At 42.9% G+C, this 1,153,433-nt stretch overlaps 2 protein-coding genes and 1 long non-coding RNA gene across 5 annotated transcripts; 1 reads left to right on the top strand and 2 right to left on the bottom strand.

Moving 5' to 3' along the window:
• Positions 1-307,848: 307,848 nt before the first annotated feature.
• Positions 307,849-312,435, bottom strand: LOC126284954 (uncharacterized). The gene is made up of 2 exons (XR_007551581.1): positions 312,351-312,435; positions 307,849-308,689 (listed from the first exon to the last, which is right to left on the bottom strand). It is a non-coding gene; the product is annotated as an uncharacterized LOC126284954 (long non-coding RNA).
• Positions 312,436-353,962: 41,527 nt separating this feature from the next.
• On the top strand, positions 353,963-1,041,561 carry LOC126284886 (uncharacterized). 3 transcript variants are annotated; one of them, XM_049984139.1, is made up of 16 exons: positions 353,963-354,375; positions 529,713-529,760; positions 701,835-701,888; positions 790,443-790,487; positions 828,377-828,410; positions 950,660-950,739; positions 960,026-960,328; positions 972,497-972,783; positions 979,877-980,100; positions 1,003,457-1,003,857; positions 1,010,431-1,010,879; positions 1,016,190-1,016,646; positions 1,026,353-1,026,509; positions 1,032,437-1,032,819; positions 1,038,158-1,038,403; positions 1,040,358-1,041,561. In XM_049984139.1, the coding sequence occupies exons 7-16, from the start codon at positions 960,044-960,046 to the stop codon at positions 1,040,691-1,040,693; spliced, it is 3,225 nt and encodes a 1,074-aa protein (XP_049840096.1). In that variant the 5' UTR covers positions 353,963-354,375; positions 529,713-529,760; positions 701,835-701,888; positions 790,443-790,487; positions 828,377-828,410; positions 950,660-950,739; positions 960,026-960,043; the 3' UTR covers positions 1,040,694-1,041,561. The 3 variants fall into 3 exon arrangements, with proteins under 3 accessions (XP_049840096.1, XP_049840098.1, XP_049840097.1); XM_049984140.1 differs by lacking the exon at positions 353,963-354,375 and adding an exon at positions 420,615-420,855; XM_049984141.1 differs by lacking the exon at positions 790,443-790,487.
• A 33,275-nt stretch (positions 1,041,562-1,074,836) lies between these two features.
• LOC126285331 (protein HGH1 homolog) lies at positions 1,074,837-1,141,445 on the bottom strand. The gene is made up of 7 exons (XM_049984648.1): positions 1,141,128-1,141,445; positions 1,140,857-1,141,041; positions 1,127,333-1,127,601; positions 1,116,900-1,117,021; positions 1,102,778-1,102,968; positions 1,094,955-1,095,088; positions 1,074,837-1,075,166 (listed from the first exon to the last, which is right to left on the bottom strand). The coding sequence occupies exons 1-7, from the start codon at positions 1,141,222-1,141,224 to the stop codon at positions 1,075,064-1,075,066; spliced, it is 1,101 nt and encodes a 366-aa protein (XP_049840605.1). The 5' UTR covers positions 1,141,225-1,141,445; the 3' UTR covers positions 1,074,837-1,075,063.
• Between the last annotated feature and the right edge of the window lie 11,988 nt (positions 1,141,446-1,153,433).

Here is a 1,153,433-nt window from a genome sequence, read left to right as displayed (position 1 = left end):
AGCCAATAGGGACACATAGAGAGACTGTAAAAACAATTACTCCCCATCAGATTTTGTGACCATTGATGAATCGGCGTAGTTTCATCCAATACATGCCTTCCAATCAGGCAAAGTACCGCCTCGATTCTGTGCCATGTGCGACAGTAGAACATTTCATGTGCACACGTTTGAGACATACTGCGGCGAAGAACGTGAAGGTCCTTACTGTACGTTCAACAAACCGCTCGACATAGTCAAACGACTGGTACACCCCCTCTTAGGTTCTCACGGAAATGTGACCACTGACAATAGCTCTTTATTTAGGCTTCCAGTTTCGACTCCTGAACACATCCATCTTCAGGCCCTGTAGTACCAACAGCAAAAAGTATCCAGTCGTACATTTATGTAATAGGCTACCACTGTTTGCGCTTGGTTTCCGAAGAACAATTCACATGCAATGCGTGCAGTTCGCACATTTGATGACAATATTTGGTTGTTATTACCTGTGTGAAAAGCACACATTGCTCGTCAAGTCTTTTACGGAAATAAGGCGCAAATTATTGATCCCTTGTTATACAGGGTGTTACAAAAAGGTACGGCCAAACATTCAGGAAACATTCCTCACACACAAAGAAAGAAAATATGTTACGTGGACATGTATCCGGAAACGCTTACTTTCCATGTTAGAGCTCATTTTATTACTTATTTTCAAATCACGTTAATCATGGAATGGATACACACAGCAACAGAACGTACCAGCGTGACTTCACTTTGTTACTGGAAATGTTCAAAATGTCCTCCGTTAGCGAGGATACATGCATCCACCCTCCATCCCATGGAATACCCGATGCGCTGATGCAGCCCTGGAGAATGGCGTATTGTATCACTGCCGTCCACAATACGAGCACGAAGAGTCTCTACATTTGGTACCGGGGTTGCGTAGACAAGAGCTTTCAAATGCCCCCATAAATGAAAGTCAAAAGGGTTGAGGTCAGGAGAGCGTGGAGGCCATGGTATTGGTCCGCCTTTACCAATCCATCGGTCACCGAATCTGTCGTTGAGAAGCGTACGAACACTTCGAATGAAATGTGCATGAACCACATGTTGTGTCGTACTTGTAAAGGTACATGTTCTAGCGGCACAGGTAGAGTATCCCGTATGAAATCATGGCGGTGAATCGAGGAAGTACAGTACATACTGACGAGACTAAAATGAGCTCTAACATGGAAATTAAGCGCTTCCGGACACATGCCCGCATAACATCTTTTCTTTATTTGTGTGTGAGGAATGTTTGCTGAAAGTTTGGCCGTACCTTTTTGCAACGCCCTGTATACATGTATGACTGGATGCTTTTTGTCGTTTATGCTACAGTGCCTGAAACTGACTGTTGAGGAGTCTAAATTGGTAGCCTAAGCAAAAATGTACAAAAATAAAGGCTGTTGCAATATTGTTTTTATAGCTCATCGAGCAGCCTCTGACGCATACTCCAAAATAACAAGATGGAGTTACTTCTACTAATTCTAAAGCTGTTTTAGAGTCGAGTAAAGGACTATTCCAATTTGAAGGACAGTAATATCAAGTCTTTCAGAGTTTTCTCCATTTAGTCACCAAATTCTCCTATTTTTTGCTAATCTTTTAGCATCCACATACCAAACTGTTAAGCCGTCTTTTTTTAAAAGAGAGAAAGCTATAATGTGACTACAAGGGTCTGCTATTTTATTACTTTATGTAGACTGTAGTGCTCCACACAGTTCTCTTAGCCAGTACCCATGGTCACCAAGCAAAATCGTACACTGTTGACGCCACGAGCACTATAGCCCATGCAATTGGAGGTGGGGCTGCATGAAGTTCTTTTGTTTGTACTTTGGTGTTCTCCTTTATTTACTTACACCAGTTAAAATTATTTTTAAAGAAAAATACAGAATTATATAGTTGGTAATTATACATTTATGGCATAATTTAAGAAGAGAAAGGATTTTTTGAGGTTACCCTCCATTAGGAACGTGGGTGCACTCACGACTGTTTTATGACTTTCCAATGATAGAACACAACAATCAGCGGTCCTTTTCTTGCAGGTTTTATTGGGCAAATCTAGTAAACATTATCAATGCTAAAAAATATAAGAAGTACCTACTCAGAAGATAGTATAAAAAGTAACAATTGGTGGCATAATCTCTATAGTTTATACATTAAACTACATACCATTTCACAGTATCAATGCATATTTTATATGTTATTCCCTGTTGTTTAGGCTTCTACCAAAGTTTTTTCAAGGCTATTGATAATGAAGGTAGCCTTTGTTGAGAACACATCAGCTGGATGAACTGTGTAGTATCAGGAAATCAGTTTTGGTCTCTAGTAAAAAACTTCAAATTTTCATATGAATGACAAAATAAAATGTAAGTAAAATTATTTACGTTGCTGTCCAACTTATTTCCACATTTAACAGTAAACATATAAAATATATTTTAAACAAATGTCAGATTCACTACTTCTGAGTCAATTGTTATGTTATTCTTTTAAACACATATGTAACGTCATATTGGTAAAACATTTTTTTTTAAATTATTTACAAAACACAAGGAGGCACATGCTACATGCTTCCACTATTAGAATTGATTTGATTTAAATGTTTTTGTCTTTTCTACCATTTTTCTCTTTATTTAATCATCGTGCTGGCTACGTAGCTCCTCTTATTTACTGAGTAGTTTATAGAAGGTGCCAAATAGCAACAAGATGAGTAATTAGTGTAACTAGCCATTCCGTGGAGTACTAGTCTCTGTGCCACTTCAAACAGATTTTAATTATAAATACAATAAAACCAATATACTGAATGGCTATTATTCACAATGTACATAATACCTCTGAACTAACATACAATGGAGAAAGGTCTGTGGGTTCTATATTATAACCATCATACTCGTGCATTATTACGTTAATAGCGGCTACATATTGACATAACGACAGAAGGTACTTGATCATCTCCATAGTTGAATCCCTTCAACTTCCAAATTGGAAGATTCTGTTGCCTGGGCTACTCCCTGGGTGCAATTGACTTATTTTGGAAAATCCTACCATATGCTGTCTGCCTTCCAGTGCTCGCCACCTGACAGTCTGCTCCACCCAATCACCAATTCCCTCATCTGCCCCCCCCCCCCTCCCCACCTGCTGTCTACCCACACTTCTACTCCTTTCCCCCAGTCTCCACACCCACAATGGCACCCACTTCCGCTACCACTCTCGCTCCTGCTCTAACTCCCACTTCCACTCCCACCCCTGCCCCCTCTGCTGCAGCCCCTCGGTGGTCGCATTCCCCCGCTCAAACCTCCCCTCATCATTTCATCATCTAAAAATTTTTCTTTTTAAAATTTAGTCTTGATCGCACCATGTATGCTACAAGAACATAGGTGACCGGTTTCGGTCATATCACATAACCATCCTCGGACCTGTAATTTAAATTAGAAAGTAATAGAAACCTTACTAGATTGACAATAAAATATTACAAAATGCTTATAAGGATAAAATACAATAAGACTTGTTATACCCATGGCATCCTTCGAAGATGGTAGGTGGAGCAGTCTTTTCAGCTGCTGTGATGTCAACTGGAGCCAGCAAGCGACAGGCATACGCTTAAATACGAAGATGCTGCGCCTACCTCTTCTCCCTCTACCTCACGTCTACCAATCAGTGTAAAATGGGTTCTCATAATCGTCAAAAGGTAAAAAAAAGCAAAGTTCAATAATAACAAAAAAATAGTTATGTATAAAATATCTCTTTACATCCATTGACCTACTTAAATATTGTATAAAATATCAATTAAAAGCTTTAAAATAACTGTACAGTCGATGTATACTCAGTGTGCCCTCTATGGGCTAAGGTGGTACTACCACAAGGGTTTCAAAGTCAACGATGTTGTGGAGGTCTATGGCATTGCGGCATCATATAGACATGTGAGTTGTGACTGCAAGTATACACCTATTCTATATTCAGTCTCTGTCTTCTATTAACTTTATTTGCCACTGGTGATGTATGTAATAATAGAATGATCAGCTGCAGAGTGGTATGATGTTAAGGGATGGCCGAATGCCCTTCCTGGCGCCACCCTGTACCCCCTGGGACAGAATGAGTGTACCCCAGCTGTCTGAGTCTAATGTAATCCATGGAATAGTGCGAACATGTTCAGATGTCTGCGAGTCGTGTCACTGAGGCGGTACATCGGGACCAGCTCGGTATTCACCTAGGAGAATGTGGAAAACCGCCTAAAAACCACATCCAGGCTGGCCGGCACACCAGCCTGCGTCGTTAATCCACCGGGCGGACTCGATCCGGGGCCAGCACGCTGGCTCGCGTCCAGGAAGGAGCGCATTAGCGCTTTCAGCTACCCTGGTGGGACTCAAGGGCCAAGTAGCATGTCGTAAATAACGATTACCTAACCATTTCTATTCCTCCAACTACCGCGTCATCTGTGGCGAAAGGGAGAAAATGCTTCAGACAAGAGTATTTAGATTTTGCTGTACAATCGTAAAAACAGGGGTCCACATTGAAGATTTGGAAGTTGCCCCCCATCACCCAAGCACACGGTCAGGTAGCGGGTCGAGTGTGGTATCGTTGGATGTCCCGCTCCGAGACAACTTGGAACTATAACTTTTTTTGACCCAATGTTTAGTTTTCGAGATACTTCAATGTCTTAAAATTAACACCCTTTATACACTCCTGGAAATTGAAATAAGAACACCACGAAGGGGAAACTTTATTGACACATTCCTGGGGTCAGATACATCACAAGATCACACTGACAGAACCACAGGCACATAGACACAGGCAACAGAGCATGCACAATGTCGACACTAGTACAGTGTATATCCACCTTTCGCAGCAATGCAGGCTGCTATTCTCCCATGGAGACGATCGTAGAGATGCTGGATGTAGTCCTGTGGAATGGCTTGTCATGCCATTTCCACCTGGCGCCTCAGTTGGACCAGCGTTCGTGCTGGATGTGCAGACCGCGTGAGACGACGCATCATCCAGTCCCAAACATGCTCAATGGGGGACAGATCCGAAGATCTTGCTGGCCAGGATAGTTGACTTACACCTTCTAGAGCACGTTGGGTGGCACAGGATACATGCGGACATGCATTGTCCTGTTGGAACAGCAAGTTCCCTTGCCGGTCCAGGAATGGTAGAACGATGGGTTAGATGACGGTTTGGATGTACTGTGCACTATTCAGTGTCCCCTCGACGATCACCAGAGGTGTATGGCCAGTGTAGGAGAAAGCTCCCCACACCATGATGCCGGGTGTTGGCCCTGTGTGCCTCGGTCGTATGCAGTCCTCATTGTGGCGCTCACCTGCACGGTGCCAAACACGTATACGACCATCATTGGCACCAAGGCAGAAGCGACTCTCATCGCTGAAGACGACACGTCTCCATTCGTCCCTCCATTCACGCCTGTCGCGGCACCACTGGAGGCGGGCTGCACGATGTTGGGGCGTGAGCGGAAGACTGCCTAACGGTGTGCGGGACCGTAGCCCAGCTTCATGGAGACCGTTGCGAATGGTCCTCGCCGATACCCCAGAAGCAACAGTGTCCCTAATTTGCTGGGAAGTGGCGGTGCGGTCCCCTATGGCAGTGCGTAGGATCCTACGGTCTTGGCGTTCATCCGTGCGTAGCTGCGGTCCGGTCCCAGGTCGACGGGCACGTGCACCTTCTGCCGACCACTGGCGACAACATCGATGTACTGTGGAGACCTCACGCACAACGTGTTGAGCAATTCGGCGGTACGTCCACCCGTCCTCCCGCATGCCTATTATACGCCCTCGCTCAAAGCGTCAACTGCACATACGGGTCACGTCCACGCTGTCGCGGCATGCTACCAGTGTTAAAGACTGCGATGGAGCTCCGTATGCCACGGCAAACTGGCTGACACTGACGGCGGCGGTGCACAAATGCTGCGCAGCTAGCGCCATTCGATGGCCAACACCGCGGTTCCTGGTGTGTCCGCTGTGCCGTGCGTGTGTTCATTGCTTGTACAGCCCTCTCGCAGTGTCCGGAGCAAGTATGGTGGGTCTGACACACCGGTGTCAATGTGTTCTTTTTTCCATTTCCAGGAGTGTATAAAAGGCAATGTCCTGACTAACTGACTGACACTCACTCACTGACTCATCATCGGCGAGCCCAATCCACTAAGCGATGAGGGTGTTGATCTTACACTGTAGCGGTCGTATAAGAATGCATATTTCTAAATTCACCCATAAGGGGTGAAACAGGGATGCAAATTTTTTTGAAAATATGTCTCTGTGAAGGCAATTTTGAAGTTAGAGTTGTGAAAATTGGTATTTGGTTCCTCAGTGAGACACAAAGAAATACTTGTTTCAGCATTTCTGGAAATTTAACCCCTATGTGAGTGGAATAGTCGGTGACAGTTTTTATGAAAATAAAAAATTATTAAAGAACTACTACAGTATTTTTATAGCTGCATCTATGAAAATTGGTATTTGACTTCTTGGTTATAAACAAAAAAACAGGTGTTTCAATTTTTTGGAAATTCGACCCCCAAGGCGATGAAATGTGAGATGAACATTTTTAAGAAAATATTTCGTTATACTAAAAAGGTTTTGAAGCTAAATCTATGAAAACTGATATTTGAGTTCTCGGTTAGATATAACAAAATTTTTGCTACAGGACTAAAATTTCTACGGAAATATCAAAAGAACGCATCTCTTTATCCTTAATTCTAGGTTACAAAATAATGTCCGTGCGAGGAGAAAACTCTAAATCTTCCTCTATCTATTGACAAGTCCAGTGTCTTTCTTTCACAGTTTGTCTGTAATAAACAACTGGCATCTCTTCCGTCTTTTTTGGATTACCCTTGTACACAAACACTGATCATTATATTACGTTTGAGCAGGGACTAAGAATTTATTATTCTCTTTCCTGGTATTTTGTAGGAGTCTTCCTTACTTCCATATACACTCCTGGAAATTGAAATAAGAACACCGTGAATTCATTGTCCCAGGAAGGGGAAACTTTATTGACACATTCCTGGGGTCAGATACATCACATGATCACACTGACAGAACCACAGGCACATAGACACAGGCAACAGAGCATGCACAATGTCGGCACTAGTACAGTGTATATCCACCTTTCGCAGCAATGCAGGCTGCTATTCTCCCATGGAGACGATCGTAGAGATGCTGGATGTAGTCCTGTGGAACGGCTTGCCATGCCATTTCCACCTGGCGCCTCAGTTGGACCAGCGTTCGTGCTGGACGTGCAGACCGCGTGAGACGACGCTTCATCCAGTCCCAAACATGCTCAGTGGGGGACAGATCCGGAGATCTTGCTGGCCAGGGTAGTTGACTTACACCTTCTAGAGCACGTTGGGTGGCACGGGATACATGCGGACGTGCATTGTCCTGTTGGAACAGCAAGTTCCCTTGCCGGTCTAGGAATGGTAGAACGATGGGTTAGATGACGGTTTGGATATACCGTGCACTATTCAGTGTCCCCTCGACGATCACCAGAGGTGTACGGCCAATGTAGGAGAACGCTCCCCACACCATGATGCCGGGTGTTGGCCCTGTGTGCCTCGGTCGTATGCAGTCCTGATTGTGGCACTCACCTGCATGGCGTGAGCGGAAGACGGCCTAACGGTGTGCGGGACCGTAGCCCAGCTTCATGGAGACGGTTGCGAATGGTCCTCGCCGATACCCCAGGAGCAACAGTGTCCCTAATTTGCTGGGAAGTGGCGGCGTGGTCCCCTACGGCACTGCGTAGGATCCTACGCCACAAACTCTTCCCCAATTCTATTCAACACCTCCTCATTAGGTATGTGATCTACCCTACTAATCTTCATCATTCGTCTGTAGCACCACATTTCGAAAGCTTCTATTCTCTTCTTGTACAAACTACTGATCATACATGTTTCACTTCCATACATGGCTACACTCCATACAAATACTTTCAGAAATGACTTCCTGACACTTAAATTTATACTCGATGTTAACAAATTTCTCTTCTTCAGAAACGCTTTCTTGCCATTGTCAGTCTACATTTTATATCCTCTCTACTTTGACCATCATCAGTTATTTTTCTCCCCAAATAGCAAAACTCCTTTACTACTTTAAGTGTCTCATTTCCTAATCTAATTCCCTCAGCATCATCCAACTTTATTCGACTACATGCCATTAATCCTCGTTTTGCTTTTGTTGATGTTCATCTTATATTCTCCTTTCAAGACACTGTCCATTCCGTTCAACTGCTCTTCCAAGTCCTTTGCTGTTTCTGACAGAATTACGATGTCATCGGCGAACCTCAAAGTTTTTATTTCTTCTCCATGGACTTTAATACCTACTCCGAATTTTTCTTTTGTTTCCTTTACTACTTGCTCAATTTACAGATTGAATAACATCGGGGAGAGGCTACACCCCTGTCTCACTCCCTTGCCAACCGCTGCTTCCCTTTCATGCCTCTCGACTACCTGCCCGATTAAGGGATGACATTCCACGCTCCGATCCTTAGAACGCCAGTTTTCTTTCTCCTGATAACCACATCGTCTTGAGTAGTCCCCGACCGGAGATCCGAATGGGGGACTATTTTGGGGAAGGAAACCGCCCGTTTCCTTTTAAAGGAACCATCCCGGTATTTGCATCAAGCGATTTAGGGAAATCACGGAAAACCTAAATCAAGATTACCGGTCGCGAGTTTGAACCAGTGTCCTCCCGAATGCGACTTCAGTGTGCTAACCACTGCGTCACCTCGGTCGACTGGGACCGACGTGAGTGCCTTTATTAACAGCACAATATCGACTGCAGCGCCTCTCCTGGCCTCTTGGCCACGTCGATTGAACCCTGGACTAAAAAACAGTGGCCTTGTCAAATAAGTACCAATCTCAACTGAGAGCAGATGGTAGGGTTTGAGTATAGCGCAGACCTAACGAAGCCATGGACCAAAGCTGTCAAGGCACTGTGCAAACCGGTGGTGGCTGCACAATGTTGCGGACTGTGTTACATGGAGTGGATTGGGTCCTCTGGTCCAACTGAACTGATCATTGACTGTAAATGTTTATGTCCAGCTACTTGGAGACCATCTGCATTTATTTAAGGACATTTCCCAAACAACGACGGAATTTTAAGGACGACAATGTGGCTTGTCACCAAGCACAGCTGTTCACAGTTGGTTTGAAGGACATTCTGGACAGTTCAAGCGAATGATTTGGCTTCCCAGATTACCCGACGTGAATCCCATCTAACATTTATGGGACATAATCGAGACATCAGTTCGTGCAAAAACTTCTGCACCGGCCACACTTTCCCATTTATAGGCAGCTATTGAGGCAGCATGACTCAATAGTTCTGCAGGGGATTTCAAACGACTTGTTGAGTTCATGCCGCGTCGAACTGCTGCACTACGCCGTACAGGAGTTCCGGTGCGATATTAGGAGGTATCCGATGACTTTTTCCATGCATTACAGATCATAAGACCTTGGTAATACTCTCTTGTGAACTCCATGTTAGAGTAATTAAAGGAAGACGAGCTTTCGATCAGTTGTCTTGTATCTGAAGGTATCCGAGTGGATCATGTCCGGATGCCAACAAACAAATAATGAAAATTCTTCATAGTTGCATGCTGTAGATGTCGCTGTGGATGTCGATGTATGTGACCTCTGTGATCGACAAAGAGGTGGGCTAGGAGTCGTAATAACCGCCATATACAGGGTGATTCAAAAAGAATACCACAACTTTAAAAATGTGTATTTAATGAAAGAAACATAATATAACCTTCTGTTATACATCGTTACAAAGAGTATTTAAAAAGGTTTTTTTTTTCACTCAAAAACAAGTTCAGAGACGTTCAATATGGCCCCCTCCAGACACTCGAGCTATATCAACCCGATACTCCAACTCGTTCCACACTCTCTGTAGCATATCAGGCGTAACAAACACCCATTCTCTGTAAACTGTTTATACCAACGTTTAATACACCACCTATCAGGAGGTTTAACACCATACTTCGTTCGAAATGCACGCTGAACAACTGTAGTCGATTCACTTCTGCCGTACTCAATAACACAAAAAGGTTTCTGTTGAGCGGTCGCCATCTTAGCATCAACTGACGCTGGCTCCTAGTCAATAGCGCCTCAAGGGAACAAACGTACAACTAAATGAAATTTTATAGCTATCTTAATTCACTGACAGATAGTGCTTAGCTCTGTCTTTTGTCGTTGCAGAGTTTTAAATTCCTAAAGTTGTGGTATTCTTTTTGAATCACCCTGTACTTTGCAGCATCGCCCAAGTGCCAGAACCGTGGGTTTTGGTGATGAGTTGTTCAAAGTGACTAAGTTATTCCGATTATCATGCGCACATCATTTATTGTAAATAACCCCAATACTAAAAGGTGTATGCTACTTTGTTACATATAAGGTAATACGCAGTAGTAACAAAAGAAAAACAAAGAAGAGAGCACCTACGTTAAGTGCCTTTAGCTCGATCTCTGTCCCTCCCGACCACACCTGAACATAACGGTCTGCTGTGAGGCCTGGACTTTTAGTGGGTAGATCCAGTATGGCCCGTGCCCTTGACGTCTTGTTGTATACTTCCTTGATACTAGAGGTCATTTTGTGAATTTGTTCTGCTTCCAACATCGAGCTAACAATGATACTACCAATATCTGCGATTTTCGGGCCCAGAAAACCAGACTAAGGTGAGGAGACGTTTTTTGTTAGAATTGTGCCGAAAATTTAAGGTGGTTGTATAGAACTAAATTGAGGCAACGGCCTTGCCGCAGTGGATACACCGGTTCCCGTGAGATCACCGAAGTTAAGTGCTGTTGGGTGTAGCCGGCCTTTGGAGGAGTGACCATCCAGCTGCCTTGCGCTGTTGCCATTTTTCGGGATGCACTCAGCCTAGTGATGCCAATTGAGATACTACTCGACCGAATAGTAGCAGCTCCAGTCAAATAAAACCATCAAAACGACCGGGAGAGCGGTGTGCTGACCACACGCCCCTCCTATACGCATATTCAACTAAGGATGACATGACGGTCGGATGGTCCCGATGGGCTACTTGTGGCCTGAAGACGGAGTGTTTTCTATAAAACTAAAGGAACATGTATAACATCATGTACTCATATTAATATAACACAATTGTACAGTCGGTTCGCCGCCAGAGTGGCCGTGTGGTTCTAGGCGCTACAGTCTGGAGCCGAGCGACCGCAACGGTCGCAGGTTCGAATCCTGCCTCGGGCATGGATGAGTGTGATGTATTTAGGTTAGTTACGTTTAATTAGTTCTAAGTTCTAGGCGACTGATGACCTCAGAAGTTAAGTTGCATAGTGCTCAGAGCCATTTGAACCATTTGAACAGTCGGCTCAGCGGTATCACTCTGAATTATACCTGTTTTTATGCCGAAATCTGATTATTATTTCCTGTCGGTTGTTCAGTTTTTACTTGTTTCCTGCTTACTTTTTCGGTATTTAGAAGGAGTACCGTAATTTAAGGGCCCTAATGACCATTTAGGCTTCACTAACGATTTGCAATAGCAACAAGCGTTTGTAGCTAAATCCTCGCTAAAATTTATGAAGAGTGATATGGAGACAAGAATTTTGCCCATTTTGGGAACACCTGTAAAGTTCGTAATTTGTCATGAGGAAAGGAAACGGTCGTATATTCCGAGCATCGCGTAACCATGAACACGAGAATACCGAACTGGCAACAGCTAGCACTGAAACTAGACACTGTCTACTTATCCAAAACATTTCATATACACAAGACACAATTTGATGTATTGACGGGTGTCACAGCAAGGTACGCCTTTAAGTCAAACTAGCCAGTGAAGTTACCGCTACGTACGATTAAATGTGGTAGCAGGCTGTCTGTTCGTCGCTAAGACGTTTTCGTGTCGTGTCGGGAAGCTGTCCTGTCCGGACAGTTGGTCTCAATCCCCGGATTAGTTATTACATCCGAACACGGGCCACACACGCACTGGAATTCAAAAAAGCGAAGCATCCAGCCACCGTATAAGCAGCTGTCACACCAGCGGAGAAAAGTGGTACTACATGTTTTGTTTTTGTCGTCTTACTTTTGGAACATTGAGTTTGTAACAGTTCTTCAGTCTGAAAATTGCCGTACGCTTTGAAGCGTAACGTCGCGAAATAAGCCGCGCGGAGTAGCCGCGAGGTCCTAGGCGCCTTGCCACGGTTCGCGTGGCTCCCCCTTTCGGAGCCGGTCGGAGGTTCGACTCCTCCCTCGGGAATGGGTGTGTGTGTTGTCCTTATCGTAAGTTGGTTTAAGTTAGATTAAGAAGTGTGTAAGCCTAGGGACCGATGACCTCAGAAGCAGTTTGGTCCCATAGGAACTTCCCACAAATTTCCAACTTTCGGGAAATAAGACAATTGGCTACGAGCTACATCCAGAATGTATCGGACAAATGTACAACTGCTGCCAGAAGTATGTCTCTTCTTCTACCGGACGCCAAGTAAAATAATACGTGCTAATTTTCAAGAAATGCAATCAAATAAGTATGAGACAGAGAAATGAAAAGAACAAGAATAATGATGGCGAAACAGTACATTGTCCATTCCATTGTGGCAGTTGCACTGAATGATTAGGGGTCCTCATTATTTAGAAACATATGTGCACTTATCATTACATAGATGTAAAATGTATACAAGGTGAAAAGTTCCCCTGGTTAAAATGGCTCTAAGCGCTACGGGACTTAACATCTGATGTCATCAGTCCTCTATACTTAGAACTACTTAAACGTAACTAACCTAAGGACATCACACACATCCATGCCCGAGGCAGGATTCGAACCTGCGACCGTAGCAGCAGCGCTGCTGAAGCAGCCTAGAACCGTTCGGCCACAACGGTCGGCCAAAGTTTACCTATTCCTTTTAAAAATAAATTATCTTGACTCAACCAAATACACTTCTTGCCATATTTTGAAAGAGGTTATTACTATAGTTTGCTATGTAATTACTAAGACTCGAACAATACACACATAATGCATATGCGTCTCGACACATAGTTTGCACTGCCTAGTGTGAACAAAAATATTTTTATCACATGAATTTCACATGAAACATTTTATCATACGATGGTGGAGTAATGCTTGCCAAGCCACAGCACGATCGCTGTAAGTAATATATAATTCCTTAACTATGAAAAGATTGTGCCGGAGTAATTCTTAGCAAAGCGAGTAATTTCATGTAACTTAAACATCACCGATCACTTGCTGATTTTAAGACAGAAGGTTTTTAGGATAATTTGAGAAAGTTTAAAGCCCAAAAAATAATTTTTTCACTTCTTTAAACTATATCGATATTGCAGACGAATGTAGTGGCTCAGTTTGATAGCAATTTTACGCGTTGTTTTGACAGGTGGCTGGCTGAGGCAACTTTCATTTCTGAAGGTGTGATGTAGCTTAATTATCAGTGTGTGAGTTTCACAGGTGGTGTAGTGCCTGCTAGCTTGCTGAGAGAATACGGAAGATGCGAATACACTGACGGTACAAAATGAAACAAAGTGTAACATAAACGCAAGTAGATAGGCGTGTTTCTACATCTGAAAAATGCCTATTTAGATTGACGCAGTAGCTCCACTATGGAGATGCAAATCTGGTTTGCTTTAAATACACGCTGTAACGGTCATGACAGTTAGTTACCTTTGAGACACGACGTTATCAGTTGATGTTGATCAAAAATACCTTAAAGAGGACAAAGAAGCCATTATCAACACCTCACTGAGTTTAAACGAGGTCTCGTAGTAGAGCTAAGACAAGCTGGGTGTTTCCTCTGCAACACTGCAAGACTTGGCAGGAATGTAGCCACCGCACATGATTGCTGGCATTGGTGGTCACGAGACCTTACAGTTTGCCACGTGGCAATACCGAGAGGGAAGAACATCGTGTTCGGTGTGCGGTTCTGGCGCATCGTAACGCATCTGAGCAGCAGTTGGCGCCACTGCAACACGATAAGATGTTAAAAAATTGGTTACTTTAGGGACAGCTGCGAACGACGGCCTATAGTGTGCTTTCCAGAGACTCCAAACTTCCACAATTTGCGACTTGTGGTATCAAGCGAGAGGTCGTTGGGGGGCAGCGTGGAGGTCTCTAGTGTTTTTGATGGAAGTTAATTTCTCCCCAGTGCCAGTATTGGTCGTGTTTTGATTAGGAAGAGGCAAGTTGAGGGACAGAAGCAACCTGACGATGTTCTAGACGCATTGGGTTTACACTTGAAGATATGTTCTGCGGTGATTTAGTACGACAGCAAGAGCACTCTCCTGGTTATCCCACACACCCTGGCTGCAAATTTGTATGTCAATCTTGTATTTCGACCTGTTGTGCTGCCGTTCATGAACAGAATTCCAGGGAGTGTTTTCCAACAGGATCACGCTCGACAACATACCGCTGTTGTAACTGAACATGATCTATAATGTCGATAGGTTGCCTTCGCCTGCTCGGTCATCAGATCTGACTCCAGTCCATCATATACGGAACATCATTGGACGAAAACTCCTGTGTCATTCACAAAAGCATTAATCGTCCCTGTATTGAACGAAAAGGTGCAACAGGCGTGGAACTCCATCCCATAAAGTGACATCTGGCACCTTTATAACACAATGCATGCACATTTGCATGCTTATTTCAACATTCAGGCGGTACAGCGGTTAATAATGCACCAGCATTTCACATTACCAATGGTTTATCTCGCGCTTACCTGTAATATTAATCTCTTATATATGTTACGTCGGTAAATGCATTCCCAACGTTTCATTACTCTACATTAATTACTTTTTGTATAGCAATTTTTTTTCGTCTGTGTATATAAGAGGCGATCAAAAACATTCTGTTTGAGGGCGTTGTTGCAGCATATATGCGGCTATACAGGGTGAGGTATTTAAAACTGTTTGTCGGAGTATTTGGCGAAATATACATCATCATCATCATCGTCATCATCATTTAAGACTGATTATGCCTTTCAGCGTTCAGTCTGGAGCATAGCCCCCTTATAACATTCCTCCATGATCCCCTATTCAGTGCTAACATTGGTGCCTCTTCTGACGTTAAACCTATTACTTCAATATCATTCTTAACCGAATTCGCGCAGTCAGGAACCGTGCGACTGCTACGGTCGCAGGTTCGAATCCTGCCTCGGGCATGGATGTGTGTGATGTCCTTAGGTTAGTTAGGTTTAAGTAGTTCTAAGTTCTAGGGGACTAATGACCACGGCAGTTGAGTCCCATAGTGCTAAGAGCCATTTGAACCATTTTTTTCTTAACCGAATCCAGGCACCTTCTCCTTGGTCTGCTCCGACTCCTTTTACCCTCTAATGCTGAGCCCATGAGTCTCTTGGGTAACCTTGCTTCTCCGATGCGTGTAAGCCTGTTCTCCCAGTTTTTCTTATATTTCCTCATTGTGTACACCCTCCTGCCATTGTTCCCATCTACTAGTACCTGCAATCATCCTAGCTACATTCATATCCGTAACCTCAACCTTCTTGATAAGGTAACCTGAATCCACCCACCTTTCGCTCCCATACAACAAAGATTGGACGGTGCACAGATAACTTAGTCTTGGTACTGACTTCCTTCTTCCAGAAGAGAGAAGATCGTAGCTGAGCACTGACTGCATTACCTTTGCTACACCTTGCTTCCAGTAAGAATATGCATCCTAAGTACTTGAAACCGTCCACCTGTTCTAACTTTGTTCCTCCTATTTGGCACTCAATCCGTTTATATTTCTTTCCCACTGACATTACTTTCGTTTTGGAGATGCTAATCTTCATACCATAATTACATTTCTGATCTGGCTCTGAAATATTACGTTGTAACCTTTCAATCGAATCTGTCATCACAACTAAGTCATCCGCATATGCAAGACTACTTATTTTATGTTAACATATCTTAATCTCACCCAGCCAGTCTATTGTTTTCAACATATGATCCATAAATAATATGAACAACAGTGGAGACAGGTTGCAGCCTTGTCTTACCCCTGAAACTACTCTGAACCATGAACTCAATTTACCGTCAACTCTAACTGCTGCCTGACTATCCATGTAAAGACCTTTAATTGCTTGAAAAAGTTTGCCTCCTATTCCATAATCTCGTAGAACAGACAGTAACTTCCTCCTAGGAATCCGATCATATGCCTTTTCTAGATCTATAAAGCATAGATACAATTCCGTCTGCAACGACGTTTCGCAGTATTGTACATCTGGTTACTGAAAGGAGGTAGTGTCAAACGTAGAGAAAGAGTCCGACCGCGGTCTATGACAAACGAATATAACATGAGCTGTGGCTGGCTCATGTTAAGCGTTGGATTAAACCATGGTTGCTGTTCTGTGTTTCGTCTACAGCGATTATCGCGACTATGTTGCTATCCTCTATCTCCGCGAGTGGCAGCAGCGGTGTGTATCGATATTCGCACCTTGTACTATCTTTGGCCTGGCGCTTATGGTTTACAGCTGTGCTGTGTGCGACCAGTTGGTCGGTTGGCGTGGAGCAGCGAGGAAATGGCCGCAGCGCATAGTTTGGCCGGAGCCTCTGGCAGCGTCTAAGCGCGGTCGGAGTGTGTGGTGCTGTTCACATTGCTACGAGGTCCGTGGCTCACCGGTCCTGGACACTAAAGTTGACTTTTGACTTAATCTACCAGCTATTCACGACTGTTCAGGTTGTGTCGTTTGGATTTCGTTGTCGGCTGTTTGGACATTCCTGCAAGCAGCAACGTGTATTTTCAAGTTGGCAAACTTTAGTCACCCTCCGATGGAGTTTAACTGTACTTGGTTATTTTGAATTGAAGTGCACAAGTGGAATCTTCTGCCTTGTGGCCGTTAACGTTCCGGTTACCTGCCCTGGCCGTTGACGTAAATTCAAGCAGTGTATTTTCCTCATCGTGTTGTCGCTGTCCAGCACAGTATGTAGTCTGACAGCTCAATGTGTAATTGTTTGTGGACGCCAATACCTTGTACGTTGTTGCATTGAACTCTATGATGTGTGCTGGTCGGGTGAAGCGGAGGTTATCTTGTCGGTGGGTCCGTTGAATGTCTGTCCGCTGGGCTGTCGTCGGATGGACAATGGTTGGGCTGACTGCCTGTCTCACCTAAGCGAGCGTCAGTGTTTGAATTCCAGGCCCGACCCTCGGATCTTCTTAGCCCCCTTGGGTGTACTGCCTTTTCTTGTTTGTTCTTGTTGTTTGCACTTGAATAGCTACTAGCCGATTTTTAAATTAAGGTTGTTTTGTCCTTAAGGCGTAAGATTGTTGGGCCTTCGGCCTAATTTAAGGAACTGTTTTAATTAAGGGCTTTGGCCTTTTTAAACATTTTAAATTGTTGAGTCTTAAGTGCTGGGCCTTCAGCTGATTTTGAATTAAAGTTGTTTTGTTCATAAGGGCAGATAGTTTGGGCCTTCAGCCTAATTAAAGAACTGTTTCAAGGTAAGACGTTTGGCCTTCCAGAAATTTATTTTGGTTTGAGTCTTCAGCCTATTTTTAACTTAAAGTTGTTTTGCTCTTCATGTGTGAGACTGTTTGGGCCTTCAGCCTAATTAAAAAACTGTTTTAAGATAAGGCCTTTGCTTTAAAAAATTTAATGTTGGTTTTAGTCATAAGAGATGGGCCTTCAGCCGTGTTTTTAAAAACTAAGGTTGTTTTGCTCTTATTGTGTGTGATCGTTTGGGCCTTCAGCCTAATTGAAAGAACTGACTTAAGATAAGACCTGCCTTTTAAATTTCTGATTTTGGTTTGAGTTTTAAGTTACTGGCTTTCAGCCGATTTAAATTGAAGTATATCTTGCCCTTAAGGCATGAGATAGTATGGCGTTGAATATCGACGCGCATCGAGTGTCAACGTTTGGTGCGGTATTTTAGGTACACAGCAAACTGGCCCTGCATGGAAGGTACTCTGACTGGTCGGACGTACAGCGACATTGTGGATAATGTTTTACCCATACTAATGGGCGATGTTACACTTCATACTAGATTGGATACATGGTTTCAACACCATGGATGCCCAGAGCGTTATTCATGACTAGCTCGAGGAGTTTTGAACCGAGACTATACGGGTCGATGGTCTGGAAGAGGAGTCCCCAAACGTGACCTGCACATTCGCCCGATTTGACTTCTGCTGATTTTTTCGTGTGGGATGCCAAAAAGAGAAAGTTTACATGGTTCTATCAACAAGAGATTTAAAAGAGATAGGGGATCCAGTATTAGAATCGGAATTTAAAAGAGCTTTAGAGGACTTGCGGTCAAATAAGGCAGGGATAGATAACATTCCATCAGAATTTCTAAAATCATTGGGGGAAGTGGCAACAAAACGACTATTCACGTTGGTGTGTAGAATATATGAGTCTGGCGACATACCATCTGACTTTCGGAAAAGCATCATCCACACAATTCCGAAGACGGCAAGAGCTGACAAGTGCGAGAATTATCGCACTATCAGCTTAACAGCTCATGTATCGAAGCTGCTTACAAGAATAATATACAGAAGAATGGAAAAGAAAATTGAGAATGCGCTAGGTGACGATCAGTTTGGCTTTAGGAAAAGTAAAGGGACGAGAGATGCACTTCTGACGTTACGGCTAATAATGGAAGCAAGGCTCAAGAAAAATCAAGACACGTTCATAGGGTTTGTCGACCTGGAAAAAGCGTTCGACAATATAAATTGGTGCAAGCTGTTCGTGATTCTGAAAAAAGTAGGGGTAAGCTATAGGGAGAGACGGGTCATATACAATATGTACAACAACCAAGAGGGAATAATAAGAGTGGACGATCAAGAACGAAGTGCTTGTATTAAGAAAGGTGTAAGAAAAGGGTGTAGCCTTTCGCCCCTACTCTTCAATCTGTACATCGAGGAAGCAATGAGGGAAGTAAAATAAAGATTCAGAAGTGGAATTAAAATACAAGGTGAAAGGATATCAATGATACGATTCGCTGACGACATTGCTATCGTGAATGAAAGTGAAGAAGAATTAAATGATCTGCTGAACGGAATGAAGTCTAATGAGTACACAGTATGGTTTGAGAGTAAATCGGAGAAAGACGAAGGTAATGAGAAGTAGTAGAAATGAGAACAGTGAGAAACTTAACATCAGGATTGATGGTCACGAAGTCAATGATGTTAAGGAATTCTGCTACCTAGGCAGTAAAATAACCAATGACGAACGGAGCAAGGATACATCAAAAGCAGACTCGCTATGGCAAAAAGGCATTTCTGGCCAAGAGAAGTCTACTAATATCAAATACCAGCCTTAATTTGAGGAAGAAATTTCTGAGGATGTACGTCTGGAATACAGCATTGTATGGTAGTGAAACATGGACTATGGGAAAACCGGAAAAGAAGAGAATAGAAGCATTTGAGATGTGGTGCTATAGACGAATGTTGAAAACTAGGTGGACTGACAAGATAAGGAATGAGGAGGTTCTACGCAGAATCGGAGAGGAAAGGAATATGTGGAAAACACTGATAAGGAGAAGGGACAGGCTAATAGGACATCTGCTAAGACATGAGGGAATGACTTCCATGGTACTATAGGGAGCTGTAGAGGGCAAAAACTGTAGAGGAAGACAGAGATTGGAATACGTCAAGCAAATAATTGAGGACGTAGGTTGCAAGTGCTACTCTGAGATGAAGAGGTTAGCACAGGAAAGGAATTCGTGGCGGGCCGCATCAAACCAGTCAGTAGACTAATGAAAAAAAAAAAAAAATCAGTGGCCCCTGAAGATATACGATAGCGAATTCGTAATGAATGTGCAAACATTAACTCAAAGACACTAACACATGTCGGATTGTCATTCAGCTACAGAGCTGCAATGTGCATTAGAAATAAAGGACAACATTTCGAACTTGCTGCGCTGAAACACTTGTGAGAGACAAGGGGACTCACACTAACCAAGTGCCCAAGATAGTGGGCAAGGGGGGACAGTAATCAAGCATCCCGAGATAGTGAGAGGCCAGGAGACTCACCAAAATCAAGCAGCCCAAAGGGAACACATTACTACTATGTCCACGTCGTTGTTCCTGTTGGGTTGTTTGGGGGAAGAGACCAAACAGCGAGGTCATCGGTCTCATCGGATTAGGGAAGGACGAGGAAGGAAGTCAGCCGTGGTGCTCTTTCAAAGGAACCATCCCGGCATTTGCCTGGAGCGATTTAGGGAAATCACGGAAAACCTAAATCAGGATTGTCGGACGCGGGATTGAACCGTCGTCCTGCAGAATGCGAGTCCAGCATGCTAACCACTGCGCCACCTATTTCGGTGTTGTTCCTGTGTAATGCTAAATGTAGAATGGATTGCGGGAGGACGGTGTCACATGATTGCATTTTCCCAAATATCAAATAATGTACTTTGATTTTTTAATCGGACTTGTATTTTTCTGAGGTATTACCATTTTTCAACAATTGTCACTCCATCTTCCTGTGAGCCGTTTACGACAGCTGTCATAAAACTAGAGAAATGTTTAATACAAAAGCTACATATTTTTTCACAGAGAATTCAAACCTACAATAAAGAATAGGGGTTTCTATTTATTTCAATGTCACCTCCTCTCCCACGACCGGGGGCTGTTCCACCCCCGGGAGTGGTGCAGGGGTGGGGGGCAAGGGGGTGTGGGGAGGGGGGGGGGCGAGAGTTAATGGATGTCCCTCTTTGAGGTGAACGACGTTTATTACCACTTCGTATTTCGCTAAATACTCCGACAAAGTTTTAAACACCTCACCCTAGATAAGTACCAACATATAGGAAAGGGATTAGTGTGTATTCGTGTAATTCTGACGTTCAGGTGGTAAATGCGGAAACGTGCACTGTGGCGACGTTATTAACAGATGTATCCAAAGAGGACCAACATGCAGTTATCGTTTTCTTGACTGTCGTAGGCAAACATCTTCGGTCCCTTAAAGGGGGGGGGGGGGGGGGGGGGGGGACGAAATTAGGAGGTTTAGAAAATCCGATTTTTGTATTGCATAAATCTTTAGCTTAGCTATCCAAGAATACGCTGTCAAAATTTAAAAGCGAAATTCGCATTCGTTAATTTTTTTTCATGAGCATAGAACCGAATGCACATCGGGTACAGGCTCTAGCACACACAGGGCGGAGCGTTACCTCAGGCAGGCTCCACGGGAGAGATGTTTAGGTGACCACACACAAAATGCGAATGAAAGTTTTAATTCCACTATTTGACGATTAGCTCCTAAGTACTTTCACTCCGGACTAAAAGTCGTAGTAATGGCATCGTATTTAGCAGCGGGATTATTCAATGACAGAAATTCATCCCTTCTGATGGTCATGAACGAGGCAGGAATTGTAGTAGACTCGCAAAGCTTCAATTATGCCGAGAAATGGATAACCGGCGCGTGATCCGGTAGGATGGATGTAGTTCATTGGAATCGAACGAAAGTCGGAAAACTCGGAAAGCACTGCTGCAAGCAAAAAACAAAGTTTATGAGGAACAAGAAGAATTCCTACACGGTGCTGGAATCGGTTAGCATTCTACATTATTGTTAACTTTCTTGAATTTCTAGTTTCCGAGAATTTATTTTTCAAACACGTTTATCACGAAATGACCTTTTTCACATTTGCGTGCAGTCTAACTCAAAAAGTATAGAACCGATCATTATAAAAGTTGATAGTATAATTCTTTATAAAATTACTGATTATATGACCCTTGTGAGATATCATGATTTTAAGGGTATTTTTCTCTGCATAATTAGAAAAAAAATCACAAATATCGAAGTAAATTGTTCCAACGCCTGCATTTTTTTTATTTTCATTATTTTCACCTGAACTGAGATCCATATTCTTAGAAAATGAATTATTAACGTAAAATCAAAACTTTTTTTATTTCAGATGACAATCGAAATGGCTACACTGCACGCAATTGGAGAACTATACTAACAACCTTCAGCGGACATCATAGCGAAACTTTGTTATTTTTGGCGGAAATTATTCAAAAAAATTCACAAAAACTATTCGAAATATGAGTGAAATGATTTCAAAATTTGATTAAATTATAATAATTTTTCCCACCCCAAAAAAATCCTAAACAATCAGTGTCAAAGAGCCTCCAAATGTGGTTTTCCCCTTTAACAAAGGCCTAGAGAGGTCGACGGTTCCGTCACATGAAGATGTGCAGAAATCAGTTTCGAATTTCTTCACGCAGCAGGACACGGTGTTCTACCAAACGCATATCTTCAACCTGATTCGTCGATAGGATGATTGACTCAGTGCTCACAGCGGTTTTACCTGATTGGCCTTACCTGATTCTGGACTGCACGGCCTTCGAACGGAAATATTTTGGTCGCGCCTTATGTTTTGTGTGTCAACCAGCCGATTACTTTTTTACACTCTGTCTTGTACGAGGGCCAAACGTAGCCGTAAGTAGTCATCTTGAATAATAACCGCTTGGCTGCTCTTGTAAATAATTTCAGATCTGTTAAATGAGAAAAAGCATCCGCTACAATTGTGCCAGTTTATAGTTAGAATCAATGGTGAGTAATAGAGGAAATTACTTATATGTTAAATCATGACATTGAACTTGCGACATGAACAGGACCGAAAATTGCTTGCCTATGAATAAATGACGCACTTAACGTTGTCAGATATGCAGAAAGCACGAGCCCACGGTTTCTCACTTGTGCATAAAATGTTTAAAAATTTTAATGCAATAGAACGGCAACAATGGGTTAGAACTCCCAGTCAAAAATTAGAAACATCTACCATAATTCGGAACGGACAACGGGAGACCGAACGTAAAAGGTCTAGGATCACAGTCCATCCAGAGTGCCTAAGAATTAGTAAAATTGTGGGAAATATGGACAAGAACCTACTTAGTAATAAAAAACATTATGACGTACGATACATAATGCGGAACTCAGTGCATGGAGATTCAGGCAGGAAAGTGACAACTATGAACTGAGCCATAACCCGTGTTGATGGTGAAAAGTGGGTCCACCAATGCGCATTTAGACAATATGACCTATAGCAACTCGAGTTTCAGTTTCACAGTTGTTGGCAAAAAATAACGTAATAGAACAATTATAGGTGACTTGAGCAGAAAAAATATTATTCATCACATGTTAATTAAACACCTACTGAGAGTAGTATTGGCAAAAATCATTATCAGAATACGAACGTATAAATTATTATTTGAGGCGTGCTTACTTGATGTAGCTTCTAGCTTCCGAAACCGATCGTTAAATAAATTATTTATAAGAGCAACCAAGCGCCTATTATTCAACACAGATTGTTTTTTTATTCTTATGCTAGAATAATTTCATTTACTGCACTGTACTTTCAGGAATGGTTTAGTCAAATTGAATTTTCAGTTAATTTATAAACAGTGCTTTGTTCATGCCGAGGGTGAATACAAGCCATCAGCAGTACCTCTCTTTGACTAATTGCATATCATGTTTTACTTGAGAATAGTGTATCCATGGAATTCATAAAAGCTACCACGATTTAAATCATTTCTTGTGGTTCAACAGAAATGACGTTTTTCTAGTGGCGAATCTAGAGAAAGTGATAGTGTTGCATGAGAAGACAGGCAGAATGGACACCATTTAGAACATTTCCCGACTGGTTTAAAAAAACGGAATTTATTGCTTTTAGTGGAAGGTCTCTGACTACGAGATCTCTCTAGCTCACCCGCGTTGTTTTATTTGTATTATATAAGGAAGGTTTATACAAGAGTCACGTACTTGAGGACAATATTATGGAAATGGAAGAGGGTGTAGATGAAGACGAAATGGGAGATACGATACTGCGTGAAGAGTTTGAGAGAGCACTGAAAGACCTGAGTCGAAACAAGGCCCCCGGAGTAGCCAGTCATGACAAAACTTTACCAGCTGGTGAGCAAGATGTATGAGACAGGCGAAATACCCTCAGACTTCAAGAAGAATATAATAATTCCAATCCCAAAGAAAGCAGGTGTTGACAGATGTGAACATTACTATCAGTTTAATAAGTCACAGCTACAAAATACTAACGCGAATACTTTACAGACGAATGGAAAAACTGGTAGATGCGGACCTCGGGGAAGATCAGTTTGGATTCCGTAGAAACACTGGAACACGCGAGGCAATACTGACCTTACGAGATTAGAAGAAAGATTAAGAAAAGGCACACATACGTTTCTAGCATTTGTGGACTTAGAGAAAGCTTTTGACAATGTTGACTGGAATACTCTTTTTCAAATTCTAAAGGTAGCAGTGGTAAACAACAGGGAGCGAAAGGCTATTTACAATTTGTACAGAAACCAGATGGCAGTTATTAGAGTCGAGGGGCATGAAAGGGAAGCAGTGGTTGGGAAAGGAGTGAGACATGGTTGTAGCCTCTCCCCGATGTTATTCAATCTGTATATTGAGCAAGCAGTAAAGGAAACAAAAGAAAAATTTGGAGTAGGTATTAAAACCCATGGAGAAGAAATAAAAACTTTAAGGTTCGCCGATGACATTGTAATTCTGTCCGAGACAGCAATGGACTTGGAAGATCACTTTGACGGAATTGACAGTGTCTGGAAAGGATATAAGATGAACATCAACAAAAGGAAAACGAGGATAATGGAACGTACTCCAATTACGTCGCGTGGCGCTGAGGGAATTGGATTAGGAAATGAGACACTTAAAGTAGTAAAAGAGTTTTGCTATTTAGGAAGTAAAATAACTGATGATGGTCGAAGTAGAGAGGATATAAAATGTAGACTGGCAATGGCAAGGAAAGCGTTTCTGAAGAAGAGAAATTTGTTAACATCGAATATAGATTTAAGTGTCAGGAAGTCTTTTCTGAAAGTATTTGTATGGAGTGTAGCCATGTATGGAAATGAAACATGGACCATAACTAGTTTGGACAAGAAGAGAATAGAAGCTTTCGAAACGTGGTGCTACAGAAGAATGCTGAAGATAAGGTGGATAGATCACGTAACTAATGAGGAGGTATTGAATAGGAATGGGGAGAAGAGAAGTTTGTGGCACAACTTGACTAGAAGAAGGGATCGGTTGGTAGGACATGTTTTGAGGCATCAAGGGATCACAAATTTAGCATTGGAGGGCAGCGTGGAAGGTAAAAATCGTAGAGGGAGACCAAGAGATGAATACACTAAGCAGATTCAGAAGGATGTAGGTTGCAGTAGGTACTGGGAGATGAAGAAGCTTGCACAGGATAGAGTAGCATGGTGAGCTGCATCAAACCAGTCTCAGGACTGAAGACAACAACAACAACATATATAAGGAACGCACTGTAATTTCATTTTGGTTTCAAAATTAATCACCGTAATAAATAGCATCACTGAGTACTGTTTTACGAATTTTCCACCTCAACTCATAGTTTCCGCTTTCTGAATGTTGTTTTCCCCACGGAAGATAAATGTGAGTGTTTGAAAGGCGGTAGGAAGAACACTTTTCATATAATTTTGTAATATAATCATGTTTTGCCGTGTCTTTCCTCTGCCCGTAATTTGTTATATTTTTGAGACGCCAGGAGGAACTGCACTAAGTGGGTTTCGTTCTAATTTTTATTATGTTTAATTACTTTTTAATACATTATGGGAGTGGCAGTGATCAATGTCTTACAAATATTTACTATTAAAAACAGTCTTGATCACGATTTATTTATCAAGGTGACCGGTTTCGACCATTACTGTGGTTGTCTTCAGACAATTGAGTAGGAACCTCTTTCTGTTCTATTGATTCTCCAACAGAAAGAGGTTCCTACTCAATGGTCCGAAGACGACCCCAATAATGGTCGAAGGTGGTCACCTTGATAAATAAATCGTGATATGCAGCACACCATTTACCTTCAATAACCTTTTGTAAACATCGTGACACTTGGTTCCATGAATGTGGCTCTAATTGTAAACGCATGTACCTTTGTAGATTCAGGTGGGCTCTCTTGGTTCAGCTTTGTTGCACAAGCCTACTAAAGATAGTTGAGTTTAATTTTCGAAACTGGCTTCGTGGCATTTCTTGACATGTGGCCTCGTGGTTGGTTCCCTCAAACCCAAGTACCAAATAAGTGTTCGTTCACATTTTAGATGTGGAGCCAACGGAAAATTTTGGGCGGGGAAAACATGGCTGAAACCATTAAAAAATTCGTCTTGTCGGCTGGTCAGTTCGCCCCCTCCAAATTTCTCGGTGCTCGGAGGCTAGGCAGAATTGATTTAGTTCCAGGTGAGTCAGACGCAATTCTTGGGGGTCAGGTGAGTATGCCGAATCACTTCTGTGCGCACTTACAATATTATTTTTTAGTGAGAGTTAGATCGAATTTTCGTATTAGCAACCTTTTTCAATTTTAAAGATAGATTTGTTAGAAGCATTACGGGACGGTTCCCGAAGTAATAATATTTCTATATTTAATTTTGACTGAGATGGTCTGATCATTTTCTTCTGGTCACGACTCACTTCTTTCATCATGATCTCTATTAAGGTTCGTATTTCTTTCCGCCATGAATCTCAAGCCAGTTTTGACGAGTCTGCTTTCGGTAGAAAGTGGTGAACTTCGTCTTCGGTTATTCTATGAATGATCTTCGTGAGTTCCCAAGCTGACGTCCATGTTGCGTTCTTTAATCAATTGGCACTGAATAATGATGATTAATTTAACGACAAACAGTTTGCCGTAAGGGAACTGTGGTAGATTTTTATACGTGTTAAATGTTTACTGAAGTTCAGAAAAAGCTTCACTTTGTGAATAACTGTGAATTCAGAATCAATTTAGTTTGTTACACGTTCTCCCACTGTGCATACCACACTATACCACCACTTGTCGTGGTATAGTGTGCCTGTAAGAGAAAGATACTAAGAAGCATTTAGTGAAGTTCAATTCTTATCGGTAGAACTGAAGTTCAGTACTTATATTTCCGTTGCGCTGCCTTGTGACATAACGCAGTGCTAAATTCAATTAATATCTCTGGAATTTCAGACGACTGGTCATTCAGGGGAAGTAAGAGAATGACAAAACACTTTTTTCCGTAGGTAGCTCACGGATTCGAAAAAGACCATGTTATATGGCAAAAGTGCGTCCCACCGAAGAACGAGTTACCAATATTTAGACTTTATCAATAGTTAATAGTTATCGTCTTTTACGTTATTAAATTCAGTATGAGAGCAAAGCAAAATTTTTGTTGATATGAGGCTTGGCAGATCTACGTGTAGTATAACACTGCATCATCGAAAGAAAACCTTCCGTTGAGTTATTTACTGTAAGGTTTAGTTTTTCACCAACCGTTGTGATCCGCCAGCATCGCACGCAACACTACAGACGCGGGCAAGGTATGATTACGTAAGCTACTGGTCCCCTACCATTATTGAATCAGGGAAAGTACTGTAAAGCCTTGATATTCTGCAAATTGTCCTTCTGATCTACATAGAGTTCAGTTACCGTCCTCCAAGCTCATTCATGCAAACATAGGAGCAACATATAATTCGCACTTTCCAATACTTAGTAAGATTTTCATAAAGATAGAGGAATTAGACATACTCGAGTGATAATTATGTTTACCTAGAGGATAGTACCCGCCGAGATGAGGATAAAAACCGACACTAATGACAATATTACATTTACAATGAGACAACTTGTTATCGAAAGTTAACGAAGCTACGCACTTGACCGCCTTTTACATGTTAATTAGTGTAATCGGTGCTTCTTATACATTGTCGACTTTATGATTGCTGTAGTAACGGTCAATGGTCGTTTTCCACAGTCTACCAGGCTTCCGTGCGCGTGTCTCTGACCTGTGCCACATGGTTTACGGTAATTGTACGCAGCTGTCTTACATGGGAGTAGTGATTGATTCCCAAGTATTTACTGACATCTCGCAGCAGGTTGCAAGCGCTACGTCTTTTCATTCAACTTCCCATATGAACTTTCTGTATTGGTTTCGGTGACCACCTAAACCTAATAGTATTGCTTCACATTTCAGTAGCCTCGAACTCTCAGTGTGGGCAAATACTGTATGTATACGTTTTGAATATTCGCAACACAGCATACACTAGGCTGACGAAAGTCATGGGATACTTCCCAATAATGTGTTGGACCTCCTGTTGCCCGGCATGGCGCAACAACTCAACAAGTCTTTGGAAGCCCCCCCATGCAGAAATATTGAGCCATGCTGCCTCTATAGCCGTCCATGATTGAGAAAGTATTGCCAGTGCAGCATTTTGTGCACGAACCGACTCCTCGACTATGTCCCATAAATGTACGATGGGATTCACGTCGGATCATTTGGGAGGCCAAATAATTCGCTCGGATTGTCCAGAATGTTCTTCAAACCAGTCGCGAATAGTTGTGGTTCAACGCCGCTGCTCTCGGTCGTTAAATGAAGGCCGTCGGCCACTGGAATGTCCATAGTGAGAGTTAATGCCTGAAATTTGGTATCCGACACACTGTTGAAGATGCGGATCTCGGAAAATTGAATTTCCTAGAGATTTCCGAAATGGAATGCCCCATGCGTCTAACTCTAACTACAATTCCGCATTCATGGCCTGTTAGTTCCCATTGTGCGATCATAATCTCACCGGAAATCTGTGTAACCTGAATACAAAAGATACCTGTGCATTGTCCTTTTATAACTTGTGTACGCGATAATACCGCCATCTGTAGCTGTGCATGTCAATCTAATAGATAAAATTTATGTAACAAAAGTTTTTTGCTATCTGTGCCCAACATTACATAAGAATCTGAAGAGCTGTAAATAGTGGAGTATCAGGAACAATTTCCATACCTCCGTCTCCTCTGGCTCGTGTTTCCAAGTTCAACTGGGACACAGACATTCCTGTATAACTGAAATTCCCACTACAGCCACTGCTTGAAGCAGGCATATCGCTATCCAATGACTTTTGTCACCTCATTGTAATTTAAAATGCTAAATACGTTTAGCAGTGTTCAGGCAAACGCATTGTTAACGACATAGTGTAAGGTATTTACCGCCTCTTGCTAGTCGCTATTGTTGAAGTCAGCGCCGGTTTTTCGGTAGATTGAGGACGGACTGGAGATAATGGGTCGTTCCTACTTAATCCAACCTAGATGTTTTCAAAAGGCCGGCCGCGGTGGTCTAGCGGTTCAGGCGCTCAGTCCGGAACCGCGGGACTGCTACGGTCGCAGGTTCGAATCCTGCCTCGGGCTTGGATGAGTGTGATGTCCTTAGGTTAGTTAGGTTTAAGTAGTTCTAAGTTCTAGGGGACTGATGACAACAGATGTTAAGTCCCATAGTGCTCACAGCCATTTTTTGTTTTCAAAGGCGAATGATTTCCATAGGACGGCCGGTTTTCCAAAAGGCTGTGTGGACTCTCAGAAAGTGGTGTTTCCGACTCTACCATTTGGTACTTCCAATCAACATGTTACCAACCAGAGCCTCACCAACTGCTTATTTATCCCAGTGTTTTGTTTTCCAAGTTTTTAAAGAGTAATTTAAAGATCTTAACGCTAAATATTTAGATTTAACCCCAAAATGTGAAAAATTATCAGAACTCTAAGACTGTTTTATGCAGAGCAAGAATAAGAGCTATTGGGATGATCCAGAACGCTGGCTCTATTTCAGAGTTTCAGCTGGGCAATGATATTTTAAACTTGACTAAAGATTACAGTTTTTTGAAGATTGACGACGCGTCTTTTCCTGGGGAAAGAATCCTGATGTTCGGTTGTGAAGAAGCGGAGAAAATCCTAGTTGTAAATGGAACTGCTGTCATGGAAGGAATTTTTAAGTTTTTTGAAACAATTCAAAGAACTATAACCCAATACTCGTCGATGTCGGAACCACAGAATAGTAGACGAAGGCATTTCCTCTTTCATTTGCTTTGTTCACAAACAAAATTCAAAATACACATAAATTTTTTACCACATTGAAAAATAAGATGCCTGGGTGATCACCGAAAACTGCGATGTTAGACTTTGTAATGGCTACAAGTAAAAAAATGAAAAGAGTTACCCCAAAACATCTATTTCAGGTTGCAATTTACATTTCAGCTAATGTCTGTGGAAGAAAATGCAAGAACTGGGATTACAGAAGAAATAGAGGAATAGAGAAGAAGTCCGATTATACGGCCGTAGCTGTGGTACCGTGGAACATCTCATTCTAAACAGTGTTGTTGAAGCGTGGATGGTAATAATAGAGGAAAATCCCAGTGCTGAAAAGGTCACGCAATTCGCTGTGTGGCCGAATGGAAAACCCTAGTATACCAATTGAAATGTGGAATTTTCCTGATCGGTGGCACAGAACGACGAACCCCCTTGAAGGATACTCATCAACAAATCTAAAATATCTGTATGTATACTTTCTGATAAATAAGCTGCTGGGGGAAGTAGCAAATGGTATATTTGAGCCGGCCAGAGTGGCCGAGCGGTTCTAGGTGCTACAGTCTCCAACAGCGCGACCGATACGGTCGCAGGTTCGAATCCTGCCTCGGGCATGGATGTTTGTGATGTCATTAGGTTAGTTAGGTTTAAGTAGTTCTAAGTTCTAGGGGACTGATGACCTCAGAAGTTAAGTCAGTGCTCAGAGCCATTTGAACCATTTTTTTTATATATTTGAAATTAAAAAAGATTCCGTTGTCTGACTCTGTAAAAAAGAAAAACAGGATACACAAATCCTTAGGACGTTATAAAATTAGACTGTGTCGGAGTATTGAAGAAGATGTTTATAATCCTTGCCTTTATTTCAGGTTTTAGTGAGAAATTAATATTCATAAAATAAGAGGACAAGTTTGGTAATTTGCTGCAGTAATGTTCTAGAAAGGAATAAATGTAAAAATAATTAAAAAAAACATTTACCATCCGTATGTATTATGTGTACATGCAGATCTAAGCCTGGATAAAATGTGAAAGGATGTTCTTACTATAAAACAGTAGGAAAAGTCACGGCTGAAATATTGTGGTCAGAAACACCACGTTGACGTCACGCATCGGAAATATCACGGTCGGAAATTTCCGACCCTTTCCTAACACCTTTTGGAGTAGATGTTTCTGAAAGTGTTGGCAGGAAGGAGCTCCTTACAGCAGGTACTGTGAGCGTCGACGTGAACTGAAATATCCGATTTCTGATCCTGAAGCTGATTGTCCGAAGGATCTGAAAGCTAAAGCAATTGCGTGGAGCCGTTTTGGATTTCGCGAAATGGAGAGTCAGCTGATAGCCTCCAAGAGAATAGTGTAGGAGTCGTGGGTTCTGTGGTGTAAAGCTATAGTTTTAGAAGTATTGTGTGCGTGAAGATAGGGAGCAAGCGATCAGCAGAGTTGTGTTTTTGCTACGGGAAACTGAAACACACTTGTATCTTTCGCGTCATGTGCCAAGCCAAGTAACAGAGTTCGATGGAACTTGGACTTTACATAGAAAGGACTGCCACACTGTAGTACATAAAGTAACAGAAAACAATACGGAATGAGACGAACAGCAATTATTCGAAGATAGTAATTAGACTGAAGGCAGTGTAGCCATCCTTAATATGATGTTTTATCATCACACATGCCTACATATGCTCAGGAACATTCTCCCATAGTGGTCACAAAGCTGATAAGTAGTTCTTGCGGTAGGGCTTTCGGGTCTTGCACCAGCCCGTTGGGCAGTGCTGAACGGTCGTTCGTGCATGCGGACGTACTGCAAGACGTCCTCACAACGTATCCCACACGTACAAAACTGTAAAGGCTTTCGTGGCACTTGTTGACAAACTGCCTATTGGCTTCTGTCTCGGGTTCTTCGGCCGATGTTCATATAATGATTTTACTGACGTTTCGCCAGCACGAGTGGCTGGCATTGTCAAAGCTTCACCCTCCATTGCCGGTGGTGAACTGGAGCCGAGCTCGCCGCCGCAGACTGTATGTACCTGGCGCGCCAACGTCCGAGGGCTTCCCCACGGTCATTTCCGGTGCGGTTCTCCTCTTGCCACCTGCGACGGTCGTTCGCTGCAGTACGGGAAGCCAGTAAAAGGCTTTCCTCTTTCCTGTTGAAACTGTTCGCCTGTTTTTGTATTTCTACAGCTTCCCTAAACAAGCGCGTATGATAGTGCATCTCTACAGCCAGAACTTCCGTGTCGGCGAATTTTATTACGTGGTCGGTCTCATTTAGTGCGTACTCTTCCACGGCCGATTTCTCCACCTGCCCCAACCTGCAATGTCGCTTATGTTCTTTGATCCTAGTGTTGATTGATCGCCCAGTCATTTCGACAAACTTTTCCTCATGTCATGGTATACGGTATACTCCCGACATTGCAAGTGGGTCCCTTTTCTCCTTTGCCAAGCTAAGACACTCTTTGATCTTCCTTGTCGGTTTGGAAAGCGTCTTTACGCTGTGTTTGCGCAACATACGGCCGATTCTGTCCGTCTCTCTGGGAATGTATGGCAGAAAGGCCGTACCCGACATTTCTTTTTCTGATTCCTTTCTTCGCCGAGTGTTTGGCTCTGTTACCATTCTAATATAACTTGTGGAGTACCCATTGCTCCTCCAAGTGTTGCATTTCGCGTCTGGGGTGCTGCGGCGCACATATTCGTCCTGCTCGCGTTACGAGCGTACTAATATTAGATGCCTCTTTTCTCGCTCGGGTGGCACAAAGTGCCATGGTGAAGAACAGCTCGGTAACTTCTTAAGACACTTGAACAGCCTCCATGCCAACATAAAATTTACCATGGAAGTAGAACAGTACAAAAAACTGCCATTTCTAGATATGCTGGTCACAAGGGATGGTGAAAACCTGGGACACAGCATGTATCGAAAACCTACACACGCGGATCGATACCTGCACAAACTATCAAACCACCACCCGAGCCAAGTTTCATCTAGCTGTGTTTCTTGGTAGTAAGAGACCATGCGAAAGTTATTTTCATCCTTAAGTTTTGCACACAACTGTAGTTGGCAAAATACATTTCCCTTACATGGGCGTGAGTGGCTCAGCTGTTTCGCTGTTTTTTTTGTAAGAGAGGGAGCAGGTTTATGAGCGAGCACGTGTTACGTGGAAAAGACCGCATATTAAAAGACATGAACTCGCTGAAGATAGTGCTTCACAACGAGGCAGTGTTACCGAGGTTTTGTTCCAGATCAAAGTCGTGCCTTTTTGTGTATCCTTCTCCCTTTTAAGATTATTGTCCAATTTTGTATGACAAGGGGGTGCTATAAACCGGTTCGTGGAAGTGTAGTGTGTATATGTGTTGTTTCTTTTCCAATCCAGTACTGGGAGTTCAAAAGTCTATTGAAAGCAGTTTCGCCGCTACAACGCGTTGACTAGTGGTATAGGAGTATTGTTAAAGCGAGGCTGGTGAGCCCCATTTAGAAGGATTGTATATTTGAAGCAGTGAAGAGAATTCATCCGTTCTACCAACAAACAGTTCTGAATAAGTTTGAGGCACAATGCGTGGTGAAATTTGTCTCATGTGCCGCTCATTGCTGTGTGTGTGGATTCTCAACATGTCCGCGAGTGTGTTTCGCCCGACGCTACAGAAGCTCCCAAGCAAGAAGTAACGTTTCAACAGTAAATACGAGTATTTCAAGAAAGGTAAACAGTAGTTTCACCGCGCTGATACGTTACAAAGCTAAGTGAACACGCTTTGCATCTGCAAAACGGCTGTAATTCTATGGGACACATTCGCTTTGTATGGCAGCGTCGCTACAATTGTGATTTCACTTAGGGTTTAGCATTTCTGCAACCACAGTTGTTCAGTATTTAGCAATGATCTCGAAGAAAATGAATTGAGGCTTTTGGTCTGTTAGAGCACTGAATTACTACTAGCGCACTCCAAGAAGGCTCTCGGTGCGATGACTGAGGGGAGTAACTGTATAGATAGAAATCAAGTGACAACGACAGATATTGATTACTTTAATGTTAACTAGCCGACAACACTTGTTTATGGTAACCGTACCAATGAAACGTGAAGTGACTTGTTGAGCTAACGATCACAGAAACGGTGCAAGTTATTGAGTTTGAAACTGTCTTATTTACTGAAATTTGAGTCGCATGACACACTGATTCGTCTAGTAGGTAAAGATGGCAGCTCTCGGAAACAAAAAGCAGTTATCACATTTCGACTTTATCAACTCCGCAATTCCCATCAGCCACTTCGCTGAAAATCTTTTTGGAGTTAGCGCGTATAGCAATTTACAATAAGTCTACGATTGTGTTATTTTTCTGTCTGAAGTGTATGACGGACGGACGCGAGTGCCTGAGAGGATATACCAGAACACAAGAAGGTGACGCCAACCGCGAGAGCCACTAATGGCTTATTTCAGTTGAACATCGTGTCACTAAAAAGAAAAATACTAAATCTACTACGTCTAATTGTAGCAGCACACATCGAGAAACATAGTTATGATGGAATTCCTGAGGAACGGAAGTATTAGCAACAAGACAAAAAAAAAACAAAAAAACAAAAAAAATACCAGCTAGTCAACATACCTACCGCAAATCACTCTGAAACTCATGAAACAGGATGTCTTCTCTATGCCTTGCGTATTGCTGGGTTTCTTTGGACTATGTGATATGCAGTTTGATAGCCTGTATATGACTATATGGAGAAGACCTTCATAACAAACCGAGGATAACTGATTCTTGAAATTTTGTAAACCACCTTGCCATTTTTGCACCCTTCTGTGAATCAAAAAAACTGCAAGAAAAAAACTGGAGACAAAACATCAACAGTCCGAAGTCTTATTTTCCGTTAGAGAACTAGGCAGCCGCCACGTATTGTAAATCGTCGAGACACAGGTGGAAAGGAGATACCCCTGAGCCGACTACTACATAAAACGAATGTAATTATAGCTTTAAGCACTGTGTTTGTAATGAAAATTTAAAACTGGTCCATCCATCATAAAAGATTAGAATTGTAATTGTTAAATCGCGAAATACAGTACGATTTTCAGTTAAGTGTTATGAATAAATACAGTTTATGCAAAACGGGGCGAGTTATACAGATTGTGAGAAAATAATTCATTCTAAGAACAGGTAGCTTGTTACCAGTCAACAGGGAATTAGTGAGGAAAAAAGTGCGTTAATAGGAAGTATGAAATGTACGTAACTCACGCGTCAGGTCTTATTTGCATGGCATAATCCGTAGAGCGTTGGTTATAGGCGAGGCGGTGAATCAGGTCAGGAGAAAACCTGCACATCGGAATTAGTGTCTGTTTGGTATACCGGCGAGACCAAGTGTAGCTTTCGGTCCGCTTCCTACATCAACGTAGGTGAACGCACATCCCGTTTCCAATTTGATCCACATTGTATACCAGTCAGGTTCCTTTCAGAGTATGGTGATACAATAGCTCCATACTTAGCAGTCATATAGAATCACTCTCTCTTAGAAATATGGAAAGTTTGCAAAAGTCAGACCAATACCCAAGAAAGCGAATAGGAGTAATCCGCTGAATTACAGATCCTTATTGCTAAACTTCGATCTGCAGGAGAATTTTGGAATATGTAGGTACGTTATGGATTACTTCGAAGAAAAGGTTTGATAACAAATAGTAAACACGCATTCAGAAAATATCGTGAAACACAACTAGTTCTTTATTCTCTGGAAATAATGAGTGCTGTTGACAAGCGATGTCCAATTGACCAAATATTTCTAGATTTCCAGAAGGTTTTGACACCATCACACCGATTGCGTGCCTACGGATTATCGCCTCAGTTGTGCGACTGGATTCGTGATTTCCTGTCAGAAAGGTCACAGTTCGCATTAACTGACGGAAAGTCATTGAGTAAAATAGAAGTAATCTCTGGCATTTCCCAAGGAATGTTATAGTTGCTCTGAAATTCCTGATCTACATAAACTATTTAGGAGACAATCTGAGCAGCCTTCTTATATTAGTTGCAGATGGTGGTGCCATTTACCGTCATTCGAAGATCAAAACAAATTTTAAAGTGATTTAGACAAGATACATGTGTGTATATATATATACTAAGATGGTATCTGTTCTTTCGGACATGTCAGAAAGAACAGATACCATCTCAGTATATATATAGTTAAAGCTGACCGGCCACTTGACCATCTTCTTCTGTGTGAATGCACAAACAGTGCCCGAACTCTTACGGCAATCGGCAACGCGCCGCGAGTAATGAGTATAATGGGCGGGGGCGCTACGAATGTAGTGCGGGACAATACGTTGAGAATGTGGGCTTCGCGGGAGTCGTGTCAGAGATAAATCCCTGCAGTCGCACTATCCTCTGTGTCCTCGGTGGCTCAGATGGATAGAGCGTCTGCCATGTAAGCAGGAGATCCCGGGTTGCGCGCAGTCCGGAACCGTGCGACTGCTACGATCGCAGGTTCGAATCCTGCCTCGGGCATGGATGTGTGTGATGTCCTTAGGTTAGTTAGGTTTAAGTAGTTCTAAGTTCTAGGGGACCAATGACCACAGCAGTTGAGTCCCATAGTGCTCAGGGCCATTTGAACCATCCCGGGTTCGAGTCCCGGTGGTCGGGGCACACATTTTCATCTGTCCCTGCTGACGTATGTCAACGCCTGTAAGCAACTAAGGGTGTTCATTTCATTGTAAGATATATGTATGGTGCAAAAAGTGGTAATTGACTCCAAATAATGAAAAGTGTGAAGTCATTCACATGAGTACTAAAAGGAATTCGCTAAATTTCGGTTTCACGATAAATCACACTGTCAGTTCAGCTAAATAGTTAGGGAATACAGTTACGGATAACTTGAATTGGAACGATCACACAGCTAATGTCGGGAAAACAAACCAAAGACTGCGTTTTGTTGGGAGAATAATTAGAAAGTGCAAAAAGTCTACTAAAGAGACCGCTTACACTACGCTTGTCCGCCGTCATCTGGAGTATTGCTGTACTATGTGGAATCCGCACCAGATAGTATTGACGGAGGACATCAAGAAAGTTCAGAGAAGGGAATCTCACTTTGTATTATAGCGAAATAGGGGAGAGTACGACGGATATGATACACGAACTGTATTTAAATCGTTAAAACAAAGGCGGTTTTGGTTGCGTCAGAATCTTCTGAAATTTCAGCTTCTCCTCAGAGTGAAAATATTTTATTAGTACTCACTTAAATTACGAGAAATGATCATCTTGATAAAATAAGAAAAAGCACAGATCGCACGGAAAGATTTAACGGTTCGTTTTTCCCTTTTGCTGTTCCAGAGTGGAATAGCTTGAAGGTAATGTTGTGGAAACCTAATGATGGTTACAGTAGTAGAGGAAGACCTCGTAACACATGGAAACGGGCTTCTGCCAAGGATCTTCAATGCGTGGACATGAACTGTGAGGAAACTGGAAACCTGGCAACTGATCGAGGTCGCTGGAGGAAACCTCAAAAATTTTCAAATGTGTGAGACCATGGTCCCTCGACTTACACACTACTTAAACTAACTTATGCTAAGAACAGCACAACATGCCCGAGAGAGGACTCGAACCTCCAGCGGGACGGGCCGCGCAGTCCGTGACATGGCTCCTTGAACGGCGCGGCGGAGGTAACTTGCTACCTAGCATTGGAGGAACTACGCCTAAGTCTTAGCAAAGTGTAAGCCTCGTACACGATTCCAGAAACAGATAACAAGATACATTGCAACAACTATGCAAAGAGACATATCAGTGTAAAATAACGTAAAAAATAATAAAACAATTCAGTAAAAAATATGCAAGCATTGTACGCAGCTGAATACGATGCGACACTCAGAGTAGTAGGAAACAGCTAAAAACAAATTTTCGTAGCAACTGCATAATGGTGAACAAGAACTAACTATACAAATTTAGTTCAATAACAAAATAAAGGGGCTGGGACATAGTGGTAACTATTTACTAATTACGCAAAACAGATACATGCTACAAAGGTTTATAGCAGGTTCATAGCAGTGACCAGTATTGTGTATAACCCGCTGCAGCGATGTGAAAGTCGTAGGATACCCATAGCAGCGCGAGTTGTGTTGACTGTTCGAGTGGAGCAGTCTCTTGCCATGTGAATTCCTGTAATAGTGAAACGTCCCCTTTGAAAATTAAGCATGACTGTGCTGGTAAACTTCTACAGTATTTGATTTTAAAACAGCTGAGCAAAACTGAACATACTCAGACATTTCTCTCTTTACGTGTTCTGATCGTTACTAAACTGACACACAATACTTTTAGCGCAACGCAATCTGACTTTCAATACGTTGGGCAATTGCAGGTGAGTCGCCAGCAGTGGTGGGTGTGGGGAGAGAGATGACGGAGTTTTGAGCGGACGATCTGGACGTGTGTCCGTTAGAAAAAGGAAATTTGTTGATGGGATTTCACGACTTTTAAACGCTATTAAGATAAATAGTTAGTTTGTTCTGTATCAGAATCATTCATTTGCTAACTATGCCCATCAGTAGTTAGTGCCTTCAGTAGTTAGAATCTTTCATTTAGCTTGCTGTGTTGTGTAACGGTAATTGAATTACGTAACCATTACGGCAGCTCACCTGAACCTCTCGATACCAGCAATATTCTACTGTATTTCTGTAAAGTAGTTGACATATTTCTGAGACAACATTCAGATTTGATTTCATTAATGTAGATGTACTTTGATTCACCGATATGTTTATATTGCAATGATATTATTCTTGTGTGTATTCTTTCTTTTGTCACTATGATCTTTGACGTACTTGTAACTCGAATTTTTGGGCGCGTAAGCGATTATTAGTTAGTTAGAGTCGGAGCTTGAGAGGGTCAAGTGTTGGACGTGATGTTGGAAAGACGCATATTGTAGCCAGTTTATAAAATGTTAACTCTAACAGTGAGGAAGATGTTTTCAAGTATGTTTTGTATTGTGAAGTGATGTTTTGTGTGTTACCTGATATTGCAGAAAAAGTAATAAAAAAGAAGTGTAACTTAAATTCGGAGTGCTGATTACTTTTTTACATCACCATTGTGCTAAATTTGAAAGGTTTAATCTTCAAGAATGGTCTGTGAAGCGCATCTACAAAACTTTTGAATATAGCAGAATAAAACCTAGGCCTCTTTGCATCCGTGCGTGGAATCATCACAACCTAGATTTCCGACGATTGAGCCATGATTTTACAACGAGACCAGCGTGGGAAATAAGAAAAGATGAGTGTCTAGTTTATTCATTATTACATGAAATGCCTATATTAATTGTGCTCTGATGATACCTGCCACATAATAACTACGTTGTTGCCCTAAAATGCAGTATTTAGCAGCGTGAGTAACACCACAATCATTACTAAATTTTGACCTTTGTTGTGGTAGGGTTGTTAGGATTGGCGCTCGCTGTATTGCAGTAGTTTGAGTAACTATATTTTTGGAGGTAAGTGATTCATGAGTGGTACAGGCAGGGATTATTGAAAGTCAGATTGCGTTGCGCTAAAAATATTGTGTGTCAGTTTAGTGATGATCAGAACAAGTAAAGACGGAAATGTGTGAGTACGTTCAGTTTTACTCAGCTGTTTGAAAGTCAAATAGCGTAAACGTTTACCAGCACAGTCATGCTTAATTTTCAAAGGGGACGTTTCAATAGTTCTGGAGTGAATGCCAAGACGTGCTACCATCGATTTAGGAATCAAATTCCAAGCACAAGGGCTCAAGTCTGGTGTGTTTGGTGGGTGATGCAACAATTCCCGGCCCCGTCAAATGAAAAAATTGGTCACGACTTGCTCCACATGCACCCGAGCACTGTCCTGAAAAAAGTCGGAGAGGTCCTGCAGAAAGTGACGCCGCATCTTTCTCTAAGATGTTCGTTTATGGAATACAGCCTTTAGCCAGCTGCTGTACACGGCCGACGGTTACACAGTCCGGTAGCAGGTTCGAATCCTGCCTCGGGCATCACTGGGTATTGTGTCCTTAAGTTAGTTAGGTTTAAGTAGTTCTGAGTCTAGGGACTGATGACCTCAGGTGTTAAGTCCTATAGTGCTTAGAGCCAATTAAAACATTTTTGTTTTACACGTTCACACAAACAATGGTTACAGTTTCGGAAAAACTGGATGATTTATTCAAGATAAGAAATTTCACAAACTGAGAAAGTGGATAACGCGTTGGTCCACTTCAGGCCTTTATGCAAGCTGTATTTTGGCTTGGTATTGGTTGTCGGAATTGTTGGATGTCCTGGCGGATATCGTGCCACGTTCTGTTGAATTGGTGCGTTAGATCGTGAAATTGCCGAGCTGGTTGGAGGGTCTTGCCTGTAATGCTCAAAACGTTTTCTGTTGGGCAGAAATCCGGCGGCCTTGTTGGTCAACACAGGGCCAAGATGGAATACTAAGCTGACTGTCGACCACCAAACGGCCCGACAACCATGAGCGACGGTCTGATGTGCCACTTCTCTTCATAGCAGGATCCACTTGGTTGTCATCAGGGGCTACCTTACAGTAAAGCGGCACGTAGACGATATTCTATGCCCCGTTTTGTTTCCGTCCATGGCTAACCATCCCAGCCTTACATTGTAGCAATAGATTACCCACTCTATGGTTTGTCAAACGCAACTTCGGCTAGCAAAGTTACCAAATCTCCCCTGATTAAAGAGCTTCTGGAGCTCTACGGTCAGGGCCTTCCATTCAGCTCGGGAATTTGTCGATCTAACGCACCAATTGGACAGAATATGGCTCGACATCTCATAGGAGGACATACAACAACTCTTTCAGTGCCAAGCCAAATAACTGCTTGCGCAAGGACCACCGCCTTATTGACTTGCTCAGTTTGTGAAGCTCTTTCTTCTGAATAAATTATCCATTTTTTCTGGAACTGTAGTCTGTTGTTTGTCTGCACATATACATCACGTCTATCTATTTCCGTCCGATTCGGATAATTCCTTAGTGATACGTCATTGTTTTTGTTTTCAAACGCAAGTATTACTGCTAGAGTTCCAATCCTCGTATAATACATGGATAAATGAAACTTCAAAAGATTTGTAAGGTATGTGCATCAGATGAAGCCATTAAAATGTAAGATGTCCAAGGCAAAAAGAAAACAGCTGCTGAAGAATACTGACAGAGCAACAGAGAAAGTAATGCAAAAGACTGAATAAAAAATACAGAAACGAAATATCGAAGAATACCAAATTGTGGTCCACGGTGCCGGCTGGGAATACCTTGTAACGTATTACTATGTTTACGACGTTTCTCATCGAGCCATGTACGTTATCTCACATTTCTAGCTGATTCTCTCACACAAATAATGATAAAAATTCAGAAATTCAGGGTCGTCACCAGCCAAAGCCCTTCCTAACCATTTAGAAAAAAACCGAGCTGGTAAATTATTAGTTTAATTACTTTAATAATTTAATTACAAGTACGCAAATTTCTTCAAGCAGCCAGATAAATAGCACTCCATGTCGTGCATGAAGCAACTTGATTAATTCAGGAATGGAAATCAGAGTAAGGGGGTAAGATCGACACCAAAGAATTTATCTTTCACGTAAATTATTTATTGTAACTAAATATTTTGTTGCACATCCTAACTACACATAACTGGTGCCTGACTCGAAATATTTAAGTAAGAATTACGCGAGAATGAGACAGAGCACAGTTTAAGTACAGCAAGAAGAAACACAGAAGACGGGAGTGGGAGACAATTATACTATCATCTACTGTGCATTAATACCATAAAAATATCTAAGTGAGATTTGCATTACGACTCTACGCATGCTCTATTCTGGACAGTGGTTTAACCAATACACAAGGCTGTGCGATAATTATTTAACATACTAAGTGCGTCTGCTGTTTTCAAACGGCCGAACTAGAGCACGTGGTGCATTCTGACTCAAACTGTTGTGCTGCTTTGTAGAAAGCGCACGAAACGACAGATATTCTTGCAGAGATTGTAGCTCATTAAACAAGCAAACTGTTAACATAAAGCCTATTGCGGCACCGTGGTGGACCAGAAGGGTCATTAATTACCAAACACGTGGCACCAAATCGACACAAAAAGACAAAAGCAATTCCACAAAATATAAAAGTCATTAAAGAAAGTAACTAACTTCACACGCTTCAGTTAAGCTGAAGTTCTTAAGCATTTCACCAGTTAAACGAAGTCCTAACTCAACCTGCTTCCTATCACCTGAAACCCCCCTTAAGAGCCACAATCCGTACTCACGAAGCGTTCACCGAAGAGTGCCCCTTTCTCTTTCCAGATTACCTAGCTCCTCGTGCAGTGGAAGCTACCAGAGGGGTAGCCCTCCGTCACCAACCTCGCACACAAAAACAGCCTTCGACACAGCCCTCGACTAAGATGGGTAAACCTCTCCGTTCAGGTATTGTAAACCTAAGTTGGTCATCCTGTGCTTTCCTTTGAACGAGAAGCAACATCGTCTGTTCCCAGCAGACGATGACCAATTCAGCGATTCCCACAAAAGGAAACCGAAATCCACATTAAAACACACATATAATAATCAATAGGCCTTATTTGACTGCTCAGTCTTTCTGGAGGAGTTCATGAATGGAGCTAAAATCAGGTAGTAAAATGAATAGTTTGTACCGAATTCGACAAGCGTCTTATGAAACGCCTTCACAGAGACGTTTCAACCTATGTACCCGTGGCGCCTGGTCGAGGGAGAATACTTTCTCTTGTGACGAAGTTTTCTGTCAGTTTCAGCGAATGATTGCTTCCAGTTCTACGACGAACTCGTTATTTGCCTCCTCCTGACAAATAGTTTCCACATTCTTGTACGGCAGCCAATGGATTCGCGTGGTCAGAGAACCGGTCCCGTCCACATTGCCACTGCAAGAGCTGCCCCCGAGCACCAGTTTACTGCGTGCCATTCTGGCAACACGTGTGCTTCAGCGGACGCGTGTCACGGCTGTTACATCCCGTTACGCACTGCGCTAATAACCACGTAGTAACCAATCAAGAGGCTCCATGCAACGGGTCTAGTTTTTTCCACGGACGTCTCGATTTAATTATATGCGCAAAACGTTCTCTGCCGTCTCGTCATCACCTCCGCTATCTCGCTTCTAATCTGCGACAGGAAGGTTTGAGAAAGTGGCTGCCACAAGAAATACTATTAACTTAATAAACAGTTTGTCTGATTATGAATGGTTGACAGCAGGTAAAGTTTTAATCTTGAGATGTTTGACATTTTAACGTCAAGATTCTGATCTTATTCTGCTCATATATTAAGATTGTCATAAGAGCGCTCGGCACGATTTCTGCTGCCCAGCTGTCGTACATATAAACACACACACACACACAGACAGACACACACACACACACACACACACAGACAGACACACACAGACACACACACACACACACACACACACACACACACTGACACAGACACAGACACACACACACACACACACACACACACACACACACACACAGACACACACACACACACACACACACACACACACACAAACCGACAAAACTGTGCAAAGTACTGAAACAGACAGCAGTAATAGCTGTCATTAACGCAGGCTAGTAAAGGCGGTTATCTCGGAGATAGTCAGTTCGATGCTGTTATTTACTCGAATCTTTGTTATAGGTGCTGGGTTACAGGTTATAGGTATTATTTATTATTCTCCTATTCCACATTTATAGTTCACTGACATTCATTAGAGCCTGCATCTCGTAGTCGTGCGGTAGCGTTCTCGCTTCCCGCGCCCGGGTTCTCGGGTTCGATTCCCGGCGGGGTCAGGGATTTTCTCTGCCTCGTGATGGCTGGGTGTTGTGTGTTGTCCTTAGGTTAGTTAGGTTTAAGTAGTTCTAAGTTCTAGGGGACTGATGACCATCGATGTTAAGTCCCATAGTGCTCAGAGCCAACATTCATTAGACGAAAGCGAAGTCGGTTGTTGGTTTATTTGGGGGAGGGGACCAAATAGCGATATTGGTTCCATCGGATTAGGGAAGGACGGGGGTCGGCAGTGGCGTTTCAACGTAACCGTGCCGGCATTTGTCTGAAGCGATTTAGTGAAATCACAAAAAACTTAAATCAGGATGGCCGCACGCGGATTTGAACCGTCGTCCTTCCAAACACAACTACAACTACATCTACGTCTACATTTACATTTACACTCCACAAGCCACCCAACGGTGTGTGGCAGAGGGCACTTTGTGACGCTGTCAAAAAAAAATGGTTCAAATGGCTCTGAGCACTATGGGACTTAACATCCGTGATCATCAGTCCCCTAGAACTTAGAACTACTTAAACCTAACTAACCTAAGGACATCATACACATCCATGCCCGAGGCAGGTTTCGAACCTGCGACCGTAGCGGTCACGCGGTTCCAGACTGAAGCGCCTAGAACCGCATGGCCACACTGGCCGGCTGGCACTGTCATTACCTCCCTTTCCTGTTCCAGTCGCGTATGGTCCGCGGGAAGACCGACTGTCGGAAAGAGTCCGTGCACGCTCGAATCTCTCTAATTTTACAATTGTGATCTCCTCGGGAGGTATAAGTAGGGGGAAGCAATATATTCGATACCTCATCCAGAAACGCACCCTCTCGAAAGCTGGACAGCAAGTTACACCGCGATGCAGAGCGCCTCTCTTGCAGTCTCCCACTTACCAAATAACCCTGTGACGAAACGCGCCGCTCTTCTTTGGATCTTCTCTATCTCCTCTGACAACCCGACCTGGTACGGATCCCACACTGATGAGCAATACTCAAGTATAGGTCGAAATAGTGTTTTGTAAGCCACCTCATTTGTTGATGGACTACATTTTCTAAGGACTCTTACAATGAATCACAACCTGGCACCCGCCTTACCAACAATTTTCATATGATCATTCCACTTCAAATCGTTTCATACGCATACTCCCGATATTTTATAGAAGTAACTGCTACCAGTGTTTGTTCCTCTATCATATAACCATACAATAAAGAATCCTTCTTTGTACGAGTCTTTCTTAAGAGTCCAGTGTGCTAACCACTACACCACCTAGCTTGATGAACTTTTTTCCAAGACTTTTTGCATCTTCTTACGATCAACTAACGACAATACTTTCTCCTCCGAAGAGCAGTATCCTATAGTGTTGTTCTTGTAACGTGTGTTACAAATATGTCGTAGTGTGTATGTCGTAGCTGATATTACACACATAATTAACCGTATAAAGGTCTGCACCGCTATCCAAAGCGTACAAGTCTGGAACTACCAACCTTTTTGTTAACCGTATTACACGATTCATCTAACGTATAAGTCTTCACCGGGGACACAAGGATCCATATTCGAAACCACAGGATTCTTTACGTCGGTCACGTCGTTGAGTGCGAAAGTTGATAATTTTATGCTGCTCATACTGAAAGTTCCGCGAGGTCTAGCTTCGTATTTATTAACTGTTCAAAAAAATGGTTCAAATGGCTCTGAGCGTTATGGGACTCAACTGCTGTGGTCATCAGTCCCCTAGAACTTAGAACTACTTAAACCTAACTAACCTAAGGACAACACACACATCCATGCCCGAGGCACGATTAGAACTTGCGACCGTAGCAGTCGCACGGTTCGGGGCTGCTCGCCTAGAACCGCGAGACCACCGCGGCCGGCTTTTAATTGTTACCTGTGCATCTACAATGATATTACGTTATGCTTGTACAGAATTATGGACTAAAGTATTCGTTTTATATAATGATGATACAAGGAAATGATTGTCGATGTTTACGTTTCACAGTATTTTAGACACGGAGGACGCAATTGTCTATGCAGCATTTGCCGTAACAGTATCCGCCTTGTTCGTCAGAAGAACAGCAGAACTACGACGTAATGCAAGGAGTAGGAATTGGGTTCCATCCCATCTGAGAACAATAGGTGAAGGCAGGACATGAAATCCGTGTTGCAGCATGAGTATAGGCCCGAAGATCCAAGGGAATTTAGGAACTTCCTCAGAATGGATGTGCCTTGTCGATCGTACCTAACGGGATTCGCGCAAGTGACACAGTAATCAGGGAAGCTATTTCACGACAGTGCGACTGCAAAGATGCAAACCGGCATTTACAGTTCTCACTGGTCGCGGTCGGCAGAACAGCTTAGACTCTTGTGATTATTCTTCAGCACTGCTGGTATGCTGAAATAATATAAAAGACGTAGCCAGATCAAACACATAGTTTTTTTTTCAACAACTAAGGTGATACGTTCACATATAGAACATAAAATTATATGCACATTTACGTAGAACATAAAACTCAGAATTCAACATTTGTTGACTTACCTTACGGTACAGCGTATCTAGAAGATCATATAGACAGCTTTCCTTGCTGTATGCCTCAATAAGCATGCTTATACTATCCTACTTTCATTTCGTATTAAAAATTAGCAACTATCTTTAGATATTCAACTTACTACTGCATTTATAAAGAAAATTACTCACTAGAAAATGTGTAGAAAATCTCGCGCAATAGCTACAAGAATCCTCAGGGGCTCACGTACTTTCGTCTGCTGGTCAAACTTGAAAACAATAACAAGCAGAAAGCCCACTCGAAATTCTGTGTTCTGTACAAGCGTATGTACACGTATACTGTGCATAAGAGCATCCACGGCACGCAAGAACGGTTCCTACTTTTCCCCGACGGATAAAGCTGTTGAAATCGCAGTTTCGCCTGTACTGCCGCTAGGTGGCAGTCAATCTGCACCTGACTTGCACACATAAGGTGTATCGTGTAATACTGGCCTTACGCATCGCTGGTTCTCAGGAACTTTCGCATTGATCGTTGCTTTCCGACAGAAAGTAGTTTCTTGTTGTTTCGTTGAACAAGGTCCATTGGCGTCCAGTGTGCTAACCACTGCGCCACCTTGCTCGGTACCCCGCTTAAACTTCCCGCGTAGAACCTTTATCGCCTTTGTCGCAGCTAATTCCGTAACCAGGCCTTAATTTCTGCCGGAACGTAACTGAACGGCACCTCCCGCAGTTGTTTTCTTATTTTTTCAATTCATTCAGCACCGGAGATTTAAAACAGAAGACGTGTTCTAAATCACAAAGTGACTTCGCACATCAAAAAAAGTTTTACATCACCTCGGTTCCGAGAGTCGCGGAACCTGTACAGCAAACTGGAATACACATCAACATAAACATCAGTCCGCCCTTTTAATAGCTCAAGAAAACCACACATTGCATGTTGCACCACCATACAGCGAGACCTTCAGAGGTGGTGGTCCAGATTCCTCTAATACTCAGTACCAAGTACTCTTGCATTGATGCAGGCCTGTATTCATCGTGGCATCAAGGCACTCTTGATCCAGATTGTGCCACTTCTCAACGGCGATTCGGTGTAGATCCCTCAGAGTGGTTGGTGAGTCACGTCCATAAACAGCCCTCTTCAATCCCAGGGGTGTTCGATAGGTTTCTTGTCATTTCGTTATCCTGAAGGAAGTGATTTACAAGATGTACACAATGGGGGCGCGAACTTTCGTCCATGAAGACGAATGCCTCGCCAATATGCTGCCGATATGGTTGCACTATCGGTCGGACGATGGCATTCACATATCTATAGCCGTCACGGCGCCTTCCCTGATCACCAGCGGCGTACATCGGCCGCACATAACGCCACCTTAAAACATCAGGGAACCTTCACCTTGCTGCACTCGCTGGACAGTGTGTCTAAGGCGTTCAGCCTGACCGGGTTGCCTCCAAACACGTCTTCGACGATTGTCTGGTTGAAGGCATATGCGACACTCATCGGTAAAGAGAACATGATGCCAATCTTGAGCGGTCCATTCGGCAAGTTGTTGGGCCCATCTGTGCAGCGCTGCATGGTGCCGTGGCTGCAAAGATGGACCTCGCCATGGACGTCGGGAGTAAAGTTGTGCATCATACAACCTGTTGCCCACAGTTTGAGTCACAATGCGTCCTGTGTCTGCACGAAAAGCATTATTCAACATGATGACGTTGCTGTCAGAGTTCCTCCGAGCCGTAATCAGTAGTTGGCGGTCATCCACTGCAGTAGTAGCCCTTGGGCGACTTGAGTGAGGCATGTCATCGACAGTTCCTGTCTCTCTTTATCTCCTCCATGTCCGAACAACATCGCTTTGGTTCACTCCGAGATGCCTGGACACTTCTCTTGTTGAGAGCCCTTCCTGACACAAAGTAAGAATGCGGACGTGATCGAACCGCGTTATTGACAGTCTAGTCATGGTTGAAATATAGACAACACGAGCCGTGTACCTCCTTTCTGATAGAATGGAACTGATCGGCTGTCGGACTCCCTCCGTCTAATGGGCGCTGCTCATGCATGGCTGCTTACATCTTTGGACGGGTTAAGTGACATCTCTGAACAGTCCTAGGGACTATGTCTGTGACACAATATCCACAGTCAACGGCTATCTTCAGAAGTTCTGGGAACCGGGGATATGCGAAACTTTTTTTGATGTGTGTGTAATTTGCCGCTGCGCCGGCACCAGTGAACGTTACAGTTGGAGATCAACGTGATACGCAGGGTGGGGCGTGGGGCGATGTACTGTGGATGTGTAATGTGTGTGTGTGTGTGTGTGTGTGTGTGTGTGCAGTACCTTTTCTTTTTGAGTCATCAGTCTTCTGACTGGTTTGATGCGTCCCGCCACAAATTCCTCTTCTGTGTTAACCTCTTCATTTCATCTCAGAGTAGCACTTGCAACCTACGTCCTCAATTATTTGCTGAATATATTCCAATATCTGCCTTCCTCTACAGTTTTTTGCCCTCTACAGCTCCCTCTAGTACCATGGAAGTCATTCCATGATGTCTTAACAGATGTCCTGTCATCCTGTTCCTTCTCCATGTCGGTGTTTCCCACATACTTTTCCTCTCCGATTCTGCACAGAACCTCCGCATTCCTTACCTTATCTGTCCACGTAATCTACAATATTCGTATGTAGCACCACAACTCAAATGTTTCAATTTTCTTCTGTTCCGGTTTTTCCATAGCCCACGTTTCACTACCAGACAATGCCGTTCTCCAGACGTACATTCTCAGAAATTTCAACCTCAAATTAAGTCCTATGTGTAATACTAATAGAGTTCTCTTGGCCAGGCCTTTATGCCAATGCTAGTCTGCTTTTGATGCCCACCGTGCGTCACTAGTTATTTTGCTGCCTGGGTAGTACAATTTCTTAACCTCATCTACTTCATGATCATTAATCCTGATGTTAAGTTTCGCGCTTTTCTCGTTTCTTCTACTTCTCATTACTTTCGTCTTTCTTCGATTTACCCTCAATCCATATTCTGTACTAAATGAATTGTTCAGTCCACTCAGCATAACATGTAATTTGTCTTCACTTTCACTCAGGATAGCAGTATCATAAGCTTATCGTATCATTGATATCCTTCCACCCTGAGTTTTAATTCGACTCCTGAACCTTTTTTTTATTTCCATCATTGCTTCTTCGATGTAGAGATTAAACAGTAATCCGAGCGCTTCGTTCTTGTTAGTCCCTCTTGGGACTTGTTCATATACCCGTCTCTCCCTGTAGCTCACCCATATTTTTCTCAGAATTTCGAACGTCTTACACTATTTGAGATTGTTGTTTCCAGATCGATAAATCCTGTGAACGCATCTTGATTTTTCTTTAGTGTTGCTTTCACGTCAGAGTTGACTTCCTGGTGCCTTATCTTTTCAAAAACATCTAACACACCCTCATTTTTTCCATTCATTTGTATACTATTCTTGTCTGCAACTTGGATGCATGAGCTGTTAAGCTGATTGTGCGATAATTGTCGCTCTTGTCAGCTCTTACAGTCTTCGGAATTGTGTGTATGGTATTTTTTCCGAATGTCAGATGGTATGTCGCCAGACTCATACATTCTACACACCAACGTGAACAGACGTTTTATTGCCGCTACCCCCAGTGATTCTAGTCCAGTAGTACACAATGTACGTAAGATAAGTTGTGTTTAGTTGCCAAGTTGTTATCGGTACATATCGCCTATTGTTTACGACTACTAGCGATCAAATAGCGTGGCGACGTCTCGTGTTTAGTTTTTCCTGTTTTCGGGGAGTCGGAATTGTACGTGACCCCAATAGGCCAGGAATATCTTAATCGTAATTCGTCTCGCTAAATTTTTCATTTATTAATACTGGACACAAGTTTACAGAGCAGATACAACGGAACAGTTTGAACGTTCTCCTGGCAGGAGTTGAAAAAACGACGTCAGAATCACGAAGAGTACTGGCTGGAGAAGGTATATTCGAGCAGAACTATTGAGCAAAGTGACACTCTTGTTTAAATTAAATATTGCGGATTCATTGTTCTGATTATAAAAAATTATGTTTTAAAAACCTGAATTTCAGAACATTATTTTGTGAAAAAGTGATTTCTCGTTATAAAATATTTTTACGGCTGGAGGAGAATGGTGGGCAGGGGAGGGAGGCAGAGAGGGTTTGTACGGTTTCCGCATCTAAAATTTTAAAAATCGAGAGCTGCTCCTAACAGTCACAGCAGCATGACTGAAGGTCCTTATTGTTTCCTTCGGATGTACACTGACATACCTCGGCACTACGGGCCTATCACCGGTAATTCTGAAACTTACACCCTTTCCTGAAGAGTGTGAAATTTTTGCTTGAAGCTAACGACATAGTCGTGTATGGGGTATTATATGAACTCTTGATATATATATATATATATATATATATATATATATATATATATATATATATATATATATATTATAGTGAGGACTTTTTAGGTCTTAAAAATGTTATTTTCGAGCTGCTATTATTTTATACTGAATATCTTGCACTTTAACTATTGTGTATACGGTGGTCTGCGACGTCTGGCCAAATAAAAGAAAGGTCTGCAGCGGGAGCACGTTTGTCGAATTACGTATTTCACACACTAACTGCTTCTTTCATCACGAGAATGTGCAGCAGGTGACGGTGATTTTGTTAATTTGATTCTTCGATTCTCTCTTCTCATGGATCAACATTTATAGGAGACGGATTGTACAACAATCGCTACTTTCGCGCTTGGGTTGATGTATGTGTTAGCAATGCTATGAGGCATCCACTTAGCGAATTATATTGTAACTACTGCTGAATTTGGTGGTGTAATTGGAGCATCCTTTGCGGCAGTGTACTTTTCCTCGTCTTGCGATGCTGTCCGCCATGGCGTGTAATTTGACAGCTTCCTTGATTGGTATATGGATAATTGTTTTCCTTGTCTACCTTGGTTATAGTGGTTCCCTTTGCCCTTTGGTGTTTTAAACACCGGATTCTGGAGACGCAGTACTGTCTGTCACCTCGCCCTCGCCTGAATTATTCCATCGTTGTACCGATTATCTGGCGCTAGGTGGATTTGGTCAGAGGGTTGATCGGCGTTTGAACTGTCTCTAGTTTGAGTTGCCCTTCTTAGGTGAACATTACTCCTGGCTAACAGTCTCACTGCTTGCACAACTGTAGTGACCTTCCTCAGGTCGATCCGTGGAGCACTGTCTGTGGATCACTCCGTCCTTCTTGGACAACTTGGCATAATTGTTTAAAATTTACCTTTATTATTTTTAACGTTTAATTGCCATACTCACTCGTAATTCAGGCCTTCAGCCGTTAATTGCTTGTAACGCTGCTTGTGGCCGTTCAATTCTGTCTTAATAAGGCCTTCAACAGTCACTATAGCTTGTTACAGCTTATTGAGATTGTTTAAAAAAGATTTTACTATTTTTAACGTGTAACTGCCTACCTTATTTGTAATTCAGACCTTCAGCCATTGAGTATTTCCGAAACTGCTTGTGGCTTTCAGCCGACAAATAATTTTCATTTCTCTCTTGGTGAGGCCATCAGCCGTCACTATAGCTTGTTACAGTTTGTTAAGATTGTTTAAAAATTGTTTTAGTAATTTTAACGTGTAATTGTCGTTTTCACTTGTAATTCAGACTTTTAGCCGTCGAGTATTTTAAAATTGCTTGTGGCCTTCAGTCTCCGAATAATCTTTAATTTTTACTTAATCAGGCCTTCAGCCGTTGATTGTGTGTAACATGGCTTGTGGCCTTCAGCCGACAAATAAGTTGCAGTTCTTTCTTAATAAGCCGTTCAGCCGTTACTATAGCATGTTACATTTTTTTATTGTTTAAGAAGAAAATATCTTAGTATTTGTTAACGTGTAATTGTTTTCCTCACTTGTAATTCAGGCCTTCAACTGTTGAGTATTCTTAAGTGCTTGTGGCATTCAGCTGACAAATAATTTTGAATTCTTTCTTAGTAAGACCTTCAGTCGTCGGTGTAGTAAATGCATTTAAAATGATTATTGAAAATTATTTCCTCAAATAAAGTGTATATGTTTACTGTAGCCAACGGTAGCTGCCGCGGTGGTCTAGCGGTTCTAGGCGCGCAGTCAGGAACCGCGCGACTGCTACGGTCGCAGGTTCGAATCCTGCTTCGGGCATGGATGTGTGTGGTGTCCTTAGGTTAGTTAGGTTTAATTAGTTCTAAGTTCTAGGCGACTGATGACCTCAGATGTTAAGTCGTATAGTGCTCAGAGCCAACGGTAGCTGATTACGGCCCCAGCCACAATCGTTGCCTTATCTTGCCTCTCCCTGACTACCAGGTCTCAGATAGTGTTGAGAAATTGAAGTGTGTGAAAGATACAGCATAAGACAAAACTAGATGCAGAGTGTAATGATTTTTAACGTTATTTGCCGTGGCAGTTTTGCTGTGAAACGTAAGTATCGATATTTACTATCACGTACATTGTTCCAGGCCAACACAGCAGACAGCTCGATGAAATTACAAAAGCATTTCGACTGCTGAGGGACAGTACTTGAAGCATTCCCTGTGCCAAGCTGGACCTGTCCCGGAGTTGGGGCGTCGGGCCAGTTTTTCCTCTCGAGCCACATCGCTTCGGCGTCGTCGCTGCTCCTTTGAACTGCTACGTCCAAGTATTCGGACGGCTCCTTGGTCAAGGCTGTTACTAATGTCGCCCAAGAATCCTCTCGAATACAAAAGCCAGATCTACATCTCTACGACCTTTTGTGAGCTGCAACCACATCGCTACAGAGCGAGAAGTTCGTATTGCTGCGATGAACGCCTTCTGATTGTGGTGGTTTTCTTTGACAGAAATGTGGAGTGATAGACCGAGTAGCGATATATCGCGTATTCGCAAGGAGACAGACGTTTTTTTTTTTTTTTTTTTTTGCACATTTCCAATGAACGAATTCTTGTAGTTATCAGAATTTTAATTGTAAGTGTGAACATATTCCTGAAGCCACAAAAATTACTTAAGTACTGTTTGTGTTTTAGTGATCAGTCTGATTTTGTCATCCGTCTTTTTCTCTACGTAACATCTAGAGACAAAGTCCTCAATGCGTTTTGTACATGCTAGTCTTCCTGCTTCTGTTATCTCTTCCATCTGCTACTCCTTCCAAGCGCGAAGCTTGTTATTCATAGGTCTCATAATGGCTGTGTCACTATTCTGTCGCCTCTCTATGCCTCTTTCCTCAATTATTCTTTTCAGTATTTCTTCATTTCCTAGGTTATCTGTGCATTTATTTAACTTTTTCGATAGCACATATCCAGTGCCTCCACTTCCTTCTTCTCTTACTTTGAAAGTTTCACGTTTCACTTACATACGCGAGCCAGATGTACACTAATAGCAACTTCTGCCTGATTTACATCCTGAATCGTCCCCATAGAAAAATTATGGATGATTGTGCTGGTAAACTTCTACGTTATTTGATTTTCAAACAGCTGAGCAAAACTCAACGTACTCAAACAGTTTTCTCTTTACTTATTCTGATTATCACTAAACTGGCACAATATTTTTAGCGCAACGCAATCTAACTTTCAATAATCCCTACAAAAGAATGGTCCTGACTAACAATAACCTATACCTTTTAGAATCCCATACCCCACAAAAATCTCGTTACTCGAACTACTGCAATACAGCGAGCGCCAATACTGCCAGTAGTTTGCAAATGACAGATTTTGATAGAGAACAAACAATGTATTTACCTTAATAGTGTTAAAAATCATAATATACATATCAGTTCATGATAAGTCTTACAAGTTTACTTTTTCTGACGGACATACGTTCAGATCGCCCGCATCAAAACTCTCCCCCCACATCCACCACTGCTGGTGGCTCATCTCCAGCTTCCCAACGCTACTCGCTATTCATATCCAACTGCCCAACACTACACAAGCGAATATTTCAACAATACCAACCAGCCACAGACTGCACACAGCACAGTCATACAGAGCGCTACGTGGTGTTACTAACATAAAAACCTAAACAGCCTACTTACAGTATCAGTATCTGATACCAGTACATGGCTTTTGTTGACGAGAGATTTCTTCACCGGAGACGATCTATTTTAGATATTTCCCTTGCATTCATAATCTTGCTCACTAGATAGGATTCTTTCACTTGTTCCACTAATATTTAGTTCACAGTTTTGATGTTAGGCTTGTCGCTGTTACCCTCCCCAAAAGTTGTACATTACTTCGTCTTTGCCTTTGAGTCAGATTCTGGTCTAATTGCAAGTATGCATTCCATTCCTTTCAACAGGTGCAACTCTATTTTTCCTTTGAGAAGAAGGACTATATCATCTGCAAACTCTAGTACTAGAGTCTGTAGAGCTTGCACTCATAACCCCTTATGGATAACCGGCAGAAATGGTATGCCCTCTAGTATTATGGGTAACTCTAAAATATACCTGTTTCCTGATGACAATATCTTGTGTGCAATATTGGCTCGGTTTCAAATAGTGCAGTACATGACCTAAGTTCATGGCTTGTAGAAAATAAACTAACGCTAAATCAAAGTAAGACTCAGTTTTTACAGTTTCTAACACACAATTCAACAAAACCTGTCGTTTTAATTTCACTGAACGGGCATATGATTAGTGAAACTGAACAGTTCAAATTTCTAGGTGTTCAGATAGATAGGAAGCTAACGTGGAAAGCCCACGTTGAGGATCTTGCTCAAAGACTTAATACTGCCATTTTTACTATTCGAACGGTATCACAAGTGAGTGATCGTTCGACACGAAAATTAGTCTACTTTGCTTATTTTCATTCGCTTATGTCGTATGGTATTATATTTTGGGGTAACTCTTTCCATTCTAAAAGGATGTTTTTGTCTCTGAAAAGGGCGGTTAGATCAATAATTGAAGTTTACGAACCTCTTGTCGACCCCTGTTCACGAGTCTGGGTATTTTGACATTGGCCTCTATATATATATATATATATATATATATATATATATATATATATATATATATATATATATATATATATATATATATATTTCTTACTGTCATTCCTTGTTAACAATATTAGCTTATTCCCAAGAATAAGCAGCTTACACTCGGTTAATAATCGGCATAAATCAAATCTGCATTTGGATTAGACTTCCTTAACTCTTGTGAAAACAGGAGTGCAGTATAATGCCGCGTCCATTTTCAGTAAGCTACCACTTGACAAAAATCTTAGCAGTAATCCACGCGCTTTCCTCATGGGTCACTCCTATACTGTCGAGGAGTTCCTTGAAAAATTAAGCTGATTGTTATTGTATTCTTGATTGCGTTTACTTAAACTTATGGACGGATTTTTTCGGCAACATGAACATTTAATTGTGTCTGTTATTACTTTTATGTTGTAATTTCATCTACTGACACGTTCCAAGACCTTGCAGATTTTGTCCTCAATTTGGTCCTATGTGTAAATAAAAATAAAAAAAGTAAATGACGGGTGCCCTATAATAAGTATCCGGACACCCTATGCAATGTGGAATTGACTACTAGATGTCATGAGAGACTGACTAGACCAGACAGTCTGGGAAGAACACGTGGAGTATTGTTTATTGTCAGTAAAGAAGCAGTAACAGTACAATGTGTTGGAGAGTACAGTTACTTCGAAAGAGGACTAGTCGTTGCATGTCACCTGAGTAACAAACTCATTTAAACCCTTCTACAGTTGTCCATGTTGACTGCTGGCGATGTGACTGTGAAACGGAAACGCGAAAAACAACGACAGCTACATTAAGACCAGATAGACCTCACGCACTGACCTGCAGAGACTGTAGAGCATAGGGGAGGGTGGTTGTAAGAAATCGCATAAAAATAAGAGGAAGGAATCACTGGGAGTTACAAATTTCTACCAGCAGTCTGGCTAGCATAGTGACTGTACGTAGAGAGTTAAAAAGAGTGGGTAAAATAGTCGACCATCCCCTCGCAATCCACAAATTTCTATAGTTAATGCTAATCGAAGCTTGAGATGACGTGAAGACCGAAGCCACTGGCCTGTGGATTATTGGAAATGCTTGATGTAGATTGATGAACTACGCTATATCCTGTGGCAGGGCCATGGACGGGTTTGGGTATGGCGACTACCTGTAGAATGTTACGAGTACTTGCCACCATACACATTGTCAGCAGTGAAGTACGGCGGAGGTGATGTTACGGCATGAGCGTTCTTCACGGTTAGGCTGCTGTCCACTTATTGCACTCAAAACACCGTAAATGCTGAAGAATAACTACACATTCTGCAGCACTGTGTATGACGTGCAGCAGAGGAAGAGTTCGGAGGTAGGACTGTTTGTGCCGGCATGACAATGCACCTTGTCATAAAGTAGCATCGGTGAGGCATTGTTTTGGGGACAGTAACATTTCTGAAATGGACTGGCCTGCCATGATTCCCGCCCTGAACCCAATGGAGCACTTTATAGCTCAGCTAGAACTTCGACCTCGTTCCTGGCCCCAGCACCCAACATCACTTTCTTCCCCGACTTTGGCTCTTGAGGATGAATGTGCTGCCATTTCTCTTCATACTTTGAGATCTCACTGAAAGAGTCCTCGTCATAGTTCGATCTATCATAAAGTCGTTGGTACCTCAAGCTCACGGGGTCCCAGGTTCGATTTCTGGCAGGATTCGTGGTTTTTTCTCTGCCCAGGGACTGGGTGTTTCTGTTGTCCTCATCATTCCATCATCATTCACGAAAATGGCTGGATTGAATTATGTACAGATCGGGAATGTGTACGGGGGCTGATGACCGCGCAGTTGAATGCCCCACAAACATAATCGTCATCATCATCTTCATCATCATTACATCCCACATTCATATCCATTAAGGAGTCTCTAGATACTTTTGATTAGATAGTGAACGTACAGGGACTTTCAAAGTCCTTGCAACAAACATAAGTAAGTGGAAGTAAAGCTGTGAGGACGGAGCCTGAGTCGTGCTTGGATAGCTCAGATGGTAAAGCACTTGCCCGCTAAAGGCAAAGGTCGTGAGTTCGAGCCTCGGTCCGACACACAGTTTTAATCTGCCAGTTAGTTTCAAACGAATAGGCGTTATGGATCATGTTACGGGGGACAACTTTTGTTAGAGAGAAAATATTCGCTGATGCTTCCCAGTGCCGTTAGGTGTTCTTTGTATTCGGCAGTCCTGGATCGACGAGCTTTGCTCGAACTTGCACGGCCTACAAACCAAATGCGCAGCATACCATCTATCCCAGTTAACGGGTAGAATGATTTTCAACAAGGCAACCATAAGAATGAGTGTCTCGAACTGGAGGCAGATATAGTAGCAGCATATCAGGAACTTCAATTTTGTTTGGCCTACTGCGTCTCAGGCGTTGCAGATACCTGGATGGTAGGCAACACATGTTGCAGACGAACGACACAGAGTGCCTATGCCCTTGTTTTTCTCAGGGACATAGCAAATCTTAAACGATGTCTAGTGTCAGCGAGAAGTGGCAGCGAGCATTTAGTCTGAACTAAAAGTTGTTGCCAATGACGTGATCTGTCACCCTTAGACGTTTGTCACAAACACTTTGAAACACTTTGCAACATTTTTAAACCTTTTAAGTGCAGAAGTAGACCCAAACTATCTTGAATGAGATACTCTGTATGAAACCATTGCAAGAATAAACCTGTACATAATGCGATCTCCTTAGTAAATTGTACTATACACAAAGCTAAGCTTACTCCAGGGCAGATGATATGCATTGCTGCACCAATGGTGATGGAAGTCTTCCGCTGAATGTGACTGTGGTGAAGAGCAGCAAACAGTACACCGCATAAGGTTTGACTGATCCCTCAGAGCATTCAGGGGGTCAATGGAAAGACTTCATAGTTTGTCTGCAGAAGCTTCCATCCTATTAACCAACTACGAACTTGAAATTATGTGTATCTGTACTACTATATCTCTGTCATTTTACTTCAGTTTAAAGCTTTGTGTTAACTCTGCACAGTTATAACTATTGCTGGCTGTATAATTAATGTTCTCCAAAATAAGTAAAATTAAGAAAATTATTTACGGTCATTTTTCCACCTGTATCGCCCTGAATAAATCTCCACAAAGGTGAAAATATCGATGGTGTGCGCTGTCTGACATATTTGGAGTCAAACTTGCCCCAATAACTCACGGCATTTGGTGTTGAGACCACTAGTGCCCATGCCACTCTTCATACTCAAGCTTGCTTTCAGCACAGCTCATTTGGGACTTGCTTCTTTTTTTTTTTTTTTTTTTTTTTTTTTTTTTTGAGGCAGTGTGAGTGGAACTTTGAAGTGATATGCAGCAGCACGGATAGATTTACTAGGGAAGATTTGGTCAATGTGTAACCCGTACGGTGGTTCACTGAATGCAGTAGAATACCGGCATACGATATTATGCTGAGCTGTCCCCACAGCGACGGAAACCGCAACACAGCACATCTGCGTCTGTGCCTTCTTGCATTATACCGTGTTACGTGTTTCTCGTTTTGATTATTGTATTTTACAGATATTTTTTTACTTCTGTGAAGGTATGTTCACAGGAGCAATGGTACGAGGTAACAAGCTGAATAAATTTATTGTACTTCCATTATCAGCCTACAACAAACTACCAGAGAAGCCAGGTTTTCTATATCAAAGAAATCTGAAAATTTTGAGGGTGTAGTACATCGCGTATTAGTATTTTTTAAATAGGGTCAGAAGCGCTTTTACATCGTTTTCTGCAGATGTTTTCCAGAAAGTATCGATGATTGTAAGGAAATGACGAATGACTTACGCAGTATTTAAGCTCTGTTTCTGTGAGTGCCAACAGCCTTTAAATGTAGTGATGTACAAGATCACTCTCATAATAAAGGGAAGACCTGGAAGTATCCGATTAAAAGCTTAATTCTTTGTCACATGTTCTACTACCGGTGCGAAAGGGACCGAATACCTGAAATCGTCAGTATGAGATGACTGTTAAGATTTGCCGAGAGAATGACTGCGGTGGACACGGAAGTGATACTGATACGCACACCTACAGCAACGCGTACACAAGTAAGAAATTCAATATTCCGAGATCCACAGTGTCAACAGTGTGCTGAGAATACCAAACTTCAGGCATTACCTCTCACCACGGACAACGCAGTAGCCGACGTTCTTCACTTAACGACCGAGAACAGCTACGCTTGCGTAGAATTGTCAGTGCTAACAGACCAGCAACACTGCGCGAAATGACCTCAGAAATCAATGAAGGCCGTACGAGAACGCATCCGTTGCGAAAATGCGGAATACTTTGGCGTAAATGGGCTATGGCAGCGGACGATCGACACGGGTGCCTTTTTAACAGCACATCACCTGCAGGAACTCTCGTGGGTCCGTGACCATATCGGCTGGACCCTGGACGCCTGGAAAGCCGTGACCTTGGCGACCTAGTCAGATTAGTCCTGATTTCTGTTGGTAAGAGCCAATGTTAGGGTGCGAGAGTGACGCAGATCCATGGATACAAGTTCCCAACATGGCACTGTTTATGTTGGTGGTGGGTCCTTAATGGTGTGCGCTGTGTTTACATGGAATGGACTGGTTTCTCTGGCTCAAGTGAGCCGGTCATTGACTGGAAATGGCTATGTTCGGCTGCTTGGAGACCATTTGAAGCCATTCATGGACCTCATGTTCCCAGACAACTGAAACATCCCCTTAGAAAAATTGTGCAAGACTGAGCTTAAACTGACACACAATATTTTTAGCGCAACGCAATCTGACTTCCAAAAATCCCTACGAAAGAATGGCCCTGACTAACATTAACCTATACGTTTCAAAAAACACTTACCTCACAAAAATCAAGCTACTGCAATACAGCGAGCGCCACTACTGCCAGCTAAATAAAAGATTCAAACTACTGAAGGCACTAACTACTGATAGGTATAGTTAGCAAATGAAAGATTTTAATAGAGAGCAAACAATGTATTTACCTTAACAGTCATCAAAAATTATAATAGTTCATGACATCCAGTCTTAAAAATTTCAAAACTCCGCCGTCTCTCCCCACATCCACCACTGCTGGCGGCTCACCTCCAACTGCGCAACGCTACGCGCCGCTAACAGCCAACTGCCGCTGCCCAACACTACAATGGCACACAACAGTGCAAACCAGTCACAGACTGCACACGGCACAGCCAATGATTTTCATACAGAGCGCTACGCGTCGGCGGCGTGACCAATAAAAAAACCTAAACAGCCTACTTACACAACGAGACAATGTTCCCTGTGCCCAAGCCATAATCGTTCGCGATTTGTTTAAAGAACATTCTGGCCATTTCGGGCGAATCATTTGGCCACCCAGAGCGTCCCACATGAATCCCATTGTACATACACGGGACATAATAGAGAAGTCAGTTCGTGCACAACGTCCTGCAACACTTCTGCAGTTATGGACGGGAATAGATTCAGTATGCCTCAATATATCTGCTGGGGACTTCCAATGACTAGTTGAGTCCATGCCACCGCGTTACTACACTACGCCGGGCAAAAAGAGGTCCGACATGATACTAGGAGGTATCCTATGCCTTTTGTCACCTCATTTTATATGTAAGGGAAAATACAACACAATATGCTACTTCAGCATTGTATGGCGTACTGATCCAGCAATTTGCCACCTCATCAAGTGGTCTTATTGGTATGAATGAAGCTGTCGAAAAAAATGTTTCAAATGGCTCTGAGCACTATGGGACTTTACATCATCAGTCTCCTAGAACGTAGAACTACTTAAACCTAACTAACCTAAGGACATCATACACATCCAAGCACGAGGCAGGACCGTAGTGGTCGCGCGGTGCTAGACTGAAGCGCCCAGAACCGCTCTGCCACACCGGCCGGCGCAGCCGTCGAAATAATTAAGAGACAAGCTGCGGGTCAGTATAGCCCTTAGGGAAACTTAACGAAGATGCTCAAGGAACGTAAATGATTCGGAAAAATAGCGACTATGTTCCCGGGGGAATATGTTGCATAAAATCACTAAACCGTTTCTCGAGAAAGTTCGTGCGGCGTGTTTGCAACCGTGTAGGAATCATGATAATGAGGTGAGATTAGGATCGTGGAAGAAGCGATAATGAGGAAACGGTAGAGGGGCCAGACAAAAGTTACAATGTGCTAAACAGATCGTAGATTATGGGTTTAGTAATTACGTAAATATGAAAAGATTATCACAAAATAATTAAAGATGTAAAGCAGCATGAAACAAGTGGAAAGACTGGCTACTGGAAAAGAAAGAAAGCGGGGGCTCTGCTTACAGAAGCATAGTCATTTTTCTCTGCTCCATTCACGAATAGAAAAGAACAACAGAAGGCTAATTCCGATACATTCTATATATATGAGGCATACAAGTATCAAAAGTAGATGTAGATGTAGATAATAAACATTTGATATTCCTCGTCTTCGAGCCTACCGTGCAACTAACACTGTAGTGGCACTCTATCTTTTTTTCTGAACTTGTTGGTTAAATGACCGTCTATCTAAAAGGACGCAAATTCATAAAAAATTAATTACAGTTTTTAATGCTTTTTATAGAAATGTATTAACGTTCAGTGTGTTAGGAGTATAAGTGCAGATATTTTTATTAGAACTGAGGAAAGCTTAGTGAACGACATTACAACAGTATTTACTTTATTTGCAGACTAATAATAATAGCTACACACCTGGAAATTGAAATAAGAACACCGTGAATTCATTGTCCCAGGAAGGGGAAACTTTATTGACACATTCCTGGAGTCAGATACATCACATGATCACACTGACAGAACCACAGGCACATAGACACAGGCAACAGAGCATGCACAATGTCGGCACTAGTACAGTGTATATCCACCTTTCGCAGCAATGAAGGCTGCTATTCTCCCATTGAGACGATCGTAGAGATGCTGGATGTAGTCATGTGGAACGGCTTGCCATGCCATTTCCACCTGGCACCTCAGTTGGACCAGCGTTCGTGCTGGACGTGCAGACCGCGTGAGACGACGCTTCATCCAGTCCCAAACATGCTCAATGGGGGACAGATCTGGAGATCTTGCTGGCCAGGGTAGTTGACTTACACCTTCTAGAGCACGTTGGGTGGCACGCGATACATGCGGACGTGCATTGTCCTGTTGGAACAGCAAGTTCCCTTGCCGGTCTAGGAATGGTAGAACGATGGGTTCGATGACGGTTTGGATGTACTGTGCGCTATTCAGTGTCCCCTCGACGATCACCAGAGGTGTACGGCCAGTGTAGGAGATCGCTCCCCACACCATGATGCCGGGTGTTGGCCCTGTGTGCCTCGGTCGTATGCAGTCCTGATTGTGGCGCTCACCTGCACGGCGCCAAACACGCATACGACCATCATTGGCACCAAGGCAGAAGCGACTCTCATCGCTGAAGACGACACGTCTCCATTCGTCCCTCCATTGACGCCTGTCGCGACACCAGTGGAGGCGGGCTGCACGATGTTGGGGCGTGAGCGGAAGACGGCCTAACGGTGTGCGGGACCATAGCCCAGCTTCATGGAGACGGTTGCGAATGGTCCTCGCCGATACCCCAGGAGCAACAGTGTCCCTAATTTGCTGGGAAGTGGCGGTGGGGTCCCCTACGGCACTGCGTAGGATCCTACGGTCTTGGCGTGCATCCGTGCGTCGCTGCGGTCCGGTCCCAGGTCGACGGGCACGTGCACCTTCCGCCGACCACTGGCGACAACATCGATGTACTGTGGAGACCTCATGCCCCACGTGTTGAGCAATTCGGCAGTACGTCCACCCGGCCTCCCGCATGCCCACTATACGCCCTCGCTCAAAGTCCGTCAACTGCACATACGGTTCACGTCCACGCTGTCGCGACATGCTACCAGTGTTAAAGACTGCGATGGAGCTCCGTATGCCACGGCAAACTGGCTGACACTGACGGCGGCGGTGCACAAATGCTGCGTAGCTAGCGCCATTCGACGGCCAATACCGCGGTTCCTGGTGTGTCCGCTGTGCCGTGCGTGTGATCATTGCTTGTACAGCCCTCTCGCAGTGTCCGGAGCAAGTATGGTGGGTCTGACACACCGGTGTCAATGTGTTCTTTTTTCCATTTCCAGAAGTGTATTAAGAGTGGTATATTTCTAAGTTTATTAGTACCTCCAAGCAAGCCACTAACGCTTATTTCCCCTGGGCAGCAGGTTTGGTCTCTAAGCGTGAACGCGTGGACGTAAAACTGCTAGGCTATGCTCAAAGGCGTTACGGCTGCGCAGAAAACATCAGTTACTAAATTATGTGAGGTATTTGTGGGAGGTCTCTTAGATTCAGAGAAAAAACAACTAACAACCTGGGTATTGGGGAAGACTACTAAAAAAAAGGGTTAGAAAAATCTGCTTTGCAGGAAAGGATGAACAAGAAGCAAAAAAGCATGTGGTATCACTAAGAATGCCTACAGTATAATGTGTTTGTCTGAAAACCTTAAAATAAAGCACAGTAGTGAAACCAGAATGCCCTGCATGCTAGTGAAAGGTGAATATTCATCTATGAGCATGATAAATCGGAAATATTAGAAAGAGGAATTGTACATGAAATATTAGTTCCTCACAAAAAATTTAGCATTTTGGAAACTAAGCAGTAACGATGAAATTTATCAGTACACAGGAAACATATCAGAAAAGTAAAGAAGAGGAGAGGAGGTTACTGTTTTTCGACATATTTGCAGAATGTATCACAATAGAATGTTCAAATGTGTGTGAAATCTTATGGGACTTAAATGCTAAGGTCATCAGTCCCTAAGCTTACACACCTAAATTATCCAAAGGACAAACACACACACTCATGCCCGAGGGACGACTCGAATCTCCGCCGTGATCAGCCACACAGTCCATGACTGCAGCGCCAAGATCGCTCGGCTAATCCCGCGCGGCCTATGACAATAGACTCACCAAGCTTGTTTTGAAATATCTTAGATTAACAACTACTTGGTTTCAAGAAAATGGGAAAGACTTAGAAAGGAATGACACAAAAGAAGAACTGGAATGACATATTTTTAGGGAAAAACCTTTTGAAACTGGAAGAACTCCAAGTAAGGTGGAAAGAAATTTTGAACAAAGTGGTCTACAGACAAAATAGTAACACTGTAACGCAATGAAACAATACTGGAAGAAAAGGAAATAACAACAAAAGATTAATAACTGAAATTGAAAAGTAGTCCCTGTAAAGCTTTAACGCAAGAAGAAGCAAAAAAATATATTTTCTTTAACTGATGTTCCACTCTGCTCAATGGATCTAATTAAAGTGTGCGTATTCTAAAATGGTTCAAATGGCTCTAACCACTATGGTACTTAACATTTGAGATCATCAGTCGCCTATACTTAGAACTGCTTAAACTTAACTAACCTGAGGACATCACACACATCCATGCCCGATTCGAACCTGCGACCGTAACAGCAGCGCCGTTCCAGACTAAAGTGCCTAGAACCTATCGGTCACAACGGTCGGCGTGTATATTCTCTTCTACAAAACAACAAAAGAACAATTAATAATTATTACTGCTAAGTAAACTGAATAGAGTCTGTGCGGCGCCCAGGAGTTGATCTTGTTTAATATGTTTGGTCTGCGTGGCAGGCATAGTGCTGGCCAATTTGCGATCCACAGAGTGCGTACTTCAGACTGACATGGCAGTCGCTTGCTCTAATGAAACTAAAGCAAAGAATAACAGTCAGAATCAGACTTTATGAAAGCAAAATCAAACTTATTGAAATCTTTACAGTTTTAAATATGATGTTACTCAGCAACCGATACTATTTTCACTTTAGGATTACACAGCCAACCAGTTGCATATAACTGTTGGTACACTGACCTAAGTTTCTACACCTATTAAGGGTGTCTTCATCAGCATGAAATTTTAACAAACATAAAATTACATTGCAAAAAAGCTATCGTCAGAAATTAGAGAAGCTATCCTCAAGTGAAAAATAAAATAAAGGTTGGAACGTTTTATTTTATTTTTGACTTGAGCATAGCTGTTCTAATTTCAGACGATGGTTTGTTTTTCTTTTTTCAATATAATTTCACGTTTATCAAAATTTTTTCTGATGGAGACACCCTTAGTATGTGTCGAAACCTAGGTCAGTATACCAAACACTCATTTTCAACCGGTTAGCTGTGTAATCCCGAGCTAACATATTAAAATAACATTGCATAAGAAACGTGATACAAATCAATTTTACGATAAATGAATTACAAAACATGTCTAAATTTGACATTACCTTTCATTGCTCTATAGGTAGGAGTACGAACGTTAGTGGCAACAATTTTGTGACAATGCAAGACATGTAATGCCATAAGCCGTCTAGTCACAACTGCAGGAACAGAGAGAAGGCAGCAGATTTATTTGCAGCTGCAACGACAAAAGTCATCTCCACAATGAACTCTGCTCGAGACCGTAGCCGAAATGTTCGTACTTTTCTCTTATTATGACGTCGTCACACGTAAAGGAATTCCATCAAGTAAACACTTCTCACTCTGTGGTAACAATTAACGACTGGATCATGCTGTGTGAGAGCATTATATCGTAATTGTCTGCAAAATACGTACCATTGGATCGAGGATCGAAGAAAAAGCAATTGGTCTTACAGACGTAGACTGGCTAGGCTAAACCACTGCTTGAGTACTATCGAATGAGTTTGGGTGATCTGGAAACTCAATTCCAGTCACATCCATTTGCCCAGGGATTTATAAAGAACAGACACAACTCAGGTCTTCACTATGACAAATTCGTAGAATAAAAGTTAAAATAAAACAACTATCTGCGTCGGTCTTTTTATTTCACTCCACAACTCTTTTCGAGAGTTTATATGCTCATCTTCATATGGTACAATATTATACATTTTTGCCAGCTGAATTCAGTCAATTTTTTTGTGGTTTTATTTTGCTACCACGACTTATAACAGTCACTAGTTAGCATAATAAGGCACAAAGATTGCAAATTTTAAACGGTGAGAGAGTTACTTATAATCTGTTTCAGTGCACAAAGCCCTGTGGTTCTTTGTAAATATACATTTTTACTTGATTTGTTTCACAGAACATGAACCAATAACATTAAGAAATCAAAGATTATAATGATGTAAAGATATAGTGTTTTGTCTGAGAGATCATTCATTACTGTCTTACATTTTGGACCATAGATACATGCAGACAGACACCAAGACAGTACACTTATCCTACTTTGGTACCATTTCACAAGAAAGTGCTAATGTATTGAGACTGTACAATGTAAGAGGTGCTTTTTCCACCAACAATAAATTAAGTAGTAGACTGCCACACAATACAAAAAAAATTCTCAATATCAGGTGTATACAAGATGAAATGGCATCAATGCCCCGCAAAATAAGGCGCTCAGACCGGAAGAAGCTTCCGAAATAGATACAAAGAACATATTAATGCATTTAGGTACAACATACCCAATAAATCTGTCATAGCTACACACATTCAGGACACAGGACATTCCATTGACAGCACAGAGGACTATCTAAAACTACTTCACAAAATAAACAAATGTGACAGAACCAATTTTTATGACGATTTGGAATTTTGATTCACCATGAGAAACATGGATAGAACAAACACAAAGATAAATCTGAGACAGAGGCAATCAACTTCCTTAAGAGCTTCGCAGATATACTACATGATGCACTGTAACTCTGTGCACTTTCTGCGTCCTGAATGACCTAATAAAAGATAATTCCCAAAGCACTGTACAGAAACGGTAAGATTCCGTTATGTTGATACTAAGTCTGCAAATTTTATAATTTTCTATGTTTTTTTATTTTATATTTATTTGTGTCTTTACTGTCATGCATTTACAATAATAATACTTTTAACAAGTTGTCGTAAAGACTGAAACAATTTTATAATTGATATATATGTAAAATCTGTGGTCCACTATGTGAATAAGTAGTGAATAATCTTTGACATAAGGCATTATATATTTACGTAATAACAATATTGGTTTTTTTATGTTATCGGTTCATGAACTGTGAGGCAAATGAAGTTAAAATGTATACTAATGACGAACCGCAAGGTTCTGTGCACTGGAACGTATTGTAAATAACTGATACCGTTTAAAATTTAGAATCTCAATGTCATATTACGTTAACACACAAAATAAAGTCACAACTAAGAACTTGCTACATCCGAGCAAAAATATAACATAATATCATTTTTCCACCTGAAGATGAGAGTGTAAACTCTCGAAACGCGTCGAGGAAATAAAAAAGAGTGACTGACGCAGGTAGTTATTTTATTAGGACTTTTATTGTCACACACAGTCGCAGTTCCTTACAACAGCCTAACTTGGACGACAAAAGGTAAAGTAAGTGGAAACTTATCGCAGGCAATAGGAGGAAGCCGTGCATGCTATTTATTGCCTATTTTCTTACTCGTGTGGGTCATGGTATGGTGCAAGCCTTTCTAGTTGGTGGAATCTGTCGCATGTCAGATGTTTCATGGAGGTGGTTGTGATGAGTGTAGTATCCTTTTGATTATGAGGATAATGATGACGATTACGACAGTAAGGGAAGGTTATAAAATTCGTGTAGCTCAGTAGCTGGATGGATGTTTTTCGACTGGACACCACTTTGGTGACTTGTGTGTCCCTAAACTGCCCCAGTCAACCCAACGGGGAAATGTGACCTACAGTTTAAAATGGGATGCAAAGCCACGTGACGTTCAGGGCTATTCCTCACGTCGTTGAGAGGTGGAGGATAGATTAAAGGTAGACTGGAAATTTCCGTGGTTCGACTTGGCTTCGATCTAGAGATCTTTTGGTTTCGAAGCATGACCACTACACCATCACGTTTGACAAGAAAATACTGAGAATTCAGGTAGGTACCAGCATCCTGTCGAATACCAGCAAAGTTGCCACTGAGCTGAATAGCCCCAGCTGAGGGACGGATCAATATCGACAGAGCGGCATGGTCTCCCTTCATGAGAAAATGCGGCGTCATTTGGGATTTTGCCAAGGAAACAGACGCCAACTGACATTAGAATCGGCACGAGATCCTGCCATTCGGTAAGGTGACAGGAAGAGTACTGTCGCTCATTGCTACAGGGAATGTCACGTCTTCTGTTACTACGAGAGCAGAAAAGAACTTGAGGCCATTTAAATTTGTATTAGATGCTAATGTTATTTTTGATCACAATATCAATTCTTTAGACGATTACCGGTTTCAGATCTTTTTTACACCATGTCCTAAAGTGATAAGGCTATAATTGCATCGTCAGAACATATAAATATAATCAGCACAGCATCGTCGCATACATCTAAAATAAGGTGTAGAATAGGCCACATCGTCCGCACAGTCATTATTGCAACTGCAATGGTTTAGAAAAGATCTGATGATGGTCATTAGTGACTGAAACCGATCATAGTCAAAAGAATTGATATTGTGTTCAAAGACTGGAATAAAGAACATCTGACAGCATTGGATCACTGTAAACGCGACCATGTCACAGTTCGTGAATCTAATGTTATTATTTTTTTTTTTTCAGGAAAGGTTTTCTTGGTATTGTTTGTCTACATTTGATACGAGCTTCACTTCTACCTTTAGTCTGTCTATATAGTAAAACTCATTTACTACCTCTAGTGTTTCATTTCTTGATGTATTTCTCAAATGTGTCTTATTAATTCAATTCAACTCCGTTCCTTTTGTTGGTGTCCATCTTATAACTTCATTTCAACACAACTATCCGTTCCGTTCAACTGATCTTTCAAGGCTTTCACCACCTCTGACGGAATTAAAGTGTTTGTGGCAAATCTAGTAGATTTTGTTTCTTTTGCCTGAAATTTAATTCTACTTCCAACTTCCTTCTTACTTTTCCTTACAGCATCTTCAGTGTACAGATTGCGTCTCATGGTGAGTAGGATACTAGATGTATCTGCCTGTCTGCTGTTATCTCATTTTGACTCCTTCTAACTGCAGTCCGGTTTCCGTAAAAGTGGTAGATGACCTTTCGCTGCATGTTCCATGTTGCCTATGTTCCATTTAACCATATTTATGGCTGAGCGTAATAGGTAGTGTCACATATGCAGTGATTTCTGATGCAGTTTGCGTACTCAGTGACCAATAATTTTTCCCATTTATAGTTAAGGTTCACCTGACCCACTGACTATAGCATAAAATAGAGCTCCACTGTCTTAGCGAATTAATCTTCGCTACCAGCAGTTTTTTATTTTCACAGCTCTGTTCCCAAGCATGTTTGTGGAGATTGTTGTCTGTGTTAGGACCTGGCCGGTCCCTCCACTGGGTGTTGCCCCAGGTAATTACGTGAGGGCTATTACTCCGACCCTAAAATAACCTAGCACCCTCGTCGTCCTTTTATGTTAATGCGGCACCTCCTTCACGAGCAATAAAAGCCGGGCGACGAGGTACTTCTCTCGCATTGGCATAGTAATTTATTGCCCTTCAGATGCAAGACGAACTGTTCTCGTAATCTTACTCACCACACCGGTAAATGAGATCTCTCACTTGGGTCTGTTTGCATTTGAGCCCATAAATCTTGGGACGTTATTCGTGTTACTGATAATTCGTGCCTACAGCTGTTTCGTGATGTGTTTATTGGGTACCCTACCTGTCAACCACATTAGTTATTCTCAATAGGCTATCTGTTCGTTTGCATTCTACTCTCTTTCCAGACTGTGTTTTTCAAGTCACCTTCAAATGTAATCAGCCACGGAACTTCGTGGTGGATTAAAATTGTACCAGACCGGAATTCGAACAAGGAATCTTGCGTTTCGTGAGTAGTGCTCTTCCTGGCTAACCATGCACAGCTCACGATCCGCTATCCCAGTTTCTATCCTGAGAGTACCTCACTGCCGGCCGGGTGGCCGAGCGGTTCTAGGCGCTACAGTCTGGAACCGCGCGACCACTACGGTCGCAGGTTCGAATCCTGCCTCGGGCATGGATGTGTGTGATGTCCTTAGGTTAGTTAGATTTAAGTAGTTCTACGTTCTAGGGGACTGATGACATTAGAAGTCCTATAGTGCTCAGAGCCATTTTGAACCAGTACCTCATTCCTATTTTTCAAACACAATTGCAGCTCTCGTGGTTATTAAGTAGATGCAGCACGCCTGCAAGCTAGGATATTATAGAGTAATGGCTGAGGTTTATCAGGTTTCGCTTCACGGTCCGGCATAAAGTTTGAACTTTCCAAAATATTTTAAAATAACACACACCTGATTTCGGAGTGTATTCTGGAATAAGAGGCCAGGCTATGAGTGATCCGTATCGCCGCAAAATCATTTCATCCCTGGGTACAACTCCTGCAAGCAATGCAAACGATCTTCTGTGATCTTTGGAGAGATACTGTAGAATTGAAGCAGTGAGGAGAACTCTGATTCACACACTTAATTGATTAAAAGAGAATCGGTGGGGAGGGGGGGGGGTGGAGAGGGAGTGAACTGGACCTTTATAGAAGCCACTTTCGCTCTTCAATATGTTCTCCGCACATGATGACGAAACATTGGGTTTCTAGACGAAATTAATTCGACAGTAAAACGGAGTATTTTAATAAGTGTGGCAGCTGCGGTGGTGAAAGTTTACATTTTAGAACCGCTTGCGTGTCACCAGTGTAACCTGTAGCAGAAGGTGTCGCACCGTCGACGCAGATGGACGCATACTCAGAGCAGTGCACCTGCAAATCTGCGGACGCAGCTGTAAAGTACTGTGTGGCTCAGGGTAATCGAGCAGTCATCCCACACTGTCGTACCACGGTGAGACTCTAACCATTATTATTTCCATATCCCCTTCTTCTAACCACAGGTCCCGTGCATGGAACATATCCTCATTCTAGCTACCGGTTCTATGCATGAAACATGCTCATACCAATAAGCCATATACAGCTGAAATATGACGATAAGACGGAACTGAGTTTCTGATCATTCTGGCCCATGTGAGTGAAGCGTGAACTTTCCGGTACCATACGTAAAGGCGGCAATGGGCCTACCTTTACGCGATCATTATTTCCGTCAAGTTAATGACTTATTGCTGGTGTACTGCTCTTATATTCTCAAAGGCTGAGTTGTTTCTAGGTTCTACAATTTTTTACAAATGATGATGCATTTCCCATTTAGAAGTTTCGGTGATGAGCAGTGTCTTACAGTTGCGATATCACATTTTGCGTAACAGTTCTCCAAGTAGGTTGATGTGGATGAGTCCATAGACTTCATGTAATTATTAAATATGATGTGAAACTTACTGACAGATTAAAAATGTGTGCCGGACCGAGACTCGAACTCGGTACCTTTGCCTTTAGCGGGCAAGTGCTCTACCATCCCGAGTTCGAGTCTCGGTCTGGCATACAGTTTTAATCTCCCACGAAGTTTCATATAAGCGCACATTCTGATTATATATCGTAGTTACCGCTTGATGATGTAACAAAGCCTTACTTATTGCTATAATGGGGACTCAAAAGGTTTCGACAGACATGCTGCCCCATACAATTTTTCATTCTCCAATGACTGTCTACCGATGTTGGTCAGTAAGCAGCCAATAAAAGAACGGCACTTTCGTACTTCTTGTAATAACGTCGCCATAGTTCACGTTTCCGCATCTACTGCACGCACGTCAGAAGGACAAGAATGCCACCTAATCCCTTGCCTACATATCGTTAGGGCCTACTGGCATATCCGCATCGGAATCGCGCTACGGTGTATGTACGCTGCAGAAAATCCGTCAAACGGAAACTTTTTACTCGCCCCTTATATTTTTATTTCGTGTATTCGTCGGTTTCCAGCAAAAGTCGCGTATGAAAATATGCGCACAGGTGTGTGGCTTCTACTGTAAACTACAAGCGAGTTCTAATGCTCTGCAGGCCACAGAATAACGTAACACCATGTCACAACCACAACAATAGTAGATTTCTATTCTAATGTTCGTTTTGTCCCGCATGACATTTAGATTCCAGTTATGTCATCGCTATCGAGTTAGCTGCAGGAAGAAGTAAGATACTGGCTTGGTATTTTGGAGGAGTGATGGTTTGAATCTCTACCTGGAGCTTATGATGTAACGATCTTAACCATTTATACATAAATGTATTGAAATAAATTATTGTGCTTATTATCTTCTAATAATTCGTGCATGTTACACTCATTTCAAGTGAGACTTTAAAAACTATTCAGTAAACTGTAATTAAAATTATAAGAAGCAGAAGTTTGGTTTGCCAGTACCTCTTCTTGATGAAATTAGCTTTAAGGCACACATCACAACGTAAAGAGTCAATTTAAAAAAGTAAAATGACTAATTCACTGAAAATTATATAATTAAAAGAAAAAATTTTTCAGCTTTAATAACACAGTGAAACTAAAAGTATAAAGGCCCACCCGGTTAGCCGTGTGGTCTAACGCACGGCTTTCCGGAATGAGAAGGAGCATTTGGTCCCCGGTACGAATCCGCCTGGCGGACTTTTGTCGAGGTCCGGTGAGCCGACCAGTCTGTGGATGGCCTTTAGGCGGTTTTGCATCTGCCTCGGCGAATGCGGGCTGGTTTCCCTTACTCCACCTAAGCTACACTATGTCGGCGACGGACGGAACCTCTCCGTCGTTTCTAGGCCCCTGGTTAACATGCAATACAATACAAAAAAGGCATAAAGCTTTGTGATGTAGTAGTACGTTTTGTCGTGGATAACTATACTATCAATCTACACTCCTGGAAATTGAAATAAGAACACCGTGAATTCGTTGTCCCAGGAAGGGGAAACTTTATTGACACATTCCTGGGGTCAGATACATCACATGATCACACTGACAGAACCACAGGCACATAGACACAGGCAACAGAGTATGCACAATGTCGGCACTAGTACAGTGTATATCCACCTTTCGCAGCAATGCAGGCTGCTATTCTCCCATGGAGACGATCGTAGAGATGCTGAATGTAGTCCTGTGGAACGGCTTGCCATGCCATTTCCACCTGGCGCCTCAGTTGGACCAGCGTTCGTGCTGGACGTGCAGACCACATGAGGCGACGCTTAATCCAGCCCCAAACATGCTCAATGGGGGACAGATCCGGAGGTCTTGCTGGCCAGGGTAGTTGACTTACACCTTCTAGAGCACGTTGGGTGGCACGGGATACATGCGGACGTGCATTGTCCTGTTGGAACAGCAAGTTCCCTTGCCGGTCTAGGAATGGTAGAACGATGGGTTCGATGACGGTTTGGATGTACTGTGCACTATTCAGTGTCCCCTCGACGATCACCAGAGGTGTACGGCCAGTGTAGGAGATCGCTTCCCACACCATGATGCCGGGTGTTGGCCCTGTGTGCCTCGGTCGTATGCAGTCCTGATTGTGGCGCTCACCTGCACGGCGCCAAACACGCATACGACCATCATTGGCACCAAGGCAGAAGCGACTCTCATCGCTGAAGACGACACGTCTCCATTCGTCCCTCCATTCACGCCTGTCGCGACACCACTGGAGGCGGGCTGCACGATGTTGGGGCGTGAGCGGAAGACGGCCTAACGGTGTGCGGGACCGTTACCCAGCTTCATGGAGACGGTTGCGAATGGTCCTCGCCGATACCCCAGGAGCAACAGTGTCCCTAATTTGCTGGGAAGTGGCGGTGCGGTCCCCTACGGCACCGCGTAGGATCCTACGGTCTTGGCGTGCATCCATGCGTCGCTGCGGTCCAGTCCCAGGTCGACGGGCACGTGCACCTTCCGCCGACCACTGGCGACAACATCGTTGTACTGTGGAGACCTCACGCCCCACGTGTTGAGCAATTCGGCGGTACGTCCACCCGGCCTCCCGCATGCCCACTATACGCCCTCGCTCAAAGTCCGTCAACTGCACATACGGTTCACGTCCACGCTGTCGCGGCATGCTACCAGTGTTAAAGACTGCGGTGGAGCTCCGTATGCCACGGCAAACTGGCTGACACTGACGGCGGCGGTGCACAAATGCTGCGCAGCTAGCGCCATTCGACGGCCAACACCGCGGTTCCTGGTGTGTCCGCTGTGCCGTGCGTGTGATCATTGCTTGTACAGCCCTCTCGCAGTGTCCGGAGCAAGTATGGTGGGTCTGACACACCGGTGTCAATGTGTTCTTTTTTCCATTTCTAGGAGTGTATTTATGTAATTAAAAATAAACTGTATGGATGATTCGGAATGGGCAATAGCCTGATCCCAAAGGGAAGACGACGACGCCTATATGGATGAAAAATAGTCGGAAAACACTGTATGTATAGACATTTTAGATTAAATTGTCATACTTTGTATGAATCACGTAATCATACTATAAATATATTAAACTTCTAAAGCGCAAATAGAAAAAGCCACTATTATTACAAGCTTAGTAACATGCAAAGCTGCATCAAACCAGTCTCAGGACTGAGGACCACAACAACAACAACATAATCAAAACAGGATTCAAGTAATCTAAATTCGTAACATTTCAAAGTAATGGCACAATATTGATCAAATGCCAAATCATTCGTTATTATATGCAAATTGTGAATTAATGTGGAAACACTGATAAGTTGAGTACCATAATTTATTTAAGCGTCATAAGTATCTTCATTCTGAGGCAGCGAAGTCTAAGCCTGTAATCTAAACCGATAATGCTGCGACTACACCAAACGAAAATTATGTAAGTAAACATCTTTCTGTAGAGTATTCATTGTCCAGCGTTGTATTGCCTACTGTTTTCTCAGTCACGTCAAGCGAGGAAACGCATTGTTAAAAATTTTAGTTTTGTAGCATCTTGTACTAAATTTGTTTTGTAGTCAAGAAGAAGTGGGAAGTTACAAGTCAGAATCAGGCTTGCTATAGTTCACTTAAATTCTCTTTTCCGGAGAACCTTCAAGCAATTTCGTTGGTGTTTTTATTTCGGCAGTATCACAGGCCAAATGCTAAACTCTCCTCCCTCTTTTCTTCGTTCGTTAAACGTCCTTGAAGCGCAGCAAACCATTCGAGTACCTCTTCGTCCTTGTTAACGTAATTGTGATTTACTGCATTAACATTCGTATTTCTTCGATAATAAACCATATTAATATTTAAATTTTCAGTATCGCAAACTGCTCCTTTGCATGATAATATTATGTCGGTTCCTCACCTTCAGATTCACTGCTAGGGCCAATCAATTGAAGCGTTAGTAATTCCTTTGCGCACACTAAATTTAGCACTGGGTTTCATGGGTGTTCCTGAGTCTTGACTTATCTCATATTCAGGTGTGTTTCAGTTTTTTCGCACACGAATGGGGATTTGGGTCTTTGCGTCACTAGTCTCCGAACGTGCTAATTTCGCTCACACGGCTCACAGTGAGCCTCGGCTCACTCTGAGGATGGCTGGACGATATTCAGCCGAAATATTAGAAGAAGCTGAATGTATGCGGCTACACGCCCGAAATTTTATGGAACAGTTTTCGTGCGGCGAAAATATGAAGATGCGCATCTCCTGTCAAACGTTATGGGTCATATGCCGCTCCCAGTTTCATTGAATTATCTCTGATTTCGAGTGGGTATCAGAAGTGGCAAAGGCTGCCAGTCTTGCTTGGAAGATAAAAGTAGAGCCCACCATTTGCACCGTAGTAGACGGGACCGATAGCCGACTTCTGGTACAGTACTGAGTGGAGAGTCTAAATCACTCAGACGATTGTTCGATCGTGTAGGTTGTGGATTTCTCGACTTGCGTCGTAGGGTGGTGGGATTTCGTGTTCCGCTAAGGAGATCAGGAGTATATTACACCCAAATTTACTATGGAGGTTGAAAATGATGGGATGCTTCCATTTTTAGACGTAATGGTTTACAAAAAACCAGATGGAACTTTGGGACACAGTGTTTACCGAAAGCCGACACACACAAATTGGTTTCTGCACCCTAAGAGTTTTCTTCCACCACAGCAACGTAGTGGCGTCCTTAGGACTTTGGTACGGAGAGCATATGTCATTTCCGATGCAGACAGCTTAACCCAAGAACTTGAGCATTTGATGACTGCTTTTAAGGAAAATGGATACACCGAGAAACAGATTCGTCGGGCTATGGAATTTGGACCATCTCCGGAGGCGTACGAAGAGGAACATAGGTCTGTGGCCTTTCTTCCTTATGCTGGACGCTTATCGTTTGAGATTGGACGAATTTTAAGGAATTTCAACATTAAGAGTGTGTTCCGTCCACCTTCTAAGATTAGGGCTCTTCTCGGCTCTGTGATTTGGGACTTAGGAAACCCGGGGTGTACAAAATCCCGTGTTAATGTGGGAAAGCTTGCTTTGGCCGTTCTATTCGAACAGTGCATGACAGGTGTGTGGAACATCGCCGTCACACGAGGCTACAACAGCCGGAAAAATCGGCCGTAGCAGAACACTGCCTAAATGAGGGACACAAAATGAAATTTGAGGAAACTGTTGTGATTGCCAACATTTCCGGTTTTTGGAATAGTGTCTATAAAGAGGCGATTGAAGTTAGGTTGGCTGATTATTTAATCAACAGAGACAATGGGTTTCCTTTTAGCAAAACGTGGCATCCTGTATTATCTCGCATCAAATCTGAACGTTCTTCGGCGCGGCCTTGTTTGCCAGATATCGTTGCCAGCAGTGTTTCACTAAGGGCGGCGCCACCTCCCTGTTTTGTAAGGCAGAAACCGTGATGGACGGTGCATGCGCCGTGTACTGGACGGTGGCCTATATAGGACGTCGAATTGCAATCTTGCGTCAGTTCTCAGCAGGACTCATCAGCAGAAGTAGCATTTCCTGAAGATGGCGAACAGTTGGATCGCCGAAATATCGAGTCAAGTTGATTTTAGGATCCGGCAGCAAACCCGAAGAGACTTTCAAGACTTATTACGCCGGGAAAGCCTACATAATCAAAATTATATGGCTCGTTGAATGGAACGAACAGCCTAATGAATATGGAATACGGACTGAGAGTAAACCTTAGAAAGACGAAAGTAATGAGGGGTAGCAGAAACAAGATAAGGAATAAACTTGAGATAAAAAACTGGAACCATGGGTTAGATAGATTTCCATGATACTAGAGGTAGCAGTAAAAGGTAAGGACTGTCGTCCGCATCAAACTAGTCAGTAGATTCAGGCTTCGCGGGATTTATTCCAATCTTTCCTTTGATCTTCTCAGTTCTTCCGACTGGCTTGTATCTACTTGCTGCTTTTGGTAGTCTGCTTTCACTCTCACATTATAGATTATTTAATATTTTTTTCATAAAGTGGGGGCACAATCATAATATATTTCTTTAAAGTCAGTACCGCCATTAGACTGTTGTTTACTTACAGTGTTTCATTTATACTTACACAACCATGATTTTGGCTTCAAAGTGCCATTATCAAGTGTTTTAAAGTGTTATGCAGTGCCTAAGATGACATACTGTCGTATTCAAAATACACTATTACACACATTGTCTAAGTCTGCCACAAATATCGACTCTTAGACAATGTGTCTAATGGTGTATTTTAAATACGGCAGTAGGTCATCTTAGGAACTGTATAACACTTACAACATTTTTTTTTATATAATTGCCATTCTTGGCGTTACAGCAGGTTTAAATGGTTGTGCTACCAAGTTTACCATCATTTTCTTTCACCCGTTTGGTGATAACTTGCCTGTCTTACCCTTGCTATTGCATTGCTGGTTTATAATATGTTCGTTAAATTTTTTTTATAATTGCCGTTCTTGGAATTAAAGGCCTTCAGCGGTAACTGTGGTTACTTACCTTAAAATTGTAATTGGGATCACATTAGCTTGTTTTTAGAACATAATTTGCTGTGCCTGTATTTTATGCTCATTTGGTAAGTTGTAACGCACTGGAAGCACTATTATTTACACAGTTGTTTATTCTTTCATTAATAACGTGTCATATCTTTATTTATTGCTAAGTCTAGAATTACCGTTTCAAAATAAATGTTTGTAATTGCAAACGGGAACCAGTAGTAACTGATTATGGCCCCGTGCACAATCTTAACTGAATCCCGCCTTCCCTGACTAGCAGGTCTCACAATATTTATGTTGATAGTAACTAAAATAATATTTGTGGTACCTCCTAGGACGAGAAAGCGAAAAATAAGTAAATAAAATGGCCTCTTCGGTATTCTTCGTAAATCCATAGTTGAAATGGAGGACCGTTGGATGTCAACTGGAATAAATTATTTTAAAAATGAAGAAATTCCGCCAGCTGTATTTGAGGTGTCGATTTTATTTTGGCAACTCGTTTCAACGTTGTAACAACGTCATCTTCAGGCCCTATAAAATATACCATATATACAACAACCAATGTGACATCAGTAATCTATGAGTTATTGTGTAAACAAATATTTTATAATCATATTGCATAATGGGAGAATTCAATAAAATTAATTACATTTTGGCCATTTTCATTAAATGCTATCATTCTGGAAATTAACTATGTATGTGGTACCAATGAAATTATATATACATGACTGTTTTTATTACAGATCAAAGTCAAGCGTTAAATGAAATGGGAGTATATATAAAAACTCAGGTGACTAGCCGTTACGTTTACTGATAATAAGTATTGCTAAAGATAATATGCATTGTTAATCAGACAGATGTTGGGTAAGATCCATTATTAAAGAATACTAAAGTATAATCCTCTTACATTCTCATCAGTGGGGGGTTTCATCGACTAATCATTGCGACACATTGTGCCACACTTTTTAACTGAAATAGTTGCGTCGTGAAACTGCTGGAAAGAACACGTGCGACATTCGCTGGAGCGGCAAGCTTTCGTCGCAAAGGCATGACGTGCCTTTTGTGTGTTCCGGCTGGTGCGCTCAAAGAGGCCACCTGCTGTGTTCTTATGGAGCCGCCACGCCGGTACGCGAATGGTGGCAGGCACAAAAAGCCGGCCCAGCTACCTTCCGCACAGAGGCTTCCCTCATTAACTGCTTTCATTACCGGGTAAACACAGCCGTGACACACTTACGCAGACTACTGCTGTCATCAAATTATGGCTCACAATTCTGATCCGATGCAGGTTTAATTTTTCGTGTGCGACGTTGATTCCACTATAATGGTAATTGGCGTTTCAGACATAGTGTCAGCACCTTATTATGTCAGACCTTGACACCGCTGTGCCTCAGAGTGGAACTAATGAAACCAGCAGGACATTAGGAGAAGTGTAATCTTGAAGGTGATCTCTTCACGAGAGACATTAAGGTATGTAAATCGAAATTCGCAAGCTTCCTCATTCTTCACGGTCCAGTCACACTAATGTGACCAACAACTATGGCCGATGTCAACGTTCAGTAACCACCCACAGACGCAGGTGGCGTCACTAGCAGTGGAGACTATATACCGTGACAGAAGTGCAACCCTTCCGCAAATTGTGGCAGATTTCAGTGCTGGGCCATCAAGTGTCAGCGTGTGAAACATTTAACGAAACATCATCGACATCGAGCCGAAGACTCACTCGTGTACTCTTGAAGACTGCACGACACTAGCTTTACGCGTCGCCCGTCAACACCGACATTGGACTGTTCATGACTGGAAACCTGTTGCCTAGTCGAATGAGTCTTGTTTGAAAGTGTATCGATCGAGATGGATGTGTACAGGTATGGAGAATAGCTCATGAATCCATGGAGCCTCAATGCCAGCAGAGGACTGTTCAAGCTGGTGGAGGCTCTGTAATGATGTGGGGTGCGTGTAGTTTGAATCATATGGGACCCCTTATACGTCTAGGTACGTAAGCATACTGTCTGATCACCTGCATCCATTCATGTTTATTATGTATTCCGACAGACTTGGGCAATTTCAGCAGGACAATGCGACACCCCACACGCCCAGAATTCCTACAGAGTGGCTCCAGGAACACTCTTCTTAGTTTAAACAATTCCGCTGTACCAAACTACCCATATATGAACATTATTCAACATATCTGGGATGCCTTGTAACGTGCTGTTCAAAAGAGATCTCCACCCCATCGTGCTGTAACGCATTTATGGGCAGCCCTGCAGGATTCATGGTGTCAGTTCCCTCCAGCACAACTTCAGACATAAGTAGAGTCCATGCGACGTCGTGTCACGGCGCTTCTGCGATCTCGCGGTGGCCATACACGATATTAGATAGGGTTACCAGTTTCTTTGGCTCTTCGGTGTACATCTCATGTAATGACGAGGACTAGAAAATTCGATAAGTGAGACCTAATACAAACGCTTACTGACAATCTTCCTTCCTCCGCGCCATTCGCGAAAGAAACAGGATAACACTCTGCCACACACCATTAGGTGGCTTGCTGAATGTGATGTAGACGTAGATATAGATTTAGATGTAATGACAGCCACATGGAAGGGCCAGACAAAGGACCACACTAGAATATTAAAGGTAACACACGAAATCTTAAGACTTCATATTAAACTACAAGTTAAGAGTTTCGAATATTGAAGCTCTCGACGTCATTGTGTTGTTAGTAGAGAGAATAGCAGACACTCGCACAGCGACATTGCAGCAAGAGGATGTGTGCATGGCGGACGGAGTTTTGAATCCATGGTGCAAATAACTCGGACGGTCCCACAGATTCCGAATGGTCCTACATTCGGAGAGTTCTATGGCCAGGAGAGTACAGTAAACGAATACTGCTGCTTTCCAAACCACACATATACACTGCAAGCTGTGTGACATGTTCCATTGTCCTGCTGGTAGATGCCATCACACTGAGGAAAAACTTAACTGCGTGTAGTTGTGAACATGGTCCTGAAGGACAGGTGCATATTTGTGCTGATCTATTGCGCCTCCTAGAATGACGAGATCAGCCAAGAAATGTCTCAAGCCTGGACACTTCCAACGGTTGCTGCAGGGTTTCGTTTTCTGATATTTCTCGCCGTGTACTCCAACGGCCATCTGTTTGATGTCATATTATACGTGATTCACCTCAGAAGGCCACCAGTCGCCATTCAGTGAACGTCCAGATGCGGTACAGTCGTGCATATTCCGACCTTCCTCAATCAGGTACTCCAAAAGCTCTCTTATCTGAAAAAAGAGGATTTTAGGCTAGGGATGCGTCATTCCCACGATAGGAATGGCCATCTTTTGCCAAAATAACGTCTACCTAGATGGGACCACAGTCCCTCATTTATGGAGAAATCCGACCATTTCCAATTTCTGAAAGACGGCTGTTAAGCTTCCCAGACAGACTTTCCCACGGGATGTTTTGCCGCTCATAAGAAACTGGAGAGTTCTTGGCGCCAGGGAAGGGGGTAGGGATGGTTTACAGTGCGGTTCAAATGGCTCTGAGCACTATGGGACTTAACGTCTGAGGTCATCAGTCCCCTGGAACTTAGAACTACTTAGACCTAACTAATCTAAGAATATCACACACATCCATGCCCGAGGCAGGATTTGAATCTGCGACCGCAGCAGCAGCGCGGTTCCGGACTAAAGCGCCTAGAACCGCTCGGCCACCGCAATCTGCTTAGTCTGGCCTTCACTAAACATGAACACCCCAGATTCTAACATGAGGATGGACGTTCATGAAATTCCCACCATTCACACAAAAGCTCAGTTTACAGCACTCTCCCTTACATGGCTTCCTCGATGCACTTTCGGCCACCTGGCTGCCTTTGCGACAGACTGCTGCCTGGTCCAGGTAAAATGTTTTGTGAGCCGGCACCCTACTGTCTGACTATGAGTGGAAGAAAGAGAGTGCTTTGTCCTGAAGTTCCTCTGCAGGTGAGATCCACCTGATCGCTGGTTCCCATAATCACTCACACGGGCAGATCGCTGCACTCAGCATTTATGGCCTCCAATGCATCTCTCTCCCTGTTCTCCGTTGTCTCCACTACAGCCCTTGGGAACAAGTTGTCTACAGGTTATATATTCAGTTACACGAATAGTCTGCCCACAGTTTCCCGATGTGAAAAAGTCGTAAATCAGACACAGGGAATGTAGTACCGCTGAACACTGAAATCATGACCTAAAATATGAATGTTACACTGACAATGTTGTTGAAGTGAGAGGGTGGCGTGGCACTCCTCACCTTTGTGAGTCGTGCATGGCTCACGTTCCCAGCATCATGTATTTTACACTCTGTTGTAAACTTACTTCCACCTCACTACGTTAATTTAAATTACTGGTTTCACTGAGTTGCTGCTTTGCCTGACCGTAAGTGGCGCTAGCACAGCGTATCAACATATCCCCTCTCGAAGTATCTTTGGTCGACAGCTATTACTTTCCAGTCATTGTCTGTCGTAAGCCAGTTCCGATGGCGGGTTCATGCTGCCAGTCAGTTGGAACGCAGCTGGAGCGCAGTCCGGACCACCCAGTCAGGGAGTTATAATGCGATACTAGTGCAGGCGGGTTGGAGCTGTGAGGTCTGCGTCGACATGGCTCGCCCGAACATTGCCGTCACGCATCTCTTGAGCCGGGCCACGGTCTTGGTGGATCGTCGGTCGCTCGTCCTACCGGACGACGCGTTTTGGCTCGCCAGTCGTTCATGAGTCGGCTGTGTTCGTGTGCATCGAGTCCCGATTTGTCTTCGTGCGTGCTTAGTTACTGTTGGGTATCATTCAAGTTTTCGTGCAAGTGTTTGGTCAGGTTGTGTATGTAATTGCTGTTATTTCCACTGACGACTATTTTAGACGTTGTCGGCATTCTGTGGGTGGTCTGTCGCTTGGTGCGGACGAGGGAGGATATCTCCATGAGGCGCAATAGGCTGGGTCCGCTGGCGGTCCCTGCGCAATGTCGGAGCGTGTATGGAGCTCTCCGGGGTTACGCGTCTCGTGGTTCACCGACCCAGGACGTCAAAGTTGAATGGTATCTTAAGTACCCAAGCCACGTCCGTTCATGTTGTGTCGTTTCTGTGGGTCGCTGTTGGGGAACTTTTCCTGTGAGCAACGCCGAATGTTTGTAGTGGTGAAATCGAGCCACCCTGCGGTGGAATTAACTATATTGGTTCACTACAATTCAAATGCACTAGCGGAATTTTCTGCCTTGTGGCCGTTAGCTGTTCTAGTTACCTGCCCTGGCCACTGACGTAAATTCAGGCAGTGTTCTTTTCTGGTGGAGTTAACTATATTACCCTATTTAAAATGCAAGTGCACCAGCGGAATTTTCTGCCTTGTGGCTGTTAGTGATACGGTTACCTGCCCTGGCAACTAACGTAATTTCAGGCAGTGTCCTTTCCTCACCTGTTGTCGCTGTGTAGTTTTGACAGCTTAATACATATTTCATTGTAGATAATCATATCCGTAGCAGTTTGGTATTTGAGTTTTCGTGTACTGATTGCTGGCTAGCAAGTCGTTTCCGTGACTGTCTCTTGGTTGGGTTACTGACGGATCAAGTGTAGCTGGGCCGACCACCTGTCTCACCTAAGTGAACGTTTGAACGTTAATGCTTCGAGGACAACCCCCCCCCCCCCTTCCCCTTATAGGCGCCTGAGTGCTGTTGTCTATACTGTCCTTTTCATGGGTGTTTAATGGTCTGTTGGGAATCTATTATATCTAATAATTTAAAAGAAATAAATTTTTATTGTGTTTTATGTAAATCAAGGGCCTTCAGCCCTTATAAGTAAGTTTGAATTCTGGCAAGTGGATATTTTGTTGAAAGCTACTGTTGTTGCGCTATCTTTTCTTTTAGTGCGCTGTCAGCCACTAAAAACGTAAAGGTTTAAGGTATTTTGAATTTTTGGAAAATCAATTGTGGGCCTTCAACCGCTTAAAACCTTATTCTTAAATTTAGTTATTCTCTTCGGTTTTTCGTTTATTGTGCTTTCCGCCACTTATAACTTAAAGGTTACGGTATTTTTTGAATTTTTGGAAAATCAACTGTGGGCCATCAGCCGCTTAAAGCCTTATTCTCAAAATTTCCCCTTAAGCGAAAACATTGTAGCCTTCTGCCTTAAAAGATTGTGGTAATATACTTTAAAATTTCGAAATTTAATTGTGGCCTTCAGCCGTTTGTATTGCACCTTGTATATGTTTGTTCTATCCACTTTTGCCTTGAGGCTTTCAGCCTTGCAATTTTAACTGCGTATCTGCAGTCACTTGAAATTTACTATGTTGATTTTTAAGATTTCTTCTTTGGAGGCCTTCAGCCATGAAAGAATTGGATTTTGAAACTCGTTGTTTTAAAGGTTCGGCTATGTGCTGTTTTGGATTAAATGTGTTATTAAATTACAATAAGTTACAATTTTGAAGCGAAACTGACCGCCACCTTATTTACCCCTTTTCCACAATCCTCATCACCTGTTCTGTCCAGAGGGTTTAGCGGTCGTTTCACTGGTAGCATAGCATGGTTACGCTTGTGCTTACCAATCTAGTTGTCAGTTTCACTCTTGTTTCGATTGTGTCTGGGGCATCGTATCGTTTCGCTTATTATTGTTTCAGGTGTTAAGATAATGGCAGTCAGACAGTGTCCGGGGATTGGCCTGCTGAGAACACACCACCCCGTTTATGAGTTGGCAGTAAGGCGTCAACAGTCTGAGGGCAGTGCTCCAGAATAAGTAGCATAGTCGCGCGTTGCCATGCTGCAGCAGGTTGACGTTACGTCGGTGGTGATCGCAGAGACAGGAGCGGCAATTCGGTTTCCTTTAAGGCTATTGAAGACCTTGGAGACACTATTTGTTTTCTAGAGGGACCCAACCTCGTGACAGTCAGCTGGATTGAGTGCGGGCACTGATAATCCGTTAAGTTCAGACATTACCTTCTGCTCTTAAAGTTTTGGTAGCTCCTTGGTTGTCAGCTTCGAATAGTCCCTTCAACGTTGGTCATCTTGTGAGGTTAGCTCGGTGCCTTCTACTGAGCAGGATTGCCTGGGGCATGTTTCCTCTGCAGTGTTGATGTCTGAGCGGGTATCTCGCTATTTTCGTTGCTGGCTTAGCAAAGGCTGTGAACGGGTCGTCTTTTCGGACCTATGTCGGTCTCTTCCCGGGGCAAGTATGTCGGGTAGCCAGTGGGCGTGTTTCCTCTGCATGGGTGGGTCGGTCAGCCACGAATCTCGTAGCGATGGAGAGAGCGTCTTCCATGTAACCTGGAGATCCCTGGTTCGAGTCCCGGTCGGGGCGCACATTTTCATCTGTCCCCGTTGACGTATGTCAACGCCTGTAAGCAGCTAAGCGTGTTCATTTCATTGCAATTTCATTCTAACGAACTGCTTGGTCACCGATGGTGTCTGTTCTTTCGGACATGTCCGAAAGTACAGATACCATCTTAGCATATCATAGCGATCGGACAGCTGCACACACGCTCCGACAATGCACAGGGACCGCCAGTGGATCCAGCCGACTGCGCCTTCCTCGTTCACACCAACCGACCAACTACCGTCAGAATGCCTTCAACATCCAAAATAGTCGTCAGAGGAAATAACGCCAACTACACACACAACCTGACCAAACACTAGCACGGGGACGTGAATGATACCCAACAGTAACTAAGCACGCACGAAGCCAAATTGAGAGTCGATACACATGCACGCAGACGACTCATGAACGATCAGTGAGCCAAAACGCGTCGTCCGATCTACCAAGACCGTGGCCCGGCTCAAGTGATGTGTGGCGCAATGGTCGGGCGAGCCATGTCGACGCAGACCTCACAGCTCCAACCCGAATGTATTAGTGCCGAATTACAACTACCTGAGTGGCAGGTCCGGACTGCGCTCCAGCCGCGTTCCAACTGACTGGCAACATAAACTTTCCACCCGAACTGGCTTACGACAGACAACGACCGGGAAGCAATAGCAGTCGAGCAAAGGTACTGCGAGAGGGGATATGTTAATACGCTGTGCTAGCGCCACGTACGGTCAGGCAAAGCATCAACTCAGTGTCGCCAGTAATTTAAATTAACGTAGTGAGGTGGAAGTAAGTTAACAACAGGGTGTAAAATATATGATGGCGGCAACATGAGCTATGCACGGCTCACTTTGTATCTGTCGATTTTATTCTGTTATGATCGACGTGTTGAGTCCTATCTGCAATGAAATCTTGAATACAATAGCGTCTCTGATGCAAAACTGTACACAATGGTGTCAAACGAGTTCCTAAAGTCGAGGAATACGGCATCAACATGAGCGCCGTTGTCTACGACGCTATGGATCTCTTGGAGAAATAGAGCGAGCTGACTTTTGTAAGTTTCTGGAGTCCATGTTGATTTTTTACAGAGACCATTTTGATCTATTCCCAGAACATTTTCATTCTCCAAATATTGTATAGTTCTTGAGCATAAAACGTGTTCCATAATTCTACATGGATTGATGTCAACGATATATGTCTATAATTGTGAGCATCTGCCCTGCAACCATTCCTGGAAAAAGGAATTACAGTGTGTAAACTTTTAGATGGCAGACCTCTCCCTAGTCCTGAATCGGTAGAAGTCGGTAAACGTCGGGAGGCTTCGGTAGGCACGCAGTTTCGACTGCTGCCAACATTACGTAGCTGACTGTGTTGTACAAGGTAGCTATTGTAGTCTGCTTCGTTATTGTTTTGTGCTGTACTGTTCTGCGTGTTTTTATTGTGCAGTTGTGCTAAACATTATTAAAATGAGTGAAGAGGCAGTTGCTGGCCCATCTCGGGAGTCGCCAACAACCTTTACCGGTAGGCCTACAGTTAGTTTCACCAAAGTTTCCAAAGTTTCATTGCAATTGGATGAATGGTTTGTGAGCGCATATATATATATATATATATGGACTTTAAATGTTGTTCGTAAACGAAACTGAAATCGCCATGTACATTAAATATATTTAAAGCGAGTTTTACTTCCAAGCCTTTCGCCTGTTTTCGTGTAAGCATGACGCGCAATTTGTAGTGCCAGCCCTGCAACTGGTAGTCGTGCCTTGTCCCCCCCCCCCCCCCCCTCCCAACGACTCCTCACCCCTCGCAAGCCAATGCTTGCTTCCTCCTCTCCATGCACTCCTCTCCAAACCCTGCCGTCTTACAGTTGACACACTGTACTTGCATGAAATGTAATGGACTGCCTAACTAGCAGTTTGTTGTAGTTATTCCATTTATCGATTTTTTTAAAATTATAACAGCAAATTAGTCATGATGTTGGTGTGACCCTTGCAGAGCCGGTAATCGCCCTTGTCGTCCAGGTATGTGATGTGTATATTTGGAGATCTAGCAGTCTGTTGGTAGCACTTGCTTTCAGTTTCTTGGTGTAGTTATTTAGTCACTGTACATCAACCACTAGGTGCAGTTCTCGCGAAGCAAGTCATAGAGCAAGTCATAGACCCCTGCTTTGAATACGTTGTACACTTAGGATGTTAAGTGTCGGCAGCCTTCTCCCCAGGCAAACGCTGAGTACTTGAGAACAGTTCGAATGAGGCAGCGTACCGTATGGATCAAGACCTTGTTTACAGATCTGTAAGTCGCCCAAGGGGCCTGGCACATACACTAAGGTGACAAACTTACGGGGCAGCGATATGGATGATGGAAGTATCGTATACACAAGGTATAAAAGAACAGTGATTTGGCGGAACTGTCATTCGTGCTCGCATGCTTCATGTGAAAAGGTTTCTGACGTGATTACGGCCACACTCCGGGAATTACCAGACGTCTAACAATGAATGATATTTGGAGGTAGCTGCATGGGACAGTCAAATCTGGAAATCATTAAGGAATTTAACATTCCGAGATCCACAGTGTCAATTGTGCAGAAAATACCATATTTCAGGCATTACTTCTCACCAAGGACAACGCTATTAAAGACCGAGAGCAGCTGCGTTTGCTAGACTTGTCAGTGCTAACAGACAAACAACACTGCGTGAAATAACCGTAGGAGACAATGTGGGACGTACGACGAACGAATTCGTTCGGACAGTGCGGCGAAATTTATAGTGTTAATGGGCTGTGGTAGCAGACGGCCGACTCAAGTGCCTTTGCCAACAGCACGACATTGCCTGCAGCGCCTCTCCTGGGCTTGTGACGAAATTCGTTAGACCCTAGACGATTGTAAAATCGTGATCTGGTCGGATGAGTCTCGATTTCATTCGATAAGAGCCGATGGTGGGGTTCGAGTGTGACGCACACCCCACGAAGCCATGGACCCAAGTTGTTAAGAAGACACTGCACAAGCTGATTATGGTGTGGGCTTTTACAATGAAAGGAGTGGGTCCTCTCGTCCAAATGAGCCGATTACTGACTGGAAATATGTTCGGCTACCTGGAGATCATTTGCAGCCTTTCATGTAGTTCATGTTACCAAACAACGACGTAATTTTTGCGGATGACAATGCTCCAGGCCACAGTTATACGAGATTGGTTTGAGGAACATCTGGACAAATCGAATGTATGCTTTGTCAAACCAGATCGCCAGAAATGAATTCCATCGAACATTTATGGGACGTAATCCAGAGGTCAGTTAGTGCAAAAACTCCTGCACGGGCAACACTTTCAGAGTTTCGCACGGCTACGGACGTAACGTGTCTCAATGTTTCTTCAGGGCACGTTCAACGAATTTTTTAGTCTATACAATGTCGATTTGCTGCACTACGCCGTGTGAAAGGAGTCCCAACAAGATATTAGGGGGTATTCCACGATTTTTTTCACTTCTGTGTGTCGTCGCCACATCAGACCTCTGTCCAGCGAGACGCCGAAGTATCGAGCAAATGATGCACAGTCTATGACTGTTATTCCGTCGATGATGAGTGGTAGAGCTGCTGGCAATACACTCTTTGTTACGATAAAAGCCTGCAACTTGTTTGGATTGAAAGTTAACCATTATTTTGTTGCTCAGTTCCAAAGTTGTAGTCACCTGAAGCCTCCGTTACAGTATCCATGAATTAATAAGGCTCTTCGTGAATGAGGCGATGTCATCGGAATATAAATCCAATTTCACCCTTGGTTTTGTGGGGATATATGCTGTATACAATATGTATAGCACAGGGCGAAGCACTGATCCCTACAGTACAGTGGCAGTCATGGTATGATGTAACGACGCTCCGGAGGCAGCACAGACATGAAAAATAAGTCTATTCAGACGGTTGCGCAGTGGTCTTAAGTGTGTTGTTGGAATCCATGTGTTAGCAGGTCATGCAGTAGTCCGTCATACCACAAGGTGTTAAGAACTCTGATGACATCTAGCTACAGGGCTCCAAAGAACTCGTCTACGGCTTTCATTGCATCTTCTACCAAGAGCACTGTGGGTTGTAGAATGCCTTTTACAGAATTCTAATGGTTGTCTGGTAAAATATCTCCACATGTTCCAGTAGGCGTCGCAGGAAGAGACTCTCGGATAAGCTTATTGGTCAATAGCTTCGTGAAGAGCGGACATACTTCCCAGGCTTTGGATGACTCCCATCTTAGACTACTTTAGTGCTGCAGGGAAGTTGCACTACGTTGAAAATGTCCGCCAAGTTGTCAAAATCCGGCGGTGGCAGGTGAAGAAGGGTCCTGGGGGAGGTGAGGTCCGTTATTCGAGACATCCTTGGCGCTAGGCGTTGAAGCTGTCAGCGAAGCTCTTCAGGAGTAATTAATTCTGACTACTTCACCAATGTGGAAGTCCAGAAATTATGGGGGCCTTCCGCGGACCAGATTCACATGTACTTGGTCTACCAGATCTGCGAATGATCGGAACTGCTACGGTCGCAGTTTCGAATTCAGCTTCGGGCATGGATGTGTGTGATGTCCTTAGGTTAGTTAGGTTTAAGTAGTTCCAGGGGAGTGATGACCTAAGATGTTAAGACCCACTGAGCCATTCGAACCACTTTGCGAATGATCAGAAGTTGTTCACAAAGACTTCCGCCAAGGCCTCGTCGTCCTTTGTGTTGGGCTCGGTGACTATCTTATCTCTCATGTCAAGTGGAGGAATCCGTATCATTTTGTGAAGCAAGCGTTGTGTCTTCAAATGGCTCTGAGCACTATGGGACTTAACATCTATGGTCATCAGTCCCCTAGAACTTTGAACTACTTAAGCCTAACTAACCTAAGGACCTCACACAAAACCCAGTCATCACGAGGCAGTGAAAATCCCTGACCCCGCCGAGAATCGAACCCGGGAACCCGGGCGCGGGAAACGAGAACGCTACCGCACGACCACGAGCTGCGGACGAGCGTTGTGTCTCTGAGCCTTGGTAAAAATTGCGTAGTGTGAAGCAGTCGCCCTCCGTTTTTGGCGTGGCGCCTCTGTGGAAATCGCAGCTTTGGTGTCTCCCTCTGGAGGGAAAGGGGAAAGGTTGCCTGTTCACGTGAATTTAAGGGGCGCTATGAGGTCGCCAGTCGGTCACTCCGGTCAGTAAGGAATCGGTGCAGTGAGTCAGTCGGAAGGCAGACACTCGCATGTTAGTCAGTCGGCTGTAAGTCTCAGTCGGTGTTGGGTTGTGGACTGAGTCGGGTTCGTCGTTCCTCCGCTGTTGGACGAATTGGCAGTCAACAGCAGGCAGGTCCGCAAGGTGTCAGTACGCGCTGGTTCGTGGTCGACGAAGACGGAAGGCCGTTGGTCGATCGGTCGGTTGATCGTCGGATAGCGACATGTGGTCTGCTGAGCACTGACACCAGTATCAGTCGGGAAGAGTTGGCAGCCAGCAACAGCCAGGTCCGTATGGTGTTGGTATTCACCAGGACCAATGTGGGCGAAAGCGGGGTGCCGTTGGTCGTCTTAGTCGACGACGTTTTGGATCCTCAGGATGGACACCATTTTCCGAATCGGGATGTGGTCGGACCTCGTTGGTTCGTTGGAACTGAGCAGCGACACAGTCTCCACAACGTGAAGCCAGCCAGGGGCTATTGGCACGCGCTCTTGCATTTGGAGGCGCAAGCTGCGAGAACGACTTTTCGGTTTCCTCTGAATTAGGATCCTCGAGTAATTAGTTACTTCTTTTTAAATCTCGACTGTTACGATTTGTTCGTTATTTGTGGATTGTTGTTTCCTCAGCCGTTCACGCGTGTGATAACAAGTGGTGTGAATTGTTGTCCAGAACCCGCAGCCTTCTTCCGCAGTTATTTGACAGTTGTGACGTGTTTTCTGTATTTTTTAAACTTTTCTTGAGTCGTGTTTGATGCCTTGATCTTGGTGACGCCGAGTTAGAAGGTGTAGGTATCTTGGTTTACTCGATATCGGGCGATATTCTCTGTTGTTTGTGCAGTTGGATCTGACGGTTTGAAATCGGTCAGATTGTCAGTCAGAGTGCTAGTATGTTTGTCGTTCGGAGCTGTTTGTCGGATTTGGTGTGTTACCGAATTTATTGCTTGGAGTGTAACGGCCTAATTCCTGAAATATGTTTTGATCTTGCCTATCATCTTGAGAGGCGGTATATGTGTAATGTAGAGCACGTTAACTCGATTGGCCAACCTTGTATAATTTTATATAAGATTCCACTTCATGGGCTTTTATTTAAATGGTCATTTTAGTATATAAAGTTGCCAGCCTTCCACCGTAAGACTTTTCTTAGAAGTTAAAATCAAGTTGCACCTTCGGTGGCAAGTTAATATTTTAATTTTAGTGTTTTGTACTACACTCCTGGAAATTGAAATAAGAACACTGTGAATTCATTGTCCCAGGAAGGGGAACCTTTATTGACACATTCCTGGGGTCAGATACATCACATGATCACACTGACAGAACCACAGGCACATAGACACAGGCAACAGAGCATGCACAATGTCGGCACTAGTACAGTGTATATCCACCTTTCGCAGCAATGCAGGCTGCTATTCTCCCATGGAGACGATCGTAGAGATTCTGGATGTAGTCCTGTGGAACGGCTTGCCATGTCATTTCCACCTGGCGCCTCAGTTGGACCAGCGTTCGTGCTGGACGTGCAGACCGCGTGAGACGACGCTTCATCCAGTCCCAAACATGCTCAATGGGGGACAGATCCGGAGATCTTGCTGGCCAGGGTAGTTGACTTACACCTTCTAGAGCACGTTGGGTGGCACGGGATACATGCATTGTCCTGTTGGAGCAGCAAGTTCCCTTGCCGGTCTAGGAATGGTAGAACGATGGGTTCGATGACGGTTTGGATGTACCGTGCACTATTCAGTGTCCCCTCGACGATCACCAGAGGTGTACGGCCAGTGTAGGAGATCGCTCCCCACACCATGATGCCGGGTGTTGGCCCTGTGTGCCTCGGTCGTATGCAGTCCTGATTGTGGCGCTCACCTGCACGGCGCCAAACACGCATACGACCATCATTGGCACCAAGGCAAAAGCGACTCTCATCGCTGAAGACGACACGTCTCCATTCGTCCCTCCATTCACGCCTGTCGCGACACCACTGGAGGCGGGCTGCACGATGTTGGGGCGTGAGCGGTAGACGGCCTAACGGTGTGCGGGACCGTAGCCCAGCTTCATGGAGACGGTTGCGAATGGTCCTTGCCGATACCCAAGGAGCAATAGTGTCCCTAATTTGCTGGGAAGTGGCGGTGTGGTCCCCTACGGCACTGCGTAGGATCCTACGGTCTTGGCGTGCATCCGTGCGTCGCTGCGGTCCGGTCCAAGGTCGACGGGCACGTGCACCTTCCGCCGACCACTGGCGACAACATCGATGTACTGTGGAGACCTCACGCCCTACGTGTTGAGCAATTCGGCGGTACGTCCACCCGGCCTCCCGCATGCCCACTATACGCCCTCGCTCAAAGTCCGTCAACTGCACATACGGTTCACGTCCACGCTGTCGCGGCATGCTACCAGTGTTAAAGACTGCGATGGAGCTCCGTATGCCACGGCAAACCGGCTGACACTGACGGCGGTGGTGCACAAATGCTGCGCAGCTAGCGCCATTCGACGGCCAACACCGCGGTTCCTGGTGTGTCCGCTGTGCCGTGCGTGTGATCATTGCTTGTACAGCCCTCTCGCAGTGTCCGGAGCAAGTATGGTGGGTCTGACACACCGGTGTCAATGTGTTCTTTTTTCCATTTCCAGGAGTGTATTTCCATCCCTCCTACGGGGGTGCATAGTTTATGTGCTTCTGTGAATTGTTAAAACTTTAGTTTAAAGTAATATGGTGTGTTGCAGATTTGCACCAGTGTAGTCTTTCAGAGGCTGTCGTGAGCGGTCGTGACTAGGGCCGTGTCAAAAGGGAGCGGCAAGGTTCTCAGGCCGAAAGCTCATACAGTCAAAAATGTGTTCTTTCTGTCTCTGAATAAATTGTAACTTTGCTACTTAGAGGGTGCTTCCTGATACAGTTTTAAATCCGTTCTCTAAAAAAATGCTTTAGTCACCATTTAAGTGAATAATCTTCACCTGTAAATCCCTCATCCACCTCATCCTCTCCCTCGTCAACGTCGCCCAGATCTCCACCTTCCCTAAATTCTATGTTCCTTCAAATCCTGGAAATTCGTGGTCTCAACCACGCTTTTCGCGTCTCACCTTCTCCATCAGCCTACCTTACCCAGCTAGCCTCCTGTACGAACTAATCCATTTCCCACACCTTCTCTTCTTAGAGCACCTTCGGGTCCGATATCTTGATCACAAGACCGAGTTGGGGCACCCAATTTCCCACCCCCACCTTACTGTCTCTTAGTCGTTACCTGCGGTACCACAGGGGCTCACAGTCATATCATCATTCCACCTTCGTCACAACCGTAATTATTTTCATGCGTCACCATCCCCACTACCATAACTTCACTCACATCATGCATATTATAAAAAAAGTATGTGTGTGTGTGTGGGGGGGGGGGGGGGCATGGACAACTCCTGCTAAGCTAGTGGATCGATTTCAACCAAACGTATCCTTTACTGTAAGGCAGAAATTGCTACTGAGGAAAGAACCACATACCTATCATATTTAAGGATATATGACGTGATAAACAATGAAACACGTGAAGAACTTCTCCATCATGCACGACGAGAAAATGTATTTCCTCTCTGTTACTAAGTGCATTCGCAAGAAATTTCGCAGGCGGTATCCACATTTGCCGCTAAGAGCACCAACAAAGGTACGTCATGGTACCACAGATAATTCTGGAGATACGTCATAATGACTGAGATGCATGAAGAACCGCCGCATCACGCATGAAGTTTAAATTTATTACTTTTTTAAAAGCTCTATTCACAAAATATTTCGCAGATAGTATCGGCATATGACGCTAAATGTATCTACACAAATATATCATTGTACGACACACAGTTCCAGAGATATGATGTCATAGATGCTGAGATATGATGTCATAGATGCTGAGATACGTGAAAAAATTCCACATCATGCGTGAAGTTTTAATGCATTTCTTCTTTACTACTAAGACACACCTACAGTCCAGTCAAGGACATTCGCGACGCGGGCAGTGATTTACACAGTTTTCAAATGCGAGGCGTATACAGTTTTAAGCGAAAACGGTGACCATCTATAGAGCTATAAAGAGGCGGTGCCATAGACACGTTGACAAACCGTGTTGTATACACGGAAGCAGCTGCGCCCAACATGTAGAAACTGTCCAAGACCATATTTATTAATCTGGGATCTCTATTTACACATTTGTACATTACGGACATTTCTTACAAACGCAGTTTATTTTTTGTCTTTGTTTCTAACAGCAAACGGGCAAACCGAATATCAGTGCAATGCCGGGTTTGTTTTCCCAATCGGAGGAGAAAACTGGTGACTGAAATTTCCTGAGAAGATACCGTCGCAACGAAAGTATCCTTTTTTTTAATGATTGCCACTCCACGTATCATGTCTGTGGCACTATCTCCCCTATTTAGCAATAATACAAAACGTGCTGCCCTTCTTTGTACTTTTTCTATTTCATCCGTCAGTCCCACCTGATGCGGATCCCAAACCGCACAGCAATAATCCAGAATAGGGCGAACATGCGAAGTGTAAGCAGTCTCTTTGGTAGACCTGTTGCACCTTCTGGCAATGAATCGCAGTCTTTGGTTTACTTTCCCTTCAATATTATCTATGTGATCGTTCCAATTTAGGTTATTTGTAATTGTAATCCCTAAGTATTTAGTTGAATTTACAGCCCTCAGATTTGTGTGCCTTATCGCGTAATCGAAATTTAGCTGATTTCTTTTAGTACTCACGTGAATAACTTCACTCTTTTCTTAATTCAGGTTCAATTGCCACTTTTCGCACCACATAGATATCTTATCTAAATCATTTTGTATGTCGTTTTGATCATTTGATGACTTTACAAGACGGTAAATGACAGCATCATGTGCAAACAATCTAAGAGGGCTATTGAGATTGTCTCCTATGTCGTTAATATAGAGGGCCTATAACACTTCCTCGGGGAACACCGGATATTACTTCTGTTTTACTCGATGTTTTTGCGTCTATTACTACGAACTGTGACATTTCTGACATGAAATCACGAATCCAGTCGCACATCTGAGGCGATACTCCGTAGGCACACAGTTTGGTTAGAAGACGCTTGTGAGGAACGGTGTCGACAGCCTTCTGGAAATCTAAAAATATGGAATCAATTAGACATCTCCCGTCAAGATCGTAAATATAGTCCACCAATGTCTTCTTAAAAGATCATCATTTATTGTCATCTGTCTTTATGTATTTTAGGGTATCTTCTCAATTTTTGTAGCCTGTGGGTGAAAGAGCGGTTTTATCCTCTGCCAGCCCACCCTTTCGTGGGGAACTGCTATAACAAAGGGAAAGAAAATGGGAAACGAGACTGATATCTGCGCAGCGCAACTTAAGGTGCGAAGCGGGTCCGCGAGATGCCCTCCACTTAAAGCTAGGCAGTCATTACGACTTCGCAGGAGTCTCATTTTCAAACCCGATCGCAAAGCAACACGTTGCTTTCGCGCGGCTCGCGACTCCCGCCGATACGCCAGACAAGGCACGCGACACGAATAAATTATTCGCGCTGTAGGCCTATCGATGACCGGCATCTCACAGCACACAGCACTCGGCACACACGAGCCTTACTGCGTGCTTCCGTCCTGGCCGGCAGATGCATCAGACGCCGGCTTGCGTGCGCGTAGGCCGTTACGCGGCTACCCCTCCCCTTGCGATGTAATTAAGAGACGGTGTAACAGCTATTGGACCAATATGATAGCCTCTAACGTGTAATCACGGCCAAAACAAAACACATGTCAGCGTTCCACATTATTCACCCTGCCGGCCTGAACAGGGATGCAACGTTACACGTTCGCGGCAATGTTTGGGATCTGAAGCGTGCGTGTCGCGAAAAATGGCCCACAAGCGAAATCGACCAGCTGGGAGAAATCAAAACGAAACCGCACGGAGTATGCGGAAGCTATCATCATTTTTGCGGTTTACACACGCCATCTTCTTTTTTTTCTTTTTCACTTTGTTCAGCGCCAAAGTTCGCTGGCGACTGCACCACGCACAGGAAACCTTTGAAACGCAGCACCGCGAAGCTGTGCTTGTCGACCCGCTAACCGCACGTTCGTAAATAGCAGGAATAGCAATTCCGTGTTGGGGAGGTAGCATGCACTTACACAGTCAGATCGTACTGGGAATGCCCGCTGTGGAACTCGATGAATTGCAAAGTAGATGCGTGTGGCTTTACTGAATGCAGTGTAGTATCGGCGCAACGACGATATGTTGGACTATTCCCGCGCCGACGGCTATCACATCACATACACATACTTGTGTACGCAATTATTACTCTGCGTCATTCGTTTCGGTGATTCAATATTTTAGGCATTTTCATTGTGATGAAGGCATTTCTATAGATACAAAGACAATTACGGTGAAAAACCTTATAATTACGTAGGTATTGGCTTCCGCGGCCAGTCCGTTCGCCTATAAACTTTCTGCGTGTGGTACCGCATTATAAAGTAAAAAACTGTACTGGAGAGATCAGCCTTTCGCTCACGGTGACAGTGGGATCTTTCTCGGTCTGATGGTGTATTTGCTGTGCAATCACTTATATTTCTTATTATTCTCAATGGACATGAGAATCACAATTTTAAAAAAAATAATTAAAAGATTATTGTTATGATTGGTTTCTTGAGGCGGAAGGAGCGGGAAAATTATTGTAACTGACTACTACGGTGAAGGGAGTGGGGATCTTTTTCGTCTATTGTCATGACAGACAATGCAAGAAGCAATAGACAACAGCAGATCTCGAATCCCTCCACCGTAGTAACCAGTTACTACAAGTTCCCATTCCTGTCGCATCATACTGTCAGTGTCAATAATAACGAAATATAAGTGACTCTGCAGAGCAAAAGCACGTCAGTAGACTCAGATGATGGCCACTGTAACCATCGCCGAAGTGTTAGTCTCCCCACTGTAGTGTTTTGCGTTACGAAGCGTTATCATTCTCAGAAAACTTTTGTGTCAACATTCTTAAGCTAATTGTATCAAAAAATGAGAAATTTGTCAAACAATGCAGCACGAGAGAACTCTCAATATACTGGAATAAACCAAATTTGTAGTGAAGAGGGAACAAATTACAGCAGATGACATTAGGGTCATTGAAAACTAAAATAAATGGGGTGTTATTACTCGCAAAATTACCGTACTTTAGTGTAAGTTTCCGATATGACCGTCGTACAAAACTTCGGAGAGGAGTATAAAAATATGAAGACAGAGAAAATGAGAGAAAGAAAGCTCCAAGGTGAAAAAGAAAACACGGTCTTTATTAACTCATTACTACTGTCATTTAACTGTTTCTTCCATCGGTCTGAGAAAAAGGGACAAAGTGTTACAATTTAGAAATAGTTGTATTCGAGTAGCTATAATCAGGTAATAATCTACCCTACTTCCTGTTATGTATTTAAATAATACAGTGACATAAAACTGGTCACAATGAAAATGATCGCCCACCAAAAATGACGCGATTGTGCAACTAACACAAGAGTTAAATTTGTCTACTAGGTTTATGTATGCTCATGAAAACAAGGGAGCTATGAATTTGGATACTGACAAATTAAGTGATTCATTCCACTGCAAAGACGACAGTCGTCTTCATTCGGACAGAAAGAAGTACAATCACACAGGGTGGTGCACGAAATGTGTTACAGTTTTGGTTCAAAAAATGGTTCAAATGGCTCTGAGCACTATGGGACTTAACTGCTAAGGTCATTAGTCCCCTAGAACTTAGAATTACTTAAACCTATCTAACCTAAGGACATGACAAACATTCATTCGAACCTGCGACCGAAACGGTTACGCGGTTCCAGACTGTAGCGCCTAGAACCGCTCGGCCACACCGGCCGGCTGTTACCATTTTGTTTTTGAATATAAACTTTATTGTCAATACAATCTGAAAGGAACATATACTACAATGAAAAGCCGTCCATGGAGATTTGTTCTAACTCAGCATATGCTCAATATGTCCACCATTTCGTTTCTTAACTTCCTTAAACGAACACTGAAGTTAGTGATTACCCTACGGCACATGTCTTCCGTAATTTCACTGCATGCTTTTGAAGGATAAGTCTACTGAGCTCAATTAAATCACGTGAACGTTTCGGGAAAATTTTTTCCTTTAGGTACCCCCAAAGAAAAGTCACATGGATTGAGGTCTGGACTATTGGGGGGAGGGGGGGGAGGGGGGGGCAATTTTGTCCGTCATTGAAGCGACCTGGAAACCTGAGTGAAATGATCCGCGTGTCGAAATGCTCGTGTAAAAACTCCAACACAGTGTTTGCAGTATGTGGCCTTCCTCCATCTTGCATGAACCACTGAGTGTAGAAGGGCAAGGCAGTAGCAAGAAGCTATGGAATGAAGCTAATGAAGCTATTGCAAAGCACGCTGAAATAATGCTCGCTGTTCACAGTTTCTTCAAAGAAAAAGGGACCAATAAGTCCGTGACTGTAATCCTCGGAGCATAATGTTGTCGTTCATGAAGCACCTGTGGGTTTACAGTGGCCCAAAAGCGTACATTTTGTTTCTTAATCACACCGTCTAAATGAAAATGCGCCTCGTCTGAAAACCAAACGTTGTTGAGAGTTTCTTCCCTATCCTCCTCCCACTGAGCTAACAGTAGTCTCTGCTGCTTGTGTTCTTCAGTGAGCTTCTGTGCATAGGTCATCTTGTATGGGTTCTGATGTAGGTCACTTTTAAGAATGGGTTGAACGGAGCATCTGGATATTCCCAGTTGCAGTGTTGTCTTTCGACACGATTTCCCGGGACTTCTCTGTGCAGCAACTCGTACCGCTTCAATATTCTCAGGCTTAGGCCGAGGTCGCTTCACTTCCAATACTGTTCATTTCTGTACAGATTTATCGTACAACCTGTGGATGGTATTCTTGTAAGGGACCCATTGTGTGTTAAACTGAGGCTTTTCGTTTCATGAAAAAGTAACACAGTTGCCGATCGTTGCTGTGTCGTCAGTCTTCCAATGTCAGCCATTGCTGCTAACTAGTCTCCTAGCGGCAGTATCGTGAATTACACGTCATTTCGTAATTCATTTGTTTTTCCAAGCTCTGCTGGTACTGCTGTAGAGATCCCAACGGGATTTCTAATGTGTGTCGTAAATTGTGAAAGAAACAATTGGTAACACATTTCGTGCGCCACCATGTAGATTTAAGAAGCACTCAGAATGGTTTCGGGCACATTACTAAGGAATGATTGGGAGGGGTGTCATAAATCCGCGGATTCTTTCCTGAGACGAGTTGGCCCACATCTGTTGTAACGTGTCCTGGGTATCCTGATTACTGGCTCTGTGATTTAGTTGACGTCACAGCTGGTCCCACACATGTTCCATCTGGTACAGGGATGGGGACCTTGCTAGCTACGACAGCACCTCAACATCATAGAGACTGTTGTTAGAGATACATGCCGTGTGTGGACGGCCGTCGTTCTCTTGAAAAATGGCACCAGGATACTGTAGTATGAAAGGTGACATATGGAGATACAGGGTGTCCGTTCTTCCGACAGAGTTCGTTCAGTCACTACCAGCCGTGATGTAAAGCCTTATCTAAATGCTCCTCACACCACCATAACGCCAGGAGTGACACCACTGTCTCTCTCCAAAACTTTGGAAAAATGAACCAACGATGGTTACCAAGGTAGTGGAGAATCGCGGTTCATCGCTGTACACAATACGAAGTCGTTCATCAGTGGTCCTTCCTTTCCGGTTACGGCACCATTCCAAACGCAGTAATTTGTATCGTGATGGTAATAGAGGCCCACGCTTGGTACGGTGATTAACTACTCCGACCGCTACTAATCTCCGACCAGTTATACTGGATAACACAGAATGCTCTCCAATGGCAGTTGCAGATTTGAAAGGCTTACGATGTTGTTTTACAGTACAGCGATCCTCCATTGTGACTGTCAGACATGGTGTACCGGAACGTTCACGTCCAGTATGTCTGCCCTAACATTCTCGTGCAATCCAGCATCATGCTACTGTCACTTCCGAATGCCCAAAAATCTTGTTATTGTGGGATTTAACCACCCAGCCAAATGGAGACCCACAATGACGCCTCTTTCAAACTCGATCTGGTGCTACTTAAACTGTCCGACTTGAGTACGCGGCATCTCATAACCGTTCACAGTGGCCACTCAGAATCTGATGACTTGCCTTTATTTGCATATACATTACGAGGGGTACTGTGGCTGCGCTTCTTCAAAGATATACTTTGACTGAAGTAGCTGCGTGAGGCCACATTGGATTTCGTCAAGCTCCTACTTGGTGTGTTTTATATTATAACCGTATTACAAATAACTTCCTATAAATAGAAGCTTTTCCAAAGCACTAGGGCACTGAGAATCTTTCGGAAAGGTACAATTTATTGACATCAAATATAAAATAATTAGTTACCATCGTTTCAATGTTTCAGTGACGTACGATAATAGTCAAACTACAGTTGGTCACGGTAGTGTGGTGGGTAACATCCCCGCGAGCATTATAGTTGGTTGATGTGGTTCAATTCGTGCCTTCTACAAACATTTTTGTTATACATCATCACGTTTCTGTGTGCTTCCGGGACTCGTCGTTGTTAATAATCTACAAATTAAAAATGAAACATGGAAATTCGAGTGGATATTCAAAACATGTTGATTGTCTGCTCTGCTAAACGCAAACTTACCGTCAGAACAAAAGACGTGAAGAAGACTGACACACATGAGAAAGTACTGAAAGGTAACTTTGTCTTACTGTCAGACGAAATATATTCTCATACTGGTGCAGGTGTATTGATACTGGTGTTTCATTTACTTTCAAGAGCAAATCCGAACCTACTTCACACAACGGGCACTTTTACTCAACAGCGAGAGAGTTTATTCTTTTCTATAATACATACCATTTTCAATGAAAAAATTACAGTAACAGTTGTAATTTTTCGTATAAATTAGAATAATCTTCACGCAACCAGCACACTTATTTAGCCTTTTCGTACAATATACCGCTTAATAAATAATGAGTATGAAGTGAGCAGGTTGTCACTTTCAAAGAAAAGGAAAAACAGTAATAGTTCCCAAATTTGTAATGAATGAAGCAGATGGCCGTATAAAGAGCTTCTGCTTTAATTCGTCTGCTAGTAGGGCTGCCGCAGTCACCATACCTTGACGACAGAGACATCTATCGATCTCTTAGAGAGAGCCGATGTATATCTTGGAAACGAGCGCAGCCACAGCACTTGTCGTGAAGTATAAACAAATAAAGGCACGTATATCTGACGTACTGTGGCAACGATCGTACATCGCGACGGAACCACAAGTGAACATAGTCGCTGCCAGAAACAACGACGAATGAGAGACTGTGGCGCAGACACGCCCAGAAGAGATTCCATACGCCACCGCATCAGCACGTTTCCTTACGTTTGAACTTAGTGCTGCTAAGCCCAGTCAGGAATCATCGTCAAAGACGAATCCCGGCAGTGCGACAATATTGTGTTAGTCAGAACTCTACATAAATGTTTATTGTCAATTGTGCTCTGTGACAAGAGGCTAGAATCTTTTTCTGTATCAAGTGAAACATTAATGTTCATGACACTCCTATAGACACTGACTGTTACGAAGTTATGTCCTTCATCTTGTCCAGATTACAATAAATTGATGCAACATTTTAAGTAATATAGTACCATTTTTATAGGTTACTCCATTACTTGTCGGTAGAACAACTCCATATTTGAGGATGAATGACAAATGCATTGTTTTTGTTCTACTGTATTTTCTTTATTTAAAGATACAGTCCTGGAAATGGAAAAAAGAACACATTGACACCGGTGTGTCAGACAAACCATACTTGCTCCGGACACTGCGAGACGGCTGTACAAGCAATGATCAAACGCACGGCACAGCGGACACACCAGGAACCGCGGTGTTGGCCGTCGAATGGCGCTAGCTGCGCAGCATTTGTGCACCGCCGTCGTCAGTGTCAGCCAGTTTGCCGTGGTATACGGAGCTCCATCGCAGTCTTTAACACTGGTAGCATGCTGCGACAGCGTGGACGTGAACCGTATGTGCAGTTGACGGACTTTGAGCGAGGGCGTATAGTCGGCATGCGGGAGGCCGGGTGGACGTACCGCCGAATTGCTCAACACGTGGGGCGTGAGGTCTCCACAGTACACCGATGTTGTCGCCAGTGGTCGGCGGAAGGTGCAAGTGCCCGTCGACCTGGGACCGGACCGCAGCGACGCACGGATGCACGCCAAGACCGTAGGATCCTACCCAGTGCCGTAGGGGACCGCACCGCCACTTCCCAACAAGTTAGGGACACTGTTGCTCCTGGGGTATCGGCGAGGACCATTCGCAACCGTCTCCATGAAGCTGGGCTACGGTCCCACACACCGTTAGGCCGTCTTCCGCTCACGCCCCAACATCGTGCAGCCCGCCTCCAGTGGTGTCGCGACAGGCGTGAATGGAGGGACGAATGGAGACGTGTCGTCTTCAGCGATGAGAGTCGCTTCTGCCTTGGTGCCAATGATGGTCGTATGCGTGTTTGGCGCCGTGCAGGTGAGCGCCACAATCAGGACTGCATACGACCGAGGCACACAGGGCCAACACCCGGCATCATGGTGTGGGGAGCGATCTCCTACACTGGCCGTACACCTCTGGTGATCGTCAAGGGGACACTGAATAGTGCATGGTACATCCAAACCGTCATCGAACCCATCGTTCTACCATTCCTAGACCGGCAAGGGAACTTGCTGTTCCAATAGGACAATGCACGTCCGCATGTATCCCGTGCCACCCAACGTGCTCTAGAAGGTGTAAGTCAACTACCCTGGCCAGCAAGATCTCCGGATCTGTCCCCCATTGAGCATGTTTGGGACTGGATGAAGCGTCGTCTCACGCGGTCTGCACGTCCAGCACGAACGCTGGTCCAACTGAGGCGCCAGGTGGAAATGGCATGGCAAGCCGTTCCACAGGACTACATCCAGCATCTCTACGATCGTCTCCATGGGAGAATAGCAGCCTGCATTGCTGCGAACGGTGGATATACACTGTACTAGTGCCGGCATTGTGCATGCTCTGTTGCCTGTGTCTATGTGCCTGTGGTTCTGTCAGTGTGATCATGTGATGTATCTGACCCCAGGAATGTGTCAATAAAGTTTCCCCTTCCTGGGACGAATTCACGGTGTTCTTATTTCAATTTCCAGGAGTGTAGTTTGAAATAAATAAGAAAATGGTTGAAATGGCTCTGAGCACTATGGGACTTAACATCCGAAGTCATCAGTCCCTTAGACTTAGAACTACTTAAACCTAACTAACCTAAGGGCATCACACACATCCATGCCCGAGGCAGGATTCGAACCTGCGACCGTAGCAGCAGCGCGGTTCCGGACTGAAGGGCCTAGAACGACTCGGCCACAACGGCCGGGGAAAAAATAAATACAAATCAGTAGAACAAACAGCGTACTTGTTAGTCAACCTGAAATAAAAAGTTTAGTATCATGTCAGTCGCCTCCGGGAGTACTCGTAAAGGTAAGCACCACCACTGTATTGACGAGCGTTATTTCTCCCGGTATACGACTTCCCTCTTTTTTTTTTCAGCGTACTTCATTCGGATATCTGGGCAGGGTCTATTCAGGTGGGCTTGGAATGTCAGGTCCTTTATTATCAATCTGAAGTAAAGGAATCCGAGTAACAGATTGGAATACGAAAAATGAAACTTTTAATGTTTGCCGGAGACACTTAAATTCTGCCGGACGTCGAAATAAGTGGAAGGTTAGGTGAAAGGAATGAGAAGTATCTCTGAAAAATGTCTATAATATAAACACAAATAGAAATTAAACATTTGTAACTGAGTGTAATTCATTTAAGTAATTTTCACACATGGCTGTCGGCAGGTGGATGCATGATATCTTCGAAAATGTCACAGCCAATTTTCTTCCCCTAATACCCTCCCCATTTGAATGATCCAGTATTGTAATCTTTCTTGAACGGCTTCTAGAGGATGTCGAACCTCAGTATTATGAATTAGCTAGGTGATACAGAAAGCAATGGACGAATGTTGCTAGTTGGGCTGCCAAATAACTGACGATGGCAGAAGGCTAGAGGATATAAAATGTAGGCTGGCAAATTCAAGAAAAACAGGCCTGAAAAAAGAAAATATATTGACTTCGATTATAAATTGGGGTGTTAGGATATCTATTTTGAAGTCATTTTTCGAAGTGTTACCTTATACGGAATCGCAACGGTAAACTAAGAGAATGACGCTTCTCGAATCGCTGTGCAATACAATAACACTGTAAATCAGAAGCGTACTGAATGCAATCAAGGAAAAATGCATGGAACATATTCTGAGGCATCAAGGAATAAGATAGGCGCGACAAGTCATAATAGAAGCTGACTATATTTCATGCACGACTGGTTTCGGGCTTGTGCCCCATCTTCAAGTGCTTTACATTCAGTTACATGTTTTCAAGCTCAGTGTTGGAGATCATTGTTTAAATACACAAGGTGACCCAAAAGTCCGTTAACATAAGAAAATTCAGTACTTCACGCAATAAGTAGGTAGAGAGATAAAAATCGGGACACATACTTGAAATGACATGAGGTTTTATTCAAATCAAAAACTGTTCACAAAATGATCACCGGATAGTGCTTCATATGATACGAAAGTAATAATTATCATGACAACTGTAGTAAGCGCGAAGTGTACAGTATATCAGTAGGTACGGTGAGATGTTGTCCTTCAGCATCCCTAACGCGGTAGTCTTAAGACTCCAGGCAACACGACAACTAATCTTCACACGGACTGTGGTCTGGGAGGTCAAGCATGATGGAAGTGACGGCTCAGCACGCGATTCTCTCCAAACGACGGACGGAAGAGAATCTTTCATACGGGTAGCAATATGGGATGTAGCGCCATCCTGCATAAAAATCGTACCTTCCAGCCTGTGTTTGTCAGCCAGGCTAGAGGTGATGCGACTCTATAACGTATCGGCGTGCCTTGCACCCGTCACATTGATAATTTGAAAAGCAGTACCCCGTATATCGTCAAAGGAAAGAATCTGATCTAAACTGATGTGGTAATTGCACACCACAGCGTGAATTTTTAGTCATGCAATAGGGTTTCCACAACAGTTCTGGGATTTTCGGTAGCCTCAATACTGCAGTTCTGGGTGTTTACGGCCTCGGAATGTGAAACGGGCTTCTTCGGTCCGGTGCCATCTGTTTTCCGGTTTTTGTACTCGTTCTCGGTTTCAGTTAAACCCCATGTCATTTCAGGGATGTGTTCAAGTTTTACCTTTCTACCTGCGGTATTCCGTGAACTAGTGCGTTTTCAGTTGTTAACGGACTTTTGGGTCACCCTGTATGTACACAGTTTTAACAGTGATATCCAACATTGAGCCGGTAAACATGTAATTGATTGTGAACCATGTGAAGATCAGCGCAAACACGAAACGGATCGTGCACTGAAAAAAAACACCTTCTTTTGTTACTGGTAGCAGCTATTATTCTACAACCTCTGAACGTACAGTCACATAGTTCAACTGCATCGATAATAGATAAAACTCGGAGGCCTATTTATATTGATAAAAGAGGAAATAAACCAAACAGGTTCAGAAGGACGTAGAGTGTAGTAGTTACGTAGAGAAGAAGAAGTGCAGCAAGCCGGTCATTGGACTGAAGATCACCAAACCAATGTCAGTGGCTACTGGAGGGCATCATATGAACGGTGAGTTTCTGGAATATATTGTAATACTTCTCTTTATCGTTGTACAGTTATGTCACTGTTTGTGTCTTCGTTGTCCACAGTTACGATGGCAACTTCGTCTACCTAACGTGCATTAAATCATCGAGGTAACATAATTAATAATGTGTTGTCACCCGGTTTGAGCAGTATATTAGCTGTACGAAATACGTGAGTAGCTGTAATGGATTGTATTGCAATAGCCAATTGTTCTGCTCATAGGAAGTAATCACTTTGCTTATATGAACGCATAATCATAGAGATACCTTTAAAAGCAGCTGACTGCTGCGTGTAATGCTCAAGATTCGCACTTGACGCATTGTTCCGGACGCTGTCAGGCATTGTCACCACGTAAAATCGAATTGCCTCAAGGACCAACCACGGCGTCCTGTTACTAAACAGTATTGAAGCCAATAATAAAGCCCTGTGGACATGTAAATGGAGCTTACAGAGTTACGCTTTCTATTACGAGAATGGGTAAACGGAATATGGAATTGTAGGTCTCCCTAGATGCGAATACTTTGCTCGTTATCCCATAAATAGTTTCAGTGATGTGGCAGTACGATTTTTTATTATTATTATTTAATTGTAAAAGAGGAGCACTGCAAATTGTTTCTTTTTATGCGTTAAGTAGTGATACAAGTCATTCTTACAGCTACATCGACATCCACAGTAAGTGACCAACAAAACTAGTTGGTTACTCTTTAAAATACACAAACTTTCCAACTTTTTCTATTTACATAGCACAAGAAAATGCGATACTCAGCTTCCTTAGAGATTTTGTAACATGTACCACACTCGCTCTTCGGAGAAACTTCCTCAGTAATGTATTTGTAATCAAATAGAAAGATAGTACTTTTTTATGTGATTAGGTTGTCTACTGATTTAATATTGTCATTAGTCTCTGACAATTTTGAGCTAGTCTTTTCATCTCTTTTTGCCTACTTCATCTAATACCCTTCATAACACCTTTGTACATTGTGCCTTGGTCTGTATCTGTAACTCTTCTGCTCCATTGTTCCATCAAGCTCTAGCTGTAGGTGGTGCCGCTAGCATGTATTCTTCTACCCCGCATTTCCTTTGTCCATGTTTCACTTTCTCTGGTGCATACGTACAGTGCCAGGAACTTCTCAATCGTGTCTTATATCTGTACATAAACATTCTGAATATATGATTTTTTTATTTTCTTCCGTTATATGGAAAAGTGCATTACAGAGTGACGGAGCTTTATATAATGACCCTGTAGTCAACATTAACATTAATCTCAGATTCTTGGCAGACGATGCAGTTAAATTTAACTCAAAAATATTCAGTCAGATGCCTTCGGGTAAAAAGTTGAAGCTATGCGAAGTACAACGACCACATAGGTTCAGTGGTAAGCCGGCTATACCAAGTGGCAGACTTCGGTTCGTTGAGAAGCCGCTAGGAAAATTTAATCCATCTTTAAAGAATACTGCTCACTAATCATCACAGACTTTTGCTGAATTGTGTGGGAGACATACCAAGCAGGAATAACAGGGAATACTGAACGTATACAAAGAAGAACAGTACAAATGGACACACAATATTCTCTCCAAATTCCTTGTCTGTAGTAATAGTTGTTAAAGCTTGATGCTATTCCCCCTTAGGAGGGGTAGGACGTGAGAAGGAAGGGCACCACAGGGCATTTTAATTTGCACTATCTATACTTTTACAAATAAATTCATAAAACTTTGTCAGCATGACCAGGAAGGATTCAGGATTCACACTCATAGCAGTGGAAGTTCAAAAACACGAAAAAAATATTTTTAAAATGTTAAATTTCATGATTTTTCACGTACTGTTAGCTGCATTTGTTGCTATAGGTACACTTTTCTTCATAAGTAAGAGAGATTCTTCGACGAATTTTGCACAGCTTACAAACCATACTTACAGGTGTCTGAAAATCTAAGTGAAAAATGATGAAATTTCACACGTAAAAAAATAATTTTGTTATGTTTTTGAACTTTCTCTGCTATGAATATGAATCCTGAATCCTTCCTGGTCATGCTAACAAAGTTTTATGAATTTATTTGTAAAAGTATAGACAGTGTAAGTTAAAATGTCCTGTGGTGCCTCTCCTGCTCCAAGTCGGCCCGTTTCACGTCCTACCCCCCCCCCCCCCCCCCCGCCCCCCCCCCACTTAAGGAATTAGTTTTATAAAAGTGTTTCTCAGTGGTAGGCTAAACAGTTAATAAATGTTCCCGCCAAATTTCACGTAGTCGTAAAAAGTTGTTTTCACCCCCCGTTGAAATATCTTGCCTCAGAGGATATATCCAGCCTGAGCGGAAGCCTGTTTCACACAAAAAAAAAGTTCATTAGAAATTTCATCTTTCTAGGACCAGCGCTTTAGGTTGCGTGATGTTATACCAGTCATTCAATTTATCCATGCATATTATAAAAATTGATGTAAGTTTCAAATCTTTTTCTAAATGGCTTACTGTCTAGAAATCATTGCTGTGGGAGTAGAACAACCTACCTATCAACGAGACCTATCAAAGAGGTGGTAGTTGCGGGGAGAAAACAGTGTACCCACAATATCCGAATACCTATAATTCAGTCAAAAACTGTGTGTGAATTCCTAAGAGACCAAACTGCTGAGCTCATCGGTCCCTAGACTTACACACTACTTAAACTAACTTAAAGCTAAGGACAACACTCCGACCGATGCCCGAGGGAGGATTCGAACCTCTGGCGGGAGGGGCCTCTAACGGCGCGGCTACTCCACGAGAGTCAAATGGTTCAAATGGCTCTGAGCACTATGGGACTTAACTGCTGAGGTCATCAGTTCCCTAGAACTTAGAACTACTTAAACCTAACTAACCCAGCTCCCTAGAACGTAGAACTACTTAAACCTAACTAACCTAAGGACATCACACACATCCATGCTCGAGGCAGGATTCGAACCTGCGACTGTAGCGGTCGCGCAGTTCCAGACTGAAAGGCCTAGAACTGCTCGGCCACTACAGCCGGCTATAATTGAGGAGAATGAGGAACTGGACAGAGGAGGATGAGGACAGAGAAAATGGAGAGACATAGTGGAGACGAGGAGGCTGACCGTCGGAGGAAGAAACAGGCAGAGAGAGAGGAAGGAAGAGATGAACAGAGAGAGAAGGAGATGGACAGAGAGAGGGAAGAAGAGGAAAATGACACAGAGATGGGACAGGAGGAGGTGGCCAGGGAAAGGAAAGAGAAGGAAATGGGCTGAAAAAGGTGAGAGGATAGAGAGAGGAGGAAGATGGGATGGGCTAATAGAAGACTGGAATGAATAGGTACGTGGCCATTGCTGTTTACTCAGCTAGTGGTAACAGTGGACCCAAAATTAAAGTTTTTGGTGCTACACTACTGATTTCAGAAAAAAATTCCCACTTCGTTCGATAAATTAAGTACCGAAAATTTCTTGATTCTTTTCGTTAAGTGACCACTTGTTACGAATAAAATATCCATGATCTCTTAGCCCCTCCTACAAAGAATTACAATTTATACGGTAAAATATTTCAGTATATATACACACATCAAAAGAAGTTTTACATCACCTCCGTTTCGAGGATTCCGGAACCTGTACAGAAAATTGGAATAGAGATCAACATAAACATAATTTCCACCTTTTTTTATTTATCATGAAAACCACACATTGCATGTTGTACCACCATAAAGGTGGTGGTCCAGTACTTCTAATACCCAGTAGCACGTCCTCTTGCATTGATGCATGCCTGTATTCGTTGTGGCATACGATCTACAAGTTCATCAAGGCACTGTTGGTCCAGATTGTCCGACTCCTCAAAGGCGATTCGACGAAGAGTGGCTGGTGGGCTACGTCGTCCATAAACAGCCCTTTTAAATCTATCACAGGCATGTTCAATAGGGTTCATGTCTGGAGAACATGCTGGCCACTCTAGTCGAGCGATGTCGTTATCCTGAAGGAAGTGATTCACAAGATATGCAAGAAGGGGGCGCGAATTGTCGTCGATGAAGATGAATACCTTGCCAATATGCTGCCGATATGGTTGCACTGTCGGTCGGACGATGGTATTCACATATCGTACAGCCGTTACAGCGCCTTCCATGACCACCAGCGGCGTACGTCGGACTCGCATAATGCTACCCCAATACAGCAGGGAACCTCCGCCTTGCTACACTTGCTAGGCGTTCAGCCTGACAGGGTTGCCTCCAAAAACGTCTCCGACGATTGTCTGGGTGAAAGCTTATGCGACACTCATCGGAGGGTGTGATGCCGAACGTCAGCGGTCCATTCGGCATGTTGTTAGGCCCTTCTGTACCGCGCTGCAGGGTTTCGTGGTTGCAAAGACAGACTTCGCCGTGGAAGTCGGGAGTCAAGTTACGCATCATGCAGCCAATAGCGCACAGTTGTAACAAGACGTCCTGTGGCTGCACGAAAAGCATTATTCACACGGCGGCGATGCTGTCCAGATTCCTCGGAGCCATAATCCGTAGGTAGCGGTCGTCCATTGCAGTAGTAGCCCTTGGGCGCCCTGAGCGAGGCATGTCATCGACAGTTCCTGTCCCTCTGTATCTCCTCCATGTCGGAACATAATCGCTTTCGTTCACTCCGAAACGCCTGGGCACTTCCTGGCACAAAGTGACATTGCGGACGCGATCGAACCGCGGTATTGACCGTCTAGGCATGGTTGAACTACAGAGAAGACGAGCCATGTACTTCCTTCCTGGTGGAATGACTGGAACTGATCGGCTGTCGGACCTTTCCGTCTAGCAGGCGCTGCTCTTGGCTGGTTGTTTACATTTTTGGGCGGGTTTAGTGACATCTCGCTGGTCGGTGTGGCCGAGCGGTTATAGACGTTTCAGTCTGGAACTGCGCGACCGCTACGGTTGTAGGTTCGAATCCTGCCTCAGCCGTGGATGTGTGTGATGTCTGTAGGTTAGTTAGGTATAAGTAGTTCTAAGTTCTAGGGGACTGATGCCCTCAAATATTAAATTCCAAAGTGCTCAGAGCCATTTGAACCATTTTAACTGACATCTCGGAACGGTCAAAAAATTTTCAAATGTGTGTGAAATCTTATGGGACTTAACTGCTAAGGTCATCAGTCCCTAAGCTTACACACTACTTAACCTAAATTATCCTAAGGACGAACACACACACCCATGCCCGAGGGAGAACTCGAACTTGCGCCGGGACCAGCCGCACAGTCCATGACTGCAGCACCTTAGATCTGAAAGGTCAAAGGGACTGTGTCTGTGATACAATACCCACAGTCAACGTCTATCTTCAGGAGCTCTGGGAACCAGGGTGATGCAAAACGTTTTTTGATGTGTATAGATCGGTTCCACTTTGTCGTTTGGTATTTGTACAGTTTCCTTAATGAACTTCTAAATGGTCTTTCCAATTACGAAATCATCTCCTCGCGTGAAAAGGAGTGGTATATGAAGACATATACAGCGAAATATTTTATTAGCATAAAGTATGTCATAACGTGTGGAGCTAGTTCTAAGTACAAATGCAGCCGGTTTGTAGGCATTCCACGACGCTGACAACGTACAAGTCGTAAATTTTCAGCAGCTGTAACGAGTATTAGCAACGGTTCTTGTTTCTTCGTTCCCTTCTTTGGTTTATCCTTATTATTTCTACCTCACTGGCTCTCTAATAGACTCGTGAAGTTTACGCTTCGCGAGGTGAACTACGATCCTGCAACCATTCGTACTTGGCCCTGCAAAGAGAAGATCCACGCAATAGCTACGGGCTGCAGTCGCATAGCGGTATTGCTGCCGCACAGTGAACATCCACCGTGGCGTTTATCTGCTACACTATTTGTCGCGGCGACTGCAGCGCCCGTCGTATGCTGGTGAGTCGGGAAGAGGCATCTAGTGTGTGCGCCGGCGCCGGCTCCCAAACACGACCGCGCCGGGAGGTGAAGGATAGGGCTGCGGGCGCGCCACCGTTGCACGACTGCATACCGCGGGGGCCTGCCGCTTCCTGCTCGGACCAGCGCGCTCGCTTCAGTGTCCTTTGTGGTCAAGCGCACAGGTCGCTGCGCCGTTAGAGGTGCTTGGGGTGAAACACTCGATCCATGTTAGATAGTCTGCAACCGATAATCGCCACTCACTATCCCTTACAACTACACGACTGGCCATTAAAATTGCTACACCAAGAAGAAATGCAGATGATAATTTGTCATTGGACAAATATATTATGCTAGAACTGACACGTGGTTACATTTTCATACAATTTGGGTGCATAGGTCCTGAGAAATCAGTACCGAGAACAACCACCTCTGGCCGTAATAACGGCTTTGATACGCCTGGGCATTGAGTCGAATAGAGCTTGGATGGCGTGTACAGGTACAACTGCCCGTGCAGATTCAACACAATACCACAGCTTATCAAGAGTAGTGACTGGCGTATTGTGACGAGCCAGTTGCTCGGCCACCATTGACCAGACGTTTTCAGTTGGTGAGAGATCTCGAGAATGTGCTGGCCAGGGCAGCAGTCGAACATTTTCTGTATCCAGAAGCGCCCATACAGGACCTGCATTATCCTGTTGAAATGAAGGGTTTCGCAGAGATCGAATGAAGGGTAGAGCCACGGGTCGTTACACATCTGAAATGTAACGTCCACTGTTCAAAGTGCCATCAATGCGAACAAGAAATGACCGAGACGCCGGGTGATACGAAAGTATAGCAATGACGAATACACGCTTCCAATGTGCGTTCACCACGATGTCGCCAAACACGGATGCGACCATCATGATGCTGTAAAGAGAACCTGGATATATCCGAAAAAATGACGTTTTCCCATTCGTGCACCCAGGCACGTCGTTGAGTACACCATCGCAGGCGCTCCTGTCTGTGATGCAGCGTCAAGGGTAACAGTAGCCATGGTCTCCGAGCTGATAGTCCGTGCTGCTGCAAACGTCGTCGAACTGTTCGTGCAGATGATTGTTGTTTTGGATACGTTCGCAGACATCGAGACGTGGCTGCACGATCCGTTACAGCCATGCGGATAAGATGCCTGTCATCTCGACTGTTAGTGATACGAGACCGGTGGGATCCAGCACAGCGTTCCGTATTACCCTCCTGAACCCACCGATTCCATATTCTGCTAACAGTCATTGGATCTCGACCGACGCGAGCAGCAATGTCGCGATACGATATATCGCAATCGCGATAGGCTACAATACGACCTTTATCAAAGTCGGAAACGTGATGGTACGCGTTTCTGCTCCTTATACGGGATATCAAAACAACGTTTCGCCAGGCAACGCCGGACAACTGTTGTTTGTGTATGAGAAATCGGTTGTAAACTTTCCTCATGTCAGCACGTTGTAGGTGTAGCCACCGGCGCCAACTTTGTGTGAATACTCTGAAAAGTTAATCACCGGCCTCGGTGGTCTCGCGCTTCTAGGCGCTCAGTCCGGAGCCGCGCGATTGCTACGGTCACAGGTTCGAATCCTGCCTCGGGCATGGATGTGTGTGATGTCCTTAGGTTAGTTAGGTTTAAGTAGTTCTAAGTTCTAGGGGACTGATGACCACAGATGTTATGTCCCATAGTGCTCAGAGCCATCTGAACCATTTGAACCAAAAGCTAATCATTCGCATATCACAACATCTTCTTCCTCTCGGTTAAATGTCGCGTCTGTAGCACGTCATCGTCTTGGTGTAGCAATTTTAATGGCCAGTAGTGTAAAACGAGATACCTGCATGAAAAATGAGAATAAATTAAAAAAATAAATGATGTCGGAATGACTGACTCAGCATACAGGAAAGTAATAATAAAATTCTGGGAAATTATAGGCAAGGGTTGGTAACATTAAGAATGCAACGGGAATGCCACTGTTAAATGAAGAGTAGAGCGGATAGGTGGAAAGAGTACACTGAAGGCCTCTACAAGGAGCAACATTTGTTAGATGTGACTGGAGAAACAGGAGTAGTTTACAAGAGATAAGGGTCCAATATTGGAATTTAAGAGGGCTATGGAGAACTTAAGATCAAATAAGATAGAAATGATAGATAATATGCCGTCAGAATTTCTAAAATCACTGTAGAATGTGGCAACAAAAAACTATTCGCATTGGTGTGTAGAGTGTATGAATCTGGCGACATACCACCTCACTTTCGCAGAAACATCATCCCCACAATTAAGAAGAGTGCAAGAGCTCACAAGTACGAAAATTATAGCACAATCAGCTTAACAGCTCATGCATCCAAATTGCTGACAAGAATATTATACAAAAGAATGGAAAATAAAGTTGATGATGCGTTAAATGATGATCGGTTTGGCTTTAGGAGAGGTAAGGGCACCAGAGAGACAATTATGACGTTGCGATTAATAATGGAAGTTAGACTAAAGAAAAATAAAGACACGTTCATAGGATTTGTCAACCTGGGAAAAGCGTTCGACAATGTAAAATGGTGCAAGATGTACGAAATTCTGAGAAAAATATGAAGAAACTACAGGAAGAGACGACTAATGGACAATACATACAAGAGCCAAGAGGGAATAATAAGAATGGGCGACCAAGAAAGAAATGCTCGTAGTTAAAAAGGATGTAAGACAGGGATGTATTTTTTCGTCCGTATTGATCAATCTGTACATCGAAAGCAATCATAGAAATAAAAGAAAGATTCTTGATTGGAATTAAAATTCAAGGTGAAAGGATATCAGTGATTCGCTGATGAAATTGCTATCCTGAGTGAATGTGAAGAAGAATTGCATGATCTGCTGAGTGGAATGAACAGTCTAATGAGTACAGAATGTAGATTGACAGTAAATCGAAGAAAGACGGAAGTAATGAGAAGTAACAGAAATGAGAACAGCGAGGAACTTAATATCACGACTAATTGTCACGAGGTAGATAAAAATAAGGAATTCTGCTACCTAGACAACTAAATAACCAATGACGGAAGAAGCTGGGAGGATATCAAAAGCAGACTAGCAGCGGAAAAAGGGCATTCCTGGCCAAGAGAAATCTACTAGTATCAAACATAGGTCTTTATTTCAAAAAGAAATTTCTGAGAATGTACGTGTGCATCACAGTGAGCTGTGGTTGTGAAACATGGACTGTTGGTAAATCGGAACAGAAGAGGATCGAAGCGATGTGGACCTGCAGGCGAACGTTGAAAATTTGGTGGACTGATAAGGTAAGGAAAGGAGGTTCTGCGCAGAATCGGAGAGGAAAGGAATACATCTACATCCATAGTCCGCAAGCCTCCTGACGGTGTGCGGCGGAGGGTACATTGAGTACCTGTATCGGTTCTCCCTTCTATTCTAGTCTCGTATTGTTCGTGGAAAGGAGGATTGTCGGTATGCCTCTGTGAGGGCTCTAATCTCTCTGATTTTATCCTCGTGGTCTCTTCGCAAGATATACGTAGGAGGGAGCAAAAAAATGCTTGACTCCTTGTTGAAGGTATGTTCTGGAAGCTTCAACAAAAGCCCGTGCCGAGCTACTGAGCGTCTCTCCTGCAGAGTCTTCCACTGGAGTTTATCTATCATCTCCGTAACGCTTTCGAGATTACTAAATGATCCTGTAACGAAGGGGGCTGCTCTCCGTTGAATCTTCTCTATCTCTTCTATCAACCCTATCTGGTACGGATCCCACACTGGTGAGCAGTATTCAAGTAGTGGGCGAACAAGCATACTGTAACCTACTTCCTTTGTTTTCGGATTGCATTTCCTTAGGATTCTTCCAATGAATCTCAGTCTGGCATCTGCTTTACCGACTATCAACTTTATACGATCATTCCAGTTTAAATCACTCCTAATGCGTACTCCCAGACAATTTGTGGAATTAACTGCTTCCAGTTGCTGACCTGCTATATTGTAGCTAAATGATAAGGGATCTTTCTTTCTATGTATTTGCAGCACATACACTTGTCTACATTGAGACTCAGTTGCCATTCCCTGTACCATGCGTCAATTCGCTGCAGATCCTCCTGCATTTCAATACAATTTCCATTGCTACTGTTGTGGTTGGCAGGAGAGCCAACGCCGTTACTACAGAAGGCCGAAATGCACGCGTTTTATCTCACGCAGACTGGCGTGAGGTCTGGAACAGGACAAGGGAGTTAGAATTGAGGAAAACGGGCGTAGCTGGTGGAATGTTTAACTTTAATCGATTAATGACGAACGTAGCTCTTGACGATTCATAGTTTACAATATCAATAGTACTGATAATGGCGCATTGCTAGGTCGTAGCAAATAACGTAGCTGAAGGATATGCTAACTATCGGCAAATGAGAGCGTAGAAGTCAGTAAACCATCGCTAGCAAAGTCGGCTGTACAACTGGGCGAGTGCTAGGAAGTCTCTCTAGACCTGCCGTGTGGCGGCGCTCCGTCTGCAATCACTTACAGTGGCGACACGCGGGTCCGACGTACACTACCGGACCGCGGCCGGCTACCACCTAGCAAGTGTGGTGTGTGGCGGTGACACCACAGTTACAACCTCTCGATGTACCACAGCATCATCCGCAAAAAGCCTCAGTGAACTTCCGATGTCATCCACAAGGTCGTTTATGTATATTGTGAATAGCAACGGTCCTACGACACTCCCCTGCGGCACACCTGAAATCACTCTTACTTCGGAAGACTTCTCTCCATTGAGAATAATTGAGGACGTAGGTTGCAAGTGCTACTCGAAGAGGTTTGCACAGGAGAGGGGTTCGTGGTGGGGCGCATCCTAGCAGTCAGAAGGCTGATAATTAAATAACAAATAATAAAAAAGAAGACACTAACTACGGCCATCTGTATATGTGCATATCGCTATCCCGACTTTTGTCACCTCAGTGCAACATGGCAACTATTATGAAAGAAAGATTAGCCCTCAGGTCAGCCAATACAATTTAAATAAGATGTATCGACACTCGTGTTGAGTAGATTTCACACGCCGGTGTTTCCTTTCGTCACAGAATATACCGTGTGTCAGTGGACAATGTCCCCTTCGAGTACTGATCCGTCCGCTAGTTTTAATTTTACATACATGTTCTAAGAAATACCTTTCTTGTGGCTTATTTCTCTCCAATCAAAGCAGTGTCTGACTTGTCATTTTAAGGATCCGTGATGAAAGATGTTAGCAAAAATGCTAACGGATCTCTAAAGCTACGCCTGAGTGCTATGACAGGGCAAGGTTTTTTTTTGTCGTGGATTGTCAGTTATAAAGGTCACTGCAATTAACTCCGATGAATTGTCTAAGCTAAAACGCTTGTCGTGCCGCGCGCCTTACTTGGACAGCTGTTGAGGACCGTGGGTCGCCTTTGCACTTGACCTGCGCTCCGGACGGCGTACTGAGGCGGCGTCAGACGCGTAGGCTCGCCGCAGCGGCAGCCGGCCCTGAGGGTCAGCGTCCGCCGGCCCCCAAGCCCCGGGAGCGGTTCGCCGTCCGTGACATCGAGGCTGACAGTCTCACACGCGCTCTGGTCGGTATCGTGGGAGGGCATGGACATCGGCAAGCAAAACAAAAAAATCATCTAGCTTATTCTTGCACTTCCTTTCCCCTTTTCACTTGCACATTTCTCTATCTGGCATCAAAAAATGGTGCAAATGGCTCTGAGCACTATGGGACTTAACTTCTGAGGTCATCAGTCCCCTAGAACTTAGAACTACTTAAACCTAAGTAACCTAACGACATCACACACATCCGTGCCCGTGGCAGTATTCGAACCTGCGACCGTAGCGGTCGCGCGGTTTCAGACTGAAGCGCCTAGAACCGCTCGGCCACATCGGCCGGCTATCTGGCATCCGGCCACCCCTTAACACTAATCATGCCAAATCCGACCTTGCCCACGCCGACTTTGCGCAAAATGCGGGACAAAGGCACTCGCAAAAGAAGAAGAACAAGAAGGATACTTGCACGTTCCCTATCCCACTTTGTAATCATTCTTCCCTCTCTCATTGTCCCTTTCCAGTTCTCTCAATCAGTGACTACCGTCCTGTCATCTGATCTTGTGTTCCTCTCCTGTTCTGGCACGCTGTCATTCACTTTATTTCTCTTGAACCCCAAGTGTTCATTCTTGTAATCAACCAAGTTGTCAAGCTACACCTTGGACTATTCACTCCTCACGGACCAAGACTGAATAGGAATGTGACGCACACTGACCTCGCAATCTTATAGTGCGTTCGCTGATAATACAACGTTACTGCATGACTTCTCGGCTAATTGCAAGAATGATCACTTGAGAATTAGGCTGGCTGTGATACCAAAACTGCGTTACTGACCATTAAATTTAAGCGGATGCGTTCTTCTTCAAACGTGTCGTTACTTCATCTTTCTCCTACCTATCGTAAGAACAGTAGTCACTCTCCCATAAAAAATATTTGCAACGAAATCGCCAAACAGAGTAGTTCGTACCTCTCAAATATGCGCGCCTGCATCGTCCGTCCAAGGCATAATTTTCTTTACGTATTCCCTAGAGTGTCCCAAAAGGAAACAGGGCCTTGAAACGGATTAATTTATCTGAACTTGCAACTGAGGCTCAAGAATAGTGTAGAGGCCATCTTCTACTCCATACTGCTCTGTCTTGGTACAGGCAAAGTAACAGCTGCAGCTGTTGTGCTAGCCGATGAACTGAACCGGTTCTCTACATTACAATCATATCTGAACCACAGACGAAATAGAGATTTATTTCTGCATAGGGGTAACCGACTGCAGCCACAAAAAAGTCTGTGTAAAGCATGTTACTTACAGCACCGTCAAAAACGCCATCATGTATATCGGATCAACATCTACTGTACACGATGGCATCACATTCCAAAAGATGAAACTTGTTATTGACCCGCTACTGCCCACTGTAACAGATATCTTCAACCACTCCTCAACTACAGTTGTTTTCCCTGAGGCCTGGAAACTACTTAAGCCATTACCTAAAAAGAACATTACCACCACACCTTTTCATCACCGACCTGTTTTGATTCTTCCTGCTTTGTCCAAGGCACTGGAATATATAGTCGACGACCAGCTAACAAACTACTTCATTAAAAGTACAAACAACCTACTAGACAAATGCCGACCACGCTTCCATAAACATCACCTTAATAAAGGTAACAGCAGATGACCGGAACGTTTCATGGATGCGCGAGAGGCAACTATCCACTATGAGATTTTACTTTCGCTCAAACGTGTCTTCTCGCTAGCAATGACTCATGTTCGGAACTGTAAATTCACAATGGAGGTACGTATAATCAAGCGCCCACAGGGTTCCACATTAGGTCCTATACTCTTTTGAGTGTACATAAATGATGAGTGATCAAATTTACGCTACAGCGAATACCAAATGTAAGGCGATGACCTTCAGTTTTTTCTGAGTGGAAAACCGATGAACCTGAAAAACAGCTGTTGAGAATATCAGAGCCGAAAAGTTCAACCCACCCAATACCCAAGCGGTAGTGGTTACTCGTTCCAGGCTCATTAGGCCGAAAAGGTTGGGAATCTCTGTATTCTTCAACCATAAATGGGACAACTCTCCTTGCGCAAAGAGCCTAGGAGTAAAAATGATGAAGATCTAAGCTGGACCGATCATGTTTCTGCATTGGGCAAGAAGACATGAGCATTTCTCCATGTCCTGCAAAAATATAAAAAGCTCTTCCCTCTTGAACTGAAAAATAAACTTGTACTAACACTTCCAGTTACATCTTACAGTGATGTTATTCTATCAGATTTTTCTCAGGAAATCTCATGGTCTCTAGAACTAGTTACGAATGTGTGTGCTCATTATGTTTGTGATGTTCTACTCTTTGATCGCGTTTCACCGTCATATGCACAGCTATCCTGTCCGCGTACAGACAAGCGCAGAGATTCCTATACCCCTCTTATCTAGCACCTTAGCAAAGCACACTGTCACTCATAGCTCTGCTCGACCTTAGCGGTCTTGTCTGAACAACATAGCAGAAACAGCAGCTCCTATCACAACAAATTTCTTTCTGTCCCACTCCATCGTTCGGCGCAGTGCTCCAAGTTGCTAGATACGGAGTCGAACCACAACCAGATCGAATGCCCGCTGCACATTAATGACTGCGTGCTGGTACACATTCATGAGTGAAGATTTCAGGCGGTTTCCCGCAGTCGTTTAGGCAAATGCTGGGGAGACAATGTAATTTCCCTCAGAGAATACGGTACACAAACAGTTAAAATACCATAACACACACAACTCACGTGTAGGTAGAGCACACGACCTGCCTCCCTTAGACTACTTTGACGACAGCCACCAAGGTACATGATAAAATTAAATCTGTCAAGTTCTGAGAAATCAGACCCCTCACTAGACGGTCTAAATGATTTGAGAAAAGAGAAAAAAAGGAGTTCACATACAGTATGAACCACAACTCCACCGCAAGCCTTCGGAGGTCGTTCCGGAGACATTTTCTGAATGTTTTGGTGTAGAGTCCTCTTGGTCTCCGATGGCTCATTTCGGAGATCTAATTATGAATTATTTCGTTTCTTACCACAATTGGATTTATTTCTGTGAAAATATCCTCAAAACAGTGAAAAGGCCTGTAATATGAATGTCACTAAAACATACAACGGAAGAAAAAGAGTTGACAGTTGAACATAACGTCACTATACCACTCCATTCAGTAAACCCGTACACGAGGTACATATCGACCAATTATCACTAAACCTATCCATGCTGGTACGTAGCACGTTTCCAGAGAACTAACACCGCCAGCGATATCAAACCCGAGATAGAATCGCTCAATGGCGAAGGGTAACGTGGGCATTATTGTTGTCAAAAGCAAGCACCGTTAGTAAATTGATCAACTTTCTGTGCAGACAAAATACACAACACTTACTATTGACATTTGCAATAGTGTGCACTATTTTCAGTGCAGTACAGAAAAAAGCTAATTGGTGCACCAAAACAAACGAAATGAAATAAATTTGTAACAAGATGCTAAAGACCTTGGGTCCCTTACATCTAAAAACGCGAACGTTTTCCCAAACAACCTATGACAGGCTGTCTCCGGCGCTCTGGTTCACGGTGTATATCGCTACAGTTCAAATGGTTCAAATGGCTCTGAGCACTATGGGATTTAACATCTTAGGTCATCAGTCCCCTAGAACTTAGAACTACTTAAACCTAACTAACCTAAGGACATCACACACATCCATGCCCGAGGCAGGATTCGAACCTGCGACCGTAGCAGTCCCGCGGTTCCGGACTGCAGCGCTAGAACCGCACGACCACCGCGGACGGCTACAGTTCAAATTTCTTGAATTTTGCGGGCTATCAAAAACTGTGCTAGTAACGCTGTGCGACAAAACGAAATTACACTGTTCAGTCGGAAACAGGCAAGGAAATCAAAAGTGTGACGAAACAATTCATAATCGCAATCTAGAGTAGAAGTCCATAATCACAGCGTGACCATGTCCAAGATCGTTGAATGACAACAGGCGATATTGAACGAATACAGTCATGGTTGGAACTCTGTTCATTCAATTTTAGGATGTGCATCCGGGATATTATTAATTCTTCTTCCGATATTTAGGCTTACAATGTTTCCGCGACTCTCAAGATGAGACACCGGCAAGGTTTTTATCACTTAACGAAACACTGTAGAGTAAACACTCATGTTAAGAGATAACACAGTTGTTAACAATAGCGTCAGTCGTAGATAACAATTAATAATATTCCGGATATGTGCCCGCAAATTCATGGACTACACTGAGGTCATGAGAGCCTCGGACCTTCTTTTGCCTGGCATGATGCAGCAACTGGACGTGACGTGGACTCAACAAGTCGTTGGAAGTCATCTTCGACGGAATTCATGTCGGGCGATAGGAACGTCGCATTTCTATGAGCTGGTCCTACAGAAAAAATGTTCAATCATCTTGCGGTGATTTCTTCTTGTGTAGTCCGGTCCACGTGCCTTCCCTGTTGGAAACGAATAATGTTCCCATACTGGGAAAGCTGTGGCAGAACCAGCAGCATTATGCGAATCCAACGGGTGCAACAAACGATTTTCAGTACACTATTAACTTAGTGATTGCTGGAAAGGTAGCTTGTGATTGAAAACTTCGATACGTTGGCACTTGTTTGATACAAAAACACTGCCAAGACAGTGCTAATCTTAAGTTCTAGTTTCAACATTCGCAAGCAATCACAGTCATTCATAGTAGCCAGATTGAGGTATCGAATCAAACCTAGTACCAGAAACGATTACCAGACAGATTATCTGTGACAGAATGTTCGCGATAACCATGACTCGTATCTATCCGCTCGACTGCGTCTCTTACTTACGTAGGCGTGATGCAAGGCACTATGTCTCACCCCCTCCCCCTATAATTATAAATATTTTTGCAAACAAACTTTTAGTAACAATACGACATCGCAACTGCTTTCCAAAATACAATAAATTTTCAAAAGCAAACTCAATTAACTACTATTTAAAATTCTTACACTGGACCTGCCAGTTCTAAAACTGACATGTCGTATGTTTTAGAGAATCTCATTTTTTTATATTCTTCACAAAATTATAGATTATGCAAATTCTTTTTCAAAACAACAAATTAAATTCTGTTTCTGAAACCGATCAAATTGTTTACTAAATTTTAGTTTAAATAATGAATTTCATTCTTTAAATTCATTCATGAAAATTTCGCTTACACATTACACATTACTACATTTATTTTTCTTCAAGTTTTCTTTTTTATTTATATAGCTACTGATATCTTTAAATGTTTTTATTATTCACTTCATCAGAAGTAAATTAACAGAATTTAATTCAATTTGTATGCTCAAGTGAGACAAATATGAAATTAGTTGAAAAACTATTGCTTCTCAAAAAGAATCATCAATAACTTTAGTAAAATAGGTTGCTAGCGAAAGTTTTATAGTTTTGCTTAATTCAGTAAATTTTAGTTAGTTTGCAAAATCTTTCAAAAAATTGAAATCTAGCATAAATCCTTCGTTTATGAAGTTTTATAATGTAATCTTGTTACTGCTGATTTTACCAGTTTATCTCCACAGTTTATATACAGCCACATTTATAGAAGGTAGGTCACATTGTCTCTCAAAATCATCACAATAAAATACTTGACCTAATACAGAAAGATTACATCCAAAATGATGAAATTTGGTGTGTCAGCACACCATTGAATTCAACTTTACACAACGACCAGCCTAGCACAATAGGCTGTGGGGCAGTAGGACTGGACCGTGTGACACATCAGGCGATCGCTATCGACAGTTGCACTGAACATTTATTTGGCACATTTAAATAAAACAAATAACAAAACCATCAACACATTTTTAAAATTTCCAATTAGGTGAGAGCAAGTTACTTCAAAATTTAAACATTCATAAACCATGGCACTTATGGCCTATTACACATTTAGTGAAATGAGTTAAAAATTATTTACTCGAAACTATGACCAACCTGAAGAACAATTTACTAAGATTTAACGAGGAAATTTAGTCTTTCGTTACTGCAGTGATTGGTATAACCAAAAGTAATTCAGAGCACAGCCAACAAATCAGATACCATGGCACACAACCATGTTACTTAAATGACAGGGACCTTACAATGTAGGATATAAAATATAAGATTTCATGTGAACAAGCAACCTCGGGGGATTCAACAAACTACACCAAGAAGCGGACGCTCAGCTGTTTCCAATACAGGCTTGGGACCCCCAAATGGGTATCTCCAACACACTGACATCTGCCTTAAGCAACTAGAAACAGAATAATTCATTACAGGACATTATCTGTGGAAGTAATTAACCTATTAATGAACAACAGCTAAGCAATACAAATCTATTATCTTATGTGTGTAAGGCCAATTATAAATTAAGCCATGAGCGAACTAAATACACTGCCAGCTGGTACACATGAGCAAAGGGGGGCGGACAGTACACAATAGCACAAGCAGGACGCAACCCAGGACCCAACAGCCGCTACCATGACAAACAGCAGAAGTCGGAATGAAACGAAACACCCCCTCTCCTCCTTCCCCCCCCCCCCCTCCACCCATGCAAAACTTACAGCAAATAGACACACTTAAATTGAAACGTCCCTGTAGAAAAATTATACATGACTATGCTTAAACTGACACACAATATTTTTAGCGCAACGCAATCTGACTTTCAAAAATGCCTACAAAAGAATGGCCCTGACTAACATTAACCAATACGTTTCACATGTCACTTACCTCAAAAAAATCTTGGTTACTCGAACTACTGCAATACAGCGAACGCCAATACTGCCAGCTAAATAAAAGTTTCAAACTACGGAAGGCACTAACTACTGATAGGTATAGTTCGCAAATGAAAGATTTTAATAGAGAACAAACAATGTATTTACCTTAATAGTCATAATATATATAGCAGTTCATGACATCCATTCTTACAAATTTCAAAACTCCGCCATCTCTCTCCCCACATCCACCACTGCTGGCGGCTCACCTCCAACTGCCCAACGCTACGAGCTGTTAACATCCAGCTGCCAAACGCTACAATGTCGAGTATTACAATGCCAACTAGCCACAGACTGCACACAGCACAGCCAGTGATCTTCATACAGAGCGCTACGTGGCGTTACCAATAAAAAAACCTAAACAGCCTACTTACATAGCCCCCATGCTCCCCACAAAAAAATTTAGAAATTGTTTTGAGCAATGGCCAATACAGATTTGAAAAAAATTTTCATAATTGCAATAACAAAGATATCAAATGCACACACTTATTGATACAATGTTGGTCATAAGGTAAAATTTTCTCACAGTCCCATAAAGACAGTCCTGATCATTCATCACAGTAAAATTACAGTGTTTTTTTTTTTTCGCAAAGTTTGAGCAGTAAAAGAAAATGCATACGGAAGTAGTGGATTTCCATGCAGTCTTGAAGAAGTAGTGTTGTCCTTCCAACGGAAAGACAGTGCTGACTCTTGACATGCTGACAGGTAATGGGCCACAACAGAACAAACCCACAGCAGAGTCAGTCGACGTTTTGAAGAATATTCGTAGGTTGGTCATCACAGACCAGACCCACTGTAGTCCTGGTAGAGATTATGTTATTGGTGGCCACCAGAGGTGCAGACCCACTGCAGTCCTTGTAGAAATAATGGTATTGGTAGGCCATCGAAGGTGCACACCCACTTCAGTCCTTGTAGAGATGGCCAGCAGCCATCTGTTGCGACTGTGCAGGTGCACAATCACCATCGAAGAGTCTTGCGGAGAATATAGCAAGTATATAAACCACCACTTGTACACTCACAAAGTTTTGGAATTACCCTTAGAACCAGCAATGCTGTTGACCAGTCCCTTGCTGAATTGTCAACACACGTGCAAACACTATCAGTCCCTGCTTCTCACACATTGTCCAACAGAAACGTGTGCAGTGAAATGTAATTTACAAGTTACTTAATTTGATGAACTGGTGTCAATTACAATTTTATAACATGAGAATACAATAACAAACGTACAAAATATATCATTATAGAACATAATAGTACAGATAACATTTGCAGTAATACAGGGTTTACAAAAGAATAGAAATAAACATGCACATCAATGTTACAAAAATTATGACATAAGTACATACATAAAGATCAGAATAACTCTTGAAACATTAACTTCACACATGAGCATTAAAACAGAACAGAATTAATAATGTCTAACTTCTTTACAAAGTAAATAACATATTATTAATGCAAATTATATTTAAGGATAACAGTATTCCTCATCATAGTTCACATAGTTGAGTATTAGAAAAATTCTACTACATAAGTCTTATCAGATAAACATATAAAGAGAGGAAGAACATAAATACACAAGGGTACACAAACACATAGTGGGATAACACAAAAGGAAAGGGCAGGGTTTGTTTTCAGGGTAACATTTGGTACTGCTGTCCAACCCAAAACTTCATTCCATAGATCGTCCCGCTTATTTCAACATTTGCACCAGCCAAAAAAAAAATCCTATCCAAGCATGCTTTCTGTATTCTGTTCACATCCTCTTTCAAAAATAGTTTTTCTCCACTGTACACTACTTTTTTTGGCCAAACCATTTTCTTATAGCTTCTCAATGCTTTTCTTCCAGTTCATCATAGTTAGTTTCTTATATGGCCTACCCCTTCTTGAGCTAACTTAAATCTACTGAGCTCAGACGCTTAACTAAGGGACGAGGCAATGCAGCAGCACAAAACAATTAATACAAACAGCAATGACAAAAAAAATGCAAGTAAGCAAAGCAAGCAGCAATAAATGTAATAGCTTGAACCTAAACATGACAAACCCACAAGCATAAAAATACAGTACACTGAAGACAACAACGCAGATAAGGGAAATGTATATTCACATGTTAATGTCTATATAATTAAAGTGGTGCACCACAAAAACTTATTCTATGAAATAAATTACCAAGTACTTGAAAAGAAAATTATTTATGCAGTTCCTGTGAAGGGAAGTGTCTTTTTGTGCTCCCTCATTTTTTTCGAAGTATATCACATTATTATTATATACTGGATCTGTAGACAGAAAATATTTATATTAGTACATGTCTAAAATTTTATTTTAACCAATGCTGCAGTGCAGCTAGAAACTAGATATTAAACAAAATAGACAAAGCATTGCGTGAATCGTCATTCACTAGCCATATGGCGTTTCATAGTGCAGTAAACAATCAACTAGCAAGACAATGGCCGTGAAATGTTTCTCATCGTTTCATTAGGCATTTTAGTAAATATCATAAATTAAGAGCTCCACAGTATAATCATGTTTTCAAGTTTGAGTGTGTCGTATTTACGATGCTTTCTACAAAGGAACGTCAATAGCGAGGATAATGGCCTCTTTTTTTTTTCTCCACCTGTGCCTCTGACAGGCACACACTAATGGCTTTTTTCAAGGCGTATATCGCGCAGCTGGCGCTGACTAACATTAACCTATACGTTTCACATATCACTTACCACAAAAAAATCTTGGTTACTCGAACTACTGCAGTACAGCGAGCACCACTATTGCCAGCTAAATAAAAGATTCAAACTACGGAAGGCACTAACTACTGATAGTCATAGTTAGCAAATGAGATTTTAATAGAGAACAAACAATGTATTTACCTTAATATTCATAATATATATTGCAGTTCATGACATCCATTCTTACAAATTTCAAAACTCCGCCAATTTTCTCCCCACATCCACCAACGCTGGCGGCTCACCTCCAACTGCACGACGCTACGCGCTGTTAACATCCAGCTCCCCAACACTACAATGGCGAGTATTACAATGCCAACCAGCCACAGACTGCACGCAGCACAGCCAGTGATCTTCATACAAAGCGCTACGTGGCGTTACCAATACAAAAAACCTAAACAGCCTGCTTACAAAATTTGTGATTAAATCAGAATTAATTGCCATATCCACATACTGTCACTGAAGAAATTGTTGTTCTTTCACTAATATAATCACTTTCAAACTATTTAAACACGCAGTAACAACTGGCCTCTCATAACTTGTAAGAATTTTTGAAACTACTCATTTAGAGCTAACACGTGTCATTTAATTTCCTGATATACCACATCAGGTATCATTTATTTTATTGTTCCACAACATTCTGTCTGTTTTCCAATGCAGTATCACCTTTCGCAGCAACAAATTACTTTATATTCTGGTTACCTGCTTTCCTTATTTATCAAATCCTACAACTTTTACTGCCGGCTGGAGTGTCCGAGCGGTTCTAGGCGCTACAGCATGGAACCGCGCGACCGCTACGGTCGCAGGTTCGAATCCTGCCTCGGGCATGGATGTGTGTGGTGTCCTTAGGTTAGTTAGGTTTAAGTAGTTCTAAGTTCTAGGGGACTGATGACCTCAGAATTTAAGTTCCATAGTGCTCAGAGCCATTTGAACCATTTTTTGAACAACCTTTACTCCGAATTTCTTTACACTCTTAATGGTCAACTTCTAGATGACATCACCCCTAAATACCTTCGATAACGAAGACGATGTAAAATGATAGAAATAATTGAGGATGGCAGGATAGAAAGGTTGACATTGTAAAAAGAAAATGAAATAATATTGCCAATAACTCGAGTACCTGGTGATCGTCAGCCACTTGGCATCCCGAAGAATGCAACTCTCTCTGAGACCTTTAGTCCCAGATTATATCCGTATTCATTACACCCTTCCAAATATTTCTTTTTTCCTTTAAAATGGTTTACTAACTAGTCTCCCTTTTTCTCGCGAAACCACAAAATCATTACTCAATCCAACTTCCCTCTGTATTTATCAACGAAATCTACCCCAGTAAACATGTCAATGCTCAAACCGGAAATTGTCAGAAAGTTGAGACACAACTGGATACCATTTATGTTAACAGGTAACATCACTCATATTTAATATGATTCATTACTCTTTCAGTGGCTACAATTACTTGGATAACCACGACAGGTGCTGTTACCAACTCCTCCTTGTAAAGTAAAGTATCTGAAAATTTTTACTAAAACCAGGAAAATCATTGCCACTGTTATCTTTACACTGAACTTCTTAATCTTGTATCGTCAAACGAATTATTGGCTGTTCTTTCTTTCCCTGATGTTATTTACTTCATCTTTCTAAATGGTTCAAATGGCTCGAAGCACTATGGGACTTAACATCTGAGGTCAACATTCTCCTAGACTTAGAATTACTTAAACGTAACTAACCTAAGGACATCACACACATCCAAGCCCGAGGCAGGATTCGAACCTGCGACCATAGCAGCAGCGTGTTTTTGGACTAAAGTGCCTAGAACCGCTCAGCAACAGAGGCCGGCCACTTCATCTTTCTCCACTGAATCGTATACAACTTCCCTTCTAGTAAAATCTTCTCTGTGTCTCGAGATTACACACGCAATTTTAGGATTGCAGAGACTATGTACCATTTCAACATTCATCAGACTGTCCACTAAAGAGAGATCTAAACACTTCTCCACATCTAGCTCTTCTTCTTTTACTGTAATTGATTTTTTCACTAACTCTTCGTATTTTCTATCGTCTTCAACTTCCCCTAAATTCTCGTCATTTGAAGGACCCTCGTTATGGTCATCACCTACCTGCGCTTCTATTGCTGCAAATAAATCTTCATTAATTGCATTCAATATTTCCAACACTTTTCCCTCATGTAGCCCCTGAAATTCCTCAGTATGTATGTTCCCCTTCTTTATGACAAAATTCATCATCAGTTTTGCTGTACACAGTTTTCTGTACATAGGATGATTTGTCATTTTCGTTTAAATGACATACCATATTCTCTGTATTGAAGTATGTACTTCGTTCTTTCCTCTTAAGAAATCCTTTGAAGCCACCGTTAAACATGTATATTCTGATTTCAATAGTCTCATTAGCTTCAGCTATATCATCCATATCATCACTTCTAATTTGTTGACATAATACACAAAGGACATGTCTAACGGATTGAAATTACTTTTACTCAATCTGCAAATACTAGCCACTCCACAGACGGGATATAGTTTTCCAGAACTCTGCGATTGTGCTTCATTTCCTACTCTTACCCCACCTGTTGTCTGTTTTGAAAATCTTCATTTTCAAGTGTCGGAGAACGTGATCTATTCACATGTTCCTGTTCTCTATTAATTGGTCCAGCATGGCGCCACATCGTTTGACAAATGCTCTTTTAATCACATTAATATTTTGATGTGTTTCTACATTTCTCTGGGGCCTAAAGTTCATATTCATTTACTCCTCTTCCTTTAACAATTTTTCGACTTTTTTCAAGTAATTAATAAACATGTTTACGTCATCCCTGGGAGCAGCATTTACTTTGTTGCGCTAGTTCGTAGGTAACTTCCCAGTCAGTCCCATAATCATTTGTTCTAGCTCTAATCTAATGATCAGAAACGACAAATTAGTAACTCATATCAATGCAAACATCTTTACACTTTCCTTTCGGGGTTTAAATATTTCCTCAGCCCGGAAACTATTTTGTGATTCCATTTGTTTCTGCTTATCCAAATATTCCTTGAAAAATTCTTCCTTAAACTTTTCTTAAGTATCATATTGCTCAGTAGCAGTAACATCCCATGTTCTAGCATCACCCAAGAACTTGGACATAATAAAACCAAACTTTTATCTTTCAGTCCACAAAGCAGTCAAAACATTTTCAAAAATCATTCCAAAATTCTTTCGGAGGCACATTTCCAGACGGATTAAAACGTAAAACTTCCTATTTGTAACACAAGCAGCTTGATTTCGTTAGTAAGCTACAACGCCAGCCGCTAATGAGCCCCATAATCTTGATTTTTTGTTACATCAAAAGACTTTCATAGAACTGAAAGCTTCCGTACTCTTACGTAATGCAGAATTGACCACTTGACGAGATACAGGCCTGCCAATATAAAAGAAGGAGTATTGTGTTGTTAGAAAAGAAGCAGAATCGATATGGCTGGAGAGCTCAGAGACTTTGAACGTGGACTCGTCGTTGGATGTTACCTGAGTAACAAATACGTCACCGACATTCAAACTCTTTTAAAATTTTCTAAATCGACTATTGGTGACGTGACTCTGAAATGGAAACGCGAATGAAGAACCTAGCTAAACGAAACCCAGGTAGACTTCATGTAGTGTGGACCACCGATCGTTGCGGGGGTCGCTATGAAAAAAAACCGCGTGAACTAAGCGCAAGGAATTACTCGTGACTTCCAGAGTGTACTAATGACGCATCTAAAACAAAGACTGTGCATAGGGGGTTAAAAAGAATGGGGAACAGTGACTGAGCAGCGAATCATAAGCCATACATTTCTGTAGTTAGTCCTAAGTGACACTTGAGGTGAAGTGAAATGTAACGCCGCTGGACAGTAGATAACTAGAAACGAGTTATTTGGAATTGCTATACCCTGTGATAAGCAGATGGAAGTATTTGGATTCGTTGAGTGCCTGGAGAATGTTACTTTCCTGTATATGTAGCGCCAATAACGAAATACAGAGGGGGTGGTGTTACGGTATGGGGATGTTCTTCACGGTTAGGGTTCAAATGCTTCAAATGGCTCTGAGCACTATGGGACTCAACTGCTGTGGTTAGTAGTCCCCTAGAACTTAGAACCTTAAACCTAACTAACCGAAGGACATCACACAATCCACGCCTGAGGCAGGATTCGAACCTGCGACCGTAGTAGTCGCACGGTTCCGGACTGCGCGCCTAGAACCGCGAGACCACCGCGGCCGGCACGGTTAGGGTGTGATGCCCTAATTGTGCTTAGCACAAAGCTAAGGTATGGATATGAGCACATTTTACAGCATTATGCACCGCCGACAGCACAGCAGTTCTGACACGATGATTGTATCTGCATTACATTGAGAACCATCATAAAGCACCAGCATCTGGGAGGAGCAGAATCCATTCTTCCCGAAACCAGATAGGTTAGCAGGTAACAGGACCCACTCCTCCGAAACAATCCCAATGGCCTGCAGGTAATAGCCGCGACACCTCCCAGCAGTTGGGCCGGCCGCTGTGGCAGAGTGGTTCTAGGCGCTTCAGTCCAGAACCGCGCTGCTACTACGGTTGCAGGTTCGAATCCTGCCTCGGTCATGGACGTGTATGATGTCCTTTGGTTAGTTAGGTTTAAGTAGTGCTAAGTTCTAGGGGACTGATGACCTCAAATGTTAAGTCCCATAGTGCTTAAAGTCATTTGAACCATTTTGAACCAGCAGTTTGCAGGCTCATGTCTCAGTCTAAAGTAGACCATTTTAGAGTGAACAGCTCCTCCGACACGTTTGCATTTTCAGTAATTAGAGTGGGTGGGAAAACCTTACATCTGCAAGGAAACACCTTCGCTTTTAAAATGCTTGAAAAGTGTTGTAGTCTGATGTACGTGCAAGTTTAACGGTTGCAGAAGCTTCATTAAAACGGTTTCTGTTGAGGAGCTGGATCTTGAGGAGATTCAAGACGAACACATACCCAGTGTCAAAATTCGGAAGCAAAAAGTGGTTCTCAATCCAAAGGGAAAACCCACAGAATATGTTTGTGATAGACCATCAAAGCTAATTTACAATCCGTATAAAGGAAAAGCTAAGAAAGGTATGTTGTTGTGGTCTTCAGTTCTGAGACTGGTTTGATGCAGCTCTCCGTGCTAATCTATCTTGTGCAAGCTCCTTCATCTCCCAGTACCTACTGCAACCTACATCCTTCTGAATCTGCTTAATGTATTCATCTCTTGGTCTCCCTCTACGATTCTTAGCCTCCACACTGCTCTCCAATACTAAATTTGTGAAACCTTAATGACTCAGGACATGTCCTACCAACCGATCCCTTCTTCTAATCAAGTTGTGCCACAAACTTCTCCCCAATCCTATTCAATACCTCCTCATTAGTTACGTGATCTACCCACCTAATGTTCAACATTCTTCTGTAGCACCACATTTCGAAAGCTTCTATTCTCTTCCTGTCCAAACTATTTATTGTCCATGTTTCACTTCCATACATGGTTACACTCCATACAAATACTTTCAGAAACAACTTCCTGACACTTAAATCTATACTCGATGTTAACAAATTTCTCTTCTTCAGAAACGCTTTCCTTGCCATTGCCAGTCTACATTTTATATCCTCTCTACTTCGACCATCATCAGTTATTTTGCTCCCCAAATAGCAAAATCCAGACTTCATTCGACTACATTACATTATCCTTGTTTTCCTTTTGCTGATGTTCATCTTATATCCTCCTTTCAAGACATTGTCCATTCCATTCAACTGCTCTTCCAAGTCCTTTGCTGTCTCTGACAGAATTACAATGTCATCGGCGAACCTCAAAGTTTTTATTTCTTCTCCCTGGATTTTAAAACCTACTCCAAATTTTTCTTTTGTTTCCTTTACTGCTTGCTCAATATATAAATTGAATAACATCGGGGAGAGGCTACAACCCTGTCTCACTCCCTTCCCAACCACTGCTTCCCTTTCAAGCCCCTCGACTCTTATAAGTGCCATCTGGTTTCTGTACAAATTGTAAATAGCAAGATAGGTATAAAATCAGAAATATCGACAACTTCCGTAAATCTGTTTACAAAGCCAGGCGAAAAATTCTTCCGATATTGCCAACGAGTGTTGAAGAGGTTCATGATGTTATCAACACGCTAAATGTAGAAACTACCGAGGTGACAAATTTCTTGCTAGAAAATAATGCAGAGAGAAAAGCTGTAACATTTTATGATTTTGAAAGTCTTAAAATACTAACTGAGTGCGACACAATATATGTCGATGTAAGTTTAGCTGTTCACAATACAGGGGCTAGTTAATGGACATTACATATTAATAGTTTTTACTTTATGGAAAGACAGGAAAACTTCGTCGTATCAGGGTTTCTTTCTTTTTATCGAAAAATGTAATGATCTAGGTCTGAAATTTTGACCATCGCTGATATTTTCAGACACTGAATAGATCATAATGAAGGCTCGATGTGAACTACGGACTGATGTAAGAATCCAAGGACGTAGATTTATTTAACCGAGACGAGGTGGCGAAACAAAAGTTGGGACTCTTAAATGACTAGTATGCAAGAAATGTAATTGGAAAGTTTCTCTCTTATATATTTGATTTGTAGATGCTGGATGCTGGCACGGTTAGTGGATGTTTTGTTGAGGGTTTCATTTCAGCGATGCCTGCATCGGAAAAATTGTAAATGTTTTGTAATTACTCAGTAGAAACTTTTATAGAAGAAAACGCAATGTTTCCTCCATGTATGAGGGCAGAACTAATCTGTAATAGATAGTAAATCAACAATGCATGTGAAAGTTCCACAGAAAATATAATAGTTCTGCTACTGCATCCAGATATTTACAGACTTCTTAAGGTGATGAAGCGAATTCAGCTCGACCTCAAAATAACAATAAATTCGCCGAACATTAAGAAAAAGGAAATCAACTGTTCAGATTTGAAATTCATGGAACCCAAAGCTGAAAAAGTTTGTACATTACAGTATGTGAAAGCGGTTTCCTACAAAATCAAACCAGGATTTCCGCAGTAAAAGAAAAAATTATTATAGTTCTTAGAAGTGTATACAGGGTGGTCCATTGGTGGTGACCGAGACAAATATCTCACGAAATAAGCGCCAAACGAAATAACTACAAAGAACGAAACTTGTCTAGTTTGAAGGGAGAAACCAGATGGCGCTATAGTTGGCCCGCTAGATGGCGCTGCCGTAGGTCAAATGTTTTTTTTTTTTTTTTTTTTTTAAATAGGAACCCCAAATTTATTATTACAGGTTCGTGTAGCACGAAAAGAAATATGAATGTTTTAGTTGGACCACATTTTTCGCTTTGTGACAGATGGCGATGTAACAGTCACAAATACATGGTTCACAATATTAGACGAACCGTTGGTAACAGGAAGGTCCTTTAAATTAAAATACAAAACGTAGGTACATTTGAACATTTTCTTTCGGTTGTTCCAATGTGATACATGTACCTTTGTGAACTTATCATTTTTGAGAACGCATGCTGTTATAGCGTCATTAATTGTATATACCACATTAATGCAATAAATGCTCAAAATGATGTCCGTCAACCTCAATGTATTTGGCAATACGTGTAATGACATTTCTCTCAACAGCGAGTAGTTCGCCTTCCCCAATGTTCGCAAATGCATTGACAATCCGCTGACGCATGTTGTCAGGCGTTCTCGGTGGATCACGATAGCAAATATGCTTCAACTTCCCCACAGAAAGAAATCCGGGGACGTCAGATCCGGTGAACGTGCGGGCCAAGGTATAGTGCTTCGGCGACCAATCCACCTGTCATGAAATATGCTATTCAATACCGCTTCAACCGCACGCGAGCTATGTGCCGGACATCCTTCATGTTGGAAGTACATCGCCATTCTGTTATGCAGTGAAACATCTTGTAGTAACATCGGTAGAACATTACGTAGGAAATCAGCATACATTGCACCATTTAGATTGACATCGATAAAATGGGGGGCAATTATGCTTCCTCCCATAATGCCGCACCATACATTAACCCGCCAAGGTCACTGATGTTCCAATAGGCATATTAAGCCGGTTTACGTTACCACTGTTGGTGAATGACGCTTCGTCGCTAAATAGAACGCGTGCAAAAAATCTGTCATCGTCCCGTAATTTCTCTTGTGCCCAGTGGCAGAACTGTACACGACGTTCACAGCATGCAATTCCTGGTCCATAGAAATATGGTACGGGTGCAATCGATGTTGATGTAGCATTCTCAACACAGACATTTTTGAGATTCCCGATTCTCGCGCTATTTGTCTGCTACTGATGTGCGAATTAGCCACGACAGCAGCTAAAACACCTACTTGGGCACCATCATTTGTTGTAGGTCGCGGTAGACGTTTCGCATTGGCTGAACCCTTCCCGTTTTCTGAAATAACACTTGGGTGTTGTCGTCCAGGATACCGACCAGCATACATAGCAGACGCCATACATCAACACGGCATCGTCGTTTTCCGCAATTGGTAAACGGTCCATTTTAACACGGGTAATGTATGACGAAGCAAATACCCTCCGTATTGTAATAATGCTCCGCGATACCACGTTTATGACTATTACAGCGCCATCTATCACAAAGCGAAAAAAGTGCTCCAACTAAAACATTCATATTTCTTTACGCACTACACGAATATGTCATAAAAATGGGGGTTTCTATTTAAAGAACGCAGTTGATATCCGTTTGACCTATGGCAGCGCCATCTAGCGGGCCAACCATAGCGCCATCTGGTTTCCCCCTTCAAGCTAGACGAGTTTCGTTCTTTGTAGTCTTTTCGTTTGATGCTTATTTTGTGAGATATTTGGCCCGATCACAATCAATGGACCACCCTGTATATCCATTAGGATACAAATGAAGAAATTTTTAAATATTTTTAAAAATTCGAAAGATTATGTAAATATTTTTGGAATGTGAATCAATTCTCCTCCTCGTGGTGCACTCTGGGTAACGTTAATCGAACTTGTAGTGTCAACATGCAATTTATTTAAAATGTTTGTTTTTAATAATATGAGCCGATTCCCACGAATTGGCAGCTTTCATTCAGTTAACCCTAGACGGAAATTCAGTTTGCATTGGGATCACACCTCCTTGACTCACGGGCAGAAGGGTGTATCCTGCATAGGGTTCTTTTGAATCCCTTCTGAGTAAGATGCTACGAGATGCCAAGGGTCTTAGCTGTAATCCTCGCACTTTCCAACCTACATGGAAGAATATCCACATAGCGCTCTCCTTCAGCTATGTCTATCATTTCTTAGGATGAGTTTGTCAGTTCCTGGATATATTTCAGTGCTATTGTGCTAGTTTATATCGAGCCGTTTTACGAACTTTTTACGGTTTAATGGAACTTGACGAGTAAAGAATAAACTCCTCATGTCACATTTAACCATATTCATGACAAACGTGAAAAATTTTGACAGCTTCCACTATAAATACGTGTTCTGGAAAGCTTTGCTTGCCTGGAGTATTCGTAAAGTTTAGAATGACGAATGGCCCATGATGAACGCCGTTTTCTGGACAGGAAAAGCCTGCGCGAGATCACAGACAGTTCTGTGAGCTGTCCACACACTCCCGCCTCATCGCCCTATGCGTCACCAGCTGTGAAAGATACACCTGCCTGGTTTAAACAGGAGAAATGCGCCCCGTCCTTTTGCAGACCCTTGCAGACTCGGGAGGAATGGATCCCATTTCACAGAGCATGGGAGGAATGGGTCCTGCGCCTCAACCGCTAGGTGATAGCTTGTGGACAACAACATTCCTGAAACAGACTGGCCTGCACGGAGTCCCGACCTGAACCCCTCTGGAACATCTTTGGGTGAGTTAGAACGTCGTTCACATTCCATACCCCCCACATCCGACAACACGACCTTCTCTGATTTCTGTTCTTAAGAGTAGTCCGTAATTCCTCCAAAGACACTGAAAGTGTCCCCAGCAGAGTTTAAACCGTCATACAAGCGAAGGATCTGCCACAGGTGTCCGGATAATTTTGATCAGATAGCGTATTATTATCGGTTACGACTGTGTTATGACTGTATTTAATTACTAACTTACACTACAATCACGGTTTTGAACCGTGCTGAAGCGTTTTGTGAAAATACACAATCCAAAGACTGGTTTCCGCACTGTGTCACCTTTGACTGAAAAGGAGCGTTGCGAGAGGGTGGTTATAATAATGGGAATTAGCCTGCAGCTGCTCCTTGTGATGTAGCAAAGTAAAGAAGCTCTCGGCTCGCGTGATCGTCCTTCAGTTCCCCGACAGGCTACAGGTACACACACACACGGAAAAACACGTCCACTCATCACTACCTAACCTGTTACCTCCGTGACCACTTCATTTCACACCTTATCCAATGTAATGCAATGTGGAACAGGGCAGGAAAAAAGAGGGGAGTAAAATCAAATCAGTTGGAAGTGTAATGGCTGAAAACAGGAATAAATTCGAGATGTGTCAGTTTTTGACGTTACCGTTGGATTATCTGCCACTGAAGCGTCACCTCTTTGTGTTTTGCAGCAACTGACTGTTGCTGCTTATAGCTCGACTACCTATCACCACCGATATAAAAGGATGTTCTCGACTGAGAATTTAATGGTCGTAACATCTCGTAGATGTATAAGGAAATAAACTTGTTTTACTGAGTTGTGAATATTGAGAGAGATACGTTTTCGTGTAGTGTGTGCCTGTGCAATTTGAGCTCCGGGATAAGTAGATACTTAACGTAGGTTGTTATACACCGTTACATCTTCCAAAAAAAATGGGAAGTTACAGTTCGTCTATGTCATGGCTATTCAAGATCGACTGCTAGTTCAGTTTTAGTATAAGAGGTGCAGAAGGAGCCCAGTGGTACCTCAAGGCGATGTGCCCGTTTTTATCTAAAGAGTACCTCAGGAAAAAAAATCGGGGTCCTATCTACGACGCCACATCCTTTGGTATATCACACCACCCTTAGACGTGAGCCTGTACTTTTCTACTCCATTGGTAGTGCGATACTGATCATCTGTGAGCCGAATTCTTTTATTTATACAATTAAAAATGTCTAAAATACGAGACGGAAAGTGCAAAAGACTTAGCAGTAATGTCTAGAGAGAAATGCGAAGCTGAAGAGAAATGTATGACTGTAGGAAAGATAGACCGCGGGCATCGGAAAAGAGGCATTCGGAAGAAATGCACTTGCATGAGTATTAAGATCATAGTAGGCGAGCCAGTATGAAGCAAAGAAGGGAAGGCCGATGGATGGAAGGAATACATAGATTAGCTACACGAGGTAAACAAATTTAAAGACAGTGTTTTAGAAAGGGAGGAGGAACCTCGTGGAGATGCGATGGGAGATATGATAATGTGAGAAAATTTGAGAGAGCACTGTAAGACCTACAAAAGGTACTTAGAACTACTGAAATCCTTGGGGGAGCCAGCCAAGACAAAACTATTCTACCTGGTTTGGAAGATACATAAGACAGACGAAATACCGTCAGACGGTAAGAAGAATGTGATAATTCCAGTTTCCAAGAAGGTAAGCACAGATAGTTGTGAATATTACTGAACCATCAATTGAATAAGTCATGGTTGCAAAGTACTTACACAAATTGTGTACAGAAGAATGGAACTACTAGTAAACGTCGATCTTGGGGAAGGTCAGTTTGGAGTCTGGGGTAATGACGGAACACAGGAGGCAATACTGAATCTCTGACATATTAGAAAATAGACAACCCAAAGGCAATCCTGTGTTTGGAGAGAGCTTTCGACAATGTCCACTGGACTACACTCTTTTAAATTCTGAATGTATTAGAGATAAAATACGGGGAGCGAGAAGTTATCTATAACTTATAAAGAAACCAACCTGTACAATGAGGTGACAAAAGTCATGCCATAGCTATATGCATATAAACAGATGGCGGCGGAATCGCGTAGGCTAGATATAAGACGGCAGTGCATTGGTGGAGCTGTCATTTGTACCCAGTTGGTTCACGTGAAAATGTTTCCTGCGTGATTATGGCCGCATGAACGTAATCAACAGACTTTGAACGCGGAATGGTAGTTGGAGTTAAACGCATGGGACATTCGTTTTAGGAAATCGCTAGGGAATCCAATATTCCGAGATTCACAGTGTCAAGAGTGTGCCGTGAATATCAAATTTCAGGAATTACCTCTCACCACGTACAACACAGTGACCGACGGCTCCCACTTAACGACCGAGAGCTGAGGCATTTGCGTAGACTTGTCAGTGCTAACAGACAAGCAATACTTAGTGAAACAACAGCAGAAATCAATGTGGGAGTACGACATACTCATCCGTTAGGACAGTGAGACGGAATTTGGTGTAATTTGGCTATGGCAACAGGAAATTACGGGAGTGTATTTGCTAATAGCAAAGACATCATCTGTAGCGCCTCTCCTGGGCTCGTGACCATGTCCGTTAGATCCTTGACGGCTAGAAAATCATGAGCTCCGATTTCAGTTAGTAAGAGCTGATGGTATGGTTTTTGTGTGGCGCAGACCCCATGAAGCCTTGGAGCCTAGCTGTCCATAATGATTTTGCGTTGAAACTTCCTGGCAGATTAAAACTGTGTGCCAGACTGAGACTCGGGAGTCTCTGACGGGAACACAGTTTTAATCTGCCAGGAAGTTTCATATCAGCGCACACTCCGCTGCACAGTGAAAATCTCGTTCTGGATGGTGTGGGTTGTTCTTAGATGGGATGGACTGGGTCTTCTGGTCAAGTTGAACAGGTCACTTATAACTAATGGTTCGGCTACTTGGAGAACGTTTCTAACCTTTCATGATGTTCCCTAACAACGATGTAATTTTTATGGATGACAATGCGCCATGTCTATGGCCACAATTGGTCGCGATTGGTCTGAAGAACGTTCTGGACAATTTAAGCGAATGTCTTGGCCACCCAGGTCGCCGCCACATGCCACATAATCGGAAGGCCAGTTCATGCAGAAACTTCTCATCGGCAACGCTTTCGTAGTAACGAATGGCTATAGAGACAGCATGTCTCAATATGTCTACAGGGGCTTAAAACGTCTTGTTGAGTCCATAGCAAGTCGAGCGGCTGCACTACACCGCGCACAAGATATTAGGAGGTATTCCATGACTTTTATCATTCAGTGCAGTTATAATAGTCAAAGAATATGAAATAGAAGTAGTAGCTAAGAACGAAAAGAGACACGGTTGTAGTCTATACCTGGCATTCAATCTGAATATCTAAATTACTGATCAATTAAGCTGTTCAGTAAATCTCTTCTTCTTTGTAAAGGAAATTAAAAGGACGAAACCTGCGAACTGTAGGGTCCGAAATGTGTGTGGACAGTAGCTAACCTGTGTAGTCGACTGAATGTATTGTTAATTTTTATTTATTTTTGTTCCTTCTATTGAGTGAATTGCAGATGCCTTTTTTAGTTGTTGAACTGTATCTGTATGTGTTACTACAAAAGAGAGTTTTCAAGTCTTATGTTTCGTGTGGCTGTATAACGGGGACTACGTGCCAGGCATCGCGGGAGGACCCGAACCGTAGACAATGTGAGCCCAAGGCCGTCGTAACTGCGAAACGCGCGTGCGTTGTCCACGGAAATCATGAAAGCGATTATTTAGAGAATTAAAAAACTACCAACAGAACGTTCCTTCTTGCAACAAAGGTATCTTTAGTCTTTGTCACTACTCTGACGAATGTACATCATGTTATGTAGTGAGTTGTATAACCCGTGGAGGTGGCAAACGTCATGGGATACCTCCTAATATCGTGTCGGCCTTCTTTTGCCTGATTTAATGCAGCATGTCGACGTGGCACCGACTTAACAAGTGGTTGGAAGTCCCTCAGAAATACTGAGCGATGCTACCTCTATGGTCGTCCACAATTGCTAAAGTGTTGCCGATGTGGAATTTTGTGCACGAACTGTCCCCTCGATTATGTCCCATAAATGTTCGTTCGTAATAACCATATCCAGTCAGTGATCGGTTCAGTTGGACCAGAGGACTCAGTCCATTGCATGTAACACAGCCCACTCCACTGTGGAACAACCACCAGCTTGCACAGTGACTTGTTAACTACTTGAATCCATGGCTTCGTAAGGTGTAAGTCATACTCAAACTACCCGCGCGGGATTAGCTCAGTGGTCTGAGGCGCTGCAGTCATGGACTGTGAGGCTGGTGCCGGTGGAGGTTCGACTTCTCCCTCGGGCATGGGTGTGTGTGTTTCTCCTTAGGATGATTTAGGTTAAGTAGTGTGTAAGCTTAGGGACTGATGACCTTAGCAGTTAAGTCCCATAACATATCACACACATCTGAACATCATCATGTTACACAAATCAACACTCTTACCAACTGAAACGTCCGCAGCTCGTGGTCATGCGGTAGCATTCCCGCTTCCCACGCCTTGGTTCCCGGGTTCGAGTCCCGGCGGGGTCAGGGATTTTCTCTGCCTCGTGATGACTGGGTGTTGTGTGATGTTAGGTTTAAGTATTTCTAAGTTCTAGGGGACTAATGACCACAGATGTTAAGTCCCATAGTGCTCAGAGCCACTTGAACCAACTGAAATCTGGACTCATCTGATCACATCACGGTCTTCCGGTCGTCTAGGGTTTAACGGACATGGTCACGAGAGCAGGAGAACCGCTGCAGGCGATGTCGTGTTGTTAGCAAAGACATTCGCGATGGTCTTCTGCTTCCGTAGTCCATTACAGCCAATTTTTGCAGCTGATACGTTCGTCGTGCGTCCCACATTGATTTCTGCGGTTATTTCACGCACTGTTGTTTGTCTGTTAGCACTGACAACTTTGCGCCAACGCCACTGCACTCGGTCGTATGTGGAGGCCGTCAATCACTGTGTTGTCCTTGGTGAGAGGTAATTCCTGAAATCTGGCATTCTCGATAAACTCTTGAAACTGTGGATCTAGGAGTACTGAATGCCCTAATGATTCCGAAATTGAATGTCTCAAGCGTCTAGCTCCAACTATCATCCCCGTTCAAAGTCTGTTAATTCCCGTCGCGGTGCGTAGATCACGTCGGACATTGCATCTGGATCATCTAAGTAAAATTGACCGCTCCGACAATGCACTTCCCTTTTCCACGTTGTGTGCGAAATACTACCGTCATCTGTAGGTCAACATGTGCATATCGCTATCCCATGGCTTTGTTACCTTAGTGTAAATAGCTACATTTAACTTTAATTGTGGAGTTCTTACTGTTGGTACAGTGTGATATTAGCGTAATATTTTTAATAAACCGTTGAGGAAGATTTAAAATTTTCCTAATTTTCATGTTCACTCTTGTTCTAGCAAGAGGAGACTGGTTGTGGAAGAAACGGTACTCAGCAATTGTTATGTGGGGCAGTCACAGCTTTAGTTGCCCACTTCAACCAATAAAACCGCAACTGCTGGCATTTATTGCAGTTGTATTATTGTAAAGCGAAAAATTATTGAAGGTTTTGAAGTTTGTACGGGATGTAATAAGTGCGGATATTTCTACTGCAAGCCGTTAATGCCTGCTTTCCTTTCCGCTCGGCACCATGTCAGACGTTGAACTGTGGATGCGCGGACGCAAAGCGGTTAGTCTATAGTGACAGGTGTAATGCCCTTAGGGGTGCAGTTATGACCATGTAGAAAACTTCAGATCGTAAAGTTTGTTATGTTTTTGCAGAGAGACTGTTCGACGCACGGAGAAAACAACCTACACATTGATGTGTGTAAATATTAAGGTACCACACATAAAAAAGAGCTGCACTTTTACCCATTACATCGTATATAAAATCTCTTTGCCAACATTACTCATGGAGAAGTTGTAACACCATAACTCTAGTGCTTTACTGATTGAGTTTGCTTTTGTTTTATTTGATGTTACATCATTGAGCTTCTGTAAATGTGTTTGTTTGAATCGATAACATAAAATTGTATACTCCTTTCTTTGCAAGAACTTCGATGTCATGATATGATTCTATGCAATGTAATGTATCTGTCATTTAAATTCTTTGTCTCATTTGGAGGGAACAAAACTTACTGTATATAATTATAATTTCTGTGTGAATATTTTTTTGTAGAAATGTTAATATGTGCAAATATTCTGTTTTATTGAATGAATTTGGTTGTTGTTATGTAAACTTCTGATCCTCACTTAGGGTTCTTAGTTAGTTTGTATATAAAAGGTGTTGTGGTTCCCCTCGGGAACGGAACTGTGTAGCGCGTGCAAATTGTGGTTGGCCTATGTAGAAAAGGTGGAACAAGAGTCAGTCGGGGACGAGCTACGAGTCGGTGACGAGCTACCAAAATGTGCACTGCCATGTAAATGTTGCATATTGTGCTGGTCCCGAGAGAGGCTTTTTCTGCTACTTTCCAATGCCTCGGATGGATGGATAAATAGCTGGAACTATTCTGGAATTTGTATGTGTCATCGCCACGAAGAAATGACAGAGTCCAGCAATTCTACCTGGAATTTCAACTACCAACATGCAATCGCCACCACATTGCGTAATCACTGTAATGGAGCACTATAGTAATGTACAGTGAAGGATCAGCTTTAATGGATGTGTCAGTGTGCTCAAATATAAGGTAATTTATAACTGAATTTATGTACCTACCTTGATTTTTCTCCTTATCATAATACCTCTCAGGTTCCTCTCCGTTTGAACTAAAGTGATTTCCGAGTGTCCTTACTGAAAGAACATTAAAGCCCTGTGTTTTGCTAATTGATGCTTCTTGAACATAGTAAAAGGAAAGTTAAAGTTAAAGTGGCAAGAGAGTGAGTTAAAGTTAATGATGATTGCTGAAAATAATTTTCCTAGTAAAACTGCTTATTAATGTGTTGGCGCCAACTTCAAATTAAAAGTTCTTAAGACTGAGGCTTATAAAGTTCTGCTTAGTAAATGATCACATTACTGCCTGTTGTGAATCGCAGAAAGTGAGTCAGTATCTTACATATATGTTAATTTTGTGTCTCGTTGTAGTAAAAGTGGAAAAGTGCAGTTGTGAAACGCTATATACTCATGTTTGCTAAGTGTTTGTTTCTCTTGTGTATTAGAAGCGCATATCAATAGTATAACAGGATCCACAGTTTGTCTAATGTGTTACTGCTCTATAACAAGTAACGGAAAGACCACTAATTAGGAAAACCATAATCTCTTTATTCAAATGATAGTGAGAAGCAACCTGTTAGTGGATTTCAATTAACTTTCATTTTAAATAGTAAAGTATTTAACTGAGAGAGACTTAACCTATATCCAATTAATGATTCTGCAGTGAATAGTAATAATAAGGTTATAAAGACCATTCAGTTTGTGTAAGCCCTGAAAGTAATAGTGTGTTTCGGTATCTGTTATAATTTTGTAAATAGTTTGAGCTGCTCTAACTGTTAGTTTCAATCTTACCATAAACATATGTATGTGTCAAGAGTTCACTGCACTCGCGTGTGACAAAGTATAGGTTATGTTAATCCATTAAAGTTATTAATAACTATTTTCTTGAACGAGAATGTTAATCATTCTCTTGCCTAGTTAGGGTGGCGACCGTTTTCTTTATCAGTTAAACAGTGCAGATAGGCAAAATTTTGTTTCTTATTGTTCAAATATTTACGTTATTCTGACTTTCATTTCTGGTAAGCCACCTCCGTTAGGTACAACACGGTCAACATAACAAAATTCCTCTCAGAGGGTAACATTGCTCTGTTGCTTTATACCATAATTGCTTTAACAAGATAGTTTTATTTCACGATCTGCCTACAACTTTAAGGTTATGGTATAGCAGTAGCGGACGGTAGTGTTATAAGTGGCGACTGTGACAGGACGTTGTTCAGTTTGCTCTGACAGACGGAAAAATGATAAGTATTTAGCATTTTACAAACATAGAGTGAACATAAAACATCCAGCGCCGCGAACCTGTGCATTATTTGACAGAACGGATAGTGAAAGTTCAGTTTAAATTGAAAATAAAAAGTATCAGTACATAATATTAGCTAAAATGGGACAAAGAATTTAAATGACAAATACATTACATTGCATAGAATCATATCATGACATCGAAGTTCCTACAAAGAAAGGAGTATACAATTTTATGTTATCGATTCAAACAAACACATTTACAGAAGCTCAATGATGTAACATTAAATAAAACAAAAGCAAACTCAATCAGTAAAGCACTAGAGCTATGGTGTTACAAAGTGAACTGGCGGTAGAACTAATACAGAGTTTTTACCTTCACTACTGTGCTCCCTGCATCTTTTTTCACCATGTCACCAACTGTTATCGTCGTAAACGCGAACTTCCACAAAGCTTATTTGAACATCTAAGTCCGAAACCAGATGACATTACTGCACTAAATCGAAACACTTGATAAGGTAAAAGAAATAAAAACTTAAAGATTTTCTAATAACACTGTAATCCTATCAGAGGCATTAAAAGATATGAAATGGAATGGGCAGTGCCCTGAAGAGTGGTTACACGATGAACATCAGAAAAGTAAAGTGTCACAGAATATAGTCGAATTATATCAAAAAATGGTTCAAATGGCTCTGAGCACTATGCGACTTAACATCTGTGGTCATCAGTCGCCTAGAACTTAGAACTAATTAAACCTAACTAACCTAAGGACATCACACACATCCATGCCCGAGGCAGGATTCGAACCTGCGACCGTAGCAGTCGCACGGCGAATTATATCAGGCGGTGTTCAGGGAATACTATTAGGAAGGAAGAAAGACAAGAGTGTGACGTCCAGTTGACAACGACGTCATTAGAGGCGGTGCACAGGCTCGGATCGGGGAAGGTTGGAGAACGAAATCAGGCCCTGGCTTTTCATAGGAACCATCTCGGTATTTTCCTTAAGCGATTTAGGAAAACCACGGAAAAATTTAAATCTGGAAGCCATACGGGAATCTGAACCATCGTCCTTCCGAATGTGAGCTCACTGTTCTAACAACTGCGTCACCTCTCTAGGTAATTAAGTTAGGAAGTGAGACACTAAAAGCAGGAGATTGGTTTTGATGTTTGGACAGAAAAATAAGAGATGGCGTGTGAACTAGATAGCAGTAGCAAGAAAAGCATTTGTGAAAAAGAGAAACTGGTTAACACCGAATGCAAATTTAAACGTTAGGTCTTTTCTGAATTGTAGTGAAGTGAAACACGTACAGCAAACAGTTCAGACAAGAAGATGATAGAAGCTTTTGAAATGTGGTGCTACAGAAGAATTTTGGAGATTAGATAGGTAGACAGATCGATCGATAGATAGATTCAGTAAACTTATGAGAAAGTACATAATCAAATCAAAGAGATAATAAATTTACCGCTTGTCTTGGCTATTTAAAATATCGGTTCATAGAACGTGTCCTGAGGCATCACGGAAGAGTCAGTGGGGTAATGGATAGAAGTGTGAGTGGTAAAAATGATAGGTGGAGAAGAAGGACTGAATACGGTAAGCAGGTTAAAGTGGATGAAGGTTGCAGTAGCTACGCACAGAAGTAGAAGCTTTCACAGGCTACACTAGACTGGAGAACTGCACCAAATCAGTCGTCGTACTATGAGTGATAACATTCTAGTATGTGTCTCTGACTGCGTCTGCAAGCAATGCTGCTTTAGCTGTGTAAGTAATTCCCCACACCACATCTAGTTAGTGTTTTCAATATATTCATTCCCCATCGATTATGAGGAGAATCTCCTCTATCTTATTCGACCACTTAGCTCTCAGCATCATGTAACATTACATTCCAAACAGTTCGATTTTATTCTTTTCCGGTTTAGCCACATCCCACAGTTCACTTCCATACAATGCCATTGGGCCAGATGTACATTCTCAGAAATTTCTACCTCAAATTAGTTCTGTCTCTGATACTAGTAGAATCTTTTTGGCAAGAAATGCCTACTTTGCAGTACTCCGCTTACTTCGTCCATCATGCGATATCTCCCTTCATTCGTGGCAGACTTCCTTCGATTCCACTACATTGTTCAGTAGAGTCCCATTAATCCGAACTAATTGGGACCGGACCTTGTTCGGATTACCGATTTGTTCGGATTAGCCGGACTTACGGTGACGAGTTTCTAGATTGAAGTATACCAAGTAGATAAGTAGGTACACCATGGTAACAAATGGGCGCAAGTGTGAGATCAATGGCTCACTCTCACTCCCTGCCCTTGTTGTTGAGACATTTGCAGTGTCTGAGGTCGGTGCACTGCCAGTTGGCTCTCAAAGCGCTTGGTTATGTTAATTATCGATTGCTGGCATTTGTAACAGTTGTATTGTATTCGTTCAGGTATAGTAATGTACGTATTTTGGTCATGCGTAAACGGAAACATACAACGTTAACTTTCAAAGGAAAACTAAATGCTTTGAAGCGGATAGACAATGGTGAGAATGTATCTAAACTGGCAACGGAACTAGGTGTGGTAAAGCAACCATTTGTGATTGGAAGAAGAACCGAGTGAAGCTTAAACAGTTCTGTGCAACGTCTTCGCAACTCGGCAGACTTTGAAGTAGTCCTAGTACGATAAAGTGGATGAAGCTCTTTTCCTTTGGCTTACGCAGGAAAGAGAAAGGGCAACCACTTTGAGTTCAGTGCTAGTTCAGGAGAAAGCTGTTTAACTGAACCAGTTAATAAATGGTGATGAACAATTTAGTGCGAGTATGGGTTGGTTGGACAGATTCAAAAAACGTCAAGGAATCCCTCAGCTAACAATGATTGGAGAGAAGCTTTCTTCTGACCGTGATGCAGAGAAGGAATACTTGGGTGAGATTGAAAAAAATGATAAGAGAAGGAAAGTGTTCTCCCCAACAAATTTATAACGCTGACGAGAATGGCCTTAATTTTAGGGCATTGTCAACAAAAAGCCTGACATCAAAAGTAGAAAACCATTCTCCTGATTTTAGTATGTGCGAAGATCGTGTGACTTTATTAGCGTGCAGCAACGATGCTGGTAACCAGAAGCTGCCTTTAATGCTGATCAGCAAATCCACTAGGCCCAGAGATTTTAAAGACTGCAGTATGAAGTCCCTGCCTGTATATTATCGCAACCAGAGAAAGGCATGGATGGATGGTAAGCTGTTCAAAGAATGGTTTCACGGCCAGTTTGTTCCCTCTGTGCGACGTTTTTCTAAGGAAAATCATTTGTCTCCCCGTGCAATCCTTTTGATTGATGACGCTTCATCTCATCCTAGCACTGAGGAACTATGAGATGGAGAAATGTGGCGAAGCTTTTCCCGCTGAATATTACACCACTTCTACAGCCGATGGACCAGGGCTGCAAACATTGAAACTGGTTTACAGAAAACAATTTGTAAGAATGCTGATCCAAGATGATAACGTTCCTGTAGTGGACAAAATGAAAAAGACCAATGTGAAGGATGTTGTTTATTGTGCCACTGAGGCATGGCAGAATATTTCAGAAAATACTCTGAGAAAATCGTGGAGAAAATTGTGGACATCTCTTGAATTGCAGGACAACCTAGTTGAAAATGAAGAGAAATAATACAGACAATGCCTGGATTTGAAGAAGCTAGTGAAGGACACGTAGATTAGTGGATGGCAGCGGATGGGGCATGTGTGGAGAACCTTACTGACGCTGGTTTAGTTGCTGCTGTGACTCAAGACCATGGAAGAAGTTGGCTGCTGTGACGGAAGTGACGATGAGCCTGAAAGCGACAAAGGAGAGCAGGTGCCACACAGTGACCCAGCAGAAGCCCTTGACCTCGCGCTTCATTATTTGGAGTAGCAGCCCACTGCTACACCTGCTGACTTCATGTTTATGAGACGATGTCGCAACTATGAGTCATACAGCAGACGGTCTTCATTACGCCCAAAAACAATGAACTTTTGTCATCTAAAAAGTAAGGATAAAATGTCTGCTGTATTTTAGCAAGTTTGACAGCTTTTCTTTCATTTTTATGCATTGTTTAAACCTAATGCTTTCTTGCCAATTTTTCTAATACATGTTTGCTGCACTGTGTAAATTAAAATAGCGTGTATGTACAGTAGTTTACCGCACAGTTTTCCATACTTAGACTAACATTTTTCGTGTTCGGATTAACCGAACGTTCAGATTACCGGGTTTTGCATTAGCGGGGCTCTGTTTTACTTTTATTGTTTCTATTTTATTTTATTTTTGTTTTGAAACAACATTCAGTGATGTCGCTAGTGTATCTTATCAGCGATATCTTTCTGTTATCAATTTTAATCCTGAAATTTTCTTTTTTTGCGTCATTAGAAGACGTCATTAACTGCATAAATTCCATTCCATATATATGTGTGCATTTGATAGTCTCATACTGAGTTTGACTTGTTGTCCGATGAAACCAGTACGTCACGACACATGAACGTAAGTGCATTCCTAGAGTTGCTTCATTATTGCTTAACAGTAACACCAGCAGTAGGACAAAGTCCATGTTACCCCACTCTGAATTGTTGCGAAATTTTTTCAATATGGCGGACCCAAGATGGCGGTGGTAGATATGGCTATGTCCCAATGACGTCATGGTGGAAAGTTCAAATTTTGGTGGGAAAATAGGTCAACTGGGCTACTTCCATTAAGCTAACCCCCTCCCCTCCCCATCTTCTTCCCTGGCTCAGAAAATGGTGGGATGTTCAAATTATTTAAATGAAGACTGCCCACACAATAAAGACTTATTACGTACATCTTATCCAGCAGCCCAACACAGGCTGAGTCCTTTTTACACCAATTCCAAGGAAGAGGTGGCGGTCGGATGATTTAGGTTAGTGAAGGTAGCCCAAGTGACTTTTTGTTACCCAACAAAATTTGAACTTCCTGCCATTTTCTGAGAGAGGGGAAAGGGGTGAGGTGAGGGGGTTAGGTTAGTGGTGGTAGTCCACTTGATTTATTTTACCGCCAAAAATGGAGCTTACCACCATGATGTCATTGTGATGTTGCCATATCTACTGCCGCCATCTTGGATCCGCCATCTTGAATAAATTTCGCAACAATACAGAGTGGGGTGACACGAAATGTCTCCTACTACTGACACCAAGTTCTCACCATAACCAAAGGATGATATTAATCAAGTTTCCTCCAAAATAACATGACCACTGCTCATCACCAGCTTAAATGCCACTTCGCGGCTTTGTACGCTAGTGACACACAAAGGCAATTATACAGGATGAACAAAAATTCGTGCAATCGGACTTCAGAGCTCGATTCCTCACATGTTAGTAATACAAAAGCTTCTCTCAGAAAATTTCTTCTTGCACATTTTTGGCCGACCGCTGTGGTCTAGCAGTTCTAGGCGCTCAGTCCGGAACCGCGCAACTGCTATGGTCGCAGGTTCGAATCATGCCTCGGGCATGGATGTGTGTGATGTCCGTAGGTTAGTTAGGTTTAAGTAGTTATAAGTTCTATGGGACTGATGACCACAGATGTTAAGTCCCATAGTGCTCAGAGCCATTTTGCATATATTTCGGGCAGTAAATGGATGTTAAAGATTGGCAATCTGACATCAGTGTAATCACGTAGATGGTAACTAATAGTAGCTACCTGTGTCAGGTTACAACGGTAGGGCTATGCAGTTGATGCAGTGGAGGTTTTGGGTTAGCATCCAGGTGGTCGAGGGTTCGATTCTGGGTTGAGGTTTAGTTATTTTTATTTGCTAAAAGCAGTGTGCATGGTACTGCATCTGGCGTCATAATCGTCACACAGTGAAAAAAGTAGGTCTTCTATTAAATATTTGCACTTACATAATACAAACACAGAAATGGATGTACAACCGTTTTCATTGGGCAGCTTGTAGAGAAATCTTTTGCACATCATGGGTGTGATTTGCTTCGCAACACTGCTTTTACTAGATCCAAACCGGTTTTCTGTGTAGCCTTCCCAATGGTTCCATTTACTAGCTTCAATTATTATTCTAGCCAGGTTATGGTCCATTACATTTCGTCAGGGCCTTACGCCACCAATGGGGATAGCAACGTGCATTTCAAATAATTTCCAAACTTAGGTACCATTTGTATGTGTTACCATCATGTAACCACTAATTACAACTTTCAACATTAAGACTGATAGGTGCATGATATGGACACATCACATCCATTACCGTTAGGGGAACAGTGTGCTTACAAAGAAGAACATTTCACAGCCGTGTCGGGATGAATCATGCAGAACAGACATTGTAAGAGAGGTGATGCACGTAAGGTGGAACCGCCCACTTCAGCTAATGACGTGCTTATACTGTATGCGGGGACTCGTTTTAACTGAGTAACGTGCCCATGACAGACTCCATGCACATTTGTACACATATCGCATTTTCTTCTTGTGTTAATCTAAAATAGTGTGGCAGACGTATGGCATGCACAAATTATGAATATGTGGGTATGATTCTGGTCCTTGGTGCATCTGATAACAGGACTGGTGTTGCCGCTCTTGAATTTGCTGCTGCCGCGGGAGATTAGCAGAGCGCTACAGTCATGGACTGGGCGGCTGGTCCCCGCAGAGGTTCGAGTACTCCCTCGGGCATGGGTGTGTGTATTTGTCCTTAGGATAATTTACGTTAAGTAATGTGTAAGCTTAGGTTGGCTGGTTGGTTGGTTTGGGGGAAGAGACCAAACTACGAGGTCATCGGTCTCATCGGATTTGGAAGGACGGGGAAGGAATTCGGCCGTGCCCTTTGAAAGGAACCATCCAGGCATTTGCCTGCAGCGATTTAGTGAAATCACGGAAAACATAAATCAGGATGGCCAGGCGCGGGATTGAACCGTCGTCCTCCCGAATGCGAGTCCAGTGTGCGTAAGCTTAGGGACTGATGACCTTAGCAGTTAAGTCCCATAAGATTTCACACACAATTGAACATTTTTTTTTATTTGCTGCTAGATAACCTGGTCGACGTAATGCAGACAAAAAGTCTTTCGTCGTCTGGAGCTTCGTCTTAGAGAGACAGGTTCTCTCCTTCCACCATCGCGTGACAGAGGTCGTCCCCGCACTCACCGTACTCCAGCTACTGAGCAAGCTGTTCTGAAGGTCATAAGCCAACGACGCACAAGTGCCGTAGCAAGGCAGCTGCTCGTCTCGCAACGCAGAGTCATTGACGTGCTGCACTGCCGTGTACTGCACCCCCTATCATTATTAACGGAATACCTACATCCTGCAGACCGCCGTCTGCGGTTGCAATTCTGTGAATGGTTCTAACAACGGGAAGCCAACTACTTCACACAAAGTAATATGGTCGGATGAAGCAGCGTTCACTCGCTACCGTGCTTCGATATGCAAAATGACGGTCATTGGTGTGGCATTAACCCGCACTTCGCCCGCGGCTATGGATATTAAATTCGCTTTGGTGTCAACGTCTGGGCTGGAGTATTTGGAGACTGGAGTTTGTGTCTCTACTTGCTCCCTGACCGGTTGACTGCACGAAGGTATCATGTATTCCTCTCAAAGTATTTGCCTGATGCAATGGAAGATGTTTCTTTTCATGTTCGGAAGGGGTTATGTTTCCAAAATTATGGTGAAGTTCCACACGATGGAATTAATGTGGGGCTGGATTCAGATAGAACAATTCGAGGGAAATTACTAGGACAGGGAGATCCAACTGTATGATCGCCGCGTTCACGTGACCTAAGTTCCCTAGATTTATTCCTGTGGGGGCACTTATCGAGCATGAGAATTCTATTGCGGCCACACATGTAGAAGAACTGCTCTTGTATATGTGGATGCAGCCATGTTGTGAGAGGACCAGAGCATAATTGTAAGGGTCCCGCAGTGTTTGGACGTGCAGGGAGGTCGCTTTGAGAACCTGTATAACTAATGACAAGGCTCTGAACAGAACTGGGGAGAAAAGAAATTTGTGGCATAACCTGACTAGGAGAAGGGATCTGTTGGTAGGACACTTTCTGAGACATGAAGAGATCACCAATTTAGTACTGGAGGAAAACGTTGGGGCCAAAATCGTAGAGGGGAGACCAAGAGATGAACGCAGTTAACAGATTCACTAGGATGTAGGCTGCAGTATTTACTCGTAGATTAAGAGTCATGCAGACAATAGAGCAGCATGGAGAGCTGCATCAAACCAATCTTTGGACTGGCGACCACAACGACAACATTTTTTTCTAAACGTCGTGCGGTTATTAATGTGGGAATTGTTATCATCACTGGTCGCTAATGTGTTACATCTGAGCAGACGTACTGCAATGACTAGTAGATGTTGCATTATTTAACTGTGCTACCGTCTTGTTTATGTAGTTATTCTGTCCTATGACAGGTTATCTGTTTCAACTGTCTATTTCGGAATAGTCTGACCATGTTTTTGTTAGTTTCAATCACATAACACAGTGCACTATGCAAATGTCGGATACATATGCCTTAAGAAACGGTTTATACTACACTATTGTATGGTAGAATGAAACTGACAAATAAAAGCAAATACTCCACGACCTTGAATCGAACCCTCGACCTTCGGCACGATAACCCAAAACGCTATCCACTGCACCACCTGCACAACACTACGCAGACCTACTGACAGAGGTAGTTACTGTACAAGTTATGACATTGTTACCAGATTGTCCATCTTTAACGCCCATTTACGGCCGGAAACGTGCGCAGATATTGAGATAGAGATTTTTATGCTGCAAGTGAATGAGGAATCACTGCGAAGTCCGAGTGCGCGAATGTTTCATTATCCTATATAAGGGGAGAAACATAGAATTCAGAGTTTGAAACGTAGTAGGAAAGCTAGAAAATCTAGGAAGGGAAGTGCGATGGCTCAGTCTAGTTATTGTGGGGATCAGCAAAGTGAAATGGGAAGAGGATAAAGATTTTTGGTTTGTAGATTTTTGGTTCGATGAAAACAGCGTAATATTAACAGCAGAAGAAAATGTTACAACCGGAGTAGGGTTCGTTACGAATAAGAAGTTAGGGCAGAGTGGGTTACTGTGAACTGTTCAGTGATAGTATTGCTCTCATCAAATTCGATAGCAAACCAACTCCAACAACGATAGTTCAGCTACTCAAGCCGACGCCGCAAGCAGAAGATCAAGAGACAGAGAAAGTATATGATGATATTGAACGGGGAATTTACTATGTAAATGGACATGAAAATCTAATAGTCATGGAGGACTGGAACGTGGTTCAGTGGAGGTAACAGAAGAGAGGATTAAGGTGTATTATAGGCTTGGCAGTAGGAATGAGAGAATAGAGAGACTGAGATCTGCAGTAAATTTCAGATGGTAATAGCGAGTACTCTGTTCAAGAAGAGCCACGAGGAGATTCCATCTGGATTACGTCATCATCAGACAGACATTTCGAAATCAGATATTGGACTGTAAGGCTTATCCATAGGCAGATATAGACTCAGATCACAATTTAGTAATTATGAAGTGTTGACTAAGTTTGAGAGAATCATCCGGAAGAATCAGTGTGAACAAATGGGTATGCCGTACTGAGGAATGATGAGAAGTGTTTCAAATTCGCTAAGAATATAGATACTGCGAAAAGGAAATACATACGTACGAGGAAGGTGCGTGCGAAGAAACCGTTGGTAACAGTACGAATATGTCGACTGGTTGACGAAAGAAGAAAGTACAAAAATGCTCGCAGGGAAATATAGGCTAAATGGCTGCAGGAAAAATGTGAAGAGTGATCATCGGAACTCCAGCGTCAGCACATACAAAAATCAGAAGAACCGGTGAAATTAGAAGCAAAGGTCGTAACATCAAAAGTGAAATGGAAATTCCACTGTTAGAGGAAAAAGTGGATAGTTGGAAAGTGTTCATTGAAGGCCTTTTTGAGGAGGAAGAGTTGTGTGATGAGATGATGGAAGAATAAATTGGATTAGATATGGAAAATGATCCAGTATTATAGTTAGAATTTTAAAGATCCCTGAAGACTTGAAATCAAATAAGGCAGAACGGGTAGATAACGTATCATCGGAATTCCTGTAATCATTGGGGGAAGTGGCTAGCGAATGACTGTTCAGGTTTGTGTGTAAAATGTGAGACGTACGGTACAATCAGACTTCCGGAAAAAATATTACCCACACAGTTCCGAAGATAGCAAGGACTCATAAAACTATAGCACAATCAGCTTAACATTTCATGCATCCGACCTTCTGACAAGAATAATTTACAGAAGAATCAAAAAAGAAAACGGAAGGTCTCTTACAGGACGACTAGTCTGGCTTTAGGAAAGGTAAGAGGCACCACCGAGGCGTTTCTGACATTGAGTTTCATAATGGAAGCAAGACTGAAGAAAAATCAAGCTACTTTCATCACGTCTGTCAGTCCAAAATGTTGACAATGTAAAACAGGGCAGGATGTTCGAAACTGAAAAATAACTTAGTTATGGAGAGAGACGGGTAATATATTGTACGGTATGTACAAGAAACAAGAGGGAACAATAAGAGTGGAAGACCAAGAACGGAGTTCTCGGACTAAAAAGGGAGTAAGGAAGGAATGGAGCGTTTCGCTCCTATTGATCAATCCGTACATCGAAGAACCAATGACGGAAATAAAAGAAACCTTCAAGGATGGGATTAACATTCAGGGTGAAAGAATGTCAATGATAACATTGCTATCCTCAGTGAAAGTGAAAGAGAATTACAGGATCTGTTGAACGAAATTAACAGTCTGATGATTACAGGGTATGTAACAAGAGTATACTGGAAAAAGAGCATTGTAATGAGAAGCAGTGGAAATGAGGGTTGCTAAAAACTAATCAGAATTGTTCAACACCACGTAGATGAAGTTAAAGGATTCTACCACCTTGGAACGATGGAGCAGGGAGGACATAAAAAGCAGATTAACAGAGGCAAAGTGTACATTCCTGCCCAAGAGATATCGACTGGTATCGAAAATACACCGTAAGCTGAGGAAGAAATTTGTGAGAATGAACGTTTGAAGCACGGCATTATATGGTTTTGGATGTTATGCTACAGAAGAACATTGGAAATTAAGCGGACTGATAAGAATTGAGAAGGTTCGCCGCATAATCTCCGAAAAAGAAAACATATGGAAAGCACTGACAAGGGACAAGGCGATAGAACATGTGTTACGACCTCGGGGAATACCCTCCATGGTGGATGCTAGAAGCTGCTGTAGAGGACAAATAATTGAGAACGTAAGATGCAAATGCTACTCTGACAAGTGGACCATCAAACTTGTTAGGCACTGACTTTGACAAGTCTTATGAATGTTGTAGACAGACCTGTTCCCGACTTTCCAAAGACTAATAATGAAATCGCTTCATCTACATACATACTCCGCAATCCACCATACAGTGCGTGGCGGAGGGTACCTCGTACCACAACTAGCATCTTCTCTCCCTGTTCCACTCCCAAATAAAACAGGGGAAAAATGACTGCCTATATGCCTCTGTACGAGCCCTAATCTCTCTTATCTTATCTTTGTGGTCTTTCCGCGAAATATAAGTTGGCGGCAGTAAAACTGTACTGCAGTCAGCTTCAAATGCTGTTTCTCTAAATTTACTCAGTAGCGATTCACGAAAAGAACGCCTTCTTTCCTCCAGAGACTCCAACCCGAGTTCCTGAAGCATTTCCGTAACACTCGCGTGATGATCAAACCTACCAATAACAAATCTAGCAGTCCGTCTCTGAATTGCTTCTATGTCCTCCCTCAATCCGACCTGATAGGGATCGCAAACGTCCGAGCAGTACTCAAGAATCGGTCGTATTAGTGTTTTATAAGCGGTCTCCTTTACAGATGAACCACATCTTCCCAAAATTCTACCAATGAACTGAAGACGACTATCCGCCGTCCCCACAACTGCCATTACATGCTTGTTCCACTTCATACCAAATATTTAATCGACGTGACTGTGTCAAGCGCTACACTACTAATGGTGTATTCAAACATTACGGGATTCTTTTTCCTGTTCACCTGCATTAATTTACATTTATCTAGAGTTAGCTGCCATTCTTTACACCAATCACAAATCCTGTCCAAGTCATTTTGTATCCTCCTACAGTCACTCAACGACGACACCTTCTCGTACACCACAGTATCATCAGCGAACGGCCGCACATTGCTATCCACCCTATCCAAAAGATCATAATGTAGATAGGAAACAACAGCTGACCTATCTCACTTCCCTGGGGCACTCCAGATGATACCCTCACCTCCGATGAACACTCACCATCGAGGACCTTAGTTAGGAGTCTGCAGTGGGGAACCGAGTCAAACGCTTTCCGGAAGTCAAGGAATATGGCATCCGTCTGATACCCTTCATCCATGGTTCGCAAGACATCATGTGGAAAAAGGGCGAGTTGCGAGGAGCGATGCTTTCTAAAGCCGTTCTGATGCATGGGCAGCAACTTCTCTGTCTCAAGGAAATTCATTGTATTGGAACTGAGAATATGTTCGAGACTCCTGCAACAAACAGATGCTAAGGATATTGGTCTGTAATTTTGAGGATCCGTCCTTCTACCCTTCTTATATACAGACGTCGCCTGCGCTTTTTTCCAGTCGCTCGGGACTTTACGTTGGGCAAGAGAGTTATGAGCCAATGCAGTAGAGTACTCTCTGTAAAACCGAATTGGAATCCCATCAGGACCAGGCGATTTATTTATTTTCAACCCATTCAGCTGCTTCACAACCCCAGGGATGTTTATCACTATGTCCTTCATTGCGGAACCCGTACGAGACTCAAACGGCGGTATGTTTGTACGATCCTCCTGCGTGAAAGATTTCTCAAATGCTAAATTTAAAATTTCTGCTTTCGTTTTGCTGTCTTCCGTTGCTAGGCCAGACTGATCAGTGAGTGACTGGATGGAAGCCTTCGACCCGCTTACCGATTTTACGTAAGACCAGAATTTCCTTGGGTTTTCAGCAAGATCTTTCGCTAAGGTGTGACGGTTGTAGTGGTTGTATGCTTCGCCCATCGCTCTCTACTAACCTTTGCCTCTCCTCATTCTCCCGATCTTTTTTGTACCGCGAGTTCAACTGCCTTTGCTTCCTGAGCATTCTCCGAATTGCCCTGTTAAACCACGGTGGGTCTTTTCCGTCCGTAACCCACTTTTTCGGCACATACTTCTCCAATGCGTGATTTACAATGTGTTTAAAATTTGCCCATAATTCTTCAAAGTCCATCGTACCGGAAGTAAATGAAGTCGATTCATTTACTAAGTGGAATGCTAACAACTGCTTATCTACTCTTTCTAGTAAGAATACTCTCTTAGCCTTCTTGACCGACTTTTTAACTTTCGTAACCATAGTCGAAATGGCAACAACTGATCACTAATCCCTGTCTCAACACTGACACAGTCGATAAGGTCTGGTCTGGTCGTGGTTACCAGATCTAAAATATTCCCATTAAGCGTCGGCTGTCGATTTAGCTGCTCAAGACAGTTTTCGGATAATGTGTTCAAAAGTAATTCACACGACGCCTTGTCGGTACCACCTGTAATGAATCCATAGACATCACAGTCTATACTAGGCAGGTTAAAGTCGCCTCCGACTAATATAGCATGATCCGGGTACTTCTGCGATACAGCGTGTCGACTCCCTTTGAATGATTCTAGAACTGCCACGGTGGAACCTGGTGGCCGGTAATAACACCCCACAATTAACTTTATTTCCCCTAGCCCTGTTAAACTTGTCCAGATAACTTCACAATCACACTCTACTTCGACCGGAGCAGACACAATATTTTTGTCAACTGCAATGAAGACACCAGCTCCTACGGTGTCTAATCTGTCTTTCCGATACACGTTCCAACCCTCACTAAATATTTCAGAACTTCCTATTTCAGGGTTCGGCCAGGTCTCAGTCCCGAGAATAATTTGCGCGCCACACGCTTCCCGGAGGGCAATAAATTCAGGAACTTTATTCCGAACACTCTGAAAATTTACTGCTAATATATTGATAGCTGAAGTGCCTTTACACTGAGCGCGTCCTGATTTCCCTGCCTGCACGTCGACTGGTGAGTGTTCATCAGGACACCTCGCACTACTGCGTAGCCTAAAAAAAAACCATGTGCAGGCCACAAGTACTCTGATACCCTAGTAGCCGCTTCCTTTGTGTAGTGCACCCCTGACCTATCTAGGGGCGTGCTACAATTTCTCACCCAACAGCGCAAGTCTAGAAATCTGCAGCCAACTTAGAGGGAATAATCCATCAAAGTACGTACATTATCTAATTCTGCGTCAGTTTAGTGCACCTGCTTTCACAGGAATGATAAACTATTCATTTTTCTCGTCAAATTGATCGAATAAAATCAATTTTTTCGAATCGAAACGAACTGTCTATTCTAGTATCGCTTCTGAAAAATCCGTGTGCTTGTAACGGCCATAGCTTCTATTACAACTCAGTTGAACACAGAATTTCATCAGTCTTCTCGAAAAGCCTGCTAGCCAGATACTCAGGACAGTCCCTCTGCTACATACCTAAGACTCATCAGACTTTGTGTTTAACGAGTCTGATTGTTCTCTTGTGAAACATAGATGTTGAAGCAGGAGAACAGATCAGAAGCCAACAACTCTGGAACTTTAATTCGTGATGAGAGAAAGGACCAACAACCATAATGGAAGAAATAAAGAGTGCAATAGCTGGAATGAAAAATGTGAAAGCGGTAGGTACAGACACAATACAGGAGACATGTTTGATCCAAGAAGGTTTAAGAGAAATACTGAGGTTATGTAACAAAACAAAAGAAAAGTTCGGAGTAGGTATTAAAATCCATGGAGAAGAAATAAAAACTGAGGTTCGCCGATGACATTGTTATTCTGTTAGAGACAGCAAAGGACTTGGAAGAGCAGTTGAATGGAATGGACAGTGTCTTGAAAGGAGGGTGTAAGATGAACATCAACAAAAGCAAAATGAAGATAATGGAATGTAGTCTAATTAAGTCGTGGTGATGCTGAGGGAATTAGATTAGGCAATGAGACACTTAAAGTAGTAAAGGGGTTCTGCTATTTGGGGAGCAAAATAACTGATGATGAGCGAAGTAGAGAGGATATAAAATGTAAACTGGCAATGGCAAGGAAAGCGTTTCTGAAGAAGAGAAATTTGTTAACATCGAGTGTTGATTTAAGTGTCAGGAAGTCGTTTCTGAAAGTATTTGTATGGAGTGTAGCCATGTATGGAAGTGAAACGTGGACGATAAATAGTTCAGACAAGAAGAGAATAGAAGCTTTCGAAATGTGGTGCTACAGAAGAATGCTGAAGATTAGATGGGTAGATCACTTAACTAATGAGGAGGTATTGAATAGAATAGGGGAGAAGAGGAGCTTGTGACACAACTTGACTAGAATATGGGATCGGTTGGTAGGACATGTTCTGAGACATCGAGAGATCATCAATTTAGTATTGGAGGGCAGCGTGGAGGGTAAAAATCGTAGAGGGAGACCAAGAATTGAATACACTAAGCAGATTCAGAAGGATGTAGGCTGCAGTAGGTACTGGAAGATGAAGAAGCTTGCACCGGGTAGAGTAGCATGGAGAGCTGGATCAAACCAGTCTCAGGGCTGAAGACCACAACAACAACAACATGAAACAAAACAGACGACTGTGTTGAACGGCCAGAGAACTTTCCGATAACAGAAATGATTCCAGTACAGAAGGAACAAGAGACCAAGTATTGCAGCGTTATCCGTCGTAGGCTGTTCATGAAACATTATCGTCCAGCACGACGCCATTAGATCAAGAAAGGTGCGAGAAAATTCTATCTGTAATCCGTCGATGCCTGGCGACGTATTTAAAGCACCTTCGTTGATTGCACCTTATCGGGCGTAACGGGCTTCGCCAGTTCGTCCGCCTTGTGTCACGTATCGGTAGGCTCCTCCGGTGTATATATGAAGGTAGTAACTGTTCTCGTATGTAGATTGTGGACAGTTGGGAATTTGGGTCTCACGGGAAGCGTGCAAGGGATAAGTTCCTGCAGTCGTGCTATTCATCTGTGTCTTAGGGATACAGCGCCTGTCATATGAGCAGGAGGTCCCGGGTTCGAGTCCCGGTAGGGGCACACATTTTCAGCTGTCCCCATCGAGGTATATCAACAACACCTGTCGGCAGCTGAGGGTATCAATTAATTAGACTGCACTAATAACTCTGACAGCGCTGTGCGCCATCTGTAAGAGACTCTGTGTGGCTGGTCGGACTCGCAGTTTTTAAGTGAGAAACAGGCAGCAGTGATGGAGGTTAGAGGTCTGAAGTGTTAGCGCAAGCGGACGATCTTGACGTGTGTCTATCATGGAGATGTAATATTGTTGACGATTATATAATTTTTGGAACTGGATGTCTCCATCTACATCTACATTTATACTCCGCAAGCGCCCAGCGGTGTGTGGCGGAGGGCACTTTACGTGCCACTGTCATTGCTCCCCTTCCTGTTCCAGTCGCGTATGGTTCGCGGGAAGAACGACTGTCTGAAAGCCTCCATGCGCGCTGGAATCTCTGTAATTTTAAATTAGTGATCTCCTCGGGAGGTGTAAGTAGGGGGAAGCAATATATTCGATACCTCATCCAGAAACGCACCCTCTCGAAACCTGGCGAGCAAGCTACACCGCGATGCACAGCGCCTCTCTTGCAGAGTCTGCCACTTGAGTTTGCTAAACATCTCCGTAACGCTATCACGGTTACCAAATAACCCTGTGACGAAACGCGCCGCTCTTCTTTGGATCTTCTCTATTTCCTTCGTCAACCCGATCTGGAACGGATCCCACACTGATGAGCAATATTCAAGTATAGGTCGAACGAGTATTTTGTAAGCTACCTCCATTGTTGATGGACTACATTTTCTAAGGACCCTCCCAATGAAAGCAGGCCAGAGTGGCCAAGCGGCTCTAGGCGCTTCAGTCTGGAACCGCGCGACCACTACGGTCGCAGGTTCGAATCCTGCCTGGGACATGGATGCGTGTGATGTCCTTAGGTTAGTTAGGTTTAAGTAGTTGTAAGTTCTAGGGGACTAATGAACTCAGATGTTAAGTCCATTAGTGCTCAGAGCTATTTTTTTTTCTCCCAATGAATCTCAACGTGGCACCCGCCTTACCAACAATTAATTTTATATGATCATTCCACTTTAAATCGTTCCGTAAGCATACTCCCAGATATTTTACAGAAGTAACTGCTACCAGTGTTTGTTCCGCTATCATATAATCATACAATAAAGGATCCTTCTTCCTATGTATTCGCAATACATTACATTTGTCTATGTTAAGCGTCAGTTGCCACTCCCTGCACCAAGTGCCTATCCGCTGCAGATTTCCTGCATTCCGCTACAATTTTCTAATGCTGCAACTTTTCTGTATACTACAGCACTATCCGCGAAAAGCCGCATGGAACTTCCGACACTATCTACTAGGTCATTTATATACAGGGTGTCCCAGCTATCTTGTCCACCCAAAATATCTCTGAATCAATAACAGCTATTGGAAAATGACTTTCACCGGTATCAATGTAGGGCTGGGGCACATGAATGTACATATTTGGAAACATTCTAAAAGCATATGTGTTTTTTAACATAAACTTATGTTTTTAATGGACCTCCTATATTTATTCTTCAGCAATCCATAGCATGACAAAGCACATACACAATGGCGTTGATTGCATCGCAATATTCCCATTACATCCCGAGATATTGAGGCGCGAAGTTGACTCTTGTAACACCCGAGATGACTGAGGCTCGGGCGTGAACCCCATGCTGCCCGTAATCGCGATGTGATTGACATGTGTAATAACACCTCCCTACTTATCAACAGGTCCGAAACGAATAATACGGTCTGCTGCCATCAACTCTCATAAGCACATAATGGTTTCCCTCTTGCACGTTTTACATATCTACGTACACAATATGAACCAGTACCGATCGGTGTACACCCGTCAGGTTGTCTTATTTATCCTGCACACCCAAAATAAGGTTTATCTAATGCGTTATATGACCCATTGTGCTAGTCGCGCAGGGCCTGGCTCTACCTAGTCAAGTGTCCAACGTAGTTCCCACTACTGCCAGAGTTACCACTTCGCCTTGTTTATGATTTGCGACCCCGGCAAACTCCTGTACTCCACCACTCTTCGAGCATCCCATTTGTTGTTGCTTTGGCGTGCAGTACACCGCTTGCCAGTGTAGTCGTGCATCGGAGTAATCTAGTGACGGCACGGATGTAGTACACATTGTGAATAAATGTTGTGTTGTGGAACTTATACTGTACAGCATAATGTACACACATGAAGATATGGTAGAAATGCTGCTGATCTAAGGAGAATGTACGTTGACGGGAAATATGTTATGAGATTACTTGTTTGTTGATAGTACTGTTAGCGAACATTATGGCTATTAAGTTAAAATGTCTGTTTTCTACCCTGCTCTACATACCTGTACTGTACCCTGTTGTAGGTGGACGAAATGCTGTTCAGGCAGAACGACTGTACAGAAGACGATCCCTGACGAGCCATCGCCTTTGCGCCGGATGTTTGGTCGTCTCACATCTCGTCTACGTGAATCGGGAAGCTTAAATCCAAGACCTCGACATCGTCCGAGAACACGCACAGATGAACGTGCTGAAGTTGCTGTGCTCGCTACCATAGCTGTGAATCCTCAAATCAGCACACGTCAAATTGAACGTGGAGTTGGTGTGTCGAAATCAAGTGCACAGCGTATTCTTAAACGTCATAAATTTCATCCTTACCATGTTCATTTACACCAGGATCTTCATGGAAATGACTTCCGCAGTAGGGTAACATTTTGTCGGTGGGCTTAGCAAAAACTTCTGACTAATCCAAATTTTTTTGCAGATGTTCTCTTTACTGACGAGGCATCATTCTCCAACAAAGGAATTGTCAGTATGAGGAATATGCATTATTGGTCCGCCAAATCCAAAATGGCTCCGTCAGGTAGAGCATCAACGTCCGTGGAAAGTTAATGTTTGGTGTGGGATTATTGGAGATACCATTATCGGACCTTTCTTTATAAATGGCATCGAAAATGGCAGACAATACTCCAGATTTATACGGCACAATCTTCCTGTTCTCTTGGACACCGTACCTCTGAACCGGAGAATGGTCATGTGGTATCAGCATGACGGATGCCCTGGACATAACGCCTTACGAGCACGACGACTTCTGAACCGTAAGTTCCCTGGCAGGTGGATTGGACGAGGTGGCCCAGTTAGGTGGCCTACCCGATCTCCGGACCTGACACCACTGGATTATTTACTTTGGGGAGCAGTGTAGGATGCTGTTTACCAACATGAACCAACAACACCAGAGGACATGAAGCAACGAATTATTGATGCTTGTACAGCCATCAAAGAGAAAACAGTAGCACGAAGTAGGGCATCCTTCATCCGTAGAGTGACCCTATGTATGCAAGCAAATGGGCATCACCTTGAACATGAGATGTGAACGCTATGTTTAGTATGTAGTGCTGGTATCACAGTGGAAGTTTCTACAAAGGGCCATTTTACCCAGTGATGTTAAGAAACATCTGTTTGCAACAATTTGTCATTTAACGCATTAGATAAACATAACATTGATAATTATGTGATAATAAAACTAATTGGTTAAACATTTTTACATTCATCTTCTATGTCCTACCTGAACTTCCCAAATCAAAATATTTTTACCTAAACGACGGTAAAACTTTTAGTCCACTTGCATCTTAGAGTGCAGGTATGAGTATCCTAGAGACGTAAACTGTGTCAAGGTGACTCGTGGAGTTGTGACCCACTTGTTAAATATGTCAAGGTGCGTCGCCGTGTCGAACTTCCCAACAGTCTACGGACGACATGGCACAGTTCTGGACTGGTGTTGGTGCGATATTTGATCCTTAGTATCAAGGTCACAATTATAATCACTCCCAAGCAATTACTGGTCACAGCACCAAGAAATAAAGAGGCGATTTCTTCTGAGCAGAAATGTGCTAAGACATGTCTGCGGGTGGAGCTTTATTAACTTCGATGATTAGTCCCTATGATGGTGATCGCCATGCCTCTGGAGGGCTGAAATATGTGACGTCAGCTACTGGAATGCCCTTGCAGGCGTAGATTGATACGCCACGTCCGAAGTGGTCACCAGGGGAGGGATAAATGGTATAGTCAGCGACTTCCGAAAGTGTGGCCTAGTGCACTTCCTGAAGTAGTGCATTTTCAACTTCTGATGCCCATATCATCTTTCGCAGCAGTTGCATTTTCATTCGGAAGCTAATGTTGTTAGTGTTAAAATTATTGCCATCCGGTTCGTGTGGAGTCACAACTAGCGGGCGTTGACATCCGTGTAATCAGGTCTCTGTCTGGGGTAGCTCCGACGGCAGTGTGTAGTTCGGGCCATCGTCGACGTTGTCACTGCACACTGTCGAGGGCGCTGTCGTTGTGGCGTCCTCGGAGGACAGTCAGCGGCAGTCGTAGCGGTCTAGTCCATCAGCGCAGGCGCACCTGAGTGAACCAGCGGAGTAGCTCCGGGCGCTTCTAGATCTCGCATAACGTTGTCGTCATACTTGTCATGGTGCAAGCCTTCGTCGGGCCGGACGGCTCAAAAGCATCTACATCTACATCTAAATGGATACACTGCAGAGGGTTCATCGAACCACCTCCACAATTCTCTATTATTCCAATCTCGTATAGCGCGCGGAATAAATGAACACCTATATCTTTCCGTACGAGCTGTGATTTCCCTTATTTTATCGTGTTGATCGTTCCGCCCTATGTAGGTCGGTGACAACAAATTATTTTCGCATTCGGAGGAGAAAGTTGGTGATTGGACTTTCGTGAGAAGATTCCGTCGCAACGAAAAACGCCATTCTTTTAATGATTTCCAGCCCAAATCCTGTATCATTTCTATGACACTCTCTCCCATATTTTGCAATAATACAAAACGTGCTGCCTTTCTTTGAACTTTTTCGATGTACTCCGTCAATACTACCTAACGCAGTATTTGGTTAGCCTTCCCCACAACATTTTATATGTGTTCTTTCCAAATTAAGTTGTTCGTAATTGTAATACCTAGGTATTTCGTTGAATTTACGGCTTTTAAATGAGACTGATTTATCGTGTAACCGAAGTTTATGAGTTCCATTTAGTACTCATGTGGATGACCTCACACTTTTCGTTATTTAGTGTCAACTGCCACTTTTCGAACCATTCATTTTACGTGCCACTGCATTACATGCCTTACCCATTCCAGTCGCGTATGGTTCGCGAGAAGAACGACTGCCGGAAAGCCTCCGTGCGCGCTCGAATCTCTCTAATTTCACATTCGTGATTTCCTCGGGAGGTATAAGTACGGGGAAGCAATATACTCAGTACCTCATCCAGAAACGCACTCTCTCGAAACCTGAGTAGCAAGATACACCGCGATATAGAGCACCTCTCTTGCAGAGTCTGCCACTTGAGTTTGCTAAACATCTCCGTAACGATATCACGGTTACCAAATTACCCTGTGGCAAAACGCGCCACCCGTCTTTGGATCTTCTCTGTATCCTTTCTCAACCCGACTGGTACGGGTCCCACACTGATGAGCAATACTCAAGTATAGGTCGAACGAGTGTTTTGTAAGCCACCTCCTTTGTTGATGGACTACATTTTCTAAGGACTCTCCCAATGAATCTCAACGTGGTACCCGCCTTAACAACAATTAATTTTATATGATCGTTCCACTTCATGTCGTTCCCTACGCATACTCCCAGATATTTTACAGAAGTAACTGCTACCAGTGTTTGTTACGCTATCATATAATCATGCACTAAAGGATCCTTCTTTCTATGTACTCGCAATACATTACATTTGTCTATCTTAAGGGTCAGTTGCCTCTCCCTGCACCAAGTGCCTATCCGCTGCAGAACTTCCTGCATTTCGCTGCAATTTTACTACAGCATCATCCGATAAAACCGCATGGAACGTCCGACACTATCTACTAAGTCATTTATATATATTGTGAAAAGCAATGGTCCCATAACACTCCCCTGTGGCAGGCCAGAGGTTACTTTCACGCCTATAGACGTTCATACACTGAGAACAACAATGTTGTCTGTGTCATTGACGACTTTGACGTACACCGTACTGCTTTAGATGGGCAAATAGGTGCCCAAAATGACGGAAGCCGAGATCTTAGCTTCGTCGCGTAGGAACCGTTCAACTTTCAAAACAGTTGGTCGGGTGGAATCATTACAAAATGTGAATCCTAATGTAGATTTTCGAAAGCAGTTGGTCATGGTTGTAGTACAAGTATGCGACATGAAAATGAAGGCTCCTGAAAGTAAACAACAGCGAGCACGCGGGCTGCGCAAGTGGAAACACACAGCGCGTCCACGCTGCACGGCTGCGAAAGCCGGACTAATCCTGGTGCCTTCATATTTGGCTTAGTTGATCCTGAATGCACGCGATGCGCATGCCCTTTAAATCTTATCCAATTTACACTACTGACCATTAAAATTGCTACACCACGAAGATGACGTGCTACAGACGCGAAATTTAACCGACAGGAAGGAGATGCTATGATATGCAAATGATTACCTTTTCAGAACATTCCCACAAGGTTGGCGCCGGTGGCGACACCTACACCGTGCTGACTTGAGGAAAGTTTCCAACCGATTTCTCATACACAAACAGCAGTTGACCGGCGTTACCTAATGAAACGTTATTGTGATACCTCGTGTAAGTAGTAGAAATGCGATCCATCGCGTTTCCGATTTTGATAAAGGTCGGGCAGTAGCCTATCATTGCGGTTTATCGTATCGCGACATTTCTGCTGGCGTTGGTCGAGATCCAATGACTGTTAGCAGAATATGGAATCGGTGGGTTCAGGAGGGTAATACGGAACGCTGTGCTGGATCCAAAAGGCCTCGTATCACTAGCAGTCGAGATGACAGACATCTTATCCGCATGGCTGTGACGGATCGTGCAGCCACGTCTCGATCCCTGAGTCAACAGATGGGGACGTTTGCAAGACAACAACCATCTGCACGAACAGTTCGACGACATTTGCAGCAGCATGGACTATCAGCTCGGATATCATGGTCGCGGTTACCCATGACGCTACATCACAGACAGGTGCGCCTACGATGGTGTACTCAACGACGAACCTGAGTGCACGAATGGCAAAACGTCATTTTTTAGGATGAATCCAGGTTCTGTTTACAAAACCATGATGGTCGCATCCGTGTTTGGCGACATCGCGGTGAACGCACATTGGGAGCGAGTTTTCGTCATCGCCATACTGGCGAATCACCCGGCGTGATGGTATGGCGTGCCATTGGTTACTCGTCTTGGTCACCTCTTGTTCGCATTGACGGCACTTTGAGCAGTGGACGTTACATTTCAGATGTGTTACGACCCGTGGCTCTACGCTTCATTCGATCCCTGCGAAACCCTACATTTCAGCAGGATAATACACGACCTCATGTTGCAGGTCCTGTACGGGCCTTTCTGGATACAGAAAACGTTCGGCTGCTGCTCTGGCCAGCACATCCTCCAGATCTCTCACCAACTGAAAACGTCTGGTCAATGGTTGACGAGCAAATGTCTCATCACCATACGCCACTCACTACTCTGTGGTGTCGTGTTGAAACTGCATGGGCAACTGTACGTGTGCACGCTATGCAAGCTCTGTTTGACTCAATGCCCAGGCGTATCAAGGCCGTTATTACGGCCAAAGGTGGTTGTTCTGGTACCGATTTCTCAGGAACTATGCACCCAAATTGCGTGAAAATGTAATCACATGTCAGTTCTAGTATAATATATTTGTCCAATGAATACTCGTTTATCGTCTGCATATCTTCTAGGTGTAGCAATTTTAATGGCCAGTAGTGTATTCCTTATGATACATCGTTAGATGACATACTTTTATTCGGCATTTATTATGGTATAATTGACTTTCTTTTCTGCTTTATACACCGAAGAGCCAAGGAGTCGAGTACATCTGCCTAATATTGCTTATGGCACCCGCGAGCATGCAGAAGTGCAGCAACACGACATTGCATGGATTAATGTTTGAAGTAGTGCTGGAAGTGGTGGCCAACGGAAGTGCTTAAACTCAGAAGAGCCATTCTGCAGCAGTTGGAGTGTGGAGTGTCGCATTATCCTGCTGGAATTGGCCAAGTCCCTCGAAATGCAAAATGGAGATGAATGGATGCATGTGATCCAATACGATACTTACGTACGTGTGACCTACCCGAGTCGTATTTAGACATACTAGGTGTCCCATATCACTTATCACCCCAACTGCACACGCCCATTACAGAGCCTGTACCAGCTTGAACAATCCACTACTGACATGCAGGGTCAATAGATTCCTGAAGTTGTCCCCATACCCTTCCATGTCCATCAGCTCCAAGTAATTTGAAACGAGACTCGTCCGACCAGGCAACATGTTTCCAGTCATTAGTAGCCCAATGTTGGTGCTTACGGGCCCAGGCGAGCCATAAAGCTTTGTGTCGTGCAGTCACCAAGGGTAAAACACCATATCGATAATTTTTCATTGAATGGTTCGCACGTTGACACTTGCTGATGGCCCAGCATTGAAATCTGGAGCAATTTGCGTAAGGATTGCACTTCTATCACGTTCATGGATTCTCTTCAGTCGTCGTTGGTCACGCTCTTGCAGGATCTTTCTCCGACCTCAACGATGCTGGAGAGCTCATGTTTTACCGGATTCCTGATATTCACTGTTCACTCGTGGAAATAGTCGTACAGGAAAATCGCCACTTCATCGCTACTTCGGAGATGCTGTGTTCCATCGCTCGTGCGCCGCTATAACACCACTTTCAAACTCACTTAACTCTTGATAACCTGCCATTGTAGCAGCAGTAAGCTAACAACTGCGCCAGACACTTGTCTTCTATAGACATTGTCGACCGTAGCGCCGTATTCTGCGTGTTTCCATACTCCTGTATTTGAATATGCAGTTTCTTTGGCTCTTTAGTGTATAAGTGTACCGTTATGTATTTTTCATTTCATGCGATTCCAATGGTTTGCTTGTATACCCCGTAACCTAATTCTTTTATGTGACTTTGTATTTTGTAAACGTGTCATACGTCGGTCTTGCACATCATCTGTACACCTTTGCAGCATGCAGGTCTGTCATAATATCTGTGTGCACGCTATACAGACATTTTGTTCTGAGTGCCTTTATTTCATAGACATGCTCCCATTCTGTCCTGCTATGCTGGAATCTGCTTGTGTCTGCACAGTAACATGCGATGGTTCTTGTAATTTTTTTTACCACATTTGATACCTTCCTGATGATATGCTGGATCTTACGTCTGCTTTCCGTTTTATGGTTTTATGACGGATGGTTTAGATTTGCAGTTACTTTTGCATCCACTTTACATTTTATATGACTTTATAACGAATGGGTTACACATACAGTTACTTTTGCGTAAGTTTCTGTTACATTTAGTTTATTTTACCTGCGTAGTCCCACATTCCTCTGTTTGTTTGTGTTAGATTGCTGTTTTATACACAATATGATGATACCCCAAAAGGGTGAAACGAATTATTGATAACTTTGCAACCATGGATATTTTCATTCTGAAATAATTCAAAACTGTAGTTGTACCACTCTGCCTTAACGGAATGGAATTTTTTTACGTATATTCTGTTCGAATGACACTCACTCAGTCACGCTGAACAACTGGCAGTCCCTCTTCAATTGATGAACAAGGGTCCGTTCTCAAAACAGGAATTTATCCTCGATTTTCTTATTTTCTGAGAATGTATATGTTGATGTGAGGTGTGTTTCTTGCATGTCCTTCAGTTTACTTCTACGCACTGAGATTTACTTTAACAACTCCGTTCTATTTTGAAATGAGTTGGGGTATTTTTTAAATTTCTTTTTGTCTTAACACAGTTTTTCAATGCACGTTATTCACTGAACTTTGTCGCATATTACAACGGTGAAAATCACATAAAAATAACGGGAAATAGAAGGTTGGAAAACTGTCGTAGTCAGTCGTACTTGATTAGAATTTTTTTCTACGTAATCTAGGGCTTGTCGTTTCAGTAACACAAAGTGTGTTTTCTAAAATGCAACCCCCCCCCCCCCCCTTCCAATGAACAAACGATTATTCTTAAATAATAAAACAATGTTCATAAAGTTTTGTTAGTACACGAAAATATTATGTTAGCAAACTGAAGTTTCTAGTCTCACTTATAGCCAGACAATAATAAGCGTTGCATTTCAAACAACTTATTTAAAGAAGTACACATCGACTTCGTATGAGGCTGATAACTGCCAGTTTAACTATTCGCAAGTTGGAAAATAATTAGTAAAGTTTAGACGCGACATGAAGCAAACACTTTTTAAGTTAAATGGCTTTCCAGAAGCTACCGTACTCCTTCAGAAGCAAACGATAAACTATGGAAAAAAAGACTGACACAGCTGTTCGTTTCCCATGTCAACTCCTTCGGGCACGTAACAGCTCCCACCGGGTCTCACTAGAGGCTTGATGCTATCCGAGACCAGTTTAATTCAGCGTCGTAGATCCGCTGGAACAGGACGGCGGTTCGTGGCTACACACGGGGAATGGAATGCCGCGTTTGGACGACGAACGGCTTCCGTTCCGTGCAGCTGTCATCGGGTCTTGGGCTTGTCGATGAATCACCGACCCATTCCTGCCATGTCCAGGGAAATGATACGAGTTTGTGTACTTGTGTGTACCTCTCTTACTGTAAGGGATACGAGACCATTCGTCATGTAAATTACTCGCAGATGGATCACTTACAATATCTTCGTGGGAGAAAACAACCGAGGTCAGTTAAATGACAAACTGGAGATATATTAAAATAATTTTGATTTTTTCTTTAGAAATATACTGTTTCTTTCCTTCCCTTTCATTCATATCCCTTTCATTCATATTTTACTGTCACCGGTGGTCTTTCCTTCTAATTCTGTAAGTGGAACAATATATTAACACAAAAATAAAGGTATTTCGATATAGTAATCGCAGCTATTTCACTGGATATTTAAAATCTCGTATAGTAGTTTTACATTTTGGGAAACAAGATTTAGAAAGTTTTACGAATAACTGCCTAATTGATTATTATCATATTGGATAAAGTAATTCTCAGATGGGAACAATGCTAGATGCAATAAACCGTGACAGGTCATTCTAGAATAAGCAGTGAGCAACGTATTCAAAAACGTTTATTTTACTGTCCTTTAGATTGGATTAGATGTGCTTTTTGATCCACAGAAACATAGCGAGGAAACCCTCAAAGATATATAACATGTCACAAAACAAGCATGCACAATTACATAGTCACAAAAACAAGATATGTGTTAATTCATCATCCACAGGTCCCAAGTGAAATGATTCTCACACATGTGGAATAACTTAAAAATGAGAGATATTAAAAAACTCGTCACAAAATATGTAAATGTGCAGTGCACTCACGTGCTGATGATAATTCCTAGAGTATTGCAGCCATGCTTCACCAAGTAAAAAATCAGTTTACAACATTTAAGTTCATCACATTACTACACTGAAGATGTAGGGCTACCGAAGTAATACTTTACGTAACACTATCATGATTTGACATTACTAATAATATATACATGCATCGGTTCTGTTAGAAATTCATCATTAAAGTAAATGGAGTTGCCCACCAGTAATCCCTTTAGACTCCTCTTAGACTAAATTTTGTTCGTAGTTTAAACTTGCTGGCAAGTTATTGCGAACATGTGTATTAAATAATGGACATCTTTCGGACCAAAGTAAGAGACATGAATCATTGCGAAGATAATTGTTATTTTTTGTTTAGATCCTAAAATTGGGCTGTCGATCTGAAAAAAAACTTGTGGCGAATTACATTAAGGAATAAATATATTGTGAAGCAGTAGCTGAATTCCACATGACTCTCTAGAACGTTCTAGAGTTCTCAACAAAAATAATTCGGTTCGCACTCGTTTAGACTAGGAAAATCTTAGCTTGGCTTGGTGAGTTGCCCCAAAAAATAATCGTTTGTAACATTATGGAATGAAAGCAAATTCAGTATGCTAGTTTTTTTATTCTTAGATCACCGATGCCTGGTATCTACATTGGAAATAAAGATTTTTGTAGACGCTTCAGCAGCTGTTGATATGCTGCTCCCAAGTTAGTTGTATGCAGTCTTGATTACCGACTTAATTACATTATGACCATCTTCGTAAGTGGTGTAGCTAACGCCCCTGGCCCAATTTGACCTTAAATTACCTTGAATAGTACAAGTGTTAGTGTGGACAGGTTACATGCAAGAAACAAATGGCTTCTTGTCAGTAAAGTCATCATCCTCACCTTCATGTGACAAGCCACGCCTTTTGATTGACACCATCGTGACCATAGGATCCCCCTCCCCTACCCCCTCTGCTCTCCGCAAAACACAGCGTAGCATTTTTCCTGTCTTTAACACGAAACAGTCAGTTACAGCCTAGTATTTTAGCAGCCACTAAAATGAAACAGCCAATCTCAAAGTAGCTCCAGAGCAGCCATCTTGGACACGCTCAAACATATCCAAATGATCCTAATTTTTTGTGCTGTGTTCAAAAGCATTTTTTTCAAAAAATTGCTCAGAGGAAGTATATTTCCACACCTAAAATACTAAAATACGTCAGCAAAACACACACACACGCACACACACACACACACACACACACACACATTTGCACACAGAACACTGGAACCATTATTTACAGATTAAGAGGCACAGGTGGACGTCCATAGTTCGATGTCTGCACCACAATACTTGGTATAAGGCACGAGAGATCCTCCATACATATTTCCCACATCCCAAGTGTCACATCAGTAACACCATATATATATATCACATTGGAACAACCGAAATAAAATGTTCAAACGTACCTACGTTCTGTATTTTAATTTAAAAAAAACTACCTGTTACCAACTGTTTGTCTAAAATTGTGAGCCCCATATGTTTGTGACTATTACAGCGCCATATATATATATATATATATATGGTAGTCCATTGATAGTGACCGGGCCAAATATCACACGAAATGAGCATCAAACGAAAAGACTACAAAGAACGAAACTTGTCTAGCTTGAAGGAGGAAACCGGATGGCGGAATGGTTGGCCCGCTAGATGGCGCTGCCATAAGTCAAATGGATATCAACTGCATTTCTTAAATAGGAACCCCCATTCTTATTACATATTCGTGTAGTACGTAAAGAAATATGAATTTTTTAGTTGGACAGATGGCGCTGTAAGAGCCACAAATGTATAAGTAGGTGGTATCAAGTAACATTCCGCCAATGCGGAAGGTATTTTCTTCGTGATACATTACCCCCGTGTTAAAATGGACCGTTTACCAACTGCGGAAAAGGTCGATATCGTGTTGATGTCTGGCTATTGTGATCAAAACATCCAACGGGCGTGTGCTATATACGCTGCTCGGTATCCTGGACGACGTCATCCAAGTGTCCGGACGGTCTTCGTATAGTTAAGTTATTTAAGGAAAATGGAAGTGTCCAGCCACATGCGAAACGTCAACCAAGACCTGCAACAAAGGATGATGCCCAAGTAGGTGTTTTAGCTGCTGTCGCGGCTAATCCGCACATCAGTAGCACACAAATTGCGCGAGAATCGGGAATCCCAAAAACATCGGTGTTGGGAATGCTACATCAACATCAATTGCACCCGTGCCATATTTCTATGCACCAGGAATTGCATGGCGACGCCTTTGAATGTAGTGTACAGTCCTGCCACTGGGAACAAGAGAAATTACAGAACGACGACAGATTTTTTGCACGCGTTCTGTTTAGCGACGAAGCGTCATTCACCAACAGCGGTAACGTAAACCGGCATAATATGCACTATTGGGCAACGGAATATTCACGATGGCTGCGAGAAGTGGAACATCAGCGACCTTGGCTGGTTCATGTATAGTGCGGCATTATGGGAGGAAGGATAATTGGCCCCGATGGCAATCTATATGGTGCAATGTTCTACCAATGTTACTACAAGATGTTTCACAGCATGACAGAATGGCGATGTAGTTCCAACATGATGGACGTCCCGCATACAGCTCGCTTGCGGTTGAAGCGGTGTTTATTAGCATAATTCATGACAGGTGGATTGGTCGTCGAAGCACCATACCATGGCCCGCTCGTTCACCGGATCTGACGTCACCGGATTTCTTTCTGTGGGGTAAGTTGAAGGATATTTGCTATCGTGATTCAACGACAACGCCTGACAACATGCGTCAGCGCATTGTCAATGCATGTGCGAACATTACGGAAGGCGAACTACTCGCTGTTGAGAGGAATGTCGTTACACGTATTGCCAAATGCATTGAGGTTGTCGGACATTATTTCGAGCATTTATTGCATTAATGTGGTATTTACAATTAATCACGCTGTAACAGCATGGGTTCTCAGAAATGATAAGTTCACGAAGCTACATGTATCACATTGGAACAACCAAAATAAAATGTTTAAACGTACCTACGTTCTGTATTTTAATTTTAAAAAACCTACCTGTTACCAACTGTTTGTCTAAAATTGCGAGCGATATGTTTCTGACTATTACAGTGCCATCTATCACAAACCGAATAACGTGGTCCAACTATAACATTCATATTTCTTTACGTACTACAGGAATACTTAATAAAAAAGGGGATTCATATTTTTTAAAAAACGCAGTTGATATCCGTTTGACCTATGCAGCGCCATATATAATTTGTGAGTGTGTGTGTATATGTGTATGTTTGTGAGAAATGTGTATGTGTGCTGCTTAATCTATATATATATTCCCTGTAGGATCGTCTTTGCCTCTAACTTTGGACCTCCAGAGTGGCGCCTCGCTAATGATAAAAGTGCGTTGCGTGAAGGCTTCGTGATCAGTGAGATCGATGATGAGCTGCAGTTTGTTTTAGAAATGAAGGCAGCTTGGGACTTTTGATGGTGAGTGGCCCAAAGTTGGTGCGTCTGGTTCACATGTGGGCACTGTTTGCCCTACCAGTTGGTTCCTGTTAGTGTCTATCCTAGCGTAGGTTTGAGTCGATGGCCCCTTCTTTTGACTGGTTCGACGCTAGTAGAGGTGGCCCAGTCTCTTCCGTCCCGCCCAAGCTAAGCGTAATGCCTTTGCCTCTTGTCGCTCCTAATCCTCATTTACACTGTGGTGGGTTTTGTGGTACCTTCAAGCTTGACTAACCCAACTGCAATAAGGGCATTTGCTCTAACTGTTTATTGGAGGCTGCTGTCTTGACTGCCCCTCCCTCCACCCCTTTTAAAGATTGTTACTTATGAAGAAACCTGCCCTTTGTTTCAGTGTATGAATAGATGTTTTGTAATTAGTGTCAGTTGCGTATGAGATATTATCCTAAATTAATTTAGTGAAGTTGACTGTCTGTTATTATCCACTTACTGGTCACTAATCTTGTTTAGAAATCCTAGTTCTTGCTGCCAAGTAATGCTGTTTGTTAAAATTGTTTATTGAAGGCTGCTATCCTGCCTGCACCCCTCGCCCTTTTAAAATAGACGTTTGCTGCTTATGATATAGTGTACTTGGTTTCTACAGATGAACAGATGTTTTATAAATTAGTGGCAGCTGTATATGAGGCATTTTGCTCAGCTTGTTATGTACATTACGGTGGTTACTGAGCCCCCCTCAACCCTCCCCTACCCAATCCCCCCCAAAAGCTACACCTGATTGATTTGTATGATAATTTGGTAAAACTGCTGTCTTACATTTCCAAAAGGTACGTACTTCTGTTTTTAGTGTAATGACAGGTGTTTTGGTAATTAATAGCAGCTGCGTCTGAGACATTAGTCAACTTCTCCTTGAACTTACACCTGCAACTGGCTGTAGAATCAGCGCTGGTTGTTTGTTAAAGGTTTGTACCCTGATATCTATCGGATGGAACTTAATTAAAATCCTGCTATCTGTAGAAATATTATTTATTTGGTATTGTTATTAATATATGAGGACTTCAGTCCCTCCATTAGGGCACACCTCCTGAACGTTCCCATCCCAATTTCACCTACCAAATGGTAACCCAGAGCGCGGGTGTTTCGTCCTCTAGAAAGGTTAAACAGCGTTCTTACTACTCCTTTACCTGTCTCAACCATAAATTGTACTTGCGTCAATTGATTAATTACGGTTTTACAATTAAGCATACCCCGGCCAGGGTGGCCTATCTTAAGAAGGATCAACCTCTGTACCAATTGCGAATTGGACAGCAATCTGCCTAGGGCACTGTACCTGAACTGGCTGCTCGTTTACGCCTCCACATCTCAGGTAGATACTGTACTCGGTGATTGCTCAACAGGGCTGGTAGGGCTGCGGGAAAATATATTCTTAAGGGCTATTCAGCCTATGTGGATGGAGCTCTGTAGGTTCCATTTAATTGGGTGAATCGCCTTGGGGATTTGAAGCAGATTTCCGTCAAGCAGTAGATGGGCTTTGGCACTCTGGCAAAGGTATTGTATAGGTCACATCCACTGGTCCCTCAGTTCTTTGCACAGTCTGCTGGCTTCACTACTTAGATACCTAAAGATGGACTGAAGCTTTCTCATCTGGATGACCCTACTAGAGTAAGCGGGAGGGATTGCGTAGCCAGCACACTTTGCAGGAAACTGAGGGACCAGTGGATGTGACCTACATAATACCTTTGCCAGAGTGCCAACCTCAATTGTACATCTACTACAACGGATTAATGAGCTCTCCACAGAGTTGCTTGAACTGGTTGCATTTGAGCTTTGGTTAGGCGTACAGTCTGAATTTCGTGCTGATGCATTGTGCATTTCACATGCTATTTTTCTAAAACTTCTGTATCCAGTGACCCGTGGAGGTTTAGTTAAGGTCTTCTTTGAAGTATCCTGGACAGTCCCTTTCTGATTTAAGACAGAGCATTATTCAACTAAAGTTAGTACCGTGTATCAGCTACAAGCTAGAGTGCAAGCATTTTAGGCATATGCAGTACCAGCACAAGATCTATCCTAAGTACATGGTGAAGATCCGCACTGCTGTGTTTGCATTGGGCTTGCAAGTATGAGAAAGTGATGTGGCTTAAAGTTTATTAGAAGGTATGAACTCAGACAACCTGTTACGTGTGATCTTTTTTGGGAAACCTACCATCTTCATCAAATTAGTTACGTTGGTTGCCGATATGGAGGGGTTAAGATTAATTGCTGATGAACGATGGCATGGAGGGGATCGGTTAACTACTCTATCTGAGAGGAACCAGAAAGAGACCGCAGGCCTTGCGCTTGGTGAGGTTAAGCTTAAAGTCTATTTCAGGTGTGGTGCTGGAAGACATTTTGTGCAATTATGTCCCATGAAGCGGGGGTGCAGCCGAGGATCTCATGCCACTGGTCGCTGATGGGGAGTGGGACATCCACTCCCGTTAGCGGTTGCTGCAATGTTAGAGCAGAGCGAAATCGCAGGCTTCATTATGTGTGTGCCCATTCAAATAATGAAACTTTATGCGCTTCCCGGAGTTCTGTTTCCCTATTTCACTACAGTTGGTACATCGAGTTTAGTAATTTATGTAGATTGTCCCCCACCCACCCACTTCAGAGACCTCATTTGCTTAATGGACGAATGCTATCTCTGGCAGAGGATTTTGGGGACAAGTTAGACATACTGAATTTTACTTGGCTGGTCAACATTGTTGTTGCCAGAAATTTGGTACTTCTTGATACTCGGCTGGGATTTCATAGGGTGTACCGGTTTGGTTCTTGATTATCAGGCTCATGTCCTGTATTTTGAATTTCGCCCTACTAAGAGGATAGCCTAGCGTTTGTGTCGGAGTTCACAGCCCATTAATAATGTACACTCAATGTCCTGAGTTTGACACTGATTGTTTGGAACCTGGCCAGGCTGAACAACTGTTGACCATGGTATCTGAGTTTGCCGACGTCCTCATTAACCAATTAGGCGTCACCAGCCCATTAATAATGTACACTCAATGTCCTGAGTTTGACACTGATTGCTTGGAACCTGGCCAGGCTGAACAACTGTTGACCATGTTATCTGAGTTTGCCGACGTCCTCATTAACCAATTACGCGTCACCAGGAAAATGGAATATAAGATCCTCTTCACTGACGATATTACAGTTCGTCAGGTGCCTTATAGATTGTCCCCTCCCCCAATATGAAGATTATATGGGTACTGATTAATAGCATGCTCCAGGATGGGTTCATTAGACCTTCGACTTCTCCTTACACTTCATCCATTTTTCTTGTTCGTAAAGGACAGGATGGCGGCCATAGACCAGTTGTTGATGACGGGGCACTAAACCAGAATATAGTCTTGGAATCGGTTCCATTAATTGACCTTCACAATTGTTTCATCTGGTTTGTGGGCACGTGATGGTTCTCAACCGACCTTCTTACCATCAAATACCCTTAATTGAAAACTCCAAACCTGTAACTACCTTTTTTATGGATTGGGAAATTCAGTCAGGTTCCTTTCGAACTGTCTACGGGTGCAGCCATCTTGTTTCGTCTCTTGGACCATATAATGGGAGATGTTAAGTTCAAATTCCTTTACAATTGCCTTGATGATGTGGCTGTTTACATTGCCTCATTCGTGGAGAATCTGGATCACCTAGAAGAAGTTTTGACAAGTTTTAGGGGAATGGGGTTTACAGTCAAGCCTTCTAAAATTCCTTTGCCCCGTCTGTGTATAACTTTCTTCTATCAGCTCGTCTCGAGTCAAGGGATCAGAATTGATCAGGAGCGAACACGTTCCTTGTGGGGCTTCCCCAGACCCAAGAGCAAGGAGGGGGTGGCCAGATTTATTGGAATGACGAATTTCTTTAGAATTTTTTTTTCAAAATTCCGTCCATTGGCGGCGCCTGTGAATAACTTGCACAGGAAAGGGTAAAAGGTACCTGTCTTATTTCCCATTACGATTTTCGAAAATATTTGAATATAAATGTTAATGAAGTCGCAGGCTTGACAAATGTAGTCAACCTTTTTAGTATCGATATAATCATATTCCTTGTGAGTCTGTTCTTGAGACCTCAGATGTTGGTGAGAGAGGTTACTTATTTTGAAGAGAATAGCAAGCAGTATTTGTTGGACAGTCTGGCCAAGTACTTGGTTTGAGTAGGATGGAAGGTGACCTGCCGCATAGTGGATGAGCGATATTTATAAAGGGTTTTATAATAACGCATTGTCAGGAAAAATTTTGAGGAACTGAAATGATATGAATGCATGAATGTCAGAAAGGAATTTTTCTAAGGTGATTATATATATATATAATTCGCAATTTTGTAGTTACTTATTGTTAGGAAATTGTGTATAGTCAAAATTTACTGAAAATTTTTATTGTGAAGTACATGGATTTATCTTATAATTGAAACAAGTGTGAAGAAAAGTAATTGTACATTCGAAAGTTATTAAGAAATATTTTGCTAAATTGTCAAGTTGTGAAACTTTATGAAAGGGTGTATTGTTGTTATGGCCTAATGAAGCATAGTTATTCTTGGAGTCTTTGTTCTCAGTTATCAGTCGCTAAATTTAGTTCCTCATTTTCCATTCTTTACCTTTATGAACGTGTATTGTATACCCGCACTGCACATCTCGAGTTGTGTGGTGCATAAGCTTGCAATGCACATCGCAAGTACGGTAAATAAATTACAGTCAGATCAATATTCGTAAGAGCAACAGGTTGCAGGACAGACGGACGGTCCGTGCGCCAAGGTAGGCAAATGAATTTAATTATTATCCAAATTCATGTTCATTGTAAGGCACAATGATTGTCAGATTGTTATTTGCGGAATAATATACTAGTTCGGGGACTTAATACCAGTAGAAGATCTGAGAAAGTTGCTATCTTTTAAGCTTTCAAGCATTTTGTCAGAAAGTCAGATGCAGTAATTTTCTTTGTAATTACAATAACAATTCTGGCATAGTGATTGTTTACAAGATTAAGGTAAAATTTAGCTATATACAGGCCAACATTTTAATCTGAATAATTTCGTTTTGCAGTCAGAATATTTAAATTCGATTGAAAACTGATTTCTCTTTCGCAGGTGTATTCTTAGATGTACTGGCTAGCCGGGATTTCGCATTGTCTAACGTGTGCTTCACAAGCTTCCGTTCAAAGTTTAATTTTGACACAGTACTGTTGCCCTAGACTGAGATTTTTGTATTTCAATATCACAATAATTTTCATACACTTATCAGATATCAAACTGACCCAAACTTTTTTACACTAACTTTTAAAGGGAGCCGTTCGTTTGGGGCGAGAGCTGTTAGCCTCCTTTGTGACAATCAAGGCTTACCTTAGCAGCCCTCCCGTGTTCACTATCCCGGATTTCGGGAAGCCCTTCATTGGTTAGTCTCACACAACTAATGCTGGGGTAGCCGCAGTGCTCCTCTAACAACACAGGGGGAGTTGATGATGATGAAAATGATAATGATGTTTGGTTTGCGGGGCGCTCAACTGAGCGGTCATCAGCGCTGGTACAAAGTCCGAATTTTTACACAGTCCCATCTAGCCACTGTCACGAATGATGATGATGATGAAATGATGAGGGCAAACACCCAGTCCCCGGGCAGAAAAAATCCTCAGCCCGTGATCTAGAGGCAGCAACTCTAGCCATCCTTTTTTGTTTTTTTAATCTTATTTTGTTCCATATTTTTCGTTGAATTTGTTCGGGGCGGACGTCCGATGAAAACCGTTCAGGTTCATCGTTGATCCGCTCACTCAGTTTTTTTTTATTACAGAGGATAGCTAACCCTCTAACCAAACACGCTGAGCTACCGTGCCGAGGTCACTAGACCGCGAGCTGCGAACACACAGGAGGAGTGCCATACTGTTGTTCATGCAGCACGTTGCGTATCTCTGGCTGAGTTGAAATAATCGGTATATGAGTGTGAATCTTTGGCCAACTTCTTAGCTTTGGAGAAGTTCAAATTGCATCTAGAACATAGAGAATTCGTCCTTGAGACGTATAATCAGGCGTTGAGTTGGGTTTTGGACCAGCGCAGTAAAATACGCAGGATTGCTCGTTGGGCAATACGCATCTCCGCCCTCTGCTTCAAGGTTCATCATATTAGGGGTCCAGATAATAGCTTGCCAGACCCTTTGAGTTACATCATGTATGAAGGCTCAGATTCCTCCCCATGTGCTGAGGCCGACGAACAACTTTCCAAGGGCTGCACTGTTGTGGCTAAGGTTCCCAATTTCTTTTGTGATATCAATAGGAGACAGGAGATGGATTCCTTTATTTTTCAAATAAAAAAAGGGCTTTTAAAAGGTATTTTCTCAATAAAGGTGTGTCAAAAGAAGAGAGGTAACCGTACTTTCAAGGTGTACTTGCCTCTGATGTTGGTTCCATAGTTCTGTTGTGTATAAATACCAACATGAATAAGAAAAATTTTGAAGACTGGACCACGCTGTATAGGATACTCTTACGAAATGCAGCTCGAAAAAATTGACTGTATTAGTGAAACTCACGTCAATCATGTTTTGTCCTTTTTCAGTTCTTGTGCCGTTGCATAAAAGCATTTTTTTCTGAAGCTGCATTAACTTGCCATGGTATGATTACCAAGACAAGTTATGATTGACGTGATTTTCAATGTTACTGCTGGTTTCTTCAACTTGCTTCTCGTGAGTGTATGGCTTACAGCCTGACTCAGACCCATTGTTGCTGATAGCTTCAAAATTTTTCTTATTCATGTTGCTTTCTGCATGAATGCATGTCAAAGCATGGTGATTGTTACTAGCATATCCACTTCATGTTCAGCCTAGATTTAGTAAATACATTATCTGAAAATGATTGTTACTTACAACAGAAACTAGCTAGTCATCTTATTTTCATTATCTTATGCATATGCCGTCTAGTGATTAAAAGATGCTCCCAAAAAATTAAAATTTTTGATAAATTACGTAAAGATCGATTTCTGCATTTCTAATAATATTACTAGATATTTAGAAGCGATGATGACGATTCAGTGTGTCTCACATCACGTTTAGGCCTAAAAAGACAATCAACTGCATTCTTCCCCTAGCTGGCAGTAATTCAGACAACTTTTTGGTTTCTGTGCTTACCTGCTTATCATAGTATTTCACGCAACATGTGTTTTCTGCAATTACAATCCTGGTACGTTACAATCCTGGTAATTCTGACAACTTATTTGTTTCTGTGCTTACCTGATTATCATAGTATTTCATGTAACATGTGTTTCCTGCAGTTGCAGTCCTGGTCTGGTAAGTGTTAGTGTGTCACCACATTTAAGGTGGTGTCAACTGTTTGCTTAGCATTTATTTATTAGCCACATATGTTGTGTATTTAAGTTTAGGCAGCGAAATGGAATTGTTGCACTTAATTTGAGAGCCTACAGCCATTTTTTCACATATATTGCACACCAGAATAACGCTCTGGTACTTGAAAAGCATATTAGATTGTTTAAGATGCGGAAAATACTTTATTTGAGAGTCTGTGGGCCCTTACACGAAGAATGGTGCAGGCATCGATCTCTGGATGTTCACAAGTGCTGTTTAACCTGAAATTCTGTTACGCCATAACTTATGTTGGAGCATTGAACTGACTGTGTAGCAAAACAAATAGGGAATGAGATGCCGCCATTATGGTGGCCACACACTAAGATGTAGGAAGACATACTCAGCTTGCAAGAGAACTTGTTCAGTACACCCGCCACCGCTTTTGAAAAGTGAAGTTGAAACACATTTTAGGTGTGACAGAGCACCCAGAGAAGCGGACCATGCAAGAAAAGCATGCCAAGTTAAGTGCTTTATAGTGTGAGAGAGCTCGCTAACTTGTTTCGGTCTTCAGACGAAAGTGCTGAAGGAGAAAACTGGTGCTAGTACTGGTTCGCACAAATAGGACTTGATTCAGGCCCTCTCACTCATTGTGCTCAGATGTTTTCTTACAGTAACCAGCTTTGTACATGGCCCTGAGTTACATTGCCAGTGTCAGCCTCCAAGATGAAGACTGTTCGCAGCACATGGTGGAGCAGCCAGCCACCTACATTGCACCTGGGCTCCAGGAGTTAACGGTCTCCACCTGAGTAGAAGATTCCATGTGTGGTTCCTGGCGTCTTCCCATAGATGAGCCACTTGCTGAATACTGCCCCCTTAGAGCACCCTCCTCGCTATTGAGACATGAGACCACACTGACAGCTGCCCTGAATATCCTGTTGCTACACCCTGAACCATGTGGAGCACCTGACCACTACCCAAGGCGGATACACGCGTTCGAAGCTGATCATGCTGGGGGCTGTGGTTTGTGTACCATTCTTCCATGTGGTATAATCTGTTGCCGTAGCCAGGCAAGCTGCCTGGATGTGGCTCCGTTCATTGGCCGAGCCCACGATCCTTGTCATCCACTTCTCCTCTGGTGACATCGATGAGAGACACACGCCGCCATCCAGGTGGTCCCGCTGATTTCGGCTCACCGAGTTTCTGCAGCTTACTAAGACATCCTCGGGCCAATGGCCTCCACTCTATTGGCGGACACCCCTAAGTACCTAACGTAAACAGAATTACGAACTTCCAGCATGCTAGAATAATTGTAGATCAGCAAATTCTGATAACATATTGTGTGTGTGTGTGTGTGTGTGTGTGTGTGCGTGTGAGTGAGTGAGTGAGTGTGTGTGTGTGTGTGTGTGTGTGTGTGTGCGTGTGAGTGAGTGAGTGAGTGTGTGTGTGTGTGTGTGTGTGTGTGTGTTGTGTACTGCCTCAGCTTGTTTAGATACTTTCGGGTATGGCCAAATTATCTACTCTGGGGCTACATTGTGACTGCCTGTTTCATTTTAATGGCCACTAAAATGGTAGGCTGTGTATTCCTTTTCTTTTTATGTGGCGGTTAAAGTACTGGGCTCTGTTTAGAGAAGAGAGAGGGATAGGGGAGGAGAAGGGCAGGGGTATGGTGACACCATAGAAAAGAAGTATGACTTGTCATGTGATTATGATGATTTCTTTGATAAGGAGGACGTACCTTTTGATATCATGGGTAGTTGCTAGCCTGTTGCACTTGTCAGGGTCATTGAAACTCAAAATGGACTAAAATTTGGGAAACCATACTACTACCATATCCGTAAAATCAAACCAAAAGCATCCTTTAATTGAAAATTATTTACTGGAAATATATTCAGAAATTATTTGGAGAGAAGTTAGACGATCACTAAGAAATATAGGAGGAATCTGTAATCTTCCAACATTCTTATTGGTAGTGACAATGACCGTGATCGTGTGAGTCTAGTCGAAATAGAAAATATAATTGTTTAGTGGGGTCAGTACACAAGTTACTTGTCCAAATAACTTACTATACTTTGTACTACATAAATATCGAATGATATTCAAGAAATAGAGTAGTCCATAAACAACAAAGACTGTTTCCGGAATGAGTTTTTCACTCTGCTGCGGAGTGTGCGCTGATATGAAACTTCCTGGCAGATTAAAACTGTGTGCCGGGCCGAGACTCGAACCCAGGACCTTTGCCTTTTGCGGGAAAGTGCTCTACCATCTGAGCTACCCAAGCACGACTCACGCCCCGTCCTCACAGCTTCTGTAAAGTTTGGAAGGTAGGAGACGAGATGCTGGCAGAAGTAAAGCTGTGAGGACGGGGCGTGAGCCGTGCTTGGGTGGCTCAGATGGTAGAGCACTTGCCCGCGAAAGGCAGAGGTCCCGAGTTCGAATCTCGGTCCGGTACACAGTTTTAATCTGCCAGGAAGTAACAAAGACTGTCACGAAATTCAGCCCACATCAAATCAAGGAGCTGTTTCGTAATTTCAGTTGCTACTCTATTAGACAAACCTTGTCCATTGCATGATCATCGGAACAGTACTTATTAAGTAACTTTTCTGAGCAACGATTCCTGACGAAATAATTCTCACAAAAAACCAACAGACTCACTTACTAAACAACAGGAAGACATATTAACTCTGGTTTCCAATTACGAAAAGAAATCGATTTCATAGTTTTAAAAAGAAGCAAATAATCATTACAGAAATTTCATTACCTCGAAATAACTTTTACCTACACAGGCAAAACTCACCAATTTCCCAAATAAAGATTATCGAGTTTCACTATTTTAAATATTCAAGAAAGGTAATAGGAGTAATCCACTAAAGAACAGGCCCATATCATTAATGTCGATATACAGCATTATTTTGGAACATATATTGTGTTCGAACATTAAGAATTACACACAGTCAACAAGGATTTAGAAAACATCGAGGTTGTGAAACAGCTGTTTAGTCATACGAAGTGTTGCGGGCTATTGACAATGGATTCCAAATCGGTTCCGTATTTCTAGATTTCCAGAAATATTTTGATACTGTACCTCATAAGCCTGTAATAAGCCTTTGCTTATGGAATATCGTGACAGTTATGCGACTGAATTCGAGATTTCCTTTCAGAGAGGTCACAGTTAGTAGTAATAGAATGAAAGTCATCGAGTAAAAAAGAAAGTGAAATTTTTGAAAACATAGTCAGCGATCTTAAAATTTATTAAAATTAAAATTTAAAACAGTCTTGATCGCAATTTTTTTATTGGAGTGAGTGACCGGTTTCGACTCTTTCATAGAGTCATCTTCAGACTCCAGAGCGGTGGATGGACACTGCCAGACGAGTTCCGTCGTCCCTCGACGCTCGTGTAACTGCAGTTGCACGATGTGCACTCCAGGGCCACAGTGACCCTTAAATAAATATTTCCGTCACATTAATCAAACAACACTGCTTCACAACTCCCAAAGACCGTTATCAACTAGATTTCTCTGAATGCACTGTAACAAACAAAAAAATCCAGGCTCTGGGTGACGCTAGTGAAAACTTCTGGGGTTAAACGGAATATGCTCAATGTTGACCTAAAGTCTGGCGAATTCATTTGCCAGAATCATACCACTGTTTGTACTTGATGTATTTGAATATGCCACACTGGCGGGCTCGCAGCCACAGAGAATTATGAGTAAAATCTGAGATGATCCTGATATTTGACTTTTTCGAGGATAATGGCCAAATCCTTATAGTTCCCGTCGATATGCACTGAATGTCACATCGGAATCGATACAAATTTATTTCCATTGTGGAATAATACTACTTTAACACTAGTTTTTGATTCATCAATGAATAGACGCCATTCAGACGAGTCATACTGCATATCAAAGCAATGCATGAGTCCCTCCACATCATTGCAAAAAATTAAATTTCCTTCTTTTGAGAGAAACTGGGTAAATTCTTTTTCTCGGTGTCTGCACCATGAAAATGAGGTGCCAGCTGATAAAAAAGTTTTTATTTTTTAATCTGGAACCTAGCAGTTCGGCTGCATCTTCTGAAACAACTAAATCTCTTACTAGATCATTGAGTTCACTTTGAGAAAATAGTTGAGGCCTTTCATTTTCGCCTGAAGAAAAATCTGACCTTGATTCACCCTGTGGAGATAATGTAACTTTGTCCTCCAACTCACTTGGGTATTCATCCAAACTGGAAGGTGGCTGTGGGATAGGTATTCCAGAGCTATCGGGCACTGGACGTATAGCTATGTCAAGGTTAGGATAACTTATGCTTCTTTTTTTTTTATTGAATCCTTTTACGTCAACTGAACAGAAGTGGCAACCAGTGGTATGGTTTTTCTGCTCACGCCGTATGATAGGAATTCCAAATCGAAATGCATTTTTCTTACCCTTAAACCACAGACGAAGATCTTCTTCATATCTTCTACCCACGTTACGTGGACCCCATGGTTTATCTTGATCAACAAGTTTTAAATTAAAGTAAGCAAAATAAACTTTCCTCACAAAATCACTTACGTTTCTCTGTTGACTTTTAATAGTGTATTCACCACAGATATAACAAAAAGTGTTTGGAGAAATAACACAACCTCTTGTAGCCATGACTAGACAGAAACAACAGCACTGCTCACTTGAATAGCAACATGTTTACTGAGAGGTTCCCTTCATTTCATGTGAGACACAAATCGTCATTTTACTTGTCGCAACACGATAAAACTGAACGATAAGATTGACTGCATTTACTTCTGGAGCCCAGCAGTTCACGGTAAAACCTGAAAGAAATAAAAAAGAATAGTTAACATTGTAAATTTTTTAAATTGAAGTTTCTTGTATCAATTATAATTGATATAATTTTCAATAATCATTAAATTAAAAACACATAGGTTTATTACTAACGAACATAAATACTGCAATATACATAAAAATCTATGTGATAGAATTTTTTGAATGTTTTTCCTGTTTTAGGGAGGTCAAAATCTATAAGAAAATGTTAAAAAATCCTATGCAGTTTTTTAGTCGCAGACCTGTGTAATTAGTTCCTATTATGCCTCACTTTTGAATCGTTTGAAACTCGCATTGGTTGAAAAAAAGACTGCGGATAGCACACAAAAGGGTGCCCCTTGCCCAGGATAATACGTGCATCAAGTGAGCACTGAACTGGTTCCTCATCCACCTTACTGGCCAGGCTTAGCCTCAAGTGACTTCTTCCTGTTCCGTAACTTGAATCTTTGGCTTGCTGGGAAAAAAATTATCATCGAATGAAAAAGTCACAGTTGCAGGCAACGGGAGTTTCCAGATTTTGACAGAACATATTTTTCTCATGGGATGAAGAAGTTGGAGGATCGTTGGACCAAGTGTCTATCCCTCCAAAGAGACTTTACCAAGATGTAAGGTGGGTTGTTTACGGAACAAACATTTTCTTGCTTTTTACCCAGACATATTAAACCACGCTCCTAACATACGTAAGTAGCACATAGATGGATATGTTTGCGAGGGCAGTATTTTATTAGAAGATGTGTTAGCTTTCCACTGATAGTAAACAGCTATACGTTTGAACTGTCTCCCCTTTTGTGTACACTTAAACTCAGTATGCAGAAAGTAGTTCTCAACGTGATCAGTTGCACACCTTATTCGCTTCTTATATGACACTGTGTTACATAAGTGAGGCAGCACATCACGAAGTCTTATAACAGCAACTAACAGTCCAATATACGTAGGATAATCAACATTTTATCAGCACTTGGAACTTAATCATCATGTAGAGAGATGGGACTTCAAAATACTCACGATGCTTTTGGATCAGCAGGCAGGCCGTACTAAATACCCATGCTTCTTATACTTGTGGATAGTAGAGCCAGAGAACAGCAATGGACTAAAAATTATTGGCTACTCCGAGACACTTTAAAACCTGGAGAGAAAAATGTTATCAATACTACTTTGGTACCACCAGAAAAGGTTTCGTTGCCTCCATATCAGATTGGGGTTAATGAGACAATCTGTAAAATAACTGCAAAAGGATGGGGACTGTTTTAGATATTTATCTAAAAATTCTCGAAGCTGTCAGAAGCCTAGTTGAAAAAGGGAGTTTTCACTGGCCCCGAGATAAGAAAACTTTTAACCGACACCTTGTTTGTGGAAATTATGAATGAGAAGGAAAAAGAAGCTTGGGTATCGTTCAAGGCTGCAGTGCGAAAGTTTTTGGGAATTACAAAAGCATTGTTCAACGGACGCTAGCAGGATACGAAGCTAAAGGCTGCAAGAAGAACTTGAACGTCCATTTTTTACATTCCCACATAGTTTTCCTGAAAACCTAGTAGCTTACAGGGAAGAACACAGGGAGTGGTTTCACCAGGATGTCCGTGATATCGAGAGACGGTACCAAGGAAGACTATGCTTGCTGACGACTGCTGGATGATTAAGAGGGAAACTAAAGATGGAAATCGGAGGACTTGGCGAAGTATCAAGCAAAAGAAGAAAAGGTTTCAAAAAAAAAAACATGAATAAGTATAATATTGTTACTATACGTCTCAAAATAATGTTTCATTGGTTGTAAAAAAATATTTTGTTTGATAATTTTGAACAAACGAGTGCTTTTACCAATTTTGTGTGTTTGAATTTGCAAAAGAACCTAATCTGATAGAAAAAATAGACATCACTTCTGAAATCAGCGAATTCTGAAACATATAATTCAGTAAAAGTATCTCATGCAGCTGACAAAAAAATTTTTTTTGCTGACATGTGTCATTTGCAGGATGAATATACAGCCATATCGGTTGCACAAAATTTTTTGTCAATTGACCATGGTCAACCTTGCGGCTGTCATTATATTCCATGAAGTATTTATCTATTTGAGAATTCATGTTATGCTTCTACATTTTAGTTTTTATCCCTGTAACATTTCTGTTTGACAAGAACCCTTTTGCTCAGACTTTTTAACCATGGTGTGATTACATGTATTCCATGCATTTTTTTATTCTGGTGAAGATTGCCCTCGTGCAATAGAAACCATGATGAATAGACAAAAAATTTTGCGCAACCAATGTGGCTGTATATACATCCTGTAATTAAATAACATACAGTTGCTGGATCACAGCCAATCAAAAAATTTAAAATTTCAAAGATCTAATTATGTTTCTGTCTTTTTACAAGCTATCTATGAGGATTACTCCTTGGGAATCCCAAGAAACGGTAGCCCTCACCTTACCAGCCGCGAAAATGGTCTCTGCCTTCTTTAGTCCACTTTCATCTGCCATTGTCCATTTCTCTGACTGCTTTTTTTACTCTGGCGTGTAATGATGGATCCATGTTTTATCAACAGTTTCCCAAATAGGCCCAAACAGTCTTGCGCATTGCGAATAAACATCGCCATACATTGCGGTGAAATGTTGTACCGGACAACTGCGAACATTCGCGGCACCAGCCTCGCACACAGCTGCTTCGTAGTCAATTCTCCGTGCAGGGCATTACGCAGTCCCTCAGTTGAGATGCCTACAGTCTCAATGATCTCAAGAATTTTTGTTCGGTGGTCTTGCATTACGATATCATGGGTTTTGTGGATGCTTTCCTTTGCGGTGAGCTCGATAGGACGGCCGGAGCACCCTTTGGCTTCGGTGCTTGTCCGACCAGGTTTAAATTTTTAAATCCAAAAGCAAATGGTCTTTGACGATGCTACAGAGTCCCAGCGAACATGCAGTTCTTTTTTGATTTGTGCGGCACGTCAACACTTCAAATGAAAATGTTTGATAACAGCACAAAACTCGGTTTTCTCTAATTTCAATCGTGGTCGACACACTGATCATTTCAGACGACTGCCAACAATGAACTGCACGCTGCACATTGTTGCACTTTTTTGTAGGATCCTTGGAATAATCAAGCTTACCAACCGCGAGGAGCAAAATTTTTTAATCCAAAAGCTAATGGTCTTTGACGATGCTACAGAGTCCCAGTGAACATGCAATTCTTTTTTGATTTGTGCGGCACGTCAACACTTCAAATGAAAATGTTTAATAACAGTACGAAGGTCGGTTTTCTCTAATTTCAATCGCGGTCGACACACTGATCATTTCAGACGACTGCCAACAATGAACTGCACGCTGCACATTGTTGAACTTTTTTGTAGGATCCTTGGAATAATCAAGCTTACCAACCGCGAGGAGCAACAAAACGTTCCATTGTTTCAAGGGAATTTACCAGACTTGTCAAACCACCCTCGTAGATACGTAGGCCCTCATTTCTTCTCACTGAGCGGAATTAATGGAAATGTGTGCTGTGTGACTATTTTCTACTTATTTTCAAGACATATCACGTTAAGATTGTTCTCCTAGTTATTAGAAATTTATATTCTACATAGATTCAAAGTATTAGGGTTTATTTTTCACTGATCATTACAGTAGTTAATGTTTCTTCATACACACACACATTTCACAGTGGATTTAGCGGTTCAGTGACTTGTGATCACAACTGTTTCCCGTGTTGTGAACAGCAGGCTTGGTTCTCAAACCACTGTTATTACCTGAGGAGGGATAGGAGCGTTGCTTTTCTTCATTCAGTCATACAAGTCCTGGGTCGAGAGTTTCGCTGATGTTTCACAACTTGGCCTAACGACTTTCTTTCCCTGTTGTGATTATTCTCTCCCTGGTTTTCACAGACTGGGCGACGACAACTGAGGGTAACCAACGCTTTCTCAAAAAGAAACGAACATATAATGAAGGCTTTCACAGCCGATGTTTACATCCTTCGTGCCACACTATTCTGGAGACGTAAGCCGTATATTTAGACACATTTTATGTTTACCTACTGTGTCGACTGCTGCCGTAGGATGTCTCATCAGAAGTTATAGAGAAAGGAGACTAAATTCGAATCGGAAGAGGAGTTTCAACAGAAAAAAGACAGAGCCAAATGGGTCAGGTTATGCTGATCGAAGATGAATAAAACAGGCAGTGATAAACCAAACACCGGTCGACATTTTCTGGCTCGCTTAATGGATGTTTGACGCCGTTCAGGTGGAGGAACGACATGGTTTCCATTGCGAGGATTTGAAGATAGAAATTAATTGTTCTCGATTTTGCTATCCGTAAAATGAATCCGAATGAAACACTTTGTTCTATTGACTCCGACAATACATCCTATACGAGGAAGCAAAACAATTTTCAGGGTACCTCACGAAATAAGCATCTAACGAAAAAACTACAAAGAACGAAACACTTCTAGCGTTAAGGGCGAAACCAAATGGCGCTGTGGTTGGCCCGCTAGATGGCGCTGCCACAGGACAAACGGACATCAACTGTATTTTTCTAAAATAGGAACCCCATTTTTAATTACATATTCGTGTAGTACGTAAAGAATTTGAATGTTTTAGTTGGATCACTTTTTTCGCTTTGTTATAGATGGCACTGTAATAGTCACAAACGTCTAAGTACGTGGTATCACGTAACATTCCGTCAGTGCAGACGGTATTTGCTTCGTGATACATTACCCGTGTTAAAATGGACAGTTTACCATTTGCGGAAAAGGTCGATATCGTGTTGATGTATGGCTATTGTGATCAAACCACCCAATTGGCGTGTGCTATGTATGCTGCTCGGTATCCTGGACGACATCATCCAAGTGTCCCGACCGTTCGCTGCATAGTTACGTTATTTAAGCAAACAGGAAGTGTTCAGCCACATGTGAAAAGTCAACCACGACCTGCAACAAATGATGATGCCCAAGTAGGTGTTTTAGGTGCTGTCGCGGCTAATCCGCACATCGGTAGCAGACAAATTGAGCGACAATCGGGAATCTCAATAACGTCGGTGTTGAGGATGCTACATCAACATCGATTGCACCCGTGCCATGTTTCTATGCACCAGGAATTGCATGGCGACGCCTTTGAACGCCGTGTACAGTTCTGCCACTGGGAACAAGAGAAATTACGGGACGATGACAGATTTTTTGCACGCGTTCTATTTAACGAGGAAGCGTCATTCACCAACAACGGTAACGTGAACCGTCACAATAAGCACTATTAGGCAACAGAAAATCCACGATCGCTCCGACAAGTGGAACATCAGCGACATTGGCGGGTTAATGTATGGTGCGGCATTATGGGAGGAAGCATAATTGGCCCCCATTTTATCGATGTCAATCTACATGGTGCAATGTATGCTGATTTCCTACGTAATGTTCTACCGATGTTACTACAAGATGTGTCACTGCATGACAGAACGGCGATGTACTTCCAACATCATGGATGTCCGGCACATAGCTAGCGTGTGCTTGAAGCGGTTTTGAATAGCATATTTCATGACAGGTGGATTGGTCGTCGAAGCATGCCATGGCCCGCACGTTCACCGGATCTGACGTACCCGGATTTCTCTCCGTGGGGAAAGTTGAAGGATATTTGCTATCGTAATCCACCGACAACGCCAAACAACATGCTTCAGCGCATTGTCAATGCATGTGAAAACATTACGGAAGGCGAACTGCTCGCTGTTGAGAGGAATGTCGTTACATGTATTGCACAATGCATTGAGGTTGACGGACATCAATTGAGCATTTATTGCATTAATGTGGTATTTACAGGTAATCACGCTGTAACTGCATACGTTCTCAGAAATGATAAGTTCACAAAGGTACATGTATCACATTGGAACAACCGAAATAAAATGTTCAAACGTGCCTACGTTATTGTTGTTGTTGTTGCTGTTGTTGTAGTCTTCAGTTCCTAGACTGGTTTGATGCAGCTCTCCATGGTACTCTATCCTGTGCAAGCTTCTTCATCTTCCAATACTTCCTGCAACCTACATCCTTCTGAATCTGCTTGGTGTATTCATCTCTTGATCTCCCTCTACGCTGAGCTCCAATGCTAAATTTGTGATCCCTTGATGCCTCAGAACATGTCCTAATAAACGGTCTCTTCTTCTTGTCAAGTCGTACCACAAACTCCTCTTCTCCCCAATTCTACTCAATACCTCCTCATTACTTATGTGATCTACCCATCTAACCTTCAGCATTCTTCTGTAGCACCACATTTCTAAAGCTTCTATTCTCTTCTTGTCCAAACTATTTATCGTCCATTTTTCACTTCCATACATGGCTCCATTCCATACAAATACTTTCAGAAACAACTTCCTGACACTTAAATCTATACTCGATGCTAACAAATTTCTCTTCTTCAGGAACGCTTTCCTTGCCATTGCTAGTCTACATTTTATATCCTCTCTACTTCGACCATCATTAGTTATTTTGCTCCCCAAATACCAAAACTCCTTTACTACTTTAAGTGTCTGATTTCCTAATCCAATTCCCTCAGCGTCACGCGACGTAATGCGAGTACGTTCCATTATCCTCGTTTTCCTTTTGTTGATGTTCATCTTATATCCTTTCCAGACACTGTCAATTCCGTCAAAGTGATCTTCCAAGTCCATTGCTGTCTCGGACAGAATTACAATGTCATCGGCGAACCTTAAAGTTTTTATTTCTTCTCCATGGGTTTTAATACCTACTCCGAATTTCTCTTTTGTTTTCTTTACTTCTTGCTCAATATACAGATAGAATAACATCAAGGAGAGGCTGCAATCCTCTCTCACTCCCTTCCCAACCACTGCTCCCCTCTCATGCCCCTCTTACAACTGCCATCTGGTTTCTGTAAAAACTGTTAATAGCCTTTCGCTCCCTGTATTTTACCCCTGCCACCTTTAGAATTTCTACAAATGCTAGAAACTGCCTTTCCTTAATCTTTCTTCTAAGGTAAGTCGCACGGTCAGGCTTCTACCAGTTTTTCCATTCGCCTGTAAAGAATTCGTGTTAGTATTTTGCAGCTGTGACTTATTAAACTGATAGTTCGGTAATTTTCACATCTGTCAACACCTGCTCTCTTTGGGATTGGAATTATTCTATTCTTCTTGAAGTCTGAGGGTATTTCGCCTGTCTCATACATCTTGCTCACCAGACGGTAGAGTTTTGTTAGGACTGGCTCTCCCAAGGCCGTCAGTAGTTCTAATGGAATGTTGTCTACTCCCGGGATCCTTGTTTCGACTTAGGTCTCTTAGTGCTCTGTCAAACTCTTCACACAGTATCGTATGTCATATTTCATCTTCATCTACATCCTCTTCCATTTCCATAATATTGTCCTCAAGTACCTCGCCCTTGTATAGACCCTGTATATACTCCTTCTTTGCTTAGAACTTGGTTTCCATCTGAGCTCTTGATATTCATAAAAGTGGCTCTCTTTTCTCCAAAGGTCTCTTTAATTTTCCTGTAGGCAGTATCTATCTTACCCCTAGTGAGATAAACATCTACATGCTTACATTTCTCCTCTAGCCATCCCTGCTTAGCCATTTTGCACTTCCTGTCGATCTCATTTTTTAGACGTTTGTATTTCTTTTTGCCTGCTTCACTTACTGCATTTTTGTATTTTCTCCTTTAATCAGTTAAATTAATTATTTCTTCTGTTACCCAAGGATTTCTACTAGCCCTCATCTTTTTACCTACTTGACCCCTCTGCTGCCTTCACTACTTCATCCCTCAGAGCTACCCATTCTTCTTTTATTGTATTTCTTTTCCTCATTCCTGTCAATTACTCCCTTATGCTCTCCCTGAAACTCTGTACCACCTCTGGTTTAGTCAGTTTATCCAGGTCCCATCTCCTTAAATTCCCTCCTTTTTGCAGTTTCTTCAGTTTTAATCTACAGCTCATAACCAATAGATTGTTGTGAGAGTCCACATCTGCCCCCTGGAAATGCCTTACAATTTAAAACCTGGTTCCTAAATCTCTGTCTTACCATTATATAATCTACCATGTAACTTGTAATATCTCCAGGATTCTTCCAGGTATACAACCTTCTTTTATGATTCTTGAACCAAGTGTTAGCTATGATTAAGTTATGCTCTGTGCAAAATTCTACCGGACGGCTTCCTCTTTCATTTCGTACCTCCAATCCATATTCACCTCTTATGTTTCCTTCTCTCCCTTTTCCTACTCTCGATTTCCAGTCACACATGAGAATTAAAATTTTGGTCTCCCTTTACTATCTGAATAATTTCTTTTATCTCATCATACACTTCATAATTTCTTCATCATCAGCAGAGCTAGTTGGCATATAAACTTGTATTACTGTAGTAGGCGTGGGCTTCGTGTCTATCTAGGCCACAATAATGCGTTCACTATGCTGTTTGTTGTAGGTTACCCGCACTCCTATTTTTTTATTCATTATTAAACCTACTCCTGCATTACCCCTATTTGATTTTGTATTTATAACCCTGTATTTACCTAATAACCTACGTTATGTATTTTAATTTAAAAAACCCACCTGTTACCAACTGTTCGTCTAAAATTGTGAGCCATATGTTTGTGACTATTACAGCACCATCTATCACAAAGCGAAAAAAGTGGTCAGACTAAAACATTCATATTTCTTTACGTACTACACGAACATTTAATAAAAGAAATGGGGGTTCCTATTAAAAAAAAAAAAAGCGCAGTTGATATCCGTTTGACCTACGGCAGCGCCATCTAGTTGGCCAACCATAGCGCCATCTGGTTTGCCCCTTCAAGCTAGACAAGTTTCGTTCTTTGTAGTTTTTTTGTTTGACGCTTATTTCGTGTGATATTTGGCCCGGTCACTATCAGTGGACCACGCTGTATATTTTTGCTTAACCACCGAAAACAAATGTCGCCAATAAAGCATATCAAGGGCACACTGTAACGATGTACGTTGCTGTCTGTACTTTAAACAGATTTTAGGCTTGCCCACATTCATAATTATTAATAGGTGTAGATATTTACACGCACAACAGTCGTTTCTGTTCCAGTCAGCTCTTCATTTTATAATGGCCTGATTATTCTGGCGACCTTGTGGTGTCCTATAACATTATTCATGTGTCCGTGATGTCTGTCGAAGGTAAATGCCATACGTTTGAAACTTGGACAAGAGATAGAGTTAAGCATTCTCTTAAATCAATTGCACTGATTTCATTCTGCAATACCTTTAGGCCTATAAAAAAAGTTTGCATCTCCTGGAACTGGTTATGAATGTCTGTGTTCATAATATCTCTGATGTTCGAGTCTTTGATCCAATTTCACCACCATAGGCACAGCTATCTTGGCTGCGTGCAAACATCCGCAGAGACTTGCCAGACCCTCTGTCTTCTCTATAGTCTTATCAACTCTCAGTGTCCCCATGATTTATTTTTCACCTTAACGCTCTCACCTGAACAATATGACAGGAACACGGGTTCCCATCGGAGCAACATCTTTTCCGTCCCACTCCACTCGAAGACCTTCTCAGTAGAAGCAACCCGACTCTGGAATAACCTCCCGCATTATATTAGAGGATTGAATAATATCTTCAACTTCAGAAGTCAATTCATGACATACCTTCCATCGTTCTGTACGCACCGTTACCTTTGTACGTTCTTCTTCATTTCCCAGTATTCTTAGCTGGTGCAGTCCCCTTAGATTTCCTTTCCCTCGAACTTGCTATACAGAAAACATCTACCTTGTAGATTCATTTTTTTTATTTGTCACTATCATTGTTGTTATTACTGTCATTAGTATTATGATTACTATTATCACTATTAGTGGCAGCAAGTGCAGTAGTACAAATACTGCCAATGTTAACCTCATTAGTCCACAGTCAGTATTATTTATTCGCATTGCCACTTCAGACACTCATTTCACTACTATTTGTGACATTAAAATTTTTATTTCTTAGCTAACTGTGATGTAAACATTGTATTGTATGTGTAAACCCACAACCGATGTCAGAGAGGAACTTATGGCTCAATCGGATGAAGTTAAATAAATAAATAAATTTGACTACTCTCTGTTACATTTCCATGGTTTGGAGTCTCAAATTTCACGTTCTTAGATTCTTTTTGCTTTCTGTTAGTAGGCGAATTATTTTTATTTTTGGAAAGTGCACTTTCTGCGAACGACGCATCCAAGTCATAAGTTTTTATTCTCAGTCCTTCACATATTTCTGTCAGCGTTATAGAAAACTTTCACGCATGATGTATTTGTATAATCGCAATAGAGTAACTTTTATGCCGCCTTTTCATCTCATCCGTTCCGTAATTTTCCTACATTGCTTCCACCTATAATTTGGATGTTCGAATTTAAATTTCTCGCGTACTTTTTTCCTCCATTGAAGACGTTTGTGTCCATCACTGTCTCCCCTCTTTTCGCGACTTGATTTAATATCTAGTCGAGTGGGGCGTCAATTAGTGTGAGTAGACGTCCTGAGCCAACAACGCTGGCTTTCCCTGAGGCCGAGTATGACGTACCCCATTTCCACACTTTACGATCTTGTTAGAAATAATTGCACCGCTTAATTCTTTTTGTGTTTCATAGCTGCTCAGTCGTCGCTATCTGTAGTGGGAAAACTGCATTTGACGCATGAAATCGGCACGCACCGGTAAAATTTCGGAGGTTGTTCAGGGGTGTTTTCTGAGCATTTTATGATAAGGCAGCCACGAATCTCGGTGCCCTTTAAAGAATAATAATAAAAGTATCATTTATTCCGTTTGTTAATCAGTTACCTAGGTTTCTAAAAATATACCTTTATAGCAGTGTAAAAGACCAGAACACGAAACGTACAATACAAAACAAAGAGTAATGCAAAGGTATTGCGACGTGACTGCAATCGCAGCGGGAACACCTCAGCATAGCATTATTGTGGCGCTTTTCCCTTAAGGTCAGTGAACCCATACAGGATGTGCACATCACCGTAACCTTCCTCAGGAAATCTTTCTATACGGTTGGATATCAGTGTTAACGTACAACTAACTCTGCTAGAGAAACAAACACAAAACTGAATGAAGACTTGGAGACGAAGAGTAAAACAGGCATTATTGTTGAAAACAGCAAGTTGATGGAGGAAGCTTATTTCTACGCATTCTGTCAACATCTGCGCTACTGCTCAGATATTTATAATAGAGATGAATGGGCGTGAGAAATTAATTACTTCGTAACCAGCCACCGGAGATAACAGCTCCTTTTCTAACTCAATCTCTTTTAATAAAAACAAAGTTGAAACTAAAATATTGCTGAGCACACCTTACTGTTATAGTGAAATGGATCATGTGATTGCGTTTCTTTACCCTGAGAAGCAAAACGGAGATTTTTCTTCATATTGTCTGTATGTTTATGAATGTGCTTTTCACCTAACTTCTCTTGATGTTAGGTACCGAATCCTTATGTTGGTGGTATAGCTAATATTGAAGTATGTTGTTTCCTAATTTTTAATAGAGATTTAGGGATTAATTAAGTTTCGTGTACAACTATAAGTGAAAATATAAAAGAATTAAGTTTCCTTCTTGTGTATTTCAACTAAAAGCTTACTAGATTCTATCATCACAATACAACGTGTCCATCCGCTATACTCATCAGATTATAAGTCTCTCTTTTCTCCCTACGATACATTCCAGACAAAGCGGCCAAACGTCCACTGAATTATACAAAGACACTGTTTGACATGAATATCGATGATTACAGATGAAAACGATGTGAAATTTAGCATTCTGGTTGTGTTATTACAATAGACATTATTTATACTGTCAATGTTTATGAAAATATTGATGATAATAATAATTTAAGGTACTATTCTTTAAAAAAAAGTGTTCGATAGTTTTGGGATGACAGTGTTTGAATTAAAAACAACCGTTTCATTCTTGCGCATGCAAACAACACGCCAACATCTTGTATGAATTTAAGTTAAAGTAAACAGTTATGTTACACAAGAAATGTTACTAGATCGGGTAGTGAATTGAATGTACATATGGTATTGTATTCTAGAAAATAAAAGTGTACCATTGAACAGCTTCATTATACTTTATACCGAAATACTCATAAAATATCTGTGAACAACCTCCCCAGTTCTGTAGGTGGTATTGAGATTGATTTTGTACATATATCTTTCTCCCTTGTGAAACGGCTGTCAGCGGCCAGAACATTTTGAGGGTAATATTGGAAGGCTTCCATACATGAGAGCATATGCCACACTGTAGCCCATGATAAGTTGTGGTGGTGATGGTTGGGGGGAGGGGACCAAACAACGAGGTCTTCCGTTCCATCGGATTAAAAACGGATGTGGAAGTAAGTAGGCCGCGCCTTTTCAGAGGAACAATTCCTCATTTTTTTGAAGTGATTTAGGGAAATCACGGGAAACCTAAAACAGGTTGGTCGTCCTCCCGAAAGTGAGTGCAGTGTGCTAACCACGCCGCCACTTCGCTCGTTATGATAAGTTGTAACTGTGAGGAATCATGGACAAGCTACCAGCCTGGAATCTCACTGGAGTACATTTGTTTTCAGTACTGGTGAACAGTTGTCTTCAGTGATGAGCCCCGATGACCAGACGACTTTAGAGGTGCCCCAGGTAGCGATAACATACCAAACTAACTGTCCCGCTCCATACTGCCCGATATACAGGAGTTATGGGCTGGAACCCTTTGGTTATCATCCTCGGCGCCCCTACAGCACGGCGGTACGTCGACGATATTCTACGCCCTGTGTTGTCGCCCTTTATGGCCGGCCATCCTCGGCTTACGTTTCAGCATGATAATGCCCGCCCGCACATGGTGAGAATTTCTACTGCTTGTCTTTGTGTTTGCCAAACCCTACCTTGGCCAGCAAGGTCACCGAATCTCTCCCCAACTGAGAACATTTGGAGCATTATGGGCAGGGCCCTCCGACCATCTCGGGATTTTGACTATAGAATGCGAAAATTGGCCAGAATGTGGTTAGATATCTCTCAGCAGGAAATCCAGCAACTGTATAAATCAATGCCAAGCCGAATAAGGTATTGCATAAGATCCAGAGTTGGATCAACGCTTTATTGACGTGCTCAGTTTTGAAGAACGTCCTCTTGAATACATCATTTAATTTTTCTGAAGTTGTAATCGTTTGACTGTACATGTGCATCATTTCTACCGATTTTCGTTCCATTCAGATAATTCCTTCTTGGAACGTCGTTTCTTCTGTCTTAGAGGGTAAAATGAACTGTTCAACTCTACATGCATTATACCCTTGAGATACTCATATATTAACACAAGAAAACCTTTTCACATGGACGATTCCAAATTCCAGGCACGCTCAAGACAGCGTTGCAGCCTGTGACGTCTCATTATGAGGACCATGAGAAAATGCAAACTCCACCATCCTGAACTCTGCATCAAAGGTGCTAACATGGGAAGAAACTCGTAAAACGTACTAGTTGACATGTGAACCAAATTTTAAATTAGGCTGAATCTCTCAGGAAGTACTTCAGTTTTTCTTCCCATGTCCTCTGACTCGTGTGATAGTGCCCGCCACGACTTTCTTCCCTCTACCAGCATTCTGATTTCAGAGTAGTACACGCATCCAACTTTCTTAGTTAGTTGTTTCATATATACCAACGAATGCAATGTTTCTCTCTTCAACTCCCTCTAATACCTTGGAAGATACTCCCTGATGTCGTCTTAATATATGTCCCTTCTTCTAGTCAGAGTGCCCCATATTTCTTTCGTCAACAACACTGCAGAGGACATCTTAACTTTCAGCATCCTTCTGTAACACGAATATTTTGCTTTTCTGTTTCCTTTCTTGTTGTGTTACTGTCGTCCAGACGTACACTATCAGTTACTTATTCCTCGAATTAGCTCTGTTTCGTACAAACAGATTTACAAGTATTTTAGTGACGAATATTTTCTTTGCCTATGATTTCTTGATTCCTACATCATTCGTTATTTTTTTAGGTAATATAATTCCTTCCTTTTGTCTACTAAGCGGTCCTCAATTTTTGTTTTCAGTTTCACACTAATCTAATTTCTGCTACACCTCATTACTTTCACCTTTCTTCAATTAACACTAATCCATTGTGTGTGCTCGTTAGACTTCATTCCATTCAACAGGCCTTTTAATTCTTCCTCAACGCCGAAGATAGGAATGATGTCAGCGGATCTTTTCGCAGACAACTCTTCACTTTCAATTTTAATCGCATTCCTGAACGTCGTTTTTGTTTCCGTCACTACATCTTACATGTGCATATTGAATAGTACAGAATAAAGCCTGAATCCTTGCCTTACGCTCGTCCCAGTGCAGATAGATTATTATTTTTTATCTACCTTTACACAATGAACTACCTGTTCAATGTCCTCATATACTCTACTTCTTCATATTCCGCTTGCGACGTCGTGATGTATATCACACATATGGTTGCCGATCGTTTCCTGTAGATTCTGACGTTGTATTGTTCACAGTAGCTCACCCTTTGCCCCTCCTATTTCTTAACATACTTTACTGTCTAGTGGCGACTTCCTGTACAATTGTATTACCCTTTATTCAGCTGCTCATAAAGCCTTATCTTTCGTTTGAAGCGGGAGCAGACACTGCGGGAAACCTTTAAACCAGTTACTGAATCTCTCGATGAACTCAGTCTGAAAAAGGGATTGACCTCCGTGCAAACATCAGCACACTTAAATATGAAATAAGGAAGATGACTGCTTCGATTGACTTTAAGCAGAAACGTTCAATAGGCCCTCTATTGGGTTTCACAAAGGTATAGATTTTGAAGAAGGATCCCAATAAATTTTACAAAACTGATCAGACAGTTTATATTCTCTCTGTCAGTACAAACCGTGGCGAGTGTAACACTGCAACGAACTCATATTTCAACGATAAATTGGTTCATTCAGTTTACGGATTCTTCCCATCAGTTGAAACAGGGTATAAGACTCCCCTACCACCCTATATACCTTCCAGTGACAGTTCATAGGACTATTTGTAGCAGCGTATTGTGTATCAGAATAACCAACTTGTTGACTTTCGCGCCGAGGAAATCATTGTATGACTACATCTACGACAAGATGGGTGTAAGGTATAAAACCAGCGCATGCAGCGTACAGCACAGCACTTGGCAGCAGAAGAAGGTGATAACACGTGCGAACTACACGTTTCTTAAATCATTAGGCTTGAACCCTCGCAATGACGTCGTCGCTCAGTATATCTCACCCAGTGGAATATGATGAGCGAATCATACGCCAGGAATACTTTTCGCATAAACCTAATACTTCAACGACATTTAACAATAACTATGAAATTGGGACTGTCATCCAGCATCAAGACGCTCTAACTCTCCCATGCTAGAGTTTCATATATTTGGATTGATTCTTTAAGAAAAAAGATCGTAGTCATACAGTGGGGTCAAGGCTTACATGTAATGCTGTGGCATTCCTGTTCCAGGAAATATGTTATGAACTTAATGGGGTAGAGATTGATCGTACACGCAGTGTTGGCATAGCATCAACCTTTAAAACATATGTTTCATCATCACCCTCGGAATTGAATGGCTTATAAAATGCAGCTTGGTTCATAGACGAGCCTGTGGGCAGGACAACAGAAGAGTACCGCCGGTGTACTGCATGCATACCTCTAAAAATGCTTATGCGGTACTTTGAGGACATGCAGCGAATTATTATGATTGTTAAACAGAAGCTTATTCTGATACGGAGCTCAACAGATAGCAACTCATGCATTTAAGGAGCTTAAGAGGAAAACCACATCATCATCAAAACAATTATATGGAAAATGCCGTACATCACTGTGGCAGACAAGGAGCGTTTGAAACTTCTAAAAGTTGAGATTACCTGTACATATCTACTATTAACTTTGTGCTCATGAGAGGTTTTTGAGTACCCGGTACTATTTACAGCAAGCAGACAAACATGGGCTATTAAAACCTCAGTGCAACTGGAAACTGGAAGATTCATCATACTTGCATTCCAGACCAGTGGAAGGAGGGATTTAGCAAATGATTCCGTTGTTTTTGACAACTAATTTAACTAAAACCAGAGTCTACTCGATTTCCAAATAGCTGTTTACAGCTATTGCAGAGGTATAGTTTCCCTTACACTACTACTATTACTAGTGAAATTCCATGCAAACAGAAGACGTAATTTATACTTTGAACTGTTGTTGTTGTCTTCAGTCCTGAGACTGGTTTGATGCAGCTCTCCATGCTACTCTATCCTGTGCAAGCTTCTTCATCTCCCAGTACCTACTGCAGCCTACATCCTTTTTCATCTGCTTAGTGTATTCATCTCTTGGTCTCCCTCTTCGATTTTTACCCTCCACGCTGCTCTCCAATTCTAAATTGGTGATCCCTTGATGCCTCAGAACATGTCCTACCAATCGATCCCTTCTTCTGGTCAAGTTGTGCCACAAAATTCTCCCCAATCCTATTCAATACTTCCTCATTAGTTATGTGATCTACCCATCTAATCTTCAGCTTTCTTCTGTAGCACCACTTTTCGAAAGCTTCTATTCTGTTCTTGTCCAAACTATTTAATGTCCATGTTTCACTTCCATACATGGCTACACTCCATACAAATACTTTCAGAAAAGACTTCCTGACACTTAAATCTATACTCGATGTTAACAAATAAATCATATAGTAAAGCTTCATGCCCTCGGGAAAAATTACGGCCGTAGTTTTTCCTTGCTTTCAGCCGTTCGCAGTACCAGCACAGCAAGGCCGTTTTGGTTATTGTTACAAGACCAGATCAGTCAATCAGCCAGACTGTTGCTCTTGCAACTACTGAAAAGGCTGCTGCCCCTCTTCAGGAACCACACGTTTGTCTGGCCTCTCAACAGATACTCCTCCGTTGTGGTTGTACCTACGGTACGGCTATCTGTATCGCTGAGGCACGACTTTGAAATGAGTGGCTCTAAACATTTTCCACCACAATCAGCTGAAATAATTTAATAACAAAATGAAGCGGATGACCCTAAAATGTTCATCCCAAACATTTGCACTAAAATGAACTGGATGGAACTCACACTTAAAACTAGTATGACTTGGATAGCTGGCAGTAGGTGAAACTGAAAAACTAATCTGTTTACAAATGCGCACATGAAGTGCAAAAGCGAGAAACACGGTAAACTACATTTTCCTTCATTTACATTTTTTAACTGTTTTGATGACTTTGGTTCATTTTTTAAAATATTTTATATACATTGAACATTTTTAGTATTATAATATAATTTTTCCCCAGCATATACTGCGTAAGTAATCGTGCCTAAACATTATGGTACTTATTTAGAAAAAAAAACTGAATATATTTACACACAGACAGACATATTTACACAGAGATCCACACTCAAGGGCATTCGCAAGCATACGCACATAAGCATACACGTGCAGGCACGCCATACATCATAAACACATTATTTAAACCATGATAAATGAGCCATACTAATAGGTACAAGCTCTTACTCAGCTAGCCACTCACTAACTAACTCTCTCTGATTCATACTGTTCGAGTCTCACACCCCCTCTCGTACTCCAAATAAATAGAGTGAGTACGGAAGGGTTTCGATCCCTTTATCACAAATGGCTCTTTTATCGTCATGAGGCGACAATCCGACTTTAGATTGCAGCACAGTGTACACCTCGTGAACTCGAGATCGAATACTAGTTTGCTGTAACAAATGCGGAGGTTGTAGCAGAGCACCGCGAACGCCACCGTACAGGCAATGGAAGTAGTTTTTTTTTTTTTTTTTAATTGTGGTGAGGTCTTATGGGACCAAACTGCTGAGGTCATCGGTCCCTAAGCCTAGTCACTACTTAATCTAACTAACTTACGCTATGGACAATACACACACCCATGCCCGAGGGAGGAGTCAAACCTACGACGGGGGGAGCCACATGGACCGTGCCTAGGTCCCCTAGACCAAGTGACTATCCCGCGCAGCACTGCAAGTAATCTTCGGCTGTGAGGACACGAGATGCTGCACGTCGCACACCTTTAGCCCGCCTCTGGGTGGCTCTATTCATTGTACAACATGAATATATTTTGGATCTTAAACTCACAAACTCCACAATCGGCAGTCCATTAGCCTCATCTTTTGTTAAGCCGATAACCATCTTGTTTTGAGGAACAATACTTAAGGATTATTGGCTGTGTATACCGATGTGTCGAATTCATTACAGTGACACCTAATTACTTCATATTGTTGGCAGATATTCACCCAGTGGATGAAGCTATCTGTATCCACGAAATGAGTTATAGCAAACTCATAGTGGAAGCAGTACATGTGGAGTCTGGAGATGTCCAGAGTACACATACCCAAATAGATTGGTTTAGTAAACTTTACTGAAATCTTCAACATCTCCAAGCAACAAAGTTCTTGTTGAAAATTGTGATCCACTTAAAATTTGGTCTGACGATGCACTTTCTTATGCCCCACTACTCATCCCATTCAGACCTAATCAAAATATTGCGTTCATTTCTTATGTTCTGCATGGTTTTACCGAACGTGGAATTATTCATTAATTTGTAAAACTCTTTTTTGAAATCACTAGTCGTGACCACCCTCTTTTCGGTATTTAATTCAACATATTCCTTTAACCTGGGGGACTGATTGGAGTAGATAGTCCGGATGATTCTACGTAGCTCCATTCCTAAACTGAGACACTGCTGGAGATTACAATAATGTATTACATACATCTACTTGTGTCCAACACTGATCATCAGTTTAGGGATACATTTTCCTCGCACAACTTGTTGCTCTGGACATAACGGCAAGTGGCTTGTCATTTCATGCAAAGTAACAAGGTGTATGAGGTCTGTCTCCACCACATACCCTACAGCATAATCAGCCACCAGACCAAATATTTCTCTGCGTAAACTCCGTAATTCGTTTTCGGGCACCCACTGAAACCCACAAACCGGTAGTGGCTGCCTCATGGAGTGCCTGTATAAGTTATTGACATCCAAATACAGAATATAATTATAACTGAGGGATGCGTTGAACCCATACAAGCATTATTTGCCTTGGTGTGTCTATGGACACACTGTCAGAGTCCTCTACGGATCCCGCCCTCAAAGAATAGAAGCATATCGGCATCAGTCATAACTTCGATGCTAACCTCGTTTTCTTGAGCTTTGCATCCCAGAACAACCCAGGTGCTGTTTAATAAAAGACGGGTTTCAAAGAGTGCATGGCCATACATACACTCTGGAACTTTTCAAAAACATCCACAAGCAAGCGTACATCGGTGTCTATGTATAGTTCTGCGTATTCACCCAAATTTGGAATGTTGAACTCCTGCTAGACATTCACAGCATGCTCATAATCTGCATTAGTTATGGCATCGCCTATGAAAGTACTGGTAAATGATGGTATAGCTGCCGAGAATTCTTCCGGGTCGTATGGCCGTGGTCCACGGAACTCTACTATCTCTGATGTTTCGTCCAAAGCTACGTTGGACATCTTCGGAGGTGCTCCTATTTGTGCTGAGTCTTGCCAACTTGGCAAGTCGCAAGACTCAGAACAACCAGGAGCACCTCCGAAGATGTCCACCGTAGCTTTGGATGAAACGTCAGGAATAGAATTGCATTGACCATGGTCATAAAACCTGGACGAATTCTTAGCAACTGAAACATCCGGTCGTGAAAGCCTTCATTGTATGAAAATGCTGGTATATCTGGTGGCCTGGTTTTGTCGAGTTTCGCCTCACTATCCAGATACTCATAAGGAAAAACTCCTTTACTAGTCACAAGCTGAAACTTTCCATCGTCGGGGTAAGCAGATAGGATGATAGGCATATCCTCCCGAGGAAAAGTTCAACAAGTTTCTGGAGTGACGCTTGCATAAAACAGAGTGTCAAGGAAGCGGGGCGTAATTTTCGGCGTCAATCATTCTGAGAATGAAATCTCAACACTCTCAGGCAGGACACTGACCTGATTTTTCTCCCAACCGAAATTAACCAATTGCTCGACTAGAGAATGAGTGTCATACCCACTTAAATTATGGAAGGAAACAGGTTTTGTGTCGTGGTAACTGGTACTTCAAATTGCATGCGTTGTGAGGTGCGACCGGCCGGGATGACCGAGCGGTTCTATGCCTCGGGCATGGATGTGTGTAATGTCCTTACATTAGTTAGATTTAAGTAGTTCTAAGTTCTAGGGAACTGATGACCTCAGAAGTTAAGTCCCATAGCCCAGAGCCATTTGAACCATTTTTTGTGAGTTGCGCCACGGAACTTCCACATAAGATGACAAGGATCTCTACGCGGAGTTTTAAATTTTCTATCTAACGGCAGCCCACAAATATGACAGTCAACTGTACCACTGTATAATTTTTTATTCTTATCCGATTCGGTCATGGGTATGTTGGTGCTGTAAGGCCTATCAACATTCCATGTGAGATTTTCAAGCTCAGTGAGCAACCAAACCACAGGATTATCTCCGGCAAAAGACTCATAGTGGTTAAGACTTTAATAATATGAACATGGAATTTGGCACGCCGCCGCACATGGTACGTGTTTTTGCGTGAAGGTGGTATGTGAGACTAAGGGCTTCACATCACAGTGGGTGATAGGGGCAAGGAGACATTCGAAGTCAGCATATACAACAAACGGACATTGTTTCTGATGGTGAGTATTGTTGAATTGAATGAACTTGTTTTCTTCTGTAGGTATAACAACACGTACCGGTTCCACGGATTCACAGTCTTTCAGATATCTTTTTAAATACTTTGCTTCTGAAAAGGTACTTAGACACCTGAAGCAAATGTGTTTTTTATGTTCATGTTACGACAATTGGCTGTAAAGGAGGCAGGATATGTCTTTGATCCATACGTAATGCTGATTATCGACTTCGTAGAAGAGCAGCGTGTTTGCATGAAGATCACACTCACCTGCATGTTTCGAAAAATGGAGTAGTCCAACTATAGTAGACTTTTCCTGTTCATATGGCTTGCTTTTCTGCCTCTTCTTCATGCAGCAAATGTGAACCGATATTCAAGGATTTTGTGCCTTAAATTTTGGTATGTCCTGAATCGTTAAGAGGAACACAATACCGTCAAAGTTATAACGTCCACGAATGTTAAGACTTACTCTGTGTCGAGATAAGCGCTCTGGATGCTGATTAATTTTTCTTTCACAAGCCAAGATTGACAATGCAAAACAAAACTTTTTCATTTTCAACATTAACGCAAGCCCACTTATTCTTAATATCTGCAGATGTATATAACTGGACCCTCCATTTAAGAGATCATAGAGATGAATATGGATGTTGTGATGTGGTATTAGGCTGAGTGCTTTGACTGACCCTCTTACTTCCATCTTGGAAAATCGGGCCACTATAGCACCGAAGGTGGATTCACAGTACCAAATGGTTCAAATGGCTCTGAGCACTATGAGACTTAACATCTGAGGTCATCAGTCCCCTAGAACTTAAAACTACTTAAACCTAACTAACATAAGGACATCACACACATCCATGCCCGAGGCAGGATTCGAACCTGACACCGTAGTGGTAGCGCTGTTCCAGACTGAAGCACCTAGAACTACTCGGCCACACCGGCCGGCTTCACGGTACCACTCGGCGATTGATGTACTCCGAGATATAATGCTATTATCACCCCAGGTGTAGTTTAAGCTTTCCTCCTAAGCAGCACCCTGCTGTTTGGGTGGGTCAACTCGCAGCAATGCACTGCATCACATTTAATGGCAGTATATCTCAGATCGTCTAGGGCTTTCAGGAGCTCTGCCTCTAGTTCCGGGAGGCTCGTTTTTAGAAACGTGCCTGGGTCACAATCCCTCCCCCCCCCCCCCCCCCCCCAGCTGGATACGCCCCTCAAAGGCCCTAGCAACCACATTCTAGAGGGGTCATGACGCTGCTAATCTGATGTCCTTCACTATCAGGACGCGATGGAGCACTACCGCTAGCCACAGGTTCATCATCATTAATACAATGGATAGGTGACGACTGTGTACAGCCCGTGTATGAGGGCACTGGGGATGAGGTGCCTTCTGAGGCAAGGGGTATGCACCGAGGCATACATACCTTTGATTGTTGGTGAGGGCGAGCAGCCGGAGCGTGAGTAGTAGGAGGCAGTGGCAGTGACCTCCTATGGGAGCAGCCAGGCTGTGGCGGCGGCACTGCTTGATGCTCCTGCGTATTGGAGCCTTCACCATCGGCACCTGGGTGGGGTGGTGTGGGGTGGGGGAGATCCTTGCTCTGACTGAACCACCCATGGATGCGAGATGGTATGCGTTGGTTCAGGAACAGGCACTGCAGTAGCCATGGCGGCCTCTCACGTGACAACAAGCAGCGCTTTGCATGGCGGTGCACGCCGCTCGGGTGTGTGTTTCACCTCCGCCCCTACAACTACCGCTCTAGATGCACTGGAAAAATTAAGCACAATGATCAAGATTTTTTTAAAAGTATATGCTGCAAACAAACAATGACAATTAAGTAATTCGAGAATAATAATTATATGCATTAATGTTAACGGTCACATTATAATCACTTTCTACATTCTGGGTTTCGGTTCAAATGGCTCTGAGCACTATGGGATTTAACATCTATGGTCATCAGTCCCCTAGAACTTAGAACTATTTAAACTTAACTAACCTAAGGACAGCACGCAACACCCAGTCATCACGAGGCAGAGAAAATCCCTGACCCCGCCGGGGATCGAACCCTGGGTTTCGGGATTGAGCAGTTCAGTCGATCTTTCTCGTAGATCTCTCACCTAGTCAAATATCCCCATCTCCTTCACCAGAGGAGAGAAGTCGCACTGTCTTTCAGCAGCCACCATCTCACACTTCGACACAAGCATCTCACCCTCGCCGAAATTGTTGTTGTTGTTGTGGAGTGATCGATACATCCAACGAAATTCGCCTACAACAACATATTGATTATTAGAAACAAACAAAAATTTGTACTGAATTTGACTACAGCGAGATATTTATTATAACTATGAAAAAATTAAATAAATAAGTAAAGTGTTCGTACCAGATGGAAGTGATGACTCCTGGTCTTCATTCTCGATGCATACCGCTACCAGCATCTCATTTTCCTCTTGAGCAGTCGTAACATCTAAAACAATGAATAATACACTACTGAATATTAAAACTGCTACACCACGAATATGACGTGCTACAGACGCGACATTTAACCGACAGGAAGAAGATGCTGTGTAATGCAAATGATTAGCTTTTCAGAGCATTCACAAATGGTTGGCGGCGGTGGCGACACCTACAACGTGCTGACATGAGGGAAGTTTCCAACGGATTTCTCATACATAAACAGCAGTTGACCGGCGTTGCCTGGTGAAACGTTGTTCTGATGCCTCGTGTAAGGAGGAGGAAAGCGTACCATCATGTTTAGACTTTGATAAGGGTCGGATTGTAGCCCATCGCGATTGCGGTTTATCATATCGCGACATTGCTGGTCGAGATCCAATGACTGTTAGTAGAATATGGAATCACCACTGTTTACCAGGAGGGTAATTACGAACGCAGTGCTGGATCCCAACGGCCTCGTATCACTAGCAGTCGAGATGACAGGCATCTTATCCACATAGCTGTAACGGATCGTGCAGCCACGTCTCGATCACTGAGTCAACAGATGGGGACGATTTCAAGACAACAACGATCTGCACGAACAGTTCGACGACGTTTGCGGCAGCATGGACTATCAGCTCGGAGATCATGGCTGCGGTTACCCTTGACGCTGCATCACAGGAACGCCTGCGATCGTGTACTCAACGACGAACCTGGGTGCACCAATGGCAAAACGTCGTTTTTTCGGATGAATCCAGGTTCTGTTTACATCATCGTGATGGTCGCATCCGTGTTTGGCGACATCGCGGTGAACGCACATTGGAAGCGTGTATTCGTCATCGCCATACTGGCGTATCACCTGGCGTGATGGTATGGGGCGCCATTGCTTACACGTCTCGGTCACCTCTTGTTAGCATTGACGGCACTTTGAACAGTGGACGTTACATTTCAAATGTGTTACGACCCGTGGCTCCACTCTTCATTCGATCCCTGCGAAACCCAACATTTTAGCAGGATAATGCACGACAAAATGTTTCAGGTCCTGTACGGGCGTTTCTGGATACAGAAAGTGTTCGACTACTGCCCTGGCCAGCACATTCTCCAGATATCTCACCAACTGAAAAGTCTGGTCAATGGTGGCCGAGTAACTGGTTCTTCACAATACGCCAGTCACTACTCTTTATTAACTGTGGTATCGTGTTGAAGCTGCATGGACAGCTGTACTTGTATACGCCATCTAAGCTCTGTTCGACTCAATGCCCAGGCGTATCAAAGCCGTTATTATGGCCTGAGGTGGTTGTTCCGGGTACTGGTTTCTCAGAATCTATGCACCCAAATTGCGTGAAAATGTAAGTACATGTGAGTTCTAGTATAATATATTTGTCCAATGAATACCCGTTTATCATCTGCTTTTCTTCTTGGTGTAGCAATTTTAATGGCCAGTATTGTATATACCTCACACAACGTCAGGTCCGCGTGTTCGGTCAGAGGACTGGCACCCTCTCTACCAAAAAAAACTGAGTAAAGTTTTCGACGATGGAATCAGAGGTATCGTGTACATGACAGCTGAAGGTTACGGGGAAGAAAGAGGTAGAAATAAAGGTAAAAAAGGTGGTAGCGTCTACATCTGGTAATCAAAACTTCCTGGAACCCGTATCGATGGCGGCTATTGCTTACATGTTGATTGAAATTGATCAGCAACAGCGGTGTGAGGAGACATCCACGCTGTCGACAGCCTAGGCAAAGAGTGTGGAGGAGTAAACAGAGGTTCAGGACACCCTCTTGCCCTTGGAGTGAGAAATAGCTCCTGAAAGGTGAAAAAATTAGCAATGATCCACGACATGTTGGCGCAGAAGGCAATGTAAACCCAAGACATACAATGTGTGTCCACAGGACATGTGGCCTCTAATTGAGAAAGTGACACGATCTTTCTATTGCCAAAAAATTACAGGTAAGTTATTCACTGATTTCAGGGAATTGGTCCCCAAGAGGAAAGTGTCCATGACAAAAACTGTGTGTTGCACTGGGACTCAAAGGTGGGAGCTTTGCCTTTCGTGGACAGGTACTGAGTCGTCGTTCAATCTGTTAGGAAATTTCAAATCAGCACACACTCTGCTGCGCAGTTAAATGGTTCAAATTGCTCTGAGCACTGTGGGTCTTAACTTCTAAGGTCATCAGTCCCCTAGAACTTAGAACCACTTAAGCCTAACTAACCTAAGGACACCACACACATCCATGCCCGAGGCAGGATTCGAACCTGCGACCGTAGCGGTTGGGCGGTTCCAGACTATAGCGCCTAGAACCGCTCGGCCACAACGGCCGGTGTTGCGGAGTTAAAATTCATGTTGAAGTAATACTTAAACTTTGTTAATTTTCATACAGTAACAGCGTTATGCAAAGCTTCAGTACGTTTGAAGGTAAGCAGTAGACCTGCGAAGTTTGGGAAATGCGGGAGAGGCAATGGCAAATTTAAAGCTAGGTGGGTGGAGTGCCTAGGTAGCTCAATCGGAGTGACCACTTCCCGTGATTCATAGTTCGAAATAAGGACGACTTCTGTTTAACGTCTCACCGACAACGATGTCATTAGAGACGGGGCATAGATCGGGTTGATTCAAAGATGGGGAAGCTAAGTCATGTCAGCCACCAATAATGCAAAATTTCTAATCAAACCTTTTCAGAAGAAAAACTTCGGTCTCGCAGGTTCGAATCCTGCCTCGGGCATGGATGTGTATGATGTCATTAGGTTTAAGTATTTCTGAGTACAAGGGGACTGATGACCTCAAATGTTAAGTCCCATAGTGGTCAGAGCCATTTGAACCAGTTTCTGAATAATTGTACCAGCAGTCAGACGGTCTCGCTATGGGAAATCCCTTAGCCGGTATTCTTGCTGATATTTTCATCAACTCTCTAGAAAAGTTTTTCAACTGTACTTCAGCAACAGAACTAGGCATTCACTCCTATTTTAGATAGGCTGATGATATTTTAGTCATCTCCAAGGGACCTGTTGATGGCATTGACCGTATTTTCAATCTCTTCAGTCAAAATCAGGAAATAGCTATCACCATCGAAATCGAAAACGAGGATCGTCAATTAAACTTTCTTGACTTGACGCTTACAGTAGAAGAAAATAAAATCTCATTCAATTATTTTCGTAAAGACACATCCATTGATCAGATCGTACCTGAATCTTCCGTGCATCCACAATCTCATAAAAACACTTTCTTTCACGCTGCTATTCATCGAGCTACTTGTATTCCACTCTCGAAAGGAAAATCGACTCAAATCGACAGCAGTTAATAAGTAATATAAACCTGGCATAGTGGACGACATCCTTAAGAAGAAAACTGTGCTTGGCACCTCTATCATTGAAACTAACGCAAAAAACTATTTTCCTATTCCTTTCTTGAGGTTCATCTCCTATCAGATCCAACACCTTCTTCGTAATAAATACAATTTTAACGTTGCCCTTTCTACCAATAATAATTTGAAAGAAAAATTCATCCATAATTTAAAATCGAATCGTTCCCGTTTAGAAAGTTCTGGAATCTGTAAGATTTTCTGCGACACCTGCTCTTCTTACTACGTAGGTCAAACCATCTTCTGATTACAGGTCACGCGTATAAAGCTAATCACGATATCAATATTTTGCACACCGAGGAGAAAAAGCGTAGATTAAATATTCTTGAAGAACTAGAAATTTTTAAACATCTTTCTCGAAATGATAGCCTCATTCTCAATGAGCAGCTGCAGTCGCGTAATAAAAACTTCAACGGTATAAAGCCGTTACTTGGTATTCAATTTCGGGGTTACCGAAACGTTTTTTCCATCTACGTCAACTCATAATTTTTTGTTTATTAAGTGGTTTATATTGGCTATATTTCGTGTTATATCGTTTTATAAAGGCTATGTCATTCAGCCCTTTTTGCATTTTCTATAATGGTGTTTTCATACTTTAAACTGTACTTCTAGGCTCTGATGTAGACAAAATGTTACTTTATCTGCCGCTGTTAAAATACATTGGATTTTACATCATGTACTGAATAATGTTCATCATAATATTCGTTTGTCTTTATTTGAATGTTAAGTAGCCAGGTTGTATTTGCGGTTACTAGATGGCACTCTTGGTGAACGGAATCGTTGAACGTGACAGAAGTGCAACCCTTCCGCAAATTGCTGCAGATTTCATTACTGATCCATCAACAAGAGTCGGCGTGCGAACCATTCAACGAAACATCATCGATAGGCTGTTGATGGGTACACAAAACTATACGCCGTGCCTGGGCCCGTCAACATCGACACTGGACTGTTGACGACTGGAAACACGTTGCGTGGTTGGACGAGTCTTGTTTAAAAATGTATCAAGCGGACGTACGTGTACGGGTATGGCGGCAACCTTATGAATACGTGGATTCTGCATGTCAGCAGGGGACTGTTCAAGCTGATGGAGGCTCTGTAATGGTGTGGAGCGTGTGCAGTTGGAGTGATATGGGACGCCTGATACGTCTAAATACGACTCTGACAGGTGACACGTACGTAAGCATCCTGCATGTTCACCTGTATCGAGTCGTTTACATTGTGCTTTCTGACGGACTTGGCAAATTCCAGCAGGACAATGTGTCACTCCACAATTGTTACAGATTGGCTCCAGGAACACTCTCCTGAATATGAACACCTCCTCTGGCTACCAAACACTCCAGAAATGATCATTATTGAGCATATCTGGTATACCTTCAACGCGCTGTTCAGAAGAGATCTCCACCCCCTCGTACTCATACGGATTTATGGACAGCACTGCAGGATTCATGGTGTCAGTTCCCTCCAGAACTACTTCAAAGCACGTCGCGTTGCGGCACTTTTGCGTTTACGAGGGGCCCTACACGATATTAGGCAGGTGTACCAATTTCTCTTACTCTTCAGTGTACTTGGTCGGTAATAATGGCCTAGATGAAGTTTCTAAATTAATAACACATTCGAAACATATGGCTCTGTTTATGACTAAAAATATTATTTGTTTCTAAAAAGCTAATGAAACCAACAAACTGCGGGACAGATTCGTGATTGAAAATAGAGGAAAAAAAGGTTCCGCGAATACGTGTCTGGAAATGTATCGTTTCCACGGTAGATTTCACCGATGAATGACAGTTTCTCTGACCACATGCAATGTGTTCCTTATGTGTTGCAGGCTATGTGATTGACGCAGCGTATTGTAAGCTCCACAATAGTCCGGTATTCACGTCGGGAACAAGCCCTGATAGTGTTTGTATAAGGACAAGCAGATAAAACGGTCGTGAGGTAGCACTACTACATTAAAACAAGTAACCTCATAGGCACCAATTCCATCACAAAACATTTCAATCCGTTTTTGGGAATTTGTGTAGTCATGGGTCCTTTCAGAAATATGAACGTGAAGAGAGGCGGCGGACTGTGCGTAGACCAGATTTGGAGGAGCTACAGGATATTGAGATGAACCATAGTACAAGTGCCGGCCAGAGTGACCGAGCGGTTCTAGGCGCTTCAGTCTGGAACCGCGTGACCGCTACGGTCGCAGGTTCGAATCCTGTTTCGGGCATGCATGTGTGTGATCTCCTTAGGTTGGATAGGTTTAAGTAGTTCTAAGTTCTAGGAGACTGAGGACCTCAGATATTAAGTCCCATAGTGCTCAGAGCCATTTGAATCATAGTACAAGTTCCAAATCTGGTGTACACACAGTCCACCGCATCCCTGCCCGTTTGTCTGTCTGGAAGGAACAATGATCGTACAAACGGCCAAAAGGGGCTTGAAGTGTTGTTCGTACTTTCCAGAAGTCCAGTGAGACCAGTTTATGTTTGCCCTCGTAGAGATTCCCTGCCTACAAAGTTACATATTATTTGAAGAAGCCGGCCGTTGTGGCCGAGCGGTTCTAGGCACTTCAGCCCAGGACCGCGCTCCTACTACGGTCACAGGTTGGAATCCTGTCTCGGGCATGAAAGTGTTTGATGTCCTTAGGTTAGTTAGGTATAAGTAGTTCTAAGTTCTAGGGGAGTGATGACCTCAGATGTTGTCCCATCGTGCTCAGAGCCATTTGAACCTTCTCCCGCCGACGTCGTCTATCGGACCACGCAAGTGTCCTTTCGAGTTGCCACGGATAACGCAGGGGTCGACGCGTCACGTCGCATCCCGACGCGCGCACATGGCCGTTACCAACAGCGATGACTGCCGATCGCCTCCCGACTGATGGAATGACGTCGCGGCATCACCCAAGTGCACCTCAACTGATGGTCTCCATCATTCTGACGGCCGTCGAGACGTACTCCACTCCTGCGGACGAGGCGGAACATATGGCGGCACAAAGACAGCGTCATCGATGGCGTGGGTTGACAACGCCGACGACGATCCACACCACACTGAGGACGGGGATACCCCAGATGATTATCTAGTTGTGCCGACGCCAACGCCGTCTGGTGGTGTACGCCAAGGCTCGCCACTGCCTCCCCCTCTTACCCCCCCCTCCCCCACACACACCCCGTTTATTGAGTTATCCTTCACAGTGGGGTTCGCCTCCAAACTTACCGAACAGCAACGATCAGCATTAACAACATTAACTCTCGAGGGAAAGGTTACCTGTTGTGAGAGTTGACATGGCATTCAACGTCCACATCCAACTACTACAGGAAGTACATTTGGTCACATTTCTGAACGTAGCAACAATTGTCCCTATCCCGGTGACCATATGCGAAATGCATATTCTTCTCTGCCCATTAGAACATCCAGATAGCTGATGTCCCATATCTTCTGCCCGCCAGAGACATGGCGATCAGCACCATGTGGACGCGTATTGTCAACATTTACACTCCGTCAGGCTCCACACACAGACACGACAGAGCACAATTTTGCTCAGAAGAAATCAACTATTTCTTGGGCACTGTGGCCATTATTTACTTGGGGGTGTCCCGTACTCTAAGGATCAAATACCCCACAACACCTATCAAGAACAGCGCCTTGTCGTCCATGATCTGTTGCTTCATGATACTCGGCACGGCGAGGCGTCTGGGCATGCTTACCAAACGGGTTACTCCGCTAGCTGGGTTGACACGATTTAAGTTTCTCGGGAACTCACACCTGAAACTTCCTGGCAGATTAAAACTGTGTGCCGAACTCGGCACCGATGCTTTTTGTGGACAAGTGGTCTACCATCTGAGCTATCTAAGCACGACTCACGACCAATCCTCACAGCTTTACTTCCGACAGTAAATCGTTTCATACCTTCCAAACTTTCTCTCCTTCCTCCAGTATCTCGTCTCCTACCTTCCAAGTACTGACGGAAGTAAACCTGTAGGGAGTAGTCGTGAGTCGTGCTTGAGTAGCGCAGTTGATAGGGCGCTTGGCCACGAAAGGCAAAGGTCCCGAGTTCGAGTCTCGGTCCAGCACGCAGTTTTAATTTGCCAGGAAATCTCATACCAGCACATACTGCACTGCAGAGTGAAAATCTCGTTCTTGTTCATATTTGATTTTTCGGCGCCACGGCGATAAAAACGGAGGGTTGCTGTTGTAACCGCAGAAAAGCCAAGTCTAAATGCAGTTGTTCTCAGACGATACACCAGAAATCAAACGGGGAGATAGAGTTAACAGGGGACGCCAGGCGTGTCAGAGGGGTCACAAAAGATAACGACGCAGCTAGATAGCCGAGGCGGCGGTCCAAGCGGTCAGGCAGCTGCGCGTGATAAGCAAGGAAGCAGACTCAGCTATTAAGATAAAAAGGGCGCTCTGGGCAGGTCCCTTAATAAGCAATAACTTACAGTATCAACACTCTTGGCTAGAGGGAGAAGTTTGGGAGCGGAGAGAGAAAGAAAGAGGGCCCTAGGTGGGGACCGCACTACGTCATGAGGAGCCAATGAAGGGCTCAGGACGCAGTGCGTGACCATATAGGGAGAGGCCCCTCTACCCCTCCACCCAGCTTCTGAAGAAAAGTACTGAAGTTAATACTAAAACAATCCCTAATAAGGAAAAGTTGCACTCGACGCTACGTCATGCCAAGCGCTGGCGGGGTCGAAGGGGATCTCTCGGGTTTAGGCAGCGACGGTAGTCAGCGTGAGTAGCAGCCGACTTGGGCTGAGGGCGGGCTGCAGGCAGACAGTTGGAGATAGTCGCCGATGAGCGTTTAGGCAGCGACCGCGGGACTCTGACGTAGGGTGCTAGTGTGGGCAGCAAAGTGCTGGAAAGTTCTATCAGGCAGCCAGAACGGTGGAAGTCAGTCACCGTCTCTGTAATGGGCTTGGCTATTCTGTAGGTACAATCACTACGCAGTTAGGGTGATCTGTATTCTTTATGAATAAATTAGAACTTTTATAACGTCCATACGAGTTTACTTCTACCAACATCCTAGCCTTGTACCTTCACACCAGGGAATTTAACATCTTAGCCAGATCAAAAGTCTCCCTCTCAATTAGGTCAACCGGCTAATTCCCGTTTACGAACCGTGTCGCTCAATCCCTCGCAAAACCCACGCTTTGGACGCGACATAAATAAAAGTTTTGGTGTCAGGTGTGGGGTACCACAAAGGCATATAGGCAAAAAGGAGATAGGAGCCAGTAGATTTTGCTACAGCGACTGTGGCAATTAGCAGGAAGTTGTGGCGACTCGCAACTTTCAGCATTAGTAGCCCCACTACGACAGAGTTCAGAGAAGTAGTCCTCGCGGGTGCAGGGCAACGCAGGATAGCGGCAGCACGACGCGGAGCGACGAGGCACAGAGGTGCCTAAGCAGCCAGCGTTCGAGACCGGGGGTCCGGGCCGAGCAGCGGCAGCAGCCGTAGCAGCGGCAGCCGAGGCGAGCGACGGGGTCGGCACAGCCCAGCAGAGCGGCGGCCGACGCATCGCGGCAGCGCGGAACAGCGTGGGCATAGAGAGCACAGAGACAGCGCGGAGCAGCGCGGCACAACGCGGGACAACGCGGATCAGCGGAACAGACGGCGCACCACAAGAGAAGCGGTACATATAAAATTATATTAAGAATTTTGTATCTTGTATTGTAAAGTGCTAACATAGTTAAGTTGGTAAGATGGCCCAAACTAACGAAGTTCCGTCATCCTCCAGTAGCGGTAAGATATCAGTGAAAGAAGCCTTGTGTATAGTTCCAAAAGTGTTCGAAGGAAATAAGAGGGATCTTAGGGAGTTTATTGAAAATGTAGACGCTGCATTTGAACTTGTGAAACCGGAGGAACACGAAACGTTACTGAAGTTTGTTAAAGCCAAAATAACCGGAGAGGCCAGATCGAAGCTGCAAGTAAGGGAACGCACGGGGACATGGCAGGAAGTAAAACATGTTCTAGAGGAAAATTATGCGAGTAAGCGTACCATTGACTACTAAACGTGCAAGATATTTCAATCGAGACAGGGACAAGGAGAGCCAATTGCGACATGGGCAAGCCGAATAGATGAAATGCAAAGGGATTTCAGGGAAGCAGTAAGCAGAGTTACGGCTAGGGAGAACTTAAAGGGCGCAATAGAACTGGTTGATTCACTAGGAAGAGCATGCTTTATACAAGGGTTAAGCAATGATAGAATACAGACGATAGTAAGAAGTAGAGGAGATGAAATCACGCTAGCAGCGGCCGTGGAACTAGCATTGCAAGAAGAAAGTGCAATACTGTCAATGAAAGAGCGGGGACTAGCCCCAAGAGTAACTTTCAACCGGGGAAAGGAAACGGTGAAGAATACCAGAGATATTAGAGATTTGAAATGTTTCAATTGTGGATTGAGAGGGCACATGGCAAGCAAGTGTAGAAAGAATAGGCCAGAGGGAAGAGTACGGATAATGACGGGCAAAGAGTTTACGAATTTTTGTTACGGGTGCGACAAGCCAGGACATACAGACGTGGAATGCCGGGTAAGATTAAGAAAAATTCAGCCGATAGATACAAGAGACTTTAGAGGAAATCATAGGGAAGCTGATGGAGGGTTACGAGAGTGGAGGTGCCCACAATGTAATCTACCAGGGAACTGTGGAGTTCCGTGTACGAGGGTAAAAGACGTTGCTTGTTTCAAGTGTAAGCGGCCGGGACATTACGCGAAAGATTGTCACGCAGGGCCCTGGCACGCATGGAGAAAAGGTAGGGTGCCAGTATCGAGCAAAACCGGTAAAGTGGTGCAGGGAAACTAAGAGGCGGCAAGGCCGCACAGTCGGGCCTTATTGCGATAGGTAAACCGTCAGTTAGGGTAATCGACTGTGCAACAGAAAATGACGTTTTGGTTTTATACTACATAGAATTAAAAAGATATTTGAAGTTGCTAATAGACACTGGAGCACAGTTGTGTCTGCTCAAGAGAACGAGTATTCCGATAAATAGTACACTTGCAATTAATGAAGCGGAAAGGCTTCGGCTAAAAGGTGTAACCAGTGAGGCCGTCGGCACAATAGGTACGGTACAGGTACACTTAAGTGTGGACGGTTCTGAGCAAGTAGGGCAAAAATTTCACGTGTACGGGAGAGGATTAGATATTCCGTACGACGGACTGATAGGCAGAAATTTCTTGACAGAGCATAGAGTTAAGTTAGACTATGCAGGTAAAATAGTGAGACTAAAAGGGCGAGATATACCCTTAGTAGTAGAGGAAGAGCCAAAGGGACATGAGAACGAACAAGATTCAGAAGTAGGCGGGGAAATAGGGCCCCTAGAGGAAAAAATAATGTTATTAAAGGTGGAAGGAAATGTAAAAAGGGGAATCGAAAAGGAAATGATTATTCCTAGGCAGGAGATTGCACAAGGGGTACATGTACCTGAAGCGTTAGTAAAAGTGCGAAATGGGAAATGCATAGTAAGTGCATTAAACTTGTCAGAAGACAGAGTGCAGTTAGGAAACGTCAGGTTAATGACGGAAGAATTAGAAAAAGTAGGGAAAATACGCGAAGTAAAATGTTGTACTAATGTCACAGGAAAGACAGAAAGTCGTACTAGTGTGTTGCGAAGGCAATTAAGAATGGATCATTTGAACGCTGAAGAGAAAAGCGCTCTAGCAGAGGTTTGCGCGGAATACGGAGATGTATTTCATCTACCAGGGGACAACCTGTCCTATACTTCCGCAGTGAAGCACAGAATACCGATTGCACCGGAACACGCGGGAAAGGTAGTAAACGCTAGACCGTACAGGATCCCGGAAGCGCAAAAGGAAGTGCTAAGGGAGCAAATAGAGCAGATGCTAAGAGATGACATAATTGTCGAGAGTAAGAGCGCTTGGAACGCACCGTTACTGTTAGTTCCAAAGAAGCTAGACGCTAGTGGCAAACAGAAATGGAGAATCGTAGTGGACTACAGACGATTAAATGATATCACTGTAGGCGATGCATTTCCACTACCGAATATCTCCGAGATACTGGATCAGTTAGGGCAAGCTAAGTACTTCTCGACGCTTGACCTCGCAAGCGGGTACCATCAAATATTGACGGACGAGAAGGACAGAGAGAAAAGGGCATTTAGCTCAAACTATCAGCATTACGAATACAAACGAATGCCGATGGGACTGAAGGGAGCCCCAGGATGTTTTCAGAGACTGATGAATACAGTCTTGGCAGGTTTACAAGGAGTGAAATGCTTTGTATATCTAGACGACATAGTATGCTATGGGAAAAACCTGCAGGAGCATAACGAAAAGCTCCGGGAAATATTTGACAGGTTGCGAGAGCACAATTTGAAGCTGCAACCAGACAAGTGTGAACTCCTGAGGAAGGAAGTAATCTTCCTAGGTCATTGCATCACTGACAAAGGAATATCACCAGATATGGCGAAGGTGGAGAAGGTGAAGTTCTTCCCACAGCCAAAGATAACTAAGGAACTAAAGGAGTTTCTCGGATTGATAGGTTACTACCGCCGTTTCATTGCTAACTTCAGCAAGATTGCGAAACCTCTCCATGAGCTCTTAAAAAAGGGAGTGGAGTACCGATGGAGCGAACGTCAGAACAATGCGTTCGAAGAACTAAAAGAGAAATTAATAAACCCTCCGTTACTTCAGTACCCTGACTTTACGAAACCGTTAATCATTACAACGGATGCGAGTAACGCAGCCTTGGGTGCAGTGTTATCGCAAGGTAAGAAGATTGGCGAAGACTTGCCCATCGCATATGCATCCAGAGCATTGAACAAAGCCGAACTAAATTATAGCACAACCGAAAAAGAGTTGTTGGTTATAGTTTATGCAGTAAAACAGTTCAGACCATATGTATATGGCAGAAAGTTCACTGTAGTGACAGACCATAAGCCACTAACGTGGATATTTAGTGTCAAAGATCCGAGTTCGAGACTCCTGAAGTGGAGACTGAAACTCGAGGAGTATGATTATGAAGTAATATACAAGCCAGGAAAGTTAAATAGTAATGCGGATGCGCTGAGTAGAATAAGGCATGAAGGGAAGGAAGAGATAGATGCGAAGCAGAAGGTGGAGACAGAGATCTCGGCAGCAAAAGCAAATGGGGAAGAAAGTTCCGTAAACGTGCGGCAAGCACAAGTGTCGAGTGAAATAGAACAGGAAACGGATAGTGGTGAGGAAATTAGTCCCGAAGAAAAAGAAAATATACTAAAGGAAATGCATGACAATCCCTTGGGAGGTCACCAAGGAATGCACAGGACACTCGAAAGAATTAAAGCATACAAGCAGTGGCGCGGAATGAAGCGTGACATTGAAAATTACATTAGGAAATGCCCATCGTGTCAAAAGAATAAAAACACGCAAATGAAAACTAGGATGCCCTTAGAAATTACAGACACAGCAGAAACAGTATTCGGAAATTGTGCGTTGGATATAGTGGGTCCACTAGATGTATCTAATACAGGAAAAAGGTACATGTTAACATTCCTAGACGATCTGAGTAAATTTACCTTAGCAATCCCAATTGACAAACAAGATGCCGAAACAGTAGCTGAGGCATTTGTGGAAAACGTAGTATTAAGGTATGGAATTCCATCAGTATTATTAACAGATCAAGGGTCTAACTTTCTGAGTGATGTATTTAAAAGTGTATGTAAATTGTTGAAGGTAAAGCGTTTAAATACTACAGCGTACCACCCTGAATCAAATGGTGCACTAGAAAGAAGTCATAGAACTATTGTAGAGTATCTCAGACACTTTGTAACAGGAGATCAAAGTTCTTGGGACAAATGGGTACCGTATGCAATTTTTGTGTTCAACACTACACCACACAGCAGCACAGGATACACACCATTTGAATTACTATACGGAAGAAAGGTTAACATACCAGGAGTACTGCAGCAAGAAACACAGCAGGTAAGTTACAATTATGAAATGTATGTAAATAAACTAAGAGCGAGAATGCAGAAAGCCCACAGAGTGGCCAGAGACTCGATTATAAGAAGTAAGAAAATCAGTAAGGAACAGTATGACATGAAACAAAATCCAAAAAACTTCAAGGTAGGAGATAGAGTATTACTGCACGATGAGTCGGTGAGACGGGGTAGATCTCGGAAATTAGATTCACAATGGAGAGGTCCATTTGAAGTAGTAAAAGTGGAAGGTCCTAACGTAGTAATAAAAGTTAAAAGAAATAAGGAAACAAAAGTACATGCCAACAGGCTGAAACAATTCTTTTAAATTTCAGGTATGGCACTCAAGTGGCAGGTCGTGAAATTCGTCATAGTGATAACAACATACTACATCAGTGCATCAGAGCATGCAACAAATGAGTACCAAGTGACGCCATTTCCGAGTTCATCAGGACTATATTACGATAATAGAGGACAGGTAGAAATATACAGTACCACATGGAGAATAGTCACATACGTAAATCTAGATATAATAACAGAAAGGTTTCAGAATGCAGAGAGGTATGGTAGGGCAGCGGTACAAAGGTGCCGAGAAACACTAACACAATTAAATGTAGGATTAATAGAATGCAGGGTACTAGACCAACAAGTAACCCATCATGTGGAAAAAATCACAGGATTGCAACTCTTAGTACAGCAGCTAACGAAACACGAGACCAGAAGGAAGAGAGGAGTATTCAACTTCGTCGGGCAGGTAAGTAAAATACTGTTCGGGACGTTGGACGAAGCAGATGCAGCATACTATAAGGAAAGAATAGACGCTATGGAGAAAAACTCAGAAGGGTTGTTGAGGCTAACAAAGGAACAGGTGGCAGTGGTAAGAGCCACATTGGCGGGAGTAAACAGGACGGTATATACACTAGAGTCAAATGAGCACGTTCTGAAGACAGGTATGCAAAGACTAGAACGATTCATGAAGGAATACGTGAAGGAAACCGATATAGGGTTTAAACGTGTAGCGTCCTTCGCCACAGTAACAGAGCAAGTATTACAACTATCGGCAGTGTTTGGTCAGATCGAAGAGGAATACGAACAAATGATAAATGCCATTGTAAATGCTCAGAAGGGAATACTACAGCCTCATATAATTAATCCAGTCCAAATTGTAAAATACCTAAGTTTAATACGGGAAGAACTAAAAGATGTAAAGTTTCCTGTTCCTCCTACGGAGTCCTCAGGTTATCTATTGTTAAGAATAATTGATTTAGATGTTTTCATCTCGGGTAGCATACTAGGATATGTAATTAATATTCCATTAATAAATAATAACAATTTCAATTTGTATAGAGTACTCCCACTACCAAAAGAAATTCCAAACATGAAAGGTAAATATGTGTACATACAGCCAGAGAAAGAATTCTTACTAATAGATGAATCCAAAAGGCAGTACGCGAAACTTTCTGCGGAGGAACTAAAATGCAAGGAGCTAAGTAAAAATAGGAGACTGTGCAAACAAGCATTCGCCTTGCTGTCAACATTCGACCACGAAGAGTGCGAAGCCAAATTGTTGCAACCGGTAAGAGAAATTCCGGAAGATTGTGTGCGAAAAATAGTCGCACTGAATCAGAGCCTTTGGACTCATCTAAACAGTAACGAATGGCTATATGTAGCACCGAAGGAAGAAGGCTTAACAGTATTGTGTGGAAGGGAACCACCAAAGGACCTAGTAATAAAAGGGGTAGGAAAAATTAGTTTTTACAGTAAATGTAAGGGGTATGGCACTAGAGTGTTCATACAAACAGATAGAGTGATCCAGAGTAATGTGACGAAGAAAGACATAGTTCCGCAGATCAATCTAGAATTCGATTGTTGCGTGGTAAACAAGGAAAAAAGGAATGTCTGAACGTTAGCATTAGATTTGCCATTGGACCAGGTAATAACACAGTTAGACGACTTGAAAGTCGCAGGAAAAAGACTGGATGATGTCCAGAAGATGGTAGAGAGACAAGAGGAGGAAATGAAGTACTCCAGGTACTTCACACATTACTCCATAACTACGTATGTGGCCATATCAATAGTTATTCTAATCATAATAACATGCTGTTGTAAAAACTGTAAATGTTGTAAAGACTGTTTTAAAAGTATATGGAAATATTTTGAAGACAGTGATTGTTGTGGAAAAGTATGTATAAGAAATACCATAGTGAACCAATACCCAGAGACTAGTTCAGCTAGAAGACACAGTAATAAAGAAACTGAAGAGATAGTAATTTATGAAAGATGTGGAAAAGACCAAGGTGATACGGTCGCTTTCAGAAACAGACGTTAAATAACTGTATTTGAAATGTGTAGATTAAAACTGAAGAAACTGCAAAAATGTGGGAAATTAAGGAGATGGGACCTGGATAAACTGAAAGAACCAGAGGTTGTACAGAGTTTCAGGGAGAGCATAAGGGAACAATTGATAGGAATAGGGGAAAGAAATACAGTAGAAGAAGAATGGGTAGCTCTGAGGGATGAAGTAGTGAAGGCAGCAGAGGATAAAGTAGGTAAAAAGACGAGGGCTGCTAGAAATCCTTGGGTAACAGAAGAAATATTGAATTTAATTGATGAAAGGAGAAAATATAAAAATGCAGTAAATGAAGCAGGCAAAAAGGAATACAAACGTCTCAAAAATGAGATCGAGAGGAAGTGCAAAATGGCTAAACAGGGATGGCTAGAGGATAAATGTAAGGATGTAGAAGCTTATCTCACTAGGGGTAAGATAGATACTGCCTACAGGAAAATTAAAGAGACCTTTGGAGAGAAGAGAACCACGTGTATGAATATCAAGAGCTCAGATGGCAACCCAGTTCTAAGCAAAGAAGGGAAGGCAGAAAGGTGGAAGGAGTATATAGAAGGTTTATACAAGGGTGATGTACTTGAGGACAATATTATGGAAATGGAAGAGGATGTAGATGAAGACGAAATGGGTAATACGATATTGCGTGAAGAGTTTGACAGAGCACTGAAAGACCTGAGTCGGAACAAGGCCCCCGGAGTAGACAACATTCCATTAGAACTACTGACGGCCTTGGGAGAGCCAGTCATGACAAAACTCTACCAGCTGGTGAGCAAGATGTATGAGACCTGCCAAATACCCTCAGACTTCAAGAAGAATATAATAATTCCAATCCCAAAGAAAGCTGGTGCTGACAGATGTGAAAATTACCGAACTATCAGTTTAATAAGTCACAGCTGCAAAATACTAACGCGAATTCTTTACAGACGAATGGAAAAACTGATAGATGCGGACCTCGGGGAGGATCAGTTTGGATTCCGTCGAAATGTTGGAACACGTGAGGCAATACTGACCTTACGACTTATCTTAGAAGAAAGATTAAGAAAAGGCAAACCTACGTTTCTAGCATTTGTAGACTTAGAGAAAGCTTTTGACAATGTTGACTGGAATACTCTTTTTCAAATTCTAAAGGTGGCAGGGGTGAAATACAGGGAGCGAAAGGCTATTTATAATTTGTACAGAAACCAGATGGCAGTAATAAGAGTCGAGGGGCATGAAAGGGAAGCAGTGGTTGGGAAAGGAGTGAGACAGGGTTGTAGCCTCTCCCCGATGTTATTCAATCTATATAATGAGCAAGCAGTAAAGGAAACAAAAGAAAAATTTGGAGTAGGTATTAAAATTCATGGAGACGAAGTAAAAACTTTGAGGATCGCCGATGACATTCTGTCAGAGACGGCAAAGGACTTGGAAGAGCAGTTGAACGGAATGGACAGTGTCTTGAAAGGAGGATATAAGATGAACATCAACAAAAGCAAACCGAGGATAATGGAATGTAGTCCAATTAAATCGGGTGATGCTGAGGGAATTAGATTGGGAAATGAGACACTTAAAGTAGTAAAGGAGTTTTGCTATTTAGGAAGTAAAATAACTGATGATGGTCGAAGTAGAGAGGATATAAAATGTAGACTGGCAATGGCAAGGAAAGCGTTTCTGAAGAAGAGAAGTTTGTTAACATCGAATATAGATTTATGTATCAGGAAGTCGTTTCTGAAAGTATTTGTTTGGAGTGTAGCCATGTATGGAAGTGAAACATGGACGATAACTAGTTTGGACAAGAAGAGAATAGAAGCTTTCGAAATGTGGTGCTACAGAAGAATACTGAAGATAAGGTGGATAGATCACGTAACTAATGAGGAAGTATTGAATAGGATTGGGGAGAAGAGAAGTTTGTGGCACAACTTGACTAGAAGAAGGGATCGGTTGGTAGGACATGTTTTGAGGCATCAAGGGATCACAAATTTAGCATTGGAGGGCAGTGTGGAGGGTAAAAATCGTAGAGGGAGACCGAGAGATGAGTACACTAAGCAGATTCAGAAGGATGTAGGTACTGGGAGATGAAGAAGCTTGCACAGGATAGAGTAGCATGGAGAGCTGCATCAAACCAGTCTCAGGACTGAAGACCACAACAACAACAACAACAATTGAAATGTAACTGTATTTGAAATATGTAATTGAAATGTAACTGTATTTGAAATGTGTAATTGAAATGTAACTGTATTTGAAATGTAATTCTAATTGAAATGTGAATGTATGTATCAATGAAAGTGTCTTTTGATTTTAATGCAAATGCTTTTGACATAACTGAATGTTAGGCATGTATAATGTAATTGTATTGTTGTGTGTTTAATGAATTTGACTTTACTAAATGAAAATGAAAAATATAACATATCAGATGCTAATGTAATAACCAAATCTGTAAAGCATGTAATGGAAAAAAAAGAGTCACAATTGACGCTACTCTGAGGAGTAACGCCAATTTCCCTGGCGGGGGAGGAGTTGTAACCGCAGAAAAGCCAAGTCTAAATGCAGTTGTTCTCAGACGATACACCAGAAATCATACGGGGAGATAGAGTTAACAGGGGACGCCAGGCGTGTCAGAGGGGTCACAAAAGATAACGACGCAGCCAGATAGCCGAGGCGGCGGTCCAAGCGGCCAGGCAGCTGCGCGTGATAAGCAAGGAAGCAGACTCAGCTATTAAGATAAAAAGGGCGCTCTGGGCAGGTCCCTTAATAAGCAATAACTTACAGTATCAACACTCTTGGCTAGAGGGAGAAGTCTGGGAGCGGAGAGAGAAAGAAAGAGGGCCCTAGGTGGGGACCGCACTACGTCATGAGGAGCCAATGAAGGGCTCAGGACGCAGTGCGTGACCATATAGGGAGAGGCCCCTCTACCCCTCCACCCAGCTTCTGAAGAAAAGTACTGAAGTTAATACTAAAACAATCCCTAATAAGGAAAAGTTGCACTCGACGCTACGTCATGCCAAGCGCTGGCGAGGTCGAAGGGGATCTCTCGGGTTTAGGCAGCGACGGTAGTCAGCGTGAGTAGCAGCCGACTTGGGCTGAGGGCGGGCTGCAGGCAGACAGTTGGAGATAGTCGCCGATGAGCGTTTAGGCAGCGACCGCGGGACTCTGACGTAGGGTGCTAGTGTGGGCAGCAAAGTGCTGGAAAGTTCTATCAGGCAGCCAGAACGGTGGAAGTCAGTCACCGTCTCTGTAATGGGCTTGGCTATTCTGTAGGTACAATCACTACGCAGTTAGGGTGATCTGTATTCTTTATGAATAAATTAGAACTTTTATAACGTCCATACGAGTTTACTTCTACCAACATCCTAGCCTTGTACCTTCACACCAGGGAATTTAACATCTTAGCCAGATCAAAAGTCTCCCTCTCAATTAGGTCAACCGGCTAATTCCCGTTTACGAACCGTGTCACTCAATCCCTCGCAAAACCCACGCTTGGGACGCGACATTGCGCCATTAGCGGCAGTACCTGTGAAAGAATTACACGCTGTACGTATCGTCGTGAAATATACCAGGAAGTGTGTTTGCCACAGTCAGGGCGAGCAAAGCACAACTGGCGTGTCGTTTTGATATTTTCCACTGGTGTGTTCCATTAAAATTAAGAGTACGAGTGTAAGACATTTTCTTGCACCCCCTAATTCTAAGTTAGATGTGACTGCACCACGCTCCCTTAGGATGGCGTACTGATTAGTCACGTAGCATAAGTGGTGTCTATGCAGATTTAGGCTGTTACGCTGGCTTACTTTAGAATGTACACAATATGATAGCCGGCCGGAAGTGGCCGAGCGGTTCTAGGCGCTACAGTCTGGAAGCGCGCGTTCGCTACGGTCGCAGGTTCGAATCCTGCCTCGGGCATGGGTGTGTGTGATGTCCTTAGGTTAGTTAGGTTTAAGTAGTTCTAAGTTCTTGGGACTGATGATCTCAGAAGTTAAGTCCCATAGTGCTCAGAGCCATTTGAACCATGTGATAAAAAGTATCCGTACACCCCCCAAAACAAACGTTTTTCATATTAGTTGCATTGTGCTGCCACCTACTGCCAGGTACTCCATACCAGCAACCGCAGCAGTCATTAGACATCATGAGAGAGCAGAATGGGGTGCTCTGCGGAACTCACTGACCTCGAATATGGATATGTGATTGGGTGTCACTTGTGTGATACGCCTGTACGCGAGGTCCACTGTTTCCGACGTGATAGTGAAGTGGAAACGTGAAGGGACACGTACAGCACAAAAGCGTACAGGCCGACCTCGTCTGTTGACTAACACGGACTGCCGACAGTTGAAGAGGGTCGTAATGTGTAATAGGCACACATCTATTCAGAACATCACACAGGAATTGCGAACTGCAACAGGATTCACTGCAAGTACTATGACAGTTAGGCAGGAGGTCAGAAAACTTTGATTTCGTGATCGAGCGGCTGCTCATAAGCCACACATGCCTAACGACGCCTCGCTTGGTGTAAGGAGCGTAAACACTAGACGACTGAACAGTGGACAAGCGTTGTGTGTAGTCAAGAATCACGGTACACAACGTGGCAAATCAGATGGCAGGGTGTGAGTTATGGCGAACGTCATCTGCCAGCGTGTGTAGTGCCAACAGTAAAATTCGAAGTAGGTGGTGTAGTGGTGTGGTCGTGTTTTTTATGGAGAGGGCTTGCACCCCTTGTTGTTTCGTGTGGCACTATCACAGTACAGGCCTACATTGATGTTTTAAGCACCTTCTTGCTTCCCACTGTTTTAGAGCAATTTGGGTATGGTGACTGCATCTTTCAACATGATCAAGCACCTGTGCATAATGCATGGCCTGTGGCGGAGTGGTTGCACGACAGTAATGCCACTGTAACGGACGGGGCTGCACAGTCCTGACCTGAATCCTATAGAACACATTTGGGATGTTTTAGAACGTCAACTTCGTGCCACGCCTCTCCGACCGAAGTCAATACCTCTCCTCAGTGCAGCACTCCATGAAGAATGGGCTTCCATTCCCTAAGAAATCTTCCAGATTCTGATTGATGCTTGCGAGAGTGTAAGCTGTCATCAAGGCTAAGGGTGTGCCAACACCATACTGAATTCCAGCATTACCGATGGAGGGCGCCACGAACGTTTAAGTTATTTTCAGCCAGGTGTCCGGATACTTTTGATCACATAGTGTATCTTCTTAAGGCGCGCTATGCTGTTTAAGTTCTGATGCGCGATAAATAACTAGTTTGGGCTGATGATTTGGCATACAGAAAGCATAACGGGTAATGGTGTACCGTTAAAATGATGCGTTTGGCACTAGTAGTTATGTGTTGTTTGTTGTGTGGTGATTGTGTGAGCAGAGGTTCGTTAGCTGTTATATGTGGTGTAAATTGTTATTGTGAGGTAGTTCTCGTCGACGAGAATGATTTGATTAAAAATGTAAGTCATTTGTCCTTGATTGTTTTAAGGTGTTAATCTATGAAAACAAAAGCGAAGTTTTGGTTTATTTGTTAAACTGCATATGTATTATCACATGAATAATCTTCCGAGTAAAGAGAGCATGCTTAACTGAAGCTGTTATCGTTGAAAGTCTGTCTGTTTTCTAATGGGTAATTTTACTTAAATAAGGCTGTTATTAAAGAACAACAGGTCATTTTGTATTTGGTAATTTTACTTAACTGAAGCTGTTACTAAGGTAGGCCTGCCTGTTTTCTGTTTAGTGATTTTATTTAACTGAAGCTGTTACTATTGAAGGCCTGTATGTTTTTCTTTTGGTAATTTTGATTAACTAAAGTTGTTATCATTTAAGGCCTGTCAGTTTTCTATTTGGTAATTTTACCTAACTGAAGCTTTTATTAAAGTGGGCCTGGCTGTTTTCTGTTCGGTGATTTTACTTAACTGAACCCACTATTAAAGTAAGTCTGCTTGTTTTTTATTCGGAAATTTAGCTTAATGGAAGCTGTTATTAAAGAAGGCTTGCATATTAGCATTTGGTAATTTTGCTTAATTGAAGCTGTCATCATTGAAGGCGTGCCTGTTTGGTATTTGGTAATTTTACCTAACTGAAGCTGTTATTAAAGAAGGCCTGTCGGTTTTCTATTTGGTAATTTTACTTAACTGACAGTGTTATTATTGAAGGTATGTTTAGCTGACAGGCCTTCAGTAGCTGAAACTCTAATTAATTAGGGCCTCCCTAGTTTTATTGCCCTGTTACTGAGATCTGATATCTTACTCGATCTGTTTTGTAATTAACTGAATTTTTGTTTGACAAAGGCCTAAATGTTTCAGAGGTATTTATGTCAATAAGGTAGTAACAGGAAATGACACGTAATGGTACATGGGTCCTCACCTTTCACCTTACATCCGTTAATCCATAACTGTGGGTTTGAACCCATCCATTCTGGGTATACTCATTTTCCCGCCACCTAGAAAAATTCGACTGTATGGGTCAAGAGATGGACGGTCTCTTGCCTGAACTCTGATGGTGATAAATCGCGTCCTGACTTGTGGCAGCACTTAGAAATTGCCCTCAATGAAACTGAGCACAGACCGCACTACCGCTCTTTCTTCACCAACTACCTACGCTCGATTTTTTCGTAGTCCTCGCTCAGCTGGATAGTAACACTCCCAGACTGCATTCTCACCCCCACTCGCACCTCCTGCTGAAGTCTGAGACTCCCCAAGCTACATTTCTATATCGTACCTCACAGAGGGGTAGGAGCATGGACACGCGCCCGTATATTCTATGCACCATTACCACCAACTCTGCTATCCTCTCCTACTTGGCTTCCCGACCTTCCGTGCTCTTCTACCCGGCAGTGCTGCAGGAGACACAGTGATCAGGCCTCGCCTCGAAGTTTTACCATGTCGCCGCCATCTCTTCCCTCTTTGTCTACGACGTCACAACTCTTAGCTTACTTTCCCTTTGCTTTTCTCTCCCGCATCTTATTAGTGAAGACCGTGTTCGAGTATAGTGTCTAATGTTAGTTCCGCCGGAATGGTTCATATGGCTCTGAGCACTATGGGACTGAACTGCTGACGTCATCAGTCCCCTAGAACTTAGAACTACTTAAACCTAACTAACCTAACGACATCACACACATCCATGCCCGAGGCAGGATTCGAACCTGCGACCGTAGCGGTCGCGCGGTTCCAAACTGTAGCGCCTATAACCGCTTGGCCACTCCGGCCGGCCCGCCGGAATGATGCCTTTATGTTGCATTTATGCTTGTACGAATAAAGAAATTTTGGTAATTTTCTTTGCCTGCCTCCCGCTCCCCCCCCCACCCCCCCCACCACCCAAAAAAAAATCGGAGGGAGTGGTGTTCAGGGACGTGTGGAAGGAGCCATCGTGGCAAAGCCTAGTGTCTCTTTCGATCCTAGCCCCCCACGCCGGGTCTCCACAAAGTCGAAGCAGACCAGCCTTTTATCTTGGTTTTATCAATTAAAAAGGAGGGTAGTGTTAAAAAACGATAAAAAGAGTCGGGGGGAAAAAAGAAGTAGCTCCTGTGGCTGAATAAATCAGTGATGAAGAACGTGGGTCATGAGAAGGCTGTCCTGAACAACGAAACGAACAAAACGAAAAAATTAGAAATGATTGGGGTTAGCGTCTTCGATCGCCAATCAAACCGACCTCGGTCCTTCATTCGAACCCCGCCACGTAAATTTTAAATAAAAACCAACAATGACCGCCGAAAACTTCCGGCATAACAAGTCATCCTCATTCAGCCAATGGCCTTGTCAAAGAGGGCGGAGGAGCGGAGAGAGGTTCAGGGTACTTTCTTGCAATTATGGTAGGAAACTGTCTATAAAGACGATACACTCACCAATTATCAACGGTATGAAGATACAGAAACCAATGGAAATCACTACATTAAAGATGCACATCGTTTATCCACAGCAAAAGTGGCCTGTAATTGAAAAAGTGTCATGGTGATCTCTCTCTTCTTTTGCTTACTCCTTTGTCCCGCTGTCCGCAGGGTTGGCGTGATAGAATCGGATTTGGCAAGTTTAATTTGAAAGGGTGGCCAGATGACCTTCCTGCCGCCACCCCGTACCCCTCGGGATGGAATCAGAGTATCCCAGCTGTCTGGGTCTAGGGTAAATTGTGAAACAGTACGAACGTGTTTCGAATGATTGCGAGTCGTGCAATCGACGCGGGACGTGGGGACCCGCCCGGTATTCACCCAGAGGGATGTGGAAAACCCTAAACACCATATACAGGCTGGCCGGCACACCAGCTCTCGTCGTGAATCCTCCAGGATGATTTGGTCTGGGGCGGCGCGCCTACCCGAGTCCAGGAAGCAGCCCATTAGCGCTCTCGACTAATCTGGCGGGTGTCATGATGGTATCTCTATTGGCAAAATATTCCTGGATTGTTCCCCATTCTGATCACTGGGAGGTGAGCAAGAGAAAGAGACTGAATAACCAACGAAGGGATAAAGTTCTACATGTCAAAGAGTAGAATATCAGAAGTTTGAATGTGGTAAGGAAATGCTAGGGCCCAATACATAGTCTGGATCAGTGAAGTGAAATGGAAAGAAGACATGGATATCTGGTCCAATGAGTATAAGGTAGTATCAACAGCAGAAGCAAATGGTACAAAAGAAGCAGGACACATTATGAATTGGAGGGTAGGGCAGAGAGTGAATCACTCAACAGTTCATTGATGGGGTTGTTCTCACCACAATCGACAGCAAACCAATACCGACAACCATAGTTCAGGTATACATACTGAGAGACAGACAAATTATATAAGGATATCGATCTGGTAATTCAGTAAGTAATGCAGAGATGAAAATCTAATAGTCATGGGAGATTGGAATGTGATAGAAGGGGAAGGAGTAGAAGAAAATATTACGTGAAGTTTGGGCTTGGTACTAGAAATGAGAGAGGAGAAAGACAGAGTTCTGCTGTATATTTCGGGTAAGAACTTCGAATATTTTGTTTGACAGTCACAAAAGAGGGAAGTACACTTGGAAAAGGCCAGTTCGATTATGTCAGTCAGGCAGAGATTCTGATATCAGATACTGGAATATAAGGCGTAACCAGCAGCTGGTACAGTCTCAGATCACATTTCAGTAGTGATGAAGAGTAGGCTGAAGTTTAAGAGCGAAGTCAGGAGGAATCAGTGGGCAAAGAAGTATGGTACAGCAGTAGTAAGTAATGAAGAGATACGTTGAAGTTCTCTGAGACTATAGATACTGCGATGAGGGATTGCTCAGTCGGTAGTTCAATTGAAGAGGAATCGACAGGACAATAACAAAGCTGGATAGGAAAATACACGTACAAAGAAGGTAACTGAGAAGAAACCATGGGTAACAGAAGCAACATTTCAGCTGATCGAATAAAGAAGCAAGTACAACAATCTTCGGAGAAATTCAGGAATACTAAAATACAAGTCACTTAGGAATGAAATAAATAAGTGCAAGGAAGCTAATGCGCAATGGCTGCATGAAAAATGTGAATAAATCGAAAAAGAAATGACTTCGGGAATAACTGACTCAGCGTATAGAAAAGTCAAAATAACTCTGTAAAATAAAAAGCAAGGACGGTCACATTAAGAGTGCAATGGTAATTCGGTTGTTAAATGCAAAGGAAAGAGCAAATAAATACATGGAAAGAGTACACTTAAGAACTCAATGAGGGGGAAGATTTGTCTGATGACGTGATAGAAAAAAACCACGAGTCGACATAGAAGAGATAGATGATCCAGTATTACAATCAAAGTTTGAAAGAGCTTTGAAAAGATCGAATGAGGCAGAATGGATAGATAACATTCCATCAGAATTTCGAAATTCATTGGGGGTAATCGCAACAAAACGACAATTCTCATTAGTGTATAAAATGTATGAACCTGACGATGTACCAGTTGGCTTTCAGAAACAGAGCATCCAGACAATTATGAAGACTGCAAAAGCTGACAACTGCGAGAATTATCGCACAATCAGCGTACCACCTCATGCATCCAAGTTGCTGAGAATAACAATGTACAGAAGAATGGAAAAGAAAATTGAGTATGTGTTAGATGACAATCAGTTTCGCCTTAATAAACGTTAACGTTGGGATTGATAATGGAAGCAAGAGGGAAGAAAAATCAAGATACTTTCGTAGGATTTTTCGACCTAGAAAAAGCGTTCAACAATGCCAACTAGTGCAAAATGTTCGAAATTCAGAGAAAAATAGGGGTAACGTATAGGGAAAGGCGGGTCACAGATATACGTACAAAAACCAAATGGGAGCTATAAGAGTGGAAGGCGGACAAAGAAGTGCTCGGATTAAATAGAGTGGACGTGGTCTTTCGTTGCTGCTGTTCAGTTTATACATGGAAGAAGCAATGACGGAAATAAAAAAAAGGCTCAATATTGGAAATAAAATTCAGGGTGAAACGACATCAATGTTAAGATTCACAGATTACATTACTAGCGTCAGAGAAAGTGAAGAAGAATTAAAAGATCTTCTGCATGGAATTAACAGCATAATGAGTAGAAAATGCGGATTGAGAATATATCGAAGAAATACAAAAATAATGTGGAGTAGCAGAAATGAGAACACCGAGAAACTTATCAGGTTTGTAGTAGATGAAGTTATGGAATTATGCTACCTAGGCAGCAAAATAATCCATAAAGGACGAAGCAAGGAGAACATAAAAAGTATACTAGCACTGGAAAAAAAACGTTCCTAACCGAGAGAAACAGGCCCAAACACGGGCCTTAATTGTTGTTGTTGAGCACCACATTTCGAAAGCTTCTATTCTCTTCTTGTCCAAACTTCCATACATGGCTACACTCCATACAAATACTTTCAGAAATGACTTCCTGATACTTAAATCTATACTCGATGTTAACAAATTTCTCTTCTTCAGAAACGCTTTCCTTCCCATTGCCAGTCTACATTTTATATCCTCTCTACTTCGACCATCATCAGTTATTTTGCTCCCCAAATAGCAAAACTCCTTAACTGCTTTAAGTGTCTCATTTCCTAATATAATTCCCTCAGCATCACCCGACTTAATTCGACTACATTCCATTATCCTCGTTTTGCTTTTGTTGATGTTCATCTTGTATCCTCCTTTCAAGACACTGTCCATTCCGTTCAACTGCTCTTCCAAGTCCTTTGCTGTCTCTGACAGAATAACAATGTCATCGGCGAACCTCAACGTTTTTATTTCTTCTCCATGGAATTTAATACCTACTTCGAATTTTTCTTGTTTCCTTTACTGCTTGCTCAATATACAGATTGAATAACATCGGGGACAGGCTACAAACCTATCTCACTCCCTTCCCAACCACTGCTTCCCTTTCATGCCCTCGACTCTTATAACTGCCATCTGGTTTCTGTACAAATTGTAAATAGCCTTTCGCTCCCTGTATTTTACCCCTGTCACCTTCAGATTTTGAAAGAGAGTATTCCAGTCAACACTGCCAAAAGCTTTCTCTAAGTCTACAAATGCTAGAAATGTAGGTTTGCCTTTCATTAATCTATTTTCTAAGATACGTCGTAACGTCAGTATTGCCTCACGTGTTCCAACATTTCTACGGAATCCAAACTAATCGCCGAGGTCAGCTTCTACCAGTTTTTCCATTCGTGTGTAAAGAATTCGCGTTAGTATTTTGCAGCTGTGACTTATTAAACTGATAGTTCGGTAATTTTCACATGTCAACACCTGCTTTCTTTGGGATTGGAATTATTATATTCTTTTTGAAGTGTAAGGGTATTTCGCCTGCCTCATACATCTTGCTCGCCAGATGGTAGAGTTTTGTCAGGACTGGTTCTCCCAAGGCCGTCAGTAGTTCCAAAGGAATGTTGTCTACTCCCGGGGCCTTGTTTCGACTCAGGTCTTTCAGTGCTCTGTCAAACTCTTCACGCAGTATCGTATCTCCCATTTCATCTTCATCTACATCCTCTTCCATTTCCATAATATTGTCCTCAAGTACCTCGCCCTTGTATAGACCCTCTATATACTCCTTCTTTGCTTAGAACTTGGTTTCCATCTGAGCTCTTGATATTCATAAAAGTGGCTCTCTTTTCTCCAAAGGTCTCTTTAATTTTCCTGTAGGCTGTATCTATCTTACCCCTAGTGAGATAACCCTCTACATCCTTACATATGTCCTTTATCCATCCCTGCTTAGCTATTTTGCACTTCCTGTCAATTTCATTTTTGAGACGTTTGTATTCCCTTTTGCGTGCTTCATTTACTGTGTTTTTATATTTTCTCCATTCGTCAATTAAATTCAACATTTCTTCTGTTACCCAAGGCTTTTTCCCTACTTGATCATCTGCTGCTTTCATTACTTCATTCCTCAGCCCTACCCATTCTTCTTCTACTGTATTTCTTTCCCCCGTTCCTGTCAATTGTTCCCTTATGCTCTCCTTGAAACTCTGTACAATCATTGGTTCTTTCAGTTTTCTAGGTCCCATCTCCTTAAATTCCCACCTTTTTGCAATTTCTTCAGTTTTAATCTACAGTTCATAACCAATAGATTGTGGTCAGTGTCCACATCTGCCCCTGGAAATGTCTTACAACTTAAAACCTGGTTCCTAAATCTCTGTCATACCATTATATAATCTATCTGATACCTTTTAGTATCTCCAGGGTTCTTCCACGTATACAACCTTCTTTCATGATTCTTAAACCAAGTGTTAGCTATGATTAAGTTGTGCTCTGTGCAAAATTCTACTAGGCGGCTTCCTCTTTCATTTCTTAGCTCCAATCCATATTCACCTACTATGTTTCCTTCTCTCCCTTTTCCTACACTCGAATTCCAGTCACCCATTACTATTAAATTTTCGTCTCCCTACACTATCTGAATAATTTCTTTTATTTCATCGTACATTTCTTCAATTTCTTCATCATCTGCAGAGCTAGTTGGCATATAAACTTTTACTACTGTAGTAGGTGTGGGCTTCGTATCTATCTTGGCCACAATAATGCGTTCACTATGCTGTTTGTTGTAGCTTACCCGTACTCCTATTTTCTTATTCATTATTAAACCTACTCTAGCATTACCCCTATTTGATTTTTTATTTATAACCCTGTATTGACCTGACCAAAAGTCTTGTTCCTCCTGCCACCGAACTTCACTTATTCCCACTATATCTAACTTTAACCTATCCATTTCCCTTTTTAAATTTTCTAACCTACCTGCCCGATTAAGGGATCTGACATTCCACGCTCCGATCCGTAGAATGCCAGTTTTCTTTCTCTTGATAACGACGTCCTCTTGAGTAGTCCCCGCCCGGAGATCCGAATGGGGGACTATTTTACCTCCGGAATATTTTACCCAAGAGGACGCCATCATCATTCAACCATACAGCAAAGCTGCATGCACTCGGGAAAAATTACGGCTGTAGTTTCCTCTTGCTTTCAGCCGTTCGCAGTACCAGCACAAAAAGGCCGTTTTGGTTAGTGTTGCAATGCCAGATCAGTCAATCATCCCGACTGTTGCCCCTGCAACTACTGAAAAGGCTGCTGCCCCTCTTCAGGAACCACACGTTTGTCTGGCCTCTCAACAGATACCCCTCCGTTGTGGTTGCACCTACGGTACGGCTATCTGTGTCGCTGAGGCACACAAGCCTCCCCACCAACAGCAAGGTCCATGGTTCATGGGGGTAGGCGGGCCTTAATACGAGGAAGAAATTTCTGAGAATGCAGAAAATTTGAGATGTGGTGCTACGGAAGAATGCTGAAAGCTAAGTGAACTGATAAGGTAAGCAATGAAGACGATCTTCGCAGAATCGGAGAGGAAAGGAATATATGAAAAACACTGACAAGAAGAAGGAGCGGGATGAAAGGATATCTCTAAAGATATCAGGGAATAACTTCCGAGGTACTAAAGAGAGCTGTAGAGGGTAGAAACAGTAGAGGAAGGCACAGGTTAGTGTGCCTTCACCAAATAATTGAGGACGTAGGTTGCAAGAGCTACTCTGTGATGAAGGAGTTGACACAGGAGAGGAACTCGTGGCGGGACGCATCAAACCAGTCAGAAGGCTGAGGACTAAAAAAAATTGTTGATTAGTGAAAGTTAGCGAGGGGAATCGGGGACGAGGCGGCAAATGCTAAGCCGCTTGTGAGGAAATATATTGGCGAACCGGTCCTGCCCTCAACATAAAGAAATTATTGTATAATTACTAGAGAGCTTCACAGTCATTAGATGCGGTCACATCCACCGAATATCTGGGAGTATGCGTACGAAGTTTTAAAGTGGGACGACTGTGATAGCGTAAATGTCGGCACCAGAATGAGATTCATTGCAAGAATAATCATGTACTTAAGAACAAAGGAGGTAGCTTAGCAAACCCTAGTTCGATCGGTACTTGAGCATTGCTCGTTAATTTGGGCGCCGCACCAGGTGGTATTAATACAGAAGAACCAATTAAGGGCAGAGTGTTTCGTCTCAAGTTCATTTCGTAAGCGTGGAAAGCGTCGCGGGCATGATCCAGTGGCAAAAGCATCAAGACAGGCTTTCTGAACGTTGTACCTCACCGTTTGATTTACTATTAAAATTTGGAGATTGTACCTTCCTAGAAGAGTTAACCAACATTTGTTGCTCCTTTCGTTTGTCTCATGAAAATACCGTAAACATAAAATCAAAGATTCATAATTTTAGATAATATTATTGAGATTTAACTTCGATGCGTCAGTTGAGTAAAATTAGCAAAAAAAAAGGGGGGGGCTCACTAGCACTGTCATTTATTAAAAATATGACCGGTTTCGGCCTCTAGTAATACCCCATCTTCAGATATGCACGCGCCTGCTAGCGATGATAAAGCTTGGAACAGCCGTGCTGTCCCAAGTTACAAAGTCGCTCATAATATCAGAGTGATTCGAGCCCACATAGAGCCCACTAACAGTCGTCCTTTCCGCGTAATATTCAGGAATGAGGTGACGTAGTAGTGAACCAAGTTCTCTCCGGCATACGCCATAAGGTGGCTTGAAGAAAATATATGTTTTAAACGTCGAATTTCTTCCTTCTTTGAGGCTATTGCTACAGGATGAGGTCAATCGAACTCTTTTATTACTGATGTTTCGTCCAATGCTACGTTGAACATCTTCGGAAGTGCTCCTGGCTGTGATGAGTCTTGCCGACTGGAGTTGAAAATCGGCAAGATTTTAAGCAAAGATAACTTTCGACCGATTCAAAATTCCGTGTACATGTGGTAGAGTCTACATTGGAGCTACAAAGAGAAGTGTAAATACACGGTTGAAGGAACATCAAAGTCTGGGACGGAACTGAGGAAAACAGACAAGGCAGCCGTGGCGGAACATGCTCTTCAGTCGGGTGAAATTTTCGTAAACCGAAGTTTTATGTACTATGACGAACTATTATCCACGGCTATATAGAGAACCAGGAGCACCTCCGAAGATGTCCAACGTAGCTTTGGACAAAACGTCAGGGACAGAAGAGTTCCATGGACCACGGCCATACAACCCGGAAGAATTCTCGTTAGCTGAAACATCCGGTCGTGAAAGCCTTCATTGAATGATATTGCTACAGAAGTTTCTAAAAGCAAAAATTGAGCGAGAAAACCGAAAAAATCTATTTTCAAACAAGGACAAGTTTGTGTTCTTCATTTCTTTGTGTAGGTATTAGCAAATTTCGCTGTTGGTATGGTTAAGTCGCAGAAAAGAGAAACCACTCTCGGTCCAAACTTTTTGCGGCACTCGCTCAAAGTCGAATACGCAGATACACAATTCATCGCGAGCTATACTTACCTACGTGACAAATCAGGCAGCTGCGAGATCGTGCTCAAAAATGTGCGCTTTCTCGACATTCGTCCCTGCTACCTGTCGGTACAACTCCGTGCAGAGACAAGTCGATTGCGCGCCCTCGCAGTAAGTGGGTATCTTCTTCTGTCCGCCTGTTTCGCTAGTAACTACTTGATAGCAAAATTGATGACTTCCATTTCAGCCGCAAAGCCAGCCGCCTCTGTACCGATTTGCCGAGCCACCTGCGAGCACGCGCAGCAGTCGATCACAGCTGAATTGCCGATGGTAATCTGCGGAACTAATCGATCCAGTCTCCGAGAGTAGCGTAGCGAACGCTAGACGCCGCGGCCCGGGGTTAATGGCGATGGCTCGGAGGTCGCTGGTTCGTGACTCGTTCCACGTGTGGGTGTGTGTTTTAGACGTGCGGCGAGTGCGACGGTCCTACTGTGACTAAGAACAGAATGTCACAAAGGTGGCTGTGCGATAGTTTTCATAAATATTTCTTTTCTTTCTTCGAGACTGTGTAGGTGATATTATTCAGAAGGTCCCAAATACTCTGCACACTACTTTGAATAACCGTTTGAGTGTCTCTTCCGTCAATGATTTCAGAAGTTGATAAGGAATTTATATTGTAACGTTCTTTGAGTAAATAAAATAATAAACTTCACGATTACGTTGAATGAACTGTGCACATAACAAGTAAATAACATTCTTTAAATAAAGTTTTGAATGAATGTCTGACCTATGGGATGAGTACTGAACTCGAATTGTCGTGTTGCGTGCTGTAAGTGCAAGTGGTGAGCTTACTCTGTGTTATTGTTGACAAAACTTTATACGGATTGATTGGGCAATGCAACTCCAAATACCAATAAAGAAATGCAGTCACTGCAAAATACATTCAGTCCCTTAGGCACTGAGTCATCTGGCCCTGTTCAAAACTGATACCATTGGCCCTTGTACACATAACAAATAAATTACATCGTCTTACCTACATGGCAGCAACGGTGGAACGCGATATAATCTGGTCTCTCACAATAACATAAATATGCTAGCTACAGGCTCTGCAGTGTGCAGTTCTGGCCATAATACTTTGAAACGCACATGAAATAGTTTTGGCTGATGAATGAAAACATGAAAATTCAACTTCTTTGAAAAATATATGACCTGCACAGAGAGGCGGTACTGATTGTGGTGAATTACTGACACTGACTTTTCTAGGAAAAATATATTGCAAGTTAAGTTTGTCTTTTTAAAAACAACTGACAATTGAAGTTACATAACTCACTATTGATTCACAAACAATGAGATTTAAACAGCCAGTATTATCTAACTTCATTAACCCAACATAAATGCCCACCATCAAATTAAATATAGCTGTGTTAACAAATCTTAGAAACATTACAAAGTGAAATATCAAGTAGCCTTTTTATCAAAACGATTTACGTACATTCTGGGGTTACTCAACAATAAAAAATAATTAGCAGCTCATCTAATACCAACGCCCTGGCAAAAAAAGAAAAATAGAAGTATTTTTTCTATTAAATACAAGTATTTTTTGTAACATTTTTACCTTGGCTGCATTAACATTTCTGATTATATGTTCTACAATATTGGCGTACCTGCATTAATCTAACACTTGGTGGCTTCACACAGCACACCACAAAAACTGCCTACTCCATCGTCGTTCCCTCACAGACAACATTGCGCCAAGCGCTCTCTTACTCCAAGACTAGCAATACCTCTGAGTCTGCGATGTAAAGCCTATCACAGACATACATCGTTTAAAAGTTCATATTCGGGTGCCACATGCTAATGTGCCGCAGTGTACTACTTCAATCTATAGCTTCTGCCTTGTTTAATACATGTTTTCGAAAGTTCTAACAATCTCTCATTATGGGTGTCTTGTAACCTTTGAAAAAACATTGTGTATGTGTCAGAGGCCTGGAACCACCGGGATGTTTCAGACACATTACAAAACGTAAAACATAGATTTAGAATCCATATTTTAAACTGCAAAATATTTCCAAGAACAGCGACTGTAACTTATTGTCAAATGAAGTTTAAAAGCGAAGATAGTGCAAAAAGCAGAGACCTGCATATATTGAAAGAATCAGAGGTTGCTGGAAGTTTCAGATTGAGTATTAGACTACTAACTGGAGAAGGGGAATGAAAGAGAATAGAAGACAAGTAAGTGGATTGCAGGGCAGTGGTTTCTAACCTTGCTGAGACCATTACGCCTGAGTGCAGTCAAACATTAGGTAGTACCCTTCCTTCCCCTCACCACGAACACGGCCACCACTACCACAACCACCAACATCAACATTATGCCTAGTTAAATTTCGTACCGAAAAAGAATTTTCCAATCTAAAATGGCGAAATATAAGTGATATTTAACTTCTGTAAGTGTTTTTTTAGACCACAAACTAATGATTTAATGAGCCAATGGTACTGCTTGTTTCTAACGAACTTTATTTGTAGAATGGTGAAGCAATTCTGAATGCGTAGCAAGTTCCATCCGTAACTGTCGACACTGAGAGCAGACACATGTTACAAAATATGCTTCCTCTGCATCACTATTCTTCCTAGCGACACTTGCTTCACCTACTCTCTGGACTCCCACTGAGAATCAGCCAAATTAAAATGCGTGCTGTATACCTAGGGCTACAGTTTGTAAATCACTTGACTGCTTGTCTCCTTACTTCCTGGAGAAAACTGGAAGACTTCAGGTTGCCAGTGCTTTGTGCCTGAGCACTGCCTGTCCTCCTCCTTCCTCTTCTTCTTGTTCTTCTTCTTCGTCTTCATCTTCTTCTTCTTCTTCCTGGTCTTTATCCCATACCCACGTGGGGCCAGAATGAGGATGAATGATGATGACGAAGACGACACAACAACATCCAGTCATCTCGAGGCAGGTGACAATCCCTCATTCCGCTGGGAATCGAACGCAGGACCCCGTGCTCGAGAAGCGAGAACGCTACCGCGAGACAGCAAGCGACGGATAGGAGGAAGTTGAAAATCTAAAAGGCTGGTAGGTTGGGATGGATAGGTATAGAAGGAAGGGAAATTATTAAAGGATAGGAGGAAGTTGAAAGTCTAAAAGGCTAGTAGGTTGGGATGGATAGGTATAGAAGGAAGGGAAATTATTAAAGGCAGTACTCTTTATTCACTACCTTTACTCATATTCGTCTCGCCTGCAGCCCCCTCCCCCCATCCCAACCCTTGCCCTCCCCCTCCGTCCAAAAATCACGATCTTTAATGTTCCGACATGGGGCATATAACTCACTAATAGGTTGTATGTTTCTACAGCTTTGCGATTCTCAAGTCATTCCTGCTTTGTCGCTCTGCACTTCCCACCAATTTCCTGTGTTAGTCACCTTTACCCCTTGCTGCCTTCCTCATTTTCTAAACTTTTATATTTTCGTCTCTCGTCATTTGAATTTCTGCCATGGTATCTAGAGACTGGTATTACGCCTTCTCTTTTTGCCTTGTTGTTTCTCTTCGCCTTACAGCAGTGGTCCCCAACATGGGATTTATTACTCCCTGAGGGGTAATATGTAATTTTCTTAAGGGTAAAAACAAAATACTTCAATTGTTTAGCGGTCACAAAACTAGATTGTATTCAAAAGATCATTAATGTTGTCACTATTTTGTAAGACTATAATACCAATTACGAAAGTTACTTATAACTTTTTTCAGATGGTATTACTAACACGTGACAGAATGTCATGGAAGTTACACGTTATGAAATGAATGTCTGAAAAACGTCTTCGTTACATAGTTCACATACTATTCACATGCTTTGCACCAGGCATCTACGAAAGTAAATTTGAAACATGCTTCACAAATCCTTATATACCTAATGAAAATGCCTCTCCGATTTGTAGCTAGTACCTGCAATACACTAGAAATTGTTTCGTTATTCACTAATTCACAGCACGACAGAGCAGTAAGTATGTAATAGCTACTACAAAGCTGTAGGACCTGTACTGTATTATTATTATTATTATTATTATTACTGGCTGTGGGGACACCCCTCCCCCCCCCCCCCCCCCCACTCCCACCACCAACACCACCGAATAGCCACAATTGTTTCGAGGAAGCACGCCGGCCCGGTATAGACTCGACCCACTGGATTAACGAGTGCTTGTGTGCCGTCAAATTTGGATGTGGTTTTTAGGTAGTTTTCCACATCCGACTAGGTGACTACAGCTCAGAATCCCTATTACGCGTCAAGTACACGATTTGCAAACATTTCGGAAACAGTCTCTTTCACTCGAACGTTCATAATACTAGACGGAAACAGGTGGCGGGCGAGGGGAGGGAGGGGGATGGTGGGGGATGTGACAGGAAGGGAGGAAGGGCAACTAGCCGCCCTATATTACTGGCATTGCCAAATCCTGATTAGCGTGCTGGCCCCACGTCGGTATGGGATAAAGACCAGGAAGAAGAAGAAGAAGAAGAAGAAGGAGGAGGAGAAGAGGAAGAAGCGGAGAAAGAGGACAGGCAGTGCTCAGGTGCAAAGCACTGGCAACCTGAAGTCTTCCAGTTTTCTCCAGTTCAGAAGTAAGGAGACAAGCAGTCAAATGATTTACAAACTGTAGCCAAGAGCACACATTTTAATTTGACTGATTCTCAGTGGGCGTCCAGAGTGTAAGTGAAGCAAGTGTCGCTAGGGAGAATAGTGATGCAGAGGAAGCATATTTTCTAACATGTGTCTGCTGTCAGTGTCGACAGTTACGGATGAAACGTGCTATGTGTTCAGAATTGGTTCACAATTCTACAACTAAAGGTCATTAGAAACAAGCTTTTCAGTGAAAACCAGTAGTGGTCAATTTTTATTTTTTAATTTTTTTTTAATACAAGGAATTCACATTTGTCCTGTCAATTAAAATTGTGCAGAGTTTATCTTGCGCACCAACACACAAGTCGAACGTAGATTAATTTTTCCAACTTTTACAAATTTCTGTTTGAGGAGAAAGATACGAGGCGTGTTTTTTAAGTGAGGTCCGTTTTGTTGTGGACAGTGGGCACTAGCAGTTCCCGCGCAAACCTCAACGGGCGCTTGCGTCGTGTGCCGGCATGCCTCGGGAACAACTGTGCTCAGTTTCAGCTCTGTGGCTAACCTGTACGGTTCTGTTCTGTGCTTTCAAAATGTATAAGACTATCAACTCGCCTCCCGCCTGTGAGGTTCGCGCAGTGATACCGTTTTTGTCAGCAAGGAACTTGTCTGCTGCAGAAATTCATCGACTGATTTGTGAAGTGTACGGTGATACTGTTACGAGTAAAAGCAAAGTGCGTAAGTGGGTACGAGAATTCAAACATGACCGTGAGAACGTCCATGATCGCTCCGACCGCCCTTCTTTGAATACAGACAATTTGGTGGCTTCAGTTGAAGCGAGGAATCGTGAGAACAGGCGCCTAACAATAACAGGTCTCTCAAACGAATTTCCTGACGTATCGAGATCCGCGCTTTACAACATTGTTTCTGAACACCTAAAGTTTAGAAACTGTGCTCCCGTTGGTCCTAAAACTCCTAAGAGAGGACCACAAAAACCAAAGATTTGAGTGTGGGATGAACTTCTTGACTCGTTATCACGAAGAAGGTGACGGCTTCTTCAGTCAGATCGTCAGAACGAAACATGGGTTTCACATGTCACGCCCGAATCGAAGCAACAGAGCGTGGTATGGTGACACACAAACTCGCCTGTAAAAGTGGAGACCAAACAGACTCTGTCCCAGCGCAAAATCATGGCGTCGGTGTTTTGGGATAGGCATGGTGTTTTGGTGGTCGACTTCACGCAACGAGGAGCCACTATCAATGCAGAATCATACTGCCAAACCCTGAGAAAGCAACGCAGAGCGATTCAAAACAAAAGACGCGGCATGCTGACAAAGGTAATTGTCCTTCTCAACGACAATTCAAGACCTCACACTGCAAGTCAGACCTGCGATTTATTGGACAGTTTTGGCAGGGAAGTTTTACATCACCCACCCTACTGTCCCGATCTTGCACCTAGCGATTACCATATGTTCCTCAACGTCAACAACACCTCAGAGGCAACCGTTACAATGATGACGACGACGTGAAAACGGCAGTGAACGCTTCGTTATCGAAGCAGGCGGCAAGTTTTTATGAAGAGGGTATTTTAAAATTGGTTGAGAAGTATGATACGTGTTTGAAAAAACTTGGCAACTGTCTCGAAAAATTGAGTTAAGTATGTAGTTTCTGAAAATAAAGTTACTTTTTTGAAATAACCTTTTGTTGTGTATTTATGTTCAAACGGACCTTAGAAAATTTTTACGAGAGTCAAAATACGAATGTAAGAAAATAAAGTTGATCTCGTAGTTCATAACTACAATTATTATTAGAAACCCTTGCTGTACTATATAACTTGTAATTTCTCACACTTCGCTGGCAGCACAATACAGTATAGTTTACAGAGACGAACTATTTAATAAATAAAAATAAGTAATCTGAGTCATCAGACCGGGGAATGACTGATTGCTTAAATGCATCCGCGTGTGCTGTAATTAATCTAATTTTGTTATCACGATCCCTGCAGTGGCGGAATGGTTTTGAGGCAAGGAACTAGTTCAGCCATGTTCGGTGCTGAGTTTCATCCGGAAAGGAAGTTCCTTGCAAGATGTTCGACAGAGAGCGGAAAAGGTGAAAATCTGGGGGCGCAAGAGAAGGTGCATAAGGTGGTTGCGGAATGAGTTCCCAGCCCAATTCCTGTGTAGTGTTTTTGCCAGTTTAGGAGAATGCGGGCAGGCTCTGTCTTTGAGTAGCATTATTTCATCCAGTATTTCTAGTTGTTGTTATTGGAGTGCGTTAGCAAAGCGCCTAACTTGTTGACTATAAATACCAGTAGTGATGGTTACATCTCGGGGAAGCAATTCTTTGTACACCACATCGTCGCTGTTCCACCAGACGTATAACATTATGTGTATGCGTGCAGGTATATGTATGAGGAGTTGCTTTATTTGAGCTCAACCATACCTTTCTTTTGTTTATGTTAGCATAAAGAAACCACTTCTCATCACCAGTAACGATAGAGGTTGGAATGGTTGGTGGATGATGACAAGCAAGCAGAGACGTACATATGGGGACCCACTGAAATTTGTGATTTTGGCTTACAGCATGCAGTACCCATAAACCCCTTTTTTAAACCTTCATCATTGCATCGAAATGCCGCACGATCGTGAGATGATCACACTTAATCACATTTGCCAGTTATCGAGTGCACGTACTGTGATCATTGTGAATTATTGTGTTTAATCGATATTCATCAAAATCCGAAAGTCTCCCTAAACATGGAGACTCCCTAATTTAAAAATAGAAATCCTCCTTGACACGAAAAGACCATTTTCTTTCGTGCTCTGTCCAATGTAATTATCCCTATGCAAGGCGCAAACGTTCCTGGCTCCCTCCGCTACTGTCAACCTTCTGTTGAACTCAAACAGAAGACTAAGCGCAGAATGTTCCGATTCCTCCACTTAGTGCTCTAATTCCAAAGCGTCCACAGCTCCATTCTCTATTTACAAACGACAAAATGAAAATACGCAAACTCAAATAGCATCAGTGAACTACAATTACAATTACATACCTAAAAGTTCATGACATATTTCGAATTTCACAACAGGTCGTAAACATACACACACACACACACACACGCACACACACACACACAAACAGAATTCAGAGCACTGTCCCACACGACGAAAAAAGTCTGAAATTTTAGGTGAATTTTCAGTGTCCTACAGCTGTTGTTCTGGAGATGCTTTAAAGCCACAATGTGGGGTGTAGGACAACATACAGACTGTCCAAAACAAGGACGATGGTCTGCTTAGACTTGTCTCTGAACACTCAAGCAGAGAAGACATCACGTGACTCTCAGACACAGTAATTTCTCTAGATATCTTGCTTTTATGAGCCACACAAAGCATATCTGGTGACTCTGACATCATGAAACTTCATGTGAATGGAGAATTCAGATTGGCTCTCACTGATTTTACCTGCCAAACAGTTGCTGCCAGTGTGGGAGCACTGTCCACCACTTTCTGCAGATGGAGGAATTACGAGACTTTCAGCTCCAAAACTTCATGTGCAGATCGTAAAAGATACAGCAGTCATATTGCACTGCCAGTTAAATGCTGCAAAGGTGGTCTACAGATTACGAAATACGGAAACTAGCGCCATTAATTACACTGCTCTGCTACTGTCGAGGATAGCTTCAATTTTTCGCAGTGAAACCGATCTCCAACCAGGCTATTACACCACACAAAAACGGCTGTACCACCCTACCATATCAATGCAGTAAAACACAATTCGTATCCTGCACCTTACAAAATCATCCCTTCTGCATACTGCATGTAACTATGGACCACCAGACGTTCATACATGTAGCCGCAAAGACAGACAGATTCGAATGCACTGTACACAATCGCACCAGTAGATATTTACCGCAAGGTCGGTTGGTCATCCAACACGGTCAATGGTCACTAGGCAAATGACTCCCGCACATGCTAGTCTGATGCATGATTCGGGTGTGGAAGGTGTGTCTCTCTCCAAACTGGTATACAAAGGCTGGACAGGTTCCCCCGGCACAAAGGTGTTAGTGTTTCCTGCCTTGACCTGCTTACTTGCTGCCAGTGCTTTCTACAGCCACTTCCAGATTCTGGATGTGTTTTCACATCGGTTTCAAAATAATATTCCATTTACGCGATAGTTCCCGACATCGGTCACATAGCAGTATGATTTCGATTGCTTGCACAGTATAATTCCGAAGATAAAGAGTGGAAACTATACCTCCAGACTACCGGAACTTAAGATAGTTCATTATGTGGGACATGGTACAAACCACTGAGTATCTAGAAACTTATTTCGTCTGCAGAAAATCTTTACGTGATAACTCGAAAGTGAGGAAACTGGTAGTTCCATTCGTATTTTTTAACGAATGCCGATGTCGATGATATAACAGATTCCAAAACATCCTCGTACTTTAAAAAGTCAGCTAAGGTATTTTTCATGTGAAGAAAACCAACAAACAAGTCTTCCACCTATTTCATCACCATTTAGATGAACACAACACAAATCACAATCGATGTTCCGTCAACTAAATAAGAACAGGAAACGTGTAGAATTGCAGTACAACCAGTCAACCGATCAATTTACATAGCAGGGAATTTTGCAAAGTCAAACCCATATTGAATCTTCTCAAATTTTCATGGAGAATACTACCAACACACGCGATCACAAAGGTTGTCTAATACACAGTTGTTCACTAGTCAGCCACCTAGAAGGTGACTCAGATCAGGTGCACGTTGTACCCCAGCATGGCCAGTTTAGGCGGAGCAAGATGACGGGTCCCGCCAAAAGCCGGAAATATCAATTGTTCCGGCCACAGGCTATCCCTGACATGTGTTCCCCACACACCAGGCAGCATTGCCTTAGAAAACCAGCCACATATTTGTTACTGTATTTACAATTAAATATTATGACTGCAGCTTCATCTGATGACATTCGACTGTGACCGAAGTATTGGAAGTACCCACTTCTGACGGCTATGGCTCTGGAAATATAAATATCTAGATCCTCCTGATGACTGGATATAATTTTCTGTGTAAAACCCTTACAATTTTCGAAGCCTTGGAATCACAATTTTCCACGTCAAATCCATATCTTCCTTACGACAGGGCATACTCATTTTCTTTGGACATGTTTGAACACTGACTTAGTATAACCTGCTAGTCACAGCGAATCTATCACACATCCTCTAGTATAATGCAGTAACTGAATGCTGATAACATCAAGCAACATTGAACGAATATCCACGATGGATACACTTGCCTCATTTCTTTTTCTTGCAAATGATACCAGTGTGTCTTCCGAAGAGAGAGACGTAATCATAAGCGATCATCTATTGTCAGCCTGCAAAAAAAGTGGTCTTGTTTCTACAGTTACACAAAAGTATCACTAATGATATACATGTTGAAACTATACTAGCTTTATAAATTTTTAATTCGAAAGGAATTGGTCTTCCTCACCAATACCATGACATTGAACATAGCTGCTGTATATTAACAGACCGAATTTGCGGGTGCCCGTAGCTGCAGAAGTAAGCTCTTAAAAAATTCATCCCTCTCACTGAATTCAGAAAGTTATTTGGCTGAGGAACATGGCATTAAGCCGATATTTGCAACTCCATCATGCTACCGCTAGATATTTCTCACGCGTTTTTTTTCTTTTTTGTTTTTTTGTTTTTTGCAACCTACGACTTCAATTATTTGCTGATTGCTGAATATATTCCAATTTCTGTCTTCCTCTACAGTTTTTGCCCTCTACAGCTCCCTCTAGTACCATGGAAGTCATTCACTCATGTCTTAGCAGATGTCCTATCATCCTGCCCCTTCTCCTCGTCAATGTTTTCCACAGATTCTTTTCCTCTCCGATTCTGCACAGAACCTCCTTATTCCTTACGTTATCAGTCATCTAATTTCCAACGTTTGTCTGTATCACCACATCTCAAATGCTTCGATTGTCTTCAGTTCCCTTTTTCCCACAGTCCACGTTTCACTACCATACAATGCTGTACTCCAGACGAACGTTCTCTGAAATTTCTTCCTCAAGTTACGGCCGTTATTTGATATTAGTAAATTTCTCTTGGGTAAGATTGCCCTTTCTGCCACTGGTAGTCTGCTTTTGATGTCCTCCGTGCTCCGCCCGTCATTGGTTATGTTACTGCTTAGGTAGCAGAATTCCTTAAATTCATCTTCTTCATGACCATCAATTATGATGTTAATTTTCTCGTTCTTCTCATTTCTACTTTTTCTCATTACCTTGTCTTTCTTCGATTTGCTGTCAATCCATACCCTGTACTCATTAGACTGTTCATTCCGTTCAGCAGATCACGTAATTGTTCTTCATTTTCACTCAGGATAGCAGTGTCATCAGCGAATCGTATCATTGATATACTTTCATCTTAAATTTTAATTCCACTCTTGAACATTTCTTTTATTTCCATCATTGCTTCCTTGATGTACAGATTGAACAGTAGGGGCGAAAGGCTACATCCTTGTCTTACACCCATTTTAATACCAGCACTTCGTCCTTGGTCGACCACTTTTATTATTCCCTCTTGGCTGTTGTATATATTGTATATGACCCGTCTCTTCCTATAGCTTTGTTTTTCTCAGAATTTCGAACATCTTGCACCTTTTTACACTGTCGAACGCTCTTTTCCAGGTCGACAAATCCTATGAACGTGTTTTGATTTTACTTTAGTATTTCGTCCATTATTGACCGCGACGTCAGAATTGCCTCTCTCGTGCATTTACATTTCCTAAAGGACGAGTGATCGTCACCTAGCGCATCCTCAATTTTCTTTTCCATTCTTCTGTGTATTATTCTTGTAAGCAACTTGGATGCATGAGCTATTAAGCTGATTTTGTGATAATTCTCGCACTTTTCAGCTCTTGCTGTCTTCGAAATTGTGTGGTACGAACGTCAGATGGTATGTCCACAGACTCATACATTCTACATACCAACGTGAATAGTCGTTTTGTTGCCACTTCCTCCAATGTTTTTAGAAATTCTGATGGAATTTTATCTATTCTTTCTGCCTTATTTGACCTTAAGTCTTCCAACGCTCTTTTAAATTCTGATTATGGTACTGGATCGCCTCTCTCTTCTAAATCGAATCCTGTTTCTTCTCCTATCACATCAGACAAATCTTCCCCCTCATAGAGGCTGTCAATGTATTCTTTCCATGTATTCCCTCTCTCCACTGTATTTAACTGTGGAATTCCCGTTGCACTCTTAATGTTACCACCCTTGCTTCTAATGTTTCCGAAGGTTGTTTTGACTGTCCTGTATGCTGAGTCTGTCCTTACGACAATCATTTCTTTTCCGATGTCTTCTCATTTTTGCTGCGGCCATTTCGTCTTAGCTTCCCTGCACTTCCTATTTAGTTCATTTCTCACTGACTCACGCTACCAAACAGTATTTGTAACACATACAGTCTCAATGATATGTCAGAGGTTATGAGATTTATCCATTGGGTTATAGGCGAGGGAGATGATAGTTGTTTGAAAATGATCACATGCAGTAGATGGTGTGCTATGTGACAAATCACTTAAAAAAATACAATGATAAATTGAGGTTGTAAGAAATGTAGAAAATTCTATGACCAATATACCACCTTTTCAGATCCATAGCGTTACTCTTTCTCGGAAATGCTATCTGCGATTTGGTGTCAAGTCTCTCAATTCAACCACAAACTTGTATTGGATCCTATGGAGGGCAAGGATTTTGTACCACACTGGGAGGCATTTCCAAACTACATACAGGCTCTGCGGCCTGAATGAGATCTGTCTCCCTTAGCGTGCATTCACGTCTGTCACCCAAACACTCTCTTTATCCTCATTACTTTTTAACATCCAACAGAGAAAAACAATATACTATAAATCTCTGCTAACAACATCAGATAGAGAACTTGATAAGGTTTTACCACATCTCTCTTTTCTTATATATCAGGAAATAAACATCGACTGTGTGCTGGCATCAAATGCATGTTGCGATTCTAAGTATACAGGTACTGATCAGTTGAAGCAGGTGGTCAGTGACCAAAGTCGCAGGCACAAACCAGTGTAAAGCTTTATCACCTGTACTGTAGGAGGACCATGTTGCACACACTATCAGCTACAAGAGATGGTCCCTGTGTTGTTAATATATATATTGTTTTTTTCTGCCATAACACATACAAGCAATCTATGACTTCAGAATTGTACACCGTGACACGTTTTGTTTTTTCCACCATGACTTAGCGATCTGTGTCAACTATTAACATGTTTTGATCCAGTGGCTCTCACAGAAAACTGGGGACCTTATGGTATAAATTATGCTACTGCTACTCCCACAACACATGCAGGACGATTGAAAATAAAAGGCAGTTTTTGTATTTCATATTGACAAAATTGCGGAAGAGGTAACTAATTATGACAACTAAAAGAGCCCTACAGTATTGTGGAGCGTTTCCAAACAACTGTCAAAAGGTGATTGATGACCTCCACAGTTAAAGTCATCTTTCACAGCGAGAGAGTAGCAGATGTCCTGGCGTTTCTTTTCGATTGATTCATCATATTGCAGGGATGTACGTGATCACTGTTTGGTGTTGGCCATCCTGAGAAGGTGTTGCTCCCACCGAAACTTTCTCACCATCTCAAACAAGTGACGTCAAGCCATCATTGTGTGGTAATCGACAGCGCACCAGTGGAAAGATGGGACGGAAAAGACACCATCGATATGGGACAATGTGAACAATTTTAGCTATTTTACCAGTTTCCCTTGTGTAATTTCAGTGCTGACCAATAACACGGCAGCATGCTTCCTAATTTTTGTATCATCATTAAACCATCCCTCCACTACTTTGCGATTACTATATACTGGATTCGATATCTTCTCATTTTTCCTGCGGTGTAGATAGATTATTGTGCAGTATTTCTATTCATAGACAATGCTCATATCTATCTATATATACAGGGAGGTCCATTTATAGTGACCGGGACAAATATCTCACGAAAGAAGCATCAAACGAAAAAACTAAAAAGAACAAAACTCGTCTAGCCTGAAGGGGGAAACCAGATGGTGCTATGGTTGGCCCGCTAGATGGCGCTGCCATAGGTCAAACGGATATCAACTGCGTTTTTTAAAATAAGAAACCCCATTTTTTATTACCGACAGGAAGTGCAAAACGGCTACGCGGGCGTGGCTAGAGGACAAATGTAACGATTTAGAGGCTCATCTCACTAGGGGCAGGACAGATACTGCCTACAGGAAAATTAAAGAGACCTTTGGAGAAAAGAGAACCACTTGTATGAATGTCAAGAGCTCATATGGAAACCCAGTTCTAAGCAAATAAGGGAAAGCAGAAAGGTGGGAGGAGTATATAGAGGGTCTATACAAGGGCGATGTACTTGAGGGCAATATTATGGAAATGGAACAGGATGTAGAAGAAGATGAAATGGGACATATGCTATTGCGTGAAGAGTTTGACAAAGCACTCAAAGACCTAAGTCGAAACAAGGCCCTGGGAGTAGACAACATTCCATTAGAACTACTGATAGCCTTGGGAGAGCCTGTCCTGACAAAACTCTACCATCTGGTGAGAAAAATTTATGTGACAGCCAAATACCCTCAGACTTCAAGAAGAATATAATCATTCCAAACCCAAAGACAGCAAGCGTTGACAGATGTGAAAATTACCGAACTATCAGTTTAATAAGTCACGGCTACAAAATACTAACACGAATTCTCTGCAGACGAATGGAAAAAATGGTATAAGCCGACCTCGGGTAAGATCAGTTATTATGGATAATAAACTAATGAAATTGCCCAGGGCTTTGGACGAAAACTGGTCACTGCGCATTAGCCACCGTATTCTGCGGGGACTCTACTTCTGGATTTTTCTTTGTAAAGTCACACTTGAAGATGGAGTTCAAAATTTTTGCGTTTGATTCCCATCCTCAATTTCAGCTTGTGTCATAAGTGCCACTGGCAGTATATTTACTGTAAAATATGTTACCCACAGCAACCATAAACGTTCCAGTTTCTCAAAAATGCACCTTTATTCACGTAGCTATTCACTTAAAGAAGGGAGAACGACTGCTTGAGGGAGGACACTATCGCGAAAATGCAGATCACAACAGGCGCTATGGTGTACTCTTAAAATAGATTTTTCCAGAATACATAACATGTTGCGACACATGCACAATAAACATGAAAAGCACATTTTTATTTTTGTTTTAGATTCACTTGTGCACAAAGGAAACATCGAGAGACAGCATACGTAGGAAATAACTATGTGAAATGCAGCGACTTTCAACTTAGTGCTTACATGACATCTTCTACAATAGCGTGCCAAAAAAGAACACTCCAACGTCAGTTTATTCCAGTAAGAAGACGAACGTCATAGACTATCTTCCATGTTATTCAATCTCTATGTGGAGAAATTTGGAATGTAAATTAAAGTTCAAGGAGCTGAAATACAAGGTTTTCTGATGACATCCTAACTCTGCAAAAGGGTGCAAAGTACACGGTAGTTGAACGGATTGAATGTTGTCCTGAACAGAGATTATGAGACTTAAGTGGAACAAAGGTAATAGAACGTAGTCAAGTTAGATCGGGTGATACGGATTAAGAAATGAGGCACTGAAATGGTAGATTATTTTTGCTATTTGTGGTGCAAAATGACTGAGAATGGCATAAGTAAAGAGCATGTGAAACGCAGAATTGCAATAACTAGAGAAGCTTTGCGAAAAGAGATAATTACGTTAATATCCAGTATGTACACTGAAGTGACAAAAAAGTCATGGGATAGGGACATGCGCATATACGATATTCCGTTTCAGAAATCGTAACGGAATTCAGTCTTCCAGAATACCAAATTTCATGCATTATCTCTCATCGCGAAGAATGCAGTGGCCGACGGCCTTCACTTAACGACCGAGAGCAGCGGCGTTTGCGTAGAGTTGTCAATGCTAACATACAAGCAACAATGCGTGAAGTAACCGCAGAAATCAATGTGGGACGTACGGAGATCATATCTGTTATGACAGTGTGGCGAAATTTGGCGTTAAATGATTATGGCAGCAGATGAGCAACGCGAGTACCTTACTTAACAACACATCGCATGCAGTGCCCGTCCTGGGCTTGTAACCAGATCGGTTGGACCCTTGAAGACTGGGAAACCGTGGCCCGGTCAGATAAACCCAGTTTCATTTGGTAAGAGCTGATGGCAGGGTCAAGATGTGCCACAGATTCCACGAAGCCATTGATCCAAGCTGTCAGCAAGGCGCTGTGTAAGCTAGTGGTAGCTCCATAGTGGAGTGGGCTGTGTTTATATGCATGGGACTAGGTCCTGTGGTCCAACTGAACTCATTTTTGACTGTAAATGGTTATGTTCGGCTACCTACACACCATGTGCAGTCGTTCATGGACTTCATGTTCCCAAACAACGGGGGGTCATGTCACTGGGCCACAGTTGTTCGCGACTGTTACATGAACCTTCTGGACAGTTCGAGCAAATTGATGTGGTTACTCAGATCACCCGACATGAATCCCATCAAACATTTATGAGACAGAATTGGGAGGTCAGTTCGTGCGCAAAGTTTTGCACCGGCAACATTTTCGCATTTAAGGATGGCTATAGACACAGCACTGCACAATATTTGTGCAAGGGACTTCCAACGACTTTTGGAATCCATGTCACGTGGAGTTGGCGCATTACGCCGGGAAGGAAGAGGTCGACACGATATTTAGAGGTATCCCGTGACTTTTGCCACCTAAGTGTGTTTAAGGACTAGTAAATCTTTTTTCAAAGTATTTGCTGGAATGTAGCCTTCTGCACAAGGGAAATTTGATATATAAAGTACAAACAAGATAATAGACGCTTTTGAGATGTGGTGCTACAGTCGAATCTTTTAGATGGATAGATCGGTTAATGAGGTACTGATTAGAAGCACGGAGAAAAAAATCTTAGGCACGGCTTAAGTAAGGGAACGATTGGTGGGGCACGCTATTAGGCAACAAGGAATAGTTAATTTGGTAATGGTGGCAAATGGTAGAGGGATAAAGCTTGTTGAGGGAGACGAAAGTTTAGCTGTAGTAGCACTAGCTACACACAGACGAAGAGACTTGTATCGGTTAGACTACTGCGGAGAGATTTGTGGAACTAGCCTTGAGACTGATGACCACAACAACAACAACAATAGCAATATATCTCCCAAAGCGACACTTATTTTTTTCTTCTATCACGTTGGCAGGCAGTTCTTCCCTCCCTCGGACGACCACATTGTTCCCATCTATCTGCTCTCTCCTCTTAATTAAATGTCGTAGCATCTTCACATTCTTAATGTTGACACATTTACTTCCTTATAAGCCGAATCTGTTCTTCCAACAACTATTTCCTTTTCGGTTTCTCCTGATTTTCGATTCATCTTCCTAGCGTTCCCGTTTGATTTTATGTATAAGTGACTTATATTTCTGTAATCCTCTCATTTCCCTGAACCGTCTTGTATTTTCTTCTTTCATCTTTTCATTTTATTTCTTCTGTTATCCACAATTTCTTTACAATAACGTGCCTGATGTCTATACTTGTCCCTCCAGCTCCGGGTATTACCCTTTTTCGGATTGTCTACTTCTACTCAACTAAGATGCCCATGAAGATATTCATTATCGCAGTATCTGCAGTATTGGTAAACCACTAATTCACATCATCATTGCTCAAGACACCAATATCGCACTTACTTGAACGTTGATTCAGTTTACTTAAGCTTCTGCCTATCTTTCATCGTTAATAAATTATTATCTTTTTCCGGAATGACTGAGTCAGAATCCTCTAATCTGGCTGGGACCTCCTTTTGTTTCCTGAATGTAACGAACTACTCCCCCTCTTGTTACTTTTTCGTTTTTGCTGTGCAAATTTAAACTTGAGGAATCTTTCTCTTCTCTCATTCCTACTGCCAAGTCCGTGTTTCCCTATTTCTCCCTTAGCTTCAGTATCGTAAACCCCTGTGATTATTAGATTTTGATATGTCTTTACATACTGAATAACGCATTTACTTCTGTCATACTCATTTTATCTCAGCTCTTTTTATTGTGAGATGAAGATGCATATCGGACCTTTACTTTTCAGAATAATATGTAGATTCCTATTTCACTTCAGAACTTTTTTTGCTGGAATACCTATAGTTGTCTTCTGTTAACTTACATGTATTTTGAAATTACCACAACTCGACACTGCACGTCATGGTAGACTGCATATAGAGTGATTGCTTCCATTTTATGTCAGTGAATCTACAGCCATGAGCGTTTTGTTTTGTAGTACCGTATATGAATTTACTGCAGTAGGTCATAAATCGTCTGCCATTAATTACTACGATGATATATAGCTAGTACATTATTTAAACCAGTAACTTCCAAACCAATATAAACTTACTGCTGAACGAATATGTACACCAAACATAGCACTCCAGCATCATTTAGTCTGCATTACAATATCAGAAACACGAGGTTGATAGCTGCATCCAAATTAAAGAAATTCATGTTACAAACATCGAGAGCTGTTAAAATTAATGACTCTGTTTTACTATCAGTTTCGGTAATAAATGATCTTACACAGGCGAAGAAACTTCACCTTAACATCACTAAAAGTAAACAAACATGACGTCGGAAATGATCTATTTATGTCTAATTATTTGGTATAAAGTCAATTCCGCTTCAGAAATTTTAGCCATGATAACAGTTGTCCATCTATGATAATTCACTTCCGCAAATCATCGATCCTGATAATGGAACCCTGCCGCTCATTACTGATGGTGGTGTACAGAACTTGAACAGGCTCGTCAGATCTCTAGTTCGAGCACGGACATAATTTCCATTATGCCTATTAGGCCCTCGCAGAAATTACATGTCGATTATTTTTTCCCGCTATGAATAGTTTTCGGAGACACGTCTTCACAACTTTCTGGTGAACTTAGGATGAGCACTACTATCGGACACGTACACAATAAATAAAAAATAAGTAAAATAAATAGCGAGGTTTTGAAATTTTCAAAATGGAGAACCCTCTCAATGATATAACCTGAAAAGCCTCGCAAATTGCTGCGTGCATTCACGATTGGAGGTCTTAATAATACAAAATATTCAAAAATGGTTCAAATGGCTCTGAGCACTATCGGACTTAACATCTGAGGTCATCAGTCCCCTAGAACTTAGAACTACTTAAACCTAACTAACCTAAGGACATCACACACATCCATGCCCGAGGCGGGATTCGAATCTGCGGTCGCGCTGTTCCAGAGTGAAGCGACTAGAACCGCTCGGCTACTCCGGCCAGCTGCAAAATATTCCTTGAGGCTAAGACATAAGAGACAAATAGCTCTATTTTCTACAAGCTAAGTGATGCGCTGAGGCCTGTGTAAACCTGTCATTTCCAGTGACTGGCCTGATCTGTTTCAATCACACGAGAATTAGTATCTCTGTAATTTATAATTAGACTATATCTTCTAGGGGCGTCTCTCAACGTAAATCTTGGCGTGTGTCTGCCTTTACAAAAACCTGTTCCCTCCTTCCGTGGTGCGAAAGTCGTGTTGCCGAGAGCGACACGCATCCATTCTGCACAGCCGACGACTAAGAAGCGGGAAACAAACCGCTACACGTATTAGTAATCACACAGTGCAAACCAGTTCAACTGCTACTAATTAGCTGTCTCATCGCCTCTTAAGAGGTACATATACAACCACTTTCTTGAGGAAACCAACTTTTTCCCAGAAGAGAAGGTTTAACTAAGCAAACTTTCTAACGATACGTTCGACTTCTTCAGCTGACTCGTGTGTAAAACTGAAGGACGAAAGTAGCTTTCGCGTGGTGTGTCACTGACAGGTAACTTAACTCCATGACATTTGGATGGTACATAAAAGAACTGCTACAGTGTAGTAAACAAGATAACTGCAAGAAATACGCATGAGACGGACACAAATGACGCTTTCAGTTCAGTAACTACACTGAAGTCACCACAATTAATGATAATCTCCTGGGCATTATGAAAGGCGGGCCATGGTTCTTAATAGGGTGTGTGATCCCCAAGGATGGCAATGCGTGAACTACAACGTGTTTCCATGCTGGTCACAAGATTGATAAGGACTTCCTGTGACAGCGCGTTCCATTCTTCTATCAGCGCGGTTGACAGCTGCTGATGCATGTGGACGTGCGGTTCCCCAGCGGATCCCGCATGTGCGCAATGGGATTTTAGACCATCCATCTGGAATACTACTCGTTCTAAGAATTCCTCTACCTGCGTTGTCCGCTGCGGTCTCGCATTGTCACCCCCCCCCCCCCCCCCCGGTCCGCCGCCGGTAGCTGAGTGGTAGTGGTCAGCGCGACAGACTGTCAATCCAAAGGGCCCGGGTTCGATTCCCGGCTGGGTCGGAGATTTTCTCCGCTCAGGGACTGGGTGTTGTGTTGTCCTAATCATCATCATTTCATCCCCATCGACGCGCAAGTAGCCGAAGTGGCGTCAAATCGAAAGACTTGCACCAGGCGAACGGTCTACCCGACGGGAGGCCCTCGTCACACGATATTTCATTTCACCCCCCCCCCCCCCCAAAAAAAAAGAAGTCTGTGTCGAATGCACCTCTCAAAAGACGCACATTGGGATGAAGTAGTCTCACGATAACTTTCACTTGTGAGTGCACCGTATTCAAAGATATGCAACATTAGGCCTCCCCACACATAGCACCTGGAACTCCAAAATGATTGTTTAGGTACATTACCTATTCTCATCATATGAGTGTACATCGAGCATTGTCGAACGTAATCATTTTGGTGGTCTGGGTATTATGGTGTGTGGAAGTACGAGGTATGTCCACAAAGTACTTTCCGTTTGGTTGTATAAAACAAACGTGTACAGATACAGAAAAAAATATTAATTGTACAAAAATCTACAACTGTTCAACATTTTCCTGCATAGCTTCCGAAATTTTGTAGGCACTTGTCATGGCGTGGCACGAATTTTTGTATGCCTTCTTCATAGAAGGTTGCCGCCTGTGTATTCAACCAGGTGGTAACATGATCTTTCAGGTTGTCATCATCGTTGAAGTGTTGACCACCAGGGACAGATTTTAGATGTAAGACGAGATGAAAGTCGCTAGGAGCGAGGCCCGGGCTGTACGGGGGATGATGAAACGCGTCCCACGGAAATTCACGTAAGAGCTGTTTGGTCACATTCGCCATGTGAGGTCGGGCATATTCGTGGGAAAAAAACAACACCTTTTGACAGTAATCCTCGGCGTTTGTTCTGTATTGCACGGCGCGATTTCTTATTAGTCTCGAAGTAACCATGTGCATTGATTGTTTGGGTTCGTGGTAAGAAATCAATCAAGAAAATGCCTTTTCTGTCCCAAAAAACGGTGCACATGACTTTTCGAGGTGTCAAGATTTGCTTAGGCGTAACCTTCCTTGGGGATGAAGTATGCCTCCATTCCGTTGATTGCCGTTTTGTTTCAGGGGTTTCTTCACCCATGACTATCCGAAAAAGCAAACCATCGCCTTCTTCATTGTAGCGTGACAAAAACTGAATGCACTGCCCATCTGTTGTTCACTTAGAATTTTGGGTACCCAACATGAGCAAAGTTTTCGAAATTTCAGTTTTTCAGTAACAATTTTGTGGATTAGTGGTCGTGAGATTTGCGAAAGTTCCATAGCAAGGGCACTAAGTGTAAACTTACCGTTGTGCTTAATCTTATCTTCAATTAGGTGAGCCGGCCGTTGTGGCCGAGCGGTTCTAGGCGCTTCAGCCTGGAACCGCGCTGCTGCTACGGTCTCAGGTTCGATTCCTGCCTCGGGCATGGATGTGTGCGATGTCGTTAGGTTAGTTAGGTTTAGGTAGTTCTAAGACTAGGGGCCGTTTGAACCATTTTCAATTGTGTGAACCAGTTCATCAGTAACCACAGACGGGTGTCCACTTCGTCCTTCATCGTGCACTTTATCACGTCCTTCACTGGACGGTCTGACCCACTTCTAACCATTGAATCACTCATAGAATTTGGTCTGTAAACTTCGCAGATTTGCCAATGAATTTCCTTCGGTTCAAATTTTTTTGCATTTAGAAAACGAATCACAGATCTGATTTCACACGCGGTGGTATTTTCAGTTACGACTGACATTTTAAATAAGCACTACAAAGCACCCGTCGGCTCTCCTTGAGCCAGAGTAACTGCCGCGCATGTTCGGATATGCGATCGAAGAGCTGCCGCGGATGGAAATAGAAACGGAACTTACTTTGTGGACAAACCTCGTATAATGCTGCATGGACTTACTGCCTCCAAATCGTTTAACATGGTACACTCACCGGCCAGCGTCATTCTGATGCTGTCCTCCCTCCCCACGTGCAACTTTTCAGTGTGGCATTCGGCCATGACTTCGCTTTTCTGGATAATGCGTGACCGCATCGAAGAGCACAGGTGAAATAGTTCCAGGAACGACAGGATACTCAGCGAATGGACTGGCCTGCCAATTCCCTCAAATCCTATCGAGCACGTATAGGATGGTTTCGGGAGACGCATTCCAGCACGACCACATGCTCCGACACCCATCCAGCAGTTTTCAACTGCACTGGTGGGAAAATGGAACGTCCGACCACATAAAATCCTTACCTAGCTTGTGGATAGCATGGGAGAACATTGCAGAGCGTGCACTAGCGTCTATGGTGACCACAAACCCCATTAAGAACCATGTCCCGCCATCATGAATCTCGGTGACTTCGGTGTAATTATTGTCTCTGAATAAACGTGTCATTTCTGTTCGTCTCATTGCAACTTTCTTTCAGTTACCTTCTTTACTCTACTGTATCAGTTCTTTGTAACTATGGCCAAAGATTTATCGAGTTACTTTCATCCTTAAATTTTGCACCTCTGTGTACTATATGTATCCCTCTTTGTAACTGAGTGGTCAGCATTGATAGCCGCCATGTGGAGGACCTGGGTACGATTCCCGGTACTGCAAAGAAGTTTTCCTTGGTGGGAGTGCACTCAGCCTCCCGATACCAGCTGAGAATTTACTTGAATGAGGAGTAGGAGCCCCACATCCTTGGCAGCCGGAAAAATGGCAGGGAGAGCAGTGGACTCAACACATGACCTTCCATATTGCATCTGCATGATGCCATAGGGCAGAATATAACTCTGCAGTCAGTTGACATCCCTTGACCCTTCAAGGTCTGGATGGTGAACTCTGGATACGCGTGATTCAAGACACTAGAAATTGAGTTGTTTAGTGAACAATAAAAAAGAAAATAAAGACACTGTGTCTGCAGAACAGGTGACGGCATTGAGTGTGAAAACGATTTATTGTCTGTGAGATATTGAAATGCTGAAATTTTCGAGACCATGTCCCAGATTTTTACCACGGCCAGGAGAGTTATTGCTGAGATGAATAAACTGTCTGTTTTACAGCTGCTATTGTCACGATTGCTCGTACACCAGGTACTTGTAGAGAACAGTTTCCAATAAAATATCGCTACCCGAGGGCTAAAAGCATGTCACTGGCTTCAACAAGTGTAGTTTATCAACAGTCTTATATCTGGCACTGCAGGTCTCCTTGGGCCTTGGTCGCCTCAGCAATCTGTCTGCAAACTTCTCTGTTCTCTGCTTTTGTATTCGCTCCTCAGATCTCCATCTTAGTAAAGTCAGCAAGCATACTGTCCAGTCGATTTCCTCTCCGTCGGTAGAATTCTGTCTGCCTTTTTCTATTATTCATTTTCGCATCAGATCATCTGTCATTATCTTTATATTCTCTATGTAACATATGAGATTAAATAAATTTTACTACGTCATCTCCTTGTATAAGCGGTTATATTTCATAGCTGCAAGAAACTTTGGTCGAGGTGGAGCGTCTTTGACTAATAATCCAAACGATGGGGTCCTGGTATAGAACCTATCCACTCCTTACATTTGGAATAAAAATCATCGGAAATAACGACCTAAGACTTCCAGCATATGACTCTCTCTACCAACGGCCTTGTCTACGAGTGCGGGGGAGCAGACAGAGGTTCAAGACACTCTCTTACCCTCGGGGCAGAAAACTGCCCCAAAAAGGCGGAAGAACCAGAAATGATAACTTCTCCCTTTGCAAAAGATTCCGGAGTAAGCCCCCATTCGGATCTTCTGGACGGAACTGCGAATGGGAAGGGACCATGAGAAAAGGGAAAATCTCTAGGAGTCGGAACGTGGCATGTCAGAAGTTTGAATGTGGTAGGGAAGCTAAAAAATTTGAAAAGATAAATGCACATGCTCAGTCTAGATATAGTGGGAGCCAGTGAAGTGAAATGAAGAGAAGATATGACTTCTGGTCAGAAGAATATAGGATAATTTCAACAGCAGCAGGAAATTGTATAACGGGAGTAGGACCCTTTATGAATAGGAGGGTAGGGCAGAGAGTGGGTAACTGTGAACAGTTAAGTGATAGCACGATTCCACAGCAAACCAATGTCGACAATAGTTCAGATATGTACTGATCAGCCAGAACATTATCACCACCGACCTACTATTAATATGAATCAATCCAGACGGTCCACAACTAGTGGTCTCACAGTAGCGTTCTCGCTTCCCGAGCACGGAGTCCCGGGTTCGATTCCCGGCGGGGTCAGGGATATTCACCTGCCTCGTGATGACTGGGCGTTGTTGTGTCGTCTTCATCATCAACATTCATCCCCATTACGGGCGGAGGAAGGCAATGACAAACCACCCCCACTAGGACCTTGCCTAGTACGGCGGTGCGGGTCTTCCGCATCGTTCCCCTACGTTCTGTCAACGAGTATGGGACTTCATCATCATCAATCCTGACGGTATCAGCGTCGCCTGGCGAGGACACACAGACGCTGCTTGTACTGCCAGTGAGTGTCCTGTCTGTGTGTAGAATTGGGAAGCCACACGATCTAATTTAGTTTGACCGAGGGCAGATTGTGATGGCCTGGTAGCTCGGCACGAGCATTTCGGAAACTGCACGATCTCTCTGATGTTCGAGGAGTGAATGTCTTCAGCACATGGTGAAACCAAGGTGAAACCATGTCCAGATGTCTTGCAGTTGGGCGTCCACGCGTCATTACATGTGTCTGACGTCGTAGGCTGGGTAGATTAGTAAAACAAGACAGCCAGCGAACTGTGGCGGAACTAACATCAGACTTTAATGCTGAGCAAAGTGTCTCGGAACACACAATACACCTAACACTTCGAACGAAGGGCCTCCACAGCCGGTGACCCATGCATGTACCATTGTTCACGCCAAGACGATGGCAACAACGACTGAAATGGGCATGTGATCACGGCATAATCGGCAATGGACTTTGGTGTAGGGGCAGAGTGTTGCATTTTCTGGTGAATCTGGATATCTTCTTCACCATTCCGGTGGGAGGGTGCGAATCCGTCATCTCCCAGGGGATTAGCTCCTTGACACCTCTAATGCGGAACGGAGACAAGCTGGTGGTGGCTCTATTATGCTCTGGGGAACTTTCATGTGGGCACCCATGGATCCATAAAGGAACACAGTGGCGAGTGCTGGCCTCTCAACACACCAGATCTGAACTCGATGGAAGACATCTGGGATATGATTGAACGTGGTGACGGAGTTCACTGGCCCCTCCCAGTAATTTGCGGGAATTCCTTGTGTGTGTAAATGTGGTGCCAACTCCGTCCGGCAACCTACGAAGGCTACGTTGCTTGCATGCCACGACGCATCGCCGCTGTTATCCGTGCCGAAGGTGGACATGTCGGCTGTTAGGTAGGGGGTCATAATGATCTGGCTGATCAGCGTACATGCCGACGTCGCAAGCAAAAGCTGAAGAGAGAGGGAAAGTACATGTCGTTGCCGAACGGATAATTCTGTGTGTAAGAGAGATATTAATCTAACATTAATGGATGACTGGAATGCCGTTGTAGGGGAGGAGGTAGAAGAAACAGTTACGGGAGGATAAGAGCTTGGTGGTAGTAATGAGAGAGGAGAAAGAGTAACTGAGTACTGCACTGAATTTCAGCTAGTAATAGCGAATAAGAGGAAGGAATATACTTAGAAAAGAGCAAGAGAAACTGGAAGATTCCAGACTGATTACATCACGGTCAGAAAGAGATTCCGAAATCAGATATTTTTTAAAGCGCAGTCACGATCAGATATAGACTCAGATCACAATTTTGTAATGATGAAGATTGAATTGAAGTTAACCAGAATCGCCTGAAAGAACCGGTGTGGAAAGAAGTGGGATACTGAAGTACTGAGGGATGGTGAGAAGCGTTTGAATTTCGCTGAAGCTGTAGGTTCGGCCTAAGGGCCACCACAGTACTTATTACAGATGAAGAGGTATGGACATATCTAAAAAGAGAAATGTTGGACGGACAAACAGAGGTGAAAGGAAGGTAACTGTGAAGAAGCCTTGAGTAAGACGAGAGTGACTTCAGTTGGTCGACAAAGGAAGGAAGACAAGAATACAGAACTGTAAATCAGTTAGGCACGAAATAAATAGGAAGTGCAAGGAACTCAGAGCAACGTAAGTTGGACTGGAAAAATGCTCCCGGAATTTTAGAAGTAAGACAATGCGAGGCACGGTGCCTTATTCCAGACTCTCCCGTTATAAAGTATAGTGGCAGAGCTGGGTAACTATAAGTGAACATTGTTCTAATATTTTACAATATGTATGAATTCTGGGTTTACAGTAAATTCAGAACCTTCATAAGAAAGGACCTTAAATCACCCACCAGAGTGGAACATAAAAACCAATGTGTAGTAACAATCCAAGGTTTGCTCAGTCAAGGCAAATGGTTACAGGAATAATCACAATTCGAGGTGGCAGAACAAACTCGAGCACAATAGTGATAATATTATAAATGAGACCTTTAATTTGCATTGAGCAGAGCAACGGAATAGAAAAATTACAGAAAGAGTATACAACATCTATAATAAGCTCAAAGCAGAAGGAACCACAGTGCTAAATAAACTCACACAATACTATAGAGACAATATTACGGAGATTACGGAGTTATCACTAAGCCTAATTTACCTAAATCAATTTTCTTAACCAGATACAAAACGATCACTACTCACACTTAAAATTTGGTTGACTGAATACTTCGCATGAATTGTCTGAAATGATCTTAGACCATGTACTCAGAAGAAAGCGTGATCCATTACTCGCAGTTTAATTAACAGTTGCGCAATAATCATACAGTCACCATTTACACAGAGAAACGTCGCGTATGCGCCACACACAAGTTATGTCTACTCTTTGCTGCAAACACAGGAAGTCCCAGGTGGAATATTATATATTCAGGGATATGACAGGGACGGTCATTTGAAAGAAAAAGTGTAGTTTACAAGGACTCCTAAATGCATACCTTAAGGGCTATAAGCACTTATTCTTTTTCGAAATCGTCAGGCAATTCTCTTACTGCAAAGTCTTCCCTTCCCTTGTTTAGGGAGGAGGTATTATGGACCAAACACAGAAGTAATTGTTCAGTAAACGTGGGCTTCAAATCCATTCCTTGAGATATATGAGTAGTTATTCAGTAGAAGAGATGCGTTCCACAGTAGCGAAGATGAACAAGTACTCGTAGCTCTTGAGATATCCATTGTAGACCCCATTGTTATATGCCATTGTCAAAAAGTAGGACTGTTACGCAAAAATATGTGGATAAAAATAATCCTGGGTCAAGATCGCTAAAATTTCTTTATTTGATAGCTAGCTCCAGCTCACTGACGAGCTAGCATCAGATCTAAAATACAGAAAACTGCATAACACTAATGAACAATAGCTTAACACACTTTATATTTCAACTTCCATTCTGCGAATAAAAATTTTATTACTTGAATCTTTGTATACTAGCCACCGCATTGTCATAATTTGTTCAGCTAAATCGCTCTTATTGTCATGTAAAAACCGAAAAATTCTATATTGATCGTGACAAAGGGAGGACATGGTAAGTGCTTTTGGTAAGTGGTACATAACTGTGATCTTATCTAAAGTAGGTCGTCATGGTAAGATACAGCCTATCTCTAGCAACGTGTGTCGCGCGCAATGCTACAGAAACAATTAAGCAGCTGCATGATGGTTGTCAAATGGTTCAAATGGCTCTGAGCACTATGGGACTTCTAAGGTCATCAGCCCCTTGGAACTTAGAACTACTTAAACCTAACTAAGCTAAGGACATCACACATGTCCATGCTCTAGGCAGGATTCGAACTTGCGACCGTAGCGGACGCGCGGTTCCAGACTGTAGCGCCTCGAACCGCTCGGCCACAACGGCCGGCGATGGCTGTCAGAGAAGTAGTTAGATATGCAGCGCTATTGTTACACGAAAGCACTATCAGATGGCGTCACAAGCCAACGCAGGTTTACCAAGTCGTGCCTCTATATTCATAAACAGAATGACAGCGAATTTTCTACTATATTTACGTTATTTAAATTGTAGGGAACTATTTATGCTCTTTGTAGAGGATTTCGAGGACATCACGTTCAATACAGCTCCTGCAAATCCCAATTGCTTTTATCGCTACGTCAGCGGTACCTTCGTCATGTGGCCTCAAGGACGTGAAAAACTGGAAGAGTTCCTGAAACACATCAGCAACATTAATGACTACGTAAATTTCACGCCGGAAGTAGAAAAAGGCGGTTCCTTGCCGTTTCTGGATGTTCCTGTCCGCCGTAAACTCCACGGGTGTCTCGGTCACAGCGTTTACTGCAGGCCCACTCACACTGATCGGTACCTGCACACAACTAGCTACCACTATCAACACAGAAACGATCTGTTCTGAGGACCTTGGTACATCGAGCTGAAACCGTCTCAAACGCCGAAAACCTGCATAGAAAATTGAGCCACTTCAGTAAAGTTTTCAAGGAAGACGGTTACAGCAACAGATAAATTTCGCAAGCAGTTTCATTTAAGCCTAAGAAGGTCTTCGAAGAAGAGACGAGGAAGATTGCGTTCTTACCGTTTTGTGGGTCAATAACAGGGAAGATTAGCCAGCTCATGGAGAGACATAAAATCGACAGTCCTCAGATCCCCAGCAAAGACCAATGATCAGGCAACTAATGGAGCCTGTGGAAGACGATGTAGAGCACAGGACACGTAGAATACACAAACTACTGTGTGGGTGTGGGCAGTTTCATGTCGGTCCGCACTATTGAACAGCGCCTACAGCCTGTAGCGGGACATGACCTGGTAAACGGACATTGAACTGCATTCGACGAGACTTCTGTTATTAAAGAGGCTAAGGGCTTCTTAGATAGTGTAATAAACGAAGCAATAGAGATCAAAATGTCAGCAACACCCTCAGTAAAGACGGTGGATTGCAGCTGAGCACAGCGTGGGTTCCTGTGATTGGGAAGCTGAAGCGGGAGCGACGGTCGCGGCACCAAAACATCATCATACACTGAAGCGCCAAAGAAATTGGCATAGGCAAGCATATTCAAATAGAGGGATATGTAAACAGGCAGAATACGGCGCTGCGATCGGCAACGATTATATAAGAAAACAAGTGTCTGGCGCAGTTTTTAGATCGGTTACTGCTGCTACAATGGCAGGTTATCAAGATTTAAGTCAGTTTGAACGTGGTGTTATAGTCTTCGCACGAGCAATGGGACACAGCATCTCCGAGGCAGCCATGAAGTGGGGATTTTCCCGTACGATCGTTTCACGAGTCTACCGTGAATATCAAGAATCCGGTAAAACATAAAATCCTCGACATAGCTGTGGCCGGAAAAAGATCCACCAAGAACATGGTTGACAGACGTGCAACTCTTCCGTAAATTGCTACAGATTACAATGCTGGGGCATCAGTAAGTGTCAGGGAGCGAACCATTCAATGGAACATCATCGATAAGGGCTTTCGGAGCCGAAGGCCCCTCGTGTAACCCTGATACTGCACGACATAGCTTTACGCCTCACCTGGGCCCGTCACCACTGACATTGGACTATTAACGACTGGGAAGACGTTAGTTGGTCGAACGAGTCTCGTTTCAAGTTGTATCGAGCGGATGGACGTGTACGGATATGCAGACAACCTCATGAATTCATGGACCCTGCATGTCAGCAGGGGACTGTTCAAGCTGGTGGATGCTCTGTAATGGTGTGGGGCGTGTGCAGTTGGAGTGTTATGGGATCCCTGATCTGATACGTCTAGATACGACTCTGACAGGTGACACGTACGTAAGCATCCTGTCTGATCACCTGTATGTCCATTGTGCATTCCGATGGGCAATTCCAGCAAGACATTGCGGCACCCCACACACCCAGAATTGCTACAGAGTGACTCCAGGAACACTCTTATGAATTTAAACACTTCCGATGTCCACCAACTCCCCAGACATCATCATTATTGAACATATCTGAGGTGCCTTGCTATGTGCTGTTCAGAAGAGATCTCCATCTCTCGTACTCTGGCGGATTCATGCCCTGCAGGATTCATGGTGTCATATCGCTCCAGCACGACTTCAGATGTTAGTCGAGTACATGCCACGTCGTGTTGTTGCACTTCTGCGTGATCGTGGGGGCCCTACACGATATTAGGTATGTGTACCAGTTTCTTTGGCTCTTCAGTGTATATGGCGCGGGACTGAGCACCAGTGACGTAACTGACGACGTCATACCTATATACGACAGTCAACCACTGGACAATGACAGAGGAGGTATCTGCTGAAAGGTCGTGCGCATTTATCCACTTAACGCGGCTTGAAACACGAAAAGATTTTATCAAAGGACATCGACGCGACAGCATGCATTCGTACGCGTAAGGAGCTACGTTCCAGTCGCACAGCCTGTATTAACCACATACCAAGCATAAGCTCATCGTTAAGTAGCAACGAACAGGAAAATATCAAAAAGAAAGAAATAAAACGGTCACAATTGAAAGCACTACAATATTTAAAATACAGGAAAGTATGCAGAGTGCTAGTGAACGACAAGCATAATGGGGAATAATGAAGCAATTAATATTGAAAGTCTATGTGCCAATTACAATCAGTACGATAAGTGGTTCTAATTACAACAGTAAATGGATGGGTAACCGAAGCAGTACAATGGAACCACTAGGTGTTATATTTAAAATGCCAACAAGGAATTCCCCTACAAAAATTTATTAATGCACGCAAGGTATCAGCAGATTTCACGTCAATGTCGTGGTTTGAATACCAAACCTCTCTGTAGTGTCTCATGAAGTGAGGGCATGTGACTCTGTTGATGGTGATCGGCCGCCGGGTAGGGACTTTAAGGTTGGCGGCCCTGTTGGTGCTGTTCGAGAGAAGTAAGGGTTTCGTCCTCTCCCTTCTCTCATCATCATCACCATCATCATACAACGCAAGCATTACACTACATTCCACACGCATACAGCACATACCGGTAGTACTTCAAAAAGTTGTATTGAAGCATGCTGCAAATAAACAAACATCGTCCCACTCAAATCTCTTTGCTTCAGTATCTAGATAAACAAACAGTTATAAATATGAATGATACACCAAAATACTCTCCGTTCCTTTGTAAACTTGTCGAAATACGAGTGCGGTTTGAAAAGTTCTTGGAATCATCACCAGAGTTCAACGCTAGCGCAACGAATTTTTAACGTGATATTCATTGGACTGTTGCCTGTAAACACGGGTCACGTCAGAGCTCTAGGAAGAGACCTGCAGCGGTGACGTGGCTCTGTTGTTGTTCCCGCGTAGTCATTTGCGAGGATGGAAGAAATCGAGATTCGAGCAGTGATTAAGTACTTTGTAAAGAAAGGTATGAAAACAAAGGATATTCATGCCGATTTCCAGAATACAGTGGGGGACTCTGCTCCTTCATATTCAAGATGCCAAGTGGACAAATTAATTAAAATTTGGTCGGGAGAGATTAAATGATGATCAGCGCAGTGGTCGGCCAAGACGTGTCATTACTCCAGAAATCATTGCAAAAGTGCACAAAATGATCATGGAAGATCGTCGACTGAAAGTGGGTGAAATTGCTCACGCTTGCCAGATGTCATCTGAAAGCGTATATCACATCTTAACTAAAGAATTAGAAATGAAAAAAATATCTGCAAGACGGGTGCCGCAAGTCTTGACCCGTGCACCAGCACACATGTACCGTCGCCATGGCAAAATTACACCAACTAACGTATGAATTGTCGCTACACCCGCCGTATTCATCTGATATGGCTCCGTCAGACATCCATCTCTTCCCAAAACTGAACATTTTTCTGGTGGACAAGGATTCACTTCAAACGGAGAATTGATAGCCGGAGTTGACAACTTTTTTGCAGGACTGGAGGAAACTCATTTTCGAGATGGGATCAAGGCACTGGAACATCGTTGGACCAAGTGAATTAATCTACAAGGGAACAACATTGAAAAATAAAAGTTTCAGTGGTGTAATTTGTTTTGTTCCGTTCCTAGAACTTGTTTCTCAATACTAATCCCACGTATGAAAGACCAGAGGTATGCTACGCGAGATGAAACGAACTATTTAGCTTCCAAAAGTACTAATAGTGGGGCTATAGGCGTCTAAAACTCTCTCATTTTCGTAACAATCGGTTTACGAGAATGCGTATTGACGGGTATCGATTTTAAGAAGCACTATTCCAGATGCACCGTCGTGGGGGGAGCAATTTGCAGCCATTGTGAGGGGGCTAATGACCAGGTACAGCCGACACAGCGCGCCAAGAGCAGACACAATAAGTGCTCAGAATGCAGATGATATCGCGTGCCCGGCCGTTAATAAAACCTTAATGGCTCAATAGCTGGCGCGTATCTCAGTCTGCTTGTTTCGTGGCCCGCGGCCATCAGGCGTAAATGGAGCATAAGAAATCGACTGTCCCGCCACTGGTATTGTGTGCTTGAGTATTCCTGAGAATGCGGTATATGAAATTATGTAGGTTCCTGTGCTACGTATTTGTATCATATAGAACGATCACCTGACTGAGATGTATCTCATGGCAATAATTTCATGTTGACAATCCAGTAAACGCGCTGTAATATAACTATGCCTACAACTGTCAATCTCAGAATTCGTCTGACAATTCTTAAAACTCAGTCGTGTCTACGGCTAACGCCACATGCACCCGACCAAATATGTTTTATTTTTTCCCTCGACTCGACAAAAATGAATATGGGCTCCCATCCGTATTAATATTGTTTGGCAAGACGAAGTGCAGCTAAAAGTATTTTAAATTTCTTTTAAGTCAGTACCGCCATTAGACTGTTTTCCATTTGCAGTGTTACATTTATACGATCATGATTTCGGCTTCAAAGTGCCATTATCAAGTGTTTTATTTGTTATACAGTGCCTAAGATGGCATACTGTCATATTTAAATTACACTATTAAACACATTGTCTACGAGTCGATATTTCACATAAAGCCTACTGCTTTGTTTTATCACTGAGTATACCATCTTGACTCAAGATCTTGAGCACGATATAGTGTCCAAAAAATACTACGAGTACAGTCGTGAAACAAATAAACACACAAAACAAAGTACTGAATGAAGAAATGGGAAGACAACTTTAAACTATAAAATTTCTATTTCAGTCTTTCGAAAGTGAGGTGAAGTGCAAAGAATGCAATGAATGATAAGAAATAGCAAATTCATAAATTTAAAGTCTCGATGGGTGGACGTGGGCTAACCGTTTCTTTGCACACTACTGCCCTCAAACGTGACGTCATTTTGAGGTCTCACGCAATATCGACGACCGCATGAACGGGCCTCTCACAAGACTTCAAGCGTACCGGAGATTTACAAAAAAATGTCATTCTTGGAATCATTTATTACAGTAATCGCTATTAAAAATGCCACATCATGATTTGTCGACTTTTAATAGCTTCAGGAGTGAGTTATTATCGTCAGTAACTTACAAATTAAGCAAGGAACACGCATGTCTTATAATTTGCAATATGCGTTTCAACGTAACGGAGCATTGAAAATGTATAACAAACACTCACCATTATCATTAAATGTCAATTAATAACGCATCAATGCCATAAACATTCAAGAGAGAAGATGATATCTAAGACACGAGACAAACGTCACATGACGAAGTGCTAGCGCAGTGGGTAGCGTCGTGGTTTCTAAAGTCGAAAGACTGGCGGACGCATCAAGTACGTTCTGCGATAAACGATACAGTCTATCTGATTTGAGAACGAAGAATGAAATAAATGTTTATCGATTTCCGAATTTGTGGCTAGGCGGGAACCTAAGAGGAGAGTTTAATTTGCTGTGAGTGAAACGAGGAGCTTCAATATTTTTATTCTTCCTTGACACAAATATTTTGCTGTTTATTTAAGAATGTGTGGCGATTTCCGAGTTTGTGGTTAGGCGACTAAAGCGAGCTGCAATAAAATTGGTATTTTTCCTTCTCACAAATATTTGGCTCTTTATTTTCGAATTTGTGGCAACTTCTGAAAGTGTGGTTGTAATGGAGGTTCTTACAATGCTGGTTAGGCACGAAGTCGATAGTCGATCATACAGTTGTCCATATTACGTGTGACGTCAGAATGATAGCATCTTTGGATAGTAACCGAAATAAACAACTTGTGCGTTCGTTTACTACAGCAAGAATTACGCAAATAGTGATTTAAAGCAACTTATTTTAATTGGACTCAGCTTTGTTACAGTTTAGTTGATGAAGTGACAACTAGTTTAGTTACTTCTGGTGTATGAGATAAAATCCTCGTGAAGTTAACGTAAGTAAGGAGCCATTGTCGACATTACAAGCTTTTCAAGCAGCTAGAGTGGTGTTGCAGTGGCGGCAAGTTATTAATGTCGTAGCTAATATCATGGACGATAATAGACGCGTAATTAAAACTTCCATAAATAAATTGCCTCACTGAACGTATGCCGTTCCAGCAAAACCGCTTTATTTTTCGTCGGCAAACGCCATTTCACCATCCAGAGCTCCGTCACCGCCAAGTTCACAGGGCTGTACTAGATGACCACGGTACGTAAAGTAAGTGCAAAAATTTCTGGAATTCATACTGTGGAGAATGTACCTACAGTAGTACCAACTGACAATTTTAAATAAGGGGCACTGACGCCTGTGAAACGTTTTGAATGTAGCAGTGCGCGATCTATTTTTCAAACATATTTCCACCTGTTAATTAGATAGATAAATGCCCAGCGATCACAGGTCCTGCAGACCACGCGCTGCTTCCACAAGCTGCCTCCATTCCTTCCTGTTTTGTGCCTGGTTCCTCCAGGTGTCTTCAATTCCCAGGGCTGCTAGGTCCTTCGCCAGGTCGTCCATCCAGCGCTGCCTTGATCGTCCAATGGGGAGTTTGCTGTTTGGTTTCCCCTCTAGTAACATCTTCGCCTGTCTTCCGTCTGGCATACGGGATACATTGTATTCTTTTGCTCTTTATCTTCTCTAGGATAGTTGGTTATCGCATCAGAAGGTAGATTTCCTCGTTTTTCCTCCTCCTCCATTCTGTTATATAAAGCTGATCCCCATATCTTCCTCATTACTCTTCTTTCACATATTAATAGTTTTTCCTTTTCTCGCTTACTCATGCTCCATGTTTCTGAACTGTACATTACTATTGAGCACTGTGTTATAGAGTTTCTTCTTAGTGTTCACTGAGATCGATTTAGAGCAGAGCGTCTCTCTGAGGGAATGCATGCATTTCATTCCCACTGCTGTTCTTTCCTTGATGTCCATTTTTATGTTGCTGTCCGGGGTAAACCAAGATCCCACGTATTTGAACTGGTGTACTCTCTTGAACCTCTTGCCAATTATGTCAAGAAATTCTTCCTGCCCTTGTTTTCTTCCTAATTGCATGAACTCTCTTTTGTATCAATTCACTTTGAGCCCTACCCCCTGTGCACAATTGTCCATTTTATGGTACATTCCTTTCAACTCGTGTTTTCATTCACTTAGTAGTACTATGTCATCTGCAAATGGGAGACAATTGAAGTTACCGTCCATCTCTACTCCAGCCCATTCCTGTTATCTACTCTCTTTTATTACTTTCTCTAAGATGACACTGAACAGAACACATGAGAGAGCATCCCCTTGTCTGCCGCCTGTCTCAGTCTCTAATGTGTCTGATGTGGCTCCTCGGAAACGTACTGAAGCCTTCCATACAAGCTTGCACCATTCTCATTTGCTTCTCAGGGATTCTGAAGTCACGCATTGCACTGTATAGGCTATTCCTGTGGTTGCTGCCATATGCACGTTTAAAATCGACGAACAGGCTACAGATATCTTTATCATATTCCCAGTGTTTTTCAAGCAATTACCGTAATGTGAAAATGTGATCTATTGTCGATCGGTTTGGTTGAAAGACAGCTTGGTACTCCTGTGTGTTGTTCTCTATGAATGGTCGCAATTTTCTGAGGATAGTGATGGACAGCACCTTATTCGTTACATTCAACAAGCTGATTCCTCTGTAGTTGCCACATTCCATTTTGATGCCCTTCTTGTGTATTGGGCATATTATAGCCAGTTTCCATTCTTCTGGCAGTGTCTCCGTCTCCCGTATAAATTGGATCAGTTTATATATCGCTAAGTGTAAGCTCTCATCTCCCTCCTTGATTAATTCTGATGTTATTCCGTCCTCCCCTGGGGCTTTGTTGTTTCTGCGTCATTTGACTGCGATCTTCACGTCTCCTTCACTAACTTCCCATTCTTCTTCATCTTTCCTTTCCTCCGTAATGTTTGCAGGTAATATCTCTTCTCGGTCTGGGCGAGTCAACAGTTCTGAGAAGTATTCTTTATCTTTCTACAATTCTCTCCTTGTCATTTACCAAGTTGCCGTTCTTATCTCTTACAAAAAAAGTTGGGCTCTGAAATCTGTGTTTCCTATTTTTTATGAATTGGGATAATTGCCTTGAGTTCTTGGTTTGGCTCTGTGCCTCAACTTGTTCTAGCAAACTGGTTACATATATTCTCTTCTCTGTTCTTAGGATTCGCTTTGTCTCCTTTCTAACGTTGATAAAACGTTTCCACTGCTGCTCATTCTCTGTCAACTAGCCACTTCTTCCTCGTCTTCCTTCTTTTTCTGTAGCCTTCTGGCATGTCTCGTTGAACCATTTCCTTTCCTTAATTATCTTCTTTCTTCCCAATATATCCTCCGCTACACTTAGTACCGTGGACTTTTTCTCTTTCCACCTTTCCTCCACGTTCTCTCTTGCTTCCAGGGACTCTAGGATCTCAAAACGGTTTTTGACTTCTATGGCATATTGTTCTTTAACGGCACTTTCTCTTAGATTCCCAAAATTCAAAGCAGGTTCTAGGGTCCCCTTCTTTTTATGCGTGTAGGTGAACATCAGTTTAAGCCTGCACACAATGACGAAGTGGTCTGACGCACAGTAGGCTCCTCTATACGACCTGACGTCCATGGCTACAGCGCTGGTCCACCAAGATGTGATCTATCTGGTTGGTGGTTCTTCCATCCGGTGAGCATCATGTTCCCTTATGTATTCTCTTGTGTTCGAAGTAATTCGAACTTACTTTCAGGTTCTTTGAGATAGCTAAGCTGATCATCGTCTGACCATTCTCATTGGTCTCATCATGCAAACTGTGCCTTCCTATAGTTGGTATGTAGAATTCTTCTTTTCCTGCTTCTCCATTAAAATCTCCCAGTATTATCCTGTTATTTCTAGTTGGTGTGCTCTCAATTGTTTGTTCTAGTTGTTCATAGAACTATTCATTTCCCTCATCTGTTTTATCCTCAGTTGGGGCATGAGCATTGATGGATGGGATATCTGACACTTGGTTTCCAAATACTATGTAGAATATTCTCTTGTTAACAGCTTTGAATTCCTTCACCGAATTTGCTTCTTAATTGTGTATTACAAAACCTGAGCCAAATTCGTGTTTATCTACTCATCCGATGTAGAATAATGTGCATCCATCCTCTTTCTGAGTTCCTTCTCCTAGCCATCTTGTCTCTTGCACCGCCACCGGCTCCAGTTTATATCGGTTAATTTCCGAGATCATGGTCTGGATGGTTCCTGGTCTATACCGTCTCTGAACATTCCAAGATCCAAAATTAAAATTTCTAAATCGTTTACGGTTTTTTCTTTGCAGTTTTCGTATTCCATTGTATCGATCCACGTCCGAGGCAAGTTTCTGTTTCGTAACAAAGAGTTTTTTTTACAATTTTGAACATGGCCGATAATGCAGCAACCGTAGACGAAATTTATAATATTACTTGAAAATACAGCTCTTCGGTTGCACAGGTAACTGGATTGTTATCCCAATGCCCAACCCCTCTCCTTTATCCGGGAATGGGACCGGCAGACGGAGTTTCATCTGTTAGTATTAATGCAAAAGTTAATAAAACCTCTGAATGGAACCTTATATTAGGACATTAAGGGAAACGCCAACCGTATCTAAAGAAGGGAAACTCCACGCCCCACCCCCTTCAGATTTAGTGGTTGAAATGGCCCAGTGGATAGTCCGTCAAAAACTGAACGTAGGTCAAGCATGAAAACAGAAGAAGTTGTACTGAACTACGAAAAAATAAACGAAACAGTGAACGCTCCAAGATCAGGTGTTTATTATTGATCCATATGCAAGAATCGCACCGTCGTGATTGTGTGGTTATGGAGTTGGACTGCAAAGCGGAAGATCCATGTTCACATCTCCCTATGCACCATTTTTTTCCACAATATTATGACATTTCCGTCAGGTCACTGATATGTTGGTCCTCTTTCTGTAGTCTTGGCGATAGTCATACTATACACTGGTCATAGGACATGAGTCATGGGGTAAGAATATACTACTGTTGCAAATAAATGTAATGAACAGTAAGAGCAGGCGATATCCCGCATAGACCTCTACAGAATGTGAACAACAAATAAACGAGAGTGAACTATGTTACAACAAAGAAATTCAACAGTCAAAACTCCCAAAACAGAACGCATGAGTCACAGCCTATTATACTTGTGTACAGCAAATAGGAGGTACGTACGTCTGGAGGTCCCTTTCGTTCACCTTGCTGTTGCGTTACACCATGACACAGACACAAATTTGAATGCGGCGAACAGGCACGTCAATGACGGGACGGACAGTTCATATTTTCTGGGAGAAAAAATGTAGCACGAAGGAGATTCGAATGCGGATATCTCTCCTCCGAGTTCAGCATCGTGATCACACGGCGACGGCTGTCCTATTACGACGGATGTTACACATCTTGAGCCTGGACCGTTCACTGTTTCTATTTTGCTTTCTTTTCGCGGTTCAGTATACCTTCCTGTTTTCATGCTTGATCTGTGTTCAGTCTCCCTTGTAAGGTGCTCTCATACAAAATCATTTAGTCCTTCAACCCGGTGATTATTCAAGAAGGTTACCATCTGTGGCGATTAAAATTACCTATAAAGCAGATTATTTAAGTTTGTTCATTACCATGGATGACGTGACAGGTCATCACTCCAAATGTATCGATACATCACGAAAAATTATTCGCTGTTACTAATTATTCCGAATGGGAAAAAAGTATTTCTTCTCTCATACATAATGCAGCTGTCCAGAACACTGTCCTATCAGTACTAGAAGTAGCTCGTAATTTTTTCTGTCCCTTACATGGTCTGATAAAAGGCAGCATACATCAGTCTCTTCTGCTACAGTATTATAAATATTACCTGAACACACTAAAAGACGACGTTCTCGTCTCAATTTAAATACGACCATTACTAACAGAAAAAAAAATTCCAGCGGGCACCGGATTGAAAATCACCTATACGAGATTTACTCAACCCTTCCACTGGAAACCGGTGGCTAAAATCAGTTTATCGAAGCATTACCTGAGGAACCTGCTTCACCTCCAGCTTATGCTGGAGTTCACGTTGTTTCAACGCAGAAGCTGCCACTTATGTTATACACCACATGGACCTTGTACTACATAACAACACCATTTAACTACAGTTACGGGGCCCGAACTTTGCCTACTAGTATCCGATCCCTCAAAACGCGGTGCGCTGCTCACGGAAGAGCTCCATAAACATTTCTTTGAAATTGTTCTGATAAAATTGTAGTAGAACATAATTTTACTTTCACGATGTGACGAAATCTACCGCTTTTTGAGCTTTCATCAAGTCCAGTCACCGAGCGAGGTGGCGCAGTGGTTAGCACACTGGACTCGCATTTGGGAGGACGACGGTACAATCCCGCGTCCGGCCATCCTGATTTAGGTTTTCCGTGATTTCCCTAGATCACTTCAGGCAAATGCCGGGATGGTTCCTTCGAAAGGGCACGGCCGATTTCCTTTCCCATCCTTCCCTAATCCGAGCTTGTGCTCCGTCTCTAATGACCTCGTTGTCGACGGGACGTTAAACACTAATCTCCTCTTCCTCAAAGTCCAGTCTTTCTTTTTTACTGTGTGAAACAAGTAAACCCGGCACAAAGAAGTTCGAATGCACTGGGGGGTAGCAGTGTGAATGGAATAACAAGAAATGTGAAGAAATAGCACACCAGTTGCTTTAAAAAACTGCTTTAATGCAAGTAGTGAGCTGTTTCTCCCCATCGTCGTTCTCAAAAAACAGTTGCTGAAAATGATGAACAAAAATCTAAATGACAAGATTGGTCTTTGCAGTGGGCTTGAGAAGTATGAGGGGTAACGCTGACTTCATCGGCTCTCGGCGCTACTAACAGAAACTGCAACGTTTACCTTCACCATACAATTTTGACAGTAAAACTGCCAGATAGATCGCTGGCGCTTGCAGAAATGAAAAACCAATGAAGTCGACGTGAAGAGTTCTGGAAAAATCCGATATGTGACGAAACCGAACGACAGGTCCATCGGACACCTTATATTGTTCCATTTCCATGTAGTGGTTATAGCCAAGCGTGAACGTGCATCGTTTTCCTCTCATTTCTTACTCTTTGGGGATAAGCATGCAGCTAGCTTGTTGATGTACAGAATATCTAATAATAAATCCTTACTTAAATAAACAGTTCTAAAATTGGCAGTCTATTTTAAATGTGCAGCCTGTTTTTATAGGCCACGACATAGACATTCTTTCCGGTGATACGTCGATAATTATTCTGATATATCGGTTGCAGATAATGTTATTTTTCTCTTAAATCGTTGTATCGGATTCCCGACTTTTTAAAAATATCAACAGTCCTATGAGGCTACGTTCCATTAGGAACGTGGGTGCACCCAGGGACCGTGATATGATTTACAAATGAAAGAGCATAGCAAGCAGTTGTTCTTTTCTTGCAGGTTTTATTCGGCAAATCCTCTGTTGTTCGGGCGTACGACATAGTTCTTTCAAGACTTCTTTGACTCTTGAAACAACTGTGACAGACGCCCGAACAACAGTGGGCTGACAAAAACAGTGCATTGATAATGGCCAGGCACTAGCCAAAATTTAGATTTGTCAAAATGTAGATTTGCCGGCAACAAAAGGACTACTGACTGCTGTGCTCTATCATTTGTAAATCAACAGCTGCACTGTGAACCGCTGTTTGTGCTACATGCAACCTCAGTATCGCGTAATGAATGTCTTTTCATGTTCTGGTATTTTAGTTAGCTACAGCATTGTTCCTATTGAAGTGCAGATAGTTATTCATGAGGGAATAACTCTACCGTGAAACGGATAGATACTTCACAAATGCCGAGTAGCAGTCAAGCACGACGAAAGGAGTGTTCACGTAAGTTTTCTGTAGTGATACACTTCCTTCATCCATATAGTTTTTCTTTTGCAGTGTCTTTATAACATTAATCAAAATTAGTATTTTTCTTCTTGAGGCGACCGGTTAATGCTGAAGAAACTATATTTTCTTGTGGTACTGCTTGTTTTCCTCACACACTGTGTTCAATTTCCTCTTAAGATGAGCATTTGGGTGTGTGTATTGATGGGCTGATCTTCCAGCAACACTAGGAAAAAACCAGATTCTCGATATCCCAAAAGTGTCAACAGAAGTTACAAAACTTTTAATTCTACAAATTATTATTTGTGAAACTGTTGTACCCAATCTATATTCTGTCCTTCACAGATTGGTTGGTTGTTGGGAAAATTCATCGAGGTCATCAGTCTCTTCGTTTCATTGATCTCTTATGTATTCTGCATACAGGCCCAGCCCAAATCAATGATTCCTATTGCCACATCAATAACATAAAGTAAAAATTTCAATCTGATATAGCTCCCTCCCTATCACAAATCTCACACACGAGTAGCACGCAAGGTGTAAGACGGTATAAAGAGGCTCTGCCATTAAATTTATTCAGCCAAAGAGATCCTCAGGAGAAGAAAGTTGGGAACCATTACACAAGTCGTATGATGTGATTCTTGAGTTTCTCCCGGCGTATTTGATAATCCTCGGGTATCCATGGGGTACTTAAAACTCCAGTACATAGGGCGCGCACTGTCTCTGACCCAGAGAGTCTACCCCAGGAATTGGAACATCTGAGAACTGTATTTCGAACAAATGGGTACTCAGAGTGGCAGATTCAACGTGCTCTCCGCCCAACCACTACAGCACAACCTGTGGATATGTATGAAATCAGGAGGGAGGAGGTAGGCACTGCGTTTATTCCTTACACAGGCGCACTCTCGCTGAAAATCGCCGGCATTTTGAAGAAATACTGGGTCGGAACTGTGTTTTGTCCTCCCAATAAAACTCGTGCACTGGTGGGGAGCGCCAAAGATGACCTCGGTTTGAGGAAGGCCGGCGTGTACCAGATTCCGTGTCAATGTGGCAAGTCGTATATTGGTTAGACGATGCATAGCGTCGAGGATCGATGCCGTGAACACCAGAGGCACACTCGACTGATGTATCCGACCAAGTCGGCGGTCGCTGAACACTGTTTGTCGGAAAATCACGCTATGGAGTATGAACGCAAGAGGATTCTGGTACAGACGTCGAGATACTGGGACAGCGTTGTTAGAGAGACCATCGAAATTCGCACCAATGACGACCTCATAAACCGTGACTATGGCTATAATCTTAGCAAGGCTTGGGAACCAACGATTGGGTTAATCAAGAGTGAATCGAGCAAACGCATAGTTGTGACGAACACGGCGCACAGAGCCATCACACTGACGTCATCTCAGACGCCGTCGCAATCTGCTCCACCGCGCGACCGTGGCGCGGGCCGCGGACGGCTGAGGGAGTGCGCCGCGGGTGGAGGGTATTTAAATCGGCCGCCGCACCGACCGAACCCAGTTCCCCCTGAGCAGCCATAGCGTACGTATCTCCGTACCGGCACGTTCACAGGAGCTCAGTCCGTCAGTTCACCTGATGATGGCGACATGTATGATCGCCGAAATATTGTGCCCGTTGGACACTGTAGACCGGCAGTACACCCGTGGATATTTCGATTATTACACAAGTCGTTTTATTATCACTGTAGAACTTACTCGCCTGAGAACTTGTTGACTGTTCACTCACCTTCAAATTTTGCTGATAGGATTCATCTCCCCCGATGGTTTCGGAAAAATACGCCTCTGCCTCAGAACCTACAACAGTACAGTTTGCTTAAGATTTCAGCATGTATTCAGCAAGCTATGCTCGATTCCTATGACCTGAGGCCGTCATAATTTTGGCATATAATAGAGCTGTGTTATTTATAACTAAAGATAGATATTAGTGTGGCGCCGAAAATACACTCCTGGAAATGGAAAAAAGAACACATTGGCACCGGTGTGTCAGACCCACCACACTTGCTCCGGACACTGCGAGAGGGCTGTACAAGCAATGATCACACCCACGGCACAGCGGACACACCAGGAACCGCGGTGTTGGCCGTCGAATGGCGCTAGCTGCGCAGCATTTGTGCACCGCCGCCGTCAGTGTCAGCCAGTTTGCCGTGGCATACGGAGCTCCATCGCAGTCTTTAACATTTGTAGCATGCCGCGACAGCGTGGACGTGAACCGTATGTGCAGTTGACGGACTTTGAGCGAGGGCGTATAGCGGGCATGCGGGAGGCCGGGTGGACGTACCATCGAATTGCTCAACACGTGGGGCGTGAGGTCTCCACAGTACATCGATGTTGTCGCCAGTGGTCGGCGGAAGGTGCACGTGCCCGTCGACCTGGGACCGGACCGCAGCGATGCACGGATGCACGCCAAGACCGTAGGATCCTACGCAGTGCCGTAGGGGACCGCACCGCCACTTCCCAGCAAATTAGGGACACTGTTGCTCCTGGGGTATCGGCGAGGACCATTCGCAACCGTCTCCATGAAGCTGGGCTACGGTCCCGCACACCGTTAGGCCGTATTCCGCTCACGCCCCAACATCGTGCAGCCCGCCTCCAGTGGTGTCGCGACAGGCGTGAATGGAGGGACGAATGGAGACGTGTCGTCTTCAGCAATGAGAGTCGCTTCTGCCTTGGTGCCAATGATGGTCGTACGCGTGTTTGGCGCCGTGCAGGTGAGCGCCACAATCAGGACTGCATACGACCGAGGCACACAGGGCCAACATCCGGCATCATGGTGTGGGGAGCGATCTCCTACACTGGCCGTACACCTCTGGTGATCGTCGAGGGGACACTGAATAGTGCACGGTACATCCAAACCGTCATCGAACCCATCGTTCTACCATTCCTAGACCGGCAAGGGAACTTGCTGTTCCAACAGGACAATGCACGTCCGCATGTATCACGTGCCACCCAACGTGCTCTAGACGGTGTAAGGCAACTACCCTGGCCAGCAAGATCTCCGGATCTGTCCCCCATTGAGCATGTTTGGGACTGGATGAAGCGTCGTCTCAAGCGGTCTGCACGTCCAGCACGAACGCTGGTCCAACTGAGGCGCCAGGTGGAAATGGCATGGCAAGCCGTTCCACAGGACTACATCCACCATCTCTACGATCGTCTCCATGGGAGAATGGCAGCCTGCATTGCTGCGGAAGGTGGATATACACTGTACTAGTGCCGATATTGTGCATGCTCTGTTGCCTGTGTCTATGTGCCTGTGGTTCTGTCAGTGTGATCATGTGATGTATCTGACCCCAGGAATGTGTCAATAAAGTTTCCCCTTCCTTGGACAATGAATTCACGGTGTTCTTATTTCAATTTCCAGGAGTGTAGTTCACTGTCTGCTTGGCGGACTAACAATTCATATGAAGACTAGTTGACAGTTGTATATTTACTGGAAACCACTTTTTGTAACTATTACAATATTGAAATAAGACGCAACTGTTTGTATAGCCATTTTGAGCATTAAATCTTAAACTAGTACCAGCTAATACAGATAACAGGATCTTAGTAGAAATTTCCACTGACTGCCGGTTTCTAAAGGCATTAGCAGATACCGCGCTAAATTAACTGTTGAATGAACTGAAACTAACCATGGCATCCCGTTTATATTACTATAAATGAAGCTTGCCTGTACTAATCATCTCATCACAGCATGCCCAAGAAAACAGTAATATTTTTGGGCAGCTTCAGATAGCCTACACACGCTAGAAAGTACCAATCTGTTCTCAGCAGCCTGTGTACATCACTTTAAAATAGGCGTCTTGTTAATTTCACGATCACATACACATTTTGTAAACAGTCACCAATACATATTTTTTACAAGAAACGCAAACGCTTTCTAACACAATAATTGACACAAAGCACAGCAGTTACGTACACAAGAAATCATAGGCAATGTGATATATTTTAAACAAGTGATCGCTTCTTGGTCACGATATTCACTGAGTGGACTATCTCAAATGTAAACTGTCAAACAAAAATATACATGGGTCCCCAATACCACATGGAACCACAGTGTCAGGAAATCGTTTCACGCACTTAAAAATTACAATCCTATATGAAACACCTAGCGCAACTTAACACTCTGCAAGTACGGAGGAAACGATGCGAAAACGCATGGGTAAGGTGCCGTCTCTGAGGCGAACGTCTGATAGTGACATTTGATGAATGTCAGTTTGTCGGAGTTGCACTGAACGTATTCCACTATATTTTGTTGGTTCCCAGTCTTTTCGTCATAATGCCTTGATCCAGAAACTTTTCCTTACGTTGTCCTTTGGGAAACTATGTATCGCAAAAGCAGAAGTTTGAGGGCAATGAATGAAATCACGGAAACCCACAGTCCTTATTTTAATCAGATTTATTTGTTTATATACAGCATTTACCTGTGGAAAGTAACAACTGACTTTCGGCGCTTCTGTTAGTGCATCTGTACGTAACACAGGTAACCATTTTTAAGGTATCATTTCGATGAACAGCACAGCAATCGGCCCACATACATACAGCGTTTTGGTCTCAAAGAAATGGTGGAGTCGTTGGCTTTACTTTTCCGGTGACCCCCCTTGGGAAAAGACTCACCTGTCATACATTCTTTGAGTTTAGATATATCTTTTGAATTTTATACTGTTTATGTATTGTGCATGTACTCAGAAATATTACGAATAAAGTACCACCAATCTTTTCCACAATTAATGTGTATGTCACTCGTATTACCCACCTATGTGGAATTCCTACAGACGGAAGCATTCTCTAGGACGTCAAGGGAGCTTTTACCACAGCTTGAAGGGTGAGTATCCGAAGCTCTACAAAAATTTCATTGTCCTAGGAACTTATCCCGTAACTAAAAATACTTCAGCATTGACAGTGTTGCCAGCAGTGTTTACGTGAAACAACGTCAAACTAGGAAAAAAAAGGTGACAAAAGGATGGTCCAGCTTTATATAATATTCAGTATAATTACGTGTTGAATTTTGATTACACACCTCATACTGTCGCAATTGCGGACGAGCTCTGAAACGAAACCGAAAAAGTCACAGCTTGGGCTCAAAATACCAAAATTCGATTTAATGATGAAAAATCGAAAGCCTTGATAATAACGAGAAGAATCCAGAAAGGCAGAGCAACAATTAAGAAATCTATGCTTACATCTACGTCTATGCTCGGTAAGCCACCTTGTGATGTGTGGCGGAGGGTACGTTGTGTACCGCTGTCATTTTCCCCTTCCCTGTTCCAACAAGAAAGCCTGCCGGTAAGCCTCCGTGCGGCTCGAACCTCTCTAATTTTATCTTCATGGTATTTTCGAACGATATATGCAGAACGACCAAATATATTTGTCGACTCTTCAAGGAACGTACGATCTCGGAACTCTGACAGTAAACTACATGGTGATGCAGAACGCCTCTCTTGCAGCGTCTGCCGCAGAAGTTGGTAAATCATCTCTTTGGCTCTATCGTGCTTATTAAATGAATCTGTAACGAAACATGCTGCATTTCTTCTTCTATCAATCCTATCTTTTACTGAAATATCACCGACGAGCAATAACAAGTATTGATAGAACGAGTGTTTTGTAAGATAATTCCTCTGTTGGTAGACTACACTTCCCAAGCACTCATCCAATGAATCGCAGTCTGGCACCTGTCTTACCTGCGGCTAATTTTATGTGGTCGTTCCACTTGAAATCACTTCATACGCACCCTCCCAGATATTATAAAGAAGTAACTGCATCCAGTGATTGTTCTGCAGTCGCGTAATAATACAATAAACGGTCTTTCTACACTCCTGGAAATTGAAATAAGAACACCGTGAATTCATTGTCCCAGGAAGGGGAAACTTTATTGACACATTCCTGGGGTCAGATACATCACATGATCACACTGACAGAACCACAGGCACATAGACACAGGCAACAGAGCATGCACAATGTCGGCACTAGTACAGTGTATATCCACCTTTCGCAGCAATGCAGGCTGCTATTCTCCCATGGAGACGATCGTAGAGATGCTGGATGTAGTCCTGTGGAACGGCTTGCCATGCCATTTCCACCTGGCGCCTCACGTGGACCAGCGTTCGTGCTGGACGTGCAGACCGCTTGAGACGACGCTTCATCCAGTCCCAAACATGCTCAATGGGGGACAGATCCGGAGATCTTGCTGGCCAGGGTAGTTGCCTTACACCTTCTAGAGCACGTTGGGTAGCACAGGATACATGCGGACGTGCATTGTCCTGTTGGAACAGCAAGTTTCCTTGCCGGTCTAGGAATGGTAGAACGATGGGTTCGATGACACCATGATGCCGGGTGTTGGCCCTGTGTGCCTCGGTCGTATTCAGTCCTGATTGTGGCGCTCACCTGCACGGCGCCAAACACGCATACGACCATCATTGGCACCAAGGCAGAAGCGACTCTCATCGCTGAAGACGACACGTCTCCATTCGTCCCTCCATTCACGCCTGTCGCGACACCACTGGAGGCGGGCTGCACGATGTTGGGGCGTGAGCGGAAGACGGCCTAACGGTGTGCGGGACCGTAGCCCAGCTTCATGGAGACGGTTGCGAATGGTCCTCGCCGATACCCCAGGAGCAACAGTGTCCCTAATTTGCTGGGAAGTGGCGGTGCGGTCCCCTACGGCACTGCGTAGGATCCTACGGTCTTGGCGTGCATCCGTGCGTCGCTGCGGTCCGGTCCCAGGTCGACGGGCACGTGCACCTTCCGCCGACCACTGGCGACAACATCGATGTACTGTGGAGACCTCACGCCCCACGTGTTGAGCAATTCGGTGGTACGTCTACCCGGCCTCCCGCATGCCCGCTATACGCCCTCGCTCAAAGTCCGTCAACTGCACATACGGTTCACGTCCACGCTATCGCGGCATGCTACCAGTGTTAGAGACTGCGATGGAGCTCCGTATGCCACGGTAAACTGGCTGACACTGACGGCGGCGGTGCACAAATGCTGCGCAGCTAGCGCCATTCGACGGCCAACACCGCGGTTCCTGGTGTGTCCGCTGTGCCGTGCGTATGATCATTGCTTGTACAGCCCTCTCGCAGTGTCCGGAGCAAGTATGGTGGGTCTGACACACCGGTGTCAATGTGTTCTTTTTTCCACTTCCTGGAGTGTATGTGTGCACAATACGTTACGTTTGTTTGTGTTGAGGATCAACTGCCACTCCCTGCACCAAGGTCGATGCTCTGCAACTCTTCCTGTGTTTCGCTACAATTTACTAGCTCTGCGACTTCTGTGTATACAACAGCATCATCCGCGGAAAGCCTCGTGGAATTCCCGATGTTGTCTACGAAGGCATTTATATATACTGTGATAAGTAATGGACACATAACATTCCCTTGAGGTACGCCCAAAGTCACTAACACGTCTGGATACTTCTCGCCATTGAGAATGAGATGCTGTGTTTCCTATAATAGAAATTCTTCAATCCAATCACACGGTTGGTAGGATACTCCACACGCTTTTCTTCACTTATTTGTTTAATTTAGAGAGCGGGACTGTATCGAATACAGTCCGGAAGACAAGGAACACGGCACCTGTCTGGGCTCTGGTACATACTGCCTTTTGGGTCTAGTGGGCGAACATAGCGAGTTGGGTTTTATACGGTCGTGGTTCTCGGAAGCCGTGTTGATCAGCTGACAGATGTCAGAGATACAGGCTTGTAGTTTTGTGCGTCTGTCCAATGACTCTTCTTGAAATTAGGAATTACAAATTTTTTCCAATCACTAGGAACACTTCGCTCCCTCAAAGACCTTTGGTACATTGCTGCTAGAAAAGGTACCAGTTCTTTCGAATATTCTATGTAGAATCGTTTTGGCATCCCTTCGCGTCCAGTGGCCATCCCTCTGTTGAACGTTTTCAGTTGCTTTTCTTACTCATGGGCACTTATTTTCATTCTGTGAAAAACATTTAGAAAAAGACGTTTAGTGTTTTTGCCTTTCCTGTGTCGCCCTCCGTTTCAGTGCCACTTTGCTCAAAGAGTATCTGGACAGATGGTTTCACTCCGTTAGCTGATTTAACATCAGACCAAAACTTCTTAGGATTTTATGTCAAGTTAGTAGGCAGAATTTTACTTACGAACCCACTGAACGCTACACGCATGGCTCTCCTGACGCTAATTTTCACTTCGTTTGATTTTTCTTTGCCTGCGAGGCTTTGGATACGTTTAAATTTGCAGAGAACCTCTCTTTGCTTTAATTTCAGCTCTCTAACATGGCTGTCGAGCCGCGGTGCGTCTTTTCCCTCCTTCACGACTTTGCTCGGCACGTACCTGTCTAAAGCGTATTCTACCATGTTGAACTTCGTCCACTGATACTCAGCGTTGTTTGTGCTGGAAATGATATTTTCGTGCAGACCGCTCAGGTAATTAGAAATCTGTTTCACGTCGCTCTTTCTAATCAGAAAGATCTTCCTATTCTTCCCTGTATACCTTTTCAGTGTACGCTAACTGTGCCGAAAAGTTTGGGTCCGCTTGTCATCAGCAGATCTAAGATGCTACCTCCACGAGTCGGTTCTCTGCTTAACTGTTCAAGGTAATTTTCGGATAAGGCATTTAAAATAATGTCACATGATTCCCTGTCCATGCTGCCCGCCCTAATCACGTGGATCTCCCAGACTATAGCTGGCAAATTTAAGTCACCACCTAATGCTACAACATGGCCAGGAAATTTACTCGTAGGCCGAGGTGGTCTCGCGGTTCTAGGCGCTCAGTCCGGAAACGCGCGACTGCTACTGTCGCAGGTTCGAATCCTGCCTCGGGCATGGATGTGTGTGACGTCCTTAGGTTAGTCAGGTTTGACCAGTTCTAAGTTCTAGGGGACTGATGACCACATATGTTAAGACCCATAGTGCTCAGAGCCATTTGAACCATTTTTGAAATTTACTTGAAACGTTCTACAAGTTTCCCCTCAAATGTTGCGCAGCTACTGCTCGTTAACTGGGGTTGGGGGGGGGGGGGGGGGGGCAGGGGATGGTCTGAAAAAGGCCAATGACCATATTTGAGCTACTAAGTACTAAAACTTCTTCTAAACAACAATATTTTGGAACAAGTTGAACTCTTCAAATACTTCGATGTAAAGTTACGTTTAATGAACATAAACAGCACATGACTGAAAAATGCACGAAACTAACTCATCCACTATCTAATTCGGTGAGAATCAACTCGGCACATTGTTATCTAGCAATGGTGATTGTTTACAATAGAGCTACGGTACTAATACTGGAATATGCATCCTCTGAGTCATACACTAGGAAGAAACTATAGCTGGATGAAAATCACAATATTGCAGCGCCTGATCACCATTAAGAATGTAAACAGAACGACGTCTACTAAGTCGTTGTGCACCCTGAGTGGCGGTACACCGATGATGATTAACCTCCAAAAAATAGTTGAAGAGTAGAAAATTACAAATATGGAACTTGGAGCCCATTAAGTTAAAAAGTGAAGAAACAAGAAATTTTATGAATGTAACCGTCTACATTTTCACTTGCACAATTGTAGTTACTTAGTTAGCCTGCCCCTTCATTTATATGATATGAAAATTAGAGATAAACATGGAATACTACAGATGTTGTAAACGAGCATAATACTAAATCAATAAATAAGTAAATAAAAACACTGCTTCGAAGCTAATTCGCTGAACGAGAATTTATAGCCATCGGCTGTATTAGATATAGAACTATTACCCAATACTGAGATGAAAATTTGTGCCTGACCGGGACTCGAAGGCAGATTAAGCGCCTACCGCGTGTGGTCGCCTTAACCACTCAGGCTATCTGTGTCTGATCCAGCCACAAACTACATCCTTATACCTTAGTCCACTCAGTTTATCCTCTAATTCTCGCAACATTGCTTGGATTCCTGCAACAGGGAGAACGAGGCAACTAGGAGTCGAGACCAATGTTGTTATCGTCGGATGCACGCCCACACTTTTAATACTCACAGGTTTGTCTGAGAGAACAGACAGTGTAGACGATCCAGAGCTGTATGAAGTAATTCGAAATGAAAGCGCTAAATGCGATTTCCTCGGCATCAGCTGTGTAAGTTATAGATCTACAACCCTAAAGTGACGTATGAAAATTTTAGCCGGATCCGGACTCGAACCCGAATTTCTCGCTTATTTGTTGGTAGCGAGGGAAAAACATGTAGACTTCAAATGATGGAAGAGTGAGTAATAAACGCTGCAAGTAAATTGTCCACCAATTTCATACCTGAAAACTGTTTTTTAATCTATAAGAATCAATATGTCGATACGTATTGTATATGCTACAGTTATATGACCACCACTGATGTGGCTGCAATACGGTATTGAGTGAACTCCACATGTTTCTCGCCTGCTCACATTTCAAGTATTGTGTTACTTCAAGAAATAATGCCATAAGACACTAATAATTGTAAATATGTAAAATATGTCGAATTTGCAGAGCTTATACATTTCTCCATTCACATTTTCATCTGTATGTACAGCCAAAAGCTTTTATTGTCTTGTACTTTTCACTGCCTTGTGTTCATGTTCTACACCCCTATCCTTATTGTTATTATATTTCTTGTGAATATATTCTGGGTTATTTTATTTCAAAAAGAAGAAAAAGCAATTTCAAAAGAACGACAGTATTTAATACATCTTTGAAAAAGATATTTGAAAATTTCTTTTCTTGTATCTTAGCACTTGTGCCGTTTGTAAATGTGGCATCTGTACTCGTTGGATGTTATTAACATATACAAGAAGTAGTAGAGGACCCAAAAATAAAACTCTATTGATGATTTCCCACTAATGAGCAAAATTTTTTCTCCTCCAAGAATTGCTTGAATTTTTCAGAATCAGTTTTGTACATTCTTTTTGTTAAATCTAATTCAAAGCAGTTATGCATTATACATATAATTCGGCAGTCTAGAAACCCACCTGAAATGGTAATGCATTAAGTCAATTGCTACTATTTAAATGTGATTCTGCTCTTGTGTGCATTACTTTTTCGAATCACTCACACGACTAACGTTAGTAAGGAAACCGGGTGGTAGTTATTTATAGGTTTTCGTTACGTTTGTTACAGAAACGTCTGGTAATAGTATACTGATCCCTGCAGAAACAACCACTACAAATTTAATTATCAACTCTGTGGGCAGGTTTTTCAGGTATTGCCAGCAGGGGAACTGCTGTTATGACACTAAGCTTTTCTCTTACCTACGTCACTGAACATGGTCAGTGACACTTTAGAGGAATTAACTATTATTCATTTTCCATCTGGATAACTGACAAAGAAATCAGTAACTGTTGGAATAATTGTACATATCCCGTAGTTGTGAACTGCGGATCTGTAAACTTCAGGCAAAATACGAATTTATAGCCACGTAATTTCTAATATTGATGCAACTAAAGGCATGACTTCCACATGTTTAATAAATAGCATTTTTATTAAAACTGGACTTACTTGTCTGTAAGGAGTTCTGACCATGAAACTGAAATTGTTCCTTTAAGAGTGGTTACTCTGTAACGACGAGAAATGGCTTGAAAATGGGCGACGCTGCCAGAAACCGTGCATCTTGAGGTAATAAAAACAGCCATCGAGAGATGGAAAATAAGTGTACACTGTTAACGAAAAATATTTGGCACTATGCTGGGCAACCTAGTTCACTAGTCCTTTAAAAATATTGATAATAAGTTTGGTTTGGAACCAGCTAGTTCGTACTTGTAGCATCACCGTAGAGCACGAGCAAAAGAAGAACGGTAGAACGGTTTGAAAAATTGTCTAATTATTTCGTAATGGAGCGTCACAGTTCGTGAAAAATTATCAGCCGACGTGTTCTCCCGGTCTGGGCTTGAATTACCTCGCTAAATAATGTTCTTCCATTCTACAGAGAGTCAACTCACGGCCCGCTTTATATTGCCACAGTAACTGTGCCATACGTTGTGGAGTAACGTAGTCTCGGATTCTGCGTATATTGCTGCGCTAAATACAGTTAACATTTGAGGGGACGTTGTAACGACAGTTTAGAGCAAATAAGTTCGCACAAAACAGGGATCAGTTATCAGTAAGTGGACACTCTTTAGATAATGGTCTAGAAAATTGACAACGAACTCCACTCTACCTCAGTAATCATGCTGCAAATTAGTCCCACGACAGCGCATAAAAGTAGTAACATCAAAATATTGAAAAAAAGGCCAGAAAGGTTGTATCATATGTTATTGTTGGTTCCAAAAGTACCTATTTTCCTCCGCGTCCAACGGCCCTTTACCTCGAAGTCTCAGAGGGTACATCTGTTGCGTGTAGGTGATTCTAATGGGTATCTATGTAGTATGTAGTATGTTTGTCTTCTATGAAGATGAGTAAAGGGAGAGGATGAAACCCATTGTCGGCATATGGCCTACTCCTGTCTACTAGTAGCAAAGGGACCGTTGAACTTAACGTCCGCATTCGACTGTCGTATCACCGTCAATAGTTTCACATGCATTCATTTGACGAGCCCCAGCGTGGAAGTCTGAATTTTAATACGAGATATTGGAGCTAACATGGTAATCAGGAATTTCCCTCCACCACTTGTCTTCCCCAAGCCGGCTCTACTAGCTATGTGACACATTGCATTGTCCTCTTGGTAATGTTATCTTGCTGAGGAAACAACAAACTCTGTATAGGGGTGGACATAGTCATAAAGGACAGATGCATACTTGTTTTGATCCATTGTGCCTTTCACAATGACGAGGTCGCGAAAACATTCTCCAGAGATTATAATGCTTCCTCTTCTGGTCTGGACCTTTCCGACGATTGTTCATGGCCTCACACTCTAACGGCCGTCAGTCCGATGGAGCATGAAACATGATTCATCTGAAAGGGCCACCTGTGACCGGGTAGAGGACGCCCAGTTGCGGTATGGGAGTGTAAATTTCTGCCTTCTTCGCCGGAGAATAGCAGTTTGTGTGGGTGCATGAACCAGGCGCCCACTCTGCAGGATACGCAGCAACGTTCACATAACGGTCGTTAAGGAGACTTTGTTGGTAGCCCAGTAGTTCATCTTGACTGTCGGTTGCTCAACAGTTGCACATCTACTCATTCATACACATCACCGCACCCATCATTCACACAGCTCATCTGTGGCCTGTGATGCATCACAACTGCCTCAGCGCCTGTTTTGGAAATTTTTAAATTTGTGGTATGTTATATGGGACAAAACTGCTGAGGTCATTCCCTAGGCTTACACACTAATTAATCTAACTTAAACTAACTTACGCTAAGGACAACACACACAGCCATGCCTTGGGGAGGACTCGAACCTCGGACAGGAGGAGCCGCTTGAGCCGTGGCAAGACGCCACTAGACCACGCGGCACCTGTCTTAGATAGCGCCATTTTTCCATGCGCGATGTACTTAAACCACGGTGGCAAATGGAAAGTTTAAAAACTTATCCGTCTTGGAAATGCTTTCACCCTTGGCCCGAAGGCCCTTTGGGACACCAGGTAAATCGCTCCGTTTCCACACTACGACAGCGGCTGCACGATTTTCCACGTCCCCGCGACACTCTTGTATACCCTGCACTGTTAGTGCTGCCACCTGCTGTGGGTTAGTGGTTACTGCACCTTAACTTGGAGCATTGGCGGTGCTCACATTAATTAACTGGACCTTGTAGTTGGAAGAATACATGAATCAATTTGTAGGTGATTTGGGGATATAAAAGGTGTGAAATTTAGAACAGAGATGGGTATGTCATTCTATGTTGCTTCAATACCATGCCCGAGTTCATCATAGTCCTGAAGCATTATAATGGATCAAAACAAGTATGCATCTATGCTTTCTGAGCATGTCCACCCCTATATAGAGTTTTTTGTTTACTCAGCAAGATAGTATTACCAAGAGGACAATGGTGCAGTTGCAGTATCTGTGGAAGACACGACCAGGTGAGTGATAGATCGTGCTGGTCAGGCAATAGGCGAACACATTTTTATTGAGGAACATCAAAACAGTGCAGGCAACATGCATTCTTGCTTTACCTTGTTGGAAGATGCCATGGAGACAGGGCACAGACACTTCTCTCTTAATACGCTAGAAATGTAACATTTGCCTTTCAAATTTACCAACTGTGCAGCTGTGCAAACTAGAGACTGTGTACCTAATGGCACCCCATACCTTCACGCTAGATACTGGATCCGTATGACGATAACAAATGAAATCTGGAAACATTCGTACTTCTATACGCATGGATATGTTCATTGTGACGCTGTTTGCAGCTGTGCAAACTAGAGACTTTGTACCTAATGGCACCCCACACCTTCACGCTAGATACTGGATCCGTATGACGATAACAAATGCAATCTGGAAACATTCGTACTTCTACACACGGAGATATGTCCATTGTGGTGCTGTTTGCAGAAGTCTGATTAGGCTGTCACGTCGTTGTATGGGTAGTTGTTTTAGTGCAAAGAAGCCCAAGGTACGTGACGTGGGTGTTTGATCCCGCATGGCACAGCAAACAATGTCCTCTCGGGCGGTAGTCACTTTGGTCGCTGTAGTTCTGCGTAGTGTCGAGCATTGTCATCCTGAACTGGCCGGTTTCTTATTCTCATTGCAGTCGTCATATTGTGAACTGCAACGAGCAGTAACATCGCAGAATGATGAACTAGTTTCGATAGTCCGCGATCCTGCAACTTTGGATTCCTGAAACTTTCTGATAAACTTTTCTCCCTCCTTACACAAAACATAGCACCATTTTCTGACAAGCAACCGCATTCAAATACTATTTCTGAATGAGATAGCAGCAGCGTAATCTTTCTTGATAGATGGAACGTAGTTGATGTTACTCTTACCTTTGTACGTAGTTCCACAGGGATGTTAATAATTTGCATTCAAAACAAGTAGTACACTCCGTGCCACTTAAACGTTTGATGCACTTCACCTTCATGGTGTTGCACCTTTAATCGCCATCAATGTTTACAGTAACAAAAAATGGTACTTAACATCTGAGTCCACCTGTCCCCTACAACTTAGAACTACTTAAACCTAACTAACCTAAGGACATCACACACATCCATGCCCGAGGTAGGATTTACAGTAACAGAAGGTCCATGGTTTTCAAATACATATTTCCTCGTTGCTGATACGATGTTAGTTATCTTCCGTTATTCTTTAAGCTTCCAAATGTACTGAAAAAGACTGTACTTCCAGTGACAGGGAACAAATTTTTGTGCTGTCACAGAATTACTACCGCATCATAGCTGGATTGCCTAGGTGTAAAGGGGTAATTATCTCTTCATTTCCGCTTGAGAAGGACATTGAGCAATAGATCCTTAAATCATCCTAAGGTATTGGTTACTTTATTATATTTCATTTACTGTTACATACTGTTTCACTTAACTTTGCATTTCAATCACTCAACGTTACTTTTTCTCCTTTTTTTATAAATTTCCATTACTTTGTTGCTTCATTGGAGTGCCTCGACGATGGCGCAGGGGAGACTGATGCGATGTCACCAATCAAGGACGACAGACCCCACGTAAGCAAGATGTTGGCCTTAGTGCTTCAATGGTAGCGAGCTGTTTTGAGTGCATGGGACGGTTACGTCCCTAATGGTCTCCATGTGCAGTTCGTGATGGAGATCTCTGATCCTTATCCATCTAGGTGCTCCAAGAATTAACAGTATGTATTTTTTTGAAGGGCGTACAGTGTTGTGAGATTCCTGTCACTGGCGAACACGCACGAGGAGCATCCACAAAAGATTGACATCAGGATCGTTCTTCGACAGACGCTTAGTTTCACGTTCAGGTGTTGATTGGAGACGGTACAACTGGTGAAACAAGTAAATGGCGCTGTTATGTTTTCCTTCAGCATGGTCCTTGAAGAGGAATTTCCAGTCCAATGTCACTTCCATGTATTTCACCTGATTTAGCCACTGGAGTGTCAGACGCTCTTCGAGTTCGGGCCGACGGCGAGTAAGCATAATATCCTGCGTCTCCTCTGCGTTCAGGTCAATGCGCTTGGCTGCTGTCCATAGATGAATAAATGTAAGCTGGCACTGGAGGCGCAGTATCGCTGCATCGACTCTGTGGCTACTGGTAAGGGTCGCTGTATCGCCGGCGAATTGTGCAAGGACGACTCGTGGAAGTAATGACAGGTCATTCACGTATCAATGCAAGACAAATAGAATCTGGGGCAGAACACAGCCTTGGGGGATGCCCTCTGGAAGTTGTTAAATGCTGGAGCACTGACCATCTATCCGGACAAAGCAGCGCCTAGGCAAATACTATGACCGCTGTGGTTTCATTATGACCACCACGGTACTGAATGCCTGGTGGGCTCGTGGGTACTTTACCCAATACGGGAAACATTTAAGCCGAGTGTAGACGAATGCGGAATCATTCTCGCAACGATACAGGCCGTAAACGGAGAAATCCGGCGGTACAAGCAGCTTGAAAGAGCATCTCGGAAAAGCAAAGCTAGTCGGATATTCGCGTGCACCTGTCGTGAGACTCCACTCTGTGGAGAGTGATGGAACGATGCTGAAACCACAAGTAGATGACAAGGTGTTGGATATCCAAGCCTCATTACAAATCGTGAAGGTAACGGACCTACACGCTCTATAACGCAGAAAAGGCGACGATCTGTGACAGATCTGATCACAACATGTAATGCTGTTATAGGATCAGGACGTCCTTCATTATACAGTGTTGACCATGGGACTCTGTAGCAGACTACCCCTATGTGTTCCCATGTTAACCCAACAACATCGACATTTACGATTACTGTCGACACAGGGCAGTCGAGATGGAGTGGTGGATAAATGCTAACGTGTCGTTCGACCTTGTTAGGCCAGATCGATGGTGTACCGTGCTACAGGCGCACGTCGATGCCAGCAGTATTACGCTATGATAGGGTTGCCAGATCTACAGCTTTACACAGACATGTCCAGTATTCATATATACGTGTCCGGTCTGTCTGTTGCTTTTTAGCAATAAAGTAGAGGACGCACAACTAAGGCCGTCCCACACTTATGACGTAAGAGCAAGATATAAATATAAGGAAGAGTAAGGTAATATAGGATACACATGTTTTGATTATTATGTCTATGCCTTATGTGTTTCTTCGCACGCTGCACAAGCCTAAATACAATGTCATAACAACGCTACATACAGAGGAACAGGGGCAAAATAGAAACTGCCGATCAGCCGATGCCAGCACACCCCGCCCCGCCACATGAATGACCGTAAAGTCTTTGATTAATGTAAGAAGAATGCAGTAATATGGGTCAAGGGCGTGACCATATAGTGTCTTTACCGTGATGATGACAAATACTTTCTCGGTTTTTAGACCTTCCTATTGGAACGATTCTGGATAGTATGATCCTGAATCTTCCCCACAGCTAATTCAAATGGCTCTAAGCACTATGGGATTTAGGATCTGAGGTCATCAGTCCCCTAGACTTAGAACTAATTAAATCTAACTAAGATAATAAGGACACCACACACATCCATGACCGAGGCAGATTCGAACCTGCGACCGTAGCACCAACGCGGTTCCGGACTGAAGCGTCTAGAACCGCTCGGCTACAGAGGGTGTGTGAAAGGTATGAGGTTAAAATTATGTGTGTGTTTATTTTATGAAACGTGTCGGAACGAGGGCCAGAGCGGTATGAACCCCTTCTTCGTGAAGACGTGCCTGGCCCTAATGGTGGATTAGAAGGATCCATGGACATGTTGATCGATGGTAGCAGCGGCTGTAGTGTCAAACGTTGGTCCTATCGGAAGAGCAACCGTTACGTTTCATTTATGCTTGATTTTGTTTCTTTCTTTACCCCTAGAAGGGCAACATTGTAAAAATAAATTTGTTAGATGTTTTGTTTAATCTGCCTACTTTCTTCAAACGCACACACACACACACACACACACACACACACACACACACACACACACACACACACACCCATACGCACACACAAAGTCTCCGTAATCTGTGGATGCTGAATCGAGTCCCGATCATGCCATTTTCTTTTGAATTAAAAAAAATCAGTAGAGCACTTCTCCGTGAAAGGCGAAGTTCCCTAGTTCGATTCTCGTGTGGTACAAAGTGTAAATCTACCAAGAGGTTTCATATCAGCGCACACTCCACTATACAGTGAAAATTTCATTATGTTTTTATGTAGTTTATTGTTCTCGTAAAGTATAGAGAACAACTGGCCAAAATAATGTATAATACGTTGCCAGTATAAAAACGCTGGTATCGAAATGCAAAAAAGGCGAATATATTCCTCATTATTAAAAGACTCTGAAAACTCGGGCACTGGCAGCCTTATTCTATCTTCCTCAGAACCTTTAAAAAAAATTTCGGGAAGCTATTGGCATGCGAATATATTTGCGCTCTTTTAAACATACAACTCACTTTTCATTTCCACAAGCTCCCCGAGTTGTAACTCGGTCACACCCACTGCTCGATCGCTATAAGTCTCTCATGTCCATCCACCCCCAATTGCCCATTCTTAGTCATTCATACGGCCCAACTTACAGTCATTATCTGATGTAGCTCTGAAACTGTCACTGTCTAGTCTCTCATAGCCGCAGTCGACTTCGTTCTATCCTACTACTACTGTCGCCTCCTAGTGTCCTTGTCTTCCTCTTGTTCTCTCTTCTTGCTACTATCTCATTCATTCCTTCCCACTGCTACTGTGTCTTCGCATTGTCACTATCTTTCTCTTCCTCGTTGTCGTTGTCATAGCATCTCTCATTATCTCTGCCTCTCCCTCGCTTCCACTTTCTTCTCTTTATTCCTCTCACGCTAGCACTGTCTTCTTCACTCTTTCCCCACACTGTTCTGTTACTGTCTACTATGTTCGGCTGCCACTGTGTCCCTCTCTATCTCTCACATTGCCATCGTCTCTTTCGTTCTTGCTATACCACAACCATTGTTCACTATCTTCCAGTATTTATTACTCCTCTGTCTCCTTTCCGCTGCCACTGTCTCCTTCTCTCTCAGCATACAAAAGTCGGAATGTGTTTCCATCCCAATATTTTTGTGAAGCCGGCCGCTGATAGCCAAGCGATTCTAGGCGCCTCAGTCCGGGACTGCGCTACGAATCCTGCCTCGGGCACGGATCTGTGTGATGTCCTTAGGTTAGTTAGGTTTAAGTAGTTCTAAGTTCTAGGGGACTGATGATCACAGATGTTAAGTCCCATGGTGCTCAGAGCCATTTGAGCCATTATTGTGAAAATGTTAAGAGGTGTCGAGGAAGGTAGAATCTTTCAATAGAAAGGGGCATAGTCGCCTTTTTTTGTGAATTGGTAAGAGCGTTTTCTGCTGATTCGCTTCTTTTCCCTGCCACAGCTGGGCATGACATCGAATGAAAAGAACTTCAGACGTCAGGTTTACTTACGTGAAATTGAAACAATGCAAAACTAATTGGTAACGAAGACACTTTTCATGATATTTTTCCGTGCTAAGTCGTTTTATAAGTGCCAACGGCCTTGCCGCAGCGGTAACACCGATTCCCCGCAGATCACCGAAGTTAAGCACTGTCGGGCTGCGCTTCACTTGGATGGGTGACCATGTGGTCTGCTGAGCGCTGTTGGCAAGCGGGGAGCACTCAGCCCTTGTGAGGCAAACTGAGGAGCTTCTTGATTGAGAAGTAGCGGCTCCGGTCTCGGAAACTGACATACAGCCGGGAGAGCGGTGTGCTGACCACATTCCCCTCCATATCCGCATCCAGTGTAGCCTGTGGGCTGAGGATGACACGACGGCCAATCGGTACCTTCGGGCCTTCATGACCTGTGCTGAAGAAGTTTAGATTTAAGTCACTTTATAAATAACGTTTTGGCGTCACGCCGCATATTACGTTTGTATTTCACCGGCATATTTTACGTGCACAAGTAGGGAAAATTTGAAACTCTGTATCTCGGAAACGGATAAAGATATCTAGAAGATTGTCAAGGAATTCGAGACCGAAACCTTCTGATCAGAAGAAGCTCCATGTGTCGGACATTTTTTGAACTTCTGTATTTTTTTTATTTTATTTTATTTTATTTATTTATTTATTTATTTATTTTTTTTTTTTTTGGTTCTCCATGTCATTCCAAGCATGTGGCATGTGTGTCACTTTTTACCTCTCTATCTACATTATTCCGTGGTTTATTAAGTTTTCAAATTTATACTGACTTTTTGATCACCCGGTATATCCATACTGGAATCCGCGACTGGATTTTGGTCCGCTGCTGGCGGCTGAACAATGGTAAAAAATGCGTTTTGGGGATTTCCTCAGGAACCAGTCACGAATTATCGCAATTATCGTTCACTTGTTCATTCACGGGTGTAGCGTTCAGTTAATTATATCACAGCTTTATCACGGGTATACCCATCGTCAGTCAATTTATTTAATTGCTATGTTTAAGTTTTACGTGTACGAATAGCGTAACTTTGGACCTCTATATTTGGGAATTGAATAAAGATATCGAGAAAAGCTTCAAGACTCTTCGAGATCGGAATCTGATGAACGTATCGTAAAAATTCAGCCAGTTGCTTTCCATAGCTGCCTTACAGTTCTCGACTGGGTTTTGGTTCGCTGGCGAAAATATAGTAAAAAAAACTCTTTTTAGGGAGTGGTTTCCATGGAAATACCCATGAGTTAGTGGTGTTGCCATAAGTTCCATAAATTCCACCGTAAATCACATCAAAAGCAAAAAAAAAAAAAATCCAACTTAATTGTTCCATTTGTCGAAGCAGGAGGAAGTAAGTAATGTTCATGCTTTGGCCCTGTACTGTAGGATAGTGGCACTAAGACGATACTTGTATTCGACATACAAATGGTCCCTACCCAAAGGACAATCCAAAACATTTGACACTACGTTTTTGTCGCGATAGAAACCGAGATATGAGCACCGGAAAATGCCGTTAACCAACACGCTGTGAAGCAAGCGGTTATAATGATTTGGCTCAAAAGATTATAAGTACAAGTTTAAATGAATGTTGAGGGCAGTTTTGTGCGTGTAAGTGGGTGAGGGGTGAGGGGCGGAGGGGGGACAGAGCTGCCTAGCCTCTCCTGCACTGAAGAGGTACCGTTGGACCGTTCGCTGTGTAGCGCGCGTGGCCCATAAGGCACAGCTGTTACGGCTGCTGACTTGCAGAATGCGACCACCTTGGGAGACGCGTGCAACATAACGGCTCCGTGACGCAGCCGCCTCGTGGAGCTCCCTGCCGGATATTCCGAGCACGTGCCGTGAGCCGCTACTCATTCCTCACCTTCTTTTCACTTGAAGGCTTTCTGATGACCACGCTTTAGCTAGATCAGCGACAGTGCCATCTACAATACTTCTCTGCGTTACAAATTGCTCTCGTAAGGATTTTCTTGCGCCTTTGAATTTGTTCTATTCTTGAAAATTTACAGCTTCTCAATTTTGTCTCCGATTGTTAGTCGGTGTAATTGTTTCTAGAATATTTCTCAGATTTTTTGCTTTTAGATTGCATCAAATTTTAAATATCCTCTTATTCGCTTTTCTTTTCAATATTCCTGTTTTAGAATTAAGACACGAAAATCAAGATCTTTTGTAACATAAAAACTTACATTAATATAAAACCTAAATTTATATTTAAAACTTTTAAAATCATAAATATTTCACATTTTAATTTGTTGTATTTTTAGGCTTTGTGAATACTCCGTTGGGTAAGCACCAGTTGGATTGTACCACTGAGAGCTCACTCTGTCCACTTGAGGTGAAATAACAATTAAAACAGGATTCAGAGCTTCAGATGATTTTCTAAGCCGTTTTGGTTTACATATAAAATTTTATCGGCGTTCAAGCAGCATGAGTTCTGACAAGGAAAGAGCACCAATTCGACCTCATATTTTAAAATATGCAAGTTATTAGACCCAGCAGTCGATTCCGCCCGAAAATCTGGTCCATGATTCTGAAAGTGCACAGTTATGTCTTCAGAATGAACAGCATTTACACACCGCGCGCATCAGCTGTTTGTCATTTGCTCCGCCTACTGCATCCACCTAATGCCTGAGCTCTAAGCACTGTACACCGGAGTGACAACGACGATGATGCAAATAAGCGTTGGCGCCTTGGTCATTGAGTCACAATGCGCGGTTTCTAACTTGTAGCTGGTGCCAGAGATCTATTTGCTTTGAACGCTTGTATGTTGCGATTCGAAAATGCATCTACATTAATGAAATGAATGAGTGTATCGGTAAGAAGTAGTTTTCTGCTATTTAATTATTAATATGGCTGTTATGCGCCATTTTCTTTGGATTCCATAGCTGAAACTGTTGAAGTATATTTGCAGAAAGAGCCCTTATTGAAGGTGATTGACATGATTAAAAATCGAAAATTACTATCTCCATCTCATAATAATTCTTCATTTACTTAGGTTTATTCATTTTGTTTTACATATATATATTGAACAAATATTTGACATATATATCACATATGTGTTCAGTGTATGAGTGAATAGGAGAGCTCTGTTTGTACCTCCGGTGTACAGTACTTCGCGGTCGGATGAGTGGCAGAAAACCAATGAGCGCTAAGTTTGAAAATTGTATATTATCACGGTCATAACCGCGTACTGTCACCATAATTTCCCTAATTTTTGTGTGGTATCGATTGCCGGGGCAGGTATCTTGCAAGTGTCCTTTGTGTTTCCGAAAATATGACCTCGAGTTGGTGATGTTTCCTTGTGAGTAACAGATCGAGCTTTCGAAGATAGTATCTTCTTCGTAGGAGGCCAAGTGTCTGCCAGAATCCGTTTGGGTCTCTTATACAGGATGTCCTAGGAGAAATGCTCAATATTCAAGTATATTACAGGAACGCCCATTTGGAGTAAAAAAACTTGAAGAGGACATCTGCCTTATTGGGAATAGTTACCGAGACAAATCACTTTGAGCGTAAATTTTCTTTTGTCTAATGGAACGCACGTATGAGCATTCCCCACTCAGCGTCTTTTCATTTTATTCTGGCCCAACCTATCTCGTCGCTTTTATCTTCTTTTCTCTGGATGTCTTTCTGCCGTCAAACTACACCGATGAAAGCACAATTGTCCAAGGTGTGTTGTGAGTAGGTTCGCTACCTGTAGTTCATTATAAAGTAAAGTTTGTTGTTTTGATTCTTCTCTATACTTTATCAGAACAATAAAGTACGCCGAAAAGCTGTATTTCACATTGGTGTCATTATTGTCAACATCAAAGTTTCCAGTAAGAAACCGTGAGAAACTGTTAATTTCCCATTCTTTGAAACTAGTAAGTACCGCACATGAGTCTCCTAGACTGTGTGAAGTAGGTAAACATGTCTCTTCCCACGTGGAATAGCTGACGGTCTCCAAAGTACTGCTCGTTACGCATCGGTGCTACTCGCTAATTATGTGTCCATAGAATTGCTTCGGCAGAAATAGGACCCGTGAGTGGAAAATTCGTTTGTGCTTTTGTGTGTCGTATATACGTATGTGTGTATGTTTTGTTATGGCTTTGGTGGTTGGCTGAAGTGGTGGTTGGTGGTGGTTGAGGTGAATAGCTTATTCTTCTCATTTTGAGATTAAGCAGCACGTAGAAATAATAAATCATAAATCTAAACCATAACTGAAAAGAAAATGGAATCATTGAAAAATTTCTGGACTCTGCTTCGGTTTCCACAAGTTCATGTTGCAATGATGAAGGAAATGTTACTGCAGCTGAACTAGATTTATCATATCACACTGTAAAACAATTTGCCCTGCAACTGTTTGGACACTACTGTACAACTGAATAAAATCATTCATGTTAATTCAAGAAGAGTTCTAAGTATTCGTCCTGTTAGAAACAAAATGGAAGCTCTAGTTACGCAAGTGTTGGAGTAATATGCTATTCTAAATGCAATAGATGATCTAATTACAGACAACTTACTTTACTGCCTCAAACTTATGGATTTAAAAAGAAAAACATGGAACTGCTTCCATTAGTGGTACAATCTTTTATAGCCAAAAATGGCAATCCATGTAAGACAACAATTTTTTTATGAAATTAGTAGAGAGTCTGCTAATGGTGTTTCTCAAAGAATTCAAAAGTCGGATAAAAATACAAATTCGTTTTACGAACTGTTTTGGTGTTAACCATTCTTCATTTACAGATATGAGAGATTTGGTACTAGATGTGATTAAGGGAAAATGTCATGCACACAAGATGCATAACTACATACCTTTTTATTATTTATGCTCGTTTTTCCAACTCAGGCGTTAAAAGTTATAATTAAAAAAACTGTAGAATCAGTGTTTGGAGGTATTCGTAAGTGTAATGCCATGTGAGAACAAGATGGATCTCTCTTTTGCTGTGCATAGATAAGCCGACCGGGGTTGCCGAGCGGTTCTAGGCGCTTCAGTCTGGAAACGCGAGATCACTACGGTCGCAGGTTTGAATCCTGCGTCGGGCATGGATGTGTGTGATGTCCTTAGGTAAGTTACGTTTAAGTAGATCTAAGAAGTTCTAGGGAACTGATGGCCTCAGATGTTAAGCTCCGTAGTGTTCATAGCAATTTGTGTATTGATACATTATTATTAAACTCGAAAGCCATTAGAAGTTATTTTGTAAGCTTAGGACAAAATCGTCCAATTATTGTGCAAAACGTATTACTGCTTAACACTGACAATAACTTTATTATTTACTTGCAGTTTTGTAACTATATTTAATTTATTTAATAAATTTGTAAAATGGCACGAAAACAACTGTTTTGCCATATTGCATATGCATAAAACCATGAATAGTCTTAAAAACATATAGAAAACAAGATTTTTTATTTTGATATAATACAGTAAAAATGTTAAATTGTTCTCTTCACCTGAACCGACTAGAAAATTCATAGATTTGTTGAAAAAAGGTTTAGAGTACCAAATCCAATGGTTTGATTTTTAGTGACACAAACTGGTTATTGACACTAAGCAATAGAAATATTAAAAGCAGTCTTGAATTTGATCATTTTTTGACATAATGGAAAATTCAAAACTGCAAAAAGACTCAGTTTTAAGTATGAATGATCTTTATAGGAAAATAGCATTATTAAACAAATTATATAATCAAATATAGAATTATGAAAGTTTTGTAGAATTATCCAGAGCACATTAATGACCACAAATATTTCGTAACACAAACTAATGAACATCTTACAAACTTATACAAATTAATTTCAATTTTTGAATGTGCTGCCGAGTAACGTTATTGCAGAGGGTATGACAATGAAACGCTTATGTCCGGAAAAAAGAAATAAATGCTCTGTTATAACCCACACAGCTAAAACTATGAAATTAGTATATATATAAAGTTTAAACTCCGTCTTCGTCTTCAGGCCACAAGTGGCCCATCGGGACCATCCGACCGCCGTGTCCTCCTCAGTTGAGGATGCGGATAGGAGGGGCGTGTGGTTGTGATGGTTTTCTTTGACCGGAGCCGCTACTATTCGATCGAGTAGCCCCGCGATTGGCATCACGAAGCGGAGTGGTCTCCGAAAAATGACAACAGCGCATGGCGGCCTGGATGGTCACCCATACACGTGCCGGCCACGCCCGACAGCACTTCGATAATCTTACGGGAACCGGTGTATCCACTGCGGCAAGGCCGTTGCCTGAAAAAGAAAAAGTTTACAGCAATGGATAAACTGCTTACCATTTACTCTCCAAAACATTACTCATTTGCTCCACTGCTGCCCAGCGCTGAACTTAAGAGACTTCTTGCTGTAGATATGACATATGTGTTTTGTTCATAATAACGATATACCCTAGGTTTTCTGCACTTTAAGCTTACAGAACTCTCAGTGCAAACAAAAGTACATTTATTGCATAACTAGCGAATCACTTTTGTAAATTTTATTGTATTCTTAGGCCAGTCTATATTTATTGTCCTCATCAACTAAAGTATATTTTGATGAAAGTTAACGCTTTTGTTCACAGTTCACTCACACATGTAGGGAGAAACGAAGCTTATTTTGGCGCCAGAGTAGCCCGCATTCCACTCACTGGAGAATCTATCCTTCAAGGTCGAACATGAGAAGTAGAGCGGTTAGTATATGTGTAGGTTAGTCATAACTCACATGCTCCAAAATAATGAAAATTGAGATGCCGACATATTCTCATATAGCTTTATACATAGAACATAATTCACGGAACAGTTATTCACATTTGGCACAAAATCCTTGAGAAAACTGGTGTTAAACTTCATGGTTAGTTTCAAAAGTCTGATGATCCGCGGGTTCTTGTGAGTTTTGTCCCGTATCTCATCTTGACCAATCAGCGATTAGCTCACTCGGCCCCATTTTCTTGTGTAGTAGTAAATATTGATACCATTGGAGTGTGTTTTCTGTTCTGTTCAGTTATTTTGGGGAATATAATTCAATATAGTGGTTGGAATAAAACTGATTTGAGACACAAGTCATGCCAGATGTCTTTAGACATATTCCCTGCAGCACCAAAAATTTTGACAGTTCAGACTGTACTGCCTTGTCCAGTGTGCTTGGTGCTATCACTGAAATTTGTGAACCACTGTTGCCTAATAAATCACTTTCCACACTACCAAATAAAGTTTACATGATCAGACTCACGTCAGCTGGAATGGGTACTGGTTCTCCTCAACATAGTAAATCTTTAATTTTGCTTTTCCTACCAAACTCTGGCGTAGCTATCGAATTTTCCATGTTTACTCTTCCTACAGGCAAGCAATTAAACTCTCTTATCATCCTGTACTGAAACAACGGTTCGCAAAGATGCTGTACTTTGCCCCACTTGGCCTGGTATTCTAAGAGCATTGCATGAGCGTTATCCATCGTTAAGGGCAATTCATATTCAGAACAGCAATCAAATACAAATTTATGTACAACATGATTTCCCTCTAGAGGCATCCTTGCACCTTCTGGTACTTGTTCGAGTTCTATCGCTTGCACTTCAAAATTTCTTACACCCTTTGTTCTCTAATATGTTGTTCTTGAGAAAAGTTCCCACTGTTACCAGCTCAACGAATTTTGTATTTCTTATTGTTCCAGTGCTAGTCAGTTACTGTCTGTGAAACAGACATGCAGTCCCAACTGCTTCCCTGTATCCACAGTGCGAAATTTCCCAAGATGTCATTCTGGTTTGAAAGAACTCTGTGAAGGCATGTTGTCACGCCAGTCCTCGAGTCTTACCAGTCTCCTCATTCCCACCAACTTTGCCAGAACACCCCATGAACTGCTTGTCAGCAATTCTATTTCCCTCGCCAAGTGCCACTCCTAAGGCGCTTCGTTTGTATTGCTTATTTGATCCTTATCTCCTGTTTTCTAGTTCAAACTGGGGCCTCAGATGTCATTGTTACCTGAATAATAACAACTGAAACCAACTGCTGTATTTTAATCCAGCGTCGTTTATGTACAACATGCTGCCCGTTTCGACACCATAAAGTGTCACCTTAAGGCCCCGAACGTGCTCTGTTATCAATGTATGAACCACAGTGACAAAGACAAAGGGAGTTTTCAAATGGAAACAGTACTACTTATTAAGTATGTTATGCCAGCATGTGGAACGAACAATGTCCCGTGCAGTGGGGCCAAAATCAACTGGATTTCATATCATCAAGTAAAAAGCCCACCAATGGTCAGATGAGAACTTGTTCCAAGGATACTATACTTGAATATGCTAAACCTGCTTCATCTTCACACAAACCGCTTGTCGAGTACATATCCCAATTGAAATATGTAGTGTGTGGTGTCACCGCCAGACACCACACTTGCTAGGTGGTAGCCTTTAAATCGGCCGCGGTCCAGTAGTATACGTCGGACCCGTGTGTCGCCACTATCAATGGTTGCAGACCGAGCGCCGCCACACGGCAGGTCTAGAGAGACTTCCTAGCACTCGCCCCAGTTGTACAGCCGACTTTGCTAGCGATGGTTCACTGACTTCTACGCTCACATTTGCCGAGACGATAGTTAGCATAGCCTTCAGCTACGTTATTTGCTACGACTTAGCAAGGCGCCAGTATCCGTACCATTGATTTTGTGAATCATGTACCATAAAGAGCGACGTTCTCCATTAATGGATTAAAGTTAAGTATTCCACCAGCTACGTCCGTTTTTCTCAATTCTAATTCCCTTGCCAAGTTCCAGACTTCACGCCAGCCTGCGTGAGCTAAAACGCGTGCATTTCGGCCTCCTTTAGCAAAACGGTGTTGGCTCTCCTGCCAACCACAACATAGTGTCTCGAGAATTTCTGCGCAAATTCTAGAATCACTCAGCCTTCTACAGTCTCGAACATACGATATTTTAGATGTGAGTGTGGGATGATAGAATCCTACCTACTGCGCCTCACGTGTTTGTGTGTGCAGGTTTGAAATTCAGTCGCGAGAAGAATGTAGACGCGGCGGTCGAACGACAATGACAAGTACTTGTCGGATGATCCATGTGTGATAGTGTACGTAAGAACCATGCAGCTTCTATGTTATTCTGTGCTAATGGCGTCAGTGACCATTGTTGTAATAACGAGAACCGTTGAAAAGGTACACTTGAGAAAAACTCTTGTCTTAGCCTTGTTGAAGGGAGGACATGTATCCTGATTCATGTTGAGAATGGACAGGGTGTTTAAGCCACCTTTCTCTTATATGTTAAATAGTTCGTTTCTGACGTTTGGAGACACGAGAGACTTACTAAACAGTATATATTTATGTGAAGAGTGGAATTTCAAAAAACTGCTTCAAATGGCTCTGAGCACCATGGGACTTAACTTCTGAGGTCCTCAGTTCCCTAGGACTTAGAACTACTTAAACCTAACAAACCTAAGGGCAGGATTCGAATCTGGGACCGTAGCGGTCGTGCGGTTCCAGACTGTAGTGCCGGCCGGCGGAGAGTGGAATTTGAAAAATGTCTAAAGTTGAGATATACGTCGTTAGTTGAAGCAAATGAAACTTTGTATGTCTACTTATTTTTATAAGCAGAAAGAGTCTTAAGAGATTCCTGTCCCTAGCAGCATACTTCAGAGAAGAAGTGAAAGAGAGTTTACAGCAGCAGGCTAGCCAGCAATGAAGGATGGCAGAGCATCTCAAGTAAGTCATCTCGTAAAAGTAGAGGTTTAGGTATCTACTTCGTACTTAAATCGTCGTCCAAATCCGTTAGAACTTCTATGCTGCTTAGATTTCTCTTAACTGTAGCCATGTGAATTCCACTTTCTGTTTCACCTTGTTAAGTTGTATCTACTGAGTGTTCCTCAGTATACGCCTTTCTGTCTTGCAATATTGCTAGCGTGTTCAACAGTTAATAAAGAGCTTACTTTTTGAGGCATTCGCTGTCACGTTGTCTGCCACAGCACCTGAATATCTACGCCTCTGGTCCACGCTGCCCTCCCCCGGTACTGGCCGTTCTTCTTTCTGCCGCCTGGGGCCACCTGTGTACGCTTATATGAGCCCGTTGGCGATGTTACTGATGGCAGCTGAAGTGCCTGACATGTTACTTCACTCACCATTCCTGACAAAAACAGGATGGCTCTAACCCCCAGCTGATACTGCTAACTGCTGCGTTTACAAGCTCGAAACATATTCAGTTAGTAATTATCCAACAACATTCTATACTGTTTCCATGCATTCCTTGCAAAGAACGTCTTACTACTTCTTAAGCAATGTTCCATCCCAATTTCTGGCGATGCAGCACTTTTTAACAGTGATACAGCACTTGATGTCCTACCTTCATATACTGCGTCCTTGAAGTCCAGCTACATATTTCGACCGATTTATTCCATCTGTCCTTGCGTCCTGCACTCCTATCTGTCCACCTGCCTGAAACTTGCCTGAGTATGGTAACACTTGTAAACCATCACAGAAATTACAAAGTAATCTGGTAAAGCCAGATGTAGTGTCGAGACCCTTTGTCCTCCAATAAAGTTGGTACACAGAATTCACAAAAATTATGCGAAGTTGACAACGTACTAAGTAGAATACCGGTAGCTTATGAGAGTGAAACTATTTCCGACTGACAAAACAGTTCCGGCCTACCGAATTTAGTTACATTTATCATTACCATGATTTTACCGTTCTGCTATGTCAGTCTCAGACGCAAATAGTTTTTGAGTCTGCCAGCAATTAGATACTCAATTTCTCCATGATAAAACTGTGTTAATAACACTACTCTTAACCGCACATAGCCATTATATAGCAGTGCTGATCCAGCATACAACTGAATCATTAGCCTCTTCCCAAATACCACTGGAGAACACAGTTCAAAAAATGGTTCAAATGCCTCTGAGCACTATGGGACTTAACATCTGAGGTGATCAGTCCCCTAGAATTTAGAACTACTTAAACCTAGCTAACCTAAGGACATCACACACAACCATGCCCGAGGCAGGGTTCGAACCTGCGACCGTAGAGGTCGCGCGTTTCCAGACTTAAGCACCTAGAACCGCTCGGCCACACCGGCCGGCGGAGAACACAGTTCTGGGTAGCATTAACTGCAGATGCAAATTAATGACACGATCCTGAAAATATCAGGGAACACCTTATCATAGACGAGACAGTCCATAAACCTTTTAAGCTCATCTACTCAACGTCGTTTGCCTCGTTCAAGTGGTTCAAATGGCTCTAAGCACTTAACATTTGAGGTCATCAGTCCCCTAGAATTTAGAACTACTTAAACCTAGCTAACCTAAGGACATCACACACAACCATGCCCGAGGCAGGGTTCGAACCTGCGACCGTAGAGGTCGCGCGTTTCCAGACTTAAGCACCTAGAACCGCTCGGCCACACCGGCCGGCGGAGAACACAGTTCTGGGTAGCATTAACTGCAGATGCAAATTAATGACACGATCCTGAAAATATCAGGGAACACCTTATCATAGACGAGACAGTCCATAAACCTTTTAAGCTCATCTACTCAACGTCGTTTGCCTCGTTCAAGTGGTTCAAATGGCTCTAAGCACTTAACATTTGAGGTCATCAGTCCCCTAGACTTAGAACGACTTACACCTAACTTAACCTGAGGACATCACACACGTCCATGCCCGAGGCAGGATTCGAACCTGCGATTGTAGCAGCAGCGCGGTACCGGACTGAAGCGCCTAGAACAGCTCGGTCACAACGTCCGGCCGTTTGCCTGGCTCAGTGGTTTTGTATGAACTTGTTGATGAGATATAAAAAATGTAAGTTACTCATGACCAGCTAGTTGCGCAAAGGCTCGTACTTTAAATAACATGACGAACTGTTTTGTGCTGGATGTCAGTTCAAATACAACATCTGTAGGCAATGTAAACTAAGAAAAGTTTACGTGCTTGACTTATTCTCGAACACAGCACTCATCGCCATTGGTGACTTGGCGGAAAAAGATGTGTTATACCTACTTTTTAAATAGTGTCACTTAGCAAATCTGAACTCCAAATTATATGACGAAAATTTTTGTATTGGACAGGGACTCCTATCCGACAACTAATCTCCCTGTTATCGACAAAGAAAGACGTAGATCATGCTTTCATTAACAACAAATAACAACTTGAAATGATGTTTAAAATTCTGTGCTGTAAGTGAATCGAACCCAGCACTTAATCGAGTTGTTATATACGTACAATCAAATGGCAGATATCGAATTTTCTTTGCAGTAACGAGATATTTGAACCTGAAATGACGAGACGAATGAATAATTTTTGGATTCCTTGGATTCGACCTCACAACGAATGAAGAAACGATAAAAATCAAAAATATTTTTCCCTAGCACTAAGGTTTTCTCGCGCTAGAGCTTCAAAAGATATGATTGAAAATGTTTGTACCGGATCAGGATTCGAGCCCAGACACACGCCTTATGTGGAAACCTTAAGGAGTTTGGAATCTTACTCAGACAGGGAAATTAGGGGGCTACATCTTCACGAAGGGATCGAATCTCGCGAAAGGGGAAGATTCGAGTTCGAATTACAGCCAGAAAAATACAGAGTGAGCACAAAGTATTGACCTGATTATAACAATTTATTACAGAATAACCATTTGATATAATAATTTACATTTGATGCCGTTACATAGGTTAGTGTTACCAGTCTTACGTTTGTAAACCTCAACGTGGTCTCCGTTGGTAGCTCGGAGGTTCGAGTCCTCCTTCGGGCATGGGTGTGTGTGTTTGTCCTTAGGATATTTTAGGTTAAGTAGTGTGTAAGCTTAGGGACTGTCTACCTTAGCAGTTAAGTCCCATAAGATATCACACACATTTGAACATTTTTGGTAGCTCGGAGAATGTCGAGGCGGTATTCCAGTTCCCACTACGTGTTTCGTAACACGCGTTCTGTCACAATACCCACAGCAGCTTGTATCCTAGCCTTCAGTTCGTCGACGTTAGCTACTAGTGTGGCGAAAACTCTGTCCTTGATATAGCCCCAGAAAAAGAAAGTCAAGGGGCGTAATGTCTGGAGAGCGGGGTCGCCAGGGTGTTGGACCGTTCCTTTCAATCCACCGATCCGGAAATGTTTCATCCACGTAATCACGCACTATCAAAGCACAGTGGGGGGAGGGGGGGGGGGTGCTCCATCTTGCTGGAAAACTATCCATGGTTGATATTCTTCTAACTGTGGGGCAATGAACTGTTGCAAAAAGTCTAAGTAAGTGTGGCGGTAATGGATTTTTCCTCGAAGAAAAACGGTCCAAAAACCTTGTTATGCCTGAGGCCACACCAAACATTCACTTTTCCGCTGTCTCTCTGTAATTGTACAGAAGCATGTTGAGACTCTGAACCCCATATACGGACATTATGCCTATTTACCATTCCACTGACATGAAAGGTGGATTCATGGGTAAAGCATATGCGATTTAAGTAATCGTTGGCGCCATCAAGCCTGTTGAGAATCTCAACTGCAAATTCTGCACATGTCAGCAATCATTCGGTTGCAAGGCCTGCACGATTTGCACTCTGTAAGCATGCAACCTATGCCTTTCATGAAGAATCTTCACCACACTTGTTTGCGGTATTTGAAGTTCACGTGATGCTTGAAAAGTTGATTTAGACGGACTCGTTTGAAACGATTGCCGAACACGATCAACAGTTGCATCACTCACACGAGGTCTGCCACTTCGAAGACGATCTTCAACGCTGCCTATTTCGTTAAACTTTGCATACCATCGCTTTATTGATTTAACTTCAGGAGGACTGCGTCCATAAGAAGCCCGAAATTTACGCTGAACACTGATGGGCGGTATCGTTTCGTGAAACCAAAGCACAAATTGTGCTTTCTCCTGCTTCGACGCCATTTCGCCAGCAACTAACGTGACCTAACAGACGGCGTCGGTGTTGTGGAGCACTTGCGCCATTTATTGGTCACAACAACTAGTAACACTAACCTAGGTAACGGCTTCAAATGTAACTGATTATGTCAAACGGTTGTTCTGTTATAAATTTATATAATCAGGGCAAGACTTTGTGGCCATCCTGTATATTCAACAATTCAAGCTCAAATAAAAGACGATATAAATGCCCTGTAGCCTTACATGACGTTTTGATAATCATCGAAAGTAAAATTACTAGTGGAAGCCAAATCACCGGCGAGAGAGCTTTTACATACAGGGATTGCGCCTTTGTCGTGCGTCAATCTAACCTGCAGTCGGTAGCAAAGGACGGGATCTTTAATGCGAATCTGGAGCCAACGTTCATCGCTTAGTATAACCAGAGGTAAATAGGATGCGTTTGTGGCAAGCGAAACATCGTCGCATACAGTGGAAATCGAATTTGGATCCTATGCAGACAAGCGTAGTATCATACCGCCATCCCACCGCACTCCGCAAGGGAACGTATCATGACTTTGCCGTAACGCTGGTGCACCATAGTGGATGATAATACCCTCTGGCGCCGTGAAGTAGATTATCGCATGTTAAACACATTTATTTCGTTGTCTGATGTAATCGCCATTAACCAGCTGCCTCGGCCATCCAATGCATACATTCGACCTGATTTTGTAAATACGAGTTAACATCACATAACGGCTGCTTACCCGATATGCAAACACTGTAGGATGGCGATGTTACCACCGAAAATGTTGCTTCCACCTGCGCTACTCTGCTACACTGTCAGTTCGTGGTAAAGGTCGTGCAGAGCAAAGGGAAGTCTGGGTTACAGAACCCACTTCTTCGGCAATTTTGTAAACTGCGCATCGTCTATCTGTTGACAGCTCAGAGACAATGAACTTCATTTTCTAACCCGACAGTAACAGCAAAACCTTGTAAAAATATTTCCTTAAAAGAGCTGGTGGCTGCCTGTGCTGAGCAGAATAATACTTACTCCATTGACCTATGGCCGCCTGCCGTTTGCCACTGTCAGCCTCCTTCTGCGAGGATGTTTGGGCCTTGGCAACATTGTAGAATATATCTGGCAACCCACTGCCTACTTCCTGGAGTGACACAGAATTATCGTATTAAATCCACTTGATATTTTCTTTGTATTCCAGTTAATGAATTCTGAATTAATTCCACAAATGGTTCTATCAAGCGTATGGTGTTAGTCAAGGAAGGGCATCCCATGGATAAACTGCAACCATTTTGGTATTTGTCACTGTGAGTTATCTGTTTTAGCCATCACTAGGAGAATGAGGGAGGATGAACGCCACCCTTGCTCTGTAGGTCGGTCATTATGTCGTGACGCCGTAAAACGGAACTGCACTGGTTCCAGGTTACGAAGGGCAACCGTTTATCTCTTACATAACGGAGCTACAGCCGTTAGAATTCCTAAATGCAGCGAATAAATCACGTCATAAAGATCCTACACGGAACGAGGAAACCACTTTCTGGCGTGATTTCTCGAAAGTACTCACTCCATAGAGGGCGCAGATGTTTGTTTTTCTCCACTGCTTTTAACCCTCTACTAAGTCCAAAAATAACAGAGTGTCACAAGCGCTGCTTTTCTAACCCATAAACACCACCACTCACAACAGTTTACGTTTCTTACGACTTGCAGAGTAGAAAAAGACAGAAAATGACAGATCTGTTTTAGTTAAACTGCCATTATCGAGAGACCTGCGGTACAATGTGGGTGGCATTATTTCCATTGCACGTATTTATGTTATGGTGGAATATTGAGCATGAATTGCTGCTGTATATATTATCTAGATGAACTGACACACCAGTAACACAATCGGCAACTGTATTTCAACTGTCGTTCTGTACTCGTCGAACTAAGATAGCAATTAATTTCTTATGACAGTAATTTTACCGTTTTTGAACTATGATGTCACCTGTTCACAAAGTGCACTATTATACAGATGATATATTGATTGTGTATACATTATACAAGTTATTTGTTTGCAATTGTATCTATTGTTGCTCTACGTTTGTAGTATCTATGTTTATAGCCATCGTAGGTGCTGTTGATTTATAGTTGCATTGGGTGAGGGTTTCTTATTTGACATATGTCCTTTTGTTAACTTCGTAAGTAACTATGCCGAAAACAAACTATCAATAAAGAACTGTATATAGTCCATTTCTGTCTAAGTACAAAAATGTTAACACTTATTTTCCATCACATAACTAAATTGGCGTGCACATGAGTTTTTTTTAGGCTAGGCAGTAGTGCGACGTGTCGTGATAAACACTCACCAGTCGACGTGCAGGCAGGGAAATCAGGACGCGCTCAGTGTAGAGACACTTCACCTATCAATATATTAGCAGTAAATTTTCAGAGTGATCGGAATAAAGTTCCTGAATTTACTGCCCTTCAGGAAGCGTGTGGCGCGCAAATTATTCTCGGGACTGAGACCTGGCTGAACCCTGAGATAGGAAGTTCCGAAATATTTAGTGAAGGTTGGAACGTGTATCGGAAAGACAGATTAGACGCCGTAGGAGCTGGTGTCTTCATTGCAGTTGACAAAAATATTGTGTCTACTGAGGTCGAAGTATAGTGTGATTGTGAAGTTATCTGGACAAGTTTAACAGGGCTAGGGGAAATAAAGTTAATTGTGGGGTGTTATTACCGGCCACCAGGTTCCACAGTGACAGTTCTAGAATCATTCAAAGGGAGTCTACATTCTGTATCTCAAAAGTACCCGGATCGTGCTATATTAGTCGGAGGCGACTTCAACCTACCTAGTATAAACTGGGTTGTCTATGGATTCATTACAGGTGGTACAGACAAGCCGTCGTGTGAATTACTTTTGAGCACATTATCGGAAAACTATCTTGAGCAGCTAAATCGACTACCAACGGGTAATGGACATATTTTAGATCTGGTAACCACGAACAGACCAGACCTCATCGACGGTGTCAGTGTTGAGACAGGGATTAGTGATCATGATGTTGCCATTTCGACTATGGTTACGAAAGTTAAAAAGTCGGTCAAGAAGGCTACGAGAGTATTCTTACTAGAAAGAGCAGATAAGCAGTTGTTAGCATTCCACTTAGTAAATGAATCGACTTCATTTACTTCCGGTACGATGGACTTTGAAGAATTATGGGCAAATTTTAAACACATTGTAAATCACGCATTGTGGGTTACGGACGGAAAAGACTCACCGTGGTTTAACAGTGCAATTCGGAGAACGCTCAGGAAGCAAAGGCAGTTGCACTCGCGGTACGAGAAAGATCGAGAGAATGATGACAGGCAAAAGTTAGTAGAGATTCGTGCTGATGTAAAAAGAACGATGCGCGAAGCATTCAACCACTATCACCGTCATACCTTAGCAAAAGATCTTGTTGAAAACCCAAGGAAATTCTGATCTGTAAGCGGGATGAAGGCTTCCATCCAGCCACTCACTGATCAGTCTGGCCTGGCAACGGAAGACAGCAAAGCGAAAGCTGAAATTTTAAATTTAGTATTTGAGAAATCTTTCACGCAGGAGGATCGTACAAACATGCAGCCGTTTGAGTCTCGTGCAGATTCCCGTATGGAGGACATAGTGATAGACATCCATGGCGTTGTAAAGCAGCTGAATTGGTCCTGATGGGCTTCCAAGTCGGTTTTACAGAGAGTACTCTACTGCATTGGCTCCTTACTTAGCTTGCATTTATCGCGAATCTCTTGCTCAACATAAAGTCTTGAGCGACTGGAAAAAAACGTAGGTGACGCCTGTATATAAAAAGGGTAGAAGGACGGATCCTCAAAATTACAGACCAATATCCTTAACATCGGTTTGTTGCAGGAGTCTCGAACATATTCTCAGTTCGAATATAATGAATTTCCTTGAGACAAGTTGCTGTCCATGCATCAGCACGGCTTTAGAAAGCATCGCTCCTGCAAAACGCAAATCGCCCTTTTTTCACATGATATCTTGCGAACCATGGATAAAGGGTATCAGACGGATGCCATATTCTTTGACTTCCGGAAAGCGTTTGACTCGGTGCCCCACTGCAGATTCCTAACTAAGGTACGAGCATATGGGATTGGTTCCAAGTATGTGACTCGAAGACTTTTTAGGTAACAGAACCCAGTACGTTGTCCTCGATGGTGAGTGTTCATCGGAGGTGAAGGTATCATCTGGAGTGCCACAGGGAAGTGTGGTAGGTCCGCTGTTGTTTTCTATCTACATAAATGATCTTTTGGATAGGGTGGATAGCAATGTGCGGCTGTTTGCTGATGATGCTGTGGTGTACGGGAAGGTGTCTTCGTTGAGTGATTGTAGCAGGATACAGAATGACTTGGACAGGATTTGTGATTGGTGTAAAGAATGGCAGCTAACTCTAAATATCGATGAATGTAAATTAATGCAAATGAATAGGAAAAAGAGTCCCGTAATGTTTGAATACCCCATTAGTAGTGTAGCGCTTGACACAGTCACGTCGATTAAATATTTGAGCGTAACATTGCAGAGCGATATGAAGTGGGACAAGCATGTAATGGCAGTTGTGGAGAAGGCGGATGATCGTCTTCCGTTGATTGGTAGAATTTTGGGAAGGTGTGGTTCATCTGTAAAGGAGACCGCTTATAAAACACTAAAACGACCTATTCTTGAGTACTGCTCGAGCGTTTGGGATCCCTATCAGGTCGGATTGAGAGAGGACATACAAGCAATTCAGAGGTGGGCTGCTAGATTTGTTACTGGTAGGTTTGATCATCACGCGACTGTTACGGAAATGCTTCAGGAACTGGGGTGGGAGTCTCTGGAAGAAAGGAGGCGTTCTTTTCGTGAATCGCTACTGAGGAAATTCAGAGAACCAGCGTTTGAGGCTGACTGGAGTACAATTTTACTGCCGCCAACTTACATTTCGCGGACAGGCCACAAAGATAAGAGATATTAGGGCTCGTACAGAGGCATATAGGCAGTAATTTTTCCCTCGTTCTGTTTGGGAGTGGAACAGGGAGAGAAGATGCTAGTTGTGGTACGAGGTACTCTCCGCCAAGCACAGTATGGTGGATTGCGGAGTATGTATGTAGTCTGCAAGTTACCCATACTCATAACAAGAAATCAATAAGCTCACGGTTATCTGGTCATCCAACAACACGAGAAACATTTAGTAAAAGAATATCAATCTAAGCTTGACTCTTGCCCAGAAATAAAGATCACAGTAGATATTACGAAACTGACTTGCGTAACAAAAGGCTGAAACATAACCAAGGGCCAAATTTACACAATTCGGGAATCAGTCAGTTAGTGTCTACCACAAAAGATGCTCTGGACACATCCGATCTCTCGGGAGGCAAAATGAGCTCATAGTGAACAAACATAACTTAGAAGGAATTATATAACAAAAAATTTAAATATCAGTCAGTTTCAGAACATAGCACTCTCAAAAGCATTAACTCCAAATTATCGACAAATTATGCTTTGGCTGTAAAAGCTAACAAAGCAAACAGTATCGCCGTTACGTATCACACTGATTACACAGATAAAGTTATGTCTTTCTTGTAAATGAACAGTATCACCGAACTTACCTATAACCCAACTAACAGATTTGTAACAAAGACAAAAAAGGCCATCAAATCCTCTACCGCAGTTTTAATTGACTCTGAGAAAAAAAAAACCTGCGTGGTTGTGAACCCATGCATGCGCAAGACACACAGGCCTTCAGTTCCTACATGTCCAATCGTGAACTGCATTAATTGTCTCAAAATTACTTCGAATTTAGTAATAAAATCTATACCTAGGTTGATGGCGTAGTTCTGGGTAAGAGCATAGCAGGTACAATTGTGGATATTTCCTCAACAATCTGGAACAAAAGTTCGTCACTCCTGATTGGCCTAAATTTTTAAAAAAGCATTGTGTATTACTCCAGATTCATGAATTATACCATTATCGTAATTAACGGGATTCACACATATATTCAAGAAATTCATCATGCCTTAAACAATCTACTTCCAAAAATCAAATTCCCGGTGGAAATGTAGACAAATCATTTGGATCTTATGATCAATACAAAATATGACTACCACAAATGTGACATTTATAGGAAGCCCCCCTCAAGGGCCACCATTATGAGTGCAAACTCCTTTCAACCAGTACCACAAAAACTCGCATATTTTCGCTCCATGCTTAAGAGACTGAAGAATCTACCACTATAAACACACACGATTCAAAAGGAGATAGACACACTCCAAAAAAATTGCGCATAAAAACAATTTCGACTCTAATATCGTCACTGAATTATACAATAAACACATGAGATACAGCCCCAACTCAAAACACAGCGAAATAAGACAAATCAAAGAAACAATAACCAAAAGAAACATTGACTACGTATATACTGTAGGTCCAGACTCGGAAAAAATTAACGTATTATTCAGACCAACGAACATACGGCTAGCTTTCTGGACAATTAGCAACCTCAAATTGAAATTACGGTAAGGTAGCACAAAACCACCAAGCTATGCTACACCTCTGGTATATACAAAATCACACGAAAATGCAGTAATAATTTCTATAGTTGTCAGACAGGAAGAAACTTCCACACTTTGGTTAAAAAAAACATTAGAAATAACTTTAAACACCCAATCACAATTTTTTCTCCACTTAGAAGACCGTTAGCACGCAATAGATGCTATTGAACACACATTGTAGGAGCTTCATAGAATTCCGAAAAGTCTTACCATGAACATTCTTGAGGTACTTGAAATTTCTATATACATAAGAAACCAACCACAACACATATTGAATAAACAGATGGATCTTAAACATCAATACCATTTTTAAAAATTTATTGAAATACTCGACAAAACGGATAATTTAAAAGCACAGTGCACAGCCAAAGATGACGGACGCCAAACATAAAACCCTGTGGTAAAACTTAAACATCGTTGCTCATTCGAATACTCTCGAAATACAATTCGTACGAGAATGTCATAAGCTGCGAAAACATGTTGAAAATAAAAGTTTAAAAAGCATACACGTGAAATAAAAAAACTCTACCCAATAAACGCCTATAAATTAACAGCACATACCAACGCTATAAACATAGACTACTACAAACATACAGCAACAACAGATATATGTGAGACCTTAACTTTTCCTGGCGAATTGAATGTTCAAATAACTTATGGGTTTGCTGCCGGGTGACATCAACCACCGCCGAGATATTTCGACAGGAGCACACCCTGTCATTGTCAAGGCACAAATGCAAGGAGGAAGACATTTGCAAGGAAATTTAATACCTCGGTTCACAGAGGAGAAACAAGGAAGATACCACACACAGAACAAGGTCAACACAAACAAAGATAACCGACATCAGAAATATCGATAATGACTATTAATCAACAGGTGAGGTAGCACTAAGTCTGTCCCTCTGTTTTTTGACGAGAGACAGAGCCGGATTCCAAGCAGCGTTTAAACAAAATCCACCATCTTTGTTAATAAGGTTGCCTGATAGTTTGATTTCAACTGCTTCCTTAATAACACTATCCCACTAGCTGGACGTGCAAGCCAGAATCTCCGTGTTTTTGTATTCCATAGGATGACCTGTGTCAAGGCAATGTTCTGCAATAGCGGATTTGCTCGGCTGTTGTAAGCGTGTGTGACGCTTATGTTCAATACACCGGTCTTCCACAGTCCTGATTGTCTGACGAATATATGACATGCCACAACTGCAAGGAATACTATAGACCCCGGCCTTACGCAAACCAAGATCATCTTCTAAGGACGCCAACAGGGCCTTAATGTTAGAAAGTGGTCGAAAAACACATTTGACATCATATTTCCGCAAAATACGGCATGAAAGTTTGGCAGCTGAGCTATCACATCTCGAAGTCATCTTTGTCAGAATGGTTATAGTGAGATGCAGATCAAACGTGCGTTGCACCATCAGCCTTCTGTGCAACGGGTGAGTGACGATAGCAACGAAGTGGCACCTAATTCTACGGCCTTTTTGCCTTTCGCAGGAAGCATTTCCAACCCTGAGGTTAGTTTGCAGCAGAGCGCCATTGCTCTCTTCTGTCTGCCTTCCTTTTCATTTCCACACATATCTTACATCCAACGTCATTCATGATCTGTTGCATGTATGATATTCTTGGTCGCCTCCGCCGATTCCTTCCCTCAATAGCTCCTTCTGCTATTATTCCAATGATGTTGTTGTGTCGTAGGATGTCTCTTCTTGTTTGGATGTACCTCCAGAGAGATGTGGTTTCCTGTACTCTTCTAAGCACCTCTTCATTTGTTACTTTGTCTCTCCAGTTGATCTACATCATCCTTCTATAGCACCACATCTCCAGGGCCTCTAGCCGTCTTCTCTCTTCTCTTCCCATCGTCCAAGTTTTACATCCGTATAGGTCCACACTCCAAACGAAACCATTCATGATACGTTTCCTTAATTTCAGGCTGATGTTGTTGCTGGTGAGTAAGTTCCTTCCCCGATTAAATTCAATTTTGGCCCTTTGTATTCTGATCGCAATTTCTTTCCGGTTTCTACCATCACTTGTGATTTTGCTTCCCAGGTAAGTAAATTCCTCTGTCACTTCCAGCTCCTCTCTTCCAATTCCCATTCTCAAAGGTTCATATTCTGCTCCTGTAGTGCATACCACCACTTTAGTCTTTTTCTTGTTTATTCTCATTCCATACGGACTGCATAGAATTTTTTCCATTGTTCTGAGGACTTCCTCTAGATCTTCTTTTGTCTCCATGACTATAGCAATATCATCTGCATAACGTAGCACGTCTATCTTCTGCCCATTAATTGTGATCCCCACCTTAGTAGTTTCTCGAACTTGGTCTATAGCTTCCTGGACGTAAGCATTGAATATAAGAGGAGAGAGAGCACATCCTTGCCTTACCCCTTTTCTAATATTTGATTCTTGTTCATGGTGACAGTTCCTAATCACTGACACCTCATTCTTTCAGAAGCTGAGTATCACACGGATGTTTTTGTACTTTATTCCACTTTTCCTCGGCACTCTGAACATCTCTTGCCAGATAACGTTATAAAATTCCTTCTCTATGTCTACAAAGGCAATATAAGTTGGTTTATTTTTCTGTAATCGCTTTTCGATAACGAGTCTCAGTGCCAGAATCGCCTCTCTGGTTCCCAATCCCCTTCTGAAGCCAAACTGATCTTCACTCAGCATTTCCTGCACCTTCTCGTCAATTCTCTTCAGAACTATTTTTATGAGAATTTTTGATGCATGTGATATTAGCCTTAGAGTTCGCATTTTGTAGCTGCTGCCTTCTTTGGTATAGGAACGATGATACATTTCTGGAAGTCTGTCGGTATCTCTTCTGTGTTATAGATGGACCTAATAAGTTTAAGCAGCATCATTTTCATGCTGTCTCCAGCATACTTTACTAATTCTGAAGGGATGTCATCAATACCCGTTGCTTTGTTGTCCCGTAGTTCTTTTAGAGCTCTGTCAAATTCTTCTTGCTGAATGTCATCTCCCTTATCATCTTCTTCTACTTGCTCTTCTCTTCCTATTACTTCCTCCGAAAGAGATGTTCCGGCATACAACTTCTCTATGTATTCTATGCATCTTTTCACCATGTCTTCACCAAACAGCATTTTCCCGTCTTTATTTTCTGTTGTGCCTGAGAGTGTTGATGTACGTTTGTTAAAAAACTGATTTGCTGTTCTGTAGGCTAAATCAGTTCTTCTGTTTTGCATATTTTCTTCCACTTCTCTACACATTTCTTCAAGAAAATTTTCTTTTGCTTTCCTAGCTTCTCTATTAACTAAATTCCTTAGTCTTCTATATTCAGATTTTCCTTGTTCATCAGTTGCATTTTTGTATGATCTCCTGTTTTCTATAAGCTCAATAATATCTGCTGTAATCCATTTCCTCTTGCTTTTTGGGTTCAGTTATTCCAACTATCTTTTCTGCTGCTTTGTATATACCAGATTTAATTTGATCCCAGTTTTCATTTACTCCACCATGTTGAAAATTCTTAGCTAGGTTATCTCTTTCATGGGCATAACACTTTGCCAGTCCCTCAGTTTTCAGTTTTTCTAGTTCCCATTTAAGTTTTACTGGCTTCTTCTTCACACGTTTGAATCTCAGTGAACTTTTCATCAGAACCAGGTTATGATCACTGCCTATGTCTGCAGACGGATAGCTCCTGCAATCTTTTATCTGGTTCCTAAAACGTGCTTTCACTAGAATGTAATCAATCTGTTGTCTCCTTATGTCTCCAGGGGCCTTCCATGTGTATCTTCTTCGTTTGTGATGTTGGAAAAGTGTGTATGCAACAACTAATTGGTTCCTCGAGCAGAGCTCGATAAGCCGATCTCCTCTTTCATTTCTTCTTCCAAGTCCATATTTGCCAGCAATACCTTCCTCCGGTTCTTCATCCACAATCGCGTTCCTGTACCCCATGGCAATCAGGTTTTCATCTCACTTAACATTTCTCATCGCATTACTTATTTCTTCGTATATTTCGTCAATGACTGCATCTTCTTCTTTGGATGTTGGCATGTATATTTGTATTATCACAGTGTCAGCTTCAAGTTTGACTAGTATTATTCGAGAGATATATTGCACATATCCCTTGACACGTGAGCCATAGTTTTTTGCTCAAAATTATTCCAACTCTTGCTTATACTGTTCTAATACGTAACCATGGCGAAAAGAGGGAAACTAACAAATCACTTACGAAATAGAATATTTGTTTCCAATTTAAAGTGTCAGCCTCTCACTTGGAAGTGGCTTTTTTTGAGGAACTTTTAGATGTGATTTGCAAGTCGCTCTACTCTTTATTTGTAAGGACTTCGTGTTTTGTCATACAGCTCGAAGAAAACTGATATATCTGGCATCGGCAACGGCACTTAAATCAGCTGTTGGTTGTAAACAGAGGTGCTCTGTTGTCGTGGACGGAGTAATAAACCCAGTGACTGATCAACTGTCACCGGCAGGGCCATTATTATCAAGGTGGACACCCACCTTCTGCGCGACGTGGACGTCCCATCACCGACGAGGTAATTCCTATTGGTGTGGACATCCGCCTACTGTAAGCACAGCCGACGTATTCGCCGCCACGACGTGCTGACCTCATGAAGACAGACAAGACACCACCTTGTGGCTGGAGAAGCTGCCGTTCCGCTGCTACCACTACATAAGCGTTACGTCATTGTGACACTATCATCATTATAGTCATCAGTGTCTGCCTGGCATTTAAAACGGATTATTGTATACAATAAACAAATTATAAGAGCTGTAATGAGGATATTCATTGAGTGTAAAATATCATTGTTTACAACTTACTGTAACAAACTGGCATATTGATCGGCCATCCTGGTTTAGGTTTCCCATGATTCCTCTAAGCAGCGTAAGGCAAATGCCGGGATGTTCCTTCCAAGGGTACGGCCGCTTTCCCTCTCTACCCTTCCCTAACCCGAGCTTGTGCTCCAATGACCTCGTTGTCGACGGGGCGTTATACACTAATCTCCTCCTCCCCCTCTCTCAGGTATTTGACAGCACTGTTTTAATATTGCCTGTCACTACTTACTCTACTCTCACTGATATATTACGTGGCATCATCCTTGAAAGATAGACGCAGCAGAAGTCCCCATACAGACGCAGTTTCCAGGCAGATCGAGAGGTAAAGTTTGAGAAAAGAAATTTATAAACGGAAGAAGTATGTGAGTGGTTATCATAGGTACAGTGTATTTCATTTTGCTATAAAACTGTTCCGTTCCACATTCCATAAACCTGCTTCATTGTTGTTGTTGTTGTGGTCTTCAGTCCTGAGACTGGTTTGATGCAGCTCTCCATGCCACTCCATCCTCTGCAAGCTTCTTCATCTCCCAGTACCTACTGCAACCTACATCCTTCTGAATCTGCTTAGTGTATTCATCTCTTGGTCTCCCTCTACGATTTTCACCCTCCACGCTGCCCTCAAGTACTATATTGGTGATCCCCTGATGCCCCAGAACATGTCCTACCAACCGATCCCTTCTTCTCGTCAAGTTGTGCCACAAACTTCTCTTCTCCACAATCCTATTCAATACCTCGTCGTTAGTTAAGTGATCTACCCATCTAATCTTAGGCATTCTTCTGTAGCACCACATTTCGAAAGCTTCTATTATCTTCTTGTCCAAACTATTTATCGTCCATGTTTCACTTCTATACATGGCTACACTCCATACAAATACTTTCAGAAATGACTTCCTGACACTTAAATCTATACTCGATGTTAACAAATTTCTCTTCTTCAGAAACGCTTTCCTTGCCATTGCCAGTCTACAGTTTATATCCTCTCTACTTCAACTATCATCAGTTATTTTGCTCCCCAAATAGCAAAACTCCTTTACTACTTTAAGTGTCTCATTTCCTAATCTAATTCTCTCAGCATCACCCGACTTAATTTGACTACATTCCATTATCCTCGTTTTGCTTTTGTTGATGTTGATCTTATACCCTCCTTTCAAGACATTGTCCATTCTGTTCAACTGCTCTTCCAAGTCCTTTGCTGTCTCTGACAGAATTACAATGTCATCGGCGAGCCTCAAAGCTTTTATTTCTTCTCCCTGGATTTTAATACCTACTCCGAATTTTTCTTGTTTCTTTTACGGCTTGCTCAATACACAGATTGAGTAACATCGGGGACAGGCTACAACCCTGTCTCACTTCTTTCCCAACCACTGCTTCCCTTTCATGTCCCTCGACTCTTATAACTGCCATCTGGTTTCTGTACAGATTGTAAATAGCCTATCGCTCCCTGTATTTTACCCCTGCCACCTTTAGAATTTGAAAGAGAGTATTCCAATCTACATTGTCAAAAGCTTTCTCTAAGTCTACAAATGCTAGAAATGTAGGTTTGCCTTTCCTTAATCTTTCTTCTAAGATAAGTCGTAAGGTCAGTATTGCCTCGCGTGTTCCAGTGTTTCTACGGAATCCAAACTGATCTTCCCCGAGGTCGGGTTCCACTAGTTTTTCCATTCGTCTGAAAAGAATTCGTGTTAATATTTTGCAGCTGTGGCTTATTAGACTGATGGTTCGGTAATTTTCACATCTGTCAACACTAGCTTTCTTTGGGATTGGAATTATTATGTTCTTCTTCAAGTCTGAGGGTATTTCGCCTGTTTCATACATCTTTCTCACCAGACGGTAGAGTTTTCTCAGGACTGGCTCTCCCAAGTCCGTCAGTAGTTCCAATGGAATGTTGTCTACTCCGGGGGCCTTGTTTCGACTCAGGTCTTTCAGTGCTCTGTCAACCTCTTCATGCAGTATTGTATCTCTCATTTCATCTTCATTTACATCCTCTTCCATTTCCGTAATATTGTCCTCAAATACATCGCCCTTGTATAGACCCTCTATATACACCTTCCACATTTCTGCTTTCCCTTCTTTGCTTAGAACTGGGTTTCCATCTGAGCTCTTGATGTTCATACAAGTGGTTTCCTGTAGACAGTATCTATTTTACCCCTAGTGAGATAGGCTTCTACATCCTTACATTTGTCCTCTAGCCATCCCTGCTTAGCCATTCTGCACTTCCTCTCGATCTCATTTTTGAGACGTTTGTATTCCTTTTTTGCCTGCTTCATTTACTGCATTTTTCTATTTTCTCCTTTCATCAATTAAATTTAATATTTCTTCTGTTACCCAAGGATTTCTAGCAGCCCTCGTCTTTTTACCTACTTGATCCACCGCTGCCTTCACTACTTCATCCCTCAAAGCTACCCATTCTTCTTCTACTGTATTTCTTTCCCCCATTCCTGTCAATTGTTCCCTTATGCTCTCCCTGAAACTCTGTACAACCTCTTGTTCTTTCAGTTTATCCAGGTCCCATCTCCTTAAATTCCCACCTTTTTGCAATTTCTTCAGTTTTAATCTACAGGTCATAACCAATAGATTGAGGTCAGAGTCCACATCTGCCCCTGGAAGTGTCTTACAATTTAAAACCTGGTTCCTAAATCTCTGTCTTACCATTATATAATCTATCTGATACCTTTTAGTATCTCCAGGATTCTTCCATGTATACAACCTTCTTTCATGATTCTTAAACTAAGTGTTTGCTATGATTAAGTTGTGCTCTGTGCAAAATTCTACCAGATGGCTTCCTCTTTCATTTCTCTCCCCCAATCCATATTCACCTTCTACGTTTCCTCCTCTCCCTTTTCCTACTACCGAATTCCAGTCACCAATGACTATTAAATTTTCGTCACTCTTCACTATCATCTGCAGAGCTAGTTGGCATATAAACTTGTACTACTGTAGTAGGTGTGCACTTCGTATCTATCTTGGCCACAATAATGTGTTCACTATGCTGTTTGTAGTAGCTTACCCGCATTCCTATTTTCCTATTCATTATTAAACCTACTCCTGCATTACCCCTATTTGATTTTGTATTTATAACCCTGTAGTCACCTGACCAGAAGTCTTGTTCCTCCTGCCACCGAATTTCACTAATTCCCACTATATGTAACTTTAACCTATCCATTTCCCTTTTTAAATTTTCTAACCTACCTGCCCGATTGAGTGATCTGACATTCCACGCTCCGATCCGTAGAACACCAGTTTTCTTTCTCCTGATAACGACATCCTCCTGAGTAGTCCCCACCCGGAGCTCCGAATGGGGGACTATTTTACCACCGGAATATTTTACCCAAGAGGATGCCATCATCATTTAATCATACAGTAAAGCTGCATGCCCTCGGGTAAAATTACGGCCGTAGTTTCACCTTGCTTTCAGCCGTTCGCAGTACCAGCACAGCAAAGCCGTTTTGGTTATTGTTACAAGGCCAGATCAGTCAATCATCCAGACTGTTGCCCCTGCAACTACTGAAAAGGCTGCTGCCCCTCTTCAGGAACCACACGCTAGTCTGGCCTCTCAACAGATACCCCTCCGTTATGGTTGCACCTACGGTACGGCTATCTGTATCGCTGAGGCACACAAGCCTCCCCACCAACGGCAAGGTCCATGGTTCATGGGGGGAGGACCTGCTTCATATTCATCTGAAAAATCTTAAGCACAATGTCACATTTGTTTGCTGACACCAGACAAGATATACCCAGTGGTTCTTAATAATAGTAGCGAAAACCGGTAGAAAACCTATCGTGGAAGACGCAAAAGTAAAAGCGAGAATTGCAGACAATGGCGTAATTAATTAAGTACCAGAGCATTCCCCATATCGCAGCACCACGCGGAATCAGCAGACTAAGAAATAATGGAGCTACCTATTTCTCTTCTCTTTTTTCCAGTAAATCCTAACTGAGGTGGTAGATTACATGTTTAAATATTCCTCCTGTACTCTGCAAGAGTAATGGTCACATCAGTGTTGTTAGTGCACTGTGTTCTGATCTGGCATAACCACGAGCGAAGATGCGAAACGCAAGAGCAGAGAAGGCGGTGAGGAAACGCACCGCACCGAGAGCGACACCTGAAAGAAGTGAATATAAACGCCGCTGGTAGCCTCGGTGAATCAGAGAGTCAGATCGACCGAGTCTGCAACGAGATTAGTGCTACGGTATCAGATTGTCTTGATCCTTATCAAGTGCTTACTTGGACTTTGTGTATAGCAAGAACTTTACTGTTTTCATTTCGCCTCTCGCTAAGGACATATGCTGCAATAAAAGATAAGTATTGTCAATTTGCTTTCTAGAAATAAAACAACTAATGTTATTTGTTTGAATTTTTGTATAGCATTCCGAGAACACAACACCCTTTAGGCACCCTATAAGCAACGAGTGGACAAGATCCCATATGTCCACTCGGTTTGTGTAAGACATTTCGGGCGGAAACTCACACTACATCTCTAAATAATTAAATAGAAGGACATGTGCAGACAAACTGTCCTGAGTGATTCATCAATGCCTGGTCCAAACCGCTACGGTCAGTAGCTTGAAATTTGGAGAGGATTTTGATCTTATAACTGCAGATATTTTCCGAAATTTCAGCCACAAGGAGATAAAACAGGGGATGAAAGGTTTTCTGAAAAGATGTCGCTGATAAAGCAATTAGAAATTTATAATTTGAAAATGGTGTAGGTCTTAAGAATATATTGTAGACTTTGTTTGAGAAGAGATTTTTCGAAATTCTATCTTTAATAGAGTAAAATAGGGGATGAAATGTTTCTTGAAAATACGTCACTATTAAGGCAATTTAGAAGCTACAACTAAATTGCACAATGTGTTGATTTACACATGAGTGATGAGCGTAACAACATAAAAAGTCGATTAAGTAACACAAAAAAGCAAGCAAAGCAGCGGTCGCTGAGCTAGTTAAGGAATAATTTCACGCTCGTCAAAGCGAGTGCAGTAACACGAGCTGCACATCACAACCGCAGGTGGCGATGTATTGTGAACACCTGAGCGGGTAGTGGTTCCCTTCAGGTGGCATCCGGCTCAGCTAATCAGCATCTGCCGTATCGGGGACAAACTATAGAGCAAAAAGTGTTTTGAGTTGAACAGATTGCCACAAGCTCCTTCGCGGAAAGGTTTTTGCATAGTTTTGCTTCTACTGACTAATCAGAAAGTGAAATAAACTAGTTTCGTTTTTTCCATGAGTCTGACAACTTTTAGCTTACAATGGAAATGACAGGAGTGGACTCGAACGCTCGCTCGACTTTGAGCTTACATTGTGCGACTTCTGCTACTAGATTTAAAGTACGCAAATCACCGTAGCAGCTAGAGTAGAAAAAGACAAGTCCTCCAGAAACATGTGTCTTACGTAGGTGCCATTTCATACAGAGGTCGAAATTTAGGATTATATGTGATTGCTGCTTGCTCCTTTTTTAACTAGCAGCATTTTAAGCTGTCCTCTCAGGATTTTTTCAGGATCAACAGAAAAGTATTCGTAACAAGCTAGAATACAAACATCGTTGCTGGTCGTTTCACTTGCAGGAGTATCATCTTCCATTTTTTTAATCACACTGAAGTTCTAGTGAGACGAGAATTTCTGTGTATATTATAGAACCACTCAGCCTTCTACGGCCTCGAACACACGATATTCTGGATATGAGTGTGGGTTGGTAGAATCCTACCTACTGTGCGTCACGTGTTTGTGTGTGCAGGTTTAAAATCAGTCGCGGGAAGAGAGAAGACACGGCGGACGAACTGCACCGACAAGTACCGCTCGGGCAATCGACAGATGTTTTCGGGAGTGTGTAAGGAAGAACTATGGAGTCTATGCAGCTCTGTGCTTATTGTGTCACTGACTATTGTTATTAAAACAAGGTCAGTTGAAAAAGAACTCTTGAAAACTCTTGAGGTAAGCTTGCTATAGGCCTTTTTTCTGATTCGTGTTAGGGAACTTATGGTATCTGATCCAACTTTCTTTTAACTATAGCTAAATTTCTTTCTGACGGTCAGCTGTACGAGAGACTTACAGGAAGTTACATATTTATGTGCAAAGTGAGAGTTGTATTATGTATGGAGAACAAATACATTGTTAATTGACGAAAATTAAAGTTTGTATGTCTACTTATTTCACAAGTAGAATGAGTCTAAAAATTGGTGTACCTAGCGTTAATCGACGGAGAAGAAGTCAAGAGAGTTTCCAGCAGCCGACTAGGCAGTAAAGATAGAGTGGCTGCAAGTTGCAAGTAAGTCATCTTGTAATGAAGTGGAAGGTGGTTTGGGGGAATAAACCGATATAACCCAGATTCACACTCACACTTTAAACCGTTAGAACGTTAGAAAGTCACGAAATCGCAGAAACTCATTCCTGAGAGAGCACTCTCCTGTATGTAAATAACACCGAATATTGCTGAACATACTTCTGTTACATAAACAACAAAGAACCAGAATCTATCACAAACTCGAAAATGGAATAAGAAATTTTGCGTGTAACAGGATGCGGTCCTACTTCCTCCATCACCATAACCAAATGTGTCTAAGAACAAGACCACGCGATTCACATACTTCAAAGCTTGGCCTTAGTACTGTTCATCTCAGATTCTCAAGGCTTTTTACCGCTGATGTGTCGTTAAATGACACTTAATTGTACGAAATCGTACCACTGTCTTGAAACGGTTTACCGTCGCAACACACAATTTACAATGAGCAACAGAATACGATGAAATCCAATATGGAGCCTCCAGAGTATGTAGCGACGTCATGTGAACCGACCCGAATGCAGTGAAATGCTATTGGTTATTCTTGTTGCAGGCCGAGATGTCCCTAACGATAAGTCGTAAACAGGGAGTGTCTTAGTTCTCGCCTTGCGTCCTTCTACGTAACAGACGTTAGCTTTGCCTGGCCATCTCAGTCTTTACAGGCGATGTACCCTGTGTTAAATGGTCACTTGTGTTCATATGCGCCAACGTCTTTCATGACATAAACCCAAATATTGGAAACATTAGCTAGGAAAGAATTTATAGGAGTCTTGTATTCAGAAATTGCTCGAAAACTAATGATTTTTCTGGATGCCATAACAATATTTAATACTGGTGCTCGTTTCATCTGTTCTTTAGATAAGAAGCAACGTGAAGAATTGGTTGACCCGTCGATGAGGTCATGACGCATTAGTTCGAATAGGATGAGGTTGAAGAAAGACATGAATCGAATCCTTTTCAAAGGACTAATCTGGGAATTCTCAACTGATTCAGGGAAACCACGGAAAAAATTACTATTGAACTGAACACTGCTATTCGAAAATGCAAGTCCAGTGTGCTAATCACAGAGCCACTTCATTCGCTTGTCCTTGTTGTTGTTGTTGTCTTCAGTCCTGAGACTGGTTTGATGCAGCTCTCCATGCTACTCTATCCTGTGCAAGCTGCCTCATCTCCCAGTACCTACTGCAACCTACATCCTTCTGAATCTGCTTAGTGTACTCATCTCCCGGTCTCCCTCTACGATTTTTACCCTCCACGCTGCCCTCCAATGCTAAATTTGTGATCCCTTGATGCCTCAAAACATGTCCTACCAACCGATCCCTTCTTCTAGTCAAGTTGTGCCGCAAACTTCTCTTCTCCCCAATCCTATTCAATACCTCCTCATTAGTTACGTGATCTATCCACCTTATCTTCAGTATTTTTCTGTAGCACCACATTTCGAAAGCTTCTATTCTCTTCTTGTCCAAACTAGTTATCGTCCATGTTTCACTTCCATACATGGCTACACTCCAAACAAATACTTTCAGAAACGACTTCCTCACACACAAATCTATATTCGATGTTAACAAATTTCTCTTCTTCAGAAACGCTTTCCTTGCCATTGCCAGTCTACATTTTATATCCTCTCTACTTCGACCATCATCAGTTATTTTGCTCCCCAAATAGCAAAACTCCTTTACTACTTTAAGCGTCTCATTTCCTAATCTAATTCCCTGAGCATCACCCGATTTAATTTGACTACATTCCATTATCCTCGTTTTGCTTTTGTTGATGTTCATCTTATATCCTCCTTTCAAGACACTGTCCATTCCGTTCAACTGCTCTTCCAAGTCCTTTGCCGTCTCTGACAGAATTACAATGTCATCGGCAAACCTCAAAGCTTTTACTTCTTCTCCATGAATTTTAATACCTACTCCAAATTTTTCTTTTGTTTCCTTTACTGCTTGCTCAATATACAGATTGAATAACATCGGGGAGAGGCTACAACCCTGTCTCACTCCTTTCCCAACCACTGCATCCCTTTCATGCCCCTCGACTCTTATGACTGCCATCTGGTTTCTGTACAAATTGTAAATAGTCTTTCGCTCCCTGTGTTTTACCCCTGCCACCTTTAGAATTTGAAAGAGAGTATTCCAGTCAACATTGTCAAAAGCTTTATCTAAGTCTACAAATGCTAGAAACGTAGGTTTGCCTTTTCTTAATCTTTCTTCTAAGATAAGTCGTAAGGTCAGTATTGCCTCACGTGTTCCTACATTTCTACGAAATCCAAACTGATCCTCCCCAAGGTCCGCATCTACCAGTTTTTCCATTCGTCTGTAAAGAATTGGCGTTAGTATTTTGCAGCTGTGACTTATTAAACTGACAGTTCGGTAATTTTCACATCTGTCAACACCTGCTTTCTTTGGGATGGGAATTATTATATTCTTTTTGAAGTCTGAGGGTATTTCGGCTGTCTCATACATCTTGCTCACCAGCTGGTAGAGTTTTGTCATGACTGGCTCTCCTAAGGCCGTCAGTAGTTCTAATGCATTGTTGTCTACTCCGGGGGCCTTGTTTCGACTCAGGTCTTTCAGTGCTCTGTCAAACTCTTCACGCAGTATCGTATCTCCCATTTCGTCTTCATCTATATCCTCTTCCATTTCCATAATATTATCCTCAAGTACATCGCCCTTGTATAAACCTTCTATATACTCCTTCCACCTTTCTGCCTTCCTTCTTTGCTTAGATCTGGGTTGCCATCTGAGCTCTTGATATTCATACACGTGGTTCTCTTCTCTCCAAAGGTCTCTTTAATTTTCCTGTAGGCAGTATCTATCTTACCCCTAGTGAGATAAGCTTCTACATCCTTACATTTGTCCTCTATCCATCCCTGTTTAGCCATTTTGCACTTCCTGTCGATCTCATTTTTGAGACGTTTGTATTCCTTTTTGCCTGCTTCATTTACTGCATTTTTATATTTTCTCCTTTCATCAATTAAATTCAATATTTCTTCTGTTACCCAAGGATTTCTAGCAGCCCTCGTCTTTTTACCTACTTTATCCTCTGCTGCCATCACTACTTCATCCCTCAGAGCTACCCATTCTTCTTCTACTGTATTTCTTTCCCCCATTCCTGTCAATTGTTCCCTTATGCTCTCCCTGAAACTCTGTACAACCTCTGGTTCTTTCAGTTTATCCAGGTCCCATCTCCTTAATTTCCCACATTTTTGCAGTTTCTTCAGTTTTAATCTACAGGTCATAACCAATAGATTGTGGTCAGAGTCCACATCTGCCCCTGGAAATGTCTTACAACTTAAAACCTGGTTCCTAAATCTCTGTCTTACCATTATATAATGTATCTGATACCTTTTAGTATCTCCAGGGTTCTTCCATGTATACAACCTTCTTTCATGATTCTTAAACCAAGTGTTAGCTATGATTAAGTTGTGCTCTGTGCAAAATTCTACTAGGCGGCTTCCTCGTTCATTTCTTAGCCCCAATCCATATTCACCTACTATGTTTCCTTCTCTCCCTTTTCCTACACTCGAATTCCAGTCACCCATTACTATTAAATTTTCGTCTCCCTTCACTATCTGAATAATTTCTTTTATTTCATCGTACATTTCTTCAATTTCCTCGTCATCTGCAGAGCTAGTTGGCATATAAACTTGTACTACTGTAGTAGGTGTGGGCTTCGTATCTATCTTGGCCACAATAATGCGTTCACTATGCTGTCTGTAGTAGCTTACCCGCATTCCTATTTTCCTATTCATTATTAAACCTACTCCTGCATTACCCCTATTTGATTTTGTATTTATAACCCTGTAGTCACCTGACCAGAAGTCTTGTTCCTCCTGCCACCGAACTTCACTAATTCCCACTATATCTAACTTTAGCCTATCCATTTCACTTTTTAAATTTTCTAACCTACCTGCCCGATTAAGGGATCTGACATTCCACGCTCTGATCCGTAGAACGCCAGTTTTCTTTCTCCTGATAACGTCATCCTCTTGAGTAGTCCCCGCCCTGAGATCCGAATGGGGGACTATTTTACCTCCGGAATATTTTACCCAAGAGGACGCCATCATCATTTAATCATACAGTAAAGCTGCATATCCTCGGGAAAAATTACGGCTGTAGTTTCCCCTTGCTTTCAGCCGTTCGCAGTACCAGCACAGCAAGGCCGTTTTGGTTAATGTTGCAAGGCCAGATCAGTCAATCATCCAGACTGTTGCCCCTGCAACTACTGAAAAGGCTGCTGCCCCTCTTCAGGAACCACATGTTTGTCTGGCCTCTCAACAGATACCCCTCCGTTGTGGTTGCACCTACGGTACGGCCATCTGTATCGCTGAGGCACGAGCTATCAAATTAGATTACGGTCTGTCTCCAGTATTAACATTATTGCCCTCATCTTTCATGAGCGTCTCTTATATAGTTATTTTCACATCAAAAGTAAAGATATATAACATTCTACATATTAAAATTTCTTTTGGTGTTAACAGTATACGGGTGTGGTTGGCGACGGACGTTTCAGAGGATTAATATTTCATTAGTAATGTTTTTGACAAGTTGTTGCAGTATATGCAACCAACGAAAATGTGGTTTAGGTCCCCCTCTTCACCTCTGTCGCAGAAAAGGAGAGATAGTACGCTATTCATCCGAAATACGTTTTTTTTTTAATCGACTGTGATTGATCGTACAAGCACAAAGCCAGTCATATGACGACCCTATGACAGAGTACCATCACTACGAGACGAAATAAAGTTTTCTAAGCTATTCGCTATTATTTACGACGAGTTACAAAATACAATTCAGAGAAACAACCTTCTTCTATTTCTTCGTTTTCTGAAGATGCGTTTTGAGTAAAGCAACATACACACTTGATTGAAATGATCAATTCATGTATGATGTCCTTTCTTCTGTTTCTAGTCTGTCAAGTAAAGAAAATAAGGCAAAAAAATTCTGATTACGACGACAATTTACAGGAGGTAGAGCGGTCAGAATTTATAGGTCGGAATCCAGGGCTGCTGTTAAATGACAGAACAGAAAATTAGATGAAATGCAGAGAATATATTTCAATGTACGGAATAGAAAAGGCGCACATAGGGTCGTAAGTTACAAGACTTAGGCCAGTCTAGGAGCTCGAATATCTAATTCAAATGGGCAGGGGAAGGGGAGGGGGTATATGTTAATTGACGTTGGTGGCCGGTCATGGAACTCAGAGCTAGAGGCTCTGCCTCCTAAGAACCATGCCTGTTCTGCTTGAGGTCAGGATCACAAGACAGCGAGGCAACTGTGTACTGCAATGCAGAACGCACCAGCGTCCACATACGTGACCTGTATCCCAAGCGCGCTATTGGCTAAAACCGATGGCGTAAATTCGCTAACTGTTTCAGCAGAGGGCTCAAGACGTCTCTTGTCAGCAGCTTAAACTGGACAGAATGGCTTCGGTTCTGAAATGCAGACAAATTGTGTCATATGGGCACAGCCGAAGTTGCTCTGGGAGAAAACTTGTAGAGATTCGACTGCGCCTTTGAAATAAGTTTTTTAAACCAATTCCCTAAAATATTCCTTGACTGGCTGCCACCTTGTACAATACTTCATTGCATGTCTTACAACTTACGCTTTACTATTGATAGATATCTAATTGATAACAGCATACACTAGCAGACAACCTTCTCTGATATTGAACTGCATTACTTTTTCTACAGAAGCAGCACAAGGGTGAACACATACTCAAACAATCAAGCCACGCATACAAAGCATTAAGGCAATTACAACAACTGAGGGGCTGAGAGCACAAGGGTACAAATAACATTTCACAAGAAAATGATCTGATTGCGCATTTGCTACCAATAAGTAAAGATTTCCTTCATATTGCTGCATTCTGTGATAATAAAGTTTAAGATATAAATCAGCTCATGGACTGCATTTAGAATACTTTAGGGTTAATGGAGTCCACTCACCGAAAAGTAGAAGCATTGACTCGTCGATAGGCACACACAAAAGAAGAAAACTTGCTAGCTTTCGCAGATATCCTTTGACGAGCTAGAGCACACACACACACATACACACACACACACACACACACACACACACATTCAAAACACGCGCTAGCACAAAATATTATCCTACAAGGTGCCGGCGGCATGTAGCGGCATAGACATATGTGTGTGTGAATGTTTATGTACTCTAGCTCGTCGAAGGATAACTGCGAAAGCTAGCAAGCTCTCCGTATTTTGTGTGCACCTATCGACGTCTCAGCGCTTCTGCTTTTCGGTGAGTGGTGTCCTTTAATCGTGAAGTATTTATAATTTATAAAGTGCCATTCTCTTTGGCAGTCATTAAATCAGTTTGCTTCAGTAAGCAATTGTACCAATCGTACTCTCAGCCCTTGAATTATGAAATATAGCGAACTCTATTTTCTCACTCGGTTGCGTTTATCTATAGCCTTGATTCTGAACTCAAGTTCATGTAAAATACAAAGAACACTACTAATTATTTAAAACTATTAAACGAATACTTCCTATTACAACAGCGACACTGTAGCCACATAGTAGGAACAAAGCAATACTGATCACAGTCTGAGAAATACACAGCGTATAACTATCAGAAAGAATTCATTGGATAATACTATTCAGAACCATGAATTTGACTTGACAGTTGTATACTAGAATGGTAGAAAACCAACTGCGAGTGCTTCTACACAATGCAGCAAGCTAACTTATTTCTTACTATCTACGTTCAGTTGATTCCGTTGCTTTAAATTTTTTTTCAGTTTACTAGCTGAAACTGCCCTTGCGAGATACAATGTTCATATTTCAGTAAACAAGTTGTATTATTTATCACCGGCGGCCAAAGATTAACTCCGGAGATTCTTCTATCTATAGCTGTAGAGCATCTTCTGTCCTTGGATGCTGCGTGTGGTATATTGCCGGACAGCTATGGCGTGGCAGAGATGAGATGCCTGCGAAAATGGCCACATCCGTAGCTCAGACTATCAAACCTAAGCTAAAAATCAGTACAGTCAAGCCTCACTCCAGACAACAGTTTGGTGAACACTGAACGTCTTGACTAATCCAAGGAAAACTTCAGTATTGATGCGAATGTGGTACCTTGGCAAAACACAAAAGTTATTTTCTAACAGTGAGCACTTGCACTATTTATATGTTTGGAGCCGCAAAGTGCACTCTCCATAAGCAAAACGCATACTACGACATTACGAACGATGAAAGAGTTCTAACTTATTTGCAGATGTTAATCGTCTGTCGGACGGTTAATAAACTTCTTTAAAACTCGATGTAGTTGCTGACCGCCATTAAACAAATCCCAATATCTTCTGTTCTCGTTTCCATTCTTGAAAATCTTTTTCTTCTCCAAATTAATTCGCCTTCTTCTTCCATCGGTAAAGCTGCTGCTCTTCTTTTTTTAGTTCACTCCTGTGGTCCTTTATTTATTTATATGCGTAATGTTATGACCAGTAGGTCACCAACAAGCTCTACGTCGACGCCATTACACTCACCGACAACACTCTGTTAGACTGGTTAGTTCTCGAAACATCGTCACATTATCTCCTTCGGTTGTTATGTTTCCTTCTGTACACGTGACGTCAAAATCTAAACAGTACTTCAAAAACATCAAAATACTTCTTCTTTACTATATTTCATGACCGATCCCGCCAAGCGTACTTTCGTTATCCTCACTACACACTATCAACTGTCTCCTGTCTACTACGTCGATTACAAACTACAGATATTAGTTTTCACCTTATGAAAGTGATATGTAAGTATATTTATCATAATATTTATATTGCCTTAATTTAGAAGAAACGAATACATTTGCATATAAAGTTACGTGTGACAGGATACATTCATTAGCATTTAATATTTGTGTGAACAAAAATCGGTAAATAAATATGTAATAACTTTACAGTGCCAAATTAACACATAGAAATTACATAAGACAAAAGTCTTCGTCAAAAAATATAGAAATAGAAAATTAAACATCTTATAATGAGCTATTTAATTCCACTGAAGTGTTCGCATAAAATGGTATAATGCTAAAATTAAAATAGATATGGAATCTTAAAAAACTGAGCCTCCAAACATCATATTATCTCAGCACCGAGTTATTGACAAGTGGATGTTGAGGAACAAATATCATGACTTCAAGAGTGTAATGTGGAGATCAATAATGAAATACCCTTTTTAGAGTTCTGTTCCTTAATCTGTAAAACCGGACCCCAGGATCGTTTTGTAATCCATTGCTTGTCTATCTGTCCGAATGTTAAGAAGCCTTTTTCTCAAAAACCGGTAGATGTATCGAGTTCAAATTTGAGTAAGAAACTAAGGTATGTGGCTACTTGGCGTTGTAAAAAATATGAGGTTCCAACTCAATCCGATGAAAAGATACGGCCATTTGTGTACATATATAAAAGGCAATCTCCTGACTGGCTGACTATCATCGCCCAGCTCAAACCGCTAAGGAGAGGGTGTAGATCTTACGCTGTACACGTTTTTTCGAAATTCTAGCCCTAAGGGGCTGTAATAGAGGATGAGATGCTTTTTGAAAATACGTCGCTATTAGGACAATTTTGAAGCTAAACCTACCCATTTTATTGTTTTTGGAAATTCATCCCCTAAGGAAGTGAAAATGGAGGGATGAAACGATTTACGTAAAATTTTACTCTGAAAACATTTTCATAGCTAAATCTGTGAAAACTGATGTTTGGCTTTTCGGTTGGAAATGAAAAATGCGTACTTCACTGTTTTTGGAAATTCTTCCCCTAAGGGGCTGAAATAGGGTCAGACTGACTCGCTGACTGATCATCGCTCAGCCAAACGACTAAGGATAGAAGCTTGAAATTTGGAGAGGGTGTGAATCTTACACCACATGCATCTGTTTAAGAAGGAATTTTACGATAATCCACTCCCCAGGGTGAAATAAGGGATGGAAGTCTACTAAGCCAGTTTGTAAGGTAGAACTACGAAAAATCGTATTTGATTTCTCAGTCAGAAACTAAAAACTATACCTGATTTAGCAATTTAGAAATTCAAGTGCTCAAAGGGTGAAACAGTGGGTGAATGTTTTTTAAACTAAATCATTATTAAAGAACAACTACAGTAGTTTTAAAGCTGCATCTATGAATGTGGTATTTTACTGTTCAATTTAAAAAAATACGTGTTTCAGTGTTTTTGGAAATTCAACCCTCTAAGTCAGTGAAACAGGGGACGAAAAGTTTTATGAAATTATTTCATTGTGAAATAATTTCCAAAGCTAGATCTACGAAAATTGGTCCTTGCCTTCTCTGTTAGAAATTAAAGAAATACGTGTTTCATAGGTTTTGAAAATTCAACCACTACGGAGATGAAATAGGGGATGAAAATTTTTAAGAAAATATTTCGCTCTCTTAAGCTATTTTTAATACTAAATCTATGAAAACTGGTATTTCACTTCTCGGTTAGTTGTAAAGGAACATATTTTACGAAATGAAAGTTTCTATGAAAATATCTCTTCGAGGACGCATAAGGCAAATTAACAAAAGCCTCAGACTCCAGCTACCAGAAGTAGATTTGGAAAATACTGCGCTTCCATAGCTTTAATTAGCATGAAAAGCTATGAAGGTGTTGCAATTTGTGAACAACATAAAAATTCAATTAACGGAAAAAAATATCTGTTCACACCATGCAGTCTACACAAGCGAAACAGCGGGCGCCAGCTGTCTAGTGTCATATATGTCGATACTCACGAACTCACGCATCAAAACCTATAGGATACATACCAATGACCTACAATCATGTAATTTGACAAATATTTGTAATCATATCACACAAAAGATGTTTTTTTATTGCTATTAGAACATACATGAATTCGTCTGTCATAAGCATAACAGCAAATATTACTGCATGCAAACATAAAATGTAAGTTGTAGCCACGTTTTGATTAATACATACTAGATTCACGGGATGGATAATCAATTTATATACATAATTTCGTTAGTAAACACTCATTTCTATTCTCGCTCATCTTTTTCTTTCTTTTTTTTTCATTGGTCCTCTGACAGCAAATGTGGCCCGCCAAGAATTCATCTCCAGCGCCCACTTCTTCTCAGAGTATTACTTCCGAGCAACATTGATTATATGTTAGATATATTCCAGTCCCTGTCGTCCCCTACACTTTTCACGCTGGACGTTACTCCCAGATGCCCTAACACATGTCACAGCATCCTGTACTTTTTTTGTCATTGTTTTTCACATGTTGTTCTCCTCACCAATTCTGCGGAGAGCCATCTCATTCCTTATCAGTCCACTTAATTTTTAATATTCTTCTAGAGCATCAAATCTCAAACGCTTCGATTCCCAAGAATGCCACTGATTTTGTCTTATGATGTAGATGTTCAGACTTTATTCTCTGGATATTTCATTTAAAGACCGCTTCTAAGTTATTTCTATCCTGACTAATAAATACTTGGACGTCAGGGAAAGGTAATTCACTAACATCCATATCGTTAATTTTAAAATGTTTTACAGTCTGTAATAAAGCCTGGGTGAGAGGAGACGCCCTTGCCTATCTGCTTTGTTTATTTCAGCTATATTAGGTCTGGTGCCTGCTCTTTTTATTTGTATTTTGTTATTCATATACAGGGAGAATCACTAAATATTGCCACCTACAATAACTCCGAAAGTATGATAAGAGCTGAAAAGTTTGTGGAACAAAAGTTGCATGGGACAACGGGGACAATTACATGACGCTGGTTTTTGTTGCTAGGTAGGGTCGCTTCAGAGATAAAACAGTCAACTTAGTTTTTCTAAATGGGATGCTATAGTTTGGTACCTATTTTCTGATAGCGGCTATCGAGACAAATCCAATGATGTGTAACAGTAAGGTCTTTGAAGGTCAACGGAGGTAAAAAAAAATGGCATGAACGTCCATTTACAGAAGGTACTTATCTAAGCACATGCTCTGACAGACGTCTCTCTTATATCGTGCAAACACACTCCTGGAAATGGAAAAAAGAACACATTGACACCGGTGTGTCAGACCCACCATACTAGCTTCGGACACTGCGAGAGGGCTGTACAAGCAATGATCACACGCACGGCACAGCGGACACACCAGGAACCGCGGTGTTGGCCGTCGAATGGCGCTAGCTGCGCAGCATTTGTGCACCGCCGCCGTCAGTGTCAGACAGTTTGCCGTGTCATACGGAGCTCCATCGCAGTCTTTAACACTGGTAGCATGCCACGACAGCGTGGACGTGAACCGTATGTGCAGTTGACGGACTTTGAGCGAGGGCGTATAGTGGGCATGCGGGAGGCCGGGTGGAAGTACCGCCGAATTGCTCAACACGTGGGGCGTGAGGTCTCCACAGTACATCGATGTTGTCGCCAGTGGTCGGCGGAAGGTGCACGTGCCCGTCGACCTGGGACCAGACCGCAGCGACGCACGGATGCACGCCAAGACCGTAGGATCATACGCAGTGCCGTAGGGGACCGCACCGCCACTTCCCAGCAAATTAGGGACACTGTTGATCCTGCGGTATCGGCGAGGACCATTCGCAACCGTCTCCATGAAGCTGGGCTACGGTCCCGCACACCGTTATGCCGTCTTCCGCTCACGCCCCAACATCGTGCAGCCCACCTCCAGTGGTGTCGCGACAGGCGTGAATGGAGGGACGAATGGAGACGTGTCGTCTTCAGCGATGAGAGTCGCTTCTGCCTTGGTGCCAATGATGATCGTATGCGTGTTTGGCGCCGTGCAGGTGAGCGCCACAATCAGGACTGCATACGACCGAGGCACACAGGGCCAACACCCGGCATCATGGTGTGGGGAGCGATCTCCTACACTGGCCGTACACCTCTGATGATCGTCGAGGGGACACTGAATAGTGCACGGTATATCCAAACCGTCATCGAACCCATCGTTCTACCATTCCTAGACCGGCAAGGGAACTTGCTGTTCCAACAGGACAATGCACGTCCGCATGTATCCCGTGCCACCCAACGTGCTCTAGAAGGTGTAAGTCAACTACCCTGGCCACCAAGATCTCCGGATCTGTCCCCCACTGAGCATGTTTGGGACTGGATGAAGTGTCGTCTCACGCGGTCTGCACGTCCAGCACGAACGCTGGTCCAACTGAGGCGCCAGGTGGAAATGGCATGGCAAGGACTACATCCAGCATCTCTACGATCGTCTCCATGGGAGAATAGCAGCCTGCATTCCTGCGAAAGGTGGATATACACTGTACTAGTACCGACATTGTGCATGCTCTGTTGCCTGTGTCTATGTGCCTGTGGTTCTCTCAGTGTGATCATGTGATGTATCTGACCCCAGGAATGTGTCAATAAAGTTTCCCGTTCCTGGGACAATGAATTCACGGTGTTCTTATTTCAATTTCCAGAAGTGTAGGTAAATATTCACCTTACACGGCGTATGCATCTAACGTCCCATTGATATGTAAACACCATTTGACGGTTTCGCAATACAACACTAATGGAAACGGTAAGATTAGTATCTTTGAATCAAGCGAATTTGAACGATATATTCCTTCGAAGAAAAAATCATTTACGGAGAATGCCAACGCAATTCAGTGAGAGCTAGAGACTTACACGCTGAAAGGTACCCTCAACGTATTCACCGTATATGTCGTACATTTAAATATGTGTATGATTAATTGCGAACAACTGAATCTGTAACGCATCGGAAACATATCCGGCAAAGGAAAGTTACTAACTAGGAAACGGAAATTGGTACTCTTGCCAGAGTGGTTGGGGATCCTTGTGTTAGTTCTCGTCAAATGGCAAGGGAATCTGGCATGAGCCAGAGTAGTGTTGTTCGTGTTCCTCATAGCCATGAATATCAACCTTACCATATCAGTCTCCACCAACAATTAACTGATGTGGATTTTATGCGTCGCATTGAATTCTGCCGACGGGCTCAACTTCAGATTCAGAGGGATGACACTTGTATTAATTTCATTTTATTTACTGACGAGGCTACATTCACGAACCATGAAAATATTAATTTGCATAACATGCATTATTGAGCAACTGAAAATCCATGTTGGCTGCGGCACGTTGCACACCAAAAACCGTGGTCAGTGAATATATGGTATGGGATTCTGGAGAACAGACCTATAGGCCCCTATTTCATCGAACGAAATCTTAATGGCAGGAAATACACCACATTCCTGCAAGAAACATTAGGTCTGTTATTGGAAAAAAATACCTTTAGGAACAAAGAACAGAATGTGGTATCAACACGATGGGTGTCCGGCACTAGAAATGAGTTGTAGAGACAATTCCCAAATCGTTGTATTGGACGCAAAGGACATGTGTCGTGGCCAGCTCGTTCGCCAGATTTGACCCCTGTCGTTTATTTCTTGTGGAGATTCGTAAGATACATTGTTTATAAAGACGTTTCCACTACGCCTGAAGATATGCGAGAAAGAATTTTCAGAGCTTGTGCTTCGATAAGTGCAAATGTGATAAAGAATACCACTCAATCCATGATAAGAAGGTTGCAGGACTGCATTGATACCAATGGTCATCACTTCGAACACCTTCTGTAAATGGACGTTCATGCCACCTTTGTGAGCTTCGTTGACCTTCAAAGACCTTACCGTTATACATAATTGGATTTGTCTCGATAGCCGCTATCGGAAAATAAGTACCAAACTATAGCATCCCATTTAAAAAAAAAAAAACAAAGTTGACCTTCATGTCTCTGAAGCGACCTCAACTACCAACAAACTTTTCAGCTCCTATCATACTTTGGGAGTTATTCTTGGCGGCAATAGTTAGTGACTCATCCTGTATGAACACTGTAGACCTCTTATAGGATGAGATAGAATCCCTCTGTTTTTTTTTTAATTTCCCACAGTTTGTTTCGATTTAGTTTATCGAACGGCTTTCCATAGTCCCTGAAGCAAGAAAAGTTGGTAACTGTGTTCACGACGTTTTTCCATTAGTTGTGTAATAGTGAAGATACAGTTGGAGCTTAATCTCCCTTTTCGAAAGCCATGTTGGGCACCAGATAGTACAGTTTCAGCGAATGGTGACAGTCTTCGTTAAAATTCCAGCAAACAATTTATAATATTAATTCAGAAGGCTAATAACTCTATAGTTCTGATATTCATATCTGTTCCCTTTCTTTTAAATTGGGCATATCTGGGCTATATTCTAATCTTCAGGTACATAACAATTTTTCCTGTACATATTCGTAAAATCGAGTCTTCTTATTCTTGCAATGTTTGGTGCATATTTTATCAACTCTGTATTTATTTTCTCACACCCAGGAGTCTTGATGTTCTTGCTGCACGTTACTGTATCCTGTAGCTCCTCCAACTTTATTAAGTCTACGTTTCTATCTGGTTCAGACAGAACCAATTGTGTATCGTGCACGTATTTCCTGAGAATTTCATAATATTATAACTAATTAGATTAAGATAGTGTGTTCATTTGCATATTGTCCTTATCTTCTTTGTTTAAATGTTTCATTATTTTGTATGCGTTGTCTTGTCTTTCTTGTGCCAAGGGCTTCTGCTGCTGCTTAAATTAGAGCTTTCTTTATGTTATTCCACTCCCAGTTGGTGTCATCCGCTTTTATTTTCTAACTTATCTATATTTCAAGCCTTTCTTGATATAGTAACCGGATACTCTCCTCTGGAAGTAAGTGTACTTCAAATGTTGCATCACGCAAGAAAATCAATTTTCTGAAATTTTCAAAGGGGACTACCTCCCTTAATCCTGTTTTACACTAGCGAGTTTCTACCCAAAATCGACTATTCGTTGTGGACGCGCATCACGTTCTTGCTTGTAAATCAGCCAATACCTTGACAAAGAGAAGGTCTACAGTAAGCGTAGATAAGAATGTAAATAGGTAAAAAGGTTTTAATGAAACAACAGTGGAAAAGTCAGAATTGTTTAACGAGGAAAATCATTACGGATGATGACACTTAGAAAGAAAAAATACACAAACGATAAAATAAAAAGACGCTATTTTCTAGCTTCTAAATATTAATTGATGCGGTTGTAAATATATATTTTCTCGAGAAAATAAATTTAGATATTTTGTCATATTTGGTCGACACTTTTCCTACACGTTCATTTTTAGGAGTGAGGAGAATTTACCATACGAACATTGCGAAGAATATCCACTATTAGTAATACTTTTGTCATTATTAAACTCTGTTATCACCAGTCAATCCCAGATTCTGTAATGAATCTAACTCCTATGCATAAAACGGCCCAAACGTCTGACTACAAACGCGTTAATATTACGTTAAACATTTCACGCGAACCATATAAGGAAGAAAAGCCTTAGAAATGATTCAAATAATGTTTAAATTTTGTTGCAAGTTGCTAATTGCTCCTCATTATCAAACACCGGATGAGTTCGAGCTCCGCTTTGAGCAAAAGCTAGTTTTTCACGTATCTCAATGTTTTATGATGTCACACCTCCTAAACTGTGTCTTATAAAATGAGGTAATATTTCAGATACATTCAGCTTGAAGAGAGACAAGAATAAAGAAGTAACAAATTAAAATGCCATGCCTGATGCGTAAGTTTCACCGCAAGAACTGCAAAAATATAGTAAGCCATAAGCTTTTTCCTTTCATCATTTTGTGCGGAATGTGTAGCAAGGAAATGCTTCATAAATGTTAGAGGCTATGCGTAAAGTTTCTTGAATGTTAGCAACTGCTTTCGTTCTAAAACACAGGAGAGATAAAATATCGGTATTCGCGCGTCATGGGCTACACTTTCTCCCCTCCCCCCTCCCCCCTCCCCCCCTAACTCCTTTGATAGGTAGGTGGTTCTCACTCGCCACAGCGGTTCTTTCCAGATACCAAGTGACACGTGCACCAAGTTTAGTTGAAATCGGTCCAGTGTTTTAGGAGGAGAAGTGAAACATACGTACATACACTGATCAGCCAGCACATTATGACCTCCAAGCTACCATCGATACAAACACACCCAGATGATAGTAGCGTCACCTGGAGAAGCATGACTGCTAGTCAGATACACGAAGAGTGATTGTATCATCGATGACCAAGCTGTCTTTGTGTAGAAGGGGGAAGGAGCGCTATCTATCTGAGTTTGATCTATCTGAGGATGACTGGCACGAGCATTTTGGAGCCTGCACGACTTCTCGGGTGTTCGAGGAGTGCTGTGGCGAAACCAGGCTGAAGCCACTTCCAAACGTCGTGAGGTTGGGAGGCCACTTCTCAATACAGGTGTCAGACGTCGTAGGTTGCGTAGACAGGTAAAACAGAGCAGGCGGCGAACTGTGGCTGAACTATCGTCAGACATTAATGTTTTAGCGGAGTACAAGTGTGTCTGAACACACACAGCACCGATCACTCCTAAAATTTGGCCTCCGCAGCCGACAGTCAACGCATGTGCCAATTTTAACACCACGAAGTCGGCAACTAAGATTCAGATGGGTACGAGACTATCGGCAGTGGACGTTGGAACAGTGGTAGAGCATTGCATGGTCTGATGAATCCCGATACCTTCCACAGCACGCTGACAGGAGAACGTGAATCCGTCGTCTTCCAGGGAAACAGCTCCTTGATATCTATAACTGCGGACCAGAGACAGCTGGCGGGGGCTCCATTATGCTCTGGGGATCCATAAGTCAAGTGGAGCTCGTGCAAGGCACCATGACGGCCAAGGAATATCGTGCATTGGTCGCAGACCACGTACACTCTTTCATGACGACCATGTTCCCCAACGGCAGTGGCATTGTTGAACAAGATAATGCTCCATTCACAAGGCCAGGAGTGTCATCGAGTGGTTCGAGATACACAGTGGCGACTTCCAGTTGATCTGCTGGCCCCCACCTCGCCAGGTCTGAAAAGATCGAATACATCTGGGATATGGTTGAACGTGGAGTCAGAGCTTATCACCCTCCTACCCTCATTTTACGGGAATTAAGTGGGTTGTGTGTGCAGATGTGGTGTCGGCTCCCTCCAGCGACCTACCAATGCCTCACTGCTTCCATGACACGACGAGTCGCCGTTGTTATCCGTGTCAGATATGAACATACCTGCTACTAGGTAGGTGATCATAATGTTCAGTCTGATCAGAGTACATACACACATTTTATAACATGTGTGAATTATGTCCTATCTATTTTGTTTAATTAAGCAACAACGATTCTTTCGAATCTAAATTCAGTGACTGCATCTACGAGGGAACAGCTTCGCTGCGCCGTTTTTAGCTATAAGCTAGAAATGTACACGTTATGTAACTTTTGGGCAGGTTTTTTTATAAGTGATTACGTACTATTTGATAGTAAGCTCACATATGCATTTTCCTTGCCATTCGCTGTTATTAACTCTCTCTCTCTCTCTCTCTCTCTCTCTCTCTCTCTCTCTCTCTCCGTGTGCGTGCGTGTGTGTGTGTGTGTGTGTGTGTGTGTGTGTGTGTGTGTGTGTGTGTGTGTGTTTTAGAGACTACTATTTCGTTAATCAGCCGTGGTCAGATTGCGTTTCCCGTTGAATACAGGGGCATAAACTTTCATAATACCACATAGCTTAATAAAATGGCTCTGTGCACTTAACTTCTAAGGTCATCAGTCCCCTAGAACTTAGAACTACATACACGTAACTATCCTAAAGACATCACACACATCCATTCCCGAGACAGGGTTCCAACCTGCGACCGTAGTGGTCGCGCGGTTCCAGACTGTAGCGCCTAGAACCGCTCGGCCATCCGGTCGGCACATAGCTTAATAACTGAGGGCTTCATATAATACAGCATACGCCGCTTACAACCTTTCGCCCTAATTCTTCAGTTAAAATCTATTAAGTCCACAAAATTTTCAACAACCTGCTATGCTACCAAGTTAAATATACGTTGCTTTTCCGCTTCGAGCATTCACTTGTCTATAATTCAGCCCAATACAACTCTGCGCAAATAAACGGTTTATGATCCCTCTTTCTCCATAAAGTGCTATATTTGATACAATTATAATACTTTTCACTAAGAATTTTTTGTCACATCCATCACTGCTCGCTTGTAAGTTTCCTTGATTAACTAATGTTATGTCGAGCTGCCTCAAAATATAGGCACAACTTGTAGCCCTAATAAAGGGTGACAATCATTAAATTATAAGAAAAAATGTAAATTAGTTACAAACTTCGACGTGCATACACTTTATTCAACATGTAAACATCACCACACACATTCGGATTTAGCTTACAATATATTCGATATGCCTGGCAATTATGTGGCGCAGACGAATAGCGAATTCTGAAGTGATGGAACATCGATGCTGTCGATGACGTTCTTAACGGCTGTTTTCAGCTCACCAATGGTTTTGGGGTGATTGCTGTACACCTTGTCCCTAATATAGCCCCACAACGAGGAGTCCCATGTGTTCGGGTCCGGAGAATATGGTGGCCAATCGAAGTCCATCCCAGTGGCCTCTGGGTACGCCAGAGCCAGAATGCGGCCTCCAAAGTGCTCCTCCAGGACATCACACACTCATCTGCTTGGTTGAGGTCGAGCTCCGTCTTGCATGAACCCTATCTTGTCGAAATCAGGGTCAGTGTAGACAATGGGGATGAAATTATCTTCCAAAGGTATCATGGTCCGTTCGGTAGTCACCGTGCCACGAAGGGATACTGCACCGATTATTCCGTGACTGGACATTACACATCACGCAGTCACCCATTGAGGATGCTAGCGAAATCCGGTTTCTGTGTCCCACAAATTTTGCTTATTGACGAACCCATCCTAAATTTGGATGGGCTTCGTCGCTAAACCAAACCATTGCAATCATGTCTCGTAGCCAACCGTGCAGTTTGAAGATCCTAATGCAAACCGTTCGGAAGTTATGAACGTTTTATTGCAGATAGTTCAATAATTGTCACCCTTTACTTGTATCACTATGTTAAACTGTTAATATAAGGTTAAACATCTTAGTGTGTATTTCAAATTTTTAAATTCGGTCACTAACTATGAACTATTGAAATTAAAAGAGCCGGCAACGGTGGCCGAGGGGTACTATGCAGTCCGGAACCGGGCGACTGCTACGATCGCAGGTTCGAATTCTGCCTCTGGCATGGATGTGTGTGATGTCCTTAGGTTAGTTAGTATCCTTTCTTTCAGGAGTGCTAGTTGTGCAAGGTTCGCAGGAGAGCTTCTGTAAAATTTGGAAGGTAGGAGACGATATACTGACAGAAGTAAAGCTGTGAGGATCGGGCATGAGTCGTGCTTCGGATGCTCAGATGGTATAGCACTTGCCCTCGAAAGGCAAATGTCCCGAGTTCGAGTCTCAGTCGGGCACACAGTTTTAATCTGTCAGGAAGTTTTATGTCAGCGCACACTCCGCTGCAGAGTGAAAATATCATTCTAGGTTTAAGTAGTTCTAAGTACTAGGAGACTGATGACCTCAGATGTTAAGTCCCATAGTGCTCAGAGCCATTTGAACCATTTTTTTGAAATTAAAACTTTTGTTGCCTCTGGAAGCCTTTAGGTAGGCAACCTGCAACTGACGGTTGGTGTCATGAACCGAGTTAGCCATTTAGTAATATAGATTCTTACTCCCTCATCCCACTGCTGGACTTCGATTTTTTCGTAAAACGTATGGTCCGTAATAATCTCACTGTCGCCGTTCAGATGCCAGACGGCACAGCTCTGACAACACACGCAATTTTGGCGCTGCCGCGTGAACGGAAACGATCGCTCGTGTCGGACGAGAGAACGGAAATATTACTTCGGATGCGCTGCAGTAGATTTACCTACCGCGAGTAGTCGACTGAGACAAAGAAGTCGCTCGTGTAAAAGGATTTTATGCGCGCCAAATTTCCCTGCCTTCCTTTACCGTGCAGTTCAAATTCGCGACGCGGTGGGAGCCGCGGAAGTAATCCAGTTCGTCTGCACAGGCATCAGTATCGCTAGCGGCGAGAGAAAAGCCGGCAAAGAGTGATCACTGAGAGTGCGCCGGTGGGAGAGGGGGAAGGGGGGAGTGGTGGGAAGACGCCCGCGGCCGGCTGCTCGTCTGCTGCTGCGGCGCGTCCAGCCAGTCCACGCGACGCCGCCGGACGAGCTGGTCCCGTTCTGGCCAGCACAAAGTAGCACGCCGCCAACACTCAACACGCCGCAGCGCTCAACACACGCTCACAGCGCCTCCACAGCCGACAACCATTAGTGCCACAACACCGTCTCGTAGATTGTGCCAGCACGACTGCCACCGGCGAGAACCATCGATTAAAACTAGGTGACATGTACGAATAGTGTTGATACAGTCGTGTAGGTCTCTCAGCGAGTGTCGAACTTCTCGACTGACGTCTGATCGGCAGTCGGTGACATCCCGCGCCAGGTACATGTGCCTCTACGTGTCTAGAACGTCCGAAACTGCATCATTCAGCTGCGCGATATCTGTGTGTTGCTTCCTGTGACTCCAAGTCGTTATACGGCTGTAACATCGGACGGCAATACGGATGTCAACTCGCAGGTAAGACGGCAGTTCCTCTTTCTAGCTCATGCATGACTGTTGCTATCTTAACCTCTGCAGTTTCAAATTATCTTGTGTTTCACTTTACACCCATAACGGTCGTTAATTCGCCAGTGAATCCATACATACTATAGGAATGTATGTATGTGTATGTGTTTGTTCCACATCCCCTGCAAAACCACTAGTCCGATTTTCAACCAAACTTGGTACACATATCGCTTATTGTCAGACAACAATAGCTGTTGGGGCAAGAACCACCTATCTATTATACTCAGGAGATATGATGTCGTCAACAATGAGATGTGGGAAAAGCTACCTTTAAATTTATTACTTATCTGCTACTAATTATATTCGCAACATATTTCGCAGACGGTGTCCACATATGCCTTTACAAATATGTCATTGTCCGACACACACTTCTACAGATATGACGTCATAATTACTGAGACGTGTGAAAAAATACCGCATCATACGTTAAGTTGTAATACATTTATTCTTCACCACTAAGACACTCGTACATTCGAGACAGCTTAAGAAAAAGGAACTCACTGACACCTGGCCGTGGTTTTGACAACTTTCAGCTACGAAGTGAAAACGGCTGTAGGCGAGAACAATAGCCGACTATAGAACTATTAAGAGGGTTGGCACAGCGACTGTACTTATACATTTCTGCAGTATGTATGTTAATCTGTACGACTGTTTCATAATTTCAAACGTGTTTTCACGATTACATAGAAATTAAATTTTTTCGATATTATACTAGAAACAGCATTCCAAACAATGGATCGATTGGACTGTGTAAAAAATTGTTGTTTGTTGTTGTGGCCTTAAGTCCTGAGACTGGTTTGATGCAGCTCTCCCTGCTACTCTATCCTGTGCAAGCTTCTTCATCTCCCAGTTCCTACTGCAACCTACATCCTTCTGAATCTGGTTAGTGTATTCACTCTTGGTCTCCCTCTCCGATTTTTACCCTCCACACTTCAATCCAATACTAAATTGGTGATCCCTTGATGCCTCAGAACATGTCCTGCCAACCGATCCCATCTTCTCGTCAAGTTGTGCCACAAACTCCTCTTCTCCCCATTTCTATTCAATACTTCCTCATTAGTTATGTGATCTACCCATCTAATCTTCAGCATTCTTCTGTAGCACCACATTTCGAAAGCTTCTATTCTCTTCTTGTCCAAACTATTTATCGTCCATGTTTCACTTCCATACATGGCTAACTCCAAACAAATACTTTCAGAATTCACTTCCTGACACTTAAATCTATACCCGATGTTAACAAATGTCTCTTCTTCAGAAACGCTTTCCTTGCCATTGCCAGTCTAAATTTTATATCCTCTCTACTTTGACCATCATCAGTTATTTTGCTCCCCAAATAGCAAAACTCATTTACTACTTTAAGTGTCACATTTCCTAATCTACACTCCTGGAAATTGAAATAAGAACACCGTGAATTCATTGTCCCAGGAAGGGGAAACTTTATTGACACATTCCTGGGGTCAGATACATCACATGATCACACTGACAGAACCACAGGCACATAGACACAGGCAACAGAGCATGCACAATGTCGCCACTAGTACAGTGTATATCCACCTTTCGCAGCAATGCAGGCTGCTATTCTCCCATGAAGACGATCGTAGAGATTCTGGATGTAGTCCTGTGGAACGGCTTGCCATGCCATTTCCACCTGGCGCTTCAGTTGGACCAGCGTTCGTGCTGGACATGCAGACCGCGTGAGACGACGCTTCATCCACTCCCAAACATGCTCAATGGGGGACAGATCCGGAGATCTTGCTGGCCAAGGTAGTTGACTTACACCTTCTAGAGCACGTTGGGTGGCACAGGATACATGCGGACGTGCATTGTCCTGTTGTAACAGCAAGTTCCCTTGCCGGTCTAGGAATGGTAGAACGATGGGTTCGATGACGGTTTGGATGTACCGTGCACTATTCAGTGTCCCCTCGACGATCACCAGAGGTGTACAGCCAGTGTAGGAGATCGCTCCCCACACCATGATGCCGGGTGTTGGCCCTGTGTGCCTCGGTCGTATGCAGTCCTGATTGTGGCGCTCACCTGCACGGCGCCAAACACGCATACGACCATCATTGGCACCAAGGCAGAAGCGACTCTCATCGCTGAAGACGACACGTCTCCATTCGTCCCTCCATTCACGCCTGTCGCGACACCACTGGAGGAGGGCTGCACGATGTTGGGGCGTGAGCGGAAGACGGCCTAACGGTGTGTGGGACCGTAGCCCAGCTTCATGGAGACGGTTGCGAATGGTCCTCGCCGATACCCCAGGAGCAACAGTGTCTCTAATTTGCTGGGAAGTGGCGGTGCGGTCCACCCTACGGCACTGCGTAGGATCCTACGGTCTTGGCGTGCATCCGTGCGTCGCTGCGGTCCGGTCTCTGGTCGACGGGCACGTGCACCTTCCGCCGACCACTGGCGACAACATCGATGTACTGTGGAGACCTCACGCCCCACGTGTTGAGCAATTCGGTGGTACGTCCACCCGGCCTCCCGCATGCCCACTATACGCCCTCGCTCAAAGTCCGTCAACTGCACATACGGTTCACGTACACGCTGTCGCGGCATGCTACCAGTGTTAAAGACTGCAATGGAGCTCCGTATGCCACGGCAAACTGGCTGACACTGACGGCGGCGGTGCACAAATGCTGCGCAGCTAGCGCCATTCGACGGCCAACACCGCGGTTCCTGGTGTGTCCGCTGTGCCGTGCGTGTGATCATTGCTTGTACAGCCCTCTCGCAGTGTCCGAAGCAAGTATGGTGGGTCTGACACACCGGTGTCAATGTGTTCTTTTTTCCATTTCCAGGAGTGTAATTCCCTCAGCATCACCCAACTTAATTCAACTACATTCAATTATCCTCGTTTTGCTTTTGTTGATGTTCATCTTATATCGTCCTTTCAAGACACTGTCCATTCCATTCAACTGCTCTTCCAAGTCCTTTGCTGTCTCTGACATAATTACAATGTCATCGGCGAACCTCAAAGTTTTTATTTCTTCTCCATGGATTTTAATACCTACTCCGAATTTTTCTTTTGTTTCCTTTACTGCTTGCTCAATATACAGATTGAATAACATCGGGGAGAGGCTACAACCCTATCTTACTGCCTTCCCAACCACTGCTTCTCTTTCATGTCCCTCGACTCTTATGATTGCCATCTGGTTTCTGTACAAATTGTAAATAGCCTTTCGCTCCCTGTATTTTACCCCTGCCACCTTTAGAATTTGAAAGAGAGTATTCCAGTCAACATTGTCAAAAGCTTTATCTAAGTCTACAAATGCTAGAAACGTAGGTTTGCCTTTCCTTAATCTCTCTTCTAAGATAAGTCGTAATGTCAGTATTGCCTCGCGTGTTCCAGTATTTTTACGGAATCCAAACTGATCTTCCCCGAGGTCGAAACGACTAGTTTCTCCATTCGTCTGTAAAGAATTCGTGTTAGTATTTTGCAGCTGTGGCTTATTAAACTGATTGTTCGGTAATTTTCACATCTGTCAACACCTGCTTTCTTTGAGATTGGAATTATTATATTCTTCTTGAAGTCTGAGGGTATTTCGTATGTCTCATACATCTTGCTTACCAGATGGCAGAGTTTTGTGAGGACTGGCTCTCCCAAGGCCGTCAGTAGTTCTAATGGAATGTTGTCTACTCCCGGGGCCTTGTTTCGACTCAGGTCTTTCAGTGCTCTGTCAAACTCTTCACGCAGTATCGTATCTCCCATTTCATCTTCATCTACATCCTCTTCCATTTCCATAATATTGTCCTCAAGAACATTGCCCCTGTATAGACCATCTATATACTCCTTCCACCTTTCTGCTTTCCCTTCTTTAGCTATAACTGGGTTTCCATCTGAGCTCTTGATGTTCATACAAGTGGTTCTCTTTTCTTCAAAGGTCTCTTTAATTTTCCTGTAGGCAGTATCTATCTTACCCCTAGAGAGATAAGCCTCTACATCCTTACATTTGTCCTCTAGCCATGCCAGCTTAGTCATTTTGCACTTCCTGTCGATCTCATTTTTGAGACGTTTATATTCCTTTTTGCCTGCTTCATTCACTGCATTTTTATATTTTCTCCTTTCATCAATTAAATTCAATATTTCTTCTGTTACCCAAGGATTTCTACTAGCCCTCGTCTTTTTACCTACTTGATCCTCTGCTGCCTTCACCACTTCATCCCTCAAATTTACCCATTCTTCTTCTACTGTATTTCTTTCCCACATTCCTGTCAATTGTTCCTTTATGCTCTCCCTGAAACTCTGTATAACCACTGGTTCTTTCAATTTATCCAGGCCCCATCTCCTTAAATTCCCTCCTTTCCTTGGCATACTCTCGTAGAAATAGTCCATCGGCGTAATGTGAGACGACCTATGAGGCGATGGAGTTGGACTATCCCGGCCAATCCAGCGACTTGCAAACACTTGGTCTAGAACACCTCGCAGTCTGAGCGCAATCTAGTTGGTAAACAACTATGTCTCGGCGGTCATCGAGTTGTGATAACGCAAACAGTTCAAGCATATCAAGGTAACTATTAGAGTTAACTGTTTTTTTCTCAGAGAAAAGGAAGTTTCACTGTGCGATCAACCATCAAACAACATCACACATTCACTTTTGGGCTATCACGTACGTCTTCCGTCACAGTATGAGGGATTGTTGTGCGCCAGATGTGAACACTGCGTTTGTTTACCTTTCCACGTGGATTCCTGCTTCGTCAGAAAATGGTAGATTGTTTCCAAGATATCCATCGTCCTCTATATGGTGAAGTACGTCCACAGCGAACTGCACACGTTCCGGCTTGCCGCGTGGTTTCATAGCTCGCAACTGTTACAGTCTGTATGAATACATCTATAAGCGTTTCCGAAGAACATGGTGTACGGTCGCCCCAAGAATTCGCAGCTTCTGAGATGCCCCCAGAACAGAATTCTGCGGTGAACGTTGAAACGCAACTATATCCTTTGTGTGTCGAAATCACTTGCTCTAAGTCGTCCAGTACGTTGCTTCACATCAGCGTTTCCTGTTCGCATAAACCGGCAAATCGACGTCCGCGGGGGTGGTTGCTTTCTATACACTGTTTGGAATTTCTTTTGAACCTGCGTGTTCGAATTGCTCTGAATAAACCATTCCACACATGGTGCCTTTACTTGAACCGTTGTCATTATGCTTCACTCACGACAACCTAGAACATAGACAAAATAAAACTTTATTAATTTATCTGACACATACGCCAAACATGGCGTGAATATCTCAGCTATTTTGGGTACTACAACACTAAAACGTTTATATGCGGTTGATTAGGTAAGGTGGTGAGGCCGTTAGCCGATGATACTGTTGTGTGTAGAAAAGTCGCAACGCAAGGAAACGGGGTAAATGCCTGAAGATGTGCTGAGGATAGAAGGTTAATGGAGGTATTGGCAGCTAACCCTCGCGGCCACTGAACTTAACTCATTGCACATGAATCGGTGGAAGGACTTATTACTCTTTGGTTAAACTATTAGTGCAGTTACAATCTGGAGCACCAACACTAGTAGCAGAACAAGCATAAACTAGGCTAAGACAGTTGGTGAAGCACCAGGAAATTTAATATATCTGCAAAAGAAGAGGCAGGTAAACCCTCATTCGACCGGTTCTCGAGTATTGCTCGTCAGTCTGAGATGCTTAATAGGTGGTAGTAATAGAGAAGATTATGAAGATAACAAAAAGTCACATATCCGTCTAGTAAACTCGAGAGCAAGCTAGAGATTATCATTAAAGTCCAGTGTTACTTCCATTTCCTATCACAGAAAATTTTGATGTTAGAAATCTGTATTCATACGTTCCAGAAAGAGTAAGGTAATACATTAGCTCGTACAACATATATCTCACCATATATTTCATGACATGACCAAAACACCAAAATCAAATAAGCTTAAAAATGAGCTTACAGTCTGTCCATTTTCCCAAGCGCCATTCGTTAATGGAGCAGGAAAGGGGTGTAACTGTAGTGTTACAAAACATACCATCCGCCTGATTTCTAAGATGAGTTGTGTCGCATACGGCATGTTTCACAATTGCTGTTACATGCCTCTGCGGATTGTGGTAGGGGGACTTAGTAGATGAAGTTTTGAAGTTAAGTCTGGAAACGCACCGTTTGGATGTAAAATAAGTTTGAAGGTCGGATCACCTTCAAACCTCCTTCCTCAGGATACGCACACTGTGGAGAATTGTGTGCTCCACAGGAGCCCATGGCATGGGTCATTGGGTTGTTTTGAACGTGACGTAGCAAGTCCTCACCAGAGTGATGGGCGTCCATGGAGCACAGAAGTCAACCCTCGTAACTGCGTAGGTACCAGTTTCTCGCAGCCGTTGTAATCGGAAGAAAATGGTATATGTGACGATTACAACAGCGACCGTTGACAGTACTCTCTTATCACTTTGTGCTCATTACAAAATTTGGGAGACATAGCACTTATTTTATATTCAAAAAGGATACGTTTCACGATATGCGTTCTCCAATCAAATATTATCCACGAAGTCGTTACACAACATGCTAAAGTTTCTAATATGATTTCTAAATCATTCAGTGTATAAAATGTCGCCAAGAAAATCCAAAGTGAGGTTTGGCGTTCGTTTGATTTATTAATTGTTTTTCTGAGTCCTTCCGCTGTCCTGATGAAATTCTCATATTTTTGAATTTATATGGCCTCTCTCTCTCTAGGATGTACCCGTGGTCTAGGGGAGCCGGCACGGTAGCTCAGCGTGTTCGTTGAGAGGGTTAGTTGCCCTCTGTAATAAAAAAACTGAGTTAATTGCTCAACAACGAACTTAAACGGATGTCTAACGACGTCCGCCCCCAGCAGATGCAATGAACGAAAGCGAACAAAATGAAATTTTTAAAAAAAAGGGGGTAGCGTCTATGATTCAAAATCAAAACGTATTCGGTCCCGGGTTCGATCCCCGGCACTGCCTAAATTTTGATAAATAATCAGCATTGTCGGCTGAAGACTTCCGGCATAAGAAGTCAGCATAGCATCATTCTGCCAACGGCCTTGTCAAAGAGGGCGGAGGAGCGGATAGAGGTTCAGGGCACTCTCTTGTCCTAGGAGTGGGAAATTGTCCCTAAAGGCGGAAGAATCAGCAATGGTCAACGACATGAGGATGCAGAAGGCAATGGGAACCACTGCATTAAAGACACGTAACGTGTATCCACAGGACATGTGGCCTGTAGTTGAAGAAGTGTCATGATGATCTCTCCATTGGCAAAAGATACCGGAATAGTCCCCCATTCGGATCTCCGGGAGGGGACTGCCAAGGGGGAGGTTACCATGATAAAAAGATTGAATAATCAACGAAAGGATAATGTTCTACGAGTCGGGACGTGGAATGTCAGAAGCTTGAACGTGGTAGGGAAACTAGAAAATCTGAAAAGGGAAATGCAAAGGCTCAATCTAGATATAGTAGGGGTCAGTGAAGTGAAGTGGAAAGAAGACAAGGATTTCTGGTCAGATGAATATCGGGTAATATCAACAGCAGCAGAAAATGGTATAACAGATGTAGGATTCGTTATGAATAGGAAGGTAGGGCAGACGGTGTGTTACTGTGAACAGTTCAGTGAGAGGGGGACGAAAATCTAATAGTCATGGGCGACTGGAATGCAGTTGTAGGGGAAGGAGTAGAAGAAAAGGTTACAGGAGAATATGGGCTTGGGGCAAGGAATGAAAGAGTAGAAAGACTAATTGAGTTCTGTAACAAGTTTCAGCTAGTAATAGCGAATACCCTATTCAAGAATCACAAGAGGAGGAGGTATACTTGGAAAAGGCCGGGAGATACGGGAAGATTTCAATTAGATTACATCATGGTCAGACAGAGATTCCGAAATCAGATACTGGATTGTGTGGCGTACCCAGGAGCAGATATAGACTCTGATCCCAATATAGTAGTGATGAAGAGTAGGCTGAAGTTCAAGACATTAGTCAGGAAGAATCAATACGCAAAGAAGTGGGATACGGAAGTTCTAAGGAATGACGAGATAAGTTTGAAGTTCTCTAACGCTATAGATGCTGCAATAAGGAATAGCGCAGAAGGCAACACAGCTGAAGAGGAATGGACGTCTCTAAAAAGGGCCATCACAGAAGTTGGGAAGGAAAACATAGGTACAAAGAAGGTAGCTGCGAAGAAACCATGGGTAACAGAAGAAATAGTTCAGTTGATTGATGAAAGGAGGAAGTACAAACATGTTCCGGGAAAATCAGGAATACAGAAATACAAGTCGCTGAGGAATGAAATAAATAGGAAGTGCAGGGAAGCTAAGACGAAATGGCTGCAGGAAAAATGTGAAGATATCGAAAAAGATATGATTGTCGGAAGGACGGACTCAGCATACAGGAAAGTCAAAACAACCTTTGGTGACGTTAAAAGCAACGGTGGTAACATTAAGAGAGCAACGGGAATTTCACTGTTAAATGCAGAGGAGAGAGCAGATAGGTGGAAAGAATACATTGAAAGCCTCTATGAGGGTGAAGATTCATCTGATGTGATAGAAGAAGAAACAGGAGTCGATTTAGAAGAGATAGGGGATCCAGTATTAGAATCGGAATTTAAAAGAGCTTTGGAGGACTTACGGTCAAATAAGGCAGAAGGGATACATAACATTCCATTAGAATTTCTTAAATCATTAGGGGAAGTGGCAACAAAACGACTATTCACGTTGGTGTGTAGAATATATGAGTCTGGCGACATACCATCTGACTTTCGGAAAAGCATCATCCACACAATTCCGAAGACGGAAAGAGCTGACAAGTGCGACAATTATCGCACAATCAGCTTGACAGTTCATGCATCGAAGTTGCTTACAAGAATAATATACAGAAGAATGGTAAAGAAAATTGAGAATGCGCTAGGTGACGATCAGTTTGGCTTTAGGAAAAGTAAAGGCACGAGAGAGGCAATTCTGACGTTACGGCTAATAATGGAAGCAAGGCTAAAGAAAAATAAGACACGTTCATAGGATTTGTCGACCTGGAAAAAGCGTTCGACAATATAAAATGGTGCAAGCTGTTCGAGATTCTGAAAAAAGTAGGGGTAAGCTATAGGGAGAGACGGGTCATACACAATATGTACAACAACCAAGAGGGAATAATAAGAGTGGACGATCAAGAACGAAGTGCTCGTATTAAGAAGGGTGCAAGAGAAGGCTGTAGCCTTTCGCCTCTACTCTTCAATCTGTACAACGAGGAAGCAATGATGGAAATAAAAGAAAAGTTCAGGAGTGGAATTAAAATACAAGGTGAATGGATATCAATGATACGGTTCGCTGATGACATTTCTATCCTGGGTGAAAGTGAAGAAGAATTAAATGATCTGCTGAACGGAATGAACAGTCTAATAAGTACACAGTATGGTTTGAGAGTAAATCGGAGAAAGACGAAGGTAATGAGAAGTAGTAGAAATGAGAACAGTGAGAAACTTAACATCAGGATTGAGGGTCACGAAGTCAATTAAGTTAAGGAATTCTGCTACCTAGGCAGTAAAATAACCAATGACGGACGGAGCAAGGAGGACATCAAAAGCAGACTCGCTATGGCAAAATAGGCATTTTTGGCCAAGAGAAGTCTACTAATATCAAATACCGGCCTTAATTTGAGGAAGAAATTTCTGAGGATGTACGTCTGGAGTACAGCATTGTATGGTAGTGAAACATGGACTGTGGGAAAACCGGAACAGAAGAGAATCGAAGCATTTGAAATGTGGTGCTATAGACGAATGTTGAAAATTAGGTGGACTGATAAGGTAAGGAATGAGGAGGTTCTACGCAGAATCGGAGAGGAAAGGAATATGTGGAAAACACTGATAAGGAGAAGGGACAGGATGATAGGACATATGCTAAGATATGGGGGAACGACTTCCATGGTACTAGAGGGAGTTGTAGAGGGCGAAAACTGCAGAGGAAGACAGAGATTGAGATTGGAATACGTCAAGCAAATAATTGAGGACGTAGGTTGCAAGTGCTACTCTGAGATGAAGAGGTTAGCACAGGAAAGGAATTCGTAGCTGGCCGCATCAAACCAGTCAGTAGACTGATGACCAAAAAAAAAAAAAAAAAAAAAAATGGCCTCTCTAAACGTACAATAACTTGACCGGAGCCTAACTAGGCCCCGATGTCTCCTCTGGAAGGTACGACACGGTTCATTCACCCAATTTCCTTTGATGACAATCGTTCCACGATACTTTACGTCGTACTTTTAGTTTTTTCTTATTCACTGTGCAGACAGATTTACACGGCGCCTAATCATCATTTCAAAGACGTAGATTGTGACTAATTACACAGGTAGACGTAGGACATACCAAAGTACTGAGGTTCTCTCTCTCTCTCTCTCTCTCTCTCTCTCTCTCTCTTTTACTGTGTCTGTGTGTGTCTGTGTGAGTGTGTGTGTGTGTGTGTGTGTGTGTGTGTGTGTGTGTGTGTGTGTGTGTGTGTGTCTTCTTCTTCAGAGTAGGTTCTCAAGTAAGTATCGATATTGTGTTGTCTGAGCATTCAGAATAATGTTTTCTTTACTGTGATTGTTTCCAGATGTAGAAGGACTGAAACGTTGTGGACGTCTGCTCCGATGTTTAGGATCGGTACTCTGTTCCTTTCCTTCTGTAGATTAAAGAACGAAGAATGTACTTTCTTCCACCTCCAAAATTTGGAACTAGCCTAACCTAAATGGAACAGCCTACGTAGCCTATTCTGATAATCCACGATGGCGTGGTAGCGCTCCATCTGCAACTAACTAATTTGAGTTTCGGAAAGATATGATAGCATATATGAAAGAATTTCATCGCCAATATTGCCCATTGCTTCTAATCATCAGACTTTGCGCCAGTGTTCCATCTACAGTCCCAAGCTCTCCTCCGTGTTCCAAGGAGTGGTATCATCAAAATGGTTCAAATGGCTCTGAGCACTATGGGACTTAACATCTGAGGTCATCAGTCCCCTAGAATTTAGAACTACTTAAACCTAACTAACCTAAGGACATCACACACATCCATGCCCGAGGCAGGATTCGAACCTGCGACCGTAGCGGTCACGCGGTTCCCGACTGAAGCGCCTAGAACCGCACGCCCACTCCGGTCGGCGTGATATCGTCGCTGGTGTTCATTCCTTCGGATATAATTATACGACTCTGATACGTACGTAAGCATCCTGTCTAACCACGTGCATCCATTCATGTCCATTGTGCATTCCGACGAACCTGGGCAATTCCATCAGGGCAATGCGCCACTCCACACGTCCAGAATTGCTACAGAGTGGCTCCAGGAACACTCTTCTGAGTTTAAACACTTCCAGTGACTTCCAAGCTTCCCAGACATGAACATTTTTGAGCATATCTGGAATGCCTTGCAGCGTGCTGTTCATATATCCACCCCTCGTACGGATTTATGAACATTTCCTCTAGCACTACTTCAGACATTAGTCGAGTCCATGCCACGTCGTGTTGCGGCACTTCTACGTGCTCGCGGGGCCCTACATGATATTCGGAAGGTGTACCAGTTTCTTTGGCTCTTCAGTGTAATATTCACTATCTGATCAAAAGTATACTGACACCCCTATGTAATGAGGAATTGACCACCAGATGTCATGAGAAACAAACCACGCAGTATAAAAGTAGGGGGGGGGGGGGGGAAATTGTGTGTCTGTAGAAAAGTAATAGCAGCAGAGTGGGTCGATCAGGAGAGGTCATTGACTCCTGACGCGGACTAGTCATTGAATGTCATGTGAGTAACAAATTCATCAGGGATATTTCAACACTTATAAAGCTGCCCAAGTCGACTGTTAAAGTAACTGTGAAGTGAAAAACGAGAAGTAACAAGCACAACTAAACAAAGACCAGGCAGACCTCATACACTAACCAATAGCGACCGTCGAGCATTGCGGACGGTGATTGTAAAAATCGGATGAAATCAGCTGACGAAATCACTCGTGAGTTCCAAAGGGCTATCAGCAGACTGGTAGCACAATGACCGTGCGTGGGGAACTAAAAAGAATGGGTACAGCAGCTCATCATGAGCCGCACATTTCTGTATCCAGTGACGAAGTGACTTAAAGGCGGCAGGACGCGAAAGGGGCGGACTTGGAGCAGGAGAGGCACCACAGGACATTTTAACTTGCACTGTCTATACTTTTACAAATAAATTCATAAAACGTTGTTAGCATGACCAGGAAGGATTCAGGATTCACACTCATGGGAGAGGAAGTTCAAAAACATAACAAAACCAATTTTTTTACATGTGACATTTCATCATTTTTTCACTTGGTATTGGCTGCATTTGTTGCTGAAGGTACACTTTTCTTCTTAAGTAAGAGAGAGTCTTCGATGAATTTTGCACAGCATACGAACCATACTTACAGGTGTATGAAACTCTAGAATTTCCCAAATCTGTTAAAAACTGTGGTAAAAATTAACGTAATTAACTATAAAATTCGAGTTTTCTCTAAACACGAAGTTTAAAACGTAACAGCCCATTCATTTTTCCATAGATTAAATAAATTCTGGAGTTTCATACACCTGTTCGTATGGTTTGTAAGCTGTGCAAAATTCATCGAAGACTTTCTCTTACTTATGAATTAAAGTGTACCTATAGCATCAAATGCAGCCAACAGTAAGTGAAAAAAATCATGAAATTTCACATTTAAAACATATTATTTTTTCGTGTTTTTGAACTTCCACTGCTATGAGTGTGAATCCTGAATTCTTCCTGATCATGCTGACAAAGTTTTATGAATTTATATGTAAAAGTATACGCAGTGAAAATTAAAATGTCCTGTGGTGCCTCTCCTTCTCGAAGTCGACCTGTTTGACGTCCTACCATCGCTTAAAGAGCGGCATGAGTGGGCAGTGAATGACTGAAAACTGTCATATTCAAGTGACTAAGCACGGTGTACGCTGTGGAAATTCGCTGGAAGGATTGGTGTTCGGAAAAAAAAGCCTGGAAAGTGTTACGTCCCATCACGTGTCGTGTAAAGAGTTAAGTACGAAGGAGGTGATGTTACAATAGGGGGCGGGGGGTAGCTGTTTTTCATGTGTAGTGTATGGTCTCCTTCTTGTACTTAAAAAGTCCCTAAATGTAGAAGAATATCAAAACAGTTACAGCACTGTGTACCGCATGCAGTAGAGGGAAATTTTGGAGACGAGACGATAACTGATTGTGTCAGCACGACAATGAACCCAACTTTTCATAAAATAAAATCTGTAAGGCAATATTCCTGATATGGTCTGGTTTGCCAAGAAGCCCAAACTGACCCCAAGGGAACACCTTTAGGATGAGTTAGAATGTCGATTTCAAATCAGACCCCAGCTCTTCTGGTTTCATCTCTTGAGGAAGAATGGGCCGCCATTCCTTCACAGAAATTCAGGCATGTAACTGAAAGTGTCACTAGGGCCGTCGAAAGAGAGAAAAACGGACACACCCCATATAATGTCCACTGATTGGTGTTCGGATAACTTTGATCAAATAGTGTCTAGGGCAGCACTGCAGGATTCCTCCATTGTCTCCAGGCCTCACAACCTGAATAGGAACTGACTGACTTTTTCACCACAGGGTCGACCGTCACCGCACAAGAGTGCACATGCGACCTTGGATACGGGAACAGGCGGTCTTCCATTATCCCCGGCTTGAAAGAAGCCAGTCACGGAAACGAATGGAATGCTGTGTGGATAATTTGTGCCTTCGTTACACTTTTTTTAAAAGTGAAGATTTGGTTTAGTTCCGAAGTAATTTAACATGCTGTAGACACCTTTTTCAGAAGCGACGGCACCGTTATTCCAAGGACAAACGGAAAGTATACAGCACGATGCTGCCATTGTGAAACATGATGTTCTTAACTGAACCGATTTTATTCCCGTGTGTTAGAGCTAATCCTTGAAATTGAAATGTGAATTGTTTCTAAAGTCTGATAACGACATGATTGTTTGAGTACATACACCAAATAGCAGCTAACAATAATTAATCTTTATGTACGATAGACTGAAGACTCTTTCGGCTTAATCGCCATTTTCAAGTACCTGCAATTACACATTTGGTGAGAATTTCATTCGTATTGAAGTAGCTGTCTTGTACTCACGTCTAGATTGATGTGACGTCCATATTGCGTCGTTAGTGGACTGTTTGTGGACTGTTTTGTAACTGTTACTGCTTTATTAAGCTCGTAAATGTGTCAAGATGTTGAAATTGTATGTTAGTTACAACGTGACAGCAGCTTGACAGTTCTACTCTCATGACGCTATATGTTTACAAAGATCGTGCAGATGAACAGCGATATTGTTTTATTAACTAAAATTTGTTACGCTTATCTTTGACAACGAGAGAGGTGGTTCAGTGGTAGCACACTGGACTCGCATTCGGGAGGACGACGGATCAATCCCGCGTCCGGCGATCCTGATTTAGGTTTTCCGTGATTTCCCTAAATCGCTCCAGCAAATGCTGGGATGGTTTCTTTGAAAGGGCACGGCCGACTTCCTTCCCCATCATTTCCTAATCCGATGAGACTGATGACCTCGCTGTTTGGTCTCTTCCCCAAAACAACCAATCAACCTTATCTTCGGTTGTTGACTATGTTACTACCGATTTATTCATTTTCGTGTTTTAAAAGTTCACTAAAGTTTTTAAAGTAGTACTTGTGTCTGAATTCCGTATGTACATTTGACATTTTTTGTGGGTATTTTCTCGTGTAGATATAAATTTCTAATTCCTCAAGAATGTTCATTGCAAAACCTTTTCGTATTCTGTGCAAAATCTGTAGTGCGTTTTCAGTCGTATCAGCTGTGTGATAATATACAGCATTACACACGACAACCCACACACGAATATGAATCTGATTTTTAGTTTTACCCATGTTTAGAAAATTTCACGTATATAGAATTACGGATAACGAAACAAATCTCCTTAAATAAAGGTCTGAAATACAACATAGCCCCAACACTACAGAAAAATTCTGTAAAGCATCTGATAGCCACTGCTAAAGTTGCAATAGATGTAGCTAAGCTCTCATACAGAAAATAAAATGAAGTTACGGTTAATATAACAAACATTATAGGCAAGGAATTAAGCAAAAGAATATATACAAATACTAGCCCAAGACAGAAGAGAAAATTCTGAATAACATAAACCATGCTATAGCATTATAAGCCGATGAAGGGAATAGTGTGGTCATACTTAACAAAAACGACTGTAGAGATAAAGTCATGTCATTTTTTGTTTCTAAAGTATTATTTATGTTAATCTCCGCATCACTATTAGCGCTTTTCTACAGTTGAAAAATCGGGGTACTGAGCAATAAGCCAATAAGTTCCATAGAATCATATTTACCTTCAAGAGCGTCACATTCTCTGCCGGAGATTTCTGTCTGATGTCGTAATGATTAGCTGTTAATTACTACAGGAGCGAGCTGAAAAGAATGTCTCCGAATTTTTTATGTGAAAACTCTTATAGCTTTTAAAAAATAAATCAAACTTTATTAACATTATATATATTTATTCTTCATGTCTACATGTTTATTTCTCAACATAGTCATCACGGCGACGAAAGCGTTTCTCCCAGCGAAAAACCACTTTGTTGATTCTGTCACGTAGAATGTTTTACTTTGTTGACGGAGTCACAACTTCACCCCTACTTGCATCCGCTCATCACAATCAAAGTGAAATCTTCGAAGATGTTCTTTAAGTTTTGTAAACAGATGAAACTCGAATGGGGTCAAGACGGGACTGTCTAAGGAAGATCATCGCTGACAGTGAACCCAAGGCGTCAGACTGTTGCAGAAGTCGCAGCATTCGTGACTGGCCTCGCATTGCCATTCTGAAGAAGAGAGGGCTCAATCTGGAGACGAACTATCCGAATTCGAATGTCCATTACAGCACTCTGTTTCTCAAGCACTGACATACTGTAGTTATATTACACGCTACAACCTGGAGTTCTCTAGCGACAGAGGACGGCAAATATGTAGGCATGAAGAATGAAGGTGCAGACTATTAATAGCTTTTATTTAAAAGCTTCAAGTGTTTTGACATAAACATTCCAAGGCATTATTTTGGAAGAACATCCGCAACTGAGCATTATAGCAGAGGACGAAAATACCGCTTCAGTTGTAAATTTCTTTATTGTCACACAACCTGTTTCGGACTGTTGTAAGCCCATCTTCAAGTGTCGTAGCTGTGTTCGGAATAACATCCGCAACTGAGCATTATAGCAGAGGTCGAAAATACCGCTTCAATTGTAAATTTCTTTATTTTCGCACGACCGGTTTCGGACTGTTATAAGCCCATCTTCAGGTGTCGTAACTGTGCTGTGGCCCCCGAGAGCCGAGTGTACCAGTTGCGGTGTGCTGCCTATGTGCTCGACACTTCACACCTGAAACAGACAACAAAATTAATTTCCTAGATATCACAATAAAAAAAAACTACCAGCGTCAGTTCTCAACAAATAGAAAAGCAACAGCCAGTACACTAACACACAACTGATCTAATCACCCACTGAACACGAACAAGCCGGACTTAGATAATTTCGACACAGCCTGAACAGAATTCGAATGGGTAAACGTAATTGCAGACAAGGATTGAACATTATCAGATTGCCACAGAAAATGGTTATAAACTGAATACAGTAGACATACTGAGCCATAAAATGAAAACACAACTGACACAAAATACACACAACAATAATACAGCATGACAGACCAGTGATGATCATGCAGAAGGCAACAGAAATTACGCGATATTAGGATGCCACAAACAACAGGGACACGTGGCATTCACTGACATTTGACAGAAAAAACAGATGTTCCGATAAAATATTTTAAAATTGAATTAAAACAATTTTGACCGCAATAAAGTATTTATTGGCAATGATAACTGGTTTCGGTCAAAATGTGACCATCTTCAGATCATATTACATCATGATCGACTGCAGCTGACGTTCCGTTCCCTGCTACCACTTTCCCTCAAGTGAAGATGGTCACATTTTGACCGAAACCCGTTACCATTGCCAATAAATGTTTTACTGCGGTCCAAACTATTTTAATTCAATTTTAAAACCTTACGAGATTTTACCAGTGCCCGTAGGATATTTGCAAACAAAAGATAACACGTTTATCAAGCAAATAGTAACCACGTGCAACTCAATACAGGTCAATTATAGCAATGGCAAGTGTTAAAAATCTGTTACTGCTTGATTGAGTACATAGTTTATAGGTTATATTCCAACAGAAATTCAATATACACGTTTCCTTGTTGTAGATGACATAATGTATCACCTGTGGGTGATTTCTGGTAGCAGCCACAGGGCAAACATTATATACAAAAAATGTAAAATACAAATGTAATAGAAGCAGGAAAAAATATAATGCAAACATATTCCTAATCAACATAAAATTTCAATGTACGTATTTGAGAGACAATAAGAAAACATTGAAGATGAAGCAACTGTGGGGAAAATTGTTTGAGCATTAAACAAAACGAAACTTATGTTCTTACATAATATTAATTTAATTTTTCCATCTGATGGCCAGAGCAACACAGATTATCGTTTACTATAAGTATTTACATTTTTTTAAGGTAACACTTGCGTTACTTATAGGCACTGCCTCAACTCCTTACCACGGTTACTCTTTTAACCAGATGGCCTGTTCTGCAACACAGTTGTTCCACGACCGGTTCAAATGAGTAAAACACAAAAGAGACAAACAGCCGCAAATGCCGGTCGCGGTGGTCTCGCGGTTCTAGGCGCGCAGTCCGGGACCGTGCGACTGCTACGGTCGCAGGTTCGAATCCTGCCTCGGGCATGGATGTGTGTGATGTCCTTAGGTTAGTTAGGTTTAAGAAGTTCTAAGTTCTAGGGGACTGATGACCACAGCAGTTGAGTTCCATAGTGCTCAGAGCCAGCCACAAATCATTAATTCAAAAGGCCTGTGTGATTATTTACCCGTAAGACAGTGTTTGATACTAATGTTAAATGGTTTATTTTTGTTTCTTCTTCTTTCTTTGTCTCCAAAACCTCTTCTTTCTATAAATGTGTACCTCTTATCTTTCTTTCTTCTTCTACAAATTGCGTGTTCATAATTTTGTTTCTGAATTTGTCTCTTTCCGTACAGAGGCTTGCTTGTTTCAGATCGTTTTCTATTTATTGAAGCCAGTTGGTTTTTTAACTGAGGTGTTTACTACATCGAAAATCCTCTTTATGAGTCTGTTGTTATGCATTCTGTGTTTGTGTCCATAGAACGTTAGTTGATATGTAGTTTGGCTTAGAGACGTTAGCGCAAATATCAGGATTTGGCAGATAATATGCACAAAGCAAATCATAGCATAGACTTCCGACCAAATCCGTGAAAGAAGTGACGTGGCATATCAGTTACTACACCATCTTTACAAATATAATTAAAGACTGTAAGCTACTCTTTTGAGAATTCTACTCTTACTTTTAATTTTAAAAGGTGCCCTTTGAAAGCTGCGCGTGGTTCCTAAGACGTAGAAGATAATCCGCCTAACTTTCACTTGCGGCTTAACGTCAGGCGTCGCCCTTAAAAGCATTCTGAGGAAACAGCCGCATCACCAGCTGTAATTAAAGCCACTCACTGGGCAGCCGGGTCACCAATGACTCTTGCGCTGTCGAGAGAAATTAAGCTTACTGTGTCGTGCAGCGTGGCGAGGTTTTGAAATGTAGTCGACAGTTCTAGGAAAGCCTCAGGTCTTTGTGGTTGGAAATTTCTTTCAATCGAATAACCGTTGTTATTAAGGGCTGATGTCCCACAGAGCGAAGGAAATTCTACATCCTGGCCTCGTTTTATTAATAAATAACAGTACCGGTCCAGTTCCGTCAAGAAGCCGAACCCGCTGGCGTTATGACAAGAAGTTAAATAAATCTTCTTCACGCAGTCGTTGTGTGGCTCGTTGTCATACACGCCAAATCGTTCTTCAGTCCTGCTGTGTGTTTCACGTAGAGCACTTATTCTAATACGAGGGGACTTCATATAATAAGCTACACGTACTTGTGGTGGGCCAAGTGACTTTCATTGGAAGCTGCACTATACTTCAAAGTGTCTAGTATACATGGCACTGTTTTTTTTTTTTTTAACATAATCACGAAGTATCTGCAAACAACAATACAAAAGTTTTACCCAGCGTCCATTTCCCCGACGACAGAAATCTACTGCTTGGAAACGGGGTCATGAACCGGTGTGAGAACGTCGTTATTGTTAGAAAATCTCGTTCTGTTCCTTAAGTTTTCCGAGAAAATGGAAATCACGTGGCGCAAAATCTATATATACGAAGATGGTATCTGTTCTTTTGGACATGTCCGAACAGATACCAACGGTGAACATGCACCTCGTTAGAATGAATTTACAATGAAATGAATACCCTTAGCTGCATACAGCCGTTGGTGTAACTCAACGGGGACAGTTGAAAATATGTGCCCGACCGGTACTCGAACCCGGGATCTCGTGCTTACATGGCAGACACTCTATCCATCTGAGCCACCGAGGACACAGAGGATAGTACAACTGCCGGGACTTATCTGTGGCACGCATCCCGAGAGATCCACATTCTGAACTTATTGTCCCGCACTATATTCATAGTGCCCCTGCCCATTATACTCATTACTCGCGGCTTTATTGCCGATTCCCGTAAGACTTCGAGCACTGTTGGGCATCTGCATCCTCGGTGGCTCAGATGGATAGAGCGTCTGCCATGTAAGCAGGAGATCCCGGTTTCGAGTCCCAGTTGGGGCATACATTTTCAACTGTCCCCGCTGAGTTATATCAACGCCTATATGCACCTAAGGGTATTTATTTCATCGGAATATCTAAATTTCCCGGTCAGCATCTCCAACGTCTGTGTGGCATTAGTCATTGTTGGCACCATTCAGCTTGCGCCGGTTGCGACGTCGCATTAGGTCTACATACGACCAGAATTTCACAGTTGATCCGTGTGCAATTTAGACGTTTTCCTCGCAATAAACGTACTGACCAGAAGACTTCAGCTTTGTTGTACGTTTCCACTGACCGCGGCATCTCAGTCACACACTGTGTTGCACCTGCAGCAGAACATCGTCTGCCGGAAACCCTGTAACATGTTCTCTCCTCCAACAATGGACTACTATTCTTGCGCAACGGTCTTAGCGTGGGACCACATGTGTAAGTTACTTTCTGAAATCCCCGTGTAGCTCGACTGCAATTATACATGGGTTATTCGGAAAGTAAGGAAAGATCGGTCGCGAAATAGAAAATCCACTGAAAAGCTTTGCATAGATGCGATGGGCACTGTGTCTAGTACGCCCGTCGATCGCACCATGTTTCTCTTTTCGGTTCTGAGCTCACAGTGAGAACTTAAAGATGGCTAGAAATTAGCGTCTCCCGCCAATTACGAGGGCCTTGCGAAAGTTTCGCCAGAAGCTAGGCAATCCACATAAGTTAACTGTCATGCGGTTTGTTTAACACAACAATTCTCGGCCGCAATCTTCAGGGGTAATGAAGATGCTCCTGCAGCGTTTTCGATGGGAAGTGTTTGACCACCCACAATACAGCCCGTAATTGGCTACCCCTGAGGTTCATCTCTGCTCAGATGAACCGCTGGCTATGAAGACAATATTTTAACACAGACAACGAGCTGCAGTCCATAGAGAAAATTGTCGAAAAGCGCTGGCTTCTATAATAAGGGAATTGAAAAGTTGGTACAACGCTACGACAGGTGGCTAAGTCTGAGCGGCGACTGTATAGAGAAGTAGCTGGAAGATGTGGCTAGTCGTTGCAAATAAGACAATTTTGATTTTCACTGTGGTTTCCATTTCGCGATCCATCGTTCATTACTTTCCGAATAGCCCTCGTATCATATTCTTATAAGTTATAACGTAGTGTGTATGTGTATTAGGAGTAATTATTTAAAAGTCGGAGGATTCGGTTTGCTAAAAGCTGTGTGTACCTTGTTGAAAGGGGTTTCATTTTCGAATGGACGTAATGTTTCAATTACCCAATGCTTCAGATACTAACGAGCGAGACTCGTCATCCCATCCAGATTTAGTGATAAGATGGCCCAGTGGATATCCCGTCGAAAACTGAGCAAAGATCAAGCATGTAAACAGGAAGGTGTACTGAACTGTGAAAAGAAAGCAAAATAGGAGCAGAGAACGGTCGAAGGACAAGAAGTGCAACAAAGAGCAGGCTGAAAGCGCAACGGGATTGTGGGTAAGTGACCACGGCGTTGGAGTGACGAGTGGACGCGCCGTGTTCACAACTCCCTCCTTCCGTATATTTTCCGCAACATTTTGAACTGTCATTGATATGTTTGTTCTCTTTCTGTAGTCTTGGCAGTTGTCATTACTTACAGAATGTAAGCAATGTGGTAAGAATACGTTACTGTCTCAGGTAAACGTGATGAACTGTGAGAGCAGGCGAGATACAACACAGATGTCTCACAGAAATGAAAACAGCAAATATACGGGTGTAAACTATGTTACAATAAACGATTTCAATAGTGAAGACTTCCAAAACGGAACGCAACTTCAAAAACGATAAAAACATTTTTTTTGATAGATCACAGAGAAACTGCGTGATTGTGAAACTGTTCCTTGAGATTAATCACATTCACATTTATACGAGCACCTGTATCTGACAAGGAGTCATATCCCACTCACTTACCAGTCGTACAGATTAGGTGCATCGATAAGAGATTCCTATCATATGAGACACGTACTGCCTCTAATGCCGTGCAAACAGATCAGACGTGCTTTCCAGCGAAGGATTGTGTTGACTTGTCATCTTATCATCAAACGTTTGGGGTTCCCATTCTTTTCGGCTGCTAATAGAATAGTTGTGCAGAATCAGTTGTCATTATAGAACACTACGTTACACCTCGATGTAGTACACAGACGTTACAGCACGACACAGACGCAAATGTGAATAAAGCGAACAGCGGAATAAAAAAAATTGGAACGAAAGAGGTTAGAACAAGGATCGCAGGTATAGCAGTCCACCGCCGTAACCAGTTATTCACGACGCCATTTCTTTTTCCAACTGCTCTATATCTCACTTCTTGTTCTTGGACCGTTCGCTGTTTCTATTTTTCTTTTTTTTCCACTGTGCAGTACCCCTTCTTCCTGTTTTCACGCCCTTTGACCAAGAAATCTGAAGGGGGTGCGTTGGAGTTTCCCTTGTAAGCACAAGTGAGTACCTGTTTTTGCTTTGAACGTAGAGATGAGCACGGTGCTTCAATCGCTCCATAAACTAAAGACGGCGGTTCTCACTGAACCATCTGGTTTTCGGTTACAACGGTTCTTTTCGTCTCTAGTTTAACCTGACTGTTAAAACCGTTCAAAATAACCGTTTCTGAAATAATCGATTTTACGTGATTATCGCTGTTACTTCCAGCAATAAATGTAGACTTCGAACCAAGATTGAAAAATTCTAACGTAGGTGAAGGTGTAGGAGATCACGATCGATATGGGGCGCAAAAATCGGTCTCTCTGTCTCCAGCAAAGATTGCGAAGGGGAACAGACGGGCGTGGCAACAGCGAAAGGTGAAAGTCACAAGTCGATAACCCGCGTCGCCACTTCTAGTTGGCATCAGTTTTTCACCCTGAAGCAACAATATAATTAAGGGTTCAGTTGGTATTCGTAGTTTATAGTACGTCAATAAAGTATAGATATATCAATCAAGTTTACCTTCTGTTCCAACAGACATTGTGAATGTTTTCTTGTTGCACTCCTCCAGTTTTTAATCTATTAAAGCAAATGGAATGCCGAACTTCCTCAAACACCACAGAACTACGGATGAAACCATTCTGCAATACAACTGACGTCCGAGGACAGCAGCGAGAAACTATAGTATTTTATACCAAATGGGGATAGGGGTGGAGGGGGAAGGGGGGGGGAAGTCTTATACACATTGCACGTGCACGCGTGCCGTCTAATAGGTTATGCAGCACTGCAACTCGTACATTATCGTGTATGAAAAGCTTAATTCTTGTGTTTATTGCTCGTTTCTTGCTGTAGGCGTTGCTACGAAAATTTTGCTGATCGCTTTTGCAGCTTCTATAATGACTCAACAAATGGAAATTTTACGGAAAAGCAGTAACAGCCTTGCCCCGTTGGTAGCGCCGGTTCCGTCTGAGCAACGAAGATGAGCAACGTTGGGTCCAGCTATATGTTGTGGAAACCGGGTGCCGTTGGTTTTAAGGACACGCAGGTCACCGAAGTGGCGTCCAATTGAAAGACGTGCATCGGGACAAGGTGGAACAATACATTTTTTTTACGAAAAAACATTACTTGTTTTTTAAAACAGTTTTATTCGTATTTAAAATCCAAAAAATTGAGCGCTGTTGTTATTACATATTGATATGCCGTTTTTTACGCGTGAATTAGTAAGAATTTGAAAAACCTATTACAACTGAGACTAAACAGATACCGAAAAGTACCGGTAATTCAGAACTGAGTCGATTTATACTAGGAGCTTCAAACGCATACTGTGTTGTAACATCACGTATTACCTCGAACGTAGCGATCTATTGACGCACAGACAGCACGGACTGAGACAGTATCGTTCTTGTTAAACACAAGTAACTCTTTATTCGCACGAAGTAATGAGTGCTGTCCAGAGGGGATCTCAAATTGATTCCATATTTCTCTAATTCCAGGAGACTTTTGACAGCGGTCTTCACAAGAGACTTCTAATCACGTTGCCTACTTGTGGAGTATCGCCTCAGTTTTGCAACTGGATTCATTATTTCCTGTCAGAAACGTCGCAGTTGGTAGTAATCGAAGGAAACATCGAGTAAAGCAGAAGTGATGTAGGGCGTTCCCCAAGGAAGTGTTATAGGCCCACTGCGACAAACTGAGCAACCCTCTTGGATTGTATACAGATGATACTATTACTAACGTCTAGTAAAGTCATCAGAAGATTAAAATTAAGTGCCAAATGACTTAGACACGATATCCCTAAAGTAAGAAAAATGGTAATTGTCTCTGAATACGGAAAAGTGTGAGCTCATCCACATGAGTACGAAAAGAAATCCTTTATTTTGCGGTTACACGATGAATTACGGAAATCTAACGGCTGTCTATTGAACTGAATACCTATAAAATTATAATTAGGAAGAACTTACATTGGAACTATCACTTAGATAATGCTGTGGGGAAGGTGAACCAGAGAGCGTTTTTTGGCGGAAAGATGATGCAACAGGTCTACTAAACAGACTGCTTACACCACGCTTGTTCTTCCTCTGCAAGAGGCCTGCAGTGCAGTGCGGGATCCCTGCCAGAAAGGGTTGACAAAGGACATCTAAAAATTCCAAAGAAAGCTCCTTATTGTCACGAAATAGGGGAGAGAGTGTGATGGGTATGATAAGCGGCTACGGATGGCAATCATTAAAACAAAGACTTTTTCGTCGCGGCGAGATCTTTTCATGTATATCAATCACAGATTTTCGCTTCTGAATGTAAAAATATTTTACTGTCGACAACCTACATAGGGAGAATTGATCATCGCAATAAAATAAGAGAAGTTAGAGCTCGTACAGAAGGATTTAAGTGTTTATTTTTCCCAAACGCTGTTAGAGAGTAGAACGGTAGAGAAACAGTCTGCAGGTGGTTCAAAGAACCATCTACCAGGCACTTAATTGTGGATTGGAGAGTAGTGATGTAGATGTAGATAAAGATGTCTTCAAGGAGAGAGAATCCACCACTCATTCAGACTTGTTTGACCGCACTGGCAGCGCTTGCGCCAATTAACCACTGTGCCATGCCCTGGTGCGTTAGTGTCATACACTTTCACCAAATCAGCAAGGGTTGTTGCAGGATTGTTCCCACTCAGACACAGAAATCGAATTATAGAACAATAACCTGCTTCATTAATGGACTGTTCTGTATTGTTTCCGCTCTCCCGGAGGTGTGCTACAGTATTGTACTACAGGGGTTTCAGTGTGTACCAGGATTACAGGCATGTACCTACAAACAAACAAAACAGTTAATTATGTATCTGTTTTTCTAAATGGTAATTAACTCATTACTGCCTCATGGAGAGTTTCCAGTTATTATTTTCTTCTATGAAGCTTTACACTAAGGTGACAAAAGAAGTGGGACCACTCCTTATAGCCGGCCGGAGTGGCCGAGCGGTTCTAGGCGCTACAGTCTGTAAACGCGCGATTGCTACGGTCGCAGGTTCGAATCCTACCTCGGGCATAGATGTGTGTGTTGTCCTTAGTTATGTTTAAGTAGTTCTAGGGGACTGATGACCTCAGAAGTTAAGTCCCATAGTGCTCAGAGCCATAAGTACGCTGTTTAGGTTTTTATGCTCGTAATGCCACGTAGCGCTCTATATGAAAATCACTGACTGTGCTGTGTGAAGTCTGTGGCTGGTTTGCATTGTTGGAATATTTGCTATTGTAGTGTTGGACAGTTGGATGTGAACAGTGCGTGGCGTTGCGCAGTTGGAGGCGAGCCGCCAGCAGTGGTGGATGTGGGGAGAGAAATGCTAGAATTTTGAGAGCCGACAATCTGGACGAGTGTCCATCAGAAAGAATAAATTTGTAATACTGTATATCATGAACTGATATATATCAAAATCTTTCATTTGCTAACTATACCTATCAGTAGTTAGTGCCTTCAGCAGTTAGAATTTTTTATTTAGCTTTCAGTATTGGCGCTCGGTGTATTGAAGTATTTCGAGTAACGAAGATTTTTGTGAGGTAAGTGATTCATGAAAGGATAGGTTATTGTTAGTCAGGGCCATTCTTTTGTAGGGATTATTGAAAGTCAGATTGCGTTGCGCCAAAAATATTGTGTGTCAGTTTAGTGTTGATCAGAATAAGTAAAGAGCGAAATGTCTGAGTACGTTCAGTTCTGCTCAGCTGTTTGAAAATCAAATAACGTAAGAGGTTTATCAGCACAGCAATTCACTAATTTTTCTAAGGGGTTGTTTCAAAGGCACTTGCGTCGGTCGTCTGCTGCCATAAGCCACCACGCCAAATTTCGCTGTCCTGACCTAACGGATACGTTCTTCATACGCCCCACATTAATTTCTGCGGTAATTGCAAGTTGTGTTGCTTGTCTGTTAGCACCGACAATTCTACACAAACGCCGCTGCTCTCGGTCGTTAAGAGACGGTCGTTGTTTGTGGTGAGAGGTAATGCCTGAAATTAGGTATTCTCGGCACACTCTTGACGCTGTGAATCTCGAAATCTTCAATTCCGTATCGATTTCGGGTTGTTTAATGTCCCATGCGTCTAGCTTCAATTACGATTCCGCGATAAAAGTCTGTTGTATCCCGTCGTCCGGCTGTAGCTAAGTCAGAAACCTTTTCATATGAATCAAATGACAGCTCCGCCAATGCACTGCCCTATTGTACCTTGTGTAACCGATACTACCGCCATCTGTATATGTGCGTATCGCTATGCAATGACTTTTGTCACCTCAGTGTAGTGCACGTGAAGTTGACAGAGTTTGTGTAATTCAGCAGATGGTGTCTATCCTGCCTAACCACACACCGGAGCATTAAGCTCGGTCGATAACGGTCCGATGCCTGAGAAACGCCTGCCTCAACGTTTTACGGGCGCAAATTTGCATAAGCATTACAAGCAGGCCTCTTTGTACCAATTAGAGGCGGAATCTCGCTGGGCATAATTCTAGGCCCTAAAACCGGCAGGTTACGTTTACTCTCGCAAATCGGGTGCGACGACCTCAGTTGCCACCCAACGGGGTATTTAACGTCGCATTATCAAAGCCTTCCATCTGAACGGTTTTCACTCCCCGTTTAAGGTATAAATATAAAATGACGAATGAAACTGTGATGGCCCCCCGTATGTGCACAGAGGAGCCATTCTTCGCAACTCACGTGAGAGCTAGACGAGCTACAAGTGACTTAATCAGGCACTGATTTGAGGAGGAGAAGATGAGCTTTTTAACGTCCCGTCGACAACCAGATCATTAGAGACAGAGCATAAGCTCGGATTAGGGAAGGATGGAGAAGGAAAGCGGCCGTGCCTTTTCGAAGGAACAACCATCCTGGCTTTTGCCTCAAACGATTTAGTCAAATCGCGAAGAACTAAAATCAGGATGGTCAGACGCGGGTCTGAACAGCCGTGCGCCCGAATGCCCTACCTCGATTAGTAGGTTCTGTTTTGATTTCACTTGTATCTGGAGACATTCTGTGGACATTGCTTTCAACAGCCGTTGATAGATTAGCACAACGAATGACATAGTGGACACAACTATCAATCTAATCTCGCTTATCTTCAGCTGCGGAATGGGTACTTAGGTGCCAGAGAAGTATATACGAAGTCCTGATCGTGCACTATTGTATTATTTTCCTGTACTCTTAACGAATGGCACGACGGTTTATGCTTCTCCAAAATCACATAACTTCCAGCAAAAGTGAACCATCATTTTTGAGGATCGTGTCTTCCAATATGGAGTCGTAGTTATAGCGTTCAAGAGCATCTTCCACATGCAATAATTACCCTACAAAACGCCATTGAAATCTTCCGGAGACTATGACACTACCTCTGTCGTCTTATATTTTTACAGCAATTGTTGCAAAGTACCGGTTTTCCACGTTTTTCACCAGCTGCGCGGCATCCATTCCCCCTAGCGTAGTGTAGCAACGCTGGCTCTCTTGATGCTTTTAGCCGCTTCCTGTTGTTTCATGGTTTCCTTTTTTCTAATAAACAGAAAAGAAGGTATGCAATGTTAATCTTCTTTGAACAGTAACGATCCGAATACAATTTTACCTTCAAAAATGGTTCAAATGTCTCTGAGCACGATGGAACTTAGCTTCTGAGGTCACCAGTCCCCTAGAACTTAGAACTACTTAAACCTAACTAACCTAAGGACATCACATACATCCATGCCCGATACAGGATTCGAACCTGCGACCGTAGCGGTCGCGCAACTCCAGACTGTAGCGCCTAGAATCGCTCGGCCACTCCGGGCGGCTTTTATCTTTACTGTATAGGCGAGAGGTATTATCCGCTGGTGTGGTAGTATCCGAAGGTGTTGTAATTGTGTAATGAATCACTTGTATCAGTGTGTCTTTGGCCTTTTATTTAGTTATAGCGAGCATCCACTTAACTCTGTACTTGTGACAAACAATCTTCAGCCATCTGATACCCTACTGCCTCCTATCACATGTTCTCTAAGGTAATTTCCCTGTCTTACGCTAAGTCACTGTTCACACCCGTGTTACTTGGGCCCTCTACCTTAATGGGCGAGCTTTACCTCTCCATTTTTCTCTGATTCATTCGGTTGTTTTCTTGTCTGTCTCGGTAATCACCACGTTGTTCATTGATCAGCCCTCAGTTTTTGCGTTAAATCTGTTATTATGTCGTAAATCAAAACTGATAATACATGCAGACTGTATTTTTTTTTTACAGGCGCATCAGAAACATAGTTCTGAAATCCCTACTTCTGTATATTTTTATTGTTATCCTTCCAGTAATTGTCTCCAACTACCCTAAATACAAAAACGAAGTAACTGGTACTACGACTTGGTTGTTGAAGTATTCTATTTCTTTTTCAGCGTATTGGATGCATAGTATTTTACCTTTATTCTAACTGACTGTGAGGCCTACTTTCAAACTTGTTCCATCAAGTTCTTACTTTCGACCTTAAGGATATTCAGCACCAGACGGAAGTAAATGATTCAGATTTTTTCCGTTAACATGCGTTCATTCTTCGTTTTCCCAATTCAAACACCGGAAACTTCCTCTGCGACCGACCTGAATCGTTTTTATAATATGTAATATCCTTGTGAATCCATTTTTCTATTTTGAGTTTCATAATAGCCTGATGATGTGTAATGGAAGCTATAGCACTGAGATTTACATTCATCAGTAAACTAATACAGGCTGAATCAATGTACATCTATCTACACCTGTACTCGTGTAAGCTCGAATCTCTGACAGCTGCTTTTACCTCCATTGTTTTTAGTGAGACATACGCAAGAGGGAGGAATATAGTTCGCAATTAGCTTGACTCTTCTAGGGACGAACGCTTTCGGAATTTCAACAGTAAACTACAGCGCTGTGCACGCCGACTTCGTTGCAGCGTCTGCCATTGGAACTAGATTGCCACCAGTCTACAGGGTGTTACAAAAAAGTACGGTCAAACTTTCAGGAAACATTCTTCGCACACAAAAAAAAGAAAATATGTTACGTGGACATGTGTCCGGAAACGCTTACTTTACATGTTAGAGCACATTTTATTACTTCCCTTCAAATCACATTAATCATGGAATGGAAACGCACAGCAACAGGACGTACCAGCGTGACTTCAAACACTTTGTTACAGGAAATGTTCAAAATGTCCTCCGTTAGCGAGGATACGTGCATCCACCCTCCGTCGCATGGAATCCCTGATGCGCTGATGCAGCCCTGGAGAATGGCGTATTGTATCACAGCCGTCCACAATACGAGCACGAAGAGTCTGTACATTTGTTACCGGGGTTGCGTAGAGAAGAGCTTTCAAATGCCCCCATAAATGAAAGTCAAGAGGGTTGAGGTCAAGAGAGCGTGGATGCCATGGAATTGGTCCACCTCTACCAATCCATCGGTCACCGAATCTGTTGTTGAGAAGCGTACGAACACTTCAACTGAAATGTGCAGGAGCTCCATCACGCATGAACCACATGTTGTGTCGTAGTTGTAAAGACACAATTTCTAGCAGCGCAGGCAGAGTATCCCGTATGAAATCATGATAACGTGCTCCATTGAGCGAAGGTGGAAGAACAAACTAAAATGAGCTCTAACATGGAAATTAAGCGTTTCCTGACAGATGTCCTCATGACATCTTTTCTTTATTTGTGTGTGAGGAATGTTTCCTGAAAGTTTAGCCGTACCTTTTTGTAACGCCCTGTATAGTCTGTAATACAAATTTAGCTTCACATCAAAAATATTTTAATACTAAGAAGACTCTTTCCTTGAAACCTTAACTAACTCCAATCAAATCTGAAGAATTGATTTATTTTAAATTTTTTAAGTCAATAAATGTGGGTGGCCAGAAGAAAGCAGGTATATTTCTTCGCCCGAAAAGTGAAACTTTTTCGTATTCGTCGATATGTGTTACGTGATGAAAGAAAAGAAGTATGACTTTGGGTGAAATTTTACGGGGACCACAGTACTCTTTCGTGCCAACAGTTTAGTTTTAAGCTATTTTCACTGTATTTGGACTTTGCGTCGGAGAATCGACTTGTGGGTTACATGGTGACGGAATAGCTGAAGTAACAAAACCATGACCTCCAGCAGGAGGCGACTGGCAGCTCGTGTCTTCCTGGTATGAACAGTGATTGACGGCTCACGCCGTTGAGCGCCTCACGCGTTACACACTGGGGCCAGACGCTGCAGCAGGCGCTTACCGTTAGTTACCAGTGAGCCACGTAAGCGGTCCATGCATGACGGTTTGCAGGAATTCATCTTTATATTTAAGCCGTCAGTCGTTCGACTCCTTTAACACCATCATCCATTTCTTGGGATTTAAACTTTCCTTCTTTACGTACCTGAAATACCTGACATCATCAGCAGTCAATTCAACGTGTCCAAAACTTCAAATGTTTGTATAATTTTGTCATTTTATTGAGCCTTGCTTCCGCATGGGGGCAGGAAGAAAATCATTTCAGAAAGAAAAAAAATAATGCGTTAAAAACTATTTTCTGAAAGTATTAGTTTGGAGTGTCAGCCCCCAGTAGCTGAAAGGTCAGCGTGACGGATTCTCAATCTTCTGACCCCGGGTTCCATACGATTAAATAAAGTTTGGAGTGTAGCCTTGTACGGAACTGGAACATGTATAATAAGCATTCCAGATAAGGAGAGCATAAGATGAAAATTCTTTCCTAGACCATAACCTAAATAACTAAGTAAAAGTAGATTCCCATGCATCGTATATATTATTTACTTAGCTTTACTTTATCACTTTGCTTTCAAGTTTTCATAATTTGTTTCTGTTTTTGTAAATTTTCCACAGCTTCACTAACTTGTATTGGAGACCAGAAGCAACTATTATTCGCAGTGAAATAATAGATTTTTTGGTAGACAGCTTGTATTAAAATTCTGTCCCTGCGAAGCCTGACATGAGGACACGGCTCGCCTTAGTTTTGGTAATTTTTTATAAATACCTATTGAAGGAATTCATGCATTTCAATCAAAACATGAGGTCAAATGACCTCGATTATAATAGTTTTACACAAAAGAGAATGTTTCAGTTACTTTTAACTAATTTAACAACAACTAAGATGCAACGATAACTCTCGCGATATCCTAGAAAAAGTTCAATTTCAGTTTCGTCATCCTCTTATCAAACCTAATGGTTTGATACATCATTTTGTCTGATTTTCATTTTGGCATTTTTTAGTGATTTTGTATTAATATATTTTTAGTCCATCCACTCCCTTCCTTTGAACCCAACTCATATCGTAAACATCATGTACATATGAACTAAGTGCCTGTTGCACTTTTTCTGCCAATACAAGAACGGTTAATGCTGTTTGTGTATGACACTAGTGTTCTCGTTCGATGATCGCCAATATGTGCTCAATTCGAGACAGATCTGGTGGTCGAGTAGGCCAAGCAATATTTCGACACTCCGAAGAGAATGTTGGGTTACAAAAGTGGTATGTGGACGAGCGCTATCCTGTTGGAAAACACCCCTGGAATGTTGTTCATGAATCGCAGCGTAACTGGACGAATCACCGGACTGACGTACAGTTTTGTAGTCAGGGCGCATGGGATAACCACAAGAGAGCACCTGCTGTCATACAAAATAACAACCCAGACCATAATTCCCAGTATAGGTCCAGGATGTCTAGCACGCGCAAGGTTGGTTTTGGTAGCAGGCCATCAACTGCCATCCTTCTAACCAACACGCGGCCATCAATAGCACCGAGGCAGAGCCAGCTTTCATCAGCAGACACAACAGGCCTCCAATGAACCCTCGCTTGACACCACTGAAGTCGCAAATGGCTGTGGTTTGGATTCACTGGAAAGCACGCTACAGGGCATCTGTTCTTAAAGTAACCGATTTGTAAGAGTTCGTTGCGTCACTGTGATGACAACTGCTGCTCAGATTGTTGCTGCAGCTGCAGTACGATGCGCCAGAGCCAAAAACCGATCGTCTTCCCTCTCGTTAGTGCCATGTGGCCTTACATTCTCATGACCATCGCTGCAAGCAGTCATGTACAGTGGCTACATTCCTGCCAAATCTCTCTGCGGTGTCGCAGAAGAAACATCCACTCTTTCGCAGCCCTATTACACGACCTCGTTCAACCTCAGTGAGGTGTTGATAATGACGTCTTTGTTGCAGTAAAGACATTTTTGACTAACATCAACTCACCACCTCCAGTCTGAAAGTAACTAACGCTCACGACCACTACACCATATATTTAAAGTAAATGTGATTTGCAGCCTCATAGTGGTGCTATTGGCGCCACTCTTACGCTACTGGCGAGAAATCTGAATCGACGTCATCTTTCAGCATAGAAACACGCCTGCCAACATTAGTTTATGTAGCACAACTCCCTGGTGTTGCCATTTTTTCCCGTCAGTGTATTTCTCCTAAAATGAAGTTGTGAATACTTTCATAAACCTGATAATGGTCAGTCGGCCGAAATTGGTTGTGTAAACAAACGATTTTACTAGTAGCTCAATTTTTCTATGAGCTGTGGGGCACCGCCTCCCTGTCCGTGTTATTTGTTAGACATTTCTTAAATTTTCTTGTGCTGACATACTGCATGGTGTGTCTTCTTCGACATGTTCAAACAATGCTTAATGCCACAGTTTATGGCGTAAGAGGAAGAACAGCATTAATTCCCAGCAATTCATGACCAAACCTCGTTATCATATAAAACGTGAGAACAACAACCAAGCCGACGAATTGTCCCACGTCCTTCACGGAGAACAACTTCTCTATAAGACTTCCCGCTTACTGCAATGTGTGGTTTCTTCCTGGGGAATCACATTAAGAACCAACTGCACATACTTCCACTTCCAGTGACGTTACTGGACACCAGAAGGTGCGTATTCACAAGTGTCTAGAACATCACGCGAGTTCTGATTGAGAGGCCTTAGACTGATTGAGTTCTGTCGTACTTTACATGGGCTTCACAAGCTGGAAATCTCTTTGAGAGAGTGATAAGATACATTAGGTTAAATGCATCTAAAAATATTACCTTTTGCAGTGGTCCTATAATTTGTAATAACTGTGAGCAGCTGAGAATAGTAAACACGCAGTTAGAAAAATACGTGTCTCATTCCGTGTAAACTCGAAAAATTTATAGTCAGCGAACAAGTCAGACATAGTTTCTCATGCTAATAAACGACAAATATCACTCGTTTCATATCTTCACGCAATAAAACGTACTTGTTATCGGGGGTAACTTCCCAGTAAACAAATATTAAATTAATTTATAAAAGAAATAACTGTCAGCATTAAAGGTGTTCAGGATAAAATAAAAGAACTGATTTGACTGAAACGTGTTATCATCGACTATTTTCATTATTTATAAACACTGTTGAGACTGTGCTTCTAGGAAGAAATGCATGCTTTACGTAAGATACTAATCAATTCTTCTGTCGTTGATTTCACTGTAGAGAATCACTTCAAAGCCACACCTCTTTGATCACCTCATTTGCTTTGATGATCAGGCCATTAAACGCTTGGCACTTGCCACACGAAAACAATATCCTCATTTAAACTAAGTAGCAATTAGATATCTGATAGCGGAAAAAAATATTTTGGAAATCTAGGTGCTTCTAATATAGAAATGCAGTCTTTTAATGGTCTGGTATATTATTTAATAAGTAGAGTATATTCTTTTTTACCTGAAGTAAATAAATAGCCTAGATTACATTAAAGACCAGTGACGAAGTCAGTGTTCCATTTTTATATTGCTGAGAATTGAAGAAAGCTGTTTTCCCATTCATGAGACTAAGTCTATTGGTTCCTCCTAGTGATTTCTCACGTAAACACTTCACATGAATTATGGTACACAACAGTTATATCTCAGTAACGTTTTTTCGCTGGAATTGGGCATCTTAAGGACGAAGTTGTAGAAGAGTCATTCCTGTCCTGTCCTCGCAGAAATTAATTAATTAAACTAAATCAAATTAAAAATGAATCCCTCACTGCACTTCATGTCTAGAAAATTACTGATTCAGCTCTGTTACAGACACACCAACAGACTCACACACACACACACACACACACACACACACACACACACACACACACACACACACACACACGCTCGTGGCATTAATAAGTATAGTACATGAATATATGGCAAATAGCTTCAACTCGTTAACTCTGATCGAGGTTCTCGGTAAGTTGCTCTTGGTTGTAAGGCAAATGTTGGACCTGATAACTCTTCCCAATTGGGGACTTCTCAGACCCAATTCCAGTTTACTGACATTTGACTGCAAAAGACGGGTCTCTATAATTTGCCGTATTCAAACAGCCCACCTTGCCACAATGGAATTGAAAATTGTAAAAGAAAAAGATATGCATACTTCCTAAATCAATGGAAAAATCACACGAAATTGCGATAGTACGAGTTGAAACTTAGCAGTAATGTAGAATACTATCTTGTCACAACTGTGTAGAGTGTCTTCTCTCCAATCTCCCATCAGCCTTATAATCGCAATTAGCCTAGCAATCTGGTAATCTCAAACACAGATGTCTGGTACATGTATTAAATTACGGCCTGGTGTGGTTTTGAGCAACATTTTTACCGTCACACCACTGAGCTTCGCATCAGCTGATTTAAATTTTCTCGTGTATTGTGACTTTGCCATAACTGAGGAAAAACCAGTTGCTTTACATCCTGCGATGCCATTCGAGACTGAGAGCTGACATACCAAGATGGATACTAATGCAACCAAACTAAGTATGTTGAATGTAAAGTACTTCTTCCAATAAGAAGTCCTGTAGTGGAGATTGAAATTGTAAGGGAAATCAAAAGCTCGTATAGATAAAATTAGACATTAACCTCGTTAAAACGGAGATATGAGCACATGGACGTACGTTGAAAATAGGGAGACCACGTCAACATAATGGATATGTAGGTTAACACTGGCTAGTAGACCAAAAGGTCGATAACTGACCATTTTGCTTATAACGTGATATTATTTCAGTAAAAGACTCGAAGAAAGAGCTCGATTTCACTTGCTTCTCCATTTCTCACCAAACCGTAAATGAACCCGGACTCATGATTCTACTATAAGGATCGAAAACCACTGTAACTATACCACACCTCGTCCTACCAGTTTCTATTTGAACCTTAGTGTGACTAGAACTGGGAATTCACAAATTATGCGGCATGACTACATCCTTACACATGCAAGCGTCATGCTTTACGCCATTCTTTACAAGGTTTTCGCTTGAGGGGGCGCTGTTTTCTTGCCTCCCACAGCAGAAACACGCAGAACAGTCGTCGAACAACATTTTTTACATTCCCCCAGCTAGCCCTGGTAGCTTAAATAACGACGCTCGTGCGAAATCCGGTTCCTCGCTCATTAATCGTTACTGTTCCCTCTGCTACGCTTGATTAATGCCGTTTTGTCAGCCACTTAGAGAGCTCCGCAAGCTTTTCTTTTTTCAAGTTGCCAACTGGCCGCACAGTGTCCATTTGTCGACGCATTACACTTCTGCACCGTTATTTTGTTAGCCCATCGTCTTGAAAGATTAGCCTATTATTGAGTGTGGCCCCAAGGAATTCGGTTCCACAACCGGCACAGGAGTGAGAGCTTCTACTGCATCCATATTCCGCCCCCCTCCCCTTCTCTCTCTCTGTCTCGCTCTCTGTCTCTACTGTACGAAATCCGTACAATATGAATAGCTACGTATAAATGGTTCATTTCTAGAACCTTTTTTCCTGATGTACATTTAATGCACTGTTCTTATTTGCTTAACACTGACCTACAAAATTTTCCCTGACAAAGACACCTCAAACTTAACCTATTCATTTATTATCCACAATATACAAGCCCAACGAAATCTTACTGCTATACATTGACAACTGGAATCTCACCAATAATAGAAACAAAAAAATGTGATATTAAGGAAATAGGAAACTACTTACAACTCTGTTTATTGCTTAAACGCATTTCAATCACGAATCCCTATAGTGGAAACCCCATTCTTTTTCATAAGTCACTTACGTCATAGAAAATCTTCGTAACACGAACTACAGCAATAACAGCAAGTAGCAAAAACTGCCAGCTAGATAAAATGACTAACTACTATAGACGCTAATTACTAGGAGGCATATGGTTAGCAAGAGAAAGATTTTGTTGAAGAGCAAACGATGTATTTAGAAAATTTTACCTAATTCATGTGACATGCAGTTCCAAAAATTATATAGTTGTCAATAATTCCACTACCCAAACGTTATCAACGAGATTCATTATCATACATTTCCTTGCATATTTTCTCCTAAACACATAATTTCATCTCACTTTACATTGCGTATCCTACCAACACAGAGTCTCCACTAAATCATATCCATACACTTCCCTATCCACTCGCCAACAGCTAGTCCGTCCGACCACAGAGTCTCTTGCCGAGGACGCCGAGCGCTGTCAGATGTGAAAATTACCGAACTATCAGTTTAATAAGTCACAGCTGCAAAATACTAACGCGAATTCTTTACAGACGAATGGAAAAACTGGTAGATGCGGACCTCGGGGAGGATCAGTTTGGATTCCATAGAAATGTTGGAACACGTGAGGCAATACTGACCTTACGACTTATCTTAGAAGAAAGATTAAGAAAAGGCAAACCTACGTTTCTAGCATTTGTAGACTTAGAGAAAGCTTTTGACAATGTTGACTGGAATACTCTCTTTCGAATTCTGAAGGTGGCAGGGGTAAAATACAGGGAGCGAAAGGCTATTTATATTTTGTACAGAAACCAGATGGCAGTTATTAGAGTCGAGGGTCATGAAAGGGAAGCAGTGGTTGGGAAAGGAATTGAGACAGGGTTGTAGTCTCTCCCCGATGTTATACAATCTGTATATTGAGCAAGCAGTAAAGGAAACAAAAGAAAAAGTTGGAGTACGTATTAAAATTCATGGAGAAGAAGTAAAAACTTTGAGGTTCGCCGATGACATTGTAATTCTGCCAGAGACGGCAAATGACTTGGAAGAGCAGTTGAACGGAGTGGACAGTGTCTTGAAAAGAGTATATAAGATGTACATCAACAAAAGCAAAACGAGGATAATGGAATGTAGTCAAATTAAATCGGGTGATGCTGAGGGAATTAGATTAGCAAATGAGACACTTAAAGTAGTAAAGGAGTTTTGCTATTTAGGAAGTAAAATAACTGATGATGGTCAAAGTAGAGAGGAAATAAAATGTAGACTGGCAATGGCCAGGAAAGCGTTTCTGAAGAAGATAAATTTATTAACATCGAATATAGATTTATGTATCAGGAAGTCGTTTCTCAAAGTATTTGTTTGGAGTGTAGCCATGTATGGAAGTGAAACATGGACGATAACTAGTATTGGACAAGAAAAGAATAGAAGCTTTCGAAATGTGGTGCTACAGAAGAATGCTGAAGATTAGATGGGTAGATCACGTAACTAATGACGAGGTATTGAATAGGATTGGGGAGAAGAGAAGTTTGTGGCACAAGTTTCTGAAAGTATTTGTTTGGAGTGTAGCCATGTATGGAAGTGAAACATGGACGATAACTATTATTGGACAAGAAGAGAATAGAAGCTTTCGAAATGTGGTGCTACAGAAGAATGCTGAAGATTAGATGGGTAGATCACGTAACTAATGAGGAGGTATTGAATAGGATTGGGGAAAAGAGAAGTTTGTGGCACAACTTGACTAGAAGAAGGGATCGGTTGCTAGGACATGTTTTGAGGCATCAAGGGATCACAAATTTAGCATTGGAGGACAGCGTGTAGGGTAAAAACCGTAGAGGGAGACCAAGAGATGAATACACTAGGCAGATTCAGAAGGATGTAGGTTGCAGTAGGTACTGGGAGATGAAGAAGCTTGCACAAGATAGAGTAGCATGGAGAGCTGCATCAAACCAGTCTCAGGACTGAAGACCACAACAACAAGAGCGCTGCCAACATACAAACAGGCTACTTACAACACTAGTGCGCAAAAGGCACGGGAGAGAGTAACTTTCGTATGACGTCACTACCACGTAACACAGATCGAAGAAAAATTAAACAATTGTAAATAAAATAAAGTTTCCTTGACTCTGCTGTATCATGAAGTATTCTCCCAGCCGGAAACGGAGATAAATACACTCCTGGAAATTGAAATAAGAACACCCTGAATTCATTGTCCCAGGAAGGGGAAACTTTATTGACACATTCCTGGGGTCAGATACATCACATGATCACACTGACAGAACCACAGGCACATAGATACAGGCAAAAGAGCATGCACAATGTCGGCACTAGTACAGTGTATATCCACCTTTCGCAGCAATGCAGGCTGCTATTCTCCCATGGAGACGATCGTAGAGATGCTGGATGTAGTCCTGTGGTACGGCTTGCCATGCTATTTCCACCTGGCGCCTCAGCTGGACCAGCGTTCGTGCTGGACGTGCAGACCGCGTGAGACGACGCTTCATCCAGTCCCAAACATGCTCAATGGGGGACAGATTCGGAGATCTTGCTGGCCGGGGTAGTTGACTTACACCTTCTAGAGCACGTTGGGTGGCACGGGATACATGCGGACGTGCATTGTCGTGTTGGAACAGCAAGTTCCCTTGCCGGTCTAGGAATGGTAGAACGATGGGTTCGATGACGGTTTGGATGTACCGTGCACTATTCAGTGTCCCCTCGACGATCACCAGAGGTGTACGGCCAGTGTAGGAGATCGCTCCCCACACCATGATGCCGGGTGTTGGCCCTGTGTGCCTCGGTCGTATGCATTCCTGATTGTGGCGCTCACCTGCACCGCGCCAAACACGCATACGACCATCATTGGCACCAAGGCAGAAGCGACTCTCATCGCTGAAGACGACACATCTCCATTCGTCCCTCCAATCACGCCTGTCGCGACACCACTGGAGGCGGGCTGCACGATGTTGGGGCGTGAGCGGAAGACGGCCTAACGGTGTGCGGGACCGTAGCCCAGCTTCATGGAGACGGTTGCGAATGGTCCTCGCCGATACCCGAGGAGCAACAGTGTCCCTAATTTGCTGGGAAGTGGCGGTGCGGTCCCCTACGGCACTGCGTTGGATCCTACGGTCTTGGCGTGCATCCGTGCGTCTTTGCGGTCCGGTCCCAGGTCGACGGGCACGTGCACCTTCCGCCGACCACTGGCGACAACATCGATGTACTGTGGAGACCTCACGCCCCACGTGTTGAGCAATTGGGCGGTACGTCCACCCGGCCTCCCGCATGCTCACTATACGCCCTCGCTCAAAGTCCGTCAACTGCACATACGGTTCACGTCCACGCTGTCGCGGCATGCTACCAGTGTTAAAGACTGCGATGGAGCTCCGTATGGCACGGCAAACTGGCTGACACTGACGGCGGCGGTGCACAAATGCTGAGCAGCTAGCGCCATTCGACGGCCAACACCGCTGTTCTTGGTGTGTCCGCTGTGCCGTGCGTGTGATCATTGCTTGTACAGCCCTCTCGCAGTGTCCGGAGCAAGTATGGTGGGTCTGACACACCGGTGTCAATGTGTTCTTTTTTCCATTTCCAGGAGTGTATCTTCTTTAATACTTTTCCTGTTTTCTCTGTAGAAGGAGTTTCCGTCAGGTTTTTCTTTCAGTCACTTGTATTTGGCGTTTCTGACAATATTTGTAGCTAGAAAGTATTTTTTAAACAATGGAGGCATCAGTAGCACTTACAAGTAAATAGATATTATCACATATAGTGCACATCCAGTAACGCAAGAAAGTTGCCATTCAATTTATGTCCATATCCTGAGCGTTAATCGAGCTAAAATGACGGTAGCTAGTTTGTTTAATCGCCATATCCAGCTTACACCAGTTCGCTAACATCAGTGATATATTAGCACTTCCCATGTCACCTATGATGTTGAAAATCTGCTCAATTTGATAATAAGGATTTTCTTACACAAACCAGATTGTGTATCACTTACTGGAAAGAAGAACTGACACATTAGAAACCATTTTATTTGTCTGCAAGAGAGAACTGCTGTGGTATAGTGCAGAGGATAAATCAAACAAATACATAATGAGACCAAAGAAACGACAGTTTTATTCAAAGACAATAATTACAATGAGGACACCGCCATTTATAATGTTCTCACTGGATATTACAAAAGGCGGGACATTGTTCTTAACAGGGCGCGTGATCACAACGGACTGCAGTGAGTGCTCTGCAACGTGCGTTCATGCTGCCCATAGGATTGGAAAGGAGTTCTTGTGGTAGAGCGCTACATTTCTCCACCAATACGGTTGACAATCGCTGGATGGCCGTCGGTGCATGCGGACGTGCTGCTACACGTCTGCCCCCAGCCCATGCCACACGTGATGGATAGAGTTTAAGTCATTCGAATGGACAGGCCAGTCCATTCGTCGAATATCCTCTTATTCCAACAGCTTTTCCACCTGCGCTATTCGATGCGGTCGAGCTGTCATCCATCAAAACGAAGTGATGTCCGAATGCACCCGTGGGAAGACGCACATGGGGGAGGAGCACAAACAGTGTCTCAGTTACGTTGCCCGGTGAGTGTGCCGTGTTAAAATATTTCGACGTCAGTACACTCATCATAGGTTATGGCACCTCACGCTATATCACCTGGACCACCAAAATGACAATATTTTTGGGTGTTCTACCACATTAGCCTATGTACGGTATTTCAAATCGGTCAGACAAAGAACGGAAGTCCAAAGTGATCATGTACCGCAGATTAAACAAATATATATCAACAAAAGTAATAAAGAAATCACACCGAAGTACCACTTTGATTTGGTATTACCATATTGAGAATATAGAGGTCACATATTTGAACACTTTCGCTTCAAAAGAGAATTTAGAGAAACTGACATAGAAATCTTAATGAAACCTCGACCAACCATAGGAAGGGCTGTGCATGAATCGTGAAACTTCTATACTCAGAAGCTGGCGAAATACCTGTCAGAAAACCACAGTAAATTCTAATCAGACGTGTACAACATGAAAGAGCCAAACCTCCTATCTACTCTCTCGTGCATCAGTCTGCTGTTGAAAAAGAAGACAATAGACCAAAATCAGATATAAGAAATTCAGGACGCTAGCAGTCACTTTCACTCCACGCTAAGACCATTCCAACAATTGATAGATTCTATTATGCATTGTGTGGGGTGGAGAACTTTGGGTGCTCTGGAGAATTACCACAGTAGCCTGATTGTTTAATTTCTTGCAGATAAATAAAATTATCTCTAATGTGCCAATTCTCCTTTCCAGTAGGTGATACTCAATCTGGTTTGTCAAGAAGAAAAGCCTTATTACCATATTGAGCAGATTTTCAACAACATAGGTGACATGGGAAGTGCTAGTGTATGACTGTTGACAGTGAACTGGTGTAAGCTGGAAAGTGGCGATCGAACAAAGAAATTACCGTCATTTTAGCTCAATTAACACTCAGGATATCGACACAAATGGAATGGCAACTTTCTTGCGTTACTGGAAGTGCACCATGCATGACATCTATTCACCTGAAAGTGCTACTGATGATTCCATTGTTTAAAAAATTATTCCTGGTTACAAATATGTCAGAAACGCCAAACACGTGGCTGAAAGAAAACCCTGAAGTAAACTCCTTCTTCAGACAAAACAGAAAAAAGTATTAAAGAAGATGTTTATCTCCGTTTCCGGCTGGAAGACTACTCCACTGATACGGCAGAATAAAGGAAGCTTTATTTTATTTACATTTCTTTAATTTTTCTTTGGTTGGACCTCTGAGTCAGTTCTAGGCGCGCAGTCCGGAACCGTGCGACTGCTACGATCGCAGGTTCGAATCCTGCCTCGGGCATGGATGTGTGTGATGTCCTTAGGTTGGTTAGGTTTAAGTAGTTCTAAGTTCTAGGGGACTGATGACCGCAGTGTTGAGTCCCATAGTGGGGTCGTGCGGTAGAGTTCTCGCTTCCCACGCACGGGTTCCTGGGTTCGATTCCCGGCGGGGTCAGGGATATTCTCTGCCTCGTGATGGCTGGGTGTTGTGTGCTGCCCTTAGGTTAGTTAGGTTTAAGTAGTTCTAAGTTCTAGGGGACTGATGACCTAAGATGTTAAGTCCCATAGTGCTCAGAGCCATTTGAACATTTTTTTTTTTTTAGTCCCATAGTGCTCAGAGCCATTTGAACCATTTGAGCCTCTGAGTCACTAACTATAGGTTGTAGGAAATGTTTCCTTTATTTTTAATTATGATCAAGAAATTTCATACGTTCGAAGTGTATAAGCAACACACACACTCCTTGTATTCAACTCGATATATTACATCGGCAAAACAATGGACAACGTGAGACATGTTTTTTATTCCTGGTGTTACTCCATTTTACAGTATGTACTTTTTAACCATACGTCTTGCATCTAATGACATTTGTACTATAATTGTCGATATAACAAAGTATTATTTTATCGGTAGCTTGAGTAGTACCCTTAACAAGTCATCGAATGTTACAGAGAACGCTATGACGAATCCTGCTTTTCTTCAAAAATATGACTATGAAATTGTTAATTATGAAAAAGGAACGAACCGTTAGATGTAGAAACGTGACTTGAAGCATGGTCTAATGAAAATGTAGCAAAAAAAAAAAAACAATAAGGGTTCCAGAGTAATAATAATAATAATAATAATAATGACAGTAATAATAATATTAATAATAATACTGACAATATTGGCAGCAACTCCAAAGTGAAGTTTGAGAGAGATTTGAGAACCTGCTGTTGTGGATGGAAAGGTATCATCGTTGCGTGACTACAGGAAATACAAGATAAAATAGACAGAATTTTAGTTGGTGTGGGAACAGCAGCTTGCCCTAAATGTAGAACATTTGTAAGTTAATGCAGATGAACAGGAAAAACCATCCTGTAACATTCGAGTACAGCATTAGTTGGGCGCTGCTTGACACAATCACGTCACTTAAATATCTAGACACAAGGTTGCAAAGCGATGTGAAATGGAATGAGCACGTCAGGTTGGTAGTAGTGAAGGCAAATGCTCGACTTCGCTTTGTTGGGGAGAATTTTTTTTTTTTTGGGGGGGGGGGGGAGGGTGTAGCTCACCCACAAGGCAGACGGTGTGTAGAATGCTAGTGCGACAAATTCTTAAGTATTGGATCCCCATCAGGTCGGATTTAAGGAAAACGTCGAAGCAATTCAGAGGTAGGCTGCTGGGTTTATTGCCGGTGGATTCGATGAACACGAAAGCGTAATGGAGATTCTTCGTGAACTCAGGTGGGAAAACCCTGGAGGGAAGGCGACGTTCTTTCCGAGAAACGCTGTTGGGAATATTTAGGTAACCGGAATTAAAGGTCTACTGCAGAAGGATCCTACTGCCGCCATTATGCATAAGGACCACGAAGATAAAATGGGAGACGTTAGCGGTCGTACGGAGGCTTCTAGATAGCCGTTTTCCCTCGTTATAATCGCGACTAGAACGGGAAAAGAAATTACAACTAGTGGACAGTAGTAGTGTTACACTCCTCCATGGACCGGTACAGTTGCTTGTGGAATATCTGTGTAGATGTAGCATTTGACAGTTGATTGTCTGGCCTTTGGATATGACCTTGCAATTATTTTCTTGATTCGCTAGACACAGCTGCTGAACAAATCAATGAACTGAAGGAACGGACAGCAAAGGCAGGACACTGGACCTCCGTCGAGGAAAGTGAATTAATTACAAATATCAAGTCTCCACTCAGACTACCTGAGCTGGGTGAAGGGGAAATCAAACGGACGGAGTGGTTTCAATACATATAAGAGTAGAAAAACCAAACACATCTATAAAAGAAGCCTTTAGATAACATAACTGTTAAATGGAATCAGCATATCAACTAAGCAAAGTTTCAGCAACAAGAAGTCAGTGCCAGTCAGCGCCAAGATATGACATTACTGCGCAGTAATACAAGCACATGTTCTAAATGCTTCAGAATACCTTACTACAGACAAAAGCTGCCTGAACGAGAAATTAGCAACGAGACAGAGAGATGTTTCGAAAATCTTCGTCACAGAAAATGGTGAATTCAGGTGTTCCAAAAACAAGAATTCTATGTACATGTATAAAAGAGCACGGACGACGTTCGTAGGAGGTGGATTGTTTTCTATGACCACATTTCCCATATGAAGAAATTGGCTCTTCCTTTACTTTCTGAACAAGAAAAAAAGGGAGGCTGGGTTTACCAACGTAGAAGAAGACCTACAAGAATAAAGCTAGAGGACATCTCCATATGTATTCTGTCGAAGAATAAAGTCGAAGAACAGTCTGACTTCCAAGTAAAACCAAAACTAAAACTTGACAAAACGTGGGCTGAAAGCGCGGAACAAACACTACGAGAAGCGAATACGGAAATAAAAGAAAAAGTGTAATTGAAATAGCGTGGTCGTGGGATGGCCAAATACTCGATCCTGTGACAGTCATGTGACCGCTGTCTATGTTCGATGTCAACGTGAAATAACCAATCACAGACGGCAGGTGGTAGCACTAGCTATACAAAGGTGTCAGGGAGACGCAGGAAACTGTGCATTCGTTGACGTAAAGCGGAGTGATTTATCTGACGTCCTAAAGGGCATGATCACTGGCTTTTAGGCCAAAGGTGGGAGCATTTCCGAAATGGCTAAGTTCGTAAACTGCTCGCGTGCCGCCATGGTTAAAGCATACCGTGCATGGCAAAATGGTGCTATCCAAAGCCAGCGCCGAAGCAGCTGTAGTGAACCGAGGAACAAAGATGAAAGGGATGAACCACGCCTGCGGAGATGAGTACGAGTGAACAGACCTGCAACCTTTGAGCAACTGACAGCCCAGATGAACCAAAGTGCTACCAATAGAGTCTCCTCAACGACTGTTCGGCGAACGTTGCTGCGTATGGGCCTCCGCAACAAGGTTGAGGCTCCCATGCTAACTGCTGTTCTTCGATGAGAAACGCTGGAATTTCGGCGGCAGTATTGCAACGGAACATTCACTCAGCAGCGATAGGTAGCCTTTTCAGATGATTCATGTTTTATGCTCCGTCGAACTGGTAGCCTGTACGGCATGTACGTTTGAAAGAAAATGCCCTACAACAAGAGTCGGAAGGGTTCAGTCCAAAGGAGGGTGGTTTAGGGGCTGGGGAATGTTTACGTCATTGTATAAGGCACAGTGGATCAACATAAATATGCATCTAGCCCTGTCCTCCTCTATGTGCAGGACAATGAAATGCGTCTCACAGCTCGTAGTGTACGTGTGTTGTTCGAAGAGTTTATCGTGTATTCCCATGTTTACAAAACACCCGGGATTTAAATCCAGTCGCGTTTTGTAGGACCTCCTCTATCGGGTTGTTTGTGCCATGGATCCTAAACCGAGAAATCTAGCGCAAATGGTCTCGACGCTAGAGTTGACGGGCTCCACATCGCTGTTGGTACTTTCGACAACTTCAATGACTCTCTTCGTGCACGTCCCACAGCGGGCCGCGCTGCAAAACGTACTCACCTGTTCAGGCGTTTTGAAACGTCCCCTTTAGAAAAATTATTACATGACTGTGCTTAAACTGACACACAATATAACGCAATCTGACTTCCAAAAATCCCTACGAAAGAATGGCCCTGACTAGCATTAACCTATACCTTTCACAAATCACTTACCTCACAAAAATCTTCGTTACTCAAGCTACTGCAATACAGCGAGCGCCACTACTGCCAGCTAAATAAAAGATTCAAACTACTGAAGGCACTAACTACTGATAGGCATAGTTAGCAAATGAAAGATTTTAATAGAGAACAATGTATTTATCTCACTAGTCATAATATATATAGCAGTTCATGACACCAATTCTTACAAATTTCAAAACTCCGCCATCTCTCTCCCCACGTCCACCACTGCTGGCGGCTCACGTCCAACTGCCCAACAGTACACACTGTTAGCATCCAGCTGCCGCTGCCCAATACTACAATGGCGAGTTTTACAACAATGCCAACCAGCCACAGACTGCACACGGCACAGTCAGTGATTTTCATACAGAGCGCTACGTGGCGGCGGCGTTACCAATAAAAAAACCTAAACAGCCTACTTACATAGCCCCCATGCTCCCCACAAAAAAATTTACAAATTGTTTTGGGCAGTGGCCAATACAAATTTGAAGAATTTTTTCATAATTAATACCTTTCACAAATCACTTACCTCACAAAAATCTTCGTTACTCAAGCTACTGCAATACAGCGAGCGCCACTACTGCCAGCTAAATAAAAGATTCAAACTACTGAAGGCACTAACTACTGATAGGCATAGTTGGCAAATGAAAGATTTTAATAGAGAACAAACAATGTATTTACCTCACTAGTCATAATATATATAGCAGTTCATGACACCAATTCTTACAAATTTCAAAACTCCGCCATCTCTCTCCCCACGTCCACCACTGCTGGCGGCTCACGTCCAACTGCCCAACGGTACACACTGTTAGCATCCAGCCGCCGCTGCCCAATACTACAATGGCGAGTTTTACAACAATGCCAACCAGCCACAGACTGCACACGGCACAGTCAGTGATTTTCATACAGAGCGCTACGTGGCGGCGGCGTTACCAATAAAAAAACCTAAACAGCCTACTTACAGTTTGACAGATGGTCACATTAATAGACAGGACAGTGTAATAATGAAAACGATCGAATGGAATTTAGTAGCCGGGATATTCCCTTCGGGACTCGGCCGTCTTATTACAAGTCTTTTTAGTTGACGCTAGTTCGGCGACTTGCGCGTCAATTATGATGGCCACACAACACCCAGTCCCTTGCCGGGAATCGAACCTGAGCCCCCCCCTCTCCCCCTCCCCCCTTGCGTGGTAGGTTGCAAACGCTACCGCTGCGCTTTTTTTTTATCGTTGTGTTTGTTCGTTGTGGACGTCACATGCCATCCGTTCACACTGAGCTACCGTGCCGGCAAATTTTTACCAGACCGGGAGCGCCAGGGAGGCGGACAGTGTAGTAATAGTAAGTCGGAACTATCATGACACTCGTCCATTGCAAACTCAATTCAAGATGGCCACATTAAATATAAAAGCATGAAGCTTCATAACGTAGATAATTTTCTGTTCTTTTACATTCCTGTTAATCAGTTAGAACTAACACAGTACAACCAAGCAGCTTAAAGCATGCATTCAAGAATATTCCTTTCAATTAATTCCATTCCAATAATGCAAGCGAAATGTTGACATGCAATCGTTTTGTAGTTTCAAACGATTCCAAGCACTATGGGACTTAACATATGAGGTCATCAGTCCCGTAGACTTAGAACTACTTAAACCTGACTAACCCATGGACATCACACACCGAGGCAGGATTCGAACTTTCTACCGTAGCAGCAACGCCGGACTGAAACGCCTAGAACCGCTCGGCCACAACGGCCGGCTTTCGTAGTTTCTCTAGAATGTTGTGGTAATTAATTTATCCATCAAATCATTCCCTGGGCTTCTATCGTGATTGGAATGATGGAAAGATGACTTCAAATTATTGTCATACTCAGAAATTAGAATTACAAGGTTTGAGATTTCTGTTGTACACAGACTTTTGGTGGTACTCCGCGTCCATTAGGGAGAGGTCAGAAGATCTGCAGCGGATTGCTGGCTGGGAGCTTAACAGAGCGTGACGGAACTCGTTAACGCCGCTGTCATCTAGCCGGTCTACTGCGGCTGTCCTAGAAAAGTGAAACCGACCCTGTCAGGGCCACCTAGTGGTTGTCGAGTGTACAGAATCAAACAGCGCAGCCAATAAGTGTCAGAGCAAACTGGACTCACTCATCTAAATTCTACTTTTAACTGAAGTGCTGACAAATTAGCAATTGTTTCGTCTTTTCTTCAGCACTCACACACCGCAATGTAAACAGAGCAATAACGGAAACTGTAAAGTGGACCGAGCTTAACTCTTTTTAACATTGGTAAATAGTAACCGATTGTAAAACACACTTTAAATTATTAACCTGTTTCCGCCCCTGCCAGTCTCACATATATTAGTATGAGGAGAGACCCAAGAGTAACTGTAATTGTTTAAGTGTAACATTGTGAATTTCACAGATTTTAGAACTGCACCTCCAAGATATTGTTTGTCGGATCTAATACACTGGTACTAGTCTTTCACTCACTGATAATTTTTAACATCATCCTCAGTTATGTCGCCTGGTGACTAGCGATTCTGATGTGACCTCTCGAGTGTCGTGAAAAAACTCTCACTTTAGGTCATTATCTTGACATAGGCTATAAAAACTGCGAATTTTTTACAGGTTAAAAATCTCCGTTTCTTCGTCGTGCACCATTATCATGTGCAGTAGATATTTAATACATAGCTGAAGTGAAAGCTATAATTTTATACTTTTTAGAGCTCTCGTCATTCTGTGGAACAGGGAAAAGCGCAGGAGGCCAAAGGCGGTGAGTTGAATGGATAGGAAATGTTTCTGGTCAAAAACACCTTTCAAATCAGAAGTTTACCGTAATGAAAAAAACAATCTTTTGATCGCTGGAAAAGAAAATTTTTCCGCCTGGCAATGATATATGTTTTTTTTTTTTCGTGTTAATTTTAGACTTTTATGAATGGAATTATACACTGAGGTGACAGAAGTGTACTGCAGAAACTCGACGTGGAATGGACTCAAATCGTTGGGACTCCTCTACAAAAGCACTGAGCATAGCTGCGTCTTTAGCCGTCCGTAATTGCTAAATTGTTGCCCACGCAGCATTCTGTGCACGAACTGACTTCTTATGTTCCATAAATGTTCGGTGGGACTAATTTAGGGCGATCTGTGTGGCCAAATCATTCGCTCGAATAGCACAGGATCTTCCTCAAGCGAACAATAGTGGCGTCGTGACATAGAGCATTGTCACGCATAAAAGTTGCATCTCTGTTTGGAAACATGAAGTCCGTGAATGGCGCAAATAGGTTCTGGGTAGCCACAACCAGCTTGCATATTGCCTTGGTGACAACTTGGGCCCATGGCTTCGTTGGGTCTGCACCGCAAGCGAACCACACCATCAGCTGTTACCAACTGAAACTGGGACTCATCCGACCAGGTCACAGTTTCCCAACCGTCTAGCGCTCAAATGATTTGATCATGAGCCCAGATTCGTTTGCTGGTACTCACACTGCAACTGAGGGAATACCAACACAAATTCTGCCCTTTTATTTAATTCTCCATTTCTTTAATGAAACAAGACCTTGACCATAATCATGAGGGTTGGGAATTTGTGATTATGTTCCGAGTGTCTGGGCAGTCGCTGTTACTGTAGTTTCTTCTGTGACGGTGTCCTTGTCCGAGTGTTGGGGGGCTGACTTGGCCATTATGCCCTCGCACATTCTTGACAGGTTTCTGACTTCCTTTATATTCTGCTTTGTCATTGTTGTTGGTTCGTCAGAGATGCATCCTCTCTACTATAATCCGTTATAAGAAGAAACCTAGTGTAAACATTGCACTATGTATTATTCTGCATTTTCTGAACCTCATTGGATTTCACTTTCACGTGGGACTGCAGCCAAGCCCGATGCTGTGAAAATCATTGTTTTTCATGTTTCTACAATACTTATCAACCTCTGTGTTATAAAACAATGGACATAGTAAAAAAAAGAGGATTTGGTTTTTCATTTTTCCTTGAAAATTAAATTGTTATGTATTCTTAGTTTAGACAACTTTTATGAACAGTCTTTCATAAAACATCGATAATTAAGAATTTGTATATGAAATGGAAAAAGGAATTTCGCGTCCAATATGAATTAGAAACAAGAAAACGTGCATTATTCATAAACAATGATGATGAGTTTCATAATTACGAGATGTACGTATTTCAAATTGAACGAGAAGGAAAAAATGGCACTGGGGAAATTTGAATAAAATCACAAATAACCACCTTTGCTTTACATTCCATTACGCTACCGACTGCGCTACACATTCAATGTAAGGTCGTTTCTCAACTGTCTTATATACGACGCTGGGGAAACTTCAGAGCCGATTATCTCCGTAAATTTATGAAAAACATTAAGAACAGTCTATTTCTCGACACTTTTTAACAGTGTTCCACGCCTGTGTTTCACTGTGGAACAGAATGCAGCGTCAGCCATTTTCATACTGCTCATTAGCAGCGCGACATTCAGAGCACAACGCTTCTGAAGCTGAAACTGGACACGATTTTTATAATAAAAACTACGTGGCTAACGGGCGATTAAGAAAAATGTTGGTGGCTGTTAATACATTTGAATATCTTAAAGTTTTATTTAACGTAACTTACTAATAAGATATCTAATACATAAGTGGGACCTACTTCCAAGAGCGTAACAACACCAGAAACGTGTGCTATGGCTTCCGACCAATCATTGCGTTTTTGTTTGTTTACATTAGGTTTATTTTTATGGTGAACGGATTTTAGTAGGGTTGCCTCGCTTCACTAGTGCATTTAGTGGACGAAAATTTTGTTGAAAGTCGATGGGGGTCTCTCTTTAATTTGACGTCAGAATGTTTGCATCTGGAAAAGCTTCAAGGCCCCCTTAATCTGCTTGATTGCCACACACAACAGCAAGTGTGAGCCAAGTACTTCCTCCAAACAATGCCTGTACATCACAGGTAAAGTTAAGATGCAGTCCACGAAAAACATTTGGACCTCCAATCAACTGCTGTTTATTAAATTGACCGGCAAGGTCAATATCAGTAGCTTTCAAATTGCGATAGACAGGTACACTGCGCCGCCAGCGACGACGCCATGCACGTCGCAGAGGCATTGCTGTGGCACGTTAACACAAGTGAACGTAGCAAGCCAACGCCCAGCGAAACACAGAGCTAACAAGTTAAGTATACGACAGATCGTATTTGTTACGTGTGGGTCGCTTAACTACGGAAAAGTTGCCAGGTAATTAAGCGATGCTGAAGTCTAATAAATTTTATTTGCTTTTTATGATTCACACACTCCATTTAAAACTGACAGTGAGCAACGTTCTCTAAAATCTCAATAGAAATTGCACTTAATGATGTGAACGCTTTTAGGGATGGGTACCAAATTATATGGAAGACTGTGCGGAGAAAACGGAGTAACATTTTCTTATCTGGGCTGCTCGCGAGTTCAGGTTTAACGATACAAGAGAGGCCAATAATTGTAATGAAGGAGACAAGTTGCGTGGCAGAATAAGTAGGCTGCAAGCTGCTCGGAATACCGATTGCGCTACTGCGGTTGCGGCACCTACATTTCTGCTAGTATCTGCTGCGGTGCCCAAGTCAACTTCAGACAGCAACCGGGAGACGAACTGTCCAGAAGCCACATTCTCCGCCCTCAGCTTCCTACTTTCAAAACAGACTTCGCTTGGAAGTGACAGTTCAATGCTTTTGCTTATTTCACTAAAGAACAGGGGAAAATAGCACAAACTTACTATCCATTGGTCAGTCTCTTCACACCGAGCATGGTGGCAGGGACGACTCATTCGCTTGGATACACCTATTATTTGAAGCGAATGTAACCAAATTTCTCACGCTGCTCAGGCACCGCCAAGACGTTCTTGACCTTTCATGTCCATAACGAAAGGAGAAACTTCATGCTCGATTATTCTCTGGGAATGGCAGCGGCGGCATGGTGGTCTCTGCCCTCAGCGAGGAGAGGCGCCGATTATAGCCAACAAAAGCATAGATTGGGTCGTGGCCCCAGTCCCGCCAACCCCCAGGGCTGCTCGTCCCTCCTAAAGACAATCACTGAATGATCTCTGCTGCAAACAGCATTTACAGACCACATCGCAAGCACTCCTTTGCAGCGAGAGAAATGCAAATCTTTCCTTCCAAGCGATCATGTCAGTACACTCAACAATCAGAAAAATTAAACAATATCACATAGCTAAACCTGGCAGTCATATCACAATGGTTAAATTATCATCCTGCGATCTCTCTAAGTATGACTTTATCAATTTTACCTTTCTTTATTAAGGTTTTATCATCGTTTCGAAGCTGTGGATTCCATGATATGAAATGCATATCTATAGTACTTGGCCATTATAGCCGGCGTTGCTACTGACTATCATAAATTATTTTTCCTCACTCAGCTACTTTGCATAAAATATTCCACTCGTAATATGTGTTTAAAAGTTTGCTTCTCGTTGGATTAGGCCTAATCCCAGATTTTCATTAGTGAACCTCGAGTTTGAGAGGGTAATCGCGTCGATTAGAATGGTTCGTTATTGTAAGGTCATAGATGACTTCCATACGAAGAGATCTATACGAGTTTCAGCGTGGTCTGCAAGCACCTCGAAATATCAAGCTCTGACCACTTGTTACCCCCCTCCACATATTCGCCCTACAATGAGACAAATTTTTCCTAACGATCGATGACTTGACGGAAACCTTGGTTGCAGATATATTTAGTTGGACTGTTGGGGAAACGTTCCACCTCGAGAACCATCTCCTCATCATTCCATAAATGCCTGCCACGTAGGGCTTTCTTCGCCAGAGGAAAAACGAAGAAGTCACCGTGTGCCACGTCAATAGAAACAGGAGGGGGTGGGGGTAATGTAAAGTCCGTATGTGGCATAACAGCAAATCAGGGCTTAACAGTATTGGTTAAAAACAGTTTTGGTTGCAATTTTAGTTTTTATTTTTCAACTACACGTTGCGCCTTACTTAGGCATCTTCAGTTTATCTTTTCTAGATAGACGCGAGAGGCACCAAGATCTGCATAACGCGTTCCCGTTCCAGCTACCCCCTACGAATAACGTTTTCAAATCCAGAATAGCATGGCGGCCCTGAAGATACGGGGTAAGGCCAGGAAAAATATAGTCACATATACGGAATGAACCAGAACTCCAGCGACAAACTATGAGACGTGGTAGTGTGGAACAACACAAGAAAAAAAATTCAAACAGACATGAGTTCTAGAATGCATACCTTAAGAGCTATGAGCTTTTTCTGATGTTGAGTATTGTGATACACAGCTCTTATACTGAAAGCTCTTTGCTATTCATGTTTTGCGAGGTGGTAGCATGGATGAAAACAAGAAAAATATATCCAGTTAATATGGACTCTAAAATGCATACCCTGGGTATTTGTCCATCTTCTCTACTCTGAAACACTTCTGTTCTGCTGAACAAGCGTTCATAGCTAAGGAGCACAGGTTTACCAGTTTTTTCTCGTTTTGGTCCATACTACCTCTTGTCAAAGTATGGAATACAAAGAGCGTGCAGTAGATGATATGCGTTTCGCAGTATTGAAGAAGTCCTCATATACCTTAAGGTATACATTGGAGGCACATGTTTACTATTCATTTTTTCTTGTTTTTATCCATAGTATCATCTCTGAAAATTTGTCTGTGGAGTGCTCGTTCACACCATATACTAAAACCTTAATTACATTAACAGTGCCTCCTAATATCTCTTTAAATGAAATTCAGTCAAGATTAGCGTCCTAGTGCACGCAAAAAATTGTGTCAGACCGGAGCGAATACAATACCAACACAGCTGTTAACGAGAATTAATTCAAGTCTTAATTAGCTTGTTGACAGCGTCTCTAAATTCCGTGACGTCGGGTCCATTGTTAGTATGTGTTAATCGCTCACACGACCTCAACAAAGGTACTCTGTCCGCCGGTTTGAAATCTTGCGTGGCGGTTCGTAAACTCTTGTACAATAAATTTTCAGGGGCAATACTGATAACATGATTATGCCCCACTTGCTGCAATAATTCTGTCACTCGCCAAATTTTTAGCTGACATTTTACCGCGGGACAGAAAAAGCGCATGTAGACTTATGCGAATATAGCCGCACCGTTACAAAGGTTGTTCCTCTTCAAATGCATAAAACAGAAATACGACATAATACTCCTCTTTTATCTGTGGCCTGCGCCATTTAGACTTGTTCCTCTAGCGGCGTACTGCGATGCTGTGTACTTGCAAACAGATGAAACATTAATTATGTAACTTTACTGTCGCGAAGTGATGATTCAGACTTTGACCACCCCTCGTAAACTCGCGAAACACGGCAGTGCGCACGGTGCCATTTCTGCGGTAAACGTCCTGCGAGGTGTGCGATACGGCTGCCGGCTGTGGGGTCAGCGACCTTGCGGGAGGAGGGGACAGCCGGGGGAGGAGAGGAGACACGGAGACTCGTGCCGCTGTCCTCGAACTGCAGAAGCAGACGTCACCCGCCCGCCTCGCGGCGCCGCCCCGCTGCCGACACGACGCCCACCATCCGCCATTCGCCGCCACTTCACCTGTCTGCCACAAGGACACACCTCTGTTGTGACTCACTGCGAGTCCCAAACTTTTAGGTCAAAATTATAAGCCCGCAAAATGACACAAACTGCCTAAAAACTGCCTAAAAAAAAAAAGAAGACTGAAGCACCCAAAAGGCGAGGAGGAAACGAAATAGAAGTTCACGGGTTCAGAGGGTAGGTGACTTTATTTCAGTGATTACAAAACTGGCCGTAAGAAGCCACTTACCGGTGTGACCTTGCACTCCGTCTGGCTTGGAGGTATCCACTGATTCGTTTGGGGAGGATGTCACAAAGCCGTTGCATCCCGTCCTGAGACAATATGACCTACAACTGGATACTGACTCGCTGTTTCCACACTTGTTCTATCGGGGACAGATCTGGGTATCATTCTGACCACAGGAGTGTCCCAAAATAACGCAGACAGTTCATACAATGAGGTGACAAAAATCATGGGATAGCGATATGCAGATATATAGATGGCGCAGTATCGCATATCTACACAAGCTTCAAGTGCCGAAGAAGCTGGTATAGGCATGTGTATTCAGCAGAGATATGTACACGAGCAGTATTCAGCGCTGCGGTCGGCAACGCCTACATAGGATAACAAGTGTCTGGCGCAGTTCTTAGATCGGTTACTGCTGCCACAATGGCACATTATCAAGATTCAAGTGAGTCTGGACGAGGTTTATAGTCGCCATACAGTGATGGAACACAGCTTCCCTGAGGTAACGATGGAGTGGGGATTTCCCCGACACGACCATATGGTGAGTGTACCGTGAATATTAGGAATCCAGTAAAACACCATCGCTACGGCTGGAAAAGATCCTGCAAGAACGGGATAAACGACGACTGGAGAGGACTGTTCAGCGTGACAGAAGTGTTATCCTTCCGCAAATTGCATAGATTTCAATGCTGGGCCATCACCAGCTGTTACTGTGTGAACCGTTCAACGAAACATCATCGATATGGGCTTTCGGAGCCGAAGACCGCGTCGTGTAGCCTTGAAGACTGCACAGCCGCCCATTGCGGCCGAGCGGTTCTAGGAGCTTCATTCCGGAACCGCAGTGCTGCTACGGCCACAGGTTCGAATCCTGCCTCGCACATGGATGTGTGTGATGTCCTTAGGTTAGTTAGGTTTAAGTTGTTCTAAGTCTAGGGGACTGATGTCCCCAGATATTAAGTTCGATAGTGCTTAGAGTGACTTGAACCATTTGATGACTGCCTCACCTGGGCCCATCAACACCGACTTTGGATTTTTGATGACTGGAAATATGTTGCCTGGATGGACGAGCCTCGTTTCAAATTGTATTAAGCGGATGGACGTGTATGGAAACAACCCCATGAATCCATGGGCCCTGCATGTCAGCTGGGGACTATTCAAGCTGGTGGAGGCTCTGTAATGGTGTGGGGTGTGTGCAGTTGGAGTGATATGGGACCCCTGATACGTCTTAGTACCACTCCGACAGGTGACGCGTACACAAGCATCCTGTCTGATCACCTACATCCATTCATATCCGTTGTGTATTTCGTTGGGCGATTCGAGCAGGACAATGCGATACCTCACGTGTCCCGAATTGCTACAGAGTGGCTCCAGGAACACTCTTCGGAGTTTAGGCACTTGCTCTGGCCACCAAACTCCACAGATATGAACATTCTTGAGCATATCATGGATGGCTTGCAACGTGCTGCTCAGAAGAGATCTCCATCTCCTCATATTCTTACTTCTTTATGGACAGCCCTGCAGGATTCATGGTGTCAGTTCCCTCCAGCACTACTTCAGACATTAGTCGAGTCCATGCGGCACTTCTGCGTGGTCACAGGGTCCCTAAACAATGTTAGGCAGGTGTACCAGTTTCTTCGGCTCTTCAATGCAAAAGTGAAGTGCATAGGCGCATCTGTCATTTGTACTCGTGTGATACATGTCAAACGATTTCCAACGTGATTGACATATTATGAATACAGAATAGTAGTAGGAGTTAGGTGCATGAAATATTCAATTTTGGACATTGTTAGAGAATTCAATATCACGAGATCCACAGCGTCAATAGTGTGGTTAAAATGCAAATTTCAGGCATTACCTCTCACCATGGACAACGCAATGCTCTACTGCATTGACTGAACAACCGAGAGCAGCGGCGTTTACGTAGAGTTGTCAGTGCTAAAAGACAATCAACATTGCGTGAAATAACGGCAGAAATCAATGTGGGCTATACTAAGAACGTATCCGTTAGGGCAGTGCGGCGAAATTTAGCATCAATGTGCTATGGCAGCAGACGATAGTCCCGAATACCTTTGATTAGAGCACAATATCGCCTGCAGTGCCTCTGCTGGGCTCGTGACCAAATCGGACGGATCGTAGAAAACTGTAAAACCTTTCACTGGTCAGATGAGCTCCAATTTCAGTTGGTGAGAGATGATGGTAGAGCTCGACTGTGGCACAGGCCCCACGAGACATGAACTCAAGTTATCAACTAGGCACTGAGCAAGCTGGTGATGGCTCCAAGATGGTGTGGACTGTCTTTAGATGAAATGGACTGGTTCCTTGTTATGTTCGGCTACTTGGAGGCCATTTACAGCCATTCGTGGACTTCATGTTCCCGAACACCGATAGAATTTTTATGGAAGACATTGCGCCGCGTTAGCGGGCCACAATTGTCCGCAATTTGTTTGAAGAACCTTCTGGACGACGATCCTCTCTTGTGGTGCTACAGATGGTGTCCACTGGAACCTTGAGGATGAGCAAGCCTGCCTTCACGTTCCCATGCAGTCCAATACCGGGCCACTGTAACATCCGAATGTGCCACAAATCTGGGTAATGCACTGTTCGACCACCCAGCTAATTGGAGATCCACAATGAGTTCCTTACCTTGCTTAAGACTGATATCGGAACAGTTGCTTTAATTATGGAAGACATTTGCCGTGTTAGCGGGCCACAATTGTCCGCAATTTGTTTGAAGAACATTCTGGACGACGATCCTCTCTTGTGGTGCTACAGATGGTGTCCACTGGAACCTTGAGGATGAGCAAGCCTGCCTTCACGTTCCCATGCAGTCCAATACCGGGCCACTGTTACATCCGAATGTGCCACAAATCTGGGTAATGCACTGTTCGACCACCCAGCTAATTGGAGATCCACAATGAGTTCCTTACCTTGCTTAAGACTGATATCGGAACAGTTGCTTTGAATGGTACACATGCCTTAGAACAGCAGGAGGCGAAACGCATTTAGGATAAATAAAGTATAAGTAGGCTGAAACTTCCTGGCAGATTAAAACTGTGTGCCCGACCGAGACTCGAACTCGGGACCTTTGCCTTTCGCGGGCAGGTGCTCTACCAACTGAGCTACCGAAGCACGACTCACGTCCGGTACTCACAGCTTTACTTCTGCCAGTATCCGTCTCCTACCTTCCAAACTTCCTACTTCTATAAGTAGGCTGTTTACGTTTTCTTACTGGTAACGCCACGTAGCGCTCTGTATGAAAAATCACTGGCTGTGCCGTCTGCAGTCTGTGGCTGGTTTGCATTGTTGTCTGCCATTGTAGTGTTGGGCGGCTGGATGTTAACAGCGCGTAGCGTTGCGCAGTTGTAGGTGAGCCGCCAGCAGTGGTGGACGTGGGGAGAGAGATGGCGGAGTTTTGAAATTTGTTAGACTGAATGTCATGAACTGATATATATATTATGACTCTTAAGGTAAATACATTGTTTGTTCTGTATTAAAATCTTTCATTTGCTAACTATTCCTATCAGTAGTTAGTGCCTTCCGTAGTTTGAATCTTTTATTTAGCTGGCAGTAGTGGCGCTCGCTGTATTGCAGTAGCTTGAGTAACCAAGATTTTTATGAGGTAAGTGATTTGTGAAACGTATAGGTTAATGTTAGTCAGGGCCATTCTCTTGTAGGGATTACTGAAAGTCAGATTGCGTTGCGCTAAAAAAATATTGTGTGTCAGTTTAAGCACAATCGTGTACAATTTTTCTAAGGGGGCGTTTCATAAAAGTAACTAGCAGCGAGAATCGTTAAGTTTACTACTCCACATTTTTTTCAAAGGAATTCGTAACATACAGGTTATGCGTAAGTTAATTAGAATTACTGGGTCTCCAGTGGTATGTCATACAACAAGTTAAGTACAAACTATTCTGTTTTATACCCTACCGCAGTAGTAAATTGTACGAGGGTTTAGTAATTTAGGGTTAATTTAGTGGTTCTCTGAAAATGGATTTTCCGTAACTTTTGAGAAGACACACAGAAAGTAGTCTTACCAAAAACTTATTTGGCACACTGAAAGGCAGTCAGTAAACAGGGTAGAAATCTCCAAATTTTTCAGTGTACATATTGTTGAGCTGCTCCAATAATTAAGTTCAGCTACTTTTATTCTAAGTATAATTGCTAGTTTTGGAAACAAACGAATCTATCTCCTAATATCTTCTATATGTCTATGAAAGGGGGGAACTGTAACAAACAAACAAATAAGTCTGAGGGAGACAGCAGACATGTTAAACAGGCTTTATCGTATTTCTGATAATGGAGTTATTCGCATAAACGGCGAGCCCTCTGTAATTATCTACGTGTCCAAGATGGCATTGCTTCTAAATTGGTACATTAACTCTGTAACCGATAATCAGAACAGTGGACTGTTGCGGTTAAAACACCTTACGTGTGAAACCGTAATTACCTCTACCTGCTAAGCGGCGTTGGAGATGGCCAACGGCGTCGCAAGGTAATTTGCTGACCGTCGTTCCTTTTAGACGGGCCTTCCCTGCTGAAACTGGCTTCTTGTTGTGTTTAACGACGATGTATGTCACTGACATGAAATAAAATTTCAAAATTTCTCCTAAAGCATATTTGTGTTATTGAAGGTCAAACCAATCTTTGCAGCGACTCGTATATTGCTGGCCGTAAATCTGACGCACTGAATACCATGATATCAAAAATCATATCCTACACGTACGTTGACAGGGCGGTTTGCATAGTGATGGATTGCAAATTAACCTGACAGAGTTCACAGTGCGTAAATCAAATATGCTTCACTTGTGTAAACTTTAACATAACCTGCCTTCATACAAATTCAGCTGTGCTGATATGAAGGCAAGTGCGAAGTATCTCAAAAGTAAAGTGAAATACTGGAAAAATTAGTGTAGCAAAAGGAACAGAGGATTCCTAAAAGCTGATAACAACTGATAGCGATAGTTCAGTCGAGAGTTTCTTTTCGACTACTACTGCAGCTAGTAAAAGCGGAAAATCTTTTGTCTTCAAAACATGTATGTCAATTCGTAATAAATTGTTGTTGTTGTGAGCTTATGTTAATTCTCGCTGTTCCCAAAGATAGGGCAGCTGTTGTAGCTACTAGCATAGCATAGAGGACAGCGATACTGGTTTCAACACTTGAAAGACAACGGTTTTGAAGTGAGTGACAAAATGCGTCCTGAGGAGCGTGGTGTACTATGATCTGCTGCAGCTGGGCAAACGGTGAATGCTGAATGCTACGAAGAGTGGTTACTCAATTTTAATCGCGCACTTCAAGACAAACGCCAGCAACATGCTCAGAGACATGACAACGTCATTCTGATTCGTGAGAGTGCCAAACCAGATGTTGCGAACGAAGTGAAGGAAACCTTCCATAAGTTAAGACTTCCTTTGAATATAATAGAGTAGTAAACTTTACTATGGTCCGAAAGAACGGATAGCATATTCATATACATATAGTTAAGGCTCACCGGCCATTTGACCATCTTGTTCTGTGCGGATGCACAAACAGTGCACGAACTCTTACGGGAATCGGCAGTAAAGCCGCAAGTAATTAGTATGGTGGACAGGGACACTACGAATATAGTGCGGGACAATACGTTGCGAATGTGGGAGGCGTACCAGAGATAGATCCCTGCAGTCGTACTAGCCTCTATGTCCTCGATGGTTCAGATGGATAGAGCGTCTCCCATGTAATCAGGATTTCCCGGGTTCGAATCCCGGTCGGGCACACTTTTTCAACGCCTGTATGCAAATAAGGGTATTTATTTCATTGTAATTTCGTAAAACCAACTGGGTAGACTTCAATCCTTCCGAAGTCAAAGGAATACGTCCGAGATCGAAGAGTTCCTGATGTTCCTCGCGGTGGGATACTCCGTATCTCGCAACAGAGAACGCCTTGCAACAGGTTTTCAGCAGCTTCGCAACATTTTGCGGAAGGTAATAGACTTTGTAGTTGACTAGACTGAATGCATGTAATATTATTAGTTGAAAACAGTCTTGGTTGTAATTTTAGTTTTTTTTATTTATCAACTACGCGTTTCACCTTATTTACGCATCTTCAGGCTGATCTTAATTTGGTGAGTGACTCCAAGACCTGCATAACGCGTTCACGTGACGTCCATCTAGAAAGTATTTACTGAGGTTAGCGAAGGCGATGTTGGCCTGAAGTACTCGACGATGCCCTTCAGCTACACTGTCTAATGGATCGTCCGAAGAAATACCAAATTAAGATCAGACTTAAGATGGCTAAATAAGGTGAAACGAAAAAAAAAGTTCAAATGTGTGTGAAATCTTATGGGACTTAACTGCTAAGGTCATCAGTCCCTAAGCTTACACATCCAGCCATGTCCGAGGGAGGATTCGAACCTCCGCCGGAACCAGCCGCACAGTCCATGACTGCAGCGCTCTAGACCACTCGGCTAATCCCGCACGGCTGAAGGTGAAACTCCTAGTTGGTAAATAAAAAAAAAACTGAAATTGCAAGCCAGATTACATTCAAGTAATATTATTAAACACTGGTTTGCTGATTCATGCCACAGATGCATTGGAATAATTTCTAATTGCATGTAACGCAGGTGTACATTTTTGTTCATTCTGTCAATGTAGTCACCATTTTATTCACAGCCCTTGTACGAGGGTGTTCAGTAAGTAATGCAATACATTTTTTCTCTCCGTCAGTTTCGTTAGCAGAAACGCGGAGTTTGCTGTGGGACATAAGGTTCCAATAGGAGGTGGCGCTACACGTACCATTCAAAATGGCGTCTGTAACGGTGGTGCGTTCCAAGTAGAGAGTTTCCATTGAGTTTCTTTTGGCGAAAAACCAGGGAAGATATTTGTAGGGGCTACTGTCCACAAAGACCTGCAGTGAAGAAAAGCACGGTGAGTCATTGGGCGAGACGTGTGTCATCATCCACACACGTTGGGCTGTTCTTCCTCAAACACCTTGGAGCCAGGATGTCGCACCTTCCGACTTACATCGGTCTGTCTCAATGAAGAATGCACTCCACGGGAAGCAGTATGTCTATGATGGGGAGGTTACTGCAGCAATATCTTGGCTCCGACACCAACTGGTGAAATGGTAGTGAGGTCATACAAGGCTTCCCAGTAAGGTGGCATAATGCCGTCGCATTGAACGCAGATTTGTAGCCAAAAGAATGGGGAATAATATGTTGTATTGCAATCCAGAGTAAAACCAACCTGCTTTCAGTAAAAACAGTGTTGAGTTATTTATTGAACGCCGATCGTATTAGAGCTTCTACGACAAATGGCCATCCAAACAAGTACCCCAAGAATTTTTAGCGTACTGCAGCCCCGCCAGCAACCGTGATAGACCAATATATTGAAAGAACCGCCTCAGTTGCGAGAATTTTCTGGTCTTTACCCAGGTTTCGGATAGAATAACCTAGCCTTCTGCAGAAGCATAAAATTACTATAACATGCCAGAGTAAGGCACAATCGACAAAAAAAAAAAATGTTCAACTGTGTGTGAAATCTTATGGGACTTACTGCTAAGGTCATCAGTCCCTAAGCTTACACACTAGATTATCCTAAGGACAAACACACACACCCATGCCCGAAGAAGGTCTCGAACCTCCGGCGGGGCCAGCCGCACAGTCCATGAACCGTAATAGCAAGAAAACTAAGCATTATGTAGATGAAGTCCCTATGTGTATTAGCTATCCGCAAATTATACTAAATGGTAGGAAATTTACTTGGATGGATGTATAACGTTTAAGGATTACCTTTACGACTCTATGCACATATGGTTATCGTGTAAAGTATCCCCACCGAACATGACTAATAGCGTGCACCTTACTTGTCTTACTTATTTAAAACTTTAATCAAATGGTTCAAATGGCTCTGAGCACTATGGGACTTAACTTCTGAGGTCATCAGTCCCCTAGAACTCAGAACTAATTAAACCTAACTAACCTAAGGACATCACATACAACCATGCCCGAGGCAGGATTCGAACCTGCGACCGTAGCTGACGCGCGGTTCCAGACTGTATCTATAATTTAATTAGGGTGTAACTGGGCGTACAACGCCCCTGTCATCACACTTAACTGCTATTGACCGACATAGGTCAAGCACACTAATTAAAGTGTGGCGGAGGGTACAACATCTCCGTCATCACCCTTATGTACTAACATATAATCTATAATGTACCTTTGACTGGAATAATCTTCCACAGGTAACATTGTAAGTAACGCGATATGTGTGTAACGTTATCGGTATCATTGAAAGGGGAAGTATTTATAGCAGCTAAGTTTTACTCTATTGTGCTGCATAATTGTTAAATTCAACTGAAATGACTACCAAAATATCGTGAAAATGTAGTGACCCACACTTAAACTTTAAGGGAAGCGCGGGGCTTGATGTCTGAACATGGTATGCGGCGACCTAGAGAGAAATATGGTGGTCGATGTACTCTAGGTGCGGTACTATAGGTTTTAATTTTTAATGTTGACTGTGCCTCACTCTGGCATGTTAGAGTAATTTTATGCCTCTGAAGAAGGCTATATTATTCTAGCCGAAACCTGGGTAAAGAGCAGAAAATTCTCGCAACTGAAGCGGTTCTTTCAAAATATAAATACCCTAAGAATCCAGGTCAGAATAATGGTGTATTATTTCTGCGTTGTCACCATAGCTCATATACAAGTCAGGTTGTGGCAACCAACTCATTCCCTTCACATCATTCCTACGGATTGTCGCTTCTTCGGCACATCGAAACAAAATTGTATGTTATATCCCGTGCTTAAAACGGGGAAACGTCGTTCGCAGCAGCTGTGACGACTGCCTGACGGGTAGACCGTCACCCGCGTGGGGCGTAAACTCAGCGCAAGAAATGTAGAAAGTTAACTGCTCGCAGACAATCGCGGAAGTAATGAGGAAGCGACTACAGTCCGTAGTTAATGCACATTTGCATTGCAAACGCGTCGGCAGAAGATACAGTTGCCGAGTTCTGCAGGAGAATCGCTTATGAATTATTACCTGTCGACGCAGTCCTGTCTCGCGTCCAGGCCCAGAGGGGAGCAAAATTGTGTGAAGACGTAATTGCGGACGGACAGACAAAACAAGCGAAGCACGGCTGGTGCTGATGTGTGCGGGTCCTTCCATGCAGTATCTGGGCTGCTTGGAGTTTTTGCAACGCTGTACACGCTTCATCATTTCAGCTTCCACTTGTCGCTATTGCCAGTGTACCAAATGATAGTTTCGTAATTTAACATAGTATCTCATAGTTTCATAGTCTAATATCGTATCTCAAACAGTATTAAGGACAGTCAGAAACAACGCCTCCCGATGAATTTCACAATTTACTGCACTCCACCAGGTCTTCAGTTCGACTCAGCTTTCCTCAAGCGACACAAAAAATTTCGGGCAGATCGGAGAAGTAGAATATTTGGGAATATTTTTACGTATAACATTATGGACATTGTAGAATATATAATTGTATTAAAAGAATACACAGAGTCTTAGGAAAATAAATGCTGATATTGTGATCATTGGTTCCCGCACATAATTTACAACCTAATGGTTTCTGCAAAGTCGTAACTGCATGAGTAAGTGGACTATACTTGTCAGTACAGAATAAGAGTTTTGCGTCCACTTGTCTACAGTTCAACACTTGACCTGTTGCCCAGGGGAAAATAAACATTAATGGCTTGCTGTTACCACATGTGCTTGGAAGTACTAGCCAACCAAAAAAACATAAAATATACTGCTCGTAATAGCTATAGTTATCAATCTTGAGTTGAAATAAATACTGATGTAAAGTTGTTCAGTACACTGTCTTTAGTCGCCAACAGAAATATCTACACTTAACCCCTAACACCCTGTAAACACTGATAACTAACTGCATGCTGCAGCTTACGTAATATTTGTTCATGTCCATAAAGTAGTTATAGAGAGTTTTCACGCTCATATTCAGATGTGACGAAGTAACAGGTGACAGTTATTCGTTTTAATATTCATTCGTATAAATCACGTAGAGAACTAAAAGTTGCCTAATTCTAGTTTTCCTCTGCATTCTACGGCATTAGGCGTCAGTGTTTGTCACTGTTGCGGTCGCTGTAATTTCTCGAGCTTATCTGATCTCCGAGCTAAAATTTATCTTCATAACAAAAAAATGTGTATGTGAAATCTAATGAGACTTAAGTGCTAAGGTCATCAGTCCCTAAGCTTACACACTACTTAACCTAAATTATCCTAAGGACAAACACACACACCCATGCCCGAGGGAGGACTCGAACCTCCGTTGGGACCAGCCGCACAGACCATGACTGCAGCGCCCTAAACCGCTCGGCTAATCCGGCCTGGCTGTCTTCATAACATATAAATCTCTCAAGTACAGATTTCACTTAAACTTCATCCTCCATAACGTTATGTTACTGATGTTTCTTTGAGTTACGATATTCTTTTCCTCAGATACGTCACCATTTCATAGTTTCTTATACTTATTTTTCCTTCGCTGACTTCTTGTACATATTTTTTTCCTTTGAATTGGTTCAATTCAGTTTGCTGTCCTCTTTCAATAATACTTTGACAGAGTTCTCGTTTCATTCAGCCTTTCAAACAAATCATCGTCTCCTACCCCGTCCATCAATTAAAATATTATTATTTTTTTTCTTCATCTCCACAATCGGGTTCTATGCTTTCAGACATCTCTCCACGTCTTCCTTAGTGTCAAAGTTCCTGAGCCATTTATAGCTGAGCTTCCAATTAAGCAACCTGTAAATCTATTCACTCAATTCCTATCATTTTTCATGACAGTAGTCATACTTTTCTGAAGACTTCCTTTCCACTCTTTACATTTTGATCTACAGTGCAACATCCTCCTAAGTCAAGGCGTTCCCTTTACGTTTCTTTGCCTGGTATGTGTTTTATTGTTACTTTTACTGAAACTGCCTTACGTATATTTACGCAAGCTAGCTCCCCCTGTTTTACTCAATCTGTATTATTCAAGGCTTAATTCGAGAGACTGTGTTCACAGATTTTTAATAGTTTTCAGGCATGCGGCCATGTTACGTCTCACTTCTCTTAAGAGTTATTAGTTACCACTTTCCAACTCTTTCGTTCTCACCTTTGCTCTGACTTGGGGGCATAGCTCTATTACTAATATCCTGACGAACCGATCACTTTCTCTTTCTCTTTGTATCACTATTTTAAACGTCTTTGCTGTAAATAATTCCAGATATCTCGCCACATTCGTAGCTTACTTGTTTGGTTTTTTTTTTTTTTTTCTATCTTGCTACAGCTAAACGGTCCCAATCATTAAAAGTGTCTACCATTTGATGGTGAGTCGCTCGGTGACTTGAAACCGATGGTGGTGTAATAAAAATTGAACCTTCAAAAAAAAAAAAAAAAGGTGATTGGTTTCAATTATTTCTGAAAAACAGTGGTTCATATTTTGCTTATTTACAGTTGTTCTCTTTATTGCATCTTGCGACTTTTCACGAGATATATGTCAGAGAAAGCTACATTTTGGTTAGTCTTCTCGGAACTTACGCTCTCGGACATTATAAGTAAGCACAATACTTATCTTGCATCTTCAACAACTGGGGAAAATTTACCATTGTAGAGTAGCCTGTTTGTATGTTGGCAGCGCTATAGATTGTTAATATCGCTGACAGCGCTCTGCGCCATGGGCAAGAGATTCTGTGGTTTGGCGGACTAGCAGTTAGCGAGTGTATAGGGAAGTGTATGGGCATGATATTGGTAGTGGAGACTCTGTGTTAGTAGGACATGCATTGTACAGTGAGACAGAATGATGTGTTTATAAGAAAATACGCAAGGAAATGTATGACGATGGGTGTTTGGTTGGTAATGTTTCGGCAGTGGAATTACTTACAACTATATAATTTTCGGAACTGGATGTCACATGAATACGGTAACATTTTCTATATACATTGTTTACTCTTCAACAAAATCTTTCTTTCGGTGACCATATGCCTCCTAGTAGATAGTCTATAGTATCAGAATCTTTTTATTTAGCAGGCTGTAGTTGCTACTTTCTGTAACTGCTGTAGTTCGTGTTATGAAGATTTTCTGTGAAGTACGTGACTTATGAAAAGGAATGGAGTTTGCACTGTTGGGATTCGTGCTTGAAACGAGTTTAGGCAATTAACAGAGTTGGAAGTAGTTTCATATTTCTTTAATTTCATGTTTTTTGGTTTTTTATTATTATTTCTTGAAATTCAGCGCCATTCTTTTGTGTTACTCATTGGAAGTCATGTTGTCAATGTATAGCAGTCAGATTGCGTTGGGCTTGTGTATTGTGGGTAATAAATGAATAGGTTAAGTGTGAGTTGTCTTTGTCAGGGAAAATTCTGTAGGTCAGTGTTTAGCAAAAAAATTAAAGAGATAGTTTACCGTCCCCGTGACACTTTCGAGCTTACTGACGTATCTGCTAAAATAACAATAATAATCACCATTGTCATTGTACGCACTCGTTACCCTTGTATGTCCTTCTTTCCAGTTAGATCTTCCTCATTTCCCTGCATTCTTAGCTGGCGCAGTCTCCTTAAATTTCCTTTCCCCAGAACTTACTGTATCAGAAAACTTTGTATGCCTATAAATTCTTTTTGTATCTGCCACTATCATTATTGTAATTATTGCCATTGTTATTATTCTTAGTATTATTGCTATAGGGGACAGCCGCAACATTAGCTCAAGTACTGATAGTATTAACTTCGCCCGTTCGTAATCAGTATTATTTACTCATATTTCACTACAGACATTCGTGTGATATTTAAACTGTCATATTAAAATTGATATTTTTAGATAACTGTCATGTTAAAAAAGATAAATATGTGTAAAACTCAGGTTTGATGTAAGACAGGGTCAAATGGCCTTAATCAGATTAAATAAATCAATGAGTGAAATAAAAGTAAATGAGCGAGTGACGGAACGCGTTGCTCTTCTTTGTATCTTCTCTGTTTCCTCTACCAATTCTATATGTAATGGCCCCACACTGACTAGCAATACTCAAATATCGGCCGGACGAGTGTTCTGTAAACTATCTCCTTCGTGGGCGGGCTACATTTCCAGAGAATCTCAGTCTGGCTTGTGTCTTCCCTGTCGTTCCACTTTAAATCGTTTCGTTCGCATGCTCCCAGATATTTAATGGATGGGAGCACTTCCAGTGACTGTTCCTCAGTCGTACAGTCATACAGTAAAGGGATTTTCGATCTATTTCAACACTGCACGCTACATTTGTTTATGCTCAGGGTCAACTGCACTCCTTGTACGAAGTGTCGATCTTCTGCACGTCTTCCTGTGTTTTGCAGCATTACGTCTTCTCTATACACATCAGCGTCATCCGCTAAAAGCCTCATGGAACTGTATCTACTAGCTTATTTACTAATATCATGGAAATAAATGATCCTTTAGTACTTCCTTGGTGTATGCTGGTCAAATTCCGTGAGCTAATATATTTTTTATTGTGTTGCAGTACGGAACGGAAAGAGTTGTAAACAAAATTCGACAGGTCTTGAGGGAATACCAGTTTGGTTTTATAGGGTGTTTTGTGCCCGACATCTTGTACATTGAAGTGGCTAGTAATAACTGAGTTAATTCGAACACTTTGGATGAGGAAAACTTTATTAATACAACAAAATTGATCTTTGCCCGCAAGGCACGGAGGTAGCTATGAAACTGCACACGTGGACTTGTGGTTTAGAACACACTAAATGAGCCACGATTACCACTGAGTGGCGGATTGATACAAGTTTAGAATGGCCCTACTGTGGCTTTACTACAGTCACTAGAAAGCAGAATTTCGTAGACACAGTTCTGACAGTGTTGGTGTGTAGGCACAATTCGCGGGAAGTCTCTTCACTGCCCACTGGATGACACGGGATTGTGTCGCGGCGACTAGGCAGCTAAACGATGTTACTCCGTGAGGAAGTTCCTGAAAGTGGACAGGGTCCGATCTCGAAGAGAACTGCCCCCCTGACATCTGGCGACGTTATTCCAGGGCAGAGGCGCGGTGGTGGAGATCGGAACTGCTGGAGACATGGCTTCTTCCCAGCATTGCGTTGGCGCCTCGTGATATCGCTTTGCTGTGCCGTGTCTCTGCGTTGGTCGGTGCTACTTGCTCCTCTCTCGATACTCGACGACACCGCACAGAGTGCTGTACGGAACTGGTCGTATTTATCACGAATCCCTCGCCCAGAGCAAAGTCCCAAGTGATTGGAGAAAAGCGCGGATGATTCCTGTATATAAGTATGGTAAAAGAATGGAACTGTAAAATTACAGACAAAGATCATTAACGTCAGTTTGCTCCAGAATTCTTGGACATACTCTCATTTAGAATACTATAGAGTTTCTTAATGCGGAAAAGCTTCTGTCCACAAATCAGCGTGAATTTTGGAAGTGACCCTCGTGCAAAACACAGTTTCCCCTTTTTATCACATGATATCCTACTAACTATGCATGAAGGGTAACAGGAAAATTCCATATGCGTAGATTTTCGAAAGCATTTGACACGGTGCGCCGCTGGAGATTTAATGAAAGTACGAGCATGTGGAATAGGTTTTCTGACATGTGAGTGGCTCGAAAGCATAAGTAACAGAAGGCAGTACGTTGCCCTTGAAGACAAGTGTTCAGCAGAGACCAAAGTATCGTCAGGAGAGCTTATGGGAAGTGTGATACGAGTGGCCGGCCGTTGTGGTCGAGCGGTTCTAGGCGATTCAGTCCGGAACGACGCGGCTGCTACGGTCGCAGGTTCGAAACCTGCCTCGGGCATGGATGTGTGTGATGTCCTTAGGTTGGTTACGTTTACGTAGTTCTAAGTCTAGGGGACTGATGAATCAGATGTTAATTCCCATAGTTCTTAGAGCCATTTGAATCATTTATTGATTCGAGTGCTATTATTCTCTATATACATAACTGATCTGACGTACAGGGTGAGCAGTAATCTATGGCTGTTTGCTGGTGATTACGTGGTGTACGGAAAGATGTAGTCGTTCAGTGACTGTAGGAGTATACAGTAGTAGTAGCAGAGGGGTTTTGGGCGCACGACAGCAAGGTCTTCAGCGCTGTAGGAGTATACAAGAATATGTATAAAATGCATACTTGGATCATCAGCTGTTTTCATTTTAAAGCTAAATTCTACCGGTTTTGGTCATGGTCCATCTTCACGGATGAAGGGTTAAAATGATTTTAGCCGCCATATTGCGTTAGTCTACCGAAACCGGTAGAATTTGGGTTTGAAATAAAAACATCTGATGGCTCAAATATGCATTTCATACATTACTTAACGGCTGTTGGCAGTCATCTTCCAAAATTGTTTATACAAGGTCACTTGGACAAAATATCTGGTTGGTTTGTAGAATGGCAGCTTATTCTAAATTTAGAAAATCGTAAGTTCACTCATATCAGTGGGTAAAACAAGCCCATAATTGTCGAATACACCATTATCACTGTACTGCTTCAAACAGTCTCATCAAAATGGCTCGAGCACTATGGGACTTAACTTCTGAGGTCATCAGTCCCCTAGAACTTAGAACTACTTAAACCTAACTAACCTAAGGACAGCACACACAGCCATGCCCGCGGCAGGATTCGAACCAGCGACCGTAGCGGTCGCTCGGCTTCAGACTGTAGCGCCTAGAACCGCACGGCTACTCCGGCCGGCCAAACAGTCTCACCGATTAAGTATCTAGGTGTAACGTTGGAAAGCAATATGGGATGGAACGGGCACGTAACATTGGTAGTAGGAAAGTCGATTACAGCTTATTGGGAGAATTTGAAGAAAATCTGGTTCGTCTGTAAAGGAGACAGCTTATAAAATACCAGTGCGACCGGTTTTTGAGTACTCCTCGAGTGTTCGTGTTCCGCACTAGGTCGGATTAAAGGAAGGCGGGCTGCTTGTTTTGTTATCGGTTGGTTAATTCCACAAGCGAGTATTACGGAGATGCTTCGTGAACTCAAATAGGAATCTTAGGAAGGTAGATGGCTTTCATACAATGAAGGCTTTCACGACCGGATGTTTCAGCTGCCGAGAATTCTTCCGGGTTTTATGGCGTGGTCCATGGAACTCTTCTATACCTGGCCTTTAACATAGGGATAATTTTAACAGATAAAAGAAGCTATGAAACTCAGCGACATATGGACAGTGGCGCTACAGTATCAATGACAAGTTTTTACTTTTGACGTACTATGATAGATAGTTATATTTTATCCTTGACAATCTTTATCCCTGCTATCACGCGAAATCCAGACCACACCCACGTTCCACGGTATTAAGGCCGTTGTTCAACGTCCGATTCGTCAGTCGGCAAGACTCAGCACAACCAGGAGCAACTCCTAATATGTCCAACGTAGCTTTGGACGAAACGTCAGGGATAGAGTTCCATGGACAACGGTCATACAAGCCCGAAGAATTCTCGGCAGCAGTTGGATTTCTTTTCCCGAAACACTATTGAGAAAATTTAGAGAACCGGCATTTGAAGATGACTGCAGATCGATTCTGCTGCCGCCGACGTACAATTCACGAAGAGAAATGAGGGCTCATGTGGAGGCATACAGACGTCATTTCTCCCTCGCTCTATCTGAGTGTGGCAATGGCCGCGCCGCAGTGGATACACCGGTTCCCGTCAGATCACCGAAGTTAAGCGCTGTTGGGTGTGGCAGACAGTTGTATGGGTGACCATCCGGGCCACCATGCGCTGCTGCCATTTTTCGGGGTGCACTCAGCCGCGTGATGCCAATTGAGGAGCTACTCCACTGAATAGTAGCGTCGCTGGCCAAAGAAAACCATCATAACGACCGGGAGAGTGGTGTGCTGACCACACGCCCGTCCTATCCGCATTCCCAGCTGAGGATGACACGGCGGTCGTATGGTCCCGATGGGGCACTTGTGGCCTGAAGACGGAGTGCTTTCTTGCTTTCTATTTGAGAGTGGAACTGGAAAGAAAATCACTAGTATTGATAGAGGGTACTCTCCGCCACGCATCATACGGTGGCTTACGGAGTATGTACTCGTATGTAGACACCTCCTGGAAACAAGACAAACATCACCAACGTGGGCGCCGTTATTTACTGCCCTCTGAGTCGAACAGAGTGCGCTGTGTTTCACACGATACATTCTAGAGGGACAGAAAGATAAAGCACCAGTAACGGTATCAGGCATCCTCTGCCACATACTGCGCAGTGACTTGTGCAGTACTTATGCAGATTCAGATGTAGCTGGCGCCACCTCTGAACCTCGCCACGGCACACTGGACGGGCCTCCATTAGCCGCAAATATGCTGATAGGTAGGTAGCCCTGGCTGGCCATCCAAAATCTCCTGACGGAAGGCGCGCCTCGGCTGGGTAATCTCTCCCACAAGACGAAGTCAGCCATCAATCACGCCGGTGTCCGACGCAGTTACCCAGCCGGTTCAGGTGAAAACCAACATGTTCCGCGAAGGCACCTTCAATTTATTCTTCATTAACGCCACCCATATTTCATCGCAATATTCGGTGTTATGGGTACGCCTCGCAATCAGCTTTGCGCGCGACTGCAAAAAGTACTTCTGTCCATCACTTCTCTTATTTTATCTTCTGGTCTAGACCTCCCTTTCATCACTCGTTCTTTGTTTCCCAGGCTCAACGACGAGACGGAGTGCTAAGACACTAAAAATACTTTTGGCAGTAGCCAGAATGAAAACCAGACCCATTCTGCCAGAGCCTGCAAAGGCTTTCTTAAATCCTACGTTATTTGCGAAATCCAAAGTAATGCTTATATTAAAGAATCGATAATGTTCCTAACAATATTTTAGAAAGTAAGACTGAATTCCGACATATTCTAGTAACAAATCAGAGGTATTCTATGTTACTTGCTAGACCTTGGACGAACCTGTTACATACACTGCCCGACAAAAAATAGCCAACCACCCAGAAGCGGAGGAAGAAACGTTATGAAACTTCGCTGTTTGAGGGGATATATGGTGCTTTGTGGGGATATATGATGCTATTTCAGTGCTTACAAAATCAAGTTAAATTTACAAAGGAATTGTCACTATGATGTTGCACCCCCTTTCACCAAGACGAATGCGCTAATACGGCTAGAAAGGGGTTCATGAAGCCGTTATACCTCCTGCAGAAGTTAGCTGGTCCGCAACTTTTATATCTAATACTTAAGAAAACGAGGATAATGGAATGTAGTCGAATTATGTCAGGTGATGCTGAGGGAATTAGATTAAGAAATGAGACATTTAAAGTAGTAAAGGAGTTTTGCTATTTGGGGAGCAAAATAACTGATGATGGTCGAAGTAGAGAGGATATAAAATGTAGACTGGCAATGGCAAGGAAAGCGTTTCTGAAGAAGAGAAATTTGTTAACATCAAGTATAGATTTAAGTGTCAGGAAGTCATTTCTGAAAGTATTTGTATGGAGTGTAGCCATGTATGGAAGTGAAACATGGACGATAAATACTTTAGACAGGAAGAGAATAGAAGCTTTCGAAATGTGGTGCTACAGAAGAATACTGAAGATAAGGTGGATAGATCACGTAACTAATGAGGAGGTATTGAATAGGATTTGGGAGAAGAGAAGTTTGTGGCACAACTTGACTAGAAGAAGGGATCGGTTGGTAGGACATGTTCTGAGGCATCAAGGGATCACCAATTTAGTATTGGAGAGCAGCGTGGAGGGTAAAAATCGTAGAGGGAGACTAAGAGATGAATACACTAAGCAGATTCAGAAGGATGTAGGTTGCAGTAGGTACTGGGAGATGAAGAAGCTTGCACAGGATAGAGTAGCATGGAGAGCTGCAGCAAACCAGTCTCAGGACTGAAGACCACAACAACAACAACAACAACAACTTAATATACTTGATAATGGCACTGAAACAGTGTCGACTTCCGAGTTGCTCCCGCACATGTTCTGACAGGGACAGATTTGGTGATCTTGTAGGCCATAGGAGTACCTCAACATGATACTTCATAGAGCCACATGCTATTTGTGGATGAGCTCTGAAAAACTGTACAAAGCGTGCTTTAAAATATAGAGATAGCCATTAAACTTCTGTGCTAATGAATCTCATTACTGTATTGATCATTGTCAATTAAAGTTGTGTTACTGAGAAACTCGGGAAAGCAAAATTATGTATGTGAAACTTGAAACAAAGAGACGAATGCTGATTGTTGGAAAAGCAATAAAGTATTTTTATTAACAAACCTTTACATCAGTAAGACAACATATTTTAACACTTGAAATATTAAAAATTCACTGTACATTGATAGTGCAAAAACTAGAACGTCCTTATAAATACGTATGCTATCCGTCTTAGAAGAAAAGTCAGCAAATCACACATTGTTACGTTGTTATAAAAATCTCTAATTTTAAATCCCTGACCAAATTAATTACCACGCTTGGACGTCTCGGAAAATGTGCTATTACAGTACCTTGTGAAATCCTCTGAATGAATTTACAAAATATCTTTTATAAACGAAAAGTAATACAATAAAATTACTGAAGGCACACAGCACATCCCAAAGACATCCTACGCCATCACAAGACACATTTCGACTCCTTCTGTCTGTCTGTCTCTCTCTCTCTCTCTCTCTCTCTCTCTCTCTCTCTCTCTCTCTCTATCTCTTCACTCAGAAGTAAAGGTTCTACTGACAGTCTCTCGCAGCACAACTCTTTAGCAGAGATGTTGTCCACTAGTACTCAGTTGCTTCTAAGCTTTACTTTTGCACGTGACATCCAAAATATTTAAAAAATCACAGTTTTCTGTATAAAACAAAACCCTTACTACGTCATCCTACGGGAAGTCAGACGGCAGGCGCAGATCCGAAGAGGGTTACGATGTGTTTGGTGCACAACAGAGTGGTTCTCCCTTGTGGTGGTCAGAACTGGTCAACTGTAACCTTGACGACCAGCATGTCTGACCTCACTTTCCCAAAAGGACCAGCACGGCACCACTGTCATATACAAACGACCCAAAATTGGACATTGCACGATTCGACCAGCCGACCAAATGGCGACCCAAAATGAGGCCATTTTCAAAGTTTGACAGGTTCTGATAACAGTGTCTCAGAGTCTTTCACAGTGATCACTTTATATCTGATGCTATTCAGTCCTTGTACACCTGACCAGTCCTTTTGAAAACACTAAACAGAAACAACACTAATGCACAGTGTTGGTCGTTCTCTCTGTTACAGAGAATCGCAACTATAATCGTTACATACGCGCCCTGTACCAAGCTACCTTGATATCTGACCTGGTGTTCTGGGTGTTTCAATTTTTTTACCAGACAGTTTCTTTTGTTCCAATCTCACAGCTCCCGTTGAGGCAGGTCATGATGTTGTATTAAGACGGCGGGCAACCGTTTGTACGGAGTACTCTCACTTCGTGATGATCCATTGATTCCGAGGTGTAAAAAGATGCAGCGGTCTTCCAACGACGTGTCATCGGACATCGAGCGTCCTTGAGAGGACGGCGTAGTAAAACTGACATTTCCACGTCTCGCATTAATCAGCTTTGTCTCCCACTCGCACTTACTTTCGTACCTGGCTGTTTTCTCCGGCTTTGTCAGATGTCTATGCTTTTGTCACGTTATCCTCATCTCAATCGTGCCAGATGAGCTGAAATATCATCTGGACTGTCACTGTTACCGACAAGGGCTGACCCTCTGAAAGACAAATTAAAAAAAATAGAGTGAAATTCGGGGATCGTGGACGAATTACTTTGTCGGGAAGTTTGGCATCCTGCAGGAGGGTGTAGCAGTGGTGATGGTTTTGTCAGCAATTTTTCTCACACGACCTTTTCAAATAACACTAGTATGATTTGCGATTTTTTGCATTGTTATTACTTTCAGATACCCGCACAGGGATACCACTTAAGCCTTAACTACAATGTATTGCGATATAATAAGTGACAGGTCAATTAAATTTGGTTAAAAGTATTCACGTTCCTGCAATATATATTGTTCGTATCCACTCCTCTACCACCAGTCATAACCACCCCTATCAGTCAATCAGTAGAGCATCATCTCTGTAACCTTGTTTCAAAAGCTTAAACATTTTCGTCATTTTAATTAAAATCCCACATTTTATCGTTGCTGCGGTAATACAGGCACGGCAAAAATCGGCAAGAACATTGTATCACTTTTCACTCAAGTAGCAGTAACTGGAAAATCAAACATGATATGAGGAATGTGAGGCAGTGTGTTTACTCCAAGTGTCTCAATACACACAGCACTACCAGCCATACGTTGCTAGGACTCCTTGCAACCTCATAAAAACGATTTGTTATTTTTTTACAGACCTCGTACAAGCGCACAACGGAAGCCGTAAATTGGTGGTTCACTGAGGCAGTTCACATAAAACGTATTGTTAGGTGAAAACATTTTACTGCGATACTCTCGAATAGTGTTCGTCAGTTTAATTAAGTTGGACAGCTACTCTCGCCATAAAGACTGATGAACGACATTGTGTCGTGAACAAGTTTCTTAGAATCTAATTAAGGAACACATTCAATAACTACCCGCAGCGAGAAACGCCGGTTTTTAATTTTCCATTTGGAGCCATGGCCACCAAATTACGCTCTGGTGGTCTCATTAGAAATGTAATGAGAGGTATTTGGGGGACATAAATGTCTTGTAATGGATCGCGATCTCACAGCAGCAAATTACATTTCGAAATCCTCCGGGAGGACATACACCTTCAAACCCACTGAATGACAAAAATACAAAAATCTCGTTTAATGTGGTAAACAGTTTTTACTTCTCCGCTTGACTTTTCCCAGAGAAAACATAAGAGATAAATGGAACTAGGAATACTCCTTGCAACCACACAAAGTTACCAGTACGTACCGAATCATAAACAGGGTTTATTAATCCCACAGTGTGATTCTCCGCAAACTTTGCAGTCATCGTTCAGGAAAGGAAAAAGCGAAGAATTTAAATAACCTACAACTTTCCTAACTCCACCAATCACGGAAAGAGATATTTCTCCAAAAAAGAGAATAATATTAACCCTTGCCTACTGAAGACAACGCTCACCGACAAACAAGATTGTGTATAGGCAATGTGAGCTTTGATTGCCATTTTGCTAATTCCTCTAGACAAGTGGCCAGCTTGGCCAAGTGACGTCTCAGGTTGTCAGGCAGACTATATACAAAGAATATGAAATCAATATTTTGCTGCACACTGCGTTATTCGCGCAATTAAGCGTCAAGCAAAAGGGTCGGTGATGTGAACATTAGAAGGCAGGATAATAAACAAAGTTTTAGTGTTCCTAGGAAGAAGACGACGACTGATACTTTAATTAGTAATGTGACCTTCGAACCACGCTCTTGTAAAGATGATGCTTTTCGTGACTTTGTGCACAGAGCGGTCAATGCGCTAATGAGCAAGCAGGATAAACGCACACGATCAAACATTGTTAGAAAGAATGCAGCTAACAATGGTTACACTGTAGATATCATTAACAAACTGCTGCCTGAGAATAATATGAAACTGAAGAATAGTTTGCAACATTCTCCCAAAAGGTAGCTAACATTTTTAAGAACCACGTTTTAAAAATAGTGTTATAGACGAATAATTTAGTAAGGCGTAGCTTGAGAAATGACAGCGGTAAGGAGATGAACAAATGTGAAGGACTGGGAGTACACAAAATACATTTATGAAAGGAAATTCGACAATGTGGGTAACGTACAAGTGAAACACAGCGGAAGGGGATTTATTGAACAGCTTTTTAGACTTAGTTTGATGCAGTGCCTGCAAGTTATATTTGATACGTTGTTCAAGAAATAGCTATAGATTGGCAACCTTACAAATCATCATTTGAGCCTCATCTTTGGGAATGAGGGAAAAGTAGATAATCGATGGAATGGTACTGTGGTTTAGGCAGAAGCTCCGCGCAAAGTGGTACATCGGATGTAGCAGCTTCTAACTACACACAGACTCAAGCAGAAATGTATGCTACACATTCTTGGTGCAGATAGCTGATAAGCACACAGTCAAGCGCGCGTTTGCGGCGTGTGATTCCACATTCAAGGGAGGACGTATCTGGAAATGCACGGGTAGGTATAACCTGACGTAACTTTTGCTGTTTGAGAGATAACTGAAGCAAATTTTGCACATGTTGTCATTAGGGTATTCACTATAGTATGCATTTTTCAGGTTTTTTTTCAAATACTTTTATCTTGACGTTACTGGATAATTTTAGAACACATGCTACCACATGAACGTCTTCTCAAAGATTACTTTACTTATCATTCTCACAATGTTACAAGTTGGTCTTAGTGATTTGGTAACTGTGTGCCAGTTTTTTAATCTCATTCTTAGAACTCTCACAAAATTTTTTAATGTATGTGTATGATACACAGCACTTTTTATTTCACCAAATTTTGAATAAATTTGTCAGTAGCGCACTTTGAAAAATTTTAACCCACTGAAAATTGTGTTACGGTGTTTAAAAAGTTTATATCAAATTTCACCTTTTTATCTGCAAAGATTCAGTGTATTTTCTTATACACTGAAAAATGTAAGTTAAGGGAAATGAAACAAGATTTTATTAGGTATTAAGCCATAAAGATGCACCTTAATGTCAGCCATAATCATACATATGATCTTCTTGGTTCTCATGTAGCTCTTTTCTTCTAGTCTGATCCTTCTGGTGTGCCCTTCTGGCAGTAACCTTCACTGGTATTTCAGAAGTAGCAATATGCACATTATCTTATCTTCCTCAATAGGTTTTCAGTGAAGCAACCTGCCACAAATCCTAGTCTTCTAAGGGTTCTGATACTTCTAGTGCTACCGTCACTGAACGCAAGACTAACATCGTTCGATGCAATTTTAACAACTGTAGGTGAGCAAGAGGTTGCCTTTGGTCGTCGCTTCCAAGCTTTCGTCCCGGTTCTGTGTTCCACTAGACAGCAACAAGAGGTATAGACAGCTAACGGAAGGCAAAAATGGTGCATCGTAACCTAGCTCACTGCATTCTATACTCTTCAGATGCTTCTCTGACAGCAGGAAATAATAAAACATCGCAAACAAGGACAGAGTTGCATTGTATGAAACAAGATCGCAAAAAATTTGGAAATTTTTGTCCAATTTTACGTACATCTCCATTAAAGACAGAAATTGACGATATCAAAGTAAGACGACGACCCATAGCTCAAAGTGTATTTTATTTTATGAACGCCGCAAAGATGTCAGCATAGTTTTAGTGTTTTAACCACATGTGGATTCAGTGTTGATAACCGAATGAAAAGAACAGTGTTTTTCGAAACACGTTGTTGATTTGTGTTAAATACGGCTAAGGTGATTGAACGCGTTTATTGGTGCCGAAAAAAAAAATTAAAAAAAAAGTTCAAATGGCTCAGCACGTCGCTGAGGTCATCAGTCCCCTAGAAGTTCGAACTATTTAAATCTAGACTGTAGCGCCTAGAACCGCTCGGTCACTCCGGCCGGCTATTTATTAGTGACAAAAATAGGATGTCCCAGGAGGAATGGTCAGAATTCAGGGATGTGACTGGAACGATCATTCGAAACAAAAAACATCTAATAAGCATGAGCTCTAAAATCTATACCTTAAGAGTTATGAGCAATGGTCAGCAAAAAAGATGTGCTTCGCAGGAAAGAAGACGAACAAGGGCTTACAGATCTTAAAATATAAGTTTTATACTTCATTTTCACTACACAGTTTTTGTCTTGTTTTGGTCCATACTATCTCCTACAATACAAACACGCTTATGAGCCAAAACGTAACTAACTGATTAGTAGTGTTTTTAAAGTTGAATAACGAGTAGACTCTTCTTGTTTTACCATTTTTTTTTTATTTCTAAATAGTATTCGGCTTACTGGACTATCTTCAGGAAACACCTGACTAACATCCGAAAGGGACAGTAGTTCTTAGGTTGCCAAAAATTATATGTAAAGATACAACCTAGTTGCATAGAATGTTGCGCACCAAACTTTTTTTTAACATTTTAAATTATAGTTTAGGCAGTGGATAATATTAAGCGCTATAAATAATGAAACTAAAGGATTTTACACTATTACATGTTATGAAGGACGCAGATAACACGTCCACACGAGTGCTACATAAAACCAACAAAGGAAGAAAACTAAGCCTGTTAGAAGCACTTGAGGTAAACAAACATTTAACTCCAAAAACCAGGCTGGTTCTAAATGATTAACTGCATCTGAACACATTCCCAGTTTTAGGTTTCGCATGATGCAGCCCCATACCCACAGACTGTCAGAATGAGTGATACTGATACACAAAATTGAAACACAGTAGAACTTCATATCCCTTACTTTGCTAATCTCATAAACTTCAGCAATATAGCAGCATAACTAGGAGTACTGTGATGTAGTGTATGTGAATGGTGCACTGTGCTTAATATTGTCCACAGCGTAAACTGTAATTTATAATGTAAAACAAATTTGTCACACAACGTAAGTGACTAGTGCTCAGTTAGACAGTTCTCGCCCAATGTCACGACGTCACAAACCTTGGCATTACAAATACATTAACTGTAATACTGTAATATTGTGCTGTTTAACTATTTATTGGGTTTGATACTGTCTATTGCGTAGAGTGTAATTTAACCTTAAAAAAACAGTATTGTGTGCACTGTATCTTTACTTATAAAGTTAGGTGACTAGTGTCCCTTACGGACTCAATCAGTTGTTTCCCGAAGATGACCCAATAAGTCGAAACATAGAAATCAGCGAAACAAAAGTAGATTACTCGTTATTCAGCTTTAAATGAGGAACTGTTCTACCAAAGCCGGCCGGGGTGGCCGAGCTGTTCTGGGCGCTTCAGTCTAGCACCGCGCTACTGCTACAGTCGCAGGTTCGAATCCTACCTCGGGCATTGATGTGTGTGATGTCCTTAGGTTAGTTAGATTTAACTAGTTCTAAGTTCTAGGGGACTGATGACCTCAGAAGTTAAGTCCCATAGTGCTCAGAGCCTTTTTTTCTTTTTGTTCTACCAAAACGCGTCGGAAGGAACCATAAATAAGCTTTACAGCGTGTTGGTCACTACCTGCCCAGTGCCGGAGATACGTTCCATCAAGTGACTACAAAATAGTCGCACAGTTCCCTAATATATGTGCAAGTGGATACTGACACAAAGCCGGCGATCGATATGCTCCATCGCCTTTGTATTAGGAGATTTTGGGTGGCCAAAGCACCAACGAGCGTTCACTTCCACGCTCCTTAAACTTTTTCTTCGACTGTGGCCTACTGGAGGATGCGATTATCCTTGGAGTACACATTTAACATGAAGGGGTGCAGATGGTCCGCATTAATGATCACATTGCCCGAAGTTATCACGATGCATTCTATTACTACATCATGTCCCGCAAGAATTCGTGTGAACGTCTCTTGTAGCGTAATACTGCTCCCATCGGTCTGTGTCCATAGTGCGGTGCATGCTCCGAGCATCCGGTCGCCTGGACACGGCTGGTGTAACGAGAAATGTCGTTCATCACACAAGGAGACACAGTACCACTGACTCACGATACTGTGCCCACTAGAGCCGTAGTTCACCATAACTTTAGGTTAACACGATAATACATAGCGGTCGTCTGCTACAGAGTCCCATGTTGTTCGAGGGGTGTTCCAAGAACTAAGCAACACTTTTTTTCCCGAAAGCATGTTGGTTTTATTCGGGATTCCAATAGATCATACTGATCCCCACTCTCTTCGCTACAAAGTCATATTTTTCAACCATTTCCGTTCAATGCGACGGTCTCACACCACCTTAGTGGAAGGACCTATATGACCGCATGATACCACCCCACTGATCGACGTCGGAGCCAATATCTTGCTGCGTCAATAACCTCCCCATCATCGAGGTACTGTTTTCCGCAGAGTGCATCCATCTTTGGGCCAAACGTAAGGTGCGAGATCCGGGGCTCTAGGGTGGGTGAGGAAGAATGGTCCAACGAAGTTTTGTGAGCTTCTCTCTGGTGTGTCAGCACTACCAACAGGGACGTACAGTAGTGCAGTGAGGTGTTTGATTGTGATCCGCTGATCACCTTCATCATTCCATCATTGGAGAAGCTACAGCTGTATGCGGCTGGCCGTCACGCGGTAGATAGGACAGGTTTGCGCAACCATGTTGCAGTGATGACCGACACCTCGCCCAACGACTCACCCTGCTTTTATTCAGTGCCTGGTCTCTGTAGATATTCTACAAGCACCTATGAATGTCTGTGATTCTGTACACCAAAAGAAACATATCTCTCCTTCAACGCACCTCCGTTACAGACGCCATTTTGAAGGCTACGTATAGCTCTGCCCCCTGTACGAATTTCATGAACCTATAGGGGCGGTGGCTGGAATATTTCACGGACTCTCACAACAAATTGCGCATTTTTTTCAATCGAACCTGGCAGAGAAAAAAGGATTGCGTTACTTATTGAATGTCCCTCGTACAATGTGCGCTGAACGGAGCGCTGCAAAACTCTTGTACCCCTTTGTCGGCTCTGCCCCAGACTGCCACCTAGAATGATTTACAAGGCGGAAGCGTCCTACCTCCGCGTTCTCTGGTGAGGCGTTGACGTCCAATACCTTCTGACCTAATCGTGGTTTCAGCTTTCTTTCCATTCATGTTCACAACAGTAATACGCGAACCGGCGACTAGCTTCGCCGTTTCCGACATGCTCGTTCCCAGGTGCCGGGAAACAAGAATAGTATTCATTTTGTCAAAGGCGTTTGCCTTTGGAGCTCCCCATTTGTGGATTATCTTTGTGACTTAACACCCCATTCCTGACTTTACCCACCCTGTATATCCTTCGCAAAGGATGTGTGGAACGAACAGTATGTCTATCAGTTTATTTGTTTACCTATCTTACGCATGATCTGAAGCGTTCATACTTATACTATTTATTTGGATACAAAAGAGCTTTGAGAATGTCTCATTTTCACGTCTCTTACAGGAAGAGAAGATTTCACTTTGACAAAGAAGCGAAATATCCATGAAACTCGCTGTCAGATAATTACCAGTCATATACAGATTAATTCTGACAGTCTCAATTGTTGGTGAGCCAATTTCATAGCATCATTTGTACTACAGGCAAGTAGTTTCCTCCATTTCGGCTGTAGCTATAATGAAGAGTGCAGTTGCCCGGAAATGAAATCGAGAGATGTAAGTGCTCAGCTGCGGCGCAGACAATTGCGTTGAGTTCCACTGTGATACTCAGAAGAAAGCGAAAGGTGCGAACTAAGTGGAAACAACGCGAACCTGCGTAGCAGTTTCGGTATAATGAGAAGCTTGGGAGAGTTTCTCCCACAGTTTAATTAAAATGCGGAAAGGTAGTGACAGCCTCGAATCCTCGTTCACACAGGCAATGCTTCCTGCCTTCCGGCAAACTTTCTCACTAAATTGGCGTACCTGGACCGACGCCGAAGTCAGATATCATTAACATACAGCACGCTCCTCGTGCATGAATATGCGTACTACAGGAATTTTATTGGTGTTCTCGGTCAAAGGTGAGGATCTTGGTAATAACGGAAAGAGTACATAAACTTATCTTTTGTTGCAGCCATTCTGTACGAGGCACTTCTATAGGCGCTGGACAAAAACATCCAATCTTCGTTGATCCATTATGGATCGTGGTACTACGGCTGGCATGGACTTCTTGATGCAATAATTTACCAACAGCGGTGTCGCCTGGCCACCAAGAGCTGTTGCAGGTCGATTGATTCACAGATCCAGTTATATGGCTCCTTCCATGTGGAGCGATTTTACGACTATGACGAATGGGGCCTGAAGATGGCATCAATGTAATGCCGAAACTGGTAGCAGCACATAGAAGTTCATAAAATAAAATAATCATCTACAAATCATATGGCTGTTGGTAAATTACTGCATCAAGAAAAACATCGAAATACCAAAAACACAACACATTATCATGCCTAATTCGGTGTAGAAAACCCTTTGGCATTCAAGACAGTATCCGGTCGTCTGAATAAATACAGATCCTATGTGGTTCTCTGCAAAATAGAGTCAAGTTCAGTAACGATGATAGAGTGGATAGCGATCACGCACCCTTCTTTCCAAATTAAATGACAAAGGGTCACAAATGTTTAGTCTGTTGTCTCTGGTAGCCAGGGGAGATGCAACAATTCGTCCTCGTTCTCAGAATTCCAGTCCCTGAGCATGCGAGCTGTGTGAACAAGGGGGCCTGCCTTCGAACAGACACTCACCATTGTGGAACAAACGTGGTACTGTGTGATGGATCTCATCAGCCAAAATGGCCACATAATCCTCGAAAGTAATGCGACTTTGCAGAGTGTGCCATGTTTGAGTCTTGGAACATTAACTAGGTCAGAAGTTGAAAACGGTGTGAAACTAGACTGATCCGACCAAATGATGTTCTTCCACTGCTCCACGTTTTCTGGCTTCGGTACCACGTCTTCCTGTTACAGGTATTAGCATAACTGAAGAGTAGTTTTGGAGTTTCAACGCCCTGAAAATCCTTGCTTGTGAAGCCTTCCCAGCCCCCCCCCCCCCCCCCCCCCCTCAAAGTTTTGTGTAGGTGCTGAGATGCTGGTGGAAGGGTTTACCAGTGCGACACTCCGTCTTGCAGCGACTTTTGCAACCGTCGTCGTCTAATTTTTCGTCTCAGTTCTTTTCAGTGGACGTCTGTCACGATCTCTCAATGGATGATCATGTCCGTGTCGTGACTTGACGGATTATGTTTTTCCCGCTTTACCTGTATACGGTATAAAATTTCGATACGGTTCCTATTCAAATATTAAAATTTTCGCCTGCCGTGGTTACGGAATCACTCACCGAACGAGAACGAACAATTTGCCCTCGTTGGAATTCACTTATCTCCGACACAGTCCAATCTCAACTATACATAACACACTATTCTGAACATGACTGACGTATTAAGGACGTTCTTGGTGAAGTAAAACAACGCAACCTACAGGTTTGGGTAGCAGCTGCATTTACACACATCAAAAAAAGTTTTGCATCACCTCGGTTCCTACAACTCCTGAAGATAGACGATGCTTGTGGATATTGTATCACAGACACAGACCCTTTAACTATTCAGAGATGTCACTAAATCCGCCCAAAGATGTAAACAACCATGCATGAACATCGCCTATTAGACGGAGGCGGTCCGACAGTCGATCAGTTTCATTAATTCCACCAGGAAGGAGGTACACGGCTAATGTTGTCTGTAGTTCAACCATGCCTATACTGTCGATACCGCGGTTCAAACGCGTCCGCATTGTTACTTTGTGCCAGGAAAGGCTCTCATCAAGGCAAGTATCCAGGCGTCTCTGAGTGAAGCAAAACGATGTTGTTCGGACATGGAGGAGATACAGAGAGACAGGAACTGTCGATGACATGCCTCGCTCACGCCCCGCAAGGGCTACTGCTACAGTGGATGACCACTGCCTACGGATTATGGCTCGGAGGAACCCTGAGAGCAACGCCACCATGTTGAATTATGCTCTTCGTGCAGCCACAAGAGGTCGTGTTACTTCACTCACGACGCCCATGGCGAAGTCCATCTTTGCAACCACGGCGCCATGCAGCGCGGTGTATATGGGCCCAACAACATGGCGAATGGACCGCTCAGGATTGGCATCATGTTATCTTCACGGATTTGTATCGCATATGCCTTCAACCACTCAATCGTCGGAGACGTGTTTGGAGACAACCGGCTCAGGCTGAACGCTTTAGACACACTCTTATCTTCACGGATTAGTATCGCATATGCCTTCAACCACTCAATCGTCGGAGACGTGTTTGGAGACAACCGGCTCAGGCTGAACGCTTTAGACACACTCTCCAGCGATTGCATCAAGGTGGAGGTTCCCTGCTGTTTTGGAATGGCATTATGTGGAGCCGACGTAGGCCGCTGGTGGTCATGGAAGGCGCCGTAACGGCTGTACGATACATGAATGCCATCCTCCGACCGATAGTGCAACCATATCGGCAGCTTATTCGCGAGGCATTCGTCTTCATGGACGACAATTCGCGCTGCCATCGTGCACAACTTGTGAATGACTTCCTTCAAGTTAACGACATCGCCCAACTAGAGTGGCCAGCATGTTCTCCAAACATGAACCGTATCAAACATGCCTAGGATGACGAGACCCACCAACCACTCTGAGGGATCTACACCGAATAGCCGTTGAGGAGTGGGACAATCTGGACCAACAGTGCCTTGATGAACTTGTGAATAGTATGCCACGACTGATACAGGCATGCATTGATGCAAGAGGACGCGCTGTTGGCTTTTAGAGGTATCGGCGTGTACATAAATCTGGACCACCACCCCTGAAGGTCTCGCTGTATGGTGGTACAACATGAAATGTGTGGTTTTCATGAGTAATAAAAAGAGCGGAAGTGATGTTTATGTTGATCTCTATTCCAATTTTCTATACAAGTCCCGGACCTCTTGGAAGCGAGGTGATGCAAAACCTTTTTTGATGTGTGTATTTACAAGCATGCATTTCTCGCGGTGCTTTCGTATTGACATTCGTTGTACGGTGCTGAACTTTTCCATGTCGATCTCCCGTCCTTCTTCGGTCAGAATCTGAAACCAAACAAAGAGAAAAGAATAAATAAAATTATCCATAATCATCACCCTCCCGTAATTTTTGGTCCACCCTATAAATAATGGCACAAAATCAAAAAGTCATACTAGGTATTTACAAAAACTAAGATGTATGTTGACAAGCAATATTCAAGTAGTAGCTGTACCCTGTCACGTTTTCCTGTGGCTCAGACTGCTTAAATGGAAAATGTCCATCTCCCTCCTCTGTCATTTCTCTGTCCATCTTCTTCTTCCCGTTTTCTATCTAAATTTCCTCCCACCCTCTGTCCATCTCCTCTTCCCCTCTCTCTCTGGCCGTGAGCCTCCCCTCAATGATTTACGAAATTCCGATGGAATGTTATCCGTCCCTTCTGCCTTATTTGATCGCAAGTCATCCAAAGCTCTTATAAATTCTGATCCTAATACTGGATCCCGTATCTCCTGTTGCTTCTTCTGTCACGTCATTAGACAAATCCTTCCCTTCGTAGAGTCCTTCAATGTACTCCTTCTACCTAACCACTTTGCATTTAACAGTGGAATTATCATTGCAGTTTTAATGTTACCACCCTTGCTTTTAATTTCACCGAAGGTTGTATTGAGTTTTCTGTACACCGAGTCAGACCTTCCGAGAATCATTTCTTCCTCTATTTCATGCAGCTATTTTGCCTTCGTTTCCCTACACTTTCTATTTATTTCTCCCTGCATATCTGTATCCCTGAAATTCCGTGAACATTTATGTACTTCCTTCTTCCGTCTGTCATCTCAAGTACTTCTTCTGTTATCCATGGTTTCTTCGCGGTTACCTTATTTGTATCTCGAATTTCTTTCTATCTCCTTTGATTGCCCTTTTTAGAGATATCTAGTCATTTTCTACTAAACTGCCTATTCCTTAACGTGATATCTGTAGGCTCAGAGAACTTCACGCGCGTTTCTTCATTCATTAGTACTTCCGTGTCCAACTTCCTTGCGCATTGATTCCTTCTAACAAGTATCGTCAACTTCAGTCTACTCGTCATCAATACTAAATTGTGATCTGGGTCTATATCTGCTCCCCAGTAAGCCTTACAATTCAATATCTGATTTCGAAATCTCTACCTGAGCATGATGTAATCTAAGGTAACTTCCCGTATCTCCTGGCCTTTACTAAGTATACCTCTTCCTCTTGTGATTCTTGAACAAAGTATTCGCTATTACTAACTGATATTTATTGCAGAGCTCAATTAGTTTCTCTCCTCTCTCAATGTTTCATAACAAGTTCTCCTACTCCTTCTCCTACAACCGCATGTCAATCCCCCATGACTATTAGATTTTCATCTTAATTTATGTCCTATGTTACCCGTTCAGTATCCTCATATGCATCTCTTCATCTTCTTCTGCTTGCGGCGTTGGCAAGTGTACCTGAATTATTGTTGTCGGTGTTGGCTTGTTGCCGATTCTGATGAGAACAATCTTATCACTGAAATGTTCGCAGTGGCTCACTGTCTACTTTATCTTTTTTGGTAGTGAATTCTACTCCCGGTATACCATGTGCTGCTACTGTTGATGTTACCCTATACTTGTCTAACAAGAAATCCTTTTCTTCTTTCCGCTCTCCTTCGCTGACCCCCACTATATCTAGACTGCGTCTTAGCATTTCCGCTTTCAGGTTTTCTAGCTTTCCTATCACGTTCAAACTTGTGACATTCCACGGCCCAAATCGTAGAACGTTCGTTTATTATTTAGTATTTTTCTTGTGGTCAACTTCTGCTTGGCAGTCCTGTCCCGGAGACCCGAGTGAGGGACTAGTCAGGAATCTTTTGCCAATGGAGAGATCATCATGACACTTTTTTCAGTTACAGGCCACATGTCCTCTGGATACACATTATGTGTCTGTAATGCCTTATGAACAATCATTGATGCTGTTTCAACCGCCTTTAGGGACAATTTCCCAAACCAAGAGCAAGAGAGTGCTTTCTTTGAATATACATATGTTATAAATCATATGTTAAAGAGTTAGGTATCCAAATCACGCTCGTATTACAATTAAACGTTGTCAGAATTTCAAAGCAATCGGTCAAGAAGTTTCGGAGACATAAGATTTCGAACGAACGGACGTTTAGGATCCTGTTTATGTAAATGATTTCAGTCTATACAGGGTTCTTTTGGGTGCTACTGGCTCTGGCAGCAAATGGAACGAGGAGTAGATGTTTTTGGAGCGCTCTTTTAAAGTTCTTTTAAAGCTTTTAATAATAGTCTCCTCATCCATGCTTCGTATGTTACATTTAGTAACATCTTTTATGTATTCTATCACTCCACGTTGGATGGTTTAGAGCGCTATAAACATTCCACCACTTAGCACCCCTATAAAAAATTGAAATTTTTGGAAAATGTTTTATAAATTTCTTTTAAAATATTGTAATGTTATTAAGTTCCACATTTCTGTTTCACAAATACTTACGAGCATTTTTTTTATGAATTACATCAGTCCATTCTCTAGATATAACCGAGCGAGGTGGCGCAGTGGTTAGCACACTGGACTCGCATTCGGGAGGACGACGGTTCAATCCCGCGTCCGGCCATCCTGATTTAGGTTTTCCGTGATTTCCCTAGATCACTTCAGGCAAATGCCGGGATGGTTCCTTCGAAAGGGCACGGCCGATTTCCTTCCCCATCCTTCCCTAATCCGAGCTTGTGCTCCGTCTCTAATGACCTCGTTGTCGACGGGACGTTAAACACTAATCTCCTCCTCCTCTAGATATAGACGGTGGCTATCAGCGCGGCACATTCGTAGATAAAGTAAAATAACTAAAAATCCATAGCGGGCTAGGATATGGTTGACTGACAGTGAACTTTCGGTTCCACACACTACAGGTTACTCTGTAACTGCAACTAATGGTATATTGCTCAGGAGTTGATTTGTAACTTCGAAGGTTGCCCAGAAAATAATGCACGGCATTTTTTTCTCAGCCGAAAACAATGCTACGAATGCGAAACGTTACGTGTGTATTATCTCAAGTCTCCTGAGTGTGCGCGCCAAGTTTTGACACTTCCGACAGATAGCTCAGCTACAGGACAGTTTCAAAGTGGCGTCTGTACGTGATGTACGTTACAAGCAATTGAATTTCTCACTGTATATAAAAAAACGATGGGGAATATTCACGAACGCTTGTGCAAAGTTTGTGGAGCATCTGCTCTCAACAGGAGAACAGTTTTAGAAATTTTAACATGTTGCAGCCCTGTCAGCAACTGTGATAAATGAATATGTCAAAAATCCGCCTCAGTTGCGAAATGTTACTGGTCTTTACCCAGGTTTCAGCTAATCTAGCCTTCTTCAGAAGCGTGCCTTATTCTGGCATGTATTAATTTATCTTATGCTTCTGAAGAAGGCTAGATTACTCTAGATGAAACCTGGATAAAGACCAGTGACATTTAGCAACTGAGGTGGATTTTTGGCATGTTGGAAGTACAGTTAGACGCTGGGCACGGAGGGCGAGGTCGCCAGAAGGCTGTTCGGCGGAGCTCCACGATTTGCAGTGGTCCAGGAGACCATCGACGGCTGTCACATCTGACACACTAGATCTAGACCCCTCGGACTTCCACTTTCTTGGGCCATTAGATGATTCCATTCGTGAAAGATATTTCGAGGAGAATGAGAAGGCGTTTCACACAGTGAAGCACTGGCTCCGCCACCAGGACAAGAATTGATACGGACAGGGCACACACGCCCTTGTTTCGCGCAGTAGAAAGGCCATAGAACGGGATGGAGATTACGTGGAACAATAGGGTGTGTAGGTAAAACAGCGTTCTTTCGTGTGTGCTGTTCTCATTAAAGAACAGTTGAAGAAAAAAAATGCGGAGCATTATTTTCTGGGCAGTCCTCGTAATTTCTGCAGGATTTTGAAGCTTTCTGAACATAAATCTGAATTCTTTTGTGATTTGAACCAACTGGTATTTAAGTTTTTTGTAATAGATCTGAAGACGCGCAGCTGGCCCGAAACCGATCATGTGGAAATAAAGAAAAGCTACCTGGAGACTGTATTTGGAAGGTTTTGTGACAAAACTTGGTGACTACCAGTATAAGAAAAAATATCCAGAGAGAAATGTACTGTGACTTACGATGCTAATAGACCTAGAAACATAGCCCAAGTCTGCCCTCTAATGACAACAGCCCGTTGTGGAATATGATCGGAGAACCTCGTGTATGACCAGTGTGCGCTCTCACACAAGGTAACAAAGCGCGCCCGTGGCCCGGGAGACACCGTTAAGTCAGCCAGAGAAGCGACGTGCGAAGAAATAAGGCACCAGAGAGCGCAGTGGTCGCGGGCCTGAACACTGTAGTTAGTCGTCTGCGCGCGAGGCTTCCGCCCAGCCCGTAAGAATAGCCCCGCGGAACAAAGCGTAACGGGAGGCGGCGAGCCCTGCACGAGCTGGAGGACAGCTCACGCCTCCGGCTTTGAGCGTGATGCACGTCTTTCTCAGCCCTCGCCGTGCCCACATCAACGTCCACGACTCTTACTTGTTTCCCGTAGCTCAATAAGTAGTCGACTGATTGTCACGAACTCGTCGACCAACTGCTATTCTTTGGGCGAGACTGCATTCCGAGAGTTAGTGAATACGCAAGAATAATAACTCTGATATTTTACGAAAGCGATCGTTGCCCCACGGAAGTTATTTGAAGAATTTAATTGCACAGGTCTGTTCAAAAAATTCCGGAACTTTGTCCACAAAAATTTTCTACCCATACCTTTTAAACATTCTGCATGGTCTCCTTCGAAATACTTTTGTCCACAATTGATAGACAACTGTCAACGCCGTCTCCACTTCTGGAAGCAGTCTTGATAGGCCTCTTGCAATCAGGAGGAAATTAATTACAAACAGAGAGCTATAGCGGCGCTAGTCTCGACTCGCGGGTCCAGTGATACTACACTCATCCTCATAAATTAAAGATAATGCTAATACATGGTGAAACAACGCTCTGGTGGGTGGTTTGCCGGTTTAAATCACCTTAGGGTATAACCGTGCGGTGCATTTGACCAGCAGTTGTCGCACGGTGGCGCAGAAGTGTGTTTGTTGCATGTCAGAGTACGGTGCAGCGAGTACGTGTGCAGACGTTTTCAGACGTGCTAATGGTGACTGTGTGATGCAAATGGCTCAAGAACGCATATTGATGACGTCATGAGGGGTAGAATACTAGGGCGACTGGAGGCTGGTCAAACACAGCAGGTCGTAGCATGGGCCCTCCGTGTGCCACAAAGTGTGATCTCAAGATTATGGCAACGATTCCAGCAGACAGGAAACGTATCCAGGCGCTACAGGACGGGACGTCCACAGTGTACAACACCACAAGCAGACCGATATCTCACCATCAGTACCCGCAGACGGCCACAAAGTACTGCAGATAGCCTTGTCCAGGACCTTACCGCAGCCACTGGAAGAGTCGTCTCCAGACACACAATCTACAGACAACTGGACAGACATGGTTTATTCACCCAGAGACCTGGAAGATGCGTTCTCCTGCCCTTGGCCACAGGAGAGCCCGTAAAGCCTGGTTCAAATGGCTCTGCGCTCTGTGGGACTTAATATCTGTGGTCATCAGTCCCCTAGAACTTAGAACTACGTTAACCTAACTAACCTAAGGACTTAACACACATCCATGCCCGAGGCAAGATTCGAACCTGCGACCGTAGCGGCCACGCGATTCCAGACTGAAGCGCCTAGAACCGCACGGCCACACCGGCCGGATGGTGTCAAGAGCACGGTCATTGGAACACTGGTTCCAGGTTACTTTCGCGGACGAATCCAGGTATAGTGTGAACAGTGATTCTCGCCGGGTTTTCATCTGGCGTGAACCAGGAACCAGATAATACCAACCCCTTAATGTCACTGAAAGGGACCTGTACGGTAGTCGTGGTTTGATGGTGTGGGGAGGGATTATGATTGGTGCACGTACACCCCTGCATGTCTTTGATAGAGGAACTGTAACAGGTCAGGTGTATCGGGACGTCATTTTGCACCATTATATCCGCCTTCTCGGGGATGCAGTGGGTCCCACCTTCCTCCTGATGGATGATAACGCACGGCTCCACCGAGCTGCCATCGGAGAGGAGTACCTTGAAACAGGAGATATTATGTGAATGGAATCGCCTATTCTCCAGACCTGACCCCAACGAGCACATCTGGGATGCTCTCGGTCGACGTATAGCTGTCCGTCTTCAAACCCCTAGGACACTTCAGGAGCGCCGACAGGCACTGGTGCAAGAATGGGAGGCTATACACCAGGAGCTGCTCGACCAGCTGATCCAAGGTATTTCAACCCGTTGTGCTGCATGTGTACGTGTGTATGGTGATCATATCCCATACTGATGTCGGGGTACAGGCGCAGAAAACAGTGGTTTTGTAGCACAGTTTTCTTAACTTATCACGAATACCGTAGAATTACATATGTGTGTCGTTTGTGTTCCCTATGTGCCTATGCTATTAGCGCCAGTTTTGTGTAGTGCGACGTTGTGTGGCACCACATTCTGTAGTTATCCTCAATTTATGTGCATGAGTAGTACGGACCGCCGTCGATGGCTGAAACCCCTAACAAGTGTAGTATCGAACGTTGATAGCACAATCTACAGTGCTCGAAAGCCGTTGGGGTGATCGAATGTTTCTCACTTGAGTTGGCATAGAATCTACGATACGAAATATCCGATATGGGGAAGTGCACCACTGGTTCACACGCGTGGTTTCGACGGACATGCTGCCCCAGATATCCGATGGATGTCTGCCGGCATTTGCCCTTCGGCAGCCAAGAAATCAATAATAGTCCTATTTTGACGCATTTGGTAATAACGCCGCTATAGTTTCAGTTTCCGCATTTACCACATGCACATCAAAAAGATACGAATGCCACACTAATGCCTCGCCTACATGTCGGTGCATATATACTCGCATCGGAGTCTTTGTACGTTTCATATACGCTCCATATACGGAAACTTTTGTGGTTCTAAATTGAGGGATTAGAGCGAATTGGTGAAGAAGGTCTACTGAGAACCCGTATCAGGAGAAGCCTCACATCAGTGCTCCAGGTAATAAGGAATCTAAGAATAATTCGCTTGGCCATAAAGTGATCTGTAGAGAATATTTAAGTGACAGATGAGGTTTCACTTGAAACTTAAAGTCTGTGAGGACATGACGGATCTACGAATGGCGTTTGAAAAGTCCGTGCAAAGTCCGAGAGATGGCACCACCGGCGCGTATCGAGATCATGTTTAGTTAGTAGCATATTCGTAAAGAACGCACACCTAGTTTGAGCTATATTGGTCTATTTCTTTGGCATTCGTGTGAGTCAAGGAAGTCATGTGATTGTCAAAAAATGGACAAAAAAAATTCGTGTGGTGATTAAACATGACTTTATGACAAGCAAAACGCCTCATTGGACATTACGGTGCCTCTGCACCTTCCATTAGAACAGTTTATGAATGGTTTCAAAATTTTCGGAGTGGCCATATGGGCACAAGTGATGCTGAACGTTCTGGACGCCCTTTGGAGGTTACGAGTCCAGAAATCATTGATAAAATCCATGATATGGTGGTGGATGACAGAAAAGTTAAGGTGCATGAGATTGCCAGTGCTGTGGGCATCTCGAATGAACGGGTACATAATATTTTTCATAAACATTTGGAGATGTAAAAGCTATCCGCAAGATGGGTTCCGCGATTGCTCACGCTTGACCAAAAAAGGTATCGTGTGAAGTGTTGCAAAGATGGTTTGCAGCTGTTCAGGAAGAATCCGCAGGACTTTAAGCATCGTTTTATCACTGTGGATGAAACATGGATACATTACTATACTCCTGAGACCAAACAACAATCTAAACAATGGGTTGCTAAGGGAGAATCTGCTCCAAAAAAAGGCGAAGACCAGTCCATCGGCTGGAAAGGTTATTGCGACTGTCTTTTGGAATTCGCAAGGGATGACCCTCATCGACTACCTGGGAAAGGGTAAAACTATTACAGGTGGATATTATTCATCGTTATTGGACCATTTGAATACCGAGCTGCAAGAAAAACGCCGGCGATTGGACTGCAAAAAAGTCCTTTTCCATCACGACAATGTACCAGCACTCACCTCAGCAGTTGTGGTCGCAAAATTAACGGAAATAGGATTCCAGCTTGTTTCTCATCCCCCCTATTCTCCAGACTTGGCTCCTTCGGACTACAATTTGTTCCCCAATTTGAAGAAATGGCTGGGAGGACAAAGATTTTATTCAAACGAGGAGGTGATTGCTGCTACTAATAGCTATTGTGCAGACTTGGACAATTCGTATTATTCAGAAGGGATCAACAAATTAGAACAGCGTTGGACGAAGTCTAGAAGGAGACTATGTCGAAAAATGAAAAAGTTTACCTCAAACACGTAAGTAGCTTTTATTTTTGCACGGACTTTACAAACGCCCCTCGTATAATACTACTCTCTAACGTTCCATCCCAATCTCTGAAGATGTCTCCCACAGCTGAGGCCGAAACGTTAGTGAATAGGTTGATACATCGATCGACCACCCCTTCTCAGCCCGTTATGTTATAACTGAAGTAAAAACCGTCCGTGAAATGTTTCTTTGCATTACGACAGAGAAGAATTGGTTTATGTTGTACATACTAGTGTGTAGTATGTGTCCAAAGAAAATAGTGGCACAAGATGTAAACAAGATAGCGAGTCGGAGATGAAATGAATCGAGTGAAGAAAAAACGAGAGAGGAAGAATAAGGAAGAAAGATCATAGTACTTCTAGTACACATTAGCGGTTGAAAAATCAAATACAAAACTTCCATCTTCACGGCTTGTAAGCTCACTGGTGCATTACAGTTGCAGTATCGCGCATGGCCTCAATACTGCGACCTTGCAGTTTGTCGACCGCGCTAGCGTTTGGCGGGGCAACGACTCAGTGGGCGAGAAACATAGCGCGGAAAACCGGTCAAATTTACGGGACATGCGCCGCTGAAGAAGACCGCTAGCCTTAATTTCACATTGAAGTGCGCAATGCCTCTGCTAAATTATTGCCTTCCTTAATGACCTGTCCAGTGAATTCTAGTTTGTGGGACAGATATTACCGATTGCTGTCACTTAGACCTATGACTCAATTTTAATCTCCGAAAATGTGCGTTAGTGTCACAATATTTGTAGAAGGAAGTTAAAAGAATATAAAACTTCGCGACAGTTTTAATGTGTTCGCAGAGATGTTACACTCGTCCTCACGGCGCTCAAACTCCAGCGGTCTTATTTCCTGGACTTCTGTTACAGGTGCTTACCGGGTATCTTCATATGCACAAGACCTAAGCTAATATAAAAAACTAGTTCTTCACCTTTTTTCATTCCTCACAAATAAATATCTGATTGCCGACTGGCCTTTCGGAAACATATTTCAACTGTCATCTCGTACTGCAGATATAATTAGTAGATTATTAGCTGAGCAAAATTAGTCAAGACAAGTACTGAAATTTCCTGCCGAGCCAGGTTCAAGTCCAGTTCCAGCACATGGTTTTAATCTGCCGGGAATGTTCAAATTAGCACGCACTCCGCTGCAGAGTGAAAATTCATTCTAAAAGCAAGTACTAACTAAAGGCGAACCGTGGTGCGAAACATGCGAGATTATGCACTGGTAAGCCATGTTTGTTCTTCATTATTCCGAATTATAAATACAAGGCTTCCTGTGGAGCAGCTCACGTACATTCAACACAATTACTGGATGCAATAAATAACGTTTCAAAGAGTGTACCAATTAGGTCTGATTGTCCAGTAATGGTAATTGTACAGTAATTTACTATCTGATGTTGACCCATTGCTCGATAATTTTTTTCGAATACCTCTTCACTGTTTTCGCCGTACGGAAAGAGGGAAGCGGAATCCATTCAACAAATCACACAACCTTTTTGTGTACAGATAAAAAACCGTTTTATTGGTTATGACAGTATCTGTCATTAATTGAAAAGGTACATCTTTGTGTAATTTTTTCACAATCTCCGTCAAATTGATTTGTTGTCTTTCTTTGATGTCTTGAACAATATAGTCTGTATCGTTTTTCTTCCGTTTGTGTACTCCGTTTCTCCACGTTTCTCTGTGCTTTTCGTCGAGACTACGTAAAGACACTCTTACGTTTAGGCACTGAACGCTGAAAAGCATTAACATTTAGGACTTGTCTGTGTGTGGTATTGAGTGATAATGGGACACAATGGCATATGAATTTACTTTTATTTATACATTTTTTTCTCGAAGTTGCTTGGAATTATACAGCGGGATTCAAAGTCTATGGGTTCTAGATTACGTCCTGGAGAACAACTTTTCTTATAGACTAAATGTTTGCTGATTCTTCCCGGGGACATAAGGCGTCTTCTATTATTTACATATATGGTGTCTTTTCTGTTGGACATATGTCCGACAGAGCAGATACCACTGGTGGAGCAACGGGCGTATAGGAAAAAAAATGACTTTGAGCACTATGGGACAACTTCTGAGGTCCCCTAGAACTTAGAACTACTTAAACCTAACTAACCTAAGGACATCACACACATCCATGCCCGAGGCAGGATTCGAACCTGCGACCGTAGCGGTCGCGCGGTTCCAGACTGAAGGGCCTAGAACCGCTCGGCCACCACTGCCGGCGGCGTATGGAACATATTATTAAGAGAAATCAGGACCTCATGCCCTACAGTCATTGAAATACGTCAATAGTAAAGGGTGAAAATTTGTGCCAGACCGCAATCCAAGCGCAGATGCTCGGCTTCTCTAGAACGGATGCCTGAATTGTCTTGGCTATCCGGACATGTTTTCCTTCCAACTCAAATCCTCAACCTGTCACGCGCAAGTAGCGCTCGCATCCATTGCCCCACTGTTCGCAATATTCTCTAAGTCCCCCAGGGGTTCGGAAGACACGGGGCATCAGCACTAAAAGAACCTAGAGCCGTCCTCTCTCGTATTAATCTTGCGAAGCAATAGTCTGTTTTGTGTAGTCTACCAGCTAATTCCGCTCGCAAACCTTTTCGGTAAATCACTTCCACTGAGTTTTCTTGCTGCATGTGGCATCCTCTTCCAAGAAATTGATTGTCTGAAGGTACGTTATTGTACGATTGACCTTCTGTACTTTCACTCGTGTTAGTCGTGTTGGTGGCTGAGCACTTCGTGATCAGACGAAATTTAAGCGAGGGCTGTAGGAAGCAAGTACGTTTTGTTTCATGTACGTCGCTCGTAAGTCTCAAGGTGCATTGTTTCTGAAAATCGCGCATGCTTCAAGGAAGATGAAAACGATTATATGCGAACACGTTGTGGCCCAAAACATCGCCCAGAAAGTTCTGCAGCTTCGGCATATACCACTTTACCATCTGCTAAGTCTGCTGCCCTCGAAATCAGCCGAGCGCCGTTTTATTTACGAGTCTCTGCTTCAACAGTCGGCTCTTTTCAGCGTTGTAGCTGATTTTTTGTAGAGAAACTCTTTAGTTTACCGAAGGGTTGTTTCAATCCACTGCGGGCTGGACGGTCTAACAGTAATTTCTTATAGACTGTATGCAGTACTGGGACTGAAACTCGCTCACTTATCTTTCGCAGGTAATGGTCTTGCTATACGAGCTAAGATCGCTCATCTCACAGCTCCAGTCTGCCAATACTTTATTTCTATTCTCTGTTGGTAACCCACGGGTAAAACAGCTTCAAATTTCTATTTTACAAATGAGTTAATGTGTTAATTAGTTCATGTTAAGCACATAAGTAAGAGAAGGTTTGAAATTAGGATTTGAAGCTGTTGTAAATCGTTAAATGCCCTCGTTAGATAGCGATAATATCTGCTACAACGATAAAACATAGCGATACCAGAGATGATTATTAATGAGCAATCCTGCGCGCACTATTTAATTAGTAGCTGTATGTCTGTGTTGAGATCTGAAAGAGACCTGACGCATATTATAACTGGCGTAAAAATGTACGCACGTCAAGTATTATTACCCGTGTGAATGTATTACGTAAAGTTGTGTGTGAAAATATATTCGGTACAATTTTAAAAAGTTGTTTGAATATTTATTTATTATTCCACGAAACTAAACGTTATAAACGTTTGGATCATCAGCAATAATGGACCAACGAGTCACCACAGGGTTGAAGAGGTATAATAAGAAACCATTTCAAGAAAGAACAGAAGAACATTTTTAATTTTTATGTCTATGTACTCATATCTTATTGCTCAATTTTTTCTTCAATACCTACGGTGAGTGTTCGGATAGCCGAAACCCTTCCTTTATCTGATAATATATTCCAGACTAATCTTAAAAATCATTTAACCCCTTAAATAATATTTCCCTTATCAATAGGTAATTTACGCTCCGTTTTATGGAACAACTAGTTTTTCACGCATCTCAATGTTTACGACGCCACATGTCGTACAGTTATATAGTTTCGTAGGTAGATTTAGCGGTATGTGTAAATACTGCGAACTTTGTTGCGAATAGAGTTAGTAGTAATGAAGAAATAAATGAATACGTCATGCCTAATCCGGCAGTTTTACTGCACGAACAGCGATAATGTAGTAGGTGCTCAACTTTTCTTGCTTTCGTCATTATAGGTGGAATGTAGCGAGATAAAGTTTCGTAATGATAATTGGAAAATGTACAATGGCTACATGGACAGTAAGGAACGATCGGTCGCGAAATGGAAACGACAGTGAAAATAAAAATTGTTTTATTTTCAACGCTTAGCTACGTAGTCTACACAGTCACCGCTTTGACTTAAACATCTGCCGTAGCGTTGTACCACCGTTCCAATATTCTCGTCACAGAAGGTGGCCTCCTATGCTTTCGTTTGCTGGACTGCAGCACGCTGTCTGTGCCAAAATGTTCATTTGAACAGAGATGAAAGCCAGAGGGAGCCATACATGATGGGTGATCAAGCAATTCACATCGAAAACTCTGCATGACCGACCTCATTGCCCCTGCAACTTGCGGCCAACTATCATGAAGAAGGAAATGCATGACAAGTACATTACGTGCGGTTGCATAAAAGCAGGTGAAATCTCGCACGAGAGTCCCCATTGCCTCTGCAATGCGCGGCCAAATGTAATGATGGAGGAAATGCGTGATATGTGCGGTTGCATAAAATCAGGTGAAATCTCGCGGAAGGCAACCATACTTGGTGGGAGACACTACTTTTTAGGCATCTTTGCGCGTTCACTGTGCGCTCAGCACTGAAAATACTAGATACACTGCCCAACACATCTGTGCAAAGCTTCATCGGATTTTCATTGTACCTTTCATTTCGTGACCGATCGTTACTTAACTTTCGCAACGAGTAACTAAGTAAACGCGAAACATAGTCTACAAATGTTGTGGTGTTCAGTCCAGAGACTGGTTTCATGCAGCTCTCAATGCTACCCTATCCTGTGCAAGCTTCTTCATCTCCCAGTACCTACAGCAACCTACATCCTTATTAATCTGCTTAGTGTATTCATCTCTTGGTCTCCCTCTACTATTTTTACCCTCAACGCTGCCCTCCAATACTAAACTGGTGATCCCTTGATGCCTCAAAACATGTCCTACCAATCGATCCCTTCTTCTAGTAAAGTTGCGCCACAAATTCCTCTTCTGCCCAATTCTGTTCAGTACTTCCTCTTTAGTTACGTGATAATAACCATCTAATCTTCAGTATTCTTCTGTAGCACCACACTTCTAAAGCTTCTATTCTCTTCTTGTCTAAACTATTTATCGTCCATGTTTCACTTCCATGCACAGCTACACCCCGCACAATTACTTTCAGAAAAGACTTCCTGACACTAAAATCTATTTTCGAACTTAACAAATTTCTCTTCTTAAAAAACTCTTTCCTCGGCATAGCCATTCTTTCTCTTCTAAAAAAAAAACGCTTTTCTTTGCATAGCCATTTTATATTTTATATCCTCCCTGCTTCGACCATCATCAATTATTTTGCTCTCCCCAAACAGCAAAACTCATCTACAACTTTAAAGAGTTTCATTTCCTAATCTGATTCCGTCAGCATCACTTGATTTAATTCGACTACATTCCACTATCCTCGCTTTTGTTGATGTTCATCTAATATCCTCCTTTCAAGACACTGTCCATTCCGTTTAACTGCTCTTCCACGCCTGTAAAACGCCTCTGAAAGTGATAACCAACTGCATATCGTTTCGAGACTAGTGTTCACTAGACGAAAGTTAAGGAAGTCTGCTACCTAGGCAGTAAAATAACCAATGACGGACGGAGCAAGGAGGACATCAAAAGCAGACTCGCTATGGCAAAAAAGGCATTTCTGGCCAAGAGAAGTCTACTAATATCAAATACCGGCCTTAATTTGAGGAAGAAATTTCTGAGGATGTACGTCTGGAGTACAGCATTGTATGGTAGTGAAACATGGACTGTGGGAAAACCGGAACAGAAGAGAATGGAAGCATTTGAGATGTATTTCTATAGACGAATGTTGAAAATTATGTGGACTGATAAGGTTAGGAATGAGGAGGTTCTACGCAGAATCGGAGAGGAAAGGAATATGTGGAAAACACTGATAAGGAGAAGGGACAGAATGATAGGACATCTGCTAAGACATGAGGGAATGACCTCCATGGTACTAGAGAGAACTGTAGAGGGCAAAAACTGTAGAGGAAGACAGAGATTGGAATACCTCAAGCAAATAATTGAGGACGTAGGTTGCAAGTGCTACTCTGAGATGAAGAGGTTAGCACAGGAAAGGAATTCGTGGCGGGCCGCATCAAACCAGTCAGTAGACTGATGACAAAAAAAAAAAAAAAAAAAAAAAAAAAGGCGAACGTCGCTGTTTCTTCTGAATGAGACAACAAGGGACCGAACTGCTTAGGTAATCGGTCCCTAAACTTACACACTACTTAAAATAACTTATGCTAAGAACAACACACACACACACACACACACACACACACACACACACACATATACACACCCATGCCCGAGGGAACCTCGGGATTAGCCGAGCGGTCTAGGGCGCTGCAGTCATGGCCTCGGCGGCTGGTCCCGGCGGAGGTTCGAGTCCTCCCTCGGGTATGTGTGTATAGGTTTGTCCTTAGGATAATTTAGATTAAGTAGTGTGTAAGCTTAGGGACTGGTGACTTTAGCAGTTAAGTCCCATAAGATTTCACACACATTTGAACATTTTGAACATATACCCCTCCATTTACGCATCCAGTGACGCCTGTGGGTTGAAGATGACAAGGCGGCCGGTCAATTCTCTGGGGCCTTCCAAGACCTGTTCGGACGGAGTTCAGTTTTTTTGTACGCCCGCATGGTACCACTCTACTGGTCGACGTCGGAGCCAACGTCTCGCTGTATCAGTAACCTCCCCTACATTCACGTACTGCTTCCCGTTGAATGCATCCTCGAGTGGGCTAAACAGATGGAAGTTGGAAGGTGCGAGATCCGTGCTTTAGGGTGGATGAAGTTTTATGAGCTCCTCTCGTGTGCGCAGACTTGTTTGGGGCCTTGCGTTGTCAAGGAGAAGGCATTCGTTTGTATTTTCGTGGCGGTGAACACGTTAACTCCCAAGGATAGTACAATAGACTTCAGAGTTGATGGCTGCACCAGGGAGGAGGACACCGAACAGAATAACTCCTTCAGAGTCCCAAAAGACCGTCGCCATGACTTTACCGGCTGAGGGTTCAGGTTTGAACTTTTTCTTCGGAGGAGAGGGAGTGTGGTCAACTCGATGGATAGCCGTTTTATTTCCGGTTCGAAGTGGTCAATCCATATTTAATCGCCTGTGACCGTGTATGCCAAAAAAACATTTCACGATCAGCCTTATAACGTGCAACTAATTCCACAAAAATTAGGTGGCGGGTTACCCAGCCGGCACACAGATTTGAGTACCCAAACTGGTGGACGAGTGGTGAGCGCTACCAACAGAGACGTCCAGTTGAGCAGCGAGGTGATCCTTCTATCACCTCAGATGAGAGTGTCCGGACGTTTCAACAGTTGCAGGAGTCGCAACTGGGTGCGGCTGTCCGGCACCCAGGTGATTGGACAGGTTCGCGACGCCTCGCCTAGCGACTCACCGCGCTTTTATTCACTGCCAGCTATCCGTAGACATTCTGCGAGCGCCCATGAATATAATGCGATGCTCTGGTTTTCCGCCAGTAGAAACTCAGTTACAGCTTTCTTCTTGGAACACAGATCCTTTACATACGTCATTTAGAAGACAACGTACTGCGCCGCCAACTATTGGAACTTCACGAAACTGTGTGGATTAACGCGCTTACATCCCACAATGTCCCACAACAAATTCCGCATTTTTACAACCAAAATTCACCGAGAAAAAAATCTGTTGTATTATTTATTGTATGCCCCTCCCACATATGTTGTTCAGAGTGGTGATCAGCAGAATCTGAAAGTTTAATTTGCAAATTAGGTTGTGCTCAAAAATAACTGTTGAGAAAAAATTAGATATGTTGCGGCATTACTGAATTAAGTAACACTGATGTTAGCCGAACAGGCTGTTTCGCTTGCAAATTCAAGTGGACCGTCAGATACAATTAGTTTCAGATTTTCTCAAGAAGGTGAAAGTACGTGAAAGTGCTCAGCCCTTAACTCGTGTTCGATCCCTACTACCGTCCCATGTTCAACTTTTGTATCGCTCTCTTGTTCGGTTTTAGGAAACCAAACGGAGAACATGTTTGGCGTCATCGTTCCTGCTGGGTCGATATCATTTGCGTGTACAACGGCCTGATTGCCTAACGTCAATGCAAATTTACTTGGGAACGAGATAACCAAGTTTTTCTTAACAATTATTTCTTAGCACAACCTACCCTGCAACACCCTTAGAAGCTTTTCGGACTGTTTCTGACCACCCTTTTAAATAGCAGCGTCAAGCATGTGAACTGGCGCAACAACAAAAAATGAAAAGATGCGAATAAAACTGGTTCAAATGGCTCTGAGCACTATGCGGTTTAACATCTAAGGCCATCAGTCCCCTAGAACTTAGATCTACTTAAACCTAACTAAACTAAGGACATCACACACATCCATGCCCGAGGCAGGATTCGAACCTGCGACCGTAGCGGTCTCGCGTTTCCACACTGGACCGCCTAGAACCGCTCGGTCACACCGGCATTCTAACGATGCGAATGTGGACCTCATAGAACTGGATTTATAGGAATTAAATAAGACAGATAAGATTACTATGCGCGACAATTGGCAACGGTTGCGAAATAATATAGATGTTAACTTGTTTGGAAAACTGGTATGTGGTAATACGACCGTCATAAATTGTAGTAGATAACATCACAACAAATGATCACAATATGGTAATCATTCCTTCCTAAAGACGCTAGAGTGCTGCCCACAGAAGCCGGTTTGTAATGTCCACTAGAAGGCATTGGAACCCATTTAGAGCACAGATAAACATCCAGCTTTTGATTTACTGATGGTCGTCAAGATCGGTGAAGATCAAATAAGCACAGTATTGTTTGAGGGAAAGTAAGCTGACACAAGGTGTTCACCATGTTATGACAAACTATTAACAAGTGAAATTAGAACATAGTTAATTTACATGTAGATGCTAAAAACTCATTCTTTTCGAGTGTTACACAGCGAAGAATGAATATGACAAATGATTGCGGCCGGCCGAGGTGGCCAAGCGGTTCTAGGCGCTACAGTCTGGAACAGCGCGACCGCTACGGTCGCAGGTTCTAAACCTGCCTCGGGCATGGATGTGTGTGATGTCTTTAGGTTAGTTAGGTTTAAGTAGTTCTTAGGGGACTGATGACCTCAGAAGTTAAGTCCCATAGTGCTCAGAGCCATTTGAACCATTTTTGAAATGATTCCGTAAAATCGTCGTTGAACATGTTTCAAAAATAGTAATATGTGGATGCCTAATATTTAAATATTTCGTTTAGTAGTAAAGGCATACGACATAATTATGTACATGTCGATGTTGATTGCCACGAATCAATGCTTTTCGCTTGTGATATTCAGGGTTACCTGCTGCTCTCTTTGCCACAAGTGGATAAAGACACGTCAATGTTCAAATGGTTCAAATGATTCTAAGCACTATGGAACTCAACATCTGAGGTCATCAGTCCCCAAGACTTATAACTACTTAAACCTAACTAACTAAGGACATCACACACGTCCATGCCGCCGGCCGCGGTGGTCTCGCGGTTCTAGGCGCTCAGTCCGGAGCCGCGAGACTGCTACGGTCGCAGATTCGAATCCTGCCTCGGGCATGGATGTGTGTGATGTACTTAGGTTAGTTAGGTTTAAGTAGTTCTAAGTTCTAGGGGACTGATGACCTAAGATGTTGAGTCCCATAGTGCTCAGAGCCTGTTTGAACCATTTGAACATTCATGCCCGAGGCAGGATTCGAACCTCTGACAGTAGCACCAGCGTGGTTCCGGACTGAAGTCACATGTTCTCATTCTGATAGTCACCGGGTACAAGTGCTGCATAATCGCATCATATATTAGCAGGCTTGTTTATTTTTCAGTACATATAAAGACTTGGTAACATTAAATAAAAAAAATTATAAATACTCGTATAATGGATTGGAAAGACAATGACTAAAGATATGATTGACTGCAGCAGTTATGCAGAAATTAAAAACCTCGCAGCATTTCGGGCTTACTCTGATTTAACGGTCAATGTGGACGTTAACACTTCAATCAATAGAAATGTTCCTTCCGTCCTTCCATAGCGTCACGCGAAGTCATACACCCAGCGACGGATGGAATCCACGAACTTCAGTCGAAGCGCAGCGCTAGAGAAATCCTTCGACGTGGTGCTCTACAGATTTCTTCGGAAGCTTTTATCGGCTGACCCGAATTAACTCTCTGCATCGCCGCACTCTCAAAACGTCTATATAAGGGTCGCAAACATCACGGTGACTCACGATACAGGGTTAAAACTTCTCAGTACTCAGAGGTCAACAATTAAAGCACTGTAACGACCCATCCACGTTCAGTAGGAGTCACATCATGATCCACTAGACTGGAATGTGTACATTGTTAGCAATTTCTCCACAGTCCCCAGCTGGTTCCCAACATCTTCATTCCGTACAATAAACTCATCAGATGAAAGCCAGCTCAGTCTAGTGGAACATCTATACGAATTATTGTATGATTCCCACTGGAAGCGGTCGCAATCATTAAATATCTAGGGGTATACGTATCTGACGATTTAAAGTGGAACGACAGGGAAGAGGGTAACATTGAGATTCATTGGATGTATTCTCAGGAATTGTAATCAATCCAAAAGGAAGGTAACTGTAAAGTCGTCGTCCAACAGTTACAAATATCTCATTATCTTTGGATTTGTAAAACATAGAATTGGTAGAGGGAATAGAGAATATCCAGAGAGGAACACCGTGTTTCGTCGCATCAAGTGGTTCAAATGGCTCTGAGCACTATGGGACTCAACAGCTGAGGTCATCAGTCCCCTGGAACTTAGAACTACTTAAACCTAACTAACCTAAGGACATCACACACATCCATGCCCGAGGCATGATTCGAACCTGCGACCGCAGCGGTCGCGCGGTTCCAGACTGTAGCGCCTAGAACCGCTCGGCTACTATTCGTCACATCTACATCCTCCGGAAGCCACCACGAAGTGTAGATGAATAGTTACAGACCATATAGATATTCGCTATGTAACTGTTAATTTGCACTTTGTTATAGGTATATGTTCGTTATCTTGACACTGTTGTTATATTTTGGGATATACCATTTTGAATATATGGATGATTGAAACGACTATCTACGTACATGCTTCAGTATGAACCCTAATTTCTCGTCTCTTATATTCACGGTCCTGTTGTGTGTTGGCGGCAGTAGAATCCCTCTGCAGGCAGCCTCAGGTGCTGGTTTTCCAATTTTTTTCAATATTGTTCCTCGGAAAGAACGTCGCCTTCCTCCCAGGGTCTCCCATTTCAGTGCCAGAAGCATCTCGTAATCGCTTGCGTGTTGTTCGAACTTACCACGTCTGAACTACTTCGATGTCTTCCTTTCATCCGACCTAATACGTATCCCAAACACTCGAGCAGTACTCAAGAATAGCTCACACTGGCGTAGACGAATCACACTTCCCTAAAGCTCTCCCAACAACCCGATATCAACCATTCGCCTTCCCTACTACGATCCTCACAGCCTCGCTCCATTTGATATCGTTTTCCATGGTTACGCCGAGACGTTTAAACAACGTGACTGTGTTAAGCAGAACACCACTAATACTACATCGAAATATTATAAGTTCGTGTTGTGTTTCCTACTTATCCGAATACAGTTACCTTTTTTTTCATGCCATTCATCAGACCAACTAGAAATTTTTTCATTTCATACCATCCTCCAGTCACTGAGCTTAGACATCGTACCGTACACCACAGCGTGATCAGGAAACTACAGTAGATTTCTGTCAGCCAGATCATTTACGTATATCTGTATATAAAATAATAGCGGTCCTCACACACTTCCCTGGGGCACTCCCTCTCTGACGATCACTGGCTGTCACTGCACACTCGACCACTTGAGGCAACAGAGGGCTGGTACTGTCACTTATCTCACAGCCGAGTTCATACTGCACTTGCGATGAAGTTAGATTACGTTCAGCCTAGGTCAACAGGGCGTTAAATGAATAAAACGACAAGCTGATATTAGCATTTTTTTGTTTTTTGTAGAAGATACGAAAGAAAGATGAGAGCATAAGTAAACAAGTAAGGATCTGTTAATGTATTATTATGTTCATTGCTGCCTTTTCTATTTCAAATATTTGTAACCCTGAAGCCATTGGCGACAGGTCTTATGATGATACGTTGTTTACCCTTTGTAATAAATCTACCATCCACTCTGAACCAATCTAGATAAGGTAGTCTAATGAATTACTGCAAAGTAGAAAACATGAAATTTAGGACGAGAGAGTGGCAGATCTGACGTGACATGGCGCAAGCGAACAAAAATTAGCCTACTGAGTTTGTACTGGCCGTTTATCTGAGTAACACGGGCGAGCAAATCTTTTCCTCTGTTTGCGTTGCAACAGAGTACATCAGGTACCCGTAGCACCTAGAAAGCCGAAATTACCTCGCCGGCGATGCCTGACGCCAAGGGCGGCAGATCTGGGTCGGCCAGTGTAGACAAGTACAGCATGTGGCGATCGCAGCGCCAGTGAGCGCCAGCGGCGCTTCGCGCATCTGATGGGCGACGCCAGCTGGGCAGCCCTCGCCACTGCACGCCCCACTTTCCCAGCACAGTCCAGCACCGCGCCACGCACCAGATCGTTCGGCGTGCAACTGACACTTGATCGACGTCCCGGCCTCAAGTGCGAGGACTTTCCCTGGCTCCCCACGTGTTAGTGTACACTCGCGTCGAAGCCTATGGGTGAGTGAGGTCAACCCCCTACCTGTTTTACATCCCACAGACTCGATAACAACAACATTATATCCAATGAATCACTAATCCTACTACTCTGCTACACACACTTCTTTCCAACCACACACTTGGGCATCCTCCACGTCCTCTTCCAATCATAGTGGCTCAAAGTTCCTTTTACTGATATTCGTGATGATATCTACCTTTTCTATCCCTTCTATAAGGGGAGATCAAAAAGTTTCCGTTTGAGGGCGTTGCTGCAGCGTATATACATCATAGCGCGACTCCGGTGCTGAGTCCATCGGCGAATGAAGAAAGCGTTTGGGGCAGCATGTCCGTGGAAAACTGTGACAAGGGCGGGGGGGGGGGGGGGGGGGGAGGATGTCACAGTTGCTGCTTCATGATAACACACGTCCCCATATCGCAAATTTCATAACGCAGAACTTAAAACTCAAGTGGGAGACACTCGTCGAGCCACTCCCCCCCCCCCCCCCCCCCCCCTATTCCGCCCCTACAGTCCCGATTTCTTCCCATGCGATTATCACGCCTTCGGTCCTTCAGAAAAGGCCTTCAATGTTCGACGATTCCTGTCGGACGACGGTGTGCAGCAGGCAATTATGGACTTCTTCATCCAACAGGACAGGGTGTTTTAACAAACGTCTTCAATCAGGTGCATACGTGGGATAATTGCTTCAGTGTTCACGACGATTTTGATTTTTCATGATTGCCATATGTACTCTGGACCGTATAGCGTTCGAACGAAGCCGGCCGCAGTGGCCCAGGGGTTCTAGGCGCTTCAGTCTGGAACCGCGCGACAGCTACGATCGCAGATTAGAATTCTTCCTGTGTGTGATGTCCTTAGGTTAGTTAGGTTTAAGTAGTTCTAAGTTCTAGGGGACTGATGACCACAGATATTTAGTACTCAGAGCCATTTGAACCATTTTCTTCGAACGGAAACATTTTTCATCGTTTAAACTTCAAGACTCGTCTCTGCTTCTCGCCTTCCCTCTCATAAATCTTCGGTTGGGATCCATTCCTTTCCTCTTGTAAGCAGCCTCCCAAATTACTCTTACATCGTCTTCACTTCCGCCACTCCACAAGTCCATATCTCAATGCACAAATTTTCACTCCATCTCCGCCACTCCACACGTCCTTATGTCAATGGCAGAAAGTTTCACTCTCTTTTCCGTCCGTACCTTGGTGCAGTTCATTCTGATTAAAGCCGCTGATAATTATCAGACTCTATTTGAAGAGTAGAACAATTGTTCCGTAAAGATTGATACCGCTATGATACTGCTTTCCTTGAGAGGCATGTAAATCAAAACACAATAGTAACAATCACAGGCACCAGCAACGGTTAATGGCTGAGTAGCAGGAACCACGAAAGGACTGGCCAAGATGGTGTAATTGAACATCATTTGCCGGCCGCGGTGGCCGAGCGGTTGTAGGCGCTTCAGTCCGGAACCGCCCGAGTGTTACGGTCGCAGGTCCGAATCCTGTCTCGGGCATGGATGTGTGTGATGTCCTTAGGTTAGTTAGGTTTAAGTAGTTCTAAGTTCTAGGGGACTGATGACCTCAGATGTTAAGTCCCATACTGCTCACAGCCATTTGAACATCATTTACCATAACATTTTTGACGTAATTATTGTGAACTGATATAACTGTACTGAACATTCAAGTGTAGTACAATTCTTGTTTTAACACTGGCAAGTATTAAAGGAGAAAAAGAAACAGCCAGGCAACAGTTTAAATTACAATAGTAACACAAATGCGTACAAGGGCCAGGAACCAAATAACCGTTTCCTGTTGATCGGAGCCACCTCTACGTGCAGGACAAGGCCGTAGCTCAAAGTGAAAACATAAGATCGGGCACCCACCGAAAATCAAAACAACAAAATTACAGTAGTTACAGGAGTTAATACTGAAGAAAAACCTTAACACTACCATAAGTAAGCAATACAAGCTAATAACATGACTTAATAAGGCTGCGATTAGCTGCGAATCCACAAGCGTTCATTCAATGGCCAACCCGAGTTGACGAGGGCCTCACCGTCCGGTACAAACACCGGACCACTCCCACGCAGCGAAGCGGACAGCTCAACTGCGACCCCCCACACAATCGCCGAGCCAGAACAGCCACAAACCAAATTACAGTTGAACTCTATAACATAAACATATCACCAGTTCAAAAAAAATTGTTCAAATCGCTCTAAGCACTATGGGACTTAAGATCTGAAGTCATCAGTCCCCTAGACTTAGAACTATTTAAACCTAACTAACCTAATGACAACACACGCATCCGTGCCCGAGGCAGGATTCGAACTTGCGACTGGAGCAGCAGCGCGGCTCCGGACTGAAGCGCCTAGAACCGCTCGGTTACAGCGGCCGGCACATCACCAATTAGTTTCTATAAAGATAGTAATGAGGATGATTCGTCGCACAGATTAACGCATTACCAAGTGATACCATAACCTTCATATACATAACGAATAGCCTACAAAAATTTGCTAGCATTAAAGCAGCTTGATATTGATATATATATAGGGTGATAGGGTGGTCCATTGACAGTGACCAGGCCAAATACACGTATTGCCAAATGCATTGAGGTTGACGGACATCATTTTGAGCATTTATTGCATTAATGGGATATTTACAGGTAATCACGCTGAAACAGCATGCGTTCTCAGAAATGATAAGTTCACAAAGGTACATGTATCACATTGGAACAACCGAAATAAAATGTTCAAACGTACCTACGTTCTGTATTTTAATTTAAAAAAACGCACCTGTTACCAACTGTTCGTCTAAAATTGTGAGCCATATGTTTGTGACTAATACAGCGCCATTTATCACAAAGCGCAAAAAGTGGTCCAAGTAAAACATTCATATTTATTACGTACTACATAATTATGTAATAAAAAATAGGGGTTCCTATTTAAAGAAACGCAGTTGATATCCGTTTGACCTATAGCAGCGCCATCTAGCGGGACAACCATAGTGCCATCTGGTTTGCCCCTTCAAGCTAGACAAGTTTCGTTCTTTATATTTTTTTCGTTTGACACTTATTTCGTGAGATATTTGGACCGGTCACGATCAGTGGACCACCCTGTATATATGCGCAAATAAGGAGGAAACTATTTTGAACCGCAATGCTTATAAGTAAACGACAATTTGTTTACATTTATTTTAAAACAATCAGTGAGAATAACAGTAAATATGCACAAATGACTTTAGACAGTAGAGACAATTTAAAGCTCCTACGACTCAGTGATTAAAAAATATTCTGATCATAGCTCGACTAGAAATACGCTAGCGGATAATATAAAGTATTCCCATTAAGTAAGGCAGGGTACAGACATCGGTTTGATAACCGATACGCCAGCCAGTGTGGCCGTGCGGTTCTAGGCGCCTCAGTCTGGAACCGCGGGACCGCTACGGTCGCAAATTCGAATCCTGCCTTGGGCATGGATGTGTGTGATGTCCTTAGGTTAGTTAGGTTTAAGAAGTTCTAAGTTCTAGAAGGCTGATAACCTCCCATAGTGCTCAGAGCAATTTGAACCACTTGATGCGACGAAACACGGTGTTCCTCTCTGGATATTCTCTGTTCCCTCTACCAATTCTTTTTTTTACAAATCCAAAGATAATGAGATATTTGTAACTGTTCGACGACGACTTTACAGTTACCTTCCTTTTGGATTGATTACAATTCCTGAGAATACTTCCAATGAATCTCAATGTTACCCTCTTCCCTGTCGTTTCACTTTAAATCGACAGATACGTATACCCCTAGATATTTAATGATTGCGACCGCTTCCATTGGGAATCATACAATAAGATTTGTGAGAGATTCGATCTAACTTTTTTTTGTGTATTTGTGATAAGTTCATTTGGGATAAAGCTGCTAAGGTCATCGGTCCCTGGGTTTACACACTACTTAATCTAGTTTAAACTAACTTACACTACTGACACACTCTCTCTCTCTCACACACACACACACGCACACCCCTGCCCGAGGAACGACCCGAACCTCCGACGGCGGGAGCCGCGCAAACCATAGCAAAGCGCATAGATCGAGCTGTTACCTCGTGCGCAAACTTATTTTAGATCCGCACGGTACATTTACGGAAATGGGTTATCAGACCTTTGTCTACTACCTTCCCGCTACTAACCCTAGAAGGCCGTAATAATATTGTTACGATCGTAACAGCTCGTCTTTGAATTCCCTCATTACTTCCTGTGATTAGTTAAGGAGTTAAACCCACTGGAGCGGTAGTCCAGAATAGGTCGCACTAGAGGCTTCTTTATGTTTTTCTCTGACTACGAACGCAGATCACCAGAAGTTTCCCATCAATTCTGAACGTTCTGTTGCTCATCCGTTCTACTGATTTCTCGTGTTTTCCCATTTCATGTCGAGCTGCAGCATTGCCTGTATATATTTTGACGTTATGACCCGCAAGAAATTTGCGAAAGCAAGTACAACCATATAATTAGCGTTTCTTCAGAGATTACGGATGGTTCAAGTGTGTGCATACCAGAGTCACATAGCGTAAAACCACGTCATTAGTGCCCATCTGCTCAGAGAAATGGAATGTTTGGTATATTTTACGTTCCGTTGGGCCAGCAGCAATGTCAGTATAAGATATAATAAAAACGATAGCTCCAAATTTAGATGTAATGAGGTAATATTTTTCAATATTTTATACGACAGGCATGTTACGTCTTATTGCTGTCATCGAGTGACGTCTACTTGGAAGTGGTGGTAAGTTCCTATTGGACCAAACTGTTGAAGTCATCGGTCCCGAGGCTTACACACTACTCAGTCCAACTTAAACTAACTTACGCTAACACGCATACCCTTGCCCGAGGGGGGAGGGGGGAGGGGAGACTCGAACCTCTGACCCCGCGTGAACCGCGCACCCAGACCGCGAGGTTACCCCGCACGGCTTATTTGGAAGTGACGACCACATTGCAACTACAATAATTTTTTTCTGTCAAGTATTCGCATGTATAATATTACTATGGTTACGAAATGTAATGGTTTTGACAGATATTTTGAGAGTAGTAAAGAACTGACAAAATACGGAAGTGGCGAAATGTCTGTCATAAACGTATTTTTACGTTTCGTAATTATAAAAGATATTATACTTACCAAGACTTAACAGAAAAAAATTACTGTCACTTCCAACTAGACGTCACTTGATAAGGGCAATAAGCGGAAACAGGCCTGTCGCGTAAAGTATTAAAATATATTAACTTATTGCAACCATTTATGAGTATTGATTTCCAATTTTTGCTACGTTGTGATCTCCCTCGCCCCACCATCCTCTCTTTCACAGCTCTCTCGCATATCGTTACAGACAAATGTTGGTCGTTACTAACAGGGAACGACGATTTACACACTGGATATCGAATTCTGGATGATAATTAGTCTTTTTTTTCTTTTTCCACTTTCAATGATCGAGAGTAAAGTTCGAATGTGCTGCAGTATACTATTGCGAATTTCAGTCACAAAAAATTTAAAAATACGAAGGCTAATGGAAATTTTATACAGTGTTACTAAATGCCTACGGTCAGCTAACACCACTTGTCGGTTGTCTATCTAAGGACTTCCAAGGACAACAAAAACGTGGTTTTCAGTACTTCATATAACTACTGACCGAAATTAAATATTTAAAATGCTATCATAATGTCCACATTAAGAGAGATAATTTTATATTTAACGCCATGCGTGTTTCAAAAATGAAAGCTGAAACTGCGTAGGTAACTCAATCAATATTCATCCAGTACTTGAGAATGAGAGCTCTTAGCGACTACCAACGAAGTTTACTCGAAATTTCAACCCTTTCAGAAACGTTTTCTCGTAGAAAGTTAACCCCTCCCAAAATAGTGAAAGAAACAAGTTTATTGCTTACCAGATTTTTGTTGCCTATGAAGTGAATGGTCGTGCGGTAGCGTTCTCGCTTCCCACGCCCGGGTTCCCGGGTTTGATTCCCGGCGGGGTCAGGGATTTTCTCTGCCTCTTGATGGCTGGGTGTTGTGTGATGTCATTAGGTCAGTTAGGTTTAAGTAGTTCTAAGTTCTAGGGAACTGACGACCATAGATGTTAAGTCCCATAGTGCTCTGAGCCATTTGAACCATTTTTTTATAAAGTGAAACTTCAGCATCACCCATGATGTTTCATTTTATTCCTTCTTTATCAGTAGATCTATTCGCAACGCATTTTACAGATAGTATCTGTATATACACTGAACGGACCTGCAAAATTACACGATCCGGTCACAGTAATGGGATGGGAACAGCGATCGGAGGATGCGGAAAATAGTGTAGTCGTTGTCGTAATGCGGAAACGGAGTGATTTATCTGATGTCCAAAAGGGCAAGCATTTCCGAAACGGCTAAGTTTGTAAACTCTTCGCGTGCCACCGTGGTTAAAGTATACCGTACATGGCAAAATGGGCTGTGTGCAAAATCGGCGCCAAAGCAAATGCTGCACCACGGGCCATAGATGACAGGCGTGAACTACGGTTGCGGAAATGTTTACTGGCGAATAGGCGTGCAAGTGTTGACCTACTAATTGCCCAGATGAACCAAGGGGCTACGGACAGTGTGTCCTCAACGACAGTTCAGCGAACGCTGTTGCGTATTGGGCTAAGAGAAGGCACCTGCTTCATGCACTCATTTTGACTGCTGTTCATGGTCGACAAAGGCTGGGATTTGGAGTCCAGCACCGCAACTGGACGTCCACAGGTCGCCTTCTCAGATTAATCACGTTTTATGTTCCACCGGACAGAAGATCATCGGCGTGTACGGCGTAATGCGTCTAAAAGCAAACAGCTTGAAACCAAGAGGGCGCGTTATGGTCTGAGGAATGTTTTCGTGGCATTCCTTAAGTCATGTCGTCATTCTGGTCACAGTGGATCAACACAAGTATGCAACTGTCCTTGGGGACCACGTCCATCCCAACAAGCAGTTTGTTTCTCCTCGGTACGATGGCATTTACCAGCAGTACAATGCAACGTATCACACAGCTCACAGTGTACGTGCTTCGTTGGAAGAGCACCAAGTTGAGTTTATCGTGCTTCCCTAGCCACGTAACTCCCCGGATTAGAATCTATGAGACCTTTACGATCGCGTCAATGATTCTTACTCGAGAAACTTAGCGTATCTGGCCACGGAAGAGGACTCGAAACGGCTCCACGTCCCTGTCGGTACCTTCCAGAATCCCACTGACTCCCTTCCTGCTCGTCTCACGTTGCAGAATGCGATTATTCAGGCTTTTGACATGTGACGGAACAGTGTATACCGTTTTAAGATACCTAGTTTAATAAGTAACAGCTGCAAAATACTAACACGAATTCTTTACAGACGTCTGGGAAAACTGGTAGAAGCCGACCTCGGGGAAGATGAGTTTGGATTCCGTAGAATTAGTGGAAAACGTGAGGCAAAACTGACCCTACGACATATCTTAGAAAATAGATTAAGGAAAGGCAAACCTATGTTTATAGCATTTGTAGACTTAAAGAAAGCTTTTGACAATGTTGTGTGGAATACTCTTTCAAATTCTAAAGGTGTCAGGGGTAAAATACAGGAAGCGAAAGACTATTTATATCTGTACAAAAACCAGATGGCAGTTATACGAGTCGAGGGGCACGAAAGGGAAGCAGTGGTTGGGAAGGGAGTAAGACAGGTTTGTAGCCTCTCCCCGATGTTATTTAATCTGTATATTGAGCAAGCAGTAAAGGAAACAAAAGAAAAATTCGGAGTAGGTATTAAAATCCATGGAGAAGAAATAAAAACTTTGAGGTTCGCCGATGACATTGTAATTCTGTCAGAGACAGAAAAGAACCTGGAAGAGCAGTTGAACGGAATGGACAGTGTCTTGAAAGGAGGATATAAGATGAACATCAACAAAAGCAAAACGAGGATAATGGAATGTAGTCGAATTAAGTCGTGTGATGCTGAGGGAATTAGATTAGGAAATGAGACGCTTAAAGCAGTAAAGGAGTTTTGCTATTTGGAGAGCAAAATAACTGATGATGGTCGAAGTATATAAAATGTAGACTGACAATGGCAAGGAAAGCGTTTTTGAAGAAGAGAAATTTGTTGACATCGAGTATAGATTTAAGTGTCAGGAAGTCGTTTCTGAAAGTATTTGTATCGAGTGTAGCCATGTATGGAAGTGAAACATGGACGATAAATAGTTCAGCAAAGAAGAGAATAGAAGCTTTCGAAATGTGGTGCTACAGAAGAATGCTGAAGATTAGATGGGTAGATCACATAACTAATGAGGAGGTATTGAACAGAATTGGGGACAAGAGGAATTTGTGGCACAAATTGACTAGAAGAAGGGACCTGTTGGTAGAACATGTTCTGAGGCATCAAGGGATCACAAATTTAGCATTGGAGGGCAGCGTGGAGGGTAAAAATCGTAGAGGGAGACCAAGAGATGAATACACTAAGCAGATTCAGAAGGACGTATGTTGCAGTAGGTACTGGGAGATGAAGAAGCTTGCACAGGATAGAGTAGCATGGAGAGCTGGATCAAACCAGTCTCAGGACTGAAGACCACAACAACAACACAGTTCGGAAGACATAACGTCGTTAACATTGGAGTTGAATTCATTAAAGAATCACTGAACAGTATTACTGGTAAATAATAAGTTACGTTAGAGCGAGACGACAAACCTAAACTGTACTTAATTGTATACTAATCGAGCTCAACAACAGGTATTTCCGATAGTGTGCCAAAGTAGTAATCAAGTGGCTCTCTGCTGCTAGGGCAAAATAAATGCCTGCGCTGGCAGCGAATCAGCTGCCGAACAACAGTTAACGTCCCGATGATGCAGCCAGCGGCAGTGTCAGCAGCCTATTAACTGAGATGTGTGTGGCGCCGGCCCTTGGGTTACGCGGCCTCCGCGTGTTTGTGTGCGGGCGTACAACAAGTACTTGGCACGCTTCCAGGGCTCCGGTTCAGCGCTGCCTTCGTTGACTGTCGTACCGCCTATTAGTGGGCCAGACGCTGCTCGTGTCTCACGTGGCTTCTGACGCAGCACAGTGCACGCACTGTTGGCAAAGCTTTCTGAATGTTCCTCTGTAAACTACACACATAAAAAAAGTTTTGCTTCCCCCAGTCCGCAGAACTCCTGAAGATAGACGTTGACTGTTGATATTGTATAAAAGACACAGTCGCTTTGAGTGCCCAGAGATGTCACTAAACCCGCACAAAGATGTAAGCAACCATGCATTATACGGAGGGGGTCCGACAACCGATAAGTTCCAGGTACACGACTTGTGTTGTATGTAGTTGAACTATGCCTAGATGGTCAATGACGCAGTTCGATCGCTTCCACATTGTTCCTTTGCGCCAGGAACGGCTCTCAACAACGTAAGTGTCCAGGCGTATGTTGTTCGGCCATGGAGGAGATACAGAGAGACAGGAACTGTTGATGACATGCCTCGCTCTGGGCGCCCAAGGGCTACTACTGCAGTGGATGACCGCTACCTGCGGATTATGGCTCGGAGGAATCCTCAGAGCAACGCCACCATGTTGAATAATGCTTTTCGTGCAGCCACAGAACGTCGAGTTAAGACTCAAACTGTGCGGAATAGGTTGCATGATGCGCAAGTTTACTTCGGACGTCCACGGCGAAATCAGTCTTTGCAACCACGACACTACTCAGCGTCGTACAGATGAGCCCAACAACATGCCATATGGACAGCTCAGGACTGGCATTACATTCTCTTCACCGATAGTGTCGCATATGTATTGAACCAGAATATCGTGCGACACCTGTTTGGGGGGACCCTGTCAGGCTGCACGCCTAAGACACACTGTCCAGCGAGTGCAGCAAGGTGGAGGTTCACTACTGTTTTGGGATGGCACTACGTGGGGCCGACGTACGCCGCTGGTGGTCATGGAAGGCGCCGTATCGGCTGTACGATACGTGAATGCCATCCTCCGACCGATAGTGCAGCCACATCGGCAGCATATTGTCCAGGAATTCGTCTTCATGGACGACAATTCGCGCCCCCATAGTGTACATCTTGTGATTAACTTCCTTCAGGATAACGACATCGCTCCACTAAAGTGACCAGCATGTTCTCCAGGTATGAACCGTATCGAACATCCCTGAGATAGATCGAAAAGGGCTGTCTATGGACGACGTGACCCACCAACCACTCTGAGGGATCTACGAAGAATCGCCGTTAAGGAGTGGGGTAATCTGGACAAATAGTGCCTTGATGAACTTGTGGATAGTGCGCCACGACGAATACAGGCATGCATCAATGCAAGAGGTCGTGTTACTGGGTATTAGAGGTACCAGTGTGTGCAGAAATCCGGAGCACCACGTCTGAAGGTGTCGCTGTATGGTACAACATGCAATGTGTGGTATTCAAGAGCAATAAAAAGGGCGGAAATGATTTTTATCTTGGTCTCTGTTCCAATTTTCTGTACATGTTCCGGAACTCTGGGAACCGATGTGATGCAAAACTTTTTGGATGTGTGTACTTCAAGTGCAAACAAAAGAAAATACATTCCTGTAATGGTACAACCGAATGAGATATGACAGTGTTTAAGACATTCGTCTGTACCTAGCAAATATAGGCAGCAGCTAGATTGCTGCAGAGATTCAAACGAATCCGGCGTTCATAAACTTCGCTCAGGGAAACTAAGGGCTTCAACGCATACCAATGACTTAAATTGCTGAAATACACCCAAAAAGTAGGGATTGAAGTCCATTCCAACCTGTATTCTGCAATTGGTTGGCAGTCAACAGAAAAAAAAAATGTATTGACCAGATCCGAGTAAGACCCGGCTCTGAGGATTCCGTATAAACGGTTCATCCATCCCGAGATCTAGAATCTCCAGTTTTAGTCTTCTATCGACTTTGATACTGTAACATAACGATTGCGGGAATTCCAAGACCTTGGACGATTTTTTAAAATTTTAAGTTTGAAGTCGGATAATAAATGACAAGAGAAATACTTTTTTCGTGTGATATAATTACAAATTAACTTCTTTCAATTTCTTCTTTTAGTTCTACTGTGATACCTTGCTTTTTGCTAAATTTCATGATTTTAGATCAACAGGAAGTACGTTTTGATGAGTGAGCTTGCGAGTATCAAACATGTATCAAGTATCAAATATGACACAAATGGCCATATGTTCTGATTGTAATGACTTAGAGGCTTCAGTTTTTTATTTCGCTAATGAACTAAAGAGTATGTGTCATAAATTTCGACTTGATACATCTAACTTTTCTTGAGTCAGACAGATGGGCAGAAGAACATCAGAGTGGTACTATAAGGGGTTCGTTTTAGCGACGAGGTACGAGGTACGCGGTTGCGTCTCAGCTGAATTGTATAAGAGGGCGTGCCGAAAAATAATGCTTTCTTTATTCTTCATGCCTCCACATCTATTTCTCGACCTAGTCAGCCTGACGACGAGCACATTTCTCACACCGAGAAACCAGATTGTTGATAGCGTCACTGTAGAATGTTTGACTTTGTCGATAGAGATCACCTCTGCTTGCAACACTTAATCACTATCAAAGTGAAGTCCTCGAAGGCGTTCTTCAAGCTTTGGAAACAAACTCGGATCACTCTAAACTGCTGACTTTATCAAACCGATTCCGAGGAGTCTCGTCGGTTGCATCGCGGTCTTCCATTCCAAGCTCTGTCATCAACGTTGATGTTGCTGCCACCGTTTTCTTGATTCCTTCTTATCTTTTTTTTGTGTGTAGTCATCAGTCCTCCGAATGGTTTTATGCTGCCGATTACGAATCCCTCTCTTTCCCCTCCCAACCTCCTCATCTCACAAGAGCACTTGCAACCAGCGTCCTCCGTCATCTGCTCGATGTATTGCAATCTCTCTCTACCGCTACGGTGTCTCCAGCAATAAAAACAACCTACCGTCGCACATTACTGATGTCGATACAGTCATATACAGCTTTCAGTCCCCTATGGATTTCAGATGGAGGCACGTTTACTGCGGTTAAAAACTCCATTACGGCACGCTGTTTCTCATGCATTGATATAGTTACGTTACACGCCGCCATGTTACACGCTACAATTCGAAGCCCTCTGGCGGTAGAGGGTTGTTACCTGCGTCAGCGAATCGGGAAAGAGGACCAAGTAATATGTGTGACATGTGTTATCTCAATCGATATCGAGAACGCAATATAAAATACGGAGGCATTACTTTTCAGCAGACCTTCTTATTTTCCTGGCGAAAGAATAGTTTTTTAGTGCCAGTGTTGGTAGCTTTTCATTCATACGATATTATAGAGTTTTCTCTTTCAGTAGTCGCGGTGATTTCAACCGTTCAGCTGCACTGCTTACAGTGTTAAACTAATCAAGTACGCTATGTGATCAAAAGTATCCGGACGCCCCCCAAAACATACGTTTTTCATATTAGGTGCATTGTGCTCCCACCTACTGCGAAGTCCTCCATATCAACGACCTCAGTCGTCATTTGACATTGTGAGAGAGCCGCTCCACGGAACTCACGGACTTTGAACGTGATTGTGAGTCACTCACTCGTGTCATAAGTTTGTACGCGAGATTTACACACTCCTAAATATGCCTAGGTCCACTGTTCGATGTGATAGTGAAGTGGAAACGTGAAGAAATTCCAAACTACATCAGGATCCACTGCAAGTACTATGACAGTTAGGCGGGAGGTGAGAAAACTTGGATTTCATGGTCGAGCGGCTGCTCAAAAGCCACACATCACAACGGTAAATGCCAAACGACCACCTCGCTTTATGTAAGGAGAGTAAACATTGGACGCTTGAACAAGGGAAAAACGTTGTGTGGAGTGACGACTCACGGTACACAATGTGGCGATCCGATGGCAGGTTGGGGGTATGGCGAATACCCGGTGAACGTCATCTGCCAGCGTGTGTAGTACCAAAAGTAAAATTCGGAGGCGGTGGTGTTATTGTGTGGTACTGTTTTTCATGGAGGGGGCTTGAACCCCTTGTTGTTTTGCGTGTCACTATCACAGCACCGACCTACATTGATGTTTTAAGCACCTTCTTGCTTCCCACTGTTGAAGAGCAATTCGGAGATGGCGATTGCATCTTTCAGCACGATGGAGCACCTGTCCATAACGCACGGCCTGTAATGGACTGGCCTGCACAGAGTCCTGACTTGAATCCGATAGAGCGCCTTTGGGATGTTTCGGGACGCCGAGTTGGTGGTAGGCCTCACCGACAGACATCGGTACCTCTCCTCAGTGCATCACTCCGTGAAGAATTGGCTGCCATTCCCAAAGAAACCTTGCAGCACGTGATTGAACGTATGCCTGCAAAAATGGAAGCTGTCATCACCATATTGAACTCCAGCATTACCGATGGAGGGCGCCACGAACTTATGAGTCATCAGCCAGACGTCCGGATACTTTTGTTCACATAGTGTATGTTTGTTGGTGAACTTCATACAAATGAGATTTAATTCAGCGGAGATCTGTCACATCCAGACATAAATGCGTCAACATGAGCCAGGACAGCAAATCATGTTTTAAATCTAAACAGAAAACATTTCTTTTGGCCAAGTATGTCTGCAGTGTAAATAAATTTTATTATTTTTTGAAAGTATAAATATGTTGTCATCCGTTGTTAAATTTTAGGTACAATGTGCTTATAAATAAACTTTTGGTATTTGATAGGTTCTTCATGAAAAACGAATGATCGTAGGACAATGAGACGTTGTTGAAACATTGTAAAGACATGCGGAAGAGGAATAACAAATAATCCATTGAAACGAGCACATGAGACGGTACCATTTGTTAACTGCGTACCATGTTTACATCCCAGGTTATAAACGTGTTCATTGTGACGACCTCCTGCATCCACGACAGCCTGAAGCCGCACTAAAGATTGCTCTCCTGTTTTTCGAATGGTGGACCATGGAATGTTCAGCTATCGTGACACAGCTCGTGCACTGCTTGTAGATGACACTTCGCGCCCATCATTTTCAGCCATGGCAATAGTAACTTCTTTAATAATTCCTCCAGACCCATATTAAATAAAAAATGTCGTGTGACTAGGGCCTCCCGTCGGGTAGACCGTTCGCCTGGTGCAAGTCTTTCGACGCCACTCCGGCGACTTGCGCGTCGATGGAGATGAAATGATGATGATTAGGACAATACAACATCCAGTCTCTGAGCGCAGAAAATCTCCTACCCAGCCGGGAATCTAACCCGAGCCCTTAGGATTGACATTCTGTCGCGCTGACCACTCACCTACTGGGGACGGACAGACTCATATCGACGGTCTGCAACTGTAATGCACACTGATGCTTATGCTGCAAACCTACATCGCCGGAACAGCCCCGACGTCTAACGGCAAGGCATGACACTAACATCACAGAGCGCACATCTGCAGCGCACAATCGGAACGTCAATCACGTTAAGTAGGATACCCATATCATAAACATTTTTCCGTCTACGCTGGTTCCAGTAGCGAATGTTTAATAATAATCATCCTATATTGTGCAAAAGTATTGCGAGTAGAGTTAAGGGTTAATGTGTTCCTTTTCACGAAACTTAAGCCCATAAGACTTTTTCTTCATCCGGAACGTGTAGTCATACACACAAGCAGTTTTTGCGTTGTTTGTACGTATTCGACGTTAACTCGACAGAAATCGCGCAAATAAGACATGGAGCCAGAAGCGAACTTCTGTGTTGTTTCTGAACTGCAGAGCAAACTTGCAGACGTGTCGACTTTGCCACATCTTTTACTGTTTTTCTTGCGCGACTAGTCCTTACCTGCCCAGTAGGTTTTGCAGCCGTTCGTTTGCCATCAGAGACTAGTCGTAAATCCGCCCCAGAAAGGCCGCCGTTCCGCCACACGCAGACGTGACGAGCGCATTAAATGAGCCGTCTCTCTCCTGACGGTGTCGTCTGAGAGACCGAAACAGCAACTGGCTTCCATTACGAGCATTGGCGCAACGCTTCTTGCGACGCGCCAGCTGCCACTGTTACGGGATTGTCTTGGGGCGATTACCGTACAGGCGAAAGTCTTCCCTTCAGCGCAGATAGCTATAAGGAAGACCGTTCAGAAAGGCACCTTCCGCTCGTTAGAACAGTGTGGCGGAAGGAACTTCGACTATCGTGAGAGGGCATTGTCCACATGCGCTATACGCGCCCACTTAACACCACGGCTCAAACTATTAATGATCCGATATTACTATCCTAACCTTTCCCTTTACTAATGTATCACGATTCTTTTTTCGTTAGTCTTCTGACTGGTTAAATAGGCCTGTCACAAATTCCTGTCCTGTGCTAACCTCCTCATCTCAGAGCAGCACTTATTCGTTGAATGTATTCCTGTACACTTTACGACTCCCTCTGGTACTATCGAACATATTCCCTGATGTATTTACAAATGCCGGCCGCAGTGGCCTAGCTGTTCTAGGCGCTACAGTCTGGAACCACGCGACCGCTACGGTCGCAGGTTCGAATCCTGCCTCGGGCATGGATGTGTGTGATGTCCTTAGGTTAGTTAGGTTTAAGCAGTTCTAAGTTCTAGGGGAATGATGACCTCAGATGTTAAGTCCCATAGTGCTCAGAGCCATTTGAACCATTGAGGATCCACGGTGCGGAACAGCCCGATCTCTCAGATTCTCGATTGGGTTTACATGCAGCGAGTTTGGTGACCTGGTGCTCTGCCACGTACGTACACTCCGAGTCTGACTGCTGGTAGAGGCCATCGTGCCGAGGAAAAACGAACTGCATATATGGGCGGATATGGTCCCAAAGGATAGACACAAAGTTATGCTGATCTGTTTTGCCACGAAAACTGTCCCAAGACCACAATCTCCCTCATTCGCCCTGGACCCCTCCAACGATTGTTGCAGGATGTTTTTCTTCATACGTTTAACGACATGCACACCGATGGCCAACTGTCCGAAGGAGAATAAAACGTGATTAATCTGAAATTGCCACCTGCGGCCACTTAGTGAATGTCCATTTACGGTACTGGCGTGCAAATCTCATCCTTCGTCGCCGGTCAACAGCAGTTAGCATGGGTGCATGAACCATATAGCTGTTGTGGAGGCCCGTAAGCAGCAAAGTTCACTGAACAGTCGTTGAGACGACACTGCTGGTAGTCCGTTCGTGAATCTGGGCGGCCAGTTGCTTAAAAGTTGCTCTATTATTCGCCCAAACATATCTCCACAGCCTTCGTTCACCCCTGTCATCTACAGCCCGCGGTGCACCGGTTTCGGATCGCACCTTTTTTCCAGGCACAGTGTACTTTAACCACGGCAGCACGCAGTCAGGTTCGAAATTTAGTCGTTTCGGAAATGCTTCCACCCTTGGCCCGAAAGTCAGTGATCATTCCCCTTTGGACGTCAAAGAAATCGCTCCGTTTCGCATTATGGTAATCACTGCACCATTTACCCGTCCTCCCGACACGCTTTATACATCCTTCAGTGCCTTCTGTGAGTGGCTATTGTAACTTGACGTCGAACGTAGGCAGTGGTCACATTAACTGACTGAGCATGTGGAAAACATTTTCCCAAGAATTAGTTTCAAGTCATAATCAGAGAATTTTTCTAAAATTGAATAGTAGATACTACTTTGCACATTTGAGTGATCAATAATACTCATACACTTTCTAATACTTCTAAAGACTTGAACAGCTAAAGATTTTAGCAGGATCTTTTTCTTTTGACTTAATTAGTCGATTTGAGAAAGAGAGAGAGAGAGAGAGAGAGAGAGAGAGAGAGAGAGAGAGAGAGAGAGAGAGAGAGCTGTTTTACAGATTGTATGCTTTAAATACCTTTGGTTTCAATCTGTGATCACTAGCAAGTAGGGTCTCCACATTTTCCTTTCCCAGCAACGGAAGTTCGTAATCTGTGTGCTTCGACCTGACAAAAGCCATGCAATATTTCATACTGGATGAGTTATCAAGTGATTAGAAATAAATAACTTTCGACAGTAACAATGAAAATGAAATGGTGCTACCGCAAAAAACAGCATTTTCTTAATGTGGCCGTAGACCATGGCAGCATAATCTTCAGCGAAGTTGAGAATAAATTTCTAGAGTACCTCTCGTTGCAGGGATTGTGAGGGCATCCGTGGATTGCAACAAGCGTGAATAAAGCACTAGGCATCAGCTGATACTACATTCCACGAGATAAATAGACGTTGGAATCTGCACGAGTAGTAACGAGAACAGAAGTGCAGAGTGCCACAAAAAGCTAACAATTGCTGGTTTACCTGTAGTTTCAAGACTGTATCTGTATTAAGAAAATAATTCTGACAAAGATTTTATTTCTGGTAAAAAAAAAAAGAGTCAAGCCATTCATTCTACTCACACAGACCTGAGAGTCTAACGTGTCTTTTCAAGGCTCTAGAGACGGCGTTGCTTGTTTGCTTCACTCAATTTTGTCGGAAATGTTCTTCATACACGGTTAGAAAAACCATGATAATAAATTTCGAGGACTGAGTGGATAATCGGAGATGGTTATGGTTGAAGCATAAAATTCAGTAAACTTATAAATTTGCTGAACAACTGTGGTTCAGATTGTTATTCAAAAGTAGCTGAAGATTTCCTACACCTTACGATCAGACACTTGTCTTGCCACAGTTCAGTAGCCGAGTTAGGTTCAGTTTGAGTCAGAGTACGGATCCGTTTTGGTCGAGTCGCTTTAGAATCCCGTCTCCATGCCGCAAGTTGGGAAGATTCCGTTTCGTTCATTGGTGATGATTGTAGCGTCACTCGCTGGTGCTCCTTGTGTGTAAAAGAAAAATTTGAAGAGCTCAGATATTGAATTTCTAAAATGACCCCCTGAATTCTGTTGGGACTGAAGGACGTGAGATTAAGTGTAAAGATGGCCATAAAGTGTTGAGCGCCCCTTACTGCGTGTGTGATCCGCGTGCGGCAACACGTAATACGGGTTCAGCAGGTGGTTTGGCACAGTAGTGTCAAGACGGTCGACAGGTGCCTGTAGGTGCTTCCGATTATATCATTTTATGAGGAAAATTATCGCAAAAAAGTGTTCTGGTTTTGAGGCCGGATCGTCATACACTTCCATTCTACCACTACAGCTACTTAAACTCCCGGGATAAAATACTAGTCGCCCTTCCCTCTTAAAAGAGTACAATGGACACTTTGGAACCCGTTGTGCCTATGCAGGAAATATACTTTTATGTATTTTTACATAGGCTGATGTCCGACCTGCCAGGTTAGCCGAAAGCGCTAATGCGCTGCTTCCTGGACTCGGGTAGGCGCGCTGGCCCTGGATCGAATCCGCCCGGCGGCTTAACGACGGAAGCCGGTGTGCCGGCCAGCCTAGATGTGGTTTTTAGGCGGTTTTCCACATCCCACTAGGTGAATACCGGGCTGGTCTCCACTTCCCGCCTCAGTTGCACGGCTCGCAGATAACTGAACACATTCTCACTATTCCATGGATTACACTAGACACAGACAGTTGGGGTACCCTAATTCCGTCCCCCTTAGGGATCCGCCGGCTCTTTCTCGGGGGTCCGCCGCCACCTTTCACCAAATCGTGTAACATAGTGAGTAAAATTATTGAATAAAAATGTGAAAACCAAATTCAGAACTTTTTTTTCATGTGAAAAACATGTGTACTTTTACTTCAGGTCGTATTCCCAAGCAGCCTTTGCGGTTGCTAAGTGAGAACGCATACACAGTTTAGTGCCAGAGAATGTCTTCTCTGATCGGCTGTTTCGCAACAATACAGATCTGGAAAACGGCTTTACAAAAGCAGATTCCCAGAATCGATTTTGAAGTGTTTACCTGACCAACCAAAAGTGGAACTGGGACATCGGCTTACGAAATTCGGTTTTGGAAACGGATGTAAACTGGGTGTATGTGTTTCCACACATTGCACAACAGATGTCACAACTGTCCTTTAAAGGGAATTCCTTGTCCTCTTTTCTTTCGTGATGTGTTTGTATCCCGAATTATGGGTCTGCCTCTTTTCTTCCCAGGCCGCGCGAAAATGTCCGCGCAGTTTAAGGCGCCATATCGTGGATTCCGCGGCCTCTCCCGCCGGAGGTTCGAGTCCTCCCTCGGGCATGTGTGTGTGTGTGTGTGTGTGTGTGTGTGTGTGTGTGTTGTCCTTAGTGGAAGTTAAACTTAGGTTAATAGTGTGTAAGACTAGGGACTGATGGCCTCAGCAGTTAAGTCCCATAGACTTTACATACATTTGAACATTTTTCTTCGGATTTCACGAGAAACCACACACACACACGACTGTTACGAAATATGCATGCTCCTTACACAACAGTAGCCAAATAGTAGAAGTGAACAGACCACAAGCGGCAGCTTGTCAACAGCGAACAGTTTCGACGAGACGTTAATTGCTCTTGGAGGAAGGCAGCTCCAACATGTGAAACGTCAATTACCAAGTAATTTTAATCAGGCTATAGTGTGTTCAACAAAAGGAGGAAATCCACTAGTAAGTGTCTGGATACAGTAGGAATTCAAATTGGATCGTTAATTTCAAGTTTTTTTCATTCATCTCTAAACCAAAGACTATTGATGCTTCGGAGGGGGGGGGGGGGGGGGAGGGGGGGGCTCATTAGGAACATGACCCATGCAGAAGAGCTTTCAGTTCCCATGGGTTTCGCTCTGAAATTTAAAGTTACTGTGCTCTTGACTGACTAAGGGTCCGCCATGGATTTTCAACTGAAGAAGGGGTCCGCCAGCTGAAAAGGTTGGGAAGCCCTGACGTAGACTAATGTCCATAGTTTATGTACTGACAAAGCCAGAGTTTTCTAACTATATATTAGAAACCCGTGAAATTTAATTCCTGAAAGCAGTTATTGCGATAAATTGTTGGAATTGATAATGAGAAGTTACTCTTTCTTTTTGTGTTTGGGAATTATTTATTTCGCCGGCCGCAGTGGCCGAGCGGTTCTAGGCACTACAGTCTAGAGCCACGCGACCGCTACAGTTGCAGGTTCGAATCCTGCCTCGGGTATGCATGTGTGTGATGTCCTTAGGTTAGTTAGGTTTAAGTAGTTCTAAGCTCTAGGGGACTGATGACCATAGATGTTAAGTCCCATAGTGCTCAGAGCCAGTTATTTATTTCCTTCCACATGTCCACCAGCAACCTGTTTTACTCCAACATATGAAACTTCATCCTGCACCCAAGACAGGAATGCATAGTGTTCAGGGAAATTGTTTCTACTTCTAGTATTGATGTCATGAAATGCTTCCATACTAAATTAGATCTTCTAGTTAACCACAATCCCATTAGGGCATCTCTCGAAGACTAGTTAATGGAAATATCCTAATATAAATGACTGGTCGAGTTATGTGCATTTTCGTGCAGTTGATGTACAGTCACGCTGTATGGTGCAACGGGTTCCTGTTGACTATGAACCCTTGGACAGGGCTATAATTCACAATGCTCGGTCCGCGTGCCGTCCCGTCACCACCACAGCTTCCCCCGATGCTGGACGCAGTTTGACTGATGTCATGAATTTCGCTAATATCATCAACTTTGCCTCATTTGCGGAAGAATATAGTTAAGAAAGTAAAATTCATTACTATATATTCACTTCTAGAAACTGAAAAGTTCAGTAATCGATTTTTTCCGTCTCCCACACAGTCTGCGATGTGCTCAACAAAATCGGTAAATTGCTGGTTTCTGCACTAGCGATCATACTTCAAACTAATATTTTCCAACATTAATAGACTGTAGGATTATTATTCAGGTAATCGGGTTGCTGTTTTTTATAAGCAAACATTTTAAAGCTATTTCCAAACACTGAAACACGAAAATGATCTTTTGTAAATGTACTCTACGTGTTGAAGTGGTAGAAAACTAAAGATATACGATTTTTAGCACTTCTCTATAAAAAATTTCTTTTTTTATGCATCTAGCAATTTAACTAAAATTTCATAACTGATACAACAAACATAACCTTCTCGAGTATATTGGCTAGAATACATCCTTCACTGAATGTTAGTGATGTTGCATAAAACAACTTCACATGGTGTAATTCCGGGAACGATATAAACGCAATTAGATGGTGGACGGGTAATAAAATGTTTTAACTGTTCTCAAGCGTAGCTCACTGATAAGCGTGGCTGTTATGCGGCCAACGGGTTCGATTCCTGATACTGCTAGGACTTCTTTTTCCCCTAGCGGGAGGGCTGTAATGGGATGCACGCAACCTTGTGATAACTGAGAAGCTACAAAAAATTCTTCTGTATCTGTTGTTGACTCTCCATCCAAAATAACTGGCTGCGTCCTTCCTACGAAAAAATCCTCAAGCTAGTCCCAAATTTCGCTTAATACCCCATACGATCGTACTTTTAATAATAAGCATAGATTTGATAGAGTCAGATGTTTTCCGGAAATCCTTAAATACTACATCCACTGCCTTGAACCGCAGCTTCCAGTATGTCGGGAGAGAAAAGTGCGAGTTGGGTCTCACGTGATCGATGTTTTTGGAATCCTTGCTGGTTGGCGTACAGTACCGTCCATCGTACAGGCGAAAAAGCTCTATGTGATACTGCGCAACTTTTGTGTCACTACAGTTGCCCTACAACGTCCATAACGGATGAGGTTAGAATGTTGCGGTTCTGTTTTTTGAGTGCGCAAAACTTGTGAAAGGCCAGTGTAGCTACCTTGTCGGCGGCGAAAGTGCGGCACCTGCGGCGGCCTCTGGTGCCTAGTGGCTTCCTTTCTCCGGTCCAGCGGCTGTGGCCTGACCCACCACCTCGTCCTAGCCTCTCCCATTACGCAACGAGGCGGCTCTAGGTCAGCCTCCTCTGACACTCAGCCAAACTACTGTGCGCGCTTCCTCCTTTCCAAGAGGCGCAGTGAGAGGCAGCCGCTGTAGAGATTTGATACGCTGCAGCTACCGTCACCACTTTCGTTTCGCAACAAATCTGTTAGCTCATCGCGGCAAGAGGTATTAATCTCCGGGCTAAGAAGGGCAGTCTGAACAAAAATACGAGAGAGAGGGAAACTGGTGCTTACGAGAGATCACGAGAACTGCCAGCGCATCTCGCAGTGAATGTCGTTGCGGTGTTAGTGGTGCAACGTCAGTTGCGTACAGTCGACCTCTTTCAGGAGGCAATTTCAAGCTTCAGTAAGCCGCCGCTTTGCGGCGAGCGGCAGCAGAATGTCAGAGTGAGAGGTGAGTTCAATCGTCATTGACCGACTGTGGAAAAGATGCTGCAAGCATACATCAAGTAAGCGTACGTTTCTGATTATTTGTTTTCTTCTGGGAAGTTGACAAGCTAATATGGAGGGTGCACATTAATAAAACCGACAAACTGCAGGGACAGATTCCTGGCTGGAAAAACAGGAAAAATGTGCCGAGAACCTGTGTTCAAATGGCTCCAAGTACTATGGGACTTAACATCTGGAGTCATCAGTCCCCTAGACTTAGAATTACTTAAAACTAACTAATCTAAGAACATCATCACACACCCATGCCTGAGACATGATTCGAACCTGCGACCGTATCAGCAGCGCGGTTCCATACTGGAACGCCTAGAACCGCTCGGTCACAGTGGCCGGCGAGGTGTCCGAATGGTCGAGAGGCAGCACTGCCATATCAAAACAAGTACTCTAGAACTAAAACAAAGACGAAACTCCGCCCGAACAGGCCATGAAGGTACCGACCGGTCGCCGTGTCCTCCTCAGCCCACAGGCGTCACCGGATGCGGAGGGGCCTGTCTTCAGCACACCGCTCTCCCGCTGTATCTTAGGTTCAGAGACCACAGCCGCTACTTCTCAGTCAAGTAGCTCCTCAGTTTGCCTCAGGGATGAGTGCACCCCACTCGCCAACAGCACTCGGCAGACCGGATGGTCACCCATCCAAGTGCTAGACCAGCCCGACAGTGCTTAACTTCGGTGATCTGAGGTAAACCGGTGTTACCACTGCGGCAAGGCCTTTGGCTGACACTAAGAACATCATACAACATTTCAAGCCCCTCTTGGGCGTTAGCGTGATCGTGGGTCTTTTCACGCGGACGAAAGTGCAAGGTGGCGGCGGACTGTGAGCGCACCAGATCTGGAGGACAGCTTTCTACACAATAAAGAGACTAACCCTGGTGCACGTTCCAAATTTGGTGTACGCAATGTCCTACGCCTCCCTGCACGTTCGTCTGTCTGAAATGACACATGGTCACACAAACGCCCCAAAAGGGACTTTTTGTGTGATGTTCTCAAATGGTTCTGAGCAGTATGGGACTTAACTTCTGAGGAGGTCATCAGTCCCCTAGAACTTAGAACTACTTAAACCTAACGAACCTAAGGACAGCACACACATCCATGGCTGAGGCAGGATTCGAACCTGCGACCGTAGCAGTCGCGCGGTTCCAGACTGTAGCGCCTGGAACCACTCCGCCACCCCGGGCGGCTGTGAGATGTTCTCAGTGTCCGTGAGAGTACTTGTTTTCGTATATCTGTGCTGCCTTTCTGTCTGCTGGGTCATACACAAAAACTATCTCAGTTTGCCCCCGACATGAATACTACTGCTTACATTGAGCTGAGTCAATCACACAGTCTGTAACACACAAGAAACACATGGAACGTGGTCAGAAGAACTGTAATTCATCAGTGTCACCTACCATGGTAACGTTGCGTTTCCGAACATACAGGGTGTTTCAAAAATGACCGGTATATTTCAAACGGCAATACAAACTAAACGAGCAGCGATAGAAATACACCGTTTGTTGCAATATGCTTGGGACAACAGTACATTTTCAGGCAGACAAACTTTCGAAATTACAGTAGTTACAATTGTCAACAACAGATGGCGCTGCGGTCTGGGAAACTCTATAGTACGATATTTTCCACATATCCACCATGCGAAGCAATAATATGGCGTAGTCTCTGAATGAAATTACCCGAAACCTTTGACAACGTGTCTGGCGGAATGGCTTCAAATGCAGATGAGATGTACTGCTTCAGCTGTTCAATTGTTTCTGGATTCTGGCGGTACACCTGGTCTTTCAAGTGTCCCCACAGAAAGAAGTCACAGGGGTTCATGTCTACCGAATAGGGAGGGCAATCCACGCCGCCTCCTGTATGTTTCGGATAGCCCAAAGCAATCACACGATCATCGAAATATTCATTCAGGAAATTAAAGACGTCGGCCGTGCGATGTGGCCGGGCACCATCTCGCATAAACCACGAGGTTTTCGCAGTGTCGTCTAAGGCAGTTTGTACCGCCACAAATTCACGAAGAATGTCCAGATAGCGTGATGCAGTAATCGTTTCGGATCTGAAAAATGGGCCAATGATTCCTTTGGAAGAAATGGCGGCCCAGACCAGTACTTTTTGAGGATGCAGGAACGATGGGACTGCAACATGGGGCTTTTCGGTTTCCCATATGCGCCAGTTCTGTTTATTGACGAAGCCGTCCAGGTAAAAATAAGCTTCGTAGGTAAACCAAATGCTGCCCACATGCATATCACCATCATCAATCCTGTGCATTATATCGTTAGCGAATGTCTCTCGTGCAGCAATGGTAGCGGCGCTGAGGGGTTGCCGCGTTTGAATTTTGTATGGATAGAGGTGTAAACTCTGGCGCATGAGACGATACGTGGACGTTGGCGTCATTTGGACCGCAGCTGCAACACGGCGAACGGAAACCCAAGGCCGCTGTTGGATCACCTCCTGCACTAGCTGCGCATTGCCCTCTGTGATTGCCGTACACGGTCGTCCTACATTTCCACCACGTTCATCCGTCACGTTCCCAGTCCGTTGAAATTTTTCAAGCAGATCCTTTATTGTATCGCTTTTCCATCCTTTGGTTACATTTAACCTCTGTTGAAAACTTCGTCTTGTTGCAACAACACTGTGTTCTAAGCGGTGGAATTCCAACACCAGAAAAATCCTCTGTTCTAAGGAATAAACCATGTTGTCCACAGCACACTTACACGTTGTGAACAGCACACGCTTACAGCAGAAAGACGACGTACAGAATGGCGCACCCACAGACTGCGTTGTCTTCTATATCTTTCACATCACTTGCAGCGCCATCTGTTGTTGAAAATTGTAACTACTGTAATTTCGAAAGTTTGTCCGCCTGAAAATGTACTCTTGTCCCAAGCATATTGCAACAAACGGTGTATTTCTATCGCTGCTCGTTTAGTTTTTATTGCCGTTTCAAATATACCGGTCATTTTTGAAACACCCTGTATGTTCATAGGATCTTTACCTTTCCATTTCCAGTCAGAAATCCGACGCTGCAGTTTGTTGTTTTATAAAGTTCACCCTGTATACGCGGCATAAATGCTCTACAAAATGTCATGGTCATTTAGTTGCACTATAATAATGCTATTTGTCCTGACCACAGCACTTCATTGACTCAATTACACCTTAAGAGTTGGGCGTTATGTCATTCTCAAAGGATCCGAATGCATAACATAGTGTTTTATGGATAACAAAAAGCAGAATGTGTCTGTGCAAACAGAAGCCGAATAGTTTTCTTGTGGAATAAGTTACTATGTAACGCTTTGAAATCATCTGATGATTGGTCGAAACTGGTTCAAAAAAAAAAATGGTTCAAATGGCTCTGAGCCCTATGGGATTTAACATCTATGGTCATCAGTCCCCTAGAAGTTAGAACTACTTAAACCTAACTAACCTAAGGACATCACACAACACCCAGTCATCACGAGGCAGAGAAAATCGCTGACCCCGCCGGGAATCGAACCCGGGAACCCGGGCGCGGGAAGCGAGCACGCTACCGCACGACCGCGAGCTGCGAACTCGAAAATGGTAATGATACCTATAATGATACCGGTAACGATACCTCAAATTCACTGGTGTGCAAAACGTAAGCACGAAAGTAACTTTCTCGTGAAGTATCGCAGCTCGACAAAAATTGAACCATTCATAGAGAGACCTGCTACACATCACACAACACCCAGTCATCACGAGGCAGAGAAAATCGCTGACCCCGCCGGGAATCGAACCCGGGAACCCGGGCGCGGGAAGCGAGCACGCTACCGCACGACCGCGAGCTGCGAACTCGAAAATGGTAATGATACCTATAATGATACCGGTAACGATACCTCAAATTCACTGGTGTGCAAAACGTAAGCACGAAAGTAACTTTCTCGTGAAGTATCGCAGCTCGACAAAAATTGAACCATTCATAGAGAGACCTGCTACACTATAGTACAGAATATTACTGAAAAAAATACACAATAAGACGAACAGAAACGACACTTTTATTGAAAGACACTGAAGTCACCATAGTTTATGATTGCCCCCTTGATATTGCTAGAGGCGAGACATGGATCTTAATAGGTTATGTGGTCAGCACGGACAGCAAAGACTGCTCCTACGCTGGGCGCAAGGTTCGCATGGAGTTCTTTTGGTAGGGCGTTTCATTCCTCCACCTGCTCGGTTAACAACGGTTAGATGGTGGTTGGTGCATGTGGACATGCTGCGTACTCCTCCCTAACGCTTTCCACACCTGCTACATGAGATGGGGAAATGGGCAGGCCATTCACCGAGTTTCCCCTCCTTCCAAATGCTCCTGCATTCGCACTGGTTGATGGGGTCGCGCATTGTGATCTATAAAAATGAAATCAGGGCCGAATGCGTGCAGAAAAGACGTACGTGGGAAAGGAGTATAGTGTTACAATAACATTGACCGGTGAATGTATAGTAGTCAAAGATCTAGAGGCCAATACGTCCTTGTGACATTATGTCTCCCCAGACCATAACAGCTGGATCACCAGAGCTGTCGTGTTCGACTATGTTATCGGGCTCGGTAGTTGTTCCCTCCTCTCGCCATGTAAAGATCCAGAATCACTACTCAGACTGAATCTGCTCACATCCGAGAACAGCACGCCATCCCACTTATCGTTGGTCCAGTTCCTTTGCTCTCGGCACCACAGCACACCGTGACGCTGATGTGCGGGTATCAGCAGAACACAGAGTATCGCTCGTCGTTCACAGAGGCCACTGCTTTGCTGTCACTGTGCGGCTGTACTGCGCGAGGTTTCGTGCCTTGCAGTCCAGTTATATGCGGTTGCAGTTGCTCCTGCTGTTTGCCTTGGGTTTCCATCTTCCCTGTCTCGCAATGTAGCGGTGATCTGCTACTATAGTTGACCGAGGTGGATCACACTCTCTCCTCTGGGGAGCAGTGTTTTTGCTTAGGAACGCTCCCCAAGCGCATCAAATAATGGCGGGCAGTACCAAACTCATGGGCTACACTCAGCACACTTAACCGCACCCTGGGAAGAGTTCTCATTCTTACAGTGTTTTGGAGGTGCACAGCAGTGTTGCTCCTGGAGCCTTGTCTACAAATGGGAAAGTGTCTCTCTGAACCGTCTGCGTGATGTTGAGATACTCCCGTGGGCTGCAAGATCTGATCTGTCGCCGACAGGACATGTGTGGGACCAGCTTGGAAGTCATCTCCGTCTCACTGTATCCAGGATATCAAGGACCAGTTGTAACAGTGGTGGACCCGTTTGACTCAGGAGAGGATATATCAGCTTTACCCCTCGGTATCAGGGCATGCATTCAGGACAGAGAGGGTGTATACTCACCTAAGTGAGCTCATATTGCCAAATTCATTGAAAATTTGACTAGAAATTGTAATCACTGAGATTACATCTCATACACCATCAACGTGTGAAGTTTGATTTCGTTTCCTCGTTCCTTTCAGGGTGCTCCAATTTTTTTTTTTTTTTTTTTTTTTTGTTTTTTTTTTTGTGATCCATGGTAGTACATAAACGCGATTCGTCACTTAACACAATGCGACGCAAGTCATCAGCAGTCCATACCTCCCGTTCAAGGAAGCTGTTTGTGTCGTGTTAACGCGATCCTACACATGGGACGGTAATTCCGTCGTCCGGGTGCTGCTGGTATCGGCCAAATGATGCATCGCGACACAGAATGTTGCAGGGAATTCATTAATTTGTTCTCGAATGGCAAGTGCAGACGTGTACGGGATGCAATGCGCTTGGTGCATAATACGGCGATCCTCCTTTGTAGTTGTGCCGCGCTGGGTAGCCATGCGGTCTCAGGCGTCTTGTCACGGTTCGCGCGCCTTACCCCCGTCGGAGGCTCGAGTCCTCCCTTGGTCATGGGTGTGTGTGTTGTGCTTAGCGTAAGTTAGTTTAAATTAGATCAAGTGGTGCGTAAGCCTAGGGACCGATGACCTCAGCAGTTTGGTTCCATAGTCCTTACCACAAATTTCCAATTTTTTGTAGTTGTGAGGCGTGGTCGACCGCAACCTTGACTATTAGTGTGTCTGCCCTCACGTTCCCATGCATCCCAACAGCAGACTACTGTCACCTCCGAATCCCACACTAATCTGGATAACACATGATTTGACCAGCGGGCCAAATAGAGACCACCCACAGTGAGTCCCATTTCAAGCTGGGTTTTTAGATCCCGAAGCCACCTAGCATTTTCGTTCAAAAGGAGAAAAGGGGAGCAGAAAAATACCTTAGAGGCTTAACGAAAATTGGGGCTACGTACTCGCCCTAGTAGTGAATATCCATAGCATGTTCTTCTTTTCTTCAAAAAGTTAGTGCACTGACATGTCGATCTGTGTGATGGAGGAGATGCGGGGGGTGAGGGAATTGAGAAAGTCACACCGTTTTCTAGAGAGAGGGGGGCAGCTACCTCCCCCTCCACGTCATCCCTCCCCCACCCACTCGTTCCCAACAATTTATTTCGCATTGACCAATTCCGTACCTTATCACTTGGTCTGCGACTATGTACGGTGGTAGCGAAACAAAAGCATTTCGTTCCTGAGATGTTGGAAATAGGTGTACGTTAACAGATACATTCAAATCTCTACAAATACACGAGCAAGAACATTTTATCTTTTTTGTAAATTCGAAATAAGTTCGCTGAATGCGAATACCTTGGCTTCAGCTGTGTTACGATCGATCTGCTAACTATCTGTGACCAATGAAAGGATATAGACAGTGTGACATGTGACATATGGAAGTTTGCGTCCGTCCTGGAGGCGTGTACGGATAGCCAGGTGGTACCTTGCACGGTAGCTCAACGTGTTCGGTCAGAGGATTGATCGCCCTCTGTAACGAAAAACTGATTAAATGAATCAACGATGAACTTGAATGGTTGGCATGCGACGTCCACCCTGAGCAAATGGAATGAATGATAACAAGCAAAATGAGATAAAGAAAAAAATTGTTAAGACAACCGCTCGCAATAAGCAACAAATCCGAGTTCGAGTCGCGGTACGGCACAAAGTTTCGTACGTCCCCAGTAGGTAGTACATCGTTTCCTAACACAGCTGCAGCCAAATTACTGGCAATTGTTGAAGTTACTTCTAAGTAATTTCGGTCGGCCATCTTTCGTCAGTTCTAGACGCTCAGTCAGGAACCGCGTGACTGCTACGGTCGCAGGTTCGAATCCTGCCTCGGGCATGGATGTGTGTGATGTCCTTAAGTTAGTAAGGTTTAAGCAGTTCTAAGTTCTAGGGGACTGATGACCACAGCTGTTAAGTCCCATAGTGATCAGAGTCATTTGAACCATCTTTCGTCAACAATGTCTGTTCGTCCAGATATGCAAGTGACTTTTTTTAAACCTTTGTATACAGAGTGGTCTAAAAATAAAAGTCAGTAACTTTGTAAGAAAAATCAGAAATTCAAACTAGGAAAAAAGGTTTCACCACTCATCAGTGAGCGAGTAAACCATTTATGCACTATGACCAAACAAGAGTACCAATCACGTAAATTACGATGTGGAAGATGGCTCTACATTTCAGCGTGCGTGCAACATGCTCCCCTGTTTTCTACGACATGGAACGAGATACATCTGCGGGGAGTTACCGACATGCCTCTCACGTATCAGCACGTCGAACGGCAGCGCACTGGACGGTAGCTCAAGAGCTGTATTTCTGCAGTGCACATCATCTCTTCAAGCCCACTTTCTTGCACGCAGTTCTGTTCTTAGATGAAGCAGTTAATGCTTAATATGTCACTCTTCGGTGGATGTAAATACTAATGAAATGTAGCGTTTCATGTCCAATGTCTACTCTCTAAACGAAAATGTAAATGTATCTCCTCGAGGATACTCCACTGAAAAAAAATTGGCTAGTATGATTTGATAAAGGGTGGTAGAAAGAAGATAATTACTTACTTAACACTGAAACCCTGGCCGGATTGTGAACCTTTAGTACAAGTACAAATGAATTTTGGACACGTTTCACACTGAATTTTACACCAACTTTCAAACGAAATCCTGGATACGCGATCTGACTAGCAAAAATTCGGTAAAGACGTGATAAAGCGTTCGCAAACGAAGTGGGACTATTTTCTGCAAGACATTTATAACCGGAAAAGTTCGAATGTTAGGTATACTTGCTGCTCAAACAGAGACCAATCATGTAACGAATCTTGCTTTACAGGCCCGGTTCGTGAGGAGCAAATGTGCTTGCCATTGCATTTAAATATTACTTCAAAAACACTAAACAATGAGCTGCGGCGGACTTGAAAATTATTAAAGTCCTACTACAGGCTGCTTCTCAACATCTGCATCACGGCGTCCTTACCTCACTTTTGAAAAGTTCTACGAAAGTTAACAGGTGTGTGTATTTCAAGCGAATAGATGCTTTGGTTTCCAAACAAACTTCACAGGAAGTGGAGTTAGGTGTCATGAGGCCACCTTGTCTCAGTATGAATGAGCAAAGTCACAGGACTGTTTGGGAGGATAAAGGGAAATTCTCTATGTTAACAAAAAAGCGTACGAAAATCATAGAAAATGAATGCTGTTTGACAATAAATAGTAGTCGCACATCGGTAGTGTAGATCACCAATAGAACTCTCGAACAGGTTCAGAAATGACTGAATCCTACGGTAATAATGAAAGCCTCGAAATGTTTTCTGCGATGTCGTGGAGCATCAAAAGCGGTGCAAAATATATCGACCACAGCAGATATACAGTAATGCACGGCAAAGTGGTGTCACGAGGCTCCAATGGGACACTAGTAAGAAGTCGTGCCTCCCGTAGCTCCGGGGCGCCATGTTCAAATGTTCAAATGTGTGTGAAATCTTAAGGGACTTAAATGCTAATGTCATCAGTCCCTAAGCTTATACACTACTTAACCTAAATTATCCTAAGGACAAACACACACACCCATGTCCGATGGAGGACTCGAACCTCCGGCGGGACCAGCCGCACAGTCCGAGGCGCCATCGCTGCCCCTTTCCCATAATAGCGTTGCCAGGAGCGCAGTTCCGTTCGAGGTCGGATCCTGTCGGAATAATGCCGTTTTGCTGCCTACTGCCGTTGACACAGCCCGTGTCAAGCGTCGGGGAGTGAAGAAACTTCCGTCTCCTGTGAACTGTGGCTATGCTACCAGAACTGTGTCAATAAGTGTCTGCGAACCTGTGTTTTCTAGTGACTCTGGTGAAGTCCACAGTAGGGCCATTCTGAACTTGTATCAATTCGCCGCTTAGTAATCGTGACCCATTTAGTATGTTCTGAACCGCAAGTCCACGTATGCAGGTTCATAGCTGCAGCGGAGACTGGCGTGCAAAGATGAATTTTGTTATAATTAATAAAGTGTTTCTTTTTCAGAGGGTTCTAATTAAGTGTATTATTATTAGCCACCTTAGTGTCCACGAAGTAGGACACAAAATTTTCAGTGCCTTTACGAGAGAGAGAGAGAGAGAGAAATCGTAAGCCAGTTCTATTCACGGATAACTGGATATCTCTATTCACGTGTGCACATAGATTCAGATAGCTCACGAAGAAGTCCCCGCAGTAAATCGTCAAACAAGCATTTCGAGAAATACACATGATGATTCCGAGACGATGTTACAAAACTTTTAGGGATGATGGGGAAGAGTAGCTGTACCAGTTTGAGGCAAGGGCCCCAGATTCGGAAACTACCGAGTCGAAAATCGTTCTGATACCCCTGAGAGTAGAATACATATACCGCTACATACTGAGATCGTAGGGTTGCAGCTCACGGAGGTGGTAGTACGGAACAAAATAATAAAAAAATGTCCATTATACACGGGTTCAGGGTGATTCATGTTACAAGCTTTCGTACGTGATTACGGCCTGACGATGTGAATTAATATAGTCTCTGGGCGTGGAATGATATTGGAGCTAGACGCTTGGGACATTAAATTTCGTAAATCTTTAGGGAATTCAAGATTCCGAGATCCACAGTGTCAGGAGTGTGCCGAGAATATCACATTTCATTTCAGGCATACCTCTCCCCACGGACAACGTAGTGGCCTATGACCTCTACTTAACGACAGAGAGTAGCGTCGTTGCAGAGTTGTCAGTGCTGACAGACAAGCAACACTACCTGAAACAACCCCAGAAATCAATGTGGGACGCACGACGGACGAACCCGTTAGGACAGTGCGGCGAAATTTGGTGTTAATGGGCTTTAGTTGCAGACGACCCACGCAAGTGTCTTTGCTAACAGCACGACATCGCCTGCAGTGCCTCTCGGTGCTCGTGACTATACTGGTTGGACCATAACGACTGGAAAACCGTGGCCTAGTCAGATAAGTTCCGATTTCAGTTGGTAAAAGCCGTTGTTAGGATTCGAGTGTGGCCCAGGCCCCATGAAGCTATGGACTCAAATTGCCAACAAAGGCACTGTGACAGCTGGTCGTGGCTCTGTAATGGGATGTTTACATGAAATGGACTAGGTCCTATGGTCTACTTGAACTGATCATTGGTTGCAAACTGTCATGTTCGTATACTTGGAGACCATTTGCAACCATTCTTGCGCTTCATGTTCCCAAGCAACGATGGAACTTTTATGGATGAAAAGGCCCCATGTCACCGGCAACATTTGCTGGCGATTGGTTTTCAGAACATTCTGGACATTTCGAGCGAATTGTCTGGCCACACACATCGCCCGAAATGTATCCCATAGAACATTCATGAGACATAATCGAGAGAAGAGTTCGTTCACAAAATCCTGTAGTGGCAACATTTTCGCAATTATCAATCGCTATAGAGGCAGCATGGCTGAATATTTCTGCAGGGGACTTCCAACGATTTTTGGAGTTCATGCCACGTCGAGTTGCTGCACTACGCCGGAAAAAGAGGGTCCGCCACGATATTATGAAGTACCCCATGACCTCTACCACCTCAGCGTTCACCTCTTCTGCTGAACAGCAGGTACGCATTTTAAAGCCCATGTTTACTGGACTTTTTTTAATATTTGGGTCCATACTACCTCCTTCCAAAATATGTAAAGCAAAGAGCTTGCAGTAGGAGACTACACTATAAGAGTTATGACAAAGGCTTTCACTTTTAATTTTCCGGACCAGGGTCTCTTACCTCATACTGATATATTTACTCTTCTTCATCATCACGGAATCACCCTGTTTGTTTGAAACACGGGACCCGTGAGCAGATCGCGAGTGAATGGAGCGGTTACCGCCTGCAGCAAGTAGCTGTCCTAACCAGTTGTACAAAACGGCGTGCTCAAGCACCGAAACATCACAATCTCCCTATGTAAATCTTAAGTTCATCAGTGCAGGAACCTATTCAAGTGTGTAAGTTCTTCCATCGGTACAACTGAATTTGGCTGCCTGGCCTGTCCATGACCTGTGCCGGTCAAAGTACCTGAGCTGACAAGATATTAGACGCCAAGCACCGCACAGACCTTTGACGCTTGCCTAATCGACTCTATGAGGTACTTTAAGTTTCCCAAACGGCCATGTCGCAGAAGGCATGCTTGGGCCGAGTGCATCAATTGGCATCAATCCTGAGAACAACAACACGGATAAATATGAAGCAACTGAAATGTAAAAAATTATGTGTCGGGATAAAGTGCGAAAACCCTTTCCAGTAGAAGGGGCAGGATAGTTAGAGATCTGACAGAGCAAGCAAGAAGTTGACTTGGACTTGCAGTGAGCAGCAGAGGGTAGGGGCAGGCAGAGGCCAAAGTGTGCGTAACATACTGTAGAAGATGTGTGATCATCCAGGTACTTAGAGAATTACGATTATTTCCACTCAATAACGTGCTGTGCAGTTATATCTGGGGTAACTCATATTTAAGAAAGAAAATTTTCTTTGCACGAATTCCTGCTGTAAGGATACGCTTCTATCGGGTCTCAGTCCGAAGACTGATTTGATGCAACTCTTCATGCTAATCTGTCTCATGCAAGTCACTTCATTTAAGAATAACTACTGCAGCCTACATCCACTTGAACCTATTGTATTCATACCTTGGTCTCACTCTATAAATTCTATCCCCCATGCTTCCCTTCAGTAGCAAATTGGTGATTCCATGATGCCTCAGAATGTGTCCTACCAACTGACTCCTTCTGTTAGTTAAGTTCTTCCATAAATATTTTTTCCCCAATTTGATTCATTAACTGCTCGTTAGTTTTTCGAACCATCCCTCCAACATTCAACATTCTTCTGTAGCAACGCATTTCAAATGCTGCAAGTCTCTTCTTGGCTGATCCACTTCTTACTTCCGCACAACGCTCTGCCTCAGATAAAAATCTTTAGGAAAGACTTCCTAACCCTTAAATTTACATTAGATGTTAGCAAATTCATCTTTTTCAGAAATGCTTTTCGTCATATTCCCAGTCTGCATTTTATGTCCTCTTTCATTTCGGCCATCTTCAGCTATTTTGCTGCCCAAATAGCAAAACTCATTTACTATATTGTCAAATTTCCTAATCTGTTTCCGTCATCAACGCCTGATCTGATTCGACTGCATATCATTGCCCTCGTTATAATTTTATTAATGTACAGCTTTTATCCTTCTTTCAAGACACTGCCCATTCCGTTCAACTGCTCTTCGAACTCCTTTGCGATCTCTGGCGGAATTAAAATGGCATCACAAAACTCAAAGTTTTCTTCCTGAACTTTAATTCCCTTACAAAATTTATTCTTGATTTCTTTTACTGCTTTGTAAAATGGCAGATAGTAAAGTTAAGCGCCAGTGCAGAGCAACTTCGTGTTCCTCGCGTAAGAATTTTGTTAGGTTACATGGTTAAAAAGAGTTGCATACTTATTTCTTTCACGAAAGTACATATTTTTGTGTGGTTTACAAACATATCTGTAAATTCCAACAGTATTTAAATAATAATGGTTTTTACTTGTCAAGTGGCTTGTTCCATTGCTTTACTATACATAGACATAAGTAACTAGTAACATTTAACACTGTTCTATAACGCTTTCTCTTATCTGTCTCCGCCCATTTTTTGCCTCGTTTTTCAACACACTGCCTCGCATGATGGTCCACGAGGACAAACCCCCTTCCACTTCCCTCTCTGCATTACTCTTTCAAGACGTTAACATCTGCTAAATCGCAGTGTGCCTCCCATTCATTTACTGCCAAACAGGCGAGGCCATTTATGATCATATATGCTGAGTTGTAGCAAGTACGCCACCATTCTCGTCGACGGTAAGCCATAAACTAGTGGTATGTTTACAGAGATGTCAAGAACAGCCCTTTTATAGCTAATTGTACATAAAGCTTTAAATATAGCATACCGAAGATACGTAGTTAGTGCATCTATCAACGCTGCTTCGAGGCTTTGATTTTTAACGCCATCAGATGTTTTTCTTTTATACCCGTTGTCAGCATAAATACTTGGACAGAGTATCGCACAAATCATCTTTTAATGTTACACATGGGAGGAAGTTTACCTCATTAGGACAGTAATGAACCTATAGCATCATCCATCGTAATGTACACTCCTGGAAATTGAAATAAGAACACCCTGAATTCATTGTCCCAGGAAGGGGAAACTTTATTGACACATTCCTGGGGTCAGATACATCACATGATCACAATGACAGAACCACAGGCACGTAGACACAGGCAACAGAGCATGCACAATGTCGGCAGTAGTACAGTGTATATCCACCTTTCGCAGCAATGCAGGCTGCTATTCTCCCATGGAGACGATCGTAGAGATGTTGGATGTAGTCCTGTGGAACGGCTTGCCATGCCATTTCCACCTGGCGCCTCAGTTGGACCAGCGTTCGTGCTGGACGTGCAGACCGCGTGAGACGACGCTTCATCCAATCCCAAACATGCTCAATGGGGGACAGATCCGGAGATCTTGCTTGCCAGGGTAGTTGACTTACACCTTCTAGAGCACGTTGGGTGGCACGGGATACATGCGGACGTGCATTGTCCTGTTGGAACAGCAAGTTCCCTTGCCGGTCTAGGAATGGTAGAACGATGGATTTCATGACGGTTTGGATGTACCGTGCACTATTCAGTGTCCCCTCGACGATCACCAGAGGTGTACGGCCAGTGTAGGAGATCGCTCCCCACACCATGATGCCGGGTGTTGGCCCTGTGTGCCTCGGTCGTATGCAGTCCTGATTGTTGAGCTCACCTGCACGGCGCCAAACACGCATACAACCATCATTGGCACCAAGGCAGAAGCGACTCTCATCGCTGAAGACGACACGTCTCCATTCGTCCCTCCATTCACGCCTGTCGCGACACCACTGGAGGCGGGCTGCACGATGTTGGGGCGTGAGCGGAAGACGGCCTAACGGTGTGCGGGACCGTAGCCCAGCTTCATGGAGACGGTTGCGAATGGTCCTCGCCGATACCCCAGGAGCAACAGCGTCCCTAATTTGCTGGGAAGTGGCGGTGCGGTCCCCTACGGCACTGCGTAGGATCCTACGGTCTTGGCGTGCATCCGTGCGTCGCTGCGGTCCGGTTCCAGGTCGACGGGAAAAAGAATTGGACGTAGGATATCGTCGACGTACCGCTGTTCTGTGAGGGCACCGCGGATGACAATTCAAGGATTCCTGCGATGAAATGCAAAGGCACCCCAGACCATCTCTCTGGATGTCAGGCCATATGGCGTGCGACAGTCAGGTTGGTTCTCCACCACTTCCAGGGCGTCTCCAGATACGTTTTCGGTGGTCATCGAGGCACAGCTCGAAGTGGGGCTCATCACTGGAGTTGGACTCATCACTCCAGCCATTAAAATCCCAGGCTGAATGTGCCCGACACCACTGCAAACGGTCTTGTACTCGGCGCGAGGGTTCCGTCAGCTGAGTCCCATTTGTGTGACCCGCCCATTAATGCTCCATGTGGCGCTGAAGCGCCATTTGCACGTCGGCCTGATGATGATGACTCTGGGGCTCTGAATGGTTCAAATGACCCTCAGCACTATGGGAGGTCATCAGTCCCCTAGAACTTAGAACTACTTAAACCTAACTAACCTAAGAACATCACACACATCCAAGCCCGAGGCAGGATTCGAACCTGCGACCGTAGCGGTCGCGCGTGTTTCCAGACTGAAGCGCCTAGAACCGCTCGGCTACAGCGGCCGACTCCGGGTCTCTGAGAGTCTCTTTGACGACTGTTCGGTTCTCACGTTCTGTCGTTTCACAAGGTCGACCGCTTGCTTCTTGACGCTGTGTTTGGACATGGTTGATCCATTCTTGCCAACATCTTCGAATAATGTCATCGTCCCTAGTCAGATGTTGAGCTACTCGCCAGTTACTCTAGCAGGCTTCTTTGGGCCCAAGACCACGTTATTTCAAATGCTGACACGTTCATATATTGTCACGCACCTGTCTGTGAGGCGTAGTTACTCTCCAACTCAGTACACAGAAGGAAATTCACAAAGACTTAATGCCATGGTATCGCCATGCCCCTGTTAACTAGCGTTACCTGCTACGTGGGGTGAAATCGCATTACAGTACCCCACATACATCCATAGGCTGGAAAATTTAAGAATTTTGCATTTTTCGTCGATACCTGTTTCAACATCAATTTATGACTAGTTTACATAGCTCCTTCGTGGTATGGACTGATAGTGCGCATGCTCCACGGTAGTTATAGACTGTGCTCTTGCTTAGCTGTGGTAACGTGTTTGCTTAACATTCACCTGGCCCGGGTTCGATTCCCGGCAGGTTTGGAGATTTTCTTCGCTCGTGTACAGGGTGTTGTCCCGTACTCGCCATCGTCTCACCATCAGCGACGCGTAAGCTGCGAAACGTGACGTCACCTGACATAAGGCTTACAATCCGGCGGCCGAACTTCCCCGAATGGGGCCTCCCGACCATCAATGCCGCACCATCATTTCATTCATGGACTGGCGCGACATAAGACCACCGGCTCCGTCCTGTTACAGCCATATGTCGTTGATCAACCTTGGAAGGAGGAAGTCATTTAACATTTGGACATAGCTATCACTGATAACTGTCACTGCATGGCCACAAAGATCCTCAACAAATATAAACCGATGACGCCAAACTAAACCACCCCACACCACAGTCATTTGTTCACAGTGCAGGGGTTTCTCATGCAGCTGACCATATCCAATTCTTCCAAATTAAGTGGTTCAGGAAAATACTTTACATCTTCAATTAATTTTGGATCAGGTCGAACACCTTCACTGGTTATAACATAACCAAGACAGTTAATGTCATTTATCTATTGATAAAGACACTTTTGCACTTCTTATACGCTCAAAAACAGCTTGTAGTCTTTCAGTATGCTGCTTCATGTTTCCACCAAAAATTATTACATCATCAAGGTGAACAAGTGTTGTGTTGGGGTGAGCCCTCGCAAAGCTGAATCCATCAGCCATTGAAATGTAGCTGGAGCATTACGAAGTCCAGACGGCATACGAAGATACTTGTATACTCCTGTTGCTGTTACACTTCCGTCTACACGAATACGGACTTCATCCGACGTCCCTATATTGTTTCGCATCTGTGGGTCAGCTGCTAAACTTCATCCATGAGCAAGGCGAAGGTTTGTCAGACATCTTTGTCTTGTGTACGACATGCAATTTGTATGGTTGCAAGTGCAGATTATCTACATCTACATGACTACTCTTCAATTCACATTTAAGTGCTTGGCAGCGGGTTCATCGAACCACAATCATACTATCTCTCTACTATTCCACTCCCGAACAGCGAGCGGGAAAAACGAACACCTAAACCTTTCTGTTCGAGCTCTGATTTCTCTTATTTTATTTTGATGATCATTCCTACCTATGTAGGTTGGGCTCAACAAAATATTTTCGCATTCGGAAGAGAAAGTTGGTGACTGAAATTTCGTAAAAAGGTCTCGCCGCGACGAAAAACGTCTATGCTGTAATGACTTCCATCCCAACTCGTGTATCATATCTGCCACACTCTCTCCCCTATAACGTGATAATACAAAACGAGCTGCCCTTTTTTGCACCCTTTCGATGTCCTCCGTCAATCCCACCTGGTAAGGATCCCACACCGCGCAGCAATATTCTAACAGAGGACGAAAGAGTGTAGTGTAAGCTGTCTCTTTAGTGGACTTGTTGCATCTTCTAAGTGTCCTGCCAATGAAACGCAACCTTTGGCTCGCCTTCCCGACAATATTATCTATGTGGTCCTTCCAACTGAAGTTGTTCGTAATTTTAACACCCAGGTACTTAGTTGAATTGACAGCCTTGAGAATTGTACTATTTATCGAGTAATCGAATTCCAACGGATTTCTTTTGGAACTCATGTGGATCATCTCACACTTTTCGTTATTTAGCGTCAACTGCCACCTGACACACCATACAGCAATCTTTTCTAAATCGCTTTGCAGCTGGTAGTGGTCTTCGGATGACCTTCCTAGACGGTAAATTACAGCATCATCTGCGAACAGTCTAAGAGAACTGCTCAGATTGTCACCCAGGTCATTTATATAGATCAGGAACAGTAGAGGTCCCAGGACGCTTCCCTGGGGAACACCTGATATCACTTCAGTTTTACTCGATGATTTGCCGTCTATTACTACGAACTGCGACCTTCCTGACAGGAAATCACGAATCCAGTCGCACAACTGAGACGATACCCCATAGCTCCGCAGCTTGATTAGAAGTCGCTTGTGAGGAACGGTGTCAAAATCTTTCCGGAAATCTAGAAATACGGAATCAACTTGAGATCCCCTGTCGATAGCGGCCATTACTTCGTGCGAATAAAGAGCTAGCTGCGTTGCACAAGGGCGATGTTTTCTGAAGCCATGCTGATTACGTGTCAATAGATCGTTCACTTCGAGGTGATTCATAATGTTTGAATACAGTATATGCTCTAAAACCCTACTGCAAATCGACGTCAATGATATAGGTCTGTAGTTAAATGGATTACTCCTACTACCCTTCTTGAACACTGGTGCGACCTGCGCAATTTTCCAATCTGTAGGTACAGATCTATCGGTGAGCGAGCGGTTGTATATGAGTGCTAAGTAGGGAGCTATAGTATCAGCGTAATCTGAAAGGAACCTAATCGGTATACAATCTGGACCTGAAGACTTGCCCGTATCAAGCGATTTGAGTTGCTTCGCAACCCCTAAGGTATCTACTTCTAAGAAACTCATGCTAGCAGATGTTCGTGTTTCAAATTCTGGAATATTCCATTCGTCTTCCCTGGTGAAGGAATTTCGGAAAACTGCGTTCAATAACTCCGCTTTAGCGGCACAGTCGTCGATAACAGTACCATCGGCACTGCGCAGCGAAGGTATTGACTGCGCCTTGCCGCTTGTGTACTTTACATACGACCAGAATTTCTTCGGATTTTCTACCAAATTTCGAGACAATGTTTCGTTGTGGAACCTATTAAAGGCATCTCGCATCGAAGTATGTGCCAAATTTCGCGCGTCTGTAAATTTTAGCCCATCTTCGGGATTTCGCGTTCTTCTGAACTTCGCATGCTTTTTCCGTTGCCTCTGCAACAGCGTTCGGACCTTTTTTGTGTACCACGGGGGATCCGTTCCATCTCTTACCAATTTATGAGGTATGAATATCTCAATTGCTGTTGCTACTATATCTTTGAATTTGAGCCACATCTCGTCTACATTCGCATAGTCAGTTCGGAAGGAATGGAAATTGTCTTTTAGGAAGGCTTCTAGTGGCACTTTATCCGCTTTTTTAGATAAAATTATTTTGCGTTTGTTTCTGATGGATTTGGAAGAAATGGTATTGAGCCTAGCTACAATGACCTTGTGATCACTAATCCCTGTATCAGTCATGATGCTCTCTATCAGCTCTGGATTGTTTGTGGCCAAGAGGTCAAGTGTGTTTTCGCAACCATTTACAATTCGCGTGGGTTCGTGGACTAACTGCTCGAAATAATTTTCGGAGAATGCATTTAGGACAATCTCGGAAGACGTTTTCTGCCTACCACCGGTTTTGAACAAGTATTTTTGCCAACATACCGAGGGTAGGTTGAAGTCCCCACCAACTATAACCGTATGAGTGGGTTATTTATTTGTTACGAGACTCAAACTTTCTCTGAACTGTTCTGCAACTGTATCATCGGAGTCTGGGGGTCGGTAGAAGGAGCCAATTATTAACTTAATTCGGCTGTTAAGTATAACCTCCACCCACACCAATTCGCACGGAGTATCTACCTCGACTTCACTACAAGATAAACCACTACTGACAGACACAAACACTCCACCACCAATTCTGCCTAATCTATCTTTCCTGAACACCGTCTGAGACTTCGTAAAAATTTCTGCAGAACTTATTTCAGGCTTTAGCCAGCTTTCTGTACCTATAACGATATCAGCTTCTGTGCTTTCTATTAGCGCTTTAAGCTCAGGGACTTTTCCAGCGCAACTACAACAATTTACAACTAAAATTCCGACTGTTCCTTGACCCAAGCACGTCCTGTAATTGCCAAGCACCCTTTGACATTGCAGCCCATCCCGCACTTTCCCGAGGCCTTCTAACCTAAAAAACCGCCCAGTCCACGCCACACAGCCTCCGCTACCCGTGTAGCCGCCAGCTGAGTGTAGTGAACTCCTGACCTATTCAGCGGAACCCGAAACCCCACCACCCTATGGCGCGCAAGTCTAGGAATCTGCAGCCAATACGGTCGCAAAACCGTCTGAGCCTCTCATTCAGACCCTCCACCCGGCTCTGCACCAAAGGTCCGCAGTCGGTTCTGTCAACGATGCTGCAGATGGTGAGCTCTGCCTTCATCTCGTAAGCAAGACCGGCAGCCATCCTTTATCAAGGATGCTGAGCCACATGGTACGATCTGACATTGTTTTTGCGCCAAGAAATGTCTGGCAGCAGATCGGCGAGGACAAATCGAATGAGCACTTGACGCATCTCTTCCACTTGTTCCCCCTGTGTCCTTCGTCGGGCCGGAGATTACTTTTTTGCACAAGACGCAGTAGCCCCGAATTTTTGCACCCACCTACAATCGTCCGATGGGCTCGTACTTTATTGTTTGGTTTCAACTCGAAAGGCCTCGAAAGAGTAGCTTAAATGCGATGGAATACATCTCGACGCCTAATGCCCGATGCTCTGAACCCCACAAGGCCATAAATTCGTCGTGTATAGTTGTCCTTCTCAATGCAGGTGCAACAGCGACGCAGTACTAATTGACTCACAGGCTCTTATTGTGAAAAGGTTTATAATCTTTTTGATAGAGAAATTTCATTTGCCCATATCGCAATAATTACATCTATGGACTACTACTGCGGTCGGGGCAAATGAAACTTCTCTAATAAGAAGATTATATACATTTAGTATCCTGCTATCCGTTCTACCAAACCCTGTACAAACACAATATCTTTCGCTTCCTGGTTAATTATCGAGTTATTAAGACTCACTGCCATGTTCTGGAGGACGCAAGAGTTTGTTACATGGCGTAAAACTAGCTACACTTGCACATCGTGCAAGAAGCGAAGTACGATTAGCTGTGAGGACCTTAGATAAATTAAAAAGAGGCGCCGGAATCCCTACAGACGTCTGCCTTGACAGTCTATTTACGCTCAGGAAAAATGAGCTGTCCAGTCCACTCAGGCCATTTTGTCAGCCGAAAGGAGGCCGAAAGATAAGCTTAATCTTCACACGCCCCTGTCAGCTGGCTTCGCGTGATGTAGAAACGGTGCCTGTCAGAAATGAATGCAGCAGAATTCAGTCGTCAGGCGAGTTGACAAGCTACTATTAACTGTTACGCTCCTTGCCGATTTTGTACTGACAGAACATGCTCTTTTTTTTAGAGAATACAGCCATTCAGAAACGTCAAGTTGTAACTTGATTATATGTCGCTCGTCTCTAGAAGGAAAGTAGTTTCCTCTCTTCGTAACTGCCGTGTGCCAAGGGAGACAGTAACTGCCTAAGGATGTGATCTGTTCTGATGTCTTAGTTCTGAATATAAAATGATATCTGTTCTGATGTCTTAGTTCTGAATTTAAAATGATATCTGAAAAACAGACCTTCATGAGACATTTATTTATTTTGTTTATTATTATTCCCTTATTTATTTGTTCATTCCAGCTAGATTTCTTGGTAACAACAATTGACCGCTAGACGCCAAGGTTACACGTACGGGCATAATTATTATTATCATTTTTCAAAAATGGTTCAAATGGCTCTGAGCACTATGGGACTTAACATCTGTGGTCATCAGTCCCCTAGAACTTAGAACCACTTAAACCTAACTAACCTAAGGACATCACACACATACATGCCCGAGGCAGGATTCGAACTTGCGACCGTAGCGGTCGCGCGGTTCCAGACTGTAGCGCCTAGAACCGCTCGGCCACACCGGTCGGCTATTGTGCTTTTATTTGCTGATAGAAAGACTGAAGCGCCTGCCGCTGTGGCCGAGCGGTTCTAGGTGCTTCAGTCTGGAACCGCGCGAGCGCACGGTCGCAGGTTCGAATCCTGCCTTGGGCATGGATGTGTGTGATGTCCTTAGGTTAGTTAGGTTTAGGTAGGTCTAAGTTCTAGGGGACTGATGACCTCCGATGTCCCATAGTGCTCAGAGTCATTTGAACCATCTGAAAGACTGAAGCAATCCGATAATCCTCTTGTTAACAGCGTGATGCAGCAAAACAAGTCCAAGTTACGTTCCAAGTGCCAGAGAGATTTTTCGGCGTACGTGACCTTCTACGCAATGTAATTGTGCTGTTGGCGACAAAGAGATTGTCAGTGACATACCTGGATCAATACCCTACTACATCTGTTGACTGTCTGATGACAATCACGAGTCTCACATTGGTCCGCGAGACATGGCTGAAAAGTTACAATTTGACAAAACTGATTACTACCCTGCTGAAATCAGATTGTACTCTCATGCAGAGTGTTCTGAAACTATTCGTTCAAATTAACACAAGAGTTTGAGAACATTAAAACAAATATATTTAGGTACGGTACATAAGGTCTGTAACAGCAGTTACAGGGATGCTTCCATTTTTAGACGTTATGGTTTATAAAAAAAACAGATGGTTTGGCACACAGTGTTCACCAAAAGCCGACACACGCAGATTGGCATCTGCATCCTAAGAGTTGTCATACACCACACCAACGCAGTGGGGTCCTTAGGACTTTGGTAAGGAGAGCATATGACATTTCCTACGCGGACAGCTTAACCCAAGAACTTGCCGATTTGATGGCTGTTTCTAAAGAAAATGGATACTCCGAGAAGCAGATTCGTCGGGCTATGGATTATGGACCATCTCTGGAGGTGCATGAAGATGAACATAGATCGGTTGCCTTTCTTCCTTATGCTGGAGGCATATCGTTCAAGATGGGACGAATTTTAAGGAATTTTAACATTAAGAGTGTGTTTCGTCCACCTTCTAAAATTAGGGCACTCTCGGCATTGTGAAAGATTATTTGGGGCTTAGGAAACCCGGTGTGTACAAAATTCCGTGTCAATGTGGAAACGCTTACATTGGCCGATTCGCACAGTGCATGACAGGTGTGTGGAACACTGCTTAAATGAGGGACATAGTATGAAATCTGATGAAATGTGGTAGTTGCCAACATTTACTGTTTTTGGAACAGTGTCTATAAAGAGGCGATTGAAATTAGGTTGGCGGATAATTTAATCAACAGAGACAAGGGGATTCGTCCTAGCAAGACGTGGAATCCTGTATTGTCTCGCATCAAAATTTAACGTTCTTCGGTGCGGCCCTGAGTGCGATATATCGTTGCCAGCAGTGTTCCACTAAGGGTGGAGCCTGCTCCCAGTCTTGGAAGGCAACAACCGTGATGGGTGGCGAATGCGCCGTGTACTGAACGGTGGCCTATATAGGACGTCGATTTTCATCCTGGCGTCAGTTCTCAGAGGGACTCATCAGCAGAAGCAGCATTCTCCTGAAGATGGCGACCAGCTGGATCGCCGAAATATCGAGTCAAGTTGATTTTAGGATCCGGCAGCAAACCCGAAGAGACTTTCAAGACTTATTATGCCGGTAAAGCCTACACATCAAGTACCTCTACGGGGAGGAGACGGTGAAACTTGTACAGAAGTTACTGATGCTAAGGCGGCTTACTCAGAAGGTAGCTTAGCGTGTCAGTTACAGCAATGGCATTCAGAGAAACTGCTCGAATGCGGGGCCATTGTACTGTATGCACGCAGTACATCGACGGACCATTGTTGTTGGCATGTTCTTAATAGTACCGGCAGTGACGGCAACTCTTGCATCATAGTGTTGTTCTGTTTTCATAACGGTATCATACACCAGCTGCTTCTTATGAAAAAAATCCAGACACGTGAGGTCACGTGACCTGGGTGGCCAGGCCACAGGGCCACCTCGACCGATCCATCGATCCCGGAGGCGGCTCTCACGGGATTCCTTACATCAGTGTTGGCGCCCCACGTGCTGGAAGTAGATCTCCCGTCTAACATTCAGAGGTACATATAGCTAGTGCAACCAACCATCCGTACACAGCACAGTTTTGAATGTCAGTAGGCTACATAGTCAGTCAGCGACGTTGACACAATACCTTACGCCTGCACCATTAACAAAATGTTCCCTAATATTACAAGCTGACTTCGGAGATCACATATTGCTCGACGAAATATATTTGTTTTGATAATGAGATTTTCACTCTGCAGCGGAGTGTGCGCTGATATGAAACTTCCTGGCAGATTAAAACTGTGTGCCCGACCGAGACTCGAACTCGGGACATTTGCCTTTCGCGGGCAAGTGCTCTACCAACTGAGCTACCGAAGCACGACTCACGGCCGGTACTCACAGCTTTACTTATGCCAGTATCCGTCTCCTACCTTCCAAACTTTACAGAAGCTCTTCTGCGAAACATGCAGAACTAGCACTCCTGAAAGAAAGGATACTGTGGAGACATGGCTTAGCCACAGCCTGGGGGATGTTTCCAGAATGAGATTTTCACTCTGCAGCGGAGTGTGCGCTGATATGAAACTTCCTGGCAGATTAAAACTGTGTGCCCGACCGAGACTCGAACTCGGGAAATTGCCTTTCGCGGGCAAGTGCTCTACCAACTGAGCTACCGAAGCACGACTCACGGCCGGTACTCACAGCTTTACTTCTGCCAGTATCCGTCTCCTACCTCCTTGTTTTGATGTTCTCCAAGACCCGTATTAATCTGAACGAATAGTTTCGGAATAGCATGTATGTACCACATTCCAACCATCCGACTGGAAACAAACCAAAGTAAAAGGCTACGCTTAAACTCCAACTGCGTGTCTGCTATTTCTTCAGCAACGCCGGAAGAGCACAAAGCCTCCGCATAATTTTTCGTTGATGTTAATTATGCTTCACTTCAATATATCTCGCTGAAACGAGACTGAATGCCCAAACAATGCAAGACTTGACAAGTAAGGAACAATCAATTTTAAAACGGCTGGAGGCCCATTATTTATAACCCAACTAAAAGCATACAAATTCAAACCATCGTATGTGAGCCATTAAAATACATAATCAGACACCAATAAGAAGAGGCAGTACAGCCAGCGGGGTTCAGAAGTTTGTGGGGGTCGGTCTGGACTTGAAATATTAACAATTGCTTAGGGGACACAGGTAGTCGGCCCAACTATATCCGATCCGCCGGCAACCCAACCATGGGACAGTTAACGGACCCATCGACAAGACGACTTGCTTCCCACCCGACCAGTACATAAGGTACTCCAAAGCCAAAACGTAAAAGGCGTAGCCGCCCACAGCCAAGTATGCTTAAGCTGTCTAAACTACACACACGTGTTGGACAGCGACAACACAGTGAGGAAAGGACACTGCCTGAATTTTGCGTCAGCGGCCACGGCAGGTAACCGGAACGCTAACGGCCACAAGGCATAAAATTCCGCTGGTGCACTTGGACTTCAAATAACAAAAATACAGTTAAACTCCACCGGGTGGTGGCCAAACTTTCGCCAACTCTAACACCCGCGGTTGCTCACGGGAATACCCCCAACAGCAAACCATTAAAATCAACGGCACAATGTGGACAGACTGTCTTTGGTAATTAAATCACCATTCAATTTTGATGTCCTGGGTCGGTGAGCCACGAACCTCGTAGCAATTGGAACAGCTCCCACACACTCCGACATTGCATAGAGACCGCTAGCGGGTCCGGCCCTCTGCGCTGCGCGGAGATTTCCTGACTGATCCTCACCAACCGACCGACTGCCGCACACCGGCTAGCCGGAAACGATAAGCACCAGAAATGGTCAAGGAACGAATATATCGATATTCGTCCCTTGGCTCTTTCTGGTGCTTATAGTTTCCAGCTAGCCGCTGCTGCCACACGTAGAAAGAGGAAGAAGCACGTCATAACCGCAATAATCGTGGGAAACCAAACGCAGAGTGACAGTCAAGGTTTAAACCAAGGCAGAAGCCGGAGCCAGCACGGCTCACTCGCAAAGTCCCTGTCTTCAAACGCCACTTCCTCCAGCTAACCACTAACTCTCTGACCTATCAAAAACTGTAAAACTGTCATCTAATTGCAACGTTCAAGATAAATCAGCGAATTCAGAACTGCCTTTCCTCCATTACTATAGCAAAATCGTTGATGTATGAGCTGCGTTTCAACTCTTTAGTACCTCACAAAATGACGCTGAAAACTGAGGTATTGTACAGGAAGCCTCGAAAATACACTGGTGACCATTAAAATTAAACATCAAAAACGACACTAAGTACCCAATTTTTAGTTATTGCCCTTTATAGTGTAAAGTAGGAAGTACACAAAAAAATGGCTCTGAGCACTATGGGACTTAACATCTATGGTCATTAGTCCCATAGAACTTACAACTACTTAAACCTAACTAACCTAAGGACATCACACAACACCCAGCCATCACGAGGCAGAGAAAATCCCTGACCCCGCCGGGAATCGAACCCGGGAACCCGGGAGTGGGAAGCGAGAACGCTACCGCACGACCACGAGATGCGGGCCAGGAAGTACACATTATTAAGTTTGTTTAGGAATAGAGAAGCAGCAAAATGTAGTACACAGAGACGTCGCAGGTGGAGCAACAACAGCTCTAACCAGACAACGCATCAAGTCGAACTGAAAATGGATGACGGAAACGGCTAGTTCATTCAGTTCTGCTTCAGATCTACGCCAGACTGCACCAGCGAGTTGTGGCTACCGAGTGGTGGCGGAGCTGCCCCTCAGCACACCATGGTAGGGCATTTTCACTGTGCGACAGATCTGGAGACTGTGCTGTCAGGACAGCTCAGGGAACATGTGATCTTACGTAATCTTTCACAGAGGCCACAGCCACCAGTCTCAACACTTACAATATGTAATAGATATTTTCCTTCCCACCAGCTATGCAAGCCAGAGGTTATCGTGTTGTGTATCCAGAGGCAGCGCATTGTATCACGCGACATGCCGAATCTGAATGGCGCTGACGAATGTAATTCGGCGAAGTTCGTTCTCCTCCGAGTTTCCATATAGGGTGGCATCCATAGTGATGCTGTACATACAACCAAGACTATGTAGCGCCGCCATTATTCTGTCCAGTGTTGTCGTTGGATGCACCTCATTTGATGCGACTAACTCTGCTGCCACATCCAGAGAAACATGAACAACGGTCACCATGGTGACAGTCAGTGCTGATGGAGACCTTGTCTGATGATACTTGTTCAAAAAATGTTAAAATCTGTGTTAAATCTTACGGGGCTTAACTGCTAAGGTCATCGGTCCCTAAGCTTATACACTACTTAACCTAAATTATCCTAAGGACAAACACACACACCCACTCCCGAGGGAGGACTCGAACCTCCGCCGGGACCAGCCGCACAGTCCATGACGGCAGCGCCTAAGACCGCTCGGCTAATCCCGCGCGGTGGATGTTACTTGTCCTTACGCAGCGTACGTCACGAGCCTGTATGGTCCTGCAAGGCGAAATGAAAGACACGCATGTCTTCTCTTGCGCTAGCCACTCGCAGCTGTTGATATCCTGCGTAACATTATGGCCCTCCTGAACCCATAGATTGCAAATTACCGAGACAGCATTGAGAAGCACCAAAGCTAAGAATTTTTAGCATACTGCAGCCCCGTCTGCAACTAATATATTGAAAAATCCTCCTCAGTTGCGAAAATTTTCTGGTCTTTACCCAGGTTTCGGCTAGATTAATCTAGCCTCCTTCAGAAGCTTAAAATTACTATAACATGCCAGAGTAGAACGTAGTTGCCGCTGCCAACCGACCGCGTAGTGATACAGGGGCTGGACTTCAGTTAAGTGGTTTTAATTCGAAATGATACCACGGTACTATAGGTTTCAAATTTTAATGTTGACTGTTCCTTACTCTGGCATGTTACAGTAATTTTATGCTTCTGATGAAGACTAGGTTAATCTAGCCGAAGCCTGGGTAAGTACCAGAAAATTTACGCAATTAGTGCTGATTTTTCAATAAATAAGCGAGAAAAAACGACTGTAGAGACAGGTCACTATCAAATTTCTACAACTGTTTCATATAACACGCTCTTCTGACAAACAATCAGTATTCAAACGCGTCTTCGGAATGACAAACCGTTTTGTAATCTTTCTTTTTTGTGCAGTTTAATCAAATCGGGTAGGTAGGAACATATATTAAATTTGCTAGAAAAGAACCAACGTATTGTATATTCACAGTCTTTCCTACAGCTTATACCTATTTCTCTTAGAATTTCAGATTGCACCATTTTACGTTGACCAACGTTTCTTCTAATTCGGCAAATCTATGTGTCCATTGTAAAGAACAATGTCAAACAGCCTCGTAGGTACGTCATCTCAGTTTCCTTTTTCGTATTTGGATACGTCGTGGGCGATTAAAAAGTTTCCTTTGAGGGTGTTGCTGCAGCGTATATGCAACGTAACGAGACTCCGATGCGGACAGGCAAGTACCGACATCTAGACAAGGGATTAGTGTGGCATTCGTATCTTTCCGACGCGCGTGTGGTAAATGCAGAAACGTGAACTATGGCGGCGTTATTACCAAATGTGTCCAAGCAGCACCAACGTGCTGTTATTCTTTTCTAGGCTGCCAAAAGACAAACACCCGTAGCTATCCACTGAAGAAAGTACAATTAAGGCGAAATGTCCGGGAAAACTGCGCAAGAGGTGCTGCTGTTTCATGATGGCGTTCAGCCCCATAATGCCGAAGTTACGCTAACTTAAGTGGGAGACACTCGATCAACAGCGCTACAGCCACGACTCTCCCCATGCCATTATCACGCCTTCGGTCCTTAAAAAAAAGGACTTGAACGATCGACGAGTCCTGTCGGATGAGGATGTGCAGTAGGCAATTACAGATTTCTTCATAAAACAGGACACAGCGTTTTGCCAAACGGTTATCTTCAGCCTGCTACGTTGGTCGGATGATTGCTGCAGTGTTCACGACGACTTTGCCTGATTGGCTTGCCGATTCTGGTTTGTAGAGCCTTCAAATGGTAGATTTTTTGGTCGCCTCTATTCGACTCTTGACCGCAACTGCATGCTCAGGGTATTAAGCTGATTGCATTTAGATGCATCTGCTGTCCTCGAGCTTGTGTATGTCTGTACTCTGATAGATTTTACGTATTAACACGAATAAAAGCTTGGTTGCCGATCTGCACAGGGGTTACCAGGTGTACCTGTATGAAATGAGCGTTAAGATACAAATGTGTCGATAGGGAACATTTGTTGTGAACGAGCCTTAATTTTTTTTTGTTGTTTGTTTGGTTGGTGTGACATCTGTCAAAGATATTTAGTATACATCAAGTCATGGAACAAACAACATCATTTTTTCATCGTGTTAACAATGTCGAATTTTGTACCAGAAAGTGATAATTTCCGGAAAGCATAAATTTTTTGTTTTCATTTGAAAACGCTTGTCGAGGCATATGGTGATGATGCTCTATCAGAAGCAACATGCAAAAGTTGGTTTCAACTGTTCAGAAATAATGATTTTGATGTAACAATTGAAGAACGTGGAAGACCACCAAAAAAGTTCGAAGACGGCGAATTGCAAGCAATATTGGATGATGATGATACTTAGAGTCAGAAGCAAATGGTAGCAATGCCACAATTTCTGACCGTTTGAAAGCTATGGGAACGATCCAAAAGTGTCAAAAATGGGTGTCGCATGAATTGGTTGCAAGATAGATGGAAAACCGAAAAAAAAAATTGTAAAATTTTGCTTCAAAGACATGAAAGAAAGTCAGTTTAGCATCGAATTGTAACTGGCGATGAAAAATGGATTTATTTTAAGGATCCTAAATGGGAAAATCATGGATTAATCCGGGACAACCATCAACATCGACTGCAAAACAAGATCGATTCGGCAAGAAGACAATGCTCTGTGTTTGGTGGGATCAGAAAGGTGTGGTGTATCATGAGCTGCTAAAACCAGGTGAAACTGTGAATACTAATCGCTACAGACAAATGATCAATTTGAACTACGCATTTATCGAAAAAAGACCAGAATGGGCCAGAAGATATGGCGAACTATTTTTTTTACACGACAGTGCACCTGCACACAAAGGAAAAACTGGTTCAGGATACAATCAAAACACTTGGCTGGGAGCTGCTACCCCACCCGCCGTATTCACCAGACTTGGCTCCTTCTGATTTCTTTGCTTCAAAAGACAAACATTTCTACTGGCGTGGTGTCCACAAATTGCCAGAAACGTGGTCAAAATGTATAGAGAGCAATGGTCAGTACTTTGAGTAAAATGTTTTTACTTTTCAATTCAAAATTAGTGTTTCATTTTCACAAAAAAAAACGCTGATTTCATACCTACCAGGATTTCTGCAGGGACGTTGTGTACCTCGCCTGCCTCGCTAGGTCTGAAGTCTGCTGCATTCCAAGCCACGCCGGCGGCTCCAGCAGCGTGACAGAAAGCCGGCTACTGGAGAGCGGAGCGGTTAACCGGCCGTTGACGAGACTAACAGCGATCGGTTCCGGCCTTTAGCCGTGCCTGCGGTCCGCCGGAGAGGGCCGCCGCTGTGATTGGCCTCAGAGACGGCAAATTTGCCGCCGGCCCTCGGACAAATATCGCGTAAGGCCGATTGCTTTCTCCCTTTCGCCTCGAGATGGGTGCGAGGCAGCTCTAAATGACGGTTTTCACTCTGTTTGTGCGGTAACCAGTCCGGTGGCGGTGTCAAAGGTGTACCAACCTGCAGTTGCATTACCTCGTTGCACATGCAAGTGACTTTCTTCAAACGGTTTCCAAGCTGAGAAATTCTCCACTTTTTCAGTAGTCTGAGCATCAGCCGAGAGAGCGGCGACCGACGTACAGCTCATTGCTGACAGCGACAAGGAGATGGGTTCGAATCTACTATGTTATTTTGAACTGTGCTCAGTATCGCTCTCTTAAATTAAATCAGAAGAGAGTTGTGTTACCTTACCAAGTCCATAGACGATTTAGTCTCTTGTCCCTCGGAAAACAGAAATGTTCAATGAAGTTTAAAGTTACCGTTATATTTGTTCTGTTATACACTATTATATACGAGGTGCAACAGTAAAGTAATGAGACTGATGTGAAAAAAATGTTGCTTACCATTTTAGTCAAGTTTAGTGTTGTCTCCTTCGAAGTAGTTCCCTTCTGATTGCCCACACTTTTTCCAGCGCTTGTGCCATTGATGGTAACATTTCTGGAACTCATCTTCTGTAATATCCTCCAAGACCCTCGCCCAGCTTTTTGGGCATCATGTGTTGTTTGAAAATGGTGTCTCTTGACCGCCGTTTTGACTCCTGAAAATAGAAAAGAGTCACACGGAGCGATACCTGGTGAGTAAGGTGGCTGCGGTAGTACTGAAATTTGATTTGAGGTTAAAAATTGCTGTATTGACAGAGCAGTATGGGATGGCGCATTATCGTAGTGCAGATCCCAATTATCAGCAAATGTTGGCACGGACGCGAAGAACTCTTTTACGAAGCCTTTCTAAAATTTCTTTGTAGTAGTATTCGTTAACTGTTTGTCCACACACCCTGGCAAAGATGACATCTGTCCGTGAGGTTGATGGTCGTCCACTACGGTCTTCATCTCCAACATTCGTTCTGCCTTCACTAAACATTTTAGGTCAATAAAAAACTTGAGCTCTTGACATAACCTCCTCCTTCAAAAGCCTTCTGAGCCTTAACGTAAGTTTTCGTCGCGTTTTCACCCAATTTAACGCGAAAAAGAAATGGCATACCGTTGCGCAATATTATGCAGCTCCATTTCCGTGACGAGACACACAAACATGCGTTAACTTATTAGAGCACAACTGACGACTGAGAAGTTGCATCGATGTGCTGCTTGGACTAGAAGCACCTTTTAGACCAAGCTCAAAGATATTGTGCCTCCGCAAGCCTGCAGGGTTGCCACATATTGCAAATAAAATCAGTCTCATTACTTTATTGTCGCACCTCGCATGTGGCATCTGTTCCTTTTGATGTATCCGATGAACCAGACGCCACACATATATAATAGTAATATCTAAGCCTTCATGGCACATCATGATATCTTCATTGTCGATACGTCCTAGGTCCTATCTCTCGCGGGAATCATGTGAGAGGCTGCCAATAATGTGGAAAATGGACAGGGATCCCTAAGGCAGTAGTGTGCGACACGTTGGGAATTTGGGTTGGATATGCTCGAATAGTCGAAGCAGTTAATGCGATTGCTGGTGTAAAAGCGGAAAATAAGGCTAATGAAAAAGGAGTTGAGGATCAATAAAGGAAAAGAGATTATATTAGTACATAGAAAATAACCGCCAGTTAAAAATATGATATATTCTGTAAAGTAACCTACAGTTCCCAAGTTAAGCAACGCAACGTAGCCAAGTACCAGCTACGCCTGGCGTTGCTTAACTTGGGGACTGTAGGTTACTTCACAGAATATATCATATTTTTAACTGGTGCTTTTTTTCACTGTAGTAATATAATCAGTTGGATGGGTAATCGCCCGGGTATGTCGTGTGCTATTCACTATTGTTTTTGTTTCTTCGTGTGGTCCTCTATATATAAACTAAGTGTGCACAAAATAGCTTGGCAGACACCTGCCCATATGACTGTGTAGGGAAGATTTGTGTGATGTCCTTAGGTTAGTTAGGTTTAATTAGTTCTGAGTTCTAGGCGACTGATGACCACAGATGTCAAGTCGCATAGTGCTCAGAGCCATTTGAACCATTTGACTGGAGTTGTTGTTGTTGTGGTTTGGACTGGTTTGATGCAGCTCTCCATGCTACTCTATCCTGTGCAAGCTTCTTCTTCTCCCAGTACCTACTGCAACCTACATCCTTCTGAACCCGTTTAGTGTATTCCTCTCTTGCTCTCCCTCTACGATTTTTACCCTCCACGCTGCCCGCCAATACTAAATTAGTGATCCCTCGATGTCTCAGAACATGTCCTACCCACCGATCCTTTCTTCTAGTCAAGTTGTGCCACAAACTCCTCCCCAATTCCATTCAATACCTCCTCATTAGTTATGTGATCTACCCATCTACTCCTCAGCATTCTTCTGTAGCACCACATTTCGAAAGCTTGTATTCTCTTCTTGTCTAAACTATTTATCGTTCACTTCCATACATGGCTACACTCCATACAAATACTTTCAGAAAAGAGTTCCTGAGACTTAAGTCTATACTCGATATTAACAAATTTCTCTTTCTCAGAAACGATTTCCTTGCCATTGCCAGTCTACGTTTTATATCCTCTCTACTTCGACCATCATCAGTTTTTTTGCTCCCCAAATAGCAAAACTCATTTACTACTTTAAGCGTCTCATTTCCTGATCTAATTCCAGCAGCATCACTGGAGTATTGAATAGTAAAATCAGCGCAGTAATTGAGACAGCTGCTTCCAAAGGACGAAACGCACAGCTCAGCCTCCAGAAGAGTGGACTCGCCCACCGCTGAGAACGAGGATGCATTTCGGCGTAGGTGCCAACTTATTTTGCAACATTAGCGACTCATAGGGATCCAAACGGACGACCGAGCGCTTCATTGGTTCCACGTGTGTGGGCAAAGTTTTTAACTTAAGGGCAAACCTATTATACATCTACATCTACATGGATACTCTGCAAATCAGATTCAAGTGCCAGCACTGAAGCCTCTGGTCATTTCACATGATCTCCCTCAAATTTATAACGAGGGTTACGGTAAGCACATGTGCTGTTACTGGCAATATTTCTCAAGGTACATTTAAATTGCAAAAAAAACAGTTTGTAAGCTAAAACTACAAGACAAATGAATGATAAAAGAGTTGAGGATTAAAAAAGGAAAACTGTATTAGCAGGCTGAAAAAAACCGTCAGTAATTCTGTAAAGTGACCTACAGTTACCAACAAAAGTGTTTCAAAACAAGTTTAACGAATTACAACTCCTATTTTCAATTTTTTTGCATGTATTCGTGGAGATATAGAGATCAATAGTAGTCCTTTAGCCATATCAGAAATTCTCAGGACAGTGGCGTTCGTAATACCGAGTGCCATTGCTGCGATCCGTTGCCCTTGTGTGGCGCCCTTAGCGTGGAAGTTAGCATCATAATTCAGCATGTGCACTGTAGCGTACCGTATCTACTACGGTGGTGGACGTGGACAGGTATTCGGTGGCCATTGCAGAATTCAAGCAGTCAGTGGGTCGCTGAAGTTAGTGGAGGCATTTAGAATTTCGAGAACATGTATTAGTGGATTAATAGCGAATATAAAACATGTAACTAATGTGATGAGAGAGAATATGTTAATGCATTATAACAGAGGAAAATATGGTAGTGAGAAGCTGTTAATAAATTAGTCGTGTTAAATTTTGCTCAAGAGAGTAAAGAAAAGTATTGTATGAAGGACAAGAAATAATAATTCTTCAAAATTTCATCTAAATTTTTCGTGAGTTTCATAAGGAATATTCACATAGAATAAACCACAGAATATAGTACTGCAACACCAGTAATGAGATCGAGTGTCAACTGGTAGCTCCGAATTGTAGTTTGATATACAGTTAGTAGATTTAAACATTTTCTTTATCTGAATCACTGAATGTAAACTCACTTAAACCTAATCTTGGCCCTGCTCAAGAGCTGCACCGATGCATGGACCTGCTGACTTAATAAAATATGCCAAGTGTCCCAGACGGCGTCGTTTTTCATCATAAATCATAATTCTCTTACTCTGAGCGGATGCAGGGTACGATTTTCTCAGACCCTTCATAGAATGTCTGAATACTGCAGAGCCTTACGAGATATCATTATTGTCTTAGTCACATTGAATTATAAACTTTAGGATGAAGTACGAACCACGGATCTTCGAATTTTGCAGAGGCGGGTGAAAGTCATATTAAGAGTCAGAAATAATTCTATTGCCGGCAGGACGCTGAGGAGCGGAGCTTCACATTTGAAGAACCTGGATACGTCTGGACCAGTTTGTCACAGCTGACGCTGGCCTGCAGCGTGCTAAGCTCGCTCTCTACAGCATCTTGACCCCTCCGCCAAACTCTCGCTCTCTCCACATATAAGAATTTCTGGTTTTCCTCCATCCGGATTTGTCGAGTGACCATTGCCGAAAGTCGTGAGACCAGTTCCCAGGAGTCCAATACATGGCGATGCGTACTGGAGAAAAGTCGGATTCCGCTGTAATAATAATAATAATAAAACAGTGAATTGTAGCAGACAAGCAATAGTAATACAGTACGGCTGAGTGTCATATAAAGTACGCATTCACTCGTTCACAACTGGTATCACACGCGAGGGAAGGCAACGTTACATACTATAGCCTATCGAAAAAAAACCTGTGCAGCTGTATGGTTACCTGCCCATCCTCCTACAAGGGCATCTGGAGAAAGCAGATTGGCCCTGCCGAATGTGCTGATGTTCGACAGCTAGCGAGCTGGTCTAGTCCCGTTAGTAGAGCACTGTAGACACCAAATCTATTGCCACTTTCGCTGCTCGAAGCATTCTGCCTGCCAGAACTCAGTGGACTGTTGCAGTAAGAGATTCGTGTAACTTTTAGATCTACATGACTACTTTGCAATTCACATTTAAGTGCTTGGCAGAGGGTTAATCGAACCACAATCATACTATCTCTCTACTATTCCACTCCCGAACAGCGAGCGGGAAAAACGAACACCTAAACCTTTCTGTTCGAGCTCTGATTTCTCTTATTTTATTTTGATGATCATTCCTACCTATGTAGGTTCGGCTCAACAAAATATTTTCGCATTCGGAAGAGAAAGTTGGTGACTGAAATTTCGTAAAAAGGTCTCGCCGCGACGAAAAACGTCTATGCTGTAATGACTTCCATCCCAACTCGTGTATCATATCTGCCACACTCTCTCCCCTATAACGTGATAATACAAAACGAGCTGCCCTTTTTTGCACCCTTTCGATGTCCTCCGTCAATCCCACCTGGTAAGGATCCCACACCGCGCAGCAATATTCTAACAGAGGACGAACGAGTGTAGTGTAAGCTGTCTCTTTAGTGGACTTGTTGCATCTTCTAAGTGTCCTGCCAATGAAACGCAACCTTTGGCTCGCCTTCCCGACAATATTATCTATGTGGTCCTTCCAACTGAAGTTGTTTGTAATTTTAACACCCAGGTACTTAGTTGAATTGACAGCCTTGAGAATTGTACTATTTATCGAGTAATCGAATTCCAATGGATTTCTTTTGGAACTCATGTGGATCATCTCACATTTTTCGTTATTTAGCGTCAACTGCCACCTGACACACCATACAGCAATCTTTTCTAAATCGCTTTGCAACTGATACTGATCCAGGAGCATGGCGGTGTGCGATAAAAGCAGTCGAAAGGAAACCTTAGGGGAGACGCAACGGAAGTTTATACGATATGTGAACTTCAGAATTTGTAATTCTTCTGTTCCTTTTTTGTTTTGGAGATAGAGACTTTACATTGCATTTTTATTACGACAGTAATATTGACAAAACTGAAAAAAGGAAGAAAGAAACGCCATCTTCTGAAGTTTATACCGCGCAGGGTAGTTAACTCAGTGCATCGCGTTCGGAAGGACGACAGTTCACACCGGCCATTCCGATTTAAGTTTTCCGTGATTTACTTAAATCACGCAAGGTAAATGTCGGGATGGTTCTTTCGAAAGGTCACGGCCGCTTCATCCTTCCATAATCCGAGCTTGTGCTCCGTCTCTAATGACTTCGCTGTCGACGGAATGTCAGACACTAATCTATTACCCCTCTTCCTCCTCCTTCTCCACCTCCTCCTGAAGTTTATACGTGTAGCACACAATGCAGTACGCGTCTTAGATAGATCCATTGCCTAATGATGTATTGCAGAACACATAAGACTTTACTGGAAATTATCCACAGTACATTTAACATACTGTACCAATGCATATCTACGTGAAAATATTAATAACTTCTTTGAAATAAACAATCATAATAAAAATAAATATTTTCCATCGATGCTTGGCGAAACACGATAATAAATAGTTGTGCGAAATAATATTTCGTCACGAACTGCCTTTCGGCTTCTCAGGCCATCTTCAGGTGACAACTGAATATCGCAAACACAGATAAAATGACGTGAGACATACGGACATATTATTTACACAGAAGACACAAAACATTATGGCTTGTGGAGTGTTTCTCCAGGAAAGTACTACATATTTTTAGTGCAGAAATAGTTACTTTACTGTGGCAGTGAGGTGCGAAGAAACACTATGGAGACTATATAAAATAATCGAGAATGTATGCAGAATTTAGTTTACTGACAACATTTATTTTTCACAAAAAATATAGACATAAATTATGCTAAACTTGTTATTGATTGAATACCGTAAACAACTAACAGGTGAAACTTCCTGGCAGATTAAAACTGTGTGCAGGACCGACACTCGAACTTGGGATCTTTGACGAGATACTGGCGGAAGTAAAGTTGTGAGGACGGCGCGTGAGTCGTGCTTCGGTAGCACAGCTGGTAGAGCACTTGCCTACGGAAGGCAAAGATCCCGAGTTAGAGTCTCGGTCCGGCACACAGTTTTAACCTGCCAGGAAGTTTCATATCTGCGCACACTCCGCTGCAGAGTGAAAATCTCATTTTGGGAACTAACAGGTGGTTTAAGATTACATAAGTCAGAGTACGAGCGGTGGAAATCTCTTCTGAACAGCACGTTGCAAGGCATTCTAGATATGCTCAATAATATTCATGTCTGGGCACTTTGGCGGCCAGCGAAAGTGTTTAAACTCAGAAGAGTGTTCCTGGAGCCACTCTGTAGCAATTCTGGGGGTGTGGATTGTCTCATTGCCCTATTGGAATTGCCCATGTCCATTGGAATGCACAGTGGACATGAAAGGATGCCGGATGCTTATGTACGTGTCACCTGTCAGAGTCGTATATAGGCGTGTCAGGCGTCCCATATCAGTCCACCTGCACAGGCCGCACACCATTAAAGACCCTTCTCCAGCTTGAACAGTCCCCTGTTGACATGCAGGGACCATGGATACCTGAGGTTGTCTCCATACCCGTACACGTCCATCGGCTAGATACAATTTGAAACGAGACTCGTACTTCCAGGCGACTTGTTTCCAGTTATCAAAAGTCCAATGCCGGTATTGACGGGCCCAGGCGAGGCGTAAAGCTTTGTGTCGTGAAATCATAAAAGACACACGAGTGAGCCTTCGGCTCCGAAGGCCCATATCGATGATGTTTCGTTGAATGGTTCGCACGCTGACGCTTGTTGATGGCCCAGCATTGAAATCTGCAGCAATTTGCGGAAGGATTACATTTCTTTCACGTTGAACGGCTGTCTTCAGCCGTCGTCGGTCCCGTCCTTGCAGGATTTTTTTCCCGCCTCAGCGATGTCGGAGATTTGATGCTTTACCGGATTCCTTATCATGACGGTACTCTTCATCACTACCTTGGAGATGCCGACTATAACACCACTTTCAAACTCTATAAAAATCATGATAACCTGCCATTGCAGCAGCAGTAACAGATGTAACAACCGCGCCAGGCACTCGTGTCTTATATAGGCGTTGCCGACCGCAGTGCCGTATTCTACCTGTTCACATATCTCTGTGTTTGAATACGCCTGCCTATACCAGTTTCTTTGGCTGTTCTGTGTATGTTGTAAGCCATTCTTGTTGTTGGCATTTTTCGTATAGCCTCTTTAATGCAATTACCTTTAAAACCATATCTGTCGTTTCCTTCTTACTAATGTTCTTCATTGTCAGCAAGTTTTTTATTCCAAGTGCTGTAAAGGACTGCCAAGTTTGCTTCGGATTCTCTGTAGTTATATTTATATCTACGCTGCTCGGTATCTTTTTACACACTTCTGTTCGTGTTGTTTGTGTTTTTAAAGAGCTTTGACTTCCATCCAGTTTGCTTTCTGTGAGTCAGTAGTTTTTGAGGTGTGATGTGATAAGCTCGTAGTAGTTTCTCCGACGGGAATATTTCACTCGTTTCAAAAAATTATGTGTATCTCTAAATAAAATTGCTATCAGATTTTTGGAATACTTACAGGCGTTACAGTTTCTATATCATGCATGATGGCAGATTTTGCACATGATTTCCTTAAGAGACATAGACTTCAAAGTGATTTTTTACCGCTGCGGACGGATTAGCGCTGTAGTGGCTCCCTGCAGAAAGTACTCGTCGTGACAATGTTGCAACTTCGAACTTCAAACCCCGTATGTCAGCGGATTTAAATCAGACTATGGTAGACACGTTTTACGAAGTTTTTCTATTGAAGTAGTAAGATATCGGGAATCCCTACCATCTGTAACCCTAAAAGGGGGAAATAACAACTTCACTCTGTCATAAAAGATTCTATGAGTAATGACAGATTAAAAATTTAAATTGGATTGGGAACGTAACTACAGTCTGCAAGAAGACATGAGAATCTCTCCATTCCCTACAAAAATATTAAAAGGTCTTCCGTCTTGACCTGAAAAAGGAACTTGTACACTTATACATCCAGTTATTGATTACAATGATTTTATCCTTTGAGGCTTTATTCAAGAATACTCACGGTGCCTGAAACTGGTTATGAATGTCTGCGTTCGTTATATCTGTGACGGTCAAATTCTTGATCACATTTCACCATCATATGCACGGCTATCCTCGCTGCTTGCAGACGCAGAGATATTCGTATCCTCTGCCTTCTCTGCTTTCTTATCAACGACCTTAACACTCATTTCTGAACAACATGGCAGAAACGCCCATTTCCAACAGAGAAAAATCCTTTCTGTCCTAGTCCATAGTTCAATCACTTCCTCAGAGTCCTTTTCAGTCGCAGGAATCCGACTCGGGTCTAACCTGCCGCATTATATTAGTAAAATAATAACATCTGCGGTTTCAGAATAAGGTTAATGATATGGTTCAAATAGCTCTGAGCACTATGGGACTTAACTTCTGAGGTCATTAGTCCCCTAGAACTTAGAACTAACTAACACACACATCCATGCCCGAGGCAGGATTCGAACCTGCGACCGCAGCGGTCCCGTGGTTCCAGAGTGTAGCGCCTAGAACCGCTCGGCCACTCCGGCCGGCAAGGTTAATGATATATCTACTAAAGCAACAGTAAGATTACCATTGTCACTGTACGCACTCGTTACCTTGTACATCCTTATTTGCAACCACAGCTCCCTCATTTCCCAATATTCTTTGGTGACGCAGTCTCTTTAAATTTCCCTTCCCCAGAACTGACTATGTCAGAAAACATTTGTTTTGCACACTATAAATTATTTTTATATCTGCCATTACCTTTATTGTTATTTTGTCATTGCTGTTATTACTGTTATCACTATTAGTGGCAGCAGCTGCCACAAGTACTGCCAATATTAACTTTATCAGTTCATAGTCAGTATTATTTACTCACTTTGCACTTCAGGCACTCAAATTATTTTAATACTATTTGTCATATTTTTTATAATTGTTATTTCCTAGGCAACTATGTTATAAAGAAGGTACTATATGTGTGAAACACTGCTCCAGTGTAAGAAAGGGCTTGATGGTCCTAACCTGAACAGCTTTAATATATAAATAAATAAAATAAAATAAATCCTCAGCTTTGATGGAATTAAACACTTAGACTCCGAAAAAGTTCTAACTGTGCAAAGCTGTCAGCAGTTATTTTAAAATTCTGGTGCAGAAAGTTTTATCCAAAAAACATAATCAAAAATCCATAACTGAATTATGCAGAGAAATACAGAGACATGGATGTCCTCCCACTCAAACGTATCTACGTTCGTTCTTTCAATTTTAGCAGAATAATTTCACACACTTTACAACGGCACATATTCTCACTGGAAAATTGTAGTACTGAGAAAAGAAATAGATACTGTGTTATATTAAAATTGTACGTATTTCTTACTAGATATTTGGACAAGCGAATTATTCATTTGTGGAGCGTATCCCTAAATCATTTATAGAAAATTCTGACACTTGCTGAAAGGAGAAAATATAAAAATGCAGTAAATGAAGCAGGCAAAAAGGAATACAAACGTCTCAAAAATGAGATCGACAGGAAGTGCAAAATGGCTAATCAGGGATGGCTAGAGGACAAATGTAAGGATGTAGAAGCTTATCTCACTAGGGGTGAGATAGATACTGCCTACAGGAAAATTAAAGAGACCTTTGGAGGGAAGAGAACTACGTGTATGAATATCAAGAACTCAGATGGCAACACAGTTCTAAGCAAACAAGGGAAGGCAGAAAGGTGCAAGGAGTATATAGAAGGTTTATACAAGGGCGATGTACTTGAGGACAATGTTATGGAAATGGAAGAGGATGTAGATGAAGACGAAATGGGAGATACGATACTGCGTGAAGAGTTTGACACAGCACTGAAAGACCTGAGTCGAAACAAGGCCCCCGGAGTAGACAACATTCCATTAGAACTACTGACGGCCTTGGGAGAGCCAGTCCTGACAAAACTCTACCAGCTGGTGAGCAAGATGTATGAGACAGGCGAAATACCCTCAGACTTCAAGAAGAATATAATAATTCCAACCCCAAGGAAACAGGTGTTGACAGATGTGAAAATTACTGAACTATCAGTTTAATAAGTCACAGCTGCAAAATACTAACGCGAATACTTTACAGACGAATGGAAAAACTGGTAGATGCGGACCTCGGGGAGGATCAGTTTGGATTCCGTAGAAATTTTGGAACACGTGAGGCAATACTGACCTTACGATTTATCTTAGAAGAAAGATTAAGAAAAGGCAAACCTACGTTTCTAGCATTTGTAGACTTAGAGAAAGCTTTTGACAATGTTGACTGAAATAATCTCTTTCAAATTCTAAAGGTGGCAGGGGTAAAATACAGGGAGCGAAAGGCTATTTACAATTTGTACAGAAACCAGATGGCAGTCATAAGAGTCGAGGGGCATGAAAGGGAAGCAGTGGTTGGGAAGGGAGTGAGACAGGGTTGTAGCCTCTCCCCGATGTTATTCAATCTGTATATTGAGCAAACAGTAAAGGAATCAAAAGAAGAATTTGGAGTAGGTATTAAAATTCATGGAGAAGAAGTAAAAACTTTGAGGTTCGCGATGACATTGTAATTATGTCAGAGACAGTAAAGGAATTGGAAGAGCAGTTGAACGGAATGGACAGTGTCTTGAAAGGAGGATATAAGATGAACATCAACAAAAGCAAAACGAGGATAATGGAATGTAGTCAAATTAAATCGGGTGATGCTGAGGGAATTAGATTAGGAAATGAGACACTTAAAGTAGTAAATGAGTTTTGCTATTTAGGAAGTAAAATAACTGATGATGGTCGAAGTAGAGAGGATATAAAATGTGGACTGGCAATGGCAAGGAAAGCGTTTCTGAAGAAGAGAAACTTGTTAACATCGAATATAGATTTATGTGTGAGGAAGTCGTTTCTGAAAGTATTTGTTTGGAGTGTAGCCATGTATGGAAGTGAAACATGGACGATAACTAGTTTGGACAAGAAGAAAATAGAAGCTTTCGACATGTGCTGCTACAGAAGAATGCTGAAGATAAGGTGGATAGATCACGTAACTAATGAGGAGCTATTGAATAGGATTGGGGAGAAGAGAAGTTTGTGGCACAACTTGACTAGAAGAAGGGATCGGTTGGTAGGACATGTTTTGAGGCGTCAAGGGATCACAAATTTAGCATTGGAGGGCAGCGTGGAGGGTAAAAATCGTAGAGGGAAACCAAGAGTTGAATACACTAAGCAGATTCAGAAGGATGTAGGTTGCAGTAGGTACTGGGAGATGAAGAAGCTTGCACATGATAGAGTTGCATGGAGAGCTGCATCAAACCAGTCTCAGGACTGAAGACAACAACAAACAACAACATCAAGAACAATCATCATCTTCATGTAGATACGCTAAGCTTCGTTCTCTCTTAAATCACTTGGATTTTGGATTTTTCTGGACTATTTCACTGGTTTGATTTTATATCTTTACTGCCATTGTTACTCTTATCGATTACGTCGCGCCAAGCTACGTTTGCCTTGGCCGCTACGTCTTTTAATGCATTTATCTTTTATGAGACAGCCATTGTATTCTTAATGCCTCAGTTTGCAAGGAAGGCGCGTTTCCTCAAAATACAGAGTCGGATTGCTTTCTTTTAGTCGTCACATGTACCCATTTAAGTAAAGGAAGACATACAATCTTCATTTTAGTGTTCAGTATTTTCTAGATGGTGTAGAGGTTAATTGGGGGATGAAGGGGAGGGCGAGAGAGTAATCTGAGAAAGGAAGAATGGGACATTAATTATGAGAGTCTCCAAGGATTTTTTATTTTATTCTTAAGAACCCATCTCTGACGTTTCTTATTCAAAAATGAATGCCGTAATTTATGTAATAATTTGACAGAATTCTCTGCACGATCCAGACTCTGTCCTGTGCTCATCAATGGGCTAGAGCCGAACAGTTGTGAGAATGCTGCTGCTAATGTAACGGGAGGAACCGGTTCGGACAGATTACTTCTGTGAAGAGACTTGGCGGCCTGACGAGTTTGGCAGGGCCAGGTGTCGGAAAAACCTGTCCACCTGGGCTGTAATCGCGTATTTCAATATTTTAGGTTTAAACTTGCGTGTAATTCACACGATTCACTTGCTGCGGTCCCACTAATAAAAAAGAAAAGGTGCCTCTCGCTTCGTATACTTGGGCGTATTTGTTTTACATTATTAAGCGCGAGTACCACATCAAATTATCCTTGTACATCACTTTTCAAACTTCTTCTACAGTAGATTAAAAATGAACCGCTTGTCACCGTTCATTTTCCTCGGTTCTCGCATTCGATAATCATTTCTTACGCAGCCAACAGCAGCTTCAGCACAAAAAGGGGTGCACAATACAGCCACCAAAATCTTTGAGGAGTTAGCCACTGACATAAAATGTCTGATAGACAACAAAGTTAAATTTGCCAACGAACTGAAAAAGCTCTCCTTGACAACTCCTTCTGTTCCGTAGAAGAGTTTCTAATTTCATTATTTGTAAAAGGTATTGGGTAGGAGTTACTAACTTACAACAGTACGAAATTAACATATAGTAGATGGTTAGCACATTAGAATGTAGCCGTGTTTATATATCATTGTCTAATGTGAATGTAAAATGAATCGTTCCACATCATTATGACTAATATCAAAATGGTCATGAAACTAATTAACTCAATCACAGAAATATATAAACGCACGCCGAATACGACCAGTTAATCGAACTTGTGAAGAAATAATTACAACAAAATGTCATTTTATATCTACAGCGCATGCTTACACTCTCCCCGATAAATGTGTAACTATAAATCACTTGAATGAGTTACTCACAATGCATATGGATCTATATATTTAGTTAACAAAATAAATAATTTTATTTACAGCGACAGCTACGATTTTCTAGCATTCTTTAATGACATCGTTTAATGAACGCGTTATAACTGTTCTATAGTTTCATTAAAGAGGGGCGATGTTGGTCGTAGATAGCGCTTCTGTTTAAATATTTGTTTTGTACAATTTACGGCCTTCCGATTGTTTACCACATAACAATAAAAACCTTACGTTTTACGTCGCAAACATCCTTGGCCCTATGCGAAACGTAATAACCAAACATGATCGGCATTTTAATGGCTATTACAAAAAAAGAATATTTATGATAAGGAGGAGAGAGGATCTTGAGAGTTAAAACGTTGAGTTCCAGTACGGACTTAAAACGTTCAGTTCTATTAGACAAGTCATTAGCTTGTTTCTGAAAGTGGGGGAATATGTTCTTTATTTAAAGTTACGCCCAGCTGAAAAGGAGACAGGTTAAAAATATCCATTACAATACTGTAGTTAACATTGCATCTGCCATACGTATTACCAAACGAACGTAAATCCATGACATTCTATTCCATCGTATTTTATCTACATAAGCAACTTTTTGATAGTGTGAGCGGAAATATTCCGGAAAGAGCTTCTAAGAAACACTTTGAAGATAGAGATCGTGTTGTTCTTTGCACTAGGCCCAGTTCTACCTGTTCCTTGGGGAACCAATAATCTAGGTTTTTCTTTTACGTAAATGTTTGCTGCTACTGTGGACAGTTATTTTCCTCTATTGACTTCAGGTAGTTTCTTTCTTTTTTCCGAGAAACTGCTGATATGACCCCAGGGGACTTTAATAAAAATAACGGAAGGTAAGCATTTCGTACGGTTTGACTTAACTGTTGTTGCAAAAAGTTTTTGTTAGATCTGATTTTCGAAAGTTGTCACTCTTCTGTGAGTGCAAAAAAGAAAAACAACTTAGCTGTGGCAGTATAATGTCGGTCTGCTATGAGGCAGGTTTTCTTTTCCTTTTCACAGAGCGTTTCCACAGTGCTCGAGAAACCTCCGCAATTTTCATTGTTTATCAGGCTTTGTTGGGAGCGTTAATCGACATAGTTTACCAAGGGACCTACAGTCAGTAAATGAAGTGTCAATATGTATGATCCTAAAGTTTCACGAACGGAGTCGCTTTTCATAAAATCCTTTTGTTTTGTTTCATAAAATCCTTCGCTTCAGCTATTACTATTAATGTCTTTGATCATAATTTGAGTTTGTTGTGAAAACCAACGTTTTGGACCCTGCTGCAAGCAGATTTCATCAGGACATGTAATACACGTCAAGCTGGAACTGAGACCTGCAAGGAAAATACTGCTAAACTTGTGGTACCTTTATCTGCGTCATGACTATTTGCTACTTGCTGAGGAAATCATCACCATTCGGGACTATCTTTTTCTGTCACAAAATCTTAGACGGCTTGATGTCCATCTTTTAAATTTTAAATTTCGACATTTATTGAAAGTTAATATTGTAGTGTCGTTTAGTACTGATGGAGAAAGGACAATACGTGTATTTCGACAGAGCGGTTAACTCAGTTAGGATCACAGAACGTTTAAAAACCTTGGAAACAGTGGATAATTTTATAGATACAATCAAAACTAACGATCAAAGTTGTTAAAATTGATTAGAGAAATAGTTATGATTGTAGGAACTGTAATTTATAAAGCACAATAATGAAAAGTAATAATGAACACCGAAAAAGCATTGCCAGCTGCGGTAAATCATTATTCTCAAATGGCTACTACTAGCCAATCCAGGTGTGTGGCTCCAACCTGTGTGCCAATGTGCTCAGGACGCATGGCTCTAGTGCCTGCGTTGCCCACAACAAAACGTTCTACTTATGTGAAGATACTTTTTTTCTTTAAAGTTCGGCACTCGTAAGGCAAATTTCTCCAGTGTTATGAGCCTACCATTTCACATTTTAGGGAAACAGTTTGTTTGTAACTAAACAAAATAGCGACCTTCAGTAAGTCATAGCAAGTAAAAGCACTTTTAGGACACGCCTAACATATCTGCATTTCTTTTGCAGAACCTGGATCCTGTTAACTGAAGCTTATGCTGGTCAAGTCTGCTGAAGGTAAGTATTTTATTATTAGTTACTGACTTTAAATCTTTTATATAATAATACATTGTGGTGCAAAAGCCATGGAATGGCGATGCAAATATACATATGGCGGCAGTATCGCGCACACAAAGTACAAAAGGGCAGTGTATTGGCGGAGCTGTCATTTGTACTCAGATGATTCATGTCAAAAGGTTTCTGAAGTGATTCTGTCGGTGTCAAGAGTGCGCCGAGAGCACCAAATTTCAGGCATCGCCTCTCACTACAGACAGCACGTGGCCGACGGCCTTCACTTGACGACCAAGACCAGCGGCGTTCGCGTAGAGCTTTCAGTGCTAAGAGTCGAGAAACACTGGGTCAAATAACCACAGAAATCAGTGTAGGACGTACGCGGAAAAATTTGGCGTTAATAGGCTACGGCAGCAGTCGACCGACGGGAATACCTTTCCTGACAGCATCACGCCGCCAGTGGCGCCTGTCCTGAGATCGAGACCATATTGGTTGGACTGTTGACGACTGGAGAACAGTGGCCTGGTCAGATGAGTCCAGATTTCAGTTGGTAAGTGCTCATGGTAGGGTCGAGTATGTCGCAGACTCCATGAAGTCAACAAGGAACTTGGGAAGCAAGTGGCGGCTCCACAATGGTGTGGACTGCGTGTATGAGCAATGGACTGGGTCCTGTGGTCCAACTGAACGGATCATTGACAGGAAATAGGTTCAGGAACCTGAGGCCATTTTCAGCCATTCATGGACTTCACGCTCAGAAACAACGATGGAATTTTTATGAATGACACTGCACCATGTCAGCGTGCTACAATTGTTCGCGATCCGTTAGGGGATATTCTGGACAATTCGAGCGAAAGTTTTGGCCACCCAGATCACCCGAAATGAATGCCTTCGAACATTTATGGGACATAATCGAGAGATCAGTTCGTGCACAAATTCTACGCCTGCAACACTTTCGCAATTATGGACGGGTGTAGAGACAGCATGATTCAGTATTTCTGCCGGGGGGTCCCAACGACTTGAGTCCATGACACATCGAGTTGCCACACTATACCGAGCAAAAGGAGCTCCGACACGATACTTGGTGGCATCCCATGAATACTGTCACCCCAGTGTAAGTCAATACCTTTTGTTGTGTTTCGTACACTTTTTCTTTCAGCCTAACTTTAGCATCCGAAATACGCATATGACTGCATCTCCGGATTGGGATGAAATACTGAAAGCGAAGTTGACTGTATTCAAGATGAATATAGACAGGATTTATTCTGCTAGCACAGGAAAAGGAATGGTCAGTCGTAGTTCATAATCAAATTCACCTTCGTTGATCGAACATCCCATCAGTAAGCTGCCGCTTCATAGTGTCCCACAGGCATACTATCTCAGCAATTAGAAAGTCACCAGGTGCGCTGAAGAACTGACTACCTTGGGGAGCACAGTCGAATTCACTTTCTACCTCGTGCCGGCCACTCCATACCTATTCTGCAGGTGGGAGCACGAGTCAGCTTAACCTAACCTAACCTAACGTGACCCTAAACCGTGTTCGCGTAAACAAAAGTGGCAGGCGACGCCCGGCGCGGTACCTCGCTGTGGCAATCCGTCCGACCTGGCCGCCAGCTCGTCGTCTTTTCCTTAATTAGACACAGTGCTGACTCCCAAGCCTCGCAAATATTCTTCAGCGCTCCTGATTACGGCGACAAGCGTGGTCGCCGATATATTATGCCCGAAGAACACTCTGGACCGACAATGCACCCTTGAATTATTCAATCAGCTAATATACTAACTTATTTTCATGTTTTCACCATGGAATGCAAAATTTGCAAGTCATGACATTTGTCGTGCTTGTGTCGTACTGTTATACAACATATACAATGTTATGAATGCGGTTGCTGAATTGCACTATTAATTAGGCCCAAATATCCATAGTAGCAGAAAAGTGTTTCCTCGATACGGTTCCATAAATGTGGATGATTGTACGCTTACTAATTAAACACTTGTTTGATTGGATGTCGCTATAACAGGAATGTGGCCACACACTTATAGTACACCAATAACCAATAGTACACTTTAAGACAAAAAAAAAAGATGCCACCACGAAGGAATTATCCAACTGAAATGGAAATCGGTAGATGTGGTGTACCTGTACAGCCAAATAAATGATTATAATTTTGGAAAAATTAGATGATTTATTCAAGAGAATACAAATTGAGCAAACCAATAACACATTGATTAGTCCATCGATGGCCCTTACATAGGCTGTTATTTGGTTTGGCATCCATTGTCAGAGTTGTTGGATGTACGGATGTGCTCCAAAGGGGTGTAGTTCCCAATTCTGTTCAGTAGACGCATTAGATCATCAAAATCACGAGATGGTTGGAGGTTCCTGCCTATAATGCTCCGAAGGTCCTCAATTGGGGAGAGATCCGGTGACCTTGCTGGCCAAGGTCAAGCACGAAGATAAGCAGTAGAAACTCTCGCCGTGTGCTGGCGGTCATTATTTTGCTGAAATGTAAACCGAGAATTGCTTGTCAGTGAACGACGCAACTGGGCTTGCTGTAAGCGTGCTGCAAGATGACAACCAAAGGCACCCTGCCATGAAAATGAATGACACCCCAAACCATCACTCCTAGTTGCAGGGCCGAATAGCGGGCCACCACCACCACCACTGTCAGGCGCGTTTCCAGGCATGTCTTGAACCGTTGAACCTACAGACTCATTGACTGAAGTAGAACTGAGCCCCCATGAGCAACGACCACGTGTCTGAACGTGCCTCAGATAGTGACGGCATAACACCCTGGCTGTTGCTTGCCATACGGCCCGAGAACCAGGGGTGGTACTATAGGATGGCATTTCTTTTCATAGCAGGACTCTTCTGTGGAACCACTACACCACAGCGGTGTGTCGACTATATACTACGCCCCGTTTTTTGGCCTTCGTGGAAAGTCATCCTGGGATTACATTTCACTAAGATAATACCACCCGCACACAGCGAGATAAAGGTCGCCGGACCTCTCCTAATTGTAAATGTGTAGAATATTATGGACAGAGGCCTCCAACCAGCTCGGGATTTTGACGATCTAACGCGCCACTTGGACAGTATTTGGCACGATATCTCTCAGGAGGACAACCAACGACTCTATCAGGCCGAATAACTACTTGCACAAAGGCAAGAGGTGGACCAATGCGTTATCGAAATGCTCAATTTGTGAAGCTCTTTCTCTTGAATAAATCATCAATTTTTCTGACACTATAGTCATTTGTTTGCCTGTACATCAGATCTGTCGATTTCCATCCCATACAGATAATTCCTCCACGGTACGTTAATTTATATTAGATTGTATTTATTGAGAGTATGTTGCAAAAGGGTAGTTGGCTTTGGTAGAGTTTGTGTGTGGCACTTGATATCCTAAACCGAATACAATAATATCTAGATAACTTTCCTGTCTCTTGGCCGTCTATCATAATGTGATTTAACTGAGCTTAATGTACACATACTTTGTTAATGATAATAGTTCTCTGTAAACAGCGACTGCGAAGCCAGAAGGTAGTCTTCAGACAGTGTACTGAGCTGTCTGCAGGCGCTGAACTGAACTGCGTAGCTGCTGGTTCAGAATTGTGTACGTGTTTGTGGTGTGTCGTGTCTTGTCTCTTTCGGCAGGAGAATTTCCATGTCCGCCAGTAACAGATAGAAAAAATGTTCATTCATCATTTTGAAGCAGCTAAGGAACGACGGAAAACGGAAAGAAATTACGGAAACAATGTGTTCTACAGCTGGCAGCGCTCCCTTTCGGCCCTACCCACATCGACGAATCAGCACGATGCGCAGATAGACATGGTGTGGAAGCAGAAATTGGTCCAAATTTGTGAGCTGCTGTGAGGAACTGAGAGGCGCCAGGCAAGTGATTGTATGTGGTATCGGCCTCTCGCCTTGTTCTGTATCAAATGATTCAAATGGGCCTAAGCAGTATAGGACATAACAGCTGTGGTCATCAGTCCCCTAGACTTAGACCTACTTAAACCTAACTAACCTAAGGACATCATACACACCCATGCCCGAGACAGGATTCGAACCTGCGACCGTAGCGGTCACTCGGCTCCAGACCCATTATACAGTACCTCGAACATTAGGCGATTAGGCGGAGCGAGTGACAAACAGTCGGTGCTCGCAAAGTTTGCTGTACCTCTTGGAGAACGTAACTGAGTGACATCAGAATCATGGCGCAAATGCTATCGCGGAAACGACTGCTGGAACTGACAGCTTTGGAAGTGTGATTTTTTCTCCCTAAAGTACGAGGTCAAGTTGGTGACGTTTCTTTGTAAGTCGGAGCGGCGACTATGTAGAGATGTAGCTGGAAGGTGTCGTTAAATGTTGCAAATAAAACAATTTTTATTTTCACTGTGATTTCCATTTCGTGGTTGATCTGACCTTGAAAAAAAATGCCCACATATTATGCGGTGATCTCTTACTCGAGCGCTGAACTGAGAAAGACTTCCTTACCGTTCGCAACAGCTGGATAGGAAATGGTCCAGCAAACGTGTGTGCAGATCTGAACGATACCCACTGACATCAGGGACAAAAATATTATTAAATGACATTAAATCAAAGAGAAAGGCTTATGTCCCGACAAGAGTGACTGCTATCCTATTTCATATCAAGCCATATTTTCACCATCTCGAAGCTAGTGGATCAATCCTGTACCATATAAATCTAAATCTCAAGGAGCAACAAGAAACATTACTCCGAAGGAATTTAAACTTTAACTTCCTAGCGACAAAAAAACCATTTCAAACGGAAAACAACCTCAAATGAACAACGTCTGAATGCAATCAGCCATTGTCTATTCCGTACTATGCGCTCTTAACATTAGTTTCATTTATTTCTGAAAATTCTTATATCATGTAGACGCAGAATCAATGATATCCCAGCTAATAGGGAAAGAAAGACACACTGGGGATGTCATCAGGGAATTTTCATCCGCTAAAAAAGTAAATGAAAACAAAAAATATCAGCACATTAACGTTCCATCTGTGTCCTTACGTCGAATTTCAGTCAGAATCAGTCACTGGAGACTGCCCCACAGTTATCAACGTAGCCTCTCGTTTACATGGAGCATGAACCCTCTGCCTTACTTAGAAATTGTAAAAACTTTCGTTTGCTAACACTGCAGGTTGCAATCGGCCAGCGTAAAGGCAATCGCTGGAAAGTGAGAGGGGTTCGCGTCAGCAGAATGTTGAGGAGCGAATACGTGCCAATTACTCTCCATCTCCTGAAAGTAAAAGTCAGCATCACAGAAAAATATAGTTGTACCCGTCTCGCGGGGAACCTGTTTTGTGCAGGGGGTCAAAAGCGTGCCAAACCTGCCACTGTAACGTTAATTCCAAAATCACGAAGCCTCTTCAGGTGTCTGTTATGTAACTCTGAGACAGGATGGGAACTTGTGGCTAAAGGTGGCTCAAACCCGTCGACATTTCTGTCTAATACCAGAGGTGTTATTCGCTGCCACAGAAAGGTGAGGTCGGCTGCTAAATGTCACTACAACGTACGTTAAGTAATAAGAAGAGACGGAAAAAGCCAAATGGGTTTTTAACAGCCACGATGACAGTCAACTTGTTGGCAGCTGTTAAGTTCATCTTGAAAGAGGTTATAAATTCTTTAGGTAATGAAACTCAACTACTAAAGGTGCTTATTGGTGGTAAGAGGCAAAGTGAGAACCTGAAAATTATGAAACAAGGGTGTTCCTGAAACTGAAAAAGCGGTCGCTGTAGACAGATGGTTTGAAACTTTATTTTTAATATTTTGCGTGGCGGAACGGATGTTGAAGTCTCGGGCGACAAATCCCATATTTTCCCTCATCAAACCAAATTATCTTTATCTGTAACTTGTCGATTGTGTAACCACTATCAATGAATTGCGTATGTGCAAAACGCTTAGTAACGTCGTTCGGAGCCAACGGTCCATCTTGACCGTGGACGAATCAGTTCGAAGGTAGGAGGAAGGCAATGTTATACCACCTCCAAAACGAGCATGCTCAGCAAAGCACTGCTGTGTTCAAACCTACTGTCTGTATTATGCTTTCAATCTTTGAAAAAGCAAATGTCCTTTCGCTAGTCCTCAACTGATCAAGTACGTTTAAGATAGTGACACAAATCGCAGTTCAGCTATCCTCTCTCAGCGTTTTCCGTGGCTTCCTTAAACATTTTCAAGCGAAAACGGGAATCGCTTCGTCAACAAACTCTCTATTCATCTCCGAACGACCCTGTTCCCTTTCTGCATTTTCTCATATGTTACCTCAAACTCTTCCTTTCTTACCTATCGTTTTAAATGATGCCAAGTTACGTGGCAGCTCGGTGTAATTAAGTTCCAGAAAGTGGTTGGCCAAGATATTCGTCAACGCAAGCAGAGTCTATTGTAAGCGTAGTCGCTGAACACAAATTACTGGTATTGTCTGTGGCACCTGATTTACGGAAGCTGAAGCGGCTGAAGTCACGATACATGTTTGTGTCAACTACTGCTTCTGCACTAAAGCGATCAAACATGGGATGTCTGATTTTATTGAAAAACGTTATGTATCTTTTTCTGAACGTCTGTATTTCTACAATGATCAGGATTTGTGTAATCCAATTACAATTTCAGCTGTAAGGACATTATAAAAAGAAAAAACTGAGTAAAATAGGTGAAATGAAAGTTTATAGGGTCAAGTACTTGAAAAAAAAGTAACAGGACAGAGTACATCCACATTATAAGTATCTATAAAGTACGCCTCTCTTTCTAAGACACAGTGGTAGCACTCACAAGAAACCTTATCAGACATGTTCACCCATCGCTAATTTTCTCTCAGTATTATTCCATATCGTAGGCAATCACTTATGCACTTGGACTTCATTTATGGCTAAGGTTGACTTCTTAAGTAATAGAACCCAGTATGTTGTCCTCGATGTTGAGTGTTCATCGGAGGTGAGGGTATCATCTGTAGTGCCCCAGGGAAGTGTGGTAGGTCCGCTGTTGTTTTCTATCTACATAAATTATCTTTTGGATAGGGTGGATAGCAACGTGTGGCTGTTTGCTGATGATGCTGTGGTGTACGGGAAGGTGTCGTCGTTGAGTGACTGTAGGAGGATATAAGATGACTTGAACAGTATTTGTGATTGGTGTAAAAAATGACAGCTAACTCTAAATATAGATAAAGGTAATTAATGCAGATGAATAGGAAAAAGAATCCCGTAATGGTTGAATACTCCATTAGTAGTGTAGCACTTGACACAGTCACGTCGATTAAATATTTGGGCGTAACATTGCAGAGCGATATGAAGTTGGACAAGCGTGTAATGGCAGTTGTGGGGAGGCGGATAGCCGTATTCGGTTCACTGGTAGAATTTTGGGAAGATGTTCATCTCTAAAAGAAGACCGCTTATAAAACACTAATACGACCTATTCTTGAGTACTGCTCGAGCGTATGGGATCCCTATCAGGTCGGATTGAGGGAAGACATAAAAGCAATTCAGAAGTGGGCTCCTAGATTTGTTACTGGTAGGTTTGATCATAACGCGAGTGTTACGGAAATGCTTCAGGAATTCGGGTGGAAGTCTCTAGAGGAAAGGAGGCGCTCTTTTCGTGAATCGCTACTGAGGAAATTTAGAGAACCAGCATTTGAGGCTCACTGCAGTACAATTTTACTGCCGCCAACTTACATTTCGCGGAAAGACCACAAAGACAAGATAAGAGAGATTAGGGCTCGTACAGAGGCATATAGGCAGTCATTTTTCCCTCGTTCTGTTTGGGGAAGGAACAGGAAGAGAAGACGCTAGTTGTGGTACGAGGTACCCTCCGACACGCACCGTATGGTGGATTGCGGAGTACGTATGTACATGTAGACGCAGACCAACATCACATTACCGTCGGAGAAGTTTCATATCAGCGCACACTCCGCTGCAGAGTGAAAATCTCATTCTGGAAACATCCCCCAGGCTGTGGCTAAGCCATGTCTCTGCAATATCCTTTCTTTCAGGAGTGCTAGTTCTGCTAGGTTCGCAGGAGAGCTTCTGTAAAGTTTGGAAGGTAGGAGACGAGGTACTGGCAGAAGTAAAGCTGTGAGTACTGGGCGTGAGTTGTGCTTCGGTAGCTCAGATGGTAGAGCATTTGCCCGCGAAAGGCAAAGGTCCCGAGTTCGAGTCTCGGTCGGGCACACAGTTTTAATCTGCCAGGAAGTTTCATATCAGCGCACACTCCGCTGCAGTGTGAAAATCTCATTCTGGAAACATCCCCCAGGCTGTGGCTAAGCCATGTCTCCGCAATATCCTATCTTTCTGGAGTGCTAGTTCTGCTAGGTTCGCAGGAGAGCTTCTGTAAAGTTTGGAAGGTAGGAGATGAGGTACTGGCAGAAGTAAAGCTGTGAGTACCGGGCGTGAGTCGTGCTTCGGTAGCTCAGATGGTAGAGCACTTGCCCGCGAAAGGCAAAGGTCCCGAGTTCGAGTCTCGGTAGGGCACACAGTTTTAATCTTCCAGGAAGTCTCAAAGTTTTTATTTCGTTTCCATAGGTTTTACTTCCTACTCCGAATTTTTCTTTTGTTTCCTTTACTGTTTACTCCATATACAGATTGAATAACATCGGAGATAGGCTACAACCCTGTCTCACTCATTTCCCAACCACTGCTTCCCTTTCATGTCCCTCGACCCTTATAACTGCCATCTGGTTTCTGTACAAATTGTAAATAGCCTTTCGCTTCCTGTATTTTACCCTTGACACCTTCAGAAGGTAAGGTCTAATGAGACCAATCTGCTGAGGTCATCGGTCCCTTAGCTTACACACTACTTAATCTAACTTAAACTAACATACACCCATGCTCGAGGGAGGACGCGAACCTCCTACGGGGGGAGTCGCGCGAACTGTGACAATATGCCCGAAACCGCGAGGCTTCCCCGCACTGCTCGGCAAGGGAGAGTTCACAGTTGTGAATACTAATCGACTAGCCCACGTAATTCATCTGACCAAGCTAAACCACAAGGTCACTTGGAGACGTATGCCTGAACCTACTCCAATTGTGACACTTTCAATCTGCGTATACAGTTCCAAATATTCATGAGAAACATTCACAGTTAACTTGTGATCCAACTCGTCACTTTACATAATTCCTTATACTCAGGTTTGTCCGAAGAATAGCGCGGCTCATCGTTCTGAATCGCTGGAATTGTTCTCATCACGCAGCGTACAGAGTGGTATCAGTAGACACGGACCACCTCAGCTAAAGACGACCGTACCCGACCTAGGCAGCAGCAGCCGGTTGTGCTGCGGGCCGGTCTCCACACAACGTACGCGCCCGCAGCTCTCGTCAAAACTCCCTCTCGCGACCGCCGGTCCGAAAGGCATGTCCTCGTTCGCTGCAGCCCCGAACTCTCGCGGCTCATTTCTCTACTCGACCTTCCGAATTCTCGCAGTGATCTTCTTGCTGAAGGAAAGAATCGTCTCGCAATGAACGCCACGGCTCACATACACCATTATTAACTCACGTATGTACACCGGATGACGGAGGTTTAACCCTCCGAAACGCTAGTGGAATTAAATACACTCCTGGAAATGGAAAAAAGAACACATTGACACCGGTGTGTCAGACCCACCATACTTGCTCCGGACACTGCGAGAGGGCTGTACAAGCAATGATCACACGCACGGCACAGTGGACACACCAGGAACCGCGGTGTTGGCCGTCGAATGGCGCTAGCTGCGCAGCATTTGTGCCGTCAGTGTCAGCCAGTTTGCGGTAGCATACGGAGCTCCATCGCAGTCTTTAACACTGGTAGCATGCCGCGACAGCGTGGACGTGAACCGTATGTGCAGTTGACGGACTTTGAGCGAGGGCGTATAGTGGGCATGCGGGAGGCCGGGTGGACGTACCGCCGAATTGCTCAACACGTGGGGCGTGAGGTCTCCACAGTACATCGATGTTGTCGCCAGTGGTCGGCGGAAGGTGCACGTGCCCGTCGACCTGGGACCGGACCGCAGCGACGCACGGATGCACGCCAAGACTGTAGGATCCTAGGCAGTGCCGTAGGGGACCGCACCGCCACTTCCCAGCAAATTAGGGACACTGTTGCTCCTGGGGTATCGGCGAGGACCATTCGCAACCGTCTCCATGAAGCTGGGCTACGGTCCCGCACACCGTTAGGCCGTCTTCCGCTCACGCCCCAACATCGTGCAGCCCGCCTCCAGTGGTGTCGCGACAGGCGTGAATGGAGGGACGAATGGAGACGTGTCGTCTTCAGCGATGAGAGTCGCTTCTGCCTTGGTGCCAATGATGGTCGTATGCGTGTTTGGCGCCGTGCAGGTGAGCGCCACAATCAGGACTGCATACGACCGAGGCACACAGGGCCAACACCCGGAATCATGGTGTGGGGAGTGATCTCCTACACTGGCCGTACACCTCTGGTGATCGTGGAGGGGACACTGAATAGTGCACGGTACATCCAAACCGTCATCGAACCCATCGTTATACCATTCCTAGACCGGCAAGGGAACTTGCTGTTCCAACAGGACAATGCACGTCTGCATGTATCCCGTGCCACCCAACGTGCTCTAGAAGGTGTAAGTCAACTACCCTGGCCAGCAAGATCTCCGGATCTGTCCCCCATTGAGCATGTTTGGGACTGGATGAAGCGTCGTCTCACGCGGTCTGAACGTCCAGCCGAACGCTCGTCCAACTGAGGCGCCAGGTGGAAATGGCATGGCAAGCCGTTCCACAGGACTACATCCAGCATCTCTACGATCGTCTCCATGGGAGAATAGCAGCCTGCATTGCTGCGAAAGGTGGATATACACTGTACTAGTGGCGACATTGTGCATGCTCTGTTGCCTGTGTCTATGTGCCTGTGGTTCTGTCAGTGTGATCATGTGATGTATCTGATCCCAGGAATGTGTCAATAAAGTTTCCCCTTCCTGGGACAATGAATTCACGGTGTTCTTATTTCAATTTCCAGGAGTGTATAAACTGCGACTGGAAATTTGTAGTTGCAATACAATTTCTGACAGTTATTCAGCAGTGAGTTATACATAACATCGCAACTCCTCTGTAGTTTAGGCTCGCAGCTTTTCAAACACGTGAGTCTTGGGTAATGTAGACAGCCATATTCCTCTGTTCGTTAATGTAAGGCAAGGGTACAGCCACTGGAAGCCAAAACGTGCGCGGAGCGCTGATCACGCTGACAGGCTGTTTCTGGCGGATATTTTACTGGAGCAGGTTCAGGGCGTTGCTAATTCTCCAGCGTGGCGAGGAAAGCCCACAGACTGTGCGTACGGCCACAGCGGCCGCACGTGCAGCCAGAGGAAGACGGAGCGACAATTAGCAACCAGAAGCAGGTAGTGCGGCTGTAACGGTTGGCCCGCAGCGGTGTGTGGCAGAGACGGACGCGCGCGTCATGCGCCGTAATTGCCGCGACACCTGCCGGTCCGTTCGCTCACCGCCGCACCGCCTGCCCGAATGATGGCAATACAGGCAAGTCAGCGGGGACTCTCTCTCTCTCTCTCTCTCTCTCTCTCTCTCTCTATTCCTCACACATACATCTTGTCTGTCTGTCTTTTTTCAGCAGTCGTACTCCGTAGGAGATGCTCGACTGACTGCGGCGTTCTATAAGTAATGCGATCAAATTCATAAAAATCATTCATTGAATATATTCATACAAATAATCAAAAATTTTGAAAATAGCATCCTCTTGCGTCCACACACTTCTGGAGGTGGTGTTTCCATGTCTGGAAGGCATCCTGGAATGCCTTTTCCGGAATGTCCTTTAGAGCTGGTGTAACATGCTCCTGGATGCTTTCAATCATGTCCCAATGTTTTCCTTTCAAGACTCCTTTCAACTGAGGAAACAAAAGAAAAGTCAGCGGGAGCCAGGTCAGGACTGTAGGGAGGCTGGGGAACCAATGGGGCCTTGGTCCTGGCCAGGAAGTCGTTGACAATGAAGGCGCTGTGACTAGACGTGTTGAACTTTCCACGTGTCCTTTTCAGTCTTTTGAGCACTTCCAAGTAGAAAGCTGAGTTCACTGTAGTCCCGGTAGGTACGAATTCGTGATGGACAATGCCTCTGACATCAAAGAAGACAATGAGCATGGTTTTGATCCTGGACTTATGCGTGCCTTCTTGGGACGGGGCGACGATGGGGGTGTGCCATTCTGAACTCTGCCTTTTTGCCTCAGGGTCGTACTCAAAAATCCAAGACTCATCACCAGGGATGACTGAGTTTAAAAAATGATAATCATTTTCACACATTTCTCGGCACCGAAGCACTCACATGTGCTTGTGTTCCTCGGTCAACACTTTTGGGACGAGTTTGGCGCACACCCTTCTCACGTTCGAAACTTCGATCACAATGCGAAAAACGGTTATTTTTGACATGTTTAGAGTTTGTGCTGTCAATTGAAGGCTCAGCCATCTGTCATAGTTCAAACAATCGCGCACACGCGTCACATTTTCGTCGACTCGTGTGGTTGATGGCCGCCCACTGCGAGGTTCTTCGGTTGATCTCCTCTCGGCCCTCCATGAACGACTTGTACCATCGGAAAACTTGTGATTTAGACGAGCAATCATTCCCAAAGGCATGCTGAAGTAATGGAAACGTTTCAGTGGCGGACTTCCCAAGTTTAACGCAAAGTTTGATAGCGTACCGTTGCTCTACAGAATGATCCATTGTGCCGTGTTACATAAACTCAAAACGGGGTTGACGGAAACGGACGTCCTGACTCTCCGGCATCTCGCAGCCGCAGCCGAATGAGACAAAGAGCGTTTTGAAGTTAACACCCCCTCCACTTAGCCCAGCCGGTTACAACACGCTGTGGTGTACCGTTGCCTCAGAAAAAAAATTGGTCGCATTACTTATGGAATGCCCTCAGTATCTATGTGCATTCCTACGTACTTATTTTAATGAATTTACTGGCTCACCGAATTTTCGAAGGTACTCTGTCGAGACACAAGGATTCCGGTAATAGAATCTTGAAGAATTTCAGATACCTGCGAACTAATGACGCCAAACGGGTGGATAATTATTCCAAAGCTTATTCCATTTCATGGAAGGCTGATTTATCCAGCAACGGTTTTCATAATTATATAAAGAGAGACAGTATCGGTTGCAAAGTTAGTTTTATTATAAGTCAGGCTTTTCAGCTAGTTAAGGCTTCCTCAGATTTCTCTGACAGAAGAGGGAAAGCAAGTGTGCAATTATAGAAAATTACCAGTTAAGGAGCATGGTTCTAAGCTTCCCAAAATAAAAAAAATTAAAATAAAAAAAACGAATTAACACTCATGAGACGCTATCAAAGTAATGCATACCACTGACGGGCAGGGCGGGTAGTGAGAACTGTCGAACAAGGAACACTGATGCAAATAAAGTGTACAAACGCAAAAATAAAAACCTGGGAAAATATTTATGAAGGCAAAAATAAAATGCGCACACGTACATGGAGTGAACCTCGAGAGCGAATAAATAAACTATGTAATAGACGGCCACATTGAAACTAGACTGCAGAGAAAAACTATGTTTCCCGCGCTAATGGAGCGGTACGTCAACAGAAGGCGTTAGTGTCGCTAAAACTTGACTATGGAAAACACGACCATTTGTCAATCGACTGAGTGGCCGATTATTTTATAATTTTTTTTTGTTTATTTATATACGCGTTGTTTGACAACTCATGAACCTGTGTTCGACGTATGCCACCTTCATAATCTGAAGATGGTCATTGTATGGCCAAAACCGGTTATGACTGTGTCGTAAGAATGTGAATGCGTCTATAAATAAACAATTTTTTTTACAAAACTTGAGTAATGTAAGAATATCCGAACTAGGCGCAGGCAATAAGTAAAAGTTATTGGGTAGTACTTAACTGACAACATATGATAGTGTGAAGGATGAAAATTCAAAATGCTTCGAAATTAAAATAACATAAAGAACGTTGTATTTTGGGAGCCTGTATTGTTTTTATGGAAAAATCTTACTTTACAGTATTTCTTCTATTACAGGCAGACGGCATTCCTCGCTAAAATATGTACGTAAGCAACACAGCAGTGTACGGAAGTGAATGATAGTCAATGAGAAACCAGGAAAGAGAATCGAAGATTTTTACGTGGTGTATTACTGAATGGTACTGCAAACTAAATGGACTGATAGGATAATATGATGCTACACGTATCAAAAGAAAAAAAAGCGAAGAAGGAAAAGTTGAATGAAAGCGTCATCATAAAGCAATGTTTCAGCGAGTTTCCTACTCGTTATCTTCAAGCGAAATCTTAGTTTCCAGTGGTATGTGACTTTTATTTTCTATTGCACTGAAGTCGCCTTTTTTAATGAATAATCGGACGAGCAATGGTGTACCTGCATAAGAGAGTATACTGGTCTGTGACGGCGATAGGGGTCGATGCTGCCTCTTGATGCTGTCCGCCGCCTGCACCAGTCTGAGACGGTGGTGATGATGATGTTGTTGTTTTGTGGGGTGCTCAACATCATGGTCATCAGCGCCCATACAGCTCCCCAATCTTTCCATTTCCAATCTCACATCAGACAGCTGTGCTGCATCTCGTAGCACACTGCGCACAGCACATTCGAATCGTTTGCCTCGCCGAAACAAACACGTCCGCATGGCAAAGCACAGCGCTGGCCAAAGAAACCTGTTAGCGAGCCGTGCGTGGTTAGTGTTCACGCCATTATTTTACACACTGTTTTTAACGAACTTACTCCTCACTACGTTAATTTAAATTACTACTGTCACTGAGTTGCTGCTTTGCCCGACCGTGACCGGCGTTAGCATCGCATATCGATATGTCCCCTCTCGTAGTATCTTCGCTCGCCTGCTATTACTTCCCGGTCGTTGTCTGTCGTAAGTCAGTTCCGGTAGCGAGTTTGGGTCTGCCAGTCAGATGTAACGCGTCTGGACCGCAGTCCGGACCTGCCAATCGGGGAGTTCCAATGCGGCACTAGTACAGTGCGACTGGAGCAGCAGTGAGGTCTGCGTCGACATGGCTCGTTCGTCCATTGCCACCACGCCTCACTTGAGCCGGGCCACGGTCTTGGTGGATCGTCGGTCGCTCGTCCTACCGGACGACGCGTTTGGCTCGCCGATCGTTCATGAGTCGGCTGTGTGTGTGTGCATCGACTCCCGATTTGTCTTCGTGCGTGCTTGGTTACTGTTGGATATCGTTCAGGTCTCCGTGCAAGTGTTTCTGTGGGGATAGTGATACTTGCAATTTTTTGGGGGGCCCTGAATTCTCGTATACTCCGTCGTGACAAGTAATCGGTTGGTCTGTCAGTCCGTGACTGTCCTTTGGTTGGGTTCGCACGGATTGAGTGTAGATGGACTCATCACCTGTCTTGCCTAAGTGAACGAGGGCAGACCGATCCACTGCAGACGATCCACTGGAGACTCCTGAGTGTCGTTCTCTGAATTATCCTTTTGACAGTGTTAATGTTGTTGTAATTTAATTGTATTTTATATTTTTAATTTGGCAACGTTAGCTGTGGGCCTTCAGCCCTGGAAACATGTTCTCAGAGTTTCCTTCAAGTCCAAACATTATCGCCTTTTGGTCTTGAAAGGTTATTGTAATTTTCTCTGAAAAATTTTACAAGTTGGTGCTGCAAAAAGAAAATTTTTAAACTTAATGTCTTGTTTTACCGATTGTTGCAATGCGTATTTCCTTAATTTGCAGAATTTAACTTGCGGCCTTCAGCCATATTATTGCGTTTGTTTATCTCTTTCTGTGCACCTTATGGGCCATCAGCCCTGTTAGCATCTTAAAACATAGTGGCCTTCTGCCTTCAGTAATCATCATAGTACGTTTGGAATTTTGGAGATTTAATCCGCCGACCTTCAGCCGCTCCGCATGCTGATTTCATATGTGTATACGATTTATCTTATTCATAAATTTAATGGTGTGTCATGTCTTTTCAGAATTGGATTTATTGTAAAACATCTGTTTGTAGGCCCTCAGCCGCGAAGCAAATTTAGTTCTTTCAAAACTGTATTGGTGAACTAAATTATAATAATTTACAATTGTGAAATTAATCCTTCCGCAATTCCCTCGGCCCTTTCCACAACCCTAATTACGTTTTAGCCCTGAGTGCTTTAGCGAGCGTTTCAATTAGATTCTGAACAGACAATGGTAACGTGACGCGCCGTTCTGTCCTATCCAGGCGTAGAAGTGTAAGCAATTATGGTTTCAACCAGGACAGCGGTTTTAAACTATTTTCCGCATTTGAGGCGGTATTAGCACAAATTTTCGAATAAATCTTGCATCACAGGATGGCTCAGATAGGGAACAGAATGGATAAGCAGCACCAGAACTCGTCTCCGGACCCATTCACAACCACCACATTCTGCGACATTCTTACGGGAAAACACGATTGGCGCACTACGTACTTCTTCAGCATAGGAGACCTCGGGCCAGCAGTTCTAAAAGACCATTCCCTACAAAAAGCCGTCACTTCGGCTGAAGATGATGAGTGGGAGACTGATAACTCGGCTAGGCTTGATTCTCGAACAAAAATACAGCATTTCTTCCTGCGAAGATAGTTATTTAACAAAAATCGGTTGAGAACAAAGGTGAATTTTTAGAGCTGTTGACTCACAGATGCATTTCTTCAAATAAAACTAAATAACCGTTACTCACATTGGAGAAAACGCTATAATCAATTACCCAGTAGGTTCACTGGCAGCTTTGGCACGCAAAGCACCCATCACCTGCCTAGCCATCTAAGCAATGGCGGTTATGTGATTATGCTCCCTTACTCGTAGAGTTCGATGCTCTGGTGGCAAAATACGAGTCTGGAGACCGTAAGGTTGTGGAATCGAATGCCAGTCAGACATCGGAATTTTTCAGTCTGCGTGTACGGTAGGCTTCGCCACGCAATGTTGTGAAGCTATGTCAGGAACGACACGTGGTTCAGATTTCACTTTAAATTGTAAGTATCCCTTCGCTGCTAGGATTACTGGGATAGGTGTAAGGGTGCCGAAGAGACGTTCAAATGATCACACTTGAGAGACTTCCAGTCAATTGTGTCAAACGAATTTACTTTTTACTCCCTTCTCCGTAGAGAAACTGGTCAATAACCTGGAAGATATTGATGTCAAGGTCTTGATTCGTTTTTCAACACTGGACACCAAGCTTCAGTAATATTCTAATTCGACTATTGTGGAAACAAGGAAAGACGTCTTATTCGTTATAATTCTCAAGCTGCTCAAATCAGTCTTGGATATTTTCAGCTGTGACAAAAGATACGTTCCTGCACTACTGAATGACCAGTATCGCCTGAAATTACTGGTCAGGCCGTACTGTACGCTGTTCATAATAACACTCTCCACAAGGGATCAAACGGAAAGCGAAATGTATGAGAACGAAAAAAAATGACACTTAGGTATTCATAAGTATTTTATCTGTGTGAGATTCGTGCAATGTAAAATCATATTGTCGAGATCTGACTTATAACTTAGGCTATGCAGTTAGTCGTCTAGTACATTTTAGTCGGTGCAAGTCAATATATTTCGCACTTGAGCCGTGCAAATCTGTTCACCCTAAACATATAACGCCTTCAGATCGATCCACAAATTCGTTCCGTCATAACAAAGATTCCGTTTAATCTTTGTAAAAATGCTTCGACGAATAAATTCATTGTTACAAAAGAGCTATTTCATATCTGAAAGAAGAGCTATTCCATATTCGCGGACAACTTCCAGAATGAATTTTTCACTATACGGCAAAGTGTGCGCTGTTTCTATACAACTTTCAAGCAAATTAAAACTGTGTGCCGTATCGGGAGGCGCCCTTTGTGGCCGAGCGGTTCTATGCGCTTCAGTCTGGAACCGCGCGACCGCTACGGTCGCAGGTTCAAATCCTGCCTCGGGCATGGATGTGTGTGATGTCCTTAGGTTAGTTAGGTTTAAGTCGTTCTAAGTTCTAGGGGACTGATGACCTCACATGTTAAGTCCCATAGTGCTCAGAGCCATTTTTGAACCGTATCGGGATTCGAACCTGAAACCTTGACATTTGCTTGTTGTGTGAGCACGACTCACGATCCACACTCACGTCTTCGCTTCCGCTACTACCGTCCTCCTACTTGTCAAACTTCGCAAAAGTTGTCCTCCATCCTTGGTTAAGCAACCCACCTTAAAAATTCATTCAACTAAATTAGAAGTACGAGTGGCATAAACCTGCAGTGCTTCGTTTACATTAACTACAGTTTCGAGGTCCGCTTGTCTGAGTGCCAACGGTAAATAAGAATGACGGCAGGGTGAGTGACCTGTGAAGTCGACCTGCATTCGTGTTCCCGTATTAGCCATTCTCCGTGGTAACGCAGCTACAACGTCCTTCATTACGCGTAAGGAAGCGTCATACGAGTTGAGGAGTGCGTAATGAGCAGTTATTCCACAGAGGAGCCGAAACAAACGACAGTTTAATCACAGTCCACGTAGCTAATCTAGTAAAGAAACACCGTACTGGACGCAATCTCTTTTGTTAGAAATTTAATTCCTCAGAAGGTTGCGTCGTAATTACTATGTCGCTTCCTTTTCATTAAATAATGCAGTGTGTAGCCATTACCCGAAATACCTACTGCTTCTCTTAATACTTATCATCACTGTCTGTCTCTGATGAACACTTCTTCGACGGGATATTAAACCTCAATCTTTTGTTTTTTCTATCATATAGCGACTAAGTTTCTAGAGCGGCACTGAAACTAATTTAACTGTGAGAACAAGAATAAGGAAGCAGCGGTATAAGACCGTTATTCGCCAAAACCGAAGAATTTTTGTGGATCACGCTTCTTGATTAATAGATACCTGCACGTATAAATTTTCTGTTTTGTGTTCTTTTGTTTCCTTCCATGTTTTCTTTCCAAACACTATTATATCTTAGCGTAAAGTATGGAGCAATAAACTGTTCAACAAAGTCTGTACTATTATAGTTTACGTTTATTAGCATCTCCTCGCCATCGCTCCCGAATTCTCTTTCTCGCAGTCTACAAGGGTTTAAGTCCGATCCCCGACCCTATAGACAGTTTAAACTTGTCTCAGATGCTAAAATGATTAAATGCTTAAGGGAATCATAATACACCTCTCCTTGAAGGCATAATTTTCTGCAGACGAAAAATTCCACTCCATCTTGTAATTTGCTAAAATTTCTTCTACGTCGAAGGCACTTGTCGATCTGAACGTTCGTGATGCACAATTTTCGTGTCCAGCAAAAGGTCTTGAAAGCTACTCACTTCGACACTAAAATACAAGATCTTGCGACACTACAGTGATTGGGTTAAGCTGATGAATGTACGATGTTAATGGGCCCGTTCCATCCTTTCTGGCAACACTCCCAATATAAAGATAATATCTGGGCATCCAATTTCTACTTTCTGATATTCACAGCAAGAAGGCCCTAAAGATTGTTTTGCACAAGGGAGCCTGCGGAAGCATATAAAAAAATTCAAATCTTCAATTACATCTACATCTTCTATGTATTCGTTACTTTGTGAACACAAACACGGATGTTAGAATATCGATTTCGGTCCATCGTGACTTCTCCGGATCATTTTAAAACATACCGCAATACTATAAACTCAAAGTGGCGTCGTTAAGAGGGTAGCCTATAGAAAATATCCTTTTCATAGCGACAAAGTGTCAGTATGGTGTGTAACTGGGCCATTTTTCTTTGAGAAGTGAAATGGTACACAAAGTGATGGTGACTGCAAAACTTTATCTGTCAGTGCTTCAAAATTTCATGTTACCCGAGTATATCACCAGCAAGTCAGGCCTGCCGCTCACACAGATAAAACTATGATGAATTCTTTGTGGGTTAAATTAGCTGGTCGCCTAATTTGTTATAATGGTGACACTGCTTGGTTCGCATGTTCCCCAGGTACAAAAATATGTGATTTTCTTTTGGGGGTGGCTGGGTGGCACCAATGCGTGGAGAATGGAGCTTAAATTCCCATTCGGACATACAAATTTAATTTTTCCCTTGGTGCAACAGAGCATCTCAAGAGAATGCTGGGATGCTTGATCCTAAAAGACAACTGAGCATCTGCCACCTGCGTCCAAGTCCGGGTTTGTGCTCTGAACTTGACATGCACGAGATGTTAACTCCATCTTACTTTCTTTTTTTTTTTACAATGTTTCTTTAATAATTTAAACAGTCTCCAGAAGTCACGTGAAGGGTTGTCCCTTTTGAAGACGTACCACGTATGACGGCGGTTATTGCGACTACAAGTGGCTTACGGTCTGAATGTATACACGTTATCCCAGCAGTGTACTATAGACAAGAGTGTAGCGAACAACGCTGCACGTCGGGAGTTAATCGACTTCGACCGTAGGATGATTATCGACGCAAAGCTGTGGCATATCACAGAAAACACAAAAATTCAAGTTTCCGAGATGTGTAATCAATGGAAAATGGAAGTGTAACCAATGGATATTCAATATTCGTGGGATATTGTTGCCATACACATAAACAACCGTATAAGACACCATAAATGTTTGTCATTGTCATGGTGCAGTCTGATGACCTGACCCTGAAGCTGTGGTCTGTTGGTCTTGATGGCACGTCGCAGCTTGTCCAATGACAAACAGTAACGGTTCCGGTTAATTGTGAATCCAGGTTCCAAAAAGTCAATGAAAATGACACCACATTGATCCCAGAAGAAGGCGGCCTTCACCTTTCGGCCTACTGTTCGTGGAAGTCTTCCGAGGGGAACCCGCATGAGATATTGTTGCCATACACATTAACAAACGTACAGGACACTATAAATGTTTGACAAAAATAACCACCTTATCTACCAGGATTGTACGGAGGGACAAATGACCGCATAGGCTTCAGCAGCCAATGACATGACGTCCAGTGCTTTGCCATAGACTTTTAGCCACTTAGTGTACTTTAAGTAATCATCTGTTCTATTACATTAATATGACCACGTGTTAAAGCCTTAATAACAATTTTTTCAGCGAGGACGCTTGCCAGACGTGCAGGAAGAGACTCAGTGAGAGTCTGCAAGGCATCGACAGGGATGTGGAGCCAAACCGTCTCCAGTGCCGTGGCCAGCTGCTCTATGTATGTAGGGACAGAAATGGTCCCCAAGGCTAGAAGCATTATTTTGTTGAGCCACTGTTCCTCCCAGAATGACGAGGTGACCCAGGACTCCTTATTCACATCACTCACCGCCGTCATCGTGGATCGTCCAGCAGAGAGAAATCACCTTCTTTAAACCTTTGCAACCACCGCTGGATACTGCTGCGATCCACTGTGTTCTCCCCATAAACAGGAAGCAACCTCCCGTGAATCGATGTGGCAGAGTCATCGCCGGACTTGAAGAGTCGCAACCTGACATATACTTCACAGTCCATTAAGGCTCACTTGTAAATAAAAGAGAATACTTTTATACCAAGTTATAGCTAAATGTTCCAACTATGTTCACATAAAATTTGAGTCTCCTCCTGCAAAAAAATTAAAAAAAATTAGACGACTGTGCAAAATTTTTTGAATGCCCTATGTACTTTAAGCACGGCGGCACGTGGACAGTTTAAGAACTTATCTATTCGCAAATGTTTCCACTCTTGGCCCGAAAGTCAATGATCATGCCCTATTGGATTCCGGAGAAATCGCTCCGTTTCCGTATTACAACATGTTCTCCGCGCTACCCGACACGCTTTATATACGCCCCACTGCTAGCGTTGCTATGGCAGTCGGGCGTGGAACATGCGCGACGGTCACATTAATGTGAGTGGATCATGTATTTGTGTTCAAGCTGTATACACAGTATCTAAGTCCTCCTTAGTATTTTTGGTTTAAAATGCTACTGCTCAGTAAAAAATTACAAAACACATACCGTCCTAAGAATAATATTCCAGTTTGGTGCAGCGGTGAAATTAAAGCTGTGTTTTCGTAATTGGCTGCAGCCATCTTCCGAGTGAGTCGAATATGGTTGCTGCAGTCTGGATGACATTTTCCACTATCATTGTCAGAGATAATCAATGACTGAATTAAATATTCGAAGATGTTAAATATCAGAGCCCATGATGTTAAAAGCGAGACGTTGTTTTATCGCAATAAGGGCGTTTGCGTCAACTACTACCAATATGGTGAGGCATATGCGGAGCAAATTATATTGCATTGTAACGAGAGATAGGACAAACTTAAACGATCTACATGTTTTGTACACCCCTCCCCATCCCCACCCCACGCCCCCACCCCCAGCAAATCTGTGGTTACTGAGCAATACTTCGCTTCCGATCCTTCCACAGACTACCCGATGACGAAGTACTGGACCCCAAAATTATCATTTTTTGAGACTCAGAAGAACATCGCTGGACAAACGGTATTTGTACTTATTTTTATGGTAGGCCCACTTCATGTACAGAACTCAAATATGAATCTGCCGAAGCAGTTCGATGTAGCTCTCAAAAATTCTCGAAAAAATCGACTTTTAAGTTTTCCGAGTGTCTTTAATGCCCAAAAGCATAGTCGGTTTTTCGATGGTCTCCGCGCTTGTCATTCCGTTGTAGAATGTTCGCCTGCCTCGTGGATTGCCTGCTTTCATTTCCCAGCCATGGTAAATTTTTGAACAGAGGTGCATGTTCCAGAAGCATAAGCGTTAAATGCATGAAAATGAAAAAAATAATTCGTAATATTTTTTAATTTAAAGAAGCTCATAAAGTATTGGTGTTTAAGAATTTATATTGGCAACCAATCCTGGATTTTTGTGTGTGATGTATTATTAGAAATAAGAGGAGGTCAATTTTCATTAATGTGTTAATTATCATGTACACTCCTGGAAATTGAAATAAGAACATCGTGAATTCATTGTCCCAGGAAGGGGAAACTTTATTGACACATTCCTGGGGTCAGACACATCACATGATCACACTGACAGAACCACAGGCACATAGACACAGGCAACAGAGCATGCACAATGTCGCCACTAGTACAGTGTATATCCACCTTTCGCAGCAATGCAGGCTGCTATTCTCCCATGGAGACGATCGTAGACATTCTGGATGTAGTCCTGTGCAACGGCTTGCCATGCCATTTCCACCTGGCGCCTCAGTTGGACCAGCGTTCGTGCTGGACGTGCAGACCACGTGAGACGACGCTTCATCCAATCCCAAACATGCTCAATGAGGGACAGATCCGGAGATCTTGCTGGCCAGGGTAGTTGACTTACACCTTCTAGAGCACGTTCGGTGGCACGGGATACATACGGACGTGCATTGTCCTGTTGGAACAGCAAGTTCCCTTGCCGGTCTAGGAATGGTAGAACGATGGGTTCGATGACGATTTGGATGTGCCGTGCAGTATTCAGTGTCCCATCGACGATCACCAGAGGTGTACGGCCAGTGTAGGAGATCGCTCCCCACACAATGATTCCGGGTGTTAGCCCTGTGTGCCTCGGTCGTATGCAGTCCTGATTGTGGCGCTCACCTGCACGGCGCCAAACACGCATACGACCATCATTGGCACCAAGGCAGAAGCGACTCTCATCGCTGAAGACGACACGTCTGCATTCGTCCCTCCATTCACGCCTGTCGCGACACCACTGGAGGCGGGCTTCACGATGTTGGGGCGTGAGTGGAAGACGGCCTAACGGAGTGCGGGACCGTAGCCCAGCTTCATGGAGACAGTTGCGAATGGTCCTCGCCGATACCCCAGGAGCAACAGTGTCCCTAATTTGCTGGGAAGTGGCGGTGCGGTCCCCTACGGCACTGCGTAGGATCCTACAGTCTTGGCGTGCATGCGTGCGTCGCTGCGGTCCGGTCCCAGGTCGACGGGCACGTGCACCTTCCGCCGACCACTGGCGACAACATCGATGTACTGTGGAGACCTCACGCCCCACGTGTTGAGCAATTCGGCGGTACGTCCACCCGGCCTCCCGCATGCCCACTATACGCCCTCGCTCAAAGTCCGTCAACTGCACATACGGTTCACGTCCACGCTGTCGCGGCATGCTACCAGTGTTAAAGACTGCGATGGAGCTCCGTATGCCACGGCAAACTGGCTGACACTGACGGCGGCGGTGCACAAATGCTGGGCAGCTAGCGCCATTCGACGGCCAACACCGCGGTTCCTGGTGTGTCCGCTGTGCCGTGCGCGTGATCATTGCTTGTACAGCCCTCTCGCAGTGTCCGGAGCAAGTATGGTGGGTCTGACACACCGGTGTCAATGTGTTCTTTTTTCATTTCCAGGAGTGTATTTGATGAATTTTATATTTAAATGACGAAAGAGGAAGCCGCCTAGTAGAATTTTGTACAGGGCACAACTTAGTCATAGGTAACACTTGGTTTAAGAATCATGAAAGAAGGTTGTATACGTGGAAGAACCCTGGAGATACTAAAAGGTATCAGATAGATTATATAATGGTAAGACAGAGATTTAGGAACCAGGTTTTAAGTTGTAAGACATTTCCAGGGGCAGATGTGGACTCTGACCACAATCTATTGGTTATGACCTGTAGATTAAAACTGAAGAAACTGCAAAAATGTGGGAAATTAAGGAGATGGGACCTGGATAAACTGAAAGAACCAGAGGTTGTACAGAGTTTCAGGGAGAGCATTAGGGAACAACTGACAGGAATAGGGGAAAGAAATACAGTAGAAGAAGAATGGGTAGCTCTGAGGGATGAAGTAGTGAAGGCAGCAGAGGATAAAGTAGGTAAAAAGACGAGGGCTGCTAGAAATCCTTGGGTAACAGAAGAAATATTGAATTTAATTGATGAAAGGAGAAAATATAAAAATGCAGTAAATGAAGCAGGCAAAAAGGAATACAAACGTCTCAAAAATGAGATCGACAGGAAGTGCAAAATGGCTAAACAGGGATGGCTAGAGGACAAATGTAAGGATGTAGAAGCTTATCTCACTAGGGGTAAGATAGATACTGCCTACAGGAAAATTAAAGAGACCTTTGGAGAGAAGAGAACCACGTGTATGAATATCAAGAGCTCAGATGGCAACCCAGTTCTGAGCAAAGAAGGGAAGGCAGAAAGGTGGAAGGAGTATATAGAAGGTTTATACAAGGGCGATGTACTTGAGGACAATATTATGGAAATGGAAGAGGATGTAGATGAAGACGAAATGGGTGATACGATACTGCGTGAAGAGTTTGACAGAGCACTGAAAGACCTGAGTCGAAACAAGGCCCCCAGAGTAGACAACATTCCATTAGAACTACTGACGGCTTTGGGAGAGCCAGTCATGACAAAACTCTACCAGCTGGTGAGCAAGATGTATGAGACAGGCGAAATACCCTCAGACTTCAAGAAGAATATAATAATTCCAATCCCAAAGAAAGCAGGTGCTGACAGATGTGAAAATTACCGAACTATCAGTTTAATAAGTCACAGCTGCAAAATACTAACGCGAATTCTTTACAGACGAATGGAAAAACTGGTAGATGCGGACCTCGGGGAGGATCAGTTTGGATTCCGTCGAAATGTTGGAACACGTGAGGCAATACTGACCTTACGACTTATCTTAGAAGAAAGATTAAGAAAAGGCAAACCTACGTTTCTAGCATTTATAGACTTAGAGAAAGCTTTTGACAATGTTGGCTGGAATACTCTTTTTCAAATTCTAAAGGTGGCAGGTGTAAAATACAGGGAGCGAAGGGCTATTTACAATTTGTACAGAAACCAGATGGCAGTCATAAGAGTCGAGGGGCATGAAAGGGAAGCAGTGGTTGGGAAAGGAGTGAGACAGGGTTGTAGCCTCTCCCCGATGTTATTCAATCTGTATATTGAGCAAGCAGTAAAGGAAACAAAAGAAAAATTCGGGATAGGTATTAAAATTCATGGAGACGAAGTAAAAACTTTGAGGTTCGCCGATGACATTGTAATTCTGTCAGAGACGGCAAAGGACTTGGAAGAGCAGTTGAACAGAATGGACAGTGTCTTGAAAGGAGGATATAAGATGAACATCAAGAAAAGCAAAACGAGGATAATGGAATGTAGTCCAATTAAATCGGGTGATGCTGAGGGAATTAGATTAGGAAATGAGACACTTAAAGTAGTAAAGGAGTTTTGCTATTTAGGAAGTAAAATAACTGATGATGGTCGAAGTAGAGAGGATATAAAATGTAGACTGGCAATGGCAAGGAAAGCGTTTCTGAAGAAGAGAAATTTGTTAACATCGAGTATAGATTTAAGTGTCAGGAAGTCATTTCTGAAAATATTTGTTTGGAGTGTAGCCATGTATGGAAGTGAAACATGGACGATAACTAGTTTGGACAAGAAGAGAATAGAAGCTTTCGAAATGTGGTGCTACAGAAGAATACTGAAGATAAGGTGGATAGATCACGTAACTAATGAGGAGGTATTGAATAGGATTGGGGAGAAGAGAAGTTTGTGGCACAACTTGACTAGAAGAAGGGATCGGTTGGTAGGACATGTTTTGAGGCATCAAGGGATCACAAATTTAGCATTGGAGGGCAGTGTGGAGGGTAAAAATCGTAGAGGGAGACCGAGAGATGAGTACACTAAGCAGATTCAGAAGGATGTAGGTTGCAGTAGGTACTGGGAGATGAAGAAGATTGCACAGGATAGAGTAGCATGGAGAGCTGCATCAAACCAGTCTCAGGACTGAAGACCACAACAACAACAACATGACGAATGTATTCGAACTGAATAGGAAACAAAGAAAAATTAATGACCGATATGAGACTCGAAACAGACATCGAGAAGTTACCAGTATCGAGCACTATTGGTTTTTTTCTCATCTTTAAGTATTCCAAGCTTCACGAAAATACTCGTTGAACATGTACCTTTGTTTAAAAATTGCATCATCTGGGAATCTATCCCAGACCTCCTATACGGCAGGTGAGAACTGTATCACAAAGCCACACTGCCTTTCGAAAAAAGATCATATTCACAAGCTGCGACATGGTCTCGATTAGAAAAAAATGGTTCAAATGGCTCTGAGCACTATGGGATCTAACATCTGAGGTCAGCAGTCCCCTAGAACTTGGAACTACTTAAACCTAACTAACCTAAGGACATCACACACACCCATGCCCGAGACAGGATTCGAGCCTGCGACCGTAGCGGTCGCGCGGTTCCAGACTGAAGCGTCTAGAACCGCTCGGCCACCGCGGCCGGCTCGCGATTAGAATATTGACCCAGAAAGTGTAGAATATGTAGAATACATTTCCTTATTTTCTTGTATGGTCACAATATTTTTATGTCCTCAGACTACCAGTTTCAGCAATGACATTCTTTAGGTCTATTTTAAAACATGTCCTAATACAAAGAGGCCATAGTGGCTATTTTAAAACATGTCTTAATATAAAGAAGCAATAATGGCTTAGGATATATTTTAAAACAGATCTGAAGCTGTCCATTGTGAACTGAAACTGGTATCTAAGGACCTAATAATGTTGTGATCATAGACGGAAATAAAGAAATTTGTTCTTTAGATCATATTTTAGAATATTAAGAAGCTCAGAAAACTTCGAAGTCGATTTTCTCGAGAATTTTTGAGAGCTGAATCGAACTACTTTTGGTTATTGATATTTGAGTTTTCAACTCGTTTTACCATAAATACAAAAAATGCTATTGCTGTGCGGTCTTCTTGTAAGTTGTTGGCGAGTCTGTGTAGATACCGCTTGCGAACGCCTTGTTAAATAATGGTACTCCCTTTATTCCTAATTAGCTCCGAAAAAAAGATTTAGCAATGTTGTCCATGAATAACTCGATACAGTTACAATACGGAGCACGTAAATTGTTCGGTTCAAGTTATCTTGGCCTTCGTAACATAATTTCGCACTTAATCTATTTCCGCTATCTACCCATTGTGGAGGTTTATTGAATCCTGACCTTAACCACGCCCAGACCTAGCGAGTGACCGCTTTGTTTTCCGGCTCGGACTCTGTGAATACTGGTTCTTAGGACGGGTTTGTACCAGATACCTGCAGTCCATTAACCTGAAGACGACTAAGAGATTAGTGTCTTGTAGCTATAAGTTAGATCGGAGGCCGAACACACCGACAAATACCACGAAGTGTCACCCCCTCCCTCCCCTTTTTACTGTTCCTTCACCGTAGCCATTACTCGTGACCGTCAGACCCCCCCCCCCCCCCCTGTCTCTCTCTTTCTCTCTCTCCGTTCCGTGCCCTGTCTCCACTGAATGATATTTATTTTTCATTATTGGATCAGTTTCTTTCAGATTCAAATACTGCAATAATACTTACTGAAGGTATTTTGAAATCGTCTCTGCAACTACAAGAAGATGCTTATTTTTTTCCACCAAACGCGTTTTCTTTTACTAAAATAAAACGTACATCAGGGGTCCTTCATGGAAGATGTTTATAATCTGGCTTGCTTTCTGCATCGGAAAACAGTTCCTTACAAAAATGTTAATCTTACGAACGGTTTTTCATGTCCGTGTTTCGATCACATTAGGAAACGCCGTGTCCTTTCAATTTTTCAAATATTTCTTATTTTGGCACTGTTGTTCCGCCTAATCCCTCACTTCTTTGGGGCACTATATATTTCTTTATGTGAAACGCAAAACAACGTAGCACCACTAATGCTTACTTCCATCTCCTTTGCTAAACATGTCTCTGTGTGTTTTGTGTGAGTTTTTTTTTTTTTTTTTTTTTTTTTCATCAGTACTGACTGGTTTGATGCGGCCCGCCTCTTCATCTCAGAGTAGCACTTGCAACCTACTTCCTCAATTATTTGCTTGGCGTATTCCAATCTCTGTCAGAAATTTCTTCCTCAAATTAAGGCCGGTATTTGATATTAGTAGACTTCTCTTGGCCAGAAATGCATTTTTTGCCATAGCGACTCTGCTTTTGATGTCCTCCTTGCTCCGTCCGTCATTGGTTATTTTACTGCCTAGGTAGCAGAATTCCTTAACTTCATTGACTTCGTGACCATCAATCCTGATGTTAAGTTTCTCGCTGTTCTCATTTCTACTACTTCTCATTACCTTCGTCTTTCTCCGATTTACTCTCAAACCATACTGTTTACTCATTAGACTGTTCATTCCGTTCAGCAGATCATTTAATTCTTCTTCACTTTCACTCAGGATAGCAATGTCATCAACGAATCGTATCATTGATATCCTTTCACCTTGTATTTTAATTCCACTCCTGAACCTTTCTTTTATTTCCATCATTGCTTCCTCGATGTACAGATTGAAGAGTAGGGGCGAAAGGCTACAGCCTTGTCTTACTCCCTTCTTAATACGAGCACTTCGTTCTTGATCGTCCGCTCTTACTATTCCCTCTTGGTTGTCGTACATATTGTATATGACCCGTCTCTCCCTATAGCTTACCCCTACTTTTTTCAGAATCTTGAACAGCTTGCACCATTTTATATTGTCGAACGCTTTTTCCAGGTCGACAAATCCTATGAACGTGTCTTGATTTTTCTTTAGCCTTGCTTCCATTATTAGCCGTAAAGTCAGAATTGCCTCTCTCGTGCCTTTACTTTTCCTAAAGCCGAACTGATCGTCACCTAGCGCATTCTCAATTTTCTTTTCCATTCTTCTGTATATTATTCTTGTAAGCAGCTTCGATGCATGAGCTGTTAAGCTGATTGTACGATAATTTTCGCACTTGTCAGCTCTTGCTGTCTTCGGAATTGTGTGGATGATGCTTTTCCGAAAGTCAGATGATATGTCACCAGACTCATATATTCTACACACCAACGTGAATAGTCGTTTTGTTGCCACTTCCCCTAATGATTTTAGAAATTCTGATGCAATGTTATCCATCCCTTCTGCCTTATTTGACCGTAAGTCCTCCAAAGCTCTTTTAAATTCCAATTCTAATATTGGATCCCCTATCTCTTCTAAATCGACTCCTGTTTCTTCTTCCATCACATCAGACAAATCTTCGCCCCATAGAGGCTTTCAATGTATTCTTTCCACCTATCTGCTCTCTCCTCTGCATTTGACAGCGGAATTCCCGTTACACTCTTAATGTTACCTCCGTTGCTTTTAATGTCACCAAAGGTTGTTTTGACTTTCCGTATGCTGAGTCTGTCCTTCCGACAATCATATCTTTTTCGATGTCTTCACATTTTTCCTGCAGCCATTTCGTCTTAGCTTCCCTGCACTTCCTATTTATTTCATTCCTCAGCGACTTGTATTTCTGTATTCCTGATTTTCCCGGAACATGTTTGTACTTCCTCCTTTCATCAGTCAACTGAAGTATTTCTTCTGTTACCCATTGTTTCTTCGCAGCTACCTTCTTTGTTCCTATGTTTTCCTTCCCAACTTCTGTGATGGCCCTTTTTAGAGACGTCCTTTCGTCTTGAACTGTTTCGCCTACTGCGCTATTCCTTATTGCTGTATCTATAGCGTTAGAGAACTTCAAACGTATGTCGTCATTCCTTAGAACTTCCGTATCCCACTTCTTAGCGTATTGATTCTTCCTGACTAATGTTGGTCTGCTGTCGATTCTGATTAGAACAACCCGGTCACTGAACTGTTCACAGTAACAGACCCTTTGCCCTACCTTCCTATTCATAACGAATCCTACACCTGTTATACCATTTTCTGCTGCTGTTGATATTACCCGATACTTATCTACCAGAAATCCTTGTCTTCCTTCCACTTCACTTCACTGACCCCTAGTATATCTAGATTGAGCCTTTGCATTTCCCTTTTCAGATTTTCTAGTTTCCCTACCACGTTCAAGCTTCTGACATTCCACGCCCCGACTCGTAGAACATTATCCTTTTGTTGATTATTCAATCTTTTTCTCATGGTAACCTCCCCCTTGGCAGTTCCCTCCCGGAGATCCGAATGGGGGACTATTCCGGAATCTTTTACCAATGGAGAGATCATCATGACACTTCTTCTACTACAGGCCACATGTCCTGTGGATACACGTTACGTGTCTTTAATGCAGTGGTTTCCATTGCCTTCTGCATCCTCATGTCGTTGATCATTGCCGATTCTACCGCCTTTAGGGGCAATTTCCCACCCTTAGGACAAGAGAGTGCCCTTAGCCTTAGCCGTTAGTTTTATACTGCATATAAAAAATTTTTCTTACTCTGCAGTTCGTCATATGTGTTTTAAGTCGTTTGCTTATGTTATGTATTTATTTAAGATCTAAGAAAAATGGATTAGTGATGGCGCTGGAAATCTTTACAAAGTTGCGGAATGGTGAGTAAGTTGGTAAGAAGACGGAGAAAAATAAGTGAGTAGTATGCGAGGAAGACGTGAAATGAGGACACCGGCCCGAGGGGAGGGGCTGGAGAGGGAGAGAGGGTGAGAGGGAGATAGGGAGAGAGAGAGAGAGAGAGAGAGAGAGAGCGAGAGAGAGAGAGAGAGAGAGAGAGAGAATGGGAGTTGAATAGTCTTTTAAAACCACAAAGTTTTGGAAAATCGGTAGAATTACCAGCATATTTTGCAAAAAAAAAAAAACAATAAAAACAGCTGGTTAGGTAGTTCACTTTCCATAGATTAGTAGCACAATGTCTATCAAAGTGATGCAGAACAAATAGCTGTTTAATGGTGAGTGCCAAAAACCCTTATATGTCCAAAGAAATACTTCAGTTGATAGAAGTAGAAAAAAAATTAAAATATTGAAGAAAATAAAGTAATACAGCAATATGTGACGAATGAAATTAAGCATGATACGTGTTGATCTTTGACATGATAGTAATTAATCATAGAGAACTGCATCATCTGCAAAAATCTTAAGTTACAATTTTGATATCTGCCGTGTTAGTGGAAGAGAACATGAAAAGCAACGGTCCAGCATATTTTCCTGGGCACGCCTGTACTACATGGGTTGATGATTTTCCATCCATGGTTACATGCCGAATGCTACCTACCAGGAAAGTCACAATCCATTCACAAATTTCGAGTGGTACCTTATATTATCTTACTTTCATTAATAAGTGTTTAGTAAGTCAACTGTTTTTCGGAAGTCGATGAATACTGTATCTGCCTCATTACTTCGATCTGAGCAGTTTTCTTAGATTGTTTGCAGATGGTGCTGTCGTTCACCGTGTTGTAAACTCGTCACAAGATCAGTACGTTTTACAAAATGATTTACACAAATTTAATGCAAGGTGCTAAAGGTGGAAATTGACTCTACACAATAAAAAGTGTAAGGTCCTTCTAATAATATTACACGATAGTGTAATCATAAAGATTTGAAGTTTGGTATTTCAGCTGAACACTGGGGATAAAAATTACGAACGGCTTAAATTGGTATAACCAAATAGAAATGTTGTGGTGAAGGCAAACCCAAAAACTGATTTTTGTTGGTAGACAACAACTGTATTAAATAGAACCCTTCGTCAGTCCTCTACGCGAGTACCGCTGTGCAATATGGAATCTTTACCAGGTAGGACTGACGGAGGAAATCGAAAGAGTTCAAAGAAGGGCAGCTCGTTTTGTATTATAACGAAATAGGGGACAGGGTTCCACAAATATGACACGCGTGGTGATGGAGGGGGCAAACATTAAAAGAAAGGCGTTTTTCGATGAGGCGAGATGTTTCCACTAAATTAAAATCATCAAATTTCTCCTCTGAACTCGGAAATACTTTGTTGATATCTACATGGGGAGACACGACCATCGCTATAAAATAAGAGCTAGCGGAGTTCTCACGGATAGATTTAGGTCTTCATTTCTCCATAGTGTTATTCGAGAGTGGGAAGATGCGAAATTGTCTGAACCCTCAGCCCAGCAGAGTAGTAATGTACATGCTGATCTATACCCTTTAAGATGTTATGTGAGAGAAGCGCGAGGTCAGTTTCACATAGCCTACCCTGGTTAACATGGAAAAGGTCACTCTATTCGAGCGTGTTTGAACATAATATGTTCTGAGAATCCCCAATTGATGGTTGTTAGTGGCATTGGACAGTGTTTTTTCTGGATCAGTTCTACCCTTGTTTTGTTGATAGTGTGACCTATGCTGTTTTCCAAATACCCAAGCGGCGGTTTTGCTTAATGTATTACGCTGAACAAAGGTACATGTGGAGGAGAGCGGTTACTTCCATTCGTCATAGCTTTGGGGTGATTCCTGGTCGTACGCTTGCTCATGGGTTCAACATTCATTTTGCGAGGAATTTGCTGCACTATGGCCCGAGAAATCACTCTTAGAATTGTCAAGAGTTGCTGAAGACCATTGCTATCGACATGTCTTTGCCCACAGCAGCTCAGTCTGTTGGTGACGATTTTTTCAGAACAAAGGTACTCTCGGTACACTTCACGTAATGCTACTGCCTGCAGGACTCAAAATATGAAGTATCCCGTGTATCGAGCTCGCACACTCGATCAGACGTCTTGCTCTTGCCATACCAAGTCTCCCGTGCGTGCAGTAGAAAGACTGTTGTTAATCTAATCACTCTACATGCTGAAATGTTCCATTCTCCACAGCGTCAGTTGCGCTCTGTAGTTCAAAGTCGACTGTTTACTGAACGGTCTTCGTCACGAACACATAATACAGAAAATGTTTGTCATGCGACAGCTTAGTCAAAACTCTTGCCAAGATATACTTTGAAACTGTCGTGCTTTAACTTGCTTATTCTTAGTTTCTTACCGATAATAAATAATCCAGCTTATTGTAAATAGACACTATCGGTCGGTGACTCCCACAACTAATATGCGTTAATGATCTATCTTAGTGATTGTAGCCCTAAAATGAATCAGCACGATCAGTAAATAATTTGCGCAATGGAATCTCTCTACCCACCGCATCTCGTAGACTCATACAGCGACAAACCTACCTCATACGCTAAATAAAACATTTCTGTAAACGTTAACGAAAGAGCGAATTTGTGACCATGGGAATGATATCCCAGTGATTAAGGAAGATCGTCCAAAGAGTGTGTAAAATGAATAACAACTTAGAATAAATCTACAATGAGTCTAAATTTGCGAAAACAATGGTCATCCCAGTCATAATGTAAGCATACACATGGTTAAATACTAAAGAGAGACAATGAGTGATCGTGTGTTACCGAAAGTGTAAGCCTCACAAACGCTTACAATAATTTGATTACTAAAAGCCATTGTGAAACATCGAGACGATGTATAAGACAATACAGTGGCAGAATATGGGAAAAAATAACGTCCAAGTGGGCCAGAACACATATTGAATTACCGATTGGTGGTAAGATTCGAGGAAACCAGTTAATGGAATTCCTGTGACCGTAATACGCCCAGGAGGCTTATATTTTGATTTCTACCACTAATAATATGGATAACGGAAAGTTTTGGTAAAACATACCTAAGAGCAATGGGGATTACATGTTACATTATCCACAGTTTGTCGGGGATAGCTCTTCTGTGGCTCACGTTCACCAGGGACGTTCCTACTCACACAGAAGTTGGACCTATACACGCATTTCCGTGCAACTGGCAGTTTTCGTAATGCTCTCTGACCAGCTTAGCAAAGACCCACGTGTTCTTCAAGAATATCGATACTGAAAGGGTATCTTTGCTTTATCGGATGCTTCGACCTGTGATCGCTGCCGAAGGACAGAGTGGCTAGAGTAACATCATAACATATGAACTATTCGGTGGAGATGAATGAAAGTGTGGGAACATATTGCAAGAAGTCTCTCAGTTGTGGGCAGAAAAGTGGACGGCACGCGAGGCTGTCCCTGCAACAGGAGGCAGTTGAAGGAAAGGAAAAAAATGGTGTGCCAAACAATGATCAGTTACAGCGCACTGTATTGCTATTCATCCTTGCAACGTGACCTGTAGACAACATTTGGATGTCTTCACAAAGGGGCAGCAAGGGCGGGGGTGGGGGATCAATGCGAAATTGGAAGAAGAATTGTGACGAGAGTTGCCCAGGACTTTGGTACTGCTCACAGCAACATTTCACGTGCTTGATGAGTGCTCCAAACCGCAGGTGCTGCAGCCCGAAGAAGTGGTCAATCAAGTTCAGCTACAGCAGCAGGTAGCCGCTACATTGTGCTACAGGCAAGAAGGAATCCCCGTCAAACATCGAGCCCAATTGCAACAACTTTAGTAGTACTGCAAGACTCGCAATCTCACGCCTCACAATGGCGCGGTGATTGCGTGGGTATGGTCTTCATGCCAGGCGACCAGTACGTTGTTCTCCGTTGAGACCCGCGCAACGGCAGCACCGTTAGCATCGATATCGGGAGCGTAGCGACTGGATCAAAGAGGAGTGGGGTAGCGTGCTCTTCCCGCATGACAGCAGATCCGGTAGTGATTCTGACCGTCATATGGCGAAACAATGCACCCAGGAACATAGTGAAAAAGGTTAGCGTTGGCGGTCCAGATGCTATGGTGTATGCTATGGTATGGGCGTACTAAACTCCAAATTTTTGAACGCGGCTCACTCACAGGTCAACGCTATTGTGACACTGTACTGCTTCCCCATTTGGGTCTTTTCATGGGTGCATTTAATCCTGACCTCATGTTTGTGGATGACAGTGCTCGACCGCACCGAACAGCACACAGAAGAAGGTCTTGGAAGGAAACGTATTGGACAGGGACTGCCCGCCCCCCCCCCCTACCCACCCCCATCCCCATTTAAATCCCGCCGAACACATTTGGGATGCTTTCAAAAAAATGGCTCTGAGTACTGTGGGACTTAACATCTATGGTCATCAGATCCACTAGAACTTAGAACTACATAAACCTAACTAACCTAAGGACATCACACAACACCCAGTCATTACGAGGCAGAGAAAATCCCTGACCCGCCGGGAATCGAACCTGGGCGCGGGAAGCGAGAACGCTATCGCACGACCACGAGCTGCGGCCGTTGAATGCTTTGTGAAACCGTACTGCAGCACGTACTAATAATCATCCAGAATTTGTCAACCATGCTAGTGGACGAATGGAATACTCTACTAGAAGAACCGCTTACCCATCTTGTGGCCAGCATAGTAGCACGTTCCACAGCATGCATTACCGCCTGTGATGATCACACACGCTATTAATAAGTGTCACGTATTTTGTAATGTCCAGAAGATAATCATGAACTGTGGTGACTTCAGAGTAATTGCCTGTGAATAAAATTGTCAGCTCTGTCCGTTACATCTACATCTACATTTATACTCCGCAAGCCACCCAACGGTGCGTGGCGGAGGGCACTTTACGTGCCACTGTCATTACCTCCCTTTTCTGTTCCAGTCGCGTAAGGTTCACGGAAGGAACCGCTGTCTGAAAGCCTCCGTGCGCGCTCGAATCCCTCTAATTTTACGTTCGTGATCTCCTCGGGAGGCATAAGTAGGAGGAAGAAATATATTCGATACCTCATCCAGAAACGCACTCTCTCGAAACCTGGACAGCAAGCTACAGCGCGATGCAGAGCGCCTCTCTTGCAGAGTCTGACGCTTGAGTATGCTAAACTCCGTAACGCTATCACGCTTACCAAATAACCTTGTGACGAAACGCGCCGCTCTTCTTTGGATCTTCTCTATCTCCTCTGTCAACCCGGCCTGGCACGGATCCCACACTGATGAGCAATACTCAAGTATAGGTCGAACGAGTGTTTTGTAAGCGACCTCGTTTGTTATTGGACCACACCTTCTATGGACTCTCCCAATGAATCTCAACCTGGCACCCGCCTTACCAACAATTAATTTTATATGATCACTGCACTTCAAATCGCTCCGCACGCATACTCCCAGGTATTTTACAGAAGTAACTGATACCAGTGTTTGTTCCGCTATCATATAATCATACAATAAAGGATCCTTCTTTGTATGCATTCACAACACATTACATTTCCATTGTTAAGGGTCAGTTCCCATTCCCTGCACCAAATGCCTGTCCGCTGCAGATCTTCCTGCATTTCGCTGCAATTTTATAATGCTGCAACTTCTCTGTATACTACAGCATCATCCGCGAATACCGCATGGAACTTCCGACACTATCATATATACACTCCTGGAAATTGAAATAAGAACACCGTGAATTCATTGTCCCAGGAAGGGGAAACTTTATTGACACATTCCTGGGGTCAGATGCATCACATGATCACACTGACAGAACCACAGGTACATAGACACAGGCAACAGAGCATGCACAATGTCGCCACTAGTACAGTGTGTATCCACCTTTCGCAGCAATGCAGGCTGCTATTCTCCCATGGAGACGATCGTAGAGATGCTGGATGTAGTCCTGTGGAACGGCTTGCCATGCCATTTCCACCTGGCGCCTCAGTTGGACCAGCGTTCGTGCTGGATTTGCAGACCGCGTGAGACGACGCTTCATCCAGTCCCAAACATGCCTAATGGGAGACAGATCCGGAGATCTTGCTGGCCAGGGTAGTTGACTTACACCTTCTAGAGCACGTTGGATGGCACGGGATACATGCGGACGTGCATTGTCCTGTTGGAACAGCAAGTTCCCTTGCCGGTCTAGGAATGGTAGAACGATGGGTTCGATGACGGTTTGGATGTACCGTACACTATTCAGTGTCCCCTCGACGATCACCAGAGGTGTACGGCCAGTGTAGGAGATCGCTCCCCACACCATGATGCCGGGTGTTGGCCCTGTGTGCCTCGGTCGTATGCAGTCCTGATTGTGGCGCTCACCTGCACGGCGCCAAACACGCATACGACCATCATTGGCACCAAGGCAGAAGCGACTCTCATCGCTGAAGACGACACGTCTCCATTCGTCCCTCCATTCACGCCTGTCGCGACACCACTGGAGGCGGGCTGCACGATGTTGGGGCGTGAGTGGAAGACGGCCTAACGGTGTGCGGGACCGTAGCCCAGCTTCATGGAGACGGTTGCGAATGGTCCTCGCCGATACCCCAGGAGCAACAGTGTCCGTAATTTGCTGGGAAGTGGCGGTGCGGTCCCCTACGGCACTGCGTAGGATCCTACGGTCTTGGCGTGCATCCGTGCTTCGCTGCGATCTGGTCCCAGGTCGACGGGCACGTGCACCTTCCGCCGACCACTGGCGACAACATCGATCTACTGTGGAGACCTCACGTCCCACGTGTTGAGCAATTCGGCGGTACGTCCACCCGGCCTCCCGCATGCCCACTATACGCCCTCGCTCAAAGTCCGTCAACTGCACATACGGTTCACGTCCACGCTGTCGCGGCATGCTACCAGTGTTAAAGACTGCGATGGAGCTCCGTATGCCACGCAAACTGTCTGACACTGACGGCGGCGGTGCACAAATGCTGGGCAGCTTGCGCCATTCGACGGCCAACACCGCGGTTCCTGGTGTGTCCGCTGTGCCGTGTGTGTGATCATTGCTTGTACAGCCCTCTCGCAGTGTCCGGAGCAAGTATGGTGGGTCTGACACACGGGTGTCAATGTGTTCTTTTTTCCATTTCCAGGAGTGTATATAGTGAAAAGCAATGGTCCCGTAACACTCTCCTGTGTCACGCCAGAGGTTACTTTAACGTATGTGGACGCCTCTCCATGCTGTGTTCTGTTTGCTAAAAACTCTTCAATCCAGCCACACAGCTGGTCTGATATTCCGTAGGCTCTTACTTTGTTTATCAGGCGACAGTGCGGAACTGTATCGAACGCCTTCCGGAAGTCAAGGGAAATGACATCTACCTGGAAGCCTGTATCTAATATTTTCTGCGTCTCATGAACAAATAAAGCGAGTTGGGTCTCACACGATCGCTGTTTCCGGATTCCATGTTGATTCCTACAGAGTAGATTCTGGGTTTCCAGAAACGACATGACCATGAACATGATGATGATGATCATCATCATCATTCAAGACTGATTATGCCTTTCAGCGTTCAGTCTGGAGCATAGCCCTCTTATAAAATTCTTCCATGTTCCCCTATTCAGTGCTAACATTGGTGCCTCTTCTGATGTTAAACCTATTACTTCAAAATCATTCTTAACCGAATCCAGGTACCTTCTCCTTGGTCTGCCCCGACTCCTCCTACCCTCTACTGCTGAACCCATGAGTCTCTCGGGTAACCTTGCTTCTCCCATGCGTGTTACATGACCCCACCATCTAAGCCTGTTCGCCCTGACTGCTACATCTATAGAGTTCATTCCCAGTTTTTTTGATTTCCTCATTGTGGACACCCTCCTGCCATTGTTCCCATCTACTAGTACCTGCAATCATCCTAGCTACTTTCATATCCGTAACCTCAACCTTGTTGATAAGGTAACCTGAATCCACCCAGCTTTCGCTCCCATACAACAAAGTTGGTCGAAAGATTGACCGGTGCACAGATAACTTAGTTTTGGTACTGACTTCCTTCTTGCAGAAGAGAGTAGATCGTAGCTGAGCGCTCACTGCATTAGCTTTGCTACACCTCGCTTACAGTTCTTTCACTATGTTGCCATCCTGTGAGAACATGCATCCTAAGTACTTGAAACCGTCCACCTGTTCTAACTGTGTTCCTCCTATTTGGCACTCAATCCGTTTATATTTTATTCCCACTGACATTACTTTCGTTTTGGAGATGCTAATCTTCATACCATAGTCCTTACATTTCTGATCTAGCTCTGAAATATTACTTTGCAAACTTTCAATCGAATCTGCCATCACAACTAAGTCATCCGCATATGCAAGACTGCTTATTTTGTGTTCACATATCTTAATCTCACCCAGCCAGTCTATTGTTTTCAACATATGATCCATAAATAATATGAACAATAGTGGAGACAGGTTGCAGCCTTGTCTTACCCCTGAAACTACTCTGAACCATGAACTCAATTTACCGTCAACTCTATATGATGCTGGCAACAATCAGAGCAAAATGACATGACACGCGAGCAAAATAACATGTTATAAAATTCTACAACAGATCGATGTCAGAGATATAGGCCTATAGTTTTGCGCATCTGCTCGACGACCCTTCTTGAAAACTGGAACTACCTGTGCTCTTTTCCAAATTATTTGGAACCTTCCGTTCCCCTAGAGATTCGCGGTATACTGCTTTTTTACTGTGCCGTCGCAGTTCTGTCTATGTGCGATCAAAGTTTCATCGAACGGTGTTACTTGGCAGTGACACACATGCATAAGCTACTATCGTCCTTGAGTTTTGCACACCGGTGTATTATAGCAGGGATGAAAGTTTGTGTCATTAATGCTTACTGCTTTTCTACAGTGCAGATGTTGCACACTGATTTTTCAGCCGAACTAGAGCGGGAGGGTGTGGGCTGTGGCAGATTGGGCGAGAGGAGTCAGGACGAAGGGCACCCAGGAAAGTGCGGGCGGCTCGCGGCTGGCGGCTGGCTAGAAAGCGTGCAGAGCGATGTGTATCGCCACCGTCCCTCTCGCCTCTTAAATCGCTCGACGCCTGCACCGGACAGGACTCGACTCTGCACTGCGTATCTCCGGCCCCACGTCCTGCTTCTGCCGACACACCGCTTTAAGCACGTTAACGGCCGCTCTCCAGTAACAACAGAGCTACCAATATTTATCCAAAGTACCCGTTCTGAATTAACCTTTCTCCTACAATTTTCCAGACATACGGAACTTTTAAGAATTATTTCAGGAGATATTAACTGGATATGAATAATTTAGAATAATTGACATCTAGTGCGCGTCACTTGTGGTTCAAATGGCTCTGAGCGCTATGGGACTTAACATCTGAAGCCAGCAGTCCCCTACAACTTAGAACTACTTAAACCGAACTAACATAAGGACATCACACACATCCATGCCCGAGGCAGGATTCGAACCTGCGACCGTAAAGGTCGCGCGGCTCCAGACTGAAGCGCCTAGAACCACTCGGCCACCCCGACCGGCGCGTCACTTATGGGTAAGGTGATTGTGTTATACAGGGTGGTCAGAAATTCCCGTTACAGACTTCTAGAATTTGTAGAGGGGAGTGAGTACATCGTATTTGGAACAGGAACCCATGTCCGGAAACGTCACCCAACGAGACTATAGAGCGCCCAAGTTACAGACACGGGCGTCTGTAAATGTACGTATACACTGGGTGATTCCGTGATGATGTTACAGACTTTCTAGGGTGATGGAGAACGATACATGTATTAATCAGAAGTTAGGATCCCTGTACCGGGAACGAATGAGTGGAAAGTCATAAACGAAAACCGTTCTAATACCTCTGACAGATGAATACATGTACCGGTTCTTGTGATGCGAAGAGTGTAGGGTTGGCAACTTTCAGATGTGAAGTTTGGACAAAAACGAGAAAAAAATGTCCAATAAACGTGGGCTCTAAAATGCATACCTGAGGAGTTATGACCATTCGTTCATCTTGACTAGCGTGAAACCCATCTCCTCTATTGAGCAAATGTTCATAGCTGTTAAGGTACGCACTTTAGAGCCCACGTTTATTGGACATTTTTTCTTGTATTTGTCCATACTACCACCTCTGAAAGTTACCAACCCTACACTCTTCGCAACACAAGAACCGGTACATGTATTCAACTGTCAGCGATATCAGAACGGTTTTCGTTTATGACTTTCGACTCGTTCGTTTACGGTACATGGCTCCTTACTTTAAATTAATACATTTATCGTTCTCCCTCATCCTAGAAAGTCTGTAACATCATCAAGGAATCACCCCATGTTCATGTACATTTACAGACGCCCGCTTCTATAACTTTAACGCTCTGTAGTCTCATTGGATGACGTTTCCGGACATGGGTTCCTATTCAAAATACGATGTACTCTCCTCTACAAGCCCTAGAAGTCTGTAACGGGAATTTCCTACCACCCTGTATAAGGGTGCGTTCTTGAGCTTGTGAGGTGTCCGTCCGCTGTTTCAGAGCAGAGGGCCATTTTTTTCCGATTCAGCTTTGAGCCAAGATCTAGGAAAAGGATAAGCCGTCGGTTTCAGCATTTCAACGAACTTTATGTCCCTGTAACGATACTAAGCATGAATCGACTGCATGTGTGAGACGAGCTTAATCCAGAGATAATAAACTAGGATAAATCGTATGGCGAGTTTTGAGACACATTTTGCTGTACAAGCCCTGCAGTTTACAAATTAGACAGACTCTTTTGAAGGTGACAGAAAAGTATACCGAATTTTGCGACAATAATATAGGACCACTAGACCACGATTTATTCGTAAACCACTTCATTAAATTGGTATAATGAACAATTGAAATACCGGCCGGTTGCATAGTTAACAGATCACTGAAATAGAAGATGTAATATCGGTGCTGCAGGAAGAGCTTTGCAGTTTTTTATACCCAAACTGTAAGAACTGAGGGATAGGACGAAAAAATGAAATTTGGAGCAGAAGTGCTGCTGTTCAAACATTTGTTCAGTCATCCAGATTCCAGTTTACTTTTCCAAGGTGCAATAGTTTCTCCCTCAGTCATGCTACTGACCAAACTCTTCAATTGTTCAAATTATGCTCTTTCTATTAACATTATTTCCTCCATTATGAAAGCGAAAACTTAAAGAGCTCAACGATAAGGATCAGTGGTAGGTACAGTAGTTTCATTACATAAATAAAAGTATAAAATAATCTTAAAGACCGACGCCGAATTGGGGAAAACTCATTTCGGTACTAGTTGTAATCACGGCACAAAAGACAACCGTTGTCGTCTTGACGGTCCACAGTATAACAGCGTAAGGCTGATCTTCCGTCATTTCATACATTAGGACGGAAAGCATACTACATGCAGGAACTGCTCTCATAGAATGTCATCTAACACACGCAGCTAAATTTTCTGTCGCTCGTTTCCCATTGTCCCCAAAGATAAATATTTTTAAAACATATATTCTCATCCGCGCAAACATGTTTACTGGTATCTTTTACTATGTATATAAAGAGGCCGGACTGAAATGGGTAGCGAAGGGTGCGTAAGTCGTTCATCTTGAACAGAGAAAATACCCAGCAGTCATTTCTCCGTTAATTGGAGAATACCTCAGTGACATTAGAGTAGCCGTTTGTATCAGGGCAGTGCCCTGTGGCTAACGGTTTTAAAATCACGTCCTTTCACGTGAGTGAAGTACAGGTCACGCATGCAAGTTGCCGACAATTATACAATACAGAAGAATGGAAAAGATAATTTAGGTGTGTTATATATGACGATTAGTTAGACTTAATGAAATGTAAAGATACCGGAGAGGCAATTCTGATATTGCGGTCGATAATGGAAACAAGATTAAAGAAATATCGAGACTCGTTCACAGAATATGTGGGCATGAAAAAAGCGTTCGATGATGTGAAATGGTGTAAGATGTTAGAAATTGTGAGGAAAATAGTGGTAAGCTTTAGAGAGCGACGGGTATTGTACAATATGGAGCCAAAAGGGAACAATAAGAAGTTGTGGACAGATTAGAAAAGATACAAGGGAGGGATATAGTCTCTCGCCCTACTGTTCAATCTGTACATCGAAGAAACAGTGATGGAGATAAAATAAAGGTTCAGGAGTGGAATTAGAATTCAGGGTGAAACGACATCAATGATACGATGCCCTTGTGGCATTGCTGATCTCAGTGAAAGTCGAAAAGAATTACAGGACATGTTGAACAGAATGAACAATTCAGTGAGTGCAGAACATGGATGGGAAGTAATTCGAAGAAAGACGAAAGTAATGAGAAATAGCAGAAATGAGAACATCGAGAAACTTAACATCAAGGCTGGTGACCACGAAGTAGATGAAGTTAAGGAATTCTACTACCTAGACAGCAAAATAACCAGTGACGGATGGAACGGGGCGGCCCCTGTGGCCGAGCGGTTCTAGGCGCTTCAGTGTGAAACCACGCGGCTGCTACGGTCGCCGGTTCGAATCCTGCCTCCGGCATGGATGTGTGTGATGTCCTTAGGTTAGTTAGGTTTACGTAGTTCTAAGTCTAGGGGACTGATGACCTCAGACGTTAAGTACCATAGTGCTTAGAGCCGTTTGAACCAACCACAGACGGAGCAAGGAGGACATCAAAAGTCTAGCACTGGCAGAAAGGGCATTCATGGTCAATAAAAGTCTAATAGTACCAAACAAAGGCCTTAATGTGAGGAAGAAATTTTTTGAGACTGTACGTTTGGAGCACAGCATTGTATGGTAGTGACACATGGACTGTGGGAAAACCCGAACAGAAGAGAATCGAAGTATTTGAGATGCGGTGATACAGACAAATGTTGAAAATTATATGAAGTGGTAGGGTTAGGAATGAGGAGGTTTTGTGCAGAATAGAGTAGAAGAGGAAAGGAATGCGTGGAAAACACTGGCAATGAGAAGGGATAGGATGACAGGAATGTGTTAAGACGTCAGGGAATGACTTCCCTGGTACTAGAGGGAGCTGCAGATGGTAAAGAAGAAGAAGACTGTTTCTAGAATATATGAAAGCCTTAATTTGCAGCCGACAACAAACTTGAAACGTGCAACGAGAGGTGAGGTATAAGTTTACAAAATGTAGGATGGATGTGTGGAGCTGCCGGTTGGGGTGGCAGAGCGGTTCTAGGCGCCACAGTCTGGAACCGCGCGACCGCTACGGTCGCAGGTTCTAATCCTGCCTCGGGCATGGATGTGTGTCATGTCCTTAGGTTAGTTAGGTTTAAGTACAAGGGTCAACCCAAAAGAACTGCACACTATTTTTTTAAAAAATCGATCTTTTTATTCTACATGTTTGAAAGTTTTACAGTTTGTAGATACATCCTTTAGGAACAATATTTTCATTTCTACACATAATTTCCATCCCTCTCAACTGCCTTACGCCATCTTGGAACCAGCGTTGTATACCTGCACAGCAAAATTCTGGCCCAACCTGTTGGAGCCACTGTTTGACAGCGTGCACAAGGCAGTCATCATCTTCAAACCTTGTCCCACAAAGAGACTCTTTCAGTTTCCCAAGGAGATGATAGTCATATGGAGCCAGATCATGACTGTAAGGCTGGTGTTTCAGTGTTGCCCATTCGACTTTTGTGATAGCTTCCATGGTCTTTTGACTGACATGTGGCCGTGCATTGTCGTGCAACAGCAAAACATCCAGCTTTTGTCGATGAACACGACTCAGTCGATCTTGAAGTTTCTTCAGTGTCGTCACATACGCATAAGAATTTGTGGTGGTTCCTCTTGGCATGATGTCCACAAGCAAGAGTCCTTCGGAATCGAGAAACACCATACCTATAACTTTTCCAGCATGCCTCTTCGTCTCTGGTGAAAAATGATTTAGCCATGTTTCATCACCTATCACAATTCTTCGAAGAAATTCATTTCCACCATTCTCGTACTGTTCCAAAAGTTCGCTGCATACCGTTTTTCTTGTTTCTTTGTGAGCCACTGTCAACATCCTGGGAAGCCACCTGGCACAATCCTTTTTTATCGCCAACCACTTTCAGTATTCTGCAAACACTTCCTTCCCCTACCCCAACGTAGCGTGACAATTCGTTCGCTGTGATACGTCTGTCAGCAGTTACGAATTCGTTAACTCTCTGCACATTGTCTGGAGTGTGTGCAGTACGAGGCCTGCCGCTGCGAGGACAGTCCTCAATATTGCCGTGCCCGCTTCCATCACGTAACCTGCTTGCCCACTGACTAACTGTACTGCGATCGACAGTAGCATCTCCACACACCTTTTTCAACCTCTTGTGGACGTTTCCCACTGTCTCGTTTTCACAGCACAGGAATTCTATGACAGCACGTTGCTTCTGAAGAACGTCAAGTGTAGCAGTCATCTTGAAGACATGCTGTGACGGCGCCACTCACGGGAACAGGTTGAACTAAGTTTGAAAACAAGCGGGAAGGATGTTTCTGCACACTGTAAAACTGTCACACATGCAGAATGAAAACTGTATTTTTTTTTACAAAAATAGTGTGCATTTCTTTTGGAGTGACGCCCGTAGTTCTAAGTTCTAGGGGACTGATGAGCTCAGAAGTTAAGTCTCATAGTGCTCAGAGCCATTTTGTCTGGAGCAGTGATGATAAATACTGCTATCGGCGTGGACGAGGCGCTCTCCACCTGAAGTGTGTGTGTGTGTGTGTGTGTGTGTCAGCAGAGGTGGCCACTCGGCCACAGAGCGCCAGCAGTAAAAGTCAGCGCAGCGGCCGCCAGACGGACAGACTCTCCAAGAGCTCGCCCGCCTACACGCTGCCCGCACTGCTTTTCAGCCGAGACGCTTTCTAAACAGACCCCGCGTCCAGTTGTCCGCTACTTCAAACCTCTGTCCGCGCTCCTAGCACCGGTACGTCCTGTCACTATTTGTAAAGCCGGCGGTCACCCCGTGGCGGACATCGATCCAGCTTTTTGGGTCATCGGTCTTCACTTGTTTGATGCGCCCCGCCACGAATACCTATCCTGTGCCAACCTCTTCATATTACAGGAGTATTTGCAGCCTCCGTCCTCAGCTATTTGTCGGACATGTTCCAATCTCTGTCTTCCTCTACACTTCTAATCCTCTACAGCTCCCTCTAGTACTGTGGATTATTTTATTTATTTTTACCACTTCCCACAACCATTTTAGAAATTCGATTGTTATCCATAGCTTCTGCCGTATTTGATCTTGCGTCCTTCAAAGCTCTCTTAAATTCTGATTCTAATACGGGATCCGCTATCACTTTGTAAGTAGGTTGTTTAGGTTTTTATGTTGGTAACATCAGGTAGCGCTTTGTATGAAAATCACTAGCTGTGCTGTGTGCAGTCTGTGTCTGCTTGGCATTGTTGAAATATTCGCTATTGTAGTGTTGGGCAGTTGGATGTGAACAGCGCGTAGCGTTGTGCAGTTGGAGATGAGCCGCCAGCAGTGGTGGATGTGGGGAGAGAAATGGCGGAGTTTTCAGAGCGGATGATCTCGACGTGTGTCCATCAGAAAGAGTATGACTGGATGTCGTGAACTGATATATGAGTAAATTTGTAAGACTGGATGTCATGAACTGACACATATATAGTTTATTGTTAGTGAGGGCCATTCCTTTGTACGGATTATTGAAAGTCAGATTGCGTTGCGCTAAAAAATATTGTGTATCAGTTTAGTGTTGATCAGAATAGGTCAAGAGCGAAATGTCTGAGTACGTTCAGTTCTGCTCAGCTGTTTGAAAATCAAATAACGTAAAGGGTTTTCCAACAGAGTAATTCATAAATTTTTCTAAGAGGACGTTACAATTTGTATATCGGCTCCTGCCTCTCCATTCTATCAGACAAATCTTCCGTCTCATAGAAGCCTTCAATGTGCTCTTTTCACCTATCCGGTCTCTCCACTCCATTTAACAGGGCACTCCCCATTGCGACCTTACTGTCCCTGCTTTTAGCATCTCCAGAGGAACTTCATGGCAGATTAAAACTGTGTGCCGGACCGAAACTCGAACTCGGGACCTTAAGGCAAAGGTCCCGAGTTCGAGTTTCGGTCTGGCACTCAGTTTTAATCTGCTAGGAAGTTTCATATCAGCGCACACTCCGCTGCAAAGTGAAATTTTCATTCTGGAAACATCACCGGAGGAAGTTTTGATTTTTCTATATGCTGAGTCAGTTCTTCCGACAATCATTTCTTTCTCTATTTCTATGCGGTGTATATGTTACTGCTGTAATGCAACATGGTAACCGATCGAAACTGTTGCCATAAATTGTGATGTGGCTAACACGATAATCATATGCAATGAGAAACTTAGCTGTTTCCCGTATAGCCGATCATGTCCGACGTAGAACTTACATGTTTGCCGTGCAAATAGTTTAGTTTTGTTGACTATACATGTCGTCGTCATAATAGCCCATCTTCAATGGCTACATAATTACATTTTTGGCGTCATCTGTTATAACTCGCTACAAAGACCCAGGGAAGTCGGGAGGAGGATAGCTGTGGGGGGGAGGGGGGGGGGGAACTGGGGGAGGGGGTGGCAGTGTGAGGTGGGGTGGCGTGGAGTAATGTGAACAGCAGGGCAATTGGCCACCCTTTTCCGCTAACATTCCCAAACCCGAAAATTAATATGCCGACCTCATGTGCGTGCACTGTAAATTATTTATAAACACTCCATCAGGCAGGGGTGGCCTAGCGGCTCTAGGCGCTACAGTCTGAAACCGCGCGACTGCTACGGTCGTAGGTTCGAATCCTGCCTCGGGCATGAATGTGTGTGATGTCCTTAGGTTAGTTAGGTTTAAGTAGTTCTAAGTTCCAGAGGACTGATTACTTCAAAAATTAAGTTCCATAGTGCTCGGAGCCATTTGAACCATTTTGAGCTCCATCAGATTGTGAAACTAATTTAATTTTACACAATCTCCTGAAAACAGGAGTCAGGACAAGCTTTATCACTTTCCGCCAATCTTTTCCATCTCTACAGCCGCTACCGACATACACAAAACCAAGCTTCTGTTCCCTTGTCACCCCGTCCGCATCCCCCTCTTCACCCCTGCATTGCATTCACTTTAATATCACATCCCAAATGAGTCTCTCAGCAAATTCTTCTTCGTCTACCTTTGCTGTACAACTACTCCCAGTTCACGTCAAGGTAGGCTCTTCTTCCTTCAGTCTAAGCTGTCGATTTGGAAGGCAGAATTTTGAACCGCTTTTGGATGTGTTATAAGCTGTTTGTGAGTTCGAACCGTTGTCTAACTTTGACGTTTCACAGTGCCGAACACACAAATTTTGGATAAGTGTTCAGTCTTGAAAAATAATCCGTTTGCCACCCTCCTCAACAAACGTCGGCGTTCTTTATTAACGTACGCTCTGTACTCGACAGAAGTCTCTCCTAAACGCTGGTGCTTTAAATAATTACCTGGCCACATGCTCGCTGCAATAATCGAGCGGGAATGGGAATCTCTTCCGCCTCCTTTTGAATTCTGAATGGATACCCGGTTGTCAAACAAGCTGAGAAGTAGCTGTGGACACTGGTTCAGAAGTTGCCGTTGCTGGCGCCCGCTGTATTTCCACTCATTACACAGCGCCAATATTTGCCTTCACTCAGCGCCCGCCGTTCCCCTGTGGAGTGCCGACACTGTGTAAAGGCGAGGCAACAGGTGGCGTGTGGATTCCTCGCTCGCCTCTACTTGGCAGTGTGACGACTCTCCGCCTCTGGTACGCCTCCTCTCCTCCCGCCCATTGTATGCACGCAAACCTAACGGGGCGCCTCACGTCGGAGCGTCACTACCTGCCGCTTGCAATTGTCTTTCTTCGATTGTTTTGTTTGTGTTGTCGCGGCCCATAAACAGCGTGCGGACAGAGGTGACAAACCAGGAAGTAAGATAACAAAGACCTGAGGAATCGGCTACGTCTTTTGATGTGCCATTCTGAAACTGCAATAGCGATAGAAGATGCTCTAGAAAATGGGCGATGTTCCGGCGTCCAGAAGCTACTCATCAGACTCCGACTGGAAACATGTAGTGTCTGGAAATCACAAGACGACGATTTGTAACAAAAGCGGAGACGGGGGAGGGGGAGGGGGAAGGGCGGGGGGGGGGGGGGGCGGTAGCCTACAACCTTCCGAGATCATAATAAACAGGTGGACCTGTTGGCGAAGGCCTCTTTCGTTTATGAGGACAACAATGGATAAAATTCAACCACCAGTCGAATCTCAAGAGTTGGTTTTGCACTTTGGCCAATAAGGAATGGATAGTGGAATGGGAGGGTTTATCTGCCATAAATCTGGCATCCGATAGATCAAATAGAGAAGACCCAAAGACGAACAACGCGCCGAGTCACAGGTTCATTCAGTACGCGTGATAGCGCCTCGGAGGTGCTCAGACAAACCCAGTGCCAGACGCCACAACAGAGGCCTTCTGCATCACTGTACAGCTTACTGTTAAAATTCCGAGAGCTTAAGAGTCTGGAAAAATCGACTAATATATTTCTTTCTCCAATGTACATCTCGTGATGAAAATATTACTCTACTGGCAATTAAAATTGCTACACCACGAAGATGACGCGCTACACACGCGAAATTTAACCGACAGAAAGAAGATGCTGTGATATACAAATGATTAGCTTTTCAGAGCATTCACACAAGGCTGGCGCCGGTGGCGACACATACAACGTGCTGACATGAGGAAAGTTTCCAACCGATTTCTAATACAGAAACAGCAGTTGACCGGCGTTGCCTGGTGAAACGTTGTTGTGATGTATGGCGTAACGAGGAAAAATGCGTACCATCACGTTTCCGACTTTGATAAATGTCGGATTGTAGCCTATCGCGACTGCGATATATCGTATCGCGACATTGCTGCTCGCGTTGGTCGAGATACAACGACTCTTAGCAGAATATGGAATCGGTGGGTTCAGGAGGGTAATACGGAACGCTGTGCTGGATCCCAACGGCCTCGTATCACTAGCAGTCGAGATGACAGGCTTCTTATCATCATGGCTGTAACGGATCGTTTAGCCACGTCTCGATTCCTGAGTCAACAGATGGGGACGTTTGCAAGACAACAACCATCTGAACGAACAATTCAACGACGTTTGCAGCACCATGGACTATCAGCTCGGAGACCATGGCTGCGGTTACCCTTGACGCCGCATCACAGACAGGAGCGCGTGCGATAATGTACTCAACGACTAACCTGGGTGAACGAATGGCAAAACGTCATTTTTTAGGACGAATCCAGGTTTTGTTTACAGCATATGATGGTCGCATACGTGTTTGGCGACATCGCTGTGTACCCACATTGGAAGCGTGTATTCATCATCGCCATATTAGCATATTACCCGGCGTGATGGTATGGGGTGCCATTGGTTACACGTCTCGGTCACCTCTTGTTCCCATTGACGGCACTTTGAACAGTTTACGTTACATTTCATATGTGTTATGACACGTGGCTCTACCCTTCATCGATCCCTGCGAAACCCTACATTTCAGCAGGATAATGCACGACCGCATGTTGCAGGTCCTGTACGGGCCTTTCTGGATACAGAAAGTGTTCTACTGCTGTCCTAGCCAGCACATTCTCCAGATTTCTCACCAATTGAAAACGTCTGGTCAATGGTGGCTGAGCAACTGGCTCGTCACAATACGCCAGTCACTACTCTTGATGAACTGTGGTATCGTGTTGAAGCTGCATGGGCAGCTGTACATGTACACTCCAGCTGTTTGGCTCAATGCCCAGGAGTATCAAGGCCGTTATTACGGCCAGAGGTGGTTGTTCTTGGTACTGATTCTTCAGGATCTATGCACCCAAATTGCGTGAAAATGTAATCACATGTCAGTTCTAGTATAGTAGATTTGTCCAATGAATACCCGTTTATCATCTGCATTTCTTCTTGGTGTAACAATTTAATGGCCAGCAGTGTAGGTTGGTGCATATGTTCGAAGCATTTTTCCATAAGTTTCATAAACACAACACATACACGTAGCAAAGATAGTCATCTATAATATGCTCTCCTTCACTGTTTACAACAATCTGCCAACGATGGGGTAACTTTTAGATTCCGCGACTGAACAAATCGTGTGGTTTTGAGGCGAAGAGCTCGCCGAGACATGTTTGGAACGCATTTGCATCCGGAAAGGAAGTTTCTTGAAGGTTGTTTGATAGAGAGCGAGTAAGGTGAAAATCTGAGCGCGCGAGATGAGGTGGGTGCGGAAAGACTCCCAAATCCAATCCCTGTATAGTGTTTTTTGCACTAATGGGCGTTATTGTGGAGCAGGTCACTTCATGCAGTTTTCCTGGTTGTTGTTCTTGGAGTGTGTCTTTAAGACTTGTCAATGTTGACAATAAATGTCAGTAGAAATAGTTTCTTCTAATTTCGTCCTCGAAGCTTGATATTTCGACTTCTTTGGCTGCAGACACCCGGGAACACCAGAAAACTCAGAGGGCTAGAAACGAACTTTAAAGAGAAAATTAGGAATATGGTGCGCATTAATCTAACAGATTTTATCTTCTTTGGTAAAATCCAGCAGAGGCCGTAAATGTTTATTCTATTGGTCGTTTTCCACGAACTGCTTTTCACATGTTGTCCTTAACTGCAACAACGTTAGCTCTGAGGAGTGTTGCGATATGTTTAACGACCGCCAGGCCGGCGCTTCCGAGTGCCTGTGATCTAACTGTGTGGCCGGCATCCCTTTGGTCATCACGTAGGCGCACATGGTGTGCAGTTCAGAGCTATAAAATCTGTTTTATTGCGAGCTGCGTGATTACGAAAGCCGCTGAAATAGCCGTACCCGTTTTTTAAAGAAGTTCGTCAGGGCAACGACTAGGGCTTTTGCAACAGCCCTCACCTTTTCCTTCGTCATGGGAAACATCTGCGACCTGTACGAAAACATACGACGCTTTGTTTGCTATTTCCCTTAGCATTGATAATTTTGTAAACTCTATGTACGATTTTGAGCAGCTAGTTTATTTTACAGGGCATAAAATCTACATCCCTTCGAAAAGCAAGAAGGAAGGAATGTTAGCCTTTGATGACTCGACGACGCTAATGTCGGAGGGTAGCGGTGCCTCGACTGCACAGGAGTGCGAGAACAATCTACGGTCTCGATGAAGGAAACATTCCAGCATGACGAGAGAAGGTTTCCGAGGCCCTAAACTGTCTAATGAGTGTCCTGTTCATTAAAAACTGCACCACCTTCGTCGGTATCGGTCTTCTGTAACAACTGCAGTCACTCTGGTGAAGGTTTTTGCAATAGCAGCCGAGGCATATGACGTCGTCACGCGCCCAGATTTTATTGAAATGGCCTACGTTCTTGTTTTCTTCAGTAATGGTTATCGTATAGTTCCTATTATTAAAATTTCCCCGAGCATTCAGCTTCGAGCATTATCGTAGTAATGGTACATTTTTCAGGTTTCTAGGACTAATTTGGGATTCGATTTATCACGGAAACAAAGCAAATTTACAACTGTAGGGGCTGCTATGTAACAGATATCGCTGTGTAAGAGGATTCTGAGGCATATTTTGAAAAATTGCGTTTGTGAATGGAACAAAAAGGAATAGCAGAAAACTAAAAGCAGAAAATTAATAGCGATATGAATCGTGAACTTACAAGTAGCTTCCGGGGACATGAAGTAGCTCACGTTTCCTTTGTGGGAGAAATACATCAGACTAAGATATTGATTCCACTAATCGTAAGGAACAAAATCTGCATATCGGTATCAACGAAGGTGTCACCCTCAAAAAATGTATTGATAGGCGCATAAGTGAGAAAAACACCTGATAAAGTTTTGTCACACTAAAACAAAGACTAAATTAAAGAGATTACCTCTGCCAATTGTGTACAGAAGCCGAGCGGTTCTAGGCGCTACAGTCTGGAACCACGCGACCGCTACGGTCGCAGGTTCTAATCCTGCCTCGGGCATGGGTGTGTGTGATGTCCTTAGTTTAGTTAGGTTTAAGTAGTTCTAAGTTCTAGGGGACCGATGACGTCAACGTTAGGTCCCATAGTGCTCAGAGCGATTTGAACCATTTTTGTGTACAGAATTTAATGTGTGGAAGTCAGATGGCTATTCAGCATTCAGAACGGTCATCCGACCCATTCTCGAGTCTGCCAATAAGAATCCTTGTATTGAAGGGAAACATAGAGACGGTTCAGAGAAGAACTGCGAGATTAACGATGGGTTTATGCAGCCAGCGGAAGAGCGTCAATCAACAATTTCAGTTCTGAGACGCTGCGGTAAGGACGTTAAGTATTACGCAGAGGGATAGTGCTAAAGTTCCGAGCGCGTACGTTCCAGAACCATTCAAGAAACATGTTATTTTTTTTACACATTCACCTCGTATAACGATCGTAACTGTAAATTTACAGATATTTGGCGTACTGACGGAGGTGAGCCGACAATATTTCTTCTTGCACGTCATTCACCAATGGAATAAAAAAGGAAGGGGGTTAGCATTTTGGTCACTGGAGACCGAACATCACTGGAGACGGAACATCATTAAAGACGGAGCGTCATTTGAGGTGGTGCACAAGCTCATAATGGAGAAGAATATCGACCGTGACCCTTCAAGTGAACCATCCCAGCATTCACGGCGTGTTATTGCACTGCTATATAAGTGTATATGTTATTAAATTTAAACATAGTTATGTACAAAGAATATGCCATCCATAGAAAAATAATACACTTAGTCTTTATTGCCAAAATCGAATCATCAGGATCCTATATTTTGTGTTTTAAAATGGCACAAATATGACCGCTAACCAACTGTGTACGAAGACTAAGATCGACGTCACATCGATGCCCCAAACACTGGAGAGAACGAACTTTACAACTGCAGTTAACGTGAGCTCAAAGCAGTACCGATGAAAATACACAAACTCGGCTTTAACGACAGCACACGCAATAAAAGTGCAACAGCGACGGGAAGTTTTATTCGAGGATCTACTTACACAGCTTCCACTGACGAGATGTGAACTGCCGATCAATGCGCCGAGCCGCTATTTATTTCCTGCAGAGGGTCAACGGCCACACCTACATAAAGCGAAGCGCGCTAGCTTGTTGGACCGGGATGTGAGACAGTGGTGGATGCGCAGGTTGGCTTAACGACCTTTCGCCAGGTACATGGGCAGAGCCGACTGTGGTTTCCGGCAAATGCTGATTTTCAAACTCGGCCTCGGAAAATACCATACACAAACAGTTAAAACACGAAAATACACAGCGTAAAGTTAACACAATTCATAGACAGATGGCGCGCAGGGCTACCTTCCTTAGGTTAATTGACGACAGGCAATCATTATTAAAGCTGTCAGTCTCTCAGAAAAATTCAGTATCCATCAACAAACGTTTTTGATCATTTGCGGCAAATAAAATTTCTGATAAATACTAGATTTTAAACCCACCCTAAAATTACTTCTTCTTGGCAGCTACTTCTACTCAATAAAGGAATTTTTGTTAAAAAGCAGGTAGCCTGTAAAATGTAATTTTAAGTGGAATGTATTTAAAAAAATATGTTCATTAACATTAAATTTAGACCAGTGTGCCATTTATGTTGTAAATAGCCAGCATGTACTCTTCCCCTGAAACTAACAGGCTATACACATCTTGTAAACTGACTCGTTCCACATCATTCTGATAAGAAAAAAAGAGTCGTTGAACTCATCTCTGAAACGAATAGGGAAGGTTATCCGGCCACAAACCTAAAATAAAAATAATTTTCGCAAAGCATGGAAGCGATGGACCCGTACGACGAGACAACCCTCTGAAGAGAGAGACAGGGTCAACCGCCCTCCCCCTATGACGTATTCACCACGACCCCTGCAGTCACGCCGGCCGCGGTGGTCGTGCGGTTCTAGGCGCTCCAGTCCGGAGCCGCGCTGCTGCTACAGGTTCGAATCCTGCCTCGGGCATGGGTGTGTGTGATGTCCTTAGGTTAGTTAGGTTTAAGTAGTTCTAAGTTCTAGGGGACTGATGACCTCAGAAGTTAAGTCCCATAGTGCTCAGAGCCATTTGAACCAATTTTTTGCACCTGCAGTCACGGCAGCAGAAAGCGGAACTATGCACCGTGCCAATAATATCGCCGCAATCCTCTCATTCCATCTCCGTGATACTGTATGCTATCAAACTGTCCACTGCAATTAGAAACAATGCCATATGTTCAAGGAAAGTGGTAACAGTTTCGGAAAAAAATATCTCCGTCATCCTAAAGCCTTCAGTGATTCTTAAAATATTTTTGTTACTCTGTTTTCCGTCATATTCACCTAGAACTCTAGCAAGAAAATAACAGTTGCCTCCGTCACCAGCCATATTCATGAGAAGGATGCATTCGTCGATTCTCAAACACTTGGAGAAAAACACACTGTCAGTGCTCCACTCAGGATGTTTCCTTCGACAAGACTACAACCGATTTCCTTCTTGGATTTTTCTAGGTGATGTAGCATTTTGTATTTAATGCCCGCTATGTCCACGGAACGTTGTCTCTAATTTTATTTCGTAAAGCCTATACACGTTTTATTGCTGTAGTTGTTCAAATGGTTCAAATGGCTCTGAGCACAATAGGACTTAACATCAGAGGTCATCAGTCCCCTAGAACATAGAACTACTTAAACCTAACTAAGCTAAGGACAACACACACATCCATGCCAGACGCAGGATTCGAACCTGCGACCGTGGCGGTCGCGCGGCTCCAGACTGAAGCGCCTAGAAGCGCTCGCCCACTCCGGCCGGCGTTGTAGTTGATGTTGTTGTCTTCAGGAAGGAGAATATTTTGGTGCAGCTCTGAACGCTACTCTATCCTGTGTAAGGCTTTTTGTATCTCCGAATAAACACTGCAACCTACGTTCTTTTTAACTTACTAGCTGTATTTATTTCTTTGTCTCCCCGCGTTTCACGTCTGGAAAAGGCTGCAATACGAACAAATAGCTTCAGAAAAGACTCCCAAAGACTTAAATGTGTATTACATGTTAACAAATTTCTGTTTTCCGGATTTATTTGTTTTTTACTTTTGTCAGTCTGCATTTTATGAGCTATCTATGTCGGCCATCATTATTTATTTTACTGTCTAAATAGCAAAACTCCTACTTCTTGTGTCTCATTTCCTAATCTAATTCCGTTAGAACTAGCTGATCTGATTCGATTCCATTTCGTTACTTTTGTTGACATTCGTCTTTAAACCCCATTTTGAAGACACTGTCCAAATCCTTGGTTAACAGAATTACAATGTCATTGTCAAACTTCAAACTTTTACTTATTATTCCTCAAATTATGCTCCGCTTTCAAATTAATTCAACTAGCCCAATGTACAGATTGAGTAACATAGGAGACACGCTACAACGCTGTCTCGTGCCACTGCTCCCCATTCATGCTCTGATTCTTTCAGTTTCAGTCTTGTCGCAATGTCAGTGTTAAGTAACGTTTCGCTCGCTGTATTTTATTCCTGCTACCTTCCGAATTTCAAAATTGCATTCATGAGAATATTGGCAGAAGTTTCTTAAATCTTCATCTGATAAAAATGTAGATTTCCCTTTCTTTAATCTTTTTTCTACGACAAGTCGTTTAGTCACTATTGCCTCGCGTCTTTGTAAGTTTCTCCGGTACCTAACCCGATCTTCCCCGAGCGATTTCTACTAATTTTTAAATTAATCCGTAAATAATCTGTGTCCGTATTTTGCAGTAATGGTTCAAATGGCTCCAAGCACTATGGGACTTAACATGTGAGGTCATCAGTCCCCTAGACTTAGAACAACTGAAACCTAACTAACCTAAGGACATCACACACATCCATGAACGAGGCAGTATTCGAACCTGCGACCGTAGCAGCAGCGCGGCTCCGGACTGAAGCGCCTAGAACCGCTCAGCCGCAGAGGCCGGCAGTATTTTGCGTGCTTATGAAGGCTCAAGGCGGATAGTCAGGCGACAGGAGTTTGACCCAAGAACGCGTAGTTGTGGAAAGCATTCCTCACATATGTGCACTGCATACTAAATAACGATAACGCTAAGATTAAACATGGTTTGGCAGTATTCACACCGGTGATTGCTTTCCTTCTGTGCAACTGGAATTATTACTTCTTGAGGTGTGATGGTATTTCGCATGTCCCAAAAATCATGCACACGAGGTGGAACTGTTTTATCATGGCTGTTTCTGACATGAACGTCAATAGTTTTGAGGGAATGTGGTCTGTTGCAGGGCCCTTGCCTCCATTTAGTTCTTTCAGAGCTCTGCCAAATTCTTCTCCCATCTCATCTTCAATTACTTCCTTTTCCTTTTTATATTGTTACCAACAAGTTCACTTGTATACCCCCTCGATACAGGTTGTCTCAGGAGAAACGGTCAATTTTCGGGGCTATGACAGGAACCATCATTTGAAGCAACAATGTCCAGTAAACATGGGCTCTGAAATGCAAGCACTAGTGCAAAGCACTGAAGACGAACAAGTGTTCATATCTCTTGCTGTTGTTGTTGTGGTCTTCAGTCCGAAGACTGATTTGATGCAGCTCTCCATGCTACTCTATCTTGTGCGGGCCTCTTCATCTCCGAATAACAGCTCCGGCCTCCATTTTTTTAATCTGCTTACCGTATTCATCTTTTGGTCTCCCTTTACGATTTTACCACCCACACTTCCATACAAAACACCCCTTGATGTCTCAGAACGTGTCCTATTAACCGATCAAGTTTCACCACAAATTCCTTATTTCCGCGCTTCAGTGCGTCCTCATTAGTTACGTGATGGACGCATCTAATCTTCAGCATTCTTTTGTAGCACCACATTTCGAAAGCTTCTATTCTCTTCCTATCTAAAGCGTCTATCATCCATGTTTCACTTCCATACATGGCTACATTCTAGATAGATACTTCCAGAAAAGTCTTGCTAACACTTAAATCTATATTCAGTGTTAACAAATTACCTATCTTCTAAGATTAGTCAGCACTGCCTCGTGTGTTCCTACATTACTCGGGAATCCAAATTGATCTTCACCTAGGTCTGCTTCTATCAGTTTTTCCATTCTCCGGTAAAGAACTCGTGTTAGTATTTTTCAAACGCCGGTGCTGTGGTCGAGCGGTTCTAGGCACTTCAGTCCGGAACCACGCGGCTGCTGCTGTCGCAGGTTCTAAGTCTTGGGGACTGATCATCTCAGGTGTTAAGTCCCATAGTGCTTAGAGCCATTTGAACCATTTTTCAAACATGACTGATTGAACTTATTGTTCGCGTAATTTTCACATCTGTCAGTAACTGATTTCTTTGGAATTGGAGTTACTACATTCTTCTTGAAATCTGAAGGTATTTCGCCTGTTTCATACATCTTGCAAACGAGATGCAAGAGTTTTGTTATGGCTGGCTCTCCCGAGGCTATCAGTAGTCCTGACAGAATATCATCTGCTCCCGGGGCCTTGTCTCGACTTAGATCTTCCAGAGCTTTGTCAAATTCTCATGGCAACATATCTCCCATCTCATCTACATCTACGTCAACATAGCCCTTAAGGTACGCGTTTTAGGGCCCATGTTTACTAGACCTTCGAATGATCGTCGCTGTCATATCCTCGAATATCGTCCATTCCTACCGGGAGACTGTTTATTTCTTGTGAAGATTGCTGACCTTACGTCTCTCGATAAGGCATCCGAATGATGCCACATGGCAGAGAGTGACAGGGCGACAGGTCGATACTGCGTGGTCTTCAGTGCCTGACAGCGAAGTTCCATCTTTCAGTTTTGCCTTCTCTGCACAGCCTTCTCATACAGCTGCTTCCCTTATCTCGAAAGGTCCAATGATTCTGTTGGCGACATCTATGTTTCCCCTAGTGCTGCATGCTTCTACAGCCTTGTATTTGTCCTCTGGTCATTCCTGCCTAGTCATTCTGCACTTTTTATTAATGTCCTTTTTTTTTAGATTTCTGTATTCCATTTCACCTTTGTCATTTGCTGCATTTCTTAATATTTTATAACATCATGCCGTTCGTAACTACTGTGGCCTTGTATGGATACCACTCCCTTTCCTCGCCCTTACCAATCAGTTCAATTAAAGCCGATTTTTTGCCAAGTCAATATCAGAACTGCAGAATGACAAATGATTGAAAGGTGTGAGAGCAGCAGCGCAACGATGACGTAACGAGGCGCGCTGCTTTTGATTCACCCGACCTTTTGTCCACCGGAGAGCCAGGATCCTCATTAAACAAGAGGAGCTTCCCGCTGCGAGGCAGGGGGAAGCCGCAGCGGCCAGACCGTTAATCCGACAAGAGGCAAAAAAGTAATCGACAGGCACAGCCATAAATCTCGCCCACTCCGGTGCAGGTGAAAGACGGCGAACAACAAAAGAGGCTTCTTTACACTCCTGCTCTCAGCTCAGCCGTGTCTCACAACAGAGGCCGTAAGAAGGCGCAGGAGCTGATGTCGAATAAAATACGTGACTGCGGAGAATCCTCAAGTCGAACTGTCACCGAACGTAGTACCACAGCGGTTACGACTCTGTACTCGCATCCGGGACGAGCGGCTTTCAGATTTTCCTTCGTCCACCCTGAGTAAAGTCATTGAAGGTGGACACCACTAAGCATTTCTCAAAGTGAACAGCTTGCTGGTACATCATTGTTGTTGACTTTGTACTCCGACTCACACTACCCCCGTGCTGGTTGGATGTAAAATGCTAATCTATCTTGCTTTTGGAAATATCGTGCGATTTCCCCAAGAGTTACTAAAAGGAAGTTCTTCAGATCGCTAAATTTGAATAAAAGTGGAAAAGTATGTATGGACTGAGTATACCTGAATCACGTTCGCTTAGTTGATGGCATTCTATTATATGTCTCTGGTGCAGATGAACTTCAAGTGTCGTGAAAGATGGTACTGGAGCTAGTTTGTAACAGGACGAAGAATCGATTGCAATACGACACAAAGGATATACACTAATGACATCGAAAAGAAAATAGCACCAATTCACAATGAAGTTAGAGAACCAGCAAAACAGCTTGTATATGTAGTCGAAAACAGTGACTAGATGGACAGAAAAAAAGAACAGAATTTCTTTGCCTGACTCGGCTTTCCAGCCTGATGACGTCTAATTGAAACAACAGAATTGGCGTGTATAATATCTGATCAAAATTATCCGTGAACCTTGATTTATTTCCAAAGAATATTCTTAAGAATTTATTTTTTTTACTAGCGATTCATCAAGAACATTACCACATTTAATCACAGTATGTAAACATGGAAGTAGTTGCCAGGGAAATCATAACCAAATTCCTTTTAACTAATGGGAATTTTATTCACTTTAATAGTGCCCAAAAGCATTTTTTAAAAGAAACAGATTTAAAATTATAATCAGAAAGCATGCTCTAAATAACAAAGTTACAATTTATTCAGAGGCACAAAGAAACAAGTTTTGACTGTATGAGTTTTCAGGCAGAGAACCTTGCCGCTCCGTTTTGACACAGCCGTAGTTACGACCGCTCACAACAGCCTCTGAAAGACTACACATGTGCAATTCTGCAATACACCAGATAATTTTAAACTAAGAGTTTTAGCAGTTTACACAAGCACACAAAATATGCACCTCCCCCCCCCCCCCGTAGGAGGGATGGAAATGGTACAAACAATAACAATTAAAATATTAACCTTGCCACCGAAGGTGCAACTTAATTTTAACTTCTATGAAAAGTCTTACTGTGAAAGGGTGGCAACTTTATATACCAAAATGATCATTTAAGTAAAAGCCCATGAAATGCAATCTTATATAAAATTCTAAAAGGTTGGCCAAACAATAGTTAAGATGTTCTACAGTACACAGATACCACCTCTCAAGATCATAGGCAATAATATCAAAGTTTCCAAAGATCAAAACTTATTTCAGGTATTAGGCCGTTACACTCCAAGCAATAAATTCGGTAACACACCAAATCCGACAAACGACAGAGGCAGCTACTAACGTACGGTAGATTGATAGGGATATCACCGAACAATCGGAACCGCAGGTTGCTCTAAGCCGCTCCTACTCCACAAGGGATAAACGGACCACCGAATTTATAAACAACCACCTTCCCGCGGGTGGGCAAACGGAGAAGGATGGTGGGACGACCCCAAAGCAAAACGGCTGGTGACCTCACCAAGAAAACAAGTAGAACAAGAGTAAATGCAACAACGTATCACCAATCACGCAACTTCTAATAAATTGCTGTTTCTCGAAAAGAACCTGGCGCAGTACCCCCAAATCGCTCTCCTGAACCGTCCGCTGCCAGCCGCTTCAACGGACGCAGGAAGGCGCGCCGATCTCCCGTCTCACATCGTCTCAGCTCCCACCGGCCAGATTGATGTCGTGGGTTGACTCCTGTTGCTCTCGTGTCGACCGCGAGCTCACTACCCCTCGTTATACGCCGCGGCCCACTGGACTCACGTGGCGACCTCACATGCGCCGACGCTCAAGACGGACAAGTCATCTTGTGTCTCAGTGCGCGACCGACCATCCGATCGATCAAACCGCCAATGACCATTGCCTGAGCAAACTCGAGCAGACTGGCGGCCTAACGCGCAGACTCCGATGCAGGAACTAAGCGCCGACCGGGCGACCACTCGCTGAGTTCTCTTACTGGCGGCTTTAAAGGCTGATCCGGACATACTAGCACTCCGAACGACAGACAGACACTAACTGCCTAACAAATGCGGACGAGAGACAGACTAGCAAGCTGTGGACGAGAGACAGATCCAGACTGACCGACTGGAGAGCTCATAGCGCCCTTTAAATGCACGTGAACAGACAACCTACCCCCTTTCCTACCAGAGGGAGACACCAAAGCTGCGATTGCCACATCGGTGCCACCTTCAGAAACGGAGGGGCGACTGCTTCACACTACGCGCTGCGGCGTGCTCTTCAAAACAATAATTTTTACCACGGCTCAACCCATAATGGTAAATTGACTACTAGATGCCAGGAGAGGTGGATCTACTACTGTAAAAGGATACAGAGGGACTATTAGGTTGTTAGCACAGAAACGGTAACAGTAAAGTAGGCCACTCAACAGAGCTCCGTCACTTGTGGACTATTCATTTGATGTCACCTGACCAACGAAACCATCAGGGACATCTCAACGCTCCTAAAGTTGTCCACGTCGACTGTTGGCGATGAGATTGTAAAGTGGAAACGTGAAGCTATAGCTAAACCAACAGGAAGACCACATGTACTGACGGATACTGACCGTCGAGAGTTGCGGAGTGTGGTTGTAAAAATTCCGCAGGACATCAGTGGTACGTATCACACGTGAATTACAAGTAGCTACCGTCAGTCTAGGTCGCACAATTACGACGCATAGGGAGTCAAAAAGAATTGTGTACAATAGACGAGCAGCTCTTCATAAGTTCCTAGTTGACTTTATAGTCAGAGCTAAGCGACATTTCATCTAATGGTTAATTACGCTGTGGTAATCCATTGGAAGGTTTTTGGGTTTTGCGAACGCATGCAGAACGTTACCTGTCGTCATGTGTAGGGACAAACAGGAGATGGTGCTATAGTATAGGAGTGTTTTTCATGGCATGGTTGCACTCACCTTATTTTTGCTTAAGGAAGCACTAAATGCGGAAGGACATGAACTATTTTACAGAACTGTGTCCGGCGGACTGTAGAGGAACGTTTGAATTTGATTATTGTATCAGCATAACAATGCATCCTATCACGCAGCAGCACATTGGAGGCAATGATTTGTGATCAATAACAGTCTTCAAATGAACTGCGTGCCAAATGTTCCGACCCAATGAAACATTTTTGGAATGAATTACAAATCGACTTTGCTCAAGACCCCGGCGTTCAGCCGGCATCTGTGACCGAGCGTTTCTGGGCGCTTCAGTCCGGAACCGCACTGTTTCTACGGTCGCAGGTTCGAATCCTGCCTTGGGCATGGATGTGTATGATGTTCTTATGTTACTTAGGCTCAAGTAGCTCTAAGTCTAGGGACTGATGACCTTATATGTTAAGTCCCATAGTGCTTAGAGCCATTTGAACCTGGCGTTCAATAGCACTGTTTTCTCTCGTTTCAGCTCTTGAGGAAGAATGGGTTGCCATTCCTCGAATGGCTCTGAGCACTATCGGACTTAACTTCTGAGGTCATCAGTCCCCTAGAACTTCTTAAACCTAACTAACCTAAGGACATCACACACATCCATGCCCGAGACAGGATTCGAACCTGCGACCGTAGCGGTAGCGCGGTTCCAGACTGTAGCGCCTAGAACCGCTCGGCCACCCTGGCCGGCTGCCGTTTCTCCAGATACATTCAGACACCGTACTGAAAATGTCCCCAACAGACTTCAAGATGTCATAAATGTGTGGACACACGAAATACTAATGTCCTCTGATAGCTGTCCAACTGCTTTTGATCAGATAGTGTATAATCTTCAGTGCACTGACATACAGTCAACCAGTTCCTTGTTTTTCGAGGACTGACAGAACAGATTTGGTCGAAATCAAGTCAAATTCTTTCTCAAATGAATTCCAGACGAAGTTGTAATTCACACCCACTTCTACGCTCTATATTTTCCTACATGACATGCAACAGTCTTTTATGAAGTACCCACTTCTAAAGCCAGTTTGAACTTTTCTTTCTTTTTTTGCGATCGATGATAATTTCAGCGAGTATTTCGTACACTATGGAGAGAAAGCTTACAGATTTATAGTTTTCTGTGTCCTGTGTGCCCCATTTTCTGTGAATTGGTCCATGGCTCCAAGTTTTGTGGCATAATCTTCCTCCGCGGATATACTCTAAATAAGTTGGAACATAAATTTTATTAGTTTGTTTCATGTCTTGAAATATGTTGGAACATAAATTTTATTAGTTTGTCTCATGTCTTGAAATATGTGCGTGAACAAAGTACTGTAAGGAAGAGCAAACTCTTGAGTTTTACATGGTTCCCGCTAGGTAGCAGTAGTGTGGCCTCACTTCAGTTCTAGGAAAAAATGGTGTCGGGACAAGAGACAGGTGTTCTACGTTTTGCGCAACGCGGGTCAGTTCTGCGATCATAGGCAGCACACCGCTCCTGGTACACGCGGCGCTCGGAGACCACAGTACAGCTACGACACCTGAGGATGTGCTTATAACAGTCCGAAACCGGTCGTGTGAAAGTAAACTGAAGCGGTATTTTCAACCTCTGCTATAATGCTCAGTTGCCGATGTTCTGCCAACAGGCTTATTTGCAGTAATAACCGTCCAGCGCGACTTTCGTATTAGGTACGGTGTGGATCCTCCTACAGCCTAGGGCATTAGACGATAGCACGAACAATCCCGAGAAACAGGATGCTTGTGTAAAGGCAAATCTCCGGGCTGCCCCCGAGTGTCTCACACAGACGTCGGGCGCATTCGCCACAGTTTCACAAGGATTCTGCAGAAATCCGTTCACCGTGCAACTCGACAGCTCAACTGATTCGAATGACTTGATTTACCAGCAGGATGGACACCAACACAAGGTACCTGGAAGCGCGGGAATTTTTAAATCAAAGTATTACTGAACGATGGATAGCTTGCACTGGACCAACTGATACAGCCTTACATTACTGGCCTCAAAGATCACAGGAACTGACTATGTGAATATTTCCTGTGGAGTTTTATAAAAGACTGTTTATGCGTCTCCGCTACCAACAACAATGAATGAATTGAGACATCGCATAACAGCAGCCGTGGAAACTGTAATTCAAGACATGCTCACTGCATTGTGGGAACAACCTGAATACCGCACTGACATGTGCCGTGCATCTCAAGTGGGATATATTGAACATCTACGAAAAGGTATGAATAAAAAATTGGGTTAACCGTTCATCAACAAACAAAATTCATTGTGTATTTTTATTAGTTTCAGAAATATAGATATGCCAAATCGGATGATTTTTTTTACACATCCTGTATTTTTAATATTCTTGTTTAGAATAAAGCCTACTGCTGAATTTCTTTGCTGATCAGTTTCTCTGTGGCAAAGCATGTGTTTCCTTTTAACTCTGAAAGACGGCCGTTATGGAAGAAGTAACTTTCATGTGTCGTAGCACTGCACCACACTCGGCGTAAATAGCTCGTTGTATTTGTCTACTGTAAAAATGATGTATTCGACCAGTAACCACCGGTTACCGTGAGACCACAGCAAGCCACAGGCATTGCAATAGCTTCCATATGATTGGGAACCGGGTTAGTAGTCAGGTTAGGTAAAGTAGTATCGTTTTCGTGTGTCTTTTAGGTGCAGATTTCACAGTCAGAATAGCAACTTTTTTTTCACGTTTTCAGGTGATTCGTGGGCTACTCCGACTAGAAGTTTATTCAGTGCCACCACAGCGAGGTAGTATGAATACTCTGCTGATAACTTTACTCTTTACCTACCGACTTTGCGATCTGGTTAATCCACGCCCTGTCCCTGGAATTAGCAGATTCAACCACCTGTAATTGCCTCCATGTTAGAATTCTGATGCACTTTCATCGGTTTGTGAGCTTCTCGTATTTACTTCATTGAGGGTTATATTGCAGATGCATTCCCTTATAGAATTTCTTGTTTTGTAAATGATTTTCAGCTGCCACGCAAATTGGTACTGATGCAGCTACTCAGAGATTTCCAGCTGCTGAAACTAAATAACTACAAGTCTTTGCCTTCACCATGTTGTTGTTGTTGTTGTGGTCTTCAGTCCTGAGACTGGTTTGATGCAGCTCTCCATGCTACTCTATCCTGTGCAAGTTTCTTCATCTCCCATTACCTACTGCAACTTACATACTTCTGAATCTGCTTAGTGTATTCATCTCTTGGTCTCCCTCTACGAGTTTTACCCTCCACGCTACCCTCCAATACTAAATTGGTGATCCCTTGATGCCTCAGAACATGTCCTACCAACCGATCCCTTCTTCTGGTCAAGTTGTGCACAAACTTCTCTTCTCCCCAATCCTATTTAATACTTCCTCATTTGTTATGTGATCTACCCATCTAATCTTCAGCATTCTTCTGTAGCACCACATTTCGAAAGCTTCTATTCTCTTCTTGTCTAAACTATTTATCGTCCACGTTTCACTTACATACATGGTTACACCCCATACAAATACTTTCAGAAATGACTTCCTGACACTTAAATCTATACTCGATGTTAACAAATTTCTCTTCTTCAGAAACGCTTTCCTTGCCATTGCCAGTCTACATTTTATATCCTCTCTACTTCTACCATCATCAGTTATTTTGCTCCCCAAATAGCAAAACTCCTTTACTACTTTAAGTGTCTCATTTCCTAATCTAATTCCTTCAGCATCACCCGACTTAATTCGACTACATTCCATTATCCTCGTTTTGCTTTTGTTGATGTTCATCTTATATCCTCCTTTCAAGACACTGTCCATTCCATTCAACTGCTCTTCCAAGTCATTTGCTGTCTCTGACAGAATTACAATGTCATCGGCGACCCTCGAAGTTTTTATTTCTTCTCCATGGATTTTAATACCTACTCCGAATTTTTCTTTTGTTTCCTTTACTACTTGCTCAATATACAGATTGAATAACATCGGGGAGAGACTACAACCCTGTCTTACACCCTTCCCAACCACTGCTTCCCTTTCATGTCCCTCGACTCTTATAACTGCCATCTGGTTTCTGTACAAATTGTAAGTAGCCTTTCGCTCCCTGTATTTTACCCCTGCCACCTTTAGAATTTGAAAGAGTGTATTCCAGTCAACATTGTCAAAAGCTTTCTCTAAGTCTACAAATGCTAGAAACGTAGGTTTGCCTTTCCTTAATCTTTCTTCTAAAATGAGTCGTAAGGTCAGTATTGCCTCACGTGTTCCAGTATTTCTACGGAATCCAAACTGATCTTCTCCGAGGTCGGCTTCTACTAGTTTTTCCATTCGTCTGTAAAGAATTCGTGTTAGTATTTTGCACCTGTGGCTTATTAAACTGATTGTTTGGTAATTTTCACATCTGTCAACACCTGCTTTCTTTGGGATTGGAATTATTACATTCTTCTTGAAGTCTGAGGGTATTTCGCCTGTCTCATACATCTTGCTCACCAGATGGTAGAGTTTTGTCAGAATGGCTCTCCCAAGGCCGTCAGTAGTTCTAATGGAATGCTGTCTACTCCCGGAGCCTTGTTTCGACTCAGGTCTTTCAGTGCTCTGTCAAACTCTTCACGCAGTATCGTATCTCCCATTTCGTCTTCATCTACATCCTCTTCCATTTCCATAATATTGTCCTCAAGTATATCGCCCTTGCATAGACCCTCTATATACTCCTTCCACCTTTCTGCTTTCCCTTCTTTGCTTAGAACTGGGTTTCCATCTGAGCTCTTGATGTTCATACAAGTGGTTCTCTTATCTCCAAAGGTTTCTTTAATTTTCCTGTAGGCAGTATCTACAGGGTGTTTCAAAAATGACCGGTATATTTGAAACGGCAATAAAAACTAAACGAGCAGTGATAGAAATACACCGTTTGTTGCAATATGCTTGGGACAACAGTACATTTTCAGGCGGACAAACTTTCGAAATTACAGTAGTTACAATTTTCAACAACAGATGGCGCCGCAAGTGATGTGAAAGATATAGAATACAACGCAGTCTGTGGGTGCGCCATTCTGTACATCGTCTTTCTGCTGTAAGCGTGTGCTGTTCACAACGTGCAAGTGTGCTGTGGACAACATGGTTTATTCCTTAGAACAGAGGATTTTTCTGGTGTTCGAATTCCACCGCCTAGAACACAGTGTTGTTGTAACAAGACGAAGTTTTCAACGGTGGTTTAATGTAACCAAAGGACCGAAAAGCGATCTGTTTGAAAAATTTCAACGGACTGGGAATGTGGCGGATGAACATGCTGGAAAGGTATGGCGACCGCGTACGGCAACCACAGAGGGCAACGCGCAGCTAGTGCAGCAGGTGATCCAACAGCGGCCTCGGGTTTCCGTTCGCCGTGTTGCAGCTGTGGTCCAAATGACGCCAACGTCCACGTATCGTCTCATGCGCCAGAGTTTACACCTCTATCCATACAAAATTCATACGCGGCAACCCCTCAGCGCCGCTACCATTGCTGCACGAGAGACATTCGCTAACAATATAGCGCACAGGATTGATGACGGCGATATGCATGTGGGCAGCATTTGGTTTACTGACGAAGCTTATTTTTACCTGGACGGCTTCGTCAATAAACAGAACTGGCACATATGGGGAACCAAAAAGCCCCATGTTTCAGTCTCATCGTCCCTGCATCCTCAAAAAGTACTGGTCTGGGCCGTCATTTCTTCCAAAGGAATCATTGGCCCATTTTTCAGATCCGAAACGATTACTGCATCACGCTATCTGGACATTCTTCGTGAATTTGTGGTGGTACAAACTGCCTTAGACGACACTGCGAACACCTCGTGGTTTATGCAAGATGGTGCCCGGCCACATCGCACTGCCGACGTCTTTAATTTCCTGAATGAATATTTCGATGATCGTGTGATTGTTTTGGGCTATCCGAAGCATACAGGAGGAGGCGTGGATTGGCCTCCCTATTCGCCAGACATGAACCCCTGTAACTTCTTTCTGTGGGGACACTTGAAAGACCAGGTGTACCGCCAAATTCCAGAAACAATTGAACAGCTGAAGCAGTACATCTCATCTGCATGTGAAGCCATTCCGCCAGACACGTTGTCAAAGGTTTCGGGTAATTTCATTCAGAGACTACGCCATATTATTGCTACGCATGGTGGATACGTGGAAAATATCGTACTATAGAGTTTCCCAGACCGCAGCGCCATCTGTTGTTGCCAATTGTAACTACTGTAATTTCGAAAGTTTGTCTGCCTGAAAATGTACTGTTGTCCCAAGCATATTGCAACAAACGGTGTATTTCTATCGCTGCTTGTTTAGTTTGTATTGCCGTTTCAAATATACCGGTCATTTTTGAAACACCCTGTATCTTACCCCTAGTGAGATAAGCCTTTACATCCTTACATTTGTCCTCTAGCCATCCCTGCTTAGCCATTTTGCACTTCCTGTCGATCTCATTTTTGAGACGTTTGTATTCCTTTTTGAATGCTTCATTCACTGCATTTTTATATTTTCTCCTTTCATCAATTAAATTCAATATTTCTTCTGTTACCCAAGGACTTCTACTAGCCCTCATCTTTTTACCTACTTGATCCTCTGCTGCCTTCACTACGTCGTCCCTCAAAGCTACCCATCTTCTTCTACTGTATTTCTTTCCCCCATTCCTGTCAATTGTTCCCTTATGCTCTCCCTGAAACTCTGTACAACCACCATATATGCCAAATATTTACCGGTTATTAAGCAAAGTAGGTAACATTCGACAAATATGACCAATAATGTGAGATTTATTTCACTTGATGGGAGTGTGGTACATGATTAACAGTTACATGTGCGTGTTAGATTGATTTATTTCCGAATAAGTTCCACACTTTTCGTTCCGCTTTGCGAACTTACATTCTCCTATCATCATTCAGAATGTTGGATCGGATTGTCATTCGATCACATCCATCGTCTTTGGGGTAGATTTCAGGACATAAAGTGTTTTCATCGTTTTGCATGAGCACTTACACTTAGAAAAGGTAGGGGCAGAGTTTACAATTCTTTCGCTGCACTTTTTATAATTTTAAAATGCCCATTTGATTATATTTAGGCCTAATTATTCTTCCAATTCCGCTAACTTGTATTGGAACCCAACAGTTCTTCTCATTATTTTATTTACCTTCAAAAAAATTAGTAGAAGCAGTCAATTTTTTTTTCTGCAACGTGCGAGTGCGAAAGTAGGTTGGAGTTCCTCGTGAACAGAAGCCATCGACAGTGGCTCTCCATCCACTACGCAGAATATTCCCTCTCACAGTTTCAGAAAATCACACGTGCTATTAGTGAAGCCGACAACCTTACCCATGGTATTGTAACCAGAGAGAGAGAACACGTTGCGTTGGAAAATCTGACCGTGAAGCCTAAAACGAAAAAGTTCTCTTTACTTCATGATAATATTCATGAAGTCAAATTTATATGGAAAAATGTTATTTTGAAAAGATGTACATACACGACGGCATGATGAAAAGCAATTCCTCAGAACTTTTTATTCCGTTGTCAGTAGCGTTTAAGGTATTACATTTCATGCACGTTAGATGGTAGACTTTCTTGCTTCGCTTGCGTAAGTTGTAACCATGTGACGCTCTGAATTATAGCGTATACCATGCCGCTGTGTACGGAACTAGGTAGTTGTGTGAGAAAGAGCATCCTGTCATCGATTTTCTACCATAGAAAACGTGCCTCCATCTGAAATCCAAAGAAGAATTAAAGTTGTGTACGGTGTCGATCGTAACGACATCAGTAATGTGACGGTGGGATGTTCATGGTAATAAGTAAGGAAATGATGGTGCTAACCTATATCTGGTATCAGCATTTTGGCAAGACAATATCAGTGGAGTTCTGACGCAAAGAATCACCGACGCCAAAAGAGTTCAAGATAATGCCATCCGCAGCTTGCTCACAAGGTTCTGGGATATTCAAGGGCCGGCCGGTGTGACCGAGTGATTCTAGGCGCTTTAGTCTGGAACCGCGTGACCGCAACGGCCGCAGGTTCGAACCCTACATCGGGCATGGATGTGATGTCCTTAAGTTAGTTAGGTTTAAGTTCTATGGTGCTGATGACCTCAGATGTTAAGTCCCATAGTGCTCAGAGCCATTTGAACCATTTGATATTCAAGGTGTGGTGGATTTGGAATTTATGTCTAAATACACCATCATAAACTCTGCAAGGTACAGCGGGACCCTCAGGAAATTGAAAGCACAAATACGAAGAGTTCATCCATATATAGAGCACCGTCTCCGTCAGCTTGTCAATGCCAGGCCACACACGAGCTCTGCGATACCTGCAACTATTCGATGCCTTGGATTCTCTGTAATCGATCATCCTCCATCCAGTTCCACATTGCCCCTGTCCGGATTTCATCTGTTCTCAAAACTTAAAGAACATCTTCGAGGATCTGACTTTCAAAGTGACGAAGCGATGTAAGCAGATGTGAGGTTGCGGCTCCGTCGACAGTGTCAAGAATCCTAGAGTGACTGTATCAACAAACTGGTCTCTCGTTGCGAGAAATGTGTTCGTTGGCAGAGTAACTACGTTGAGAAATAAATATGTAGGTATTAACACGGAGAACGACGATAGTGTTTTTCCATGGTTTCGTACATAATTATGCGCATCCTACGCGAATTAACCGAATAATTGTTCAACTTCTAAACTTATATTAAATCACATCAGCAAACTAGAGCGGCTCACTACTAGCGAAAGACGTGTCCGTTCTCGCATTAACGGAGCACGTCAGCTAGCGTTTGAGCATTGTTGAACGTAAAACAGCAGGTCAATGACCTAGCTAGAAGAAAGGCTACCTTAAATCCGAAAGTTCCCGAGAAACAACCACGAGCTAAGGGGCACGATGTGCTACGTCATACCGATCGAGCGAGATGGCACAGTGGTCAGCACAATGGACTCGCATTCGGGAGGTCATCGATTCAAACCCGCGTCCGGCCGTCCTCATTTAGGTTTTCCGTGAGTTGACTAAGTCGCTTCAGGCAAATGCCGGGATGGTTTCTATGAAACGGCACGGCCGACTTCCTTCCTCATTTTTCCCTAATCCGATAGAACCGATTATTTAGAGTAGATTTCCCCACTATGTTACAGTTCTGGGTGGAGATTTTAATTTGCCGGATATAGACTGGGAGACTCAAACGTTCATAACGGGTGGCAGGGACAAAGAATCCAGTGAAATATTTTTAAGTGCTTTATCTGAAAACTACCTTGAGCAGTTAAACAGAGAACCGACTCGTGGTGATAACATATTAGACCTTCTGATGACAAACAAACCCGAACTACTTGAAACAGTTAATGCAGAACAGGGAATCATCGATCATAAAGCGGTTGCTGGTTCGATGATTTCAGCCGTAAATAGAAGTATTAAAAAAGGTAGGAAGATTTTTCTGTTTAGCAAAAGTGACAAAAAGCAGATTACAGAGTACCTGACGGCTCAACACAAAAGTTTTGTCTCAAGTACAGATAGTGTTGAGATTCAGTGGACAATATGCGTTACATGAGTATGTGCCAAGCAAGATCGTAAGAGATGGAAAAGAGCCACCGTGGTACAACAACCGTGTTAGAAAACTGCTGCGGAAGCAAACGGAACTTCACAGCAAACATAAACATAGCCAAAGCCTTGCAGACAAACAAAAATTACGCGAAGCGAAATGTAGTGTGAGGAGGGCTATGCGAGAGGCGTTCAATGAATTCGAAAGTAAAATTCTATGTACTGACTTGGCAGAAAATTCTAAGAAATTTTGGCCTTATGTAAAAGTGGTAGGTGGATCTAAACAAAATGTCCAGACACTCTATGACCAAAATGGTACTGATACAGAGGATGACAGACTAAACGCCGAAATACTAAATGTCTTTTTTCCAAAGAGGTTTCACAGAGGAAGACTGCACTGTAGTTACTTTTCTAGATTGTCGCACAGATGACAAAATGGTAGATATCGAAATAGACGACAAAGGGATAGAGAAACAATTAAAATCGCTCAAAAGACGAAAGGCCGCTGGACCTGATGGGATACCAGTTCGATTTTACACAGAGTACGCGAAGGAACTTGCCCCCCTTCTTGCAGCGGTGTACCGTAGGTCTCTAGAAGAGCTTAGCGTTCCAAAGGATTGGAAAAGGGCACAGGTCATCCCCGTTTTCAAGACGGGACGTCGAACAGACGTGTAGAACTATAGACCTATATCTCTAACGTCGATCAGTTCTAGAATTTTGGAACACGTACTATGTTCGAGCATCATGACTTCTCTGGAGAGTAGAAATCTACTCTGTAGGAATCAGCATGGGTTTCGAAAAAGACGGTCGTGTGAAACCCAGCTCGCGTTATTCGTCCACGAGACTCAGAGGGCCATAGACACGGGTTCACAAGTAGATGCCGTGTTTCTTGACTTCCGCAAGGCGTTCGATACAGATCCCCATAGTCGTTTAATGAACAAAGTAACAGCATATAGACTACAAGACCAATTGTGTGATTGGATTGAGGAGTTCCTAGATAACAGAACGCAGCATGTAGTTCTTAATGGAGAGAAGTGTTCCGAAGTAAGAGTGATTTCAGGTGTGCCGCAGGGGAGTGTCGTAGGACCGTTGCTATTTACAATATACATAAATGACCTGGTGGATGACATCGGAAGTTCACTGAGGCTTTTTGCAGATGATGCTGTGGTGTATCGAGAGGTTATAACAATGGAAAATTGTACTGAAATGCAGGAGGATCTGCAGCGAATTGACGCATGGTGCACGGAATGGCAATTGAATCTCAATGTAGACAAGTGTAATGTGCTGCGAATACATAGAAAGATAGATCCCTTATCATTTAGCTACAAAATAGCAGGTCAGCAACTGGAAGCAGTTAATTCCATAAATTATCTGGGAGTACACATTATGAGTGATTTAAAATGGAATGATCATATAAAGTTGATCGTCGGTAAAGCAGATACGAGACAGAGATTCATTGGAAGAATCCTAAGGAAATGCAATCCGAAAACAAAGGAAGTAGGTTACAGTACGCTTGTTCGCCCACTGCTTGAATACTGCTCAGCAGTGTGGGATCCGTACCAGATAGGGTTGATAGAAGAGATAGAGAAGATCCAACGGAGAGCAGCGCGCTTCGTAATCGCAGAAGCGTTGCGGAGATGATAGATAAACTCCAATGGAAGACTCTGCAGGAGAGACGCTCAGTAGCTCGGTACGGGCTTTTGTTAAAGTTTCGAGAACATACCGTCACCGAAGATTCAAGCAGTATATTGCTCCCTCCTACGTATATCTCGCGAAGAGACCATGAGGATAAAATCAGGGAGATTAGAGCCCACACAGAAGCATACCGACAATCCTTCTTTCCACGAACAATACGAGACTGGAATAGAAGGGAGAACCGATAGAAGTATTCAGGATACCCTCCGCCACACACCGACACGTGGCTTGCGGAGTATGGGTGTAGATGTAGATCTCGCTGTTTGGTCGTGTCCCCCAACCAGCCAACCCAAATTGTACCACTCACACCTGCAGGATAGGAGCAGCCCACCGTATTTGTTCCTCTCAAAGCTGTCCACCGAGAGTGGTGTCTTATTGACCACCAGCAAATGCACTACATGAACATCTGGTTTGGACACCTGTATTACTAAGCGACAAATGCTTCAAATGGCTCTGAGCACCGTGGGACGTAACATCTGATGTCATCAGTTCTTTAGACTTAGACCTTCTTAAACCGAACTAACCTAAGGACATCACACACAACATGCCCAAGGCAGGATTCGAACCTGTGACCGTAGCAGCAGCGCGGTTCCGGACTGAAGCGCCTAGAACCACTCGGTCACTACGCCCGGCACTAAACGACAGACATGAGGCACAACATGGTTGCACTGTCTGTCTAATGTCTTCCAAGCGCAACAAAAATTTCCAGTAGTTATTTATCGAATTTTGAAGTTTGAAGTGCTGTAGTAATCTATTCATTAAAAGCTACCACGTGGTTGTAATTAAAATGCAAATACTCACAGATGTCCAGTATTAATTACTGCATGGAAGCGAAATTTTGTAGCTATTCAGGTGAGTTAATGCGGAACCGATTACGCTGGAAAAAAAAGTAATTCCAAATCTGGCTACCAGCTGCAAAACTGGCGTTGTGAATGCAGAAAGGACGTATAGAAATGGTTCCATATCAATTGGGCTAGGAACCGGACATGGGTAGGAAAGGTCAAACAAATGAGAAAGGCATAATATTGATTTTATTATTATCCGCCGCTAACTAAATTTGTTCAACATAAGCACCCAGATGTCGACGAGATGCTTTACACTGTCAGATTTACATCTGGTGACCAAAATTGGAATTCATTTCTTCCGGTATCAATCGGATTCGGATTAACGCATTAGGATATCTTCCAAGTTTCGCTGCCATACGATAATTGCAGCACACACTGAGCTTCCATGACTAGCTGCACCTTAATTGTAATAACCCGGTGTAATCTTATGGCCGGTCGTCATGGCCGAGAGGTTCTAGGCGCTACAGTCTGGAACCGCGCGACCACTAGGTCGCAGGTTCGAATCCTGCCTCGGGCATGGATGTGTGTGATGTTCTTAGGCTAGTTAGGTTTAAGTAGTTCTAAGTTATAGGGGACTGATGACCTCTGAAGTTAAGTCCTATAGTGCTCAGAGCCATTTTTTGTAATCTTATGCTAAAAGTGTAACACAGTCATGCAGGTATTGCAATAAGGCAAGTATTACAGCTAGGAACTGTCTATGCATCGTAAAGCACTGTAACTTACAGCGTGCAAATTACCCAGACAATATTCATCCAGTATTTCATTATGAGAGCATGTAGGGACGTACAAAAAACTTTACATATAATTTCAAACCTTTACGAAAGTTTTTGTCGCTGAGACTTCCCAGAAATAATGAAAGGGAAACGAGTTTTTTACTTTTTACATTTTCCCTGTCCATGCAGAAAAATTATAGTCTCAGGCATGACGTTTTAATTGATGACAATTTTATTATTAACTCTATTCGCTACCACATTTTGCAGGCAATATCCAGATATACAACTGAAGGTACCTGAAAAATTGTATTACTGTGGGATATATTGTTCGGGAGACGATTTAATACATGGGAGCTCAATTCTTTAAGGAATCGGGGATGGGGATTTGCTGGTTGGAATCTACTGCATTTATTTCGGTCAGTCTTCACTAAGATTCAATAAACAACTGTATGTCGAAACCAAAATAGGCTATTGAAGAACTCCTCACAAACAACGAGTTTCTGTCAAGTAACCATCCTCAAGCCACGGATATTACGTCAAGATTAAGGAATCTTCCTTGGCTTCAGTGTCACTACCTTCCATAAGCTTTGTCATATCCGTGACCTGAAGATGTTGCGTGGCCGAAACTAGCTGTTTGTGAACAAACATTTTTTAGAATAAAATTAAAATCTTCTGGGTTATTACGCAACGTCATATTTCCTCTAAAAAGATCAACGTTTCGATCCCTCTTCTGGGATCTTCCTCAGGATCTTCCGGTGTCCCCTACTTCTAGAACACTGTCAGAGACGAGTGTCGCGTCCTCTTCTAAAGAGGAGCCTTCCAGCGTTCGTACTGGGAAGTGGTAGCATTGATTAAAATTCTTATGTCGACAATTAGTGGGCCATAGTCATAGGGTAATATTCCCGCACTAATGTAGGAAAAAGGGCGTTATTGGTTAAACTCCTGCAGATACTATTGGTTGCCCATCGTCTTTGGATAGAGAGGCACTATTCCACACTTACGCTGGAGAAGGGTTATTGGTCGAAATACCAGCTACCACTATTGATTGGCCGTCATCATTGGCAAGATTCGAAACGGACAGAGCAAGAGAGAGGGAATGTTTACACAAAATTTTGTTGTCTGCCGATGTGACTTGCGGTGCGTTGTTTACGCTCACACACCGCGGCCGCACAGGAGTTTAGCCAACAACGCCCCTTCTTCTGCATCAGTGCGGAAATATTAGCCTATGACTATGGCCCACCTATGGTAGCCACATGAATTTTAACCAATACCATCACTTCTCCATACGAACGTGAGGAAGTGGACACGACGCTCGTCTCTGACACCCTTCATCTCCTTTCCCAAGGTGGCTTCCATCAACTCCCCCTCCCAGATGATGCCCTCTCCCTCCATTTATCCCTCCTATCAACTCTGAACCTCACCCCCCCCCCCCCATTTCCTCGATCCTTTTCTTGGGATCCCTCTCCCCCCCTTCCATCCTCTTTTTTCCCCACCTACCCTCTCTCTCCCCTGTGTCCTTTTGTATTTCCGTCCTCTGCCTTTTCCCATTCCCTCTTGCATCTGCCCTGCCCCTCCCCCCCCCCCCCTTATGAGTCCTCTCCCTCCTTTGGTCCCCCCCTTTCGTTTGTCCTCTTCTCCCTCCTTGTTTTCTCCCTCATCTGTCCAGGTCCACCCCCCCCCCCCCCCCCATCTGCCCTAGGCTGTGGTGTGTCCTCTTTGTGCCGACATTTTAGTGCAGTGTTTCCAGTGAGTGTTCAGTGTTGTGTGTCTTTTCCGACGTGCTGATAACGGCCATCATTCTGTCGCTGAGTGTGATTTTATATCTCTTGCGAACAGAAACCAGACTGTCGCCATGTTTTTTAATTGTGTGTGTACTATGTTACCTATCTGCATCCTGTGTATTTTATTCGCTTTGCCACCCCTTTGCTTTAATGTTTTAACTTTCCACAATTTTCCGCCGTCTTATAATTTAAGTCCCCGTTTTATCGCCTGCCTTTATTGTTTCTTAACTTCTTCTCACGTTCTAAAAAACTCTGTAGGCTGCAGAGCAGCGTAATAAGCTGCTGCCAGCCCGCCTCCTTCGGGGGGAATCGAAATACAATAAAGGAAAAAAATCGTTTCTGACAGTGTTCTGCCGGCCGCTGTGGCCGAGCGGTTCTAGACGCTTCAGCTCGGAACCGCACTGCTGCTACGGTCGCAGGTTCGAATCCTGCCTCAGGGATGGATGTGTGTAATGTCCTTACGTTAGTTAGGTTTAAGTAGGTCTAAGTCTTGGGGACTGATCACTTCAGATGTTAAGTCCCATAGTGCTTAGAGCCATTTGAACCATTTGATAGTGTTCTAGCAGTAGTGGACACCGGAAGATTCTGAGGAAGATCGCAGCAGAGGGGTTGAACCGTCGATCTTTTTAGAAGAAATAAGCAGCAGAGGGGTCGAACCGTTTATCTTTTTAGAGGAAATATGACGCGGCCTAATCGCCTCGAAGATTTTAACTTCAGTATCAATGGCCACGACAGCCTGCAAAAAAAGTGTTCAAATGTGTGTGGAATCTTATAGGACTTAACTGCTAAGGTCATCAGTCCCTAAGCTTACACACAACCTAAATTATCCTAAGGACAAACACACACACCCATGCCCTAGGGAGGACTCGAATCTCGACTGGGACCAGCCACACAGTCCATTTCTGCAGCGCCTCAGACCGCTCGGCTAATCCCGCGCGGCGACAGGCTGCAGACTTAACATTTATTATAATAGCTCGTTTTTGTGATTCTTCTCTTTAAATGAAAATTCAAGCTTTTTAACGCTATCCACAGTTAAGAAGTAATCACTTTCAATCGAAACCCCCTTCCTCTTCTCCGTCTTTGGACCTTCACTGTCTTGCAGCCTGAGTATATAAACATCGTGAAAGCACTAAATGGTTAACGATGATTATATTATAATCAAGATGCTGCCATGACCTGGAAGCAGCGTCTAGTGGTCAGTGCAAAACTTCACGCTTCGTCGTACAGAAACTCCTGTATTTCATGCGAAGATTCGTTGTAGCAGGCGTATCGAAAGAGACGAAGCGGCTCTTCATTCCGTCGCGTATTCCTGAGAAACCTGTTGGCGGCGTATCGGCGATCGCCTGCAGCGGTGCATTCTCTGCGCGAGGTCAGGGGTCGCCGGCTGGGATCCCGCTGCAGGCCGCATGATCGAAAAATCACGCCAGTCTGGTCGCGCCGAGCAGCTGCAATCTTCCGCGCAAAATTAACCCTCCTGGTGCGGAGGCCTTGCGGGAACCTGCTGCTAAATTGTCCCAGGAGGTGGCCGTAGCGAACCTGCGTGCATCACCTCCGAGGCATTAATGTAACTTAGTACACGCCTGGCCGACTTGATCGCCACAAGCTTCCTTCTTTAGTCATAACGTGGCCAACCAGTCAGCGTCCACAGCCGGTTCTTCGTTGCCACCAACTTGTTGCATACGAATTGAATTGCAGCTACTGTGTGTGCGTCACGCATCAATCCTGGAGCGATATATTCAGTGTCCTTCACAGCTATCGGAGGCTCACCACGAATCTGTGGGTACCAGTTGTAGTAGCCCGCTTGCTGCAGAATAAATTAGCTGCAGCGGTGCATTCTCTGCGCGGGGTCAGGTGTCGCCGGCAGAGATCCTGCTGCAGGCTGCCTGATCGAAAAATCTCCTATGGAGGGTGTTCATATCTTGGAAAGTACGAGGTGCATTCAAGTTCTAAGGCCTCAGATTTTTTTTCTCCGGACTGGAAAGAGATAGAAACATGCGCATCGTTTTAAAATGAAGCCACGTTCATTGTCAGTACGTCCCAGAGATAGCAGCACCGTACGGCAGATGGAATTTTACCGCCAGCGGCGAGAATGAGAACTGTTTTAAATACTTAAAATGGCGGTTTTTCCTTACTTGAACAGAGTGCAATCATTCGTTTTCTGAATTTGCGTGGTGTGAAACCAATTGAAATTCATCGACAGTTGAAAAAGACATGTGGTGGTGGAGTTATGGATGTGTCGAAAGTGCGTTCGTGGGTGCGACAGTTTAATGAAGGCAGAACATAGTGTGACAACAAACCGAAACAACCTCGGGATCGCACAAGCCGGTCTGACGACATGATCGAGAAAGTGGAGAGAATTGTTTTGGGAGATCGCCGAATGACTGTTGAACAGATCACCTCCAGAGTTGGCATTTCTGTGGGTTCTGTGCACACAATCCTGCATGGCGACCTGAAAATGCGAAAAGTGTCATCCAGGTGGGTGCCACGAATGCTGACGGACGACCACATGGCTGCCTGTGTGGCATGTTGCCAAGCAATGTCGACGCGCAACGACAGCATGAATGTGACTTTCTTTTCGTCGCTTGTGACAATGGATGAGACGTGGATGCTATTTTGCAATCCAGAAACAAAGCGCCAGTCAGCTGAATGGAAGCACACAGATTCACCGCCACCAAAAAAAATTCGGGTAACCGCCAGTGCTGAAAAAATTATGGTGTCCATGTTCTGGGACAGCGAGGGCGTAATCCTTACCCATTGCATCCCAAAGGGCACTTCGGTAATAGGTGCATCCTACGAAAATATTTTGAAGAACAAATTCCTTCCTGCACTGCAACAAAAACGTCTGGGAAGGGCTGAGCGTGTGCTGTTTCACCAGGACAACGCACCCGCACATCGAGCTAACGTTACCCAACAGTTTCTTCGTGATAACAACTTTGAAGTGATTCCTCATGCTCCCTACTCACCTGACCTGGCGCCTAGTGACTTTTGGCTTTTTCCAACAATGAAAGACACTCTCCGTGGCCGCACATTCACCAGCCGTGCTGCTATTGCCTCGGCGATTTTCCAGTGGTCAAAACAGACTCGTAAAGAAGCCTTCGCCGCTGCCATGGAATCATGGCGTGTACGTCTGGAGGGCGATTACGTCGAGAAGTAACGCCAGTTTCATCGATTTCGGGTGAGTAGTTAATTAGAAAAAAAATCAGAGGCCTTAGAACTTGAATGCACCTCGTAGTAGAGAGAGGAAATCCAGGTTTGCTCCAGATCGTTTAGCAATTCTCAAAGTATTCTCCTTTCTTCTTTACCACAGTTTGTGCATCAAAATGGAGAGCTACAATGTGACAATCGTATATGTTCGACGTCAAGGTGCAATAACCACTCACAGAAAGCAGGTGGCAGCACTAACAGTGGATGATATATAAAGTGTTCCGGGAGACGCAGATGACAGTGTAGTTGCTGTCATAATGAGAAACTGCTGTTTTTAAACTGTTCGTGTATACTTCGTTGAAGTATACCGTACACGATAAATTGCCGCTATCCAAAAACGGCGCCGAAGCTATCGTAGTGCACGACGGTCTACAGATGCCGGGATGAACGAAGGCTTCGGACATGTTTACAGGCGAATAGACGTATAAATATTGAGAAACATCGCACGGATGTACCAAAGAGCTACCAACAGCGTCTCTTCAGCGGATGTGTACGGGCCTCCGCAGCAGGCGGCTGGTTTATGTACCCGTGCTGGACGCTGTCAATTAGCGACGACGGCTGGAATTTGGAAGCCAGTGCCACAACTGCACGTCCGCTGGGTCTCTACAGGCGGCCTTTTCATATGAATCACGTTTTAGGCTCCATTGGCGTGAAACTTCGGACATACATTGTATAGCACTAATTGCTATAGTGAAGATGAAGATTGTGTAATGATATAAATATAGATCCGAAGATGAGGACAGAGAATTGCCCAAACTGATAATCTACCTTAATAAACAATGTTATCGATCTCGACATTTGAAAATTTATTCAGTGTTCGTAAGTAGGCATTTATACTTGGAACCATGTCTATCGCTACATGCAGTTTGTTTTTCCCCGGCAGGATGGGATCTACCAGCAGGACAATGAAACGTGTTACGGAGCTCGCAGTGTGCGTACGTGGTTCGAAGAGCACCAGGATGGGGTTATCGTACTGCCCTGGCCACCGAACTTCCCGTATTTGAACCCAATCGAGGATTCGTGGGACCATCTCGGTCGGGATGTTCGCGCTGTGGGTCCACAACCGATAATCCTAGCGCATCTGGCTCCAGCACCGGAGTCAGCGAGGCACCACATCCCTTTCGGCACCTTCCACAACCTCGCTGACTCTTTCTGCACGTCTAGAGCTAGAAAGGTTATTATTCAGACGTCTGACAGGTGTTCACTTAAAAGGGACTCGACAGTGTATTAACTGGTATGTACAATCCAAATTTGTGACAACGGTGCTGAGAAATTATGGACGTCAATATGGGCAAAACAAACAAAAACGTTGTGGTATCGATACCTACGATGTCACTGCTTAGGTTGGCACTACGTCAGACACCGACGACAGCGCCTTCTAGCCGGCGCTGCAGAGCTTTACGAGCATCGCTACAGATTCGCCCCATTTCATCAGGTGCAGCCAGCCAGGGCACTTCGCTTCAGCGTTGGACCTCATTCTTATTGCTTGAGTAAAGGGGATTTAAATTCAGACAGCAGTACCGACGTGTTTTTCCTGATCCAACCCTCGCACCGTCTCCCAGGCGGGATACAAAACCATGAAGAGGTAGGCGGTGTCAAAGACCATCCTCGATGTGGACGTCCGCTTGTCTTTCAAGGACGTTTTGACAAAGTGCAAGGTACATTTCAACGCGGCCCCCAGAAATCAGCTCGTACTGTATCACGCGAACTGCAAGACGTAAGATCAATTGGCCATAATGTGTTACGTAAGCGTTCACGCCTTCCTGCGTATAAAGTGGAAATGGTCCATGCATTGCAGCCAAACTATCGTCGTCTGCGATGTGCAATGGACTGTTCAATGCTGGCTTCCATAGAGACTGACAATGTCAACCTGAAAAGGTGCCTGTTTTCGGATGAAGCAATGATCCACATTTCCGGGCAAGCGAGTCGCCACACCATTAGGATTTGGGGCTCCAAAAACCCATACACCACACATCAGTCCATCTGTGGTAGTGTGAGTTCAATATGTTATTTGACATCATGCACAACTGGATGACTTAGCAGTTTCGTCCCTTCCCCCGTCTTTAAACCAACCAACCAACCAACGACAGAGTGTTAGCCTCACTTTGCTTCGCGTAGAAATTTCTTGGACGTACTGTAACACTTCCAGCTTCCATAGTTGGAAGAGCTGCAGCCTCCACCAACTTCCAGCATAAAGTTACACCCCCCCCCCCTCCCACACACACACACACACATTAGAGTTTGAAGCGGAATGTGCTAAATGACACATTTTCTGAGAGATGATTGTTGAAAGCCAAGTGTTAGAAACGTCTTTTATATTGCGAGGGCTATTCGAAAAGTAAGATCCGATCGGACAGTGATAATCCGATCAACCCTCGCACAGCTGCGTTGGGCAGTTTCTCGGGTATGACTGTTGATCGCTTCACTTCGCTCTTTAGCACGTAAATATGTCTAGAATATTACTGTCTCCCGCCGAGTATAGCCGCCTGAAGAGAGATTTCGCCAAATTTAGTGCAAACTTACATAACGTGACATTGTATTTCCTTCTTCGTGACAATTCTCGGCCGCACACTGTAGGAGCAATAAGGAGTCCCCTGCAGTGTCACCACCCACTATGTAACCACGCCTTCGCTCGCTCTGATGTTCATCGGTGCTCACATGAACCGCTGGCTAAGACAATATTTTAGCGCAGGTAATGAACAGCAGACCAGCTTAGAGTAGTGACAGAAACACAAGCGGCTGCCTTCTACGCCAGTGATACTGAAAAGTTGGTACCATGCTACGACAAATATCTAAGTCGGAGTAGTGGCTACTACTTAGAGAAGTAGCTGGGGATACAGCTGTTGCAAATGAAACGTTTTTTTTTTTATTTTCATGTGGTTTAAACTTTGCAACCGATCAGACCTTACTTCCCGAATAGCCCTTGTATTTATGACTGCGTAGACGGAACAGTAAATCCTATCTTCCTTCCTTCCCTATCAGTATATCACAAAGTTCCTTGAACAGAAGGTTAGCTTTACAATATCCGTACGAGCTTCATTGACTTCATACCTGATTGGCGATTCCGGATCTTCCGCTGTATGCATTTGATATAAGGACTACTCTCGACATTACTATATCTCAACCGTTCGCTGATGATCTGTTTGCGCTCTCGATCACCAGGAAAGTTTACGAACGAGAACAGACAAAGATTCCTAGTGTGCTAGTCTTCCAAACTTTCACACGATAATTCTACACGGATTGGAAGAATATCCCGCAGAACTGAAGATAACCAAGGCTGGAATTTAAATTCGATGCTATAAGACACCTCTCGGCTGTCCACAAACGAAAGAGAGACAACATATGAAAGTGAAATGGGAACGAAGAGAAAGGAAAAAATTTGCCTGACTACAAAGAAAATAAAAGAGACAAATGTAACTGGGAGATGACGCAGTTTCTTATCCTCTGACATATAGTAATAACAGTATATGATGATTTTTTGAGAGAATGTTTGAAGGTAGTAAAAGGGAGTATTTATGATGTCTCTTGAGATGAACAAGATGTTGAATGATGGACGGAGTATCTTGCTTTAGAGGTGTACATCTACATTGAGGAGAAACGTAGAATGGTTTTTTTTTTCAGTAAATGGTCACAGCTATGAGGCTACATGTGTGAGACTGTGTGTAGCGATTATGATGAGATTATAGGTACGTGACCTGAGATGCGAGGTTCTGGTGTGCGTGAACATTGAGGAGGCGACGAAATACAAAATCCGGCCAAGACCTACGGCACTGGTACAATCCACTCACCAAACAGGCGCACCGGAGCGTCAAAGACCAACAGTAATAGCTACACTCTCGTAACAAATCCTAACAACTAGGAAAGTAACGTACTTTGTGGGACAAAGCCTTTCGCTGTGTGTACTGCCCTTCTTTGTTAACACTCGATCTCCCATAAAGACGTCATACCACCGCTGCAGCCTTTCCCCTGCACCTAGGCATCCGAAAGGTAAAGAGCGCGTACAAAAAAGAGCAGCACATCCTATGACACGTTTTGTCCCAGAGAGTACTTTGCTCTCCTACTTTGCCTCCAACGCAGTAACTACTAAGACCTTTACTCATCCATATCCGAAATCATTTATCGTCACGTTTAGGTCTATTATAGTCACTATTTCGGAGCTCAAACACAATTAATGTTGTGGTTGGCAGGAGTGCCAACACCGTGTTACTAGAGGAGGCCGAAAGGCACGCGATTTAGCTCACGCAGGCTGGCGTGAGGTCTGGAACAGGGCAAGGAAATTGTAATTTAGAAAAACGGACGTAGCTGGTGGAATAATGAGTAACGTCGGTCTATACGGTACATGATTCACAATATCAATAATGACTGATAATGGCGTCTTGCTAGGTCGTAGCAAATGACGTAGCTGAAGGCTATGCTAACTATCGTCTCGCCAAATGAGACCGTAGAAATCAGTGAACCATCGCTAGCAAAGTCGGCTGTACAACTGGGCGAGTGCTAGGAAGTCTCTCTAGACCTGCCGTGTGGCGGCGCTCGGTCTGCAGTTACTGATAGTGGCGACACGCGGGTCCGACGTATACTACCGTACCGCGGCCGATTTAAAGGCTACCACCTAGCAAGTGTGGTGTCTGGCGGTGACACCACAATTAAAGATGCTGAATGTTATTGGTGGACGTCAGCGGTTGTGCCAAAGTAAATCCTTATATTTGAATTCTCGTAGCAGTCTTTGTCTGATAATGTTCTTTGATTTATCTTCACTGTTTTCCTCAATGTAATTTTCTTAGTACCTTCCCTTTATTTAATCCATTCTGAGAACTAAATCCTTGCTGGAGGTGGTGCTAGAAAGTAACATTGCAGCTGCGGAGTAGGAATTTCTTAAGTACTTCAGACGTTCACAATAGTGATACTTTCAGGTGTGGCCGTGTCGGCCTCCGAAATAACAGCTTGGATAACATGTTGGATTTTCGTTTTTTACCGATGCCCAAACTTTCCTTTCTATTACGATACTTGAAACTATGTTGCATTGTTCTCGAGCGAATTTCCATGATGGGCGTGGTCGGCCACGTAACGTAACTCAGAATAACCGGTACACAGCACTGAGCTATTGTTTCGGTAGCTGTCCCTATTGCCGGATACCTGTAGCTGCGTCTGTTGCTGAAACACCAGCGTTGCGCACCCGGCGGTGGGTGTTTGCTGCCACCACAACCGCAGCTCGTAGCTGAGCAGCAGAACCTCGTTTTCGAAACAAGAGGTCGCTGTCCCCTTTACTGGAGACTCTGCGGTTTTCGGTGCTTCGAAACCTCTTTCTCACAGAAACATTGGAGTACTAGCTGCAGGTTTTTGTCTTCCCCAATAGGCACATACCAACACTAAGTTCACATTCGGCTAGCACTATTAATAAATCCCCTATAAATAAAGGAATAAAGTGGTGCTATAACGGAACAGGACTGATCACTCTGATACGATGGTGTAAATCGCACTCACAACTGTTTTTGTTATCGTGGTCCACTAAGGGGATCATAAACGATTGAACCAGTAAGTTAAAAAAATAGTGATTACACAAAAGACATAGACAATCGTCCCCCCCCCCCCCCGTCTCCCCCCTCCTTCCCCAAAAAAAAAGAAAAAAAGACGAGGACGCAGTTGACTATATTTATTGGCAAATTATTTATATACAGAGTCTCCAAAAAGAGAACACCGACAACACCTGGTATGTTGTGCAGAAAATAAACCTGATCGATTTTTAAGAAGTAACCCTTATTCGGAACGCACGGTTCGGGCACTGTAGAGCGTCAAAGTCTGAGAACGAAGATTGTGACAATATGTTCCGATTCGTTTTGGTTTCTGAATACGACAGGTATGGAACCCTTTAGACACCTGTGTACTACTGTGCGCTACATTCCTTTACACAGCTCATGCGCGCGCCCTACTGTGGACCTTGTGTGGTCTTCCAGTGCAGTAACGTTATTGACAGCAGTGCGACATCTACCAGTACACAGCTGCGGAAATCACCAACAAGGTGCTTGCATACCGCAAAAGCGAACTGGAATGACAGAGCTGCTGCAAGATTGTATGCAGAACGTTTTCCAGACAGACGTAAGGCACATCATTCGCCGCCATCGAGAGGCGTCTAAGAGAAGCCGGAAAGTTGCACTTGGGTATTTTCTGCCTGATGTATGTCTATTGTACAGTAATGTTGTAGCACTTTGTGCTTGGGAGTTGCGAATTCTATCCCCGATTTACTGTCTGTCTTCTGACAGGTGCCGAAACGTGATGCGGATCACCCACGATCGGCTCAGACACTGAAATTGAGGAGGACGTCGTGACCATGTTCGAAGAGGTCCCATCCACCAGCACTCGGCAGATGACACAGGCACTGGCTCAGGTAAAAATGCCGTGTGGCGTGTTGTCCGTGAACACCGCCTCCGTCTGCAGGAGTCCAGGCATTACCAGAGAAGGACTACCTACCACGGGTACAGTTTGCGCAGTTGTATTGACAACAACGCATACTCCAGCGACAGTTCCCGAGCTTGGTAATATTCACATGTGAATGCACGTGTACTAGAGACTTGCACAACATGCATGCTTGGACGGACGAAAATTCGAGTGTGCAGATGATTTAAATTCCCCAATGTGACCATATCATTGGGACATATCTACTGCCACACAAGACCGACCTACCTCGAATTTATTAGAGATTTTTTGCCTATCCTATTGGATGTATTGCCACTAAAGTTTCGGATGGACATGTGGCTGTAGCACGACGGAGTTCCATCACGCTTTGATGTCGATGTGGGGCATTACCTCAGCGTCGAATATTCCAGTCGATGGATTAGTGGAGGTGGACTACTTCCAGGGCCAGTACGGTCGCCAGATCTGACATCTCTCGACTATTTTCTAAGGGGTAGTATCAAGAGTATGATGTACGGTACACATGTAACGTCAGTGGAGGACCTTATCGCCCAAGTCCACGGAGCGATCGAAATACTTCAAAGACAACATTATGTGTCGGCACATGTGCATGAGGGTCAGCTCCGCCGATGTAGACTCTGCATTAGGTACGCAGTCCGAAGCCCGGTTGCAATGTACGGTACACATGTAACGTCAGTGGAGGACCTTATCGCCCAAGTCCACGGAGCGATCGAAATACTTCAAAGACAACATTATATGTCGGCACATGTGCATGAGGGTCAGCTCCGCCGATGTAGACTCTGCATTAGGTACGCAGTCCGAAGCCCGGTTGCAATGTAGACTGCGCGATCTCCTATTCATTTTGAGTTTATTGACTTAATGTGGATCGCACCCATATTAGACTACGACATTGTCCAGTGGCCAAGCCGTGCGTTCCCGGGTATGGCTGCCTTCTCGCACAACATACCACCAGTTGTCGGTGTTCTTTTGGGAAACACTGCATACACTGTATGTACGTACTAATTTCCGTGACGTACCTCCGTAGCCGTGATCGCTAAAGCTCGCCTGAGCAGTGGCACTGGATTCGGAAGTAAGGCAGCTCGAATCCCGGCAGCGGATGAAATTGTCACTCACAATCTTTGGCCAGCAAAGATAGGTGGCGGTGTAAACTTCCTGATCACCAGTCTTTGCACCAGTGTTCTGGATTAAATGCCAAGAGTCTCCAGAATGTCTCCTGAAGCGAGGGCATGTGACATCGATGATTATGATCCATCATTCGGATGGGGACGTAAGTTTGGACGTCCCCTTGGTGCTATTCGAGAGGAGTAGGTTACGTGACACCCTCTCCCTTCCACCATCATAACAGAATACAAACATAACTCTACTCTATACACGCATCCATTACACTCACCTACCCTCCTCAAAAACACGCACAACACAGCTTTCAGATATCCGAAAGGCAAGGGGCCAGTGTGCGCAGAAGAAGAACACCCTTTCTGACAGGAACTAAACCCGCCCCACACATTTACGTTTTTACTAATATCCATGGAGCATAATTTTTAGGGTTCCCTTTCGGTGAAAACAGGTCCCTTATGGATCACTTTGTCTTTTGTCTGTCTGTCCGTCCGACTATTAAAAACCGTTTTTCTTAGTGACGGGTAAACGTAACAAGTTGAAATTATGTCGCACACTAAGGTCTGTGATCCGCTAGCGATTTAAAAAAAATAAGCTTCGCATTCAATGCAATCAAAAGATATGGTCATTTATGTCAAGTATTTTGACACTCATAAACTGTACGAAAGTTTCCCAGTCTGCGACAATGCATTGATAACTGTTTGCAACACAAAAATGCGTTCGCATTGGGAGACGAATCTGAATTTCCCACTTATCATGAACGATTCTCTTAACCGCTTCGGCTACCAGGGTACGCCTCCAGGACCGATCCAAACTTCCATACGTCATGTAGTCACAACCGTTATGCCTGCACAGTTCTTGATTCCCGGAAATGGAGACAAATATTACACCATCATTTTAGCCCGTCGAGGCACGGATACACCACTGAATATTGTAATGTTTGTGTTTATAGGGGAACTCGGGGCAGAACGGGATAGCGTGACACAGTGGGAAATTGCTATTTTCTAGACTGGACAGTGCTGCAACCTGTTGTATGGGCATGTACCTATTTCTCCGAATGGAAGGGAAGTCAAGGAAGACATTCTGATTTAGTTTGAAGTGCGAGATGTAAGTGAATTGTTGTCCGTCACGTTACCGCTTGCGTTGTTCTAACGTTTGGTGAATTTCATTGCCTGGTAAGCTGTTAACTGTCAATTCTACACTCCTGGAAATGGAAAAAAGAACACATTGACACCGGTGTGTCAGACCCACCATACTTGCTCCGGACACTGCGAGAGGGCTGTACAAGCAATGTTCACACGCGCGGCACAGCGGACACACCAGGAACCGCGGTGTTGGCCGTTGAATGGCGCTAGCTGCGCAACATTTGTGCACCGCCGCCGTCAGTGTCAGCCAGTTTACCGTGGCATGCGGAGCTCCATCGCAGTCTTTAACACTGGTAGCATGCCGCGACAGCGTGGACGTGAACCGTATGTGCAGTTGACGGACTTTGAGCGAGGGCGTATAGTGGGCATGCGGGAGGCCGGGTGGACGTACCGCCGAATTGCTCAACACGTGGGGCGTGAGGTCTCCACAGTACATTGATGTTGTCGCCAGTGGTCGGTGGAAGGTGCACGTGCCCGTCGACCTGGGACCGGACCGCAGCGACGCACGGATGCACGCCAAGACCGTAGGATCCTACGCAGTGCCGTAGGGGACCGCACCGCCACTTCCCAGCAAATTAGGGACACTGTTGCTCCTGGGGTATCGGCGAGGACCATTCGCAACTGTCTCCATGAAGCTGGGCTACGGTCCCGCACACCGTTAGGCCGTCTTCCGCTCACGCCCCAACATCGTGCAGCCCGCCTCCAGTGGTGTCGCGACAGGCGTGAATGGAGGGACGAATGGAGACGTGTCGTCTTCAGCGATGAGAGCCGCTTCTGCCTTGGTGCCAATGATGGTCGTATGCGTGTTTGGCGCCGTGCAGGTGAGCGCCACAATCAGGACTGCATACGACCGAGGCACACAGGGCCAACACCCGGCATCATGGTGTGGGGAGCGATCTCCTACACTGGCCGTACACCTCTGGTGATCGTCGAGGGGACACTAAATAGTGCATGGTACATCCAAACCGTCATCGAACCCATCGTTCTACCATTCCTAGACCGGCAAGGGAACTTTCTGTTCCAACAGGACAATGCAAGTCCTCTTGTATCCCGTGCCACCCAACGTGCTCTAGAAGGTGTAAGTCAAACACCCTGGCCAGCAAGATCTCCGGATCTGTCCCCCATTGAGCATGTTTGGGACTGGATGAAGCGTCGTCTCACGCGGTCTGCACGTCCAGCACGAACGCTGGTCCAACTGAGGCGCCAGGTGGAAATGGCATGGCAAGCCGTTCCACAGGACTACATCCAGCATCTGTACGATCGTCTCCATGGGAGAATAGCAGCCTGCATTGCTGCGAAAGGTGGGTATAGACTGTACTAGTGCCGACATTGTGCATGCTCTGTTGCCTGTGTCTATGTGCCTGTGGTTCTGTCAGTGTGATCATGTGATGTATCTGACCCCAGGAATGTGTCAATAAAGTTTCCCCTTCCTGGGACAATGAATTCACGGTGTTCTTATTTCAATTTCCAGGAGTGTATATCCTAAACTGACACATTCCCTTAAAGTGCATGGCATTTGTTATACTTTAGTTATTTAATTCGTTTAAATAAGTCAATCATTACACTCCTTAAAAGTTGTTAACCTCAAAAGTGCTCTTGGGGCGGATCGGGACGGGGCAGAATGGGATAGTGTCCTGTTCTGCCCCGTCATATTTTGAAGCAAGTAGAAAGCAAACCCAGCCTGGATGTTCATGGATGCCAGAGCCTCCCAACCAGCTATGTTCGCCGAACAACTCAGCTTTCCAGATATCGCCCGAGGCTGTCATTCCAGTCCCACTAATCTGTCAAAATACTCGGCGGACTACAAGACGAGAAGGAAAAACCGTCGTAGTAACAGATTCTTCTTGTGAGAAGGAGCTGCAGAATACTGTCCCACGTAAGGTAGGTTTACAGAAGGGAGGAGGGTGCAGAAATATGAACAATGTCAGGACACAGACGTCGGGCGCACAACAACTTCAGGCAAAAATATCAAACTGTACACCCTAAAAAACCAAAACAGAGGACATCAAAGACCTTAAGAAAAATAAAAGGAAGAAGTTAATCGAGAAGAGAGAATCAGAGAGAGAGGATGCTGGCTGTCTCTACTGTGGGGACTTCGTTTCTAATGAGGGCTGTGTCGCATGCCAGAGGTGTATCAAGTGGGCACACAATTCATGTGCTGGCACAGACAGTGAAGATTAACATGAAATACTGATTTGTGATTGTTGTGAAAAGGACTAGTAGTTAGTGGTTTGGTGGTTTTTAAGCATTGTACATTTTTTAGAATGACATTAAAATATTTTCTTATTTTCAAGAATGACTTTTTAATTGTTTAAATTACACTTTCCTTCATCTGACATTTTGTCATAGTTTAATATGATATTCGGAATTCAAATTCAACGTTTATGCAATAATTTAACAAAAAATAACCTTATCCCATTCTGCCCCGTGGCTGGGGCAGAACGGGAAATATGCAAGACTTTCTTTGAAAAATTGTAAAAATTGCAAAATGTCTAGTTTTAAGCGATTTTAAAATGAGGTACATTAGGATACACTACAAGGTGTTTTTTTTTAATAAATTTAAGAAGTGTTTCTTGTCTTGCCTTATGTTATACAAATTGTTAAACATTAAGTATCCCGTTCCGCCCCGAGTTCTCCTACAGTGTTTCTACCTTCACAACACACTGTCCATCAGACAAGCATCTTTGTGACCACGTGACATATGCAAATTTTAAATAGGTCCTGGAGGGGTTCTCGGATAGCCGAAGTGGTGAAGGCGACCGCTTGCGATAAGTGGGAAATCAGGATTCGAGTCCCAGTCCAGCACAAATTTTCATGTGTTGCAACCAGTTGCAGAATGTGAATCTATTTCGTAATGTTTATCACAGTTGTAACAGTGAGAATGTCTGTTCCTGTAGACGTGTATGCGTGTTTAACCACATTGTATTGTAAAGATACAGACACCATGTAAACACAGACATTTTCACAATCACCTTTCAAACTCATCAGAACCTATAGGATTTTTCTGCTTGATCTAGAATCATTCAATTTTGCTGGAAGTAAGACTCTGCAGTACAAGTAAACGGAGAAATCGGAAAACCATTAATTTGCTAATACATCACAGAAAAAAAATATTTTGCCCATGTTATCCGACTGTATGTTTGTCCGTCTGTTAAGACCCGTTACCCTCAAGAACGGACAGACGTATCAAGTTGAAATTCATATCACGTGTTAATGTCAACGGACCATCTGCGGTGTACAATATTTAAGTTTATACGTGAATACAATCAAAAGTTACGGACATTTGTGTTACATAGTTTGATATCTTGCTAGTATAGATATCGGCCGGCCGGGATGGCCGAGCTGCTCTAGGCGCTACAGTCTGGAACCGTACGACCACTACGGACGCAGGTTCTAATCCTGCCTCGGGCATGGATGTGTGGGATGTCCTTAGGTTAGTTAGGTTTAAGTTCTAGGGGACTGATGACCTCAGAAGTTAAGTCCCATAGTGCTCAGAGCCATTTGAACCATTTTATAGATATCGATAATAGGCAAAAATCATTGAAATTCTCAATTTGTGGAATCAGTGCTCTGCCTGTATTCACAATTAATTCATAAGCAACTCCCAGCGTGCGAGACCTACACTATGTGACCAAAAGAATCCGGATACCTATCTGAAAATTACTTATACATGGCGATCTCCATCGGTAATGCTGGAATTCAATATGGTGTTGGCTCACCCTTAGACTTGACGACAGCTTCCACTCTTGCAGACATACGTTCAATCAGGTGCTGGAAGGTTTCTTGGAAAATGGCAGCCAATTCTTCATGGAGTGCTGCACTGAGGAGAGGTATCGATGTTGTTCGGTGAGGCCTGGCACGAAGTTCGGCATTGTAAAACATCCCAAACGTCTTCTATAGGATTCAAATCAGGTCTCTGTGTAGGACAGTCCATTACAGGGATGTTATCGTCGCGTAACCTCTCCGCCACAGGCCGTGCATTATGAACAGGTGCTCGATCGTGTTGAAGGATTCAATCGTCATCCTCGAGTTGCTCTTCGACAGTGGAAAGCAAGAAGATGCTTAAAACATCAATGTAGGGCTGTGCTGTGATGGTGCGACGCAAATGAAAAACACGACCACACAGTAACACTGAATTTTACTGTTGGCACTACACACGCTGGCAGATGAGGTTCATCGTGCATTCGCCATACCCACACTCTGCCATCGGGTCGCCACGTTGTGTACCGTGATTCGTCACTTCACACAACGTTTTCTCACCGTTCAGTCGTCCAATGTTTATGCTCCTTACACGAAGCGAGGCGTCGTTTGACATTTACTGGCGTCCATAGGCGTTATTGGATTGGTGAACAATATTAAATGTCATTTACTGGCTTATGAGCAGCCGGTCGAGCATGAAATCGCCGGCTTCTGTGGCCGAGCGGTTCTACGCGCTTCAGTCCGGAACCGCGCTGCTGCTACGGTCGCAGGTTCGAATCCTGCCTCGGACGTGGATGTGTATGATGTCCTTAGGTTAGTTAGGTTTAAGTAGTTCGAAGTCTAGGGGACTGATGACCTCAGATGTTAAGTCTCATAGTGCTTAGAGCCATTTTAACCATTTGAGCATGAAATCCAAGTTTTCTCACCTCCCACTCAACTGTCATAGTAGTTGCAGTGAATTCCGACGCATTACGACACTCTTGAACTGTACGCTTTTATGCTGTACGTGCCCGTTCACGTTTCCACTTCACTGTCACATCGGAAACAGTGGACCTAGAGATGTTTAGGAGTGTGGAAATCTCGCTTATAAACGTATGACACAAGTGACAGCCAATCACCTGACCACATTCGAAGTCCGTGAGTTCTGCGGAGCGCCCCATTCTGCTGTCTCATGATGTCTAATTAGTGAGGTCGCTGATATAAAGTAGCTGGCAGTAAGGTGTCAGTACAATTCACCTAATATGAAAAACGTATCTTTTTGAGGGCCTCCGGACACTTTTGATCACATAGTGTCTTTGTGAAATATTCATAAAGAATGAATGTGTTTCTCAATGTAGGGATACAGTTTTGGAACTTTCTAGTACTCTTTGACTGCCAGAAGATAAGCAATCGTGTAATATCTTCATAACCGAGAATAGGCGTAATATGCACAGGTAAGCAACATCAGTTATGAAAAACATGTAGTTTTGATGGCACACAAACAAATGTTTTAGTTAAAAAGATAAAAGGTGTTTCTAGACTAACCGGCATCTTCGATTTGTCGAGAGCAGTGTAAGTAAACTAAGATCATAATTATCATTAATGGTATTTTCGAGAGTTGTATGTAGGAAGAAGCACTATGTTGATTCGGCCTTGTGGGGACCCAATTTTCCTGAATTTTAATAGTAAACCACACACTGATGCATACTGCTTGTCCTGTAGCTTATTCCTCTGCAGTTTTCAACGCCTCCATGTGTGACACTCATCGGTAAAGACAACGTGATGTCAATTCTGAGCAGTGCATTCGGCATCTTGTTGGGCCAGTCTGTACCACGCTGCATGGTGTCGTGGTTGCAAATATGGACCTCGCAATGCACGTCGAGAGTGAAGTTGCGCGTCATGCAGCGTATTGCGCACAGTTTGAGTCGTAACACGGCGTCCTGTGGCTGCACGAAAAGCATTAATGTGCGTGGTGGTGTTGCTGTCAGGGTTCCTCCCAGCCATAATCCGTAGGTAGCGGTCATCCACTGCAGTAGTAGCCCTTCGACGGCCTGAGCGAGGCATGTCGTCGGCAGTTTCTGTCTCTCTGTATCTCCTCCATGTCCGAACAACATCGCTTGGGTTCCCTCCGAGACACCTGCACACTTCCTTTGTTGAGAGCCCTTCCAGGCACATAGTAACAATGCGGAAGCGATCGAACCGCGGTATAGACCGTCTAGGCATGCTTGAACTGCAGACAACACGAGCCGTGAACCTCCTTTCTGGTGGAATGACTGGAACTGATCGGCTGTCGGACCCCTTCTGTCTAATATGCGCTGCTCATGCATGGACGTTTACGTCTGCGGGCGGGTTTAGTGACATCTCTGAACAGTCAAAGGGACTGTGTCTGTGATACAATATCCACAGTCAACGTCTATCTTTAGGAGTTCTGGGAACCGAGGTGATGCAAAACTTATTTTTGATGTGTGTATGTTGGACTGTAAATTTGTGAGGCCGTTCATTTACCCTTCTTACGAGGGCCTGCTGAAAACTAATGCCTCGAATTTTTTATTCAGATCTTAATCTTGGCTGAGGTATTGTATGTTTGCCATATTACTCGGTCGACTTTCCCGCTGCGCTGACGCAAGTTCTGCTGCTAGAGGACTTCGAATTATGGAGTTTGACATGGCGGTGTGCAACGCAACGATGAAGTGCGTGAGAAACAGCGTGGCTGCAATCGAGTTTCGATTTCGAAGAGTTCGTCCACAGGCAGAGCACCCTCTCCTGCAGCATCACGGTCCCAGACCACACACGAGCGCTGTGAAGTCAGCAACAATCCGAAGCCTTGGGTTCCCTGTTATGCTCCATCCACTCCCGACTGGCAGCATCCTTTATGCATCTGATTCCAGGACTTTTGAGGACTTCACATTGATAGTGACGAAGCGGTGCAAGCAGACATGACGCTGTGGCTCCGTCAATAAAGTCAGACATCCTACAGCGACGGTACCAAGAAACTTGTCTCGCGCTGGGAGGAGTGTGTTCGTCACGAGGGTGACTATATCGAGGAATTAACACGCATACATGAAGAATAAAAATGTAAAATGATAGTAAAGATTGTTTTATTTAAAAAGCCTTTACATAAAAGTTCTGAGGCATTACTTTTCTGTACGCTCTCGTACATTCGGGGGTCACCTCCGCCATTTTGCAGTCGCAAGGGACTTTGTGCTGGGTGAGAGTTTCGCGATAATCGCAAGCTAAGTAAGGCGTCAGTCACGCCTAGTATGTAGAATCGAATTCGGATTCCTTATCCGAGCCGGCCGCGGTGGTCTCGCGGTTCTAGGCGCGCAGTCCGGAACCGTGCGACTGCTACGGTCGCAGGTTCGAATCCTGCCTAGGGCATGGATGTGTGTGATGTCCTCAGGTTAGTTAGGTTTAAGTAGTTCTAAGTTCTAGGGGACTGACGACCTCAGCAGTTGAGTCCCATAGTGCTCAGAGCCATTTGAACCATTCCTTATCCGAACCTGGAGTCTTATTAGTTTTCAAATCTTTCTGTTGTTTCACTGCTCGCCAGCGGCTGTGGCCGAGCGGTTCAAGGCGCTTCAGTCCGGAACCGCGCTGCTGCTATGATCGCAGGTTCTCAGATGTTCAGTCCCATAGTGCTTAGACCCATTTGCACCATTTTGTACGAGGCATGGAGCCATTTGAAGCATTTGAACTTCACTGCGCCAATATCGCCTTTTACTGTGTGCTCCGTACTGGAGTTTGTACGGCGGTCAAACGACGGCATATTTGTACGATCGTCCTCCGTGAATGATTACTTAAATGCAAAATTTAAAACTTCGGCTTTTCTATTGCCGTTTTATATTGTCACGCGCAAGAATGGTGCACGAGTCACTGGGTAGAAACTTTCGATGCGCTTAGTGATTTTACGTAGGGCCGTAATTTTCTCGGCTCGCCGGCAAGATCTTTCACTACGGTACGATGGTGGCAGTTGCATGATACGTGCATCGAACTTTTTGCAGAGACACGAATTTCTACCAACTTTTACCCGTTGTCATTTGCGCATTCTTTCTTGAACCGAGTGTACAACAGTCCTGCTTACTCAGTGCAATGTTATCGAGTTTTGTTATTAAACCACTGTGGGTCTTTTGTGTAAAGGGAGGGGGGGGGGGGGGGGGGTTAGGACGTCAAACGGGCCGACTTGGAGCAGGAGAGGCACCACAGGACATTTTAATTTCCACTGTGTATCCTTTTACAAGTAAATTCATAAAACTTTGTCAGCATAACCAGGAAGTATTTAGGATTCACACTCGTAGCAGTGGAAATTCAAAAACATAACAAAATAAATTTTTTTACATGTGAAATTTCATCGTTTTTTCGTTTACTATTGGCTGCATTTGTTGCTGTAGGTACACTTTTCTTCATAAGTAAGAGAGACTGTTGGATGAATTTTGCACAGCATACAAACCATACTTATAGGTGTCTGACACTGTAGAACCTATTTAATTTATGAAAAAATGAATGAGCTGTTACGTTTTAAACTTTATGTTTAGAAAAAATCTAATTTTGTGGTTAATAATCTCAATTTTTACCACAGTCTTTAATAGATTTGGAAAATTCTACATACACATGTAAGTATGGTTTGTATGCTGTGCAAAATTCATCAAAGAATCTCTCTTACTTGTGAAGAAAAATGTACGTATAGCAAACGAATGCAGCCAAAAGTAACTGAAAAAATGATGAAATTTCATATCTAAAAAAAAATTATTTTGTTATGTTTTTGCGCTTCCACTGCTATGAGTGTGAATCCTGAATCCATTCTGGTCATGCTGACAAAGTTTTATGAATTTATTTGTAAAAGTATAGACAGTAGAAAATAAAATGTCCTCTGGTGCGTCTCCTGCTCCAACTCGGCCCGTGTGACGTCCTACCCCCCTTAAACCATTTAGTTGGCATATATTTCGCCAGAGCGCGATTTACTCTCTTTTATTCGTAAATAACAGGCTGTTCTCGAAACGCGTGTGATATTATTGCGAATCTTACGTGATCAAACCAAATTTTAACATTTTAAGCCTGGAGCTAGTTTCCCGATAAAACAGATAATTCTAAATATTGTTCTTTTTTCGACGTATTCAGTTAAACTGTTTGTGTGCAAACAAAGTAATATTCACGCCACTGACGCGCTCGTGTTAAGTTCGTATGAATTTTGCACGTGCCGAGAGCTGAGTGATGGGCTGACTTGGGAGTGGCCGCTGTCCACGTGCATTCCAGCACGGACGGGCGGCGCAGCCATCGCAGGCTCGGCGGCGCGGCGTGTCTTCCCGGAAGGCGCGCGCTGCCTGCCCGCCTCTGCCTTTGGCCGCGGGGTCCGGCTTCGGATCTGGGCCGCTCCACCGCCGCGAATGGCCTCGATTCCCGCCGCTAGCGCCGCATTCAGCCGCCACGGTGCGCGAATCCGAACGAGCGGACGCCGATTTCGTTGAGAAAAGCACTCTAATACTGTCGCTTCGTTTACTAGGGCCTCCCGAAACCGGATTTGGTAAACCGATTTCGCTGTGGCGCTTCCGGTTGGTCATGTAGACTCTCCACTACCGGTTAGTATAACGTTGCCTATCTCCAATGTTTAACTGAAGAGGAACAGTCATTGAAAAGGAACCGGAACAGCTGATTTCCAAACGTCACGTGTAAAACAACTAACGGTAGGAAAACCGATATTTGATTGGTCTATCAAAAGGGCTTCACGTAAACACGACAGCGAAAAAGTGTTTCTGAAAGTCGGATTTCGTCTCCCGGAAATTGTGTCTTAAACGTAGCGTTTCTGGCCGAACCGCGTGGAGCAACTGTCAGGATACTAGCCCCAGGTGGACCTGCGAGGAAATCCTTGTCTGTAAAGATGGGAACTACGGAATGAAGAGAAACGATTCATTCCGTTGTAGTTTTAAGCATCGATCGAATTATTCATTCGTTCTGTCGAGTTAAACCGGTCTGCATGAGCGACCGAATGAAAACAATTGGCGCAGTACGGCTCATTCCAATGAGAGAGGAAGCATTCCACTATTTTGCCATTGTTAAACTATCATTCTTGACGGCACTCAGTTCTTGCCTGTCACTTCTTGCCGTTCCGATATACGGTTTTTATTGAATGCTAAAAAGTAGGTTTTAATTCAGGTATTCGTCCGTGTTTATGAAGAGGCGTCTACTTAATAGCGAACTTCGTGCCTGCACGAGACACGAAACACTCAATAGAGAGGGAATGGAAGAAATCTTGTGACATGATAAAAAGTGATCCTCAAGATAAAATTCAAGGTAGTGTACCGTTTCTGAAAGAATGATTCATATTCTGGAACACTGTTAATTACATTAAAATGATTTAACGAATATTGACAGACATTTCTCGCAAAAAATACTCCTGTACCCTGGTACAATTTGATGCATAGCACCTGATGTCCTAATCTAAAATAATTATATACAGGGCGAAGAAAAATGTCACACTTGACGGTCGGCATGCGATCCTTCATCCTAGTTGAAGACAAATGTGTATCTAGCAACACCTAGTACCGCCAGTAGGTTTAATAGAAATGCGGTTTAAAAAACGGGGCTGTAGCAACATAGTAACTGGGCGCAATTTGCACAAGAACAAGTAGTATAGAGTCTCGCGATGCACCGCAGCTGCCCCATTCGCTCCGTGAGATGAGGCACGCCGTGGGGAACTTATACCTAGACTCATTGTTCGAGTCGCATTCGCACCAAATTTTTTATTTTCTTAAATAGTCAAAGCATGAAATTATGTCCAACTCACACCTCCACAATGCAGTATCGTGTGTATTTCGTTCCGTTACTGTTACCTTTATTTAAGCATTACGACATATCACGAACTTCTTACAGACGTAAACGGGCCGCGCGGGGTAGCCGCACGGTCTTGGGTGGCTTACCACGGTTCGCGCGGCTTCCCCCGTGGGAGGTTCGAGTCCTCCCTCGGGCATGGGTGTGTGTATTCTGCTTAGCGTAGGTTAGTTAGATTAAGTAGTGTGAAAGCCTACGGACCAATCACCTCAGCAGTTTGGTCCCATAAGAACTTACCACCGCGCAAACGACCGCTTTGCTACGTCTGTGACACAAATAAAGCCAATAGAAAATAATAGCGGATACGGTAACATCGTCTGTATCCAATGAGGTACAAAAAGCAAAAAGGTAGGCTACTCTAGACTCCGAATTATGCTACGCATAATATTTCCGTCCTGTACGAGGCTGGCGGTTCTAGGCGTTTCAGTCCGGAACCAACAATGCTGCTGCGGTCGCAGGTTCGAATCCTGCCTCGGGCATGGGTGTGTGTGATGTCCTTAGGTTAGTTTAAGTAGTTCTAAGTTATAGTGGACTGATGATTTCAGATGTTAAGTCCCATAGTACTTAGAGCCATTTGAACCATTTGTACGTTTGACGCCCAGGCTTATATTCAAAGAGCTGGTACGTGCATGTTCACTTTGGAGAAGATGTTCGAAGCGAGGACGTTGCATTTGCAAACAGTCACTGGACCATACTTTGCTGGACCGTACGCAACACATCTTCATCCACCACTGCCGAAGCAGCATGCACTCGAGCTAATAGGTTTTGTACATCTAGTGGATTAAGGTCCGGGGAATGTGGAGACCAGGGCACTTGACTTCCTCGGCCAATCCACGGCCTTGCAGACGCTTCCTTTTACATTCATTCTGAGGTGTTGTGGTGCTCCATCATGCTGTCGCTGAACATCAAGTGGAACATTTTCTAATGTGCCTGGTAAAGTATTGCAAAGAAATATGCTATACAGAGTCGCATTCAACTTATACAGCAATAGGTAAGGGCCAAAGAGCACCTCCCACGATTCCAGAACACAGGTTTATGCCAAAGAATACCCAAAGGCCACGACCGTGGGTGACATGTGGGTTGTATTCCGATCAATAATGGCTTTTGTTGACGCTGAAAATACCTTCACGGGGGAAGCTAGATTCGTCAGACCATATAATGTTATTTATAAAATGTTCGTTATCGTTGTCAAAAGCCATTCACAAAACTGTACGCGTCGAGTGTTGTCTTCTAGTGGCTGTTGCTGAGTTATCATGTAATGATATGGCTGCGGTTCTTCATCCTGCATCACTTCGACAACCAGTCTTTGAAATATCTGGAACTGCATTGCAGTATCGTTGCCGAGATGTTGGGTGAACAGTTTCATGAATCACGTCCTCTGTTTGTGGAGTACGTCTAGTCCTTGGACGACCTCTGTCCATTAGTTGTGGACGAAGTTAAACGGTTTCTGGAAGGCGTTGCTCCAATCGACGGGAGTCTTATGGGGGTGGTGCCTTCGATGGAACCGCACAGCCTAAGCACGGGCAGCAGTAATAGCAGGTTGGTTATTTAAAGCACCCAGCACCAACATTATATCAACACACTCATCGTTTGGAAGCCGCCATAAGGGCCAGTTATGGTTGTGCATTGCGCAGTTAGCAGACACATGCGTGCAGCTTATTGTCATGTGACAAAATGCTCTCCTACTTAAAAACGGCGAGAACTAAGTAACGAGCGTCTACAAAATAAAAAATAAACCTGACGAGGAATCTAACCATCATTGCATGGTGGATATGGGTTTGATGTAGCAGCAGACTGCATTTTTTAAAACTCATTTTTGTTCGTAACTGATCGTTGTAGCCAACGGCCTTGCTGCAGTGATAACACCGGTTCCCGTCGGATCACCGAAGAGCTTTCGGGCTGGGAGCGGCTCCGGTCTCGGAAACTGACGTACGGCGGGGGAACGGTGTGCTGACAACATGCCCCTCCATATCCGCATCCAGTGACGCCTATGGTCTGAGGATGGCACGGCTGCCGGTCGGTACCGTTGGGCCTTCATGGCCTGTTCGGGAGGAGGAGAACTGATCGTTTTGTTTGCTCAGGGCGGACATCCTATGACACTTTTTCAAGTTCATATTTGATCCATTAACTCAGTTTTTTTTTTTTTATTACACAGGCAGCTAAACCGTTGGCCGAACATGCTGAACTGCCGTGCCCGCACCTAGTGAATTACGACGGCTGGTAAGCTAGCGCGGAATGATACACGTTGCTCTGTGCATTCCGATGCGCTGCACGTTGTGGCTGCTGCAAGCTCGTCGTTTTCATACATGCGTTTTAAAAATGTACCCGATCTGATTTTGCTACATAATCTTTTGTCCTGAATCTGGATGAGGAATCGCATGCCGACCTCCAAATGTGGCTTTTTTTTTTCTTCACCCTGTATAACTTTGCTGTCTCTTCGCAATCTACGTATAACTGAAGTAAAGTTGCAGACACTCTCGACAGCCCAAATAGCGACTGCTAAGTCGGAAGGTAGAATGCAGAATATTGTCATAAATGTACGAGTGCCCATGGCGTGTTTTGCTATTGTGCCAGATGGACGAAGCATTTCCAGATCTTCCCGTACAAGGCATAAGTAGTGCAATCTGCAGTTGACAGCGTACCCTATGCTTTGCTGCCCACACTATGGGCAGATGTACACGGCGTTCTGGAGGAAGAAGCGCAGAAACAGAAGGAGGTCCATGGTTGTGAGTGCTATGTGGATGCTGCAGCGTGGACGTGAAGGTCACCAGGCGAGTGGTTACGTCTCTTTGGCGGCCGCCTCTCGCAGTTGGTACACAACATAACTATGTTTCTCAGAAACTTCTTCTTTCCGTTCCATTCTGCATTTTATGTCTACCCTACTTCGGTCGTAGCTATTTTGCCGTCCAAATCACAAAACTCATCAGCTTCTCTTAATTCTCTCCGCATCGCCTTATTTAACTCAACTACGTTCCAGTGCCCTTGTTTTAATTTTGTTGATGTTCATCTCCTAACATCTTCTCCAGTTCTCCAGTCCATTCAAATGCTCTTTGCTGTTAGTGAAGGAATCACAGCGTCATACGCAAAACCTCATAGCTTCTTCCCTTCTTCGCTGCGAAAATATTCTCATTCCATATTTTGGTTTTCTTTACTGCTTACCCAATGTACAGATTAAATAACACTGGGGACAGTCTATTATAAGGTCTCGTTATCTCTTCAATTAATGCTTCCCATTCATGACCTTCATTCTTATAACTTCGGTTGAAGATCAAATTTCACTCACTGTAGTTTATTCCTTCTACCTTCAGAATTTACAAAGTGGGATAACAAATTTAAAGAATCGAGTTGTCTCAAACTGGAGATTTTCTATTTTTGGTGGTGCGCGAAAAAGATGTACTTTAATGTAAAATGGAGATTGTTTGGTCGAAGTTTTTGTGTGTGATGCTTCTTAACTTTATATGTGCGAAAATTCTTGCACACTTACGTTGAGGATGATGGCATTTCTTTAATTTTTAATTTTTTTTTATTTTTTTGAAAATGGTATCTTTATGCTTCGGAGATTAGAGGTCAACATAAACTAGAATGGTATATGAAGGTCAATCGGCATTCTTCATCGGAAAACCCAACATCCTAATAGCCAAGGAGTCAACCACCACTTTCTATCATAAATGCTGTTAATTGGATTGCAATTGATTCTCCGAAGCAAGCAGACTGCATCTGTACCCACGCTATTGACGGATTATTTACAGAAAAAGAATCTCGAAGTTGTTTGAAGGCATGGAAACTGGGTTGTTGCCGACTGCTGACGCGCAGTCTTTGAATTGAGTCACGCTTTCTACTTCACGGGGCAGATGGATGCCACGGTGTCTGACGACAAACTTTGGAGAATAATCACACCGGAATCATTTCCGTAAGAGTAACAGGAGGGGAAAGGTTATAGCCTGGGGAATGTATTTGTAGCAGTCTTTATACCTATCACTCCCTGTTGGATAAACTCTTGATCGATATTTTTAGTTCAACAAAAAACATAGTCGGTCATGATGAGCCTTCCCTAGGAAGAACCGTCACTTTCGGTTAGATAATGCACCTTACTACAGTGCCAGATGCGTCTACAAATGACTGGAACGATACCTCACACAGCGTTTTCAACACTACTGTTCGTCGGTAGGAGTGCCAGGTTCATTGTATGGGTTTTCCACTCGCGCTCTGAAATAGACAGAACTACTACCCATTAAAGATAAAACATATTAAACCTGCCAAACTACATTCGGTAATATACAAGCTTCTTAGTTTGCACTTTACAAATGTGTTCCTCCGTTTTTTCTTTTTCTTTTTTTTATGAGCTGGCTGCTGTTTTCATTCTTTCAAACGATATAAAATAGAATGAAGATTCTTTAACAAATGTCGTCATCGCAGGTATAGGAAACACTTCTTTACTATAAATCTGTTACTAATATGGGCTCGCTTCTTGACTTAGGTCCTCAGAACGACTGCCTCAGAAAGAGAGCGGTACTGCTTTTGACTTTCGTTTATATTGCATTATGTCGTGTCATCGTGTCAGGTATGCATCACACGCCAGTCGAATTCCTGTACGCATCTTCACAAACTCTCTGAAGACAGCAGAATATCTCCGAATAAATTCTCATAGCAGGAAGCACTCTTTTGAAATCTTCTTTTTAATACATCGAGCCCTGGATCTCGTTCATGAACTTTCACGACACTGATAAATATATTTCGTTTGAATGAGTGCTGACTTCTTCGGCCAACCAACATTTCTCAGTTCCTCCTTTTTCAATAAGAACGTATCCGTTTAACGGATGATAATAAAAACGTATGCAGCCCATGAAAATAATCCTTTGCGAAATTACTCAACGACAGACTGATCCGCCACGGACATTTTGACTGGGACTACTGCCATCACTGGTTATGCACTTTCTCCGCCATACGCGAAGCAGTGAACGTCATTAGTAATATGTCAGAGACGGTTGCAAGAAAAAAAGAGGGAGTCACAAGACGAACCGTAACACGGCCAGAATATCTCGCCCGTGGCTAAGACGTTCAAATTGCATTCAGTACGGAGTTTCCACGCGTTGCAGTTAACCAAGATTTATGCTTGATACGTTGAGTTTCACTTGTGCTAAAAACAGGATCGCTGCCGCGCTCTCTGTAGCTCAATTTGATTATAAAAAAGAAAATCCTCGTTAGTAACCACATTAATCATTATGCAGTAACATCGCATCCAAGGAGGACACCGTGTCCACTTGTTATACATGCACGACTATTTTTGTATCGATAAAACGTTGGAAAAATCTTGAAAATCGTGACTCTAGAACAATTATTTTTTAAATATGACAAATTTTCTTCTGCATTTCAACCCAGATCCTTGTCACTGTATATTACAAGATTACAGAAGTTCCAGTTCGTGAAGACAGCCAACACAAACAGAAGACCAAAAATAACGAAAAACATAATGCGTTTCAGCAAACCGTTAATGAGTTTCATTCGAAAAAAAGAGTAAATTTGAAAGTTATCAGATCGCGTTTATGACAAATTATGAAACATGTCGTAGACGACATCCATTCCCATTTGACAAATTTTTACAGCGTTTCTATGAGAATTGGACATACGTTACTTAAGCATATGAAGATATAGACACAAACTATTTGACTAGGGATACAACACAAAATTTCTTAGCCTGCTGACGGATCATGTACGAGAGGCGTTTGAAAAGTTCGTGTAAAAATAAGAACTACTTACGTGTTTGGGGTAAAGCTTTTTTTTATTTTTCGACATAGTCTCCTTTTAGACTTATACACCACGTCCAACACTGCTCTAATTTGTTGATCCCTTCCGAATAATACGAATTGTTCAAGTCTGCGAAACATTATTTCCTGCAATCACCTCCTCGTTTGAATAAAATCTTTGTCCCCCCTAGCCATTTCTTCAAATTGGGGAACAAAAAGTAGTCGGAGGGAGCCAAGTCTGGAGAACAGGGGGGATGTGAAAGGAGTTGGAATCGTATTTCCATTAATTTTGCGACCACAACTGCTGAGGTGTGTGCTGGTGCATTGTCGTGATGGAAGAGTACTATTTTGCCGTCCAATCGCTGGAGTTTTCCTTGCAGCTCGGTTTTCAGACGGTTCAATAACGATGAATAATATTCACCTGCAATAGTTTTACCCTTTTTCAGATAGTGATGAGGATTATCCCTTGCGAATCCCAAAAGACAGTCGCCATAACCTTTCCGGCTAAAGGAATGGTTCAAATGGCTCTGAGCACTATGGGACTTAACATCTATGGTCATCAGTCCCCTAGAACTTAGAACTACTTAAACCTAACTAACCTAAGAACATCACACACATCCATGCCCGAGGCAGGATTCGAACCTGCGACCGTAGCAGTCCCGCGGTTCCGGAGTGAGCGCCTAGAACCGCTAGACCACCGCGGCCGGCTGCTGAAGGAATGGTCTACCTCTTTTTTGGTGCAGGTTTTCCCTTGGTACCCCATTGTTTAGATTGTTCTTTGGTCTCAGGAGTATAGTAATGTATCCATGTTTCATCGATAGTGAGGAAACGACGCTTAAAGTCCTGCGGATTCTTCCTGAATAGCTGCAAACAGTCGTTGCAACACTTCACACGATTCCGTTTTTGGTCAAGCGTGAGCAATCGCGGAACCCATCTTGCGGATAGCTTCCTCATGTCCAAATGTTTATGCAAAATATTATGTACCCGTTCATTCGAGATGCCCACAGCACTAGCAATTTCACGCACCTAAACTCCTCTGTCATCCATCACCACATCACGGATTTCATCAATGATTTCTGGAGTCGTAACCTCCACAGGGCGTCCACAACGTTCAGCATCACTTGTGCCCATATGGCCACTCCGAAAATTTTGAAACCATTTATAAACTGTTCTAATCGAAGGTGCAAAGTCACCGTTATGTTTATCCAGCTTCTCTTTAGTCTCCTAAGGCGTTTTGCCTTTCATAAAGTAATGTTTAATCACCACACGGAATTTCTTTTTCGTCCATTTTTTGACAATCACTCGACTTCCTTGATTCACACGAATGCCAGACACAAATAAATAGACCAATATGGCTGAAACGTGGTGTGTGTTCTTTCCAAATATGCTACTAACTACCCCTCGTAGATGCAAGTTCCACAACCGTAGTATTGATTTTCAACAAAATACCAGCGCTAGCTACACTTTCCTTTTTATTTTACAAACCAGACCTGTTTCGGCCACGGAGTGGCGTTCTCTCACGACACCTGAGATACACCACTGTGTAGCCGAAACCAGACGTCATTTTTTGAAGTAAAGACGAAAGTGAAATTGGTGCTATCATTTTATTCAGAACTATACGAAATGTCTAATATTTCACTGTGTATCTAATATTTACAACTACTTTTTATGCCAAGATATTGAGATATTTCCTATTTCTTATTGCATTTACATAGCTTTTTAAATTGTTGAATCTTATCGAAAGATCTCTCACAAATAAAACGGAAATGAATGAAGATTGTTAGTGGCATCAAAGCTGATTGACTTGCAGAAGTTGCACACCGTTTTCAAAATTTTCTTTAATAAGGAAACTATCCGAGAAGAACACAGTTTAAATCTCTCACCAGAGGAAAGATGAGTGGTGTAGAAATCAGTGCCAGTGGTGTTGAAAAACAACTGAAATTGCTAAAACTGAACAAAGTTCCAGAGATCAATGAAATCCCTGTGAGATTTTGTACACATTGTGCAGCGAAGTCTGCTCTCATTTTACCTATTATGGGGGTCTCATACTCCGAGGAGAGTAGGTGTCGATACGGGAGACCCGCACCGCCTACTAGGCAAGGTCCAAGCGGAGGTGGTTTGCCATTGCCTTCCTCCGAACGTAATGGGGATGAATTATGATGATGAAGACAACACCCAGTCATCTCGAGGCAGAGAAAATGCCTGGCCCCGCCGGGACCCCGTGCGCGGGAAGCAAGAACGCTACCGTAAGACCACGAGCTATGGACCATTTTACCTACAATGAATCGTAGATCAATCCTTAAAAAATGCCTAGTGATTCGAAGCACAGGTCACACCCTTCAACAGGAAGGATAGCAGAATTAGCCCACAAAATTATTGTTCAGTTTTACTAACATCCATCTGTTACAGAATCTTAGAACATATTTTCAGCTCACTTATAATGATGTTTCTCGGATAGGTTAGACTGATTACTGAGCACACAGAGACACTAAAGCATTCCTTTTACGCTAGTGACTTAATAATGGGCACAGTTCTCAGCACACTCTGACATGCACTACACAGTCGGTTCCAGAGTATATATTTAGATGCAGCTACCTCTTGTAGACATATAGGCCCTAAGATTCATTGATCTTTTCGGCGAAATTGTTTGTGGAAGTACAGGCAAAATGTCCGTTAGTGTAGGCTGCCTTATCTCTGTTACATTTAAAAAAGTGCGATATGGCACTAGTCTCTGACGGTCAGGACATTCTGCACTTGCATTGTGTTATGTATTATAATACCAATGACATCGTCGTCCGTCTCTTTTTGCTTTGTGCTCGTCTTTTCATTTCTGTGAATCTACAATATTCAGCATTCGCAAGAACCTTATATTACGTACTCATATTGTAAATTTTCACTTGTTGTTTTTCCCCCCTTTCTACTACCACTTCAGACAGCAAATTAGCCATTCGTGGCTGTTTCATTACATTTCTAATTACTTGCCTCTCTCCTTGCCTATGCTTTCTTTAAATCGTACTTCATATGCCCATCTTGGTTGCAATGTCCATTCCGGGTTCCCGGGTTCGATTCCCGGCGGGGTCAGGGATTTTCTCTGCCTCGTGATGGCTGGGTGTTGTGTGTTGTTCTTAGGTTAGTTAGGTTTAAGTAGTTCTAAGTTCTAGGGGACTGATGATCATCGATGTTAAGTCCCATAGTGCTCAAAGCCATTTAAAACTTTTTTTTTTTTTTTGTAATGTCCATCAGAAGAACGAAATTTAAAATGCATTAACCTATCTTTTTCTCTCTAGTGTGAGCACATTCACCGTTTTATTTAGATACCCTTTGTTTGAGATGTAGACTTTCAATAACTCTCTTCTTCAGTTCGGCCGCGCTGCAGTCACGGAGTGTGCGGTTGGTCCCGGTGTAGGTTCGAGTCCTTCCTCGGGCATGGGCGTGTGTGTTTGTCCTTAGGATAGTTTAGGTTAAGCAGTGTGTAAGCTTAGGGACTGATGACCTTAGCACTTACGTCCCATAAGATTTCACATATATTTGAACATTTTTTTCTTCTTCAGTTCACAGTTAATATTTGGTTTTACATCCGGGAAGAACATTTATGAAAATATTATAGTATTTTAGAGAGGGTTTCCTAATTGTGACGTTTCTCGTTTATATGTTCAGCAGTTAGATGTTTTCTACGCCCACTTGGATAGCCGTGCGCATTAGCACGCAGATTCCGGGATTCGGGGAGGAGCGTAGGCTCCGGATCGAATCCGCCAGGCGGATTAACGACGTGGTCAGGTGCTCCGGCCAGTCTGCATGTGGTTTTTAGGCAGTGTCTCACATCCGGCTAGGTGAATACCGGCTGTTACCCAAGTCTCACCTCAGTTACCCGGTTCGCAAACATTATTTAGAACAACATTCGCGCTCTTTCATGTGGGATGGTAACACTAGACCCACATGGAATGGAGCAGATATGCCAATGCGATAAAGCGGAACCAATTTACGCTGGAAAAAAAATTATTCCATCCCTGGCCACCAGGTTCTAATCTGGTGGCAAGCACCATCTCGTCGACGTCCCTGGTGCTCGCATTGAACATACTGTGTAAGAGGCGATTAATCTGGCAACCACAGTTCCCATATAGCTATCCCACTGTCAGAGGCATAAGAACGTTTTCGCTTACAACTTTAGACCCGTTCGTTACCGGTCCATGGACCCTTACCTCAAATTGATACATTTATCCTTCTCCCTCATCCCTGAAAGTCTGCAACATAATCACAGAATCACTCAGTGACGCACCGACACCTATAACTTTGACGCGCTGTAGCGCCGTTGAAGGACGTTTCCGCACATGGGTTCCTAAATAAAATTTGGGTTACTGAGTCCCCTCTGCAACCTGTAGATGTAACATGGATTGTGAAACACCGTGTAGATATGCCTGTTACAGCGCTGCGCGGAGTAGCTTTACACCTCTATTGAGCAATTCAGCACTCGTGCGCCTGGTTAAATTAGCAATGTGACGAAACGCTACGACAATAGTTCCTGTACCATTGCGTGTGCACTAATGGAGAAACATGCACGCACTGACACTACCGCTCTCTAACTTTCAGCTTCAGTTACACGCAGCGTCTAAACATATCGCTGGAACGAACTCTCCAGGAGGAGAGAAGCGTTAACCTGCTATTAGCCTGGCTCCTAATGCTAGCGTTGCGGCGCCCCTGCCGATAAGCTGAGCCGCGCATAGCTGGAAGCGACTCGCAGAGCCGTCAGAAGAGCGGAGCTGGTATTTATGAGTAGGGGGCAGAACTCGGCCAACGGATCACCGCCTCGGGTACCACGCATGCTGGGGAGATTTCTCCGGAGCAACGCTGCCGCCTAGAAAGTCAAATACTCAACACGCTAGCATTCCTTGACTTCAAACTAGCTTAGAAGACGTTACCCAAAACGTCACATAACCTACACAAGATGTTCTATGTTCTAAATGATACGACAAATGGCATCAAATTAATGCTACAAAAGTAACAACTATATTTTAACTGGCGTTTATTTGGTGATAAATATGCAACCAGTTGCTTTTTTACTATTTACTCAACCATGAACATGTTTTCGAGCAACTACAGGCTCATCTTCGGATGGAGGTGGACCAAGTGTAGCTAGATGCAGAGCTGGTGTTGCTGGCGGAAAGGACGGAAATTTAGTAATCGGTGGCGAAACCTTTACGAATCCGAAAGTTTTTTTTATGTTTTAGGAAGTTACCGTGCACTGCGTTGTGGTATTCACATCAGATTGCTTCTTATAACGTGCATTAATACGCTATGTACACAGATAGACACGGTATGTAGCTGCACTTGGTTTTACACTGGCTCACAGGTTGTAAACAGTCGATGTTTTTACAAAGAAGACGGATGTGACAGATACTGCACTTTGACTAGATAATAGCCTTTGGCAAGAGATGCATTATATTATAAAACAAATATTACTAGTACAGGTTTTACATTTCAGTAAAGGTTGTCAGCTGCATACAAAAGGTAAACAGCTAGAGGTGAATATTTAATACATAATTAAAATCTTTTTCTAAGTTACAGAATACCATAGTCGTACCACACCAAGTAGAACAATAATTATGCAGGAAGATGAATTACTGTCATTTTTGTTGTTTTTTTATGCCAGGATACCATGAAAATTCTGAAAGAAAAGGTTTTGCGTTGACTCAGTCTATTCATTCAGGATTTTTTGGGGTGATCACGGAACAAGATTTATGCAGGAAGATGAATTATTGTCATTTTTGTTGTTTTTTGGTGCCAGGATATCGTGGAAATTCTGGAAGAAAAGGTTTTGCGTTGACTCAGTCTGTTCATTCAGATTTTTTGGGGTGATCACACAACACGATTTACGCAGGAAGACGAATTATTGTTTGTGGGAGGATATCATGGAAATTCTGGAAGACAACACAAATGAGAATAATTCATCTTCCTGCATAAATCTTGTTCTTTTTGGTGTGTAACGACTATTGTATTCTGCAACTTAGAAAAAATTTTTACTTATGTTTTAAATATTCACCTCTGGCCGTTTACCTTTTGTATGCAGCTGGCAACATGTAGCTACTGAAATGTAAAACCTGTACTAGTAAAATTTGTATCATAAAATAGTGCATCTCTTTCCAAAGACTATTATGTAAAAGCAGTGCAGTATCTGTCATAACCGTATTCTTTGTAAAAACATCGAATGTTTACAACCTGTGAGCCAGTGTAAAACCAAGTGTAGCTATATACCGTGTCTATTTGCGTACATAGTGTATTAATGCACGTTATAAGAAGCAATCTGATGTGAATACCACAACGCAGTGCACTGTAACTACCTAAAACATAGAAAAATATTCGTATGTGTTTCGTCACCGATTACTAAATGTCCGTCATTTCCGCCAGCAACACCAGCACTGCTTCTTGCTACACTTGGTCCACGACATAATATTTCTGTAATACCTCCGTCTGAAGATGAGTCTGCAGTGGCTCGAAAACATGTTCTTGGTTGAGTAAATCGTAAAAATAAACGACTGGTTGCATATTTATTACCAAATGAACGCCAGTAAAAATCACAGTCGCAGTTCGTCATCCAGAATGAATACACTGAAACAATTATTTAAATGAACGAAACAGTCTATTTCAAGTATATTGTAAATGTTATAAGTGGTTTCGATCCAATTAGGCCATGTCCAGATTTTTCTCGATCCGTTTCCGTTACCAACGACATGAGGAAAAGAAAACATACAAATAATTATTCGAATTGAGGTCAATTTGGTACGTCGAATCAAACTGAGTATCCATTTCTCGATAACAAAGAAGACTGTACAAAGTCATATTACAAATAGAGTATGTAATTTGCAGTTTCGTTATAAAGGAGCTACTAGGCAGCTAGCTATAGATACTAAAATTGTAAAATGGAAACAGCTGCAGACCCCCTATCTTACTTAGATATGCTCGGCCACTACATGATATTGCAGAAGGTGTTATGTACGAGCTTCAGCCATTCCCCGTTTCATTCCCGTACTGAGTATGGAAGTAGTGAGTGCGTGTGTCCCTGTGTATGCACCCTACCGACTCTTATTTTTATGAATTCTGTACGAGATGTACGATGGAAAGGGTGGAAGTGCTGCACTGTCTTCCTGTAAAACTAGTTCGCTAAACACTATCAACTATGACTCGCGACTATGAATGGAAGTTCATGTCCCTGAGCTGTAACAGTTACTGTTTCGTGGCGACTATGCGAAGTTTTTCGATATTGGCAGTGCTCTTTTTCTTCAGCATGTTCCTTTGCGGTGGCTTTACGAGGATTCCCCTTAGAAAATACTGTTTGTGCGGTTTCTTAAGATTCACATTACATCATAAAGTTATCTTCGAACAGGTTGCAGAAGCTACCAAGGACGCTGTGATTTCATATGGCCAGGTTTTTCTTCCGTTTCTGTACTTCCATCTTGCGTTTATCCCCATTTAAATTCTGTGCATCAAGTGAATCATTCTAGTTCTTTACTTTTAGCTATCCAGCGACGTTGCTGTGTAATGGAGCAATAATGTAACAGGTAGACGAATAAATACAGTACTCAAAAGATTTTCTCAACTGAACATTTGTTTCTAGGTACGTGATCATGTTGTACCTCGGAACGTGTTTCCGGAGTAATTTCAGAAAAATACTGCAGCTCATAAACACTTAAAGTCATCTTTAAAAAAATGGAATAAGTAAACATATTAAACTTCTATCTATCTAGAAGGGAAATCCTGGAAAATGTACCAAGGAACAACCGTCTGGCCTACAGTCTTCTATCAACGTCGATTGCCATTGAACTATGTGACATGTGTTGATAATATTAACGGTCTCCTCTTTTTTTATACACTCGCTACTAGCTTCGTTTTTGTTGAACATTAGCCGTCCAGAAACAACATACTGCTGTCATCACTCAAAATCTCATATTTGCGAAAATAATTCCTTTCATCCTTTATCTGGTTTATACAATCATCATCCTCAGAAGCGTTTTGTAACAAAATATGCGCTGAGTATAAATGGTCTATTTTTAGCCTTTAGGCCTTTATATAACATCAAATGCAGAGCACCTCTAGACCTCTAGCATCCGGATTCATTTATTTATATTTTTGTGTCTAAAAACCTTTTCTGATTATGTGTGATACGTTAAATCTGTGTGACTTGAACTTGGACCCACGTTTTCCTCCTATTGAGCTATACTGAAAGCGTCACGGACCGACTCAACGATGTAACGTCTGCAGGTCTGAGGAAAGCTCAATCAAAAGTGTCATCATAGTTGATTTTTGGTTTACTGGTCTCATCACGTGAGTGTCAGTAGAATCTTCTAAGTTTGCGTGTGAATACGAAAACTGCAGTTCCTTTACCATCGTGTGTGCACCAATGGAGTATATAATAATTTTAAAAATTTCATGCATATATACGGAATAAAGCGATGAATGAAAATTTATACGAAGGCCAGGATTCGAACCTGGGTGTCCTACTCATTAGGCGTGTCAGTGTGGCGTAATGGTTAGCGCATCTGCGTTATAAGCAGGAGACCCTTGTCCGAATCCCGGCCTTGGTGCAAATATTCGTTCGTAGCTTCAGACAGTCTGCATATATTCACCATAGATGTTTGAGACTTGAAAAGGTCTCTGGAACCACATAGTTTCAGCAAAAAACAGTTGCTTTTCTTAAATAACTTTGGAAAGTTAGGTGATTATCAGCAGAGACTCTTTATCTGTTCCGTCGCCAATGACTTTTTAGCTGAGGAGCACTAAATCCTAATTAAAGATAGAAAATCACGATGTAGCAGGCAGAGTGGGTTTGGTTAAGATCGGAATGTTGGAAAGTCACCTTGATTCTGCTTCGGTATTTTCACTAATGGCAGATGAATAATGCATACGGTACAGAGCTTTCACAACTGGCAGAAGGAATGTAAGACAGTCTCACTGTCCATTGCAACTGCGAGCGACAAGGCAGTGTTGGAAAAACAAGCACGGACTGCAGATAGTGGTCCGAAAGAATTAGTAGACCCTGCGAGAATAGCGAGGAACGTGTTTAAGGTGGCCACTCACTGCTCTTTCTATTCTTGCAGACCGTTTCAAATTAGAATATTCAGACTATCACTAGAGTAAACTTTTAGCTTCACGTACTAGTGAAGACAGTACAGATGCCTGGCACATTGTGGAACTGCAGTCTTGTAAAAGGTGGTAGAAAGTAAAAACGATTCTGAGCTCTTGATTCCCTTCTGTTAATTACATCTCTCCCGTGCACTGCAGGAACAGGTAGAGCTGGTTTTCACCGTCATCCGGGAATTCTAGACACCTCTCCTGCAAGCAAGAACAGCCTTTGAGCTCCAGACGAGTTGATGTGGTAATATCAGTCGTTCGTATTGTTATTACAGTATTATCACAGTAAACAGGGCAAATGGGTTCGCTATGCCGGATATCGTATTTAATCGCTAGTCGGACCGGTCAAGCGTCTAAGACTGCGCTATGTGTTAGCGGATAATAATTCGCGCGGTTCGCATCATCATCATCATCATCATCATCATCATTTAAGACTGATTATGCCTTTTAGCGTTCAGTCTGGAGCATAGCCCCCTTATAAAATTCCTCCATGATCCCCTATTCAGTGCTAACATTGGTGCCTCTTCTGATGTTAAACCTATTACTTCAAAATCATTCTTAACCGAATCCAGGTACCTTCTCCTTGGTCTGCCCCGACTCCTCCTATCCTCTACTGCTAAACCCATGAGTCTCTTTGGTAACCTCCCATGCGTGTAACATGACCCCACCATCTAAGCCTGTTCGCCCTGACTGCTACATCTATAGAGTTCATTCCCAGTTTTTCTTTGATTTCCTCATTATGGACACCCTCCTGCCATTGTTCCCATCTACTAGTACCTGCAATCATCCTAGCTACTTTCATATCCGTAACCTCAACCTTATTGATAAGGTAACCTGAATCCACCCAGCTTTCGCTCCCATGCAACAAAGTTGGTCGAAAGATTGAACGGTGCACAGATAACTTAGTTTTGGTACTGACTTCCTTCTTGCAGAAGAGAGTAGATCGTAGCTGAGCGCTCACTGCATTAGCTTTGCTACACCTCGCTTCCAGTTCTTTCACTATGTTGCCATCATCTGAGAATATGCATCCTAAGTACTTGAACCCGTCCACCTGTTCTAACTTTGTTCCTCCTATTTGGCACTCAATCCGTTTATATTTTATTCCCACTGACATTACTTTCGTTTTGGAGATGCTAATCTTCATACCATAGTCCTTACATTTCTGATCTAGCTCTGAAATATTACTTTGCAAACTTTCAATCGAATCTGCCACCACAACTAAGTCATCCGCATATGCAAGACTGCTTGTTTTGAGTTCACATATCTTGATCTCACCCAGCCAGTCTATTGTTTTCAACATATGATCCATAAATAATATGAACAATAGTGGAGACAGGTTGCAGCCTTGTCTTAACCCCTGAAACTACTGTGAACCATGAACTCAATTTACCGTCAACTCTAACTTCTGCCTGACTATCCATGTAAAGACCTTTAATTGCTTGCAAAAGTTTGCTTCCTATTCCATAATCTCGTAGAACAGACAATAACTTCCTCCTAGGAACCCGGTTATATGCCTTTTCTAGATCTATAAAGCATAGATACAATTCCCTGTTCCACTCATAACACTTCTCCATTATTTGCCGTAAGTTAAAGATCTGGTCCTGACAACCTCTAAGAGACCTAAACCCACACTGATTTTCATCCAATTGGTCCTCAACTAATACTCGCACTTTCCTTTCAACAATACCTGAGAAGATTTTACCCACAACGCTGATTAAAGAGATACCTCTGTAGTTGTTACAATCTTTTCTGTTAAAAAATAATTTTTTTTACTTGAAAGTTGGGTACTTTTATCAGCGTCAATAGTTTTCAAGTGCCCTCTAAGATCTTTTGGCTCTGCTCTCACTGTGCCGAGAACCACTGAGACCACTTTCAGTGGTTTAAACTCCAGTCGCTGTAGTTCGACTCTCCAGTCCTCATATGCTGCAGTTTTTTCATGTTGTTTCTCGTCTGTTCTACTATTATCCGGGATAACAATACCAATGATCCACACTTTCTTTTCCTCCACAGCTGTCGTCCAGCATTCAGTCCCTCTGGAGTCGAAAGTCCCACAGTAATTTCTCATGATCTCTTCTGTAGTGAAATTTGCTTCCTTTTGCTTCATGAATGTTGATGGTGTTGAAACAGCAGCCAGCCACATTTGTCAACATTTGTCTTCAAACAACAGCCACGGTCTCCAACCATGTCATCGTATGACAAAATTGCATCATGATTTATGAATGCTCTCATTCTTTTTAAGAAGGGTTAGATTCGTATTCTCGACAGTTATTGATCTCACTTTACCATCCCATTTTTAAGGCCCATTTGCTGGAACATGCATGTTGATGACGTAGTATACTGCAGGACAATGTATGACAGCATAAAATATCATCGCACGACTGATGTCTACTTGACAATAGTTGTAAGTACAGTAATCGGCTTAATCGTCACGTTTTTCCTGTGCACGTACCTTAAAATGTATGTTTTGTGATGAGATGGTTTGCTTGACATATATTTGAAGTTGGACTTTCGAGAATAACATATTCTCTTCGACGTAGAACGGCCTTCTTATTGCCTATCTAAACGGAGTTTTTTGATCTTTCTGTGACTCTTTTGCGTTGGCTAAAATACCCTGGAGGAATAGCTCAACTTTTCTTTGAATCTATATGTCTTCCGTTACTTGACGTTGGGTAAAGCTCCAAACCATGTACAGTGCTTTACAATGTTCTGTACGACAATTCTGAAAGACATCTGAATCGGAGGTAATTAACTCTAACATAAAACAAATTGTGATACCTCGGCTGTTTAACTTTCCTTTAGTGTTCCGTCAAGTGCGACTTGTCTCGGGCACAGTACCCATTTTAGGGCGCATTTACAGGAACGTAACGTTGGGGTCAAAGCCAATTCCTGTACTATAACTGACATACAAATTACCATCTAGTGGCTTTCATAACGGTCGTACAAAAATGAATCTTGTTTACTGCTCATGGTTTGGAATCTTTGCCTATCTGGGTTAACGGAATACGTGTAGATTCAAAGAAAGGTTGAGCTATTTCTGTTGGATTTGTTTAGTCAGCACGAAAGAGTTTCAGAATGATAAGCTAACTCCATTTGGAAATGTAAAAAGAAAGACGGTTTGCATCGTAGAGAACGCTATTGTCGATTTTGGAAGTTAAACTTTTAGTACGAGTCAAGCATACTACCTCCTCACAAAAGAAACGATACAGCTCGGATTACTAAGGAGCCACTGCTCACATTGTATTAGTGTCTGACTTTCTCGACCTTGAACAATGACCTTACATTGAGACGATTTTCACCTTCCTTGATCAGCTCAGTCGCAATGATTAGGCAGTTTATTAAAGACCTGTTCTTCTGCTCCACCACAAGAGTTGAGGTTACAGGCCGCCTCGCGGAAAATGATACGCAAAAATGTTTTGAGCTCTGGAAGGCACGAATGTGGACACCATGTTCTCGTTGAGTCTACGAGTATTTAGAAGACGACTAACACTACTTGAACATATTTCGCAAATAAATAAATTGTTATAGTGTCTAGTCCCTGGTGTGTCAAACCTCGTACGCAACAGTGCCTGGTGTAACAGGTTTGTAGCAAATCACTTACCTACTGCCTCTGAATTAATCGGAGCTCAGTGCTCCGCCATTCTGGTCTCTGACGGGCTAATCGAGACCGACCAACCGCCGTGTAATCCTTCGCCAGTGGCATAATGCGGATCGGTAAGGAGGTGCGTGTGGACAGCACTCCTCTCTCCCTGCCGTTGTCGGCTGTCGAGACCTTGTAGGCACTACATCTCATTCAAGAAATTCTCGAGGACGACGGCTCAAATCGCCGTTGGATCATCCAGATTTAGGTTCTCTGTGACTTCGCCAAATCGCTCTCGACAAACGGTGTGACTCAAATGAACGAAATAGCTTCTCAACAGCATCACGAGACTGAGTGCACCTCGTTCCAGTTCTCCCACCAAGTAAACATCCATGACAGAACCGGGAATTGAACTCAGACCCTGCACCTGGCAGCCATTTACGCTGAGTACTAAGCTGCGAAGGCGGCCCAAAGTATGTTGAACCATTTCTCTCTGTAAGGATACAGTTCAGTTCGAATAATCTGCCTAGCAGTAGCACGAGCGGCGTTCAGTAAGTAGTGCAACATATGACTTTTTTTCAGCAGGCAGTTAGGCTCCATCCAGGATTCGAATATACCACATTATCCCCCCTCTTTGGCTAAAAAGCCTATTCTTAAACATAATAGCGTTTCAGTGCGACAGTCTTACGCCATCTTACTGTGAGGGTCTGGTACCACTTTCCTGGTCTACATCGGAAACAACGTTTTGCTGCATCAATAGCCAACCACATACTGCTTGCCGCGGAGTGCGTACTTCACTGAGCCAAACACATGGAAGTCGGAACGTGCGGGGTCCAGGCTGTAGGGGGACAAGGAAGAATAGTCCAATGAACTTTTATGAACAGACTTGTGTGAGGCCTTACGTTATAATGGACAAGGAGAAGTTCGTTTGCGTTTGTGTGGTGTAACGCAATGCAGAGTTGATCGTTTCAGCATGAGGGAGGAAATCAAACAGAATAACCCATTTAGAGTCCAAGAGGTCCGTCGCCATGACATTACCGCTGATGCTTTGGTTTAGAACTTTTTCTTCGGAGGAGAGGCGGCGTTGGGCTACTCCATGGATTGCCGTATTGTTTCCGCTTCGAAATCATGATCCCAGTTTCATCGCCAGCGATGATGTTCGACAAAAAATTGTCACGGCAGTCTCGTAACGTGCAAGCAACTCCGCACGAATGGTCCTTCGTTGCTCTTTGTGATCTTGTTAGGGGGCAAGGAACCCAGCGCGAACACATCCTTGACTACCCCAACTGGTGGACGAGTGTGTTAGCACCATCAACAGAGACATTCAGTTGTGCACTGAGTTGTTTCGTTGTGATCCGTCGATCACCTCGAACGAGCGTGTCCACATGTTTCAGCATTGCAGAAGTCACAGCCGTTTCCGACCGGCCAGCACGCGGCAGATCGGACACGTTTGCGCCACTTAGCAGGTAAGAATATCTGCTATGCTCTGCCTTTTTGCCAAAAGAAACTCAATGATAGTTTTCCGCTTGGTACGCACCTTTGTTACAAACGCCATTTTGAATCCTAGGTATAGTACCGCCACCTATCGGCAGTACAGGCGCTGAAGCAAAAATATTCCGTGATGTCCCACAGCAAATTCCGCATTTTTAAGCAAAACTGGTCGAGAAAAAAGTGTGTGGCATTACTTATTGAACGTCTGTAGATCACGACAAATACTGAATTGTTTCCTGTGCTCAAGGGAGATGGACCTTTTGTTGCCAGCCGGAGTGGCCGAGCGGTTCAAGTGTGGAATCGCGCGACCGCTACGATCGCAAGTTCGAATCCTGCCTTGGGCATGGATGTGTATGATGTCCTTAGGTTAGTTAGGATTAAGTAGTTCTAGGGGACTGATGACCCCAGAAGTTGAGTCACATAGTGCTCAGAGCCATTTGAAACATTTTTATTTGACCTTTTGTTTACAAACATTACATCATATTTGCATATACTACGCAGACAGATTTTTTAACAGTCGCAGATCATATTCAGATCTTTCTGTAGTCTCTAATAAAATTCTAATGACTTAACCGCTATGTATACACAAGCGCCACCTCTAAGAGCCTTAGATAGCTAGAAGTGGCTCTTTCGGTTGTTCGAACAAGTATATGTCCTATCAAGCAGCTGTGAAGAACAGTGGTTTTTTTATTTTTTTATTTTTATTTATTTATTTATTTATTTTTTTGCTGAAGGTGACTCTAAAAAAGCTGAGTTGTTGTGGCCAGGAACAGCAATGGACCTAAAAGTCAAAAATTATGGAACCAACAATTTTCCTGGATTTCAGGAAACTTTCTTCTGCCTCCATTAGTTGAATTGTTGTACTCTGACCCAGAGACACTGTTCGACTGCAGTTTCAGAAAGAGTGTCGGGTTGATTTGATCACGTAGTGTATCTCGACGTCTGTAATTCCAGACGAGGGCGGTGGGCCATTCCACGTGCGGATATCCCGCGGCGCATGCGCGTGTTTGCCGCACAGTAATGGCTCGCTACCGTTAGCCACGTCCTCTCTGCAGCCGGCCTGTCACTCGGTCATTACGCCGTCGCGACAGCTGCTGAAAGTTCCACGCCAGGAACTTGCTGGTCCGCTCAGCGCCGGCAGGAACGCGACGCTAATCAGTCTCCCGCTGGCGACGTCCCGTCTACATTGCTACATGGGTACCTCTTTAGGATAGCAGTCACCAGAGAAAGCTGCATTTTGTGGCATCTTCCCTTATATTCGACATTTTCCCTCATCGTCCTGCACGGACATCTACATACACGCCCTCTCTCTCTCTCCCTCCCCCCCCCTCCCCCGTCTCTCTCTCTCTCTCTCTCTCTCTCTCTCTCTCACACACACACACACACACACACACGCACACACAGACACATTCCTCTTCCAGAACTAGCCTGAATCTGTTCCCCGTGAAATTTCGGTGGTACCGGTGGTTAATGTCATTCAGGGAAAAACATATATCTATTTTTGCACCCGAACCTCTCTGACCTCTCTGTGCCTTACCCATTTCCCATTCCTGGCAACTCTAAGGGGCAAATTCGACATTTTTGTATCCATTTGGAAGGTGCTCTCCGTGAGGGCAGCTGAAGTCTGCCTGACTTGAATAAACCTGAATAGGTGCGGAGCTTATTAACACCCACCACATCCAAGTGATCGCACACAAAAGTGTTACGAAAGAATTTGAATACGTGAATTTGCTTGTTGGGCCTCTGCAGTGCTACTTCAGTTGGATCATCTTCACATAAATAATTACTAGAAAAATTTATAGATATCCCACGAAATCTGTGATCAGGGAATGGACATGCAGTCTATGGTTCACTACTGAAATTACGTAAAGTATTGACATCACAATGAGATTTATTTAAATCAAACACATCCATGTGAACAGTGGTTATGCATTTGAATATTAAATGAAGGTTACACAAGCTGCGACATAGCCGCGAATTTCACAGTGATCCGGAAAGTGAATAAATTTCCTACACATGGTCACAAATTTTTATGTCCTCAGACTACCGGTTTCGGCCTAAAATGACCATCTCCACGTCTGCGGCAACATATTGGAAAAACACAAATACAACTAGAAGATTGTCTACAGCTCAAAAAATAAAATAGACCGTGATGATAATTATTACCGACATACATGCACCTTTCAGTTGTCTAGTTTCCAAACTAATTTTATTTGGCTGCCAGTTTGGAAAGTAGACGGTTGGAAGGTGTTTCTTGAGGGTATTTTTGATCTGTCGTTGCAACTACAAAAATGCGTGATTTTTTCACTATAGTTGCAACGACAGAACAAAAATACCCTCAATAATTATAGAGCAACTGCGAACACTGTGGCCACACAAATGAAGAATGAAAGGTGTTTAATTTGATACCCTATATAGAACTGCCGAGTCCCGCAACCATCTCTGAAAATATGGACATACAGAGACTACATGTGCATTTGTACGCTTTAAATATGATGAGACATACTTGTTTTATAAAAACGATATATTGGAGCCATAGTGGCATCGTCAGATTATAGGACAGGTCCCCCTCCAGCCGAGCCCCCCCTCACAAATGTGCGGCAGAGGTGCCTGCTGAGAATGTGGGTATCATGAGACGTGTAACATGATCTCCGTGACGTCAGTTAAGTCGTGTACAGAAACAACGGAGCAACTGTATCAGATTGCTGGTACCCGTACTATGAACTGCCCTGCACAGAGTAATTATTTGCAGCAGAATGGAGAAACTATATATCTACATCTACATCTATACTGTGCAGACCACTATGGCAGAGAGTATGTTCCAGTACGGACAGAGAGTATCTATCAGTTACTAGGGACCTTTCCAGCTCCATTCACGCACGGATCGCGGGATGAATGATTGTTTAAATGTCTCTGTGCATTCTGTGATTAATCTAATCTTGTATTCAGTTTCACTATGGGAGCGATATGTAGGGGATTTTAGTATATTCCTGGAGTCATCATTTAAGGCCATTTCTTGAAACTCTCTCGGGAAACTTTCTCGGGATGGTTTCCATCTATCTTCAAGAGTCAACCAGTTCAGATCTTCCGTCATTTCTGGGACACTTTTACATGTATTTAACAAACCTGTGACCATTCGTGGAGGTTTTCTCTGTATATGTTCGGTATCCCTTGTTAGCCTATGTGGTGCTGCTGCCAAACGCTTTAGCAGTGTTCTAGAATGAATCGGACGAGTGATTTGTAAGCAGTCTCATTTGTAGACACAGAATTTCCCCCTAGTATTCTACCCAGAAGCCAAAGTCTGCTACCTAATTCAGCCACGACTGAGCCTATATGGTAGTCCCGTTTCATATCATCCATATGTCATACTAGCAATTACTTATTCGACAACAGTTGTTGATAATATTTTATTTCGCCAAACTGTCATCAGTGGTATGTACATTACGGCAAAAGACAATAAATTTCTTATAATGCGTTAGTTACAGTGTATATACCAGTGTTTTATGCATATGAGATTTTTCAGTTTATTGTAATATGAGTTATCTTACATGTAATGCCAATGACAATATTTCATATCATTCACGTAATAATTACATTACATGAAAGACATATGTAAACATTACAACGAATTTTTCACAGAAAGATTACTTTCGATGTTCATCAATGAATCGCATTAAAGTTAGTTCTAATTTGTATTATCTCTGTTAACTGATAAAACAAATATGTTTTGATCAAAGAGTTTTTCGTTGTTATTAAAGAAATAAAGTGAAATTTTTCAACGAATATTTTGTTTTTTCGGTCTCCATGTTCGTTTAAGATAATGTCAAGACGTTTCGATACATATGCGAAAATTTCTATTTCTTCCAAAGATTTAGTAAGCAGCCTCTTTCAGCAATATGTAGCACTGATCCTTGTCTTCCTTCCACTTCACTTCACTGACCCATAATTAATATAGATTGAGCCTCTGCATTTCCCTTTTCATATTTTCTAGTTTCCTTACCACATTCAAGCTTGTGACATTTCACGTCAATTCTAGAAGGACGTTAACCTTTCGTTGTTCATTCAGTCTTTTTCTCAAGGTCACCTCCCCCTTGGCAGTCCTCTCCCGCAGATCCGAGTGAGGGACTATTCCGGAAACTTTTCTTGTGGAGAGATCATCGTAACACTTTTTCAGTTACAAGCCACATGTCCTATGGATACACCTTATGTGTCTTTGATGTAATGGTTTCCATTGCCTCCTGAATCCTCATGCCGTTGATTCTTGTTGATTCCCCCGCCTTTAGGGGCAGTTTGCCTTCCCAAAGACAAGAGAGTGCCCTGAACCTCTATCCGTTCCCCCGCCCTCTTTGACAAGGCCGTTTGCAGAATGAGGGTGACTATCCTGGAAGTCTTCGGCCACCAATGTTGATTAGGATTGTTCTATGTCACGACAAACTTTTGATCGCATTGTGCTGAAGCTATCTTAAGGTTGCTTTTCTGAAGTGCAAGTCTAATTTTATCTGACATTTTTCTGCAGTGAATTGTGTATGCTTGCTATAATTTGTCCCTGCTAGGGTAATGTTGGCTTTTATTTTATTTCCATTTGTGTGTAGTTTTCTGGTATAAATTTTTTCGACTGTGATGGGATTATAGCCATTGCTTTTTTATGTTCTTCTTAGTGTATTTAAAGCAGATATTATGTTTTCTTTAGTCAATGGATAATTCATTAGAGTCCCTATACAAGTTCGACAGTACCCTTCTTTGTGTGCTTCTGGGTGACATATTGTGTATTCTAAAGACTGTGGTTGTTTGTTTTCGGTAGATGTTGAATATGTGCATTGGTTCATTTCTTGTGATCTCAAGATCTAGAAAAAATATTTGTTAGAGATAGAGAAGATTAGTGTTTAACGCCCCATCGACAACGAGTTCATTAGAGACAGAGCACAAGCTCCGATTAGAAAAGGATGAAGAAAGAAAGCGGCCGTGCCCTATCGAAGGAACCATCCCGCTATTTGCCTTACGCGATTTAGGGAAATCTCGGGAAACACAAATCACGATGGGTGGTCGCGAATTTGAAGTGTCGTTCTCCCGAACGCAGACCAGCGTGTTAACTGCTGTGCTACTCCGCTCGACCGTTTTTTTTTTTTAAATTTAGGATTAGAAAAATGTCATATTAGTGCTCCGAGCTGCTATAAAACACTTTATTTACGCAACCATTTTCATTCGTATGACCATCATCAGCCTTCTATACCCCAAATAAAATAATGAATGAGTAACATTACAGGCTTCAATTGTCACGAAACTGTCAACTGGTGTAAATGTTAACAACGCACACGTAATGAAACATTATATTAGGTGAAATATAAAATCATGTTTTTATATGATGTTATATTTCAACTAATATGGCGCTGAAATGCATTTATGTCTGTAGGTGACATTTCTTTACGTGCGTGTAGTGATAACATTTATATCAGTTAATAGATTCGTAACAGTTTAAGCCTGGGATATTAATTATGAATTTTTTTGTTCTGAATGTAGCAGGAGTAAACGTTAGCGGAAGGCTACAGAACCCAGATTACACGAGAGGCATTCAATAAACAATGCAACACTTTCTTTCCTGAAAGCAGGTTGGCTTTATTCAAGGTTCCAATCACCATATTATTCTCTATCTTTTAATTACAAAACCTTATTTTTCAACATAATCACCGTTCAATGTGACGGCCTTATGCAACTTACTGGGAAGTCGGAAAGTGCGAGATCCGGGCAGTAGGATGGATGAGGAAGAACACTCCATTTAAGTTTTACGAGCTTCTCCCGGGTACGCAAACCTGTTTGAGACTTTTCGTTCTCATGGAGAAAGAAGTTCGGCGACGAACAAGCTGAAGTCGTTTCTTCAATTTCCCAGGCCTAGCACAGTACAGTTCCGAGTTGATCGTTGTACCATGAGAGAGGACATGAAACAGAACAACCCCTTCAGAGTATCAGAAGACCGTCACTATGACTTTACCTGCTGAGGGTGTGGCTTTCAACCACATGATGCTCATAAATTAAGGATAATGCTGATACATGGTGACACTACGCTCTGGTGGGAGGTTTCCGGGCTTAAACCACCTCGGGGAATGACCATGCGGTGCATTTGACCTGCGGTCGTCCCACGGTGGCGCTGGCAGCAGTTCAGATGGTTCAAATGGCTCTGGGCACTATGGGACTTAACATCTGAGGTCATCAATCCTCTACACTTAGAACTACTTAAACCTAACTAACCGAAGGACATCACACACATCCATGCTCGAGGCAGGATTCGAACCTGCGACCTTAGCAGCAGCGCGGTTCCAGACTGAAGCTAGAATCGCTCGGCCCCTGCAGTCGGCGCTGGCAACAGTCCACATACGCAGAGCTGTGTTGGTGCATGTTAGAGTACGGTGCAACGAGTAAGTGTGTAGATATTTTCAGACATGCTAATGGTGACTGGGTGTTGAAAATGGCTCAAAGAACACATATTGATGACGTTAGGTAGAATACTAGGGCGACTGGAGGCTGGTCAAATAATGCAGGTCGTTGCACGGGCCCTCCGTGTGCCACAAAGTGTGATCTGAAGAGTATGGCAACGATTCCTGCAGACAGAAAACGTGTCCAGGCGCTACAGTGTACAACACCACAAGAAGACAGATATCTCACGATCAGTGCCCGCAGAAGGCCACGGAATACTGCTGGTAGCCTTGTTAGGGACCTTACCGCAGCCACTAGAACAGTTGTCTCCAGACACACAGTCTACAGACGACTGAACAGCCATGGTTTATTCGCCCGGCGACCTGCAAGGTGCATTCCACTGACCCCCAGTCACAGGAGAGCCCGTAAAGCCTGATGTCAAGAACACAGTACATGGTCATTGCAACAGTGGCCCCAGGTTATATTCACGGACGAGTCCAGGTATAGTCTGAACAGTGATACTCGCCGGGTTTTCATCTGGCGTGGACCTGAAACCAGCTACCAAACCCTTAATGCACTTGAAAGGGACGTATATGGAGGTCGTGGTTTGATGGTGTGGGGTGGGATTACGATTGGTGCACGTACACCCCTTCATGTCTTTCACAGAGGAACTGTAGCAGGTCAGGTGTATCTAGACGTCATCTTGCACCAGTATGTCCGTTTTCTGTGGGGGTGCAATGGGTCCCACTTTCCTCTTTCCACCTAATGGATAATAACGCACGGCCCCACAGAGCTGCCATTATGGAGGAGTACCTTGAAACAGAAGATATCAGACGAATAGAGTGGTCTGGTTGTTATTCAGACCTAAACCCCATCGAGCACGTCTGGGATGCTCTCGGTCGACGTATCGCTGCGCGTCTTCAAACCCCTACGACATTTCAGGAACTCCGACAGGCACTGTTGCAAATATGGGAGGGAGGCTACACCCCAGCAGCTGCTCGGCCACCTCATCCAGAGTGTGTCAACCCGTTGTGCCGCCTGTGTACGCGTGCGTGGTGATCACATCCCCTATTGATGTCGGGGTACATGCACAGGAAACAGTGGCGTTTTGTAGCACATGAGTTTCTGGACGGTTTACTCAACTTATCACCAATACCATGGACTTTCAGATCTGTTTCGTGTGTGTTTCCTATGTGCCTATGCTATTAGCGCCAATTTTGCGTAGTGCCACGTTGTGTGGCATCACATTCTGCAGTTATCTTTCATTTATGAGCATGATTGTATTTCTTCTCGGAAGAGATGCTATGGTGCAACTCCATGGATTGTCATTTTCTTTCCGGTTCTAAGTGATGCACTCATGTTTCATCGCCTGTGACGATGTTCGCCAAACAATTTTCACGATCAGCCACGTAAAGCTCAAGCAAGTCCGCACAGGTGGTCCTTCGTTGCTCTTTGTAATCTCCTGCTAGTCGACCAGCAACCAGTGGGCACACAACTTTACGAACTCTCACTGGTGGAGGAGTGTATCAGTACTTCCAACACAGTCGTCGTTTGAGTAACGGGATGTTTGATCGTGACCCTAGACTGAGAGTTTCCGCGCGGTCCAACATCGCAGGAGGAACAGCTGCGTGTGGCCGGCCGGCACGCGGGAGATGGGACAGGTTGGAGTCGCTTTTTTACGGTGATGACAGACGCCTCGACCAATGACTCACCGTGATGTTCACTGCTAGGTCTCCGAAGCCATCGTACAAGTGCCTACAAATATCCGCGATGCTCTGGTCTTACGCCAAAAGAAACTGAATGACAGCTCTCTGCTTGGAACGCACCTTCGTTACAAGTATCATTTTGAAGGCTACGTATTGCCTATCGAAACTTCATTGAACTATAGGAGTTGAAGCGGAAATGTTTCACGATGTCCAACAACGAATTTCGCATTTTTTCAACCAAATGTGACAGAGAACAAAAAGTTCAGTACTTATTGAACGCTCCTCGTACTTTTAACAGTCGGAAGACACGAGAGAGATGCAGTAGGTGAGAAAGAAGTGGGACAATATTGCAACCAGACGTTACTCAACATGCACATTCATAAAACTGTGAAGGACACCAAGAACAAATTTGGAAAGCGAATTAAAGTTCAGGAAGAGGAAATAAATTCCAGGTGGTTATAACTACAGTGCAGCTACTCACAGAGATTCAATATCGGCTGTGATCATCGTGTGGCAGCGAAACTTGGCAAGTATTCTAATACGCTAATGTAGAACATATTTTCGCTGGAAAAAATTAGCTCCAGTTTTGACCACCAGGTGCAAACGTGACGCTGTGACTGCAAGAAAGACGTATAGGGAATTTCCATATATAATGGATTAGGAACTGGACGTGGACGGAAAAACACAAACAAGTGGGAAAGACATAACGCTGATTTTGTTATTAATCGCCCCCTATGTAATTCGTTCAATACGAACACTGAAGAAGTCGACTAGATACTGTACAGCGCAAGATTTGCACCTGTTGCTTTTGTGTTAGCAGAAGAGCCAACACCGTGTTACGAGTGGAGGCAGAAATGCAGGCCTTTTAGCTCAAGCAGGCTAGCGTGAGGAGGGAAGTACTGACGTGAGGTCTGGAACATGACAAGGGATGAGAATTAAGAAAGCGGACGTAATTAGTTTGATACTTAACTTTAATCCAATAATGGTGAACGTCGCTCTTGACGGTACATGATTCACAATATTATCTGTTCAGAATACATTCTTGAAGTAATTATAGTAACTGAATATGGCACCTTGCTAGGTCGTAGCAAATGACGCAGCTGAAGGCTATGCTAAACTGTCGTCTCTGCAAATGAGAGCGTATGTAGACAGTGAACCATAGCTAGCAAAGTCGGCTGTACAACTGGGGCGAGTGCTAGTAAGTCTCTTTACACCTGCCGTGTGGCGACGCTCGGTCTGCAATCACTGATAGTGGCAACACGCGGGTCCGACGTATACTAACGGACCACGGCCGATTTAAAGGCTACTACCTAGCAAGTGTGGTGTCCGGCGGTGACACCACAGTTACCATGAACTGGTACTAATTTTTTCCAGTATAAATAGACTCCGCTTTTGAATTTAACTAGCATTTATATTCTTAAATACGCGCAGAATATAAATTGAATAGGACGGTACTAACAAGTCGAGCGAGGCGCTTCAGTCCGGAACCGCGCTGCTGCTCCTGCGGTCTCAGTTTCGACTCCTGCCTCGGGCATGGATGTGTGTGATGTCCTTAGGTTAGTTAGGTTTAAGTAGTTCTAAGTTCTAGGGGACTGATGACCTCAGACGGTAAGTCCCATAGTGCTCAGAGCCATTTGAACCATTTTGAACAAGTGCTGCGCATCGTTTAGAGCCTCACTTCCAAAATTAGGAGAACGCAGACACAAAATTTTAATTTTCTTAACATATATATCGCGTTATGATTGCGGGCTGAAAGTTAGATCTGGGCTTTACAGGCCGGTACTGTCAAGCGGAGAAGCAATGACGGAAATAAAAGGAAGATACAGGATGTGGAATAAGATTACTGGTGAAAGAATACGAATGATAAGACTTGCAGAAGATATTGTTATCCTCAGTGAAAGTGACAAGGAATTACAGACCTGCTGAATAGAAACATAATGAGCACACACTATGGAGAGAGAGTAAATAAAAGAAATACGAAAGTGATGATTAGCAGAAATGCGACTAGCGATAAACTTAAGAAAAAAGCTGAGGGCGACGAAGCAGATGAAGGAATTCTCCAAAGTTGCAAGTAAAATTACGCGTAACTAACGTCCTGTTATCACATATATTCTAGTAATGTTTTATTTTGCGCTCGTACAATTCGATAATCATTTACGATTGAAACTAATGAAGATAAAGAGCGTAAAAATAACTTAACAGCAGCATTCGTAGAATATATATGTCCAGTGTTTAGCTAGAAGTAGTATTTATTACCCAAAAGAATCGCAAAAGATGAATGAGAAAGCATTAATAACAGGCATGGTGCATCGTACTTAAAGTATTCGAAGAAGTCTCCCTCCGATAGAAGTCAAAACAAGTTATCTCTTACGACTTTTACCTTGTGAATTAATCCTCTAGACCAAATTCTAAAAAATCTGGGCTTTTAAACACCGGCACCGATGTCTATCTCCTACGTACCTTTCACGTATGCTACGGGAAGAGTGTGGGAGAGTGGAGAGGTGGAGTAGATACACCATTTAAACTCCGCCATATACTGTCCAGTGTCTTACGATATATATGTATATGCAAATACAGTGACATGTTTCATCTGAGCCCATGGAGTTGAAAATGCTAGTATATTATGGAACAGGAACGGTCCAATTGAAGGTTTAAATAGAACCGAGAAGCGTGTTGGATTAAATCATTTTGTAACAAAGTAAGCTGTTTGCAAATGCTCAAGATCTGACTTCGAACACGAAGAATAGTTTCAGTCAGTAGAGAAGTTTCGAGAAATAAACACAGAAACCTGACTATAGCCTGCTCACGCAAAAGTCACCGATTGAAAAGTTGTGAACAAATATGTACTATTTGCATGGAGAACCGCTAGACACACACATACCAAATGGTTCCGCACCGCATCTGCTTGTAGCCACCTACGAGACAAACGTTATTCTAACACCCAGAGCCTGAAGACTCCGGTATTCCGCTGGTGTATAATACACTCCTGGAAATGGAAAAAAGAACACATTGACACCGGTGTGTCAGACCCACCATACTTGATCCGGACACTTCGAGAGGGCTGTACAAGCAATGATCACACGCACGGCACAGCGGACACACCAGGAACCGCGGTGTTGGCCGTCGAATGGCGCTAGCTGCGCAGCATTTGTGCATCGCCGCCGTCAGTGTCAGCCAGTTTGCCGTGGCATACGGAGTCCATCGCAGTCTTTAACACTGGTAGCATGCCGCGACAGCGTGGACGTGAACCGTATGTGCAGTTGACGGACTTTGAGCGAGGGCGTATAGTGGGCAGTGGGCATGCGGGAGGCCGGGTGGACGTACCGCCGAATTGCTCAACACGTGGGGCGTGAGGTCTCCACAGTACATCGATGTTGTCGCCAGTGGTCGGCGGAAGGTGCACGTGCCCGTCGACCTGGGACCAGACCACAGCGACGCACGGATGCACGCCAAGACCGTAGGATCCTACGCAGTGCCGTAGGGGACCGCACCGCCACTTCCCAGCAAATTAGGGACACTGTTGCTCCTGGGGTATCGACGAAGACCATTCGCAACCGTCTCCATGAAGCTGGGCTACGGTCCCGCACACAGTTAGGCCGTCTTCCGCTCACGCCCCAACATCGTGCAGCCCGCCTCCAGTGGTGTCGCGACAGGCGTGAATGGAGGGACGAATGGAGACGTGTCGTCTTCAGCGATGAGAGTCGCTTCTGCCTTGGTGCCAATGATGGTCGTATGCGTGTTTGGCGCCGTGCAGGTGAGCGCCACAATCAGGACTGCATACGACCGAGGCACACAGGGCCAACACCCGGCATCATGGTGTGGGGAGCGATCTCCTACACTGGCCGTACACCTCTGGTGATCGTCGACGGGACACTGAATAGTACACAGTACGTCCAAACCGTCATCGAACCCATCGTTCTACCATTCCTAGACCGGCAAGGGAACTTGCTGTTCCAACAGGACAATGCACGTCCGCATGTATCCCGTGCCACCCAACGTGCTCTAGAAGGTGTAAGTCAACTACCCTGGCCAGCAAGATCTCCGATCTGTCCCCCATTGAGCATGTTTGGGACTGGATGAAGCGTCGTATTACGCGGTGTGCACGTCCAGCACGAACGCTAGTCCATCTGAGGCGCCAGGTGGAAATGGCGTGGCAAGCCGTTCCACAGGACTACATCCAGCATCTCTACGATCGTCTCCATGGGAGAATAGCAGCCTGCATTGCTGCGAAAGGTGGATATACACTGTACTAGTGCCGACATTGTGCATGCTCTGTTGCCTGTGTCTATGTGCCTGTGGTTATGTCGTGTGACCATGTGATGTATCTGACCCCAGGAATGTGTCAATAAAGTTTCCCCTTCCTGGGACAGTGAATTCACGGTGTTCTTATTTCAATTTCCAGGAGTGTATTTATCGTATCCCGACACAGAGACTGCAGCTTGCGCTCACTGCACACAAAAATAAATCTTGATAAAGTACATTTTAGTCTCGCACCTAGTAGGCATAGTTTCACATCACTTCAGCCACAGCAGAGGTTCTACCCTATCACATTTCAAAATCCGCGACTCTAATTTTTTCTTCGTCAAAGGTACCGGCAGGGGTGCCGGTGCGTACCGTCGCAAATCAAACACTGGCTAATACTCTTTTTATTGTTTTACATTTACGTATTTCATACGCGTACGCGAGGTGTTCGATGTGTTCGTTCTCCGCCTCAAGACAGGTAAAACGTCGACGTTGATGGTTGACAGCGCTCGGCTACCGTACGCTATTGGTATTCCGTATCTGGATCAGCGTAGACAGCTAGATGTCCACTTTAAATGCAGATTGGGTTCTTCGTAACCATTACGAATTCAGAGAAGGCTCTCAACCTGAAATATTTATAGCAATCTTGTCAGCAGCCGGTTCGAGAACTGTCGCACTGGGAATTGGAATTTTACGGTACGTGATCTTCAGCACTGATCACGTGTATCAATTACATCGCGACTGGCCACTTCCTTTGTCTAAATATCAATCAATGTACTCTCGTAAAACTAGACGACGAGCCGTTTGCTAAAATACTGACAAGTCACTAGCGTATTGTGAATCCAGCAGGTCTTCAGTTATTCAGTAAACGTGCACTAAAATTAGTCACACAACTGTCACCGTTACAAGGAAACCACACTTAAATTATTTTCTGTAGCGTCTGTGTCAGAAATCGTCTGTGTTAGGTGGAATAAAACTTACCGACTGCCACCAAAATAGTTTGCCTCGAGCTTGACGGTACCTTTGTTACCAACTCACAAGACAATGTGCTGATCATCAAAGCTTACTAAAATTGGTGCCTCCCAGGAAAACCTGTAAGAGGTCACCGCAGAATTTAATGTCAAAAGTGAGTAATAACACGTCCAAATGCAATGGCCATGAAACTACGCTGAATGCATTACAAGACTAGTCATAACGCACAGTTGTCTTGATGATGCAATTTATTCACCTTCGCAACTCCAGAGGGCAGAGGCAAATTTAAATGGGAACATGACGTCTGTTTTAGCTGAAAATGAGGCGAGCGTATCAAAGTCTTTAAAATTTTGATACGATTTTCTTTTGAAGTTAAAGTCGTAAATAATTCGCAGAGCACCAGACCCAAGAGAGTTTACTCGCGTTTTCACTTAAGTGCGTGAGAGTGGCTTATTGCCCAGCAGTCATATTTCATGTGAACGTGCAAATGAATAGAGTGTTAATTAAGTGGAAGGCATTATTCAGTTGATAGAAAGTAGCCCTTAAACAAGCCCACGCGGTATTTCTACACGTGTTACGCGTTACGCATACAATAATGTGGTGGGCATAACAATGCACGTTGTCTGTCCTTATCATTTACAACAGATTCAATACCTTCGAGAAGGAAACAAAGGTGGACATTTGGAATTTTATCGTTAGCTAGCTGCGCCGAGTAATGAAACGAATGTTGTTTACTGATGAAGTCGCTTTGATTCGTTACTCACTTATCAGTGGTCCGACGATAATCCGCTTCATCTTATAGGGCTCAACATCTAGGAAATGAGACACTTAAAGTAGTAAAGGAGTTTTGCTATTTGGGGAGCAAAATAACTGATGATGGTCGAAGTAGAAAGGATATAAAATGTAGACTGGCAATGGCAAGGAAAGCGTTTCTGAGGAAGAGGAATTTGTTAACATCGAGTATAGATTTAACTGTTAGTCGTTTCTGAAAGTATTTGTATGGAGTGTAGCCATGTATGGAAGTGAAACATGGACAATAAATAGTTTAGACGAGGAGAGAATAGAAGCTTTCGAAATGTGGTGCTAAAGAAGAATGCTGAAGATTAGATGGGCAGATCACATAACTAATGAGGAGGTATTGAATAGAATTGGGGCGAAGAGGAGTTTGTGGCACAACTTGACTAGAAGAAGGGATCGGTTGGTAGGACATGTTCTGAGGCATCAAGGGATCACCAGTTTAGTACTGGAGGGCAGCGTGGAAGGTAAAAATCGTAGAGGGAGACCAAGAGATGAATACACTAAGCAGATTCAGAAGGATGTAGGTTGCAGTAGGTACTGGGAGATAAAGAAAGTTGCACAGTATAGAGTAGCATGGAGAGCTGCATCAAACCAGTCTCAGGACTGAAGACCACAACAGCAACATATAGGATTTGATGAAAACTACAGTCTAGCATTATTGTTAGAAGTTCCTTTATCTACATTTATGGATATGTTCTTCCAGTGTGACAAGACTGCTTCACATTGTAGTCATCAGGTGGCGCGCCATCGAAACCTAACATTCCCCGGAAGATGGATTGGCATAAATAGTCAATGCGGATGAGTAGTGTTTGACACAGTTTTGTCGTTTAAATATCGGGGCGCAGCATTGTAAAGTGAAAAAGAAATGGAACGAGCAGGTATGAAGTGTGGTAGGGAAAGCGAATGGTCGGATTCGGTTTTCCGGGAGAATAGATTGGTTCAGGTGTAAAGGAGACCGTGTATAAGACGCCAGTGCGAACTTCTGAAGCAAATCAGAGGCGGGCTGTTAGATTTGTTACTGAGAGGTTAGAGAACCGGCTATTGAAGCTGCCTACACAATGATTCTGGTGCCTTCAACATACATTACTCGTACGGACCACGAAGATTCGATAAATTAGGGCTCATATGGAGGCAGACAGACAGTCATTTTCCCTCGTTCTATTGCGAGTGGGACAGGAAAGAAAATGATTAGCAGTGGTACGAGGTACCCTCCGCCACGCGCCGTCGGATGGATTGCGGAGTGTCGATGTAGATGTAAATGTAAAGTTTCTTAACACCAAGGTCCCCTAACATTACCAGGAGTTTTGCCTATGGGGTAGGATGAAAGTCTACAAAGAAAAAATAAACACAAGAGACGAATTGATCGGATTATTAACAGTGCTGACCAATAAAAGACGACCTCAGAGGAGCTACACGTGCTGCTGTCAAGAGAATCTGATATTGCACTGAAGTCAAAAGCGGAATTTCCAAAAGTAACTCTGAACTTGAAACTTCTTGGCAGATTAATACTGTGTGCCAGATCGAGACTCGAACTCGGGACTTTTGCCTTACGCGGGAAATTGCTCTACCAACTGAGCTACCCAAGCACGACTCACGACCCGTCCTCACAGCTTTACTTCTGCCAGTATCTCGTCTCCTACCTTCCAAAACTTTACAGAAGCTCTCCTGCGAACCTTGCAGAAATAACACTCCTGAAAGAAAGGATATTGCGGAGACTTGGCTTAGCCACAGCCTGGGGGATGTTTCCAGAATGAGATTTTCACTCTGCAGCGGAGTGTGCACTGATATGAAACTTCCTGGCAGATTAAAACTGTGTGCCAGACCGAGACTCGAAGGCACGGCTCCCGAGTTCGAGTCTGGCACACAGTTTTAATCTTCCAGGAAGTTTCATATCGGCGCACACTCCGCTACACAGTGAAAATCTCATTCTGGAAACTTTGAACTTAAACATTTGCCTTCGTCTAACATCTTCTGCTAGTATTTTTGGTGTTACATCCTAACAACTGGACCTCTGCAACCAGTAAAAATTTAATTAATAACTTCTGGGACAGTTAAAGAAGCCGTTGAAACAAAAACTTCTGACAACACTCAATAAAGACGGCAATGTGCAGCAACCAACAATTGCGTTGAAACAGGTGCGTCGAACACAGACAACGGATTCCCTTGTATGGCGATATCGAGAGTAGCAGTGACGTCTCAGCCGGCAGCTAGAGTTTATAAATGCGTACCGGCGACCTGTCAGCAGGGACTGTCTTCCGGGACGTCATACACCACGGAGAGAACCTTATAAAACCGCGGCCAGGAAAACACATCTATCGGGAGGATATCACTGCTGGAGTGCCACAGGGGTTGATCCTCACACCGAAACCCTACACTCCGCATACATTCGACCTGCCAAGAACAGCCTGCGTCTACCTAGCACTATATGTGGGCGACACTCCGTTGTATTACCGCAGTCGAAACGCCGGATACCTGCAACATCTCCAAAAAGCCTGCCACGGCCTCGCTGGCTGGGCAGCAAACTGGCGTTTGGCAACGCCATCGAAACGCGGGCCGGTGATGCGCAGAAGACCGTTGCCACGCAACCTGTCACAGATCCACATACTTGGATCCGTGGAGAAGATTTGTTGGATGCCTGGCCCTGGCGCTGGAATGTCATTTATTGTACTGGCCACAAACAAGAGTGACAACAAATCTCGGGCGTAATTTTGGAGGGTTTTAGGTTAATGTGTTATTCTCTAAGGGTATACAAATCGCTGTCCTACTCTGAATTAAACATTTTTGTATTTAAATATTTTAGTTGGACTGTATACTCAAATATAAGTTAAGCGAAGGTTTTTTGAATAGAGTTTTCATGTTCAGTGTAATAATTTTAGGTCGGAAGATTTTAGTATATTACACCTTGCTCATTGTAAGTACCTCTAATTCACACCATTTGAAACTGCCAAAAACTGACAAAGTTCACAAAAATCGGTGATGTTGCATGACCTCGAAAGTCAGTCGAGAAAGGCAAATACAAAGCTAATTCATAGTATGAGGCGTTTGGACTGCTTAATATTCTTTGAATGGTATACTGAATCTGGTACTATACTATGTGAAATACTGTATTTTGTTGCTTTTGGTTGAGAAATGCATGAAAGTGTCAAGACTAGCGTGACCGCCACAGACTAAATACACACACAAGCGCGAACGCACATACGCGCGCGCGCACATACGCGAACACACACACACACACACACACACACACATAAAACACGACAGAATTGAATGGCGCCATTGAAATACATATCAGCGTTACATACTTTAATTCCCATGGACAAAACTGATATTCAAATTTAACGTGCACCTTATGGGAAGAAACCATCACATTCTGAAGACCATAGTTCTCTTTATATATTAACAGCAGAACAGGAGCCAAAAACAAGAGCTGCAATAAAATACAACAAGCGTTGCTGGAGGCAGAATACTCCCCAAAGTCAGTGTCCAAAGGAACCGACTGTATTATGCTGCAAGGCACCGTCAGCAGTCATTCTACTTGACAATGGCGATGGAACGCTTGGTCAACAGTTTGTGGCATTTTAACCACTTGACACAGCTGTAAACCCGAGAACATATTATTTATTGTTACCGACGCGAAACACTGCAGTCTTGCATATCGGCAGAACAGTTCTGCGCTATAGTACGTGTAACAGTGACAAAATTTGAGTAAGTTTGAATGCCCGTTGTAGCGGGTGGCAGGCAGCACCCCGTGCGACACTACTGCAGCTATTTCCGTGTTGCTACAAAAAGTCGCACGCTGTCGATCGCTTCTATAGCTCTGTATAGGCGAAACGTGGCCAGTTTTGTTCTGTCATTCTGCTGATCATGAGAGCAAGCGCCTCTTACTTGGTAGTGATGTCAAAGTGACGTTCACTAGATGCGACCGATGCCATATTTATTTAGCCGTAATTCGCTGTTTTTGTTTTATGACTTGCAGTATGCCGTTACTAGCGAATGGCAAATTGATGATTTATCACGAACGCATCGCCCTTGGTACAGCTTCTTATAATTACAATGATGCACTGGCGATGAAAACCTTCAGGGGATACTAAAAACAACAATTCATTAATTAATGTCTTTGGTGAAGCAGAGGTGTAGAGGTTAAGGAGGTGGTTTAAGGAACCGAAAGTGGTATTTCGTGTCCTGCTATACTTTTTTTTCATCTTAGCATTTTTAATACTTCCTGTGACTTTCTTATGAGTATGATACAACTGTTTTATGCAATATTAGATCTTATCAACACATATAAATGTGTGAAAATGAATCTACATAATATGTAGACCTATGTATGGATGTATATAGGTATGTTCCAAATACCTTAAACCACTGGATCGACTTCAACCAAACTTAGTACACATATCACTTACTGTCTGGAAAGAACCGCTGTAGGGTAAGAACTACCTACCTATGAATGAAGTGGCTACATAGTCCACGGCGCGTGAATACCCATATTCTAGATATCCAGTATTTGAGAATGACGCCACTTAATGCCTTCCACGAACTTTACACATAATCCCAAACCTTTACAAAATGTTCTCTCGCTTACAGCCCCAACAAAAGTGATGAAAGGAACAAAGTTTATCACCTACTACATTTCTGCTGTTCATGCAGTAAAACTGCCATTCCATGTCTGCACCACTATGTTTGCGACATATTTTGCAGACATTATTCACATATATTACTGAATGTGAGCCGGCCGCGGTGGTCTAGCGGTTCTAGGTGCTCAGTCCGGAACTGCGCGACTGCTACGGTCGCAGGTTCGAATCCTGCCTCGGGCAAGGATGTGTGTGATGTCCTTAGGTTAGTTAGGTTTAAGTAGTTCTAAGTTCTAGGGGACTGATGACCACAGATGTTAAGTCCCATAGTGCTCAGAGCCATTTTGAACTGAATGTGAGAGCAAAGTTGTATGGCTGTGCTACGTATACACTGCTTTTCGTAAAAAGTGAAAACTCAAACGCAATGGTCTACAACACGCCACTATAAGAGGAACGCTAATAAGTGATTTAAATGGAACTGAGATGGTGTGTTTATACGTCCAACAGTGCCCTCTTTTGTGCTACCGGGCAGGTCAGGGTTCTGCAACCCTCGAACTGTCCGGAGCTGTCATACGAAGTGGAAACGTGGAACCAAGTACCACTATGCGTTGCCGACATCACACGGAGGAATATTGGGACGTGCGTTCGAAAAGGGCAGAATGATAGGACTCCTGGAGTTAGGTCAGCCGTTCCGTGACAGCGTGGCTCCTGCAGGGCATGCTGCTTCAACGGTGAGCCGTAAGTCGTACCGGTGGAGATAAGAGGACTGTACGCAGCGCCGACAGGGTAATGGGAGACACAAAGTGGCCGCAGCACGAGATGGCTGAGAGCAGTATGGGACTTAACATCTGTGGTCATCAGTCCCCTAGAACTTAGAACTACTTAAACCGAACTAACCTAAGGACATCACACACATCCATGCCCGAGGCAGGATTCGAACCTGCGACCGTAGCAGTCCCGCGGTTCCGGACTGCAGCGCCTAGAACCGCACGGCCACCGCGGCCGGTAGCACGAGATGAGCCACATCTTATCCGCAAGGCCGTAACGGACAGAACAGCTTCGTCCACAGCGCTAGTACGATGTTAGAGCACTGCAACGGGTGTGGACTTATAACACTAACCTGCAGTGACGAAAACTAATGTTACCCTCTGAGAGGATTTGATTTCGACCGTGCGTGCATGTCTAACGGATAAAGGTATCGGACAGTAATTCTGAATATGGCGAATTTAACAGAAAACTAAACAGGCTTGAAACTTTCGGGTTTAATGAAAGTAGTAAATTTCCTATTCGAATGAAAAAATGAACGGTCGCCAGTCCGATTAGGCACATGAATTTGGAAACATGTTTAAGAAAACTAAATAGTAGTTATTGAAGTTACTTTCATTAATATTTCCCTTAGAATAGTACACAGGATAAAAACGGATGCAGGGCACTCTGAGCTGTGTGTAGCAGCAGTCACCAATATTGCACGTACTAATAACACAGAAAGCAAAATTTGTACCAAACTCATGCTACACTCAAGATTGTTACTTGGATCGGTACTGATATCTTACTGCAAGAAGTGCGGAACTGGAATTGGCCAGGCTGGTGACTTAACTGACATATAAATACCACAAATAAAATGAAATAGTACCACAGTTCCACTGTTTATAGTCCCATTTATAGAAATGTATCAGATTTCCTTAGTAGGAATAACATTCCAATTGCCATTCTAATGTGATAAGAATGTGGCGGGAACCCACAAACAGATATTGTATCACTAGACAAACTCTATGATTATTTCAGTATCAAAATTAATTTCAACTAAATTCAATTCTTAGTTTCATTTGAAATAGTTTATGTTTTTACTTTTTAAGGCAAATTATTCAACACTGAGCTCCGTTAACTTCAAAATTTTGTTCATGGTAGTAATCAAAGCTAAATTAAGTTTCAAATGAGTATAGATACCGGCCGCTGTGGCCGAGTGGTTCTAGGCGCTTCAGTTTGGAACCGCGCGACTGCTACGGTCGCAGGTTCGAATCCTGCCTCAGGTATGGATGTGTGTCATGTCCTTATGTTAGTTAGGTTTAAGTAGTTCTAAGTTCTAGGGGACTGATGACCTCAGACGTTCTCAGAGCCATTTGAACCATTTTTGAGTGTAACTTATTTGCCTTTTTTCATCTCCTGTGAAGCAGGTATTTTACGCAGTAACATTTACACAGTCTATCACTGAATATTTGCAAAACGATACTATGCAATAAGTTGAGAGTACTTTTAATAAAATTCTAACTAGCTTCACTTTTAATAATCCTTGCACATCTGACAAACATAAATAAACAATAATAGTGCATTTGAAACAGGATACTCGGTTTTATAAACAGTTAGGTTCATGATCCGGATAAAAGTTATGATTCTAAACGCAGGTTTATAGCACATGGATTATTATTAAAATCAGTGTACATGAAGTTGGTGGAGCAGTGGCGAAGTAGTGGTGGCAAGCGACTAACTGCACCCACAGCTCTGGATGCTTGAATGCTCTATACAATTTCTTCTTGACGACGGATTTTTAATGTGTTAGAGCCATTCCTTATTGCCGAGAGTACAATGCAACAGCCAAATCCACATCTGAGGCAAATTTCCTTGTAAAGTGGCTTCTAATTGCCTCCCTTGGCACCGACGATGTGTCGGCTAGCCACTGAGTGCCTATCGTTCACACCATGGAGCCGCCACGTTCGACCGCCAAAACAACCTTTTTCATCGCCCCAAGCCACATCCGTTGCGGAGGGACTTCCCAACATATTTTACATTTTACACTACAAGTGCCCTAAGCGTGCACCAGCTTCGAATACACAATTTTTTCCTTCTAAATACATATTATAAAATGTCATTATCTTAAACATCATTTAGCTTTTTATATATATACATTACAATACTTTAAATGTCCTGTCACAGCTCAATGGCCTTAATCAGCAAAGAATACACACTTCGCAATTACAGATACATAGTTACATAACATAAACCTACTTCTAATCGATATAAGTGTTACAACTTGTCTGCGCCTACAGTTCGCCGCCGTTTTCTGCGGAGCCAGACTGGTTGCACGCATGCTACTGCGTCAGCTTCCACAAACCAGAACCCACGAACGCCACAGACTGCAATGGATACGCGAACACCGACTCTGGTGTGCTGAGTGGCAAAATGTAGTGTTGCACAGCGGACAAACACCTAGTGTTTGGGGCGGGATGGCCTATAACGCACGTTCTCGCCTCCTACGTCTTGAGACCAATCTGAACAGCTACCGCGACATATGGGAGATTTTACAGCCCAAGATACTATCCATCCTGCAGGCCGCTCCAAATGCCATATTTCAGGAGGACAATGACAAGCCACATATGGTAAGGAATGTGCAAAGCTTCTTCGAACAACGACGGCGACCACTGATTCCCTGTTCCGCTCGTTTGCCTGACATTTCGCCCATCGAATATGTCTGTGATAAGTTCGGTCGAGAACTTGCTCGTTCATGTTCTGCTGCAGCCACAGCGACTATGAACCGCGAGGCAGATTATTTCCCAGCAAAATATTCAGGTGCTCTTTGATTCCAAGCCACAACGTCTAGCGGTTCTGAGTGCAGCACGTGGTGGCGCTAATCCATACTCGATTTCCACAGTTACAGTGCATGTACCAGTTGTAATGCTAATCGTTTGTGTATTACAGTGAATGTACAGATTGTATGACGTTGTGGTCTCCTGACTTTCATTGCTTACATATTACGCCCTCACAATCATATTCCACACATCAAGACGCTTTATTCGAACCCAGACTCGATAAGATAAAGTCAATGTTGTATGAATTCATGTAAACGATATGCAAATAACAAGTAAGCGCATCAGGGTTGAAGCACTCGAGGCTGGCGTACACACATCCATTCCAGACACGACAGTCCCAGGAGCTTTTAGTTCGGGAGAGAAACCGCACAACGGGACGCCGATCCCTTCAGAGGTGACTATCTATGTCGGCCGGTGACCGCCCGTGGAGCGGACAGCGTGTGCCCAAGGGGAAGGAGGAATGACCCTTCTACATTGTGTGGGAGCGGCGAGCCTACGCATTCTTTACACATAGCATGCAGTTTCAGAGATTTTCACAGGGAGACAGCGAACGCCAAACGCCGATACTACAGGTTTCTAGATTGGTCGCCTTAAACGAAACGTCATTTCCCCGTTTTTGAAGAGCAATTCTGATTGGCAGACGATATTTCTGACGCCTTGAGCTGAAGGAGTAATGGAAGAGACCGAAAGATATACCCCTTCACGTCTGGCGTGGAGAGGGGCCGTTCCGTTCTCGCTCTTGTAACGAGAGACTGCGCGCTCGTAAGTGTACTCAAAGATCGAGGAACAAGTCTCTCATCAGTACTTCACTGGGAGAGCACGTCTGTCGAAAGCGAATCGAAGTGCGACTCCTTGCGATTAAGCGCTGTTCACTGTGTTGGCCGACACGCTTATTGTTTGGTGTGAACGGACAGAGTTATAGTTAAACGCCTCCGAGCGAATTTTTGAGTGGCATCGCGGTGGACTTGTCATCTGAGCGGTGTACCACGCCAATAGTTAGACTAGGGGCGAATAGGAGTCATTGACTTCATCAAGGTGTGGGGAGAGTTTGATTGGCGAAGGTCAATCCATATAGAATGAGAGTTATCTTATTTGTCAGCAGCGAGTGGCGCAGACAGCAGTCATCGGAGCTTATGGTTTGTGCGCTACAGCTACTGCGAGCCCCATATATCCTCCACAACAGTACACTTCACTGCATTTCACATGCGACAGCCTCGACCGTACCAAGCAACATTCTAACGAATAATTATTCAAGTTGAGTAGGTGTGCGGCTCTGAGCCATTCTGCCAAGTCAATAACAATCTTAAACTTTGTATAGAAATTTCATTAGCGAATTCTATCTTTGGGAGGTAACTTCACATTCCGAGAAGAACTAGGATATAACTTGTTCAATTCATAACTAAAAGTGCCATTGTGATTTCGCAGAATTTTTGCAAAATAAATAATAATATTCGTTAGTTTCATGTTTTCTTACACTGACTAGCACTACTCCAGTACCCAAGTATCCTACTAATTACGTGAGAAATGTTGTGAATTTTTTGTGTCATTTCCTTACAGCGGATGACTCCAGAAGATATTTATTGCTGAAAGTTTTTCAGGCAGATCTCTTTAGAACGTTAGGAGCGTGTGCCTGACTTCTGTAGTAGGGTGGGGGTGGAAATTGCATCTTGCATGAGGCACAGGGAAAATGGTACATCTCAGATTAAACCATTGCGCAGAATAACAGAATAGATCAACCCACATGCTCACAAGATCTGTAATGCTAATCATTCGTGTAGTGTCAGTCCCTAATTGGTACAATAAGTTTCTTTGTGATCACATCTCTCGGCTTTGGTATTTCACATTTTCCCAAACTATAATGTGGTTCAGGAAGTATGAAGTCATAAACAATGAGATGCGTAAAAGCGTTCACATGGTGGAAGACGTTTAAATGTATTACTTCGTTGCTGGTAACTCTATTCGTTATACCTTTTCGCAGACAGTATCCGCATATGCCGCTGAATGTTACCGTATCAAAATTTTTTCAGGTTCGTGAATGTCTCGGAGTCTAAAGGTTCCGTACAAACTTAATTATGTACACAGAAAGTTCATTCATTCCAGAAATCTTGAATCCCTACTACTTTTTCTCTTAACGACTTTGATACTGGGAAGGTATCGGTCTGCTGACCTACATTAGTTTACATTTTCCTACAGTTGTAGCAAGCTACCTTCATCACACCAAACAGAAGTTTTAAGTCATCCTGCATCCTCTTACATTCACTCAACGACAACACGTTCCCGTACACTGTAACGTCAACAGCAAACAGTCTAAAACTGCTGTTCACCCTTTCAGACAGTTAATTTATGAATATAGAGAGCAAGAGTGGTCCTATAGCACTTCCGTGGAGCGCTCCTGACGATGCCCTCTTCGTCTAGGGCTGCGTACTGTGTTTTATTACGTACCACATATCTGGGCTAAAAATGGCTCTGACCACTATGAGACTTAACATCTGAGGTCATCAGGCTCCTAGAACTTAGAACTACTTAAACCTAACTAACCTAAGGACATCTCACACATCCATGCCCCAGACAGGATTAGAACCTGCGACCGTAGCAGTCGCGTGGTTCCGGACTGCGGCGTCTAGAACCGCTCAAACACCGCGGCCGACTCACATATCTGGGAACCTATGAACCTATTCTGTATGCTCATAGCTCCGTTGAGAGTCTGTAGTGGCGCAGCGTGTCGAAGACTTTCCGGATACCTAGGAAACAATATAGAGCGGAAGCGCTGTAACAAGAATGTGTTTGAGAAGACCGTGCGCAAAACAGAATTGTTGTTTAGTGAGGAGGGGGGAAGGGGGTGGGTTCTGGCGCTGTTCCTATTTGAGCTACACTCCTGGAAATTGAAATAAGAACACCGTGAATTCATTGTCCCAGGAAGGGGAAACTTTACTGACACATTCCTGGGGTCACATACATCACATGATCACACTAACAGAACCACTAACACATAGACACAGGCAACAGAGCATGCACAATGTCGGCACTAGTATAGTGTATATCCACCTTTCGCAGCATTGCAGGCTGCTATTCTCCCATGGAGACGATCGTAGAGATGCTGGATGTAGTCCTGTGGAACGGCTTGCCATGCCATTTCCACCTGGCGCCTCAGTTGGACCAGCGTTCGTGCTGGACGTGCAGACCGCGTGAGACGACGCTTCATCCAGTCCCAAACATGCTCAATGGGGGACAGATCCGGAGATCTTGCTGGCCAGGGTAGTTGACTTACACCTTCTAGAGCACGTTGGGTGGCACGGGATACATGCGGACGTGCATTGTCCTGTTGGAACAGCAAGTTCCCTTGCCGGTCTAGGAATGGTAGAACGATGGGTTCGATGACGGTTTGGATGTACCGTGCACTATTCAGTGTCCCATCGACGATCACCAGAGGTGTACGGCCAGTGTAGGAGATCGCTCCCCACACCATGATGCCGGATGTTGGCCCTGTGTGCCTCGGTCGTATGCAGTCGTGATTGTGGCGCTCACCTGCACGGCGCCAAACACGCATACGACCATCATTGGCACCAAGGCAGAAGCGACTCTCGTCGCTGAAGACGACACGTCTCCATTCGTCCCTCCATTCACGCCTGTCGCGACACCACTGGAGGCGGGCTGCACGATGTTGGGGCGTGAGCGGAAGACGGCATAACGGTGTGCGGGACCGTAGTCCAGCTTCATGGAGACGGTTGCGAATGGTCCTCGCCGATACCCCAGGAGCAACAGTGTCCCTAATTTGCTGGGAAGTGGCGGTGCGATCCCCTACGGCACTGCGTAGGATCCTACGGTCTTGGCGTGCATCCGTGCGGCGCTGCGGTCCGGTCCCAGGTCGACGGGCACGTGGACCTTCCGCCGACCACTGGCGACAACATCGATGTACTGTGGAGACCTCACGCGCCACGTGTTGAGCAATTCGGCGGTACGTCCACCCGGCCTCCCGCACGCCCACTATACGCCCTCGCTCAAAGTCCGTCAACTGCACATACGGTTCACGTCCACGCTGTCGCGGCATGCTACCAGTGTTAAAGACTGCGATGGAGCTCCGTATGCCACGGCAAACTGGCTGACACTGACGGCGGCGGTGCACAAATGCTGCGCAGCTAGCGCCATTCAACAGGCAACACCGCGGTTCCTGGTGTGTCCGCTGTGCCGTGTGTGTGATCATTGCTTGTACAGCCCTCTCGCAGAGTCCGGATCAAGTATGGTGGGTCTGACACACCGGTGTCAATGTGTTCTTTTTTCCATTTCCAGGAGTGTAGGAGCGTGGGGTGCAAAGTTTTTTGTTTAGCCCGGATCAGCGGCCATTTGTACGTCATTGAAACTGTAGCTATGTTACAGTGTATTAAGCAAGGTTTGCAGGACGTACCGGACCTGGCGCCCACGCAGATTGTGCAAATGAATTAATTCCTTTTGCAAAATATGTTAATTTCGCTGAAATTAACGAGCAGTTAATGGCACCATTTGTATGTGCACTGCTCGGATTTTACCTAAAGATACCTGCAGAAATGACGTTTTTCCGGGAGATGCGCCACTTCTGTTTTAATTATTATTGCACGAATTAATTCAAACTTTGCACTAAGCTAAGTAAATGGATTAAGTCCGATTTTTTAAAAAGAATGGAAATGGGGCCACCACAAACGTACCATCAAAGAAATTTATTTCAGACGACTAGTTTCGTTGCAACATTTATACCATCATCAAGTCCACTATAAACCAAAATAGAACTTTAGTTCCTTGACCCATGAATCGTAGAAGCCGTGTAATATTAATTGTCATGGTCTGCATACATCGGCAGTGTAAGGTCTACAACGTGTTGTCACATGTGTTGACAGTGGTGACAACACGTTGTAGATCACATCATCGGCAGTGGTCCCACGTCCACGGGACTTCTACAAGTTGATTTTTTTTTATCCAAAAATCTTTATCCGTTGTCGAGATACGATGGTTTACTACAGCACTGTAGCACGTAAAACTCATTCTTACTTGAACTGAATGCGCGAAAAATGATTCAAATAAATAAAAAATGCTTTCTTACGATAAAATTGAAAATTCGCTTTGAAAATTTACCTGAATTCGGAATTTACGTGCAAAGCAAATGTTTTTTATGAGCGTTTTCGTGCGCGGCACTTCTGTGTTTCAGACTTTTGCGAATCTGTTTATGTAATTAATTATCGTCTTGTTCTTTTGTGAAAGGTTTATCCGTTGCCATGATATAAGCAATATGGTTCGGAAGACAATAAAAAACCTGTAAAGGATCAGTCGGCACCGGAGTCAACAAAAATCTACAACACTTGCCAGGCTATGAAGCTGTGGCGGTTGAGAAACAGAATGAAAAATCTCCTATCATAGCACAAAAAAGGCGAATAGGTCCAGGGGAGAGTTATGGACGTAAAAGGAGGGAAAAGCTTTTCGACTTATCTGGCAGCTTCAAAGACATTTAGATCAAAACATCGTGACATATATGCGCTGGCCCGTCAGAGTGACCGAGCTGTTCTAGGCGCTACAGTCTGGAACTACGCGACCGTTACGGTCGCAGGTTCGAATCCTACCTCGGGCATGGATGTGTGTGATGTCCTTAGGTAGGTTTAGGTAGTTCTAAGTTCTAGGGGACTGATGACCTCAGAAGTTAAGTCCCATAGTGCTCAGAGCCATTTGAACCATATATGCGCTGTTTTTACGAGTTAACCTTACTCCGCCAACTCAGTGAGGCTGTCAGGTGTTACGGCACCTGCACCTTGCAATTTATAGGCTAAAGCACCTAATCCTGTGTCAATCCAGAAGTTTCGCCAGCCATAGTAAACAATGCATAATATCATATTGCTGAAAAGCGTGCATGTAATGGGTGAAAAAGTTCTTCTTGGAGGGTGGGCGGTAACATTTCTGGGGTGGATTTGCTCCTTGGGAGGAGGGTGACATCATGTATCATGTTACTTTATTTGACACGATGCGCTGTATTGCTTGGCTTGAGTACTAATATTAAAAGTAAAGAAGCGCGAAAATGTCACGGTGTTTCGAGTTAAATGTCTTTGAAGCTGCCAAGTAAGTCGGAAACGTATTTGTCTCCTTTTACGTCCCTCTCTCTGCCCGGTACAGATGCACCTTATATGTGCTATGATTGGGGCATTTTTTATTCTAGATGGATCCTACCTGCAGCCATCATCCATGTCTAACAGGATATCGTGTGAGAAAATCTCCTTATTACAGTAACGTTTTAAAGCCCAGTCAGAGCATGGGTGGGCCCTAACAAGGCTTGAAGCTGCACTCGTCCACAGTAATTGCTTGGATCTCTCGTTACTGCTGTTCCCAGTAGCGAGTTGGCGGCCACTGGGTCGAGCTGGAGCCATGCGGGGCTGCCCGCTGGAGGCGGAACGCTTCCAGCAGCCTGCGCGTGCAGATAGCTATCAACTCTCGGCATCGGCTGTCCGCGAGCAAGCGGCAGATAGCGAACCGAAATGGGTCAGCGGTGCGGAATCCGCACCGGCAGAGTAAACATGCCTTTCCACTCGGCGCGATGGCTATCTCTCCGAGTCTCTCCGCCATTTCCTTAAAAGTTTCCCCCTATCGCCAACGACGCTTGTACAGTAATGTTATTGTACCACACTGTACAGCACAATTTCTACATGTAGATGTAGAGGCTATGACCTACACCCACGGTAGGTCAGGCACGTACTACCGCTGGTTATTACTTCCTTTTCCGGTTCACTTGCAAAAGTAGCGCAAAATGACTGAATGCGTTAATCTCTCTTGCCATGATCTTATAGGCAGTGGCAGTACTACATCTCTAAACACGCCACCAGATCTTTTCATGAAATTTCAGTCACCGCATTTCTACTCCGAATGCAACAATGTTTTCTTCACTCTTATCGACATAGGAAGAAGTGATCATCGTGATAAAATAGTAGAAATCAGAGCTCGCACGAAAAGACTTTATCTTCATTTTTCTCACATGGTTAGAGAGTGGAACAGTCGAGAAGTAATCTGAAAGTGGTTCTACAAACAATCTAACAAACATGTAACTGTAAATAACTGTAAATTGCAGAATATTCGTGTAGATGTAGACTTCGATGTAGCACATCTCATGACGTGCCCAACGTTGGTCAGTTTCTGTTTCAGTATCCGACTTTCCATGGGGAAATCTGGACTTATTTCGTTTAAAACCGATCAAAACGTTCTCTCTGCAATCCACAGAACAGTAACGAGTTTCCTCCAACACCACAATTCAAGGGGGTCTATTCTACTATATTAGGGTTTTTTTTCGAGGACTCACAACATCCGTACACAGAAACTCGAAATACTATAGCCCGTACCATTGCCTGTTTATAGAATAAGCGTCTCCTTATGTAGTGAGCGGAGATGGTTGATAACAGAAACTACTCCATCCCAGTAACACTGTCACTCTATTTCTCTGGAAATAGCACTTTCACGAATACAGTTTATTGTTTACATTTATTTGTATGTCCGGCCCGATAGCAGGGTGGTCAGCGCTACGAACTGCTATGCCCGGGTTCGATTCCCGGCTGGGTAGGACATGTTCTCCGCTAAGGAACCGGGTGTTGTGTTGTCCTAATCATCATCATCTCATCCCCATCGACCCGCAAGTCGCCGCATTGGTGTCAACTCAAAAGACTTGCACCAGGCTGCCGGCCAACCCGGTGGGAGGCCATAGCCACACAACATTTCATTTATTTGTATTTAATTTCTGTTCTTTATCGATAGTTTCGTGGTCGCAGACCTATTGTCACATTGAGGCTGTCAAGCCGGACTTTGGCATCACCTCTGGTGGAAGACTAAAATGAGGCTGCGACCCCTGAAATTAGTCGCAAGAAAACCAGAATGAATTATAAATAAATAAGATAAAAACAATAAGATGTGTTCTTGGTAGTGCTGTTCCCTGAAAAATACTTTAACATTTATGGACCCGCAAATAAAATTCACCTTCGAAAAGAATGGAAAAGATCCTAATAAAACTCTCGAGTTAACTGAATTATCTGGTCACAAATCTGTTTGCGCGTCTCTGGATTTCGTAGATCTGCTACTAGGATTCCCATTTCTGATGATCCTAAACACTGTAATTTTCCCTCTCTTAAGATCCTGCGCTGCCGTTATCTACGCAGACCAAAAGGAAATTGACGTACGCAACTACGGTACGTGATGTTATCACGCCACGCTAGATAAAGGAACGCGAAAACCAACAGCCTCTCTTTGGCCCTCGTTTGAAGATTGTTGCGTTACAACGCCCACTCCATTGTTTTGAGCCACAAATTCTCCACTCAGATCAGCTTCGGGTTCCACAGATTGTGTGACAATTATACACCTCTAACAATTTCAACTTTACATGCAAATGTATTACTTGCAAGTCTTCGGACTCAGAGAAACCTCGGGATAAACTTCTACAGCCATTAAAATAACGCAATGTTCCGCAGAATCAATACAGCTTGCTGGCTTGTACACTGTTAGAAAATTCTGTTTATTTTATCAAAGTCTGCTCAAGCCTGCTATTAGCCCTACAGCTGAATACGAGTTAGACCCAGCCACATGAAATCGCTAAGGTCGGTTCTGAAAATCAGGACTGGCAAAAGAACTCTATATTTCTCTTGAAACCAACATTAGCCCCAACACTTCATGAGTAGCCCCAACACATCATGAGCTTGTGTGACCGATTCCAAAAACGTTTGAGCCCCTGGGAACTCCATAAAATTGCTCAATTTCTACTCATCCAATCAGCACTGTGGTTCCTGATTTACTGGATATTATCTCAGTATGACGAGTTCTCACTGATTCTGCATCGTCGTCTGACAATTTCACTCCTCTTGCTAGTGCCCTCTGATCTCTACGCCAGCCATACATATATGAACTAAACTCTCCTACCGTGGTTTCTCCCGATATGTTCGGGCTCATTCAGGGATCACTGTTCGTATTTTGATACGGTTTTCACTAATAGATACACTGATTCAGGAGGAAGTTTCGTGCTTATAAATTACAAATACAGGTTGATTATAACTAAACTTTCGACTGTTAAGAGAGCACCCGTGAAAACGAGTGGTCGTAGGACAATGAAACCTAGTGGAAACATTTGTAAGAATATGGGCAAGAGAAATAACGAATAAATCACTGGAAGAAAGACATTTTAATTTCCACATGATAGTGTAACATTCGTTAATTGCGTTCCTTGCTTACGCTCCAGTTTACAAATGTTGCTCGATGCGGCGATCATATGCATCCATGACATCCTGGATTGCTCTACTGCTGCCCGAAGTCATTTCACATGGGATGTTGGCTATCTCCCTCGCTCTGCTCATCTTCAGTCTCCGACGTGTGTTAGTGCCCCGCAGATAAACCCTACCCTTTGGGTAACTCTTAGTCAGAAATGACACTAGTTCGTTTCTGGTGATCTTAGTGACCACGCAGTTTGGTATGCTGTTACGGAGTAACCAAGTGACCTCATGAGCAAGGTTAGGCGGAGGTCGTTCGTGCATCAAAACAGTTGATTCCAAATCTCTTACCTCCCGTATAACAGACATCACATGTTGGCGAAGCGGATGAAAGTTAGATGTGCCCTTTACGCTGTATGTCTTTGGTGTCGGAGTTCCTCATTAATCGCCTTACCACTACCGGCACCTACTGTAAATCGTGCCACGAGCAGTACTAACAACTCAAATTGTGTAGCTCAAAGACTGAATACCACTGCTATAAAGCTGGGCGCCCGTAAGGTAAAGATTTTCCGGTCTACACTGGCTCAAGTGGCGAAAGTTTCACTATAACCACCCTCTGTTTAGTACAAACTGACCGAACCATGACGAATTAATACGGCATTGCAGTGTATGTGTTATTCCGAACTACGATGCAAAGTTCATTCGGGTATCGATGCGTGTCTGAAGGAACTTAGCATTGTAGCATAGCTTTACGCCTCGCCTGAGCCCGTCAACACCGACATTGGGCTGTTGATGACTGGAAACATGTTGCCTAGATGTACGAGCCGATGGACATGTACGGGAATGGAGATAACTCCTTGAATCCATGGGCACTGCATGTCAACAGAGGACTGTTCGAGCTGGTGGAGGCTCTGTAATAGTGTGGGGCACGTGCTGTTGGATTGATAAGCCTAGACACAACTGTGACAGGAGACACGTACGTAAGCATCCTGGCTGATCACCTGTGCATTGTGGATTCCGTCGGACTTCGGCAATTCCAGCAGACAATGCGATACGCTACACGTCCAGAATTGCTACAGAGTGGCTCCAGGAACACTCTTCTGAGTTTAAACACTTCCGCTGTCCACCAAACTCGCCAGGCATGAACATTATTGAGCAAAGCTGGGATGTCTTGCAACGTGCTTTTTCAGAAGAGATCTGCACCCCCTCGTAATCTTGCGGATTTATGGACAGCCCTGAGAGACTCATGGTGTCAAATCGTTCCAGCACTACTTCAGACATTAGTCGACTCCATGCCACGCTGTGTTGCGGCATTTCGGCGTGCTCGTGAGGGCCCTACACGGTATTAGGCAGGTGTGCCAGTTTCTTTGGTTCTTCAGTATATCTTAATACAGTGTTGGCTTTAATGTGCTGTTACGTAATTATTCGCCCACAATAACGCTACAACCGTGATAATGCTGTAATTTGTTGTTGTTGTTTTCTTATTCAACTTTTGGAATTTTTCGCTAAACCGCTCATGGTGGTAACGTGATATTTCCAGAACGTCGAGAGTCAAAAAGCTGTCAGATACTATGGAACCTTTACACGAAGATCAGTAATAAAGTTTTAAATATCGTCTGGAAAAAATGGAGTTACGTAATTCGTATTTTGTTTCTTTGTCTGCAGAATCGTAGCACGCGGCTTGAGGAACCAGAACAACATGACTCGGATCGTTGGAAAAAAGGTGGATTATTGCACGATAATTAGAAAGTTAAGTACGTAATTTTATTTCTACGAGATGATAACCGAAACCTTATAACTACACCTCGTGCGTTTCCCTTAGTGTCTCTTTAACGACTAAATCTGAAAACGTTTTTCCCCAACCTCGAGAGCTCAAGAATCTGCGTCTGGCAATAAACATAAAGAAGAAAAAAAATGTAATAACCGAAGTATTAATGGACACTGGTTAGGATGAAATAAGGTACATACGAGGCTTCGAATGATCCTTCTTCTCACATGCATGAATTTTGACCAATCCTCCTTGGACGCCCTGTACAAATAACATGGTAGATAATGTCAAAAGTTCCATGATGCTTTCCGTGGATGAGGGAGTTGCATACAGAGAGGTCGGAATGCTGGAAAATTGTAGCGAAATGCAGGAAGATCTGCAGAGGACCGACGCTTCGTGCTGGGAGTGGCAGTTGACTCTCAACACAAACAAATGTATTGTGAATACATAGGCAGAAAAACCCGTCATTGTATGATTACACGATTGCAGAGAAATCACTGGAAGAAATTAGTTCCATAAAATACCTAGGAATATATGTACTGAGCTATCTGAAATGGAATGACCACATAAAATTAATCGCTAGCAAGCCAGAGGCCAGACTGAGATTCATTGGAAGAATCCTCAGGAAGTGTCGTCCATCAACAGAGGAAGAAGCTTACAAAACACTCGTTTCGACCAATACTATCTAATGCATAGCGGATATTTTTCCTACCGATATTGTGACATTGTTCCGACACTGCCTCACCACAACTTACTTTCAGTACAATAGTTGCTTTTATGAACAGATTGACAAACACCGTAATAATTTTAACAGGAAAGACGAAACTGCTAAACTGGACAAAATTTGGATGTCAGCGTTGCACCGAAGCGTGACGATCAATTACTTTCAATCGAGAATGTCAATGATATCTTTCAGATTTCATCGTCGAGAACTTCATTTAGTTTTTGTATTACACAGCGTGGTCAGATCACTGATCGAACACGTTGTTGCTATACCACCAGGCCTAAAAATATTTCGTTTCCACTACGTAATCGAAGGATGAACATTATTTTCTAGTAAAGTACTAGGCCATTCCACCCATTGAAAATAAAAAAAACCGTGGTTACCGTACGGGTTTTTCTCAGTTTTGAACGAACGTCACGTTTTTCCTTCGAGTATGTAACCAACCTACGAAAACGTAATTCTCATCGGAAAGGTTCAATGATACACCTGCAGCTGTTTTCAGGGCAGCTAAACGAATTCCGTTAACAGTTGCGTGTCCCTTATTAGGCAGTGATCCGGAAGACTGTTACAGTGAGTGGCCCACTAATTGAGTTATCTGGCCAGTGGATGCCTTTAACCGCGCATGACTGTCCCGTCCCACTAACTCCCCCCATGTTATTAAGTCCCACTCGGCCCGCCCATGATCCACTGTAAGTACTTATTTACTCAATGCTCCACGTTAATTAGGGAAGAACCGCTTTTAATTAGTGAAGCGGCGTAGGTTGGACGTGGCCGACAGTGTTGGGATGAGAACGAACTCTTTCAAAACGATGCTCTCGTGATTGATATTATCACTCTGTACATTTTCTATTTGAATTACTTCGTTTGCAGAGCAATAAGACAACATCTTCGGAACCAGCTGTGCTGTTAGAATTCTTCAAGTGAAGCGAAGACCGAAGGGATGTTTTTAATTTGATTACTGTTTTCAGTTTAGTAATTGTGATTTCTTTCTGACTGTATTATTCAATTAATGGAACACCGTTACATTGTCACTGAAGGCTTTACTACATATGATGAATGACTGTGATATAAATTTAATGATTAATAGGTGAAACGTTTCGGTATGAGAGCTTAATTATAAGTTACTAAATATACACTCGGAACGAGTGAGTTGACCGTCATGGCCACGTATATGTGATGTCGTGAAGAAATCTCGACACTGTCAAAAACCGGTATCAGGGTTGCTGGGACTGGACTGGTGACAGTTGTAACTGTAGTACAAAACAGTATTTCCCAAGTGTCATTAATTTCTCAAATTATAGTAACAACCACCACACGTATTACTGAACAGATCGTTTTCATCTTTACTATTTCGATTTCGCATTAGTTACAATAAATTCTCAAGCAAGCCTGTTGAAAATATGTACTGTAGAGTAATAGATAGTTTTCTGAACGACGGAGAAAATTTTTCCAGGTATACCATCCCTCATGGCCTGGACGTCTTTGGTATGTTTAATATCCACCGCCCTCACATGAAAATACCTATCCATAATAAATTTCTCTAGACAGTAGATACACTGTAAAGTTCGAACACCATCAAATAGTGACCTATACAATGGATGTGGCTCTGAGAGTAAGACTTCGGACCAAAAATTACTTTCCTCTGAGTTACCACAAAAATGATCAGAAACGTTATCAGAAAACTGGTGAATGCAAAGTTAATCAGCTTAAGAGTTGCAAAACTCATGATGGTGGATAATACTGTGTTAGTAAATTTCTCTTGGAGATCATGAGTATGGCTCTTCAATGAGAATGTTTCATGTTCCATCAGTCCTAAAATAATATCTTCTCCACTTTATTAATCATACCAATATTGTAAAAACGTAGAATACCTCCCCCTCCCGTATCCAATAAGACTACATATATAACATTCAGTCTCTTTATATGTTTGTTTTCCTGGCGCTTTCGCAGCATCTGTTATAATCAGTTATTGTTTCGTTCCATCTTAAGCTTGGTGCAATTATAATTTCAATAACTTTAAGAGGTGTTCGTTTTTCCCGCTCGCTGTTCGGGAGTGGAATAGTAGAGAGAGAGTATGATTGTGGTTCGATGAACCCTCTGCCAAGCACTTAAATGTGAATTGCAGAGTAGTCATGTAGAAGGAAAAGCAATAATAATTGAATCTATTTACTTTCGTTGGAATTTTACTATAAGAACCTATTCATGCATTACATTATTGGTCTTTTTATTCACTCCCCGACCTGAATCTGCAGCTACTATGCTTGCATTATGAGCACGTACAACAACCTTGGGGTTAACGGGTACACAGTCTTTTGTTATTGATACGCAATAGGTAATGAAGTGAAGAAATAATGGATTCACAAGGAACGCCTCAAGTAGCAGTGTGCCAATTAGGTGCTCGTTCATTCCTTTTAAGTAATAGAGCAAAACATCTTTAGAATAGCTTTTTAGCTCATAAATAGAAGTGCAACGTGGTGTAGAGCTTCTCCGTAATTCAGAATACTGTAGTCTTTTCAGCGGCGCCCTATGGTCGTCAAAGTAGAAAGCTAAGACACAATGCCTGTATTTTTTAACTATCAGTAATTATTATTTATTTTGTCTTTACAAAAATGTTATAAATAAATATCTTGAATGCAGCCTATTCTCCAAGGACTGCAAATACATATAAATAATGTACCTTCGTAGGACTGTGGAGTTTACGTTCGCGGACAACAGTCCTTTAAGAACGAACTTTGTTCAACATCTCTGTAAAATCAACGCCTCTGTTATCAGAAATCGTACCTTCCGTGAAATTTTTATTTATAATTTACCATCCTGCTCTCCCCAGAAAACAAGTAAATATGTGCTCCCACGAATACTGCTTTTTGATGACACATGCAACATTTAAGAATGTTGCAGCAGGCATACTAATGGGGTTATCGGAAAAAAGGCAGCTGAAAATGTTTGATTTATAACACCCTGTGGCAGCGAGAAGCCCATCTAAAAGAGCCACTACGGAAGGAGATAGATTTTGTGTGTGTCGTCAAGACGCGCCACTTATAGTTATTATGGGCCCACAAAGTGGTCGGCTATTTTCCTAATTGTGTTACAAGGCGCTGTGTGATGTCTTTTCAAAGTGTTTTAACAAGAGACTCCCCGTATCCACTGAAGGCGTAATTAAGATCTCGAAGCTGAGGCTGTCAGACAGCTGCGTGCCCAAATCATAAAATAAATGGAATAGTGGCGATTGCAGCTTTACAGTAAAATACATCCTCTTTGAGTCAGGAAGTCATTGTACGAGTACATTAATACTAGGCATGAAAATTAATAAAAATTTGGAAATCATTTGTGCAACATTTTGTGCTTTGAGTTTTAATTGGGGATAACACCAGGTGAACATTCTCTGAAATGCTGCCAAAATGTAACGTTGATTGGAAAATTTTAGTAACGACGGTATGTAGTGCAAAATAAAGGTACTTAGTGTCCCTAGACATTGATATAATTACAGACAGAGACTGGGCTGGCCAACGATGGATTAGAAAGTCTGCCATGACTTTGAGGAAGTACCCATCCCTGTAATGATTGGGGAAAACCATTACACTGTGGCGCTAGATTACGTCACTTACCTCAGATATGGGTAATGTTGTTAGGAAAACTGTGGAAAACGTTAATTATGGTACTTGGAATTTTTAACAATTCAAAACGTTTCTTGGATTTATTGCAATAGAATCGTAGTCAATCACCTGCTTTTGATTTTTGATACTTTTTATCAACCATACACGAAAACTACTATGATTTCGTTTTTTCCTCTAGTAATATTTCTGTCGATTCGAATACAAAAAATATAGTTCTGACTATATGTGCCGTCGGATTATCTTTCTCCCTCTTTTACATGATGTGTCTTAACTAATCTTTGTTATATACTTCAGTCCATTTACACCTTTTCCCATTTTATACCATGAAAAAGGGCAAACAAATGACTTAATTACTGACGTCTCTACGGTTTCCTAATATTTTGGAGCTTGCAATAAAGTAGAACTGGAAATCAGTAACAGTAAGACTAAGATGATAGTAACAAAAATGAATGTCTTTCCTGGTGTTCTGCAACTAATGTTTATTTATTCATAAAACTGTTTTCACCTTTTCTTAGTCGTCGTCAAGTGATAACTGCTTGTCGTTAATCGTAAATAAAATTATGTGTGAGAGACACTACAGATACAGACACAGAGTGTTTACAAACATTTTTTTTCAAAGTTATAACTAAAATACTTACTTTCTTAATTTTAATTTAAAAAGAATTTTACTATTGAAACCTACCAGTTTAATAACAGGCAATTATTTTTAAAAGGGGTGAAATAAAAAACTGTATTTGGACTTTTAAAACCAAGTTGACATTCTGTATTAATGTTTGTTAATGTCAATTATGTCCAGCAATGTCATCTTTCTGTTACTTTTGATGGAATTTAAGCCATCACAATGTACATTGTCATTGTTATTTGCCTGGATAAAACATGTCCCTCAAAGGTTAAAGCTTCTCTCATGGTCTGACAAACTAATTACCACAGGTCTTCCTGACTGAACAACATACAGAGTACCACAGTTCTCACGAATCATCTAATACACACTACCACGTGACTAAAATTTCATTTTGTCTTTGCTATTAGATTACGCCTTACCTGCATGAAGTTCAGCTGTTGTAGTTCTGCAATGTAGTACTTTTCTTTGTAAAGATGTTGTATCATTACTACCAATATCTCTGCAAGTCAAACAGAATTTTACTGTGAAACATTCAGTTATCACCTGAGTTTAACCTAAGAGGCCGAAAGTTTTTGATTAAATAAATAATAATTGTAGACGATAATTAAATATTTTCTTTTTTATACAGTTATCTTATCCTTTCCATAATTTAGTTTCATTCCTACTTTAAGACTTGGTCTAAGATGTCTGTTTTAATATTTGTACCTAACAATATAATATTTGTACCTGGTCCGCAGCTCGTGGTCTCGCGGTAGCGTCCTCGCTTCCCGAGCACGGGGTTTCGGGTTGGATTCCCGGCCCGGCGGGGCCAGTGATTTTCACCTGCCTCGAGATGACTGGGTGTCGTTGTGTCGTCTTCATCATCATCTTTCATTCTCATTACGGTCGGAGGAAGGCAATGGCAAACCACCCCCACTAGGACCTTGCCTAGTACGGCGGTGCGGCTCTCCCGCAGCGTCCCCTTCGCTGTGTTAGGGAGTATGGCACTTCATCATCATCATCATCACCTAACAAAAACATTACAGACGCTAGTAATAGAGTAAATCATTTGCCCCATTTCACAGTATAAAGTGTAGGAAGAATCCTGATAAACTAAACTATTTAAGAAAGATGTGGAGTATCCACATTAGCTGAACTTGTACAAAAGAGGGATAAAGATAATCTGATAGCAGATATAGTCAGGACAATAATGTTTGTTGTTGTAATCGACAACAAGGTTACTAGAAAGAGCGCATATTATTGTCATGTTCTGTCACACCCCCAGTTAACGTTAGTAAGCCAATATGCAAGAAACGCTAAGGAAAACATTACATAAGAAAAATGAAGTCATAGACCAGTTTTCGTACTCAGCCCAATCAAAGTTAACGACTAGACGAACAGGAAAAGAAGTAAACAGAAAAGCACAAATGACATGTGTGCGTTTGGGAAAGTTTTCCAAATTTATCTTCCCATGTGTCTGAAACGGAATGACTACATCAACGCTTAACAGGAAGACATGGACTTACAGTGCAGATACCAATCATAAACAGGTTCCCCAGCAGTGCTCACCTATGTGTTTAGAATAATCAGCGGAGTCAGTAAAGCAAAAAATGGAACTGATAGTGATGGAAATAGGAAATTCTTTTGCTGGACTCAACCTAGATAAGATAAGACCGAGACGAAATCCTAACTGAAGGTAAAGTAAGTAAGCGTGGATGAGTACGACAGAACACAGCAGCGTACTGCATTGACTAGTCTAGAGAAGGTCTTGGATAAAGACTTGAATGTGTGAATGTAAATATCTGACTATGAAACTAGTTATGGTTTTCTAGCCTCGTAAATACATACTATGGTTTCCCATGATGACAACTGCCGATGAGCATGTTGCTATGTCTACTGTGGTTGCCTGCTTGACAATAATGAAGAATACTGTATGTAGGAAATTCTGAAATTATCTTCACTACTTTGATCACGTATATTTCAGAAGTGGGGATATGTGGGAAGGTGCTTTTTCCGTCATGTTTAGGCTTTCCCTCAGCCTGTTGCAGCTACACCTGGTCCTTCCATCGTTTCGCGAGTCTTCTAATTCATCTTTTACCTTGCAGAGTATTTCGCCAAAAATGTAGTGGTAATTTTGATTTGTCCATTCGTAACAGATGGGATATCCATTTTTGTCGGTATTCGTCAACCTTACTGTTTTAAGTCGAAAATATTTAATTCCTTCGTGATATCTGTATTTCTTTTGTAGTCTAGCTTGGTGTATCCTGCTATGTACTTGAGGAATTTCATTTCATTGGCTTGTAATCTTATTTTCTCTTTCTGTTTCATTACCCAAGATTCACTTGCATATAGTGATGTTGGTACTGACATAAATTTATAAAATTTTAGGTATGTTTCTGTTCTTACTGTACGTTGGAGGGCTCTTCTGATAGTGCCATTTACTTAGTTAAATTTCTTAATTTTGTGTTTTCGATCTAGGTCTCCCCTGTACGACAGCATGGTTCCTAGAAATTTGAATCTATCTACTTGCTCTATAATCTTGTTGTCTATAATTATTTTTGTTCTTACTGGATTTTTTCCACAGATAGCCATGGCCTTTGTTTTTTGTATTGATATTGACATGTTATATATATGTGGCATGTTTGGTGTAGTTCGTAGGCAACTCTCTGACGTCCATCTTCATTATTCGAAATTAACACCTGGTCATCTGCGAATAACAAAGTCATAATGTAATCCTTTTGATTGAAGTTATATGTATAGCTTTTCAGTTTCATTTTCCATTGCCGTATAATGTCGTCAATGTATATATTAAAAAGCAGTGGAGAGAGACTGCAACCTTGTCGAACTCTTAAATTAATAATCTTTGTTGTTTCTTCATTATCCCCAAATATTTGGATTCTTGTATTAGCATGGATCTTTTCAACTTCCTGAACAATGTGCACCAGTATACCTCTTTTTATTAAAAATTTCCCACAATAGCTGTCGATTTACTTTAGCAAAAGCCTTTACATAATCGGCGAAAAGGAAGTGTGTTTCTTTATGTTTTTCTCTAAACAACAAATATGTTGCCTGTACAGCTTCTCCCCTTTCTGAATCCATGTTGTTCTCCTGACAGCAGACACTGCATTATGGATTTTAGTCTTTCGCTTATTATTCTAGCATAGATCTTATACACTGTATTTAATAGTGACATGCCTCTATAATTTTCGGGTTTTGATCTGTCTCCTTTTTTAAATATTAGTTTTATAAGTGAGATCTTCCATTCTTTTGGTATTTCCTTTGTTATCCAGAAATCTGAGGAACCTTTTCTTAGATGCTACCGAAGAAAATTTTATTAGTTCCCTGTTAATGCAATCACTTCCTACTGCCTTTCAGTTCTTCGTATATCTGAGCACATGTTCTAATTCTTGGAATTCAACATGATCTGGATTTGTTTCAGTATCTTCATCACTTTCTGTGTTCATCTCTACTCATTTGCTTGTAATAAGGCAGCCAGTCTTTGTTCTTTATTACATTGATATCTGCCACATCCTTTTCACTGATATTCAGGTGTCTTGCAATTTTATATGCAAGTGTTTGTCTCCCATGGACATCGTTTTCCTCCTGGCAACAAAGTTATCCCAACTGTCTTTATGGAGTTTCCTGCTTAGTTTTTTCACTTCTGCTGTCTGCTTCTTGTATGTTTCATTATTCTCCTGACTAGCACAGAGCACATCTAAACGATATTCCAGTTCCTCCTACGTCCACCACAGCATGTTCTTATTAACGTGTGCAATTGCTGCCCTCATGCGAGCTCACAGCTCCTGCATGTCCCTCACCGATGTCAGGTGGAAAGCATCTTTCACAAAGCCAAAGGTAAAAATGTAACTGGTGTATTTCTGGAGATCTTGGGGAACAGGAAAGATGCCCTCCTCTGCCAATCCAGCGACCTGAAAATGTGTCGTCCAAAGCATTCCTAGCGATCGACGCTCAGTGAGGATGGGCGCCAACCAATTTTCGCTTTTGTTCACTGTAGACTTAAAACTTAATAAGCGTCTCTGTTCCACTATAAATCTTTCCGAAATCTTAACAGTGCCGTTAGAACCAGTTATTTTCCTCTGCTTCCAATTGTCACAGTTACGCCCTACTTTATAAAGTCTTTGTTCAAAATAAAGTTACGAATGATAAACATACGGCACAATGGTTTCCTCTTTCCAAAGAAATCAAGCCTGAAACTGATCCGTTTTGCGGATAGAATGAACACTGCTTGCTAGCATCCTGTGTGTAATGCTTTCTGCATAGTTCTTTTTTTCTATTTAAGTCTTTCTCTTTTTCAGCAAATTATTGCTTACTTATCATTCTTCAGTGCAAAGAAGTTTATCTTGAAATAACTGAAGTCCCTAAAAACTGTTAGAATCTGAAATAACGTGCTGACTGAAGGAATATAATCATGTCTGTTCACATGATTCAAAGTAGTAATTCCGTTCTGGAACAGATAAACGCGACGGGAGGCCTGTGTGTATATCTATAAACTACATGATTTACTGTGGAATTACGGTTTACACGACGTGCTCAGAGTCTGTGCACGCAGAAGATTCATGCGTCATGCGAAAACCCAAAACACGAACCAGATCGCCAGTCCAGTGATGCAGGCACGCAGCTGTTCTCGAAGTATGTCTTCATAACTGTACAAAGCACTAGTGGAGGCAAAAACCGCCTGTAAATCTTTGTAACGCGCTCTCGTAAAGTGGCACTTCTGAATGCATAAGTGTGTCCAGTAATAAATATCCTACCGACTGTAATTTACGAAATGTCAAAATACATAACGTAATAACTAGCTTCAGTTTGTCTCGCTTGAACTAAATTAGCTTCAAGTCTGTATATCATGAGCTCTGTGTATGATAAATGGTTATGCCTTTACAAAATGTTGGCATACAGCAAAGCACCTGCAGGCTGCTACGAAATTTTCCTCAAAACTGCTTAGATCAACAGTATACAGGCACACTTACTGCCACACAGGTTGCTTACCTCTGCGACTGCTGTATTACTATGGAAAAAGGAGACATGAACACAGCTTTAGAGATTAGAGAAGTACACTGATGTGACGAAAGTCATGGGATACGTCTTAATATCGGTCGAACCTCCTTTTTCCCGGTGCAGTGCAGCAACTGAACGTGGCGTGAACTAAGCAAGTCGTTGGAAGTCCCCTGCAGAAATATTGAGCCATTCTGCCTCTATATCTGTCGAGAATAGCGAAAGGGTTGCCGGTGCAGGATTTTGTGCACTAACAGACTTCTCGATCATGTCCCATAAATGTTCGATGGAATTCACGTCGGACGATCTGGGTGGCCAGATCAATCGCTCGAATTGTTCACAATGTTCCTCAAACGAATCGCGAGCAGTTGTGGCCCAGTGAAACGGTGCATTGTCATCAATAAAAATTCCATCATTGTTTTGGAAGATGGGTCCATGAATGGCTGCAGAAATGAGAACATCGAAAACTTAACATCAGGATTAGATTAAATTAGATTAGTACTTGTTCCATAGATCATTAATACGACACTTCGTAATTATGTGGAACGTGTCAGGTTAATAAAAGATTTCTATACAAGATATTACATTACACAAAATATTACCAAAATATTACATGACAATTTTTTTGGGTGGGGCATGGGGAAATTACCCACTTACTATATCCAAAAATTCATCTAATGAGTAGAAGGAGTTGCCATTAAGAAATTCTTTTAATTTCCTTTTAAATGCTATATGGCTATCTGTCAGACTTTTGATGCTATTACGTAAGTGACCATAGACTTTTGTGGCAGCATAACTTACCCCCTTCTGTGCCAAAGTTAGATTTAAGCTCGAGTAGTGAAGAACATCCTTTCTCCTAGCGTTGTAGCCATGTACATGCTATTACTTTTGAATTCGTTCGGATTGTTAACAACAAACTTCATAAGTGAATATATATATTGTGAGGCTACAGTGAAGATCTCTAGCTCTTTAAATAAGTGTCTGCAGGATGATCTTGGATGAGCTCCAGCAATTATTCTGATTACACGCTTTTGTGCAATGAACACTCTTTTACTCAGTGATGTGTTACCCCAGAATATGGTGCCATACGAAATCAGAGAATGAAAATAGGCGTGGTAAGCTAATTTACTGAGATGTATATCGCCAAAATTTGCAATGACCCTAATAGCATAAGTAGCTGAACTCAAACGTTTCAGCAGATCCTCAGTGCGTTTTTTCCAGTTCAACCCCTCATCAATGCATACACCTAGAAATTTTGAATATTCTACCTTAGCTACTGATTTCTGATCGAAGTATACATTTATCAATGGTGTCATTCCATTTACTGTGTGGAACTGTATATACTGTGTTTTATCAAAGTTTAATGAGAGCCCATTTGCAGAGAACCACTTAATGATTTTCTGAATAATATCGTTTAGAATTTCACCAGTTAATTCTTGTCTGTCAGGTGTGATAGCTATACTTGTATCATCGGCAAAAAGTACCAGCTTTTCATCTTCGTGAATATAGAATAGCAAGTCATTAATATACATTAAGAACAGCAGAGGATCCAAGACCGAACCTTGCGGCACCCCATTCTTGATTGTTCCCCAGTTTGAGAAATCACCAGATTTTTTTGCATATTATGTAAACTGCTTATTTCAACTTTTTGCACTCTTCCAGTTAGGTATGATTTAAACCATTTCAGCACTGTCCCATTCATACCACAGTACTTGAGCTTATCTAGAAGTATTCCATGATTTACGCAATCAAAATCCTTTGATAGATCACAAAAAATCCCAACGGGTGAGTTCCGATTACTCAGAGCATTTAATATTTCGTTAGTAAAAGTATATATAGCATTTTCCATTGCAAAATCCTTCTGGAAACCAAATTGACATTTTATTAAAGCTTTATTTTTACAAAGGTACTCTACAATACATTACTTTTTCAAGAATTTTGGATAAGGCAGTCAGAATAGAGATTGGGCGGTAGTTGTTGACATCAGACGTATCCCCTTTTTTATGCAATGTTTTAACAATGGCATACTTCAGTCTATCTGGGAAAATACTCTGCCTCAGAGAGCTATTACATGTGTGGCTAAGAATCTCACTTATTTCTTCGGAACAAGCTTTTATTATCCTACTGAAAATGCCATCAATTCCATGTGAGCTTTTATTCTTGAGAATTCATTATCTTCCTAATTTCAGAAGGAGAGGTGGGTGGAATTTCAATTGTATCAAATGGTGTGGGTAAGGCCTCTTCCATTAACTGCCTTGCTTCTTCTAGAAAACATGTAGATCCTATTTTCTCTACACATTTAAAAAATGATTATTCAAAATATTTTCGACTCCCATCTTGTTATTTATTAAGTTTCCACTGCCTTTGATGGTGATGCCATCAGCCTGTACTCTTGGTTGCCCTGTTTCCCTTGTAATAATATTCCCAATTGTTTTGATTTTGTTATCAGAGGTATTAATCTCAGACATGCTGCACATGCTTCTGGACTATTTACTAACCTTTCTTAATGTAGCACAGTACTTTTTACAATATTTGGCTGTTTCTGGGTCATTACTCTTTCTTGTTGTTAGATACAGTTTTCTTTTGTGGTTAGAAGATATTTTTATTCCTTTAGTAAGCCAAGGTTTTTTGCATGGTTTCTTATAAGTAGATTGCACGACTTTCTTGGGGAAACAGTTTTCAAATTCTCTTACAAGTGTATCATGAAATAAGTTATATTTTAAATTAGCATTAGGTTCCTTGTACACCTCATCCCAGTCTAACTGCTGAAGATTTTCACTGAAATTTCTATTTGTTGAGTCATTAAATGAACGCACAACTTTGGAGGGTAGTTTTGAATTACTGAAAGTAGCTATGTCATATACCGTGATTAGTTGAGCATCATGATCAGAAAGGCCATTCCCAACAGGACAAGAATTTATGTTTTTAAACCTATCTTGGTCTATAAAAGTGTTATCTATCAATGTGCTGCTATACTTTACTATCCGAGTAGGAAAATTAATGACAGGTGATCACGAAGTAAATAAAGTTATAGCTCCTACTACCCAGACAGCAAAATAACCCTTAACGATCGGAGCAAGGAGAAAATCAAACACATAGTAACACTGGCAAAAAGAGCATTCCTGGTCAAAGAAATCTACTATTAACAAATATAGGCCTTAATTTGAGAGATAAATTTCTGAGGATGTACGTCTGGAGTACAGCATTGTATGGTAGTGAAACATGGACTGTGGGGAAACCGGAACAGAGGAGAATCGAAGCATCTGAGGTGTGGTGCTACAGACGGATGGTGACAAATTAGGTGGATAAGGAATGGTAAGGGTTCTGCTCAGAATGGGTGAGAAAAGGAAATGTGGAAAACACTGACGAGGGTGAAAGGGAAGGATGATATAACATCTGTCAGGACACCAGGGAATGATCTCTATGGTACTAGAGGGAGCTGTAGGGAACAAAAACTGTAGAGTAAGACAGAGACAGGAATACACCCTGCAAATAATTGAGGAAGAACGTCGCAAGTACTTCTCTGGGATAAAGAGGTTGGCAGAGGAGAGGAATTCATGGGGCGCTACACCCAACCAGTCGGAAGACTGATGATTAGAAAAAAAAAGAAAAAGATACTGCGCACAGTAGAGGAACAATTGGAAGATGAAAACTGTATCAGCATGACAGTGCAACGTGTCATAAAGCATATTCTGCGTCGACAATAAAACTCCTCAAATGGACTTCCCAGCTGAGAGTCCCGACCTGAACCCAACGGAACACCCTCGAATGTCGCCTTCTCTCCAGGCCCAGCGTTCACCGTGACTGCCGTATCCTGTTTCGGGCCTTGAGGAAGAATCAGCTACCATTGTTCTACAGGCTTTCGTACACCTTATTGAAAACATCTGCAGCAGAGTTTGACCCGTAATAAAGGTGAAGGGTGCACACATCCATATTACACTCACCTCTATTCACAGGAAAAGGGCAACTTAAGGTGTGCCAGTTGACATCGTCCATGATCAGAGTATCGAGCTTGCAGGAAACAGGAAAATCATGTCTTACTTACGAAGCTGGGCCGTTTTTATCTTGGAAATACTGTATTATTTTAGGCAGTCCCTTATTATTAGACTGGATTAAAATCTTATATAATTTGTGACGTTTCTTCGGGTACCTAGAAGCTGCTTCTGCCGAGGAAACTTGATTCACTTCCGTATCCGTAAATCTAAGAAAACATCCTGTATCGTCGTGTTTACAAGGGGCGTTGTGGAACGTCCACTTGAGGCCGATTATTCGGGGATGCGGCAGTGAGTCTTTAATTGGAAGCAGCGGTAAGCAGTCCGTGTAGTTTGGGACGGGACCTGGGGGAATGCCGGCGTCCGGCACTGCCTCCGCCTTGGTTCTGATGCTATCGCCCGTCTGCTTACATACCTGCCTCTTCCTCTTACTTGCTGATGGGCCCACCTCCCGAGAGGTGATGACGGATCACTTATAGCTACTTCCTCTCCTGTTTCCTTCTTTTATTTTCCTACGTAATCGGGAGGGAACGGTTTAGTATGTCCCGATTTACACACACTCGTTTGGCATGCTTACAATGCTGTCTTCCTCAAGAACGAGATGTACCCCAAAAAATATTTGTTATATTGTCTTTTGGGGAAGATCCGCAGCCAATGGTTGTACAACAAATTTATTTGACGACCTATATAACATAGAATTTCTTAAGTTGTGACCTGCTTTGGTTCCATAGAACAATCTTCAGATTTGAGTGTACAGCCCAGAAGATTAACGCTTAAAATTCTACAAACAATATGTGTGCTGCGTCGCACAACAACATACTATTCTACGGCATATCATGCACGTTGCTTATATAATTACACGGGTGACTCTTGTAGCCGACATACTCGCTCTGAAGAAGGTTCACTGGAACTGAGACCGGAGATAACTTTAGAAATATATGCAATCCAGACGAACAAAAAAATCGTAAGCTACAGGAAAGATACATTTTCAAATGTCCAGTCTGATGAATCCCGCTATCACAGTATTTCGAAGACTGAAAAAGTTGTCAGCCACTAAAAATAATAGTCTAATACGTACTCACTGTCTGCACTTAAGTTAGAATATTATGACATGTAGAATACCCAATCTGGAGGAATACTGAAAATATGTCTTCTGTCTGCTACGTCGATAAAAGTTTAAAAATCACACCTTATCAATTATATAAAGATGTTTGATGTGCGTAAGAACACAGTACATAGTTACGCAAAAAACCAACACCCCAAGGGAAAAAAGTAATGTACTGAGCGGAGAGAAACTATAATAATTAACAACCATAGGTAACTGTTGCACATTAGTCCGTGACTACTTTCCGAACCCTGCCGGTTTAAGAAGTTTCAGCACGCTTGTTGAATTCGGAGTTAGGGAATTAGTACTCTGTTGCAGACGTTCCTTGTACCCCATTGAAAGGTATCGCTTAGAACATCTCAGTCGTGCACGAAGTTTGATGAAACTAGCAATTTTCAACCAGAAAAAAATCCCAGTTCTTGAGCATACACCTTAATCATCTTCTATGGAACCGAACGACGTTTTATGTTTTCGAAAATTCAGTTTTCGAAGCTGGAAGAGGTACAAACGAGAGGAACGTGGCACTTAGCTCATTCACAGCAAACTATACGCAACGACGATTTTGTCAGTGAAGCGAACGAATACATATGTGTCTATACTCAAATGTGGCCTAATTTGAAGGCGATCACTAGTAACCGGGAGTATTTGTGCAGTAGAAAACACACTAAGCGTTCATTGGTATTGGTTTCGCTAATGTATACTGTAAGTGAAAAACGCATGAATGGCTAAGGGAGAGACATATTAATATAAATGGCTGGGAAACCTTTGCAGAAAAAGTAATACCCCTAAGAATATCAAGAGCTCAGATAACAAGCCAGTATCAAGTAAAGAAGGAAAGGTTGAAATGTGGAAAGACTTTATAGAAGCGCCACATAGTAATCCTGAAGATAGTAATATCATATAAACGGAAGAGGAAGTTGAGGATGAAACGGGAGAGATGATACTGCAAGAAGAATTTGCTCTGAAAAACCTATAGAACAAAAAAAGGCTCTTGGAGGGAGCGACGTTCCTTCATAAACATTGAGCCCTTATCTTAATATTCCACCTGTTACGCAAGATGTGGAAAGTCAGAATGCTCCTAACTTCTAGAAAAATGTAATAGTTATAATTCTGAAAAAGGCAGTTCCTTACAGGTGTTAATACTGCAGTACCGTCAGCTTAATAACTCATGGCTGGGAAATACTGACAACGTTTGTTCACAGGAGAATGGTAAGACTGCTCAAAGGCGAATTTGAGGAAGATCAATTTGGCTTTCAGAGAAATATAGGGACTTGCGAGGTAATATTGACCCCATAATTTATCTTAAGAGACAAATTGTGGATAGGTAAACTTATGTTTATAGCATTTGTAGACTTGCGAAAAGCTTATAATAACGCTGAAAGAACAACACATTTCGATATTCTGAAGATAGGAAGAATAAAATACAAGGAGCGAAATGTTATCTACAACGTATACGGAAAGCGGACTACAGTTGTAATAATAGTAAAAGTATATTAAAAGAAACACGTAGGTAGGAATGTTACGTCTCTTGTAGCCTATTCCCGGTATTTTTAACCTGTGTGTTGAGCGAGCAACGAAAACCATTGATAAATATACTCTCATGCTCATAAATTAAGTATAATTGCAGAATGTGGTGCCACACAACCTGTCACTAACACAAAACTGGCGATAATAACTTAGGCACATAGGGAACACACACGACACAGATCTGTAAGTACACGGTATTGGTGATAAGTTGAGAAAACCGTCCCGAAACACATATACTACAAAACGCCACTGTTTCCTACGCATGTACCCCGACATCAGTATGGGATATGATCACCATGCACACGTACACAGGCCGCACAACTGGTTGGAATACTCTGGATCAGGTGGTCGAGCAGCTCCTGATGTATAGCCTCCCTTTCTTACACCTTTGCAGCAAAATTACTGACGATGGTCAGTATAGAGAAGGTATAAACTGCATACTGTCAGTAATAAGAAAAGCGTTTCTGAGAAAGATAAATATGTTAATACCGAAAGTAATTTTTTGATGTTAGGAAGTCTTTAGTGGAGGTATTCGCCTAGACTGCATACCCGAACAGAAGTAAAATGTGGACAATAAACAGTTCATACAAAAAAAAGTATAGAAGGTGAAGAGATATGGTAGTATAGAAAAATGCTGTATATCTGATGGATAGATTGGATAACTAATGACGAGGTAGTACTGTTTCGACTTGTAAGAAAACGAAATAAGTGATACAACTTAACTAACAGAAGAGATCGTTTAATTGGACTAATACTGTAGCATCACGGTATCGTCAGTTTGGTAACGGAGGGAAATGAGGGGGATTGGATGGGGGGAAATGTAGCGCTATCAAGCAAGTTCAAATGGATGTAGCTTGTGCTAGTTATGCAAGGATGAAGAGGCTTGCACAGGACATAAGTATGCAGGAAGCAGCATGTGAGCAGTCTTCGGACTGAAGACCACAACAATAACATTACACAGTACAGATCAGTATAAATAAAACCGAAAAGGTTCAAATGGCTCTGAGCACTATGGGACTTAACTTCTGAGGTCATGAGTCCCCTAGAACTTAGATCTACTTAAACCTAACTAACCTAAGGACATCACACACATCCATGCCCGACGAACCTGCGACCGTAGCGGTCGAACCGAAAAGGCTGTGTGCTAATCTACAAGTAATCATTTTCCTGTTTTCTAGTGTATACCATAACTAAAATATACTCTAAGGAACGGCTGAAATTTCGTGACAAATATTTACGATGTCTCGGCAACAGAACAAAGCTTTCTTCATCAGGCGGGCGAACATACCGACACAGACTGATAATAACACGTTATTCGCGTGCCGAAACAGTGCATGTCTGTCGCAAGTGATATAGCTATTCACGCGAGCGTGTATGAGGCGAAATAAAACATGTCTCTGCTATTATAAAACTACTTCTTCACTATAAAAAATAATGACATGTTTAGTCTTGTTGTTACTGCATGTTTTTCCAAAGGTGTCTACATCTAAACTGTACCGGCATAACATAAATGTTCCACTTCGGCTTCAGATATTAGGGTCCTACACTAGTTTCTGTTCACCGGTTTCATTTACAGCGATAACTTCTGTATTGTGACATGCATAGGGTAGTTTATTATGAAATGCCATGTTTTCTGTGAGAACCATGATCTCCAAGTTAACTCATGACCACATTATAAACTTGTGGAAACTACTAGAAAAAATAAAATTCTGAGCCCGACTGGAACACTTAACAGGCAATGCTCTTGCAGCTGTGAAGATGGGTCGTGCTTCCACAACTGTCAGTAAGAGCACTATATTCAAAGAACGGGACTCTGTGTTAGACGTCAAGCTCGGTACAAATTATTGTTGATTATGAAATAAAATTATTTTTAGATGTCCATTAGCAAGACTATTTTGTTGCACGTTTACTTTCATATTACGGAAATTTGGCCACGTAGTTTCTTTCATGGCCTCGCACGTAACACAAGTTTCAAGAGCGAACGCACTCGATTTTTCAAACATAAAATTTGTTTCCACACAAAACATTATCATCAAGTATAGAAACATCAACAAAAAGTGTATAAAATATTATATTAAGTTCTGATTTACTGAACGAAATAAACGATGTAGGAAATGTGGCAAATCAGGACTGCTAAAAAACCTAGGGTAAATTTCTAATTTTGGTCATTCCAAGCAAAGTGAAGATATTGTTACATCTGTAACGCTTCTGGTTCCTCTGTTTAGGGGCAAATCAACACAGCTCACATCATCAGACCTTCTTATATGTCGTTCATATTCATGTTTATTTGTTTGTTTTTTTGTGTTAATCGATAAATGCCAATTGTACAATTAATGTTACGTCCGTAACTATGGAATGACGGAGTACGGCTACTATATGACGAAAATAGACGTTGTAATTAGCAAAATTTCACTTTTGAGACGTTATGCGAGGAATATACACCGTCGAGTTCATATGACAACCTCCAAACCTGCCATCTGTAACGCTTCAGGGGACTGATGACCTCAGAAGTTAAGTCCCATAGTGCTCAGATCCATTTGTAACGCTTCGCTCTTCACGTACGTCACGCGATTTTCTCTCTCTGTCGGCTGATTCAGTTGATGGCGTGCCGCATGTCATGCGTTCGTGGACTACTTTTCTTTATTAGTTTCCCCTGCCTAAAACTACAATGTGAAATCGGTGTCGCCGTTTTGCCCCTCATTGATGTCATTCCAGCACTTAATGTTACCACTTTATTAAATTAATAGTAACTAACGGATACTTTTTTTCTTTTTGTTTGCAGGGAAAGAAACTTTGCTGCAAGCTGAGAAGGGCGTTTCATCATAGAGCTGTATTGGTAAGTGCGATACGTTCTGTTAACTTCAAGTATATGGTTCAAATGGCTCTGAGCACTATGGGACTAAACTGCTGAGGTCATCAGTCCCCTAGAAGTTAGAACTACTTAAACCTAACTAGCCTAAGGATATCACACACACCCATGCCCGTGGCAGGATTCGAACCTGCGACCGTAGCAGCAGCGCGGCTCCGGACTGGAGCGCCTAGAACTGCACGGCCACCGCGGCCTGCTAACTTCAAGTATAATGCGATGCGAACATCACGACAAACTGGTATATGCAGGGTGATTCAGAAAGAATATATATCTCGCTTATTGGAGGAACAAGTACACTGTCTAGTTTATATTCATTGCTGACAGATGTCGGCTCTTTTCTGGTTGCTTGGTTACCGTCACACGTTGCAAAGTGATTACTGCGCAGCAGAAATCAAATAAATGGTCAAATGGCTCTGAGCACAATGGAACTTAACTTCTGTGGTCATCAGTCCCCTAGAACTTAGAATTACTTAAACCTAAAAAACCTAAGGACATCACACACATCCACGCCCGAGGCAGGATTCGAACTTGCGACCGTTGCTGTCGCGCGGTTCCAGACTGTAGCGCCTAGAACCGCTTGGCCACTCCGGCCGGCAGCAGACATCATTTTGTGTTTTCGTGTTGGTGCTTGCCTAGACTATGGCCTTGTACAGAAGTGAAAAATTATCAATAAACAGTTCATACAAGAATAGAAGCTGTGATAACAGTGCAAAGACGTTTCAGGTTTGAAGTAGCAAACTGATTCTCCGAATGGATGGAACATTCGCAGGACTGTATGTACAAGAAAAAGTCCTGGCCGCCCTCTTGTTTCCAAGGAAAATGCCGCACCAATTCATACCGGTTTCTAACGTAGACCTACTCGCTATGCCAGTCGGGAGATATAGCGGTCTACAACAACAATTTGACATGTCTTGAGACGTCATTTCGTTGTATAGCCGTATAAGTTGAGCTGTTACAGACTCTACGTCATCAAGAGAAAGGCAAACGTGTGGCATTTCCTGACAAGCTTCAGTGTGCTGTTGATAATAATAACCCTGTTGCACAATGCGTCCTGTTCAGTGATTAAGTAACTTTACACCTTAGTGACAGAGTAAACAAATACAATGTTCGAATTTTGGACTTAACAGAAACACGAATGCACTCATTGAACATGTACGAGATTCACCTGAAGTCAAGGTGGTTAGTACGGTATCCCGCTCACCTGTTTACGTACCATTCCTCTTTGATGGAGATACGGTTAACGGTCAGCAGTATCTTGTTATGTTACAAAACCGGTTGCTTCCGAGCCTGAAAGAGAACAACTTCATTTTTTCAACAGGACGGGGCACATTACCTCACTGCGATCATCAAGTGCGTGAATATTTGAATGAGACTCCCGCGAGCCACTGGATTGGCCGTCAAACAGCCGGCGACTTAGCACTTCTCAGCTGGCTTACAATGTCTGTCTGCCACTTCTTCCTGTGGAGTTTCATTAAGGACGCCGTTTATCCACCAACATTACTACAGAACCTAGAAGTCTTGAAGGACGAGATACTAACATAACATCAGCGATAATGCATATGCTTATCCGAGTAGGGGAGGAATTCGAGTATCGAAATGGTATCGTTCGTGTCCCTGGTGGAAGACATTTTGAATATCCGTAATCTAAATTTGAGAAATTTGTAAATGTATATCCTGCCTGCCCCGTTAGCCGAGCCGTTTAACGCACGGCTTTCCGGAGCGGGAAGGAGCGCCTGGTCCCAGGCACGAATCGAGGTCCGGTGAGCCGGCCAGTCTGTGGATGGTTTTTAGGCGGTTTTCCATCCGCCTTGGCGAATACGGGCTGGTTCCCCTTATTCCGCCACAGCTACAATATGTGCGCAAACAAGTTCTCCACGTACGCTTACACCACGATTACTCTACCACGCAAACACAGGGGTTACACTCGTCTGTTGTGAGGCGTTACATGGAGAGGGCGGGGGGGGGGGGGGGGGATCCACCAGGGGCCGAACAATAACCCTGGGTTCGGTGTGGGGCGGCGGAGGGGTGAAGTGGACTGCGGTAGTCGTCGTGGGGTTGTGAATCACTGCGGCTGCGGCGGGGACGGAGCCTCTCCGTAGTTTCTAGGTCCCCGGTTAACATACAACAAATATATATCATAAATTTCATAGCTGTATGTATTACAGTTTAATAAATATATGCGTTCGAGAGACATATATTCTTTTTGAAACACCACGTATTTCGAACTGTTTATTCCTCAGGAAAGCAACACAGATTTTATACATCATGATCATAGCGAAAGACCTCACATTACAACTAGCATCTCCGAAGTGCCCACTACGGATTGTTTAAATAACCGAACTCCCACGTGCAAAACAGTTTCAGACTTGACGAATGAGTAAGGTGTTAAATATTTGATGTTAAGCTTATCAGCCAAGAAAAGTGTGGGATAGTTTCAAAATTTTGCTTAAAGTTTATTGATAGTCGCTAAGGGCGCTCATTATCAGATACTGGACGAGTATAGCCGAGGTAATTTGCGCTCCATTTGAAGCAAAAGCTATTTTTCACACATCTGTGTCGTAATTCATGAACTATGTATCGCACAATGATTTAATTTTTCAGGTACATTCAGTGGTACACGCGGATACTGTCTGCAAGAAATGTTCTAATAAAGATAGTAATAAATGGTTCAAATGGCTCTGAGCACTATGGGACAACTTCTGTGGTCATCAGTCCCCTAGAACTTAGAACTACTTAAACCTAACTAACCTAAGGACTTCACACACATCCAAGCCCGAGGCAGGATTCAAACCTGCTGCCGTAGCAGTCCCGCCGTTCCGGACCGCGCGCCTAGAAAAAGATAGTAATTAAGAAGCAATAAATTAAAACGTCATGCCTGATGCTGCATTATTACTGCACACTGTAAGACAAAAACTTTTTTCTTTTCGTCATATTGTAGGAGGATTCAGCGAGAAAAAGCTTGAAATTATGTGTCAAGTTCGTTGGCGGTCATTAAGTGCTGTTAATCTCAAATACTGGATGAATGTTGTCTGGGTAATGTGTGCGCAACGAGTTACGCTGTTTCTAGACGTATGCACAGTTTCTGACAGTATGCTTGTCTTATTCTTTTAAGCCTTTGACATAATAACTCCTAAGGAACAGATTATGAGAGCAGCTAAAATTTTTAAATTCGTTCCATCTTTACCTACAGGAAATCAAATTTTATTTCTTGTGGAGGCCTTAGGTGGGCAACCTGCAACCGGTACTGTGCACCATGCACCAAATGGTTGAAATGGCTCTGAGCACTATGGGACTTAACATCTGAGGTCAGCAGTCACCTACACTTAGAACTACTTAAACCTAACTACATCAGACACATCCACGCCCGAGGCAGGATTCGAACATGCCACCGTACCAGACTGAAGAGCCTAGAACCGCTCGGACACAACGGCCGGTTACCATGAAGCAGGCCACCCTGTAAGCAATAGACAAAATAATGTTCAAATGTGTGTGAAACCTTATGGGACTTAGCTGCTAAGGTCAACAGTCCTTAAGCTTACACACTACTTAATCTAAATTATCCTAAGGACAAACACACACACACACACACACACACACACACACACACCCATGCCCGAGAGATGACTCGAACATCCGCCGGGACCAGCCGCACAGTCCATGTCTGGAGCAGTAGACACTGAGGTCATGGGACACCTCCTAATATCATGTCGCACTTCCTTTTGCCCGGCGTAGTGCTACAACTCGACTTAGCACGGACTCAACAAGTCGTTGGAAGTCCCCAGCAGAAATACTGAGCCATGTTGCCCCTGTAGCCATCCATAATTGCGAAAATATTACGGGTGCAAGATTTTGTGCACAAATGATCTCGCGAATGATTTAGGAGATTGATGTCGGGCGATCTGCGTGGCCAAATCATTCACTCGAAATGTCCAGAATGCTCATCAAACCAATAGCGAACAGTTGTGGCCCACAGCGCAATGTCAACCATAAAAAATCCATCGTTGTTTGGGGAACATCAAGTCCATGAAGGGCTGCAAAAACTCTCCAAGTAGGCAAACATAACCATTTCCAGTCAATGATCGATTCAGTTGGACCAGAGCATCCAGCCCTTTCGATGTAAACACAGCCCATGCCTTATGGAGTCACAACAAGCTTCCACAGTGCCTTTTGACAACTTGCATCTATGACTTCATGGGGTCTGTGTCACACTCGAACCAATTACCAATTGCTTTCGGGCCTCGACTGACCAGGCCAACCGAAATGGTCACGAGACCAGGAGATACACTGCAGGTGATGTCGTGCTGTTAGCAAAGGCGCCGTCCGGGGTGGCCGAGCGGTTCTAGGCGCTTCGGTCTGGAACCGCGCGATTGCTGCGGTCGCAGGTTCGAATTCTGCCCCGGGCATGGATGTGTGTGATGTCCTTTGGTTAGTTAGGTTTAAGTAGTTCTACGTTCTAGGGGACTGATGACCTCAGAAGTTAATTCCCATAGTGCCCAGAGCCATTTGAACCATTTGTTAGCAAAGGCACTCGCGTCGGCCGTCTACTGCCATAGCCCATTAACGTCAAATTTCACCGCTCTGTCCAAACGGATACGTCGTCGTACTTCTCACATTGATTTTTGCGGTTATTTCACGCAATGCTGCTTGTCTGTTAACAGTAACAACTCTACGCAAAAACCGCTGCTCTCGGTCTTTAAGTCATAGCGTCACTGCGTCGTCCGTGATGAAGAGTAATGCCTGAAATTTGTATTCTCGGCACGCTCTTGAAACTATGGATCCTGAATAAATTTCCTAAGGATTCCCGAAAGGAAATGTCCTACTCGTCTAACTCCAACTACGATTCCACGTTCGAAGTCTGTTAACTCCCGTCGTCCGGCCATAATCACGACGGAAACATTTTCAGCCGGCCGCTGTGATCGAGCGGTTTTAGGCGCTTCGGTCTGGAACCGCGTGACCGCTGCGGTTGCAGGTTCGAATCCTGCCTCGGCCATGGATGTGTGTGATGTCCTTAGGTTAGTTAGGTTTAAGTAGTTCTAAGTTTTAGGGGACTGATGACCTCAGATGTAAGTCCCATAGTACTCATAGCCATTTGAACCATTTTTGGAAATCTTTTCACACGATTGCCTGAGTACAAATGACACCTTCGCCAATGCACTGCCATTTTAACTTTTTGTGCGCGATAATACAGCGTCTGCATATGTATCATTATCCCATGACTTTCGTTATGTCGGTGTAGACCGATTCATTGTAACTATACGGCCTCCATACTAGCCATGTGGCGCTCGATCAGAGCAACCACATATAAATCCTTGTGCTGGACAAAATTTTCTTCACTAGTATTCCGTTGGCAAAGGAAGCCGAACTGATGGCATTCAGTCATTGATCACTAGAAACAACATCAATGTCGTGAGTCAAGCCCGTAACGTCTCCGCTGTATTTCTTGCCGTGACGTTACATGGCATTGCTGTTGGTGAGGGGTAAACTGTGCTCGGTGGCCTTATTAGTGGTAATTATGTAGGGGGGCGGGGGTGTCGCCATGAACACAACAAACACTACATATGAGCAAAATGGCTCTGAGCACTATGCGACTTAACTTCTGAGGTCATCAGTCTTAGAACTAATTATACCTAACTAAGCTAAGGACATCACACATATCCATGCCCGAGGCACGATTCGAACCTGCGACCGTAGCGGTCGCTCGGTTCCAGACTGTAGCGCCTAGAACCGCACGGCCACTCCTGCCGGCTACATATGAGCAGTTATTCTTGTGGCAACATTACACGTACTTCGTACAGGAAAGGTGAAGAACTGGCTCGAATAGGAAAACTACTCATATCTGCATTCAGGTGGTGGATCCGAAAGTGGACTTCCCAACAACTGCATTTACGGTTTTCCTTAATAACAATACAAAAATAATTATTCTCATCATTCGATTTTTCCAACTGTTTGTTTTGGACATAAGATTTTGTGTTTGTCGTGCTCTCGTGTAATTAGCGACTGTCACACTTGCTGTAGTTATTGATTTGAATATTTTAATGACTTTCAAGTTACTTTTTTAAGTTACTTGAATTAACAGAAGGTGCGACTTGACCAAACTGCATGACGTCAAGCCATCGGTCACTCAAATGGTATGGACATGTTGTCCCATACTCGAAGACAAAAATTTCTTGCTCAGACTGTAAAGTTCTGTTTTTAGATCAGAAATGCATTTGTTTTCCGATGTGTCCCATTATAATAAGAACTCTTTTCAATCTACATATTTCTTTATTTGTGGGTGTAGCAGGAAGTTGGAGGATGGCAAATCTCGTACATCGAGTGTACGTTCCATCACTGTGCTCTTCAAATTCCTGTCTGAAAAATATGATCCTTGACAAGAAAATTACCTTGGATTGCAAGTGTATTTCACTCTCCAGTCCAAGCGTCGGATCAGGTATTTGATTCGTCCATCTGTTAGAGAATATTTGCGTACTATCCGTCAGTTATTATGAATGAGTAGAAGAAAATTTATCACTTGTTACCCGCGTATATTCAGTAGACAGTCCTTTCGGAATAGATTTCGTATAAATACGGTATTTACCGGATTTTAAAAATTGCATAGTACTCTGAAAGTAGTAATGACAATAAACAAGAACAATAATTCTCGTTGTCATCATTGGACCCATTAAGTTCTCTGCAAGGTAATCAACAAGGAAAATATCTTGCATAATCAGACAGCACCGGTTACAATGTATCCCACAGAGTTTGCAGCTCGTGGTCGTGCGGTAGCGTTCTCACTTCCCACGCCTTGGTTCCCGGGTTCGATTCCCTGCGCGGTCAGGGATTTTCTCTGCCTCGTGGTGACTGGGTGTTGTGTGCTGTCCTTAGGTTAGTTAGGTTTAAGTAGTTCTAATTTCTAGGGGACTGATGACCATAGATGTTTAGTCCCATAGTGCTCAGAGTCATTTAAACAAATTTTTTTTATCCCACAGACCAAATCGACTTCCCAGCTAGTATTTTCCGTCTCTTGTCAAAAACATTCGATTGTGAATCCACAATATTCTCTTGGAGAAGGTCAAATACACTAAGACAAAAAAAGTAGATGTCACGTACATGAACAGACAAACAAATAACTACAAATGTAGAAAAAGTGGATGATTATTCAAGAGAAAGAGTTTTGCATACTTAGCAAGTCAATAACGCATTCATGCACCTCTGGACCTTCAGTTATAAGACTTGGTATGGGTTAATAAGTTTCTGGATGTCTTGTTCTGGGATACTATGCCAAATTCTGTCCATTTGGTGCGTTAGATCGTCAAAATCAGATCTGGTTGGGGGTCCTACCCATAATGTTACAAGCGTTCGCAACTGGGGAGAGATCGGTGGCCTTTATGGCCAACGAAGGGTTCATCAAGCACAAAGACAAGCAGTAGAAACTCTCGCAGTATGCGGGCGATCATTATTTTGCTGAAATGTAAGACCAGGGTGGCTTGAGCGTGAAGGGCAACAAAACGCGGCGTAGAATATAGTCCACGTGTGGCTGTGCTGTAAGGGTATCACGGATGACAACCAAAGTGGTTCTGCTATGAAAAGAAGTGGTAACCCAGACCGTCATTCCTGATGGTTGGGACCTATAGCAGATGAGAAGTCAGGCTGGTATCCGACCGTCGTCTGGCGCATCTCCAGACAATTAGACATCAGAGCCACCTACAATCCCGGCTCGCTATATGCGAATGGAGCATGGTTCGAGAGGGGGGGGGGGGGGATCTGTTAGTGATACGAGAAGTAACATCAGCCACATACAGCTAGGTGGCTTGCGGATTATGGTGCCGTAATAATGACCTCGCTGTTGACAGGACGTGTAGCTGTTATCTTCCTTTTTTTTCCTTTTTTATCAGAGTGTGCCATTCCTATTGTTCTTTTGGTTGTTGTATCCCCACTTTGCGTCGTCAAACGCTTATTCCAGGTCAAGATATTCAAATTATTATGAGAAAACTCAGTGCAGAATTAGGTGCCTTTGGCTTTCTTATGCCCAAATGAATAATGTAACAAATCCTCAATTTCCTCTTCAATTTGAACGCATGAGCTGTGAAGCTGATTGCGCGACAGATCTTGCATACACTACTGGCCATTAAAATTTCTACACCAAGAAGAAATGCAGATGATAAACGGGTACTCATTGGACAAATATATTATACTAGAACTGACATGTGATTACATTTTCACACAATTTGGGTGCATAGATCCTGAGGAATCAGTACCCAGAACAACCACCTCTGGCCGTAATAACGGCCTTGATACGCCTGGGCATTGAGTCAAACAGAACATGGATGGCGTGTACAGGTACAGCTGTCGATGCAGCTTCAACACTATACCACAGTTCATCAAGAGTAGTGACTGGCGTATTGTGACGAGCCAGTTGCTCGGCCGCCATTGACCAGACGTTTTCAATTGGTGAGCGATCTGGAGAATGTGCTGGCCAGGGCAGCAGTCAAACATTTTCTGTGTCCAGAAAGGCCCGTACAGGACCTGCAACATGCTGTCGTGCATTATCCTGGTGAAATGTAGGGTTTCGCAGGGATCGAGTGAAGGGTAGAGCCACGGGTCTTAACACATCTGAAATATAACGTCCACTGATCAAAGTGACGTCAGTGCGAACAAGAGGTGACCGAGACGTGTAACCAATGGCACCCCATACCATCACGCCAGGTGATACGCCAGTATAGCGACGACGAATACACGCTTCCAGTGTGCGTTCACCGCGATGACGCCAAACACGGATGCGACCATCATGATGCTGTAAACAGAAAAAACGACGTTTTGCCATTGGTGCACCCAGGTTCGTCGTTGAGTACACGATTGCAGGCATTCCTGTCTGTGATGCAGCGTCAAGGGTAACCGCAGCCATGGTCTCCGAGCTGATAGTCCATACTACTGCAAACGTCGTCGAATTGTTCGTGTAGATGGTTGTTGTCTTGTAAACGTCCCCAACTGTTGACACATGGATCGAGACGTGGCTGCACGATTCTTTACAGCCATGTGGATAAGATGCCCGTCATCTCGACTGCTAGTGATACGAGGCTATTGGGATCCAACACGGCGTTCCGTATTACCCTCCTGAACGCACCGATTCCATATTGTGCCAACAGTCATTGGATCTCGACCAACGAAAGCAGCAATGTCGCAATACAACAAACCTTTATCAAAGTCGGAAACGTGATGGTACGCATTTCTCCTCCTTACACGAGGCATCACAACAACGTTTCACCAGACAACTGCTGTTTGTGTATGAGAAATCGGTTGGAAACTTTCGTCATGTCAGCACGTTGTAGGTGTCACCACCGGCGCCAACCTTGTGTGAATGCTCTGAAAAGCTAATCATTTGCATATCACAGCATCTTCTTCCTGTCGGTTAAATTTAGCTTCTGTAGCTCGTGATCTTCGTGGTGTAGCAATTTTAGTGGCCAGTAGTGTATATCTGCCGTTTCTTTTTTGATCGTTATTTGAAAAGTACGCTCCATCCTCACGATGACGAACGCCACGACTACGCAACACACGATATCCGCGAGAGTGTGAATAACGAAAGTGCGTCCGGCCGGTGCCCGGCGCCAGGTGGACGTAACGCGCGGTTTCACTTAATTGTAGGCCAGCGAGGCAGCCGGCGAAATCGCGACTGCGCCCTTATAATTAGACTCGTTCCGTCTGGCGGCGCGGGCAGCGCTTTCATCCGCGCTTCACGGCCAGTCAAGGTCAGCGTGCCGACGCCCACGCGCGGGCACGAGGAGAGCCGTCAACGTGGGCGGCAGCCGGGTGGGTGGGTGGACGCGCTGGGGCCGCGGCAGCGCTGACCTGCCGCACGCGGGGCAGGTTCCCTTCCCACACGCAAATACACACACGCACAAACACACAAACACACACGCGCACAAACACACATACACACACACGCACAAACACACAAACACACACGCAGACAAACACACAAACACACACACGCACAAACACGCAAATACACACACGCACAAACACGCAAATACACACACGCACAAACACGCAAATACACACACGCACAAACACGCAAATACACACACGCACAAACACACAAATACACAGACGCACAAACACACAAATACTCACACACACAAACACGCAAATACACACACGCACAAACACACAACTACACACATGTACAAACACGCAAATACACACACACACTAACACACAAATACACACACACACAAACATGCAAACACACACATGCACAAACACACAAATACACACACGCATAAACACGCAAATACACACACACACAAACACACAAATACACACATGCACAAACACACAAATACACACATGCACAAACACACAACTACACATGCACAAACACACAACTACACACATGTACAAAAACACAAATACACACACGCACAAACACGCAAATACCCACACCCATTATCACGCAAAAAAAACACACACAAACACACACGCGCACAAACACACATATACACACGCGCACAAGCACACAAACACACACAAACACGAAAATATAGGCACAAACACACAAATACACACACGCACAAACACACAAATACACACACGCACAATCACGCAAATACACACATGCACAAACACACAAATACACACACGCATAAACACACAAACACACACACGCACAAACACTAAAATACAGGCACAAACACACAAATACACACACGCACAAACACTCAAATACACACGCACACAAACACACACACGCACAAACACTCAAATACACACACACACAAACACACAAATACACACACACACACACACATACACACACACACATACACACACACAGTGGTAAATGGCCCACATGGTGGCATCCGACCACCTGGCTGACCTCTGACTTCCTACGTACCGACGTTAAGAGTAGTCGGAGTGGAAAACGAGTTCTCCAAAAGGCAATCGAAACGGAGAAAACCTATACTGAAGCCGCGACTTTACTTGTTGAGAAAAACTCACTGCTGCCTGCACTTTGATCTGTTCTTAGCCACATGGCTGACCTCTGGAATCCTAGGTACTGGTGTCAAGAGGTTATAGAAATCAATTGGAATGCAGATAAACTACATTGAGGCCATGACTCTGTAAGTGGAGAAAACACTCTCCTTCCTATACCCAACTTTGACTTATTCTTTGACACTGTCAATGAGGGAGATTTGCGATCTGTTGATTTAAAACACGTGTGGATAAGAAATGCTGCATCAAGATAGCAAATTTTCTATACTGGTTACCGGACTCAGCTGATTACCGAACCACTTTCGGATCAATCTAAAATGTAGTTCAGTGTGCGACGCTCATTACACATCATCGTACTTTTTAGCGCTAAGTCTCCCAGGTTAAATAAAAAATCATAAAGTGAAAATCTTAGTTGGTTATGTAAATTGACAAGGTTGTCAATTTACATAACGAACTAGGATTTTCGCTTCAGTATTTTTTATTTAACGATGGCGACTTAGCTCTAGACAATACGATGTGTAATGAGTCTGACACGCTGAACAACGTCATAGATTGGTTCAAAATGGTTCAAATGGCTCTGAGCACTATGGGACCTGAGGTCATCAGTCCCCTAGAACTTAGAACTACTTAAACCTAACTAACCTAAGGACATCACACACATCCATGCCCGACGCAGGATTCGAACCTGCAACCGTAGCGGTCGCGCGGTTTCAGACTGTAGCGCCTAGAACCGCTTGGCCACAAAGGGCCGGCCATAGATTCGTCTGAAGATGGCTCGGTAATGAGACGATACTGGCAATCGTTAAAGAAAATTTTCAATCTTGAGGTAAGATTTTTATCCACACATGTTCTGCTTTGACTTGTTCTCATAGGTATGGTTATTCCGAAACAATTACGGCTATAGCATTATACACCCACAGCACTATCTTCAGTATAAATCCGCATGCCATGCCACGAATAAATCCGATACGGGTTGCTCTTAAGTAACTTTCTGTATAAGGGTGTGATATCGACCGGTGTGCCAACTTCTTCAGGTGTGCTGCAGTTGGGTCTTGTCGTCCCTAGAGCGTGAATTTTTTACATCGCCAGTGTAAGTCAGACGCTAGAATCGGTGGTCGAGTACGGAAGCGTGGCGCGATGCGAGATGCACAGAATCTTCAGTGAAACGAGTTATATTGAACATCATACTTATTAGATGTAATGAGGAAGAGGAGACTACAGTTTTTTGGACATATATATTCAGAATGGATAACAACAGACTAACCAAGCGGATATTCACATTACTCAATAGCTACAAATCCAAGCCAGCATGGTTCATAAAGACTGAAAAGGACATTGAAAATGCTGGAGTTACAATAGACATAATAGAAAACAGAACACATTTCAGAAAGGCAGTTCAAAAGACAGAATTTCAGGAGAGAAAGAAAATAACTAGACGAAAGTGGACTCAAGAAGAAAGGGACCAACACTCTAAAAGGATGAAAGAAATTTGGAAACTGAGGAAATCTAATGCAATGAAGAGTAGCCAAAGTTGATGCATCGTACCTTCCAAATGGGTTATTCGAAAGAAGAAGAAGAAGAAGAATTGCGATAAATGTCGGCGGGAGGTAAGAAGAAAATATATTAATTTTTTTTACAGGAAAGGAAGGTAATCTGAAGTTATGGAAGAAACGCGTCAGAAACATCGTGGTTCATGTGTTTCACATCAACAACTTCGAGCGCTTGACGCGGAATGGTATTTGCCAGAAGCAGTATTTGTTTTAAAATTCAGTACATTTCACGAGAAACATTCCAGAATGAAACCAGTATTACAAAGGCAATTACAAATGTGAGGTCGAAGTCTAGTATTGTTATGCTGAAATTGTCTAATAAACAGTAATTTCAGTTCTTAATGTCTTATTAATTGTTAATATTAACCAAGGACATTATATTATCTATTACACTTCCATTTGCAAAAATGTTGTCAATTATATAAAAAGATCGAAACAAGGATTCAGGATTGATAATAGGCACACCGTCAGGGACCTTAAGCTTCTCTTCAGCTGTACACGTACGAAGTTCCTTCGCTCTCAGATAGAAGTTTCCCCATAACATTGATTAAATTTTCGACGGATAAATGAATTTTTTCAATGAAGTGAAGTGGAGTCATTTTTTATATAACTATTTTATTATTTTATGTTTGCGTTTAATTTAACTGAACAACTCATCCCCCCCCCCCCCCCCTCCCCGAAACAGCACGGGTAGTCAACAATATTAAACGCCACAATGAAATACCTATTATAAAGCAATTAAACGGAATACGCTATAAATGATTGACTAGTTTTAAATGTACCTTATTTATCAATAACTATTCTTCGTGGTGCCGTGATTAAAATGCACAGATCCTAAATCAGTGATCCAACGAATGATACAGAAAAATATGTACAATTACAAGAGCAGCCAAAATTGCGTATTTCCCGCCAGTAGGTCAACACAAGAGTGAACGTGAAACAAACGCTGAGAGACATATCCACGCCAGCGATTTATATCATTGTCAACAAGGATTGATGTCGCTATAAAAAATAATGCAAAAATTACATAAATTTGCGCTGAAATAGTGATGGATGCTTCAGCAACACGGGAAGGTGCCTTATATCTGGTAAATTGAAATTGTATTCTGGAGCTAGCCTTGAAACGGAACCTTGCATTCCGTACGCAATGCTGTTATCAACTTTTTTCATAACTTTTATTGACAAAGATCTTGGACATTACAATCCTACTGAGCTATCCAAATACCACTCGTGACCTTCCTCCAGAGCCTTTCTTTCCCCGGAGCATCTTCTATCTTCCAAATTTCACAGTAGTTTACCTGCATAACTTGCAGAGACATGGTTTAACCACAGATTGGTGAATCGGAAGATTCATTCTGGTTAAAAATAATTTTGTACCAATTACACGTTTGTGAATATGTTGAAGGGGAGCAGGGAGTGAAAGAATAAGCCTTACGAAACTAAAACATAAAATTACGGCCAGCTGTGAAAAGAAAACAATAGGTCTGCTCGAATGTACACATTTTACTGTATGTGGAGAATCGAAATCTGCTACCGTATAATACTCACTTCCGTGTTGCTCCACTGCGAGTCTTGTATCGTCCCGTTAGGTTCCTTGTGCAGAATAAGTTCGAAACGTTGCTTCTCCAAACTGATTCATTCTTGGATAGCTGTTCTCCAGTGCTACGCATGACCAGATTCATCTAAGCAAACACAGCACACTACTCCATTCGGTTGATTTCCGCCCCTTGGGGAAGGTGTTCAAGTAGTGCCTCTTGAAAGGCAGACTCGTCACAAAAACATTGAGTGACAGGACACAAATCTCAAATATCCCTCGGTAGCTATTAAGAGCGTACGTCATAGAGGCCCAAAGCATGACCGACAATCTCTCTGCTGCACGAAGCGGTCTTGGTGCCTGACGCGTGCATTGTTACTTGGCGGCCTCCAAATCCTTCTACGAATACCAAGAAGCGTCCGAAATTCTTGCATTCATCGAGGAAAACGCATTATTGTGGCCAAGATAGATACGAAGCCCACACCTACTACAGTAGTACAAGTTTATATGCCAACTAGCTCTGCAGATGACGAAGAAATTGAAGAAATGTATGATGAAATAAAACAAATTATTCAGATAGTGAAGGGAGATGAAAATTTAATAGTCATGGATGACTGGAATTTGAGTGTAGGAAAAGGGAGAGAAGGAAATGTAGTAGGTGAATATGGATTGGGGGAGAGAAATGAAAGAGGAAGCCGCCTGGTAGAATTTTGCACAGAGCAAAACTTAGTCATAGATAACACTTGGTTTAAGAATCATGAAAGAAGGTTGTATACATGGACGAACCTTGGAGATACGAATAGGTATCAGATATATTATATCATGCTAAGACAGAGATGTAGGAACCAGTTTTTAAATTGTAAGACATTTCCAGGGGCAGATGTGGACTCTGACCACAATCTATTGGTTTTGACCTGTAGATTAAAACTGAAGAAACTGGAAAAAGGTGGGAATTTAAGGAAATGGAACCTGGATAAACTGACTAAACCAGAGGTTGTACAGAGTTTCAGCGAGATCATAATCGAACAATTTTGAGGAATGGGGGAAACAAGTACAGTACAAGAAGAATGGGTAGCTTTGAGGGATGAAGTAGTGAAGGCAGCAGTGGATCAAGTAGGTAAAAAGACAAGGGCTATTACAAATCCTTTGGTAACAGAAGAAATATTGAATTTAATTGATGAAAGGAGAAAATATAAAAATGCAATAATTGAAGCAGGCAAAAAGGAATACAAACGTCTCAAAAATGAGATCGACAGGAAGTGCAAAATGGCTAAGCAGGGATGGCTAGAGGACAAATGTAAGGATGTAGAGGCTTATCTCACTAGGGGTAAGATAGATACTGCCTACAGGAAAATTAAAGAGACCTGTGGAGAAAAGAGAACCACTTGTATGAACATTAAGAGCTCAGATGGAAACCCAGTTCTAAGCAAAGAAGGGAAAGCAGAAAGGTGGAAGGAGTACATAGAGGGTCTATACAAGGGCGATGTACTTGAGGAAAATATTATGGAAATGGAAGAGGATGTAGATGAAGATGAAATGGGAGATACAATATTGCGTGAAGAGTTTGAGAGAACTGAGAGACCTGAGTCGAGACAAGGCCCCCGGAGTAGGTAACATTCCATTACAACTACTGACAGCCTTGGGAGAGGCAGTCTTGACAAAACTCTAGCATCTGGTGAGCAAGATGTATGAAACAGGCGATATACCCTCAGACTTCAAGAAGAATATAATAATTCCAATCCCAAAGAAAGTAGGTGTTGACAGATGTCAAAATTACCGAACTATCAGTTTAATAAGCCATAGCTTCAAAATACTAACACGAATTCTCTACAGACGAATGGAAAAACTAGTAGAAGCCGACCTCGGGGAAGATCAGTTTGGATTCCATAGAAATACTGGAACACGTGAGGCAATACTGACCTTACAACTTATCCTAGAAGAAAGGTTAAGGAAAGGCAAACCTACGTTTCTAGCATTTGTAGACTTAGATAAAGCTTTTGACAATGTTGACTGGAATACTCTCTTTCAAATTCTAAAGGTGGCAGGGGTAAAATACAGGGAGCGAAAGGCTATTTACAATTTGTACAGAAACCAGATGGCAGTTATAAGAGTCGAGGGGCATGAAAGGGAAGCAGCGGTTGGGAAGGGAGTGAGACAGGGTTGTCGCCTCTCCCCTATGTTATTCAATCTGTATATTGAGCTCGCATTCGGGAGGACGAGGGTTCAACCCCGTCTCCGGCCATCCTGATTTAGGTTTTCTGTGATTTCCCTAAATCGTTTCAGGCAAATGCCGGGATGATTCCTTTGAAAGGGCACGGCCAATTTCCTTCCCAATCCTTCAATAACCCATCCTGATTTAGGTTTTCTGTGATTTCCCTAAATTGTTTCAGGCAAATGCCGGGATGATTCCTTTGAAAGGGCACGGCCAATTTCCTTCCCAATCCTTCAATAACCCGAGCTTGCGCTCCGTCTCTAATGACCTCGTTGTCGACGGGACGTTAAACACTAACCACCACCACCTGTATATTGAGCAAGCAGTAAAGGAAACAAAAGAAAAATTCGGAGTAGGTATTAAAATCCATGGAGAAGAAGTAAAAACTTTGAGGTTCGTCAATGACATTGTAAATCTGCCAGAGACAGCAAGGGACTTGGAAGAGCAGTTGAATGGAATGGACAGTGTCTTGAGAGGAGTATATAAGATGAACATCAACAAAAGCAAAACGAGGATAATGGAATGTAGTCGAATTAAGTCGGGTAATGCTGAGGGAATTAGATTACGAAATGAGGCACTTAAAGTAGTAAAGGAGTTTTGCTATTTGGGGAGCAAAATAACTGATGATGGTCGAAGTAGAGAGGATATAAAATGTAGACTGGCAATGGCAAGGAAAGCGTTTCTGATGAAGAGAAATTTGTTAACATCGAGTTTAGATTTAAGTGTCAGGAAGTCTTTTCTGAAAGTGTTTGTATGGAGTGTAGCCATGGACGATAAATAGTTTGGACAAGAAGAGAATAGAAGCTTTCGAAATGTGGTGCTACAGAAGAATGCTGAAGATTACATGGGTAGATCACATAACTAATGAGGAAGTATTGAATAGAAATGGGGAGGAGTTTGTGGCACAACTTGACCAGAAGAAGGGAATGGTTGGTAGGACATGTTCTGAGGCATCAAGGGATCACCAATTTAGTATTGGAGGGAAGTGTGGAGGGTAAAAATCGTAGAGGGAGACCAAGAGTGAATACACTAAGCAGATTCAGAAGGATGTAGGTTGCAGTAGGTACTGGGAGATGAAGAAGCTTGCACAGGATAGAGTAGCATGGAGAGCTGCATCAAACCAGTCTCGGGACTGAAGACCACAACAACAACAACATCGAGGAAAAGAACCAAGCTCCACTGACTAAAGTTCTATTTCAGGTGTTCGCTTCCCAACGTTCTTCGCGCACCATTGTACTGGTTTTCTGTGCCTTCGTACGTAAGGGATGGTAGGGGTTCAATAGCTGGTTGCGTACTGTCTCTGTCGACGCAGCTCTCCCAGTTTCTTCAACAAGAAATGGCCCAGTTCTGTTGCATCCTCCTCTGGGTACCCGTCATACTTAATCTCAAGTTAAACTAATCGAAAGTATCCAGACACTCTACTGCATTTCACGAGAGACGGACCCGCCACTGTAGAAGAAGGCGGAGACTACCGTGTTGTCGGTAGGAACGCACACAGCACAATGGGCTCGTCACGAGCGCTGAGTGACTTCTGACAGACTAGTCATTGGATGTGATCTGAGTAACAAACCAGTCTTCTCAGACTTTGAGAGCTGCCCAAGTCGGCTGTTGGTGATGTGCTTCTGAAATGGAAATGCAAAGAACAACCATAGATGAACAAAGATCATTTACTTAAGGACAGGTACCGTCGCGCATTGAGGAGGTGGCTGTCAAAATTCGCACAAGACCAGCGGAAGGAATCATTCGTGGGACCAAAGGGCCACTAGCAGTCCACCTAGCACGATGAGTGTGCGTACGCAATAAAAAGAATGGGGATAATAGTCGAGCAACCCTTACAAGTCGCACATTTCTATGACAAATGCTAAGCAACGCTTGAGGAGGTGAATGAGTGAAAACGATGAATCGCGATGTACCCTGTGCCTATCCGAAGGGAGGGTTTCGGTTTGGCAAACTCTTGGAGAAGGTTATTTGCCATGGTTCTTAAAGTATGAAGGGGTGGTGTTACAGTAGAAGGGTCTCTTTCGTGGTTAATGACGGGGTCCACTTATTGCTCTTAATAAAATGCTAAATGTGCAAAGATATGAAAACATTTTACAGTAAGCAGAGGAACAGTTCAGACACCATGATTGTATAAACACAACAATGCAGCTTGTTATAAACCAGAATCTGTAAGGCATTGGTTTGTGGATAATATCATTCCTATAGAGTACTGGCCTGCCCAGAGTCCCGGACTTAGCCCAATGGAGCACCTTCGGAATGAATTAGATTGTCAACTTCGCTCGAAATTCACCGTCTCTGGTATCGGCTCTTGAGGAAGAATGGGCTCCTGTTCCTCCACAGGCAGGTAGACACCTCACTGAAAATATCCTGAGCAGAGTTGAAGCATTCACAAAGGTGAAGGGTAGACAGCTCACACCATATTAATGGTTACTAATAGGTGATCGGATACTTTTGATCAGATAGCGTAGTTGTCCGAGGTGGTGGTTTTGGACGTAGGAGATGGCTACGAGGCAGAACTTTATTCCGCACGCAATATCCTGTGCTGACAATCCTTCATACCGAAAGTGAAAACGCAGTCACTATCTAAACTTGAACATTTGTGGCACGTTGCCAGACTGAACAGTGATCTAAAAACACTTTGTCACGTACACGATTGATCACACACCATACTACAGCGAAACGCACTTAAGAATGCCCTTCTTCACAGTTATTCTTACGTAGCGATTTCCTAGTGTCAAAACAATATGTAGAAGGAAACTTCCTAGTAGATTAAAACTGTGTGCCCGACCGCGACTCGAACTCAGGACCTTTGCCTTTCGCGGACAAGTGCTCTACCAACTGAGCTACCCAATCACAACTCAGGACGCGTCCTCACAGCTTGAATTCTGCCAGTACCTCGTTTCCTACCTTCCAGACTTCTCAGAATCTCTTCTGCGAACCTTGCAGAACTAGCACTCCTAGAAGAAACTATATTGTAGTGACATGGTTTAGTCACAGCCTGGAGGACGTTTCCAGAATGAAACTTTCACTGTGCAGTGGAGTGTGCGCTGATATGAAACTTCCTGGCAGATTAAAACTCTATGCCGGATCGAGACTCGAACTCGGGACTTTTACCTTTTGCGGGCAGTGCTCTACCAACTTAGCTACTCATACATGACTCACGACCCACCCTCACAGCTTCTATTCTGCCAGTAGCTCGTCTCCTACCTTCCAAATCAGCCAGGAAGTTTCGTATCAGCGCACACTCCACTGCAGAGTGAAAGTTTCATTCTGGAACTAGAAAGAAGTTTCCGATAAAGGAAAACATCATAAAGTACACTTCATAACAGTGATACCAGACATTTTAACGAGTGTAATTTCATGGTACGCCCTGGTAGGTATGTAGGCGGCTCTATAAAGGTCTCAGTGGATGTCAGTTATTTACGACCGCCAAGCATTGCCAAGCGCAAAAGTATCGGAACGGCTGAACCAGGTGGACAAGTGTTATGCCTGTTAGCGGAGAGCTGTCTATAGTCCTGTTAAGAAAGAACTAAACGAAGCCCAAGGGTGGCAATCCCTAGAGTCTTGTTACCATAACAGAATGTACGTGCAAATGGATAAGAAGGACTAATGAATATCATAAAATTAAATGTTCTAGCGCATTGCATATCCGATATTGAAGATAAATATGCAAGCAGACATCTTCCCCAATCACTGTAGCTCACTGGCTTCAGTCCAAGCTTGGCACCTGCCTACAGCCAGAAATAATTGCCCAATTACCGTAACTTTCAACGCCGTCCTTTGGCACAGTGATTAACCCGACAGCTTCTCCATTACTGGAACGACTCCGTATTAATTCACTGCCAAATTTGGTAGCACCTGAGGATAAGACATCTTCCACGGGCGTAATAGCACTGTAATACATTTTAATTGTAGCCCTATCTCAACGGTTCTCGTTGCTGTCTTTGGTCTCAAAGGCTCGCGCAAAGGTGTTCCTACGTCGCAGCTCTGTAAATCGTTATATGCCTTCTATATGGAACTTCCTGGAAAAATCCGAAATAGCTTAAGTGTTTCATCTCCACTTGCTACTTTTCATGATGCAGAGCGTAGTTTCAAGTGCTTCGTTAGAATTACTTTGTATCAGAATATTTTGTGTGTTGGTGTGTGCTAATTTTTTGATACCTACCTACGTCTGTTTCGCTCATTCTTTGTCAATTATTAAAATTTCAGTCATTTTCTGATCCTGGCAGCTATTCCCAGATGACTTAGCATTTGTAACACTATCTTACGTCTTGATACAAGGTACTTTCGATACCCTGCAGTCTTATATTAGTTTTCATGCTTTTCTTCTCTTCTTCTTTCCAGTAACTTTTATTAGGCCGCCGGGCAATGTGATACAATGGTCAGCACACTGGGCCAGCGGTTTTCCCATAGATTCATTTGAAGACACCACGATTGACTGCCATCCCTATACTTCCTCCAGTCAGAACTAGTGCTTCTTTACCAATGGCCTCGATGTCAATGGGGCATTTAATCCTAATGTTTCTTCGTTCCTTTATTTGGTCATTTAATTCTCAACGTTTTACATGGCAACATACTTCAAATACTTTCAGATTTCACTTCTCTGCGTTGCTTTCCCCCATGCTTCACTTCCATACTTTGTTGACCTCCAGACATGTTTTCTTACGCCTGCGCTAATCTGCTTCCGGTACGTTTGATATTCTTCCTTGCTGCGACTTTTCTGCAGAATCTTGTTTTCTCTTTTTCCAATGGATTCTCCTTCTCAATTTTTACATTAAAGATATCGCTATTTTTCTAGTTTTCTTCATAGCCTTCGTTACCTTATCTTTAATCTTAATTCTGTGTCAGTTACGCTCTCCATCCCATTCAACAAACTCTTCCAAGTGCTGAAACTTCCTGACATATCAGAACTGTGCACCGGACCCATGCTCGAACCTGGGATCTTCTTGACCTTCCGCAAGCAAGTGCTCTCTGCCGATTGAGCTATCCAAGCACTACTCACGAGACCCTCTGCCTCCCCCCCGTCCCCCGCCCCCCCCCAAAAAAAAGTACCTTTGTATCTTTTCTCCTACCTTCTAAACGTTCTGTGTGGTCTGCATACTAAGGCAATTGAAACTGGAAATACCACGTAATAGAGCTGCTGAAAGTTAAGGATCGTCTACTACTGCCATGCGAATAACTCCCAATTTAAGGATCCAGTCATCAGCAATTTAATATAACCTCAATATTATAAGTCATTGATGAAGATCATTATAGAACACTGTAAGTGCACTATGTGATCTAAAGTATCCAGACACTTACTGGGGGACATTAATATGGGGTGTGCTCTCCCTCCGCCTTAACGGCGCTTGACTTCTCATGGGGACACTTTCAGTGAGGAACGGCAGCCAGTTCTTCCTCAAGAGCCGAAGCTAGAGATGGAAGTGAAGTGAGACGCTGGGTCTGCAGCGAAGTCGACGCGCTAATTCGTCCCAAAGGTGTTCCGTTTGGTTCATGTTGGGACTCTGGGCAGGCCAGTCCATTTCAGGAATGTTAGCGTCCGCAAACCATTGGTCCACAGATGCTGCTTTATGGCAAAGTCATGCTCATATAATCAGACACCGACTCCGAACTGTGCCATTAGTGTACGCGGAACACAATGCTGTAAGTTGGGTTCCCATTCATCAGCACATAACGTTTTCAAATGGCTCTAAGCACTATGGGACTTAACATCTGAGGTCATCAGTCCCCCATACTTAGAACTACTTAAACCTAACTAACCTAAGGACATCTCACACATCCATGCCCGAGGTAGGATTCGAACCTGAGACAGTAGCAGCAGCGCGGTTCCGGACTGAAGCGCGTAGAACCGCTCGGCCACAGCGGCCGGCTAGCGTTTCCTAAAGCGCAGTATGGGGACAAGACCTCAAGCACGAAACATACCGTCCTACCATAGCATCACCTCTTCCGTACACCACTCTTAACACTAGATATGAAGGGAGGTAGGGTTCTCCAGGCACCTGCCAAACCCAAAAACTTCCTTCGGACTGCCACAAGGTATATCATGATTCATTACTTCAGATAACTTTTTTTTACAGTCATCCACGGTCCAGTGTCGTCGCTCTTTATAACGCCTCAGACGTCAATAACACTGACAACAGAAATGTGTGGGTAATGACAAGGGTCTTTGATATTTACCCCGCTTTTTAACCCAATTCACGCAGTCATTGTCTTAGATGGATTGCTGCCAGTACTTCCCAACTCAAGAATAATTCCTTCCGTTTATTTTAAACGATGTTTTTACAACCACCCTCGGCAATGTACGACTGTCCCTGGCCGTCAGTAAATCATATATGTATGGTTTTTGTGTGCTCGGAGTCTTTAGTGACGGCATACAAGAATAAAACGTTCTCGGTTTTCCAGCCGCGTCATTTAGAATTAAATCCTCGAGCTTTCTATGGCCATCTCTACCATCGTCCTGACGACGATGGCAGAGATGGCCATCGAAAGCTCGAGGATTTTAATCGAATAGACACGGTGGAAAACTGAGAAAGTTTTATTCATGTATGGTCTTTGTTTAGCTGTGGTTCTTTCTTCGCGTTCCAACTTCATAATCAGATTACCAACGGTCGAGTTGGGCGGCCTTAGAAGGGTTGAAGTGTCCATGACGGGTTTGTTTCTCAGGTGTAATCGAACGTCTGGTCCGCGCTCGAAGTCACTGAGCTGTCTGACCGACCCATCCTGCTTTACCGCTCCTCTCCTGATAACACAACAGTCCCCGCCTCCTTTTACACTGGCGGGTCTGACAGTCGTGACATCTAGTGGTCAGTGCAGCATTACACAGGAGTGTTCGGATACTTCTTGTCAGACAGTGTAGTTGGCTTCATTTAGACTCTGACATGTAAATAACGGTGTGTTGTTTGGCACGATTTTGTTCAGAAGCGTTGAAGTATGTTTCTTTCATATCAACCTCTCATAAAACTACACCGTTTCATTTTCATATAGCCGGCCACGGTGGCCATGCGGTTCTAGGCGCTTCATTCCGGAACCGCGTGACTGCTACGGTCGCAGGTTCGAATCCTGCCTCGAGCATGGGTGTGTGTGATGTCTTTAGGTTAGTTAGGTTTAAGTAGTTCTACGTTCTAGGGACTGATGACCTCAGATGTTAAGTCCCATAGTGCTCAGAGCCATTTGAACCATTTTTTTGAACCATTTTCATATATTCGGTTACACTAGTAGATTATATTTCATTATGTGACAGCTCCAGATAATCTGCTGATGCAATACTACATTCTTAGAGTAGGTATGTTTTTTGGAGGCAATCCAGAGGTATGCCTTACATATTCACTAAAAAAAGTTAAGAGTGCTCAGACACTAGTGATATCCAGCAAGATTATTATTCCCTTAACATCCTACGACGTCTTGCGTAAATTACGACAGATGGTCCCACAGCTCTTCCTTTCGCAACACCTGTTGCAGAATTACGTTGCTGTAATAGCGATAAAAATTAATGCCAAGCCTCTGTGTAAGTAACGTTTGATGGCTACATCGATTTTTCGCAGTTCCACGTCTTTGAAATTTAATCTATAGCACCTTTGGTTCATTCAACGTTGGGAAGATAATTGCTTAGAAACCATGAACGATGACGCACTGGCTTAATTTCGGACAGGAATGTTCAAGAAACAGCTGCGTCAATTCGATTTATTAAAACCCGTCGCCAAAAAGACGGCAACAAAAAGAAAAGTCGTAAAAACACTCGCTATACAATTAACGTCAGTTTCAGGGGACAGAAGCACTCAAAATTCAATGCGTCTGAACTGTAGAAGGCGTCAGTAGCTCGCAGAAATAGCTATACGTTCTTAATCATTCTCCGAAATATATACATAGTGATTACTTATTCAAATATATTCATTGCGAAAATTAAATTATGCGCTCACACATCCCTGGTGGTAGAGAATATTTTTGTGGTGTTAATTAAAATCACCACTTCATCGCGATTTGGCACCATGAATTTAAATCATGCGGCAGTATCCCGGATGTGTATACTTGCATCAAGTCCACTTGAGAACACATCCTCAGTAAAATGATAACGCTTCACCTTACGCGTAAGTATATATACCCAAGAGAGAATTGTGGAACATGCGCTGTGTTTCCGTACCATGAATCACGAACTGAAAAATTACTGCGTAAGAATCAGCACGGATTCACTAATCATCAGTTGTGTAAAACCTAGATCGCTTTTTTTTTTTTTTTTTTTTTTTTTTTTTTTTTTTTTTTTTTTTTTTTTTCGACCCAGATGTTGTAGAGTGCGGGTTCTAAGCTTACGTCCAGTTCGTTACCTTGCGCAAAGCCTTCATTAAGTGCATGCTAGCTGTAATATATTTTAATTACCTCCCCGCAACTAGTTTTTATGAGAAGATCGTCATCAGCGTATTAAAAAATGAAGCCATTTATAGAATAACCCACATTATCAAAACGTATCTTTTATATTCAGCAGCACGAAAGTACTATCAGAAAGGTTGTGGAGATGCAACTGCAATTATTATCAATGCTTATTCTCTCAGTTCATTTTCATCTCCATAGGTGTTCGGCGTACCATCCGTAACTTTGAACATGGGCACAGCAAGAAAAGACAAAATAAATTCCTTTCCACAACATCTACTCTTGCACAGTAATTTATTAAACACGGTGCGGATAATGACGTAGGGCTGTAATGGTAAACACAATCGATGGTCCAATGGTTCATAAATTCTCCTGCAGAGTACACCAGTTTTTACTTGGAACAGCATAAATTCTATCAAAATCCCGACATCATGTCAGTTGAAGACAGAGAAATAGTAAAAGCTCATAAAAATTTTGATCGTCTGAAAATAACAACACTCATAAATCGCAGAAACGCGTTACTGTTGCCATGCTGTTTTTGTGGCAGGGAATGTTAATAGTGACACACTTGAACAAGTTTATCGAAATTGTTTAAAGTCCCGAGTCGATGTAACTGTTGAAAAATCAAACTTTGGCACGCACGTGATATTAATTTCGCTGGCATGGTGCAGCTCTCCAGAAAGTACTTTATAACTGTCCATCAATCAGACAGTCGAGGGACATGGACTCGGCGTAGCTTTACTGCCGACTACCTCGTGTACTTCGTAAGTATTTCATAAAAATGAGCGGATATTAATATGTTGTATGCAAAAATGGGTTACGTCACCAACAACCCATCGGCACATCACATAATACATGGTCAAGTGACCATCACCTATGTTCGATGTCAATGGAAATGGAGCGTTTGGCGTACGGCTGGTCCCGGCGGAGGTTCGAGTCCTCCCTCGGGCATGGGTGTTTGTGTTTGTGCTTTGGATACTTTAGGTTAAGTAGTGTGTAAGCTTAGGGACTGATGACCTTAGCAGTTAAGTCCCATAAGATTTCACACACATTTGAACATTTTTTTTCGTTTGGCGTCTTTGGCCGGGAGGCCCCTTGTGGGGCAGGTCCGGCCGCCTTGGTGCGGGTCTTATTACATTCGACGCCATACTGGGCGACCTGCACGGGGATGAAATGATGATGAAGACCACACCAGTCCCTGAGCGGAGAAAATCCCCGCCCCAGCAGGAACTCGACCCCGGCCCGTAGGACGGCCATCCGCCACGCTGACCACTCAGCTATCGGGGCGGACTTCGACGTCAATGAGCCATAACCACCGACAGACGGCAGGCCGCAGCACTAGCAGTGGATGATCTACAAGGCGTTTCGTAGGGACCCGGGAAACAGTGCAGCGGTACTCGTAGGGCGGAAACGCAGCATTTTACTTCCAATAGGCAAGAAGCATTTCCAAAACGGCTAAGTTTGTGTACCGTTCGCGTGTCACCAAGGGCCAAGTAAACCGTCCATGGCAAAATGGCGCTACCCTAAACCGCTGCCAACTGAGGTATACCACGGGCGATAGGGATGAACCTCATCTGCAGAGATGTGTACGGGCGAACCAGACGTGCAACTGCAGTGTATCCTCAACAAACATTCTGTGAACGTTGCTGCGTATGGCCCTCTGGAGCAGGCACCTGGTTCGTGCGCCAAAGCTGACTGCTGGTCATCGTCGACGAAGGCTGGAATAGCCGGCCGGGGTGGCCGAGCGGTTGTAGGCGCTACAGTCTGGAACCGCGCGACCGCTACGGTCGCAGGTTCGAACCCTGCCTCGGGCATGGATGTGTGTGATGTCCTTAGGTTAGTTAGGTTTAAGTAGTTCTAAGTTCTAGGGGACTGATGACCTCAGATGTTAAGTCCCATAGTGCTCAGAGCCATTTGAACCATTTTTTAATACAGCAGACGACGTTTTCCCGCTTTCCTTACATGCGGTATAAATCTACGATACGGCGTCTCTCTTAAAACACCAAATACTTCTGCTCCCTTGCTTATAGAAGCACCCACCATAAGTGTGCAGACAATCTGCCCACGTTACAATCCGCTTAGCTTCGACACAACGCACTCACAACTACTGGGAGCACTGTTCCGACCAATAGTGAAACTCGCGACGTACTTAGCACACTGATACTTAGCACACTGATGCCTTTCTCGCTGTGTCTCCACATTTTTGTCCAACCGCTGTGCGTTGTACCGGAACTTTGCTTCCGCCTTCGTCTGCAGTCATGGACTGTGCGGCTGGTCCCGGCGGAGGTTCGATTCTTCCCTCGGGCATGGGTGTGTGTGTTTGTCCTTAGGATAATTTAGGTTAAGTAGTGTGTAAGCTTAGGGGCTGATGACCTTAGCAGTTGTCCCATAAGATTTCACACACATTTGAACATTTTTTGAACTTCCTCCTTCGTCACTCTGCCGGCGCCAGGCTCGCAGCAGTTTTACGCTGACAGTGAATGAGACAGAGCTTTTGCTGGGATGTCGCGACGGTCTGCTCTTCAGCGGCCCTTGACAGTAACCCCCATCAAGCTGTGCTGCAGTCCACATGCATCCATCACAGCTGCAAGGGTAGCCAGGCGAGATAGCCTCAACGTGACGACTGCCGCTCTGAATTGCCCCTACCAGGTAACGAAGCGCCGTTTTGTGCATCCTTGCAGCGTGCAGGTCATGCGACTTAACCCAAAACGGAGCTTTAGGTCGACGCCCGTCGTGCAGATCATTCTTTCTGTTCACCGCAAGAGGTACAAAGAGAAAGAGGAAGAGAGAGAGAGAGAGAGAGGCCATCGTAGAGCAGATGATAGCCAGCAGGGGTCGCTGTGCAGCTAGCGGTCGACGGGGCGCAAGTACCTCCGTGCAGGAGATAACAGCGCGCGTGATCTACGTCCCGGCGGGCAGCTAACGGTGCCTGGCTGAGGTCGCTCTCTGCTAACGAGCTGGAGTCCTTCCCTGCTGAATTAAAGACTCCGTCACGTGATGACCAACTTAGATTCAAGGTGGGGCTCAGCTGCACCGGCAGAGTCATTATATTCATGTAAGGAACAAATAGCGTATTTAAAAGTTAGCAAGGTAGCTCAGCGTTCTGTAATAATGGGATTATGTATACACACAGTTCATCCACCTAGGGAATCTAGAATTTAGACCATTTTTATCTCTCATCGATATCGATACTTGCAAGTGAGTCACTCCCTTTTTAACCCACCGTTATTGACTAGTTGAGCGCGGGATTAGCCGTCCGGTCGCGGGCTATGCAATCATGGACTGTGCGGCTGGTCCCGACGGAGATTCGAGTCTTCTCTAGGGCATAATTAAATGAACACCCTACCTACAAACAGGCGTTGGTGTACTTCATTGGGGACACGTTGAAAATGTGTGCCGCGACCGGGACTCGAACCCGGGATCTCCTGTTGACATGGCAGACGCTCTATCCATCTGAGCCACCGAGGGCACAGATGATAGTGCGCCTGCAGGGACTTATCCCTTGCACGCTGCCCGTGAGACCTACATTCCCAACATGTCCACACCACTACATTCGTAGTGCGCCTAATAGATCTTTGCCCATCATACTCATTGGTCGTGGCAGATTAATCTACCATGCTATGCCCGAACTCGTACGGGACTTGGTAGCCTCCGGTGGCTCAGATGGATAGAGCGTCTGCCATGTAAGCCCGGGTTCGAGTCCCGGTGGCCGGGGCACACATTTTCAACATGTCCCCAATGAAGTACATCGACGCCTGTTTGCAGCTAGGGTGTCCATTTAATTACCATTTCAATCTGCCTGTGCCTAGCGTTATTCCATCTGAAAGAGTGAAAATGTGCTGGAAATGTTTGCAAATCGTGTAACTGAGACGGGACGTGGCTGACAGATAGATAGTCTAGTCGGACGGGAGAAACCGCCTAAAAGCCACATCCGGTACATTGGCCTCTTCGTTAATCCGTCGGGCAGATTGGATGAGGTGCCCGCCGCAGCCCCAGAGGGCGGCGCGCTAACAAGCGCGACTACCCGGCCGGGTCCCTTATCGCCCTGATCGTACTCTTAAGTATATGAGTTACTTAATTACAAATGCCGTGAAAATTTTTGCCGCGCTTTCATCCAGCAGATGCAGGAAAGTGGAATACTTTATTTTACGATGTAGCACTTCTGGGCATGAATGCCCGTTGAAAATACCTTCCCACAACGAGCTTCGTGGAAACTTAGAAACACTCGGGCCTTGCACATAGCTGCTTGGCTGCAGGAAGCTACCGCCGCCCCCCTGCCACCACCCCCACACTCTCCCGCCTTGTACCTGCTGGCTGTGGTCGCCGGCCCGTGATCAAGCTGCACACGCAGCGTTTACGGGCTCTCTCGGCCGTAAGACGCCGGCCGTATAAAGCGTGCCCATCAAAACCGCCGCCTAGCTCCATCGTTCATTCTGCCCACCGCCCAGTATCAGTTTTTACGACCACATTTTATGATCGTCATACCCGGAGTAATCCGATGGTAAATAGCGGCTCCTCGCTGTCGTCAGCGAAAAAGGAAGAGCTTTTCTCTCACACCAGCCTACCGGAAGTTGATCCCCCTTTCATTTCTACAATCCTTGCAGCGTCATTAACTAGTAGAGTACGGTGACCAGCCAGGAAATTATAACAGTGCGCGCTACCACGTAGAGATCTTTAAGAGGTAATGTGAATCTTTACGGTGGGCTTAAGACGTCGGTAACTTCAGTATACGGCAGCTTTCGACCACAACGCCCCTATATGTTGCTGAACAGACGTTTCAGTGCTGTGCTACAAAAGTGATCAAAAATCTGTGTCAAATCTTATGGGACTTAACTGCTAAGGTAATCAGTCCCTAAGCTCACACACTACTTAACCTAAATTATCCTAAGCACAAACACACACACCCATGCCCGAGGGAGGACTCGAACCTCCGCCGTGATCAGCGGCACAGTCCATGACTTCCCCGCCTTAGACCGGTCGGCTAACACAAAAGTGAATCAGGACTCACACAAGCTACATCTACATCTACATTCATTCTCCGCAAGCCACCCAGCGGTGTGTGGCGGAGGGCACTTTACGTGCCACTGTCAACACCTCCCTTTTCTGTTCCAGTCGCGTATGGTTCGCGGGAAGAACGACTGTCTGAAAGCCTCCGTGCGCGCTCGAATCTCTCTAATTATACATTCGTGATCTCCTCGGAAGGTATAAGTAGGGGGAACCAATATATTCGATACCTCATCCAGAAACGCACCCTCTCGAAACCTGGCGAGCAAGCTACACCGCGATGCAGAGCGCCTCTCTTGCAGAATGTGCCACTTGAGTTTGCTAAACATCTCCGTAACGCTATCACGGTTACCAAATAACCCCGTGACGAAACGCGCCGTTTTTCTTTGGATCTCCTCCTTCAACCCGATCTTGTACGGATCCCACACTGATGAGCAATACTCAGGTATAGGTCGAACGAGTGCTTTGTAATCCGCCTCCTTTGTTGATGGACCACATTTTCTAAGGACTCTCCCAATGAATCACAACCTGGTACCCGCCTTACCAACAATTAATTTTATATTATCATTCCACTTGAAATCGTTCCGCATGCATACTCCCAGATATTTTACAGAAGTAACTGCTACCAGTGTTTGTTCCGCTATCATATAATCACACAATAAAGAATCTTTCTTTCTATGTATTCGCAATACATTACATTTGTCTATGTTAAGGGTCAGTTGCCACTCCCTGCACCAAGTGCCTATCCTCTGCAGGTCTTCCTGCATTTCGCTACAGTTTTCTAATGCTGCAACGTCTCTGTATACTACAGCATCATCCGCGAAAGGCCGCATTTAACTTCCGACACTATCTACTAGGTAATTTATATACACTCCTGGAAATTGAAATAAGAACACCGTGAATTCATTCTCCCAGGAAGGGGAAACTTTATTGACACATTCCTGGGGTCAGATACATCACATGATCACACTGACAGAACCACAGGCACATAGACACAGGCAACAGAGCATGCACAATGTCGGCACTAGTACAGTGTATATCCATCTTTCGCAGCAATGCAGGATGCTGTTCTCCCATGGAGACGATCGTAGAGATGCTGGATGTAGTCCTGTGGAACGGCTTGCCATGCCATTTCCACCTGGCGCCTCAGTTGGACCAGCGTTCGTGCTGGACGTGCAGACCGCGTGAAACTCCGCTTCATCCAGTCCCAAACATGCTCAATGGGGGACAGATCTGGAGATCTTGCTGGCCAGGGTAGTTGACTTACACCTTCTAGAGCACGTTGGGTGGCACGGGATACATGCGGACGTGCATTGTCCTGTTGGAACAGCAAGTTCCCTTGCCGGTCTAGGAATGGTAGAACGATGGGTTCGATGACGGTTTGGATGTACCGTGCACTATTCAGTGTCCCCTCGACGATCACCAGAGGTGTACGGCCAGTGTAGGAGATCGCTCCCCACACCATGATGCCGGGTGTTGGCCCTGTGTGCCTCGGTCGTATGCAGTCCTGATTGTTGAGCTCACCTGCACGGCGCCAAACACGCATACGACCATCATTGGCACCAAGGCAGAAGCGACTCTCATCGCTGAAGACGACACGTCTCCATTCGTCCCTCCATTCACGCCTGTCGCGACACCACTGGAGGCGGGCTGTACGATGTTGGGGCGTGAGCGGAAGACGGCCTAACGGTGTGCGGGACCGTAGCCCAGCTTCATGGAGACGGTTGCGAATGGTCCTCGCCGATACCCCAGGAGCAACAGTGTCCCTAATTTGCTGGGAAGTGGCGGTGCGGTCCCCTACGGCACTGCGTAGGATCCTACGGTCTTGGCGTGCATCCGTGCGTCGCTGCGGTCCGGTCCCAGGTCGACGGGCACGTGCACCTTCCGCCGACCACTGGCGACAACATCGATGTACTGTGGAGACCTCACGCCCCACGTGTTGAGCAATTCGGCGGTACGTCCACCCGGCCTCCCGCATGCCCACTATACGCCCTCGCTCAAAGTCCGTCAACTGCACATACGGTTCATGTCCACGCTGTCGCGGCATGCTACCAGTGTTAAAGACTGCGATGGAGCTCCGTATGCCACGGCAAACTGGCTGACACTGACGGCGGCGGTGCACAAATGCTGCGCAGCTAGCGCCATTCGACGGCCAACACCGCGGTTCCTGGTGTGTCCGCTGTGCCGTGCGTGTGATCATTGCTTGTACAGCCCTCTCGCAGTGTCCGGAGCAAGTATGGTGGGTCTGACACACCGGTGTCAATGTGTTCTTTTTTCCATTTCCAGGAGTGTATATTGTGAAAAGCAATGGTCCCATAACACTCCCCTGAGGCACGCCAGAGGTTACTTTAACGTCTGTAGTCGTCTCTCCATTGGTAACAACATGCTGTGTTCTGTTAGCTAAAAACTCTTCAATCCAGCCACAAAGCTGGTCTGATATTCCGTAGGCTCTTACTTTGTTTATCAGACGACAGTGCGGAACTGTACCGAACGCCTTCCGGAAGTCAAGGAAAATAGCATCTACCTGGGAGCCTGTATCTAATGTTTTCTGGGTCTCATTAACAAATTAAGCGAGTTGGGGCTCACACGATCGCTGTTTCCGGAATCCATGTTGATTCCTACAGAGTAGATTCTGGATTTCCAAAAACGACATAATACGCGAAAAAAAAACATGTTCTAAAATTCTACAACAGATCGACGTCAGAGATATAGGTCTATAGTTTTGCGCATCTGCTCGACGACCCTTCTTGAAGACTGGGACTACCTGTACTCTTTTCCAATCGTTTGGAACCTTCCGTTACTCTAGAGACTTGCGGTACACGGCTGTTAGAATGGGGGGGGGGGGGGGGGGCAAGTTCTTTCACGTACTCTGTGTAGAATCTAATTGGTATCTCGTCAGGTCCAGTGGACTTTCCTCTGTTGAGTGATTCCAGTTGCTTTTCTGTTCCTTGGACAGCCATTTTTTCGTTTGTGTGAAGATTTATAGAAGGAACTTTAGTGCAGTCTACCTCTGTGAAACAGCTTTGGAAAAAGGCGTTTAGTATTTCAGCTTTACGCGTGTCATCCTCTGTTTCAATGCCATCATCATCCCGGAGTGTCTGGATATGCTGTTTCGAGCCACTTACTGATTTACCGTAAGACCAGAACTTCCTAGGATTTTCTGTCAAGTCGGTACATAGAATTTTACTTTCGAATTCACTGAACGCTTCACGCATAGCCCTCCTTACGCTAACTTTGACATCGTTTAGCTTCTGTTTGTATGAAAGGTATTGGCTGCGTTTACACTTGGAGTGAAGCTCTCTTTGCTTTCGCAGAAGTTTCCTAACTTTGTTGTTGAACCACGGTGGGTTTTTCCCGTCCCTCACAGTTTTACTCGGCACGTACCTGTCTAAAGAGCATTTTACGATTGCCTTGAACTTTTTCCATAAACACACAACATTGTCAGTGTCGGAACAGAAATTTTCGTTTTGATCTGTTGGGTAGTCTGAAATCTACGTCCTGTTACTCTTGCTAAACAGATAAACCTTCCTCCCTTTTTTTTATATTCCTATTAACTTCCATATTCAGGGATGCTGCAACGGCCTTATGATCACTGATTCCCTGTTCTGCACTTACAGAGTCGAAAAGTTCGGGTCTGTTTGCTATCAGTAGGTCCAAGACGTTATCTCTACGAATCGGTTCTCCCTTTAATTGCTCGAGGTAATTTTCGGATAGTGCACTCAGTATAATGTCACTCGACGCTCTGTCCCTACCATTCGTCCTAACCATCTGAGCGTCTCAGTCTATACCTGGTAAATTGAAACCCCCACGTAAGACTATAACATGCCAAGAAAATTTATGTGAAATGTATTCCAAATTATCTCTCAGTTGTTCTGCCACTAATGCTGCTGAATCGGGAGGTCGGTTAAAAGGAGCCAACTATTAACCTAGCTCGGTTGTTGAGTCTGACCTCCACCCATAATAATTCACAGGAACTATCCACTTCTTCTTCACTACAGGATAAACTACTACTAACAGCCACAAACACGCCACCACCGGTTGCATGCAATCTATCCTTTCTAAACACCGTCTGTGCCTTTGTAAAAATTTCGGCAGGATTTATCTCTAGCTTCAGTCAGCTTTCTGTACCTATAACGATTTCAGCTTCGGTGCTTTCTATCAGCGCTTGAAGTTCCGGTACTTTACCAATGCAGCATCGACAGTTTACAATTACAATACCGATTGCTGCTTGGCCCCCGCATATCCTGACTTTGCCCCGCACCCTTTGAGGCTGCCGCCCTTTCTATAAATGCCCGAGGCCATCTAACCTAAAAAACCGCCCAGTCCACGCCACACCCCTGCTACCCATGTAGCCGCTTGCTGCGTGTAGTGGACTCCCGAACTATTCAGCGGAACCCGAAACCCCACCACCCTATGGCGCAAGTCGAGGAGTCTGCAGCCCACATGGTCGCAGAACGGTCTCAGCCTCTGATTCAGACCCTCCGCTCGGCTCTGCACCAAAAGTCCGCAGTCAGTCCTGTCGACGATGCTGCAGATGGTGAGCTCTGCTATCATCCCGCTAGCGAGACTGGCAGTCTTCACCAAATCAGATAGCCGCCGGAAGCCAGAGAGGATTTCCTCCGATCCATAGCGACACGCATCATTGGTGCCGACATGAGCGACCACCTGCAGATGGGTGGACCCTGTACCCTTCATGGCATCCGGAAGGACCCTTTCCACATCTGGAATGACTCCCCCCGGTATGCACACGGAATGTACATTGGTTTTCTTCCCCTCTCTTGCCGCCATATCCCTAAGGGGCCCCATTACGCGCCTGACATTGGAGCTCCCAACTACCAGTAAGCCCACCCTCTACGACCGCCCAGATCCTGCAGACTGAGGGGCAACCTCTGGAACAGGGCAAGCAGCCACGTCCGTCCGAAGATCAGTATCAGCCTGAGACAGAGCCTGAAACCTGTTCGTCAGACAAACTGGAGAGGCCTTCCGTTCAGCCCTCCGGAATGTCTTTCGCCCCCTGCCACACCTCGAGACGACCTCCCACTCTACCACAGGTGAGGGATCAGCCTCAATGTGGGCAGTATCCCGGGCAGCCACAGTCGTAGCCAGATCGGGGGATGCGTGGGACGAGCTGGCCGTCCCCGACAAACCCCCATCCGGACCCCCACAGTGATGCCCCTTGGCAACAGCCTCAAGCTGTGTGACCGAAGCCAACACTGTCTGAAGCTGGGAGTGAAGGGATGCCAAATCAGCCTGCATCCGAACACAGCAGTTGCAGTCCCTATCCATGCTAAAACTGTTGTGCAAAGAACGTCTGAACTAATCTACAGAGAGCACAAACAAATCGACACAAAATTTAAACGGTTATTAAAATACAAGATTGCCTAGTAAATGCAGTAATGCTGCTACTTGCGCACTGTTGACACACTGCTCGGCGGCGGAAGGAGACTACGCGATTTTACAATATTCAGGTACTAAAAACGTGATGCTACAACTCTCAAATACTATAATACGCCCGAAATTTATGAATTAAACAATGCAAGTACTAAAAACACGCAATGAAATTAAGAATTAAACTATGTAACAAGTAAGTGAGCTAGGAGTATACGACTTTCTGTTGGTAGCTGCTTATCCAACGGCGGCAGGGAACACACTGCCTGTGACCAACCGACACTGGCCGTTCAAAACGAAAACAGAAGACAGATGACTACGCGAATTTACACTATTCAGGTACTAAGACGCGATGCTACACTCTCAAATACTATAATACGCCCGAAATTTATGAATTAAACAATGCAAGTACTAAAATCACGCAATGAAATTAAGAATTAACTATGTAACAAATAAGTGAGCTAAGACTATACGACTTGCTGCTGCAGCTGCTTATCCAATAGTGGCAGGGAGCACCATAGCTGATACACCACCAACAGGAAATGCCTTGAGCTTCGTGAAACATCTACAGAGACAGTTTTAGTGAGGTTATGCAGTAATGATAGGAGGGTCAGTGTCCATGAACATTTTATTGTCGATTTCCTGGTTGAGAATAGCTTGATACTCAGCTTAAAAATTTTCATACATTAAAGTTCCCTAGTGTAATGATCATTCTTTTCAGATTTAACTATTCAATTATTTATAAGTGAAACCAATAGTGAATACTTTATTTGATGGTAATGGCCAAGCGTCAACAATAAAATATGCTGAGATGCGATACCGGGAGAAGACTTTTACAGAGCACTGAAAGATCTAAGTCAAGACAAGGCCCCGAGAATGGACGATATTCTGTCGGAACTACTAATAGCACTGGGAGAGCCAGCCATGACAAAACTCATCGATCTGGTGTGCAATATGTACTAGACAGGCGAGATACCATCAGACTTCAAGAAGAATGTAATAATTCCAATTCCAAAGAGAACAGTTCCTGACAGGTGTGATATTAACGAACTACCAGTTTAATAAATTACGATTGCAAAATACTAACACTAATTGTTAACAAAATAATGGAAAAACTGATAGAACCCTACCACGGGGAACATCAGTTTAGATTTCAGAGGAATGTAGGGACACACGACGCCATACTGACCCAAAGATGTGTCTTAAATTAGGGAAAAACAAACCTACGTTCATAGTGTTTGCGGACTTGGAGAAAGTTTTTGACAGTGCTGACTGGAATACTCTCCTTGAAATTCTGAAGGTAGCAGGGATACAATACATAAAGCAAAAGGCTATTTACAACTTGTACAGATATCATACGGCAGTAATAAGAGTCAAGAGAAGCAGTGGTTCAGAAGGGAGTGAGACAGGGTTGTATCCTATCCCCATTGTTATTCAGTCCGTACACTGAGCAAGCAGTAAAGGAAATTAAAGAAAAATTTGGGGTAGAGATTGAAGTTCAAGGACAACAAATGATTAATTTGAGGTTTGCCGACGACATTGTAATTTTGTCAGTTGAACGGCATGGACAGGGTCTTGAAAGGAGGATATAAGATGAACATCACCAAAGGCAAAACAGGGATAATGGGATTTTGTCGAATAAAATCGGGCGATGCTGAGGGAATTAGATTAGGAAACGAGGCACTTAAAGTGCTAAATGAGTTTTGCTGTTTGGGCAGCAAAATAACTGAAAAGTAGAGAGGATATAAAATGTAGGCTGTCAATGGCAAGAAAATCGACACAGATACTCCGAAATGCACCTTTCGGCGCTTGGCTGAGGGTACTCCCTACCACTTCTAGTCATTTCATTTCCTGTTCCACTCTCAAATAGAGTGAGGGATAAACGACTATCTATATGCCTCCGTATGAGCCCTATTTTCTAGTATCATATCTTCAATGTATATTGAAGGCAATAGAATCATTCTGCAGTCAGCTTCAAATGCCGGTTCACTAAATTATCTCATTGGTGTTCATCGAAGAACGTCGCCTTCACTCCAGGGATTCACATTTGAGTTCCCGAAGCATCTCACTAACACTTGCGTGTTGTTCGAAACTACCACTAAGAAATCTAGCAGGCCGCCTCTGGATTGCTTCGGTGTCTTCCTGTAATCCGACCTTGTAAGGATCCGAACCAATCGGGAAGTACTCAAGCCTAGATCGCGCTACCGTCCTTTACAGATGAACCACACTTTCCTAGAATTCTTCCAATAAATCGAATTCGACCAGTCACCTTTCCTGCCACAATCCTCTCATGTTCGTTCCATTTCATATCGCTTTGCAACGGTACGACCAGATATTCAAACGAGGTGACTGTATAGAGAAGGACACTACTAACGCTGTATCCGAACATTACAGGTTTCTTTGTCCCACTCATCCGCAATAACTTCCATTTTTCTACAGTCACTCAACTTCGACGCCTTACGTTACACTACAGCACCATCAGCAAACATCCGCATATGGCGGCCCACCCTGTGGGCCTAATCATTTATGTATATAGAGAACAGTAGCAGTCCTATCACACTTCACTGGGGTACTCCAGACGAAACCCTTATCTCTGATGAACACTGCCATCGTCCGCCCCTGGTAGCTGAGTGGTCAGCGAGACGGAATGTCATATCTAAAGGCCCGGGTTCGATTCCCGGCTGGGTCTGAGATTTTCTCCGAGTAGGGACTGAGTATTGTGTTGTCCTTATCGTCATCATTTCATCCCCATCGACACGCAAGTCGCCGAAGTGGCGTCAACTCGAAGGACTTGCACCAGGCGAACGGTCTACCCCACGGGAAGCCCAAGCCACACGGAATTTGCAAACACTGCCGTCGAGGACAACATACTGGGATCTATAACTTAAGAAGTCTTCGTGACACTCACATATCTGTGAATCTGTTCTCCAGGCTCGTAGCTTCTTTAACGGGCTGCAGTGGGTCACCGTGTCAAACGCTTTGCGGAAATCTACAAACATGGAGTCTGCCTGTTGCCTTTCATCCATTGTTTGCAGTATATCATGTGAGAAAAAGGCAAGCTGAGTTTCGCACGTGCGGTGTCTTCTAAAACCATACTGATTCGTAGACATAAGCTTCCCGGTCTCAAGAAAATTTACTATATTAGAATTGAGAGTATGTTCACGGATTCTGCAGCAAATCGATGTCAGGGATATTGGCCTATAATTTTGCTTCAAAACTTTTGACCGTTTTACAAACCAGCTAATATGTTAATATTTGGCGTTAAACATGGAATCGGTTCCAGCGAAAGATATATCGAAATAACAACGACAAACCAGTCATTTCATACAATGGTATTTAGAAAACAGTCAAAAGAGTAGTAATCGTAAAGGAAATGAGCAAATCGAGAAAACTGGAAAAAATGGATATTTCTGGGAACTTAATATGGTACCAAACTGCTGAGTTCACCTGTTCCTAAGCTTACACACCACTTAATCTAACTTAAACTAACTTACGCTAAGGTCGACACACACACTCATGACCGAGAAACGAGTCGAATCTCCGACAGCGGTAGCCAAGCGAACCGTGGAAGTCGCCCCAGACCGCGCTGTTAGCAAAGGAGAACTCACAAGCTGTAGGTCTAGATACAGTTATAGTCAGCCATCTCAGCTGATGTCCACCAGTTTGAAAGATTCTCGTCTTACCTCCTTGCCTAGGGATGCCAGATGATTGTTGATGTCGTCAAGCCCTGAATGAAAATTGCGCAACGGATAACGGGAGGGGAGCTTGAGAGCTCCATCTAGAGAGCGTGCCCTTTCTGTACGATACTAGGCAAGGGGCTGGAGGACTCACACGCTGATGGGTGGGTCCCTGCATTCTATATATTTTGTTTTAAATGAATTCCTTTAACTTTACTTTTTTGTTATTTTTAAGATATGTTAAAGATTAATGACAACTGGTTACCTATTTATTTTAAACATTATCACTCGACTTTACAGCGATTGCAGCAATTGTTCCAGTTTACAGATATTATACAACTTTACAACCTATAGCTCGGGTATATTATATTCTAATCTGCACGCACATTTCTACGGGCAAGACGGAATTGCGTTGGCCAAATGTATACCACCAAAGTCTCCCAATATTTTACATAGGATATCCACTATGTGAGGAGGATAACGGGCAAACTGGAGACCAGATACATTAACACAGGGGGTCAAATTTCCGAAATTAAACAAGAACATTCATTTCCTTACACAATCCGAAGCTGGAAATAAAACGATTACTACAAATATTTAAATATCTCTCTTCCATGCGTGAACATTGAGACAGACGCACTGAGGGCACGTCTGCTCACTTACCCGTCTTCTGTAACACTCTTCGAATATGGCGGGCGTCCAGAGGTCTTCCTGGGCTCCGGTGGAGGGGGTGCTCGAACCACTTAGCCGTGAGCAACCTCTCAACCCCAAATCTTTGGACACTGGAACGTCTTTGACATTTACCTGCCTGTGATGTCTCTCTGATCCCCTACCCAGGAGTGAGGTTGGCACTACTATACTACAGAACTACTTCCCAACTAAGATTTGGCCACGCTTTACGGAGAGGTGTGAGGAGGATTAGGAAAGTGCATGTGCAGATTCACATTCACGTACAAGAAATGCATAATACACGTATTATGAAGCCTGACACATTTATTTCCACCAGTCCACATGAGTTCTGTTGCACCCGCGGCCGGCCGCGTCGTGCAATAAAATTGGCGGCAGAGCCGCCTCTGTTTGTGTTTATCGGTGCGAGCGAGCAGCGAAACCTGCTGCTTATGGGGCGGAAACTACTGTACCGTTTCAAGCTTTAAAGCACCGTCCTGCTCACAAACATGCTGTTTTCTAGCTGTGTACAAATCGTATTGGGACGACGCTGTTTTACGCGCGGTAATTCCGCACAGCGCTGCTGTGGTAATAGCGTACTCGACTTCCACGCGATTTCCCTTTACGTTCTCCAGAGTTATTGCTAAATTGTGGAAACTGGCATAAAATAAGCGGGAGTGGCACATCAGCCTCCCTTAACATAACGCGGCAAATATTCAGCAGGGCTGGAGAACGGTAAAGGCAGCTGCCTGCCGAAGCGAAACAGTGAGTCGTCGAGCTGTCGGCCCGTCGCCGCCCTTCCAGGATATCGCAGAGTAACGGGCAGCGAGCGAACTCGTCTCAACTGCGCGACCAGGCGGGCGCAGCGTAGCGAATAGCCGACCACTTGAGGCAACAAGAGTGCACGAGCCCACGGTGTGTGTGTGCGTCTGTGTGCGTCTGTGTGTGTGTGTGGTTAAGCGTTTTGGCGAGCCAGCGTCGTTCTGGTCGGCTCGCGCCGCTACGTCACGGCTGGCGGGCCCGCACTCGCAGCCCTGAAGAGCGTGCGTCGCCCGTCACGCTGGCGTCCCACGCCAACCATAAACCCCACAGCTGGCTCTGCTCCGGCGCGTGTCCCGGCCAGTCTGGCTGGAACGCGTGTCGCCAGCCGGCGAACTCGCCTCAACCTCCGCGGATCACCGCTGCGACCTGTTACAGTACACTTCGGTCTCTGGAAACTCTGACTGCGTTGTCTATCGTTACGACGAATGACGGGCGCGCAAAGGCCTAGTGTGCCTGGCTTCTCAACACATTACGTACAATTGCTACGTATTTACAAGGACATACGAGGGAGTGAGACCGGGTTGTAGCCTCTCCCCGATGATATTCAATCTGTATATTGAGCGAGCACTAAAGGAAACAAAAGAAAAATTCGGAGTAGGTATTAAAATCCACGGAGAAGAAATAAAAACTTTGAGGTTCGCCGATGACATCGGAATTCTGTCAGAGACAGCAAAGGACTTGGAAGAGCAGTTGAACGGAATGGACAGCGTCTTGAAGGGAGGATATAAGATGAATATCAACAAAAGCAAAACGAGAATAATGGAATGTAGTCGAATTAAATTGGGTGGCGCTGAAGGAATTAGATTAGGAAATGAGACACTTAAGTAGTAAAGGAGTTTTGCTATTTGGGGAGCAAAGTAACTGATGATGGTCGAAGTAGAGAGGATATAAAATGTAGACTGGCAATCGCAAGGAAAGCGTTTCTGAAGAAGAGAAATTTGTTAACATCGAGTATAGATTTAAGTGTCAGGAAGTCGTTTCTGAAAGTATTTGTATGGAGTGTAGCCATGTATGGAAGTGAAACATGGACGATAACTAGTTTGGACAAGAAGAGAATAGAAGCCTTTGAAATGTGGTGCTACAGAAGAATGCTGAAGATCTGATGGGTAGATCACGTAACTAATGAGCAAGTATTGAATAGGATTGGAGAGAAGAGGAGTTTGTGGCACAACTTGACAAGAAGAAGGGATCGGTTGGTAGGATAGGGCAGAGTGGAGGATAAAAATCATAGACGTAGATCAAGAGATGAATACATTAAACAGATTCAGAAGGATGTAGGCTGCAGTACGTATTGGGAGATGAAGAAGGTTGCACAGGATAGAGTAGCATGGAGAGCTGCATCAAACCAGTCTCAGGACTGAAGACCACAACAACAACAACAACAACCTTCGTCGTCCGAATTGGTGGAGCCACGTCAACTCTCCATGACATCAGAGATGGCATACCGCTGGGGTCGTACTTCGTCTAATATCCTACTCTCTTTGTACTTCAGATCTGCCGGCCACACCAAGGGCCACAGTATCTACCTGTAAAGGCAATTCGACTCTGCTAACACGAAGTACACGACCACAGGCGCAGCACCATCACCTCCAAGGAGTCCTTGAAGCCAGGACAACGAAAAGACACGCGAGACATAATTCAACTAAAAGTCAAGCGATGATCATTTCCAGGAAACAATGATAGTATTTTCTGGAAGTAGAGCTTTTCATGAACTGATACGATGCGCTACATACATGAAATACTTACGAGGGCAATCCCAAAAGTAAGGTTGTAATATTTCTGGCTTATTCAGCCATCATATTAGGCTCCAGGAAGCTATTCCCAGGGCAGTGGAGATGAAAGAAGCATAAGAAGCATAGCGATGACGCACTGTGGGATGAGGTACCGGTGACAGATGTTAGATTCGGTACCATTCCCGTAAGAAAGACCGCCTGCATCATGCTGCTGCTCTGTGATTGGCTGCTGTGTTCGGCGGTAGGGCGCCAAAACGTTAAATTTTAGTTCCTATTATTAATTAAACTTGTCACCCAGATTACTTCATTTTTTAAAATAAACATCTCTACAGCCAGCTATCAATCAGTCATTTCAAAATTATTAAAATCAAAGTATTACTATAACAGAAGACTGACGATATTACTGCCTACGCGCTTCGGTGGCGTTCGGGTCACGCCCTGCTGGCTTGGCGCGCGGAGTGTCTCGGGCAGTTCCGTTCTCCAGTTCTGACCGTTCCAGTTGACATACATGTTGTCTGTTATAGCAGTATTTGTTTCATGCAATTTTATTTACTACAGTTCCGATCGTCACTAGGTACAGTCATGTCTGTAATAGTAGTATATGATTCATGTAATTTTATTCTCCAGTTATGACCGTTCCAGTAGACAGACATGTTGTCTGTGGCAGGATGTATTTCATGTTATTTCTGTGGAAAGATATGTTCAATACGTTGTGATCAAGAATAGTTCCTCGTGTCTACATCAATAAAAACGCGAGTGGCATCCCAAATGAGTTATAGTTTATTCGTGGCAGCATTTCCTTGCGAAGTTAATTTCGGCCTCAAGAAAAAGAATCCACGACCTGCGTGCTGTTTTCTGTGCTGGGGACATCATAATCATGAAGACAGCAGGTTAGTGAAGTGTACAAGAACTTACGTATTCCACACAGGGCAGTGGAAACAATTAGGCACCTCACGTGTACTGCATGCACATTACAAATGTGCTCAGTGACACGTCATTTGCAGCAATGCAGAGGAGGTAAAGGAGGATGAAAGTATTAACACTATCTCACATGTATTCCTTTTTTCTAGCCGTAAGGTCCCCTATTTTTTTATAAGTACATAGACATGTTTATTTCTACAATGGTTTACATCAGTTTACAGCTTGAACATTTAGCTATTTTTTGACATAATCACCATTTCTGTCGATACATTTTTGTAGACGCTGTGGCAGTTTTTGTATGCCCATGTCATACCAGTTCGCCGTCATGCTGTTCAGAAAGTTGTGAACCTCTTCTTTCACCTCGTCGCCGGAGCTGAATCGCTTTCAGGCCAAATGTTGTTTTAACCTAGGGAACAGGTAATAGTCATTGGGCGCCAAATCAGGACTATAGGGTGGGTGGGTGATTATGTTCCACTGAAACTGTTGCAGGAGATCAACGGTCTGCTGAGCTATGTGTGGGCGAGCGTTGTCATGGAGAATGTGTACGCCCTTGCTCAAGATTCCTCTTCTCCCATTCTGAATTGCCCGTTGAATAATGTTTATACAAGAAAGAACATCTCAAATAAATGAGTAGTGGTCCTATGGTATTCATATAAAATACAGATAGAAAGTACGCTTATCAAATGCAGTAAAGTTAAGTTAAGAGTGGTATGAGAATTGTAGCAAAATCCCCACACCAAACAGTCATCGAAGATACGCAAAAACTAAGTTCATTTCGTAATCACTGTACATGAAATGTTCACCAGCTCAAAACAATTCAGATTTCAACATTATCATTTACAAATTATACGTGATACAAGGAATAGTATCTCATACTCTTGTCTATCCTCAATTCCGTTCCATAAGCGGACATGTTTTGAGGCATCAAGGGGTCACAAATTTGGCATTGGAGGGCAGCGTGGAGGGTAATAATCATAGAGGGGGACCAAGAGATGAATACACTAAGCAGATTCAGAAGGATGTAGGATGCAGTAGGTACTGGGAGATGAAGAAGTTTGCCCAGGATAGAGTACCATGGAGAGGTGCATCAAACCAATCTCAGGACTGAAGACCACAACAACAACAAGCGGAGAAAATTGGAGTCCTACTCTGGGACACATTCAGATCTCGAGTAGAGTTCCTTCAAACATTAAAAAATTGTCATGCCATTTACCATCCAGCAACTACTTAACTGATACAGGCACATTCCCTTCTTTCAGCATTCGACTACCTTGAGCTCTTCACTTGAAAAGTTTCAGTCTCCACATGACTCCTCTAGTCCTCCACTACTGTTTGCTTTTCCATTAGCTGAAGTCCATTCCCACTAAAATTACATCATTGTTAAGCCCTGCAGATATGATTTGATTCAACTTGACCACTTCCCTGACCAAACTAATGTATTACAATATTTAAATAAAGAACTGTCATAAACATTTAATTACACCCATCTCACTTACAGTAAATATAAGTAATAGCTGGTTCATAAATAAATAAGCTACGAAAGTGTGCTCATGATAAATGACAAAAGTATGTCATTAATTATTTTTAAACAATTTTTATGCTTTCTTGACACAAATGTCTTCTGTTTTTTTTTTCAATTGTGATGTCAATTAACAAATGCGGTGGACCACTTTTAAATTGGCACAGTTTTTAACAGCACTTGCTGTCGACATTTAAATAAAGTTATTGGCAAAATAATAAACTGTCAATCATCGTCATCATCATCATCATTTAAGACTGATTATGCCTTTCTGCGTTCAGTCTGGAGCATAGCCCCCTTAATAAACTGTATAAATACCAAGTGTGAGAAAATGTGAAGTATTGATGCTCGGTTCATTGGTTGTGTAAATTTGGAGAACAGTTCTGACAAACATTTACATAATAAAAAGATGTAAAAGACGTAATAAATCCAGAAATAAAATAGATAGATACAGATACATAGCTTTCAGAGATCAAAGCTGTAGTGCATTGCGATTATCTGAGATATCGCATGTTTAAATCGCATTAGGCGTTTAAAAGTTGTTATTAAGAGGCTAATCGCGAAAATTTTTACTCGCGTGTAATATTAACTTCTGTAGTTTTAAAAATATTGAAGTGTCACTGGATGCGTATCATTTTTCTGCGAGCACAGATGTACTCATATTTTCTTTAATATTTGATTGTATATTATCGTACATTTTCAGAGAGCTGTAAGAAGCCTCCTTTCAGTTTGTCTGACACTCCGTCATTTCTTGGAGCTTTTGCCTCCCTCATTAGTGCCAAAATCGCCAAACCGGGATTTTCCCCATTTCCGGCCAAGTCTTTTTTGTGCCGGCATCTGGGCTCGCCACCAACTGCCTCTGCCTCAGGAGCGGCGGGAGCGATTTGACGGCCCTGGGGCTATCCGCCAACGCTCAGCTGTACAACAAGTTCATAGTATCTCGCAACAATACTGGGTGGCCGATTAGCTCGCCTAAATACGCGTTAAGTTACAAGCATGTTCCATCTGGCGGACGTAAAACAAAAATAGTCGAAAACCATATAGTACCGCCATGAGCTGCTTATGAAAATCCGTTACTTAGAAAAGAACGATGTTTCGGTCGTTTTGGAGTAGTCGGTGGTTTTTGAAATGCATTTTTAAACCGTTTATTTTGGGTCACAATCCTAATCATTGGATTACGTTGACAACTTGGTTCTCTCAGTATATTGGAGCGAACTGTTGCTACCTTCTTATGACCTGAAGAAGGCAGATGAAGGCCTTATTTATTGCTTGTTGACATATATGTGATTGTGTGGGAAAATAAACCTTCTTTAAGCAATACCTTTATAATTACTGTTACGGTAATTTTCTAGCAGAGGAAGTTTGTCCAAACACAGTATCTGTGTCGATACATACATGGTGTTCAGTTAAACTGTACATAACGCCAAAGATGTAAACTGAGCATCGGTACTTGATAGGCCTACGTACTGTGATTCGGTCCGTCTCCTTTCGAGTCATACACCACAGCAAAGAATCAATTATTGACCTTTTTTTTTTAATAAATACCTGACATTGTCGGCTAGAGAGCGATCAATTAATTCAACAGGATCAATTAATTCGACAGGACTAAGTTACTATCTTCATATCCACAGAGCACATGTCATGAAACCATGCTGTGCGATAAACCATCATTACGGACTCATAATGAAAAGAGAGTAGAACAATAAAAAATATAACTGTGTCTTGTACGACGCTGTCTTGCCATAACGGCACAGATATATTTTGTAAATTTTTTTCTGGCTTGTTATTATGAGTCCGTTATGACGGTACGAAAACAAACGTGCTGTTTATGGCATTCCATGTTGCCATAACCTGTATTCTGTGGATCTGAAGATGGCAGCTTAGTCATGTCGAAATCCAATGTACATACATGCGATCAAGGCAATGAATAGCTTCTTATCAGAAGCTTTCTTAGCATTTTTCTAATTATGTCTTCCTCCTCTCTTTGAGTCTCCCTCGCTCGCCAATGTATTTCTCCCTGTTTCATTGTCGATTTTAAACCAAGAAACGAAATAATCTCATTTCGACATTTTGCTTTTTAAAGTATCTGGATGACAGGCAGGAGCGCTCTCTTGGTTATCCTATGCACTCTGACTGCAAATTTTTAGAATCTGGTGATTCAACCTGTTGTGTTGCGATTCATGGCCAGATTTCCAGTTGGTGCTTTCCAATAGGATAACGCTCATCCACTTACCGTCGTTGTAGACCAGCAAGCTCCACAGAGTGCCCGCATGTTGCGTTGGCCTGTTCAATCACCAGATCTGTCTCCAATAGAGCACGTATGGGACATCATCTGAGGCATCATCGGACGACAACTGCAACATCATGCACAATCAGCATTAATGGCCCCAGTATTGACCGACCAAGTTCAACAGGCATGGAACCCCATCCTACAAACTGACATCACAACACAAAGCATTCTGGCGGTTACACCAGTTATCAATGTACCAATATTTCACATCTGCAGTCGCTTATCTCGTGCTTGTATTAACCTGTGATTTTGAAATGTTATCTAGACAAATGTACTGCCTCAATTTCATGACTCTACATTAATTATTTTTCGGTGTCGTGATTTTTTTTTCGTCAGTGTATGTCTGTTGGAGTGTGACTATAGTTCGTATGACGGGCAGGAGAAAACTGAAAAGGCGACATGTTCGAAAAAGGGAGAATTCGTCTAAATTCCATACTGGATGGACTATAGAAAATTTATGTTAGCGCCATCAGCTATCATTATATGCTCGTATCTAGGTTCGAGACTTCGAAGAACAGTATTACATGGAAATAAAAAAAACAACGGATGTTGTCATGTGTCCAACATTCCAGCTGCCGAAGATGTTTAATACCGCCGTATATTATACACGATTAAACGGCTGAGAGCGATGCTTTGCTGTCACTCGTGACACTGAACGCGCCTTTTGGGCCTCATTAACGGCGGTTCGAGTTGCTGACGGCATCTGTCGGCCAGCGGCAGTGACCGTGAAGCGAGCCGCTCCGAGGAACCAGCCGTCGGCCACTTTCGCTGGCTGCTGGCTTATATTTCGCGGTCATCTCGCCTAACTCGCAAGCCTTCCAGTAGCACGGCTGGGTTCCAGTCTACCGCCTATCTGATTGTTTGGAGTGCGTCGCTCTGACGGCTCCACGACCCGGACTTTCTCCGCCCGACCTGACGAGATAGCGCGCAGAACGCAGTCGTCCCGCCAGAAGGGAGGAACTGCTGGAAGCCTTGCGTGCGCTCGATGTGGCCGAGATGCACAGAGTAAGTGAAAGCTCCGAGTTCTGTCGTGATGCTTGTTGCCTATTTAGGTAAAACGCAAACGTGGCAGTCTTTCCCCATTTACCACGTTGGCTTTTTGATTTGTGCTGAACACCTAGGTGCCTGGTTTATTCCGCACAAGTGACTCCTACTTTGGAAGAGCACTGCGATCAGCCAGTGATTTTGCAATCCTTTGCCGGAGGCTTACAACCGAAGCACCAGCGATATAACCCGTTAAAGGACAGATAGGTAAATAACTTTGGTACTAACGGTTTCAGCAGAGGGTTGTAGGTTCGCAGAGCGCAGGCATGGGTCCAGTGTTCGGTCCTCCCCTCCCCTTCTCCCAAATATAACTTGCTCTCATCACCAGTTAACGTGGTACAAATGCTCGAATTTTTAATAACACAAATTATAGTCTCCAGAATGAGATTTTCACTCTGCAGCGGAGTGTACACTCATATGAAACTTCTTGGCAGATTAGAACTGTTTGCCGGACCGAGACTCGAAATGGGGACCTGTGCCTTTCGCGGGAAAGAGCTCTACCAAGAGCTTCTGCGGAGTTTTCAGAGGAAGCACGGTTTGTGCTCCATCGGACATATGGACGTTGCCTTCTATGGCCCGGCAACAATCGCCATATGGGTCCAGGCCGGAGGAGGGAGGGTTACGGTCTGGGGAATGTTTTCCTTGCACAGTGGATCAACCAAAGTATACATTTATACTACATACAGTTTGCTTTTCCTCGTACGATGCCATCTACCAGCAGGTTCAAATGGCTCAAATGTCTCTGAGCACTATGGGACTTGGTTATCGGTGGCCTAGAACTTAGAACGATTTAAACCTAACTAACCTAAGGACATCACACACATCCATTCCCGAGGCAGGATCCGAACCTGCGACCGTAGCGGCCGCGCGGTTCCAGACTGTAGCGCCTAGAACCCCTCGGCTACTCCGGCCGGCTCTATCAGCAGGACAATGCATCGTGTCCCACAGCTCTCAGTGTACGTGTTTGGTCCGAAGAGCTCCAGGATAAGTTTACCGTACTCCCTTGGCCACAAAAGTCCCAGAATTTAAACGCAATCAAGAATCTGTGGGATCAGCTCGATCAAGTTGTTGGCGTCATAGTTCGTCAACCGGCTACGGCACTGGAGCCGATATTGCTCAACATCCGTGTCCTATCTTTCAGAACCTCATTAACACTCTTCCTGCACGTGCGGTGCAAAGCGGTTATCAGGATTTTGATAGAGCCTCCAAATCTTCTCCAAACCCAAAACATTTCACCGGATTGGAACAAAATATAGCGTGATACATCGTTTTCACTCATTCACCGTCCTGTTGTATCGCTCTTTACATCACCTTAGCATAGACCACAATAATGTATGGCTTATGAGAAGCTGCTCGAACACTGAACCCCATTCTTTTTAACGTTTGTGCCAGCTTGACTGCTGATTCGTTCCGCTGATTTCACATGGTTTTTACAGTCACTCTTCACTATGCTCGATGGTGCCCGTTCCTCAATACGTAATGTCTGTTGTCCTTTGTGTATCCTTCTCACAATCACATCACCAATGGTCGAGTTCGGCAGCGTCAGAAGAGTCGAAATGCTCCTGATGGATCCGTTACACCTGACCGACTCATTCTGCTGTTTTTGACAATTTTACCGCCTTCTTTTGTACTGATTGGCCCGTCTCTCGAGACACGTAGTAGTCCGTTCCTCATTATATAGCAATGTTCGAATACTTTTCATCAGTTAGTGTACTGCAACAAATCAACAAAACCTATTTGGATTCAATAATCTCTACCACCAATCTCGTGCTTGAAAAAGGGAAAACTGCATTGCACTTGGTAATGGAAATAGACAACTAAGAATATTTGGCAACGAACATCGCATGTCGAAACCTTTTTTTTTTTAATGCTTTAATTTACTTATTTTCATTACTACACGCGATCTTGGCTGTCCAATATTCTTAGCTACCAAATATCAGATCGCCTCGAGCAACATGTGCAACGTATAAAAAGAACAAACAGTTAATAGCGATATCCTATCACAATGAACGCCACTGAAATAATAAGTCTGGAAAGTTTGCAAGTGTGTTGCAGAGCAGATTGTGCTGAGAAATAACTGTTTAGAAAAAAAATCGATACAATGCCCCGTTTCTGACTTATTAACCAATCAGACCGTTGCGCGAGCAAATTCAAGCAGTCTGCCAGAGACGGTGTCGCCAAACACGTCCTTTGTTTAGTTTCCTCAAACCGAACAAGAGACCGATACAAAAGTTGGGCATGGGGCGGCAGTAAGGATTGAACCCCACCTAAAGACTGAGCGACATTATCTACGTCATGAGAACAACTGACACTAATTGAATCTGATGCTAATTCGTGATCACTTGAGTCGCTTCTAAATGAGTAGACTGATCAGTTTCCGTAGGTACACTATCTTTCCCCAACATTTTCCTAGATATTTCAGTGTTCATAGTTTGCAGCAAGTTTTCGTGATTAGCTAAGTCAGAGATTAACTATCACATTCCACTGACTTCGAAATAAAATCTAAATTTTCATTAAAAAAATTATTTTCTAGCCTAGTCTCTTAAACACGTCATAGGCAAACAGTTTTTAGTCCACTATTTTATACAATAACTAATTCCATATATATTTTGTCTTCTTTTCCGAAGACACAATCCTTTTTTTTATCCTTCAGAACACTATGCACAAGCTACTGCCACGTGAGTAATTTAACATACATGTGTCAGCGAGCGTGGCTATTACAAAACCGAGCGTTATTTCCTTCTTCGTTTTAAAACAGTTTTACATTGTTTTATTAACACAGGCCACAGCGCCCACGGGAAGCTTCCGGTATCTTCCTCTCACGCGAGGCCGTCGGCTCTTTGAAGTGTATGACCGGTGACGACAACATTTCGCACAAGGTTGGAGAGCTCATCAGCTGCCGCTTAGCTGCTGTGCCGCTCTTGAAACATAAAAGAATTAACATCATACATATAGACATTGCATCTGTTATCTGATACATAAAATTACGTCGTAGCAGCGATAAACGATAAAGAAAAAGGGTAGGTGCCATCACAAGATTTTCCTAACATTAGTGGATCTAGAGAAAGACTTCAGCTACGTGAGGTAGAATAAGGTGGGCTGTAGTTCATAAGCTGACGAATATTCTACAATTCCACGAAAGTGGGGAATAATGATTGTGCAAAGACCAGAGAGAGAAGTGCATGTTAAGAAGTGGTATGATGGCATTCATTCACCACAATTGTGCAGCTTGCTCTTCGAAGAAGCAATTAAGTGAAAGAAAATGTCGGAATGAGAAAAAAATGGCAAAGGGAATAAAAAAAATGGTTCAAATGGCTCTGAGCACTATGGGGCTCAACATCTTAGGTCATAAGTCTCCTAGAACTTAGAACTACTTAATCCTAACTAACCTAAGGACATCACACACACCCATGCCCGAGGCAGGATTCGAACCTGCGACCGTATCAGCCCCGCGGTTCAGGACTGCAGCGCCAGAACCGCACAGCCACCGCGGCCGGCTAAACGGAATAGAAACCAGCACTCAAGTGCGGAGACGACATAGCGCTTCTTGCCGAATGAACGAAAATGTGTTATACCTGTTGGGGTTGGACAGCATACAAAGCACAGATCGTGCTTGAAGGATAAACAGGGACGAAGGGGATTAAGAGTGGCAGAAAGTAGAATGAAGACTTGTTTAAAATCAAAATTTGTGGTGGAAAGTAACACTTCGATCCAGCCGATCTCGTGGTATGCAGTTCGATAAGGGGGCAAATCATTTACATGTAATCATGCTAGCTAGTGGTCAGCATCAAACATTGTGCTGCGAAACATAGCGTGAAGACAATAACCCATCTGAATCCGCGTTTTGTATTGCACTGGAGGAATTACAAGCGCTAAATAAAACTCGAATAACAGTAACAAAATCGTATAGGATCACTAACAGTACTGCAGTAACGTAATCATTGCTGACATTATAAAATACGTATTTCTTTTTGCGTAGAAAGCGGAATATGCCAAATAATTCGATGGAGTTATTTGCACTGACGATATCAAACTCAAGTCTGATCGTTATCAGTTGCTCAATGACATATTCATTTATAGCCGACATGGATTGAACTCTGATGGTATGTAGTCTCTGAAAAACTCTACACGCGTCGCAATAAAACAGAGGACTTTTGTGATTGCTAGCTTATATTATCACACATTTTTTTCTGTTTCTGTTCAATCTTTTGATCGACCCGCGATCTAGTGACCTCTCACCGTACGGATATTAGCTGGTCCCGGCGGAGGTTCGAGTCCTCCCTCGGGCATGGGTGTGTGTGTCTGTCCTTAGGATGATTTAGGTTAAGTAGTGCGTAAGCTTAGGGACTGATGACCTTACCAGTTAAGTCCCATAAGATTTCACACACATTTGAACATTTTTTGTAATATATTCTCGCGACAGGAATTGCAGTCAGGTTACCACGATCATTAAGGGATCCTGTAGAAATTTGAAATATATCAGCCACAGCCAAAACTTTTTACAGAGAGTTGTTAACAACCTTTCTCCTTAATAATACACTCCTGGAAATGGAAAAAGAACACATTGACACCGGTGTGTCAGACCCACCATACTTGCTCCGGACACTGCGAGAGGGCTGTACAAGCAATGATCACACGCACGGCACGGCGGACACACCAGGAACCGCGGTGTTGGCCGTCGAATGGCACTAGCTGCGCAGCATTTGTGCACCGCCGCCGTCAGTTTCAGCCAGTTTTCCGTGGCATACGGAGCTCCATCGCAGTCTTTAACACCGGTAGCATGCCGCGACAGCGTGGACGTGAACCTATGTGCAGTTGACGGACTTTGAGCGAGGGCATATAGTGGGCATGCGGGAGGCCGGGTGGACGTACCGCCGAATTGCTCAACACGTGGGGCGTGAGGTCTCCACAGTACATCGATGTTGTCGCCAGTGGTCGGCGGAAGGTGCACGTGCCCGTCGACCTGGGACTGGACCGCAGCGACGCACGGATTCACGCCAAGACCGTAGGATCCTACGCAGTGCCGTAGGGGACCGCACCGCCACTTCCCAGCAAATTAGGGACACTGTTGCTCCTGGGGTATCGGCGAGGACCATTCGCAACCGTCTCCATGAAGCTGGGCTACGGTCCCGCTCAGCGTTAGGCCGTCTTCCGCTCACGCCCCAACATCGTGCAGCCCGCCTCCAGTGGTGTCGCGACAGGCGTGAATGTAGGGACGAATGGAGACGTGTCGTCTTCAGCGATGAGAGTCGCTTCTGCCTTGGTGCCAGTGATGGTCGTATGCGTGTTTGGCGCCGTGAAGGTGAGCGCTACAATCAGGACTGCATGCGACCGAGGCACACAGGGCCAACACCCGGCATCATGGTGTGGGGAGCGATCTCCTACACTGGTAGTACACCTCTGGTGATCGTCGAGGGGACACTGAATAGTGCACAGTACATCAAACCGTCGTCGAACCCATCGTTCTACCATTCCTAGACCGGCAAGGGAACTTGCTGTTCCAACAGGACAATGCACGTCCGCATGTATCCCGTGCCACCCAACGTGCTCTAGAAGGTGTAAGTCAACTACCCTGGCCACCAAGATCTCTGGATCTGTCCCCCATTGAGCATGTTTGGGACTGGATGAAGCGTCGTCTCACGCGGTCTGCACGTCCAGCACGAACGCTGGTCCAACTGAGGCGCCAGGTGGAAATGGCATGGCAAGCCGTTCCACAGGACTACATCCAGCATCTGTACGATCGTCTCCATGGGAGAATAGCAGCCTGCATTGCTGCGAAAGGTGGATATACACTGTACTAGTGCCGACATTGTGCATGCTCTGTTGCCTGTGTCTATGTGCCTGTGGTTCTGTCAGTGTGATCATGTGATGTATCTGACCCCAGGAATGTGTCAATAAAGTTTCCCCTTCCTGGGACAATGAATTCACGGTGTTCTTATTTCAATTTCCAGGAGTGTATATTTCGTACAAATATGTTTCAAGTCAGATTCCTATGTAGACAGTGAAGGAAAGTGTGCAATATTTCATCAAGTTCGGAATAAAGCTGTAGATTTGTATGACAAACAAACAAACAACGAACAGTCAGTTTCCTATATGTATGTACATAGAAAGATTAGTTACATACGAACGCGGCAGAGTGCAGCAGGAACATAATGTTTATCGAGTACAACTCTCAGACGCAACAGTGTCCCGCCATAAAGGGCGAAAGGAAGCCGTACAGCTTGGTGCTCGTAACAAGAGTATAACTGTCACAGGCGAGACTAATATGCGCTCTTAAGAGAGGACGACCCGTTGCTGACGGGATACCAGAGTCCCGCAACGAATCTTCTGCCCTGTCACGAGACGCCGACCGTCTCCTCTTTTGTAGGTTACGGTGTGTAACATATAACAAAAAAAAAACTACAATACTGCAAAGGTGCGCTCGATTTCGAGATAAAACGTAAAAATAAAGCGTAAATTAACCACACCAATTACTACAGTTGGTCGTCACCTTTCAATATTTCTTGTATAAAACAGATTTTTGGCATAACGCGTATCCCTTTTATTACTAAAACACAGAAGAAAGTAATTCAAAAGTTCTGTATTTTATGTCTTATAAAATGCGTGTGAAATAGTGCTCTACGCTTTTATCACATTCCTTCTCAATAGCTTTTTCACAGGCATAAATCCCGAATCTACTTACAAAACAATCTGGTGAAAGGAGAGCCTTCGTTCACAGCATTTTTTTCTGTCTAGTAAAAGCTTCTGGCAATGTTAACAGGAATACACTTTTGAAGTTCTGAAGGTACCAGGGATAAAATAAAGAGAACGAAAGGTTATTTACAGCTTTTGCAGAAGCCAAACTGAATCGAAGGACTTGAAAGGGAAGCAGTAGTTGAAAAGTCAAGGAGACAGAATTCTAGCATTTCTTCGATGTTACTCAACGCCCACAATGAGCAAGCATTAAAGGAAAGGAAACTGAAATGTGGAAAGGGGATTAATGTTCAGGCGGAAGAAATAAAAAAATAAGGTTTGTCTGTGACGTAATTCTATAAGACGACGCAAAGGACTTGGAAAATGAGCCAAAAGAATGATTACTGACTTGAAATAGAGATTATAAAATGAACATCAAAAGAGTAAAACAAGGATAATCGATGTAACTGAACAGCAAATGATTCTGAGAAAATGTCATTATGAAATCAGACAATAGAAGAAGTAGTTTAGTTTTGCTACGTAGGCAGCAAAGTAACTGGCGATGGAAGAAGTGGAGAAGATATAGCTGAAATGCGTAGCAAAAGAAAGGAAAGGATACTTGAAAAAGAGAAATTTGTTAACATCGAAAATAAATTTAGTTATTATAAAGTACTTTCTGAAGGTATTTGTGTGGACTGAGGCCTTGAACAGAAGTGAAATGAGGGCAAAAAACAGTACGGCCAAGAAGGGAACACTTAGAAATATGCTGCTTACAGATGAATTGTGTAGATTAGATGGACAGAACAAATAGGAAAGCAAGAGGTTCTGAAATGTGTAGAAGACAGTTAAGACACGACTTCACTAAAGGAAAGTATCGGATGGTGGAACACATTCTAAGGTATCAAAGAAATGACAACTATGTAATGGTGGAAGGTGAATTGTGTAGATTAGATGGACAGAACAAATAGGAAAGCAAGAGGTTCTGAAATGTGTAGAAGACAGTTAAGACACGACTTCACTAAAGGAAAGTATCGGATGGTGGAACACATTCTAAGGTATCAAAGAAATGACAACTATGTAATGGTGGAAGGTGTGAGGTGTGGGGAGATGGGAGAAGAGGGCGGGGGGGGGGGGGGGGGCAGATAAGAATACTGGATAAAGATCAAAACTTGGCTATAGTATAGTAAAATAGATACAGTTTTCACATTTAAAAGAAAAAACTCATAATTTTGATACGAAATGTGAAATCTAAGTTATATAGACTTACAGGTCTTGTGCCTGCCTTTACATATGTAATTAAATTGAGGTCCTAGATCACGTTTCTATAATATAAAAAATTAAAAACTTTGTTCACCCCACAGAGAGGGGTGAATAGAAATATTGTTAATCTTACTGGTTTTTTGTTTTTCATTGGTCTTCGGTCCCGGGTTGGAATCCCGCCGCTGCTTAAATTTTCATTAATAATCAGCATTGGCGGTCGCAGACTTCCGGCATAAGAAGTCACTCTCTTTCTGCCAACGGCCTTGTCAAAGAGGGAGGAGGAGCGGACAGAAGTTCAGGGCACTCTCTTGTCCTAGGGGTGGGATACTGCCCTAAAGGAGGAAGAATCAGCAATGATCAACGGCATGAGCATGCAGAAGGCAATGGAAGCCACTGCATTAAAGACACGTAACGTGTATCCACAGGACATGTGGCCTGTAATTGAAGAACTGCCATGATGATCTCTCCATTGGCAAAAGATTCCGGAATAGTCCCCTCAATCGGATCTCCGGGAGGGAACAGCAAAAGGGGAGTTAACCATGAGAAAAAGGTTAAACAATCAACGAAAGGAAACGTTCTACGTGTCGGGGCGTGGAATGTCAGAAGCTTGAAAGTGGTACTGAAACTAGAAAATCTGAAAAGGGAAATGCAAAGGCTCCATCTAGACATAGTAGGGGCCAGTGAAGTGAATTGGAAATAAGACAAGGATTTCTGGTCAGATGAGTATAGGGTAATATCAACAGTAGCAGAAAATAGTAGAACTGGAGTAGGATTCATTATGAATAGGAAGGTAGGGCAGAGAGTGTGTTACTGTGAACAGTTCAGTGATAGGTTGTTCTTGTCAGAATCGACAGAAAACCAACACCGACAACGATAGTTCAGGTATACATGCCGACGTCACAAGCTGAAGATGAAGATATAGAGAAAGTGTATGAGGATATTGAAAGGGTAATACAGAATGTAAAGGGGGATGAAAATCTAATAGTCATGGGGGAGTGGTATGCAGTTCCAGGGGAAGGAGTAGAAGAAAAGGTTACAGGAGAATATGGGCTTGGCACAAGGAATGAGAGAGGAGAAAGACTAATTGAGTTCTGTAACAAGTTTCAACTAGTAGTAGCGAATACTCTGTTCAAGACTCGCAAGAGGAAGAAGTATACTTGGAAAAGGCCGGGTGATACGGGAAGACTTCAGTTAGAATACATCATGGTCAGACAGAGATTCCGAAATCAGATACTGGATTGTAAGGCGTACCCAGGAGCAGATATAGAATCAAATCACAATATAGTAGTGACGAAGATGGCTCAAATGGCTCTGAGCACTATGCGACTTAACTTCTCAGGTCATCAGTCGCCAAGAACGTAGAACTAATTAAACCTAACTAACCTAAGGACATCACACACATCCATGTCCGAGGCAGGATTCGAACCTGAGACCGTAGCAGTCGCGCGGTTCCGCAGTGCGCGCCTAGAACCGCTAGACCACCGCGGCCGGCCAGTGACGAAGAGTAGGGTGAAGTTTAATACATTAGTCAGGAAGAATCAATATGAAAAGAAGTGGGATACAGAAGTAGTAAGGAATGACGAGATACGCTTGGAGTTCTCTATGGCTACAGATACAGCACTAAGGAATAGCTCAGAAGGCAGTTCAGTTGAAGAGTGATGGGCATCACTAAAAAGGGCCATAACAGAAGTTGGGAAGGAAAACGTAGGTACAAAGAAGGTAACTGAGAAGAAACCATGGGTAACACAAGAAATACTTCAATTGATCGATGAAAGGAGGAAGCACAAAAATGTTCGGGAAACTGAGGAATACAGAAATACAAGTCGCTGAGGAATGAAATAAATAGGAAGTGCAGGGAAGCTAAGGTGGAATGGCTGCAGGAAAAATGTGAAGACATCGAAAAAGAAATTATTGTCAGAAGGACAGACTCAGCATACAGAAAGTCAAAAAAACCTTCTCTGCCATTAAAAGTAAGGGTGATAACATTTAGAATGAAGCGGGAATTCCACTGTTAAATGCAGAGGAGGGAGATGATAGGTGGAAAAAATACATTGAAAGCCTCTATGAGGGGGAAGATTTGTCTGATATAATAGAAGAAGGAACAGGAGTCGATTTAGAAGAGACAGGGGATCCAGTATTAGAATCGGACTTAAAATCAAATAAGGCAGAAGGGATAGATAACATTCCATCAGAATTTCTAAAATCATTGGGGCAAGTGGCAACAAAACGACTATTCACGTTGGTGTGTAGAATATATGAGTCTGGCGACATACCATCTGACTTTCGGAAAAGCATCACACACACAATTCCGAAGACGGCAAGAGCTGACAAGTGCAAAAATTATCGCACAATCAGCTTAACAGCTGATGCATCGAAGCTGCTTACAAGAATGATATACATAAGAATGGAAAAGAAAATTGAGAACGCGCTAGGTGACGATCAGTTTGGCTTTAGGAAAAGTAAAGGCACGAGAGAGGCAATTCTGACGTTACGGCTAATAATGGAAGCAAAAGTAAAGAAAAGTCAAGACACGTTCGTAGGATTTGTCGACATGGAAAAAGCGTTAAACAATGTAATATTGTGTAAGATGTTCGAAATTCTGAAAAACGTAGGTGCTAGCTGTAGGGAGAGACGGGTCATATACAATATGTACAACAGCCAAGAAGGAATAATAAGAGTGGACGACCAAGAACGAAGGGTGTAAGACAAGGAAGTAGCCTTTCACCCTTACTGTTCAATCCAGGAAGCAATGATGGAAATAAAAGGAAGGTTCAGGAGTGGAATTAAAATTCAAGGTGAAAGGATATCAATGATACGATTCGCTGATGACATTGCTATCCTGAATGGAAGTGAAGAAGAATTACATGATCTGCTGAACGGAATGAACAGTACAGAGTATGGATTGGGAGTAAACCGAAGAAAGACGAAGGTAATGAGAAGTCGTAGAAATGGGAACAGTGAGAAACCTAACATCAGGGTTGATGGTCACGAAGCAGATGAAGTTCAGGAATTCTGGTACCTAGGCAGTAAAATAACCAATGACGGACGGAGCAAAGAGGACATCAAAGGCAGACTAGCAATGGCAAAAACGGCATTCCTGGCCAAGAGAATTCTATTAATATCAAATATCGGCCTTAATTTGAGGGTGAAGTTTCTGAGAATGTGCGTCTGGGGTTCAGCATTGTGTGGTAGCGAAACATGGACTGCGGAAAAACCGGGACAGAAGAGAATCGACGCATACGAATGTTGAAAATTAGGTGGACTGATAAGGTAAGGATTGAGGAGGTTCTGCACAGACTCGGTGGGGAAAGGAACGTGTGGAAAACGCTTATAAAGAGAAGGGACAGGATGATAGGACACATCCAAATAAAGATTATATTGCAACAAGTAAAATATTGCATGAATTGAAGATTTTTTTCTGTTTTCCGAATAAAGATTATATTGTAACATTGGTCTGTTACAACTGACATGTTTAAAAATAATGTCTTTGGACCCACAACTCATACTTCAGAAATAATGGAGAGCTTTCGAATATCATCTCCTTGACTGGAAAGTAACTCCTTATTTGTAAAAATAAAACAGTTTAATTTACCTAGTCTTTTCAAAAAAAAAATACGTCTACATAACCTTTGCCTTCTAAATAACTGATTTTATATGCATACAATCTAAAAGACTGCTTACTTTTGGCATATGCTTTAGTCATAGTGGTACCACATACTGATGCCACCCCACGGGCGTCAGACAATCAGTATCGGAACCACAGGAATCTCAAGTCTTCGTGTCATGCTGACAGCGGTCACGTGGGATCTGGCGGATCCAATGGTGCATGCCCACTGAGCCACGCCTCCCGCAACTCTGTACCAAGAGCGCTCTCTGCTGCTGCGATATACGACACCCAGCGACAGCTGGATTTTTCTACTTGCACTTTGAGCCTCTTCGCTAAAACACCATCGTTCATGCTTAGTTGACCGAGATTCATTCTGGTTGGCGTTGTGATAGATGGACTCTGTTTCTTGCTGCATTATCTATGATGAGAAATACAAGTAAATCTTCTGTTTGCTATTGTTCATTAAACATATCTGCTGCTGTCCATCTTTCCTACGACGACGGCTGTCGCACCACCTCTGTAGCCCACTTATCCTTACGATTCTGTATGAAATCATACGTATCACTTAGCATAATCTCCTGGGTTGAGAAAAGTGCCCGGTGGATCTTCATTTCCGTCAGATTCTGGGTCTGTTTAATCCACAAATTTCGAAAACCGATCCTACGTTTTCAATTACCCGAAATACAACTCAGAATAAGGTATACTTTAAAACTGAACTATTAGTTAATGAAATTGGATTTGAAATTACCTTACCATGTACTTGAATTTTAAAAAAGACGCAATTTAGATTGGTATTTACAAAGTTCGAGTAAGTAAATTCAGCACCACATCCGATGCTTGTCACTGATTGAACAAAAGATCAATTGACAGTGTCGTCAACCTTTAAGTACATAATCTCTATTAGATGTATTCACTACCAGCCTAGATAAACAAATATATGAATGATATTCCCGTTTGTCTTCTGACACAGTACCATAGAATGTTTCTGGAATTTTCGTTTCTGCTCACTCTGTTGCTTCTATTCACCCTATTTTACGGCGAATCTTTTAATGTGAATGTGCGTTGCTGCAGTTATATGGAGATAAAGATAAGTGCGCAGAACAGGCTGGTGTGGAGAGCTGCGCAAACCAGTCCTCGGATTGGAGAAACCAAGAACAACAAATATCTGTGAGATACTGCAACTCTACGAGACATTCTTACGGCAAGGTGTCTCTGGCTGTTATAACACCTACGGCACAAGCAGTACTGGGAATGGTGACAACTACGTTAATTGTACTGTTTAAGGGTTTTCCCCATGCCATGAGAGTTGCCGGAAAGCAAATATTAAAAACTGTTGTGTGGTACCTACTGTGACCCACTCTGCCGGGGTTTTCCAGCAAGTCAACTCCACCGTCTTTAGATGACGAGCAGAGGCACTGTCGAAAACGTTACAGTGGCATCATCCGTCTGAGACTCTGACCAGAAAACAAGGTGCTTTCTTGAACCCTCAAAGTGACTTAGAGACGCTGTAGAACTGTTTTTCTTAGAGGCGCGTTTCATTTGCAGTCCAAACGACACCAACGAACAATTCGCGCGTCCAAATGACGCCTAATTATGCATGAAATATCAGTGAGGGCGAAATAATTTGTAACTACATTTAACCCTTCCAAAATTCACGAATGAGTTCAGACTTATAACGACCTTGTGTGAAGAACACGGGAAATGTTGCAGGATGAAGGAAACTGGTCCAACAGAAGCACACATTACGAACTTCCGGTATACTGGGGTAGCTGCGAGTCAGCAACTTCTGTTTTATCAGTACAACGCAAACCCAGTACAAAGTTGCAAATTTTACTTTTTTTTATTCCCTCGATGACTAGCTCCGAGCCGAGACCCATTTTAAAAATCATGGTAACATGGTCAAAAATGGTGTTAATAATGACGTCGAAAACCATGTCAAAAATGTGCAACAAATAGCTACATCGCATATAGATTACATTAAAATTTTTTACTTTGGACTGGTTTTTTGTTGTACTAAGAAGCACAGGTTGCTGAAATTCCTGGAGAATCTCCAAAAATTTCCGGTGGTCTCTCTACTCACGTCTCCGACTGCACGTCGCAAATGTAATCGCTGTACACCCAACGTAAACATAACTCATCCACTGCTGCTAAGTGTGAATAATAATTAGTCTTTGAGGATTCTTGGATGAATCAGAGGTATCTTAAATCCCAAGTGCACAACAGTTCCTCAAGTTTAATGGAGCATGCTTATTCAATGGGAATTTGTCGCAAAAATAATTTTGTTATTAATAGGGCACTGCCAACGGCAGCACAAGAAACATTCGAACTTTAAAGAACAAATTTAAAATCTTTCGTGCACTTTCTGTTTCATACTCATGCAGCACAGAGGGTCTAAACCGAAGTAAGACGAAAGTGAGAAGGAGTAGCGGAAGCGTGGACCCAGAAGTGAAAGAATTTTGCTGTCTCAGAAGCAAAATTGCGCCTGACGGACGCTGCAAGGAGGATATGAGAAATACTGGAAAAGAGGGCATTACTGACAAACAGAAGCATAGTAGTATCAAAGATTGGTCTTAATTTGAGGACGAAATTTCTGGAAATGTACGGTTTGAGCACAGCGTTATATGGTAGCGAATCATGGATTGGGAGAACCGAAGGAGAAAAGAATCGAAGCCTCTGAGATATCGTAAGAAAAAAGACGTTGAAAATGTGAATTGATAAGAAGTGAGGGGGTTCTCCGCAGACTCGGCGAGGAGAGGAAAATGTGGAAAACACTGAAACGAAGAACGGAACGGATAGGATGATAGAGCATGCGTTAAGGCATCATGGAATAATCCAAAGTATTTGATGGAGCTGTTAAGAGTAAAAACTGTATTGAAAGAGATTGGAATTTATCCACCAAATAATTACGGATTTGAGACGCAAGTTCTACTCTGTAATTAAGAGGCTGACGCTAGAGGAACTCGTAATGGGCTACATCGAACCAGTCACAAAAATGTTGACAAAAAAGAAAGAGGGAAAGGAATGGAGTGTCGATTTTAACAGTAAATAGCCTTTTATTGACATGAAATGATTTAGCAAACTCACAAAAAATTATTACCTTAGAGGATTAAATAAGACAGCTTCCGAATATGCTACCAAGGTATGTGCAGTAAGTTGGAGAATTGACACTATATAAACTAAACTTTAATTACTGGAATAATGGAATAATTTTAAAGTGGATATGAAATTATATTAAGATTAAAATACTGTGTGTTCAACGGTTCAAAAACAAGTAGTGCAACTAAAATTAAGAGTGAAAAATAATCTAGATTTCTTCCCAAAAGCTAAATAGGTTTTTCAGAAGTAAGCTTATTTTATATTTTACAAAAGTTTAGAAACAGTGGATAGTACCTGCTTTCAGTTTGTTGTGATGGCAGTGAGCTGTATTGTCCATCAAATAAGTATGTTATTCCAGTATTAATAAGATACTTCATCTATTAACTGCACAACTTTGCAGAACTTACACAATTTAGTTTTTAGAATGTTGAAGAGATATTTATTAAAGATCACATAGAAGCGAATGGGTAAGTTATAAGTTCCTAATTCAAAATTTAATTCAGGCTAAGCGGCTTGCTGGGTCGCCTCCAATCTGTAAACAATCTTGAACCTGGGTGAAACGTCACTCAAAGGTTACTCAGTGACTATTGCAGTTTCATTTTTCTTCTGTTCATTTTGAAATTCAGCAGCTGTGGCCGCCCTCATTAAAGAGTTCTATGTGATCGTTTGTAGAGTTGCCGTGTTACATTCTAAATACCGGCGAAGTAGAAGGTTACTTGTTCCACTCCGTTTTAGAACATGTGACCAGCGTAGGGAAACAGTGCTGAGAAGTTGGTGCCACTGCCCGAGAGAGACGCCTTTTACAAGCCTGACCGCAACCACGTTGTTATTATGCTGATGACATCTGCCGAGTAGGCGAAAACTATTGAAAAATCGATAGGTGCTCTGAGAACTGGAGAGATTGTGAGGAAAATAAACAATAGTACTGCTATGGTATTAATTTTGAGCCGGCCAGAGTGGCCGAGTGCTTCTAGGTGCTTCAGACTGGAACCGCGCGACCGCTACGGTCGCAGGTTCAAATCCTGCTTCGGGCATGGATGTGTGTGATGTCCTTAGGTTAGTTAGGTTTAAGTAGTTCTAAGTTCTAGGGGACTAATGACCTCAGCTGTTAAGTCCCATAATGCTCAGAGCCATTATTAATTTTGACTTGTACTGTGAGTGAAATACAGGTGGGCGGCCAAGGAGGAATAGGTGGACCAAGAAATTCTTTTTTTGCATCCCAACATACAAGAAATACCGAGACGTGACGTAATGCAAGGTGAACAGTCGACTACAGCAAATAGACGGCGGCAACATGCATTAGTATGGTTGAAAACTGCCACAGTGGTAGAGCAATAGATTCATATTCTGAAGATGGGATTCAAATCCTTGTCTGGCCACGAGGACATAAGTTCTCTGTGATTTTTCTAACTCGCCTAAGGCAAATGTCGAAGATGAGTTCTGCCTAAAGGAAAATGCCAATTATCTTCTTCCTCCCTCTCTTAACAGAGTTTAGGCCTTCGCTCTAATGACCTTCGTCGTCGATGGGATTTTATTCCCACCTTCCTGCAACACCCACTTTCAGTTCCAAAATACTGACCTTGATCGTTTGGATCATAATAATCGGATAATAAGAGAACTGAAATACTAGAAAGAGATTGCGTTAAAAGGCATGATGAGAAGGACAGAAAAGGCCACAAGGCAGTTCATTAGATGCTGACGATTTATTTGCTCGTTTATGAGGAAAACAGCAGAAAAAAGTGTAATATGTGAAGAGCCCCTACTCATTTTACTCTTTTCTAGAAGCTAAACAATAAAAAAAACTTCCTGGCAGATTAAAACTGTGTGACCGACCGAGACTCGAGCTCGGGACCTTTGCCTCTCGCGGGCAAGTGCTCTACCAATTTTTTTTTTTTTACGTAATTATTGTCGAGACTCGAACTCGGGACCTTTGCCTTTCGCGGGTAAGTGCTCTACCAACTTTTTTTTTTTTTTCAGGAAGGCAGGGTAAACAAACATTCTTTATTCGTACAATTGTGCTGTCCTAGGGATAAGAAAAGTATCGAGACAGCAAAAACAATTTAGAAACAAAAAAATCAACACAAAGGCCGCCCTCTTTTTTTCTTTTACTTTTTTTATTTTTCATTTTTTTTATTTTTTATTTTTTATTTTTTATTTTTTTTGTTGTAACAGCAATAAAGTAAATGACAATCCTAGTCACGGGCGGACCCCCAGCCATCGGGAGGATTGTGAAAAACACTTCCTAAAAAATTGGAAAAGTAAGTCCTGTATTTCGTATGACTCCGTATGAGCTCGTGTTGTTCTTGTCCATCTGAGCTACCGAAGCACGACTCACGCCCGGTACTCACAGCTTTACTTCTACCAGTATCTCGTCTCCTACCTTCCAAACTTTACAGAAGCTCTTCTGCGAACCTTGCAGAACTAGCACCCCTGAAAGAAGGGATATAGCGGAGACATGGCTTAGCCACGGCCTGGGGGATGTTTCCAGAATGAGATTTTCACTCTGCAGTGGAGTGTGCGCTGATATGAAACTTCCTGGCAGATTAAAACTGTGTGCCCGACCGAGACTCGAACTCGAGACCTTTGCCTTTCGCGGGCAAGTGCTCTACCATCTGAGCTACCGAAGCACGACTCAGAGCTTTACTTCTGCCAGTATCTCGTCTCCTACCTTCCAAACTTTACTCCGCTGCAGAGTGAAAATCTCATTCTGGAATAAAAAAAAAAAAAACAATTCAGTGCAGGATTACGTAGCAGATTATGACAGTAGTATTTAGCAAAACATTGAAGTCTCTGACTGTTCAAGAAAATAAATTAGATGTTTTCCACCTAAATAACTGACGAAAGAGATAAAGCGTAAAATAAGAGGCCAGATGTAGCTATTATTTCAGAGCTCTGACAAGACGTTTCGATTTATTCTTCGTAGAAGCGCGTAGCACGATTGTTCCGCAAGACAGTATTTCTTTACAAAACATTCGAGGCATATTTTTAGGAAAATAGAGCAGGCAACTAACTGTTCACAGCAATTAATCTGGGGACTTCCCCCACAACACGCAGCAGTTGACCTTTGGCTTGCCTCAACAAGACTAATCCATTAGCGGCAGGTTTCACAATCGCGATGGCGGTGTAGTGTCCAAGATATCTCATCAAGCAGAAACAGGAGCATTATAAACGCATGCGTCGTTATCATTCGCTGGCTTTCCTTTGACACCGTCGGGTTCTGTCTCCAGCAACGTGCCCTATGCTAGTCATATCGATACCCTCAAGCGACGGCAGATCAGACACCTCCTCCTGTTCGTCGCTGCCAGATATGGATACACCACTACCCCTCGCAAAAGACATCTGAATTTTTGTGGGTGAAGCGTCCTGAATGCACGTAAAATGGCTACAGGCGAATGCCAACAGAATGTGCGCAACAACATATTTTCTAATTTAAGATAATTTTCATTTTGTGCGGTCTAAGGCGCTGCAGTCATGGACTGTGCGGCTGATCCCGGCGGAGGTTCGAAACCTCCCTCGGGCATGGGTGTGTGTGTTTGTCCTTAGGATAATTTAGGTTAAGTAGTGTGTAAGCTCAGGGATTGATGACCTTTGCAGTTAAGTCCCATAAGATTTCACACACATTTGAACATTGATCATCAATGGTCAGTCGCAGTTGTACAGTTTTAATTAGATTACATATTTCGATCACTCTGGATCACGTTCAGATCATTAAGTTGCGTCAACAGCCCGTCTTGTCTACTCAGCGTCACATATCAGAGTACTGTACTGTACTCTGAAACGTGCTTCTCGATAGAGGAGATGGATTGCTGACCCAAATACTTATATCTGAATATAATGCATAGTAATAGTAATGTAATTAAAAATCTGCTGCTGAGACTTAACAATAAATGAAAATAATCCCATATTTCAGTACAGTTGCTGAACTTCTTAAGACGATTATGTCGGCTGACTGTGAATTCACGTGCTAAACTACTGCAAATTTGTGTAGAAGTGGGTATGGAACCAGAGTACATATCAAAACAAAATTAAAACATTTAATGTAGTTTCCAACAATCCATGACGTACGAACTTCCAGCATGCTGGAGTAATTGCAGGAGAGCAGCGTGTGTTAATCAATACAACAGGAAAACTGACAAAATTGCAAATTTCACTTTTAATTACTTTTTGGCTAGTTTCGAGTTGGGGCCCATTCTCAAATCATCCAAATAGTCAAAATGGTATTTTCCAATGCATAAGAACCGTTCATGATAAAAGACATATAGGCATAACTAAGTGCAGATAAACAATAACAGACCATACCATCAAGTAAATAAAAGTGAAATTTGCTGCTTTAGCTGTCTGCTGTAGTACTCATCTTAATAACGTGTTTCGCATCAGTTACAATCAAACAAAGCACTACATATTCTTATGCATCTAGTCGCTGTATAGGTCCACGAGTCTCTGCAATACAGTAGTGTGCACCTGCTTCTGGTATATTCTATAATTTGTCAACCTTCTATTACCTAAATAAATGAATGTTTTCGCTGCTTGTTTCGTGTTTTATTCCAATGATAGCAAGTAGTCAGGCTAGAACTCTTAACAATTTTAAACCTTTCTCTAGATTCCTCAAGTTTTGAAAATAAATTGTGCTCAGAGGATAAGCTAATTCAAGGTTGATTATTCTCATCTATTTTTATTTTGGTGTAAAATATTTAAGGCTCGTATCTTTTGTGCCATCTAAAAGAACTGTCTATCCTAAGGTTATTGAATTCTCGGTTGCAACAGTCAGTTGTCATGTGAAGATGAAATGAGAAGCAGAAAACCGATTCTTGATTTAATAAATTTTTGTAGACCACCATGAAATTGTTTCTTCCTTGTTATTTACACAAATATTGAATCGTTAATAAAGTTCGACAAGCCACAGAGGATGTCAACTTGCTAAAGACTAGTTTTCAGCAATAACAACATAAACATATAACTTAACGTACAAGTGTGACGCTACACTCTCCAGGCGTGGCAAAATATTATCGTCATAGGTAAACTGCTGTAATTATAAATCAAGGAGCCAGTGAGGCAACCAATAATATCAATTAATTTTGCCTATGATTAGTTGGGTTGGGGTTGTTTTGGGGGGAAGAAATCAAACGGCGAGGTCATCGGTCTCATCGGTTTATGGAAGGACGGGGAAGGAAGTCGGCCGTGCCCTTTCAAAGGAACCATCCCGACATTTGCCTGAAGCGATTTAGGGAAAGCACGGAAAACCTCAATCAGGATGGCCGGACGCGAGATTGAACCGTCTTCCTCCAGAATGCCAGTCCAGTGTGCTAACCACTTGCCTATGATTAGTCATTTTATGTGTGTTGCGAACGAAACATACCCGGAATAGAGTTGTTTTACATAATTTTTGCTGGATGGGAATTAATAATTTTCGGGAAGATGGCGTTTTATATTGGATCCGAAAGCGCTAAGTTTGACCTATCCTTCGCCCATAAATACCCCTATAGGCGTCGCAGAAGTTCTAGCCTTTCGGAGAAGTCCATGCTTGGCAACCGAAGTAAGCAAGTTGTCCAGTAACTGTGCTAATGAGGGCAGTTTGGAGTGAAGAGTTTAGTGAGCGAATTGATATGATAAATGTTCGACGGTCTCATGTCAGATGATCTGGGTGGCCAAATCGTTCGCTCGAAGCAACAAGAATGTTCTTCAAACAAATCGCGAACAATTGTGGCCCGGTGACATGGCGCATTCTCATGCACAAACATTCCATCGTTGTTTGGGAACATGAAGTCCATGAATGCTTGCACCATTCCATGTAAACACAGCCCATACAATTATGCAGCCACCACCAGCTTGTCAAGTGCCTTGTTGGATCCATGGCTTCGTGAGTTTTGCGCCACACTCGAACCCTACCATCCGCTCTTACCAACTGAAATCGGTACTCATGTGACCAGGCCACGGTTTTCCAGTCGTCTAGCGTCCCAGAGAGGCGCTGCAGGTGACGTCGTGCTGTTAGCAAAGGCATTCGCGTCGGTCGTCTGCTGCCATAGCCAATTGACGCCAGTTATTTTAAATAGTGTTGCTTGTCTGTTAGCACTGCCAACTGTGTGAAAACGGCGCTGTCCTCGGTCGTTAATTGACGGGCGTCAACCTCTGCGTTGTCCGTGGTGAGAGGTAATGTCTGAAATTTGGTATTCTCGGTACGCTCTTGACCGTGTGGGCCTCGGAATATTGAACACTAACGATTTGTGAAATGGAGTGTCCCATACGTCTAGCTCCAGTTATCATTTCGCATTGATAGTCCGTTAATTCCCGTCGTTCGGCCACAACTACTTTGGAAACATTTTAACATGACTGTTCCACCGATGCACTGCCCTCTTTTACCTCGTGGCTGCGATACCAGCGCCATCTGTCTATGTGCATATTGGTATCCCACGACTTTTGTCTCCGAATTGTAGTGATGATGGAAAGGGTGCTCCATGTGCGTCGGAATTCGATTACATCACCCTGTCTCTCACGCACAGACGTAATTATGTTACATATCGCCTTGTTAGACGCTACCATTCGGAACCTTATAGCGGTAGAGGGCTGCAAATATGATGCAGAGATCAAGGATTAAAGTATCGAATGTTAATAACATCTGTTTTGTTTAAAAAGGTTTAAGAGTTTTCACATGAAAAACTTGGAGGCATTGCTGCAGTCTTAAATTGCCAGTTAGTTGGAGAAACGTTACATGATTTTGTTGTTCGCTAACGGCGACAATCATCCCATCCACAATTATGATGACAATTACAATCGCCTTACGACGGCCGACGTCCCCATGTGGCCACAGATGTAATCTGTCACTTCTTACTGCCAAGTGCTGCCATTAATATATCACTCGCTCGTCATCAGTTACGTGTTTTATTTCTTAATTGTGTGTCCTTTGACTACTTACGTGTACGACCTAGTGTTGTCTACCAGTTCTGTAATAACTGTGTGGTACACACTTTTCCATATATTTCGGTCTCCTTTATTCTATCGGATCTGCCAGTTTCTTCGTTAATATGACTGTGGGTCACCATGGAATTATATGTACTTAACTGACTTTGTGATCAACTCTTATTTAGTAAAATTGCGAAATCCCAATCGACCGTAATGGTGAAGACAAAGCAGAATCACGCTATCGTAGGAGATGAATTCAATGCTTTAGTCAAGCTCAGGGCAAGCTCTAGTGTACTGAGTTCTCGTTTCCAAGCCACACATCTTTTCACATGAGTTCCTGCGTGTTGTATTACACTTATTACACAAAGACCTCTTGACAAAATTCAGTGACAATTCAGGACCAGTTGTTGACTCTGCAGTGGAATGCGTGCTGTTTTGTAACCCGTCGGCAGATTGTAACTATTTGTCTGAGCTGGACACGAACTAGGAACCTTGATTGACTGGGTAATGTTGCGAGTTCGTGTACCCGTCCGACACACAGTTTCAATTTGCCAGTAAGTTTAAAAACATTGATTGTTGTAAAAAGGCAACTTGGAAACATTGATGAGGATGCCCTCTGTCACCTACTTTCTTTATGTATGACGATATCAACAATATCAACACGAGGCGATATCAACAAGTGGCTATTTTTTTTTTTACGAAAATACACTCACAGAAAAGAAAATCACCACACAAAGAAGGATTTGTGCGGTATAAACGTACGTTGGTACCTGTGTTTCTACAAATGAAATATGATGTGCTTTAAATACACGATATAACGGTCATAATCTTTTGGAGATTGGATGTGATTAGTTTACATCAGTCAAGAATGCTTTTACGCGACAAATAAGCCATTATCAACACCTGACTGAGTTTGAACGTGGTTGTGTAATGGAGTGCGAGAAGCCGCACGTACCTTCTGAAGTATTGCAGAGATACTTGGAAGGAATATAGCAACTGTACATGACAGCTGCCAGATGTCGCGGGCATGTGAGGTCGTAAGATGACCGGTCATCAGACGTCCAGGTGGCATTACCGAGAAGGAAGACCATCGTGTGCGTCGTATGGCTCTGGAACGTCGTACTCCATCTGCAGCAGGAATTTGAGCAGCAGCTGGCGCCACAGTGACTGTTACAAATGAGTTACTTCAAGAACTTTGGTCCGAGACAGAAACTCTATAGGGCCCATTCCAGTGACCCCAAACCACAACCGTTTGTGACTTCCGTTGTGTCAAGCGATAGTTCAGATCAGGGCAGGGTATAGGGCTGTGGTGTTTTACGATGAAAGCTGTTCCTGTTTCGATGCCAGTGATAGCCGTTTGTTGGTTAGGAGTAGGCCAGTTGAGGACGGGCGATCAATCTGTCTGCGTACTCGACACTCTGGATCTAAACGTGCGATTTCGTGCAACAGCAAGGGCAATCTTGTGATTATCCCACGCACCCTGACTGCGAATTTATACGTCACTTTGGTGATTCGACCTGTTGCGCCGCCTTTCGTGAATAGCGTTCCAAGGGTTGGTTTCCAACAGGACAACGCTGGCCCAGGTACCGCTTTTGTAACCCATCGTGCTCTACAAAGCGTGATATGCCTTGGTTTGCTCGATCACTATATCATTCTCCAACTGAAGACGCCCACAAACAGCATTAACTGTCCCTGTGTTGACTGACCAACTGTGCAACAGGCATTGAACTTTGTCCCACAAACTTACATCCGGCACCTGTACAACAGAACGCATGCAAGTTTGCATTTCATTACTCTTCATTAATTATTTTTTGGTTTTGCGATTTTTTCCGTCGATGTACTTACAAAAAATTTCACTTCTCTAGTTCAAATGGTTCAAATGGCTTTGAGCATTATAGGACTTAACAGCTGAGGTCATCAGTCCCCTAGAACTCAGAACTACTTAAACCTAACTAACCTAAGGACATCACACACATCCATGCCCGAGGGAGGATTCGAACCTGCGACCGTAGCGGTCGCGCGGTTCCAGACTGAAGCGCCTAGAGCCGCTCGGCCACTCTGGCTGGCACTTCTCTAGTAATAAGGCTATTTTCAGAGGAACAAGCACTTTTTCTTACAGCGGTTAAAACAGAAGATGATCTATAAAACGTGCTGTACTTATCTGTGAAAGTGGTAAACTGATATGATTGAAATATTGGGAGAAAATGAACTAGCGGCTCATTAATTTGTAAGCAATAGAGCAAGGCACAAATTCTTTGTCTTGGGTTAATTCGAGTATCAACGAGGCGCAATCAAACGACATTTGAAAATATAAACTTTTTGGTATGTATATGAATGTTGAACACTTATTAAACGACGCATCACAAGGAAGAAAATGCAAACGCGAAGTACCCGAGCGCAGTATCTGGGAACACATTACTTAATAAGAAGAGAAATTGAGTTATAAAGAAAGAATTAGGCATCTTTAGTTTAAACAAAGAAGTGACCCGCCAGGTTAGCCGAGAGCGCTAATGCGCTACTTCCTGGATTCGGGTATACGAGCCGGCCCCGTATCGAAGTCGCCCGCCGGCTTAACTACGGAGGCCGGTGTGCCAGTCAACCTGGATGTGGTTTTTAGGCGGTTTTCCCCGTCCCACTAAGTGAATACCGGGCTGGTCCCCATGTTCCGCCTCAGTTCCACGGCTCGCAGACATCTGAACACATTCGCACTATTCCATGGATTACACTAGACACAGACAGTTGTGGTAGACTAATTCCGTCCTTGGGGGTACGGGGTGGGGGAGAAAGGGCATCTGACCACCCATTAAACTAACCTTGCCAATTCCGATTAACCATACCGACCCTCCGTCATTGTAGGAAAAAGGCAAAAAAGAAAAGAAAAGAAGTTTAAACGAAGAAGTATTGGTGTGCAGGGAAAGATAGGAAGTGCATGTAACTAGAATATAATAAATCAGAACCGTAAAATCACTGCTGGAAGAACGGATCAAAATATACTATCTGATAAAAAATCCCCATGTAATGAGGAATTAATGACTAGATGCCGCGAGAAGCGGACGCCCCAGTATAACAGAAGGCGGGAGTATTGCTCTGTCAGTAGAAAGCGGCAACAGTAGAATGGGTCGGTCAGAAGAGTCAGTGATTGCAAGCATGGACTAGTCGCTGGATGTCACGCGAGCACCAAATCCGTCAGTGACATTTCTACCGTCCTAAAGCTGCCAAAATCGTAAGTGATTTGACTGCGAAGTTGAAAAGGAAAGGAACAACCAGAGATAAACCAAGGGCAGTTAGGCCGCGTGCGTTGACGGACAGGGGTCATCCAGCGTCAGTGACATTTCAACCATCCTAAAGCTGCCAAAGTCGTAAGTGATTTGACTGCGAAGCTGAAAAGGAAAGGAACAACCAGAGCTAAACCAAGAGCAGTTAGGCTTCGTGCGTTGACGGACAGGGGCCATCCAGCGTTTCGGAGCGTGATTGTAAAAAAGAAGACGCATGAAATCAGAGAAAGGAATCACTTGTGACTTCCAAAGTGCAGGAAGCTATAGGTAACGGGGTACAATGGTCGAGCAGCTCTTCATAAGCCACATATCTCTACAGTCAGTACTACGTGTTGCTTGAGATGTTGATGACTAGAAACTAATCATTTTAAGTGATAAATCATGCTATACTCCGTGCCAGTCCAGGGTTTGCGTTTGGTGAATGCCTGGAAAACCTTACCTGCCGTCACGTGTAGTACCACAAGTAAAGTACTCGGGAAAGGGTGTTACGGTAAGAGGTGTTTTTCAGGATCAGGGTGTGTGGTTCCGTTATTGCTCTTAAGAAAAGGCTAAGTGCGAAAGGGTATGAACATATTTTATAGGATTGAGGGCTGGGTGCAGTAGAAAAACAATAGGGAGACGACGATTATAGCATTTGTAAGGCAATGGTTTGTGGACAATAACGTTCCTGAAATGGACTGCCTTGTCCAGAGTCCCTAATGGAACGTCGACTTCGTTCCACAGTCCAGCGTTCAACATCACTACGACCTCCAGTCTCGGCTCTTGAAGAAGAATGGGCCGCCATTCCTTCACGGACATCAGACACCGCAATGGAAGGGTTCTCTACAGAGTTAATGTGAAGGTAGATACATCCCACACTCCACATTAACATCCACTAATAGTTGTCTGGATACTTTTGATCAAATGATGTAGTTGACGATTAAACGAAAACTTGAATGCAGAACGAACCAGACAAAGTACACTACTGCGTAGACTGTACAAAAAAAAGAAAAAAAACAGGTTTTACATCCGAGGTTGCATATTTTTTTCTCGGCATTTCCTTTAGCGGACGCTATCTACAGCGGAATCTGGTCTATGTCGTCACGTTGTTAACATCGTGAAAATAATAATACCGTTTCCAGTTCAACATATTTAAAGTGCTGTGACTTTTATGAACACGTTTTACAAAACTGTTGACTAGCTTACAGTGTGTTGTTGTAATTATTTTAGTCATAAGACAGGATTTCTACACATACAGTCCGACATTAACTGTTCATCGTGGGGTCAACGTGCGAAAAAACCATACCGAATAATCGACTTAAAGGGACGGAAACTGGTTGCCTTCTACTTCCTCTCGCGTCACACCAGACAGACGAATAATTTACTTCTAATACAGTAGCGACTTATTTCGCTGCTAAAAGAGCTGCTTCACCACCACACACCTAGCGAGAAAAATTAGAAGCTATGAAAAAGTTTGTCACTTTTTGCCATCCTCATGGATCTTGGACCCAAACACAAGGTAATGTGGATGATCGGTGATGCATTTAACCAGCAGTTAAGTACAAAATCTGGATTGCCAAGGCCAGTAATATTGCTGCATGTGACACTATTTTGTATGATGTGCAAATGTAAGGAAAAAAAGTTATTTCGATACCTCGAAACTGAATACAACATTCCAATGTACACAAGTGTGGTATTCATGTTTTTCAGTATAAGAAAAGTGATTAAAAAGGTTTTCTTTCTGCTCTGCGTCTGTTCCATTCGTTATTACACTACTCGCCATTAAAATTGCTACACCAAGAAGAAATGCAGATGATAAACGGGTAGTCATTGGACAAACATATCATACTAGAACTGACATGTGATTACATTTTCACGCAATTTGAGTGCACAGATCCTGAGAAATCAGTACCCAAAACAACCACCTCTGGCCGTAATAACGGCCTTGATACGCCTGGGCATTGAGCCAAACAGAGCATGGATGGCGTGTACAGGTACAGCTGCCCATACAGCTTCAACACAATACCGCAGCTTATCAAGAGTAGTGACTGGCGTATTGTGACGAGCCAGTTGCAAGGCCACCATTGACCAAACGTTTTCAGTTGGTGAGAGATTTCGAGAATGTGCTGGCCAGGGCAGCAGTCGAACATTTTCTGTATCCAGAAGGGCCCATACAGGACCTGCAACATGCGGTCGTGCATTATCCTGTTGAAATGAAAGGTTTCGCAGCGATCGAATGAAGGGTAGAGCCACGGGTCGTAACACATCTGAAATGTAACGTCCACTGTTCAAAGTGCTATCAATGCGAACAAGAGATGACCGAGACGTGTAACCAATGCCGCCCCATAACATCACGTCGGGTGATACGCCAGTATGGCGATGACGAATACACGCTTCCAATGTGCGTTCGTCGCCAAACAGGGATGCGACCATCATATGCTGTAAACAGAATCTGGATTCATCCGAAAAAATGACGCTTTGCCATTCGTTCACCCAGGTTCGTCGTTGAGTACACCATCGTAGGCGCTCCTGTCTGTGGTGCGGCGTCAAGAGTAACCGCAGCCATGGTCTCCGAGCTGATAGTCCATGCTGCTGCAAATGTCGTCCAACTGTTCGTGCAGATGGTTGTTGTCTTGCAAACGTCCCCATCTGTTCGCTCAGGCATCGAGGCGTAGCTGTACGATACGTTACAGACATGCGGATACGATGTCTGTCATCTCGACTGCTAGTGATACAAGGCTGTTGGGATCCAGCACGGCGTTCCGTATTACCCCCCTGAACCCACCGATTCCATATTCTGCTAACAGTCATTGGATCTCGACCAACGCGAGCAGCAATGTGGCGATACGATGAACCACAATCGCGATAAGCTACAATCAGACCTTTATCAAAGTCGGAAACCGGATGCTACGCATTTCTCCTCCTTACACGAGGCATCACAACAACGTTTTACCAGGCAACGCCGGTCAATTGCTGTTTGTGTATCAGAAATCGGTTGGAAACTTTTCTCATGTCTGCACTTTGTTAGGTGTCGCCACCGGCGCCAACTTTGTGTGATTGCTCTGAAAAGCTAATCATTTGCATATCACAGCATCTTCTTCCTGTCGGTTAAATTTCGCGTCTGTAGCACTTCATCTTCGTGATGTAGCAATTTTAATGGCAAGTAGTGTATAACACTGGGTTTATGGTGGTGATTACGACGATAATTCTGATTCTCACTCAAAAGAAAAAACGGATTTTTAGTTTCAGACGTCGGTATTATCTAGCAATTGTCCATAATTAAAGGCAAGTTGCCATCTTCTTGCTGATACTCAGTTCATCGTTGTACTGCTCCTGATGTAACGTCTTAGCACAAAGCTGAAAAGTGGTAAGGGGCGCCCAGCCTTGATGACGGCGTCTGGAGCCTCTGCCCACCATGCTGACAACGTACACGTGTCCAGGTCGCGGGGTCAGAGGTGCTGCCCTTGGAGACGGCAGTGAAATTCACCGCGGCAGCGGTCACCGCTGCCTCAGACGGCGGCCATCCAGTCAGCTTTCGCGGGAGCAGATTTATGCGCCGGTCGTACGACGACGGCGACGCCCGCCTCCGTGGGCGGAGTAGGACCGCCGTTGGAGGCGGCTGGAGTTGGCAGTGGCAGCCGAAGCTGCTCGTGACGCAGAGCCGCCCCGCCGCTGTCGAAATCCACTGGCTGGTCATTGCAGGTTTCTGTCCCGACTCCATCAGAAGACAGCTTTCTCCCGACCCATCTTTTCTACATTTTGATTAATTTCACCTTCTTCGTCATTCGAAGGGGTCTCCAGAAGAGAGTGCTAACCCTCAATTTAGTGAGAACTATTCTGTCAGATACAGCAAAGGACCTGCAAGAGCTGTTGAATGAATGGGCAGCGTCTCGGAAGCAGGATACAAGAGGAACAACAACAACAGAAGAACAATGGTAATAGAATTTAGTCGAATTAAATTAGGATGATGCTGAGGAAATTAGATTAGGAAACGAGATACTAAAAGTAGTAGATAATTTCTACTATTTTTTAGACACTAAAATAGTCTTTTATGGCTGAAATAGAGAGGATATAAAATGTTGACTGGCACTGCGAAGAAAAGCGTTTCTGAAGAAGAGAAATTTGTTTAACATCGAATATAGATTTAAGTGCTAGGAAGTCTTTTCTGAAGGTATTTGTATAGAGTATAGCCAAAAAGGAAAGTGAATCGTGGGGGATAAATGGTTCAGGGAGAACGGGAGCTTTTGAACTGTGGTGCTATAGAAGAACACTGAAGACTAGATGGGTACTATCGAGGAGATCCTGAATATAACTGGGGAGAGAAGAAATCCGTGGCAAACTGCATTATGAGAAGGGATCGGTTGTAAGGACACATACTGAGACGTCAAAGGATCAGCAGTTTCATATTGAAGGGAAGTCTGGGGGTAAAAACTATGGGTGAAAATCAAGAGATGAATATGGTACCAAGAGATTAGATTAGATTAATTATTCATTCCATAGACTCATAAAAGAGGGAATCCTCCTGAGTGTGGAACATGTGAGATAAACACATTACAAAAATGTAATTAGAAAAACTTGAGTTTCATTAATTTTAATGATCCTCAGTCAATAAACAGTAAAATTATGTACATGAATTAAATTTAAACTTCTAATATTTACAGGTTTAATACTTACATCTGCTTTCATTAAATCCTTCATTCAGATATTTGCTAATTTCTTGACTATTACAACCATGTATTGTTAAAAAGTAAAGTAAATTATTCATTTCAGTGATCCTCAGTTAAGAACAGTCAGATTATGTACAAGATTTAAAATTAAACTTCCACTATTTACAGACTTAAGACTTACATGTGCTTTCCATATATCCATCATTCACACAGTAGGTTGTTACTTGGCTGTTACAACCAAGTACTGTCAAAAATTAAAGTATAATAAATTTTCATTAAAATGGTCTACTGCACTTGTTGAGAAACTCAGGGATGGAATAGGAGCTGGCCACCAAAAATTCTTTTACATTATGTTTAAATTGTGCCTTGTCTGAAAGTACACTCTTAATGGTTGCTGGGAACTTATTGAAAATATGCATTGCTGAATACTGGACTGCTTTCTGGGCAAGAGAAAGTGATTTTAAATCTTTATGTATATCGTTCTTATTCCTAGTATTGATACTGTATACTAAGCAGTTAGTTGGAAAAAGAGATGTATTATTTACAAAAAAACTTCATTAAGGTTCACAGCAATGTAGGTCCCAGTGTTATTCGGAGATGATGAGGCTTGCACAGGATAGAGTAACATGGAGAGCAACATCGAACTCTTCTTCGGACTCAAGACCACAACAATAACAGCCTCATCACGCTATCTGGTATGGTTTTAACTGCAGTGTGTACTAGCACGAAGTATCTGTATTTGAACCGTTAGAAGCATTTGTCGCCTGTACTGTTGTTCCTCCTAAAAGTCTTCAGTTGCATTTTCGCTGTTTCCGCAGATATTTGCAATTTAGTTTTTGCACTGTGTAGCAGGAGGCACGCCAAACAAATACTGCTCCTTATGTCTTTCATGTGATGCACAGTGTAGACATAAAGCATCGGTTTGTTTCCCGTTACAAACAAAAAACCTTTGAGCCGGAAGTTTACGTGTAAAAACCCGTTCAACAGTCAAGATAGCATAAAATATTACTTTATTTAACACAATCTGTTTCAACAGATTTTGCTGTTATTTTCAGATCTTTAAATCTTGTAAAACAAGTTCATTTTACGCTGAACCTCACGCACAAGAGGCCAAGTGGGTAAAAAATCAGCACATTACTAAAGATTTGTAATCGCTAAAATATTTAAAAACGTATCATGACCATATAAATATTGCTCACAGATGATTGGCGCATCATACAAACACGGGACACAATAGCACATTTGTTTACATTTGCTGGACACATTCTGAACAGAGCGAATTCACTTTAATTCTCTGTAAGGTACAGTCTTACAAGTTTATGTATTCATACCATTTAGCAGTTCCAAATTAGTACACGCTGATTTAAGTTTCATCGATATTTATTAACAGGAACAATACAACACGAAGAATAACCTGTACTGCAGCAGCGAGTGAGCAGCTCTGCTGCATCGCGGTACTGCCATTACTGAAGTGCTAGTTATTCTTCGTGTTTTACTGTCTCTGTCAATGAAACGAATATTGCAGTACGCTAATGTGGAACCTATGTATGGACTGGGCGCGTAAAACGTTGCTTTAAAAATGAGCGTTGCGTAAGAGACGTGATCAGCAGTATCTGTCTGGAGTGACTCCACCTACACATTGCAAAAATTAAACTGCAGGTATCTCCAGAAACACCAGGGAAAAGGCGCCTGGCAACTCTTAGAAGGCACGCTGCTTTGGCTTGTTGTATTTATGATCTTGTCTCTGAATGAAAGCAGTGTCATGCCACACTGTATACGCTGTTTTGGCTTGACGTATTTATGTTCTTGTCTTTGAATTAAAACTGTGTTATGCCCCACTGTCAACGTGGCAGTGATGTCGAAATTTTGTAAATGAATAAAGAGACGGGTGTTTGACGAAGATGTTAATGAGACAGTGATACATTTATTGCATCAAGATTTTAAACACGACTGAAACAGCAACTGTTGAAATTCTTCAAGGTAAATGATAGCAGCCAAAAAGTTGCAGGATAAAGATTTATTAAAATCCTTGACCATGGTTTCAGTATATCTAAATATACCTCCATCAGAGGTAAAATACGCTAAAATCACATCCTACAGTGGAGATACGACGCCTTTGGCACAATTGTTTTATTTATCTTCTGCAGGATGTGATTTTAGTGTATTTTACTTCTGATGAAGGTATATTAAGATATACCGAAACCGTGGTCAAGGACTTTAATAAATCTTTATCCTGCAACTGTTTAGCTGCTATCATTTACCGTGAAGATTTCTTGTTGGTAGAGATGGAGATCCAAATTACACAAAATGAAATGCATCATATACTGAAGATACTACAACTATTATATTGCCACTCTCTAACCTCAAATGCTATAGACATAGTGTTTGTTAAAACTTGTTGGTAATTGTTAATGTTAGTGGATACGGACGCTATAAATTTTTCATTTCGGAGAAGAGCTAGAGAGGCCATTGTCGACAGCTTAGAAAATGTATGTCAAATCTTATGGGACTTACCTGCTAAGGTCATCAGTTCCTAATCTTACACACTACTCAACCTAAATTATCCTAAGGACAAACACGCACACCCTTGCCCGAGGGAGGAATCGAACCTCCGCCGGGACTAGCCGCACAGGACAGCTTAGATTTAGCAAAATGGTTCAAATGGCCCTGAGCACTATAGGACTTAACATCTGAGGTCGTCAGTCCCCTGGAACTTAGCATTACTTAAACCTAACTAACCTAAAGACATCACACACATCCATGCCCGAGGCAGGATTCGAACCTGCGACCGTAGCGGTCGCGCGGTTCCAGACTGAAGCGCTTGGAACCGCTCGGCCACTTCAGCCAGCTTAGAGTTAGGAAGAAAATATGATGGACCACAGCCTATTAAGTGAAAAGCTACACTTAAAAAAAAGCTAACACTATTTTTTCCTGAGTACTTTACACATACTCTAGTTTATTTATATTATGCCCCCTAATTCGGTATAAGTAAAGGTAGCGGAGAGGTATTCCCCACGTTGTGCTTGGTAACAGAAGCTAAAGAATACAGGCGATATACTATACGTACAAGAATCGAGGAGGAGCAATAAGATTTGAAGACTAAGAATAAAATGCTCAGATTGAAAGGGGTGTAAGATAGCGATACAGTCTTTCGCCCCTACTATTCAATCTGTATATCGAAAAAGCAATGACGGAAATAAAAGAAAGATTCAAGAGAAGGATTACAGTTCAGGGTGAAACGATATCAATGATAAGATTCGCTGATGACTTTGCTATCATCGTCAGTAAAATTGAAGAATAATTCCAGAATTCCAGCTTAATGGGTATAGAGTATGGACTGCGAATAAACTGAAAAGAAAAGTAAAGATAAGTAGCTAAAACTCAGAATAGCGAGAAACTTAACATCAAAATTTGTGGTCACGAAGCAGACGAAGTTAAGAAATTATTCTAGTTTCGAAGCAAAATAGCTTCGACGGGCGAAGCAGGGCGACATAAAAAGCAGACTAGCACATACAACGGGAGCCCTCCTGGCCAAGATGAGTCTGCTGATATCAAACGTGCGTGTATCCCTGTATTTCAACAAAAAAATTCTTGGAATGTCCGTTTCGAGCACAGCATTGTACGCCAGTGAAACATGGACTGTGGGAAAACTGCAACAGAAGAGAATCGAAGCGTTTGAGATTGTGATTTAAAGAATGTTGGAAATTAGGTGGACAGATAAGGTATGCATTGAAGAGGTTCTCCGCTGATTCGGCGAGGAAAGAAATATACGGAAAACAATGACAAGAATAAGGGACAGGGTGGTAGGACATCTGTTAAGACAGCACGGAATAAACATCCTGATTTCTTTCTATAATATCTTTCCACCTTACACGCAATCTTAAGCTGTCAATTTAATGGAGTAGGTCAATCCTTTTTAGCTAAGCAGTATGCTATACGCATAGAAACGGTTAAGAAGTATTAGAAAATTATTTACTTGTAACATTGTCCATAACATCGTGCTTTGGGACTGTCTTCATCAAAAAGCAGATGGATGCTAGAACTAGCTGTAGAGGTAATAGCTGTAGAGATGTCAGTGACTGGAGTATATTCAGCACATAATTGAGGACGTAGGGTGCCAGTGCTAATCTGAGATGAAGTGGTTGGCAAAGGAGAGGAATTCGTGGAGGCCACCTCAAACCAGTCAGAAGACTGATCACTCAAAAAATCTCGGTAATAATATTCCCACTGCTGAAAAAGAGGTAATGCTCCTTTGTGAATGTTTAAGCATTATTACTATAATATTTTTTTTAAATTATCACCAGCGCCTCTGGTCAGTCTGAAGGCAGTTCCAAAGCACAATATTAGGGACGATGTTACTAGTAAATAATTTTCTAGTACTTCTTAACCATTTCTATACGTATGACTTTTGCTTAGCTAAAAAGAATTTTTCTATCTACTCCACTAAATTGTATTTTCAACAAGGAAGTCTTAAGCATGAGTATAAGCGGGGAAAGAGATTTTAGAAATGAATCAGGATCTTTAATATAATTGACCTTCCGGCTTTCAAGCAGAATAAATGACTGGATTACAGGCAACACAGCATTACATACGCACTTCGCTCACTGCCTAGACCCCGTTACCTCGCAGGAGGAATCAGAAAAGACGTCTAGCATGGCCGAAAACTGTCAGTGCACAGTTTTTCTCCAGCAAAAGTTGTTTCCAATGACGTGAACTAATACACCTACACATGTGTAGACACTGTATTTTACCGCGTCACATACTCGCAACGCTACCTGGTGGCATTCAGTTTCGCGGTGGGCAGTCGTCATATGTTTTCTCTTTGGCATGTACAAAAATATAGTAAGTCTTCATAATTCTGTGCAGTTCTTACGTCCATCTAAAGTGTGATGGCAGAAGCACAACCGTCCACTCAAAGAGCTTCATAGTTTACTATTCATATACGTTTCATCTACTCATAAATAATGTTACCTGCCGAAAATAGCTTGTAAGAGAGGGTTATGTCCGAATGTCAACCAATGGAATAGCTTTGGTTCACATACATTCTTATTTATGTTTCATTTACGTTTCAGTCTTGTTTCTTGGGTAGCATCAGATATCGTACAGTTTAATTTGAAGAATTAAGGATAATTTTGGAAGCCTTATGATCGAATAAGTCATGTTATGATTTATAGAACTGCACCTTCCATACCAAAATGTTATACAAGGTGTTATTGACAAATTCGAAATAAAACGAATTAAAGTCGTTATGATAGCATTAGCTCTTTATTGCATTCCATTCAAAGACTCACGACCAACTTCCCACCTTGAAGGTGCATCTTCAGGGGCATTTCTGCATAAAGTACTTACAATCTTTGTACAATGAAAAATCATAAATGCATTTTTAAAGCCTTAAAAATCAATCCACAAAATCTATGCTGTGGAGGTGTTGTTATACGCCCACATGTTAAATAAATTTTTTAAAAATTCGTTACGAATGACATTATGTGGTACTGCTCATCGTCAGTTTTTATATCAATTACTTCATGCCTGATGAGAATTACGGCGTTTAAAGAGGCAGCCATAAACGAGTGACCCCTCAACTGTCGACATCACACCAGAAAGCTGTTAAACTTCGATGGCGGGCGTCCTAAAATCAGTCGTAGCAGAGACAGCTAAACGATTATTCTTGTTAGTATGTAGAGGCTATGAGACTGTAGTTTTGTAAACATATCAACAACACATTCCTGAAGAGAGTAGGGGCAGATTAATACGAGAATTATCACACATTCTATAGCTCATGCATTCATGTTGCTGACCAGAATAATATATAAAGGAAAAGAAAATAATATTCAGTAGCTTTTAGAAGACGGTCAATTCAATTTTAGGAAAGTTAAGGCATCAGAAGGCAAATCTCAAATTACCATTGATGATGAAAGCATTACCTACAAAAATTATTGACCTATCAAAAGTATTCGATGACATAAAGTGTTGCAAGATTTAAACCCTCAGAAAAAAGTATAAAAATAGACAAGGATGGATAATGTAAAACACAAAAAAAATCCAAGAGGAAAAAATGAGAATGAAGGACAAGAAGAAAAATCCTCTGATTAGAAAGGCCGCAAGGCAGTCTTTCTCGTTTATCCATACTTGTATTCGTATAACGAAGAAACAATGAAGGAAATGAAAGAAAACGATCAGTTGTGAGATTAAAATCCTAGATGAAAGGATATTAATCGATAGATTCACTGATGACATTACTATTCTGTGAGATTGTGAGAAAGAATTACAGGAAATGTTGGACCGAATGATATGTCTATTGAGCACACAAAACGAGTTACGGGCAAACCAAAGACAGACAAAAATTGAGGGGCATCAGCAACAAAGTGGTAACAAAATTAACATCGAACTGAGGGACCACATAGAGGCAAAGTGAAATTCGGCTGTCTTGAAACTGAAGTAACACAAGATGAGCGAAACAAGGAGCATATAAGAAGCAGACTAACACGGAATAAGACCGTATTCCTCTCTATATGAAATCTACTCGTGTCAGACATAATTTGAGGAAGAAACGACTGGGCTACAGCATTTTATGAAGTGAATAACAGTGAAGACACGGAAAATAAGAAAATAGAAACTTTTCACATGTGGTGTTACAGAAAGATGGCGAATATTGAAATGATGATAAATGAGAAGGTCCTCAGAAGAATGAACAAGGAAAAGATTAGATGCACTCTACAAGAAAGGACAAGGTGATGGGCAGGTATTGAGGCGTCTAGGTACAATTTCCATGGTGCCAGAAGGAGTCATAGAGGACGAAATCTGCAGAGGAAGATAAGGGATTGGACATTAAGCGGAGCTACTCTGACATGAATATGTTAGCACTGGAGAAGCGTTCTTAGTGGTCTATATCGAACCAAACAAAAGACTGATGACTCAAAAAAAGTGCTACATCATCTCTCTCTCTCTCTCTCTCTCTCTCTCTCTCTCTCTCTCTCACACACACACACACACACACACACACACACACACACACACACTTACATTGTTATAAGTTTTAGGAATATTAGATTTTTCGTTAGTTCACAAAACTTATACTACAGAACGTTCTCCGTGAGACAGGGTGTTCTAAAATTCCCATTACAGGCTTCTAGGACATACAGAGGGGAGTGAGTACATAATATTTTTGACGGTGTCAATTCAAGCGTGCGACGTGTCTACGACTGCCGAAGGAAAGAGAGTATCAGAGTTGCTTATCCTGGTATGCAATAGGGTAGATAGGATGACGGGTACTACGTCAGTCGTACATATGATGTCACTTAACGTCTGCCTTGCTGTAAGATGATGCACCACTTCACTTCTCACGTGGCGTTCGGAGATATCTCAACAGTCGATATGGTGAAAGATGTACAGGCCGAGGAGGTCCAACTGGGTGACCGCCGCAGTTGCCAAAATTAAATCCGATGGGCTACTTCCTGTGGGGTCATGTTTAATGTAGGAGACTCCTGTAGAAACAGAGGAAGATCTGCTGGCACGAGTCTGGGCGCTGCAATAGAAACTGGAGAGACACGGGTGGGATGGAATGTGTATACCAGGCCATGCTTCATAGGTCCAGTGTCTGTAACAAGCTGCTGTTGTAATGCATCAGTACTGTTCTATATGTTCACTATATTGGGATTTTTATTTTGGTATAACGTAAACAAGTAATGTTTAAATGTTAGTACAAACAAATGTGCTTTAGTGATAAATGGGTGTTTCCTTGTTTCCTTTCGAGCTGTTACGTAGTAGCTGTAAAGCGTCACGCCTAAATCAATTCCTGAAGCAGAAGCGGATGTGTTAAACATCTGAACTGGAACCGTCGTACAACAGAAACGGTACGTTTCCGGTCATGGGTTCTTATGCAAAATACTATGTACTCACTCCCCTCTACAAGACCTAAAAGTTTCAACGCGAATTTCCGAACACCTTGTATGTCCCGCCGGACGCTACTTAAATAATTATACACTGATCAGCCGACCCACTATACGTATAATCCCGTCCAGGTGGTAGCAGCGTCACCTGGCTGGGATAGACGGCTAGTCAGACACATCCATGGTGCTTTGAGTATCAGTGAGCATGCTGTCCGAATGTGGAATGGAGATGGCGCTCGATCTACCTGAGTCTGACCGAGGACAGAGTGTGATCGCCCGGAGGCTCGGCAGGAGCATTTCGGGATCTGCACTACTTGCTGGCTGTTCAAGGAGTGCTGTGGTGAGTGTCTTCAACACGTGGCGAAAAGACGTCCAGCCGCCGCAGGATTGGGCAGCCCTTCCTCATTACAGACGTCGGACGTCGTAGGCTGGATAGCTTGGTACAACATGATTGGCGGCAAACTGTTGCGGAACTGACATCAGACTTTAAAGCTGGACAGAGCACAAGTGTGTCTGAACACACAGTGCATCCAACTCTCCTAATGATGGGCCTCCGCAGCTGACGATCCATGCATGTGCTAATGTTAACATCACGACATCGACAATTGTGACTGAAATGGGCATGTGACCATCGGCACTGGACTTTTTCGCAATGGCAGAACGCTGCATGGTCTGATGAAGCCCAATACCTTCTTCTTCATACCGATGGGAGGACGTGAATCCGACGTCTTCCAGGATAGCAGCTCCTTGACACCTGTTCTGTGAGACAGAGACAAGCTGGCGGTGACTTCATTATTCTCTGGGGAACATTCGCGTGGGCATCCATGAGTCCAGTGCAGCTCTTCCGACGCACCATGACGGCCAAGAAATATCGTACACAGGTTGCAGACCACGTACATCACTTCATGACGAACATGTTTCCAGAAGTGTGATGGAGTGGTTCGAGGAACACAGTGGCGAGTTACATTTGATGTACTGCCCCTCCCCCCCCCCCCCCCCCCCCCAATTCTTCAGGTCAAAACACAACTGGGATGTAACTGAACGTGGCGTTAGAGCTCATCGCCTCCCTATCCGGAAGTTATGGGAATTAGGTGACTTGCGTGTGGAGGTGTGGCGACAACTCACTCCAGCGACCTTCCACGTTCTCATTGCTTCCATGCCACGAATGCCACGATGCTTCGCTGCTGTTATTCGTGCCAGAGGTGGACATAACGGCTGTTAGATAGATGGGCATAATGTTCTGGCTGACCAGTGTGTGCTTCTCTCTAAACTTTCATGCCATGAAAAATAAACGTTGTGCTGATGCAAGTAGGTAGTCACGTTTCGAACTCTCAAGAGTTCGTGCTCATTTACGTTGAGATTTTTTCTGCACCAAAGAGGATGTGGTTAATATATCCTCAGCTGTAGGTCCAATTTTTCGTATCCTCCACGCTTATCCAAATGGCTCTAAGCACTATAGGACTTAACATCTGAGGTCATCAGTCCCCTAGACTTAGAACTACTTAAACCTAATTAACCTAAGGATATCAGACACATTCATGCTCGAGGCAGTATTCCAGCTTGCGATCGCAGCAGCAGCGTGGTCCCGGACTGAAGCGCCTAGAACCGCTCGGCCACAAAGGGGCAGCTCCACGCTTATTCAAATGAAATATTTTTATAGCATTCATGATTAAACTTCAGTTCACGGAGTACCTGCAATAAGTTTTCTGGAAGACTTAATTGTCGATTACAATTAATGTCAGGGAGTCTGTTCCTCTGCAGTCACTGTCCGGTAGACAATCATTTCTTCAGATGGTTCAAATGGCTCTGAGCACTATCGAACTAAACATCTGAGGTCATCAGTCCCCTAGAACGTAGAACTACTTAAACCTAACTAACCTAAGAACATCACACACATCCATGCCCGAGGCAGGATTCCAACCTGCGACCGTAGCAGTCACGCGGTTCCGGACTGGAGCGCCTAGAACCGCTCGACCACCGCCGCCGGTAATCATTTCTTCGTAATTATATTTCTAGAGTTGCATAACTATTCATTGTGCCTTTTTATCGCCTATACCCGCCCAGATAGATGTACGTGTTGAAGTGACTGCTTCCGGCGCTTCCGGGACGTGGAGGTATGATGGAGCCGGCCGTGGTGGCCGAGCGGTTCTAGGCGCTAGAGTCTGGAACCGCGAGACCGCTACGGTCGCAGGTTCGAATCCTGCCTCGGGCATGGATGTGTGTGATGTCCTTAGGTTAGTTAGGCTTAAGTAGTTCTAAGTCCTAGGTGCCTGATGACCTCAGAAGTTAAGTCCCATATTGCTCAGAGCCATTTGAACAATTTTTTTGAGGAATGTTGTCTTCAGATCGAATACGCTCGGCGTATTAACGACGAGGGGTTGGCGCGCCAGCCAGCCTCGATATGGTTTTTAGGGGGTTTCCCACATCGCACTCGATGAATACTGGGCTGGTCCCCACATTCCACGTCAGATACAGGCTACACAAGAATGTAGAACACGCTTTCACACTTGCACATAGAATTTACTCTAAACGCACCAGCATCAGTATTCCAAGTGCTCCAACAGGTGTAAATCCATAAAATTTACCGCCAGGTGCCGGCCAAGGAGACTGCGCCGCGAGTGGAAGCCACCCGGTCTCAGACGTCTTGTCCCGGTCCGCGGGGCTCCCCCCTGTCGGAGGTTCGAGTCCTCCCTCGAGCATGGGTGTGTGTGTGTGTCGTCCTTAGCGTAAGTCAGTTTAAGTTCGATTAAATAGTGTGTATGCTTAGGGACCGATGACCTCAGCAGTTTGGTCCCATAAGACCTTACCACAAAATTTCCGATTCCAATGAGATTGCCGTGTCGTCGAAGCTTTCATTTTTGTGTGTAATACTGCTGTTATGTATGGAAAAGCCACTCTCTCAGTCAACAGAAAATCCGATGATGATAGCGAAAGAATTAACAGCGTGAGAACTGAAATGCCTCGAAAGAACTTTTTTTTTCAGCAACGAAGTTTTTGCCATCTGAAGATAAATAATATTTGTGCGAACCATTTCATTACTGACTATTATCGTGACGTCAAAAATACTTAAAAGAGTAAAGAGGAAAGAAAAGTCCGCTCCTTCAAACGAAAAGGGGAAACACTGTTTCTCGTTGTGTCATCAGCAACTCTTCACTACAAATGTATCATTCTGATGACAGAAAGTGACAAGAAGGAGAGATATTTCTCGACAGGGCGAATAAGGCCGACAGCCGCGCAGGAGATTAGCATAACGTGGCGTGTCGCGTCCTATACGCTTCTACCTGCCGGGAGAAACGGCGCGACGAAGCAAATCATTTCGGTACGCTGCGCCGCTGCCACTTGTAAGCTGGTGACCTCAGCAATGACACCGCTCTTCCTAGAAATTACGACGTCCTCGCAGACACGTCTTTCCTCATACTTATTAACCTACGTTGAAATAAACCTTTCCACGCAGAAAGAGTGACAAACATATTTCTTTTTGTTTCAGATTCCTGCTGTGGCCAGTTTCTCTGGCGCTGAATTTCGTCAGATGGTTGGTACATTCGATCGCACTTTTTATACGCCATTTTTAACCTGTCTATTTCCATGAACTTCCTTTGTGAAAGATATCTTTTTCTTTCTCTATCACCCGATGTTTGTCTTCCTCATGTTTCTTCGTTCTTTTATGGAATCAAATTTAAAATAGATCTAGAATGTACTTTTCCGGTTTCTGCTTCGCACTGATCTCATTAGCTGATTACTTACATACGACGACTCTCGTTCCGACTGTTATGCCATTTTCGAATGACCCCACAACATTAATGCTGCAACAATTTTTTCTATAATGTAATAAATCAGTGGCTTACGTCTGTGTTAGCAATATTGTTTTATTGAGTGTTTTTCTCTGTTTTTGTACTGTTGAAGTTCGTCAGATCTTGACGTATGGTGCTCAATTTTGGCATCTACTTTCGTTTGACATCAAAACTTACTTCAGAGTCCACTCCACTGATGCCTATATGTTTACAGTGAGTTTACATCCAAAATTTTATTACTCTGTGTGTTCAATGTATTGTGCAAAGATATAATTTGTGTTGAGAGTTCTCCTGTTCTTAATTTATTTGCCGGCCGAGGTGTCCGTGCGGTTCTAGGCGCTTCAGTCTGGAACCGCGCGACCGCTACGGTCGCAGGTTCGCATCCTGCCTCGCGCATGGATGTGTGTGATGTCCTTAGGTTAGTTGGGTTTAAGTAGTGCTAAGTTCTAGGGGACTGATAACCTCAGATGTTAAGTCCCATAGTGCTCAGAGCCATTTGAACCGTTAATTTACTTCCTGGCATCGCGAGGTGCTGAAGGAAGTCAATAAAGATATTTAAATCTCGTTCGTGCTGTAGTTCCGTTTCTTAATCAAGAATTTGCACTGATAAGCTAACAAATTATGATCTCTGCCCAACGTGACGATGGATGCCACTTGATGATTTTGCGGGTGCGTGATGCGTTAACAAAAGTAAGTAAGCGGAGCAGACCCACACGGTGGATCACACTAGCGAAGATATGAGCTGCATATCGAAAAATCCATTGAGATAAGATATTTTGATAAATGGCAGATTACGCAGAGCCCGTGAACGAGCATCTTGAAAACGGCGAGGATGGTCGAACGTTCACGTGCTACGTGAGCATCTACGGAAAGATATAGAAGGACAGTGAAACTGCCATTAGGCGCTAAATGGTTGGCTGTCCACGATTCTTCACAGAACATAGTGTTCGGAGACTTGTCTGCTCTGTAATGTAGGATAGATGGTGATCTGTTGCATCTCTGGCGGAAGATCACAATGCTGTTGCACGCACTAGTGTTTCGGATCCCACCGTTCATCGTACATTGTTGAACATGGAGCGCCTTAGCAGACCACCCCTACGTGCTGACATATTGAATCAATGACATCAACACTTACGATTGCAGTGAGCACGGAACCATCGGGATTCGAGCGTCGATCAATGAAAACATGCCGGCTCTTTGGGTAAATTATATTTTTGCTACACTATGTCGCATGTCGTTTCCAAAAACGCCGTCGTATACGTCAGTGGAGTGGACCTTGCTTTAGTAAGTTTTCTGGTCAAACGAAAGTCGGTGCAAATAGAAACGTCAAGTTCTGACAAAATTCAACTCCACAAAAACTGAGAAACACTATCAGAAAAACAGACCAGGACACTACATAGTGACATCTAAAACGTAAAGGCTAGGAAAGTAATGTCCAATCGGTCGCGAAATGGAAACCAAAGTTAGACATTTGTCGTTGGTCCCGTTCTTGCAGGAAGTTGATGTTTTACCACACTCCTGATATTCACGGTACACTCGTGAAATGATCGTACTGAAAAATCCCCACTTCATCGCTACCTCTGAGATCCCACTCTCGTGCGCCGACTATAACACCACGTTCAAACTCACTTAAATCTCGATAACCTTCCATAGTAGCAGCAGTGACTGATCTAACAACTGAGCCAGATGCTTTTTGTCTTATATAGGCGTTGCCGACCACAGCGCCATATTCTGCCTGTTTACATATCTCTGTATTTGAATAAGCATGCTTATACCAGTTTCTTTGGCGCTACAGTGTATGTCTCTTTCGTCCTCCCTTACAGGACCTGCTATGAAGATATAAGACAGCACTTTGTAATCCCTAACATTCACTCACAAATGAACCTGAAACACATGAATCACCTCATACATAATCAGAATTATCATAAAGTCTCTAATTTTCGACAACACTAACTTGCTTGTACTGGATGTAAGATATACTTAAGAAACTGAGAAATGCTGCTACTGAAGGCAGCTTGTTTGAATAACGGTTCTGCCGAATGCAAAATCCGTTTACTAATTTGTGATCATATCAACTGCAGATGAAATTAAGTATATAGGAGTGCGTGGGAGTAACCTACAAAGGCAGTACTCACCGAAGTCACAAAACTTATGAGCTAGCGATATGCACATATACAATTTGCGGTATAAACCGCGAACACAAGGTATAAAAGGGCAATTATTTGGCGAAGCCGTCATTTGTACTCAGATGCTTCATGTGCAAAAGTTTACAACGTCATTATTGCCGCACAACGGGAATTAACAGATGAACGCGGAATGGTAGTTGCAGCTATATGCATGGGACATTCCATTTCTGAAATCCTTAGGGAATTCAAAATTACGAGATTCACAGTCTCAAGAAAGTGCCGAGAATACCAAAGTTCAGACATTATCTCTCACCACGGGGAGTGCAGTGGCCTATGATCTTCACTTGCAATGGCGTAGAGTTGTTAGTGCTAATAGACAAGCAAAACTACCTGAAATAACCACAGAGGTCAAAGTGGAACTTAGGATGAACATATCCGTTAGGGCGTTGCGACGAAATTTGGCATTAATGGACTATGGTAGTAGATGACCGACGCGAATGCCTTTGCTAACAGCACATCACCTGCAGCGCCTCTCCTGGGCTCGTGAGCACATTGATTAGATCCTAGACGACTGGAAACTGTGGCCTATGACTCGCGATTTCAGTTGACAGGAGTTGATGTTAGGGTTGGTGTGTGGCGTAGATCCTACGAAGCCATGGACTCGTGCTGTCAGCAAGACACCATGCAAGCTGGTGGTGGCGCCAGAATGGTGTGGGCTACGTTTACATTGAATGGACTGGGCCATCCGGTCCAACCTATCATTGATTGTTAATGGTTATGTTCGGCTACTTGGGGGCCATACGCAATCATTCATGGATTTCATATTCCTAAACATCGATGTCATGTCACTGAGCTATAATTGTTTGCGATTGGTTTGAAGACGATTCTGGACAATTAGAGCGAATGATTTACCCGCCAAGATCGCCAGACATGAATCCAGTCAAACATTTATGGGACATAATCAAGAGGTCAGTTGGTTCACAACACTCTTGCATTTTTTTTTTTTTTTTTTTTTTGAATCATCAGTCATCTGACTGGTTTGATGCCGCCTGTCACGAATTCCTCTCCTGTGCCAATCTGTTTATCCCAGTGTAACATGTACAATCTACATCCTCAATTTACTGGATGTATTCCAAACTCTGTCTTTATCTACAGTTTTTGCTTTCTACAACTCCCTCTAGTACCATGGAAGCTATTCCGTGATGTCTTAACAGATGTCCTATCATCCTGCCCCTTCTACTAGTTTACACATATTCCTTTCCTCTCCGATTCTGCTCAGAATTTCATCATTCCTTACCTTATCAGTCCACCCAATTTTCAACATTCACCTATAGCACCGCATCTGAAATCCTTCGTTTCTCTTCTGCTCCGGTTTTCCCACAGTCCGTGCGTCACTAGCATACGATGCTGTACTCCAGACGTACATCCTCAGAAATTTCTTCTTCAAATTAAGACCTGTCTGTGTTTGATACTGGTCTGTTGGCCAGGAATACCCTTTTTGCTAGTACTAGTCTGCTTTTGATGTCCTCGTTGCTCTGTCCGTCATTGGTTATGTTATTGCCTAGATACCAGAATTCCTTGACTTCATCTACTTCGTGATCATCGATCCTGATATTAAGTTTCTCACTGTTTTCATTTCTGCTACTTCTCATTACTTTCGTCTTTCTTTGGTTGACTCTCAATCCATGTTCTGTACTCATTACGCTGTTCATTCCATTCAGTATATAATGTATTTCTTCTTCACTTTTACTCAGGATAGCAATGTCGTCAGCGAATGTTATCATTGATATCCTTTCATCTTGAATTTTAGTTCCACTCCTGAACCTTTCATTTATTTCCATCATTGCCAACTTTTACGCCAACTTTTTTCAGAATTTCGAACATCTTGCACCATTTTACGTTGGTGAAGGCTTTTCTCAGGCCGACAAATCCCATGAACTTTTCTTGATTTTTCTTTAGTCTTGCTTCCGTTATCAACCGCAACGTCAGAACTGCCTCTGTCGGGCGTTTACGTTTCCTAAAGCCAAACTGATCATCATATAACACGTCCTCAATTTCCTTTTACATTCTTCTGTATATTATTCTTGTAAGCAACCTGGATACATGAGCTGATATGCTGATTGTGTAATTATGGACGGCTATAGAGGCAGCATGTCTCAGTATTTCTGCAGGGGCTTCCAACGACCTGTTTGAGTGCATGCCACGTCCAGTTGCTGTGGGGGCAAGAACCAACAATCTCGTAGGTCATTAGAGGTGTGCAGGGTCCACGTGTACAGAGAAGTTTTAAAAACCTACGGAAGCCAGTTGAAATTAGTGATCCCTGTGATACAGTGGACATTTAGGCGACGTATCTAGCTACGTGTACAGGAGCCTCAAGATAGTGCCAAAACCACGAAAATGACAGTAATTAGAATATTTAGTAAAATATTGGGGTGGGGATGATAATGTGGAAAGAGAACTGGAAGAGAAAGGGATGGCAACAAAGGGGGAATGGAGGATATGGACGCAAATAAGTGGGGCAAGAGGAAGTGGATAGAGAAGGGGCAGAGGAGCAGACGGACAGATAGGAAAGAGGAAGCAGTGAAAGAGGAGAGAAGATGGATAGGGAAGGAGGAGATGGAATGAGAGTGGGGGAAGAGGAGATAGAGGAGATGATGGACAGAGAGAGGGAGGAGGAGATACGGGGGTGATGAGTAAAAGTGGTGACAGGAGGAGGATATGGACCGAGCGGGAGACGGACAGGGAGACAGGAAATGAAGGAGGAGATGGACAGATAGGGCGGGGAAGAGGACATAGGCTGAGGAGGATGCAGAGGGGGAAAATGATACGGATTTAAGGGGAGGAGCAGATGGGCGGAGAGAGGGGCAGGAGGAGATGGACAGTGATAAGGTGAAGGGGAGAGATGGAAGAAATGAACAGAGAGAGGGTGGAGAAAAAGATGGACAGAGAGCGGGATAGAGGAGATGGACGGATAGAGAGGGACGGAGGAGATGAACTAATAGAATAAATACTTACCTGGGAAATGGTGAGTACTCAGCTAGCCATCTTGTAATTACAGGCAGCGTCCTCGCGATGTGTGTAGCCCAACGATTCGGGGACCAGCGCAGATCAACATGCAGAAGCAGAGAACACGGGACACAGAATGCCTTCCTGCGAACTATCGCACACTGAGACCTGACTGGTCACTCAGTTGTTTCTCCAAAGTAAACCATATAGGCATAGTTTTACTAGGGAGCCAAAAATTATTGCTTGCTTTATCAGACGAGAACCCAGGCTAAGATCAGCTACACATAACGCACATAAAAATACATTATTTGAAAAGTTTTTAATGCATGGTTTTCACTGTACTTCAGTGAAAATATCTACGCAAGAGTGAAAATGACGATAAACTTTGTTTGTCTTGTTTGGAAACAAACATCTTCCATTCACTCATCGCATTTTCTGGTTATAAGGCACCCATTTCACTCTTCGCCCTAAAACATTCGTTCAGTACCGCTCGGTTCAGTCTCGGTTTGTTTTTTCAGCCGTGTTGTACATTAACAGTAATACACGTCAGTATGAACGGATTTGCTGATGAAGATTTTTGTATGGGTTCATTGAATGCAGTCGGAAAGTACCGCACTGTAGCTATGCTGAGCTCTTCCCGCAGTACTTTGAGAAACCTGACCCTTCCGTTTTAGGATGGAAACTACGGCCGTGTGAGGTATACCAGAACTATTGATTTGGAAGAGAGTGTTACAAGATTGGGTGGCAGCTGGACATCACTAGTCGGCACATCGCACGAGGTCTGAACACGAGTCAGAGTCCAGAATCTTATATAAACGACAACTACACCCATGTTAAACAACAGAAGGTACAGTCACTTCAGCCAGCCACCTTCGCATGTTAAACTGAATTTTCGAAATCGACTCCTACAGAAATATTCGAAAAACCACATTTTTGTACTATTGTGTTGCTTATGGATGAGGCCATGTTTACGAAATGGGGTGGATTGAAGAGAAGCAGTAGCCATGTATGGGATAACGAAAACCGATATGCCTCCTATCCATACAAGCTCGCCGCCAATATATGGGGTGATATTTTCGTATTTCCCGATAAACTGAACTGTATACGAAACGTTACTTCAACACGTCATAGTTCTTAAAACATGTGCTGAGATGTGACATTACTGTATGATCGTATTTTTGGTGACAAATCATAAACAGGAACTGCTGTAAAACATCTATGTGTAGCCATCCGCAGCGATCTCAAGTAGAATGACCACTTCAAACAAATTGAAAGAAAAATATATGCCAAGCTGGGACTGATAGGAAGGAAATTAATTCATCCATGAAAGATGTCGCTTACAAAACACTTCTTCCACCGATTCTTGAGTACTGTTCTGGAATGAAAGACCCTTGCCAGTTGAATTACTTGAAGAGATAGACAAGATCACCCCGGATCGTTTAGCTGGTGCGAGAGCATCCGGTGTCAGGCGCTACAAGAGAGGCATCGTGCATCACGAAAAGGTTACCTCATACCACGTATGTCTTGCGGAATGACGACCAGAAAGTTTGATAAATTTCCATTGGAGAATGGAACACATGGTGCGGGGGGGGGGGGGGGGGGGGCAGTTTTACCAAAAGAGCGCTTCCCCCTACACGATGATGTGGCCTGCGGACTGCTGACGTAGATAATTTTCATCATCCGTAGTTTCAACACGGGTCACCTGCACACTTAACCCTCGATCTTAGGAAACAATATGATGTACAGTTTCGATGGCAATGGACAGCCATCTCTGATAAGACAGCATAATTTAATACATCGTCTTCGTTAACTCTTCATCGAGCATCAGGCCGGGCTGGGACATTTATGGTATGCCCCCACTTTCCTCTGTCGTACACTCAGGGCGTAATTCGGCAGTGATCTCCAGACTTATAGAGCAAACATCCGCGTTCAGGCTAAAAGAGGATATTAATATTAGCTCTTAGTTTTGTTCAAGAGCATCCCCGACACTGAAGTTATATTAAACCAAGTGAACGAGGAAAACCCCAAAACTAATGGTAATGGTTTATCTCGTCATCTCTAATGACAATGTGAAAGCTGCTTTTCATCCTTCATTTTATTTCGCTGTTTAAGGAACTTTCATTTGTAATTGCAGTGAAGAACGTACTAAGGAGCAAAGGGGCTGACCATTTCTTTGGATCGCAGATCATACCACAAGGACTGCAGTGCTAAATCCTAGATAAAGAATGTTTCTTTTCTGCTACTTACTAACAAGTAATCAGCACCGGTGAAAGGGTTATCTTAAAGTGCTATACTTCTCTTAAAAACGTGGAGCACCTGAAAATGAAATTTCTGAACTGCTTTAACTGTACCAATATGTTAAAATTACTTTTTTCGTACCTGTACATATTATAGATATAAGTCCGCATCCGCGTTTCTCTGCCTACGAGGGATATTCAAAGAATGGTTCAAATGGCTCTGAGCACTATGGGACTTAACTTCTGAGGTCATTAGTTCCCTAGAACGTAGAACTACTTAAACCTAACTAACCTAGGGACATAACACACCTCCATGCCCGAGGCAGGATTCGAACCTGCGACCATGGCGGTCGCGCTGTTCCAGGCTGCAGCTCCTAGAACCGCTCGGACACCCCGGCCGGCGAGGGATATTCGGAAAGTAAGTTCCGATCGGCCAAGAATTGAAACCACTGTGAAGATCTGATAAACCTTTGCACATATGTGTTCGACAGTGTCCCTGGTATGCCTGTCGGTTGCGTCACTTCGCTCCTGAGCGCATGGTGAGCACATCAAGATAGAAAATAGTGTCTCCTGCCAAGTAGGAGGTCCTGGTAAGAGATTTCGCCTGATGTTACGCAGCTCACATTACAGAACTGGCATACGATTTCTACTTCGTGACAATTCTCAGTTGTAATCTGCAGAGGCAATGAAAATGCTCGTGTATCGTTTTCGATGGGAAGTGTTTGATCACCCGCACTACAGCCCGTAATTGGCTCCCTCTGTAGTTCATCCTTGCTCACATTAACTACTGGCTATGAAGACAACATTTTCGCACAGACAACGAGCTGTAGATGAGCGTAGAGAATTCGCTGGAAGCACAGGCGGCTGCCTTCTATGACTAGGGTAGTAGAAAGTTGGTACAACGCTACGGCAAATCCCTAAGTCGGAGTGGTGACTATTTAGAGCAGTGACTGGAATTTGTAGCTAACTGTTGCAGATAAAATATTTCTAATTATCACAGTAGTTTCCATTTCGCGATCAATCGGAACTAGCTTTCCGAATAGCCCTAGTATATGTGAAGGCTAGTCTCAGGATCTACCAGAGGAATTTTGACACGATTTTCTCTAATAGAAAGGCTGACCCTCGCAGATCAGCACTGTAGACTATCAACACGTCGTCCAGCTACAGATAGTGTTGTCTGTGTGAAGACAGGACTCGTTGCTAGCCGGATGTACTTCAATGTTTCCATTGCCTTTTGCACCACGATGTGTAATTAATATCGCACTGACATTTAGCTGAACTGCCAGTTAAGGTGGAGTCTTACTTGATAACGACCCATGATTAAGAAATAATATATTTTGGGCTCCACAGTATGTAACTGGAATGTGGCTGATGATGGAATGTTGATCACTTAGAAATCAATTGCTGTTATTAAACATTAAATACAGCTGAATGAATATTATAATAAAGAGAATAAATAGTTCATTATTTCCTGCAACATCTTCTCGTCGAAAGCCGTGGCACCCAACGGACACTCAGCTTTTCCACGCCCCGTTTTCCCACTGGTGCAGGTGAGTCGCCTGTTGTATCGACTGTCTCCTCCGCTTCATTCTAATATCTAACATTATAAAGTTTTTCAGTAGACTCATCAGCTGGTCGACTGGAGAGTCCTTCAGCTCCCTTGTTTAAACTCGATCGTACAAAATGTTTTCATTGTAGGTGTAGAGTTCGCATGAAGTTAGCTAAGTTGGGCCTTGAACTGCGTTTCTGTGCAGTCCATCGAATGAAAAAGTTTCAATATCAAGCAATGTTTATTCTACACCAAATGTCACAATGACCACTTCAGGCGCCAGGCTACAACATATGACTGGCAAGAAACATGACGCCCCATCCGGTTGAAACCTACCCGATTTGTCAAACAGCTCTCATAAATGTGTCATCCACGATAACGACGGGAATTATCACTTTCTGAGCAGCCATAGTCGGAAGGACTCCAGGAAGGAAGACATTTATCTCATATGGAATGAGCCCGTCAATGGTGTCAAAAATAGTTGTAAACGACACGTATACCTCTCTGGTTACTTTCTTAAGTGTGTGTGTGTGTGTGTGTGTGTGTGTGTTTGAATGCCGTAAAGTTCACGGCCAGCAAAGGTGGTGAGCACCTAATGATGTTCAGCGTCTCAGTAACCCCTCTGCGAGTTTAATGAGCCTCGTTACCAGCGCAGAAGAAAATGTGTACTCCTCTCAGAGACTTTGAATGACACCGCTCTAACGAACAATTACAAGTCACATAATGAAAATAAATCACTACGATTCACTTGTCACGTGCGTGCTGTGGTAACGGGCACTAAAACAAGTCGTTGTTACATTAAGTGTATACTTGAGAAACACTGCATGTCATATGCCCATGACCTTGTCTTCCCGCTACGAAAAAATTCTTAGCTCCTCCTCACAACATTCAGACACGATGATTACCCTGATACGGAAGTGGAATAACGTACCCACGGCCGCCGAATGATAACTTTAACCTTTGATAATTTTGTTTACAGCCACTATATATTTTTCAAATGAAGATGTTGTTTGTTACGGACTGTACAGCTTTCATACTTATTTACGAATAAATCTGAAAATTGTATAGCCCGTAAAGTACAATATATTCATTTGAGAAAGGAGTTTGGCATTTAATTAAGGCCATACCTGCATCACCATTGTCCAGTTTTCTGTTGCTCGGTCTCTGTTTCCACATCGACGAAAAAGTAAAATGTTTATTATGTTTTGAGCAGTATTTTATGGTATTAGCGGGAATTGGAAGTGATACTTCCTACCCCCATGAACCATGGACCTTGCCGTTGGTGGGGAGGCTTGCGTGCCTCAGCGATACAGATAGCCGTACCGTAGGTGCAACCACAACGGAGGGGTATCTGTTGAGAGGCCAGACAAACATGTGGTTCCTGAAGAGGGGCAGCAGCCTTTTCAGTAGTTGAAAGGGCAACAGTCTTTATGATTGACTGATCTGGCCTTGTAACAATAACCAAAACGGCCTTGCTGTGCTGGTACTGCGAACGGCTGAAAGCAAGGGGAAACTACAGCCGTAATTTTTCCCGAGGGCATGCAGCTTTACTGTATGGTTACATTATGATGGCGTCCTCTTGGGTAAAATATTCCGGAGGTAAAATAGTCCCCGATTCGGATCTCCGGGCGGGGGCTACTCAATAGGACGTCGTTATCAGGAGAAAGAAAATTGGCTTCTACGGATCGGAGCGTGGAATGTAAGATCTCTTAATTGGGAAGGTAGGTTAGAAAATTTAAAAAGGTAAATGGATAGGTTGAAGTTAGATATAGTGGGAATTAGTGTACTTCGGTGGCAGGAGGAACAAGACATTTGGTCAGGTGAATACAGGGTTATAAATACAAAATCAAATAGGGTATGCAGGAATAGGTCTAATAATGAATAAAAAAATAGGAGTGCGGGTAAGCTACTACCAACAGCATAGTGAACGTATTATTGTGGGCAAGATAGACACGAAGCCCATGCCTACTACAGTAGTATAAGTTTATATGCCAACTAGCTCTGCAGATGGTGAAGAAATTGATAAAATGTATGATGAGATAAAAAAAATTATTCAGGTAGTGAAGGGAGACGAAAATTTAATAGTCATGGGTGACTGGAATTCGATAGTAGGAAAAGGGAGAGAAGGAAACATAGTGTGTGAATATAGACTGGGGGGGGGGGGGGGGGGGGAGAAATGAAAGAGGAAGCCGCCTGGTAGAGTTTTGCACAGAGCATAACTTAATCATAGCTAACACTTGGTTCAAGAATCATAATAGAAGATTGTATACATGGAAGAATCCTGGAGATACTAGAAGGTATCAGATAGATTATATAATAATAAGACAGAGATTTAGGAACCAGGTTTTAAATTGTAAGACATTTCGAGGGGCAGATGTGGACTCTGACCACAATCTATTGATTATGAGCTCTAGATTAAAACTGAAAAAAGGTGTGATTTTAAGGAGATGGGACCTAGATAAACTGACTAAACCAGAAGTTGTACCGAGTTTCAGGGACACCATAAGGGAACAATTCACAGGAATGCGAAAAAGAAATACAGTAGAAGAAGAATGGGTAGCTCTGAGGGATGAAGTAGTGAAGGCAGCAGAGGATCAAGTAGGTAAAAAGACGAGGGCTAGTAAAAATCCCTTGGGTAACAGAAGAAATATTGAATTTAATTGATGAAAGGAGAAAATACAAAAACGCCGTAAATGAAGCAGGCAGAAGGGAATACAAATATCTCAAAAATAAGATCGACAGGAAGTGCAAAATGGCTAAGCAGGGATGGCTAGAGGGCAAATGTAAGGATGTAGAGGCTTATCTCACTAGAGGTAAGATAGAGACTGCCTACAGGAAAATTAAAGAGACCTTTGGAGAAAAGAGAGCCACTTGTATGAATATCAAGAGCTCAGATGGAAACCCAGTTCTAAGCAAAGATTGTAAAGCAGAAAGGTGGAAGGAGTACATAGAGGGTCTATACAAGGTTACTTGAAGACAATATTATGTAAATGGAAGAGGATGTAGATCAAGATGAAATGGGAGATACGATACTGCGTGAAGAGTTTCACAGAGCACTGAAAGACCTGAGTCGAAACAAGGCCCCCGGAGTAGACAACATTCCATTGGAACTACTGACGGACTTCGGAGAGCCAGTCCTGACAAAACTCTACCATCTGGTGAGCAAGATGTATGAGACAGGTGAAATACCCTTAGACTTCAAGAAGAATATAATAATTCCAATCCCAAAGAGAGCATGTGTTGATAGATGTGAAAATAACCGAACTATCAGTTTAATAAGTCACAGCTGCAAAATACTAACGCTAATTCTTTACAGACGAACGGAAAAACTGGTAGAAGCCGACCTCTGCGAAGATCAGCTTGGATTCCGTAGAAATGTTGGAACACGTGAGGCTATACTGACCCTACGACTTATCTTGCAAAATAGATTAACGAAAGGCAAACCTACATTTCTAGCATTTGTAGACTTAGAGAAAGCTTTTCACAGTGTTGACTGGAATACTCTTTTCCAAATTCTAAAGGTGGCAGCGGTAAAATACACGGAGCGAAAGGCTATTTACAATTTGTACAGAAACCAGATGGCAGTTATAAGAGTCGATAGGCATGAAAGGGAATCAGCGATTGGGAAGGGAGTGAGACAGGGTTGTAGCCTGTCGCCGATGTTATTCAATCTGTATATTGAGCAAGCAGTAAAGGAAACAAAAGAAAAATTCGGAGTAGATATTAAAATCCTTAGAGAAGAAATAAAAACTTTGAGGTTCGCCGATGACATTGTAATTCTGTCAGAGACGGCAAAAGACTTGGAAGAGCAGTTGAACGAAATGGACAGTGTCTTAAAAGGAGGATATAAGATGAACATCAACAAAAGCAAAACGAGGATAATGGAATGTACTCGAATTAAGTCGGGTGATGCTGAGGGAATTAGATTAGGAAATGAAACACTTAAAGTAGTAAAGGAGATTTGCTATTTGGGGAGCAAAATAACTGATCATGGTCGAAGTAGAGAGGATATAAAATGTAGACTGGCAGTGGCAAGGAAAGCGTTTCTGAAGAAGAGAAATTTGTTAACATCGAGTATAGATTTAAGTGCCAGGAAGTCTATTCTGAAAGCATTTGTATGGAGTGTAGCCATGTATGGAAGTGAAACATGGACGATAAATAGTTTATACAAGAAGAGAATAGAAGCTTTCGAAATGTTGTGTTACAGAAGAATGCTGAAGATTAGATGGGTAGATCACATAACTAATGAGGACATATTGAATAGAATTGGGGAGAAGAGAAGTTTGTGGCACAACTTGACTAGAAGAAGGGACCGGTTGGTAGGATATGTTCTGAGGCATCAAGGGATCACAAAGTAAGCATTGAAGGGCAGCATGGAGGGTAAAAATCGTAGAGGGAGACCAAGAGACGAATACACTAAGCAGATTTAGAAGGATGTAGGTTGCAGTAAGTACTGGGAGATGAAGAAGCTTGCACAGGATAGAGTAGCATGGAGAGCTGCATCAGAAGACAACAACAACTTCAAAAATGGTTCAAATGGCTCTGAGCACTATGGGACTTAACATCTGTGGTCATCAGTCCCCTAGAACTTACAACTATTTAAACCTAACTAATCTAAGGACATAACACACATCCATGCGCGAGGCAGGATTCGAACCTGCGACCGTAGCGGTCACGCGGTTCCCGACTGAAGCGCCTAGAACCGCATGGCCACACCGCCGGCAGGAAGCGATATTGACCTGCTTAATTTTCTACAGACCTTCGAGGTATCGGAGGTGGCTAATGCCTAAGCAAAGCCGCAGCGAGCAGAATAAGAACGCATGTAAGATCGGATCAGATTTAGGACTGGATTCAGAACTTGAGAGCAGGTAGAACTCAAAAAACCAGGTATGGAGGTAATTTTGTGAGTACGCCATGGGAGAACTGTGGACCACTTGTTCACGATATATGCTGATGACGTGGTGGAGAACACGGCGATGAAACAATGCGACCGGATAGTCTGAAAATACACTATTATCTGATATTGTCATAGGGGGGATGCAGGCGGCGATCTGTTATGTTAAAGTGCGTGGATAACTAACTCAAGGTCGCAAAAATTCCTTTATTGATAACCTGTTTCAGCTCATTGAATGGCCATCTTCAGATCAATACAAATTATTACTTAATTCAGTATCTGTCAGCCACCATGTATTACATATCTTCATAATTCGTTGAGATGAACCCTACTGTTGGCATGCACATGCTAAAGTCAGGGTTACATAATTTACAGCTCTATGACATAAGGCTATATTTGTAAATTATGTAACCATGACGACGTTGTATTTAACAAGAAGAGCGACTCAGCTCAACAAATTATATGTGTAATGCCTGGCTGCTCATTCACACTGAATTAAGTATTTTTTTTAATGCTCTGAAGATGGCTCGGCAATGAGCTGAAACTACTTATCAATAAAGTAATCTTTGCGATCTTGACTTAGAATTTCCATGCACACATTTCAGCCCTGAAATTAATTAACTTTTCCTACTGAATGTGTCGTCAATCTGTGTCTAATGCAAATTAGCGTCCTGTGAATTACCTACTCTGTAGACCTATTCCTACAGATTACACAAGCCTAACCACATTTATACTATCAATGCAGAACATGCGAGAGTCCCAGTTGTGCTCTGTGGCAGCAAGGCAGAATACAGAGTTTATATTTGTACACCCATCTGGTTTCTTCTACAGATTTCCCTGAAAAGAAACAGTACTCAGATTTGTAAATTCATATTTCTTGATGTGAGGCTGTAACAAATTTTGTAACGAGTGCGTTAAGACTCACTATACCGCTAAATACACTAATGGCCATTAAAATTGCTACACCACGAAGATGACGTGCTACAGATGCGAAATTTAACCGACAGGAAGAAGATGCTGTGATATGCAAATGATTATCTTTTCAGGGCATTCACACAAGATTGGCGCAGGTGGCGACACCTACAACGTGCTGACATGAGGAAAGATTCCAATCGATTTCTCATACACCAACAGCAGTTGAGCGGCGTTGCCTGGTGAAACGTGGTTGTGATGCCTCGTGTAAGGAGGAGAAATGCGTACCATTACGTTCCCGACTTTGATAAAGGTCGGATTGTAGCCTATCGCGATTATGGTTTACCGTATCGCGACATTGCTACTCGCGTTGGTCGTGATCCAATGACTGTTAGCAGAATATACAATCGGTGGGTTCAGGAGGGTAATACGGAACGTCGTGCTGGATCCCAACGGCCTCGTATCACTAGCAGTCGAGATGACAGGCATCTTATCCGCATGACTGTAACGGATCGTACAGACACGTTACGATTCCTGACTCAACAGATGGGGCCGTTTGCAAGACAACAACCGTCTGCACGAACAGTTCGACAACGTTTGCAGCAGCATGGACTATCATCTCGGAGACCGTAGCTGCGGTTACCCTTGACGCTGCATCACAGACAGGAGCCCCTGCGATGGTGTACTCAACGACGAAACTGGGTGCACGAATGGCAAAATGTCATTTTTTCGGATGAATCCAGGTTCTGTTTACAGCACCATGATGGTCAAATCCATGTTCGGCGACATCACGGTGAACGCATTTTGGAAGCGTGTATTCGTCATCGCCATCCTGGCGTATCACCCTGGTTGATGGTATGGAGTGCCATTGGTTACACGTCTCGGTCACCTCTTGTTCGCACTGACGGCGCTTTGAACAGTGGACGTTACATTTCAGATGTGTTACGACCCGTGACTCTACCCATCCTTCGATTCCTGCGAAACCCTACATTTCAGCAGGATAATGCACGATCTCATGTTGTAGGTTCTGTACGGGCCTTTTGGATACAGAAAATGTTCGACTTCTGCCCTGGCCAGCACATTCTTCATATCTCTCACCAATTGAAAACGTCTGGTCAATGGTGGCCGAGCAACTGGCTCGTCACAATACGCCAAGCACTACTCTTCATGAACTGTCGTATCGTGTTGAAGCTACGTGGGCAGCTGTAACTGTACACGCCATCCAAGCTCTGTTTGCCTCAATTCCCAGGAGTATCAAGGCCGTTATTACGGCCAGAGGTACTGGGTACTGATTTCTCAGGCTCTATGCACCCAAATTGCGTGATAATGTAATCACATGTCAGTTATAGTATAATATATTTTTCAGTGGATACCCGTTTATCAACTGCATTTATTCTTGGTGTGGCAGTTTTAATGGCCAGTAGTGTATTATGTAACAGTGATAAGCCTAGTCCTTAATATACTTCACACGAACGTACAGTCACGTATGAAAATAAACTTCCTACTTCAGCCTGCACTGATCGCCGAAACGCTATTCATCAGCATAATTACATAGACGACGAGCAGCGAACAAGATAATCGTTCTGCTTCCCACCTAAAACTGTATCGTCCAACTGCCCTACTCTCCCGCCCACTCCACTCTCACAAACACGACCCGTCAGCGTGAAACGTTTCGCACTGATGGCGCGCGCCAAAGGTGCGCGGAGTGCTTAGCCTGTATTTCGTAATACTAAGCCAGCTAAAGAAAAATTGTTATACGCTGAGGTGATAAAAGTCAAGGGATACCTCTGGATATCATGTCGGACCTCCTTCTGCTCCGAGTACTGCCGCAAGTCGACGTGATATGGACTCAACAAGTCGTTGGAAGTCTTCTGCAAAAGTATTAAGCCATGCTGCCTCTATAGCTGTCCATACTTGCCAGAATGTTACTGGTACGGGATTTTGTGGACGAACTACCCTCTCGATTACGTCCCATAAATGTTCGATGGGACTGATGTCGGGCGATCTGGGTCGCCTAATGATTCGCTCGAACTTTCCAGGATGTTCAGACCAATCGCGAACAACTGTGGCCCTATGACACGGAGCATTCTCGTCCATAAAAATTCCATCTTTGTTTGGGAACATGAAGTTCATAAAAGGCTCCAAATGGTCTCCAAGTAGCCGAATATAACCATTCCCACTCAATTATCGTTTCAGTTGGATTAGAGGACCCAGTGCATTCCATGTAAAAACATTCCAAACCATGATAGAGCCAACACCGGCTTGAGTCCCTGACTTAGAGGCGTCTGTGCTGCACTCGAACCTTACCATTAGCTCTCATCTACTGAAATTGGGACATCTGACCAGGCCACGCTTTTCCAGTCATCCATTGTCCAACTGGTATGGTCACGAGAGGCGCTGCAGGCGATATTACGCTGTTGCCAAAGGCACTCGCTTCGGTCGTCTGCTGCCGAAAGCTGTTACCGCCAGATTTCGCCACACTGTCCTAATGCATACTTTCGTCGTACGTCTTACACTCATTTCTGTGGTTATTTCTCGTAATGTTCCCTGTCTGTTAGCACTAACAACTATGCAGACGCCGTTGCTCTCGGTCGTTGTCCATGCTGAGAAGTAATGTCTGAAAGTTGGTGTTCTCGACACACTCTTGACACTGTGAATTTCGGAATATTGAATTCCGTAACAACGAAAGTCCTACATGTCTAGATCCTACTACCATTTCGCGTCCAATGTCTGTTAATTCCCGTCGTGCGACCATAATCACGGAAACCTTTTCCACATGGCTCACCAGAGTACAGATGACAGCTCCGCCAATGCACTGCCCTATTATACCTTGTGTAAGCGATACTACCGCCATCTGTATATGTGCAAATCGACACACTCTTGACACTGTGAATTTCGGAATATTGAATTCCGTAACAACGAAAGTCCTACATGTCTAGATCCTACTACCATTTCGCGTCCAATGTCTGATAATTCCCGTCGTGCGACCATAATCACGGAAACCTTTTCCACATGGCTCACCAGAGTACAGATGACAGCTCCGCCAATGCACTGCCCTATTATACCTTGTGTAAGCGATACTACCGCCATCTGTATATGTGCATATCGATATCCCATGACTTCCGTAACCTCAATGTATGACAGCTTACTAATGAGAGGATCGCTATTATGATCGTCAATATAATTAGAATTATACGTAAATTAAAGAAATATAGGTAAAAGGAAATAGTTTTGTGCCTCGCTCCACCTCCTACATCAGTTACGAAGAGAAGTTTGGGAGTTGTCATTATGGCTCCCAGAATCACAAATATTACAACCATCTACATCTACTTGATGATCTCCGCGGTGATGCTGTTCCATACAGGAAAGTCACAGTCACAGTAAATTTTAGGGCATTGATAAAGGATAGGCACGGTGTGCTTCATGTATGACACAAGCACACCGCCTGGTATTTGCAAGAGAGTCAAAATCCGATGGCCATAGACATCCACAACAACACCTACATTCGCAAGTCAACTTACGGTGTACGGCGGAAGGTACTTTGTATACCAGTTGAGACTTCCCCCTTTTCCTGCTCAAGTCGCTCATTTTTGCGGAAGCTCGATTACTGGTAATCACGTGTAAGCTCGAATCTCTCAAACATTATCTTCATGGACGTTTCGCAATATGTAGGTAGGAGGAAACAATATGTTAATTGACCCTTCTAGAAACCAACTGACAAACCATACGGTGATGCAGAACGCCTCTCTTGCAGCATCTGTGACTGGAGCTGACTGACAATGTCCATGACGTTTCCGCGCCTACTAAATGAACCCATAAACAAACATACTACTCTTCTTTGGATGAATCCTGTCTGGTATGGATCTCACACTGATGAGCAATATTAGAGTACTGGTTGAACGAGTGTTCCGTAAGGTACTCTCTTTGTTGATGGACTTCATTTCCATAGTATTTTTTCAATGAATCGCAGGCTGGCATCTGCTTTCACCTCGATTAATTTTATGTGGTCGTTCCGCTACAAATCTCTCTGTACGCTTACTCCCAGACATTTTTGGACGTGACTACTTACAGCGACTATTCAGCACTCATGTAATAGTACAGTAAAGAGCCTTTTTTGTGTATTCGCAACCCTACATTTGTTTACGACGAGGTCAATTGCCACTCTCTACCTGTCGATCCTTTCCAGGTGCCGGCCGCTGTGGCCGAGCGGTTCGAGGCGCTTCAGTCCAGAACCGCGCTGCTGCTACGGTCGCAGTTTCGAATCCTGCCTCGGGCATGGATGTGTGTGATGTCCTTAGGTTAGTTAGATTTAAATAGTTCTAAGTGTAGGGAACTGATGACCTCAGAAGTCCCATAGTGCTCAGAGCCATTTTTTGAACCTCTCCAGGTCTTCTCCATTTCGCTACAATTTTCTAACGTTGTGACCTCTGTATACAAAGCATTAACGTTATGCCTCGCCATTCCATAACATATGTCCATCAGTACAACAATGTTCGACAATGTTCCTGGATTTATTACGTTTTACCCCCTCTCGCCGTGCTGGACACGATCGTTTTGGTGTTCCACTTGTGGAATGAGGAGGCATAATGTTTCATGGGCATACTAACCACAAAACTTTAAACTCGTGCACTCTCTGGTCTACGTTATTGTGACACTGTACTTCATCCCCACGTGACTCTTTTCAGGGGTACATTCGGCCCAGAGTTTCTTTTTGCGGATGACAATACCTATATGAGAGTATCGGGCTGCCCATGTGAATAAATATTCGAACGAGAAGATATTTGGCGAATGGATTAGCCGGCCCATTCCCCCCGACTTAAATCTAATTGAGCATATGTTGGATGCGTTGGTGGCATACTGCAACACATGCACCACTGACCGTCCAGCAGTGGTCAACCGTTCTGGCGAAGGAGTGGAAAACCCTACCATAATAAGTACTTAATAACTTTGTGGCTAGCATCGGAGCACGTTGCAGAACATGCATTGTCGTTCGTTGTGATCACACACCCTATTGAGAACCATGTCCCACCTTTTTTACTGTTCAGGGGACCATCATTTTCAGTGCTAACTTCAAATTATTCCATTACCATTTCTGATCATCTCATTGCGTACTTCTTCCAGTTACCCTCTGTACCATGCTGTAGAAGTTCGTTCTACGTATGGTCCAAGTTCTATCGAGCTATGTTACTTGGGAGTGACACATCATACGAATGTTACTTTTGCCCTTATGTTTCGCACACCAGTGTAATCTGTAAGTCATTTACAATGATTCATTGATGGGGACGACAAAGTAACTGCACTATATTCAAGACGAATTGATGACAAGCAGATTCTACATCTACATCCATACTCCACAAGCCACCTGACGGTGTGTGGCGGAGGGACCCTGAGTACCTCTATCGGTTCTCCCTTCTATTCCAGTCTCGTATTGTACGTGGAAAGAAGGATTGTCGGTATGCTTCTGTGTGGGCTCTAATCTCTCTGATTTTATCCTCATGGTCTCTTCGCGAGATATACGTAGGAGGGAGCAATATACTGCTTGACTCTTCGGTGAAGGTATGTTCTCGGAACTTTAACAAAAGCCAGTACCGAGCTACTGAGCGTCTCTCCTGCAGAGTCTTCCACTGGAGTTTATCTATCATCTCCGTAACGCTTTCGCGATTACTAAATGATCCTGTAACGAAGCGCGCTGCTCTCCGTTGGATCTTCTCTATCTCTTCTATCAACCCTATCTGGTGCGGATCCCACACTGCTGAGCAGTATTCAAGCAGTGGGCGAACAAGCGTACTGTAACCTACTTCCTTTGTTGTCGGATTGCATTTCCTTAGGATTCTTCCAATGAATCTCAGTCTGGAATCTACTTTACCAACGATAAACTTTATATGATCATTCCATTTTAATTCACTCCTAATGCCTACTCCCAGATAAGTTATGGAATTAACTGCTTCCAGTTGCTGACCTGCTATTTTGTAGCTAAATGATAAGGGACCTATCTTTCTATGTATTCGCATCACATTACACTTGTCTACATTGAGATTCAATTGCCATTCCGTGCACCATGCGTCAATTCGCTGCAGATCCTCCTGCATGTCAGTACAATTTTCCATTGTTGCAACCTCTCGATACACCACAGCATCATCTGCAAAAAGCCACAGTGAACTTCCGATGTCATCCACCAGGTCATTTATGTATATTGTGAATAGCAACGGCCCTATGACAGTCACCTGCGGCACACCTGAAATCACTCTTAGTTCGGAAGACTTCTCTCCATTGAGAATAACATGCTGCGTTCTGTTATCTAGGAACTCCTCATCCAGTCACACAATTGATCTGATAGTCCGTATGCTCTTACTTTGTTCATTAAACGATTGTGGGGAACTGTGTCAAACGCCTTGCGGAAGTCAAGAAACACGCCATCTACCTGTGAACCCGTGTCTAAGGCCCTCTGAGTATCGTGGACGAATAGCGCGAGCTGGGTTTCACACGACCGTGTTTTTCGAAACCCATGCTGATTCCTACAGAGTAGATTTCTAGTCTCCAGAAAAGAAATTATACTCGAACATAATACGTGTTCCAAAATTCTACAACAGATCGACGTTAGAGATATAGGTCTATAGTTCTGCACATCTGTTCGACGTCCCTTCTTGAAAACGGGGATGACCTGTGCCCTTTTCCAATCCTTTGGAACGCTTCGCTCTTCTAGAGACCTACGGTACACCGCTGCTAGAAGGGGGGCAAGTTCCTTCGCGTACTCGGTGTAAAATCGAACTGGTATCCCATCAGGACCAGCGGCCTTTCCTCTTTTGAGCAATTTTAATTGTTTCTCTATCCCTCTGTCGTCTATTTCGATATCTACCATGTTGTCAACTGTGCGACAATCTAGAGAAGGAAGCACAGTGCAGTCTTCCTCTGTGAAACAGCTTTGGAACAAGACATTTAGTATTTCGGCCTTTAGTCTGTCATGCTCTGTTTCAGTACCATTTTGGTCACAGAGTGTCTTGACCTTTTGTTTTGATCCACCTACCGCTTTGACATAGGACCAAAATTTCTTAGGATTTTCTGCCAAGTCAGTACATAGAACTTTACTTTCGAATTCATTGAAAGCCTCTCGCATAGCCCTCCTTACACTACATTTCGCTTCGCGTAATTTTTGTTTGTGTGCAAGGCTTTGGCTATGTTTATGTTTGCTGTGAAGTTCCCTTTGCTTCCGCAGCAGTTTTCTATACCAAGCATTGAAAAGAACTCGCCTCGAAGTCCACGAAGTATACGTGTCCCGTACATGAAAGTTACAGCGTTTTCGCGGTTCGACGTAAGAAATCAATTAAGCATAAACCACAAATTCGTCGTGAAATGGTAACAAAGTAGTCCAGCAAGTATGCATCCCCTGCGCGCAGCTTGGCAACATCGCGTCGCATCACATGACCGACGAGCGAGTAATAACCTGCGGCATTCTACCGCCAACACGTCCTTTCTCTGCAGGACGGAAAACAAGACTACCTCTTCAAACAAGCCGGCCGCGGTGACCGAGAGGTTCTAGGCGCTTCAGTCCGGAACTGCGCGACTGCTACGGTCGCAGGTTCGAATCCTGGCTCGGGCATGGATGTGTGTGATGTCCTTAGTTTAGTTAGGTTTAAATAGTTCTAAGTTATAGGGGACTGATGACCTCAGATGTTTAGTGCTCAGAGCCATATGAACCATTTTTTTTTGGAGGGCCATAGGTAGCCGAAAGGTCACTGTGGAGACACTATTGGTAGCCGTTTGGTTCATTTGGGTGGTCAGGTGCTCAAAAATTGTTTGTGTGCTCGCAGTCGTCGTTCAACGCTGTCATCAATCGCCCGAGGTGCACCAGTTGCCTCGGCACCGGTTTTGGATAGCGCCATTTTGAGAGCATGATGTATTTTAAGCACGGCTGAGCGGGAACGGTTTACAAATTTAGCTAATTTTTCGAACACAAGCCTTACCGTTTCTAGCGCGGCAGGCAGCGATCTGATTGGCCCGCATCTCCCGGAAACCAAAGGTATATTTATAGCATTCTTCAGAGATACCAGAAACTAACAAACCTGTTCGCGATAGATAGTCAGCACGCAATGACACATTTGTAGTAAATCTTCAACTACTCGCAAGTGAAGGAACTGAAATGTGGAAATACTAAACTCTACAGTGACTCTGTAGTGACAATTTGGCAGACCAAGTTGTAGACATAAAATCACATGAACCAAATGGCAATGATGCTGATACCGAGTGTGGTTCTAGAAATGAATAAGTGACATCCTCGGACCAATCAGGTAGCGGACGTACGTTTTATACTTAAAATTACATAAACTTGGGTCAAATATGCGTAAAACGTTGTCTAGCTGTGTGCAATTATTTGACGTTAAGGGCACACACGAGAAAGTAACTTTATGAGGGTGAGCTGTGGTGTCATATAGCAAGTGAAGTTAGAACTTTGTAGCAAAATTAACGCTCCAATCCATAGTGGTACGTTCCTGATTATCACAGCCGTCGAATATCGAGAACATCAAGAACGTCAGGAACGCAGCTAGTTCACTTTTGTAGGCCTCATATGCTAAAGATTTTGTAAACCAGACCTCAGTTATCTTCCCATTTGCAGTAACTTCAACCATTTTGAGAACAAGCTGAAATATAACTAACGCATGCCATCCATGCGAAAATTATAGATAAAATATTCAAATTAAAAACCAAAACTTCGTTGTAGTGCAAATGAAGGACATAATTTCTTAAGCTCTTCAATGTAACATAAGCTTTAAAAAACAAGAAAAAAATTTATGGACGAACAGCTTGGATGAACAACACACAATGATGAAGTAAGGGATCCACCAGCTGAATTTAACAACATTGTTCTGTATCTCAGGTATACCATCCCCCACCCAAAAAAAAAAAAAATGCAAGGAAGAAAGCCCTCACCATGAATTATGAATTTTACAATTACTTGTCAAGTGACAGAATGTGGGAGGTTCCAGTGATGGAAGAATACATGACTGTTGTTTGGGTATAACATCTGTGATAAGATGGAGCTGTTGCTCAAGTTTCATATTTTCTCGAAACTGTAAAGAGTGTGATTTGCTTTAAAATCAAGTAAATAACATTGAACTTACGTCAGGAGTCTGTTGAATGCTATTTAATATCGCCAATATTCACACTGGTTTTTTCTGTTGTTGAACTTCACTGCTGAATATCTCCAAACATGTAATTTGTTGTTGGTTCACTCTGGCATATCATTCTCCTGATGTAAGATGATTGATTGAATATGGTCATATATGTGTAGTGACGTCTTCGTCCGTTGTTCAGTTCCCTAAATATCCTGTTAATTTTAACGTAAAATACAACAGAATGATTTCTACAATCCTCTTGACATTTCTTTTTTGCGTTTTTTTTCTTTATTTTTGTCTAAGTGCAGCAGGTGGGAAAGCTGACGCTCATTAGTGCACCAATGGTCAACCAGGATGAAACTGTTGCGAATCCTGGTCATCCATTTGTGACCGCCATAATCTAACCAGCATGGTGAGAGGAGGTGACGGAGCGAAATTTCTGTGGCCAAATCTTGTAATGCTGTCCTATGATAATTGTAAACCTCTCAGCAGTCCCTCATGAAGTCGAGGGCATGTGACACTCTACGGCGATCCGTTCAAAGGCTGAGGACATTTAACTGGGCACCATTGTTGGTTTTATTCGAGACGAGGAGCGTTCCAGAACTCTCTTCATTTCCTCCCATCATTCAGGACCTCACAAATGTTCATTGCATTTAATCACATGATGTAGTACATAATCCACAATTTATTTTTCGATAAGTATGAGCACGATAACCTCCACTGCGATCTCGGCTAGACAGCAAATCTGTGTACTGTTATTTCTAACATTCACGCCTGAGAGTGTAAGACTGACGTAAGGAAACAGGGCTTGAACATCGAAGGATATCTAGCGCTTATATTACATGACAACTTGAAAGTCGTGGATCAAGACAATCAGGTTAATGCAGTATTTATTAACTTCCGAAGAGCATGTGACTCAGTAGCGCTCCAGCGTTTGTTTTAGAAGGATTCTTCGACGTATGTAGAAGTAACAGCATTCGTGTCTCAGGGAAGTGTTAATGACCTAGCAGACAATTTTAACTGTAACTTCAAACTTTTTCCAGATAATGTAGTTATCCTTAATGATGTACTAATGGGAAAACCTGCATAAATTAATCCATCAAATTTTGATAATGTTTCAGAATGGTGCATCAGATCGACAATTTGCTTCAAATGTGCAGGAAAATGAAATTCTGCACTTCAGACATTGCAGGAACGTAGTGCCCTTTGACTACAATATCAACGAGTGGCGATTTGAATCACCACACCAATACAAATAACTGTATGTAATTATTCAACAAAATTAACTGTAGTACTACGTATCATAGGATCATTGAATGACCAAGAAAATGAAAGTTCTGCGACGACGTTCAGTGTTTAAAAAAACTGCCAGGTGCGACGGGAACTAGAGCACTGTTGGTTCCATACAAAGTTAATTATGTGTGCGGACAGTTCATCCATTACGGAAACCGAAGATGTCCACGATTTTTACCTGTTATCGACATTGATACTGGCAAAATATCGGTTCCACGGCTTCGAAGACATTCGAGAATCTTTTAATTTCAAGCTTGAAGTTGGATAAAAAATGACGGAAGAAATATTTTTTCGTCTGGTATAATAACAGGTGCACAATTTTCTGATTATTTTCCTTCACTTGTACTGTAAAACCTTCCTTATTCATGATTCTACTTCAAGGGGAAGTTGCCTATAGGTTTTAATGAGTGAGTTTGTATCCAAATATGTAACATAAATGGCCGCATCTATCCACTGAATTGACTTAGAAGCGACATTTAATCCCATCGCCTAGGGACCGTAACTCTAAATATGTAGCACAAATTGCGACTTGATTCGTCAACCCGTTCCTAAGAAAAAAGGTTTTTGAACAGTCGGACGGACAGACAGACAGACAGACACACAGACGGATGGACAACAAAGTGATCCTAAAAGATTCTGTTTTCACTAACTGAGGTACTGAATCCTGAAAATAAGGCATCCGAATAAAGATGGCGTTATATGTGATACTACACTCGCAGTTACAGTCATGCAGTCAAAAAACACCAGCCACGGAACATTCATCTTCATCCTATGTGTAATTTGCATAGATCTAACGATACGATTACAGGCAGCACGAAATACAAGGAGAACTGATGGCATCGATTTCTCCCTCGTTAAATGCCGCTCACAAATGCGCATGTACGTTTTACAGTTACAGTAGGTTTTATCTATCAGTTATTCGTTTAATAAACTACCGGATAACGGCGTCGTTGTTTCTCCTAACAAAGCTCATTGTCTCTTCATCATTATAATGAGTCTCGCTAGCGCGACACTAAAGAAATCTGCGAATGAGTCGTCTTAGCCTTGGCCTTCTTATGCTCGTAGGAAGTCGTTAAACCCAAAGAACTGAATGACATCACACGGATATTCAGACGCCGCATGCATCTCGTGTGAACAGTTGCCGCTGTGGCAATAACACAGAAGATCGCTCATCCAAGAAGTAGCACGTAGCGTCGCATTTCGCTCCATGACGACATCAAGCAAGTTACTGCAGCGGCTAAAGACACTGAACAGCGAGCTACGAATCCCCGTCCTTCCTTCAGGATGTGGGTTGTTAGTGGTTTATCTTATTTAAAGCCGAAATATACTGTCTGACCGAAAAAAGTGTAGCACGAAAAAAGGGGAGAAGGAAATGAAAGTAAGCTTCTAGAGTTGAGAGTATAAGATGTTATTTCAGTGCTTAGAAAATCGAGCCCGATTTGCAAAGAACTTGGTAGTATTGACCTACTTAACTGTATGGCATTGCTTTCCTTCTGACCTTGATGCAAGCACCATTTCGGTTGGAAAGGGTGTCATGAGGACGTTGGTTCCTTTCCTGAGGAGAGACGGCTCACAAATGTTGTACCTGGTCCATGATATACTGTATACTGGCAGTGGGATAATGTTGAGGTCTGTGGTGATCCCAAACATGTTCTATCACGGACAAATCTGACCATCTTACTAGTAACTAGAGTTCCTCAACATCAAGCAGACAGTGCATGCAGAAGTGTACCATGTGTGGACGAGCGTTGTCCTGTTGAAAAATGGAAATACCGTGCTGCAGCATGAGAAGTAACACAAAATGACGCACGATGTACGTGATGTACTGTTGTGCTGCGCAAGTTCTGTCAGTCACTACCGGAACTGAGCGAAAGTCATAGCCGACGGCTCCCCACGCTGTGAAGCCAGAGTAACATTGCTGTGTCTCTCCGAAATAATGGAGGAAAGGGACCTCTCCCTAGGTTGCCGCCATACTCGCCGAGGACGGTCATTCAGGGTAATGCAGAACCGAGAGTCATCGCTGAACACAATACGACGCCGTTATCGGCAGTACATGAAACCAGGGTCCGCAGGACAGAGCGGATCAGGTTATGGTTGTGGAAAGGGGCCAAAATGAATTATTGTCAGTTGCACAAAACACACAAACTTTATTTTCTTAAAAACACTTAATCACACATGCCATTAAAAGGATTCAAAACAACATGACTGAAAGCCCGAACACAAGCTATTGCAATTGCTTTAAGGAATACACGCGGCTGATGGCCTAACTAGAAATATTTGACATAAAAGCTCGACTGAAGGCCACATACTGAACATAGGACAACTCAAGTGTTAAGACCTGGATAACAAGGATATGCAATCGAGCAAAATTCCCCTTCTTTCTTTTAAAAAAAAATTAGTTCAAACAAGAATCTTGAAAGTTTTAACTTAAGACGGCTAAAGGCCTTATTTTAAAATTAAAATAAACTAAATTAATAATCGGATGAGGTACTTGAGACAAAAATCACAATCTAAAAGCAACAGAGCAATGGTGCTCAGAAGTGTTCCAGGGGGCGGCCTGAGGAGGTAGCTCTAACATAAAATAGGTGAGACAGGCAGCCAAGAATACGATTAAGTAATCCAATGGCAACCCGACCCAGGGACGGCTGAAGGACCGCCCAACAACCTAATCAATTCCGTTGCGCCGATCAACGGCAAGACAACGGAAAATATAGGCCGAACACGAAGATACCATCAGACCTACGTCTTCAAAATTGGCGTCTAAAAACAGCCAAGGCACAATAACCACTCATAAATCTGAACAACACCAAAGGCTGTCAAACTACACGCGGTACGGACAGCATCAACACGGCGAGGAAAAACACACTGCGGAACACTACGCTAATGCCCTTGCCGCGGAGACTTCCTCACTGCTCTGTCCCAACCAGCCGACTGCCTACTCCAGTAGGCAGTTTTAACATGACTGCTCAGTCCAAATTACACAAGCTAGACACAATTCCACGAAAACACTTCCACGAGTACTCGAACAATCGTAAAAGTAATCACGGTGGAACAACCAGGACGAATGACAAGTCGACACACACAGAGAACCCGAAGCAGTCGGCGACCAAATATACGTCATCCGATGAGGCGACCGACCGAACGACCAACCACGGTCGTCTTCACTCAAGTCATGTGTGTCAGCAACAGTCGGGAGAGTCTTGGCTGTCCGGACCTCACTGCAGCTCCATCCCGACTCCACTCCATGTCCGATCGGAACTAAAGGGCACGGCGACCCGGGCACACTGGCTCGGACACAACCGTGCAGAGGTAATTAACTCTTGTCCATCGTCCACCCGACATCTCTGAACAAGAAAGGAACCGACCCACGTCCGGGAAGGAGACAAACTCATGAGGCCCAGAAACGGTCCAAAGACCAAATACACGTCGCCCGAAGATACGACCGACCGAACGACCAACCAACGGTCGTTCCCGCTCCAGCCTCCTTCCGTCGGACAGAGCATGTGTGTCGCAAGCGGTCGTCGAGTACTGGCTGTCAAGACCTCACTGGCGCTGCGTCCCCACTGATCCCCCAACACACGACGGTCTGGAAATACTAGCGGTCTCTTCAAAGATAATACGACAGGGCTCTTATCGAAACGCGCTGCTGCTGCCACTCACGGACAGACAAGCCAGCAACTTAGTGACACCAGTAAACCGAATAAGAAACGAGGCGACATTTCCGTAAAGAGAAACTGTCAAGCAAGAAAAGGCATTAGCGCACGGCTCAGTACGTGCTTCCCAGGCATGGTGCCAATCCGAAGACACGCTTGTTCTGTAGTGTTAACGCCAGCTTATGCAGGTAGTTCGGCTACTGCCAGTCTCCGACCAATAATGAGGGATGACACTCGGATGGTAGGCACAGATACAAACTAGTTAGGATGTGCTGGGTGCACAATACGGCGATCGTCCCTTGTGGTGGCCATACGTGGTGGACCGCAACCTGCACAACGAGTGCGCCTACTCACGACCCCTACAGTCCATCACTGCGCCACTTCACGTGCAGTATGGACACGAATATGAACAATGCCGACCAAATGGAGACATCTAAATCTACATTCATACTCCGCAAGCCACCCAACGGTGTGTGGCGGAGGGCACTTTACGTGGCACTGTTATTACCTCTGTACCAGTCGCGTATGGTTCGCGGGCAGAACGACTGTCTGAAAGCCTCCGTGCGCGCTCGAATCTCTCTAATTTTACATTCGTGATCTCCACGGGAGGTATAAGTAGGGGGAAGCAGTATATTCGATACCTCATCCAGAAACGCACCCTCTCGAAACCTGGAGAGCAAGCTACACCGCGATGCAGAGCGCCTCTCTTGCAAAGTCTGCCACCTGAGTTGGCTAAACATCTCCGTAACGCTATCACGGTTACCAAATAACCCTGTGACGAAACGCGCCTCTCTTCTTTGGATCTTCTCTATCTCCTCCATCAACCCGACCTGGTACGGATCCCACACTGAAGAGCAATACTCAAGTATAGATCGAACGAATGTTTTGTAAGTCACCTCCTTTGTTGATGGACTACATTTTCTAAGGACTTTCCCAGTGAATCTCAACCTGGTACCCGCCTTACCAACAATTAATTTTACACTCCTGGAAATGGAAAAAAGAACACATTAACACCGGTGTATCAGACCCACCATACTTGCTCCGGACACTGCGAGAGGGCTGTACAAGCAATGATCACACGCACGGCACAGCGGACACACCAGGAACCGCGGTGTTGGCCGTCGAATGGCGCTAGCTGCGCAGCATTTGTGCACCGCCGCCGTCAGTGTCAGCCAGTTTGCCGTGGCATACGGAGCTCAATCGCAGTCTTTAACACTGGTAGCATGTGGCGACAGCGTGGACGTGAACCGTATGTGCAGTTGACGGACTTTGAGCGAGGGCGTATAGTGGGCATGCGGGAGGCCGGGTGGACGTACCGCCGAATTGCTCAACACGTGGGGCGTGAGGTCTCCACAGTACATCGATGTTGTCGCCAGTGGTCGGCGGAAGGTGCACGTGCCCGTCGACCTGGGACCGGACCGCAGCGACGCACGGATGCACGCCAAGACCGTAGGATCCTACGCAGTGCCGTAGGGGACCGCACCGCCACTTCCCAGCAAATTAAGGACACTGTTGCTCCTGGGGTATCGGCGAGGACCATTCGCAAACGTCACCATGAAGCTGGGCTACGGTCCCGCACACCGTTAGGCCGTCTTCCGCTCACGCCCCAACATCGTGCAGCCCGCCTCCAGTGGTGTCGCGACAGGCGTGAATGGAGGGACGAATGGAGACGTGTCGTCTTCAGCGATGAGAGTCGCTTCTGTCTTGGTGCCAATGATGGTCGTATGCGTGTTTGGCGCCGTGCAGGTGAGCGCCACAATCAGGACTGCATACAACCTACGCACACAGGGCCAACACCAGGCATCATGGTGTGGGGAGCGATCTCCTACACTGGCCGTACACCTCTGGTGATCATCGAGGGGACACTGAATAGTGCACAGTACATCCAAACCGTCATCGAACCCATCGTTCTACCATTCCTAGACCGGCAAGGGAACTTGCTGTTCCAACAGGACAATGCACGTCCGCATGTATCCCGTGCCACCCAACGTGCTCTAGAAGGTGTAAGTCAACTACCCTGGCCAGCAAGATCTCCGGATCTGTCCCCCATTGAGCATGTTTGGGACTGGATGAAGCGTCATCTCACGCGGTCTGCAAATCCAGCACGAACGCTGGTCCAACTGAGGCGCCAGGCGGAAATGGCATGGCAAGCCATTCCACAGGACTACATCCAGCATCTCTACGATCGTCTCCATGGGAGAATAGCAGCCTGCATTGCTGCGAAAGGTGGATATACACTGTACTAGTGCTGACATTGTGCATACTCTGTTGCCTGTGTCTATGTGCCTGTGGTTCTGTCAGTGTGATCATGTGATGTATCTGACCCCATTAATGTGTCAATAAAATTTCCCCTTCCTGGGACAATGAATTCACGGTGTTCTTATTTCAATTTCCAGGAGTGTATATAATCATTCCACTTCAAATCGTTCCTCACGCATACTCCCACATATTTAACAGAAGTAACTGCTACCAGTGTTTGTTCCGCTATCATATAATCATACAATAAAGGATCCTTCTTTCTGTGTACTCGCAATACATTACATTTGTCTACGTTAAGGGTCAGTTGCCACTCCCTACACCAAGTGCCTATCCGCTGCAGATCTTCCTGCATTTCGCTACAATTTTCTAATGCTGCAACTTCTCTGTATACTACAGCATCATCCGCGAAAAGCCGCATGGAACTCCCGACACTATCTACTAGGTCATTTATATATATTGTGAAAAGCAATGGTCCCATAACACTCCCCTGTGGCACGCCAGAGGTTACTTTTACGTCTGTAGACGTCTCTCCATTGATAACAATATGCTGTGTTCTGTTTGCTAAAAACTCTTCAATCCATCCACACAGCTGGTCTGATATTCCGTAGGCTCTTACTTTGTTTATCAGGCGACAGTGCGGAACTCTATGAGGCCGCTTCCAAGCTCTGCCAGGTGCTGATAACGCTTTCACGTGATTACGCAGCTTGTCTGTGTTCTTCATAGAGATCACTAAACGTCTTACGCTGTTCTCGTCCCTAACATACGCTACCAGGCTTGGTAACAACATTAAACATGAACACCACTAATGTACACTAGTGACCATTCTCTCAGTCATGGGAAATTAATTATCACTCAAATTGTTTACGTATTTGCCAATGGTTTGAACGCATACGAGTTGAAAACAGGCATCCGATCATATCTGCTGTGCCCTTCACTTTGAAATAATAATAATAATAATAATAATAATAATAATAGCCAGTTTCCTTCCCCGCGTTTAATCTTCCTTCCAGTTTCGTTCTTATTGTGCATTGTTTTACGTTGACCTCCGAGGCATAGTACCGGATACGCACGCACTTAGCTCATACAGCTGCTACTTCACACAGTTGTGTCAGCTAAGGCTTCTTCTTCGCTGGCTGCATTTGCGGCGTGGGAGGCATGCAGACCTTGAACTGTTCTATGAAAGCTCACAACTCAAAGAGACGGACAAAGCGTGCATATACGAGGTGCATTCAAGTTCTAAGGCCTCCGATTTTTTTTCTCCGGACTGGAAAGGGATAGAAACATGTGCATTGTTTTAAAATGAGGCCGCGTTCATTGTCAATACGTCCCAGAGATGGCAGCACCGTACGGCAGATGGAATTTTACCGCCAGCGGCGAGAATGAGAACTGTTTTAAATACTTAAAATGGCGGTTTTTCCTTACTTGAACAGCGTGCAATCATTCGTTTTCTGAATTTTCGTGGTGTGAAACCAATTGAAATTCATCGACAGTTGAAGGAGACGTATGGTGATGGAGTTATAGATGTGTCGAAAGTGCGTTCGCGGGTGCGATAGTTTAATGAACGCAGAACATCGTGTGACAACAAACCGAAACAACCTCGGGCTCGCACAAGCCGGTCTGACGACATGATCGAGAAAGTGGAGAGAATTGTTTTGGGGGATCGCCGAATGACTGTTGAACAGATCGCCTCCAGAGTTGGCATTTCTGTGGGTTCTGTGCACACAATCCTGCATGACGACCTGAAAATGCGAAAAGCGTCATCCAGGTGGGTGCCACGAATGCTGACGGACGACCACATGGCTGCCCGTGTGGCATGTTGCCAAGCAATGTTGACGCGCAATGACAGCATGAATGGGACTTTCTTTTCGTCGGTTGTGACAATGGATGGGACGTGGATGCCATTTTTCAATCCAGAAACAAAGCGCCAGTCAGCTCAATGGAAGCACACAGATTCACCGCCACCAAAAAAATTTCGGGTAACCGCCAGTGCTGAAAAAATGATGGTGTCCATGTTCTGGGACAGCGAGGGCGTAATCCTTACCCATTGCGTTCCAAAGAGTACTACGGTAACAGGTGTATCCTACGAAAATGTTTTGAAGAACAAATTGCTTCCTGTACTGCAACAAAAACGTCCGGGAAGGGCTGCGCGTGTGCTGTTTCACCAAGACAACGCACCCGCACATCGAGCTAACGTTACGCAACAGTTTCTTCGTGATAACAACTTTGAAGTGATTCCTCACGGTCCCTACTCACCTGACCTGGCTCCTAGTGACTTTTGGCTTTTTCCAACAATTAAAGTCACTCTCCGTGGCCGCACATTCACCAGCCGTGCTGCTATTGCCTTAGCGATTTTCCAGTGGTCAAAACAGACTCCTAAAGAAGCATTCGCCGCTGCCATGGAATCATGGCGTCAGCATTGTGAAAAATGTGTACGTCTGCAGGGCGATTACGTCGAGCAGTAACGCCAGTTTCATCGACTTCGGGTGAGTAGTTAATTAGAAAAAAAATCGGATGCCTTAGAACTTGAATGCACCTCGTACCTGTTCACAGGACCGTACATGTGTCAAGCAAATAAACTCAACTACCAAATCTGTAATGTGGTGCTCCAGCCATATTGTTGATGTATGAAACAAATTAATAACAGCCTCAACTGTATATTCTTTATTGTTCGATTATGCATGACGTGCTTAAAAAAACAGCATGATCCCTAAAACATATAGTGCTTAGTGGAATGATAAAGGAGAAAAATCCAGACAAGATATAATTGTTTAATTTTTTGTATAAATGAACATAAGTCTTCATGATGCGATCAGTCGGACAGCTATAACCAATTTCAGGAAGAATGGGGCGGTGCATCTATAAAGCTACCTGTGAATTCGGAATTAATTTTGATGTGACAACTGGTTTATATACTTCGTGCGGTTGAAGTTCGTTATGTAGAACCACTATACAACCTAACCTGTCATTATATCTACAAATAATGCAATCCAATATATTTCCCTACAAGTTCAGATGGAAACGAAAGACATAGCAATGTTACAAATCCTTCTAAACGAAAGAAGGGTAGCCGTAGTAAAATAGTAGTGTAACTACGTGTAAGAGTTTACAGTAAAAGTAAACAACACACTAGTAATGAAGGGAGCGAAAGAACTCCACTCAGGTTAGAAACGAAATCGTGAAAGAATTTTCTGAAGCTATGCGCCATCGGAATAGTAAAATAAGGATCATTGAGAAACTGAAGAAAAATATTCTGGTAGCTTTCGAAATGTGGTCCAATTAATGTTTGGCCATTTATAAGTGAGAAATGAAAGAAAAGGTTCATGAAGAATAGGGCAGAATGACGTCTGCGGGGAACTGCTCCTAGAAACAGGGATTGGATATGGGATACGAGCTAAAACAACGAGGAATAAGCGGTAGAAGGAAAAAATTATAGGGGTAATAATAATATCTAAATTACGTTAGGGGGGAGGGTAGGGGTGTATTGTAGAGAGGCAAAGAATAGGTTAAAAAAGGAAGACTGGGAGTACTTTAACAAAAATAAATAAATCCAAGAAAGGGAAAATTTTTAAAAAAACGCAAACAAAAACATATTAAACATCGCTTCAAGACTTCGTCTAGTTTATATTTTTTGTTATTCATCGTCTAGTTTATATTTTTTGTTATTCATAAGCAAATTATACACTCATCAGTAACAACAGGAAACTCTTGCTTCTGTTCATGATGAAGATTGTTCTATTGTGTACAAAAAAAAGACAGTAGTAGAGATCTTTTTATATTTGTGCACATAAACTGTGCTTGCATCAAAAGTACTTCCTTTGGTTACATAAAACCGCGGAAGTTACAAGATCAACTACTTTCTATTACTTATAAAGTACAATTTATATTTTGTAAAGATATATAATGCACAATTGACCAACGCTGACCGATGTGCGGTTCTAATTGTGTCCAAAACAAACAAACAAACAAAAAAAAGCAAGGCAACGTCGTCGGTTCCCAGTTTCTCTCCCACACATTCATTTATGTTTCTTTCGCTACCAGTGCAACTGATAATTCTACTATTTACTACGTTATTTATGTACTGTACGAAATCGATCGAACCGTAGTTTTCGTAGAGCGCAGGTGTATTGTAAAAAAATAATTCCCTTTTACTACACAACTAACAGTCTATTGATGGCCGGCCAGAATGGCCGAGCGGTTCTACGAGCTACAGTCTGGAACCGTGCGACTGCCTCGGTCATGGATGTGTGTGATGTCCTTGGGTTAGTTAGGTTTGATTAGTTCTAAGTTCTAGGTGACTGATGACCTCAGAAGTTAAGCCCCATAGTGCTCACAGCTATTTGAACCATTTTTCTATTAATGACCGACGCTAAGATCGCTTGACACTGCTTTGTCTTTGCTCCGTACTACAGTTGCAAACGTCACACTTATTTGGACAAATGCTGTGCACTAAACGTGTTGATTATTCAGCAGTGCCGGCCGCGGTGGTCTCGCGGTTCTAGGCGCGCAGTCCGGAACCGTGCGACTGCTACGGTCGCAGGTTCGAATCCAGCCTCGGGCATGGATGTGTGTAATGTCCTTAGGTTAGCTAGGTTTAAGTAGTTCTAAGCTCTAGGGGACTAATGACCACTGCAGTTGAGTCCCATAGTGCTCAGAGCCATTTGAACCATTTGATTATTCAGCAAAATGCTAACGAATGCCGCTGCGCTGTTAAAAATATTACGTCACAGGCTTTCAGACTGTATCCATGCTTCGTAACGAGTAACAGAATTCTACAGAGTACTGCGTTTTTTCTAACTCTTTTCAAATCATTCTTTTCATTCCTTCTGACAAGTAGTGAACAGCACATTACTTACTCAAAAATCAGAAATTTCTATTTACTACCATTTTAACGCCAAAAAATGATTCTATCTATTACGTGTAAAAATAAGAGCTTTTACAACGATTCCAGTTTCTGGGTCATCCTATAACAAGCAAACTGGGTTTCGTAAAGCATTTGCATTCGGCGGAAGTGATGTATTGAAATATATGCGTTTTCTGTAATTGACAATAGTTACCAAATCTCCTTTCATCTTGGATTACTTGTTAACAGTAAACACGTAGAACGCTCTATTCCCTTCGCCTGTGCATAGCTTATTTACCATACGCAGCTCCCTGTTTATTGCTGCATTTTCGAAAGTTCATGGCCATATCAGAAGCGTGTAATAGCACACCCTCGACTATATTCAGCAGCATTAAAGTGATTACACATCGTGTTCCACATGCAGTCCTAGTTTTTAATTCGTCACTGCCATATAAGTGGAGAAGGTGGCGAAGATAATTACGCTGCAAACGATGCAACCTCGGCGCGAGCGTGTAATGTCACTCTGGAACTAAGGGTAATTTTCCAGTGACCAAAAGGCCCCACACAGCATGATGAAGAAACCTTTCTGTGCGACTTTAGGTCATGCATTTGAGACTGCTGTATCCGGTGGTACTAAACTGCTTGCTTGATAAATTGGCATGTTTAGTGCCTGCTTGCTTGTTAACGTCATTATTAGAATAGTGAATCCTCGAGAGCTTTCAGCTCCGTACAGGGCGGAGAGTTGCCAACGAATCGCAAGTGGGTGAAGGAAGATTAAGATGTAATGACTCGTCGCCTATGAGATCGTAAGATACGGAACACAAGTTCATGCTGGGGAAGGAAATAGGCAGCGTCACTCTTAAAGCAACCGTCCCTGTACGTGCTTCAACCGGTTTAGAAAAACTACGGAAAACATAAATTTGGACGGCCGGGCCAGGATTTAAACTCCAGTGTTCAAAATACGAATCTAGTGTTGAAAGGAGTCTACCGTGGCACACTTGTATGTGGCACCCGAATATGATAATAATATTAACGTAAACTAAAATGAAACTAGTATACTTTAAACAGTGTAGGTCACTGATAGGCTTTATAATGCGGATTGCTGACTGTGCATGACCGCAGAGCCGAAGATACTGCTTTTGGTGTGTCTCAAAGCCATAAATTGCATCTTGACTTTGGAGTTAGTGAATAAATTACTAAAATTTACTCGCCCCATGAAGTCATTTGTATTTTATACTTGCAGCTTATGCAACTGACCTTTCCTTATACTTATTATTACCAGTATCATACTCGACAAGAGGGAGGCGCTCGCTTGCCCACACAGACATACTCACACAAGTACACTTTTAACTTTTGATCTGTGACAATGGCAGCGTTATTGCAGATTTAAAGTAAACATAGTTGCAACACCTCGGTTCCAACCAAGGTCTTCTATTGATTACTAGGCGATTGGCCTCCCAATACTCGACATAGGAATTTGCCATCTTTCAACTTGCTGGGAACTGTCTGAAAACATCGAAGTAATACGACGGCCTAGGGGGCCCTCAAAAGTAGAGAATGATAGATGTCAACAAATCAATTAGGTATTGACAAATTAAAATTCAGTTTGGTCTGTGTTCACCCAGAAAAATATAGTAGTGTTCACTACATAAGTAGTTTTCTAACGAAGGGATGGAGTGCACACTTCAAAGCCGTTCGAAAAAATGATTATTTCTCAGTCCCAAATTTCATTAAGTGTATGTATGTTTCAGGTGGAGTGTTGGGAGATCCAGTGATCCGATCTAAGTAAGTAACCAACATTAATTTGTAAACAGATTTTTTAGAGACCGCTTCCAGTCACAATTGTTTTCATTCCTCCAACTTCATCGTCATCACGTAAATGTAGCAATACAAAAACACTTAGAATTTTCTGTAGTATCGTTTAGTATCAGGGTACTTTGCAGACTGCTTGCGGAGAAAGAAGTATAATATATTTGAGGGAACGTCTAGTTACTTTACTAGTCTGTTGTAAAATGTAAATTATCAGTTCTGTTCAATAGTGGCCATCAGTATGGATCTTCGAATTTTTGTTGTCAAATGTTTACAGTTTAGCAAAGTATACTAACAACACGTTGTTCATTATATACGAAGCCAATGTGAACTAAAATCAAGACGACGATCAAAACAAAAGTTTTTTTACCCTTACTGATGTATAGATGGTGGTGATATTTGTTACTTTCTAACGGCATCAGCGTAAATACTGTCAACAGCAATAATGATGTCAAGACGTGATTTATTTTGATTACCATCTAGAATCTAGTGCACAGCGCTGCGATATACATTAAACAACGTGTTGTTTACGCGGTAACAAACAGTGGAAAATCTGTTGTTGACGAGTTCAGAAACAGTGGAAAACATTTATTAAGCAGCAGTACATCTACAGATTTAGTGATAGTGTGGTGACAGTAGCATTGAGTCTTTCCACTTTACAAATTTACTGGTTGCTTAAATTTCCAACTCTTCAAGTATTTCGCGGTTTGCTCTTAACTATGATATTGTTAGTTTGGTATATTTCATGCATTTTACGAGACAAAACCGACACACAAGTCACAAAATGCATAAAACAGACAAATCCCTCAGTATACTATATACGATAATTAAGAGCGAATATCTCACTTTATCAGTAGATCTGGAAGTTTGTTTGCATAAACAACTATCAAATTTCTCGACAGAATGAGTTCAGTAGCCACGACATGTCAAACAACATTGCAGAAGCCCTGCTGCTACGTACTTAAATTCTTGAAGAGCGTGATTACTGAGACGGAATCTAACATCGCTCTATTTACGACAGTCATGGCTATTTAAATTGTAATGATTTTATTTCCAGGCTCATTCACTTGATTAGTTTCTTGCTTGCTTTGCTGAATTGCTACAAATGAACGACGAGTCTATTCCGGGGAAATAATGTAATCGATTTACGCCCTAAACCTTTAAGGAATAAGACATAGCTCAGCGAAGGGCTTGATTTTTCTTTGGCACGAGTCTACGGTGTCCCGGGCATGATGTTAAACTGCGTCCAAAACCGAGTGGCCACCGTTATAAGTGGTCCCCTTCCACCAAGTGCCAACGGCCTCCTTGGAGGGAGCACGAGCGGGTGAATTGACGTGGGATGAGAAATCGTCCCTGAAGGCAGAAGAACCAGGTTGGTCAACCAGAACACAGAATTTTCTACTCAGGAACATCTAATGGACAGTATAAGACTGCAGTAGGACATAGGATCGAAAGCAGTCGTAGAATGGGTCACTAATTGTGTACCTCTTTCAGAGAGAGTGATGTTATTACAAATAAGTGTTATACCCTCGCAACTGAACACTATTCAGTTCTACGCTCCAACAACAGACCATAGTGAAGAAGTTGCAGAATTTTATTCCAAAATTTCAGGTATTTTGCCACAACTACCGAAGATAGATCTTACAATAATTATGAGAGATTTTAATGCCAAAATAGGAAGGAGATCCTAAGGCGACATTATAGGCCACTTTGGACTTGGTGAAAGCAACGAGAGAGTCGAACTACTCAGTGCATTTGCAGAAGAGTGGAGATTCGTAGTAACTAACACATTCTTCACACTACCACCCAGACGTCTCTACACCTGGAAGTCCCCAAGCGATTCAGACAAAAATATTACCCATAATCTGATTATGTCTTGATAAATCAAAGATATATGGTAGAAACAGCTGTCTCTCAATGACAACCTATTCAGGTGCCAACTCCCCTAGTTGGTATCTTTAAAATCAGAATGAAGAGAGTTCAAAAGAAAAAAAGTCAAAATGTATGATATCCGCAAACTGAAGGAATCTTCCATACGAAAAAATGCGGGAGTCCATCTTAATAATGAACTAAATACTCTAACTTGTGCACTGAAGACAAAATTAGAGAGGTAAACTCTATAGTCAAATCAGTTGAAGAAGAAAATATGAAATCCAGTTTCACCAAAAGGAAGTCATGGGTGACTGAAGAGATACTTAAAATGATGGACAGAAGGAGGAAAGTGAAAAGTAATCCTGATGAACATAAGAATATCAACAAGGAGATCAGGAAACGGATACGAGAAGCTAAGGAAAGAAAAATACAGGAACAATGCAACGAAATAGAGAAATTACAATTGAAGCATGATAGTTTCAATACTCGTAAAAAGTCAGGTAAGTGACAGGAAATTTCAAAAAATGACAGGAAACAGGTTGCCGAACAATGAAGGAAAAATAATAGTTGGACAAGATGAGCTTAAAGAAACATGGAAAACATACATAGGACAACTCTTTTATGACAACCGGCCAGAACTTCCTCAAACGTATTACGATACAGGACCTAGAATTCTGCTGGAAGAAGTACAAGCTGCAGTAATTGGAATGAAAGATGGTAAATCACCTGGTCCCTACAATGTGAATGCCGAAAATCTCAAGCTGCTCTGTAAGAATAATTTAAAAGATGACGTGCTACAGACGCGAAATTTAACCGACAGGAAGAAAATGCTGTGATATGCAAATGATTAGCTTTTCAGAGCATTCACACAAGGTTGGCGCCGGTGTCGACACCTACAACGTGCTGACATGACGAAAGTTTCCAACCGATTTCTCATACACAAACAGCAGTTGACCGGCGTTGTTGTGATGCCTCGTGTAAGGAAGAGCAATGCGTACCATCACCTTCCGACTTTGATAAAGGTCGGATTGTAGCATATCGCGATAGCGGTTTATCGTATCGCGACATTGCTGCTCGCGTTGGTCGAGGTCCAATGACTCTTAGCAGAATATGGAATCGGTGGTTTCAGGAGGTTAATACGGAACGCCGTGCTGGATCCCAACGGCCTCGTACCACTAGCAGTCGAGATGACAGGCATCTTATCCGCATGGCTGTAACGGATCGTGCAGCCACGACTCGATCCCTGAGTCAACAGATGGGGCCGTTTAAAAGACAACAACCATTTGCACGAGCAGTTCGAAGACGTTTGCAGCAGCATGGACTATCAGCTCAGAGGCCATGGCTGCGGTTACCCTTGACGCTGCATCACAGACAGGAGCGCCTGCGATGGTGTACTCAACGACGAACCTGGGTGTACGAATGGCAAAACGTCATTTTTTCGGATGAATCCAGGCTCTGTTTACAGCATCATGAAGGTCGCGTCCGTGTTTGGCGACATCGTGGTGAACGCACATTAGAAGCGTGTATTCGTCATCGGCATACCCGCGTATCACGCGGCGTGATGGTATGGTGTGCTATTGTTTACATGTCTCTGTCACCTCTTGTTCGCATTGACGGCGCTGTGAACAGTGGACGTTACATTTCAGATGTGTTACGACCCGTGGCTCTACGCTTCATTCGAGCCCTGTGAAACCCGACATTTCAGCAGAATAACGCACGACCGCATGTTTCAGGTCCTGTACTGCTTTCTGAATACAGAAAATGTTCCACTGCTGACCGGCCAGCACATTCTCCATATCTCTCAGCTATTGAAAACGTCTGGTCAATGGTGGCGAAGCAACTGTCTTGTCACAATATGCCAGTCACTACTCTTGATGAACTTGCTACGGTCGCAGGTTCGAATCCTGCCTCGCGCATGGATGTGTATGATGTCCTTAGGTTAGTTAGGTTTAAGTAGTTCTAAGTTCTAGGGGACTTATGACCACAGCAGTTGAGTCCCATAGTGCTCAGAGCCATTTGAACCATTTGATGAACTGTGGTATCGTGTTGAAGCTGCATGGGCAGCTGTACCTGTACACGCCATCCAAGCTCTGTTTGACTCAATGTCCAGGCGTATCAAGGCCGTTATTACGGCCAGAGATGGTTGTTCTGAGTACTGATTTCTCAGGATCTATGTACCCAAATTGCGTGAAAACGTAATCACTTGTCAGTTCTAGTATAATATATTTGTCCAATGAATACCCGTTTATCATCTGCATGTTTCTTAGTGTAGCAATTTTACATCTACATCTACATCTACATGACTACTCTGCAATTCACATTTAAGTGCTTGGCAGAGGGTTCATCGAACCACAATCATACTATCTCTCTACTATTCCACTCCCGAACAGCGAGCGGGAAAAACGAACACCTAAACCTTTCTGTTCGAGCTCTGATTTCTCTTATTTTATTTTGATGATCATTCCTACCTATGTAGATTGGGCTCAACAAAATATTTTCGCATTCGGAAGAGAAAGTTGGTGACTGAAATTTCGTAAAAAGCTCTCGCCGCGACGAAAAACGTCTATGCTGTAATGACTTCCATCCCAACTCGTGTATCATATCTGCCACACTCTCTCCCCTATAACGCGATAATACAAAACGAGCTGCCCTTCTTTGCACCCTCTCGATGTCCTCCGTCAATCCCACCTGGTAAGGATCCCACACCGCGCAGCAATATTCTAACAGAGGACGAACGAGTGTAGTGTAAGCTGTCTCTTTAGTGGACTTGTTGCATCTTCTAAGTGTCCTGCGAATGAAACGCAACCTTTGGCTCGCCTTCCCGACAATATTATCTATGTGGTCCTTCCAACTGAAGTTGTTCGTAATTTTAACACCCAGGTACTTAGTTGAATTGACAGCCTTGAGAATTGTACTATTTATCGAGTAATCGAATTCCAACGGATTTCTTTTCGAAGTCATGTGGATCATCTCACACTTTTCGTTATTTAGCGTCAACTGCCACCTGACACACCATACAGCAATCTTTTCTAAGTCGCTTTGCAGCTGATACTGGTCTTCGGATGACCTTACTAGACGGTAAATTACAGCATCATCTGCGAACAACCTAAGAGAACTGCTCAGATTGTCACCCAGGTCATTTATATAGATCAGGAACAGTAGAGGTCCCAGGACGCTTCCCTGGGGAACACCTGATATCACTTCAGTTTTACTCGATGATTTGCCGTCTATTACTACGAACTGCGACCTTCCTGACAGGAAATCACGAATCCAGTCGCACAACTGAGACGATACCCCATAGCTCCGCAGCTTGATTAGAAGTCGCTTGTGAGGAACGGTGTCAAAAGCTTTCCGGAAATCTAGAAATACGGAATCAACTTGAGATCCCCTGTCGATAGCGGCCATTACTTCGTGCGAATAAAGAGCTAGCTGCGTTGCACAAGAGCGATGTTTTCTGAAGCCATGCTGATTACGTGTCAATAGATCGTTCCCTTCGAGGTGATTCATAATGTTTGAATACAGTATATGCTCCAAAACCCTACTGCAAACCGACGTCAATGATATAGGTCTGTAGTTAAATGGATTACTCCTACTACCCTTCTTGAACACTGGTGCGACCTGCGCAATTTTCCAATCTGTAGGTACAGATCTATCGGTGAGCGAGCGGTTGTATATGAGTGCTAAGTAGGGAGCTATAGTATCAGCGTAATCTGAAAGGAACCTAATCGGTATACAATCTGGACCTGAAGACTTGCCCGTATCAAGCGATTTGAGTTGCTTCGCAACCCCTAAGGTATCTACTTCTAAGAAACTCATGCTAGCAGATGTTCGTGTTTCAAATTCTGGAATATTCCATTCGTCTTCCCTGGTGAAGGAATTTCGGAAAACTGCGTTCAATAACTCCGCTTTAGCGGCACAGTCGTCGATAACAGTACCATCGGCACTGCGCAGCGAAGGTATTGACTGCGTCTTGCCGCTTGTGTACTTTACATACGACCAGAATTTCTTCGGATTTTCTACCAAATTTCGAGACAATGTTTCGTTGTGGAACCTATTAAAGGCATCTCGCATCGAAGTACGTGCCAAATTTCGCGCGTCTGTAAATTTTAGCCCATCTTCAGGATTTCGCATTCTTCTGAACTTCGCATGCTTTTTCCGTTGCCTCTGCAACAGCGTTCGGACCTTTTTTGTGTACCACGGGGGATCCGTTCCATCTCTTACCAATTTATGAGGTATGAATATCTCAATTGCTGTTGCTACTATATCTTTGAATTTGAGCCACATCTCGTCTACATTCGCATAGTCAGTTCGGAAGGAATGGAAATTGTCTTTTAGGAAGGCTTCTAGTAGCACTTTATCCGCTTTTTTAAATAAAATTATTTTGCGTTTGTTTCTGATGGATTTGGAAGAAATGGTATTGAGCCTAGCTACAATGACCTTGTGATCACTAATCCCGGTATCAGTCATGATGCTCTCTATCAGCTCTGGATTTTTTGTGGCCAAGAGGTCAAGTGTGTTTTCGCAACCATCTACAATTCGCGTGGGTTCGTGGACTAACTGCTCTAAATAATTTTCGGAGAATGCATTTAGGACAATCTCGGAAGACGTTTTGTGCCTACCACCGGTTTTGAACAAGTATTTTTGCCAACATACCGAGGGTAGGTTGAAGTCCCCACCAACTATAACCGTATGAGTGGGCTATTTATTTGTTACGAGACTCAAACTTTCTCTGAACTGTTCCGCAACTGGCCAGTAATGTAATAAAAAGGGGGTAATCAATATTGGTACAGAATTTGCTCTCCAACACACTAAGTAATTGGCTTGCAGAGTACATACAATGAAGCGCGAAAGAAACTGGTACAGACGTGCGTCTTCAAATACAGAGATATGTAAACAGGTGGAAGACGGCACTGCAGACGAGAACACCTATATAGGATCACAAGCGCATGGCGCAGTTGTTAGATCGCTTACTGCTGCTACAATCGCAGGTTATCAAGATATAAGTGAGTTTGAATACGGTGTCATGACACGAGCCATGGGTCACAGAATCGCCGAGGTAGCGATAAATAGGATTTTCCCGGACGACCATTTCGCGAGTGCACCGTGAATATCAGGAATCCGGTAAAACATCTTATCTCCGATATCGCTGAGCCGGAGAAAGATCCTGCAAGAACGGGACAAACGACTACTGAAGAGAACCGTCCAGCCTGACAGAAGTGCAACGCTTCCGTAAATTGCTGCAGATTTCATTGCTGGTCCACCAAGTGCCCGCGTGCAAAACATTCAAGGAAACATATCGAAACGGGCTTTCAGAGCCGAAAGTCCACTCGTGTACCCTTGGTGACTGCACAACACAAAAGCTTTACGCCTCGCCCGGCCCCGTCAACACCGACTGAACTATTGATAGTTGGAAATACATATGTTGCCTGGTCGGACGAGTGCCTTTTAAAACTGCACGGTGGATACTGCATGTCAACAGGAGACCGTCCAAGCTGGTCGAGGGTCTGTAATGGTATGGGGCGTCTGCAGTTGGAGTGATATGTGCCCCCTGATACGTCTAGATACGACTCTGACAGGTGACACGTGCGTAAGCAACCTGTCTGATCACCGTGCAGTCCAATGGACTTCGGCGATTCCAGCACGACAATGAGACACCCCACACTTCCACAGTTGCTACAGAATGGCTCGAGGTACACTCTTCTGAGTTTAAACGCTTCTGTTGGAAGCCAGACTGCACAGATATGAACATTATTGAGCACATCTGGGATGCCTTTTAACGAGCTGTTCAGAAGAGATCTCCACCCCCTCGTACTATCCATGCTGTCAGTGTAGTCCATGCCACGTCGTATTGCGGCACTCTTGAGTGCTCGCGGGAGCCCTACATGATATTCGGCAGATGTGAAAGTTTTTTTGGCGCTTCAGGGTACGTAAATACAGAAACCCAACAACTCCGTTCCGGCTACCTGAAGTGTGTTTACATTATCTGCAATCCACTATACGTATCCAATATCGTAGAGCAAACGGTTAATTGCTCTCGAATTCCGCGTTGACATGGCCACCGCTGAACTTTCTATATGTACCCCTAAAGTCATAGACGTCCTGAGCCTAAACCCAATACTGCATGTTGTTTCATTCGTTTTCGCGTTGCACAGTTCCACAATTGATATGTACTAAGTCAACACATGTACGCTACTGGCCTATAAAATTGCTGCACGATGAAATGACGTGCTGCAGACGCGAAATTCAACCGACAGGAAGAAGATGCTGTGAAATGCAAATCATTAGCTTTTCAGAGCATTCACACAAGGTTAGCGCCGGTGACGACACCCACAACGTGCTGACATGAGGAAAGTTTCCAACCGATTTCTCATACACTAACAGCAGTTGACCTGCGTTGCCTGGTGAAACGTTGTTGTATGCCTCGTGTAAGGAGGAGAAATGCGTACCATCACGTTCCCGACTTTGATAAAGGTCGGATTGTAGCCTATCGGTTTATCGTATCGCGACATTACTGCGCGCGTTGGTCGATATCCAATGACTGTTAGCAGAATATGGAATCGGTGGGTTCAGGAGGGTAATACCGGCCTCGTATCACTAGCAGTCGAGATGACAAGCATCTTATCCGCATGGCTTGAACGGATCGTGCAGCCACGTCTCGATCCCTGAGTCAACGAATGGAGACGTTTGCAAGACAACAACCATCTGCACGAACAGTCGGACGACGCGTGCAGCAGCATGGACTATCAGCTCGGAGGCCATGGCTGCGGTTACCCTTGAAGCTACATCACAGACAGGAGCGCCTGCGATAGTGTACTCACGACGAACCTGGGTGCACGAATGGCAAAACGTCATTTTTTCGGATGAATCCAAGTTCTGTTTACAGCGTCTTAATGGTCGCATCCGTGTTTGGCGACATCGTCATCGTCATACGGGCGTATCACCCGGTGTAATGGTATGGGGTGCCATTGGTTACACGTCTCGGTCACCTCTTGTTAGCATTGATGGCGCTTTGAACAGTGGATTTTACATTTCAGATGTGTTACGAACCGTGGCTCTACCCTTCATTCGATCCCTGCGAAACCCTACATTCAGTAGGATAATGCACGACCGCATGTTGCAGGTCTTGTAGGGGCCTTTCTGGATACAGAAAGTGTTCGACTGCTGTCCTGGCCAGCACATTCTCCAGATCTCTCACCAATGGAAAACGTCTGGTCAGTGGTGGCCGAACAAATGGCTCGTCATAATACGCCAGCTGCATGGGCACGCCATCCAAGCTGTGTTTGACTCAATTCCCAGGCGTATCAAGGTCGTTATTACGGCCAGAAGTGGTTGTTCTGGGTACTGATTTCTCAGGATCTATGCACCCAAATTGCGTGAAAATGTAATCACATGTCAGTTCTAGTATAATATATTTGTCCAATGAATACTTGTTTATCATCTGCATTTATTCTTGGTGTAGCAGTTTTAATGGCCAGTAGTGTAATAACAAAAGGAACAGTCGCGGAGCAGAAAGAAAACCTTTTTAATCACTTTTCTTATACTGAAAAACATGAATACCACACTTGTGTGCATTGGAATGTTGTATTCGGTTTCAAGGTATCGAAATAACTTTTTGTCTTTACATTTGCACGTCATACAAAATAGTGTCACATGCAGCAATAATACTGTCCTTGGCATTCCAGATTTTGTAATTAATTGCTGTTTAAATGCATCACCGATCATCCACATTATTGTGTTTGGAAAGTGTATCTAAGAAGAGGTTCAAGATATAACTTATTAGTAAAGTGTTTCACTTACACTGAAAATTTTTCTGTGCAAATCAGGACATATTGATTATTTATTTATATATTTATTTTTTGTTTATTTAATTATTTAATACAAATAATTTTGTTGGATTTTATATTAGTATATTTTATAGAATTGATTTTTAAATTATAGTGTATTGGTAATGTAAATGTTTTATGAAATATTATTTTAAATTTTTTAAAGTAATTTTATTTATTGTACCAATTGTATCACGGTTTATCAAAATTTTAGTATTTATTTTAATTGTCTCGATTTGGGTTGATTTATAAATAATTTATAGTTAATGTATCATTACTACTATTAAATTATTTATAGAAATGATATGTTATTCGTTTGCTAAGATATCTAGCTTGCGCCCTAGATCCATGAGGATGGCAAAAACTGAGAAACTTATTCATCGTTTCTAATTTTTCTCGCTAGGTGTGTGGTGGTGAAGCAGCTCTTTTAGCAGCGAATTAAGTCGCTACTGTAGGAGAAGTAAATTATTCGTCTGTCTAGTGTGACGTGAGAGGAAGTAGAAGACAACCACAGTCCGTCCCTTTAAGTCGATTACTCGGTATGGTTTTTACGCTCGGGGACGCCACGGCGAACAGTTAATGTCGGACTGTGTGTGTAGAAATCCTGTCTTATGACTAAAATAATTGCAACAACACACTGTAAGCTAGTCAACAGTTTCGTAAAACGTACTCATAAAAGTCACAGCACTTTAAATATGTTGAACTGGAAACGGTAATATTATTTTCACGATGCTAACAACGTGACGACATAGGCTAGATTCCACTGTAGAAAGCGTCTGCTAAAGGAAATGCCGAGAAAGAACTATGCAACCTCGGATGTAAAACCGTTTTTTTTTTTTTTTGTGCAGTCGACGCTAATTAGATATCTGCATGGCATTTATGGGTTAGCTCGCTTGTACAAGTATTTTAACAGCTCCCTACTCGGTGACGCTACGTTTCAGCGCTTAGTTGTTTTCAGCTTCAGCATCTATTCTGGGGGTAAACATCAGTTTTCTGAAAAAATTTGAAGGCAGCTGATCTCACTAGGTGAAGCACATGTCGTTCTGCGTTTGCTCTACTTATAAAATAAGGTTGCATAGGAAGATCTTAAAACTGTACTTATTACAGTTCTAGTAAGACCAGAATCTATGAAAATCCATGAAATGTTAGAGCTTTCCTTAATTCGATTTCCTCACACACATTACTTTGGCTAGTTACTGATTCCTCCTTAGAAGGAAAAATGTCACCAAATTTCGTTTCATTTCAGTGAGTTACAGTGATCACAATTACAGCTAAACTGAAGTTACTTACTTCTGCAGAGAACTGGTGTAGTTGAGAGTTAAACTTGCGCTTTAAAATGTGTCTTTTGACGTTGATCACGATCACCTCTTGTGCGAGCCTGTTGATAACCTGTACAGCAGAGCAATACATTCATTTCTCATTGTTTGCGAGCTTTCAGAATCCTGTACCTTACTTTGACAAATCGAATATTCAAACTTCGATAAATACTGAACAAGACTTTGAAAATTTTTGATTAAGAATGGACAGTGATAATGGGATCACAGTCAAATCTCATACAAGAGAACATTCCGTTAGCCGCTGCTTCTACAGAATGACCTACAGATATACAGTAATTTAAATCTTAAACTGCTTTATGGATAGTTATGGAGAATACTCAGTTATCCTTCACCACCAAGGAATCTCCTCTGCATGTTGACGAAGTCATCAATCAGTTACCCTCAGCTTCAGCAGAATCGCCATCACACTTCTGTAAAGGACCTGAAGAGAGGCCTATACAAGACATAGTCTACATTGTTGGTTGAAAAACAGTATGAGGTGCTCACAAGTGTAAATCGTGTGATATGTTTGTTCACGTAATTTTTAATAAAACAGACCCTGAAGAGGAAGATTATGGTAACAATGTATTGTGCAACATGTGTAAAAAGAACATGGATTAGAAAATACAGAGTGAAAAAGCCAAGAAAGGTTTAGAGAAGCAAGCAAAGAAGTTTGTAATGCAAAGGCCCAAATGTCGATGAATGTGTCACTGTGAGAATTAAATTACCAGACGTAGACAGAATAAAACCTAATGCCCGCTCGACTCTATATGGTTCTTAGTGAAACAGAGGATGGCTTTTATAAACTCTATACTAAACCGGGTACTTTAAATCAGTTGTACGCAAAAACTTCATTCAGTGTTTGCAAAGAGAGATTTAAAAAAATAAAAGATGTCACTTCTGTAGACATATCTATACATCAATCAGAAATAAAACAGCTTCTTGGTAGTGGCCAGGGTTTCAGAAAGTGCGACTGTAATGCGTATGTAATTCAGTGTGTCGCCAATCTTTAGAATGATCTAATAAGTAATAACAACTTTATAATATTTTTGAAAATTCATTTCCTTAATCGTAATAATATTTTAAACCGTTTGATCCTTTGTATTATGGATTTTAATTGATTGATGATCGACTATAAACTAATTTGTTAATTGTCTGATTCTCTTAACTTGATTCTGGTGGTAAGTATCGAAAAGTAAATAAATTATTTTATATTAATTTAAACTTACAGATACTTTGCTGTTGTTCCACCAAAGATCTTATCTTAACTTTAACGAATGCCTAGTAGGTAACATGCAGATTATCTAGGCAATTTGCAGATTATTTAAGTATTTTCACAAAAGATACAATTTTCTACACGAATCACCGTAGTTAATCTTCATATTATTTATATTAATAATAACAGACTTCTGCACTTTACAGGTAACGTGTGCTCTTTAAGAGCGATTCGTGATGTTCGTTAACTCTCTGAGAAACATAATCTTCAAGTTGAAGATTTGTAATAAAATGAATCGTAAATCTTAATTGTACAGCTATGTTAGTAATTCCATGCAAAGTCTTTTTAAAAATCTTGTACAGCATCTAAGCTTTTGTTGTTTAAAGGACATGAATACTGCATACGGCCTCTTAGGAACGGCGCTGCCTAAAATGAATAGCATCGAAGTTTTTCGACATCTGTGAAAGGTAGTGCATCTAGCAGAAATCCTCTGAAAAGATAAATAAGAAGCACTTCCACAGGCTTCCCGTGGACTAGGGACTGACGAGATTCGCGGTGCCAGTATTTCATTCAAAACTAGACGCACTGTTTCAAGGAATGAAAAAATTATATACATACACAGACCAACACAAACTTCGTTCGTATCTACCGCCACCAACGCAGACATTAAAAATGTAAAAGCCGCTCGGAGTGGCCGCGCGGTTGGGGGCGCCATGTCACGAATTGCGCGGACCCTCCCGCCGGAGATCCGAGTCCTCCCGTGGGCATGAGTTAGTTTAAGTAATGTGTAAGTGTGTAAGTCTAGGGACCGATGGTCTAGGCAGTTTGGTCCCTTAGGAATTCACACACATTTGAACAATTTTTGAAAAATGTGAAAGTTCACGATGATGTCCCCTAGAGAGATTTCTCGACTGTTGCTGATGTTCGTAAGAACTTGATCTGAAGTGTAAATATAACACTTCTGACACTTCCTGGCAGATTAAAACTGTGTGCCGGACCGAGACTCGAACTCGGGACCTTTGCCTTTCGCCGGCAAGTGCTCTACCAGCTGAGCTACCCAAGCACGACTCACGCCCCGTCCTCACAGCTTTACTCCTACCAGTACCTCGTCTCCAACCTTCCAAACTTAACAGAAGCGCTCCTGCGAACCTTGCAGAACTAGCAAATGGTTCAAATGGCTCTGAGCACTATGGGACTTAACACCTACGGTCATCAGTCCCCTAGAACTTAGAACTACTTAAACCTAACTAACCTAAGGACATCACACAACACCCAGCTATCAGGAGGCAGAGAAAATCCCTGACCCCGCCGCTAATCGAACCCGGGAACCCGGGCGCGGGAAGCGAGAACGCTACCGCACGAGCGCGAGATGCGGGCGCAGAACTAGCACTCCTGGAAGAAAGGATATTGCGGAGACATGGCTTAGCCACAGCCTAGGGGATTTTTCCAGAATGAGATTTTCACTCTGCAGCGGTGTGTGCCAGGCCGAGGGCCGGGTAGAGCACCTGCCCGCGAAAGGCAAAGGTCCCGAGTTCGAGTCTCGGTCAGGCACACAGTTTTAATCTGCCAGGAAGATTCATATCAGCGCACACTCCGCTGCAGAGTGAAAATCTCATTCTAATGGCACTTCTTGTGTACGAGCCTTCGGTAAGCTGTTTATTATCGAAGTATTCTCATCGGTATCGAGCTATTCTGATGTCTGTACAGCAATTCTGACGTACTATCTAACTGAAAATGTGTCTGTCGAAGAGGCTGGGCTTTCTTTTTCTGGAGTATCCAATCACATTAATGTGACCAGCTGTCAAAAGCCTGACTAACCACCTTTCGCAGCGCTGACCGCTACAAGATGCGCACGAAGTGAGCTGGGAGGCACAGACGTGTATGGGGACCTAGCCGACTCCAGTGCTGCGCTAGGTTTCTCGTTTGAAGATCCGTGGTGCGTACAGAAAAACAGAGGTGGTCCCACAGATTCTCGAATCAGTTTACTTCTGGAGATAGAGGCCAGGGGAGTACAGTAAATGTATCCTGTTGCTCTTTGAACCTATGTAAGTACAGTGCAAACTGTGTGACACGTTGCATTATCCTGATGGTAGAAGCCATCGTGCTGACGAAAAACAAACTGCATTTTGGGGGGGCATGATCTCCAAGGACATATGTATATTTGTGTTGACGCATTGTGCCTTACGTGATGACGAGATCCCACAGGGTATGTCACAAAAACATTCCGCAGTGCATAACGGTCGCTCCTCCGGCATAGATCCTTCCGATGATTGTTCAGTGTGTTTGCTTTCAAAAGTTTCACGCCTTACACACTAACGGCCATCTGACCTACGGAATCTAGAACGGGATTCATCTGCCACCGCTCCGTGACATCCAGTTGCGGCACCGGAGTGAAAATCCAGCCTTCGACTCCGAAGAACGGTAGTTGTCCGTCGGCATGGGCGCATGAATCAGGTGCGTGCTACGGAGGCACATACGCTCCAACGTCGCTGAACAGTCTGATGGTAGCCCCTTGGTTCATCTCGGCACAACACAACAGCTGCACATATCCACAGCCGTAGTTCACCAGTGTGACCTAGGGCCCGTGGTGCGCCGCAGTTGCCTCGGCGACAGTTTTGGATAGTAAAATTTTGACAAAAAAATGATTCAAATGGCTCTGAGCACTATGGGACTTAACTGCTGTGGTCATCAGTCCCCTAGAACTTAGAACTACTTAAACCTAACCTAAGGACATCACACACATCCATCCCCGAGGCAGGATTCGAACCTGCGACCGTAGCAGTCGCACGGTTCCGGACTGCGAGTCTAGAACCGTGAGACCACCGCGGCCGGCGACATTTTGACATACACTGTATACTTCAGCTATTGAGGCACGCGAACAAATGCTGAAATGCTTCCACACTTGGCCCGAAACTCAATTATCATGCCAGTTGGACGTCAGATAAATAGCTTCCTTTCCGCATTACAACAGCTGCGCGCCCACCCCGATACGCTTCACATAGCCTCCATTGCTAGTGCTGCCACCATCCGTCTGTGAGTAGTTATTTTCATACTTATTTTACAATTTGACCCAGTAGCGGTTCTAGGCACTTCAGTCCGGAACCGCGCGACCGTTACGGTCACAGGTTAGGATCCTGCCTTGGGCACGGAGTGTGTGATGTCCTTGGGTTGGTTAGGTTTAATTAGTTCTAAGTTCTAGGCGACTGATGACCTCAGAAGTTAAGTCGCATAGTGCTCAGAGCCATTTGAACCATCTGAATCGTCACCTCAGTGAAGTTTAATAATCACAGGTGTTGGAAGCAGAAATGTTGAGAGAAGCAGGATGTAAACGTGTGTGTTCGTTCTCCTACATATCTAATAGCCAAACAGTTCACAATCCAGCACTGGTGTCAAATGCGCACACGTGCCCGTCTATGTGTGTGTGTGTGTGTGTGAGAGAGAGAGAGAGAGAGAGAGAGAGAGAGAGAATGTTTGTGTTCACAGTAGTTACGCCCACTTGGCATTGCGCCATTAAACAATTACCAACTTACTAATGACCTACATGAATTCACAAATACGCTTATCGAAATTTGTTGCAGTCCAGTCAAAGCTCCTTGCATGGAACTTTGTACTAGTCGCTACACATCAGAACTACCGGCTGGAGACATGGAAGCCAGAAGAAGAAAATCCAGACCTCCTTCCAAAAGAGGAGCCTTCCACTGGCGATGACCTCTCCGACCCCGTATGGCGGGTGCCGAACGGGACCAAGGTGCATGACCAGCATACGGAACTGCGGTCTCCAAAGTGGACAATCTCTGGGCATGCTACACTGCTTGCTGAACTCATTTTGATCTTCAGATAGGCGCGTGAACGAAATACTACTATAGTAAAATAGGTTTGGATCATGGATAAATAAGGATATCTGAGACATTTAATGCAAATAATAAGGAGTTTATGTGAGCACGCAGTAATTATCATGAATACAGAGAACAGATGACAGGGGCATTGATGATCAGTTGAGTGCGACAAAGTTGCTATCTTAGACGATATTATTAAAGAGAGGGAAAGGAAAATTGAATAAGAAGTCAGGTTAATACCAGTACACATGCAAATACTCTTTGCCGATGACTAGATAATTACCCAGAACACAATAGTTAGCAATACATTATGTAACCGAAGTCCGCAAGAACTAAAAAATTTCAGTAAAAAGACGAAATTAATATCCTTCATGGTAAAACTTCATGCACGCTCTGCAATAGTACTGTGTAAACAATCAAGAGAACAGATGTCACAGTTTCAGCTCTTAGACTACGATATAATCTACGAACTTGAAAAAGAGTAGGTTTCGTATGATGTACTGCGCGGTAGACAGAACATTTGCGGACAGAACAAGACATAACACAAACCTAAAGTTTTTCAAAGTAAATGCTACCCCCTATTCTAAGATATGGAATCAAATCCTGAAGGACAAAAGAAGGGGACAGTTGCAGTCTGGAATGGCGCGACCGCTACGGTCGCAGGTTCGAGTGCTGCCTCGGGCATGGATGTGTGTGTGATGTCCTTAGGTTAGTTAGGTTTAAGTAGGTTTTAGCTAGGCCCTAGGGGACTGATGACCTCAGAAGTTAAGTCCCGTAGTGCTCAGAGCCAAGAAGACAGTCGGCTGAAACAAAATTTTTAAGGAATCTTAAAGGCTGTACCTTAAGAGATCAAATACAATACAATATTGTAACAGAAGAATTGAATATATACTGGCTGACAAAAAGAGTGAAGTACCAAAAAGACGTGGTCGGATGCCAATGAAACTACGTATACACATACACCATCGGCTGTCATGTAGGTGATTAGCGTGGCAATTCATTGTGGCAGGTAGAAAGGACACTAGAGCGAATAGTGTGGTTCGTGTTTAGTGTTGGCAGGGCATATAAGGGGCGTGAACAGCATCAGATGTTGACTGATCACTGTCAAGGACATGAAGATGCCATATACTCGTGTGACAGTTATCAGTACATGGCCGAGATTAGAAAAGGCCTGATTGTGAATCACCACTTGGACCGCTGATCAAATTGTGTGGTATTCAGACTTGTGTCTGAAGTTTCGTCATAGATGCTACAAGAAATGCATTGCCTGACGAAAAGAAGTGAAGCACACAGAAGAAATGGTCGGATGTCCATTAACTTCGCAAATCACGATCGGCGCATATGCAAATAAGCTGCAGTTCTCAGTGACAAGTAGAAGCCTCCAGGAATCACTAGCGTTGCTCTTGTTTAATATTCTTTCCAGGGCTGGTAGGAGGTATGAACAGTCTCAGAAGATGAGGGACCACTGATGGACTAGGAGATGCCGCGTACTCGTATGAGACACGTTATCAGTACAGGTTATCTGCAGCTGACAAGGTTTGGGCCTCATTGCGGGGTCTCCATTTGACTGGCTGCTCAAATCGTGCAACGTCTAGATTTTTGGGGCACTCTGAAATGACAGTGGCCCGAAGTTGGACTACCTGGAAACGAGAGGGCAAGCATACTCGACAGCCGGCTCTGAGCACTATGGGACTTAACATCTATGGTCATCAGTCCCCTAGAACTTAGAACTACTTAAACCTAACTAACCTAAGGACATCACTCAACACCCAGCCATCACGAGGCAGAGAAAATCCCTGACCCCGCCGGGAATCGAACCCGGGAACCCGGGCGTGGGAAGCGAGAACGCTACCGCACGACCACGAGATGCGGGTTTCGACAGCCAGCCGGAGTGGCCGAGCGGTTCTAGGCGCTACAGTCTGGAACCTCGCGACCGTTACGGTCGCAGGTTCGAATCCTACCTCGGGCATGGATGTATGTGATGTCCTTAGGGTAGTCAGGTTTAAGTAGTTCTAAGTTCTAGGGGACTGATGACCTAAGAAGTTAAGTCCCATAGTGCTCAGAGCCATTTGAATCATACTCGGCAAGGTTCCGGTCGGCGACGCCTGACTACCAAAAGAAAGCACAGCCGTATTGCGCACAAAAAACATTCCTTCATATCTGTGTCTATCATCCGAGAACAAGTAATGAATTCTCCTCGACATTACGTCATCCAGAATCATTGATAGGAGACTGACAGCAGCCGAACTATGGGATTACAGTCCTGGGCGTAGGTCGCCGTTAATACCACAACACAAACGCTGCGTTTGGAGTGATTCGGTGACCGGCAGAAATGGACTGTCCTCGCTTTTTCAGCGGATGACTGTTGTCGGCAAGAATAGTGGCGACCTGGTGAAAGATGCCAGCGGCGTTACTCCTGGCGTTATGGAGAGCCATCGGTGTTGACTTTAGGTCCCCTCTGGTGGTGAATGAGACAACTCCGACAGTCGCATTCTTGTCATTCGCCAAGATGGCTCACCCACGTGTTCATCGCGTGTATGTGTGGCGTCCTACCATCTAGAAAACGTTTTAGATGTTCAAACGGATAATATCAACGTTGGTGCTTCAAATATACTTGATGTTTTACACGATCAAACTGTATTTCGTGGTGGCCTATTCGATTTCGTTAAACGAATGTTGATTTAATTCCTGATTAAGCACGGTTCATCACTTAGAAGTCGAGAAAATTGCCATTCTCGTGATTGGATTAAGGTCACAGACGTCCTGCGTCCTCCCGTTTTACCTCTCACGCGACAGTATCGTTGTGCTATTTTTCAACGGGACAATGCTCGTACACATATGACACGTGTCTCCACGAACTGTGTACGAGATGCTGGAATACTGACCCTAATAGAAGTTGGCTGGTACCAGCTAGAACGTTAACTCCTTCCCAGTGTCAGTATCCGGGATATCGAGGGCCGGATAGTTCTGGGTCAGCTTGCCTCTGGGGAGGATGCAATGGCTTTATGACACCTTTCCCATCCGTGTTTGCATCCAGACTAGGGGCTATGCAGCGCCATACTGCCTAATTCTTTGTAAACTATGCTCGATTTTGTAATCACTGAAATAACGTCACATATCTTCTCAACCTGTGAAGTTTCGCTTCCTTTCCTCCTCCGTTTCTGGATGCTTCGCATTGTCAGGCAGTGAATGCAGGATAAATGAAGTAAATAGAGCAGGAATGCATAAAATGGAAACACATCAACAGAATGGAGAAGGCAGATCAGTATACGTAAATACCACCCATAGATTAGGCCTTACACAAAAAGTTCTCGGTTTACTTGCCGCGTCAGATCGGATAAAATCGCGAGCTTTCGACGACTGTCTCCACCATCGTCGTTAGGGGCTATGTCTGATTCAGCCGTATGCCCGTTTCCTACTTGTCGATTGCTACCCACAAGACAGCGTGAGGAAACAGTACACAGTAGAATGAGGAGTGTAATCTTTTACCGTGATCATGTGACCAGTTCGCCACCAGTCCCTCCAGCCGTTATTACTAGTACGTGAGTCCCAATAATACCGCTGCTTCGCTATTCAGGCAGTTCCTCGACCTCACGCAGCTGTGTGGCTCTCCTTCCAGATCTTTCTAAGAAACACATGACGTGGCACCCGGAATCGAACTTGAGTTTTCCCGTATCAAAAGTACCAACCATTAGGCTACGGAGGCAGTTGCACAAGAAATGAATTGCAAACCAAAAAGAAAGGGATATGTATGGCGGACGAGAAACAGTCTGTGAGCCTATTCCTGAAGTGAAGAAAAGAAGAAGAACAAAAACAGCTACTCACCAAAACACCACAAGGTACTATCATATACACACTGGCTATGTGTGCTCTTGCGTTGTCGTGGATGACATAACCGCAGGCGTTTGTTAGATGTCACTTCTCTGAAAAAAGGTTTCAGTGTATGGCTCACATACCTATGAAACCTTATGGGTTACTGCAAAACGATTGGTCCAATAAACTGTGTTGCACTAATTAACGCCACACCAGGATCGTCCATCAAATATGCAGAAAATATTTACGGCGTTCTCGTTAGTAAGGTACTTATTTGTAGGCACTTCTTTTCCGAGAGCATTTTAAACATTCAATGGAGAGACCGTTGCTCAGTAAAGGCGTAGTACATGGTGTTGGTACAGGCGCGCGGGTTTTCAACCAATCTGGAAAAGATAAATTCTGCAGTTTCTACTTACTTGCTTAAAAATGAATCTACTTCTACATCTAAGTGACTACCCTGAAATTCACAATTAAGTGCCTGGCAGGGGGTTCACCGAACAACCTTCAGTCTATTTCACCATTGTTCCACTCTCGAGCAGTGCGCAGTAAAAACGAACACTTTAACATTTCCGTGCGAGCTCTGATTTCAGTCATTGTATTATAATGATTACTTCTCCCTATGGTGGTGGACACCAACCAAATATTTTCTCAATCGTAAGAGAGAGTTGGTAATGGAAATTATATGAGGTGATCCTACCGCAACGAAAACCGCCTTTGTTGTAATGATTGACACCCCAATCCACGTATTATATACATGGCGCTCTCTTCACTTATCGCGATAATACAAAACTAACTACCATTCTTTTAACTTTTTCAATGTCCTCCATCAATCCCATCAGATGCGGATCCAGCACCGCGCAGCATTGCTCCTGAAGAGGACCGACAAGCGTAGTCTAGGCAGTCTCTTTAGTAGATATGTTGCATCTTTATTTTGCCTTCCCCAGAACATTATCTATGTATTGTTTCCATTTAAGTTATTCGTCATTATAATCCCTAAGTATGTAGTTGAATATACAGCTTTTAGATTGGTGAGATTTATCACCTAACCGAAATTTATAGGATTCCTTTTATTACTCAGCGGAGTACTTTCCTCGTCATACAGATGTCGCGTCTAAATCATTTTACAATTGGTGTTGATTATCTGGCGACTTTACGAGACAATAAATGACAGAATGATCTACAAACAATCTAAGAGCTCTGCTCAGATTGTCACCTGAATCCTGTATTACAGATCAGGAACAGCAGGGGGCTTTTAACACTTCCCTGGGGAACGCCAGATATTACGTCCGTCTTACTCGACGACTTTCCATCAATGAACTGCGATCTTCCTGACAGGAAATTACGAATCTATTCACTCAAACGAGACGATACTCCCTAGGCAAGCAATTTGATTATGAGAAACGGCGTCAAAAGCCTCCTGAAAATCTAATAATACGGAATCAATTTGAGACCCCCTGTAGGCAGCAGCCATTATTTCATGTGAATCATCAGCTCACATTTCACCTTCAGAAAAGAAAAGTTGACGAGACACATTCACGTTTCGCTCTGTGCCACAATCATGAAGAAAAAAAAGCACATTGTAGGTCTTAACGCCGTGATCAAGATTTGCACGCTTGTTGTGTGAACTTTAGCAACATCTGTTTACAGTTCCATTCTGTGGTTGTCAGGCAGACAACTTCAAAGATTTCTAGTCCATCTACTAAAGCCGATACTAGCACTCTTCTCATTTACTGAGGCACCCAACTTTACTATGACAGCATAAATCGAACAGCACTTCAGGAAATTATACTCGCTATACCATACTAGTCATCGTGATGGGGCTGTTGATTTGTCCGTCCAACGGTGCTCTTATTGGCTAACACGATCGTATCGGCACAAGTTCCGAGGATTTCAAGGCGCTGCGTAAGGCCATACTAACGGTCGTTTCAGCGGAACTCTCGTTAAACCAGATGTCGGTATGCCAATTACGGCGATGTAAATAAGTAAGACAGTATACGACGAAAGGACCAGGGATCCGTAGCGGGCTCCACTCGGCGTCCAGCTGTGACGTCACGAATCTTTTACGAGCCCTAGCCTCCTCTCTACCGTCCGGTCTTCGACTTCGCTCAGCGCGTCCACTTTTATGGCCCAAAAAGGCCAAACAAAGTTTCACATCCAACGGTATTCTGTCGGCTGAAGGCGAAACGTCTCAATTACTGGTGACCACAGCAACATCCATGTGGCACGAATGCCGACTACTGTCTCACGAATAACGGAATCGTTTTCTCTATCGTTAGCCCGCTGACGTATTTCATCAGAAAAACTGTAAGGATATTTCGAAGTATTGCAGTTCGCGAGTCGACGGACACTTCATAACCATTGTAACGTTATTCGAGTAATTTACGTAGCACACATATCCAAGGACATTCTTGGAACTTTGGATGGTTCGATATTCATCAACCCGGGGTACTCTCAGGATATCTAAGGTTTAGGTTTGGGTAGAATTGAAGTTACAGATAAATTTAAGGAAATAATGAAATTCTTTATTTGTTTATCCGGATGGGGATGTTAAGCTCGGCGGTCGCCGTGGAGCTATTAAAGAGAAGCCTGTATCGTGTTACGCCCTCTCTCTCTCTCTCTCTCTCGTCATCACTAGACCGACACATGTACTGGACAAATACATGTAAGTCTAAACACTGATAATCATAAGAGGAACAACGGCATTGCGTGCGAGAAAGGAAAGTTTTCCATTTAAGCAGCTAAACAATCTCATAGTAAAAATTGTCTAACCAGGATGACACTATCTACGAAACTTTTCTCTGTTTATTCGTTCCACTGTTGAGCCACATATTAAGTACAAGTCTAAAACTTCGTGTAACGTGTAATGCTCCATCTGCAGCAACCACTCACGATCTATAAACGATGGTGAATTCTACCGTGGAGATATTGCTGGTTCTCTTTTTCCTGTAGAAACGTAAACTTTTTACAAACACTGTAATCCTGCCACTCGTTCGAAACTATTCCTCAGTGTTCGTACAAGAGAATGAACCGGGTTTATACCCTGCCATATACACCCAGTCACTGAATATGACTCATACCGTTTTCTTTCTTCGACGATTGAGGTTGGAGAAGGCCAAGCTTGCGCAAAGCGCAACGAAAGGGAGAACTACTCCAAGGTAATACTACTGCAAACATCATTCGATACTTAATCGAAGTGTGATAAATCATGCCTTATAGGATTGATTTGTGCAGGATACATGTTTTTGTAAACTGACACTTTTTTTTTGGGGGGGGGGTCATCAATTTTCTGATTGGTTTGATGCGACCCCCACGAATTCCTCTCGTGTGCCAATATCTTCATCTTACGTCCTCAATTATTTGCTGGATGTATTCCAATCTCTGTCTCCCTCTACAGTTTTCGCCCTTTATAGCTCCCTCTATTACCGAGGAAGTCATTCCCTGGTGTCATAACAGCTCCTATCGTCCTAGATTCTGCGCAGAACCTCCTCATTCTTTACCTTATCAGTCCACCTAATTTTCAACATTCGCCTGTAGCACTACACCTCAAATGCTTCGATTCTCTTCTGTTCCGGTTTTCCATCAGTCCATGTTTTACTACCATACAATGCTGTGCTCCAGACGCACATTCTTAGAAATTTCTTCCTCAAATTGAGGCCTATGTTTCATACTAGTAAACTTATCTTGGCCAGGAATGACCTTTTCACCAGTGCTACTCTGCTGATGCCCTCCTTTTACAAGACAGTTGGTAAACGTAAGTCGGGGTCTGACGCTGTGGTGAATAACACATGCTGTTTCCCATTGCGCTTAGGATAAAATATTTCGGTTGTGATCCCCTTTAGCCGTTTTCGGTTCGTAAAGTAGGTAATCCATGTAGTAATCAACTTCAATTATCAAGGGAATTACGTAGCTAAAGTTTTCATCGGTTTTCAAATTAGATTTGGAAGGGCGGTTTGGTTTTTCGTGTCACCCCACTTTCATGTTTCGTGATTGTGCTCTACATACTTTCTTGAGCAGCAAGGATGGTAACAAGCCAGGTTTGACGGCAACCGCAAGCGTTTGGTACGAATTATTGGTGAATTTATCTGCTAGTGTTTTCCTCCACTACTGTAGCGAATACATGAATTTTTAAATGGATTGACAAGAGCAACTGTGTGCCATCTCTCTGATGGCGCAATCGTTTGCTGACAGAATGTTGTCAATATAATTTATTAAAAAATCAATCCTCATAATGAACCGTGATGTTAAGATTAACATTACTTGTTAAATGGCTGCTAAACTTCGAGGAGAAAATACCTGGATTTAATAAACGTTCTTTTCTTGGAGTATGATTTTCTAGTCTTTTCGCCTACAGGCATTCCACCGCTACTTTCCACCTGTGATTGATTGAGAGATATTGTTTTAAATCATCAATGAAATTCATCCCCTGCTTAGTCGTACTGAAGTGATTTACTTACATTCCGTTGCACATTTTCAGATAAACCATAGAGTCAAATATTGTTCTGTTTCCTTGCTATGTTCAGACGAAATTGCACGCACGAGGAAAACACGGCAAGTGCCATCACCCGACTTCACAGGAACTACGGTCAGTATAAGAGGGGTCAAAATAAGCGAATGTGTGTCTCGTCTTATCCGTAGATATTCAATCGTTTTGGAAAAAACGAGGTGTTTTTGAGGTATTTTATGCATTTTTTACCGTGCGACACTGTCAGACGATGTGGTGGCTCAGTGGTTAGCGATGCCCTTCATGAGTTTCGCCATGTGTTGAAACCTGGTTTTTGTTTTTATATTTTTTTTATTGTTTTCATTCATCTACCCACGCCCGTACAAGGTTTCTTCTCAAATTAGGGAATACAATGGCGTTATATTAATTGTTAAATTAGACTGGATTTCACAATAAGAGCTACACATTTATAACAAATGTATGTATGGTTTGTTGAGGGGTTGCAATCTTTTTAAATTATCATACTCTGATATTTCAGTCTCATATCAATTCTTAACTTAATTATGGCATGTTATTCATATGTTTATTCTTCAGGAAGTCAGTGCATTCCCTTGCGTAATTCCGATTGTACAAACATTCGGAGTACAGGTATTGGGAACGCAACGAGCATCACGCAAAGGCAAGTTTGCCACAGTGACAGTTCGTGATATGTATCTCACTCGGGAAGGAAACGTCGTTAACTTCGGTAAAGATTTCGCGTGTTGATAATTATTTCGTGGTAAACCACGCCTAACGGATCACTTTTCCAAAAACAGGCGCTTGCAGTTGATTATGAATCAAGATACTCTACAGGGTTTCCACCGAAAACAATTTCAGATAATAGTATCGTTCTTTTCTTTTTAATTCATTCATCTAACATTAAGTTCATGTGGTGGTATTCTTCTAAAGAGATGAAGAGGTAAATGAGAAATAAAAATAATAATCGGATATCGAACACAGGGCCCATCACTAAGAATATGCGACGCTAACCACTGTGCCACCTTTTACTCTGAGGGTATGGAACGGTAAAAGGAACATACAGTATCTGGGAAAGACGTCGAAAACTTTGACAGTCGTAGTTTCAGAAACGGTCGGGAATCTGCGGATAAGCCGAGACACGTGTTCGCTTATTTTGACTCCTGTTACTGAGCGAAGTTTGTGAGAAGTCGGTTTATGGCACTCGCGGTGTTCTCCTCGCCAGTGGGATTTACGAATAGAGAGCCATTGCCCGCTCTTGACAGGAAGTACAATAGTTCCATTAACTCTATTTGATGTGGAGAAAGGTGTATGCCACATTTAGAATACTCTTTAATTTGAGGGTTAATGTTAATTTCGATCAAACAATTAAGAAAAACACTAGTGAGCATATTTTGGTAGTGCTTGCATTTATTTTCTTAAAAAGTGTTAGCAGTCCACACAAGTCGTCACGGATACAGTCTCTTGGAGCTACACTGACAGCATCATTGTAAATTATTGCTTCCACCATATCAGCTCCTTATTTCCATGTTATGAGGTTGTGTAGGTTGATAATGAAAGCAAGACTAAAGAAAAATCAAGACACGTACATAGATTTGTTGACCAGGAAAAAGCATTCGACAATGTAAATTGATACATGATGTTCGAAATTGAGAGAAAAATAAGTGTAAGCTGTAGGGAGAGAGGGGGAAATACACAATATGTAATAGCAGCAGACCACCAAGAACGAAGTGCTCGGATCAAAAAGGGTGTATGACTGGGATATAGTCCATCCACATACTGTTCAATCTGTACATCGAAGAATCAATGAAGAAAATAAAAGACACTGTGCTCCGATGCAACCTTCCAAAGTGGGGAGTGACAGCCACCTAATCGCCACAAGAAATAACTCTCTGCGCCAAACGCTTTGCCCTATTAGGTGGAAGCTAAAAAAGTGGAAAAGGGTACAGTCCGCGCCTTGATCTGACTGACCAATCACCAGACGTACTCTCAAAAAAGAATGGTCTCCCCTCAGGTCACATCATGAGCCAAATGATAAAATTCAACGGACGTTCCCACGTTCTACAACAAGCTGTACTAATTCTACAATCCGACATACAATCCCAGTTAACTACACATTCATACATCACAGAGCGATTAGGTTGCGGGTAAAGGGTAACAGGAAATAAAATCAGTAAAGATGATTTCGCATACAATCCTTCTCTCAGGCATGGTTATAGCAGAAATGTCATCTGCTCGACTAGATGAAGCAACTTTAATTATTCCAAATAATACTTCCATGAAAGGTGCATGAGACCAGCGCTCTTCAGTCCAAGCATGCGTAGCGCAACCTCTGAGCAAAATGCAGGGCAAGTGAATGGAGCACGTTTTATATGAAACAAAGGCTAAATAAACATGGAAACAAGATACAAATGGTAGAACCTGTGAACAAAGGATAGGCGTACGATGATGGATTTGCGAACCTCAAATGTATGAAAAATTCAACACATTACATGAGCAGATCCGATATGCAAGTTAGCCGCTGTGACTAGCAACGAACATCGAGTCAAGACATGTAATATCCCTTCCAAACGTCATGGCACAAAACTGAATAAAGATTAACTTTACAAAATTTTTAGAAATTTACTTGCGAGTGAGGGAATCAGTAAGTTACTTGAATTTAAAAATGGTTCACTCAGAAAGAAGCAAGTGAAAACGAGAAAAAAGATTATGTAAGGCAAGACCATATGCAAAAGGCAACGAAATTGCTCTCTCGTGGTCTCCAATTATGTAAATACGACCTTAATCCTCGCAGCTCCCTGTAACCTCACTGTTGTGTTCAAAGATACTTGTCGAATCCATCCTTATCAAGTGCATAAAAGAAGTGTCTGAATACCTCTACTCCGGCGTGCTGCTGAGCTGGTGACACGAAATGAGAGAACCTTCGTGCTTCAAACTGCCTGAGGGAACAAAGCAAGCTATGCCCACCTAGCGCTGTGGCTGGTCGGCCCCAGTCAAGTTCTGACTCTGCTACAAGAGATGTCTGGTCTTCCTTGTGTTTGGAAATGATGTACTAGACCGGCAGACAGGAACGCCTAGTCAATGATTGTGAGTCACGGTGTGAATTACGCATGCTGCGTGTCCGCTGTGTATTAAAGGCACTTGCCATGAAACGGACGCCTTACAAAAACTGTAACTAATCGGTACTAGTAACTGTTTGAAAAAAAAAGTGCGATTGCCACCCACTCTTCGCCACAATTTCTTGCATGTTACGTATCGTTCTACTCATAAAGTGGCAACCATGAACAACAGAAATACCACTAAATTTATGCAATAACTTCGAGTATTATTTTTGTTAAATAAGGGTCGTCTAATCACAGGAAATGTTGTAGGAAGCAACGTTCACAAATCCAACGTCAGATCTTACAGCAAAATTACACTTTTAAAAAAGCTATCACGGAAAACTGAAGCTTATTATGTGGGACTAAAAAAAAAATGGCTCTGAGCGCTATGGGACTTAACTACTGAGGTCATCAGTCCCCTATAACTTAGAACTACTTAAACCTAACTAACCTAACGACATCACACACATCCATGCCCGAGGCAGGATTCGAACCTGCGACCGTAGCAATCGCGCGGTTCCAGACTGTAGGGCCTAGAACCGCTCGGCCACTCCGGCCGGCCTATGTGGGACTGTTTGAGATCTTTAGGAAGACTGAAAGAAAAATAAAACGAGAGTTCCTCATTTGGTCAGCTCGCATTTTCAAATTAACAAGAGAAATAACACATTGAGCTCCACATCGAATACGCACAAAGAACCAGTTACATGTGAGCTGCTGAGAACACGGATTCCAAAATATGACACAAGCACCTCATGCCATCAACAAAAGCAAGACTTACCTCTTCAAAGCACACAGTCAGCAGGGGACGAAAGCCAGGAAGCAAATGATAAGAATTCTACGTTCTGTAATCTCTGTCGTAAGTGGAGAAGCAACATCATGCTTTTAGCCAATGGTAAGAACGTGAATGTTCCTTGAAGCTTTAAACTGAGGGGAAACAGTGTAAATCCCCTAATATGGTGTACAGATACGAGTAAACTATTTATTACGTTTGTACTGAGTCTGCACGGCCTTTTACTACTGGTGGATGCAGCACGCACGGTGTCTAAAGGGGCGATAACACAGAGGCTTACATGGAAATTCTGTTCAGATGGAACGAGTTTTCTCACGTTTCAGGAAACGAAAAAGTCGGTATTCTTGTTGAAATACATGTTAAATAGATACTTGTCTTAGGTGGGCACTTGGGGATTTAGGCCACCCTGTGGTTAGGAGTCTGGGAACCTTCCAAAACTACCACCCATGCCGAAGAAAGCAGCACGACATTAAACATGGGTTGATCCGGAATCCGCTTCATTTCGTGAGAACCGTTCAACGAAACCACAACAGTTTCTAGTGCTCGTTTTTATGACTGAGCTGATAGAGAATCGTGAAGCGATATTTACCAGTTATGTTACAGTACTGCCACAGTCGTAAACTCGCAGCACATGGTTAGATTATCGAAATAGATAACACTAAAATTGAGGTCCATGTAGTGGAGGAAGTGAATAAAACTTACTTCCAATGAAGAAAAATAAAGTAGAATGGACACATCAGCAAAAACCCAAAAAGCAGCACAGGCACAGGCAAAGAACATATTAGTCACCAAAAGATATCTGTCAGTATCGAAAGTGTCCCTTAATTTGAGAAAGAAATTTCTGTATGGGTACGTCTGGAGTACAGTATTGTTTAGAATCATGGACTATTCGGAAACCAAAAAAGTGATCGAAACGTTTGAGATTTGATGTTACAGAAGGATATCGAAAATTAAGTGGACTAATTTGACAGCAAATGAGATTCTACGTCGAAGATGACGGCCAAAGTAGTAAGTGGTAAGCACTTCTGGAAGAAACGACAGGGTGACAGGACATGTGTTTAGAAATCAAGGAATAAATGTCATGGTACCCGAAGGAACCATAGCGAGAAAAATTGCAGCGGAAAAGAGAGACTGGAATCTATAAAATAAATAACTGAGAAAGTCGGCTGTTACTCTTGGAGATATGGAAACTACGTCTAGTAAAATTTCCGCTGTTACAAATATCTTTGAAATTTGTGCCCAGCGTTCCTGGAGCTACCTGCTCACTAAGTGGCGAACTAGCTGCACCTCCAAGAGCCCCCTCCACCGACAACGCTCCCTAGACCTCCCTACCACTCTCAAAGTAGGCAGAGATCTAACTGCTGTCAAATCCAAATAAAGCAGACGCCGCCACGCAAATGACCAGCGACGTAAACATATTGCTATGGGCAGACGAGTAGCGCCAACAGAGGACATAACGTTCTACGATATACCTCCGCACATAAGCATATTTCACTGATTCTACTTATTTAAATGTTTAAATCTTTCTTGTCCTTTTATGATGCGTACCCTGTCTTAACATGAAAGATAATTATGCATAGCGATCGTAAAAAAATTTGTTTGTTGTTAAGTCGTTGTAGGATACCTACTTTGTACTTTTAACGTGTATCTTGCGTAATACACAATTTTTAATGCTTGGTTCAAATGGCTCTGAGTACTATGGGACTTAACATCTATGGTCATCAGTCCCCTAGAACTTAGAACTACTTAAACCTAACTAACCTAAGGACAGCACACAACACCAAGTCATAACGAGGCAGAGAAAATCCCTGACCCCGCCGGGAATCGAACCCGGGAACCCGGGAGTGGGAAGCGAGATGTAATGCTTGTATATCTTACACTTAGCAATAATGACAACGATATGCAGAATTATAATTCTAAAAGAAACTCTTCCCATGTGCGAAACCACTTGTAAAGGACGCGCGCAGGTCGCGCTAGGAACCAGGTGGACAAAAATATGACAACATCGCTAACAGAACATATTACTATGCCTAATAAGACGTAGGAAAACCGTCTCTGAGTAAATACACGTCATGTATGGTTCTCAAGGATAACATATCAGCTTTCTTCCAAAATAGATGCAAGTTGATGCAACTACGATGCAGGTGGTTGGCAACCACACCCCATACTCTCCAAAGTAGACCACCTGAGCTCAGTAATACTGAGAGCTAGTGACTCTCGTCACCAGGGGATATGTGACGATTCACGCTCGTGCTCACAAAATCAAAGATGAGCCGGCCGCTGTGACCGAGCGGTTCTAGGCGCTTCAGTCCGGAACCGTGCTGCTCCTACGGTCGCAGGTTAGCATCCTGCCCGGGCATGTATGTGTGTGATGTCCTTAGGTTAGCTTTAAGTACTTCTAAGTCTAGGGGACTGATGACCTCAGATGTTAAGTCCCATAGTGCTTAGAGCCATTTGAGCCATCACTGATGAACAGAGGCTTTGTCACCTTGGAACACAGTACCACCTTTGGGGAACAAGTACTGTACCACTGGATGGACCTTATCATCCATCCATAATCCTTGGCAGTATTGCAGTCTTGCAGAGTAACCATGGGGCCGATCGAGTAGCACGATATGGGTGCCCAAACCACCACCAAACCCTTGCCATGTTTCACTCTCGGGGCGTAAACTCGGCCAGAAGTTGGAAATATTATGAAACAGTCGAGCAAATTACTTTCTTCCGTTGCTCCATAGTCCAGGCTTAGGTATCATATTTTCCTCTTAAGGCCATTTTATACGTATGTGTGGTTTTGGAATTTCAGCTCTCCCTGCAGTTACCTGTTTCTGGAACATCTTTAGTGTTGTTTCACTGCTGACAGAGTTCGGGAAATATGTGACATTGAGTTGAAGAAGAGACTTTTGCAACTGTCATCCCATTATCATTCGTTACAGACACCTCATCCGCATCTTGAGTTAGCGGGTAACGTTTTTCTCCTTACACAGCATGCGTTATAAATCTTCGACACCGTGCCTCTTGAAACACCAAACACGTCGGCTCCCTTGATTACATAAGCTCCCACCATACGAGCACCAACAATTCACTGAAGTTAAAATATTCTGGGTTATTAGGCCGCGTCATATTTCTACTAAAATGATCGACGTTTCGACACCTCTGCTGGAATCTTCCTCAGGATCTTCTGGTGTCCACTACTGCTGGAACACTCACTGTTCCAGCAGTATTGGACACCAGAAGATCTTGAGGGAAATCCCAGTAGAGGGGTCGAAACGTCTATCATTTTCGTAGAAATATGACGCGGTCTAATAACCCAGAAAATTTTAACTTCAGTGATGACGGCCGCGAAATCCTGCAGACTTACACCAAGAATTCACTTAGATCCGACGTTATGCACTCTTCTGACAATGACTGACGCTTGTAAAGTACTGAGGACGTGGCAAGGGTGCCGTTCGTGGCCAAATACAACAGCGCAACCTGCAGGCTTGGCCAGCATCTGAGATTTGTGTTCAAGCATACATATCTACACATGTGCAAATGCCCCGTCTTCTACTTAGTATGACAACGCGTCTAGTGTATATGCACCATACACCGATCAACGAGTATGGACCTTACTTTGTTTTACATTTGTTTTAAACTGTGACTTGTTAAGTAGAAGAAATGTGATTTTTTACTTGTGGATTTGTAATATGGCTTTAATGTTTTCCATTGTAGTACTTGAAGGTCTGGTCACAACCAAAAATTTTGTGGCTGCGTCCGACGGAAAATAAAATAATCACCTCCAAACGTAAAAAGTGTGACCTTACAGGTTTGGTCCTAGCACCTGCAGTCATCTTCATGAGCAATTACTGTAGTGTAAAATACCACGTGAGGGTCCTCGTCTCTTGCGCCATCGGGCAATTTGCGGAGTGCGGAAGGGGGTGGAACTTTCTTCGGCCTATACTGAGCGCAAATTTCACTGGGCGCTGTTTAGAGAACACAAGATTGCCACGGAAGACAAATTGCTGAAGAGTCGCATGAAGACAGTCACAAGATTAAAGGCAAAATAAAGAGGACAACACTTCGCACAGCATCTGCCTCGAGAATCTAAAATTAGCAGCATGATTCTAATGTAGAAGATTTACAGTTTCAAAAGTTTGACATTGTCTCCAGAGTTCCGGTAGATGTAAAAAGCAAAGAGCGTCTCCTGTATATCGAGACTGTTGTACGGTATCGGTGAGTTTAGGACCTTCTGTCTGCAAAAAAAAATTTAGCAAGCCATATTTTACTAATAATGGCCTGTCTCCGTTACTGCTCACACGAACACCTGCAAAAAAAGTAAAAAGGCGCTAAAATCACTATTGCGAAGAGCTGAGAACTACTTTGATCGTGTTCGGAGCGACGAACTCTCCCGTAACGCCGCGACTGCCAAGTCGTTGACCGAACACAGGGCCGCACGCGAGCGCACACGCGAACATAACCAGTAGGGCGTCAAACGATATTTATGCTGCCTGGATTAATGTGGACGAGTGGACGCCGCGGGGCAGATTTCTGGAACGGCCGTCGATTAATAACGAAGCGGAGAACACGCCCAAGCAAACACGTGTGGGGACGGCCGCAGAAACCGCAAATCGCTCCCTTATTAGAAGGGGCTAGTTTCCGGGATCGCTGACGTCACCCGGTGACGCGAAAAACATCGACCGCAGATCGAAACTGCGTGCCTCTAAATTGCGCCTAAACGCTCCGCGTGCGTTGACCGCTGCTGCCGCTTTAATGCCTCGCTAGGATGCAATGCGAGAACTGCTGAAGGTCACAATAGTGAACGCTCTGACCAACGTGAGGAAGAAGTTCAGGTGATGCAGAATACAATGGCGGTGGTTGAAGATTAGGGTTTAACATCCCGAGACTGGAATAGTACCCTCCACCACAAACCAACAGGTGGCTTGCGGAGTATGGATGTAGATGTAGATGTAGATGACAAGATTATTAGCGTCGTGGCCCAAGCCCTAATCAGAAATAGGACTAATATTTTTCAAAAAATCCGTCTCTTTAAATGTCGTGAGTGATTTAGGCAAAACATGGGAAGTCTAAATCTGGAGCACCAAAATAAACAGGCATGCAAGTCTAATTGGTTCAAATGGCTCTAAGAACTGTGGGACTTAGCATCTGAGGTCACCAGTCCCGTAGACTTAGAACTACTTAAACTAAACTAGGGACATCACACACATCCGAGCACGAGGCAGGATTCGAACCTGCGACTGCACCGGTCGCGCGGTTCGAGACTGAAGCGCCTACAACCGCTTGGCCACAGCGACCGGCGTTCCATTCCTCCCTCGAGCATGAGTTCGTGTGTTGTCTTTAGGGTAAGTTTGGGTTCAGTAGTGCGTAAGCCTAGGGATCGATGACCTCAGAAGTTTGATCCGATAGGAACACCACCTTTGAATATTTTCCACATGCTCCTTTCCTCGCCGATTCTGCGGAGACCCCTGCCCATCTAATTTACAACGTGTTTCTAATATCACCCACAGTTCATGATTCCCTATAATACAATGCCGTGCCAAAAAAATTCGTGGAAATTTCCTCCGCAAACTGAGACGTACACTGAGGTGACAGGTGATGGAATACCTCCTAACATCGCGATGGACCTCCTTTTGTCCGGCGTACAGCACCTCGAAGTCGCATGGATTCAACGCGTCTTTGTATGTAACCTGAAAAAATATAGTCATCCATAATTGCGAAAGTACCGAGGGTGCAGGATTTTGTGCACCCACTGATCATTCTATTACGTCCCATAAATGTTCGACAGGATACATATCGAGCAATGTGAACGGTCAAATCATTCGCTCATATTGTCCAGAATGTTCTTCAAACCAGTTGCGAAAAACTATGGCCCGCCTAGAACCGTTCGGTCACAACGGCCGGCTGCTTGCACAGTCCCTTGTTGATGATTTGGTTCTGTTGCTTCGTGGGGTCTGCGCCACATTCGAACCCTACTGTCAGCTCTTACCAATGGAAATCGGGACATCTGTGCCAGGCCACAGTTTTCCAGTCGTTTATAGTCCAACCGATCTGGTCACGAGCCCAGGAGAGGGACTGCACGCGATGTCGTGCAGTTAACAAAGGTACTCGCGCCTGTTGCCATAACCATTAACGCCAAATTTCGCCGCACTCTGCTAGCGGACACCTTAGTCATACTTCTTATATTGATTTCTACGGTTATTACGCAGTGTTGATGGTCTGCACTGATATCTCTACACAAACACCGCGGTTGCGGTCGTTAAATGAAGGCTGTCGGCCGCAGCGTTGTCTGTCGTGAGAGGTAATACCTAAGCTCTTGATACTGCCTACCTCGGAATACTGAATTCCCCAATGATTTCCGAAGTGTTCGTCAAGCTCCAACTACTATTCCGGGTTGAAAGTCCGTTAATTCCCGTCGAGGGGCCATAATCACGCCAGAAACCTTTTCACATGGATCGGCTGAGTACAAATGATAGCTCCATCAATGCACTGCCCCTTTTACCTTGTGTAAGCGATAAAACCGTCATCTGTATATGTGCATATCGCCGTCCCCTGACTTTTATCACGTCAGAGCATGTATGATAGTACACTAGTGGCCATTAAAATTACTACACCAAGAAGAAATACAGATGATAAACGGGTATTCATTAGACAAATATATTATACTAGAACTGACATGTGATTACATTTACCTGCAATTTGGGTGCATAGATCCTGAGATATCAGTACCCAGAACAACCACCTCTAGCCGTAATAACGGCCTTGATACGCCTGGACATTGAGTCAAACAGAGCTTGGATGGCGTGTAAGGTACAGCTGTCCATGCAGCTTCAGCACGATACCACACTTCATCAAGAGTAGTGACTGGCGTATTGTGACAAGCCAGTTGCTCGGCCACCATTGACCAGACGTTTTCTGTTGGTGAGAGATCTGGAGAATATGTTGGCCATGTCAGCAGTCGAACATTTTCTGTAACCAGAAAGGCCCGAGCAGGAAATGCAACATGCGGTCGTGCATTATCCTGCTGAAATGTAGGATTTCGGATCGAATGAAGGGTAGAGGCACGGGTCGTAACTCATCTGAAATGTAACGTCCTCTGTTCAAAGTGCTGCCAATGCGAACAAGAGGTGACCGAGACGTGTAACCAATGGCACCCCATACCATCAAACTGGGTGGTACACCAGTATGGCGATGACGAATACACGTCTCCAATGTGCGTTCAGCGCGATGTCGCCAAACACGGATGCGACCATCATGATGCTGCAAACACAACCTGGATTCATCCGAAAAAATGACGTTTTGCCCTTCGTGCACCGAGGTTCGTCGTTGAGTACACCATCGCAGGCGCTTCTGTCCGTGATGCGGCGTCAAGGGTAACCGCAGCCATGGTCTCCGAGCTGATAGTCCATGCTGCTGCCAGCGTCGACGAACTGTTCGTGCAGATGGTTGTTGTCTTTCAAACGTCCCCATCTGTTGACTCAGGGATCGAGACGTGGCTGCACGATCCGTTACAGCCATGCGGATAAGATGCCTGTCATCTCGACTGCTAGTGGTACGAGGCCGTTGGGATCCAGCACGGCGTTCCGTATTACACTCCTGAACCCAACGATCCCATATTCCGCTAACAGTCATTGGACCTCGACCAACGCGAGCAGCAATGTCGTGATACGATAAACAGCAATCACGATAGGCTACAATCCGACGTTTATCAAAGTCGGAAACGTGATGGTACGCATTTCTCCTCCTTACACGGGGCATCACAACAACAATTCACCAGGCAACGCCGGACAACTGCTGTTTGTGTATGAGGAATCGGTTGGAAACTTTCCTCATGTCAGCACGTTGTAGGTGTCGCCACCGGCGCCAACATTGTGTGAATGCTCTGAAACGCTAACCATATGGATATCACAGCATCTTCTTCCTGTCGGTTAAATATCGCATCTGTAGCACGTCATCTTCGTGGTGTAGTAATTTTAATAGCCAGTCAGGAATGTCCTCTTTGCCTGTGTAAGTCTGCTTGCTATATCTTCAATGTAGCCAATCTAAATTTCTTCTACTGCATGATTACCAATTTCGCTATTAAGTTTCTCGTTCATCTCATTTTCGTCTTCCAAAAGTCTACTTTCAGACCGTGTTGTGTGCTGTTCACTTTACCAGGTACAATGGCAATGGTGATGTCAGAAATCACACTATCATCTATTCCATCGTTATATCGTTAGTGTCATCGACTGCCATTATTGAAGATGAAGAAAACATTATAATTTAACGTCCTGTCGGGAATGCAGCCGCTAGAGACGGAGTACTGACAATACGACAGCGAAGGGAATGGACCTTGAGCTTGTTGGAAGGGCAGCCTAAGCATTCGCTTCGTGTGATTTAGCGTAACTGCAGCACATCTTAAACCGGGGTTTTCAACTCTTCAAGTCTTAAGACTGGTTCGATGCCGTTCTCTACGGCGTCCAGATTTTATGATGACAACATCCACTCGATCACTCGCGGACAGGAGAGCCGAATGGGGTATTTTCCCTCCGGAATTTTTAACACCATTTTCATTAAACCATACAGTATGCAGTATGTCTTCAGGAAATGTAAGGGCTTAGTTTCCCTTATCTTTCAGTCATCCCACAGCACCAAAATGTCAAGACCATTTTGGCCATTGGTAGAAGACCAGACTGCTGCCTCTGCAACTACTAAAAAGACTGAAGCCCCTCTTCAGGAATCATGTGGTAGCCTAGCCCCTCTGCAGATACCGCTTCGACACTGTTGCACCTGAAATGGAGTTGTCTGTATCATTGACCATTCAAGCCAGACCACCATATCAAGATCCATGGTTAGCTGAGTGACAATACGAACAACTGTGAAAAAACAAACGCCTAATTCCTTGCCTTTCACAGAATCCTCTGGCATCCTCATGTGCAGGATATTGTTTTACCCAGTCGACAGAGCGTTTTGGTCGTTGAATTTGCAACTCTTCGAGCTAGTTTGAAAACTGTGAGCTCGATTAACATGGTACAGTTTTGTAAACGCTGTCCCATAAAAGAATTGACGCAAATCGTACGAGTGGAATGTTAAGGATACACTCCCTGGCAAAAAAGTTAATCACACAGAAGAGGAAGAGGAAATGGAACTTCACGAGTTGATATGTGATGTCATTTCAATGTTTATAATACCGTCAGATTTATGAAGAACTTGGCAGCATGAGCCCACTTATCAGTATAACGTTGAACAATCTCTGGCCTTGATGCATTCACTATTACGTCTGGGAAGGATGCCATAAAGCCGTTGTATCCCACCATGAGGCAAGCTGGTCCACACCTGTTGCAACTGGTCCTGGACAGAGTTGACGTCAGAGGTGCCTCCACACATGTTCTACCAGAGACACATCTGGGGATCTTGTCGGCCGCGGAGGTAGCTCGATGTAACTCACACAGTTCAGTGAGCCATGTGTCTGTGTATAAGAGCGTTGCCCTGTCGAACGATGTCACCAGGATACCATCGGGTGAGAGGTACACGCGAGGACCCAGGATGGGATTTTTAAGACACCAAGTCTATGGAAATAACGATTTCATTTGAATCCAGAGTAATAACATATCTTTTGTAGCCATTTTGAGGGATAAATAATCCATCTAGCGTGATTGGAAAAATTACGAGATGGGGGACTCAGTTACTTCAATAAATATTGGAAAGCACGTTTATCGAAAATCAAAAGCTCGTGTCGTAAGACTGACTCTTATTTAACATATATGTATTTTCTCATCCTTTTGACACGCCTTTTTGTTGTGGAAACGTGTTAAATGCCTCCAGAAGCCTTTCTGTCCAGAAAAAGTTCAACTTTCGTGACCAGCAACAGAAGCACTGCTCGTTTATTTACGTCGGTGAAAAATGAGCATGGGGCCTACAAAAAATGAGTAAAAAATGTATGTAAAATGAAGATAAAGCGTAGATTCTGAAATACCTAAAGGCTAATGAGATAAAGAAGTCGTGATTGCTTATAAGTTGTGTTAGCTAAAATGGCGTGATATGTGGACTGCTACTTTGAGCAGAAATTCAATGGCTAGCTTGTTTCTGTTGCGATTCTCTTGTAGAACCATCTCGTAAGTTTCTTTCGAAATTAATTTCAAGCTCTGAAACTGTCGTTAAAGGCAATTAAAAACCCCTCGCCAGTCGTTTGTCATAAAAAGCTCGTCACTATCTCGAGTCGGAAGGAAAACCTGTGCATCTGGTTCCCTGACAGTTATTTCTTACTTGCAATAATTTTTCTCTATTTCTTACTTGTAATAATTTATCTCAACTGAAAAGCAATTACTGCAAGATTTAAGCTAAAAATAAATACGTGGAATGTTCTTTGAACGCAGAATACCAGTAGATAGTTTAAGAAAAAACGTGGTCTGATGTTGTTCTGTTTGGAATGTGTATCGATTAATGTCAAAGGTTGATAGAAAATAATACACAACCATTAAAAGATTATCACACTTTCACAGTATACTGATAACTTATTATCTAGCTTCTTCAAAGTTGCCAGTCTTTAGGCTAGTTCACCATCGCCCTTCATTTCCTTGTATCCTGTGCCAGCTGCTCCGTTCCTGATTACGTTAAAATTTTCTTGATGTCTGTGCTGTGTACTGAGTGCGTAAAAATACTTGATCAAACTTTGGAGCTGGCTACTCATGCAAAATCAAGGGAAAAAATTAACATGTAAATATAAGACTGGAAATGCCAGATTTTTTAAATTATTATGGGAAGTTTACTGTTCAATAATATACTACGAATTTGAAATTGTCAACTCATAGGATCCGTCGTGATGTTTTTCAAAATGTTCAAAATCGATTCTCGTTTTTACACACATAGCTCGTCGGACCTTGGACTGTCACGCCTTTTCAAACAAATCCAAAGAGCGTTGAAAGCTTTCGCTTAATTATGTCACACACATAGCGTCTCTGGATCTAGAATGTCCTTTGCATTAACTAAAGTGACGATTCGTTAAAATGTAACTTAAAGTGAAAGTCGTATTTATTCTGCAAAGAATACATCACTAGCGCATATAATAAAATTTCTGCAAAATTCACGAATAATTTGTTTTCAAAAAATTCGTGTACGACTTACTCTTGTTTCAACTCTTGTCTCTACTCTGCTTTCAAGTGGACGTGCAGAGGAAAAAGTTCTGTTTTTACACTACTGGCAATTAAAATTGCTACACCAAGAAGAAATGCAGATGATAAACGGGTATTCATTGGACAAATACATTATACTAGAACTGACACGTGATTACATTTTCATGCAATTTCGGTGCATAGATCCTGAGAAATCAGTATCCTGGACAACCACCTTTGGCCGTAATAACGGCCTTGATACGCCTGGGCATTGAGTCAAATAGAGGTGGGATGGCGTGTACAGGCACAGCTGCCCATGCTGCTTCAACACGATACCACAGTTCATCAAGAGTAGTGACTGGCGTATTGTGACGAACCAGTTGCTAGGCCACCATTGACCAGATGTTTTCAGTTGGTGAGAGATCTGGAGAATTGTAAAATGTAAACTTTCACGGCCGGAACTGTCATGATTAATAAAATTCTTTTCCGGGCTATTATGCCGTGGTCTGATGGATTTCGCATTGTAACCCAACGTTTCGTCCCCATCTGCGGAGGACATCTTCAAGGGGGTTCGTGGCTTCTGTTAACTTCCGAAACACACACTGTCTCACTACTGAGACAGTGTAGTAGTGAGACAGTGTGTGTTTCGGAAGTTAACAGAAGCCACGAACCCCCTTGAAGATGTCCTCCGCAGATGGGGACGAAACGTTGGGTTACAATGCGAAATCCATCAGACCACGGCATAATAGCCCGGAAAACAATTTTATTAATCACGATCTGGAGAATGTGCTGGCCAGGGCTCCAGTTGAACATTTTCTGTATCCAGAAAGGCCCGTACAGGACCTGCAACATGCGGTCGTGCATTATCCTGCTGAAGTGTAGGGTTTCGCAGGGATCGAATGAAGGGTACCACATGTCTTAACACATCTCAAATGTAGCGACCACTGTTCCAAGTGCTGTCAATGCGAACAAAACGTGAACGAGTCGTGTAACCAATGGCACCCCATACCATCACGCCGGGTGATACGCCAGTATGGCGATGACGAATACACGCTTCCAATGTGCGTTGACTGCGATGTCGCCAAGCACGGATGCGACCATCATGATGCTGTAAAAAGTACCTGGATTCATCCGAAAATATTACGTTTTGCCATTCATGCACCCAGGTTCGTCGTTGAGTACACCATTGAAGGCGCTCCTGTCTGTGATGCAGCGTCAAGGGTAACCGCAGCCATGGTCTCACCACAAACTAGAATAGTGTTTGTCTCTTTGTACAGATTCCAGGACACATTAAAACTAGGGAGTTCTTTTTCAAACACCCCTTGTTACGGAACTATCTGTTCAACAACTGTGCCTCGTTCTCCCTAGCTAACATTTAAATTATTTGGGTGCAGTTAATCGCAGTTTTCATTACGCAACGTCAAAATTATGTCAGTCTCATACTAATATAAACCAAAGATACGTTCACAATCAAATATTCGTGTGTGATGTTGGCATTGTACGCTCCTTGCCCTGTTAGAGCCAGATACTGCCATCCCCAACCAATCGAATAATTACGTGGCGGTGTGTTAATTTACGAAAACAGATTTTCAAAAATATTAATACGAAGCTTATCCCCCACATATACCTTAATTCTGTCACTCAGTAACGTCATCCCACATTGCCCTATCCTTATTACTCAGTAGAGGAAATAAGAATAAGGTGTACGCACACTCGATAAGGTGGGTAGGCTTTGCTGAACAGAAGCCCCTAATCTCGGATATTTTCCTTTTTCGTTAAGCTGTGGCCTAGGGTTTTAAGCAAGCAACTCCATCTAGGCACCAGTCCGGAAGCTCCATTATAGTCGACAGACACATCAAGAAAATGAGCCCTCCTCGGTCGTTAGCTAGAGGAATTCTAATTCATCCAGATGGCCAAGAAAATCCACGGAATTAAATGTGCCAGCCAGAAGGAGCGCCTTTGGGGTGTCCATCCACCAGTGCAGGCACCAGCCGTCTACCGAATTACTGGACGGCCTGGCCCCACTGGAGTGAAACAAACTGCGACTCCGTTACTCCCTAATGAAGGACAGCAGAGGTCGCCGCTGGCGGCGGCGCGAGTGACCCGGGCGTTGGCGCCGCGTCCACACGGCCGTCACGTTCGTCGGCGAGGAGCAGACGGTAATTCACTGGCTGTCGGCTGTCGGCTGCCGGCTGTCGGCAGAGGCGGCCAAGCTCAGTTGCGTGCCGCACGTTCGGACACAGGGACCTCCAGGAGCCAGCGGTGGGATAACGACTGGTCACGGACCGCTCTTACCAGGTAAGACAGCACTCTGTCAGACGGTTCTCACCTCAACGATGGCCCATAAACGGTGGAATTTGGGTAAAACTAGTGAGCTAGAGGGAATTCCAGACAGTGGGAAGGTCTGACCAACTACGTTCGTCTTATACGAAATACGTTACGGCGCAGTGCTCACTGTACTGATCCAACGCTCGTGACAATTTGTGTCTAACTGGGCTAAAACCCAGTGAGCTGGAAAGAGCGTGGCATGGCACCATAGCTGGTAGGTGTCGCCAACTACGCTGTCTGGCTTTCTCGTAGAGCAGTTCAACGTGGTGATCACTGTCCGGATATTGAAGCTGGGTTAAATCGATGCTGCGGCGCAGTGTGATCTGGAGGAATTGGCGTCACCAGCAACACGTTTCCCGTGGACACTGACTGCACGTGCGGGCTTGTCGTTCAGTGGCTTACTGTGCTCTCCAACATATACATACCTACTCCACAAGCTCCTTTATGGTGTTCGTGAAGGGTACTTCTAGTATCGACGCCTCTTCCTACTTTCCGTGAAAAGAGCGATTGTCGCTAAGGCTCCGGCTGATAGATAATTTTTTGAGAGGAAGAAATGTACTGCCCGACTCTTCACTTCGCCGTGATCATTTTGAGAGGAAGAAATATACTGCCCGACTCTTCGCTCTCGAAATATCAACAATAAACCTCACTGTTCTTGTAGCGTTTGCCACTGGAGTTCGTCGAGCACATCCATAACGCTCTAGAGCGGAGCTAACCACCCTGTAATGAAACACACCGCTCTTCCTTAGACCTCATCTGTTCTGTTACTGTCTCGCGGTTCTAGGCGCTTAGTCCGGAACCGCGCGACTGCTACGGTCGCTGGTTCGAATTCTGCCTCGGACATGGATGTGTTTGATGTCCTTAAGTGAGTTAGGTTTAAGTAGTTGTAAGTTCTAGGAGACTGATGACCACAGGTGTTAAGTCCCATAGTGCTCAGAGCCATTTGAACCATTTTTTGTTCTGTTACTTCTACATGGTAAGTGTCCCATGCTGACGAACAACACTCAAGAATTCGTCAATCCATTTCTTTAGTGGCTGAATTACATTTCTTTAAACCCCACCCAATGAATCTCACCTTGCCATCCAACTTTCCTACTGTTTGTTTTATGTGACCAGTCCACGATTACTTCCAAGTAGATTACGGTAACCACAGTTTCTAGTGAATTGTCGCCAATAGTGCAACAGTAGTGGATCTCTTCACCTGTCAATGCGCATTAACTTACATGTATCTCCAGGATCAATTGATAGTCCCTGCACCAGCCGACGGTCTTCTGCGGGACTCCCTGCATTTCGCTACGTTATTCTGGAATTACAGTGTTCCTGTAGACAATATCACCGGAGTTGTATAGCCATAGGTAGCCTTCAACGTTATGCAGTAGGTCGTCAATGTAAACTTGAGATAGTAGTGGCCCTACAATTCTCCCTTACTTTACCTTTGTATTTGTCGATTTTGTACGCCATGTTGAGTCCTATCTGCATCGAAGTCACGTAACCACTCAAAAATGTGGTCCGGTACTCTTTACGCTCTGAAACTTGAAGATTCGCTGGTAGTAGACGTCAGCACAAACCTAACATCTCATCAGCGGGCACTACAAGTATGTGAACACCGTACAGTTGCTTATACAGGGTCTACTTCGTAACTGACGCTGATCCATATGCTACATCTACTTGACACCAGGACGTGTAAGGTAGCCACTGGCCGTGTTCTCTGCTCGCCAATTAAGATAGCCTTCAATCGTTTGAAGACAAGCAGCTCGCAAAAGTTTGGAAAGCTCCACGTTTTAACCACAAGTAGGTATTCATAATTGCAGCTCATCTTCAAGTTATGTATACTGTCAATTCAGCTGTTAAACATAAATATATGAAGAAGAAAGCTGGTTGTGAATTCAGAATTATACTGTGTGACAGAAGAAGTTAAACACCCAGAAAGGGGGAGGGGGTAATGATATAAAATTTCGCGGGGTAAGAGAATATGTGATGTCCATCGATTACAAAATAGTAAATTTATAAGGAATTTGGCAGTATGAGCCATCTATTAGTATGATGTTGCATCCTCTCGGACCTTGGTTCATGCACTGATTCCGTTGAGAAGGGTGTCACAAAACCGTTGCATCCTCTCCTAAGGACAGATCCCCCACAATTGCTGTAACTAGTGATTGATATACTGAACACTGGCACCGAGAAAGAGTGGACGTCCGCGGTGGTTCCACACACGTGCTGTTGGGGACAGATGCGGGGAGCACATTGACGCCACACGGACCGTTCAGACAGGTATGTGACGTGTGTAGATGAGCATTGTCCTGTTGGAAAATCGCACCAAGCTATTATCGCGTTAGAATGCAGGATGTCCGTAAAGTACCATAAGAGTTCCCTGAAACACTGGCAGCCGTGACTGAAGTTATACCCAATGATTCCCACAACCTGACATCTACATCTACATGATTACTCTGCAATTTACAGTTAAGTTCCGGGCAGTGGGTTTATCAAAGCACCTTTAAGCTAATTCTCTTCAGTTCCACTCTCGAACATCGAACGGGAAAAACGAACACTTTAATCTTTTAGTGCGAGCTCTGGTTTCTCTTATTTATCATGATGATCATTTCTTCCTATTTAGGTGGGCGCCAACACAATATTTCCACAGTCTAAGGAGAAATTTGGTGATTGAAATTTCAAGAGAAGATCCTGGCGCAGCAAAGACGCATTTGTTTTAATAACTGCCACCCCAGGTCATGTATCATATCCGTGGCACTCCCTTCCTTGATTCGCGATAGTACAAAATGAGCTACCCTTCTCTGAACTTTTTCGATGTCCTCCGTCAGTCCTCAGACCTAACTATGCGGATGCCACACCGCACAGCAATCCTCGAGAAGAGGGCGGACAACGGTAGTACAAACAGTCTCTTTAGTAGACGTGCTATATTCTCTAAGTTTTCTGCCAATAAATCGCACTTTTTGGTTTGCTTTGCCAACATTATATATGTGATCGTTCCAATTTAAGTTATTCGTAACTGAAATTCCTAATTATTTAGTTGAGTAGTAGATCTGGTTGATTTATTGTGTAAGTGAAATTTAGTGGTTCCTTTTTACTGCATATGTAGATGACTTCACACTTTTTATTCTTTTGAGTCAATTGACACTTTTTGCACCATACAAATATCTTGTCTAAATCATTTTGCAGTTCGTGTTGATCATCTCGTTACTTTATCCGACACTAAATAATAGCATCATCTGCGAACAATCTAAGAGGGCTGCTCAGATTGTCTCCTAAATCGTTTATGTACATCAGGAGGAAGACAGGGCGTACAACACTTCCTTGAGAAATGCTAAGGGAGTCACCGTTGTGGAAGAACGGGACCTCTCAGCAGGTCGTCGCAATATTGAGCGCAAGTGCAGGTCGTATGTAGTAGCAACCACATTACATTAGAAGCTCTGCTGTTTCACGATCTCGTAATAATGTATTTTCATTTGTTTACTCATTTATTTACTGTATTCTGTAGGTCGTTCGCAAGAGCGAAGAGTTTGCAATAGGTGAGATGTGTTTCATAGCGGCGAAGATTATAAAGGGCTCGTCGTTCTTAACGTACAGTAACTGTCGGAAGTTTTCGATCACCTATCCCATTTATGGTTAAAATAGAGATTTTGTTTTTAATATTCTATCATATCTCCTTTTTGATAGCCGCTGGGAGTGACTGCGCGTTCTAAGGCGCCATGTCACGGATTGCGCGGCCCCTCCCGCCGGAGGATCGAGTCCTCCTGCGGGCATGGGTTGTTCTTAGTTTAAGTAGTGTGTAAGTCTCGGGACCGATGACCTCAGCAGTTTGCTCCCTTAGCAATTCACACACATTTGAACATTTTTCCTTTCTGATAATGAAACAAATGTAAGCATGTAAAGACAAAACGGCTCTGTTGTATATTTGAATGGTTGTTCGCATCGAGGGGCCCTGACGACTATATATATCAACAATGATGTGCCTTTACCTGAGGCGTTTCCATTCGAATATCCCCAGTCCTTCAGTTATCTGTGAAGCAATCACTTCGCACTAGCAGTGTTCTTGTATATCTGATCAGGTTTATACCATACTACCTCCTAATCGGAGTAGAAAAACGCGATGTAATTGTAGCTCTGCAGCAGGAAGGCTATTATTGTAGGACTATAGCAACTGAAGTTGGCACAGCCAAATGTACACTAGTGTATACAGTGCAGCGATTCAAGTAAACTGGTTCTAATGTAAGCGTTTCACGATCTGAGAGACCCCGAGTAACATCTTGGAAGGAAGATAACGTTAACACGTGTACGGAGTCAGAGAACTCGCACTGAACCTGAAATTCGCCAGAAAGTAAACAAGTAGTATGCAAGCAGATCCAATCTCTGTCTCAACAGCGCAACTCTGTCTCTGTGAACAAGATTTAAACGGGGGCATAACGGCCAAAAAGCTTTCATTAAGGAAACAAAATAAGCTGAAAAGCATATGTGACGGTAGGATCTGTTCCCGAAAGAACAGTTACCGTAGATGACCATGCAGCTTTGCTAGAAATTAAATGACAATTAAATGGACACCCTAGCTGCAAACAGTTGTTGATGTACTTCATTGACGATATGTTGAAAATGTGTGGCCCGACCGGGACTCGAACCCGGGATCTCCTGCTTGCATGGCACACGCTCTATCCATCTTTTTTTTCCATCTGAGCCACGGAGGGCACAGAGAATAGTGCGACTGCAGGGACTTATCCCTTGCACGCTCCCCGTGAGACCCACATTCCCAACATGTCCACACCACTACATCCGCGTACACTGCCATGTAAGCAGAAGAGTGTAGCAACGGTCCAAGTTATTACAAGAAGAATCTAACTTTGAAGTGTCTGGAAGTCATCGTTGGCTATGTGGACAACGTACGAAGAGTCGTGTGTGACGGCAGCGGTGAAGCGTAGTGGAATGTCGTTCATGGTGTGGGTATGTTTTTCGGGTGATAAAGTCGGTGAGCTAGTGAGAATTATTGGAACTTAAAAGAAGGAAGCCTATCACAGGATACCGATCAATAATACAGTTCCTTCTGACAAGACATTTGTTGGCCATGGGTTTTTTCTGCAGCAGTACTATGATCCCAAACACGGTTCTAAACTGTGCAGAGGGTATATCAATAGAAAAGAGAAATTTTGGGAACTGAAGAATATGATATGGCCAACTGAGTCACCTGACTTAAATTCCATTGAACTCTTGTGGGATGAAATTGACAGGTAGATCAGAAAACATCTAATGTTGAAGATGTATGGAATAATTTACAGACGTGTTGGACTGCAATATCTGTCTTAACACTACAAAATCTTATCTTCAGAATGCCAATAGTTGGTGCAGCTGTTCTGAAAAGCCTAAAATCTAAACCATGTTGTATTGTCCAGAATGAGATTTTCACTCTGCAGTGGAGTGTGCGCTGATATGAAACTTCCTGGCAGATTAAAACTGTGGGCAGGACCGAGACTCGAACTCGGGACCTTTGCCTTTCGCGATCAAGTGCTCTACCAACTGACTACCCAAGCATTACTCACGCCCCATCCTCACAGCTTTACTTCTGCCAGTACCTTGTCTCCTACCTTCCAAACTTAACAGAAGCTCTCCTGCGAACCTTGCAAAACTAGTACTCCTGAAAGAAAGGATATTGCGGAGACATGGCTTAGCCACATCCTGGGTAGAGCACTTGCCCGCGAAAGGCAAAAGGTCCCGAGTTCGAGTCTCGGTCCGGCACACAGTATTAATCTGCCAGGAAGTTTCATGTTGTATTGTATTTAATGACAGAGTGAAAAAGTATTTATTTTGTTGCTCTATTGAATTTTTTCAGTGTATTTGTTCATTTCAATAAACTAAGTTAATTTTTATCATGGGTGATCGAAAGCTTTTGAGCGGTACTGTACGCTTTTTAGAGCCCATGTTTACTAAACTTTCTTTTTCTTTGAATCTGGTCCACACTAGCACCTCTCAAAATATGGAACACATTTTTTTATCACTCTAGATATAAAAATAGTGTTCTCACATGGAATCTGGCGTCAAAGCAAAAGTCTAGCATCGAAGTCGCCAACCTGTTGAAAGGTAACTCCTATGGCGGCAGTCGAGTCCGGCTGAGAGCATCTTCCGAGAAGTCAGCGATTCTAGTCGGAGACCACAACGCCGTAAGTGGACACAATCGGTTCTGTCCGCTCCGCATGGCAAAGTGAGCCACGCGGAAGCACACAAAGCCTTTCCGAGACCGCACGATGCTTCGTGAGCAGCACTGAGAGGTCTGCGAACAGAACCAACAGCTCACAGGCGCGCCGCGCCGCATCACAAGGGGAGAGATCGTTGCTCCTAGAACGAAAAGCCGTCACACACTCTGTTCCTTGCAACACATCGATGTTCAATTAAAGGAAAAATGTTGATGGTGTCGAGACAGCAACCAGCCACAAATTTATTTTAAGTTTTCTTATTCAAAGGGTACCGTTACAGGTTTCGAATCATTGCGATTCATCGTCAGGCGGCTTTCATGCTTTCATTACATGTGCTGAGTTTTCTACTGATTAGTTATCCTAAAATACAAATAATCATAATTATAAGTATGTAACAAAGATGGTTGAGTTACAGGTTTGCATTGGGATGTGACTCATATGAAATGTCGGTTTGGAGCACTTGTTTTCATAGCGGTGGAAACGCATTCATTGATAAATGTGAAGCGCTTAATTATTCAAGAATATATGTGCAATGATGTGAATGCGACGAAAACTACAAACGTTGTCTGCTGGACGAAAACTATGAAAACAAGTACTCCAAACCGACATTTCACGTGAGTGAAATCTGTAACTCAAGCATCTTTGTGACGTGCTTATAATGATGTTTTATTTATATTTTAGGATAACTAATCAGTAACAAGCGCAGGACATGTTGTAATGAAAGCCTGAAAGCCGTCTGACGATAATCGTAATGTTTCGAAACTGGCAACGGTACCCTTTGAATAAAGGAACTTAAAATAAATTTGTGGCTGGTTGCTGTCTCAACACCCTCAACATTTCTCTTCAAATAACAGCCACGGTGTCCATTCATGTCATCATATGACTATATCGAGTAACGGAAAAATGACCGCGTACCTCAGCGGTATAACGTCTAAGCAGTTGAAGCACTGCGCACGTAGTTACGACAGTAATGCTGCAAAAGCCACACAAAGATATTACAACTGATTTGCATCATCCGTCCACATTGAACAACGTCGTAGTTCGTGTTTGAGAGCAGGGCGGTAGCCGATGGCTTCGAAATCAGGACAGCTGCAGAAGGCGCCATCATTTACAGCACTAAATGCTGTGGTAGAGCAGTGACTAATTGGAGGAAGTGACACTCAGAAAAGAAGGGCCAGGTAGTTAAAAGTTTGACTTTTTGTTCTTCGCAGCTGCACCGTCAATTTGGTTTAGAAGGTTCAGCCAGTGGCGGTCAGATGTTACGAAATGTGCCGACGACCGGATGTTGCTGCTGTGCACGCGAAGGAGTAGGAAAAGGAAGCCGAAATACAACTGGTCTGGATGTTGCATCCAAACTACCAATCGTTACACTATTCAAGTTCTTTTCAAGGTAAAGCTGAGTTTTTTCTGATGCACCAGACAACAGCCCCCTCACCCGATGCTTTAAGTAACTGAACCCCGTGTATAAAAACAGTTTCAAACGCCTGATTACAAATGAGTTAACGTGTTAAGCACTTGACGTTAAATGTGTGAGTGGAAAGGTGTGAAATTATAACTGAAAAGTGTTGTAAGTCGCTTAACGCACTCATTATTTAAAACTGGATGAGTATAGAGTCGGTAACTTGCGCTCCATTTCAACCCTTAACTGGAGCAGTCCAGGTCTAGAGGATCCAACGCTCAGATTATAAATCATATATTCTTACCTGGTCAAGAGGATCCAACACTCAGACTGTAAATCATATGCGAGGTATGTCCACAAAGTAAGTTCCATTTTGTTACATAAAACAAACGTGTACAGATAAAGAAAAAATATTTATTGTGAAAACATCTACATTTGTCATAGCGTAGCACAAGTTCTTGTATGCCTCCTTCATAGAAGGTTGCAACCTGTGTATTCAACAATGTGGTAACATGCTCGTCATCATCGTTGAAGTGTAGACCACCAAGGACAGATGCTTCAAAAGACTTTAAGTACTGTGGGACTTAACATCTGAGGTCATCAGTCCCCTAGACTTAGACTTACTTAAACCCAACTAACCTAAGGACATCACTCATCCATGCCCGAGGCAGGATTCGAACCTGCGACTGTAGCAGCAGCGCGGTTCCGGACTGAAGCGCCTAGAACCTCTCGGCCACAGACCAAGGACAGATTTTAGGTGTAAGAAGAGATGAAAGTCGCTAGAGCGAAGTCCGAGCTGTACGGAGGATGATCAAACGCCTTCCAGTGAAATTCCCGTAGGAGTTGTTTGGTCACATTCGCCTTTATCGTGGAAAAAAACACCACCTTCTGACAGTAATCCTCGTCTCTTGTTCTGTATTGCGCGGCGCAATTTCTTAATGGTCTCGCAGTAACCATGTGCACTGATTGTTTGGTCTCGTGTTAAAATCAGCAAAATGCATTTTCTGTCCCAAAAAACGGTGCACATGACTTTTCGAGGTGTCAAGATTTGCTTAGGCTTTACCTTCGTTGGGGGTGAAGTGTGCCTCCATTCCACTGATTGCCGTTTTGCTTCAGGGGTGTCGTACAATACCCAAGTTTCATCCCCCATCACTATCCGAAAGAAAACAATTGCCTTCTTCATTGTAGCGTGTCAAAAACTGAATTGTACTGCCCATCCGTTGTTTTTTGTATCGTTCAGTAAGAATTTTTGGTACCCAACGAGAGAAAAGTTTTCGAAATTTCAGTTTTTTAGTAACAATTTCATCAATTAGTGATCGTGAGATTTGAGGAACTTCCATAACGAGGGCACTATGTGTAAACTTATGGTTCTGCTTAATCTTCTCTTCAGTTGTGTGAACCAGTTCATCAGTAACCACAAACGGGAGACCAGTTCGTCTTTCATCGGGCACTTGATCACGTCCTACATTGAACAATCTGACCCATCTTCTAACCATTGAATCACTCTAGCATTTTGTCCGTAACCTTCGCAGATTTGACGATGAATTTCCTTTGGTTTAACTTTCTTTGCATTTAGAAAACGAATCACAGATCTGATTTCACACCGTCAGTATTTTCAATTACGGCTAACATTATAAAGAAGCACTGCAAAGCATACGTCGGCAGCAGCGATCTGAAAATGGTGTACACGTCTTCTCCTTGAGTCAGAGTAACTGCCGCGCATACTCAGAACTGCGATCGTAGCGCAGCCGCGGATAGAAATAAAAACGGAAGTTGCTTTGTGAACGACCCTTGCATTTTTACCAGTTCAAGAGGATCGCATGTTCATATTATAAATCTCGTATTTTTACCAGTACTACTAACGCCATGTGTTTGTCAGTTCATCATCGGCCGTTAAGACCAGTGCGTTGTTCATTGTTGAGGATAGTTATAGCACTGTCAGTTTGCAGAAAGGCACCTGAGGACCAGCTGCTCCTATTAGATAAGCTTTTTGTTTTCTTGTTTTAAATGAGTACAGTTTGTTAATAACATTACCTATTCTTATGATTCATTTAAGATTATTTAATTTTTTAAATAATAATTGTGTATTCTGATGCCTTATTTTAAATAATTTTGATTACAATGTGCAGTCTGGAGAACAACGAGAAACTGTCTGTGGATGCTCCTCCTTTTCCTGATTTTCTAACTAACACTTTAAAGGAATTAGCAAGTGAAATTGGTGATCATGAAGGTGAATTTGCAAATGAAAGTGAACACCGAGTCGTTCAGTGATCAGGACACAGATAGTAGTATTGTTGCAACAACTTCCACATTAGGTGTATTTTTGATATAGAAACAGAACGAACCGAACTGGATGACTCGAGTGGCGAAGTAAATAGCGAGAAACATTACTGTGCCAAAAATGGATTTATGTGATCAATGATAGAAGGAAACAAAGCATGAAAAACTCTGACTCGCAACAGTATGACGAAATTGTCAGGGTTGCAGGAACTTCTAAAAGAAGTGCAGTCACCTTGCATTGCAGGAAGAGCTGTTACATTTGTCCATAAAAGCAGAAAGGAGAACTTCTCAATCTTGTAAGAATTGTAAAAATAAGAACAATTTGCAATAAGTGTGTCCAGACCATTTGCAAAAATAGTGTAGAATAGAAAAAAATACTTTTCTCTCTTCTTGTCACTGAGACCTATCTGCTCCAATTATGTACGAGCTTTTGACGACTCCTGTTAAAGGTTAAGTAAATTCTTGTTTCTCAGGCATCACAGTCTTTAAGACCTCGTATCTCCTGAACTATGTATCTTACACTGACATCATTTTTCAGGTACGTTAAGTGGTATATATGGATATTGTCTGCAAAATTTGTTGCAAACAGAGTTAGTAGCAAAGAAGTAATGAATTGAAAACCTCATACCTGGTGCAGCAGTTTTACTGGATAAACATCGAAAAAGTAATAATACTCCAAATTCGAGATAGTGGGAACAAAGCTCCTACTAGATGGAAGACGCCCCTACAAGCCTAGTCGAGAACTCTACCAACGCCAAAAAGACATCAGGAGAAAACGATTAGTTTTCTGTGGCCACCTGTACGGAATGAACCTCCCGTAGGGTGTACTATAAGATCTTCAGCATAGCCAAAAAGGGTGAAGCCACTGAATCTCTGTGAATCAAGCAAACAAAGAAAGACCTCACACAACTTTATAGTAGGCAAGACTTAATAACTAACTGGGGTGACTATCAATTAGCTATTGAAACCAGACACTTCCGAACATCCCTTACAAAAGTTAACCACAACGAGAGCAGGAAATGGTCCAAGGAACACAATATAGAGTTTAGCAGGAAACCGAAGGAATACTGGGCTAGCAAAAACGTTCAAGATACTAACACGAAAACAGCTACTGAACTTCACAAAGAACACCAGAAGAGGCAGATGACAACAGCACAACAAGGTCCACACATGGCCCAAGACATTTTTCAAAAATGTTGGCCTGCTTAAATGGCTCGACTATGTTACAAAACTTCCTTTATTGAACAATGTAATACACTTTGCAAATTCTCCCCTACTTGCTTGTTTGATTTTGCCTTCTGTTGTTCTCGAGTTTGGGTTTGACGGGCACTTGTTTGTCTCATTTGTTAATAGTTTTTACGGTTATATCTTTAATCTACCTCTCATTGTTTCCTAAGGCTAGTGACAACAGAATATACCTTTTCAACTATGGACCGACTAATTAAATTGATAATATTAGTTTAAATCACTCAGATTAATTCCATAACGCACAACGCCTAACGCGCTCTGACATTGTTGTCAGCCGACACAATCAATGTAGAGAGTTGGCTCAGATCTTCTTTTGTCCACGAACTGTTTTGATTCTTTGTCATTCTGACCTTCATTTTCTTAATTATTTGCTCATCTCCTGAATCAAATACAATCAGTTACGGGAATTTACTTTGACTGGGAATGAATGAAGGTTTTCTTCATCAGGAACAAAGCAGGGACCTTGCCATACAGTACGAGTTCCGACTACCGGATTTCTTAATAACGTAACTGCACTCAAAAATTCAATCGTGCTGCTTGAATTATTAAAGAAGGTTCCATTCAACGGAAAAGTGCTCTTGACTACATTAACACAGAACTGAATGAAATTCAAGCGTAGTAATTACCTCAGAGAAAGTTAAACATGAATTTACTATACCATCTATCTCGTGATTTATGTTGAATACAGCTAACTGAAATTGTCAAAACTGCGTTAAATGCGAGTGCTGTTTTTACTGTATTGGTCTACCGAATTTAATTGACACTAGCATTACAAAATTCTGTCTTATGTGAAATACTACCACGATTTTGAATCAAACTGAAACTCAAGCACTTAAAACACAAGCACAATTCACCACACAGTAATGGATTGCGTACCCAGACTATAATTATTCTGATATTCTTGAACTAATATTGCATTCTGTCCCTCTGTACAGTGCACACAATGTACGTCACCTGATCAAATCGGGAGAGCTGTGACGCCAAACGAAATATCTGGAACAGCCTAGAACGGCATCACTGGTCTGGAGACAAGCAATAACTAAACACGTCGGCTCCGTGAGCGGTAGACACAGAATGCCGCAACCGAAAGCAAGATTTCCTCCCAACAACTCGTAATCACTACAGACGATGAGGACGAATGTGCAAATCTCAAACTGTATTACAAAATCACCTGAGAACAGACAATGACCGAATGATACTTATAATGGACAAAAATGGAGGGTCCGTTTATCATTAGAACACTGTGCTCCAGGAAGAATGCCTATTGGTTAACGATATCGGTACACAGTACCGTCCTCAGGCCATTCTCGTTATGTTGATTATAGACACATTTCTGATTCACAAATTACTGATCTTGTTAATAACCTCCCCTTCTCTTACCAACTTTTATTTTGACTTTGCTTGCGTAGTTTTATCAGCTTCTCCTTCCAATATGGCTTATACTTTGCATCTCCCTTTCGCCTTCTACCTTCTATCCTTTCCCCTATAACAAAACCCTTACAATATTATTATAAGCAAATGTATGGTATTAAGTATAACATATCCTACTATTTACTACGCTTCAAAGGACAGTCTTAAAATAGATTTTAAGATAATAGGAACCCTACCAACATGTTTTAAATGCTCTTGCTGTTTCAAGTTGCACCTGCGCAACGTAGCTATGGACATAAAGTGGTCACGTTATTCACAGACAAACGTAAATATTGAAGTGCCACACTAGGATAATATTCACAGCACGACACGGATGTTTTAATTAGTGTTGTCATCTTCTACAAATAGCAAACTCCATCGCTGCAATGCTCAAAACTGCACGGTACAGACGTACTGATCTTCACGGCCGTGGCGAGTTGACGAGCTGGGACATGGTGTGAGAGAAACGCGATCTGGCGTCGCCAAGAGATACAGCGAACACATGGACATTGCTGGGATAAACTTGACAGTAGAGGAGTTGCCAAAGATCGTCAACTAACAGCTGCAGAGTAATACTTGGCCACACTATGCCATTAGTCCCTTAGATGCTGGATGTCTTTTCAGCAAAAATAACTCGGGATCACGGAGTAGATGAAGTTAAGGAATTCTGCTACCTAGGTAGCAAAATAACCCACGGTCAGGGCAAGGAAGACATAAAAATCAGACTATCACTGGCAAAAAGGGAGTTCCAGGCCAAGAGAATTCTACTAGTATCAAATACATGTCTTAATTTTAGAAAGAAATATCTGAGAGTGTACGTTTGGGTCACAGAATTGCATGATAGTGAGACATGAGGTGTGGGGAAACCGGAAAGAAAGAAAATCGAAACATTTGAGATGTGGCGCTACAAAATAATACTGAAAATTAAATGAGTAATAAGATACGTAATGAGAAGTTTTTGCATAGAATCAGCGAGGAAAGGAATATATGGAAAAGGCTGACAAGAAGAAGGGACTGGATGGTAGGACATACGTTAAGACAGCAGGGAATAACTTCCATGGTGTTACAGGTAACTGTAAGGTGTAAAGGCTGCAGAAGAAGACAGAGATAGGGATACATCCAGCAAATAACTGAGGATGTTTTGTCGTTGCATGATTTATAGTGGCATAAAGCGTATACAAACGGTGAATGTAAAATGTAAACATAGCTACCCCTATTTGCTGTTTTGATCGTAATGGTTTACTACATTCTTCTATATTTTTTATTCGAAGTTTTCATATTTTACGTTATGTACATGTCGACATTCTTATCATTGCTGTCCGCATTTTGCTTCTAACAAAAACTAAGCATTCATTTTAACTTTTAGTATTTCACATCTCGGAAAAAACTGGCTTCCATACCGTATGTTCGCTATCTCAGAGGCACAATATTTTGTAAATGTTTCCCACATTATTTTTAAACTGCATAGGACGAAAGGTTCCGAAACTGGTAGCCAATAGCCAAAATAAAAGACTGACTATTTAATTTTTTTCTGATTTTGTTGGTCGATGTTCCAGCTAGAAGCATGTCGCAAACATCGAGGAAGAAATATTGCACACACAGTTACAGGACCTGCAGCGGCCCGGGAATTCTTTCACATGCGCACGTCTGGTTTGAACCAGACCCCAGTAATTGATGCCAGGGCACGCAGGCGAGAGAAATAAGAAAAGCGCAGTGGCAGCGGTCCACGGGGCGGCTGTATGCCCCAATAGCTCTGCGGCCGGCTTTATTCACAAACCGGCTCCATGTGCCGGCCAGTCGCTACTGACCTTAACCAGGACCCCCCGCGGGCGGTCACGGGGCCGGTTTTCGGCACCCCGACCAACGAACAGTTCTCTGCCCTTGACAGGGCAGCAAAGGAAGTCGCCACTACACGTACGAATCACCCTCCGCCATGCAATTCACAGTACTTTGCGGAGCGCTGGACTTATCTTCTGTCAAATTTACATCTCTTGTATGTCGGGAAACCTTCAAGCAACTGGAGTGACGCTCAGCTTCCTCGTCACTGTCACATTCCTGTGCAAGTTGATGAACATCGTCCATTCGTCTAAATCCATCCTTGCCCAGCCAGTGTCTGTGACCGCGCGGTTCTGGGCGCTGCAGTCCGGAACCGCGCTGCTGTTATAGTCGCAGATTCGAATCCTGCCTCGGGCATGGATGTGTGTGGTGTCCTTAGGTTAGTTAGGTTTAAGTAGTTCTAAGTCTAGGGGACTGATGACCTCAGATGCTAAGTCCCATAGTTCTTAGAGCCATTTGAACCATCCCTGCCCACAACTAACAGAGTCAACAAGAAGGGCGTATAAAGTAATTTGGAAGGGCAGAAACAAGATTAGCGATAAATTTTACGCCAGAACTGAAGTAATCCTACTATCTTGGAAGCAAAATTACGCAGGTTGTACGAAGCGACAAAGATATAAGAAGCAGAACAGCACACACAAACAGAGCATTCCTGTTTAAATAAACTCTTCTTGTACTAAACGTAGACCATAATCTTTCTCACGGGAATAAAGGACTGTGGGAAAACGGAAAGAAGACAGTGGAAGCGTTTGAGATGTTGTGTTACGGAAGTTTGCTGAAAGTTAAATGGACCGACAATAATATGGCTCAAATGGCTGTGAGCATTGTGCGACTTAATTTCTGAGGTCATCAGTCACCTAGAACTTAGAACTAATTAAACCTAACTAACCAAGGACATCACACATCCATGACCGAGGCAGGATTCGAACCTGCGACCGTAGCGGTCGCTCGGTTCCAGACTGTAGCGCCTAGAAACGCACGGCCACTCCTGCCGGCAAGAAGATAATATAACAATATTCTCCACATAGTCGGAAGGGAAGGTAATACGTGGAAAATTTTTGACTATATGGAGCGGCAGGATGATAGTACATACGCACTGGTGTGCAAAATTCAAGGACACAAGTGACTTCTGCATAATGTGTCATTGCCAATTAACATTGCTCGTTGAGACTTGGACCACGTATGGAAAGAACTGCCACAGAATAGTACAGATGGTAACTAAAAGAACTTGAAACTTCTTTGTTAAAATGTTTTACTTAAACTGCTGAGTGAAACTGAATGCAACTGAACCTACTTTCTCTTTACTCATTCTTATCATGTCAGCACTGACCCACAATATTCTAGCGCAATACAATCTGACTGCTCAAAAAATTACAACCTGACTTCAAATAATTAATTCAAAAGAATGTCCCTGACTAAAAAGAAATCTTAACAATAACCTATACATTACATTAAGCACTTACCTCACAAAAATCTTCATTACGCGAAGTACTGCAATACAGCGACCGTCAATACCGCCAGCTAAATAAAGTATTCTAAGTACTAAAGCCACTAACTACTAATAGGCATGTGGCTAACAAAGGAAAGATTTTGTTGCAAACTAAATAATGTATTTTTTACCTTAATAATGTGACATCCAGATCAAATATAAATCGTCGTTGACATCCTGTACAAAGATATATATAATCATGAATAATTTTCAGTCTCCAGGTCGGATACTTCCAGTTCATTAGCCTACGCTAACACTTCAGACCTCTACCCTCCGTCAATGCTAACTTCTCACATTTAACATCCATCACTGCTGGCTGTTCACCTCCAACTGTCCAACAGTACTTCCATAACTGTTGGTGACTAACTTTCACCTGCCCAACACTACTGGCGATTAACTTCCAACAACGAATCCGACTAGCCACAGAGTCTCTTACAAAGTGCAGTCAGAGATTTAATACAGAGCGCTGTACAGCGCTGCCAACACAGAAGCAGCCCACTTACAAACTATGCGATGAGATGATCACAAATCACTGTTTTGTTCGAAGACCACAATTACACTGATGTCACCGCTATTTAGGACAGTCCCCTGTACATTATAAAAGGCGGGACATGTTTTTTAATAAGGTGTATGATTGCCTCAGAGGTAACTGCGTGCTCTGCAGCATCCTCCCATGCTGGCCTCATGGTTGGTAACAAAGCCTTGTGGTAAGGCGTTCCATTCCTCCAACAGCGCGGTTGACAAACGCTGGACAGTCGTTGCTGCAATGTGTCTACCCGAAGCATCAAAAATGTTTTCGATGGGATATAAGCCCGGGACATTGGAAGGCCAGTCCTTTCGCCGAATATCCTCTCGTTCCACGGTTTTTACCACTTGCGCAGTTCGATGTGATAAAAATTAAGTCACGGCCAAATGCTCTCCTGAAGAAACGGTCTTGGAACTTAAATGGATGTCTTACGACGTCCGCCCCGAACATGTGCATCGAACGTAAACGAACAAAATGAGATTAAGATAAAGAGTTGTCAGCGCGACAGACTGTCAATCCTCAGGGCCATGGTTCAATTCCCGGCTGGGTCGGAGATTTACTCTGCTCAGGTACTGAGTGTTGGGTTTTCCTAATCATCATCGTTTCATCCCCATCGACGTGCAAATCGCCGAAGTGACGTCAAATCGAAAGACTTGCACCGGGCGAGCGGTCTCCCCGACGGGAGGGTCTCGTCACTCATGATAAGGAGTACAATTTACCGTGTTCAGAGATTTTGAAATCAGTACACCCATGCAACATTATTCCCGCCAAGCCGTGTCCCCACTCTCGCCATGTTGGTTGGTTGTTTGATTTGGTGGGAAGAGACCAAACAGTGAGGTCATCGGATGACGGAAGGATGGGGAAGGAATTCGGCCGTGCCCTGTCAAAGGAACCATCCCAGCATTTGCCTGAAGCGGTTTAGGAAAATCACGGAAAACCTAAATCAGGTCCTCCCGAATGCGAGTCCAGTGTGCTAACAACTGCACCACCTCGCTCGGTGTTCTGCCATCTGAGGATACGTAATGTATCCAGGAGCATTGTCGAACGCTATCATCTTGATAAATAAATGTCGTGTGACTAGGACCTCCCGTCGGGTAGACCGTTCGCCGGGTGCAAGTCTTTCGATTTGACGCCTCTTCGGTGACTTACGTGATGAAACGATGATGATTAGGACAACACAACACCCAGTTCCTGAACGGAGAAAATCTCCGACCCAGACGGGAATCCAACCCGGGCCCTTAGGATTGACATTCTGCTGCGCTCACCAATCAGCTACCGGCGGCGGACATCGTCTTAGTAGACCTGGAATTATGGTGCAGGGAGGCATAATGCTCTGTGGGAGTAATGACCTCCAGATCTTTGAACCCATTTCACTCCTCTGGCAACGTTATTAGGCAACAGTCTTGCTGCCCCATGTGCGTCTTTTTTGGAGTACGCTTTCGACCCCGATTTGATTTTTGTGCATGACAGTACGCTACGGCATCGAACAACGCTGGTGGAGAAGCTCTTGGAATGAGAGGATATTCATTCGGCAAATGGATTGGTTTGTCCCTTCCGTCACCTCCAGTCCCGTAGAGCACGTGTGGCATACTTAGGGGAGACGTACTGCAGCAAGCCCACATCCACCAATCACAGTCCAACAGTTCTCAACCGCGCCGGTGAAACAACAGAACGCCCTACCACAAGGACTTCTTACTAACCGTGAGGCCAGCGCGAGAACGCGATGCAGAGCGTGCGTTTGGGTCTGCAGTGAAAATACACCCTATTAAGAAACTATTCACAGCTTTTGTAATGTCCGAGGGGCACCATTTGGAAATATATCCTTACAGTCTTACGGAAAAGCTGTACGTTGTAGAATTCCAACGGTGCTGAACTCCTAAGGAAGATACAATATGCGCATGCTATGCCCCCTTGCTGCCGCGCGGGGTAGCCACGCAGTCAGGGACGCCTTGTCACGGTTCACGCTGCTCCCCCGTCGGATGTTCGAGTCCTCTCTCAGGCATGGGTGTGTGCGTTGTCTACGTGTGCATCTACATCTACATCCATTCTCCATAAGCCCCCTAACTGTGTGTGGTGGAGAGGGTACCTTGAGTACCTCTATCACTCCCTTCTATTCCAGTCTCGTATTGTTTGTGGAAAGAATGATTGTCGGTATGCCTCTGTGTGGGCATTAATCTCTATCTTATTATATCCTCATGGTCTCTTCGCGAGATATACGTAGGAGGGAGCAATATACTGCAAGACTCCTCGGTGGAGCCCGTGCCGAGCTACTGAGCGTCTCTCTTGCAGACTATTCCATTGGAGTTAATCATCTCGGTAACGCTTTCGCGATTACTAAATGATCCTGTAACGAAGTGCGCTGCTCTCCGTTGGATCTTCTCTATCTCTTCTATAAACCCTATCTGGTACGGATACCACACCGGTGAGCAGTATTCAAGCAGTGGGCGAACAAGTGTACTGTAACCTACTTCCTTTGTTTTCGGACTGCATTTCCTTAGGATTCTTCCAATGAATCTCAGTCTGGCATTTGCTTTACCGACGATTAGTTTTATATGGTCATTCCATTTTAAATCACTCTTAATGCCTACTCCCAGATAATTTATGGAATTAACTGCTTCCAGCTATACTGTAGCTAAACGATAAAGGATTTTTATTTCTGTGTATTCGCAGCACATTACACTTGTCTACATTGAGATTCAGTTGCCATTCCCTGCACCATGCCTCAATTCGTTGCAGATCTTCCTTCATTTCAGTATAATTTCCCATTGTTACAACCTCTCGATATACTACAGCATCATCCGCAAAAAGCCTCACTGAACTTCCGATATTATCCACAAGGTCATATATGAATAGCAACTGTCCTACGACACTGCCCTGTGGCACACCTGAAATCACTCTTACTCTGGAAGACTTCATTGAGAATGACATGCTGAGTTCTGTTATCTAGGGACTCTTTAATCCAATCACACAATTCGTCTGATAGTCCATTCATTAAACGATTGTGGGGAACTGTATCAAACGCCTTGCGGATGTCAAGAAACACGGCATCTACCTGGGAACCCGTGTCTATGGCCCTCTGTGTCTCGTGGACGAACAGCGCGAGCTGGTTATCACACGATCGTTTTTCTCGAAACCCATGCTGATTCCTGCAGAGTAGCTTTCTAGTCTCCAGAAAAGTAATTATACTCGTTCCAAAATTTTACAACTGATCGACTTTAGAGATATATGTCTATAGTTCTGCACTTTCTTAGTGTAAGTTAGTTTAAGTTAGATTAACTTGTGTGTAAGTCTAGGGACCTATGAGAGCAGTTTGGTCCAGTAGAAGCTACGTTACTCTCCTTTATCACTTTTGTTGTTACAGCTATTATCACTTCTTTCATGCGCTGCATTAGGTCTGGAAAGAACGAAGTGACCTTAAACAGGCCACCGTGTGGATACTGTAGGAAATGAAATAATGAAAAACAAATTAAAACTCTATCCCCGTTAAACTCTAATTAACAGCCTGACATTAGCGCATAGTAAGTATTGCATAGTTTGCTTCATGCAGAATGCGCTTGGCATTCAGGAGCGCTAGTTTCCAACTTCTCTGTGTTTGAACAAATAAAAGCAGTCGACTGTATTTATGCACAGCGAGATTACAGTACGCCTCTTAACAGCGTGTCACAACATTCCCAGTGTTCGCGTTCCCGAGATTCCCATTTCTTTTCCATAACGGTGCACAGGAGAGGTGCAATCCTACGGTGCCTTCTTCTCTAGGAACGCAGCCGGAATGCAACGAAACATTGTGGAGAGCTGGTACGTGGCTAATAAGCTCTGCGACTCATCCTCAAAGTTATGCTATGTGCAGCGTTCCGCCAGTACACACCGGGCATTAAGCAAACGGACCTTAATTCCAGAGTGCGTTCTTGCTTTGATAGCGCAGTAACGTTATTTTCTCTTAGAAAATAGTAGCTCGAAGGGAGCTTTAAACATGAACGCTTGACAACAAAATATCCGTCAGCGCAATAGGTCGTTATTTCAACGTAAAGAAGAGGCGCCGACTGCAATAAACATTTTTATTTTCTTGAGCACAATGGCATTTCATACCCCGTAGCTCGTCTTGAAACCGGGCGCTTTTAAGTTAAATCTTTGTTCCAATACTTCATGCAGCGTCGGCTTCAGCTAGCTGATGTACGCCAAAAATGGTATATGTAGCTTTCCAAATGTGGTTGTTGTGGTGGTCTTCAGTCCTGAGACTAGTCTTATTCAGCTCTCCATGTTACTCTGTCCTGTGCAAGCTTCTTCATCTCCCAGTACCTATTGCAACCCACATCCTTCTGAATCTGCTTAGTGTATTGGTCTCTTGGTCTCCATCTACGATTTTTACCCTCCACGCTGCCCTCCTATGCTAAATTTGTGATCCCCTGATGCCTCAGAACATGTCCTACCAACCGGTCCCTTCTTCTTGTCAAGTTGTGCCACGAACTCCTCTTCTCCCCAGTTCTATTCAATACCTCCTCTTTAGTTACGTGATCTACCCATCTAATCTTCAGCATTCTTCTGTAGCACCACATTTCGAAAGCGTCTATTCTCTTCTTGTCCAGACTATTTATCGACCATGTTTCACTTCCATACATGGCTACACACCATACAAATACTTTCAGAAACGACTTCCTCACACTTAAACCTATGCTCGATGTTAACAAATTTCTCTTCTTCAGAAACGCTTTCCTTGCCATTGCCAGTCTACATTTTATATTCTCTCTATTTCGACAATCATCGGGCATTTTGCTCCCCAAATAGCAAAACCCCTTTACTACTTTAAGTGTCTCATTTCCTAAACTAATTCCCTCAGCATCATCCGATTTAATTAGACTACATTCCGTTATCCTGGTTTTGCTTTAGTTGATGTTCATCTTATATCCTCCTTTCAAGACACTGTTCATTCCGTTCAACTGCTCTTCTAGGTCCTTTGCTGTCTCTGACAGAATTACAAAGTCATCGGCAAGCCTCAAAGTTTTTATTTCTTCTCCATGGATTTTAATTCCTACACCGTATTTCCGTATTTTTCTTTTGTTTCCTGTACTGTTTCCTCAATATACAGATTGAATTATATCGGAGATAGGCTACAACCCTGTCTCACTCCCTTCCCAACCACTGCTTCCCTTTCATGCCCCTCGACTCTTATAACTGCCATCTGGTTTCTGTACAAATTGTAAATAGCCTTTCGCCCCTGTATTTGACCCCTCTCACCTTCATAATTTGAAAGAGAGTATTCCAATCAAATTCAAGACACTATCATAACCGTTTGATAATCTTACTGGTTATGATAACGTTACTACATTGCTGTTCGGAGTATTTACGTCTCATATTGACGTTACTAGCCCTATATAAAAAAAATCACGCATCCATATTATGCAGTATAAATACCATGTATAGATTTAAGTGTCAGGAAGTCGTTTCTGAAAGCATTTGTATGGAGTGTAGCCATGTATGGAAGTGAAACATGTACCATAAATACACTCCTGGAAATTGAAATAAGAACACCGTGAATTCATTGTCCCAGGAAGGGGAAACTTTATTGACACATTCCTGGGGTCAGATACATCACATGATCACACTGACAGAACCACAGGCACATAGACACAGGCAACAGAGCATGCACAATGTCGGCACTAGTACAGTGTATATCCACCTTTCGCAGCAATGCAGGCTGCTATTTTCCCATGGAGACGATCGTAGAGATGCTGGATGTAGTCCTGTGGAACGGCTTGCCATGCCATTTCCACCTGGCGCCTCAGTTGGACCAGCGTTCGTGCTGGACGTGCAGACCGCGTGAGACGACGCTTCATCCAGTCCCAAACATGCTCAATGGGGGACAGATCCGGACATCTTGCTGGCCAGGGTAGTTGACTTACACCTTCTAGAGCACGTTGGGTGGCACGGGATACATGCGGACGTGCATTGTCCTGTTGGAACAGCAAGTTCCCTTGCCGGTCTAGGAATGGTAGAACGATGGGTTCGATGACGGTTTGTATGTACCGTGCACTATTCAGTGTCCCCTCGACGATCACCAGAGGTGTACGGCCACTGTAGGAGATCGCTCCCCACACCATGATGCCGGGTGTTGGCCCTGTGTGCCTCGGTCGTATGCAGTCCTGATTGTGGCGCTCACCTGCACGGCGCCAAACACGCATACGACCATCATTCGCACCAAGGCAGAAGCGACTCTCATCGCTGAAGACGACACGTCTCCATTCGTCCCTCCATTCACGCCTGTCGCGACACCACTGGAGGGGGGCTGCACGATGTTAGGGCGTGAGCGGAAGACGGCCTAACGGTGTGCTAGACCGTAGCCCAGCTTCATGGAGACGGTTGCGAATGGTCCTCGCCGATACCCCAGGAGCAACAGTGTCCCTAATTTGCTGGGAAGTGGCGGTGCGGTCCCCTACGGCACTGCGTAGGATACTACGGTCTTGGCGTGCATCCGTGCGTCGCTGCGGTCCGGTCCCAGGTCGACGGGCACGTGCACCTTCCGCCGACCACTGGCGACAACATCGATGTACTGTGGCGACCTCACGCCCCACGTGTTGAGCAATTCGGCGGTACGTCCACCCGGCCTCCCGCATGCCCACTATACGCTCTCGCTCAAAGTCCGTCAACTGCACATACGGTTCACGTCCACGCTGTCGCGGCATGCTACCAATGTTAAAGACTGCGATGGAGCTCCGTATGCCACGGCAAACTGGCTGACACTGACGGCGGCGGTGCACAAATGCTGCGCAGCTAGCGCCATTCGACGGCCAACACCGCGGTTCCTGGTGTGTCCGCTGTGCCGTGCGTGTGATCATTGCTTGTACAGCCCTCTCGCAGTGTCCGGAGCAAGTGTGGTGGGTCTGACACACCGGTGTCAATGTGTTCTTTTTTCCATTTCCAGGAGTGTAGTTTGGACAAGAGGAGAATAGAAGCTTTCGAAATGTGGTGCTACAGAAGAATGCTGAAGATTAAATGGCTAGATCACATAACTAATGAGGAGGTATTGAATAGCATTGGGGAGAAGAGAAGTTTGTGGCACAACTTGACTAGAAGAAGGGATCGGTTGGTAGGACATGTTCTGAGGCATCAAGGGCTCACAAATTTAGTATTGGGGGGCAGCGTGTAGGGTAAAAATCGTAGAGGGAGACCAAGAGATGAATACACTAAGCAGATTCAGAGGGATGTAGGCTGCAGTAGGTACTGGGAGATGAAGAAGCTTGCACAGGATAGAGTAGCATGGAGAACTGCACCAAACCAGTCTCAGGACTGAAGACCACAATAACAACAAAATACAATTTAAGTTTAAACATACTTCCCAGGAATTGTGTTTCATGTTTTATTTGTTTCAAGGCATTACTTCGTGAATGTATGTAAAGAATTATTCCTTCTGTACGGAATACAAACTTCACAGATGGGGTATCCACCTGGCGAGACTGCCACCTTGAGTCGTACAAAGCTGTCTGTTCTTTTCTTTGTTGAGGTTGTGTCCCTCAGCCGAAATGCATCAGTTTTGAGGCCCCAGGTACCCGCCTTTCAACCTCTTCCGTCTGCTACACTGGCACGCAGTGTCCACTGGCTACCAAGTATCACACAGGCAATCAAAAGCTTATGACGCAAAACCAAAAACAGTAATCAATACAGGAGAGAAAACGACAAATGAGATACAAGACAATCAAGGAGCGATATACCCACTCCTTTTTATCATCTATAATGACAATGGGCCGGCCGCGGTGGTCTAACGGTTCTAGGCGCGCACTCCGGAACCGCGCGACTGCTACGGTCGCAGGTTCGAATCCTGCCTCGGGCATGGATGTGTGTGATGTCTTAGGTTAGCTAGGTTTAAGTAGTTCTAAGTTCTAGGGGACTGATGACCACAGATGTTGTCCCATAGTGCTCAGAGCCATTTGAACCATTTTCTATAATGACAGTGGCCTTTAAAATGGGACTAATATCATATCTACGATTTAAATTAGATAAATACACTAATGTAGGCGCACTATCACACTGGTATGCAAAATTTAAGGACGAGGTGGATAAGATGACACAGTAACTACTCTTTGAAAATAAATGAAAGTACGGTCACATATTACCAGAGGTTTCCCAGTCGTGGGTATAAGCTTGGAAGTCACATGGCGTGAGTCAAGCTGATTATGGGGCAGGACCCGCAACACGAGACAGTTGAAGAAACGGGAAAAAACAGTGTGTGTGTTAATCAACAAGCAATTATGGGACACTGCAGTATCTTTCTTCGTTACAACAACTACCAGTGAGAACATCTGGATGAGTGTACAGCGTAAGAATAATCATGAAACTGGAAGAAAGACGAAGTTTGATGAATGAAGCCGTGGAGCATAACATGACTCATAGTATTCTTTGACGCGCATAGGGAGCGCTCCTAAGGACAGACACTTTTGCCCGAATGAGTGCAGGTGGACGATCAAGGTCAATTACAGCAGCAGATCACAAGGCAAGGTTGCAAGAAATCTCACTCCACAATTTCATGGGGACAGCATTGAAATCTGCAGCAATTTGCGGAAGGGTTGCGCTTCTGTCACGTTGAACGATCCTCTAGAGTCGTCGTTGGTCGTGTTTTTGCTAGATCTTCTTCCGGCTGCAGAGATGGCGCAGATTTGATGTTTTACCGGATTCCGGATACTTACGGTTCACTTGTGAAATGATCGTACAGGAAAATCCCCCTTCATCGCTACCTCAGAGATGCTGTGTCCCATCGTTCGTATGCCGACCATAACACAACATTCAAACTCACTGAAATCTTGATAACCTGAGGAGGAACCGATCGAACAACTGCGCCAGACACTTATTATCTCATATGGATGTTGCTGACCGCAGCGCCATATTCTGCCTGTTTACATATCTCTGTATTTGAATGCGCAAGCCTATACTAGTTTCCTTGGCGCTTCAGTATAAATCAAACGTTATTAACATTCTACATCTTTATTCTTCATGTCTACATATTTATTTCTCGGCATAGTTAGCGTAGCGACGAATACATTCCTCCAAACGAGAGACCAGCTAGTTGATACCGTCACTGAACCCACAACCTCATCTTTGGTTCCGGCGCTCATCACTATCAAAATGGCTCTGAGCACTATGGGACTTAACATCTATGGTCATCAGTCTCCTAGGACTTAGAACTACTTAAACCTAACTAACCTAAGGACAACACACAACACCCAGCCATCACGAGGCAGCCGGGAATCGAACCCGGGAACCCGGGCGCGGGAAGCAAGAAGGCTGCCGGCCGACCACGAGATGCGGCGAGATGCGGGCAAAGTGAAGTCTTTGAAGGTGTTCTGTAAATATTAGATGAAAAGTGTACGGGACGAAGTTGGGGTTTTATGGCGTACAATCGATAACAGTGAACCCAAGGCAACAACATAAATGTCGCAGCTCTTATGTGTGACCTAGCATTGTCGTGCTGAAAGAGAAGGTGCTCCATGTGTGGGCGAACGTTTTGAATTCGAAATCCGATTGCATCACGCATTTTCTCACTCGCCGAACTAGTTAACGTTACACACCGCCATGTTACACGATCAATTCGGTTCTCTCTAGCAGCAGAGGGGTGCAAATATGTAGACACTAAAAAGCGAGATTTCAGTCGCAGGCACAGGGAAAATCATTAGCTACCATGGGAGCGCAAACAAATTACTGCCATCCTATGTGATTTCGAGACTAAGGTTTACTGTTTCTATCACTGACGTGTCGCTGTAAGCCTCGCAGCTTTGACTGTGAATCTCTACCAGTGTCTGGTTTTGCACATTCGAAGGCTCACATTATTTCAATCCAGTCCAGCTGACACGATTCGTGGACAGCCTAGAATAATATGCATACGGAATATTTTTGTACAAAAAGTAACGGCCTTTGCGTGAGCGTACGCAAAATGACAGTGTTACTACACTGTCCAGTCACATTAACCTCAGCACCTGTCAAAAGCCTGAATATCCCCGACGATAGCTGTATACTGTCGTCGATCCATTCGACCTTCCAGAACGATTAGATCACCCAGGGAATACCGCGAAAACAATCACCAGACCTTAATGCTCCCTCCTCCGGCCAACACCCTTGTCGTAGGGTGTTTACTTTCAGACATTTCACGACGCGCACGCCAACGGCCAGCTGTCCAATGGAGCACAAAATGGCATTCATCTGAAAGGTCACCCGTCCCCACTCGGTGTTCAGTTTCCGCACTGGCGTCCAAGTTCCAATCTCCGTCACCGATGAACGGTAGTCAGCATCGGAGCATGAACTAGACTCCTGTTACGGAGTCCCATATGCACCAACTTTCACCGAACGGTCATTGAAACGACACTGTTGGGAGCCTTTTGGTCCATCTTGGCCGTTAATTACTCAACGAACGGTTCAAATGGCTCTGAGCACTTTGCGACTTAACTTCTGAGGTCATCAGTCGCCTAGAACTTAGAACTAATTAAACCTATCCAACCTAAGGACATCACACACATCCATGGCCGAGGCAGGATTCGAACCTGCGACCGTAGTGGTCGCGCGGTTCCAGACTGTAGCGCCTAGAACCGGCAGTTAACAGTTGCACGTCTTTTCGCCCATACATATCCCCGCAGCCGTCGTTCACCCTTGTTTTCTATGGCCCGTGGCGCTCCACAGTTACCACGGCGCCAGTTTTGGATAGTGGCATTTTGTCATGCATGGCATATTTTAACCACGGTGGCTCGCAACAATTTACAAACTTAGCGGTTTCGGAATTGCTTCGACCCTTGGTCCGAAAGCCATGATGATATCCCTTTCGACGTCAGATACGCAAAACGCTCCGTTTCCGTATTCCAACACATGCACTGCTTTCGCGTCCTCCCGACAAGCTTTAAACAGGGTGGTCCATTGATAGTGACCGGCCAAATATCTCACAAAATAAGCAGCGAATGAAAAAACTACAAAGAACGAAACTCGTCTAGCTTGATGGGGAAATCATATACCGCTATGGTTGGCCCGTTAAATGGTGCTGCCATGGGTTCAAATGGCTCTGAGCACTATGTGACATAACTTCTGAGGTCATCAGTCACCTAGGACTCAGAACTACTTAAACCTAACTAACCTAAGGACATCACACACATCCATGGCAGGATTCGAATCTGCGACCGTAGCAGTCGCGCGGTTCCAGACTCTACCGCCTATAACCGCTCGGCCACCCTGACCGGCTCTGCCATGGGTCAAACGGATACCAACTGCGTTTTTTTTAATAGGAACCCCCATTTTTATTACATATTGGTGTGGTACGTAAAGAAATATGAATGTTTTTGTTGACCACTTTTTTCGCTTTGTGACAGATGGCGCTGTAATAGTGACGTATAAGTACGTGGTATCACGTAACATTCTGCCGGTGCGGAAGATATTTGCTTCCTGATACATTACCCGTGTTAAAATGGACCGTTTACTAATTGCAGAAAAGGGCGATATCGTGTTAATGTATGGCTATTGTGATCAAAATGCCCAATGAGCGTGTGCTATGAATGCTGCTCGGTATCCTGGACGACATCATCCAAGTGTCCGGACCGTTCACCGGATACTTATGTTATTTGAGGAAACAGGAAGTGTTCAGCCACATGTGAAATGTCAACCACGACCTGCAACAAATGATGATGCCCAAGTAGGTGTTTTAGCTGCTGTCGCGGCTAATCCGCACGTCAGTAGCAGACAAATTGCGCGAGAATCGGGAATCTCAAAAACGTCGGTGTTGAGAATGCTACATCAACATCGATTGCACCCGTACCATATTCCTACGCACCAGGAATTGCATGGCGACGACTTTGAACGTCGTGTGCAGTTCTGCCACTGGGCACAAGAGAAATTACGGGACGATGACAGATTTTTTGCACGCGTTCTATTTAGCGACAAAGCGTCATTCACCACAGCGGTAACCTAAATCGGCATAACATGCACTATTTTTGGGCAACGGAAAATCCACGATGGCTGCGACATGTGGAACATCAGCGGCCTTGGCGGGTTAATGTATGGTGCGGCATTATGGGAGGGAGGATAATTGGCCCCATTTTATCGGTGAGAATCTAAATGGTGCAATGTATGCTGATTTCCTACGTAATGTCCTGCCGATGTTACAACAAGATGTTTCACTACTTGAGAGAATGGCGATGTACTTCCAACGTGCGGCTGAAGCGGAATTGAATAATATATTTCATGACAACTGGATTAGTCGTCGAAGCACCATACCATGGCCCGCACGTTCACCGGATCTGACGTCCCCGTATTTCTTTCTGTAGGGGAAAGTTGAAGGATATTTGCTATCGTGGTCCACCGACAACGCCTGACAACATGCGTCAGCGCATTGTCAATGCATGTGCGGACATTACGGATGGCGAACTACTCGCTGTCGAGAGGAATGACGTTACACGTATTGCCAAATGCATTGAGGCTGACGGACATCATTTTGAGCATTTATTGCATTAATGTGGTATTTACAGGTAATCTCACTGTAGCAACATGCATTCTCAGAAATGGTAAGTTCACAACTTTACATTAATCACATTGGAACAACCGAAGTAAAATGTTCAAACGTGCCTAAGTTCTGTATTTGAAATTAAAAAACCTAGCAGTTACCAAATGTTCGTCTAAAATTGTGAGCCATATGTTTGTGACTATTACAGCGCCATCTATCACAAAGCGAAAAAAGTGGTCCAACTAAAACATTCATATTTCTTTACGTACTATACGAATATGTAATAAAAAATGGGGGTTCCTATTTTAAAAAACGCGGTTGATATCCGTTTCACCTATGGCAGACCGAGCGAGGTGGCGCTGTGGTTAGCACACTGGACTCGCATTCGGGAGGACGACTGTTCAATCCCGTCTCCGGCCATCCTAATTTAGGTTTTCCGTGATTTCCCTAAATCGTTTGAGGCGAATGCCGGGATGGTTACTTTGAAAGGGCACGGCCGATTTCCTTCCCAATCCTTCCATACCTCGAGCTTGCGCTCCGTCTCTAATGACCTCGTTGTCGACGGGACGTTAAACGCTAACCACCACCACCACCACCTATGGCAGCGCTATCTAGCGGGCCAACCATAGCGCCATCTGGTTTCCCATTTCAAGCTAGACAAGTTCCGTTCTTTGTAGTTTTTTTCGTTTGACGGTTATTTCGTGAGATATTTGAGATATTTGTCCCGGTCACGATCAATGGACCACCCTGTATACCCTCGATTCCTAGTGCTGCCACATGCCGTCTTAGTCACTATTGCACGTTGTCGTCAAATGTAGGCGGTGGTCACATTAACATGATAGGACTGTGTATAATACGTCAAGGGCAGGTACCCGGATTTAATAAGCATGAGCATGAGCCATTGTTTGTTCATCAGACAAATTGACAGTCTGATTTTCGGTGACACGCTGCCGCTATTAGTCAGTGCCAAAGACAGGCTTTAAAACTGCGAACAATACGCAAAACTAAACCGTTGGTATCGTGAGCATGCCTTTACCGAAGACAATTTGCCGTTCCATCCTTCGACCTATTGTAAAGTGTCGGGTGAATACCTATAACGGCCAGATTCTGTGATGAGTGCTTGCGCACTCACGAATGAGTATGGAAGAAATAGAACTGAAAGACTGAAGATCGCTGAAGCAAATAGGGCACTCCTCTTGAATAGCCACAAGGGGACCATCCCATTCAATTGCTGAATCGCCGCCAACAGTGCCTCCCATCCTCAGGTGATAAAAACTGCGGATACCCTTGAAATTTAATCCTGAACATTGATTCAAGTGAGCCCACCAGAAATTTTAGACTTTCACCTCTTCTCCTCATTTCCTCATGAGAAAAGTTTCTTTCCCTACCAGATTCGAACCAACCACTTATCAAGTCAAGCCTCATCAGATTATGTTTGATAACAAAAGAGTTTTCATGAAGACCTGTCGGAAATAGAAATGCAGCTAGCATCCTTAGACTACTGTTAACTGGTGATATGTTACTTTCCGTTTACCGTAAATTGGTACTACGTCTTTTTAAGCAGACGATTCACGTGTTCAGGAACTATGTAGTGCGATTTGTATTAAATTCTCATGATACGCTTTTTTCCATTTGTTACGGGAATGAAATGATAACATTCATATTTAGTAAACAAAGTTTTCTGCTTTTTATAGTGTATCTACAAAACGAAAGTTTGCAAGGAGACATTACAAAGTTAAACACGTGGCAGAGCTGAGAAAAAAAGCTTCGAGGTTGGCAGTGACATTGTAATTGTGTCAGAGACGACAAAAGAAGATCAGTTGAAGGGAACGGTTAGTGTCTTGAAAAGAGTGAATAGCTCAATCGGTAGAGCATTTTCCCCCGAAAGGCGAAGGTCACAGGTTCGACTCCCTGTACAGTACCTGGTTTTAATCTGCCAGTAAGTTAGAAGTTTCAATAGCAGAAAAGTCGAACAAGTGTAACTGAGTGAACTCGAATTAATTCAGTTGATACTGAGATATTCAATTTACGGAATCAGACGCTGGAAATAGTAGACAAGTTATGCTATTTCGACAGCAACAACTGACGGTAACATACGGGGAAGGAAAGGGGGTACAAGTATATGAAAACACTCAAAACAGTCACATCATCATTATTAATACGGCGTAGGAAAACCTTTGGCATTCGAAACAGTTTCCAATCGTCTCGGAGAGGATAAATACAAGTCCTGTATGGTTTTCAGTGGAATCTTACACCATTCTTCCTGGAAAAATCGTGTGTGAAATCCTGTGAGACTTAACTGCTACGTTCATCAGTCCCTAAGCTTACACACTACTTAACCGAAAGTATCCTAAGGACAAACACACACACACACCCATGCCCGAGGGAGGACTCGAACCTCCGCCGGGACCAGTCGCACAATCCATGACTGCAGCGCCTAGACCGCTCGCTTCCTGGAAAATAGTGGCAAGATTAGATAACGGTGATTATGGTTGATAGCGACCACACACCCTTCTCTCCAACGTATATTGAGATATGGTGACTATAGTCATCATGGGAGATCCGACAATTCATCCACGTGCTCCCAGCCCCAGTCATGGTCGTTGCTATCTGTGCAATCATGAGCCCTGTTGTCTTGGAACACAACATCGCCATGGGGGAACAAACATTGTATCATGAGATTAACCTGATTAGCCAAAATGGTCACATAATTCTTGGTACTAATACGACTGTGCAGAGTACTCATGGGGCCCATAGTATACCACCATATGGCTGCCCAATTCATCATCGAACACGCCCATGTTTCACTATTGGGAGGTAAACTTGGCCAGAAGTTGGAAACAGTGTGAAATAAGACTCATCAAACCAAATGACTGTCTTCCGTTGCTCCATACTCCAGGGTCTTATGGTTTCGGCATTACGTTTTCCAGTTACTGGCTTTTGCATCACTGATGAATGGTTTCGGAATTCCCGTTTCCCAGGAATTCTGTACTTATGTCGACCCCTTCGTGTTGTTTTTGTACTGACAGGATTCGCGAGTGCGACATTCAGTTCTGCAGTGACTTTTGTATCTGTCGTCCTCTTATTCCTTGTCACAGACCTCTTCAGTGACAGTCTGTCACGATCACTCAACACATATCTTCGTCCGCGCTGTGACTTACGCCGTGCATGCAGTATAAATCTACGGTACGATGACTCTTGGAACGCCAAACACCTCGGTTAAGGAAGCACGCACCATATGTGCACTCAGACTTTGCACAAGTTCAAATTCACTTAGCTCCGAAATAATGTAATCACAAGTACATAGAGCACTGTTCTGACCACGGCTGACACTTGCAACGTATTGAAGAAATTGACAGGTTCCTAGAGGGCAAATAAAACAGCGTAACCTTCAGGTTTGCAACATATGCATTTATGTTCACATGTTTCTCGCCGCGTTTCCACGCAAGCAGCCATATAACGGTCTCATGAAGCACACAGAATGCGACATTGGGTGGAGAAGTGCAAACAGTTTTAGCATTCTTTCAAATATGATGACACCAGAAGTTAAAACCAGATACAAATTTTCCCATTTTCGTCGTATGAGGGTAACACTTCACCTACCATATGTGCCGTAATATTGAATGTTTGAGAGAGAGTTACTAAATGCTTTCCAACGGACTATCTCAGTGTCATAGCGTTTCTTTGATCTTGGCTGCATCTAGACCCCCAGTCGCACTACGTCAGGATTACAAGCTGTCTCTCTCCGAAGTCCGCCAAGAACCTCACCCTATTAAACGTGTTGTTTTAAACAGCATCTTTACAAGCACAGGTATATGTATATTCTACTTCAGTAGCACGAAGAAATTGACGGGGAGGAAAGCAGGGCATTAGAGGCTGCCAGACCTTGACAGTTAAAGATAAGCACGACACATCGCCTCGGCAAGCGCATACAGAATTGTGCCTTGGTACCAGAAAAGAAGTAAGTAGATAAGAAAGGAATGCGGTTCGGAATTTCCTAATTGAAGCGGAGCCGGGAATGGATACCAGCTCAGCCTTCCGTTTCGGGTCTTGTACGATACAGAGAAGGACGACACGGCATTGAAACGTGTTTCGTTTGATAAGAGCTGTCATCCTGCAGACAACAGAACTCGGGAGTTTTGTATGTTGTCAGTACAGATTTTCTTTTACCGAACGTCGCCATTTAAAGCGTAAAAACGCAGTTGGTTCCATTGCTCGGAGGAACTTAAGTTACTCATTTACTGACAATGAGAACGAGACTTCAAAACTACTGTACGTTCCTCTAATACGACACTCTTTCAGTTCAAAAAATTTACGAACTGCCGTTTTCCTCTTTATTTAAAGGGCCCAATTACGAGTAGAAACAAAGAAATAAATCTTTTGAATGATTGTAAAGTGACCTTTCATTAGACGGTACTAAATATATACTACTCTCTTTTATTTTTCACAGTATCAGTTTGTTTCTTCCATAGTTAATAATTTATTTGCAAGAGATTTAAACATGGCTTCAAGGATTACTCACCAATATTCACAAGACAATATAATCTTAGCGTAATCGCTCCGAAGATTAATTTCATTACCTTCATAATGTTCCTGGATTTTCCTCCAAGAACATCGTTGATTTCGTATTTCGAAGCAATAAAGAGAAGAGGAAGGCATTTTATGTAGTCGTATGTGCGCGATGCGTGTTCCGTTTGAAAAAATCGGTCGATATAGTCACACGAATCGCGTTTGAAAACGACGGAAAAAACGGAACTCATGTTTGTAATGGGCTGGATAGACTTTTCGTTGCACAGACCATTTCTGAGAAGTTGTCCAACATAGATGTGGTTTTTACATGGCTTCCTATGGTCATCTTTCCAACTGCTTGGATGCTCTCTCAATTTCTAGCCGAAATAACCATTCCACTTCCTACAAATTGTGCTCTTAATTTTTATAGTCGGTTTTTATTTCTAAAATTTTGGCTGTTAGTATAAACGACGTGTTTTACTGATCTCTGACAATTTGAACATATCTGGAGTAAGATCAACGGAAGCAAGAAGTAATGCAACTGGCTTAAATTTATATAATTAATTTATTTCTAGTCATTTTCGTTTGCATCGATATCATACGCCATGCACGGCATCTACAGTCCAGTCGGCTACTATTTAAGGAGTACCTTTGACTAGGCTGAAATGTCTATTCAGATTTCGAAGAGAAGTTCAGCTGATATTGATTTGTGCACGAAAGGAAGTTTAAATTGTCTTTGTGTTATCAAAGACCACTAATGTGTCGACCTTTGATTAAGACAAGTTATCAAACGAATATTTTGTGTGCCAGACGATTCCGCTGCATGAATGTTTGTAAACAAGCTCATCGTCCAAGCAGTGAAAGTTAAGTTTCTTCTTCTTCATTATCATCATCATCATCTTCTTCTAAAGACTATGCGGTTTCGCTGCAACTTCCTTCATATTGTGTTTTTCTCCTCTTTTCTTGATAATTTTAACACTCTGTTACCTCTAATAGATCCACTATTTTTCCTTCTTGGCCTTCCCTTGGTATTATTTCCCAAAACATTTCTTTCCGATATGTCTGCTGAAAACGCACTGTGCCAGTTAATGTCCAGAATCTTCTTTGAATAGATATTATGAGATTTCTTTGTTTGTACATCACTTTCAAGACATCTTAATTGGTTTCCTTGTTTCCTTGTTTCGTTGTCAAACTGATCCTCGATAGCCTTCTCTTTCTTTGAAAACATCTTTGTCCGTTGCATTTTTTTATTTACGTGCTGCATCTGTTGACTTCTGTAGTTAAAATTTATCAACTTCTCTGTTTCACTTTTGATGTCAGGTGCCCTCAATTTTGATTTGCTTACTGCTATTAATTCTAAGTTCATAATTTTTCATTATTGTTAATAATTTGGAAAGTATGTTCTCCATATGTGTTTCGCTATAAGCTATTAACGCAGTATCATAACATAATTTGAAAATTTTTTCGTTTCAAAATAATCATTGCTTCGTTCAGATGGATATACTGGAATGCCGTGCCGCCAAAAAATTCTTTTTTATGGACGTTTATCACAAACAGAAAGTCATCCACGGCTTTTGAACATTTATAATGTTTTTAGGGTAGAATCATTTTCCTGCCTTTAAAAACATTAGAATTAATATGTCTTCATTATATCATTTACTATCAACTGCTTCTGAACAATGACATCACAAGACTTTCTGAAATATGCAACACAACGAATAATGACGCCTGTATAGTATTTATAAAGTAGACTTACACAAATTCCGCTGCATCACTTGCTGTATATAAATACATGCTAGTTTCGTTAGTATATATTATACAAGTCACGAGTACTCCACTTTGTGTTAATAACGACCACGTGCCTAAAACAGCTGATAATGTAAAGGTGGTAAAATGGCTTAAGCTTTCCAAAATTCCTGTAGTTCTGCACCCAACGCAAGGAATTATTGGTTTATAAGGAGCCTGCATACTCCTCCTATTACTAACAGTTCAGAACTGCGGTCTTGCACTCGCGCACGGATGCAGACACCTTCTAGCTGCTCTGCCCTGATGCGAACTGCATAACTATAGTTAAAGGTGGCCATTATTCTACACACAAAGAACGCCCCAATATAATCACAGATCAAAACATAGAGAAACATAGGGCGTAACACAGCGATGTGTAACGTAACTGTGTTGATGCATGAGAAACAGCGTGCTGTAATCGAGTTTCGAAGAGTTTGGCCATCCTTCAGCATGACAATGCCAGACCACACAAGAGCGCTGCGACATCTGTAGCAATCCGACGCGTTGGATTTACTGTCACCGATCATCCTCCATACAGTCCTGACTTGTCCCCATACAAATTTCACTTGTTTCCAAAAAGGAACACCTTCGAGGGCTGCACTTATATAGTGGTGAAGCGGTGCATGTAGAGCTGAGGTTCTGGCCCCGTCAATGAAGCCACAAATTCTACAGTGACGGTATCAAAAAACTGCTCTGTAGCTGTGAGAAACGTGTTAAGAATTAAATATGTACACATATTAGACCGTTCGCAGATGATGCTGTAATTTACCGTCTAGTAAGGTCATCCGAAGACCAGTATCAGTTGCAAAGCGATTTAGAAAAGATTGCTGTATGGTGTGTCAGGTGGCAGTTGACGCTAAATAACGAAAAGTGTGAGATGATCTACATGAGTTCCAAAAGAAATCCGTTGGAATTCGATTACTCGATAAATAGTACAATTCTCAAAGGCTGTCAATTCAACTAACTACCTGGGTGTTAAAATTACGAACAACTTCAGTTGGAAGGACCACATAGATAATATTGTCGGGAAGGCGAGCCAAAGGTTGCGTTTCATTGGCAGGACACTTAGAAGATGCAACAAGTCCACTAAAGAGACAGCTTACACTACACTCGTTCGTCCTCTGTTAGAATATTGCTGCGCGGTGTGGGATCCTTACCCGGTGGGATTGACGGAGGACATCGAAAGGGTGCAAAAAAGGGCAGCTCGTTTTGTATTATCACGTTATAGGGGAGAGAGTGTGGCAGATATGATACGTGAGTTGGGATGGAAGTCATTAAAGCAGAGAGGTTTTTCGTCGCGGCGAGATCTATTTACGAAATTTAAGTCACCAACTTTCTCTTCCGAATGCGAAAATATTTTGTTGAGCCCAACCTACATAGGTAGGAATGATCATCAAAATAAAATAAGAGAAATCAGAGCTCGAACAGAAAGGTTTAGGTGTTCGTTTTTCCCGCTCGCTGTTCGGGAGTGGAATAGTAGAGAGATAGTATGATTGTGGTTCGATGAACCCTCTGCCAAGCACTTAAATGTGAATTGCAGAGTAGTCATGTAGATGTAGATGTAGATGAAGAATAAAGATGGAGAGCGTTAATGGCGTTTGTTTTATTTAAAAATTCGATGGCGTTACTTTTCATGCAAGCCTATGTAGTAAATGGCTAAGGATGCTCATTATAACCTTGTTTGTTGAAGCTTCTGAAAAAGCAATGAATCACAAGCAACGTGACTATTTTAAAAAGGCATGTGAACAGAACTATTCTTCAGAAAGCGACACTTGAGTTACATTAGTGAGCAACATTTATCAGTGAGACGAAAATAAAATCAAATTGATTTCAACGTCATCTCTAGCACGTGAAATTCTGTCTTTGCGCTAATGCCAACGTTTGCCTGTGCTAAAGAACAATGCGAATAAAGTTACCAGCGCATTCTGAAAAGTAATGCCTCCAAATTTTTTATGTGTACGTTTTTTGATGAAAACAAACGTTATTAGTATTCTACGTCTTTATTCTTAATGTCTACGTATTTGCAGCCCTCTGCCGCTAGAGGGCATGGATGTGTGTGATGTCCTTAGGTTAGTTAGTAGTTCTAAGTTCTAGGGGACTGATGATCACAGATGTTAAGTCCCATACTGCTCAAAGCCATTTGAACCATTTGCGTGAAAATGTAATCACATGTCAGTTTTAGTATAATATATTTGTCCAATGAATACCCGTTTATCATCTGCATTTCTTCTTGGTGTAACAATTTTAATGGACAATAGTGAAATTAGGCCTCAAAGCAGTTTTTGTCTGTTGTTATGCAGCCGCTTTACACTATTGTATACTGGTCGTTCGTCATCTCCAGTTAAATGATGTTACTATGAACTGCTTAAAGCAACCTTCCACTGACTTGTTATCTCCAGAGGTTTTCCTGATGCTTGGCCTGCAATATCACCTGACCTGAATCCATGGCGGCTTTTGGCTCTGAGGATATCTAAAAGAACGCATTTAGTCTCTACGTGATCTGAAGGGCAGTGTATAGGAACACGTTGCTCAGGTTCAACCGGAACTGCTGCTAGCACCTGTTTCTCACGTCGAACAAATTGTGTAAGTAGCGGTTAATAATAAAATAAAAAAAAATGATTCAAGTGGCTCTGAGCACTATGACATCTGATGTCATCAGTCCCCTAGATCTTAGAACTACTTAAACCTAACTAACCTAAGGACATCACACACGTCCATGCCCGAGCCAGGATTCGAACCTGCGACCGTAGCAGTCGCACGGTTCCGGACTGCGCGCCTAGAACCGCGAGACCACCACGGCCGGCTCACACAAACTCGCTCTAAGCTTGTGGTTACAGCTTGATACCAGTGCCTACCAATTTTAATTCTATATTACAACACTGAGAATGGTCACTAAGTGACCGAAAATCGATTTTGCGGACACGAAAACAACAAAATAGGCCAATGCTGATTTTCCTTCCAATTCTCTCCACTATTTGGTCGTGGTGCACAGGACACTCCAGGGAGTCGCCAATCAAGAACTGCTAAAGGTACCTACTAACGATGGCACAAAAGTGCTGAAACATTTTGTGGTTTACAGAAAAAACAGTTGTTTGCATAACAGATGGTCTTGAAATGCAGCGAATTATTTCTTTCTTTCTTTCTTTCTTTCTTTCTTCCTTCCTTCTTCTTCTTCTTCTTCTTCTTCTCTTCATATTCTCTAGTCCTAAACGTGTTGAGAATTTTCATCTTTTCCAGTAGGAACTTGCGTCCTAGTAGTTTGATGTCCAGCGGCAACTACAACAGGCATCACATCCTTCTATCTTCCTCCCTCCTCCTCCTCCTCCTCCCTCTCCACCTCCTTCACCCTCCAGGGATTCTCTTTAAGGCAAACTAGCCGCTTTTCTGTTTCTGAGTCACGTTTGTTTACGATTTGTTGGTGTGTAGGACGCAAAGTCCTTTGAATCACGCCAGCAGGAGCCCTTCCTTTGATGCTGTTATTGGCCGCCTTGTCTGGTGTGACGAACGGCAGAGGCAGCGAACGATTCTTGGTAGCAAAAGGATTACTAGGAAAGCTTTCCTTTGCGGCTCCCCTTGCACTCATGTCGCTACTGCTGTTACGTATGTTCAGGTCGGCAGGCACATACGCTGTACCTGCCTGTCGGCGCTCGAACCGTTTCTTCGTACTGGCCGACAAGTTACCACGAGCGATGTAACACTTTTGGAGACGAGAGTGATTTAGATTTCTGGAGTATAATTTATTTCTGGAGGTGACAAAGGTTCAGTAGTTTCATAGAAACGCTTCCGTTACACAGACAAGATATTTCACCTTAAATGCTAATTAATGGAATATTATGCTCATAAGCCGAAGAACCCGATAATACCAGTCTGCAACATGGAATTATTATTTGGGGAAACTCAAAGAGACAACATTTCTAGAAAATTAAATCTGGTGTTGTCATTAGAGTGTCCTGCATATGCGTCCTCGAGATGTTTGGTGTCCCATCACATACGCTTAGTATCCTTTATTGTTACCAACATTTTTCTTCGTAAAATAAGATACTACAGTCAAAAACAATATTAAAATCAGAAAAGTACTAAAACCAGAAACAGTCTCCAGAAAAAAAAGAACGATTTGACATTTTGGAGAAAGTTACATCGCTATATATGTATAGATGTTTAGACCGTCTTCGCGGTGGTCTTTATCAGGACAGGACAGTTTACCAGCCCTCAAAGAACCGATGCAAAGAGAGTCGAAACGCCTTTTTCGTTGTTGTTTGTGTGTTTCATAATAACGCGGCTTTACACCCAAGAGGATTTAGTTCAATTGTCTCCGACCGTAGAAGCCTACGAACTTCGGAATAACTTCCTGTTGTCAGTTCCTTCTACTCCATTGTAAAGTAAATTCTCAGGAATTCTTAAAACTAAGGTATTAATTATGTTAGTTAATTAACTTATGTTATCCCTTTAATATTTTAATAACACCAATTTAAGTTAAACTGTTATATCATACTTAAATAGCATGCACGTTTCTACTTCTGTCCACATCTTAAAGTCCCCTTTTCGTGGTATTCATGAAATATGATTCATGTAATGTAGGGTATGTTACGCCACTTCGAAGAAATACCTGGAGCTATACCCGGTACCACTCACTAGAAACTGAAACCGTCTGAAAAAAAACATGTCACGCCATCTTTCACACTTCTCACTCTCCCCTCTATAGTTCTAGGTTCTCTTCTATGGAAAATAAACACAGTCACTCAAATGTGGTTTCAAAAAGATTTGTCTTTGTATAGGAAAATGGCTCTGAGCACTATGGGACTCAACTGCTGTGGTCATCAGTCCCCTAGAACTTAGAACTACTTAAACCTAACCAACCTAAGGACATCACACACATCCATGCCCGAGGCAGGATCCGAATCTGCGACCGTAGCGGTAGCGCGATTCCAGACTGTAGCGCCCAGAACCGCTCGGCCACTCCGGCCGGCTCCTTGTGTAGGACTTTATTACATTTGCATCTTTTTACATACTCTGTTGCCCTGCCTTGCAGTACGGTGACTGTTTAAAACAGATTTAAGTAATGTATCACGGAGGATCCAAACATCAACAGTGGACTGGCGTGACACAAAACAAAACGAAACTGCTGATTTACTGCTATTAACTGAACTAGCTGCCATAAAAAACGAAAGATGTACGCATAATGTCATATTGCAGACCAGGACATTCTAGGAAAATCTAACTTTCCCCCAATTTCTATATGGTACAAAACAAAATTAGGCCAAATAGAACTTAGAAATAAAGTGTTCCAAAAATAATTGAAGAGTAAAGTTCGGAATCGTGGCATTTGTACTGTCAGTGAGACATAGTTTTACGCTTAGATTATTTTCGATGTTTTGTTGTGGACGTCTGTCTTCAAATTTAGTGCTTGATCATATAGAATTGTGTTGTTCATTTGTCCCACTACGTTATGTTACAAACTATGTGCATAGTCGCATACGTTAGCCCAATCACTGTTCTCGTTGGCACACAACTTCCACAAAGCTTGGAATATCTCAGACTGGGTAGTCTTTGTAGCTGATGATTGATTTACGCATCTGCCAAACGAGAGAAGTCTTTCTTTCTACACAAATGACAAGCCAAATTGAAAATTGATGATTTTATTGGGAACGACATTAGACTGTTATTTCTTTACAACAAGTCTTAAATTGTGAATACAGTGTTGCTTGGTCGTAGATGTTTCTAATGGCAGCAGTGACCTCAAGAAAGACACTAGAAAGATATAAATACGAGATTCCGTGGTTGAATTAATTCTCGTGTAACGTCAAACAAAAGTTCTCAATGAAGAAAATATTATCCTTTCATACTTATGAAAAACTGTAAACCTGTACGAGTGCTCGTATGAGATTACCATTAAAAGAACTAATAAATAGAGGCCGATTCTTAATTTTCAACAGGAACGCATTTAATTTCCTCCACCATTTGCGTGTCATTTAAAGAAAATAAAAGTCTTGGTTGCGTAGTCATGCTTCCCAAACTCAAATTGCGAATTCTGCCGCTTATACGACAACCTTTGCAGCAGCTGGGCAACGAGTGCATAAAAATTCAGGCTTGGCAAACCAAATTTTATTGGCACAAATGACGAAGAACGACTTTTAAAACTGCTGTTAACAGAAACGATTTACATGCGAAACAGTGAAAACCATTAGCATACTAATCGCGCGCTTATGAACTCTTCAGGCAGGCAATTTACATTGCCAGAAGCGAAGAAACGGTCGCATTTCAAGAACGTAATTTGAAATTTAAGCTGGCGCAGTCACCGTTATATTCAGAACAGTCTAGCAGACGCTACGGATGACAGTTTCCCTCCACTCAGCGTTTGTTTGGTTTGGTGCCTCCTCTTTCTCCATTTCTCATTTGCATCTATTAATAGCCCCAATCTAAATTAAAACGTGAAAAGAACTAATCATCCAGGGATTTTGATCATGGGAAGACGCGCGCTCGTTTGTGTTTCAGTGTGGAGAGTCTGCAGGCGTGTTGTTTACCAATGCAGAATGAATTAGCGGAGAGGGAAGAATTACGACTTACTGCACTTAACACAAAACCGACCGCTCGTGTTAGTCAAAACCTAGTCGTCGCGGCTTCTTAGGGCGTGTCTGTTTTTCGACCTAGAACTTTGTCCATATACAGCGCCAGGTTTCATCGCAACCGATCAACTCAGTGACAGTGGATGATTTATTTACCACAGAAATGCTCTTGCGCTGCGCTGGAAGGTAGATACGGTGGAGCTCCAGCACCATACCTTCGCCAAGGTATGCTGAAATACACTCCTGGAAATTGAAATAAGAACACCGTGAATTCATCGTCCCAGGAAGGGGAAACTTTATTGACACATTCCTGGGGTCAGATACATCACATGATCACACTGACAGAACCACAGGCACATAGACACAGGCAACAGAGCATGCACAATGTCGGCACTAGTACAGTGTATATCCACCTTTCGCAGCAATGCAGGCTGCTATTCTCCCATGGAGACGATCGTAGAGATGCTGGATGTAGTCCTGTGGAACGGCTTGCCATGCCATTTCCACCTGGCGCCTCAGTTGGACCAGCGTTCGTGCTGGACGTGCAGACCGCGTGAGACGACGCTTCATCCAGTCCCAAACATGCTCAATGGGGGACAGATCCGGAGATCTTGCTGGCCAGGCTAGTTGACTTACACCTTCTAGAGCACGTTGGGTGGCACGGGATACATGCGGACGTGCATTGTCCTGTTGGAACAGCAAGTTCCCTTGCCGGTCTAGGAATGGTAGAACGATGGGTTCGATGACGGTTTGTATGTACCGTGCACTATTCAGTGTCCCCTCGACGATCACCAGAGGTGTACGGCCACTGTAGGAGATCGCTCCCCACACCATGATGCCGGGTGTTGGCCCTGTGTGCCTCGGTCGTATGCAGTCCTGATTGTGGCGCTCACCTGCACGGCGCCAAACACGCATACGACCATCATTGGCACCAAGGCAGAAGCGACTCTCATCGCTGAAGACGACACCTCTCCATTCGTCCCTCCTTTCACGCCTGTCGCGACACCACTGGAGGCGGGCTGCACGATGTTGGGGCGTCAGCGGAAGACGGCCTAACGGTGTGCGGGACCGTAGCCCAGCTTCATGGAGACGGTTGCGAATGGTCCTCGCCGATACTCCAGGAGCAACAGTGTCCCTAATTTGCTGGGAAGTGGCGGTGCGGTCCCCTACGGCACTGCGTAGGATCCTACGGTCTTGGCATGCATCCGTGCGTCGCTGCGGTCCGGTCCCAGGTCGACGGGCACGTGCACCTTCCGCCGACCACTGGCGACAACATCGATGTACTGTGGAGACCTCACGCCCCATGTGTTGAGCAATTCGGCGGTTCGTCCACCCGGCCTCCCGCATCCCCACTATACGCCCTCGCTCAAAGTCCGTCAACTGTACATACGGTTCACGTCCACGCTGTCGCGGCATGCTACCAGTGTTAAAGACTGCGATGGAGCTCCGTATGCCACGGCAAACTGGCTGACACTGACGGCGGCGGTGCACAAATGCTGCGCAGCTAGCGCCATTCGACGGCCAACACCGCGGTTCCTGGTGTGTCCGCTGTGCCGTGCGTGTGATCATTGCTTGTACAGCCCTCTCGCAGTGTCCGGAGCAAGTATGGTGGGTCTGACACACCGGTGTCAATGTGTTCTTTTTTCCATTTCCAGGAGTGTATTTTAACAATATAGTGGTCGTGAGCAGATATATATCCAAGAGGAGGCAAGATTTTAAAATTATCATTTTTATATAACTGAGTAAGTGGATTTGAAATTTGCTTCAGCCCGCATCTCGTGGTCGTGCGGTAGCGTTCTCGCTTCCCACGCCCGGGTTCCCGGGTTCGATTCCCGGCGGGGTCAGGGATTTTCTCCGCCTCGTGATGGCTGGGTGTTGTGTGATGTCCTTAGGCTATTTAGGTTTAAGTAGTTCTAAGTTCTAGGGGACTGATGACCATAGATGTTAAGTCCCATACTGCTCAGAGCCATTTGATTTGAATTTGCCTCAAGGACGTAGTTGGACTAAAAGGTAATTAATATTATCTTTCCTTATATGACTAATAGTTGTCTACCCAACTTATTTCACAATGTCAATTATTTTAATACCTAAAACGTAAACGCCTTTCACAAGTACATGCAAATTAAATCACCAGGCCTGGTAGGGCAAAGAAGGGCCATGAACAGTGACAGATGTTGAGTGATTACTATGAAGCGCATTTAGATGCCCCATACTAGAGTGAGCAGCGATATCACCACGCGACAGAGTTTCAAATGAGCTTCATTGTGGGACTTCAGATGAACTGTTGTTGAGAACGTGCAATGTCCAGATTTTGCATGGGGAACTGAGAGCAGCCGGCCGAGGTGGCCGAGTGGTTCTAGGCGCTACAGTCTGGAACCGACCGACCACTACGGTCGCAGGTTCGAATCCTGCCTTGGGCATGGATGTGTGTGATGTCCTCAGGTTAGTTAGGTTTAAGTCTAGCGGACTGATGACCTTAGAAGTTAAGTCCCATAATGCTCAGAGCCATTTGAACCATTTTTGAACTTGCGAGCAGGCCAACGGCGTGGCTTCAGTGGTAACACCGGTTCCCGTCAGATCACCGAAGTTAAGCGCTGCCGGGCTGGGCTAGCACTTGGATGGGTGACAATCGGGTCTGCCGAGAGCTATTGGCAAGCGGGGTGCACTCAGCCACAGGCCGGCCGCGGTGGTCTCGCGGTTCTAGGCGCGCAGTCCGGAACCGTGTGACTGCTACGGTCGCAGGTTCGAATCCTGCCTCGGGCATGGATGTGTGTGATGTCCTTAGGTTAGTTAGGTTTAAGTAGTTCTAAGTTCTAGGGGACTAATGACCACAGCAGTTGAGTCCCATAGTGCTCAGAGCCATTTGAACCATTTTTTGCACTCAGCCCTTGTGAGGCAAACTGAAGAGGTACTTGGTTGCGGAGTAGCGGCTCCGGGAGAGTGGTGTGCTGACCACATTCCCCTCCATATCTGCACCCAGTGAGGCCTGTGGTCAGAGGATGACACGGCGGCCGGTCGGTACCATTGGGCCTTCCAAGGCCTATACGGACGGAATTTAGGAGTTAGCGTGAGAGCAGGCATACTTATTGGTAAGTCTGGTCGAGTACCTCTGACCACGACAGGGGAGGATCGCCATATTTGCGCGTAGTACACATCTTCCCATCTGTGCTTGCAATTCGAGAATAAGCAGTGAACACTGGCAACTTCCATGTCATCCTGCGCTATTGGTTGCACATTAGCAGCGGCCGGACTGAAGTATTACCGTCGCATGCGTGGTTTCCTCTTAACACCACAAAACAAATAGCTTCGTTTGGAGCGGAACGCAACCGGAAAGCATGAGCTGTTGATAAATAACGCCACGTTGTGTTCATCGATGAATCGCGGTTTTGCACTACCCTGGGTGGCCATCGTCGTAGAGAATGGTAATGATGTTGGATAGATCCCATTCTTCTGATATATTGGAGATGCACTTTACTACTGGCTTGTGGGGAGCCATCGGTTGTGACTTGAAGTCACAGATAGTAGTGACTGTGGCAGTATTTTTCAACAAGATAACGCACGTCCACATGTGTCACGTGTCTCTATGAGCTGTCTGTGTGATGTTGAGATATCAACAACCACTTATATTATTTGTGGGCGAGATTGCCTCAGGAGAGGCATGGCTTCAGTGCACAGGGTGGGCAACATCACTCTGATAAGTGGGCTCTTGCTGCCTGCACTCCATCTTCAGGCCACAAGTGGCCTATCGGGACCATCCGACCGCCCTGTCATCCTCATTGAGGATGCGGATAGGAGGGGCTTGTGGTCGGCACACCGCTCTCCCGGTCGTTATGATGGTATTCTTGACCGAAGCCGCTACTATTCGGTCGAGTATCTCCTTAATTAGCATCACGAGGCTGCTGGGTCTTTGTAAATTTGACTCGATTTTGAACTCACTAAAGTAACATCACATACCCTCTCAACTCATGAAGATTCATTTCGTTTTCTCCTCGTCTTCTGATTATTTCTTTTTTTTGTCAGGCAGTGTATTAAAATAATTTTTTAAATCAATAAGCTGAAATTATATCCTCCTTTGATTAAATGAGGCACATCCAACAATAGGAAATAAAAATATAAAATCTTTAAACAGTATATATCTACCCATATGGCAGTAGTGTTAGGTTGGTAAGGGAAATTAAAAGTCGGAAAACAAGAAACATTCGTTATGTTGTGCAGCCGTACCAAGAAGGTTTCAGAACTCGCTACTGTATGACTGCATGTTTTGCTGTATTGCACTCTACGAAATTGCAGATGATGGCCACTGCTAGGGTGGACTTCTTTTTCGACCATGGCGCAAGAAATATCTTTTATTGTTTTCGACTGTTGCTTTTTGTCTACGTATGATGCACAGACGAACAAACAATATTAACTGTTGTTGCTCTTCAGTATCTATTAAAATTTCTCTGTCATGTAAATCTGAAGGTAGTCTGACCAGGCGACTAGAGAGTTGTTTGTGCACGGAGGAAAGGTCTACCACTGTTGTTATTTAGATATGTAGGAGCAGGTGCGGAGGATAGGCTTTGCGAATTGGGGTCGGCGTTGCCAAAGAACACTACTGTCATGTTTGTGTTGCACTGGTGAGGGGAAACAGAAGTGTGTTGGGAATTCACCACTGCCTTTTGTTTCTAAGAAACTGGACGATAACTTTCTGTTACTCGATAAAGGCAGTAAGCGAAAGCGACAGAGAGAAAACGGAAGACGCTGTTTCGGCGTTGTTCTCTGAAGGTTTTCATCAGTGGTGATTACAGGGCAGCGTCGAAAGTGCTGTCGCGGCAAGAAAACGGTACACAGCAAGACAGGCTAGCACACCTAAGTTAGTCAGTAATAGTCGGATGTTTTATACATCATTCAAACGATTCTTTTATAGTAATGATATGGAACGAGTCAGTTTATAGGAAATGTATACATGATTTGTATTCACATTAATAAACACATTTTTTAATCGTACTCTTGCAGTTACACTTAAAACAACTTTTTGTGGCAACAAGTTTTTAAACAGGAAGTCTTCAACGAAATTGCTTTGTTACCTGGCAGGAATTTTATGGTACTAGGCAAATGAGGAAACATTTTTGTTGCTGCATATTGAACCATTTTCTGAGCCACTGACAGTTTCAATAAGGTTATTTTTCCCGCTTGTGTTGCAAGTATGGACATCGCTTTTCTTCTAAAATTTTAATGGATTATTTATGTCGAATTTCAATTGCTTCTTAGAGTAGCAATTATAGAAAGAACTCAGTAATATGCTTCTTTCAGTTCAAGTTGTCTTTAACACATACATCTAAAAATTTCGAACGTTTTACCCTCTCATGCTCATGTATTGCATCAATTTTTGGAATGACTCTCTTTGTTGTACAGAACTTAATGGAGCGTGTATGTCCTGTTTTCAAAATTTAGGGTGAGTCCTTTACCTGAGAACCACATCATAATTATTTGGAAAATGTCGATTGCCATCCTTTCTGTTGTTTTCTCTCTAATTGAATTTACTTTAACATTATTACCGTCTACAAAAAGTAGCAGTTCTGCTTGTCGAATTTTAAGTGGAAGGTCATCCAAATATACAAGGAATAGGAGTGGGCCCAAAATTGAACCCTATGGGACTCCCTCTGTGATTTCTCTCCAATCACTAAAACTATCCAGCTTTTCAACATTGAATTACTCAGCAGAAGGTTTTGCTTTCTGCTTATTATGATTCAAAGAAGCTGTATAGAAAAGCATCAATTCCACAAAACTCGAGTTTTCCTAAGGGTGTAACATGATCTACACAATCAAACGCCCTGGAAAGATCACAAACAATACCAGCATATGCTGTCCCTTTATCTTGACCACCCTGACTAACTTTTTGTCCATAATTAAAATAGAAAAACGTATCAAACGAATCTTCGTTATCTGTCAGGAAGGCGTCAATCAATAAGATTGCCTTTCCTGTAACTTCGTTCATTATAAAGATATTATCAATAGTACATCCTTCATAAATAGCACCCTATATTTCTTATTTGGTAACCCTTTTTTCCTCTGCAACACCTATTCATAGTGCATCATTCATGTAAACGTGACGTGATTGGAAACGTAAACCAAAATAGATTTAGGCTCTCCTGAACTAACACAGATACGTGGAGTAACGAAACTCTCTCACTTGGTGGAGTTGACAGTAAACAAACGAAAATACAGATAAAACGCTCATAGTTCATCCAGTCAACCGGCTTCAGTTGAAGTCTTGCGTTAGCACAATGTACACAAAGAAAGAAAAGGTAGAAATGTCAGTAATCTGTGAAGAATTTTAGTTGACAGAACAGTATCTGCAATAACGTTTCCTTATTTACAGTACAGGTATATCCATTAGATACTGTAGTACTTTAAAACGATATGTTTTTTTGCAGTAAAGGTTTGTTTATGTTTAGTGTAAATTGTACTCAAATAAACCTTCAACTGGAGATGTTTGTGTGAGTGACCACAGTGTATTTACGTTACTGTCAGCTGCAGCAAGTGTACAAATTACGTCACTCTGAGTACCTGTACTGTGTACAAATGCAGGAGAGTCAAAGTCAATGTTGCGGTATATTTTTGATAACGTCATGTTTGCGTGATAAAAAGACGCACTACTGTTCAAAGAAAGGCAGTCATGCTCGATACGTATTTTATTTTGTTTCTGGACAAGTTATTTGGGGTGTTCAACACAAATGGGAGACCCCCGTTCAGTGAATGCTATAGCCACAGTATTTCCTGTTGTCCTAGGCAATCCCGTTTGCAGTCATTTTCAGATCTTAAAATTGAAAGAGAAAATTTCTGTTTGTAAAATGATCTATATACCAACAATTTGTACTGAAAGAAAAGGAAAGAAACTGACAGAAGATATCATTAAAATTGAACGATGTAATGCTTATTTCAAATGCTATAAATCAAGAACTCGAAATACAGAATGGTGTCCTCACTAAACTTGAGAAGGGCAACATTGCTGTTATTCTGTATGACATTATGTAAACCCGCAGAAAAATTTTTCGCTGGAAATGGCATTATAGCAGTTAAAAAAGACCCAACCAAAAAGTCAACAACTCTCTAAGCAGAAATATTGATAGTACAAACGTTTATACATTCATAATCTGAAAATGGTCTTGTGAAGTAATGAACCCACAAATTCCAAAACTGAGATATCAAATTAAATACCTTTATCAAGATAAATGTACTCGCCATTTAATGAATAACATCGCATGACGATGTTACAAGTTTAGAAAGCTTTTGAACAACACGCTAAAAAGTTATACCCATTTCAGGAACCTTTCAGCGTAAAAAAACAGCTATAAGTTTGCTAAACCAATCGAAAACATAAAAGTTCCAGGTGATGCAAAGTTAGAATCTCTTGACTTCGCTAATTTAAACACTAAAGTGCCGGTGAAAGAGACAATTCAAATAACAAAAAGAAATCTGTTAACACACAAAAGATGAATATTACAAAAATATTTGAGCTTTCTGATTATTTCGCTCTACCACAAGAATAAGGGTCCCGCAATGAGTAACAGCTTAACTGGCGCATTAGTAGAAACATTCACCAATCATCTTGTTTACAGCAAATGGTACACAGATGAAACAATTCTCCTCTTTAGTGCAGTATTGCATTTATAAATAACTTCGCACAAAATTTAAGTTCCGTGCACATAGAAAACAACGTCACTCTTTTATTAAAGCATGAAAACTGTGTTAACTTCGTAACCTTAGTTGTAACCAGAAAACAAAATAAACATGTTTTCTGAATTTCCAGAAAATCAGCCTACAGCATCGTGATAATAAATGCCCATGCGTATCGAGTTCAACGATATAAAACACCACTCTTCAATTCCACGATGGATTATCTAGTATGCCTAATATTACAACAGAGTAAACTAAATAAAGGACTCGATATCCGGAAATAAACTACTATAGTCAGCGATCATAGAACTACTGACCTTACCAACACTTATTGGAAAATTAAGAAACGAAAACACAATAAGGTAAACTAGTCACGAACAGTGAGCAGAAAACGAAAACTAAATATATTGCTGAGACCTATAAAGCCGATATATCAAGAAAAAAATGAGCAATATTTTAAAACTGTTTTCGATATAGATACTGGCAAGTCCCATGGTCCCAGAAATTCCAATACCACATCAAAATATCAAAATCTCTACAGTACTTCCACAGACTAGCCCACACATACAAAAAGAAGCGAGCAGGGAACTTCAGTTTACGTATGTTGATATAGCAGATTTAACAAAATATTTTGTATTTACTTACTAAAACATGAGTACACTTACATCTTGAGTTTACATTCAGCAATGTTCACCTATTATGCTTTTGATGGAGTCGAACCACACAATAACCCTAGGTTCGGTGTGGGGCGGCAGAAGGGTGAAGTGGACTGCGGAAGTCGTCGTGGGGTTGTGGACCACTGCGACTGCGGCGGGAAAGGAGCCTCTTCGTCGCTTCTAGGTCCACAGTTAACATACAACAACTAAAAATTAACCATTTTCGGATTTTTTCTTTTATTTGTAGTGTGAAACTGTGTGTCTTTGCAAATTTCATTATTCTAAGTCGATGTGAAGTACAGTATAGATTCTGATCAATAATTTTTCGAGTATCACAATATGTGACGTAAATGGCCGTATCTTTTGACTGCGTTGACTTACAAGCTTACACGTTTTATGCAGTAAAGGGAACATGGATCTTAAATTTGTATTTGATACGTCTACCCATTCCTAGTTTGGACAAGAAGAGAATAGAAGCTTTCGAAATGTGGTGCTACAGAAGAATTCTGAAGATTAGATAGGTAGATCACATAACTAATGAGGAAGTAGTGAATAGGATTGGGGAGAAGAGAAATTTGTGGCACAACTTCACCAGAAGAAGGGATCGGTTGGTAGGACATGTTCTGAGGCATCACGGGATCACCAATTTAGTATTGGAGGGCAGTGTGGAGGGTAAAAATCGTAGAGGGAGACCAAGAGATGAATACACTAAGCAGATTCAGAAGGATGTAGGTTGCAGTAGGTACTGGGAGATGAAGAAGCTTGCACAGGATAGGGTAGCATGGAGAGCTGCATCAAACCAGTCTCAGGACTGAAGACCACAACAACAGGCGCACAGACAGACGGACAACAAAGCAATCGTATAACCGTTTCATTTTTACAGAGACAAGGAACCCCAAAAACAGACATTACAATAGGTTATCAGAAAAACAGCACTTTGAAATTACGTATTCGTCATAACAATTGACCTAAACGTAACGGATTTTGAACTCAGATGCGTATAAGACGAACTGCAGTGACTGTGATCAGTATTACATAAGCCAAACGGGACGTTCACTTCAACCACGTTTTATAGAGTATTCATATGAAACACAAAATTGAGAATCTGTTACATGACGATTAGTTTGTTTTTAGGGAAAATAGGGGCACCAGAGAAGCAGTTCTGACGTTGTGTTTGATAATGGAAGCAAGGGTGAAGAAAAGGCAAGACACGTTCATATGAGTTGTCGACCTGCAGGAAGCTTTTGATAATGTAAAATGGTGCAAGATTTCTGAAATTCTGGGGTAACTAAGAGTAAGCTATTGGTGAAGACGGTTAACATACAATATGTACAAGAACCAAAAGGGAAGATTGGAAGACCAAGAACGATATAGTAAGGGATGCTGCTTTTCGCCCTGTAGTGCTAAGTCTATACATCGAAGAAACAGTTATAAGAAATATTCAAGAGCGGGATTAAAATTCAGGGGGATGAACGATGTAATGCGCACAGAATACGGGTAAAACATAAAACGACAAAGGTAGTGAAAAGTAGCAGAACTGAGAACAGCGAGAAATTTAACATCAAAATTGGCGATCATGAAGCAGACGAAGTTAAGGAATTGTGCTAACTTGGAAACACAGAACAGATGAGTGACGAAACAAGGACATAAAAGGTAGTCAAGCACAGACAAACAGGGCATTCCTGGTCAAGAGAAATCCACTGGTATCAAACATAGGCCTTAACCGGAGGAAGAAATTGCTAAGAATGTACGTTTTTAGAACTGCACAGTTTAGTAATGATTCATGGACAATGGGAAACCCGCAACAGAAAAGAATCGAAACGTTTGAGATGTGGTGACACAGAAGGATGCTGAAAATTCCAAGGACTGATAAGAAATGAGGAGGGAACATAAGGGAACACTGACAATAAGGGACAGGTTGTAGGACATGTATAAAATACCAGGGGTACCTTCTATGGTACTAGAGAGAGCTGTAGAGGGTAACAGCTGAAGGAGAAGACAGAGACTGCTATACATCCAGAAAATAATTGAGGACGTAGGATGCAAGTGCTAATCTGAGATAAAGAGGTTAGTGCAGGAGAGGAATTCGTGGCGAGTAGCATCAGACCAGTCAGAACGCTGATAACTAAAAAAAGAAAAGAGAGCAACCAAGGAAACATTGCTCGATGTGTTAGAGGAAACTGAAGTCCTTAGGAAGAAGCAGTGCTCTCCAGAATAGACTTTAAATGAACAGTGCGATTGTAATCACAATGAGTATTTTAACAATTTTGAGGAGCTGTTTTCCGGATCTGAAAATTTGACGTCGTGTCTTAAAATGTGAAGCATTAACATACAGAAAGAGAAATGACTATGACGCTAACTGCCTTGTGTTAAACTAAGGAGAAAGAGAGACTGCTTCCGCATGGCACATCTGCACTCGTCCACATCACTTCATCGACAGCAGACAAGGAGCAATAATGCACATAAAGAAAGCGACACCTGCTACCTGCAGGAAACTCATCGACAGTGCAATGTTTCATTTCCTTCATCATGTATCTTGCATCTTATTTGGTAAATTACTTCTTATTTCATGATTATCAGTTGTGGAATTTTTGATTTTATGTGTCAAATTGAATCATGTAACTGTTCACAGTGTTGTGCTCAATAGCAGATTTTGCGTTTGTATCAATCTTAAATAGTAGCATTGTAGAAGACACAGTACTCTTAACGGCACAGCACTTTTTTGTACAACAAGTAATAAGTTACGAAATTTTTGTGTGTGTTGTCTACGAATTTTTATCCTTTTAATACGGTACTTATTGTAAGAATATTTTAAGGACAATATTTTTAATGTCTGAAGATGAGTGCTTGACTAATCGTATCCGGTCATCATTTTATAAATGTGCGAGCAGGACAAATTTTATATATTCGCCGCGCGGGAATAGCCGAGCGGTCTGGGCCGCTGCAGTCATGGACTGTGCGGCTGGTCCTCCCTCGGACATGGGTGTGTGTGTTTGTCCTTAGGATAATTTAGGTTAAGTAGTGTGTAAGCTTATGGACTGATGACCTTAGCAGTTGTCCCATAAGATTTCACACACATTTGAACATTATATATATACATATATCATTATATCATGATCATTACGAGCCCCAAAGAATCTGAGAAAGGGTAAACTGACGCATAGACTCGACCCCGGTTCGCGTTAAGGAATAATTATCCCGCCTCATGTTCCCAGACGTTCCAGGTTTCACATTATTCACAACACGCCCTGAAGTATCATGTCCATGATATTAAGCAATTTGTGGGTGATTTAGTCACCATTAAAAGTCTATAGTGATGGGATATCGGCAGAAAAAGGAAGGCAGCGAACGTGGCGCAAATGTGGCCGATTGCGGCGCTCAGATACCAGCGGCGCCTTAAGATGTTTATGAAGAGCGGTTCGAAACGACGCCGAAGCGGGCCTTCGCACACAGCGGGGTACCTCCCTAAAAGCGTATCGCGTCGCAGATGCGTGGCGCAGAATACGTTCCGGCAGGCCGCCATTAAACAAGCAGCCCGTTAGCCCGGCTGGAATCTCGCTCAGCCGACACCCCCTTCCCGCCGTACGACACTGTTCAACCTGTTCTTCCGCCCCGAAAAATATTTATGATTCATAAAACGTAGTCGCGGCCAGCGTATTTCATTAGTTGCAATTCTGCCGGACGGTATTTTGTGATTTTTTTCCCCCCACCACCTCCTCATCCACTGGCCTCTCTACCTTTTTCTTCCCTTCTTCTATCTCGGGCCTACTGGCTGTCGCACCAATCGGTGGCGTCGTTCTTCGGTGCGCCGAACCCGGCAGAGCTCTGATTGCGTCGCAGGAGCAACGTTCTCCGAGCGCGTGTTCTTTCAGCCGTACGCGAGGACCTTGAACTGATGTGGTTGGTTGAGATTCCAACTCTATCACCGTTGGCCCACCTTTCGTCCAACATCAACCTACGGGTTGCATCGCGAACACTAGTCGTATTAAATGTTACAGTAGCAGTAACGTGCTCGGAATAGAAAGACTGTAAGACACGAATGAAGTCTCTCGCCCTCTACTGTTCAGTCCTAGTATCGACAAAGCAATTACGGCAATAAAAGAAAGAAACGAAATTATAAGGAAATCCACATCTTTAGCTCCTTACAGACGTTGATTAATATCAAACGGGGACAGTTGAAAAATGTGTGCGCCGACCGGGATTCGAACCCGGTACCTCCTGCTTACATGGCAGATGCTCTAACCGATATAGCATAGCCTCCGGTAAAAAAAAAATGGAGAAGTTCTATCTGCATTCTTAGAATCGCAATTATTATGATCTTTGTCCCTTCGTACAAGAAGAATGAGCGTATTTTTCTGTTTCATTATCTTATCGATTCTGATGTTCTAGCTGGCGGACGCTTATTGTTCGGTGCGCGGGGTAGCGGCGCGGTCCGTGCGACTTCCCATGTCGGAGGTTCGAGTCCTCCCTCGGGCATGGGTGTATGTGTTGTCTATATCGTAAGTTAGTTTAAGTTAGATTAAATAGTGTGTAGGCTTAGGGACCGATGACCTCAGCAGTTTGTTCCCATAAGACCTTACCACAAATTTCCAATTTGTTAATTGTTCACTGATACAATTATCTGTAGTAGTAATAGAATTTTATTGAATATATATGAAAGTAATAATTGTGATATGTGTTTTGTCAGTAGTGAGTACCTACCCTGCATATGATTCAGTACGTAATAACTAAATGTTGCCTTGGCCTTTTTGTGTCGGCTCATTATTGTAACGACGCCGTTGGTGACAAAAAGTTCTTTTAATAGTCATTTAATGCTAAAAGTATTAAAAAGAGTAATCTTAATAAACTGAAAACGGCCTCTTTTAGTATTTTCCAATTCATATTAGGCAAGAGGTACAGTTCTTTATTAATAGTAATACCTATAAATGCTTATGCTGCCATTGCACATAGGAAGCTATCCTGGAGCATCCATCCTCACAGAAAAAATAATTAAGAATTTTTTTTAAATGGGTTATCGCGTAATATTAAAGAAAGATTTTTAATCTATCGTGAGTTAAGATGGATGTCTTCACGTTGGGATAAGTATGATATTTCTGGCGATAGCGCCCAGAGAATAATTAGCGTGGCTTTTAACAAACATAAAAGAGTACATTCAAAACCATTTCATACAATAGGATTAACGGCACAGTTATCGTTGTATGAAGCAGTATTCAATTTAATTCATTCAAAAAAATTAAGCGATACCGACTGAGCCACCGAGGACAGAGGATACTGCGACTGCAGAGATTATCTTTGGCACGCTCCCCGTAAGACCCACACTTTCGAACTTTCTGTCCACACACTACATTTGTAGTTGCCCCTGCCCCCCCCCCCCCCCCCCAAGTGCCCCCGTTGATATTTATCAACGCCTGTAGGCAGCTAAAGGTCTGGATTTCATTATAATTTTATTCTTCGAGAGCTACAAGATCAGCAGTGGTATCTGTACAGATACCAGCTTCATACAAAAGAAAGGTTCTATGTGAAAGGATGTCTAGATTCGCTGATGCTATCTACAGAGAAAGTCAGCAAGAACTGCAAGGCCTGTTGAATGTAATGGTCAATGTAATGAGCACAGAATATCGAGTGAGAGTAAAACGTATAAAAAGGGAGGTGATGAAGAATATCGCAAATGAGATTACCGATAAACTTATTATCAAAATTTGAGATCGTGAAGTGAAAGAAATGAGGGAATACTGCTGCAATGGAAGCAAAATGGCAAAAGGCGGACAAAACAGGAAGGATGTAAAAATCAAACCAGCACATGCAAAGAGGACAGAAGCCAAAATAAGTCTACTAGTATCAAACAAAGGCCTTAATCATAGGAAGAAATTTCTGAGAATTTCCATTTGGAGCACAGCATTGCATCGAAGTGAACCGTGGACTGGAAAAATTGGAAAAGAAGACTAAGCGTTTAAGATGTGGCACTGTAGAAAGAAGTTGACGATTGGGTGGACAGATAAGATAAGAAATGTGGTCGTTCTCCGCAGAATCGGCGAGAAATAGAACATGTTGAAAACATTGACAAGAAGAACGGACACGTTGGCTAGACGAGCGTTAAGCTCATCTCTAAATGAGACCGCGTATGGAGCACTAGCACGACCCATTCCTTAGTACTGCTCGAGTTTTCGGGATCCCCACATGGTCGGATTAAAGAAGGTAATGGAAGCAATACAGAGGCGTCGTGCCAGATTTGTTGCCGGTAGATTCGATCAACATAAGAGTATTACGGAGATGCTTCGTAAACTCATACGGCGGGCCTGGGTGGCCGAGCGGTTCTAGACGCTATTAGTCTGGAACCGCGCGACCGCTACGGTCGCAGGTTCGAATCCTGCCTCGGGCATTGATGTGTCTGATGTCCTTAGGTTAATTAGGTTTAACTAGTTCTAAGTTCTATGGGACTGATGTCCTCAGAAGTTAAGTCCCATAGTGCTCAGAGCCATTTGAACTATTTTTGAACTTAATGCTTTATTAAGATAGACTGCCGTCGTGATGTTTCTGTAATAAGCTGAATTTAACTTTTATAAGTACAGTGAATATTTTAATTGCATTTTCCATTAGTTTACTAAATGCAACAGTAATCATCAAAGAGAAATTAATCAGCAGCAGAATTTTCTTTCGCGATATCTAAAACAATCCGACAATGCTAAAGTTGTTAACAAATTCTACGCCCGTAGAAGCCTACTGGTTCTAACGATGTCATTAAACCAGTGTAGGTTTATTTTCGTCTATTAATGAATTGCCTTGACGGTTGATCGATCAAGAGCGGGAATGGTAGAATTTTACGAATATATGACGGGAGTGACAAGTGCTTGTTAGAGGATTTCCTTATCAATACAAGTGCCTGAGAGACGACTTTCCTATCAATCTCCTGGATAGTTTTGTTTCTCAAATCAACAGAGTGCGTTATCATGCAGTAGCACAGGTGATGTAGTTTTGTCGCTCGATTTTCTTACACTGCGACCGAAATGTGTCTCAGTTGTTGCCAACAAATTCCAGCACCCCTTGGGGCAGAATTCGTAGCCCAAAACACACTTTTGGAGTTATCAGATGTGAAATATTATGTTCACATTATTCTTTGCTCGGGATTACGTCTTTAGGTGGGGCTCAGCTCTTCATTTCTTCTTAGGAAGTTAACGATAAAGGCATCATAACACGTCACCACTAACAGTACTGCATAGGAATGCTCAATGAGCGACCTGATGTTCAATAATAGCCTCTCCGTTGATTTTTTTTTTGCTTCGTATTACAGCATGCAGTACTCCTACACAAGACTTCTGAAGTTTGCCTGCTGAATGCAAATGCCGCATGATGGTAAAAATGGTAGTGTATCACATATATCTGTAGTCGAGACTTCCTTATGTGGAGAAACATTCATGCCAGAACGATCTTTATTGTAACAAGAATATCTTTTTTGGCGTATTTTTCCCAATAGCACTCGCTCTACACACAGTTCAAATCTTTCTAGGTGCCTTCTCTGCATTCACCTCTCAGTTATACCAAAAGTAAACGTTGTGTTGCAGATGTTACACGTTTTTCCACTTGCGAGTCAATTTTACAATGCTTAACTGTAGTTCATGATTTTCAAGTATGCAAAATCCAATGCTTAAGTGCAAGATGATAACTAGAGCTTCAAATTCGAAAATGACAGTTGATACATACACTGACAGCGTGGCACAGCGTTCACATGGACGGCGCCGGATTTCAGGCGGCGGGTGGCGTCTGGCCGGTGGCCGGTAGCCGCTGCAGCGCGAGGAAACGCTCGAGCGTAAGCTGTTTTGAGCGCGACGCAGCCACGAGCTGTCCTGCGGAATTGTTTCTGGTATACTGGGTATTGCTGGTGGGTAGAATGTCAAGCGAATTATCTTCGATGTTCAATCAGACTCATAACTTTAGACCGAAATGTGGTTAAAACAATACAGTTGGACGCGAACAGGCGACTTAAAGTTTAGAATGCACGACGTTTACCACTAGACCACAGGCTCACACAATCCGAAAACATCTCGGAAGTAGACAAAACTTCCTCCTAACACTTCTGCATCTTACAGTGTTGCCAGATTGTGCAGATGGCCGGACTTATAGAGTTGTCAGGGGTGGTCAGTTTTATTGGCCACCTTAAGTGAACCACTCGGACTTAGTATCTGTGGCGGCCGGTCGGTGGCCAGTTTTTAAGACTGTGAATTTCGCCTAGGGAAGAGGAGGACAAAGTAAGACGAATTAAGGCTCGTACGAAGACATAGATAGCCGTTTTTCCCTGGCTGTATTTCTGTGCGGAACAGGAAAGCAGTTGTACAAGGTATCTTCCGCTATGCGCCATACTGTGGCTTGTGGAGAATGTATTTAGATGTAGTTGTAGATGAAGACATCAAGGAATAATCCCTAGTACTTGATGGAACCGTAGTGATAAAAGCTGTGGGTTGGAATATATCCAACAAAAAGGTTGGGTGCGAGAACTATTCTGCAAAGGGGAGGTAGCACAGGGAAACAATTCGTGGCGCTCCGCATATCAGTCAGAAGACTAAGGTCTCCAAAAGGAAGAAGCACTAAGGTCAGTTCTACCCCACTCGACGTACACATGTCAACACAGTTGCTTACAAACACATACACAAATTTTTAATATTTGACTAGAACGGTTATTAACAATGTATCACAAACAAAATAGTCCAAACAGTCTCTAGCCGTATCCCTCTGATTCCGAGCAAAGTCATCGAAAAGTCTCCTCCCTCTGTTACCAGGCGTATTGAAAATCTCCTCCAAAACATCCCCAATTGGGAATCCGTCTGCCCCATTCTCTTCTTATTGGAATATTCGACTGAAAAGGACAAAGTTCTGGAATAGCCAGCCCAGTGCTCACGAGTAGGGAACGAAAGATGAGCAAACAAACAAAATTTCGTGATGGACCATGACGGAAACTACACTGGGAACTAACATACTGGAGTCGGAAAACTTAATATATCTGTTTGTGACACTGCTAACGCATGGTAGTGGGGTGACGATAGAGTCGAAGGCACTCTTTTACAATCCTGATGAAGAAATTTTCGCCACTAGCACGTAGTTGGAAAGAGGGAAAGCGATGGCATATATTTCCTGACCAGCAGACTATGAGTGACTATGCTGGGTATAATTCTAAACCAGCACACTATCTCATGGACTGGAAACCTGTGACACATCGTGAATTGTCCGTCGGTGATGTAAATATCGATGGAACCGTTGTTGCTGTTCTACATCTACATCCATACTCCGCAAGCCACCTGGCGGTGTGTGGCGGAGGGTACCTTAAGTACCTCTATTCCAGTCTCGTATTGTTCGTGGAAAGAAGGATTGTCGGTATGCTTCTGTGTGGGCTCTAATCTCTCTGATTTTATCCTCACGGTCTCTTCGCGAGATAGACGTAGGAGGGAGCAATATACTGCTTGACTCTTCGGTGAAGGTATGTTCTCGAAACTTCAACAAAAGCCCGTACCGAGCTACTGAGAGTCTCTCCTGCAGAGTCTTCCACTGGGTTTATCTGTCATCTCCGTAACGCTCTCGCGATTACTAAATGATCCTGTAACGAAGCGCGCTGCTCTCCGTTGGATCTTCTCTATCTCTTCTATCAAACCTATCTGGTACGGATCCCACACCGCTGAGAAGTATTCAGGCAGTGGGCGAACAAGCATACTGTAACCTACTTCCTTTGTTCTCGGATTGCATTTCCTTAGGATTCTTCCAATGAATCTCAGTCTGGAATCTACTTTACCAACGATAAACTTTATATGATCATTCCATTTTAAATCACTCCTAAGGCCTACTCCCAGATAAGTTATGGAATTAACTGCTTCCAGTTGCTGACCTGCTATTTTGTAGCTAAATGATAAGGGATCTATCTTTCTATGTACTCGCAGCACATTACACTTGTCTACATTGAGATTCAATTGCCATTCCCTGCACCATGCGTCAATTCGCTGCAGATCCTCCTGCATTTCAGTACAATTTTCCATTGTTACAACCTCTCGATACACCACAGCATCATCTGCAAAAAGCCTCAGTGAACTTCCGATGACATCCACAAGGTCATTTATGTATATTGTGAATAGCAATGGTCCTATGACACTCCCCTGCGGCACACCTGAAATCACTCTTACTTCGGAAGACTGCTCTCCGTTGAGAATGACATAGTGCGTTCTGTTATCTAGGAACTCTTCAACCCAATCACACAATTGGTCTCATAGTCCATATGCTCTTACTTTGTTCATTAAACGACTGTGGGGAACTGTTCTAAAGGAGTGAGCTGTGTGTGGTTGTCAGGTTTTGTCCTATCCTTTCTCCTGCTATCGTCAACACAAAAACGGAGCAAAAAATCTACATGCGACCATCACTCTCGGCTACACTCAAACAGGATACGATATTGTTCGCACAAACAAAGTTGACACTCGGCGCAGTGGCTTACGGGAGCGACTGTAAACGGGAAAAGCCTTTACGGTCGCTCCCATCAGACACCGCGCCGAGTGTCAACTTTGTTTGCGCTTGCAATACAATCCTCATACTTCGCGAAGGAAGAAAACTTGTTCCATCTATTGCTCGGTGTCTTTCAGCCAACAAATTCATACGACTCTTTCTGTTTATAGTGCCACAACTACGTCAGATTCTACTTTCTACATTCCTATTTATGTTATTACGCCTTCGGTGCCCTGCTTTGTCATTAGAGCGGCGACAAAGGCAGCTCCGATGTACGGCTTACCCGTAGGAGGCGGCATCGAACGAAAAATATCAAAATTTACTCATGGGTAGCATTGTAAGAAGAGCATCTACTCATTAAAAAGAAAGAAAAATGTTGATACATCGATGTATCAATACTTATCTTTGATAAAAGGATTAGAGCAATGGTTCCCCTACTTTTCTTCCGACGAAACACTTTGAGGATCTTTGTACTTTGATGGAACACCATGTTACTTTAAAAGTTAATAAAATTTTTAAAACTGGGAAAATTGGTTTTATTCAATGATTCTTCAATTTTAAATCATAACTAAAACTAATAACACAGAAATCATTGTAAAAATTTTAAGAAGTTATTAGTATCATCGAAATGTCGTAAGAAATGTCGTGTAATTAGTAGTTTTTCGTTATTCTCTTATTCACTTCCCGTAGAACACAGTTCGGGAAACCTTCGATTAGATTACACCAGATTATTTAATGAATCGAACTCAAAAACTTCGTACCTCGCGAATTATGAGTGATACAATTTTGCAGGTACATTCAATGGTTTATGTGAGTACTGTATATAAAATGTATCGCGAATAGAATTAGCACGAAAGGAATAATAAGTTAGAACGTCAAGCCTGATGCAGCACTTTGCGGACGTTATCAACAATTAAAACCTTCGTCGTAAAGGTCTAAAATAACGTCTGAAGTTTGCTTGAAGTCGCTAAATACTGTCATTCTCAAATACTGGGTAATTAGAGCGCCGTAAGTTCTGTTGCCTCAAGATATACACACTGTTTATAACTGTAATACTCCACTTTGTCTACTAAATCTTCAACATAAAATTCTAGCTCTTAATTGGTGGTTACGAGAGTATTTTAAACTTTTTAACAGCATGGAGCATCAAAAATTAAATTGTTGCTGTCTCTCGAAGCCGTTACACAGGCAGGTTGCAACTGTCATCGGCCTAGGATTAGCCGTTTAGTAATACACATTCTGTAACAACTCCAGTCTCTTTATATTTATAAAATCTGTCTATAATAGAGAAACACAAACGATTTTAATAAGTATTAAATAGAATAATACAGGCATTCAATCAGGTAATGGTTTAATTGTCATTTCAAACAACAATTTTTGAGAATGACAGGCAAAGGTCCCGAGTTCGAGTCTCTGTCGGGCACACAGTTTTAATCTTCCAGGAAGTTTCATATCAGCGCACACTCCGCTGCAGAGTGAAAATCTCATTCTGGAAACATCCCCCAGGCTGTGGCTAAGCCATGTCTCCGCAATGTCCTTTCTTTCAGGAGTGCTAGTTCTGCAAGGTTCGCAGGAGAGCTTCTGTAAAGTTTGGAAGGTAGGAGACGGATACAGGCAGAAGTAAAGCTGTGAGTACCAGGCGTGAGTCGGGCTTCGGTAGCTCAGATGGTAGAGCACTTTCCCGCGACAGGCAAAGGTCCCGAATTCGAGTCTCGGTCGGGCACACAGTTTTAATCTGCCAGGAAGTTTAAACAATTTTTGAAAATTTGGGGACGTAAAACATGAAATTACAGAATAGATTATCAGAAGAACAGGTGAATAGTACTCAGAAGTAAATGAATTTAATCTTACCTGAACTTTCCATTCTCTCTCCGTATAGTCACTCTAAAACAATGTTTTATACAATCATTTTCGCTGACAATCTGTTAGTCTGACAACTTGCTGCCTGCCTTTGAAAATAAATGCTCCGAGTCTCCGAATCAGAGGGCACTGATGTCACACTGCTTTAAACTAAAAAAAAGAAAAAAGAAACAAGTAAGTTGGACCGTGAATACAAGAAAATTTTAAGTGAACGAAATGTGAATGAAACCTTCCGTAGATGGGCTAAGCTACGCAAAAAATTTCGTACAGTCGCTCTCCCGCGTGGCACTCGTTCAGTTATTGACCAGTCGGTGCTCAGGAGTTCAGTCGGTGAAAGCGTCAGAACTGAGTTACGCTATGAAAAATTTCGTTACGTGATATAAATGTTGTATATCATTAATAGGTTCATCCGTTAAGGCACCCACTATAAAGTAGTGATACGAGTAAATGTAGGGACTGAAAGTTGCTGTTGTTGTTGTTGTTGTGGTCTTCAGTCCTGAGAATGGTTTGATGCAGCTCTCCATGCTACTCTATCTTGTGCAAGCTTCTTCATCTCCCAGTACCTACTGCAACCTACATACTTCTGAATCTGCTTAGTGTATTCATCTCTTGGTCTCCCTCTACGATTTTTACCCTCCACGCTGCCCTCCAGTACTAAATTGGTGATCCCTTGATGCCTCAGGACATGTCCTAACAACCGATCCCTTCTTCTAGTCAAGTTGTGCCAAAAAGTCCTCTTCTCCCCAATTATATTCAACACCTCCTCATTAGTTATGTGATCTAGTCATCTAATATTCAGCATTCTTCTGTAGCACCACATTTCGAAAGCTTCTATTCTCTTCTTGTCCAAACTATTTATCGTCCATGTTTCACTTCCATACATGGCTACACTCCATACAAATACTTTCAGAAATGACTTCCTGACACTTAAATCTATACTCGATGTTAACAAATTTCTCTTCTTCAGAAACGCTTTCCTGGCCATTGCCAGTCTACATTTTATATCCTCTCTACTTCGACCATCATCAGTTATTTTGCTACCCGAATAGCAAAACTCCTTTACTACTTCAAGTGTCTCATTTCCTAATCTAAGTCCCTCAGCAACACCCCACTTAATTCGACTACATTCCATTATCTTCGTTTTGCTTTTGTTTATATTCATCTTATATCCTCCTTTCAAGACACTGTCCATTCCGTTCAACTGCTCTTCCAAGTCCTTTGCTGTCTCTGACAGAATTACAATGTCATCGGCGAACCTCAAAGTTTTTATTTCTTCTCCATGGATTTTAATACCTACTGCAAATTTTTCTTTTGTTTCCTTTACTGCTTGCTCAATATACAGATTGAATAACATCGGGAAGAGGCTACAAACCTGTCTTACTCCCTTCCCAACCACTGTTTCCCTTTCATGTCCCTCGACTCTTTCAACTGCATCTAGTTTCTGTACAAATTGTAAATAGCCTTTCGCTCCCTGTATTTTACCCCTGCCACCTTTAGAATTTGAAAGAGGGTATTCCAGTCAACATTTTCATAAGCTTTCTCTAAGTCTACAAATGCTAGAAACGTAGGTTTGCCTTTCCTTAATCTTGGAAGATAAGTCGTAAAGTCAGTATTGCCTCACGTGTTCCAGTATTTCTACGGAAACTAAACTGATCTTCCCCGAGGTCGGCTTCTACTAGTTTTTCCGTTCGTCTGTAAAGAATTCGTGTTAGTATTTTGCAGCTGTGTCTTATTAAATTGATTGTTCGGTAATTTTCATATCTGTCAACACCTGATTTCTTTGGGATTGGAATTATTACATACTTCTTAAGTCTGAGGGTACTTCGCCTGTTTCATACATCTTGGTCACCAGATGTAGAGTTTTGTCAGGACTGGCTCTCCCAAGGCCGTCAGTAGTTCCAATGGAATGTTGTCTACTCTGGGGGCCTTGTTTCGACTCAGGTCTTTCAGTGCTCTGTCAAACTCTTCACGCAGTATCGTATCTCCCATTTCATCTTCATCTACATCCTCTTCCATTTCCATAATATTGTCCTGAAGTACATCGCCCTTGTATAGACCCTCTATATACTCCTTCCACCTTTCTGCTTTCCCGTCTTTGCTTTGATCTGGGTTTCCATCTGACTGAGATCTTGATATTCATACAAGTGGTTGTCTTATCTCCAAAGGTCTCTTTAATTTTCCTTTAGGTAGTATCTATCTTACCCCTAGTGAGATAAGCCTCTACATCCTTACATTTGTTCTCTAGCCATCCCTGCTTAACCATTTTGCACTTCCTATCGATCTCATTTTGGAGACGTTTGTATTCCTTTTTTCCTGCTTCATTTACTGCATTTTTATATTTTCTCCTTTCATCAATTAAATTCAATATTTCTTCTGTTACCCAAGGATTTTTACTAGCCCTCGTCTTTTTACCTACTTGATCCTCTGCTGCCTTAACTACTTCATCCCTCAGAGCTACCCATTCTTCTTCTACTGTATTTCTTTCCCCCATTCCTGTCTATTGTTCCCTTATGCTCTCCGTGAAACTGTGTACAACCTCTGATTTAGTCAGTTTATCCAGGTCCCATCTCCTTAAATTCCCACCTTTTTGCAATTTCTTCAGTTTTGATCTACAGGTCATAACCAATAGATTGTGGTCAGAGTCTACATCTGCTCCTGGATATGTCTTACAATTTAAAACCTGGTTCCTAAATCTCTGTCTTACCATTATATGATCTATCTGATACCTTTTAGTATCTCCAGGGTTCTTCCATGTATACAACCTTCCTTCATGATTCTTAAACCAAGTGTAGCTATGATTAAGTTGTGCTCTGTGTAAAATTCTACCAGGCGGCATCCTCTTTCATTCCTTAGCCGCAATCCATTTTCACCTACTATGTTTCCTTCTCTCCCTTTTCCTACACTCGAATTCCAGTCACCCATGACTATTAAATTTTCGTCTCCCTTCACTATCTGAATAATTTCTTTTATTTCATCATACATTTCTTCAATTTCTTCGTCATCTGCAGGGCTAGTTAGCATATAAACTTGTACTACTGTAGTAGGTGTGGGCTTCGTATCTATCTTGGCCACAATAATGCGTTCACTATGCTGTTTGTACTAGCTTACCCGCATTCCTGTTTTCCTATTCATTATTAAACTTACTCCTGCATTACCCCTATTTGATTTTGTTTTTATAACCCTGTAGTCACCTGACCAGAAGTCTTGTTCCTCCTGCCACCGAACTTCACTAATTCCCACTATAACTTTAACCTATCCATTTCCCTTTTTAAATTTTCTAACCTACCTGCCGATTAAGGGATCTGACATTCCACGCTCCGATCCGTAGAACGCCAGTTTTCTTTCTCCTGATAACGACAACCTTTTGAGTAGTCCCCGCCCGGAGATCCGAATGGGGGACTATTTTACCTCCGGAATATTTTACCCAAGAGGACGCCATCATCATTTAATCATACAGTAAAGCTGCAAATCTGCATGCCCTCGGGAAAAATTACGGCCGTAGATTCCCCTTGCATTCAGCCGTTCGCAGTACCAGCACAGCAAGGCCGTTTTGGTTATTGTTACAAGGCCAGATCAGTCAATCATCCAGACTGTTGCCCTTGTAACTACTGAAAAGGCTGCTGCCCCTCTTCAGGAACCACATGTTTGCCTGGCCTCTCAACAGATGTTGTACCTACGGTATGGCTATATGGCTATCTTCTGTATCGCTGAGGCACGCAAGCCTCCCCACCAACGGTAAGGTCCATGGTTCATGGGAGGGGGGGGGGGGGGGGGGGGACTGAAAGTTATCGAGAGAAAAGAATCAGTATCTAGGTACTCGGTACCAAGACGTACTGACAGACTTTCCGTGTCCGTAGGTACATGTTCAGACACAGGAAATGACGTACTAGACCCGGCGTCCTGCGCACGCTGACACCGTATCCTTCGTTCTTTTTGCTTTTCCCCGTGTGTCTCTCCCCGCATATCTTCTGGCGCCTAATGCTGCCAAATGGCCTGCGTACGTGCTGCTATTTAGGACAGCCAATAGCCGGAAATGAAACTTCTGAAGAGCGTCCATTCTTGGAGACATTTAGAAACGTAGGTAACGTCATCTTCCAACTCTGCAATCTTTTATCTTGCTGTGCACATTGTCGCAACACACTTCTTTGGCCGAATACTGAACCTTGGCTCGATGGTTATAGGTAGTCTGTCCGAATCCTCTTGACGGAATCCGGCCACAGTGGCCGAGCCGTTCTAGGGGCTTCAGTCAGGAACCGCGTGACTGCTACGGCCGCAGGTTCGAATCCATCTCGGGCATGCACGTGTGTGATGTCCTTGGGTTAGTTAGGTTTAAGTAGTTCTAACTTCTAGGGGACTGTTGACCTCAGATGTTAAATCCCATAGTGCTAAGAGCCATTTAAACCATTCATGATGGAAGAAATATTGTGAAGTGAAGTTAGTGATGGCAAATCCGAGGGCTATTCATAAGCATCTATTGCCTCTTTCTATTACAGACAGATTTTAAATACGGATGTTAGATGATTTGAGCCGACAAAGTATCTATGTAGCTAGGTGACTGACAATATCGCAGCTACAGATTGCCTATGTGACAGCTTCCAGGAACAATAAAAATTTGGTTTCCAGTATTTCTTACAGTTGTTGACCGAACTTAAAATGCCATAATAACCTATTCACAAAAGACACAGGGTGACAGTTATTACACAATGGGAAATAAAATCATCATAACTTGTGAACGGTGATACGTGGTACTTACTGGAATTAAGGAAACTGTGGAAGGGAGGACACACTAATATAACTTTCTTTTCACACGACCTGTTTACTTAACAATATATAAACTGTGTTTTACAGATAATCGAAGTAACTAAGCAGAAAATTTTCTTTAATAAAATGAACAAATTTGTGAAATTCTTTTGACCTTAAGCCTTCAGCTGAATAAGCTTTCAATCTCCACAAAAGAAATCTGAAGTGCTGTATTGCGAAACAGCAAACAGTATGACAATGATTACAAGACGTTCGGACCAGCAGCCCACCCGTTGTTGGGTGAAACGGCGGTGTTTACTACTGCGCTGGACACAGTCTGTCTTATTGGTTCAAATGGCTCTGAGCACTATGCGACTTAACTTCTCAGGTCATCAGTCGCCTAGAACTTGGAACTAACTAAACCTAACTAACTTAAGGACATCACACACATCCATGCCCGAGGCAGGATTCGAACCTGCGACCGTAGCGGTCGCGCGGTTCCAGACTGTTGTCGCAGCTAAACAACTAGACGCATACAAACATCGCTAGGCAGGGGATCTGGACCAAAAACAATTCCCCAAAGTGAAAAAAAAGTGCAACAAGTGTCCGCCAAAAAACTGCCTCTGTGTCCCCGTAGTAACTTGAGGAAAATCTTGTCCATGACAGCAGTGCGAGATTCTTATTCTTTTCTCAGTTCAAAAATTTGACAGTGTCATTGAGACTTGAGTGGCATCTCTTATAAATATAGGCTTATCAATCGTATGTTAATATGCAGTACACAGATTGTATTTTAACAGCTTCGGCCTTGCGTGTTACTGTCTTAGGGAACCTTTATGAACAGAAAGTTACTAGAAACAGTAAATGAGAAAACTGCTTTCTGTCTATTATACTTATATTCATTCTCATATGACATATGGGACAATCTTGTGGGGAAGCTGCTATTGTAAATGCTTACTTATAGCTTAAAATTGTGTCAGACTGATTTGCAAAGTCGCAGTGAGGACTAGTTGTAGATATTTGTTTAATAGGCTTAGCATTATGACTTCCCATGTATATACATACTTCAGTGTCACTACAGTATGTCTAAATTAAGAAAAAATTGTCTGGTTTAAATTCTGATTTCCCTAGCAATAATGAAAGATATTTTAACGACACAAAAAGACTGATGTTTTTATACTAAAAGTCTGAACTGTTTCAAACTCAGATCGGTTCGGTTATCTAATAAACTACTTCACTCATTTAAGAATCTGGAGCTGAAGCCGTTTAGGAAATGTGTAAATAAATTATTAATTCAAATAATTTTCATACAATGGAATAATTTCATGTTCGTAATTTTAATTATAGTTTAATTATGCATGTATTTATTGTCTATTTTGTGTGTATATTTATTGATTTGCTTATGCGAGGAGTACATTCGCGAGAATGTTTTGTTTTTAGACAATAAAATCAGTGTGTGTACGCTACACTGTACTGTAATTCGCGCACGTCTGCTGCTATATTAATTTGCTCGCAAGCCAGGCGCGTAGCGTCTCAGTTGTCCGAAGTTATAATTTTGTTATGTTAATCGTGCGAATTGTGGAGGGCTTGAAGTTCTCACCGTTTTATTCTGGTATTAGCGGCCCATAAATTGAAATTTAGATTTTTTTTAAGAGTGAGAATGCAGAATGAGTTTTGACTTGTTGTTATGACAACTCAACGATCAGAGGTAACGGCAGTGACATAGAAGGCAATAATCTCTGAACCGTGATTTATTAAACAGCATTTATACACAAATGAAATTTGGACTTATATTCCCACAATAATCTCTTCCGTACATTCCGGAAATTCTGATTTTTGTGTAATGTCTGAAAGCTATCCTTCAAAAACCTCCAAAATATTCCGAGTTGCATACCCTTAATGGTAACCTTCACAGGTCAGAGGTATCAGTAGATTTTTGCTTTAGCGTCGTAATTTTATTTCACTTTGAGACCAGTATTAGCAATGCGGTAGAGAGGTCTTCTTAGTATAGGAGCTGCAAAATATCCAATCGAGGAAATTCAATATAAATCACAATGCTAATACCTATACATGCTCTTCAGAACATAAAACCTCTTCAAGATTCAGAGCTGTATACGAACTACCGCCGCGTCGCTAAACTTTAATTTAATCAAAACTATGTCAGAGGAAACGTGGATAGCTCATAACTTGTTACAAGATATAACTTCCTCGATATTCATTTTATTTATTCAACTATTTTGAGCCGGCCGCGGTGGCCGTGCGGTTATAGGCGTTTCAGTCCGGAACCGCGGGACTGCTACAGTCGCAGGTTCGGATCCTGCCTCGGGTTGTCCTTAGGTTAGTTAGGTTTAAGTAGTTCTAAGTTCTAGGGGACTGATGACCTAAGAGTTAGGTCCCATAGTGCTCCGAGCCATTTGAACCATTTTTGAACTATTTTGATTGTCGTCGCAGAGGACTGTTGGTTGCTTCGATTTATCTTCCGTGGCGAGCCGTTGACTCAGGATCAACCGGCATCCGTCTACATTTCCTGACGTTGGCCACGAATGCTCGTCCTTCTGCCTCCGCCAATTCCCCACGTGGAATATGGAACGTGCAAACACACATCCATCTGTAGCATCGCATATGAGCTTCAACAGATCAGATTAAATACAGTAATATTTATCTTAACTTATTATATATGGCGTGGCGAAAAAGATAAGGGATGATGCAGCCTTCTGTAGCTCTGTATCATCACTCTCTCTCTCTCTCTCTCTCTCTCTCTCTCTCTCTCCGTCTCTCCTTAATGTAACAGTTCACGTTCTGAAACTACTTCGTATCATAGTTGTTTTTTAAGCGTAATTGACATGCTCAACATGTTCCTTCCAGCTAGACGGGGTGCAATCTACAGCGGATAATCACCATTAGTTGCAATCATTCGGAGAACTTCGCAGGCACGTGTTTCGTATTCTTTCTTTCCTGTGTCCCCGCCTCCTCTCTCTCTCTCTCAACCACACACACACACACACACACATCATCACACCTTGCCTCGGCTCTACGCCGTATATTTTTGTGTGTATGTGTGTGTATGTGTGTGTCTGTGTGTTTGCTTTGCAGCGGCGGCCGTCCAGTGGTCGAGAAGACGTTCGCTGGACGCCGGCCGGCCAGCTGCTGTTTGCCTTGAGCGACTGCCTCACGCGCTCCGTGTCGCTGTGTGAGGTCGATGCCCGTTCACCATTATGTCCACACGCGAGTGTCGTCTGCAAGGACGCGGCCACACAGTGGTCTGTCTGCAAAAGACGAAGCAAACTCTGTGGCAATTGTAGCCGTGGGAGATACTGCCAGTGTGAACTTTGCAGTGCCCTCAGTCAGTTCTGCCTGGTAGTGGTAGTGGTGGGTCCGTGGGAAACAGATACTGTCGGAATACACACTTTACCTCTGTTAGAAAGATACGTGGTGTTGTTGTTGTGGTCTTCAGTCCTGAGAATGGTTTGATGCAGGTCTCCATGCTACTCTATCCTGTGCAAGCTTCTTCATCTCCCAGTACTTACTGCAACCTACATCCTTCTGCCGGCCGCGGTGGTCTCGCGGTTCTAGGCGCGCAGTCCGGAGCCGTGCGACTGCTACGGTCGCAGGTTCGAATCCTGCCTCGGGCATGGATGTGTGTGATGTCCTTAGGTTAGTTAGGTTTAAGTAGTTCTAAGTTCTAGGGGACTAATGACCACAGCAGTTGAGTCCCATAGTGCTCAGAGCCATTTGAACCATTTTTACATCCTTCTGAATCTGCTTAGTGTATTCATCTCTTGGTCTCCCTCTACGATTTTTACTCTCCATGCTGCCCTCCAATGATAAATTTGTGATCCCTTGATGCCTCAGAACATGTCCTACCAACCGATCCCTTCTTCTAGTCAAGTTGTGCCAAAAAGTCCTCTTCTCCCCAATTATATTCAACACCTCCTCATTAGTTATGTGATCTAGCCATCTAATATTCAGCATTCTTCTGTAGCACCACATTTCGAAAGCTTCTATTCTCTTCTTGTCCAAACTATTTATCGTCCATGTTTCACTTCCATACATGGCTACACTCCATACAAATACTTTCAGAAACGACTTCCTGACACTTAAATCTGTACTCGATGTTAACGAATTTCTCTTCTTCAGAAACGCTTTCCTTGCCATTGCTAGTCTACATTTTATATCCTCTCTACTTCGACCATCATCAGTTATTTTGCTCCAAAAAGGGCAAAACTCATTTATTACTTTAAGTGTCTCATTTCCTAATCTAATTCCTTCAGCATCACCCTACTTAATTCGACTGCATTCCATTATCCTCGTTTTGCTTTTGTTGATGTTCGTGTTATATCCTCCTTTCAAGACACTGTCCATTCCGTTCAACTGCTCTTCCAAGTCCTTTGCTGTCTCTGACAGAATTACAATGTCATCGGCGAACCTCAAAGTTTTTATTGCTTCTCCATGGATTTTTATACCTACTCCGAATTTTTCTTTTGTATCCTTTACTGCCTGCTCAATATACAGATTGAATAACATCGGGGAGAGGCTACAACCCTGTCTCACACCGTTCCCAAGCCCTGCTTCCCTTTCATGCCCCTCGACTCTTATAAATGCCATCTGGTTTCTGTACAAATTGTAAATAGCCTTTCGCTCCCTTTAATTTACCCCTGACACCTTTAGAATTTAAAAGAGAATATTCCACACAATATTGTCAAAAGCTTTCTCTAAGTCTACAGATACGTGGTATGCGAATTAGCTTGCAATCATGGAGGTAAAATACGTCAGACGTACGGAGCGACAAGAGCACAAAAGAGAATCAAGAATTGTGGGAAAACCAGAAAAGAAGAGAATCGAGGCGTTTGAGACCTGCATAGCAGGCTGTTGAAAAGATAAGAAATAAGGTTCTCTGCAGAATCAGAGACTGAAAGGAATAGAAAACAGTGCCTAATACTTAAGAAAAAAATCTTTGCCTGTAAAAGTAAATTCGCAGACCACATATGCGGCTGTCAGACGTTCAAATGGTCTTCTTCGAACACACGGTCATCACTAGAAACAATACAGAACCAGCTTTTATCAAAAAACACAATAGACCTCTGCCCTACCCTCCGATTAGCTCTCGCTTGTCACCACTGAAGTCGCAAACGGCAGTGGTATGAGGTGAATGGAATGTGTGCTACAGGGCGTCCGTCGCGGAGCTTTCCATGAAGTAACAGATTTGTAACAGTTCACTGTCTCGTTATGGTGACAACTGCTGGTCCAATTGCTGCTACAGATGCAGTACAATGTTCTAGAGCGATACGCCGAACACGATGGTCTTTCCTCTCGGTAATGCTACTTGGCCGTCCGGAGCCCTATCTTCTAGCGACCGTACACTCTAGCGATCACCGTTGCCAACAATCATGTACAGTTGCTCCAACCCTGTCAAACCTTTCTGCTACATCGCAGAAGGAACATGCAGCGTCTCGCAGCCCTATTACACGACCTCGTTCAAACTCAGGGACGGTGGTAAAATCTGTTGAATAAGGAGTTATCACAAAGGGAGTCCCACAGGGTTCAATTTTATGTCCTCTGCTGTTCCTTATTGATGTGAATGACCTCCCACTTAACGTCAGCAAGCGGAACTAGTACTTTATGCAGATAACACGAGTGTTATAATAAATCCCGTTCCAGAAAAAGCAGCTGAATACATTGTTAAAGACGTCTTTCAAAGAATTATTAAGTGGGTCTCAGAAAATGGACTCACCCTTAATTTTCAAAAAACTCACTGCATCCAGTTCTGCACACCGAATAGAGTCATACCGACAATTGACGTAGCGTATGAACAGCTCTCAGTTAACAGGGTACATTTCTCCAAATTTTTGGCTGTGTTGATGACAACTTGAACTGGAAGGAGTATATTATTGAGCTTCTCAAAGTTAAGCTTCTTTCCCTCTTCACATAATCGCTAGTCTTGTTAATAAACAGATCAGCCTCATAACGTACTTTGCATATTTCCACTCAGTAATGTCTTATTGAATAGTTTTCTGGGGTAAGTCACCACTTAGACATAAAGCATTGCTTGCACAAAACAGAGAAGTGAGAATAATTAGTGGTGTTCACACAAGGACGTCATCTAAGCACCTTTTCAAGGTGTTAGATATTTTAACTGCACCATCAGAGTACATTTATTCGCTACTGAAATTCGTTGCAAATAATCCATCTCAATTCCCGAAGAACAGTGATGTTCATACATACAACATGTGGTGTCACCGCCAGACACCACACTTGCTAGTTGGTAGCCTTTAAATCGGCCGCGGTCCGGTAGTGTACGTCGGACCCGCGTGTCGCCACTATCAGTGATTGCAGACCGAGCGCCGCCACACGGCAGGTCTAGAGAGATTTCCTAGCACTCGCCCCAGTTGTACAGCCGACTTTGCTGGCGATGGTTCACTGACTTCTACGCTCTCATTTGCTGAGACGATAGTTAGCATAGCCTTCAGCTACGTTATTTGCTACGACCTAGCAAGGCTACAGTATCCGTACTATTGATACTGTGAATCATGTACCATAAAGAGCGACGTTCTCCATTAATGGATTAAAGTTAAGTATTCCACCAGCTACGTCCGTTTTTCTCAATTCTAATTCCCTTGTCATGTTCCAGACCTCACGCGAGCTTGCGTGGGCTAAAACGCGTGCATTTCGGCCTCCTTTATTAACCCTGTGTTGGCTCTCCGGCCAACCACAACACTAGAGGGAAAAATGACCTTTCCTATCTGTTATTGAAGCGGTCAGTTGCTTTGATCATTTGCCCAACAACATGAAGTGTCTGGCAGGTAGCAGATCAAGTTTTAAATCTAGCTTAAAATCTCTCTCTCTTTTTTATTTTTTTTTTTCACAACTTCTTCTACTCCATGGGCGAGTTTCTTTTCTATTCATGTGTGTATATATATTTTGTAATTTAACCTGTCCGACATCATATCGATAAAATAATCGAGAAAATGATCTACGGAACATAACATAACTAAAACTAAAAATAAAACTCAGTGAGGCATTGATAATGACGTTTTTGTCGCCTTAAAGCCGTTCTTGACTAAGATACACTCACCACGTCCGATCTCTAAAGGTAACTGAACCTTACGACTGTATTTAAAGCAAACCTACGAGTAGCGCAACTCCCATGCGACTGGCGCGAAATGTGAACAGACATCATGTTTCAGGTGTAGAAACTAGCCTACCCACTGTCGTCTATGTCGCACAACTCCTCCTTGCTGTTGCTGTATTCTTTCCGACAATCTATATATAAATTCCAACAGAGTTTGTCCATATCTCGCAAAAACCTTCATGTAAATCAAACTGTGAACCTCTTGTCGTCCACTTTTATTCTGTCAAGGAGTTCTTGAAAAAATTTAGCTGACTCCTGCGTTATGTTCTCGATTGCGTTAACATAAACTTACAGCTCTTTTTATTATTCATAAAAATTTTATTTTATCTGTTATTACACTACTGGCCATTAAAATTGCTACACCACGAACATGACGTGCTACAAACGCGAAATTTACCGACAGGAAGAAAATGCTGTGACTTGCAAATGATTAGATTTTCAGACCATTCTCACGAGATTGGCGCCGGTGGCGACACCTACAACACGCTGGCATGAGGAAAGTTTCCAACCGATTTCTCATACACAAACAGCAGTTGACAGGCGTTGCCTGGTGAAACGTTGTTGTGATGCCTCGTCTAAGGAGGAGAAATGCGTACCATCAAGTTTCAGACTTTGATAAAGGTCGGATTGAAGCCTATCGCGATTGCGGTTTGTCGTATCGCGACATTGCTGCTCACATTGGTCGAGATCCAAAGACTGTTAGCAGAATATGGAATCGGTGGTTTCAGGAGGGTAATGCGGAACGCCGTGCTGGATCTCAACGGCCTCGTATCACTAGAAGTCGGGATGACAGGCATCTTATCTGCATGGCTGTAACGGATAGCGCAGCCACGTCTCGATCCCTGATTCAACAGATGGGGTCGTTTGCAAGACAACAACCATCTGCACGAACAGTTCGACGACGTTTGTAGCAGCACGGACTATCAGCTCGGAGACCATGGCTGCGGATGCTCTCGACGCTGCATTACAGACAGGAGCTCCTCCGATGGTGTACTCAATGACGAAACTGGGTGCACCAGCGGCAAAACAACATTTTTTCGGCTGAATTCAGGTTCTGTTTACAGCATCATGATGGTCTCATCCGTGTTTGGCGACATCGCGTCGAACGCACATTGGAAGCGTGTATTCTTCATCGCCACAATGGCGTATCACCCGGCGTGATGGTATAGGGTGCCATTAGTTACACGTCGCGAAACCCTACATTTCAGCAGGATAATGCACGACCGCATGTTGCAGGTCCTGTACGGGCCTTTCTGGATACAGAAAATGTTCGACTGCTGTCCTGGCCAGCACATTCTCCATATCTCTCACCAACTGAAGACGTCTGGTCAATGGCGGCCGAGCAACTGGCTCGTCACAATACGCCAGTCACTACTGTTGATGAACTGTGGTATCGTGTTGAAGCTGCATGGACAGCTGTACCTGTACACGCCATCCAAGCTCTGTTTGACTCAATGCCCAGGCGTATCAAGGCCGTTATTACGCCAAAGGTGGTTGTTCTGCGTACTGATTTCTCAGGATCGATGCAACCAAATTGCGTGAAAATGTAATGACATGTCAGTTCTAGTATAATATATTTGTCCAATGAATACCCGTTTATCATCTGCATTTCTTCTTGGTGTAGTAATTTTAATGGCCAGTAGTGTACTTTTCTGTTGTTATTTCATGTACTGACACGTTCCCTGGTCTTGGAGATTATCTCCTCAGTTTGGTGCTACGGAACTACACGTGCAAAATAAATAAACATCAAAAAACTGAGAGCAGTGTTATGTGTGCAACTAGTCGGGACTCTCTACCGGCCGATAAGGCAGTAAATTTTCAAGCGGTATGACAGAGTTTACGGATTTACATAATACCGAAAAACTGACGGTGACTTTATATTCTCGACGGAGCAGACTGATGTTTCCGGCCTGCGAGCAGATGCGTTACTTGCGTGGCAGGCAGTCGCAGCGAGCGGCGGCGGCAGCAGATGTCCCAGGTTGGCGACACCGCTAGCCGCCGTAGGTTCGACGACCCTCCCCCGCCTCCCGCCCCCTCGGCACCCCCTCTCCTTCACCACCTCCCGAGGTGCCGAGCAGTCGTAATCGCCACCGGCATGATACATGGCCCAGCCTCCTTCCAGCGCACAGACGTCAATTCGGCAGTCCTATACACAGGCAGGTCGGAGAGGCCGCGCGGTTTGAGGTGCCATGTCACGGATTGCTCCACCCCTCCCCCTGTATGTTCGAGTCCTGTGTGTGTTGTTCTTCGAATAAGTTAGTTTAAGTAGTGTAGTGTGTAAGTCTAGGGACCGACGACCTCAGCAATTTGGTCCCTCAAGAAATCACACACGTTCGAACATTTTAGATACACAGAACGTAAAAGGCTCTTAGAAACTGATTGACCATCTGTACTGTAGGTATTCCAGCTGCGTGACAAGGCTTCCATAGGAAACAGTACTAAATGTCGTATACCAAGTTCTCAGCAGCTTGCGCTCTACCATTGTAAAAGACTATCAGACAGTTTTGGGTATACGACAAATCGTACAAATCTGAGGGCTGTCAATTCGCCTAAATAAAATCGGGAGGACCACATAGACAATATTGTGGGGAAGGCGAAACAAAGACTGCGCTTTGTTGGCAGATGACTTAGAAGATCTGACAAACCCACTAAAGAGACAGCCTACGTTACACTTGTCCGTCCTCTGCTGGAATATTGCTGAGCGGTGTGGGATCCTTACCAGGTAAGATTGACGGAGGACGTCGAAAAAGTGCAAAGAAGGGCAGTTCGTATCGTGTTATCCCGCAGTAGGGGTGAGAGTGTCACTGATATCATATGCGAGTTAGAGTGGCAGTCACTGAAACAAAGGCGAGATTTACGAAATTTCAATCACCAACTTTCTCTTCCGAATGCGAAAATATGTTGTTGACACCCACCTTCGTAGGAAGAAATGATCATCACAATAAGATAAAAGAAATCAGAGGTCGAACGGAAACATTTAGGTGTTTCTTTTTCCCACGCGCCATTCGAGCGTGGAATGGTAGACTAGTAGTATGAAAATGGTTCGATGAACCCTCTGCCAGGCACTTAAATGTGATTTGCAGAGTAACCATGTAGATGTAGATGTAGATGAAATAAGTTACACAAAAATTCATAACACAAAACTGTATTTGATTGTTTTATTCTACTACCAGTTTCGGTTACAAACCATCTTCAGGTACCTGTGTCATATTAATTGGAGCGTGAGTTACAAATATAACTACAATGACAAAAATAAAATGTTAATGGCAAGAACGGTACACTGTTGTACTTACAAAAGTCGAAGAAAAACACCTTACATATTACGGAAATGCAAACACAGCAGTCAAGCTATTGACACATTTATTGATGAAACTACGTTTCCCAAGTTGAAAAATAACAGTACAGGGTATTAGAAGCCGACAAGAAGACCTGCATACATATATTGACTGTATGACAGTTCATGTTACACACCTCTTGTGGTTGTTGAGGGGACTTAGTAACTGAAGTTTTACATAGAAATTTATTTCTGGAAACGTTAACCAGCGACGTTACAGACTCAAGGTTATAGGCGCGCGTGCCTATAAATGTATGTATACATATCAAAAAAAAAGTTTTGCATCACCTCGGTTCCGGGAGTTCCGGAACCTGTGCAGAAAATCTGAATAGAGATAATCATAAACATTATTTCCGCCCTTTTTATTGCTCATGAAAACCACACATCGCATGTTGTACCACCATACATTGCTGTACACACTGGTACCTCTAGTACCCAGTAGAACATCCTCTTGCTTTGATGCATGCCCGTATTCGTCGTTGCATACTAGCCATAAGTTCATCAAGGCACTGTTGGTCCAGATTGTCCGACTCCTCAACGGCGATTCGGTGGAGATCCCTCAAAGTGGTTGCTGGGTCACGCCATCCATAAGCAGCCCTTTTAAATCTAATCCAGGCGCGTTCGATAGGGTTCAAGTCTGGAAAATATGCTGGACACTCTAGTCCAGCGATGTCGTTATCCTGAAGGAAGTCATTCACAAGATGTACACGATGGGGGCGCGAATTGTCGTCCATGAAGACGAATGCCTTGCCAGTATGCTGACGATATGGTTGCACTACCTGTCGGAGAATGGCTTTCACGTAACTTACAGCCGTTACGGCGCCTTCCATGACCACCAGTGGCATACATCGTCCCCACATAATGTCACCCCAAAACAGCAGGGAACCTCCACATTGCTACACTCACTGCAGTGTGTGTCTAAGGCGTTCAGCCTGACGGAGTTGCCTCCAAACACGTTTTCCACGATTGTCTGGTTGAAGTCATATGCAACACTCATCGGTGAAGAGAACGTGAGGCAATCCTGAGCGGTCCATTCGGCATGTTGTTGGGCCCACCTGTACTGCACTGCATGGTGCCGTGGTTTCAAAGATGGACCTCACCTCGTAACACGACGTCCTGTGGCTGCACGAAAAGCATTATTCAAAATGGTGTCGTTGCTGTCAGGGTTCCTCCGAGCCACAATCCGTAGGTAGCGGTCATCCACTGCAGTAGTAGCCCTTGGGCGGCCTGAGCGAGGCATGTGATCGACAGTTCCTATCGTTCTGTATCTCGTCCGTGTCCGAACAACGTCGCTTTTGTTCACTTGTTGAGAGCCCTTCCTGGCACAAAGTAACAATGTGTACGCGATGTAACCGCGGTATTGACCGTCTAGGCATGGTTGAACTGCAAACTAACACGAACCGTGTACCTCCTTCCTGGAGGAATGACTGGAGCTGATGGGCAGTCGGAACCCCTCCGTATAATAGGCGCTGCTCATGCATGGTTGTTTACGTCTTTGGGCGGGTTTAGTGACATCTATGAACAGTCAAAAAGACTGCGTCTGTGATACAACATCCACAGTCAACGTCTATCTTCAGGAGCTCTGGGAACCGGGGTGATGCCAAACTTTTTGATGTGTGTATATGCAGGGTAACTCCGTGACGATGTACACACTATCTATGATGATGAAGAACGATAAATGTGTCAGTCTGAGGTAAGGGTCCCTGTACCGGAAGCGAACGAGTCCATATTTATAAGCGAAAACCGATCTGATACTTCTGACATGGAGTACATATGCTGATACCGTTGTTGTCAACATTTTGGGGTAGGCAACTTTCAGATGCTTTAGTATGGAGCAAAACAAGAAAAACTGTATAGTGGACACGGGCTCTGAAATGCGTGCCTTAAGAACTATTAGTAGTACTTGTTCAATAGAGGAGACGTGTTTCACAGTAGTGAAGATGAATTGCTCATAGCTCCTCAGGTATACATTTTAGAGCCCATGTTTACTGGAGATTTTTTCCTTGATTTGGTCCATACTACCACTTCTGAAAGTTGCCTACCCTACAATGCCAGCAACAGCAGTACCAGTACCCGTATTCCACTGTCAGAAGTATCAAATCGGTTTTCGCTTATAGCTTTCGACTCTTTCGTTTTCGTTACAGGCACCCTTACGTCTGACATACATTTATCCTTATCCATCATCCTTGAAAGTTTGTACATCATCACGGAGTCACCCCGTATATCACACATTTACGGAAGCTCCTATAACTTTCGTAGCGTCTTTGGATAACGTTTCCGAACACAGCTACTAAGTCCCTCTGATCTACTAAGTCCCTCCTATAACCTCTACAAATGTGTAACATGAATTGATATTTCCCAGACCAGTTAGAGGATGTATACCAGAAGATATTAAAAATGAGCTAAAAATATTTGCAGTAACAGAGAAAATCTGCGCAGCTACGCGGAAATGGAAGGAAAAAGTAAACTGAAGATATCCCAAAAAAGATTTGCAATGTATACTCATAGGTGTAAGAGGTGCAAGTTGGCCAAGAAAAACGATGGGCATTTTAGAGCGGAAGCCAGAACAGGTTCCATGATGTAGAGGTGGAGGGGGAGGAGAAGGAGGAGGAGGACGAAGAGGAGGATGATGATGATCCCGAGTACTTCACATTATTAAAATATTGACTAAAATGATCAAGCATCCGACATGCAATGTGTTTTCTGCAATTTCTGTCAGATACAGATTTGAGGTGCAACATGTTCTCAAACTCGCCAAATCGTTTTATAAGAGATTAAATTTCAGGATCTTGCACCTCTTAGATAAATATCGATGGGCGCCCATGTTGGTAGGTGTGAATTACGAGTCTTCCCAAGATGCGTTTCTCTAATTTCGTAACCGGTAGCCCCATATCCACTCTTACTTCGCGCAAACAATTCTTTCTCAGTGAGACAGACTGCTGGAGAAGCAAATAATGCGGGTTTGTTTCCTCTTACAGCTACGTCATTCGCCTGAGAAAGTCTTCGCGGAAAGTTTGAAGTAAATGTTTGCGTTACGTGTGTGCAGGTGACGGACCGGGATGCTGAGGCGGACATTGGCGCCGAGACACCACGCCAACGTGACGAAGAGAACGTCGCACCGTACAGGTAAGGGCCACAGGAATTATGCAGTCAAATCTTTTGATGCCTCTTTGAGAACCTATGCACCACTTCAGTATGATCACTCGATCATGAACAGCTACACAAACACATTTACAGATATGAAACCACATTGTTAGACAAACCATCATCTTTTCAAGTGGCCTTTTTGAGAAAATACCCCATGAAGGACACATGCGACAGTTGTCAAATCTTCGGCATGTCGTGCCAGTTTCTGTCCAACTGGCACGTTGTTGTTGTTGAGGTCTTCAGTCCAGAACTACTATGATGAAGCAAGTACGTTACAGTACGCTTGTTGGCCCACTGCTTGAATACTGCTCAGCACTGTGGGATGCGTACCAGATAGGGTTGATAGAAGAGATAGAGAAGATCCAACGGAGAGCAGAGCGCTTCGTTACAGGATCGCGAAAGCGTTACGGAGATGATAGATAAACTCCAGTGGAAGACTCTGCAGGAGAGACGCTCAGTAGCTCGGTACGGGCTTTTGTTGAAGTTTCTAGAACATACCTTCACCGAGGAGTCAAGCAGTATATTGCTCTCTCCTATATATATCTCGCGAAGAGACCATGAGGATAAAATCAGAGAGATTAGAGCCCACACAGAGGCATACAGACAATCCATCTTTCCACGAACAATACGAGACTGGAATAGAAGGGATAATCGATAGAGGTATTCAAGGTACCCTCCGCCACACACCGTCATGTGGCTTGCGAAGTATGGATGTAGATGTAGATGCAGCTCTCCATGCTACTCTATCGTGTTCAAGCTTCTTCATCTCCCAGTACCTACTGCAAGCTACATTCTCCTGAATCTGTTTAGTGTATTCATACGATTTTTACCCTCCACGCTGCCCTCCAATACGAAATAGGTGATCCCTTGATGCCTCAGAATATGTCCTACCAACCGATCCCTTCTTCTAGTGAAGTTGTGCCACAAATTTCTGTTCTCCCCAATTATATTCAATACCTCCTCATTAGTTATGTGATCTACCCATATAATCTTCAGCATTGTTCTGTAGCACCACATTTCGACAGCTTTGGCGCGTTAGATAGTCAAAATTCCGAGCTGGTTGGAAAGCCCTGTCTGTTACGCTCCAAACATTCTCAGCTGGGCAGAGAACCGGCGATCTTGCCGGCCCGAAAAACTTTGCCCGTGTGCGGGTGGTCATTATCTTGTTGAAATGTACTCTCAGGGTGGCTTGCTTTGAAGAGCAACAAAACGCGACGTTCAGTATCGGCTACGTACCTCTGTGCTGTGAGGTTCCGCTGATGACAACCAAAGAGGCCCTGATGATGTGAAGTGGTACTTGAGACCCTCAGTCTAGGTGACGGGCCATATGGCGAGTGACAGGTTGGTAGCCCATCGCTGTCTGGGGTGCCTCCAAACATGTCTTCACTGTTCATTGGGGATCATTTCGAAGCGGCAGTCATCACTGAAGCGAATTCTACTTCAGTCAAAAAGATTAAAATCCTCCCACGACTAGCGCAGACGTTTCTGGATATGTCTTGGACAGGAGTGGGACACCAACCTGACTGTCACCCAACGGCTGGGCAACCAGGAGAGTTGGTCTGGGGTGCCGTTTCTCTTTATATCAGGGTACCATTGGTTCATTGGTTGTCATCTGCGACACCCTTACAGTACAGTGGTACATCGAAGATATTCTAGCCCCCCCCCCCCCCCACCCCACCACCACAACCACTCTCCCCCCCCCCCCCCCCCCGCAGCCCGGTTTTGTAGCCCTTTATGACAAGCCATCCTGTGCGTACATTTCAACAAGATAATGCTTTCCCGCACACGGCGAGAGTTTCTACTGCTTGTCTCCGGATCTCTCCCAAACTGAGAACATTTGGAGTGTTATGGGCAGCTCTCAATTTTGACGATCTAACTCTCCATTTGGACGGAATCTGGCACAATATTCCTCAGTAAGATATTCAACAACTCTTTCAATCAGTGCCAAGCCGAATAACTGCTTGCATAAGGGCTACAGATGGACCAACATATTATTAGCTTGCTCAGTTTGTGAAGCTCTTTCTCCTGAATAAATCACTCAATTATTGAGGTCATTTGTTTCTCCGTGATGTGTCTCTTTTTCTCCCTTTCTTAGAGTGTATAATGCCTAGTACACACTCGCAGACTCATTGCTTTATTTCGGCTTATGATACCTAGCAGTTTTCCCATTGAAATGCCTGTATTCCGTTGCTAGACTAAATGTTGCAGGCCTATGGTTACCTTTCAGCGACTATGTCCAAACGTAGACACGTTGCCCAACATTTCAACAGTTTCTTTCCTGCTTTGGAGAGCTTCCGCAGTGCACGTCTTTCACGGATTTTCAATTCCTTAGTATTTATTGAAAATTTGGTCAAACTAATAGTTTTAAAATTTATTCAAGGTTGTAATGCACCTTTTCATCCTTGGGCCGTGAAGAGTTCTGACTATGAAACGTGCTTATAAAAAAGTTTCACTTTAATCGCTAGCGCAGATGTAATATATCTCGAACAGAATAGTCTCCTCCGCACAGCTACCGTGGATTACGACACTATCGGTCATTCCACACTTGCCCTCTTCTTACGGGATATCCTCAAAGCCATGGACCAAAATACTTCTCGACTTCGGGAGAAAATTCGCTAAGTACCACGTCAAAGCTTATTAACTAAAGTATAGCGTATCCATGAAGTCCAACTGTCATTCCAAAAAATTATAACTTGGAAGCTATACGAGATATGGGATCTTCGTTTCACGATAGAAGGAAGGGCAGTACCAGTCGTAAATTTTTAATCTGTTTATTGCAGATCGATTTTATCTACTGAGTAGTTATATTCGGTGTTACATGAATACAAGAACATAATGACAATCAGATGAAAACCGTATCACAGTTGTATTCAGCTTTTACAACGTAAATTTACGTACCATTATATCAAAGTCATTATGCAGTGCTAGCCGACATATCATAAAGTGAGGACAAAATTCATATCTCATGAACCAAGCCGCTTTCCAAGTAGCCACAGATAGACCTTGTTTCTGTATTTCTGTTGCCACCAGATGACTTTCCCATTACGTCCAACGCTAGGGTGCTATTACAACGGAGGAAAGCCCTGGCAGTAGTGACAATGTAAAATAAGCAGAAGATACCAATTAAGGTTTGTGTTGGGGAGGGCATTCAACTTGTGTAGTTCGTGCAGCAGTGTTAACCAGCGCGGTGTGATGATGTGCTGGTTAGCATTTCTGCCCAGCAACGAAGAGGATCAGGGTTCGAGTCCCTCCCGCAGCACAAATTTCAATCCATTTCTTCTGCTTCAATCATTATCGATTGTCACAGTTGTTTATCTCAATGGATTTTCCCATCTGCACCCATATCTTCGCTAGGGTGCCCCCGTCCGTGTCTGCTCCACTTACATGCTTTCGTTACCGCATCCCGTGCACGCAAAGCCACCAGGTGGCATTCAGCGAGGCGACAAAGGGGAGTGGTCCTAAGGGTTTGGCTGATCACTGTACATCATAAGTGATCGGAGACGGTATTGTTACTAGATCAGGCATGGCCAAGTATTTTGCATGTATCTCTGTCGCCTGGCTACGCAGTTTCCCCACTGCCCACCACACAATCTGACAAGGAGAAGGAGGGGTCAAATTTAGATGATAATGCAGTCGCGGAAGGGATATTTGGTTTCATATTTCTCAACAATGTAGATCACAAAGTTAATCGTGACATATTTAGTTTAAAAATAAAAAGAAGCCTTTCATGGAAATATGTTAATCGAAATATTGTATCACGTTTACAGCCTTACTATGGAGACGTAGTACTCCAGAAAAGTTTTAACGTCAAAGAATTTGTCTTTGAAACGAGAATTATATTACAGATAGATCAGTTCCATCTGCAAATGGACAGAGCTGTTTCAGCTGAGACCGCAAACGGTCTCGAAAACAAATCAAAAACAGATGTAAGATTGACAGTGTCCCCAAAACGGTTAGATAATTATACTTCTCATTCTTCCAGCGCCACTGTGAATTCTTTAAAATCGCGTGGCCCTTAACGTCAGTGAACTTAGGAGAAAAAGGAAGGAAGATCAGCCTGTAACGCCCGGTCGACATCAAGGTTATTTGAGACAGAGCACAAGCTCGACCTGTTTTAAGGATTAGGAAGGAAATCGCTCGAACCATCCCGAAATTTGCCTCGAACAATTTAGGAAAATGAAGAAAAACCTAAATCTGCCGGGTGCGGATTTGAACCGTCGTCTTCCTGAATATGAGTTCAGCGTACGGTGATTTTCGGCGCAATTCGCCCCTTCCTCAATTTTCAAATGCATCCCCATCAGATATAAAATAAGTTGTTCCTAGCCGTGCGGCAATGCGCAGTCAAGCCTATTCAGAAAGTGTGTTCTGCAGTCCATTCAGGATGTACTAATTTTCATTCCTGCTAAATATTTTCGTTTAGAAACTCAACAACAGCGGGTTTTAAGTAAAAAAAATCGTTCCAGACATTCCCTAGGACTTGCAGTAATATATAAAGTCCCAAAATTCATCTTTCAGTTCCATCAAAAACTGTCAGCTGACAGTCTAATAATGCGTGCTATTGTACAAAATTTATTATCCGTACCACAAATTTTATCACGTGCTCACTGCCTGCAAATTTAGCATAGAGTGCTCCTTGATGTACAGAACTAAGAAACCCGAACAAATCGTCTGTCGATCTTTGTAACTGCTCTTTCATCGTCAAATACATCTCTAAATTCTTTCCGCATGGTGACGTAACGTCGTTCCGTAGCATATTTTCGGTACCTGTCGATTATCAACTTTATAGTAGGTACTGAGGATTCTAATCTTTCTCTTCTGCGAGTCCAATTCATTTTAATGGCTTTTGATAATAGATCACTAGACTGCCTCTTTTCCACCAAGAAGCTACTTCATTTGTACCAACAAGAAGAAGCGAATGATAAACAGTGCTGACAACACGTTTCTCCTGCAAACTGCCGCACGGCACTGCTAAATGAAATTTGCTTTACAGAGAACTTCCGAGAAGTAGTCCTCTCAGCAATGACCAAGACTGGGGCTAATAGCTTCCGCGTTGTAAGCGATGCGAAAATCGCAGATTACAAAAAGTAGTGTTTTGTTGGTATATAATTACTCTTCACACTTAATGAAGTGGATTGACAACAAATATCCAATGTGTGTAGTGTCCAGTGCATTTTCTTCATTTTAACCCCATTAGTTTCTTGTAAATCTTACAAGCATCTCATCTGGTCTAGATACCTCTCCATTACTAAATACTTATAAACTACTGGCCATTAAAATTGCTGCACCAAGAAGAAATACAGATGATAAACGGGTATTCATTGGACAAATATATTATACTAGAACTGACATGTCATTACATTTTCACGCAATTTGGTTGCATACATCCTGATAAATCAGTACCCAGAATAACCACCTCTGGCCGTAATAACGACCTTGATACGCCTGGGCTTTGAGTCAGACAGAGCTTGGATGGCGTGTACAGGTACAGCTGCCCATGCAGCTTCAACACGATACCACAGTTCATCAAGAATAGTGACTGGCGTATTGTGACGAGCCAGATGCTCGGCCACCATTGGCCAGACGTTTCCAAGTGGTGTGAGATCTGGAGAATGTGCTGGCCAGGGCAGCAGTCGAACATTTTCTGTATCCAGAAAGGCCCGTACAGGACCTGCAACATGCGGTCGTGCATTATCCTGCTGAAATGTAGGGTTTCGCAGGGATCGAATGAAGGGTAGAGCCACGGGTCGTAACACATCTGAAATGCAACGTCCACTGTTCAAAGTGCCGTCATTGCGAACAAGAGGTGACCGAGACGTGTAACCAATGGCACCCCATACCATCACGCCGGGTGATACGCCAGTATGGCGATGACGAATACACGCTTCCAATATGCGTTCATCGCGATGTCGCCAAACACGGATGCGACCATCATGATGCTGTAAACAGAACCTCGATTCATCCGAAAAAATGACGTTTTGCCATTCGTGCACCCAGGTTCGTCGTTGAGTACACCATCGCAGGCGCTCCTGTCTATGATGCAGCGTCAAGGGTAACCGTAGCCATGGTCTCCGAGATGATAGTCCGTGCTGCTGCAAACGTCGTCGAACTGTTCGTGCAGATGGTTGTTGTCTTGCAAACGTCCCATCTGTTGACTCAGGGATCGAGACGTGGCTGCACGATCCGTTACAGCCATGCAGATAAGATGCCTGTCATCTCGACTGCTAGTGATACGAGGCCGTTGGAATCCAGCACGGCGTTCCGCATTACCCTCCTGAAACCACCGATTCCATATTCTGCTAATAGTCATTGGATCTCGACCAATGTGAGCAGCAATGTCGCGATATGATAAACCGCAATCGCGATGGGCTACAATCAGACCTTTTTCAAAGTCGGAAACGAGATAGTACGCATTTCTCATCCTTACACGAGGCATCCCATCAACGTTTCACCAGGCAACGCCGGTAAACTGCTGTTTGTGTATGAGAAATCGATTGGAAACTTTCGTCATGCCAGGGTGTTGTAGGTGTCGCCACCGGCGCCAATCTTGTGTGAGTGCTCTGTAAAGCTAATCCTTCGCATATCACAGCATCTTCTTCCTGTCGGTTACATATTACGACTGTAGCACGTCATCTCCGTGGTGTAGCAATCTTAATGACCAGTAGTGTAGTTGCTTTTATTTTCAGTGATCACTTACCTCAATATTTGCCACTTCTGCTTCGTGTGCTGTTCGAAAGGAGGAACTGTATTGCTGTCTTAGGCCGTGAAACAATGTCGGAATACTGTATTCAGTATTTCTGCCTCTGCCTTCTCCCTGTCACGGACCGTTGTGGTACAATACATTGACGTCACTGAGCGACAGAGAGGATGATTTCGATCCGCTTACATATATATATACTCGAGAAGCCACAATACAGTGCGTGGAAGAGGATACCCTGTACCACCGACAGTCATTTTCCTTCCTGTTCTACTGTGAAAGAGCGACATTTATGTATATGGAAAATAATGGTGGTCCTATCACGCTTCCGTGGGACACTCCTGACGATACCCCTGCCTCTGATGAACACTCGCCGACGCGCACAGCATATTGGGTTGTATGCCACTCACGTATCTGGGAACCTATTCCATATCCTAGTATCTTAGTTAATTGTCTGCAGAATGGCACAGTGTCAAACGCTTTCCGAAAATCTACATATAAATATAACGTGAGAAAAGGACAAGCTGAATTTCGAATGAGTGACGCTTCCTAAAACCATGCTGATGGGTGGACATAAGCTTTTCGGTCTCAAGGAAGTTTGCTGTTTTAGATGCCACAAGATGTTCTACAATTCTGCAGCAAACCGACGTTAAGGTTTCTACACTGAAGCGCCAAAGAAACTGGTATAGGCATGCGTGTTCAAATACAGAGTTATATAAACAGACAGAATATTGGGCTGCGGTGGGAAACGCCTATATAACACAACAAGTGTCTGGTACAGTTGTTAGATGTGTTACTGCTGCAATACCAGGTTATCAAGACTTAAGTGAGTTTCAAAGTGTTGTTACAGCCGGCGCACGAGCGATGGGACACAGCAAGCGATGAAGTGGGGATCTTACCGTGTGAGAATTTCAGGAGTGCACCGTGAATAAGAGGAAAACAATAAAACATCAAATCTTCGATATTGCTGCGGACGGGAAAAGATCCTGCAAGAACGGGACCAAAGACGACTGAAGAGAATCGTTCAACGTGACAGAAGTGCAAACCTTTCGCAAATTGCTTCAGGTTTCAATGCAAGTGTCAGAGTGCAAACCATTCAATGAAACATCATCGATATGGTCTTTCTTAGCCCAAGGCCCACTCTTTTGCCGGCTGGTGTGGCCGTGCGATTCTAGGCGCTTCAGTCTGGAACCGCGCAACTGCTACGGTCGCAGGTTCGAATCCTGCCCCGGGTATGGATGTGTGTGATGCCCTTAGGTTAGTTAGTTTTAAGTAGTTCTACGTTCTAGGGGACTGATGACCTCAGATGTCATAGTGCTCAGAGCCATTTGAACCCACTCGTTTACTCTTGATGACTGCACGACACAAAGCTTTACGCCTCGCCTGGGCCCTTCAACACCGACATTGGACTGTTCATGACTGGAAACAGGTCGCCTGGTCGTGCGTGACTAGTTTCAAATTGTATCGATCGGATGGACGTGTACGGGTATGGAGACAACCTCACGGGTTCCATGGATCCTGCATGTCAGTATGGGCTGTACCAGGTGGTGGAGGCTCCTTAATGGTGCGGGGCGTGTACAGTTGGAGTGATATGGGACCCCTGATACGTCCAGGTACGACTCTCACAGGTCACACGTCCGTAAGCATCCTGTCTGGTCACTTGCATCCCTTCATGTCCATTGTGCATTCCGAGGGACTTGCGCAATTCTAGCAGGACAATGCGACACGCCACATGTCCAGAATTGCTACAGGGTGGTTTCAGGAACACTGTTCTAAATTTAAACACTTCCGCTGGCCACCAAACGCCCCAGACATGAACATTATTGCGCATATCTGTTCTAATGGTTCAAATTGCTCTGAACACTATGGGACTGAACATCTGAAGTCATCAGTCCCCTATAACTTTAGAACTATTTAAACCTAACTAACCTAAGGACGTCACATACACCCATGCCCGAGGCAGGATTTGAACCTGCGACCGTAGCTGTCACGCGGTTCCAGACTGAAGGGCCTAGAACAGTTTGCCCACACCGGCCGGCGAGCATATCTGTGAGATTGCTTGCAACGACCTGTTCGGAAGAGATCTCCACCCCGACGTACTCTTACGTATTTAAGGACAGCCCTGCAGCATTCATAGTGTCATTTACCTCAAGCACTACGTCAGACATTAGACGAGTCCATGCCACGTCGTGTTGCGGCGCTGCTGCGTGGTCGCGGGGGCCCTACGCGATAGTAGGCAGGAGTATCAGTTTCTTTGGCTCTTCAGTGCAATTCCTCGAACCGCTCTACTTACGCTCATTTAGTTTTTGTTCAGTTTCTGTTTGTCAGCTGTGACTTCACTTAAATTTGTGATCTTAGTTTGCTGCCATGTTCAAGATTTCCGTAGTAGCTTGCTAACAACGCTCTTGTACCACATCTTAGAATCTTACGAGTTGGTGTTGAGAGTCCCCAGCTGTTGCTCCCAGCTTGGCCCACTCTAACTTCGGCATACAGGTGGCCACCTTTTCCCGGCTGAGGCCACAATTGTAAAAGATCGCTAATGTGTGCAGCCTTTCGTTGTCGGTTTCCCAGAGGCCTGAGCGCCGCAGGATGGTGAAGTGCGGCGACGAGCCGCTGCTGGTGCCGCCGCCCAAGGCAGCGGCCATGGCGGCGACCAGCAAGGCGGCGCCCGCCGTCGGCGTCGGCGTGGACCAGGAGCCCACCTACTGCTTCCGGCTGCAGGAAGAGGCGCCCGACAGGGACCGCGACAGCGCCGCCTCCACCAGCGTCTACTCCATCTACAAGCAGCGCATCGACCAGATGTTCGACGAGACGCGCTCCCAGATGTCCTCGTCAGCCTGCCGCACCACCACCTCCTACAGCTGCTGCCAACAGGTTGGTTCTTGGTACTCCCATTTGACACTTTTCATTCTTTACCCAACACTCAGGGAAGACGGCCTACACAGTATCTGATCAAAAGTTTCTGAACGCTTATTACTGGACATTAATGTTGGGTGTGTCCACTCTTCGCCTTTATAACATGATGGGGACATGTTCAGTGAGGGATCTGGAGACTGGCAACCCATTCCTAAAGAGCCAAAAAAAACAGAGAAGATAGTGATGTTGGACTCTGTTGTCTGGAGTGAAGCAGACGTTCTAACTCATCCCAAAGCGTTTGGACTGTGTTCAGGTCGGGACCCACAGACATCGCTTCATGACAGGCTTCACTGTCACGCTGATACAATCATCGTCTCCCAACGTTTCCTCTACTGTACATAATACTCTAAGCTATGTTCATATCCATCAGCATCTAACGTTTTCTTGAGACACAGTGTCGGCTGGACTGCTATTAGCATTTGGAACTCAAGAGTTATTTCTTCCACTGATTTCTAGCTGTTTTTTACAACCACCCCCACCCATGCTCAACAGTTTTTATTTGGATGAGGCTGCTTCTTCGTGTTTCCACATCACAATCATTTCACCAACAGTCGATATGGGCAGCTGTAGAAGGGTTGAAATGTCCCTGTTGGATCTGTTACTCTGGCGACCCCAATGTCTAGTACATAATGCTCTAAGCTATGTTCGTATTTGTCCGCATGTAACGTTTTCTTGACACACAGTAAGGGAACCACACCCTAGTGACAATAAATACCCGTTTACCGTAACACTAGTAACTCCGTGCTTCCTTGTTGGAACTACATATGATGTCAGGCAACGTTCCCGAGGCGCCCCGCCAAACCCAAACACTTCATCTGGATTGCCGACGGGTACAGCGTGATTCATGACTCAAAACTACTCGCTTCCAGTCATCCTCAGTCCAATAGCTCTTTACATCACCTGAAGCGTTGCTTTGCTCTGGCTACAGACATGTGTGGCTGTTGAGGAGTTGCTCGACGATTCTACACCATTCTTTTTTACTCACTACGCAGCCGTCACTGTGTTGGCTGGACTGCTATGAGCATTTGGAACTCAACAGTTATTTCTTCCACTGATTTCTAACTGTTTTTTTTTTCAACCACCCTCCACAATGCTCAACAGTTTTTGTTCTGGATGTGGCTGCTCCTTCGTGTCTCCACATCACAATCACTTCACCAACAGACGATACAGGCAGCTTTAGAAGGATTTAAATGTCCCTGATGGATCTGTTACTCTGGTGACCCCACTGTCTAGTCCACCTTCGAAGTCGCTGAGTTCTTTTTGTCGATCCATTCTGCTGTTACTGCTTTTCTACTGACAACACAACCGCCTCCCCCCCCCCCCCCCCCCCCCCAGAACCTATTATAAAGGCAGGTCCACCTTCCATGACTTCTACATCTAGTGACAATTTGCGCATTATTTAGGGTTGTGCGGATACTTTTGATCAGACGCTGTGAGTGCAGATAGTGAAAATACAAAGGGAAGCCATAAAGTAAAGGGACATTTGCAATTTCTCGCCATAGGGCTTGGTATCACTGCTAGTATCCAGCACTGAAGTATTGTCGTGCGCAACAGTTCTACACAATCAATGTGTCACTCTTGTTCTCGCTTTACTCGTATTGTAGCAGAGCACCCGCCAGGTTATCCGAGAGCGCAAAGAAAAAAAAAAAGAAAAAAAAAGGAGCGCATTAACTGTTTTCTGGGCCCTCTAATGTGCTGCTTCCTGGGCTCGGGTAGGCGCGCCGGCCCCGGATCGAATCTGCCCCGCGGATTACTGACGAAGGCCAGTGTGCCAGCCAGCCAGCCTATATGTGATTTTTAGGCAGTTTTCCACATCCCCCTAGTTGAATACCGGTCTGGTCCCCATATCCCGCCTCAGTTCCACTCCTCGCAGACATCTGAACACGTTCGCACTATTCCATGGATTACACTAGACACTGACAGCTGGGTTACACTAATTCCATTCTCAGAGGTAGTGGGGTGGCAACAGGAAGGGCGTCCAGCCACCCCTTATTTTAATCTTGCCAAGTCCGACCCTAACCATACCGACCCTTCGTGGGACAAAGGAGAAGAAGTCCTATTGTAGCAGACCGTGAAACATGGCAGCTCCATTGTCGAGCTGCACCAAGGAGAAAATGAGGGCAGTGATTCGCTTTTCGTTTGTGTATGCTGTTAAACCTGTGGAAATTGTTCGTCAAATGCAAAAGCAGTATGGTGACACCTGTCTAATGCTAAACAACATCTACAGGGACAGAGAACTTCAAACAGGGAAGAATTTTTCTATGCGACTAGGAAAAATCGGGCAGGTCATCGACTTCAATAATTGAACTTGGATGTCGTTGAGGATATGGTGACGGAAAACAGACGAATCACAGTGGACGAAGTCGCTAATACTTTACATATCAGTTATGGTTCAGCGTATTCCATCTTACACGAAAGGCCACATTTTTGGGAAGTGTGGGCAAGGTGAGTACCGAAAAAATTGTCAGCGCAGGTTCAAAGGATGCACATCTCTTGTAAACGTCTGTCTCATTATCTTTGCGATGGAGGCCGATTTTTACAGCAAATCGTTACTGTAGACGAAATTGGGGCGCATCATGTCGAACCGGATGGTCTGCAAACACCCATCATCACCAGAAGTTACGAAATTTAAACGTCAGCTATCAGCTGGTAAGATTATACTGACACTATTCTGGGACATGAAAGGTGTGGTAGCCGTTCGTTTCACGTCAATAGGCGAAACTTCGTACAGTGAGAATTATTTTTATGTGTTGTGAACTAAACTGAAGCCTGCAATCAGATCCAAACGTTGCGGAAAACTGTGAAAAGGTGTCATTCTGCGGCTACGTTCTGCCAAACGGCAGGTCGAAACGATAAAGGAGTTAGGATTCAAACTGCTGGAAAACCCGCCTTACAGTCCAGACCTGGCTCCAAGCGATTTCCATATATCTGGACCATTGAAGGAAGGAATTAGGGGAAGAAGATTTGCAACCGATACAGAAGTCATTGATGCGGTGCAAAATTGGTAACATATGCAACCAAAAACCTTTTTTCGGTGGAGTCAAAAAACTTGTGAAACGTTGTACGAAGTGCGTTGAAGTGCAGGGAGTTATGTAGAAAATAACGCATGTTTCAGTTTCCTATCGTTAGCATAACTATTCTTTTTTTCAAAAGTCCCTTTACTTTTTGACTTGCCCTCGTAAATAAGGAGTGAGTAGTAACATTATATGTTGATAACAAAATTGTATTATTATACAAGATGTTTCAAAAATACTATTTCAAACTTTGTGGTCGTGTTGCTTATACCAAAACAAGGAAAAAAAGTCCAGTAAGCATGTGCTTTAAAATGCATACATTAATAACTATGAGCCCATCTTCATCTTTGATACTGTGAAACAAATCTTTGCTGCTGTAAGCTCTTTATTTCCTACATTTTGGGAGGACGTAGTATGGACCAAGACACGAAAACATATTCAGTATATAGGTCTCTAAAACGCATATCCTAATACCTATGAGCACTTTTTCAGTAGAAGAGATGTGTTTCACAGTGTCAAATATGAGCAAGTTCTCACAGCTCTTAAGGTATGCATTTTACAGACGATGTTTACTCGTCACTTTTTTCTTGTTTTGGTCCATCCTATCTCCTCCGAAAGTAGCTTTCTATAGAGTGGACGTGTTTCACAGAATTGAAGATGAACAAGTGCTCACAGCCCTTCAGCTATGTATTTTAGAGCCCATATTTACCAGATGTTATATTCTTGTTTTGACGTAAGGAACCGGCACGCCAAGTTTATAAAAGTAGTTTTGAAACACCCTGTGTATACGCACATATGCTGGTGACTGATCATATTAATTCTGTAATACATAGTTAGGTAAAGCAGGCACACAAAACTGAAATATGGAATAATGACATACTGATATAACATGTTATGTTACGTAAATACAATATATAAACTTTTATAAGTATTAGGTTATACCACGTAATGTAGACTATACTTGATCATCATCTTTGCAATTCAGGTTGTTTCAAACGTCTCTGCTGTATACATATATTGTGATGATGGTTATTAACCGAAACTAGTAGTGATAATAAAGGACGTATACACATCTGCGTGACATGCATCCCATAAAGCGGTTAATCGGTCTTCAAAAATATACTTCACGTGGGAAGGGTTGTACAGATTTTCTGATACTTTTCAGTTAGAAACCAGTAATAAACGTTTACCAATAAGTGATCGTTGTGACTCATGGAGAGATCAGAATAAAAGTGGTCAGTTCTTGGTGAAACAACTAAGTAGAAACCAACTAACCATAAACTATAAATTATTTTCACCCTGAGATACGTATAAACTATTGCGCTCAGTAGATCACCTGACTCGTTAAAGTTAACCCTTTTGATTGGGTCCACTGTCATCATCCACCGATTAAAGGAAGTCGTTGCATAACTGAGGCTCATTATTTATTCACTGTTATTGGCCAATTTTAAGCTAAGGGTAATTTTGAAATGTAGAATTACATGTTACTGTAAACACACTATTAGAAAACGGTACATGACGTCAGGATTAAAGAGAAAGTGTGGAGCCATGTTATTAATGCATAGTCAACGTAGCTAAATATAAAATACATTACACAACATAGATGCTACACCTATTGCGAATAGACAGTTGAGTACAGGATATAAAACGGGAGAACAGCCACGTGAGAATATACTTTATTTGGCCATTAAAATTGCTACACCACGAAGATGACGTGCTACAGACGCGAAATTTAACCGACAGGAAGAAGATGCTGTGATATGCAAATGATTAGCTTTTCAAAGAATTCACGTAAGTTTGGCGCCGGTGGCGACACCTACAACGTGCTGTCATGAGGAAAGTTTCCAGCCGATTTCTCACACACAAACTGCAGTTTACCGGCATTGCCTGGTGAAACGTTGTTGCGATGCCTCGTGTAAGGAGGAGAAACGCGTACCATCACGTTTCCGATTTTGATAAAGGTCGGATTTTAGCCTATTGCGATTGCGGTTTATCGTATCGCGAGATTCCTGCTCACGTTGGTCGAGATCCAATGACTCTTAGCAGAACATGGAATCGGTGGGTTCAGGAGGGTAATGCGGAATGCCGTGCTGGATCCCAACGACCTCATATCACTAGCAGTCGAGATGACAGGCATCTTATCCTCATGGCTGTAACGGATCGTGCAGCCATGTCTCGATCCCTGAGTGAACAGATGGGAACGTTTGCAATACAAGAATCATCTGCACGAACAGTTTGACGACGTTTGCAGCAGCATGGACTATCAGCTCAGAGACCATGGCTGTGGTTACCCTTGGCGCCGCATCACAGACAGGAGCACATGGAATGGTGTACTCAACGACGAACGTGGGTGCACGAATGGCAAAACGTCATTTTTTCGGATGAATCCAGGTTCTGTTTACAGCATCATGATGGTCGCATCCGTGTTTGGTGACATCACGGTGAACGCATATTGGAAGCGTGTATTCGTTATCGCCATACTGGCGTATCACCCGGCGTGATGGTATGGAGTACCATTGGTTACACGTCTCGGTCACCTCTTGTTCACATTGACGGCACTTTGAACAGTGGACGTTGCATTTCGGATGTGTTACGACCCTTGGCTCTACCCTTTATTCGATCCCTGAGAAACCCTACATTTCAGCAGGATAATGCACGACCGCATATTTCAGGTCCTGTACGGGCCTTTCTGGATACAGAAAATGTTCGACTACTGCCCTGGCCAGCACATTCTCCAGATCTCTCACCAATTGAAAACGTCTGGCCAATGGTGGCCGAGCAACTGGCTCGTCACAATACGCCAGTCACTACTCTTGATGAACTGTGTTATCGTGTTGTGGCTGCATGGGCAGCTGTACCTGTACACGCCATCCAAGCTCTGTCTGACTCAAAGCCCAGGCCTATCAAGGCCGTTATTACGGCTAGAGGTGGTTGTTCTGGGTACTGATTTCTCAGGATCTATGCACCCAAATTGCATGAAAATGTAATCACTTGTCAGTTCTAGTATAATATATTTGTGCAATGAATATCTTTTTATCATCTCAATTTCTTCTTGGTGTGGCAATTTTAATGGCCAGTAGTGTATATAGACTGCCAAATTTAGGACTGTGTGTAGTAAGTATGTTTTGAAAAAGTATTCTGTTTGAGCACACACAATTTTCTTCCTTTTAGCTTCAGATAAATGTGTATAATTGTATATAGCGTTCAGCTGGAAGTATCCTTGTTACGAAATACATAGATGAGCCAGAACAATACGACCTGTGCCTACCCCGTGAATGAATGCGCCCCGGTGGCGTTAGGGGCAGGTGCCGCAATAAGGAAAGTGTATAAGCGGAGCAGGGACGAATGGGGAATCGTAGACTGAAGAGCGGCGTACTAAGCAGCTGCCAGCCCGCTTCTCTCTGGGGGCGAATCGAAACTCAATCAAGGAAAAAAGAACTGAGAATCAGTCTACTGACGATACGAGTCACAACGCACGACATTTACTGACTTAAGCGACCTTCACAAAGGGCAGATTGTTACGGTCCGACGACTTGAAATGAGCACCTTAGAAATATCGAAGCTGTTCGCGCCCTAAAATGAGCGTCTATGAAAAGTAGTGGAAGACCGATGAAACGACTAATAGGGGGCAAGGTACTGGACGTCCGTATCTCATCACACAACGTGGCGGTCGAAGGTCTGCCTGCTACGTAAATTACAGTATGCGGCGATCGGTAGCAAAAAGGAAATGAAATGAGCGTGTAGCTACGTTGGCGGGGAGGCCCCGTCCGAGGAAGTTCGTCCGCCACGTGCAAGTCTTATTTCAGTCGACGCCACATTGGACGACTTGCGCGCCGGTGATGAGGATGAAATGATGACGAGGACAACAAACACAACACCCAGTCCCCGAGTGGAGAAAATTCCCAATCAGGCCGGGAATCGAACCCGGGCCCACTTGCGTAGGAGGCGAGCACGTTACCACCCAGCTAAGCAAGCGGACGGTCGGTAGCAGATTTGACGGCAGAGTACAATACTAGTGCTGACAAAAGTGTTTAGGAGCAGCCTGCTTAGCGCACATTGGTGAATATGAGGTTCTGTAGCAAACGGCGCGTACATGTTTGCATGCTGACCCATGAAAATCGTCATATTGCACTGCCTGTGTTGTCTCTATGTACCCTGCAGTGTTCTTCAGACGTGCACTGCTGCGATCGTCAGCTGTATGAAACCTAAGAATCATGTACAGGATTATTACAAATGATTGAAGCGATTTCACAGCTCTACAATATCTTTATTATTTGAGCTATTTTCACAATGCTTTGCACACACATAGAAAAACTCAAAAAGTTTTTTAGGCATTCACAAATGTTCGATATGTGCCCCTTTAGTGACTCGCAGACATCAAGCCGATAATCAAGTTCCTCCCACACTCGGCGCAGCATGTCCCCATCAATGAGTTCGAAAGCATCGCTGATGCGAGCTCGCAGTTCTGGCACGTTTCTTGGTAGAGGAGGTTTAAACACTGAATCTTTCACATAACCCCACACGTGAAACTTGCCCGCACGCGTTCAACCGTTTCTTCGCTCACTGCAGGCCGACCCGTTGATTTCCCCTTACAGAGGCATCCAAAAGCTTTAAACTGCCCATACCATCGTCGAATGGAGTTAGCAGTTGGTGGATCTTTGTTGAACTTCGTCCTGCAGTGTCGTTGCACTGTTATAACTGACTGATGTGGGTGCATTTCAAGCACGACATACGCTTTCTCGGCTCCTGTCGCCATTTTGTCTCACTGCGCCCTCGAGCGCTCTGGCGGCAGAAACCTGAAGTGCGGCTTCAGCCGAACAAAACTTTATGAGTTTTTCTACGTATCTGTAGTGTGTCGTGACCATATGTCAATGAATGGAGCTACAGTGAATTTATGAAATAGCTTCAATCATTTGTAATAGCCCTCTACAGGCTGCACATTTTACTGGTGAAAATGAAAATTTATACTTAACCGAGACTCGAACCCGGATTTCTCGCGTTATGCGAGCGCTCGTCCTTACCGTTTAGACTGTCTGAGCATGTTCCCCTGAAGGACGCTGCAGAGTACTTCATCACAACACAGGCCCTGCAATATCGTATTTCATGCCTAAAAACAAGACCGTGACTTTTAATCATATGGCTCTCCCTTTACTAGATTCATAGTATCCGTGCGAGAGTAAGATGTTGAAAATATGGTGACGTATAGCAGTTTGGGTCTGCCTGCACGGGATCATCGCTAATGGTCTGTGGACCACTGGAAACATGTCGCCCGGTAGGATGAACCACGTTTCTTGTTATAGTAGGTTGGTAGTCGTAACTGGATACACCTTCATCCAGGAGACATACTGCTTCAAATACACACAGAGCCACGGAAGGTGGCCTATGGGGGTTACTGTGGGTAACGTGCACTTAGGCTTCCAGTGGGCCTCTGACAGTGCTGGAAGACACAATAACAGGACTGCCAGGGCATTATTGCGGACCACTTGCGTTCCTTCATGCTTCATATTTTCCCCGACAGCGACAGCATCTCCCAGCAGGATAACACGGACAGAATCGTGCTACGCTGGTGTAACCTCCCAACAGATAAAATCCGCAACCTCGCAATGAAAAGGTGACTAACCTCTCAATAAAAATGTGACTCATATATAACCTTTTAACAGAAATCTCGCAATGTAACCTTCCAAGAATTAACTGAGTGTGAATCTAAACTGGTAAATCTGGACGTCAACAGTGCTGCGTCATGGCCCTAAAAAATCATACTCAATAAACTGAAAATTCTTACCTCAATGATGTCGCCGGATAACACGTATATATCTGCTCCTATAAGAAATTTTTCTGGCACAGCCCAGTGCAATGCCGGCCACTAGATTTTGCTATGTATGAAAAACAACTGAGTTTTTTTTACGACAATCGGCATGACTATGGATAGGAGAAATCAGTAAAAAGCTTTAAATTCAGATGAATGACTGCCAAAAGCTATATTTATAAGAAATATTATTATTGAAAGATTTTTTGAAAACATTTACATGGTACTTTGATATAACAACCGGCCGACTGCGAGCTACTACTGCTACTGCTGCCGACACTGCTCTCTGGTCTACGATTCTATTGTAGCTTACATATCGCAGGCAGCGCGTGAACAATCCGTCGAAGTTACGTCTGCTCGAGTGCACTAGCGACAAATTCCTTAGTCATGGATCTCTTACTGTGGTTTGAGGAGCATGATAGTGGAGTCACGTTGGTGTCTTGGCCACCAAATTCGCCTCATCTAAGCCCACTGAAACACATGTGGGACGTTATCGGGCGCCAGTTCTGCACTCTCGAAACGTAAGACTTATATACGTGACCTGTGCGTATATATGTGATTTGACACGTCTCCAAAAAATTATCAAAGACTTGTCGAATCCATATCACGCAGAATTGATGCTGTATCGCGTCCCATTTTGAACCATCACAAAATCAAGCAGATGGTCATAGTGATTTTGGCTCATCATTGGTGATAAGTACTTGGTGATCAAAAAGTCAGTATAAATTTGAAAACTGAATAAACCACGGATTAATATACACTCCTGGAAATGGAAAAAAGAACACATTGACACCGGTGTGTCAGACCCACCATACTTGCTCCGGACACTGCGAGAGGGCTGTACAAGCAATGATCACACGCACGGCACAGCGGACACACCAGGAACCGCGGTGTTGGCCGTCGTATGGCGCTAGCTGCGCAGCATTTGTGCACCGCCGCCGTCAGTGTCAGCCACTTTGCCGTGGCATACGGAGCTCCATCGCAGTCTTTAACACTGGTAGCATGCCGCGACAGCGTGGACGTGAACCGTATGTGCAGTTGACGGACTTTGAGCGAGGGCGTATAGTGGGCATACGGGAGGCCGGGTGGACGTACTGCCGAATTGCTCAACACGTGGGGCGTGAGGTCTCCACAGTACATCGATGTTGTCGCCAGTGGTCGGCGGAAGGTGCACGTGCCCGTCGACCTGGGACCGGACCGCAGCGACGCACGGATGCACGCCAAGACCGTAGGATCCTACGCAGTGCCGTAGGGGACCGCACCGCCACTTCCCAGCAAATTAGGGACACTGTTGCTCCTGGGGTATCGGCGAGGACCATTCGCAACCGTCTCCATGAAGCTGGGCTACGGTCCCGCACACCGTTAGGCCGTCTTCCGCTCACACCCCAACATCGTGCAGCCCGCCTCCAGTGGTGTCGCGACAGGCGTGAATGGAGGGACGAATGGAGACGTGTCGTCTTCAGCGATGAGAGTCGCTTCTGCCTTGGTGCCAATGATGGTCGTATGCGTGTTGGGCGCCGTGCAGGTGAGCGCCACAATCTGGACTGCATACGACCGAGGCACACAGGGCCAACACCCGGCATCATGCTGTGGGGAGCGATCTCCTACACTGGCCGTACACCTCTGGTGATCGTCGAGGGGACACTGAATAGTGCACGGTACATCCAAACCGTCATCGAACCCATCGTTCTACCATTCCTAGACCGGCAAGGGAACTTGCTGTTCCAACAGGACAATGCACGTCCGCATGTATCCCGGGCCACCCAACGTGCTCTAGAAGGTGTAAGTCAACTACCCTGGCCAGCAAGATCTCCGGATCTGTCTCCCATTGAGCATGTTTGGGACTGGATGAAGCGTCGTCTCACGCGATCTGCACGTCCAGCACGAACGCTGGTCCAACTGAGGCGCCAGGTGGAAATGGCATGGCAAGCCGTTCCACAGGACTACATCCAGCATCTCTACGATCGTCTCCATGGGAGAATAGCAGCCTGCATTGCTGCGAAAGGTGGATATACACTGTACTAGTGCCGACATTGTGCATGCTCTGTTGCCTGTGTCTATGTGCCTGTGGTTCTGTCATTGTGATCATGTGATGTATCTGACCCCTGGGACAATGAATTCACGGTGTTCTTATTTCAATTTCCAGGAGTGTAGATATAGAGGTACAAATAGCAGCCTGCATTGCTGCGAAAGGTGAATATACACTGTACTAGTGCCGACATTGTGCATGCTCTGTTGCCTGTGTCTATGTGCCTGTGGTTCTGTCAGTGTGATCATGTGATGTGTCTGACCCCTGGGACAATGAATTCACGGTGTTCTTATTTCAATTTCCAGGAGTGTAGATATAGAGGTACAAATTGACACACATGCTTGGAATGACGTGGGGTTTTATTAGAACCAAAAAAATACAAAAGTTCAAAAAATGTCCGACAGATGGCGCTTCATCTGATCAGATTAGCAATAATTAGCATAACAAAGTAAGACAAAGCAAAAATGATGTTCTTTACGGGAAATGCTCAATATGTCCACCATCATTCGTCAACAATAGCTGTAGTCGAGGAATAATGTGAACAGCACTGTAAAGCATGCCCGGAGTTATGGTGAGACATTGGAGTCGGATGTTGCCTTTCAGCATCCCTAGAGATGTCGGTCGATCATGATACACTTGCGACTTCAGGTAACCCCAAAGCCAATAATCGCACGGACTGAAGTCTGGGGACCTGGGAGGCCAAGCATACCGAAAGTGGCGGCGAGCGCACGATCATCACCATACGACGCGCGCAAGAGATCTTTCACGCGTCTGGCAATATGGGGTGGGGCGCCATCCTGCATACACATCGTACGTTCCAGCAGGTGTTTATCAGCTAGGCTGGGGATGAAGCGATTCTGTAACATATCGGCGTACCTCTCACCCGTCAAGGTAGCAGTTTTGCTGTCCAGCGCCATCTGTCGGACAATTTGTGAACTTTTTTTGTTCTAATAAAACCCCATGTCATTTCAAGCATGCGTGTCAATTTTTACCTCTCTATCTACAGTATTCCGTGGTTTATTAAGTTTCCAATTTATGCTGACTTTTTTATCACCCGGTATATGACGTGTGATAGTTTTTCAGCTCTTTCACTATTTTTTGACGTAATACACTTGCAGTTCATCCTCTTCCTTCAGTCTGTTTATGTTTCAATTAAAAGCGGCGTATCCATAGGCCAGCGGCAAAGAATCTAGAGGATCTACACTTATGCAGCTGGCTGTGATGATCCATCCGTACTGTATGTAACACGGAGTGATTCCCCTCTGGCTGTGACACAGGAGGAGCGGCGACGGCGACGCGAGGAAGGCGGCAGCCGGCGTCCGCGCATCAGCAACAGCGTGCAGGCGCGCATCGAGAAGATGTTCGCCGACATGGCCGAGGCCTCGGGGGCGGCGGCGGCGGCGGGGGCGTCCACGGCGGGTCCTCCGCCTCCTGCGGGGGCGGGATCGGGCCGCTTCCCCGTGGAGTACCTGGGCGCCGTGCCTCTGCGGGACAAGGTCACCACGCTGAACGGCCTGCAGCAGCCGCTGGCAGACCTCTACCTGGGCAGGCACCACCGCGACGGGTCAGCCGCTACACTTCTCTCTGTTGCTCCTACACGCAGTCACCCACCCTTCTGCAATCTGTACTTTCTTTCCATGCTAGCCATAATAAATAAGTGTCCACCTAGTTGCTTATATTACAAACTTCCTTCGCCTATTTGATTAATATTGACGGGGTGTTTAGGGACCGACTAACAAGGGAACCTCCCCATCGTACCCTTCTGATTTAGTTATAAGTTGGCACAGCAGATAGGCCTTGAAAAACTGAACACAGATCAATCAAGAAAACAGGAAGAAGTTGTGTGGAACTATGAAAAAAATAAGCAAAATATACAAACTGAGTAGTCCATGCGCAAGATAGTCAACATCAAGGATAGCGTGACCTCAGGGGCGCCGTGGTCCCGTGGTTAGCGTGAGCAGCTGCGGCACGAGAGGTCCTTGGTTCAAGTCTTTCCCTTTTATTTTTGCAAAGTTTGATCTGTCCGTTCCTTCATTGACGTCTTTGTTCACTGTAATAATTGTAGTGCGATTAGTAGACGAAAGGACGTGCCTCTCCAATGGGAACCGAAAACATTTGATCGCAAGGTCATAGGTCAACCGATTCCTCCACAGGAAAACACGTCTGATATATTCTATACGACACTGGTGACGGCATGCGCGTCACATGATAGGAATATGTTGTTGACCCACCTAACTTGTACATTTGGCGAATGGGTAAAAAGATTCTTCTACCTTGCCCGATTTAGGTTTCCTTGTGGATGTGATAATCACTCCCAAAAAAGTGATGAAAACATAAGAATTTGTCACATAAACTGCAACAAATGAATGCAACACTTTCACAGTCGCACAGTTTTCCCTGTGTTCTGTCAAAATATATGTTTTTGACGTTTTAAAATTTTTCCGTGTGTCAAGTCCTGCGTACGTCCAAGCAAATCTGAACATGTCCTGGAATTTTGGAGAGCCTATCTTGCGCATGGTTTAGGTGCTCGTTTTTCCCGCGCGCCGTTAGGGAGTGGCATGGTAGAGAGATAGTATTATTGTGGTTCGATGAATCTTCTGCCAAGCACTTAAATGTGAATTGCAGAGTAGTCATGTAGATATAGATGTAGATGTAGATGAAGTTGATTATGTGTGAATGCCTGAACTTTGATAATTGTCTGAAAATAAAAAATTAAACTTTTTTACTCGAGGGAACACTTGAACCAAGGACCTCTCGTTCCGCAGCTGCTTACGCTAACCACGGGACCACAGCGCTCCTGAGCTCACATTATCTTGATGTTGCCTATCTTGCGCATGGACTACTCAGTTTGTATATTTTGCTTTTTTTTCATAGTTCCACACAACGTCTTCCTGTTTTCTTGATTGATCTGTGTTCAGTTTTTCAAGGCCTATCTGCTGTGCCAACTTATAACTAAATCTGAGAAGGGTACGATGGGGAGGTTCCCTTGTTAGTCAATCCCTAAACACCGTTCATGAATGTAAACCCAGTTTGTTTCGAAATAGACACATAGAAAAACCATGCACAAGGAGAAATTCACCGTTCATTACTTGTGCTGGATATCGCAATAATTATTGTTTTCCGTGTTTCTACGATTAGTATCAACCTGATTTGTGCATTACTTGACAGGTGATTTAGCGTACACTGCGCTACGAAATTGAAGGATCAGTTTTTCTAAATCCCACAATCGTCTCCCGTTGCGACGCATAAGATTGAAATTTGGCTCAAAAGTCGCTACAACATTTCTTTGTAACTATGTAAAAGCGTGGCCACCTTCGACGTCACTCCTAGCTTAACAACGCTCTAAACAGCAACGTGTCGACACATGCGAAACATAGGGTCAGAATTCAGATGTTCACGTGATCTGGAAAGTGTTTAGTGGTGCCCCACTGACACCAGATTTCACTACAATTCTGATCAACGCCTCCGTGTAGGTGTCACACGATGGGAAGGCCGCCACAGACCCTCCTACCCATATTTCATGCCTTCGTTTGACAGCACTGCGATAGATGAGGTGGCCAGCGATGAAATCACACAGCTTCCTTATGAGTGTGCGATGAAAACATTTGAGACACACCGCTGGTCAGAATCGACACATAAAGGCCTTAGTGAGTGACATAGATGGTGTCAATGAAAAACAAACACCTTTCCTTGGGACGTTGATTCCCACACATTTCGCAGTCGGGAATGAGAGTTTGTAGTGAGCCAAGCAACAGGGAGGTATTCGTGGCAATCTTTGATACTGCTGGTATCTCGCTGACCCTTCAAACCTTCTCTAAGGACATCGTGGGCTAGCAACCATATCGAACGAGACCTCATCCCTTTGGAGTGCAGTGCGTCCGCAGTTTTTTGCTCCGGTGTACAGGTGGAACTACTAGGGAACGTTCAAAAACATTCGAGGAAATTTGATGTAGCACAGGATTCTTATGCTTTTTCAGTGCTTGTGTTTCACACCTGTAGCGTGGTCACAGAGGGCTGCGACAGATCCCCATTTCGGCAATAACCTCGGTGGCACCCCCATATTTATTGGGAACTTTAGAAATGTGCCTCTAGAGAGAACACCTTCGCAATAGTTCTAGACGCCTGCAGAAAAGCGGCACTCGCTGGGGTATCAAGCGCCATCACTATCTGCAAAATTCTCTTCAAAAAGGCACATTTTTAAAATTCTCAGAAAATGTGGGGAGGAAGGTGGCGTCTCACCGAGATTATTGCCGAACTGCGGGGCATTATAGGTAACCTTTGCCGTTTTATTATCCTTGTCGCACTGTCGCACCCATCTGTGATCACGCCATAGAGTGAAACGAGGGTACTGAAAAGGCATAAAAACCCTCTTCCTCTACGAATCACATTCTAATTTCGTCTAATAGTTTTAAACGGTCCCTAGTGGTTGCATCCTGTACATTAGAGCAAAAATTGCGGACGCATTGCACTCCTAAGGAGTGAGATTACATTCAAGACGATTGCCAGTCCACGATGTCCTTAGAAAAGGGTTGAAGGGTCAGGGAGATGAGTAGTAAACGGGTACTTTTGATTAAACAAATCAAAAACTACTTAAATCTTTAAAAAAAATAGATTTTACTTTTAAAAACATCCCGATTGCACCCAATGTACCAACTTACTACTGAGATGCCAGCAGTATCAAAACTATATATATGAAGACAGTAACTGTTCTCGAAAGAACAGATTACTTTTGTTGCCCGTGGAGCTTTTCGCTGGAATAAATGATGACTAACTGAAACCCTCAGCTGCCGACAGGTGTTGTTCATAAACCTCGATGTGGATAGCTGAAAATGTGTGCCCAGACCGGGACTCGAACGCGGGATCTCCTGCTTACATGGCAGACGCTCTATCTATCTGAGCCACCGGGGACACAGATGAATAGCGCGACTGCAGGGACTTATCCCTTGCACGCTTCCCGAGGTATATCAACAACACCTGTCGGCAGCTGAGTGTTTCAGTTAGTCATCATTTAGTATCAAAACTGTCAAGAACGCCTTCCTTCTTTCTTTTTTAATCACCCTGTACATCTATAAGTATTACAATTAAGCTGAATATCAGGAGTAAATTTCTATCATTTTGATGGTGTTAGGACAGCAACCAGCCACAAATTTACTTTCAGTTCCTTTATTCAAAGGATACCGTTACCGGTTTCGAATCGTTGTTTCATCCTCAGACGGTTTACACGCTTTCTTTATGACATGAGATGTGTTTTTTACAGATTAATTGTCCTAAAATATAAATAATACATAATTATAAACACACCACACACAGATGGTTGCGTTACAGATTTTCGTTGCATGTGACTTCGTGAAACGTCGGTTTAGAGTGTTTGATTTCATAACATTCGTCCAACAGATGTAAATGCAATCCCACTGCATTCTTATTGTTGCACACGTAAATTGTTCTCACTGAACACTTTAGATTTGTCACTGAGAAGATTTCTACCACGCACCACATGTTTTGATACTTACAAAGAGCTTACAAACATATGAGTATCACAGATGCTATGATATATCGTAACATTTGACGATGATATCCTATGTTTGGAAAGGATCATATATTCATTTACGCAACTGTGATGCCTTTTACACTAGTACAGAGACATTGAATTTTTGAGTTGATATTGTCAAATTAATTATAAAGCTTTTATATATGTATAGGTAAAATAGTATATTATTTAATTACATTTACCATCATGAGAATTATAGTAACATTTAAATTTGCTACTTGATCTGCAGATAGGTGTACTAATATTATTTGCTTTGGAGGCTGGAAAGTAATTTTTGGAAATTTTTCAGGAAAGGGGTGTTATCTAACTCTGTTTGTTCGTTAAGGATATATTCTGGGTTGCTGTTTTTGTGTGTGTGTGTATTTCTAATTCTTCTAATATATTCATAGTGGCTCCTTTTTCTGCTAGATGCAAAATTTTTAAGTTGTCCTCAATGTTTCCTACTGAATGATTTTCTTCAGCAATATGGGCTGCAAATGATGATTTGTTCAAGTTACCAAGTCTTAAAGCATCAATATGTTCTTTGTATCTAATTTCAAAACTTCTGTCGAATGTAGAATTTTGGGCATGTATCACATTTGAGTTTACTGTCCTAACACCATCAACATTTGTCTTCAAACAACAGCCACGGTCTCCATCATGTCATCATATGACAAAATTGCATTCCTTTAATTCATGTCTATGCTCACAATCTTTTCTGTTTAACAGATTACCGATTTCGGTCTTTAATTACCATCATCAGATCTGCAGCAAAAATGGGAAAAATGTAAATGCACTCGCAAACTGTATACATCTTAAGAACAATACATAGAGCATATTGAAAAGTAGTACTGACAAAATTTACATTTGTGCGCTTTAAATGTGAAGAGGCATACACGTCTCATAAAAACAAAGTCCTAATGCACTGCAGCCATAGTGGCATAGTCAACTGTTAAATGCGGAATGAGCACCAGCATCGTCAATTACATATAAATCACATCACATGCACGAGTCATGTTGTCAGTGAAACTACTGTTTAAAACAAGCTACCGTACTGTAGCCACAAGATGTTTGTGTAGTAAGTTGACGAGATGTCGCTAATTTCAGCATACATTAGTTTTCAAGAATTAATTGAAACAGCGAAAATAAAAGGGGGATACAATAGTTGAAGTCTGTAATAAGCTTGTAAAGTATAAAAAGTGTTACAGTAGTAAAAGGCAAAAAAAAAAGAACACGACAAAAGTAATATTGTTAAAAAGACGAAGAGTTAAAAAAACAGTGATTGACATGTGCTCTAGTGCCAATATTCTAGGGAATAACATAAATATTAAACACCGTTGATATTGCACCATGTAATATAAACAACATAAAAGAAATCGCTAAAGGAGCCACAAATGAAAGGAAATATAGTTCTGCACATAATCAGCGCCCTCTGTGAGCGCTAACTGTAGAATTCCGCACAGGCGGGAAGTAGTTGGAGGAACGTGACTGGCAGAGGGCCCCTCGTACTTTGCGGTACTTCGTTGCAAGCAAAGAATGATAAAGTTCCATAACAGTGGATTATCTACATTATCTGATTAATGCAGTCTATGAAATTAGTAAAGAAGGAACAAGAACCTACTAGAGTCACATGTGAAACGTATGAAAACGAAGTAAATATGTGATATACTCAATACTAGGAAAACTTGCGAACGCACTAAATATAAGAGGCGTGGAGTGACTAGTAATCCCCCCCCCCCCTTTTACAAATCCCTTCAGATTCTTGAACGCCATGCTCTCTGCCTCGCCTATCGTGTCTGTCTACGGTCCCCCACGCGGATCCTGTACAACCTCATTCTGCTCCCCCACCTATACGGATCCTCTACACCTCCTGTAACATCGATCCTCGCCACCCGCTTGTCTCCCCCATCCTCTCGCACACCCGCCCGCTGCTGCGACTGTATTCCCACGTCCCACCTGCTCTCCATCTCTCCACCCTCCTTACCCTCTCCCAATGTGGCTTCCGCCAGCTCCCCGTCTCTGATCATGTCCTCCTCACCTCCAGCTACCCCTCCTATCAACTTTGATCCTCCCTTCCCACTTCCTGTGTCTTTTCCTTTCGGCACCCTCCCTCCCTTCTCTCTCCTTTCCCCCCCCCCCCCCATCCCCCCTCCTCCACCCCTCTTCCCATGGGCTTTCCCCCTTTCCTCCCTTCCTTCCTCCCCCCTATCTCCCCTGCCCTTGGCATCTCTGCTCTCCCCTCTTTCCCTCCCACCCCCCACCCACCACCCCACCCCCGCTCCGCCTCTCTCGGCAGGTCCCCAGACTCGTACTCGCTCAGTGGACATTCGCGCACCAGAGATCATCGCCATCAGTGCCTCGTGTGTGTGCCTTCGTTCTGTGTTTAGTGTTCTTTCGCCATCACACCACCACTCTTCACCTGTGCCGTCGCAGTTATCCGTGTTATGTGCGCCGTGTCAACAGGTTTTCGTGTTTTTTTTTCTTGTCCAGCGTGAACGGCTTCATGTATATTGTTTTTCAGTGTCTACAGTTTTTTACCCGCCATTTCTCTTGTATCATTTGTACCTCAATTATGTTTTATATTGTATTATGCTGCTGGCAGCCCACCTTTGTACAAGGTGTTGCAAATAACAATAATGAAAAAAAAGGAGTGATTAGAGCAAAACATTGTCAAATAAAGCAAAGTAGGCATTGGGCACAAAATCGTTCTGCCAGTTAAGCGGTTTATCTAGCTCTCTATTTTTTGCTTTATGAATTTCACATTTAAAGCGCACAAATGTAAATTTGTCAGTACTACTTTTCAATATGCTCTATGTATTGTTCTTAAGCTGTATACAGTTTGCGAGTGTATTTACATTTTTCCCATTTTTGCTACAGATCTGATGATGGTCATTAAAGACCGAAACCGGTAATCTGTTAAAGAGAAAAGATTGTGACCATAGACGTAAATTTTCGAGACGATGTCGCAGCTTGTGAAAATTGCATTCTATCATTTTTCTTCGGCTTCAGTTGTTGGACCTGCAGAACTTCCCTTGTCAGCTTCCTCTTAAAAGCAGCAATGTTGACGGTCACGGTGTCCAGTACGTGCTGGTGTGACACGTGACGCCTGCAACGCGTGTGCTTGCCGCAGGGCGGGCGGCGCCGGCTGGCTTGAGATCTGCGCCGGCGGCCTGCGTGTGGAGGCGCGCGGCCGCCACTGGCTGACCGCCTTCCCCAGCATCGCCGTGTGGGCCGCCGTCAAGTTCGTGCGCAGGCGCCGCGGCGCCGACGCGCAGTGCGCCTTCCTGCCGCTCATCGCCGACCCGGACGCCGTCGACAGGGACGCGCTCTTCCGGCCGCTGCCTGCCTCCGCCGGTGGGTACTACAACACGCCTCCCGAAACTGTTGTTGTTGTTGTTGTGCTCTTCAGTCCTGAGACTGGTTTGGTGCACCTCTCCACGCTACTCTGTCCTGTGCAAGCTTCTTCATCTCCCAGTACCTACTGCAACCTACATCCTTCTGAATCTGCTTAGTGTATTCATCTCTTGGTCTCCCTCTACGATTTTTACCCTCCACGCTGCCCTCCAATACTAAATTGGTGATCCCTTGATGCCTCAGGACATGTCCTACCAACCGATCCCTTCTTCTGGTCAAGTTGTGCCACAAACTTCTCTTCTCCCCAATCCTGTTCAATTCCTCCTCATTAGTTACATGATCTATCCACCTTATCTTCAGCATTCTTCTGTTGCACCATGTTTCGAAAGCTTCTATTCTCTTCTTGTCCAAACTATTTATCGTCCATGTTTCACTTTCATACATGGCTACACTCCATACAAATGCTTTCAGAAATGACTTCCTGACACTTAAATCTATACTCGATGTTAACAAATTTCTCTTCTTCAGAAACGCTTTCCTTGCCATTGCCAGTCTACATTTTATATCCTCTCTACTTCGACCATCATCAGTTACTTTGCTCCGCAAATAGCAAAACTCATTTACTACTATAAGTGTCTCATTTCTTAATCTGATTCCCTCAGCATCAGCCGACTTAATTCGACTACATTCCATTATCCTCGTTTTGCTTTTGTTGATATTCATCTTATATCCTCCTTTCAAGACACTGTCCATTCCATTCAACTGCTCTTCCAAGCCCTTTGCTGTCTCTGACAGAATTACAATGTCGTCGGCGAACCTCAAAGTTTTTATTTCTTCTCCATGGATTTTAATACCTACTCCGAATTTTTCTTTTGTTTCCTTTACTGCTTGCTCAATATACAGATTGAATAACATCGGGGAGAGGCTACAACCCTGTCTTACTCCCTTCCCAACCACTGCTTCTCTTTCATGCCCCTCGACTCTTATAACTGCCATCTGGTTTCTGTACAAATTGTAAATAGCCTTTCGCTCCCTGTATTTTACCCCTGCCACCTTTAGAATTTGAAACAGAGTATTCCAGTCAACATTGTCAAAAGCTTTCTCTAAGTCTACAAATGCTAGAAACGTAGGTTTGCCTTTCCTTAATCTTTCTTCTAAGATAAGTCGTAAGGTCAGTACTGCCTCACGTGTTCCAGTATTTCTACGGAATCCAAACTGATCTTCCCCGCGGTCGGCTTCTACTAGTTTTTCCATTCGTTTGTAAAGAATTCGTGTTAGTATTTTGCAGCTGTGACTTATTAAACTGATTGTTCGGTAATTTTCACATCTGTCAACACCTGCTTTCTTTGGGATTGGAATTATTATACTCTTCTTGAAGTCTGAGGGTATTTCGCCTGTCTCATACATCTTGCTCACCAGATGGTAGAGTTTTGCCAGGACTGGCTCTCCCAAGGCCGTCAGTAGTTCTAATGGAATGTTGTCTACTCTCCCGAAACTACTGTGCGCCAACTGTAAGTTTGCCGGTGAGCGCCTTAGACCGGGCTCGGTAGAAGTCGGTAGACATCGGAAGGTTCCGCCGGTAGTCATTTACCATTGGCTGCAGTCCAGGCAAAGGCCTTGTAAAAAAATGACTAGACTCACTGATGGCGCTGCAATCGCGGGATAATTTGAACCTTCAGCTGGACGCCATTATAGTGGTTGTAATCTGATGTGTTGTGTAGTATTGCTGTTTATCAAGACCCTGATTCAACGTTGTATATTTGTTCGGCCGTACATACACTATTTGTTACTCGTAATTCTACTGTCTGTACGTTACAATCAAAAGAAGTGCAATGGTGAAGAGTTGTGCAGCGAATAATTGTACAAATAAATTCAGGAAAGGAACTAATATTACATTTCACAGATGTGTGAATATTTTAAGTTGTTTTGTATGTCAGTGCAAAAAAAAATGGCTCTGAGCACTATGGTACTTAACATCTATGGTCATCAGTCCCCTAGAACTTAGAACTACTTAAACCTAACTAACCTAAGGACAGCACACAACACCCAGTCATCACGAGGCAGAGAAAAGAAAATCCCTGGCTCCACCAGGAATCGAACCCAGGATCCCGGGCGTGGGAAGCGAGAACGCTACCACACGACCACGAGCTGCGGACCTAGGTCAGTGCATTTTTCGTAGTTCATTTATTAGAGATGTACGCACAATGCATCAAAATATTCAAAGATTTGCCCACTATATTAATAGATATTTTCTAACTCTACCTTGCTTTAGATTTTATGACGAGAAGTGCGTTATATATAAATGTTTTTGTAACACGGTATTAGCATAATGTCTGTGCATCTATTTGCAGGTTTCCTTTCTCAAAACCACAGCTACTACAAAAATGCTTACACGCTGTCAGGAGGCAAGATTTCCGACCGACAGGATACCATTTTATACACTCCTGGAAATGGAAAAAAGAACACATTGACACCTGTGTGTCAGACCCACCATACTTGCTCCGGACACTGCGAGAGGGCTGTACAAGCAATGATCACACGCACGACACAGCAGACACACCAGGAACCACGGTGTTGGCCGTCGAATGGCGCTAGCTGCGCAGCATTTGTGCACCGCCGCCGTCAGTGTTAGCCAGTTTGCCGTGGCATACGGAGCTCCATCGCAGTCTTTAACACTGGTAGCATGCCGCGACAGCGTGGACGTGAACCGTATGTGCAGTTGACGGACTTTAAGCGAGGGCGTATAGTGGGCATGCTGGAGGCCAGGTGGACGTACCGCCGAATTGCTCAACACGTGGGGCGTGATGTCTCCACAGTACATCGATGTTGTCGCCAGTGGTCGGCGGAAGGTGCACGTACCCGTCGACCTGGGACCGGACCGCAGCGACGCACGGATGCACGCCAAGACCGTAGGATCCTACGCAGTGCCATAGGGGACCGCACCGCCACTTCCCAGCAAATTAGGGACACTGTTGCTCCTGGGGTATCGGCGAGGACCATTCGCAACCGTCTCCATGAAGCTGGGCTACGGTCCCGCATACCGTTAGGCCGTCTTCCGCTCACGCCCCAACATCGTGCAGCCCGCCTCCAGTGGTGTCGCGACAGGCGTGAATGGAGGGACGAATGGAGACGTGTCGTCTTCAGCGATGAGAGTCGCTTCTGCCTTGGTGCCAATGATGGTCGTATGCGTGTTTGGCGCCGTGCAGGTGAGCGCCACAATCAGGACTGCATACGACCGAGGCACACAGGGCCAACACCCGGCATCATGGTGTGGGGAGCGATCTCCTACACTGGCCGTACACCTCTGGTGATCGTCGAGGGGACACTGAATAGTGCACGGTACATCCAAACCGTCATCGAACCCATCGTTCTACCATTCCTAGACCGGCAAGGGAACTTGCTGTTCCAACAGGACAATGCACGTCCGCATGTATCCCGTGCCACCCAACGTGCTCTAGAAGGTGTAAGTCAACTACCCTGGCCAGCAAGATCTCCGGACCTGTCCCCCATTGAGCATGTTTGGGACTGGATGAAGCGTCGTCTCACGCGGTCTGCCCGTCCAGCACGAACGCTGGTCCAACTGAGGCGCCAGGTGGAAATGGCATGGCAAGCCGTTCCACAGGACTACATCCAGCATCTCTACGATAGTCTCCATGGGAGAATAGCAGCCTGCATTGCTGCGAAAGGTGGATATACACTGTACTAATGCCGACATTGTGCATGCTCTGTTGCCTGTGTCTATGTGCCTGTGGTTCTGTCAGTGTGATCATGTGATGTATCTGACCCCATGAATGTGTCAATAAAGTTTCCCCTTCCTGGGACAATGAATTCACGGTGTTCTTATTTCAATTTCCAGGAGTGTATGTTCTGATCATTTTGAAGAAAGTTGGCTGATCGGTAGTGTTTTCATGGTCTAGATTAGGTTGAAACTTGATAATTTGGTCGTGTGTTGCCAAAGCACTATGCCATATATAACGCACTTCTCGTCATAAAATCTAAAGCAAGGTAAAGTCAGAAAATATCTATTAATATAGTGGGCAAATCTTCGAGTATTTTGATGCATTTTGCGTACATCTCTAATAAATGAACTACGAAAAATGCTATGGGTCCAGTACATAACATTTAGCTATGGCAGATTCCACGTAGTACGTAAGATAAATTCATAAACAGTGACTAGTTGCTGTTTGTTCATAAATTAAGAAGTATATTGTAGTAACGTATTTAAATGAGGCATTATGTTTGTGACCTAACCCAAGGGAAGGCATTTTATAACCAAAAGCGATGTATAAACATTCGAACTCCGCGCGCCAGTTTACCACTCTAATGGCCGCCGCCCAGCTATTCAATTTGTCCGCTCTTCACAGTTGACACCTCGTGCGGTTGTGGGGTCCTGAGTCCAGGTTACCTACCTGACAGTAATGTGGGAAATAGTCTCTACAGCTGATTGTTGTTAATACGTAACCACCACAGCTGCATTGATACATATCTATTCCACGACAGCTGTCGTCAGAAAGAACATCGTCAGGCTATAAGGGGGAAAGGGGGGCGGGGGGGGGGGGGGGGGGATAGGACGTCAAACGGGCCGACTTGGAGCAGGAGAGGCACCACAGGGTGTTTTAATTTCCACTGTCTATACTTTTACAAGTTAATTCATGAACCTTTGTCAGCATGACCAGGAAGGATTCAGAATTCACACTCGTAGCAGCGGAAGTTCAAAAACATAACAAAGTAGTTTTTTTTAATGTGAAATTTCATCATTTTTTCACTTACTATTGGGTGCATTTGTTGCTATAGGTATACTTTTCTTCATAAGTAAGAGAGACTGTCCGATGAACTTTGCACAACATACAAACCATACTTACAGGTGTCTGAAACTCTAGAATCTATTTAATTTATGAAAAAATGAATGAGCTGTTACGTTTTAAACTTTATGTTTAGAAAAAAATCAAATTTGTAGTTAATTATCTTAATTTTTACCATATTTTTTAATAGATTTGGAAAATTCTGGAGTTTCATACAACTGCAAGTACGATTTGTATTCTCTGCAAAATTCATCAAAGAATCTCTCTTACTTGTGAAGAAAAATGTACCTATAGCAACAAATGCAGCCAACAGTAGGTGAAAAAAATGATGAAATTTCATATCCAAAAAAAATTTATTTTGTTATGTTTCTGCACTTCTACTGCTATGAGTGTGAATCCTGAATCCTTCCTGTTCATGCTGACAAAGTTTTATGAATTTATTTGTAAAAGTATAGACAGTAGAAAATAAAATGTCCTATGGTGCCTCTCCTGCTCCAAGTCGGCCCGTTTGATGCCCTATCCCCCCTTAAAGTGCACGCAGAATAACGTGACAACTAGACGCGCAGTCGGTTGGGAAAGTGTGGGAGAGTTGTAGTGGTGGTGGTTGCGAACGGCCCGTCAATGCACTATGGGGAAAATGGCGAGCGCTGAAGGGAAATTGCTATCCTAAACTGAAGACTACGCTCACATTTTTTGCGAATATTAAGAGGAAGTCCCTCAACATGTGTGCTTGCATGGCGACCGTCCAAAAAGATCTGTCGACACCTCTGCTTTGGTTACTATCTAAAAGAATTCCACTGAAAATTCAACAAAACCAGCGATTTATTTTCGCCTGACTTGTTAACCATTTATGATTTTCAGAGAAGCGTCACAAGTGGCGAATTTTGAGTAAAAATGTACATTTCTCTTGTTGCTGTGTTAAAATTTGCTTCTTTTGCCAAAACACAGCGGAGTTTACACAATGTCACCCCACCTAGATGTTGTGCAGATACAATTGCAACGGAAACCTGAAACAGTGTCTAATTAAGTGAGAAACTGAGGACAAGTAAGGTTAATAGCTTATGAAAAAGCACATCCTCGGAACGTGTAATGTCTTCACTTACATTGCTCCAGCTATCGATGGCCCTTGAAAATTGCATTGTTTCAACGAAAAAGTATTTAAGTAGCCGTACGCTAAAATCCCTTGGGCATGAATGAGATGGTAGATCACTTGCCCGCGAAAGGCAAAGGTTCCGAGTTCGAGTCTCGGTCCGGCACACAGTTTTAATCTGCCAGGAAGTTTCATATCAGCGCACACTCCGCTCCAGAGTGAAAATCTCATTCTGGAATCATCCCCCATGCTATGGCTAAGCCATGTCTCCACAATATCCTTTCTTCCAGGAGTGCTAGTTCTGCAAGGTTCGCAGATGAGTTTCTGTGAAGTTTGGAAGTTAGGAGACGATACTGGCACAACTAAAGCTGTGAGGAGGCGTCGTCAGTCGCGCTTGGGTAACTCAGTTGGTAGAGCACTTCCCCGCGAAAGGCAAAGGTCCCGAGTTCGAATCTCGGTCCGGAACACAGTTTTAATTGGCCAGAAAGATTCCCTTTTGCATTTTACCATTTGCCAAAATATCGTTTCGGCATCTCAAAGCGTTGGCGAAGAATGTTATGGATATTTTTTTATGGCTTTATCGCTGACATACGAGTTCACAAATGAGTATGCTGCATAAAATCAATTTTGTCTAGATTTTTGACAGATACAGACCTCCACCCAAGTCTAAAGACATTTCATACGTAACAACATATGATGTAATATGCACAAAACACAAAATCATAACAACCCTAATTTTCATGGCATACTTTTGCTCAGTGTTTTACTAAAATGCGAATGGCACAATAAGTATGACTATCGGTAAAATGATGGGCGCTTCATCATGAAGCTGACATATAAACCTATAAGTAACGCAAAAATGAAATTTTTTTGCCGAATAGTCTCCATGAAATCATTTGAGGTAAAACTGCAGAGCGTGTGTCTCAATTCTGTCAGGAGAGCGCATCGCCATCTGGCTAAAAGAGGGCAAGCAATGTAGGCCTCCCTTTCTAAATAAACGAATAAACTCGTCCAGCACTTTGGGCGAAAATTCATTATTGCATAACAACCACTATAACCTGGGCGGACTTTACCATTGCGAGTAATGGAGCGAGGTCTGGGTTATTAAAGAGTGCAGAATGACAATTCCAACATTTATTAATTAAACCCATATAGTTTGCTAATAAAATCTTTTAGGAAACAAAGTTTATACGCCAAGGTTCAAATGGTTCAAATGGCTCTGAGCACTGTGGGACTTAACATCTTAGGTCATTAGTCCCCTAGAACGTAGACCTACTTAAACCTAACTAACCTAAGGACATCACACACAACCAAGCCCGAGGCAGGATTCGAACCTGCTACCGTAGCAGTCTCGCGGTTCCTGACTGCAGCGCCTAGAACAGCACGGCCACCGAGGCCGGCTATTCGCCGAGGAATAGAGTAAAACATTTTACGTAAATATAACTGAGTTATTCCTTACTCGGAATACTTCACCAAGATCAAAAGTAGATGTAATTAAACTTTGTTTAATTGAATAAGTAAACTTCAAATGCAAATAGTCTGCTGTTTCCGATTCAGTACAACAGAAGAAAATAAGCGTTCTCCTGAGATTCTTCTTAGTAATGTGGTAGAGAAGTTCGTCACGAACCAGTTGTTCTTCAACAAAACGCAAATAGATTCTTGAGTGCGTAGACTACGTTCTCGTGACCAGTGAAAAATCTGTCTTCAAAACCGAAGTTCATATTCAAAGTTCTGTCTCACGAGCAGCGGGACTTGTCCACGTCACAGAACACCAAGACTCAGATCACAGGTCGCAGGAGAGCAGCCATCCGAATGACGATGGCGGCGTCCGATCCGACGTGGTATCCAAATGGTGATGGCACATCAGTCGCTGGAACTGGCTCTAGCTGGCTCTGTACAGACAGAAATACTCGCACGGCGGAAGGTTACAATTTTTCTGTTGATTATCGTAGTGAGGCGGATGCAGCAAGAGGTGTATGTCTGGAGTGACCACTGCTACTACCTTCTGCACTCTCTGGCTGGTTACTGGGAGGCCCTCTGGAGACAGACCCGGATAGTATGGAAACCAGCCTGAATGCTGGGGCTGAGATGATGATAACCTGTTAAGTATAGCTTCGTTGTGGATTGGCGGCATCAAAGGCGAAGTCGAGAGATAGGCAAATAACAAAACAATGAGTAGCACTGGTAGTTACTTACACGGAGAGCACGTCCACAGGATAGGTCTACAAGTTGTCAATACTTAAGTTCCATACTAGCAACATAGTTACGATTTTTTTTAGACAGTGTAGTTGTGCGGAGATAACAGCGATTAATTTAGTTATAATCAATTATTCAAAATGACAATCGCCTGTGCACGGTTGGTAGTTACCAACAGTGCACAGGTAGAGTGACGACTCGAGTGAGGGACCAAATGGTGCAAATTACCCTGAAGATGACCCCATCGCGGGTTGAAACCGGGTGGCAGCAAAATAAATAATGCGATCGTGACTGTCGTTTTGAATAATTGATTACAGTTACAATTACATAAGAAAATGATTGTGGTCACCTGAGATATAAACAACGGCCAAAACAGAAGGTTACAATTTTTATCCAACTAACTTGCCCCTGTGGCTGCTCGTTTCTTTCCAGTTCCACCTCAGATATCAGTATTATAACCCAGTCCCAATTCGAATTAAACTCTTCAAAATACATTAAGAAATCTACAAACCACACTCAGTAAAATAATTATCATATACATGGGAATATATTTTAGAACGAAACTCACCCAGATCAAGGCTCACCATTTAACAAGCGTATCAATAAAATTAAAATCCACCTCGATAGATTAACATCATCTGGTACCGCTCTTACATTCTAAAACCCCAAGGCAATCCCGTAGATATAAAATAAATTCTACGCTCGAGCTAATAACCACACCATACTTGTAGGTCAACATTAATACTAAATCAGTTTATTACAACAAGCACCAGGGTAAAACTGATGTCAAGATATCAATTCTTGCAATTAGGGAGCACAACGCCAACACCCGAGACCCTCAGTGGCGACAACTTCGTAAATACAAGCTCCAGCGGCTAGCTAGTTACGTCAGCCACTACCAAATCGGAAGCGCCGCCTACGAGCTCTGAAAAATTTCCCTTATTTAAGATGAGCCACACGATTTGGAAAACGATACCTCAAAACAGTCGGTATGAAATCCACAATCTCGGAGAGGGAATACACTTGAACTCAGCCTAGATTAAACATGCAATTTTAGGTAACAAAAAAACTTGTATTTCACATTCCTCCTAGGAATGCCGTGTACTTATTTTCCGAACCTAGAAGTTCAGCTGTAGTCGTATAATATTCCAAGATCGTAGATAATCACAGTTCATACACTGCTAGGTGAAAATCCGGATTCCGCTACAATTGCAAACCAACTACGAGATGCAGAAAACGTGGCCAAGAGAGAGACCACTACTGGGCACTCTTCCCGTAGCTACATTATCTAACCGCAGCCGACCGTTTGTAAGTACTGCCAGTGTCTTCCTGGTCGTCGGTCACAACAGGCTGCCGCTTCGGGCATTCTTCACAGGAATAACGTGCATGTGGTGCCATTGCACAGAGCCACAGATCGTCACCGTAGAAAACAGTGTCGCCAACCGGCACAACGTTGCACTGGCAACAACAGTCTTCCTCACAGAGTCTTAGCAATATCATGACTTAAGAGCCTCATTTGAGAAAGAATGATTATAGCCCGAGCAACTATATTCGGAATTAACAGAAAGATTACAAAATAATCCTCGTGTAGAATACTGCTATTCAGAACTACCATTAATTCTGGTATGTCAGATTACGTAAAAGTCTCATTTCGAAAAGGTACACTACACAAACAACTATAGTTGGTGGTAACTTCAATACGCTCTCGATGTGTTGGCGAAGAAACAGCGTAGGCAAAAAGTCATGAAGGTGCTTTTGTGTTGGCAGAAGAGCCAACATCGTGTTACGAGTGGAGGCCGAATTGCACGCGCTCACGCAGGCTGGCGTGAGGAGGGAAAAACTATACTGACATGAGGTCTGGAACATGACAAGGAATGAGAATTTCAGAAAGCGGACGTAATTAGTTTGAAACTTAACTTTTATCCATTAATGATGTACGTCGCTCTTGACGGTACATGATTCACAATATTATCTGTTCAGAACACATTCTTGAAGCTAGTTCTTACAGCAACTGAATAGGGCGCCTTGCTAGGTCGTAGCAAATGTCGTAGCTGAAAGCTATGCTAAACTATCGTCTCTGCAAATGAGAGCGTATCTATACAGTGAACCATCGCTAGCAAAATCGGCTGTACAACTGGGGCGAGTGCTACGAAGTCTCTCCAGACCTGCCGTGTGGCGGCGCTCGGTCTGCAATCACTGATAGTGGCGACACGCGGGTCCGACGTATACTCACGGACCGCGGCCGATTTAAAGGCTGCCACCTAGCAAGTGTGGTGTCTGGCGGTGACACCACAGATGTTATAACTCCGAATAATTTTTTTTCTTAATCATTAGTTTCCAATGACATTTCGTAGGCTTGAAGGACGGTCAGTCTCCCCGCCTTCCTCTGTCAGAATATGAAACACAAGAAAGGAAAACAAAATTAATAACAAAGTTATTCACACTTATTACACTTTCGTGACTTCTGCCCCACACTGCGCATGTTTGAAGTCGAAGGTAGGCATAAAAATCGTCCAAAATTGTACTAAGTGCTTTCTTCGAAAATTATTGCAGGAGCACACTCGAAGTGTAAATGGTGGGCCTCTTCGCAAGAAATAATCTTGAGTAAATAAGATGCATCACGACGAATACAGGATTTTATGACCAATAGCCAAATACACGAATCGCAAACGCAAAATAGTCTGCCTGCTGATAGTCTCCAATGGTACCGAATAATGCAGAACCTTTTAAGGAGTGTATGACATGTTCTCGGATGGCAGGGGCAGACGTGAAAACGTTATGATGTGCTCAGTACACAATACGGTGATACTCCCTTCTGTTCAGTGCCGGATGGTGACCAGAATCTTCCCTCAAGTTTCACTGCAGTCGAACACCGGTCCACTCTCTCATTCTAATTCCCCAAAAATCTGGATACTGCACGATTCGACCATTCGGCCTAATGGAGACTCACAATAAGGCCCATTTCAAAATCTTAAGCAGGGTGTTAACTCTGTCGCACACAAGCACGCGACTTCTTCGTGTTATTCGTGGTAATCACTCAACATCTGACGCCGTTCACTCCCCTCATACGAGGTCTGTTTAAAAAAATCCCGGAACATTCGTAATTTCGCGCCAATGGTGTGTGTTGGAGCGAAATGCGGTTGGCATCCCTGCTCACGCCTATGTTCAATGTTGAAATGCCGGAAGTTTCATTGTTGAATGTCTGTCGGCTACTGTGCTGTATTGAGTAGAATGTTGCGTCGCACAGTTTGAGAATTTGAAGATGGCATAGTTGGAGGAGCAACGCGCTGCATTAAATTTTGCGTGAAGCTCAAGAAAACTTTTACAAAGCCACATCAGATGATGAAAGAAACCTACGGCGATGAGTGATTAAACCGTTCAGGACGCTCTTTGACGTCTACCGATGATGCTCATGAAAGAAAAGTCAACGAAATTGTGGGTGCCAATCGAAGGCTGACAGTCCAAGTGATTGCAGAAAAATGTAACATTTCAGTTGGATCATGTAATGACATCCTGACACAGCATCTTGGAATGTATCGTACTGCCATCGAGATCGTCACGCTGCTTATGAAAAACCTTCACTTCGCAATCTGTGAAGAGTTTTTGAATGGCGCAAATGAGAACGAGATATCCCTTAAGGGAATTATAACTGTTATAACTGGTGATCAGATGGGGGTCTGAGGCTATGAAGTTGAACCAAGGAGCAATTTTCACAATGGGTCCGAACACGTTATCCAAAACCAAAAACAGCTTGTCAGGTCAGTTTTCTTTGAATTTGGAGGATTAGTTCGTCGTGAATTAATGCCACAGGGACAAACTTTAACCGATGATACTATGGGGAAGTGTTGCGGCGCCTGCTTAAAAATGTGAGAATCAAATGGTGTGAAAAGTGGCGAAACAGTTCATGCCTCTTGCATCACGATAACGTACTCGCACATTAATCCCTGTTAGGGCGTGACTGTTGCACAAAAACAGAAAGCACTGGACTGCCTCATCCTCCGACTCTCCAGACCTGTCCCCTGAAGCCCAAGGTTGGAAACCCCGTTCAAAGGACGAAGATTTGCAACGATAGACGAGATAAAAGGAAATTCGCACACAGCACTTCGCGCGATCCTGTAAGTGGCATACCAAGATTGCTTCCGGAAGTGGAAGCGGCGTTGGGAGCGGTGTATCCATTATGGAGGAGAGTATTTCGAGGACGACCATGCACAACAAGTAGAAGGTAAGCGTAGAAAAATTTTGTGGACAAAGTTTCGAGATTTTTTGCATAGACCTCGCACATCCTACAAGGCCAGGTAACAACACCACACATGAATAGCACTAATGCACTCTGGTGGCTGCTCTACCTGTCACAGAGAACTGCAACAAATCATATACCGCCAATGGTATGTATGCTTATGAACTTACATTGACATCCTAAAATGTCTTCTATCTACTTCAGCTCATCCTATCTATGCATGAACTACCATCAGCATACTCTATTAACTGTAACATCTTTTTTTTTTTTTTTTTTTTTTTTTTTTTTTTTTTTTTTTTTTTTTTTTTTTTTTTTTCCATCAGTCTACTGACTGGTTTGACGCGGCCAGCCACGAATTCCTTTCCTGTGCTAACCTCTTCATCTCAGAGTAGCACTTGCAACCTACGTCCTCAATTATTTGCTTGACGTATTCCAATCTCTGTCTTCCTCTACAGTTTTTGCCCTCTACAGCTCCCTCTAGTACCATGGAAGTCATTCCCTCATGTCTTAGCAGATGTCCTATCATCCTGTCCCTTCTCCTTATCAGTGTCTTCCACATATGCCTTTCCTCTCCGATTCTGCATAGAACTTCCTCATTCCTTACCTTATCAGTTCACATATTTTCAACACTCGTCTATAGCACCACATCTCGAATGCTTCGATTCTCTTCTGTTCCGTTTTTCCCACAGTCCATGTTTCACTACCATACAATGCTGTACTCCAGACGTACATCCTCAGAAATTTCTTCCTCAAATTGAGGCCGGTATTTGATATTAGTAGACTTCTCTTGGCCAGAAATGCCTTTTTTGCCATAGCGAGTCTGCTTTTGATGTTCTCCTTGCTCCGTCCATCATTGGTTATTTTACTGCCTAGGTAGCAGAATTCCTTAACTTCATTGACTTCGTTACCATCAATCCTGATGTTAAGTTTCTCGCTGTTCTCATTTCTACTACTTCTCATTACCTTCGTCTTTCTCCGATTTACTCTCAAACCATACTGTGTACTCATTAGACTGTTCATTCCGTTCAGCAGATCATTTAATTCTTCTTCACTTTCACTCAGGATAGCAATGTCATCAGCGAACCGTATCATTGATATCCTTTCACCTTGTATTTTAATTCCACTCCTGAACCTTTCTTTTATTTCGATCATGGCTTCCTCGATGTACAGATGGAAGAGTAGGGGCGAAAGGCTACAACCTTGTCTCACTCCCTTCTTAATACGAGCACTTCGTTCTTTATCGTCCACTCTTATTATTCCCTCTTGGTTGTTGTACATATTGTATATGACCCGTCTCTCCCTGTAGCTTACCCCTACTTTTTTCAGAATCTTGAACAGCTTGCACCATTTTATATTGTCGAACGCTTTTTCCAGGTCGACAAATCCTATGAACGTGTCTTGATTTTTCTTTAGCCTTGCTTCCATTATTAGCCGTAAGGTGAGAATTGCCTCTCTCGTGCCTTTACTTTTCCTAAAGCCAAACTGATCGTCACCTAGCGCATTCTCAATTTTCTTTTCCATTCTTCTGTATATTATTCTTGTAAGCACCTTCGATGCATGAGCTGTTAAGATGATTGTGCGATAATTCTCGCACTTGTCAGCTCTTGCCATCTTCGGAATTGTGTGGATGATGCTTTTCTGAAAGTCATATGGTATGTCGCCAGACTCATATATTCTACACACCAACTTGAATAGTCGTTTTGTTGCCACTTCCCCTAATGATTTTAGAAATTCTGATGGAATGTTATCTATCCCTTCTGCCTTATTTGACCGTAAGTCCTGCAAAGTTCTTTTAAATTCCGATTCTAATACTGGATCCCCTATCTCTTCTAAATCGACTCCTGTTTCTTCTTCTATCACATCAGACAAATCTTCACCCTCATAGAGGCTTTCAATGTATTCTTTCCACTTATCTGCTCTCTCCTCTGCATTTAACAGTGGAATTCCCGTTGCACTCTTAATGTTACCACCGTTGCTTTTAATGTCACCAAAGGTTGTTTTGACTTTCCTGTATGCTGAGTCTGTCCTTCCAACAATCATATCTTTTTCGATGTCTTCACATTTTTCCTGCAGCCATTTCGTCTTAGCTTTCCTGCACTTCCTATTTATTTCATTCCTCAGCGACTTGTATTTCTGTGTTTCTGATTTTCCCGGAACATGTTTGTACTTCCTCCTTTCATCAATCAACTGAAGTATTTCTTCTGTTACCCATGGTTTCCTCGCAGCTACCTTTCAGATTACGCTGATACTATAGCTCCCTACTTAGCACTCGTATACAACCGCTCGCTCACCGATAGATCTGTACCTACAGATTGGAAAATTGCGCAGGTCGCACCAGTGTTCAAGAAGGGTAGTAGGAGTAATCCATTTAACTACAGACCTATATCATTGACGTCGGTTTGCAGTAGGGTTTTGGAGCATATGCTGTATTCAAACATTATGAATCACCTCGAAGGGAACGATCTATTGACACGTAATCAGCATGGCTTCAGAAAACATCGCTCTTGTGCAACGCAGCTAGCTCTTTATTCGCACGAAGTAATGGCCGCTATCGACAGGGGATCTCAAGTTGATTCCGTATTTCTAGATTTCCGGAAAGCTTTTGACACCGTTCCTCATAAGCGACTTCTAATCAAGCTGCGGAGCTATGGGGTATCGTCTCAGTTGTGCGACTGGATTCGTGATTTCCTGTCAGGAAGGTCGCAGTTCGTAGTAATAGACGGCAAATCATCGAGTAAAACTAAAGTGATATCAGGTGTTCCCCAGGGAAGCGTCCTGGGACCTCTACTGTTCCTGATCTATATAAATGACCTGGGTGACAATCTGAGCAGTTCTCTTAGACTGTTCGCAGATGATGCCGTAATTTACCGTCTAGTAAGGTCATCCGAAGACCAGTATTAGTTGCAAAGCGATTTAGAAAAGATTGCTGTATGGTGTGTCAGGTGGCAGTTGACGCTAAATAACGAAAAGTGTGAGATGATCCACATGAGTTCCAAAAGAAATCTGTTGGAATTCGATTACTCGATAAATAGTACAATTCTCAAGACTGTCAATTCAACTAAGTACCTGGGTGTTAAAATTACGAACAACTTCAGTTGGAAGGACCACATAGATAATATTGTCGGGAAGGCGAGCCAAAGGTTGCGTTTCATTGGCAGGACACTTAGAAGATGCAACAAGTCCACGAAAGAGACAGCTTACACTACACTCGTTCGTCCTCTGTTAGAATATTGCTACGCGGTGTGGGATCCTTACCAGGTGGGATTGACGGAGGACATCGAAAGGGTGCAAAAAAGGGCAGCTCGTTTTGTATTATCACGTTATAGGGGAGAGAGTGTGGCAGATATGATACACGAGTTGGGATGGAAGTCATTACAGCATAGACGTTTTTCGTCGCGGCGAGACCTTTTTACGAAATTTCAGTCACCAACTTTCTCTTCCGAATGCGAAAATATTTTGTTGAGCCCAACCTACATAGGTAGGAATGATCATCAAAATAAAATAAGAGAAATCAGAGCTCGAACAGAAAGGTTTAGGTGTTCGTTTTTCCCGCTCGCTGTTCGGGAGTGGAATAGTAGAGAGATAGTATGATTGTGGTTCGATGAACCCTCTGCCAAGCACTTAAATGTGAATTGCAGAGTAGTCATGTAGATGTAGATGTAGATGTAGATGTAGATATGTTTTCCTTCCTAACTTCTGTGATGGCCCTTTTTAGAGACGTCCATTCCTCTTCAACTGTGTTGCCAACTGCGCTATTCCTTATTGCTGTATCTATAGCGTTGGAGAACTTCAAACGTATTTCGTCATTCCTTAGAACTTCCGTGTCCCACTTCTTAGCGTACTGATTCTTCCTGACTAATGTCTTGAACTTCAGCCTACTCTTCATCACTACTATATTGTGATCTGAGTCTATATCTGCTCCTGGGTACGCCTTACAATCCAGTATCTGATATCATAACACACCAGAATGGGACTATCCTGATGCAAAATTCCTGTGTGGAAACGACGCGTTGCTTACGCAACGACATAATCTAATGATGGTCAAGTGTGATCGAAACTAGACATATCGTAAAAAAGTGTGCAACTGAGAGACACTTACCGTATTCTCTCTGGAACCACATGTCGGCTAATACTGAAAGCATTTATACTTTTACGTATATAAATTTCCAAATTTCACAGTTGAATAAAGCTGCGTGAAGACTATGAGGGTCGGAAAGAAAATTTGCCATGCTGCCTGCACTCAATGCTTGTCGTGCTTCAACCAGGTAGTCGGCAGAGTGCTAATGTGATCGTCCAGACATTGCCTCTGGCGTTACTAGACCGCTTACATTTACGTCACTAGACTGCAATTCACTCTTACCAGAGAGTTCATCGAAGCACTTGCAAACTATTCCTCTACTGTCGCACTCTCCATAAGCACAAGGAAAAAAACGAACACTTAAATGTTAGCGTGTGAGCTCTGACTTGTCTTATTCTTTTGCGATGGTTGTTTCCCCCTATGTATTCAGAAGAGAAATTTGGAGATTCAAATGTCGTGAAAAGATCTCACCGCAATGCCTTTGTTTTAATGATTTCCATCCTATCTCTAGTGTCATAACCGTGACACTCTCTCCCCATAGTACACACATTTTAAAAAAAAGTTTTGCATCACCCGTGTTCCCAGAACTCCTGTTGACTGTGCATATTGGATCACAGACACAGTCCCTTTGACTGTTCAGAGATGTCACTAAACCCTCCCAAAGATGTAAACAACCATGCATCAGCAGCGCCTATTAGACGGAGGGGGTCCGACAGCCGATAAGTTCCAGTCATTCCATCAGGAAGGAGGTACACGGCTCGTGTTGTCTGTAGTTTAACCATGCCTAGACGATGAATAACGCGGTTTGGTCGCATCTGCATTGTTACTTTGTGCAGGAAGGAATCTCAACAAGGGAAGTGTCCAGGCGTTTCGGAGTGAACCCAAGCAATGTTGTTCAGACATGGAGGAGACACAGAGTGACAGGAACTGTCGATGACATTCCTCACTCAGGCCGCCCAAGGGCTCCTACTGCAGTGGATGACCGATACCTACGGACTATTGCTCGGAGGAACCCTGACAGCAACGCCACCATGTTGAATAATGCTTTCCCTCAGCCACAGGACGTCTTGTTACGACTCAAACTGTGCGCAATAGACTGCATGATGTGCAGCTTCACTCGCGACGTCCATGGTGAGGTCCATCTGTGCAACTAGGACACCATGTAGCGCGGTAAAGATGGTCCCCATAACATGTCGAATGGATCGCTCAGGCCTGGCATCACGTTCTCTCCACCGATGAGTGTCGCACATGCCTTCAACCAGACAATCGTCGGAGACGCCTTTCGAGGCAACCTTGTCAGGCTAACTTCTTAGACACACTGTCCAGCGAGTGCAGCAAATAGAGGTTTCCTGATGTTTATGGGTGGCATTATGTGGGGCCAACGTACGCCGCTGGTGGTCATGGAAAGCGCCGTAACGGCTGTACAATACGTGAATGCCATCCTCCGGCAGATAGTGCAACCATATAGGCAGCATATTGGCGAGGCATTCGTCTCCATGGACGACAATTCGCGGCCCCATCGTGCACATGTTGTGAATGACTTCCTTTTGGATAACGACATCGCTCTACTAGTGTGCCCAGCATGTTCTCCAGGCATGAACCCTATCGAAAATGCCAGGGATAGATTTGAAAGAGCTGTTTATGGACGACGTGACCCACCAACCACTCTGAGGGGTCTATGCCGGAGGGATCTATGACGTATGGCCGTTGATGAGTGGGTCAATCTGGACCAACAGTGCTTTGATGAACTTGTGGATAGTATGCCACGACGAATACAGGCATGCATCAATGCAAGAGAACGTACTATTGGGTATTAGTGGTAGCGATGTGTATACCAATCTGGTGACCACTGAAGGTCTCGCTGTATGGTGGTACAACATGCAATGTGTTGTTTTCATGAGCAGTAAAAAGAGCGGAAATGATGCTTATGTTGATCTGTATCCCAATTTTCTGTACAGGTTCCGGAACTCTCGGAACCGAGGCGATACAAAACTTTTTTTGATGTGTGTAGAAAATGAGCAGTCATTCTTTGATATTTTTTTCGCTTTACTCCTTCAGTCCTATTCAGTATGGACCGCATACAGTACAGCAGTAATCCAGAAGAGCACGGATAAACGCAATATAGGTAGTCTCGTGGTGCTATTTTTCAAGAGGGCAATGCTCGTCCACAGATGGCGTGTATCTCTATGAACTTTCTATGTCATGCTGAGTTACTCCTTCGGCCACCAAGATCCGTAGATCTGTCCCCGATAGAACTTGAGTGGAACCAGTGGGGTAACCCAATCCCAGTGCCAGTATTCAGCATGTCAAGGTCCACTTACAACAGCCCTGGGCCAGCTTGCCTCAGGAGAGAATGCAAAGGCTATGACACCCTTCGCTATCGAATCAGTTCATGCATTCTGGCCAGAGGGAATGCAACATCATATTGACAAATGTGCTCATTATGCGAAATTCTTTGTAAATTTGATTCGACTCTATAATAATCGAAATTACATCTCACGCCCTGTCAACCCGTGAAGCTCCACTGCACTTCCTTCTCCTCCTCCCCCCCCCCCCCCTCACCCCTTCTAGGTGGTTCACGTTTTTGTCAGGCAGTATACATACAGGGTGTCCACAGTTAAAAATCCAGTTTCAAAATGCTGTAGATAGAGAACTACTGCTCAGAATGACCTCAAATTTGAACAGCATATTATTGACGCGTTGGGAAACGTCACGGAACAAAAAATTAAAGAAAATTTACCAATAACTGATACTGTTAGCGTGTATGGAGTACGATAAATGAATCGCTATACGACGGCTATGGTTTGAGTTGCACTTAGCAACATCCGTACTGTTCAACGTAAACGCGTGCGCAAGTTCGGCAGTCAACAGTTGTCGGACGGGAAAAGTCGGTTTTTAAGTGTCTGGAGGCCAAAACCCGCATAAAAAGCAAAATTACACCGGATTTAATTGTTCTGGGTCCACAAACCTCACAAAAAGAAAAATGACATCAGTTTCTAATTGTCGTAAGATTGGTGCGAGATATGTTCAATATGCTGTCCAGCTCTTTCTGACGCAAGCTGAAATCGAGAAGCAGCATGTTCCACAACAGACTGGAGCGTCTCGGTAGTCACGTTCAGAATGCGTTGCGGAATACATGCTTTCACTTCATCAATGGAGAGCCGACTACAGACGTTAAAGTAACCTCCGACGTGCCACAGGGGTGTGTTATGGGACCATTGCTTTTCACAATATATATAAATGACCTAGTAGATAGTGTGGGAAGTTCCATGCGGCTTTTCGCGGATGTCATAAAGACAAGTTGCAGCATTAGAAAATTGTAGTGAAATGCAGGAAGTCTGCAGCGGATAGGCACTTGGTGCAGGGAGGGGCAACTGGCCCTTGACATAGACAAATGTAATGTATTGCGAATACATAGAAAGAAGGATCCTTTATTGTATGGTTATATGATAGCGGAACAAACACTGGTAGCAGTTACTTCTGTAAAATATCTGGGAGTATGCGTACGCAACGATTCGAAGTGGAATGATCACATAAAATTAATTGTTGGTAAGGCGGGTACCAGGTTGAGATTTATTGGGAGAGTCCATAGAAAATGTAGTCCATCAACAAAGGAGGTGCCTTACAAAATACTCGTTCGACCTATACTTGAGTATTGCTCATCAGTGTGGGAACCGTACCAGATCGGGTTGACGGAGGAGATATAGAAGATCCAAAGAAGAGCGGCGCGTTTCGTCACAGGGTTATTTGTTAACCGTGATAGCGTTACGGAGATGTTTAGCAAACTCAAGTGGCAGACTCTGCAAGAGATGCGCTCTGCATCGCGGTGTAGCTTGCTCGCCAGGTTTCGAGAGGGTGCGTTTCTGGATAAGGTATCGAATATATTGCTCCCCCTACTAATACCTCCCGAGGAGATCACGAATGTAAAATTAGAGAGATTCGAGCGCGCACGGAGGCTTTCAGACAGTCGTTCTTCCCGCGAACCATACGCGACTGGAACAGAAAAGGGAGGTAATGACAGTGGCACGTAAAGTGCCCTCCGCCACATACCGTTCGGTGGCTTGCGGAGTATAAATGTAGATGTAGAACTACGTTCCAATTGGAGCACTGAACAGAACATCTTTCGGATAACACCCCAGCCAGGAGCCAGACGGTTTAAGATCAGATGATATGAACGGTCAGGCTTTAGGGAAATATCTGTGTCAATAATATACTGGTAAAACTTCATGTCATTCCGAGCAGTGGTACTCTTTCTACAGCGTTTTGAAGCTGGAAATTTCATTGTGAAAACTCGAAAGAATTGACGATGGAAATGGAAATGAGCGTTTGGCGTCATTGGTCAGGAGGCCCCTTAAGGGGCAGGTCCAGCCGCCTTGGTGCAGGTCTTATTACATTCGACGCCACATTAGGCGACCTGCGCGCCAGATGGCAATGAAATGATGATGAAGACAACACAACACCCAGTCCCTGAGCGGAGAAAATCTCCGACCTAGCCGGGAATCGAACCCGGGCCAGTTGGGCGGCAATGCGGCACGCCGAGCACCCAGCTATCTGGGCGGACAGACTTGAAGATGTTCAGTTGCTACTCAAAATAGTCTTACAGCACAATAAAAGTTACAAAAAATGGTTCTAATGGCTCTGAGCACTATGGGACTTAACATCTGTGGTCATCAGTCCCCTAGAACTTAGCACTACTTAAACCTAACTAGCTTAAGGACATCACACACATCCATGCCCGAGGCAGGATTCGAACCTGCGACCGTAGCGGTCACGCGGTTTCAGACTGAAGCGCCTAGAACCGCACGGCCACACCGGACGGCCAATAAAAGTTAAAACTTAGATCGAAAATTAAGAGATACGCTACTCGCCATTAAAATTGCTACACCATGAAGATAACGTGCTACAGTCGCGAAATTTAACCAACAGGAAGAAGATGCTGCGATATTCAAATGATTAGCTTTCCAGAGCATTCACCCAAGGTTGCCGCCGGTGGCGACACTTACAACATGCTGACTTGAGGAAAGTTTTCAACCGATTTCTGATACACAAGGAGCAGTTGACCGGCGTTGCCTGGTGAAAAGTTGTTGTGATCCCTCGTCTAAGAAGGAGAAATGCGTACCATGACGTTTCCGACTTTTATAAAGGTCGGATTGTAGCCCATCGTGATTGCAGTTTATCGTATCGCGACATTGCTACTTGCGTTGGCCGAGATCCAATGACTGTTAGCAGAATATGGAATCGGTGGGTTCAGGAGGGTAACACGGAACGCCGTGCTGGATCCCAACGGCCTCGTATCACTAGGAGTCAAGATAACAGGCATCTTATCCGCATGGCTGTAACGGATCATGCAGGCACGTCTCGATCCCTGAGTCAACAGATGGGACGTTTGCAAGAAAACAACCATCTGCACGAACAGTTCGACGACGTTTGCAGCAGCACGGACTATCAGCTCGGAGACCATGGCTGCGGGTACCCTTGACGCTGCATCACAGACAGGAGCGCCTTCAATGGTGTACTCAACGACGACCCTGGGTGCACGAATGGCAAAACGTAATATTTTCGGATGAATCTAGGTACTGTTTGCAGCATCATGGTGGTCGCATCCGTGTTTGGCGACATCGCGATGAACGCACATTGGAAGCGTGTATTCGTCATCGCCATACTGGCGTATCACCCGACGTGGTAGTATGATACCCTCACCTCCGATGAACACTCACCATCGAGGACAACGTACTGGGTTCTATTACTTAAGAAGTCTTCGAGCCACTCACATATTTGGGAACCAATCCCATATGCTCGTACCTTAGTTAGCAGTCTGCAGTGGGGCACCGAGTCAAACGTTTTCCGGAAGTCAAGGAATATGGCATCCGTCTGATACCCTTCATCCATGGTTTGCAAGATATCATGTGAAAAAAGGGCGAGTTGCGTTTCGCAGGCGCAATGCTTTCTAAAGCCGTGCTGATGCATGGACAGCACCTTCTCTGCCTCAAGGAAATTGATTATATTCCAACTGCGAATATGTCCGAGAATCCTGCAATAAACCGATGTTATGGATAATAGTGTGAAATTTTGAGGATCCGTCCTTATACCCTTCTTATATACAGGCGTGACCTGCGTTTTTTCGCAGTAGCTTGGGACTTTACGTTGGGCAAGAGATTCGCGATAAATGCAAGCTAAGTAAAGAGCGAATGCAGTGGAGTCCTCTCTGTAAAACCGAACTGGAATCCCATCAGGACCTGGCGATACAGAAAATGTTCGACTGCTGCGCTGGCCAGCACATTCTCCAGATCTCTCACCAACTGAAAACGTCTGGTCAATGGTGGCCGAGCAACTGGCTCGTCACAATACGCCAGTCACTACTCTTTATGAACTGTGGTATCGTGTGGAAGCCGCGTGGGCAGCTGTACCTGTACACGCCATCCAAGTTCTGTTTGACTCAAAGCTCAGGAGTATCAAGGCCGTTATTACGGCCAGGGGTGGTTGTTCTGGGTACTGATTTCTCAGGATCTATGCACCCAAATCCAGTGAAGCTGTAATCACATGTCAGTTCTAGTGTAATATATTTGTCCAATGAATGCGCGTATTTCTTCTTGGTGTAGCAATTTTAATGGCCAGTAGTGTATAAATATTTTTAAATAAACACTTCTCTTTGGCTGTTGGATGGCAGAGAGCGGTGGCGACCGGGATCAAAAATGGTTCAAATGGCTCTGAGCACTATGAGACTCAACTACCGAGGTCATCAGTCCCCTAGACAGAACTACTTGAACCTAACTAACCTAAGGACATCACACACATCCATGCCTGAGGCAGGATTCGAACCTGCGACCGTAGCGGTCTCGCGGTTCCAGACTGTTACGCCTAGAACTGCACGGGCACTGCGGCCGGCTCGACAGGGATCGCAGTGTGGTGAGGTTTCGTCGTACTGGAGTGCAGCAGCTTGGCATCTGCCGCAGGGGCGTACGCGGAGCGGCTGGGCCACGCGCCCGTGCTGGCAGTGGTGATGCGCGGCGGCCGTCGGCAGCTGGACTGCCACGGCTTCGTGTGCGAGCGCGCCGAGGACGCGGTGGTGGTGGCGGCGGCGCTGTACCAGGCGCTGGTGGCGCACCTGCAGCGCGAGGGCGCGGGCCGCCACCGGCAGCCCACGAGCCGCCTCGACGGCGTCAGCTACGCGCCCGCCGCCTCCAGCGTCGCCGGCAGCAGCGAGGCCGCCCCCTCCGCGCTCTCCGCCGCCTCCGAGCCTGCGGACCCGGCCGCCGGCCGAGAGCCGCCGCCGCTGCCGGCGCCCGTCCGCCCGCCCCGCAAGAAGAGGTCCTCCGTCTCTTCCGCCAGCGAGGACGGCGAAGACGCCATCAAGGTACACCGCAGCTGTGTATTTCTTCCCCTGTTGCAATGCGCCCCATTCAGTCCCCTTAAGCCCGATCCACGCGCAACGATCTGTCTGAGCAGACATCGGTGCAGATGTCTGTACGTGCAAAAGATCGCTGCAAATGTGGTGTGTTCACACGACACAAACCCCAATCTTCTACTCGCCCGCCATCTGTCGGTGTAGAAAAGAAATATCAGCGGCAAGCGACTGCGCTCCCCGTAAACGTCAAAAATTTAATTCAGTTATTTTGAAATATAGAAATGGAGGAAGCTCTGTTGTGGTCTGTGTTCGCAACTTGTGTTGCAAAAAACATTCAGGAAACAGAAAGCGTTCAAAATGGTGTAGACAGGGGCTGCTAAAGCGAAAGCATTTTTCTCACGTACATTTACTGCGAAAGTTGCAGGGAGAATCTGTTTTGATTTACATTACCTCGTGTTTCATTTCCTGGCACATTGACACTCCAATTTTATCTTCAATTGTACTCCTGCTTGGTCTTGGCGTTTCTTGATCACTAAGAAAGCCAAGCAGATCAAAATACCATAACGTTGGCTGGTACACTTGATCTACTCTTACACCAGATATTCTAGCTTTCTGAACTTTGGATAACTCTTTTCGGTAAAGAGTACGCTGACAGACTTAATTTGCTTGACTTGCCTTCATGAACTCATCCTTCAGGACAGCGTAAATAGCTTCACATGTGTTGGGTATTATTTTACTCAACGCTTGTTTCGGTATTGCAGTTGAAAATTCTAAATCCTTGTAGCTCCTTCCTGTTGCTAGGAATCTTAATGTTACCGCCAGCCGTTCATGAGGAGCAATTGCCCTTCTCATGTAAGTATTTTTTTCATATTTTGAGGGGTTACCAGCTTTAAGAGACAATTATAAGTTTCGTCATCCATCCGCAAATAATTTCACCAGTTCGCCACGAATTTTTTTTAATAACCGTTTCTCGGTTTGCCGAGGCGTCAGGTGCTCGCAATTTTTCAATTAGAGCATTGTATGCTACTGTCTTTTTGTCTCGGTCTCTATATTCTTTACTTTTAATCTTCCACAAACATGGGCGGTTTCTACATATTTTAATGGGTCAAAAAATGGTTCAAATGGTTCTGAGCACTATGGGACTCAACTGCTGTGGTCATAAGTCCCCTAGAACTTAGAACTACTTAAACCTAACTAACCTAAGGACATCACATACATCCATGCCCGAGGCAGGATTCGAACCTGCGACCGTAGCAGTCGCACGGTTCCGGACTGCGCGCCTAGAACCGCGAGACCACCGCGGCCGGCATATTTTAATGAATTCACTTACAAACTCTCGAGAACACTGACGAGTATCAGCCATTTTAATGTCCTATGCGCACAAATACAAACTCTAGGCTGAGCAGACAGCTGTTTCGTGCCAGATTTGCAGCGATCTCCTGTCCACACGCTCCAATTTGTCTGCGCAGATGTGGTTTGAACCCACAGATTTGAGAGGTTTCACTCAAACCTCCAACTGCAATTTCCAGGTTTGCACACACCTCATGTTGGTGCAAATCTTCTGTCCACACGCAACGATCTGTCTGCGCATATGTGATGTGCGCAGACAGATCGTTGCGTGTGGACGGGCCTTTAGCCGGAATTATCGTCTTGCACCGCAAAGCTCTCATGCTGTGCAGTGACGCCGCAGACTCTCTTGCTCGTGCAGCACGACACGGAGGTGGGGCCTCGTGGAGATCTTTTGTATTCTTTCTCTTTCTAAATGGTAGCTGCATTACGCTTATATACAGGATGGTCCATTTATACTGTGATGTCACCGGCAGACACCACACTCGCTAGGTGGTAGCCTTTAAATCGGCCGCGGTCCGTTAGTATACGTCGGACCCGTGTGTCGCCACTATGAGTGATTGTAGACCGATCGCCGCCACACGCCTGGTCTAGTCTACAGAGAGACTCCCTAGCACTCGCCCCAGTTGTACAGCGGACTTTGCTAGGGATGGTTCACTGTCTACATACTCTGTCAATTGCAGAGACGACAGTTTAGCATAACCTTCAGTTACGTCATTTGCTACGACCTAGCAAGGCGCCATGTTCAGTTACTAAAACCTGAACAGATAATATTGTGAATCGTCAAGAGCGACGTTCATCATTAATGGATTAAAGTTAAGTATCAAACTAATTACGTCCGCTTTCTGAATTCCAATTCCTTGTCATGTTCCAGACCTCGCGTCAGTATAGTTCTTCTCTCCTCACGCCAGCCTGCGTGAGCTAAAACACGTGCATTTCGGCCTCCACTAGTAACACGATGTTGGCTCTTCTACCAACACAACAGATTGTGACCGGGCCAAATATCCCACGAAATAAGCGTCAAACGAAAAAACTACAAAGAACGAAACTCTTCTACCTTGAGGAGGGAAACCAGGCGGCGCTATCGTTGGCCCGCTAGATGGCGCTGCCATAGGTCAAACGGATATCAACTGCCTTTTTTTTTTAAATAGGAACCCCCATTTATTATTAAATTTTCGTGTAGTACGTAAAGAAATGTGAATGTTTTAGGTGGATCACTTTTTTCGCTTTGTGACAGATGGCGCTGTAATAGTCACAAACGTATAAGTAAGTGCTATCACCTAACATTCCGCCAGTGCGAACGGTATTTGCTTCGTGATACATTACCTGAGTTGAAATGGACCTTTTACCAATTGCGGAAAAGGTCGATATCGTGTTGATGTATGGCTATTGTGATCAAAATGCCCAACGGGCGTGTGCTATGTATGCTGCTCGGTATCCTGGACGACATCATCCAAGTGTCCCGACCGTTCGCTGCATAGTTACGTTATTTAAGCAAACAGGAAGTGTTCAGCCACATGTGAAACGTCAACCACGACCAGCAACAAATGATGATGCCCAAGTAGGTATTTTACCTGCTGTCGCGGCTAATCAGCACATCAGTAGCCGACAAATTGCGCGAGAATCGAGAATCTCAAAAACGTCGATTGCACCCGTACCACATTTCTATGCACTAGGAATTGCATGGCGACGGCTTTGAACGTTGAGTACAGTTCTGCCACTGGGCACAAGAGAAATAACGGGACGATGACAGATTTTTTGCACGCGTTCTATTTAGCAACGAAGCGTAATTCACCAACAGTGGTAACGTAAACCGGCATAATATGCACTACTGGGCAACGCAAAATCCACGATGACTGCGTCAACTGCAACATCAGCGACCTTGGCGGGTTAATGTATGGTGCGGCATTATGGGAGGAAGGATAGTTGGCCCCCATTTTATGGATGACAATCTAAATGGTGCAATGTTGCTGATTTCCTATGTAACGTTCTACCGATGTTATTACAAGATGTTTCACTGCATGAGAGAATGGCGATGTACTTCCAACATGATGGATGACCGGCACATAGCTCACGTGCAGTTGAAGCGGTATTGAATAGCATACCATACCATGGCCCGCAAGTTCACCGAATTTGACGTCCCCGGAATTCTTTCTGTGGGGAAAGTTGAAGGATATTTGCTATCGTGATCCATCGAGAACGCCTGACAACATGCATCAGCGCATTGTCAATGCATGTGCGAACATTACGGAAGGCGAATTACTCGCTGTTGACAGGAATGTCGTTACACGTATTGCCAAATGCATTGAGGTTAACGGACATTATTTTGAGCATTTATTGCATTAATGTGGTATTTACAGGTACTCACGCTCTAACAGCATGCGTTCTCAGAAACGATAATTTCACAAAAGTACATGTATCACATTGGAACAACCGAAATAAAATGTTCAAACGTAACTACGTTCTGTATTTTAATTTAGAAAACCTACCTGTTATCAACTATTCGTCTAAAATTGTGAGCTATATGTTTGTGACTATTACAGCGACATCTATCACAAAGCGAAAAAAGTGGTCCAACTAAAACATTCATATTTCTTTACGTATTACACGAATATGTAATAATAAATGGGTGTTCCTATTTTTAAAAAACGCAGTTAATATCCGTTTGACCTATGGCAGCGCCATCTAGCGGGCCAACCATAGCGCCATATGGTTTCCCCCTTCAAGCTAGACAAGTTTCGTTCTTTGTAGTTTTTTCGTTTGACGCTTATTTCGTGAGATATTTGGCCTGGTCACTATCAATGGACCACCCTGTATAATGGTTTTATGCATATAGACTGCACCGGTTAGTGAAACATTGTACCAGGGCCGGGAATCGACCCAGGTCTCGTGCTTATTAGACATGTGCGTTAGCCACTAAGCCACCTCAGCGCAGCGGTTCACACAAATGCACAGATTATCCTGACACGCCTCCCTTCTCAATCCGAATTCCTCCTTAGACACAAACAGAATTACCAAATAAACTGTTTTTGATGTTGCCGAGCAACAGTCACAAGATAATTTTTAAATGAACACACTGCTGTTTCACTGTATTATTCTTTATTTAATTCCGACCCAGGTTTCGGCCTTTTATGCCAATTTCAAGTGATGTTTATGTCATTAACACATAATGCAGCACATAAAGCTCAAAACTGGCCATAAATTAGGAAAAATATTCACTCCCCATAAAATGGCAGATGTAAAATCATAATCTTGTAGAAAGATCAGTAAATAATAGTGGGAGCACGTCATATTTAATAAAAAGAGATTTACTTTGATATATAAAAGATGAGCACATGATCTTGTGTCAAAGGACATATGTCCATCTTCTATATATCAAAGTCAACTTGTTTTTATTAAATATGACTTGTTTCCACTATTATTTACTGAACTTTTTACAAGATGATGATTTTACATCAGTCATTTTTTTCTAATTTGTGGCGAATTTTGAGCTTGATGTCCTGCAATACATGTTAATGACACAATTAACTTGAAAATGGCATACAAGGTCGAAACCTGGGCAATAATTAAATAAAGAACAATACAGTCAGATGATGGTGTGTTAATTTAAAAAGAAGGAATTGCCAAAGCTCTCCATGTTCTGGAATAGCACCTCAGCATTGAATGTCAATGGAGGTTCTTATACAAATGAAATGACAAAGTTTCAGGGACTTTATGGGTCTGATACAGATATGACTTTATTTACATAGACTGAAAGAGAGTGAAAATTTGTACCAAGGCCAGGAATCGAACCCAGGTCTCCTGCTTACTAGGCAGGTGCATAAGCCACTAAGCAATGATTTTATTTTCGTAAAGATTTGTTCAACAAGAAAAAATGATGGTGACAAACCATCTCCTTGTTTGACTTCTGAAGTAACAAAGAACATTTCTGTGAGAGTGTTTTGTACTTTGACTCTATAATTATATTCTGAATGCACTTTTACACAAGCTGCATTAATTTGTCTGGGATTCCATGTTAGTTTCCGTTAACAGTATCAATTGCCTTTATAAAGTCTATGAAAAGAATGTCACAATCTGAGCTTATTCAAATTCCTTTTCAAGTAGATTTCGTACAATGAAAGTATTTTCCACTTACTGTTGATCTATTTCTTCTAAAGCCATCTTGTGCATCGTCAATAATTTAATAATTTATTCCAGATGCAGTTGTGGTCTTGATGAAATTATGTTTGTATTTTGCATGGAGAGTTGAGTAATGATATTCCCCTGCAGTTGTTGCTAATCAGACGATCTCCTTTTTTATATATTGGATGAACTAAAAAATCTTTCAGTTTTTCTGGAATTTGTTCTTTTTTCCAAATCTTGACAGTTTCTAGACTATGGTTAATAACGTCTGATGACGGCATTGTAAGACGAAACTCTATTAATAAAGTAAATTAATATTGCAAAATATTCAGAGTTTATAGCTTTTTTATTTATTGAATGTAGATAGATAAACGATTTGTAATGAAATTTGTTTCAGCAATGACAGATGCACTTAACGAAAAATAAATTTTAAGTGTTATTTGGCACTTACTAGAAAGAGGACAAGACGCAAAGATTGAAATGAAAGAGCGCTGTCTACTGCCTTCTAAATATTGTTTGATGTGTTTGTAAGTACATATTTTCTCGAGCACATTGATGTATGTATATTTAAATATTTGGAACACGCGTCTCCCCTTCTTTCAGTTCTCATGTGTGTGTACAATATACCATATGACCTTCGCCAAGAGCATTCACTGTTAATTTTGCTTTAGTCATTAATAAACTCCACAATCAAAGTATTCTGTTACCACATTCCAATTTTTTCGCAAAACTGATACTTCTTCACAATCTTCTACCGTTCAGGTGCCAAACTGCACAGCAGACAGCACATGTAGTTCTGTCGTTGACGTGCAACCAAAAACGACCACTTGTAACAAGCGAGACTCAGTACAGGAATCACTTTCCATGAGCAGTCGACCGAGACAAGAAAGATGCTCGTTTAAAACGCACTTTAGACCATAGATACATTTCAACTGTTTTTGCATCGGCTATACTTTACAAAGAGCCCTCTTCGTGCTGGGCTTTTTCACAGTACAGAATAGGTCGGCTGTGCGTATCCATCTCAAGTTGGAGGCAACCTATAAGAGGTTGTTTCTCCCTACACCTGTAAATTTGAAGAAACAGGACACTTCAGGTTCAATAAATGTGTTCCAGGTCCTGTCCTCAGAGGAGATACCACCGCCGCAGAAGTCAGGAAAGAAACAACAGTCACAGTCGAAGGCGCAACAGGAGCAAACTCGTAAGTTACCAGCACCAACACCACCGCATCAGCAGCAGCAACACGAAGAGCAGCAACAAAAGCACCAGCAGAAGCCACAGTTACCCCAGACACACCAGCAGAACCAGAGGCACCAGTTACCACAGCACCAGCAAGAGCATCAGCATCAGAGGCACCAGTCACCGCAGCAGCAACAGCATCAGCAACAGCAACAGCAACAGCACCAGCCTACAGCCAGCAGCGACCCCAGGAGGAGTGCGGGCCCGGGACCAGACTATCACGACGTCCGGCGTCAGCAGAGGCCCGCCCCTGGCGGCGACATCCTCACCAAGGTCGCCATTCCGCGCAGCAGCAGCTTCCTCAATGCCGGAGGACCGTTGTCCAGGTCTGTACCACGACGAGAAGCGAACAATATATTAGTTATCAATCATAATTGGATCCGTCCTTGTTGAATTCCACATAGAGTGCATTAGTCTCCTTCATTGGCCCACAATGAGCGATGTATTTTGAGCACCATCTTCTCTCTTTCAAGTATTCTGTAGGAACAGGAAATCAAATAGAGGGTGTCTCAAACCATTACATCAACGACCTTGCCGCAGTAGTTAACACCGGTTCTCGTCAGATCCCCAAAGTTAAGCGTTATCAGGCTTGGCTAGCACTTGGATGCGCAACCGTCCAGGTCTGCCGAGCGCTGTTGTCAAGCGGGGTGCACCCAGCTCTTGCGAAGCCAACTGATGAGATACTTGACAGAGATGTAGCGGCTCCAGCCACGAAAATTGACAACGACCAGGAGAACGGCGTGCTGATCACATGCCTCTCCACATCCGCGTCCAGTGACACCCATCATCTGAGGATGATACTACGATACGTCTGTGGCGTTGGCCCTTCCGAGGCTTGTTTGGACGGAGAGAAACTTTTAGGGCTAAAGTGATATGGGTGGTAGAGGTTTCTATGCTATCAAGAACACCAGGTAAAGGCTTTTTGCAAGGTATCCGATTCGAAATATGCATACCATGCATTTTTCTTCGATGTTTTCACTTGCAAAGTAATTGAGACGGACAGTATTCACTACTATGCCTCTTCCTATACAACAATCCGCTCTGGGATAAACTACGAATACTTCATACATAAACAACCACTAATATTGCACTTACTATTCGATGCGCTAAGAGAAGATGTTATATCAATATTTATCTCCATTTGGCTTCAGCGTCTAGGGGATTATTTCAAATAAGTCTTGATTATAATAAAGGTCATACGGGTTCTTAATTACACAAGACTGAAGCGTTTCAGCAGATACTTAACTTTGACGTATTTATCTCGATGATTCCTCGTCACATGTTTGTTTACAAGAAGTTTGGTTCACAATAACACATTATACAGTTTATTATAGAGAAGAAAGCTTTTTTCACAACACTTTTCGGCAGAAAAAACGACCTGTGCGGGCAGTAGACCCGCGTACAAAGGTAGATACGGATCACAGGTCGTCTGATTCTAGACTGATTTCGCACGCATTCAGTTCTATATAACCCACTACTGTTTTTCCAGAATGTTCTAGAAGCTACTTGTTCAAACACCCTGTTTAACAAACAGTTGCAACCAAATAAAAAAAATATATTTCCGTGGTTTCAAACATATGAGAATAAAATTGGTAATAAAATCTAGATGATATGGTTATAAAAAGAATATTGCTACATTTTTATTTATTAAATATAGAATATACACTTTTATATACCTTATGACGCTCCATAACATATATAAACCACGCGCATATTCTAATTAAATTATGTGGTAAAATTTCAAAGCAATGCGGGAAAATCTTCTGTAGATTTACGACTTTGAACAATCGAACATTTACATGCTCATTTATATAAATTAGGCCAGCTTCTGCATGGTCCCTATTTGCTTTTGTATTGATGACCCTTCCGTAACATTGTAACTGTGGCAGACTTGAAGAATTTGGAGAGCCATAAACATATTAAATCGTCTAACCCCTACAGTGCATTGATACTTTCGAACCAATATCAGTAAAATTCTCCAATTGAGTATGTATGGTATTGTGCAAGCAAGTTCAGAAATATGGTATTAATACTGGCACCGTGCGTGCCACTACTCAAATGCGTTTTTTCGTCAAGATATACTTTTCGTTTTATTGAATTCAAGAATCACAAATGGCGGGATCTTTCCGTCCCTTTATTGCTTTTAATGTGGATGTGATGTCTGCATGTTTTATATTCACTTTTCACTAAAATTTCCCCCATTGGCTCTATTGCTTTAAACAAACAGCAAAAGGAACAGTGGGACCATAAAAGGCGAATAATGAAACATAACAAGACTGACAATGAAGTGTGGAGCGGAAGGTGGCGAGGGGGGAAGCTGTTTCCCCCCACTCCCCTCTTTACCACCCGAAGACCTTCTTCTCCGCTGCCTGCTTGTACGAGGGTCCGTCAAAAAGTAAAGCCCCCTTTTTTTGTATTTTTCAACAATTTCAAACACAGCTACTAAACTGAAAATCACAACACTGACGATTAATTTCTGACTTCTCAGTGTAATCCCCTTCCATTTCCTCAGTTTTCGTCCATCTTTTAACAACAGCGTGTATTCCAGTGTGGGAAAACGCACAGCCCTGCTTCCAAAGCCTGCTCATCTCCAAAGGGAATCTCCCAATGAGCTTATTCTAAATGCCAGAACAGATAGAAGTTCTGACAGTGCCATATCAGGACCGTATGAAGGATGAGGAAAGATTCCCCATCCATCGCTTCAGTAGTGTGTCAACTCATTTGTGGTCTTGCGCTTTCGTGCTAAAGAATAACATGAAACGTCCCCTTAGAAAAATTATGAATTACTGTGCTGGTAAACTTCATACGTTATTTGATTTTCAAACAGCTGAGCAAAACTGAACGTACTCAGACCTTTCTCTTTTTACTTATTCTGATCATCACTAAACTCACACACTATATTTTAGCGCTACGCAGTCTGACTTTCAATAATCCCTACAAAAGAATGGCCCTGACTAACAATAAACGGTACCTTTCATGAATCACATGCCTCACAAAAATCTTCGTTACTCGAACTACTGCAATACAGCGAGCGCCAATACTGCCAGCTAAATAAAATATTCTAACTACTGAAGGCCCTAACTACTGATAGGCATATTTAGCAAATGAAAGATTTTGATAGAGGACAAACAATATATTTACCTTAATAGTGTTCAAAACTTTATATATATATATATATATATATATATATATATATATATATATATATATATATATATATATATATATATATCAGCTCATGACATCCAGTCTCACAAATTTGCTCTTTCTGATGGACACACGTCCAGATCATCCGCTCTCAAAACTCTGCCCTCTCTCTCCCCACATCCACCACTGCTGTCGGCTCACCTCCAACTGCGCAGTCAGTGATTTTTAAACAGCCTACTTAATACGTCCGCCAAAGCTTTTGTTGGCGAACTCGCCGAAAACGTGCTTTTAGGTATTTGCTGGTGCTAACGTATTGGATAGAATTTATTATGCATCCTTGCTACAAAAAAACAATAATGACTCCCTATTTATCTCAGAATAGAGGCACACTTTTGAATTTTTTCTTCTTTGATGAATTTCTGTGATGCCACTCCATTGACTGTGTCTTCGATATTGACTCAAAAAAATGAACCCGTGTTTCGTCTCTGGTGACAACTTTTTTCTAGAAACTCCTCTCCCTCCGAACGGAAGCGCTGAAAGAGTTGGAACGCAATTGTTTTTCTTGTCTCTTTATTCTGATTCCATAACATTCCCGGCATCCAAGTTGCACGAACGTTTGAGTATCCCAGTTACTAAATAACTGCTTACAACATCCGCCTTATTCATCGCCACCACCTCCCATCATGGAATGAGGAGGTCTGAGGATGGTAAAAACTTACCGAAACAAATGTTTTTGCTGTCGAGATTGTTTGCGTCCATTTTTAAAGCTCTTTTAGCCAGACCACTGTTCGCCACAAGAAATGTTCTCAAAAATTACCGTTGAATGATAGTCATGACACTGCTTTTGGGTGTAGGGAGGCAGTGGGACTCAAGTCAATTGCAGCCATCCGGTGGTGACCACAAATGATGTCATCGATTCGCCGAATGTTATGTGGAGTTACTGAAGTCACCCGCCTACAGCTCCATGTTTCGTCAGCCAACGGTATTTGCCCTTCAGATTCGTTACAGCGACCAACCCACCGTTTAACAGTGCTGATATCCATAGTTGCATTACAGTACACAAACAGTGGTAAGCCAAAACATTGTGACCACTGCCCACCGTGGCGCTGAATACCGCCTGTGGCGTTGTGGGCACGTGACGCGATAATAAAAGTATGTAAGCGCAGCAGACACAGACGGGGTATCACACTAGTGAAGACATGGGCCCCAAATGGGAAAATCCATTGAGATAAGAAACTTCACAAGGGCCAAATTGTTATTACGCAGGGCCTGTGAATGAGTATGTCGAAAACGGATAAACTGGTCGAATATTCATATGCTACTGTTGTGAGCATATACGGAGAGACGTAGGGGGTCACTGAAATTGCCACTAGGTGGTAAATGGCTGGACTTCCACGACTCTTCAGAGCACGTGGGGTTCGGAGTAGTCTACTCTGTAAAAAAGGACAGATGGAGATCTGTGACATCTCTGCCGAATGAGCACAGCGCTGGTGCACGCACAAGTGTTTCGGAGCATGCCGTTCATAGCACATTGTTGAACATGGATTTCCGCTGCAGACCGCCTCTTCGTGTAAACTTGATGACCCAACGGCATCGTCAGTTACGATTGCAGTAGGCTGGAAACCATCGGGAGTCGACCGTCGATCAGTGTAAACGTGTCGGCTCTTCCGGCGAATCAAATTTTTGGTACACTAGGTCAATGGTCGTCTCCACAAACGCCGTCATCGAGATTAATGGCGGCTCGGAACGTGCAGCGTATCACGCACGCAGGCTGGTGGGAGCAGTATGATGGTGTGGGAGACATAACCCTGCGGTTGCGCGAGACTTGTGGTAGTAATCGAAGACACAATGACAGCTCGGAACCACCTGCATTTCTTCAAACTTGATGTCTTTCCCGAAGACGATGTCATGTTTCAGTAGTTAACTGTCTGTGTCTCGGAATCAGAACCGTTCTACAGTGATTTGAGGAGCATTATAGTGGACTCACGTTGATGTCTCGGCGACCAAATTCGCCTGATGTAAATTCTATGGAATCCCTCTGGGTCGCTATCGGGTGCCATCACCGCGTACACAAATCAGCGATCCGTTATTTACGAGAATTACATGACCCGTGCGTAGACATCTAATTCCAGATACCTCCGCATGCCTACCAACAGACTGTCGAATCCCTGATAAGCAGAATCAGTTTCGTTCCGAAGACGGACAAACAAGCTATTAAGCAGGTGTTCGTAATGTTTTGGCTCATCAGTGTATGTCTTTCGTTGACATGAATGGCGCTTTCTAAAACAACATCGCTTTATGTCATTTTGCAAGCGACTGCGCTACTGGAATCTGTCGACGCAGAAATTACTACTGGAGACGAAGCTTTGCGGAATCTGCGCCAAACTGAAATTTTGGCACTTAACAAACTGTATTGAACAGGGAAAAGATAGCAGGCATTACTTTTTGGTTGATCCTTGTAGAATTAAGATTACTCGGCACTCGTCCAGGTACAGTGGACGCGGGGGGACGGGCGGCGTCGGTGTGGGCGACTGCGCTGCCAGAGGCGTCGGGGGCGGCGGGGGCGGCACCCTGCACAGCAGCGACGGCGGCAGCAGCCCGCTCGGCTTCAACGAGCTGTTCACCGAGTTCCGCGTGCACGAGGGGCTGCACTCCACCGACGACATCCTGGACGCCATCATCGACGCCGAGGGCATGTCCTTCAACGACCTCAAGCCCATCTACAAAGAGTTCCTCCTGAAGCTGGCGTTCACGCTGACGCGCGACGAGCTGTACCAGCGCAGCAAGAGCATCATGCGGCGCCAGCGCAAGAAGCAGCAGAAGCACCGCAAGGGCCTGTACGCCCCCGGGAGCACTGGGGGCGGTCTCAAGCGCGCCTTTCGCCGTTCCGTCTCCAAGCTGAAGCCCAGGCCGGGCAGCTTCGAGTTCACCTCTGTACTCTTCCAAGTAAGCTTTTTTTCACAAATTACAATTAATCCTGAACGAAATTTTCACTCTGCAGCAGAGTGTGCGCTGATATGAAACTTCCTGGCTGATTAAAACTGTGTGCCGGACCGAGACTCGAAGTCGGGACCTTTGCCTTTCGCAGGCAAGTGCTCTACCATCTGAGCTACTCAAGCACGACGCACGCCCCGTCCTCACAGCTTTACTTCCACCAGTACCTGGTCTCCTACCTTCCAAACTTCACAGAAGCTCTCCTGCGAAACTTGCAGAACTAGCACTCCTTGAAGAAAGTATATTGCGGAGACATGGCTTTGCCACAACCTGGGGGATGTTTCCAAAAGGACGGGGCGTGAGTCGTGGTTGGGTAGCTCAGATGGTAGAACACTTGCCCGCGAAAGGCAAAGGTCCCGAGTTCGAGTCTCGGCCCGGTACACAGTTTTAATCTGCCAGGAAGTTTAATTAACCCTTCCACTACGCATTTAATAAATCAGCCACGACATTATGACCACATACCTAATAGCCGGTATGTCCACCTTTGGCACGGATAACGCGTCGTGGCATGGAAGCAATGCGGCCTTGCTAGCTCACTGGATGGAGTTGGTACCATATCTGCACACACGCCAGCCACCTAACTCCCGTAATTTCTGAGAGGGGGGGGGGGGGGGGATGAGCTCTGACATTATGTTCAATCACATCACAGTTGTATTCGATCGGGTTCAGATCTTTCGAGTTAGCGGGCCACCACATCAATTGGAAATCGCAACTGTCTTCCTCGAACCACTCCATGACACTCCTGGCTTTGTGACATGTCACATTATCTTGTTGATAAATACCACTGCCGTCTGGAAACAAGATCGCCATGAAGTGTGTAAGTAAGCTGTTTAGGTTTTTATATTGGTAACGCCAAGCAGCACTCTCTACGAAAATCACTGGCTGTGCTGTGTGCAGTCTGTGTGTGGTTTGCATTGTTGGAATTTGCTATTGTAGTGTTGGGCAGTTGGATGCGAACAGCGCGTAGCCCTGCGCAGTTGGAGGTGAGCCGCCAGCAGTGATGGATGTGGGGAGTGAGATGGCGGAGTTTTGGACAGAGACAATAAATTTGTAAGACTGGATGCCATGAACTGATATATATATTATGACTTTTGAACAATATTAAGTCGTATAACCCGATGAGGTGGTCTCACAGATTTTCGATTGGATTTAAATCCGGGGAATTCGGTGACTCTCTAGTACGATAAACTCATCCTGGTGCTCTTCAAACCACGCACGTGCACTGCGAGTTGCTCGACGTGTCCCATCGTGCCGAGGGAAGACAAGCTGCATGCAGAGATGAACATGGTCTCCAAGGATAGATGAATGCTTGTGTTGACTCACTGTGCCTTCCAGAGTGACAAGATCACCTAGGAAACACCACGAAGAAACCATTCCCTAGACAATAACGCTCAATCCTCCAGCCTCGATCTTCCAACGATTGTTGCAGAATGTTTGCTCCAGTGGAGTTTAGAAAGGCTACTTTCGCCACTCAGTGCCTGTCCAGTTGTAATATTGTCCTCTGATTTCTGGCCTTCGTGACCGATGAACAGCGGTTGTCATGGGTGCAGCACGAGGCGCGTGCCGTGGAGACCTATACGCAGCAACATTTGCTGAACGGTCGTTGAGAAGACGCTGTTGGTAGCCCCCTGGTTCATTTGGGCTGTCAGTTGCTCAACAATTGCATGTCTATTCCCCCATACATATCTCTGCAGCCGTCGTTCACCTCTGTCATCTATGGCCTGTGGCACACCACAGTTGCCTCGGCAGCGGTTTTGGATAGCGCCATTTTGCCATGAAGGCGAACAGTTTCTTTAACTGCTGCCGGCCGCAGTGACCGAGCGGTTCTAAGCGCTACAGTCTGGAACCCCGCGACCGCTACGGTCACAGGTTCGAATCCTGCCTCGGGCATGGATGTGTGTGATGTCCTTAGGTTAGTTACGTTTAAGTAGTTCTAAGTTCTAGGGGACTGATGACCTCAGATGTTAAGTCCCATAGTGCTTAGAGCCATTTGAGCCATTTTTTATTCTAATACAGTCATATGAACATTTCACGTCAGTGGTTACTACAGTGTTCCTGCGTTTTGGATCCATGCTTGATAGAAGAGTGGACAAAACAGATTTCTCACATCATTTAAGGGAACCCCCTTCTAGCAAAGTTCGCTGACCTACGCTAGTACAGTGACAAACAACAAGGACGTAACTTTTTATACCTGTGATCCACAGTCAAGTAGAATTTTATAAAAGACATCATATTTACGCCAGTGATTTTACAACAATTTCTTTATTTCACGATTGCAATGTTGACCTTACACCATTATCAAGTGAAGCTGAAAAATACAGAATGTTATCAACACACTCTGTATTTTTCAGCTTCACTTAATAATGGCCTAAGGCCGAAATTTCACTCGTTAAATAAAGAAAGTGTTACAGTCACTGGCGTAAATATGATGTCTTTTATAAAACAGGGACGTAGGTGGTTCGAATCCTGGTGTTAAAGAAATTTCCACAACCAGAAAAATGTATTTAAAGAAAGGAAATAGTTGGTTTAGCTCTTGTATATACACTCCTGGAAATTGAAATAAGAACACCGTGAATTCATTGTCCCAGGAAGGGGAAACTTTATTGGCACATTCCTGGGGTCAGATACATCACATGATCACACTGACAGAACCACTGGCACATAGACACAGGCAACAGAGCATGCACAATGTCGGCACTAGTACAGTGTATATCCACCTTTCGCAGCAATTCAGGCTGCTATTCTCCCATGGAGACGATCGTAGAGATGTTGGATGTAGTCCTGTGGAACGGCTTGCCATGCCATTTCCACCTGGCGCCTCAGTTGGACCAGCGTTCGTGCTGGACGTGCAGACCGCGTGAGACGACGCTTCATCCAGTCCCAAACATGCTCAATGGGGGACAGATCCGGAGATCTTGCTGGCCAGGGTAGTTGACTTACACCTTCTAGAGCACGTTGGGTGGCACGGGATACATGTGGACGTGCATTATCCTGTTGGAACAGCAAGTTCCCTTGCCGGTCTAGGAATGGTAGAACGATGGGTTCGATGACGGTTTGGATGTACCATGCACTATTCAGTGTCCCCTCGACGACCACCAGAGGTGTACGGCCAGTGTAGGAGATCGCTCCTCACACCATGATGCCGGGTGTTGGCCCTGTGTGCCTCGGTCGTATGCAGTCCTGATTGTGGCGCTCACCTGCTCGGCGCCAAACACGCATACGACCATCATTGGCACCAAGGCAGAAGCGACTCTCATCGCTGAAGACGACACGTCTCCATTCGTCCCTCCATTCACGCCTGTCGCGACACCACTGGAGGCGGGCTGCACGATGTTGGGGCGTGAGCGGAAGACGGCCTAACGGTGTGCGGGACCGTAGCCCAGCTTCATGGAGACGGTTGCGAATGGTCCTCGCCGACACCCCAGGAGCAACAGTGTCCCTAATTTGCTGGGAAGTGGCGGTGCGGTCCCCTACGACAGTGCATAGGATCCTACGGTGTTGGCGTGCATCCGTGCGTCCCTGCGGTCCGGTCCCAGGTCGACGGGCACGTGCACCTTCCGCCGACCACTGGCGACAACATCGATGTACTGTGGAGACCTCACGCCCCACGTGTTGAGCAATTCGGCGGTACGTCCACCCGGCCTCCCGCATGCCCACTATACGCCCTCGCTCAAAGTCCGTCAACTGCACATACGGTTCACGTCCACGCTGTCGCGGCATGCTATCAGTGTTAAAGACTGCGATGGAGCTCCGTATGCCACGGCAAACTGGCTGACACTGACGGCGGCGGTGCACAAATGCTGCGCAGCTAGCGCCATTCGACGGCCAACACCGCGGTTCCTGGTGTGTCCGCTGTGCCGTGCGTGTGATCATTGCTTGTACAGCCCTCTCGCAGTGTCCGGAGCAAGTATGGTGGGTCTGACACACCGGTGTCAATGTGTTCTTTTTTCCATTTCCAGGAGTGTATATAAAAATGTGTATGACTCACGGCCACTAAATACGTGGTGGCTGAGCTTGGGGAACAGAAGTGTCTTAATAACCTACATCAGTGCAGTTAGTGCCTTATTTGTGGAAACAGCAACCCAGTATCAAAAGAATTCCAGATTATCAGAGGGGCTCGACGGTTGACCATTAGGTCTTCCGTTGTTTAAATTTTATTTGAGATAAGTATTAAATACACAGAACGTAAACGTAGCAACTGTCACACTGGGCGTGTCTTGTCTCGATGTGCAATGTGCAATGCAAGGTTTTTTTATTCGTCAGTCTTCTGACTGGTTTGATGTGCCCCGCCACGATTTCCTCTCTTGCGCCAATCTCCTCATCTCCTAGCAGCTCTTGCGACCTACGTCCTAAGTTATCTGCTGGATGTATTCCTGTCTCCGTCTACAGTTTTTACCCTCTACAGCTCCCTTAAGTACCATGGACATTACTCCGTGATGTCTTAACACATGTCCTACCATTCTGCCCGTTCTTCTTGTCAGTGTTTTCTTTACATTCCCTTCCTCCCCGCTTTTGTGGTGACCCTCCTCATTGCATGCTCTATCAGTCAATCAAATTTTCCACAATCTTCTATAGCATCATATCTCAAATGCTTCCATTCTCTTCTTTTCCTGTTTTTCCCGCAGTCCATGCTTCACTACCATACAATACTCTGCTCCAAACTTATGTTCTCAGAAATTTCTTCTAGAAATTATGGCATTTACTTGCAGAGTTCTCTTCGTCAGGAATGCCCTTTTTGCCACTGTTAGTCTGGTTTTTATGACAAGATTTTAAACATGGCTGAAACAGCAACTGTTTAAATTCTTCACAGAAATGATGACAGCCAAAACAGTTGCAGGATAAAGATTTATTAAAATTCTTGATCGCGATTCCAAAGAGGATGTGACTTACCAAACAAATCGCTGGCAGGTCGATGGACACACAAAATCCTAGCTTTCGCAACCAACGTCTGCTTCTTCAGGAAAGAGGGAAGGAGAGGGAAAGACGAAAGGATGTGGGTTTTCAGGGAGAGGGTAAGGAGTCATTCCAATCCCGGGAGCGGAAAGACCTTAGGGGGAAAGAAGGACAGGTGTACACTCGCGCACGCACACACATATTCATCCTTCACATACACAGACACAAGCAGACATTTATAAAGGCAAAGAGTTCGGGCAGAGATGTCAGTCGAGGAGGAAGTACAGAGGCAAATAAGTTGTTGAAAGACAGGTGAGGTATGAGCGGCGGCAACCTGAAATTAGCGGAGGTTGAGGCCTGGCAGATACCGAGAAGAGAGGATATACTGAAGGGCAAGTTCCCATCTCCGGAGTTCTGACAGGTTGGTGTTAGTGGGAAGTATCCAGATAACTCGGCCGGTGTAACACTGTACCAAGATGTGCTGGCCGTGCACCAAGGCATGTTTAGCCACAGGGTGATCCTCATTACCAACAAACACTGTCTGCCTGTGTCCATTCATGCGAATGGACAGTTTGTTGCTGGTCATTCCCACATAGAAAGCTTCACAGTGTAGGCAGGTCAGTTGGTAAATCACGTGGGTGCTTTCACACGTGGCTCTGCCTTCCGGGTTACAGGACTGGAGTAGGTGGTGGTGGGAGGGTGCATGGGACAGGTTTTACATTGGGGGCGGTTACAAGGGTAGGAGCCAGAGGGTAGGGAAGGTGGTTTGGGGATTTCATAGGGATGAACTAAGAGGTTACAAAGGTTAGGTGGACGGCGGAAAGACACTCTTGGTGGAGTGGGGAGGATTTCATGAAGGATGGATCTCATTTCAGGGCAGGAGAGCCACATTCAAAGTCTGATCCAGTCCCAGAAAGTATCCTGTCACAAGTGGGGCACTTTTGTGGTTCTTCTGTGGGAGGTTCTGGGTTTGAGGGGATGAGGAAGTGGCTCTGGTTATTTGCTTCTGTACCAGGTTGGGAGGGTAGTTGCAGGACGCGAAAGCTGTTTTAAGGTTGTTGGTGTAATGGTTCAGGGATTCCGGACTGGCGCAGATTCGTTTGCAACGAAGACCTAGGCTGTAGGGAAGGGACCGTTTGATGTGGAATGGGTGGCAGCTGTCACAGTGGAGGTACTGTTGCCTGTTGGTGGGTTTGATGTGGACAGACGTGTGAAGCTGGCCATTGGACAGATGGAGGTCAACATCAAGGAAAGTGGCATGGGTTTTGGAGTAGGACCTGGTGAATGTGATGGAACCAAAGGAGTTGAGGTTGGAGAGGAAATTCTGGAGTTCTTCTTCACTGTGAGTCCAGATCATGAAGATGTCATCAATAAATCTATACCAAACTTTGGGTTGGCAGGCGTGGGTAACCAAGAAGGCTTCCTCTAAGCGACCCATGAATAGGTTGGCGTACGAGGGGGCCATCCTGGTACCCATGGCTGTTCCCTTTAATTGTTGGTATGTCTGGCCTTCAAAAGTGAAGAAGTTGTGGGTCAGGATGAAGCTGGCTAAGGTAATGAGGAAAGAGTTTTTAGGTAGGGTGGCAGGTGATCGGCGTGAAAGGAAGTGCTCCATCGCAGCAAGGCCCTGGACGTGCAGAATATTTGTGTATAAGGGAGTGGCATCAATGGTAACAAGGATGGTTTCCGGGGGTAACAGATTGGGTAAGTATTCCAGGCGTTCGAGAAAGTGGTTGGTGTCCTTGATGAAGGATGGGAGACTGCATGTAATGGGTTGAAGGTATTGATCTACATAGGCAGAGATACGTTCTGTGGGGGCTTGGTAACCAGCTACAATGGGGCAGCAGGGATGACTGGGTTTGTGAATTTTAGGAAGGAGGTAGAAGGTAGGGGTGCGGGGTTGTTGGTGGGGTCAGGAGGTTGATGGAGTCAGGTGAAAGGTTTTGTAGGGGGCCTAAGGTTCTGAGGATTCCTTGAAGCTCTGCCTGGACATTAGGAATGGGATTACCTTCGCAAACTTTGTATGTGGTGTTGTCTGAAAGCTGACGCAGTCCCTCAGCCACATACTCCCAACGATCAAGTACCACGGTCGTGGAACCCTTGTCCGCTGGATGAATGACGATGGATCAGTCAGCCTTCAGATCACAGATAGCTTGAGCTTCAGCAGTGGTGATGTTGGGAGTAGGATTAAGGTTTTTTAAGAAGGATTGAGAGGCAAGGCTGGAAGTCAGAAATTCCTGGAAAGTTTGGCGAGCGTGATTTTGATGAAGAGTAGGTGGGTCCCGCTGTGACGGAGGACGGAAGTGTTCCAGGCAGGGTTCAATTTGCATAGTGTCTTGGGGAGTTGAATCATTAGGAGTAGGATTAGGATCATTTCTCTTCGTGGCAAAGTGGTATTTCCAGCAGGGAGTACGAGTGTAAATCTTTGACGAGGGCTGTTTGGTTGAATCTGGGAGTGGGGCTGAAGGTGAGGCCTTTGGATAGGGCAGAGGTTTCGGATTGGGAGAGAGGTTTGGAGGAAAGGTTAACTACTGAATTAGGGTTTTGTGGTTCCAGATTGTTTTGATTGGAATTTTGAGGTTTTGGAGGGAGTGGAGCTGGAAGTGGGAGATTGAGTAGATGGGAGAGACTGGGTTTGTGTGCAACGAGAGGAGGTTGAGGTTTGCTGGAAAGGTTGAAAGGTTGTGAAGGGTGACTGAGTTGCCTTTCCGGAGGTGGGAAACCAGGAGATTGGATAGTTTTTCGAGGTGGACGGTGGCATGCTGTTCTAATTTGCGGTTGGCCTGTAGGAGGATGCTCTGAACAGCCGGTGTGGATGTGGGAGAGGAAAGATTGAGGACTTTTATTAAGAATAGGATTTGATGGGTGTGTTCATTGGCTGAGTTGATGTGTGATGATATATATATATTCTACTGACGATGCCTTTGGCACAATTATTTTATTAATCTCCAATGCGGGACGTACTTTTAGGTATTTTACTTCTGATGAAGGTACATTTATATATACCAAAACTGCGGTCAAGAGTTTTAGTAAATCTTTATCCTGCAAATGTTTTGACTGGCCTCAGTTCTCGTTTTTGCTACTTCTCATTACTTTCATCTTTCTTCCATTTACTCTCAATCCATAGTCTGTACGCACTAGATTGTCCATTCCATTCAACAGATCCTGTAATTCTTCTTCACTTTCGCTGAGGATAGCAATGTCATCAGTGAATCTTATCAGTGATTCCCTTTCATTACACTCTTAACCTGTCTTTTATTTCCACCATTGTTTCCTCAGTGTATAAACTGAACAGTACACATGAAAGATTTCATCCCCAACTTATACCCTTCTTAATCCAAGCATTTTGTTCTTGGTTTTCAAACAGTTACATTCTTTGTACGTGTGTTTTTCTTTCAAACTTCTGTGATTACACTTTTCGCAGTTGTCCACTCTTCTTCAGTTGAACTGTCTACTGAGGTATTCATTATTGCAGTATCTGTTGCCTCACAGAACTTGAAGTGTATTTCTTCATTCCTTAGTACTTACGTATCGCACTTCTTTGTGCATAGATTCTTCCTGACTAGTGTCTTGGACTTCAGCCTACTCTTCATTACTACTAATTATGGTATGAGTCTATATCTGTTCCTGGGTATACCACACAATCCAATATCTGATATCGGAATTTCTGCCTGATCATGATGTAATCTAACTGAAATCTTCGATACCATCTGGCCTTTTCCAAGTGTATCTCCTCATATGATTCTTGAACGAAATATTCTCTATAACTAGTTGAAATTTGTTGCATTACTCAATTAGTCTTTCTTCTTTCTCATTCATAATAGCAAGTTCCTATTATCTCCTAACCCTTCCTTGTATTCTTTCACCTACAACCACATTCCAATCTCCCATCACTAAGATTTTGATCCCCCTTTACATGCTGAATCACCCCTTCAGTATCCTCTTATACTTCCTCTACCTCTTCATTTCCTGCTTGCACTGCCGGCATGTGTACCTGAACCATTGCTGTCGGCGTTGGTTTGCCGTCTGTTCTGATAAGAAGAATTCTATCACTGAACTGTTCACAGTAACTCACTCTCTAGGCTACCTTTCTATTCATAACAAATCCTACTCCCATATTACCATTTGTGTATTTGGATAATTAGTTGTGAGTAATGAGTATTAAATAGTAGAATGTTTTGAAGACAGGAAATGGGCATACAAAGTTTATTCCGCAAATGTGACGCATGGACCCCTGCCGTAGATTGATTGACATGCGCACAGTTTGTTGCGGGAAATATCGTCACGCATGACCAGACTAGGTGTTATCAATGTGAACCTACCACAAAATAACAAAATTTATAAATTCACACAATGGTCAGTGCTTTGACAATCCACCTGACATTCAAGCTAGTGTGACAAGCAAGTTGAACAACATCCTAGAGAAGGAGTTTTATGACAATTTCACATTGTTGTATAAATGTTCTGTGCACTGCAGTCAAGTGGGGGAACACGCTGTAAAACAGCTAAAGCATTACAATCACCACCTTAACTTTTCTCTTTTTAGACTGACAAGGAATATAGCATACTTTCTTTTCCTATGTGTAAGGAATGCTTCCTTAAAGTTTTTCCAGTACCTTTTTTCTTACTCATTTTATATGACCTCTGTTATCAAACATAGCATGCTGAAATTGGACGATGATTCATAATCACATTGTACTGATATTCCACTAATGGTACTGATTTGATCATTGTCAAATGCACTTAATACTTTCTCTTCTTCCAGCCGAGGCCAGCTCGAGCGTCAAAGAAGTGCAAGAAGCCGACATTGGTTACCGGCAAGTGTTCTTCCAGCACATCGTCAACATTCTCATCTCGCAGCCACAAGCTGCGTACAGGAACGAATCGTTTGCCGAGACGGCTCAGTAGCCGAAGACGGGCAGGTAAGAACCCATGCCGCATTGCCTGTGTGTAGCTACATCTTCCTGGATGCTCTGCAATTTTCTGTTGAGTACATGGTAGAGATTGTTATATCATTGCCAGCTAATTACCTAGTGTTTCCTGTTAGTTATAAATTTCATATATTAAACATTCCTAACAAATCAGGTGCTGACAAATGTAAACATACTTGAGTTGTTAGATTAGTAAGTGCTAGTTGCAAAAAACTGGCAGGAATTATTTACAAAAGAATGAAATATGTGGTAGGAGCCAATTTCAGCAGACATCAGTTTCGATTCCGGAAAATGTAGGAACACGCAAGGTAATACTGACCTTATGGTTTAGAAGATTGGTTGAAGAAGGGAAACCACATGTTTACAGCATTTATAGATTTAGAGAAAACTTTTGACAATGAAGGTAGCAGAGAAAAAATAAAGGGAGAAAAAGCTTGTTTACAACTTGTATAAAACCCATACGGCAGTTATAAGAATCGAAGGGCATGGAAGGGAAACACCGGCTGAGAAGAGAGTGTGACAGGGTTGTGACCTATCTCTGACGTTATTCAATCTGTACACTGAAAGTCAGTAAAGAGAACAGAATAAAAATTTGGAGAAGGAATTAAAGTCCAGGAAGAAGAAATACGTAAAAACTTTGCGGTTTCGTGACGATACTGTAATTCCTTCAGAAATAGAAATGAACTTGGAAGACTAGCTGAATGGACAGTGTATTGAAAGGAGATTAGAAGATTTATATCAACAGAAGTGAAACAAGGGTAATTAAATGTAATTGAATAAAATCAAGTGATGCTGAAAAAATTAGATTGGGAAATGAGACACTAACATTAGTAGATGAGTTTTGCAATTTGAGCAGCAAAATAACTAACAATGGCTAAACTAAAAAGAGAGTATAAAATGTACATTACCAATAGTGAGAAATTTGCTAAAATCAAAAATAAATTTAAGTGTTAGAAGGCCTTTTCAAAAGTATTTGTATGAAGTGTAACCATGTACAGCAGTGCATACAATAATCTCCTTGCATATTTTTTTATTTACCTTCAGTACCATACTGTACCAGTTCATTCTATGTATGGTCCAACTTTCATTGAGCTGCATTACTTGCCAGTGACACATCATGAAAAAATACTTTCATCCTTAACTTTTGCACACCAGTACAGTATGATTAACTTTTTGTTGCACTACTGGCATCATGGAGTCATATTTCAAAATTAGGGGGAATGAAGACAAAATAAACTCTTATAATGAATTTAATTTCAATAATTTAGCTTGAAATGATTAAAAATGTTAATTATAATTAATTGCAAACATTTTCTGGTTAAATAAATATTTTAAAGCAAGAAAACTTCAATGTACAAATAACTGGTGTGTTTTGTCATCACAAAATTGACATTCAGAAATTATTAGTGTTGCAGTATCCGGTGGTGTGTGAGACTGTGAAACCTATTGCAGTAATGGACCTACCCAGACTTCATCACACTCTCCTTAACACTCAATGTTAACTATAAATTACAAAACAGAATTGTTATCTTGAAATGCCCAAACATAGAACATAAGGTGGGAAGTTGCAATAATCCTACTATATATAAATATCCTTTCAATCAGTAGAATAAATCAGTGAACAGAAGGAACTACGTGCTCCTTCAGAGAAAATGCAAGTGAAACATAAATCAATTATTTATTGTATTAACAAATTAAAAATTATTGACACCAACATTCTATGAAAAAATAGTTAATTGTCAATGACAATTAATAAGAAAGGCAAGTGGATGGGTAGCTAATGTATCCTAGTTGCTCATTAAATTATTCATCCAATGGAACATAAGCCGTCTGCGGTGGCCGAGCGGTTCTACGCCCTTCAGTCTGGAACCATGTGACTGCTACGGTTGCAGGTTCGAATTCTGCCTTGGGCGTGGATGTGTGTGATGTCCTTAGGTTAGCTAGGTTTAAGTAGTTCTAAGTTCTACGGGACTGATGACCTCAGATGTTAAGTCCCACAGTGCTCAGAGCCATTTGAACCATTTTCATTGTTTTTTTTTTTTTTTTTTTTGTATAACCTGTATTAAGATGTGAATCGTTTGTTACAGCTGAACTCACTCTCTACCTCATCAAGGATTGTCTGCACCCATCCACAGAGCTTAACTTCACATTCTTTAATTTCATTATGGGAAAGTAACCCCATTCAGTTTCCACTAGAGGAAAATACGTCAAAAGAAAAATCTCATACAGGGTATGATGGTGTCAGTGCGACCCCCAGCTGGATGAAAAATTGGTTAATGATCACATAATTACCTGCTGTAGACTCAATCACTCTGTTCAGCTGCTCAGAGCACATAGTGTGAAAGGTTCTGAGACCTGCAGCATTACAGTGCCACAGATATTCATACTAAACAAGACCAAAATTCTCTGCAGTATGCATGGCCCTGCCATACTAGTTACAGATTATTTCGAATAAATATCTGCGAGACATGAAGAGTATTCTGGTTGTCGCACTTTTTCACTTAACAGCCTGTGTTGTTTGGTGACAGTATACCACCAAAAGATTTTTGATTGGGCTTTGTTGATAATGTAAACACAATGGTCTTTGTCACCATCACTGATGTTCAAATTCATAGTAAGATACAGCAACCAATGTAGAATACAACATGTAAATAAAATCCTAGCGCCAATTTGTAACATGTAAACTATAGTTTAATAATGAGTATATTCTTCGGACATTCGAAAATACAAAAAAATCATGTCACTGATCTATTATTTCCAGTGCTTTAAGAATATTATTTATCAGGTACACATAATCCTGAACAATATCGTTATTTTCCACTCAGAGCTCCCAACAGTTAATTCCGACCCCCTCCCCCCCACCAAAGAACGCCGTGAATTCATTGTCCCAGGAAGGGGAAACTTTATTGACACATTTCTGGGGTCAGATACATCACATGATCACACTGACAGAACCACAGGCACATAGACACAGGCAACACAGCATGCACAATGTCGGCACTAGTACAGTGTATATCCACCTTTCGCAGCAATTCAGGCTGCTATTCTCCCATGGAGACGATCGTAGAGATGTTGGATGTAGTCCTGTGGAACGGCTTGCCATGCCATTTCCACCTGGCGCCTCAGTTGGACCAGCGTTCATGCTGGACGTGCAGACTGCGTGGGACGACGATTCATCCAGTACCAAACATGCTCAATGGGGGATAGATCCGGAGATCTTGCTGGCCAGGGTAGTTGACTTACACCTTCTAGAGCACGTTGGGTGGCACAGGATACATGCGGCCATGCATTGTCCTGTTGGAACAGCAAGTTCCCTTGCCGGTCTAGGAATGGTAGAACGGTGGGTTCGATGACGGTTTGGATGTACCGTGCACTATTCAGTGTCCCCTCGACGATCACCAGAGGTGTACGGCCTGTGTAGGAGATCGCTCCCCACACCATGATGCCGAGTGTTGGCCCTGTGTGCCTCGGTCGTATGCAGTCCTGATTGTGGCGCTCACCTGCACGGCGCCAAACACGCATACGACCATCATTGGCACCAAGGCAGAAACGAATCTCATCGCTGAAGACGACACGTCTCCATTCGTCCCTCCATTCACGCCTGTCGCGACACCACTGGAGGCGGGCTGCACGATGTTGGGGCGTGAGCGGAAGACGGCCTAACGGTGTGCGGGACCGCAGCCCAGCTTCATGGAGACAGTTGCGAATGGTCCTCGCCAATACCCCAGGAGCAACAGTGTCCCTAATTTGCTGGGAAGTGGCGGTGCGGTCCCCTACGGCACTGCGTAGGATCCTACGGTCTTGGCGTGCATCCGTGTGTCGCTGCGGTCCGGTCCCAGGTCGACGGGCACGTGCACCTTCCGCCGACCACTGGCGACAACATCGATGTACTGTGGAGACCTCACGCCCCACGTGTTGAGCAATTCGGCGGTACGTCCACCCGGCCTCCCGCATGCCCACTATACGCCCTCGCTCAAAGTCCATCAACTGCACATACGGTTCACGTCCACGCTGTCGCGGCATGCTACCAGTGTTAAAGACTGCGATGTAGGTCCGTATGCCACAGCAAAGTGGCTGACACTGACGGCGGCGGTGCACAAATGCTGCGCAGCTAGCGCCATTCGACGGCCAACACCGCGGTTCCTGGTGTGTCCGCTGTGCCGTGCGTGTGATCAGCGTCCGGAGCAAGTATGGTGGGTCTGACACACCGGTGTCAATGTGTTCTTTTTTCCATTTCCAGGAATATATATATTAAAAACAAAGATTCCAAGACTTACCAAGCGGGAAAGTGCCGGCAGATAGGCACAATAAAACACACAAACACACACACAGAATTTCAAGCTTCCGCAACCGGCGGCTGCTTCGTCAGGAAAGAGGGAAGGATAAGGAAAGATGAAAGGATGTGGGTTTTAAGGGAGAGGGTAAGGAGTCATTCCAATCCTGGGAGCGGAAAGACTTACCTTAGGGAGAAAAAAGGATAGGTATATACTCACGCACACATACACACACACATCCATCCATACATATACAGGCACAAGCAGACATCATATATATATATATATATATATAGCTCCAGAAAATACGATCCAGGAACCATGTCATGTGGAACATGAATAAGTGGCTATGATTTTGAAGGTAATGGTGATGAAAAAACTCCCAGTAAGAATTAATTTACATGATTTCAGTTTTTCTCGAAATATTTCTTTTAAATTTCTTTTAGGTTATCAGCCATACAGTCACGTCATCTTGTCACAACAAGATCACCTAAGAACATTTTATCACAGGTTTTTAATCTATATATTCGATAACTTCTTGATACCACCTCGTAAAATAAGTTTTGTTAACTTCCTGTCAAAATGACTCCTTAGTCACGATACATCCTCAAACTCACCAAATCAGTAGTTTCAAAAATGGCAGTTTTCGAATCTTGCTTCCTCTACAGACAACCACGACCATACAGAAGCTGATCAAAACCACCTGACTGAAAGTGTATTTCTCTTAATCTCACAGTTTACGTATGGCTATGATTCTTACGGAAGTACATCACGTCGATCCCACTGCTAAGGTGCCTGAAGGTGAAGCTGCAGTTGCTTCGAAATCGTGTGTTGCAACGTTTTAGTGTGTGCCATAGTCCAATCCAGTGTATTATGAAATCTTGTGTTCTGTCCAGGGTTCTTAACTTCATAAACTTATTCCACGAAGTAATTGGTGTTGGGAAAATGTGCAAGTAGGATTTTTCTTGTTATTTGTGTGGAATATGGAGTATGATGTATGGTGGTGTACAATGATTCCGTAAGACTGGTTTAAAACAAAAAGTTGATTTAAAACTGGATGGACTGGATAAAGTACAATATCATAGGAAAAACATTTTGGAGTTTATATTTTATATTTCCACTTCAGAAATTATAATTCTTGAGTAAGGTTATTCTTTCAAACCAAAAAGTGTTATTTAGTTGATTTGTTCCTTCATTCCAAGAAAATGTCTTAAATACAGACTAGAAGATGTAATTGCAGCAAATAAAAGATAATTGTAGTTCATCAGAGCTTGAACAGTGCAATTGCTCTGTATGTTAAATAAATTCACAGAATTATTGATTCAGTTTGCAATATACAAATCGCCATTACACTGAGGCCACATCTGAAGAAAGAAGGGTATTGTCTGGAAAATATTGCACATCCACTTGATTATAATTCTATCTGAGATTCCATGGCAGTGACACCCCTTTTGCTGTCTGTATTAGAGCCATCTTGTTTCTGACTTCTGAGTGAATCTGCGTTCTGCTGCAGCTGATGTTGACTATAGATGAGAAATATGAAACACATATCATTCTGAAACATACTGCTGTGTATTTCAGTATTTAACATACAGTTAAGAATATAGACCCTTCCATTTCATTTATTGATTTATGCTGGCACAGGTGCACCTCCTCTGAAGAGGCGTCCAACGGTGAGCACGTCCGAGGATAGCGACTTCATGTGCGGCACAGACGTGAGGCTACCTACCCGCGCCATTCGCAGCCCTGCACCTGCCACTGCTGCTGGTAACATGGCCAACAACCGCTCGTCCAGTGGCTACTTCTCATGCAGCGAGTGCAGCTATGACAGCGAGTCCTGCACCTGCACATCTGCAGACAAGTGCTACTGCTCTCTTGGAGGTGGTGGCGGTGGCAAAGTGCCATCGGCGAGAGGTCACAAGCACGCCCCCGTCACCTCTGGAACGACATCATGTGATTCAGAAAGCTGCGGCGCTGGTCGTTGCTGCACATGTGGCGTCCCCAGGCCATCAATGCCCTATAGACAGGTTAGTAACCTCCACTATGAAAACCCCACAAAAATATGACACTGTATGTGATCAGCTTGTTGGTGTTCTTGGCAGGCAGCACGGTATCTTGGATGAGGAAGCACCAACAGATGTAGGAGTAACTTCAGGGATACCACATGCAAGTTTGTCTGAATCCTTGTTATTCACGTTGTAGATTAACAACTTGGTATTCAATATTGACAGCAGTCTCAGATTTTTTGCAGATGATGCAGTTACCTGTCAAGAAGTACTGTCTGAAATAAGCTGTAGAAATTGTCATTCAGATCTTAATAAGATTTGAATGTGGTGCAAAAATTGACAACTTGTTTTAAATTGTACAGAAATGTAAAATTATGCAGCTAACAAAACAAAGAAATGTAGTATCATATCAATACATCATCAGTGATACGCAATTAGATTCTGCCAACACATTTGTAAGGATAAGGAATAGAATGATCACACTGGCTAAGTTGTAGCTGTCTTCAGTTCATTGGTAGAAAACTGGGAAAATGCAATCAGTCTCCAAAGGTACTGCCAACTAATCACTTGTGCATCTCATCTCAGAGTATTGCTCAAATGGGTGGGACCCATACCACATAGGACTAATAGGAGATATTGCACATATACAAAGAAGGGTGGCATGAATAATAACAGATTTGTCTGACTCATATCAAAGGATGACAGAACTTCTGAAAACACCTGAATTGGCAGATTCTTGAATACAGACATAAATTATCCTACAAAAAACCTACACACAAAATTTCAGCAACTAGTGTTAAGAATCTAGAGAGATTCTTCATCCCCCTACAGTTTGTCGATTCTGTGATAACCTTAAGGTTTAATTATACTAATTTCAGCACACATCCAGAGACCTTTAAGAATCCATTTTTCCCTGTGCTCCCTATGACATTTGACGAGCAAGCAAACCTGTGGTACTGTGGTAATTACTTTCCACCATGAGTTTCAGTGTTTTCCTAAATATGTATGTAGATGTATGTGACAAGTAAAGACAAATACAGATACATATACCACCGAAAATTGGGTAAAGGTACAAGCTACTTGCAAAGTAGCCTTCATTAGGAAAAAAACGTGGAGTAGAATAATTTTAAAACTACATCTTTGTATGCTGCTGTTCATTAAAACTAAAACATCAGTGAGGATAAAAAAGTAACAAAATTTTCCTTACTGTGTATATGGAGGATAGCAAAATTTAGTAGCATGGTGGTGACTTCATTTCAACCAATGATTGCCATGGGATTTGCAAGTTTTTCCATGTTGAAATTCTGAAGTTCTATCAGCAGTTCTGTTGTATGTGAGAGAAAGTTTTATTTTATTTGTTTTCATGGATGTAACTGGAATTCCTTTGAGCTGACACATCTCCCATTAGAGATTAGTCAAACTGCAACTGGTATTTACAGTTGTATCAACAAAGTTTGATAGTTATAAGGTTTTATTGCCTTTGGAAAGTCCTTTATTATAGTCATCCATCACAATTACATGTCACTGGATTGCAGTGTGAATAAACTTTGATAGCAACAATGGGTAGAAAGTGTTGAGAGCTGGATGGTTCTTCACACTAAGGTCACTGTTAATTTACAGTGTGACAATGTGAAAAAGCCATGAGGACCTACTTTACATTGAAATGAGCAAAAAGGAACCTAAACCTGAATATTCAATGCTGATCTGCAAAACATGGATCTTCAAAATGGATTCATATTCATATTTTTTCCAGTTAAAAACACCTCTCGTTTTGTATGAATGATGAATTTACAGGTGTGTGATAAATTCTCATGCACATGTAACACTCCATTGCATTCACAATTGTGCAATGGGAGATGGACCTGGAGCCCAAGAACAAATCTCAGTCATGAAGATTCCTGAGGTTGGAGAGCGGACCAGCAGTAGCTCTCATTGAGCAACAAACATTGCAACAGTTCAGTGCATTTTTTAACATTTCTAAATGCGACTCCACTACCAACTGTTTCTAGTCTTATGATGATTTGTAGCAAAATGAGTCAAAACATTTCTTTGTGTTGATGAATGGTTAAACTACCCACTAGGCACTCATCTCTGTTCCTTTATTAGTTCCTTTACAGTGATTTTATACTACAGACAGTCCTCCCCATTGTGCACTTGTACTGCTACGTTCATATCTGTAAGTGCATGGCCAGTTATTGACTTAAACCTGTGCCATGGTTCTGCTGCATGGTCCTCTCTGGAACTAAATGTTTTGAATTTCTTAGTGAGATACAATACTAGTGCCGCTGTATCTAGTTTGCTGAGTATTCAAATCCTTCTATTTGCTAAGCCTATTTTACTTTGGTATTCATTGTTGCTATGATATCCTTATGGTCACTGATACCAGTTGCAATGTGGATGCAGTGAAGTTGCGGCATATGGTCTTGCATCGGATAGACATTATATGTTTGACTCTTCAGCATACGTTGTTTAAGTCCTATTATAACTGATTTTTAGGTCTGTTTTCAGGCTTCCACTACGAATGTCTTCTATTTGTTGTTAAATTTCATCTTCATTAAAGGCAAACAGTACACTCTTATCTGCATACAAAAGCCATTCAAATATGTTCCATTAACAAGCATTCCTTCTCCATTTTCTATAAGGCTGCTGAGAATAATTTGGGTGATATGAAATTTCCTTACCGACCTCCTCTCCCAATTCTGAGTTTCCCAATTTTTTCCAATATCTTGTTGAGGTCTAACAGAAACTATAGCACTGGCATGTACACTCTTTAGTACAGTAACATAGATTAAATCAGTGCCTTGTTTCTCATGGCAATTAGCACAGATTTTGTTATAGCTGAAACAACGTCTGTGATTCCTGAACCAAGTTGCAATTCACATTATAGAATTATTCCATTCTACAATTTCTATTACAATTTGCTGGTGGTCCATTGTGTTATACCCGCTACTAAAGCCAGATTGTTCCTTTTCTCAATTACAGTCTGGCATGTTTGTATTGTTGCAGATACCTTGCAGAGTATGGAGAGGAGGAAAACGGGTTTACAGTTTTTATTTATTTAATATCACTTCTGTCACCCATTTTGTGAAATACCATAAAATGGGATTGGCCTACTTCTTAAGGTTTTCTATGATTTTTAATGTGAATATAAAAACTAAACGTTGTTTTTTAAATTATAGACCATTCCCCATGGTATATTACACAGTCATATGGAAAGGTAACTGTCAGGATGCATAAAATTATTAGTTGTGACCAAATTTTGCCAGGAAATGGGGAACCTTCCTGAGTAATTCCAGCTAGCAATGAAATATTAGGGAAATACACAGCTACACCCTGCCTGGGTTATCATCGGCTTCTGAAAAGAACTGCTATAAGTTCACGGTAAATTCTCGCAATTGTCTTGGACTTAATGCTGTATTAGGGAATTAAATATACAAATAATTTTACTACTAAGTGTATTGAAAAGTAAGTTGGAACAATATTGTAGATTACAGCTTAAGTATTCTTTTTATAGTAGGACTTTCAGTTCACACTGTTAACATTACAACTTAAGAATATGAATGTATATACCCATCAATACGATATTTCAAAATATGTCCATTATCTTTTACATTCTTGAAGAGATAGTGAAGAAATTTAGGCATTTCAGAATATAAATTTCTAAATAAGCAGAATAATGTGAAAATGAACAGACCTCCGCAGAGAGGACACAAGAATGCCCCATTTTTCTTGTATACATTTCTTTCACTTTGTCCTGGAGTGTTGCTCAAGGTACAACGTATATTTCAGAGGCCTGGCATAACGATATTTTTTCTTTCCGAGTCTCTTCTAATGGATTTTGTAAATCAACTTGGTAGTAATTACAATAGGCACACCCTCCTACTTTTCTTATATACTTTTGGTATAGCATAAGTTAACCTGAAAATTCACACTGGCAATATTAAAACTAACTTAACCAAATGCTAATTGTTGTTTAAGTATACTTCTTATGTGTATACATTAAGACATATGTACAGAGAAAATCTGTTAAAAGAGATAATGATTTATGAAATTAAGTTTCAGTCATGCAGAAGTTTGATTTCACACTTCAGTACTGTGTTATACAACACTGACTGGAGATCAAAGATGACATTTGCATGCAAAATCAAGTGAAACCATAAGGATGTCACAGACTTCTATCCATCACATTACAACTTTCGAAATAGATAAACCATAAATGCAACAGATTGCAGCACCAAAAAATTGGATTTGGCAGCCCATTGGCCGAAATCAACACAGGTAGCCGAAGTTAGCCCGTTTCACTTTGCAAGGAGTAGAGTACTGATTTAGTTGTGGCATTGTCATACTCCTTTTCTTTTTTAACTTTGTGTCCAGATTAAAACGAGATGGTTCAATGGTTCAGTGGTTCAGTACAAGTCTACAGATTGAAAGGTCACAGTTTCCAACGCCTGTCAACATGCATCAGCGCATTGTCAATGCATGTGCGAACATTACGGAAGGCGAACTACTCGCTGTTGAGAGGAATGTCGTTACACTTATTGCCAAATGCATTGAGGTTGACGGACATAATTTTGAGCATTTATTGCATTAATGTGGTATTTACAGGTAATCACGCTGTCACAGCATGCGTTCTCAGAAATGATAAGTTCACAAAGGTACATGTATCACATTGGAACAACCGAAATAAAATGTTCAAACGTACCTACGTTCTGTATTTTAATTCAAAAAACCTATCTGTTACCAACTATTTGTCTAAAATTGTGAGCCACATGTTTGTGACTATTACAGCGCCATCTATCACAAAGCGAAAAAAGCCGTCCAACTAAGACATTCATATTTCTTTACGTACTACACGAATATGTAATAAAAAATGGGGGTTCCTATTTTTAAAAAAATGCACTTGATATCCCTTTGACCTATGGCAGCACCATCTAATGGGCCAACCATAGCACGATCTGCTTTCCCCCTTCAAGCTAGATGAGTTTCGTTCTTTGTAGTTTTTTTGTTTGACACTTATTTCGCGATATATTTTTCCCGGTCGCTATCAATGGACCACCATGTATAGTGTAAGTCATGTAAGCCCTCCCTCTAACCTTTCATGTTATATCTTCACAGATCCAATGATGGCACCTTTAGTGTGTTGAATCAGATGATCCAGTAAACAGTATTTAAGCAATCTTGGCTTTTGAATTATTTCTACGACTTTCTTTTACTTTCCAGTTGGGTCTGATTTTTATATGATTGCATTGCCTCAAGATTCTTCAGCTGAATAACGCAACACCTAGGGACACAGTTGTGTAATGTTAATTGTTCCTGAACAATATAAATATGATCCTTATGGTTTATTGCCTATGTGCAGGTTTCAAAACAAATGGAATCTCCCGACACTGCTTGGAAACGCAACGAGCGCAGAACACGTGCTGCTCTGCAGCAACAGACAGCAGCACGGAAGAGAATGGATGTGTACAGTGATGTGGCAGTCCGCCCACAGTACCACCTGCCCAGTGATTTCCGTGACTTCAGCAGCACTTCAGATCTCGCACTTGACTATGAGCTCTTCACAGTCGCCAAGTCAGACAGAAACAGTGTCTGTGAGGATCGTAAAGTAAGCAGGCTGTTGTCGACAGTATTTTAAAAAGTATGGCAGTATACTCATAGCATTAGGATCAATACCATACTGTCTTGGGAAATGGCTGTGTGAAATATGGGTCATGTTACATATTTATCTAGACAGAAGGAAGGGAAGCAGAGGCCAAATAAATGGCTACTTAGACTTGTTCAGGTTCACCTTTTCAGATCTTGCCAAGATTGGTAGTAGACTCATAGCAATTGATCCTTAATTATATTTGTTTCTAATCATAAAAGTCAGCGTTAGTTAAATTAAGATTTAGACAAACAAAAACTAGAAACATAATTTACGTATGGATTTTGTGGCTTCATATAGAGTTTAAGTGAGGCTTAGTATTCTGATGCAAAGGCCTTCAACAAGCTACCTATCAAACAAAACAATAAAATGGGGATCTCTATGAGTTAAAATAAATAAATGAAAGCACACTTTATTAGCCAATTCTACATTTTTTTAGAATACTCTTATTCAAGAATTGAAGATTATGATTAACTGTGTGACAAATAGCATTGTTCAGTGCATATGTTTCTGTTCTAATGGTACACATATGAATATTTTTAAGTGATAAAATCAGTATTGTTCACCCTGTGTGGATAACCAGATGCTACATAGCACTTTTTATTATGATGGTATACATCTATTATTTTAAACACTGATGAGCAAAAATATTATGATCACATGCTCAACAGCATTCGCTCCACCTCTGAAATGCAGTACAGCAGGGATTCTGCATGGCATGAAACAGATAAGTTCTTGGTAGAATTCCAGAGGTATGTGGTTCTAGATTCCTATGCACAGATCATACAGTTTCCATAAATTATAGGCCAATGGTTTATGAGAATGGAACTGACACTTGCTAGCATCCCAGGTGTGCTTTGTCAGCTTCAAATCAGATGAATCTGGTGACCAAGACATCAGTGTGAATTCCCTGCCAATCTCTTTAAAGCACTGTAGAATGAATCTGGTGTTGTGACATCGACAGTCATCCTGCTGGAAGGAGCAGTCTCTGTCCAAGGAGACATCAAGAATGAAGGGATGCAGGTGGTCCATAACAATATTACCTAAGTTTATGGTTGACATGGTGCCTTCAGTTACTACCACAGATCTGATGGAAGCTCAGATGAATGTCCCCTAGAGGACAATACTGCTTCCACCAGCCTGCATCCATGGCATTGTACATGTTTTGAGCAGTCATTCACCTGGATGACAGTGTATCCAGATATAACCATCGATATGTTGTAAGAAGAAATGTCAGTCATCTGGCCAGACAACATTTTTCCACTGGTTCCATGCCTACTGCAATCGTAACTGACAATGCCTTGGATCTACGCAGAAACATAGGGAGGCATCTGCTGCCGAGCTGAATGATGTGCTCCAAAACATCTGTGCCTCAATTAGCATTGTAATCTGCCCTAAGATCAACAGATTGCTGCCTGTCCTGCTTCATAGAATGAGCAATCCTCCAACCTCCACATTCTGTGTTGATGCATGGACACCCAACTCTTTGTCACCAGCTCATGACTTCACCATCATTAAACAGTTATGTAGACGCTTATGACAGTAGCAAGCAAATAGCTGAACATCTTCGCTGTTCCCAATGATCTGCCCTCGTCAAAGTCATTAATGTCAGTGAATTTCCCATTTGTCACCCATACACTTGCTAGAATGATTACACATCCATACTTTCTCTGCTTACACACTTTTCTTGCCGTGAAAAGTGCCTGCAGTCTCATCGGACAGCACTCAGTATCATGATAGGCAGTGGTCATAATATTTGGCTCATCAGTGTAAACGGTATCAGTTTCTTTACTTCAGTTCATTATAAGTGTTTCTGTATTGGGCTACCACCCACTGTTATTTACCCAATGAGTACTGCAACAATCTGAGCATTGAGAAGATGTAATACAGTATTTTTGTTTCCAATTCTGTCCAGGTACTAGTTGTGTCTGCTCGTGATCCACGAGGCCGCCTGCTGTATGTTGGCCCTGCATCCTGCCGAGCCAGTTCGAGCAGTGATTCACAGCGACGCTCACACAAAGCTAGGGCACAACCGAGGCCTGGAAACTCAGCGGGATCTGAAGCACTCTCAGTGAAGAAATCCGCTGAAATTGCAGCACTTTTCTCGAAACAAGCTCTTTCAGCTCCTAATGATGAAGTATTTTACAACACACTCGAGCCACCAGACTATTATTTGACAGCAAGAGGACCCAAGACTGCATCAAATTATATGGCAAGCAACTTAGAGAACTCACTTGGATATCTACCATAGGAGTGTCATTAAGAACAGCTGCACATCTTTCTGCTTATGTGTACAAACAGTTTTGATTGCCTTTGTTTGGGGAGCAGCTATACTAAATATCCTCCTCCTCCTTATCCTTCTCCTCCTCCTCCTCCTCCTCCTGCTCCTCCAACAACAACAACAACAAAATATACATTAATGTTATAAAATAATGTGAGCTAAAATAAAACTAAAATACAAAGATGTGAAAAGTGAAAGTTAAATAGTGATGAGGTTGCATGTCTGGTACCTTCATAGTTTACTCAGTGAGCAAAAGAAGTAACTTTAGTTTTTCATGGGTGAGGACTGCTAAGTTTTGACCTCTACTTGCTATTGCTATAGTGTGTAATGTGTTAATATTACTGCTTAAAATCTAATTAAAAGCTGTCTAATACATTCAGATTCATTGAATATTATGTTAATGAATGAACTGTGGAAAAGTTGCTGCCAACGTCTTGCAAGTACTTTCTTCCGGACAGGAGGTGTCCTGTATTACAGACAGGAAAACCAAGACATGTTCACGGAGGACCTACCCTAAATGTTGTATGGAAAATGTGATTTCACTGTAAACCAAAAGCTTGTCATGATGTGTTACCTCATAGTTTCTATGTATGAGTCACAATGTCCTGAAAATGATATAACTCAGAAAATTAACCCAGAATTCAATAACATGGCAAGTTCAGATGTGATCAGTGTCATAAAGTGTGATGATAACCAATAAGGGGGGAACATGTGCAATATAACTGATATGAAAAAATGTGCAATATCATGTGCAATATTCTTAACCTTTTATTTATATAAAAAACTTGTGTACATAAATATACAGACAAATGTGTGAATACAAATTGCTTTCATTATCTTCCAGACTTTTGTTATTTCTGTGATATAAAAAAAGACAGAATTATTGTAACAAGTAAGCTGAAAGTTGTAAATACACTAATTTAGTATCATCTGTTTTTTTTAATAATCCTTTAAAATATACATGAAGCTCAATTCAAATGTCGACATACTCAAATTTCTACCATAATCTGATGTCACCTGAAGAGAATTTTAACCAACTTCATGGAATAGAAGTCTCATTGAGAGCAAAGTCGTTTCAAATGGACTGCTAATTCATTTGGAGAAAGATGAGAGGAGGACTGCTCCCACCGTTATCTGAAATGACAGGGAGAAACTGTCAAGAGTGTAAAACGCAATGGTTTGACAGGGGTTTGGACATCACTCCTTCTGAGTAAGGGAAATAACTACACATTCTTTATAAGTTTCTCCTGTACCAGTGTAATATGTGTTGTGAGGTAGGTGGTGGAAAATGTTGCTCATCTATTTATGCCACCTGGATACATTAATGAGCATGACCTGACCAATATTCTTCCTAACAAAGTGGACAGATAATGTTTCATTAATACAAAGCTGCTGCAACATCCAAATTACTTAGTAAAAAAAGTGTTTTATTTTCCTTGTGAGAAACACGGGCTGTGAAGAATTATTGAAATAAATTGAGCAATTTGGTGGAGTTTGGTGACCAAGTGTCAGACTAAAAATACAAAGAGTTGAATTTTTAATTTGTACTTCAATTTTTTCTTCCACTTCTCAGTTCTTGAAGCTCTATGAATAATTTACGTATGTTGAAAATGTCAGGTTGCACCATGGTTCAGAGACCATGTCAGCCTGTATAACGCCTATAGGATTTGCCGTAAAGTAATGCATTGTATTATTTTTCTTTTTAATTTATTGATCAGATAAGCTAAACAACTTAACATTCTTCGAATTATGACTCTACCGAATCAAAACATTTTTGTCAGTGCAATTTCCACAGAATTGAGATGCTCTTCAGGGAAGCCATCAAAGAAGCTTGCATGTTGTCCAGCTACTCAGGATGCTTTTCTTTGGGAGCCCTTTCCAGCGAAAACAAAACAAAAAAGTCTGGGTCAGGTCAGGACCGTAGGACAGCCATGGCACTGTGACACCAATCTGGATCAGATAGGCTGTGACAAGAAAGGTGATGGGAGCAAGTATGTAGAGGGGACAGGACCCCTCCTTGTGGACAGCCTCTAGTGGTGTTGATTACCATTTTTGCTTGTATCATGGTGGCTTCTACCTTTCTACCACTAAGCATGGCTCTAATCCACCTGCAAATGTTGGTCTCCAAGCCATGTGCCTCTGCTATCTTAACTATGGATTTGAAGATCATGTTGCTAAAAGCCCCTTCGATGTCCAAGAAGATCCAGAGGGCTATTTTCTGAAAGTGTAGTGCTTTATTCACCATCTCAACAAGATGGTAGAGTGCAGTTTCACACGATTTTCCTGGTTGGTATGCATGTTGGTTTATGTGTAGAGTGACCCTAGTTAACCTCATTTCTCAAACATGGACGTTGACCAGTTTTTCTCATGTTTTAAGAAGAAAGGTGGCCACACTGATTGTTCTCATATTCTTGGCCTTCGTATGACCAATTCTCCCTGGCTTAGGAATGAAAACAACCTTCACTGCCCTCCAGACATTAGTAACGATTCTGCTGCTAGGCTAACCCTAAATAACTTGCATAGGAATCTTGTTCATTCCTGCTTGTTGCAAGAGCGCTGGAAAAATTCTATCTGGGCCAGGTGACTTCAATAGTTGGAATGTTCCCACCACCCATTGTATTTTACTATGATCAACACATTCTCTGGCAGATTCCCACTACTCCCTTCAAATACCTGAAAACCGACATCTCCTGGGGATCTCATCGTGGTCTATGTTGCCTGTCAGAGTACATTGAGGAAAATGAGTCTTGAGGAGTAGTTCCAGCATTTCAGGTGCTGTTCTTGTATAACCCCATCCTCTTTCCTTAAAGTTCCTCCTGGATTGGTATCCTGGCGAGGATTTTGTGAAGTGTGGCCTGAACAGCCGTACCCTCTACCCCCTCACAGAATACCTTCCAAGGTCCCAGCTTTGCTTGCTTAATTGCAAGATTGTATTTGACAAGGGCCTCCTGATATTCTGCTCATTGTCCTTGATAGGCTTGAGTCAAGGTCCCTCCTATACACCTCCCAGTCCGTTTTCCTGGGCTTCCTATAGGACATGGTCTGTCTAAATGCCCATTTCAACCTCAAACGTAATGTACACGTGGTCTGATGAGGATGGCTCTAAAGCCACATGCCATTGTTTGACATAAGTACCCATCAAAGTGGAACCAAAGGTTATGCCAACTAGCCCTTCCCTTCTTATATTCCTAAATGTAGGTTCCTTGCCCCAATTGAGGATTTCTAAGTTATTAACTAGAAGAAATTCTAGAAGGTTCTCACCTCTACTGTTGGTGTCACTGCTGCCCCTCACTAAGTTGTGGACATTAGCATCACATCAACCCAATAGTTGGTCGCCCTGTTGTGCACATGCTTCTGTCAGTCTCCTCACCTCCTGAGGAGGAAGAGCACAGTCCTCTTAAGGAAGGTATGCTGAGGCCATTAGAAAGTCCCTCTTGATACCTTCCTCATGATGCTACATGCTGATGGTCACTAAGTCCCTAGGGCAAAATTTCTCCATGGGCATGAAGGGGATTCCATCTTTTACATAAATGCATGTTCTGAAGTTTCTTATATTTCTAGCATAAACCAGCTTCCCTCTAGTGCTGCAGAGGCCTGAAACACCCCCTTTATATAGACAGGGTTCCTGAATCAGGGCCAAATCCACTTCTTGTCTTCCCAGAAGACGACCCAGGGCAGCAGTGGCCCTTGCACTGTGTTGCAAGTTTTTGTGGAGCACATTCAGTCTCCATCTTGCCACAATTGTCACTTCTGATGTCTTTGATTACCCTGACTGCAAACTGTAAGAACCCAGGTCCTGTTCCTGCATTGCCTTCAGGGACTTCTCTCCAACTCCCACCACAAGGCTTTCGCCATTTGGTGCAACCTTCAGGTTGATTACTTTTAATCCTCTGATGAGACTTTCGGGTTTTGAGACCCTATTTTCTCTATCAGAGTCTCTGGAGAGGTGTCCTTAAAGAGTTTTGGCACCCTTATTAATATCTTTGAGCTCTTGAAGAGCTCAGCTGCTGTCTTCACCAGCTGCTTTGCGTCCTCCCACGGTGATACTAGGAGCACCCTTTCCTTGAGCCAGTCCACTCTAACCACCCCCTCACAGACAAAGATAAAAGCACCGTGACCCATACAGACTCTCCTGAATTTGGGTCTTGGACTAGCGTCCCTCCCCCCCATACCATTGTTCTCAAAGAAATCCATTTGTACGAGCTCCTCCTGCTGCAAGTGATCTTGACACGTGGACAGCCTTGCTGGATAAGCGCCATCCTAAAAACCGAAACTGCACTACTTTAGGTCTGTTTCTCTATTTCTTGCCTGGGCTTTTTCTGGATACGCTTATTCTGAGAAGTAGGAGTCTTAGATTCTTCCCTTGTTCTCTTACTGCCTGACCTCGATGATGAAGAGGTTTTTACACCCCCTTCACCCTGGGACAGTCTTTTCTTGGAAGTCTGGAGCTCAATCCCTTTTAGTTCCCTCCACTTTTATTTAGGAAGCAACTCTTTTCCGTCCTTTAGCTTTTGTTCTCTAAGAAGTTTTCTCCTCTGAGCCCCAGACAAGTCTTTGATCTTAATCTGGTCCAATTTCTTAGCAACCATTCCCACTTCTTGAACAGATCTGTCCACCTATTCAGCAGAGGGGATGTTTTATATCGGTTCCAGCCCTGATGTTTGGGTGTCTGAGGACTCAACTTACCCTTCAGTAATGCTGGTCCATTTTGGCCCCACGAGTGTTGAGGATCTAATCGGTCCACACCATGGAAAACCCACAAGGTGCAAGTCTAATTACTCAGTGAGGTCTCCCGGATGTTGAATGACAGGTCATTGTGGTACACACTTAGCCTGGACCATCAGCCAAGACCTTACCGACTGTAGGTTCCGACAGCCGTCATAGCTATCAGCTTCACGCAAAGATACAAGCCTCCCCACCCGCACGGACAGTGCTTCTTCAAGGTGGTGTCCCTCGGACAGGCACAGGTACGTCTTAACTCGTAAGGAGTTAAACTTGAAAGTCTCCTAGTACAGAGAATCGCACTGAGCACTGACAGTTAACGTTTGCGAGCGATTTGAGGACAACAACGTACGCACTATTCCAGCCATATAGCGTGTACTGTGCCAATTAGCTTAGCTAGGGAACAACTAGGAGTCTTTGCTTCACCGAAGACGTAGGAAATGTATGAGGTTCACAGCTCGCGTCGACAGCCGCCACTGCCGCCGCCGCCGAAGGTAAAAGCGCTCGCTCACGCTACGCCAGCAAGTGATATTCAGTTGACACTCAGAAATGCGGACGTCTTTGTCTCTACTAAGTTTTGTACATTCAGCCATGACCTGTAGTTAAACATATTCACGACTGTCGGATTTAATGGATTGCTCTTTACCGCCCCTATTCAATTTTGGGTATTTTCATTGTGCATTTTATCGGTGACCATACATGGTAATCAACCATCTTACGATTTAAGAACCTTACAATAGTTAGTAATTTCGCTTCACAGTTGTGAACACCCAATATCAAAAATGAGATTTTCACTCTGCAGCGGAGTGTGCGCTGATATTTGGAAGGTAGGAGACGAGGTACTGGCAGAAGTAAAGCTGTGAGTACCGGGCGTGAGTCGTGCTTCTGTAGCTCAGTTGGTAGATCCCTTGCCCGCGAAAGGCAAAGGTGCCGAGTTCGAGTCTCGGTCGAGCACACAGTTTTAATCTGCCAGGAAGTTTTCACCCAATATCAATATTTTACCATCCTGTACGTAGTTTTGCTAACATTGCTATGTCATGAAGTCATACTTTGAGTAAAAATAACCCTCAATAACGAAAATCTAAGATGTTAACATATAGTTACGCCAGAATCCGTACACTAATTACTGTTAGCGTTAACGTTCCCTTTACTGGGATTGTAGTGGAACCGACATTGAGATCATTGTCTGATTACATTACTGCCTGTACTGCTCCACTCTTCTGAACTCTGCACGCGTGATATGGTATCTTCCTACCCTGCAGGCCATAGGTTCAGCACCAAATTCCTAAAACACTCACAGAGCGTCATTGCACAAGTGTGGTAGGAAGAGAGATGAGAACCAGTCTCACACATGTTAGACTGTTCTAATATATGGAAGTGAACCTTGAACGTTAACTAATAAAGACAAAAGAAGAAGAATAACCTGCTTCAGTTGTACTCATTATTTATTCAAATTACGATTGGTTTCTCGATTTTAAAATCTCATCTTTAGGTGCATCAAATTACTTTTTTTCTCCCATTCGTTTAGTTGCTTCCCCTCTTAGCCATCCTTCCATATTGTTATTGCTTTGTATAATGTATAGCGCTCAGTCTGATCATTTTTGTTTCTTATTTCGATGCTTGCATTACTACACCCACATTTTAGATTTGTAACTGTTTTAACATGTCTTTCGTTGCTCGAGCCCATAATGTATCACACATGTGACGATTTGCTTAACATGGTCTGTATTACCATTAAATTTTGCCACTGTTGTCGCTGTTTTTATCCCTTGTTCATTCACTTTACCCCTGTACCAATGTCTTGTTGCCTAAAGACGCCGCAAATTGTCACATGCTTGACAATTATTCAGCATGTCGGTGTACCACAACTCGTTCATATTCTATTGTGTTCTTAAATGAAGTATTGCAAATCCTACGACCGGTCAGTCCAGATTTTCTACACCTTCGCTGACAACGCCATTGTTCAACCGTGACGAAATGTCACGGTTGGTTCTCTGCGTTTCCTCCTTGTCCGTAGCGCGTTCCTTTTGAAATTCCCGCTACGCGCTCTGTTGTTTGCTTACCCTAGCCAGAGGGTGCTGTGGCGTTGGTGCGGCCGGCTACCTGCCGTGTTTGCGAGAGAGCGTCGGTCTGGGGGAGTGACTCTAATTGCAGACGTCTGAGAGCGTACAGGAGGCCACGCCGTTTTGTTGATATTTGGCGTGACTCGTGTCAGATGTGATGCATCGTTAAGACCGTGATAGCAACCAATGTTACTGTCTTGGTGGCAGTTTGATCAAAGGGGATGAGGCCTGGTTGTCCATTGAAAGTCCTATCCTACGGAAGTCGTCGGACTTAAAGTAAGACGTTTTGACCATTATTTTGCGCTATTTGCAAGCAACAGGGGAGTCCGGCGTCTGCAGTAATTCGGCGAAGATTATTTGTTTCGTAGATGTGTAAATGACTGAACAAGGAGCAGTTTATTTAATAGAATGAGATTTGTCTGCAGCGGAGTGTGCACTGATATGCAGACTGAAAATCTTATTCTAGCAACATCCCCCAGGCTGTGGCTAAGCCATTTCTCCACAATATCCTTTCTTTTAGGAGTGCTAGTTCTGCAAGTTTCGCAGGAGAGCTTCTGTAAAGTTTGGAAGGTAGGAGATGAGGTACTGGCAGAAGTAAAGCTGTGAGTACCGGGTGTGAGTCGAGCTTTGGTAGCTCAGATGGTAGAGCACTTGCCCGCGAAAGGCAAATGTCCCGAGTTCGAGTCTCGGTCGGGCACACAGTTGTAATCTGTCAGGAAGTTTCAGTTTATTTAATGTTCACCTTATGCTCGTGTTCTGCGTGTGCTGCTTATGAGTGTAAAGCCACCTTTGTCTGTTGATTCTGAGCGCATCGTCAAACACCGAATCCAAGTAGTGACTTTCAATTAATTAGCTGGAGTCTTCCTTTTCCTCGTCACGACGCGTGTTAAATGGGAAGGCAGAATTGTAGACCTTAACTTGCTACCTCATTTGCGTGGCATCAATAACAGAGCCTAACCTCTTATCTAATTAACGCTTGCGGTAAACAAAGGTATTTAAGTATGTTGTTTTAAAATATTATCTGAAATGTGTCAATGATTTATGTTGCTCTAGTTGATTCTGGGGTATGAGCGGATGTGTTACCCAGCCGTTGTCATGCTGCAAGGTATCACTGTTGCTAATAGTAAAGTTCAGAACTCCACCGCAGAACACTGATGGACCATGCAGGACGACTTGAGCACCTACATAGTTCTCAGTATTAATAGTAATATTGCATATTGCTTTACAAACTGTAAGGCGCATACGCCTTCTCCTCCTATAATATCGTGGCATCTTCTGTGTGAGTGGTCGTCGTCTAAGGGAATCCTGCTAGTTTTGATTGCCTTCTGACCAGAGTCCTTGCTCGACGCTTGTTTTTAAATACGCCGCTAACCTGGTTAGCGTATGTTGTGGCTATTTTCCATTAATCACTGCTCAATAGCCCAACACACTTTGTCGGCCGTCAGAAGCCGCGTATGTGTTATTTATTCCTTTAATCTATAAGAATGCTATTCTTAATTTGTTAGTGTAGGTAGCCATTAAGTTGCCGTTTTTTGGGTGTTTAGATGGAGTGTGGCTCCTTTGAGTATAGATTTATGGTTTTCCCATCATATATATATATATATATATATATATATATATATATATATATATATATATATATATATATTGACAAGTGTAACACGCGACATTTTCTTGCACGGACCTTGCCGTTGGTGAGGCTTCAGTTGGTGAGTACTTCAGCGATAGCCGTACAGAGCATAACTTAATCATAGCTAACACTTCGTTCAAGAGTCATGAAAGAACGTTGTATACATGGAAGAGGCCTGGAAATACTAGAAGGTTTCGGATATATATGAGTGGAATCTAATTTTTTTATTACTTTTGATCTGTACTTAATGTCATATTGTAAAGAAAGGAACTTATTGGAGGTTAACTGTCGCCGTAAGGTGCTGTGGACCGTGCGCTTTCCTGTTATTCATTTTAATGTTCTAGTCAATGTGTAAACTTGCTAATTATTTTCTCTTTACATGGAGTGTGCCTGCCTTGATGTTACAAATGACTGTTCCATAGCCAGTTCTATAACGCGCCTACGAGCATAATTATATTTATGAGAGAACTTAAAGTGTGTTCCCCTGTTGAGCTTTAACGAAAGTGCAGAAAACTGAATCAGGTGTTTATTATTGTTCTAGTGCTATTATCTGTCAAGTGTAGCACGCGAAATTTTCTTGGTCTGTTATCAAGTGTTGCAATAAATGCAAGTTGCAATGAAGCAATGCGCTATTTCAGTTGTTCCCGTAATTTCCTACCTCCGAATTTGTTAATCTAAACTCGTAATATTTAATTGTTAAATATATGAGAGAGGTGCGTGTGCCCTAAATGTAGTTGCTTGCACACCGTTGACAGCTGCGCCGCACCGCGCTTCCAGACCTCTAGCGTGGGCCTCCACACAGCAGTGGTTGGCGTTCCTGCCGTGCGGTTGCCCGGTGGCGCACTATGTGAGTACTGTTGTTTTTTTTTCATTTATTGAATTTCAATAGCCCCCCCCCCCCCCCCAAAGGGGGCGGGCTGGCAGCAGCTTAGTACGCTGCCCTACACCCTACAGACTTCTGTTGAAAATGGAAGAAGAAAAGAAACAAGAAAAACAGGTGATAAAACGGTGACTTAAAGTGAAAAATGGCGGAAAATTGTGGAAAGTTAAAACAGAAAGCAAGGGGTTGGCAATGTTAATAAAATACACAGGAATCAGACAAGTAACATAGTACACACACAATTTAAAAAAAACATGGCGACAGTCTGGTTTCTGTTCGCAAGAGATAAAAAGCATACCCAGCAACAGTATGATGGCCGTTCGCAACACTTCCCAAAAAACACACAACACGGAACACTCACTGTAAAACACTGCATGAAATGTCAGCACAAAGATGACACTCCCTAGCCAAGGGAAGATGGGGGGGGGGGGGGGACCTGGAGGAGGGGGAAAACAAGGAGGGAGGAGAGGAACGAAAAAGGGGGGGCGACCAAAGGAGGGAGAGGACTCATAAGGGGGGAGAGGCGCAGGGCAGACGCGAGAGGGAATGGGAAAAGGCACAGGAGGGAAATGCAAAACGACTCGGGGGCAGAGAGAGGGGAGGTGGGGAAAAAAGAGGATAGAAGGGGGGGAGACGGAGCCCAGGAAAAGGACAGAGGAAAGGAGGGGGAGTGAGGATTAGATTTGATAGGAGGGATAAATGGAGGGAGAGAGGGCATCATCCAGGAGGGGGAGTTGATGGAAGCCACCTTGGGAAAGGAGATGAAGCATGTAGAGATGGAGGGTAGGGGGGACACAACAGTGAAGACGTGGCAGGGGGCGGGGATGGGAGAGGAGAGGAGCAATCGGGGGTGAGGGGGATCAACGCGGCGGGAGGTGTAGAGTATGCGGATATGTTCGAGGAATAGGAGCAGATGGGGGAAAGGAATGAGGTCATAGAGGATCCGCATGGGGGACAGGAGGCGTATACAGAAGGCGAGGTGGAGTGCATGACGTTCGAGGATCTGGAGGGACTTATAGTATTTTGGGGGGGGGGGCAGATATCCAGGCAGGACTGGCATAACAGTGGATGGGACGGATTAAGGATTTGTAGGTGTGGAGGACGGTAGAGGGGTGCATCCCCCATGTCCAGCCAGAGAGGAGTTTTAGGAGTCGGAGGCGGTTGTGGGCTTCGGAATGGATGGAGCGGAGATGAGGGATCCAGTTGAGGTGACAGTCAATGGTGAGGCTAAGGTAGGTGAGGGTGGGGGTGAGATGGACAGGACGGGCGCAGACGGTAAAGGAGAAATCCAGGAGCCGGAAGGAGCGAGTGGTACGACCTACGATGAATGCCTGGGTCTTGGAAGGATTGATTCTCAGGAGCCACTGGTTAACCAAGCGGCAAAAAGGTCAAAGTGATTCTGGAGAAGGCGTTGGGACCATTGGAGGGTAGGAGCGAGGGCGAGGAATGCGGTGTCATCGGCATATTGCAAGAGGTGTACTCGAAGGGAGGTGTGAGTACTGTGTCTGTTCTCGGCTTTTGTTCACCTTGTCCCACCCGCCCAGGTCAGTTTGATTACTGGACCCTCCCCTTTCTTCTAGTCCTGCCAACATGCAGCGATTTACAGCTCTTGCACTGACGACCCGGCCGCAAGTTATGTGTTAATAAATACAATAAGTAACCTACCCTGTTTGGGCAGTCTGCTGTTTTGGTTTTTACACATATGTTGCATTATATTTCTTCCCTCCCCTCCTTTGCATGTTACAGTTTCATACAACTGAAGATGGGCTTTTAAACGTCCGAAACTGCTCATGGTTTGAATAAATAATTACTACAACTGAAGCGGATCTCTCTAAATTGAAAAAAAACTTCTGCAGTATAATACAGAAGTTAACTGAAAGAAATACACAATGAGACAAACAGAAATGACACTATTATTCAAAGGTAATAATTGCATTAAAGTCACCGCAGTTCATGGTGGCCCCTTGAACTTTACAAAAGGTGGAACACGGTTGTTAATAGGGTGTATAATTACAACGGACAGCAATGCATGCTCTGCAATGTGCTCGCACGCTGGCTGCGAGGGTTCAAGGAATTGTCGTGTTATAGCGTTCCATTTCTTTCCACAACTAGCCAGGATGACAAGTGCTGGAAGAAAACTGGTTCATATGGATGTGCTGCAATACGTCCTCCCAACGTATCCCACACTTTCTCGTTGGGATTTTGGAATGGGGAACGGGCGATATTGTGCTGTTAGCAAAAGCACTCGCATTGATCGTTTGCTGCCATAGCCCATTAACGCCAAATTGCGCCGCATCGTCCTAACGGATACATTCGTCGTACATCCCACATTGATTTCTGCCGTTATTTCACGCAATGTTGCTTGTCTCGTAGCACTGACAACTCTATGCAAACGCCGCTGCTCTCGGTCATTAAGTGAAGACCATCGGCCACTGGGTTGTCCATGGTGAGAGGTAATGTCTGAAGTTTGGTATTCTTGGCACTCTCTTGACACTGTGGGTCTCTGAATACTGAATGCCCTAACGATTTTCGAAATGGAATTCCCATTCCCACGAGTCTAGCTCCAACTACCATAACGTGTTCTAAGTCTGTTAATCGCCATCGTGCGTCCACAATCACGTCGGAAACCTTTTCACATGAATCACCTGAGTACAAACGACAGCTCCAGTAATAAACTACCCTTTTATACCCTGTGTACGCGATACCATCGCCATCAGTACACGAGCATCTCACTATACCATGATAACAGAATCTTCCGTCGGTTCTTGGTAGAACAACATTATAATAAAAGAAAGGCACCAATTTGCTTTCGTTCAACAATATTGTAGAAAAAAAGCAAACTGGTGCTTTTTATTTATTATTTGCTATACCATGACTTTGTCACTCATTGTGTTGTTAACGTTCCGAGATCGAGGTTCGTAGAATAGTCATCAAATGCGTTTCTTCCTCCTATGTATATCTCGCGATAAGATCTTGCCGTTAAAAATAGACATTCGAGCCCACAATAAGGCTTACCGGCAACCGTTGTTCCACACTGTTCGCCACTGAAAGAGGGAAGGGGAGTAGTGACAATAGAACACAAAGTATCCTCCGCCACGCACCGCAAGATGGAAGTAGGGTACAGGTGTAGGTGTAGCTGTAGATGTAAACGAGTATCTACAGTGGGGCTTGTTGGTGCTTACAGTTTCTGAAACACTTACCCACTGCACACAGGTAATCTGTCATAAATTCCCCTCTCGAAGGCATAAGAAATTTGCAGCACGAGAGCCAGCGCGTATTAGAAAGTTTTGCCAAGGGGTAGAGTTCAAACTCGCCAAGGATGTGGGTTGCAGTATACGATTTGAAAACAGAATTTGCAAACTACTGTCCGCAAATCTACATTACAACTACGTACGTGCTTCACAAACCACCTTACGGTGTGAAGCGGATGGTATTTCTTTCCTGCCCGCATCTCGTGGTCGTGCGGTAGCGTTCTCGCTTCCCACGCGCGGGTTCCCGGGTTCGATTCCCGGCGGGGTCAGGGATTTTCTCTGCCTCGTGATGGCTGAGTGTTGTGTGATGTCCTTAGGTTAGTTAGGTTTAAGTAGTTCTAAGTTCTAGGGGACTGATGACCTTAGATGTTAAGTCCCATAGTGCTCAGAGCCATTTGAGCCATTTCTTTCCTCCGTTCCTACTCATTTCAGTCACGAATGGCACGTGGGAAGAATGACTGTTGATAAAGTTCTGGATAACATGTAAGTTCTCAGACTTTCCTAATCGTGATCATTTCGCAAGAAATACCTAACAGGAAGTACGAGGGCGTGCTGAAAAGTAATGTCTCCGAATATTTATATAGAAAACACTTAAAGCTTTTTAAACAAAACAAACCTAATTCATATTCTACCTTGTATCCTCCACGTCTACATACACTACTGGCCATTAAAATTGCTACATCAAGAAGTGCAGATGATAAACGGGTATTCATTGGACAAATATATAATACTAGAACTGACATGTGATTACATTTTCACACAATTTGGGTGCATAGATCCTGAGAAATCGGTACCCAGAACAACCACATCTGGCCGAAATAGGGCCCTGATACGCCTGGGAATAGAGTCAGAGCTTGGATGGTGTGGACAGGTACAGCTGCCCATGCAGATTCAGCATGATACCACAGTTCATCAAGAGTAGTGACTAGCGTATTGTGACGAGCCAGTTGCTCGGCCACTATTAACCAGACGTTTTCAATTTGTGAGAGATCTGGAGAATGTGCTGGCCAGGACAGCAATTGAACATTTTCTGTATCCAGAAAGACCCGTACAGGACCTGCAACATGCGGTCGTGCATTATCCTGTGAAATGTAGGGTTTCGCAGGGATCGAATGAAGGGTAGAGCCACAGGTCGTAACACATCTGAAATATAACGTCCACTGTTCAAAGTGCCGTCAATGCGAACAAGAGGTGACCGAGACGTGTAACCAATGGCACACCATACCATCACGCCGGGTGATACGCCAGTATGGTGATGACGAATACACGCTTCCAACGTGCGTTCACCGCGATGTCGCCAAACACGGATGCGACCATCATGATGCTGTAAACAGAACCTGGATTCATCCGAAAAAATGACGTTTTGCCACTCGTGCACCCAGGTCCGTCGTTGAGTACACTATCGTAGCCGGCCGTTGTGACCGAGCGGTTCTAGGCGCTACAGTCTGGAACCGCGTGACCGCTACGGTCGCAAGTTCGAATCCTGCCTTGGGCATGGATGTGTGTGATGTCCTTAGGTTAGTTAGGTTTAAGTAGTTCTAAGTTCTAGGGGACTTGTGAACTAAGCAGTTGAATCCCATAGTGCTCAGAGCCATTTGAACCATTTTTGAACATCGCAGGCGCTCCTGTCTGTGATGCAGCGTCAGGGGTAACCGCAGCCATGGTCTCCGAGCTGATAGGTCATGCTGCTGCAAACGTTGTCGAACTGTTCGTGCACATGGTTGTTGTCTCGCAAACGCCCCCATCTGTTGACTCAGGGATCGAGACGTGGCTGTACGATCCGATACAGCCATGCGGATAAGATGCCTGTCATCTCGACTGCTAGTGATTACGAGGCCGTTGGGATCCAGCACGGCCTTCCGTATGACCCTCCTGAACACACCCATTCCATATTCTGCTAACAGTCATTGGATCTCGCCCAACGCGACCAGCAATGTCGTGATACGATAAACCGCAATAGCGATAGGCTACAATCCGACCTTACCAAAGTCGGAAACGTGATGGTACGCATTTCTCCTCCTTACGTGAAGCATCACAACAACATTTCACCAGGAAACGCCGGTCAACTGTTGTTTGTGTATGAGAAATCGGTTGGAAACTTTCCTCACGTCAGCACGTTCTAGGCGTCGCCACCGGCGCCAACCTTGTGTGAATGCTCTGAAAAGCTAATCATTTGCATATCACAGCATCTTCTTCCTGTCGGTTAAATTTCGCGTCTGTAGCACGTCATCTTCGTGGTGTAGCAATTTTAATGGCCAGTAGTGTAAGTGCAGCCATCTGCCGCTAGAGGGCTGCAAATTGCAGCATGTATCATGGCGGTTTGTAATGTAACTACGTCTGTGTGAGAGAAACAACGTGTTGTAATCAAGTTTCAAATTCGACGAGTTCGTTCACATATGGAGCACCCTCTCTTTCAGTATGAAAACGCCAGAACACACATGAGCGCTTCGGCGTCTGCAATAATACAACGCCTTTGGTTCGCTGTCATCGATGATCCTCCACATCGTCCCAAATTCGCGCTATTCGATTTTCAATTGTTTCCGAAACTTAAAACACCGCCTTCTGGACTTCACTTTGACAGTAATGCAGCGCTTCATGAGGAGGTGAGGTTGTGGCTCCGTCAACGAAGTCAAACATTGTACAGTGACAATATCAACAAACTGGTGTCTCGTTGGGAGACGTGTATCCGTTACCAAGATGCCTTTTTTGAGAAATAAATATGCAAGTCATGAAGAATAAAGATGTAGAATGTCAATAAGTGATGTTTTATTTAAAAATCTTTAAAAGTTTTCTCGTAAAAATTCGGGGAATTACTTTTCAGCATGTTCTCATAATAATATTGCCCAGCTCTTTTTGGAACATACGATCTCGAAAATTGAAAGGTAAACCTCTACATGATGCACAGCGGCAATCTTCTAGCGTCTGCCACTGGAGACCTGTGAGCATCTTCCAAATGTTCTCGCGCCGAGTAAACGATCCTGTGGCGAAACGCCGCTCTTCTCTGGACCTTCTTTGACCCGTTGATCCTACCTCATAATGGTCCCCCACTAATGATTAACAGTCAGTAAAAGTGGATGAATTAATTTCCTATGATTATCCCTATGAATCTTAGTCTAGCATCTGTTTTTCCTACTACACTGACGAAAAAGATCACAATACCAAAAATAATTAATGTAGAGCAATGAATTTTGGGAATACATAGCACATTTAAACGATCACCATTCCAAGATTACAGGTTAATGTAAGCGCGAGATAAGCCATTGTAAAAGTGAAATGCTTGTATATTAACAATCAGTGTAACAGGCGGAATGTTGAATACAAGCATTCAAACATGCATGTACTGCGTTGTACTGTTGCTGGATGTCAGTTTGTGAGATTCTGTATTGCGCTTGATCGATCAATAGCCAGCCGCAGTGGCCCAGCAGTTCTCGGAGCTTCCGTCTAGAACCACGCGACTGCTACGGTAGCAAGTTCGAATCCTGCCTCGGGCATGGATGTGTGTGATGTCCTTAGGTTAGTTAGGTTTAATTAGTTCTAAGTTCTAGGGGACTGGTGATGTTGTAACTGACAATTCGATTTTTTTACAACACAACTTTTATTTACGTGAGTCTACATGGAAATGACTGAATAACAACGAAAAGTCACAATCACAAAGCCAGTAAGAATTTCCTTAAAAAATGGTTCAAATGGCTCTGAACACTATGGGACTTAACTTCTGAGGTCATCAGCCCCCTAGAACTTAGAACTACTTAAACCTAACTAACCTAAGGACATCACACACATCCATGCCCGAGGCAGGATTCGAACCTGTGACCGTAGCAGTAGCGCGGTTCCAGACTGAAGCACCTAGAAGTGCTCGGCCACACCGGCCGGCACTAATTTCCTACTAGAGGGCACCAAACGACATGAGTCGGTTGTAACGCACATACACTTAGTTCCAGGTCCTATTGTGATGGCGAAGACATAGTCTTCCGTGGAGACGTCCTTGAGGTCGATATTCGGCGTGAACAGACATCCAGTGCTGGTTCTAGCCTTTAAATAGAATTGGTCAGCCAGTCAGATGTTGGTGTAGTAATACTTCCTGCAGGCCATCTCGAACTCCCTCTGCAGGCCATCTCGGACTCCCTCTGCAGGCCATCTCGAACTCCCTCTGCAGCAAGTAGTACGCGGAATGTCTTGTTTCCGAAACAGCCTATGTTTACCATTGCTTACGCCTTTGGGCATAGGCAATCTCGATCCTGTGTCGTGTTAGATGTGTTGCCGGCCCACAGGGGCTACCTTAGCGATGGCGTAACTGATGACCTCAGATCATAAGTCCCATAGTGCTCAAACCCATTTGATCGATAAATACAGCGACAATTAATGCTGGTTTTGGCTGACGCTGGAGTTTTCATGCGATGGTATCGCACACGTGCTCGTTTGAGACAGATCTGGTGATTGAGCAGGGCATGGCAACAGGTTGACACTCTGTAACGCAAGTTGGGTGACAACAGTGGTATGTAGGCGAGCGTTGTCCTGTTGGAAAACACACCCCGCAATACTGTTCGTGGATGGCAGCAGAACAGAGCGAATCAGCAAGGCCGAAGAACAAATTTGTAGTCAGGGTGCGTGGGATAACCACGAGATTTCTCCTTCTGTCATACAAAACCGCAACCCGGACCATAAATCCAGTTGCACATCCAGCTTCTCTAACACGCAGATAGGTTGCGTGCAGGACCTCATCTGGTCCCTTTCTAACCGACACACGTCCATCACTGACACCAACACAAAGCCAACTTTCATCAGAAAACACATCAGGTCTCCAGCCTGTGTTCCAGTCAGCTCTCTTGACACAACTGAAGTAGCAAATGATGGTGATTTGGGGTCAGTGGAACACACTCTAGAGGGCGCCAGGCTCGGAGCTGTCCTTGAAGTAATTGATTTATAGCAGTTCGTTGTGTCACTGTGATGCCAAATGTTGCTCAAAATGCTGTTCCCGATGCAGTAGAATTTGCCAGAGCCATACGTCGAACACAGTGGTCTTCCATCTCGACAGTACCACGTGGTGATCTAGAGCCCAGTCATATTGTGACCATACATTTCCGTGACCACAGCTGCAGGCAGTCTTGTACAGTAGCTACATCCCTGCCAAGTCTTTCTTCAATATCGCAGAAGGAATATCCAGCGTCTCGTAGCCCTGTTACACGTCCTTGCTCAAACTCAGTCAGGTGTTGGTCATGGCCTCTTTGTCTCTCTAAAGGCAATCTTGACTGACATCAACTAACCACATCCAATCTCAAAGGTAACTAACGCTCACGCCCATTACAGCGTGTATTTAAAGTAAACCTGATTTGCACCATCATAATGGTGCTACCTGCGCCACTCTTATGCGTCTGGCCCCAAATCTTTCAGATGTAGAAACAAGTCTACCAGCTTTCGTTCATGTCACACAATTCCTTCTCTGTGTTGCGCTTTTTTCCCCCAGTGTAGTAGCAGCTCCCTTGGGGTATTACTGAAATTACCTCTACAATTGTCGATTTGGTTCCGTTAAGAACGACATGTTGAGTTCTATCAGCAACTAAATATCAAATCACAAATCAGGTACGATATTCCTTAAGCTCGTGTAAATTGTTCAGTAAACGAAAGTGTGGAGTTGTAAAGACTGGCTTCCAAAAGTCAAGGAACACAGCATCAACCCGAGCGTCTTCATCTATGGCAGTCTGGATCCCACGAATGAACAGAGTGAGCTGAGTTCCGCAAGAACTATGTCTGCGGAATCAATACCGATTATTTAATAGACGAGTTTCCGCTCTCCAAAACCATTATAACGCGTGAGCATAATAATTAGATTTTAATTCTACAAGAAATTGGCGTCAGCGGTATTGACGCTTCTGCCATTATGCGTGTCTGTCCGAGAAACCTCCTTGAAAATGGCAATGAGTGCACTTTTTTTTTCAGATGCCAGTTGCCCTTCATCGCTCCAGTGATGTACGATAAACTATTGGTAGATAGTATTCAGCGTTGATAAATTTAAGTGCAACGTCACTCCAAAATATTTGTGAGTTCAAAATGGTTCAAATGGCTCTAAGCACTATGGGACTTAACATCTGAGGTCATCAGTCCCCTAGACTTAGAACTACTTAAACCTAACTGACCTAAGAACATCACACACATCCATGCCCGAGGCAGGATTCGAACCTGCGACCGTAGCGGTCGCGCCGTTCCAGACTGTAGTGCCTAGAACTGCTCGGCCACCCCGGCCGGCCCAAAAGTATGGTTCAACAATTCTCGTCTAGCGCACGTTCAGCTTCGACACGCCATTGTGCCTCGTACCTCATCTGACTACTCCGGTTCACTAATTACCAGTACTAAGCAATTTCACTCTGCCTGACAAACGAAGAAGCAAACTTGCTCTCGATTGTAGACAAGCCTGCATAGCGTTGAATAACTGACAGAAATTGAGGAAAAAAGCACAAGTAGATCTCGTAAACTGACTTACGGCCGGGAGAGCGGTGTGCTAACCAAGTGCCCCTCCAAATCCGCATCCGGTGACGCCTGCGGGCTGAGGATGACACGGCTGCCGGTCGATACCGTTGGGCCTTCCAAGGCCAAATCGGACAGAGTTTAGTTTAGGGAACATTAAATAACTTGTGTAAGAAGACGGCTTTCATTAGATTCACGGCTTTCATTAGAGTGTGAATGCTAGGTCCATATTAAGTAAAGTGAAAGGCTAAAGGAGAACACTTAAATCTCAGACTGAAGAGAGATGGACAAAGGTCAAATACACAGTACAAACTTAGTGAATAACCTTACGCGTTTGAAATTGTGGCGCAATTTTCTATTAACATTACATTTATAACAGTGAAATCTCTCTCTCTCTCTCTCTCTCTCTCTCTCTCTCTCTCTCTCTCTCTGTCTGTGTGTGTGTGCGCGCGCGCGGGTGTGTGTGTGTGTGTGTGTGTGTGTGTGTGTGTGTGTGTGTCTCTTTAGTCTGTTGAATGATTACTGACAACTTGTTACAACTCAACTATCTACTAGGCTGAAAGCAGGTGCTGCCATAAATTACGTAACCAATTACATATGATTTAAGTTTGAGAGTGTACTTTATTGTCCAATTAATCATTCACCGGAGTGTTGACTGGTGATCAGAAAAAGTTATTATGTTTAATTAACAGAATGGTTCGAGTCCTCAGTAGTGGATAACATAACACCATAAATTTAATAAATTATCTGGAAAACTGGAGATTTTCACAGCTATAAATTCACAGAAATACCAACACCAATAAATTGACCAATCAACACAACGATTCAGGGTCCTAAACAGTGATCAGTTAAGAAATTTAGCTGAAGTTCCCACGACTCTGCCTGTAACACACTGTGCAGAATAATCAGAGTCCGTACAGAGTCAGAATATTCTGATGTCCCACAGAATGTGAAATATTTCAAACACCTAATGATTTCAGCTGGACCACCACTCATGCTACTCACTCGAACTCTGATCATACCGAATCACCAACTGAAGACCTATCATCTGCCCGACGGCTGCCAAAAGACCCTGAGGAACCTGAACACCCCCTCCAGCAGACGGTTGATCACCTACTCTCGGCAGGCCCACCCGCGAAAATTGCGGCCGTTGACGTCACATGAGGACTTCATCTGATCACCAGCCTTTTGAACAACTTTTTATACATAAATTTGATCAAAGTGTTGTTTGTGCCATTATCTGTGTGCTAAAATTTCACACCTTAAACATATATAATAAAAATTCCTTAGTTCCATAATTTGCCATCAAATCAAAGCTTGAATATTTACAACTTGTGGTTGCAAAAGTGTGAACTGTTTTTTCTCGTAGTACCTTTACTACTCATAATACAAATATGAATGGTACATCGATTTCATGGTTCTTTGTCTCCTCTTTTCACTGCTGTCATGGGAGTTCATGTATCTTTGGTAAAATTTAAATCATAGGCAAACTATATAAATTTAATTTAAAACAACGAAAAGGATAATAAAAATAATGAATCTTAACATCTAAATGGTCTGTGTGGTGAACAGTACTTGCTACCAACATGTGCTTCCATGCTGACAGAGTGTCTATCTTCATTCATAAGATACACTGATTTTATTAAATTTTCCAATTAAAATGTCCTTACAGCTTAATTATTAAATTTAATGATATGTAAGTAGTTCCTATGATGCATGTTATCAAGACCTATAAATTGAGTGCTCGATCTCTTTGGTGGGATGAATATCTTAAAAGTTGTAAATTATTCCGTGCGTTAGTTACATTAAAATCTACACAGACAGAAATAACATCTCAGCACCAAGAACGAATTTTGCCACATAAACAAAAGTCGGTTGCCATGTTCCTGCAGCTGAAAGATAAAGCCTGTTTAAATTTCGCGCCAGTCACAAATAGTGCGCTAGTGGCGCCACTATGAGGATGCAATCAGGTTTGCTTTAAATACACGTTGTAACGGTTGTGAGCTTTAATTATCTTTGGAACTGGACATGGTGAGTAGGCGTTAGTGAATAATGCCTGTAGGACTATAAAGACGCCAATATCAACACCTCACTGATTTTTTTGGTGTCTGTCACTATTCGGTCCGCCGCATTTTCAAATTGCGTGCCGCCAGTCGCTCCACCCCGTTTCATACAGTCGCCACCGCTGCATGAGGGCGCTGCCACGAACGATTACGCCATTGCCAATGAGATACAAGCATCCCCTCTCCAGAGCCCCAGCAGCGAGTGTGTCTAAGTTCGACCACTCATCCACTCAACCCATTTTGTTTTCTTGTCAGCTGAATAACATTTACAGACTTTCATAGTGGCCAGGTCTTGACATCATCTGAATAGACAATCCATTGAAGAGTGGCAGATTTACAAATCTTTTGTATCTGTGTATATTTCTACAATCATATCTACGGTTAGCAGCTGTCGCTGTTACTACAGCAACAAAGTGATGTATTCCTTTTAGTATTTCATATTAGATGTACAATAAATTAATATCTCAGTTCTCTGTTCATGAATGGCATGTGTTCCTCGCTCCCATATCCACTAAAGGACCACACAGCAACAAAGGACGACATAACGAATTTGAACAAGATCAAGTAATGGGGCTACGAGAAGCAGGATGTTTCTTTTGCAATACTGCAGAATGATTTGCCAGGAATGTAGCCACTGGACATGATTGCTGACCATAGTGTCACAAGAATGTACGGTCGCAAAAAGAGTAGGCTAACAATAGCCACATGGCACAACAGAGAGTGAAGACCATCACATTCGGCGTATGGCTCTGTCCCATCGAACTGCTTCTGTTTGGTTGGTCACAAGATTGTTTAGCTAGTACGAGAGCATCATGCAGATGCTCAACAAATTCCAGTGGCAAACTGAGGAGAGACATATCATAGGCTGAACAGGAGGGGCAAGGAAAGAGCATCTTGCAGAAAGCGTAATGGGGACCACAAGCACAAAAGGTAAAATCTTTGTGATTAATGGAATCACTGGGGCACTTTTTTTAGGTTAGAAGCTGGTTACAAATCTGGAAGAAATTAGAGCAAAACAGGACCCTAACACACTCTAAGAAAAAAATTGGGGCACCACAAATGAATTATATGAATGGGATGGAAATTGCTAGATGTGATTCAGATGTACAGATAAACAAATGATTACAATTACACAAAATTGGATGGTTTATTCAAGACAAGTAGCTTCACAAAATGAGCAAGTCAATAATTTGTTGGTTTACCTCTGGTCTTAATATAAATAGTTACTCGGCTTGGTATTGATTCACAGAGTTGTTGGGTGTCCACCTAGGGAGATTGTGCCAAATTCTGTCCAATTGACACGTCAGATCATCATAATTCTGACCTGGTTGGAGGGCTCTGCCAATAATGCTCCAAACTTTTTCAGTTGTGGAGAGGATTGCTGGCCAAGGAAGGGGTTCAGCAAACATGAAGACAAGCAGTAGGAACTCTAGCCATGTGTGGGTGGGCAATATCTAGCTGAAACGTAAGCCCTGCATGGCTTGCCATTAAGGGCAACAAAATGGAGCATAGAATTTCGCCAATGTACTGCTGGGCTGCAGTAGATGACAACCAAAGGACTCCTGCTATAAAAAGACATGAAGCTGGATTCATTGCTGAAGATAATTATAGACCAGTCAATGTGATTCCAGGGGTGTCTAGTAGTGATTTTCTACTAGTCTGCACAAAAAAAAAAAAATAATTTGTTTTCTCAGAACATTAAAGTGTTGAAAAACAAGACAGATCAGCTTCTTGTCTGTCTAGATGATGTGGAAAGTTCTTAAGTTTTAGACGTTCTGTACCTCACTGAACGCAACATAGCCACAAGGATAGAGAAGTTTTATCAGGGATTATAGTCTTGCATCATTTTCGTACAGAATTAACATAGAAAAAGGAGGAGTTGTAATGTACATAAAAGTTGGACATCAAGTCAAAAATAATTTAACAAATTGTTTTTGCATTGGTCACAACCTAGAAGCATGTGGTTGTAGGTAGTTGCTACATAATACTTCTCTGATAATTGGAACAGTTTACTAATCCCCACTAAGAAATGTTCAGCTGTTAATGAAAAATCTAAATACATTTTTTAGCTACCTGCCAGACAAAAAAAAGTTACTATTTTATGGAGTTTTCAATGTAGTTTACTGATTAATAACATTTTGTAGACAGTGCTCAGACTGACACTACTAATTTGTACCCAATTTCTAATGGTCTCTCTGGTCATGATGCACAACAACTACAGCCCTGAGGCAGGTTCATACAAAGCAGTGAGGCTTATTAATGAGAACAAAATACATTGTTATATGAGTATGTTACAAGGATGGTATGGGATGAGGTATACACAGTATAAAAGATATGTTAATATCACAGTCAATTTATACTGTAGTAAATTTGTGTCAACATTTGAAAGTTGTTTTCTAAAAAGTTATCCACAAGATCCACTAAAAAAAAATCGTGAATTACTGCAGGAATTAAAATATTATGTAAGAAAAGGAGGGGAATTTATATGAAGTCCAGAATAAATCAAGATCCATCATTACTTGCATGCTATAAAAAATACTGTAGTATTTTAAGGAAAGTCATTAAAATCTCAAGAAGTATGCATGTCCTGATAAAAGTAAATAATGCTGATAATAAAATTACAACTATATGGAATAACGTTGAATGGAAGACAGGAAAGCCAGTCAGTGTACAAGATACAACAACAATTAAACTAAATGACAATGTTGTGACTGATAATTTGCAAGTTGCAAGTACTTTTAACAATCACTTTCTAAACGTAGCAACAGAAATAGGATTAAAAAGTTCAGTTTAAGAAGCAAGACATTGTATTAAAAATGTCATTCCACATAACTTTAAGCAACTAAAAGTAACACCAACATCCTTCATTGCAATTAAGAGAGTTACCAAAATTCTAAAAAAAAGTAAGCTCATGTTCCCTAAACATTCAAAAAAGTAATGTACTCAAGAGCAGTCATACACCGAAGTGAAACAATTTACTTAGCATTCCACAGCTGAATTCTAGAAGGGTTGCTTGACTGAGAATGCTATTTATACATTCAGTAAGGAAATAGTACAATCCTTAAATACCAAAATATTGCCAGTCAGAATTTTTTGGGAACTTTCCAAGGCATTTAATTGCATAGATCACGTTAATCTATTAGAAAAACTCAAGTTTTGTGGAACTGATGGCTTGTATATAGTTGTTTTGAATCATTCTTAACAAACAGAATGCGCTGAATAACTCAAACAATGTCGAAAGAGTAGAAAATTTTAGTGACTGGAAAAAAACACACACAAAAGGATGACCCCACAGGGTTCAATTTTGGGTCCACCCCTATTCCTTATATAAGGTGTGTAAGAAAAATAATGAGACCAGCAACACTGTGAGTGATCTGGCAATGCTGGGTCGATCAGTGTGTTCATTCCCTTCAGACACTCAATCCAAGGTTAATCTCTATACAATCATCACATAATTTTTGAGTGTGTCATCAGTGACATTGTGTTTTTGTTTTGTGTTACGAAAATGGAACAGCTGAATTTAGAGCAATGTTATGCAATCAACTTTTGTGTTAAACTTGAAGAATCAGCGAGTGTGACATCTGAAATGTTCAAACAAATCTATGGGCAACATCCCTTATCAAGAGAAGAGAACAAGTCTTTCACTGTAATAAATCATTTCTGGAAGGCAGGGAACACGCTGAAAATGAACCCCACTCAGAGACCAAATCCAAGATCAAAACAACCCTCATTTGCAGTAGGGGCATTGTGCATAAATAATTTGTTCCTCCAGGACAAACTATCTACAAAAGTTTTATAAAGATGTCCTTCAAAGGCTCAGGAAAAGGGTGAGTCTAGTGAGACTGGACATTGCAGACAAGTGGAGGCTACATCATGACAATGCCTCATGTTACACAGCCACTTCTATAACAGAATTTTTGACCCCAAAAGACATTCCTATTGTTCTACAGCCCCCTATTTGCCTGATCTGAGTCCTTGTGACTTTTTTCTTTTCTCGAAATTCAAAAATGTATTAAAATGATTTTATTTTGGGATTCTGGGGAACACTCAAAAGAACTGACTGCCACCAAGATTGGGAACATCGACTCCACTGGTGTATAGCTGTCGAAGGAAACAATTTTGGAAGGGAGAGTATTGTTGTTTGAAAAAATAAAAACTTTAGCAGATAAAAAATGTCATTACTTTTCTCACACTCCACGTATATGTTAATGACCTGTCACACAGCATTCAACAAGCGTAGTTTGAACTTGTTGCAGATGACACTAGTGTTTTAATAAACTCCTCTAGAGAGACAGCAACAGAAAGACAGTAAATGATATCTTCCAAAGATTTGTAAGATGATTCACAGAAAATGAACTCTCCATAAATTTTGCAAAAACACACTATATTCAATTCCATACAACAAATACTTACAAAAACGCTTGATATAGTACAAGAACAGTAGTCAGTAAATGGAGTAGAATGCTCTAAATTATTAGTTGTAGGCCTTAACACATTGATGAAAACCTGAACTGGAAGAAGCATATTACTGAGCTCTTCATACAACTTAAGTTCAGCAGTAGTATTCGCTCTTTGCATCGTTGCTAATCTCGTAAACAAATGAATCAACCTCCTGAAATATTTTGCATATTTCTACACAATAATGTCTAATGGGATAATTTTCTGGGATAACTCATCACTTAGCACGAAGGTATTGACATAGGCTACATAAGTGAGAAGTATGAATAATATGTGGTGTTCACTCACGGATGCTATGTAGGTACCTCTTCAAGGAGCTAGGTATTCTACCTTCCCCATCAAAACACATATATTCAGTAATGAAATTCTTCACAAATAACCCATCACAATTTGAAAAGAACAGTCCATACCTACAACATTAGAGGGAAAATGACCCTTATTACCATTACTGAAGAAGTTGGTGGGTCAGGAAAGAGTTCAATATGCAGCAATCCCGCTAACAAATTTGTACTTAAAGACTGGTAGCCAGGGGGAAAAAAATCTTATTTTTATGTGTAGTTAAATTAGTCAGACTAGCGTAATAAAGTAATCATTGATGTTAACACCAATCACATACACATATCCTGTAATATGATTTGTTGCACATCACTTCGCTGAAAGGACTGTACAAGTGATCTACAGAACATGTAACTAACTATGTTAGGAGAAAAGCAGCTGCTATGAAAAAGCCAACAGGTCCTCCTCCCACACTAATCAGTTGCAGTAATTATCAAATTCTTCAAACAAAGATTTTTTTTAACTACAGACCCTGATCTTCTTCTTCTTCTTCACAGGCTAGTTCATCTGGCCAATTGCAGTTTAACAGTCCACCTCTTTCTGGGGAAACTCACACTGTGGCTTCCTGTAAAGGTGTAATATAGAGCTGATTTTGACATGATTATTGTTCATTCTCACCATGTTTCAAACTTCTATATTCATTAATGTTAGCACTTACAGAATAATTATTTAATTCTTTTACAGTATTCTCATTACATACATAATGTATTCTACAATCGCCCTTATCTGCAGTTAGAGTTGCAATTTCTGCTACTTGGATCTGAGATTCATCTCTGCACATTACCTCCCATGTCTAACTTCTATACTAGCTGAGCCTGCTGTTGTTCTGTAGAATCTTACGGCTAGGCATGCATAGGTGATTTTTCAGTTGACATGACTAAGCAATTACTATCGAGAGTACATTGTGGTGAGTGTCTTCAATACATGGTGAAACAAAGGTGAAACCACATCCACACATTGTGGGGTTAATGGCCACTCCTCATTACAGATGTCAGACATCGTAGGCTGGACAGGGTGGTAAACCAGGACAGGTGGTGAACTGTAGTGAAACTAACATCAGACTTTAATTCTGGGCAGAGTACAAGTGTGTCTGAACACACACTGTACCAAACACTCTTAATGATTGGCCTCTGCAGCCAAGAACCCATGTTCATCCCAATGTTAACACCACATCAGCACCTATGACTGAAATGGGCAAATGGCCATTGTCACTGGATGTTAGCACAGAGGCAGAGAGTTGCATGATCTGATGAATCCCAACACCTTTTTTATCATGCCGGTGAGAGGGTGTGAATCTATCGTCTTCCAAGGAAACAGCTCCTTGAAACCTGTAATGCCAGATGGAGACAAGCTGGATGTGGCTCCATTATCCTCTGGGGAACATTCACCTCGGCATTCAGGGCCCAGGGTAGCCCGTGCAAGGCACCATGATGGCCAAGAAGTATCATACTCTGGTTGCAGGACACATACTCCCCTTCATGACGATCAGGTTTCCTGAAAACAGTGGCATATTTCACCGGGATAAAGTGCCACATCACAAGGCCAGGAGTGTTTCCAGGAACACAGCACCGAGCTCTAATAGATGTGGTGGCCACCCTAGCCAGCCAGATCTGAACATGATTGAACACATCTGGGATGTGATAGATCATGGCATCAGAGCTTACTGCCTCTCCCTAGATTTTATGGGAATTAGGTGAATTGTGTGTGTAGATGTGCTGCCAACTCCATTCAGTGATCTACCAAGGCCTCATTGCTTTCAATCCAAGATATGTCACCATTGTTATCTAGGCCAAAGGTAGACATCTCGGCTATTAGACTAGGGGACATAATGTTCTGGCTGATCAGTGTACAACTGTACATTTTCAAAGATTAATGGTACCGGCATTGTGGGAAGCAGCTGACACTGCCTACCCCTCACTGCTCAGTCCTAATGTGGAGGCAAGAAACACCTTCCGCTGCTCTCAACAGTTAACCCCATAAGCCTGAGCTTATCGTGGATAAGCTGTGTACTCAAATTACTTCAAGTGTATGATTTGTTATAATTTTACACTAAAGGTGCTGATTTCCGGTTAAAAGGAAACTTTCAACTGAATCTTTCAACTTTCAAATGAATCTTTCAACTTTTGATGGTGAGATCTTGCAAATATCTTTCAGAAATTTCAGTTGGCAAATAAACTGACTTTTAAAGGTCATCATCTAAAATTGCTAAAACTGCTTGTACACCTATGAATAAGAGGGTATTCCCTGCCTTCTGCTGACATATCTGACAGCGGGTGCCTCTGCTTTCCAAACTCAAACCATTTTGTCAATGTACAAGGTGATCAATCTTAATGACACACTGGAGCCTTGTCTAAAACCTCTGATTTATTTTTATGGGTTTCAATGCGCATGTAATTTTTATAACGTGTGAGGCATAGTTTGACAAGTGCCTGTTGGAAAGTACTTCATTGAGCATTTGCATTTTCAATCATATTTGGCAGTTCATGACAAGACACAAATGTAGAACAAATAAAAACAATCAATCATCACACAGAGGACACATTGAGTAATACATAAGCACATAAATATGACGCTGCACAGTATATTTCATTTTACTAACCACTAACTCTACCCCTTCCCCCTGCCACCCCTCCCCCCGCTCCCTCCAGCCTTCCACCCAATAAAACTTCTTGCATTAATTTCTCTTCTTTCTGACTGCTACGGTCGCAGGTTCGAATCCTGCCTCGGGCATAGGTGTGTGTGATGTCCTTAGGTTAGTTAGGTTTAAATAGTTCTTAGGGGACTGATGACCTAAGATGTTAAGTCCCATTGTTCTCAGAGTCATTTGAACCATTTTGAACCCTTCTTTCTGATTTAGGCAATGGGTATATTGTTTCAGTAATTACTGTTCATAACCTGATGACTATACAGTCAATTATAAAGTACAAATATAGTGCACTTTGCATTCTCACTTAACAAACAGTGGTAGCAGCCAGTATTCTCCTCATCAATAACATTATAGCTACATCATAAATTGTTCTATTGGCTAACTGTCAACTGAAAGTACACTACCTGGTAAAGTAAAAAAAAAATAAATAAATAAATAAATAAAATAAAAAAAAATTTGAGCATCCATAAGACATGTTTGAATGCCAGTATAACTTTGTACACGTACATGCCATCAGTGAGAACGTGAGAGCAGGAGCATACTCGTCATCAAGCTCCCTGTCAACCACGTCTGATGACCCCAAAGGAAGAATACCATGTTGTGCACCAAGCACATCGTAAGACCTTCACATCTGCACCTGCCATCAAAAATAAGTAATGGACTCCTTGCAATATTCTGAGACATTCCGCACCATTGGTCAGAGAACAGCAGCACCCAGACAAGAGAATTACCATCCCATGCATAGGTTGCTGTTAACACCACAACATGGTGCCATGGCTCAGAAACATGGATGCTGATGAATGGCATTGCAGTATGTTTAGCAACAAATCACTGTTCTGCGCTACCTCAGGTGACCAACAATATGGCAACAGTATAGCAAGTATGGCAGTGATCATGGGGGGGGGGGGGGGGGGGGGCTCAATTCTTCTCATTTTTTGGTAGTGATTGAGGGACCACTGATAGTAGAATGGTATGTCTCATATATCCTGCATCCTCACATGTTACTCTCATGTGATAATATTATGGTGCCATTTTCCAACAGGCAATGTTCATCTGCAAACAGCACATGTCTCTGTGATCTGTTTGTGTGATGTTGAGGTACTTCAGTTGCCTGCATGACCCCCATATTAGCCTGAAACAGAATACATGTGGGCTCAGCACAGACATCGACCCCATCCCAGTGGCTGTATTCAAGTTATCAAGTACCAGTTACATCAGTTTGGGCCATCAGACCAGAAAAAGATACAACAGCTTTATGAAGCCCTTTCCCCCTGAACCAGTGCTTGCATCGAGGCGAGACAGTGCAATGTCGTACTGATTAAATTGTTATATTTCTGGCTTTGCAGCCATCATATTCAGGCACAAGAAGCTATTCTGAGAGCAGTTGAGGAGGCAGCAGTGGGAAGATGACACAATGTAGCATAAGGCAGCGATGTGAAATAATTTATTCGGTATGAGTACTGTGAGAAAGACCACCTTAATTGTGGTCCTTTTCTGCAATTGGCTGCTGCTTTTGAAAGTTGCACACCAAAATGATAATCTTCTGTTATTAATATTACAAAAACTAAACAGCATATTTACTTCCATCTCGTATTAAAGCATCTCTCAACAGTGTGCTATCATCCCATTATTTCACAACTATTAATAATCAGCAGCATAATAAACAACTGCTAAACGAAAAGGCAGATGAAGCATTTCACATCGAGCCTAACTTAGGTGGTGGGCGAAGTGGTTCAGCGGTAAGATCAGAGCTGGTTCAGCAGTCTCAGAGGATGGACATGTTGTCTGCCACGGTATCAGTTAAGACTTGATTTGTGATGTCTAGTTTGTAAAAGTGAGAGCTGGACTGACAGTCTCAGAGGATAGACACAGTGTTTGGATAGACACATCGTTTAGTGCGGTCGGCATCAGGTTAACACTTTGTTAGCAACTTATGGTTGTTTGGACATGCAGCTGAGAATATTGTGATGATTGTGGAAATATGCAGTTTATTATTCTGTTGAAGAATGGAAATTATTTGTGACTCCAAAGTGGAATGTAATTGTGCAGTTTCTCATGTTTTGCTAATAAAAGGCAAGTGGCATCCTGTATAAACAAACTAATTGGCAATTTAATTATTTATAAAATATTTGTTCCTCACTAAGAGTTTATTACAGCCTCAAGATAATGGATTCGTGATCTATGTGCTGTTTTCTGCACAGGGGATGACAACTGTAGAAGACTGTAGTTTGGTGAACATTTGTTCGAACTTAAGCAATCCACTCAGGGCAGCAAAAGCAGATAGGCCCCTCACGTGTACTGCTGGCTTAGTACAATGAGATCAGAGACACATAACACAGAGGAGGTATGAAGGAGAGATATTTTTGAGGAAAGGGGTTTGCCATATGCACATATATATCACCCTCTCTCTTTTTCAACTTGCCATAAAGTTGGCTCGTACTGCTAAGTTCTTTATAAATTTGATTCGATTTTGTAATTGTTGCACCAAAATCATCTAACTCCCCCGCCACCCATCACGTTTTGTTTCCTCCTCCCCTTCTGGGTGCTTCACTTTGGTTTGCCAGGAAGCGCACTTTATATAAGAGGCTGCTGCCACAAGGTAATGTTCTGCAAAATTATTTTCTGTCTCCACAGTTTAGGCTGCTGAGTGAAAGCACTGGCTCACTGTTCCTATTAGCAGCAGATAGCACTATTCCAAATAGCACTAGTACTCTCAAACACTGTTCTTGGCAGCCTTGTAATAATGAGTAATTTTACTAAACATAATAAACCGAACCCAAAGCATAGCATTGCAGGAACTTCATGCTTCAGTCTTTGGCTCTAGATTGCATCAACCACAAATGACTAATTTCTGTAAGTATAACACACATTCTATAATGTGCCAGTACTTGGAAGAAGGGTAAAATAAATAAATGTGAATACTACAGCAGAATTCATCAGGGCTGATACAGGCAATACCACAATGAGTTCACACAGACTCATCCTCAAATTTACTTTGTGCCCATATTTTGTGAGATTTTTCACTGTGAAACAAAAAGTAATATTGTTAGTTCTGTTGCAGAGTACTACTTCCTTCCATGGACCTCTGACTCTACTTTGTCTCTTCAGGCAAACAAAAATCTGGGGTGCCTCTTCTTTCAGAAGCAAAATCAGATGTTTATAAATTTACTGTTCACATATTTGACATGCAATTTTCATTCATGTACAACAGACCTCTAAGACTATAAAATCTGAGTAGTAGCATTAACAGTAGAAAGTCTTGCTGCAACTGACTACACTATTACATTCAGTTTATTTACAAGGCTTGCAGTTATTAAATATTTTATTTAAAACAAAACTTGTATCACAATTTTATTTAGGAAAGTTGTTGAACCACATTATTTGATTCATGGACTTAATAAGGTCAAGACCAAATTTTGCAGGTCTTGGCATCAAGACAAAATGATAATATTTCTTATCTATACTAAATCACATTTTATTACCTAAAGTAAACAGTCAATATTTTAGATGCTAAGCACAGCAAAACATACAACCAAAAGATGACAAAGTGGACCACAAATAAATTTAGGCACATACTGACTTCACCCTCTATATAGGGAGTGGGAGGGAGGGAGGGAGGGAGGGAGGGAGGGAGGGAGGGAGGGAGAGAGAGAGAGAGAGAGAGAGAGAGAGAGAGAGAGAGAGAGAGAGAGGGGGGGGGGGGGGGGGGGGAGGGAGGGAGAGAGGGAGGAGAGAGAAGAGAGAGAGAGATAGTGCATGCTTGCTGCAGTCGAGTACTTGCATTTCATCAAATATCAGATTTCTGATTTGTAAAATTCAACAGGCTTAATGACAGATATTCTATAGTCAATATGGAAACTGACAATTTTGCACTGTCCAAGTCACAGTGATGTAATTGAAAAATTGTAAGTTCGAGTTTATGAATGATTGTGAAAATCCATGCTACAAAATTATAAATTAAATAATATGGGAAATTATTAACCTGTTTTTGGAGCCCCATAGATACCTGTAGATTTTCTTCATGATAACCATGTGTTTTATTAAAATACCTAAATGGAAAGTCAAGGTTGGAATATCAAAAGTATTATTAAAAGGCTAGACTGCTACTCATAATGATGATATATTGAGTTGCATACACGCACAACGAAAAGGCTTTTACACATTTGAACTTTCACACGAAGCCTTCTTTAGAACGGAAAGCACACACATATTCACACAAGCCGCTCCAGCCAGAATGGCTGTGTGTGTGTGTGTGTGTGTGTGTGTGTGTGTGTGTGTGTGTGTGTGTGTGTGTGTGTGAACGCGCTTGCGCGCACGTGTGATCGAACATGTAACAGTCTTTTTGTTGTGCCTGTCTGCAATTCAATGTGTCATCTTAGCAGCAAGTAGCAATATATTTCTCTCACAATATTGTTTATTAAAGTATCATACATGATGATACAGTTGAGTTTAATTTTCACTTCATTCCATTTTATTGTTCTTGAATGCTTTGATCAGCTTAGTTAATTGTACTGAAGTGTAAAAATCGCACAATACAGGTTATCTACCCACATAGGCTCTGAGGATCCTAACAAAATTTAACAGGGGGGCTGTTCGCAGTTAATGCTTGTCTGTGTATACTGACTGTACTCACTGTGACATGGAAATTGTACACATTGACTGTTAGCTGTCAACTGACTGACACAAAAGTTCATGTATTGAACATTCATGTCCTGACTGAGTGAAGAAACTGATTGACTGTGGTTGTTCTAACTGTACCAACTCAGTACTCACAACAGACTGACTGTGACTTTGTGTATGACACATATTTAAAGCCAGTGGAACTATTCCACCTTGATATGTTTCAGGTGATAGTTATTTTGGCAGAATTAAATGAAATTTTGGTAAATATCCACATTTAAAATTCTAGAGCAGTGCGAAATCAATCCAAAGATTAAGATGACGTACCTGATTTCATAAGGAAAAATGTATAAATAGTTGGCACTATCACAGATCTGTTGTTTAAAAGAAAGTGTTTTTGTTGAAAAATTCACACTAATTTTTCATGTCATTTTTCTTGCTGATGATAAGTAGAGGTACCAAAAATTCTAATCTTCCACAAATGATGACCTTTGTGAAAGGATATTCATATCACAAGAGTACCTGGGCATCCCCCCCCCCCCCTCTCTCTCTCTCTCTCTCTCTCTCTCTCTCTCTCTCTCTCTCTCTCTCTCTCTCTCTCCCCATCTCTATCTCTAAAATCATCTCTTATTCATGGCCCCTTTCCAACACCTAACACTATTAAGAGCCTGACATAAGATGAGTATGACTGTGTGCAATAGATGTTAACAAAATAAGGTGACATCCATCTTCTCATAAAGCACAGTACTAAGCTCTTTGCTGCTTATTTTTCATCATGGGAGTCTCTTCATTAATCTATATGAAACATAAATCGTAAATTCAGATAAATCTACAGAAAATCACTTTTTTATGGTTATCAACAAATGAAGCCTATAAAATCAACACATTGTAAGCACTATACCTTCAGCAATGTCTATAACACCCTCTACCAAATACCTGATATTTCAATAAATAGCAGAAATGGTGACAAAAAGAGTAAAATAAGTTCCAAAAAATAAACAGACTTTATTAAAACATGTAAATAAATTTTATTGTATCACAATTTCACAACTCAATATGAAATAAAATTTGTTTAAAACTGTTCTTTCATGATGAATAAGTAGTGTTGTTGTTACATCACATCTCACTGCAGAGTGCACTATAGTGCACATAAAACCCAATCACATCAGAGGACTGAAGCAAATTCCAACACATTTCATCAAATGAAATCAATCTTTAATAAAATCTTCATCCATCTTCTGAAACTTTTCACTCAAGTCTGGTGGAACCTCAACATTTTTCAAGTTGTCTTCTCCAATTTCATCTTCAGTCCTAGAATGAAGAATTCACAACATAAATGTTATTCATGTCAATCAACATCTAAGAACATAAAATATGCACATTGATATACTTGACTTTGAAGAGAATTATAGTTATGAAGTTAATCAAGCATTCTACACTACAGTGGGGGTGCAATTAAAAGTATCCCACCTCCCCTTTGAATGTGAATGCAATATTTTGATTTCTGAAATAGAGTAAGTAGCTACAACAGTGGACAGTTTAATGTAATAATTGATTATTAGCATTCTCCTGTCAGCATTTCAGTTTATTTCATCAATGAAGTTAGACATTTCTCTTTGTGGTCTGCAAAGTGACACTCTCAATAGAATAGAGAATTGAAACTATGGAACCAAATGGGAAAACAAATTCAATTAAGGAAACTGACAAAATTTTTGAGGTCAAATACCCAGATAGGGGACTACCAGCAAAGCAAGCAATACAGAGCCTGTATAAAAGCTGGAGCACCTATGGGTCTGTGCAAAATGTAAAATGACAAGATTACTTAGAGCCCAAAGAAGTCTACACGTAAACTGTCCCAACAGGTGCACGTAATTAGTAGTAGTTTCCAACAGATATTGAAAAGTCTTAATTTGAATCCATATCGTGTGACAGTTCTTTAGTAGTTGCAGGAGGACAGTCAGAAACATGTAGATTACTGTGTATCACGTTTTAATATAATCAATGATGTCTGTTAGACCTTTCAATTACATCATGAGTGACAAAGAATGGTTTCATCTTTCCAGTCTCGAATTCACAGAATCCGAGGTACTAGGCAATGGAGAATCCTGCCATTGTGTGTCAGCAATCACTCCATGATGAAAAAATCAGTATTTGGTATGATATAACAGAAATGTGCATCATTTGGACTGATATTTTCTACCCTCAACACGATTGCATGTACGGAAATATTCGATACTTTTGTGCTCAGCTTATTGAACATGAAAGACAATACTGCTTCTTCCAGCAACACGCCTGCATCTAATGTAATGATGGAACAAGTCCACAATGTCTTCACTGGGGAACAAACTGTCAGCAAACATTTATGGCCACCACATTCACTGGATCTTAACAATGTGATTTCTTCCTGTGGGGGCACTTTAAGAGCAAAGTCTATCAAACAAATCCACACACAATACAGAAAATGAAAGACAACATCAAACGTGAAATTACCGCCAACAATACCCCAACTTGACATCAAGTTTATCTGAATATGCTTAGCTGTGCACAGGGGTCACCAACTTTTCATTATAAATAAATGGTAAGTCCATTTCAACTTTTCATTTCCGTAATTTCACTGCATTTAATTTATACTTACACAAGCTACCTCTACCTGTGCAACCCCCCTCCCCCCCTCTATTACCATCATCAATTACTTCTTTGTATCCACTCAGTGCCATCAGAGATACATAACCGTGCTCAGGATACAAATTATGCAGTTATTCATCACAAGAAATCGCATTTATGTTTTGGAAAAGCTACATTTATCTTATGTTGGCTTGTGATATGATGAAAAAATGCAATTATCTGTCGTATTCTGCACTGGCATAAAGTGCACAGAAAACAAACCATGAAAACTCAACTCAACACTAGATTTATTCTGTTGTTTTGTATGTTATTAAGATACTCTCTTATTCTTCACTTATCAATGGTGGTCATCTTGAATAGAACACAGAACCTAGGCCTTAATAGGTGGCAACACTAAGCACTAGATCATGGAGGCTTGAAGGATATATTATACACTGGAAGTAAATCAAATCCCTCTGTCCTCTTTTACCACAACGATTCAGGACTTAATGCAAGTTTCCATCATCTCATATGAAGCACACCACTTAATAATACACTCCTGGACATGGAAAAAAGAACACATTGACACCGGTGTGTCAGACACACCATACTTGCTCCGGACACTGCGAGAGGGCTGTACAAGCAATGATCACACACACGGCACAGCGGACACACCAGGAACTGCGCTGTCGGCCGTCGAATGGCGCTAGCTGCGCAGCATTTGTGCACCGCCGCCGTCAGTGTCAGCCAGTTTGCCGTGGCATACGGAGTTCCATCGCAGTCTTTACCACTGGTAGCATGCCGCGACAGCGTGGACGTGAACCGTTGTGCAGTTGACGGACTTTGAGCGAGGGCATATAGTGGGCATGCGGGAGGCCGGGTGGACGTACCGACGAATTGCTCAACACGTGGGGCGTAAAGACTCCACAGTACATCGATGTTGTCGCCAGTGGTCAGCGGAAGGTGCACGTGCCTGTAGACCTGGGACCGGACCGCAGCGCCGCACGGATGCACGCCAAGACCGTTGGATCCTACGCAGTGCCATAGGGGACCGCACCGCCACTTCCCAGCAAATTAGGGACACTGTTGCTCCTGGGGAATCGGCGAGGACCATTCGCAACCGTCTCCATGAAGCTGGGCTACGGTCCCGCACACCATTAGGCCATCTTCCGCTCACGCCCCAACATCGTGCAGCCCGCCTCCAGTGGTGTCGCGACAGGTGTGAATGGAGGGACGAATGGAGACGTGTCGTCTTCAGCGATGACAGTTGCTTCTGCCTTGGTGCCAATGATGGTCGTATGCGTGTTTGGCGCCGTGCAGGTGAGCGCCACAATCAGGACTGCATACGACCGAGGCACACAGGGCCAACACCCGGCATCATGGTGTGGGGAGCGATCTCCTACACTGGCCGTACACCTCTGGTGATCGTCGAGGGGACACTGAATAGTGCACGGTACATCCAAACCGTCATCGAACCCATCGTTCTACCATTCATAGACCGGCAAGGGAACTTGCTGTTCCAACAGGACAATGCACGTCCGCATGTATCCCGTGCCACCCAACGTGCTCTAGAAGGTGTAAGTCAACTACCCTGGCCAGCAAGATCTCCGGATCTGTCCCCCATTGAGCATATTTGGGACTGGATGAAGCGTCGTCTCACGCGGTCTGCACGTCCAGCACGAACGCTGGTTCAACTGAGGCGCCAGGTGGAAATGGCATGGCAAGCCGTTCCACAGGACTACATCGAGCATCTCTACGATTGTCTCCATGGGAGAATAGCAGCCTGCATTGCTGCGAAAGGTGGATATACACTGTACTAGTGCCGACATTGTGCATGCTCTGTTGCCTGTGTCTATGTGCCTGTGGTTCTGTCAGTGTGATCATGTGATGTATCTGACCCCAGGAATGTGTCAATAAAGTTTCCCCTTCCTGGGACAATGAATTCACGATGTTCTTATTTCAATTTCCAGGAGTGTAGATTAAGCTTTGTATTTTAAAAACTGGATGTACATCTTAAATTACATATGAACTTCAATATTATTAATAGTGGCATTTTAATATTTTTATAACAAGTGCAACTGTTAAAGAATTCTTTGTTCTTTACACATAGGATAACAAAACATTTGTGAGGGTACGAGATTTACGATGATTTTATAAGTAATAATTCTGATGGAGGTAGTGGTTTGGTGGGAAAAATCACGTACTGTAGCAACATGTAAATGAAAAAGTGTGATAAGTTTTGAGTTAGTGAGAAGAGGAGCTTGAGGATTAAAGTTATGCCTAGTTGGAATCATAGTTTCTTTAGATTATTTTTTCTTGTGCTGTTGTTGTCATTGTCGTTTGCCTGTTTGAGATATTCCTTTTGGGCTTTTGTGCAGCACTGAGTTTAGTCAAGCTGCACCTGACGTCACCCACAATTGAAGCACCGTACATTGCTCCACGGAATACTGATGAGACATACGTCTGAAGGACGAGAATGTCAACAGCATTAAGGCTTTTTGGTATGTTCGTGTTAAGAGCTTGTCTGTCACAAGCAATGAGTGTGAGTTGTTGAATATACAGTGAAGCTTATTGTCCATAAGCTGTTGCATTAAAGTTACTAATAATTACTATAAAGAGTAATTAAGGAGAATCTGTTTGAGTCCATCAACTTTTACTGCATCAGAAGAGTTTGACAGACATGGATCTCACAGCATGTACAACAGAATACATGAATAAGGGAGTAGTTCTGTTTCAAGACGCGCTGCTGCAAATTTTCCTTCATGATAAAAATGTGTAAATGATGTTTAGTAACAGACAAATGTTTTGTATTCTGAAATTTCGTCACATTTTAATAAAGTAACCAAAAGAAAGTTTAGGTGATGTCAGATAATAATTTCAACAGAAGAGTCTCCTTATTACACTCACACTAAAATGACTGGAAATATTATAGCATGAAAGATTTTGCAAATACCATGGACATTTAAGAAGTTGTTTTTTATGTGTAACAAGTCAGACAAAGGAAAGCTCCCACTGGATGACAAATTATAAAAACATAACAGTGAGGTTAGAAAGTTCATGTATAACAGCTAAAAATTTTCCTTAATATGTTTTACTTCACTCAGGACATCATTGTTATTTCTTTGGTGTCACTGGTTTTTGGGACTTTAGTTGTGGTCTACGGCATATTTTCTGCCTAATGCTTTGGCTCCTGCCGCAGGAGACACCTGCAGAGGCTGCAGGAACAGTGGATTAGGTTCAACAACATTTATTCCTTCAATATGCTACCTAAACCAACTAAACAAATATTAACACCCAATTCAAAGAACTTGTGAGCAACTTTTGTCTGGTAAATGCATATGAATCAACAGATTGCATTATCCACTGGGACACTTAATAAAGAAGAGATTGCCTTTAAAAGAAAATAATTAGGACTTAAATTGGACAAGGTGTTGGCTTTAGAATTAAATAAAAACAACAGTTCTAATCAAGTGGTGAATAAGCTCCAGCACCCACTTTCCTCTCACACAGCATACTTTGAGTGTTTCATTCCAACACAAGAATTGAAAGGCTATAAACAAATTTTCAGCTCTTTGAACTATCTGCAGCAGGAAAGTGCCTCGAGTATTCACTTTTGTCAAGTAAATGTTAGAGAACCTACCTAACTGTTTGTTCGTACAGTCCCTTTGGATGCCTCCCGCAGCAGAACACAAAATATCAGACATAAAAATATGTCTTACATCATAGTTAAAATCACACACACTAGATGTCCCCAAAGCAGTAAACACCTACCACGAACACCAGCATTAAACGAACCTTGTGTTACTACAAATACAAGCAGATTCGCCAAAATTTATTACATAAGGATGACTGAAATATTTAGAAAAATGAAACTGAAAGAGAATAAACAAAAGGGGAGGTACACATAAATGTTCAATTTTCACTTAGTTAATCAGGGGCAAAGCAATTGGCCAAGATAAAAAGGGAAAATGTACAGGCTTTTCCATCTTATCAAAGGACCCTTTCTGAAATTTACCTAAAGCTATTTTGTAAAAACCATTCTTTAAAACACTCAGTATCATAATCAAATTCAGTTCAGACATCAAATGAAATCGCAAGAATTAGTAAAACTGACTTCTCAAAATGCAGGAAGGGTGAAAAATAAAAACATACGTAGTTTCAGATGCCTGAAGAATAATGAATAAGGACTGACACAAAAGATCAAAAGTTAATAGCTGCAAGTAAAACACACATTTTTTTGTATTCATAATATTAATATTAATGTGCATATTTTGTACCTAGAATGTGTAAAATTACCTACTGTGTGCCACATGCACACCAGTGTTATAGGTGGATTTCACCTGTTGGTTTTTGGTACAATGCTGGTTAGCAGTTGTGATCTGTCGTGCATCTGAGTAAAGATGTCACATTATACCTATAAATTCATTTCTAACCAAAACTAGTTGTTTAATTAATTGATAACACAACTGTGTGCTAAATCATACTTTTCCAAGAATGAAAAATAAACTTTTGATTTAAAAAAAAAAAATGTTGATAAGCTGCAGGGTCAAACTGGCCAGTTTTGCTCACCAAGAAGTGAACTGAAACAGTCTGCAAACTTTCGTGTACGAGTGACAACATCTCTGACTGTGGGTGCATGTGTATTGCGTGAATGACTACAGTTTTCTTTTTGTGAAATGCAGCAGATCTTGCCAATATGTAGCAGCCATTGGCATAATACGGTATGAGTATGATGGTTGTAATATTGAACCTAAGTAATTTTTTCCAAGTAGTATTGGTTTAGATGCTTGTACATTAATAATAACAGCAATTCAATATCTTATTTTTACTATGCTTATAATTAAAAATCTGCATGGAGGGGCACAGAGATCAATACTTTCCACATATGTTACAGACTGGCAAATTACACCAATGAATAATGATCTAGTTTGGTGATATTTGGCATGATCTATGATGAACTATTCAACAAGTAATAGAAGCCACATACCTCATTACTATCATTAACATATGTATAAAAGAACAATATTCAAATCAATTCAAAATCACAGCATACATCGTGTGCCTCCTACCTATAGTAACTTCTACGAAAAATTTTATGTAACTGATTTTAGTTATGCTTTTAAAGATTAACAAATGAATTAGCTCACAAGGAGTGAATCTGGCATTTTTATATCTTCTAAGGTTAACTACTAAATATGGCAGTAAGTCAGTACAGCAAAGTTTGTAATTTTACTTCATTATATAATGAAATAATAAGCAACCAGCTACATAAAAGAAATTTAATTTCTAGACCAGTTTCAGGCAGTTAGTGCCTTCTTCAGACGGCTGTACAGGAAAATACAACATAAATTAGTAGAAGTCAGATAAGAATATTACACTTAGGGACACAGAGTTTAAAACATATTTTTAAAAATTAAAAGAGAAAATATGGTACATACTTATGTCTATCGCATTATTTGGAAGTGTCAATAATGAAGTGCATACAGCACAATCCCGTGCCTCTAAAAGACATATGCAGGAGTGACAAGAATAAAATAAAATAAAATAATTACTTATTAAATTTTGTTAGAGACCATAATTGCTTTATGTATTAGATAGGTCACATAGAGGGCACCACACAGCCAACCGATATTGTTCTCTGCAAAGCCTACCTTCATTACACGGGTAGTCTTTAATGAACAGTGATGAGAGCCTCAACACAGGTGTAGTCCCACTAGAGCATGTACAACAACTCCAAAATGCTAGTATAGAATTTAATGTACAAGTGATACAGGTTATGCCACGAGTTGTGATTTTCGTATACTATGTTCTACCAAGGTAGGAAGTAACCTCAGCAGACAAAGTGTGTACCATGCTTGTGCAGCAGAATTACAGGGTCTCAGTCAGAAGTGCCAATTTGTTACCACTCAGTATAAAGTCTTATGCTGATATTATGGCCAGGGATGCTGTCATTAGATTGATCCCCAACAATTGGTCCACAAAGAAATTGTGGCGGTGCAGTACTCACATAAGCTACAATCCACACAAACACATCTGTGGTGGGCTGATCCCCACAATGCTCCGTCCGCTTGTGCTGCACCTTGGGTTTCCAACCTAAGAATGTCAATGTCCTCAGTCCTGGGTCTGATTTCCATCTAGCAGCATTCAACAAGTTATTTCTTAATATGTTTATCAACAGGAAGTCACTTCAGTTGTAAGTGACATTGGCACTGTGGCTTCTCTCATTAATTCTCACACATATCTGCAGCTTGGTGTACCATTACCTGTCACCCACTACACACCGTTTTTCAACTTACAACAGGCAACAAATCTCCATAGTGGACCAATTTAAGGCGGACATGATGTACAAGGATTTGGTCTGTCCATTAACCTGCTATAAGAGAACATTTGGGTGACTTCAATGCTTTCACAGCCTTTGGATTTGCAAGTCTCTGAACTGGTCCATCAGGTTTTGAAGAAAATGCTGTACCAAGAACTTTATGAACATTGCAACAGATTCCCAGATTTTTTTTTCCCTGGACTCAGCACAACTAAGGATTTTACTGCTTGTATCACCTTTGAACCCACTTAGCAGCCTTGTTTCAAGCATGGCCTATGCTGCTAGCACTTCAGAAACAAGTCAAGTAAGAACTATAGGCAGGTTGATGGTTTTGGATGTGAGTGACTCATCGCGCCAATTAGCTATGCTGATAGTAATCATCAAGAGACCATTCAGTAAGCTCTGTAAATGCAATACAACGATTTTATAGTGACAATGGATAGGCAGTGATCAATACTTACCCCATCCCACATCAGGACAAAGTGGTGGTGAAATTGGTGGGGTGGGGGATAAGTATTCATCAAAAGTGGATCTTCCAGAGACATATCTGCAGCTTCCACTTGATGACACATCTCAGAAGTCCCTAGGGGTCATCACACCCTATGGACAATACAAATACAAACAGCTGGTTTTTGGCACAAGGAGGGCTCCTATACTTTTTCACCATTTCTTGGAGCACCTTGCGAATGTATTACTTGTTGTATCAACTGTCTGAACGATACTGTGGTCAGTGGTCCCTCCACTGAGGACATCTTCAGAACCTTCAGCTTCTTTTTCAGACTCTCAGGGTAGGAGTCTTAACTGAGTCTGAATAAATCACAATTCTTTCATCCCTCTGTTGAGCATCTTGGACATGTCATTTTTCGTCAGGGGATTCAGTAGACACACAGTCACATCGCTGCCACTGATGCTCTTACACAATCCAAAAACCCGAATTGACTCCTAGCTTTTCTGGGCAAAGTGCTTATTATCATCAATTCATTCCATGAGGTACTACCATTGTGTATCCTCTAAATCAGTGCCATATTTTATGGACTATAAGATGCATTTTTTTCTTAAAAAACTTGCCTCTAAAATTCAGGTGCACCTTATACTCAAAATTAATATAAAAATGTCCAGTGTTCGATTTAAAACTCCTGCCAGTCTTAAAAATGGCCATATATTCGATGCTTCACAAAACCTATTTCTATCTGGCAATACAGGGATTCATAAGCTTCTTAAGAAGGTGTCCTTCCCGTTCCACCATCACAAGCCCAGAACACTGTTCACATGATGACTTTCAAGGATTTTACAGGTCAGTTCAGTTTTATAAACTAAGATTTTTTTTTTTTTTAATCTGGCTTTGTGACCTAATAACAAAAATGGAAAAAACTGCAGTTTTTTAAAAAATAGTTTAAAGATTAAGATGTGTCTTATAGTCCATAAAATACAGTACTGAAAAAGTGTTTGTTGTTTGCCTGAACAACTGCATGTGACAGAGCATTCACAATGTTTAAAGATAGTTGTTGTTCATCGCCTTGCCTACCCACATATCAGCCAGGTAAGCAGCTTGTCTTGGCTCTGATGCATCACATTTTGAGCTCAGAACTGTTTAAGATCCTCGAAATTCTGAGAGTTCAGCATTCAACTCCTAGATGCTAAATGTGGTGTAGAAGAATTATTCACAATTAAGAATGAGGCCCTTGCCATCATTTACATGGTCCATAATTTTTTATAATCCATTGTGAAGTTTCACTTCATCACGGACCACAAGCCACTTGCCTCCCTCTTTTGCTCATCTGCACATCTACCACATGAGATGGCCCACAGACTGTAACAGTAGGCTCTCTCCCTCAGCCAATACAATTATGAGATTCACTTCCATCCAACAGCTCAGCGTCCAATGTGGATGCCCCCTTGCATCGGTCTGTGGATTCCGAGACCTGCTTCGAGCAGGAGGAAACTGTTTCTTCTCAATGAAGAAGCTCAGCAGTCAGTGGATGGCTTCCCTATTATGAGCTCATATGTACCTGATGTCATCAGTGCTGATTGTGTTCTATGCCAGGTGCGGCAGAATATCTGGCAGAGATGGACAGAACGACTACCAGCCCGATTGTTGGATCCTATCCGTAATTATTTTATGCTGCACAACAGATTGATTCTAACTGATGGCACGATATTGCTGATGACAGAGCATGCTATGCCATGGGTGGTCAATCCTGTATTCATCTGGTGTCACATGCTTCAGCAGTTGCATCACACCCTTGGGGGGCATCGCAGACAAGGATACTAGCTCTTCGTTACGTCTATGGTCATGTGACCACTGGGAAATTGAACCATAGATGGCACCAACACAACCTCGGGAACACGTCCTTCTGGATTTCGCAGGCCCCTTGTTGGACTCATTTTGAATGTCTGTCACTGATGGGTACTTCCATATCCCAAACATCATCAACTGCCTCTACTTTTCGTGCCCTCTCTTGGATCCTTTCCTTTGAAGGTCATCCTTGTACTCTGGTGATGGATAATGGCCCACATTTCACCAACGAACTTTCAATAGTTTTATGAACAGCACGACATTCACCCTCATTTCATCCTTAGTCCAATAGAGAGGCAGAATGTCTTATGCGGGCCTTTAAAACACAGATGAAAAAGTAGATCAGAGATGTTCTGGTAGAAGAAGCATTCACACATTTTCTTAGTTCTTACAGATACATTTCTATTGACGAGAAGAGCCCAGCGAAATTGCTTCTTGGGCTTCAGCCACACACCTTGCTGCAGCTCCTGTTGCTGAACCTTCACCACACTCCTGCACCACTGCTGCCATGCTATGTGCCAGGGACCTGTCTGGGCTCACACTTTTGGTCATCAGGAGCCCTGGATTCCAGCAGTTGTCCATAGGCAGCAGGGTTGGTGTGTCTTCACTACACAGACTGGTAAGAGGCTAATGGCCCACCACTGCAACCAACTTCAACTGCAGGTAGGGAAACCAATTCCACGTTGCCCTCTTGTGCACCTCCCAAACCCCTCCACCTGTTGGATCTTGGTGTTCCATCCCCTTCTTCATCTCTCAAGACACATCCTCCCTCTCTGGTCTGACCTCCGGCACTGTGCTACGCTTTACTCCCAGTGCTTGCCCCTGGCAGAGCCATCATCATCAGGCCACTCCAGCCCTACTCTCCAGGTAATGACAACAGAGAACTTTTGTCTGTGTTACGCCTGGAGAACTCCAATGCCTGAAGCCATGGACATCACCTTCCTACGTACCTTGAAGCAGCACGTAGTGTGGGGAGGGGATGCCTGATTCACACCGACTCTCCGTCATCTGCATTGCTTACGATCAGTGCCACCATGGCTCACTGACATGCCAACCCAGAACAAGGAGCTCCCTCTATTATTCACTATTGCACAACATCATAGTTACTTGGACTCAGCTTTGGGAACAAATTGTGCATTGTATTGTGTATGCTGCCTTGATTGTACTCTAGAACTTACACTGAACTGCAGATTTGTGTTCTCATTAAACGTGTTCGAACTTCGTGCACATTCTTACTTGCGTGTGAAGTTACTACAGCCAAGAATTTTTCTGACCACCCTCACATGAACGAAATTTCACTTTGGTCAAGTTGATACTTTTATGCAATAATATCTGTCAGGTCCCAACCTTACTTATGGATTAGTTTTGTTTATAGAGCTTTTTAATGTAGTTGATTGCACTGGACACAGATTGATAAACTTGAACACAATGTCCTTGTTTGATTCTTTGTTTTGGACAGTCTACTGCCACTGAAAAATCACCCAATAGTATAGGTTTATGAAGGGTCTGCTCCTTCATTTTCAATAATTAAGAAGTTGGCAACTAAAATGCACCAAAATCATACTTCCCTTGAAGATGATCCATCTGCACAACACCCCAAAACTCCTGCCACAGATGAAAATACATTATCTCGATTTATCATCACTTAACATGTGTAAAATAGCTGACACCATTGCCCCATCAAACATACCAGATATTTTAAGCAAGGAATCAACTATGAGAAAGTCCTGCGTTTGTTGAAAGCTGACTGCAATGTAAATATGAAAATGAATTTCCCTGAAATATTTAGAGAATGAAATTGATGCTGTATGTTGATTTTTATTGTGAATGAGACACGAGTGCACTATGTATTTATTCTACAATGACTACAGCAAATGTTAAGAAACATATAATTTGCAATTCTACATTTAAGGATTTAGACACAAAGGTAATATGATTAAATTATAAAAATTAATAACATAAGACTGACAAAGAGAATATTCAAACTACAGAATTAGAGAATTAGGACTGTTAATTAAAATAGACATGTTTAACAACAGTTCAACATGTAGTGAATGAAGCCAACTGATAGAGGGAGTAGCATTAATAAAGACACTGAATGGTCTTTGATAGTTTCTCAGAGGGCAGGCTCTGACAATATGCTGAATGGACTGTTCTTGGGGCGCACAACTGCAGGCTGGAGAGTGCTAGAGGCCCCATTTGTTCATCATAGCATTGTACCTGGCATGACCAGTTATTATTCTGTTTAGCCTTGTAGGCTGGCAGATGGATCTTTAACACCTTGAGTTTTTATTGTTGTTCCTTTCTATCTCTTGCACCACTCATCTTTAATGTCAAACATCATCTTGTCTCTTCCATTATGCCCCACTGAAATGTTTGTTATTACATGGTCTAAAAGAGGCTCATTAAGCAACTGTAGGAACTGACAGGTCTTGTGAGTAGTAAGGGTGACACAGCTCCCTACGTTCTCAGTTGGTTGCTTCTTGGTATCACAATTCAGTTGGTGTAATGTTACTGATGGTGTGTAGCCAAGGGATCATTGTGGATTTTAGTATACCTGTAAAAATTCCAATTGATAAATTCAGATGGATGTCCAGTTTCCTTGTATGAGCACTGTGTTGCCATAGTGGGGCACAGTATTCAACTACTGGGTATACTAGTGTCAAAGCTGCAGTGTGTAGAGTAGATACTTCAGCACCCCACATTGTTGGTTGAATGGATGACTGTATATCAGAGATGGCCTGCCATACAAAACCCCAAGGTCTACCAAAAGTCAGTGAATACATCTGGCCTTAATTTACAATAATTTCTTCTTTCTCAGCAGCCCTTCACATTAACCCCTCCTCCCTTCACTCCTTTTAGTTTTCTACATCTTTCATTTTCTTACTGTCTATTTTCGTTGTTCCCCTCCAACCTCTGTTACACACAATGCACTTAGCTTTTTACTCTCATTAACTTGTACACAGTGTTTTAGCAGTGATCTCTGTCTTGCTTATTATCCTGTCTTCCACCTTTAAGCTCTCTGCTTTTCAGATCACATCTACATTTATACTCTGCAAGCCACTTAATGGCGTGTGGCGGAGAGCACTTTACATGCCACTGTTATTACCTCCCTTTCCTGTTCCAGTCGCGTATAGTTCATGGGAAGAACGACTGCCGGAAAGCCTCAGTGCACACTCAAATCTCTCTAATTTTACATTTGTGATCTCCTCGGGAGGTATAAGTAGGGGCAAGCAATATATTCGATACTTCATCCAGAAACGCACCCTCTCGAAACCTGGACACAAGCTACACCGCGATGCAGAGTGCCTCTCTTGCAGAGTTTGCCACTTCCAGTCTGCTAAACATCTCCGTAACGCTATCACGCTTACCAAATAACACTGTGAAGAAACACGCCGCTCTTCCTTGGATCTTCTCTATACCAAATAACACTGTGAAGAAACACGCCGCTCTTCCTTGGATCTTCTCTATCTCATCTGTCAATCTGACTTGGTATGACTCCCACACTGATGAGCAATACTCAAGTATAGGTCGAACGAGTGTTTTGTAAGCCACCTCCTTTGTTGATGGACTACATTTTCTAAGGGTCTTTCAATTAATCTCAACCTGGCACCCACCTTACCAACAATTAATTTTAGATTATCATTCCATTTCAAATCGTTCCGTACGCATACTCCCAGATATTTTACAGAAGTAACTGCTACCATTGTTTGTTCCACTATCATATAATCATACAATAAAGGATACTTCTTTATATGTATTCGCAATACATTACATTTGTCTATGCTAAGGGTCAGTTGCCACTCCCTGCACCAAGTGCCTATCCGCTGCAGATCTTCCTGCATTTCGCTGCAATTTACTAATGCTGCAACTTCTCAGTATACTACAGCACCATCTGCGAAAAGCTGCATGGAACTTCTGACACTATCTACTAGGTCATTTATATATATTGTGAAAAGCAATGGTCCTATAACATTCCCCTGTGGCACGCCAGAGGTTACTTTAATGTCTGTAGACGTCTCTCCATTGAGAACAACATGCTGTGTTCTGTTTTGCTAAAAACTGTTCAATCCAGCCACACAGCTGGTCTGATATTCCGTAGGCTCTTACTTTATTTATCAGGCGACAGTGCAGAACTGTATCGAATGCCTTCCGGAAGTCAAGGAAAATGGCATCTACGTGGGAGCCTGTATTAATATTTTCTGGGTCTCATGAACAAATAAAGCGAATTGGGTCTCACATGATCGCTGTTTCCGGAATCCATGTTGATTCCTACTGAGTAGATTCTGGGTTTCCAGAAATGACATGATACACGAGCAAAAAACATTTTCTAAAATTCTACAACAGATCAATGTCAGAGATATAGGTCTACAGTTTTGCGCATCTACTCGATGACCCTTCTTGAAGACTGGGACTACCTGTGCTCTTTCCCAGTCACTGGGAACCTTCTGTTCCTCTAGAGACTTGCAGTACACAGCTGTTAGAAGGGGGCAAGTTCTTCCGTGAACTCTGTGTAGAATCGAATTGGTATCTCGTCAGGTCCAGTGGACTTTCCTCTGTTGAGTGATTTCAGCTGCCTTTCTATTCTTTGGACACTTATTTTGATGTCAGCCATATTTTCGTTTGTGCGAGGACTTATAGAAGGTACTGCAGTGCGGTCTTCCTCTGTGAAACAGCTTTGGTAAAAGGTGTTTAGTATTTCAGCTTTAAACGTGTCATCCTCTGTTTCAATGCCATCATCATCCCAGAGTGTCTGGATATGCTGTTTCGATCCACTTATCCACTAACTGATTTAGCGTAAGACCAGAACTTCCTAGAATTTTCTGTCAAGTCAGTACATAGAATTTTACTTTCGAATTCACTGAACACTTCACGCATAGCCCTCCCTACACTAACTATGACATCGTTTAGCTTCTGTTTGTCTGAGAGGTTTTGGCTGCAGTTAAACTTGCAGTGAAGCTCTCTTTGCTTTCTCAGTAGTTTCCTAACTTTGTTGTTGAACCACGGTGGGTTTTTCCCATCCCTCACAATTTTACTTGGCACATACCTGCCTAAAACGCATTTTATGATTGATTTGAACTTTTTCCATAAACACTCAACATTGTCAGTGTCGGAACAGAAATTTTCATTTTGATCTGTTAGGTAGTCTGAAATCTGCCTTCCATTACACTTGCTAAACAGATAAACCTTCCTCCCCTTTTTTATATTCCTATTTACTTACATATTCAGGGATGCTGCAACGGCCTTATGATCACTGACTCCCTGTTCCACACTGACAGAGTCGAAAAGTTTGGGTCTGTTTGTTATCAGTAGGTCCAAGATGTTATCTCCAAGAGTCAGTTCTCTGTTTAATTGCTTGTGGTAATTTTCGGATAGTGCACTCAGTATAATGTCACTCGATTCTCTGTCCCTACCACCCATCCTAAACATCTGAGTGTCCCAGTCTATATCTGGTAATTTGAAATCTCCACCTAAGACAATAACATGCTGAGGAAACTTATGTGAAATGTATTCCAGATTTTCTCTCAGTTGTTCTGCCACTAATGCTACCGAGTCGGGAGGTCGGAAAAAGGAGCCAATTATTAACCTAGCTCGGCTGTTGAGTGTAACCTCCACCCATAATAATTCACAGGAACTATCCACGTCATCCAGTGCAGTTCCCTTCTCATACAATTCAATAAATCCCCTGATCCGCAGTTCTGGGTGAGGTGACTTTTCCAAAATCAACCCATTTTCCTAGAACTCTCCAGTCCTTTTCCTTCATCCCTCTTCCTTCCCCTTCAACACTTCTATGTGAAGGAGGAGCCACTGACTCTGAAAGCTAGCCTAATTATAACCTTCTTTTATGTGTCTTCCACCACTTGATGAGAAGATTTATTGTGTAATTGTCAAAAATTGATTGTTTTTGTTGTTATATTAGCACATGTGGCCAACATTTCTCGTTATGTAAAGCTCTCATCAGTCTTTGTTGTCGTCTGTCATGTTCAGACTGTCATCCGTTTTCTACCTGATGTCTAATCTGTTCATTTATTTGTCTGTATCACCAAGATTAATCAACACTTTGCCCCCACATCTTTTCTGGTATTAATTTCTGTGCATGGAGATGGGTCCATTTTTATTTACAAATTTGCACATAATAATTCCACTGTTACTTACGAATTTACCTATAACAATTTATGGTTCACTACACTGCAGGGCCTTCTCCTGATCATCTTTCACAGATTTATTTGCAAATTTGACAGCTATTTGCATTTCCACTTTACACTTATCTTGTTTATACATAATTCTTTCACTTTTTTGTGCGTTTGTTTTTTGCCAAACCTTACTGATCAACGTTTACTGCTATCTCCTACATTACTTTAATTGACAAGCTAAGTAGCTTACATTTTTTCTTCTGACTTTCTTTTCTTTTCACGCAGTTTTTAAAATTTTGTCTCTTTTTCATAACTTTCCCACCCATTTCTTTTTCCCTTTTGCAATTTTTTTTTTTTTTTTTTTTTTTTTTTTTTTTTTTTTTTTTTTTTTTTTTTTTGCGTCACATATACCACTTTTCTGGTGACAAATTCTCACCGACTCATTATCTCTTGATAACCATTGTATGTTCTCATGATTTTCGTGCAAATTTTTCTGAATTTTACCCTTGCTTTTCTTCCATTTTTCTATCTGCTTATCCCACAATTTCTAAGACTCCAAACTATCCTCTCTTGCCATGATGAATCACATCACACGTTACATCTGTTCCTTTAGAAAACATGCTTTTGCACTATCAATCCTAGGTCTCACGTTCTGTTTCTTGAAACCTGCCTGTCCCTTGGAGATACTCCAAAAGGCCTCACACTGAAAGTCCCTATTCCTGGATGTAATTCTATTCTGCATCAGGCTCTTTTGCAGTTTCAAATACAGCAATCTCTTCCCCTTACAGGGCTAATCTGTGACCTATATGCTTATCGGCCAATTTCCACTCCATCAGACTACTCTCCTCCTACAAAATCCTGCAGTTCTCCAGCCCCTCATGTTTCTTTGGATTACGTCATCCACCAAGCCAGCTTTCAAACTGCAACAACATGCAACATCCTGGGTATCATATGAATTTCGACTGCGGAGTCCCAGTACGTGGAGGCATGAAAGGATCTCTCTCCTCTCTCTCTCTCTCTCTCTCTCTCTCTCTCTCTCTCTCTAGTTCATGTTGTGTCCACTGTCAAGACATCTATGTTAGGCACATCTATCCTTAATAGTGTGGCACATCTGATCAATGTAGGATTTCCCACACTAGCACGGAATTTTATATATCCCTGTCTTCTTAGCTTAGGTCATCTTCAACTGAGCCGAGCATAGTTTGCACTTGTGCTCAAGGGCAGAAAACACATTTTATTCTATGTTTTTTGAACACCCTGTTCACCTTAAAGGACATGCCACCAACATATGGTAAAAGAAAGTATCCTCATCGAGTTCGCTGTTTCTTCTGGCTTTTCCTGAGCTTTAGTGCTTGCAGGTTTAAATGCATTATGGATCTGTTATCAGAGTACAAACAAAGAGCGAAGATGGCTAAGCTATGCTGATAAGCTCCCTGCATCTGAGAGGATTCTAGCCCTGCGAATGAGTCCTCAACATGTCACTGCACTGAAATGGGTGATGGCAGTTTGTAGCTCGTAGACACAGGTCACTGTGAATTGGTTTGCGAAACACACTGTGATCCAAGCAGCCATCTTCTTGTCTGTGGACCAAGACATCAAGAAATTGGAGGTCTTCTTTTCTCCACTTCCTTGGTGAAGCAAGTGCTGGGATGGATGAAGTTAAGGTGTTCCAGAAATGCAGGGAGCATTGCTGCTCCGTGTCCAAACTACAAAAGTGTTGTCCACATATCTCCAGAAACATTTAGGTTTCAACACCGCTGACTGAAGCGCTTTTACCTTGAAGTCTCCATAATAAAAGTTAGCAACAATGGGAGAAAAAGGCTAACCTTAGTAACACCGTCTGTTTGCTCAATTAAATAAAAAGTAAGTTGAGGTAAGCACATGCTTGAACATATGTAAGATGTGTTCCTCCAACTTAGTTCCTATAAGCTGTAATGAGTCAACCACAGGTACTTAAGTGAACAAAGAGGCCACATCAAAACTCACTAATACATCAACTGATTCAAGACACAAAGTCTTCAGTCATTGTATAAAATCTTCTGAGTTTTGAATGTGATGTTCACATTTTTCCTACCAGAGGATTTAGAAGATAAGCCAGATGTTTCGTCAGGTAATATGTTGGGGTGCCTATATTCCTCTCGATGGGGGAAAGCGGAACACATCCTTACAGATCTTATGCAGCCCATAAAGTCGTGATGTAACTGACACTTGTACTCTTGAGCTCTTTTTAAGATGTTCAGGAAACTGGCCAGATTTGAGGAGTGCGAATGTCTTCCATTGTACTGCATCAGTTGGATCCTTCTGGAGACAGCAATACACTAAGTCCTGCAGTAAATCTGTCATCTTGCCGATATAAGAAGCTGCACACAAAAGAACAGCAGTGTCTCTCTTGTCATAAGATAAAATCACTATTTCTGTGTCTTCTCTTAAAGACCGGGAAGCGTTTCTTTCTTCAGTGTTTATGTTCTGCTTCAGTGTAGGTGCCTTGGTTATGGCTCTGCAAGCCTCTCCCCTTACTTCTTCAGCAGTCTCACTCGGAAGTTTCAAGACATCATGATCAACAACACTGATGAAATCCTTGATAAGCAAGGTCTTTGGAGTGGGCGAAAAATTTAGTCCCTCTTTAGACACCAATATTTCAGCATCACTCAGTTTTCTATCTGTGAAATTAAACACAGTACGTCTACACGATTTACGTTCTTGAGATGATTGGCGTGTAAGTCGATGGAACTTCAGATTTTGACATACCATGGCTTGCTGTCACATCCAGTCCAAAAACGACCACAGCACCGTCCACCCACTCGCAGGAATCCACTGACAAACGCAACAAGATATTCAGATGTAGTGAAAGCAAGCTCCTGGAAACTCTGATTCACACCTGGTAAAAGGATTCTTTTTCTCATCAATGCCATACTGAATCATTGTTTAATCCTCTTGGTGGTTGCAGAGTCTATGTAATGAGTGAACTTGGCGAATATCGGTATAGTTCGCTGATCCCGACATTCCAGTAAAAACATGAGGGAGCACAACAGTTGTTTCTCTTCTTGTGGAGTTCTTCGAACTCACATACGCTGTTGACCATCTTCTCCCCATAGAGGTACCAGATGTGCTGTTTAAGATTTTCCCAACTTAGTAACTGCTTCATTGGTATCGCGTCGGATAATGTTGTGAAAGCTACAAGTGCGCTGCGCCACTATTTGCAGCTGCACTTTTGCACATCACGAATGAGAAGCCAGCAGGAGGCAGTGGATGTCACCAGGCTCTATGACTCATCTACAATGACATTATAGCACCAAATCTTGGCTCCTGTGCTTTTCTAGCAAGTCAGCTTATATATTGGCGAGCCATTGCAGCAACACATCAGTAAGCACCTGAAGAAGACCAGCAGCTGTCTTGTCGAAATATTGTGCAGCTTCCACATCATCATCTGACAACGCCCATGAACCAAGGAAGAAGTTATTACATCAGAAAAGTCTTAAACAGCACACATCTGAGAACTGTTCACCAGGCCATTCATTACATATTTTACAATATAAAACTATACTAACTACTTTTATTATTATTATTTATTTTATGGCCTTCATTGGACCTCTCTAGCCAAAAATAGAAAGTTATAAACAAGTTGTTACACAGGGATACAATTTGACTCAACAATAACTTAATATGATATTTAGGTAATATAATTATTAGAGTCTATTCTTATATGAAAGGTGCTTTGCTCTATACTAACTACTAATAAAACTTACCTGATGAGGATGTTAACAATGTCTTCACATACTAGAAGTGCTTTTCGGTCAGTTTCCCACTTGTGATATTCTCTGAGTATCAGGTAGACACCACTGTTACGCATAATTTCACGTGCAGCTCTTGTTGCACAAAGCTGTGAAGAAATTTTTTAAAAAATCCATAAATTTAGAGAATCACATTAAGCAAGTGATACATTTCATAAGCAAAATGCTGGTTATGAACCACTGACAATATTGTCAATATGCAAGAAACCATTTTGCTGTGTATATGAGTGTCATGTTTGCCCTTCCAAAAGGAAAAGGAAGCAAGAAGATCCCTGTCAGGGATCAGGTCATTATCATGTCAGCATTTTCCTTGAGTCATTTGGGGAAACCACAAGAGTCCAAATCTGGAGAGCTGGACCAAGATTTAAACTGTCATCATCCTGAATGAGAGCCCAGCATCTGCACTACATCACCCATGACCATCAAGACACATTTTTAATTTCTGTAATCAACACAAAAATCAAACGGCACATACTGACATCAGTGTCACTTTAGAAACACTAATAAATAGTGTAGAACTGGCCACTGAAGCATAGGGGCACTACCTCCTGGTATGTTATGATTTGTGGGTTTGTCTCTCCAGCTCGTTCTGTTAGTAGTTGTTATAATACGAATCTGTATACTGCGGTAAATTGGTTTCCTAACATTTGTGCAGATGTTATGAACATGGTAATTCAAATACAAAGTGGTTAGACATGTATGACAAACATAACTTTGTGCTCAAATAATGTTTGTGTACTTACTCTTTCATATACAGTTGTTGGAGATGAACTTTGTTGACCACATAAATAATATGTCGTGGAGGTCAGTACTGAGACCAATAACCTGCACTCTTTTCACCATTAATGTTCATGTCACAGAAAGTAAGTGGCCACAGTGTATACCTATGACAACATGGTCCTGGACAGAGCATGACCACCCAGCAGCTCACCAAAAGATTGTATAACCTCTTGGACCTAAACGTTACCATTATCAGCTGGCACAGCATCCTGATTAACTTACAGTCCATTCACAATCTCGGTTAACATGGTACCAGAGTGTCCAGGAACTGTGGGTGAACATGCTGGGTCACCACACACACCTATACCCCACACTTAACCAGTCAAGAACATTACTTTCACACCTCGGTGTCACCTTGTACAAATCACATTCCAGGAGTATGCTATCATAGTTTGGGGAACTACAGCATATTAGCATATCCAGCTCACACAGCAAGTCTAGAATTGTACATTGTGTCTGCCACACAGTCAAGCAAAAGACATTCCTACAGTGCCACAGCAGGAAGCCATCTAATAATAGCTTCTCCACAAGAAGAAAATCAGCCAGTACTTATTGAAAACGGAATGATTTTTTATGATAAGTTGCAGCAGTCTCAGAATCACAACTTCTAAACACTTGGATACAAAATGTCAATACCATATGCCAGTATTGTTGACATAATAATGTCTGGTGAATAAACGAGGGAAAGGAATCATATTGTATTCACATTACAAGGAAATGTTTTCAGTAGCACTAAATCCAAAGGCATGAAGGTTGATTGACTAAGTAGTGGCACTGAAAGGGATTAAAAAGTGATGTCAGGGAGAGTACAAAACTATAAAGATATTAAAAAAGTCTTCTTCAAGGCCAGCCTGCTGTTCAAGGCCAGCTATACAGCCAATACAATCTTATGCAGTTTCATCTGAAATATAAAGAATGGTAATGAGAAGTTATTAGTAACTTTCATTATATTTTTCAGACACATGTGTGGGGTGACCATCAACTGCACTAATAATATTTTTCCAGAGACATTTAGAACAACGTCACTAAGCTTGTTTAGGAACAAATGAAGAGATCTGGATTATATTACTTCTGTTTTCTTCTTGTCTCCATGCATGGAGGAGGTAAGACTGGTCTGCACAGTGGCCTCGTAATTGTGAAGATAACTTGACAACAGGGTTCAAAGGATGAAGGTGAAGTCAAGGGCGAAGAGAGACTACACGAATTGCAACTGGAACACCAGACCTGGGTTGCCTTCGTGGGAGGTGAATCCCCCTGTGGAGAAAAAGGATATGATTCAGGTGTTCTGACATGTATTGCATAGTTCAGCAGTATGAGGCTATTCATAAATTAACATTTGACTGCCTATTAAAAGTGAACAAATGCTCTCGGCTTCATTCCTCTTGTGTGGTTGGGAAAGGAGACACTGAAGCTCATGTTGCACCAGTCAGCTCTCTGTTTTGCTTATTAATATGAGAGGTGTAATTGATTGAAATGGACAGTTTTGTTGTGTCTCCCGCCAATCTCAAAGGTATGTTCTGTCTCTCACTTCCTGCAAGCAGAAAAGGTTCAATGCTGACATGGTTCACCACTAATCGTGTCGTGTGTATGGAAATGGGACTATGAGTGACTGATGACAAAAATCAAGACTGGTCACATAGATTTGCACAATTAAAGTGGTTTAAAAAGACATTTCAGATATGACTGATGAACTTGTGTAACATGACATAAATGTCCATGTGAGATGTCAGTTCAAAATTTCTGAATTTTCTGAACACGTGCTTCAAATTTCAAGGACAACCCTCTTTCACATCATCACACAGAGGTTAGGTTACCATACACTTTGCCCGCAGTCGATATCGCAATCTACAATCGATGTTCACAAAACTGAAAGAAGCGTTTGGCCTTGACATTCCTTGAACACTACCATGAGGAAGGGGAGGCATTTCTGGACAGAATTGTGAGTCGGGCATGACATGGGAATAGTATGTGAACTCAAACTAAGGAGCAGTCCGAACAGTGGAGGCACACGGCATGGAATGATTATCAAAGTAGTCATTCTTCTTCACGATGATATACAACGCTATACTACAAACAGTAAAAACTTGGCACCTAGTGACTTTCATCTCTTCCACTAGATGAAGGCTTGCCTGTTTACTCAGCAATTCATAACAAATGATGAGCTCTAGGATGTTGTCATTAACTGGCTGAGGTGCCATGTGGCACCATTCCTTGATGAAGGAATGTTGTGGTACAATAAGTGTTTGAATTTCACTATTAACTACATGGAGAAGTAATGTCATCATGTAAAAAAGTAGACTGCATACAAAAAGAGTTATCTACCTTTTCCTTTTTTTAATAACCAATTGGGGGTTAATTTATGAATAGCCCTTGTAAATACATGGCATCTTATCTGTAAAGATGTGATCGCAGCAGCCTGTCGGGAGCCTGTCCCAGACCTTGTCCGAAAAGTGCCAGTCACAAGTCACATCCCACACTGGGGTACCAGGTCCAGTAGCCATAATGCCAATGGATCCACTGATCCAAAAGCTGGAATCCCATAAGGGGGACTGTTATTCTCCTGCTGTAATTTGTCACTGAAATTCCCTTGCACAGTGGCTATGGATGGTAAGGCAGTGTTGAAAGCATCCTAGTCGGCTTTCTTGAGGGTGTAATGGACGTGACAAATGGGAAATGATACTTTCTTGTGGAGCTCATGACCATCCATTGGATTGAGGGGAGGAGGCTGAAGCAACAGATCGAGAGAGCATTTAATGAATATGTTCCATGAGCCACCCTAAAATGAGATGGTGCTGCTGTTCAATAAACATAAATCAATATCTGTAATTACATCATTAGATTGCCTCCGTCAGCTGTTCTGTTACTTACTGGGCTGCGGGCTTTGAAATCTCCCCAGTGGAAAGGCAGAGGCCGCTAACAAATCAGGTTAGCTATTTCATGACATCAGTTCCCTATCTTGAGGGAGATAGATACTACAGAGAGTAGTTTTCAATACACAAATAATCACAGTGGTACTTTATCACTAAAAATGTCTGCAAGCACCAGTGTACAGATACCACCAGTTACTTTTAGGGGCAATTCTATTTTTTAAGCAAAAGGTAGGGACACACGTTCTGCAGAATCGAGTTTTCTGAAGAGCAATACATATTGCTGGACAAAATGATAGCAGTAGTTATCCGTGTTCTGCTAGGTGGTAAAAATAACATTACAGCTACACTGTTGACAACTACAGGTTTACCTGCGGTGGTGGGAGGGAGACCACTGCATGGCTCACCCGTCAAATAGGATGTCTAAATGTGTAATTTCAACTACCAATGGTTAAAGTGGGAGGGGCAGGTCTAGTGCATTTGGGGTTACTGGGTTCACTAACACATTTCGTTGTTTCTTGCCTTCTTTCTCCTTTTTATTCTTAGTCTCATGAAGGAGAATTGTTTCCTATTAGGAGGTATCTGGAAGTAAGATGAGCAAACTGTTCTGCAGCCTGTAGCCTGTGCCTCCGTCAACAACTGACTGACATAGGACTGTAAGACAGTTTTAGTATGCTGACTAGGCCCAGACAAAGGTGTCAGCTGGACAAGACTCTTTTCCAGCAGGAGTTGGGGGACCTAACTCTCCAATGAGGGTGAATAGATACTTTACCCTTGCTACAGAAGGGACCCTAGTCACCAAGAAATGTAGTAAGGTGGGGTTTGGCTCCACTTGCTACAATTTCACTCCTTAAACACACATTTTTTTTCATTATGTGCATAATACATATGCCATACTCTTGCAAAATGATTAATTTCTTATTCAATGACTTTTTCATAAAATGTTATAGTTCAAGTACCATCATGATACTTAACTGCAAAGATATTGATAGTGCTTTGAAGAATTATAACACATACCAGATTCCTTAAAAACACATGGCTAGTTAAGATTTCCTGTGGCATACAGCTCACAATTGGTAAAATAATGTGCCTCAGTTAAAGGCATTCAGTTATATTTTTAATAAGCACTTCAAGTTTTCCAAACTCTGACTACTGAAAAGGTATTTGTTATTATCATTGCAAACTCCCATTAGATAATTGAGCTATTTTGGTGATTAAGATTGTGTAATTCTGAGAAATGATGTAATAATTTTGTTGCCATAAATTTTTCGAACTTCATAACACATTTAGCTAAACAAATACATTTTAATTTAAAAATTAAGAAAACTGAGAAAATTAGGAATCTACGAATATTGCGTAAAGACTGGTAAATCCCAGCTGAGGTGTACACAATGAAATAATCCAGCTAACACTATTATTTTTGGAGTAATCCATCATATTGCTAAATCAAATTATTACTTGTTTTTCTGCAATGTCATAGCTACTTTCAACATAGATCTTATTATAAACTAATAAACTAGTATGTAATAACAAAGTTTAATAAGTATTCTTAGGCATGTCTATAAGTAATTGAGAGAGTCCATTGTTCAGGCAGGCAGTCAGCTTCCGGTAAACAAAGCTTAATTATCTTTGTCAGAGTCCACAATTTGTCACCAGTATGTTAACATCTACAGTATACATCAGTGCAAATGTCTTTGTAAAAGCTTTCCGAGTCTGCAGGAGTAATTCTTTTTGTCAGTATTGTGTATTTACTGTCTTATATATGTCGGTGAAGTCAGCACTCACTTGTGAATGAGCGCTATAAAATATTGCCAATGTCAAAATAGTTACTAATTCAGAGGATGTGCTTACCTGTAATTAATATTCAGTTTGGGACTTTTAACCATGCTGATCATTGAGTGATTATGAGTGACAATAAATGTAATTAACTGATGCTGTGTTGTGTACAAAATTTCAAAAATTGGCAGATAATTGGATTACAGACAATAGATACTCAGTGACAAGCTATCGAAGGCTATATGTAAATCACAGGTGAGTCACATTACAACCATGTTTATAAAGTCTGCTCTAACTTTAATGAAATGTAGGTGGATAAAGAAGCACAAGCACATTCCAAGCACCATGTGCTGTCAAAACTTGATAGGACGGATGTGGCAACTCAAAAATTGAATTGTTACTCAGTATTACAACAGAGAGAGAATTTGTGTGAATTGTGATGTTCAGCAATGACAATTAAATACTGGGAATTTTAAAATGCTTTTTTCATATCAATGGCCCATACAGAAACAACGTTCACTTGCCATCTGTAAATAACAGAAAGTTAGAAGGCCGATGAGGATACTGATAGCACAATATGTGAAGAGACAGTCTCCACATACATTGAGTTTACAACTTACATAGACTGTTACAGTGAGATGAACCTCAGACAATTGTTCTTTCCTCTTTGAGTCCAAGAACAGAAGAAGACAAAAGAATTGAAAGTTCAGACATAGAATCTCTAATGCCCATGGAATATATTGCAATACTATGCATTGATTATTATTTGGCATCATCACCAGTTATTCATACAATAATTATCACTATGTTTCATTTACAAACTTCAAATTCATGACCACCTCAGGAGATAAAGTACAGTGTCGTCACTCTCAGATACTCCAGATACTTCCTATTGCAGATGCCTGCCAGTCTCTAGCAGCACATAAATTTTGTGTCTGTTTATTCTTACATCCCTTAGTGCACATGCAACAGGGGTTGGGTTTGGAGGAGAAATGGTCTCCTCAATGTGAAATCAACCATCCTCACTTACAAATCAAAAAACTGTTTTAGCTTCCTACCTTGAACAAATTCACCTCCAGAAATTTTATCACCACAGAAAAACTTTTTTTTTTAGCTATTACATGTATGCTCTTCAGCTTATTATACTGTGGCTAGTGAACATTCTGATTTTTGGCACAGTATAAGGGACTATAGCTTATAAATTGCAAGATGCAGGTGTGCCACCACCTTGCAGCTAAGAGTTTTCACTGTGCTGGGGAAATATGGTTAACATGAAGAAAAGTGTAAATATGTCAAGATGTTTTGATCCAAATGTCTTTGAAGCTGCCAGATAAATCAAAAAGCTAGTTTCCTCCTCCTATACCCTAACTCTGCTCACCTTCTTTTGTGCTACGACAGCAGTATTTTTCAAACCAATTCCCAACTACTACTCTACCACAAAATGTTGCAACAATCAGTATGAATAAAGTATGCGTATGACTTGCTTAAGTAAGCAGAAGAACTGTGAAACAATGTCTGCATGAATGTTTCAATTCCATATGAAAATTGATTAACTTAGCTTGCTTTGTCAGAAAATAAATTTTAATACACAGCATAGTGAATTCTAGACCACTAGGCTGTGTAACATAGAAATCTTTCACAGGACAGCCACTAGCGACATGTATTTTTCTAACTTCTTACAAATTTTGAACCAGTTCCAACGTAGAAGTGGTGCGTATAAAAAAAAACTCACAAGCAAAGTGTTTTTTGCTTGTAAAGTCTGAATGGAGGTAGATTTATGACCCAGGTCTCAGCCTTACGTCATTTTCAAGTGATTGAGTTTATGTTATTAACATATTGATGTCCTGCAAAATACATTAATGACATAAACTCAATCACTTGAAAACGGCATAAAAGGCCGAAACCTGCGTCATAATTAAATAAACAACAATACAGTCAAACGGTGGTGTGCTCGTTTAAAAAAGGACAGGTGTTTGAACAGCTATACAAATGGCAGCTAACCCAGACCTAGCTAAAAACTCTTTATCCCATGTTCTTAGCTCAAATAGGAATCGAACACCAAACCACAGTTCTATGCACAGCCTTTTCAGACGCATTGGTTACAGCACTTCTGCATTGTAAGGATTATGCATGAAAAAGTTAAATTTGTGACTCTTACTACAATTTACAGTAAAATAATGATAAAAAACAGTGATCTAAAAAAACTAGATCAGAAATTTTAAAAATTGTAATGTTGAAAATATGACAGCTTTCAAAGTCTCACCAGCACAATTTTAGAAAAATCACACTGCCTGAAAGCAAGCTGAATGTGCTTGCTCAGAAACCTGTATACATTTGAATAAAAATAGTGCAAACCTGTGTTAATGCCTCAAGCAGCATGCATCGTATGTCTGCATCAACTTCCCGTGCTTTAGATTCAGGCAGATATTGCAGATCTGGTGGAAGTTTTTCCATCTCATCATCTGGAAACTCCTCGGGTCCTGCCAGAGGAAGGAGTAGGTGTGGCAGGATATCCACTGTTGGACTCAGCAGCCATTCATGACTGTCTGTCAGAGCAAATAAGATTTTTTTTATATTTTTTTTTACATTGTATGTGTAACACTTGAAAATATCTGAAAGTATGTTGAAATGAAATTTCCAAAAAAGACAGTCGCCACTGGAAAAATAGATTATGAAAAAGGAGAAGAATTGCTTCAATGAAAAAGAAGTGAAAAACCATGAACAAGATCCTGCTTAAATCTAAAACAAGGACATATGGTTATATGAAAACCCATGAAGAAAAAAGTAAATGAAGAATAGCAGGCGACGTCAAAACAAATGGATATTGTGGAAGAGATGAAAAACATAAATACAAGTAGAAATGAGGAAGAGAGACCCAGAATGTGAAATTAGAGGCACTGAAGCAGTTAACAAGTAAATAAATACACTCCACGAACACCCAGTAAAGGAGAACAATGAGGAGAATTCTTCAATTTCTTATGAAATAATTATTTCTCATGAAGTTTTCAGGATCTTCTCTCATGTCAGTCTGATAAGTTATCCTACACACACACAATAAAGTAACAAAAGAAAAAAAGAGAGAGGAACTTAAGCTATAAACTACAAGTAGAATGCTAGTTATTACCAAACTGATAATGACATAAAAAGTCATTACAGTTTTCGAACATCCACTTCAATGGCAAACTATGACTTAAGCAAGTATGACTTAGAATATAAATCAACCAGCAACCCAGGACAAGGAAGTTAATCACACTAATTGACGCAGATGGCATGTTAATAAGAGACTGCAAAATGGAATACAAAAATGCCCAACTGAATATGACAGTGGTATATGAAATCATGGGAAGCAATAAATCACAGGTGAATAAACACTAAATCAGAAATCACACAATAAGTTGGAAAAGGGGACACAAGTGAAAAGGTTAAGACAGTCACGGGAGGACAATTTTAGGAACTAGGCATAGTTCAAGGAATAAAGGGAAAAAATCATAATAAAAACATAAAAAAACGTTTTGCCTCACCTCGGTTCTGAGAGTTCCGGAACCTGTACAGAAAATTGGAATAGAGATCAACATAAACATCATTTCTGCCCTTGTTATTGCTCATGAAAACCACACATTGCGTGTTGTACCACCATACAACGAGACCTTCAGAGATGGTGGTCCACATTGCTGTACACACCAATATATCTAATACACAGTAGCATGTTCTCTTGCACTGATGCATGCCTGTATTCATCATGGCATACTATCCACTAGTTAATCAAGGCACTGTTGGTCCAGATTGCCCCACTCCTCAACGGCGATTCAGTGTAGATCCCTCAGACTGGTTGGTGGGTTACATCGGCCATAAACAGCCCTTTTCAATCTATCCTAGGCATGTTCGACACGGTTCATGTCTGCAGAAACTGCTGGCCACTCTATTTGAGAAATGTCGTTATCCTGAAGGAAGTCATTCACATGATGTGCATGATGGGGTTGCAAATTGATGTCCATGAAGACAAATGCCTCACCAATATGCTGCCAATATTGTTGCACTATCAGTCAGAGGATGGCATTCACATATCGTACAGCCATAACAGCACCTTCCATGACCACCAGCAGCATACGTTGGCCCCACATAATGCCGCCCCAAAACAGTAGTGAACTTCCACTTGCTGCACTCGCTGGACAATGTGTCTAAGGAGTTCAGCCTGACCGGGTTGCCTCCAAACACATCTCCAACAATTGTCTGGTTGAAGGCATGTATGACACTCATCGGTGAAGAGAACGTGATGGCAACCTTGTGTGGTCCATTCAGCATGTTGTTGGGCTCATCTGTACCATGCTGCATGGAATCATGATTGCAAAGGTGGATCTTCCCATGGAAGTCAGGAGTGAAGTTGCACATCATGCAGCTTACTGCACACAGTTTGAGTCTTAACACGATGTCCCGTGGCTGCACGAAAAGCATTATTCAACACGGGGTGGTGCTGCTGTTAGTGTTCCTCCGAGCCATAATCCACAGGTAGCGGTCATCCACAGTAGTAGTAGCCCTTGGGCAGCCTGAGCAAGGCATGTCATCGACAGTTCCTGTCTCTCTGTATCTTCTCCATGTCCAAACAACATTGTTTTGGTTCACTCTGAGCCTGGACACTTCTCTGGTTGAGAGCCCTTCCTGGCACAAAGTAACAGTGCAGATGTGATTGGAACACAGTATTGACCACCTAGGTATGGTTGAACTACAGACAACACGAGCCGTGTACCTCTTTCCTGGTGGAGTGACTGAAAGTAATCAGCTGTCAGACCCCCTCCGTCTAATATGCACTGCTCATGCATGGTTGTTTACATCTTTGGACAGGTTTAGTGACCTCTCTGAACAGTCAAAGGGACTGTGTCTGTGATACAATATTCACAGAACACCTATCTTCAGGAGTTCTGGGAACCAGGGTGATGTAAAACTTTTTTTATGTATGTATGTATGTATGTATGTATGTAAGAAGTAAGAACTATTAAGCACAATAATAGTTTCTATTTGGCTGTTACTTAACTGTGACTGGTACAGCTGATTTTAGCAGCAAGTTCATGTCATCAACTAGAACTGATTTTTGGAAGGTCCAGGAAACAAATATCTATCCACTCATTAAAATTTGTGTTTTCACTGTTTAGCTCAACCACTTACACAAATTCCAGGGTGACTCCTTCGAAAAGGATGTTGTTCATTTCCTTCCTTGTTTTTGTCCAGTCAGAGTAAGTGCTTTTTGTCTAATGCACTCTTTGTTGATGTTTTAAAATCTAACCCCTCTTTCACTTACGGTAACTGAAAAGTCCTTAAATGTCTCCGAGAGACAACTTATTTAGCTTGCAATCAAAAGGGCACAAAATATCAGACTTTATGGACATCACATTTGATGTACACCATTTCTTTTATCCCCTGGATCAGGTTATATACATTAGTAATTTTGTGTGTGTGTGTGTGTGTGTGTGTGTGTGTGTGTGTGTGTGTGTGTGTGTGTGTGTTATTAGAAGTCCAGGTATGTAATGAGGAAAAGGAGGTTGAAGGGGGGGGGGGAGGGGGGGTTTGATTATGTAACATTTTCACTTTCACACTAAAATATAATGTGTCTGTACAACCTTGGCCAGTGCTTCATGCTAATGAGTGCTTAGTTATTCCACGCACTTAATTCATTTCATCAAGTTCTGTTCTCATCTTAAGTATTTACACACCTACTGACTTGGCTATGAATGATCTCAAGCGACTGTCTAATTACCCTTGATTAATGCAAATGTGAATAAAACTGGTAGCAGCATTGATAATGGAGTCCTCCCCTGATTTATTTCATGCAATGAGTACAGTACCAAAAAATCTTACTATTAAAGTTAAGATAGTTGTTAATAACATGATTCTCATAAACAGACGTAACATCTCTTGTATGAAGCATGTGTATTTTGTGTCTTTCACAAACTGTCCTTGAAGATGTAAGAGTTTCACATTGCATATTTTTGTACAGCTAAAAATGTCTGTATCACTGACAGGTCTGTAATGCTGATGACTTAAAATGTGGCTCTCTGTGAAACCTGTGTCATCCATGGTGATTGCTTCCAGTGGCAACAGCGCAAGAAAACACACCACAATGATTAATGACTGTGTGAAAAGTGGATAAACCAATGGACTGATTCAGCTCTGATAAACAGTGTCTGAGTCATATTGCTACCATTCTGCATTTTGTGAGTAAAATTTTTATTCTCGGAATAAGACTGAAAACCATTTCAAAAATCATTCACATGTGCTTTATAAGATACTCCTCACCCAGCATCATTGATGTGTGGAATCTCTTTACTTCTTAAAATATTTAAAGTTGAATCAACTCTCTTCTCACATGGGAATGTAGCTGTCCCCTTTCCAAAGGTTTTCCTGTCCTCCATTTCTCAAATACAAGAATCTTCTGAATTCTGCTGATGATGAAACTTTTTTCAAACATTTTCTGTTAGGCTATAATCTAGTCAATCAGGTTGTGAACCACCACAGGAATGTTATGCAGTACTGAGCATTTCTTCATGACAATATGGTGGTGGTGGTGGTGGTGGTGGTGGTTAGTGCTTAACGTCCCGTCGACAACGGGGTCATTAGAGACGGAGCGCAAGCTCGGGTAAGGGAAGGACTGGGAAGGAAAGCAGCCGTGCCCTTTCACAGGAACCATCCCGGCATTTGCATGAATCGATTTAGGGACATGAAACAAGCCTTAGAGCAGACAGCTGTTACTTCTGTGCAACCTAGTTCTGATGCCTAATTTTGTTAGAATGAGCCTTTGATGTATGTTGTCATTCTTCTCCTCAATACTGGCATGTTAATTCATATAATACTTAGGTTTCCGACCCCTTTTAGTGACAGCAGATGGTCCAATTCTACATGGAGGTTTCCTCTTGCTGCAGCATCATACTGTTTTATTACCTCTTAACCAGCTTCTGCATTTGGATTATAGTTTTTAAGATATATATAGAGATCATAGCCATAATACAAAGCATTCTAACTGTTCCACTGATGTAATCTTTCATCATCTACCCAACCGGTGGTAACACATATTGATACCACCTCATAGGCGTCATATAAACAAACGGCAAGTTTCCATCTGATGCTGATAGCCATTGAGAGGGATCTGGTGGACCCAAAGATGCATGCCCACTGAGCCGAACTCCAGTGATTTGGCACCACAAGTGCCCTCTGATGCCATGATATATGACAGATGGCAGCAACGACATGCCCACTTGCGCTCGGAGCCACTTCGCAGACACCGCTTAGTCACAGCATCGACACCATCAAATGTGCTTCAGTACAGCAAGCTTCTTCCTAGTTGACATTCTGACAGAAAGACTCTGTTTCTTGCTGCATTCTTTACAATGAGCCTTTGTGAGTGTGCAGAAACACGAGGGTAATCCAAAAAGTATTTTTTTTTTACGTACAGAACTCTGTGTGGCAGTTTGTCACACTGTTATGAAGAGTGCTTCACACACTGTGTGTAAACATGCGCATGCCGCACTGAGGTGTTCAGTCTTAGCTTGGCAGCCGGTGAGAATGGAGCTCCCATTGGACATTACCACCAAGTGTGTATTACGCACAGTTATCCGGTTTTTGAACACAAAGGGCACTGCACCGGTTGAAATCCATCACCAACTGACGGAAGTGTATGGTGAGTCATGCATGGATGTCAAAAATGTTCATAAGTGGTGTAGAGAGTTTGCAGCTGGTTGGACTGAAATTCACAACAAACAAAGGAACGGGAGACCATCAATTTCGTTGGAGACAGCATTGAAGGTTGAGCAAAGCATGCGTGAAGATCGGCGGGTTACCCTGGATGATCTCTGCAGGTGGGTTCCTCAGGTTTCCAGAAGCAACGCTCACAGAATTTTAATGTAAACATTGAACTACCGAAAGGTGTGTGCAAGATGAGTGCCACGCATGGTGACTGAGGACAACATGTGGCAATGAGTTGATGCTTCCCGCGCATTTCTTCACCACCTCGCAGCCAAACACTTTCTGGACTCAATTGTCATGGGTGACAAAACCTGGGCATACCACTTTACTCCTGAGACCAAGCAACAATCACGCCAGTAGCAGCATCCTTCTTCACTAAAGCCACGGAAATTCAAACAAACACAGTCTGCAGGTAAAGCCATGACAATTATTTTTTTGGGATCGGAAAGGGGTATTGATGGTCGACTTTATGCCCATTGGGACCACAATTAACGCTGACAGGTACTGTGAGACTCTGAAAAAACTCAAACGGGCAATTCAGAACTGGATAAGAGGAATGCTGAGCAAGGGCGTGCACATTCTCCATGACAATGCTCGCTCACATGTCGCTCGGCAAACTGTTGCTCTCCAGCAACAGTTTCAGTGGAAAATAATCACCATCCCACACTATAGTCCTGACTTGGTGCCCAGTGACTATCACCTGTTCCCTAGGTTAAAAGAACATTTGGCCAGAAAGCAATTCATCTCCAACAACAAGGTGAAAGAAGAGGTTCATAACTTTCTGAACAGCATTGCAGTGAGCTGGTATGACATGGGCAAACAAAAACTGCCACAGCGTCTTCAAAAATGCATCAACAGAAATGGTGATTATGTCGAAAAATAGCTAAACATTCAAGCTGCAAACTAATGTAAACCATTGTAGAAATAAACAGGTCTATGAACTTATAAAAAAAATAGGAGACCCTACTTTTGAGATTACCCTCATACAAGTTAAGTAAACCTTCTGTTTGGAGTGCTATCTTGCCCATTAGTCATTTCTGCTCCTGTTGAGACTTCTAAATCTACATCTACATCCATACTCCGCAACCCACCTGCTGGTGTGTGGCGGAGGGTACCCTGAGTACCTCTATCGGTTCTCCCTTCTATTCCAGTCTCGTATTGTTCGTGGAAAGAAGGATTGTCGGTATGCTTCTGTGTGGGCTCTAAGTTAATCTATCATCTCCGTAATGCTTTCGCGATTGCTAAATGATCCTGTAACGAAGCGTGCTGCTCTCCGTTGGATCTTCTCTATCTCTTCTATCAACCCTATCTGGTACGGATCCCACACTGCTGAGCAGTATTCAAGCAGTGGGCGAACAAGCGTACTGTAACCTACTCCCTTTGTTTTCGGATTGCATTTCCTTAGGATTCTTCCAATGAATCTCAGTCTGGCATCTGCTTTACCAATGATCAACTTTATATGATCATTCCATTTTAAATCACTCCTAATGCCTACTCCCACATAATTTATGGAATTAACTGCTTCCAGTTGCTGACCTGCTATTTTGTAGCTAAATGATAAGGGATCTATCTTTCTATGTATTCGCAGCACATTACACTTGTCTACATTGAGATTCAATTGCCATTCCCTGCACCATGCATCAATTCGCTGCAGATCCTCCTGCATTTCAGTATAATTTTCCATTGTTGCAACCTCTTGATACACCACAGCATCATCTGCAAAAAGCCTCAGTGAACTTCTGATGTCATCCACCAGGTCATTTACGTATATTGTGAATAGCAACGGTCGTATGACACTCCCCTGCGGCACACCTGAAATCACTTTTGCTTCGGAAGACTTCTCTCCATTGAGAATGACATGCTGCGTTCTGTTATCTAGGAACTCTTCAATCCAATCACACAATTGGTCTGATAGTCCGTATGCTCTTACTCTGTTCATTAAACGACTGTGAGGAACTGTGTCAAATGCCTTGCGGAAGTCAAGAAACATGGCATCTACCTGTAAACCCGTGTCTATGGCCCACTGAGTCTCGTGGACGAATAGCGCGAGCTGGGTTTCACACTTCCTGCGATGCCAGTTGCCCCTCTCCCCTTACTGTTGTGTACAAAGTTGTATACAACACAACCCATGTAACATTTTCGTGGTGTACCTTTCTTCTTCCCAAAGTAATTACATAACCATTTCGCTATTGTTTTCCAGACAATCTCCAAGAAAAACTGACCACTTCCGTTTTCTTTCACCATTTAAATCAGACCAATAATTATCGAAACTTTAAACTGGAGCCCACTTTTGAACCCCTACTCATTGCAAGTGCATCAGCTAACGACTTAAATGCGCAGAGTTGATAGGTTTTGATTTTCTTAGGTCAATGCAAGTTTTTTCAATATTTTCTTTCAGTAAGTAGATTCCCCAACCCTTTAGGGTTGTTTGGAAGGTCTGTCACAATCTCTTAGTTCAACTCAAATTATTTTTCAGCCACACATTTGGAATTTTTTTAAAAAAAAGGAAGACAGATGGTACCAAATCTTATGAAAAGAGTGGAAATTCCACCAGTGCATATTTCAAATCCCTCCCCTTTCCCACTGCCAAAGTGCCTCTGTAGGTTGGTGCATTTGTCAGATGAAAGAAGACGAGGTCTTTCACAATCCATGTCTCCTCTCTCATATTTTTCATTCACGTGGTCTAGGAAACAGTGTATCCTGACTTCTTCGCAGCAGCAAACTGGTACTCAAAATCGGTTGGACACTTTTTCTTTATGGTCCACACCTTGCTGAGAAATTAACCTTTTTTTTAGGCAACTCCAAACAAATGTAGTATCCACCAAACAAAAAGCTCTCTCATAATTAATCCTTCATATAAAATATAACATCCTCTCTCTTATGATATGCCTATGGCATCAGCTATACAATACACTTTCATATGCTGATCATCCAATATGATCATACTATGTTCATTTTTGCCTGTTCTTACAGCTTTGGAATCACTTTTAAGTGCATCATCTTCAAGATAAGGAGTTCAACTGCTGAAAATGGAGGAGTAGATTTCTTATAAGGTTTACTATCTTTGGATAAATTGTCAGTGTCAATAAACAGCAGTCTATTCCTATGAGATACTTACATATCTTGATCTTTTCACCCTTCTCACAATGTTTACTTTATATTTTCTTTCTGTTCATTCATAGTAGTAGTAATTTTGAACATTTACTGCATGTTTCACATACATACCTATTAGTCTTACACATATTTCATTCAACTTTTCCTTGCATACTTACATGTCCTGTACTTTTACTGACATAATCAAAATAAAACAGAAAGAAACTTCCACATGGGAAAAATATATTAAAAACAAAGATTCCAAGACTTACCAAGCGGGAAAGCGCCGGTAGACAGGCACAATACAATAACACACAAACACACACACAAAATTTCGAGCTTTCGCAACCGGCGGCTGCTTCGTCAGGAAAGAGGGAAGGAAAAGGAAAGATGAAACGATGTGGGTTTTAAGGGAGAGGGTAAGGAGTCATTCCAATCCCGGGAGCGGAAAGACTTACCTTAGGGGGAAAAAAGGATAGCGCGCACGCACGCACGCACGCACGCACGCACACACACACACACACACACAGACACAAGCAGACAGATGTATATACCTATCCTAAGCGTCAAATTTTGTGTGTGTGTTTGTGTGTTATTTTATTGTGCCTGTGCCTGTCTACCGGCGCTTTCCCACTTGGTAAGTCTAGGAATCTTTGTTTTTAATATAAATTATACAGTTACTTATCCATAAATAACCACAATGGCTACAGAAGTGAAGATGCTGACTTAAAACTACTGGTATTGAGATGTTACAGGAGGGTACTCCCCATCGGTTCCCAATAATTATCTATCTCCCCACTCCCCCCTTCCAATATTATTTTATCTTCAATGTAGTTGTTTACTTAACATTTGACAGGTACATAAAATCCTGTAAACCAGTTATTTGGTAATGTTCATTCACCACGCTGAGTGATTCCACAGACGTCATTTAGTTCAGCTGTAAATTATGTTCATTAACATAATCTACAGCCAAACTAATGACAACGATGGAATCAGTGCATTGAGAACTATAAACTGAGCAATGAATTTGAAATGAGCATTGCCAGATAATTGAGTTATAGTTAACTGAAGATAATACTATAGTTCAATTAGTGGAAAAAATCTACCAGATAATTGACAAAGTCCAATGTAATTAGCTACAGCACTCAGACGCTAAGTGCAGGGTGTTTCAATATAAACACATCAGTTTCAAGGCATTGTAGCATTTATTACATTCAACTTACAATTGTAAATAATACACCAAATGAAAAAGTAACTCAAACAGTGTTGTTTGTATACAATGGGAAGAGTATGGAATGACAAAGAGTGAGTGAAAAATGTGTTGAACGAGTGTGAGTCTTTCATGCTTAGCCCCACAAAATATTCCCGCAAAAAGTTTATAGGCCTTTCTTTTTCAGTGAATCAACTGTAACTGACGTTTCTTATCTTGATGTGCTACAGCTATGTCCCGTGCCTCAATGGGAAGAAGCTGAACAACACATCTTTATTTTGGAGCACGATGGTGCATCGCCACACTGGTACGCGACTGGTTAAACGATGTTGTATCCGACCAGTGGACTGAGTGCAAGAGGCCGGTTGACACAGCATTTTATGCATGACCTCCACATTCACACACCACCTGATGCAATATGTATGTGTCTCTGATACCAGATGATCTACCCTACTTTAGAAACAGTGTTATTGCAACCGTTTCTCCTGACACACTGGCCAAGGTTTCGGAACAACTCACCTATTGACTGTGTGCTATCAGTGTTCACACTGAATAACTGAAAGAAAAACTGTTTGCATTTCTCTTTCATTTGGTGTATTATTTACAATTGTGAGGTGAATGTAATATGTGCTACAAAGCCTTAAAACCCGTATATTTATTTTGAAACACCCCGTGTTCTGACTTTCCAGTAATGTATTTTAAATTACCTATAACTTGAAGTTCTGGGCCACTACCAATGTTCACTCAGAACTTTGCCCTCACCATTGTTAGATTCTGACCTTTGAGTACCTGCCTTTGTTACCTTAATATTTTCTACTCAATATGACATACAGTACTAATTAATTATGTAATTAATTAATAATTTCATGTAATTTGCTATGATTTTCAAATATGGCATTCATTCTTGTAAACAAGGGGGTTCACAGCACCAAAACATAATAGCATCCGTACATTTTTTCTAAACTTCTAATCAGTAACATTTTTTATATGCCAGATTTTACTACAAACTTGCAATTCAATCAAATTAGTCAAATTAAACCCAGCCAATTTTCAGAGAATAGTGTAACTTTTGAAATATAGTAACAGCTTGTGCTCAAGCCAGTCCTTATAAGACCACTTGAGGCCCAGAGTCTGCAATTTGCTGCCAAAGCTCATAAAAACACAACTAGAGCAGTTGGTATAGGAAAGCTCACCACAATAACAGCTCATAAAATGTACAGCATTCGAGATGGATCTCATGCCCTGCCATGTGTCATTTATTAACTCAATCACAGTATCTTGCAATTCCTTCACACTGTGAATTTGCTTTCAAGTTCGATGACTGCTCAACTTTGACAATGGTGTAATGCTACAATAACAATCAAATGCACCAACAGACAGTGTTAATTAGTGTGAACATACGTTCACCGTGCAAGTTTGTTTAGTTGTGGTGTTTTTTGCTCAACCTGATAAACTGTGTGCTACCCCAATGAAATTATGCTGCCACCCAACACAGTGGCAAATCTTGGGACTGTGATGTTGATTGTCCTTTTTCCACACCAAACAACTGCTGATTATTTTGTCAAAAGTATTTCTACTACACTAAGCTGGGTAGAAAAATCTGTAATCAGTTGCAGTATATAACATTCCTTTTCTTGCATGAAAAAGAGAATTATGAACCCTGAATTGGCCATAAAGCATTATTATTCCAAAAGTGACATTAAAAATGACTAATATCCAACTTTACATACTGTGTGGACTACCTTGGTATTATACGTCTGACACTGACCGTTTTCAGCCTCTAACGGGGGAAGTTCAGAAAATAAGTGTACCAAATTATTAAATTTTTATTGGAAAAAGTGTATTTGAAAATCACAGGGTATTGTTGATTCACTTGTTGGCTACTTTTACACATAATCACCATCCCATTTAATGCATATGGTGGGCCATGGCACAAGTTTCTTTATGCCCTCCTTGAAGAACTTTCCCGTCAGCTCCTTCCCCCACTTCAGAACCTCTTCCTGCACCTGCTCATCAGCTAAAATTTAATTCCATTCATGTGTGTTTTGAAGAGATGGATAATCTGTTGATGCCAAGTCAGGAGAATATGGGGAAGGGGATTCAAGACATCCCAATCAAATCGGTCCAAGAGCACCTGGGTGGCTAAGGCTGTGTGAGAATGGGCACTGTTGTGTAATAAACACACTCCTCTCATTAGCATTTGTCTCCTTTTGTTTTGAATGTTCATTTTAAGTTTTTTAGGGTCTCACAATATCATTGTCCATTGATGGTCTTGCCCCGAGGGACCAAACTGATACCCAAAACACGGAGGCCATGATTTTTTGCTTGAAATTGTGGTTTTGAATGTTTTGGCTGATGGATAATCGGTGTGACATCACTGTGACAACTGTCATTTTGTGAGCCACCCATTTTTCAGCTCCAGTCAAAACAGAGCTCAGAAAATCTTCACCTTCCAATGCAAGTCATTCAAGAAACTCATTGGCGCTATTGATCCAATTTTTCTTGTGCCCCTCTGTCGACTGTTTTGGACCCTCTGAGCACATAGTTTCTGATATGCCAGCATTTCTTTGTGTTTCTCTTTAACGAGAGATTTGGAGAGTTGCGGAAAATTGCAATTTCATCCACTATCAATTGCAGGTCTTCACAAACAATTTCCTCTTTTTTCCTTTGTTTTCACCAATCAGACAAAATGGGAGGACTACCTCTCCTCTGTTCATCACAAACATTTGTTCTGCCTTTACTAAATTCCCTACAACATTTAACCACACTTGTCCTGTCCATAATACCTTCACTGTAAACTATTTCGATTTACAAAAAAATTTCAGTAGTTATTAACACTCCCAAGACTACACTACATTACAGCAAGCTGGATTTCTTACTGACATCTTTCATGCAACTCAGTGAGTGGTCTCCTTTATTCCTGCAGTATTTTTATTTTCACATTGGACTCCTGAAAGAGCGATTTTTCTCCTTGCATTGAGAACCAGTATCAAATAAGTTACCATGAGAAATGCAACAGAACATAACTGTTCAGTTCAGTTTAGTTATCTTCATATTCCATGGATCATAATTGTGACCTCTCATCATGACGTGGAATGAGTCAGTTTTACACTAGAATGAAGTTTTTACACTGCAGTGGAGTGTGCACTGATATGAAACTTCCTCGCAGATTGAAACTGTGTGCTGGACCAACACTAGAACTCAGGACCTTTGCCTTTTGCAGCCAAATGCTCCACCACCTGAGCTACCCAAGCACGACTCATGATCCATCATGACAGCTTTACTTCTGCCAGTCCCTCATCCTGCAAGTTTTGTAGGAGAACTTCAGTGAAGTTTGCAAGGTAGGAGACAGATGCTGGCGAAAGTAAAGCTGTGAGGACAGGTGGTGAGTCGTACTTGGGTATCTCAGTCAGTACAGCATTTGCCCACGTAAGATGAGTTTGAATCTCGGTCCAACACACTGGTTTAATAGGCCAAGAAGTTTGTTTCACACTAGTTGCTCACTTTCTCAGTGAAAAAAAAATTCAGAAATTATTCTCTGAAGTAGAAGGAAGTGAAAAACAGTTATGATTTCAGTTTGTGTTTGAAGTTTATTTTATTATTCATAAAATTATTTACATAATTAGGTATGTCGTCAACAGTTTTCACCGCTGAATTTTCACTTCTTTCTGTACCATGCTTAGTCTGAGTTAAGGCCAATGTAAGTCATCCCTTCTTTTAGTATTATGAATGTCGCTGTTGTTTCAAACTGTTATTGACTACTGACAAACTGCGTAAGGGACTAAATGTTCTGTGAAGTGGTTGTCGGCATGCCCAACTGTTTAATGAGCTGTCTACAAGAGGTTTTGGAGTGAACACCACATACTATCCTTATTAAATGCTCCTGTGCAAAAAACACTTTCTTCCTCAGTTACAAGATTACCCATGATATTTTGGCATAAGACATTGGCGAATAAAAATTGGAAAACTCAGTCAACTTTTTGACATTTTCATTTCCAGTGTCTTATATTATTCACAACGTAAAAATTGCAAGGCTCAGACACACAAGAAGATCTGTAATGTGACTTCCACTCCAAGTTATTATTAATATAAATTACTGAATGCACTTTAAGTAAAGACTTGGAAACACTCATATCCAGCAAATGTTTGTTCTTACTGTGAAAAGACCAAAAGAAATACAGAGACAGTTTAATAAGATTGCATACAATCTAATGGTCACATTCATCTGCAACAAAGTCTTGCACAAAAAACAATGTATACAATGAGTGACCATGGTTTCAACCACTGAAATATAGTAATCAGTTTGCCAAATTTCCATCAAGCATTAAACTATTATGTAGATGATAATGTAAATATCAATGAAAAAATATATAAGAATTTTCAAAAGTCATACTAATAACTGCACCTGCACTACCAAAATCATATTAAAAATTTATTACATACCCACATCAAAACAACAGTTTCGAAGAGCACCTACTATGCCACCTCTTCGAACGACTGAAGCTTCATACTCAGTGAATGGCAAAAAATGTTGTATAACACAACGCTCCCGATCAAGTAGGTACCTGAAAATAATTTACAATCCCAATCCTTCAGACTACATCAGTCAACTCTGATTCATGCATGAAGACAAATATACCCTGACGGGGAAAAAAATCGCAACACGAAGATGGATTTGTGCGACATAAATGAAAGTTGGTGGCATGTTTCTACAACTGAAAGATGCTTTTATTCAAATTTCGCATCAGTTGCTAGTAGTGCCACTATGAGGGTGCAAATCAGGTCTGCTTTAAATACACACTGTAACAGTCATGAGTGACCATTACCTTTGAGATTATACACGATGAGTTGATGTTAGTCAAGAATGCATTTAACATAGCAAAGATCCCATTATTAAGACCTCAATGAGTTTGAACAACGTCGTGTAACGGGGCTACAAGAAGCTGTACATTCCTTCTACAACCATGCAGAAAGACATGGCAGGTATGCAGCCACTGTACACGTTTTCTGGCTGCAGTGGTCATGAGAATGTACATTCACAAGAAGATCATGCTCCGGACGGTCATATTGTACTACAGACACGAATGACCATCATGTTGAGTGTACAGTTCTGGTGCATCATACTGCATCTGCAGCAGCAATTACAGTAGCAGTTGGCACCACAGTGACAAACTGTTACAAATCAGTTACTTCAAGGACAGCTCCAACCAAAACACTGTCATTCGCAATTTCAGTAGTGTCAGGTGAGAGTTCACTGGAGGGTAGGATGAATATCTGTTGTTTTTTATAATGAAAACTGGTTCTGCCTTGGTGCCAATGATGGCCATGTGTTGGTTGGGAGGAGGCCATCTGAGCCTGCAACCAATCTATGTGCATGCTAGACACACTGGTCCTACAGCTGGAGTTATGATCTGGGGTGAGGTTTCATTATGAAACAGGCGCACTCCCCTGGTTATCCTATGCATCCTGACTGCAAAACTGCATGTCAACATTGTGATTAGGCCAGTTGTACTGCCATTCATGAACAGCATTCCTTGTGGTGTTTTCCAACAGGAAAACATTTGCCCACATATTGCCATTCCTACCCAACATACTCTACACTGTGTCAACTTACCAGATGTTTCTCCAACCAAGCATATACGGGACATCATCGGATGGCAACTGCATCATCATCCGCAAACAGTATTAATTGTCCCAGTATTGACAGGCCAAGTGCAACAGACAAGGAACTCCAACCCACAAACTGACATCTGTACAACACAATGCATGTAGGTTTGCATACTTACATTTAACAGTCTGGTGTTTACGCCAGTTATTAATGTACCAGTATTTCTCATTCTCAAAGCCTTATCTCGCACTTACATTAACCTCTGATCTTGCAGTGTTACTCTTTTAAATATGTTACCTACAGAAACATATTCTCAAAATGTATTTACTCTACATTAATTATTTTTGGTGTTGCGATTTCTTTTTCTGTCAGCGCATATGTAAGTGTTGTTTTTTCAATCACAGATATTGCTTCAATCTGCACAAACCTCTGGAAAGTTAATATTCTTTATATATCTCAGCAGAATGTTGGTAAAAGACTGAAGTAATCAATTATCTCTGATCTACAACACTACAAAATGATGTGCTACAACTGTGTGAATGGTGGCTTCGTCTGCAACCAAAGATTGTTAAGAGAACAAACAGAAATCCTCATTACATACTAATTTCCAAGAACTGTTTCTTGTAGCAGACAATGCCAATTAATTGTAATCTTACCTGTCAAAGCCTTCTATCCACCCTTCTACAGCAAGGTACACTGAAATTACTGTACAGTCCTTTTCAGCTGACAAATCTTTTAATTGCTGATACTTAGTCAACTCTCAATAATTTGAAACTCAAGGGACCAGGGCTTAAGTTCAAATTAGCGAAAGTTTAGAATAACAGGGTTCAAATGACAGAGAGATGGAGGAAAAAATTCAAATACAGCGAGTTCAATTGAAAATAAACTGTAGTACATAATATGTACATTCATACCTATTTTAATAATGTGCAAAATAACACAGACTTATATACTTATGGTACATACATACATACATATAGAATGTGAAAAAGTATCAACGAAAATGTTTCTCATTCTTTTGAAAAATAGTCAGTGATTTTCTTTTGAAAGAGTGACTTCCACCTAGCACTGTCCAGAGAATTTTCAATGGTGACTTGAGCTGAGAAGAAACTATCACCTGTTTCCATACTGAGAGGTGTAAGAATATACGGTATACATGGATGACCTTGCCTCACACAAGTTGTTGGCAGTTGTTCATTACCTTTCTCATCCTCAGCCTGACAGGCCAACAGTTTAGCATCAGTTAGAACACCTTGGGCACCATGTTACCATCAACATGAACAAAATCCTCAAAGGTTAAGTTCTTCCCAGGGTCTGGCGGGCTTGAATTCGTTAATTCTCACAACTTTGATGGCCGTTTCATGTTTTTTCTTTGCATTAAAAACCTGCATATTATGAAACAGTTACAAAGAATGGTAGCACTGACATTTATCCAGGCCTTTTCAATCTTGGTTAAAGCAATCAAAACTATTATCTTCGTCTTCAACATTGCAGCGTGTCAGCAATCGTTGGTTAATATATTAAAAAAATAACAACCCGCCTCGATCGCGAAAAAAGCACCTACAGTTAAGTGTTAACCAAAGTTTCGGCATAGATAACTACACCTTCTTCAGAACAACAATAAAACCCACAAGTGCATAAGAAGACCTTTGTCAATGGTTAAAAGAACACCATAGTCATACATTTACAAACTAGGTGCTTTTTTTGCAATCGAGGCGGGTTTTTAGTATTTTAATATATTAACCAACGATTGCTGACGCGTTGCGATGTTGAAGGTTCTTAAATTTGTACCAGCCGAGGTGTCAGATGCAGCAAGTAGATACTTAGATGTTATTCTGAAAAGAGCTAAGACAAGCACGGCTATTGACTTTATTAAACAGTGAAGAGTGCTCAACCTCTCCCCAAGCTTTATTGATGGTTTCATAGGTAAATCCTGCCGTAAAATGCCATCCTTAGAAAGAAGCTGCGTTACCAGGTATTTAATGCTAGAAACTCCGATTTATATGCCAAGAAAGATATTTTGAATGAAAGAGCATATATGATGTACTCAGAAAATTCCCCAAGTTTTATCTGTTCACTTTAACTTTCAAATAGATTCTTTTTGGTTTAGGGCAAATGAGTGGTTGGCTCTACAAATAAAAGAGATTGCCAACAGACATGACAAAAAAATTGCTAACTTAGTTGACAAGCAGGAACATGCTAACAAAATGACTCTCACTAATTTTACAGCTGTTGTTGTTGTTGTCTTCATTCCTGGGACTGGTTTGATGCAGCTCTCCATGATACTCTGTCCTGTGCAAGCTTCTTCATCTCCCAGTACCTACTGCAATCTACATCCTTCTGAATCTGCTTAGTGTGTTCATCACTTGGTCTCCCTCTACGATTTTCATCCTCCACGCTTCCCTCCAATGCTAAATTTGTGATCCCTTGATGACTCAGGACATGTCCTATCAACTGATCCCTTCTTCTAGTCAAGTTGTACCACAAACTTTACTTCTCCCCAATCCTATTCAATACCTCCTCATTAGTTATGTGATCTACCCATCTAATCTTCAGCATTTTTCTGTAGCACCACATTTCGAAAGCTTCTATTCTCTTCTTGTCCAAACTAGTTATCGTCCATGTTTCACTTCCATACATGGCTACACTCCAAACAAATACTTTCATAAACGACTTCCTCATACATAAATCTATATTCGATGTTAACAAATTTCTCTTCTTCAGAAACGCTTTCCTTGCCATTGCCAGGCTACATTTTATATCCCCTCTACTTTGACCATCATCAGTTATTTTACTTCCTAAATAGCAAAACTCATTTACTATCTTAAGTGTCTCAATTCCTAATCTAATTCCCTCAGCATCACCCAATTTAATTTGACTACATTCCATTATCCCCGTTTTGCTTTTGTTGATGTTCATCTTATATCCTCCTTTCAAGACACTGTCCATTCCGTTCAACTGCTCTTCCAGGTTCTTTGCTGTCTCTGACAGAATTACAATGTCATCGGCGAACCTCAAAGTTTTTACTTCTTCTCCATGAATTTTAATACCTACTCCAAATTTTTCTTTTGTTTCCTTTACTGCTTGCTCAATATACAGATTGAATAACAAAGGGGAGAGGGTACAACCCTGTCTTACTCCCTTCCCAACCACTGCTTCTCTTTCATGCCCCTCGACTCTTATAACTGCCATCTGGTTTCTGTACAAATTGTAAATAGCCTTTCGCTCCCTGTATTTTACCCCTGCCACCTTCAGAATTTGAAAGAGAGTATTCCAGTCAACATTGTCAAAAGCTTTCTCCAAGTCTACAAATGCTAGAAACGTAGGTTTGCCTTTTCTTAATCTTTCTTCTAAGATATGTCGTAGGGTCAGTATTGCCTCACGTGTTCCTACATTTCTACGGAATCCAAACTGATCCTCCCCGAGGTTCGCATCTACCAGTTTTTCCATTCGTCTGTAAAGAATTCAGGTTAGTATTTTGCAGCTGTGACTTATTAAACTGATAGCTCAGTAATTTTCACATCTGTCAGCACCTGCTTTCTTTGGGATTGGAATTATTATATTCTTCTTGAAGTCTGGGGGTATTTTGCCTGTCTCATACATCTTGCTCACCAGCTGGTAGAGTTTTGTCATGACTGGCTCCCCCAAGGCCATCAGTAGTTCTAATGGAATGTTGTCTACTCCCGCGGCCTTGTTTCGACTCAGGTCTTTCAGTGCTCTGTCAAACTCTTAACACAGTATCTTATCTCCCATTTCGTCTTCATCTACATCCTCTTCCATTTCCATAATATGTCCTCAAGTACATCACCCTTGTATAAACCCTCTATATACTCCTTCCACCTTTCTGCCTTCCCTTCTTTGCTTAGAACTGGGCTGCCATCTGAGCTCTTGATATTCATACAAGTGGTTCTCTTATCTCCTAAGGTCTCTTTAATTTTCCTGTAGGCAGTATCTATCTTACCCCTAGTGAGATAAGCTTCTACATCCTTACATTTGTCCTCTAGCCATCCCTGCTTAGCCATTTTGCACTTCCTGTCGATCTCATTTTTGAGACGTTTGTATTCCTTTTTGCCTGCTTCATTTACTGCATTTTTATATTTTCTCCTTTCATCAATTAAATTCAATATTTCTTCTGTTACCCAAGGATTTCTAGCAGCCCTCGTCTTTTTACCTACTTTATCCTCTGCTGCCTTCACTACTTCATCCCTCAGAGCTACCCATTCATCTTGTACTGTGTTTCTTTCCCCATTTCTGTCAATTGTTCCCTTATGCTCTCCTTGAAACTCTGTACAACCTCTGGTTCTTTCAGCTTATCCAGATCCCATGTCCTTAAATTCCCACCTTTTTGCAGTTTCTTCAGTTTTAATCTACAGTTTTAATCTACAGCTGAACCTAAAAAATTCTTTGACTGGGTCTTTAATAAGACAGAAATTGTATTTTCGCCCCAAGAGGAGTCTCTCCTCTCTAAAGGATTAAAATTTAATTTCGAGCCTAGCACCGCAAATCCGAAAGTTCTAGAAGACACAATAGTTGACTTGAAAATCGGTCTAGATTATGCCAAAATGCCTAACGAGAAACAAACCTGACTGGCTTATGAGGCCTACAAAATTATGAGTAAGGTCGCACACATTGCACATAAAGAGGATAACACAAATAAGGTTTTAAGGACTATTAACTGCAAACTAATACAAAATGCTGCTAGTGTCACTAAAGACGATAAGGGAAACTCCGTAGTTATATCCACAAAGCAAGAATACATAGACAAGACTGAAGCTTTTTTCAATAACAACAAGATAGTTATGCTTACCAAAGACCCCACTATCACTCTCCAAAAAGAAATTACAACTGGGATCCAAAATAATAAAAATTTGATAGGAGAGCTCCGAAAGAAGGTGTTGATAAACATGAATCCAAGCCCCCTAAATTGAGAAGCCAGTTTAAAGTTCATAAGTTAAATCACCAAATTTGCCCTATCACTGACAGTACGGGAAGTGCCTATCATAATCTGTCGAAATACTTGCATACTAAGATCAAAGAAAACTTCGTTTTTAGTAAAAACTATTCCGTTAAAAATTCCATTCATTTGGCTACCAGTTTACACGAGGTATATTGTTCTGAAGACTCTAAAGACTCTAAACTAGTATCGTTTGACGTAACAAGTTTATACACTAATTTACTGGTCAACCACACACTGCAAATACTAGAGTGCAATTTACATCACCATAAAAAACTTTTGGATAAAGAGATCAATGAGTTGATGATGCTGCTACAGATCATTTTAAAACACAACTACTTTACATTTAATGGGATATTTTATTTACAACCAACAGGTTTGGCTATGGGAAGCCCCCTAGCTGGGATTTTATCAGAAATTTTTATGAACTACTTAGAGTCTGGCTTTTTTGCCAGTGACAGAAAGATTCTTAGGAGAACAAAATTTTACAAAAGATATGTTGACGACATTCTATGAATCATTGATGGTTCTCAAAATGATGTAGACCATATTTTTTCGATTTTGAATGAGCTTCACCATAATATCAGTTTTACAATTGAGCGAGAATCCGATACTAGGTCCTTAAATTTTTTGGACCTCACTTTAACTGTAACAACCGCATTGAATTTAATATTTTTCGGAAAAACACGTTTTCCGATAATATTATACCTGCAGACTCGGCCCATCCGTATGCCCATAAGATGGCTTTTTTTCATTCTAATATTCATCGAGTTACAGCTGGACCAGATGCGGTGGAAACTGAACTGGTCACACTTGAGAATATTGCTATAAATAATGGCTATAGGCCTCAGGTGGTAAGACAGATGTACAACAAGAAAATAAATAAAAATAATATTACGTCTTCCACCCTAGGAGATGCGTTAGATAACAAACAGGTGGCAACGATATCCATCCCTTACATGGGCTATATAAGTTACAAACTGGGGCCTTTACTCAGAGCTCATAATTTCAGAGTCACCTATTCTACTAATAATAGTTTACATAGGAATTTAATTCACTCCTTGCAGAGTAAGAGTGATAAACTTTCCCAATCAGGAGTATATAAAATTATGTGCGAGGATTGTCCAAAATTTTATATCGGGCAAACTGGGCGAGCTCTGGATCTCAGGTATAAAGAGCATATTCATACTAGAAGCGGTGACGGTACTAAGGGCTCTACTTACGCGAAACACCTAGTGCAAACGGCTCATGCGCCGAGCCCTCCGGTTAATATCAAGTTACTTCATTCCGAGGTTAAGGGCTTAAAACTGGATGTTTTGGAAGAAATGCAGATCTTCAAGCATCTGCAACATGTTAAAGACAACATCCTCAATGACCAACTCCTACTAAGAAATAGAAAATTTTTTGAAGGTTTCGCACCTTTACTTTGTTTTTCATACTTGTAAATCTGATGATCTGGGGATTATCACATGCGTGCACTGATTGGCGAGCACAGTTGGTCAAGCTGTTCATCATCTTTCTTTTTATCTTCATTTTCCTTTTACGATGAAGGTGATTTTAGGCTGTTGAACACCTCACGTTTTTTCCTTATATCTTTATTACCACATTGTCTTTAGATGAAGTCCCTTCAGCCCCCCCTCCCTCCCCAGGCTAACTACTGGCTTTAGGTACAGTTTTTATGAGTTCCTCCTGTTGTCATAGATAGCTTCATATATAAGTTTCTTCACTAGCATAAGCAACAATGTGCAGTTATATTTAGGTTTCATCTCCTATTTAGCTCGTCTCTTGTTCTATCCATTTCATTTTTTGATATGCGTTGACCCACGGTTGGGAATATATGGGCTATTAAGCCCCAACCCATGTATAAGCTTTCTCGTATTTGCCTGTTGCTTGAAATAAAATATTTTAGTCCTTATCAGTTAGCCAGTTTTGGCTCAAAAGTTGTTTTCAAGTTTGCATGAAACTGCAGTAGTGCATGTGGTATCGACAGAACATATACAGAGTCAGGAAGACACACATAAGGGCATGCTGAAATGTAATGCCTCCAAATTTTTTATGTGAAAACTTCTAAAGCTTTTTAAAATAAAACACACATTATTAACACACTATATCTTTATTCTTTATGGTTGGTTGGTTGGTTGGTTGGTTGGTTTGGGGGAAGGGACCAAACAGTAAACGTCATCGGGCCCATAGAACTAGGGAACGAAGTCGGCTGTGCCATTTCAAAGGAACCATTCTGGCATTTTTCCAAAGGGATTTATGGAAATCACAAAAAACCTAAATCAGGACGACTGGACACGGGTTTGAACTGTCATCCTCTCGAATGCGAGTCCAGTGCGCTAACCACTGCGCCACCTCACTGGGTTATACTTCATGTCTACATAATTATTTCTCAACATTTGTCACTCTGGCAATGAACACATTTCTCTCAACAAGAGACCAGTTTGTTGATACCAACACTGTAGAAAGTCTGATTTTGTCAAAACAGCCACAACCTCACCTATGCTTACATAACTTCTTCACTAACAAAGTGGGGTTCACAACAGTGTTCTTTAAGTTAGGGAATCAGATGAAAATTGGATGGGGGCAAGGCATTAATGTATAGAGAATGATCAATTACAGTGAACCCAATGTGTCGGATTGTTGCAAATGTTGCAGCACTCATGTGTGGTCTTGTATTCACACTGAAAAAGTGTCCATGTGAGAACAAACTCTTTGAATGCATGATTTCAGTTTTCTGAGAGTCTCGCTATATCCTCAACAGTTACATAGCACACCACCATGTTACAAGCCCAATCTGCAGCCCTCTAGCAGCAGAGGGCTGTAACATGCATTAGTGAATTACGAAAGTCGATCAAGTAATATGCATGCCATGTATTACCTGACCCAATCTTGAGAACAGAACAAAAAATTTGAAGACATTATTTTCAGCATGCCCTCATTCAAGAATACACACCACAACAAACTGCTACTTCATTCATGCCATGTACTTTTCTGCCTTTGCCACATGCACTAATGCAAGTACACATACACTTGAACATGACTATGTGAGCAAAAGAAGCCAATTGTAATAAAGTACTTTCTTTCAACCTACTGGTAGTTTAAGAGGCTTCTTGTAATAAGTTTGAGAAGGCTCTGGACCCAAGTTAGAAATAACACTCTCTCATTATCTTGTGAACAGCCCACACATCAAAATTTGCCATTACATCACCTCGTTCCAACGAACTTCGGGCTTGTAGCCAGGCATCGTGAAATACATTCCACAATATTTCACCTGGGCGCCTGTCAGTCATCGACTGATGAAGTCTTACTTTCCACACATGCGTCAAAATCAAACTGACAGATAGTTCACACTTCCTGGCAGCAGTGCACTTGCTAATGGAACTGCAGAACTCAGATGTCCTCTGCATTATTGCTCACTGTAACCACTAACATACTCTATCATCTTCAATCAGAACAAATCATGGAGATGATGGGGTTCCTCATACTGTTCAACTAGTAGCTGCTATCACACTTCATCAGCTTTTCTGCCAGTGTATTTCTAGAGATTCTTTAATAATCGAGTCCCAAAAAGATGTAGCTGCGACCAGAATCAAAGTTTTACTATACTACACTGAATGCCCTGTGAAAATACAGTGTTCAGCAATAATGGACTGGCTTGGTTGCAAAAAGTGAGTGATTGATGTTCAGTGCAGCATTCTTTCATAGTTCATATAGTCTGTCCTATATAGGCCATACCACATTAGCAAGATATTTTGTGAATTCCAGCCTTCCACAATAACAGGTTGTCCTTAACTGATCGCAAAAGATTTGCAACCTTAGATGGATGGAAAATCAGTTTCACCTGAAATTTAAAGAGGATTCTTGCTATTTTAAATGAAATGTTTCTCATGAAAGGAAGAAAAGATAAAGATTTTGCTGGTGTGTGTACTTCTCTTTATTCCCTTCCTGATTCTTGGTTTTTAACAATGCCCTGTTAATCTGCCCCATGGAATATCCATTTTTTCTAAACAATGCCTTTGTGTGAGTGAGCTCTTTCGAGAAACCATCTAGATTTGAGAAAGTGTGAGTTCCTATGTATGAGCTCATAGTTAGCAGTGGGTGATGGCAACTTGAAGCTTGCAAATACAAATTAGTATGAGTAGGCTTATGATAAACTGAGTTTTAAAGTTAACATTGCAGCACCTTGTTTATCTCAGTGTTGGGTCTCTAAATAGCTGGTCCTGGAATTCTGATTGTCAATTCATTATACTGAATTGGCATGAAAGATACAAAATAATCATAATTGACAAGTCAATGGAAACAATCACTTACCTGCGAACAGTAGGTGACTGGCTCAGATTTGAGAAGACTGGTCCCAAGTAATGCAGTTTTGCGCCTTTTTTGTTGTATGTCTGGTTTGTAAAGACAGTAACAATACGATCAACAGGCACTCCAGATGCCTCCATAAGCTGTACTACTTGTTCGACATTTGCCCGATATCGTGTCAAATTTGAAAGGATAATGCACGATGGATCTGCAACTGCTGATTCTGCGTCAAGTATTTGTGACAATACAGCTACTATGATGTCACTCGGGCCTTCCTTGAAGGAAAAATTGATCTTAGTCAGTGAAGGCATACCATACAAGCAAAAATGCACTTCAACAACATGTGACTCCTAAACACGCAAACATCACAAAGCACTGTAATTTATTGTACACTATGTGATCGAAAGTATCCGGACACTCCCAAAAACATACATTTTTTTCATATTAGGTGCATTGCACTGCCACCTTCTGCCAGGTACTCCATATCAGCGACCTCAGTAGTTATTAGACATTGTGAGAGAGCAGAAGGGGTGCTCCATGGAAATCACAGACTTTGAACGTGGTCAGGTGATTGGGTGCCAATTGTGTCATATGTCTGTATGCAAGATTTCCACACTCCTAAAGATCCCTAGGTCCACTGTCTCCAGTGTGATAGTGAAGTGGAAACACAAATGGATGCATACAGCACAATAGCGTACAGGCCGACTTCGTCTGTTGACTGACAGAGACAGCCGACAGTTGATGAGGGTCTTAATGTGTAATAGGCAGACATCTATCCAGAACATCACATAGGAATTCCAAACTGCATCAGGATCCTCTGCAAGTACTTTGACAGTTAGGTGGGAGGTGGGAAAACTCATCGTCGAACGGCTGCTCATAATCCATACATCACACCAGTAGATGTCAAACAACGCCTTGCTTGATGTAAGGAGAGTAAACATTGGACAATTGAACAGTGGAAAAACATTGTGTTGAGTGACGAATCACAGTGCACAATGTGGCAATCTGACGGCAGGGTGTGGGTATGGCAAATGCCAAGTGAACGTCAACTGCAGCGTGTGTAGTGCCAACAGTAAAATTCGAAGGCATTGGTATTATGGGGTGGTCGTGTTTTTCATGGAGGGGATTGCATGGTACTATCACAGCACAGGCTTACATTGATGTTTTAAGCACCTTCTTCCTTCCCATTGTTGAAGAGCAATTCGGGGATGGCGATTGTATCTTTCAACATGATCGAGCACCTGTTCATAATGCACAGCCTGTGGCGGAGTGGTTACACGACAATAACATCCCTGTAATGGACTAGCCTGCACAGAATCCTGACCTGAATCCTACAGAACATCTTTGGGATGCGTCAAAACGCCGACTTTAAGTCAGGCCTCACCAACTGCACATCGATACCTCTTCTCAATGCAGCACTCAATGAAGAATGGGCTACCATTCCCCAAGAAACCTTCTAGCATCTGATTGGATGTCTGCCTGTGAGAGAGGAAGCTGCGAGGCTAAGGGTGGACCAACACAATAATGAATTCCAGCATTACTGACAGCAGGCGCCATGTATTTTTAAGTCATTTTTAGCCAGGTTTCCGGATACTTTTGATCACATAGTGTATGTGCCTTATTGTAAGTGGACTAAATCCTGACATAAAAAACAAGCACCAATTATTTCATACTGCCTAATCCAGTACACTGTATTATACAGAGTGTTTCAAATAGATTCTTACTATTTCACAAGACATTATCTTCCACATGACTGAAGACAGAAACTTGGAATAAATTTTAACTTGTGCATCAAAACCAAAAGTTTACCTTGATGACAGCTGTAGATCATCTGTTCACGTGGTTGCCATTAGGAATCGCCATGATACAGCTAGCACACTCCATTACAGAAAATACATACCCAGATTTGTTGGAGATGTGTGTTTAACCACAGTTACAACAAAATCTCAAAAATTTCATTTTTCAATGGGGCAGAGCACCACTGCATTGGTACCTGTACGTAACAGCATTTCTTGATAATCGGTTGTCCCAATGATGGATCAGCTGTAAGGGGCCACCAAGGTACTCCGATCTCACATCTCCTATGTCCCTTCTTCTTCTCCTCCTCCTCTCCCCCTCTTCCTCTCTCCCTCCTCCCCTCCCCTCGGTTTTTTTCTTTTTTTATGGGAGTGGGGGGGTTGCATGGCTATCGAGTTGTCCTATATCCTTCGAACAACTCTGGGTGAACTCTGATGCCACACAGCAAAAGCAGTAATTCCAGACCTGTTCACAAGAGTATGGAACAAGTTTGACTCTTGTCTGAGTGTCTGCCATGATTCTGGTGGAGAGCATATTAATCATTTATGAAAAATACATGAAGATATCAAATTTTTGGGTATGCATATATGTAAAGGAAATACCCTTCTGAAATTAGATGGTTCTTATGAAACTAAAAATTGTGCAGAGGTTAAAATTCACACCAAGTTCCTATCTTGATTCATGTAAAAGAAAGTCTTGCGACATTAGGTAAGCTTTTTTGAAACACCCCATATTAGTTATCTGCCTCAAAATGAAAGTTAACAGTAAGACACTGATATGTGACTGAATTCTAAGGAAACAACAATAAACTTCCAGACTACCATCACACCACAGCATGTCAGTTATGATGGTTATCCTAAAGGTAAGGTATTCTATCTTTTAAGAAATACAAAAATGCACATTTTTCTATGACATTTGCATTATTTCGAAGGTTGTATATCTATTTTTCTACATAATCGCCATTTCAGTTGACGTATTTTTGTAGACACTGTGACAGTTTCTGTGTGCCCATGCCATACCAACTCATCACCATCAACATGTCCTCGAGGAAGTGTTGGTCATCATCTATCACCTCATTATTGGAGCTGAATAGCCTTCTGGTCAAATTTTCTTTCATCTTAGGGAACAAGTAGTAGTCACTACATGTGAAGGTCAGACAACAGGGTGCGTGGGTGATGATATTCCATTCACACTTTTGCAGTAGATCAGTTCACAGCAACATGTGGGTGAGAATTGTCGTGGAGGATGCAGTCACAACCATTACAAATTGGTGAGTGGTTTAATCTTAGACGGCAACTGTGGGTCATGCGGACTATTGTGAGGAGCAGTTCTCACAAATGTCTGCCGTGATTCTGATGGAGAGCATATTAAACACTTGTGAAAAATACATGAAGACTTTCACCCTAAACATTGTGAGTGGTTGGTGGTGGTCCCTATTTGTCTGTTATTTTCAAAATTCCCCCCCCCCCCCCTCCTTACAGGCTCACAAGTTTCCTGATCATCAATGAAATGACAGCATACAGAGAAGTGTCCCTCCAGACCTGTCTATACAGTTGTCTTTCATTGCTGTGTCCACAATATCATAGTGGCTGATTTCTATATGCCTCTACTCAACAGGAAGACCTTTCCTTGATTTTTTATGTTCAGGATAGTGCCATGGTGTCTACATTATTTTCTGTGTTGGGTACAGTTTCTGCATTGACTGGAGGACCTAAGAGCCTGACCAAATGAGAAATTTCTGACTAGGGCAGCTCATCATCCACTCAACTGCAGCCCATAAATGATCAGACATGCTTGACAAATTTTCTGTTCACGGAGTGAGTACTTGACAAGACTGTACGTAGATGTTAAAGCAAACAGTTGAGCCTAACCCACAAACAGTTTCCCAGGCGTGGAGTGCTAAGTAGCTGGTACTGGCTGTAGGGCCGTAACTCCTGTTTCTCTCATGTATATACAGACAGACCCACAATGGAGCAAACAATTGAAAGTTAACAAAAAAACCCACTTGATATTCAAGTTTACGGATGACAAATTCTTTTGTATGTAGAAAATTCTTACTGATACAGATAAAGGTTATACTGAACTGGCTTTAACATTGTATATGAAAAAAAAGATGTCAATGGACCAAGCAATGGCTGAAATTGTGAGAGAAGTAAACCCATGGAAATCTGCTGCCTGGGATGTTACGCACAGAACATGATCATGATGATTATAGGAACTTGCAACAAATGGATAGTCAGACTTTAATGACTTGCTGTAATTACTTCACCCTGGTATTGAGAAGAAGGGCACAGTTATGCGAAAGTCCATTCCAGCAACTCAAAATTTAAGTATTACTGATTGATGACCTAAAATTTCAGTTCTGTACTGCACCTAGGACATTAAGTGGGGCGGTTACACAAATTAGGTATTGCAGTTTCAAAGTCTGGATTTTGTGACAGTTTCACTTTCTGTTTCATCTTTTTGCAGATGTTTATGAGCTAGCTTATGCAATACATGTTAGATGTCTTCTTTTTTCCTTTTTGTTTGTAACAGCCATGAATTTGTTGTTGTCTGAAGAGGTGGGCTGTGGTGAAATTGATTCCTAACATAAAAATAATCAGATTGCATTCTTGTATATAAGTCATTATGAAAACATCATTTATTTTTAGCTGCCCAGTACACAAGACTGTTGGAAAAAAATTGTCAGAGATTTTGAAGCCAGATGATTTTTAATAAATGTATTGGTGGTGTTGATGGGCAACACATAACTATAAAGAAAGCTGAACATTCTGGGTCAGAGGAATTACAGCAACGTGCTCACGGTTGCAGCCAATGCAAACTACTGGCTGGTTATGGGGGATGTTGGGACAAATGGAAGAATCACTGATAGAAGAGTATCGAAAAGTACCCCTTTTTGGATGCTATTGCAAAACAACGAGTTACATATGCCAAACTGCCCAACACAAACAAAAAATTTCATTTAGTTTTTGTGGGATATGAGGCTTTTTAGCTTTTTAGCCCATCTCCTGAAACCATATAACCAAAGCATACTAAACAAAGAAAATCAAGTGTATGAGTATTGTTTGTCTGGTGCAAGTTGCAGTGTGGAAAATGGTTCAAATGGCTCTGAGCACTATGGGACTTAACATTTGAGGCTAGAACTTAGAACTACTTAAACCTAACTAACCTTAGGACATCACACACATCCATGCCCGAGGCAGGATTCGAACCTGCGACCTTAGCAGTCGCGTGGTTCCAGACTGTAGCACCTAGAACTGCTCAGCCACTCCGGCCAGTGCAGTGTGGAAAATGTGTTTGGCATTCTAAAGCCAAGATTAAAAATTTTCAGATCGCCTATTACTCTGTCACCAGAGGAAACAAAAACTGTTGTACTGGATTGTTGCCACTTACATACAGCAACTTATTATAAGACAGGATAATGGTACTTGGCTTCGAGAGGTAGATTTTGAAGATTGCAGTACAGATACTTTAATACCAGGTAACTGGTTGAATGAACACAGTGAACTAGTAGAGCTTCACAGAAGTGCAACAGGAAATGCAATATTACAAGCAAAGGGAATTAGAGAGAATTTCTGTGAATACTACAATACAGAAGCAGCAGATCCTTGGAAATAAAAATGCTTTCAGTAAATGTAATGTGAGACATATATCATTAGCAATCATATTTATGTAACAATATATGAAGCACTAAATAAACATTTGATGTACAACCTTCCTCTCTCTCTCTCTCTCTCTCTCTCTCTCTCTCTCTCTGGTACTTATTCCTGCTCCCCCCTCCAATTTGTCTTCCAAAAATTTAAGTTCATTGTAATACTACAGAGCTGGTGCATAAAACTTGTCTATGGAAGAATCTGACACACTGCACACTGCTCTTCCTTATTTTCCCACTTTCACATTCAGGACACAAACACAAAATACTGATTTTCTTTTTTACGCTTTCCTCTGTAACACTTCTGTTTCTGTCTTTTTTTTAACAGCAAGATATCTTTTACTTTTGTGCATGTATTGCTGTGTATTTTCCACAGCTACAAATATTCTCTGTACAGAGGAATATATTGTAAGGTATATTCCTTCTCAGTCACAAATCACATTTCAGAAACTGCACTATTTACTATGCATTTTCAAAAAGAAGAAACACTGATATTAACATCAATAAACACATGCAGTCATTGCCGATTAGTTAGCTAGAGGGCAAACAGCCAATCACAGCCATCAAGCATTCCTGTCAATGTGCAACCATATCAGACAGGGGTGAAATCTCATGAATCCCTACTCCATTTCTCATCACTCATGTGATACTTGCCAAGCAGGTTCGATCGTTTATGGGCCACTTTAGCTAGTGTTAAGCTGTGTGCCATGTACACTGCAATTATTAAACTTCAGTTAGATTAACTTTGTGACTGGCATTTCATTTGTGAGGGGCCAGCCAACCATAGTTCTTTCTAAAGCACCATATGCTAATTTTGTAAGTTTGTTCAGAACCTTATCAAGTGTGACTGGCTGCTTGCTGGCAACAATGCCCCTGCTGCTACACTCTGTCAGTCAAGAAGCTATTTTATTCAAATTAAAAGAATGGAGAATTTCAAAAACACACTCGGAAAAATGACAGTGAGTTCCAGAACGGATACCTGTTTGGGTATATCACCATTTCAAACTGTAAATACACTATGGACAATTGAAAAACAATTTTTAAAAAAGTAAAAATGTAGGTCTGATTGAAAATATTATTTTTATTGTGTTTTGTCATTTATAAAATCAGTTTGAGCCTTTTATTTAACCAGAACAGTGACTTAATCAAGCCCTGATTGGCAATACTAAATTCTGTCATTACTAATCTCATTAGACATTATCATGCTTCGATCCTGGACAGTCTGGTCACCTGTCTGATTTTAAATAGCTGCTTGTAAAGCATTCAGTAATTTTATTGTATGTCAATGACTGTAACAGCGATAAGATCCTTCAGTGCATATTTCATCATGAGAAAAGGACATCTCATTGAGAGTGGCATGTGGCCAGTCTCAGTGGATACAATGGGTCTCAGGATGGTTTGACAGAAACTGCTTATCACCATGATCATGGTGAACAGCATAGAGTAGTTCAATATGTCTGCCTTCCAAATTCATACAGTGTGCAAATATATTCAAATCAGATCGGAACAAAGGTCTTGTGAAACTTATTGTACACACTTCTTTCTGATGTAACTCCATGATATGTGGTAATCATATCAATTTATCATGGAACTTAAGATCCAAAAATCTAACCAGGTTATTAAAATTCAAATTCAAAGAGCTATCACTAATGTAGAATTTGACTAATTTAAAAGACACTAAGAATCATTAAAATCTATGCAAAATGATTTCTTTCATTACATGATATCTGACAGAATATCACCAATCCTATAACGAAAATAGTGTTCATTCTGGGTGTTATAATCCCAAGTTCAATGGCAGTACTCATCAAGGGTGCAGCAAGTAACTCTCAATTGGGAGTACTGTGTGGGCTGATAAGAGTAATTTTTCCACATTTTATTGTGTTCCACTTGCTATTTGTCCTTTCTTTTTGTTCACTCATATACTGTAAGCAAAGCACTGACACACATTATGGGGGAGGAGGTGATTACCCAGGAGGAAATCCAGCACTAGCTTGATCAGGTAGCTCAACTGCAAGCAGATAATATTGACTTGCATCAGGAGTTAGAGAGGCTGTGGGAAGAGAGCTGGGGATGATGTTCGCCTAGTACTTCCTTACCCATCCTAGATATTACCAATGCCACATTAGTGACTTCTTTTTTAGGTAAGGAATGCTGAAACATCATACCATGATGATGTTTTGGCATTTGTAGACTGCCTACATACACACAAAATTAGGAGGCCGGAATGATGAGCAATTATTGCATCGGGCTTAATACAGGATGCAAAGCCAAATCTTATGTGCTGTGAAAAGTTATGAGGCGATCATTCCTTTCAGGATATGCAAGAAGAATTACTGGAATGCTATCGGAGATAAAATACACCCAAGGTACTATTGAGAAAATTTGGATAGTATACCTCAGAGACAAGGAGTCCATAGAAAATTCTGTGGACAGAATTACTAAAACTTCTATCAATACTTATAAACTTACAGACAATGATACAGTTAACGAGCCCTTCAACATGAAGCAGAACAAAGAGTGGCCAACACATTTCAACAGAGCTTTGCCTGCTGAAGTTTCCTTTAAAATACAACCAGAGTTTCTGAAATCATTGCATGAAGCTGTCACAACTACAAAGGTTTAGGTGCGAATAGAGACAGTGATCAGATGAAATGAGAGACTCAGATTTTTATGTGTGAGGAAGGCAGGTGGACACAACGTGGATTTCATACTCAGCTGTTAAACAAAAACATTGCAGCAACTATGCTGCATTCCCCTTGACTGTAAGCTCAGGAAACCTTTGAGGAATCAGTGGCAGATTTTTGAATGATTGGTTCTGAAAGAGGAGGGACAGGCACGTTTCTGTTGAACAGGGGGTTACAGGTATCTGTGGCAAGTCAAGATGTACTTTTGAGTACAAAATTCAGACCCATGTCATTGTAGACTGTGGTGAAGCACATGGGGATAATGGGCACAAACTCAGTTCGGCATCAGTGAACTTAAAAACAAAAGTGAAAGATTTCCATGCTTGTGTGGAATTACTTCCTCGAGATAGCAGCAGCTGTGATGTATACTGCTGAAATTGATCTGAAATGCCATATAGCAGAGCTTAACTGCAATCATTCCATTTAAGTACTACTGCTGAAAATATGGAGTTGCTGCCAGACACACCGATAGGCCAGTGTAAGCCACCCGAATTGCATGTCCAGTCCCTTAGCACCATCTCATGGGACATAGTAGCACAAAGTAGAACAAAACTAGTCTGGGTAAACACAGGAGCAGATTTTCAACCCAATACCTTGGGTGCAGTGACCCCTTTACCAAACAATAAGGAACTGGACAAGATGCAATGCTTTGCGTGCTGTAATGTATGTGTAAGAGGTTGATGAGAGCCAGGTAGTGCCCTTTGGTACAAGTAATTTCAGTTCAGTAGAGGTAGAGCTGAAATGACATGAACTGGTTTACAACCTACATACATACTCCACAGTGTGGTGTATGGTGGAGGGTATTCTGTACCACCATTAGTCACTTCCTTTCCTGTTCCACTCGCAAATGGTGTAAGGGAAAAATGGATCTTTGCATGAAATGTATATCAGTGACTGTAGAATCACTCTGGAGATGCCTACAAATGCATTTTCTCAACATTTTTGCAAAATTACTCTTGTCGTTCCTCCAGTGATTCTCATTCAACTTCACAAAGCAACTGCATTAACACTCACATGTAAATCTAACCTACTGGTAACAAATCTAACAGCATGTCTCTGAATTGCTCCAATGGCTTCCTTTAATATGATCTGATGGGGACAGCAAACATTCAAGCAGTACTCAAGAACAGTTTGCACATGCATTTGTAGATGAACTACACGTTCTCGATGAGCGATACCTTCTCAAATCTCTTCCAATAAACCTGTCAACCATTCACCCTCCCTACTACCAACCTTACATGTTTATTCCATTTTGTATCACTTTGCAAAATTATGCCTGGATACTTAAATGACGTGACTGGGTTAAACATAACACAACTAATGCTGCATGCGAACATTAGGGGTTTGTTTCTCCTACAAATCTGTGTTGAACATACAGGACTGGTTTTCCTACTCATTTGCATTAACTAGTATTCTTCTACATGTAGATCAAGTGGACATTCATCACACCAAATAGAAATTCTGTGTGTCATCCTGTATCCTTCTTTAGTCATTCAATAATGATACTTTTCCATATACTACATTGTCATCAGTAAACATTTACAGATTGCTGCTTGTCCTATCTGTGAGATCATTTATGTATATAGAGAACAAGAACAGTCCTATTACACTACCCTGGGGAACTCCTTATGATACCCTTCTCTCTGACTAACACTCGCTGTCAAGGACAACATACTGGGTCCTGTAACTTAAGAAGTCTTCGAATTACTCACATATCTGGGTATATATTCAATATGCTTCCTTCATTGACAGTTTGCAGAGGGATGTTGTGTCATATGCTTTTTGAAAGCATGGTTTGCAGGATATCATGTGAGAAAATAGCAAGCTGAATATTGCATAAGCATTGCTTTCTAATTTTGTGCCGATTATGGACAGAAGCTTTTCTGCCTCAATAAAAAGTATTATATTCTAACTTGAAATATGTTCAAAAATCTTGTAGCATACTGATGTTAAGGATACGAGTCTGTAACTTTGCAGGCCCATTATTTTACCCTTCTTACATACAGGAGACATCTCCTGTACTTGACACTTTGCACTGGGGGGAGAGATTCATGACAAATGCAATATAAGGAAGAAGCAAATGCTGCAGAGTACTCCCTGTAAAATTGAATTGAGATTCTATCCAATCCTGATAACATCTGTTTCCAACTATTTAACTTGCTCTACACCTGGGATGGCTATTACTATGTTCTCACCTGTGTAACAGTAACAATTATGTGTCTGTACAGTCCTCCTGTGTGAATGTTTTCTTCCTTCTTGCTGGCTTTATTAGCTTTAGTGATCATCGTCACTATGATGACATCATGATCACTCACATCTACAGTGACACTGTTGATAAGGTAAGGTCTGTTTGTAGCTACAAGGTCTAAAATATTTCCATTGTGTGCAAGTTGTCAAACAAGCAGCTCAAGCCAGAGGAACAGGAGAAGGAGTTTTGAATAGGGAGTTAAGTATACAGTATTCAAAACAGGACAATCTGTAAATGTAGTTACACTGTGGGCTTTGATTCATATTGGAGCAGATGCAGGAGAGAATGTCCAATTTGCCTCTCCACCCCAACAAAAACAAATTCCTATGGGTTGATTTGGGGGACAGGACCAAGCCGTGAACTCATTGGTCCCACCAAATTATGGAAAACCTAAATCAGGATCGCCAGGCATGCATTTGAACTGCCGTCATCCCGAATGCGAGTACAGTGTGCTAACCAATGTGCCACCTCACTCAGTTTCCTAAGGGTATTCCTTTACTTACACATTGGCTTCTAGAGAAATTGAATAGGTCTATATTAAGTGTTGTTTTGTGTTGTTATAGTTCACTGAGTGGTGACACGGTTCCTATCACTGAACTTATTGTCAGTCAATGCTCACAAAATTGTTTAGAGGTTGTGCTAGTTTCGTTTGTATAGGCACTGCCAATAGCCTACAAATATCTCACAGCTGATGGTTGCATCAAAACATGCTAAGAGTCACGATTTTCTTGAGGATTGTACTATATGAGGCTCCTGCTGTGGTTTTGGCACAGCGATTGGCTAATCAATGTTTACAGGTTGTTGATTACGTCTAGACAGATGAAAACCAGCATAGCCACTGAACTTATTTGTGAACATTGCCTGAAATAAACTTAACGGTGAAATCTACTGTCCTCACTGATTCTCTCAGCCAATGTCACAGTAAAAATGACCAAATAATGGGTTTAGAAGAGTTGATTATGACCAACATTTTGACGATATAATGGGTAAAATATTTGACTCCTCATATTCAATGCATTGGTATTTCTTAAGGATGAACATCATAAAGCTGTACAGCGATATTTTCTTGACAATAAGTATAAAGATTAAGTTTCTACGATTTGCCTGTTAATGTATGTCCTGACTCGTTCTGCATCCCTGAAGGTTCTCCTTATTGATTGAAACAGAACATGATGAATGAAATACAATCCTGTGCATCTATTTTCTTAATCTTTTTGTAAACAAAAGTAGCCTATGCCCTTCTCTGTTGCATTGTAAAACATGTTCATGTTTCACTGACACACAGGGTTGTTATAATTAAACTTTTGCTCCCTGACAGGAACCCATGAAAAAACACATGAATGTAGGATAACGAAACTTTGTGGAAGCACTTGTAATGACATCCGGAAGAGAAATAATGAATAAACCATTGAAAGAAACATTTTAATTTACTCATGAGAGGGTAGCATTTGTTAACTGCATACTATATTAACATTCCAAGTTGCTAAATGTGATGACCAGCTGCAGCCATGACAGCCTGGAACTGCACTAGAGTTGCACTGTTATGACCAAAAACATCACTGGTGGGATGTTGCCTGTATCTCCATTGCTATGATCATCTTCAACTTCCAATGTGTTTGTGTCCTGTTGTGATACCCTCTCCTTCGGGTAACCCAAAGCCAGAAATCACTCGAGTTAAAATTTAGTTATCATGGTGGCCACAGCATTCGGAATGATCAACCAATGATTTGGCTTTCTGTGATTGGTTTACAAAGCAACTGACTGACCTCTTAAGCAATATCAGGCAGATCTCCACCATGCACCAAAACAGCTTAGTCCAAAGTACCAGGGATCACATGTTGGCAAAGCAGATCACAGTTGCATGTTGCATGTCCTTGGCGGCCGAGTTCCTCAAAGAAAATGGACCAACCATGAACTGTGCTGTGAAGCCACACCACACAGGGACACATTCACCAGGAAGAGCAATTGCATGAACATTATTAATGGTGGTGATCCCCAAATGCAACAGCTGTGGGAGTTCACTGTCCCCCTGTCAGTGTAAAGTGTACTTCATCACTCACCAAATACCTAGACCACATGTCATCAACTTCAATGTTTGCAAGAAACATAAGAGCAAAGTCTACTCAAATGTCTGCATGATGCATCAAATAACAATTCACAACTATTTGATTTACTTTTTGAATGGTATACCATGGAATGTTCAGCTGTCACAACACAGCTCATGTGCTGCTTACAGATTGCACATTGCGTCCAGCATCCTTCAACAATCTGTGGTGCAAATGAGCAACTGCCTCCAGGAACAATTCCCAAATCACCAGTCAATTCAAACATCTAAATCATGTTGTTGAACCTCAGAGTTGGAAGAAGACATCTCTGTATTCCTTTAATATGACAATACTTCCAAAGAGCAGCAGTACTATTGCTCTTTCGATACAACAGATTTATGAGTACTGTAAAGCAACGCTCGCATTGTGCAGAACAATGCAGACTGTCTGCAAATGTAATGCATCTGATGCATGTGCTTCAGCCCTATGTTGCCACACTGTACCAGCAAATCATGACACTAACACTACTAACAATGCAAATCATCCCTATAAAGTCAGGTACCCATACATTAACTTGTTTTCCAAATACAGTGGTTCAAGTACTGGTAGCAAAAGTTTAAATATAACTGCCCTGTATAAGAAAATACCAAAAGAATGTGTCTGGAATGCAAAGTAGTAATAAGTTGAGAGTAATTTAAATCTGGGGTAGAAGTTAACAGTCTCGTCATTTGTTAAATGTGAAGTGGTGAAGAGAACATTGGTGACAAAACAAACAACATGATACAAGTAAGCACTTAACATAGAAGACATGAGGCCACCAGCTAAAATAATTTTAAAACTTGGTCAAGATGGTTGTAGAAGCTTAATTCGCCTGCTAACTTTTTCTACATACTAAGATACAGCGATAATTACATGTTGAACATGCCGTTTTCACGACAGAGTATGTTACAACTTTTCTCAGTCCAGATTTAGCCTCATGCATAGTTCACTGCAACATCTACCTCTAACGTCGATATTCCGCTTTATAAATAGTGTGTGAGTAACCACATTCTTGAAATTGAAACAAAAACAGGCACAGCACATAACAAATAAAATCACTACCTTGTCAGGGCACTTGAAATTCAACAAGGTTTTTGAACATGACTCGTCTGCTGACAGATTAATTAACGCCAAACATGCGTCTTTCGCAACGCTTGTGTTATCACTTGCAGTCAACTTGAGCAAAGAGCCAATTATTTCTGGCGCCTCAATCAAAGCTTTTCGGCCTTCATCGGTGCCGGTAAGTCCTAAAATTGAAAAAAAAGGCAAGTTAACACCGTTGTACATATCCGTTAATTTCAAGCATTTTGGCTACGTACAGAACAAGTCTCACCTAATACATATTGCAGCGAAATTTTCTTCACATCTATGCGCGAGTCACTCCGTAAAAATATTGCTACCTCATTTAGCTCCTTTACATTACTGCCCATACTGAACAATTTTCTATTGGTTATGTTTACAAAATACACATGTTTTCTACCCACACAATGTATTCGCGCAAAGATATTCACACTTGCCAGCAGATACTCCACAGAACACTAGCAGTGCAAGCCCCGTATTAAAGGTTGGCTGTTTGATTTGGGGGAAAGGACCAAACAGCGAGATCATCAGTCCCATCGAATTAGGGAAGGATGGGGAGGGAAGCCAGCCGTGTCTTCGAAAGGAACCACCCCGGCATTTGCTTAAAGCGATTTAGGGAATCACGGGAAACCTAAAGCCGGATTCCCGGACGCAGGTTTGAACCGTCGTCTTCACGAATACGAGTCCAATGCGCTAACCACAGCACTGCCTCTCTCGATTCCCATGATAGAAGGCGGGTGTCCAGCCGGCAGCCGAGTTCACACGCACAACTAATGTGACGTCATAGCTTCTTGCTTTCTGTAGTGGCATCGTGAGCTACCGTTAACAAAGTACGTCAAAAATTCTACGTAGTTGCACAGCTTTCAATACGGCATCAGCTAAAATCCTGTAACCAGGTAGGAACCTTATAGTGCAGGTTATGTCGTTAGAGCTGTGACAAGAGATAATACAAGGAAGACGAAATCCAAATGTTGGATCCGAAAGTAGATTTCGCGCAGGTATAAATCAAAGGCCTCAAACACATTTATAAAAGAAATGCGGAGATGAAAATATTGTCTGCAATGGCGAACAATTCAACAGCTCGCGTGTAAATGTCATCTGCAGACACGCCACTCTCCCAACTTTGAATAACTATTTTTTTGTTTAGCAGCTTACCACTCATATTTTCATTCTCTGTTTTCGTATGGCATCATATTCTGGGGTAACTCATTATTCAGTAAAAGAGTGTTCATTGCACAAAAGCGTGTAATCAGAATAACTGCCGGAGCTCATCCAAGATCGTCCTGCAGACACTTATTTAAAGAGCTAGAGATCTTCACTGTAGCCTCACAATATATATATTCACTTATGAAGTTTGTTATTAACAATCCGAATGAATTCAAAAGTAATAGCAGTGTCCATGGCTACAACACTAGAGGAAAGGATGATCGTCCCTACTCAAGGTTAAATCTAACTTTAGCTCAAAAGGGGATAAATTATGCTGCCACCCAAGTCTTTGGTCACTTACCTAATAGCATCAAATGTCTGACAGTCAGTCATATAGCATTTAAAAGGAAATTAAAAGAATTTCTTAATGGCAACTCCTTCTACTCATTAGATGAATTTTTGGATGTAGTAAGTGGGTAATTTCCCTAACCCTCACAAAAAATTAAAAATATTAAGTGTCATGCAATATTTTGTGTAATGTAATATCTTGTATAAACACCTTTTATTAACCTGACACGTTCCACATCATTTAGAAGTGTCGTATTCATGGTCTATGGAACAAGCACTAATCTAATCTAATCTCACGCTTGGGAGCTATTTCCTGTATATAATCCACAATTTATAAAATGCTTGGTCTCACATACGACGAAGTTTAGACGACTCGCTTTTCTGGTTGCATACACTAAGCAGCCAGAACATTATGACCACTGATCTACTGTCGATATGAACTCGTCCAGCCGATAACACCATCACCTGGTGAGGAATGACTGCAAGTCAGACACACACGTGGTGTGTGTGTAGTATCGGTGAGCATGCTGTCTGTGTGTTGAATGGGGAAGGTGCTCAGTCTATGTGAGTTTAACTGTGGGCAGATTCTGATACCCTGGAGGATCGGCTCGAGCATTTCGGAAACGCACTAGTTGTCGGGTCTTTGAGGAGTACTGTGGCGAGTATCTTCAACATATGATGAAGCCTAGGTGAAACCATATCGGGGGTTGAGTGGCAGATGTCGGACCTCATAGGCTGGGCATACTGGTAAAACAGGGCAGGTGGCGAACTGTGGTGAAACTAACATCAGATTTTAATTCTGGAAAGAGTTCAAGTGTGACTGACCACACAGTGCACCAAATAGAATCCGTCATCTTCCAGGAGAACAGTTACATGCCACTTGTACTGCAGGACAAAACAAGCTGGCGGCGACTCCATTCGCTTAAGGAACATTCACATGGGCATCCATGGATCCAGCAGAGGTTGTGCAAGGCGCCATGATGGCCAAGGAGTATTGTGTACAGGTTGTAGACGATGTACACCCTTTCATGACAATAATGTTTTGCAACAACAGTGGCATTTTTCAGCAAGATAATGCGCCATATCACTAGGACAGAAGTGTTGTATTGTGGTACAAGGAACACACTGGTGAGTTCCAATTCATGTGCTGATCCCCCCAACTCGCCAGATCTGAATCCAATTACATATCTCGGATGTGACTGGACATGGTGTCAGAGCTCATCGTCCCCTTCGAGGAATTTATGAGGATTAGAAGACTTACCTGCGCAGATGCGGTGCCAATTCGCTCCAGCGACCTACTAAGGCCTCATTGATTTTATGCCATGCTATGTCCTCACTATTATCTGTGCCAAATGTGAACATACCGGCAATTGGGTAGGTGATAATAACGTTCTTGCTGATCAATGTATATTAAGTGTACTTATTTATTCATCCAAAAAACTTTTAAGACAGTGGGATACATCACTGATTTACAAATATTATACCCCCCCCCCCCTCCGTCCACCGACCGACCGACACACACACACACACACACACACACACACACACACACACACACACACACACACACTGGTGCAGAAAATCAAACATAGGTTAACATTCTTGTAGTTCCAGAAATTGCAAAAATGAACCTGCTGACCACTGTTTCATATTTTTTAGTAATAAAATGATAACACACTAAAATCAAATGGAGTACAGCAGCAAATACTCTGACAGCTGCGACAGAATGCTCGTGTTTCAAAATACTGCCAGCAGGGATCGGTCATGTAAGGATAGTGGTGCAACGCAGTACAGCTAAATTGAACTTTTTGTGGCATGATAGAAGTTGCAGCTCATAAGTTAAGCCACTAAAAACTGGCAGCTTACACGTGAAACTGCATTGCAACCTGCTGTGGGTGTCTGAACTCGGCTTTAAGCTCGATTTCCACAGGCATAAATTTCTTACACATGAATCCAAAAAAACAGTACTGACTGTTCTGCAGTTATAAGAACCTCAGCAAGGTCACACTCTCAGTTACAGTACCTTTTATTTCATTTAGTCACTTCGAATGATGTGGTGTTTCTCTATTACAAATAAGTGATTATAAAGAGCTACTGAATGCTAAAAAGTTGTTCCTGTCGCACTTTAAGAACAAATTGCCACTTGAGAAAGTCTTTATTTAGTTAGTTGAAAACTAAGCATATTATTCTGGCATGCCACTAACTTTTCACATGATTCTAGATCTGTTCTGTCCATTGAAACAGAATAGAATAAGAGCAAATCACCAATCAACAGCTGATGAAGCTTGTAGGCGATGATGAGGGAAGCAACATAGTGCAAGAAAGTAGAATGACTTTTGGCTTTTTTAACTTATCCATAAGTTTGCATGACAGTGTGCAAGTTGGGTGATTCTATGTGTAAGCTTGACTTGCGCGAGTAGTGTTGAGGTATGCATGTGTAAGAAATTCATGGCCATGAAAACCCAGCTTTAGAAAGTAAATTTGCACAAATCGCTTGCAGGAGCTACATCTGCAAGTTCTTTGGATGTGGAATTGCCTCCTTGTATATCACTCTGCTGCACAGGTACTCCTTGCTAAATTAAAAACTCTTCAAGTCCAGAGACATTTGTACCTGCCTTGGAGCGAAGCGATCTACATCAACAAATGAACTATTAGTGGAGGCAGTGGAGATCCTCTTAACATTCAGTGACAAATACTTCCTGATAAAATTTTATATTCAAGACATGACATTTAAGGACAGCTCGGTCTATAAAAATAAAGACAGCATTTAACTTATTAGGACAGCTTCTAACAGAAGAATTAAAAATCCCTCTGTTCTACTTTCAGCACAGAGTATCCTATCACTTCAGACATTAAGTATTCCAGTCTATTAGTCATGTTGCTGTACAATCTGGTAGTACTCAGCTTTCAAGTACCGATATATTACTTTCAACAGATCACTTGTGATAATACATTTCATAAATTCAACTTCTACATCTATGTAACACAAAAGTGACCAGATTTCACCTACTTTTCTACCGATAGATTAAAAAATTCTCAAGAGAAATACACCAGATACGCTCATGTTTGTCACTGACATCTAGTCTGGAAGATATATAAATTGCCAAAGACAGTTTCTTTATTCAAAGTGGACACGGTGTCGGTTTGAGAGGCCCTTAAATTTATACTTTACTTTCAATTTCACTCTCTAGGATTTTAATTGTATCAGATTCCCAGAGCGCCCTCAAAAACATCGAGAATAGGAGCTGGAATAACTCAACTAACCGATATATTCTGGATGTTATCAAGGAAATTAATTGCTGTCATAAAAAGGCCAAATTATTAAACTTCAGTTGGTATAAACTTCAATGAGGAAGTGGACATCTTAGCTAAGCAAGCGATGTCATCAGGCAATATTCTTGACTACAAAATAACATATATGGATTGCATGCATAACACCAAATATTTTGCTCTACTCCAATGGCAAGAGAAGCGGAACGAATTAAAACAACAGAAAGGTTATTATTATACAGTGCTAAAGCTCAAGTAATCATCCTACTACAGATTAAGAGGGCTTAATTGAACCATTTGATTACATTAACCTTAGTTCATCTTCATTTCAACCACGATTTCTTCCTACTTTGTTTACACTGAATTATCGTTTACAGTTCTCCTGCATGTTAGTGTAATTATAAGACAATCACATCCTGTTTTTCTTGTGCCCAATATGACAATGAATGAAAGGATTTTATTACATCGATAAAGTCATCAGGTTATCAGCTTCCACTAGCAGTTACTAAGCTGCTATTTTCTAACGGCACTCATCTGTAAATAGTAACTCACAATTTCGTTAAGAAATTTGGAATAAATCTATAAGGTAGGTTGAAGTGAACTTTGGTTTATATTACTGATATGATCCTTTACAGTGTATGCTGTACCGATATTGTTATATTCTCCTACAAGAATTCTGTATTTGATGGCAAAATAGAGAACATTATCTAATGACAAAATAAATAAATAATAAAAAATGACTTAAGTCCCCATACGTTTCATCAAATTGCAGAGGTAGTAGCTTCCCCAAGTTACTGTAAATGGTTCATTGAAATTTGCTACAACTACTTGCCATATTTGCCAGTTGCTGAAAGTTTTTGAAAGTTGCAGACTTTTGTGTTTGTGTACAATACGAAATTTCAGTATTGAAATTCAGGTGGACCAGTGAAAAAAACACAGTGTAAATTCATAAAGGCGAGAGCTTTCATACGTTGCGGATTTCACAAACAGGCTTAAAAATAGGATGCTTTGGAGAATACAACAGAGTTTGAAATTACACAGGTTTAAATATCTTTAAAAAATAGCAGTTTTTAGACACAGTATACTCAAAAAGGCTAAGAAATGAAAGAGCGGTCAAAGTGCAGATGATGTGTATGAGAGTTGTACCAAAAGTAAGGCTCCCATATTTTTTAATTTACACTACTGGCCATTAAAATTGCTACACCACGAAGATTACGTGCTCCAGACGCGAAATTTAACCAGCAGGATGAAGATGCTGTGATATGCAAATTATTAACTTTTCAGTGCATTCACTCAAGGTTGGCGCCAGTGGCGACACCTACAACTTGCTGACATGAGGAAAGTTTCCAACCGATTTCTCATACACAAACAGCAGTTGACCGGCGTTGCCTGGTAAAACTTTATTGTAATGCCTTGTGTAAGGAGGAGAAATGCGTACCACCACGTTTCCGACTTTGATCAAGGTCGGATTGTAGCCTATCGCCATTGCAGTTTATCGTATCGCGACATTGCTGCTGGCGTTGGTCGAGATGCAATGACTGTTAGCAAAATATGGAATCAGTGAGTTGAGGAGGGTAATATGGATCACTGTGATGGATACCAACGGCCTCGTATCACTAGTAGTCGAGATGACAGGCATATTATCTGCATGGCTGTAGCGGACTGTGCACTTAATATTCAAGGAAAGACAAAAATATAGCATTCCAGCCACTCCTTCCACATGCTACAACTATGTAAATTCATCTACTAGATTCCTATTCTGCTCCTATAACATACATTTATAGCTCTTGTTTTATGATAGATACAAGTGAGCTTATGTGAATAATATTGATGATTGAGAAACACATCAGCCATATTTTGTAGCTGAGGAAGCATCACCGTTTTCTTTAAATACTGACTTGCCTATTACTCTTACTGTGTTAAACTTAGCTTGATTAAGCACAGTCAGTTCACTGGCTTCAGTGAATAATAGTAGGTGAGAGACAATATTGTTGCTCTGGAGCATAAATGGTCCTGTATTCATAATATTTTCATTAAAAGGCAAAAGTTTTTGTGACACTGCTGTGATGTTTAGAAAAAGGATCATTCCTAAGGGAAAACAGAATGGAGCAACATTTACTGCTTGTGAAGTAACATGACTGAATGAAACTGGAACACTACCGTTTTATAAAAACGTTTTGTTACATGAAAAATCAATGTTTTTATCTAAAACTGAAACAGCTGTTAATACAAATAATACCCATAACTGGTGTGGTTCTTCTATTTGGTTAGGTATATTAAGGGAACCACTCTGTGGTTCAGGTCGAAAAAAATCGATTTTCGGTTTTCATTGTAGTTCGATAGATTAAGGTTTTGCTGAAAATTTTTTTCGAGAGTTTAAAGAGCATTTTTCTACCACATGTGAGTATGAGCCATGCCCACTTTTCTGTCACCCACTTTTCTCCATATATTTTACATCTTTATACCCCATACATTGCACGTTAGGGATATTTTTTACACCCGAGTGTGTTGGGTATCCTTGGAATGCAACGGTCGGTATTCTTTTGTTTCTGCTGTTTATAAACAACACGCTTTCAAACACACGGTTAGTTTTGTTCAAGTGTGATTGTGAGTAATTGTTATACTTACATTTGCAGTGCTTGTTTACGTGTGTTTTGTTGTGTTCATTGAAGATAACGAAACGTAAAGGCATTTTCAAGAAACGAAAATTTAGAGGAAACAAGTTTAGAAAGCTTTCTGTTCAAAGAGGTTATATCACCTGGCAAAGATGTTTCTAATTGTAATTGTTCAACAAGTGCATCATCAAAGAAGCTCTTACCATGGCAAGAGAGTTACAACGAATTTACTGTAAGTTACAAGGGGCACAGTAACATTATTATAAATTTGAGAATATTATCAGATGTAATTCCTAAATTTGTACAATGTAGACAGTGTGGTGAGTCACAGAGTGTGATAATTTGTGAGAGCTGAGTCACAGAGTTTGATAATTTGTGAGAGTGCCAGTGGGAGAAAAGGCCTAGCAATTGCTTTGGATTTAATTTGCACTAAATGCTCATATGTGATTTCATTTAAGAGTTCTTCAAAACCAGATGCAAGTGGCCCTTATGAAATCAGTACTAGATGAGTTTATACCTTACGATCCATTGGCAAGGGCAGGGCTGTTGGGAGAATATTTTGTTCAGTGATGAACTTACATCAACCACCAAATAAATTTGAAAAACTGACTGTAATATTAGAGTAAGCTGTATGTGAGGTCAGTCAGGAAAGTATGAAACTGGCTGCTAGGAAAGCAGAGGAAGAAAATGATGGATGTTTGCATACTGCAGTTGCACTTGATGCAAGTTGGCAGTAGTGACTGCCACGAGAGTAGACAATGGTAAAGTGTTAGATGTGGAGATAATGTCTAAATATTTGCAAATGTTGTAAAGTCAATGAACATACAGAACCCAACTGTGTGGCTAATTTTAGAGGAACAAGATGTGGTATGGAAGTTCATGGAGAGCAACAAATATTTCATCACTCTGTAGAAACAAGAGGTGTACAGCACACCAAATATTTGGGCGATGGTGACAGTAAGGCATACAACAATGTGGTGAACTCTAAGCTGTATCGAGATGCCGTTATTATCAAAATATAATGTGTAGGCCATGTTCAAAAACGTTTGAGAACAAGGCTGAGAAAACTAGCTGTTGATATGAGAGGAATAGAATTAGAAGATGGAAAATTGTTGACCAGACAGGTTTCGTTAACTAAAACTGAAATAGAAAACTTTCAGGTATACTATGGGCAGGCAATTAGGAGAAATAAAGAAAATCTGGAGGCAATGAAGAGAGATGTTTGGGTCATATTCTTCCATACATCCTCTACTGATGATAAGCCATATCATGGTTTGTGTCTATCAGGAGAAAATTCGTGATGAAAATACAATAGGGCTCAGGCAACTGGAAAATCTGATTCTCACCAGCCTCTCCTGACCTTCTAAGGAAATGTCTGCATGGGCAGACATAGAACTTAAATGAATGTTTCGACACCATAATTTGGAATCGCCTTCCTAAAACTGTACTTGTAGGTATGAATACAATGAAACTAGAAGTTCATGATACTATTATTGCATTCAATTGTGGTAATATTGGAAAGTGTTGGGTACTGAAATATCTGGGAATCCATCCTGGTGAAAATATGATCAATGGGCTGCAACATTGCGCTAAAATGAGGATGGCCGATGCAGACAGGTCTGCATCTAATATGGCCAAGAAAGCAAGACAAACATCCAGGAAGGTGAAAAAGAAGCTGGAAGACCTGCTAGAGGCCAAAGAAGGGCCATCATATGCAGCAGGACAGTTTTAATTAACTGTAAGTAACAAATTTCAAAAGTTTTTTCTTTTAACTCAATTTGCCACAAACTAAAATTTACAGTACATATGCCCCATTGTATCAGAAACTATCATAGATAAATGAATGAAATTTTCAGAGACTCTGCATAACATAAAAAGCCACCTATGGTACTACATTCATTAATATTCCCCCCATTATGAAGTTCACAAAAAATATTTTCTACAGAAAAAACTTAATATTTTTTGTTAATAAATTTAAAAAAGTATTTCTTAAAAACTGTAAAATGGATAAAGTAGATTTTAGTACAGTTGACTCTATTAGCATCATGTAACATACAGTAAAAATATTAAGGTCCTGCATCAAATAGGTTTTTCAGAAATGGGTCAAATACTTGTCTAAATTAACATGGGTTAGAAACGCGGGTGTGGTCCCCTTAAGGCATTACTACATAAAACGAAACAATTCTTCGATTTGGTTAGGTGTATTAAGCCACGCTAAATTAAATGAAACAGTCCTTTCCACTACTGCAAGAACTGTAACACATGCCAGATAAATAAGACTGTTTTGGCACAAATCATCATTTCAGTATGCCTGATTTACATAAATAACACGATGGAATTCATGAAGTCCTGAAATCAAATACATTCCACTACAAATAAACAGTATTATTTTAGAAAACAGAGAAATAGTCTCACTTGCCCGTCATATGCTCCAATTTCTCACATACAAGAGTGAAAAGACGAAATACAGCTACCTTTGATAAGCAAAATGTGGATATAATTCGGAATTGGCGTCGTCCCACTTTTTTCTCCCTCCTCATTTTCGTGAAGAGTTCAGACAAAATCTCTGTCACTGCTGTCTGCAACTGCATCTGTCACTATTTCTGCCATCTTCAAATCTTGCTAACTGGCCAGAAATCACCATTTAAATTATCCCGAGTTTATTCTTCGGTTACTATTCCAGGTTTGTACAAAGTCTTATTACGGAAATAGATCGTAATCGGCTGCTAACCTGAGACTCTACAACTCGCCCATAGGACAATAATTTCTTAGCAGTGATAGGCAGTTCTTGTCAAGCTCTTAACTAGCGCTAACTACAGCCCACGTCACATACAGAGTGGGTAAACGTAGTCCATGTTGCCGAACTGTGTTGCAGTGTATCATTGTAATATATATATATATATATATATATATATATATATATATATATATGGCCACTTATCAAATGTGTATAATGCACGTGTGTGCGTCCTTCACTGCAACTCGATGTGAATCACTATGCATAAAAAAATTTACTGGTAGGAAAGACTAGCGCAAAATACTATCATAAAAATTGCCAGTATGTTATCATATACTGCAGTTTTTGACGAATTTATCCAGCCACATTTTTGCTACCAATTAGAGCATACAACACGCTGGGAAAAGCTTATCTACTCCTTGGGCAATGTGTTGAACATTATAGTCTGAATATTTCATAGGCTACATATTCCGTATGAATAAAATTAGGAAATTCTCGTATACAATGCATGCAGTTAATATGTTCACAAAAACGTTTTTAAACCATGGGTCTTTAAAATCAAAGAAAATCTTTACTTCACTTTGTTTCAATGTCTACATCATAATAGCATCTGCTATCCGAGCCCAAACAATCTGATTGTAAATTTAGTATGATAGGCTCAAGGCTTTTATCCATCTTCACCTCCATGTCAACGTCTTATTCCTGAAACTTTCCAGCATGCTGCACACTGTGTGGCCCTCTGAAAGGAGATGCTGTCTGCTGCTTCATGCAGAAAAATTTCAGGGTCTTATCTTGACTTTTTTTTTATCCCTCACGTAGCATATAACCTGTGAGCAAATGAATTCTCTATTCTCTCGGATTGTACCGACAATGAATGTAGATAAATGCAAAACTGTGTGACCACACTCATATACAAGGAAGTCAAGTTCGTACGTTCCATCGCATGACTTTTATAAATTACGAGCTGTAGGAGTTCAGCACAAGTTTGGCTCTTATTGTCCAGCATATTTTTTATTTTTCAGCCAGACCACTATATCCCCTTTCCTTGTGCTCGTACTTGGTCATTTCTCTGCACCAGCTGAACGATAACTGGCATGGTAATTACAATGACCATCTTCGAAGCAATGGATACTCTGCAAATCATATTTAAGTGCCTGGCAGAGGGTTCATGGTAAGAATTGTTCAGTGAACTACTTCTTTAAAGTGACAGTGTTAATTTTCGAATGGCAGCCACTACTGTTTTTCTTGCATCTAAATGCGAGTTTACTTTCAGGAACCAAATCAGAATAAGAGCGAGAATAAGTGTCTGAGAACCTTTTCCTATGGGAACTTTAAAACTGCCAGTGCTATTATTCAATTGCCAGCAGGTGTTCATGGAATGATACTGATTCACCCATGTTTCATCAAGATAATACACTGTACAACTATCACCTCCTCTTCTATCGTGGCTAGTGCTTCTTCTATGTCACTTCTTTCAATTAAAAAATCCCTTCATAACATATTTGAAACCAGTCTCTTTTAAAATTCTTTGCATTGACGAAAAGCCACCTTTGAAGCCAATTTACTTACGCATAATTGTAACAAGTTTTTGTAATGTTACGTATTCCCTTCTTATATACATTTCAAACACAGAACACTTTGTCAAGCCATCTATTTGTGTTACAGGTTTCTTGCGATTTCGATGCTTTCCAGGCGACACGAAAACAAAATTTCCTGCGGTTTCTACAGTTCCGACACTTTTCTTCACTACTCTCACTAGATTTAACTTAATGACACGTGCTTCTACAGTTCGTTCTTGAGTTTTCAAAATGTCAAAAATAGAAGTATCACTTTCAGATTCACATTTGAAAAAGTTATAAAGGCAGGACACAAACGTCCTCGACTGCTCGTGAAGCATCAACATCTACATCCGCATCGACATGATTACTCTGCAATTTACAAGCAAGTGTCTGTCAGAGTGTTTATCAAAACTCTTTCAAGCTATTTCTCTACTGTTCCACTCTCTAATAGCGCGTGGGAAACACGAACACTTTAATCTTCCCGTGTGAGCACTAATTTCTCTTATTTTCTTGTGACGATAATTCCTCCCTATGTAGGTGGGCGCCAAAAAAGTATTTTCACACTCTGAGGAGAAAGTTGGAGACTGAAATTTCATGAGAAGATCCTGCCAAAACGAAAAACGTCTTTGTTTCAACGACTGCCACGCCAGTTTGCGTATCGGATCGGTGGCAGGCTCTCCCCTAATTCGCTACAATACAAAACGAGCTGTCCATTTTTGGACAATCCTATATCTGCTGTGGATCCCACACTGGATAGCAATGCTCCAGAAGGTGGCAGCAAAACGTGGTGCAAGTAGTTTCTTTAGTACAGCTGTTGCATTTTTTAAGTGTTCTTCCAATAAATCGCAATCTCTGATTTGCTTTCCACACAATGTTATCCATGT

Source organism: Schistocerca gregaria, chromosome 8 (assembly GCF_023897955.1).
Source record: "Schistocerca gregaria isolate iqSchGreg1 chromosome 8, iqSchGreg1.2, whole genome shotgun sequence".
Taxonomy (NCBI): Eukaryota; Metazoa; Arthropoda; class Insecta; order Orthoptera; family Acrididae; genus Schistocerca; species Schistocerca gregaria.
Note: the sequence above shows the minus strand (reverse complement) of the source record. Positions and strands in the feature narration are given on the sequence as shown.

Excerpts from the sequence above, each read along its gene's own strand:
- LOC126284886 (XM_049984141.1), top strand. The coding sequence starts at position 960,044 with ATGGTGAAGTGCGGCGACGAGCCGCTGCTGGTGCCGCCGCCCAAGGCA. Across the intron at positions 1,010,880-1,016,189 it reads GCCGGAGGACCGTTGTCCAG|GTACAGTGGACGCGGGGGGA; the intron begins GTCTGTACCACG and ends GCACTCGTCCAG. Across the intron at positions 1,032,820-1,038,157 it reads CATCAATGCCCTATAGACAG|GTTTCAAAACAAATGGAATC; the intron begins GTTAGTAACCTC and ends GCCTATGTGCAG.
- LOC126285331 (XM_049984648.1), bottom strand. The coding sequence starts at position 1,141,224 with ATGGGCAGTAATGTAAAGGAGCTAAATGAGGTAGCAATATTTTTACGG. Across the intron at positions 1,117,022-1,127,332 it reads CAGTCACCTACTGTTCGCAG|GTACCTACTTGATCGGGAGC; the intron begins GTAAGTGATTGT and ends AATTATTTTCAG. Across the intron at positions 1,102,969-1,116,899 it reads AAACTGTTGTTTTGATGTGG|ACAGTCATGAATGGCTGCTG; the intron begins GTATGTAATAAA and ends TTGCTCTGACAG.